General features: G+C 39.1%; 12 protein-coding genes, 1 long non-coding RNA gene and 2 other non-coding genes across 33 annotated transcripts; 10 read left to right on the top strand and 5 right to left on the bottom strand.

Annotated features, from left to right (window-relative positions):
* Positions 1–112,812: 112,812 nt before the first annotated feature.
* On the bottom strand, positions 112,813–194,276 carry LOC115598994. Its single transcript, XR_003988063.1, has 3 exons — positions 194,054–194,276; positions 116,624–116,770; positions 112,813–112,888 (listed from the first exon to the last, which is right to left on the bottom strand). It is a non-coding gene; the product is annotated as an uncharacterized LOC115598994 (long non-coding RNA).
* An 80-nt stretch (positions 194,277–194,356) lies between these two features.
* On the top strand, positions 194,357–269,950 carry RPS6KA3 (ribosomal protein S6 kinase A3). 2 transcript variants are annotated; one of them, XM_030444748.1, is made up of 22 exons: positions 194,357–194,631; positions 207,544–207,600; positions 228,305–228,421; positions 230,170–230,251; positions 233,777–233,857; positions 234,871–234,950; positions 237,483–237,589; positions 239,777–239,814; positions 240,143–240,285; positions 243,160–243,230; positions 246,753–246,841; positions 247,106–247,170; positions 247,273–247,375; positions 248,179–248,303; positions 250,278–250,403; positions 252,184–252,273; positions 256,909–257,067; positions 260,529–260,690; positions 260,887–260,963; positions 262,081–262,198; positions 264,628–264,768; positions 265,912–269,950. In XM_030444748.1, exons 1-22 carry the CDS (start codon positions 194,557–194,559, stop codon positions 266,032–266,034), a joined length of 2,229 nt encoding a protein of 742 aa, XP_030300608.1. In that variant the 5' UTR covers positions 194,357–194,556; the 3' UTR covers positions 266,035–269,950. The 2 variants fall into 2 exon arrangements, with proteins under 2 accessions (XP_030300608.1, XP_030300617.1); XM_030444757.1 differs by having other exon boundaries at positions 194,365–194,631; positions 250,281–250,403.
* Positions 269,951–272,177: 2,227 nt separating this feature from the next.
* Positions 272,178–281,607, top strand: EIF1AX (eukaryotic translation initiation factor 1A X-linked). Its single transcript, XM_030455583.1, has 7 exons — positions 272,178–272,362; positions 273,361–273,444; positions 275,284–275,387; positions 276,975–277,025; positions 277,895–277,976; positions 278,084–278,175; positions 280,270–281,607. Exons 1-7 carry the CDS (start codon positions 272,347–272,349, stop codon positions 280,273–280,275), a joined length of 435 nt encoding a protein of 144 aa, XP_030311443.1. The 5' UTR covers positions 272,178–272,346; the 3' UTR covers positions 280,276–281,607.
* A 17,367-nt stretch (positions 281,608–298,974) lies between these two features.
* On the top strand, positions 298,975–381,665 carry MAP7D2 (MAP7 domain containing 2). 4 transcript variants are annotated; one of them, XM_030469150.1, is made up of 18 exons: positions 298,975–299,162; positions 347,279–347,356; positions 350,433–350,596; positions 356,412–356,526; positions 357,460–357,558; positions 359,501–359,611; positions 360,942–361,064; positions 363,933–364,081; positions 365,135–365,256; positions 372,202–372,434; positions 372,779–372,905; positions 374,128–374,332; positions 374,478–374,582; positions 375,803–375,856; positions 376,724–376,802; positions 377,433–377,619; positions 379,185–379,464; positions 380,052–381,665. In XM_030469150.1, the coding sequence occupies exons 1-17, from the start codon at positions 299,120–299,122 to the stop codon at positions 379,432–379,434; spliced, it is 2,244 nt and encodes a 747-aa protein (XP_030325010.1). In that variant the 5' UTR covers positions 298,975–299,119; the 3' UTR covers positions 379,435–379,464; positions 380,052–381,665. The 4 variants fall into 4 exon arrangements, with proteins under 4 accessions (XP_030325010.1, XP_030325011.1, XP_030325012.1 ...); XM_030469151.1 differs by having other exon boundaries at positions 363,957–364,081; XM_030469152.1 differs by lacking the exon at positions 375,803–375,856.
* An 8,351-nt stretch (positions 381,666–390,016) lies between these two features.
* Positions 390,017–420,255, top strand: BCLAF3 (BCLAF1 and THRAP3 family member 3). Of its 2 annotated transcripts, none has more exons than XM_030469253.1 (13): positions 390,017–390,155; positions 399,617–399,690; positions 401,673–402,251; positions 402,595–403,260; positions 405,330–405,508; positions 406,179–406,293; positions 406,488–406,551; positions 407,404–407,522; positions 409,239–409,350; positions 413,405–413,500; positions 415,620–415,775; positions 417,594–418,472; positions 419,662–420,255. In XM_030469253.1, exons 2-12 carry the CDS (start codon positions 399,650–399,652, stop codon positions 417,621–417,623), a joined length of 2,157 nt encoding a protein of 718 aa, XP_030325113.1. In that variant the 5' UTR covers positions 390,017–390,155; positions 399,617–399,649; the 3' UTR covers positions 417,624–418,472; positions 419,662–420,255. The 2 variants fall into 2 exon arrangements, with proteins under 2 accessions (XP_030325113.1, XP_030325114.1); XM_030469254.1 differs by lacking the exon at positions 390,017–390,155 and adding an exon at positions 390,382–390,571.
* A 6,080-nt stretch (positions 420,256–426,335) lies between these two features.
* SH3KBP1 (SH3 domain containing kinase binding protein 1) lies at positions 426,336–647,868 on the top strand. 5 transcript variants are annotated; one of them, XM_030460823.1, is made up of 18 exons: positions 426,336–426,592; positions 453,810–453,967; positions 503,357–503,480; positions 534,414–534,520; positions 544,485–544,608; positions 560,010–560,206; positions 582,127–582,202; positions 591,663–591,757; positions 611,986–612,087; positions 615,894–615,945; positions 619,666–619,746; positions 622,128–622,290; positions 627,260–627,345; positions 638,815–638,924; positions 640,228–640,353; positions 642,596–642,867; positions 644,296–644,359; positions 646,802–647,868. In XM_030460823.1, the coding sequence occupies exons 3-18, from the start codon at positions 503,372–503,374 to the stop codon at positions 646,841–646,843; spliced, it is 1,806 nt and encodes a 601-aa protein (XP_030316683.1). In that variant the 5' UTR covers positions 426,336–426,592; positions 453,810–453,967; positions 503,357–503,371; the 3' UTR covers positions 646,844–647,868. The 5 variants fall into 5 exon arrangements, with proteins under 5 accessions (XP_030316683.1, XP_030316667.1, XP_030316690.1 ...); XM_030460807.1 differs by having other exon boundaries at positions 426,500–426,907; XM_030460830.1 differs by lacking the exon at positions 426,336–426,592 and adding an exon at positions 427,153–427,189.
* Positions 647,869–660,463: 12,595 nt separating this feature from the next.
* Positions 660,464–746,869, top strand: MAP3K15 (mitogen-activated protein kinase kinase kinase 15). Of its 2 annotated transcripts, none has more exons than XM_030469437.1 (30): positions 660,464–660,906; positions 685,539–685,678; positions 688,238–688,261; positions 693,804–693,875; positions 697,115–697,308; positions 698,551–698,719; positions 699,300–699,406; positions 713,734–713,904; positions 714,989–715,101; positions 716,137–716,296; positions 716,905–717,055; positions 717,470–717,577; positions 718,758–718,807; positions 721,582–721,677; positions 722,865–722,952; positions 726,560–726,693; positions 727,137–727,264; positions 728,942–729,072; positions 729,343–729,448; positions 732,288–732,445; positions 736,147–736,330; positions 738,848–739,025; positions 739,704–739,878; positions 741,849–742,034; positions 742,305–742,410; positions 743,332–743,542; positions 745,098–745,210; positions 745,361–745,458; positions 745,564–745,640; positions 746,136–746,869. In XM_030469437.1, the coding sequence occupies exons 1-30, from the start codon at positions 660,573–660,575 to the stop codon at positions 746,242–746,244; spliced, it is 4,071 nt and encodes a 1,356-aa protein (XP_030325297.1). In that variant the 5' UTR covers positions 660,464–660,572; the 3' UTR covers positions 746,245–746,869. The 2 variants fall into 2 exon arrangements, with proteins under 2 accessions (XP_030325297.1, XP_030325299.1); XM_030469439.1 differs by having other exon boundaries at positions 745,564–745,648; positions 746,136–746,224.
* PDHA1 (pyruvate dehydrogenase E1 alpha 1 subunit) lies at positions 746,787–760,075 on the bottom strand. The gene is made up of 11 exons (XM_030469440.1): positions 759,750–760,075; positions 756,524–756,592; positions 755,466–755,639; positions 754,594–754,720; positions 752,112–752,203; positions 751,628–751,720; positions 750,093–750,248; positions 749,791–749,862; positions 748,885–748,952; positions 747,881–747,989; positions 746,787–747,264 (listed from the first exon to the last, which is right to left on the bottom strand). Exons 1-11 carry the CDS (start codon positions 759,831–759,833, stop codon positions 747,097–747,099), a joined length of 1,212 nt encoding a protein of 403 aa, XP_030325300.1. The 5' UTR covers positions 759,834–760,075; the 3' UTR covers positions 746,787–747,096.
* A 10,730-nt stretch (positions 760,076–770,805) lies between these two features.
* Positions 770,806–771,010, bottom strand: LOC115600472. The gene has a single exon (XR_003988999.1). It is a non-coding gene; the product is annotated as a U2 spliceosomal RNA (small nuclear RNA).
* Positions 771,011–828,970: 57,960 nt separating this feature from the next.
* On the top strand, positions 828,971–886,729 carry ADGRG2 (adhesion G protein-coupled receptor G2). 4 transcript variants are annotated; one of them, XM_030469421.1, is made up of 28 exons: positions 828,971–829,109; positions 838,250–838,368; positions 844,429–845,043; positions 858,209–858,250; positions 859,633–859,671; positions 861,575–861,607; positions 862,490–862,531; positions 865,278–865,325; positions 865,664–865,731; positions 867,738–867,811; positions 868,894–868,933; positions 869,066–869,100; positions 870,522–870,601; positions 871,896–871,956; positions 872,457–873,199; positions 873,991–874,189; positions 874,527–874,683; positions 877,123–877,272; positions 877,489–877,611; positions 878,758–878,803; positions 878,910–879,013; positions 879,588–879,712; positions 880,559–880,827; positions 881,713–881,812; positions 882,131–882,405; positions 883,236–883,337; positions 884,067–884,219; positions 886,380–886,729. In XM_030469421.1, the coding sequence occupies exons 2-28, from the start codon at positions 838,251–838,253 to the stop codon at positions 886,559–886,561; spliced, it is 4,023 nt and encodes a 1,340-aa protein (XP_030325281.1). In that variant the 5' UTR covers positions 828,971–829,109; position 838,250; the 3' UTR covers positions 886,562–886,729. The 4 variants fall into 4 exon arrangements, with proteins under 4 accessions (XP_030325281.1, XP_030325284.1, XP_030325285.1 ...); XM_030469424.1 differs by having other exon boundaries at positions 865,281–865,325; XM_030469422.1 differs by lacking the exon at positions 828,971–829,109 and adding an exon at positions 829,164–829,222.
* Positions 886,730–890,423: 3,694 nt separating this feature from the next.
* Positions 890,424–937,430, top strand: PHKA2 (phosphorylase kinase regulatory subunit alpha 2). 3 transcript variants are annotated; one of them, XM_030468957.1, is made up of 31 exons: positions 890,532–890,609; positions 896,014–896,172; positions 897,715–897,762; positions 898,246–898,414; positions 899,250–899,332; positions 899,959–900,039; positions 902,191–902,289; positions 902,613–902,759; positions 902,984–903,037; positions 903,604–903,726; positions 905,492–905,587; positions 906,900–907,007; positions 907,700–907,778; positions 909,106–909,240; positions 910,315–910,424; positions 913,887–914,031; positions 914,774–914,852; positions 915,669–915,832; positions 916,472–916,645; positions 917,729–917,817; positions 918,834–918,967; positions 920,378–920,534; positions 921,966–922,045; positions 922,299–922,377; positions 922,506–922,635; positions 924,747–924,848; positions 925,494–925,612; positions 930,093–930,260; positions 931,857–931,910; positions 933,762–933,962; positions 934,883–937,430. In XM_030468957.1, exons 1-31 carry the CDS (start codon positions 890,532–890,534, stop codon positions 935,054–935,056), a joined length of 3,618 nt encoding a protein of 1,205 aa, XP_030324817.1. In that variant the 3' UTR covers positions 935,057–937,430. The 3 variants fall into 3 exon arrangements, with proteins under 3 accessions (XP_030324819.1, XP_030324818.1, XP_030324817.1); XM_030468958.1 differs by lacking the exon at positions 896,014–896,172 and having other exon boundaries at positions 890,427–890,609; XM_030468959.1 differs by lacking the exons at positions 925,494–925,612; positions 930,093–930,260; positions 931,857–931,910; positions 933,762–933,962; positions 934,883–937,430 and adding an exon at positions 925,230–925,354 and having other exon boundaries at positions 890,424–890,609.
* A 2,902-nt stretch (positions 937,431–940,332) lies between these two features.
* On the bottom strand, positions 940,333–971,035 carry PPEF1 (protein phosphatase with EF-hand domain 1). Its single transcript, XM_008505961.2, has 16 exons — positions 970,972–971,035; positions 967,161–967,288; positions 966,382–966,433; positions 960,625–960,797; positions 959,038–959,152; positions 956,883–956,929; positions 951,865–952,031; positions 950,224–950,260; positions 949,634–949,783; positions 947,209–947,379; positions 945,646–945,831; positions 944,918–945,060; positions 944,201–944,307; positions 943,068–943,231; positions 942,121–942,205; positions 940,333–941,283 (listed from the first exon to the last, which is right to left on the bottom strand). Exons 1-16 carry the CDS (start codon positions 971,033–971,035, stop codon positions 941,090–941,092), a joined length of 1,983 nt encoding a protein of 660 aa, XP_008504183.2. The 3' UTR covers positions 940,333–941,089.
* A 10,872-nt stretch (positions 971,036–981,907) lies between these two features.
* TRNAV-UAC lies at positions 981,908–981,980 on the top strand. Its single transcript has one exon. It is a non-coding gene; the product is annotated as a tRNA-Val (tRNA).
* Positions 981,981–987,763: 5,783 nt separating this feature from the next.
* Positions 987,764–1,001,869, top strand: RS1 (retinoschisin 1). The gene is made up of 6 exons (XM_008505944.2): positions 987,764–987,815; positions 995,486–995,511; positions 995,823–995,928; positions 1,000,131–1,000,272; positions 1,000,419–1,000,614; positions 1,001,717–1,001,869. The coding sequence occupies exons 1-6, from the start codon at positions 987,764–987,766 to the stop codon at positions 1,001,867–1,001,869; spliced, it is 675 nt and encodes a 224-aa protein (XP_008504166.1).
* A 4,312-nt stretch (positions 1,001,870–1,006,181) lies between these two features.
* On the bottom strand, positions 1,006,182–1,135,981 carry CDKL5 (cyclin dependent kinase like 5). 4 transcript variants are annotated; one of them, XM_030460652.1, is made up of 18 exons: positions 1,135,877–1,135,973; positions 1,134,664–1,134,828; positions 1,089,253–1,089,483; positions 1,088,700–1,088,734; positions 1,059,094–1,059,139; positions 1,056,052–1,056,188; positions 1,053,075–1,053,195; positions 1,051,884–1,051,943; positions 1,045,909–1,045,999; positions 1,041,195–1,041,384; positions 1,036,869–1,036,949; positions 1,035,717–1,035,877; positions 1,032,377–1,033,403; positions 1,030,006–1,030,111; positions 1,027,959–1,028,082; positions 1,020,109–1,020,211; positions 1,014,630–1,014,749; positions 1,006,182–1,013,357 (listed from the first exon to the last, which is right to left on the bottom strand). In XM_030460652.1, exons 3-18 carry the CDS (start codon positions 1,089,314–1,089,316, stop codon positions 1,012,959–1,012,961), a joined length of 2,865 nt encoding a protein of 954 aa, XP_030316512.1. In that variant the 5' UTR covers positions 1,089,317–1,089,483; positions 1,134,664–1,134,828; positions 1,135,877–1,135,973; the 3' UTR covers positions 1,006,182–1,012,958. The 4 variants fall into 4 exon arrangements, with proteins under 4 accessions (XP_030316512.1, XP_030316528.1, XP_030316520.1 ...); XM_030460668.1 differs by lacking the exon at positions 1,134,664–1,134,828 and having other exon boundaries at positions 1,135,877–1,135,981; XM_030460660.1 differs by having other exon boundaries at positions 1,134,664–1,135,880.
* Between the last annotated feature and the right edge of the window lie 17,452 nt (positions 1,135,982–1,153,433).

Consider the following 1,153,433-nt stretch of genomic DNA (forward strand, 5'->3'; position numbering starts at 1 on the left):
AAAGGAGATTCCTAGGATCATACTTTCCTGCCTGTGTAGCAGAATTTAAAACAGATCCTCTGCATTGTACAGGCTCAGTCCTTCTAAGAACTTCTAGACCCTACACTGCTTCATCACCAAAAATATGGATTGGAACTAGATATCATAACCTTATTAATCAGTTGGAAGTACCAAACCTGTGTGTTAGGCATGAGATGTATTTAAAAGAACAACTAATGCAGCAATTTTTAGCATACAATGATGAGTACATGAAGGACCCATGTAGTGGAACAAAACAATCAGACGCCTCTGATTTACCGAGAAGTGGGTGTGAGCCGGTATCAAATCCACCTGTGCCCAATTAGGGCAGGCCCCCTATTGAGCATGTGCAAGACCAGGGGGCCAATAAAAGGTGAAACTCACAGCCACAGACTAGCTCACTCCCGAACACTGTATTACCTTTATTGCGCCACCAGCGCTCATCGCCTCCAAGTTGAGGCTCTCTGTGGAGTCTCGAACCCAGGGCCTTTGGCATTGCAGTACTGGGTCTTAACCAGCTGCGCCACGAGAGCCCCCTGGTCTTGCACATGCTCAATAGGGGGCCTGCCCTAATTGGGCACAGGTGGATTTGATACCGGCTCACACCCACTTCTCGGTAAATCAGAGGCATCTGATTGCTTTGTTCCACTACAGACCCACAAGTTAGCTAGAGGTCTGAGAAGCATCTACATAGATCATCTCCTCAAAATGAGCTCCTCAAAACAGAATAAAAGACTTTTCAGCTAGAAATAATAAATAAATAAATAAAAAGCAGCTGCATTTCGTTATAACAGAAATATGAGGGTTTTTCACAGAAAAAGCTCTCAAAACCACTATATCAAAACTCAAATGAAAATTTAAAATCCAGTCTCTCCCTGTCCATGATATCATACCCTATAGGACTAGTTTCAGTGAATTCAGCCACTGTCTGAGGTGCCCTAACCACTGCACAGCCCCTCAGTTCCCAGAAATTTTCCTTTCCATTAATGTTCTGAGGTCTATCTGCTTGTTACACCTCTCTGTGAGTCCCTCTCCACTGTGAGGGACTCCTTACAGAAACCCAGCCATAGGCTCTGACCCTGGCTGCCACCCTGCTGCTTGCATCCCTGAGCAGGCTGCCATCGCCTCTCTCACACTTGCCAGGAGTTTCTGTAGAAAGCCAGTCATCTTATTTAATCATTGAAATTAAAATTAATAAATATGAAAAAAAAAAAAACAACAACAAAAAAAACCCCAAACCATCAAATGCACTGGCAATCACAAATCCCTATTTCCCTTCAAAGGAACCCAGGAGAGATAAGGAAAACACATGTGTCAGACTTTCACTGTCAGCTTGTAGTCCACTTCTCCCCTGGAAAACAGCTGGGGGTAGGAGATCAGAAAGTGAAAACTGCTTCCTGAAGATTACTAATGCATGATGACAAGATGATATCATGGTTTCTGCTTTATCCTTCAGCCCAGTACACCCTATAACCTGATTCTGTTCTGCTGTGAGCAACATTCAAGCTTAGTGTCCTTATCTCTTCACACTCAGGCAGTCAGAAAAAAAATATATTCCTGCATTAAAGAGGTCACTTGGGCTTAGTATAAGATACAGTAAGTAACAGAAATCAATTATTTTTCCCAAAAATAATGAAAATCAGTTAAATATTTCTATCAAATTTCTATCAGGAAATATTGTGTTAATCATGTAGCTACTATAACTGTTCAGGGCCAATGAACAGACTCACCTTTTTTTCCTTTTTACTTTTTTTGCCTCCTTTTGTAAAAGTACCCTCAGATTCATTTAATGCACCTGGAAAATAAAATCACAAGTTTTATTTAGAACTGTAAAAACCTTACAATGAGCTTTTCAACACAGAAAAATAGAATGTTTTAATTGATTTGTATGACATTTATATATACCATGTGTACTCTGGAAACCACGAAGCTGTCAATCTATTATTTATGGAAACATCAGACCAGAAATAGGTGCACATGGTTTCAGACAAATCTAGTGGACTGTGCAAACATCCTTTTCCTCCCTCAGCTTGTTTAAAACCTGTTATTGAAAAATTGACACTTATTGCATTGAATACTACATAATGATGCAAAAATATGATATTCCAAAGATTAAGAAATTAATACTTCAGCTCCAACACAGATAAAGTGCTAATATTGATGTTAAACCACTGTATTTTATGCCAAGTAGCAGTATTTCTCCTATCCTACCACAACTTAATTTCTTTAGGAGCCTTCAGCAAAGACCATGTCAAAAAGCTATTTGTCAGAGTATCATCTGGGTCACTTGTCCTGTATATTCAGTGATGATCAAACAACTCAAATATATTTGCAAGGTACTAATTCCTTTTCAAAAGCTGTGGTGGTTTTTCCTCATTATACTGTACTTATCCTTGCATCTATTAGTTCTAGAATGGCTTCTAACAGTCAAATTTATCAAATTTATAGATTGTCTTAAGCTTTCTAAATTCCCCGTTCCACTTAAATCCTTTTTAAAAGTTGGATTTCTATTTGCCATTTCATTCTCATCTTGTACGACAACTGATTTAATCAATAGACACCATAGCATAGCTGAAAGTTTTCATTTTTGTATTTATGTTCCCTTAAGGCATCCAAGCAAATAGCACCTGGTTCTGGTAATTTTTCTGCATGCATTCCATCTATTTCTTCTAAATCTTATTCTTTTGACACCATTGTATGAGAAAGTACTGTTTTAAACTCTGATCCATGGAACACAATGCCCTCTGGTATCAATGCCTTGGTGGTGGCACAGGCTGAAAAGTATTGGTTCAATTTTTCTGCATTTTTGCCCTGTGAAAACTTCTATTAAACCATGATCATAAATTGGCCCCACAGTATTTCCAGCAGACTTCCTAATATATTTGACAAATAAATACATTTTTAATTTTTATGCCTTTACAAAATAGTTCCCCAAAGTCTCACTTCTTTTTTGTCCTGCCTTATTAATTTTACATTTAACCTGGTTATGTTCTTTTTCCATACAAATGTGCTCATTTTAGGTCTTTTAACTCCCTTCACTTTGGTGTTTAACTTTAAAGACTTACTGGGATTTGTTTTTCTAATTCTCTTTTTCCACAAGTGAAACACATTGATTCTGAGGTTCCAATATGTTATATTTAAGCAATCCCCATGTTATTCCAAAAATTTATTTTCTTTCTTTTGGCTGTTCCTTTTCACTTCTTGGAAGTAGTTCCTTGATTTTTATGTAGTTCTCCATCATTACAGGGAAAGGGCTAAATCTGAGTGTACTGTGATTATTGTATTGGGGCTACTTAGAAGTAATTCGAGACTTGTTTCATCTGGCATTCCAAAGAAGCATGAAAGTCTAAAAACTATTCTCTGCAGCACAAACCACACTGTGACATCCACCCTCTCCTCCTGGAGGATGATGCTAGTCATTTCTGTCAGTGTGATATCTGCCATTTCTATCTTTGTCATTGTCAAAAATTCCGAGGACCATTTCAGTCCATAGAGGCTTTGTGCTACTTCTCAATGGACTTGCTTGTCTCATTTGATTATAAGTAGCCTAGAGCCAGAACTAAAAATCGCATCTTCTAATTCCAAGCTTTTTTCTTTAGTCAGCACTCTTCTGTTCATGTTCATTTCTGTCCCTCACCAACCCTTGCAAAACAATGAAGTAGACAAAATTTTGATGGTGTGAACTTCAGCCATCATTTCAGTGCCAGTTTGAGGTCTTGGTCCTCCAGGCCAAAGAATCATGGGGATCAGAAGGGAAGGGGAGGAAAGGGAAGGGAAGTTTCATTCCTTACTTTTCCAGACATATCAGGAAGCACAAAGTGGGAAGTCTGTCTTCACTGAAAGAGTTAGCTTGTTTATTTAAGCTTATTGCAGCTTATTTAAGCTGCAGGATAGGACTTAGCCCATAAAAGGGACTACCACTGGGTGCATCTGGGACAAAGATTTCTGAAGGGATAACACACAGCTTTCTCTGCTGCAATAAACTAAGCCACAATTTTTCCTTTTCAAGACTGAATTGTAGGAGAAATTGCCTGTCTTTCTTATTTTACAGAGAAGGGGGCAGGAATTACATGAAATCTAAATATGACTTGCAGCATCAAAACAAATACAGTCCACATCCACACACTCTAATAAGCTGCACTAATTTGAGACACGATAAGTTTGGGTGTTTGAAATTAACAGTTCAGCGTAAAAATACTAAAACGTGTTGAAATACCTTACCCTTAAACTTGAAGTTAAGGCATTGTCCTCCTATATGGGATTTGAGTTAAAAATGGAGCTAACAACACAGAGAAAAGAAGCCCTTAGCCATTTTCCTGTGAAACAATGAAAAATGTGAAAAACAACTTCAAATAACAGTTAATTTACTCGAGCACCTGCATAGCTATACTATGCACTGAATGTTGCTGATTAATTAATGAAGTCTATCAGATGACATCTCCCTGTGAAGGACATACAATCTATATTTCAAATTACTTTTGAAAATTTAATCATCAGAAAGTATAATTTGCTCATTAGTTAGTAATAATATATTAAGTTCCTCTGTCTGTCCCCAAATAGGATGGATAAAGACTAATTAAAGGCACGATGCAGAACATGTGGAGTCCCAATGATGGCATAAAAATTAGCAAAGGAAGCTATAAATCCTGGGTATGTTATATATGCAGCAATATGTTAGGGATGGACAACCTGTCACTTAGCACAGATATTTATACAAAATAAGAAGAAATCACTTCAAAATATACAGTAAGAAATCAATTCAAAAATACAGTCTAAATACAGATGTTTCTCATCCTAGCTTCAACATGGAATTTCTGTTTGATGTGTTTTTTCTCGAACAATATATCAACTGTGTCTGTAAAACTTTTTAAAGAGGTATTTCTGTTCTTACCCTGCAACAAGTTAAGGGAATTTTTACTGGGTGATAGAGAAATCTCGTGAAAAGTACAACATATTTTGCATTGCCCACAAACATCTGTGGATATATCCTAACTGGAATCATCACTCTAACAGTAGCAATTACCATCTGCCTGGCAAATGTGCAGAGCAATCTCAGGAACAGACTGTGGTATTTTGCCACAAACTTCAATAAGCAGAGTAGTCGGTGTCCTGCAGGATGGAACAGAAGAGCTCTTCTCTCTCCCTTGACTTTCTAGTTGTCCTAGAGCTGATGCCCGCATCTGTGACTCTTGAAGGAGGAGGGAATCAAGCTTGCCCTATACAAACTCCCAGCTTCTTGAAAACAGGGCTCTGCCATCTCAGTGCCTTGCTGCTAAGGAAGTGCACAGCCCTCTCAACCCTGAGCATAAGACCTGTCCCACCACAGAATATATGAGTCTGTTCCACTCTGCAGAAGGGTAAAAGCCAGCCAATCCAAGTTAACCTTAATTAACCTATGCTGAACACCAATACTTTGTGTTATTCATCTAATCAGTGATAAAAGATATTTACATATATTTGCTTAAAATTCCTCACCATAAATCTAGTTAGCAGCACAGAAAAATATAGTTTCAAGCATTTCAATTTTTTGAGATATCTGAAAGCAATCAAATTCAATTTGACTTCACAGCAATTTTTATTTGGAAAATATACAGAGCTGCATAATAACCTTAGATCACCATAGGAAATATATCTAACTTCTAATAGGAACCAATAGCATTTATGTGAATAGTTACAGTATGTAGACCAGAAAATTAAAAGGTAATTTTTTTCCTCTGTGACTTACTCTGTCACTTGAATTCCGATATCTATAGAATGTAATGAGGCTACGGATACTTTAAACTAAAGCTTACTTTATTCACAGGTCTGTATCATATATATAAGTACAAAGGCAACTGTTCTTATATTTTTGGTTTTTATATTCATACCACGACTCATTCCCTTTCAAAAAAACAGTATACACATTTCATTTTTCCTCTTTTCATATTTTCTGTTGGCCAAACCTCTCACGGACAGTAGAATAATTTTCCTTCCCAGCCATAGTAAGAGTTTTTTAAACATCATTAATTCTCATTGTCATTCTTCTCTCCTGACACTAAGCATACATACCTTAATTTGCATATTAAAATCAATGTCACAGTCAATCATTAGATGTTTAATAAACTTGTAATAGTTGACAAGGGTATTTTTCTTCCTCCTGACTGCTGTGTAACATATATGATCTTATAAACATCCTATTTGCTCCTCATAACATATCCCCTCCTGCAGAGCAATTTAACTGTATTTTAAGGAAGCAAGTCCCCGAAAAAGACTGCCAAAGTTACAGAACGTGCAACTAAAATTCATCTACAGGAGCACGTGGATGTCAGTCAAGTCATGGTAGAATTCACCCTGACTCCCACGTAGCCCTGTGTCTTCTTTGACCTTCTTTTTCTTTGACCATGGTCAAAGACAGCTGTACAATGAATAATTTTCTACTGAAGTTCAGTATTTACTAGCAGTTTCTGATTTTCCGACATACTAATTTTTAACAAACAAATTTCTCATCTGCCTCTTGGTTTTGAATGCCAAAGTAAATTTACCTAACACAGAAAGAATACATCAAAGCACCTTTAAATTCACAGCTGTCAAAAAATTTCAGCCACTGTCCTGCTCACTTCACTATTGTGCTCCTTCATTAAAAATCCTTGTTTTGGAAATGCACTGTAATTTTGAAAAATTTCTCCTTGATCCAGTTCTGTTAATTTTCTATTTTTCTGTGAAAACGAATGTCTGGGGTTTTTTTATTTTTCATCAACAAATATTTGTCAGTCTTTTATTTGTGTGAACTTAAATCAATATTTCGTTCTAGAATCTTTCTTTCATAAACATAGAATCATTGTATGGCTGGGTCAAAAGGAACTAACCTCCTGTCCAACACCCCTGCATGGGCAGGGACACCTCCCACCAGACCAGGTTGCTCAAGGCCCCATCCAGCCTGGCCTTGAACACTGCCAGGGAGGGGGCAGCCACAACTTCCCTGGGCAACCTCTGCCAGTGTCTCACTATGCTCAAATTAAAGAATTTCTTCCCAAAATCTCCCTTCTTCAAGTTTGAAACCATTTCCCCTTATTGTCTCACTACACACCCATATAAAAATCCCTACCCCAGCTTTCCTGTAGGCCCCTCCAGATATCAGAAAGTCACTATAAGGTCACCTTGGAGCTTCCTCTTCTCCAGGCTGAACAACCCCAACTTCCTCAGTCTGTCTTCACAGAGGAGGTGCTCCAGCCCTCTGGTCATTTCAGTGTCTCTCCTCTGGACACGTTCCAGGAGCTCTGTATCCTTCTTATGCTGGAGGCTCCAGACAGGGACACAGTGCTCCAGGTGGGGTCTCACAAGAGCAGAGGGGGAGAATTATCTCCCTTGACTGTCTGTCTGTGCTCATTTTGATACAGCCCAGGACCAGGTTGGTTCTCGGAGCTGCAAGTGCACACTGATGGCTCATGTTGAGATCTGGTCCACTACCACCCCTATGTCCTTTTCCTCAGGGCTTTCCACAGGGCTTTCCACAACCCTTTCTCCTCCCAACCTGTATTTGTGCATGGGATTGTCTCAACACAGGTGCAGAACCTTTCGCTTGGCCTTGTTGAATTTCATGCAGTTTGCACAAACCCACTTCTCAAGCCTGTCAAGGTCCCTCTAAGTGGCATCCCTTCCCTCCAGCGTCTTGACTTCACCACCCAGTTTGGTGTCATCAGCAAACTTGCTGCAGGTGCATTTGATTCTACTGTCCACATCACCAGCAAAGATGTTAAAAGCACTGATTTGTGTACCAACCCTTGAGGAACACCATACATAACATGTCTCCTTTTGGACAATGAGTGGTTGATCACAATTCTTTGGGTTGTGACCACCCAGCCAGTTCCTTATCCAATGGATAAGCCCATCCACTCTGTATTGTTCCAGTTCAGAGATCAGAATGTCATGCAGGACAGTGTCAAATGCTTTGCACAGATCCAGGTATATGACCTCTGTTGCTCTGCCTTTGTCCACCAAGGATGTGACCCCACTGTCAAAGGCCACCAAATTAGTCAGGCAGGACTTGCCCTTAGTGAAGCCGTGCTGGCTGTCACCAATCACCCCTTTGCCATCAGCATGATTTAGCAGAGCCTTCAGGAGGATCTGCTCCATGTTCTTGCCAGGCACAGAGGTGAAGACTGATTGGCCTGGAGTTCCCTGGGCCTTCTTTTTTCCAGTGTTGAAAATGGGGGTTATGTTTTCCCTTTTTCCAGTCACTGGGAACTTCACCAGACTGTCATGACTTTGCAACTGTGATGCACAGTGGCTTTGCAATATGGTAGGCGGTGGCTTTGCAACAAGAATAAAAATTGTATGTGTATTATACATATTTATAAAACAAAATAAGAACATAATTAAAAACTAAAAAGAAAAATTTTTGTATCCAAAATTATGAGAAAGACATGAATTTTGACCTCCAAGTGATTAGTCTTATCTAGTGTCAGATAAGGGGCACAGAGCATCAATCTCACTCTCAGAACTGCCTACACAAAAATATTTTCAAGATCCACACACAGTTTCTATGAAGGCGAATTGATTTTAAATATAGGATTGAGATGGTATCCGCAGGTATTCATTAGCTGACACCATCTGAGTAATCTCTTGGAACTGCTTCTTACAGTTCCTGCATTTTCTAACAGACTGGTGCTTACTAACCAAGTCTCAAATAATGAGTCTTTTTCACTTCCTAGTTGGTTAGCAGAGATGGCTCTAAGTAACACTACATACATTCTATTAAATGTTTTGTTGTCACTTCTTTTACTGATTCTCTGGGCTGGAAAACCTGACATTTTAAGCTGCCCTTATAACAAGACTGCTGCATACACTTCTCCTGACTCCTTTCTGAACTCATCAGTATACTGTTAAGAGGGCCAAATATAGAAAGTCTCAACTCAGCTTCTAACAACATGCATGCAATACACCACATGCAAAGACTTTTTCCTCACAAAACTGGGTTGCATGAGAATGAGTTCCACTTGCCAGGATGAGTTCTGTAGCCTGACTTGATCCCCTGGCAGCTACCACTTCCAGTAAATGAGCTTTCCTCTGCTCACCTCTGCTGCAGCATGATCTACTCCCACTCATTAAAAAAAGAAAGGTAAAGGATAATTAATGATAATTGCTCTAAAAAAAAAAAAAAAAAAAAAAAAAAAGTGTATGCTGTATGCCATATGCCACATAACAGAAAGTTAATCATGAGATCCATTTCTGTCAATAAAATTGCTCTCAAATGCACTTACCACAATGACCCCATCTTGTCTATCATGGTCTACTGTCGGTACTCATTCTGCTAATGGTTTCATTTAAATAGTACATTTTTTAGAGCAGAATTTTTTCTTCTTATGTATCAATGTGAATAAATATCACATTTTTCTACTACACTGTGGGTTAGCTTGTGCTTGACTGCTACAAACACCTGAAGGAAGGCTGATAAAAGGCCAGTCTGCTCTGGTGCATCTCAGAATTCTGTGTGAAAGGCTTTGCTTTGGGTTTTTTCCTGACATAGTACAGGCTCCTAATTAAAAAGAGAGACCTGGCCAGTTACCATATGGCTGAGGGAAATTCCTGATGCTGTGTAAGGAGATATCACAGTTTTCAATGTTTCTTCATGTAATAAGATGATTTTGTGAGGCATCAGTCAAGGTGATGTTACCATTAGAGCTGACAGGGGAAGTAACTGTCACTTAAGTGTCACTAGGATCAAACTACATTTCAGCATTTTCAAAATGTCAGTAAAAACCAAGCTATTATTTTTACACTATCTTTTCCTAAAAATAACATCTAAAGAAAAAATACAGCCATAGTTACCCCCCCCCCCCAAAAAAAAAAAACCAACCAAATGACAATAACAAAAAACCAGAACAAACAATCAAAAAATACAACCAAACATAAAAAGCCAAATAACACAGCAGAGAAACTGGTTTCTCTCAGATGCAGCACAGGCTTTATGCTTATTGGTGTGGGCTACCTTGCTGCTTTCACTGTAACTCACATGGGCTCATAAGGAGTTTATCAAGCAGCTGCAGAGTTCTGCTTGGCTGCACATAGGAGACAGATACTGAAGATTCCAAAATGCACTTAAATCCCTATTTCCCAAAACTGACTGGAAGAACTGCCTCACCTGTCTTAGCGGTCGAAGTTCCACCTAAAGGTGACAGATTGTAAAGCTTGGCTGCTCAAGCAGGCATTACAGCTTTCCTGCTGCCCTCAGTGTTTTGATGGGTACCTGAGTCTTCAAAAGCAGGAAGCAGAAGAAAACAGCTTCCTACAGCTTCTTGTTCAATCCTTCTTATGTGGTGTCAAGAGTTTGCCTTAAAATGAATAATGTCAATCTTATGGACATAGCATGGGGGAGGGGTGTGAGTTTTCTTTTTTTTTTTTTTTTTTTTTTTTTTTTTAAATCTCCCTGATTTCCAAGATAAACAATTAATCAATATTTCTCTTGGAACTGAAAATCCTTTCTCAGTCAGTTCTATTTTTAAATTCTTCTATGGCTTTCAAAAATGCAGTTTACCTTCCTAGGGCAGTAATTTGCTTTTGGAAACTACCTGAAATCAAAAGAATCTACCCAGATAGCCACTTCTCTGATACTGGCAAATTATCATATTAGAACACATGAAAGAAGAAAATGTGGTGGAGCTATACTCTTTTCCTCCCATTTCTGTGCTTGCTAAAGCACTTGGAGTAAAACATCTATTAATCTTTTAAAAACATTGAATTTAATTACCCTGACTAATGTTAGCTTGTACCAAATGTTACAGATATGTTTTCTTTCATACAGTACAGAATGTTCTTCTAAATTTAAGTTGGAATAACTAAACTCCAGTTCTTTGAGCAATTTCCACTGTCAGCTGGCATGAATCCAGCTTCTCTGCAGTCATCCAATCACTGAGTTCACTTTTCTTCACCCAAACAAGTTATGAAATGCAATAGTTTGATGTTTCTCTTTTAAAGCCCAACAAAAGTACAGGCTAATTTTCAGCAAGATCATTTCAGTTCTTAGTAGAAACTTCAAAAATGTGCTTTTTCTCAGTGACAATCCTGCATCTGACTTATTTTATATTTTCAGGGGATCCAAATTGGATTAAGGTGGCCTGCAGACTACAGCACTTGTATTCTGATAAGGTGTTGCAGGGTTGAGCACTAGGCACCTTGAGCTCTCACATAGGGTAACAGGTTGAAGATGAAACTGGATCATCACTGGTTCTATGTTGCCTCCAGCAGAGCTCCAGAAAACCAGACTAATTGCTGCCTCTGACACCAAGGGCTGACTGGTAAATACTGGGTGGTAACTAGTCCTGAAGAGGTGCTTTGTGCATCATCATTCAGAAACAGCAGTCTCTGTCCTCACCTTTCCTACTCCTATGTCAACAGTGGCAAAATAAGCCTTATTTTCCCAGGGCTCTCCTGAGACCTTCCTATTCCCTCAAGTCCCATTGCACACCACTGCAAATCAGGCTGGACTGCAAAGTGAAAAACAACAGATGTTTCCTGACAGAAGAAGTAGATCAACATGTTGTGTTGTCTACTGTTTAAACTCTTAATCAAATAGAAAAAAACACACACATGTACATATATACACACGGACACCTATAATATTTTAATATTACCTGCCCTAGGTTTGGTCCTGTGGTGACAGGGGAGTTGGATTCGATTCGATCTTCAGAGGTCCCTTCCAAGCCCTGACATTCTGTGCTTCTGTGTTTATTATTGCAAGGAGGTAAGAGATAGAAAATTCAAAACACATTCAAACCTGGCAGTTACAGAGTACAGGAAAAAAAAAGATAAAATCATAAATCTGTTTGCACAGCTAAGTACAGACATGCGAATCATTAAACTCTTTGAAGTGGAGAGGCAAGCAAAGTGGAAGGCATAAAGATTGTTGCTTTGCATAATCCTGGCTCTGTGGTACCAGGTCCAACTGGGATTCTGAGGCTGTCCTATGGAGGGCCAACACATTTTCTTCTTAAAGAACATGAAAGTCCTTTTAATCCAATGGTGAGATATGGAATGCAAAATGGTAATGAAGTCCCTGGTTCATTAAACTTATCTTTGATCCAGTCTGAATTATGATTTTTCTGTAACAACCATTGCAAACCACAAAACAGAAATGAAGCCAAATATTGCTGCTAGCTCCTTCTGTGTACTAAGAAGTGATCACTACTTCTCATTACAAAGAAAATTCACACTGCTAAGAAAAGTGTAAAATTCTTTATTCACTATCTCCTGGTCATTTACCTGTTGGCTACAGAGCACCCAGTAGTTCAGTCAGTACTGAACACCCTTATTTTTTTTTCAGCAATAAACTTCTTTGCTTTCTCAGAGAAGCAATGTAATTTCATAGCATTTCCATTTTGTATTTATTTCTTTTCTTTTCACTGGACTGAAGCTGTAATTACTGTTCTTTATTGCTTAAAATTGTTGAATATGGGTCACACACACTCTGAATGTAATACTAAACTTTGTCTCAGCGTTGGTGGATTCAGACACACAAGCAGCTTGAAAGAGTCACAGAAATGGGAGAAGATTCCCTCTCTCAAAAAATGTTGTGGTAATCTGCCAAGAACTATCATAGGCAAAAGTAAAACCAACCAAAAAAAAAAGTTATAAACGGTATAGGAAATATTAAGATTCAAACTTATGCAAAAGGCATGATAACCACAAAGAGAGGGGGAAAAGCACATCTCATGAGAAAGAAGAGGAATCACTTCACGTATGAATGAGAAATCTTTGTTCAAGCATCAATCACTCATCACAACTATATGCTGTTTCCAGAAGGATACAGCAGAACCAGAAGGATGCATAGAAGAGCAACATCACTCAAGGCAGAAACAGTATCTGGACAAGAAAACAGTAATAGACCTGAAGCTTGCAAAATCAAAGGAGGATGTCAGAGAGGTCTACAAAATATTCTTTTAAAATGGGGGCATCAAATAAAATGTCCAGAGGACAGGTGTAAGAAAAAGGAGGTGTTTTTGAATGACATAGAGATCAGCTTCAGATCTCATTTGTCTGGGAACTGTGTCCAGGAGAGTTTACGTGAATTCAACAAACTGCTATACACATTTTTGCACGGGGAAAAAAAAATCTACAAAAAGTTACTAGGCATGAAAAGACACTCTAGCTCAAGAAATGCCTAAGCCATGCAAACTCAGCAGGACTACCCAGGGGAATATGCTTGGTTTTTTCTCTTTTTCCATTTTGTGCTGGTCCCTATTAAAGACAGAGGACTTGGCTAGGTGGACCTTTGATCCGTATGGTGACTCTTGCATACAAATTACTTCATGCACTTCATGCTTCAAAGAACAAAATGCTTACCTTCCTGCCTGTTGTCCAGACCTCAATACTCAGATCTTATTTTCTACAAGTTTTATTACTGTATAACTGTCAAAATATTGGATTAACACTATTTCCACATTATATCAATAAGAATGAATATTCAGTATTGTGTCTTTGAAGAGGAACACCTACTTGCACAATTCAATATGGACATGAGCTAGCTTTCAAATATTTAAATCCACTGGTGGAACAAGTAAGATCCTGTGATCTCTAAAAATACACTCAGCTTCTTTGGTGGATTAGTAACTGAAGGATTTTCACATGTTGAGTAGACAGATTTCAGAGACTAATTGGCATGGAGGAAAGAGAGAAGACAATAAGAACCAGCCATAGCTAGGACAAGAGACACACAGACAAGATTCAATGAGGCCAGGGGGGATGCACTCAAGAGTGCTGAAAGAGCTGGCAGTGGTGCTCACCAAGTCACTTGCCATCAGTCCTGGCTGACTGGAGAGGTACCAGCAGACTGGAAATCTGTCAACATAACCTCCATATATAAGAAGGGATGGAAGGACAATCCAGGAAATTACAGGCCTGTTAGTTTGACTGCAGTACCACGGAAGCTGATGGAGCAGCACGTCCTGAATGAAATGTACCTTATGGGGTACATACAGAGCAACCAGGTGATCAGCCCAGTCAGCATGGGTTCATGAAGGAGGGGTCCTGTTGGACTAACCTGATCTCCTTCTATGACAGGGTGAGCTGCTTATTGGATGAGAGAAGGGCTGTGAATGCTGCCTACCTTGACTTCAGCAAGGCCTTTCACAGTTTCTTTGACACAGGTCTTTTTCAAGCATGATGATTCTGTGATTCTATGAAAGTCCAGCTCCCTCCTGAAAGTATTAGAGGAAGAGGAAAACAAAGAGAAAAAGAGAAAAATATGACATAAATAGAAGAATCTGAAATACTGGGGCAGAAATGGAGGAAATCTGAAATCTGTGACTTAAAAAGGTAGCAGAGTGAATAATAACATATATATGGAAAAAAAAAATCAAAAATTCAAAGCAAAGTTGGCATTAAATATACTCAACAGAAAATGAGAATGAAGGCAATGCATCCTTTCCTGACCCAAAAGGCAGCACAAAATTATTATACCAGACATCTTGAAATATTTAGCTTCTCACTTTTTTTTTTTCCTTTTCATATTTGCATGGAAGTATAAGTATATTTCAGCACAAAGTATTGGTTTAAATGGCCACGCTAACCTGCTTGCATTAACATGTTGCACTTTGCATACCAGTCAGTTACAGGTGAAACGTAACATGCCAGGCACACACAGTGCAATAGGATAGCAATTGATTAGGCCTTAAAATGTACACCAGAAAGGTCCAGCATAATTTCAGAAGTTTCCTGCATATCAGAGGACCCAGTTATCAACTTCAGAGATAAATTTTGATGTAAACATTTTTTGCCTTGACAGGCAAGTCAAGTATTCATTGGGATAATTTTGGTAAGACCCTTCTGCAAGCTGCCTAGACCTTGGGAAGTTTTTATTTCCCATAAGTGACCATAAGATAGCCAAAGCTTTTTCCCTCTGATGAAAATGAGGTTGGAGAGGGTCACAATCCTGATTTCCGGATTTCCTGCTTCCCTTCACCCAGCATCCTGGAAGGATTCCGTCCATTCACCTGCCTGTGGTCCTGATCCGTGCCAGCCCATATCTGTGTGTTCCTGCCTCCAGTTCCCAACTGCTGCCGACTCCAGGAGTCCAGCCTGGACTTTCCCAGGGCTGCCCTGCAGCCTCAGTGGTGACGTGAGAGTTATTGGGGAAAAGGGGGGAGGAACGTGGTATTCATTTTCCTGTATATTTGTATATATTTAGCAATTTTTCCTATTTATCATTACTGTTCCATTAAAGTTGTGTAGTTTAGTTTCCAACCCAGAAGTCTCTCTCCCTTATTCTCTCTCCTTTCTTTATCAAGGAGGAGAGATTAATAGAGAGTGTCTGTTATTCGGTTTAATTGCCGGGCCAGTGTTAAACTGTGACAGATTTATTGGTACCAAAGGTCACAGGGTTCCATCTCCCAGTTTTCTCTCAAACCTCAGCCATTCTTGGGTTGCTGTCACATTGTGGACCCAGTGTCCCAGCAGCCTCCAAGCCCTGTGAGCTCTGGGGAGACCCTGCCTGTGCCTTGTAGCAAGTGTTGTCTGAACTCACTCATGTGCCACATGGATGCTCCTACCTGTGTACTCATGGACCCGAACCGGCGCGTGTGTGCACGGCCACGCACATCCCCACATGCACACACAGGCAGCATCACTGTCACAAGAGCTGACAGCAACACTCAAGCAACCTGTGATAAATATGTGGACACCACACAGAGTGGCCTTTCCACACAGGGGAATAAGCTGCAGACAGCTGGTAACAAGTTTATTCATTATTACATTAACCAAACAAAAACAAGCCCTACATTGTGATAAAGATAATCAAAAAAACACAGAAAAAACCCAGAGACAGTGAGGTAAAAGCTATTAATGGCAGCTTATGGTTAACCAGCCTGCCTGACCTCTCTCACACTTTCTGTAAAAAATTTCTTTTGTCCTCCAATTTAGGCTTCATTCTGTGGGCTTCATCACAAGAATGTGTTTCTTATTTTTTAAAGAAGACATTGGAAGCTGACAGAAAAAGCCAAGAAAGCTTTTAAATAACTCAGAAACATTCGGTAGTGCTGTCTTTATTCTTGAAGTGCCTACACAGAACAAAAATAATGTGCTTTAAATTATCACATGAATGAAAGAAGTGCTTCCACTTACAAACATAAATTGCTGTTGCAGTACCTTTGGCTTTTAAGTCTGGGGATATATTTTTGCTTTGGGTTTCTAAAGAAATCAACCTTACTCTTATTGCTGGGCACAATATTACAAAATTCTGTCCCCAGAATAGGGCCCACTTAAAATAAGACCTCACTCTTATTAATGCTGTCTGTCAAGCTGTTGAGGTCAAACAAACTGTCCCAAACAAACTTTTTCAGTAACTGTCTACAAAAAGGCATGACCATGCTCCTTTTCTCATAGGAACATACCACGACATCTAGAATGGCAGCAGGATGGTGTAAATGTGCTCCATTCATTTTGCCACCAAGAGGCTACTCTTTGGAAAGGGGATTACTGGTGGGCAGTTGAAGTGGTCATTTAGATGCTTTGCATCATTGGGCTGGTCACTGTAAAAGAGAGTGTTAAGGAAACCCAGTCATCAAAGGTTAACAAGGTTTTAAAACAGGATTTTAAAGGACACCAATCTGCGCTGGGCTAATTGTGACTCTGCTCTGTCCAGATACAATTTTATTAGAGGAGCTGAAGGGACTCTGGCCTATTCCCTATGAGCACTGTTTAGAAAACATGATACAAAAAAATTCATTGTGCACAGCTGTCTCCCTTCATCCCAATTGCATCTGGCCACATCCACCCTTGTTCCACCCACCCAGCTGCTGTCATTAATGCAATTTCAATTATTGCTACCAGTTGCCATTTAAGTCTGAGTCAAGGGTGACATTAACATAGGCAAGAATTAGCAGCCTTACAACTTACCATAAACAAATTATTTTCTGCTCTATTTTTTCTACCTTGGGAGACAAAGGGGATGTTTTTTAACATACCAAGGCATCAATGTTCCCATTTCTTCTGTAGGAAAAAATTTGACTAACATGCCACGGAATAGACAGAGAACTTGAGGTATGTCATGCAAATTTATGCAGAGTCAACTTAAAAGAATAGAAACAGAATTTCTATATATATGCCTGCTAATTACACTTTATGATTCCATTTTTATTTCCCCTTCTGTGTCACTCACCCTTCAGTTGCCTGCTTATCATTTCACACAACCACATATGGGGGACCACATCTTCCACTTGCACAAACAAACCAAACCAAAACAAAATGTAGCTATTTTTAAGGATCTGTCAGCAACTATTCATTCAAAAACTGTTCAGAGCACTCATCTCAGGTTGCTAGGTGACAAACTATATATTCACCTAACTCCTTATTATTAAAAGTAGAAAAATTAGAAAGAAGTTGGAGAATTTGGAATTTGAAGTTGGACATTACTGATTTAAATACTGTCCACATAAATCTTGTCAGGGCTCCAGAAGTTTGGGCTGTTAACTTGCTCATACCTCTGTGAAACTTTATCTTCCTCAGCCACAGGGAAATCAAGTGTCAATTAGAAAGAAACTCAACCACAGTTCTCAAAATATTTTTGTATTATCCTGATTTGGAGTCCAAATATTTGGTTGTAAGTGACACTGCTTAAATGAGGAGTGTCAGCTAATTTTCAGTTGCAAATGCTTTTTCTTTTCTTTCTTTCCTTTTTTTTTTTTTTTTTTTTTTGTTTGTTTGTTTGATGAAAAATTGAATGAATGTGAATGACTGTAAGACTGACAACCTGCAGGAACTCATAAAGCAGTCAGATTACTGCCAGGGAAATCCATTAAGAGTGTACTGTTATACAGCAGCTCTCTCTGGACATTCAGCCATCTGGTATATCTTGATTGCTAGAAAACCACCACAGGTGTTTTGCTACACTTTTATGAGGTTTACTTCCAAGGCTGTTCATGATCTGAAGATAGCTCACTTAATAAGTAGAAAAGGCAGGCAAGATAATGAACAAAGGATGATGGAATTGTACAGCAGAAGAGTCATCAGTCATCTAAAACTCTCATTGCATCCAGTGCAGAGTGAAATCACACAGTTGATTCCTCCAGGCTTCTGGAGCTGCCTGCCTTTTTCACAGTGAAATGTGCACCAAGGAGTGGTGCAATGTTACTGCATTCCTGTACCTTCCTTTCTTCTGGACCTGTGTGATGCTCACTCTCTACTGTAATACCAAAGAACACAGAATTTGCAGTACATGATACTGTATGCAGACAAGCTGGGTACACTGGCACCACAGATATTTGTTGCTGGAATAAAAAGAGCTTGAAAAAGAGATACCCATACACTGCCCAGGCTGTTGCTTTCTGTGTAAGGGCCCTGCAAAGCTCACACCAATTCAAGGACAGATTTGGTGTGTTTGTTTCCAGACAACTGCAGGTCAGATGCTGGGGGTGAGCAGGCAGGAGAGGAGAAAGGATAACAAGCTGTTCTTGCTCTCTCTGGCCTGCAGATAAGGTTTGTTTGTACTTTTGGGGGTAACTGGCAATTTAAGGATAGTGGGTGATACAGGGATGTTGGCCTCCACCCCATTTGCCTAGGAGAGAACTGCTGCATCAGTGCCAGGTTGCAATTATTATTTGTGTGTTTCCATGCACCCCAGGGATACATGCAGAGCATTCTTCAAGTGTGAGTATTGGAAAGTGACCCATCAGAAACAACATTAAAAATGAATATCTAAATATTGGTAGACCTTTCCTCTCACCTCACCCCCTTCTTAAAGGTAGAATTTTAAAATCCTGTGTATAGTTAATTTATGGATTGTGCTTCCACTCCTTCCACCCACTCTATGCAGATTTACTTGAGCTCTTTTACAAGCTCTGGTTTAATAAATATATTCATAAAATAATTTATCTTCTCTCCTGCTCTTCTCCTCGTTTATGTGCAGATTCCTATGATGGCACTCCTTCATTTCTCTATTAAAGTATTGTCATTAAGAGTTCCAAATATCTGATTGGTTCAGTCTTCTAAAATTAAACGGTGTTAACTTAGGTTCCATCCAGTTTGATGTGGTTTGGTTTTGTTTTCAGGAACCTCCCAGGTTCCATCTCTCCTAATAGAGAATAATATTGGTCTCAGTGTCTAGCCTGGTTAAATCAGAAAAATCAGCACAGAAAAACCTAGCAAGCAAGATGTCAAAATACTCACCTTGAAAGAAAAACAGCACCATTGATTTTTCTGTGTGACATCTTCCTGCTCACTGACATATTCTGATTAAAGGCTTACAAGTATAAACCCAGAATGACTTCATTGACTCTGGCAGAATAACTTCAAATTTACACAGCTGAAATAAAGATCTCAGTCCAGTCCTCATTTTTTAAAAAAATAGATCAATGTATAACATTTCCCAGATAGAAGTAGAATGTGTGAGCATGAAACCACAAGAAAAAAACAAAAATCAGCCCCAGGAGGTAATACCCTTTGGGGCAAGTATTCACCCTTTTACAGTTCTTTTTCATAGCATCAGGCACATATTTGTCCCTTCTTGTTGGCTGCAGTAACTCATGGTGTTATTTTACATTGCTGCGTTTTTTTTTATTTTATTTTTTTTGTTCATGCCACCAAGACCATGAGTAGGCATCATATAAGATAAATCTCACTAATTTTAAAAAGAAAAGCTAGTGAACAGGAGGTGATGAATGCTGTGCTGCCTACTCAGATTCTGTCACATAAGATGTCACTTTATTTTAATTACATTTTCTGCCAACTCACAAAAGCAAGCGATTTGTACTGCATGTGATCCTACCTTTTGCTATGGAATGTTTCTACATAGCCAGTTGCAAAATGTATCTCCTTGCTTCTGTCCTAGTTTTTTTTCTCATATTCACTTTTGTGGCTGCTTCCTGATGTTCTATAGAAACTGCCTCTTCAGGAAATCACTGCAAAATGACTCAGATTATTTGCACATGGAATTATTTTTTTTCATCCAACAATAAAATTCACAGGGAGTCTAAAAAATCATCTACATTTTTGATAGTTTTGCTAATGTACTCTCCCAGCTAGCTAGTTTTTATAAAAATTCTACTGAATTAAGAAACTGAAAGCTAAAAAACTCTTGGATCTAGAAGGCACTCACAAAAAATCTTTGTTTGCATGGCAGTAAAGAATTCTTGTCATCCTAGAGGGTGAAGTAAAATGATCTTTTAGTAAAACCAGGTGTTTGCTTGACTGCTAAGGTTGGCAAATGCCTTCAGAGGAAGGGCAACCTGTAGCAGAACTGGGCTGGGCAATGCATGTCTCCAAAAAAGTGTCCTGTCCAGACAGGCCACTGACACAGTGATAAAATCCAAGATTTCAAAAAAATAAAATTCACTTTGTGCATGACAACATTTTAAAAATATACTTGCTAAAATAAGTTAAACCAAAGCCTGAGGAGCATGAAGCAGAACTCAAGCATAACGACTGAATCCTGGAAGAGTTTCTAACACAAAGTTCATACTGAGTTTAGTGCTTCTGTGAGTGAATGGGATGGAACAGTGGTTCAATCAATTTTATTTGAAAAAATCTACCTCACAAATTACTTTCAGTCACAGAATGAGAAGCAAAAAATTATTTTTTATCATTAGCCTATTAAACTGGAAAACATACATACAAATAGGAGAGTGAATTGTAGGATGGAACCTATTATAATTAAGAGTAAAAAAAAGAAAGAAGCAGCACAAGAAGATGCAGAAGAACAGCACAAGAAATCAGATAGCTTAACCAGACATTTGGGGGGCTGATCAGATAGCTGAATTACCCTGCAGACAACTTCAGATTCAAGCTGGGGTAGTTCAGCTAAATCAAAATCAGTCAGATCACAGTCTGAATGCAAAATTACCTTTCTGAAGGAGTCAGTGTTGCAATTTTTGTACTATAACTGTTTAGTCAGATTTTTATTATTTCTCATCATTTTCAACCTTGAACAAAGGAAGAGCATCATGTCTTTTTATTTGACCATTTACTTTTCATTAATCACAATATCCTTATTATGAAAAAAAAGAGAGTTTCAATTACGTCTTATGTAAAAATATAACTTCCCTAATAGGTTAAATTTGTTAAATGAAACAATCATCAATTCAATAATCTGTTCTCTCTGGTAGGCCTTCTAGGGACTCTTTTCAAGCATAAGTGAACTTCAGTGTCTGGAGTACTCTTCTGTAGAAATACTGCTCAACCCAAACTCCAGATGTGTATAGCAGGGAAGCTTAGGGTGTTCAAAACCACAACTTGGCTTGTTCTCCTGGACCCATCTCTACTACCATATTCATCAGAGTACTATTTGTACAATTGCTGGGATATGTCTAACTCAGGAAAGGATTACTGCAGAACCTCAGTATTTGCTTTCTTGACACCTCAAGCCTCTCCATGGGGACAGAGCATGTAATTTTCTTGACTATAAAGCCAGATCTTTCTATTTCCTCTAGATTAAAATTCTACTTGAATGTCATTTACCTCACAGGACTCTTTAAATGAAGTTTATTTATAATAAGAATAGGCATTCTTATATCCTTGTATACACTGACACATTTAAAAATAAGAAATAAATCACCCATATAATCTATGTAAAATCTACATTTTCTGTTTAGAGTATAGCATCTAAGCACTAAGTTGACAATATATTCACAACTCTTTTGCATTTCCCAGAAGAAATTTCCTCTGAATATTCTGATAATTGTGAGAAAGTCACTAAAGGTGGTCCAAGCCCTATTTTCAGTCAGTTTCATGGAGAAATCTGATTCTTCTTCAAATGATCCATGTAGGATTTCTCAGCTCCTTTTCTTTCTGTCATTTCTAAAGATCCTTTAGCAAGAGAAATTTAAAAATCCCATTTTATTTTTATAATAAGTGTCTTCCTTTAAAAAAAAAAACCATCTGTCAGCAGTTTTGCAGGGGAATTGGGACTTGGAGTCTGTGGTCCTATTCCTGCTTCTTCCTACTGCTGACTGGATGGCTTTACAGAAGTCACAGCATGGCTCTGTTACCTCAGCTACCCCTTTTTGTCTTCCCATACTAAACTGTGCTATGATTGTGGTAGGGATTGTGACATACCATCCATCCCTATGGTGCCTTACACAATGAGACCTTGATCACAGCTGGGGTCTATAGACACAGTAGGACAACACAAATAGCAAGAGACCTGGGGTGTGGAGGAGGAGCAGCAGAGAGAATTGCCCCCAAGTTCTTGGATGACTTCTCATAGTTTTCTGATAGAAATTCAATAGAAACAGAGTGAGAAAAGTGTTAGAGTGTCTTTATCTCAGCTCCAAGAAGTACTTTCTAAGCACTCTGCCAGATGTACTGAGAAATTTCTGGCTGCATCTGCAATGAGTTCACTGAGGAAGAAAAGGCAAGCAAGTTCTGAATTGGCACGAAAGAACCAGGTTCCCCCACGTGACTGTAACCCTTATGCCAAGAACACAAAGAGGACTATCTGAAAAACAACTCTTTGAGATGGGTACTATTTCAATTGACTTGCCAAAGTCACCTGATATCAGTGCAAGAAGGAACAAAGATATTTACAAATGTTAGTGGGGCTCAATGCATGGGACTTCAGATTCTAGGTGATCTCTAGGAGAAAGATGTGCAAAAATATCCACCCAACAAGTTCGAAGCAAGGCAAAAGGAACCACAGAACCATGGTGATATTATTGATAGTGGCAAGGAAAAAACTTCCTTTGATTACTGCGAGTATTAGATAATACTATACCTGTAGATCATTAGAAACATTAAAAGATTCAGAACATCTCTTTGTACATCTTGTCTTATTTATGGAACAAAGTTCCTTCAATCTACCAGAATGTCTGAAATAACATGATTGCAAAGTCTTTTCCTTCTGACTGGTATTTAACTGTTAATTCAAACTCATCCAAAGCTGTTCAGTCTTTACAGGTAATAAAGTGAGTGGCAGCTGAAGCAAGATAACTAACATAACAAACAGAGTCCACAGCTATAACAACACCAATAATATGCCCCTTTGTATGACTTGAATTGTCTTTTGACACATTTACCTAATTTATGTACCAGATGTCACATATCCAATGTGACCCTTCTGTTGCAATTATCTTGTTCCAGCACGTAACAGAAAAAGGTTTAGGAGCTGTGCAATGAAACAGATTTGGAAATTATCATTTTCCCTTGCCACTACTTATTAGAAATGCTTAAAGACCCATATGTTTTGGTGCTTTTTTTCTGCAAATGAATCACCTCAGCTATTTCAAAGTGCCGTGCTGAGAGGAATAACTATACCACAACACTGACACGTGTTACAAAAAGAGTTCACCAGCTTTTCTGACGTGAACTCAAGATTCACATGCAGAAATGTACATGTGCTTCCGCATTTCTATTTCTGCACAAAACTATCACAGTTGTTCACCCACGAGTATTTTAGCTTCCTGAACCACAGGAGGCTTAGTTTTATAATTATAGACTCACATGTCCTGTTCTGAATGCTTTTTCCACCAAAACCAGATCTATTACTTTATAATTTGACTGCATAAGCCACAATAACATTTTTCTGAGCTAAATGTAAAGGTGTCTCAGAAATCCACATTTTTCAAAATTTCCTGCATTATACACAGGTATACTGTATAAAGTAATTGCTAAAAAGCATAGAACAATGAATCAGTGTTTCATATATCAGTGTTTCACAGCAACTATAAAAAGATAAGCATTTGCTTAAGCTACACATACTGCATCTTTCCTAGCTGAAAGAAAATATAAACATCTTTGCCTAGAGATAAGGCTTCTAATTTTATTGGCCATATATTTGGAAAAGCAGCCCAGCAACCTTGATAGTCAATGACTTCAAGGCCTTGCTTATAAAGCAGTGAGCAAAGGCAACTTCATTTTGCACCTTCAGTTATTTTCAGCATACTTGAAATTTTTTAAAAACACTTCCATATGTATATCTGTTGGTAAATATGTTTTTATTGAGAGGTCTCCCTTAAATTACAAAGTAACAGCAATTTGTTTTCCTCTAACTGAAAGCAAGATATCAGTGGCTTTAGATACACAATGGAAGATCTCCAATAACAAGTCCTTTGAAAATAAGCTTTAGCAATCTGGAAAGAACAAGCTGGATCTATCAGTATACAAGCCCATACTGTTCCCACCACATGCAGTTCTAGCTTTCCATTCAGCTAAAATTAGGATTCCAAAGAGAGGATTTTAAAATGCCCAGAGACCTTGCCTTTCTTCTTTTCCCCATGGTGGAAGGGAAAAGACTCCTCAGTCTTTCTTAGAATCATAGAATCATAGAATTGGCTGGGTTGGAAGGGACCTCAGAGATCATCGAGTCCAAACCTTTTACCACCGTTGCGGTTGCTAGACTATCATAGAATCATAGAATCATAGAACTGGCTGGGTTGGAAGGGACCTCAGAGATCATCAAGTCCAACCCTTGATCCACTACTGCTGCAGTTCCCAGACCATGGCACTGAGTGCCACATCCAGTCTCTTTTTAAATATCTCCAGGGACGGAGAATCCACTACTTCCCTGGGCAGACCATTCCAATGCCGGATCACCCTCTCCGTAAAGAAATTCTTTCTAATATCTAACCTAAATTTCCCCTGGCACAACTTAAGACCATGCCCTCTTGTCTTGTTGAAAGTCATCTGGCAAAAGAGACCAACGTCCACCCGGTTACAACCTCCTTTCAGGTAGTTGTAGAGAGTGATGAGGTCTCCCCTGAGCCTCCTCTTCTCCAGGCTGAACAGCCCCAGCTCTCTCAGCCTCTCCTCATAGGGTCTGTGCTCGAGTCCCTTCACCAGCCTGGTTGCCCTCCTTTGGACCTGCTCCAGGACCACGATATCCTTCCTGAACTGGGGGGCCCAGAACTGGACACAGTACTCGAGGTGTGGCCTCACCAGTGCTGAGTACAGGGGCAGAATCACTTCCTTGGACCTGCTGGCGACGCTGTTCTGGATACAGGCCAGGATGCCATTGGCTCTATTGGCCACACTTTCTTGAGTCTTGCAAGCAGCTCACCATAGGCCTGCATTTCCTCATGAGAAGATACAGGGGTTGAAAGATTATTTCTTCCTGAAGCCATGCAGAATGTGTCCTCTCCACAATGATTGCTCTCTGTATACGTGTATGTGTACGTGTGTATGCTCTTTCCCCTATAATTCTCTCTATCTCTCTCTGAATAAGTGAATCTAAGCTTGAGAATTCCTTTTGTGGAAAACAAATACATGCTTTTTGGATGAAGCAGATAGTGCCATGCAGATAGTAACTGCCAAGCAGTAGTGGATCAAGGATTGGACTTGATGATCTCTGAGGTCCCTTCCAACCCAGTCGATTCTATGATTCTATGATTATAATGGTTCTCCAGACAGGAGAATGGAGTTCAGTTTTCCAACACCAAAAAACAGAGCTCACACCTCTTGCACACCTCTTCCTCTCACCACCTAGATACACCTATTTACCATAAAGAATGGAGACGCAGCTAAGAGAAAGGGGCCAAACAGGCATCTGCCTCTCCCTGGAGATGGTTCTGGCTAGCAGTCAATCGAGGAGTCTTTTGCTTTCACAAGGCTTGGAGATGTTTCCTAGCCACAGCCCCACTACAGCTTGGGACAAAACCACCAAAAACATTAGTTTTTCCTTCTCTTACCACCTCCTCCTCAAATAATTCAATAATTCCCCTTTTCCTCTTCAACATAACTTGGTTTTAAGATTATCTTTTCTATGCTGGCCATTGAAGCATGATGGAATAAGCTGCAAACCATTTAGCTGGTTTGGCTTGCAGGAATTATTTAAAGTAACACAACAGGTAAAGGCACTAGAATTATAACCTAAAAAGAGGTATTGGAGGAGACAGGTAGCAATCCTGTCCATAGGTAGCAATTGCAGTTACAATATTCTAAGTTTGCATTTTTGACAGCTTAAATAAATTGGGCAGTTCCCTGCTGAAATCAGAAGAAACTAATTGACATGTAATGGGAGCAATGACAGGAAGTTAACACATTGGACTCTCTGGTTTGGAAAAGCACTCCTTGAGTGCATCACCTAAAATATCTCTCATGAAATTGAGTAACCACGTAAAAACAGATGAAAAACAAAGCCTAACTTAGTCATCAAACAACAGCTTTATAGCATCCAGGAAAAAGGCTTCTCTAAATTGGTATTCTGTGTACATTTCAATGCAAGTTAGACACCCACCTGCCAGTATATGAGTGCAAGAGAATATGATAGTATTAAGGGTAACGTCAAAAAGCAATACTGTGAATCTTCCTACACCTTACTTGTAGTTCTGTTACAGTCATAGCAGGTGGAATAGGACTAATCCAGCCTCTGGTTCAATAATCCTTGGGGTCCTGCACGTAACAGAATGAAGAAGTACTACCAGACATGCAGAGGCACAGGTGAATGTGGAGGTGGGAGCACTGTGGTGGATGCTAACTCAGAGACATTCAACCAGGCAGCCCTCAAAGAGTTCTGTTTCTTTCTTTGACACTGGGAAGACAGGTGGCTCCATTCAGTTTTAGGATGAGATGGTCAATGTTAAGGTGGCACTGACTTTACTCAGTACAATACCCTAACATGATTCCTTCCTAAAATACCAACAGCAGAAAGAGGGGTTAAAAAGCAGAGGTAGCAACAGGATTGCAGGTGAGTACACAGATATGCAGCTTTAAAAAAACTTAGGAAAGAAAACCAAAACAGCTTTATCTCCCTAGATTAACGTTACACACACACAAGCACTGTTTTAATCTCCTATCTCTACTTACACACTGCTAGTGCTATCCAGTACCTCGCATCTGAAATAAGGTCTGGTAGTTTTCCACTTCAAGAAAGAAGCCAAGAAAGGAAACTCCATTTGTACATCAGGCTGTTACAGAAGCAGTTTCCTCGCAGTGTCCCTTCCACACTTGAAATACAAATGTGGTTTCAAAAAACTGAATAAAAGTAATCATAAAAACCCCAGAAATTTACTGATTGACAACCACCTCGTTATCACATCTTGTTTTTATCATTTCTGTCAGATTGTGAGGAGAAAGCACTAAGCACTGGAGTTGTAAAATATCCCTAAGTTTTTTCTGTATAAGTAACAACGTTTTTGCTACTGATCCAATTTTGTTGTGGAATGCTAATTTACAGGCTGGCTTAGTAGAAACATCAGAATGTAACACAGAGTGGTGACAGGACCTTGTTTGTCCATGATAGTTTGTACTGCTGCAATTTTGTGTGGCATACTATGGTGTTATTTATGTTCTCTTAAGAGGCAATTTATCTGCCTAGAAATGTGGAACATGCCTACTAGCATGTTAACTATCCTTTTTCTCAGAAAGGTGATAAAAGTAAACTACAAGCTAATGAGTATGCTATACAAAAACATGTGATTGTCAGATCTGGAAAGCTGTTAAGTAAGTTCAAATGCCACCAGAGAAAGATAAGAGACAGCAGCAAAGTCAGATGGGCAAACGAGCTATATCATTTGGACAGTAACAAAGGGAGAACAGGGACCACAGTGCTATGAACTGAGCTTTTGCACCAGTATTAAGGAAGCAATCTGTGTGTCACAGGTAGTAAAAAAAAAATAGGCAGATGAAATTGAAGACAGCAGAAAGAGTGTGGCATGGGACATCACATAATTGCAAGATCTTCTAGGCAAAATCCCATTTTCCTTCAAAGAAAAGGTAATTTTTTTTCTGCTCTCCTGTATTTGGAACTTTTGTACTGTGTAAAGCAGTTTTGTCATGGTGACCAATTAAATGTATCAAAAATGCATCTCACTCACTCCCTTGGTCTCCTGATGCAGGATGAATACCAGATACAAAGAAAATGTCTGCCCCTAAAAACCAGCTCAGTGAGGAAGCTCTAAACCAGGCAACATTCACAACTGGGATGCCACACAACCCATTTTCCACAGATTCATATCCTCTGTACCCACTATCACTAATGCAAAGAACAAGTGAAGAAGATCTACTGCTAGGCAAAAGCACGGGGTTGCAGGGAAATACACCAAAAATATCAAAGACTCTTAAAGCAAACAAACAAAAATAACCTGATGATGTCACCAGATTAGGTTACATCAGTGCTGCATTTCTTTTTGCTATCTCACCTCTGTTCCTTTACTTGTCTGGTTTAAGAATAGATGTCTAGAACCCCACACCTACACAAACATCTAAGACCTGATTCTCCCTGCAGGGCTGCCCCTCTCTCATCTCACAGTAATTAGAGGGAGAGTGAGGCACATCAGCTCTGCATGGAGGTGCCTCATTTGAGTTTCACGGTCTGGGAGGAATGAGCTTCATTTTCTCGGGCCTATAAATTTCTTTTCCCCCTGCATATGCACACCCAACCAAGAGCTGAATCCTTTCAGGGCCTACCACAGTATGAACGAAAAATGACATTTGAAGAGCCACCTTTCCGTAAGCTGGGCACAGCTGACAATGTGGGCTACATGATACCTTGGCAAATATGGTGGAGATTGGCTTTCTTCTGTTACACTCTTTCTGGACTCAAGCCAACTTCAAATAAATCAGGCCATGCACATAAACCATGGAGCTTAACCCCATTGTCATTCTTTTCATTAAATTAATCCACATGATAAGACAATCTTCCAAGTCCAAATAGTAACAAAATCTCATTTCAAAATTTTAGAAGAAATATAAATTTTTGTAACTGTTCTAAATGTAAAACATTTCTGTTATTTCTTTCAAAATTCACTCTCAGTAATGGTTCTTTTTTTTTTTTTTTTTTTTTTTCTTCTGAGGTTCTAGTGTTTTGGCACTATGTCATATCAGACAAGAAAAGTTTTCCCTGGGAATATGTCCTGCTGTTCTCTGGTCATTGTGGTTTTCTTTATACACTGCAGTGGTATGTAAATATTTCCAAATAGCAGTGATTTTTCTGAAGTCATATTTTATCTGAAGAGCATATTCTTGCCATCATCTATGTAAGTGCTTATTGCCCTGGGAATTAAAATACAGGTATAAAAGCAGTTCTACATGGATTCCCACTAATGCATGATTTCACATCACAGTATTAATTCTGCTTTTAGGAAAGAGAAAATTTCTGGATCCCCACCCTGAAAGGGGGAAATCTCACATGAGGAAAATGCAGTTATTTGCAGGAAACTCATATCTACTTATCAATGTCAAATAAATATACTTTCTTACACTACCCTACATTGTTCTTTCCCATTAGAATCATGAAAGCACATATGTAGAGTACCCATAATATTCAAGGATCAGTTAGTATCTTCATTCAAGCTTAAAAAAAAAACATTATAGCATCTGTGGAAAAATTGAAATTCTTCTAAGCAGCCCAGATCTGCTGCTGTTGTACTACTGAATACATTCATGCACCTGAAAACATATCTGACACCCAGTTTTGGTTGGTGTCCATATCCCCCAGTCATTAGATAGTGCTGTAAGAAGTTGGCTTTATTTGTAGGCATAGGCAGAGTTTTAGTGGATACTAAATGAGCTGTAGCACTACAGAGAATGTCAGGATATGGTCATAAGCCACAGAAGAAGTCACTAAGTCTCATTCTGTCCTTTTTCTACCAGGAATTTGGCACACAATGGAAGACACTTGTAGCGGGAGGAGGCTTTCTTGCTCCTGAGGCTCAACAAGCTGCTGGCTTCTCCATTGCCTCGTACCAGAGTGAGCTTTTCTCTGTGGGTGTGTGTCCCACCTTTATTGGCCCCCTGGCAATAGGGGGCCTGTCCTAACCAGGCACAGGTGGACTCACACCCACTCTTTGGCAACTCGAGGCACCTGGTTTATCTTGTTTCTCTACAGACACTCACAAGAAGAGGTTGTTGGACTTTGTCCTGTAGCAGTGTCCTGTAGTGAGCAGAGACAATTGCTAACATCATTCATATGACATGCAAATCCCTCACTGGACATTAATTTTTCCTTTATTCTGACTGTCTCCCAGCATATGGTTAAGATACTTTAGGCAGGAAGATTCCATTCCAGATCTCAAGACTACCAAGATCCAGGCATGCTCAAAGTCACATGCATAGAGGAGCTTGAAAATAATTATCAAGGACTGGCACATTTTAATAAGTGAGCACTTGTGTGTTTTAAGAAAAAAATGGTGTAATTAGCAGTAGAAATTAGACATATTTGTTATTCTGAAAAAATTTTTAAAATTCACTTCTTTTTGAGGTCTTCCACAAATCCTGATCCTCCTTTATCTTACTATCTTTCTTCCCAAACTGAAGCTGAATTCAGAAAGGATATTTCATCTTACCATGTCAGTAAGAGGAGGGACTTGGCCATAATCCAATTTACATTAGCTTTGAACTTTAAAACTTTACCTACCTGAATTTTATCAAAGGCAAGTAACAATCAAGTGACATCATTTATTTTCATGTTAACCTTGCTGGTAATGTAATACATTTAGAAGATCCTAGAAAGATTTGCCCTTAGAATAAAACTGACAAATTTACTCTGCCATGGTTTCTGGAGATTATCATATGTACAAACCACTGTACTGATGGGAGTTTAAATTTTGTAGGGATAAATGCAGTTTAGCATTAGACACAGAATAAATGTCTAATATTTTACACAGGAAAGCAAGAGAGGTAATGGAAAAGAAACAGATATGCTCAGCTCTGAGGTAGAAGCTTTGCCAAAGTTGAGGCATACTAGCACAAAACATTTGGCATAGCCAATAAAACTAAGCGCAGGCATCCCAGAAAAATTCAAATTAAAAAAAAAAAAATTAAGGAGAGTTTATGGATGTAGAGAAACCAGGTGCCTCGAGTTGCCAGGGAGTGGGTGTGAGTCCACCTGTGCCTGATTAGACAGGCCACTATTGGGCATGAGCAAGACCCGGGGGCCAATAAAGGTGGGACACACACCCAAAAAAAAAAAAAAAAAAAAAACCCTCAGCTCACTTTGGTGTGAGGCATGGAGAGGCCAGCAGCTCGTCGAGCCTCTGGAGCAAGAAAGGCTCCTCCTGCTACACTTCTACCCTGGAAGTGCTGTGTGGTGGCTGGAGTCCTGGAAGAGACCAGCAGCTCGTCGAGCTTCAGGAGCAAGAATGGCTCCTCCCTCTACATATGGAGGTAGGGTAAAGCTTTATAGTCACAGTGCATAGAATGTCCTCTGATAAACATCTGCACAAACAGAAAAACCCTGAGCTATGCAACAGAGCACACAGGAATGATCTGTCCTCTTCATGTTCTAATACAGCTGAGGGATGATTAATCTCACCAGATACAAAATGGCTGTGATGTTGCACTCATATTGAATACATTCCCCTAGATACTGCCTTCATCTGTTTCTCATGGTCCAAAAGCATTTCCCCAGCCCATCAAACTAGAGGAGCAAACAAAGCACTTCTCATTTTTGGTCTTAACATACAAAATCAACAAGTCTTGATTATACACAGGTGGTTTGTTTGCTGCTTGTACAGACCCTGAACCTTTTCCTTTTAACTCAGTATCACTTTCACTATCATCTTGAGAGGAAGCAAGTATAGAATAAACAAGAAAATTGTCAGTATGATCATTTGCTGATATCATCACTTGCTAGAGAAAGAACAAACTTATTTAAAGAAGAAAAAAAGAGTTTGTGCACAAGAAAGCATAAGAAATACAACATGATCTATTCATCGATGCTGCATGATGTCTTCAGAGTTAGCTGCCATGGCTAGTTGACTACTTGTTACCAACACTTCTGCAGAACTTAGCAAAATGCTAAGAAAAAATTATAAAAAGAATCAGACATGATGTTTTGTCTAGTCATAGGAAGCCATGGAAAAGAGCTATGACAAGCAGCATTGAAATTCATTACAAAGAAAAAAACCCTCTGTTGAGTGCTTTTGCTCCTTAGCCACATGGACTCTCAGGAGTCAAACGGGCTCAGGAGCAGCAACTGAATGGCACAGAACCTTTGCATTCTAATTCTCATAGACACTCAGATGATATTCCAAAATCTCTTAAAATACAGTTTTCAGTTCTCAGAAAGTTTCTTGGCAGAAATTTGGGCTGATGATAAACAAGTCTCCACTAACTAAATTTAAAGACAGAAGAAAACTTTGTATCCTAAATTCAAGATGCTTTCATGGGATGAAGGAACACAGCAATAAAAACACAACCATCAAACTACTTCTTCCTACAAATGGGTTCCTAACACAGTTTCTTTGAATGTGGAAGGTTGTTGACCTTCTATATGGAAACTAGTAGGTGAGTGAGTTTTTAATGATTTATAAAAGCCTCCTCAACAGTTCTGTTTCATTCCAGAAGAAACTATGCTAGAACTGAATACATTCAGCTTGAGAAGTAACACTGCTAACCTAATTTTTCCTTGACACATCATTACACTCACATTCAGAATGGCAATAATCAGCACTCTGATTCTCATTCCACCTGGAAAGAATTAATTTATCTTCTGCTGCGTGGAGTTATTACTGGCAGAGGAAACACTAATGACAAAACAGTCTTTAAGACACCTCAAGCACACAAGAACCTCCTGTAGCAGAGGAAAAAAAAGTTATGGATCACATGAATAAATTCAGTTTACCTATGGATTTGTTTGAAATTTCATGGAGTACTCATATTTATAAAAAATAGATTTTACTGAGATGTTCAACTTTCTATGATCTTGGTGAGTATCTAAAAAGAAGGGAATTCAACATTACACATGGCAAATGAAACTGTTAATACAGTGTAACCTTGTTTCCAAAGTGAACAAAAAATAAAAGCTAATTTTTCTTGACCTGAGCAAACCACCATGAGAACAAGACAGATAAGTTCTATGAAGAGGCAAAACAACATGGGGTAGCCCAAATTAGAATCCAAGTAGAGTATCCTATTTGCTCGTGGTGCACAGGAATAGGAGGGGAAGGCACAGTCAGCTGACACAGTGAACACGGTGAACTATTGCCCCCTCCAGACCAACAGCATAGAATATTTTATTTTAGTCTGACTTGTCAGGATCCATAAACTAACATTGTAGTCAACTTTGGCCTCTAGGCTTTAAAGCTCATCACAAATAAAATCTAGCTGAGCTCTTGTGGTGGAGTTTCAAGCACTGAATTCCATGAGGCAACACATTACCAAGCCTCTGGAAACAAAGCCATAATGACCATATATTGACATAAACTGATCAGTCTCAGCCTATATATTACAAACTTCAATATCACTCCAGGAACCATGATGATACAGCTTAGCTTACAGCCCTTTCACAGATGTTGGCAAAATTCTAATGGAAAATATGAAATTGGTTGGCACTGGCTTCCAGCTCATGGTTAAGCAAAGTCCATTTGTTGTATCTTGCAACTTGATTGCTTAAAACATTGTAGAAGTCTCATTTCCAGTGCAATGCAGGACTAGCAAGCAAGGCCTTCAAATGTCCAAGCTAATATTAAAATATATAACTAGAAAGAGGAAAAATTTTCTGCAGGATTCAGGGGAAGATATTCAGAGGACAGATAGGTAGCTATTTCTTCTTATTACCACAGCTGTCAGTTTTAAAACAGACTGAACATAGAAAATCACCAGGAGCCCCAGAGAAGCTACAAGGGGTAAAAGCAGACATACTTTGTCTCTTTGTCACCATACTGCTTTTTCATATTTGCTGCTGACTTATTCTTCAGCAACTACCTTGCAGTCGCACCAGTGCTCTGGCATCTAAGTTGACACAGCAAAGTGAAAAATTCACAGGTTTCTGACACTTCTTTTGAATACAGTAGCTGATATTCTGTATGCCTAAAACCAAGATTCAGGTAGCTTGTGTGATTTATAGGTATGCCAAATCCGAGTGAAAATCTGGCCCTTAAGCATTATGAAGTAGCCTCTGAAGCAGACCTTTTTTACATAAGACATTTAAAATTGAATGAGACATATCACTGGAGAGCATACTGTAGAATAAACTTGTGTCCTGACTGGGATGAGGAGTAAAGGAAGAAAAATTAATGTTTGAGTTAGCAAGAATGAGCAGTGTTTTGCAGTTACAAATAAATTTGGCATTTCATGAACACAAATAAGAAATACTCAGGGGAATGGAGGGAAGGCACAGATTCAAACAGTGCCCCAGCAGAGAGAAGGCAGTGGCTGACACACATCTTGCATGAAGGGCACACAATACTCGAGTGAATTACAAGGTAATGTGTTTTCTTTCTGCTCAGCACATTTCACATGCCCTTCATGAAAACAAAAAAACCCAGTACTGCTGCAGTCCACCACTGGAAGCCAATGAAAACAGGCAAAAGTTGAATCCTGTCATCTGTATGTAGATGCATTACAACATGACAAGAATCCACAAGCAATAAATTTGTAATGCAAAAAGGAATCATAATTCAAGGCCTGCCCCAGTATATTTCAGGTTAGAGCTTGAAACTGTCAGAAAGCCAATGGTTCAAAAATTTTTAACACAGAAAGAAAGCAATTTTGAAGTGGGGTCATAGGGAAAGACAAGGGCTAAAATGATGTACTGCTCAGCTGTAAGCAGTACCTTTCACCTTCGTTTCAGAGATTTACGGGGTGTGGAAGATGAGGAGCAAATGCCAGAAGAGGGCTCTGTGAATGAAAATCTAAAGAAAGAATAAAGGTTGGTTGTTACAGTCTTCTCAGGCTAAGGTGTTATTCAAAGACAAAGACAAAGACAAAGTTTGGCCACAACAACCCCATGCAGCGCTACAGGCTGGGGACAGAGTGGCTGGAGAGCAGCCAGACAGAAAGGGACCTTGGAGTCTGGATTGACAGGAAGCTGAACATGAGCCAGCAGTGTGCCCAGGTGGCCAAGAAGGCCAATGGCATCCTGGCCTGGATCAGGAACAGTGTCGCCAGCAGGTCCAGGGAAGGGATTCTGCCCCTGTACTCAGCACTGGTGAGGCCACACCTCGAGTACTGTGTCCAGTTCTGGGCCCCTCAGTTCAGGATGGATATCGAGGTCCTGGAGCAGGTCCAAAGGAGGGCAACCAGGCTGGTGAAGGGACTCGAGCACAGACCCTATAAGGAGAGGCTGAGGGAGCTGGGGCTGTTCAGCCTGAAGAAGAGGAGGCTTATGGGAGACCTCATCACTCTCTACAACTCCCTGAAAGGAGGTTGTAACCGGGTGGACGTTGGTCTCTTTTGCCAGACGACTTTCAACAAGACAAGAGGGCATGGTCTTAAGTTGTGCCAGGGGAAGTTTAGGTTAGATATTAGAAAGAATTTCTTTACAGAGAGGGTGATCCAGCATTGGAATGGGCTGCCCAGGGAAGTAGTGGATTCTCCTTCCCTGGAGATATTTAAAAAGAGACTGGATGTGGCACTCAGTGCCATGGTCTAGCAACCACAACGGTGGTTCAAGGGTTGGACTCGATGATCTCTGAGGTCCCTTCCAACCCAGTCAATTCTATGATTCTATGATTCTATGATAGTAGCATGGTGTTGAACAACATGTTCTGAAGGGCATAATATTGGCTGTAGTTTGCTGTGCAAGCATCATGCACAAACCTGCAGCTTCTTTTGATCAACAAAGAGCTCATCTCAGGTGAAATAGCTTTCAAAAGAAAATCACAAAATATACAGAACACAGGTATAATTGCCCTTTTTATCCATATGAAAACGCTAGCTATCATCAGGCAAGGCATGAAGCACAAAATGAAAGTTCTTCAACATTTTGCAAAACCATTAACACTTTTTCTAGTCAGAAATTGGAGGTAGAACTCAAACAAGGCTTGCATAGGCTGTCATATTTATGGAAAAAAGCAGTGGGATTGTAGTCAAATTGCACGCAATAGAAAAGGTATGCATGAGACTCCTGGTACCCACAACTTTCTTTTCTCTTTAATAAACAAGTCTTGGAAAAGCTGCCTGCTGTTTATGTGTTAATCACACGACTGGTGTTCCAAGCTCATGTGCATCCATCCTCACTGTGTCACTCTCTTCCTTTCTGGGTTTTCAGGGAGCAGATTGCAACTGGAGAAATTCTTGGCCCGGTTATGGCACAGGCCTTTAACTCCTTTAACCAGACTACTGCTGGTTTGGTTAAGGGTTCAAGTGTATCCACTACAGCTTCGGGGCTTATTCATCCAAAACATCCCAGACCATGTACGAACCTCTCCCTGCAGAAGTCATTCAGAGCTTCATTGTTAAGTTCAGTCATGCAGGAATTTTAATGAAATTATATAGAAAAGGACATTTCCTAATTTTTCTTTATTTTCAATTATTCAACCTGCCACCTGAAGTAAGGTATTCCTAACTTTTAATGAAAGGAAAGGTTCTAAAAGACATATTTCATCACTGTTCTGTTGCAGTGGCACAAGAAAAAAAGACTCCAGTTAACTCTCACAGGGACTGGAGCACTACAGAGTGTAAGGTACTAAAAATTTCAGAGAACATGTATGTGTGGGCAGGCAAGAGTAGATTACACCAGTTTTGAGTATTCATGAAAGTAATATTGGGGGTAAGAAAAGCAGCTGGTTTTTCACAAATACTTTTTCTAGTAGATTATAAAAACACATTTGTTTTATTCCAGAACTCATCTAAAGGATAGCTGCATTTGAGTAGTTCTCATAGCTACATTCAGAAAGAGTAATGCTCCTGTCCACCTAACCTGATGTTTGCTATTGGTGAAAATGCAGTTATTGAGGCTGTGTATATTTTAATATGTTAATAATTCCCTACTATGAATCTGTTTTGCCCACAGCTAGCAAAGTGTTTTTCCACAATAGGTAATACTCGGGTGTCCCAGTAACTCTCAACAGCTAGAAGAGACCTCTGGGCAATGAGCAGCTGGATCCAACTTACAATATATTGAGCCTTCACTTCTCTCTTGTACTCAGAATAACCTGCCTAAACCACTATCATCCTTTCATTCATTACTGTCCCCATAAAGGCACATCCTCTTTTTCCTTTGAAATTACTCTGCTTATGCCAGCCTTTGCCCATGCTTTTTTCTGATAATTTTTTTCAACCGTGAGCCAGAGGAGTAAAATATTTTAAATCAGTGTTATCTCAGAAAAACGTTGGCAAAATTACCCTGGAAAAGACCTATTTAAACTCTTAAAGACAAGCTTATGCTATGCCTATGGAACTGAAAAGTGTGCAAGGCTATTAAAAGACAATGAGGCTGCTGTTAATTTTACACAAATAAATTTAAACTTTTCTGCTCTAGTATAGTGTAAAGTATGAACCATTATATTACTTGAGACAGGAAATAAATTGTAAACAGACGAAGAATGCAGTGGGAAGAGAAAAAAAAGCCATTCCTCAACAATTAAAGCACAAAGAAGAATAAATTTCCTTGCAATATTGATCCAGCTGGATAAGATCTTTAATTTTTCAGACCTTGACCCAGGACTTGTGTCCTGGTCTAGGACAAAGAGGAGGATCTAGGCAGATCCAGAACTAGAGCCTGTGTTGCACATTCACATTGCTGCATATCAGGGCAAAATATCAACATGGGAAAGGAGGCTGAAGTACAAGACTAGAAGAGAAAAACATTGACACTTCCTGGCTCTGATGCAAACTTAGTAATGTGGCAGAGAATAAAATCTCCATGCTTCCACTTTCCACTTCTATAAAAATGAAGTAACAAACTTCCTCTCCCCTCAGAGTTATATACACATAGAGCTTTATTTACCTGAGGACTCCATTTAGTCTGTAATGTGCTAGTGTTCACATCTAAGTTACTCAGAAAAGCAGGGCATCTTTTGAATGAATGAACATCATTTACAACAGGTTGGTCCTTGTAAACCATTTAACATTTTGCTGCAAAAACAGATGTAATTTTTTCCCACTGGCATATCCTGGGCTGAATGGATAGAGTGGGATTTTAACAGAGCAAGAGAGTGCAGACCCTCTCTCTGACTCACTGAATGCTGACTCACATATTTCATACAAAATGCAATGAACCAAACTCTAGGGAGTGAGGGGTCCATGTCAATATGTCTCAATGCTTATGGAGAGGAAAAGCAACCTGCCTTCTACACCAATTTTGACCAAAATAGCACTTTAAAAACAGCTTAAGAAAAGAGGGGAAGAGGAGGGGAAAAGAAAAAGAAGAGAAGCACTGGAGTAGAGAGTTTATGAGTAGCTGAATTCTGGAGGGAGGGAGAAGAAACAGTAAAACAAATACTTCAATGCAATCTGAATTTGCTGTTATGATGCTGCAATTGAAATCTGAAATGCTGCAGAGTCAAGAAGCTACTGAACCAATATTAAAAAACCTGTCTGCACTCCAAAAGTGCTTAGACCCAACTGGTTTTTCCATACCCATTTTTTTCCCCTTCTCCAGTTAACAAATGCAAAGTCATGCTATGGAAGACAACAAAGCTCTTGCTATAATACCGTTCAAACCATTTTTTAAAGAGAATAAAAATAATGCAGCTACCTAAAGGACTCAGAAGCACTGTAATGACCCTAAGCTGGGATCATTTCAACCTTCTACTGACAGGTTTTTTTTAGGCTAAAAAAGGAAGAGGAAAAAGAAATACATTCAGATGCACAGTTTTCGTTCTAGCATTTATTTTCACTACCTGCTTACAATAGCCACTTGTTGTCTCCATCCTGTACTTTGGAAGTCATCCATAGCAGAAACCATTTTCATTCCCTGCCCAGGACAATGCTCTCCATGACATGTGTAGTAGAAGTCAAGATCTATGTCAAGATATATGTAAAAAGCTAACAGGTATTTAGGATTGATCATTATAATCACGTTCATGCTCAGAACTGTCATTATGTTTTAGTAGATGCTACTTTCTCTATGCTACTTGGTGTAAAGCCTTCACTGCAGTGTGTCATGCAAGCCCTGGCATTGCATTGCAAGGCATCACTTCTGAGAAAGACAAATGAGGAAGATGAAGGAGCAAAAAGGTAATTAACTTTCCAGCAGACAGACACTAATCCACAGAGACACTACTGCCATAAATACGGCAGCACATGGCAGCCTGGAATTGTTAAAGACCTTCACGTCTCAGCCCAGTCTTAGGCTGCAACTTGGCAGCTCCAGGGGGAAATCGGGACACAGCCATATGGGAAGAGAGGTGAGACAGAGCCAGGAGTCCAGAGAGAGGAGAGCTGGCAGCCAGGAAACAAAACCTTGGTTTAACTACATAAAAAGCATCCTGTAATGTTTCCACCTGTCTTCCTCACTACTTTGTAATTTTTCCACATTAATAATTTCACCAAGAACAGAGCAACACTGTACCCCAGAGCTGAAGCCTTGTGTTCAGTGCTCCTCTGGAAATAAAAGAAAAGAGTCAGGAAGATTGCAGATTTGGTCATGGCTTAGCATCAGAAGAAAAATCACAGCTTAATTCAGTTGCTACTTTCCTGAAAAAAAAAAATCATCTACTTCAGGTGCAGTAGAGCACTCTAGTGCTCTGTTCCTAATGTAATGTACTTCAGTTTACTCCCATGCTTGCTGTGGATCAAGTGCATCAGTCCCCTCCAAGTTGTAGTAACTGGTTCATTCTAGCCAGGGGCCACTCTGTCTGGACAGTATGCAGAATATTTGGAAACACTTTGGTTCACCACCATTCATCAAATACTACATGCCTATAAAAGCACCAGTATGGGAGTCATTCACAGCCAGCCAGAGGCAATTTGAACTGAGGGAAAAAATTCTTGCATCTTAAGACCACGCAGCCTTGTATGCTAGCCAAAAGACAACCCAGTCATAACCAAAGCAGTGAGAAGTAGCCTGGGTGGTCCTATAAGGAATATGCCACAAACAACGTGGGTCTGATCTACTTTACCTCACTCTTTTTATCAGCACAGATACAGCTAGTGAAACTCCTGTTATCTTATTCTAACTGAAACAAACGTGAGAAATCCAGACAGGATTTTGAACTGGGATGCTACTAGATTACCTGCAAGAACAGCTGAAAACAATATGAAGTAGAACTACAGTATCTTAATGTTTGACACCATTAACCATAAACTTCATACAGGACTTTCCACTGCAGAATCTACAAGCACTTAGGAAACAAACCCTTGAACATTTGATATGTGAAGATCCTATTATTGTTGTACCTACCACATGGAGAGACAGAGAGCGCTAAACATGTTTCAGGCTACATGGACAACGAGCCCTAATTCTCCTGGTTTCCAAACAAGCTGCTTGAGTAGGAAGCCTGGTTTTTCTCTATTTCTCTTCTTGAGCAGACCCAGTGTGAAGCAGATAATACACACTCTTCTGTCTATCAAAAGACTCATGAGTAAATTAAGAGCCTTTAACATACAGCTTTTAGCAAGAAAAACAATCTTCCTGACAAATTAAAAAATTTTAAGCATCATACCTTGGCTTAATCAAGGTTATATTAGGATAACATATGTGGCAAATTTCAGCAGTCACTTAGACACTTCTGATAATGTTTCTGAAGAACGGATTTTTTCAATTTCAATTTTTATTTGTTTTAAGGCACCTCATCCATTGGAATGTCACTAATTATTTAGAAGTGATTAAACAAAGATGGATGTAGTTTAAGATTGAAGACCTGGAAAAAAAGATACAAAACAACACTGTAGTTCACTGAATATAGCAGCATATATAGTTTCTACTTCTCCCTGGCCACTGTTAGAGCAAAACATTATGATCAGTTTTCTCAAGAACAGTGTTGAAGAGAGTTTCTAGGAGCAGAGAGAGTAAAAGTAGAGGCAAAGCACTGAGAGAGAATTAAGGCATGACAGAACCATGAAAATGTGACATTTTTGAGGATCCAAATCTGGTAGACAGTCATCAGAACTGGCATAACATATAGTTTTACAGAACTTGATGGTAAGACAGGAATAAAACTCCAAAACAAAAGCTAAAAGGGCCATTTCAAAGAAGTGCAAGTATTCTGAAGCAGATGGTCCTTGGAAAAAGAGACAAGACTAGGAAAAGAGGATGAACAGATGTTATTGATGCTTCATCTGAATGACTGGTAGTACTAAATTCTACACCAAGGGACTGATGGGAAAAATTACATCACCCCCAAGGGAAGGTATGTGTCACTACCAGAGCTCACTCACTTGTCTAGATATCCAATTGGGTAGCCAGAGCTAAAGACAAATTTGGAAGTCAGATGGAATGCAGAGGAGTCGAAATAAATGAAGCAGAACCAGCCATATGAAAGCAGATGGCTCAAGATGCTGCTGGACAGACCTGACTCCTGCCTCAATGTCATTGCAAGAGTAGTGCCATGGGGATGCAGCAAGTGACTAATTAGAACACTTCTCTGTAAGCAGATTTTGTGACCTTCCCTGGTGCTTCATTTCCGATGAGAACGGTAAGTCTTAAGCACACAGTTGGGATTCAGTCTAAGGACTTTTCAAGAAAAGGAGCCATTTTAGTCCACTTAATTTCTAACTGCCACCCACAATGACAATGATATCTTAATTCTGCTAGGGACTAGACACTGACAATTTTCTCCTGCTTTATTGTAATTTTCAGAATCCTCTCCTTTCCAAAGGCTCAACTGCTATGAAAGCTTTAGTGACTGATTCAGGACTGCATCAGCTACTCTTGAAAAATCAACTGTGAACACTTAAAGTGCTCTTGAAGTGACAAACAAGCAAAACTGTCAGAACTGTCATGCCTGGAACTCCCCTACTCTTTTTAAGCTTAATGAGCTGCACTATCCCAAAGGAATTACTGAGTGAACTCCACGACCTCCATCCATTACCCTCCTTCTGGCCATAAAGAACAGCATGTGAAGCATAGACAAGCTTTCAGTCCAATAAGATTCCATAAGAACAAAACCTGTTACTAGCAGAATCAGCCTTCTTTGTCTGATTGGAGTTCAGGTCACAACCATAGCATGCCAACATGCATGCTTTGTAATTTCAGTTCTCTTTGACAAGCCTGTTACCTCTGCACTGGGGTTTCAATTGATTAAAGCAGAAAGTGTCTTTTATTCTTGCAGAAAAGTCTTTTGATGAGTTAGTCCCTGAAATCAATATACTTATCATAATCTTCTGTTAATTAAGGAAAAACATCAGTATGACTCCAAAAGCTACACAGCAATAGTTTCCACCCACACTAGAATTTCTTCACAATCTGTGTTCATTCTTTTTTAATTTGAATCCTACTTACAGAGGGCTAGAATTGCTAGGAACCTTCAGAAATCACAACTAAAGTCACTAGATGGATTTTTTAAGCTATAGGAGTATTCACACTAAGATAGAGAGCATCAAAATCCCTAATTTAAAGATAATTTCTGCCAATCAATTTTTTTTTCTCAGAACCTGATCTATTCCCCCTAGAAGCTATCTTTACTTGCCAAGAATCTTTGCTGCAGGACCAGGACATCACCCTGTGGCTATGCACTGTTCAGACCTTCCCTCCAAGTTCCCTCTCCTCTTTATTTAGGAAAGGGATCTGCAAAAACCAAGGCAGCAGCCCTGTTACAAAAGATCACTATACCTTACAACGCATCACAGGACTGGTCCTAAGATCATCACCTCAGGGCAGAGGAAAGTAGGATGGTGATAAATGATAAATGATAAATGCCTGGTGGCTAGAGTAGGTGAGTATAGCAGAGGAATGCACACATCACTTGAGTGCCATTAGCAGTCACATCACTGTTTCAGTTGAACTAATATTTTTTAAAAGACAAATGACCATTTGACGAGCTATTACTCACAGCAGGCTGCAAGGTAGAGCGCTGCTCAGCAGTCACCGTGTATAAATGTGGTTAAAAGGCCTCTCAGACTTTGCTTGTAGTAGCACTGGACCACCAACACTTGCCTCTCTGAGGTTTAGTTGATCCCAGAATGTTTTCTAGTCTTATGTGACATTTTAATGACTTTGATGTTCTCCAACTTGCAAATATCAAAAAAAAAGAGTAAAAGATTAACAATATTTACAAAGATATCTTAGGCCAGATAAAGGAGCTTCTAAGTGGCCTTCAAATAAGGCAGGATTTAATCTTGAAAATATTTCATGCTATATTTAGACTTGGGGAAGAGGAAAATAAGAGACAGTCACCTAAGAAACTTGAATTATCATAGAATCATCATAGAATGGTTTAGGCTGGAAAGGCCCTCAAAGATCTGCTAGTTCCAACCCCCCACTACGGGCAGGGACACCTGCCACTAGCCCAGGTTGCTCAAAGCCCCATCCAACCTGGCCTTGAACACTGCCAGGGAGGGGGCAGCCACAACTTCTCTGGGCAACCTGTGCCAGTGTCTCACCACCCTCATTGTGAAATAATTCTTCCTAGTGTCTAACCTAAATCTCCCCTCTTCCTGTTTAGAACCATTACTCCTTGTCCTGTTGCTGCATGCCCTTGTAGAAAGTCTTTCCCCAGCTTTCCTGTAAGCCCTCTTTTGATACTGGAAGGCAGCTATAAGGTCTCCTTGGAGCCTTCGCTCCAGGCTGAAAAATCCCAGTTCTTTCAGCCTATCTTCATAGGACAGGAACTTCAGCCTTCTGATCATCTTTGTAGCTCTCCTCTAGACTTACTCCATCAGGTCCACGTCCTTCTTGTGCTGGGTGCTCCAGAACTGGACACATTACTCCAGGTGGAGTCTCTCAAGAGTGGAGTAGAGGGGGAAGAATTTCTTCCCTTGACCTGCTGATCACACTTCTCTTGATGCAGCCCAGGATTTGGTTGGTCTTCTGGGCTGCATGCACACATTGTTGGCTCATGTTAAACTTGTCAGCTGACACTGCAAGTCTTCATCAGGGCTGTTCTCAAACCATTCTCCACCCAACCTTTATTTGTGCTTGGGATTGCCCCATCTCAGATGCAGGAGCTTGCACTTGTCCTTGAACTTCATGAGGCTGGCACAGCCTCAATCCTGCCAAAGTCCCTCTGGATGGCCTCCCTTCCATCCTATGTGTTGACCAAACCACATAGCTGGCCATCATCAATAAACTTGCTGAGGATGCACTCAATTCCATTCCATGTTTCTGACAAAGATGTTAAACCACACCAGTCCCAGTACAGACCCTTGAGGAACATCACTTGTCACCTGTTTCCATTTGGACATCAAGTTGTCTACAGCTCTTTGAGTGGTACCATGTAGCCAATTCCACATCCACCAAGTGGATGACAAATTGATACCTTATATCATTGAATATTTGATATAATATTTGATATCATTGAATTGATACCTATCCAATTTAGAGCCCAGGATGTCATGCAGGAAAGTATCAAACACTTTGCACAAGTCCAGACACATGATGTCAGTTGTTCTTCCCTAGTCCACTGATACTATGACCCCAATATAAAAAGGCACCAAATTTGTCTGGCACGATTTGCCTTTGGTGAAACATTGATGGTTTCCACCAACCACCTCCACCTTTTCCATGTGCCTTAGCAGAAACTCCAGGAGGATCTACTCCATGATCTTGTTGGGTACAGAGGTGGGCCTGACTACTAGCATGTAGTTCCCCAAGTCTTCCTTTTTACAGTTCTTGAAAATGGGGGCTATGTTTCCCCTTTTCACAGACAGTGAGAACTTGAGCAGATTGCCATAACTTTTCAAATATGATGGAAAGCAGGCTCCTCAGGAACCACAAATGGATCTTGTTAAGTCCCATGGACCTGGGCATTTCTTTAGATGGTCTCAGACCTGCTCTTCTCCTACAGTGGGCAATTTTCCTATTTCCAGTCCCTGCCTTTGTCTTCTGCAACTCGGGTTGTGTGGCCAGAGCCCTTGTTGGTGAAGACTGAGCCAAAAAAGTCACTGAGTGCCTCAATATTCTCCATATCCTGTATGACCAGGTCTCCTGGAGTATCTTCCCTATTCTTCATTTAATCACTGACACACCTGTAGAAGTTTTTCTTGTTATTCTTGATGTCCCTGGCTGAATTCAATTCTATCTCAAAGGGCAGGGGAAGTCAGGGCAGGGTGGGGCAAGGCAAGGAAGGGAAGGGAAGACTTAAAGCTGGGATTTTCAGAAGAGGTTAAAAAAATGTATGTTGTCAGTTCAGACTCAATTGCAGTGAGAACTGGCTCCTAACTTTCTTACACTCTACTGAAAGTCCAATGTGAAAAAAAAAGAAACACTCAAGCACCTAATTGTTTCTATTTTTATCTAAGGAGTCTTAAAATTCTCTTAGGGCAAGGGTAGGACTCTTCTCTCCTCCTTATCTCTTCCCTGCTGTATCACTCTCACAGTTACCATATTCATATTTATGAGGCTTTTTAGAGGGCAGCATGAAAAATAGCAATGTGTCTATTTAAAAACTTTCCCTTAATAGTGAAATGTTAAGATTCTGATTTTTTTTTTTTTTTGGGGGGGGGGAATATCTTATCTGTTATGACAGATTGAGACAGCCTTCTTCTGTGGTCTCCTGTAGACCAGCAGCACAATTTTAGAGCAAACAGCTCTTCCAAAATTGTTAGGTTTTAAGTATCTTTGCGTGACTGCAAATGAAATTCTTTATGTCTAAGCTTTTCTGACTTCAGAGCAGCAACAAACATTTATAGTCCTGAGAGCAGAGTAGTCTGGCACAAGGACTTTTGAAAACAAATGGGCATACTCGACAACAAATAAAATGGAATTTTTCTCTGATGTGTAAAATTCTCCCATCTCTGTTCCTATATGGAAAGAATTAAGATTATATTAGCTTGAGGCACAAGACCTAAAGAGCTGTCATAGCTACAGCTCTGGAAACTCAATCTGAGAAGTCCCAAAAGAATGAAAGTCACAAATTTTTAAACTGGATGAGAAAGAAGAAGTCTGTGGACAGGCACAGACCCAGAGTTTCAAAAAAGAGAAAGGTATTTTATGGCACACCACATGAATCACAAACATATTAGATGTATTTACCCTAACTCTGCCAGAAGTACACGCAATAAACCAGCTGAACTGTATAAAGTAACTGTTATTAAGGTGAACCTGGCTTATAGTCTGGAGTGGAATAAATTCAGAAGAAAATTTTTACCCTTTTAATACAGATCATTTATACTTTGTGTGTAAAAAAAGGTTGGGAGAGACAAATCTAATTGACATATTATTGGTTGAAAAGTCTGATGACTCATTAAGGATCTAGCTAAACAGACCTCCATCAGGAAAGAGGAATAAGGGTATTCATTAGGGTATATTATCATTTGGGTATTTAGTTTGGGTTTTTTTAATGAGAGAAGAAAGTCATGCAAGGACAAGGCTTTGCTTATGAGTTTCAGCTTGCTTAGTAAGTACTGGGAAAGCTTTCAAGGATGAAGCAGAAATAATCCCAAGTGTGAGAATACTGAGTAGGAGGCAAGTGGCAATTTAGAGCTAAAATAACACATTTTTTAGACACAGTAGGCATATTTCATTGTTCAAAAAAGGAGCTATTGTTGAATACTGACTTTTACTGAGTTGATGGAAACCTTGCTCTGTATCTGAAAGCACAACTTTCAATTGCCACACTAGGAGCTACTGGGTCTCCCTGGCTTAAGCAAAATTGATTTAAAATTTGTAGGACTTCTGATTTTTTGAGGACAAAAGGAATAAAGACAACTTCTTTCCTTACAACTGAAAAACAAGTATTTCAGAAATACAAGAACATATGAAATCACAGTACAAACTGAAGTGTTTTTCCACTTGTTTTATTTTTACTGAAGCTGTTAATAATTCCATCTACATATGGACATATTTACATGTACTTTGAGTATCCAGGGTGGCCAGACACAAATCACTTTTGTATTTCTATAAGATCTGAATCACAAATTTCAGAATGTCACATTTTATCATGATGAATGTCAGATACAAGCCATGTTTTTGTCCAGTTAGACCTGTTCTCCTTTTCTGGTAGGAAAGCTGGATAAGTGGATAGAAAGGAAAAGGTGATGTCCCAATATTTATTAAACAACAGAATGAACAATCATGATTTAAGGTCAGACAGCAACCAGGGTCTTTTTAAGATGTTTCGGCATTACATGGTTGCAGCATTGGATGCCTAAGACTAAGACATAGAGGTTGATTCACAATTCAGGTATCTTGCCCTATTAAAATTTAGAAAAGGTTGATCATTACTGTTATCCTGACTGGGAAAGGGTCAGAACCAGATAAACAGACAAGAACACAGGAGATAGGCTGGGAATCCAACCCCTGCCTCAGAGGCCCAGTTGTTAACACCCTATAGCATCCATCAAATGACAGGAACACTTCACTCAGAACCACTGACAGCCCCTTCCCCCCTCCTCAATGCCTCAGCTTGAGAGTTTCTCCAGAACCTGTTAACACTAATGATAAAGGTTAGAACCATAATTATTCAGGGACAGTTTTGCATGCATCTGTTATTGTGCCAAACCATCATCAAGAATGAATCTTTTATTATATTTGACAATACGACATTGCCAGCTGCATCCATAAGTAGGACCATCTTGCAGGAAATCTCAGATGCCAGCCTCTAACTCACCCACCTCAGCAAGAGAGCAGTAGATAAAATTCCAGCATTTGCTGTGGATTTCCTTTTTCCTACAATATTAGGTGCTGCCTGTATTGATCATAATCAGTCTGCAATATCACCATTACCATGATGTACAATTTTGGGGTTTTTTCCTTTTAAATACTAGGGGCTTTTGGGTTGGTCTGCTTGCTTCCTTTTTCAGTAAATACAGAAATAGAAGGCTGTCATACCCTTGGATCCATCACCTCTTTAAACTCATACAACTTGTGCTTTATCTTTATTGTAAACTGACATTTTTTTCCTGAGCAACAGAGGACATGGGAATTCAGGGCAGAATAGGGTAAAAGGAACTTTTGGGTCAAGGCACAGAATGTTATGGGATTCAACCATCTGAGCATTAGGCTCCTCATTTTAAGGCAGGAAAGTTAACAATGTTAATTGATTATGAAATAATTGGACAGTTTTGCATGAACTAAAAAGTGATGCAAATAGTAATAAATTGTGTTATTTTGCAGTAGCAACACAGTACTCTTCTAGGGTTAGGAACCCATCAGGGAGCTGATGGGGATAGGAGGGCTGTCTTCAAGAATATACTAGCAGTAAAGAACTAAAAAGATGGCAAGTGAAGCTTATATGAAGAGATATCTGCTCAGAAAAGGTCCTGAGCCCTGCAGAACCTCTTCCTTTCACTCATGTTCCCATCATTTAGTCGTATCTACCTCTCCTGCTCTACTGAGAACACACTACTGGCCACCCATGGCGTTGCCATTGCCACAATCTTGAAAAAAAGCTTTCTCAAGGCCTCTTACTCTGGACTTTTAAAGCTAACAAGAATGGATAGAAAAGAACCAACTGAAAGTCCTCTTGAGGAATATGCAGAAAAAAAGAAGAAAAAATAAAAAGAGAAACATCATACCCATGAATTTCATGAATGGCTCAGTGGCATCTAGGCCAACCTTATTGCAATCAAGTTGTGCAGGACCTTTCCAATGGCTCCTTCCTCCTGCTCATACACCAGGGAGAGAACTGAAAGCCTGAACACAGCAAGGACAGAGACTGTTCACAAGAACTATAAAATATGAGCTGTGTTAACAGTATTTTAGCATCATTAAGGATACATGCTGGTTATCATGTGCCATGCAACATCTCAAATACCCAGATTTAGACTAAGTTTTCCTGTCAGCTATGGTAGTTGTAATGTGAGTGGCCGTGTTGTTTGCTGAAGGTAGAAGTCATCAAGACCAGCATCACTTCTGTGCTCTCACTTTCTCATAACCTCTACCTAAACACGTAGACAATAACATTACACCAGTAAGTCAGGACTGAGAGTCAGAGTAATGGCCTGGATGAGGATGAAGAATAAAGTTTTAAGCATTTGATTTTCACAAAATTAAAAGAAAATTCATATTAAATTTAAAATCTGTTATTATTATAATATCTGGAAGCTCCAGAAATGAGTTTAGATTGCTTTGTGCAGGTCACCATAAAGTTGCTTTTAAAAGCTACCATAAAATATGAACTGTTCTGCTTTACCTTTCTGCAACTAGTCACTGACAGAGTTGAGATACTACAGACAATGGAAAAATAATCTGATCCACCATGGAAAATCTTATATTTCAGTCTCCTGGAGTTAATTTCTTAAGGTTTACATCTACATTTACAGAAAAAGCTCTCTGCCTTTAACACTTGACAACAGATAAACAGTGAATAGAAATACCGTTTACTGGCTCAAAATTAAAAACACCAACTTGTTTAGGCCTCTTACCCTTTTGCAGGATCTGCACAAATGTGTCTAAATGTCACCATGTGTTGGATCTAATGTGCAACATATTCTGCAATGGGCTGCACTAACCCACATGATACAGCACTGGAAGACATATTCAGGTTAAAACTAAGTGAGAAGGTGCAAAGAGAGAGTAACACAACAAAAAGCTTTTAAAGTAACCTCCTCAATGGGTTGATTTCCTTAGTGCTGTCAATGAATTAAGAACTAGTTCTTTCTTTTCCATATGAGAAACCTTTGCAATGCTGTAAACCTGCTTCAGTTTTCTCTTGACACAGATGACCAGGGAAAAATTTAAAATCAAAAAGACCTGAGGGAGGCAAAGAATGTTAGGTTAGGTTACTAGATGAGCAAAGGGAAACAGACAAGCAGAAAAACCTAAAGAATTAATGGCAGAAGAAATGCAAACCATTCAGACAAGCACGTTGTTTACCCAAGAGCAGTGCAAGAGCAGTGTAGGTGAAAGAGACCTTGGGGTCCTGGTAGACAAGAGGATGACCTTGAGCCAGCAATGTGCCCTTGTGGCCAAGAAGGCCAATGGCATCCTGGGGTGCATTAGAAAGGGTGTGGTTAGTAGGTCAAGAGAGGTTCTCCTCCCCCTCTATTCTGCATTGGTGAGGCCGCACCTGGAGTATTGTGTCCAGTTCTGGGCCCCTCAGTTCAAGAAGGACAGGGAAGTGCTTGAAAGAGTCCAGCACAGAGCTACTAAGATGATTAAGGGAGTGGAACATCTCCCTTATGAGGAAAGGCTGAGGGAGCTGGGTCTCTTTAGTTTGGAGAAAAGGAGACTGAGGGGTGACCTCATCAATGTATTCAAATATGTAAGGGGTGAGTGTCAGGGAGATGGAGTTAGGCTTTTCTCAGTGGTGACTAGTGATAGGACAAGGGGTAATGGGTGTAAATTGGAGCATAGGAGGTTCAAGTTGAATATTCGGAAAAATTTTTTTACTGTAAGGGTGACAGAGCCCTGGAACAGGCTGCCCAGGGGGGTCGTGGAGTCTCCTTCACTGGAGACATTCAAAACCCGCCTGGACACGTTCCTATGCAAAGTGCTCTAGGTGGCCCTGCTCTGGCAGGGGGGGTTGGACTAGATGATCTTTCGAGGTCCCTTCCAACCCCAAGGATTCTATGATTCTATGATTCAAGAGCTTTGGGGATTCCTGGTATTCAACAGTGATGATGCAGTCTGTAAATGTAAGTAACTTTGTTGCCTGCTGATCAAGCACCCCATTAAAAAATAGCTAGAGCAAAAAGCCCTGGCAGCAAATTAGACTGAGGTAGGAAGCAATTTTTTGTAGTTCTTTCTGAAATATTAGCATAAATCCTACTCTCCTTCCAAGGAACAGCTACCCTTCCACCAAATCAGAGGTCCTGGAAATGATAATTCAATAACACAGTAACAGACAGATCAGTGGAGAACGATTAGAGGACTAAGTACAGTAGAAATGGCTACCAAAGTGTCAATGTTTGAGCTCTAACCTGCCACTTCCGTTTAGATTTGTATGCTCATGAACACAAAAATTAAAAATTTAAAAAGTTTTCCAATTTTCTTTCTTGTTATAAATTTTAAAGAGAGGCCTTTTCTTCTATCCAGTCATTCTTCCTCTCCCACAGTCTAGCTTTAAAATACATTTTTCTTCTGGGACAATATATGATGCAACCCATTCACAACAGCATGTAACTGAACAGTGCTTCTCAGCCTCCTTTAGCCCGGGAAATCACCATCCACCTTGTGTCACAGTGACTCACTGTATTATTGCAACTGCTCCTTTATAACCAAGTAAAAATTAGAGCAGGCAATGGATATTAATTTATTCCTTTTATTTCACTGTTTCTTGGAAAAATGCACACTTATGTGAAGTAAAGAAAGCGGTTCCATCTAGTTCATGGAGAATAATCTATGTTTCAAGTAACATCTTTGGATCACCAGGCGGGAATCACTTGGAGTAAAGCGTAAGTTGTTTCTAAAACAGTGGGATGGCCTGACAGAAGCATTATTCCCACAAAAGCACAGCTTCTCAGGACTACAACTAGACTGCTTCTGCTATTCTGTCTTAGTTACAACTCGTTTGGCTGTCTCTCTAGTGCGAACACACTGACAGAGACCATTAGCAGTGACGCCAGTGGGAGACACAGCCATGAAGCCAGATCAGGTAAAGGTCAGAGAGCACAAACCCTGTAGCATGGTAGCTGAAAGGAAAATGTTACACTTCAGTGAGAACAGCTACTTGTAAAAATCAACAATTTATTAGTTTAGGGACTGCCTCCCCTCATCTTCTTCAGCTACACACACACTCATATTTATTACATATTACATATTTAATGAGAAGGAACTTTCCTCATCAATACACTTGCTCAGCTTGGCTTCAATGACTCTGACCGAAGGCATAAGTAGCAGTTTGTCATCTCTGCTCACACATATCCTTGGTTCAGATGAAATACCTTCTTTAATCAAGTCCTAAACAGAGCTCTACTCCATCAGTTTATCTGAAAGCTAAAAATATTTGGCACTGTCTTTGCTCATTCCTGCATAAATTCAAGGCAAGGAATGAAAGCCCGTTGTAAGCAAGGATACAACAACTCTTGCTGAAGTTCGTTCTACAATACTTAATACTTAGGAACTTTGGATCGTTTTTAGTTGGACACAACCTGGCTAGCTTTGGTTGGGGTTTTTTTCCACTCCACTGAGGAATTTTCTGAATTTACTGCCTGTTCTCAGATAACATTGTATTTCATGTTCATTTCTTTTCTCTTGAACATCCCTGAAGAGGTTTTCTCTCAAGAATTGCTTGAAAACCTTTTACACAAATGATAGGTCCTGAAGTCAGTTCAGTGACTGTTTAGATTGTGTTAGCTCAAGTAAACTGAGGCAGATGAGCACAAAATCAGCTGTGCATTTCTTAATGCCATTAGTGTGCAATGGCTTTCTGAACATTAGTGTGCAATGGCTTTCTGAATTGTACTTAGCATGAAAGCCTGATTCACTATATGAGAAGTTTTCTTTGTCTTGGTAGTTTTCCTGACTATTTATATTTTAAACTTTATTAAAGCTTAAAGCAATGCAGTTACTATTTAATAATTATGGCTAGTACTAACAGCACATCTGCTTGGTTTGGAAAGGTTGTCTCTGCTTCAGAAAGGCCGGGCATCATTTTGGAAACATTTTGACACCACATAAAACATCACATGATTAAAAAAGAAACCATAAAGTTTCATGATCACAGTTCAGCAGTCTCCCAGCTCACTCTTTATGGTTTACCAGGAAGACTCTATGAAACATGAAAAAGCATGTAGCATGTAAAACACTTCGAAAAATAATACTAATTCTTCAGACAGATTAAGTTTCCCACTTAAGTGTTTTTCCTCCTGAATGCAATAAGGACTTTCTGGTTTTAAGCCATTGGCAAAGCAGTTTGGGATTCCACAGGGTTCTTGATGCCAGATCCTCCCCTGACATAAAGAGGAGCTAATGGCTGCAATCACCTTGCCTACAGCAGCTTCAATGTTTTTAAACTAGAAGCCTCTGGATTTTTTAAGGATCAGTGAGATGGTATTAGCAAGAAAGCAACTTATTAACAAGGATGAGGGCCTCAGGAGTGGATTGATCTTTCCCATAACTGAAACATTCTTTGCAGTACATTTCATTTCAAATTCATATTAGAAAAAACAATTACTGACACTCACATGCTAGAATTGATTAATTTCCTGTCCCCTCTGGCTAAAACCTTTCATCACAAAAGATTGAATAGTAGCACACCACCAGCAAGTTAGAAAAGTATTGTATTTATTTAGTCATCGGCAAATAAAATTTATATACTATTTCAGTGAGGGCCACATCTGTTTACCTTTTCCCTTTCTGTTAAAAAACTAATGCGTGAACCATTCTCCATTATTCTCATGTATGATGGGATGTTTCCTGGGATCTAGTGTTCCTGCATCACTTTAAGTCTTCAGGCCCCTGAAACAGTCAAAGGACAGAGCACTTGCACAGGCCCTATGGAGGGGGTTTCTGCCCTCAGATCATCCTACCTAACTTTGCTGCCTATGATGAGAATTCAGTTGCCCAAACTCTTTTTGTATTTAATGAAAAAGACTGGCACCTTCAAAAGAGTAGTTCAAATGAGCTCATCCAGTTTGCCTATTTCTCATCATTAATTATAAAGGAAACCAAAGGAGTCTATAGCTGTGTTCTGCACCACTAACCAAGTCTATATTACTAAACAAAGGTCTGCTTCCCAGTTAACAGGGACTACTTACATGATTTGGTTGCCTCATTATAGGACATGGGTTGACCACACCTTGGCCCAATTCTACTCTTTATTTTATATTTTATTTTCCATGCAAAGGAAGCCCAGGCAAAAGGTGGAAAGGAGTGGGGCATTATGGTACATTTCAAGAGGCCCTCAGTATAATCCTTGTGGATCATTTGCCTTGTTAAAAGCAAAGCCATGTAACAGACTCACTTTCATCTCACTCCTTTCTTTCTTTTCATTTTCTTTCTATCGTGGCATGATGTATTCCTGGTACAAACTGTTTGTTCCTATACTGGGAAAGAGAGATTGGACTGGCTGTGTTCTCCTGCTTGAATCATAGAATCATAGAATCGGCTGGGTTGGAAGGGACCTCAGAGATCATCAAGTCCAACCCTTGATCCACTACTGCTGCAGTTACCAGACCATGGCACTGAGTGCCACATCCAGTCTCTTTTTAAATATCTCCAGGGATGGAGAATCCACTACTTCCCTGGGCAGCCCATTCCAATGCCTGATCACCCTCTCGGTAAAGAAATTCTTTCTAATATCCAATTTAAACCTCCCCCAGCACAACTTGAGACCGTGCCCTCTTGTCTTGCTGAGAGTTGCCTGGGAAAAGAGACCAACCCCCCCTGGCTACACCCTCCTTTCAGGGAGTTGTAGAGAGTGATAAGGTCTCCCCTGAGCCTCCTCTTCTCCAGGCTAAACACCCCCAGCTTCCTCAGCCCCACCTCACAGGATCTGTGCTGGAGTCCCTTCAACAGCCTACTTGCCCTCCTTTGGATCTGCTCCAGGACCTCAGTCTCCTTCCTGAACTGTGGGGCCCAGAACTGGACACAGTACTTGAGGTGTGGCCTCACCAAGGGCTGAGTACAGGGGCAGAATCCCTTCCCTGGACCTGCTGGCCACACTGTTCCTGATCCAGGCCAGGATGCCATTGGCCTTCTTGGCCACCTGGGCACACTGCTGGCTCATGTTCAGCTTCCTGTCAATCCAGACTCCCAGGTCCCTCTCTGGCTGCTCTCAGCCACTCTGTCCCCAACTGGTTTGAGCAAGGGTGGAGACAGCTTCGGATCTACATCCTGAAGGTTCATTTAAACCCACAGCACAAGGTATGAATGGCATCTCCTGTGGTCACAGCTGTCATGGCAACTCCTTGGGACAATCTCAAGTTCTACCACAGAGAGCTAAGTAAAGCGTGGTCACTGTAACACAGAGGTCAGCAAAATACTCACTCGTATCTTCCCTTCCTTATGAGTTGCAGACAACATTCAGTGGTATTCTGGCAGAATTGAGGATGCTCAGGTTAACAGCTCGGGCATCTCTTCACAAACTGTGAACACAGTGAGGACTACAGTGTGCATGGTTTCTAAGCAGAACAACATTTATTCTTCTCTCTATGTTCCAAGAGGAAGCAAAACCAGGTAGATCCTTGAAACAAACTGCATTTTCATTCCTCTCCAATTTGAAGCAAACAAACCAAAATATTACTCAACTTGTTCTTTATGAGTGCTGATATGCTCTTAAGAAATTGAGCTTCTTAACACAGTTTAAAAGAAGGGGCAAAAATGCTCTGGAAAGTGGTTAAAGATCACGTTAGCTTCCCATAGGCAGAGCTTTAGAACACTGAACTGACTTTTTTTTGAGAATGGAATCCTTTTTAAGATACTCTGAGGGCAGTTCCAGAAAACAATTTTCAAGACAACATAAATTTAGGTTTAAATGCAGCTCAGTTAAACTAAATTGGACTCATATAGATAATGATCTGCACACACTGTTCCAAAGGCTCCAAAGCAAATTTCTTGACTGTTCCCATAAGGAAAAAAAGAATGCATACTCACAGATATTGAGAAGCATGCTTGCAAATGACATGAGGAGAGGGAAAGGGGGGGATTGGCTTGTGGCAGGAAATTTTTTATCCAAAATTCAGAATTGTTTCTCAGTTAACAGGACTGGGCCAAGGGAAGAAGCAAGAGGTATACAGACCAGTCAAGGTCAGGGACAGTCATGTAATGACCGTACACCCTATCTGGCATTTTCAGTAAACATCAGTTTTTTGGGGTCTTTGCAACATTTTACTCTCCATCGTAGCTTTAAATCTTTGTTCTCATGCAAAACTGCCTTTTTAATGGGTTTGGAAGGCTGTATAATTTATAAATTCCATGGTGGGCAAAAGCACAAACATAAGCCTTTGTTTTTAAATAGTGTCACATAAAACACTTCTCAAAGGATTAAGCCAAATCAAGTCAGTCAATCAATATTCTGAAGCAGAGCCTGCATGATTACTTTTTTCTGTGTTGTAATAGGGCCATATTGTGTTTTATGACCATCGTTAATCATTAGAATATTTTTCTGCAAGAGCATGTATCCATTCATAGCACCTGCTATCAGTCTTCTCAGGTCAGAGTCTTTCCCACTGACTTGTATCTGTCTCCTGGCTATCCATCCAGGCCCTTCATCATTCCCCTGGGATTGCTGTCAAATGCTGTGCAATGTTTCTCTGGCTCACAGTTCAATCTGTATTCAAAGTCCTTGAATCTTACAATCAAACCCAACCTGTCTACACTTTCTTCTAAAGAGATACCAGGGATGTCAGCCAAGTTTATCAATGAATACAGCTTTGCCTTCCTCCAAATATAAAAGGATAGCTGCTGACACAGGTGTTTTATGACTAAATGAGAAGATGCACACCACTTGTCACCAGTGGGATTCCACTCAGACCAGTCTGTAGCAGTGGGTGCTCCACAAACAGGTATTTGAAACCATGTTTTATCTGGTTACCAGGAATATGGTAGAGTGGCCCACAGTCTCTCGTTTCCTGAGTTCTGAACACCCAAGACATAAAAAAATCAAGGTGAAAAACTCTCCCAAAAATAGCAGTCCTTCCTTTTCATCACTTACAAAATATACATTCACTTTCTAAACAATACTAAAAGGATTTTGACTTGGTTTTTTGCCTAATTTTGTAATACACACTTGTGTCTTTTATTCTCATTTGTTGTAATTCTTAAATAAATTATATTTCTGTTTTATTTTCTTCTTTTAAGTGTTTTCTTTTTTCTTCTGCAGCCTGGCCTCTTCTCATCTACAGTGATAAGAACAGCTTTCATTTTTAGCATCTGTTTTTTTCTCATATCGAGCTGGCTGCTTCTTATTCATATTAAGTTGTTCATGATTCTTCATAGCAGTAAATGCAAGAGGCAATTTCCAGTATTTTTTGTATGATTAATAAACAGCACCTAGATCCTGATTTGTATACAGAATTTGTGGACATACATTTGAAACATTTCAGTTTGTAATCAGGATTTTCTCACTGCTCAATGCTACCTACCTTTAAGTGTCAAATCATGTGAGAATTTCTTAAAAAAAAAATAAATAAAATAAATAAAAATTAAAAAGGGACATTTTGAGCAGGTATTTTCATTATTTCACATGATTATTTTCAGGGGCATCTATCCATATTAGACCCTGACTCTCCTTCTCTGTCCCTGTGCATCTCATTTGTGGTGGAGGAAAACAAAAAAAGACAGGCAAGATATCCTGCTGAGCCATGGATGAAGGAGGGAATGACTTCTTTGTAAGTGATATCCCTTGAGCATATCCATTTGGATTCCAAACCTGCTTCCTTGTCCATGTCGCTTTCTGACTCAACAGTTTTTATCCCAAAGGAAGACTTTTTTTGAAAAAGTAATAAGCCAGTGAAAGCAGGGCTCATTTTAGAATTATAGTTTTATTAAGCTACTATTGCACTTCTCAAGTTATCACTTGCACAATTTCCTACTGTGGTGAAATTTAACAACCACTTCATAGTACCTAGCAACAGTACACAACAGGTTAGGACAGGGAGTATAAAACAAGAACTGCAAAAAGATTTAAAGTGGGTGGTAAATAATTATCTCATGGTAAAGGGTTTAGTTAGCACTTCCACTCTAGTGCAAAGCTCCACAAAGTCTTCCAGCACCCTCATAAGTCTGTCATTAGTTTTTGCATCCTCTCAGCTCTGATTGCCACATTGCTGAGGATGAAACCACTAATCCACTCGTGGCTGCCAGGTTTACTTGAGGTTTCCCCCCACAAAGCAGTTAAGCATGATTCTGCTCCACAAAATCCTGGTTAGATGTCCCTCAGAAGAACGTGAAGGAGCCTGATCACTTGCCAAGGTAATACTGGTCAAAAAATTGCATTAATTTTTTCACTTGGTCCATATAAAAGAAAAAACAAATCTCCTTTTTCAGACTATATCCCATGGATTTAAAACATGGGTTTAAATTTCAGTTGCCCTGTGACCCAGCAGAACACAGCAGAGTTCTTCACTGCACCACCCCTCACGGGCAGTGGCTCAGAGCTGTACAAATAGGAGTGCAGAACATGAGTGCCTGCTGGTCAGTGTCCTTTGGGCATTTTTTTACTCTGTTATGGGCATCCTGAACACTGTGAGAGCTGAAACCACTGCAAATGAGGAGCAAGATAACATTACAACATTTTCTCACTTTTTGCTTTTTGTCCCTCTCTTTTTTTTTTTTCAGGGTGTGTGTATGTATGGTGTATGTTTAGTTCAATTAGTTAGTTAGTTAAATAAATAAATTCGTTTAGTTCAATAGTTTTAGTTCAATTAGAATTTGTGATTGCTACGTTCCACTTTGTTTACAACAGCTTCAGCAGTTCTAAACTCTCCAAAGCCCCAGTAAATATTCTGGCTGCCTGAAATAGTTACAGAAAAGACCTAAATATTACCTGTCTCCTCTGGGTATGTTAAAGGCTTGGTGATAGCTGCATGGAGGAAATTCCTATATATAGCCAGGTAAATTAAAGAGAGAATACTGAATAAGATGAACCACTTGTATGGCAGTTTCAGTAAGAGAGTAGCATTAGCTACAATCTACATTTAAATACAGTGTATCAACAGCTTTCGCGTGCTCTGGCATAACACAACTTACCTTGCCTTCTTACTGCTTTATGGGCTCTAAAAAAAATAAAATCTTGTTTAGCATAAGCACCAGACAATTTTTTTAACTTACTTATTATTCTAATTACCCACTTGATACTAATCAGTTTAGGCTTTCTAGCAATATTATCAAGCTTCTATTAAAATTACATAAAGATACATTAAAAACTTCTATGGGATATACTCACCGAATCACAGAATTGTCACAGTTGGAATAAACCTCTAATGTCACCACATCCAACTGCCAACATCCCTCTTCCCCTCCAATAAAATAAATAAGATATATTTAGCAATATCTGCACCAGCATGCCTACTAGAGCACATACTGAAGTGCCTGATTGACAGATTTCAAATACTTGAAAAGTAGATGGTGATTCCACCATGCCCCTGTTCAGTGCCTAACTACTCTCTCAGTAAAGAAATTATTCCTGATATCCAGTCTCAACCTCCCCTGGTGCAACTTCAGGCCATTTCCTCTCATTACTCTCATTACTTGAGAGAAGAGGCCAACACCCACATCCCCACAACCTCCTTTCAGGTAGTTGTAGAGAGAAGTAAGGCCTCCTCTCAGTCTCTTCTTCTCCAAACTAAACATTTCCAATTATCTCACTCTCTCCTCACAGGACTTGTTCTCCAGACCCTTCACCAGCTTGGTTGCCCTTCTCTGAACTCATTCCAGCAGCTCAATGTCTTTCTTGTAGTGAAGGGCACAGAATTTAACACAATACCCAAGGTGCAGCCTCACTAGAGCTGAGTAAAAGGGACACCATCACTTCCCTTCCCCTGCAGACTTGATATTATATTATCAGAGAGCAAGTGGGGTAGTGACAGCAAGAAGTTAGAGGTTTTGACTTCTCTGCCTACACAAACTCTGTAGTACTGTAGGTGCCCAAAGATGGTCTATTCACAGACTGTGTAATTTGGTGACTACTGTGCACTGGGAAGCATTAAACTGAAGAAAAAAATAAAAAAGAAAAAAATATTGCTGCTGTTGTTGTTGTTGTTTTTACTATTATTTCTTCTTTTGCAAAAGGAAGGTTTCTGGTAAAATCTGCAAATTTCTTCCAATTATTCCCAGAGAATTAGAGACTATGAGACTGATATAGAATTGTAGCGGGAGGAGCCATTCTTGCTCCTGAAGCTCGACGAGCTGCTGGCCTCTTCCAGGACTCCAGCCACCACACAGCGCTTCCAGGGTAGAAGTGTAGCGGGAGGAGCCTTTCTTGCTCCAGAGGCTCGACGAGCTGCTGGCCTCTCCATGCCTCGCACCAGAGTGAGCTGAGCTTCCTCTGTGGGTGTGTGTCCCACCTTTATTGGCCCCCTGATCTTGCTCATGCACAATAGGTGCCTGTCCTAATCAGGCACAGGTGGACTCGCTCCCACTCACTGGCAATTCAAGGCACCTGGTTCTCTCTGCATAGAATCATCATAAAGCTCAAAACATCAACTTTCGGTATACCAATCCTAACTAATAGGCCACATTCTCATTAAACTGAATATCAATTCCTTGAGCTTTTTGTTTACCCACTTGAGAAATAAAAAAAAATATTCCAGTTTTGAGATAGTGGTAAACACCATCCCCTTGAAAGCTGGTGTAGCACAAGCCAGCTCATGACATCAGAAAAAAAAAAAACTGTCATAAGTGAAATTATCCAAAATAACTCAGGTCTGGTGGGAAAGCAGATGCCCTACAGCTTAGGCAAGACATCTACCTACCAAATTCTCATTGCCCACCACCTTGCTCTTTGATTTCCTTAGAGTTTCTGTGCTTCCTGGAACTGAAGAATACACCTCAATTTATAGCTATGTGAAAGGATTGATTCTGGAGATGTTTACAGGGTATGAAGCAGTAAGTCATATTTGGTCATAGTTTCCACATTCCTCTTTCTCTGTATTCTTTTCAGTCATTTTTACTACCATTTTACTAGCATGAGTTAAATTAAGTTCACTGATATTACAGCTGGCTGCCTAACATTTTCTCTATGTATAATCCTTATATAGTCCAAACATACCAACACACAATAGGTTAACAGGAATTTATTAAAAAATAAAACTACCCAGAGAAAGGGCATTGCCTCTTTTCTTTGCTATAAAATGCCATCAGCTGTACATGCTAAGTCCCCTGTATGAGATAATTTGTTTAGATAGTTAAAGGCCATGTACTACTTTACACAGTTACTCGCTGACTTTGCATATTTGGAAAGTATTTTTTAGTAAGATTTAAAGGAAATAAACAATCTTTCCTCAGTCAGCATAATTATTATTTTTTTAAGATGCTGGTCAGCTATTTTTTCTGCTCTTATCAAATGAATAATTATGAGCAACAGCAGAGGTGAAAAAAGCCATGTGGCTTAAATATAAAGTACAGCTCTCTGGAGGTGGACTATCAGCTAGACTGTGGCTCAGTGAACTTGGTTTATAGTTGAGGATAGCTGTGTTGATATTTTCCAAGTATCCTCAACTAGAAGATGATGTTTAGACAAAGTTCAGTATTCCCTCTTAACAACTGTGTCATCCACAAATTCACTTGAATGTACTCTACAGTCTGATGATGTTAAATATCATTCTGACCTAAGAGCATAAATACAGAGAAATGTGTATTTTTTATCATTTGAGTTAAAGGGAAAGAAATACAAATACAATTTTCCTGATTTCTCATCCCACTGATGAATACTGACACCTTAAATGAATTTTCTTCATGTTTTTCAGGGTCTTTTTTGCGTGAAATATCAGTATGACAGTATTCACTGAAGATCTCATCATTGCTATTTAAATTTTGCTTGCATGGATGAAAGTGTGTTTTGCAAGAGTTTGGTCAAAAATAGTTATTTTATAAACATGGATATTTTGCTTTGGCTTGACTAACAACAACCTCACTATATATTTCCCTATATGGGTGTTACTAGAGCAGAATCCCAGCAATCTGTGCTAAAGATCTCCACTTTCTCAAACTGACTTCAAATAGATGTCTCAAAGATCAGAAATTACTATTGTGAGCTTCTTATCTTGGGTCTAACGGGCTGCCAGTAACAAGTGTTAAATCTGAATTGTAAATTAATCAAAGTTCATTAGCATCAGTGGCACCTCATCCTCTGCTCCATAAAAGAACCTTTCGAAGCACAGAAGGATTCAAATGGGTGTTGTGACATAGTCCACTCTACTGGCATAAGATACCTGTTGCATTACTTGGGAAGATGGCATCTGGATTGTGAAGGAACAAGATGAAAAGATTTAGGGATGGTTTGGGGTACAATGCTCATGGCAAAATGTCAAGATTCCTGTTGAGGTGTTGGGGTTTTGTTTGTCTGGGTTTTTTCTGCTGTTGTTGAGGTTTTTCTAGTGACACAGTAGGAGGAATCTACCTGATTCTACTTCTTTCTCACCACTTGGGACATTAGGCCTTACCCAAATTTGGTAGGAGAGCTCCAAGGCAAGAGACTATTTGCATCAGCCCTGATCCTCAAAGAAGGCACCTTGGGAGAAAGATTATTGAACAGGTATCAGATGTGTCAGTTATCAGAGACAGAGACTTAGACCTGGAGTGAAAGTACAACATTCTTCCTCCTTCTCCTGCAATTTTCCCCATCTCCAGCTAGACAACCTCATTCTCATTAACAGTTTCATCAAATCAATGTAGTTCATTGTCCATGAGCAGCTTTCCCAGGAGATGAAGGTGGTATCTGGGAAAAAAAAAAAAGCTTATAAAATAAATTCTTGTGTTTTGCTATAAAAAATATGTTTGCAGGTGATAGACAAAGCCAGCTACTGCGCATGTAGATTGCAGTGGCTGCTGTTCATTAGGAAAAAAAGATTTTTTAATGTAAGTGACCTTATCACAGGCAAAATAGGCGTTTAAAAATAAGATAAAGCACATTGTTTTCAATAGTGTCAGTGTAGCATGTAGCACCCCTGATTCCATGTCTTACTTTGAAATGTGGGACCAAGTAAGGTTTGTTGAAGTCTTATATAAACAGGCTGTGACTTGATTAGATAAAAAGTCTTCTTCTTATGACTACAAGATATTTGAAAGACAGTCCTCGATAGTCTTCTCATGTTTGTAACACAAATAACTTTACTTACTTCCATATCCAGTATTGTTTAACTGCACTTGACTAAAGCACTTAAAATGTCATAAGAAGGTAAAACTTCATCCAAGTGCCTCTATAAAACTCAAACCAATTTTATTTAAATACATCTGCACTTACATTAAAACTTTAGTTCTCAAAATCATTACATTGGAAGCTTGATACCAAAAACTAATTGGATAAAACCTTTGCTTTTCAAAGATGGGTTTTGAAGCTGAGATATTCTTTGAAATACATGAAATATAAATATAAAACTGGGGTAAAAATTACTTATCAGAGATTCCTAACATTTTAATCTGAAAATACACAGTTATATCACTTCTGTAAATTTATTTTTACAAGTATATATCTAAAAGTTAAAACTGGAATTGAATGAAATTTAACTATTTTTTTTAAGGGAACATCAAATTGATAAAGTTGATCATACTTTCTGCCTGTAACATGGAGAAGACTACTGATCTACTGGAACACTAGCAGAGGGCAGCTCAGAATTCAGGTTATTAAACAAAGAGTCATTCCAGCAAAGGCTTTTTTTGTGGGGGGGAGGGAAATTAGTACTAACTCAGTCACTCTCCCTTCCCTAGCCTTCTATTGTGTATTCAAGAGGGATTTTAGAACTTTACCTACCTGTGGCAAATAAAATTTTACTACTTGAAATAACTGCAGAACACTGTGCCTGTGAAGGACTGTATTCCATGGATCAGACCCAGTGCTGGAACAGGGGAAATGCATAAGAAGGAAGGAGCAAGAGAGACAAAATTCATTACCTGACCACAACCCTCATTCTCTGCCCCTCTGAGCTGCACAGCGGGGAGGAGGTAGAGAAGTCAGGAGTGAATCTGAGCCTGAGAAGAACTGGGGCATGGGGGAAGGGTGTTTTAGATTTGTTCTTATTCTCATTAGCCTACTCTTATTAACTGGTAATAAATTAATTTCCTGAAACTGAGTATGTTTTGCCCTCAATGGTATGTGTTGAATGATCATCCTGTCCTTATGTAGACTCATAAGCTTTTTCTTGTATTTTCTGCTCCTGTCCCTTTGAGGAAAGGGCAGCAATAGAGTGATATGGTGGACACCTGGTAACCAGTCAAGCTTAACCACATAAAGGTAACCACAAAAATTTTAAAATGCCATTTTCTAGAGTGTTAATGTGTCCTGGGCTATTCAGGTAGATGCCTGGCACAGGAACACAACTGAATGCCATATGTACAGGATAACAGCCAGAACTGGTCAATGGCTCTTTGAAGATGAACTTCTCAATCAATAGCTCTGTTCTTCAGATCAGATGAAGAAAACATAGTTATGACATGTATTCTGTTGTTAGGTAGAATGAAGGAAAGAGAAATCTTTGTGTTCAGTTCTGCTTGCAGCAGTTCAAGAAAAATTCAACCAGTTGACAAAAAAAAAAATTAAATGCAACATGGAGCTTTTTTTTTTCACAAAAAAGAAAATGCAGGGCATGAAACCTCCAATAATCTCCCACTCCCATTCACACACACTCCAAGTAAAGAGGTTTGTTTTTTTTTTCTCTGGATGACATTTCAAGGACAGGCTGCCAAGCCCATCTGTCCCCTCATTTGCAGATAATTCTTATTTGCATGAGCTTTCCACAGGCTGTTCAATTTTCTGGTAGAGAACAGCTCGTTTTCTTTCTGCAATGGGTTTTCTTTCTGAGAATATGTTGCCCTCCCACCACCTGGGGAGCTGCAACCTTCATGGAAATCAGTATTTCAGAAAAATACCCAAAATTAATACTCAATACACTCAAACAAATTGAAAAGTCACATTTAGCATGGTCATTTAACTGAGCATCTTGACCCAGAGGTCCATTTGACCTACAATCTTCTATTTCCATGACATTCTTACTTGAGTTTTGTCAGCTGTCTAATGAATTTCATCATCACAATTGCAAAGAGCACCTCCACTACATGTCATGTGAAAACAATGCCTCTATCCCTAAAAAGCTATGTAACATGTATGGCCATTCATAGTTCTGATGACACAACCAACCACAAGAAATAGAGACCTCCAAATGCTGTCTTCAGTCATGATGCTGCACAGTTGCAGCTTTAATAACATTCATTTACAAATCTTCTGCTATAGGAAAATCAAGATTTTTTTTAATTGCACAAATATAATTTAAAAATGCAGACTAATTTTGCCTTTCCACTGTCAGAAGAGCTGAGCCACAGCTTTTTAAGGAAATCAAAGGCAAAAAAAAAATCAGAAATTTATCATATTAGAAGACACTAACTCCCAGAGAGGAAAATTAATCATACGCTCTTAGAAATAGCAACAGTTCAAAAACATTCTTTAGAATAACAACTAAAATTAATCTTTGTCATCAGATTTTGTAACATTCCTCATTGTCTTCAGTGCTGTGGAATATGCTGCTGTCTTCTTAGGACATGAAATATCATCTAGCTATTATAGATTACTAGATTCTCACAATGCATTTCATTTGATTAGATCTATTAATCTATTCTGTACGTGGGACAACTCACTGACGGAATTTCAAGAAATTATTCAGATTTATTGGGTTTTGTCCCACTACTTTTCTTCTTTTATGATTTTTTTTCATTTATCTATTGATATTATACAGTAAAAGAGAAAGCAGAGTTTTATTATACAAAGATAGTGTGTGTCAAGTTTCAACCCAAAAGGAATTACTACAGACAAACTAGCTGCATACTCAAGCTTTTAATTTCCAGCATGAGAAATTCCAGGAGGGTTTTTGGAGGGAAAGAAGGGTGTCTGAATAACAAGAATATTTATTGAAACAAAAGGGAATTAGATTTGAAAAATGACACATGATAGTTCACATTCATGAATGAATACTGACTAATGCACTTGTGGACTAGATTTTAATTTTCTCCATTATCAGATACATTTCTTCTTTACTAATTATCAAAGAATGCAGAGTACTCTACTCACTTAATGTCTTTTTTTTTTATAGCACACTAGAGATATGTCTCAGCCTATACATTTGTGTCTGTTCTGCAGAGTACCCAATGCACTTGGTCCACCTTCAACTTGATTACTTCTTGGCAGAACCTTCCACACTTCTCTTTCTCTGCAGCCCTTCCATCCTGCATTTCACAGTGAATTATGCTCTTTCTTTTGTTGGTGCATACAGAAAGAGAAATTTCACTGGCTGTTGCTTAAGGTTTGCTTGATACTACGGATGTTAGGTTACTATCTGTCTGACTAAGCCAAGAAGTTTGCCTTTTGAGAAATGCTTACTTTCAAGTTGGCAGCCTTCAACCTTTTATGCTAAACAACAAAAAGCAGAAATAATTTAATTATCTTAACTAGGAACTATTTTCTTGCTTAAAAGTTGCAAATGACAGCTACTTTCCCATATCCTAACCACTGAATACATAGAGAGAACTAAGAGGCTTAAATTACATCAAATGAGATTTAGATTAGACCTCTAGAAGAAAGCTCTTCTGATTCTACAAATAATGAAACACTGGAAATACCACAGAGAAAATGAAGCTGTTGCCATTAGGTTGTACAAAGCACCTTTAATGGGAGATTTTCAGGGAGAGGTTGTATTTCTTTATTAGGCTTAATTATATAATTGCAAAAAAATTGACATCTCTTGGGGCGTATTAGTCCTTCAGATATGATAAGAGTGCAACAAACATCAAACTAAGTGCAGGATGAGACTAAACTTATTGACTGAGAGAGCAGATGAACAAAAGAGTGAAGGTGTAGCAAAGATAGTATATGAGGAAAATATACATGGTCATGGAAACAGTATTTCAAATCAGCTTAGAATTTATTAATCCATATAAAAAAGTTTAGTCTTTTTTTAGGCTATTTTCTGCAAATATACATCAAGGATCAGGACAAAGAAGTCAGAGATGGAGGAGCTTTTTGTTGAAACCACATTTGTGTTTCTATTTGTGCTACTTATTTCTGTTCTTTATCGATTCCCTGTCTAAATATGTTCTACTCCAGAGAGGTTGACCATTTTCACTCACATTTTCCAAGAATGCAGTGAAGGAAATAGACCACAAAAAAACACTCTTGTGATTCATACAACCTCCCTGATAGCAGAAATTTCACTGCAGTGGAAGTGTTTGTCAGTCTTACAAGCTCTAGTTTCATTTAGTGTTTGTTGGTTGACAGGAAATTCACTTCTGCCTATGTGTTTGGCCAGGTTGGGAGGCTGAAAGGTGGGAGACAGAACGAAGGAAAATGGTTTTTAAGTCTCATTTTCTTCTACATATATTGCTGGTAGCTTTGGTAGAGATTTCAGCATCAGACATTGTGCTATACTTTCTTGTGTGTTGTGCAAGACTTTTCTTCTTTCACCCCAGTGACAAGAAAATGGGTTACTCAAAATTATGTTTTACTTGCCTAGAGGAGTGATTTTTATGTAAATTTTCTTTGAGTTTCTGAGGCAGGTGATAATTTTTTTCATGGACAGGTGGGATAAACATCCAGCCTGTCATACACAGTCAGGGTCTTTGGGGCATTTTGGAGAGTTTCTGATACTGTGGAGAAAGGTGTTTAGGTCAAGTGGTTTCCTGCATGTAGTAGATTCTAAGCTGCAAATCCTATGATGCTCATGTAACTGAAAAGGTTGATGTTGTAGACTGGTACTCACTGTAAGTTTTGTATTTGTTGTTATTAATGAGATATTACAAAAGCAATGAAAGATCCTTGTGCAGGTAAGCAAGTTAGTGGAGGTGATTTTTGTTAGGTCCAGTAGTAGTTTAGTAGTTTGGGTATCTAGAAAATCTGACAATCTTTCTAGCATTGTTCCCACAATTTGCTGATTCATTCAACAACTGCCTTGATGTCCCTAATTATGCCTAGAACCTAAAAAAAAAAAAAAAAAAAAAAAAAAGTTCTTGTTTAAAACAGGCTTGATAAACAAGAGCCTTGACCAGGTGATCTGCAAAGGCCACTTCCCTGAATCATGCATCATAATTCAGTGTTTCATACATACAGTAAGGATGTTAAGGATAACTCTCCACAGGGATGAGAAATATCTTTGGATTCACAAGGGGGATAGATAACCCAGCAATTCATGGGGTAAGCATACAAAAAGAGAAATGGTACTCTACTACCAAGGGAAGCCCAAGATGACTTCTTTCTGAAACTGGCAAAGTGTTTAACCAAACACATCTTCCAAAGTGCAATAAAGATGAGTAAAATGAGGACACAGTGATAAACAAGATAGTCAAAACCAGAACTTGATTGCATTGCCATTTAAATTTTGTTTTGGAAGAGTTATGAATCAGGGATAGTCAATAAATTCAGCTTGATATTCCTTCAAAATTAAAAGGGGTTGGTTATGCTTGACTTAATTAGAAGAGGAGCTGAGCATCTTCAGGTGCTTCAGAGTTCAATTAGAGATGAAAATATTCACTATTGTCTGTATACAATAGTGAACAGCAGCTGCACAACATTCTAGTAAATTTACAGAAAATAAAACATCTTTAATTAAATCATGCTTCCTTATAGAGCTACCTTTTTCAGTGGAAGCTGGATGAGATTAAAAATAAGACTGAAAATCACAGACCTTTAGAAACAAGTAATATAAAATTTATATAATTAGAACTTTTAACAAGATTTTAAATGTAAATACCATTAATTATGTTTTCCAAACCAACCATGCTAATATAGAAAAAGAAATAGGTGTTAAAATTGCACAGTATTTCACCTTAAATTCCAGGTGAAAATAAATCTTGCTATCTCTAAACTACCTTTGCTTGGTCATATTTCTGCCTTCATTTTCTGGAGTTTGAATTTAGAGATTATGCATACTATCTCCAAACAAAAACTATCATTCATTGCACAGAAGGCAACACAGTGCTGATGAGGATCAGTGTTTCCTTGACAGATTCATTTTAGAAATCAAACCTTTTTCGTTATCCTTAAAAAAAATAAATAATTGAATTTCATCATTACTTAATGACAAAGATGCACGACAGGGAAGTTATCTAGTTTTAACAGAAAAGTTCTGTGCTCATCTACTACAAGATCTGACTGCTTGGAAGTAAGCATGGCAGCTCTCACTAACAAAACCAGTGCTGTTCCACACAGAATGATTCAGTTGCATTGAGAAAGAACAATACACTGTACAGCTGTGGGAGGGGAAATAAATCAGATTTTAGATATGAAGCTTACAGCTGTTGCCACATGGTTTGCCCATGTGCTGTAAGTATGTTGGACACCATGAGGTTTAGGCTACATACCCTTTGTCACCCTTCTAGGTGATAAATAGCACCCATGGAAATGTCTCCTAATTTTGAATTACATAATCACATAATCCTCACTTAAATAAACATGAAAAACCTCAGTTTGATTTCTGTTCTAATGTGTGATGCACACTGATATTTCATGCAGTGTTAAGTGGGCCAAACCTACTGTTTACAAGTTAGTCAAATATATCTTCAGCCCACAACCTGGGCATAAATCCAGTATCAGACACAAAACCAAATACTGGCAAAAGTAGCCATTTGCAGGAAAGGTGTGGATCCTCAGAGGCTGGACTGATGTTACCAGGATTAGATGTCTGTAACTGAAGGAGTAGCCTACTTTTCTTTGGTGCTTTGGAGAGCGGAATTTCTGGAACACAATTCACTTCAGCCCAAGATGGTTCTCTAATGTACGTGTCCTGGTTTGGGCCAGGATAAAGGTGGCCAACATGAACCCAGCCCTTAAACTACCTGTTCATTTGCACTGATTATAAAGACAGCTCAGAGTGATCTAGATCAGGGCAGTTTTCTGTTACAGATGGCTAAGGTCAGACAAAATGAAACCCACATCATGTGATTTCTGGAAGATTAACTGAAACACTGACTTGTCTTTGTTTATTTATAAAGATACAAAGTCAAAGAAGAAACTCAGCCACAGAACTCATGCACAAATGAATTTTATCCACCTTAATGAACTCAGATTACTTTCCATTTATGATAGTACTTAGGATGCTAAATAATCACCATTTAGTATGAAATGTGTGCATGGGTCAAATTGGAATTTTCTGTGGTAGTACAATATAACTATAATTGTATAGAAGGCTGATGTAAGCACAGAAGACCTGTTCAAGCATTATTTGAAAAGATGCTATTCAACAGATTTTTAAAACGCTTTGTTTAAAACTTTCTGACAGAAATTTCAGGCTAGACCTGAGGACCTGCCTTTTCTCAGAAAAGTTGCAAACTGTTGTAGAGAGTGTGAAAGTCTTTATCAACTTTGATCTCTGTAAGTGCCACTGATGTCAACAGACACTTCTGTTCAGATTAAAGTTAATACACACAGCTCTGGTCAATAGCACCATTTCAACTTCACCTTTAGCAGTACTATGATGCTGTTTCTTTTTGTCTTCACAGTAAGGAGCAAAGCAGAGAAAAGACCTCCAGTTGGAGCCAGGATCTTCATCTAAGCTCATGTGTTAGCATGAATTGTAACGCATGAGCCATTCACAAAACAGCTGATACCTGCTGATTCATCCTGACAGATGCTACCAGTTCACAGCATATTTTCAAGGAAAGTGATGCAGGAGTAGTGGTAGGCAAGTAGGAGTCATAAAAAGTCCTATATTCAATGAAGGTCTCTCCTATGTAATCCATTCTTGAATACCTCTCTCTTACAGCTCCTGAACCCAGCCTATACATGTATGTGTACATCCACCTCACCAGATCATCTTGGCAGGTATTACTCTGCTCTTCATGTGACCCACTAATCCCATCTCTAATCTGCTGTAGAAAGTCAATCATGCTCTTTGGTGATAGGTCAAGTATTAAGTAAACATAACCATAACACTTCTGTTCTACAGGCTGAAGCATGGGCAATGTCTCTCCAGAGATAGAAAAGACTCTCTAAGGAAAGCCTGCAGGAACTTGAAGATTTAAGAACAAAATACAGCTATTAGATTTTTAGGAGAAAGCTGTAGCTTTTTTGAATATTAAGAACAGAAAGACTTTCTCTTATGACCAGCATAGGAAGAAAATGCAACTTCTTTGTTAATGACTGTGGAACAATACAGGTAGCAACTGTGTAACATTCCTTGTGTTATATGCTGCATTACACTCCTTGTGGATTAAGCATATAAAAAGAAACATAAATATATAGATCCAGTGTCTAATGAGTTTTAGCCACCACCTCTCATTTCCTTCTCATTTCTTCACAGCATTAAATTCTTCCTTCTTCTTCCTTGACTGTGGAAGAGAAATTTGCATAGTCAGGACTCATGATTCAGAGGTCCTGCTTGATGACCTGATTCACAACCAATGATATTGCAAAAAAAACCTCACCACAGTTTCTCATGTACCTGGTAAATAAACTGAAAATTCCCAAGAGCTGAGTACTGTATGCATAAAACTGATGTGCTAAAAGTATTACAACATATGGAAGAACAATGATCTAATGCTTCAGGATAGCTTCATCAAAGCTTAGTCCAAAACAACAGTTCCTGAAACCTTGGGAATAGCCTGTAGCCCTTATTGTGACAGCCAAGAAATGTAGACAGGCCTGGGTAGATACCTCTTATACTTTGCTCTACAATAGCTCTACAGCAGCTTTCCAGCTGTGGCAACACAAGGCACAGACCAGCTCACCTAGCAGCTCCCCAGCACATATTCTGTTCTAAGCTATAGTTAGGCAGCTACCAGTGCCTGAGGGACTGTGTTGTAATGTGCCCTTGCAACCCAGAAAGTGAACCATATCCTGGACTGCATCAAAAGAAGCATGGCCAGAAGGTTGAGGGAGGTGATTCTCCCCTTCTCCTCAGCTCTCATGAGACCTCGTCTGGAGTACTGTGTCTAGTTCTGGAGCTCCCAACACAGGAAGGACATGGAGATGTTGGAGGGAGTCCAGAGGAGGGACAGAAAGATGATCAGAGGGCTGGAGAACTTCCCCTATGAAGACAGGCTGAAGAGTTGGATTGTTCATCCTGGAAAAGAGAAGCCTCCAAGGAAACCTCATAGCTGCCTTCTGATGGGGGCCTATAGGAAAGCTGTGGAGGGACTTCTTTCAGGAGCATATAGTGATAGGATGAGGAGTAATGGCTTGAAGTTGGAAGAGGGCAAATTTAAGTCAGTCGTAAGGAAGAATTATTTCACAATGAGGTTGGTGAGACACTGGAACAGGCTGCCCAGAGTTGTGAATGTCCCATCCCTGGAAGTGGATGGCCGGGCTGGACAAGGGCTTTAAGCAATCTGGTCTAGGGGGAGGTGTTCCTGCCCACACAGCAGGGTGTGGGACTCGAATAGGTCCCTTCCAAACCATTCTATGATTCTACAGTTCTACGAAAACTGTCACAAGTGTATTTATATAATAGATTTCCACTCACAGCTCTGCCAGCAGTACTGCTGTAGAATTAAAGCTTTGTCACACCAAAGGAGTAGGTGAATCCTATGACATTTAAACACTGAACAAAAGCATTAGGTATATATATAATCATAGAATATGCCAAGTTGGAAGGGATGTATCAGGATCATCAAGTCCAGTTCCTGTGCTTGTGTAGGGCATCCACAAAATGACACCATGTGCCTGAGAGCATCATCCAAGCACTTCTTGAACTCAGGCAGGCTTGGTGCTGTGACCACCTACCTGGGGACCTTGTTCCATTGCTCAACTGCCCTCTGAGTGAAAAATCTTCTCCTGATATCTAACCTAAATCTCCATACCATTTCCCCAGGTCCTGTCTTCAGTCACAGGAGTGAAGAAATCAGTACCAGTCCCATCTCTTCCACTCACGAGGAAGCCACAAACTGCAATGAGGTCAGCACTCAGCCTCCTTTTCTCCAAACTGAACAATCCAAGTCACCTCAGCAGCTCATCGTAAGTCATCCCTGCCAGACTTTTCACCATCTTTGTGGCTCTCCTTTGGACGCTCTCCAACAGCTTGATGTCTTCTCTACACTGCAGTGCCCAACACTACTCAAGATGAGGCCATACCAGTGCAGAGTAGAGTGGGACAATCACCTCCCTTGACTGGCTGGTGACATTCTGCTTGATGCACTCCAAGATTTGGTTGGCCCTCCTGGATGCCAGGGCACAATGCTGGCTCATGTTCAGTTTGGCATGAACAAGGACCCCCAACTCCCTCTCCTCCACGTGGCTCTCCAGCCATTCAGTCCCTGGCCTGTATTTGCCACCAGGGTTGCCCCATCCTTCATGCAGAATCTGGCACTTGCCTTTGTTAAACTTTATGTGGTTGGTGACTGCCCATCTCTAACCTGTCAAGGTCTTTCCGCAGGACCTGCCTGCCAACGAGGAAGTCAACTGCTCCTTCCAGTTTTGTATCATCCACAAATTTGCTTAAAATGGATGTCGTGCATCCACATCATTGATGAAGATGTTTAAGAGAACTGAGCCAAGAACGAAGCCCTGCAGGACCCTACTAGTGACAGGTCACCAGCCTGATGTTACACCATTCACTGTCACTCCTTGTGCTCAACCTGTGAGCCAGCTGCTCACCCATCGTATTGCACAGTTGTCCAGCTGTATGCTGGACATTTTATCCAGGAGGATACTATGAGAGAGAGTAAAAAAAGCCTTTTTGAAGTCCAGAAATACTACATCCACTGGCTTCCCTTGATCAGCTAGGTGGATTACCTTGTCATAAAAGGAAATAAGTTTGATAAGCAGGATTTTCTCCTCATTGAAGCCATGACTACGTTGTCACCTCCAGGTGTTTTTCAGTACCTCTCAGAATATTTTCCATAATTTTACCAGGCCCTGAAGTTAGACTGACTGGCCTGTAGTTTCAAGGGTCCTTCTTGAATACTGGAACAATATTAGCCAGCTTCCAGTCAACTGGCATCTCTCCAGATTGCCAGGACCTCCCAAAATAATTGAAAGAGGCCTGGAGATGACATCAGCCAGCTTTTTGAGGATTCTTGGATGCATCCCATCAGGTCCCATGGACCTTTAGGGATCTAACTGTAGGAGCAGATCCTGTACAAGTTCAGGACCAGCTAAGGGGTGATCCTTGTTGCAGTAAGTAATAATCCTATGCCAGCTGAGGAGATGCTTTCAGGTACATATTATGATGTGACATTTTTTATGGTCAAATGGTAATTATGCCTGATTCAAGAACCAGGGGGAGCAGTTGACACTCCTGAAGGCAGAGAGGCCCTGCAGAGGTATCTAGACAGATCAGAGAGCTGGGCAATTGCCAGTCATATGAAGGTTAACAAGAAGTGATGGATCTGGCACATGGGACACGGTAACCCTGGATATTCATATACCCTGGGCAGCGAGGGGCTGGAGAGCAGCCCGGCAGAAAGGAATCTGGGGGTTCTGTTTGATGGCAAGGTGAACATGGGCCAGCAGTGTGCCCTAGCAGCCAGGAGGGACAACCAAGTCCTCAGGTGCATCAAGCCAGCCGGTTGAGGGAAGTGATTGTACCACTTCATTCTGCACTGGTGTGGCCCCATCTTGAGTCCTGTCTGCAGTTCTGGGTGCCACAGTAAAAAATGGACATAGAACCACTAGAGAGTGTCCAGAGGAGGGCTATGAGGTTGGTGAGGGTTTAGAGGGAAAGCCTTATGAGAAGCAGCAAAAGGCACTTGGTCTGTTCAGCCTGAAGGAGAGGAGACTGAGGGGAGACCTCATCCCAGGTTACTACTTCCTCACTAGGGAAGGAGGAGGAGCAGGTGCTGAACTCTTCTCTCTGTGGACTGACAATAGGACCTGAGGGAATGGTAGGGAGATGTGCTGAGGGAAGTTCAGATTAGATATAAGGAAAAAGTTATACCCACCTCAGAGAGTGGTTGAGCAGTGGCACAGGCTCCCCAGGGAAGCAGTTATGGTACCAAGACTGCCTGAGTTCAAGCATTTGGATGATGCTCTCAGGCACATGATGTGATCCTCGGGGTGCCCTACACAGAGACAGGAGTTGGACTTGATGATCTTGATGGGTCCCTTCCAACCTGGCAGATGCTATGATTCTATTCTAAAAAAATAAAAATTCTGTGATACCCTTTTCCACAACTGAATTACCACTTCATGAGTATTATGTGAAATACAGAAACATACTTTAAACTTCAAAGTCAGATTGCTAATCTGACAAGTAATATATTTTAACTAAATGATCTACCTAGACTTAATATAAATGATTAGCTGTCCATTAGATATACTGGTAATACAGATAATTACATGTTTCAAGTAACAGACCTGTACTTTGACATGCATCTACAGATTAATTAGCATCTCTGGCAAGCTCCTAGAAATAGAGCATTCAAAGTAGAAGTAACAAAGTCATTTTGATCCAGGTCTTTCTCTTACCCTCCTTTTACCCCATGACTCTTTTATTCTCCACACATTTCTGCTTTACATTAATGGAAGTATTTAGCCGCTCAGAAAGACACAGAGTTTTCCTTACAGAGATTTCTGCAAATAGTTTTTTCACTACTTAAGAATAAAGGAAAACAATCCAAAACTCTCTCATTTCTATTCATTTGTTTTTTTCAATATAACAATTCATCCTGTGCCAAAAGCCTGGACTATAAAGAGCAGAACAATTTGGTGGCCTTGTTGATTATGAAACATTTCATAGACATATGAAAGTATCATCTGCAAAGAGTTTTGAAGCCAATGCTGACCAAGGGAGAGCAACTAGTGGAATGTAAAAAACCTTCCTCCATTAAATGGTTCTGGCTGCAAATCAAAATACAAAATCATGATTCGCTTTCCAAACAGGACTTGGAAGGTCTAGGTCATGCACTAATAGCAACATGCATTGGAATGAAAACAAACTGTAAAACCTCAAAACCTGAATTTTTGTCCTCTGGACAACTTTATGGCAAAGATCAGCTTTTAATATGAGGTCAATGACAAAGAACAGAACGTTTACCCATGACTGAGCACATACAAGAATGATTTTTTTGTCTGTTTTCATAAATACTAGAGAAGGCTTTTAGATATGTCTATGGAGAGATGAGTAGAAGGAATGCTGTTCTCTGGAATCCTAAACTAAAGAGTTTTTTATGACTTTTGCTGGTGTAGAAAATCGTAAAACTCAATGGTCCCTAAAGGCCTAGAACAACCGAGAGAACAGAGGAACTGGGGGTCTACAATACATCTGAATTTATGTTTGTCTGTGATGTCTAATATTTTCTACTATGCAAGAGGACTGGAGTGACTGGAATTAGAAAAATGCGAAAACCATTACTAAGGAAACACTGCTTACCAATTGCAGCCTCCATCCCAGTATTGCAGTCTTCACCAACAGCTTCTGGTTTTGAGGTTTATGAATGAGCTAATCATATAAACTTAATATAACAATTTATGTTTTCCATATTTAATTTGACATGACCAACCTACTCGAAAGACTTAAATCAATGTTGGAATGAAACGTGAACCTTTCCAAAAGTACACACTTAATAGCAGAGACTCCTTCAACAATGAAAGGATGTTTAATATTGTAACTGTTTAATATTTGTAACTGTTTAATATTCTATGCCCTTTATTGAGACCATACAGGGCTTTATAGTGAGATACAAGTTACATAATGACTCATAACACACACACAAGTTTTGTGAGAGAGGGGTTTTTTCCCCTCAGAGAACTTTTCTAGGTGGGACGTATGGAATTTAAAGAAGGATAGATAGCTGTTTTGTTCTTTCTACAACGTATGCCCTTCTGCACTGAAAGGCCTTTCAGTAGATAGATAATAGTGGAAGCCAAACTGAATTATGCAATTTGGATTAAGTAAAAACTCTGTCACAGAGGCATGCCTAGTGTATAGTAGGGGCACTGTCAGCATGGGTTAGCCCAGAGAAACAATCTGATTTCTTATTGTTTACCCTTATCTTACTATGTTCTGGGCCAATATTCCATGAAGGCAAGCTAATAATTTTGCCAAATTGCAAAGTAAATCGTAACAGTATGCAAGTTAAACTTTAAGTAAAAATCTATGTTTGCTAACTGCTTTTTAGAAGGATGATGGAGAAAACTAGAAAAAGAGAGGCTGGAATCCACTGTACTTCATGCAAAACTCCTCTAGGAATTCATCTGACTGCTCAAGAACATGCTGTGACGGAAAAAAGGAACAGAAATTCCAGTTTAAATTGACTCTCAGGCTTCTGCTGTTTTTATCAGCAGCTTCACTCCATTACTGCAGCCATGCCAATGATCAAGACATTTGTTGTGCTGTGCAACATCTGAATACAGGGTAATAAAAAGGCCTCACAAAGCTTCCAATTACAACTTTAAAGTGTCCTTTTAGTATCAGTCCCCAGAAGACACCTTCTCTTCTGTTTTCAGAATGTCATTGTGGAACACCCCTCATTTACAGCATGCCCTGCAATACTTCACGTGAAGCTGAAGTTTCACAGGATTACAGACAAGAGCCATACAACAGTACTCAAAAATCAGGAGGTGTCAGATGACCCAGGTGAACATCCTCTTTCCCTTCCTCAGTGGAAGCCAGCACTCAGGACTCTGGTGAGAAGAAAGAATTACATGTCTTGAGCCCAAGTAAGAGTGAGCTTCAGTTCTAAAACACAGTCAACACAGCAGCCTCTCTATGTTAAAAGATACTATGCACTTGATACTGCATTAGATTCCCTTACATGATATTAAATGGGGATTTTGTGATCCCTTATCTAATATAACAAAAGTTCCATTTAAGACCATCCCAAAACAAACTATGATTCCCCATTATATTTATCACCCTCCCAAACACAATTCAGCTCTCAGTTATTCTTCCTTTAGTTTCTAATTGTATAAAATATTTTTTTTTTCAGTTTAGTGACTTTAGGTTTCCTGGAACATATATATCTACAGTCAGTTGCAAAAAAAAAATAAAAAATGTTAAGACTTGTGTCGTATGTACTTTGGTCACAAAAGGAAGATCTGAGTTCTCAAATCAGACTAGAGAGCTGGGCCGATTCCAACGGGATGAGGTTCAACAAGGCCAAGTGCCGGGTCCTGCACTTTGGCCACAACAACCCCATGCAGCGCTACAGGCTGGGGACAGAGTGGCTGGAGAGCAGCCAGGCAGAAAGGGACCTGGGAGTCTGCATCGACAAGAAACTGAACATGAGCCAGCAGTGTGCCCAGGTGGCCAAGAAGGCCAATGGCATCCTGGCCTGTATCAGAAACAGCGTCACCAGCAGGTCCAGGGAGGTGATTCTTCCCCTGTACTCAGCGCTGGTTAGGCCACACCTCGAGTACTGTGTCCAGTTCTGGGCCCCTCAGTTTAAGAAGGATGTAGAGGTCCTGGAACAGGTCCAAAGGAGGGCAACCAGGCTGGTGAAGGGACTCGAGCACAGGCCCTATGAGGAGAGGCTGAGAGAGCTGGGGCTGTTCAGCCTGAAGAAGAGGAGGCTCAGGGGAGACCTCATTGCTGTCTACAACTACCTGAAAGGAGGCTGTAGCGAGGTGGGAACTGGACTCTTTTCACAGACGACCTTCAACAAGACAAGAGGACACAGTCTTAAGTTGTGCCAGGGGAGGTTTAGGTTAGATATTAGAAAGAATTTCTTTATGGAGAGGGTGATCAGGCATTGGAATGGACTGCCCGGTGATGTGGTAGATTCTCCGTCCCTGGAGACATTTAAAAACAGACTGGATGTGGCACTCAGTGCCATGGTCTAGCAACTGCTCCGGTGGGTCAAAGGTTGGACTAGATGATCTCTCAGGTCCCTTCCAACCCGGCTAATTCTATGATTCTATGATTCTATGATTCTAATCCCCTAACTAGAAAACTCCCAGAGGGAAACTTGCACAATGGATACGGTAATTTTACAAAATTATTCACTTTTCTTGTACTTTAATTAACAAACTTCTTAGTCAAGCAAATGATGTTACTAATTAGCACAGGTGTGCCTACATCACTAACTAAAAACCAGAAAAATACACTCCTTTGCGAGTTCATCACTTTAGATTACTTTTGTAGCATTTCATTATCTCCTGTATTTTGATTTGAGAACTCAGATCTTCCTTTTGTGACCAAAGCGCATATGACACAAGTCTTAACATTTTTTTTTTTTTTTTTTTGCAAGTGACTGTAGATATATATGTTCCAGGAAACCTAAAGTCACTAAACTGAAAAAAAAATATTTTATACAATTAAATAACAAATGCTGTCCCATGAGCCTACCCTTTTTCAGTGCAGTATTAGATCCACCATAAATATGCCATTTTCTACCTACTGTTAGAGTCTGCAAACTTGACATTCCTTTAGCAGTGTGTGTGTATCTGTTGGTTTATCATCTTCATGGTGCTTGTAGCATACCATTTATACTGCAATATTCAGTTGTTTTCTCTAGTTAGAAATATTTTCTTAGAGAAGCAAGAAACTATGAGTTTTAAAGCAGAAAATCCCTCTGCTGATCATCAAAGGCAAGCTAGAAACAGCCATCTTTGAGACCTCTGAAATAAAAGACTGCCTTTCTAGAAGAAAGCACAAGCTGACCTACTTAAGAGGAAGACCATAAAAGTTCCCTCTAATTCATATGGGTAAAGCAGAGGCATTAAAACACATGCACGAGGGAGTTCTGAAAATCATGCGTAAGTGTTACCCAGAATAGAAGTCCATATGTTTACAGCCATAGTCCCTCCTTTTCCCTCTCTGCTACAGTAAACTACTGTGCACGCTAGCTGAGAACACTGGTCAGATTCTGGGTGACAAACATTAATAATTCCTGAAATAGTTCAAAGGAGTTAAACAATTACTCATATGTCCATTCCAAGCCCATCCTATTGATTTCAAGAAGGATTCAGTCAAGGCACAAAAGAGCAAAACTTTTACAAATCCAGGCCCTGACATATTCTATAATTTTCTATAATGGAATCGTGACATTGTGTAAATCTGTGTTGTAAAGTGCTGGCATCAAGACTTATTGAGGAATGTGAAAGCTAGGACCCCAGTATCTGAAGGGAAATTAAAAGGTTTATTACTTACGGAAAGGACAGGTCAGGGATTCACAGAACAGGAACTGACAGACACAATCTTAACTTCAGCAGAGGATCTTGACAAATCTACCTGACTACGTTTGTTCATTTACTTAAAATTTCCCCTAGCACCTGTCCCAATCTCTAACCATCTTACACCAGGAAATTCACATTTTAAATCTTCAATAATTCAGCTGTTCAATTAGTCATCCAATCAATTATTCAGCTATTGATCTGCCCTACAAGGAAATGAACCTTAATGGTGGACAGCTTACCTTTCACAAAGAAAAGAATCCAAGTTGCTCACTGCAGCTTAACATTTGGCCTCTATCCAGGTTTCTGGGGGAATAGAAAAAAAAAGTTTTTGTTGTTTTTTTTTTTCCATTTGATCTTCTTAAATTATCCTGTTATAGTTCCATAAAATGAGAAACATCTGAAAGTTTTGAGCTCTTTGCCACCAGGACCAACATTACAGGTGATGCTTATCTACTCCATTCACTTCTTGCTTAGAAAATTATTAGGACTGAAATGATACATTGTGCTGGAGATAACTAAATACTCTCCTCTAAAAGCTATAATGGAATTTTTAAAACTCAGTCGTATTATTTTTTTTCTTGCTCTTCCTGTGTTAGATGTAATTTCTTCATAAGGGACCCTTCAAAAAAGTTTTTATTTCCCATTACGAGTTTCTTACTCATGACCTACATCTTTGGTTTTGAACTTGCTACCCACCAGTTCCTCCTCCTGCCTTTCTCAGCAACCATTAGGCTGAAAGACCATCTCTTTCATCCTCCTCTCTCAAGACCCTCCAGATTTCTACAAAGACTGAGTTTGCTTTGGAGTAGTTCCTGCAGTTAGACATTGATGTACCAAAGAACTGAGCAGAATGAGATTCAAATGTGAACTTATGGTCAGACACACTATTGATTGTATTGCAGTAGCATGAAAAGGTGACACATGGAAAAAAGGAAGATGTGTTGCAGTTCTTTCCTCTTCCCCATTCACTAAAGTAGATCTTTCTCAGACCTTTCATCAGCCTATGAAAAAACCATTGGAGCACTGAATTCAGCTCTGGAGGAACAAGGGTGTCATAATTGCCCTGTAAGGGTTTTTATCTGTTTCTAATCAATAATTTGTAGCTTGTGATTTTAAACTGCAACAGTGCCAAGCCCTACAGCAAAAATCCAAACAATGGCACTTAAAAGAGAACTAAAAACCCACAACTTCTCTAATTTTCAGTTTAATATGTACTGAGTGTATGTAAGCTTGTGTAGATTTTATTTTTTTTAGTCAATCACAAGTATACAAATAGTACATAAACTTCATCAAATTATTGGAAAATAGTCACTGAAGAGGGAAAAATATCAGTAGCTTTACATTAATGTCGACAGAACTTGAATCACGAAACTGTCAAAGATAGCTTATTAGTTACTTTAAATAGGCATTTGATAATTAAAGTACTCTGAGGAATAATTACAGGCTATATTAACATGACAGGAGTTTAAATTTGTAAAGCTAATACATGGCATAAAGTGCCAAAGACACATTGAATTAATCCCAATTTCCTTTGCATCTACTCCTACCCTTGCATTTCTCGTCCTTCTTATGTATGCACAAAGAACAACCAAGCACTTTTAATCTAGATCAATATATTTTTTTTTAGATCTTTGGAAAAAAATCTGACCTGAGAAAGAAGCATCAGTGAAATCAATCATCAACTGGGAAGTGCTTTATCCAGAGTGAAACTGCACAGAAATGCAGCTGTGTGGCAAACAGAAACTAGATAAATAGAAGATGCTCCTTACACAGTCTCTCCCTATATATCAGTAATATTATGCTACTCAAAACGAATTTCTGGAATGCCAGTATTTCCCACAGCTCATAAAATCTTGAGCACCATCTCTGAAAAACATGTATCCCATCAGGAGACCATCTCAGTTGAAGACAGACAGCTTTTCTCTCCTTTTCTTTCCACAAGCTTAGACAAGGCAAAGGTATCAAGAGACATCAAAATCTCTGCAGAATAATGGAAAAGAACCAGACACAACACAGGATACTTCGTCTGATTTTGGATGTCTCTTCTCTCTCAAGTCTCTGGTTTTCTTCTCCCAAATGCTCCTCTTTTCCAGATTGTAAAGTCACCAGTTCCACTACCTTTGTATTTTTGTACTTCTCACCAAACCCACTGCATACAGAAATGTCCATGAGGAATTTGCCTGGCTGTTCTCATGCTTCTCTTCAGCTATGTCTTTACAGAGAGGTGCAGGTCAACACCCTATCAGCTGAAAAATGAACAACCTCACATGAGATTTACTGTCATGAAAAATGCTTCTCAGGAATTTATCACAGTCAGAAACAGAAAAAGAAAGTACAATTCATTACCACTGCAATTTAGTGTCATATCACTAACTCCACAGTTCATTGCTGAGAGACCAAAGTGTTTTTTCTCCTTGCATTGAAACAGCCCAAATTTTAGAGCAGTCACAATCGAAATATATGATGGGAAAAGCATATGCAAACATGTAAATTATTTTAATTTACATAAAAACTAGCTACCATTTTACATGGCCAAATATTAGCACTAACATCTATGAAAATAAAATTATGTAAGCAGGGGCTGCTATGCCTCTATTTAGTGTTCTAAACAAGTAGCTTGAATTCCACAAGCAAGGACTGTCTTCAAGTCCATGTTGACTTTATGATAATTTCAGATTACTCTGAATATCATGAATATCATACTCTGAATACTTGTTTCAGATCTCATATGCGTATTTTTTTGGCAGAAATGCAAGCCACTCACACTGAATGTTTTGGCCTATGGATGAATTTGACAGTAAAATACAGCTAGAAGAGGTGCCTGTGATAGGGCAACAACAGTATCTTCTGGATCAGTATGACTGTGGCTGCTTTGATTTATTTGGCTTGAAAGAAGGCTTTGCATCTTTTCAGAAGTTTGTATCTTTTTTCTCTGACATTCTCTATTTTATTCTCTCCAAGGATGTTCCAGGTTATGTGGGAAGCTGTGTTCTCAGTCTATTATCTGTCTTAACCAGTTTAACAATTAGTTGCCACTGAAGTGAAACTTATTTACACGCTATTTTCCCTTTAGAGATAGAAAAGACAAAGCATCAATACAGCATTATCCAAGTAACTACTGGAAAAATATGTTTTATCTGATGTAAAATTTGATTCTTTTATTAGTTTTTTTGCTTTTCTTAACTTTTTCTTCTCTCCTTGTCCTTTTGAGGAAGATCATTTAAAATGAAACACTCCAAGCAAAATGTCATGATCTCCAAGTACTGAAGTTCACTCCTGTACTCAGAGTATGCTACACAACTCACCAACTACCTGAAATACTAGACATTTTCACCTCTATGATTTCCAAATGGGAATGACACCTTTATTCAGCCTGATACTTTAGAGACATACTTAGCCTTGAAATACATTGATCTGCAGAGAAAGCAGGACTTTTTTTCAGAAGTTCAGCTAACTTGACTACAGTGCAGCTGCCCTTTAATTATACTGCTAATAATCATAATTTCTCATGCTAACAGATACAACTGTATCTAGCAAGCACTGCTAGTAGTTTCAGGGTAGGAAATATTTCAATCTAAAGTCTGTACGATTGGATTATTTTTCCCTCCACTCAAGGAAAAAGAACCTTTGTCAAAAGATTTCTGTAAACAGAGTTCTCTACAAATGGTAATTTCTGCCTTTTCATATAACTGTTAAACAGCAGGATCCTTGACCTGATTTGGTTGATATATGTCAGAAAAGAGGTTGTGTGGTGAGTACTCTGGGTCAGAAAAGCTCTCATTAAGTGAAGTGTGCTTCTCAGAAATCTGAAACAAGACATTTATTTCCTCAAGACTCCAAGTGAACCAGGCATCAGAGGCAGTATTCCCTCCTGGGAAGCTGCTACTAAACCGAGGCATTAAGAGTACATCTGTAAATACTGAATTCCAAAAGCAATGTTCTACACATTATCTTTGAAGTTTATACCAAGGCCCAATGGGTATAATCATAAGCAATCCTTATAACTTCTTCCCTTAAAATTCTGCCATACCTACCCCAGGCAACCAACACTTGTATACACAGGAACTCCCAAATATCTTATTCATGTCTGAGTATTCATGCAAACTGTAAGTATGCACCAACAAGCAAAGAAACAGATTAACTCTGCAGACCTTGATGGGATTAAAAAAGGTTGCTTTCTTTGGATGGAGACTTAAACCACTGCTTCCTCAGTGAGTTTAATATTTTCCTCCCACAGTAGCTTTATTTCTTTATTTTCCTTCTTTCCTGTGGCTCAGTCTGAAGTGCCTTCTTCTGTGCACTTGGCACTGGCTCTTTCACTGTCCAGCTGCTTTCTCTTGCCATTGACACTGGGATGCCTTTTTGATCAATGGAAAAAATTTACAAGTACATTACAAGCAAAATTACAGGCAGTCTTCCTGCTTGTCAGGAACAGAACTGAATTATGATTTCCAGGGGCATATCTTCCACAAACAATATATGCAGTTTGTAATTTCCTCTTGGCAAAAACAGTATATCCAATCTCTGCTAATTGCTTCCTCTAGACACCCTTCTATATAATGATTTGCACCCCCAAAGGAGAAAAAAAAATAAACGAAAATAAAAACAACCCATGAATATGCTGATCATTTTAGGCAAATCCCTCTCAGTTTAAACTACCCATGGGGAAACAACCTTGGACACAGCATAGCAGCAGAACCGTAATGGTATCCACTTCCATCGAATGCAGCAGAATTTCACAGATGTTTAATTCATTTCTATGTGATGTGAAGCATAAGTGCTCAGAAACATTTCCTGTTAGGTCGACTTTGAAAATTACACCTGAGCTATCTTTCAGAAACAATTCATTTCTTAACCTAGAAGCGAGTAAGTTGTATGTCCTGACAAGACTTATTGCTGCCCAGTATTAGCAATACTCACACAGGACTTTTCCCAATTACACATTTTGGCAATATCCAACTTGTCATGAAGCTGCAAAATCGAGACTCAGGTAGACATGAGTGAAAGTGCCAGTCACGAAAGCTGATCAATCATTCCATATTTAATGCGTCAATATTACCTAAATAAGTGGCACTTAGTGGATTAGGCACCTGATAAAACTCAGGATATTTAAGATCTATTACTGGCTCTGGCTATAACCTGTTATTTGACATCTGGAGAGTATAATGCTTCCTATTCCTCCACCTAAATCCCCCAGACATTTTAGAGTGCTTCCAGTGTGAGGTTCTGTTCAAAAATATCACATTTTAACATGCATATCCCACAAACTTCCTAGGAAAACTAAATATTTACCAGCACAGATTGTAAGCATGCATAATTGATATAAAGGTTTCCCAAGAGACCACCCTTTCTATCACCTTCCCACTTCTAAAATCCCCATGTCCTTCTTTCTTTTCCCAATATATCTTTTGTCTCTGTCTCTCATTTTCTAAGGGATGCATTTCCAAGCACTACTTCTTTGTAAGGGTGGAAAACTAAACACATGGAAATACATGCAATTAACCAAATGCTTGAGTGCTGCAGCTGTATTTCTCTTTTTCATGAAAACATGAAGAATGGAATATGTGGAGCCAACAGGGATCTATGGATATATGGTCCAAGTGATTAAAGCATCTCAAAACAGGGTGAAACTAAGAGGTTTTCCCAGTGGTACATTCCTGCACAGGGACTGTACACGTTCCGGGGCTGCTCCAGCTTATAACAGCAGTGGCATCACAGTGGCCTCTGCTTTTTTTATAACTAAGATATATGCCTTCCCTACTTGCTACCTGATTCCTGTAACACAAAGTAAACCAGAAGTAAATTCAGTCCATCCTCTTCTTTTTTAATGATTGATCTGAATACAAATGTCAAAATTTAGGCAATGTGTGAACTTGGGTAGTTTGGCCTATACAAATGTACACAGAGTATTAGGCCCAAGATTAATATTAAATTAAGATTATGTTGGTTGGATAACCAGAAGCTGATGGCATGAATCAGAATTTTTTTTTTTTTTATGGGCGGGGTTCTCTTACAAAAAAGATCACTGCATAAACCTATGTGGTGACAAGTGTCAGAAAGTAAGATTGAAACACTAGAAAAGGCAAAGACCAGAAGAAAGGACAGATACAAAAAGAGGGTTTTATTTAACACCTGAAAGGTACTCAAACTGAAATATTGTCAATTTATAAAAAATATCTTGAAGGTTAACTTCTTTAATTCATTTCTTTTTTAGGATTATTGAACCAGAGATAAATACATACCAGACTATGTTGACTGCATAGTGAATTTCACCTCCTGCTTGCTGAACATTTAGCTCTGGTTTTGACTCCTCAGGTTTCTGCATCTGTGATGGCAATAATGTTTTAGTTGTTATTTGTTTGCTTTAATTCATTACTCCTCTATCACCTCACAACATCTATACATTGCATTTTCATCTGTGGGAAACAACAGAGAAATTTAAGACCTCATTTTTGACAGGCATCTTTTTGAAAACTACTGTTCATGAGGAGGTAGTTTGTTACACATCAGTTCCTTACTTTTCTAAAAATAAAAGAGCAACTAACACATTTGGTACTTCCAGAAACAATGAATTTGTGTACATTTACTAATTTCTAGACTACTAATTTCTAATGTATTTTATTAACATTTTCACCTCCATACTCCTGCAGATGTTTGCTGCATGAGAACTTACACAATGCCATGGTTTAATGCTGGGCTGGCAAATAACCAAATGACAGATGCTCTCTATTAATCCACCTCCCTGATACAGAAAGGAGAAAGAATAAGAGAGACTTCCAGGTTGGAAACTATAAAACACAGCTGTAATGAAACAGTAATGATAAAAAAGGAAAAAAATATTAAATATATACAAATATACAGAAAAATGATGCCACGTTCCTCCTCCCTTTCTCCCAGTAATGCTCATGTCACCACCAAGGCTGCAGGGCAGCCCTGGGAAAGTCCAGGCTGGACTCCTGGAGTCAGCAGCAGTCAGGAGCTGGAGGCAGGAACACACAGATTCAGGCTGGCACAGATCAGGACCACAGGCAGATGAACACATGGAATCCTCCCAGGATGCTGAAGCAAACAAGGACAGGTGAAAAAGGGTAAAAGGAAGGATGAAGGGTGAAGAAGAAGGGGCTTGACCGTCATAATCCCTCAAACTTATACCAAGTATGACACGTATAGGATGGAATACTCTGGTCAATTTGGTCACCTGTCTTGTCCGACCCTCCCTAAAGGAGGGTTGCAGTTGTGACCCCTGTACTCTCTCTTTCTGAAGCATAAGATGTTTCACAGAACTGAGCAGTGGCCTTGGTTCTGCACACCAGTCTCTAGCTGTAACTATAAACATTGAGTGTTATCAGTCCCAGGAGCAGACACTGTCTGAGAAACTTGCTGTTAATTTCAGCAAGTGCAGATACCTATGAGAGACTTAGCTGACAGCAAAATTGCAGGACAGAAAATTAGCTTTTTCCTGGAACAAACCAGGACACATAGCAGCATGCATCAAGACTGAGGATAATAAAGGTCTGAACTCTTTCCCATCAGTCACTACAGGAAATAGTGGCACTTATTTTAGTGAAATTACAAGGAAGCTTTTAATTCTTTCTATATTTAGATTCGTGTTGTACACCAGTGAATATAATGAAATGCCATGTCCAGTGACTTCACTGCATTTGACATCCATATACTTGAAAAGCATCTGCATCTTTTTTTCCTTTATGGCCTCATTCAAATGCAGCAATCACTAAGAATCTGAAGGGACAGACAACACACTACACATTAATCAAGGAGCTATATACAGAAACAACCCCTATTCTAAAAAATACATGTTTAATACCATCTAAAGCACTCAAAAAATGCAGCTTTTATGAGTTCATTTAACAGAAGTTTCACAATAATACAGAGAGTGGGCTACCTCTGATTCATTCCAACCACATGAAAGTCACGCACTTTGCTCTCACATACGGTTAGCAGCCCACAGTAATTGTTCCAGCCCTCAGTGATTGGTTTATTTTATACTTTATTTTGCATACAAATACATTAATCCACTAGACCAATTCCAGACCACCAACTTCAGAGTCTTACACAACTGATGACCTGAAGAAGGATGTGATCAAGCCAATGCAGCAAAATTCAAAAACTAACAATAGGGAAACAGTCACCTGAAAGGGTAATATTTGTTTTTCTTGCCTGTTTCTATTTCACATTCCCAGTCTTTTCAGTGTCCAATTCTCTTCAAACAACAACATAAAAACATGAACTCTTATCCAGCACAGTCTTTCAGTTTTGGTACATACCAACAATTGTTGCAGGTATCATAATATGTTACAGAGATTTCTACCTCATTTTTTGGGGAAAGGCAGACCTAGATGATTATCTGCATAAGTCTCTAGCTAACTGGCCCTTATTAAAAATATTTAAAAAGAAGCAAAAAACAAAAAGAACACACCATAGCATTATTTAATTTAAAAAGAAGTGGGGTCTGGAGGGAGCAGCAGGGTGAAGTTTTCTAGTTTTACATTCATGCAAGCATCTCCTGACTGTCCCAAGTTTCTGAAGACACCAGACAGAAACTAAAATAATTAACATTTTTAAGGTCAGTGAGATTAGATACATTACAGTTAAAAATTTCAAGGGAAAACAGCTGGAGCACTATCTCAACAGAAGATTCTCTAGCCAGTAGTGATCACATCTTTGGATTCCAGAGTTCACTGAATCACAGGAGGGCTGAGGCTGGAGGTTACCTCTTTACCTCTAGACTGTCTGTCCAGTCCAAGCCTCTGCCCAAAGCAGGATCAGCTGCAGCAGATTGTTCAGGGCCATGTCCAGTTAGATTTTCAGTACATAGAAGAATAGAGACTTTGTCTGGACAACCTGTGTCAATGTTTGAATACCCTCACAGTAAAAGACTTTTCCAATGTTTACATGCAAGTCTCTGTATTCTCTGTATTTCAATTTGTGCCTACTGCCTCTCTCTCTGCTCGGGAAGAATCTGGGTCCACCTTCTTTTATTCACGTCCATCAGGTATTTAGAGACAATGATGATGTTTGCCCTGAGCTTCCTCTTCCCAGGTTGCACAGTCTCAATTCTCTCAGCCTTTCCTCATGACAGATGCTCCAGTTCCTTACTCATCTTTGTGGCCTTGTGTTGGACTCACTCTGACATGTGCATGCCTGTCTTGTACTGTGGAACTAACACAGCTCAGGACTGATACAGACAGCCCTGTACCAATGCATACTATTGTCCCTCTTTGCTGCAAGAGCACAGTTGTCCTCAATATGCCTTCATTGCCATATGGGGTTACACCTTCCAAGATACAAGACTCTTGCGTTTCTTTTTCTTGATCTTCATGAAGATCCTATCAGTCAATTTCTCTGGCCTGAGCTGATCCCTCTGTGCAGCAGTCCTGCCTCCAGTGTATTTGTGACTTCCCCCAAATTGTTCTGACTCACATAATGCTGAGAGTGCTACTGTTGTGTCATCCAAGTAGTCAGTGTAGCCATTCAATAAGATAGGTCCCATTAAAATATCCTTGAGGGGAACTACCTGTTAGTGTTAGTTACCTGCTAGATTTTGCATTACTAAGCAGGACTTTGAGCCCAGCTGTCCATTCAGTTTATACCTTTGCATTTATTCAACCCATACCTCACTAATCTGATGATAAAGAAAAGGTCTTGTTAAAGTCAAAGTATACCAAACCTCCATCCCCTACACAGTAGAGAGAGTCCCTTAATCACAGAAAGCAATCAGGTTGGTCAGACATGACATGCTCTTTTTAAGTCCACGCTGGCTGCTACCAATCACATTCATATCCTTGCTCCATAACCTTCCCAAGGACTAAGGCAAGGCTGACCTAGATCTTCTTCCTGAACCTTTTTTAAAATAAGTGTGATGTTTGCTTTAGCAGTCATCTGGATTCTTCTCCAACTGCTGTGACCTTTCCAAGAACAGGAGCCTTTCCTGCAGTGTCTCAAACAACAATGAGAATACACTAATACACTTTTTTTGACTTTTTTTTTTTTTTTGGCAAAGGGCCTTTGAGGACATTAGCAAAAATGTTTCCACACTTAAAATAGTGAAGCCAGTGCCAGATACTGTTCTCCTTGGAAGTGGGTCTTGCTGTCCTCAGATTGAAGCCAACTTTCTCCTTGCACCTGTGTACACCTGTGTACAACTCACTTTTGCACAGAAACCAAATCCTTAAGCACCTTTTTCTCCCTTCTCATCCCTATTCTGTCTTTTCCAGTTATCAAGTACCGGTTGTCTTATGTCTCTTTACAGATATACATTCATTAAACACAAATAATTTTCTCCATATTTCTCCTTCATTTTTAAGTTTGTTTTTGTTTCAGAGCTGGAAAAAACAGGTTTTCCACACATGGTAGTTGATCTGACAAATTATAATGTCTTTAGCTTCCCTAATGGAAATAACATGGTAATTTCCACTCCATTGTTCACTCTGTACAATACCCTTTTCTTCCACTTAGAAGATAAACTACGTAGGGCAAGGAACCTGTGTGATGTCATGATTCTTCTCTGTCTGGCACAACTGCTATCTTTAATTGTTCTTTATGTATAACAATAAAAATGAGTTGTAATAGTAATAAATCACTGTTTTATGGAGAATAGGTCTTTAATTTTGATGGGACTGTGTATTTGGTTAATTTGTGTTTCACTTAACTGTAAGTATATTAATAAAACTTCTTAGAAACATTGTGATAGTGTGTCCCATGATAAAACAATAATAGCACTATGCATAACTATACTAAGCAGAGTGAAGATTGATTGACAGGCAAGTCTCAACAAGAACTATATATATAGTGCTGTGAGAATTTTTTGCCAACACTGGTAGGGATTACTTCTGAACTGACCATAAGTCCTCATGCAATATGAATAATGCAGAATTTATTAATGAATAGTAAAGAATGCACTCAGTAGGGGATAGTGTGTTTTAGTTGATCATTCAAAAAGAAATCAAGACAGCATTGTCTGTCTTCATGTAGCAGTGTATTTCCAGACAGTTAAGATCCTAATACATGCTCTGTTCTGCACCAAAGGAGGACAAATCCTTTTTTCTGACACAAATGTAAGAAACTGCAAGTAGTTTGGGAACAAGGTAATTCCAGGCACAAGAATTAAATGGTTCTTAAACTGTCTGAATCTGAATAGTTCCAGGCAAAGTAACTCGAGAGCAGTGTCATGAATATGTCATCTTATGTTAAGTTTCTGTGTACTGCGAAAGTAAAAATAATCATTCCAGATTTACTTCTCACACCAAACCTATTTTAGGCAGCTCTGTGAAAAGTCAGCTACCCCCAGAATGCCTTCCCATGAGTCCAGTTTCAATACAACCAGGGCAAACTTTGAGCAATCAGAATTGCTTCCTTAGCAGAAATTTTATATATGAACAGCATGAGTAAGTGTAAACCTCTATCGAAATGCATTCCCATCACCCACAGTTATGTCCTTGAGTCAGAGAACTGCAAGTACAGTACATTCTGCTGTTTCTTTTACTGCATCCATGCTGTTGATTCTCCTACCAGAAAAGTTTTCAAGAGCACCAAGCTGTTGTTATGACTCATAGTAAACACCAACGCAAAGCAAGCAGCCCAATGTTCTTCTTCCCTCATTTCACTCACACACATTCAGTTAGAAGAGAGAAGAAAAAAAGAAAAAAACAAAAAAACAAAAAACAAAAAAAAACAAAACAGAGAAATGAGAAAGTAACAAGGATTCGGTTCATATCAGCTTGTAAGTCCATGGTGAGAAAAGAGAGGGCTGGAGAGGACTAGACAAGAGATGAACAAAAATACCATAGCAATTGAACACATGGTGAGGAGGTGGAGTGGGATAACACTACAGAAAGGAATGCTTATGACTCTCGCATCATCGCCCCCAAAATAATCAGCCAAGAGAGATAATTATCAGGTTTAGTTTAAGTATATATACATGTATATGTAGAAAGCAACAAAATGAAAGGAGCTGATCAAACCTCCACCTCAAATGAGAGATTAAGCTATTACTTAGTAGCCAAACATAAGTTCTAGGTGAGATCAAACTCTAAACTTTAATTGCAAGATTTCCAACAGCAGTATCTGTCTTAACATGAATTAAGTGGGTTATATAGCACAGTGGCAAGATCAAAGCCCACAGCTCTAAAACCAGTTATAAAAATCCTCAAATAGCACACTTCTCAATGTAAAGGTTTAAGAAGCTCAACAAAACCCAAGCTTCACCCAAATTATGAGCTAAGAAGTAGTGACTAAGAAGAGAGGTCAAGGAATCCGGGCTCTCCACAGAGCCAATCCACACATGCTACTGCAGCTACTCCTTCGTGGGTCTTCAACCGTATGGGTGAAAGAATCTGTGGCAACAGCAAATGCTCATCAAGTTTGACAGTCAGGCTACCTTTTTTCTGAATCCTTATTTAGGACTGTAGTTTGAGGTTCTTGCTTGAACTTTGAGCCATTTTGTGAAATTGAACACTTTTGCATTTTCAATATGAAAACAAGTGAAAAATAAAACGCAAAATAATTAAATAGGCTTCATACAACTAAAAACAAATCCATTTTTTTTCTGATTTATTATCATAAGATATTCTGAAAAAAGACAGAGATGTAGCTAAAATGTAGGCTAGCAATGTACTCTGTAAACAAAACCAAAAAAATACAAATTCCCTCAAAAAGGTTTATCTATTTCAGAGTGATCATTGCTAATCTTAAATAAAACAATAAGGAGATACAGCTATTCAACATTATATTTTGTAGTATTTGAAACAATTTCTAAACCATTATTCTATTGTTCAGTTAAAGAATAACAGTCGGGTAACAATGAAGTATTCATTATTAGAGCTGTCCTTAAGTAAATTCAACTAAGCAAATTTTAGAATCAAAGTTCCCTTAAAAAAATGTGAAAATAAATGTGGGTCACTTTTGTTTTTTGGATTAAATGCCGAAGCCCATGTAACAGTCTGATTCTATAATAAATTTTCATTTGGGCATTTTTTAAAAAATTTACTGTTATTCAAATTAAAGCTTGTCTTATATCTCCAAGTTTACATAGTGATTCACTCCATGAGTGGGCCACCACCATTTACAAAGCCAACAAGATCCTCAATTGCACATTAGTTCCAAGATGACTTTTAGACAGGCCAACCATCTCTTTTCTATAAGGAATGGGAAAATAATAGTGCTACAAAAATGCTGAGGTGCACAATAAATAGTTCACCTGCAAGTCCAGTCAGGCAATTACTGACTGCTTGTAAATTTCCATTTGGGTTTTCTATTGCTCAAATTCAACCTCAATATTCCCTTTCCAGAATAGAAATTTTAATCTGGGAGAATTCAGAAACCGTATCTGCAAATTATTCATCCAACAGACAAGGCACAAGATTGAATTCCCTGCCCCAGAAATGCATGTGAAAATTTGTGTGTTCAAAATATCAAGATTAAAGAATTAATTATATTTGTGTTTACAAGTACATATTAGAAATTCATATCTTTTCTGTATATAATTATATAATTTTGTTTTTACCATTTTCTTCTCTGGAAAAAGGTATTGTAAAAAGCCCTTTTGCAAATGTTCCCATCAGCAGTAAGTTCCTTCTCAGTACAGTTGCAAACAATATAAAGTCTTTTCTACACACTCAGAAACAGATTTAGGGACTCAAACCAGTGGTAGGTGGGCCACATGCAACTACTAAAAATGTCACTATGTCAGCTAATGTTTGATAGCAAGTACTGAACTATGCAGCAGGAATAACTATAACCACAGAGGATAATGGAAAAATGATTGAAAACTTCCTCTAGCTTAAGGAAAGCATCAAGAGAAGTTTCAAACAGAGCGGAAATGAGAATTGAAGAATCATAAAAACAACTCATAAAATAGTCCTACTCAGAAAGACTAAGGTTAAAAAAAATCCTGCCATGGGGCCTAGGGGACCCACCTAACACAGATTTTGGGATCACGGCTTGGAAGAATGCTGAGTTTCTGTGTAGAATGAAGATTTAATGTAGCCATGGGAGCTATCACCAGTCAAGAACTACCTCATTTCTTTTCAGAGTGGGCAATCTTGTAAAATTTAGACAATTTTGATTAGGATTAATGTGTTTTAATGTATCTCCACTTACTATTTTGTCTGTGCTACTACTTTTTCACCAAACTGCAAGAAAGTTCCACAGTCTACAAAGTGTTATGAGAAGGGGCTCAACAAAGAAATGAATGCCTAAAGCCCACTCCTGTTGGGAGAAGTATGGAGCTGACACTCTAGCCTCTCACATAACAGAAATTTTCCATGGATTGAAAAGGACTTTGTAGAATTTGCTGCAAGCCAGGAAACTAGTGAGTTGTCTGAAACCAGAAGGAAACAAGAATCCAACTGCAATGACACAGTGGCTAAAGGAAATTTATGTATGAAACTTTATTCCACCTCTAGTCACCTTCAGCTGTCATTACATAAGGAAAAACATACTTTTAAAATTTATATTCTCATAAAAGCTTAGTTCTTTTCAATTTAAAATCTTGTGGTCTTCTTTTAAGAGTTCACTGTACAGAAGAAGTTTTGAGCAACTCCACCTCAAAGTTCTGGAGAACTGGTCGGCTTCTCCAGTTATATCAGACATGGCATTACCAAAAGACTAGGAAAGTTTCAGTTCTTTTCCTAGCACTGGCTGTTGTGTATCACCTGCTCCACCAGCCATTTAGATCAGGATGGAGTTTACTTAAACACCTATTAGGGAATGCAAGTGAAAATAGGCAATATGTAGGATTTCTATTGGGCAAAATGTCCTAGGTGGATATTCTTTCCTGTCAATTTCTGTCACTTTCACAGTCAGCAACACTGTGAGTAGCTGTAGCAGCATTTTCTGGAATTAAGTATATTAGATAAAAGCAAGACAGCAAGAGAAGTTTAGAATCTTACAGTGGTTAACCTGATTTAATAGATTGCCTTACCAGGCTAAGAAAGAGATCTGGCATGTGGCCTGTGCTGCAGGGACTGCAGTGGCATGCATCAAATTATGTGTACCTGGCATCTAGGTTTTTCTCCTTTCTGCTCTTCATTCTGCAGCTAAATTTATAATAGACTATGATCCCTCTTTCTCATCTTATATACAAGTGCAAGGGAGAGATGGGGTCTACTGCACAGTTCAATGAGGGGCTGTTGCTTTGAAAGTGCAGGAGAGCAGGCTTTTTGAAAATACATGGCTGTTGGCCAAAGGTTAATATCTATTCACAGCTGCTGTCATTACAAGCCAGTAGTATTTCAGAGAAGAAAACATAAATAAACATATCTCAATACTCTTCTTTTTAGCAATAAATTAGGACCCAAGAGAAAGGAAAAAAAAAAAAAATCTGGAATCTGGAGGAATCTGGAAAGAAAACTTATGCCAACTATGAAAATTAACTCCTGTAATAGAGATAGAACCAAACAGGCTGGTGGTCTCTCATGACCCTCAGTTTTTCTCAGTGACTCCTGAGAGTAGTTTAGTCTTTCAATAGCTTTTGATACACACACATATTAGCTGCTTAACTAAAAGAAGGCACAGAAGGATGTTATATTCTCATTGCTGACTCCTCAGAAGCCTGTCATTTGCTCTTCACACAGGAAACAGTTTGGCAAAGCACTGCATGCAATCAAGTCCCACATACTTGTCTCTACTCAATGTCCCAAATGGGCAGGCTTAGCATCAGGTCTGGCTGGCTCCTGGCAGTGCCTACACAAAGCAGCACATAAATGCTATTAAAAGACAAATGTATTATTCAGTGGGACACTTCCCAAAGTTCACCCACTAAATTGAGAAAAAGAAGTGCAGAAAATGCTCAGGTCAGGCTTATGGGTATTCATATACAGAGAGAACCAAGCACTGTAGGTCATCATTTAAATAAACTTGTACTCAAAGTGAGAAAGGGACAGTGTAATATACCATGCATTTCGGTTACTTCTGTAATCTGGTGGCCCACTTCAAAAGGTTCCTCTGAAGTGTCTTGTTCTTACACCCTTTTTTTCCTCTCAAATATTTTTTTCCACTCTTTTTCACTGAACCATAGAATCACCATTAAGAGAAAGAGAACAAGTTCAAGCAAATCAGCCAGCTGGGATCTGATGGGAAGCTAAAGGCTCTGGGTATCAATTTTCAGAAAAAGACCCTGTACATATCAGCTTGGGGGCATTCAGTGTACTCTTATAGTGCAGTACATAACCATGTCACGAGAAAAGAAACACTCTTCTCTCCGTAGCGTTCCACCATAAAGTATTCCAAGGGGGCCCTCTGAGCTGGCTCTAATCACACTGCAAGGTAGTACTGAGTAGAGCTGAGCATCTTTGCACAGACTGTCCTCTATGCTGGCAGCTCTGCAGGCCACAACACAGAATTAAGTGACACACTGCAAGGAACATCCAGATGCACCCTTGTCCTCAGCTTCAGTTTCAATATTTCATCTTGCTGTGGGTTTGCGCTGTTTCACAAGTTTTGAAGATCATTCACAAGTTAGATGTTTGGAACTGCTACCTCATAGGGCCCAGTGAGAGAACTGGAAAGTAAAAGGGCATTGAAATTAGCCAGTCCTGTGTCTGAAGCAGGAATCACAAACCTCATCTTGGCACTCTGCCTCACTCAGACAATAATTAACCCATACTGCTTTCCAAGAAAATCGGTGCTTGTACACAGCTAGTTCCAAAAATTTCTTGCATATGTAGCATGTATTTTTAAAACTACAAAATATATGCAAAGTGATTCGCTTCATCTTTTCCACTGAAAGCCAGACTACTCAAAAATGCATTTGGTTAAAGGTGGCTTGCAAGATGGTTTTCAAAGCATAGGTCTGTGCAGTTCCCCATAGTCCTTGGATCCATCCCTTCTTTGCTCTCAATCTGTTGAATTCATCATCAGCATAAATATGGTTCTCAATCTATAGATGGTTCTTAATCTTTTTACTTTCATTGACACTGCTGTGTTGGCTATAAACCATCTAGCGTAATCTTTCTGTACCCACAACACAACTGGTGAACTTGTTTCATTATCGTATTCCCTGAAGCAGTTACTTTGCTTCTGGTCTTCAACACAGATATATTAACCTTATGTTATGAAAGACACCAGATGGACAGTGCTGGAAAAACCACATCCTTTTTTTTCAATATTACATACCTTAGGTTATCACCTCTCTTCTTCCCTGCATCAGGAAACATTAGTACATTTCTTAGAAAAAGTTTAAGGGGCATAGAAAGTGGAATTTCCCCATATTCTATAAGCAGACAAGTAAACTGAATTACAAAATGGTTTCCAAAATAAACATATTTCATACCAGTAGGATGGAGAAGCCTACTGTAAATATGTCAAAGTCTTAGGTTTCTTCAGACTTGTAAACTCAGCAACTCTAATTCCACAACAGTTTAGGCAGACACCTCATTCAAGTTGAATGCTTTTTTTTTTCCATATTAAAGGTGTAAGTTTCAAGATGAAACTGTGAAAGCCTCTTGCTAATTTCCTCTGGATTTTGAAATTAAGGGTAATAATAGGGACTGAAGCAAGAGATTAGTAACATTCACAAATACAGTGAGATAGCTGCCTCCATATTCGTGGAGAAAATTCCCTTTGCCCAGTAGTTTGTCCACTCTATGCCTTTAAGCACCACTGTCTTTTTTTCAGGCTTATGTTCGATGGTTTAAATGCATGAAACAGTGAAATAGTTCTGATATTTAGCTGCCATTATTCCAGTGGGCTTTCCCAGTAGAGAAGAGTAAGTGGCAGTACAGGTTAAAGAAAAAGAAAAAAAAATTAGTTGCTGAAAGCTGGGGGTTTCTCTCAGGATTTCCTGCAACTGAGAAGAGGGGTTGTCTCTTCTCTCACCTTCGAGCTAAAATGCAGTATTTTCTGTTTAATAGTGCCCTCTAGCGAATGAAAAATAATTTTCAGACAGAAGAGGTGACTTTTCAGCAGGTTAAAAATGAGGTGGAAGAATATGGTTAAGCTATTTGAGTCGATATGTTAATTATCTTATTGCCACCAAGGGACCTTGGTGTTAATGAGTGCCTCTGCTATGCTGCATGTGAAAAACAGCCTTCTTGTGGCAGCTGCTCCTGAAAACCTAGCTGAAAAATTGTACTTTGAGTCTAGGGAATAGTATTGTAAGGAAGGTTAACCTGGGTGGGATGAGAGGCACATCTTGCAACTGCATATGCTTGTTGAAAGCTAAGACTACTGTTTCGACCATGGCAGAAGAGAGAACTCCCATTTCTCCCTCCCTCAACTAACCCAATTACCCGACTTCAGGTCTGCTTAAAAACTATGTGTAACCAGTGTAAACATTACTAATGCTGTTACAAAAACTCAGTGTTCTTTGACACACATACCTCACCAGTCAGAAAACAGAGGGACAGAAGACAGACATCAGCAGGGTGCCTGCTGCAAAGCATCAAAGTGGTAACAAAAATCCTTGCCAGCTTCTCCAGCCAGGGACACCTGCATCCCAACTGCAGGACCATCTGTGGCAGAACTCACCTCCCTTTGACCAGCTTCTACCCGAGGTCTGAAAATGACAGTGCAAACGCATGCTGAGTCCCTTACAGCTAGGGCCAACTGGGAAAACATATCATCAGGCATTGGGATAAAAATCTACGGCAGACACTTGCAAGCCCAGTTGCAGCAAAACATAAAGAATCTCCAGCTGTACCAAATCCCTATTGAGGCAGACAGCTCTGTCACGAATTTCTCCACAGGCTCGCCCCCACATGGAATCCACTACATTTTTATACACGTACCCAGGCTAATGTGCAAGTTTCTGCTTCTTCGGCATTACCAGTGTGTACCCCCAAATGAAATCAGTGTTGACAAAAAAATACCCCCAAATTACACATCGGCTGGAGGGAGAGAGGGATTTCCTTAACGCTGTCACCATTTTCTCAAGCTTGCGCAGAGGCTTGTTGCTTTCCCCACCTGTTGACTCACCTTTGCCTGTTGTAAGGAAATAAAAAGGGTGTTTCAACTTTGGTTTGTAGAAAAGAAGTCCGTGCTTTATGAAAAACAAAAAAAAACCAAACAAACAAACAAACAAAAAAAAACCCAAAAAAACAGAAAAACTACCAGACTTTTAACTCGGCACTGATAATCGCCCCGCTAAATCGAGAGCAGCCCTAGTGAGGGTTTATTTCAAAGCCTCATGCTCCGAGGGCACAAGAGGAATGTAACCAGTTTGGTGTCATTTGATACCAGCAGATTCTCCGGTACAACCAAAACACCGCCCCGCTCACACTTCGCACCGGGACCCGGTGTCGACCCCCAGCAAATGGCGGCCCGGCCCGCAGCCGTTACCCCGCCCGCCATCAGAGCACCGGCAGCGCCAGCCGCAGCACTGCCACCTTCCGGTGGCCACCGGCACCGCCGCTCAACCGGGGCTGGGCGGGGCCGAGGAGCGGCGGGGCCGGACGGGAGCAGCCCCGCGGCCTGGGAAGCTGCGGGTGTGGCGGAGGAACTCGCGGCAGCCCCGCGCTTCTTTGTGAGGAAGATTCCCCCGCGGGTGGCACAGGGAAGCGCCCAGTCGGGGAGATTTGCGGTGGGATCTGCGGTACGCAGGGCGGCCCCGGCGGAGGGCCCGCGTTGTTGGGAACGACGGCGGCAGCCTGCGCCCAAGGCTGTGGTGGGGTGACCGAGTGAGAGCGCTGTGCTGCAGGGTGAGGTTCATCTCCTGATCCGCTTCGGCCGAAACAAGGCGAGGCAGATGCGTGTGTGCTGAAGCCGAACCCCCGTCACCGCTGGCGGCTCTGCCACCTCCTTGAGCGCCCTGCACGCCGCCAGAGGACTCGCGTAGGCGTAGGGAGGGCCCGTACCCCATGTCCTCCGCCATGCGGAGAACTCCGGGGCCGCGGCCGGGGCTTCGCAGCCGCCGCTTCTCCAGCACAGGCAGACGAGAGGACCTGCTACCAGCACCTCAGTCGGAGGCTGCCCTTATCTCCAGATCCAGTTTCTGACACTGTTGCTGTCCTGCACCTTTTTCCCTACTCTATTTTTTTGTTTGTTTTTTCCCCTCCCCTGTCGGTGGTCAGAACGTGCAGGATGATGTGAGCAGGGAGTGGTGTGGAGAGTGATGGGGGTAAAAGTGAGCAGCTGCAGGGACAGCTGGGTTGGGGAGGACACAAAAGACCGTGTGTGCAAGGGGCGTGTGACAGGAGGAGGCAGATTGTCAGCCCCACGGGGAAGATTTTGAGGGGAGACTCGGAGAAGGAAACTCTGCAGTCCAAACTTTCATCAGCATTAATCTTCTAAACCTCCATGCTCCGTCTCTACCATCCTAACCCCCAAATGCTGTTCTAGAATCTGCTCCTCCTAGAGATAGTTCCACCATAACACTGAGATGAACTCCTTGATTCATTCCCCCACAGTTCCCCCATATACTTTCCATCAGACCTCAGCCTACCCAGGGCAGCTTTTCGCTCCTTGGCTGATTTCTTCACTGGGAGCATTGCACGAAGGCTAGGAACACAGTCTTGGCAAAGTATTTTCTAAATCAAAGAAACTTTAATTTTCCCAGTGCTGAATTTAAAGGGTCACAGTTTAACAGTTCTGAGACAGGAGCTCATGGACCTTTTGGCCTGATCTGTCAATTTCTGTAAGTTAAAATTACGGTGTCTGCCTCTTAATTCATATGTATCGTCTTGCATGTCTACAGATGGCTTCCTCTGCACAAAGCAGTTAACTTCATAAAACTCAGCCTTTGATTCCATTTTGCTATGAGCTCATCATACCTGAAGTGATCTGGTCTCCTCAGTCTCTGTGCCTTCATCACTTCAACATGTTCCCAGGTAATACAGTGTCTAATATTAAACTGGCCCTGCCAAGGTCATGCTGGGATTTTGGTTTTTTTCCAGAAACCCTATTTGCAGCAACAGACAGGAGGCAATGAAATAATAGGTAAAAAGACTATGAAACTGAATTTATAAAAGAAAATTAACTTCACTGTTTGGTACTGGCGTACTATGTGTTATGAATGGGTTCCCTGGATCCCCAAGCAGCCAGTTCATTGAGTCAGAATGTGAGGGACTGGAAGGGAGCTCTAGACATCACCAAGTCCAAGCCCCCTGCCAAAGCAGGATCACCTAGGTCAGGCTGCACGGGAACATATCCAGGCAGGTTTTGAAAGTCTCCAGAGAAGGAGACTACACAACCACTCTATGCAGCCTGGTCCAGGTGCTCTGTCACCCTCACGGTAATTTCTCCTCATGTTGAGATGAAACGTCCTATGTTCTAGCTTAAACCCATTATTCCTTGTTCTATTACTGGGCACCACTGAAAAGATATTGGCCCCTTCCTCTTGACACCCACCCTTCATATTTATAGATATTATTAAGTTCCCCTCTTAGCCTTCTCAAAGCTAAACTGTCCCAGTTGTCTCAGTCTCTTGTTCATAGGAGAGATGTTCAAGTCCCCTAATCATCCTTTTAGCTCTCCATTACACTCTCCAGCAGATCCCTGTCTTGAACTGGAAAGCCCAAAACTGGATGCAGTATTCCAGGTGTGGTGTCACCAGGGCAGAGTAGAGGGGGAGGAGAACCTCACTAGATCTTTGATGCTTATGTGTATCATAGTGCCTGTTTATCTCGCATGCTTTCTTGCCACACACATTTCACACAGTCAGGCTGAATTTTACCATAACTCATCCAACTTCTATTTATACGATAGCCTCCCATGCAGATGAGGCTCATTTGAATAACAGAATAGATAAAGTCAGAGGATCTGGAAAAAGTCAAATAGAAGTCCCCTCCCTCTCCAAGCAGGGAATCCAGCAATTGCCACACACAGTAGATGTTAACAATGTTAGATCTCACTGCTCTTCCAGGCAGACATGTGCCCAGCAGCATGTACAGAAGCCTTCCCCTATTCCACCCACCTGTGTTCACTGAATGCAGATGAGCACTAAATATTCATTCTTGCTTGGTTTTTATTTTGCATCAATAACACTGGCTACATACAGTGTAAAGATGAGATTCTCAGCATCTAGGATTTGCTGTTATTTCCATTTGAAATGTAGTTACACAATGAAGCAAGTATTCAATATTAATCTGCTTGAAACGCTAGAGAAGTTAAGTGACAAGAAGCTGGGGACAATGATTAAGAAATGACAGATCAATTATGCATCTCGGAGAAAAACAGAGACTGAAACTGCAAGTGAAATGCTTGTAATACATCCTATTTTGAACCGAAATTTGGATAACATTAACTTACTGGTGAGCAGGCAGACTCATCTGCAAATAGTGCTGTCTGTTGAGCAGCCTGAAGGCAGCTAACAAAGGAGATGAGTTCAGACTCACTGTGAGGGAGAGACTTTGACACAGTTGCAGGAGGGAGACAGGAAAGGAAGAACACTCTCCCTGGGAGGTTTTCCACATAGATTTGGCCAAATAAGCAAGTCCAAAGGCTCCCATGAAGCAGGTGTTAGCTGAGACTATTTCTGTTTGTACAGGAAAGACGCCAACAAAACCACAAGAGACCATGAATCATCATGATGAATGACTATGTTAGATTAGATCCCTGCACACACTTGAGAGGTCTAAGGTGAGTTCATAGGGTGTTTTCTTGGTTAGCTCAGCCTTCAAGAATAAGCATGAATCAGCACTGATGTTTTCAGCTTTTCCCAGGCTTCCCCCAAGACCAGACTTGTAGCCCACACATGCATGCGAGTGCCGGCCACCTGCGTAGCCTGCCTACACTTTGTTAGGACAGTGTGTTCACTTTCCTGTAAGGAGCAATGCACCCAAGCACTGATGGGATTGTACCACCTCCCACCCCATGTCTTACCACCACCACAAGATGTGAGCAGAGGCTGCTGCAGCTTTTTAAACATTTTCTAAAATGTTCTTTGTACACAAGAAAAATATATTACCGATTTGTTTTCTTTATAGTTAAAATTATTGACAGCAAGCATTAGAAGCTGTTGTCTGCCTGTCTCATTTTAACCATAGTCTATATGTCTGGCTGGGGGGAGAACTGCTCACTGGGAAAAATGAGACTGAAATTTTTATTTCCACAGCAGAGATTTTTTCTTTAGTTATCAGCCACTAAAGCCTTTTAAAAAAAAAAATTCATTAACTAATTTCTTATACATTGATGTGGCCATAAGAGACACATTTTATTCATGTATTATTTTAGGATATGGCCATTGAGCCTGTGTGGTAGAGCATCTGAGAGCACCAAGCACCAATTTCTTACAACAATTAAGGTGGCACAGAGATGGTCCAGGGAGTTTCTCTGGCAAGGCAGAAATCTATGAAGCTCCAACAGTGGTCCTGTCTTTGAAGGCTCATGGTATCCTCCTCTGGGCTGCATAAGTAGGAGAGTTACTAGCAGGTCAAGGGAGGTGATATATGTCCTCAGCACTGGTGAGGCCACATCTGGGGTGTTGTGCCCAAGTCTGGACTTCTAAATATACTGGAAAAAGTCCAGCAAAGCACCACAATATGATAAGAGGCTGGAACATCCTTTTCTGTGAGAAGGCTGAGAGAGCTGTGGCTGCTCATCCAGAAGAGAAGGCTCAGGGGAATCCCATCAACCTATATAAATACCTTACAGGAGGGTGCACAGAGGATGGAGCCAGGCTCTTTCCAGTGGTGCTCAGTAAGAGGACCAGAGTTAATGGGCACAACCTGAAACACAGGAGGTTCCCTCTGAACATCAGGAAACACTTTTTCACTGTGAGGCTGACTGAGCCTGGCACAGGTTTCACAGGAAGTTTGTTGGGAATCTTCCTTCTTGGAGATACTCAAAAGGTTGGACTAGACAACCTCCCGAGGTGCCTTCCAACATCAACCAGTCTGTGATTCTGTGAAAGACTGACTTATCTGTACCTGAAGAGTGAATCCAGTGGCATATTTCTCTATTGCCTTTATAATTGGAATAAATTGCTGAAAGCAGTACCAAAAGCATGTACACAAACAGAAAAACCACAACAAACCACAACAACCACCAAATTTCAGCATTGCAACATTTGACATCTGCACTTTCTGCTGTAAGTCACTAACCTAAGATATTCTAAATTTTGCATATTTTGTCCCATTTACAAACAGGCCAACCACCTTCTCCACAGGAAAAGTCTACCCATCTAAATGTTAGAAATTTTTTCCCCTTCTTCCATTAGCCAGGAGGAGCTGCAATGTTTGAACATACCAAATTACAGTGCCACAGAGTATGGAGAAGTAGTACCTCAGTGGTTTGATTTAAGGAGCTGCCTACAAATGGGAACATAGCAATAACTAGCTGAGGTACCTCTGATACATCTGTTACCTAGACACAGCAGCAAATATAGATGTTCCTCATTTCACAGATGGAGAAACTGAAGCACAGAAAAAAACATCAGTGTTGTGTGATCATTGAGTCAGGGTAAAGAAAACGGAAGGAAGGATATCAGGAAAATCTATATGGCTGAAAAGAGTGAGAGAACAAAGAGTTGTGAAGAGTTTGGCTGACAGGCTCATAGCAATCCTAATGTGTATTTACCCATTTAAATGCACACAAATGGCACACTTAGAAATGAAAAGTTTTGTACCCACATTTTTAACTGACCAGTGGTTCTGTTTCCCTTGAGTCACTCCTAATACTCTGAGTGTAGAGAACAAAAAGAATTAAAAATAGCTCCAAAACACAAGTATCTTGATGTAACAGCATCTACAAAAGGAGCTGTGCATGGTTCTCATCTAAGTTCACTTGACAGTGGTCCTGATCTTGTCTCAGTCTTTTCTGCTCCTTCCTACTTAAGGTAACTTGTTGTAACTCTACTCAGATTTTAAGCCCTGGAGTTCTACATGTGCTTGAGCAGTAACATGGATCTAATACCTTTGTTTGTATCATTCTTGCTGCACATCTGATAATGTGCATAATCAATATCAGATCAGAATGATCATGTGTAGGTACTGGTGCCAGTATCTAGCCATGGCTTTACACAGAATGAGATGAGCTATAGAAAGTCATGGTGACATACACCATACTCAACATGAAACAAATCAAAAACATGAACCAGGAGGCCAAGATCAGGGTGGCAACCTGACTGATACATGTTGGAGTCTTTTTTGAAATCAGAAAGCTATAGGACTTAGGACACAGGAACACAGGAATATAATGAAAATATTTTTGCACATATAGGAAATTGTTTTGAAGCTAACAAAGAAGTGGTCAGGAAACAGATACAATCAGGAAAGCTGCATGAAAAATAGTGTTCCTGTGGAAAATTTCTATTTTTTTTTTTTTAAATTTCCCTTGCTAAATCACAGTATTCAAAGTCTCAAAAGTATTTACAAATGAACATGTATATGTTAGGTACAAAGTATATATTTTGTATATACAAGTATATACCAAAAAAACATGAGTAGACAGAGATTACACTGTATCTTTTTTGGTTCAATAATTTTGAATGTGTTTTTGTAAGTGGCTTAATTTTTAAGGGAAAAATTAATTGGTAAAAATGAACTGGATTTGTTTATTTTCAGAATGGTAATGCAAAATGCCAAAATTCACATTTAAAAATCTCTTTCCCATAAACAGGCTTCTGAAAAAAACAGTTTTTGAATGAGAAAGCAGCCACTGAATATTCTGAGGCAGCCCTTTCCACACTTCAGACCCTATAGTACAGAGTTGTTTTGAAACAGTAGTGGTATTTTTCCTCTAGTGTTCACACTTTTTCCTTTTAACTACAATACATTTATTGTATAGTAGGTAAAATAAAGACAGTCATGAACATTCACGCACATGAAAGAGTGGAAGGAAAAGGTGGAATTTTCCTTCCAAATTTTGCATCAATGAAACAATGTCTAAAAAAAAGCCATTGTTACTCTGATAACAACTACAACTCTGAATGCTATAGCTTAGTGATAATGGTCATAGGAAAAGATGAAACTAAAGTGTAATGTCAGAAGATCAACTGGCACCATCTAGTACTTGAGAAACCAGACCCTTTAGCTGCCAGTTGTCTCTATATTTGCTCTTTTCATGAATCATGAATCCTTGGCATTACCCTACATCCTGAACATATTCCATGTGTGGCTAATAGACTTATAAAATTGTTCCATCAGCATCATTTGTCTTTTTTCTGGCGTACCCAGAAAAAATAGTTTTTAGAAGAAAACCTTGAACTAATCATTAAACATCTCTCAACTGATCTCATGCCCTAATAATGCAATTCCTACAAGAGAAACATATTAATCTTCATTGAAAGTGTGCATCAGTGAAGAGCAGAAGAGCTGAAATGCAATTTACAATAAAAGAACCAAATTGGTTTATTGGGGTATACATCAATCCTATAGTGGAGTTAATGAAATGTACAGAGAACTCTAATAACAAATTCATAGATTGTTGCATATAACTCCTTATTAAATTTTAAAGCTATACAAGAAAAACAGCTATACAAGAAAGGGAACTGTAATCAAAATTGTATTATCAATTCAAACTCCAGTTACAAACTGTAAACCAGCTCTCCACAAGAGTCAGGAAGGATTTCAATTTGCATGGTCTCATTTTATGGAGACAACAACAGTATGAAGTGTGACCTTTGTTGGGATCATCAGAAATGGCCAACAACTTGATAGATAGGTTATTCTGATCCTTATGAGCCATAGGCAAACTGAGAATGCAGTAGCAAGGTAGGAAAGCCAGCAGGGTGGGGAATTACTCAGGATGACACAAATGGAATACAGCATGTCATCTGTATCTTGCCTGTTTAGGGTCCAAACCTAAATGGCTGATTCATTTAACCTTTAACTTGCTTAGTATTTCTAACCCAAGCTATTAGGGACAAGGACTAATAAAATACTACTCTATAGAATCATATGAAAAAAAAAAGTAACACTAATTAGATGTTTTACCCCGTAGCCCTTCAGTTGTAGAGCCTGATGTGACAAGCATTTACTGAAGGCAGCCCACACATCTACCTGTTCTGCACAACACATCATGAGCTGAAGGCAGTGGCAGAAGATCAAAAGTCATCTGCAACATGTCACAAGAAGAGGCAAGCATTTTAGATGAAATTCCCAGGTTGCCTTAGGATGTAAGTAGCACCCTCTTGTTAGCCAGGAAAACAAAAACCTTATTTAACAATCAGTGACCTTCTGACCTGAATAAAACTTCCTGCTGCCTTCAGATCTAGTGATTAATTTAATCCCTACTCCGTAAATGCAGTGACAAGACAAGCAGACGCTTCTCAGCATCCTGCTGTGTAACCACATCAGAAGGCTGAGTTAGGTTTTCAGAGAAAAGGAGGGGAACTGTCTCCGTGCTGTCAGCAGTGCCCTGACATACTGGATCAGTGTGGTACACGTGGAATGCAAACAAACAGCAATGCTGTGACCTTCCAGAATATCTGAAAAATGCACTTCACCTGCTGCATCCTGTAATTACATCAGCCTCTTTGCATCTACCTCATATTGGTGACTAAGTGCTATTGTATGCTCAGGCAGGACTTTCAAGTGTCTTTTTCTCACCTCTTGCAATTACAGTCTTTAGTTTACTGGAGATTTTCCAATTTTAAGTCCTTAATTGCATAGCTTTGAACATTGCATTATCCCATTTCTATCCCTCTATCATAACTGTCTCTATTTTTATTATTGTAGGGGAGAAGGAGATCACTTTCTCACTACTGATAGAGCCATCCTTTAGCTCATAACAGTGAGCAGCTTTAGTCTTTATGACATTCCTGAGTACAGACCTGCCCCTTACTGCAAAGACACCAATAAATACTGTGTCTCCTAGCACTTTTACTTGTTCAAACCAATGGCCCCTTGTGCAAAACAAAGCAGTAACTGGAGAGAAACCACAGGAAAGCAAATAGAACTGAGAAATAATAAGTTTATAGAAACAGTAGTAGTTTTTCTTTAAACAATTACTTGCTGTCTATTTCTCAGTAAATATCCTGAAGGTAAAGTGCATTTCAGCCACGCTTGGAGAGGTTAGAACCAGACAAAATATACTGATTTTCTTTCATAGCAGGGCATATTGCCATCTTGTGGCTGTTTTGTCTATACTATTCTGAAAATGTGAATAAAATATGTGAACATTTTGTTTTATTTTTATTAAGCTTAATCATTTAAGAAATTTGAGAGGTCACTCACAAGTGGGTGAGGTTTATCTGAGCTTTTCTGAAACTTCACTGGCTTAGTACCATTCTATCGAACTATTTCTCCTTCATGTGTGCAGGCTGTTTTTCTGAACTGTAACAAGTGTCTTGATTGCCTCACTGATGTCCTTATTTCCAATTTTTTTCTTTTATGTTTAATGAAATGAAATTCAATGACATCTTTTCTTACAGGATCTTATTTTTATATTGTAATGAATTTTGCATTTGATTCTGAAAAGATAAATTCCTCTAACCAGAATCTGTGAAATCATGAAACTAAATTTAGCAGGAAATTTGATGTAACCAAGAAATAAAATAATTAGCTAAAAAAGCACCAAGTATATGTGAAGATAAAAGCTGTGTTGTGGCAGTGTCTCAGTCATATGACTATATGTCCTCTCGACAGAGCAAATTTTTTCTGCAGAGTTAAATCTGCAGAATACACACAAACAGTAAATATCTGCACAAAATATTAATTACAGTGATGTGCTCTAGGGATTATCAACACCACTTAGTCTCCCATAGCATCATCTACACAGCACTGAATTTATCTGAGATCACCTTGTTTCAGGAAGGGGTCTCTACTTGATAATATCACAAGCCCAAGACATGTTTCCCTGAACAGAAGTAGACTTGGGCTGGCACTTTAATGCCTTCCTGGATTAATGCCTATAAAGAGATCTGTGTTGATTATGAAACTGTTCTACTTTTGTGACAGTGAGAAGAATAAACCACAAAGTGACTCTCAGTGATTTCATCACTGCTTTGATCTTGTCCTCTTTCATAAAGATGTAAATCAGATATTACTAAATCTAGGGAAAAAGGAGTGAAAGCAAGTGAAGTTATGTTGGTAGGAGAGAAACATCATGACAAGAAAATAGCTCTCAGTTGCCACTTCACAATCTCCCCTAGAAAATATTCTGGATATTGAAGTCTTTGACACGCACTCTTATATTGTCTGGATTTGGATCTTTAATATTTAAGAAACCTGAAGTTTCTTTGGTCTTAGTAAGTTGTTGCTGTTGCCCAGGGCAGACATCAGTAATGGGATATATTCTGTTATTTTGTGCTTGGATTATAAGGGAACAGCGTTTCTAAGTCCATAAAAATGAGTGATGGAATTTACCTGACCAAACATTGTTGCATTCACCCTTGATAATGAGGGGATAAGTAATAGGACTGAAAAAACCCAGGCTCTTTTGACCTTGCCTTCTGCAAAATGAAGGCAGTTTTCAGCTTGTTTGTGACACCCTTACCTGACCTGCTGGTCCTGAAGATGGCTGAAGCAGCTTCCTGGCAAGACAGCTGTGTACAGTTGCATACCCTCAGTGTTTGTGTAGGGATTCTGGAAAAAAAAAAACCAACTTTTGTCAGCTCTCCTTTTCTTGTAGTCAGCTCTATGGTTGTGGTCAACTGTGTTATTCTTCCTTCAGCAGATCCAAGAAAACCCAATGCTCACAGGCTTCCGAACAGGAAAGATGAACAGTCCATGTGGCAGAATATGACCCTGGCATAAACTATTGTTTCCTTTTGCAAACTGTTGGCACCAGTGTCTGCTTCTTAGAGCAGCTCTTCTGCAGTCTCACAGCTGCAGCACACAAAGCTCACATTAAGCTAAAACTCATCCAGAAAAAACACTGCTGATCTTTACAGGAAGCAGAGATGAATCACTTCCTTTTTACAGTCCTCTGACCCCCATTTTGCTTCTGTGTGAGATTGGAGTAGAGAAATAATCTTGCTGCAACGTAAGAGAAAAACCATGGAACAGATTTCCAGCTATGGTATCTCATTTAGCTGTGTTGCTTATAGCAGTTTAAGCAATCCCAGGCCTCCTTCCTCACCCCCTCTTCTGCATCTGTGTTGTGCAAATGCAAGTGGGTTTGCCCCACACTCTTAACAGACAACAGGTTCTTTTCAGATAGAAAAAGTAAAATTAATTGGCTATTTTCAGTCATACCAGGTCCCTGATGCAATTGACTGCTTGCCTGGATGAGAAGTAATGCTGGAGTGAGCAGCCAGAGAAAAAGAGACTGAGTAGCAGATAGAACCCATTTTCTGTCATGAAGGAGTACCTGAAATGTATGTTGACCTTCAGCTGTAGAGTTCTCCATTTTCAGAAAGCAATAAGCCTTCAGAGAGATGTATCTTGGAGAGCTCAGGCTTGCATAGGACCATGTTTGAAATGCAATTTGGGCAATACAGAGATAGATTTACACAAAAAGATTTCAAAAGGGCCTTGGTACTCATCTCCAGTAGATCTGAACATCTGTTCGGAAGTGCAATTTTACTTGTGCAACAATTCCCACAGTTGCCTGAAGAGAGCAAATGCAGGTCCTTGTGTACTGAAAGCATAAGGATTGCCACCTTTCCCTAGATAAGCAATTAATTCCAGAGGTAGCAGTAGCAGACACTGATGTGCCCACACAGGGGGCTGTGTTATACATAAAGCATAAACAAACCATTGAATTTCACTTCCTGCAGTTTAGGTGATGATAAGGGGAGGTGAAGCAGTTTGCCAGGCTGAATGAACTACCCTGTATTCCAGGTGCACCTGTGATTGCTGGTGTCAATAAAACACATGGCAGAAGGTGGCATTGAAATCCTAACTTCACTTCAGTTTTGATATTCTGCAAACATAAAGGCCCTGATCTAGGCATGAAGATGACATAGCAGCTTCAAAAATAAGGAGCTGAGCTAAGCCTCCTATTTTTTCAGCTACGCTGTGACATCTGAACCAATTTGCAAGTTGGATCAGCCATCAAAGTTGAACAGAGTGTGGCTGAGATTTAACAGATTATAATTTATAAATAAATTTCAAATAAAATATTTTTATTATAATTTAGTGTTATCATAATCGAACATTTATGTTCTGTTTAGCTAAAAGCTGTGTTGGGAGGCATTATGTATTGGAAGTCCAAGTATAAGATGATGGCTTTTGGCACTGAATAGAAGCTGATAACCACTGGTGGAAGCAGAGGACCTGGCTACAATGCAGCAGATTTGTCAGTGCTGCCATTCTTAATTCAGGCTGACTGCAAGTGCCCAGAGGTCTGTTTTTGTTCATTTACTTCATTTCTGCTTTATATTTAGAGCAAACACTCTTCCCTAGACAACTGCAGGTGGGATGGCCCCTGGCTTTCTATCCTGGCACCTAAATATATAAAGACCTTAAATCAAAATCATTGGCCTGCTTAGTCGATGAGGGAAAGGCTGTGGATGTTGTCTACCTAGACTTTAGTAAAGCCTTTGACACAAGTTGCTGTAGCATTATCCTAGGGAAAATGACTGCTCATGTCTTGGATGGGTGTATGCTTTGCTGGGTGAAAAACTGACTGGATGGCCAGGCCAAAAGAGCTGTGGGGAATGGAGTTAAATCCAGTTGGTGGTGTTCCCAAGGGCTCAGTGTTGGGACCAGTCCTCTTTAATATCTTCATCGGTGATCTGGATGAGGGGATCTAGTGCCTCCTCAGTAAATTTGCAGATTACACCAGGTTGGGTGGGAGTGTTGATTTGCTTGAGGGTAGGAAGGCTCTAACAGATGGATGTGGACAGGTTGCAACCATCAGCCAAGGCCAATTCTATGAGGTTCAACAAGGCCAAGTGCTGGGTCCTGCACTTGGATCACAACTGCAGGCAATGCTGCAGGCTTGGGGAAGAGTGACTGAAAAGCTGCACAGAAAAAGGGACCTGAGAGTGTTGGTTGACAGCTGGCTGAATATGAGCCAAGAAATCCAACAACATCCTGGCTCATATCAGAAACAGCATGGCCAGCAGGAGTAGGGAAGTGATTGTTCCCCTGCACCTCAAATCCTGTGCTCAGTTTTGGACCCCTCACTGCAAGAAAGACATTGAGGTGCTGGAGCAAGTTCAGAGAAGGGCAGGAAAGCTGGTGAAGGGTCTGGGGAACAAATCTTATCAATAGCAGCTGGAGGAACTGGGGTTGTTTAGCCTGGAGATCACGAGGCTGAGGGCAGATCTTGTAGCTCTCTACAACTGCCTGAAAGGAGGTTGTAGCAAGATGGGGGTTGATCTCTTCTCTGGCATAACTGGCGATAGACCAAGAAGAAATGGCTCCAAGTTATGCCATGGGAGGATTAGATTGGATATTAGGAAAAAATTCTTCACTGAAAGTGCTGTCAGGCACTGAAAGAGGCTGCGCAGGGAAGTGGTAGAGCCACCATCCCTGGTGGTATTTGAAAGACTTGTAGATGTGGTGCTTAGGTATATGGCTTAGTGGTGGACTCAGTGGTTAACAGTTGGACGTGATGATCTTAAAGTTTCTTTACAGCCTAAATGATCCTTTGTTTCCATTACTGAATGGTAAAGCCACTGGAAAATTAGGAGGATCATAGATTACAGTCATTAAAACCAAGTAAGATAATAGAAAACATTCTTTTGAAATTTTTATTATCAGATATTGTCTGTTAGCAGTACCATTAAATCCTTAAAGGAGAAATTTATTTAGAATTATGTGCATTTGCGATGTTTCACTTATGTAGCACTTTTTAGAAATACAGGAACTGATTTTAGGTGAATTAACCTCAGTATCTGAAGTACCCTTGTGATATCAGCACTGAATTCAGTGAAGGGGTTTTGAGCTTTCTGAAGTGTTAGTCCATCCATGACAGGAAGAAAATCCTAGAAGCAGCAGGAGATTTTATATATACAGTTTGTTGACTCATGAAGAGCAGAAGACAGGCATCAAAGTGTTTGGGTTTCGCTCTGGAGTTTGGGACTTAAATCAGAATGTAGGTCAGACAACAGAAATTTACTTTCTCAGGATAAAGTCTGTCAAGACAACTGCAAAACTCTGTTTCTTATAATGAAGTTGTCTGGTATCCCCAAGGAAAAGTTCTTGTTTTCATTGCATTTTCTTCTGTGCTAAGTTATACTGGTAAAATGGCCATGTAACAGATGCAGATTTGCTTATGGTACACTGGAAGGCAAGAACTGACAACTTGCTAATGCTCAGAAAGATTTTGCACCAGAATTCTGTCTCCATCCCACCAGTCTTTCCTGGATGATGGATGGGGCTTGATTCCTACTCTGCTGATGTGTGTAATGGCTGAAGTTGCAGTGTAGATGTAAGACTCAATAAGTACCTGTCACTTTTCTTAGGTTAGGGTTACAAAAGAAAAGGTTTAACCTTACCACTGAACAAGACTAAAGTAGTGTTACATGGCATTGACAGGCATTCACTGTGAGCAGAAATCTATTACTCTGCCAAAAATGAAATTGTGAAAGAAAAGGATAACTTTAAAGTATTTGTCTGCTTCCTGAAATGACACTCACTGCTGCTGGAATTCCATGTTTATCACATCCCACAGGCTGCCAAGGCAGATCTGCCCTACTTTGAAATAAATTATAAATTCAAATTGGTTTAATCCAGTCTTGAAAAACTCACCAAGAATCTAAAAGTCCAGGTGGGTGGCTTCACCATCAGGAAGAGAGGTTTTGAAAGCTTTGGAACAGGAATTGAGTGAACAGGGCTGTAGGCATTAGATGTTGCAGAAGCACACCCACCCCCCCCCTTCGTCTGGTGAGTGTCAATGGAAGGAGGCAATGATGGGAAGGACAGCAACTTGTGGAAGAATAGGCATCACTGGAGATTGCAGATGTGATTCTGAACAGATAAATGGATTTTGATTAAGTATCATGACACCTTTTTATCCTTTTCTTATTTTTCATCTTACTTTTCAACATAGAGTGACCCTTTGGGTCCAGTCTCAAACCCTACTGAATCCAGCCATCATTCAGTAGACTCAGTATGACAGTTTTTAATTCTGTTCAGAATTTTTCAATTTCTATTCCCTTCAAAATAACACAGCCAGTAAGAACATTTGTTGACACCTTGGTAATGTCATGACTATTACCAGTCACACTCAAGTGCAGCTGCCTGAAACCATATGTCCATTTTGTTTTACGAAAACAAATTGATTTCCTGAATGCAGTAAGAATTGCTTAAGGCTTAGTTCTTGCTCTGCATACTAATATCAGGCAAAGAAAAATCCATGGCTGGGTAGACAAAAATGTAAACAAAAGAAGAATTGAGATATTTTAATTAATCACATTGTTAAGATGTATCATTAAGATGTAAACAACATTTGTGGAATAAGCAGCTCAGTTGGATCTGCTGCCTTTCCACTGTCTCACCCTCCACAATTAGGGAGAAAACTTGCAGTTATGCTTGAACACCCCTGAAACTACCATGGATCCAGATCCTTGGTATCCTATTAAAAACCTGTGTTGCTCCTGTGAGATTTCTGGTGTTTCTTACATTAGTTTTTAACACACTACACCTCTAGGAAAGAAATAACTCTGAGTCCAATGTATTTACTTCAGCCTTTAAATGTCCAGAGCTATACATAGTGACTGTGGGAGGGCAGAGAGAGGAAGGCAGAGTCCATCTTGCAGACCTCAGGAAAGAATCCTTCAGTTGCTTTGCATTAAACCACCAAGAGCCCATGGGGCTCAAAGATCTTGGTGCTCAAAGTACACATCATTTCAACCAAGTCCAGTGTTTTTTGATATGCTACTTAATCAGGGCCACCTTACCCACAATATATCACAACTAAACCAAGTATCTCTTCCTTTACAGTAATGCTGAAGGGTAAAGAAAATAAATTACCAATAAATTACCACCTTTGACTCAAATCTAACAGGTTTTCCTGGGATGGAAATGTACATTATAGTATCTTGGTGGCCTCTCAGGGAAGGTCTCTGTCATTCAATATGTCAGGCACCTATCCAAGGGTGTCAGCCATGGTCCACTACTCAGCTCAGACTTCTTCCATTATGTAGGCTGCCTTTGTCATTGTCAGGCTCTTTTCAGACATATGAACACATGAACTGCCCCAGTCCATGAAGCTAAATGCCAGTTTAGATCAGAACATGGACTCAACAGCACTGTGGTATTTCAGGGAAGTGTGTAAGAAATGGAAGTATACAGATACAACAGAAGTGTGCAGTGATAAAATAAATTCTATTTTTCAGCAGCTAGCTGCTTAGAAGCTGATTATTCAGGAATTTGTATGGGATCAAAATGTTTCACACCAATAACTGGATATTTTTTTTTAATCTAATATCTATTTTTTTATCCATCTGGCCTTCTTTTTCAAGCAGTACTGGGATTGATTTCAAATAGTGCGCTAGTAATTTCAAAAAGCGCTTCCTTTCAGTTTTTTTAAACCTAGTGTTGAGGATTTCATTGGATTTCCCTTCAAAGTCAAGGACAAAATATTGCATGTTTCTCTACTCACCTTCTCTAAACCATTTATACTTTTACAGGCTATTATCATATTACTTTCTCATCCATCTCTTTTCCAGACTAGAGAGCTGAAGTCTGTCTTGCTATTGTATGTCTTTGATCACCTTGCATCCATTCTCTATCTCATCTCTAGTTCTCCTATACCTGCCTTGAGGCTACTGGGAAACAACTGTACACTCATCCAAGCTGTGGGAGCATCATGAATTTATGCAGTGACATGAGATTATTTTCTGGCTTCACCCCTCTGCTTTCTCAATAATTCCTGTTGTTTCATATATTCTTTTGACCTCCCATGGACCCTGAGCTGTTTCCAGAAATCTAGCTAGTCATTCTATAGCTACTTTACACCCTGTTGGTATGTATGAATTGCTTGAGTTATTTTTAGTCCATTTGCATTACTTTACACTTATGAGCATTAATTTTCATTTGTACATTTATTATCCAGTTACTCAGTATTATGAGATTCTGCTACAGCTCTTTGCAGTCAGCTTCAGATTAGATTGTTCTGAATAATTTGTTATCAGATGCCATCATCTAAGATGTATTTGTCCCCTTTTCCAGCTCTTTCCAGTTTCATGTTTTCCATTCTCTGTCCCTTACATAAATTTTTCTAGAACATGGCCATCTCCCCCTTCCCAGTCCTTTTCTAGGCTTCCTCCTCAGAACACTATCCAAAAAAGGCATGCTTGAATCCCCCATTCAGCTATCATCTCTACAACAGGCTGTCTGTGTGGGATTCATTTCATCTAACTTTAGATGGTGACATCTATTTCTGAGCCAAATTCCCTCTATAATCAAATAGAGAGGAAATAGGCAGTGCTACAGTGGAAGTGATCCAACTCTAATGTAAATGTCTAAAATGCATCAGATGACTCATGTCCTAAAAGTGTTTATTCCTCCTCATTGACTCAGGGAGTGGAGCAGATTATCTACGTCAGAAGTAGAAACATCATAAATTAGGTGCGAAGAATCCCACTTTTTCCCCTCAGATCTCACTGGGCTGCAACCACATAATTTTCCTGATGAACTAAAAATCCAGAAACCACATTCTTTACAGACCTCAAACCTGGAGTGATGAAGGACTGGGCTTTGCAGAGATTTACAGGGTAACATCTTTGGTATTCCCCATACAGGGACAATTCAGCTTCCTTTGTGCTCTATGCTGTGCAGCAAGTGGCCCAAGTATAGAGATATTTCATAAGCCCTGACACTCATTTTTGCATTGCTCTAGCTCCAGAATACAGTAATGCCACCACAGTTGTTATCAGAAAGTTTTAACAGGACTGATCTTCCCTTGGAATGATTTATTTCTGCTTCAAGCATCCCATTTCCTTGCATCATTTCTATAGCATCATGCTTTCCACAGAGAGACCAAGCTTATAATGGATATACGTAGTTCAGCTTCTTTTTCCTCTTACTCACCATCCTACCACCCAAAATCACCCTTCCCAGCACTCAAGTGTCATGCCTGGCAGGGATCATGCACTTAGAGCTTTTAGACTGTTCCCTCCACAAGTCAATGATAAAAGCTAAATTTCTAAAAAAGCAGTGTTCTCAAAACAGACCACTGAAGTATCTAATATAATCTTGAGACACTTGACAGTTAAGTTACCTGTGAGATCTGTTTTGTAGCCAGTATTATATAGGGAAAATTCTGCACTAAGATATACAAAATATCTTTTAAAAAATCTAATTCATTTTCGTCTATGCAATATTCACCAGAGCACAAATATCCAGGGAGCAGCTTGTTCTAAATCTTCAGAATGTTACTGCAAATTATGTGCACTGGTTAGTACCCTTAAGCAACTGAACTACTCTGAAAACCTAGCTTATAAACATACTTTTTTCTCTCCCAAGGAAATATTCAGAAAACACAGCCAGTAGAAATGTTTTGGTTTGTTGTTCGTTTTTTTTTTTAAAAAAAAGGATTATATACTTTCATCTCCAATTAGTCTTCAAAGCATTCTTCTGACTCCTGCTTGGATTAAATACTGAGTAAGAGTAACAAAGCGATAAAATAGGAAAGATATGTAAGATAGATAAGATACATGAGATATTAAGATATAGTATATTGAGAATATTACTACTTACCTCAGGAGAAATGACTGTGTATTGGAGACAGCAACAACATGAGCTTTTATTCTGGACCTTTCTAAGGTCTAGATTAATCCTCTTCATTACAGCTCCACTGGGAAGACCCATGTCCTCAGAAGTGGCAAAGGAGTACAGCTACTGCTCCTGTAGTTTGAACCAAGGAAGAAGACATTAAAGGATTTTTTTAAGAACAGTCGGTGATAAAAAGGACAGAACATCATTAATCTAATTATCTAATTGTTAATTGCTAATCTAGCACTTAATACAAACATCCAGTACGGTTTGCCAACTGAAGAACGGGAGACTTAGTCAAGTCCCTTATATACTTCCAGGAGCTATCAGTGCTCTGAGATATCATAGAGTCATGGAACGGTTTGGGTTGGAATGGACCTCAAAGATGATCTCATTCCAACCCTCCTGCCATGGGCAGGGACACCTCCCACCTGACCAGGCTGCTTGAAGACCCATCCAACCTGGCCTTGAACACTGGAATGGGGCATCCACAGCTTCCCTGGGCAACCTGTGCCAGTGTCTCACTACCCTCATAGTGAAGAATTTCTTTCCAATATTCAATCTAAATCTACCTATAAAGCACTAGAATTCAGTATAAAGCCCTGCCAAATGCCATAAGAAATCTGACAGGGAGATGGAGGCTAACCTAGTATAATGAAAAATATAAAGAGTAAGGTGATTGCAATGATAAACTGTTAAAGTATGAAGGTAATATTCAACTGTGCTCAGTGGTAGAATGTGGATTTCCCCAGCTGAATACTCACCTCTGGCCCCTTTTTCAGCTCGTCGACTAAAACCAGAGATTTCTTCAGTACAATTCATCTCTTCTTAAATTAGGTCACAGCTGTGGAAACCCCATCTCCAGAAACCTGTCTTCTGAACATCTTTCCACCCTTGGATTCTCACTGGTGATTTTCACTGAGGAATTTTCTAGCTATTATTGAATGCAAATGATGTACCTCAAAAATGCTATTATTTATCTACTCATTCAGAAAAATTCATTGAGCTGCATTCTTTTGTAATTTCTTAGGACCCACACCAGTGTTAATGCAATACTTTTATCTGAAATGTATTCCTCCATGTTATGTAGAGAAGTTGTTCATAGGTCTTCCTCTTCCCCTGTAAATATTTTTAATCTTAGGAAGTTAGCTGACTCAGAGTTAAAAATTTAAATTCTGGCATTGGATATAAATGATAAATAATTTCTGTCATTAGATGTCAGATTCAACAGTGTTTGTTTTAGCCCTTTTGGTAGATGCTGTGAGCCATAGGGGCCAGCCTGAGTGCAATTACAAGCTTCACACCAGCAGCAAGCCATAGCAATTGGTGGTGATGTTCAACTCCAGACAGTGCTGCAGCACAACGCCCTGCATCAGGGAAGCTGCTGTAGCAGCATTGCTGTCCTCTCCTGTCAGTCAGCATCTATACCCAGCTGAGAAACAGAAGTGTGAGACATCAACCAGACTGCAAGTGGCAGGGGACCCAGGGGGAAACCCTGGGCTGGATGGAGCTACAGACTCTGGGGAGCAGCCATCCTGGTTATGCTGCTGCCACACAGCTCCCCATCCCCAATGAGCTCTGATCAAAAGACAGAGAGTGACTGCAGGGAGAGGCAGAGCTCTGCCTCCTGAGTCCACCTTGTAAATCTTCCCCAGAGTGCTGAGCACTTCTCCTGAAAAACAACTCTTGTCTATGGATGCAGTATATAGGAGGGATGAGGTAACAGTTAATCCACATAAACTCATGAAAACAAAATCATATTAATTTTTTTCTGTGGTGTGAACATGATACAAGAAAATGCCTATTTACAGAGGACTCAAGGATAGAGCTACCAGATTGGCTTCCATTGGCTCCTAATTCAGTATCCTCCCCTTTTACTTATGTAAATAGCAAAAAAGAAAAAAAAAATCTTAACTCCTAACATTTCTTTCAAGGGAGGTAACTGAAATCTCAAGGAAAGGCATACAAAAGAAATTGAAATTTTAGGAAACCCTACTTAGAGCTTTTGGAGATTTCACTGATCCTACAAACGGAATTTTTTTTAATAATCACCCAGATGCTGCTTTTCACAGGCTGTAATACATTTTACAGAAGTGGCTAAATGTTTTCATCATTTTACTCACCAAGAAATGCATTCATCTCGTTTTTATCACTTCATTCCTGAGTGCATCAGATGAAATCTTGGAAAAGCTCTCTTTAACTACAGCAGATCAAGATTTTACCACAGGATAGATTTTTCAGAACTGCTGCTTGCTCCTAGCTCTGAGAGAGATCAGTGGAAATCTCAAGTGCTTGAGAATCAGAAAAACTGGGCCTAGACATAGGAATCTAGACATAGGACTGAGCAAAAGCAGAGGCACCTGCCAGAAGAGTTCAGACTCTTCTGAAAATTTGCCCACATGTATAGGAATTTATCCCTTTCAGTGTCTGAGTCCATGATCTACTTACTGGGCTACAGATCCTAACCCATGGGATTTTTATCGTAATTATAGCTAGGGTAAAAAGCCAAAAATGGCTTTTTTGTCAATATTACAATCTTCTTGTAATTTGAGTGCCTGGGGTCGCTCAATGCAACTTCACCCTATGCAGACTAGACATAGAGAAAGGGAGAGGATTTTGATAGCAATCAATACTATAGTTTAGAGGATGAATTACGGGGAGCGTCTGTCTGCTTTGGTATCTCCCTCTTGTGTACCAGCGCCGATAATGGGCTTTGACATCTTGCCAGCTCTGCCATCCTAGAGAAGAGGTCATGGCTAGTTCAGCTCAGAGTCTGTCTTGCTAATCTACCATTAACCACAGCACTCTTCTACAATTATTTCTGTCCGACATTTCCATCATGAAAAGGGTATTCGAGTTAGCTTACAGTGCAATAACCAGTTTTGTTACATGTGCAGCTTTTTGTCATCTCCGGGGAAATAACTCCATGCATTTTTTCTCCGGTGCATGGGACAAAGGAGTAGGAAGTGAATTTGTACCAAAAAGAGCAAACAAGTATCACAGGCTCTGAAAATCGAGCAGAGTGGGATATGTGTAACAAAGTAACTCTTTTCAAGGAGAGATGACTGATGTGAAGTTTGAAAAAGCAGCTAATATTGCTGTATGAAGAGAGATACTATTCCTTCTGAGCATGAAGAGTATTGTGATTTGGCTTACTGCAAATACATGTTGTTCTATGTCTCTTGACTATTACATATCAAGCATCAATCTTCTGAGACAGATGCTTCCTAGCAAATGGAAATCAGAATCTATTGAGTAAAGACTAGATGAAACAAAATGCTGTATTTTCTGTATTGCTTCTTGAAAATGTTTTTCAGTGAGCTTGATAGGAAAATATTATTGAAAAAATTACAAGAGATTATTTAAAAATTAAGTTGTGGGGTAAAGAACAGAGAGAATTTTTCAGGTGAGGTTTGCAGACAGAGAATTAGGCAGAAAAAAGGTAAGTCAGGAAGATGTCTTGCTCTCTTGCAGCAGTACTTCAAAAGCAAGAGGAAGGAAGAATATGAAGGCAAATCCCACAAGAGCAGAAAAAGTAGGAAAAACAGGGTCAGGTTTGGACAGCTAGGCCCATATGCCCAACTGGACTGGAAGATACCACATGATCAGTGACATGCTACTGTGGTACCCTTATTTTCTTTCCTCTCTGCAGTACCCTTCGCCCCCCATGTCTCATGACTTCCTCCAACCTCTCAGTGTAATAATCCCAAAGTCTTAATGACTTCTTTGGCCTTCCATGCCATTTAGTCTGTTCCTGATATCCCTGGAAATCCTAGAAGCTGGGAGTGCCCCAGGCAGTGCTGCTGCCACTACAGGAAGACACAGGCACCTACCTGCAGCTGCTGCTCCCCTATCAGTCTGATCCTCCTATGCTCTGCCCCATGCTCAGTACATCCTGTACCAGATGGTGTCCTGCTCTGCTCAGCCACATTTTTCCACATTGCCCATTGTTCCACTTTTCCTTCAAGCCCTAGAGAAAATTGCCAACTAAAAAAAAAAAAAAAAAAAAAAAAAAAAAGAACTCTGCTTCTACAGTTTTCCTAAAAAACAGTTCCTTCTCTCTGTCCCCTGCTATGCCAGGCCTTTTGCTAAGAAACTAGATGTTCTTCTGAAGATTACTTCCTCAGTACATGTGTGACTTTGTTAAAATTAGTGTGTGCTTCCTCTCAAAATCTCCTTGTTCTATTCTGGTTTGTTACCCACCCTCCTTCATGGCGTTGCAACTGAAGTGAGTTATTTGGGGCAGGGACGCTGTCTTCATTTCTATCATGGAAAATTTACAAAGCTCTCCATAACTATAAAACAATAATTATCCCAGCATTTATTGCTGGGGCAATTTTAGGGGGCTACAGAGAGGCTTGCTTGGTCACTTCAAGTCCCATAAGCCCTTTTTTTTAATGTTGTCATTCTACAAAGCTTTTCTTCAAAGGAGAGTTTTTGTGGCCAGATGCCAGAGAATTATGCAATGTCTGTAAAATGTGAGGCAGAGAATGGTTTAGTACTTTCTCTGTGAGTTGAAAATTCAGGCTACTTTCATGTACCAGGATAAAAGTGGTTCAAAGAAGTTGTGAAGCTGCCACAAACATTCTGTTACCATTTGCCTGTTATGAGCTAATGCCAAAATAGCTGTGGTGGTGCCACTGCCACCCCATCACTGTGTAGGCCAAGTATCATTGCAGAAGGCACGAAAGTGGGACACAAGATGCTGTAATATTCTGAACATACTGCAGCCCACTTAAACCGAGGAAGTTGTGCAATTAGTTGAATTCAAAGTGATAATCGAGCCAACTCATGACTACCCCTAGGATAAAAAGAGGAGAGGTGGTTTGGTGCTAACTTTGTCTCAGCCACTTTAGGCCTTCTGGTTATCTTCTTTATATAATTAATTAAGTACATTTGAAGGACAAATCTAGAGTGAGCTTTTACAACTCCCATTGAAATGAAAAGCAGCTGTACATGTTCCTGAGGTTTTGAAAAAATATATTAATCCCATAAAAAATACATTAGATGACCATTAAAGTTCTTCAGAACTGACAATAAAAGCAAGAACATTTCTAATTAGGGCTGCCCCTCACTCATCAGACACAGGCTGGCGTCTCCTTCCCTACTCAATCAATGCTTTTCTCTTATTCTGTATTTCCTTATTTTTAACTTCATGTTTGTGTTGAGAGTTCTGGATGAAACGTACTATAAATAAGCAAGCTGCTATTATTGCTGATCACAGCCAATTGCCTACTCCTGAAAGATTCTGGTTTCCTGGGTGTCAGACTGATTTGAAAGGAGGTGCTTACATGAGTGAGGAGCTCTCATCCTCATCCTTGCAAGTTTCTCCAGGCTAAATATAGGCATTTAGGGCAGAGATTTCATCCTGTCTGTTTAGGAACTCACAAATACAAATCTTATGTCAAAGGCACAGTCTGATTGCACCAGATGATAGGACAAAACCCAGTGGTACATGAGTGATCACTTTGGAAGACAAGGCCTTTATTTATATCAAATGGTATATAATAAAAATTGTGGCAGTTCACACCTGAATATACACTTCATTTCATGTCACTTGAATTCCAGTAAAATGTGTCTTATTAAGGTAATTAAAAGCTGATTATTAGATTGATAAGGGCAGACAAATTAGATAAACAGATTATCTCAGCAGGAGAAAAGATGCATCATTTTGCAGATCTAGAAAAAGTACATAAAATCAGTGTTGACAATATTAATATTTCCATATAAGTTGTGGTAAATAATGCTGCAACACAGCAGTAATGCAAACTATAGTTTTTCTGAAGGCCTTGAGTAGACAGAGAGGATAAACTTTTTTGAACAAGCATATGTCTTAACACAGTCATAAATACTGAGTGTGGCATCTGAGACACTCAGATGATGGAGATGAGATCTTAGAAAGCACGGACACTATAAATATTGTAGATGTCCTGACATATAATCAGCTAAATACATGTTTCCTTGTATCAGCAAATAACAACTTCTATTACTGTAGCTTAGACAGTGAATATAATCACTGTTTAAGATCAAGGGAAATTTCAAACTCTTGTATCTGAACATCAGAGAGATATTGAGAGATGAGATAGCCCTCAAACAAAAGATTCAGGATGCAGGAAAAGTATTTTTTTTGTCTCTCCCAATGGAATTTGTGTGTTCCAGTTTTGCTTTTTATGAATGGATCAAGATGTGTCAGCAAGGAACCAGAGACTGAAGGAAAGCATTGCTGTACAGGATTCTCTGTGATTTCCCATCACAGACATTTAAGTACTGTGCTTCCTGTTGAAAACAGGGATATGGGAGCATGGCCAAGAGGGCAGCTCATGCAGAAGTGGTTTTAGACTAAGGAATGAGAAGTCATCAAAAGTACCACAGCTGAGCAGCTCACAGTAAAAAGCATCATTGCACCCTGTGGAGAAGAAGGTGGAGATGAAGGTGCAATCACAACAGCATTCTTCCATGCTTCCCTGCCTGCACTGAGAGGCTTCCAACAGAGGCAAAGCAGAGGAGAAACTTTGAAATCATACACCATGGACAAAGATGTAACAGAGAGGAGTGAGGAACAAAAGAGAAGTGAAATCACGAAGGACGCAAAAGGGCACAAATAAGAGGAAAGAAAATAAGAAGAAGCAGCCTTAACCAAACAGTATCAGGAAAGATACCTCATTTTGTAGAAGAGTTGCACTGTTATAGTGTTATTAGCATAGGAAGAAGAGAAGAATTGCTTAAGCAGTTAGAAGTGTGTAATGAAGTCCATCAAACTTCCCCGTCTCTTGCCCCTGTCAGTTCTAATAAGGATCACGAAGTAATGAAGGGCTGAGGATGATAGCAAGGGAGCGGATGTTCTTGGCTACCCTCACACTTCCTCTCCTCTCTTGGTCTCAGTTTATTCTTGTATTTCCTCTGCAAGTCTGAGACCTCAGCTCAGTGTCACATACAACATTACACAAGCCACCCATCTGGAAGCAGCCTGTTGTGCAGGCAAGGGAAAGATGCTGCTGCCTTGCAATTTAGGTACATGTGGGGGAAAAAAAGAGCAACTCAAGAAGCTGTGGCTGTGAAACACTGGCTACTTTGATTACTTTTACACAGACTTCCCCCTCTATTTCCTGAAAGAGCTATGGAATATTTATGCTCTTATCTACTCTTACACCTTTAGAGTTACTTTGTAGGAGTGTTTTTAGCTCTGTCTCTCATAAGGTTTGATTGTTTTTTAAATTTTCTCCGCACTGTCTCTTTTCACAATAATAAGGTTCTATTTTTACTGTATTTATATGCATATGATTCTAGGATTCTGTGATAGCTGTATAAGACGATGTGGCTGAGAACACATTTTCTGCTTTTGTTTATTATGTATTTTCTGTTTGTTTCTTTTGGTCCTCAAAGGTATTGCTACAGAATCATTTTCTTTAAGTGAGAAAAAATAGTAAATTCTGCCTTTTTTCACCACAATCATGACCAGGACACCATTTTCCTTATCTCACATTCCTTTCTCTTCTGGCTTCCTAACTTTCCTTCTGTCCAAAACCAAGCCCTGAGTGAACGCAGTCATTTATCACTCCAGGTGACTCCCAGTTTGGGATTGTTAAGGGAATCATAGACTCACAGAATAGTAAACAATTACCCAGCAACAAATACAGCATCTCTTTTCTTGTCACCTCTTCTGCTTGTATCATATGCAAAGCACTTGAGGAAAGACAATGTGTCTGTATTGGATACAAAGGAGATTTTCTCCTGGAAAAAAGTACTACTGTTTTCCCATTTCCTGCAATCAGAAGTTCCAAAATAAAGTTTATAAGCAAAGGCAGAGGTGGTGGCTGAGACAGAGGAGCCAGTGCTGGAAGTGAACTGACCTGATTCTCTGTACCTATATCGAGTGGTTACCTACACTCCTCACCCAAGAACTTCAGGTTCACTGTCTCAAACTGTGTGTTATTTATTCTTGGAAACTGCATTAGTTTTTCAGATTGCTGAGGCCTGTGCCACTACTTTTATCTGAATGTCTACACACTGTGATTTGCATTTCTGGCTTTGATATTAAAATCACCATCTCACATTTGGCACAGAGCTTTGGAGAAGCTTTTCCAAATGATGGCTACACAATGCAGCTGCCTGTCAGTGAGAAGGCTCAATCCCAGGGGAATTTCAAATCCTGACAAGCTGAGGATTCAGCTGGCATTCTTCTGGCTTTTTAATGTGTTTCAAAAGCTGACTACTTTTTAAAAAGGACCTATCTCCCTAGGACACCACTTTTGTGGTCACAACATAGTAGTCAAGGTAAGATACAAACACTATCAAGATTATAAAATATAAAAACATTCACAGGAATGTTCAGTTTCAGTAATAACGCATTAATCAGTAACAGAAATAGCTCTTGATAGATCATTTATCAGATAAAAGAAAAGTGTTTGGAATTTAGAATATTTCTTTCTCACTTATCATTAGTGTAAGTCCCATCAAAACTGCTGAATTTATCCTGCACTGTGCTGGTAACAGATTAGGGTAACTCAGAATTCTTTCTAGTTATATTGGTAGGCTATTGAAACCTCAATTTTACAAATCTAACAGCTGATTTGAAGACAATTACCCTGGAAACTTCCCCTCACTTCAGGAATTAATTTCTCTGTTGGATGTAACTAAGACAAAGTGTGGTGATCTTCAGGATCTGTGCATCCTCTATCCATTTCTCAAAAGCCTGTTAGAGAAAATGTTCAATTGGACAAAATAACTACGAGAAACATTTTTTTCCTTTTTGCTTCTTTACCAGAGAAACCAAAGTATGCAATATTCTACGTCTACACAAGATCTGTGGGTAATGACAGGATCACTGAAAAATATTAATACACTGTATAAACATTAATACACTATTAATACACTATGTCAGATTTTGTGACCAACAGCTCTCTCCATCGGTCAGAGAAAAAATTTAATTTGAAACCTTCAAATGTATTACCAAGGTTAACGTGGTTTCAGAAGGAGTAAACTGAGTACACACATTTTTTTTGTCTGAAAATAAGTGCTCACGAAGAGCATTTTCAGAGTGGATGAAGGTTCTTTGCTTCACTATGTGGGCTTGCTTAATTGGATAGTGTGTGTTCCATCAGCACGTGATCTTTGACGTGTTTGAGGAAGGTGTCTGCTGCTACTCATACCTATTCATTGTAACCCATTTTCTTTTTCAGTTCAGTAGTCTGAAATTAACCTTCTTATGAATGATTATTTTCTTCTACTTTTGACTTTCTTATTATGGTAAATACTTCTCTTCCTCCTTTGTAAATTCCAATTTTATCATGAGAGTTCCTGTGTTGGCACCAAATATTAGCTGACAAATACTATTTCACTACTGAATTCTTCATTATTCTTTTGCATTGATTTCTTCCAGCATATGCAAAGCAAATTATATTTGTGCCAGACCTACATTATCATTAAGACTGAATCCTTAATTTTCTATTTTGGCTGGTGGTTGCTTTCCCTGAACTTTAACAGACTAATAGAGAAGACCACAATTGTAGCAGTCACTGTAGATAGTGACAGTAATTTTGATTCAGTTGCACTGAAAAGTGATATATGCTATTCTGTAGATTCAAAAATATCCATATACTGCCTATTAAAATTCTGACTTCAGTTTTTACTTCAAAAACAGATGCAGCACAATCCAAATAGATTCAGCTTCTGAGCTTCATTAATACTAAAGCTCCTTGCAATCTTCTCTCTGAAATAATGAAGCACCAGTCAGAAAGAAAATGTACAGTATGTAAAAAAAAATGCTGGATGCTCCATCATGCCAGCATCTAGTCTATTTATCATCTGGAATCTGGCTTGTTGACCATTCTTCTTTCAGCCATCTCTTTTTTCAAGCTGATCAAAATAGGAAAGCAATGAAAGCAAGTCTTCTGAGTCTGAATGTCTGCCAGAAAAGAGGAAATGTAGTAAGGAAACAGTAGAGGAATATACGCATATATAATGTGATGCTTGTTTTCGTGGGTGAAGTGGGCAGAGGTGAAGTGGAAGGGAAAGAAGAATTTAAAAGACAATGGAAGCAGTGTACCTGGGATGCAAAGGCTTCAGTGGAGTATGTGAGCTGTACAATAAGGAATCTAGAGCCCTGGTCAGATTTATAAGTATACAGTTTGTAAAACATACATCTCTCCCATGTTCTTTCAAATGAAAAAATTATAACTGTAATCAGAGATGTATTTTGACAGGTCTCTGATTTCTTGCCTCTGGATATTATCTTGAAAGTCTACTACACTGAGCAATTTAGGAGCTTACAAGTCTTACAAGCTTACAAGTCTTACCCATGAATTAATTCCTAGATTAATGAACTCTTCCTCCTCTTGATTAATGGTTTTGTTGAAAGTGTAATAGGAACAAAAAAATGTAAAATTACAAGAAGCAAGCCAATGTGTCTTTGAGACAGAAATGTCCAGTGATAAACATGCCCTGAGCCTCAGAGCCACATAGCATGATATTCAGAGAGCATCTTTCAAAATGTATTGCCAAATGTAGGCAATGATAGTGTGAGATGACTGTTTCCAGAAGATGAAACATACTTTTCAAGTGCTTCATTTGGGAAGGAAAGCTGTAATGTGCCTTGTGCAATGTTAGTAGTTTCTAAAGCAATGCATATTTAAATGCATGCCCTCAGGGAAAACTGCGAAAAGGGAGTTGGAAGCCACACCAACTTCTACTTTAATGGCATTTTCAATCAAAATGTCACCCTGCTCTTGAGCAACTGTGTTTTCTTTAATGATGAATAGTATCTATCTCTAAAGGCTTGAGCAATGTCCAGGAATCTTTTCTACTAATCCCCAGTTTACTAAGGAATCTCAGTACTACATTAATCATTTTTAAGGATATTTCAACACAAATGTTGTTTTCTGTATCAATGAATAATTTCTGCCAGCATCAACCTTTTTAAATTGTTATGTACTGACACGGATTTAAGTTAAGTTTTGTTTTCACTTAAAACAAAAGTTTTCTGGTCATTTTCTGAGCTGCTGTTCACTGACTGAGATCATGTCTTACATTGTTCTTCTCTAATAGCTATCCTCCCAAATACTGATGTCACAGTTCAGCAACACGTTTATAGCAAACATAATTTCATCCTTTTTAAAGCAGTGAATTTTTCAGTGACCTTGCCCATAAGAAGGCTTGTCTTGAAGACAGAAAGCATAAAGACATCAGAGATGCAGTAAGAGGACAACAGGGTTTAAATTTGCAGCCCATGCAGTCACTCAAACTTGATCATCATCACTGAGTAAAATGCAAGCGATTAAGTCCCTCTGGGAAATGGGTACAGACTCCTGTGCAAAGTCACTAGCACCATATTATAAAACATTTAAAAAATACTGAAAGATGAAGAAATGACCAATACTCTGCTAATGTCAGGAACCAGCCCACTTCCCACTGCCAGCACTTCACCAGAGGTTCAGCCTTCACTCCACACACAGCACGGACCAATAGTTTACATGTACTATATGGAGATCTCTCTACCCCAGAGTTCAAAAGAAGATTGCAGTGGTATAAACCCTGTACTAAATGTTATTTAAAAACCCTCAGGAAAGCTGTCAGCCCACTGCACCTGTGTCCTGAAAGGGATTTGTAAGCAAACAGCCCTTCTGAGATGGAAATCTTTGCTCCAGGAAGCAGGGACATGAGAGCCCTGTGGGGTGGCTGAGCACTGACCAGTCCCAGCAGCTGCATCAGGGACACAGGAGAGAGCATGAGGGATGAGGATGTGGGTTGGTGTCATGAAGGGTGGCTGAGGAACAGTGTCACTGAGGTCATGGGTGCAGGAGTGGACACAGACATCTGGGGAAGCCAGAGCTTGAGGTCCCTGGGTGTTCCTAGGGACAGGACATGAGGGGGATGCAAAGGTCCCTCCAGCATCTCCCTCCAATTTGCCCTGTGCACTCAAATATCAACCTTATTACACAGCAAAAAACTCAGTTAGGAGAATTGGTTTGACCTAGATCTCACAGTTGGGGTTTTTTGTTGGTTGGGGTTTTTTTTTGTTTTTTTTTTTCTTCAGCAAGATGATTTCACTACAAGAAAATTGAAACTCCAGAGTAAGAAATGTGAAAAATGTTACTGAAGCCAGATGAAGTATTTGAGTTCAGTTCAATTACCCAGATATCTATAAATTCTACTCTTTTTACTGTGTGGATTAGGAGATCCACAGAGAGTGTACAAGTTTCAGTGAGTCAGAAGATAATTGGAATAATCAAGAGCTTCATACTTCTTCTGTTACAAGGATTGTGTCTTGCATTGTTCTCCTGCAAAATGTAATTTCCTGCATTAAAAAAACCCAGCAAGTTTTAAACTTTGATCTTCAGGTTGTTCAGATAATCCAGACATTTACTTGGAAGTGTGGTAGAGTGCCTATTGTACTGAAGTACTAATTGCATCTCTCTTCACTGATGCCTGTTCTTTAAAATGTTTTCTGAAAAAGCAAGCTTCTGTCATTTACTAGTGCATGGCAAGCTTAAAGAACAGTAGTCTTAAAGCAAAAATTTCTGTCTATACAGATTGTGCAGCTGTTGTACAAGAAAATAGATTTGACAAATAGCAGGTTGGAAGGGTCGTTCCAGTAGGAAAAAATGGAAAGAGAAGAGTGATCATCTCCTGGTTAGTATTAGTTTTGAGCAAGACAAAGTACTCTACTGCATTAGATGCTAATTATTGTTAAAAAAAAAAATAAATCAAACAACCCAAACTTCTAAAAAATAAATGGTTTTCAATAAATGAAGGGAGTGTAACAAAGCCAAAATCATATCTTGCTATAATAGTTGCATTACGATGTCACTTTTCCAACATTACAGTGATGTAGTGAGCTTCTGTCCCAATCAAGTTCTTTCTGGGCTTCTTTCCCCCATCTCCATCACTATACCCAAGAGTGACACCGTGTGATCCACCCACTTGAAGCTGAAAAGTCAGAGCATCCCACCCATTTACCAGATGTGTCATCTCCAATGTCTCCAAATGGACTCAACCCTCCTACAAGCAAGGCTTCTGGAGTCTGTGTTCAATATGATGCTGCGGTGACTACAGGGAGGCCTCTTCAGAACATATGATGTATGTGTCCCTGGTGACATAGCACAGAGCAAAAAGATTGAAATAATAAAACCTCTGCACTTATTATGCTGTCCAACTCCAGATTTTCCTCTTATTCTGACTAACTTAGCATTTAAAATTGCATTTGAAGATTTATGTCCCTCTCCATCCGAAGTTGGGGAGACACAAGCTATGCCATTTTCAAGACAGGCTGAATATCAGATCTTTTATTCATGTTAATATTTCAGTGACACCACCTGGATATCATCTGTGCTAAAAAACTGAATTATTGCACATGATGAAGACACTTTTGTGTATCAACACTGTAGATTACACAGGATAACTTATTCTTCTCATTAAGCATCCAGGAATTGAGTTGTTGCCAGATTTCTGGATATCCAGTGAGAGTGCCAGGTAGAGTTAACTCTGCACAATAATCACCATGTCCATGACCTGCTAGAAAGTATCTAAAAGGTCACACTTGTCAATTAATATCTACCTTAAAAGTAGTATTAGTAGAGTATTATTATAGGTAGAAATCCCCATGTTTTTCATAATTATATATAATAATATTCTACTAAAACCAAAACCAAACAGGTAAGTTGTTACCCTAGTGCCCTGTTTAAAGTAATAGGTAATGTCAGTGTTACTTCATAGTTCTCTTTTGTTTCTTGACCCCCTCTGCTCACAGGTGTGAATATAGAAAAGGACATTCCTTCCTATAACGCTTTATGTTTGGTTTGTGGATTTTAGAGGTATCTCAGGAATCTCACACAGTTTTCTCAAACTTTGTCCTGCAATTTTACATCTTACACAGCAGATAAATTGATAGGTCAATGAGGATACTCTACCCAGTAGATTTGCCATACACAGAAGTCTTCACCCCAAAGCCCCAGTATTTCAAGCAGTTGCAACACTCACAGGTCAGCTACTGACCTCAATTTAACAGTAGCATCTATTATCACTGAAATGTGTACCTCAAGATGCATCAGATCTACAGCCTAAGCAAACCAACCAATTCCAGATAGATATGTAATTTTTGGTCTGATTTCTACCACACATGATTTCTAGAAACATTTTCCAACACCTGACATTCTGTGAAAGGCCAAAAATGCACATATGACTTCTAATTCCAAATTATCATAGAATCACAGAATAGTTTGGATTGGAAGGGACCTTAAATACCATCCAATTACTATCTCCCTGCCATGAGCAGGGACACCTCCGTCTAGACTCCAAGCCCTATCCAGTCTGGCTTTCAGCATTGCCAAGGAGGAGGCAGCCACAACTTCCCTGACCAGTCTGGATGCCTCATCATCCTCACAGGAAAGAATTTCTTCCTAATATCTGATCTAAATATACTCTTTTTCAGTTCCTGCTGAAATTCTCAGTAAGCTTTTGTTTAGTAAGAACAGGAGTTACTCCATCTTCAGCAGAATTAATTATATGGTTCCCTGTGATGATTAATTGTTTATCAGAACTCCTAAACTTTTTTTTCTCTTTGTCCAGATAATCCTTAAAAGTTGGCTGAAGATGTTAAGGGGGTTTCTGACATAAGAATGAAAGAGGAAATATCCCCACCACTGGGGAAGAAGGTTCACCAAGTGTTGGACTAAATGGAAAGAGGTAGGAAATAAAGGAGCTATCAAGTCAATACACATGTACCAAAGAATGAGGAGGCATTACTCACATAGGTATGAATAACACATTTTGATGTCTGTGCCACTTCACGTTAGTGCAGGGTGTTTCACAAGTGCTCATGATTATGGAAATAGAAGCAGACTGTGAGTCAGAGAAGAAGTTGAGTCAGAATGAATATGTGAAGTGAGTAGAAAGGAATGATCAAAGCCATTAAGTTTGCCTGTGAAAGGTAGTAAGGCAAGACCAGTCAAAGAACCGAAGCAGAAGGGGCACCCAAAGGGCTGGGTAAAATTGCCAAGATGTGTTGACAGCTAAAAAGACAGGTTTTTCTATTATCCATAGCAGTTGCATCTGCACGTTACAGAAGCTCAAATGACAGTTTATGTAAATCTTTTGGGCAGCTTTTGTTGACATTATTTACCTCTGCCCTTGTGTTCATTATCTAAGGCACTACCTTGAATGACCAAAATAAAATACAAAAATTTCCCCATGACAGTGTAGGAAGTCAACAGCAGTGCTTGCAGAGACTGTGTACACAAAGGAAACATAGATATATGACCTCTTGATATCTGATTTATTTCACAGAGCTTGAATGCTGCAATTGTAAATTCAACAAGGGAAATGTGCTAAAGAAACTTTATGTAGGTGAAAAGAACCAAAGAAAACCAGATTTCCTTATCTGATATTCATAGCTTTCTGGTTTTGCTATTTCATAGATAGCATGAAACTAGAGTATACAAGGTATTTAATGTTGCAGCTCTGATTTAGTGAAGGTTGCTTAGGGGACAGAGAAGGGTTAAGAATATATCAGTTATACCAAATCATACTTCATTTAGTGTCTTGTGTTTTTGTCAATTATTCTGTCAACAAAGTTCGCTTGTCAACATGAACTTAGCAACTTGAAACAGAAATCTAACTGACTGGAATAATTCACAGGTCTTAAAGCCAGAGAAGAGGTATTGTGCACACATCCTTCTGAGATTCAGTAATTCAGTATGGTAGAAAAAATCACCCTACAAAGATCCTTTAGAATTCACTCTAAAATATTTTGTGTTACATATATGTAAGTTTGGAGTACATTATAAAGTTTGGAGCAGTTCAGATGAACCAATCCCTTTGAAAAGACATGCAGTCTTCTTATTTTGTTGATTTACATCATTGAGAAAGCAAGCTTTCAGGCACACAAATACTTATTCAGGTCTGAAATAGCAGAAGCATTTTGCAAAGCTAAATACAAATAGAGAACAAGGCTGAGCTTAACGAGACTGTCGAATAGTAAGACTTGAGAAAAAATGTTGCAGTTACACACACAAAGGAATGATGGTAGGACATGATCATGGAGAGAGGTGCTGATGGTCTCCTGTAGGTCAGAAAGTTTAAAAAGGTAATTGTAACCTGCTCTGAGTAATTCTTTTATTTCCATGATTGCAAAGATGAAAATGCCCTCAATCTTGAACAGAAAGCCTAGGTTCAGCCAATTGTTGCTGACCCAGGAAAGATGATGAGCTGAGTTTTTATTATTTTTTGAACCTGGTTGTATATTTTTCAACTTACTAGTTGAAGTCAATCCCAGCACCATCTATGCATGATTCCATAGATATTATAAGGTCTTGAAGTTGCAGTTGTATGTATCTCTAAGCATAAGAATAATACTGTTGATATCACTGGGTGAATTAAATGTTTAGCATGTGTTGCAGCATTGAAAATTTTGAGGACTATGTACTAGAGCATTTTTTTTAATTTATTAAGCTCAGGAAAATTTAAGAATTACTTTTAAATAAAAGCATATTAGAAGCTAGAACCCATTATTGTCAGCAAAACTGTGATCAAAACCTATATTTTGACATCACAGGCCCCCTACCTCAGTTGAAACAAACTGAAAGCTTGTTGACAACACTGACCAAAAAGCCATGGAGCACATCAACAAGGACTTGCTGTCTGATCTTAAAACAGCTCCTTCAATTGATTTGTTGAAGGTGAAAGTGGCAGTATGTGGACAAATCCAAACACTCTCCAGCCAAGATACAGCAATTTCAGATTGGGAATCCTTCTGTGATTTCTACCCAAGGAAATCCATCAGCCCCTCCAAGCCAGAGAGCCTGGAAGATGCTTGCTCCACAAGTCTTTTGGGTCTGCACTGCTGAACATAAACAGCTCTGCACATGATCAGTCCCAGCTGGCTCCTGAAAGTCTCTCAAACAGCTCCCCAGACAAAAACAACAACAATAATAAAACTGTATTAGAATTTTTCCAAATGCCAGCCCATGCCTCAGTTTATGGTGTTTGCCATAGCATATGAAGCTCCATATGTTGTCTTTTATAGCATAAACTTCGAATACATCACTTTTTCCTGCACCATGTCTCTTTTCTTCTGTGTTTTGGATTTTGTAGTATCAACCACATCTGAGTTTTTCTCCATCTGCTGCCTCACTTCTGAACAGTGATGTGAAACCTTTGCATAACACGACCTAGGGCTTTAACCATCTGCTCTGAGATCCTTGTAAATTTACAATGGCTGTCACCAGTAAGTCTTGCTCTGGACCAAGTACATTCTTTTGCACAGTAGTTTATAACAGTCATACTTATGTGTGTAGTTACCTGTCTCATGCTTTGCTCTCAGACAAAATTACCCATTAGATAAGACTTTTGCTACCTGGTGTAAAGACAATTTGGAGCCCCCAACCTAAATGCAAGACTGACTTATCATCTGCAAATCAGTCATTCCTTGAATAGATAAAATCACCAAAATACCTTGGTAGGACCACCTGTCATCAGGAACACTGCTACTTTTTTATCTCCTGATACTCTTTATGGTCTGTTTCTCCATCTAGATTGTTCCCTTCCCTAACCTTCCTCTAAGAAAGGTGTCTCCACCTCAGTCATAGTTTCTTGGGTCTTTTCATCTTACAAAATGTGGTCATGAAATTATCTTTTCAAAATTACATGACTTTTTGTCATATTCTAAAATCCAAGAGGGAAGAAGCCATTAGGCAGGAAATGAAACTTTTAATTTTCAGCACAAAAACCCACAAAAATCTGAACATGTATTTCATGCATAAATGTATGAACATTTATTCAGTATTATCAGTAAAAATGTAAAATCTAAACCAATATTTCCCTAAAGAAGCTTCCAAAATTATTTAGAAGTGGGATGCTTCTTTGTCATCAGCATCCCTAAGAGTCTTCATGAGACTATCAGCTAATTCTGCATATGGTATCTTGTAAATGAAGTATCACATGAAAGCTTTTCTTCCTGTAGCTGAACCAAGTGATTAATGCAACTCTGCTGTGCTCTTTGCCCTTCATTTTAATGAGTCACACAGGCTGGATAATGGTGGCCTTACATGCTCACATTCAGTTTGGATTTCTTTGAATACTTGTTAATTTTTCAGGGCCACTTTAATCAGGATGTTACCTATTAAAGGGGGCGTGCAAGATTACAGCTTTTGACACTCTCCCATCTTAAAAATAAATTTTGCAATTATCAGAAGATGAAATCATCTCCTGTTTTTTCTGAGAAGTGTGGAAAAGCTTTGGTTGTTAAAAAAATAAAGAATAACTGGTCTCAGACTTAAGCTATTATGAGTTTTGGAACTAAGCAATCAACAGAAATCCTCATTCTGGTGCTAATATTCTCAGCCCATGAGCCAAATGCTCTGGATCTCTGCCTAGGACAAGAAGGAGCATGCACAAACAAGAAGGCAACCACTATTGTACCCTCAGTGCCATGGCAGCTCCCAGAGTCTTTCCACATCTCCATTGGAGAGCTGATAGATACAACAGCCCATGTCACCCTTCCCCTGTTCCCTGCCTGTAGCCATGCGTTTTCAAGGCTCCCCTCAGACCTGACTCACAGGGGAACCTGACTTGACACACTGCTAGGGGTGAGAGGGCTGATAAAGACATTCATAAAGTATTTTCATAATTGCAGACCAAAAAAACCCCAAAAAGAAACAGAAAGCAAAAGCTAATCAGCCAAACCAACCAGCCTTTGTGCACTTCTGCAAATCCTATCAACTGCTAAGCTGTTGTGGCAGCCTGGGGCGTAGCAGGGAGCTGACAGCATCTGTGGCCCTCATCCCAACTCTTTGTTGAAATTCAGATCCTGGAAGCATCATTCATTGTTTTCTTTTGTAATCTGTGTATTAATTAATATCTAACACTCCTCAAGCACAGGTCTAATGACTTATGACAAGCAGAATGTTCCTTCTTCTGTGTGGGCCCTTCTACTTTGTGTCAATAGTGAAAATAGGACCAAGTCAAATCTTTCCATGACTTTGTTTTCTATGGTTGCCAGTGTTGGTATTCATCTCACCAAATGCAGGTGACTACATCACTGCTTCTAGAGAACAACTTTTTTTACTCTGCAATGGAAATTACACAGAGTGTCTATTGCTTTAAAAGGGACTTGATAGCGTGTATTTGTCTGAGCTGCAAAGGGTGTACTTGTCTGAGCTGCAGATAACTACTATTTCAATCTCATTTAAAATGCCCTCTCCTAACCTTACCCAAGGTTTCCACATGACCCTATATCCAAAAATCAGAATGCTTGATTGGACAGGACATTGACAGTAATAGCATAGCCATTCACAGGGAAATGTAACAAGTTAGACAAATATACTTCAAGCAGAGCATTGATAGAAATTTGAAATAGGGTTTTTTAATGCAAATATTTGATATGATAAGATGCCAGAAGTCTTATTGTAAGGAAATTCTATTTATAGAATGAGATAGGATTTTATTTCTTCTGCATTTCTCCATAGAAAAAGAAACACGTTTGCCTTTTTGTGTCTGCTGAAACATTCATTTATACCATTGCTGAATATTCTTCTGAAATCTATTGCTCCTAATTGTTCATTGAAAGAAATGTAGAATCAATGTCTGTGCAGAGACTGCACACACTTATAAAAAAGACCATTAGCTTGTATTCTCTGTCTCATCTGTCCAATTTAGAAAGGCTCAAGTCATCGACAGACTGTTTTGTATTCTTAACTGCTTTGAACAGTTCTCAGCAGAAATATTGTTCAGTACACAGGTGAGAAGACTTTGGAAAACATTTTATCTATCTACAAAGGTGGTCAACACATTCACAGTTAGTAACTGGAACATCATTGGGCTGTCTCAATTTAGTGCAGGGATTTTGAGAAGCAAGCAACCAAACACTTCAAGACATTCCTAAAAAACTGGAAAGACTATAGCAGAAGACTACATGGGCTGCTCAATAGAAAGTCCTTACCCTGCCTATTTATGGCTTCGTATTATCCTGAGTTCTGACTTTTAGATAAAATATGAAGCTGCTAAAATTAACAAGGAGACAGGCATGGGCGGTTTTAATGACTGCTATCAGAGATAAACACACACAAAAAAAGAGATAATATATCTACACGTAATAAAGCATAACAAATAGATTTAGCTCAAATTAACATAAGCAGAGTTAGCTCTGGTGGTGTAGGCTGGCCCTGTATTAGCTTATGGCTGTGCCTGAGCTAATCAGCCTGTGGAGGGTAGAGGTCTTTTCACATGGACAGAGCACATTTTGGCACGAGCGAGTATCTCCATGTGACAATGTGCTGTATGATTCAGATGTAGCTGTTCACCTTCATTATTGCCCATCTTTCTCAACTCAGCCCTTAGCCATGCAGTGAGGACACCCCACCACATGCCTGGTGCTCCATTCCCAGAAGCGGAAACATGTGCCCTGATCAGAGTCCTCTCAGGCCACCATGGTGCCACTAAGATCCCAGTGTTCCAGCATGGTTTTACTTTAACTCTTGTACCAGCCACCAGGAACCTTCAGGTGATTAAATAACATGCTGTAGCTGGGACCAGAACCTCCAGAAAGGACTGCCCCATCTGAAAAATAGTGATTGCAAGTGCAAGGTGCACTTCACCTCTCCCCCTACACATCCATAAATTAGCCAAAGTGCCTCTAAAGCTGCTGTACATAGTTTTGTATTTTCTAATAACTTAATGTGACCAAAGCAAGAGAGGACACAGACTCTCAAGAGAAAGGAAACTGGAAACTTACTACTACGGTCACCAGGAGGAAGGTTTCATTCCTACATCTGCTCGCAACAGAAGAGGAACAAGTTCTGCCAAAGGAGGCCTGGGGCTGAACATCTCTTTCTTCAGATTAGGACCAGCACTGTCAGAATATTTTTTCAAATGTTAATGACCTGTGACCTCCTTCTGTGGGAAGGAGAAGCTCCCTTTTGCCATCTAGACCATCATCCCAGCAGAGCTGGTGCTGGAGCAGCTTTGCCTGGAGCCCAAATCCATGACAGTGTAGAGAGATCCCTGAGGCCCAGGCAGATTCCTGACAGCTCCTCTTAGTTGCTCATGCACATGGATACCAGTGATACAGCCAGAGAAAAACGTCGGTAGATTAAAGTGATCATAAAGCCTCAGAAGGATTGGTGAGGGGATCAGAGGGCCAACTGGTGTTCTTAGTAAGCATTAAAGTCATGGGAGAATTCCTTTCCCCTTACTTGTTTTCCTGTCTGGCAAGCTAAGCTGCTAGGTCAAGATCTAGCATTTAGGGTTGCTGAGAGAGGTTTTGCCAAAAAGTCACTAGGCCAGATCTGTCAGGGCACGATAGGTTATTGTCTGTGGTGTTGCCCAGGAAGCCAAGCATATCCTGGGCTGCATGGTCACCTAGTCAATGGAGGTGATTCTGCCCCTCCACTTTGCTTTCATGAGACCCCACCAGCAGTACTGTGTCCGGTTCTACAGCCCCCAGTACAGGGAGGACATGGAGGTCTCAGAGCAAGTCAGGAGGAGGGACATAAAAATGATCAGAGGGCTGGAGCACCTCTCCTGTGAAGAAAATCGGAAAGAGTTGGGGTTATTCAGCTTGGAGAAGAGAAGGCTTCAGAAAAAACTTATTGTGGATGATAGATATTTTATCAAGGCTGGTAGTAACAGTATGTAAGCTGAAAGAGGGTATATTTATGTTAGACATACAGAATTATTTTACAATGCAGGTGGTGAGACACTGGCACAGGTTGCCCAGGGAAGCTGTGGCTGCCCCCTCCCTGGCAGTGTTCAAGGCCAGGCTGGATGGGGCTGTGAGCAACCTGGTCTGGTGGGAGGTGTCCCTGCCCATGCAGGGGGGTTGGAACCAGATGATCTTTAAGGTCCCTTTCAACCCAAACCATTCTGTGATTCTATGACTCTATGATTTCACAGATGAGATCACAGCTTCCTTAGTAAGGAATGGTGTTTTTCATCTGTACATGTTTATGGCATAGGAATCAATGAAAAGTAAATAAAGAAAGAAATTACCTTTTTGCTTTGACCAAGAAAAACAAATAATCCATCTAGTACAACAGAAATAAGAATCTTGAACTGATAAAAGGGGAATTTCTGTCATGGAAAAGATTACATCTTTTTTTCTTTCAAACTGGATTGAGCTCTAAAACCAGCAGTTACCACAGAAGATCCCTCCTTAAAAAAATTACTTTATATGACTCCAAATTTTTCAGCTCAATAAACACCATTTGGAACATCTTTTATGTAGAAAACCCAAGTGTGTTTTGAAGTGATCATTTTTTCATTCCAAAACCTTTTTTCTCCAAAAATAACTGAACAACAATCCACTGAAATCTGTATCAGTTTAAGAAATACATTTCTCTAGCACACTCTTCTTTCTAGAAACAGCTGCTTGACAAATGTTTCTGAGCAGCTCTCTTGGAATCTAGATGGGGAGTTATGAGAAAATATTTCTTGTCTTTCTGTTAAGATCAGGACAGTTTAATTGTTAGAAAGCTTTAGCTACAGCATGTGTGTCATCTCCATCGGGAGACAGAAGTTGAGGTATTGTACCCTCCCTGTTTAACATAGTGACTAAAACAAAATAAAAGTCGCCAAGCTCAATTAGTGGAGACAGATCTTGTACAATATGACAAAGCTTGTGAGCAGAGCTCATATTTTGTTTCAAGATATGCAGAGAAGGTACACCCTAATCTTTTTAATATATACATCTGCAGCAATCCAATGCAGTGGTAACCACTTGCAACAGTAAATCTGCTTCTTTAATGCTTATCTTCATCTTTTGTGTCAATATGGGAGAGTAAGAGTACAGTGAACATCTCCTTAAGGAGTGGAATCTTGTTAAATAAACTTCACCAAGACTTTTACAGGGCTATAATTCAAAGATATTTTAAAAGAATATTTATTTTACACTTTCTATTCATGATCTGTTAGTCCTGTTCTGCATTCTGAGATGAAAATGCAACACCAGCAGAAACATTTACCACAGTCCTTTCCACTTCAGTGAAAGATGTCTGTCTCTCTCTTTTTTTTTTTTTTTTTTCCCAGCCATTACTATTTCAGCAAAGTGCCTTTGTGGAATAATCAAAAGAAAGCATCCCAAAAATTTCTGACATAACTTCTTTTTTTTCTCCCTCCATCTTAAACAAGGGCCAGATGCACACTCTGAGACTGAGTCACATTGAGGATTTTTTGGTTATTTAATTACAGTTTTTAATTAATGTAAGAAATCCTAACTCATTCTAAATAATGGTAGAAGTTGAGAAATTAAAAGATGACTCCATGCTCACAGAAAAGGTAATGATGGAGGGAAGTACAGGCAATCAATACTAGTTTGTAATCAGTTAGATTTCAAAGAGATAGTTTTTCCAAGTGTCTTTGTGCATGTGGGATTACTGTAGTCTTTGAAGTTTAAATAATTTTCAAGATCTGGCTAGGGGCAAATTAGACAATCAGGTTGCTGTGCAATTGCATTAATACTTTGGAAAGCTCATTTAGTTATCAGATACAAGCACTTATCCTGATAAAAATGCTGCCAACTCAGTGTACCGACTTATTTTTACCTGTGAATTTTGTTGTTGACAGATTGGGTGGATGCATGATTCAGTGCTTAGCACTGGTAACATAATTCATCCAGGTTGCTGAACAGTTGTGTAAGATGGAGACTTCAGCAAAGACTCCAGCACTGTGAAGTGTATTCCATAGGACTTGGCCAAGCCCTCAGTGCAGCTCGGAGAGCCTTGCTGAGCCAAGGTTTGGTGCTGTTTTCCAGCTCAGCCTACTGAAACAGAGACCAAAAACATCTGCCTGTGGTCATGCCAGACCCTTTCAGTTCCACAGATGGTCACAAAACTCTTCTGTACATATCTGTACTCCTCTTCACACCCACCAGTGAGAGCCTCTGAGCAGCTGTGCCTTCTCCCTGGCTTCCCTGGGCATGGGGATGGACCATAGCCAGGGGATGAGCACAGCTCAGAGACAGATGATTTAACAACAGCCTCCCCTGCAGCACAAGGTTTCCCTGTTGCCATCTTCATCACATTGCCTGGCAGGCTCATCTCATGCCTTCATCACCTGCTGTAAATGCCCATCCCCATCGCTGAGCCAGGTGCAGGATTCCTGCACAGGATTTCACTCACTGGAGGGGTCTGTTCTGATGTATCAGATCTCTGCATCTGTTAGATGATGTGGGTTTGGGCTGTCGATTGGTCTCACTGACAAGGGAATCAATTCTCATCACAGAGCCAAGTGGTTTTGCAGAACACGTTCTGAATCATATCAAGCCTTTGTAAAACTGCATTTGTGACCTAGGCTTGATAAAAGGTGGTTGCAAACTAAAGTATAACTTAACCTGTAAGCCTCTTGCAAAGTCATCTAACTGTACAGAACAATAGTGGTCAAATGAAAAGGGAGTGTTGTTTCAGCCTGTGTATATAAATGCTCATGTCAATGAAAAACTCCAACAAAAGTAGTCCCATTTTTTAAAGGAAATTTTTAAAAACTGTTAAGAATTTTCATCTGTTTCCAAGAGGAAAAGCTTTGTTCAGATGCCTTTCACACAGCCTTCAGGAGCTGAGCCCCATTTGGTCGAGGAACAAGCACTCAAAGTAATTCACTTTGATTCACTGCAAGACAAGTTCAATACCTGTGTTCTTTTGAAAAATACGGTGTAATAGTTTGCTCCTTTGGGTCCCTGAGTATTATTAGAAGTCTACTCTGGTTTACATTTAATGTACACACAGTTAAGAGGAGGAATTATCACCATTTTCTAGACGCAGAATGGAAGATGCACAGAAGTTGAATTGTTTACCCAGGAAAGCACAGAGAAACAGTCCTGCTGGGTTAGAGCAAAGATCCACTCAACCCTGGTGATGGTCCTGAACAGTGTCAGCAATGGAGCCTTAGGACAAGGCTGTAAGTAAGTGCTCTGAGTTGTATTTCCCCTGTTTTGCCTTCCCAGCTCCTAGCAGCTGTTAGCACAGACACTTTTTGAGACAGACTTGCATCCAGCTGACAATGTTCAACAGCCCTCAGCAGAGAAGTGGTATATTGACTTGAGAACAGATCAGATCCTAACTTTAAGCTTCCTGCCTTGTAGGCTGGATCCTTATTAATGGTGTTGAAAGCCTGGAGTCTAGTTCACCTTAAGATTGAAAACTCCTGAATAGGAAAACATGAATAATTGTCCCCTGAGAAGCCGGAGAAAGAACTCAGTCTGGCTTCAGGGGCACAAAATTTTCACATGGACTGTCTCATAGAATTTAAATTTTCCATCCACAGCCTGGATCTACTGAGCTGAACAGAAATACCAAAAAACCCCACAGACCCAACTGGGCAGTTAAGGTTGATATCCATGAGACAGAGTAAGGTGAATCACTTATCACCACCATTGCATTCAACATGCTCTATAAAAGGAATCACCAAGAGCTCTCAAGAGCACTTCAAGGTTTGTTTTGCTGCAGTATCAGTTGCAGAGGACTGCATTTTCCATTGTAGTGCACTGCTTTAGAATGAATCCCTACAAGGTAAAAATTTCCTAAGCTATTGTGGTATTATAATTTTAATAAATATTTTCCTGGTTAGTTATGAATTTCTCTAGTGCTCTATTCAAGTGAAGCAAGGAAGGAGTTGCTGCAAGCAATGTCAACTAACAACAACTGAGAGGATCAACGAATTCACCTGCCAGGCATCATTCACTCATCAGGATGGCTTTCATTTACTTAAAACTCACTTAAAACTAGTGATTAACAGTACTTTACTTGCCCACCAAAAAGAAAAAGCATGCTTCTGAGAAATTAGCTGCACTACATCTTGCAAGATGTTTGTGGCAAAGGGAGGGGAAGGTTTTGCAGCTCGTTCCAACAAAAGAAATGCCTTCTCTTAAAGAAAAAAAAAGTCAGAAAAGCACAAGGAGAGAAACAAAGGATAAGTGGGAATGACACTGCAGCATCACAGTTCCTTGGAAGCTGGGCAAAGTTATGGGAACATCTCTGCTTTAATGAGTCAATGCTGCAAAGTGCTAAGCATCTCCATTCCTACTGTAGTTAATGGATACCCACAATCTTCAAGGAGGAGAATTATTTCAAAACTAAAAATTCTTTTACTCAGCCCTTTCTCTTTGCTGAAGCAAAAAAAATCACTGAGTTCAAAATCAGTGAAAAGCTGATCCAACAGCTTATGCAAGTGAGTTTCTTGCCAAAAGAAGGAGTGCTGGAACAAATTAATAACTCAGGGAAAAATGGGAATTCAGTGGTAACATCTAAAATTATTTAACAATGTGTCTGAGTCCAATAAAAATATGATATTTTTTACAAGGCTACAGAACATGTATTTATATTTCCAAATAAAAACCAAAACATAAATGTCATCCTATTAAGCAGTTACATTTATTTTTAAAGAAACAAACAAACAAATTAAAGGGTATGTTCATGTAGCACAATGCAGCATCATCTAAAGATGCCCAGACTAGCCCATAGGACTGGATGTAGGAGAAGGGTATTGCCAAGCAAGCAAGGACACTATCAATGTAAATATAACCTCCTGCTGCTGCAGAAGGCTGGTGAACCAAAACAGGGGCATGCTGTGATGGCCAGGTGCCTTCTAGAATCAGAATTACCTTGTATAGAGCTGATGTGAAAATTTCTGAAGGGCACTGCCATTTGCTATATAATGCCAAATGCTATGTTCACCTGGAAATCTTGTCTAAACCTCTTTCTGGTTTATGGAGGTTTTCAAGCAGTCTTGTAGTCATTGTGGGGTTTTTGCCTCTTTGCCCTTATATTCCTCTGCATACTTTATTCTGTATTGAAGAGGCACAAGCTCATAAAATGCCACCGATGGCATTCCAAGCTAAAATACTTGGAGTGTTTCAAAAACAAACAAATAGAAAAAGTATCAAGTTAACATATTTAGGCTCTTGTGACAATCCACATCGCTCATAAACTTTGTGTCTGCATTCCCTGTGGGAGTGCTGGCTTGGAAAGCAACTCCATTTTGGCTAGACAGACCTTCACCTTGACAGATACCCTTTCATCTCCTTCTTCAACAAAAATTCCCAAGGGCTGCTAGCACAAACCTAAAAATAGACAATTACTAAGCAAAATGGTTCCTTCATAAAAACATAAACATCTTGGACAACAGGAGAGGACTGATTCATCTGATCACCCTGCAGATCTTCTTGGTGATGAAGCCATCCACCCAGGGTCTCCGTCCCTTGGGGAGCCAGAGCAGGTTGTGGTGTGCCAGTCACACTGCACTGAGATCTGCTGGAAGATATTTGGGTGCAAATTAAGTTTTTGACAGAGAAAAAACTGTTGAAAGAAAGCTGCTTTAGACAAGGGATGATACAAGAGGCAGAAACAGGTGAGCTAAGGGAGAACAGTGAAAAGCTAAATTTGACATGCATGTTTACACTTTTTTCTTAATAACATTTTTATATATATATTTCTATGGAAGACAGACATCCTTGACATAACACAACAGACATCATGAAAGACATGAAAGGCAGATGCTCTATGACAAGCCTTGGCACAGAGATTTACCCTTTCTTACTCTTTATCTTCCTTCTATGATCATAACAAGCAAATCCACTGTTTGCTATAATCTCATCTCTTTCCCCAGTATGACTCCACTTGCCTTAGCACCAAAAACTGAAGTTCCAAGATACCTTGGGTAGAGGAGCTGAAGGATCATAGTGAGACTCAAGGCTAATTCTCCTGATTAGACCAATGTATTTTTCCTCCTGCTCATCCTGTGGTCCCCTGAAATCCACCAGCAGATGCAGAAAAACTTAACAACAGTCTCCCTGTGCGATAGCCCTGCCTTCTTTTCCCAGGCATAACAGGTAGCAAATAGCTAACACCTAGCCAAAAATGTTTGATATCATTCAGCTTCAAGATACTTTTAAAAAATGTGGCAAGTGATTTAGATAGGTTGGATTTCTACAATAAGGAAAAAAAAATAGCTGGATGTATAGGACTTAATCACTCTGCTTGAAAGGCACCTCATTCACTCTTTCCAAACCATAAGGATGGATTTTCTTTTGGAAATGTTGTAGAAATACTGCTAAGTATATCTCCAGCTTCTTCCTTTTCTTGCTTTACACAGTTAACAGATCAGTTAACAGATGTGTTTCTCCTCCAAGTCATATTTCCTTTTGTGCACTTCTGTTTGTAGCAATGTTCAGACTGCCACAGGCTACCCAAATGTTTTCTTCTTGCATCTTCCTATTTCCACAAGATCATTTTAGCTGGGGCACTTCCCCTATCAGTAAAAGCAAACTGTTACTGTTGTACCAGGCAAACCAGATGGAGAAAACAAATCTATGGCATAGAAGATATAATTTTATGACAGAAATTTGTAACACCATACACTTCTTTTTTTTTTTAATTTATTTTTTATTACATTTATGACCAGATAGAAAAAAAAATTAGAATTAGGAGATACTCACAGTGATAGCGTGCTGTCCTCAGGCTGCAATTTCAGATTCTTTTCTGCCAGCAGCATCCACAGCTAAAGCTGTTCCCCATACTCAGCACCCTGAGGCTGATGGGTGTGAGGCATCAGGGCTGCCTGGTGGGGCAGGGATGGGCATTTGGGAACAGCTGAGCTGCTTAACTCAGCTGAGCTGCATGTCTGGCTACAGCCTTGGCCATCAGGGATTACTCTAGTCCAGAAGTCCCATCCCTACTTTGGTTCTGGAAGGTATGAGACAGCAGCTGACCTTTTTTGTGCTCCTCTACCAGGCGTGATGGAGGGGAGGCATTGGCTTTATTATCCTGACATAAACATGCCTGACTGTTTCCATCATCTGGCAGTGCTTGGGAAGGGAGTCAGGCTGTTCACCTCTGGTGCACGGGACCTGCCTATTTAGTGCTTTACATAGAGACTTCAAGGCTTGAAGGGACATTTTAAGATCATCTAGTTCCATCCCCCCCTGCCATGGGCAGGGACACCTCCCACTAGATCAGGTTGCTCAGAGCCCTGTCCAGCCTGATCCCAATCTCTCAGTCTGTCTTCACAGGAGAGGAACTCCAGCCCTCTGGTCATCCTCATGGCCCTTCTCTGGACACATTCCTGCACATCCATGTCTTTCTTGTCATAGGGGCTCCAGAACTGGATGCAGTGCTACAGGTGGGGTCTCATGAGAGCAGAGTAGAGGGGGAGAATCACCTCCCTTGACCTCCTGGCCACGCTTCTCTTGATGCAGCCAAGGATACAGTTAGCCGTACAGTTACATGGATACACCCTCAGTGCTGGGCACACAAGTGTTGCACCTCTTACTCTGGAGTAGAGGAGGCTCAGGGGAGACCTCATCACTCTCTACAACTCCCTGAAAGGAGGGGGTAGCCAGGGGGCGGTCGGTCTCTTCTCCCAAGTAGCTCCCAGTCAGACAAAAAGGGCATGGACTTAAGCTCTGCCAGGGGACGTTTAGGTTGGATATTAGGAAGAAATTCTTTACAGAGAGGGTGATCAGGCATTGGAATGGGCCGCCCATGGAGGTGGTGGATTCTCTGTCCCTGGAGGTTTTTTAACAGGAGTCTGCATGTGGCCCTCAGTGCCATGGTCTGGTAACCATGGGGGTAGTGGGTTAAGGGCTGGACTTGATGATCTCAGAGGTCCCTTCCAACCCAGATGATTCTGTGATTCTTGCAAGAAGGAGCCTGGGGTGAGCACCAGGGGTGGCTGCCAAGTACCCTGCTCTGCAGGAGGGGTGCTGTTAGCCTGCAACAGCTCTGCAGGCATAGCCTGGCTCCCCTGCACATAGCCCAGGATCTTACACTTATTCCCAGTGGCCAGGGGAGGAAGGGTCTGATCAGAAATATTGCTTGTTGTGCGTTAACAAGGCAGATGGCCTCTCCATCTCTGCTGCTGAATGATTCCCACAGCAAAAGAAAGCGTGTGCTGTCTCTCTCTGCTCCCACAACTCCTCTAATAGCTTTACAGAGCAAATGATTTGTGAATCTCTGAGTACTTTGGACAGCCCTTCTTGGGGTTTTTATGGACCTCTGTGCATCAGAGTTATTAATCACCCGATTCATTGATAATGCTGACACAGAGACAACAAGGTCATAAAAGTACACATACTTTGGAAACTGGATCTGATTATGGTTTTGTTTGTAAAGCTGCTCAGATTGTGGGAACAGGGACAAGCTCTAAGAGGGCAATGTAATGTTTTTTAAGTCAGATGAAGTGGCTGCTGCTTTTAGTTAATTACCAACTCTATTTTTCAGCAGTAAACAGAAAACAAATTCTATTCTGTTTCCCATAGTGAGCCAATTCCAATTAGGGTAATTACCACGGGATAATTGTAGACTACCTTCAGTTAATTAGGGCTCCACTGTGTGTTTACCACACTCCAGGGGCGTAAATATTTTATGATAACCACAGCTTCATACATTGTTACAACTTAATTTAGTATATTACATCACTGTTATTGGGAGGGTGGGAGAGAAAAAGAGACAAAACCTTGACACACGATGGCAAACTGCATCAGGCTCTTTCCTCAGCAGTCAAACAACCTGCCAGATAATGTCTTTAAGCTGAAAAATTCCCTTTTTTGGGTCATCTTATGTTCACTCAGGAGGAAAAACAAAAGCACCATCATCAAGATTGGGCTTTGAACTTTTCATCTTAATGATGAGAAGAAAAGCAAAGAGAGCTGGGAGATGGTGTTGGACCAAATCCTCTCCATGCAGTCCCAGCCCATGGGGCTGTGGGCACTCACATCCTCACTCCACTGAAAAACACTTTGTGAAATACAAGTAATCTCATCAGGCTGAAGCAGAGAAAGCATGATAAATATCAGCAAGTTTTATTTGGTATTTTGTTGACTGGCCTCCTTCAAAATGTGTTTTTCATTTGGTTATAATTTCATAAAAAATGTGACATCATGAGTGCGAAGTAGGAGGGAAATTTGGCTAGCATTTGACTTCTGCACAGGAAATTCCACCTGCAATCAGAACTGATATTGGGAATATAAGCCCCACAGAACCCTCTCAGTTTGCTAAATAGCCCCTCAAAAATCTGCCATATGTGCAGAAATTAGGATTTTATATAAAAAAAAGAAGGTTCTCTAAAGCATGTCCCTATGTGGGGTTTGAGCAAGTGACTTAGTTTGCCAGTTGTGTAACTATTAATCTGTAAAATATTTCCGTAAACACACAGCTGATCAGAATCCCCATCCCAGACAGCAGGTAACTTTTAAAAAATCTGTTCCTTCCTCTTTGCTCTACAAGAAAATACCCATGTCTAATATGGTTTTGGTGTGAGCACTCATTGCATTTTTCACCTCTATCAGTACTTTATAAAAAAATAATCTCATTCATCCATAAATAAAAAGTTGAGTCAAAAATCTTAGTATAAAACCTTTCTCAGAAAACAGACTTAACCACAGCAGCTGAGGTGAATAACTCTCGTTGCCAGTTTCCTTCAGGATAACCTGACATTCAAGAGTCTGCTGATTTTCCTCTCCACTTAATTTTTTCTTTCCTCTGAATAGTACTACAACTAATTTGGAAACATTCTGCTCAGAAATCTCTGGTGTTCTTCAGAAGGGAAAACAAGGTTTGCAGCAGAGCTGGTGAAAGCTTCTTTGTATGCCAGTACTAAAGGGCATTTTTGCTGCTAATCATCTTCCCCTGGCTTCTAGACAGGACGATATATCAGACCTGTATTATTATTAAACTTCTGAGTATAAGTCAGCAGTGAGATGAAATTATGAGAACTATAGACACCCCTGAGAACGATAATGTTTTATTCATGCTATGCATTTAACCACTGGCTTGTACAAACTGAGGAACTAAATGTTCTCCTTCTGCCCCATTTTCTGGGGAAGCAGGGGAAGGGTGGGAGCCCTGTCAGCAGTTCACATCTCCTCTGGAGAGAGACCTAGGGCACTTCTTAACCCTTAAGTATGGCAGTGATTGCAGGTCCCCTGTTCAGATGTAGCCTCTGGGTCTATCCCACACATGAATCACTGTTGGTGACAAAAGCACAAGTCTCTGGGCATTCCCTGGCTTGTTAGCACCCTCTTAGCCCTCGTTAAGGATTATTTCAGAATTATTGCACAATCTCTAAATATAGCACAATCATGCTTACAGTTTCAGTGGTTATGAAGAAATCTTCAAAAAGACAGAATTTGTTGAAGCGATACTGGACCATCTGCCTGCATCTGCAGGCAGCCTGAAACAGCACTACTGCCAGCTTTGCAGTGCCCACTTCATATTGGAAACACCAAATGATGGAAATTTATACTACATCTTTTTTGTTGTGTCTGAGTTATTGACGTTAGTAAAGTTTGAACTGATTTGGAGTTTTGTTAATTTTCTGAAAAACTCTCATTTCTATAGCCCCTTTTGACAACTTCAAGTTATGACTGTCTTCAAGAGAATTTAAGAGACACCAAAAATTAAAATTATGGGGTGGCATTAAAAAAATTTAAATCATGGACTGTATTGTATTTTAATATTACTGTATGCATTCAGTGACATAAAATCCACTGTGCAAAACATAATATTCCTTTGTTCTGTATTTAATTTGATTAATTTTTTTTTTTTAATTTCAAAAATTTTATTAGTGTTGCCACCAGCTTTCTATAATGCTTAATCCAGAGATCCCACAGTCATTTGCTTCCAGGACTTGACTGAAGGCCAACTGAGACTTTTAGTTTCTGGACTACTTGGGAAGAGGAAAGGGCAAAGAAATTGCAGTCATTTAAGAATTTTTGCCAAAGGTGGAGAGGGTTAAATGTGTGTCATTTGCAGAATGAACATATTGCATATTCCAATCACTCCCTGTCTTCTTCCCTGAGCATCACCAAGGCCTGACACATTATAGGGAACATGCTGATGTTTCATGAAGTCCAGTAGCTCAGGAAAGAGGCTGTCTGTTCCCTTCTGTTTTCTTGCAGGTTCACACCTTGCCCAAAATGTGCATTTCAGCTTCTGAAGGTATTTCATTAGCTTGGCTGCAAATTGGAGCAACTGAGTGAAATGTTTCTTTTTAGTACTAGAGAAAATTAACAGCTGTATTAAACACTTACAGCTCCATCTTGAATAAGATTAACTCAAGTTACCTGACAGTCATGTTTTTCATCTCCACTCCTCATTAAAAGCTCAGCATTAGTTGTTTGCCAAAAGTAAAGCCTTATTTAAATATGTGACTGAGAAGTGATTTATTTCAAAGCTAAAACTAACGATTCTTACAAGAAAACCAAGGCTCATGTTGATAAAATCCCCCCCGATCCCAATCACATTTCCCTTTCTTGAACTCATCCTACTTATAATAGCTTAAGTCACCTCTGAAGGAGAAAAATAATCAATCCACACATGTCTTTGGAGCAAAGCAGAATTATTTTTAGCTTGCACTTTGTGGCTAAAGCTGTAACATATTGTTCTGCTCAGAGAAAGCACTCCATAAATGTGGCCTCAGAGAGGCCTGCTTCAGCAAATTTATCAGCTGTTCATTTCTGAAAGAGCAAGAATAATTACAATTAATTAAACCTTTGAAGAGTATATTTCCTTTAAAAATATTTTATAGCTATACCTGAGATAAAGACCAGTAAATAGCTGAGAACTTATAATCTCAGAAGGATAATTGTTGTACACAGCCAATCTTCTTTAAAAATCAGGAGGAGACAGGTAATGAAATAACTGCCATATGGATACACTTTTAAAGGATTTTAAAAATACAGAAAAAAAAATCTCAGGAAGAAAATATTTAAGCATAGTAAAGGGATTTGGAAAACAGTCAGCTGTCATTACTGAGAAGCTCTCCAGTCTTAAGCCTAAGCAAATTCATCTATAACACTGGGTCACAGGTGAACAGATCACACTTGTTTGGGATCTATAAAGGATCAAGGAAGGCAAGAATAGCAAAAGTATGAGCCTGATCCTGGTTTGTTTCATCTCTGTGCTTTAGTAATTGCTCTAGCAATACTAGAATAAAAATGCAGGGGGCAATGTGGCTTTAAGGTAGTTTCTACTTCTATTTAAAGGTGACTTTGAAAATAATAGAAAGTGATACATGCAGAGAAAACAGAAGCTCAGCAAAATGCAAACCCCATACTCTCCTGATCTCTGTAAGCCAAGCAGGTGGCTGTACCAATCCATCAGCACCATGAATTGGTATTATTCACCTTTTCCCAAAAACCACCCTGGTCAGGCTGCAGTTCCTTTGGCTGTGCTCAGGAGCAGCCAGTTTTTCATAAGTTTCTCTTTTGTGTCTGACTTCCTTTAGCACCACTTTCAGCTGCTTTGACAGTCATGCTCTGGAAGCTTTAAACCTCCTCCAGTCTCTTAAGGGAAGCCATGTCCATAAAATACAAGCCTTTCACCCCAAGAAAAAGGCTGTGATAGAACAGTATTGAGCAAAGCAGGGCAAGGCAATTAGAGATAAAGCTGAAAATATGGCCTGCAGTGTACTTCATATACAAACTCTGCTGACCCAGTTTAATGAAAATGGGAGATAGCTGATGAATTACATAATCTCTATACCTCCTACTGCCTTGCATGGCTTAACTTGCCAAATACTCAGAGCTGCTGAGCTATTGTTTTCAGAAGAAAGGGTGTGGGTGAGTTTAATACTCCTTCATGCCGAGTGAAGCATTCCCTTCGCTCTCCCCTCCAAGTCAGAATGTGCTCTGACTATATCACCAGAGGAATACTTTTTGCCTTCCAAGGGTCTTCCCTTTTATGTGTCTTTCTAAACTTTGCAAATCCTCTATTGCATTTCAGAGCAGATGCCAGCATGGACCTCTACAAGCATCACTTCATTATTTCTCAATTACACAAACCATATTTCTGAAAATGCTTTGTTAACTTTATTGTATCCAGGCTTTAAAAAGGGGTTTTTAATTATATCCCCTGCAGTCTTAGGTATCCAGCCTTTCAATAGGAAGCAAATTTATAAAAATTAATTTCACAACAGGCTACAACAGCAGCTGTACTTCTCAAAAGACAAAAAAAACCCAGGATGTTTTTGTCTATACAATAACACATCTTTAACAGAGAAATGAGAGACCTAAATGTGTCAAACTGTGATCACAGTAGGCATTGCAATAATTCTTTTATTTTAAGGACAGAAGAACTTCGCTTTTTAAAAAAAATCAGTTTAGTTTCTTGATATTTTGATGACTGCTCTATTGAGCCTAAACGGAGCTCTAAACAGAGCAAAGTTTGGGTATGTGAACACTTGAGTAACTCAAATCAAGAAGTGTATTCATATAGTGTAGTGAAAAAGAAAGCATTTTCTAAGGCAAGGAATCAAGAAGCAGTTTCCATGAAATTAAGGAGCTACAGTATAGCCACAGTAAATCTTATAATGAACAATCTCACCTTACAAAAAGACAAAAAATAAAAGGCATGTCTATTCTATCACATAGATTATTAACAGTGCAACAGTAAATAATCCAGTGTGAAAGTTAAAGGTGAAGTGATTTCAAATCTGTTATGCCTGTAGCAAAATAGGAGCTTTGTTGACTATTTGCCACTGATGTACTCTTCGTGAGCTGAAGATCCCATTTTGCTAGTCATGATGGAACACGTCACAGAGAACTAAAACCTGCAGAAAAGAAAGACTGAAATAACAACCAGGCAGATGATAAAGAGCCTGCACCATCCATTTGTACACAGTATAATAGCAAGATGAGTGATTTGTACTTCATCCTTGCCAAAGACGTATACTATGAAAAAGAAATGCTATAGTTTAATATAAATACAAGTCATATGGATTTAGGAAGCCACTAAACTCTAACCCTGACAGTGGAGAATATTGTGTAGCTACAGATGCTGGACTGCATCGTAACAAATGTGTGAACTCTTTTCATCCTGTTATGCAAGAAGCAGTCAGGAACCAAAGCATTGTACCCTGAGCTGTGCTCCAAGATGATGGAGTCAAGTAAACTCCTCTAAGAAAAAACATGGTGCTTGGCACTCAGCCAAAAGCATTGCACCTTCAGAGGAGACTCTTTCCAGACACTTTAGAGTTTTAGACCTAGATTAGGACAAATGGATATTTTCACCACAGATATCATGGATATTTCCACTTGTATATCATGTCAGCTTCATAGTCATATGCCATTTTCCTTCAAGAAATTTTGGCCTGAAATTCCTTTCATACGTCATCAAGAGCATCTTTCCACTACATAACAACCCATAGCTCAATCAATCACTTGAATATTTTTATTACTTGCTAAAACAAATGCAGTGCTGGAAACTATAATCCGTATGGGTACTGATTTGGGAAATCCACCTATGTTCAGATGAAATTATACTACTTTAGCTTTAAAACTGAAGTACTGTGGAAAATTTCTGGGTGAATGCATCTTTATTTTGGGGGTTTGTAAATGTAATTGGGTTTTTTCGGAGTGCAAACATCCTATGACAAGGGTTTAAGTGAAGCCAGCCAATTTCCTCCTTCCAGACAAAAAATAAAGTAGTCTAGAACAGAGGATGAAAATCGATATCCCAAGAAAAAAGCCAAGCATCAATAAGGGAGGTTCACAAAGCTGCTTTATAATATTGTACACTGTATGTATCTATAGCATTAGACACTGCCTGCTCTTAAGAATTTGTGTATCAAGGACCCTCTTATTGACTTTATAGCTTCTAATTTAATCAGATAATATTGTCTTTATAACAATGTAGCTTTTTACTGCCTATGCACAGGTCATATATGTGTCTATTTTTATAAATCATTTAGTACTATATATCACCAACTCAATTAATATCACTTCCAATAGCTTGTCCATAAAAACAAATATTAAAAGTAAGAGGGAAATCCTTTTCCCATTAAAGATAATAAATACTTTGCTATTGTTTCCAGCACATGCAAGATTTCCCCAGAAAAGGGAATATTTATATAAACTCAGTTTGATTACTTGGCAGAGTAACAGATTATATCTTTCTATATCTTCCTCCATAGTTTTAAGGGAGAGAGAAAGCTTCTTCCAGTCATTTTTAAATTTCAGCTTGATATGATGCCATTACAAAAGTCTTAGTTATTTCTCAAGCAGCTGGGATATTTTAGAAAATAAAGAAATAGGTGAAGAAGACAACTAAGATATATTAGACAACCCTGTTGTATTGTATTTCATCTTTGATGATCCAGTGATTTATGTATCCCCTGTCCTTACCATAAAAAGATTTCAACACTACCAATTTGCTACAAATCCCCTGCTGGAGTGTTTTTCTTGCCAACACACCTAGCTAATGGATCATTTCACAACTAACAGCTGACAAATTCAGGTTTCATCAAATGAGGGGATAGAAGGCAAATCATGGGATAAGCTTTAACTGAGTCTTCTGGTGTTCCTATATATCTCAGTATTTGTCAGGTGTATATTTGTGCTGCTGAGGAGAAGTCGCTTGAATCAAATTCATCTCCCACTGTTATTTTTTCATATTCCTGGAAGGACAAGAGCAGACCTCTGCTCTGACATGAAATATGGAAGAAAAACTCTCTGATCTCAGTAGCAGGGGCCACAAGACTGACAGCAAGGAGTGCGCTCAGCTGCCTGAGCTCCAGCATAATGCCCAGAGGGGATGGGCAGTAATGAACTGGAAGGTCTAACTGAAGGTAATCTGGTATGGACTTTGATTATGATCTTTTCCACCTTTTCTGTAGCTTTTCTAACTCCTGACCTGTGAAGCAGCAAGCTAGACAGGAAAGCACAGCTAGATTAGATGCATCTTTATCTTACCTACAGCCATGCAGCCAAAATCGCTGTAGCAGCTGCACAGCTTAAGATGTGCCACTAAGCCCTGTCCTCAAAAAAAAAAACAGAATAAAATATGATTTTCACTCCCGGCACTAAAGGGCATCAATAATATGAGTGCCTGATACACATGTTAGCAAAAGAGATAAAATGGCTCTCAGTGCAAAACCTGGAAGTTGTAAAACAGACAAACATACTCTTCATGTTGCTCTCCAGGAAAGCAAGAGCAACTCTACAGATGTCATCAAACTATTCTAGAATATGGCATGGAATTTTAGATACCTTGTTGCACAGCAGAATTAATCTGAAGAAAGATAGACTTGTAGAACAGGCTGACAGCCAAGCAGGACAAATAAGCAATGAAAATAAAGTTGCGGAGAGCATGAAGAGGAAAATATCTACACTCCAGAGAGGGAACATAAATACACTAAATAGTACATAAAAATATGCTTTAAGTGCTAGTCCTATAATATGGAAAAGAATATTCAGATTTAAAATTAGTCTAGCTTCTAACAGTCTGTTCTGTTGCTCTTATATGTCTTGTCCAAAAAAAGGGCTAAACACATTTTTCAAAGCTTATTACACAAGACATATTTTGGTGACCCTTAAAAAATGTTTGGAGAAGAGTTTCATTAGCATGCAGGTAAAAACGATGACCAAGGATCAGTCATTGTTAATTCATCTGGTTTTGCTATAAATCCCTGAAGTAGAATATAATATCCCTCTCACTTTATACAAGTCTGACATCATGTGATAAATACTACTAGAAACATAATGAGTGGATCAATTAGCCATTCATGGCTTCTTATGATCTGTGTGCATTTTCAGCTTTTTATAACAACAAGAAAGCAGCTAAAATGACAAGGCCCGTTTTGTCAATATTTATGGCTATAGGATCCCTATAGAGAAAGAACTGCTCCCTGCCATCTGGGATAATATGGCCTACATTTAGCTAAACCTGCAGTTTACACTTTTCAGTATTCATAGACATACTGTGCACATAGCATACATCACCAACAGTAAGGAGTTTTTTTGATAGATCATAGAATCATAGAATGGTTTGGATTGCAAGGGACCTTAAGGGTCATCTAATTCCAAGTATATTATTACTGGCAGGGACACCTCCCACTAGATCTCATGTAGATGGAATAGTTTTATAAGTAAAGTATATATCTTAGATATATCTTATAAAAGTAAAGTATATATAGTTTTATAAGTAAAGTATATAACATATAATACATATATGAGTATGTGTATGTTCACTTGAATTAATTGCTATTACATATTTCATTTGATTTCTTCCTGAGACAAGGACCATTTACAGTGTCTGAGACAGAGCTGAGCCATGTCAGACTATTTCTGTGCCTCCTGTAAAATTTATGTCTTAATGGTTAAATAAATAAGCTATCTGCTAATCTCAGTTGTTATTCCAACAGCATTTCACTGTGGAGAGTTGATTTATTCTCTCTACTGTGAATTCGATTGACTGGAGATTGGAGGGGGGATGGGTCAGGGCAGGGGGAATTAGGGAATTGTCATTGTTTGTTGATCCCAACCTAACTGCACTAAAGCTGAGTTCCTTATACAACGTTGCTGATGTCTGAAAACCAGCAGGCAAAAGACAAATTGTTTCATCTGTATTCTACAATTTGAGTGGCTTCCATGAGAATTAATAGATGATCCAAGCAAGGAAAATGCAGAGGGAAAGGGTTTGAGTAGACAAGTCTCCTTCAGACAGACTGAAGGACAGTCCTGAGTGATTAGTGGCTCTATCTGCATGAAGAGTAGTTTCTTGGCCAGGAAGAAGAGTCCTTTTTTGCACTTACAGATCAAAACACAAACCAAGAGTTCAGGTGAGCAGCTTTAGTTTGGATCATTATGCCTCCCAGTTCATGTAAGAATCTATTTATGACTGATATAACTTTCTCAATTAGAATCTCCTATATGCATCCTTACTGTACACAAGGCACTGGAGAGAGCAGCTGAAGAGCCAAGAGCAAAATTGACAAAATTCCCCAAATTAATATTAATAGAAGTTAAAACTACAGCAGCATCTGCCTCCTTGAGCTGTCTCTCATTTTCTAGAGGTATACCTAGACAGTCCCAAGGGCATAAATAGGTGGAGCTGGCTCCTCTGGCTTTCCTGACAGCTGATTATTTTGCAGTCATTGTAACAGCTGGTGTTTTTAAAACTGTCAGGTTGAGTTTAAAAAAACAGATGGGTATTTTATGCCTCCAGTTTGCTTTCAGTACAGTGCAACTCACCGTATAATTTTCCATACTGGAAATGATCATTGATTATGGCTGGGGGAAGGGAGGAGTTGGGAGGACCTCAGAAGTGCCAAAAACCAGCGAGCAGCCAGAGAAGATAGTAGACAAAAAATGACCGTGAAATATCAGTTGCACAATTGCCATCTCTCAGAGGAACCCTGATAAGGAAAACTGCTTGGAAAGCACTTTGAAACCTTCCAGTGGTAGCACAGACTGTTATTACTATTATAATTTCCCTCCCTCCTGCAAGCTGGATGGCGTATTCACTGAAAGCCAAAAATGACTCACTGAACGGGCATGTGTTTGTGTCTGATTGCAGGCACAGAGAAACCTCAGAAGATCCCTGGCTTCAGTGTGGAAACTGAGGAAGGAATTGGTGTGCTGCTGTACTCCCAGCCCCCCTCCCAGACCTCTGGAGCAAAGCTCAAGGACTTAAAAACTGCTCCGGCAAAGCTTGCTGGTTTTGTTTCAACCACTGTGGGGCTTCAACCCCCGAGGGGTAGAGCAAAGCATCCAGAGGAGAGGAAACACAGAGCAGGGACACCCCCAGGATATCTCTGGCACTTGCGCCAGGCTGAGCCACTCAGACCCAAACACTATTTTGAATTTGGGCTTTGGACTCAGCCTAGAGAACCATCAGAGGATGGCTCAGCCACTTGTGTCAAATGGACATTAGAAACAGGCCCAAATAATCCTTCCCGTGGCTCTCCCACCCCTCACATGGTCATTTTGCCTGTGTAACAGGCACCCTGCAGGCACTGCCATCCCCATGCCAGCTTGGGTGCAATCACCATCCAAAAGCAATATTTCTACAGGGAAAAGAGGGTTAGGATGTGCTAGCTAAAGGCCAGGTACAGAGGATGGCCTGAAGGAATTAAATGGCTAGGAGGTATTTTGGGAGACATGGAGGGATCTTGTTCTGAGAGGTAATTCATGTCCCACATCTGTTCCTGGTCAGGCAAACAAATGAAACTCCTTTGGCATTCTCAAGTGTAATCCTTGGCAGCTGTTAGCCAGAGCTGGGCAATACCCTTTGTGAATGCATTAATAAAATACACCCTGGTATTACTAGCAACAATGTCAGCAAGTTATTGTTCTTTAAATGCTGCAATAACATTCATGCATGAGGAGCACAACTCTGAACAGAGGTTTTACCTTCGGCCAAGCTTCTCCTTGCTCTGAATTCCCAGGTAAAAGAGGACATACTGCAGGTGTTAATTGTGCCTGGTATGTCCAAGTGCTTCAGACAAGACTGCAATTGCTTTCTTTGATGGGAGGAGGAACGTGACTTATGTAAGAACAAGAAAACGACATATCCTCTTGCGAGCTACTAAGTACAATGTGTGCCATGACAAAGGCTGCAAGAAGGGGAGGCAGCGTTCACAGCAAGGATCTTCAAACAGTATCCTTGGCCATGCTTCTAACATGTCCTTGACCATGGTTTTACAGGCCTATGTGAGCTAAACACATCTGAAGAAATCTGCAGCTGCAAGGATGAGTGAAGCAGAGTGCAGCCCTTACAGGGAATGCTGGAGGAGCGTGGGTCCTGGCTCACTCTGTGGACCCATCCAGGTCCTCACATGGGAGTCTGAACTCACCTTCAGCAGTGCAGGGGGTATACTCACAGGTGACCTCTGCTCTCATCCCCACAAGCAGACAGAGATTGGGAAGGAAAGGAAACATTAAAACTCCTCTGCGGGGGAGGAAGAGAGGATGCACAGTCCCCTGGCTGCAAATAAGTGTTTTCTGCAGGAGTCTTCCATCTTCTTATTGACTCATAAAGGTGACCATTATCTGCAGTTTTTCACATGAGAGCATTAATCCCAACAATGCTTACTTTGCATCTTTGCATTTTTCAAAGTAAAAATGACATGCCAAAAATATACACATGAATAATTCTTCAAGAAAAAACACAGGAAGCTTTGCCAAGTGCTACACATCAGGAAGCACTTTAATCCACATGACCAAAAAGCATTGTATCCATCAGTACTTTCATGATAGCAGCCTTTCCTGTGCTTGAGCAGCTAAAATACATTGCTACATGTACAAAAGGATTGGTGACATTTGTTTTGCAATGCGTTTCTGACATTCTAACAGATCATTTCTTACAAAGGTGCTTCAGCTGATCCAGACATTCATGCATACGTATGAGATGATAGTAATTCAACACTGCAAAGTGAATTCTGCATCCCATGATTACCTGTATCGTTTGAAAATTAAATGAGTTTGAGGATAAGGAATGTAACTCACACTGCATTATGTTTCTTCAAATACAGAGCTGATGTAAATTTTCATCAACTTCCCTTTAAGCAACAAAAGAACACAAAACTGCCATCCAAAAGCAGTGACTGTCTTTTTCTTCACTTAACCGGTCAGCTGTTGAAAGAAAATAAAATTCACCAGAAATTAAGAGCTTTAAGCACCAGAAATTTAAGGCTTCAAAAAGTTGAAAGAAGAGAAAGATAAAGAAAGAAAAATATTTGCAAATATCTCAGAAAAGCAAATGCACATTTAGTGTCTTGCATGTGGTAATATCTTTTCAATGAATTTTGCAATATAATTTACTTCTAGGTCACATCTGTGCCAACCAGAAGTCTTTCTGATCTAAAAAGCCACATGTCTGGGACATTATTACTCTCATGAAGAAAAGAGGACATCCTGAGGTAGGACTCATGAAGAGGACTGACTAACAGAAACCTCTCCCCAGGTTTGGTCACTCTAAAGCTTTGCAAGAGGAGAAGCAGGGAGCAATGTGGCAGCTGTGACCGCAGCCCTGTTTGCTGTTTCATTCCTCAGGGATCAGTACTGGGACCAGAGCTGTTTAACATCTTTGTTGTTGACATGGACAGTGGAATTGAGTGAACCCTCAGCAAGTTTGCCAGTGACACCAAGATATGCAGTGTGGTTGACATGCTGGAGGGAAGAGAGGCCATCTAGAGGGACCTTGAGAGACTTGAGAGATGGGCCCATGACAGCCTCTTGAAGTTCAGTAAAGCCAAACAGAAGGTCCTACACGAGGGTTGGGGGAATACCAAGCACAAATACAGGTCAGGAGGAGTATGGATTGAGAACATTCCTAAGTAAAATAACTTGGGGTTGTTGGTTGATGAGAAAGTCAACATGAGCTGGCAATGTGTTCTTGCAGCCCAGAAAGCCAACCATGTCCTGGGCTGCATCAGAGGTGTGGCCAGCAGGTCAAGGGAAGTTATTCTCTACTTCACTTTCCTAAGACCCCACTTGAAGTTCTGTGTCCCGTTCTGGAGCCTCCAACACAAGAAGTATATGCTGGAGCGAGTCCAGAGGAGGACCACAAAGATGATCAGAAGGCTAAGCACCTCTCCTATGAGAATACAGGCTGAAAGAGTTGGGGTTGTTCAGCCTGCAGAAGCAAATTATCTGGGAAGGCCTTATAGAAGCCTTCCAGTACCTAAGGGAGCCTATAAGAAAGGTGGGGATGGGGCTTTTTATATGGAAATGTAGTGAAAGGATGAGGGATGATGGTTTTAAACTGGAAGAGAGTAGATTTAGGTAAGACATTAGGAAGAAATTCTTCACTGTGAGGGTGGTGAGACACTGGCACAGGTTGCCCGGGGAAGTTGTGGCTGCCCCCTCCCTGGAAGTGTTCAAAGCCAAGTTAGATGAGGCTTTTGACCAACCTGGTCTAATGGGAGGCGTCTCCCTGCCCATGCAGGGAGGTTGGAACTAGATAATCTTTAAGGTCCCTTCCAGTCTATTCTATGATTCTGCCAAGCACAGGAAATGGTCAGAGCCAGGTGGGTTCACATGTGGTGCCACTGGCTATGCAGTGCCTCTGACCTTCAGATGGATTGTGAGCTGCACCATTTCCTTTTCAATTACCAGAAGCAAGTAGTCCTCAAGAAGGGTCGATATGTCACTACATTCTAGACTCTGGTGACTTTAAAGTACATTTCTGGCACATGCCATCACCACCATTGTGAATGGAGTTACACTTGCAGAAGAGTCCTGGAAGACCTTTTCTGCTGAAGAGGAGTCTTGAAAGACACCTGTGATAGGTCTGATCAAACCTAATAAGAGCTGTTGTCCATTTGTTATGTTTCTGAAACTTTTTTACAGGTGGAACTTGGGGAAAACATCTTAAATTTTCACCACAGGCCATCAGATCGCACAGGTATTTCTACACTGGTATGGGAAGGGTAGACACAAGCAATAGTGACTTTCTTCTTCTTTCAGACTTTTCCATCATCATGAAACTACAAAAAAATCCCTATCCTACCAAACAGCTTCTTACGTGGGGTGATTTAGTGTTACTGCTTAAGGCCCCTGGGTATATTATTTGAAGTCCACATGCTGCTGTGCAGCTTAAATGCTCTATTCAAGGCCATAATTAACCAAATTAACCAAATCCTGATTTGGTGGAAGAGATGGAGGCATTTCATGACACTTCCATGATTTGCAGTGAACACAGTGGTCCCCAGCACTACCCCCAGCTGTGGTTTATTGGCTTCGCCATCAGGCACGATGGGGGAGCAAGGACAGACTCCCAGCAGCGTATGCTAGGAAGCTCAATTCCTGTCCCTTGCCAAATTTCCCAAGTCTGAATGCAGGCCTGCCCTCACAGGGATAGAAAGCCACACAGAAGGAGAGGCAGAGCGGGAGGGCAGCAGGAATGAGGACAATGCAAAGTGAAGAATCCTATTCCCCCCAGGGTGCTGTCGAGGGGATGATTCTGCCAAGGGCACAGGACTGGGGTGCACTTCCCCTGAGTTCAGGGAGTTCTACAGGCTACTCTTGCCCCAGAAGCTTTGCTTGCAACTAGCAAAAATGCCACTTTACTGCTGGGTTTGTTCTGCTGAGGAAGAAGAGAGTGTGTGTGGTCTCCTGGCTTATGAAATGCTCAGGGTTTTATTGCTCCTTAGCTTTAGCGTATCTGAATTGCAGCAGCTTGTCTGCCATCCGGACCAAGCATGCCTCAGCTTGCATAAAAGGAAATTAGCACTGAGGGTTTCAAGCTAAGACCATTTCTAAACTAGGTTAAAACTGAAGCATTTTGACACATGCAGCTAATTCAAGCAGTAATCTAAACAGTAAGAATAAACTCCCTCATGTTAATCCATGAGCAGCTAATATCCACTCCAACTATGATTTCTTCCTCCATAAAAGGGAATGGATCCTCTCTCCTTAAAATTTTGCCCTCAGGAATCCCTGAGGATTTCAGCCTATGTTCATTCACACTCATGAAACATCATCTTTCCCTAGTGGGGGACAGGCCCTCAGCTAGGCGGAAGGATTCATGAACAGTAAGTCTGGAGGGAACACAAGGACCTTTGCTTTGTTAAACCACTGCAGCTGGACTGCCTGGGATGTGCTGAGTATTAATCAGCTTTATTTAATTTATTTTTTTTATTTTAAGAAGGGCTAATGAAGGTCATCTATGGTAAAAACCATAGCAGTGGGCTATCTTTACTAAGAAAATCCATTAAGAATTCAGATGGGTTTAAATGTATGAAACTGTAACACCGCTGACAGAATATAATCTAAAGAGCAGGATGTGTTTTCATCTTTGAAGTATTGATTGTGGCTGTTACTGTTCTTAGAGAAGCAGTCAGGTGCCAGTAAAAAAGCAAATTGTTACAGTTTTATAACAAAATTATCAAAATGATCCTAAATAAAATATTACTACTTACCAATAAAACAGCAATAATTAAAAGTAATAAGCTAATTATTTTGCATCAAAGCCACATAAAAATCTAAACCTACCCAGTTCAGGAAAACCACATTTGAACAGGTAGAGAAAGGTCACACAATTATACAACATCTGTTCCTGTGGAAATTCATACAAACATACTTCACCACGTGGGATGGGGAAAGACTCTCTCTTCAGCTGCCCCACAAAGGGTGAATAAGCTTGTGCTTTCTGTAAATCTTTGAGGTCCATCTTCTGTACACTACTAGCATGAGATTAAGTTTCCTGTGAAGTATGTCTGCATCTGTCTTGTGGTTCCTGAGGGTTTCAGCTGCAAGTCAGAAGCTCACACTGTGAGCTCTCTTCTGGGAAAGAAATTTAAACTGCAGAGGGAGAGTGAAGAGACAGAGCCCAGATCCTGTGGCCATCCCCTGAATCTGGTCAGCTTTTGCACACAGAGGGGCCTGTCTCCTGATGAGAAGTTTAATGACACCACTACAGGTACAGAGATGGAGTTTCCTGAAGAGATCCAGAAGTTTTGCCCAACAATTACAATGTACTAACTGAGCATTGAGGTCTTTCACTTAGACAAGAGTCACAAACTCTTAGCAGTGGGATTTGTAGTAAGATCCCACTGTAGAAATAGAAAGAAATACTAGAATGCTTATAGAGGAATGTAATTATTTCTACCAGTCAACAGAGATGCCACCGTGGTGGGTTAGGGCCTGCCTGAAGCTGCAAAGTGTTTTTCACATACCCTTTCCTTGCTGCTTTGAAATTCCTCCCCAGCCAACCAGTGCTAGTGTTCTGACATCTGGCCCCACTCGAACTCACCTCTGGGTGCAAGTGTGTGCTGGCTGATTGGGTTTTACGGGCTCCAGAAAGAGAGAACAAAACAAACCTAATGGTTTTCCTCTAGGCTCACCTTTTTGCAGGTGATAAAAGAAGGGTTTATTCTAGAACAGGTTGCTCTCTTCATTGCAAAACTGTATAGGAGGTTCCCAGAGGGAGAGCTTAGCAATGAAGCCTGATTCTAGCTGGGCTCAGAGTCCTGGTTTGGGCCAGAATATAATTAATTTTCTTTCTTGTAATTTTACTTTCAGCTATGTCTCTTTTAAGTATCTGTACTTGCTGAAATTAACAGCAAGTTTCTCAGTCAGTGTCTGCTCCTAGGGCTGATAACACTCGATGTTTATAGTTACAGCCAGAGACTGGTGTGCAGAGCCAAGGGCACTGCTTGGTTCTGAGAAACATCTTATGCTCCAGAAAGAGAAAGGGAGCAAGGGAGCCACACCTGCAACACTCCTTTAGAGAGGAGTGGAGCACAAAGGTGACCAAAATTGATCAAATGGAGTATTTTATTCCATGTGCATCGTACTAGGTATAAATTTGAGGAATCATGAGTGTCAAGTTTTAATTTGTCCATGGCTGGTATCCTGGGAGGATTCTGTCCATTTGTCTGCCTTTGTTCCTGATCTGTGCCCTCCAGAATTTTTCCTCCAGCTCCTGTCTGCTGCTGACTCCAGCAGCACAGCCTGGAACTTTTCCAGGGCCTGTCCTGCAGCCTCAGTGGTAGCATGAGTGTCACTGGGGGGAAGGGGGGGGAAACATGATATCTCTTCTGTATGTATTTTTATATATTTAATAATTTTTCATCATTATTGTTTCATTAAAGATGTATAGTTTCCAAACCATAAATCTCTCTCACTTATTCTCTCTCTTTTCTCCATCAGGGAGGAGAGGTGGTGATTAATAGAGAGCATCTGTCATTTGGTTAATTGCCAACCCAGAGTTAAACTCTGACGCTCAATCTGCTTGTCAACAGTTTGCTTCAAGGCAAATTTTGTGTCCTTTGTCTACAATCCCTAAGTCAAACCTTGGTCAGTAAAACTGTAGCATCAAATACTTCAGTAGCACCCCAAGAGCTGAATGCCAACCTCTCCCAACTTTATCAATACAGTTCTTTCAGTTTTCCTTCCTCAATGCCTATGAAGCATTCAGGCTTTACCCAGAAATGGTTGCTTTTAATATACCAGGTTGCTTTGATACCGATCATCTTTAAGCTACTGGCTCCTCCTACCACTTCCCTAATTCAGATGGCAAATTACTCATGCGTATCATTATCAAGAGACCTGTCCAGATAGAGGTGAAGCATTCATGGCTTATCTTGGGTTGAGGGGTTATCTCAACTATTTGATGCATTTCCTGGTTGTTACAACATTCAGAAGTCTGATCCTGTATGCTGCTAATTACATTTTTGGTGCACATACTCTTAGTATGTGTCATTAAACAATCTCTACCATTACTTTGCTTCTTCACAGGAATTACATATGATGCATAGATACTGTAGGTGATGGGCACTGTAAAAAGGCTTTTAGTCCAACCAGCTTCCACTCCACCCCACCAACACACAGGACACTATGGTGCCATGCTGACTGCTTCAAAGAGGAGACCATACCCTCTGAGCCACAAGTCTGACATCTGCAAACATTGATCTCCTGCTTTGATAACTGCTCTGTGGTTGCTAGGACTGGTGTTGCCTCAACAAATTTAAAACAGAAAGGAATTACTTCTTCTGCTGTGTTTAAGAGTTACAAGAAAACTCAGCTTGTAACAGAGTATTCAGCAGAACCAAATGCTAATCATAAATATAGGTCTGAGGGCACAAGCTAATTTATTGCACGGGGATGTTTCTCCAAGATGATGAAGTGCAAAAGCAGTCAAACTGCTTGGCTCAAATTCTAAGCTAAACTACTCCAGCAAGCATTGCTTCATGATCCAAAATCTGCTGATATATTTATATTGTTTACTGTATGTTTTCCAATGTCCTTCTTAAACAAGTTGAGAAAACTGACACACACAGTCAGAACTAAAAAGACTCATATTTTACACTTAAAATGCAAAGATACTGAGATGACAAAGAAAAGTTTGTGAGACATTTTATTGTTGAATTACTTTTAAAAGTTTATCTGTAAAACCTTGACTTCCTGAAGCAAAACTGTTCAGTTTTGCTGGGAAGGCGTGAGGGATGAGGAAGGCATCCTGGAGATGAAGGAGCAGAAGGCTGTGCTGCTCAGCTGTGCTGCTGCATCCCAAGCAGCTCAGGCTCTCCACACCCCATGATAACCTGAATGTCAGCGGGGGTCCCTTCAGTCACACTTGACCAGAAGGTCTAGCTCATGTCAGGTCACTTCCTTTGGCATTTTCGGCCATCTCCGTGGTGGCTGGTGACCAAGACTAGGTTCAGGGCAGGTGAAGCCAGCAGGCACATGTCAATGCACCAAACATACCAGCACATGAGCACTGGCCCCACTCTGGGCTCTGCCCCTCCAGAGACCCTGGGCACAGCATATGCAGTTATACCTCTTATGCCTTTAGTGTGACGGCAACGTGCAATGTCTTTGGGGTAGGAAAGTTGCAAAGAGCCTTGGTCCTCGTAAGCCATAGGCTAGAATGCCACTTCCTTCTTGGGCCTCTAATATCTCTCTTAATATTATCTCTATCTTCAGCTGTGTATGGGGTGGTTCATAAAATCTACCCGTGACAAAATATTTTGTGAACTCCATCCAAAACTCTGGCTATTCTTGGCATTTTTTTTTTTTTTATCATTCTCTTTTCCTTTTTTTCTAGGTATGTGACCAAAGCAAATCCCTGGGGGTTAATACTTTCAAAAATCTGTGGTAAATAACCTAGGAAATCCGACAAGAGGAGTTGTATCAATTTGCTGCATGTTCAGGAAGTGAACACGAAAGAGGAAGAATGATTTGGCTCCTGAAACCCCAGATTTTCAGGTATTGCAAGATGTGGTCTTCCCAGCTGACAGGCAGAGCAGTCAGGGCCCTCACATGACAGAATCATAAGCCAGAGCTGATAGACAGAACTGCAGGACTTTCAGCAGTGTAGCTACAAAAGAAGATAAATTCAATCACACAAAGAAAAAGGAACAGAGTTGGGTTTTTTGTTTGTTTTTGTTTTGGGGTTTGTTGTTTGTTTTTTTCAACTTCATCTACTAGTAACTATCCAGCGCTAGCACATTAAGACTGTTTCCAGTTTTAAAACTTACTAAATGCACTAAGCAATCATTTACTTAGTGAGAGCTGCATGTTTACCCTCAGCATTAAATAGGCTTTGTGCTTTGCTGTGTAATTTGGTTTAGGTTGGATTTTTACTTTATTTTAATGAATTTGTCTAATCGCTTTATGAATCATTGTAAATTTTTAGTATCTAGAATATCTCCAGGTCTGGGTTCTACAGCTGCCTGCTGCCTGGTGATTTCCTTGGAGTCTCCCTCTTATTTTTGAAAAGCAAAATGATCCTTCCTTATTGATCTCCATCCTATACATGAAGTTGTAGCTCTCTTTTATATCTCTTCTGAGTCAATTTTTTTCATACCTAGAGTCCTTGTATGTTTGATTTTTTTTGTATTTACCCTACCTCATCAATTTGATTGTCCTTGTCACACAACTTTTTTTTTTTTTTTTGAGATGAAAGCTAAAAATGTCCACAGCATTTAAAATATTGTAGCCTAATGTTGTTTTATGGATTGTGCTCTCTTCCCTAGTAATTTGCTTCATACTGACTGTCACTCAGAACTGTGCTGATGTGCCTGCAGAACTTGCTATTATAACTTTGGAATCTTTGTGCTAGCTGACAATAGCTTTTTCAGAGCCTGTAATTGCATATATTAAATTAGGATTTCTCTTCTTTCTTTTTATATTTTCATACATTTTCTATCCCCACCCCATAATGTTACTCAGTATCACAAGACGTTCTAGCAACTCTCTACACTTCGCTAGCTTTGGCATTTTCCACCAGGAAGAGTTAAGAACAGTCATTGAACTCTGTCACTTAATTTTCCATCCCTTTTCCATTCATTTGTGAACGTGATGAAGAGCAGGGTTTCTCAGATAAGTCCCTGTGGGACCACAATGCTAAGAAAGTTACTTTTCTCGTCAGAAAAGTAACTACTAAGTTTTTTAATCTGCAACATTTCTATGCTGGTACTGTCCATCTTGTCCCAGTCTTAATTTTTTTAAGACCCTTTGGTGAATGACCTTGTCATGTATCTTTCAGGACCCTAAGGAGACCGTATCAGATATACATCCTGTATCAACATGTTGTTCATTCTTTCAGAGAACTCAGATAAATTTATGAGAAATTAATTCCCTTTACAAAACCATGAATAACATTGCCCAATGAATCATATTTGCCTACATACCAAAAAATCCTGCTATTTTATTAATGTCCAAGACCAGTCTATAATCTTCAAAAAACCCTGCAATGCCTTTTAACAACAGGCATCATCATTTGCTTCATTTCTCTTCCTCTAGTATCCAGGTTATTGGTTGCAGGTGAGGGATAAATGACTGCATACTTCATCTAGTGGTTCAGCTGTTTCACATTTGCATCTCTTTAGAGCTCTCAGGTGAAAAAAATGGTCCTGATGGTAATAGCTCTGTTAGCTCTTGATGCAGTGGCCACTTTGGGGGCAATATCTCTTTTCATGGGTTTGCCAGTGCCAAGGCTCAGTCCACCAAAACTGCTTCAGGTTCAGGACACTTTGAAGTAATCCTTTGTTTCAATGAAAGTAACTCAAATGAGAGTTGTGAAAAGGTCAGGAGAGGCAAAAACATAACAACCTGTCACTGGATGACCACAGAATGATTCTTTCAAAGGTTGGACATTTAAAACCTCCTTATTTAGCTTCCCATGTCATTCCTTGCAAAGCTTGGTTGATCAGCAGAAGAGAAAAGCAGGAGTTTGTGTTCAAAACAGCCTCTTTTCCCATTCAGATGTGTTTCCTTTTCTGTCTACAGTGTCCTGGTTCCAAAGGAATGATCAAACATAAGAGCATGGTGCATAGTCATGTTCTTCTGAAACAGGATGAACCCTCACGAAGTAGAAATTTCTGTAACAAAGGCTTTTAGACACCGGGGCTTTTTATACATTGCTCACATATAATTTAGTAATGAATAGTTAGCAATGTAGTTAGGCAGTTGTGGACCCAATTATCCAATTACTGCAACTGACTGCACAAACAGAGTAATTGTAGAGAGAACGTGCTCCCATACTTTGCCTTCCTGCTTTTGTAAGCCTGGCATTACCCTTTCAGTGCTATGTCAGAGTGGGAACAGTTCATCTTGCTTATTAACACCTCTGTCCCTGGGGAAGGCTTAGCACCTTTTGGGGAGGAAACATTCTGGCTTTTCACAGAAGGAAGTTAATGGTGGAACTATCACAAGATATCTGACAAGCAGGAATATTAATTCTCTCAAATTTAGATGACACTGAAGTTAAATTTGCTGGCTTCTTTCAGCTTTCTGTGCTCCAAGTTCTCTTTTGTGATGAGATAATTCTATTCCTTGTAGATGGTGAAAAGTTATCGCAGCCTCATCATCCAGAAATCTTCTTGCAACTGAAATAAATTCCCAGTGCAAACTGAATATTCTCCTATGTCTTAATGGAGTATTAGAGTTTAGTGCATGCCACCAAATAAAAACCCAGACCCAACTCACAATAAATTTTAGCATTCCTCATGTTATTCCTCTTGACACTTGGGTTTGGCATGAGAAGAGAGGTGCATCTGTCAAATCTGTGCCCGTGCAAAAGCAGCACAAACAATTAGGCCATTTTTTTTCAAGACTCAGGTTCATGTGCAAAGTTAAATAATAATCAGAGTAGATTGTATGGGCAGTTGCAAAATAAATCAGATCAAAATTTCATACCTAGCGGGAGTGGGGTACATATTCTGTCACAAACTGAAGTAATAAATCTTCCTTTGCATTTACATTTCTGGCTGTGAATTTCTGTGTAGGAAGCCTAATGGCTTGGGGCAATTACTGAATAAAATGGGACTGCAGGAAAGGAGATATTCTTTGTGGGGTGTAGCAAGGGTAAAATCACAGACTGTTCTGAATTGCATGTATAGAAGTTACCCTATAAGCATAAAATATATGTGTATTTTTGCCTTGATACAGCAACATTCTTACAGTGTTAATTGTTTTCCTGTTAATCTCCCGGATCCCCGCAGCGCATAGCTCTCCTCCAGTTGTCCCTTATCCTAAAAAGAAGCTGATCAAACTTCAGGACCATGTTTATCTTGCTGGAGGCAATTAGTTAGGACCAGCTGTCAAAGCCACAGCCGGTTCCTAGAACACATGTGTGTAGTTTGTCAGTGTGTGCAAGGAACAGCATATGCCTCCCAGAAGATAATGATACTGATCTTAAACTGGAACCAAGACTTGTTTGGTAGAATAACACATGGAGAACCAGATTACACCATAACCAAATACTACGATATTTCAATAAATGAGTCAACTTCAGGCCTATTTTTGGTTTCATAGACTGTTATCAGAGCAGCTGCTTTAAATATAAGCTCTGGTTTATCTGTGCCCTCTCAGTACTTAGAAGTCTGAATACTCCTTTTCAGTTTAGTCCCGTCTCTATTTTTAAAAGCTCATTTATCAGATAAGTGCAGCTGAAAGACCAAGAAACCTCTGAGCTTTGAATGGATGGATTAGATTAAAGTGTTGGGCATAAGAAATGAAGATTTTATCTGATTATACAACTTCCCCTGCACATTAGTATTTTCAACACTTTGTCATATTTATAATCTGTTTAGCTGCAATATTATTAGAAACAGTAGTTAAGTGTTACTTATGAAAGAAAACCAAAATAATGTTACCAATTTGTGAGCCAGAAATGTCTACCTCCTACTGAATGAGAACTGTCAAATAATAGAGAGCTCTTTGAAATCTATAAAAAGACTCCTGTAGCCACGTATGTTCTACATCAAATCCTTGTGATTCCCAACAAATTTGAAAAGCAAAATCAGCGAAGAACAGATTAGGATTAAGGTCACAGCAATTGCTAAGTACAGGTCAGAGATAGGAATAATTCATTCCAGGAACAATTATCAGGATTGAGAAACTTTGTATTTGGATTATCAAGGATGAGCTTCATTCCCTTGCTCTCAAACCTGCTGCCTCCCCCCCAGAGGCTGTGATGGCCCCAGGAGGGAACTGCAAAGGCCAAAGGCTTTTCTTCAGAAGTGCTCTGAGGAAGAGAAAGTGCTACCAGGCTGGAGAAGCTTACTGGGAAACTGAGACAACCATCTGCTGGAAGGAAGGGAAGTGCAAATCCAATGCAATCATCTGTTCTGAAACTGGGAAGTAGAAAAAGAGCAGCAACAAACCACCAGGGCTTGAGCTGCTGGTAACTGCATCGCCTTGCGAGGAACAGGGAGATTATTAACAGCAGGTGAGTTAATGTCTTGGAAAGAAGCAAGACAAGGAAGGCTTTCCCTTTTCTGAAGAGTAGGGGTCTCAAGCTGTATGTTTGGATATGTGAACGTGCTCTCTGTACAAAATTTTGACTGATACCTTTGACATGTAAGCCAATGCACAACTCCTGAGCAGCAGAAGAGTTTGGATTTTTTTACTTGCTTTTGAATTGCTGGGTTTTGAATTCTAAGCTATGGTAATAACCCATTTAATAAAGGGTATTCCTTTCTCTAGAGAAGGGAAATGGAGCTGGAAGCTCACAAGAAGGGTAATTTTGAAACTCACTATCTCCACACTTAATCTTCAAACTTATTGTAGGAAGAGAGGCCAGATCATAGCAACCTCTCTCCTTTTCAGATAGCACACTGTGGGGTGCAAGACAAAGGATAATATGGACAAAAGAAGAAATAAGAGACAGGAAAGGAAAATTTTGATCAGATTTTTATAATTATCCATGTGATGTCTTAAATTAAAGTGATCCTCGACTGTGAATGCAGAGGCTGCAAGTAGATGGCCCTTTTGTGTAAAGAATTCTTCTTACTCATCAGAAAGAGAAACTATGCAAGCAATCCAAAAGGAGAATAATGGTATTAGTCACTCCTCATGCTCTGAGATTAACTCCTTTCAAAACACTGATTACAGCTCTAAGTAAAGCCCAAAACTGGAATTTACAAATCAGATGGGAAAGTGGGATTTTTAACAGGTCAGTTTCAGATCTTAGCCATTCTCTTTCTACATAACCAACAGCAGCTTTTATAAGTTCACAAAGTCCCACTATGTATTCATCCTATATAATGAATTTTCCCTATAAACTGTATTATGCTTCATCCAATCTGGCAGCTTACTGCCTAGGACTGAAGTTGTGTACTGTATGGCAGCCACACAGCCCCAGCTACTGCAGACCTCTGAGAAATGACTATTTGCTTTTAAACCTCATCAGGCATCTGCACAGAAAGGTCAGGCTGAAAACATCATTTTGAGTGTGGGACTCTTTTGGCTTCTCTGCTCTGTTTGGCCTCCCAGTTGACACAGAACCCACAGGAGGAGGCAAGGACAGTTCTGGCAGTGAACACAGCATGCACAGGAACAACAAAGCCTGACCAGCCACTTTCACGTGTCTCTCTTTGACACCCATGGACTGCTGGCTAGGGCACACCAGTTTTCAGCTGCAAATACCTGAGGCTAGTGAAAACTAAGCAATAAATTATGTTGTGAGAAAATACTACTACCCTGGCAAAGACACCTAGAGAGAATACCACAGAAAACTTGTTTTGGGAAGAAGACAGGAGGAAGCAAGAAGCTGGAGCAAAAAAGGTTGTCAAGTATTAGACACCCTTCAATCAGAGGATGCCCAGTGTGAATTGTTTTATATTGTAGCCTATGAATTTAATCACAATAACCTTGAAGTAGAAAATTTCCATGGATTCTTATTTAAGTTTGCATGTTCTCTAGCACCTGAAGTAATAAAGTTGCAGACTTGATTCCTGCTCGGTTTTCACCTCCAAACATCTAGAGGATGCACATCACAAGTGCCATTTGAAGACACCTAGGAAGATGAGCTTGTCTCAAAAATGCTCTCTTCTTCCTTCTTTGCCTTTTCTCTAATGTGCCTGAATATGCATGGGGAATCATAGAATCATAGAAAGTTAGGGGTTGGAAAGGACCAAACCCCCCTAACCCATGGCATCCCTAGGCACAGTTCAGAGATAGGACACGCAGTATTCACATAACTTTAGATGTTTGCTTGATCTTTTGCCCAAATGAAAGTTTAACTTATACCCTGCCAAATGAAGACCATAAGGACAAATCACATCAGCACTCAATGGTTATGAAACAGCGTGGTCATACTAACAAAGCAAGGGCTCAACCTGTACTGAATGTGAGGGAAGCAGGTTGAAATTTTTTTAACGTGGATGATGTTGCTAGAAAAGATCCTAATACAGTTTTAGGCTTATAAAATTAGGAGACCAGAACTACATTTCATTATAGACATCCAGAATGTACAGCTGGTAATCCAGACAAAAGTGAATTCACCTCAGTGTACACATGGACACTGTATTACCTGTATGTTCATTAAAAGCACATGCATTTAAAGAACAAATAAATTTCTTATGCACAGCAAGACAGAAAATAGCAATGCTGAGGTTATGCATTCAGTTTCACGAGAGTCCCTTTCACTATTCCTTAACTGGTAGTATAGCATTTCTCTCTGTTTCTCTATTTCTTTCAGCATATCAAGACATGTATTTATATCCTCACTTAGCCCCAAAGCCAGTCATTTTTACTTTAATTGTTCCTTAAAGCAGTTATTAGTGTGTCAATAGATGTCTAAATATTAATATAAAACAGAAATTTTTAAAAAGGAACAAGCCTCATTGCTACTTTCATGTCTCCATTTCCCTCTTTTTAAATTACAACTTCCCTATTCACGTCCTAAAATAAAAGTAGTTCTTTGAAATATATATAGCTGAACGAGGGTCCACTTCACTTTCTGTTAAATCAAAATAGTAGAATTCCCAGTGATGCAAACAAAAGGGAAAATGCGACTCTCACTCTCAACCTTAGCTTCCTTTTTTCTCTTCCTTCTTAGATTCGCTATATGTTCAGCTTGGTTTCTGAATGAGAGGGGGCTTATCTGACCACAGTTTCTGCCTGCCTGCTCTTACTTTTGAACCCTCTGGCTAAATCTGCCTTATCCTGAGAGACCTACTGATCTCCAAGAGATGATGTTTCAAAAAAAGTTTTGGGAAACTGCAGAGAAGAGACAGGTGGATCAGTTGTCCCTCTGGGAGAAAGGGGACTGTGTGGGATGAGTAAGCTTCTCCCTCTGTTTTGTCAGTCTGCACTCCCTTGCTAAGTCAGTACTTGGGAAGCATTTGTAGCAAGGTTGGTATCTGGCTGTTTTTAAGAAAACATAGAAAGAGGAGCCAGGATGAGTGCAATAGGAGTGTTAGGCAGACTGGATGATAGACTGGAAATTAAGATTCACAGGTGACAACTCACAAATTAAATGGTCTGTAATTTATTTTTCAGGGGGGGCTGGAAAAAGGGGGTGGTGCTCAGTTTGATAATGACTTGCAGTCATTCCACAGATCTAAGTTTTGAAGAGAAATCCAGCGTAGTCAAATGAGTATTTGACTGAGCTAAAACTAAGCAGAGACTCCGGGACTTGGCCCACTGGCAGTTTGAGCTCACTTCCTCACAGCATTTCCTCCCCAGATATCAAACGAATATTTCACCAGAGTATGAGCTTATCTCACTCAGGGCAGCTGTGAAAGCTCATCTCAAGTCCAGCTTCTAAAAGTACCATTTTACCTGGTGCTCAATTTTTCCATTTTCCCTCAGTGATAAATTCAGCAAAACTTTCATTTTTGTTTCAGAAATAGGCTACACAAAATCCCAGGTCTTAAACAAGAAGGCTGTTGTATGTAATGTCTCTTAAACATGAAAGTAGGACAAGAAATATGAAAATCAAATCCCATGGTCCACTCAGTTGTGGGAATTTCTTTCATTATAAAAGCCAGTAAAACAAATGTAGCTCAGCTACAGCTAAAAGTTTTCACATTCATGGTCCATTTTTCTTTTCTTCACAGCTCCCTTGCTATTTAAAAAAGCTTAATTTAAAAATGTTTACCTCATATACTGATACCACAGTCACACTGACAAGGGGGATGATGCCCCATCCTCTGGCATCTTCAGATAAATCCTATCCAACCCCAGGTTTTTGAGTATATCCAGCTTCTTTCAAGTCTTTGACTTGTTTGCTCCCTTCCCACTGAGGTAGGGCTGACCCTCTCCATCCCAAATCATGCCAAATATCAGCCAGAGCAGGCTTTGGTTGAGAAGACTGAGGAAAAAAAAACACCTCATTGAACACTTAAGCCTTTTTGCTCAACTGTAACTGGGATTAATTCTCTACCCATTGATGGGCCTGTGCTTTTCCTGAACTTTCTCCGAAATTAGCATTCCCACAGAGTCCATCTGGTTCCACTCAGTGCACCTCAGCAGACTCAACTCCAGCTGGGCTTTGGCCTTCCTGATTTTGACACTAAGTACCTACCACTGCTTTACACTGCCTGTTCTTGTTTCTACCTCTTCTCCATTCCCTTCCTGTGCACTAGTTCAATGAAAATCTGCCTATCTAGCCATGCTGCTTCTGAATTTCTGAAATTCTTCTGAAATTCCCAATCTTCCCACATGACACGATGGTTCATTCCTGAGTTCTCAGTAAGTTAACTTTAGAAACCAGCCAGCTCTCCTGGGCACCCTTCCCCTTCACAGTAGCTCCTCAGGTGACCACAGAACCATAGAATGGTCTGGGTTGGAAGGGACCTTAAAGATTATCTAGTTCCAAAACCCTTGCATGGGCAGGTTGCTCAAAAGCCTCATCTAACTTGACCTTGAACACTTCCAGGGAGGGGGCAGCCACAGCTTCCCTGGGCAACCTGTGCCAGTGTCTCACCACCCTCACAGTAAAGAATTTCTTCCTAATGTCTAATCTAAATCTACCCTCTTCCAGTTTAAAACCACTATCCCTCATCCTTTCACTACATGTTCTTGTAAAGAGTCCATGCCCAACTTTCTGGTAGGCCTCCTTCAGGTACCGGAAGGCCACTACAAATTCCACCCAGAGCCTTCTCTTGCCCAGGCTGAACAACTCCCATTTTCTCAGCCTGTATTCTCATAGGAGAGGTGCTACAGCCCTCTGATCATCTTTGTGGTCCTCCTCTGGACTCCCTCCAGAGTCCTTGTGTTGAGGACTCCAAAACTGGACACAGAACTGGTAAGGTCTCACAAGAATGGAGCAGAGTGAGATCATTCCAGGCAGTCCCTGAAGAAGCCTCTGTGCTCACCTGAAGCCCAGCATCCTCTGCTAACCTTCCAGCCTTCCTCTGGACCTCAACCTCCAGCCCTGTGTGACCAGAGCTGCCACCAGCTCTTCACTGCTTCTGATCAGCAGGTTGAGTCAAAGCTTGACCCTGTTCATTTCATCTGGTGTTTCCATGATGGTTCCAGCCATCCGTGCAGACCAGGAGCCTCCTGGGTTTCCTGCCAGATGCCACGTTGCCCTTCCAGCAGGCATCCGGGCAGCTGAATCTCCACCCCAAGGATGAAAGCCTGCAAGAAGCCCTACTACTAGGCAGGAGCTTGTGCTCCCAGACAGTAAGCACCTTTCTGCCATGGGTAAGCATCACCTGTCTGTACCACCAGGCATTGCCAGCCATATCAGCTATTAAACTTCATAAGACTCTCCATGATAGTTGCCATGGAAGAGGCCAGCTGGTCTGGTATTTTTAGATTGGTCAGAGCCTTTCTATCAATTACAGTGAGGCTTAGTAAAATGAAAATTATAATTTTTAAAAAAACTGGAGCTTTGAACTCCTTTCTGAGAATAACAGCAACATCAACCCAAATTGCTGCCTATCAGTTGCTAATGTAATTGGAAGATTGGTTTACATGCAATGCAGCTTTCTAGTTTATTCTTATTTTTTAAATATTTTCTGGCATGACACTAACATGTCTTGCCCCCCTCTTCCAGTCAAAGAATTCTTTCTTTTTTTTAATTTTGATACAGCATCTGGGTCTTGGGAGGAAATACTGGTGGTTAAAAAAAATGAATAGTACTGCTCAGAGATTTTTTTTTTAGATTTAAATAAGAAAATGACCATGTCTGTACAATGACACTTCTACTAAGCTCACTTCATTCAATCTGTGATTACGAAACCACTCTTTAGTAAAGGTTAAGATCCATTTGAATGCACTGTGGGGGCAGGGAAGAGTTTCCAGTATACTGGTAATGGAATCTTGTGTCCTTGACAGCAATAGCATGTCTGAGAAATCTCACTTTAGGATAAAAATGGTATAATTATGGGGGGGGAAAAAAAGACATACTGGCTTGGCACTGGAGCAGTTTGTCAGACTGGGTGGCTAAACCAGTACAGTCTGCATCAGTGACACATGGCCCTATTACTGTGTTGCTCTATAATACTCTTTTTATAGCATCTGGAATATTTTGTGCCAAAATTCAGATCCAGAGAATCTGGAACTTGATGAAAAAGTGGTTACCTTTTGAGACTTTTCTCATCTGAAAGATGTCAAGACTCCTTTTTTCCACAGGGAAAGAAATAGATATCTTTGTACTAAGTCTGCACAGCTGCTGATTGTCATACACATATGTTTTAGTAGTTTTAGTCTGTAGAGTCTACAAATAAAGATGAAGAGTGTTGGTTTGAATGTTAACATCTATATTCTTCCCTTTCTATATGATTCTTTTTGATCCTTGAGGATCTCACTATGCAACTATGCAGATTTTCACTACCAGAAACACTACTTAAGACCGGAGATCCTAAAATGAGATCCCTGTTGCAAGGGATAAATAACAAAGTGGAGATAGTCTAGATATGCCATTAATTCTCAGGAATAATTATTAGAAATGGACAACTTCAACCTATCTAGTCTAATATATTCTGTTCCAGACATGGGTATCAGCTACCAGTAAGGTTTTCTTCCAGAACTCAGAAGTTGTGTGGTGCTTTGCTGTCTTTGTTGCTGTAGAGTGAAAGCTGCAGTCCTTGAGTATCTGAAGTTTTAGGGAACATGTGGAAATGAAGAGTTTTTCCCATAATGTCTTACTCCAAGGTTTTAGCTGGCTGGTGTTTGCCATGTAACTTTGGAACACAATCTTTGTTTACAAGGCATTAAAAGGGAATAAAAATGTCCTACCTTACCCTAGCTGTCCGTAGCTAATCAGGTTTGTACATTGCCTAAATACCTGAATGCTGCCACAAGAAACTTGATTCTGCTATCTACAGGGGCCTATTATGTTCTAAATATCAACATTTCCCAGCAAGCCACTAGTATTTCTATTTTGGTTTAGCTTTAGTTTCATCAGTTATTGACAGTGGCTATGTCTGTCCAAGTAGAGAGGTTAGAGACTGACCCAGGATCAATGGACTGGATGGAATTTCCCAGTGTATCAAGTTCTACCTATCTGCTATTACAGGCAAACAACCTGCATCTTCCTTTTTATAAATGGGCCAATCTTTGTTTTAAAATTATGTAGATTTTGTCATCCCTTATTCCCATAGCTTTAAAACAACCAAATCTTTATTGCTCTGATGGTTATAAACCACCCTAGCCTTCAATCTACATTTATTCATGCCTAATTTATACTTATTCCTGTGACAGTATTGTTCTTTAGCATAAGTGGCTCCCTCCCTTCCAGGTGTTCTGCCTGTTTTGCATTCAGACAGTAACCATGACCTCTTTCAGCCTTTGCTGTTCTAAGCTGAGCAAGCTCTCTTCTGTAAAACACTTTCTATTACTGTCATCACTTCTCTGCACCTGTTCCAGTCTGAATTCCCTCTCCCTCAGTCATTGATACCCAGAAGCACAGACAATACTCCAGATAAGGTTTGGGCAGAATCACACACACCTGCAGGACTATGTCTCATTTTTTTGTATGGAATTGCTTCAATTGATACATCTGAGCACTGCACTTCATGGGGGCTTCTCATTAGTGGCTCATAGTCAGATTCTGATCAGTTAATATATGCCAAAGCACTTGATGCCCTCCATCGTTCCCACCTGGCACTCACACAACACTTTCTCCAGGATTTTTCTGCAGGGAATGGTTTCATTCATACAGTTTTATCCATATAAATGTTTTGCACAGCGCAGATCTCAAGCAGGAGAGACTTCTGCCAGCTAAATCAGCTCTTCCTCACACCTGTGTGCCCTCCCTGTCAGGGAATTTAGGGTGGTGACAAAGATCTGTGGGTGTGAGAAGCAGCCTGAAACACAGTCCCTGCCTCTGATTTCCCAGGGGGAATGAGAAGCTTGGCTGAGGCCCATAGAAATCCAACCATTAAGGAATTGTCTGCAAGGCCACACTCAAGGAGTAGTGGTGAATGGCCCAATGTCAAAATGGGAACTAGTGGTGAGTGGCACACCTGAAGGATCAGTACAGGGTCCAGTGCTATTTAACAGCTTTGTTGGCACACGGACAGCAGAACCGAGTGCACCCTCAGTGAGTTTGCCAGTGACACCAACGTGTGTGGTGTGGGTGACACGCTGGAGGGAAGGGAGGCCATCTGGAGGGACCTTGACAGGCTTGAAAGTTGGGCAACCTCATGAAGTTCAATGAGGCCAAGTGCAAGGTCCTACATCTGGGTCCTGGCAATCCCAAGCACAGTCACAGGCTAGGTGAAGAATGGATTGAGAACAGCCCTGAGGAAAAGGACCGGAGGGCGCCGGTTGATCAGAAGTTTAACATGAGGCAGCAGTGTTCTTGCAGCCCAAAAAGAACCATATCCTGGGCTGCATCAGAAGCAGCATGGCCAGCAGGCCAAGGGAGGTGGTTCTCCCCCTCTACCCTGATTTTGTGAGACCCCACCTGGAGTACTTTGTCCACTCCTAAAGCCCCCTAGACAGGAAGGACATGGATATGCTGGAGAATGTCCAAAGGAAGGCTGTGAAAATGATCAGAGGGCTGGAGCACCTATCCTGTAGGCTGAGTTGAATTGTTCAGCCTTGGGAAGAAAAGGCTTTGGGGAGATCTTATAGCAGCATTTGAGTACCTGAAGGTGACCTTCAGGAAAGCTGCAGTGGGGGGGACACAAACAACACACTTTATATAAGGGCCTGTAGAGGCAGGACAAGGGGTAACTGTTTTAAACTGGAAGAGAGTAGATTCAAGTTAGACATTAGGAACAAATTCTTTACTATGAGAGTGGTGAGACGCTGGAAGAGGTTGCCCAGGGAAGGTGTGGATGCACTACTGGAAGCAGTCAAGGACAGATTGGACAGGACTTGAAGCAACTTGGTCTAGTGGGAACTATATGATCTTTCAGGTCCCTTTAAACTCAGACCATTCTATGATTCTGTGCTTCTATGATTTGTTGTCCTCCTGGAGAAAGTACTGAATAGATAAAACCTCTTCCAGATATGCTAAGCTTGATATCAAATGATTAATATTATTTATTCACATTTTCAAGTTCATCTTCAGGCAGTGACCCAATATTCAAACATGCATAAGCTACATGTATATTGGTCTTTCTAGAGTTTGCAGGTTTCAAAGACTGTTAAAAGTTAACAGCACATATCTCAGTATAACAAAATTGTCAATGACAATTACCACTTTCTATTTTGCAATTTTAGGACAGAGATGTTTAGCTGCATTGCCATAAAAATGTATTGAGGTTGCACTAGAAAAAAATGACACTTCTAACCTTAATTAGCCCTCCCTTACCATTGTAGAGTTTTTTGAAAGTATGTTGTCTGAATGCCTCTGAAAAAAAGGGCGTTAGATATGTTTTACAAAACAATACAAACTCAAAAAGCTGCGTTAGTCTTATATTTTTCATTCTGTCATAGTCAATGCATCCATCTGTGACTTATTACATCATATGTGTTATAATAAGTTATGTGGATGTGGGCATCTATTTAATTTTGCCAAGTCCTTGCAGCCCTTTGTATGGAAGCAGTTCCTAGTCCTTAAGAATTGCAGCTAGGAATTGTGAAAGACAGTAAATCTAATGTATTTTTAATTGGGAACAATAGCTTTAATGAAGATTTGCCTTTTTAAAGGCATGTAATTAGCACCAGTATTAGCTTTTTCACCCAGATAAAAAGTCAACCTTTTGCTGAACTTGAGTTTTGGTTTTATTATAGAATCCCAGAATGGTTCAAGTTGGAAGGGACCTTTAAAGGTCATCTAGTCCAGTTCCTGCAGGAAGCAGGAATATCTTCAACTAGATCAGGTTCTTTAGAGCCCTGTCCAACCTGATCTTGAATGTTTTCTGGGATGGGACATCTACCACCTCTCTGGGCAAACTTTTTCATTGTCCCACTACCCTCACACTGAAGAATTTCTTCCTTACGTCTATTCTAAATCTAAACTCTTCCAGTTTAAAACCATTATCTCTTGTTCTATCCCTACAGGCTCTTATAAAAAGCCTGCCCCCATCTTTCTTATAGGGCCCCTGTAAGTACTGAAAGGCCACAATAAGGTCTTCCCAGATTCTTCACTTCTCCAGGCTGAACACCACCAGCTCTTCAACCTTTCCTCATAGGTTGAGACCTTGACTCTCTGACCATGCTTTTTTTGATGCAGTCCAGGATAGAGTTGGCTTTCTGGGCTGCAAGAACATGTTGCTGGCTTATGTCCAGATTTTCATCCACCCATAACACAAAGTCCTTCTCCACAGAGTTCTCAATCCCTTAATCCCCTATCTTGAACTGATATTGAGGATTGCCCCAACCCAGGCACAGGACCTTGCACTTGGGCTAGTTGAACCTCATAAGGTTCACATGTGCTTCTTAAGCTTGTCCAGGTCCCTCTGGATGGCATCTTGTCCCTCAACTGTGTGAGCTCCACCACTTAGCACATCTGCAGACTTGCTGAAAGTGCACTCAATCCCACTATCTATTACACTGATGCAGGCTCAAAACAGTCCTGATGCGAGAAAGGATTACTGAGGGACATCTCATGTCACAAATCTCTATTCTGACAGGGAGCTGTTGACCACTACTCTCTGGATGCAACCATCCAGCCAACTCCTTATCCATCAAAGTCTATCTATCAAACCCATATCTCTCCAATGTAGAGAAGGATGTTGTATGGAACCATGTCAAAGTGCTCAGAGATGTTCAGATAGATGACACTTGTGGCTCTTCCTTTGTCCACTGATGTAGTCGCTCCAGTGTAGAAGGCCACCAGGTTGGTCAGGAAAGATTTGCCCCTGATGAAGCCATGCTGGCTGCCTCAAATCACCTCCTTGTCCTACATGTGCCTTAGCACAGCTTCTAGGATGATCTGTTCTGTGATCTTCCCAGGCACAGAGATGAGGCTGACAGGTCTGTAGTTCCCAGGGTCCTCCTTTCCATCCTTTTAAACAACAAGTGCAATGCTCCCTCTTTTCCAGTCACCAGGGACTTCACTTGACTGCCATGATTTTTCAAATACCATGGAAAGTGGCTTGGCAACTTCAACAGCCAATTCCCTCAGGACGTAGGACGTGACTCGTCAGGCCCCATAGACATACCTATATTCGTGTCCCTCAGGTAATCACAAACTTTATCTTCTCTTAAAATGGGAGGGACTTTAATCCCCCAGTCCCTGCCTTGTGGTCCATCCACAGCGCGAGGTGTGGGGAGACAAGTTGCCAATGAAGACTGGGGCAAAAAAGTTTGTTGAGTACCTCAGCCTTTTCCTTGTCTGCTGTTACCAGTGTGCCATGTTCATCAGAGGGGTGTACACTTTCTTTGACCTTCCTTTTCTGGCTGACATACCTATAGAAACCCCTGTTATTATTCTTTGTGTACCCTGCCCTCTGCCTTGGCCTTCCTGACCCCATCCCTACACAACAAGGCAGTTGAGGCATGAATGGCAGGAACCAATGGATGAATCAAATATATAGCACAGGCTCTGATCTGATACATTCCCATTAGAAAACCTGGGCCTTACTCTATTTTGCAAGGCAAAATTACAAAGTGCCTAAGGTAAGAATATTTTTTTTCCTGTAGTTTCTTCACTTTTGCTTTATTTTTTGTGCCTGTTTAACTAATGCACACAGTATGAAATGGAAATGGCTTAGGTACCCTCTATGCTCCTCCAGCCTTTAGATGAAGTTCAGTGAGTTTGAATACATCCCTATGAAGGTGTGAGACTCAGTCTAGTTATTACAATATTTTTAACACCACCAAATACAAAATAGTACAATATTATGGTTGACAAAGTACTAACACATTATTTCGAACAACTTAAGAAACATCTATCCATCTAGAAGGATGAGTTCCTACTTCTTATAGTGCTGTTTCCTTATAATGTCTATAATTTTTTATTTTTCAGATAATCTTTCTTTATCTGAAATTTCCTTCAGCTTGTACCAAGCTAAGTTACTTCCAGTATTAACTGGAGGAATTATTTACTTCAGCTTTCTCTGGCTCAAATCCTGAGATTTCTAACTTACAGTTTATTTGGTTCTTCGTCAGACAATACTTCCATAAGCTTTCAATGGTCTTTGCCTCTCAAAAGCCACAAGCATAATCCTTTTTATAGGATGCAGACCAGTTTATGTAAAGAGTTCACCAAAATGAATGCAGAGTTTAAAAAGCAAGGCTAAGCACAAACTGTTTAGATGATGCTGTGGGGTGGAACATGAAATCTCTCCCAGTTTATGACACACATCCCTTGAAGCATGGAAATTTTTTTGGTCCAAGCTGAAGTCCTTTACAAGTCCATGAACAAAAGGAAATATTCATTAATTTTCATTAATCATTACAGTCTGCAAAAGAAATGCTTGGATGTTTTCACAAAAAATGTGTGTGTGTTGGTGTAGTCAATTTAATCCAGATAGAAACATCTAAGATAGTAATTGCAAATCTTCCTCATCCTGCATAAATCTAGGGGGCTTCCTAAAGCAGGATTAAATTAGACTACCATGGTCTGCAATATTAGGATGCCAGTCATCTCCACAACATTCTAAAAATGCCCACAAAGCCAGCATCTGATGTTGAGTACAAAGACAATGACTTTTAAATGCGTTGTGTTATATAGCCAGCTCCTAAGTTGACAGATGCTATGCAGCAGTTCTCTATGGATGCACATTGCCATTATAAAATGAAAGTTTAAAAGTTAAATTGAGTTTTGCTCCTGTAGGTATTTCTTTGAATTATGCCTATGGTTTCAGTGGGAAAAGAATTGTATTCATTGTTTTAATATAGTAGTACATTACCTTTCCACTCATATTTAAATTAAATGTTGCCATTAGTTTTCACAGTTTTTTTATAAGAAGATACATTCTGCAACTGAAATTAATCCCAGAGAAAAGAGTTATAATAGGGTATGGTTAATGTTGTTGTCACACCAGTTCCTAGAATTCCTTGCTTTCCCCGACACAGTTCTGTCATCAAAGTGCATACATATGATTAAAAGTGTGACAAATTAAAAAATTATTTACTGAGGCCATAAAATTCTTAAAATATGGCAGCATGTTTTCCCCCTGCATCTTAAAAAAGGGTAAAAAATTAGCTAGAAGTATCTCCTAACCAAAACTCTAGAAGGAGGAACTAAGAACAAACAAGCTGAAGGAAGAAAATAATATTATATCTGATATTAAATAGCACTAAGGATTACAGAAAAATAAACTGAAACTAAGGCAACACTATTCAAACATCCTGAGGAAAACCACATGACTGAAACAATCGGTATCTTTTTTATTATTATTATTTCCTGTGTGTGTTCTTCCTTTCTCTAAATACTCAGAGCCATTCATTGCATTTAAATATGCCTTATCTTTCAACTATGGACACAACTCCACTTTGCTTGCTTGAGTCAGTGGCAGTCAAAGCTAAAATCCCCAGAAGATGCAAAGAGGCTGAAGGAGCTAGAACTCCTCTCATCTGCTGCCAGCAGAGGATCTGACCCTCATGTACTTATATAAAAGAAAGAAAAAAAAAAAAAGAATTCTGTCAGGATAAGTTGCCATTTGCTGCTACTTTGCTAGTCCAAACTAAGCTGCAGCTATTTTTCCTTTTTCTTCAAAATGTGTGTAAATGGAGACATCAAAAATATTTCTGGGCAAGAGAAATTCTGCCCAAACTCACAGGTACATGGAAAACAAAGGATAATGAAACGGGCAAAAAAGGGTCCTTTTGCATGCGGATTTTCCACAAGACTTCTTCATTTCAACTTAGAGAGACATCAGGAAGCAGGCCAAGAAAGAAAAATAAAAGCATCCGAATGAGGGATCTGCAGCAAAACCAGTGCTTAGTGATATCACTGGTGCTTCATCTGATGCTGAGGCTGAGGTTAAGGGAAAACAACCAGACCACCACCCTGGCCTAGTATGAAAGAAGAAAACTGTTGACAGTAGGGCAGCTCTTGAAAAATCTTATATATTCCTGCTTTAGACAACATCTTCTCTATGATAACAAAGTACAGAGTTATTTCAGACTCCTTAACTTTTCCCTTCATGAATAAGAGTACCTGTACCTCCAAAAAAGGAGGTGGATATTTTAAGTCCCAAACTCGTGGCCAAATAGGTGGCATAAACATAACTACTTTATTTCAGACCCAACAAGTGAGTCAGCAGTCAGATTCTACTTCCTCTGGTGAAGTCAGAAAACAAATTAGGCTGACACCATGCCTCTAATGGTGATGACATGACTGAGAGTGGTTATTTTCAGTCTCCACAGCACTGGCAAAGGAGAAGCATAAAAGAGTGAAAGAGAAGCTTAACTTTTTCTTGTGCCTACTCCCAGCATTTTCACTTTGCTCCCACTCTCTCAAATTAGGTATTTTTTTGCAATTGTTATTCCATGCTTAAATGTATTTATGCATTTTTCAAAGGCTTGTAACTAAATAAAAGTTTTTACTTTCTTTCTTTAGGGAGCGCCAACACTTAAGGTTTACAGAAATTTTAGCCTTATATTAAGTGGGAACCATTCATCCAAATACTTTAGAATTGCACCTAAATATAACAGAAAAGAGTTTAAACCATTTGCCAAAATGTCCAAAAATTACTTTATATGGAGTGTGTTGGTCTTCAGATGCCCATCCTGTCAGCCTCAGAAGACAATATAAAATGTGACTCTACATCTGCAAAAATATCTCTCCCTCAAGCACTCTCCTTACTTTTTAAGTGGAGGCGGAAAAGCTTCTGTTTTTTGACAGTACAAAAGCAGTGCTTAGAAGAGTTTTCTAACTTGGAATAAAACACACTTTCTGTGACAGTGGCTGCGAGACAGTGTTAAGGTGGATACAGGAAGACTCAAGAGGATTTGTGGAAGAGAAGGGTTTTCTAAGAGAAAAGCCTGAAGCACAAAGTGACATAAAAAATGGATGAGGCTGAGAAGCAGTAGGAAAGACGATGCAGAAGGATACTGAACCATGGACAAGTTAAAGGATAAAATGAGAAAAGTGACATACGCCAGGACAGAGTTCTGCTGAGCCACAAAGCTGAGAAAGAGACTAAGAAGCAGAAAGAAGTGAAGGTGCAGAAATGCCATGAGAGAAGTGAGCAGTCTGGCTTTGCTGGTGAGTGACGTGAGGTGGTGAGAACATTGCAGCAGCGGGACTGCAACTCCTGGCAGTGGCAACAGGCAGGAAATGCTGAATTGCAAATACTCAGCTCCAGAAGGTACACAATTTAATGAGAAACTGATGACTTGACACGGAGGATTAGAGAGGTTTATGGAATGCCAAGTGGGAAGTTATTAGGAGAAAGGGTTTAGGTGTGAAAAGGGGAAGCAAAGTTTTGACTGCATCACAGGCAATGAGGAGATAGGTAAAAATAAAGATGACAGGGCGGAGAAGAGGAGATGTGCTAAGTGAGGATACAGGTGTAGGTGAGGTTTGTAAGCACCTCAGATCCACTCAATGTACTGCCGGGAGAGCAGGTGACCTGCTTCTTCTGGCACCAAGGGCCAGGTGAAGTAGTGTGAGAAGGATGAGTAACTTGAAAGAAACAGAAGAATGAAGTTAAGAGAACCAGGTCTGTCTTCAGAAGACAAAATGGTGAAGAAGAAATGTACAGAGGATTAAGAAGACTGAGAAAAGGCAGTCAGAGCTGGCTAGAAGGAAATTAGTGACATTTCTTGCTTGTCCCCAAGGAAAAATAAACCCAATGTGGAATGTAACTCCTTAAACAAAAGCGTTGATATGTCACCAATGTAAAATGGGTTTCTGTGGAAAAAAAAAATGGACAAATTTTGTCATATAGATGAGTGGTGCTTTAAAGAGCTCATAAAGGATCTCTTTGTCTTGAGAAACTATTAAATAAATAAAAAATATCTGTACCAATGCAATTAATAATTAAAGAATCATTGCAACACAGTGATTCAGCTCTCTCTGGACATAGCCATCTTACTGCAATTTACACTCTCTCTTAACCAATGAAATTAGCAGTAGCTCTAGAAAGCACAAAAGAATGAGACAGTGAAATACTGCGGGAACACTGTTAACACTGAGCAAAGCCCTCATTGTAGCTTTTGTTCAACCAGGGCAAGCAGCTCAAATGTGTGCAGTAGAAGAGCATTCATTCTGGTGAAGCAGGCAAAAGAACATCATTCCTTCCTGAAAACTGTGATTTTTAAAATAGCCTCTTTGAAGTTAGACAAAGCTTCAGTTTTGCTGAAAGCAAATCACTAGAGGAGGAATATAATCCTGACAATTCGTTTAATCCTTTCTACTGTCTGCAGTGATGTAATACCAAAGACTCTATTAACTTGTAGACCCACTTATAAGATGAAAATTTGCTTTTTACTGCAAACATTAGCTGAAGACATTGGAAAATTTATCTGGTTGTAATGGATTTAAAAAGACACTGAATGGTTGTTTTGTTTCATTAATCTTGTATTGAGTGACTCTAAAAAAGAAAATATTGGCAGATTTCTACAGTTGCTTAGAACATCTCTATGGTTTATCACTGTTAACACATCAGCCTTTCTGTTTGCATGTGATTCACCAAATATTGACACAAAATTTCTTATATCGGATTAATTGGCTATTCATTTTCACAACATAACTGCTCCTTAAATCCTCTTTTGAACTGTTCTGTTCTTTTTCCTTTGCTGTTTAAACATCCATCTCTTAGTCTCCCCTTTCCATTTCCTCCCATATCTTTCATTACTTTCCTTTTCACTTAATGACCGACAAGCCAAAAATTTTCCACAACCTCCACTACCTATGGTATCTTGCCCAATCTAACAGTCCAGTCTGCACCACATCTTAGCTTAAGAGCCCACAACTTGTTACAGCTCAGACAGCACAGACTTACAGTTTCTGGCTCACCTTTCATATACATACCTTTTTGCAACCCCAAACTCCATGCCCTATTAACAGAGCCTTCAGCTGTTCTGCAACACAGTCGCTGTCTCATCTTAGCACCCCTTTTGGCAAAGCTGGTTACTCTTGAGCAAGGCCCTGACAGTGTCTTTGCTCCATCAAATAGGACAAAGTGGGGCCACACAGCAGGGACAGAGTGTGGTACCCACAATGAGGACAGGGTTGTTCTAGCAAACATGTTTCTTTTCCCTCCTTTCACCTGCCTTCCAGCATGGCCACACCTCCCTTAAGTAAGCTCTTTGGGTGATGGAAATGGAGTGAATTCGACTCACTGTAGAACTGTGTCATTGTATGATGGCATGATTGCTGGGGGTCTGAAATATCCATATTCAGAGTAGAGACCTTTTCACCAGTAAATCATCCATGGGGCACAAGGAAAGGTGTCTGCAGGGACTCTGCCAACCCTCATCTCACACTGAGTGGTAGAGAAACACTTCAGGGTAAGTCAGCCATTAATGAAGTTCTTTTTTCACAGAAGTCACATGTATAAACAATACATGAGATGTGTGAATCCATCACATATCTGAACTATGGGCTGCCCAGGGAAGTAGTGGATTCTCTGTCCCTGGAGAGATTTAAAAAGAGACTGGATGTGGCACTCAGTGCCATGGTCTGGGAACTGCGGTGGTAGTGGAGCAAGGGTTGGACTTGATGATCTCAGAGGTCCCTTCCAACCCAGCCAATTCTATGATTCTATGAGGGAACAAGGACTCAAGGCAGGACTTCTGCAGCTGCATTGCAATGGCAGACATACAGGGATATGAGGAATATACTACATATATACAGCCAGGTGTAGAATATAAACACTTACAGTCCTTTATGATTTTCATTTGATGATCTGACAAATTTTACTGATCACTGGAGAACATGGACATGTTCACAAACCTGGGACCTCCTCTGAATGGCACCGATTAGTTCCCTACAGGGGAAGAGGCTAGGCACAAGTGTGAGAGGCTGGGAAAGAGCAAGTGAACTGTTTTGATAGAACAGTTGGGTCTTTCAAACGAGCAGAGATAGCAAACTGTATTTTTAGGTCTGATAACTTCAACAGAAGGTACTTCGAAAAAGATCAGCAGACTGCTGGGAATGAAGATCAGGTGTTGCCAAGCAGGATAAAGGACAGCTGTTATCTCTGTCAGGAGATTCCTGTTGAGTGTAATTATGGGTCAGGGATGAGAAAGTAAAGCTTTCTAGATTCAAAAGGGATTCTTGGCTCAGAAAAGGAAGTGAAGAGTAAGATTTTTAGATTACTTGGTGGGAAGCTTTTGCAGAGACCAAGGGATGGGGGGAGGACATTTTAACGATTTAATTAGGAGAGCATAAATTCAGGAAATTGAGGTATTAAGGTCAGATGCTGAACATGCTCAATAAACCAGGCTTTGCTTGTCAGTAGACTTTAAATCAGACTTAATTTGATAAGAATAACAGAAAGGCAGGGGACATTGAACTCCTAAATCTGCAGGAGGAGACAGGTAAGGTGCACATAATGCTGTGCCCTCTGCTAGGCCTAGTGTGTTTTATAGCAGTGACTTGTGAAGCTGAAAAGTTTGTTATTGCTATTCTGTCTTGTATAATATAATATATTATACATCTATCACCTTTGTATCTTTTTCTTTTTGTGTGAACAGCTATGCTGTGTTAATATATAAAACCCAGGAAAAACCTACCCCTCAGAGACTGATCCTTCTTCATATTCTGTTTCCTTTTTGTCTCAAAATACCACAGTCTGGAATTCTGATCATTGCTCTTCAATGTTCCCCTGTAACAGGGTGACAACTTGTATTCAGTATTTGATGGCTGGTTTCTGTGTAATATTTCAAAGCTCAGTAAAAGGTTTTTCATACTCTGTGGGGAACAGGATAAGCTTTGTCATTCAGAAAATAAATCTGAGCTATCTGTACGTACAGAACCACTAAAATGAGAACATATGTTGGAGACAGGTATGCTGTAATGAGACCATATTTTATTGAATTCCAGATTTCCACTCAGGATGTAGAAACCACAGGCACAGTATTTCCTGCTAGTATAGTGACCACAGATAAAACTCAGAACAGTAATACCATCGAGGCTGATCCATTATGCTTTACTCTTTCAGTGCAATTTTATGTACACATACATACATCCAGAAAAGCTCATTTTAAGTGGTGAGTCAGACATAGTATCTCTACTATATGTAGGATTTATATGTAGTCTTATTGTCATTATCACATCTACTACACTTGCGGGATCAGTACTTCAAAGAAGCTCCTGCCAAAGGAAATTGTAGGAAATGTTTGCATTCTTGTACAATTTCATCATCCAGGGGCCTGTAGTGGTAAAAGCACCCTTCAGCAGATGTTGTTCGAAAGGTCAGATTAAGTCTTAATACACGACATACGTTCATTTCAGTTTGTCCCTTTTAAATTACTGATTATAGCTAATTAACCCTTGTTCATATGTCAAATCCTTCTGGTACCTCTGCTATGTCAACTCACACCAACTGGAAACTTCTTGCAGCGCTCTCTCCTTCGGGTCTTTGTCTGCTTTCCAAACATCAACAAAATTCAGTAGCAGGTTAAGGGAGACATTCATTATATTTGTAACTATAAAGCACAGAGCAACCAGTTCTAATTAGCACTAAGGCTTCCTTAGTCTATTTTGGCAGGATGTATTAACAGTTCTTCAATCAAGGCCTCTTCACTCTTCTGAAAACATCCTTAGTTGAATCTCATCTATATTGACTTACTAAATTACAGTTGTCCTCTGTGATCTACTAGGAATTGAATGCAGGTGCCTTGAGAGTAAAAGACTCTTTGCAACTACTGTATACATACAAACAAACAGTATTGATTTTGTTTAACTCCTAGAAGGTTTTTCCCATGTAAATTTGGACAGTAACTGTATATTTGTATTTTCTTGTGTGTTAAATTCAAATTATACACCCCAGTACACCCCCAGTTGTATTTTTTGAAACTGATTTTCACATTTTTTGAATGCATTTTTCACACCAAAAACACTATTACACTTTCTAGATGACTTGGACTGTGGGTTTTGTTGCCATAGTTTGCTTTGTTTTCCCCCCCTTTTATCTGTATTTTAAAAATGCAAGTTCAAGCTCCTACATATTATTACAGCTACCTGAAAGAAGGTTGTGGTGAGGTGGGTGTTGGTCTCTTCTCCCAAATAAATGACAGGATTAGAGGAAATGGCCTGAAGCTGCACCTGGGGTGGTTTAGACTAGATATTAGGAAGAATTTATTTACTGGAAGAGTAGTTGGGTGCTAGAACTGGCTGCCCAGGGAAGACTCATCATCCCTGGAAGTACTAAAAAAAAAAAAAAAAAAAAAAGTGTAATGTGGCACTTTAGGACATGCTCTAGTGGGCATTGGTGGGTTTTGTTGTTGATGGTTGGACACAGTGACCTTTGAAGTCTTTCTCAACTGAGACAATTCTGTGATTATTTGGATAGTAATATTAGCAAATTAATCCTTTATACTTATTAGCTAATTTTTGGGTATGACTATGGTGATTTACTAACTGCTATGAATTCTACCTTTATTGCAAAGAGTAAGCAGGTACTAGACAAAGCATTAGATACCAGCAACTACAAGGAAGCTTCCCCAATTTCTGCTCTTCACACATGAAGATGCCTTCCGTGGGGAAAGACAGATAAGTCCTATGAAGCTGATGTCTCCCTTTCAATAAGGTGACATTTCAGAGAGACTTGTTAGAAGTGAGATCAAAGAATGGTGCAGCTTGTGAAACCCAGCTAATTCATATGATGACAGGTTAACACGATTTTATATTGCTCTGTCATTTCAGTGCCATATGCTACCCTTCTCCTAAAGAACATGATCAAATTTTCCAGTGCAATACATGTAAAACATTTCTGTGGATGCAACACGACTGCAACCACTTATGCAAAGGTGAAATTAACCCCCACAACTAAGACAATTATTAGTGGACACTAGTCAAGTAGTGGTGGCTGTGCTCAACAGGAAGAGGGTAAAAGGAAAGGTCTCCTGCCACAGGTAAAAGCACAATCTGGTTTTGACCTGAGACAAAAGGAATGAAAAACAGAAGCTGCTGTCTTGAGGCAAAATATCTTCAGCAACCAACACTGAGCTTTACAGGATCTGAAAGGCAGAATCCCCCGCATCTCCCAGAGTCATCTGATATGTTTCTCTTCCCCGCGGAGACAATTTCCAGATAATTTTCTTGCCCTAAAGTATGTTCTTGAATAGGAGCATCTATTAAAATCCTGATGAAGCTTTCCCCTTTATAAAATTTAAATGTGTGGTGTGATAATACTCAAAGCCCTGAACAATAAAATAGCATACTTCTGCCTACCCTCTGTACTTCAGTGCCTGAGAAAAGGTCAGATTTCTGTTGTTTGCAGCCCTCTTACTGCTGCAGAAGATGTTTGCCCTTGTTTTTCTGGATTCATAGAACGCATTCACTGAAAAACAAAAGATGACCAACATACAAGATTTAAAGATGCTAAACTGAAATGTGACAGCCACTCTCCTAAGAGTTTGTAATTCAAATAAGTCATTTGGAATAGCTACCTATGGCAGGAAAGGACTAGACAACTATGAAATGAAACGAGGACATACAGACCGTTTTTATTTAGAGGAAGGATGTCTAACCATTTAAAGATAAATTGAGAAGACTATGTTAAATGCAAGCTTAGGTTTAGGGTTTTTTTCTGTTGTCATTGCCACCTTCCAGCTACGCAGGTTCTTCTCCCTAGTGACACATCTCAGGTATCCATACCTGACTGTATCATTGATGCAGGTATAAATGCTCAGGCTTTGGTAATGTAAAGCTAATTATCCCTTTGAGGGAACAGGGACTCATGTTTCCAGAGAGATGGAAGGAAATATTTTTTCATAATGAATTTTTAAATGAACTCAAGCATTTTTTTAAAAAGTCTTGATTTGGGTGTCAAACACATAATGTATGACTGCAGTGAATATAACATTTTTATTCAACATTCTAGCAACCAGTTTGAGAATGAAGTAACCTGCTGTAGATGGCACCACAAAAAAATTATTCTTCGCTATTAATATTATCCTATTAAGCATAAAGGCTGCAAAGCACTATTGAATGATCCGTTTTCTATTACCTTGTTCTAAATTTCACACAAATAACTGGCCAGAGTTTTGCAAATTGCCTGTTTTCAACCTAACCTCTCTTCATCTTTAACTCAAAACTTTGACAGCGCTGGTTAGTGGGTTTTAAGAAAACAAAAGGTTAAAAGGGTAGGGATAGTTTTGACATAAATCTGTTCCCCAGTTTAACTCACCACGTGGCAGCACAAGCAATTGCATCACTTCAGAAGAGGCTGATGCAAGGGCCAGACTGAACAGCAGTGAGCAAGGGGAGGAAGGCACAACTGCTTCTCCTGGCAGTGGTGATGGCTTCAAGTGATCATTCAACTCTGACCTTTTACTCCAGATATGGAAGTCTCTGTAGAACCACCTGAAGTCTGATTCATTATGAGCAGCTCTCTATCCGTTCCTTCATGCCTCTTTGTAGATAGGAATTTATGCTTGCATGAATACAAAGTGGGATCAAAAGTGCTACCAAGCAGAAACACAAGTAGTTTGTGTTCATTACAATGCACTTTTAATTGCTAGCACTCTTGCCATTACTCCCACCCTTGAAAAAATTCCAGATATTTAAAGAATGTTCACTTTTATCGTGGATGGAACAAAGCATGTGGCCCGCCAAAATCTAGAAATGCTTTGGGACAGTGGGGGATGTTGAGAACAAAGTTGCCTTCTCAAACATAGCTCCAGAAAACTTGGCTCTGAGGACAAGGTTTCTAACACCAGTACGCATCTTCAGATGCGGTCTAATGTTTCAAGGATTCTTCTGCATCAACAAAACCACATACAACATTGCAGAAGGATGGTTTTAGAGTGCTCCACATTTTAAAAGAATTTTGCAGAGGAGCATATACTGATGGATCTCAGAATTTATTTAAGTCAGATGCTGGTAGACTAGCTAAAAGCTGAGGATAAAAAGTAAAACATGGGCTGCTTTCAGAAACTGTAAGAGGTTTTTTGACAGCTTTATCTTCATGTCTCTTAGCCAGCAGAAGTATAACTTTCCTGCTTCGAGGCCACTCTTACTCATTCAGTCCAACCGCAACTTAAATGGTATTGCTAAAAAACCAAATTCCCGCATCTCAACTCCTTTCCCGCTTTGCCTGATGATACTCTGCACAACACTACATCTTCCTCCCTGTCTTCACTCGCCTCCCCATCCGCCCTTGAGTTTATTCAAACAAATTTTGCGTTTCTACCATTCCTTCCCCTCCGCCTACCCTCCTGGGCAGCGGCAACCCCGGGCCCCCATCCGAGCACCCCAAGGGGTCTCTAATGAGCTCTTCCCGCTGGGGCCGGCCCGGCTCAGCCTCGCAGCGGCAGGGCCCAGGATGAAACCCCACAGGGCCGCTCCCTAGGAAGAACGGAGCCCCGGCTGCTGCTGCTGCTGCTGCCGCTGCTGCTGCTGCTGCTGCTGCCCTGCACAACCCCAGGCAAAACCAACCGAGGCCGGAGAGCGGCCAAGTTCGGACGTGCCTCGCCTCCGAGAGCTCCGGCCCCGCATCGCGCCGCCCGCCCGCCCGCAGTCACCCAACACTTCCCCCACCCATGGCATGGCCGCGCCCGCCACTGACCCGGTCCTGCCCGGGCCTCCCGCAGCGCCGCGCTCTCGCCCGCGGAGAGGCTCGCCTCGGACAGGCTCGTTGTCCCCAGTTCCTGCAGATCGGACCGGACCGGACCGAACCAGCCCGGCACCTGCAGGCGGGGGGAACCGGGACGGCGGGTCACCCACCCGGCATTAGCGTGCGCAGGCGCCCTTGCCCGCGCAGGTAGAGCCCCGGCGCCATGTTGTGAGCGGAAGCCGGGCGGGAGCGGCGAGCCGGGGGGAGGGCGGAAGCGCGGCTCCGCCTGGCAGCGGGGAGGGGGCGGGAGGACGGACGGAAGGACGGGCGGCCGGACGGACGGGCGGCCGGCAGCAGCAGCAGCAGCGGGCAGCGGTCGCCGCAGGAGCCGCCGGTAGATCCAGTTAGGGTGTCCCGCGCCCTCCGGAGGGCTCGTTGTCTGCCTCGCCGCCCCCGCCTCGCCGCCGGGGTGCGGGAAAGCGGAGTGTGAAGGCTGCGGGAGCCGGACAGGGAAGATGCCCCTGGCGCAACTGGCGGACCCTTGGCAGAAGATGGCTGTGGAGAGCGCGGCCGAGAGCAGCAGCACCGAGGTACGGGGCGGGGGGGAGCGGGCGGGCGGGGGTTGTTTTGGGGAAAGTTGTGAGGAGGGGACAGGATCTGGGCTGCCGCTCAAGGAACGGGCTGAGTTTCCCTTTCGCAGGCGCTCGGGGCGGGAGTGGTACGGGGAGGGGAGCGGGGGGTAGCGGCCCGCTGCGGGGACGGGGCGCTGCGGGTCTCTGAGCCCTAGAGCCGCTTGGACGGGCAGAGGGGGGTGAGCTTCGGCGCCTGCCGCCCGGGCGGCCCCTGTGCGCCGCTTCCTCTGCGGGGCATTGACTCACGGCCAGGACCGGCCGGGACTCCTCCGCGCCGGGGCTCGGGGCGTGTTTCACGGGACCGGGCTGCTCCCAGCTCGCTCCCTCCCCTTCCGCCCCCTTCCCCGGGAGGGAGTAACCTGCTTCTGCGGTGGCGGCCGACCCGGGCGCTTTTGTTCCAGCGCGGTGTCTGGTTACTGTCACGGCGAGTTTCCCTTCTCGGGGCGGCTCCGCCGCCTCGGCAGGCGCGGCCCGGGGTGTGGGGGGGGCTAGAGTCTCGGGGGCCTTGCCCGGTGCCCTCGCTTTGCCCGGTGCCGCTGCTCCCTCTGCGGCGGCCAAGGGCCGTCCCCGCCCGGGTGCCGCTGCCCCCTTATCTAAGCGGGATGAGGTTGTCTGCAGTTTCGCAAGCGTTTGGGAAACCGCAGGGACGTTTCTCCTGGGTGAAGCTTTTGTGCTTGGCGGAGTTTATGGGAACATCCCTGAGATCCCCAGCGCAGGGTGGTTTCCTTCTGTTGGTAGCGGGGAGTTGGTGTTGCGCTCCTGTCCTTGTTAGGCAGGACGCGTGTCGGCTTTCCTGGGCTGGGGTAATGAGGGCGGCTGGAAACTGGATTCGCTTGTATCCGAGGCCATAAATGCCTTCAGTTATTTTCATTTTTTCCTACAGTCTACTACTGTGTTGATTTGAATCTATGTAAACACTACACCTACGCAGTCAGTTGTGCTTTGCTCCGTGATTCCCTAGTAGCCCACAGTGCATGTGGTAGTTCGCGACCAGACTGAAAAGAAAAAGCTTCCTCTGACAGCGCAGCTTCTACCTGAATCTGCTCCAGCTGATACGCAGCCAGGCGGCTCCGAGTGATGCTGATCTTGAACAGCACGGACTCAGGCTATCTCGGAACCATTAGTCACGAGGTTAGGGGCTTACTTCTTAGTGAGTGGAGCAAAGAGAAAGAGACAAACTCAAAGTTTCTGCAGTATCAGAAATATTTATCCTCCTGATCTTGTCTTCCTTCTGCTTAAAGCGACTGCATCTCTGGGGTTCAGAAGGATCTACAGTTCTGATCTGACAGGCAGAGCTGTCTTTTAAATTCTTAAGTTATTCACTGACTTCTGAAGTGATGATCTTAAATGTTGTAATTTTTTTTTAGTGGGGAGTAACTACAACAGTAGTGTGATGCTTGGGGATGAGGGAGAAAGGTGGCAGGGGAGATATTTCTGCAAAATCACTTGGATGAATGGTTTAGAGAAAAGATCTTAACTGACAGTCGAGTCTTCATGCTTACTGCTTGTAGTCTGTGTAACTTCATAGTGGTGTATATGCTGGAAAGCTAGCATTGTTATATACATGCTATGATATATACTATATATAATATATGCTATGTATATGTTATATATATGTGCTATTATTATATATATGCTGGAGAGGTAGATTGTTATTTGAAATATGTATTTGATCATGAGTAACTATATTTTGTTACTTGTTGTAGTGTATTTCAGGCATGTTTTCATTTTAAAAAGTGGTCACAAACTTTTGAAACAAGTGTGTTTTAACTCTTCCTAAAAATATATAGTTAAACACTAACATTGACATGGGTCTACACCGGTTTTATCACCAAAAAAATTGTAGGACCACCAAGAAAACATGAAAGGGCAACTGAAGTTACGGGTTTGCACGTGAAGGCCCTACTCTGGAGTAAGCACTCAGTTCTTGAAAAGAGCAGACTGCACCTGCAAAAGCTTCTCAGATGGACTTCAAATGGAAAAAGGTAGACTTAGAAAGGTTGCTTGCCTGAAATGAGTTTTTAAGGAAAAATATTTTAGTGAAAATAGTAAGTAACAAATTACCTAAATACATAGCTTATATTTTCAGTTTGCAGTAGTTGTATTTATCTGTAGCACTGCAATATCTTAATTACAGGCTCTATCCTGCAAGAGAATTCTTGTACAAAAGTATTTTTTACATCCACCTGGAAAGTCATTGCAATATCTGTTATAGTTTGCTAATAATTATGTCTTCAGCTGTAACACTGAGTGAGGAAAAGCATTCTGCTAACCTCTCAGATTTTCTGACAGATCACTGTGTTATCCACTTGGAATTAAAAGTTATTGAGCTTTAAAACTCAGCTCACACGCTTTTCTTGTCTTAAAAAACTCTGAGTTTTTACATAGGATTATTATTTTATTTGTTTCCTGGTGTAGTCCTGTGTTTGTTTTTATAGTGATACCTCTGAGGAGGTGATTTGCTGTGATGTGAGAGCAAATTTAGTAGAAGGAATAGCATACCTTTAACAAGCATTACTTTGGAAGACAGTATAATTAACCATTAACAACTGCTGCAATTTAAGTATAAGATCTGTTAAACATGGTCCTTAAGAAATAATACAAAAAAAGTTTTTAGATAAAATGAGGCTTTATAGTTTTCAGACATCAGTTGCAGGACTTCTGTTACTACAGCTATAAACTGACCACATTGCATCTCTGTCAGCTTTTACAATATGTAAAGTCATTTCAGTATTTTAAAATAATTTGTCTATATAGAATACTATGTTGGTTTTTAAAAAAAAAGTTTTGTCTTTTAAATTGCCACATCTGTAAAGCCTGTGCAATGATTCTGTCTTTTATTGGCTAAGTGTACTCAAGATTTATAACTAGCATAGGTTTGTTTTTCATGGTGGGAATGTGCCTGTTATTTTAACTCAACTGCTTTCAAGCAAATTAAGTATTGATGACTTGAGTTTGTAGCTGAATGCCTGAGTAACCACCCTGATCCTTTGATCTCTTCTCCCAGCTATGCATATTAATGTCAACTGAAGGAGAATTAATACAGTCATGGCAGCCAAATTTTGGCATTGAAAGAGCTGGCCATCATCAGGATATGGCATTTGCTAGACTTTCTGGCCAGCATTTGTGGCATCTATCTAGGAGTTTTTATTTAGATGCTCTAAATTTGCAATTCAGAAAGAATTTCTTTTGCAGAATTCCTTGCTTTATCTTCTGCATATAGAATTACTTGAGTCTTGCATGAGACAAGGAGTGCTAGCATTTAACTTGTACTGATGCTTTAAGAATCTAGTATAATGTAATTTTTGCTTTGTAACTTTATTCTCACATTACCTTGACATTTTTTGTCCCTTCTGGCGTGGGATCTGAAATTTATCAGATGATTTGCAACCTGCAGCCATGAGGTTATACTTCTGGTTGTCTCTTTACATGCTGTACAAGTCTGTGTAATCAGTGTTGCACTTCTGTCACTCAGGAACAAAGGCTGTATTTACATTAATTTCTTGTATATCAAACACAAGTAAACAATTCAAATCCAAAGTAGAATCACACAAATGAAACAAGCTATGTGGATTTTGTATTTGTTGCCTCTCTGTTACAGGCAGAATTCTCAGCAGTGCTCCACCATCACTTCTCAGACACACCTGATGTCAGTGCAGTGCCTCTGAAGTCTGAATTGTTCACAGATTTGTGGAGTGACTTTTTCTTACACTGGGTTAAAAGTGGCTATTGGCAATGTAATTCCCATGTAAATAGGTAGTGTACCCTGTATTCCACAAACCACTGTGATAGAGGAACAGATGTTACAGATCTGCAAATACCATCCTGAGAAACATATCATCTGCATGAAAGATGTTTAGGTCTGTGGGTTTTTTAAATTCAGCTTTTTCAGATCCTTAATGGTAGAACTTTACTGTTTTTCAGTTAACACATTCTTACTATGTAACATAGTGCTGGTGTTCTGCTGTCAGCTGGGTGGGGTAGGAGCAGGTAGGTGGTTAACTCTGTTGAACTGTGTGTGCTCCTTAGCTCTTGATTTTCTCATGGAAGGTGTTGAGCTTGACTTCTTGAATCATTCCATTAGGGTTTTTTGTGAGATTGACAGCTCTAGCTTGTAATTGTTTTGTACATTATAGCCTGTGTAATATTTCTCACCACTGCTGGGACATGGTAACAGCAAGTAGATGTTATGCAGACTGACATGTTTAAAGGCATGTCTGCTGTCTCTGAACTGATTGTGATCTGTCACAGTAACTGTAGTTGTCTGTAATTTGAAATGCCAGACTTATATTCACAATGATGCATAGACTAAGGTGGGAATTTAATTATATCTGCACATCAAAAATATTGGCTAAATGAGTTGATTCGTCTTGACAGTTGGCAGATCTAGCCACTTTATGAACTCATTCAAGATAATGGTTTGGGAGTTGCTGGGTTTTTTTGTTTGTTTGTTGTTATTTGGTTGTTTTTTAATATAACTCATAGCAGTATTCAAATAGTAAAAATTTTAAGAGTTATTCAGACAAGAGCAAAGCATTGCAATTGATTTTTTTGATCTTGGTGACTTGAAAGAGGAGAATAATTTAATCAGTAAACCCAAAGAAGTTAAATTCTCCTCAAGGAATTCGTAAGTTTATATGAATTTAAATTATTGATTACTTAAAATATTGTGCTCTATGCTTACTTACATAACACTGCTACTTATTCTCTCCATGGTCACTGAAATAAGGTCAAATGCCTCATCCATTGGAAAGAGAAGGGGGGGAAAAAATCCTGTTACAGATGAGAAAGTGAGGCTCAACAGCTTAGTGACTCCATCTAACATCTTTCTTTTCTAGAAGAGACGAACTCTGATTCCCAGAGACCTACTACAATGACTCAACCACGAAGTTACTGCTAGCTCATTCTTATCAGTAACAGTTACCATATGTTCCCTTTGATGCAGTGAACCCCCGGTGGTATGCTTAATGCTCCGCCTAAGTCTTTCTGGTGGAAATGTGTTGCTTTTTTAATTATTTATTGAGTGAAGCCATTCCGTTGTGCAAAAAGTAGCACGTGCGCTCGAAATACATTATTATTATTGTGTAGGTCTGGTTTGTGACGCAGTTTTTGAGGTTCTATTTAATTAAACTTCCATTTAAACTTTCATTGCAAGCATTATTTTTTTTTGAACATGCGTAAGTATTTACAGAAGATGGGAGGAAGCAGTATTTTGTTGTGACTTTGGACATCCAGCAAAACATAGCTTTGAAAAATAAAGTTTTCTTGTTGTGCAGGCTCAAGAGGTGGTGGTTTCAGAATATAATCAGATTATGGTGAATATTATGTTATTCCTTACATAACATGATTGCCAAAATTAGTTACTGTAAGAACTTAAACTTGTGTGCTAAACAATTTTTTCATTTCATGGGAAGTCTTTCTACTCCTGTCTTCCAGCAGTTGCCATTTGTTGTACAGTCATCTTGGAAGTGCTGAACTTTAGGAAATAGCAAACTTGCTCTGTAGCTTAGTCTCTTCTTAGTGGAATTTATTAAAATAGCTAAATGACAAAATGAGTTTAAAAGGATGGGGTTTTAGTTGGCTGCAGTATTAAATTTCAGCCTTTTTCATTTAGCATGCAAAGAGATTATAAGAAACCAATTCTTGCTGGAAAATCTGTGTCTGCATTGGAAGGAGTTGCAGCACAAAGCCTTTGCTTTGCCCCTTGGCTGCCCCCAGCTCACGGGGGAAGGACCTGGGATGTACTCCCATGTATGGGCACCCCAGTTGACTTTGGAAGAAGCCCAGGGCCAGGCACTGGGCATTTTGGTGGGCCAGGGACTGCAGGAGGTGGTGATGGTAAAACATACCTACCTGCTTGTGCAAATACACTCTCAAGAAAAGATTTGTGTACTGTCAGGTGCTAGAGTTACTTTAAGGGTAATGTCTGTGAGCAGTGGCTGGATATATTAAAGTGATTTCTACCTATTAATTTTTTCTTCCCTTTTGGAGCAGTGGATGAATAGAGAATAGGTGGTGTGCTTGTTGTTGTAGGGCTTTTTTTGTTTTGTTTAGTTTCTACTAAGGCTGCTAAATTGATGTGTTCAGTATAAGAATTTAGCACATCTATAGGCAGGGAACTAAATAAAAAAATTGTTTCCCTGTGTTTGTTGTTTGGTTTTTTGTTTTTGTTTTAGTGTTTTGTTTTTTTTTTTAAACAAATGAACATATGTGGTTGGAGCTTGTTTTAGCTACAGAAAAGTTGTTGGCCTAGACAAAGATTTTATGATACTATATGTCTTGCATCTTGGATAATGCTGTGGCACTTGCCTGATTCAAGCTGAGTTAATTCAGATAATTCAACTCTGAGAGCTGCAAACTTCTTTTTAGTTCCTTTTCTGAGCTAATTTGGCACAGAACTGGACAAATGCCAGTGCCGAGGAAAGGGGACTACTTTTCTGTATTAATCTGTACTCTTGAGTCATACTAGATAAGAAGGTAGCAGTGTCAGGCAGGTAGGGTTTCCAAAAGCAGCAAGTTGCCCAAGTATCCTAACTTAAGGAAGTTTGGTTTTGTATCTAAAAGATCTATCAGCAAGTTAATTGTTTATAGCTGAGGTCAGTTGTATACAGAAAGGCAAGTTTCTATGTCCTGCTACTTTTTTAATATTCAGCAAATTTACCTTAGTAAAGTTTAGAATAAATGGTGTGGAATTAGTGGAACTTGGAGTAACAAAGTTTTACATGAAAGAAATACTTGTAGTAATTCTGTTTCATAAAAAAAAAGTATCTTAGGATTTTTTTTGATTTTAAAAAAAAAAACATTTTTTAATGCTTGCATGTACTATTTTTAACATAGCATATGCAAAATGTGTTTAATATATTCTGTGAGCTAAAGAAGTGTAAGATGATAGCTCACTTCTGCTACGTAATGTAAGTTTACATCAGGTCAGGATTTAGGTAAGTGCTTTGGATCTGTGTGGCTTCACGGCTCAGGAGTTAGGACACAAGTGATTAATTCACATCTTATTAAAGTCTTACATTTTAGTTCAGCACTGGAATAGATTGTTAAAACTCCATTACTGAAGATTTAAGAAGGGCTTAGACATAAACATCTTGTGAGTGACATCGTAGGAACGGCTGATTGTGCTTTGCTGATAGGTTGGATGACCTCTTAAGGTCTTCTCCAGGTCTATTTTAAACTGGTTTTCTGTGGACCTACAGATTTTTTTCTCAGTGTAGCTCATTGCTGCTTAGAATAGCAGGTTTGATTGTGCACAGTTCAAAAGGCTTTTACTGAATGTAGTTCCATGCAGTGCCTTGTATTGCAAACAGCAAATTTGTTATGAATGTTTCAGTGGGAATACTATATCCTGTGCTGCTTTGAAACAAGCCAGAAGCATTGTTACAGCTTTATTCAATTCAAGGATCACATGGTTCTTGAGCTCTGTCAGATCAGAGTCCCTTGAAAACACCAGAGTGTAAGTGCATATATCTATATATATATACAGATATAGTGGTTTAATGACTAAATAACAGGGGAAGTTCTTGTGTGTTTTGAAATATTTTTTGTATCCTAAACTTTACTTCAAAAGGTTTAAAGCAGGGGAAGAGTGTTTTGTATTAATCCAGTAACTGTGTTTAAAAGTTGTGGAATAAGTCTGGAAGTTTCACTAGTTGAAAACTAGGAATTACCTGGGAGAAAATTCAGGCCTATCCAGGTAATTTATTTAAATTATAATTCCAGTGCATGGTTAAATTATTGCCTAAGTTACTTACTCATTGGCATGTTACAACTTCTAGATAATGATTTTTAAATGGTGTGGTTCAGATGTCTTGTCTGCTTATTTGTGTTCTCAAAACATCATCCTGCACTGATACACCATTCATAGTTCTTGATTTATCCAGTTGTAAAGTTTGCTTCTTAAATTGTATCTTGACTGGGGGGTATGGTTCTGCTGAAAGATGACAATTTCATGGAAAAAATAATTATATAACATACTGACTCTGTTAATAGTATAAAGACTGTTTACTAACTTATATGTTCAGGCCCAGTAGTAATAATTAGGAAATGTTGAAGTTAATGGCAGATGAATTATACCAAAAGCAATAATTAGTATTGATTTCATAAGGCTTTTTAAAATAAATGACAAATGTAGTTGGGTAAGAAGGTTAAAATATATGGCAGAGGGGCTATGTAAACATCCAAAAATAGTCCAGCAGTAGTCTAAATGCACAGCTGAGATGTTTAGGGAGTGGAAGGAGATGTTAGATGGTGTCTAATATGAGAGAAGCTTTGGGAACAAACGTCCTTCAGAAATGTATTAAATTGAACGTGAAGTTCAGCAAAGTAAGTCCAAATTAGCAGAACAGCTTACAAACAGAATGTAAGGCTGGTGATACTAAACTTAGTTCTAAAACTTCAAGTGTACACTGTCTTCAATATTACTGATTAAACTAACAGGAAAAATAGGGAAAAATAAGTAGTTCAGGAAACAATGTATTGTCCACTTACTATTTCCATTAGCGTGGTTTAGATACCTGTAAAAACATGTATGATGATAAATTATGGCTACCTGATACTATTATTCTAGTAAGATATCCTGTACCAAATTGGTAAGTTCAAATTACTGTTTGGGATGCTAAATGGTATATTTTATATATAACTAGCCGCGTGGGTCAAGTCCTGTCTATCCTAGTTAGGCATTAGGTTTATTATGCAGGTGCCCATGATAGTACAGTTTTGCCAGACTTCTGGGATTAATTGGATCTCTTACAGCAAATGTGGAAACCATAATTATGAATGACATTAACACTGTAGATTATTATATGGTTATAGTGTGTGGATGGCAGGATATTCCCTACTTTACAGAAAGTGGTTAACTGATTGTGAGTGGAATGTGGGCTACATTTCTTGATGTACTCCTTTCTTACAAAGGATGTAGTATGGTGATATTTTTTTAATTCTGCCTGACATGTGTCACAGCTTGCTACCTCTTGGTTCCTTTCAGTGCAGTTGTTTGTAGGCAAGTGAAATAATATAAAAAATAAAAAGACAAGCCTTGAAATAATATAAAAAATAAAAAGACAAGCCTTCTTCAAATCATATTTTTGGCAAGGCAATCAAATGTTTTCCTATATCCTAGGAGTTCTGTGGGTTTAAACTTGTAATTTTTGATTGCTAGAAATATTGGTGGTTGATTTCCTGTTTTGTAGTTGCCTGTCTTGTGTCAGAGGCTCTCTTGGTTCATATCAGGGGCATTCATGTACTAAATGCCTGATGCAGATTCCCTGATGTTTGTCTGCTTTATACTTGGTCACAGAACCTGTAGGATCTCTTCTCTGTTCCTTTTCCACATGCCTTCAGGAAAACTGCTGGCATCCAACTACATTTAAGTATTAATTTCTAGCAATTGAGTGAAATGTGACAACAGATTTAAAAGCTTTTGGGAGTAAAATCTACATAGCTAACTTAAAGTGAGTGTTTCCACTAGAAGTGGAATTTTAGTGGTTTGGATGAGCAGTTTGTAGTTTACCTTTGTAAGGTATGTGCTCCCCTCTTTCATGGCAAAACTTGATTGCTGTTGTGTTTAGGTGTAAAAAGAAACTTTATGTGCAGCTTTTTGAAAGCTGCTATTCTTATAGTTCTTTTGTGCTGTCACCTGAAATATGATCTGGTTTTGAAGCCAGAGTGCTGGAAATAGATCTTTGCTTGCTTAGTGTCCTACTATGGGAGGAGTGTATAGAAGAATAATCCAGGTGTATAGTCACCGTCTTTTGAATTATACCCATCTGTACTTCTGAAAATGTATTCAATATATTCTCTTGCTCTGTGTTCATAGGACCAGTCTATCTAGTCCAAATGTATTAGATCACTGAGACATGCCCTTGGTTCTAGTTAGATTCTAGAGTGAATTTACATCCAGCAAAATGGAATCTTTTTAATTTTTTCACCCCTTAAACACACAGCTGACCTCCTCACTTCACAGTGGTTTAACTGTGGCCACTTCTGATAGGAACCATTTGGCTTTACCTTTTAACTCATAAGATAGGCAGTACATTTTGTAGACTTTCTGAATACATAGCTGCTTTACATTTAATAGTATCATATACCAGCAAACCATAAATCATATATACATAATCTTCTTTACCTTACACGGCTCAGACTGAGAAAAACTGGTTCTACCATGCAGTGATTTCTTTAGCATAATCATTGCTTGGGCAGACCTATTTTAAAATGTCTTGCTAATCCACTGATCTTCCTCAGATGTTACTGCATAGCACACATGCTGATTTTTTGATTTGGTTCTTAATTCCAGTAAGTGTTTTTTGAGTGTGTTGTTTGTATTCAACTGAAAAATAACTGAAAGCCATTAAGGATTAAATGGGAAGACTAGATTGTACAGAACAGTTGATTTGTGTTGCAGAAGTTTTCCTGTGGGTTTTTTTTTTTCCTGGCAGACTGATAAAATGTTGAAAATTCAACAAGGTTAAAGAGTAGAGTCTTTTTAAAAACAATGGTTGATATCTCCTCTTCATCTTCAAAGAGAGGCTTGTCTCAAGTTTCTCATAGTCTGTTCCACTTTCAGCTATGTTTCAGTTGTCTTAAAATAGTAAGCATGAAATTTTAATAAGCCTACTGTGTAGTAAAATATTACTTAAGATGCAGTTAATGCACATTATTATTTGGTGAAATGGTTGTTGTAGCAGGAATCACTATTCCTGAAAGTTGCATGTGGAATCAGTTTAGAACACATGGCTTTGGTACACAATTTGCCCTATTTTAGGTCCCAGAGTTTAGCCATCATTAGCTATTAGGACACTACAGAATCCTCTTTTCCAGCTGGAGTCAATTGTATTATTTGTTCTACTATTTTTGTCTCATTTTTTCCTATTGATGAGACACTTTGGAAGCTGTCTTGTAGCAAGGACAGAATATAGAGATGTGTAGCTAAAACACAAATGTTAATTTATATGTAGGCATAGATTTGAGAAAAGGGAAAGGAAGTGACTTGTGCTCTTAATGATAATTACATGTATACACAATATGCTTTCTTATAAACAGGCTTTATTTAAAATAATAATTTGTTACTTAGCTAAGCTGGAATTATTATAGACTTTGTTGCTTAGCTAAGCTGGTATTATAGACTTCTAGTTGATAATTTCAACTTTTTATTTATTTTAGGACAGTACAATATTCACTGCTTGTATATTATAAGTAAAAGATGCTACAGTGAGGGGAAATTAGGCTTTCTGGAGTATCATCTTATCAAATTACCTTTAGCTGTATAACTGGAACATGTAAAGCTGACAGCCCATGATGGACACAGTTTATAAAGAGTATGTTCACCTGTGCTGGAATCTATCATATATGAAGCTGATTTTTCACTAGTCCTCCTTTATGGAAAGATGAGTTCTAGACTAGAGTCATACAAGAAGTCTCTGGTGTCTTCCTGAAGCCAGGTAAGGTGAGCAAATGTCAGCGTTACCACAGCCAGAACTCTCCACCAGATAGAGAGAAGCTGAACCTTCTTCCTCTCCCCACCCCCTTTGAAAAAAAGCAACAAAAGCATGTGTCATATTTTAGGAACCCATAATTCTCATAATTTAGTTTTATCCAGCTGTGTCTTTTAGCAAAAAAATGCTCAGGAGAAATCTTGGTAGAGCGCTGCTAATCATCTGAGGTACCACTTTCAGTGTGTTTGCAATATTTCAAAATGGTAATTCACAAGTTGTTGGGCTTTCATCTGTTGCTTCATAGAAAAGATTCTCCTCCAGGCATGCACAAGCTGGAAGACTATATTAATCAGAAGTTGTTACAGAAAAATGCTAGGAGGGTTCCACACAACAAGTCTGTTAAAAAACTTTGCTGTGTAGAATGGAGTTAAAATCTCTGAGCAGTTTTTATCACCTTTCCCACAGCTAGAAAATATGTATTCATACATGCATATAACTTTATTTACTTAGGATAAAGTTGTGGAAAAAAAATAGATTAATAAGGCCTTCTGTTTTCTAGGGAAATAATGCACAAGTGAACTTATGATTCCATTAGTAATGGAAAATGTAACCATTTTTAATAGTTTTTCATTTGTTTCTAAAATTATATTTAATTGCTGTTAAACTTCAGAAACAAACTAAGATTTAATGCCCCAGGTAATATTCCATACCATAACTTAGGAAATATGTATTTTTCCTTGCAATTTGCTAAAATCCATGCTTGTTGTGTAAGCAAAGTAATTCTAAGTCTTTGTGGGGAAAAAAGTCTCTTTGTATCGCTGGCAGGGAAAACAAAGCATTTGTTGATCAAGTAGGTATTTCAGTTTTGTTTTTTTTTTCCCCCTAAATCTTTTTGGCTACATTTCAAATTCAAAAGCTTATTTCTGTGTGACATTTTAGAATCATTCTTAGAAAAGATCAGAAAGTGGTAAATGCTGATAGAATTAGCATTGGGCTCAGTTTTTATGTGGCTTCTTGAAGTAGTTCTTTATGGTAGAGAGTAAGGACTGCCTTGCTACACAAGATCTTGCTCTTAGAAGGAACCTGTTTGTCTGTTGTGGCTTTTTGCTGTTCAGTCTTCATCAGGTTTAACTTTTGCAGAGGTTGTAGTGGAAAAGAATGTGTCGTTGTGTAGTAGTAAGGCTTTGAATGCCAGATAGTGTTTTCTATTTCTTACTGCCACTTCATGCAGTTTGATAATACATGAGGATCAATTTGAGAGTGGCATTGCATGCTAGAAATCTTCCCTATTTCCATTCAATTATTGGTTTTTTTATAAAATACAGAGAACACTTGATCCTGTACAGTAGCATGCCATAAAAGCACATCTGCAATATATTTATTTCTGTACTTGGATTCAGCATTTCTGGTAAATGGATGTGTCTGCTTTTTACAGAATGGGCAGCAAGTTGTGGATGAACCTATGGGAGAAGATGATATCAACCCACAAACTGTGAGTAAAAGATGGTTGTAATAAAGATAATACAGTATCATTGTGCACTGATACTACTTCATTTACAGGGAGTTTGCGACTAAAGTGTATTTGTTCATGTGTACTTGATATGTGATACGACCTAGGATCCTGGCAGTTTTGAGAGACGTTTTGTCCTACTTTCTTGTTTGGGTTAGTATCCTACTGTTTGTTCTGATGAACTTGTATGCTTTCTAGCTAGTGTAAAAAAAAGATGTGGCTAGCTAGAGCATTCCTGAATAGGAGGGAGATCCTGTTTTCTTATTTTGGCAAACCTTAAAAACACATATTTCTTTTTTACTGTCCACTTTTCTTACTGCCAGCAAGCAAAGCATTTCCACGGGCTTCTGTTAGTCTCCTCAGTGCATAGGTGAAAATATTTTACAACTATGAGTTCAGAGCATTTTTTATTAATAGGTAAGCTTTCAATTGTGGTCGTGTCACAACAAAGGATCTTCTCATGGTTAAATTCCACACAGATTCAGTTGCAGACACATCTGTGTTTACTGTGTGAAATATGATACAGCATGGCAGTGCACACTGTAGCTTTTCCCCCTCTAGTTTGATATACAAGGTATAACAGCAGTGATCACCTTTGTTTTTCCATGCTGTCATAATATTTGTTGGCAGTATCTGTTTGTGACCTTTTGTTGTTAGCATTTGTCATTTCATATTTTCCTTACTGACCTGTGTAAAACTAGATTATTTGCATAATAAATCTTCATTATCCCAGAAGAGTCTTTCTATTCCCTTTCTCCATAGAACCAAGAAACCAAGATACAAAGTTTTAGGTAATATCCCTGGGCTTTAGGTTGAAAATTTAGATGTGTCACATTGAAGTGTATTTGTGAATAGCAACAGTACATTAAGGCCAACAGGTTTCTAAAGCCTTCTTTTGATGTGGATTCCAACTTCCCTCTTGCAGTGCTAATTTTGCAAGGTTAGAGACAAAGCCAAGGGCTTCAGAAATTTTTTCATGGCTATACTGCAATATCACAGTTCTAATATCAGTTTATAGATGGAGACTTAAGAACCTATCCCTGCCTTGGGTAACGTGCTGAATACTGAAACATACTTTGTGAAATTTTCATAGTGATGAAATAGTCAAAGGCAGAGGCTGAAATATGCTAGCTTAGATCTTGAGTACTTGCTGCACTCAAGCATGTGTAAGAGTAGAGTGATCACTCTGAGGCTGAACTAGCAAGTGAACACAAAAAACAAGTATCCCTTTCTTCATTCTCTATAACTTTTTTTTTTATTTCCACAGACTGTAAATTCTAAAAGCCCATACCTCATATTCCTTTCTTCTTTCACCTCTCACTAATCTTTCAGAGGAAGATCAAAGGTGAAGAAGGACTGTGAAACTAGTTTCCATTGCTCTTGTCACTAAGAGGAATTAATCTAAGGAATTCTTAAACCTAGCCTTCTTGAAAATAGTTTGCTGCTAAGGAGAACATTACAGGAAGGTTTAATGGTAATTTCAGTTCCTTATCTTCATGTCAGACTTGCAATTTATTTTTTTTCACATGTGAAGATACCAGTGAGTTCAGGTTTCTTATTGCAATGCCTGTGCCTTTTTCTCAGACATGAAGGCAACTTCAGTGTTCACCTGTAGTTTTGTGTTAGTACTGGCTGAGTGTTCAGGTGATAAATGGCCTTACCAGTACAATTTTTGGAACTCCACATTTGGTTGGAGCTCAGGGTGCCTGTGCTGGTATCATGCTGTGCAGATTTCAGCATGTGATTAGCTGGTCAAAGCTGTTTCCATCTATGCAGCATGGATATAATTTTAACACCACAGCATTTTATCTGCTGAAGTTGTGGACACAGCCAGGTTAGTATTGAGCAGTGATCCTTTTTCCGTCGCTGTTTCCAAACATACCAGTAATAGATGTAGTTTTATAAGCTGATGTGAAAATTAGGAGAGTAAAAGCCTCCACTGTATAACTTACTTTGATTACTTATACCGTGCAAGGCTTTGCTAACTTTAATACAGGGTAAAGAAACAAGGCAAGTGGTGACAGATTACTCTAATGCAGTGCAGTGTAAAAGAGTAAGAAAGGAATAAAATTTGTATGGTTAGCAGGCAACACCAGAAGGAGATAATTTGTTCTAATATCCTGCATAACATAGACTACAGTGCTTGCTCGAATTCTTGTTTGAACAAGAAAATTTGGTTTGGGGAAAGTGTTTGGTTGTGGTTTGGTTTGTTAATTTATTGACTAGTGCAATTGCCGAATGATGATTTTCATGTATTTGATTTTCCCTATGAAGTCTGTGACTTCACCTTCAGCTTTTTTTGGTTTGTGTTTATCTGTTAAAATTACAATATTTGTTATATGGGTTTTGGTAGTGACAAGGTTTTGGTAGTAGGGGTGTGGCCTCTGGGAGAAGTGGGCAGGGGCTGTCCCACCATGCAGGATAGAGCCAGTCAGTTCTTGCTTGTGCTGAAATGACCCAGCACCAGCCAAAGCAGAAAATGTCAACAAGGAGGGGCAGTAAGAGAGTGGGTGGGTGGGTGTCTGGCAGCCAGCCAGGGTTTAACCTGCCACAAGGATCTTATTTATTTCAAGATGTGTTAACTGCAGGTTTACTTACAAGTGCTTTCCTGTACTTTCTTCAGATATATCCATCCCACTGCTTTTTAAAGGAGCCATCTGTTTTAACACAGTATCATAGAATCATTTGTTGGAAAAGACCCTTGAGATGAGTCCAACTGTGAATGTAATACTGCTAAGTCCACAGTTAAACCATGTACCTAAGCACCACGTCTACACATTTTTTAAATACCTCCAAGGGTGGTGACTCCACTGATTCCCTAGGAAGCATGTTGTAATGCTTGACAACTCTTCTGATGAAGATTTTTTTCCTAATGTCCAGTCTGCACAAAGATTGTCCAAAGATTAAATGTTCTGGTTGGTGTGAGGTATGCAGGTTCAGGATGGAGAATTGTCATAGAGGTAGAGGTAAAACGTGAAAACTTTAAATATGGGATCCTTTTCCTGTGTTAAATGGTTGGATAGTATGCTGATAATACAAATCAGACAAGAAATTAAAAATAAATATTAAAGCCTAATAGTTTTATCTACACAGAAAGTCTGCTTATCAAAAGCTAAATTTCATTTTTTTATATATCTGTTCCTTTGGTCAGAAGTTAATTGACAGGAGAGTCTGAGTTGCATAGCTTTGATTCAAATTCAGTAGTTTAAGAAAGGGAGGAGCTATAATGGTACAGGTCTGTTTCTGAGGAGCCCAAGATGGTTCAAAGTCTTACTTCTCTTACAAGAGGAATCATTCAGCACTCTAGTTTTATCACAGTTTATATACTGGTTATATTTGGCTTTTAAGCTTTCTGTGAGCATTTTTTATCTGATGATCTGAGTCCAGCAGGAAATGTAAGAACAATTGAACAACTGGCTGAAGCTTGACCTAACATGAGAACTTAAGTGAACATTACTGAAAGAAGGGGAAGCTATTTAAAGTCTTTTATTTGCTACTTTTCTCACTCTTGTGCTGTCTACCATTGTTTACTGTATCTATGTGTACACAGAGATTGAGTAAATTGACTGAGCAAATTAATTGTTTTGAGCTCTTAGGATCATGATGCATGCTCTACTGCTAGATAAAGATAACCAGAAAGTAAGCTGGTCCAGTAAGTGCCTTCCCATTTTGTATATATGTGAAGAGCATATAATCTGGGCTGCGTTGGTGGTTGTGTTCTGTTACCTGGATTCATTTAGCTGGTAAAGCCCTGAGCACAACAGTGGTATTACCATTGTACTATCCTAGCTTAAACATAATTTTTAAACATACAAAAATGTTAGGTTCCAAGAATTTGTGATAAGCCGTTTTCAGTAATATTGTAAATTGTAGAAAACACCTTATCTATATCTTTGGTAACCTGCAAACACTGAAGGTTACTTTTTTTTTTTCAGTACAGGCAGGAATAGAACCTATTCATTTAACTGGGCTCTTATAAATGGGTTGAAAAACCCTCTCTCCATGAAAATTGGGTAAGGTTGTTACACTTGACTTCTTGTATGCTTTGATAAAACTTTAAATAAAACCCTACTTTTAAATAAGCAGAATTATAGCATACATAGAATTAAATAGAACTAAAGCATAGAATCATAGGATGGTTTGGGTAAAAAGGGACCTTAAAGATCATCTAGTTCTAACCTCCCTGCCATGGGCAGGGACACCTCCCACTGGACCAGATTGCTCAAAGCCCCTTCCAGCCTGGCCTTGAACACTGCAGGGAGGGGGCAGCCACCACTTCATCGTGCAACTTTAATATACTGCATGGAGCAGTATATTAACATATGCTGATCTAGCTGATGAAAAGCTAAATTTCAGTGGCTGCCGCTGTCTCACTAAAAACATGTAGCTAAGAAAATTAAGACTAGTCAGTGGGTGGTCAAAAGATAGCGTAAAAAATGCTTGCAAAATCAAGTCAGTAGTTAAAAAAATCTTTTATTTTTCTCTAGTAAAATTTAAATAGAACAACTTCTGTGGGGAGAGACTAAAATTATGACCTCTTTCGTTGCAATCAGTGTTTTAATAGAAGAGTTTATAAGAAAAATGTGATCCTAGGAAAGGCTTTAAGATATATTAGAAAAATAATTTGAAGCATGTAGATAATATAATCTCTTCATCGTAATACCAGTCAGACAATTATATGTAGTAATAACAATGAGATTCTAATGCATGTATATTGTACAATTTACCATGAATTCATAAACCACTAGTCAGCCTGATGGAGGGCGTGCAAGGAGGTGTCAGAACAAGGGCAGAGAGATTGCTCACCAATTACAGTCATGGGCAAAACATCCTCCAGTCACTAAGGCAACAATGCTAAAACCAGAATTATCTGGGGTAATCTCATTTGTTGTGTCATCATCCATGAAAATAATAGAAGATAAGTGTTGAAATGAAGTAAATCAAGGGGAAAAAAAGCGTAATTAAACAAATGGTTAGATTTTAAAACATTAGAGCGAGGCTTTAAAATATTTTTAGTTTCAGCTCAGTTCATACTATAGCATTGTACTAGTGACAGCTGTTTGTTTCTAAAACTTAGTCTGTATGTTAGTAGGTTGAAGCTCTGTTTCAGTGCTGCTCCAAATACTTCTCTTCAGGAACTCAGTAACTGTTTCCAATTATAAGAATACTCATGTGTGATAGCATGGCAATTAATGTATTTCTGATTATAGTTTTTATATGTATGTTTTCCTTTTGCTGGCATAACTTTTTCAGTTTTCTGTGTTTTATTTCTATCAGTATCTTGGTGTAAATTCTTAGCTTTGTTGTAGAGGTTGTAAGATATAGCTGCGCTTTTTTTTTTTACAGAAAAGTTTGGGTTCACAGAAATTCATAGAGCACCAAGTTTGGAATTTATCATTTTTAGAGACTGATACTTAATTTTATTTGAAACAGCTACTGTATAGTTTATCAGTAATAAAGAAATGACAATATTTTGTTAGTTTTACTAACTTAACTGTACACGTCTCATAGTATTTCACATTGCTTACACACCATTGTATTTATCATTATTGCCTGCTCATATGGAAGTCAGACTGGGGAAGCTTTCCTTACAGCCACAGGAATGCAGTTGTTTGAAACCGTAACATTAAATAATTCACTATAACACCATGTTCCTGGTTATGAAGCAAGTTGTTGTTTCTGTTAAAGCCAGCCAGTAACCTGGCCATATGATGAAAGTGTCCACTGTGTAATGGAGTGAAAGAAACAATCCGGGGACTAAACTCAGACTTTAAGGTTATCCATAATTCCTACACTCCTCCTAATGTATTTTACTCAATATACTCATATATATACATATATTCAATTTTACAATGAAATAACTTGATTATTGAACAAATAAGTTTCCCAAACAAACAATTTACATCTGTTGTTCCCTTCTCCATGCCCAGATTTTCTGATATAAAAGGTATAAAATACCTTTTTTTCTGAAATTGCAAGTTAATTAGCTTCCAAAATACTGTGCTGTGCTGCAACCTGAATTAATTTTGCTATAATCTTAGTAAAGTGCATGCATGTTGGATAAGAATGGGCTTAGTGTTCCATGTATGAGAAATTACAGCATGCTTGCAGACAGTGCAAATGCTTTTATTCAGAATTGTTAACTGTAAGGTATCAGTCAAGCCCTGGAATATTTTTTCTCCCCAAATGTTGTCAGGTGTTGAGCAGTGGTCACAGCAAAATTTTTTCATTGATGTCTTTTAATTGATTTTCAAACTGGCTTATTGCACCTAGTGTCTTAGCTGCAGCATACTTTCTGGTCCTTGGAAAATGGAGTAATTTGACAGTGCAAGCTATGTTTGAAGTCAAGCTGCTTGTTACAGGAAGACAGATGGTCTCCCTGAAAAGCTTGTAAACTAGCAGATGGAACCTGCCACACCCTCTGATGGATAGAATATTGCTGCTTTGACGATAAAAATGTGTTTATGGTGAAGAGAAGTGTATTATTAAGCTTCTGAATACTCCAAAACGTGGCTCTCTGTTCCTCAACTGCTGACCTTCCCCAAATGAGGGGTTTCATTCCTGTGTACTCCATCTCCAGAGCCTCTCTTGTCTAGCAGCGTAAAGACTTAATTTGCTGTATTACACTTCTTGGACTGAAGGTATGGGCAGATTGTCAGTCTACCTAATGGACTCCACTTAGGTGAAATGCTTCAGCTTTTTCTGGTTATGTGTAAAAGTGAGCATCCCACTGTGGTATACACACTTTGTTCAGTAAAACCTATGGATTCCCACACGTTCTGCACTGCCTTGAGAGTTGCTCCAGCATCTTTCAGTTGTCCTGCTCTCTGGAGGCTGAGATCCCCATTCACTTGGGTGTCTGGACAGCAAGTCTGATGACATTCTCATTTTTGTGAATTCAGAGCATCTAATTTAAAAGAGGCAGGGAAGACTGTTAATGAGCTTGCTGTGTATTTCTATACTGGAGGAGGCAATGCATTGTCCAAGTGGAGCTCTGCAACTGACAGAACTGTCACTGACAGGCATAGAAAATTCCTTTTGTTTTGGAGACAGTTGTGTTTGTGATAAACATGTATAATACAAATCCTTATCAAAGACTTCAAGGTAAGGAGAGCAATTTGCTGGAGCTATTTGTCCTTATTATCACAGACTTCCCTGTTGGGGACTGCTGCCCTCTAACCTGTCTCTTTCTCATACGAAGGAATATTTAAAAAGGGCAAGCTCTCTTCTCAGAAATTCTCAAAATGAATTATGTAGCATATATCTTAATGTTTCTGGTTGGCTGGTAGTGCTCTTTGGGAACCATGCAGGCTTTATTCTCCCAGAACAGAAGAAATTTCTTCCACCTGCTGCAGACCCCTGGCAGTTATAGGAGAACTATTGTTGTGAAGTAACCCCGCTGACCCCTGAGCGCTCTGCTTTGTACTTCACTGAGAGGTCACATAAAAGGTTTGGGAGAGCAGTAGTCAGTAGTTGTAGGAGTGATGCAGTTGAAATGCCTTATTCCTGCCACCCTTGCCAGATAAAGCTTATCTGCAGCAGAATATGCATGCATACCCTTACAAGAAGAAGAAGAAAATGGTTATATACTCACAATGTCTTTGCAGCTTTGAAGTACCTTGTAGTTAGTGTAGGTCTTAGCAATTGCTCACCATTTCTTCTTTTAGCTATCCTTGCTACCACAGTTCAATTTGGTGATTTGGGGATTCCTGACCACTCTGCTTTCAGTGCATTCATACCTGTTCTTGACAGGAAACTAAGGCAGAGATCTTGAATATTCTCCCATTTATTTGCTTTTAACAATAACTTTGTTTAAAAATTATTTATTAACAAAATAAATTTCTTTCAAAGTGTGAGCCACTCTATTCCTGTTAAACTGCAGTTCTTGAGATTTTTCTGTTTTGAGGGACAAGTAGCTGTAGCCTTAAAGCAATTGAACAGACGAGAGCTTCAAATAATTTTTGTGCTATTTATGAAATACTTGAAATCCCTGTGTTGCAACAACCTCCTTGTGTTGAAGAAGCTTTGTTTACCCTAAAGCAAATACTGAATCATTTTTCATGCTGTCAATAGTAAAGACTGTTTCTTCCAACAATGCTGTAGCACTCTGAACTGTAAAAAGTACATTGAAATTGAAGACTCCAGGTGTAGCAGCAGTTTCTGAATTTCTGTGTAATCTATAACAACTCTGTATATTCAGTACATAGAATTTGAAAGATCCATCCCTGTGGATGTGACATAGATGACGCAGATGAGTACAAGAGACTACAAAGGAAAAATTACGGTTCTGCTTGTGGGGTTCTCATAAAGCCAGTCATGATTTCATCTCTGTATTTGGGCAAGAGGGTCTTTGCTGGGGAGAAACATAATCCTGATTTTAAAGTCCAAGTTAGAAATTCATAGTCTGGACAGCCAGGATGGTCTAGAGATAGAAGCAACATGTTTCGTCACTGAAAAGAAATTACTGGCTTTGCCTTCTGAAGGGAAATTAAAATTTAAAAATTTGTAGTGATCAAGATCTTTTAGAACCAAATCAAGTGAGGTCATTTGGAGGGTTTGTTTTTTTTAATGTCTTCTGCAAGAAGACCTACAGTGTTTTGCTGAATGTATCTTGGGTACAGTCACTAAATGGAATCACCTGGATCTGTTAATTGCTGAGTACGTGTATATGCCTTTGCCTAAATGGTATTTGCCTTTATTATATGAAGAAAAGCTAAAAGCAGTCTTGCTCCATATTCTAGTGGAGCAGGTACTGTGTAATTGTGTTTTTAATACATATCAGAAAAGCTAAAGATACTGTCAATATTCAGAACAATAACTTCTGTACTAAGTATATAGAGATGAAATTTAAAACTTCATTGCTATCTGTTAGAAGTAGAGTGAATTCTTAGAAACATTTGAAGGTTTTATAACACTGAAAGAAAACTTAGGTATTTTAATGAGTATAAGAAATTTTGCACTCTCTGCAAAGTAATATAATATTGGTGCGTAAGTCAGATGTTTGAGCTGGGTGATCCAATTCAAATAATTTCTGCAGTCTGTGTTGGCCTAACCTCTATAACATCTGTATAGCATTTTCTGTGTGCAGGATTTCAAAGGGATATGTGCAAGGTCCGTTTGGTCCTCTTATAAATCTAGTAAATAATAGCCATTAAGCATTAAAGAGTGATAGATATCTTAAAATATTTTATAAAATTAACTTAAAATTTATAAAAATACAGTTGACACACGTAGAACTAGAAATAGTTGCTATTCTGCTTAACCAGTGAGATGTGGCATAGTAGCATGATTTCTCAAATCGATGTTGATCTTTCTTGTTCTTTTGTGGGAAGCAGGAATAAGTAACATCTGCAACAGCATATTGCTATCAGGCAATCTGTGGAAGTTTCCTGTGCTGATCTCCACAGCATCAGCAATACGAGTTCCACTGCTGCCCAGTTTTTCTTTACCTTGGCGGGGGAGGAGGAATGTTGAAAAAGCCACGTCTTCCTGGGGGCTTGGGGGGTGGTTTTTGTTTGTTTTTTTTTTGGGGGGGGGGGGTTTATTGTTCACTTGTTTAGCACCACCCCAACCCCCCCCCCCTCCCCTCCATCCCTCTCCCACCCCCGCCCTATGTCTCTCCCCACCCCCCGACTGTGTCTGACTTGCCTGACAGGAAATTTTCTAATTGCCGGAACAGCTGGTCACAGCAAAAACGCCAGGGCTCTGGTGTTCTCTGCTAGACTTATGATCGCTCAGTCAGAAAATCTAAACATCATGGTTTCTTAGTCATGTTCAAGTTTCTGGCTCTACGTGTTCGATCTATCCGGGTGAGCTAAGTTTCGTATTTAAAAGAATTAAGGGGGAAAAGCACGAGTTTAATTACGCTTCTAAGTTCAAAGCAGTTTTAGGCTTTCGCTGCTTTGGGGTTAGTGAGGTTTGTATACAAAGCCTTTTGTATTTTCTTTGAGGAAAAAAAATAATTCTTGTGTGGTTATATTGTGTAGAAGTTTCTAAGATGGCTGTTGATAATTCAGCCTTATTGGGAAATTTTTGTCTGTATGGAAATACTGTAAAACTTACCTTTTTTCCCCTCTAGAAATGTATGACTTTAGATGTCTGTTAAGCTTTCTCACTTAAGGGTCTAGTTTTATTCAGAAAGTTTGTATTTTTTAAATTAATACTTAGTGTTTATTTTAATAGTTAGATTTTCATGTAACTGTAAAATACGGTTTAGTATGGAGTAACTTAGAATAACTCAGGCTTATTAATATCTTAAATTTACTTTTGAAAACAATGTTTAGCTGCAATATGTGTCACTGTTCTTATGTTCTGGTTATTTCAGCTTTTAAATTATAATTTAGTCATAGCAGACATATAATTTGTATAATTTGTCTTGTTGAGTGTATTTTTGAACATTAAAGGTGGGTTTTTTTGAGAAAAATCTCTAGTGGAGAACAGTGTTAGGACCAAATGGTGTTTCTGAACGGTATAACAATACATGTAAACATGCAATGGGTTAGAGCATTTATCATTGAAACTAAAGTCACTTTTCATGTTTGTCTTCCTGTAAGTCTGCAAATACTTTTCAGTGAAAAAGCCAACCTTTTTCTATACTTTCTAAAGACGAGTAGGTCTATTATTTTGTAAATAGGGGTAGTAGTTGAACATCTGTTAGCCTGTGCACTGGTTAAAACTCTGAAATATGCGTTAGAAAATTAAATTTGTTTGTCATAACTGAAACACTAGAACAAGATATGCAAGTAAACCAATTGAGTGTAGACTGCAGTGTGTACAGATTTTTAATGTAAACCTTGTAAAATCAACATTTATCAAGTCATAGTCTTTGTATTACTGTTCTTTTCCACATCAAAGGTATTTCTTAGAAGTCTTTGATTTTTAAAAAAACATTTTATCTACTTAAGGCAGCACGATTATATTATTTTTAGCATTCAGTTTATTTTAAAATACTAAATGTTGCAGCCTGTAAACATTTTAGGATATTATCTCAATAAAACAGGAACCATTTCTTTCATTGATTAGTACTGAATATGCTCATGGATGTTTATTTAAATCGTTGAATTTTTTTTTTTTAATTTTTTTATTTTTTGCTTTGAATTATTTCTTTGATTGCGTTGTTCTGAAATGTTAGTGCTTACAAAGTAGGAACAAAACTTATATCAAAGTTACCAGGAAATGAAAGTTCCACCCAATGAGTATTTTTTTCCAATGCTGACATGCACATTCTAGTTCATGAGATAATTTCATGGTATTTTAACTGAAGAGAAATGAATTACAAAACCGCTTTTGGTGGCCAATATTGAGCTTTTAAAATCCTTTCAGGAATTCCTCAGCTTTACCTGCTGAACAACACACTGCTCACATTTCTTTTGAGAAGAAAGGAGTAGGGTCCTCCTACTCTCCTGGCCTTCGTGTTTACATTTGGAGAAGGGAAAACATCTCCAGAATTATCCTCCTAGCCTGGCCAGTCCCGTTTATCCACAGGACCTCATTCTACCTTTGACTTGTTGCTCTCAGACAGAACTCATTCTGCAAACTGCTATCTTGCTTCATCTGTAACAGCAACAGAATGGGGAGAGTTCAGTCTCAGTAACCACACCTGCAGTCTTCATTATGTGAGCTGGCTCCTTGGAACAGATGTGGACATAGACATCTTTCTAGACCTCAAAACTGTTGTAGTAAAAAGCCAGGGTTGGCAAAGTGTGGACAGTATACAGTAAGGAATAAATACAGTAATTTTTTTTTCTCTGTATTACCTCTATGCATTGTTTTTGCTCTTATAAAGTTAGCAATTTAAAAATAAAATCAAATTTTAAAAAATGAAAATGAACATTTGCAAATAGCATTTTGGAATTTTTTTTTCTGTCAGGTAAAACAATAGCTATCATCTGCAAAAAGTAATTGTATGTCAGCTATAAGTTAAGTTTTTCCATCTTTTAAAAATAAACAAAGACACAAATTGTGAAAAGCTGTATTTCTGACTACAGATGTCCATATTAATTAGAACTTACTTCTGCTGTATTCTTTGTATTTTATTTTTTTTTTGCTACTAGTGTAGAGCAGACAACAGACACAGAATATCCTGAAGTCAGATTGACTTAATTTTATGCATGGCGATGCTTTGCTTTTTGCTATATTAGAATAATTGCTACTTCAAAAGCATGCTACTTTTTAGAACAGTTTGTGTACAAACATTTAACCATAAGTTCTATTGACACATGTTCTATTAAGCAACTCAAATTTAATATTAGTCGAAGAATGTTTTTTATTCCATGGTTTAGCTCACTAACATTGTGTAATGGATTAGTGGGAGACTGAAATGCTTGTTGGACATTGAATTTTTTTATAAGGCAGTTTTGAATTTAAAGGTAAAAGTATGTATGAAAGTATATGGAATGTGTTTTAAAAAATACCTAGACTGGTGCACTCCTTGTATTTTTAACTCTCTAAACTTAATAAAGTTAATATAGTTAATAACTCCCTTTAACATAATAAAGATTTCCATGAGTCCTAGTACAGAAAGTAAAAGTAATTGGTTTTCAGTTTGTTGACTTTTTACTTCAAAAAGCATAGCTCATGCAAGTTTTATTTCATCAGGTAATACTGAAAATTCATCCTACATTCATAACAAGTTGAGAAAGTAAAAATGCATCTAGGAGACTTCCTGTCTCAAGGGAGGGGAGGAAAAGGAAATTATGTATACGAGCTGAGGAGCTGTGCCAACACTGAGTCATCCTTTTAAAACCACTTGATATCCAATAAGCATGGTGTCCTTACAGGGCATAATCGCTTTATATAACTTAGGCACCAAGGTTTAATATCATAGTCGATATTTCAGGAATTGTTTCTCTTTGGTTACAAGAATCAACATTATTGTGTTTGTGACAGAAAGATATTTTGCCAAACACGACAATGTCCAACTGACCTCTGACAAGCACAGTGAAGGCTAACGAGTAGTAAAAGGGAACTTGCAGTCATGGTTGGAGCAGTAACTTCCTGGGACATCCACTTTGCTGTTTTCAGTCTTACCTTTGGTTCGACTGGATATGCATATTCCTCAAGAACACGTTTCTTTCCTTAGAGGAAGCAAAAAATTCCTGAGAAGTGAAATCAAAGCTGCTCCTTCCATAATGAAGATGGGAAAATCTAGTTACATATCTAATACTGACATATGAAAACTGATAACAAAGCAGTATTTTTTGCTGCTGCTCAACTTTCAAATAGAAGTTTGCAGTTTTCTCTTTATAAATTGGATTTGCTTTTTTGAAAGTTGTGTGGTCAATAGTATAGTCTGATACTGAAGCCGAGTGTCAGAAAAGTTAAAATTAAGTGTACTGGGAAAGTAATACAGGGAATTTTACTGTGAAGTAACCTTTACACTAATAGAAATTACTATTGCCTTTCTTATAATAAAAGTGTTGCACTTTAATAGTTGAAATGTGTATATCTTTATTTCAGAAACTTAATTCTAAAATTTATATTAGGAATGTTGTCTTATCTTGAAAGATGACTAATGTTTAAAGAGGGTGTTCACCATACTGGCAATAAAGATCTGACTTTGTTATTAAAACTGGCAGAAAGATTTTTTTATTTATTTTTTTTTCCTCCTCATTCTGATTCCTGACTGTATAGAATTTGAAATTCCAGAATTAAGAACTTTCCTAATGGTGATTCTAGCTGTACATTATCCCTATACAAAATGAATTTATAGAACAGATTTTAATCTGTATAAAAATGTTATTTTAAATGGCAAATATTCATGGAACAGTTCCTAGAAGAGTTTCTGGTGGGAATCCCCCCCAGCATTTCTTAATGGATTAATATTGTCCATTTAGAAGGAGTGTTAAGAATAGCAGTATTGGCACAGTCAAATGCTAACATAGGTATTAGGAACAAAGACTCTTGCACAATTTGGGGGAGGGACTTTGGCAGGCAGTGAATCTGAAAGGAGCAGCAGCAGCACTGAACACTCACCCGAATGCAGGCTCCCAACCTGTCTCTGCAGGTCTGGGCAGGAACATTGTGCCTAGGAGTAACATGAGGATATTTCTTTACATGCAGAATAAACCCAATTCGTTGTTGTTGCATACAGCAGGGATGCAAGGGCTTCCAAAATAACTTCAATAATTGAGTGTTATACTAGGAGATGGACAGTCACTTCACAGTGAAAAATCTAAACAAAGTCTCACTTATCTGAAAGGGAAAATGAAGTCATAACTGAGTTTGTAAATCCCTATGTAGAAAGTGCTTCTAACTATGCCTTTTTAACTCTGATCTGCAGTACGGAATTAACAGATATAGGTGAAACCTGCATAATGTTGGAACCAGGAATTTCAGTGTTTAAATTAATTTCTCAAAGTAGCTACCTAACCTGTCTTAGATACTAGATAATAAATTAATTATGAATGAATGAATTTATAAACTAATTATTCATTGAGACTAAAATTAGTTTATAAATTCATTCATTGTTTACCTTAAGTCAAAGTTTTAACACCATTTTTACAGTTTTTGGTCAGCAACAATATTTGCTGTCCAGGAAGAACTATTTTTGAATAACAAGACCTGTCTGAGGATTTTTTTTGTGTATGCCAGATTTACCTCCCACTGTGTTTTATGAACTCCAGTATGTATAGTCATGCCTGTCCTAGAGTCCTGTGCCTCTTATTAGACAAATACAGTTTATTTTAAAGCCCTACAGAGAGGCAACTTGCGTCTCAATTCCAAAAGCAAACACACGGATTTTTTTTTCCCAGAAATAGCATTGTAAAATTCATCTGCTTTGTTTTATTTAAAATTGTTGTAAGGGTTAGTGCTTTATCTTTGTTCCTTTTTTTGTATCCGTTATTTCATAACTTCCATCTGTGTTAGATGGAGAAGGGGTTGGTGACCTTTTACTTTTTCTTATTATGAAACCTTTCATTCAGATGTTACAGTGTTGATGTTGTATTTCTTGATATATTTCATATAGCTAGCAAGTGTGCAGAGGAAAAGTTCATCATTGCTGAGTTGTCTGCTCCTGAAATGGACTGTGCTTCTGAGGAATTTTTCACCAGCATCAGGGTGGTATTCATTTTGTGGGAAAGAGAGCATGCAGCTTTGTTTTGCACTCATTTTTGTCCCTTTATTAACAGAATACGGATGTTGTGTGTTATCTTTAATATCCTCTTCCCCTCATGCAAAGGACTTGAGATAATACACAGTTATTCATAATATATCATGCAGTAAGAACTTCTGGGGTTTTCTAAATCCATATATGAACTTTTTCATAAAGAAAATTTTTTCAGAAATCTGTTTCTGAATTTGTCAGATGCTTCCTGGTGAAATTTGAGTCTGGTGAAGGAACCATTTATTTTGTTTAGCCTTTAACTGCTTTTGCTTCCTTTTTTGTCATCAAATGAGAACACACATTTTCCGCAACTGTAGTCATCAGAATTATCAGAAATGCAATGCCACTCCTTTTGAATTGTTTTAGTGTGGTAAAAATAAATGGAAAAAAATAAATAGAACATTATTTCAAAAAGTATTAATCTACAGGTACTTTTAGCATGTACTGCACATACTTTGTGGTTGTTGTTACAAAAAATAAGCTGGCAGTTCTTGTTACACTGTACACAGTTGACCACAAATACATTTGTAAAAAAACCAAATAAAAATTGAAAATACCTTTCCTAGCTCCCTTCAGTCCCCAGTTTTGTTGTAGATTCATATCTTTGTTAGAGATCTTACCTATCTTGGGTTTGGTTAACTTGCTGTATTTTATCTGATTTCAGTTTAATTTCACAGAAACTGACAGCAGGGATGATGCAGTCACTATTTCTGTTCAGGATGTGTCTAGTTAGCTTTCAGAGTCACATTCTATTTGACATGAATGCTTTTGGTATCTTAAGCTGTAAATGTTTCCCTAATTTTTTTACTCATTTTTCAAATTTTGTGTTGCTTCGTGACTTTACACTTGTTAGGTGTTACTTATGTGTACAAGCCATTTAAATAGACCATTCCACTATTTTTATTGCTGTGAAACTTTACATTTTTAGACATCAGTTGCTTTTTCTCTGTAGTGTAATACATCATAATTTTAACTTACACTCCTCAGGATCATAAAAGTATCTACTCAGATCTTTGTCACTCATTGTGAAGCTGATGAAATAACTGCTCTTTCAATAACTGTTCTCTAAAATATGCTCAGAAAAGGATCTGCAGGTAAACTCATCTGTGTAAAGCAAGTAGTGTTTTATGCTGTCCAGCTTTGCATGGGCTCATTCATTGCACACAGAACCATTTCCAGATCTACTGGAAATTCATAAACATGAAGGATAAATCATGTATAGATCTATGTATAGATAAGCTCATGTTTTTCTCTAGCTTTTCTGAGTTAACTGAGAAATGGTTACCTACTAAGGCTCTTCTGCTTCTCCTTCCTTTAGGGTTTGAACTCCAGTTTCCTTTTAATACATTATCAAGTAGCTGTTCCTGTAATGACATCTTGGAAACAAATACAAGTTGTTTATGTTATGGCAGACTTAATTTAGTCTTAAATTAAAAAGTGAACATAAATCCACATAAATTTAATTAGTAGAACAAAAGAGAGTATTTAATGTTTGCAAAGTACCCAAAATATGGATTTTTTTTTCCAGCAACATGATTAGCCTGGTATTTTTTTAACATAATGTTGATTAAATAGGTTTTCACTACTTGCCCAGGAGGTGTATATCCTTTCTTTATTTTCATGACACGCATGTTTCCTGTTGTAATTTACAGCTGATTCCAAAATCAGAAAAATGAGTCATGAGTTTTGCTTTTCTCATTTAGATTTGATTTGTCTGTGGAATACAGTCCATTCAGTGTTCGTTCCTATGTATGTATATATTATTGTGTGTAGACATATATTATAACATACATTACTATGAGCTCAATTATACTGAGATACTTACTGACCATAATAGTTCTGACTTGCAAACAGTGTCAGTACAGGAAGTTATTCTGAAATAGTCTTGTTTTAAATTCATACCCAAACTTGTCACTCACTTCCCTTCTAGGCCAGTGTTGATTGAACACTCTCATCCTGTTAAAGAAATCAGAGTAATGTTACCTTCTGTTTGTTTCCTTGTGTTCTATATTTAGTTTTACAATAATGGGAGCCTGTAGCAACCACTTTGAGTTGATTATTTTTGCTTTTTGGTAGATGTGTCTTTCTGTGACATTTTACATTCTAGTGTGAAGAAAGCTTTGGCTAGAAAAAGAAATTTATTTCTCAAAACTTTTATTAAGATATTGATGAGCACTGGTGTCTGAGTGTATGTAGTGGTGTGAAAGTTGTCAGGAAATGGAAGAAAGGAGAGAAGGACTAGAGCTATTAGCACACTGTATGTCATCTCATTTAATTTATCACATTGGACAAATGTTTTGTTTTCCAAATATCACACTATGATCAGAGGCAGAGCTGAAGACAAATTGAGTACCAAGCTGAACCCCTGGCTTCTCTTCCAGCTTACTCTAATACAGCTTCTATCAGCCAATGTAATTACTGAAGTTGGCTGAGAAAGAGGTATCCTTTTACTGTGTGAAAGGCTTGTATTTTAATTCCGATAGATAGTGGGTGCAGTAAGAGTTGGGTACTTCCATATATAATTTGCTTTTCTATAACAGGCTTAGCTTTTGTATTTTTAACTGCATTTGCAAAATACTGTGTAGGTTGAAATAACAAGCATTTGGCAATTATGTCAGAAAAGGAAGCTGCAAATTTGTGAGTAACTGTGCATCATAAATCTTGCACCCAAACGTATGTTATGGATGAGCTAAAGTTGGATATGGCCTGACTACCATTTCATTTAAAACAGAGCTGTATTGGGTCTTACAAGGACTGGAAAACAGCTGAACCCTGAGACACTGTGAAGACTGGGAATATTCTCATTGTATCAGGATTGTGAAGTGATGGTGTGGGATTTCTGGGTTTTGGTTTATTGAAAGTGCCCAAAACAACAACTCAGAAATTGATTGCATAATAATTGTGTTGCACTAAAAATATTTTTTTATTTGTATATAGAGAACTATCTTCTTCATTGCTTCATTGCTTGCTTTTGTCAGATTTCCAGATGCCATTAAATCAATGTGTCCACCTGATTGCATTGTCTCTCTGAATCTGGGAAGATAAAAGAAATATTTGAGGAAGTTCTGCTTCACACAGTTTTTACTTTCTCAAGATTGCCAGGGAGCTAATAGATAAAATGGTTGAGCTGAAATGGATCAAAGTACCCAAAGTAATATGGACTTGGCAATCTGAGATTGCAGTAGTACGTAATGCAACTGATTATTTACTAATTTACAAGATAAAAATACAAGTGGCCACCAGAAAATAATTCACTTGACAAGTAAATGGAATCAGTATTTCTTAAAAAGTTTGAAAAATTCTGAAAAAGATTCAGCCTTGAGTCAATTATGGTAGTGTTTATTCTTGAAAGGAAAAATTAATTTAGATTTATTAGTACATGAGCACATGTTCAGAGTTTTGACTGAGAAAATTTTTTTCTTTACTTTCTCATTTTAAAAGTTGACAGGATGTTCTATGCATAATTCCAAAGTGTATGTTGGAATTTTTATACTCATACACAGTCTCACACATACATGCTCAGGATTTGTTACTTACAATTTGCTTCCAACTTCAGATGGAATCTCTTGAAAAACTCATATTTTGAAAGAGCAATGCTGATGCAAGAGAGGCATGTGTTAAGAGGACAGAGATGTGTATGGGCAGTTGCTGTGCACTTATACATGGTACTGAAATGACCAGATACAAAAGGATAATTTGGGTAGCTGTTCATGTACATAGATTTTGCTGAATACTTGAAAAATATACAAATTAGTGCTGCAGTAGCACAGCTTTAGAATGCTGCTTATCCATCACTGGAACTGATTGGTGCACATTTTGGTGGAAGTAGGAAATGCTGTTGGTGACAAAGGGCCAGCTTAGAGTATACTTAAGCAAAATGGATGTCAGTGGGTCCTGATAGGATGCATGAAGCATTGCTGAGGGACCTGGCAGATGCCATTGCCAGACTGCCCTTTATTATCTTCCAATGGTGAGACGTGCTTGGGCATTGAAGGAAAGCAAATGTCACATCCATCTTCCAAAAGGAGGAACCAGGGAACTACAGAGTGGTCAGTCATACCTCAGTCGCTAGGAATGTGATGGAACAACTGGTACTGGAAAGTATTTCCACATCTATGAACGACACAATTGCAATTGAGTTTAGTCAACATGGATTCACAAAGGTGAAATCATGTTTGATCTACCTGGAGGGAAGATGCAAAGAGGACTGAGACAGGCTCTTTAGATGTGTGTAAGTGCCCAGTGGCAGGACCAGAGGCAGTGGGCACAAACTGAAACACAGGAAGTTTGCTCTGAACATCAGGAAACACTTTTTCCACTGTATGGATGACCTAGCCCTGGCACAGGCTGTCCAGGGAAACTGTGGAGTATCCATCCTTGGAGATACTTAAAGCTGCCTAGACATGGTTCTGAGCTGTAGGTGGCTCTGCCTGACCAGAGGACCAGATGACCCCCAGAGGTGCCCTTGCAACCTGAACCTGCCTGTGATTCTATGAAATATATCTGAGAATTCCTCATTATGTAGAGGAAAAGTATTCTTGGATTAATTTATTCCCAATAGCAAATAGAAGGGATAGGAAGAGAATGCACAAAAAATAGAAATGGTGGTTTATATATTTGTTTTATGTACATGAACTTACAGTCAGTGCTGCTTATGTTGTATTGCATGTAATGTCTGGGTGTTTTTTCAGATGACTAAGAATGCGGGTTTTTGCTTAATTTTGGGCAGTTGCTGAAAAGTTCTGAAAGTCTTTCCTTAGAGTAAGGAGTGTTGCTTTTGAGGGGATTTTCAAATCCTGTGCGGTAAATACAGAATTAAGTGCAAGAACACAAAGCCTAGAAGACTCACCTGAGAGCTTTCTGTTTCTCTTTTCTCTCAGAAGTGAGGTTGCTGAAGACTGGCAGTTTTTATAAATCAGGCTCTCCTTGAGAAGAGAGAGTCAAATTCTTTTCCTCACAAGAATTTTCTCAGTGGACAGTGGAGAGTTAACTGCTGCTCGAGTGGGGGTGGGAGGGTGTGCTGCTGCTTTGCAGAAGTGTCTGGAGCCTTACACGGTCCTGTAAGGGTGACCATCAACATTGCTGCAGCATGTTGGTCCTCATTCAAATATTAAAAAGAAGGGCTTACCAAAGAGATCTGGTCTGTGGGCACTCCAGGTGTGCTTTAAGAGGACTAAATTCTCAAGAATATTGTTTTTTATTAATGGGTTGTGAATCTGAAATGGAGATTATAAAGCAAACAATTATAGGCCCAAGCACAAAAGCTTGAGAGTCACCAACTTGTTATTGTCAAGTGTTACTGTGTGGTTATTGATGCATCTCTAAAAGTTTAAGCCACATAGTTATTAGACTAATATTATCTTTTGTAACAGTTCTAATTTGTGTGTCTAACATTCCTAGCGACTGTGTGTAACTCTATGCAAATAAAGTTGTTTAGTGTTTTTACTTTACATTAGGAAGCGTGTGGTTTGTTGGATTCAGTAGCACCAGTATTTTTCAGCATACTGTGAATTTATAAGCATTTCAGGAAGATGCATCATTAACAAACTTATTCCAATCTTTTTTGGTTTTCTCTGTCAGGATGAAGGAAGTATCAAAGAAATTGCAATAACTCACCATGTAAAGGAAGGACATGAGAAAGCAGACCCTTCACAATTTGAACTTCTGAAAGTGCTAGGACAAGGATCCTTTGGAAAGGTTGGTAACTGTACTCTTGTGGAGCCAGTTGTTCAGGAGTATAGCACTGAATAATATTAAGAGTGAAATATTTATAACAGCCACAATATACCATTAATGCAAAGCTGCAAGTGAAAACTGCTTTCTAATCAGTGCTAATTGGCCGCTGTAATTGTGGCAAATTGTTTTAAAGTAGTGAACAAGCTCTGTAGAAAAACTGGCTTGATATGAAGTAATTTGGTATTCACTGTTAAAATGGAATGACATTTTTATGTAACCACTCTTCTATTTTTGAGGGGGTGAGGCTTGAAAGGTTTTTGTTTGTTTGTTTTTTTGTTTGCTTCTTTTTTTGGTTTTTTTTGTAAGTATTCCTAGTTGCTGTCTTGCTAATGGGAGGTTATCACCAGTAGAAAAGCTATAGGCAGAATTTATTTTTGTAGCAGATTATAATTTTAAAGATGAAATTTTATGCAATAATGGCTGATGAAGTAAATCTGATTCATCCTAGTTGCATTCATGCTCATTATTACCTGTGATAATTTGGTTTAGTCACAACATACGTAGAAATCTTCAAATCAGGAGAGGTAAATCATTCAGGGGCAAGGAAATGTAAGATGATAATTTCAACATTCCCTTTTCTCGATACTGTTAAATTCAGTGCTGTAATTGCTGGAGGGAGGGGAAGGGGAATGCACAAGTTGAAAAAGCAAAAATAATTAACTGTCTGGCTGACTCAAAGTCTTGCAAAATTCCAGTCTTGTGCTCAGTTGTTTTCATGTTTATGCAAAAAGGATTAATACTGCAAAGCCCATAATCCCTTTTTCCCAATAATTTGGGAAATCCCTACTACTTCCCATTCAGTTTAAAAAGACTTAATTGCTTCTCAAGGAGGTCTCTTGATGATAATCTGGTTATGCCTGGATAGTGCAAAGAGATATAAATGTAAATGGGAACCAGAACAAAAAGAGACACAAATCTAATTTCATGTGACATATTAAAAATTCTCATATAACACAACATGTCTCTGTTTTTTCATAAATAAATAGAAAACCTGTGGTAGATACATGTTTTCCTTCTTTATTTCTAAATTTAAAATTTGTCTCTACTGGAGTTCATTTGTATTGTGGATATTTAAAACCATCCCACTCAAGAAGTCCCATTACACTAAAGAAGGAAATTAAACACACTTTGAGGCTGGTTTTACTTCACTGTACAAAACTCAACAGAATTACATCACAAAAAAAATGATACAAGTTTTCTGAAACAAGAGGTTGGTTGTTTCAATTTTATAGTTGGTTTGTTTAAAATTTTGTTGTGCTTTGATCCATGTAGTTTTCTTGGTCAACTTTTGTACACAGTTTTATTTTCCTATCTCATAATTATATTGTTAGCACTCTAAGTGCTAATTCTATGCAATCTTATGAATTCTAAAAAGGCAAAACTAGAGGTTTATATTTAAAAGCTGAATTTTGTATTTTAATTTTTTTTCAGCTTCTGAGAGAAGCCAAAGTTGTCCCTTCTGTGATTTCTCACAGAAATCAATTCAATTAAATTTAATTTGTATCAACATTTTAGATTACAAGATGAATAGTAGGCAAAAATGAAAGCTTCTTTGACAGTTTTAATTTCCTAACAATAGTAATACTGGGAGGAATAATAAGGTTGTGTTTAATTTTAAATAATACTGACTATTTGAATTTTTTAGTGAAGTGTAGTGGTCTGACTTGCCCTTATTTTCTTTTAAGAATTCATTTTAATTTTCAATGTAGGTGTTTCTTGTCAAAAAAATCTCAGGATCAGATGCTAGACAGCTTTATGCAATGAAGGTATTGAAAAAGGCCACCTTGAAAGGTAAGTACTGTTTACAGAGACAAAAAAAACAAAGCTAAATCAGGGACATTATTCCAAAACTTAATCTTCACACACATGCTGTTCAACAGATTGTATCTTAGACCGTTTTTTTTCTATCAAACAGCAAACAGCAGAATACACTTCCTTGTACTTTAAACCCAAAAGGACTAAGCAAACAACATTACTATATTGATAGCTATAGGGGAAAGTAGGTTTCCTTCCATGCTAAGTTTGTTAGGTGATCATGGTTTAACTGAGTAGTTGTGTTACATCTGCCACCTGACTTGCTCCAAAGCTGTTATTTGAAACTTAATAGCCTTGGTTTTTTCATTTGCTGTGTATCACCAAGGAGACAGTTAATACCTTTTGCTCAGTTTATATTTAGGTCATGATATTTAAAAGTGCATTATATCAGCTGTTTTATTCTAAAGGTTCTAAACAAAGGATTTTTAAGTCTTTCTGTAAAATAGAAGTATACATTACAGTTTCCCTGAACTTTTGGCATTTATTCTAGATGTACAATATATTTGATAAGATCTTGAGTTAATCATCTAAGTTAATGGAGCACAAATGAGTTGTTAATGGTTTTGTTTTGTTTCTTGTGTGGTTTTGGTCTTGAAATGGTATCAGTAACCAAATAAGTTCAAAACTGAGCAATCTTAAATCTGTCCTTTAGAATTTCATAAGAAAAAATGAATAATTTATTTTTAACATTCCTTAAAATGAAGGTGATCTTTTACACTAATCCCTTAACCAGAATATATATTTACTACTTTATGCTATTTTCAGTGCTTCTGGTTTTTTGTAGTTCTTCTAACTCATGACTCTTCTGAAACTGCAGTAATTTGGGGATGGTTCCAATAACCTGTAGTACTTCACCTATGTTACTGATTATTGTATTGTTTTGCAATTTTAACCTACAGTTTCATCTAAAAATACTCATAAAACAAAGAAAAATCATACTGAATTGTGAACTTCTGTTAAAATATTGAACTTGAAATTTTTCTGCTGAAGATCTAGTGCTGAGTACCTCTCTTGCAAATCTCATCATGTATCACTTTCAGGGTGTGTTTTTGAACAGTTTCCTATATTTCGATTCCTCTGTGTTTTGTGGCGTGTGTTATTCTCATTCTTTACTTCCTATTTCTCTGAAAGTGATTTCCAGTCACTGAAGGTGCTTTGATATCCTAAATGACCTTTCATTCTTGAGCCTGTTAATAGCTCAGAACTGGAGTAAAAGGTCATTCAGCAGTTGCTTTTTTGAGGTGTTTAATGGCTTCTTTCCATCATCTTTTGATTGTGGTTTAAAGTTATGTCTAACATACAGGCTGTGAATCTAGCTTTGCCTACAGATGGCAGAGACTGATAAAAGTACTGAAAATGGAAGCTTGGCTTTTGGTTGGAAAAGTACAGCACAAAGAGCTGTACTCTTTGAGCACAAAGAATTCAAGGATGCAAAAAGCTTGAGCAGAAAGTTGACACTGGCAGGAGCAGAAAGGTGACACATTAGATCTAAATTTCCACATGACCTTGAGTGTCTTGTGGTTGCTGTTCCTGCTTTAGGAGGAGTGGAGTTGTGAGCAAATGAAGGTTACTGTTGAAATCTTAATAAGAAATAAGCTGAAATGTATCTTCTTAATCAATGTAAGCTTAATCAAAAGTGTTGGGCATGATTCACAAATCAAATTTAAAGATAGTATTTTCATAGGTATACAATTAGCCAAAACTTGTTGACATAACTGCACAGTCCAACCTTTTACTGTTCAGTGCTAATCAAATAATATCCACACACATCTTTGTTTAGTGCAGACAAGTTTAGTAATACACCCTGATAGAAGATGTCATCTTTCAATGCCCCTTTATGATGGGAACAGAGAAATAGGGTAAAATCATTGCTAGAGAATCTGTTATCCATCAGATGTGGTAAGAAAATTCAGTACATCCAGCTGTACACATGCAGAAACTAGTCAACAAAAGTCAGATTTTTAATGGCTAGTGCTAATGTATGAAATGAACTCAGTGTCTTATACTTTCAGATTTTGTTAACCTGGACTTTAGCTTTTCAGAAATAAAGCTTATTATCTGTATCACTATTCCAAAGTTATAGGCACTTAAGTGTTTTGGTGGTTTTTTTTTTTTCTTTTTCAACCGAAACTATCAAAAAAAAGTAGTTTGAATTTCAATTTTGTAATTCATATAAACCCTTGGAACAGTGAAGTCTCACAGCGATCTTGTGACATTTTCATTACGTTAGGTATAAAGCTCAAAATTCAAATGCGATGTTTGCTCTGTGTTTGGTTTGCATTTACTTCTTGTACTTCCATTTTCAGTAAACTGTTCTTCAAGGAGATGGAAATATGTTAACTTTATTCATGAAAATATATTTATATAAATTTAGTTCACGAGTGCCTGTATTATTGAGCACCTATTAAGCTAGATTTCTGAAAGACTCTTTTGCTTCTTCACCTTTTTTCATGCCTTGTCATGTTTTGTGTCAGACTATACCAGGGGTACTGGCAACTTAAACTTTAGACTGGACTTCATTGCTGCAGGGCACTTCCTTCAATAAGTTGGAATATTTGGGAAAGGGACGGGAACAAAATGTAGGATAAGGCAAAGAAAACAAACGCCACATCCTAAACCACTGTGGCAAACTTTGCTAGCTCTCATCTGTAGGAGTCCTGAATCCTGTCTTTGTCCTGTGGGACCGGGAGGTTGGGATGGGAGCCAGGCACTGACTGGAGTGGCAGGGTGGTTGCCTAGGACAGCTGAAGCAGGTGCTGTGCTCAGCTGACCCTCCTGCTGTCACTTTGCAGGGTGTCTGCGTGTGACCCCTCAGTTTAATCTGCAGTGACATGGGAGCAGACACGTGTCCCCTCTGAGCCATCGTGATGGGACAGCACAGGCAGCTTGAGCAGTAGCCACCTCTGATGTCTTGTATACTGCTCCATGCCCGTGATTACTCTCAGTAAACCTTTTCGGAATAAAAAAGATTGTTTGAACTATCCACTACATTGAGGATTATTTTAATAATAAGTTCATAATAAGGGAAAGAAATGAAAAAAATACCTTCCAAGTTGTGGTGGTACCTAATATTTATAGTGCAAGTTATTTGAATGACTTAAACCAATATAAGTGTCTTTATGATAGTGTAATTATTTGTGTGTTACAAGTTTGCTTTGCCATCATTTTGTCTCCCTACTTCTCAACAGTACAGAAAATGGCTGCTTTTTCTCTATATAGCTGTGTCAGTTTTGTTCTGCTGTTTAAAAGATTAACCAAGTATAGGGCAAACTGAAGAGTGGTTATGTTTTCTGTCGTGCTTTTCTTATATCTACTTACTTAGTGTCAGATTTTGCCAATAGCAGAAGCTGAAATAAATTAAAATGCCAACAGATTTATCAGAAAACTGACCCGTGAAAGAAATTCTCCCTCAAGTCTTTTCTGTGTGAAGTATAGTGACCTGCAGATAGTTATATTACTATGGAATACATTGTTTAAAATTTTGCTTGTATTCTGTTGCAGTTCGAGACCGGGTTCGGACAAAGATGGAACGTGATATCCTAGTAGAAGTTAACCATCCTTTCATTGTCAAATTACATTATGGTGAGTTGCAGAAAAATTGAATTTTGTATCATAAAAATGGACTCTTGTCAAAATAGTAACTATTATATGCCCTAAGGTTTGGGAGAATCATAGAAAATTAGTGTGCTATCTAAAATCCTGGGTGTTCCAAGACTTGCTGTGTAGTAATTCTAATGCAATGTAAGCACATGGCTGACATCGTACCCAGTGTTAGATCTGGAGAACTCAGAGTCTGTAGCTCTTTGTTTTATTTAAAAAGTTATCTTTTATGTCTAGCCATTCTCTTCCAAAACCTCTTATCTTCTGTATATGTTTCTCACTTTTTCAATTATTTCTTGTCCTTGCTGTATTTACTGTATAGAAAACATGTGCAATGGCATTACTTGCAGTTGCACCAGAATTGGTGAGGATATGCTTTTAATCTTAATAGTTATGAACAGGCATAAAAAATTTTCATGAGGAGGGTTGAGGAAATAATTACTCTTAAATGTGCCATACAGCAAGTAAGCTGAAAAAAGAAAGAACAGTTTCTGTTGTTAATCTGTTTTTTCAGTTTGCTTTTCTTTTAGAATAAAATGTTTCCTGTACTTTAAACTTCAGATCTCAGTCACTCTCTGTTGTGCCATAAATAATGTAACTTTCACTAGCTTACTTCTCATTGTTTTGAAAACTAGACTATATGTCCCTGTTAAGGGAAACCTCTGAATTTCCAGAGGCTTTAGAATATGTTCATTAGTTACAAACTTGCCCTTTTAAATACAGGCATTTTAATTTCAAAATATGGAATGAAATACTGGCTAGCTTTAAGTATAGGTTTGTGGGAAAGAAATTCCATTGGTGATTTGCTTTACTATCACATGACATGAGGATTACTTTGTCTGTGATAGAGGGACAGTTAACTAATTAATTTAAATATTTTTTTCCACACAGAAAAAAAAGGATTAATTTTTATTAAGAAAATAAGGATGAATTATTGAGAATGTAATTTTTTTGATCACGGGATTATATTTAATTTTTTTAATTGATCTTTTCAGCTTTTCAAACAGAAGGGAAGCTCTATCTTATTTTGGATTTTCTCAGGGGAGGAGACTTGTTTACACGTTTATCCAAAGAGGTAAACTTTTTAAATTTAAAAATTGCCAATTAATAAAAATTTATTATAAATTGCCTATATTAGGAGAAATTGCTTTAAAATTCGGTTTTTCTTTAATAAATTTAAAAAACAAAATAATTTTTAAACAGCTAAGTTTTTGGTTGGTGGGGTTTTCTGTGGAAAGTAGTCACTTCGTGTAATTGCTGCTGGTAATTTACAGTTAATGAAAAAAGGCTTAAACAAGTGGTGTTTGTTTGCTGCTTTTTACACCTTTCAAAATTTTCTTATTGCTATCATATTTAAAGATGAGTCTCAGAAAGATCATAGATTTACATAAAGTAGTTGTGTTCACTTAAACTTGTTTGTGTCTGGTTTTAATATGCAGAATTTAGTTCCAGATATTTTTTATGAATTATATATATACACAAAATTATATTATTTATAAATACTAGAAAAGAAGAATTATATTCTACTTATTTTAATGTTTTTTTAAACATGAACACTTTGCTTCTCTCATGATGGTGTTACCTTTGTGTAGATATGTGAAATAATGACTTTTCAAAGTTTGATTAGCTCAAATTAATTTGGTTACACCTCCTAAAATAAATGCTAATATTACAACATCAGAATCGTTTGGGGGTTTTTGTTTGGGGTTGGTTTTTTTTGTTTTTTGGTTTGGTTTGGTTTTGGTTTGGCTTTTCTGTATGTTTTTGTTTTGTTTGTTTTTTGTTTGCTTGGTTGGTTGGTTTTGGGTTTTTTTTTTTTCATCTCTTGTGCAAAAACTTTCAAGAAATACATAATGTGATAGGGAGATAAGTATATCCAATGTGTATCTGGTATGGAGAACTGTAGCTGTTGCTGCCTTCCATTTCCCCTTGCTACAGAGTTATCTCAGAGGGTTAGGACACCACTGAAAATCTGTCTGGTTATTTGGATGGGAGTAAATGCAATGCATTTTGTGTATAGATACATCATAGTTCTGTGCAGGCCACATAGATTATAACAATTCAGTGAAGCCATCTTTTTCAAGTTGCTTCTTTTAGTTTGTTTTGCCACAGATAAGTAGAAAGGTATTAGTGCTCTAAAACTGAGATACTTTTTTCTTAAAATTCACAGTTCCTTGTTGATTCCCAAGAAAGAATGCATATCACTTTCCTGCTGCTAACTTCATCTTAAGCCACTCAAATTTTGTAAGATTTAATATGATTAGATAAGAAATACTCATTATAGATTCCGAATCTGTGCTAATTGTTTCTAACTGGTGGAGCAAAATGGGCATGCTGTGTACCATCCTCATATCAGTTCATATGATTTTAAAATAGATCAGATTAACTACAGCCTGAAAGTTTGTGCTTTCCCCCAGTTGACTCCGAAGTGAAAAGTGATTAATTTGGAGCTAAGTGTCTTCACTGCAGATGTCTGAGGGCTAGGAGAGATGAACTCCATGCAATGTTTTTAAAGAATATCATGTGGGTGTATTGTGATACTCATGGGATCTTTTATTATTTGAGCTTTTAAATGCTTTCTTAGAGATTTTCCTACTTGACTGTGTCTGTACTAAGTATCGGCTCTTTTGTAGAAGTACACGAGCAGCACCCTTTTGTACAAGCTTTGGTATCACTTTCTGTCTTTAAACCACTAAGGGGAACATATATGATGTTCAGCATTCTTAATTCTTGCTTAAAATAATGTTCATCTGGGCTCTCTATTGCCATTCTTTTTTCCAGGTCCATATGCTGTATCTAAAGATGTTAGTGTTGGATTCTAAATAAATGTTTTTTTAAAAGGTTCAGAGTAGTTAATGCGGTAGAATCAAATCAAGCTGGATTTTTAAATTATTATCTTTTTCCAAATTCTCAGAAAAGTTTAAAAATAACATTCTCTGTCCGATCACAACAGTTCTTGATGTAATTGGGACAACACGTTCATTTCATTAAGAATGTAAACAAGGATTAATTTATCTTCCTAACAGAAAATGTGGGATTGCAACCTGAGATATTACCTGTGCTTTTATATAGGCCATTTCCTGAGTTTGCTTTTTGATATAGCTTTGTGCAGTTGTGTTTTGGGCTGCATCTTGTAGTTTTTACCATCACCATGACTTCTTTTTCATAGTACTTTGTGACAGTCTCTTGAAAAATAGGATTCATGTACTCTATACATGGATTCATATCTCTCTGTAGATAGAATTCAGGCATTTGGATTTCTTTATTCCATTTGTTGTCTGGAATCCAACAAAATAGTAGTCACGTTGTTTTAAGTCTGCTTCCTAAAATTTTTCAGTCCCTCTACAATGTGTCTGTTCTCTTGAACAATCAGAAGCAAATAACCTCAGTTTTGATATTGGCTTCAGAAGTTCAAGTATGTGCTGTGATGTAGCATTGATTTTAGGATCGTAGGTTTTGTCTAACCAAGAAATTTTAATTTCTAGGCTTTTGTATAGAAACTAATTTAAGTATTATGACGAACTGTTTGCTGAGCCACAATGTTACCATTGTTTAGTTGGTCCTAGTGTAAGCTTTACATGTAAAATACATTGATTTCCTTTTTCAGGTGATGTTCACTGAAGATGACGTTAAGTTTTACCTAGCAGAATTAGCACTTGCTTTAGACCATCTACATAGTCTTGGAATAATATACCGGGACCTAAAACCAGAAAAGTAAGACTCCTCTTCAGCAAATGCAGTGTATTGATTTGATTTGTGTAGCACTTGTACCAACACACTTCTCTTTCTAGCTCTTCCAGCTGTTTAAGGGTTCACAATGGAAACAATGTTTTGGCCTTTTGTATTGGTCATTGTAGTGGAATTTCTGGACTAGAGATAAACTTCAAACAAATGTATAATACAGAGTTACAATTAAATGTTGTATATACGCATTTGAAAGACTAGCAGTAAAGATCTTTTCCAACACTCCCCTGCAGTAAGAGCAGAATGGAGTTAAAATTTTTAAGTAAAATGTGAAAATAGTAAGTCACAAGTTTTATTTAGCATATTGATGATCACATAACTACACTGAAAACTTAAAATAAGCTTGAAATTACCATTCTGGTATGGTGTTGTGTCTCAATACGTTAGTCATCCATGCTCCATTCAAATGATTCAGTTCTGTCTCCTGTCTTTCCTCTAGAAACTTTTTTTAGTTTTAGAAGATATAAAGAAGAAAATGTCAGTGCTATTATTTGGAACATTTGAACTTTTCAGTTATAAATGTATGCTGAAGTGTTACTTTTAGATTGGATTATATTGTAACTTAGATTCCAGGGAGGAATAATAATGTGTACATCTTCTCCCTTTTGCTTAGTCAGTTAATTAACATACCCAACTTTACTGCAAGGAAATCTGTAATAACTGAAGTCCTGATATTCTTGGTGATCCCACTTGTCTGTTATGGCTACATGGAGAACCTGGAAAGTCAGTGTGAGATAATAGTCTCATGTAAAAGTGGCAAAAAGCAAAAGTACCACAGAATCTGGCTGTTACATGGAACTTCCATTAGGATAGCGTGGGTTTTTAGGCATCCTCTGGGAACAAACCCACAAATTTTAAAATGTTTAGCTTTTACTGATGGGGAGAGATTCATATTCAAATTAGAAATTTGGAGAGTTTTGGCATGGGGGCTGCAAATAACAGGGAATGAATTATTTTTAAACTCAGAGAGTGTTAAATAATTCTCAAGTGAGTGAAAATAAGCTTGCCAAGAAGAATAAGATCTTTAAAAGCAAAACAAGAGAACATCATTACTTTTGGTAACGTTTACTTCCAGGAGGAAAATAACAACGTTGTAATTGTCAGAAGACCAAATAGCTACTTCTTCTAACATGATATTAAAAAAAAAAAAGTAGTGATTGTAAGTGTCCACACCAAGTGAAAAGCCTTGGTTTTAAGCCCTGGGTGCATCTGGTTAAAAAAAAAGAAAAAACAAAAAACCAAAACCCCAAAACCACCCTATCAAAAGTTGAAACTACTTGCCAAGTAAAGTTGTGCATGAGACAGCAGTAACTCTCACAGGCTGTATCTTTACTGTGAGGCTGTTTCCTGCCATGGAAACTGCAATAAGGAAAAGAGAAGGGCAGGGGAATGAACAAACAGTGAGCACCAGGGTCTTGTCTCATCCCAGGTGTGATGTTCAGCTCTCCTCAGAAGAAGGGAGGAACTAAGTCTGCTGTGTAGGTGGTTTTACAGAGTCCAGTCCTCAAACACTTTACATGCTTTGAATTGTGATGTTATTCAGTAGTGGTTATGGGTAGTTGGCACTTCTGAGAAGTATGATCTTTTCTGTGATTGAAATAAATAGGCAAAAGCACAATGCCTGCTCTAAGTATAGGGCCTGTGGGTCCTGTGCTTTGGTACAACATGAGGATATTTGTTACTTGATGATACTTGAAATGTTCAACACCTTTTGAAATGGAAATTACAGATGAATGCGCATTCTGTATACAAAATGTATGCAGGCATAAATTGTATTATTATGTCTTGCTCAACTTACGAGAAATAGAACTACATCTGTATTTTTATCAATTGTGATAATGACATATGCTGCAGATGGCCAAACCCATAAGATCAAGCTGAATATTACTGCATGCTGTGCTGAACGGTGAAATAAAACATGATATGCTGATTGTGTTTCATAATCTTTAAAAATAAAATTAAAAAAAAAAAAAAAAAAGGAAAAGGAAGTGTGTCACTCCAAGTATCTCTTCCTAATCATTCTTTCCATATATACTCAATTTGTCTGTCTTTGTGTATGCTGTTCTGTTTATTCCTAAATGTTGGTAGTACATTGTCTGAAACAACAGTTAAAAGATATTGTAATAATTTCTATTATTCTTTTTTACTGTTTTTTAGCATCCTGCTTGATGAGGAAGGACATATCAAATTAACAGGTAATAAAGGGAAATTGTAACACCTAGATCTTTTCTGTTCATAGTATATGCATTTTCCTTTTATTCAGTAAATAATTTGTGTGAAATCAGTGAAACATGTTAGTATTTAAACAAGATAGCTGCTTTATAAGTGTATTAGATCTTACCAACACGTGATAATGTGGGGAGAGGAGGACAATACTGTAATTCCCATACATGTATTTGGGTGTGTGTATGTATGAATGATATAAGCATCACATCTCTCATTATAGTGAAAGTTTTAACCCTGAATGATTTAAAAACAAAATAAATAAACCTCAAAAATTTATAAATATTCTTTTTCTTCCAGATTTTGGCTTAAGTAAGGAGTCAATTGATCATGAAAAAAAAGCCTACTCTTTCTGTGGAACAGTGGAATATATGGCACCAGAAGTCGTTAATAGACGAGGCCATACACAGAGTGCAGACTGGTGGTCTTTTGGTGTTTTAATGGTAGGTTTCTGGTAAATGTAAATAATAGCAAATATGTGCTTTGCAAGGTTTGGTGAAACAAATCAAACATTAAACTACAAGGTGAGCTTTAAATTAATTATAACTACCAAAAAAATCTTAAATTACATCAAGAACTCAAGCTAGGTCTCATATTAACACCAATAATATGCCATATTTTTGTTATCATTGAATTTAAATATACATCTATTCCAGTTTGAATATTACAGACACTAATAGTAACATTAAAGTGTACAGGAAAAATACTGTCTTCCAAGGTGGGGAAGAAATTTAGAATTTGAATTTATTCTCAAACTTTGTCATTAGTTTCCAGTGTAATTACAACTTAGTGGAATAATGACAGCCTTTGCTCTCACACTTGAAAATAGTCTAAATGACAGTGAGCTGATACAGGATACAGTTTCTGAATTGCTAACAATTTTCCTGCAAGGAACTAACTTACATGAAGTTTCACTGTTGGGGGAAATAATATGTGTGTCAAATATGCCTTTGGAAAAGAAAAGTAGGTCATGTTTGGTATTTTAGGAATGCTGAATGTTTTTTTTGTATTCTTTCTGTGCACTTTTGACATCAAGTTTAAGTAGTTGTACATTTTAAGGAAATGTTTTTCTTTCTTAATGCTTCTGCTACATACGACTGTAACAGTACAATTAATGTGTGTGCTTTGTAGTACGAGGAGGACTCTCGTGTCTGAAAATAAGTCGTCTTATCACCTTTTAATCATCTAGAATGCTGTTGTGATCTGAAAACTGACTATGTAAAAGTAGCACCTGATAACTAAACTTCCTCCAGACTGACCAGCACACACATACCCTCACAGCTGCACATTTTATTCAAGAATACAGCCAATTAAAAATAAATCACAGTGTAGTTGCAGAACATTTTTATTGATAAAACAAAAGTAGTTAGACCTCTGCTTTGTTTTATAAAGCTGGAAAACATAATTTTCTGCTTATAAAATATGCATGTGAAAACTGAAAATTGCTGTATAATTTTAAATGTGACTGGTGAAGCTTTCATGGTCTTAGTGTATACTTGGCTTTTACTTTGAATACAAAAATATGGCCTTAAAAAGCAGTTCTTTAAATTAATATATGGAATACAGGGCAGTTTTTTCCTAAGACATATTTTTGTTGCTTGCATTTCTGGTTTGCATTATAACTTCCATAGACAGCCTATGTTTAGGCACTCTTAACTAATTCCTAATTAGAATGTGTTGATTAAGAATTCAAGTAGTTGTTGGTGTGATAAGAGTACACAGTACCTTGCTGGAACAGAAATGACAGCATAGAAATGATGACTAGAAAAATATCTCAACAAATCATTCAGCCTCTTCTTCTGCTGCTAGATATTACGTACGTTTAAATCATTCTTTAGAGGTAAATTTCAATTTGTTATTTAAAACAGTGACTTTTAAAGGATGCCAGACATCTAAAAGCATTCACTTAAAGTTTTCAGAAGCATTATTTGTTGAGTTACTCTCCAACTGAAATAAAAGATGATGAGCAGGAAAGGCCGGTGTTTGCTTATTTTCGAAGTACGATTGGCTTACTGATGTTAGAGGGGTGGGGGGCAAAGAACATGTACTGAGTAGGCTTGTCACAAATAGGAGCTTGATAAAGAAACCTTTTATTTCAAGCAAGAACAAGTAAAACAAGCAGCTCTCCAAATTTACCTTTAAATTTATTTGCACTTTTTGAAAGTGTAATAAGTGAAGAGCATTCTAAACTATGACAAGCAAAAGGTTAATTTGTGTGTATAGTTTTGGCTTATGCCTCTTGAGTTTTTCTGACAACTATCTTAAGTGTTGGAAGTAGGGTTTTTTTATGTTGGTATTAAATGAAAAATTTTAAATGTAAGTTTATATGTAAAAATATTTAGAGTAAAATATAGTAGTAGTGACGGTTGGCATCTAGTAGTCTCTGAATACTTTTTAGAGTAATAAGAAATTTAAAATTTAATTTTAATAAAAAGGGTTTTTAAAGAATGCTGTTAGTCTAACTTCATGCTCCTATTGTAGATCTAAGAATACTACAGTCACACATTATTCAGTCTAGTTATTCATGTACATTTTTAGTGCTTAGAAGGATGAATCATCCCAGAAAACAGACAAATATTGGAAACCTTGTGTCCAGGAGGAACAGACTGCTGTCACTACCTCACTTAGATCTGACATTCTTGCAATGTATTGCAGCCCAGCAGAAGTCCTTTTATATTTATCTATTTTTACTCAGTCACTTTCAGAACAAATCAGTATTTTAACAGTGTCAGTTGCCTGCTACCAGGCACTGTAGAATGTGCATGCACGTACTGTGTAGCTCTTACGTGTTCCTTCAGGCTTTATTTCCACTGTATGCATAAAGTAACCACTTTTCATCATGCATGTCTTTGTCAATCAACTAACCTTTTCCCCCTTTCCAATGAAGTCTATGTACATACCAATTTTAAAAATTTTTACCTTTTTAAATGTCTCTGCATGAGGAAAAACAGTCACTAACTTTTGAAAGGGGAATCTTTTTCCTTACCCCCATCCTCTTGAAAACTAAAATAACATTGTAGAGATAAATCTTTCAATAAGTTTATGAGGCAGACATGAAACACAGAATATCATAGTCTAAATTGCTCAGATTAAAGCATGCAAAGCAAGGTATTGATATAGGATAATATTTTGCAGCTTTAAAAATGGCAAAGGCTGCTCGATGTTTGTAGCAATTTAAATTGTACAATGAGAAGTTGTTTTGCACAGACTTGGTTGTTAACATGCATGAATTTTGGAAGGTTAAGATGCTAAGTAGTTTTGTCAAAAATTAGATTTTGTCCAGGTAATGTAATTGATGAAAGTTTTACTCTATACAGTTTGAAATGCTCACTGGTACTCTACCTTTCCAAGGGAAAGACAGAAAAGAAACCATGACTATGATTCTCAAGTGAGTACACTCTTATTTATATATCTCATCAGGTATTCTACAGGGATGCCCTCCGGGCTGCAATATCTAATTTCTACTCTTCCCTCATTTCCAAAGGTACTGGTAAATCCTCACTCCCTATTCCATACTATTAATTCCCTTTGCTTCCTATCTAATTTGCCTTTCTCTTCCTCCCCCATACCAGGTACAAAGAATTTCATAGCCACTCTTTAATGTAATAACAACTTCTCCAACCATATGATCTTTCCCATCTTATTTCCATAAGATTTTTTTTAACATTCTTACCCTTTTTGGTAACCTATGCATTTTTCCCTTGGTTTTTTCTTTTAGTTTTTTTTTCTGAGAAAGTATTTTGTCTCCTTATCTTTCTCTATCTTACCAGCTCCTCACCCCTCTTCTTTATATTACTGGTGCTGCCAACAACTTGCTTCCCTGATACTTCCCTATTTGCTAAAGTGAATCTACCCATATGTACTCTACTATGACTTGCCCAAGCTACAATTTTCCCCCTTGCTATTTCCACTTTAGGTTTTGAATTAGCAATATTGTGGAAATTGCTTTTGTGGAAATTGCTTTCCTTCATGCAGTTAACATTCTTGGTTTTGCTAATAAAGCCCTGCTTTTTTCCTTGCTAGTCCTCTACATATTCTCTGAATTAATGCAACCTGTGATGTATTGGCCCACTTTGGGGACACTTTGCAAACAGTTCTGTTCCCTCATGTCATAGTTTCACTTCTCTGTTTCCAGCCATTTTTTACTAATACCAGTTTTTTTCCCATGGGATCTGGTTTTAATTTTCTCATTTGTTTTCCGCTTCACTGTTTATCATTGTTCTTAGTCCCATTACCATTTGTCTACCTGTATATTGAAGCCAGGATTTCTTTTGCACCAAGAGCCTGTTTTGAAAAGTAAATATATGAAATTCTTTCATATTTTTAAGTGATTTGAAAAAACATTAGAAAACAGGAATTCATTCTTTCCCTTGCGTTTGCTTTCATAATGCATATTTGTTATGTTACTCTTTGCCTGTGTTTTTCCTTCTCATCTTACATTTGCAAATGTACTTTGTGGTGCTAATTTCTTCTGAAGCCTCTACACCATGCCAGTTTGAATCTTCACATTGTGATTATTGAATGTCTTTAACTAAAAGGTTCTATCTATTCACAGCAAGTGTAAACTCCCTCTGACCACCTCCTGTTTACAAGAAACTAGTCTGAGATAGTTCTGCTGCACTCTCATTTATTTCAAGAGCTTTGCATTTTTTTCTGTCCATATCTCAAGAGTTGCAGCTGTCTCTTCTTTTACCTGCCTGCATGTGACTCCACTGTTACTCAACAATCTTTCCACTGTTGCTACAGAAATCATCTCTATCCATCTGCCATGTAGAATATCCCCTCTTGCTTCACCGCAGTTAATTGACATTTATACTTCCAGATTTCATCTGAGCATGTATCTCTTAATTCTCTATCCAACTTTCTTTCCTTACCTTACCAACAGTCTTTGTAGCTGTTACTAGAGAACTGCACAAAAAATGTGAAATGAAGAAATTTTACCTGTTTTAATGTTCTGTAAGCTTATTATTATTGCCTACATATAAATTATGTATTGCTGTTGGTAATATGAACAGCTAAAACCAGAAGATACTTAAGTCTTTTCTCATAAGTTCACATTTTTTGTCTAGCCCATAAGAATGACAGCATGTTTTCATTTTATTTTCTGCATACTAGTAAATGTACTATATTTCTCCTTGAACTTCTCATAAAACACTTTAAAATGGACAGCTATACATACAAACTCATATTTTCATAGTGTATCATTGCTTTTCTTACCTTCTGTTACTGAAAATCCACAGAAAACGTATCATTCTTACAAAACAATTATTTTTTCTCCTTCTCACAATGTTACCAAGACAAGTTTTTGTTTATTCTTGTGTGTTTTACCTTAAAGTGAAAAATTCTGCAGTTTGAAGAAACGATAGTTTGCATCAATGAAGTTAACTTTTGATGGCATTTCTTTTCTCCTTTACTGAAGAGGTATATACCTTCAGATAAAATTTTGTCTTCATTCATCAGGAATGTAAAAAAAAAAAAAAAAGTGCTGTCACTCATGTAGCAGTATGACCTAGGAACTCTTGAGGATCAGGTGGTAGCTTTTTCTTCTGCTGTGACCAGTAGAGGGTTTGTTAAGTTACGGTTTTGGCCGGGTTTTAGGTTTTTCTAAGCAGTTGGCCTCTCATGCTGAACCTCCAGGGCTGTATCTTACTGTTGGAGCTGTTTTGTATTATAATAGAACATAGATTCCTACCCATTCCAGCACAGTCAGTCCTATCATATTTAGTTGTCTGTCCTCTGTCCTTCAGTAACTTTGTAAATGATACCATTGTACTTCTGCTTCCTTTTTGCAGTGTAGCTCTCTGATATTTTGCTGTCAGCAGAAACCACGTCAAGTGAGTGTGCAATGAAAGCACCGAGTACAAAGGGCATGAGTAAGAATTCAGCTGCCAGAGGTGCCTGGCAACTGGGGAAGCATTAGAAGGTTCATTGCCCATTCCTTCACTCAGCACTGGTGGTCCTGATCTGTCTGTAGTATGTTACTGAATAGCCCAAAGGCAGCAAAGTGATGAAGGCTTTTACCCCACTCAGCTGGCTTCTGTAGTGCAGAAAAGAATGGAAAATTTAGTTAAGTGTAGTTTTAAAGTAATGAGCAGTGAATCAATGGCAATGTGTATCACTTGCTAAAATAACAGGGAGGTGGACATCTTGGAATAGCTGCAATTTGAGGTCAATCAAGTCATCTTGAAAGGCAGAGAAAGCCTGTCGTGGATTGTTAAGGAAAAAGTCATGCTACCAGTGGAATGAGAGGTGGAAAGGAAGGAGGAGAAAAAAATTGGTTAGGATTACAAAAAAACCCTAAATGACAGAACTACAAAAACTTAAATCTAAAAGTTCAAGACTGGCGAGTTGAAAGGTGTTATTTGAAATAGATTGAGGGTGCAATAAGAAAAGAGTGATCTTTTTCTCTTTTTTTATCTGTTGATCTTGCATGGTCTGTCCTACCTTAATTTATATGCTCTAGCTCAGGTTTTCTGGTGTTTTGCTTATGTCTTCTTGGTGTATGTTATACTGTAATGGTTTTCTGCCCCTCTAAATTGTCTTTTATCTTACAGTCAGAATGGATTTGCATGTTTCATCTCATTTGATAATAACTGGACATAAAAGTGGATCAAAACATATTGCAACTTTGTAAAATGTTATTCTATAACTATTATTTTCTATGTTACTACCACCTACTTAAGTTCTCGAGTCATTAGCAAAAATACTACACTACTCAAAACAGAAAAAAAGAACTAGAAATACTAGGTTTACATGACTGACAGCACTTTTGGTCTGTTTCTGATGTCTGAAGGCAATTTCTCAGTGATGGTGTTTATATGGATTTCTTGAATGACAGAGGAAAGTGGGAATGTAGATTAAAGTCTTATCTAAATGTGTTTGTACGCTATTAATAATTTTTATTCTATAGGGCCAAACTTGGAATGCCCCAGTTCTTGAGTCCTGAAGCACAGAGTCTTCTGCGAATGCTCTTCAAAAGAAATCCAGCAAACAGATTAGGTAAAGTGTTTAGCAAAATATTTTAAATTTGATCATAAAATTGATAACATCTGTGATTATGAAAATGACTAAAAATTTCCAGTGTCTTGTGTAAAACAGGCTTCGAACATAGTTTGCATGTTTGCTCTCTAATGATAAGCAAAATATCATTTCTGCCATTCATACCTCTAGAATTAATGCAGAAGAAAAGACAAATACAACCTTTTTACTTATTCTTTTGTCCAAGGAAAAAAATAATTCACACATTTTTCTTCCTTATAAAAGGAGCAGGTCCAGATGGAGTTGAAGAAATTAAGAGGCATGCATTTTTCTCCAAAATAGATTGGAATGTAAGTATCCAGTTGAAAATCTAATTCAGAAAATTTCTTAATTAAGTGTTTGATGGTGTCTTATAACTGTTTAATTCACCCTGGCCTGTACCTTCTCTTTAGAAATTGTACAGGAGGGAAATTCATCCCCCTTTTAAACCTGCAACTGGAAGACCTGAAGATACATTTTATTTTGACCCTGAGTTTACAGCAAAAACTCCAAAAGGTAAAAAGAATACAATTGATGTATGTATTAAAAAAATAGAAACATTGTTCCTGGTCAGCTTGTGTGAAATGTCTTGTTCTTCCTGATGTTATTGAGCTAAGTGAATGTCCACAGACAAATGTTCCATAATTCATAGAAGTTTTTGTGATCTTCAGTGTAAATATTTCATGAGGGACGGATGAGTTGTCCTGTGTTAAAAATAAATCTTCAGCAACAAAACTTATACGTAAGATCAACTTTACTTATCTGAATAATCTCATTTTTTACATTCAAAAATAGTATTTATATGTCTTTTCAAAGGCTGTGTAGACTTCATTTATTTCATGATGGTGACTCTGTGTACTATGTATATGTAGAAACTTTGCTATTCCAGAATTTGGGTGGCAAAGTTGCTATTTCGGTGCAATCTGTCTGCATAGTTTCACACTGATCCGTTGAAAATAAAATGGAGAATTTTGTCTTTGGACATGCAGGGTGTCACCAAAATTTAAGAACTTCTCCATAAATATAACATAGTTATGCTACTATATGTAAATATTTTCTGAAAAGTACTTTTTTTTTTTTTTTATAATGTCACCTGACTGAAATATAATCTTAGCAGTCCATGATTATCAGTTTTGTTTCTGGATGGTGTATACAAAACAGTTCAGTAATTATTTTTATTACGGTTCTCAAACACTTCATGCAAATTCCAGTTTCTGTGGACTTTATAAAATAAAGCTGTAGTTTGTTCCTCAGAGTAGGCATAATCTCATATCTAAATGTTTAAAACTCAGCTTGTAAGTAGATGATGTGTTTTTCAGACTCGCCTGGTATCCCACCTAGTGCTAATGCACATCAACTCTTTCGGGGATTTAGTTTTGTAGCTATTGCATCAGATGATGAAAGCCAAGCAATGCAGACAGTTGGAGTGCATTCAATTGTCCAGGTGAGTATATCTGCTTTAAAAAAAAAAAAAAAGGTCAATAAATCAATATTGCTGTCTCTTGGTGTAGAGCGATTGCTTCCTTCATCATAGAATGCAGTCCCACAGCAAAGTCATTATCAGCTTTATACAGGAAGAGTAATTTTATCCAAACACAAGCTCTAAAAGTGCACGACCTGTTTCATTACTGATCAACAAGGGGTGTGATTAGGTTTTAACCCTTTAAAGAAAACATTGTCATCTGTACTCTAATAACTCTTTAATACGGAGCCATAATTACAGACATAACAGAACAGACAAGGGAATAACAGACACACTGATCTTTTTCCCCTATGCAGGAAAATATCATTTGGTTCCTGCAGTGCAGCAGAAGGCACTTGAGTGTAATGGTGAATTGTGTCTGGATCTTTTGGCCTGCTCTGCACTTTGGAATCACTGACATAGTCCATCCCTCCAGAGCCACTTTAAATTAACGTGCTAATCCGTGATACTTTGTAACTAATTTCAGTGTAACATAAAAGTCAATGTCACAGTATGCACACAAGCTTTGGCTTCCTAGCAGTATTGGAATTATTCCAATACAGTCTCCCGTCTGAATAATTGTGAGGTTGTTGCTTTTAATAGCCTGCTGGGGTTGCTATTCTTACGTGTTCTATTACTGCCAATACTGCTTGGTTTTGAACAGCAAAGCTTTGTTTGCTTTTGTGTGAGTTTTGGGTGAGACAAGAAAGGTGGACCTCATGCTAAATGGGGGAGACACTCCTGGCCTCCTTATGAGGCTGAGGTCATTCCAAAAGTGTGCTTCAGCACTGGAGAGTTTACAGCCAGTGGGGAAAAAAACAGAGCATGTACAGGAAAGAAAACTAAAAGACCTCTGCAAAAACTCTTGTTCTACCTTCTCTTACTGCTTTTAGTAATTCTGATTACCAAGGAAGACTGAGTTGTGCAAGCAAACTCCTGAGCTCAGTTGTGTTAAAAACCTGTTGGCTTACAGGTCAGAATAAGAGAATATGCTGTATATTTCCCTTTATATTTTCACTGCAATAATATTGGGCAAATGGCTGAGAAAAATTTTTAAAAGCAGTTTATTCAGAAATTAATATTTCTTGTATTTCTTTAATCCTCTTTTTATGTCTCAAATAGTCCTAACATCCTTGTTTGTTACATAGCATGTTTTATGTGTAATAAACCATTAAATTTCAAGGGGGGTTAGCTCTTCTTTTAATCTACAGAACCTATCTGGATTGGTATATGGATCAGAATAACTTCTGCTCCTGAAGACTTGCTAAATGTTTCTACATGTTTTTCTGTGCTTCTTCTTTGCCACAAAGTTTTGCAAATGAGGTTCTTTTCTTTTATATTGTTTACTTCTCTTGTAAAAATCTTCTCTGCTGCCTTTTCTCCATGCCTCTCCACTGCTTCCTCACTCCTGTTTCCTCTTTTCAGTGCTGCAGGATACCCAGATGGTTTCCTGCAAATGCTTTGCATCCTTTGCAGAGACTGCCTATGCTAGAACACCATTTCCTTCCCTTATGAGTGAACACTTCTCAGTCTTTCAGCTTTTCATTTGTGGGAAAGGATTTTTGACTGCTATTCCATCCAATTTTTAGTTAATCTTATTCTATTCAGTATATCTGGGTTTTCCAGCTGGTATTCATCTATTCAGATAAGAGTGATGCTCCTTTATTAATATTTTATCACAGTCTTTTGATCTTCATTGTTTTGAAGAGTGTCATTAAATTTATTAATCAGTAACCAGAAACATCATGTTGTCAGTTTCTAAAATACAGTGTGCATTATTTATGATTTATTCTGTACTAATACCAAGCAGAAGGTAGTGCCTATTTAGGCCACTTTGTCCTAGTACAGACCATCAGTTCAAAATCTGAAGCAAATCAGTAGAAAATAAAAAACTTATTCTTAATATAAAAGTAATTTATTTAGAATATTTGTTAATTGATAATGTTATTTTGGTAGCAGTTGCACAGGAACAGCATTCAGTTTACTGATGGATATGAAGTAAAGGAAGATATTGGAGTTGGGTCTTACTCCATCTGCAAGAGATGTATTCATAAAGCTTCAAACATGGAATATGCTGTAAAGGTAATTACTTTTATATAAACCACACCAACCCTTTCCAGGTTTAAGCATTTTGGACATGATAAAATTTATCTCAGTTTCCTGCATTCTTTATGCAACTAAATTATAGTATAAGAAGATTTTTAGATGCAGATGTGAATTATGCTAATCAACCATATGCCATCTACTGGCAGATATTTTTATAGAGTTGCTAATGGTTTTGTTTTCTATATGCTGATTTGGGGGGTGAAAAGCAATCTTCAGTCTTTGAAACACCTATGTAATTAAAGAAAAACTGATGGGAGTTACATGACTGCTTCTTGAAGAAAGGGAAGCAGGAAAAGCTTTGATGACTTTCCATCATTCTTTCAAAATGTGATTATTTTTATCTAACATAGTTACATATGGGGGGTTTGCTTCTCAAGTAGACCCTTAAATTGGCAGACAGCTTGGAGTTCATAACAGTGCTTAGGTCTGTGTACCTTCTGGAATAAACCTCAACTCTTTTCATTGCTTGCTAGTTTTTAACAAGGTTTTAATGTTTGGGGGTTTTTTTATGTTCTTCCAGTGGGCTTTCTAGCACTTCTTTGAAGGTATTTAATGCTTAGCTGAAATAGTAGAATTCCCAAAAGTGGAATGATATACTTATCTTTTTTTTTATATATATAATATAAGACTGTGGAGCTGAATGGGAACTGTAAAAGCAGGAGCATGGATTAGCAGACTTGAAAAGCGGAGGGGGAAGTAATATTTAGATCCTGTACTGTGAGGTGGTTCTCTGTTTCAATTGATGAACACTTTACTACCCAAATATGTAAAATGTGAAGATAAATTATATTTTGCTGTATCCTTGAACACAGATTGTCTACTGGAAACCTTCCAGTTTCAGTTTGGTACTTACATATTTGTCATTATTCTGGTTCTGGCCAGAAACAGATTTGATTCTGTACTCGCAATATGAAGTAATTTCTTGAAACTGGAAGAAAGTACTGGCATAGCTGTTAGTTCTCTAAGCCATAACACTTAATGTCAGGATTCTCTTGCTTTTCTGATGCCTCTCTTATTGATTTTTTTCCTCAAGGAGTCCTGTATCAGTGTTGATGTGTTAGGACAGTGGTGGTGCTGGCTTTAGTGTGTAAAAAGGAAGAGGGGTAAGAAAGAGATGGAGAAGACATTGGAGGAAATTTTGCAGTTCAGAAAGAGAGGGGGGAAAAAAAGAACAAAACCACAACAAAACATTTTAAATAGGGCAAAATAATATTTTGCTTGTTTGCACAGGGAGAACTTCAGAGCCTGACTGCAGTCCCCTAGCTATTCAAATGAACTTTCGTAATGGAATTCTTGTCTGAATTAGCTTGGGCAATTTTTACCTTTTTTTTTCCCCCCTCCCTTTTTCTCCTGCTTTTTCTTTTGCTGAGCTAAATACTTGAGATTAGCTTTGTTAAAATCAGTTCATTAGCATTGTTACACCTGTATCTCTTGTCAAATTAGGAACTTCCTATTTTATTAAAGAAGGGGTGACTGAAGTCTTATCTACTCAACAGTCTTACACTATTTATCACAGCCTGAGGTATAAGATCACATCATCCAAAACGGTTTTCAACTGAGACATTTTTTTAGATTTTTTTCAAATTTTTTTCTCTGCCTTGCTATTCCAATTAAGCTTTATTTTGGTTATAATCCATGCTCTTTACCAACAATAATGAGTATTACTTACCTGTTTATGCTAGTAAGTACACCAAAGTATTAAACTACGTAGTATTCCCAAAAATAATTATGCCTATTTATCTATTTGCTTTTATAGATCATTGACAAAAGTAAAAGAGATCCAACAGAGGAGATTGAAATCCTGCTGCGCTATGGACAGCATCCAAATATTATTACTTTAAAAGATGTAAGTAGTGTGTTAAACATTCCTTAGTGTATTATAATTGCACATCACCTTCTAATCCAAGATATTACAAACTGCATGTTTGAAATTTATGTTACTATTTTTCAGTGTTTAAAAATAAAACAGTGTCCTAATGTGTTGTATTCAACAATATCTTTTTTTTTTTTTTTTTACTGATATGTCTTTGTTGCCTTTTGGAGATACTTATAGTGTGGTATAACATAATCCTAAATACTTAAAGAATTCATCCCTTGCAAATCTTAGCACAGGAACAATCATTTCGCCTTGGCTGTATTTTTAAAGTAATAAGCAAGGTTTTCGTTGCTGAGTTAACTTTGAATATCCTTTTGTTTACGTTGGTCAGAAGCAATTTTAAAGTGCATTATTATGTAACTGAGGACTTGCTGTTTAAGATGGCACAATACCTAAATTAATTTTCAGGAACATTAATGACAGTTACTTGGTAATAGAGGCTTTTCATATCCATGGTCATCACTTTTTCTTTACCTTGTATCTTCACCTGGTCTTTGTTTGCAAGATTAGCTATTTTTTTTTCCTATACTGCTCTGACTGGGGAAACAATTTGACCTTAAAAAGCCAAGAGTAATTTAAGTTAGGAGGTAGAGGTTTTTCATAGTGAACAGCATATTCTGATGATCTGAAAGAAAAATAATATTGCATTTATCTCATTGATTATGCATTACAGAGAATTAAAAATTAAAATGCTTAATGACTTTCATAGACTGCAAGAAAGTGGTCTGGTCCTCAGAATGAAACCTCAAGCAAACAGCTAATCATTTCCAGGAGACAGAGCTCAGCTGAAGGGAGATTCTCCAACATGTTGCAGTCATTATCATAAAATAGAATCATAGAATTGGCTGGGTTGGAAGGGACCTCAGAGATCATCAAGTCCAACCCTTGAACCACTGTTGTGGTTGCTAGACCATGGCACTGAGTGCCACATCCAGTCTCTTTTTAAATATCTCCAGGGACGGAGAATCCACTACTTCTCTGGGCAGCCCATTCCAATGCTTGATCACTTTCTCCGTAAAGAAATTCTTTCTAATATCTAACCTAAACTTCCCCTGACACAACTTAAGACCATGCCCTCTTGTCTTGTTGAAAGTCATCTGGGAAAAGAGACCAACCCCCCCCTGGCTACACCCTCCTTTCAGGGAGTTGTAGAGAGCGATGAGGTCTCCCCTGAGCCTCCTCTTCTCCAGGGTGAACAGCCCCACCTCCCTCAGCCTCTCCTCATAGGGAGAAGAGTTCATAAATACTGTGGACATGGGTACCAGGCAACTCTATGTAAAGATCTTCTACTATAATCTGCCTTCCTTTCATCAATATCATGCAGTTAGGGCCCTTTCTTGGGAGAACAAAACAGGTCAGATATACAGGAGCAGCCCACCACAGAGCTCACCTTCTGCAAACTGGTCAGTCCCACTTTGTTCTGCCACATGTGCTTGGACAGTAAAGGTCCCTGAGAGTATCTGTGCTAACACAGAACCTGTATCAGCATCCACTTTACTTTTGAGTACTCCATGCTAGTTTTATGTGTTATTTTAACTCATAATAGAGATTATGCTGTTAAAAGAGGAAGACAAACATAGGGAATATGAATACTTACCTGAACTTAAGCATTATGAGTATTTTTTGCTGAGGCCTGAGAAACCCAAGCAGCCTTGAAAAGCTGCAATGTATACAATGAGTCGTTCTACTTTGCAGCTAATTCTTCATCACCATCACCTATCATCTTCCAGTAGATGGCATCTTTCATTCACAGCATGCAATAGACAGATAAGAAAAGGAGACAACAACAAAAAAAAAGTCTGAAGTCCACAGAGCAGGAGAAGACAGTAGGCTTTTAATTCTCACTTATTTCTACTTCAGATCAGTTCAAGAACAGTCTATGAAAATATTTCCAGTGTAAGGAAAGAACAACAGGATTCATATGTGCTGGAAATTTGTATAATACCCAGTATTGTGAAAACTTTAAATAGTGTTAAATTTTTATTGTCCCAATATAGATCCATGGGGCAGATTGCTTGCATATTCCATAGTATAGTGGTATGCTATTATAACTTTCAGAAGCGTAAGGAGTATTGGCCTTTAGGCCTGAAATACATCAAGAGCACCATGTATTTATTATTATGCAAATAAAACTCAGTGTTGATTTGACTCCATTTTTAATTTTGTTTCACACTAGCACTTAAATGTTTCTATTTTGAAATGCCAAAATAAAGTGTTTCAGTACTAAGTGCATGTAATTTATTGTTCTTCAGTAAGTAATTTTTCTTTCTTATAGTTCATGAATCAGTGCAGTAGTATTTGGATTTAACTTGATGTTAATTTTCATTCTTGCTTAGCACTTCTTGTATAATTTAATTCTGAAGTTATTTGGATAGAAACAATGGATATTCAAAAGACCAAATTCTTTCTGCAATGCACAGTCCTCTAGGGTCTTTCTTTCTGATTGTTATCAGTGGTCTTTTTAAGTTACACAGTACATAAACAAAAGAAGGAGCTATATTGTGCTAAATCAGATGTCCTCTTATCCAATATCCTGCCTCTGACAGAGACCATTAGTGGATGCAGTGTAAGAACAGAGGAAGCACACGGCTTCCAACAAACCAGTACCTAGAAACTTCCTGTGCCAGACCATTACATGTATTTTACCATTTTTTACCTATTAGAGCCCTTCATAAATCTTGGTTCCCAAAGCCAAGCTGTGGTGATGATGACCTATTAGCTACTGTTCTGCAGCAGAAGTTCTGTGCTGTTTTGAGTTATGTAAAGCATTAGCTGAAGAATCTTTTCCAGAATCATTTTAGAAAGCTTATATCCAGTATAAGAAAGTATATCCAGACTCCCTATCCAACTGCTTACTTGCAAATTCAACACAACACCTAATATGTATGTGAAATCTTTTTTCTCTTTGCAAAAATCATATTCTCTTTCTCCATTACGTGATACTTTGTTCATGTCCCTACACCTGTTTTTCACCATAATTTTTCTTCCTGTTTGCCTGCCGGAGATGACATACTGACTGATCTTAGGCATGTGTCAGGAGTTCATTAAAAATCATCACATTTACAATCTCAGCATAATACCATGCACCGCTGTAAAGAAAACATCAACATTATTTGTTCTATACAAACAAATAAGTTGATAATACCATTAGAACAAGGGTAATGGTTGGTTTGGTGTGGCTGGATTTTTTTTTTCTTTTATTTTGACAGATAGACAGGACCTGCAAGGGGTAATGGATAAAATAGTAACATAGTGAAAGTTTTGCTTGTATGTCCCCGTGCAATACTCTGATGTGTGTGCTTTATCTTATCAAATAAAATAAGTTTATCCCTTCATGTTCTACCAGGATTACACCGAGCACACCTACTAAAATGCAAGTTTAGTAGCTAGAACTTTATAATTCTGTTTCTTAATTCTGTGTAATATTTAAAGTCTTAATAAAAGAACATTCAGATGATTAATCATTTGTATTTCACAGGGGGAAACACTGCTGTTAAATGAGAAAATAAAACCTGTAATGTCTTCCTCTCTTTATGTTCACAACTTGTGAAGCCTTCTGGAACTGTTTCTTTACACCAACTCTTTTATTATTTGTTGATAAAATAATCCTTTTAATATAGTGAAGGGCACAAATATTTCTAAGTTCAGAACTTTAGTATTTCCTAGGTATCTTAAGACAAGGAGATTGGGATGAAAGCTCTTTTTATAATTCAGCTGATATGCATCTCTAAGTTTATTTTTCTACAACTTCCATAATTGTTGCTACTTAAAGTAGGTTTTATTTCACAAGCAGTGCATAAGAGAACAATTTCAACATCACCATAAAAATTAATTGACATAATAATAAAGAATAGAATCTGTACAAGGTGTCACTAAAGCAAGAACCACTTTCTGGGTTGGAAGCCCAGGAAAGTGGAACTGAAATAAAATGCTTAAGTATACCTTAACATGTTTTAGTATAGCTCAGTCTGTAGTGCCCCCTGCTGATAATAAAATTCTCAACTATTGTTTCCCTAGAAGATAAAAATCATGCAAAAATGAAGCCATTTTCCATAACTAGAAGGTCTAAAATATAAGTTTTATTAATTTCAGATTTGTATATTGGGTTTTATCATAGCCCTTTTGTTTACAGTAACTTGTTTACAGAGATGCTTTAAGGTGAACTTGCATTTGTTTTGTGTGGTTATTCAGTTGGAATATCTCTGTCCATACCTTTAATTTGGTGCAATAGTTACTTTTAGAATTATCTCTGGGTTTGCCTTAGTTAAGGTAGTTTTCATGTATCACTACTTCTTAATTTCCACCATGTCTAGTTTATTATGTTTCATTAAGAGTATGTGGAGGAATCTACATATTACTCATCCTTTTTTGTCTTTAAACATACCAGTATTTTTGTGTAATTTCATTACAGTATTACCTTTTTGCAGAAGATCTTTTCCTCATTTCTGAAGATGAACAGTGTTTGGATAGTGCCGAATGAGAAATAGGGGGATTAATAATTGAAGAAAGCAGCATGTTGGATGCACCTGCACTATGTCCGTGCACTTCACAGGAATATAGAGAATAAGTATTCTGAACTTCACACCTTTCTCTACTTTTTTGCAGGTGTATGATGATGGAAAATATGTATATGTAGTAACAGAACTTATGAAAGGAGGAGAACTGCTGGATAAAATTCTTAGACAAAAGTTTTTCTCAGAACGAGAAGCCAGTGCTGTTCTGTTCACAATAACAAAAACGGTTGAATATCTCCATGCACAAGGGGTAAGTTTTCATCTCAGACAAAAAGGCTTATAGAAGTGTTAGTATTCTATTTCAGAAGTATAAAGTCACATATTTCTATGTTCTTCTGTGCAGCAATTAAGTAATTTTTGGTAAAGAATTACCTTGCAGCACGATTTTGTGTTGAAATCAAAGCATTCCTGATCAGCCTGTGCAGATGTCCAGATAACACGGATGATGCAGCTGTATCTCTTGTCCTACATGCAGTCTGTCAACACTTCTGTGGAATGTGCAGAAAATGACTAATATGACATGAGAGGAAGCCAAGAACAAGTGCTAGAAGCAGTGCTGTTGCTTACATGTAATTCCAGCCCTATCCTCTCATAGACCTTGGAAACTGAGTATTTTCCACCTATCACTCTTGTAAATTTTTCCACTTCTTGGTTTGGAAGAACTTGTTTTATGAGTTGTAATTCTGGCACCATAGCCTCAGGAAGTTGTAGTGGGCTGCTAGGGGAAAGAAAGTTAATGCTTCAGGAAATTAATTTGTATTTCAAAGATAATGAAGGCAAATGTGACAATGCCTGGCAAGAATGACAAGTTGTGTTGCATTTTTAAGTAAACAAGGGAGATGGAGAGAAAGCAGAAATTAAGGGTGCAAAGTGAAGCTGCTAGCACCTAATTATCCAAGAAAAGATATTTCAGAATGGTTAGTACTCATTATTTTAAGTAACAACAATTCAGCAGTGACTTTCTGGAAGCTATTATTTCAGAAAACCTATGATCATAAGTTATCATCATACACCATACATATGGTGTATCTTATTCTGTGATTCAAGGCTTTCTTCAGTCTCTTGTTATGTGTGGGTTTTTATCTGAGCCTTTGTGCACAGGAGTAGAACCTTTGGCCAGCAGCATCCATGAGAACTAGGAATAAACCATACCTCCTGTATGGAAATATTAATAATAGAATGCCACAAATCATAACCTGCTTCCGTCATACCACATGTGGCCAAAAAAAGGCCCAGTGTCCATGCATTAAGTAAGGGATTTTTATGAGCTCTTGTTTTTCTTTACTCTAGTTCTTTGTAAATGCTGGCATTTTAACTTGCATTAGATCACATCCTCTTTGGAACCTTAGGAATTTTTCAATTTGTCTTACATTAAGTACATTTCTACATGAAAGATGGCCATATATATAAACGGTGAGTACTTCAATAGTCAAATTTTTCTCTAGAAGAGTCCCTGGTGTCTTCGGTGGATTTTCCTTTTGGATCCCTTTTGGACACAGAGGGAGCTCATTTTAATATGGTAGTAGGTAACAGCTGGTTTGACAGATTCTGATGAGTGTGCAGCCTCCACAACTGTTCCCAGAAGGAGTTTCTTTATGGACATTCATAGGATACTTTTGAACTGAAAAGTTAGCTAAGGAAGGAATGAAATCTTCCTCTTCAAAAATCTTCCAGCTTTCAGGCAAACCATTCCAAAACTATTAGTGCCAGCATACAACAATTAAGGGTTGGCACAATAGACATCGTAAAAAGAATAAACAGGAAATATAATGTCATCTTGGAGCAGAATACTGCATGCTTGTAGATGACTGTGAATGCTAATCAAAAACAAGATGCTAAGAAATAAGAGAACTAAAAAGTCCTGCATATTGTTTTGCTCTCCTCTATTGCTCTAAAATAAAATGTATTTTTAATGCAAGATATAAAATATAATTTTAAGCTATATTGATTTTATATATATATTTAAATATATATTATATATATTTTATATCCAACTTTATTTTTAAATTCACCTTTAGGAAAACATCTTAATACAAAAAGGTATTTTATATATTCTTTGATAATAACATTCTGATTGCTTAAGAATTTTACATTTCAATTTGAACTAGACTGTTACACTTTTCCTCCCACTTGAGAATTGCTTCCCCTTCTTCCAAAAAAAGTAAAACTTAAACAGACTGGTTCTAGAAGCAGTATGCCAAATCCACAGCTTTGTGATGCTGCCATTGCCCACCTATTCCTTTCTAAGCCATTTAGGATCTAATTTTAAAAAAAACCAAACACCACCAATTGGAATAAAACTGTGGGACTTTTTTCTTCTGCTTCTTGGAGCAGTAAAGGATGTTTCATCCATTTCTTAGAGAAAAAGGATTCTCATTTACCTCAGTATCAAAAAATGAGGGCTGTCAGGAGCCCATTCTCTCATACACTGACATCTCAAGCTTGGATGTTCCTCTTAAGAGCTGCTGTACCAACTCAGGTTATTTAATATCATAAATATTTGCATGCTGAAAAAGCCCCTACTAAGTAGACTTACTCTGTTAAATGGCTTTACAGTCTATAGACACTGCAGCCTATTATTCTTCATCTTGTGTTGCTTATTTTTCCAATACACTACTAGAATTTTGGAAGAGTGTGTAGAGCTTCTCATTCTGCACATCACTCACATGAGTTTTGGGGTATCTCCTCATTGTAATGTGATTACTTTCTTGAAATGTTTCACCGCATTCTTTTCCAGGATGTGATATGAATTCTCCATTCAGATTTAACCATGAAAAGCTGTGTTTAATATTAATCAAATACATAGGACAATCAGAAAAAGAAAGGCCTTCATAGCAGGTCTGTTTAAATATTTAAAAGAGGATATTTAGATCCACTCTGCTGCCTTACAGCAGTATATACCCTCTTCTTTACAGAGAGCAAAGCTTCTAGGGACTTTAGGCTAATTTGTCTTGTGAAAAAAAGTATAACAAGTCATCTGATGTGAAAGACTGCCCTGGCACATTCCAAGTTTTAAAAAGGCTTATTTATAACATAGCTTCAAATATGATCAGATTCATTCTGCCAGAACTTTGATGGCTTCTACAGTTTAAGTCAAGCATTTTAGATCTACAAAACAGCCATTTGGGAACCAGTAAAGGCTTTTTTGACATGTCTGTCCATTAGGAGAATACCTCTTTGATATTTAGTTATTTTTCTGGCAGGACTGTATTAAAATTCCTCCTTAATCAGGCCTTAAATGTTTGCACTGAGATAAATTCCAATTATCTGAATTAATAGAGTGGAATGTAATGGGTTACTGCAGCACCTAGTGTGTGATTATATAGCACTGTGGCACATCAACAGCTATGGACATCCATTACATCAAAAGATATTACCAGCCAAAGGTTCTGATTTAAATAATCTTGTAGGTATGCATGTTAAAATAGAAAATACATCTATTCACCCAACAGACCATGACATCTGGGACTCTCTGTACAAATAAATCTGGGGGAAATGGAATGTCTGGAGGGGGCTTCATATTTGGTTTCCAAGTTAGAATTGTAGTACTCTGAACACCACTGAGCATCAGAATGCTGCAGCTAATGTTAGAAGCTAGAAATCTGGAAGCTGATAGGATATTTGAAATTAAGTAGCAGATTTGATAATTATAATATAAAGCCTTTCCTGTGTTTAGCTCATTGTACTTAGTGGTTTGTTTTATTTTTTTAGGTTGTTCATAGAGACCTGAAACCTAGCAATATTCTATATGTTGACGAATCTGGTAATCCAGAGTCGATTCGGATTTGTGATTTTGGCTTTGCAAAACAACTACGAGCAGAAAATGGTCTTCTGATGACTCCATGTTACACAGCAAATTTTGTTGCACCAGAGGTAAATACCAGGATATCTTATATGCTTTAGTTTATTTTGATGGGGTTCTTTTGCTGGTTAGATACTTTTTTCACTTGTGTGTAACACGCTAACTCACTGTAAAAACTAAAAATTTGAAATCTCACAATTTTAATGGCATAATTAAAGTATTTCTAGACATACTTTAAAAATAAATAAATAAATTTCTCTCCCTCAGGTTTTAAAGAGACAAGGTTATGATGCTGCATGTGACATCTGGAGCCTTGGGGTTCTGCTTTATACCATGCTTACTGGGTAAGGGTAAATTTAGTTTGCTTTCCTGTACAACAGCAAGCCAATATAAACAAAAAGGATTATAAATGTATGCCCACTGTTGAAGGTGTTTCTATTGAGGTGCTGATTAATCTCAGCTTTGGCTTCAGTGGGAATAAAATATGCATTCCTTTTTGTAGAATCCAAGTTTGCAGGGACCAATGTGAAACATTCTTGGCTTTTCATGTCTAATCTATTTTAAGTGTTTCATTTCTGCTTTTTGGTGATTTAGGGGTAGGATTGTTAAATGAGAAAATTAGCTGATTAAGCAGCATATATGTTGAAGGAAATATATGTTCCAAATATAATTGCAATGCATTAAGCATGAGTATGTGCAAAAATCAGCCAGTGGACAGTCTGAAGTGATGCAGTTAGGATATAGTAGATACAGTAGAAATGCATTTATGTGTGCAGCAGAAATTAATGGTATAGAAGATGTATATTAAATTCTCCTATTGTTCCCTAATCTCAAAAGATGGTAAAATGGTTGCTATTACACCTGCCAAATAGATTAGCTTTCTGCTGGATTATTCAGATTGCCACTTTGGTTAAGAGTGAACATAATCGGAGATATTTTTGGCATTTAAAAATAAATTGGTGATGAACATACTTGGTTTTAGATGTATCCCCTTTGGTTGTGGATATTCTGATAGCAACAAGAATGTATTGAAGCAAAGAAATATTCTACATCTTCCACCTTCTAGTATCAAAACAGCATTTACTCTTTTTGTCAGATTCATCATTAACTCTTCAAAATTAATTTTATAACAGCTTGTTTTATTACTTCAGTAAAATATGAAGGCTTAAGGCATACTTTCTGTAATTCAGGAACCACCACTACTTAGACCACTATAGGAAAAATCTGGTTTTCAGAGCCTATATAGAGGGAATGCCTACAGTAAGAACAGACCTGTACTCATGCATGTAGTCTGCAGTGTCATACATTTTCATGTTAAGGATCGTTTGAGTTTTAGAGCTGTTTGAATGTGTGTTGCCTCTAGTTAAGTTGAACGCGCTGAATGTTATTATCAGATTTATAATAACTACTGTCTTCCAGTTTATGGAAGTTAATAACATTTTCAATTTTCTGTTTAAATAGCTACACTCCTTTTGCAAATGGTCCTGATGATACCCCAGAGGAGATTTTGGCCCGAATAGGTAGTGGGAAGTTCTCTCTCAGCGGTGGTTATTGGAATACTGTTTCAGAAACAGCAAAGGCAAGTAGATTTGTTTTGTCTTTTGGGGGATGAGACACTGATGGCAATGTAACATGTTGCATATAACCTATATGTTATATATGGTTGGGTAGGTTCCAACCATTGTTGTTATTTCAAAATACTGATCTGATCCTTTACGTGCTTAGAAGTTTGTTTTCTATTTCTGATTCTTTCACATTTGAATAGTCACTTGCATGTTGGAAGAGTTACTTCTCCCAAGTAACTGGTGATAGGACGAGAAGAAATGACCTTAAGTTGCACTTAGGGGATGCTTAGATTGGATATTAGGAAAAATTTCTTCACTGAAAGAGTGGTCAGGCGTTGGGACAGGCTGCCCAGGGAAGTGGTAGAGTTGCTACCCCTGAAGGCATTCAAAAAATGTGTACATGCAGCAATTCAAGGACATGGTTTAGTTGGCATGGTGGAGTTGTGTTGACAGCTGGACTTGATGATCTTACAGGTGTTTTTCCAGCCTTAATAATTCTCTGATCCTATGATAGTCGTTAACAAATGTCTTTAGAAATACAGTATATTCAGTCAGTATTCACAAGCATGCAGAGTCATCCATGATGACAAATGATGGAATAAAACTTCATGTGGAAGCATAATATTCAAAAATAATAATCTAAATTGGGATAATGATAATGTGATGATGATTACCATATGTTCCACTGATTCAGGCTAGAAAAAGAAATAATTTTTTACATTTTTCTGTTTAGGTCAGTTCTTCAGAGTTACCCTAGACAGTTTATCCTGTACTGTCTCATTAGGATTTGATCAATTTATTCTTTTAAGTACTTTAAGAACTTTTGGTGTGTAAATGTCATATCTAATTAAAAAAAAAACAAAAAAACCAACAAACAAAAACCAAAAAAAACCAACCCCAAAACAAACAAAAAACCCAAAACCAAGTATTATTTGTTCTTGTTTTTGCATTTGTACAAAGTAAAATTTTAAGACAAGGTGTGTTTTTTTTAAGAAATACATTTTTTACAGCAAATGGACTTGAAACTTCAGTGTGCAATATCCTATATACTCCCTCTGTATAGCTACTCTAAGGTGCTAGTTTTCCAAGAAGAAAAAAAAATTACGGATGCTGTGCTCATTCATGCAAAGTGATCTGTGATCTGTGAGAACATGGAATGTTCTCATAACTCAGCCATTTTCCCACAAAATATGTCATTCAATTGTTTGAAAAATCAACCTGTGGAATAACATGTTTACACTCATGTGGTCGTATCAGTTTTGTCTCCCTTTAGCACCACTCTGTTCAGTGATACTCAGGAGTCTAGAATGAAACAAAACCTATCAGCTATGGAAAAAAAAAATCATAGATTCCTTTTTATTAATAATTTTAAACATGTTTTCATTTTAATTATAAAACAAATAATGACTTAAATGGAAGTGTTCAGTATTGCTAATCTAACTTACGTTAACATAAATTCAGTTGTAGTGAGTTAAATGTGTTTCCCCACAGGTAGTGGAGAACCGTAGTGTAGAAATTTTTTTTATGCTTGATCCTTACTAACTGACATCTAAAGTAATTTATAAAATATTATGCTGCTGTATACCTTTGTTTTCAACATCTCAAGTGTTGTATGGAATTCTGATTACTGTAATTTGAAAGAAAGGATAAGTTTAAGAGATGGTAGTAAAGGATGTACCAAAACAATAGTAAAAGTCTTACTAAATGTCAACTACTTCCATATAAAGAGAGTAAATAGAATACGACATAACAGACAAAAGAGATCATTTAATTGATGATACAGGAAGACTGATTACTTTTTTTCTCATATGATGATTTTACTAGGGAAATCGGGAACCATTAATACTTTCTGCAGAAGTTAAAACTCAAACAAAATTAAATATCTGATAATACAGTTCACAACTTAAATTTAAAACAACTGTGACAGATGTTTGAGAAGATGGGAAAACCAAAAGTATAAGCCATAAAATGAGTTCAGAGGTGATGAGGTAAAAATCACTGAAGAGATGTTTATGGCCAGCAGTAGTACTAATAATTAACCTTCCACTTTCGTTGTGGTTGACAGACACTAGGGAAACATGCAAATTAAAATATTATCTCTATTTTCTCAGTTTTTCCTTTTTCACTGTACTCTTTTCCTACATATCTGCTGTTTGTCATGGCTAAAAAAAAATACTGGTATAGTGGAGCCTCTGCGTGCATATTTCTATGTTAATGTATTTTTCCTCACTTAACTGAGTACTTTTCTGTTGTGTTACCAAACATCCATTAAGTCATGTAATTAAAACATAAAGTATTAGCATAATTGGGGCAGGTTTTCAGCTGTTTCAAACTGACTCTATGAGCAAATTTTTATGCCACTAGAATCTTCAGTTTCAAACAGTAATTTTTTTAAAAGCTGGTTATTTTACTGTAATTGGCATTGACTCTGTTTTATTGACAGGACCTCGTTTCAAAAATGCTTCATGTTGACCCACATCAAAGATTGACTGCAGCCCAAGTTCTCAGTCACCCCTGGATAGTTCACTGTGACCAGCTGCCTCAATACCAGCTGAACAGGCAGGATGCTCCCCATCTAGTGAAGGTAAGTGGATATTTGTTACATTTGCTCTTTAGCCAAAATCAGTGTAAACAAAAGGATTTTTTTTTTTAAGTTGCTGTGTTATGTGTTCCTCTAAATACTATTCAAAAGTTGTTATGACTAAGAGAACTTTTAATATGTAATAGGTTTCTGCAAAAAAACAGTCATGGAGGGTAGATCTAACGCATCTGAAAAAGACATTTTCTTGTGTGTGAAATTTGTTGAACTTACAGTGGCTTAACTTCCTTTAAAACGTGGCATGAAGAAATCATTCTTCTGATAGCTGAAGATATTGTCAGGTGACTGTATAGGGGAGCTGAAAAATATTTAAGCTAGTTCTACAGTTTCAGAGGAGGTTAATCAAAAGTGACTAAAAGAAAACAGTGCACTTCCTGATCACCATGTAAGCTAAAAAGAAGTCAGAAAGGCAGTGATAATTATTACAGCATCATACTGTTCTGCATTGAAGCACAGTCTGCATCTGAAGCACAATCTGGTTTTGATCCTGATAAACTTCATCACTTTGAGCAAGCAGAAAGAAATCAGAAATAATTTAATTCTACTTTTCTGTATTCTTCCTGCATTCAGTCCTACATCCAAGAACCTCTGTAATGCAACATAGAAGGGATCTGAATAATATAATTAATACTCTCTCTGAGTTAGCTGTTAGAAACTTCGGGCATCCAAAAGCACAAGTGGAAAGAGGGGAAGTTCTGATCCCACAGCTCTGATAACTTTCTAACTTGTTTAAAAAATAAAATATTAATGTGCTGAATAATGTGGGTGACTTTAAAATATTTTGTTGAAAACTGAAAAGATTGTATAAGTGATAAGCTGAGACAGCCCACTGATGGGATTTCATTTTTCTATTATTTCACAAAGCATGGAGAGAAGACTTAATGTAGCAATCTGGGTTCTGTTTTTTAAGCAATGTAAAATGGCTTTAGATTGATCTGAAAACTATTTATTACCCTAAAAAATACTCCTAACAATGCTGCCATGTAAATAATGTAGTGGTATGTTTCATTTTGTAGATGAAAGTAGATTGGAAGTTAAACTTGTTCACAAGCAGGACTGTGTGATCTCTAGTATGTGTGTCAATTACAACATATCCCTCTTTTTTTTTTCCCCCTCCCTGCTTCACAGGGAGCAATGGCAGCAACTTACTCTGCTTTGAATCGTAATCAGTCACCAGTTTTGGAGCCAGTCGGCCGTTCCACTCTTGCTCAGAGGAGAGGTATAAAAAAAATTACCTCAACAGCCCTGTGAAGTGACCTCAACCAGATATTTGGTACCACGGCATAAGATGATAGCACAAATCATGGCGACAGGTAGCACATATCTGACAGATACCTGCAAGCACACTCTGTCCCAGCTGGTACCTAAAATGCTGCTGCTCCTGCTGCTGCTATTGCTTTCATCTATTCTCGCTTTAAACTGTTGATGGCAAGTTACTGATCTGACTGGAGCTTCAAGTGGAGTGACAAGTGGAAACACAGTGGAAACGATCATGTTCACGAGTGAATAAACCAGAAGATTTATGAATGCCGCCTCTGTCAAAAATACACTGAATAAAGCACTCTGCACCACATAGCATTATTTTTATAAGGAATATTTTTTGTCCCCTAAAATATTCTTTGTTACAGGTAGAGATGGACAGTTTATGTTAAGCACTTAGCTTAAACAATCTGTTTATATTAGCACTATATATACTTTGTGCCATCCAACATTTTGTATGTTTTTGTAAACAGTTCACAAGCAGTACATTTCTGTGCTGTTTCCTTTAATGTACACATGCCTTGTTTTACTTAGATATTATTAGTCATTTTGACAATTAAGCCTGATTAAACAGTTCACCTGGATTAATCAGTACTGTTGGACAGCTCTAAAAGAAGCCTGACTGTTAAACAGCTATTGAATGTAATACTATGAATATGTATTTCTCCTTGCCTACGTCTTTTCTACATTTCCATGTTTTTCACACTGCATGTCATGTTATGTAAGTCAGGATACTGTTTATAGTATTCAAAATTTAAACAGTGGATGTCTCACCATACTATATATACAACAGGTAATATAACCCAGAGAAAAGATAACTTGCTCCATATCTCTGTCTGTCTTTTGTTCCTCTGCCCCTCCCTTTTATTCTTTTCCACCTAATCTCTGGACTCAGGAATTACTGCTAAATACTTTCTGATAGAGGACATTTCTATGTTGTTTATTCTTATAACCCATTGTTAATATTTTATCTCCATTCTGTGACTTTTGTTTAAGCTGCAAAGGATTTGCTCAGTAAATGTTGGCATTATAGAAGAAAGGCAGCATTGAAGGTAAAGCAAAACATAATGTCAGCTTATAAGCAGAAGCCTGAAAAAAAAAAAAAAAAGAAAGAAAAGTTTAAAAAACTGTGTTTGTTTCGTCATCATTGCAAAACTGATGGATTTAATGTTCTGTCAGTTATTTTCTCATTATTTTAATTGACATCCAAAACAAAATGAGAGGAGAGTCTTCCAGATCTGTCTGGGATTAGAAAGGGTTGTTATAATATACCATAAAAATAGTATTGTCCCAGTCAGGTAAAACAAAGCTGTTTGGAGTAAAGTGTTCTCACTTTTCCCCAGATGGAAGCAGGTTTGCAGTAATGGTGAAATACTCATTTTAAATACTAATACAAAATTTTAATACTCTCAATGTCTTAAGTAATTAAAGGCGTATCTTGATGGTTAGTCTTGAAAAATTAACTGCCCACATGAGAAAGTGCACTGGAATGTGTTTGAATCCAGTGAGTGCCCCACTCCACCAAAATGTTATGCCTCATCAACTCATTCCAGGCATGAAAATGTCTATTGGGAATTCCAGCTTTAATAAATACAGATCTGGGTGAATAGCTCTATGTGAACAATACAATTAAAAAACCTAAAGGTGCAATGTTTTGTTTTGCATAAGAAGTTATTTCTAGGATTTAGTTGTATTAAATTTATTTTACAGTGATGAATTTGCTAGTTTACCTGAAATCATCAGAGATTTGTCGAAAGGGAGAATTTCATTTGCTCTAAATGAATGTGAAAGTGTTCCTTCTGCCACAAGCTTTTCTGAGTTCCTTGGAGAAGCTCCCTTTGTTAGACTTGCAAACGATTCCACGTATGTGTTAAATAGTTAACACATCACAAAATTGATAAGGAATCGGTTTTATGAATGAGAATTCTTAAATTACCATTGATCTTATAAATTTGACCTTGCAGCTCTTCCGGGCAATCAGCATTTCTTCCCTCACTTGGTGCTGTAGCAGTGAAGTTCCATTTAGCTGTACAGATGCACCTACCCTTCTTTCAAGAAAGATCTTTAACTAAAGACAGAAAAAGGCCGTTTTAATTTTTCTTTGTCAGTGTCTGCAGTTCCAGAGGAACAGTGTTTAAATATGTTAATCTGAAGACTGTCATATCTGGTCAACAAAGAAGACTGAAATAAAGGGAATGGCAGTACTTGCTACTGTGTCAATAATAGCATTTCAGTTCAGGAAGGAATTTCTCCTGTGTTCTCAGTGCGTGAATACATCCAGAAAGCTGGCCAAGAACAGACATAAAGGAGGAAGCATTAAGCTGCTTCATTATTGGCAATATCTATGTTAAAATAACGCAAAAGTACTTACAGTAATTTTATTTCATCCATATTTGTGGCTCTCAGGCTCACTGGTCATTAGCCAAATAGTGAAGCAAGGTTAACCTGTACATTTTATATATTTACATTCTTAAGTAAGCTGTTAATTTAGTCTAGACTCTACAGATGTTGCTACCATGTTGTGTATATAGCAGGACAGGAGGAGCATTTTAAATGCTAATAAAACAGGGCAGTAAAGCACATGCTAACTCAAATGTGTTGAAGTCCAGTTCCACTGTATTTTCAAACTGCTTTCTAAACCAAGGTATAAAGGACCCATCCATGCAGGCAGTCTGTTATATAAGCTAGACTTACATGGTTTTATAAGTACCTTTCCTCCTGTTTTGTGTCCATGTTCATCACATTCATGTTCATTTTTATGTTTTTGTAGATGCAGTTGTTAGGAGCTATAAGGAAATCCAGTTCATGCTTCTACAAATCCCAGCACCTTTCTATTAGAATGTCAGTTTCTGTGACACACCATGTACATTCATTGCTGGACTGCTTCTTGGTCTGCAAAGCATAGCAAGAGCCTCTAGGATAAATAGTCAAGGGAAGAAAAAGGAGAACTGCAGATACAGGTGATTTGTCTGTATGTAGGTTTCTATATGTTGGTTTACTTTTTATAGTGTGAAGTTATCACTTACTGTGCTTGAGAGCCTGAGAGAACACAGGGAAGAGTATAGCTGTAATACTCATTAAATGCCATCTGTATCCAGTTAGGGCAAAGGTCTTTATTCATGATCACTGTAACACTGAATAAAAGTTAAAAGGAGTTCTTCAAGACAATATTTAAAACTTTTTTCTAAAGAGTCAAGGGCGTAAGAAAATAGATTTATGTGTCTGTGTTTTGCTTTTGTAAATGTGGTGTACCAACTAAAGCTGTGCTTTTCTATTATTGGATGGAAAGGATTCAAAGTATGCTGGTCCTTAGTAAGCAGCAACGGTTAATAGATGAATTTTCACTTATGAAAATGATGTAAATGATTAGCTTTATCTTGTTGATACTCTTGACCTAATCAAAGGGAAGGTGTACTTATGAGGGATGTAATTATTTTGAAACCTAGTTGGGGGGGCGGGAGGGGAAGGTCTACTTAAAATGTTTTTAAAAAATGACAAAATCACAGATAAAATATTTTTCTACAATTCTATACAATCATACTTTATACTAGTTTTCTCAGCATGGCATGTAAATGAGTCTAAGGTACTGTTCCAGAAAATCAGTGGTATTGTACCTTGTTCTAGACCATTACAAGAGCATCTGTTAGATGCTTGGCACTGCTGTCATAGAAGCGAAATGCTAGTTAAAAAGACAATTGTACTGAATACTTTAAATGATTGTTTTTTTCAGAGTTTGATCTAGGAAATGTTCCAATCGTGCTATTAATGTGTAATTAGAACTGCTCCGGATGTAACTATGAGCAGTTCTGGGAAGGTAACATTGCTTGTACTCCTGTTTAATGGCAGGTTTTGTAGTCTTCAAAAGAAATTGACATTTCTACTATGAATAAACTTTCAAACATTTAAAGTGCTTTTTTGGTTAAGAATTTGTTCTGCCTGATTATAAAATTTGTTGTGTTTGAACGCCACTAACTGAACTACACTTGCAGCATAGCAAGTGTGCATTTCTAACCAGATATATATTTTTAATAAGTGTCTGTCAGAATGTCTCTACATGACAGAATATTTAGTCAGATCACTATTAGTAAGGTACACCGGGACCTGAAGGAAAAACAGTTGTATTCAGTAGCTGCTATGGACCAAATAAGTTTGACACAACAAGATCAGAGAAGTGCAAGAATATTGTTATTTTAATAGCCTGTATGGGCTCCAGTTCACTGTAAAAGTGCAACTTAAGGGTAGGTTGCTAAATAGTACTTGCAATGTCCACATTGCTCTGGACATTGAGAGGCAAATCTGATAAATAACTATCAAGTTTTATTGACTAATTAATGAAGGTTTAAACATTTGGAAAAGGAGAATATATATATAAAGTACTCCATAAGCTTCACGCCCTTTTGCTTCAGCAGCTCACAGAACTTGGAAGCTTAGAAGGTTTATGGTTTTTAGCCTTGCAACCCGGAGAAGATGGAAAACGTTTAGAAGTTTTCTGTAAAATAAAATTAATAATTCTGACAGACAGTGTATCAGGACTACCCAGTGGTCTTGTGACGCGCACTAGAGGCAGGGTGAGAGGAGGAGGAGGTGGGGAACATGCAGAGCAAAGGCTGACAGGGCCAGGAGAGAGGGCGGCGTTACCTCCCCTTGGATCGAAGATAGAATCATAGAATCATAAAATTGGCTGGGTTGGAAGGGACCTCAGAGATCATCAAGTCCAACCCTTGATCCACTACTGCTGCAGTTACCAGACCATGGCACTGAGTGCCACATCCAGTCTCTTTTTAAATATCTCCAGGGATGGAGAATCCACTACTTCCCTGGGCAGCCCATTCCAGTGTCTGATCACCCTCTCGGTAAAGAAATTCTTTCTAATGTCCAACCTAAACCTCCCCTGGCACAACTTGAGACCATGCCCTCTTGTCTTGCTGAGAGTTGCCTAGGAAAAGAGCCCAACCCCCCCGTGGCTACACCCTCCTTTCAGGGAGTTGTAGAGAGTGATGAGGTCTCCCCTGAGCCTCCTCTTCTCCAGGCTGAACAGCCCCAGCTCCCTCAGCCTCTCCTCATTGGGTCTGTGCTCGAGTCCCTTCACCAGCCTGGTTGCCTCCTTTGGACCCGCTCCAGGACCTCGATCTCCTTCCTGAACCGAGGGACCCAGATACCTTGGATCTAAGGCAGAACTAGCGCAGACCTCGTCTTGTCTGCCTAAAAGCATCTTAAAATCGATTTTTGAGGTAACTGGACAATGAGTAAGCCTTAAGAAGCCCTGGAAAGGGAGAAAGTGTGTCTGGGTAGCAGGTGCCATCCTGACGGTACCACCTTGCCTTCACATTTTCCCACCTCCGCACGCTCCCGTTCGTAACCCTCACCGACGCCTGGAACAGCGCTTTACGCCCCGCCCCAAGAGGATCGCGGCTTTCTCTGGACAGAGGTGAGAGATGTTTTGTTGTTTTTTTTTTTTTAAGGTTTTGACCCATCTCCCGCGTTTCCTTACAGCACACCCCAAAAAATCCTCGCAATTCCCAAGAGCTGCCCTTCCCCACGCTAACACGGGACCCCGCGCCCACCGAAGGCGAGAGGGGAAGCCGCGGGGGCACCTCAGGGAGCCCGCCAGCAGCGTTCTTTGGGGGCGGTCAAAAAACCCGAACACCCCGAACCCTCTTGCGACGCCGCCGACGCCGCCTCCCCTTGCGCTCCTTGCCGGCGCGCGGCTGAGGCGGGACGGCTCGCGGGTGCGGCGCCGCCGCAAGCGCGGAGACCCGCCTCCTGATTGGCCGCCGCAGCCCGCGCGGAGCGGAAGCCTGGCCAATCGCGCAGCGCCCAGCGTTCAGGGCGCCCATTGAGAAGGGGGGGGGGGGGCGGGCGAGGGGTGCGCGCCTGTGTGCTCGCGCGCGTGGGTGTGCGTGTGCGCGCGTTTCTGTGTGCACGCGATTGTGTGTGTGTGCGCGCGCCCATTGATACGCGTTCGAGTGCGTGCGCGCGCCCATTGATACGCGTTCGAGTGCGTGCGCGCGCGCGGGCAGCGGTCAGGCCGGCTGTAGCGGGCGAGGCGCATGCGCGGCCGCTCCGCGTGGGACGCGTGCGCGGAGGCGGCGCTGCCGGTTAGGCGTCGGGTCCGCCCGAGCGCCAGGGGGCGCTGTGGGTCGGATCGGTGCCCGCGGCAGGAACGCACGAGTCAGCCCGAGCCGCAGCCGCAGCCCCGGTCGCGTTCCCGGTCCCGCCGCGCCAGGAGCCGCGCGAAGCCTCAGCCGCCGCCCCAACCGCCGCCCCTGCCCGCAGCCCCTCCGCGGCGGAGCGCCCGGCGCCATGCCCAAGAATAAAGGTGAGGCGCCCTCCCCTACCCCCAGCCTGCCGCGCCGGCCCGGCCCGACCCTTCCTTGTAACGACGAGGCCGGGCCCGGGCGCGGCCGTGCTCGGAAGGCCCGGTAGCTCCGCCGTCGCTCACGTGGGGAGCCGCCGCGGCTCGATGCCCGCGGGCGGGGCGAGGAGGGGGCGGAGGAGCCCTCCCGCCCACCCCACTCCACCCCACCCCGCCCCGCCGTACCGGTGGGTACCCTGGGCCGGTTCCCCTTTCCCGGCTCTTCTCGGCCGCGGGGCCCGGATCGGCCCCGGTTGTACGAGGTCTGGCGCCGTGTCGGAGGCCTCTGGGGCCTGGGCGGGAAGGAGGGGGAGGCCCCGGTGGGGTGTAGCTGTCAGGGGGGCCCCTGCCTGCTGGCCCTCGGGGGCGGCCGTCGAGGAAAGGGCCGGGTGTGCGTGGCTCGCCGGGAGCTGCCCGGGACGGCTGTTTCTCCCCTTTTCCCCCACCCCGCCGCTTAAAGGAGAACAAGAAAGAGTGAGAGGAAGGGAAGGAGAGGGGGAGAAGTCTGATCTGCTTATCTGTGGTCTTATGGGGAGCAATGAAGCCTCTTCGGAGGTGTGTGTGTGTGTGTGCCTTTTTAAAAAGAGCATCTTCACTCCGACCCAAGGCTTTCCGCTGAGTATTTCAGGGGGTTCTGCACTAAAATAACTACTCAAGTTATTCTTCTGTCCTTTAGTGGTTACATGCATCAAATTATCCGACCAATATATATGAGGTATTTGGTAGCAGCAATCTGAAAAACATGAAAATGGCCATCTTGTGGAAGTCCCTGTTCGAGGCTGCTGTCATTCCAGAGCAACCAGGACATCATAAACAGTGGAGGCTCTAATTTTCTAATTACTGTGTTACTGCTGGGTTAAAAATGTAGAGCTAAAAACGTTAAAAGCACAGAAATCCCCACATTTCATTCACTGTATTCCCGGACAGTAACATATGATCTTTTTTCATCCCTTTTAATTTAGGCAAAGGAGGTAAAAATAGGCGACGAGGTAAGAATGAGAATGAATCAGAAAAAAGAGAGCTGGTGTTCAAGGAAGACGGGCAAGGTGAGTTTTTTGCTTTAGTATGGCAATGGCATGTTAGTCAGGTATTGTAAGTGATGTACATTGGAAGTTGATACACAAAGAAAACATCTAAATGCCTGAGAAATACAAAGTTACTGTGGAATAAAAAGAAGTTTTGTTACTGAGGCTGCATTTCAGTTTTAAGTGGTACGTTGACCGTAGGAGGAAGACTTCAGAAAAAGGGAAATTTTAAAAAGCTTCAGCACTTAAAGAATAAAGCTTGCATCTCCTTGACCTTATTGTGATGCCGTGTGTAATACAGTAACGTAGTAAACATTCAGTAGAAATCCTTTGAGTTTGTTCTGTGTGAGGCTCTGCAGGCTTACTTGATGCAGTGAAGTGTTGGCAGTAGTTGCTGAATGACTCCTGGATGCACAGTCCTGCTTTCTGCTACAAACCAGCTCTAACATTGCCTGGATCCTTCTATGAGCTCTCTGCAGCCACGGGCCTGGCAGAATAGTGCATCTCAGTACTGCTGTCCCTGATGATTTGGCTGAATTGGCACCTGGGTTGGGATGTGTAACAATTATTAGAACAGGAGCAATGGGTAAGGTCCTTATTTGGGTGTTGTCAGGTAACATAAGCCTTGGGAGTGTCCAGCTGGAGGGTGATGAGTAGGATTCCCCTTTCCCCTGCCATTAGGTGACAGTGAGCTCCTCTTCCTTTTGACTTACCTTGCTTTCTGTGTGTCACACTCTTGCAGTTGCTCACATAGATACGAGTAGCTGAGTAGTGACCAGTTAACCAGTTGCTTTGTTAGAAACACAGGAAAAGTACTTACTTTAAAAATTGTAAACAAAGTGATCACTGAACTAATTTTTAAGCTCCTCCTGATATTCTGTGACAGTTATAAACAAAAAAGCAGTTGATTTTGATGCACCTGTAGGACTATAAATCCTTTCCAACTCCTAAGCAAAATCTACTGAAACATTTTTCTCAGTTATTAATATTCTCACGTGATTTGTACTATCTGGCTTAGGCTAAGGAAAGATTTTAGAATTTTGAAATGCAGTTCTAGCTGATTGAGAAAATATTTTTTCTTAGTGAGTGTGGGCAGTCAGATGATAAAGGGTTGGACTCAATGATCTCTGAGGTCCATTCCAACCCAGCCAATTCTATGATTCTATGATTCTATGATGTTATAATTTCTACAAGTTTTACAATTATTATATAATTCTTACAGGCTTTATTGTTTTTATTTAAATGGAAAAACATTATGTTGCAAACTTTTAATAGTGTGTGTAAAGTACTTCAGTGATTTCTGGAACTTGCTGAGGGAAAGATATTAAATACAAGGTGAGAGATTGAGGGTGGGTGTTGAAGACAAGCTTCCTAGTATTCAGCTGAAGCCTGGTAGTGGCCTTTTGGACTGTTTCTGAGAACACCAGAATGTGTCCTTGCAAGAACAGCATTTTTTTCCACAGAGCATCTGCAGAAGGCATTCCAAATATCAGTGAGGTGTACAGGACATGCCCCTTTCTCCTCAATAATACCACAAGATTTTGGCTGTTAAGACAGATACTATCATAAACTTTCAAGCTCTGACTGTGACTTCATAGCTATAAAGATTATCTGTAGTAAGCATTTCAAAGGGAGCAGAAGCATGGATACAGCCAAGAATGAGAAGTGTTAGAAAACAGGCAAATTGTGATATATTCAGCAGTCTCTGTGGCTGACCAAAGCTCCTCTCACCTGTGTGTGTTTGATAAAATGTTACAGCATTCCTGTTATTTTAATTACAGTGGCAAAAGTTACTAGTTGTTTCATGAAACTGTATTTGTTTAGAAGTTTTACTCTGTGCAACTGTCCTGTCTCTTTCAGAATATGCCCAGGTGATCAAGATGCTAGGCAATGGAAGACTGGAGGCATTATGTTTTGATGGTGTGAAGAGGTTATGTCATATCAGAGGGAAACTAAGAAAAAAGGTAATTCTGAAGCATTGCAGTAGAAAACAGTGGCATACTGCATGATATGTGACTGTAAAAATGAGTTATATCGCTTGATACAAAAGTTATTAGTTCTACAGTACCAGATATCTTAAACTTCTGTTTTAATAGTATACTAGTTCTTCTGTTTGGTTTGCTGGCACAAAAATAAGCAGGCTTTTGGTTTTTAGGGGAAAGGGTGAGGCTTTTGGATGTGTATATTTCAAGGGAGATTTTTCTGGCTGCTAATAATATATACAATTTTTTTTGTATTCTAGAAATATTTATGTGTGTGAAATATTAAGGAGTTCCCTAGCTATAGATGGGGAATTTGTTGACTATTTGGAAAATCACCATGTTGTATCTCAGATTAGATCAGTACTTAGCAGAAGAACTGTTAACATGAAGATTGACACCCAGCATAGGAAAATAAAACCTGCAAAAGGTTTCATGTGCTATTTCCCACAACCAGTAAGAATCAAGGTTTGATATACCACTTACTCTGATCTGTGAAGGAACTGTGTAATTACAGTCATCTCCTCAGTGGCTCACTTATCTGAGAATAGTTCAATAAAGGTGGCTTGGGAAGTTTGTAGCTTCCCAGAGGCACCTCGGATGCCACCATTTCACTGTCTGTATCATCAGTTCCCAAAATACTTTCGTGCAGAGCTGACCTGCAGAAGTTGAACCTTCAGGGAAGTCAGGGCTGGTACATGTTTGCAGTCTTCACTGCAGCATTTTTAGATGGTGTCCCCTCTTACCCTTTTTCAGATGTTAAAACTTTCTGACCTTAGCTGGTGGATGGTACAGAGGAGGTCCTCTCGGATAGATAGATAGATAGATAGATAGATAGATAGATAGATAGATAGATAGAGTCTTTTCCCAATAAAAACAGCCAGTTGCTGTGTTCATTCTGGACTGTTCTACCTGTCTGGTTTTGGACACCCATGAATGCACAAATCTGGGCATCAGTGCTAGCCCTGCTAGCTGCCTGCAATGTATAATATCAGCTACCTATTCCTCATGTTAAAAGAAGGGAAGTCTCAACTGGAAGATATTTTATCTCTGAAAAAATAAAGGCTGATATGGGATAGAACTATCTTGTGCATTTAAATTAACACTTCCTGTTTTGCAGGCTTCTGGCTTTGGTTTGACTAATTAGCAGTCAATTACTAGTCACAACTCCATTAATATTCATGTGCACTTCACTGGTCTTGTCCACCACTCGCTTTATCAGGTTTCTCTTTCATTTTTGCCCATGTGGACCTCAGTTCACAGTGGTGGTGTGTTGCATGATTTCTACTTTCTCAGAAATTATGACTTAACAACCACCTTGTTGGCTAGAAGGTCTTCTAAGAAGTCTGATTTCCCTTAGTAATAGCTCTTTAACATGTGAAAAAATGTATTTATGGCCTTGGTTTTGCTGTTAGAATATGAAATTGGGTATTTCCAGTTCACTGGTTAGAAAGTAAAAATGGTGGCTGTAGTGAAATCTTTCATGTCTCAGTAAACCTAAATGTGCTGTTTGGCTCTTGTTAGAAAACAAAAGCTGAATTTCTGCAATACAACAAATGTTTTCTCTTTCAGGTTTGGATAAATACATCTGATATTATATTGGTTGGCTTAAGAGACTACCAGGTAATAATTCAGTGTAATTTGCCAATGAAGAATATCTTATAACAGCTTTATTTAACACTAAATAAAGCTGATACCATTAGGTAATTCTGATCTAGCTTCTGAATCTGTGTTTAGTTATGCTAAGTCATGACTTTTAGCTTCCTTGTATTATAGAAAGATTGTCATGAGTAGATGACAAATCCTAGTTCAACTTGTTTTTCTAAATTGCACCCCAAGACTTTGTGAGTGAAGGTGCTTATTGGCATCACATGTGAGCTTTTTTTTTTCAGGTTCAGCTGTTTGCTGCTTGGGATCCTGTAATAAAAGGGAGATTGAGCCAAGCACCAAACATGTTATTGTGCTAATCAGAACTTTTGGTTATCAGAATTTTGGAGCCTGAATAAACATCAAGGATTTTACTTAAAGAGGCCAATTTATCAGTGATTAGTTTCCACTTAAATTTCCAGAAATTGAGTAGTGTAATTTTACCTAATGTGAAGGTTAATGGAAAACAGTTGTCCAAAGTGCTTTCTTATGAATGTTAGCGTTGTGTCATTGGTTATTTGAAGACAGATTTTGCTGCTGAAATGTGCATTAGAGTTGTAAAATATCTAAGATGGTGCAATTTACAGTATATATTAAACTACTTAAGGCTAGGAAGTTTTGACACTTTCTTACTGGCCACCAAACATCTCACACCACACTGTGTGTTCCCTGGAGAAAGGTAAATTTCAAGGGAATGAATAATACGAATATAAAAAATAAAAATCTATAAATAATAATATGAATAATATAGTTGTGTAATGTAATTTTTATTAATCTGCTGAGGTTATGAGGGAAGTATTTTTCCTTCATAGGTGATTAATAAATTCTAATGAATTTGTATTTAGGATAACAAGGCTGATGTTATTCTAAAGTACAATGCAGATGAAGCCAGAAGTCTGAAAGCCTACGGGGAGCTTCCAGAACATGGTAAGAATCTTTTCACTTCAAACTGGAAATTCATATTGGCCAAGAATAATCTGTCTATCTTGACTTGGTGTGAGTATACTTCTTAATTTCTCTAAATTCCTTTTTAGCTAAAATCAATGAAACAGACACATTTGGTCCTGGAGATGATGATGAAATCCAGTTTGATGATATTGGAGATGATGAAGAAGATATTGATGACGTAAGTGGTAAACTTAGATTTTGTCTCAAATGCTTGAAATTGTCATCTTTGGCCATAAGCTGCTTTTCATTTTTTTGGAGCAAGTAAAATAATAGATGATAATCAGAACAGCTCACCTTCTCAGTGACTGCTGCAGAAGGTGGTGTTTACATGTGCATTCCAGCTTTCTGTTCTCTATTTGGTCCTACTCTCCTCCTCCAGTTGCTTAAAGCAAATAGTATGCTTTAAAACATACGTGTTCATTCTCATTACCCTTAAAATGTCCAAAAGAATATGAAAGTTTCTTGACCTCAGAGAGCTGGAGTTATGTAGCAGCCTCCATTAAGATGATACTGTATTCATAGTGATACCTTTGTGTGTGCTTGAGGAGCTGCAGTTTTGCAAGTCAGCAGCTGTGGCTGTATCTGGATACGTTCATATTGAAGGAACTGAATGTAGCCCTCAGCACTGTTCTGTGAAATCTGAGACCCTTACAACAAGCTCAAGGTGGAAAGCAAAGTAGAGGATACAGGAAGGTTGAGCAATTTTAGTAGGATTTCTGTGCATCCCCTGCACAGTAGTCTAGAAAGACCTCTTGGAGAGCAGGCACAAAGACTGGTGGGTCAGCTCCTGTGGCCGTCTCCATCAAGGGAGGGAGAGCCATAAGCTGCTGGTGCAAGCTGTGCCAGGTACCAGCTGCCCCAATTGGTCACAGGCTATGTAGCTGGGGGAATTGCAATGCAATTTTGCAATTTTGGGGGAATTGCATGAACAGATGTGGGTTTCACCTGAGCCCTCTGTTGTTTTAACAACCTCGCTATCTAATAATAACTATAGCAATAACTGAGGAATTTGAGCTTTTTTTAAAAAGCAAAGACTTGAAGTCTTCATTTCTGTTTACTTAAAAAGTAGCATCTTAGTAGTTACTGAAGTTAATCGTAATTCTGAATTTACAGATTGTCACAGTCAGTGACAGCAGTGTTACTACTTATCACTAAGCTGTGATCACCAAACATATATGCTCTTACACTGCAGCTGTAAAACTGTTATGATTCAAATTGCATAGTGAACTGCAGAAGTAGAATCTGCTGTGCAATATTTTCTAAGGTGACACACTTTATTTTGCAGTTTAAGGATGAATGTATGCAGGGTCAACTGGCTGAGAGGATAAAGAGTAACTTAGTGAGCCAGTGAGTTAACTTAATTGGATAGACTGTTCTAAGGATATCATTATGTTTTAATTCTTCATCTTTTTAGTCCTCTCTCTCTCTGAATGGGTAATATGACTAATTCCTTTTAAATAGTTCTCAGTATATAAGGAATTAGATCTCATATATTTTGAAAATACCCAAGTTTTGATTAGTTTTTCTTCCAGCTTTTGCAAAGCGCACTTTGGACTTGTCAGTGGTTGAGCTTACTGAAGATTTAGCTTATTAAAGCTGGAAACCCTTACTTCATGTTTCTAATATAATAACGAAGCCACTGTAAGACATCAAAGTGTTAAGGAGCTGTAGGAATGTTGAAAGAATCAAATTTGCAAACTGATGGATCCTTGTGGGAGATAATTTATTTAAGTGAGCAGCTATGATTGTTTTTAAGCTTCTGTCAGCTCTGCAATTTCATGTTAATACCATGGTTTAAGAGGTAAAATGTGAATAAACACTCTGAGGATCGTCCTAGTCAACCTAGAATGAACTGCAGCTTCCAAGGTCATAGTTCACCTTGGCAGAACCTTTCCTGTGTTGTTAATGTCAGGAGAATTGTTAGAAAACCAAACACTTTGCCACCAGTTTAATTTGGGTAGTCAATACTTACAGAAGTTACCCTTAAACTGTATTGGGTTTGAGTATTGTGGGCTAATTTATGTCTTACCTTTTATGTGTAATTATATTGGCAAAATTGCTCACTTGCTTAACTATCGTATCATAAAAATGAGGGGAAGGGACATGAGAGGATTTGTTCAGATATTAAGAAAATGGGGTATGAACTGAGGCAAAAACAGTACTATGTTGACTTGAGGTCTCCTTTTGAACTGTAGTAATAGCTTAAAGAGAGACGTGATTGGAGAAAAATGCATCTGACTTAAATATATGGTGTGGTTTTTTTGCTTTTCAGATCTAATTTGGAACAGAGGTTTACATTCCGACTTTTTTCCTCCAAGGATTATCTGCATTGATATTTTGATTATTTTTGGGTGAAGTCCCTTTCTTTTAAGAAGACTGAAAATTCTCGGTAAAGAGTGTAGTTTGTTACATCAAAAGGATTTATTTTCAATGTTTGTTTTAAAGTATTTATATTTCTTTAGAAATGGATAATGCTGGATTATCACAAAGGTTCAGTGAAACACCACAAATATCTCTTCAACAATTAGAGCTTTTACCTCTGGATGTAAGTGAGATACAGTGACGTGGGCTGTAAAAGACTGCATTTTTCCCTCTTCTGCTTCCATCACTACAATTCCACTTAAACTTGTATTTTGAAATAAAAATTGTTATCCTGTAATTATCATGGATTTTGATTAAATACAGTACCCAGTTCAGATTAGTATCAAATCAGACTATGCAGTGTCTGTCCTTATACCCCTTGCCTTGATGTTAACTTTAAACAGATTTTGGTAATATAAAAGGAAGGCAGAAATCTGCATTTAAATTCATATTGCGCGATGAATCTGCTTTTCGTGTCTAGTAGCATGCTGCTATTTTTATACTGATTTTGATAATTAAAAACACTCATTATTTCAGAGATGTAAACTTGCCACAGTTATGGGTAGGGGAGAAGTAAAGGATAAAAAGTAAGCAGCATCTCAAAACTGCAGTTGTATGCATAGCTCTTCTGTGGTTTAATACAGTCTGTAGTTGCAGAAGATGAACACTGGGTGGCACCCAACTTACCAGTGGTACAGAAGTACCGAACATTAACAGATGGGTTCGTACTGAAAAAAAAACGAAAAATAGATTTTCCCCAAAGTGAATGCTTAACATTCTTGATATGTTAAACATGCAGGATATTTTTACATTATAGAAAAGGTTATGTTAAGAGTAGAGTTTTATTTTAATCTTAAATTCCATACATTATAAGGTACAACAGTAAAACTTATGTGAACTTGGAATTACAGTATAAATGAGAAATTAAATTTGTGTCAAATGTAGGAAAAGAATCTTTTCATCCCAAGTAGGTCACTGAAATAAACTAATGGAAAGATTCTTCTCCGTCTTCAGCCTGGAGGACTCAGTTAAGCTGAATAAAGACTAACACCATCATGCAAATATTATTTTGTGGTAGCCTTAGTTTCTTTATCTTCAATTATGTATTTAACAACTATGAAAGCAGGTTAATGGAAAAATTCTTTTTGTGCCATAAAAATATGATTCTTGACACTTGTATTGGTTATACAGTCTTTTTGGTATGATGTAAAGTGACTACCCCAATAGATAAAAACAAAATTACTTTAAATATGGAGTGGTCTCATTGGTTTATATTATTTTTTAAGGAAGAGTTTTGTGCTATATTTGAACTTGCAGAACAAAAATGTCTTGTCTTTGCTTTTTTTTCCTTTGATTATAGTGTCTATTTTCCTTATGTGGGTCTGTTATCTTACTCTGGGGATAGCATTTTTTTAGCAGTATTAAGTAATTTTGCCAAAATATTTCTTGGGTTTTGAATCTTTGTTGTAAAAATTTGGTAAATACTGGGAAAAGATACTACCAACATAGCATTCTTACTCCACTGATCTTGAAGTATATGAATTTACTGTCTTTGTATGCCTGCAAGATTCAGTTGTGAAGCAACACAAATGCTGTAATGTTTCAGAATAAGTTTTACTAACCATTCCCTATCTCACTGGTTTCCTCACCTTATTAAGCAGACTATGAGCAGCTCTGAAAATGGTTAAAAGCTCTCAAAACTGGTCTTGACATCCAAGTGCCAGAAGTGTCTGTCCTTTCAGTTGTGCTAGCAGAAAGGTGAATGATTAAATGACAGTGATTGTTTACTGAAGATACAGATGTTATGGAAATTATACTTGCAAAAATCAATACTGTATTTGTGGGAAAAATGTAAAGTGCATGGTCAGTGGTAAGGAGGAACACAAAGGAATACATTGCTGTTGCAAAGAACTTGTGTCACTGTACTGACGTTCTCCAATACAACAGAGACTTCAACTGTGAGAGAAAACAGAAAATCTGTTTCTGGCAGAATTGGTTATGGTTTATGTGTTGCCATCCTTGCAACACATCTCGTTCCTCATCTCGTTTCTCTGCCCACTGCTGAAGCTCCTCCCATAGCCCAATCTAGGCAGCTTTACACTGTCCCTTCTTGTTTCTCTTTTCAGGGGGGAGAAGCAGTTTGTACAAGTAGCTCCCTTTTCCATCGTCTTCATGCAAAGACCAGTGGTAAAGCAGTAGCTGCCAGGTAGAGGATTGCAAGATTGCTGATTAAGCCTTGAAAAGTGCTCCATCTGTAACAGTATTTTTTAGATAAATTTTTAATAATTCTTGTTTAACTTTGGGAACTCCGCTGGGACTTTATAGAGTAAAATTGAAAGTAGGGAGTAAAAATTAATTTCCTGCAGGTAAAGTGTCAACTATGTGTTCTCTGAGATGTTTCCCACTTGGAGGTCTTCTCCGCGATTAAAACTTTGAAACATGATTTTTGGTCATTGTTCCAAATCTTCTTTGATTCTCTACCTTATAATAAGGGCAGTTGTGGATCCGGTTGGGCAGCCCTAATGCTTTTCCACCTTAATCCTGAGCAAATATAACCCAGACACATTCACTGGAAAAAAGCATTTTTTTTTTATCAAATGCATTCACCTCTGCTCTCCTTACGCAAGAGGAGGAGAAGCCCATGGTTGTTGGACTCTTTACTTGTTACTCTGGGTTATAAGATGTTTAAAACACTGTACGTGCTGCTATGCACGTATGTGATACTGTGTGCTGGTGCCATGTGTGTGTTTCGTGCATGGTGCCATATGTATACATAGACTTAAATTAGTGTACAGCATACAGCTTGGTCGAGGTTAAGCTGGCACAACAACCACTCTGAGTGGTTGCTTCAGATCTGAGTGACAGGCACAAATGAAAACGAGTGGATGGGTGAGGGTGATGTTTTGCTCAGTGTGTGACCCAGCTGTGCTCCTGAGCGGATTCTTCATGATGAGCCGTCAGGATTTGTCATGCTGGGACTGCTGCTCCCTGGAGCCCTCTGGTGATGAGGTGAGGAATGTTTTCAGGTGAGCTGGGGTGTCGACTGCTCCCGCTGTTGAGGAAGTGCTAATCTAAGATGTAATCATTTGCTGTTAATATCAAAGGACTTGAGTACCTCTATCATTGATTCATTAGAGGGCTCAAGATTTGGTTTCCGTCTGTGGAGACTGGTATGCTATAGGTAATTGGACCACTTCATAGAAGTGAGGACTTGAAAGTTAATGTAAGTGCAGCCTTTTGGAATAAGTGTGGAAAGGTAGAAGTAATATTTGAAATAATCCTGCAGTAGCCTGAATGCAGCTTTATTTGTCCCTAGAAACTTGAGGGCTGTTGCTGGCTTTTATGAAGGTAGCTGCTGGCAAAGCTTTCTCATTTTGATATAAAACCATGTGCCATGCCCTTTGGGGAGGGAGAGAAAAGAGGTGAGCAGGGAGGATGCCTGTAATTTCTTCTGGTTGTTTTGTTTTTTTTTTCATTGCAGTGAATATGAGTCAGAGCTCCTGTTGATGAGTTGAGATCACTTGTGTTACATCTCAGCCATCAGATTTAATGCCAAAGATCAACTTTGTGACTTTAAAATACAATCTCAACCAAATAGAGGTGCAACCCAAAACCAGTGAGTACCTTTATGTAGTAATTCCATCTAGGAAGTAGGTGCTAGCACAGAGTGCCACTAGAAGTATATGAAGACTTCTCCTTCCAAGTGCTTGTTTGCTCCTGGACTATGTTTTGGGATCCAGACTTTTTAATTAACCCAGGTACACTTTCAGACTTTCCTTTAGATGGTTAGTGGAACAAAAATACTTCAAAGAACACATGGATGAGACTGTATTGTTAGGTTTTTTCCTGGTTTTCTGATGTTTGTGTACAGAAAGGACACTTTCACGGCAGTTTGTTTGTATCCAGGCTGTCGGCTCCAGAAAGAGTTTAATCAGAAGCGGAAAGAGATTTGGTAGCAAGGGGCCTGTTACTTTGTTACTTGCCTAACTCTACGTTCTCTTTTGAAGTCCTCCGGCCGTGTTGTGCGGGCACTCATTCTTCCCTCTTGTAAAAGTGGAGAGGTTGTATTTGTGTCTCTAGGCTGTGATGGGGTAGGAGCCTCTTCTGCAGTCCCTACCCCCTATAATCAATCCTTAATCAGCCCTACTCCTCTGTATGGTTCTGTTAATGAGTTTTATTCCTGGTTGAGGAAGGTCATCTGCAAAATGGCTTTGCATGCTTGGCCTCTGGAGGGAGCAGGCAAGCAAAATACCTAAGTAAACTTAGCAGATGAGAATGAAAAGGTTGCCTCCTCAGTAGGAGTTTCTGTCACTGGATTTCAGAGACTGCCTAGTGTCTGCAGCTCTTATTTCTGGGAATGAAAACACTTCAGACATTTTTTTTTTAGGGTTTGTGAAGCATATCATCACCTCCCTAAAGAGCAAGCATGTCAGTACAGGGTGAAGTGCAAGCCTGTCACTGGCAGCAACAGTGATGGGTACTGGTGGCCACATCCGTGGTGGAGACAGCGAAGAGCAGCAGATACAATAGAGGATCCTTGTGGGACACCCAGACTGCATGGGTTATACAGTCTCTGGATAACCAGAGGATTCAGGTTTGTGACAGCCATCAAGACAGTGATGGGACTCTGCAGTCACTGTGTTTAGTCTTTGCTTAGAGAGGAAAGCTGAGACTGCAAAGTGCCTGAGGTACAAGATTTCTGAGAAGAATTTTGCAATCTTACTGCCTGACCCAGTGGAAACGTCTCCCCTGGCCATGGCTAAAACTGAAGATGTATACAGAAACTGTTAAAACTGTGGTCCTGGGGACTGGATGAGAAGCCCAAGACTCTGAGAAGTTGTGGAAGACACTGCCACCGTAGGAACCTATGAACAGGGACTGTCCCAGCTTGCCTTGGCAAATTACTCTGCAGTAAGTCTGGGATGTTAATTATCAACTGATGCAACAGGTGGCTGATAGGGGGAGTCCTGCAGCAGCTCAGTCATAGCAGCCTTTGTGTCTTGAATAAATAACAATATGCAGCTAGAGCCTAAGTTTTGCTGAAAATGGCAGAAGCAGCCAATGCTAAGTAAGTGTAGGGTATGATCTTCAGACTTGTGATACAACCTCACAGTTCACTGCTGATAATTGGCTGCGGTACAGGAACCTGAATAGGTATGAAAAGGAAGAAGCTACAGATGTTTTTAGTGTATGTAGGCACAGGCTTCCCATAGATTTAGCCAAGAGTTCCTGAAGCTCTGGACAGGTAGTTGTTTAGATTTTTGCAGCTGTTAGCCTAACCTGGAGAACCTACAGTATCTTACTCTTCATGAACCTGAGGGTTATGGATTTTTAATTGAACACTTGATTCTTCACATCTATATGGCATTTGGAAAAGAAAAAGAATGGAAAGAAAGAAAGAATGGAAAAAGAATGTGTCTATTTATTCCAGTATTCATAAAGATGTTGGATGGTTCTGCCAGCTCTGTTAGCTAAAGATGTCTTGAAAGATGCCCTAAGCCCCCAGACTTACTGTGTCCCACTTGAGTGAATGGGTCAGAAGTAACTATTCACAAAGGTGCTGGAAACATGCAACAGCATAGGGATTGTTTCACTAAAAATGTGAGTATGCCACCAATAAGTGGAACAAATGCTGTCACTGGTGTATTGTTACACTACCATCAACTAATGAAACAATTGTTGAAAAGTGGAAAAAGCTGAAATTAACTAGTTAATTAACTAGTGTTCCTCTATTTACTTATGTTGTGTAATCCTCCACAGCTCTTCCCATCCTCTCCCCAGTGTGAATTGATGCTATCATATTGCTAGGCATGTGTTTTGTCTACAAAAGTAGGAAGTGTTCTCAGGCTTCATGAAATCTTTTAAACTAAGCTGCTGTAAAGTTACTGTTTAGGACTACAAAAGTCAAGGTTAACGATGGGATTAAGTATAGGATGATACCAAAAAAATCATGCATGGTAACTAAAAAATAAAATAATATGACCAGTAGCTGAATATGTGTTATTATAGGCAAATTAGGTTTACCTAGCAATAGTTATATAGGCAGATATTAGAGAATCAAAAGTCATTGACTGTGTCTGATTTAAGGCATGGGGAAGCACAGAGAAGAAACAGCTTGAGTGCCAACTGAACAGCAACTTTCTATTTAGAAGACAGCATGACTGTGATTACTTGCACAATCAACATCTTAAACCAGTTAAAATAATAAAAGGGGTTAAGGGAGAAGAGTATGGCACCCAATAGTTTCCTAATTTAATACCCGAGCCCTCTTTGAAACAGATAATTTCCCCATTGCTAGGTTTTCAAACTAACAGTTGCACTTTATTGAATAGGTTTTTCACTTTTTTTCTGTACTCAACAAAACTTGTGCATGAGATGCATGCAGAAGATGGGACACATCCTTCCTTTTTGTAGGCTGCTTGTGCACTACTAGAGAGGAAAGTTGTGTGATCTAAGAATGTTTTCAGCTCAGATGACCACATCTATATTTAGCACAGTGAGAATATGCCTTTGGACAGCAAGTTTTTAATGACTTCCATTTTTGTGCTGTGAACTAGAGGCTAAGTGTACTTTAGCCCCTGTTCCAAGCCTCTTGCATAGATGATGCATTCATGCATGAAGAACAAGGTGTAATCTGCTGAACACTCCCCAAGATAGAACCTGAAAAACTTAAAATCTTTCACGGTATTGGGGAAGTTAACACTGATCCTTGGAACACACTGAAGAACAAGGTAGGTGAGGAGAAAATGATATCCAGTGGAAATTAGAAAGACTAATAGATCTTGCATATCACTCACACATTCAGATTATCCATCCAGGTATCTTCTGGTTTTAGCTTCTCCAAGTATGGCTGCTCTGCCCCTCTCCTTTACATACATGTTATATTAGTTCTCAATTGAAAGCTAGAATACTGAATTCAAGGTCAACTCCACAATACAAGGAAGAATTCAGATGTGTAGAATATATGGAGATATACTACCTCCTGAGGGGGTAAAAACCCAACAGTTAAACAAGCAAAAATCCCACACCTCTAAAAAGGAGGCAATTAGATTACCCCTCCCCTGAATATGGTGAAGCAAGTTCTATTAGTGGTTATACCTGAAAATCCTGTTGACTATAAATGGTATTATTGTCATTTGCCTATGATTATAGAAATCATGTGGACTCTTATTAGCACAGCACCTTGCCTCTTGCAAGTACCAAAAAAAGCTCACTTTTTAGATCCCAAGTATGCAGATCCCTGTGATTCATAGAACCATCATGGTTAGAAAGGACCTTCAAGATCATCGAGTCCAACTATCAATCCTTCACCACCTTAACCACTAAATCATCTCCCAAAGCATCACTTCTACCTGGGATGGCAACTCCACCACTTCCCTGGACAACCAGTTCCAATGGCTCACCATGCTTTCAGTGAAGAATTTTTTTTCCTAATATGTAATCTGAACCTCCCCTGGCACAACTTGAACCCATTACCTCTTGTCCTATCGCTGCTCCCTGGGGAGACCCTTTTGAAAGCATTCTCCCTTACACCATCATCCAGCACTTGTACAACAAAGGTCTGTGACCAGCACTAAAGAGGCAGAATTTGTTCATAGGATTTAGTTGTTTCAGTTTCATCCAACTCAGAAGATGCTCTATAACTCTATTGGACTGAGGACAGAATCATAATTCTGCAATTATCTTTCTATTGAAATTTCTGTGTCAAATGGACTATTACAATTTGATTTGCTCCATCGTGTCAAACTATATTGAAAAACCTGGTAAGTTTACATTTTGTTCTTTGTGCAGCTTATTCTGAACTGATAGAGGCAGTGGCATTCCACAGATTTAGAGGAAAGTTATGATCTTCAGTACTTCCTGATGGAGAAAAAATAATTTGATGCAACTGAGAAAGATACACTTTTTTCTGTATCATGCAGTGTGGGAAACTACTGGGCTGAGAATCAATATAATTCACAGCAGAATATTTCTATTCATATCAAAATATTTCCTCCGGTTTTAATAACCAAAGGCCAAAGAAAGGCTAACTAGTAATTTAGGTCCTCCTAGTTTCAGAAATGGCAGAAGGAACAAGTGAGACTTGATGTGGTGGAGAACAAAGTCAAATAAACTAGAAAGGTGAATGGGTGAGGGATGTGCAACAGAAGTGTGACTTCAATGCCCCTCCTTAGTTGCAGTCTCTTGCTGTAGTTTTAACTCCAGAAAGTGGGTTGGTGAGAGGTGTTGTTTCAGTTACGCAACTCACCGAGGTGTTTCTCACCTGTTGAATCTTCTCTCTTCAAACAGGCTTAGTGACAATCTTCCACTACCACTCATGAAACCAAACAAGTTAATAAATGGATTATTTTAATAATAGGGCTTTAATAATAAGCTGGTGTAAAGATCTGATAAAAACAAAAGATCATTAAAAGATCATAAAGATCATAAAAACACTGGTTGGAAGGCACTTCTGGAGGCTGTCTTTGAGTTCAAACAGCTCAGCCCTAGATTATGTCACTCTTGGCTTTACCTGAGTCTTGACAACCCCAGTGACAGAGATTCCTCCACCTCTCCAGACAACCTGTTCTAGTGCCCAGCTACCCCCTCTTGTTCATTTTTCTTTCTGGTGCCCCATCTGAACCTCTCAAGCTGCAAACTATGGCAATTGCCCTTTTGTTAGACCAGCTGGCACTTGCAAAAAGAGCTTAGTTCTGCCACTTCCTAATTACCTTTCTAACAGCTGTCAGCTGAGGTTGTATTGCTTCTTGGCTTCCTTTTTACCAGTCTAAAAAAGTCCAGATCCTTCAGCCTCTCTTCAGTAAATTTCCTACTAGCCCACCACTGCATGCTCTCCAGTTTCTCCATGGCCCTCTTGACCAGAGGTATCCAAAACCTAACACAGTATTTCGTGTATGGCCTCACCAGTACTAAGCAGAGATGATGAGCAAATTGCCCTTGATGTGCTGACCACACTCCCCAAGTAACCCAGTAGGTACCTTCTTTCAGAAGAGCATGCTGCGAGCTCACATTCAACCCTGTGTGCCCTGGAACCCAGAGGATGATTACCACTTCCCAGCCTGTACCCATACATGGGGTTATTCCAGCTCCCCAAATTCCTGCTTCCTTTAAAGATCACAAGGTGTCTAGTCCAATCCTTAAGTTTTTCAGTGTCATTCTGTCTTACACCATCAGCCACGTCCCCTAGCATGGTGTCACCTCCAGCTCTGCTGCGACTGAGGGCTGCATTCCAGCCAGGTTGTTCATGATGTTGTTGAATATTGACCCCGCGGTGCTATGCTGATTGCCTGCCAACTGCTGAGCTACTGACTTCTGCCCTTACAGACAGGTTTCCATCCAGCCAGCAGTATGTTTGTCCAGTCCATGCTGCTTCTGTTTCTGGGGGGGAAGGCTGGAGAAGGTGGTGTCAAAAGCCATTTTCAAATCAAGATATATTATACCCACTGCTCTGCCCTTGCCCACAGAGTCAGTCATTTCATCACAGCAGATGATCAGGCAGGTCAAACATGGTTTCATGGGCTGACTATTGCTGATTATGTGCTCTACAATCTTTATACTGACTGTAGGGAAGCTGACTGGCATATAGTTCCCCAAGTACTCTTTCTTGCCTTTTTTAAAGATAAAAATTGATAGTGGTCTTACACTCTGGCCCACCAGGTCTGCCAGTAGCTTGGAGTTATTCCCATCCAGACCAATGCATCTGGGTATATCCAGTTTCTCTAACATGTTGGTTCTCCATTGCTGGCTATAGGGATATTCAGGGTTACTTTTTCACTGGGACGCATTCTTGGAAGAGGATCATACACTGAATAGTTTGAATTCTGGACTGGGATCAAGGCTAATTTGGTTGATAAGAGCTTAAATTTTGAAGTTGGGAACAAAGCTGAGAAAGGTTAATTTAATCTGTGTGATGATAATGTAGCAGGAAAGAGATATCAGAGGGTCAGGAAAATGCCAATACTGATAAGAGCACTTGCTGGCTAATAGGGAGTGGGAAAGCATTGGCTAAAATGTAGCCTGCTGTGGCCAGCATGAAGCTATTACATTGGTACAATAATGAGAGGATCCAGAACAACCAAGTCAGAATGGGTAGTACAGACACCTGTACTGAGGATTAGAAGTTGTGGATGGAATATCAGGATGGAAGTATATATGTCATTTAGGAGAGCTAGAAGAGGAAATTGAAGGTGGTGGCATGGCATTATCTGTTAATGACTTCTTAAAGAAAAAAAAAAGGACAGTATGCATAACATGGAGCATGTTTGAGATAAAATTGTTTAGAGAAAGGCAGAAAAAATACTGTACTGAAATATCAGAAAGCCTGAAGAGAGTGAGCCCTGGGGGATTGGGTTTAGATGGATGTATATCTCTGTCATGTCATTTTTAGGAACTCTACAAATATGGAAAAGTTGAAGTCTTCAGATTGGAAGACCTTCCTATTCCTAGGTGTACAAACAGATCCCTACACTACAGTAACAAAATATCCAAGAGTGCTATGAAAACTTGCTGTCGTATGTCTAGGAAGAAATATGCAGAATCCATAAACATTTTTTAACTACGAGTAAGCAATTTCCATAATTTTCAACTAATTTGAAGTGAAAAGAAATTCTGAAACTGCAGAACTCTTATTGAATAGAAATGCTGCGTTTAGCCATTTTAATTTATTCCAGCTAGTTGGGTTTGTTGCATCAGGTTGTATCTTCAAGTTGAGCTTGAAGGCAGAGTAAATAGCTTTGCTCATGATTATCACAAATGAATTTAAAATATTTTTAACTGTCAACTGTCTGATATGCAGTAAAAATCTTAAAAAAAGGAAAATACAAGATACCTACTAGACAGAATCAGAAAAAGACTAAATTGACAGAGAGATAGAATTCAGAAAATATACTAAATGCTTGCAAAAACAACATTATGCAGTCAGTACCATCCTTTACATTCTTTCCACAGAATCTGTCATGCTTATTTTTATTAACTCAGTAGTGGTTATGAATTATTTTTATTTTATATTTTGGTCTCTATGTGAGCTACAGAGGTTTGTAAATATTTACAAACCACATTCACTATGCTTGTTCAGTTATAACTCCTATAATATTCAAATCTAGAGGAAGCAGCATATTCCATGAATTTCTGAATTGGCAGGGAGGCAGGAAATGGGTCCTTAATTGTATGTGGTAATGATCTTTAACCTGTGAAATTAAGGTAAGTTAATGTTTGATTAACAGCTGATGTTTACTCAGGTTTTGAAAGGTAGGACAACCATCATCAACCAACCAAGGACAACCAACCATCTCACATCTCTGTGAGACATCGGTGAAGTTTTTATTTTATCTTCTAGCATATATATTTCAAATTTCTTTATTGAAGGTTTACACATTATGAATGGAAAAAATGGATTTTTCTGTATAAATGCAGATTGGGTAATTTGTTGTAGCTGTGTTCAAGTCAGTGGAGCTCAGCCTGAGGATCCATTTCATTCTTGATGAAAAAGATTTGTCAATAGATCCTCCCCTTTTGTTTTAAAATGCTCAGTGTCTTTTATACCCATTGATTTGAGATTCAGCTCAGCATTTTTTCAAAGCTGCTTGTTTCAAAGTTTATTGATCGCATTTCAATAACCAGGAGACCTTTAGACTGTTAAGCATCTACAGGCATAGCCTGATTTATCTTGCATTGAAGGCAGCACAGAATCACTGTGACCAGCATCACATTCTCTGCATTTGAGCACTCCAGGTTACATGCATGAATAAATAAATGCCCCATTCTATGGAAGTTAAGAAACATTGATTATGAAAGTGAATAAAATTCTCAGATTTTACAATGGTCTTTCTCTCTCTTGCAATAAAAGCTATCAGAATTTAACTTCTATTTTCTTACTCTGGGCAGGTATTAAGTATAATAAAGTCACATTTCTAATAGATAAAAAATAATTAATGAATGTTTATGTTATGTTATGTTTATGTTTATGTTATGAAAGCAGACCTGAACCACTCTTACTCCTCTTCTCCAATTATTATGATGTCTGTCCCACAGTTATTTTATGGATAGTGCTCAGAAAGGCTGAGGCACTGGACTTACCAGGCATAGGTGATGGGGTGAGCACAGGGCATGGAAATGATGGCACTGCAAGAGTGAGGCAGAATCCTCTGTGAACATGCAGAACTACTCATAAATTCATGTAGTTCTCAAGACTGCCTGGCTTCTTGGATCTACCTGGTCTGTGTGTTCCAGAGGTTTTGTATTCCCATAGTAATCACAATGTGCCTTCAAGGCAACTTAATTTCTTATACACAGGATGATAGTTTATCTGAAAAAGTAAAAAAAAACAATTATCTACTGTCTGCCATTTGATGCAGAATGATTATTATTCAATGATAACTAAACTTAATTAGTTTTATGCTATTTTAGGCAGTTAGTCAGGGTAGAAATATCTTAGGGTTTAATAGTCTGTAACCTTGAGAACAGCTCATTATTGATCTGATGTAGGTATGTTTCTGACCATGCTTCTATCATATATGAATATACCCCTTTATGAATAGATGTAATGCTTGGGAAGGAACGTTCCCCTTCCTGGCAAAATTTGCTGATGGAGCTTAACAAAATTACTACAAATAATTGCAAATCCTTCAGGCAAGTATCAATCACTTCAGCAGGTGGTGAACAGAAACAGAGAAACGTTTCTATGGCTGCAGGGCAGACATTCTTTCCTTCCCAAGCAAGACTTATCTTCTCCTGCCTCTCCCAGCAAATGCTAAGACTGTGTCACATCCTGTTAAAGCATGAAAAGCTCACTGAGCTTTCGTCTTTTCTTTGGCTAATACTGCAGTGAAGAACCTTTAGTTTAATCCCAGAATCAAAAGCAATCCTAAACTCATCAAAATCTAACTTGTTCATGTTCCCCAGTTATACTTGGCCACAAATCTGCAAAGCAGTTTATGACATAGCTCTTAAGGTTCATGGCTCACAAGGTTTTGAGCAGGTATTTAGTGATAAATAAGGAAGGCCTTATTTATGAGAGAACTTGTAAAATAGTACATATCACACTTCAATGAAAAATTTATGAAAAAATACTCATTTAAATCAGGTGTGAAATAGGTTTGTGCTGCATTCCACTACTGCTTATCCCATTACTATGCTCAGTAAAGTAGGGTGTGTAGGCAGGGCTGTGTTTGTACATGACTTAAAATGCTCGTAAAGTAAATAACAAAGGATGAGGCGATGAGAGAGCTCATCTCTTTCTCTGTTTTCACTTATTTTTTGTAAAGATTGACCCCACCAGTGTCAACTTGTTGCAAGTCAAATAGCTCGGGATGAACTTCAGAAGATAACATACAAGTGAGAATATGCCCGTGGTTCAAGGCGTTCTAGGAGTATAAAAAAATATATATGTGGCATAGTATATTGGGTAAAAGATGTGTGATTTGATAGTGTGTGTGGGGGTAATATCTGTTTTCATGTGGAGGATAGCTAATACACTTTCTGCATTTCCAGTGACAAATACAAAAGAAATCCATTATGATTCATCTTAAAAAATATTTTAACATTAGGATGATATTATTCACTGAGTGACACTTTGCTGTCTAAGTACATAAAAAGAAAGCAGAAGGATGCAGCTCAAGCTTTGCCAGACTGAGCTGCACATTGGTTCTGCTCTTCAGTCAAATAAGTTTAAAAAGATAGTTTAATTCCTGCATATGTTCTGCCTTTGGCTTGTTAGACAGTGGGAGACAAATAGAAATCAAAACCATTTCACTGGGACTAATTAAGCTATATTTTAGAAAAACATTTATGACTTAAAGGTAGAAGTCCCTTAGAAATATCACTATGACTCTTCGTTCAAAACAGTGGTTTTTAAAAAGAGCACCATTTTGCTGTTGATATCTAGCTTCCAGACTGACACTACCAATGTGTTTCAAAGAACAGTTTCACACAACTGAAAAAAACTCAAACATTTTCTCAATTATCATACTGCATCTCGGAGCCTAAGAATTTTGCATGTAAGATTGATGCTTCATGAGGAAGATTTCTTATCAGCCAACAAGTCCATGAGCATTTCTGCCATTTGCAAACCTTTTTTTTCATAATTCTCTAAGTACAATTATGATTTATAATCGTTTCTAGAGGAACGCTAATGGTGGAAAATTAATGATTCAGCAGTTGGGAATAACTATGATTAGTTATTATGTTCTTCAGTTATAACTCTTTTTAACTTGCAAGCCATCCTCTGTTTCTCTTAGGGGACATGAATTTAGCCCATGAAGAGGAGTACTTGTCTGAAAAAATACTCTGGTATGATCACTAACTTTCATTCAGAAGTTATAAGAGATGGAAAATGTGTCACTGGACTTCAAGAAGTGTTAGAAAAGGAAGGATGATTTTGGAGATAAAGCAGGCAAATACTGTCTGTGGGAACTGGATTTCCCATCCTTGACATGCAGTGTTTGCATGACACTGGGTCACCTCTCTAACTGGAATGCCACGGGCACTGGTTCTGTTTGCCTCACTTCCTTGGGTTCTCAGCTTCTTGGCTCTTGATTCAAACTGGCCAACAAGAGGAGAAACTGCAGATCATCACATATTTGTTATGTCATAGATTTGGCCAGGTTTTGCTCACTGTTCTTTTCCTTCAGAAGCATCCCTAGGGATAGACACCTTTGGTTGCATAGCTACAACCACAAGACATAAAAAACACTGAAAAAGCAAGCCAAGCTTTTCAAAATTAGTTTATGCTTTAGACAAATTTTACTTTAATATCTGCTAAAGTGGCAAAATTAGCAGACCTACCAGCTTCTTTCTGCCTGTATCCTAAGTTAACTTTAAGACATTTACCTCGCAGCAGATTTACCTCTGCTATTTTTTCAAACTTAGGTTGACTAACAACTGTCATGGCTCACTTAGGAATATTTGCACAGACCCGTTTTCAATAGAGTACCTGCTGAAAACTTGTGGTAAAAAGGAAAAATGTTTTCCACAAAAGAAACCCAAAGTGCTATTGATTTGAACAGCACACAACACACTGTAAACGAAAGAAAAAACATTTTAAAGTACAACAATCTGGAACAAGTACTACCAGAGTTTCATTCACAAAGGGGCAAACTGTGTGCCAGATGAAGAAGGCAGAATAGCCAATGATACAAAACCACTTTCCTGGTCACAGGGCTCCCATGATGTGCCTTACAGAGACAAAGTTGTGCTTAGGAGAATTCTTTCATTGCCTTCTAACTCGTGCTGGAGAGCTGATGCTCAGAGGCTGCCTACAGCCCAGTGCACACACAGCATCCCCTGCCCAAACCTCTGCCCTCACAGGCGGCACTGCAGTAATTCACACCTCTGGTCCCAGGGAGTGAGGAGAAACTTCCCTGTCCTGTCCTTAAGCTACCCAGGGCTGTAGGGCTGTCAGGTTATGCATTCCTTCCCCTGTCAAGTGGAGCCTCACGTTACTCCTGTTGATGTGTTGCCTCCAGAACAGTTTCCTTTAGTGTGATCTGAAGGGACGGGAGAGCAAGGTAGTGGTGGAGTGTCAGAGAGGGACACGGTGACACCTCCAACTCAGGGCATGCAGACACTGGCTGCAGTCCCATAACAGCTGAAACAAAGCCCCTTTAGCTGCTATGGGCAAGGAAATCATCTTGTACTGTGAAGTATGGGCAAGTTGTAAAATATTTCATAACTTCCCTTTTTAAAAGTTGAAGATTTAAAATATTCCCCAGGGTTTCTCTATTTGTCATAAAGGAAACACACATACTTCTGAAACTAGCTCCTGCTGTAAGTGCATTCCAAAGCTTTGTGGAATTTAAGTAACCCACTGCATCTGGTGCTTCAAGATCCATAAAGTATTCAAAGTCAAACCCGAGCAAGAACAGTTACGGACTTATTTCTTGGGTACTGATAGGTGCACATTCTATTAAATCCACTGGTGCCCACTTTAAAATATCCTGCCAATCTCTACAACATAAAAAGATTAACAAACAGCTATGGACTTCAGATACGTTTCCTTCTGTTAGTTCTTCCCTGTGTGTAAAATATGATAATAGGACTACTTCAACTTCGAAGGCTGTTGTAAAAAATTTATTAATCCTTGAAGGAGTTATGAGAGTACCACAGGAAAGCCATCATGGAAATTAATTAACCTGCCTTCAAGGCAGTGTTTGAAGAAGAATGTACAGTGAATATGACATGAAAGATTCCACTTCACATGATGAAAATGAAGAGAAACATTGAAGAACTATACATTAATTAAACACATCCTTTGCATCAAATGAGGCAGGAGTCTTGTGGAAAAACGACTCCACAAAGTAATTTCAAAACTGACTCATATCACATACTAAATATACAATACCATAGGGGGAGGTTTTTTGAGTTTTAATGTTTTCCATACAGTTTCTTCAAGTTTTCTTTAAGACCTTTTTTTCCCAGTCTGTATATTGGCGAGGCTATGAGCAGCTATCAAAGAAGATTACAGCTGAAGGAGCCTGGTTATTTCTCCATGTGACAAGCTGTGCTTAAGGGCTTCACGCCACTTAAGAGTCAGCACTGGTGGGCTCAAGTTCCCTGGGGCAGATTCTCCTGTGGTCCTGTCCATCCCTCTCCACTCAACCACCAGCTCCTGCCCAAATACCCTCACTGCAGATACTCCCAATATCCTCTTCTCCATCTTCTGGCTTCTCCATCTTTTTCTGTTTCCATTCATACCCCCCACATCCATTCCCTGCTTTCCTAATGGCCTGTCTGGAAACTCATCCTCTCTATTTCCTTTTCCTCGGTGCTAAGCCCATGTAACTTGCACTGAAACCTGCTGTTCTTCCCATGTGTTCATCAGGCACCAACAAGCTAAATCTTACTTCAGATCACAGGACAGCCATCATTCTTTTGGTTTTGTTACCAAAGGACCCTCTGGAAATCAGAAGGCACAGCTACAGTTTGACAGGTAGGATTTTTCTTCTGTAACATGAGCAATACGGTACAGTTTCATCTTTAGACAAGTAGAATAGTTTTAAGTGGAGCCCCTTGACAGAAGTTTAGCCTGAGAAACAGCTGGAATGAAAACATCAATTGACACTTTTTAAATCAGGCAGAGTTATAAACGAGGAAAACTAAATCTCACTGATAAAGAAACATTAGTAATACTTTTTACTATATGCACCAACAAAACCAAAATCTGTCTTGTTAAACATTTACAGAGGTGTATGAATGCACAGACAAAAGACAGCACTTGAATGTACAGATGGAAGACAAATTGTTCACCAGTGCCCCAACAGGTTAATTTGCACCTATTAAGAAATCGCCATTTACTGAGAGACACATCAGGAAGCAAAACAAATTTTTACAATGTGGTATAACCTGTACATGCCCTTTTTTCAAGGACATGTAGTGATAGGATGAGGGATAAGTTTCAAACTGAAAGAGGATAGATTTGAATTAAATATGAGAAATTCTTTACTGTGAGGGTGGTGAGACACCAGTTGCCCAGAAAAGCTGTTCAAGGCCAAGTTGATGGGGCTTGGAGAAACCTGGTCTAGTGGAAGTTGTCCCTGCCCATGGCAGGAAGGGTGGAACTAGATAATCGATTCTTTCCAACCCAAAACATTCTGTGATTCTATGCTTAAAAAAAAAAACAACTTTCCTCCTCCACCCTCTTATATTGACTGTAATCTGTATTTTTGTGTTTTTGTCTAAAGAAGAATATGACAGGAATAGAATTGCTAGACAGAAAGAACAGAACAAAAAAGCTAAGAATGGAAAGAGTGAATATTAAATAAGTCTTAAAGTTCAGTTTTGGTAAGCTGGCATTGGAGGTGAAGCAGTAAGGGTTTTTTGGTGTCTAGCAGCATTTCTGGCAACATTTCAAGGCAGTGGAGTAGGAGCTGCCCCAAGGCCACAGGCCCAGAGGCCCTGGGTGTTTCTGCAGTGAAGTGCAGGGTCCCATCAAGGTCAAGAGGCAGCGAAAAACGGCAAGGGAGGAGCAAAACAAACAAACAGTGTCTTAAACTTGGTTTGGTTTGGTTGTGGTTTGGGGTTTTTTGACAGCTAGAATATAAATGCTTAGAAGGAAAAAAAAAAAAAAAAAAAAGATGACGTGAATTTATTTCACCTCCTCTAAAGCTGAGTACAACAAGGTGAGCAGAGCCCCTCCCGCAGGCCTGCATGTGGGTGACCACCGGCAGTAACTTGGGCTGGGAGAACACACTTGTGCCCCTCTCCTGCGCCATCGATGCCACCGAGGCAGCTGGATAGGAAAAAAAATAAAAAATCTAGAACAACCGGAAAAAACAGCAGGACCTCCTTTGGCTTTCCGAGACAAACCGATTAAAGGTGCCATCACTAAACCTGGTTCCGAGTGAACCTCGCGGCCCAAAGTGCCCAGGAGGGCGGTAGGGCGGTGGGCCGGGCAGGCCTTTCCCGTCCCGCCGGGGGGATGCAGCGGGAGCCAGGGTTGGGCGAGGCTCCACTGCCAGGTCCCCCCATCCACCCTCCCACCCCCCGCCCTCAGCGCCCTGGGGCGGGGCGGGGAGCGGCAGCACCTGGCGGCGCGGCAGCCACCCCCGCCCCGCGGAGGAGGCAACAGGAGCGGAGTCGCCATCGAGCGGCACCGGGGCTGCCGTCGGCCGCCGTGCCCGGCCCAGTCGCCGCTCCTCCTCCCCGCCCGCCGCACGGTGTCAGGTGCCGCGGGGGCGGGCAGTGCGCCTGTGCGGCGGCCGCTGGGCGCCGCGGAGCAGAGCGGAGCGCCGGCGGCAGAACTCGGAGGTCGCCACCGGCCGAGGAAGATGGCGGAGCCGGGGGCTGCGCGCAGTTACCCGCGGGCGACAGGTAGGGGATGAGTCTGCGGCACCGCAAGATGCTGGAGGACGGCGGCTCGCCCACCCACCCGCCTGCCTTCGCTGCCACCGGAGCCGTCCCGTCCTTTCCCGCCGCGGGCCGGGGCTGCCGGAGCCACAAGGGGCGGCAGGCGAGGGTCCCTCCTCCTCCTGCCTGGCAGGTGCCGGCCGGCGTTGAAGGTCCGGCCGCCATCTCGTCCGGGCTTGGGGCCGCGGAGGTGGGGAGCGGCGGCCCCGACCCGGTGAGGGATGAGGCGGGTTATCTTCGGCGGGAGCCGCGGGGGCGCTGACGCCGGGAGGCGACGCTGAGCGAATCTCGCCCCGGGTCCCCGGTGTCCCCTTCCCCCCCTGTGCCGCCTTTGTGGTACGGGAGGTGTTTGCCGGGAGGTGGCTTTTGTGCGGCGGGTCGGGCTGGCCCGGCCCGGCAGCCTCGTGTGCCGCCGCGATTTTCCCGACTGCCGGCGGTGCTGGCGGGGAGGGCGGCAGCTTGGTTTTGTCCCGAAGTGGAGAGCGGGGAGGGAGCGATTCATAAACCTCATTTTCAGCGGTGCCCGGGCCTGCCTGTGCTGGTTGGCCAACCCGGGCAGCAAACTGGTTGAGCGGGTATCGAGTGCGAACGCCTCGCTCCGAGCCCTTATTTAGGCAAGGCTCCTATATAGGTCCCTCCTCGTTGCTCGGCGAACGTAACTTCTGATTTCTGAGGGCAGAAAGGGAGTGAGGTGTGGTGGAGGCTGCTGCGGCACACGGAGTTGCTTGTGGTGTGGGATCAAGTTCCCCAGCACCAGGAGATGTTAGGGCCACGGCTGGTGGTCGTGACCTCGGCTCTTGGCCTCATGTGTAGGTGTTGGGGTGGGTCTTGGCTGTTCTTTCTTAACATGACCTCTCCCTGGGTCGAAGGATGAGATGATAAAGGAGTCAGGCAGCTGCTCATTATGCTTTTACCTTAATTATCTGATATGGGGCCTTCCCTTTGTGCATGGTAAACCATCTGAACCTGGGGTGTGAGAGGGAATTAATTTCCCTCTTGTCCTAAGCCACCGTAGTTTCTAAAAGTAGCTTTACAATTGCTTTGGGAGATAAGAGGTGTTATTATCCTAAATTTGTGGCGTGGGAAGATGAATCCGAGTCTTTGACTGTTCTGAGGTAACGCTGTGTGAGGAGCCAAGGAAGGAGCTGGGAACGCCTGTGTTTGCTGTTCCTCGCCCTCCTCCTGTCTCTGCTCCCACTGTTGTGGTTCAGCAGTCAACAACTTCTAGGTCCTGAGTCTCCATTATTTTCATCTTTCACATGGGAGAGAAAGAAGAAAACCAGTTTATGCTCAAATTTATATTAGTGCCTTTTTTTTCCACCTCTTCTCCAAAGCATAATGCAATTAGCCCAATATTCACTTGTACCCTTCCCAGACATTGTTTTTCTTGTGTTTTTCTACTTTATACATTCTAACTTCAGAAGGAGATCTTGTGAAAAACCTTTGCTCACTTTGTAGACCAGGACATCGTTTGTTTTTCACTCTGTATGAGAGGGTGAGTCCATTGAAAAGGCAGCAGGTAACATAATTAAAGATGGTATCAAATGAGTCATGTGTTGCAGAGTATGGACAGATGTAATCACCTGTAGTCAGTTGTTGACATTTTAACACTAATGCCCAAGCAGGGTGATACAGAATGGTCTCAGCTGAATCTGTTATTTTATTTGACTGCTAGAGGATAATACATGATGTGGTGTAAAGCATTATCTTTGTATGTGGTGTTTTACAGACAGCAGAGTGGGATCTGTTGCAGCAAAGAACTAGACTTTTTCTTCTGTGACCCTACTTACTGATTTTGTAGCAATCACAACAGCTACTAATGCAGGTTGTTAACATAGGTGAGGAAATTATGCGTTCTTCTTCTACATTTGTATCTACATCTTGGTCCTGCAGTCTTCATCTTGTTCATAAGGATAGGAAGAACCTTACCTCTGTGTTCCAAATTAAAATTCTGTGCTGTCCCCAGAAGGGATGCTACCCCAGTGACAGGCTACAGCCATTGTTCCCCTTTCCAAACTTTGCAGTTCATAGAATCATAGAATTGGCTGGGTTGGAAGGGACCTCAGAGATCATCCAGTCCAACCCTTGAACCACCATTGCGGTTGCTAGACCATGGCACTGAGTGCCACATCCAGTCTCTTTTTAAACATCTCCAGGGACGGAGAATCCACTACTTCCCTGTGCAGCCCATTCCAATGCCTGATCACCCTCTCCGTAAAGAAATTCTTTCTAATATCTAACCTAAACTTCCCCTGGCACAACTTAAGACCATGGCCTCTTGTCTTGTTGAAAGTCATCTGGGAAAAGAGACCAACCCCCACCTGGCTACAACCTCCCTTCAGTTCTCTGGCAGCATCTGAATTTTGCTCTCTAGAGTCCTGCAATCCTGAGAGTATTGCTAGGATGGCAGTGAATATGTGGCATCAGCTTTATCCTGTCCATCACTTCAGAGTGTCTGCCCAGATCAAACTGGAGCAAGCAAGCCTGCAGTAAGGAAAGGTATTTGCATCTCTTGGCTACTATTGTTCAGTGGTTTATTATTCTGCTAGAAGTAGTTGAATTCTGTGGCACAGACGAAGTGTATTTGAAGAGCTCAAGTGTGTCTCTTTGCCAAAAATCAAGGGGATGCAGAAAACAATAGAGATTGTACAGCCTGAGAAGACATAGCAGGAACATTTTTTCAGGGAGGGTGTTAGATGACCAAAATGTAGGCGTGAACTGCTGCTGTCATCTCTAGTAGCAGTAATGACCTAATAGCATTTGAAGGACAAACTTCTCAGTAATGAGTCTCTTGTCTTCTCATTTGCTGCCCAGTGAAAATTGCTTAATGGATGTTGCAGGAGTTGAAATACTGAACGCTTCAGGTTTCAGAACAAAATGTATTTTTTTGTCCTAAAGAAAGTTGATCAAACCTAAAAGAATTTAAGAATAGATTGTGTTATGCCATCTTAGACTGTGTATCATAGTTTGAGTGAAAGGAATCTTTGCCTGTATTTCTTTAGAACTTTATGTTGGTATTTTTTAGATTTTAGGAGTGGTGATGTTTTTTTTTTCCCTTTGATTTTTTTTTTTCTTTATACCAGTGCTTTTCCAACTGATGTGTTACTGGCCAAAATGATCTAAGGAAAATATACTTAAGCTTTTTCTTTTTGTACTGTATTATATTCTCTCAAACATGGACAATCAAGATTGTTAATTGTAAAGGTTAATTGACATGCTGCTTTTCATGTGATGTTTCCATTTGCAAATATTGGTTTTAGTTCAGAGCAGTTTGACACACTATACCCTCTCAAGGTTATTGTTTTATTAGTTAAAATACTGTAACTATTGACTAGGCCATTGACTTTGCCTCCATCCTTTCCAAAAAATATAAAAAAAGCAGCTCTCTTTCCAACTAAGTTTTATGAAATTGCAGTGGAGAAAAAAATACCTTGCCTTTGAAATCCAAGATTGCAGAAATAAGAGGAAGGTCTGTCTGCTGAAATGCACATCAGGAAAGGCAAACATCTGAAAAATTTAGTGTTTGTAAGACACTTGGGTTGTGTCACATATCTCTGTTTGCTTTGGTGGGTGGCAAATCCATAGCAGTGGAAAGGTGAGAGTATTGCTTTTTTAATATTGGGCAATGATTTCAAGACATCTAGTTGAAGGAGCATGTACGTATTTCATGTAATGAAACTATATATCATGCAGGTTAATTAAGTATGAAGATTTATGTAGTGAAGCTTTTTTGTCTCATGAATAAATAAAATACAATTATAACTTTCTTAGTTATCAGTCTTTTAATGTGTGTAGAGTAAAACTGACAGGGGAAATGCTTTTAAGATCTTACTCATACCTGTCATTCACTTACAAATGTACTTTAAGGCTACAGAAAAGTGAGAGCGGGGCCTCTAATTCTGTAAAATTCTGGACTGTTTAGGGGATTAAAAAAAAAAATTAATTTCATTTTTGTTTTACACCTCTTTCCCAGTGTCTATATTGCTGAGTAGCTTGTTTGGCTTTTTCTCTGCTATCCTTGTCTTGACCACTCCTCTTGAAATTGTTTTTTTTCATCAACTCTTTGACAGGGCAGTCCAGTTCTCAGCCTTTCAACTGGCTCACGCTTTTGAGCAGATCCTAGCAGAAGTTATTCTCAATTTAAGTGCTGTATCCACTCATACTGTTTGCATGTAATTTTTGTAGATAACTAGACCATACATGTTGGGGAAATGCAGCTGATCAGGAAGCGAATGCAAATTACAGGCATGCTGACTGCATTGAGTAACAACCAACTCAAGTTGTTTCCTCCTGTTCCCATTTTCCTCTTTTAATTGGCTCTCACTGCTCTTCTCAGCCTGGTAACTTAGGGTTTTGTGAGGTCTGTGTGCCTCTAAATTCCTGTTTGATATAGTTATCTTTCAGGTGATGTGTGTGTGACAGGTTTTACTCACTTCTGAGTGTACTGTGGTACAGTGACTTGGGCTAGTAAGAATGTTAAATACGCTTGTGTTACTCCCCAAGATGTAGCTTTCCTGTGAATCTCTCCTACTGGCTGAGAGGGAAATCTGGATAATATACTAAATAATAGAAGGAGTAGTAATGCTGTAACTGCCAAGGTTATTGCAGTAATCAAAAGCAAAGTTTTTTCACTACTGCAACATATTTTTTTTTGCTTGCAACATTTATGGCATTTAGTTGATTTCTGAGTTATTTTGCTGTAATTAACTTGTGCTTGGTATTTCTATCACAATTTATTGCATTATCTGTATATTTTCTATGGTTGGAATAGTGCATGTGGAAAGATGGTACTTAATAATTTTCCCAATATACTTGTGTTCAAGCAGCTCACCCAGTGACATAGTGATACTTAAGACATTTAGTGGTCAGCCTATCAAAATGACTTTAAAACTTTGCTAGTCACAGAGGTATTTTACAGCATTGTATTACCCTGGACTGACTTTTTAGATAGGGTATTTAGAATATATTATAATATATTAGAAATACCTTTCACTGTGTTTTATCTCCAGAATGATGAGTTCTGCTGATGTGTGTGGGTGGAAAGATAAAAGGCAAGTTAGTGAAAATCTGTCTCACAATTAAAATGGGGAAAAAATAAAGAAGCTGAAGATCATTGTTATGTTACTTAAAATAGAATAACACATTTGTGTCTGCCATTCAAATAATAGTTTTTCTTCATTTGCATCATGAAACTGTCAAGATCCTAAAACTCTAGCACCCAGCACTTTCTGCAGGTCTGAATATTTTAAGGATCTTAGCAAAGTGCTTCTTGCTGCAGTTACATAGTAATCAAAGTGTTTACTATAGAATTCTGCTATTGAATTGTGTTCTGTGTATGTATGTATGTAATGCATATAAATTTCAGGTTTGCTGCAGATGTAATGAATGAATGTATTAAATTGTTTATGTTTACATCTTAATTTTTTTCTTAGTTTTCTTGCTGTGGCTCCTAAATGGATTATCATACTTTTACTTAACTATTTAATATCTATCTCAATAGATATAAAAAGCTTGTTATTGATATGAAGTCATGTGAAGTGGCTGTTTTAATTTACTGTATTACTTGCGTATGTGTATTTTGCTGACTGAATGCCAGATCAAACTGTATTTTGTTCTAAATTCTGGGGCATCAGTTTCTCCCTTGCACTTGAATATCTGCGGGTTTTTGCTACTGCTTTCATGTGTTCGTATCTGTTTTCCTTTGTTCAAGAGGAAGTCGATTTTTCTTGTGGTACTAATGCACTGCAGACAAATGTCTACTCTGCTGAGATTGGTAGAGCATTTCTGTGATCTTTGCATAAACTTCAGCTATATAACAGCTAGGCATCTCTTGGCTTTTTATCAGGTTTTCTGTGAGAATGCCCAAAGCAGTGATGATTTTCTGAGGTTCCTGATGTTGTGCAGGGTTTGCACAGTTGTAGCTGTTGCTGTTTGCTTAGAAGTTATTTTGCTTTAAACTTTATCAGTGTGCCAAGGTTTGTTCTTTGTTTTCAGGTTATTTTTTTGGGCCATAAATAAAGCTGCCAGGAGCAAGCTTCACTTATTAATTATTCACTTTTATTAAATGAATTCTTTGACAATATGGAAAGTGAAACTTTTTGTGTTTCAGTGCTATGCATACCTTTTTTTATCAGTCGGGATAATTTGAAAAATATAGCATTGAGCTCGTTTTCTTGTAGCAATCTAACAGAAGAGGTTTGCCGAGCATCACATATTTAGCTTATTTTTGAACTTTCATTTTTCTATTACAAGATTAAATGTGTGTTTGGTGCAGTCCTGGGCATTCAGATCTTTCTTCTGATGTGCAAAGACTCCTTTTTCTGTACTTCAAGTGCACAAATAGATTAAATTGTTCAAGCTTTTGAAGTCAGCCCTTTCTTTAATAATTACATATATTGTTTTGTCAAATAATTCATGTGTGCTTGCATTTGCCTTCCAAGAGGTCCAGTCCCCTTAATATGTATGAACTTGGTTTGATATAGTGGCTGTTTTAGCCTGAGGTGCCTTTTGAAGTTGGTCCTTCATGCCAGAGCCATTGCCCCCACACGTACATTAATTCATCTACTTGCACAAAAAGAGAAATGGATTTTGTACCCTGTAACCTTAACGCCATCATGGATCCAACATTAAACAACCAATTTGGAAGAGAGTGGATGACACTTCATCAATCGATTTTCTCGTATTTATGGAATAGTTTCTTTTAGATACTCCTTTTTCCTAGAAGTGATACTCATAAATACAATGAGGCCCTAGAATTTATCACTTCTATTTGGGGTTTTGATAGAATGGAAGAGGATGTGTCGGATAAAAATATATGATACTATGTATCAGTTTGTGGATGCCACTGTAAAACCATCTCCAAAAATCTTCAAGAAAATAGTAGCAACACTGGTATATCTGGCTATTTTGTCTGTTTTAATGCCAGATGCTGGAGGTCGTATTGTGGTTGTGTTTCATTTAGGAAAGATCTGGAAGTATGCCTTGCTTGGTTCCATCCATATAAATTATCAAATTACTTGTCTCATGCCAAGCAGAAGCTAGCAGAGCTTTTCTTTGTTTCAGCAAAACATTCATGCAAATATTTCTAGTTTGCAATTAATTTTGGTTGTAGGTGTGGTGAATTACTGGAATTCTTAATGTCACTTTCATCAAAAAAGAAAGATACAAATGTTCCTAAGGCGGTGAGGCATGCCTGAGTTTGTTAACTATCAAGAGTGCTGAAGGGGTCTTCACCTGCCCTGTCTTGGAGAGCTCTGCTGCTTTTTTTGCCTAAGCAGTAAATCAGGGATTGACAGGAAGCTGAACATGAGCCAGCAGTGTGCCCAGGTGGCCAAGAAGGCCAATGGCATCCTGGCCTGGATCAGGAACAGTGTGGCCAGCAGGTCCAGGGAAGGGATTCTGCCCCTGTACTCAGCGCTGGTGAGGCCACAGCTTGAGTTCTGTGTCCCTTGAGTTCTGGGCCCCTCAGTTTAGGAAGGAGATTGAGTAGCTGAGAAGAGCAAGAAGGCTTTGAAGGGATCCAGCACAAGTCCTGTGAGGAAGGGCTGAGGGAGCTGGGGGTGTTCAGCCTGGAGAAGAGGAGGCTCAGGGGAGACCTCATCACTCTCTACAACTCCCTGAAAGGAGGGTGTAGCCAGAGGGGGTTGGTCTCTTCTCCCAGGCAGCCATCAGTCAGACAAGAGGGCATGGGCTTAAGCTCTGTCAGGGGAGGTTTAGGTTAGGTATTAGGAAAAAATTATTTACAGGGAGGGTAATCAGGCATTGGAATGGGGTGCCCAGGGAGGTGGTGGATTTTCCATCCCTGGAGGTTTTTAAGAAGAGACTGATATGGCACTCATTGCCATGGTCTGATAACCATGGGGGTAGTGGATCAAGGGTTGGACTTGATGATCTCAGAGGTCCTTTCCAACCCATATGATTCTGTGATTCTGTGATAGTTTGAAGAATACTCCAGTCTGAATAAACTAGCCTAAGCATATAATTATACTGTTAGTAAAATAAACTTCACTTTGAAATAACTCTAGTCCTATGAAACAAAAATATTTTGTCATGCTGCTAAGGGGGTGATGTGCCAAACTGTAGTAGTGTAGAAGATTTTACATCTTCTAAGTTTCTCTTCCCTCAGTAGCGTGATATCAACTAATGATCTGGTTCAGCTGGACAGACAGAGTTGCCACAGTGAGGTGGGAAGCGATTCTTGCGATGGGATAGCCTGATAGAGTTTGCTTGTCACAAGCTGAAGAGAAACTTTTGCCACTGGTATTGGATTTGCTTTTTGAAGCACTGTCCTCCCATTGGTGGTGACTCACCTGCACTTGTTTTCCTTCCCTCATTTGTTTTGAATGTGGCGTCTGTGTGTGTACAGACACGCTCTGTATAAGGAGAGAGAGAGAAGTCTGGAAACATGCTATCGGGGCTCTTAAAATGCTTGTAAAAGGTAAGTCAATTATGGCTTCCAAAATAATTTATGAGTGGGCTGCTTCTCTTTTCTGTATCCTAAGGGAAGAGGGACTAGGGCTTTACTTTAATCCTGAGTTTCTTGACTTCAGTACCGCACTTAAGCCACAGGGCATCTTTTCCCCATATGCTTAATGGTCTTTTAGTAAACGTAAGCATTTCCATTATGCATCCTGAGTTTACTAGTGCTAAGTGCTGTGGTTATAAGTAAACATGGCAATTTTCAGCACTTCTAGGAAGTGGTTTGTTGGTGTAATGAAATAAATGGGTGACCTTCCTTTGGCACTAGTGGGGTTTTGATGAGTTTCTGGATGAGGATGCTGGTTTGGAGGGTTGTGCCCCAGGATACTTCAGGGCTCTTTTAGCATGGGTTATGGCACTGAATGAAAGTGTTTTAGTGATGCATAGGGAAGAGATTCTTGAGAGGAAGTATTCTGCAGAGAGGTTCGATTTTCATGGCATTATCAGACCTGAAAGAAAATCTGAAACAGAAATAACTGCATGGATTATTTGGGCCATCTACAGATAATGGGAAGTTTGCTTTTCAGAAGACTTTCTATAATCTAAGGGTAGTTTCGTATATTCCTCCCTTGCAGTATGTTTTCCCTGTTTCAGGTGACTCTGTTGGATTTTTTTTTAGTCTCCCTGAAGTTGTAATGTCTTTTCTTATCTCTAATTTTCCTTGAAGTCTCATACTGCCAATGGGTGTCTTAAAAAAATGAGTTGTCTGTCCTTAAATATCCTGAATTTGAATCTGTGTTGAAATTGCCCAAGTGACGTGTAAATGGAATTGAAAGTCATGTTACACAGTACAAGCACATACACTTTCAAACCAAATTTTTGTCATGACTGGTTTGTTCTTAATGCTGAAGACAAACTGAAGACTGTGAAGGAAGTCTTCATGCAACCAAGGTTCCTTGTTATGAATGCTGCCTAAAGCATAGAGACAAGTTTACAGGCCATGCAGCAACTCAGAAAGTGTTTAAAATAGCACAGTAATGTGCCTGTAAGACTACTGAATTCTCTTGATATAAAACCTCTGCAGTACATAGATCTTCCATGGCCTACTTGATGATAGTGGTCCACTTGTGCTATTGATAAACTTCCTACTAGGTTAACTCTTTTTATAGAATTACTTTTAATTTTTCTTTAGTGGTGTTTTCTTCCCTCTCCATTCTTATCCACTCACCCCCCCCCCCCAGCAAGGTCATAAGGATGGCCACTTCAGTCAGAGCAACAGTATCATTTTCACTGCTCTCTCTTTCCTTCTGGCTAAAAGAAGTCATTGAGGGTAGGGTGTAAGATCCCAGCAAGTACACAGTGTCCCAGAAATTACAGTTCCAGGAGCTAGAGATGCATCCAAAGGACCTGGATGCATCTTCCATCATATACACATAGACCCTTGCTCTAGCCTGCTCCTTGCTTCAGCTTCACAGTTGCACTCAATTCAGTGATTCACTCTTGTGCTCCAGCAGACTTCACCCTGTTCCACCCAGCCTTGGGAGTGGAGGGTGAGAAAAGCTATAGGGCAAGGAGGAGTCTGGGCCCATCAGATGGGCTCTGGCAGGAATCAACCTCTCACCATCCCACCTGCCTCTGCAGTGCAAGCCCAGAGGGATAAAGTAGCTCTTAAACTTTTCTTGTTGCAGCTGCAGGGGAGGCAAGGAGACCAGGAAGAGGAAAAAGGTGGAAAGGAAATGAAAATGCATTCCATGCTATTTAACCTCTGCTTCAGGCGTTACTGTTCAGAAATGGAGAATCACCATATCAAAGAGATCTTTGAAAATCAAAGGTAACAAAAACCCAAATAAACTGAGGCATGTTTTCCCAGTCTTCATGGCAGCTATCTGTTAAGACGTGCTGCGGTATGGTGCAGTTTCTCAAGTTACAGACTCAGAGAAGTAGAAGTGCATAAGTCCTCAAGATGGTTTTCTTAAAGCTAGTTTGCACTCAAATGAATTGAGGTATTGCCTAGTGGTGCACACGTCTTGAGAAGCTCTGATCAAAACTCCTCTGATATAAGGTAGTGCTTGGAAGATGTAATTTTCATGTTCTGACCTTCAGACTAAATGTCTGTGAACCACTGAAGCTGATTCTGAAAAGAAGCATTTCAGGACTGCACTGTGCAGTCCTTTGTAAGACTGGACAGCTGAAAAGTCCCAAGAAAGAAAACTTTAAAAGTAATACAGAATAACTGTTCAGAAGCTAAAAGCTAGCTTTGACTCCATTTAGATTTGAATGCACCCATTAATGAAAAAAAATGTGTTTATTTGTAAATACAGCTTGAGCGGGCAACCATTGGTATACAGTTTGGGTTCTTTGGCAATTTAATTTGGTATGGTTTCCATGAACTTGTAACGGGGTGGTGGTGTCAGGTTTGTAGAGAGAAAAAACCTCTTTTAGTATGCATCAGCTAGCACTGCAGAAATTTGGCTTCTGGCTCTGGATTTATCCAGGCACACTATACTGAAGTAATCTGCCCCTGAGTCTTCAAATGTTTCATCAGGCACAGGAATCTTTTCATCTTCTGGTGGTAGCTGACTTTTGTCTTTTGATTCAGAAGTGTTAAGAACTTATTTTCAAATACCATTTGTGTTCTCATGTAAGAAGTGGATGCTGATGGTGGTGTTAACCATGGATGCCTGTTGGTGGCATTAACCTTTCTCAGTGAGGTACAGAAGGGGTATATAGTTAGCTGTTTGTCCCATTGCCAGCTACCCTGGGTGAATCCATTTCTCTTGCTGCTCTCAATTCAGGCATAGAGAAGGGCAGTTCTACTGGCATGTGCATTGGCCTGCTCTTTCTTTCTTTAAGTTTTCCTTTCACACGCTCAGGAGGGGATGTGACTTTTGCAGCAACTTTGGCTCCTCCTTTTTCCTTCCTAAATATTTACTGGCTATGTTACTTAAGCCAACTTGACCTACTAATCTCTTCTCCTTTCATTTGCTGTGGTTAGGCAGGGTTTTGAGCCCTGACGTGGGGCAAACCTTTTGTTTTATATTTCTGTGTGAAGTAAAATTCTGGAAGAGTGCAATATTCCTGTGCAAATGCTGACATTCAGCATGGGTGGTGCATGGTGACACAGGGCTCTGTGTTCAGCAGAACTACTTTTTGTTGCCACTATCAAACAAAAGCCTTTCCTTGTACAGGTGTGTCCTGGACTTTGATCTGACCACAGTTACTAGTTTGTGTCTAATCAGTCCTGTCAAGGAGTTCCATAGTCAGCTGCCTTCATTTAAGAATGCTGCATCTGATTAATGTGTCTTTCCAGTGAGGCAAGGTTTGTGGACAGATAACCTCTTTTTTTCAGGAGACCAACCGATTTTAGTCCAAACAAGCAAGCCTGCTTGCCCATCAGTCTGGAGAAGGAGCAGCTGCATCTTGGTTCATGACACATGGAAGTGGAGAGGAAAACAGAAAATGAGAAGTGGATGGAGAAGCCTTGAGGCTGCCTTGGCAGAAGTGTTCCTGTTCTTAACAGAGGCATGGGATGTCCTCACCCAGCCTTTTATACTGGGACGTGGCACCTGTGATCTTTTAATTGGCTATAGGTATGCTGCAGTATGGCAGCTGCTGCTCAGGGTGGTTCTGTTCAACTCAGTGCAGGTTCTAGTTAAGCCTCAGTTGAGAGGGAAGGAATGAAAATTAAGATGTCTAGTTGACTTTGAAAAGTATTCTCATGTGGTTCCTGGATTTGCAGAGTGAATATTGCTGTTTAAGGATGTATTGACTAGATGAAGTAAAGACAAATTTCTTGGGATATAGAACAAAGTGTGGAATAAGCAGCTGCTGCTGTTCTGGTGTTACCATTGGTGGTATTTGTGCTTATGTACAAAACTGCTGAGGTTCTTGTTCGCTTCCCACTACTGTGGCAACCCTGATTAGAAGGTTTATTAACTAAAGTGGTGTAAATCCAGATTATCAAAGGAAAGTAAAATTAGTGTAAAAAAAGAAAAAAAAAATTTTTTTTACACATCTGTTTTATCAGTATATTTTGGTCCAGAATGTATACTTTCCTGATTTTTAAAAGTAACTAAACCAGAAGAGAGAGAATCACAGATATTTAGCATCCTTGTTTTGAATTCTCAGACTTCTTGTCATAAATACTGCATGTAGCATATTTTTAATTCATGGTCTTACAGTAATTGCTAAATATTCATCAATTTATAAATTCAGTGTGTACATTTAAGTAGACAAGGGTATTGTTCTATGTACAGCAGTTGTTTTGTTACCCAGGTTTTCAGCTTTTTAAGTTGCATGGTGAATAAAGAGAAATTATACTGCTCATTAGCTTCCATGAAAATGCAGTCTCCACTTCCCGTGCTTTGAAATCTTTCTTAGTCAAGAAAAAAGGTCAGATGTGAGCTTTCTGGGTTCCTGGAAGAAGTGAAGATGTCATCCATAAAGCTATTACCAAGTGTTGTATTTTTCATTCTGAATGTGGTTGGATTTATGGCACCGGTCTGCGAGTACATCTGGAGCTAAACTGCAGCAGGCAAGTGTGTTGCTGTGGCTTTCTTTGCATGGACTCTGCACCTGGGGACTCTGCTAATGTAGGCTTCTTCCATTTCTTTAAGTAGAAAGAAATTTAACAGTGTCAAGTGTCAAGCTTTGCTGGTTTTCTGTAAGACTATTATGAACCTTTTTAGAGTTAGGAGAGAGTAGAAGAGATCCTGCTGCCACCTAGGGCATCACCAAATATCAGATCTATTCCTAGCACATAGGTGCTGTCCTTCAGTGTTGCAGTATTTGGATGGTTAGGAATATGCAGTAGTTATCTGAAAAAGCACCTTTTCTCTTACTTAGCTGAGCTGCAATTCTCATCAGGAACCTTAACTGGTACCCACTGTCAGAGCCCTACATGCCTGAGGGCAAATTTTTTCATCATGTTTGAAGAGATACAAGGCCATGTCCAACTGCTTAGTTTCAGATTTAAAAGCTTTCAAAATAATTATAAAACTACTCCTAATATTTAGCCTTAGTTTATTCCTCTTGGTAGAAAGTTCAGGGCAGTGTAAATTTAGTGTCCTGTTTTGAGTGTTGTGTAAAATACCTTAAAATTTTTTGCCTTTGAAAAAAGTGTATATTTTCATCTCCTACACAGATTGCCTGCTAAGTATAGAGAAGTAGCAGCTCTTTTAACATTCTGCTTGTAGCATGAGGGTATGTGCTTTTTAAAATGGTTGGCAGAACAGCAAGTTACAGACAGAAGGAGTGAGGGTTTTCTGTGTATGCACGTAGGAGATGGAAAGTTAATCCAAATGGATATGGTAAGCTATTGAGAAAGGTAGAGGTTTTCTTTACTATTTGCATGGCTCATCTTTCAAAATGTAGCTGAAAAGCATGCAGTAGTTTTGTTTGACTGACAGGGTGAGAGTAGTAGACGTGTGTGTGGAGGAGAGGTTTGAAAGCATTTTAAGGTGTATCCTTGTGTGTGTGTAGGCATGGGGTAGACTATGAAAAGCAGTGATAATTCAGACTCTTTTAGGAAGAGTTGGAAGTAATGGATATGAAATGGTACATTCTTTTGAGAGGTTCTAGAAGGAATGTAAAGCTGAAGGTGGGTGCCTCCCTTAGTGTCCTGATTGCTCAAGGAAGGTAATAAGGGAAGAGACTGCAACCACAGCAAAGACACATCATGGGCTTCATTTCAGAGAGATGAGGAGGTGGGTGTCCGCAGTCCAAAGGTGTGATGCTGAGCCATCTACGTGTGTTGCAGGTAGACCTGATGTTGGAGAGACAGTACAAACAGCTGTGAGGCAGTGTGTGGTTAACCTCAACTTGTTGCAAACATGAAAAGCTTTGTTTCAAAAAAGCCTGTATTTGAAATATGCAGAATATTAGTTATCTTTTTATGTCACTCTTACATGACACTTACAGTACTACTCCATTGGAGTAGTGTCAGACAAGCATTGACAGCTTTGGTGTCAATAGAAAGGAAGGAATCTACTTGCTCTTCATTTTTCTGTAAGAGTTTTTAGGAGCTTCCTTCTGAAAAAAGAAAACAGAGTTGCTGCTTCAGGTATACAATGGAAAGTTCTGTCAAATTACCCAGTGATTCTTCTGTGCAGCTACCTGTTCTCGGAAGAGCAGTGTCAGAGAGGAGAAGACAGTAGGAAGCTGACACTGATTTTTTGTTGTGGGAGAACTACGGAAATGGGAATGCATAATTATTTACATATAGGATGTACTTCTGCATGTCTGAGGTTGCCAAGAAATGACTGTACTTATGTGTATGTTACCAATAATGAGCAATAGGTATTGGTTTCCTTAATCCTTTTCATGATGTATTGATTTTTTTTTTCCTTTCCCAGCTTGAGTACTCTGCTATAAAAAAATCATTATTAGTTGAACCCACTAACTCATGACATTTGCTCTGATGTTCCCTTTCTATTTAGCTTACTTAATGAGGTTTGGGTTTTGCAAGGAAGAAACATTTGCTGATCACTGACCGTGACTTGATCCCCTGGAAAGATACAGAGCTTTTCAAATTGCTTGGGGGAAAAAAAAAAGGTGGTGGGGTAAGAAGGCACCAGAAAGCAGATGGGTGTGTTGTTGTGTGTTTTGGTTTGGTTTTTTCTGTTGTTTTTTTTTTTTCTTAAATGTTGACTTAAAAGGAAGAATAAACCACAACATTTTGGTGTCAAAGTTCTGGAAAATTATGGATAAAGAAACAAGCAGTGAATCTATTAATAGGTTGTAGAGTATTATCTAGCATGGTTCTTGCAACAGGATTAAGAGTATATAAGCGTGTGAATTACTTTTTTAAGGTAGCGTGGTACCATGGGTGAAACATGGACCTATAACCTGATTTTCTCAAATTCTGATTTCACTTCTATGCCATTTCTGTATCTATCCTTTCTCATTACCTCAGCTGTTGGAACAACGTTGGTATTAACATGTTTACAATGATTTTAATAGGTTGATGCAATGTATTGTGTAAAATGGGTTTAGGTTATTCATCTGGAGAGATTAGTACATTGATTTTTTCTTTGCTCAAAAGTTTGTCTTTGTGATCAGGAGGACTAAATTTCTTTTATGAATAGTTGTAGTTTGCAAGGGAAAAATCTTGAACATTATTTTTTAGCAATACTTCTTAATTTACTTGACAATACTAAAATGAAGGTCAAAGAGAAGGTGGGGAGAAGAGTGCATTCCTGTTCCCTGTTCTTAATATTAATGAGTTACAAAAGGCTTAGTGTAAAATCCACTCTGAACTACAGTTTTTGCAGGGGTTTATTTTGTTTTTAATAGATCTTGCCTCCTACAGTTTAGTTATTATGAAGATGGTGTGTGAGTGTCTCCATAGGGTGGAGAAAATAATCCTAGAAGCACCTGGGCATGGACATTCTTAACTCTGAATAGTGCAGAATGTGACAGTTCTCTCCCTCTGGTGAAATTGCTTTTTTCCCATCAGTTTCTGCCATTCCTAATGAGTTACTCATCAAAAGGTCTCACAGCTAGTATTTCTTTTACAGAAGGGGATTTTGTATTCCAGACACATGGCTAAAATTGGGCAAAACAAGCTTAAAAAAGACAGAATACATTAAAGAATAAACAGGGTCCACATTTATAAAGAATAAACCTGTCTACCACTGGTCCAGGTGTTGTCTTCACATTTCTTCTGTAAAGAAATAAGAGTTTTAGTGTAGAGCAAGTAATTGATTTGCCTCGTGGTCATGCTACCTATTAAGAAATAATACATAAGGTTTCTGCATATTCATTTTTATCTTTAATCAGGTCTCAGCTTTCATGAAATATTTTTTTAAAAGGGTCATCCTGCTCCTGTTAGATGATCCTGTGGGAAAAAAAATATCAATATATGAGGTTATATACTACAACATCTACTAGGTGTGGTGACTTAATCTTTCACCCTGCATGTAAGCAGAAAGAAAAATGCAATTCAGTAAACATATTTCTTTATTCTTTATTTTTCATCATGTGGTTGCAGACTTACCTTATCAAGTTTTTGTCCATATGTGTATATATATGTGTATGTGTGTGTATATATATATATATATATATATACACACACACACATGTGTGTGTGTGTAAGAATTTTTGGAAGTGTCTTGTATTTACTTGTACATTCCATAGAATTCTTTCTCATGTAGTCACAGGAAGAAAATTGTATATGTCTATTTGGTTCAGTGGGATGTATTGTTGTGATGAAGGAAAAAGGATAATGGGATTAAGATTAAGTAAAGGTCGAGCATTTTATGTTAGCATTACTGGCACTACTGTTGTTTCCTAGTGACCTTTTTCAAGCATTGCTCTTGCTGTGCTTTCATTAAACTATGGAAACTCTGAGCTCTCTTCGGGTTTATTTCTTATCTCTGAGGTTAACAGGGCGTGAGTGCTGTCTATTTCATGCTGCTCTGAGCATTCTGCTTGAGCAAGTACTGAACCTGAAAGTATATATTGGAAAGCTGGTACTGTAACTATGTTGATTTGTTGCAAATAGATAGACTCTTTCCTGGGAAATGGTACCTGCTAGTGAGAGTTTACACTGATTTGTCACAGGTGAAGGAGATGTTGTCAAGTGCAGATGTTGTCAGTGTTAAATAAACTAGGTTCTCTTCCTCTCTTTTAGGCATTCTGCTTCCTAAATGTTTCAGTTTTGATGAAACAGGTTTTGAGGCTACGTTTCATCTATTCAGCATTCCAAGGGGATAATTATGAACTTAAGTGCCTGATATTTTAGTTTCTTTGCTAAGGTGCCTTTAGCTGGTGTTACTTGTTCTTCTCAAGGCCTTGCTATTCTGTCTTTTTGTTCCCTCAAGGTCTGTTCCTCTGAGGGTGAAGGAGTGCTGCCTTTGTTCATGAACTGATGCTGATGCAGGGTATAGCCATATATAATGAAACTGAAAAACAGGAGGTTTAGGTAGTCTAATCTGTTAGAAAATCTGTTTTTAGTGTGCTCTTTTAGAAGCCTTTGATCTTTAGCTAGAAATTAATCTTCAGATGTCCCTTCCCTCAAGGTATCTATGTTCTGCTTACTCATGTTCTTCCTTTGCCATCGAAAAAATGTAGAACTTGGAGAGAATATTTTCCCAGAAAATGAAACTTGCCTGTACTGCTGTTTACATCTGCAGTGTCATTTTACAGCTGTTAGCAAACAGTAAAATGAGGGCAGGTGGTGTTTTGAATAAACCTATAGAAAATTCCTTCCTGTTCCCTGTATGCATCTTAATGCCTCCCAGTCAGGAGAGTGCATCAACTGCATTGCTGTGCACAATTAGGTGCTCTGCAGGAATTCGTCTGGTATCTGTCTGCACTGGTTGTCATGGGCTCTCTTTAGGAGGAATGGGGTAGGAGATGATAGGTCCTAGAAGTGTACCCCTCTCTTCCCACTTGCTTTCCAGAAAGTGGGTGTGAGGAAAACTGGGAGGTCCTATCTCAAAGCTGAGTGAGCATCTGTTTTCTTGGGCAGCTGGAGTTGACTCTCACCCTCCTTGGCACATCGGAGACTCTGTAGCTGTCCTAATGCTCTTTATCTGAGAAAACAATTTGTGAGCCACTATCTGCTCTTCAAGAGATGCTGAGAGCTGTAGCAGTCACTATACTCCTCACTGCTCAGGCTTCCAGGCATGCTCTGGAGATGCAGGAGGATTGGTTCTGGTGCTTCATGTACATGGGGCTGAGCCTGCTGCCAGTGTGCAGGAAGCTGGGGGCTGTTTACAAGTCAGGTTTATCATTCACGTTTCAAAGGCTAAGTGTGTCTGCTCTGACATTATCCCCTCTGTAGGAGCTGCTTCTAACTAGCAATTCATGGAGACTTTGCTCAGCCACGCCCTTTTTTGGGAACCTTTCACCAACTCAAAAAAGGAGACTTTTCAGTGGCAGCAGCTTTGTTTTGTTGAGCTGCTGTCTTGCTGAGTATGCTGATGGCTTTCCCTGGTGTGACTTGAAATGCCCCCATCTAGGCAAGGGAAAGCTGCAAGTGACCTGTGTGATGGGCAGCATACAGCCAGGAGGCTATTGGTTTGGCACCAGTGTATTGATTCCTGGCAATTGTCCCATTGACATCACTGGTTCATTTAGGAAGGCAGGCAGATTTCATAGGACACTTGTAATAGATGTATTGATATGTCCTGAAAAAAATTACATTAGTTGCTTTTCTGGTTCTGAAATAAAAGCTTGTTTTAATCATAAATAGCATTACTTCTCCATATATACTTTATGTCACTATAACCTTTAACTACTGTGGTTGCAACATGTGCTACTTAAGCAAATAGTGTTTGTGGTGCTTTAGCTTTTGTCAGTATAGTAATTAGAAATGTGGGATGGGTGTTATAGTGAGAGTTGCCAGCCCCTGTTTTAAGAAAGTCTATGTGAGGTAAACATGTACACGTGGAGTCCTGTAAAGCCTGTCATTCAGCAAAGCATTTGAGAGTAGGTTTGGGGAAAAAAAAAAAAAGAAATTTCTAAAAAACATCTAGCCCTCAGGCTTTTGATCTTAATTTTGTTTTGATTATACAACTTGTTGATCCATGCACTGTGTTTTTGTTGCTACAGATTGCAGCTAGTAAGGAAAGAGTTTGGAGAAGAGAAAAATATGATGGTGGATTAAAAGATGATGCAGATACATTTAATGAAGACTAAAGCTTGACCCACTATGTAAGTTCTACTTGGCTGGCTTGTATGAGGAACAGTGTGGCAGCAGGGACAGGGAGGTGATCATCCCTCTGTACTCAGCTCTGGTGAGGCCACATCTTGAGTCCTGTGTTCATTTCTGGGCACCACACTGTAGGAGCGACACAGAAGTGCTGGAGCGTGTCCAGAGAAGGGCAACAAAGCTCCTGAAGGGCCTGGAGCACAAGAGCTGAGGGAGCTGGAGATGTTCAGTCTGGGGAAGAGGAGGCTGAGAGGAGACCTTAGAGCTCTCTTCAGCTGCCTCAAGGGAGGTTGGAGAGAGGAGGGAAACAGCCTCTGCTCCTTAGGGAACTGTGATAGGAGCAGAGGGAATGGATGGGAGCTGCACCAGGGGAGGTTTAGTCTGGATGTTAGGAAACGTTTTTCACTGAGAGGGATGTCAGGCGTTGGAATGTCCTGCCCAGGAGAGTGGTGGAGTCACCATCCCTGGAGGCATTTGGACCTGGTCCTTAAGGACATGGGTTAGTAATTAGATTATGGTGTTGGTCAAAGGTTGGACTGGATGATCTTGGAGGTCCCTTCCAACCTAAGCATTCTGTGATTTATGAGATAATTGTACAAGTTGTGTTAGAATTATTGATGATGATTTCAAATAATTTTAGAAACCTGAGGTCTATCCAGAATTTGGCATATGTGAAAAGATTACCTGTTTATAAATGCCTTGAGCCATTATTTTCACTGTGGAGTCCCAAATCTATTTGAAATGTAGCTTTCAGCAGAATACATGTAGAAAACTGTTAAATCTACAGGGTGTTTAAATGCTTTTTTTCCCATTACTTTTAATCATCCTATTTCATAAATATATAAATATAATGCAGGCTTGCAGGGATACTTCAAATCTGTCTTAAAACAAGGAGTAATTTTTGAGAATGAAAAATTAATTATATAAAGACTATTATTTTCTTCCTTATTCTGTATTTTCTGTTTTAATGAGTAGCAAATGTAATCCTCCATAGCAAAATCATTTCTGTCTTACTGATTTATGTTCAAAGGGACTTTTAAAGTCGTTCTTTAAAATCCTGGAGTGTTTTAATCAAGAGAAGAATATGAATTATTTTATGTTTTTCCAGAAGTTAGGAAATTGCTTGCTTTTTAAAATAATGATGTTCTTTTTAATAGACTTTCTCAAACCATCTATAGTAATGCTGTTTCTAGAACATACGTTGTCTAACCCTTGAGCAGAGAAGCATGTAATTATCAATTAGCCTTGTTGTGTATGGTAGTGTAGTGGTATGAACACAACCAAACAGGTCCCAAAGACAAGTCAGAATTCTTGGTATCTGCTTTTTCCTTTAAAAGGCTATTTATTTATACTGTGTTCACTTTATAAATCAAATGAGGAAAATGGTGCTTCTGATGCAAAGGTCATGGTTTTTACTATAAACATGCCAATTCTTATCAAGTTCCAAGGTAAGCAGAGATACTGTATTAAAGACTTAATTCTACCAAATATTTTAATTTTCCATTCCTAATTTTTTTCTCCACATCTGTTTCTTGTATGTAAATATGTATACATGGCCTAAGATGCTTTTATTACATCTGTCTTTTAAGTTTTTAAGTTTTCACCTTCAGGAATGCAAATGTTGTATTTACTTGTTTTTCATCAGAATCAAAATATCCATATTTTTAATCTCCTCATGGTGTTGTAAGAAGTCCTAGTTGTCCAGAATTGGACCCTGCATGTCTCATCCATGTTTGACTCCATTGGTTTCAAGTTCAAATCAAGAGTGTGTGGTGCTACATATCTGTTTGCTCTCCTAAAATTCTGAGCTGTGTCTAATGAAGCAATTTAATAGTGAAAATTTATTCTCGTGTGCTTCTTAGGTGGACATCTTGTTTTTCTTTCAAATATCCCTATGGTGTACAGCAGTTAGCATCTAATATTGCTGTCAACTGGACAGGATTGGAAAGTGCTGGCATCCCTGACTGCATTTTTTGCTTCTTTTGTGAATGCTTCTTCAGGCAAGACAAGGAGAAAAGAGGTTCCCTTGCTGACCTTAGTCTAGAGCTGTAGAGTTTGCTCTGTCTGTTAAAAGTCTGGCTTACTTCATAAGGCTGTAGACTATTTCTTGAGCTTTTTTTTTTTTTTTTTTTTTTTTTAATCTACCAGAGAATAACTCTCAACATCACACATAAAAGTACAGCAATACCAAAAAACTGAAGTTTTAACCCTTAAGAAGGAGCACAGTGCTCTGAACTCCTTAATGGGATGTGTACACGAAGGGAATTTTCACTGTATTACTCTAAAATATTGTCTGGCTTTGTAGGGTATTCTGAACTAGGGCTTGGGCAATTGCAGAGAATAAAAACTAGAATCTTAAGAGCATGTAGATAAACCTCCATAATGCCTTAACTTTGTCTTCCTGCATACACTATTTCCTTCTGTTTTTCTTTTTAAAAGCTTATTTTGCCTCTGGAGACTATCAAAGTGATGCTCTTTCTTCTCCAAGTTCCAAATATATATATGCCAAAATATTTAGCTTGGTCTGGGGTTTTTTTGTTTGCAAATCCCCAGAGAATGCTGCTGTATGATTTACTATTGTGGCCTCAGTGTTCTCAAAGTCACATCACTAAAATTAACTTTACAAATAAGATGAACAAGTACGCTAAAATGGATCTCTGTTGCCCCAAAGAAACAGTTTTCCTCCTTGCCTTGTAGAGCCCTCTGAACCTTTGATTTTTATTTAACCAGTGATGGTCTCAGGCAAGGGTATACATTCAGTATACTCTCACTAAAGTTGAAATACCACAAGAGATTTTAATAGTTTGAAGGGAGCTTGTTGTCATGCTCACGCATATTGTGTTTACAGTAAATTCAAACATGAAACAAAATCCTGAATCAGCCCCATCAGATTGTGTAGTTTAGGTGTGAAATGTCCTAATTTAGCAAGTCAACACCCTTCTTTTAGCTTTAATGAGCTATGCTGTCACCTCCCTCCCTCACCTGGGACATAGCTGCCTGCTTCAGCTGTCATCAGCCAAACCCCAGTGTTAGGTTTGCCAGCAGGGGAGAGGAGGCAATGGTGCAGAAGTGCTGTGGGGCTGGGTGTGCTGCTGAGGGTGTCCTGCCCTCAAAGCGTTCCTTTCCTTTTTTTCCTTTTTTTCCTTTTTTTCCTTTTTTTTTTCCTTTTTTTCCTTTTTTTCCTTTTTTCCTTTTTTTCCTTTTTTCCTTTTTTTCCTTTTTTCCTTTTTTTTCCTTTTTTCCTTTTTTTCCTTTTTTTTCCTTTTTTTCCTTTTTTTCCTTTTTTTCCTTTTTTTCCTTTTTTTCCTTTTTTTCCTTTTTTCCTTTTTTTCCTTTTTTTCCTTTTTTTTCCTTTTTTTCCTTTTTTTCCTTTTTTTCCTTTTTTTCCTTTTTTTCCTTTTTTCTTTTTTTCCTTTTTTCCTTTTTTTCCTTTTTTTTCCTTTTTTTTCCTTTTTTTTCCTTTTTTCCTTTTTTTCCTTTTTTTCCTTTTTTTTCCTTTTTTTCCTTTTTTCCTTTTTTTTCCTTTTTTTCCTTTTTTTCCTTTTTTTCCTTTTTTTCCTTTTTTCCTTTTTTTCCTTTTTTTCCTTTTTTCCTTTTTTTCCTTTTTTTCCTTTTTTTCCTTTTTTCCTTTTTTTCCTTTTTTTCCTTTTTTTCCTTTTTTTCCTTTTTTCCTTTTTTTCCTTTTTTTCCTTTTTTTCCTTTTTTTCCTTTTTTTCCTTTTTCCTTTTTTCCTTTTTTCCTTTTTTTCCTTTTTTTCCTTTTTCCTTTTTTCCTTTTTTTCCTTTTTTTCCTTTTTTCCTTTTTTTTTTCCTTTTTTCCTTTTTTTCCTTTTTTTTTCCTTTTTTTCCTTTTTTCCTTTTTTCCTTTTTTTCCTTTTTTTCCTTTTTTTCCTTTTTTTCCCTTTTTTCCTTTTTTTCCTTTTTTTCCTTTTTTTCCTTTTTTTCCTTTTTTCCTTTTTTTTCCTTTTTTTCCTTTTTTTCCTTTTTTTCCTTTTTTCCTTTTTTCCTTTTTTCCTTCTCTTTCCCTTCTCTTTCCCTTCTCTTTCCCTTCTCTTTCCCTCTCTTTCCCTTCTTCTTCCCTTCTCTTTCCCTTCTCTTTCCCTTCTCTTTCCCTTCTCTTTCCCTTCTCTTTCCCTTCTCTTTCCCTTCTCTTTCCCTTCTCTTCCCTTCTCTTTCCCTTCTCTTTCCCTTCTCTTTCCCTTCTCTTTCCCTTCTCTTTCCCTTCTCTTTCCCTTCTCTTTCCCTTCTCTTTCCCTTCCTCCAACTGCATGGGGTTGCCTTCCTGCTTCTCTCTGCCTCACCAAGCCAGGGTACAGTCGCCTTTCCAGGGTGGGCAGAGAAGGGGAGTGATCCACTGTGTCTGTGTAAAATAGAAATCTCCAAATAAGATCTGCTGCTTGTAGGTTTGAACTGTTTTGGTTAGGCATACTGTGGAGCTCCTGGATTAGTTGTACACACGCACATGATTTAGTTATTCTTTACACAATGCCAAATATTTCTACTTCAAGCTATTGTGCTATAGTGAGTAGGATGAAAATTTTCATGATAATCCTTAAAAAGTGAGTAGGAAAAAAACCTTAATATTTTCAAACAACACGTGTGTCAGACTTGCTGGGTGAATAATCTGCATCAGGTATCTATAGAACACTCATCAGCTTGATAATGAAATGCTAAATCATAAGGCTTTTAGATTCAGGGACTGTATGTATTCTGTAGGGACTACAGTGTCTCTTCTTCTGTTCTTTACTTCTGGGGTGCTAAGGAGTCTTGTGGTGTAGATAGTTACTGCTGATACACTATATTGAACAGATAAATTCTTCCAAATACATTTCACAGGGGCAATCTTCATGTGAGCATTGCTGCATATACCACAGATGCACTATATTGAACCAATAAATTCTTCTAAAGACATTTACACAGGGACAAACTTCATGGGAGCATTGCTGCAGCAAAGTAGAGGCATTTCTAGCTGTCTCAGGCAGCAAGCCAGTTCTATTTGTGACACAGCCTTGCAGGTGGCCATTAATGGATTTCAGCACTACAGAGAGCCTTCCTGGCTGTGGTGGGGCTGGCTGTATGCCTTGATCTGTTGCAGGATCAAGGCATGTAGCTATGTGATATATAGGATTTCTCCCACATCCCCCATTCCTCAAAGCAAATCTGATAGGGTCTACAATGTAACAATAAGTCCTTTCTGTTACAGAAGTCTAAAAGCACAGCTGACATGCTTCAAGTTGCAACTGCACATAAAATCCCATAATTGTGTGATGATGTGATAATGTCTTTTAGATTATAATTTCTTTTAAATAAACTTTTCAATAAACCCCAGAAAAGCTTTTATACTGAAATGGAGCTTCATTTGTCATTTACAAATCACTTAATTTCATAACAGCTTGAATGCCTTATGTCAAGCTGCCTATTTCTGATTTAATGAATAATGGAAGAATTGGAGGACACTTCATGGTGGTTTTGTTGTTGTTTTGTTTTGTTTTAAAATTATTTTCAAATTGCATAATTTGACCAACCTTGTAATAGATTTCAACAATTGCAAAGTGTGAGGCAAACTGCTGTTGCCCAAGTCAGTATTCCACACTTGGTGAAACAAATGGGTATGATCCATGTTTTGTTAAGCCTGTTGACTGAGGCTTATATAAGAAATTATGAAGATCCCTTCCTTGAAATATTAAATAAATGGGTATTTTTGTACGGAAATTAGATTCCGAGCACCAGAAGGCAGTTATCAAAAATACCATCTTGCTCAGCTTCTGTAAGCTGGCCTGGTTCCTCTCACCCCCCCACTTGAAACAAAAGCAATACAGTTCTCACCCTGCTATGGTTCTAACCAGATAGGTAGCTATACTAGCTAGACTATCACTGCTTAAATATGCATGAGTTTGATTGCCTTGTTGCCATAGGAAAATAATGCCCTGAGTGTGTTAGTTATTTTTGGTACTGAATTTGGAGGTTCTGTAGTGTAGAAGTAGCACCCAAATGATCTTCTCTGCTACAATAATGTGTAATAAATGAGAGCCCAGTGCTACTTACTGCAAAAGGGACTTTGTTCAGAAATTGGCTACTTAGTGCTATGAAGACATTCCTTAGCAAAGGGGTGGTTTTCTTTCTAAAGGGCTCTGTACAGGCTTACCCCAAATTAACTACGTTAAGATAATCACAATATTAACCAAGCAAAACCAGTGTATATTTTCTGTATAGATGCTTGGGGTATCCTTTTGTGTCAAAGTTATGGCTATAGGACTAATGACCTTGTGGACTGTTCCGTTCAGTGGGTTTTGGTTTGGTTTTATTTCTGAAGAGGAAGCAGGTAGGCAAAGTTGACTGTGTTCCTCATTGCTTTCAGTGAGCTGGTGCTTTTAATTGGCTTGTAGCTTGGGACTCGGCTACATGTGCATTGACTCCTCTTGCTCACTGAACCAGTAATAAGCTTTCTAAATTGTTCTGCTCACTCAATTCTCACAGCTGACAAGAAGAGCCTGCAGTGCCTGCAGCCTGCCCAGGAGGACCACGAGCCATTCGTGTCTCCCGCTCCCATTTCTCAGTGGGATTTTTTTTTTTTTTTTTTTTTACAATCTTAACAAAGGTTTTGTACTCAAGCCTGTCGCCCTCAGTTTCTGAGCATTGCATTGAAGGGGCTTTGGTGCCCAGAGAGTTACTTGTAAAAATGGTGTATCGAACAGAAATTGTGGTCATCTGTGTAGTATGACAAGAAGTTGTTGGTAAAAAGGTGGCAAATAAGGCTTTAAAGCAGAGGTGCTTGCCTGAGAACTTAGAAATGGTAGTTTTACAGAATTAAATGCTTTTGCAGACAAGGATGTGTGGGTTGAATAAGAAATGTTCCTTAGAGCGGGTTCAGAGACCCCTGAGTCAGAGAGACTCAGTGTCAACACAAGAAGGTTAGCCAAGGATAAGAAAGCGAGTTGATTTTTCAGTATTTCTTAGTTTTGAATTTAGTGGTTTGTCATTTTTCAGGTATTTCTGAGTGATGTAATATTTTCCATTTATAGTAGAAATTGTCATCAGTTATTTTTCTATTAAATATACTTTCTATTAAATACACACTGAAAAAAAAAATACTGGAATTGCTGATTGAGAAGCAACAAGCTGAGAATTCTTCTGGCACTGGAGGCAGTGAGCAAACTTGGAGGATTCCAACTTAAGATGAGGTTATAGTTCTTACACTTAAAAAAAAAAAACAGTAATCTGCACCTTTCTACCTCTCCTGGAAAACAAAAACAGATAGAGTTGGAATTCTGAGCAGTGCCACAAGTCAAACAAAAGGATGCTCAGTACATCATCCATGTCTATCAGACTGCAAAAAGACTTAATCAGGTACTTGGGTCCTTGAATCTTTTTAGATAAAAATAGGCAGACATTGTTATAGTTCGGGTCAAGTCATTGAAAGGATATTCATACATGCCAAATACTTATTCAGACAGTTTCTGTGTCGTGTTAGGGATATGTATGTGCTAAGTTTAAGAACTAATCAGAAGTACTTTGTAAAAGTTACTGTTCAGACTGCTGTAAGGTGGGTTTTATGTACTGACATTGGTTTTGATTTTTTTTTTAACTTCATTTTTACACATTTCTTGAAACTTACATAGTCAAATATCAATGCTTATATAGAATGACGTCATTATTAAGGCTGGAAAAGACCTTCAAGATGTACATCTGAAGTGTAAGACAAGGCTTGTAGGATGTACTTCAACTTAAATTTCATTTGTTCTCTGGTTACCACATTATCTTTTGCCAAACTATTTAAACTGATCTTGCAGAGATCAGTTAATATCAATCATATTAATATTATAGCTGCATTATTATTAATATTGCATTAATATTAATATTATAGCTAAAAGAGAACTATTTAAGATTAATCAACTTGCCATACCAACTTAATGTTCTTTCAAGCATCCTGCTATATGCATTTTGATTAAGATAGAAGTGAAAAATGTAAAAATTGAAGCATACCTGTATTTTAGAATCAAGTAGAACTTGATTTTTATGCCTGTGTGATATTGAAATACTGCTGTATATATGTGTAAAATTTCAGGGCATAAAATTCACCAGCTGGTTTCTAAAAGCTCTGTAGAGTTTTGAGATAATTGTGGGGTTTAATTTTGTATTCAAATAATAACAACTCAGTGAAATTTGAATGATGGGGAGTAACATGGTAATATAGGCAAGATGAATGATGATGCATCAGAGAGATGCATAGTTTAAAAAGTATCAGAGGAAAACAAATGGAAAGCTTGCTTTACACTTAAGGTGAGAAGAACAGGTCACTAGAGTATTTATATCCCATCTCTACATTTAGCTGGTTTTATTGAATGATTTTGCTATTGAAATACTCCTGAAAGCTGTATATTGACATCTTGATACTGATTAAGAATAGACATATAATTTTTACATCAACTGTTTCTGGACTAACAGTTCAAAAAGAAAAAAATGCCTGCTTTTCAACTGAATTGAGTACAAAACATATTTCTGATTCTTGTCATAGAGCACCTAGATGAAGTTCTTTAAAATCTAAGTTTTGAAATACCTATATTTTAATAATATACAATTTGTTTGCATTGGTTCTTTTTTTCCTTCTATTGGAATTTGAAGGAATTCTTAGTGTAAGGTATATTGGAGGAAATGACACTTTATAACCTTGCAACTCTTTTAAATAAAATTGACAGAAGTATTAGTCTAGTCAGCTACTGTAAGGAAACATGTTCTCTTTTCTACTGCAGTTCAGAGTCTATCCTACTGTAATAATGATGATTTTTTAAAAAAAGGCATGTTTTTCAGTTGCTTTACAACTGTGTCAAAATATAAGAGATTTGGATTTATAACCTGCAGAATTGCCTCAGATTATTTTGATGTGCTTGGCTAGGCTGCTTTCTCATGCTTACAGTACTCCAGGATGTAGCTGCAGGTCTGTGTCTCTAGCTTCAGAAGCAGAACAGCTTCCATCTCTCCTTTGTGCCTTTTCCATCTGCACTGCAGCCTGGCTCTTTCCTCTGGCCCACTGGGAAGAATCAGTCTTTGGGGTCATACAGCAGCAGCACAAGACACTGGTGTTTCTTTTCCTGTTCTTTCTTATGTAGGCCAGGCATTTAATCTGGGAAAGAGAAAGTGATGAGGTCCTCCACAAGCTGTATTCCAGCACTTAAAGCATGGCTGCAAAGGGGATGGAAGCTCTGTTTTCTCAAGGGGCTACATGGAGAAAGGAAAGGGTTAGTGGCTACAGCTTATACCTCCAGAGGTTTTATCTTGATGCAAGACATTTTTCACAGTGAGAACTGTAATCAGTGGAATAACCACCCGAAGGATGTGGTGGTCTCTATCACTGGTGATTTTCAAGATGTGACTGGACCCAGGGGGACAGGGTGCTAGATAATTTCATCTGGGCTCCCTTTCCTGTGAAAGGTTGGACCAGTTAATCCTTTCTAGCCTGGGCTGTGCTGTGGTTCTGTGAACCTGAATCCTCACCTGCATCTTAAAAGGACAAAGTTGAGAAAGTGACAAGCAAATCAGATACTTGCTGTAACAAAACTGAAGTTCTGGAGTAAGACCTAATGTGTGGATTTTGTCAGGAAAGCGCAAACAGTTTCTCTGTGTGGCTTGGAGCCCCTCAGGGCCAGGAGTGCTGGAGAAGGCTGGGGTGAGGATCTGCTGCAGCTGGCAAAGCCCATGGAAATGTCCAAACTGCATTCCCCTGTGGATAGGGTGGCTGGGGGCCAGGCTTCACTTCATGGTCCTCAGGAACAATATATGTTTTCTGGCTCAGGGTTTCTCAAAGCTCCCTAGAACAGCAAGCATGGGGTGTGTGGGTTTGCTTGCAGCTAGCACACTGCAGCCTAGCCTTTTGAGGAAATGGGGCAGCCCCTGTGGTTCTGAGGCTCCTTGGGGCAGTTTGCAATTAGGAAGAGAAGAGGTGATGGTGGAGTGCAGAGCAGTTGGGTTGGAAGCTGCTGGAGTTAGATGGGTCAGGTGTGGCAGAAGGTTTTTTTGTTTGAGGTGTGAGGGTTTGAGGGGAGAGCTAATTTGGATTTATGCTGGGGAGTGGGAAGGTAGGGGCAATGCCAGGGAAAAGCCATATGTGCATAGGCAGGGCCTGGAGGCCAGGGTGATATTTATTTTAAAAAGGAGGGCAGGGAGAAGTCTCCTTTACTTGTTTCTTTTTGTCTTTTTAATAAGGAGTGAGGAAAAGTGCAGAGCTCAGGATATTGCTGCTCTCTCCAGCAGCTAAGCTAGGAACAGGCAATGATCATAATCAGTGGTGTCATCTCAGTGGCACTGCACATATAACCTGTATTTCTCAGGTGTATATAAATGCAACTTGGGGGTTCTTTTGTTTGTTTTGGGTTTTTTGGGGTTTTTGTTTGGTTGGTTTTTTGGTTGTTTTTGGTTTTGGTTTTTTTGCATAACAGCACTGGGTAGCATTCACCACCACTGAAGTTTAATGTTCTTTACACCACAAAATACTTAACGTGAGTTTAACATGCTCATTGCTTTTGTTTGGGCAAATCCCAGTCCTGTGGGGAGAGCTGCCAGGGCACTGCTGGGCTGGGGAAGGAGGTTTAGAGGTGGTCATTCCTGGTCTGCCTTGCATATGGAAGTTGTGGCAGTGGGTTTTCTGTTGATCTTTCAGATAACCATGTAAATTGCTGAACATCCTCACTTAGAAATAGTGTTAAGGGCAGGAGAGTTAAATAAGCCTGCCATACAATCTTTGAATAAAAAAACCCCAAGAGGTCTTTTAAAACATAAATGTTTATACACTGCTATTATTTTTCACTGCATGTGAAAAATGAAACTCATTTCTATGTTTTGTTTTTCAGGTTCTGTTGTCCCTCCTACCATATATATGTATGTGGGGATAATAGATCTATCTACACATGCATAATAAAATCATTTTCTAAATGTTACTACTTAATCCTGTAAATCAATCTAAAATGGTTGAGACAAAAAAAAAAAAAGTAGGAGCTAATCCAGTCTTTGGCTGTTCATGTAGTAGAGAGCACTTCCAATTGAATTTTTGCCAGCAAGAAAAAGAATCGTGAAATAATGATATACTTACTGTGTCAAATATATATAGATATATATTTGCCTAGAAAGACAATATTTTTGGAGTGCTGCTTACTGACTCTAATGTAGAAATCAGGTTTGTATAAATCATGGTACTTAATTTTTTCCTAGGGTTGAAAGATGGAAAGCAATAAGAACAAGCCTGCATTTGCTTCCAGTGAGAGGAAGGAAGCTCAGTTGCCAATGTCACTAGCTGGAGGTGACTTTGTCAGAAGTAATTTTGAGAGCGGAACTGAATGCCCTATATACATTTTCTGTATTTCTGAGGGATGGTAAACAGGTGTGATATCTTCAAATAGTGTTCAGGAATGTTTTCTTTCAGAATATCAAGATGTGTATATTTGAGAGCTCTCCTTCACCATTGTTCTCTGTATTGGCTTTTCTGCTACAGTAGCTGTTATAAGCAAGGCTTCTTAGGAATCTGTACTTTGTTTTTAATTTAAGAAAACCCAACCCTGCAGGATGTTTTCTGAAAATAACTTTTAGAACTAGCAATGGTATTAAAGTTGAAACGAATGATTTTTATTTCCCTGCTGTTGTTTTTCTCACCTGCACTGTGCAGGATATTGTCTCCCATCTGGCTAGATGTACATAGTATTAATAATTAGGGTTGGTTGCAAAGCAGGCTCTTCTCATTTTCATCTTAAATAGTTCCTATTTTCAAAATTAGGCTTCTGAGGTTTCCTCCTTAGTCTACCTTTACTTATCCCTTAACCTTTAACTGAACTGCACTGGTGGATGACATAAGGTAGGAATCTCTTCTTCAGCAAGTGTCTATTTGAGACCTTCCTCCTAAGATTTGTTTTTTAGGGTGATAAAATAAAAATACTTGTGTTTCAGCACTCCACATCTGTTGACTCTTGATGACACTCCAGCCTTTAGTCTGGGGAAGTGTTAGTGAGCAGTACATCCTAAAACTTAGGAAAAAGAAGCAAGGTGGAGGGGACAATCCCCCAACACATAGCTGTGTAGGTATCTGTCATTTTCTTTCCCCTGAAGTAATCTTTGTCTGATCAGTTCTCACTTGTTAGGCAGGAATGGTTTCTTGGTGTGAGCATTATAAAGCATCACAGCTTTTCCTTCCCCAGCTGTTAGTGGCCCCTGTGCAGTGAGCAAATGGCTTCTGATTACTTGTGCACCAGCAGCCATTCCTGCATGTTAAACAAAGTTTTTATTTATGATCATCTCTTATGCATGAAGAATATTTGGCCCAGCATGATCATAGCCTTGGGTTGTGGGCCTCTATCAAGATAGAAGTAGAAGAATGTAATAATACCAGTTTTTAACACTTCCATTTTTGACAAATGTTCTTCACACTTTATAAACCTATTAAAAAAAAAAAAAAAAGACAAATACTGCCATAAGGTGTGTTTTGTTGTTACTTGAGTCACATAAAACTTGGGCTTGAGGATACATCTGTATTTCAAAATTTCTGAAACCTGGTATGCTATTTGCTATTGAGATAGTTATTACTTGACTCAACTGTCCTCTAGTGGATGGACTAGTAGGTTAACACCCTCTTACTGGGGTGGGGTTTTTTTTGTGGGTTTTATATGGTGGAAGATAATTTTATTTGGCAGTGATTCCTGGAAGCAAGAGTGGAAAAGAGGGTGCAGGTTTTTGTTGCAGTAAAAGGTATAGGAAACGAAAAGGAGCCTGGAAGAAGGGTTCTTGTGAGTCCTCTGCCTTTACAGAGCAGGCAGCCCATGCCCCTCATGCACAGTGCTGCCTTTTGGGAGCACTGCTAGAGATGTCAGGTTGAGCACACAGATTGTTCTCCCACCTGAAACAAAGGGGTAATTCATAATCTGGATGTTGGAAATTGTGCTGTGCCTTCACCCACTGTCCTGTCCTACAGGAGCTGGGCAGGGTGGTCACAGCAAGGTGCTGGTAGTCGGGGCCATTGATGGTCCCATGCTGGGGGATCCCCTGATGAGCAGGGGTCCCAGCTGGGAAGAGCAGGAGATGGGCTTGAGTTGAGGCTTCCCCAGATACAGCCCAGCCCAGAGGTGGCCTGTGGCTCTTACAACCTCAGATTTTATGTCACTGATACCTCCTCTTTGCCAGAGGTGGTCTTCAAGGGTGTTCTGCATAAAACTTCTCTTAATAAGCGTGTGCAAGGGGGGCAATTTCAGTGTTTACCTGGAATTCTTGTGCTGTACAATAGACCTGTTACTGTGTGGATTATCAGGATGCTTGGACCTTGGCATCTGCGGGGACTGCTGGGGGCTTCAAGTGGTGTGATTTGGTTTTGGGTTTGCTTGCAAATTCCTTTGCATTAACCTTTTCTGTTGTCCCATGTCTGTGCAGTTTGTATACAGGATGAATTCTTAATTAGGGTTTTCCAAGTAATGTTCAATACCTTATTGCTTGTTAATTTAGTTTTATACTGCATGACTCATGAGAGATTATTTCCATCAGTCATACAAAACTAATCTTCTGCTGCATCCCAGTGATTTTTGAGATAGAACGTATTTTCTTTTTTCCTATCATAGCAGTAGGATGTGTTGTATATATGGTAGATCCTGAGTAACTATATTGCAAACCAAAAGAATTGTCAAATCACAGAATGGTTTGAGTTAGAAGAGACTTTAAGGATCATGTAGTTCCAATCCCCCTGCATGGGCAGGGACACCTCCCACCAGACCAGGTTGCTCAAAGCCCCATCCAGCCTGGGCTTGAACACTGCCAGGAAGGAGGCAGCCACAACTTCCCTGGGCAACCTGTGCCAGTGTCTCACCACCCTCATAGTAAAGAATTTCCTCCTAATATCTTATCTAAATCTTCCCTCTTCAAGTTCTGAACCATTGCCTCTTGTCCTTTCACCGCAGTCCCATGCAATAAGTTCTACCCCAACTTTCTTGTAGACTCCCTTCAGGTAGTGGAAAGCCTCTGTAAGGTCACCTTGGAGCCTCCTCTTCTTCAGACTGAACAACCCCAACTTCCTCAGCCTGTCCTCATAGGAGAGGTGCTCCAGCCCTCTGATGATTTTAGTGTCTCTCCTCTGGATACACTCAAGGAGCTCTGTGTCCTTCTTGTCTTGGGAACTCCAGAACTGGACATGCTACTCCAGGCAGGGTCTCACAAGAGCATAGTAGAGGGGGAGAAAGATAATAAAGACAGCCTTGCTTGAATTTATGGATTTTTTTTTTTAATTAAATTGGTAGATTGCTGGAAGGAAAAAATAATTTATAGCTTTATGGTATTTCTGTAATTGTGTTACATAATTGTGTCCATTTACACCTGCGTTGTAGAAGATAATTTTTTTTACATCAAAACTTCTTAAATTCTGTAGGATCTAGAATAGGAATTATTTGAAATAATTGAAGATGTTTTTTGAATGAGCAAAGGTTTTTTTATCTGACTCTACTCTCTAGCTGTAATGTTAAGTTCTGGCAGCCTGTGCAAAGTCAACAGTCTGGTTGTCTCAGACTTGTGTGATATTAAGGACAAAGATAAGGAATGAAATGTAAATAGATATAACTGGTTATGGAATGACTGTACAGCAAGTTTTATCGGTGCAAATGTCATAATAACTGAAGCACTGTCTGAAACAAACTTTTCTGCTTTATTGACTTGTGGCATGAAAAAAAAAATAAACTAGGAAAGAACATAGTGCAGGATTTAGTGTTGACACAGAGGCAGGGAAGGACAACACACAAGTTGTAAGAAATAAAATAGGATTTTTTTTTTCCTATCCATTTTTTATGCCAAGTGGATGCTCTGGTATGTGCCTTTGTCTGTAAACACCCTGTGCAGTGGTGTCAAGTAAAGCTATATTTGTTTTATTTGCAGGATCAGCCAGGTTAAATATCCTGCCAATAAATTGGTTTTGTTTTGTTTTTTTTTTTAAACCACAACTGCAACAGGAAAGGGGGGAGAGAGAGTAACAAAGAATGAGGGAAAAATAAAAAGTAACATTTAAATAGAAAATACCACCTAATCTATATACAGGCTAATTGTAGACTTAAGAAGTGAAGTCTAAACACACATTAGTAGAAATCAAGCTGACTGGCCTTCATCTTCCAAAGCGTATAATTACATCATATTATATGTAGCTAATTTATTTGTGAAACAGTCATTAAAGTGTTTTCAAAATCAATTAGAACAAAGTATCACTTGCCAAGGATGTGTGACCTTCAGCTTCTGGCACTCACCATGCATTTATCTCCACTGAAGAGCTTTTTTTATCTCAGTATGCACATCCTCACCATGTATTACAAAACTGTCATAGCATCACATAAATCTCTATGCCAAAAAAAAGCGTGGCTGCATGATTAACATTGGTGTATTCGACGTGGTGTCTCCCATAGGAGAAGCTTTTTTGAGTGAATTCAGCAGTAATTGTGAGCCTTGGTACCTTTATGCCACTGTTCACTGATACAATAATTACTTTGTTTCCTTTCAGAGCTTGTTATGTTCTGTGCAAATAATTTCTTCAAGTACATCTGTTAGCAGCAGCTTTTTAGCTGAACCGTGCTCTTTGATAAACTGCAGGCACTCAGTTCTTCATTCTGCTTTTTATAAGTGACCCAAAACAAAATGCCCCTGAAAATTATTCTTCCATTATCGTTGGTCAGTTTATCTTGGCACTTTAATGCCATGACACTGATTTAATCTTCTTTTAAAGTGCTCATTTTATGAGTTGTCTCTGTCTGTCTTTAAGCCTGTCAGTTTAAATGTCAGGCAATTAAATAGATGCTCTGAGAATCAGTACAGCATAATATTATATGCTAGTTTTATGAAACATATAAACATGTGTTTTAATGTGTGCTTTTTGACTAATCTGTGTCCTCTCATTTTTGGTTGTCTTTATTCTATATGAGTTATTCAGAAAATAGTATGCAGGGTAGGTATAGTTTTTTAATATACCTATATATAGGTACATACAGATTTCTATATTTGTTGTTTTAGCAACTTCCATAATTTTTTGTAGATTTTTCTTAAGTTGTGAACAGTTTCCCTTTTCCCCAAGACCATCCGTTGTGCTTAGCTGCGGCCCTTGAGGTAGAAGGCCTTTAAGGATGCAGGATTATCATATACTGAATATTCTGATATTTCTTAAGACATGGAAATACATAAGACCTTTGGCACAGGTTTGAAGTGTCTGAATGCAATTTCAAGAATTCAGTAGTCTGCTTTTCTTCAAAAAGAGATAAATCATAAAGGATCTGTCATATTTGTCTATCATAGAGGATCATATTTGTCTCCCTATCCTGCTTTCTTCTCGCCAGTAATGAGCCTGTGAAACACTCGGTTAACTTCAAACTTGACAGAAGCTTCAGCTGAAAGGTGCTATGTTCCAGCAAAGATGGTAAACACAGGTGGTGCCACAGAGTGCAATAAGAGCTCACTTTTACTCCATATTACATGCCATAAAATTCAGCCCTCTCAGATCAATTGTTAATGTCTCGACCTCTGAGAACACCTCAATAGAAACTTGTGTGTCTTGACAGGCACAAGAGAATTTGGTGTCTAAGCACAGACTCGTAGGAAATGAGGTTTGTTGATGTCTCAACAAGGTTTTTGCCAAGCCACTTGTTTGAAGAATTCAAGTTACCAGAAAAATAAGATTCTCTGGGCCAGACTTCCATATGTCTAAGAAGAGAAAATTGCTGTGCAAAGTGTTACAAGTTCAGGTGCAATAAATAGCAGCATTCATGTTGCATTCCCAGAGTTGTATACAGAGGCATAGAATAATAACCAAGTTTGCCTGTAAACCAAACAGGTAGCTTTTCTAATATTGTGATGGAAGACCCATACAAGCCTTTTAATAGGAGCTTGTAATTTTGGTCAAATACAAAATGTATTTTTTTTTGTTAATACATTTTAAATTACTTTCTGCTCGTTTTCTATAGTGTTTCCTAAGCGTCCGGACACGGATGTTGAATCACTAACTCTAGCACACACTTATGTGCCTCTTCTCCTTAGTGAACTGTGATAGGTCCAGGGGGAATGGATGGAAGCTGCACCAGGGGAGGTTTAGGCTGAATGTTAGGAAACATTTTTTCACTAATAGGATTGTCAGGCATTGGAATGTCCTGCCCAGGAGAGTGGTGGAGTCACCATCCCTGGAGGCATTTAAAAGGCATTTGGTCCTGGTCCCTAAGGACATGGTTTAGTCAAAGTGTGGTGGCTGTGGTGTTAGTCAAAGGTTGGACTGGATGATCTTGGAAGTCTCTTCCAACCTAAACATTCTGTGATTCTGTGTGCCAGTGTTGGACTTTGTTCTGAATCAAGTCGATTCTTACCCAGATGGCTGAGGGCTTAACAAGTGCTCCAAGACACATCATTATTTAAGCATTTGTATTTTCTTAAAAAATAATGGTTTGGGCCAGTGTCCCTGGTCTCTGAAATGAATTCAGGCAGCAGTTAAAAGTATGAGTGTGAGTATCTGTGCAAGTGCCTGCGCGTGTAAAATGGTTGTGCCGGGGCAGTGCCAGCTGAGTTCCCATAGTCCTCCCCTAGTGCCTGCAGTGCCACAAATACTTCTTCGAAGGACTTGCCCAGAGCTGGGGCAGAGGCAGTCTTGCCATGGCAGTAAGAATAGCCTCTTATTGGCTTAAATACATCTCTCAACTTCTTTCTCTTTTGGGCCATAAGAGTCACAAAAGAGGGCAAGAGGTACCTGTGCAAACTGGAGTTGCCCTTCATCCTCTGTAGCTTTTTTGCTACACATCAGTGCTGAAATTTAGATGAACTTTGACAGAAGATATTGAATCTAGGACCTGATATCCACACTAAGCACTATTTACTCCATAGCTTAGTGACACACTGTTTTAATTGGACTCTTTCTGTTAAGTGTGCTGTGAATCCTGGATTTCGAGTGTGCTCATCTTTGCATATCATTTAAGCACTTTGCAGACAGCTTAGTCACTTTGTACAAGTAGCTCTAACTTCTGTCTTATTCTTTAGTTTATAGATTTTTGTAAATGACTGTAAAAGCTCCAAATTCTTACCCTGAGAAAAAAAAAACCACTTCCTCTTTTTGAGACTTGAAAAATCAGTGGATGCACAATCTCCAACCATCTCTCTTGTGTTGAAAAGTTTTGGTTTGGGTAAAAAAAAAAATCATCTCATTCTGCAGGTTAAAAGCTTCACACAAAGTGGTTTGTGTTCTGAATTTGTATAAGCAAATAAGACAATTTATAATGGGTACTTGGTGAATAACTCTGAGAAATTACAGATTAAACACATTAGCTTTTTACCACTTCAAAAGATAAGAATCTTTTAACATTTTTAAAGTACTGAAAATCCAATTAAATGCTACTTAACATTGGCTCACATAACCCTTTCAAGGGATGCAGAAATGATCAGCCTTATTTGTGTACAAATCCATCTGCACACTCTCCCTTTACCTTGAAAAATACTCTTCCAAGTGCTAACTCAATGTATGCAATGCCATCTGCTGTTTTCACAAAATGGAGAGATTATCTTTCCCTTGGAACAGAGCAGGACTTGAGCAAGGTGAGCAAGAACCAATGTGTCATCTTGTTATCAGGTCTCATTGTCCCCTCACACTCCTGGACTCCTTCAAGAGGCTGCACCAGCCCCATGCATAACTTAGGTTGTCGGTGTCAATGTTAAGCAAATCCCCACTTCAGGATATTTGCTAAGCATCTAGAAGCTCTGAGCAATTGAGATCCTGTGACATAGCTTAAGAGCTAAATGAGATTCTTGCTTTAGGAGCCCTGTCCTTTGGGGAGCATGTGTTTGGTTTTTAACACAGACAGTGAACATTTTCTGTGCACAGTGGCTCATATTAAGTAATTGTATCGTACAGAGATGCATTCATTACATACCAAGGGGTGTATGTGAATATAATATTTTTGCTCTCTTTGTCCAGGGCAGTGAGGTTGCCAGCACTTGGTCAGATCTCAGCAGCATCTTGTGTGTGAAACTGCGTGCGCCGAGAGCTTCTTACCTGGTGTTACTTGAGAGTCAGAAGCTCATAGCTAAAGGACAGATAGAAAAGTAGGCAGAAGCTGCAACAAGGACATGTTAGGGTCTTGATGGAAGACATAGAAGAATTAGATTCTCTGAAAAGGTCAAATAACTGCTTAAGTGAAGTGGGAAAAGTTCATGTTCTGGATTTAAAACGGAAGGCATTCATGTCTCACCACTAAATGATATGATTTATTAAGAGTTATATCTAGGGTCCAAAATAGGAGCAACCAGAAGCAGCAGCCGTATGGGATACATTTTGATAAACTGACCAGAAAAACAGATAAAACTGTATGTCTGCACATGTTTTTCATATGCAGTAGATTGACATGTTACATCTACTAAAATGCAAGAAGAAAGGTTAAAATACAGGCCTCTAATTGTAAAAGCTGTTCCTCTGCATGAGGATTTACTGTGCATGTTCCTAGAATAGATTGTTTTGGTTTTCATAATCAATGGGTGCTTTTCTTCTCCCTGAAGTAAATCTATGGGAAATATTAGTGTGAAGCATAGTAAAAGCAGTATTTTAACTCCCACTCGTAATCATAGTTAAATCTACAAAGGATGAAGTTCACTTGATTACATCCACTCATGGATTAATCAGCTTTGCTTTACTTCTGAAGCTTCTGGCAGGTCATAGGGAAAACATGCTTCCTGCATGTGTGCCAGAGAGGGGTGTATTTTTCTTTTGTTAAGTACTCTGTACTCACTTTACCCACCACACAAAAAAACCCCCAAAACAACAAACAACAACAACAAAAAAAAACAAACCAACAAAAAGACCCAAAACACAACACCCTAAAACCTTCTCCAAGTCTCCAGTCATCACTAACTTGATGGTGGAGGTCTACTTTTTCTACAACTCAGAGCAAATTCCAAAGCACAGATCTCTTTCTTGGAGTTTCTATCAGACTCCAAATCAGACTTGAAATGAAAAAAGTTTGTAGCAGGACTCTGCAGAGCCATTGCTCTACATGCATGCCTGGTGAATTGTTTAAGGTAAATGCTACACTGTAAAAATTGCTATGTCTGAAATGCTTATTTACCAAGCCTCTGTCTCCCCATTATGAGCCTTTTATTTCTGGGTAATAACCTTGTTTTATAATTTCTTCAGTGATTATTCCTTTTTTTTTTTTAGTTTTTTTTTTCCCCAATATGACAGTTAATGAGAACATACTGACAAATCTGTATTGTCATTTTTACTCAAGGCTCCACCAGAAGGCTTTCTGGTTCAAGTTGATTTAGAAGCAAGCTGTAGTTTTGTCGTATCATGCTTTTGTATGGGCAGTTTGACATGCAGATTAATTAAGAGTTTGATTATAGGGCTTATTTTTTGTCTCTACCAATTGGCTCATCTGCACGTAGTTACTTTCCTATGGAGGCCCCAGGGCCCGGCAGGCAAAGACCATAGAAGTGGAAGACGGAGAGCACGGAGACTTCTGGAACTTAACCTTAAGCATTCCCATGATCTCCAAGTTACCTGAAATTAGAGATTTGAAGTTGCTCTGTACTGGTGCTGTGAAAGTTTCTTTTTGGATAGAAAGAGCTCTGGCACTAGAATTAAGGGACTTCAGCATCGCTCTCCAGTGCCTTGAGCCAGGCAGTGTGAGGCACTCCACGCTGCTGCCCTGGTGGGAATGTCACCTCAATTTTCCTTTTCACCTCAAAGGATAACTTGGAGACGGGGTCCTATCTGCTGGTATGGTGGGGCCCCAAGGGAGGTATGGCTTGGGTCACAAGGCCAGTGGCACTGAAGAGCCTGAAAACAGGGAACCCCAACTTTCCCGAGTGCTTGCATCAGGCAAACTGCCCATCTTCTTCTGATCTTCATCTTTGATTATCTGGCTTCTGCACCCCATGATTTTAAATTACAACATAAGATGATGATGCAAAGTTTTGAGCAAGTGATCACTGCTGTTGGCAGAGAAAAAAAAAGGCAATAAAAGGAGTGATGCACCTAGGCTGCAGGTCAGCTCCTTGCCCACGGGGGGGCTGTGCAAGACTGCAAAGGCTTCCAGCAAGGATCTTACCGCTTGAATCTGAAAAAGCAATTTCTGTTCTCTTCTGTTTTCAAGCACTGCAGCTGCCATATGAGAGAGAGCACAGCAGTGAAAACTGTAAAGCCACTAAAGCGTTAAGATTGCTACTCTGTGCCATACACCAGCAAAGCCAATTAGCTGGGATAGGAAATGGGATTTAATGTGGGCTTGGGGATTACAAGCTAGCTGGAGGTGAGAGAAATGGATACTTAAGAGTTTTCAGCTCTTTTGCTGATGCTAAAAATACCTGAATCTCTCAATAAAATGCTGGTTTTCACTGAGCTCTGCTTATCTAATACTCAACAATAAATATATAACATCAGCAGCTGTTGATACATAAATATGTATTTTAAGTCCAGATACATTTTTAATGAGATACTGAAATGTGCTAGACCACACTATAGACACAAAGCTTTTACTTGTAATTAATTTTGGTGGCAGATGATGTTGGAAATAAATACATTTTTTTCCCATTTGTTTTCATTTTGATATGTATGTTCCTAAAGGGAGGTTGTTCAGGTTGAATTCACTGAGATGGAAAACACAGTATATGAGCCCAAAACCACTTTCCTTAGGTAATTTGGGCAAAATAACAATTATTTGAGGCATAATGTCTTAAAGAGAGGTTTTTTTCTTGCTAAGATAATAAGACGAGGTGACCTAGTAATCACAGTATTTATAGATACCTGTTTCCAACAAATGTATTTTGTATTTGTTATTATAGTACCCAAGCAATAGGATCTCTTTCTAGAATTGGGTGGGGCATGCAAGGGCTTCCCAACCCTAACAGAGTATTTCCATCTTTTCTCCTTTAACAAATTAGTTCTGCTGAAGTCAGTGAAACTAGTCTGTGCAGGTTAATAAATGCATAAATCCTAAATGCATGTTGGGACAGTTGCTGATTTGAAGATACTCAGTGAGTTTATGCAAGAGTAAGAAATTTCTGTAGTGGAAAAAAAATTGGTTTGTTATGTTGATAGGCTTTGGGGTTTCCTTGTTATTTTAGTGTATATTTTTGGTGTATACAGTGACAACAGTTATTCCTGGTCAAGTCCTACTTCCATTTACCTTGAAAGTGTTGTGAGTTAGAAGCAGTATTTGGTTTTGTTTATTTCTCTTTTTATTCTTGTTTGTTTGGTTTGGTGTTGTTTTTGCTTGTTTGTTTTCTTCTTTATTAAATTCATTCTAGAATGTGTGGTTGTCCGTTCAAAAAAGTTGCTTACTTGATTCCTGCTTCCCCCCCCCCAAGCCCCTCCACCCTCCCTTTGAAAGTCCCGTGTGCTAGTGCAGAGAATTGTTAAGGTTATTTACTTGCCCGGGGAGCAGGTTTGGCTTTGCTTGGTCACACAGTACACACAGGATGTGTGCAGAATTATCAAGATAGTGTTGTGAATGCATTAATTCCTTTTGGATTACACTCTACTCTTGTTCTACACTGTGAATCTTGTTTAGTTAGGAATCTGAAGAAGAAAAGGACTGTGTTGTTGTATAATTAAAGTTGCCATCAGACCAATTTTAAAAATGGTAATTTGCCCATATCTTAAAAAGTGCATCTTCAAATTTTTTCTTACACTGAGAATTTATATATATACTAGAATTTTTTTAGAGAAAGTTGTAGGGGAAAATACTTCAAATAACAGCAGAAACTCCAAACACAACAGAATTCCCAAACCTCAGCCCTCCCAAGACCCTCACAACCCATGCAAAAACAAACAAACCAACCAAAATGTTTATATCTACTTGAATAAAAGTTCATACGTAATATGCATTTGCATATCTGCAGACATTTTTTTTTTGAAGACAGAATTTTTCAGTTGTAGTAAGATTGAAACAATTGGGATCTGTGTTGACAAGGGTAGGAATACAGAGGTTTTTAAAGAAGCTTGTGGACTTAGAAATTAAATATTTAACTGTATTCATAAAAATGAGTGATGCAGGGTTTGTTCTGAAGAAACTGAAGTAAAAAGAAATTCACACTGTTAAGTTACTGCTCCATCTCCACCATTCCCCTTTCTTTTTGTGCAATTTTTGTCATCACCTGAGTGATGAAGTGAGTGAGAAGCTGCAGGGTTGAAGGGACTGTCTAGAAGGGAGAGGAAGATACAGCTTCCAAGTAGGTCTGGTGTAATTTGAAAAATAAAATTATAATTGTTCATGTGTGTTAAATCTGGGAGAAGGACATTGGCAGGCTCTGGGTAAGCCTCCAGACTGCTCTCTGAGAACAGAAGCCCACCAACAAAACAGCACTGCTGAACACACACTGACACAGGGGGGTGTTGGGATGTCCAACAGGGATCTGTTCAGTAAAATAAATGGTTAGTGAAGTGTTGTTGTTTCTCTACTTTTTTCAAAAGTCAGTAAACCCCAAACATTCTGCTGATGTATTTTAGCCAGTTCTCCAGGTGATCTTGAGATGCATCTGCTGTGTCTGCCTGATCCTGGAATCTCTGTGAGGCTGCACACACTGCACATAAAGTGTGCAGTCCCAGGGAGATGATCAGGTACCTGTGGGCTCATGCAGAACTGAAAAGATCTGAGTTATTTATTTTGACACGTATTTCCTTCACATACAGTAAGATATTTATTATTATACATAATCACCAAATCATATATACTTATGCTATGTTATATATTATTATTTATTTCTATTTTATTATATGTAGATATATACTTTTATGTGTTGTTTTAAAGTTATGTGGCCCATGTATTGGAATGATTGCACTTTATACAAACATACCAGTGGTATTTTGCTACTCTAATCTTTGTGTAAGTACAGTGTAAAGCTGAAGTCCTTGATTTAAGCAATTAAATTGGATGAGGAACATCAAGCAGGTGCCCAGTGACACTTTGTGTCCAAGTCATTTAATGAGACCATGCAGGTCTCTGACAGCTTCTCTGTCCTCTCTTCCAGGCCATCTCTCAGACAATTAGCCTGAGGTGTCTGAAATGTCACTTTGTTTGGCAAATGAGTCTGCCTTTAATGACTTCATCTACTTAACAGCTTTATAACAACAGATACCCATGCTGGTATTTTAATGAGACATAATGGGAAATATCCCTGTCTTCCTTTCCAGCATGGAAAACATAAAAGTAAAATTAAGTAGCCTAAAGTGGAAGAATTCTGATTATACATGTTTAGATTTTTGAATGCACTACAGTAAATGGCTTTTTTTAATGAAGGAAAACTTTTAAAAACACAATTATGAAAAAAGAGAGCAGTCCACTAAATCTTGCAAAGCCCTTGTGTTGTGTGTTGACTCAATCTGAAAATCTCTTGGTGACGTATTGCAACTAAAACTTTTAAAAGTGTCTTATGCAAATGCCAAGTGTAATCTACGTACATGCACATGAGATTTTATACTTTTCCTCCCTGAAGTCTAGTCAGTAACTGAAAACTTGAATATAACATTCCTGCAATCAGTAGTACCTACAGGGAAGCAGTGGCCAGTGGAAAAGTCTGTTCTTTACTATCTTAAAGAGCAATCTCAAGGGAGAGAAAGTAGAGGTGTACTTTTTTTAGGGGAAAATAGTGGAGTTTGCCAACAGAACAGTTGGATGTAAGTGCAAGTGATATCTTGGGCTGGCCTGGTCTGCTATAGAAACCACCATGCCACATCCCTGATGAGGCCACCATTGGCAGAGCTGGATCCAAACTGGTAATTTCACCAGCTTGGCAATGCCAGTGTAGATGGCATATACTGTGGAAAAGGTTTAAAAATGTTGGATGGTGTCATCTAGAATGGGCGAAGGTCTAAGTAAGTTAAACGTGGTCATGTAGGGAGGTCAAAGCTCTAGGGATGTTGGATATTGTTATATAGAGCTGGCCTTGGATCCCTCCCTGGCTTTCCTTCTGTGTTGGGATGCCTGCTATCAAGGACTTTGATATCTGCTATATATAAATATAATGTGAAAACACATGCCATGGGATATTATAGAAGACAAAATGTGGATTAAACAACAATTAAACAAGCAGTTACTCACTGGGGTGCACATTTCAGGAGAAGAGGTGTTCAAGCAGCTGGTTGGTCCTTCTGAAATTTACTCTCAGCTCCCAGTAACCTGATTGCCCAGCTCAAGTACTTGTTTTCTCAGCCGGGAACAGGATATGGATTTCAAGGACAGAGCTTGCCTTGTATCTCATCCAGACACTATCACCTTCCTCTCTCTTTAGCAATCAACCAAGCAGCTTATGCAAGCGGTATGTGGAGCAGAGCAGAGTGTGTGTGGGCATGTTCTGGCACTATTTCATCAGTTTGAATAGGTTTGCTTTTTCCCATCAAAAAGGGTTGAAGCAGTGCTTAACATGTCAAGTTTCACTTCTGTGGATTTATTTTGAAGTAACGTTGAAGTGTTGAAATAGTCCTGTCGCATTAGCTGCTGTAATACTGCTACAGAGCTGCTGCTGACATTTTAACTGGTTTTAAGTTATGGTGTTTGTCTTTAGAAATCCTTGTTTTAACCAAGTCCTAGAGGAGCAGCATACCCTCTTTGGTCAAAAAATAAGACATGATCACAAGGAGTGACCCCAGCAGTTAGACATGTGCCTTTTAGAATAAGAACTTGGTGGAAAAGGGGCTTTTGGGAAGTCTGGGAGTAGAAGTAGCAGTAATCTGTGTGTGTGTGCTTCCTTACAGCAAAATCTTTGGTGTTGTTACTCGGGCGATTTCCTTATTCTTTTGCAAGGCTGGGAGTAAAGAATTATTACACAATTTTCTGCCAGTGTCTCCTTGGATTCATTACTGTGGTTGACAGAAAGCACAACCAGCCTGAATTTATGTCCTGACTCTAAAACTTGTGTGTTGCTTTACGCCTAGTTCTAACTGAGGGATCAGAGGCTCGGCTGTAAATATAAGGAAGGCTCAGGGTAAAGCTGAGTATACAAACTATTAACCTGAGGTCACTTAGCCCCAGCGAAGGCTTTTTTGCTGTGGGGCTTTCTTTTCCATCCAAACCTTGTCCTGCCCTCTGCTGGCAGCTCGTGTTGAGAAGCAGAGATGATGTGACTGTGCTCATGGTGGAATTGTCTGTGCTGGCTTGCTGTTTGCAGTCAGCTTGACACAACAGAATTTGCATTCCTGTCATTATTCATACTTCTCGCCACAGGGAACTGCTGTGCCCATTGCATTTATAATGTATTGTGTGAAGATTTGTAGTAAATACACTAATTTTGTCCAGAGAAAAATCTACCTAAGGTATAAGCTATTACTTAGGGAATATCCTGTCCTTCAAAGATATATTTACTTTCAGAAGGCAAGAAAATTTTGGGGTTTTGGTAGGCATGACATGAAGTCAAGTACCTGAGTTAAAAAATGCTAGTACTGAGTATGCCTGTACTATTTTAATGCTACCCTTGGTGCATGTATATGTATGTATTTGATGCCTGTACTTACTAGATTGCATACTAGTTTCCTCTATAGAATGTTTTTGCACACTGGTGTGTTGCACATGTAATAAGCAGCTATTCCACATATTTGTTGTTTAACCTGTGACATAGACAGTCTGGAGTGCTGTTCTAAGATTATAGTTCTGTTTACTTTCTAGTTTCAGAAAGAAATTAAGCAAGAAGCACTAATGACTTTGAACTTGGTTTGCCTCTCGAGGCTGTTCATCCAATGCAATGAATAAGTGAAGGGACATTAAAGGAAAGAAGTGCATAATACACGTGTAAAAGGATGGAAAATAAGGATCGTGCAGACAATTCTGATACATCCGAATTTCTTGGTACCTGGCATTACAGCCTTGATCTTCTTTTACCTGGGTGGAGTTGAGACATCGAGACTCTTGAAACTTGACAAATTTTGCATGGAACTGGGATAGCTATGGCAGTTGTGCACAAGGCCAGAGCTTTTAGATCCACTTGTATTATTTGTTCTCATGAAGCAGTCAAAGCAGAGATAAGCATGTTGTAGTTTCATTGAAAAGCATAATGGGACATGTTTTTCCCAGTGGGTTTTGTAGATAACATACTTAAAGCAGGAGAGTGATGAGAGTCAGTGCAGCATTTTGTGAACTTAATCCTTAGGCATGCACTGTCTTGCTGTTCCTCTCCTCATTCCTCCAGTTTATCCCCATGCTGGTTTCCAAATTTTAGGTTCCACTTCTCCATTTGAGTTATATCCCTTGCCACAGGAGACCTTAGCTCATACCTCTGCTTGCCTCTTCCCTTACTCCTGCCTCCACATGCTCCCAAGTTCAGCATCAAGTCCTGATTTCACCTACTCTACTGCTTCTTGCCTAGATTGTAGGTTTCAAGCTGTTTTGAATTTCAGATCATAGAAAAACTTCATACTGGAGCTGTAATTTCAACTATGCTGACCATAGGATTCCCCTTCTTGGCTACTTATTGCAGGGCTCTTCAATGTAGTTGTGAACCTTCCCCATGGTTTATTTTCTGAGCCACCTCCTCTTCTCCCTGTTTGTCTTACCTGACAGTAAATGGCAGCAGAGAAAACAAACAAGGGGACTAGTATGAAAGTAGGTTGAGTCTTTAGCAATAAATAGGTATTTATTTGACCCACAATTTTGAGTTGTAATTAACCAGCTTGGGAGCTGTAATCTCGATTTTCCAGAGGCCTGGCTGCCATCAGGTAGCTGTCATCTCTCTGTGCAGAGGAGGATTAGAGATGGTGTTTCAAGGTGCTGCTTGGAGAAAAAAGCAAGCTGTTGTCCTCATGGGGGACAGCTGAGACCTAAGTTTTTCCACCAGTCACAAGAGATCACCAAGGCTTGTTTTCAGCCTTCCTGCAGAACAGTGCATTTTACAGGAAGGAACTTGCCATGAGGAGCCCGCAAGTGTGAAATTTCAGGAAGAGAGTTGGACTTACAGTCTAGAGTAACTTGTATTTGTCTTATAAAATCAATGAAGGGGTCTTAATTATAATTCAATAACTCAGTAGGGAGTCCAAATAATAATTGCAAAAGATGAAAACGGTGCTGTGAGACACTGTGCCTGTTTGCACTGCAGCCCCACTAAGACTCCAGGAGAGCCTGAAAACAGAGAAAGGAGGAGGTCCTGACAGGTGTTTTAAAAGGATACCATCTGGATACCAGCTGGTCTGTCAAGTCACTAGCTCCTGAGCATACCCATGGTATTGTAGAAGGTCCATCTAAGGTCCATCTGTCTGCTCATTCCAGAGCATGCAGGCAGGCGACCCAGAGGCACCTTGTGTGTCATGCTCTGCCTTTCTGCCTTCTAAAATTGGGCTTTTTGATGTCCCTTGCTGCACAAAGAGCTGGGGTGTCTGCATCCAGGTCCAAAACGTTCTCAGGCAGTCTCCTCCCAAACCACTAACATGCTCATAGAAGCCAACTCTAGAAGGAAACAAAGTGTTTCCTACCTGGAAAAGAGGGCAGGAGGGCTGCTGCCTCCTTAGTCCCGTCCAGGGCTAATTTATGGCTGTTGAAATGGGCTGGTGCTGGTGGATTCCTGTGGGCAAGGAAGCTGTGGGGCTGTGCTAAGCCATATATATGAGACTCCACGTAGCATTACACTGTAGGAGAGCTGCACACTGCTTTTCATGGTTTCTTGAACTACCTTTCTCTTTTTTCTAGCAAAAAACTTTAAAAAAAGTTATTATTTGTTATTAACAAAGGTGGATGCATGTTAATTGTATCCTTGAGGCTTTTCCCAAGAAAGTTTTAAGTTTTGGAACAACCACTAGCAGCATGCTACTTTGCTCTGAGAAGAGGAACCAGGCATTTGCACAGAGGAGCTATGTGTGGAGTTTGGCAGCAGGTGGGAGACTGTGCTCAAGATATACTCAAATCCCAGCATTTTAACCTGCTCACATTCAAGTGTAACAGTGCTTTAGTTGGTGGAGTTGTTAAATGCAGTTGATATGATTTATTATTGGTGGATTGTTTTTTTTAGTTCTTTTGGATGCTTCTTTGATTTTACCAACACTTTTTATTCCCCTTTGTCTCTGACTGCAGCCATTGATGGATTTCTGAAAACTGACGAGAGGCAAAGACTGGCAAAGGAGAGAAGAGAAGAAAGGGAGAAATACCTTGGTAAGATGGCAGGTGTATGTATTATTTGTGTATATGTGTTCATAGGATTTTTTTCCTGTTCTGAATTTTAAACATTGTGAATTAGTCTGTTCCTTGTCTTTACCACTTATGTGACTGTTTTAAATTAAATTATAAAAAATAAATCTATGTGTTCTTTGATTTCCAGTCAAGCATATAATATTCTGCAGCTGCAAGCTGACTTCTTTTTTAATACAGATTAAATGCAAGATTTTGACTGTTAATGTTCTGATTTGTAAAAATACTAAATAAGCCTTAATAATCCTCAGGATAATATGGAAGATGATTTTGTGAAACAGCCTCAATTTTAGTTTTATAAGATTTACTCATCTTATTAAACTCCGTATAAGTTTAATGGAGTTTTTAGGTATAGCATATATCAGATACTTTTCCATAAGTTTTAAAATGGTCAGTCTTTCAAGAGAATGAGAAAAATTATGAATTAATTTCCTGAATAACATAAGCATTTGTTTCAGAGATACTTTAGAGTAGTCATATGTTTTTTATCTACTAATACCTCCAGGATAATATTCAGGAAATCTTTTTAACACACACACACACACACACACACACACACACACACACACACACATATATGGGATGTGTGTATACACAGTTAATATATATGATCAAAACTAACTGTTCAACATTGGTTTGGGGGCTTACATATATATATGAATATATATATATTAAAAGTCTGACAGTACCTATCAGAAGGAATTGTTAGTATACAATGATTTTGTATATTTTGAGGAAACTTCAGCTAAGCCAGTATGGACACCTCTGAAAAGAATCACAGGTTAGCAATACACAAACAAACTGTTGCCCATTCTTTGACAAAACCTGTGGCCTGAGACCAGTAAATTTACATTTTTTATTACTGTGGGCTTGGTGAGAATGATTCCTTTTGGTAGTTCATGTGAAAATCTACTAGTGTTTAGTACTAAATTTCCCCAGAGTGTGTCTGTATGGGGCATTCACCAGCTTGAGTTGTAGCTTGCATCTCTTCCAGTAATACTTAGTCCAGACTAACTCTTCTGTCTTCTTGATTATCAATTCTTTGCTGGTTCCTGAGAAAATGACATGACAAGTAGATTGGAAAGGACTTGGATTAAAAGCAGAAGAGGAGATGGGAGAGAAAGTAAAAGCTGGAAAATCTGAGAGTGATTGGCCCAAGGGATCTGGAAAGTGTTGGCTGCAGTTTTTGTCTCCAGACACCATACATGCCTTCCAGAAACACACTTTTTTATTGTTAAAACCATTTCTAGAGTGGGGAGCTCTGGGTTTTGCTCAGTTTCTCTGTGGCAAAGTTCTATTTTAGAAGTTCAGAAAAAAAGCCATGAGTTCCCCTGGAAGACAGATCCTTGTGCAGCCAGCAGGCACTTGGCAGCAATCTGGGATAACCTTTTCACCAAAGCCAAAGTTCATTAATCAGTGGTGTAGTATCCCTAAATTACAGAACAAGAATTGTATGTATGCCCATGATGACAGAATGGTTTCCTTCTCTGTTCAGAATCAGCCGAAGGTTTCACCTGCTTACTCTGAAGGTAATCTTAACCCAGGCTCTAGACACCTCACTTTATTTTTTTTTTATCAACTCCAACATGCTGTTTTCACCTGTTCCACCTGACATTGCTAGTACTTATGAACAATTAGCTACTTGTCACTTGTTTTCAGTCTCTCTGAGGTAACTCTTTATCTGCTGAAAATTCTGATTCTTTACATGTACAAGTCCAGGCTTACCTGCAGCACTGACACCCCTCTCATAGTGCCCTGTGGGGTAAGGAACACTGAGTTCTCAGAAGACAAAAGAGGAAAAAACACCATTACCTGTATTTCTAATAAGAGTAAGGTAGAAGGTATTCCGTAAAGCAGGTTGGATGTGGGGAAGAAGTGTTTTAGGAGGATTCAGTATTGAGGGAGAGAAATGCAACTGCTGGAAAGGGATCTGTTGTGGGGACTCTGGCTTTGAACAAAGGGTGTGGGAGTGGAGTGAGGCTGAGGGGCTGAAGGTAGCAGCTGTGGTTAAAGAGCCTGGGAACAGGAGCTGAGGGAGAAGAGGCTGATCTGAAAAGAAGGAATTGAAATGGCTGGGGCAAGAACCTAGGACAGATGGGAAGATACTGAGAAAGAGTTAAAAGTGCAAAACTTTGCTGCACAAGGAAACAGGAACTGAAAAAGCAGACTGATGCTGAATAAAGTGAGCAAGATGAAGGATTAGCTCTTGTATAAACAGTGTTAATTCTGATTTTCCCTAACTTTCAAGTTCTTAGCCTGGCAACTGAGAATATTCCTTCTTTGATATCGACTGTGTATGTGTTGGTATGTGAAATTACAGGCTTGTAGGCATGCTTACTGAATTCCTCTTCCCTGCCTCTTTATGGAATACACTTGCATGAAAAGTCATGATTTGTCACATTAACTGCTACTACTTCTTCTCCTATATAAATCTGAAGCAACAGTCCTGTATGTAATGTTGCAGTCTGAAGTTCTGTAACAACAGCTTCATGTCTCAAGAAGGTTATGACTCCAGTTGGAATAAACAACTGGGCAAACCATTAATAAAAGAAGTATTTTTTTTTTACAGGCAGACAGAAGTGGATAATAATGTAGGACCACATTATCAACAGATTGGTGTATTTTCAAAGCTCTATAGAAAACGTAGCATATGTTTTCATGTATTTAATTCGAAGGCAGCCCACTCATGAAAAGCACAGCCTTAAAGACATTTCAAGGGCTTTTGCTTCAACATGTATAACTGATTCACATTTGTTATATCTGAAAAATGAATTTGGCTTTAAGCTGCAGAGGTTTTTGAAATATAAACAAAAAAAGAGTTGAGATTCTGTGTGCAAAGGGCCTCCCTATTTCTTTACTGAGAAAATCACTTGTATTTACTAATCATTCTGGCATTTCTGTGCACTGTATTTTTTATCTTAGTGGACTAAAACCCTGTGTACTTTTATTTTTTATTTTAATATTTTTCAAGTAATTTTATCAACTAATGTTAAAGCAGAAGATTAGCATAAAGCAAGATGCACCTTTTTATCTGCTTCAGCTGCTAGGGAGCAGCAGATACTCGAGAAGGAGAGAAGAGCAAAACTTCAATATGAAAAGCAAATAGAGGAGCGATGGAGAAGACTGGAGGAACAGAGGCAGAGAGAGGAGCAGAAGAGAGCAGCTGTGGAAGAAAAGAGGAGACAAAAGCTTAAAGAGGAGGAGGTAAGGTCCATTGGGAGATACACAGCAGAGTGACTCTGTATGGTAGCAGTAAGCATAGCTGAATATTGACATGCATTAAATAGGAATCTTTGTGTTGGTTTGGGTTTTTTTTCCCCACCCTGAGATGTGTAGGGCATTGCTTTGGAACTGCAAACAGACATCACCACTCTACTACTGTTTATACATCAAAAACACTTTCCAGAGCTTTTTTTTGTCTTTTGATTTTTGTCTGACCTCATGGAATAGTCATTTATTTATGCTAACATATCTGGGACTCTGACTGTCAGACAATAAAACACCAGCTTTCTAGAAGGTGGTTCCATAAAAGGGAAAATTTTTTGTTTACTCTTTGTGAAATTCAAATAAATTTATGAAAATGTGTTGTTTTGTTTTCCTCAGTGACATAAAATCAGAAATTTTTCCTTAGTGAAGAATACAAGCTAAATTACAGCCCTAGTACAGAACAGGGTTAATCATATCACTTTTGAAGCATTTTCATGCCCTTCCTCTCTTCTTCTCTCATGCTGAGATCATTCAAAATTCTTTTTTGCTCTAGTGAGTCCAATTTCTGATGCAGATCTCAGAAGGCAGTGTGTGTGTGTCTGTGTGTGTCTGTGTGTGTGTCTCTCTCTCCATGTGACATCCTGTAGAAAACATAGCACTGCAACTGATGAACAATTAATGAGTTTTGGAAAAGACAGCAGTGGTTTTAAAAAAAAATAAAAAGGCCAAAAGAAGATATTTCTCTAGTTCCTAGATAAAAATGCTCTAGAAATCCACAGTTATTAACCTTCCTTTTTTTTTTTTTCTGCCCCCCATCTTTTGATCAAAATATCTTTGCTAGAGAGAGGAGATTATATCCTGCCACTCCTTTTTCAACTGTGATATACTAGTTGTGGCTTTTGCATAATATCTGAGAATTAATTTTAAAATATTTTGTCATGTGTTTTGTTTCAGATTTTGGTAAGAAAAATGGCAATAAACAATTAGAGGGTAGCAGGTCTCTTCTGTTTCTGTGGTAACAACATTGACCTGACATGCTCCTTCCCTAGGATTTCCTGCTGTGATAACCTTTTGCAGTTAAGCAAAATTGATCTCCTTTATGGGTGTTGTAAGGGAAAGTGACAAGTACAAAAACATCCAAAACCTTGTCCTCAGAATTTGGATTGGAAATTTGGAAATTGTCCTGTCTACATTGACTGCAACTGTCTTACCTGTAGAGGTCTTCAGTATTATTGCCTTTCCCTCCATGTTGCTTTTAAAACTGCCCACTTCTTTTAACAAAAGCAGTTCTTGAGCCTTGAGCAAAGAAGCATGTTTTTGTTCAACAGAAGCTATTAAAAGAGTTGCTTTTAATACTAAGTAGCAAGTGGCTTCTGGAACTGGATAAAATGAAAGCTAGTTCTTGTTTAGGTTCCCTTTCCCCATCTTGAACTTGAAAACACCTTGCAAATTAATATCTTTGTTCCTAGGCTATGAGGAAGTCTCCATAGAAGCTGTGTTTTTCTTCTCTTGGATTCCCTTAGACAATATGAACATCACTTGCATGGGCCTTATCAAGGGTGCTAGTGTGAATAAGAGCAATAACATCCATCTTAGTCAATGCTCTGTTTGTAATAAACCCACTGGATTTTGTTAAAAAGGAAATTGATAAAATTAGTACTGATCCTACTGATATACTAATGTTTAAATGAACCACTACTGATTGACAGCATCAAATTTAATCCAGCACCCAGACTTGAAAGATGGTGTAACAACTGCTAAATAGAAAAGAATATCCTGTCCCATTGGAGAGATGGTTTCAGTGCACATGCACTAATTGTTACATTTGTAAAAAGTGTGTACTTAAATACAAGATAGTGAAAAACTCTCAAGATGTTACATCATTAATTACTTACTATATTATAATTCAAAGTTAACTACTTTTGAATTACAATATATGGAAATAATAACCACTTTCTAAACATCTCTTGGCCATTCACAAAGCTAACTGATAATAACGGGAAACAGTGAGCTACTTGCATGCAGTGCTGTGAAGTGAAGAGAAAGGGGGTTTGGGCTCTCTTAGATGTTTGTATTTTAGGTAAAAGGCAGATTGGCTTTGAATGGTTTGAACAAATTATTTTAAGTCATAATATTTGTAAAATGAATTTTTTTCCTTGTTTTCACATCTGTCTCATTTTACATAGAGAAAATGAAACTGCTTTAGTCAAATTGCTTGTATTCTCACTCTTAGTTTTTGTGTTGGTAATTTTTTTTTTTTTTTTTTAATTTCAGACAGTGCAAATATTTGTTGTATTGCTCTAGTCTGAGGAAACCCTGGATGAATAGCTATTTTGGAAAGTAACATGAATATTTCAGATACTAGCAGTAGATGGCTCTCTTCTTATGGTTTTGCTCATTCCTAAGTTAACCTACATACAAGGCTTGTATTTTATAGTTTTTTATGGAGCTCACTGTATCTTCAGTGTACAGATTATTTCCTCTGTCTATAGCTGTTAGAGTTCCCAAATGAAAATCATGTGGATAGTTTGATACATTTTTAAGAAGGTGCTTCATCTATACAATAGAAGGGAAGGGTTTTTCACATTTTTTGCTGATGAAAGAATGCTTTGTCTTGTTGAGGTTTCATCACAGGCCAAATTATTAACCTGCAAACTGTTTATGCCATGCTTCCATGTGTCTTATTCTTTTCTTTGGCTTTTTAGTTTTGTGCTAACCTAAATTGTTTTAAAAATAACTATCCTTTCTTTGTGAAAAATAGCCTTCATCCTGTTCTTTATCTAATTTATATCTGTAGAGTTTCATGAGGTTTACTAATTATGGTCTGTAATGTGCTTTAATGAAAGGCTCTTTGCAAATGAAAATGAATGATCCTCTCCACATCACATAATTGAAGATTTCACTCTCAGATTGTAGGTAGTACTGGCTTTCAAATATGTATGAAAAATAATTTAATTGCTTTAATGTATTCCATATATTTCATAATACATTTTATTCATAAAGCAGTGCTTTCATAGTAGGTGATATCAGTGTATTCTGTGGCTAACTAGAGATCATTGCTGATCCTTGCTCCAAGCAACATCTAAAAAAAAAATAAACACAAAAAACCCAAACATAAATAACCTGGATAATTGAAACTTGACTTCCATCTTTTTGTATTAACATATAACAAATTTCATAGATATGGGAAGAAAGAAAGAAAGATTCTGTATCCTTTAATGAGAAATAAATGGGAGGGTAATTTTCCTTTGTAAAGAGCAGGGGTAGAAAGAGATATTGGGGCAAGACATGGAATGAAAAGAAGCAGATTACAGAGAAGAGCTGGTGATGAAATAGGAGGTGAGATTTGGAAGAGAATAAGTACAGAAAAAGGACTCAGCATTAAATTCATGTTGAGAAGTTGGAAGTTAAGGACAGGTAAGGTAAGTTAAGGGCAAGAAATGTGAACTTTAAATGCAAAGCTGGCACCCACAGGTTTTAGACCTGTGGTTTTAGAAAACTGCATGAAAGAAGAAAGGACTATAGCAAACTAAGTAGAAGGGACTAACTTTGTATTCAGAAACTGGAAGGTTGCTTTCTTTTCATGCCTGAAGTATGGATAAGAAGTGATAGGATATTCAAGACTATAAGGGTTTTCTGTGCTGAGCTTCAGCTGTGCAGTACTTCATGCATTTGCTCTGCAAGGGAGAAAAAGGAAGAGGAAAAAGGCAAAGAGAGCACTTTTATGCCTGCCTGGGCACTGATGACACTGACAAGCCAGAAGCAGGGGTAAAAAAGGGGGAGAGAGGGCAGGGAAGCAGTTGCCTGCTTTCAGTGGTCTTTGAATGATGTTACCTGATAGACCGTGAGTGAAAGACACGGAAGGGAGACAGAAATTAAATGAGAGCTCAAAACACATGACCAAAAGATGATCTTCGAAGAGATGACAGAAATTGTAACAGCAGGGTATGTCTCCTGGCCAAAAGGTAACAGGGACAGGAGAGCTGATAATGATGGAAAGCTTATGTGAGAATTGCCTTTTTTCATGCTCAGCATAGAGCGGAATAATGGAATTTTGTATGGTACAAGTGATTTGTAATAAAATTAAGAGAGCTTAAAGGCAGTGGCTTGCTAATTGGTAGCAGAGTTGGATGAGGTGGAAAAATGAGGTCAGAAATAAATTACTGGAAGTCACGGTAGAGAAGAGAATCTTTTAAGATGTGGAAGAGACAAAAGTGTATTGCAGATAACCAGAAGGTGAGGAGAGAGCATCTGGTGTTGTAGAAAGCCAATGACCATACATAGAGCCCCAGGAAGGTAATACACAGTTTGCAGGTATGTGCATAGAAGTTCCAGGCATAGTAGTTACTTGAGGTGCCTGACGTTAGGTTCTGATCTGCTGAAGAAGCTTCATGAGAGACAGCAGGCTCAACATCAGTGCAGAGACTAAAGGAGACATAGTAGAACTGAGACTGAAATTTTTTGGAAGGGGAATAGGAAGCCTTGACCAAAGTCATGAATCAGTGAGAGAAAGCAATCTGGCAAAGATGCAGGGGAGGCTTTCTGCACGGTTGATCTGAGCTATTAAAAGGTATTGCAGACAGAGCAGGGGATTTACATAAATTAAAGGGGATATGATGAAATCATAGAAACCTGCAGGATCAAGAGTTTGAAGTGGATGGAGTAGGAGTTTTGTACTAGACCAGAAAGACATGGTGAGAAGTAGCAAGTAGGACCAAAAATAGTAATAGGATCAAAGGGCTAAAATCCCTTAAAGGCAGGAGCTGGAGGCAGCAGGAGTTGACTCATCTTTCACAGTAGGTGTTGGGCTGCTGAAATGTCAGGGTAAAGAAGTTGCCAGTTGTGTATGGGACACTTGGAGGAGGAAAGGAAGAGGGTGCTAGGTGATGAAATGATGGGTGGGGAAGAACTGCTTGAAAGGAAAAAAAGAAAAGGTGCAGAAATCATTTCCACAACAATGAACCACTGAGAAACTACCAGAGGGAGTAGTTAGGAACAAAACTGAGTGGAGATCTTTGAGTAAGAGGGAGGAGGTATTGGAGAGGAAATAAGGTGTAGTTAAAGATAGAACAGGATTTGGGGGGGTAATGAAATCTCCTTCTTGTTCTTCCACATCTGAAAATACTAACTCATCAAGCCACAGAGAAAATGTGGGGGTGGATGGAAAAAAAAAATCTCAAAACAGCATGATCTGGGCATGCACTAAAAAAATCGCACAGGAGGAGGAAAAAAAAATCAGAAGCTCTTTAAAGTCTAGACTGTAAAGGACGTAGTGAAAGAAAGGAGGGAGTGTTTGTAAAATTAAATAAATAAATTAGACATCCTGCAAAGTAACCTACTTTGGGTTTGAAGTGATCATTTATCTGCGTGGCTAGGAGGAGCCACTAGCATTGCAGCATTTTAGCAGTGCTCAGAAAGGGATGGAGAAAAATCCTGAGGTCTGCATAGACAAGAAGGAGTTAATGCTTATCGAGCATTATTCTGATACAAATTAAGTCCAGAGCACAGCAGCAGCCTCACCAGCAGGAGCAGATGCTAGGCAGTGATGCAACCTGTGTTATTTACTTAGGCCTCTGTAGTGACCTCAGTGGCTTGCAGACAAAGGATACACATATCTGGAGGTAGGTAGCATGCTGATACCTTCTTTATTCACTCCTTTTTCTTCTATTGCAAGCAAGCTCTGTGATCATCTTGCATGGAGCAACAGGGGAACTGTGTATTTTTAGCCTGGTTTCAGAAGGAGGGGGGGAAAAAAAAGCTCTCCAAAGAAGTGATTCAGATTTTGCTCCTGGTTTTGTACCACTACAACCAGGAACGTTTAGAAGCCATGATGCGCCGGTCCCTTGAACGCAGCCAGCAGCTGGAACAGAAGCAGAAGCGATGGTCTTGGGGAGGAGCACTGGCTGCAGGCTCAGGAGGGAGAGATGGTAAGTGAAACAGGCTGCCTGCATTGCAGATCTTGAAGTGCAAAATGCATGAGGTTGTGGAGATAGTAAGGATGATGCATTTTATAGTTAGGGTGGTACTGTAGGGGCCACTGCCTCGGGGCGTGAATAAATGCTTTGTAATTGCTTGCCAGCCTTGCTTTCTCTAATACTTTCTGGGGAGAAAGGTCACTCCTAACTTGAGGGATGTAAATCATTTTAATAGAGTAACCAGAATCTTTTTGAAGGATGCTAAATACTAAAATTAAAATTTATACTCGCTGTATAAGATTTTTCATTACCTTATTCTCTTCCCTCACATTGTCTTCGCACTCATGTAGCTAGCAAATAAAATATTCACCGAAGGACTTGAGTGCTGTCTAAGCCTTGCAAAAGATGATTTATTTTTGTTTGGTTCTTCTAAAAACCTGATGAGAATTTCTAGATAACTATGCAGCATGTGCAGTTTCAATTAGGTTTTGGTTTTTTTCTCCCACATACTTTTAGTTGCTGCTCTTTTTGGTTTGGCTTCAAAATAAATTCTTTTATTGCATGATCAGTCATGTACTGCTTTTATATTTCAGAAAGATGCATGTTTTCTGTTGTAAATCAGATAATTTGTTTAAATTTGTCATGTTTGAAACTGATGGGGAAAAATACCCATGTTCGGGTGATGATGAAATATGACAGTTACTCTTTTTTAAAAAGTGTCTAAATATACCTAAACTCCTAAAAGGCAAACTGTTTCACATCATAGTTTTCATGGTTTGCCATCAAAAAAGCCAGGAAATTATGTATTATAGTAAAAGTAGTGTTTTCTATTTTGAGAAAGAAACTAGTTAGTATTTATAATGGAGTTTGTGCTTGATTCCACCTCCCCCAATTTACTCGGTAATTCCTTTCACCTCTTTTTGCTCTGATTTCTCTGCTGTGTAGGTGAATCAGAAAATACCCCACCCCCTGTTCTAGGTTTAGCTGCCAACACCCTTCCTCCAGACCCTGTGACCTCTACTGCTCCTGCTGATTCCTTCAATGGTATTTCAGAGAATCACAGTTCCACTGTGTCTTGTTTGTAACTGTTCTAATCACTGTAACCCATCCACTGATCTTGTCCTTCCTAACCACTGTTTTATTATTATTTCAGTCTGGTACTCAACAGCATTACCCTTTGTGGTGTGGACAGAATGTCTTTTTAATTTCCTTTTAATTTTGCCATGGTGGAGCAGTGCATGCCTCACATTCCAGCACAGTAGAGGCATTTCGTGGTTTTCTCACTAGGTTCTACTGCTCAGATTCTCATCTCTGTTAATTCTCTGGGGTGCTCTGTGTGTGTGTGTAAATACAAGTAAGCATATACTTGACAGTTCTAGTGGACATGCACAGGTGCAGGTGCTGTTTAAAACCTCACAAAATTAAGCTGTACAGTAAGACAAAATGTGTTATGGAGATGGTATTTCATCAAAACAATCCTCTTCTTCCATCTCTAGAGCCTTCTACATTATTTTAAGAACAGGCAAAATTGGTATAAAGAGTGCCATATAAAGCTATACTTTCAGCCTCCTGAATTTGATTTTGGCCAAGCTGGTGTTTTTAACAAACTCAAGTAGCTGGCTTTGTTTAGTCAATCATTTTTGTTCACTTTATTATCTTTTTATTATTATTATTACTTTCTATTTTTTCCCATAAGAGGACTGTGAAGTAGAGAAGTCCTTCAAAATATAGAATGATTTGCATAAAGGTTTTCTAATTTTGATTGCAAATCTACTTGGCATTTTGAAAATATAACACAGGCTGTGCTTTTAAGAATTAGCTTCCTTCTCACTCCCTAAAGGATGAGCAAGGCTTGGATATAACTCCTGCAGATTGCACAGTAAATGTTCTGCCTACAGTCTCAGTACTATTATTTATGAGAAAAAAAAAATTCAGATTCTTATACTAGTTTTCTCTCAGAGAGGTTTGGATGCACAGCAAATATTTTGCAGCATACCAACATTGTAACAGCTTTATTAAAAAAGTAAATATGGTTAATTTCTTCCTGTAGTACATGAAGGCAAATCTTGCGGACCTCACTGAGGCAACATTTTGCTGGTTACAGTAGGGAATGCAGTAATTTAGGGGCAGCAGAATTAGCATCGCATATATGTCTCTACCTGAAAATATTTTTGGTTTTGAAAGAAATAAAATACAAACTTAAGGGACAAAGCATCTGTGCTTTTAGCTTCTGAGCATCATGCAGTGATCAACATACACTAATGCACAGTAGTAATACTTAATAACATTTTTCTGTCATTTAGTTGAATAAATGGCGAGGTAGGAAATAGGTAATGTGCTCAAACAAAATTTATTGAACAGTATTTGAGAAGAAGAATGAAAGCACTTGGGGTACGATCCAAAGCTTTTTTGTATGTACATATGTATATGGGTTCTTTTAAAAATTCTCAAGAACAAAAAGATAAAGTCACATGACTGGTGCCAGATAAGTAACTAAACCAGTGAGTTCTAATAGTGTGAGTGCACAGGTATTGGTTATTCCATTTTTCTGATGGAATAATATCTGAGGTCTACCCCAGCTTTTCCAGACTGAAATTACAGGGAAGGAGGAATGGAGATGAGGAGTTCAGAGGTGTCATGTGTGCAGTTAATTTTCTTTAGGTAACTTTCTGCTTGTGCTGATACTGAATACCTTGTGTCAGAATGGCTTCACTCATTCAGACCTGATAAATAATTATTTTCCTGTGGCAGTATAATGGATTGAGTGTTGTAAAACTGGGACATTTAAGTCACAAGCAGAGAAGTTGCATCCCAAAGCATGTGTTATAAAATGCTGGTCCGGCAGCACTCAGAAAGATCTTGTCTCATGCTTTATTCAAGTGATATGATCAGTGGCAAGGGTCAGGAGTACAAACGCGAGGTTAATTTTGGGAGTTGATCCACTCTGTGATGTGAATACAAATATCTTCAATGCGTCTCTCTGCAGCATGTGACAAACTTTCAGCTTCTACAATGAATCTGCCAAAGCAAATGGAATCACCCATCCATAAGCGCCTCTCCGCCTCCACAGCAGCAATAACACATTCCCCTGACAGAGGCAAGTGAATATGCTGGTCTCCTACCAGCAGAAACTCTCCTTCTGCTTTAAGCACTTCTTGGCCATGTAGCTATGTAGCTTGCTTATGTCTATTATTCAGAAGAAACCAGATATCTGGGGGAGGGGGCTTAAAGTAATGTAATGAAGTTGTTCTGCAGGCTGTCCCAAGGCTCCGCTGCCATGTTGGAGAACCTAGGCCAGTGACAGACACTGTGGGGTTTTTTTACTGATTCTTTTTCAATTTTTGATACGCCAAAAAATGGGGTAATAAGTACCTGTGCCAACTGCAGCAATTTTTTATAACTGTACAGCTTGTGATCTTCTAGCTAAATAATGAAAAACAAGCAAACCAAACTCGTGACTTGACCGTGGATGTGGGGTGTACCATGGGCACAAATGTGTCCAGTGAGCGACCTGGGAGACTTCAATCTGGTCGCCAGAGTTTTAGAGCCTGTTAATTTGATCTGAAACCCTGATTCATCAGAGGCTCAGCCCAAGATGATCATCTTGTGGGATTAGTGGTTACTAAACACACAGAGAGGACTGAAGGGTTTACCCCACTGTGAACTCTTTGGATTTTTTTGTTTGTTTTGCGTGTCTTTTCTCCTTTCCACCCACCTCCCAACCTTTTTTTCCACCAACCTCCTGCCCTTTTTAAAACTTAATTGAGAAAAAATTAACTAAAATAAGCAACAGTGAAGGCTATTTCTAGTATTAATAGATAAAGTAAATTTTCCTTCATTTCTGAATTGCTTAATGGAGACTCATCATTACCTTTAAGCTTATTATGATATTGCTATATATATATGCATGTAATAGGAACATCTATAAATGCATTTCTTAGTTGATGCTTATATTTATGGATTGCAAGGAATGCAGGCATATTGTATAAATAAGACTTACATAATGCAGTGAGACTGCAAAATTTAAATGCAATCCCAGTATGGTTGTGCTACTAGCGTGTAGCTGTGCTGTTATACCAAATGTTTCACCTTTTCTACTAGAAAAAACACAAACCTTTTTCAAGCTGAGTCACGAAAGCAACCATTTTGCAGCATGGAACATGATTCTCTTTAAGTACAATATGCAACATGGTCTTAACTTTATTTATCCTGCAGGTGGGGAAAAAAACATTAAAATTATGGAGAAACTAGAAATGTTTTTTTCACAGGGAATGAAAATTATCTTTAAATGCTTGAATCTTAAACATGCCAAGATTTTTTTGTTTGTTTCATTTCATTTAATCATTTCATAATTTTGTTTCAGTTATTTTCATGTCACTTTGTTTTAATTCTTTGCATTTTAAATTTTATTTGCTCCCATCCTTCAGCTCACCGCATGCATCTTAGTCCAATGGAAAACTTTATTGTTTCTCGACTGCTGACTCCCACACAGTCATCCTTAGCCAGAAGCAGGAGTACATTAATGCTTTCTGAGCAGTACAATAATCCAGGTAAAAATGTGAATTACTCACTTTGAAACCGTTAAGGTATGCTTTTGGTTGCATTTGAATAGGTGCTGAAAGAAATTGAGTGCTATAAACCAAATGATGGTTTACGGGATAGTACAATGAACTAATTACCTGAAAGTAGTGTCTTTTAAAGCCTGAAAGTCACATCATCTGCTCTGTCTTGTTCTAAATGTCTTTTTTAAAAAGTCACATATTTTAAAACAAAACAAAAAAACAGCTCAAAAAACCCAAACAAACTATTAAAAAATTGAGTTAACAAAATCATTAAAACCTAAGCCAATGGAAAACTAAATGTGTTAATGTAAGAGAGACTTTTTAGGCCAGTGTGTGACACCTCTCAGGGGCTTAATTTGATAAATTAATGTAAGCTCTTTCATGCTGAAACAATACATAGAACAAAAATCCCAGCACACCATCTGAGCCTTAATTATTTTTACTAGGGTTGCAATTCTTTGCAGTTAAATTACTTTTTGCCCTTAACTGTGTGACTCTATGTGGAGTTTTATATATGTCTGTGTAAATACACAAATTAAATATTTGCTTAGAAGAAAAACCATAAACGTGGATAGGGAGGTGTTAGTTCCAGAAATTATTGACCTTTAAGAAACTAAAAATTAGGGATTATATTATTCCTATCTGTAAATGACAGTAAATAAACCCTTATTTTGTAAACATCTACAAACAATGTTTCCAGTCATGCTGGTACTTAGGCAAGTGTGACTTCCAGAGTAGTTCCTCCTTATAAACCTTTATCTAGTCAGTGTTTGCTGAAAGAAGGGCAAAGGTTTAACAGCTTTTTTTAACTTCTTTGAAAAAAAAAAAACCCAACCCCCAAATGTCTATCTGCAAAAGGAAGCACTTTTTCAGAATAAAACTGGTCTGACAGTGTAAGACTGATCATCTTTATGATCAGTATTTTCATATGGCTTGGTTAAAATAGGCTCAAGTGCTGCATCTGTGTTTTTAATACAAAGCCATATAAAAATCAACTGCAAAGTAATCCTACTTTGTGTGTTACTACTTTGTTGCAGTGCATAGGGACATTGGTAATGAATGGCTCTGGAATTGCTTCCTTGTTTCTACATTAGAAGCAGCATCTGTTGGAAGCAGAAATGGTGCCATACAGCACTTGGCCCATGAGAAAATTTCCAGTTTACTGACTGCTCAGGGATCAGCTACTTCTAGGACTGAATAAAAGACAACTTGAAATTATATTAGTATATTCTGCTTAAAATTTTGAGGCTAATTTCTGTGCTGTATTTGATATTGAAGAAATCAACAGGGACTTCCTTTGTCCTTCCCCACTTGTTTTGTTTGTAAACTTGCAGCTTCATCTCTCGCTTCAGGATCTTAAAAGTAGCATGCTGGCATGTCTGACAAGTGTACAATGTGGTCTGTAGATTTCTTTTTTCCTCTCAGCTGAACCAGGAGTGCTGATTCTGGGAACAACTCTCTGAACCAGCATCCTCTTGTCATTTCCTTGCAAGGTGATCAGGCTGTACCACAGGTTGCAAACAGCATCAATACTCAGTACTGCCAGTAACTGGCAGCAAAAGGGCTGAGGGTCATCTCCCATTTGTGGTCTGCTCCTCTCTGTAGAAGTCATTTCCTGAACAGGGGAAAGAGGGTTCTTCCTTTTTAAGAGCTCATGTGCTGTTGTGTGCACATGATGTCATCGTGTTTGGGTCAAAATTGCTCTGCTCCTGCATTTTCTGTAGGGTTAGAAATGAGGACTCTCTTTTTTTCTGGGGTAATGCATTATTAATGTCACTCTCAGTCAAGATACTCAGGCAAACAGCTGTTATTGGATGCATATAATGGATTTATTTTTTTTTACAGTTTAAAAATACTTAAGTAGTATTACAGTTTCTGAACATTTTTCTTAATATTCACTGAACTTCTGAAACCTGATGAAAGTTAGTCAAAGAATAGAAAGCTCCACTTAAACTTAAAAGCATACAAAAATGCTTCATAAGTCATTTTATAGGTCTGCCTGCAATTAAAAAAAATATTAATTTCTTTATGGTTGAGCATAATTACTGCTTTTCTAAAATCAATATCCTTCTTGACTTCATCTGAGTAAGACTTGAAAGATGTTATCACGTGGTTACTATTAGTATCTGTCCTATTAATAGAGCATATACTCTGTTGATTGTTCTGTATGTACGTGAAAGTTTCATCTTAGAAGGCAATATGAACAAAAACAGGATTAAAATATCCCATTTAAAAAACCCCGAAACCTGTTCATATTGCAAGTAAAGAATACCCAGAAAGAGCTGCTCTGCAAGCTCTAATGCATGTGTCACACTCAATCTGATGTCTACCCCAAATTACATTGACTGAAATACCTACAGCAGCATTTAGTTTAAATTTAGACTTGTGGGGTTTTTTAATTTTATTTAAGTATTATTTTAAAAAGCAATTGAGGTATTTAGGAGCCTTTGTTTAGGCTTAAAAAAACCCTTTAACGTTTCCTGGTTTGTAGTATTTGTTCAAAGGTCATACAACTAGAATTGGTTGATTACTCTTTAAATCAGTAGCAAAGGAAGCTGGGCTTTTCAGAAGTGAAGAGAATCACAGTCATAGTCAGATGATTCAAAATGTATACAAGTAAGAGAGTGATATTGTAGAGATATTTGTAAAAAGTATTAAAAATCCTATAAAATGTTTTTCAGTTGACATTTTTAGTAAACATGGGATCACACTGATGTGTTATATAATGTCATCTTTTGAAAAACTTTAAGAAACCCCAAACGTTTGAACATTATAACATGAAAGTATGTTTTCTCCTCTCCTTTACTTCCTGTCTGTGCTCCCTTTTGCTCTTGCTATTGTACTATAACTCTTTAGTATTCCATATCTGTCCTCGTGTAGCACCATCTAGTCCTCTTAAATCTCCCTACAAGCCTTCCCCCACCCGAAGCACTGAGAGAAAGAAGGCGACTTCACCCTCCACTTCTGATGCCATGAAAGGAGCAGCTGTAGCTGAAGTTACTCAGGTGGGTTTGCAGTGGTTTTGATATCACATCTGAGTAAACTTATGTGGCTTCTGTTTGTTATCTTTCCCTTTACATTCATAAAAATAAAGTGCTACCCCTGTTGTAAAAAACAGCAGTGAGGAAGTAAGCTTTGCATGCATTTCTTGATTTTGTGTTCCTCTTTAGCAACATTTTTGGATTGTCCTCATCCTGGGAATCAGTGTTGAGCACTGGAACAGCAACACTTTTTTCTGGCACTGAAATGTTTCTGGACTTGCCTGTAAACTTCTGGGAATGAAGATGACAGATAAAATCTCTCTATTGAGTATGACTATAAGTCAGTCCAATCTTGCTGGTAAATTAGCAGGCTTTGCATATTTTGAAAGCTGTCCAAATGTATTGACAGTGCCTCTTGTCTTACACCAATTGCTTATCTCTTTCTGTGGACATCTTTTATGCTGATTGCTTAAAAGTTGTGTTGCTGATTGACTTTAGTTTCCAGAAGAACAAAGGCAAGCCCTTCACTGAGCCTACTCAATATAGAGCACATTTCAGAAAATTTGTGCTGGAGCTGTAAAATTCACGTGCCCTGTACTAGTTAATAGCAGGGGGAATTATACCCTCAAAACTAGATGCAGGTGAGAGGACTCAAGATGGGAGGTTAAGATTTCTGTAGTATCTGTCTTAGGTGTGATTCACAGTGTTAATTCCTAGCAGCATTTCTGCCAGATACCTGGGTGCGCTGCTGTCTAAGAGCTGTTGCAGGGGTGTGTAGAAGACTTTGAAAATGCCACCCAGTGCTACCACCCCTCCTAAGAACTCTTAGGCTCTGAAGTGATGTTACTTACCTGCAACTTCTATACTGTGCCCATGCAAGACAAGAAGAGGGGGAATTATATCTGTGTAGATTAAAAAAATGCACCTCAGTTGTGAGCTGGTCTTTAAAGAACTTCTGTCTTAAATGTATTTTACACAAATCTGTTTATATGATCTTTGATAGATCTTTTTAATCATCAGATACATTTTTCGTGTGTTGGTCCTAATTGTGGAAACTAAACTGAACTCTGTTTCTAGACTGAGAAGGTAAAGAAAGAGAAGCGACCCACAACTCCATCATCTGGTATGGGATCTCCTCTAAGAAGGGCCGATTCTCCTGCCGCCATGTCCAGAAGATCTGCATCTCCTGCAACTCCTAAGTATGCTTTTCTTATTAGTGGTCTAGTATGCTGTGAGCTTCTTATTACCTATGAAGAGATTACCTATGAAGGTTCTTGAGGAACTTCTTTTGAAGTGTTGTGTAAAATCAAGTTAATTTTAGTTATATGTATGCAGGTATACAGATAGAGATGTAGATGAACACATGTAAAATTGTGTTAGTGGTCACTAGAAACAGTTCTCTGCCTTTTCTCAGTATTTTGAAGTTACCACACTGCATTTCATGATAATAATTCATGATTCATGTGAAGTTTTATTTAACATTTATTTTTAAACACAGTTTTGTTTGTTTTGTTTTGGAGAAACTCTTCCTAGTGTGAAGAAATGCACAGAACATGAATACTGATCAGAAATTCAGTGTTTAAAATTTGCAGCACCTATTGCTGGCATTAGTATCTGGTTCCATAAATACACTTAACTTTGGGTCATCTAAACAACTGGTCTTTCAATTGAAAAATTGCAGTTCTTGGTTCATGTTACAGGGCCACAAATGCTCAAACTTTCAATATGGCTTATACAATGTTTTCAGATTCTGAACTACATAAATTTTGTGACTAATGGAATTATATGAAATGTTAGTGGCAATCAGCTTATTTCATGACAGTTGAGTAGATCATTGTTTAGTGGCACTTCAAAGTGTACAGAGAAAAGTTTGAGCTATAAAAATCTATGTTATTCTGTGAAGAATGATATTCCCTGTTCAGAATCCATCTTTCGGTTCAGTCAGACAGTACAAAAGACATAGCAAGAGACAATTAGGAAAAATGTTTGGTGAGAAATGGATTGCTGAGGGTAAAGCACTTCTTGATGGGCAGACATTTACAAGTCTGGTATAGCCCATCATAGACGTATCAGGGGTAAAAAGGTTTTGTGAAACACACAGGCGTTTAGTGCTTCTTGAGATAATATGCCTGGTCTGAACTAGTAGTACTGATTTCCATAAAAGCTTCAGCAAAGATGGTCACCTTTTTTTCCTAGAGGTGCAAATTATGAGAAACTTTTTATAGTAAAATGTTTTCACGCCTATAAGGAATATAAACTACTGTTTTTAGAAGAAGAAGCAAGGTTGTATGGAGGAATTAAGAAGCCTGCTGATGGCTTTCTTTGTAATTGTTAGCCTCAGTAGTTACCCTTTTTTTCTTTTTTCCTCCCTCCCGCTCTTCTTCAAGAGAATCTGATGCTGACTACAGCTAGAAATATATTACTGAACATCTAACCTTAACGTGGATCATTTAGAACACATGCCTTGACCTTTTGAGAGATACAGCAAATAGAATTTAAATCCGTGTTTATTATTGTTTGCAGAAAAACAGTTCTGCTACAGTACTATTGAAATTTCCCCCCAGAAGTTTAAAATTTAAAAGGGCATTCTGATCACCATTTTATTATTATTATATAAGGATACACATTTCTTCATTCAACTCAAATGCCAGATAATAATCTGGCTGGCCAATGGGTTTAAATATAGGCAGTTAGTTTTTCTGAACATTCCTGTAAACTGTATAATCTTGTCTTTTCATTTAAGTTACCTGTGGAATTTAAGTGTACCTGTAATATGAGTAAATATACAGATAAATATTAATTCTTTTTGCAACGTGACGAACCTTCTACATATTTAATCTTTCTCCTTCCAGCTCACCATATGGCCAGAAAAATACCCTGGAAGAAATAATGCCTATTGTACATCATTAGTAGTTAGTGATCCTACACAGCTCTTTGACTTGGAAAGCTGTTGAGGAAACAATCAGTATGGCCTAGTGATTTAGATCTTAACTAGCTGTATACATTTTTCTTAACGTGACATTCCAGTTTTCTTGGCATTGTTTTATTTACCAGTTCTTCAGTTATCTTGGTTTGTGAGTGATAGTTTCTTGTCTTCCTTATATGTTATTTCTTTATTTATGAGAAGAAATTTCTTTTTGTCATGGTAAAGTAACTGAAACGGGCACAAAAAAGGCAATAAAACTTCAGCCTAAAGAGAGACAGTGACTAATTGCAGAATAGATTTGTAGTAATTACATAAATAAAATACAAATGCTTGAACATGCAGTTTTTCCTGAGAGAGAGAAAAAAAAACCTCAGTCCGAAGCATAACATCCATGAATAAGTGTGGACCTAAATAGGAGAAAAGGGGAAAAAAATAAAATATGTTGAGCAATAATTAAAAAAAAGGAAGGAATTCAAAGCTTGAAGATTATTTGAAAAAGTAGCTATTGAGAAACATCACACAACCAGGAAACCTAAACTATTGAATACAGCGTGGGTCAGTTGGCAAAGATGAAAGTTAATTGATTTAGTGAAATGGGATAATTGAGAAATTACCTTTTATTTTTACAATTGCTTTCAGATACTGATCATGTAAAGTGCTCCTGTTCTTCAGATCTTTCACAAGATCAATAGCACCAGGTTTTAGATTTTTTTTTTAAAGCTTTATCTTTGAAGATCTCTATATTAATCATTTTATTCTTGCAGTATCCCTCAGAGAGTAGTGAAGTGTGCTACCTTATAGATGGGCAAAGCACTAAAGCTTGTGTCCTTCACATGTCTTTGGGTAAATAGTTCCTCTGAAACTAAAGGGGCCTGGTGGAACCAAGGAAGTAGAATTTAGTTTTAAGTGTCTTCAGAAAATCCATAGTATAAGCCAGTGAATAAAAATGGAAGGTTCTGACAAGCCTCTGTGTTACTTTATTTTGCCAAAGCATTGCTTCATCTGAGTGGGAGAAAGGTGCAAGGGGAAAGGGAAAAGGAACTACAGCATTGGATGTGGGTGGCTCTGGGTTCATTTCTAGTTGCCAGTCTGTGTCAGTGTCCTTTGCTCACAATTTCACTACCTGAACCTGCAGTCTGGGAGTTCTTTTTGGTGACATCCCACTGCAGCTGTTGGGACACACTTTGACATCAGAAATCCCCATTCTCAATCAAATTACAGAATACCGATGAAGTATAAGCCTACAGTAGTACAAAAAAGTCTGAACTTTTTTTGAGTTTTAAAAATGACCTGTTAGAAAGGAGTCTGCATGTGGTGAATTCCTCACAGAAGTAGCTTCTATGTTCAGCAGTGACCTAGTTTTAGATTTTACTTGATATGTGCTACATTTACTACTCTTGATCTTTGTTTTGCCTTGGAGAGATAAAAACAATGGATAGAATGTTGGATCACAACTATTTTGAGGTTTTTTTCAGCAACTAGATAGAGAATGTGCCAATTCAAGATTTTGGAAACATCTGTAATAATACAGCTATCACAATAATTATTCTATAGACCTATGCTGAGTTAGTGCTCTTTTAAGCAATTTAAAAGAGAAATAAATCTTTCTCGGGCTAGAAAAGATCAAAACTAAGAGTGAAAGAAAACTGGTTTTGAGAAAATATCACAGGTAACAGGGAAAAAATGTCAGAACCCAGGAACAGCTTGTAATCAGAGCAGTCTCAGAAAGCATTTGAGAACATGCAAGTCTTTGGTGTGGTTTCAGCAGAGCTTTTGCTGAATTAATAGGGAGACAGGACAAAAGGCATGCAGCTCTGGCATTGCTGCAGATTTGTCATTTAAAGTCAGCCTTCTGAACTGCTGTAACCAGTGACCTGTCACGTACCTGGCTTTTCAAGAAACGTGTTCAAGCTGTTCTCTCCCCTGCTGTTTATGGACAAAATTGGATGTGACCTCTGACTCATGTGCTACATGTACTTTATTTTCTATGCTTAGCAAAAATAAGCTCAGAACTCCTCTTGTGCTCCTTCTGAGATATTTTTCTACAGTATGGGCTATTCCTCTTTTAATTAAATAAGAGCATTGTAATATAAGAATCAGTGGATCCTCAGACCTGATAGAGGTTCTTGCAGTGCATTGTAGGGATCATGATGAGAATTTCTTCTTACAAGCTGTTGCCTCCATGTCAACACAAGGTTTCCACATTTTTATCAGGGTTTCATTAGATCCTTTTCCTTTTCTCCTAAGACAAAACCAAAACATTTTGTCAATCTAAGCACCCCCTTATGCAAGTGTTCATAGATTTCCCCTTAGTAATCCTATTTTTCTGTCTTCACAATCAGGTTTCACCCTCTCTGTTAAAAAGTAGCATCATTTAAAATAGTATTATAAGTATTGTTTTTTCCACCAACAATTCTGCAAGTGTTTATGAATGTTGAGGATGCTGAATTGGCAATGTTTTAAATACAAGGTGAAAACTAGTGTTCATTTCATACTTTCTACTGGCATCCAATACGTCATTTTAATTTTCTGAAAAAAAAATCTTATTCAGGATGAGCTTTCTCAGCTTTTCATGCCTCACGATACACCGTTGTCCTTGCAGTAATCTGGTTTTTTATAGGCTTCCCCCTTATATAGCTTTAAAACAAGCAGAACCATGCTTTGTTACATGTTCTTCTGGCCAAAGAGCTGTTGGGGAAAAAAAAATATGTAGGTCTAAAAGTTCAAAGATGAGTTGCTCAAATGATAGATTAAGAATATGGTTCTAGTCCAACAGGTAAGCTGTGTAGCCATTGTCCTCTAATTCCTATGCAGTGCAAGATGCATAGCTCTCATGACTAGACTCCTTCTTACCTCTTTAATTTGTCATGTCTTTATTAGAGAACAATAACTTCTGTGCTAATACTGAAAATGACTCGGCCTTAGTTATATGCCTGGTTTGCTCCTCCTGTCACAACAAGTTAAATAAAAAGCATTGCAAGGAGTGTGGGGTAAAGTTGGAAATGTAAACCAAAGAGAAAAAGGGACTGTGCTTTGAAGAACTGTCTGATTAACAAAAGTATACTGTGTGCTGCAGAGAAGCATAAGAAATGTTGTTTGGTTTTTATTTAGACTTTGGTTTTATGCAATGCAGTTGGAAGTTACTGTAATGATGTACATCCAAGATGTACATATGTAGGCGGGGTCTTGACATACCTGCCTTTGTCTTTAGAAGGACCTATATCCTCAAGAGAACACTAATGACAGTGCTAAATCCAGATCTGGTCAACAACAGCTGATCTAATTTCCTTATCCCATTGCTGTTTTTATAAGAGCTGGAAACAGAATTACCTGTCCACATCTTCCCAAGCTTGTTTTTTGTCAGGGAGTAGCTGGAGCAGACTGCCCTGCAAGGCAAGGTGAGTCAGGAGTCATGGATGGTAGCCTGGCAGACAAGAACAGGGACTTCACCCACAGGACCCTATCCTAGAGCAGACAAAAAAGCAACCAGAGCAGGTGACAAGGGCCAGCCAAGAGTCCAGGGATGGCCAGCAGAGGCCTTAAGGAGACTGCTCCAAAGACAAGTGAGGACATGGGGTCAGTATCAGCAGGTTAGGAGGCCAGGTACTGGCATACCTATCACTTAGCTTAGGCAAGGACCAAGTGCAAGGATCTGAGTTGGCAGGGAGCTCTGGGGCCTCCAGGCAAAGGGTAATTTAGCTGGGTGCTACTGTTCCACCAGCCGAAGGGGTATTTGAGTCTGTGATGGCTCTTTAATTATAGGTGGTGCAGAGCTGTGCAGTTTTTTCCTCCCCACAAACTGGGCAGCTCTGAATGAGTTCCCTGTGTTCTGATGTCTCAGCCTCTTTCATATGCAGCATATTATTGTGGAAAAGAACCCTTGCTTTTCCTGAATTCTTGAACTGGGGGGATGGGGGCAAGGAGTTGAAAGATTTAATTTTATTGTCTGCTCTGTAATGCATATGCTGTTTCAGTTACAATAATCTCTGGCCACACAATACTATAGCTAGATCTGTAAAAACCTCTTCACTCCAGTCCATTCATTTGCATCCATCATCCATGTTTTTCATGCTTGTGGTCTTCCAAAATGAGTGTCAGAAAACATGTTATAGTAAATGAAACTCTATATATTGTGTAGATAAAAAAAAAGTGATAAGGGATAATACATTTATTTCATAATTGCAGGACCATGAGGAAGGTTAAAGCTGTATGTATAATGTTCACTTTAATGTAGGTTTATTACTTCTAATGGGACTCACATAAATCATTATTTTGAGATTCTAATCTCGTTACTTCCATACCACTTAGTCACACAGCCCAGCCTCTCTTGATGTTCTAAGTATTTAGTGCTGGTTACTCATGCTGTGTAAGTAATGAATGGTGTTTGGGTGTAGTTTTCTGTTTCCTGATAATCTGCGCTCCCTAATGAGCACGTATTTTAAGTGAATATCAAGTATACTTTTCCTCTCCACTTTGCCAGAACTGACTTTGAGGTTATTGTTCCACCTAAAGTATGCAAGAGCCAACTGACCTGTCAGCTCCGTCACTGTCACTTGCTGCCACCACCACAAGTACAGCCCTGTGAAAGATTGCAGGGGATGAGTTTTGAGCCTTGTGTCTGTTGTGCTGGTGGCAATTAAAGTGCTAACAGAGACAGTGGAGCTGACTGCACAATGGCTTGGTCAGTTCTGTCTCTTTTTGTGGTGCCCAGCTTTACCTTGGTATGCAGTAACATTTGGTGCTATTTTAGGAAATCTGGTACTAGTAGAGAAAGACCATGCTTAAGAAGGAGGTATTTAGGTGAAAGCAGCACACCACAACTCATTAAAATCACTGCAGAGAGAAAACAGCCATAGCTTTGCTTTAAATGTTGAGGACTACTGAATAAAGCAATATTGACGAAATTGTTATAAAATGGCCATTACTAAAGTAATTGGGTTTAGGTAGTCCGTATCTGTTCACATTTTCTTTCCTACAACTTGAGCAGTATTACTGTTTTTTTAAATGAGAATTTTCTGTAATCATTTGTACTTGCATGCCAGTTCCCTGCATTTTGGGTTCTGATTGTTTACATCCAGTATATGCAAGTGCAGTATTGTGCAAGCAATTTATAATCCTCTGGAGCCAGAGAAAGGAAAGAGCCATATATGTGAGGATGGAGTTTGATTTGAAACTGCAGAATGTATGACCTGTTTGATTTTTTGTTTTACCTCATCAGGGCAGTCTCAAAGACTTATCCTCAGTCCCCTAAAAATGCCAAACAATATCCTGCTTCTCCTGTGAAGCATCGTGCCACTTCTAATCTCAACCAGGAAACTCCTAAAAAGAAAGCAGACAAGGAGAAAGAAAACATCAGTAATCAGAAATCCCCAGGAGCACGCACTGATGATGCAGGTCAGGTGGCTTCTGAGAAGCTTGTGCCTTCTGCAGGGAAGACTGAAAATAGTGAAGGTGAGTCTTACTGAAACAATAAATTGCAAAGTATTGTGGCTTCCTGAGGCTTTTAAACTGTGATGAACTGGGATTTTTTGTGAAACTGCTTAATCATGGACTTAAGAGAATGTGGAAAGGTACATAATGGAACAAGTAAATGAATAGTTTTCACCAGGTGTACCCACATCTGAAAAGCCCTTATCTATTCCATAGTCTTATCTGCTGAAAGTGGTAAGGTGTGTTCTTTAAAGCAAAGGTGTCATATCAGTGTGTACCAGGCCTGATTTAGGCTCTGTGTGAGTGTGGAAGTGCTGAGCATTCTCAGTTCCCTGCCTAACTTTCCACCCTTGGTAATCTCCTAGGGAAGATCACAGCAGGAACAACTGATGCAGAAGAAGCCTCCAAAATTCTGGCTGAAAAAAGACGACAGGCCCGCCTGCAAAAAGAACAAGAGGAGAGGCAGAGACAGGAAAGAGAAGAACGGGAGAGGTATCTCTGTTCCTTTGAGAGAATTATTAGCTACTGTTTTAAACTGTATCACTGAAAATGCTTGATGGATTTAGAATTAAGGTGGGAGCTTACATATAAGTGTGAATTTCTTTCCACTTGGACTCATAATTCATTAGTTTCTTCTGCAGTCTTTATAACCAGTGCAGGTAGAAAATAATGATTTCGCCTCTTTAAGAAGTCTGAAGAAACTGTTACTCATTCAAACACTTCAGGTTTGTGTGGACATACCTGAATTACTTAATTTTGTTAAAAAAACATTTGAGACAGTTTTAAATGAGCTGGTTCATTTAGAAGAAAGTCTTGCAGTAATAGTATATGCCATAAATAGCAAGGCATATTCAACAAATTAACCTGAATCTTATCTCCCTGTCCAACTCTGTTGAAGGCAGTTGAGGGCTTGAAGAGTGTGGGTGCAAGGAAGGTTGCAGTGTCTGTGCATTGAAATTCTGGCTCTGTTCTGGGAGCAAGCCTTCAGGTTTTTCTCTGCATGGGATGCTGGTTGCAAATGTCAACAGATTACACCCTTCTTTCAAGCTCTTAATAGTAAATGACTAAACCTAGTCTAAACTGAATTTTGTCTGTCTTTTTGAAAATATGGTGAGAAGGGAAAATCTGGAAATATTTTCTGAATCTCTGATAATCTAGGATAAGAATGATCAGTTGTCAAAGCAGCTTTTGAATGTGGTGACAAAGGAGTGTGATGTCCCTGAGTGGTCCAAGAGATCTCACAGGTGGAGTTTAGACACAGTTTTTCTGTTATACCACTGTGTTTGGTGGATTTTGCTGCTACTCATCCCATTTGTGTATGTTTGGCTGAAACAAAGGAAAAAAAGTACTTGCTTGTTTGTAGATAGCAGCATTCTTGGTATGAAGTAGAGGGGAAGAGGGATGTGTTTATTATTGAAGCTTTAATTGAAATTAGAATAGAAATGTTTTCTTTGACACCTTTTTTTTTTTCAAAGGGAAATTTTAATTTCTAGGAAATATTTTAGGCAGCAAAAAATCAAATGAAAAGAAAAGTTTGATAGCGCCCCAAATTATGGGCATGTGCTGAACCTCTCTGCTCTTTCTTGCCATTTTTCATTACTACATGCACCAATGCATACATTACCAGTTACAGCTGATTGCCTGGCATACACACTATAGAGTTCATGCTAAACAAGATGAAACCTTTTAAAGATACTGTTATATCATTTTGCAGGCTTGAAAGAGAAGAACAGAAAAGAAAGGCAGAAGAAGAAAGACTTCGTGTAGAGGAAGAGGCACGTAAGAAGGAGGAGGAAAGAAAACGTGAAGAAGCAGAAGCTAGAAAAAAGGTGGAAGAGGAAGCCAGGAGAAGAGCCGAGGAAGAACAAATCCTAAAAGAAAAAAAAGAAAAGGAGCTCCAAGCTAAACTTGAGAAACAGGTACCATCTCAAACACAAATGTGAAATTTTACATACTTATATATGTATGCCAATATTTGTATACATTAAAAAAAATACTTCCTAGTATCTGGTAATCTACCTGAAATAACTAATGACTGTATTGTATTTTACACATTTTGATTAGAAGGAAGAAGCAGATATGAAAGCCCGTGAAGCAGCTGAGCAGCTTCGTCTTGAAAGGGAACAAATCATGCAGCAAATTGAGCAAGAAAGGCTGGAGCGGAAGAAGGTAGATACTGTTGTCTCATTTAAGATAATTATTTCATTTCTTGTTAAAAATGCATGACCCAAGAAGTGCCCAGTAGTATCTGAAAATAATAATCTGAAGGGATTACAGGTTGGTATTTATGCCTAATTTGGTGTTTGCCTCTTGCATGTGGATGTAAAAATTTCTAACAAAGTGGAATTGCTTAAGCCAAAGAACTTTCTACTAGGTACTAAACAAACAAAATTAGTCTTTACCCACAAAGTTAAATGCCTGAGACAAACAGGGAATGCCATGCCAAGGCAAACATCAATTCCCGCCCAACCCAGGACATCACAGACTATTGAGGAAAATGAATGACTTTGTTTTTAAACTTACTCAGCAAAAGGTCCATGTCATTAATTGAGAAAGCTAAAGTGATAGACAAACAGGTTTTCTCCCACCTGGCTTCTCTCTGGTTGCATTATGCTGAGGCATCAGGGCTCTTAGGGCACTGCCACACAAGGAAATGGATGGAGGTGCATAATTTAGCTTTATCTACTGGTATGTGGCAGGAAAGAAAGAATAACTGCAGCGCTGCAGACCTCTGGCTGGTTATAAAAGGTTGTCTTTCCATATATGTTATTCCTATATGATATTTTTAACTGTTTACCACTGAGCTGGAGGCATATTGCAGTTGCAGATCAGAATACCAAACCAAATATCTTTGTCTTTATCAAATATCTTTGAATATGAAAGTTTTTTTTTCACAGTATTGTGAAGAGACAAAGTTTGAGAAGTTTGGGATATTTTTAGTGAACAAAGAAGTAAAAAAAAAACATTTTAGCGTAATGCCTTGCACATTTCCAGCAAGAAAAACTTCAGATATTTCATTTTAGTCTTCCATTCCAACAAGCATAGTTATTTTTAAATAACTACTTGGAAATAGTGAGAAAAGCAATATCTTCCAGAGCTGGAGCACAACTCATAACTATAAACACCTGGCATTAAAATATTTGTCTCTAAATTGCATCTATAGAAAAAGTCATGTTCTGTGAGATGTGATATATGAAAGCCAGCTCCCAGATGTCTTCTGTCTTTTGTTTTTCTTATTATTCTTATTTATCTTCCTTTTTTGAGACAGACAAGGAAGAGTTCATAGAAGTAAAGTTTTTCATTTTTTTCTGTTTTTTCCCCCCTTTATCATTCTCTTTTGTTAAATATTCCATCCATCTTCTTATCCTTGGATTTATTTGGATTTCTAGAGAATAGAGGAAATAATGAAAAGAACAAGGAGGAGTGAAACACCAGAAATAAAGGTATGAAACAGTGCATGGTTGCAAGGTTTTTTTATTTTGTTTTCTAACCCCTATGTGAAAATTAAACCCTAGAGTATTCCCATGCCAGTAGGTTTTCTTGGGTACACTACACTTAGATTTTAGTTTGATTTTGAACCGAAAATGATTGCTACTGCGTCACAGTTATTGTTGTGCCACTGCTGCAGAGACACAGCTTTAGGCAGCTGCTGTAGACTTCCCTCCCTCACGATCTATCAAGGTGGCAAGAGCACATTCCTGGAAGCTGGAGCTGTAATGTTTGCTGCAGTGATGTATCTTCTCCTCCTTTGTACCAGACAGTGAATTACTTACTGAGCTCTCTGTGGTAAGCCCGCCAGGAATGAAAGATTGAGAGACAGGCAATTGTGTTCAGCTAGAAAGTGACAGAGTCAAGTTTTCACTTCTATTCTAAGTTTTCTACTAAGAAAGCTGTTTCTTCAGTTACTTGCAGAGATTTCTTTTTCTTTTTCTTTTTCTTTTTCTTTTTCTTTTTCTTTTTCTTTTTCTTTTTCTTTTTCTTTTTCTTTTTCTTTTTCTTTTTCTTTTTCTTTTTCTTTTTCTTTTTCTTTTTCTTTTTCTTTTTCTTTTTCTTTTTCTTTTTCTTTTTCTTTTTCTTTTTCTTTTTCTTTTTCTTTTTCTTTTTCTTTTTCTTTTTTCTTTCTTTTTTGTTACTCCAAAAAGAAAAGAAATGCTATGCCTCATTAAAAAAGCTGGGGGGGAATTCCTCTTGCTGTCAGTGGCCTTTGACTGCCCCATGGCTCTGGGCATTCTCACAAGTTTGAAGTCCATTCAGTTCCATGAAGGCTGCTGTCCTTTGTCTAATACAGTTGACTCATTACTTGATTACAGAAGGAAGAGCCAAAACTGGAGGTACCATCAATTCTGAATGTGGAAAAGCAACCAAAGACCCTTGTTCTCAGCCAGCCAGGTAAAATTTGCCATATTTTTTGACCTGCTTTCCCAGTTAGTTCTTCCAGAGTTCTGTTATCTCAGGCAGAGCACTGTGTGTTATCTGTTATCACAGGTTCTTTGTTTTCATATCAAAAAGAACAGCTACCTTTGCATAAGCAACAAATGTAATCTTAAAAACTGGAGATTTAGCTTTATTTTGCTATGTAAGCAGAAGCAGAAGAAAGTTTCTCTTTCATTTTAGTACCTGACATAGCATTTCTTTAAATGAGAAGTTCCAGTCTACCAATAGGCTCGATGCTTGGTAGAAAATTTTTGCATGCATTTAAAGCATTATTAAATAAAATATACCAGTAGGGCACTTTTCTGTATTTTTTTTTTACTTTCCCAGGCTAAGACTTTTAGTACATAATGTAAAAGATATAAAAATCTCTTCTTATTTCTTCAGGTTTAAAAGGTGAAGCATAAAGAGCAGTTTTAGAAAAGGCAATTTACAGTATAGTATGAGTCATAGGTGAAACCAAGCCCTCCTGCAATGTCAGTCTTCATTTCTACTCAATCTGTAACTTAAAAGCATTTGCTATTTTTATTTTTTAACTATTTAAATAAAGAAGTTGCTCCTGTCATGATTTCTGACCTTGTTTTATAGAGATCAATGGATTGGCAACCTGCCTGAAAAATAAAAGCTTAGAAAGTGCTGCGTCTGTAATCCCCTCCCAAGATGTAGTTGCTAATGGACTGAAGTCAGTTGCAGGACTTATTCAGCTGGAGGCTGTTGATGGGAAATCTAACAGCATGGAAGATTCAACAGATGAGGTTCAGTCCATGGATGTGAGGTACAGACCATATCTAGCAATAGAAATTGTGGAATTCGTATCAGACACAAAGTTTTCTGTTTCTTTTGTTAATACTTCACTGTTTTGCTTCTTATCTACCATACAATGTGGCAGTCAGGTGTTTACTGTGGTGTACTCTGCTCCTGTCAGCCACAAATTGGTTGCTTCAGAATGGAGTCAACAGAACCTCCTCTCGCTCTCACATATTTGGTGATTGAATCATCTCTTAGGGATTCCATACAAGGTTGCCCAGACCTTTCAGATCTGTGAAAGTAGCTACTGTGTATGCTGTCAAAGGTCACCTTTTTTTTTTTATTTGTGTCAAGACTGCATAGTTATGATTCATGAGCTTTTTTCCCTCCATACAAACAGAATAAAGAAAATCATTCATTTAGAATTTGTATTTAACTGGAATAATGGTGTAGAAATCTGTAAATAACTTTGTGTGTGTTAAATACTGTTGGATTCTGATGGAAGGACTTCTGGGAAAGAAGAAAGTTTATAATTTAAGGCTGCTATGAGAAAGCTAGCTCAGAATTTTAAACACAGTTTTCATACAGTGCTTCCTTAATCAGGAAGCCAACTTAACCTCTCATACTTTTCCAGTATTTCCAGTAAATCTGCATAAACAAATAAGAAATGCCCTACTGGGATAGTCTCAGACACAATCAATAAGAAAAACTAGTTAGAGAGAGCACATGAGCCCACCACTTTCTGCAACCCAAGAACACACAGAAGTGTTGCATTAGGGATGTTAGAGAGCAAAACTCATCCTGCCCTCTGAAATATCCACTAATAGAACTGTTTATCCAGCTTCTTTTTCAACCTGATGATAATGTTTGCATCCAGGACCTCACCTGGCAGCAAGTTCCACAGTACAGTAAATTAGGTTCTTTCTAATGTGCTAAACATATTCTCTTTCTGGTGTTATTGGGACCCTATAGGTTTTGTGTTGCAGGACTTGATGTGCAATAGTTATGCCCTCAACTTATTCACCAATATTTAATGGTTTAAAAATCTTCATGAAACTCTTTCTCTGCTTTCTCTTCTCCAAACTGAAATGGTCTAGCCTTACTAGTTTCAGCAAAGCATCAGCTGGTAGCAGCACTTCTTAAATTAAATTCTAGGATTTTTAATGTCTGAAGTATATCACAAAGTCCTGAAAAAGAACTTTTTCTTTAAGCTGTGAAGTGTTAGTACTTTAGGTAAACATTTACAGGGTCAGTAAATATCAGCAAGATGCAATAAACATTTAACCAAGGGAATGGTGCAGCAACTAAAATACTGGGTTGGCAGTAAACTACCAGAAATGTGTTTTTAGGAGAAGAGTGTTCACATCACACAGCTGTGGCAAACCTTAATCTTTAAGGAATATGGGTGAGCTACAACCTTCCATTCAGTACAGGGAACCGCTTTTTGTTTGGATTGGGATGTATTCTAGGAAAAGGCTTGCTTCAGCTGGTCTTAATTAGTAGTTTTTGGACAGTCAGAAGATTATTTTCTTTGTAACCTAATGAAAAGGTACACACCTCTTACACTGCATCTTTTGTTTATCTTCTCTATAGCCCAGTTTCAAAAGAAGAACTTATCTCTATCCCTGAATATTCACCCATGAATGAACTTATGCCTGGGGTTTCTTTGGACCAAAATGGGACAAGTAACGCCAAGGCTCTTGAAGATCTCTTGGATTTCACAGGCCAAGCTGCATACTCCAAGATGTCCAGTGACACCATTAGCCTAGATGACTGTAACAAAAACCTGATCGAGGGATTTAACAGTCCAGGACAGGAAAATACACTTAATTCTATCTGTTGACAACCTCACTTTTCAGTAGAACCGATAAAGGTACAGTATTGGGATATACATCTTACTTACAATAAGTTTCTGTCATTACTTATGAGCTTGTTAGAAAAATACAATAGTTGTAAACAGCATATGCAGAGAGGGGAAGGGACCTGATCTCTTGAATATGTAAATTCAGCATAATCTTTTCATATTTGGAGCAAGTGGCATCATGCAAACTGAGCATATAGTAGCAACTGAAAGCATCAGGTAAATGGAACTTTTCCTTTATGCACTCAGAATATAGTGAGAAGAGCCACGCTTTTTTCTTAATTAATATAATACTTCTCCTCTAAGTCTCTGGAGCCTATTTGCACGAAGGAAACAGTTAAAAGTGGGGCCAGACTAGAAAATAGTTGTTATTGTTGCTGCTTGCTCTTTGCTGCTTCTGTAAATACTCGCAGCAGGGTGTAGAATCACTTGTCTTGGAAAGCCAGCAAACAAGATGAAAAAAAGCACAAAGTAGTGACAATCTGAAGGTACAATGTCACAGACAATTTTCTTGTAAAAAGTGTATTCTAAATTGCAAAACTGAGGTCACATAACTTGCACAGCTGACTTGATATTCTTCTCTTTCTTTTAATTGACAGAGGTAGCAATTTGTGGAGGATATGTATCCCTGTGATGCTACTGGCAGTAAAATATAAGCTTGTCGCTTGAAAAAGTTTCTGCAGTCCTTGAACACTGGATTTCAAATAATCAGAGCTGAGTATAACTTTGTCTTCCCAGGGAATATGTTAAATAACTGGCTGCTTCTGTCAGTAACCAGTGATCTAGAGCCTCAGTAGTTTCCGGGAAGACTGAGTGTGCATTAGAATTTGAGCTTTAGCTGCTAACAAAGCACTTATTTTTTCCTTTAATGTAAAATTCATCTCAACACTTCACTGTGATTTTTACCTGTGCGTTTTATTTTAAAATGATTCCTCCTTAAGCTTTATCATATATCTGTTTAGACATCTTTTTCTTGTAAATAATTATGAGATTTGCCACAGTGCATTGAAATGAAAAACTACTCTGTTCTTCAGTTTTGTGCCTACCTTTTTTTTCTTTAATAAGGATTTACTGGCAACTTTTATGCAGGTGTATAATTCAAACCTGTAGCTGAAGAGGCTTGAAAATAGACAGCTGCTGGAATCAAAAAGAGCCTTCTTACTGACTGTGGAGTGTGGGAGTTACCCTGTTATGGTTATGTTGACACTTTTAGTCACTAGTGGCACTTACTGGTTAATATTAATTAGTCTGGGAGCAACAATCAACTATGTGTTTTAAAACATACTTATGTAACACCTGTAAAAAAAAAGTAGGCAAAATGCCTAGTGTAATCCCTTAATACATATAGTATAGCTGTAGTAGATACAAGTTGAGTGGTCGGGGGTTGAGGTAACATGTTAATGTTTGACAGTGCAGACACTTGGTTAGTATGAGCAGGGTTTCTATCATGTTGAAAATTATTTAGGTTTCCTGTAGGCTCAACAAACCACGATTCAATCAGCAGCAAAACAATATGCAAATGTTGCAGCAGAAATACAAAGGGTGAGACACAGGGAATGTTGCTCGCACCCTTGACAATTCTCTAGGAATCTGTATGGAAAAATTCACATTGAGATGTATAATATCTATGTGCCATACAATGTTAACTTTATTTCTGTTGGTGAACTATGATAACTTGATGCTAAATCATGTGCTGCTTTGGGAACACTTTTGTCCAAGTTCCTTATAAAGAATAAATTATAAATACAACTCGCTTCAGACACTAACACAAACAAAGTGAAAACTTGGACGGGGGGGTGTATCTTGATTTTTTTTTTTTATTTCACATATTAAGGAGTTCACAGTGTAGCTTGAGCTCAGTTGTAGCCCCATGCTAGTGCTTTTTAAAGCCAGCAATGGGAAAGTAACCAATGACATTATGTGTGATGTATAAAGAAAACGTAACTCCAACAACCCAGCTCTATTTATGTTAGCGTACTCCAGAGAAATACTTTAGCTGTGCAGTAAGCTGTAGCATGGTACTGTGTCTTCCAAATTAGTCCTTCATCTATTTCCTAAATAGTAAACAAACAAAACCAGTTTGTTTTGACGTGATACCTTGTGTTTGACAAATGTCACATTATATTTTATTATGGTGTCATTGTAGATTTCTGTATTTGCATGACATGTATAGCATGTATAAAGGTGAAATACATTTTCATTTATGAATCTAACCTGTTTCTTAGCTTTTTTTCACTCCCAGAAAAAATATGACTAAAAATACATGCATGTTAATTTGTTCCAAGGTGTTTTCTGAAGGATATTGTAATACTGAATGGAGTGATTGTCAGTGCCTCAAATTATTTCACCATTATTTCCTTTGCCATATACTAATTTGCTTTCTGAGGTCTTCCCAATACATGGAAAAAAATGCAGACTGGTGGCAGAAAAGCTTTAAGGTAAGGGCTTCCAAACTGTGGCATATAGGATGCTAGTGACTGTATACAAGCTGGTTTGCAGCCACAGCTTCTGCTTTCTGGGATATTACTTGGCAAAGAAAACAAGGAAAAGAAAACCTGGAAGGTGTGGCTGATAGATGCTGTTCTGTTGAGTGTGCAAGAGATGTCCTGTAAGGGTACCCCTAACATAGATGCTGAACTTCTCTTCCAGCTTATGTGCATATACTGCTGCTTAGAAAGATGCCAGCCTGGGGATGCTATTAGTTTGCTAGTAAAATATTGGGAGGGAAACAGTCTAAAATTATTTGGTTTATTTTTTAAAACATAATTTCAGTCAAAATTAAAAATTAATCTGCTTTTATTATGAATATATTAATATTTTCCATGGTGCGATAGTCCATCTCATTCTTATTAATTCCTGAATGATTCCTGTGATTTGTCCACTATATTATTGACCAAGATTACAGGAAGCATGATAAGTGAGTGTTCATGAAGAAGTTTCTTGCATATTTTTGTTATGTTTTCAGATGTAACCCTAAAAATTTGGCTGAATATTTGGAGGTGGTTATATTAACTGAAGGGTTAAATGACATCTACATTTTGCTTTTGATGATGCAATTTCTTCATACCAACATTAGTGTTTGTGGCTGTGATTCAAGCCTGGGCAATAAACCTTCTTTTTAATTTTGTCAGTGGTCTTGAAGCTGTGGTGAAGAACCACTAGTGATTCACAGAGATCCTTGGTAGAGCTTTTCTTCTGTAAAGCACTTGGAGAATCAAGCAGTGAGAAGCAGCAAGGAAAAGAAGAATAGAGCAGTGACCCTTGAATGGATTTTAATTAAAGCATTTATAAATGAGTGAATGGATTCTTTTGTCTACTTAAAACATGAGCTGCAAAACAGGATTGTACACATGAATAAGAATCAGACTTCGCTTCCCTCTCAATGCGAGAACCATGTAAAAATTGAAAAATAATGAAGTTTTTCAGGCTGTCAGTTGCCCCCCAAAACAATGAAGAATGGTTATTTACTTGCGCTGCCTCTGTGTGCATGAATACGTATGAATATCAGTTACCTGACATCTGGGGATGTTGTTTTTCAGTATGAATATTAAATTCTGAAAAAAATTGTTAGGGCTGGGCCACTCTGCAAAAACCTGGAAAACAGAATGTCTATTATGACTGAATGTGATTTTCTCTGGATTTTATTTTTATCTTAAGAAAATAAGGTTTTAAATTAATTCAGTCTCTTCAGAATACATACACTTAAAAATAACAGAAAAAAATAATAGATATATTAAGAGACATAGATGCATTTTTCTTATTGATTATTAGTGGCAATAATACCAGTGCAGAACACTGTGAGCCACAATGTTTATCCTCCTCCCACTCTTTTTTGTCCTGTCATTTATTTTACTCTTATGATCTCCTACAGCTGAAGAGTAGGTGATGCTAGTCACTCAGCTGGACAGTTTAGCTTGCCTGTTGAAGCAACATATTAATTGTAGAAGCCTTTAAAATTGCAAGCAGAAACACTAGGAGAAAGGATGTTCAAGCTTTTAAAGTAATTACAATTAGTATAAGAAAATGGTTTCTTGACCACCAGAATAATTTTTGACACTTGTTTTCTTCTCAGTTGCCTTGTTTTTCCTCCAGCCTGTAGTAGAGAAGTATAATGATGTGTTTTATACTATTTCTAATGATTCAAGAGTGAGTTAGTAATGTTCTTAAACTGTTGGGTTCAATGGTAACCAAAGGCCTGAAATTTTCAGGATAGAAATCAACGTTCTGAAAACTAGTGTATGATGGTCACTTGGAAGCTTTGCAAAATTAGATGCGTGTCCCTGCTGAAATCAAACCTTAAATCATTTCCAGAGGAAAAAAAAAAACCAACTGTGATGCAGAAGATACTCAGTGAATAGGAAGAGATGGTAAGCAGTGTGCCGTGTGATTTATCATGTCCTTGCTCAAAGAATAACTTTTGAAAATAGTTGTGTGAATAGCTTAAACCAGATGCTGTGCACTATTACCTGTATCCTGCTATATCTAAAAGTAAATGGTAGTTCTAGGTGATTGATGTTGTACAGAAAAAGACTCAAGAACCTAAAATTACATCCCTGGAGAAAAAAAAATAATGGCTGTGAGAGATGTTCACAATCAGAGAAATTATTCTGACTGTATATCCTCATTTTTTTTTGGTAGCAATAACAGCCGCTCTCACCAAATTCAATACATGAGCAGTGTATAGTAAACAGGATCGGGTCAAAATCTGTAAAACCACATTAACATTATGTTCATGCATCCTTTTTCAGAGTAACCTCTCTCTTTTAAAATACGTGACAATATTGTCTGAAATATTAATAGCTCCTTCAATATTCAGAGCTATGGGGAGGTTATACCAGTTTTCACTGTTTTCTTTTTGTTTTCATAAAGCTCTTGCCAGTTCAAACACACAAATCCAATAGAATACAAATTCTGGTGGTTGCCTGCTGGAATGACTTTGTTGTTTTAGTTCCTGGACAAAGACTGTCCACATCCCAGCTGGCAGAGAAACAAAAAGCCCATGGAATCTTTTGGAGACTGAATACCTGCAGTAGTGTGTCTGGGACAGCAATGAGACACCACTGGGAAGAGCCATTAATATAATCCTGGTCAGAAATGGCTAAAGGTTCCCCTGGTGAAGACCAGGTCAGAATTTCTAACCTTACAAGGTTACTTTATGCTGATGTTCTTGGGTTTGTGCCATTTGTTAGGGCAAAAAAAATGTCCTGCAGGAAATGAAACTGTGTGAAGTTCCAAAGGCTGGGAATGTGGCGGTTCTTGTTGGATCCCACAAGGATGAAGTAGAGATAACACAGTATCAGGTACAACTACGTGCATGCAGAATTGGTATGGAAAAAAAAAAAAACAGAGAAAGGGAGAGGGAGAGGGAGAAGAAGAGAAAGGGGAAATAAAGCACCAGCCAAGATCGAGGGTAAGAGAGAAAAAGAAGAAGAAAGTCACCATCCAAGGATCCAGCAGCACCCTGATGTTTTGTGGCAGAGAAGAGGGGGATGGTGGTCCCATCCTAGGAGAGTCTCTCATCCTTTTATATGGTCAATTTTTTGCTGTGCCACAGCTGCCAACCAGTCATTTGTTCTGACTTGGTTTGGAAGGTTCTGTGGAGTGGTCACCCCCCTTGTGGTTTGCACAAAGTCTCTAATTGTCTCCAAGTTTTACGGCCTCCTCTCTTATCAAGGCACTGTCTTTTCTCAAGCATTATTGTCTTCCTTCTTATCAAGGTCTCAAGTTGTTTCTTCTCAAGACCTTTAGACTGTTTGAGACAAAGGCATAACTCATCCCACTACAATCTGCTAGTGGATTTAGCAAATAAATTATTTTATGGAATGAGGGAAGGGAATCAGGATGGGTGAAGAAAGTAGTAGTTGCTAAGGAATGCTAAGATACTATGCATGTATTTACTACCAAGTAATTACTGTTAAAATTCCTAAGTCAAATTAGTATCATCATGCCTACAACATCCCATTTAGCTGGACATCTTCAAACTTGGTATCTCCTTCTGACTTCTTGTCCTGCTGTTTTACTGCAATTTTTCTTTCTGTCACCTTTGTGAGATCTGGCTCCTACACAGGTGAAGAAATGCAACCTCTCTGCGCCTCTGCTTCCTTCTCAAATTAATCTGCTGTGGCCTCTTCGGTGATAAGTGTGGTTCAAAGACTTTGCTTTTTAAATCCTGTTACTGTATTTATGCCACACATTGGTGTTAATTCATACACGGAGATTGTTTTCACTGGTATATTGCCAAAATCCTGGTGAGTTCATACAGGCTGTATGCCCACTGGCAACAATGCAGCTTTCACATGTTATTACAGGAAAGTCATGATAACCTCATAAATAAAACATATGGGCATAATGACATCGTGAGATCCCAGCCTTGCTGAAGGCTCTCTTTAAAGTGTAATTTGGTGATAGTATCAGAGCCAAGTCATGCAGTCAGTCATCCTCTCACGTTCCTTTGGGTTTTAATTAAATGATTACTTTCCTTAAATTTCAAAGCTAAATAATGTAGGACCTATTTCCTCAATTAAGGAAGGAATCATTCATTATCTGTTGTTCTGAGCCTAGACTGAAAAAAAATATCACCATTCATGGAAAGTCATTGAGAAGGAAGTCCTTACAACCGAAATTGTTTGGGTTTTTTGCTTTATTCTGGATCAAATTATTTCCTTGTCTGGATGAGGTTTGAAGTTATTTTGATGAGTAACTAATTGACCTAAGCACCAGTGTCTCGGTCTATCAAGTAAGAGAAAGAGCTGACTCTGGTTTGCTCTTAGTGTCTTAGAGGTTTTGCTAATTTTGTTCCACTCACTGATAGAGATAACATCATCATTGTTATTATTAGAAGAAGCAGAAGCAGCAAACAAGTAGTGTGCCAACAAGCAATTTGGGAGCTTGTTCTCATTTCAAGACAGGAGACATGCTTTGTGGTTTGGTGAAAATAATTTGATAAAACTCAAAAACCCAACAAACAACAAAAAAACATACAAGCCTGGTAGTGCTAAAGGGCAGGGGTAGGTCAGAAGTGGAAGAAGAAAGCACAGATACAGAACTCCTCCAAAAGCAGAGATCAAAGTTAATTAAGCTGTGCAAGTCATACCAGGAGGTGTAACAAGATAGTGATGTACAAATTTACATCATCCTTAAGGGAAACGTTTCCCTGTAGATACTATGTGATGCTGACTGATAAAACCATGCTTACCCTTGGGACAGCAGTTCTTGCTGGTGGGTCTTGCTTTGTCTTGATGTTGACTCCACCAGACCCTCACTGCTCTGACATGCTTTTTCCTCTTTAAATATTACAATCTATGGTCTCTGTTTGCAGATATCCAAATGCTTTGTGCTTGACCCCCATGCTCACCTGCTTCATTGTTGACTTTCAACAAGATGAGAGGGCATGGTCTTAAGTTGTGCCAGGGGAAGTTTAGGTTAGATATTAGAAAGAATTTCTTTACGGAGAGAGTGATCAGGCATTGGAATGGGCTGCCCAGGGAAGTAGTGGATTCTCCATCCCTGGAGATATTTAAAAAGAGACTGGATGTGGCACTCAGTGCCATGGTCTGGTAACTGCAGCAGTAGTGGATCAAGGGTTGGACTCAATGATCTCTGAGGTCACTTCCAACCCAGCCGATTCTATGATTCTACAGAGTGCTTTAGTGCTGTTTGTCTGGTGCACCTCAGTGGGGTACAGGCATTCAGCAGCAGCTGCTGAGTTGGTGAGCCTGTCAGTTCAGGAAAGCCTGGGCAGCACCTCCCAGCATGGCTCAGGCTCCCTTGCTCTTGTGCCTGACCTTGCCAGGGAAGTTTTATTTCGACTTAAAAAAAAAAATTGAAAATTAACATAATACAGTTCAGCAAAGTACTGTGCCAAGTGTAATGTTTTATGCAGGAAAAAAATGCCTCCATGTAAAAAACTGATACACAAGATCTTGTCTGCTACTGAGGGATTGTTTCTGCCTTTGAATTCTAGGTGACTTCATCATTTCCAAGTACTGAGCATGCAAACCACAGCCATTGCAAAGGGAATGTTTACTAAATTAAACATTAAAGGAATAGGAAAGCTATTCTCCATTCTAATGATACTTAATTAGAGATAAAAATGGAAATAGATTCAAATAATTAGTCTTAATAAGCAGTAATTGCGAAGTCTTGTGCAATAGAATAGCTGTCACAATTTAAAGGAGGAGAATAATGATGCTGTGTAACTACAAATAGACACTGCTTTGAATATTAATCTAATTTGTAAAGTATATTTATGTTCTTGTGTTCTTAGACTACATGGTCCCAACCACTGAGACCCTTCTGTATCCATTGGGATACTATGTGTCCTGCAATCCATCATGATAAACATATAATGAATCAAGATCATCTGAGATGAATTCAAGTAAATAGGTTGACAATGACATTAAATAATTTTAGTTTATGTAACGTAGAAATTTATCTTATGTACACAGAGGTGGATTAAGTGAATGTAGTGCTTTGGCTGGTTTTTTTTTCAAGTGAGGTGTCTGCTTAGTTTTAAATTTCAGGGTAGCACTAGCCCCCCTACATGCAGAGAACAGGCAAACCATGACACCAAATGAAATAGGGAATAAAATAAAATCTTTTTTTTTTTAATTAGTTGCACTTCCATCATCTTGAGAATGAAACCATAACTACCCATATAGTGATTATTCTGTATATTTTAAGAGGTATGCCAAACTGGTACTGCACGTTATCAGGTTGAGCTCCCCAGGCTGGCCCAGGTTTCTTTGGAAAAATGCAGATTAACAGCATCTGTCCACTTTAATTTTGCTTGCTTCAACTAAAGCTCACTCTGCTCAATTGCATGGCAATTATCTGGGATTCCTTGTGTTTGAGCTACTCTAAGAAAGAACTGGGCAAGACCCTGCAGACACTTAAAGACAGCAACCAGATTTACAGCTGTGAAGAGAGATTCCTCAGTCCCGCTGACAGCAACTCTGCCCAGTCTGGAAGGTGGTGATCGGAAGATAAGGCTCTGCTAAAAGATCAGTCCTATAAAAGGAGGGCAAGAAGATGTCAGCAGACCACCTCTTTGATGTACACTTTATGAAGGGAATGACAGTAAGCAACCCTTCCTTTCCACTTCTTATCCAATGTCTAACTTCACCCTTTTAGGCCATGCTTTGAGTCAATTTAGCACTGTGGCCCTGAGATGGATCAGAAATGTCAAGACTACATAACACGGGGTGCTGACTGGCTATTTTTGGGGGGCTTAATTTAACTTGCTTAAAAAGAAAAAATGTTGACAGGCTAACTTGGTTTTGGCAAGCTTTACACCAGATCAGATATCCTCTGCCTGGGCTGCTGTAATGATACCGTATCACTATCACCCATCTTCCTGCAGCTATTGTAAAAATACAAACCCAGCATCAGCTCTGTTCTTGGCCGAAAACAAAAGCGAGTGCCCGCATCTGATCTGAAGTAAATTTATATTAATGAGTTGACCTGCCAATACACCAAACTAGTATTCAGGATCCTTGACCAACAGCTTCCAATGCCTGACGTGGATAAGTGTGTCCTTTTACATGACCTCTAAACCTATTTTTCTCGGTGGTTTTCTACCACAGAGATTACTCCATTTGCAAAGAGCTCCATATGTGCTTGTGCTGCTTTACTGCTCTTGAAGAAAAACTCGGAGTCCAAGCCTGTTGGGCCCACAGGGTGTAACAACCAACAACCCACGGACCGACTCCATTCCTGTAGCCTAGAAGGAAGAGTGCTCACACGGCAGGGATCGATCCTGGCTCCCAGGAAAGGTGAGAGCTGCAGTATAAGCTCAAGACGGGCACAACGAGAACCTGAAATGAGCTTTGGATGAATCCACTAGAGCCTGTTCCGGAGGTGCCTCCAGCCACGCAGCAGCACCGTATCCACGGCCGCGGTACCGGCGAGCAGACCCGGCCCGGGCTTGCCCGGGAGCTGTATGGCCTCACTATGGCATTTAAACCTCTCGCTGTGGCTTTTACCTCGACCCTCGAGGCCACAGAGGGGCTTTTGGCCAAAGCTCCTCTGCCCGGCACACCGCTTTGCAGCCCAAAGCGGAGAAAAGTGCTGGGATCGCGGCCGCCTCCAGCGCAAACCCCCGCGCTTCGGGCCTGCCCACCTCCGGATGTCCGTGGCCCTGCTGCCCGGGACCGAGTGGAAAGTTTCGTGGGAGGGTGTGTGTGTGTGTGTGTGTGTGTGTCTATCTGTCTGTGTGTGTAGGTCTGTGGGTCTGTGTCTGTGTCTGCTTTTTCGCGGCGCTTTGCTGCTGACGAGATCCCCCAAGTTCCGTCTAAAAAGGGCTGGGGCACTCCTGCCTCTCTGTGCTGCTGCAGCTGGGAAGCAGCGGCCAACAGGAGGCTGCCCGGCGCCTACCCGCGACAGCGTGGAGCCCCCGGGCGCAGCGGCACCAGGGCGAGAGGTGGCGGAACAGGCGCGAGAGATTGGGCAGAAGCAGAAGGAGGTACTGCGGCTACCGCCACCTCAGCCCAGCCCCGCCCGCCCCTCCTCTTCCGGGGCTCCCGCCCTCCACCCGCCCTTTCTCTCCGTCGCACCCGTAGGGAGCAGCTGCGGCCGGCGCGGCCCGCCGGGACCCGCCCCGCCTCCTCGCCGGGCACCTGCTCGGGGCGGAGCGGCGGCGGACTGAGGAGAGGCGGGAGGCGGCGGCGGCTCCGGAAACGGATCCGCAAACGGCCCCGCTGGCGGTGAGTAAGGGGGCCGGCTGTAGCTCCAGCTCCACGGCCTCGGAAGGGCCTGGTCAGGCCCGGCGTGTGGGGACGGTGGGGCGGGGCGGTGGTCTGGCTGGTGCCGCGGGCAGAGTGAGGAGAAACGGGAGCGCTGTGCTCGGGGCCTGAGGGGTACCGGCGTTGGTCATTGTCCCCGTCAGCCCCGCCTGCGCGCCCAGAGTCGGACGGGCCCATCCCTCGCCCGGTCGCCCGGGAAGGAGCGGGCCGAGCCCCCGGGGCTCTGCCGGGGTAGGGTGCGTCAAGCCCCGCTGTCCTTCGCTGAGCCTATTGCGGAGTCCGCTGGCCTCACCGGCTCGGGGTGGGCGGTGGTCGTCGTCGCTTTGGTTCTCCGCGCTGCCCCAGGAGGGGTTGGGCGGCGGCTGTGGGGACAGAAGGTCAGTGGGGTGTCCGCTGAATGTTTCTTGGATCCGTGGGTGCCTGAGGGGCCTGGAGCAGCGACATCCGTAACCCTCCTCTCCCCGGGTGTGTGTATGTACAGGGGCGTCTGTGTGCTGGTACCGTGCGTGTAGCTCAAGCGTTCGGCGAGGTTTGGGAGGGCCAGGGACAAAGCATGGAGCTGGGGCTGTCGGTACCGTGCCGCCAAGGGTTCTAGAAAAACCCGTGTTGCTGTGATCCAGCTGGGAGAGAAGAAGAGCTGAAGTTACTCGGCTCTGCTCGCAGTTACTGTAAGGACAGGGTTTTCCTCAGAGGCGAACGAGGTATAAATACCAGCAGTCCCTGTTCCTTGTAATTTATATGTTGTCACCTACAGGCTTACACTGGTTAGCATGTTTATAGTAACTTAAAGCAGCACAGGTTTTGTATAGAAGTCATATAGCTCTAGTGCGTCTTTGGGTTACCTTAATTTATTTTTGGGATTGAGTGAAACCAGAGCAAGATGAGTTGGTGCTAATTTGACTAAATCTGTGTTTTTTTGGTATTATCTTGGTTGTTTTAGTCGATTATGCACGATCACTTACACACATCTGAGGAGGCACTAATGTCTCAGGAGGAATCAGTGATAGCAGTCTCCTCATTTGGCTCAACTTTATCCACAATATCCACACCTAATTTTTAGTGCAATTTTTAAATGCCTCAAGTGACTTATAAATATAAGTTAGGTTCCCGAGTTACAGGGGTTTAAAGCAAAGGCTATCCCTGTTGCTGGGAGATTTTAATTACCTGCTTACCTTGTGTGTTTGTGAGCCTCAAGGAAAAGGGAATCCTTAGTGAAAGTTTTGCTGGGTGTGGACAGCTGGAGGAAGAGCATGGAAGAGGATGCCAGAAGGGAGGGAGAGAAATACGCAAAAGGCATGGAAGGATTTCTGGTGACGAAAGCCATATTATGGCAGTCTGTGAGAAACAAGGCTGGGCAGAGAAGGGGCAGAGAACATGGATGAGTAAGTCTTTCCTCTTGTTTTCATCTTTGCACTCTGAAGGGCTAATCAGAAGCTCTGAGGTTGTTTTTTTTTTAATATTGGTGCTGATGAGGTGAGCTGAAATTAATTAACTTCCTCTAGAGGCACACCCTGCTATCCTGATAAACAGCTGCCTTAATGAGTGTCCACGCACTCCTCCACATCTGCCTTCAGCAAAATAACTGGTATTTCTGCCACCACTTTTGTAAGAGCGATCAAACCAACTCTCCTTCTGCCTGTGCTGTGCTGAGATGGGCTTGATTTTTGGTGCAGCCTTGCCTTGTGGGTGTTCACCTGTTAGGAGGTAACGTAGGCTGGGTTGGTGTTGCAGCAAGCTGGTGATCAGTGTGGTTGCACACAGTTAACATTTGCTTTTCCTCTCAGGTGGCAGCAGGCACTCTCTGTCTGTGGGAAAGGGAGGAAATGTGCTGGGAGTTTTCCAGCAAGGGCTTATTTCTCTGGTGTGGCTGGGGAAGGCAGCCTGGACTTCCCAGCCTCCTGACAGCTCTGTTGTATGGCGTTACCCGTTCTGAATAAATAAGGAGTTTCTTTTGGTTTTCTGGTGGTTTTGTGACTTAAGATGAAAAAAGCAAAGGCCTCTGTTAGTGGTTGTGTGTGTTGGAGAGCTTTCAGTAGGCAGGAAGTTATCATGGTTTGTTTCTAGGTTTATGGCAGGAGCGGGTTTAACACAAAGGCAGAAGTAGCTGGGGATGTTGCTTATGACATTTAAATCTCTGTAATAGATTTCTTAAAGGCTTCTAATTCAATGTATTACAGAAATGGCTCACCATTATGTTTATAGGTTGTTCTTTCTTTGTGTAAAAGAAGTGTTTGAGAGAAATACCTTAATTATGTGATGCAGATTTATTGTGCTCAGTCTTTCCAATTTGGGACTGTAATCTGTTTTTCTGCAAAGGTGATGTATCTCCTGCTAATTAGCGACATTAATTGGGTTAGTTTTAAATTAGAGCACACAGAGCTTAAGTTACATGCTCAGTAGATCTACCCAGTTATTTTTATCCTTTTGCTCAAATACCCAGGGGCAGGGAAATACTGTCTATGTATCCCAGTGAAATGCTTGAAAATTGTGTAGTTGTCCATTAAGAAGTGCTGTATGCTTCAGCTAGGCCTGTACTTTCTGTAATAGGTCTTCATCCCACTGGAAGTGTAAGGGGGAACAATATTTTTTAGAAAAGTATATATATAAACTTACATTCTGTATAGAAAGCAGAGGGGAGTGATGCCCACCCACTGCCCCTATTTGGGACCGTTTGACCTGTTTGTCTCTTGGTGATCCGTGATATTGGGATACAACCTGTGTAGAGCATGCCTTCCCCAGCTTGTGCTGTAGAAGAGGTTAAAGCTGAGAAGGAGGACAGCAAGGTCTCCAAGGCTGAAGTTTAGGGAGGCCAAAAGAGGTGCTGCTTATGCCAGGGGGACCCTGTTTCTCTGCATGCACACTGAAGTGTCAAGAGGCCACCTCACTCTGATTGTGGCATATTTGTCACAAGTGTGGGCTCTTGGTGCTGCTTTCCTGCCCTCGTGTCCCACTGTTCCCAGTTTTTCTGCCACAGCTGCTTGGGGAGGTGCTGTTGACCAGATCAGGAAGTTTGGTAAACAGTACATGTGATCAAAGAGAGGAAAGGGCAAGGAGAAAAAAAGAAGAAGAAAAAGAAAAAGCAAAATAAATAAAAGGAATAGGTCTGTCATTTCCCTGGTGGTGTCATTTCCAGGCTGTGTTTCTGGTGCAGCTGGAGCCGCAGTGGTGTGGGGCTGCCACCAAACTTACTAAAAAGTGCTCTGGATATTCAAAGCATAACCTTGGAAGGTGCTCTGAGAGACACAAAACCCCAGGAGATGTGGTCTGTAATCAAAGCACTCGTGGAATGTTGGAGAGCGGTGAGGAAACAGGATGGACATTTGACTTTTGGTCACTTGTGTCAATTTTCTAACTGCTGTGGTGTCTAACAGGAAGAACGGTTTGGAAACCCTTCAGCTGAGTTTCACTTGCCTCAGCTGAAAGGTGTATGTCCTTGAGTAAAGCAGCTGTTCCAGCTCATAGTTTTCAAACCTGTCACATGTGTCCTGCCCTGAGGCAGTGAGCCTTGAGTTGAGAGTCACCTCCGTGCCTTGGCAGAGCTGTAACTCTGCTCCAAGCACTCCAAGGTGTTGGGGCAGCGGTGCTGGAGCGTGGAACAGACTTGCCCTGCACATGTCATGATAACCTGCAAGGGTTGGGGGTGGTGGAGTGCCCTGGTTTTGCTGGGTAGAATTATGGAATTGATTTTCTGTTCAGGGAAGCTGCATTTTTTGAGAAGACTGCAGTGTTTGATTCTTGTGAGAATGAAGATGATAAGTCCCTTTGTTTTAGTTTGTGGCCAGCCATGGTATGTGGGTTTCCATAGCAATCAAGGTCTTTAGCAATTTTGAGCTTAGCCAAGTGCTAGGACTGGGAGGAGTGAAACCCAGGGCAGCTGACCCAGTCTGGCCAACAGTATTCCACGCTATAATCATCATTCTTGCTACAAGTTGAGAAATTTGCTGGGGATGGAGCCCCTTCTCAGTGTCCACTGTCTCTGAAGCATCTTATCTATCATTCTGCCTCCTCTCACATTTGCTGTGACTGTCTTCTTCTTGCTGGAGTGTCTGCTTGCATTGTTCAGCATCTGCCATTCATTGCTGGGGGTGCATAGCTTGTAACCACTGTATGGGCTGCGTATAACTTGATATTTTATATTAACATTTGGATTCTTTATTTGGTTCTTTATTTGTTCTATTAGATATGTTTTCATTTCAACCCAAGGGTGTTTTTTCTTTCCCTGGTTGCCTTTCTTGGGTGAAGAAGAATCATTGAGTGGTAGAACAACTACCTAAACATAGATATGGATGAAAGTACCAATTGGAAGTTGAAGATGTTCAGTAGAAAATTCAGGGGAAAGTGAGTGTATGTGTGATCTAGTGCAGCACAGGGAGCCTCTACCTGTGGTGATGCTACACAAGCCAGTCTGGGAAGCATTGGCTGAAGGAGATGTGAACTCCTGTTCCACTACAGGCTCGTTTGCTGGGAGTTTCTCTGTTTTTTATCCTTTACAAAAAGGATGTGGACAAGCTGGAGAGGGTGCAGAGAAGAGCCACGAGAATGGTCAGAGGACTGGAGCACCTGCCATATGAGGAGAGGCTGAGAGAACTGCGCCTGTTCAGCTTTGAGAAGAGAAGGCTTGGGGGAGACCTGTGGGAAAACAGTCTGCAGAGGTTTAAGGATTCCATGTGCACATCAATATGATTGTATGAAATCGTTTATTAACAACTTGCACTCACTTATATAGAGAAGTCTTGTTTACACCATCTCATCATGCAGGTGGCTTTGTATTCCAATTACACATACCATTCTCATGGAAAGATTCTTCTCACATAATTATTTTCCTCTTCTGTTGCCAATTAAGTTATCTCTTTCCCATTAGCTCATTCTCAGAAAGCCAATGTGGCCTAAATTGAAGTAAGTCAGGATTGCTCACAACCTGTACATTTCTGAACTGTTTCCCCAACAGAGACCTTATTACAATGTTCTAGTACCTGAAGGGCAGCTACAAAGAAGATGGAGACTCCCTATTTACAAGGAGTGTAAATAGAACAAGATAAGGGCAACGGGTACAACTTGTTCCTGGGGAGATTCCATCTGAATACAAGAGGAAAATTTTTCGCTGTGAGGACAATTGGACGTTAGAATGGTTTCCCAGGGGAAGTGGTGGATTCCTCCACTTTGGAAAGTTTTAAGTCTCAGCTTCACAAGGTACTGGGACATATCATATAAACAATAATATTAAACGGGGTAGACCAGATGATGCTTGAGGTCCCTTCCAACCCAACTTTCTATGGTTCTTACATACTTTCCTGGGCATTTTCTGTTGGAGGTATAAGTTTTGCTTGGAAGCTGAATGGGCAAGAACATGCTAGGCTTATGTTCTGCTTGGACAGTGGCTGGGGTGGGAGCTGCAGGGGACAGCCTTTGAATCAGCTATTTTAACTTACCTGTTAGAAAACTTGTCACATCTGTACTTTACATTTAAGGTTAGAATAAATAGCCTTTTTTTTTGTTTTGTGGTTGAGGGGTTTTTGTTTGTTTGTTTTTTTGAGTTGGGATTGCAGCAGAGCTTTAATTTCTTTGTATTTCCATCAAATACTCGACTGTCTTGGTGTTGAGACTCAATTCCTGATTTCTCTGTCTTGGCAGTCACTGCAGCCATACATGCTCTGGCACGCCTCTTTGCAGCTTCTGGTTGATCCCCCTCGAACAGACAGTCAAATGAAAAGCTTGCACTTGCTCCTTATCTTTTTGGAGAGAGTGAGAGAACAGTAATCTGGGTAGTTTTTGCAGTGAGGATCAGTGTTGATCTTCCTGTCTGCTGTGTGACCCAACCTATGAAAGATTTGCTTAGCTCTTCCTCCAAAAGATTTGGAAGGTAGTGGCGATAGTGGTTGGGGCAATCCCTTACTAAAGGTTGAGGAATGACATCTCCCTTCATCTACTTGATAAGGAGCACTACCTTTGCCTTTTCTGCAGTGTTCCATCATCTTTGTTGTAGATTCTAGGAGGCACCCAAAAGGCATGTAAAGCAGTTAATGTATTTATGATCTGTTTACAGGAGAGTTATCTACTTCTAGTCTGTCTGAAAGGTCATACCTTGGGGTTTATGATGCGGGGCTATTTGCATTAAGGGCTCCAATTCCCCTCCATCTAGCTAGATGACAGCAGTCATTTGTGATTTCTTGTGAAGAAAATAAAGGAGATTTGAAGATTGCTCTGTTCAGAAGAGCAAGTTGTTAAAAATTTCTCCTTTCTGAAAGCCTGTGTGTTGAGGCTGGCACATTCCTTACAATTTCTAGCAATTTTTTATTTCCTTGTCTCAGGATACTACTTTCAGGTTTGTAGTAGATAGATACAGGAATGTTGTACTTGTCAAAACACTGATCTCTCAAGGGTGGAGGCTTGAGATCATTTCTTCTGAGAGGGCTGTTGGTTGATTTCAGTTCTAAAAGTCAAAAGAAAAAGAAAATAAAAGGTGGAGTTCCCATTAATCTTTAAGAACTGTCTAAGCACAGTTACTGATAACTTCTCTAATGAGTCACTTATTGTTGTAAAACAACAAACACAAGCAGCACTATTAACCTAATAGTATTCCTTCCTAGTTGAAGCAATAGTTCTTCATATTTTCGTAGTGCCAGCATCCTATAGAGTACAGCAGGAACACTTGGTAAAATTCAGAACCCAGAGCACAGCAGGTCCTGGTGTCTCTGCTCCAGCATGACCTGGATGGCTCACTCAGGAACCATAGGGCCTTCCCTTGGTTTGACTAAATTCTGCTTTGAGCAGATTTGCTACTCAGCACCTTCTTACAAAAAGCTTTTGGTGTAGAACTGCATTGCTGGTCTAGGTGAGGTAATTTAAACTTGAAGCCTGTAATTTAAATTTACAAATTCTGTGTGGATTAATTAGTGATTCTGTGGTGTTACAGTGTGGGTCTTGATGGGGCTTGAGCGTCTGCTGCCTTTTCACGCTGCATATTGCATCTTGAATCTTGCTGTGAGGAAATCACAGTGCGTGGGTCGCTTTTCAGGAGACACATTGAAACAAGTGAACACTTTCTTTCCATGAAACAAAAGGAGTGTCTTCATTGAAAATTACAGTAGTCCTCTTTTATCCTAAGGCAAGATCTAGGACATGCTGCCACAGTCTTTCTCACGCTTTTAATATTGTATAGCCAGTCTTGACAACCTAAGGAATCTGTGGTTCTGTATGTTCAGTTTCTGGCTTCATTGGTCTGCAATGAGAGATCTGACAGATTGGGTTCTGGACGATGGTTGGGTGGGTTTTAGCACTTCTGTTTTTTTGGTGTTTAAATGCTTACTTAAAAATGAGGAACAAAGTTCGGAACTGAAGAGAAGATAAAAGGAAAGGATTTGAATGGCATAATAAAACACTGTCACTTTTAAAAATTTACAAGAAGACAGGGTTGTAGTGAAGGAAGCCTGGGAACCATGCACCTCTTTTTGAAATGTGTTAGCTGGGGATGCATTTTGTTGTTTTTGAAATATTACTGATTGGTTTGGCAAAGAGTGGTTTTGTGGGTCAGAAATAAATACTTTGATCACAGTACTGGCATTGGAGTATCATATTTAACTTTGGCTAGGGTGATCTTCAAGTAAGCAAAACACCTGAAGTTAATTCATGCTGTGCTGTCCTCAGGTACATACTTTTAGGATCTAAGGGGCAATGCCAGTTTCATATTTGAAAGTTCAGGGAACAAATAGTATATGTTGTCTTTGGGGTACTTTGAGATTCTGCCTTGCAGCACTTAGAACTTCATGCCTTATCACCTGGGAAGATGTGTTGCAAGGCAGGGCAAATACTCTTTGGGTAAACATGAGACCCTTCTTTCAGAGAGTCTCTGAAAATTCAGAGGGTTTTATTCAGAACTAAGCTATTGCTCTGTCTTACAAACAATTCTCTGGTTATCTTATTGTGCAACTTAATGAGGAGGATGTGAACATTTCCCGAATTGCTCTGAAATGTAAGAAATGGTTTGTCTAATGTGGTGATAGGCATCAGACATATGCTATACATTCTTCTCTAAGGAACTGCAGTTCTAGCCCTGAGCTAGTCATTCAAAAATTCATATATATCAAGGGGTAGTATTTGATTTGACCAATTAATGTAACTGGGGCTTGGGGATGGGGGAGGGCACTGAGTTAGGTATGTGGATGCACGCCTACTTTTCCAGGTGCCTTAAAGCTTACTCTTTTTTCTTCCTTTTCAATTTTAGTTGGTCAAGTAAAAGCGTAGTTACTGAAATAGTTTAAGCACTGGGAGCGTCAAAAAGGCAATACTTAGCCAGTCCAGACTAGTTTTCTGTCTCCATGAGTGTCTGTGAGCGAATACTTACAGAAAATACCTGAGCATGTATAGAGTGACATTGACCTGGGCATATTTTCCAGTTTCAAGTGACTGTTCATTAATTTCAGAGCTGTTGATGGATCTGGTTTTGTATCTGTTTCTGGTCATTCCAGCATCTTGTGGTAATGAGGAGCTGTAGGCATGGATATGTGGTCCAAATTCCAACTTTTAACCAGTTGCCTCATAATTTCACTATGTTTTAATCCTTGTGTTTGCTATATAATTGATAATCCTTCTGTTCCTATTCACCAGTCACATTACTGGTGAATCTGTATACCTTTCATCACTGCTTTTCCAGCTTACTAGTGTCTTTTTGCAAAGAAAAGCAAGAAGGGTAGACTCCACTGATACTTTTCTCATTCTTCCACAGCTTTTTTTTGGGAGGGGATGCCCACAACTGCTTCCTGCCACTGTGCATTCATTGTATATATAAATGTTTGTCTTGCTAGTAGGTTACTAACAAGTATAAAAATGAAATGTGAAAGGTCTTTTTTAGGTGTTTTCTTTTGGATGAAGTGTGTGATGGTACAGCAGTTAAGGCCTGACAGCATTTTAAGCTCACAGGAGGTCTGAAACTATGTAAAAATATTGGTGGATGTTACAAATTTGAAATTCATTATATGTGAACTTCAGAACGTAACTTGATGCAAAACCATTTTTCTTTTTAAAGTTGATTTAAAAGCTGTCTCTTCCCTCCTTATCATCTATGGCATTCAGTACCTACTAAGAATTCACATATTTTCTTTGGTTGTTGGATGTTTGTGAGATTAACATTTAAAATAGAATGAATAGCCAGCACTACAAAATGGAGAGAAAAAGGAATCAGTGACTGAATATTTCGGTATTTTTAAAGAAATTAGCTGTGTTCCAAGATCAGCAATTAGGAAGATTAGGAAAAAAAAAAGTTACTGGCTTTAAAATGGGAATTAGTGATAAAAGGAAAATATCTAAAAATATGCCTCACCCCAACCTTGAAGCATCTAATGCGATGTTTGTTTAAAACAGCCGTCCCAGTTTCAATTTGTCATGCAGTTCTGTTATCAGACTAGTAAATTGTATCATTTTTACAGCTTCAAGAAACTCATATAAGCACGTGAGAGAAGATGACAAGATCTAGGTCAAGATCACCACGATGGAAACCAAGGTAAATATTTGTGTTCTGAATACTTGTGTTCTGAACTGTAGCTCTGTGTAAGGATTTATGATTAGGACTTAAAACTTGCATAAAAGTTGCAAATTGCATCCAGAATCACAATTTGTAAAGCGTATTTTATAAACTATAATTTGTTTTTCAAAACTGAACACCTGCAATTTATTTTTTTTTCCTAACTTGTAATTTTATTATTTGTTTTGGTGGTTTTTTTTTTTCTTTTCAAACTGGAGATGGTAAAGTTTTGCTGTATACTAAGAACCTTTTCACCTTGCATGTTTCAGGACTTGGGTCTCTATCTGAAACACAAAATCCAAGTAGCAAACTAGTTAAAGCTATTTTTACCCAAGAACCACCTGGTACACCTAAAGTCTGTAACTGTTTTGCCTCTTGGTCTACAGGGAGACCAGCTGTTAAAAAAAAAACCAACCCAAAACACTACTTAGTTCACACACCTCAAGATTTCTGAGCCTTTAGGCTGGTCTGCAAATTGATCTTTAACAGAGTTACATGTACCTTGCAGCATAAAGTGAAGTGAAAACATGGGAGTCAGTGCCCTTCTTTTTGGACACTAGCCTAGTAGCATGTGCTGTTGATCTGTGTCACCAGAATAACATGAAGGTTGCTTCATGCCATTAGTTAGCTGCCTAACGTTTAGGACTTGCAGTGCCAATTTGAGGTGTTAAAACTAGGAGGCTGGAACACAATTTTAAGCTTTCAAGAGCTGTTAGTGTAATATGAAAGTATTTTTTTTGGTGGTTTGGGGTCGCTTTCAGATGTTGTGGTGACCAAGAGAGTTTGTTAGATAAAAACAAATATGTGTGGGTTTTTGTTTGTTTTTAAAAAGAGAAATTCTATCTGCTTCCATACGATTGATAGTATTGAATGTTCTTTGAGTGAGGGTCGGGGAGGATTTCCCCAGCTCTCATTAGAATGCAAACCTCAACCAGAACTACGCGGGGCGGCAGCAGCAGCATGGGTGCTACTGGAAGTTAGCTATTACATTTTCATGAAGATCTGTGGGAGAAAGGGAGTAAATAGTTGTGCCAAACTATACACTTGCAATATGTATACAAAGAACATGACTACTTTGATTTTTCAACAGTATTTTGAGCTCTTTTCATTAAGAAGCGTGTTGAGAATGTACAGCGAATACTTGCATACAAGCAGAAGTGTTATTACACTTCTGGTTTTTGCTAGTGGCCCGAGTGTTTTTTGGTTTTTTTTGTTTAAGGAGATTTTGGCCAAAAGCTCTTGAATGGGTTGCTTTAATTTTTGTAACTGTAGGTGGAAATGCAAAGCTGAGGGATGCAGTTGAGTGGATCTTAGCAATTGAATCTTCAATAGCAAAAGCTGTAGGAAGTGTAGATGTGCATATGTAATACATTTATGTATGTGTACACATAGTTATACAAAAAGACCAAACTATCTTTCTCAAACTCTATTTTTTCTGCAGGAAAAAGCATACCAGTATGACATTTCAAATAGGATATTCTGTAATGTTTTGAATCGGTTTTTTGGGTTGTTTTGGCATGCAAAAGCCTGAAAAGGCATTTTTATTTTGGACTGTTTTGTGTTTTTTTTTTGCTTTATATGCTTTTTTTCCCTTCCCCCTTTTTCTCTTGGCACTGAAAAAGATGGGGAATGCTTGAGAAGTGTGAAAATGTGTGGTTCTTTTCAATGTCGTGGAAGCCTCATATATATGAAATTATTTTAAGTTTTAAATGAAAAAATAGAAAAAGAAAAATGATTAATTTTTTTTTTTAATGAATATTTTTACTATGAAAACTTTCAACCAAGTAAAAGTGTTATACTCTAACCAGGCAATTAACATCTTGAATATTTTGTTTCTAATTTTTTTACCAGTTGATTAGAATTGTGATCTCAAGTTGTTTTCCTTAGGGAATAGATACCCTCATTAAGAGGTTCATTCAGTTTTATGGGACTACTCAAAGTGGATTTTATTTTTGCCTTAGGTCCTTATCTCCAGCATTTAGGAGTCCAGAGCACCATAGACAAAGGCATGCTTATATTAATTATGACTGTGAATATAAAAATTTTCGTAAGGACCCAAAGAAACCTATCCCTTGGAGAATAGAAGATGAAAAATATGGACAAAGCAATTCCAGGTTTGCACCTCATGGAAATAACCATCAGAGAATATATGAACATAGGTCACCTTCACCACACCTCAAGAGAATTCCCATGGAAGATAATTACAGCCGTAAGCCCTACAGAACACATTCATCTGAAAGAACTGAAAGCAATAGGAGATGCCAGTTACCACCAAAATACTCAGAAATATCATATAGAGAGCACGATCGTCCATTTCATAAACACAGAATGGAAAACAGATACATGTTTGAGCACTACAAAGTTACTGGAAATGAAAAAGGAATGAAACCTTTTCATAGACCTTTAGGGGCTTCATGTAAACTCGAAAGAAAATGGCATGAAGATGACTTGAGGCACCAGAGGTTACATGAAGAGAAGTATGGTCAGTCACCCAGAAGAATTTCTGATGAATTTACGGCAAGGAGCTCTTTACAGAAGAGGTATAGGAATAAAATAATTAAAACCTGGGTATTGTGGTGTAAAGCCTCAAGTGAAAGTCTGTTTTCATTATAGTTGAAGATACCCACCTTGAAACACGTTGGCCACTTTGTAGTTTAATTATGGGCGACTGGTAGTAGTGAAGTATTTGTCTTTTAAATAAATCGTATTGATGGCTAGAGTATGAAAGGATAATATTTCCCTCTTAAGAGCCCCTGCACATCTGTACCTTGGCGTGAGGGATTATGGGTTAACTTGCCACGCATTCTGCTGTCCAACATTCTGCACATATAAGTTCTCACTTTCTTCTCTAGTGCAAGTGTAAATTGCTTTATGTCAACACAGGTATCCTGAAGATCACGATTACAGAGAGTATGGGCACACGTCTAAAAGGGCTAAAGAAATGGAGAGGTATGACGGTGGAGAAGTAGCAAGAAATTCCAAGTGGAAGCGAGAACCTTCTTTTCCACCCTACCAAGAAAAGGAGGAGCAAAGAAATCTGGGTACCCAGTCCCACCGGTCGGCCGAAAGGGAATACTTGGAGGGTCCTGCTGCAAAGCTGGCTTATGAATATAGTCACAAACGGCGCAGGCATCCTGAGGGGGAAAAGCCTTTTTCAGAGGATAGAGCTCAGAAGTACGTAAAGCAGGAAGACCAGAAATATGGTTCTTCTAAGGGGGCCCGGAATAGCAAAGAGTTAGATTACTTTAGCAGTGGAAGAGCGAGACGGACTGATGAAGGGCACGTCGAAGTACCTGTTAAATATAGTTCAAAGAAGGGCTGCAATGCTTGTGCTAACTCTTCTGAAATGGATGTTGATCTGAGATCTTTTAAAAGCAAACCGAAGGAAAGAGTAAGGAAAGAAGGGGAAATGAGGAAAAAAGTAGATTCCTCCGATAGCCAGCATGATGCAAGTCATACTGTTGCAGATGTGAAAATGTCAGATGTGAACTGTAGGAGGGAATGTCTCACAATCAAAGTGAATATGAAGAAAATGGTGACCAAGTACAGGTATTGATTTCACCTTACCTTTTCTTTTTTCCTGTCTCTTTACAGTTTATTAATATTGGAGGAAAGCACGGTTTCTTTAAGAGGTAACCATGATAAACTAAGCTTGTACCCTTTTAGTTTTATTTAATTTTAAATGTTAACTGGCCCAGAGGGGAAACTTACAGCCTACCTCTAATGAAAAAAAAACCCAAACCCCATGGACATGGGGTAGGGAGTGAAAATAGCAGATAGGCCTGATAAAAACCTGATAAAAAGTTGCTCTTAACTAAATGTGTTACTTGTATTTCAAAGCAAAGAAACAAAAGCAGAAAAGCCTGCTCCTGTGCTTTCTTCTTTTTTTGGTTTGTTTTTAACTGGGCCATTCCTCATTTCTTCTAAAAAGAACATAAACTTTAAAATATGAATCTTAGGCACACATTCACCTTTTCAAGGTTTCATGTTAAATAAAGAAGTAAAAAATTAGATTCTTGGTTAACTTATTTGTTGTAACAAATAAAATGACAATCTGTTGAGGCATCAGAACTGAGAAGAACAGAGTCTGTCTATCTTCTGTGTAGTCTTTGTGGTTACCTTTAGCATTGCAAATGCTGGATGAAATGGAAAAAAAGTGGTAATGTGAAAATCTAAATCATGGCTACCTCTGGGCTGTTGCCTGGCTGTTGCAGGCAAGAATGTCATTGTTTTAGAAGTATTTTGCCCCTTGTCCCAAATGAAGCTTCTCTATAAAGATTTTTTCCCCTTTCTAGTATTTAAAACACATAAAATAGTAGAGTTAAAAAACAAATGCTGTCTATACGTAAAGGGCTGAGGGAAGTCTGAGGGAAGAAAAGGGGAATAAAGTCCCACCCCCCCTCCTGAATGATAATGTAAGGAAATAACTTACTTTGCTGGGGTTTGTTGCAAGCCCATGGGACGATTCTTGTATATAGTAGCCTCTTGCTGCTGTTCTTGAAAGCCGTGCACAGTCAACATGGTAATTCTTGGCAGACTGAAGGAGCTACTACCTTGATTACAGCTAATTTTGTGTGTGGGAGTTTTGCTTTTGCAGCCAGAGGTGGTAAATATTTTAATTTCTAAAGATGAGAACACTAATTTTGCAGAAGCTGATGACTGGGAATATTTTTGCTGCCTCCTTTAGGCGTTTAACAAACATAGGACTTGTATTCTTAGCTGACTCATTTCTTTCTTTATAAACCTAGGTAGCAGGTAAATAGTTCATATCCTCTACAATTGAGGTGGTTTGGATTCTCTCTTGCATGCACTTCTTTTTAGTTTACTGGGGGCAAATGCATAACTTCTGGCACCTGCAAGATTTCTGACAAATTTTTTTTGTATGAATTTCTAGTCTTGCACGCTTCAAATCCAGGATTGGCAGGCATGTAATCACTTTGCAGAGTGCACAATAAAAGTCTTTTTTCCTAAAAACTTTTACATGGGCTGTTGGAGTCCCCAGTTTATCTTTACAATTGGCAAGCATTATCCTTGCAACAAGACCAGCAGGATTTTTGAAGTGTTAGGTTCCTTGTCAAAATTATTCTTAAATAGCAGTGCAGTCATTTGGGGTGTAAACTTACTTAGAATGAGTAAAATCTGACAAAGATGCTAAACACGTTCTTAAGTTCACACACTGCCACTGGAAAGCTGTTTCACTAGGCTCATATGGTGATGCAGTTCCCAAAGATGCCATGAGATTTTACATCCCCAAACTATTCTTGAAAATTGTCTAGTAAAAGATGCATGCATAGTTGCCTTTCAGAGCTGGACTAAAGAAGTGTATTAGGATCTTATTTTGCTTTTAGTTTCCTAATCTAGATGAATTAAATTTTAAATTCTCAGATTTTGAACTATGTATTCCACTGAAACAAGGATTCTGAGAGCATAATCACATCTCTTATTTTACCTTTTATTCCTTGTGGCCCTAGGAAATTTTTTTTTAAATGAAAATAAGATTGTTTCATAACATGTACTCCTAAAAATGAAGTTTTAAATTTATTATGTTATATTTGTCTATTTGAAGGCAAAGATAATTGAATTCTTTTATAATTAATACTTGCAACTTTTTGTTGTAGGACTGCTGCTAGTCATACTACAGAAAGACAGATGTCCCATGATCTGGTTGCTGTTGGGAAGAAAACCGAAAATTTTCATCCGGTGTTTGAGCACATGGAATCTGTAACACCAAATGTTGAAAAAGACCCATCAAGAGAATTTACTCAGGAAATAATCACAATTATCCATCAAGTTAAAGGTGGCTGTAGTATTTAGAGTATATCTAAGTGTTTATGTATTTATAATTATTAAAACCAAATCTGATGAATTAGATATGCTGTCCTTGTAAGTCTTAGGTGTTTGCCTTCATTTGTATTTTGGCTTCATTTTGTATTTTTTAAGGAAAATGCAGGTTGAGGATTTAAACTAGTGGTGTGGAGAATGATGGTAAGAAGGTCTTAGTCTATAACAGATTCATTATAGTGGAAGTATCAAGTTGAAAGAATTCTGTGCTAGTAGTTTGGCTAGAACCTGCTTCAGGAGCCAAGACTGGAAACAAGGCTTTGCTGTAGTCACAACTTCTTAGTTGTATATAGTTCCTTCACATTTTTCAGATTAGTGTTTGGACTGCTGCATCATGTTCAGTGTTGAACTTTATAGGTTCTAGTTATTTGAGTAGTAGCATGACAGAGATGATGAATAGTTGACTTCTTATTCAGCTTAGTATTGTTAAATAAACAGGATATCAAAGTTGGGCAGACGTAATCTTTCATTTGTGAATGTTAAACTGCAAGCAATAATAGCTTAAAAATTAATCTTAGAAGTTGTTTTGGTGTTCTGAAAGTGTTAAGCTTTTAAAAGAAACAATTTTGCACTGTACATTTCAAATGCTACGTATAAACATTCTTGTATTTAATATCTGTTCACAGCAAACTATTTTACAACTTCTGACATAACTTTACATGAACGGTTCTCAAAAATTCAAGATAAACCAATTGCAAATACAAATGAAGTTAAAACATGTTTGGATCCAGAAATTCACAGGTAGTTGACATGCTTTTTGCCTTAAATTATTTTCATTGAGGTTGTTAATCTTCCATGGACTTGACACAATGTACAGTCTGTTTTTCCTTGATTCTATGCTACCTGCCCATAGTCTGTAAAGGATTCTGTAGTTGGTCAATGCTTTTGCTCTTTTTAGTGATGACACCTTTTTTTGTTATACTTTTGTGTTCCAGGAGGATTGACATGTCTCTAGCAGAACTTCAGAACAAACGAACTGTGCCACCTGAATCTCCCCAGGTATCCTGTTTGCTTAATTTTTTTGACAAACAGTAAGATAAAATTATATAGGTGTAAACAACATTTCCCCCTTGCTCTAAGTAATTTTCACATGATTTGAAGACCATCAGTTTTTCTGACTCTTTTGAAAGAAATGCACACTATTTATAGATGGCACAGTGGTACAAGTATGCTGTGTTCACTCATGGATAAAATGAAGATGTGTTCTCCAGAGTAGCTGGAGTGTGGTTATTTCTGATGCTTGAATCCCTATATCCCTGCCTGTTTTAAAACTATGTGAATACTATTTAGATAGTAAATAGTAACTATTAGATTCTTAACATTAGATAGTAAATAGTTACTTAGACTCTTAGTTTTCCTCTGAGATTAGAAAAAGCCTTAATATTTTTTCTACCCTAATGTTAAAATGGCACAACATTCACATAATTCCTCAATGTGCTATTTCATCATATGCTTTTACACAGGGGCATAAGATTTTATGTCTGCCCTTTTCAAGCTATGCTTACTGTGACTTAGTTGCCATTTTATTCTTCTAGTACAGGTACATAGAAATTCACCTTAATTAGGGTTAGTAGAACTTAAAATTTATTGGAATATATGAGGATGAATTTGCCTTGGTAATTCTCACCGTTGTTTGGAAACTTGTAAAAAAGCAGATAGTGCAGGAAAGGGTTATTGTTCAGGACTTTTTTTTTCTTATTGTTTTGGGCTTTGGATCCTTTGTGCATCTGTCCCATGTGGAGATAGTTGAGCTGTATTAACAAGGTTCTATACCAGATGCAACCCCTGAGGGACAATCATTTCATTGTTTAGTTATTACTAATGTGACTTTAACCATTCCTTTTAACCTAGAACATTGTGAGAGCCTTAGAAGATCCAAATGATCTACGGCATGATATAGAAAGGAGAAGAAAAGAGAGATTGAAGAATGAAGATGAGAGAGGGTTTCATGTAGATGGTGTAATTCCAAGGTAATTGGCAGATCACAGCCTTCTTGGCTCAAGCCAAGTGTTACCTTGAAAAAGGTAAAGCTGCAGTGGGGAAAAAAATTAAAAGCAAGCACACTTTAGCAGTGAATGAGAAGAGGGGGAAAAAATAATTTCAAAATGCATTACTATTTTAAACTCCTTGATGTGCAATGTAACAACGTTCTCTTGGTATTTTGTAGTTTCATAAAAACATTCCAGGATGAATGTGTTATTGTCTTGCCTGTGTTGTTTTGTAATGTCATGTGGAATACCAACAAAGAATGGGAATTTTTTTGATTCTTGGAGAATCTGATGAAGAAAAGCTAGATTTTTGGAATAGCTTTCTATTTCTATGAATAGTGCCAACAGGTTTTTTAAAGGTGCTTGGCCCAGAGGTGTTAACCTCAGTCATTCTGTTTCCCTTTTGATGTTGAGATTGTTTGATTAGAGAGATGACTTCACTTATTTGTGTTAGAAGTAAAGTTGATTAAAGAATTGCCAGAGCGTAATGAAATTTATCTACACTATAGTAATGAGTTGCAGATTGAACTTAACATGCTGCTGTTTGTTCGTCTGTAATGGCAAACAGTGGCTGTGCACACAAACTTGGGAAAAGTGACTTCTGAAACTGCAGAAGAAATATTTCTTGTATTTGAGGTTCTGTTAACAGAAAAAGTAGAAGTTTTTAAGGGGGGAAAAACCCTGAAAAAATATTGGACTATTGCATATAGCCTTTTATGTACCTCTGGCTATGTATTTAGTGTGTGTTTGCCCTAATTACCCGGGAAGGCTTTTTTTGCCAGTTCCGGGGTTACTGTATCACTTACCTTCTGTGTATGCCACTCAGAGAAGGAAGGTCAGGTTTCTCGAAGTGTGGCTGTGCTGGAGCTCAGTGTGAGGAGGGGTTACACAGTCAGCGTTTGAGGACCGTGTAATGTGAGGTGAGGGCAGTGATGGTACAGAAGATTGGTAGAGTTTTCCCCAGGATTGGCTTTTTTTTCATAGTTCGTATATGTGATCCTGGCAATGCTTATGAGCTAGTCAAGTGTACATCTGTTCTTACCTTAGTAATTTATTTTTCAGCTATGAAAGCTGTTTATTTCATGAACTATGACTTTTGACTTCTCATGGTTGCTTTTCATGGTACATGTTTTAGCTATAGGTTTTTGGACACACCTGTATTAGCAATGTGTTAAGTAAAAAAAACCGAAACAAAACAAACCCAAGAAAAATTACACAGCCAGAGCACCCTGCTTGCTCAGGATGAAAGTGGAGCATTTAGTTACTTATCTGAGCTGTCAGATGTAGGATTTGATGAAGTGGAAAGTTCTGCCCAACTTTAAAGAGAGTACGGTACAGAACAGCTACTGAAATGCAGAAGGCGTTTCAGCCAGAGGAGGGCAGCAATGACCAGCCAGCCAGACATAGTTGAGTGAGGCAGAGAAACATGATCTGCATATCAGGGATTTGAAGGAGGCAGAGTATCTCTCTGAATTTGTCACTGCATAAGAGAATACAGCTTGCAGTATAATTCTCTGCTTGAGTTTAGTCAGAGAACTGGTAATCTGTTCAAAATCCCAGAAGATTGCTGAAGTCCCTTTGTGCTTTTAAGTGATATAGATGCTAGGAAAAGGTCATTAAAAATACAAGGTTTTGATATATTATGCCTTTAGATTTTAATTGTTCTTTCTCTCTTTCTCTCTCATACATACACATCAGGTACCAGCAAAGCTGCAGTACAAAATTACAAAACTCTACACTTGATAGCTTCCAAAAGCCTATGAGGTTCATTAAGCCACCTTTCAGGAAATTTATTGGGAAACCTCACTTGGTAAGCCTAAATGTAGAATCAGTAGCCTCTTCAATTGTTATTAATTATATAATTATTTTTTACTGCATTATGTAAGCTGATGTGAGCTTATCTTACCTATGTGATATCTTACCCTTTTAGATTTCAGGTGAGGCATTATTATTTTCAGACTGTGTTCAACAAAACTACTCATAAAATCACAGTTCTAGTACAAGAGTACTTCCTCAGATATTTGCTGGTACAAAAGAAAATATTTTCCTTTTGCATGTCTGTGCAGTACTATGTAACTTTGCTACTTATTAGTAGCTTGTTGGCCAGGAATTTTTTGTTTCATAAAGCTACTTTAGAGTGTATGTTGGGTAAAATGAAAATGTTTTTTCATTTAGTCCAGAAATAAGGTGGTCAACTTTAGGTCTCTTACTGAATAGCAGGAACAAGTTAAGCTAAATTTCTGACCTAAATTTCAGGTTCAAAATTACTTTCTGTAGTTAATTGATTAAAGGGCTTTATAACATAAAAACTTACATTGCTTATAGCTTTGTGGAAGACATTTTAATATAATACTGCATTTCTTCCACTTAATTATGCACTATCTGAACTATAAGTTAGAAGGCCTTGTTACTAAACAGATAACCTGAGCTAATGTGGAACAGCTTGAGAAAAAGAATGACAGTGCTTTTCTCCTCATTATGGTAAGTTCTGGGAAACTTTTATTTTAAAAACAAATAAAAATGAGGAGCGAGTCAGAAATAGAGATATTTTAAACAATGCTCCTGTAAATGCAATGTTACACAATGGAGTAGCTGATCTATGCTGATACTGCGTGTATCAAAGCTAGCTTGGGCACTTTTTTAGGCTGTCTGCGACATACTTTAGTAGTGAAATGGGGAAGACAGTTACCTTAGGATTAATAGAAATAAATTTGTCTTGTGGAAAATTACTTCTAAGTAAATGTAGTCTTATTTCTAAGTGATTGTGCTTGTTTAACTGAGAGAACTTGTGAGATCAGAAAGGATTTATTAGTGTGTATAGTCTAGCTCTAAAATCTTTCTCTTTTTTTACTTTTCCTGATGAATGCAAAACAAGGAGGAGACTAATTTAAACTGTCATTCTTTATATTTTGTAATTGATATCCTATAGACGGTTACAAAAGAACATGAAGCTTTTGAGGTCCATCAGAAGTAGCTTTTATGTAGCTAGGTTTCTGACGATCACTGAAACATAGCTGCCTTCCAGATATAACTGCATTTTTCAGTGTCAAGATTAAGATGTCAGTCCCTAAAAACAAGTAGTAGTTGCTCATTAAGTAATACAGTAATTGCAAATAGAAAAAATGTTAATTTGAAATAAACTGAGATATTGTTAGGTTTGCTAAATATTCAGGAAGATTGCATTGTGATATCTAATAGCCAACTACAAAGGTACAGTTTTGAGACAGTCCCACACTGCAGCATGGAGTTACCCATTCAGAACAACAGTACCTATGGAAGCATGGGTATCATAAATGGAAGGAATCCTAAAGAAGGAATGACTCTTCATGAAGTCAGCCATACAGAAGCTGGTTTGCAGACAAGTGGGCAGATAAAATACTTCAGTTTGCTATTCACATTTGTCAGTAAAAATAGAATTAGTCAGTGCTTGCCAACTGGCTCAGAGGGCCTACAGGCATTTTGCAAATGTGTCTGCAGTACATTAGTTGGCACTTGTTACTTGCCTCTCCTCTTCTGTTTTTGTGTTTCTGCTCTTGCCGCCTTTTGATTCTTATTCTACTCCCCTTGTCTGTTTTTCTGTGTATCTAGTATGTCTGAGGGTCTTGTTTCTCTCTTAATACATCTAATGCTTAATATGTAAAGTCAGTCAGAAAGAGCCTAATCATTTCCTGGGCAAAGCAGGTCACTGATACATCTAACTCGTATCTGAAACAGTACAAATAATTCAGCTGAATAAGCTAGCTCCAGTAGTGTGGCACTTGCTATGACATGTCGATGTGTTCTGTGAGAATGTACAGTGTTCAAAATGGCTTTACTTGAATGAGTTCTTCAGGACTGGATGTGGTTGGAGAGCTTATCTTGTGGGCACTAGCTCAAGCTTGATCACCATACATGTAAACTGCTGTTAGTATTTGGTGCAGGAGTTAAGTGGAGTGGCATCCAAGCAGCCAATTGTAATTTCAGCCACATGCATAATTTCTGTGTTGATTCAGTTTTCTGTAATAAATTCAGAGCTGTGTGACTGTATTCACTGACACTTTGTTTGAAAATGCAGTATTAGTAGAGTTGAAAGGAGCCATGGGCAAAAAAAGTGAATTCAGGTAGAGGCCATTTGTAGCTGCTTTCTTGTGTTAGTATTCAATAACAGGGATTAGAGCTTAAATTTGGGAAGAACTTGTGTCTTGAAAGTTCAAATGTCTATGTAGCTTTAGTTGCAAGAAATGTCCATCTTGCCTTATATTCTGACAGAAAGGGGGTATCTAAAGAGTAGAATGATCAGAGCAAGGATCTATTTGTACTTTGTCTATCTTTAATGTAAAAACAATGATTTATGAAATTCTGTGACAATAGATTTTTCTATCTTTTTACTAAGTAGTTCTTATGTTTTTCTTTCTATGATTGTACTTGAATCTTGAGGGAGGTAGGATGGGGAGGGCAAATTGAAGCAAGCTTTCTTTTAATTCCTAAAGTTTAAAATAAAACTGTAACAGGAGAGGTTTGTTTGGTTATTGTTTTTTTTTTTTTCGATAATGCTGAATTCTCAGCTTTAAGAAAGTGTGTACTTCAACAGGGAGGTTCCTGATTGATATGTTGTATGGAGAAAGTTAATTTGATCATGGATTATCTTGTTCTCACAATAAGAGGGAGCTGCAAAGTTTCTGATACACTTTTTCTTCTGTGTTTAATTTTCCATAGCTGTTTTGTTGGAAAAGCCTTTTTGATTACTTTGATCTTGCTTCATAAAGTCTTCCTCTCTTCTCTGCTGAATCCCCTCTTGTCAAGAAATTTTAAGAAGCTAAATGGCAAAGCATTTGCTTTATTAGATGGTAGTATATGTGAAAGATTTCATGAGAATTCTCTTCTTAGGCTTGTTAAAGAATTTATTTGAAGCTCATGAGATTTCCTTTTAAAAAGCAAAGTTCAACAGCAGAGTTCAAGGACTGACCATTAAAAAAATAAATTAATTGCTAACACTTTCTTAGCAATTCCATTCTATCTGCATTTGATGATTTTAATGTAGTATATGCCAGAATGTAATGCTTCTGTAAATATTTATAATCATATGCAATGATGGAAAGGAACTGTATTTTAGTTATATTCATCCTCTCAAGGCAGCAGTTATAGGAAATGTTGAAGTGCAAAAATGCACAGGTAGGGATATAACTGGAGGGACTGCTCGATTTCAAGCAACCATGGCTGTTTGACTGAAGCTGTTCATTGTGTTAACACAGAAATTGAAATACTGTTTGTCTTTGCCACTTGCTTTTGAAACCATGTGTGTTTCTTTGGCAGGCAAGTCATCTCAAAATACAATCTGTATTCCACAGTTAAAAGTAGAATCTTCTAAAGACATGTAACATGCTACACATTAGTTTTCTGGTTGTTGTGGTGGTCTGTATAATAACAGTGCATATATCTCCTCTCGAATATGCTAGTCTGTGATGACCATATGTTAACCAGGGATGTCCAGAGCCTAAGCTTGTTGCCCTTATTCCTGTCTGAAGGAATGATTACTATAGCAGCCTGTCTACTGCACTTTAATTCAAATTGAGGCATCTGTTCTGGGATGTGGGGGGCAGGGGTGGAGAACCTTACTTGGGTTGTTCCTTGCTTAAATCTGCTCCAAGAAGATATGCCAGTAGGATGATCTGCGTTTTCTTGGCATTCTGTGGGTTCAGCTTTCACTTAACCCATCCTAGACTTACAGCCCCTGTGCTCCTGTTAATGTTTTATTCACACAGTGCCATTGTGTCAAGTGCCACAATTTTTAAAGAGTTGCAGTACTTATTTGTATATCCTGGAAGCTTGTATGTTTTCTGGAACAATTTAGTAACCTTAAGCTAACAACACTCTTTTCCTACCAGAATTCTTACTATTCTCCAAACCCAAGTGATACTTATCCTCACAGACGTATTAAAGGACATCTTGAAAATGCAGGACCCATCAGAAGACACTTTAAGGTACAGATCAGCTTTTATCAGATGTATGTTACATAAAATGGTGATGTGATCCTAGTGGGTTTGGTAACAGGAGACACATTTTTGAAGGTACTAAGTGCCATGAAAAACAATGTCATCATAGCCTCATTGTTTCCACTGAAGTACTGGGAGGCTGAGCTTTTAGTAGGTAAAGGGCTGGGGGAGAGTTGGGCAGGGTTGTCCAGTGTTGCATCCATGCAGCTGCAGTGAATTAACTGCGAAGCTGAGAATGAGAATTGCAGAAATTGGACAATGACTAGAAAACTCATTAGCCAAATAACAAGCTGGACAACTTTTTTTTCCTTCAGCTGGTGTGTGGGGAAGCCTGAACGATTTCCCAAGACTGGGAGATGTGCATTGTATTTTTGTCTCTTTAATAAATTACATAATATTAGTATAATATGGCCTGTACACTGCATGTGTGTGACTGCAGCACCTGCATATCAAATGTATATATGATCATTAACTTTGTCCACAGCTGATTCTGTCACATTAATAATGCCACTGTCCCCCTCCCTCTCCACTCACAGAACATGTAGATACTTGAGTTGGACTTTTACGCTGTGTGTAATCTCATTTTCAGTATCTTGTACCTTTTCCTCTCTCCTATTTTGTCTGCTCCTTTATTTGTTGTCGTACAAGTGCACACCACTAAGGCCTCCTTTCTAGCCATCTGTGTCAAAGGAGAGAACCCCAGCAGCTTTTAATCTTAACCTGTGTTCAGGGGCTTAATACATGATGACAAACATCTTCAGTTTTCCTATGGTGGGCATGTAACTACTGAGAGAATTTACTTGCATTGAGTTGTTGTGCTGGGACTCTGATACTTTTCAGGAAAGCGATTAGTGTTTAATAGCCTTCTGCAAATGTACTGTGCCTACAAGCACTGTAAGAGTAACCCTGAGGGACTGGTGGGGCAACTCCTACAGGGTAAGTGGGTGAAATGATTTGGGAAATAACAAACTCTGCATTTGCATAAAGGAACCTCTGTTCTGCACGGTACTTTAATAGCTGTTCACCAGCCACAGAGTACTGCAACTGCAGAGCATGTGATTATGTGATTTTTTTTTTTTCCTTTTTTTTTTTTTTTTCTTCCTTGAAGTGATTCTTTTTCTATCAAAAGGAGATTGATTTGACCAAAGTAATCAGGTCACACTCAAAAAGGTGTCTTTCTGTGGTACATTTTGTTCTCTCCTAGACTTAAAAAGCATTTGTAAAAGATGACAAGAATTGTATATGATTAGAATGTCTTCTCTTTTTTTAGCTAGAAAGCTATTTTTTACATATAGAGGAAGAAAAACCTTTAAATACAAAGGATTAATATATACAGGAATGCTCTCTGTCAGGACCACTTTGGAAAACCTAAAATGGCAGTACTGGAAAAGTATGAGAAATTATGATAAATGAGGGTGTTCTTTCTCTGAAGATTTTTACTGTCTATTCTGTTGGAGGTCTGAATGCTTAGGAATGAAAACCTTTTTATAATTTAAACAGCTGTGGTCAGTGTTGATCTTGCTATATCTTTTCTATCTATTTGTAATGACATTCACCTTTTTATCTCTGTGCCCTGGGCTCCTGGCCCCACGCTAGGTCATTTTACAATATTCCAGTCTGAAGGTGACAGGCATAGAGCAATGAACATATGTTCAAACTGTAAGATCTTAACACTATAAGAAAAATATAGAAACTGGCTTATTTTTAATAACTTTTTTTCTACTCACCATGTGTGCCCACTGCAGGCTTGACATCACTGCATTTTTTTAGCAATAGTGAGGTGTCATCTTGTACATTGTTGATACAGTTTCACTTCTGTTAAAGTTTGAAAAAAGTGTTGTACCATACATTTACTTTTTTCTCTTAACAAAGTTGATTTCAGATGTTTTAAACAGTAAGTACAATACAGCAGTTTTTAGCCACAAGGTAGCTAGTGGTCTGAGGAATATTAAATGGGAAATGAAGAAGAGGGTCTGCACTTGGAAGTGCACATTTCCGTTGTTCAGTAATGTAAGTTTTATATGTGAATAACTAAATGTAAAATATTGCGTTTTGGTGCCTTCATTTTAAACTTTTTTTTTTTTCCTCCTTTCTCCCACCCTTACAGAGCAACTTTACAGATGGCCGTTTGCAGTCCCATTATATATCAGGCTTAGTGCAGAAGGGTTTATACATTCAGGCTAAGTACCAGCGGTTACGTTCTGTTGGTGTGAGGGGATTTACTGCTAATAAATTCAGAGGTGAATTTTTGAGGAAAGAAAAGGTAAGTTGGCTTAACTTATTTTTTACTAAGCCATTTAGAAAAGATGAATATTTGTACGATCCAAATTTTTAAATCCTCATGGAATAACTTGGATGTGTTTTTCTGGAATATTTGCTCTTTGTGCTTTACTGGCAAACTTGATTTTGTACTTCTGTTCCCTCACATTTATTTCGTGGGAACATACTGAAACTTCCTTTGGGTAGTTTCAAATCAGAGGTGGCCTCTGAGAATCTACAGTTGGCTGTTCTGGTTTTTTCTCCTTGAGTTCAGTTGTTTTCTTTTGTTATTGATAGTAAGAGAAAGCAACCCTCAGTGTAAAAATATTATGTCTTCTTAGGCTATGGTTTTAAATCAAAGTGAAAGGTAATTTAAATTTTTTTAGTACCTCTTGTGTTTATCCTGTTTGTTGTGTTACCTTAAGTTAACCATGTGCATGACAGTACATCCAGGAGTGCTGTTGTGAATAAAGCATCTTGCACTATATAATGTCTATGCAAAAGTGCTTGACAAGCTCAAGCTGAAATAATTCGGCCCATCTGTTCCATGGCAGCTTTTTATTTGAAGTGTGTATGGGACAACAATAATCTTGAACTGCAGAAAAACTTCTGAACCATATAAAATGTTACTGCTTTTGTGAGGATTGGTAGTTAAAACATTCTAAATCCTTTATTAGAATTGATCAAATATGATCAAAGTAGTATGAGGTTACACTTGACATCAGAGAATTGGATTAGACGACCTACACAGTCATTTGCAATTCTGCATTCCTCTGCATATTCTAGTTTGCTTTGTAATTCTGTGCCCAGCTATCTATAAATAAATGCACTTCCTGTTGGTTAGAGTTGTAGCCTTTGTAGCTGGTTAGAGTTTAGTTCTTAGAGCACAGAAGCATAGGTTCTTAGAGCTTTTCTCAAAAAAGTCCTTCAAGTTTACAGCCTAGTGGGGCAAAGAAGCAAAACACACAAAACCCCACAAAAAACCAAACCAAAAAAGAAACAAACAAACAAACCCACAAAGAAACCCAAAACACAAAAAACCCAAACAACCCATAACAAACAAACAAAAAAACCAAAACCAAACCAATCATTTTAGGCAAGGTAAATGCGTTACTTGGTACTGAAGTATACTGGTAAATGCCATTTACGTTTGTATGCACTCTGATAAGTTTGAAGGCTAAAGTGAAATAGAATAAGTGAAAAATAGATGGAGAAGGGCTTCTTTCAAAAAATTATGACCTTCTGAAATGGGCATACAAGTGCTGTAATTATGTTACTGTAAGCTTTTCCCCAATAGTCTCCAATGCTTTTCTATAATTAGAAATTAAAATTCTTATCCGGAACCTACAAAGCAAACTTAGCAGAATTTGGCTGCTGGAAATCATTATTTGAATTAGGGACACAGGGTAAGATTTGAATATTGATTTTTATTTCTGATAAAAGCTTGAGTATCTTTGAGTTAAAATACAATAAATGCTGAAGTCTTGTTAACTGCATACCAATTGCTGGTTGGCTGATTCTTAAAAACCAAATTCAGATTCTAGTGCTTCTATTGTAATGATTAAATCTGTCACTGAGATTTGATAAGGCGGTCTGAACATCTTTATTTCATTCTTTTAAAATAATTATACATATGTATCCTTTATGGTATTGTCTCTATAGTTATGCTGTTTCAGGCCATCATTGAAAGAATATTGTATGTTACTATACTGATATAGTTCTTAAGAAAGTTGGGAGGCTTTTTTCCACTATTATAACTTTACTGAATGTAACTGTAACTTTACTGTAATTGTAAATGTCTTCTTTTTTTCTCTCTCTTTAGGGAAATTTGAGTATTGCAGCAGAAACCTGAACTGAGCTGTGATCCTGAAGTTGAAACAGATAACACAGCAAAGGGAACATCTGTTAATTTTTTGACAACTTTGTCAAGACTTAAAATACAATAAAGGAACTAACCCTGTAACTTTCTTGATTAAAATAACTATTTTTCAGTAGTAGAATGCTGCACAACTTTTTTACAGTTTTAATAATTACTTCTAAAGTGCAGTATTCAATTTAAATATTGTAGTATGTACCTTTAGTTCCTTTTGCATACTGGTCTCAAGTAAAGAAGTCATTGGAGGGAGTCTTATTTATTGAATACTTTTTCTCTAAGCATGATGTTACAGATGGAACCTGAGTAGTTACACACAGAAATTTATATGTTGAAAGTTTATTGCTTATGTAATAAAAAAAAAAAGTAAAAAAAAAAAGTGCCTGAATTGTTTGGTAATAGCACATTAGCTCAGGATTTTCTAAGTAATGACCTTTTAGGTTGTGCAATAGATTTTACACCTCTGTTCAGTCATTTCTTTAAAACGGTATTTTGTATTATTTTGTTGAATAATATAGCTAGACTTCTGTATATACAATGTAAAATGTTAGAATGTTGGGACAACTTTCAGTATTTGATGAAAATGAATGGTAACAGGCAGGTATGTACTGTGCTAAGCAGTAGCTTATAACTGCACTGAAAGCATGCTTGGATTTGTTAGAGGATTAGTTGGTCTGTACTCAAAACTACTCTGTCTCATGTTTTTTGGTGTGTGACATTCTTGCCCAAGCCACATGTTCTTTAATCTTTTCCATCATAAATGACTTGGTGATTTCCTGGATTCTGAAATTGGGCCTGAAGTATTTAATTACAAGAAAAACAAAAAACGTAAGTTTTTATTAGTGTCTTGTAACAGAGCTGTTCATAATTGAAACTTGTTTCATTGCAAATAGCTTGTAGTTTTGTTAAAAATTGCAGTAATTCTCTGAAGTTTACTGTACTACAGTATTGCCATGCTGTGTGCAAAACTCAAATAGCTTGACTTTTTTTTTATAAGCAGCTATAAACAACATTGTGGGTATCTCCTGTTTATAGCCTTTGCCTTAATATACAATATATTGATAGGGTTTTGTGTATGTACTACAGATATGTCAGATGTTTTATTGCTGGTAAATTAAAGAGGCATGGCAAGTAGTTTTCAGAGATGTTCTTTTTGAAGAAAAATACTGTTCACAATATATGCTGGCTAGTGTATTGCCATAATTTCCAAGAAAGTGTTTGCCATATAGAATGCAGCCTGGTTCTCTATTGTGGATAGTAGATCAGAATGCTAATACTGGCTAAAGGCATATTCAGAGCAAAAGAAATCAGGTTTTTGGCTTGAGAGTCAGGAAGAGATTTCTGCATGCTTTTTTATAATGCTTTTCTCTCCCAATGCCTTCAGCAGAGATGCTACTTGAAAGTGTAGGTATGGCTCAGCACAGTAACAACAGTGCCACTTAAAATCTTCAATTTATGAGGCGTAAGGCTTAGTGCCCACAGGGAAGGAGCAGGCAGGAAGTGTGCCGTATTCACTGAAGTGATGGTCACTCAACAGCTCCAGATGATTTGTTTCTAAAACCCAAGTTTTCATTTTAAATAGCAACCATTAATGTTCCAACTATTTTTTTCTACAACTTTGGCATGCATACACAAAATGGGACATTAAAGGAAAGGATTTCCCTGGTAAAATAGAGACAAGCAACTTTATTCACTTAGGAAAATGGGGTTTTTTTAACTGTTGCTGCCAGTGACAAGTCTGACAAAATCATCCTGTGTAGATTTACTGGGAGATGAAAATAAAGGATTGAACAAGAGGTTAAGTGAGTCAAAGCAGGTGGAGAGTAGCTGCAGTTGAGCAGCCTGCTGGCAGGGGAGCACTCACTACATGTACCCTGCTGATGAGGGCAGGTTTATCCTCAAGCCAGGAAGCTATTCACACTGCTTCTGAATGTGCTAAAGACTGAAAGACTTGTGAGGAGAGAATCCATTTATGATGTAGGACAAACTACTGAAGCTATATTGTCTTATTCAACAGGATACTACTGTTTGCTTAAGCTTCCTGCTGTGTCCTTATTAAAGCCTGGAACAGAACTCATTGAGCAAATGGGAAAAGTGGAGATATATGAAGAAACGCCTGACATGGCAGTTTTGCTGACACTGTTTGGAAGTAATGCTGAAGTGGTCAGACTTTGAATCAGTTAATGCTGCTTTAGCCAGGTTTAAAAGTATGACTGGCTGCTCTGATTTTGTGCTTTCTTGTTTTACCTGTGCCTGACTAGGTATCTCCAATTTGGTTTTGTACTTTACACTTAAGCTTTTTTATTTCTTTAGCTGTGAGCAACATGTTACAAATAAGGGGCTTTGACATGTTAGCTGCCTTCTTTTTATTCCCCTTGCCCATCCTTTGTCCCAAGGTGAACGTCAGAGGATGAAATGTAGTCACTGTTCAAGTTCCTTTGATTTTATTTAAGGTGATACCATTTGCTCAAATCACATTCTTTACTGATAGCTTCACTACTTTGGGATTCTGTCCTGATAAAACTTACTGTATTTTGTAAAATTCTTACAGAAACTGAATTCTGTGGCTGGGTTAGGTGCTAGAGGCATCTGCTCAGTGCTGTAATGTTGTGTGAGATATTACTATGTATATTTATCTTTGTGAATCACAGAGATGTGGCTTCATATTTAAACACATATCAGCTTGTTTCTTTCAGCACAGAAAAGTTCCATTGTACTGGAATATAGTGTTTGGTTCAGAACAATGTGTTGAAGTTACTGATTGGGTTGGAAAGGCACAAGAAAAACTGTTAAGCTTCTACTTAAATGAAAGGTCAGTTTTCTTCAATAACTCAGTGCCTTTCTGTATTGTGACAGCATTGTAGAAAAACACCTGTACAAAGATTTAAGTAATACCTTGATTATTATGTTGTTTCTAATGGGAGCATAGACTGATAACAGTTGTTAAAATAACCATTTACGTACATGTGTTTAAGCCTCAGCCTTTAAAGGAAAACAGTGTATTAGTAAAGTCTGTCACTGCATTTGCATAGGAAGGACAACTTAAAAATGTGATTGTCTACAAGCTTTCTAGCTTTCTGTTTTATACTTTGAAAATATAAATGTGAATTGCCTTTCTTCTGGTTAACTTGAAATGACTGTTAAAAAGCTCATGTCATATTCTCAGTTGTTCACATGCAATTTTGTTTGCTATCTTAACATGAAGTGGGTTTAATCTGAGTACAGTCTTCCTTGTAAGTGTCTGAAATAATAAGTTGTTGTGATGTTAGCATTTATATTGCAGTTCCATTTAATCTCTACATAGATTGGTTAGCATCTTCATTTTAAACTTTGTGATGATTTAGGTCACAAGGTTAACAGAATTCTAGGGCTCTAGTAGGAAGCAAACCATTGCAAGGCTTCTACAAGCCTGCCTTAACTCTAGTAATTACTTACATGTTTAAAATCACCTTACCTGATGGATTTACATGGTCTCAAGACCTGGACATAACTTTCCTCAACTCAGGTAACTGATAGCAGAGGATGTGAGTAAATTCAGCTGATAGCTAGTTGTGGTAATGGTTTACCTGCTGCCTTCTTTCCCGGGGCCTCAGGGTGAAATGCTGAATTTTATTTATATGAACTTAGTTGCTTTAAAAACAACAAAAAAATAAGATTACACTTTTGTGGCATTAAAGAAGGCAAGGTTCTCAAACTTTTTGTGCATCAAGATGCCATTTTCTACCATGTCTTGGAAATGGGTAGTGATTAAAGATTACAGTAGAGAGAGGCTCGATTTCTCAGTGTTCACCTTTAAACACTGTATATAAAGGGAGATCTTTTAACTTCTTTGCCTTCTGAAAGGATCTTTTCCCATGCTGTGTAGAAACATGCCTCTTGCCTTTCTTTAAGTATCTGAACAGCCATCTACAAAGTTCTCTACGGGAGAGCTCTCATAAAAGAAAGACTTCAGACTTACATCCTAATGAATCTGAAAAAAAAATACGGAATTTTCTTCTGCATAATTGTGGCCCTTGACAGACCACTGCTGCTGGACTTGAAGACAGGAGCTTCTTCAGCCTCCTTCAGAAGGAAGGAAAAAAAAAAAAAAGCCATTTCACGATCTTTGAAAGCCTACTTCTAACACTTGACTCCTTAATAGACCTTAAGGACAGTACTGAACATTTAAGTGTGTTCTGTTTCAAACTTGGTAAGCATAAATTTTCAGTGTTATGATCAAAGAAAAATATTGTCATAACACCTTCCTCTTCCTTCTGTACCTGATTTTTTTGTTGTTGTTGTTGTTGGAGGGGTTTTCCAGTAGGTATTTAGCCATGTGGTTCAATAGCTCTATGCTGCCTGCTACTTTAATACAGTTTTCATCTGTTCATTGTTCATTGCTCTGAATCTTGTCTAAACACTCTAAATTTCATGTTGTCTTTTCAACATTTCATTTTCTGTAAATAATGTAGTAGACAGCTCTTATGTTGTGACTGGTTTCTCTTTTGTCTTTATTCTTGAGAGAAGAGATGGGGTGGAAGCAGTTGTTTGACTACTCTCTTCATGGAATAAAAAAATTCTCATTGTTTTGTTTTAAGAATAGCAGGACTTTTTTTTTGTTTGTTTTCCCCGCAATCAAATGAGGGTTTGGACTAATGTCCACTTCTAATGAATATATTAATGTTGACCTTATTTATCTGTAGTTTCCCAAGGACCATCTAATGTGTGTATGTACACATACACCATTAGAAATCTCTAATGTGAGTATTTCTAAGCATGGATAATAATTTACATTTTTTAACTACTGAAAATGGATGCAAATGCTTTTTAAGTCTGTAGTCTTTGGAGTTCACAATGGTGCTTTTTGACAATGTTATCCCATGTCTAAAAGCTGCCTCCTAAGTATATTAATATATGTAGTTATGTTTATATGTATGTTTAACATAGTTTATATAAAATCAGTGTAAATTTTCTTTCTACAGACAATAAATGTTTTAACAAAATTTTTACTTACAAATCATTTCAGTGATCTGATTCTGTAGTTATTAGTATTTGTCATTTTCAGAGAATTTTATTTGACCTGTGTAGCCATTGATTTTTTTATATATATTTATAGCTTGCTTCTGTAACTTCATTTATTGCTTCTTTTAGAAATTAAAATCTTGATCTACATTCTTCTTTTTCAAAGACATAAAATATGAATCCTCACTACACAAAATAGATACTGTCCAAAAAAACTTTGAAAGCAGATATGTCAGTCTCCTCAGTGGCATTCAAAATCCCTAGATTCAAATTCCCTTCTGCCCTAGCATCTCTGCCAAAGTGGGGCAGAAGAAGGGAAGAAGCACACTTTCATGGCTAATGTATCAGTCTTTATAGTCAATAAATAGTGCGATTTTTAAGAATTCCTTTAATACAGTATCACCAGTTTGAGGTGAGAAAAATCATATTAGTTTAATATCTCTAAATAAAGTGGAGTGAGAATGAGATGAAATTAGAATACACTTGCAGCATCTAATGGAGGAAAAGTTAAATTTACCCATTATTTACTTAAACTTAAAATCTGTATTGACTTTCACTGTATGTAAATAATTTGTCTTATTTTTCATAATTCCTAATTGGTTACTATCCTTGAACTGGATAGTAAAGCAGAACTCATTGATGTGTAGTAAATCTCAGATGTAGAGTAGCTAAAGGGAGGGGGGGAAGCATTGTTACTTTTCCCCGTTTCCCTCCTAAAAATTAAATAATAAAGTTTCTGAACTATTAGACTACAATCTTCAGAAGGGCATGTGGCTGATTATGTTCTGAATTGTGTGTCAGTTTAGATAAAGGTTGCTAATTATCATCGATACCACTTTAAAAGCATCCCTTTAGTTTCTCTTAGCAGTTCCTTAACCACTAAAGAGTTTATTTTCTAAATGCCATCATGATCTGCACAGTGTATCATTGAACAAAGGTGAGGTATCTGAGTAATCCATGTACAGTGCAATGTGACTTTGAAGCCCCAGCTGAGAGATGCCCATACTGAGGGAAGCTTTACAGGAGCACAAGATCAGTCCAGTGGACATAGAATCATAGAATTGGCTGTGTTGGAAGGGACCTCAGAGATCATCGAGTCCAACCCTTTTACCACCGTTGTGGTTGCTAGACCATGGCACTGAGTGCCACATCCAGTCTCTTTTTAAGTATCTCCAGGGATGGAGAATCCACTACTTCCCTGGGCAGCCCATTCCAATGCCTGATCACCCTCTCCATAAAGAAATTCTTTCTAATATCCAACCTAAACTTCCCCTGGCAGAACTTAAGACCATGCCCTCTTGTCTCGTTGAAAGTCATCTGGGAAAAGAGCCCACCCACCCCCCCGGCTACCCCCTCCTTTCAGGGAGTTGTAGAGAGTGATGAGGTCTCCCCTGAGCCGTCTCTTCTTTAGGCTGAACAGCCCCAGCTCCCTCAGCCTCTCCTCATAGGGTCTTTCTTTGCCTTAGGAAAAAAAGGAAGCTAAGTCTTGGAGGAACTTGTAACAGTGCTTCCCCCAGTTTACCATGAGTATTTTCCACTTCCTGCGAAGGAGAACCTGCTTAACTGTGTTACTGCTTTACTTGGAAAAGCCAAGAAATCCCCTTATGTTAATTTTTAGTGAGTTGAAACTGAGAGTCTGTTTGAGATAGCCATCAAATAGGCTGTCTCCTATGCATTTGAACACTGACATTGTGATTTGAATACTTAGTGTTATTCCTTAACACTTTCACTACCAGCTTAGTTCTTACAGAAGTGGTTCCATTGGTATGTACCAGGCTAAATTACTCATTTACAGCAATAACTCTGCTTTAAACTATGCAGCTAGAGCACTGCTAACAAGTATCTTCATTCTCAAACATGATTGCATATATTCTACTTAGTTTGATGTGTTTCTTTGTTCTGATTGATAGGAAAATTTCAGGTGTGTTGTCAAAATTCTTGAATAAAATCTACTTCACATTCTTATAATATCCTAGAATTATTCCTGTAAATGTTCAGGTAGTAAGAGGTCAAATGCCCTTCTGCAATAAGAAACTGTCAAAAAACAGGCTTTTTAATAAAAACCAGCATTTTTTTAAGGTGTGTATGATTGAGTGTCGGCTTTCTGGTTGCATGTGATTGGCTAAAAGATCCTCTATGGATGTAGATAAAATGCATTTTTTTTTACATTTCACCCCTGTCCAACCCCTTCCCCAGTCTTGCCACTATTAGTGGTTAGTGATTTGGTGTCTCAGCATTCCTGAAAACAATACCGAGGTGGTTCAAGTCTTTAATTTTTCAGTGAAAAAGTGAACTGGAACTAGAGGCTCTCTGCACCTACATCCAGCCTATTTCCATTGAATTTTTTTTCATAGTTGAACTTCCTTTTTTAAAGTTATGTTTAAAAGCCTTCTTAAAAAAATGAGTATTATCTCTGTGGTTTTACTGTATCACAATTTAAAAAATTTTTTTCAACATTACAATTAGAAAAGAAACTGCTGCTACAGCATGTAAATCAGTAACTTAAAAGCAAGTTTTCACAGCCATGGTTTGAAGTTGTCTTTAAAAAAATTACTAAATCAAGAATTAGGAATTCTGCTTTACTACTTAAGCAACTGTCTAAGTTTAAAACTGGGCTAGCAATTAAAGGAATGATGGATGCTCTCAATCCCTGTCAAAGGGACTTCAAGGGGAGGAGGAGTGCAAAAATCTTAATGCTTATATTTTGGGCAGTTTTCTATCTTTCTGTCCAATTTAACTGCCTGAGCTTCAAACAGCCTTTTTTGCTTAACCTTTCATATAATATTGAAGGTGCTAGTACTGTAGATGTTACCTGTACTTTATATTTAGTTTTTAACCTGCTCTTCCTCTTCGCTGCTAGTGTAGGTTTTTGGTTGGTTGGTTGGTTGGTTTGGTTTTTTTCCTCCAGTTGTCTTTGCCTGTGAGAAGACTTGCCTGTGAAGAAGGTTCCCCGGCCTCCTCAAGGTGTCTTTCCGACCAGGAGCGCTACCGATCTAAGCGAAGCATTCCCGATCAGTTTTACTGCAGTATGCGCTTCACACCTTCCTGCAATACCTGGAAAGAATAATCGCTGCTCGTGTGCGACTGTGCTCCTTTTTCCGAAACACCACCGCTAAAAAACCCACTCTTCATCTCATCTTTTTGTCTTTCTTTCACAGCTTTCAGAGCCAAACCTGTTGTGAAGGGTTTGGGGGAGCGTGGCAGCTCCCTCCAGTGCAGCCCGGGCTGCCAAACCTCGTTTCCCTCGGGACCGGGGAGTGGAGAGACGCGGGGCAGCCGGGGAGCCGGCGTTGTGCTTCTCGGTCTCCCGCGGGGGAAGGAGCGGGAGCAGCAGGTCACTGATACACGGGGGGGAGGTGGCTGCCAGGAGCCTGAGGGACCCGCCTGTCCCGCTGATCCAAACGGTACCCGGAGTCCAAAGCGCCCTCTCTTCCTTCCCCGGCACCCAAATAAAGCGAGCCCCTTCCCGCGGCCCCCGGTAACTCCCCGTGCCCGGCTGACGCTTCCTAGCTCTGGAGGGAAGGAATGGAAGGAGCCACCTCCTTCTCCCGAGGTGCTGCGGCACCCCGATTCACCCCCTGACCCTGCCCCCGCTGGGGACAGCCGCTCCGTTTCCTTCCTTCCCCGCCCTCCTTCCCTCACCGCCGCCGCTGCTCCCGGCGGCCCGAGGCGGCGCAGCGGCTCTGGCGCAGTCTCGCGACACTTCCCGCAGTGCCGAGCTGAGCCGCGCCGCTCGCTTCGGTCGCTTCGGCAGCGGCAGCAGCAGCAGCAGCAGCCGCCCGCGGCGGGGAGACCCGGTCTCCTCGCACCCCTCTCCCTGCCACACGCACCGGCCGGCACAGGGGGAAGGTGCCTACCCCCGCGGCTCGGTAGCAAGAGGCTCTGGACGCACGGGCTCGGCCGCGCTTTCTCCTGGGCTGTTCTGCCCGGCGGCAGCGGGGACCCAGGTGACTGGCAGAAGCTGAAGGCTGAGCCCCTTCTCTCACCTCACTGCTTTATTTTTTTTATTATTTTTTTTAAACACACACATATATATACATACGCTGAGGGAAGCCGAGGTGCTGGTAGCAGGACGCAGAATGCAGCCTGGCCGCAGCGGCTGCTAAGAGCGGCGGCCGCCGGAGGAGGGAGCGGCTCTGTCAGCAGCCTCTTCTTCTCGTGGCGGCGGTTCGGGCTGTCTCTCGCCCCTTACGCCGTGGCCAACAGGCTCAAACTTTCAGCCTGTTTCCGCCGCCAGGCAAAGCCCAACTCGACATAAATGGGTGAGTTCAAGCCGTCGGCTCTGAGTTGGCAGTGTTGGGGGGAGGGGGTGACACCAGCTGGGGCTCCCGCCCGCTGGCTGGGGTGCATACCGTCGCCGCGACGGAGGGCCGGGGGCGGCGAGGAGGGAGCTGGCCGCCACCAGCCTCTGCTTCTCCGCCTCATGGCTTTTAACTTCTCCTCCCCTCCCTCGGCCGAGTCAATAATTGTTTTCATGTGACAGGCGGAGAGGTCGGGATGTGCGTCGGCGGGGCGAGGGCCGGGAGCCCTTCGGGGCTGCCACGGTGGGTGATCTCGAGAGGGGTTGGCATGGTTAACAAGCCGTCCTGTACACCGGCTTGGCCGCCCGACTTTGCCTCCTTCCCACCGGGCACAGCCAGCCCCTGGCAGCTTGGGGTGTGGTAGCGCCGGGCCGGTCGGGGAGCTGGGGAATATGAGGGGGGGGAGAGGGAAGGAGGTACCTCCGCCCGGGCGCGGTGGTTTTTTGCTCTTTCGGCTAAGGGGCTGTGGCGAAGGGAGCTGAGGGGGGGGCGCGGAGCGGCCTGCGGGGACGTGCCGTGCCGTGTCGCCCCGCCGCGAGGGGGCGGCCACTGGGTCTGTGGCACGGGGGTCGTTGGAGCCGTTGCGCTGGGGGGGCGGTGGCGTTCGCGCTCCACAGCCGCTGCCCGTGAGGTGGCTCCCGCGGGCTTCGGGAAGAGGCTGCGTCTGCCCGCCCGGCCCCATACCTGTGCTGTGAGGGGCAGGTGGGCAGCGGGAGGCTGGGGGATGAATTGTTACGCAGGGAGCGAGGAGGCGAGGCAGCAGCGGCGGCGGTGCCAGGCGCGGGCTGGCTGAGCGATGAGTCCCGGGGAGTCACTAGAGCGGCGCTGGCCCGCGGATCCCTCTGCCCGGCGCTGTGCCCGGCAGAAAATGACGGATTGGAGGGAACAAAAGAAAGCGTCTGCTGTTGGTAGGCAGCCCTGGGTGTACCCGTCGACCGGCGTCTGAAGGCAGCGGCGAACGGTTCTCCGAGATCCCAGCGTTTAGATGTCCTCGGGTCCCCGGTTGCCCGCTTTGCTCCCGGTGGCGGACATGCTCTTGGGCTGTGGGGGAACCTGAGGGCATCGCTCAAAGGACCCTGTGTAACGCGTTACGTGGGCAGACATTTTACACAATTGTGTATATCGTTGTAATACAGTGACGTTGGGAATATCGTGGGGAAAAAAAAAAAAACAACAAACCAACTCGTCCCTTTGTTCTTCGAAAGATTAGTTTGCGGGGTGCTGTCAGAACCGATACACAGCTGCTGTACCTCTACGTTCCAAGATTAAGCACTGGGTTTCTTTCAGTATTGACTTTCAGTTAGTCCTCTAGTTGGGGCTGAAACGAGTCCATCCCTGTGCAGTTCATTCAGCTGTATTGATCTGGATGAACTCTGATGCTGCTGACAGTGGGCCAGCATCCCAGACCGCCACATTTAATTGGGTGCGTCGTGGAAGACTCTGTTAGGGTCAGGTTGCCTGCTAGGTAGCACAGCTCTCAACTTGTGTAGAAATAGATGAGAATTGAAACATATTGGAGTAATGAGGTGTAGGGTTTATAACTGCTGAATGGAGCAATGTCTGCTTTCAGTAGGCATGTCACATGAAATAATTTTTAAAATAAAGTTATTTCTCTTCTCATCTCAGAGCAGGGCTTTTTTTTTTTTCCTTTGTATTGTGATACAATAAGGCTTCTCTGATTTCTGCTTCATCCATAATCCAAATATTAGCCTTTATTTTTAGCTTTACAATACAAAAGATTATTGAAAGCAGTAGAGGAGCAGTGAAGTTACTTGCACTGATAGAGCTCTAGAAAGGTTTTTTAATTATATAACTTAGTTGGGAAGGCTCTTGTTTCCCCTGGGCTGCCTGTGATTCTATAAATCTGTCTCCTTTAAAGCCAGTCAGGCTTTTCTTTGCAAAATAGGACTGGAAAGATGGTAGATATGGTTTCATTGTTGTTCATATATTTAAATGGCAAGTGATCCACGTACTTTAAAAAGAAATAGAAAAACTGTTCAAGGAAGCGAAGATATGAGTAGTATGAAAGTAAAATCTCTGTGAGAAATACAGTGAAAACAGATTAAAATCATTTTTAGCATTGTTAGCATTTTTGAAATCTATTTCAGATGCAGAAAAGCATAGGTGAATTCTTTGCATGCTACAGTGTTAAGATTCTAAATGTTTTACCTTTAAATTACTTGTATGCCTTCCATTTTAACCATTTATATTTTCTGTATGGCACTGCATATTGTTCTTAGTCCGCTCCTATGTGCCTATATATATGTGTGTTACACATATGTGTATGTTAAAGTTCAGCATGTGTCCCCGAGATTTTTTACAGCACATATGCCAAACCATATAAGATACAGCTTTACTGAGGTTTTAAGAGCTCTTCCATGACATTATGATTAAAGTCTTTTAAAGTGAATTGATTTACACTTGGAATGGACTTGTCTGGAAAGTTAAGTGAAATAGTGATGGTAGTTAATATAAAAGGGGGAGTAAGACCTTAATGGTAATGGTGAATGCAATGGAACAAGCTTGGTCCCTTTCCTTAAGTGTCTGAGGAATGAAGAGATCTGGATTTGTGTGTGTAGTTGTTTGTTGTTGTTTTGGGTTTGCTTTGTTTTGTTTTAAGAATCCTTAGGAGTCCTCTGACCATATATAATTTTCAGTCTCATTTGCAAGAGCTTTGCATGACCACACATCAGACTGTCCTCCTGAAATTGGAGATCCAGAAAACAAAGTAAATTTTACAAAGGAAAAACTGATTTGATACTGCTTATCAAATTTAGAAAATGCAAGAGTACAAATCTGATTCTAGAAAGCAGTTTTTGACTACAACCTTTACAAGTCAGATGATGATGTGTAGCTCCTTGTGACAATCAAGACACTGCAACTTCTGGAGGTGAGGGGAGATCCTTTTTTCTGCAGTGCTGTCATTGCTCATCTTCAGAGCACAACCAGCTTACTGCATTACATGGGGTCCTATATAATAATACAACTGTGAAACTGAGGAGTTACAAACATGGTTGTTTGTAAATACCAGGTTAAAAGTAAACACTTTGTTAACTTTATTTTTTCATCTTATTATTTTTCAAGGTATTGTTACAGCTTTTCTGTTGGGAAAGGGAAAGAGAGGATATGTGTCTTTTGTTTATATGAAAGTACATTGATCACTTCTTCTGTAGCCATAGTTAGGAGTTTGGATCCAGAGATAGTCTTGTATCCTTAGAATCAGTGAGATTATTAACACTGGTGGACAGCTATTATCTGCATGGTTTTACATCAGTGGCTGAGGAAGATGCTTTGCTGTGAAATACAGCAGCTAGTTTGTACACACCACAGGAATGTTACATCAAGAAGTCAGGTAATTCAAAAAAATGAATCTATGTGAGAGTCTGAGTGTTCTGAACTACTTGCAATCTATCATTCTGGTTTTTCCCTTTCATCCTTTCTTTCCCTTTCCAAATTTTCCTCTATCCCCTGCCCTCAAGTTCAGATCTGCTTCCTTCATAAAGCCCTCCGATTTTATCTTTTTCCCCCTCTTTTCACTTCTCTTTACTTGTTTCAGCCATGCCACTTCCTCTTTCTCCTTCTCTCTTATCGGAGCATCAACAGAGGGAGCACTCTGAGCACATTTCCTGCCTGTGGGGCCACCCTGACCTCCAGCAAGAGAGCTGTGCTTGCATCAAACTTCTGCTTGGCCCTGTAGGGAGGATTGGAGAGCGCTTGCTGCAACAGGAGGCTTGAGAAGTTTACCTGGTAAACTCTCAGAACTCTACAGCCTTCTGCAGTAAAGCAAAGCATTTGTGAGCCCGGAGCTTAGCAGGATTTGTATAAATGGCACATGGAAGGTGGGAGGTGTGTTTGTGGTTCTTAACTGCTCTGACAAACTTTTCTTTCTTGAAAAGTTTTCTTTCCAAAGTACTGGAGATTTGGGTGCCTTCCAGCAAAAATGGATGTAAGGCATTTTTAAGTAGTCATTTGCAGCTGGTTAAAGAAAAACTATAAGAAAGGTGGTTAGCATGATTTTTTCACTTTGATGTGTTTTTTTTTTAAATAACATTTTAAGCAGCTGTAAAGTGGCTTTATATAGGTATTGTTGTGTAAAAATCCTCTCCAACCTGTAAAGCTTTTAGTCTCCTCCTCATATGGGCTGCTACTCGTACTAATTTTTTTATTGTTATTGGTAAATTTGTTACAACAAAGCAGTTGCACTGGAGCTGTTCAGGATCCAATTTCCAGTTGTTTGGTCATGATATTTATATTGTCTGTGAATGTCTTCACTGTCTGAGTTCACGTAAAGTTTTCATAAACTGTGATAAAATATTTTCAGTAACCTATATAAAATTTCACACAAAAATAGCTGGCACAAAGATTTTTTCCCCCAAAATCAAGAGATAATGACATTCCTGTCATAAAAGGTTGTCAGAGCTGCCTTCTAGATTGATCAAGGTGGGGATTTGAACTAAAGAAATTTAAATATACAAACATATCTGTATATTTTACATGACTATGGAAACAGTTTCCAACTGTATAATCTGTTTTGTGTGTTGGTACCTCTTCTGCTTGACCCTTTCAGTTAGCTCTTCTTTTCTCCATGTCTCCATTATAGTTGTTGGGTTTTTTTAATAGTAACTTGCTTTTGGATCAGAAAGTATGGTAAAGAAAATAATTAATTGGTTTCTTAAAATAGCAGAATTATTGCTCTTTTTTATGCTAATTAAAGATGCATATGTAGAAAATTCTGGTAGAGTTGCTAGAATTTTTCTTTTTCTGCTTGGGTTTAAGGAGCTATATGTAATAATTAAAAATCTCGAGAAGCAGTTTTATTTTGTTGTTAAGGCTGAGCACACATTTCTGTTTAAACTGCTACTAATGCAATATATACAGTTTATATGTAGTGGCATTCAGGTTGCTGCTTTTGTAATTACTTTTTACTAGATGTTAGAGAGGGTTTTTTTACTGCTGATAATCATTCTATCAGTGGTGTATCAGAATTCATGCAGCAGATCAGTATTGACCTTGCAGATAATATGTTGCCTCCTTGAAGCACTTGAAGGGGAAGGGGTGCAAGTGTTAGGAGGAGAAAAAGGAGAGCTTGGTAATGTGACATGAGCAGCTGAAATTTCAGGTCTGACATGTTCGAGATCACTGAAATGCTGAAAGTGGGTTAGCCCTGATGGGATCAAGGGAGAAAACAGCCACAGAGATGGTATCTATTGTTTTGCTCTGATGCTGCTGTCATAGAGCAAGCTCATAAAAAACAATGGTGGATTTTGGATGATTCCTGTCTGCACTTTTTGTTTGTTTGTTTTTAAATCACAGAATACAAAATCCTGGGCCAGGGTATGGAGGTTTTCCCTGGATGCAGAAGCAGGAAGTTATTGTAGGGCATATCTATGGTCTGTACCCTGAGAGATGGTGAAAGAATATATTAGGGGGAGGGGAACCAGAGAGGAGGTGAATGTCAAAATTCAGTAATTCAGCTAATGTAAAAGTAATTGCTGACAGTCTGCTTCACACAGAGAGGAAACACAATAAAAGCTTTAAGTCCCTATATGTGAGGGAATATGCAGTACTGCAGTTCTGTAGCTGTGGGTTGTATTAGCAAATGGAGTTGACTTTTTCTTTATATTATTGCTAATTGAGAAGCATCAGTAGAAACCTACTCTTGAGAAAGCAGTGGCAATGCCCACGTAAGAACTGTATGGTAAGATGACTGTTGGGTTCCTCAGCTATGCTTTGCTCCTAAGATAACTTCAGCTTAGCATCCTGGACAATGAGGGGTGGAAAGGATGTCTTTGTTCTCATTGTTATAGCAGTTTGTATTCCATTGGGAGTGTCGCTGAGAATTTTTGCTTCTGTTATAGGATGAAGAGTTGTCTAGAGTTGTGGATCAGAAGTTATGTCTGTGCTGAAACAATTCTCTTTAACAACAAGGGTAATGCAGTATAAAAAGCTGAGCAGTTACATAAAGAAAATTTCTGTAACTTGTAATTAATCTGTAGTGTCTTTGTAAAGAGATGCCTTTTTAACTTTGTCTTTGAATTTCAGTAGAAGTATTGTACAGAGGGGAAAAGTTCCTCTTTATCTCCTTCTCTCTCTTTCATACTGTGCAGTTAAATCACATCTGATGCTTGAAAAAAGCTCATACCAAAACCAGTGTAAGAATATCTATTTGAGGACCAAAGTCAACACTGGTCTACAACTCCCCAGGAAACTGAAACTTTTTCAAAATTGTCAATAGAGATTTGTTACATGTGTTGCACGTCCAGACCCAACTTGATCCCATAGCAGAGGTGTTTGACTAGGTGATCTTAAAAGTCCCTTCCAACCCAGATCACTCAATGATCTATATTTAGTGAGCTTTCAGTGGCCACACTGCTCATATTTAGAAAATGGTTTGTGTCCCACAAGTTATTTGTAATAAGTGAATTTATGGGACCTGTCTTCCAAAAAACCCAACCAAAATCAACTAAAAAAACTTAATCAAAATAGAAATCCCCATGATATGTTGTGTCCTCTGCCTGTAGCTTCCAGGATTTCTTCTGGCTTGCTAATTTAAAAAGCAACATGTTGATGTTTTTTATCGGTAATGATGTCGCCTAAAAACACACCCAAATCACTTCAGCTTTCCTTTTTCATTTGGTTTTGTGCGGAGAAGTTCTTAGAGGTCGGTGCAACGGCTGGTGCTGTTCCATGCTGCATTGACTACCAGTGTCATCCTGACTTTATATGTAGCACTAGACTAGACAAACAGCTAGATTTATAAAGGTTTTCGTTAAATGTAGAAGTATTGGAGTATAAATGTACGTGTACAGAACTTTTTATTTTTGAGCCAAATATAAAACCATTCTTTGAGAACTCTCATCTTAGGTTTAAATCAAATGTCCTCTATCTGCAGTTGCTGATTCATCCGCACTGTCAGCAGGAAGCATTTTTAATAGTCTGATAACTTGGCACTTGGATTTTTTTATTCTGTGATAGGCTTGTGCAGCACTGAAAATTTTGCTACCCTTGTGGCAGATACAAAACTGGCAAGCAGCAAGACCTCAGCTTAATTTTTCAGTGTTTTTTCTCATTCCTGCTGTTCTTTCTGTGAGGTCTCATTGAGCTCTTACAGAACTGTTAATGCTTTTCTGTCTATTTCCCACTGTAGAAATGCAAACCAGAAATTGCCAAGTACATATGGAAAAATACGCTTTTATTTCGTGGTTTCGTTATGACAAGGTTTAAAAACTTTTTGCTGTCAAATACAGAATGTTTTTAAAAATGTTTTAGCTTTGGCCTTATGTTTCCAAATGCAAGGACTAATGATTTGCTTTGGAAGAGTGGTGATGCTTATTTGCATCTACTTTACTTTGCACTTACATCTACTTTAATTGAAAGCTTTATGAAGGAAGATCAATTACCTTGATAGTTTTCTTTTTCATCAGCCATTTCCTATGAATATGTCCCTATTGTCATCAACAGCTTTACAGAGAAATATCATATCAAGACCTTTCATTAGACAAGACCATTTTAATTTCCTGTGGAATACTCTGAGTACTGCATTTCAGTGAGACTGTGGAATTGCAGTGTTTCTTGAGTACAAATATCTGATTATTCTGTTTAAAATACCATATTTAAAACAACCAAACAAACCAATATCAAACACCCAAACCAGCCGAAACCCTCAAACAACTTATATCTAAAAACCCAAACCCTGGAAGAACAGAACTTTCTTCCCATCAGCTTTTAAAAAACTGGGTAAAGGGAAGAAGAAATGGGTTTAGAGAGGAAAGCGTTCTAGCAAAGGTCAAACTTGAGAAGTGTTAAGTGTATGATCAAGCAGTTTGTGATAGTGGATATTTCTGAACATCTGAGAGTTAGCACCAGTACTTCCAGGCACTGTGTGATGCTATGAACTGGGAAAAGAAAAATGCACTATGTGAGGTCTGGCCTGGTAGCAAGCAGTATGTGGATCTTTACTTGCTGATATAATGAAAATTTAAATTTCAGTTCTGGGAGAGCACAAAATATGTCTACAAATTTGTAAACCCTCATTATATTAAAGATTTTTTTCATTAATAGCGTAAGCCACACTTTAATCTTCAATTTTAATTTTTGTTCAAGGAAATATCAAGCTGCCAACAGTTGCTGAAAACACTGACTCAGTATCTTAGAAGCTTTGCTTCTTTTATGCCCATGGTTTTAGATTGCTTGTGGGAAAGAAAGGATTAATCACTATGTAATCTTGAAATCTAGAGTTGCTTCAGACTTAAATATTTTTATATTGAAATCAAATGGTTTAAAGTGCTAGCTAGTGGATCTATAATTTTGGTATAGAATCATAGAATCATAGAATCGACTGGGTTGGAAGGGACCTCAGAGATCATCGAGTCCAACCCTTGATCCACTACTGCTGCAGTTACCAGACCATGGCACTGAGTGCCACATCCAGTCTCTTTTTAAATATCTCCAGGGACAGAGAATCCACTACTTCCCTGGGCAGCCCATTCCAATGCCTGATCACCCTCTGTGTAAAGAAATTCTTTCTAATATCCAACCTAAACCTCCCCCGGCACAACTTAAGACCGTGCCCTCTTGTCTTGCTGAGAGTTGCCTGGGAAAAGAGACCGAACCCCCCCTGGCTCCAACCTCCTTTCAGGGAGTTGTAGAGAGTGATGAGGTCTCCCCTGAGCCTCCTCTTCTCCAGGCTATAGTTTTGTTGTGATTTTGTTTTATGAAATGGGTAACATTAACTTTGATCTCATTTTAAGATTCTAAGGCATTTGCTGTGTTGAGCTGATCATTTGACTAGTTCAGTCAGTAATCTCAGACTGATACTGCAGTATTTGCTATTTTAATTTCATTGTTAATTGCTGTATTCTTAGTGTTGGAAATGTGTTCTTTGAAGCTATTTTTGTTAGTAACTTTAACAACATAGTTAATTTTTCAGGTGACACAATATTTGTTTTGATTTTGTTGAATTTTAGCTAGCTACTGCTTTTGGCCAGCTTCTCTGTTACTTCCTTCTTTTTGAAGCAGTCTGCAGGTCTCCGTAGTCACAGTGAACAAATTTAGCTATCTATATAGAACTGCTCCAGCTTCATAGAGGTAGCACATATTAAATAGAGGGATTCATTAGTATAGTTAGTCCAGTTTAGTTAACTGCTCTTATTGATGGAAAGTCTTAATAAAGCAGAAAAGTGCTTTTAAAGACTTGAACTGGTTATCCTGTGTGATTAAAGGTACCTTTGAACTGCCAACTAATTTGTACAAGTAATTTGGGCTCTTTCTGTTGCAAGAAACAGCTTTTCAACTGGAAGAGAAATCTTACTGGTACTGTTGTTGCTTAAGTATGTTATGGTTGTTTATAATGCTCATCTGCCTGGACAGCTGGCAGTTTCCTTCTCAGTCCAATAATCTCTTCTGGAATCAGAAAGAAGTTTGTTTTCCTTGAAACTTTGTATTAAAGTCCCTTGTATCTTCTGACCATTTAATTCATAAAATACCTTTATTTAGCTGCATTTAAAAAGTTTAAATACACTTGCACATTTACTTTGAGCACTCTTTACAAGTTGAATGAACTTTGTTCTGTCACCTCATACTGCCTGTCAGCATTACTCACTTTAATGTGCATTACGCATACTACTTATTTTAAAGACTAGAGTTTTTGTGTGCAAAGCACCTATAAATAGCTGTCATCTCAATTATCTGACTGTGGTTCAAGGAAGAGTGAGATATCATGTCATTTAGTTCATGATGAATTAAGGTCTGACAATTCAAAGTCATCTCTGCTGGATCCAGAGTCACGAGAGATCTATTAATGTGCATTCTTCCACAATCCATCTGATAGTTTGTTCACAGTTCTGCAGAAAATAGTGTTGTTTGTTCCCATGTGTTTCTTGCTCCTTCACCTCATTCTGTCAGAAGGCAGTTACTCCTTTTCCTATTACTTGCAGAAGTGAGTTTATGCTTTGGGGTTTTTGGGGGGTTTTGTTTGTTTGTGTCATTGTTTTTTTTTGTTTTTGTTGTTGTTTTTAATCATTGTTTCATCATGTTTTCATTCATGTTTTCACCATTGTTTCTCGGAGAGAGTGATCTGGCATTGGAATGGGCTGCCCAGGGAAGTAGTGGATTCTCCGTCCCTGGAGTTATTTAAAAAGACACTGGATGTGGCACTCAGTGCCATGGTCTAGCAACCGCAACGGTGGTTCAAGGGTTGGACTTGATGATCTCTGAGGTCCCTTCCAACCCAGCCAATTCTATGATTCTATGATTCTCATCTGTTTCTTAGGAAAGATGGAAGATACTCTTCACCCTTTTTTTTTTTTTTTTTTTTTTTCTTTTTTTTTTTTCTTGTTAGATATTTGATGCTCTGTCATCTCTTCTTTTCATACACAGTTCCGTCAAATTCATCTTTCATCTGTCTTTCAAGTACACTGCCTCTTTTTAGGAAACCTTCGTATATACGTGCACACAGTCACAAAACACCCTATATTAAAATGCAAAGATCTACAGAAATCTGAAGACAGTTTGTTTGATGCAGCAAAATTGTGGATCATCCTTTTTGAGTTTTGCTTCAGAAATAGGGAAACAAGAAACCTTCAGTTTGTTTCCCATAAGTACTAGGTGAGGAAAGAGAGGGACTGGTTATCTTTTAGAGACCACTGAGTGCTCTAAGACTCAGACTTGATACTTAGGAAGATAAATGCTGAGGTGTGTGTTGCACACTGTGTTTTGCTAGCCACCTTTTTGATACTTCCTGAGGAAGGAGTGGTGCCTTTGGTACGTAGAGAAAAATAGGTTGTGGAAGTTGGCAAAGCCAAATGTTCAAGTTCCAGTGGATTTTAATTTGGAGAACCTAAAAGCAGGATGTTGCTATTTAAGTAGTGTTTCAGTTCCTGTCTGTTAAAGCCTGTCAGTCTATGTCTCAAGAACCAAAACCAAGGAGCTGATGTAAGTGCAGCATTATGAGGCAGGCATCTTAAATATAAGAAATGCTCTTTGCCTCTCTAGACATTCTGGAGTGTAGGATTAGATTTGGCTTCTGATCTTCTTAGTTCCAAGTGCTTAGATTAATGAAAACAGAGAAAGTTATTAGAATATTTATTTCAAATGGATGGAGTTCAGGAATCATTTTCTTAGATGAGACAGAAGTAGAGTTTTTTGCATAGCCTTGGAAGAAATGCTCAAGGTGGATAACATTCAGTGACAGTGTTATCCCCATCCTCTCAAATTTTCTTTGTTATATGGTTTTAACCTGTACACTGCCTCCTGAATGCTGTTGAAAGATTCTGTGCCAGCATCGAAGGAGTTTCTACTTCCCTTGAATAGAATCTGCCTTACTGTCTCTTCCTTGTCCACACACTTTGTTCCAGACACTACCAGTGTTAGAAACTGTGGGTAGATGGGAGGAGGATGTGGGAAGAATAACTGCATATAAAACAATAGGCTTCATTGCTTCTATTTATGTTTACTTGGGTTCCAGAGAACCCCATCCTGCTGCTTCCTCCTCTATCTCCCCGCATCCTCAATGCAGCAGTGGGCTCTCCTGTCTAAATGCTGACTATTGTTTGTGCTTTTGCTCCACACACAGCTGTTCTGAACATTCTCATTCAAACAGCTCACAGTGGCTCGAATTCCCTGTTGGAACAACACTGTCATCAGGTCACAAGATGTTCTTGCTCTCAATGAAAGTCAGTGACAGGCTTTCAGACGTGCATGTTTGGCTTGCATCAGGGTTGTTCTTCTAAGGGAGAACTCTATGTACTGTCTCCTTTTTGGAAATATTGTTGTCATAAGCATCAATGAAGATCTCTTGCAAGTCAGAGCGAATGTTTCTTCAGGTAAAAGAGACTTCCTGAATTCTCTCTCTTAGTACCAGACATACCTGTCAGAAGAGCTGTGTCTTCTACTTGCAGCATAAGCTCTGTTTTCTGAAAGGCTTTACCTCTGTCAAAATCCAGAAAATATCTCCAATAGAAAATAAAAAATGTTAACAGAAGTGCCTCCTGGCCCAAGCCTAATTGACATGGGAATTTGAAAAGCAAAATAGAAAAGCTGTGATGTGGGAACATTTTTGTTCATAAGAGCATGAAAAAGTATGTTGGTTTATGAATTCCATTTATTGTGACATCCAGAAAAAATTACCTGCAGAAACTGATTTGAGCTGAGAAAGCAGAGGCATTAAAGATACCATCTAAAACTTATTTCTCCAGAATTGCATCCTGAATTCTAAAATTGAAATTTGAAAGCTTTTTAATGCACAAGGTCAACACATATTATCTGATATGATAGTTAAGTTTATTTGCCCAGGGGTTGTCTGGAACTTGTGAGTCTTTATATATATTAATTTCTGTTTCTAAAACAGTGCATTTTTTTACAGCATGATTGTTCTTACCAGTTTGAAGGAGAATAAAACAATTTTGTATAAAAAGATAAGTTGCTAGGGATTATGAGCAGCAGTCTTATGAGACTTTAGTGTTAATCAAGAAAAAATATTATATTGGTGGGTGGTAAAGGTGTTATTTAATCAAATGTGTCCTACCTCCAAGCACTCCTACCCTGCCTTCCATTGTTGCCCACATAATTAAGGAAGTTAGGGTGTTGGGTTTTTTAAACACCTTAGGTGGGTTTGGGCTGTCTTTCAGTATGATATAAAGATAAGTAGAGATGGTTTAATGCTGGTATGTAAATGTTATATTGGGCCATAGTGGTGAAATGCAAGCTTCCTGTGGTCTGAGCTCTTGTACTTGGAGCTATGAGCCCTGGCACACACATAGCTTTTACAGCAGCCCTGGTATGTGGAAGCACAATAATAAGTGTCCTTTGACTTACAAATTATGAAACTGCTGAGGAGTTCCTTATTGGGCCTGACCTTCCTCTGAATGTTAATGTTTTTAGATTGAAGTGTTTGGATTGATGCAAAAGAATGTTTGAAGAAAAAAAGAAAAAAGCTGTTTATTTTTCTTCTGCACCAGGCCCAGGTTCTTACTGTTGCACAGCTGATCTTCTCATGACAGTTTATAATGCATCAGTTAGAACATGGCAGCAGTTTGTAGTCTTAACATTTGACAGGTCAGATCACAAGAGATGCTGGAATGAGTATTTTGTAACTGCTGTCTTTAAAAGAATGTAGTCATATGAAACTGAAGGAGAACTGAAGTTTTGAAGTCACTGTAAGACACCATGCTTATATGCAGCTGGCATTGCACAGCAAAGGACTATAACTTCTGTGATTCTATGAACGTAGTCCAAGGATTTTGGCTGTATTAAGCAGTTGCTGCCAGCAGTCTCTTCTTGCAGAAACTGCCTCTTCCAACAGCAGTAATACCACAGCAGGATGTGTCTGTGCACCATTTTGCTATCTAGTTACTTAATATAAACCCATCTTTATCGGTACTTCAAGCAAATGTAGCTAAGATACAGAGAAATATGTCATATTCTCCACGTCCTCCTCCTGTGCAAAAAGGGTTGCTACTTTTGGCAAGGATATGGGTGGTGATAGTAACAGCTTAGGAATCTGTAGTGAAATCCTCCAAGCTCATCTGAGCTCATAATTACAGTCATGCTTGTAGTCTGATTTTAACGAGACGAGGTGAATGTTACTGTTCTAAGAGCTCTGAAGCTTTAACAATTAAACACGATACAGTACACAATATGAAGAGTGTGAACAAATTGTTGACCACAACCTCTGCTTGTGTTCCTGGGAGTTAAATGATGCCACGTCATATCCCTGAAATGGTGATTTTCCCTGGCTTTCCAATTTTTCTTTAGTTTGACCTTCTACCTCAGTGTGTGTCCATTGGCATCTACAAATATCAAGACAGCTTTGCAACTGGAGTCACATAGCATTCATACTGGACTGGTACTTCTGAATGCCCTTAAACAGCACCTATTTTCATGGCATCAGCTTTTCTATCCTGCTTCCTTTTTATGTTGATACAGTTGTTCAATAGCAATTCTCATTCATTTATCCAGATAATAATTTTTTACATAGTCCTAGCTATATTTAGCTGTACATAGTCTTTCTCCTTTTTCTTCTGAAAAAGTAACTAATATCCTTCCTAGTCTCTTAGTTGTTTGAGAATGTGATTTAGAAACCACTAAAGCAGCATAATTAACAAGTTTTTAGGAATACCTAGTTTGTCAAATAGGAATTGTCTTTGTTTGCTTAGTTTAGGTTATAGTCCTCTTCTTTCCTGTTTATCCCAGCAATGGGTATAATTCTTTATACTTTTCAGAACTTAAAATTCTTTTCATGGGTATTGGAGGTGACAGGCACTCATGTTAAGATGATGAATTTAAGTGTTTCCCTCCAAAAACAGTGTCTGCCATTTCTTCTGAATGGCTTCTTGTGTGCATCAGTAGCTGATGGAGGAGGAACAACGTTAAAAAAAGTCAACAAAGTCTCAAGACAGCGTTGCCTTTAAAAGGCACTGTAGAACTTCAGTTGAAGGTTAACTCAATGGGCATTGTCTGTAAACTTGATGACAATATGAATCAAAAGTAAATTTGTTTATGAGCCCTGTATACTGGGAGCATGTGCAGTAGTTGAGAGGTGCTCTGGTTGACAGAACCAATGAATTACAGTAAGATTGATCTGGTACAGTAGAAACGGTGTGATTCAAGCAGTTTGTTGTCCAGTGTAGAAAGATCACTTTGCCCAGCAGGAAAAGATAAATTAATTAATGGAATAAAAATGCTTCCCAGATTTCCAGACAAATGAATGACAAAGATTATTTATATAGACTTGCTCTTTCAAATGGGTTAAGGAGACTTGGACCAGTAACATTCAACATGTGTTTTTGGATCCAAAGTGGTAAGGCAGCCTTTGGAAATACACATGTAACAGCTGCCATTTAGAACTGACACGATCTTCTCTTTACTTGCTTACTCAGTAGTTGCATGTGCATGAATGTCTTTGATGATGAGATGTTCTTTGTGTGTGGTTTAAAAAGTTTGTATCGGAGATGAGAGGAGACCTTATTGCTCTCTACAGCTACCTGAGAGAAGGTTGTAGTGAGATGGGGGTTGGTCTTTTCTCCCAAGTAACAAGTGACAGGATGAGAGGAAATGGACTCAAGTTGCACCTGGGGTGGTTTAGAAAAATTACAGAAGTGGTCAGGCGTCGGAACAGGCTGCCCAGGGAAGTGGTGTAGTCACCATCCCTGGAGGTGATGGTGAGATTGGGGACATGGTTTAGTTGTCTTGTGGTGATGGGTTGCTGGTTGGACTTGATGATCTTTGAAGTCTTTTCCAGCCATAATGATTATGATTCTGAGTGAGTGTGACATAATCAATTCAGTGAGAGGCAACTATTACAGTAGGCCTAAGAAAAGCTGAATGAATTAATAACATTTTGGAGAAGTAGCTGCCTGAAGTTCTTTATCACAGAATTACTCTGGGATTTTATATGAAAACTCCCCACTTGTATATAGAAATACACACACACTGACTTACTGTTCTTTATTTACCTAACTGTAAATGTAGGATTTTTGAGATTAAATGTTATCATACCAAATGCCTTCACTGGAATATAAACTATTTCTTGTGGGTAAATTCTACTTCTGCTGGGTAAATTCCACTAGAATAAATTGGTGTTTGTGTTTTTTAAAGGTTGGAACCAAGCATACCCATCCTTCTTTGAAAAACGTAAAACTGGGTTTCCTGGAGGACAGCTTGGGCGTTATGTCAGCTGGAGTGGCTTCAGCTCTGCGGTTGTCCAGGGTCATATCAGGACAGCCCTAGATGAAGTGTTCAGTCTGTCCTTCAAACGAGGTTTTGGTTGAGGTCCTCTGCACAGCTCCTGTGTTTCTGTGTCTGCCCCTGTGTGGGTGTCCTGATTGCTCTGTGACTGGCGACTTATGTTTCCAACAAGGGTACAGAATGGGTGAAGAACATCTGTGGCCTGTGGGAGGGGACTGTGGCTGTGACACAAAAAGGTCCAAGTGCAGGTTAACTTAGGGGCCCCTTCTATGACTGCTCTGCTCTTTGGTGGAGTGATTCAGTGAAGATACCATTCTAGGACTATGACCTTTAGCTCCCCCTCGTTGTTTTCCTAGGGGAAATAGAAAAAATATAATTTAAACTGAAAGCTGTTGTCTTAGCAGAGGAGTTGCTGTTTATCATGTAGCATGGATTTAACTGCATAATGATTGAGTAGTACAGGTTTTCCTTCTGCTAGTTTTTTCTTTCCCTTTGAACTTTTCTTTTTCATGAAGCTGAATCCTTGCAAATACTTTTAGCAGAATAATATTCCTGATAGTACTGAGGAAGAAAAAATGTTAAAAAAATGAACAAAAATTGGAATTAGTTTTTCAAGAAAATTACCATTCTTTGATAATTGCTTGAGATCAAGCAGATACAAAATGTTTGCTATTTTTTCTGCCACGGATGTGGTACAAACCTAAGAGCTCAAGCTTTCTTAGAAATCCCAGTTGAAATCTACATGAAAACTTTTAAGTTTAGTGGATTATTATTACTTGTTTTTTATATGCATTTCAGAGGTAGAACATGGCAATGAGCATCTCCATTTTGGTAGAGATGCCTCAGAAGACTGTTCAGTAACTCCTTCATCAATTATAAAGTGTAATGACCTTGAGAGAATCAATTTTACAAATTTCAGATTATTTTATTCTCTGGTAGAAGAGCCCCATCTGAGCTTTTCATCATTCCCTGATGCTGACAAGCAATTAGGTATAATCATCACAGAGAAGTTACCACATGATGCCTGAAATAGCCGTGATGGCTTCGAGTAGGAAAGACTTCTGGAGCCCCAGATGGGCGTTCAGTAGTTACATCAGTGCATTCCCCTTTCCTCAGTGCTGTGCCATCTGCATTAAATCCTGCCAGACCTTGTATGAGTCTGTCTTCCTCCTCTTACCTTAAATATATTTGTACCACAGTATCCCACATGCGATTGGCCTGTCAATGTTTGTAGAGTCCAGAAAACAACAGCCTTGTAGATAATGCTTGGTCTTCAGCCTCTGGCCCTCCAGGTCTGTGTTTGGAAACAAACATTGTTAAATGTAGTGTAGTTTGATTTTTGGTTTTGTTTTTTTTTTTTCAATTTAGAATGTAAGTGATGCTTTGTCATTTGGTCTAATAAAAGGTACTGATTTTTTTTTCTTCCTAGTGGCTCCTATTGTTTTATTAAGAGTTTGATTGCAAATTCATAGTTATATGGTATATGGTTGTATGGTAAAAATAGTGATTAATTTTTTTTTTTAAGTATGCCCATAGGCACTACAAGTATAGTATGTTCACCAGCTTGTACCTACATCTCTCAAACAGAACAGCATATTTGAAATAAGACCATGTGCAGCTAGTGTTGAGGCAGATGGAATGCAGTGGCCAGATTGTTAACCTGTCATAAAATGTACTTATAATGAAAATATTGATAAACGAGTATTTGCTACCAAATGTATTTTTGTAACTGTTCTGCAAGAAAAATGTGGCATAACAGAAAGGCAACACATTCCAACTTCTCAATTAATACATTTTGATATTTGATCAATTTACTATAGGTGGCAGAGAACGCGAAGCCTACTGTGGTCACCTTGTAGTGGTGAATGCAGAGTGTGGCATAAGCTGGGATTGTTGTGTGATGCCTGTTGATTCTGTTAATCTTTCTTACTTCTGAATAGTTCTCTTTGTGCAGAAGAGAAAAGCTCTGCTGTATTCTTTTCTGAGGAAATGTAATTTGAATGTGAATTTAAGCTTTAGTGTAGAATTGAAGATAATTTGTCTAGTTTCAGTTCTCTTCTCTTTTCGGCACGCCAGTGCAATGTGTGTGTTTGTCATTCACGTGAAGATGAGCCACTAGCAAAAGTGGAAACATAAAGCTTAGAGTAGAGAAGCTCTTAACTCTGTGACTGCTATGTCTAATTGTATACAGTAGCTTTAAGGTCTGCATTTGTGTGTGAAACCATGCTGCTGCAGAAGGTGGTGTTGCCATATGGATGCTGTTACTTGGGTGGAATAGTGCCAGAGACTAACAACATTTCCATTGTGCCTACACACTTCAGATGTCAGTAGAAACTGATTTAATAATGTAGGTTTTGTTACAAGGTAGCAAATCTTGGTTTTGTTTCTTGTTTCATTTCTTCTTTGGAAAGATAATGTACAGTAATTGAAAACAGCGTATACTGAGACACTTCTGTCTTCAAATATCGATGGCACTATTAAATGCATATTCTGACCAGATCAGTTTTAAGAGATAAGATTTTTACTCCTAATTTAAAATGTGGCAAGGAAACAAACTAATCAATAAGAAAATTGTAATTATCAAAGAAATAATTTCACATGTGCATATAAGACTCACCTGGGGAAAGAAAGGTAGGAATAGTTGCACTTTTAATAATTTTTTTTTCCTAGATATGCTTATTTTAAATGTAGCTGAGAGTTTACATTTCAGTTACTAGTTTATAGCATTAACATTTCAAATTTTGCATTTTAACCCCAAACCACTGAGCACTAGATAAAAAAAAAAATCTTTGTCCCTGACATTTCAGTAATGAGTAGTACTGTGCCAGTCTCCAGCAGTGTTGGTAATAACCAGCTTTGATTCTGTTTCATGAGTTTTTATGTTGCTGTTTGGATTGACTGTAATATAAGGCTAGGAATAGCAGATTGTGTTGGCATGGAAATGAACATTGCCCTTTTAAATAAAAAAAAATACAATAGGTTTTGATACTAAATTTCATTCCTATAATGAAAAATGCTTTCTTCCAATGGAAAGGGTCTAATAGTTAGTTTGAAAGCTGGGGGAGGTTTGACTTCCAGGCATCATAGGGGGCACCAGAAAGAGAAGACAGATCTGTCAGCCTCAATTTTGCAATTTTTTTTTTTTTTCCTTTTGGCTTAAAAGGGATTTGGGTTTTGGCTGTTAATGTAGCAAGCTGTTTACCTTGGCAGAGCTGGGCCTAAGACCAGCCTTTGTTGGTTAACAAATAAAATTAGTTTGAGCTTACTGTCCATGGAGTGTTTTCTCACATCTTGAATCACTGTGCAAGCTGTGACACTGTTTCAGTCCAGTTCCTGAGGAGGACTCTAGCACAGCATTTTAGGAATAAGGTACATTGTACTTGCACACATGGAGCCAAAACTCAGATCTGCTTTTTTCTCAGCAAGTCAGTGTTGTTTTCAGTGTCAATCCAGCTTCCATGGAGATAAAATTGCACCCCAAAAGAAGCAAAAAAGATAGGTTTCACTGGCAGAATGAATTTTTCAAAACATGTTTTAAGGTGGTGGCATGGTTTAGCATGCTTCAGAAAATGATCTTGATTTAAAAACTGCCAACTGCATGGACCTATAAATTATAAAGCACTTTTAGCCTGACATATGCTCTGCAAGTTTCAGTAGTGTGATAAATTAGAATTTGTAGTTATCTCAGAAGTACCTTCCTGTCAGTTTGTCACAATCTGCACATTTGTTAGATGTGCTCTAATTCCTCTTTTCAAACTGCTCTTGGTTTCCTTTGAAGAGTTTATAAACATCCTGATTGTGTGGTCCATTTTTGGTGACTGGTATGTCTCCAACAGCTTACACACACTTATGTTACAGTAATAAAATTCTCTGAGAGGAGACAGCTTTTAAAAATATTTATGTGTTTTTTAAGAAGTGGATACTTTTATAGACAAAGAGCTTCCACAGTAGAGGGTGGGTTTTTTTGTTTGTTTAATCAAACTTCCCATTAAAAAAAAAGTGGTCTTTATATGAGTTGGTGCAAGGGAGACAAACTTCAGGAAGATAACTTCAGTGCCTCCAGCCTACCCAAGCAGTTATAGAGTCAGCTGAACAGCCCTATCATACCTTTTGGTCTCTCCTCCTGAGAGACCATAACTAAGAAGAAAATTAAATTGTCAATAATTATGTCAGTTTTAGAGCCTCCTTATGGGAAAACAGCAGCCACAGCAACAGGTACTAGTACTCTTTTAAAATATGGGACTTGGAGAGTGGGAGAGATGTTTGCCTTCCTTCAGTATGTTTTGCTGCAATCTGAATGTTGAGGAATGAAGAATCAGTAGCTTGAGCAAACCTGAATCCTGGTCCCATTGCCATCTCCCCCTTATAGCTCTCTAATCACCTCCTGGTTGCTTAGGGGTAACTCAGAGCAAAGCAGTTTGTAGCTGCATCCACAGCAAAATGAGGATAGGATTTAACAGCTTCCTCAGTGGGGAGGAAAAATAACTTGGCACATACAAAAAGCAGTGAATAAACAGTGAGTCCTGAGAGCAAGTGCCCTCTGGTAGGCTGCTTAGAAATGAAGGATGCAGGGCCTTGCTTTCAAAAGGTGTTTCCTGTGGCTCAACCAAATTGGAAATACCCTGCTAAATAATCTGCATTTTGCTTTTTTAAGACTGAGTGCTGCTGTGTTCTGTGCAGATAAATATTTTCATTGGTGTGAGACCTCAATTAGGGTGTGTAACTTGGTGTCACTACCTGGATCCAGTCTTTGGAGACCTATTGTGTAAATACAACTTCTGAACCAACTTCACTGGTTTCCCTGGGGCAAAGTATATGTATGTGGATAATATTAATAAGAATGTTATATTTTAGAAACATATTTTCTTATTGTTTTTATTTTCTTATTATTTTTATTTTCTCTAACTGGAATGGATAGTTAAGTGCAACAGATTCTGTAGTTTTTGTAGTAGTTGGCCCAGAAGGGTTCCAGAAACTTTTCCAAAGGTAATGTGGAATGGTTGAATACTTGTGATGGTATGCTGCAGACCAAGAAGTTGGGTTTAAAAATTGGTTGTATGGTTAACCTCAAAGGGCTGGGCCTTCCAGATCCTCTCCAAGTTCCTAAGGCTTAGAACTCAACCCTCAAGCTTTCCTGAGGGAAGAGCAGGCAGGGTCTGTGTCTCTTTGAGTGGGATTCGAGACTTCTAGAATGGCAAGTGTGGAAATCTAAAGTTTTTAACTTCTAACCCCAGGAGGAAGGCTCCTGCTCCACCTCAAGATCTGCAATTACAGAACAGATTTACTGCTTTTGTAGGTGGTGAGGATCTGGGTGCTCCATCCCGTGAAACACCCAAGCTGGCTAAATCTGAGCCCTGCAGAAGCACCCGGAGGAAGTGACAAGCGATTAAATAGTAGGGGAATTCCCAGTGCCTTATAGAGACTCCCAGCAGTTCACCTGACCTGTCATCTAGGGAGGCTTGTTGTTTGCCATGGGCTTAGATCTGGAACTTTGTGGGAAGACTGCCAAGGCTTTTCTGGCCCTCAGACTACTACCCTCTCTTCCTCTTCCATATAGGATTCAATGACACTGCCAGGAATGATCTGGAAATATCAGTTGTAGCTGTATGGCTCATGGGCAATAGTAAAAGGCACGGGAGCCTGGGTGTTTCTTTCTGCTTGATCCTTTCACTGGGAGGGAAACATATGAGGAAGAGTGGACAGATCCTTCAGATGACAACTGGTTGAACAGCTGGTGTCAGCAACAGAGTTTTAGTTTTGGGATCATGTGACCCTCTTTGAGGATTGCTTGGAAAAGATGGGATCCACCTGACAATGTGGGGCAAAGACATCTTTGCTAACAGGCTGACCCACCAGGTGAGGAGAGCTTTAAAATAGTAATGATGGGAGAAGGGGAGGATAATCAATTATCAAGTTGGCAAACAAAAGATGTAGGGTTATGCAAACAGTAAGAACCTTGTAATCCACAAAAAACCACAGAACCTGAAAGGGGTGATTTCCAAGCATATCCATGTAATCAAGGAAGTGCCTTCCAAAATTATGGGAAAAATTCTTGTACTCTTTCTGGGAAATCAGCATGGTAGCTTGATTCTCGGAAATATCTGTGTTCTGATGCGTATGGCGTGGGGTTCAGAGAAGAGTAATGCAGTTGCAGAGTTATGATATAATTGAGATCATGAAAATATGATGTGATAGCTCACAGGACAAGAGTTCTGCACTATGGAATGCAGGTTCTTTGTGAAGGACAGGCTAGGAAGGCAAGGAAGGGGCGTTAATCTTCATGCAGCAGGGCAGCTGAAATCTGTAGTGCTCAGCTGTGGGACAGATGGTGAACCAGTTGAGAGTTTGTCAAGTTAGAGTTAGGGGGCAGACCAATGTGGATGATGTTCAGATGGGTGTCTCTAATGAGGATGAAGTAGTTGATGAGATTGTCCTCAGACAAATGGAATAAGGCTCATGATCTGGCTCTTGTGGAGAATTTGAACTATGCTGATATCAATTGGAGGTATAGAGTAGTTTGCTTGTGCCCCGGGTTTGAGCAGTTCAGGAAGTATCTGGATGTGTTGATTGCTAGATCTTACAAATGAGGAAGAACTCTATGGGGATCTGGTGGCTGAGGGCAGCCTTGGCTGCACTGACCATGAAATGGTAAAGTACAGGATCGGGAGAGGAGGATGGGAAAAAGCAGAAAGCAGGATTGCAACCTTGGACCTTGAAGAGGCAATACCTTGAAGAGGCCTATTCAAGGATCTGCTTGGAAGAATCTCACTGCAGACAGTTGTGGAGAAAAGAGAGCTACAGCTGAGCTGGTTGGTTTTCAGGGATCACCTCCTCCAAGCTCAATAGTCATCCATCCTGACAAGCAGGAAAACAAGCAGAGGTGGTAGGACGCCTTCATGGATGAATAAGTCCATCCTGACGAAAATCAAAGGTAAAAAGAAGTACTGAATGTGAAAGCAGAAAGAAGTGACCCGAAATGTGAGGGTAGAGATAATGTCTGTGTGTGCAGGGATGAAGTTAGGAAAGCCAAAGTCCACCTGAAGTTGAATGTGGTGAAGGATGTTGTGGGTTAATTTCAGTGTGCAGTTTATCCCCACACAGCTGCTCTCTCTTACTCCCCCACAGAGGGATGGAGAAGCAAATTGAAAGGGTAAAAGCAAGGAAACCCTTGGGCTGAGATAAAGGCAGTAATAGATAAAGCAAATGCTGCTTCTGCAAGCAAAGCAAAATAAGGAATTCATTCTCTACTCTCTATCAGCAGAAAGATGTTTAGTCATCTCCAGGGTTTCATCAAACAAAGTGGTGATTTGGGGAGACAAATTCCATACATCCAAGTGTCCCCCTTTCCTCCTCCTTCACCCTGGATTTATTGCTGAACACTCTGTCATATGGTATAAAATATCCCTTTGATCAGCTGAGGTCAGTGGTCCCAGCTGTGTCCCATCCCAGCTTCCTGTCCAGCCCCAGCCTGCTCACTGTCAGGGCAGCATGAAAGACAGAGAAGACCTTGAGGCTGTCTAAGATCTGCTCAGCAATAGTTAAAACATCTGGGTGTTATCAGCACTGGTTTGGTCACAAATCCAAAGCACTATGCAAGCTCCTATGAAGAAAATTAACTCTGTCCCTGCCAGAACTGTTACAGATCTGAAAGACAACAAGAAAGGCTTTTATGGGTTCATGAGCAGTTAGAGGAAGACTAGGAAAGGTGTGGGACTGCTGCTGAATGGGAATGAGAACCTTGTTACAGAGCTACTTGGTGCCTTACTCACTTCTGTCTTTAAAAGCAATATTGGCCTTTAGCAATCCCAGCCCCCTGAAACCAGTGGGAAAATTAAGGGCAAGGTAGAGCTACCCTCAGTGGAAGAGAATCAGGTTAGGGAATATTTAAACAAACTGGACTTGTGCAAAGCCATGGCCCTGGTGGGGTATGTGCTGAGGGAACTGATAATAGGGAGGCTACTCTTAGTAGTCTTTGAAAGAGCAATGGGATTGACACTCAGGCTGGAAGAGTTCCTCAGACTGGAAGAAAGCATATGTAAAACCTGTCTTTGAGAAGAATAAGAAGCTTCCTTTTTGCTGAGAACTAGATTGGTCAGCCTCATGCTGACCCCTTGGAAGATGATGGAGCAAATAATCCTGAAAGCCATTTCCAGACATAGGAAGGACAAGAAGCTTGTTGGGAGTAGTCAGCATGTATTTTAGGAAGGGGAAGTTACCACAAAAGGCTAACAGATTGGTCAGACATAAGATAAACTCTTACAGTGGAGGAGGGGAGGGAGAGGTCATTGCTTATATTGAATTTAGCAAAGCTTTTGATACTGTCTCCAGTATCATCCTTGTTAACAAACTGATGAAGTTCAGTCCAGGTAAATGGACAGCCAAGTGGAATAAGGTCTGCCTGAAGTGCCAGGTTCAGAGCTTTGTGATCAGCAGCATGAGCTTCATCTGAAGGCTTGTCACTGGCAGTGTGCCACAGGTGTGGATAATAGGTCCAGTTGTGCTCAGGTTCTCTATTAATGGACCTGGGTGAAAGGGCAAAGTGCACTCTCAGCAAGCTTGAAGAAGATGCAAAATTGGAAGAGTCTGACACACCAGAGGGTTGTGTTGCCCATTCAGAGGTCTCAGCAGGCTGGAGAAGTGGGCTGACAGGGTCCTCATGAGGGAAGGGATGTGCCAAGCCCTGCACTTGGAGGGAAACAGCCTCAGGCACTGTACAATCTGGGACTGAGTGTCTGGAAGGCAGCTTTGATGAGAGGGACCCTGGGTATGTTGGCAGACATCAAGTAGACTACAAAGCAGCAATGTGTGCTTGTGGCAAAGGCAGCTCCCAGCTTCTTGGAATACGTTAGGCAGAGCATTGCCAGCAGGTAGAGAGAGGTGATCCTTCCCCTCTCTTCTGCTGAGGCATACCTGGAGTGTTGTGTTTTGTTCTGGGTTCCCCCATACAAGAGAGAGATGGAGATGCTGGAGCAAGACCAGTGAAGTGCTATGAAGGTGGCTGTGGGACTGGAGCATCAGACATTTGAGGAGAATCTAAGATGGGACTTGAACCTGGAGGAGAGATGGCCCAGCATGGTGTAATCAATGAATACATTATGTAGTGGAGAAAAGAAAGTGGAGCCAGATTCCTCTTGGCAGTAGACAGTAAAAAAAGGAGAAGCAATGGGCGTGAATTAAAATACAAGAAACTAAATGTAAGCATAAGAAAACCTTTTTAACCTTAAGGGTGACTGAACACTGGCATTTCCATCCATAGAGTTATTCAAAACTTGGTTGCATAAGGCCCTAAGCAACTTGCACTGTAGTTGTCTCTGCTTTGAATAAGGGAATTTGGTCTGCAGAGATGCCTTCCAACCTCAAATGGTTGTGTGATTTGGGTAGCAGTTAATGAGTTGTAATCTACTTGCAAAGTGATAATTAATGGAATACCACCAGGGCTGTCCTGGGACCTGTTCTGTTTAATGTTTTTAACAGGAACTGGAGAAAGCAGTGGAGTAGACTCTTCCCAAGTCTGTGGCTGATTCAAAATTCAGTGGAACAGTTGATATCCTAAAGAGGGGAGGGGACCTGAGGGTAGAAGGGACTCCAGTTGTCTGGCTTGGAGAAAACAGGAGGTCCTAATAGTCTTACAATACCTGTGGTCCTGCTTTGAACAGGAAGCTGAACCTGAGGTCCCTCCCAGCTTTAATTACTCTGATTTTTCAGTTCAGTGGTAAGATTTTCAAGTTCTGTTTGTGTGTCAGCTTGTAATGCATGGTACCACCCTTTCTTTTTTGCTGTGCATTTTGTAGTTTAGCGGGTCTCTTGTGAGCTGATTTTATAATGGTCTTGGGCTTCACAGAAGCAGCAGTGGATTCGTATTATCAGCTGTAGCCTTGGTCTGGGAAGTCTCTGAAGCTCAAAACACTTTTTTAGCTATGACTTGCAGGCTCTGGGGAAGGGAGAAAGATGTTCAGCATTGTGTCTGTGTAACATTTTGGGGGTGGAAAGGAATAATTCTGCTTTCCTCTCAGCTTAATTCAGTTTAGACCTCAGGGCTTTTGTTATTTAGGCAGAATCTTTTTACTGCCTGTGGTGCAATGGTTAGCTTTGCTTTGTGAGCTGTACTGCCTGTTTGTTGGCCACATTTTGCAGTTTACATAGCACAGTCATTAGTGCAGAAAGCACATGCCTGTTACTGGTTCTCATTTTGCTGTTTCATTGATTGAAGTGTTTGTTAGAACATCCTGGGGCTTGGATTTCCACCGAAGAGAACATGAATAAGGTTTTACAATTTTGGCTGTCCTTGACCTTGCCAATCTGGAACCTCCTAGTAGATATCTGACAAGCCACCAAATGTAACTATTGCTGACCTATTTGAACTCCCTAGGTCTATTATTTTTCATTCTCCAAAGGATTTTTTTCTTGACTTACTTAATTCTCTGCAGAGACTTTGTTGTGTGTATGGTTTTCAGAGGTGGAGAATCCTCCCAGGAAAAGACAAAGACACACCATATAATGGTAGCAAGCTCACAGCACATCTCCGTCTGATAGCAGACATTCAGAGCGGTAGGAGTATTTAATCTTCAGATCCTCTGATGCATAACCACAAGAAAAAGCATATTTTTCTTGCTTTGGTGAAACCCTGCAAGAGCATGTTCATGCAACAAAGGTCTGCATTTCTGTATATAGAACCGTGAAACTCGGCATGATGCAAAAAAATCTTGTTAAATACTTTTGAGGTTAATAGTGATGTATTTAGCAGAGAAAGTGCAGTGGCTTGGGGTGCTTATGGATTTGAGAGCCTTACCAGAAATGAAGTGCTTTAGAATTCCTGCAAACAAAAGCTAAATATTGTCCAATAAATAAAAATAAACTTTGTAATGCTGCCAGAGAAAGATACTGCTGAAGCATCACAAATTAATTTCCTGTAAACAGTAAAGAAAAATGCATGCCATTTGTTGCCTTAACCACAACGGGCATTCCTGTGAGCTTATTTTTTTCCTGTGACTTCTCTTGTAGCAGTTTAGCCACAAAATGTTATGATTACATGTTGCCTATTTGATGTGTTCTCCTCATCAAGCTGAATTTATAACTTCCACTGAGACTGTCTAATTGGATTGCTGTTTTCTTATTCCTCTAAGAGGCACGGAAACTTAAATGTAGTCAATAATTATGCATATGTGTGTTTCTCTTTTAGTGGAGGCTGTAGTGGAGTTTGACTACAAAGCTCAACACGATGATGAGCTGACGATCACTGTAGGTGACATAATCACCAATATCAAGAAAGATGATGGAGGCTGGTGGGAAGGACAGCTCAAAGGCAGAAGAGGTTTGTTCCCTGACAACTTTGTAAGAGTGAGTACAAAGTGGAACTGTTCTTGTGTTGTTCGTGTATGTTTTGTGTACTGTGCTGTTTAAGCTAAATATCAGTCTTTCCATCATCATATTTCTTATATCCACACCCATAATTATATTGCAATACAATGTTCTATTCAGACTGTGTTAAAAAAAAAAGGTTGCTTACTTTGCTAAGACAATGTAGCTTTGATGTCCTCAAAATAAAAGTAGCTACCCCTACATTTCTGTACCATTCAAGTAATTATGTTTGACTCTGGGAACCAAGTGCTTATTTTGGATTTTTCAAAACAGTTGCCTATAAAGACTGAAAAAAAAATTAAAAAATCATTACTTTATATTTCATGACATTTACGGAATAACTTGCAGAAATACTGGTTTTAGAAAAGCCATTCAAAGTTTCATAAGTATGTGTCATTTTTACTGGGCATCTATGTCTGCGTGCTTATGCCTGAACATATGAGACTAGCTGTTAGTACCTCTGGGCCTCCTTCGTTTGTCAGTGAAGACCTAAACTGTTGGTTTCTATAAACCTCCATAACCTTGGCTCTCCACAGTGGAAAAGAGAGCAAGAACTATAATAAATTACACAAATAAATTTTATGTTAATCTCTTACTACAGCATCAGAGGATCTTTTGGAACTTTTTCCTTTCCAAGTGCCTAAGTGTCTTTTTTTTTTTTCTCTTTTTTTCCTTCTTTTTTTCCTTCTTTTTTCTCTTTTTTTTCCTCTTTTTTTTTCCTCTTTTTTTTTTTTTTTTTTTTTTTTTTCCTAGCTGTGTGAGCCTTTTGGTGTTTAGACATATGCACATAATGAAGATATTTCAATTTATTTAATGTTGTGTTCATTGCAGTAATATGGGGAAGTGATTCAGTGACAAATGGGAACATGGGAGCCTCAGGTGTTTCTGTGGGGAAAGACATACTCTCGTCCTAATCCTTGTTGTCATTGCCAAGAAGAAAGAACAGCTCTGTGTCTGTCAGAAAGCAATGATTAGGATGAAGTAAGAGGATCAAGCAGATGAAAGGGAGTGCAAATGGAAAATGGATACCCTGCTTCTAGTTATCCTCTGAAAATTCACACCGTGGAGTAGGAGGAAGAAAATACTTTGGGAGTCACTGTGTATTGATGATATTTTTCTGCTTGAACTCTGAACTGTGAAGTTCTGTGGGACAAAAATAGAGTTCCTCAAAGCTTATTGATATTGAAATCTGCTGCTGATTTTGGGAGGCATTTAATTTAGTGTCCTAAATAAAAATAGCTCATGAATTACTGTTATGAAAATATCATAGTATGAAGTATTAAGTATGAAAGTTTGGAAGTTCTCCCCTTAGTACCTAATTTTCAAGGCCTCTTATTTCCAAAATGACTTTAAACTGTGACATCCTGTTACACGATTGAAAAATAAATAGCTTAATCTCAATAGAAAGTTATAAAAGAGCAATAAATGTTTGGGATTTTGTGCTCTCATAAAAATATGCTTTTTGCTCTACTCTCCCACCTTTTTTTTTTTTTTTTAATCAGCATCCAGGGCTGTTTTCTAAAGAACTACCATCATTCTCAGCTTGAACATGAAGTCAAGAATGTTTTTCTGAGTCAATCATTTCCTCTCTAAATTAAGTGACGTGGAGTGAAAGATACAACCTTCCTAGAAGTATAGTTAGTTCGTGAATATCTTGAGTGAAAACGTTTATTTTTCTTCATTTTTTCTTGTGTAAATCTCCTTGTATCTGGAGAGCTATAGCCAAACATAAAGTAATCCCATTAAGAACCTCATTGAGCATAATCATTCTATCCACTAAGATTATAAGTAAACTTTTCTCTTTCAGTAATGGAAATGTTTTTAACAAATGCATGCAGGGTTGAGTTCACCAGCAGTCAATCTGTGCTGCATTGCTATTCTCTTGTGTCAGCAAGGCAACTGAGAGGCAGGCAAAAAGGGGTGCTACAGATGAGTGGTGGAGGGAATGTAACTCCAAATTCCCATTGCCTATCAGAATTGCTAGTAAGAGTATTTATTTGAGAAAGTCATTGAGAGGTAAAAATCACTAGTGAAATTCTTGAGGTACTTTGCATTCTACTTTCAATCAGAGGGAATGATTTCTTATGGCAAATAGCTTTTCCATCCTATGATTTCATTTTCTTTTGAACAGATTCATTGCAACATTCCTAGTAAACTATTGGGTTTTGCAAAAATTGAATGTCTGACCTTTGAGTTGAATTGAGACCACTGAATTAACACAGTATAGAGGCCTGAGTGATCTTGGTTGGCATGTGTACATAGATTCTTGAAGTGCAGTTTGAAGTGAAAAGTTTGGAAGAAAAGATGTAAAAATCAGAAATGGAAAAAACAGGGAAATGCAATATGTTAGAATGATTATGAAATGACATTAATACAAAGTGTAACTTAAGAAAATAAAAAAATTTCAAAAAAAGGGAATGGGAGGTTGTGATCTGGAAAAGACAGTTAGAGTTGCCCATAGCAAAAGCAGTTTTAAATTTCATGAAATAGATGCAAATTAAGAGACCACTGCAGAGGAGTTGTCTTAAGACAGATGTGAGAAAGAAAGAGGAAAGGGGAGGTAGCAATGATATGTATGTAGTACGTGTGCAGTTATTTTTTTCAGAGGACTTTCCCTGTGAAGTTGAATCAGAGGTCCTTCCTGTTCTTGATACTGCACAACAACTGCTCTGAATTTTATATATTTTTATACCTACAGACACAGAACCCCACAGATTCCTATCCTTCTTATGCTCTGCATTGCATTATGCAAGGTGTAACAGAAGAGGTATTTGAGATTTCTTTTCTCTTTCCATCTTCACTGCCTATTAATCTGCAGCTATGGTCACTTAGATAGATGATTTTGTTGTAGAAGTTTGTCTAAATTAGAAAATACTTTGTTCCTTCTTTAAGGTCTAACTGACCTCAGTAAGCCTTTGTAGATACCTACTTTTGTTAAGAGATAGTGATGCCGAATTTATCATAAGAAAATGTATGGATTGTGTGCCTGGTTGTTCTTTTTTCTGTTTTGTTTTCTTTCAATTTTTCAGGTAGAGAAAGAGGAGTATGAGTGGAGAATTATGTATTGTCTTGACTGACTGTTTTACTCCTACGTTATGCAGTTCAATGAGAGGAGTTAGCAGGTGTGATTGAAGTGTAGTTCATTTGAATGGTTAGGCTTTGCTATCTTTCCAGTTCAACCTGAAATCCAAAATTTTTACTTTTAAAGTCGGAAAATAAAGTAAATGTGGATAACATGTAGTATGTTTGCTGTATTTGTTGGGGTTTTTTGCTGGTTGGTTGTTTTGTTTGTTTGTTTGTTGCAGCTAGGAGACCTACAGGAGATTTTGGGTTTTTCTTTAATCTTTTTTTTTCTGGTCTTATTTTAACAAATTTCTTGTCTGGCTATGCTGTGCAGTGTAAAACTGTGTTTATAAAGAGTGACAGCATCCGAGGCCGTTAGATTCTGATGATAGGACATGTAGATATAGGAAGCAGGAAACTGTGGTGCAGATCTATCTTTGCTGGGCTTAATTTACAAACCAAATGCTATGTGGCATTGGGTAGTGCTACACTGGTAAACTGAATGTGCTGCGTGTGACAAACTTCAGGCTTGTATGTACTCCAGAGGACTTAGCAATATTGCAAGCAGAATTGAGGAGGTAAATTTATTTTAAAAAGAGCAAGAAGTATAGTGGTAGTTATTTTTGAAATTGTAGTATATTCTAGTGACATCCTAAGTAGTTTAGGATGTCAGGGATATTCATGCTGATTCATAGGTGTGGTAATTTAATTTTCTTCTCTATATGTTTTGTTTATTTGGTTTCAATCTTCAAAAGCAGTCAGAGGCTGAAGGGAATCATGAGTAAAGCTGAAACCCTTGTGTTTGCTATACACCCTACACATCCCTACCCATTCCTATTTGTGCTTTCCTGTAAACTGTCATGAGACTGGGCCTGTGCACATTCAGGGGGCCTTTACAACCATAGTTTGGCTCCTGGGAGGACATAAAGAATATTCCCCATGTCTCTGAACACTTTGATTCCTGTAGTGCTTTCTGTTTTCCCAGTCTTTTGGCTGCTGCTTGGTCCCCATCAGGCTGGGGGACTGACCAACTCCTGTTGTGCTTCCCTTCTGGTTTGGAATTGTGCTCTCTGATACCACTGTGCTTGCTGTTGCTTCAGGGCTCCTTCACTGCTCTTCTAAGTACCCTGATTGCAATTAATTAAATGACATCTGGTCAGGCTTGTCTAAGTAGCCACTTCTTAAAGTTGTGGCACCTGTCAAGTCTCTGAGGTTCTATGCATACTGGGAAAGGGGATTTTATTTCTATCTATTCCTGAAAAGATAAATTGCTTTATCAGTCAGTGAGTTATTACAGGGGCTTTTTTACGTACTTTGCAGGAATTTGCAATTATTCAGTTACTGAGCTTTTTTGTTGGAAATCTTGCTAGAATGCTTTCTATGGATTTGTCTTTAAGAAATGTGTGGCATCCAAACTGTTTTGAGAATGAGACCTAATAAGTTTTCTTATTCTGAGTTCTTGATGTGACCATTAAAGTTGTTATTCTTATGCTGACATACAAGAGAATATAAATTGTAAAAGAAACTTTCAGGTAAGTTCCATTGTGTGGAAATGTCTCTGATCTTAACTTTCTGTCAACAGTAATTAGATTTTTGTGGGGGGAAGCATAGCATCACTGATGTGTTATTATTTATTATTGCTGCTCTAACTACTCTTAAAATGGTGAAAGTAAAACTCATAAATGAAGTCTTTCTCCCTCTCCCAGCCCATCTTTTGCCCATAGGTACAGATCCACCCAGGTGGTCTTGTACAAGTCAGTAGTCTCTGCTGTGGCAGTTTTCCCTTTTCAAAAGGGAGGTCAGCACAGAGCAGCAGCAGCACTCTGAGCCATCCTGGATGCCCAGAGCATCAATAAAAATAAAGTCACACCTCAACTTGTTTGTCTGGCTTCAGACAAGGTGGAGGAGCTCCCAGAGAGGCAGCTGCCCTGAGTGTTTGGCCTGGAAGTGATGCAAGACTCCCTGGCATTGACAGGGACTCTTTCCCATTTCCTGTCCCAGGGAAGTGGTGATTTTTGTGGCTGAATGGGAAGGATGCCATGGTCTTTGGAGTCAGTGGGATAGATTCTGTATGTTTGTCATGGTGTGGTGTTGGCTGTCCTGTGGTGACTTGTTTTGTCGAACATGGTTTGATGCCAGGCCTGTGGGTGGAGGGGAGGAAATGTTGAGGAAAGAGGGGTTGCTGCTGGGGGCTGTCAGCTCTTGGATGTTGTGCAGAAAGCAGCACATGGATCTTCTAAAACTATGCAAAAGTGAGAGGGTTATGCAGTTGTTCAAGGACATGGTGATGTGAAGCTTCAATGGTACTTTATATTGCAACAAGTTATTAGTAAAAAGTAACCTTCTGAAAAGGCAGTGGCTTGATTGTAATGTGTGTGTAAAGTGAAACTTTAAGTGTTGGAAAATAAAATGTATTGCTTTTCATTCTTTAATGTACAATGTAATTGGTGATGTCTTTTAAAAAAAGAAATATTCTTATCTGCATACAGATGATATTGCTTCACTGATCTATTTTGGTGTAGGCAGTATAAATTGATATACTAAGGAGTCTCACTACCTCTGTTTGCTCAGGTTTGTCTTTTGAATTCTTAAGAAAACCCCAGAATATTTATTTTTAAAATACATTGTTTAAATCATAAATAACAACAAATTATAACTCAAACAATGCTTCTTTTTCCGATCCTGAGGCTCCAAGCCACACGGAGACAAACCTAATCAGAGACTGAAACAAAGACCAAATGTGCTATTTTCCAAGATATAATTTCTTTGGAGCTGTCACACCAAAATTCTTTAAAGCAGCCTCAATTTCTTAAAAACTTCCTTGTATATTATTACTTGGACCTGTGTGTTACACAAGGAAGTCAATGTGGTCTTGGCAACAACCTTTTAAAGTAGTTTCTATAAGGATTTATAGAATTGCAGGAGTAGATGGCTGATGACATTTCTCCAACTTAGACTCAAAAGGTCGGGAGGCAAACAGAATGTCTCCTGACCTTATACTTTCTCTTCCCTGAAGTCAATTTCTTTTTTTTTCCAGGATGACTTTCCAAGCACTGGGTGATTTTATTTTCTCTGTAGTTTGTGTGTGTGTGTTAGTAATACATGGATTTTGATCTGCTTGGTTTCTACACTTTTTCTGGCAATTGTTTTATTGTTGGAGCAGACTGGTTTGTATCAGTAAACTCTGTAGAGCTGTTTAGCAGCATTTGCAAACAAATGTCTTGTAAAAGGTACCTTTACAGTTTTAGATTTACAGATAGTACAGCTGTGTATCTGACTTTTCTGGACAGAACCAAAATTTCATTAGAGTTCTTAAATAACAGTAACAAAAACACAAGCTCCTAGAAGCTGCAATGTAGTTCAGTCCCACTGCTCTTTGAAGCTAGCATGAGAATATTTGTTGATATTTTCACCTTTCTTGCAATTTAATTGCGTAGCCCTGAGATGGATTTCCTTAACTTAAGGAAACGTTATTTGATTTGGATGTTTTTAGTGTCTGTTTGAAAAAAAATGCTATAGGAGAAATAGTATTCTGGAAGCCTGCGGTTCAGCTGCAGCATTTAATAATCATAATCATGAATTACGTGCTTGCATTCAAGTTTAGTCTTACAAGTACTCCATCTACACCATTAGAATTATCCAGCCAGTATCCTGACTAAATCTACTGGGTGTCTTTCAGTTTGTGTTACTTCAGTAACATTAACAGTAAATAAGAACAAAGATGAGAACAAGAGGGACATGTGGGAAAAGAAAGATATTTGGGATTGTAATGAGTAGCTGGTCTAACTGCTGCTCTCATGACTGAACAATACTGTTTAGTTTTGAATATTTCTGTGCTGATCAAACACTGTAATTCATTAACACTAAATATATGTGCATGCATGTGTTGTTTAGTGGGGGTTGTTTGGTGGTGTTGATTTTTAAAAATTATTAGTATTATTATTTGTCTGGGTTTTTGTCGATTTTGAGCTTTAACTCTAGATTAAAGATACAGAACTAATGGGTTTCTTTCTGAAATACCGTGTGAACCATTTAATCGCTTTCATGTACCATCTTTCATACTTTCATAAAGTGCATATCAACTGGAATAGCAAACTATTTGCTATTCAAAGGCATATTTGACTAATTAAGTATTTGACTGATGAGGTATTTTTGTATTCGGCGCCTGTAAGTGCTGCAGTTCCCTTCTAGAATCTTTTGGGATGTATTTGGGAAGCTGATGGTAGAGACAGAATCCTTAAAGGGTTCCCCATTTCCTGCCATCACCTAATTATTTACTCTACTAGAATTTCACTAGTGCTGTTTGTAAATTATAACATGACAGAGTGTATTATAGCAGTTTAAGATCAGCACATGTTGTCCTCTTCAGAGTTGGAAAGAGATGAGTATATGTGAGGCTCTTGATCCTCATTTTTTGGCTCTGTTTCAGCCATATGAAATATATTATTGTTTATACGTAGACACTGTAGTCATTCAGCTACCCATGGAAAATACAAAAGTGCAAGCAAACTACCATCTTATAATAGGATGAGTTATTTACTTACTCTGACATCAGAATCCTCCTTCAGTGACAGATACTGAATGGCAATGGTTGTGATAGAAAATAGTGAGGGATGGAAGGGAAGAAACCAACAGAGCATACATTTTTAAAAATAACATTGGTACTTTCCACCCAGCAAGACAAACCTGTCATCTTTACAGAAAGTGGTAATGACTTCTGCTTTTATTGTTTTTTATTTTCATTTTTAATATCTTTTTTAACTTGGCTATATTGAGAGAAATAAATGCATCACAAGTCATCCAAGGCTGTGCAAGCTGTTGAGTATATGTACCTGCTGCTTCACAAAACCTTGATTTCTGCACTTCTTATTTTATGGGAACTTACTGCACCTTCTGGAGGACTTTTCAGTACTCATTTTTCCAGAGAACTTGCATTCACCTTCTCAGAGGCTGTAAGCCAATATTATAAAAAAATCCTGGTGGAAAAAACCTTTCCAACAAAAAACACCTCCAAAAACCATGTCCTTTCATAACTCTCATGATTTTTTTATGGTTGCAAGTTATTGCTCTTATTTTGTCTGGTTCATAATAAGCAGCTTAGCTAATCCCTAATATCCCTTTTAGATATGCTTTGGTGAGCCTAGGCAGTGTGAGTTATCTCTCAATATTTACTTGTTAGGCAAAGCACAAATCAAATTAAACTCTTTTTATCCTTTTCTCTGAAAATCATTCTCTTCCTACTTGGAGCCAGGAGCATCATGGTTTACCTTTACCACTTGTGTTCATCAGGCTTTTGCTTACTTGAAGTGTTTCTTTTGTTTGCTTTGTTGGGTTTTTTTGTCTTGTTTTTTGTTGTGTGGTGTTTTTTTGTTTTCTTTTTTTGTTGTTGTTTGGTTGTTTGTTTTTGTTTTTTTTTTTTTTTTTTTTGGTTGTTTTTTTTTTTCTGGGGGGTGGGGTTTGTTCCCTTGCCCCAAGCTTTCTTATCATGCTGGCACCCAGGATTCCACCAACATGAGCAGACTGTCCATCTTACTGAATCTTGCTGTCATGTTGTCTGCACTCTATGGCCATGGTACCTTAAAGAGATGGTTCGTACCATTCAGCAATTTCCAAATCACTGATCCAGTGAATACCTAATAACTGTAGATAGAAGAAAGTGAGATGCAAATCTTACTATTTTCTTTATCCTTCCCTAGTGTCCCATGTCTCAATTTCACTACAATCAAGCACAAAGAAAAAATGTAACCTATTCCTCATTTTAAAATCCCTTTTAAAACCCTTTTAAGACGACCTGAATTATTCTCCTTCTGAGAATTAGAGAATCATAAATGTAAAAATGCCTGCATTTCAGCACTACCATGCCAGCTATCTTGTATAAAAAGTATCTAAAGTTCACCCACAAGAAACTACATGTATGTCTCAATGAAGCTTTCACAATTTTAATGCTTTAATTTTAGTCTGCTTTTAAAATTCAGCTGAATATTTTTTATGTAGTTGATTTAATGGTAAAAAAGGTACTTATATATGGAATTACCTGAAATGTACTGTTATAAATGTACAAAAGGGCATATGCTTGGTTGGTTTCCTCTGGTCCCCCACAGCTTCTTCATTTTGCGACCTTCAGTCAATTCATAATGGTTTGTGGCAAAAGCACCTGAAGATTTATGGTTGTGAATTTGAGTTGGTCAGTTCTCATGAGCAGACTGTACAAATAACGGTGGGGTTAATTCAAAGCCAAAAGCTGGTTTGTTACTGATGATTTGTAAATGTACAGAATGCTAAAGCAAAGCTGAAGTCCTGGGAAAAGTTAGGATTTGTGTTAGCTTGCTGTGTTGTATCACCAACATTTTTCACTGCAGAAGAGAGGATTGTATGTACTTTGAAACCTTCTTAGTTGAACTGCTGAGGGCTAATCCTTTAAAAACTACTGTAGAGAAAGAATTTCAGTTCACTGAAGTTGATGGAATGACTAGGAGGTTACAAACAGTTACATACCCCAATTTTTGCAGTATTGAGCATTGCATTTCATTGACCTTAATGGCTCTGGAGTGCTGTGTAGGAAACTTAAACAATTTCTGTATTGTCAGACCTGATGTTTTAAGGTGGGTCATTTGAACTTCTGCAGCCTTTCAGACAGTGTGAAAATTTTCTAGAGAATCTATACAGACTCTGGTGGACATAAGAGGAAAATTTTAAGTGGGGGGTGAGGTCATTAAACTGTAAAATAAAAGCTCTTTTGAAAATATAATCACTTTCAAAATGTTTTCAGCAATACATGTGTCCATGTGGTAGACATGCGTAATGGATGTGTGGTATGCAGAAATAAACATTAGGTGTAAAACCAGAACATACAAGTTAAGGTATCAGAAATTATTTTTAAAGGGGCTTTTGTTTCACAAAATAGACAGAAAGAAAGGAAATAAATTGTCTCATTACATTAATTAATTCAGTCTTTTTTCCTTCACTAAGCAATTCTAGAAAGCTGATCTTTTATATCTGAAACAGTTTTTACAAGGAAGTAAAATGTGTGCTAGTCACCCTCATGAACCTTGGTGGCACTTGCACTGATGCTCTGTAGTATTTCTTTGTGCTGGGTCTTTAAACTGTTCATTGGTTCCTTAATGAGTACTCAGATATTTAGAAAAGGGTAATATTTGTTTTGTCTCTTAAGTGAGTAGTCTCCTCCTCAGTAGTTTTTTTTTTAAAGTTTATATGTTTTCATTAGAAACTGCCCTTCTCTTCCTGTTCCCCAAGCTGGCAGCTTCTGTGTGGGTTTTATTTTCTCATGAAGCTGAAACTGGGTGTACAGGTTACAGGGTTGAAAAAACTCCTTTAGGGCTTCCTTGCATATGCCTGGAATTAATGTGTTGGTAACCTGCCTCTCCAGTCTCTGTACCATGTCCTGCTCTCAGATTGAAGCTCCATGACACTGAACACTATAAAGAGCAAGAGAATATATCCATTATAGCTATTTTAGAGAGGTTTTTGTTTGAAAACTGGTTATATTATCAGTCTTTGTGGGTCACACCTTTGAACCTGTCCATATTAAAAAGAGCTACTTGCCTCCTACTATAGAAGAATGGATCTGGAAGGACAGCCCATGTGATTTGAGTTTTAACAGTCAACATCACCAGCATTTGCTAATGAGTGCTAATAGATGTATTTGTTTCCTACTGATGTTTTCAGGCATTCATAAAGGAAAAACAAGATTTACAGGGAGAGGCTAAATTACTCTCTCTTACGATATTACATTGCTGGAAAAATTGACCAGGCTTCCAGGCTCAGTATCCTCTCATCAGATGTGGCAATAAGCAACAAAATTAAATACTGGCTACAAGGAAATTATTTTCAGTTAAGAGCAATTAATATTAGCTGGTTAGACTGCTTGAGAGAAAAGGGAAGTTTGCATCATTAGGGAATGATACACAGTAGCAGGAGGAGACCTGAACTCGAAACAGCGTTTTACTTTTGTGTTGCCTTTGTACTGGTACCATCATTGTATTGAAGTTCACTTCAAAGTAGTAAGCTTCTGCATTCAGCCTCCTCTCAGGGAAATACACATAAGCTGGGCTGGAGAAAAGGTGTCACAAGTAATGATTCAGTGAAAATGTAGAGTGATTAATTACAAGTGCTTTTCTAGGTATACAAAAATACATCCGTGTAGCTATAATTGTCTGATAAAGAACATTTAGTGCTACTAACAGACCAGACCTCATTGATTTTTGTGATGTTAACAGTGGCCACTTATTTTTTTTTCTGTTGCTCTGTATGTGTGTGTCTTTCAATGAGGACACATGGTGTATGTATTATCTACTGCCCCAATCCATAGTGTAAAATAATACAGATGAAATTTGTCCTTTGTTACTATTCTGGATTAAGCAGCCTCATTTGCCATAGGTGCTTACATCTCTGTTGCTCTGTCTGTAGCATTGTTCTTTCATGTTATAGGAGTGTTAGTAAAATGTATTGTCAGAGTGCTTCTACTCTGAAGCAGAAATAAAGCTAAGCTTTGCTTCATGGCCATCTAGTACAACCCTGTACAGCAAGCAGAGAGGAGGTACTGGAAAACAGTCAGTTAAACTGGTTTAGCAAGTTTAGTTATGTCAGTGGTAGGGGCTTCTGCTGGTTCAGTAATGAATCACACCTGCTTGTCCTCCTGCTCCAGCTGTGCTAGCAGGAATCTGTAAGTAGGTTCCCTTTTAGGAAATTCCACTTTGGTTGTTTCAAACATATATAGTGCATTGTTGCAATGTAGTCTCTTAATTTTTACCTTCCTCTTGTATCTCTTTTTCCTTGTCTCCAAGAAATTTACAGCTATGCCTCTTAGCTGTATTTAGGCTAGGATATGTTTATTAGTCCACCTGCTTCCTTACCTGATACATTTTCTGTACTCTTGGAAGACAGAAGTTTAAGGTTTTAATTATGTGAATGGATTCACAGAGTAATTGTTGTACAGATGTGAGAAGTGAAAACCTTCTAAAGTGAAAAGGTTCAAACTGCTATGGCAGTAGTAGATACAAAAGTTATGTAAAATATTAGAATAGTATTTAAGAGCTAAGTAACTATTACTTTATCAAAAAACTCTAGAATGAACTGGTTTTGTGTTCAACTGTTAGCAGCTGAGATAATTAGAAAGAAGTGATTGAACAGTTTCTTAGTGTTTTTAACTGGAACAAATGCCTACAAAGTATATGGAAAAGCTTTTTAAGATGAATCTGTAGTAAGCTAACTCTGCTGTACAGTCCTGTCCTGGTTAAACTGTGACAAGACCATCACAGGAAAGGTTGCTAGAGCAACAAATGACATTGTTTAAAATGTTAATGAAGCATTTCTGTGCACTGCAGCAACCACAGCTATGTTAGCACAAAATTGAAGTTGTGTTCAGTGGTGTGTTGTTTTGCAGCTTCTCTCTGATGGGTGTACTTAGATGCAGAGAGAAAAGCTGCACACCTTCTACTGTGTTAGGCTGCTTTCACACAAGTAGTAAGGATGGAGAGGTGACCAAGCAAGATTTGAGGAAGCACAAGTTCCATCAGGAAAAAACCAAAAATTTACAGAGGAACAGACATGGCAGAAATGGGCATAGGACAGACCAACTAAATTCAGGCATCTCTTACAGTGTTGGGAAAAAACAGCATTCTAATATCCACTGACTATGTGATAAATGGTATGTGGTGTTCTCTAGAACTTTGTTCACATCCTGATCCTAGTCTGTACCATTTCCTTCCTTTTGATATTTCCAACTTAACCTGCTGGAAATTGTTCTTAGAAGTTGTTCAGCGTAATGTCTGTGTATGAGTTTAGGAAAGAGGACTTCTTGGTTATGGATTATGCTAAATTGCCTTGTGTTAAAAGTTAGTGTGGACAGATTATGGTTCTTGCCAAAAGGTCTGTAAAGGGAAGTTAGGAAGAGAAAAGGAAAAGTTAGAAAGAAACAGGAAAGTTAGGAGAGCCTGAGAGAGGGAGGACTGTTTAGCCTGGAGAAGAGAAGGCTCAGCCTCATGTTACTGATGTATCTGAAAATATGATGTGGTAAAGAAAATGGATCCAGACTTCTCTTGTAAAAGAACAAGAGGCCATGGGCAGGAAATGAAATAGAAGAGAATCAATTTAAGCATAAGAACGAATGTTTTGTTTTGAGGCAGGCAGAACAAGTCATCCAGAGATGTTGCTGAGCCTTCATCCTTGGATGTAATCAAAAGCCAATTGGACACAGGCTTGAGTATCCTGCTGTAATTGACCCTGCTCAGAACCAGGGTGTTGGACTAAAACTGATCTCCAGGCATGCCTTCCTGCCTCGGCCATTCTGTGAGTCTGTAAAAACAATTAGTTTGATCACAGTACTTTGGCTCCAGTAGAGATCACTCAACCCTGGAATACTTAAGAGGAGCTGAAGTAATAAACAGTGTTAGTTGAAGTATGGAGAATAAGACTCTGAGCCTGCCCAGAGGATGTATCGTGTGAACAAATGAAGCCTTTTTAACCAAGTTGGGCTTAGTTTCTACTTCTAATTATAGCTACGTATTTTTGTCTTTCAATAAGCAGCAGTTTTCACACTCCAATTAAAAATTTGATGCCTTTCCCACTGCTTACATGCACATGCACTTATGCCAAGAAGGAGGTTTTAGCAACATTAGAAAATTCTGATTCTCCAAGCATTTGAATAGGCTGAGTGAACTCCAGTGCCTTTAGCTGATTTTTTTTTTTTTGACCCTCACTTTCTGTGGGCCATGCTTTTATGAGTATCCCTTTCCCTCTCTCCTTCTTTCTTCCTGTATTCCTCAATTACCTGTAACTCTGAAGAGCTAAGATGTTGATTTATTGTGAGATATAAGTAGCCCTTCATGAAAATAGGCAGCTACAGGAAGAAGAATGTCCACATTCTGTGAAAGACAGCAATATGAATTCAAAGCCTGTCTGATGTAAAAGAATCAATGGAGGAGAATACTTGGAGGAAACTGTTGGAAAAACTTCTGTACAACAAAGTTAAAAAAATCAGAATATTAATCAAGCACAAGAGACAGAGATGTTTTCTAAGTAGCTTTAAATTACTCAGAAAACATGATATATGTGCATATATGTATGAGCTTATTTATGAATGAGAGAGCAAGAGCATGATACAAGTTTGTAAAATATCTCTTGGTAGATAGTTCCAGTTCTCCTACTCTTGTAGGCCCTGTGTTTGAGGATTTATTTTGTTATCACTGTGTCCAGCAAATGCTGCTTGAGAATCAATTTGCTTTCATGGTTATAAATATTGCTTTACACTTTATCGTAACTTAGTTAATGGCATTATTTATCACTTGCTCCTGTGGAAACACTCTTCTTGTGAGTGAAGATGGCTTTCTGGTTTTCCCTGTGGTGCTTCATCAGTCCTGTTTGTTCTTTGTTCTTACACTGCCATTAAATGTCTTCTCTTTGAATGAGGTACTGGTGTAAAATAGGATGTCATTCTCTTGAGTAATATGAGCAGCACTCCTCTGTATTTTGTTTACAGCACATGTTCATATGCTGGACCGACATGAAATAATAAGGAATGATATATAGTATTCCAGACTAAGCCTCACTACTGCGTTGTATGTTGACTTGGACTTCAGTAATTTCCTTGTATCTTCAGTAATCTGTAGATAAGTTCATGGCTCTGTATTTTACAGATTGATTCAAAATAATGCTAGTAGCAAAATCTGCACTTTATTTTGGTAGTAATTTTTAATATCTTTCTCTAGCTAGTCTGAATTGATGTTATCTTTTCTTAAATTTGTGTCATTGTCTTTTTAGAACTGTACATTAAGTAATATTTTGGATTTATTCATGCCATCAAGATTGCTCTTGTCTCATTAGCTACTAGACATACAGTTTGGTCTTTTCTTCAGATTGTTTTTTTACTGTCTTAATTGGGTCTTAATGCATTTGTGTTAATTTGTGGACTTTGATAGCTAGTAATCCACCTGTCTGGTAAGCAGAATGAAGCCTAGGATGAGTTTTGTTGATGTCAGACACCAGGTTTTTTGGCTATGCGAAATAGCCTCCATTTCACAGTTCCCCTAGAGCCACTTTTTATGTACAACCCTCTTTCTTTTACTGCTAATTATGACCTTCACTTATGTTTTGTTACAGTCAGAGAATTCCCAAACTGTAGCAAGAGGAGAGAAGGATGTAATCATTTAGAAAAATATGATTGAGTGAAAGGGAAGAGAAAAATGATTGTGAAAGACACAAGTTGTGATGTGTATGGGGCTTTATATGCCTTTGTGGAATTGTTAGAATTATTTGACTGCCAAATCAATCACACTCCTCTTTTGTCATTCATGGAGGGCTCTGCTAAGAGAGAGCTTTTGTATGAGCAAGATCTTTTCAGATTAGAGCACTTGAGCAGCCTGTCCTGCCCTGAAGTAGAATTTATTTTCAGCAGCCATATTCTAAATGTATTGCACCTGCGGGAGGGAAGTGCAGAAAGCAAAAAATCTTGCAGTGAAATTTTGTCCCTGAGTTCAATGACAATTGGCAGAGCCCATGCTAAGATAGAAAATTATCTAGATTACATTTGAAAATAGAATATTTGTCTGTTGGATTTGTAAACCCTAGGACAAACTTATGAGAATCCGGTATCAGATTTAAGTCAGGCAAATAGAGGAACAGTGAAACTGTGACAGGGAAGTTGAGAGAAAGTATTTTAATGGGTGTGGCATGCTTGCTGTTTAAAGAGTTAAAACTGGTAACAACTGTTAAAATAGGTAGAAATTTTTAAAAAAATTAAAAGGTGAAAAAGAACAGCAGTGCAGTGTTGAGTGAATGACTAACAAGGGCTTAATTTGAGAAGGAGGGTGATTGAAAGGGAGTGAAGCTATGGGTTGGGATTAAAAAGCTTGTATAGGACACCATAGCCAAGGCTAATATGCTGAAAAATGTTGAGTGCTGAAAAAAAAACCCAAGCAAAAATAAGATGAAAGTGGACTGAAGAAAATGCAGAATAATGTTCAAACTCAGCATATAACCTCTGCTGTGCTTCCTTTTGTTTTCTTTTGGGTTTTTTTTGGGGTAGTTTTTCTTGCATCTTCTTCTTCAGTTATCACCTCTGTTACTAAGTATGCCCCTGGGGCTTTCTCAGCAGACCATAAACAGTGTCTGTGAAACCCTCTCTACCTGTTTCACAGAGGTTTAGTGTAATTCAGAATGATAAAAACAGTGAGAGCTGAGTGGATGCACAAGAAGTTAAGCACAGGAGCACCTATGTTAAGCAGAATGGCTCTTAAGAGGTATTTGATAGGTACAGAGCTCTATACCAATAGGTATAGAAGATACCAAGGTTTAATATGAGATTTTAAGATGAGATTAAGAAATGATGCTTTGTGACAGTGGCTACTGGGAAAGACAGCTATGTTTGTAACAGTTTCTTTCCTGTAGTATTTTCAAATGTGTTGTACTGAATTTATATTGATTTGCCTCAATTAGCCTCCCTTAAAACTGCAGCCAGTGGTGTAATCAAAATCAGTTCCTCAGATTTAGGATTGGTTTTTGGAGTTTCTCTTTTGAGAGATACTTGTGGTTTTTTACAGCAGTTACTTTGCATAACTTTGTTTTATGGAACCTTTTATTATTGGTGGTTTGTAGAACGAGTTTCATGGATTTGATCCAAAGCTCTTGTAGTCTTATTATATGGCACCTTCTGGATTGCATGCTTATTGCCAATAGTAAGACGCATTTTCTTCAGGTTATGCTTTTGCTTGAAAACTTTAGTGTATGGCACTGTACATGTGTGTCTTTCATCTGTCTCCAGACCACACTTTTGTGTTTTCTTGCCGTCTCTGAGCAGAAGTACAAAACATTCCAAACTTCATGAACTTACGTTGTGATTTAAAACTGCAAATCTATGTAGTCTGCTTATTGTCTTTCTCATTTTTGAAACCTCACTCTTTTAAATGATATCAATAATAAATAATTCTAAGTGTTTAAGGATAAAACTTCTAAAGTTGAATCAATAAAATCTATTTTGTTGTATCAAGGTGGGGTAGCAGAAGGTAGCCCTCTCATCTATCACCTTTGCAGAGAATGAGTGTCATTCTGAATCATCTTTCCCTCACCATGGCAGGAATAGTATTTATATCATCTTCCTTGGTTGCCTTCAAAGATCAATTAGTTGTTACTGCTCTTATAGATAGGCATCTCTGCAAGTGATAGTATTGAAACCTACTGGAAACACTACTTGTTCAAGCTGTGCAAGAGCAAAACAGCATGGTTTTGTTTCGCAGCTAAATATAAATACTTCAGGCCTTAGGGCTGCAACCAGTCTGCATGTCAAGAACTAAACAGCTGCATTAATCTAACTTCCTTTCTCCTGAATACCTGGTTAATATCTAATTAGTGACTGCAGTATTTAAAATTGTTCATGAACTTACATAACTTTGCCTTTGAAATGTTTAGTGATAACTCTGATACTTGTTTGCAGTAAAATAGATCAGAACACTGAAGAAGGACATTCACTGTTTTTTGCTGGGTGGCTTCTCTGACACCAGCATTTAACCAGTTCAGTTAATACTGTTTGGTGACACTGAGCATAGCAGATTCTAAATACAGCTTAGTGTTCTGCAATACAATACTACCAGTGCAGATGGCAAACAGCAGTTTTATTCTCTGTGAACTTGGACTGCTTGCACAGTGCTTGCATAAATTCAAGCATGATCTGATGCAAGGAAAAATAACATCTAGTTGTCTGTTTTCAGAGTAGCATGCCAAAAGCAAAACCATTGCATGACAATATGTTTCTGATTAGAGTTTCAGATATTTTTTTTTTTTTTTTTTTTTTTTTTTGGGTAAGCATGAATGGTTCAAATGGTAACTTGTTTGTAAGAATATGTTGTCCCTAAACCAATCATGTAAGTAGTGTAATCACAGGATCTATTCTGTTGACTTTATGGAGCTTGAGGGTGAGCTAAAGCTTTTTGGTAAAAAAGAAAATACTACTTAGTATTTTTAAAAATATTTTACCATTTAAAGTGGAATTGCAACAATTGGAATGACCAACAGCTAGGAAGATATCATCCTTCCAAGTTCTGCTGCAATTAAGAAGAAGAGGTACTGAAGTCATTTTGCTGCCTTCTTTCTAACCTTGTAACAAGAGCTGTGGAAGGAAATGTGACTGCGCTCTTTTCTTGAGAAGGTGTTGACAAAAACAACAGGGGTGAGGTAAAGAGCTTCAGCAGTTTATTGCAGAAGGTATTTCTACATCAGTTTTATAGCCATTCTGCTGAAACTGGAAGAGTAACTATTGCTGTATTCTAATGTCAAAAATAATTTAACCCAGAGAACTTTTATAGCTCAAAGAATGTGGCATGGAGTGATGAAAGGCAGTGACTCTTGGGGCAGTAAGATTAATCATACAGTGAGATGATGATCGTGTTGGATGAGCATCTTATGTCCTGTAGGAATTCTTAGAAGGTAACTTTTGTCAAGAGCAAAGCCCTTTCTGTGTTGCTTCATTTCTTCTACTCAAGTGGGATGACCAGGTGACTCACAAGAGCATGAAACTTTACCATGTTTATTCAAATACAATAGCCTGTCATATCAAATACATTTGCTCAACAGTGTGTTTCTAGTATAAAAGATATTGAATTAAACAATCAAATTTATTTTTATTTTAAATGACAGAGTTCATGAAGAAAATTAACTGCTTGCATTTTAAAAACAGAATAAATTTGGAATACATGAATTAACATCACTAAAGCCTGAGGCATATGTTTAATTAGTTACTGACACAGCTTCCACTACAACTATTATGCAGTACCTACCTCAGGGGCTGTTTGTCTCAGTGGATTTATGTCTTATGCTTTGTGGATTTATCTTACCAATGTTAAAGAAATGAGAGGAAGTGTTAGGGAAAGTAATTCCTAAAGTGATGTTATAATTTTTAAAATTAAAAGTGTAGATCATAATCTCCAAATTTTTTTTTCTTTACACTTTTTAGAAATGGTTTTTGAATCTTTGCAGAGATGTTAGGGGTTTATTACACTCCTAACAAAATAATTCTCAATTATCAGAGCAGTTGTTTGATTTCAGAGGAAGTATCAGTGTTTGAATTAGCAGGAACATATCATAGATGCAAAGCAGGAATCTGGTTTTTGTGTTGTTTATAACAAAGTAAACCTGAAGGTTTTAGTTATTTTGAAAAATGTTAGTTTTTATGAAACTGCAGAATGGCAGCAGTTACCCTGGCACTTCTTAGGGTATGAACATGTTTCAGTCTTCAGAGAATGACTGGGAATTTGCTTCAAAAGCAGACATAGTAGAATCCTGGTAGATGCAGGCAGTGAGGAGTCTGGCTGCCTGGGAGGCTGCCTGAGCCCTTCACAGGATTCCTCCTGGTGTGGATTGCATTCGGCATCTGCACCATAAGGGTGATAACCACTAGCAAGATTAGAGGAATGGATTTTCTAATGGGTGCTGCTCTGTCAGGACAAGGAGGTTGCTGGCATTCAGTCTTCCCAAAGCATTACATTTCCAGCCCCCAAATTCAAACAATTATAAAAATAGTTTTGCGTGTTTATGCACATTGTTATAGTTGTAAAACCTGAAATCTGTAGTTTCAGGTCATGCCTGTGATGCCAGCTTGTACATATGAGAAACCAGATATAAATCTTCCTCTCCCTGAGACAAAGGGGCAGATGAAATAGTGTTTGAAAAGCCTGTGGATCTTGTTGCACTGGTTAGAAGGGGTCAGTGAAGGAAAGTATCCTCTCCCTTCTGATTTAGTAGAGCAATGAAAACTACTGATAGTTAGAATGTACTATTGTGGATTTATTTTTCCTTGTTTTGAAAATCCTTAGAGCCAGCTATGAAGAAAACATCTTGAAATGCATAGTTTTGGAACCTTTGTGTTACTTTTTGTGTTACTTCCATGATTCATTAATTTGCTCTTGACTAAGAAATGCCATAAACCGTGGAAGCCACGTGTTTGCCTCTTCCTTTATTTGAAGTGTTTGGGTTGTGCAGAGGTGACAAACATCTGCAAGTCCTCAGGTGCCCATAAACCTTCCTTTCACAGGGTGTGCCAGAGACTACGATGAAATCTAGGCAAAAGGTGTGTTACAAAGTAGGCCTGGTTAGATGTAGCCCTTTCAGGGTCTTGGGTACCTAAAAACAAATTTGGCATGATTTCTTCACCAGTCTGGCTCCTTTAATCTGTGTCCAGGAAGCTCAGGCAGTTTTTTATCTGCCCCCTTTTTTTTTTTTTTTTTTTTTTTTTTTTACTCCTGAGTAGCAGCTGAAGGAGCTGCATGTTTCTTGTTTTTAAAATGGCTTTCTCTTGCTTATGGTAAAGCTGGAGCTGCTCTTCAGAGACTGGGGAAGAGACACAGCAGAATCATTCTCCTCCCTCCCTCTGCAGCGCTGTGGAAAGTTACGCGTGGCTCATGGCTGAGCTCCTGAGACTAAGGGGAAGCAATAGGAGGCAGCTGGAGAGACTGTCTTTTAAACCTGATGGGGAAATACTTATATTTACCACCAAGGAAAATTATTTAGGAAAAAAATGTATTTTTTTGTACATCTGCTGTTAAAAGCCTCAATTTTAGAGCACTGAAGAGCTGGGAAATAATGTTTCAAGTCTGGCAATGAAGTACTAAGGAAGATAGGATCTATCCTTGTCCTGTGAAATTGTTAGAAAAGTGCTTCGAGGCCTGGAAAACTACTATTTGATATCATGGCTACAATCTTGAGGCTCTGGATAGGAACAAGCCTGTGTCAAGCTGTGCAAATGTGCACAATCATATCACTCAATGAAAGGTTAATTCAAATTATTTTAAGACAACGGCCCTGTTACCTCATCCTTTGGTGTGAAAGAAGCCAAGAGATTTATTATTATTATTGTTATTGTTATTATTATTATTATCACTGTTTTTCTTGAAATATTTGTCATTTTTAAAATTTGCATTTAAACATGTAGGTGAATAGAGAGATACTAAAGATTCAGGTGAATTAAGAACATATGAAAGATAAAAATAGAAATAAACATGGTCATGCCTGTTGACCAGCTTTGAATGTCAGTTCTGTCTAACGTGTGCTTTGGTGGAAGGAAGAATAGAAAAGAAAGAAGGGTAACCTGTAGATGTCTTGAGAAATCCTCAAAACTATCTTACATCTGTGACTGTTACACAACCATACTTGTGACAACTGGTCTTTGGGGTAGAATATACTGTAAGAAATGCCTTTGGCTAGTTTTATTACTGCTTTAGACTAACCACTTCACATATTAAGATAAATGTGACAATTTAAGCCATACAAGCATCTTTGTAAGATCATATGTGCTGTGTATGATTGGTATGAGTAACGTGCCTTGGCTATCCCTTTGTAACCACTGTAATTTACAGCTTATGAATGTGGCTTCTGCAAGAGGAATGCCTTTTATCCCTTACATTTAGGAAAATAAGAAACATTTTAGATTGACAGAATAGAGATTTAGTTGTTACAGGCTGATGTGAGGGTCTAAGGGGTTCCAGGAAGCTCAGACAGCATGTCTGAGTATTGCCACAGGAAATCTAACTTGAACTTCAGTATTTAAATGGAACTGGCAGCCTTAGACACTTCCTTCCAGCATCTGTGCATCCAAGGTAGTGTTCCTGAAGAGGCAGCACTGGGACTATGGTGGTAGGGAGAGAATTGATGTGCCTAGAGTGCTCCCATCCTCTTGTTGCCTTACCTGGAGAAGTTGTGACTGAGAGCTGATAGCTTCTGGGCTGATAGTGGTCATTGTGGGGTGCTGGTGGTCAGTGACCACTATGTTTCCTTGACCTGACAGCACAGTGCTTTTGGATATGCTAAAATTTCTAAAGGTTGGTTCTGAAGTTTGTAGAAACTCCCTGGGTGTTTTATGTCTACACTTGAGACCTGTGAGAGTGCCTTGCCTTTGCTTCTTCCCTTTCTCACTTCCTCTTCTGCTTTAGAGAAGAAGTTGCCTCCATTGGGCAACTGTTTGCACCCCAGTTACCTCAGTGGTTACCTCCAGCTGGCTGATGCTCAGCAGGGGCTGTCAGTCAGCTGTAAAGGCAGAGCAGAGTGAATCAAACTCATAGTGAGAAAACAAAAATACAGCCTCACATTTATTACTGAAAAGATGGAACATTTGAATGGTGCTTTGTATTGTATCAAGTATCTGTACAGGAGAGAACATTCTGGTTTCCACATAATGGGGGTGTAATATATTGTTTTTAAATTTCTGTATTAATTAACCTACTTGATACACATTTTCATATTTTTTTGGAAAAGCAGTGCAGCAGGTAGCAAGTAATTATTACACAGTCAGGGATAAATCTACAGTTAGATTCTTAGCTTTCAGCAAGCCAAGAACCCAGCCACTGAGCCTGATTTTAGTCAGTCTGGTCTTTTAATGCAGGAATGTTTTACAGCACCTGTGGACAGAGCAACTGACAGTAGATGCCAAAGCATCTGCTACAGGGAGTAGGATCTTGTGGTCCATTTTAATGGATTTGACCTCCTTTGGAATGAATGGGAGGACTCAATATTTACTGTTGTTGTTGTTGGCTATTGGTATTCATTCACTCCTGCTGTTCTTTCAATGCCAATCTGGTTTCAGTGTGCTTACACAAGAGGTGGAAGCTGCCCCATGAAGGAGGGAATCTTTATGGGTGCAGCTGATCTTGTGTGTTTTCCTACCCTCAGCCTTTGTGGAAATGATAAATTGAAAAGGTTTCAAATTCAGTGGAGGTTGATACTAACCTATGGCAGGCACATGGCTTTGCAGTAGCCTTTGTCATTGAGGCTGCAAACAGAGGTGGGCAGAACAACTATTTAAGATGGGGTCATGCTTTCAAAAATCTATTTGGAGGAGAATGGAATGATCACTTTTTAACAAAATCTGAGATGTGGGTGTGATAAGAGCCAAAGCCCTTTGTTTCATTGTTACAGAGCTTCTGTAAACAATGTGAGCTTAATGGAAAGTATTTTTATTTCATGTGTTAATAACATAAAATATCCCCGGCGTCTGGGAGTCGAGTTGGGGAAAACAGGATGATAGGGTGGGCTGGAGTCTGCCTGTGTTGGAGGATGGATCAGTTAGAATTTTTACTCCTGTTTAAGTATCTATTAGTGGTCCTCTAAAGACCTTTGGAAAATAGTTATGCAAACTAAAAACATTCATTATGATACCACCCACAAAATGACATACTTAACAGTGGAATGGCTTTGTGCCTTTTTTCACCAGAAATGTGCCCAGTTACTACTGAATGAAAGGTAACTACTGAATAATTACTGAATTAACCAGTTGTTTGGGCGAGTTTTCTTGTTCTCTGTTGTGGGGACTGGTGCCTCTTTTTTCTCAAAGCAAACAAATGATCAATTATTTGTCATTAATTTCTAGATCATTTTGCTTACAGGGAGGTCTTGGTTTTTTGGAACTACTAGGTTAAATAAAAATTATATGTTTTCCATTGTGGTGTTTTGTACCAGCTTTTCTCCTCAATGGAAAGAGTAACCACTGGTGACTGCTGTGTTCTGCAGTTCCAAGGTAAATCTTTTCTCTGGAGCAAAATCATGGTCTCTACTCAAAATAATGCTAATAATTCATATTTAATTTAATGGAAATAGGACTTCACTTAAATATTAGTAGATCTACTCTAAGTGTGAGTAGGATGGTGATTAAACAGCAGTTACTAACAGAACAAAGCCTCTTGTCAAAGTCGATAATGTGCATGTGTGGGTTTTTTTACTTATATTAGATCTGAAAATAGATCTAGAGCTCTTGTTATTTTGTTTTGTAGATCTTTCAATAAAGTAATTTTTATTTTACGAAGATCATTCTATTAATGCTGCTTTCCTTTGACTGTGGAACTTTTGTACACAGGGACATCAGAAGGGCACTACAGATGTTATGAAGTCCAACCAAAGACCTTGGAAAAAAACAAAAAACAAACCCAAAGAACCAAAATGCTGGTTTTGTGTGCTGGGATCATAGTAAACCGTGGTTTGCTGGATCCTTGCTTTTGGCTGTAGCCATTGGAAAATAAGAGGCTAAAAGCAAAGCTGGCAGGGAGAAGAGCCACGTGTGGTTTTTGTCTGGAGTTTGTTACTGGCTCCTGTGCTGTCAAGGAGAGGGAGAAGAAAGGCAGCCCCAGAATAAGGGGCAGCACCCAAAGGTGAGGGGCCTGCTGCTCCTGTGCACCTCTGAAACTCTTCTCACCAGCAAGTTCTGCTCTAAAAGATTTAATAGTGATGGTTGAGGGTGGTTTCTATAAATGAAGGATTTTAACTTCTTAGCTTGATTAGGACTTTGGGGTTTTGTGCATTTAAAAAAAAAAAAAAAAAAAAAAAGTCTTATTTGCATCTTTTTAGATGCTCTTCAAGGTATTGCTCTCAGGGTTTCAAAAGAAAAAAACAAAACCAAAGCAATGAAAAAACAAAACACTGCACACACACACACACACACACACACACACAAAGCCCACAACCACCAAACAAATGCAAGAACAAAAAATTTCCTCCCTTGTTTAACTAAATTATTCCTGGCATGTCTTGAGTGATTTGACTGATTTATTCTCACGATTTATATTTCTGATTAAATGGTTCCTTCCCTTCCTGTTATTTTACTATTCCTTCCCCTCTGATGTATTTTTAGAGAGCAGTCGAGTATTTTTTTCAACCTAGCAAACAAACCAAGCTCTTTTGATTTCCCATTTTGAGTGTCCTCTCTTTTCCACTGATCCTCCCAGCCCTTTGCTTTGCCCCCATAAGTGTCATTAGTCCTTCCTTTATTGCAGCATCGAATGTAGCACTTTAGGAAAGGCCAGCAGTTTACGAACGACCTAGTATTTATTTAGCTTTTGGTAACATGGTATCAGACTATTTTTCTAGGAGACTCCTATCTTACTCCAGCCTTTTCAGGTTTTAAGTCCAGCTCCTTAGTTTTAGTTGCTGTCTTTCCTTCCTTCCTGGCTCTTTCTACAAATAACTTTCGGCCCCTTCCTGATACTCCATTCCTTGCCAGATAGGACTGCCCCTTCCCTGTTCCCTCTTCTGGAGCTACTTAAGCTTGTACTTTTTTCAGCCAGGCCTCCTCTTTCTCCTGACTGTTTCCTTTCTCTCTTCCTTTCCTTGCATCCCAGGTAATCAGCCTCAATTTGCTCTGTTTCAGCTTTGTTTCTTTCCTCAACAGGTTTTTGAACCAGATCCTTATTTCAATATATACGCTTTTCATCCCTCTTTACTTTTGTTTCTCCAGTTTGATCTTTGATTTCCCTAGAAACAAAAGGTTTAGGCTTGGTGCAAGTTTCTGTGCTGGGCTTCAGCCCTGCCTGGTTCAGCCAAGAGCTGGTGTGGTTGTGAGAAGAAAGTTCTACTCCTCTTGCAGCCTTGGTACATGTGCAACATGCTTGAGGGTTGGATAGAAGCTCCAGCTTGGTCAGTGAGGATGAAACCTGTGGAGAATTTGGCAACTATTCTTAAATCTGTCAGTTGTGTGCTTTCTTATTTTCAGATTGTTGTTTCCTACTGTATTTGTCTTTTTCATCTGGATACCAAAAAGCATATTCCTTGTATAAATATTACCAATGCTAATATTTAAAGGCTTGACTTATTAAAGTATTTCTCTAAGTGTGTGTTTTTCAAAGGTTTTGGATTTTAGGATGGTTAAGACTACTTTGTCCTAAGCTTGTTTTCAAGAAATAGATTCCTTTTATATAAATAAAAATGAAGATTTTGATGTTTCTCTTTTTAAAGCTCAAATGTTTGTTATATAGATTTTTCAAATACTTCATTGAGTTAATAACTACATAATTATAGGTTTTACAATAGGAAATAATTTTCAATTATGCAGCATACTAGTGGGATCCTGTTTGTATAAGTTACATTTTCAAAGAGACAAAAGCAGGTCAGTTTTGTTGTTGAATTTGTCTTCTAACTTAAAACATAGCTTTAGACAAATAAGAACCAAATAAAATAAGTATGTGTACAAAACAAGTGTTTCCCTATTTTAATTCTAGCAAGCTTTAAAAAAAAAAATTACTGCTACATCAGCCACATTATATAGCTTTGTATAAACCATTATGGGTAAAATGAAATAAATGAAAATAAAGAAAAAAGAATGGGTTCCAAATTAAAAAAGATCAACAAACAAGTAAGAGCAAATTGGATTTTTAGCTGGAAATCTTATTTATCTGGTATAAAACTTATAACTAGTGACAGGCATAAGTACCACTGGGTATGATCTATGTTTCCACATGCCTAAGAATTCTGTGTATTTGGTTGCTAACTACTTGCTCTACATTTTATTCTTTTTGTCTTGGATTTGGATGCTCTGAATTAAATGAAATCTTATTTCTTAAAACATCACACTACTTGCCCTGTTCATGATGTAGTTTTTCCCATTGTCTACAGCATTATGTGGATATTAAACCATTATCTCTTGAAAACTAGGAGACCAACTTGAAATGCAAATGGTCTTAGTGCTGGATTAACATTTTTTCTGGAAGGAAAAAGAATCATGAAACATCAAAATATATTTCCTTATATACCACACAAAAAAATTTAAAAACTAAGGTAAAAAACCCAACAAACCACAAAACCACAACCTCCTGGGGCAACTAATAGATACATTATTGACTAAAATATCTAATATTTATTCATTAGCTCATTGCTAAGCACAGATAGTACTGAGCCACCCTTACAAAATTTGTACTCTTCCAGAGCCCACTAAATAGATTTAGAAGCACATAACTATTATGAGGGAAGTAATTGCATTACAAATATCTTGCTTCAGTTTACTCTGTAGCACAGTTATGAATCACAGAAAAAGTGATGAAAGTTAAAATTCAGATCTTTTCCATCATGCTTTTTAAGTTCTTCTGCTACAAGCCTGAATCTTTTAAATTTAAAATAAATAAATTTGTTACTCATAAAGATAAATGAACAAAAATTGGGTAAACATACTTGGTTGCACAGATGACATTTTCCTGCTTTTGGCAGTATTGTGAATCCTCTTATTTTTTCCTCAGCTTGGACACTAAGGTTGGAACTCACTGTTCTGATTGGGCATCACAAGGAGTGGTATGGAAAGGGGACTTTGGACTCACTCTTGGGAAATGAAGGTTGATTCTTTTTGTTGTTTTGTTTTGTTTGCTTTTGCTGACATGCTGTGTTGTTGCTGCTGGATCCTTCAGTTGGACTTGGAATAGGTCCCAATGAAAGCTTCTGTAAGTTTATTAGAACAAAATGGTGCAAACTATTTGGGGTGAGGAAGTGGGAATTGACGGGCTTTTTGGGGGTGGTGATAGAAGGCTTGTTTTTCCCTTGAGGTGATTAATGGGTCTGAATCACCATAATAAATGCTTCATGCTTGTTTCACAATCTGTGGTTGCTCTCTACAAAAATAGGTATTATTTCTGTTGCCATGTTCTTACAGTTTCTCAGGAGCCTGGGAATGCATTTGTTGTCTCTTGCTGTTTTCTTCCCTTCTTTTTCGATCTGAAGCATAAGAGGTACTCAAAACCCCAATGTTTCTTTAGGCCTTTTACAGTAGCTTCTGCCACGATCTTTGCCATGTAATAGAGTATGTAAAATCCTTCTCCATGTGCTCAAGATAGGGAATGGATGGATAGTCGGTGTCTGTGAGGGAGAGAAGTTATTCTCATTGTAGCCCATCTGAGAGCTTAGATGTTATCAACGGAGCATCTTAGTAAGTCAAATGAGAAATCTTTGCATCCATATGGAATCTTAATTTACAAGGTCAATTGAAAAGAAATACAAAGGTCACCGTGTCAGTGATACTTTCTTTGAGTAGAATAGGCTGACATTATGACCTAGTAGGTTAATTCTATTCTATGTTACCATTCACAGGAGCATTTATGGTGTGTTTAAAAATAAAATAACATATAACCTATCTACGTTGCAAAATGATATGAAGTGTTATTTTGTTACATGTGTTTTATGTAAAAGAATTACAGTGTACTCTGTGCCCAAAAGGAACAATTCTTTATCATGCTGTAGACTCGCTTTTCCAAGTATTTTTGAATTCATGTGGCAAAGCCAAAGCTAAAAGAAAGAAAGCAGTGACTAACATGATAGCTATGTATGCATTAGTCACCCTTCTTGAAACTTCATTTCTACACTCAGTTATTTGGAAAGGGTTTGTAAAAGGCAGAAGCAGTGTGTTTGGCCAGAAAGCACGTTACTAGCAGGACCACAGGGAGGCCGGGGCCTCTGTGGAATCAGTGTTTCACAAAATGCTTTCTGCCCTGCATTCCCTGCTGCTGGAGCTGACCCAGGTAGCAGCCACAGGGCTGGGATAATGTGGGAGACTTTCTCCAAAGATCCTGGGTGCACTGATGGCACATGACAAATGCATCATCGCTCATCCAGCTTTATGGTCTAGGCACGTTAAAATGGTTCAGGTGTGCTGGCATGCAGTTTATTTTTGTTCTGGGACCTCTGAATGAAGGTGGTATTTGTGGCTGCAGTGATATGGAATCTATGACAGGGCTATGTCTGTTGGTTGACCTTTTAAATTATTTGAGATTTTTTTCCAGTGTTATTTTTAAACGAGCCTTCCTTAATAATACGACAGTGTCTTTCTTCACTTTGTTTCATGCCATCTTCACCTGGTTTTAGTTTTAGCTCCCCTTTCCCCACTCTCTCCCTTTCTTTTAAAGCATTTGTCAGATGGCTAAGTAATGTCAGGATTAGGAAACAAAAACAGTGATATTATCTGTTGTGCCTTAGAGATTATATGGAGTTAATGGGGGGGAAAGGGGTGTAGGTGGGGAGAGGTGGAACTGGAAGTAATATCCTGAAATGTATTTCAATAACAGCCTGAAAGGATGGGCCAAAACCTTGGTATCTTCTGCACTTAGTTTGGAAGGGTTCTGGAAAGTCTATATAGTTAAGCTGGAGGCTGTTGCCCATCTAAGATTCTCTTCTTCCCACACTACACGTTTTTCCTTTCCCTGTAACTAATTATCTCTGGTTCTATACATGGTGTGTTTACAGGCTGCAGAGTTAAAACTCAGTTAGTAACCATGGCAGCTAACAGTGATCCCGGGTGTCTGGCAGCCTTTCACCTATTCAGCACATTTTTTCAGCTGTAGGATTGGGTTCCTGGGTCTGCGTTAGCAGTTTGATTATCCCTTGAGCTTCATTCCTAGTGCAGCAGGACAGCTTAGAGTGCATTTCCTAGTGGGTATGGATTTTTTTTTTCTGTGTGGAGTCTGGTCCTTCAGAACAAGTTAATAAAGGTTAAAAAAACACACCCAAAAACTGCTGAGCAGACAAAACCTAGCCCAAAACTTGTTGCATGGTTGGCTGTGGGTTATGGCTGCTTTGAAGACTTGCAGAGGAACCCTTGGAGTTTTGCTGCCTCTGAATTACAGCCTTGCTGGTAAAGCATGGAAACTCCTACATAATAGATATGGTTACGTTTGGGCCTAGAGAGACCCATTTAGTACCTGATGGAATAGAGAAGGGCAGAGCTCTCCTTTTGAGTGCCACATGAATTCCTGAAGAGCTTTGCCATGATGGTATAAGAAATTACTCTGCAAATTTTGCAGGAAACTTAAAATTGTATGTCCTGGTTTATGTCTTAGTTTTCATGTGTTGTGTTGCTTAAACATCTGGAGAAGGCAACAGGTATTAAATCTAAAACTAGAACCTCTGGTTAAAAATAGATATTTGTTTTTGTTTCTTACACCAATCAAAGTTCATTTCCAGAGGGGACAGAAGGGATTGTAGCTCTTCTATTAGTTCCCACTTCTTTCAAGCTCATTTCAAAAAGCAGAGGGCTGCCCTGGCTTTTAAAAGACTGTGTCAAAAGGGCTAAAAATACTCAGTTAGCAATTGTATTTTTTCATAAGCCTTCTATTAGCAAGGTGGTGTGCCAGTGCCACAGACTTCATCTTTTTGTAGGTAACCAAAGAATTTTCAGGTTGCATGGTGATTAAATCAAATCAGTGCATGTAGTGGTGATAAGGACCATCATTCTGTTGTGAAGACAGAGGTGACACTTTACAGTGAAGGAGCTGCTGTAGCAGTGATCTGTCTTGTCCAGTACCCTGTTACCAGCACTCAGCAGGGTACTGGATGGTTGAGTAGAACAGGCACTAAAGTCTTCTGAATTAATCTGTCAGTTGAATGTTTCTTGTTCTTTCTCAAAATGGGAGTCCAAAATGGCCTTCAAACCATTTTTTGTTGGTTTATATATGATATTGTATAAGCTGCCAGTTCTGGGCTTGATGCTTTGAATATTGAAGAAAAGCTTTGAATATCTACTTCAGTACCAGTCTTGATCTTTGTTAGAATCTATAATTGCACTGGCTGAGTTAGATACAGATAATCTCTTCCATCTATTTGTGTGAAAATTGGGTTTTGACCTCATCTTACTCATTTCTTAACGTCTTCTGCTCAGGAGAAATCTTTGTGAATTTTTAAGAAAAGAAAGTCCAGGCTTCTCTATCTTATTTAAATTGCCTGTTTTCTTTGTTAAATTAGGTTTTCCAGCTAAGATGACTGTCAGTTATAATTCAAATGTGATTGAAAAGATGGATTTGTTGACTGCTGAATTGCATTTAGCTTTATTACCTTGAGAAACTGTGGAACAAACCAGAATTACAGTGATGGTTGATTGCTACAATCCATAGGATGCAGAAGCACAGCCTAAAATTATGTCTACCTTTTAGATTACATCATTTGGGAATCACTGACTTGATGTTGCCTACAACCTACCTGTTAGTAACAACAACTTCTAAAAGCACTGTTATTTGGATGATAATTTGTTTTCCCGAGCCGTGCTGTGTGGGGGTGGGTTGGCTACATATTGCACTTTGTTAGGTGCTGCTTCACAAGTCTGCTCAGAAGAGCTGCACTTCTGTTACCAAAAGGGAAAAGTGCTAGAGGCATGCCCAAGTTACTTAGTGATACTGTTTTGAAATGTAATAATATGGTGATGTTAGTTTTTCCAAGGTTTAACTATTTGTGGCTAAGTTTGCAATACATGCTGGCAGAAGAAATGTACAAATAAAAGTAAAGAAAAAAAAAAAAAGAATTCCTGTTGGAAAAATAGTTTTCAGAGCGAGGTTACTGAACTGGTAATTCTGATGAGATCTTTAGCACTACTTGGCCTGTTAGAATGTAACCTCTGCTATTCACTGTACTTCTTAGCCCTTTGTACCTTTGCTTTCACAAATAATCACTCAGAGAAATTATCTATATGTAAAATTGAGAATCATCTATATGTAGTCTTTGGAGAGAAATGCTGTGAATATGCCTCTCCTGATAAGTGCAGTACTGTACTATAATGAAGTTGAGCTTTCATGTATGTACCACTCAGAATCTATATGTACGAAGTTGCAGATGGTAATTATTTTTCACAAGAAAATATAGGTGCTAATTTTAACTTAATAGTTGTCACACAGTGCTGTAACTGCTGCCCTTCAGGGTCTTAGGAAAGCAAATGGGCAGAGGTAGAGGTGGAATAGTTTAGAATATGACCGTAGTGAGCAATTTGCATCTTGTATGTATTTTTTACATTTGTCTGTAGACCTATAGAAGTAACTAATTTGTAAATTCACTCTCTCCTCCCTCAAAACTCATATTCATGAAACAATAGTAAACAAGACACTGGGTTTTAGTCTACCCATGACTGACTTTCATGCTCCTGCTGTTCTAGACTCAGTTTGTGGATACCTGATTTCTACTGCAATATGTTTTGTATTTAGCAGCCTTATCTCTGGAGTTGATTTACAAGGGAGAGAAGGAAAGAAGTTCCCTCTCCACAGCCAGGTCTTTGGCTGTAGCTGATGCCAGCCTGCTGGATTGTTAATCCCCATTTTGAAATGTCCAGTTAGTTTATCATTACTTGAGTTCTTTTCCCCAGTGTTCCTCCTCTAAGGTCTTGGTTTTTACAGTAGTGAGTTTCAGTGACTAACTCTGTTGGTTTTTTTCTTCACAAGGAACATAAATAATTATATGTAACTTATTAGAAGGACAATTTTCAACATGCCTGTTATTTCAGGATTTTATTTCATCCCCTTTCATCAGCACAGCCTCTTGTTTTTGTAATGCATACTTACCAGCTGGAAAGGGGCTGTTATAAGGGTGTTTACAGGACTCTGCTGTAATCTAAAGAATTTCAGAGAGGCTGATTTTCAGCCTATCCTGATCACCAATCTCTCTGGAAGCTTTCTTCCATAGTTACTCTGGCTACAGATTTAAAAAAAACAAACCCTCAACACATCAGGAAAAAAACTGAGCAGGCTCTGTTGGATATAAGGCAGATATATGTGCAAATGTTTTGGTATTCAGAAGCTTCCCTCCCAGTCTGATAGACTTGAATCTAAGATACTTCATTACCTTTTGCAAAGGATGTTTTTTATTTTCTTACCAGTAACTTCTGTAGTTTCAGGAGGTGGACAGCAGAGTGCTGTGTGGGAAGATGGACTAATATCTTTGAACTCTTAATTTCAGGCTGTTTGTAACAAAAATCTCTGCTTTAGAAATGATCATCAACTTGATGTGGATATATTGTGAATAAAACCTTCATCTTCAAACCTGTACCACATGGCTTATTTTTTTGTTGAAATTCTGTACAAAATGGTTAAAAAGTGTTGATCTCTTCTCCCAAGTAGCTGCCAGTAAGACAAGAAGGCATGGACTTAAGATCTGCCAGGGGAGGTTTAGGTCATTTTTGGATGATGATAATTTTTTAATGAATCCAACGTGCACCCATTCAAGCAGTGATTGAAGACTCGGACTGAAAGAACGAGTGCTCTTTGTTTAAATAATGTAATTAAAGCACCCACTTAATTGGGAAAGATCAAATTTATGAAATAAAGCTTACAAAATGAAATGGAGTGTAAATGAGGGTTAGTTGACTACTGTCTTGCCTTATACATTCTCAAAATGATTTTTTCATATGCTATGGCAATCTAGGTATTTTGTTATTTAACACACTGAACGGTTCAGCAGTTTTGGTATTCATTTGGTATTCATTTTAACAATTTCCCAAGACACGACTCAGTGTAGGACAGGAGGGTCTGGAAAATATTTTGGATCAAAATAGTCTTGATGGAATCTTTACTTTTGGACATCTCATGTTGTTAAAATAGGAAAAGAAGTTTTAAAAACGTGATTTGAGAAGAGATTGGAGGTAAAATGTAGATGCCTTCGCCAGAGAGTACTTCAAAAATTGCTGATGTTCAGAAATGCACTGTCAGGATTGATTCTAATTTTCTCTGGTTTTATTCAGTTACCCTTATTGCATATGAGATATATATGTGTGTGTGAATTAAGAATGCAAGACCAATACAGTTATGATAATTCTTGTGATTTAATAAAATTTTCTCCCTTGTTTTAAAAATATGCTATCAGTTTTGAAGAGTTGATAAAAAGACCAAAGATTCTTACCAAAACCAGGTTAAGCAATGCTTTTATAATACTTACTTGAAAAGTGTAATTTGTAGCCTACTGCTACAGATTCTGAAAGAATGAAAATAAATATCCAAAGACCAGGACAAAGCTATGATTTTTTAAAAAAGGTATAGTATGCTTTTCCAGTTTTTCTTGTGCACTTTAGAAATTTGGCTTATTATTTTGAGGTATCACTGATTTACCAGGACACCTGAGTAGCTAAATGAAAGACAGTTTTATTTTCTGGCCTTAGAAGCATCTTTGTATAGAAAGTTACTTTAGAAATTTGCATTCTGAACAGGAGAAACTCCAGACATAAACTTTAGACAAATCAGTAGCAGCTATGTAGGAGTTCCTTGAGAACTGCATATATGAATCTTGTAAATAGATTTGAATAAAAAGAAAACTGGGAGTATGAGAGAGAATCTGTCCCTGCCCATGGCAGGTGGGTTAGAAGTAGGTGGTCTTCAAGGTCCTTTCCAACCCAAACCTTTCTGTGATTCTGTGGATTTAATGGTATTGAAACCTGAATGTATTTATTTTTCATTCCTGATCACTGAAAACTGTCACACTAAAGAGAGTGTTATGAAGTACAGGAGAACCCGAGAGAAGGACAAAATACTGCGCCATGTGATTTAAGAGGTAGAAGGGAGAAGGTGAACTCTGGTTTTGCTTACATGTGTCTACACCTTTTTTTTGCCAAATGGTGAACGACTTCCCATTAAATTGCCAATAATGTTCAATGTGGAGGAGTGCTTGGTTCTGTTTCATGATTTGTGTAACTGTAAATAAATGGAGAACAAATAATTCCTTTTGACATATGTGCATATTTAATAAATATTTTGTAATTCAGGAAACATGGACTTGAGTACTTGGTCCATACAACGCTTATGATACTCAGATTTCCTTTTTATGGCTTCTTCAAGTTACTGCACATTTATTTGAGTGTATCTGTCCACAGCAATTTGAGATAGAGCTTGCACAGCTGAGGAAGAGAGTGAGTTGGTTTTTTTAAAAAACATATTAAGTAATAATGAAAAACGTTATTTTTTTAGGATTTATTGTGCTTTAACATTGTTCATTTGGGAGCTTCTTGTAGCTGGTAGAATTGCAGGCCTTGACTGACTAGTAATTTTCAAACATGTTTGATAGAACCGGTTAGTTCCCTTCCCCCTTCATAGATAAAGGCCCTTGTTTCAGCACTTCATCTGCTCAATGGGCACATGTGACTCTTGTCAGTGTTCACACCCTGTTCAGTATTCCAGAAAAAAATGAAGTCCTAAGCAAACGATCTCTTTCCTCGTGACCTGTAGCCTGTGCCAACCAAAATCGAGTGATAGCAGAGATGGCAGATAACAAAATAAGTGTTGAAAACACCTTGGTCTGAAATAGTCTGTAAATACTTCCAAGTCAATGAAGTAGTCACTGACTGTGCAAAACTTGCATGGTGGATGGACAGAAGACATATGAAAAGTGGCCAGCAGCAAGAAGGTAGGATCAGAAAATTCTCTTTAAAGCACTGAAGGCTAAATTGAGCTCATGTTACAGGCATGTATGAGTTTCAACTCCTTAAATGAGTACTTGCTATAGCATGCCTAGATTTGTTTTCATCACTGGCAGGTGTACACAGGCTACTGTCCCTAAAGATCTACTGAGACCTAGCCTGCTTTTCACATCTTTAGAGCCACTTACATTAGTGAATGCCATACCTTGTATCTGAGCACTTGTATGTTGTATGTTACAGTGCAGACATATCTGAGCTAGGTTGTGTAGTACCAGCTTATGATTGCCTGTCCACCTTCCCTCATCTCTGTGGTTTTTCCTTTCAGCTGTGGACTTCAAGCTGCTTGCTAGGTCCTTGGTGGCTTCTTGCTAGCTCTGTGTTCATGTTTTTTCTCTACTACAACATCCTCAACAGGCCTTGTGTCTTCCCTGTCTTAAATTAGGATTGAAAGGAATCCCTTCCCCTTTTATGTTTTTCCATATAGTATAATGTATATTTATGCCTCTTACATTTTCAGAGGTCTCTGACCAAATCCATCACTCCCATTAATTCAGGGATATGTCCATCACAGGCTTTGCCTGAAGTGGTTAATGAAGTAGCCTGTTGGTTGGCTTGTGATTATATATATACTGCTAACAAAGTAGAGCACACCTATGGTTTTTGATGGTTTTGTTTGTTTTTTGTTGGCTTTTAACTACTACTGTGTAGGTTCTCCTAGATAACTTATACTTTTTTGATATTATCCGATCTAGCCTGGATCCCAGAGGGACAGGAACAATGCATTCATAGTGTAAGAAGTGCTGACAGGTTTAGGGTCTTGTTTTTCATGAGGAATGGGCTTTTAGATACAGCTCATTCAGTACTGATTTAAACTACAACATGTTCGGTTTCTTTTAGTATTATGTTCTTTCAGGGCTCTCTTCCACCAATAAATTATTTTTTTCTATTTAGTTTCCCATGTAAGAATAATGGGAATCAAATAACTCAAGGTTATGAATATATACTAAAGATAAATTGTAATTTCAAGTGTTTATTGCAGCACTCGTAGCATAAATATTTCTCTCCTTCCTGATTTTTTTTAATAAGTTTTAATAGGCCATTCAGGGTAAGTTGGTTTCTCTGTGTGTGTTTCAAATGCTTGAATGTTCAATAAGTTTTCATGCAACCTATGGAGAGTATTTACATACAAATCTGTACCATCTGCCATTTATCTCCAGATACAGCTAGCAGAGGGGACAGTGAGGGAGGTGGTTTCATGACATGTAACAGCTACATGTTAAAATGCCAGTCCTTCTGTATTTTCATTAATCTTTATTTATATTGGGTGATTTTTGCTATTGCTTATCAACAGCCAGCCACTTTTTCCTTATTAACTATTATTTACAAGACTGAGTCTTAGTAGCTTTTCTATTGTTTCCAAGGGTCAGAGGAAGTTACTCTTATTTTAAAATGTCTAAAAATTTTACTGTGTGATGGTGCCTGTTAAAATCAGGACAACCTGTGTGTGAAGTATACCTCTTGACATGGAGTAAACATGTTAAGAGGGGCTGCCTCAATCAAAACAAAGGAACCTAGTGATTCCTGCTCTGCTGTGTCAAAGTTAATATTGTAGAAGTTGAAAAAACAACCTTACATCTGAACTTGGAGCTGTTTATGGTTGAAGAAGTTTATAACTAAATACATCTGGGATATCCTGTAATTTCTGGAAGCTGTCAGAGTAGCTGGGAGGACGAGTGTTGTTTTTTGCCTTTTCAGTAATAAACAGAATTCAAGGACAGGATGGATAGAGAATTCTCTTGTGAATTGCCTGGAAGAAAATTTTGCTTGCACCTTCCTGAGTTCAGTCTTTGTCACAAATGGAAAGATGCTTTACTCTGCTAGATGAGATTCCTCTCTATTTTTTTCAAGATATGCTTGTATTTATATTAATTTTCCAATGACTTTTCTGATGGCTTACTTTTCTCTGGTTTATGTTTTGAATATACATACATTTATCTTTTACAGCAAAAAGTTACTTTCAAGGTAGGCTGCTACAGGGGAAAAAAAGCGAAGTCATGTATCATAATTCTTCCTGTCTTTTATACTGGATATTAGAAGAAACTTCTTAACAGAAGTTAACAGAACAGTCTTAACAGAAAGACTTGTTTAACAGTGAAGTAGGCTGCCTAGGGAAGTGGTTGAGTCACCATTTATGGAAGTACTTAAAAGATGTGTAGATGTGCTGCTTAGGAATATGGTTTAGCACTGGACTAGGTTAATGGTTGAATCTGAGGATTTTAAAGGACTTTAACAACCACAATGATTCTGTGATTCCTAAGAGCTGTTTGTGCAAGTTGAATTTCAAGGCAGAGTTCTACATTTATGTAGTTGAAGACAGCAGTTTCATAGTTGGGGTTATACTGAAGTCTTGCTATGTAGGTAAACCATCTTCAACACACAGGTATAACATATTCCTTCAGTGTACATCACTTACACATCACAAGTGTGCTAATATGGGTTGTTCTTGTCTTGATAAGTTGTTCTACAAAAATAGCCTGATTAAAAGAATTGCTAAATCTTGTATGAACAAGTACATCTTCCTTCCACATACGGCATATGCAACTTCTCCTCTCAATTGTTGTGTTAATGTGAAGATGAAAACAATGTATTGAGTTTTGCCAATAAAAGGTCCTTACAAAGGCAATTTTCTTAGGAGTTTGTGGCTTCTGAAATTTTCTTGTTTCTTCTTGCTGAGACAGCTTTTCATCATTCATCATTGTGATGCCTAACAACGCAAGCAGATTCAGAGGAGTCTGTTCTGGAGATCCAGCAATGTACCTTTATTCATGGCCCTGACCACACCATTTCTTCACCCTTGGTGACTCCTATGTACCTGCTGTCTGTGTGCTTTCTTTTAATTCTCATCTTCAAACTTTCCCCCCAGCAGAAGTTTATTATTAGTAATTTTCTTTCACTTCTGCCATATTTATAAAGCTGGTGTTTTATTAGCAGTGAGTCTCATGCATACTGGTATCACATGGCACATTAGAAACCATCATAAAATGGTTGTCTCTGCTTGGAAGGAGACTTATCCAAACAAAGATCATACTTTCTCATGCAGCTCTTTTTATCTGTAAACAGGGATCCTGCTGAGTGAGCTAGGCAGATACACATCAGTTTTTCTCATGTGAACATGACCATAATACGTCCTCTACTTTATTTTTCTTCTAATACAAGGCAACGAGTCTGTGTGGCTCTGGTATCCATGAAAGTTTGTTTAAAGTTTCATGCTGGCTGAATAAACACTAGGTTGAGAAACTGCAGAGGTAGTTTCAGTATGATGCATTACTTCAAAGGTAACATGCCAATCTCTTTTGCAAACTTTGAGTAATGATGGGATTGAGTAATTTGAGGTGACGATTGTGGTCACCGAATCTTCTCCCATCTGTGCTGCTAGGCTACACCTCTCCTACAAATACCAACAGCATTATCAGACACACTCAGGCACTTATAGCACTAATCACACCTTTTTCAGTCTTGAGTAACACTGTTTTTTTGGATCAGTGCTGAGCCATGGTTATTTCTACTGTTTCCATTATTTATACCTCATTTCTCTCGGATAAGACCAAAATACAGAAGGTTGTTGTGCTTGAACAGATTGACCAATCCATCTTACTTTCTGCTTGTTCCCTTTTCACAGCTGTATAACTGTGAAAGTTATAGGCAGCTAGAACATATGAAGGGTCTAGGAGTTCTATTATGAAAACCTTTGTCTGAAGACCTCCACTCTACCAAGAGAAAGTAATCTGAAGTGTAGAGGGTAGCTGCTGTATTTCTCCAGGTCATACAGGGAATTTTTGAGGCCTGTTTTGGGGGGAGTTGGGTCAATTTTCCCAACTCTTAATTGTTTATGAACTGGGCTATGGTGTTTAAAGTCTTAAAGTCTAAAACCTCCAAAGAAACATGTGACCTTCTTTTAGTAAAAGGTTTTCCATGGTTCCAGGACATTTTTTATTGGGGATTACTAAACTTCTTGCTCTGAATCTTTTCAGTTTCATATCTTCTTTTTCTTTCTAAAAAATTACCTCTTCAGTCTTTGGAATAAACTTTTGCATACCAGGCATACTGAAAGAAAACCACCACTGGAGATGAGCGTATCAGCAATGTGCTGGAACTCAGAGGGCTATACTAGACAAAAAGGAATCCACGAGGTGTATGGTCCCATTTCAAACTCAGATGAATTAGTGCTGTAATGTTTGCAGAAAGCAGTGTCATATTAAGAAGGAAAATAACTGAGTAACAAAGTTTACTTGTCTGCTGCAAGGCTTATAGGACTGAGGAATGTGGCTTTCAGAAGTGCTGAGGAACTGCCTCTGCCATCAGTTCCCTCTTGGAATTGTTTGTCTTTGGCACCTGGAAAAACTGGAATCTTTATACATTTTCTTGTGAAGCTGTGGCAGGTGGATGCCACCAATATTTATGAAGAGACTTCTAGCCCTAAACTGTCAGACTGCAGAAGGAAGAGTGTTAAATTCTAATCTCTGATTTACAAGTCTGGCAGCACGTACTATTCACGTGGTATGTGATTTGAATAATGATGTGTCTACTCCTGATCTTATTAACCCTAATTTAATCCAGGATCTTATTTCATTAATGCTTGGTAGCATTCATACAACTGGTTACGCAAACAAACAAAACCCTAAAAATCCTGCAACACTGTAACTATCTTTCCAAATAATTTTTTCTCATGAGCCTGTTTTTCTTCTTGAAAAAAGCTGTGGCTTGCCTGAGGAGACTCTTAAAACACCAATGCATCTTCAGGAATCTCAATTTTAATTTTACATGCAGTGGAATTATACAATGATAGCCCTATTTATGTAGGTGCATTGGGCTTCTCTGCATGACCTTTATAGTTGTATGCTTTAGAGGGTTGAGTAATTGAGCTGATTTAATAGAGTAGCCTATAGTTGAAGATAGGTCTATCAAAGAACAAGAGCAGTCTACATAATTTGACAAAACCTTTTTATGGGACAGTTCCTCATTCTGTAATGTAAAATTGTGTGATTAAAGACTTCCGTAGGAATTTCTATAATTTTTTGTGAGTTGTTATTTATAAAGAACAATGGCTGTTCAGGTTACCACCAGGTTTAATTGTTTTTAAAATGTAAATTCTGAAGTTCTGTGCAGCTGTATTTTGTGTGTTTTGTATGTTTGAGTAGCACACTGGCGTTCATTCCGTTCATTCAGGTTTTTTAATTTTTTGGTTTTTTGTGTCTTTCTTGCTGTACAATATATAATTTAGAGAGGATTAATCCTCTTATTAAAAAATTCTTCTACATGATGTTAGAGGGAATGCCAGACAGTAAATGAGTCAGTTAATGTTCTCATTAGGAAATCCTGCTGTTAAGGATCATCTGGTGGGTGGTAGGATTCTGCATAAAGGATTTGTGTTCTACTCAGTTTCTCTTCAAACCTATCTGCATCAAAGTTTGTTTATCTGGTTATTTGTAACATTTTACAATTTGTTACAATGTCTCATAGCATTTTTCTAAGAATGTATGTTATCTGTTTTTCTATATTGGTCATCTACTTCAAATTGTATGGTTGTAAGAAGGAACAAAGATACAACCCTGGAAATTCATGGATTTGAGTAGTTTCTTGTGTATTTTATCAACTTTGCTTTATGTGTTAATACACACAAAACTTTTTATAGTAATAGCAGATAGCAGAAATATTTCTACACAAAATATCCATGTTATCACATGGAGAAGGAAGCAGGTAAAATATTCTATGAGCAGCTGGGAGAAGTCTTTTGATCATTTGTTCTTGTGGGAGAATTTAATTTACCAGGTGTCTGCTGGAAATACAACAGAGAGGAAGCAGCCTAGGAGGTTCCTGGAGTGTGTGGAAGATAACTTCCTGACACAATTACTGAGGAAGTCAACTTGTGAAGGTGTCCCACTGGATCTGCTGCTTGCAAACAGAGAAGGACTTGTGTGTGATGTGATGGTTGGAGGCCATCTCAGACACAGTAATCATGAAATGGTAGTTCCCACTTCTTGGAGAAATAAGGATGGGGGAGTCAGCAGAAGTGTTGCCTTACACTTCTGGAAGACAGACTTAGACCTGTTTAGTAGACTGGTTGACAGAATCCCTTGGGAGACTGTCCTAAGGTCAAAGGAGACCCAGGAAAGCTGAATTTAAGAGGGAAATCTGAAAGGCCCAGCAGGAGGCTGTGTGTGCCAAAAGACCAGCTGGTGGGGAAGACAACATGGCTGAACAGAGAGTTTAGTCCCAAATATTTGAGGTATTACCTCTACTGAGTACAGTTTATAAATAAAATTAGTAATAAATTAATACTTAAGTGCTGCAAGAACAATACACATAATAGATAGGCTGTTGAAGCCTTTACTTATGGCTGTTTAATGCATTTATGATTGTGCAGGCTACGTTTTAGGTGTATATGATAAATAGCTGAGCAGTGTATTGACAGGAAGCTCTGCAGCGTTCATGAGGCCATCCACTTGAGAAGCTCGGTCAGGCTTAAGGCTTACTGCAGCCATGCAAGCAGTGCTTCTGACTGTATGTGGATGACTTTCAAGAGTTTATTTCATAAAATCCTGCTAAGGTTGGAAGGGACCTTAAAGATCATCTAGTTCCCACACCCCTGAGTGAGCAGGGACAGCTTCCACTAGGCCAGGTTGCTCAAGGCCCCGTCCAGCCTGGGATGGGGGCATTCACAACTTCCTTGGGCAAACTGTTCTGGTGTCTTACCACCCTCACAGGAAAGAATTTTTTCCTAATATCTAACCTAAATCTCCCATCTTCAATTTTAAGATATTTCCTGTTGTCTTTTTGCTACACACTCAAGCAAAAAGCCCTACCCCATGTTTCTTGTAGGACCCCTTGTGGGTAAATCACTATAAGGTCATCTTGGAGCCTTCTCTTTTCTAGGCTGAACAACCCCAACTTCCTCCGCTGGTCTTCATTATTTGCAGTGGGAGAGAACACACAAAAAATTGCCTATTTTTTTATGTAGCTCTAAAAGAAATAAAAGGAGAGTAAGGCACATACATTCCTAACAGTCTTTATTCTTGCATACTGCTGTTACTGTGGGAGCAGATGCACTTTTCAGCATCTAAAAGTTGAACAAATAACGCTTTTCTCTCTCAAGCTGTAAATCAGATAAAAGTCATGTGAGCCACAGAAATAGATTTGATTTTGAAGGCTCTATACAGAAACCAAAGAACTCTTTTAAAGAGGCTTAGGAAGCTGTGGTTTAGAAATAACTCCAGAACTAGGCAGTACTAGCCCAAGCCAGGAGGCTTTTTTTCCCAAAGATTATGTCACATGCTTGAGCAGCAGTTGGGAACATGTTTTCTATAAACTTTGGATAAGGTGATAGAGAAAGAGAAGAGAGTTTGGAATCCTGCTGTTGTGAAACAAGAGCATAACTTTAGTCAGAAGATCAGGTGATGTGTACAATAGCGGTGTGAGATCTACACAGCGGCCCAGAAGTTGGGGGAGTGTGCTCTCCAAGCTGTCCTTCCTCCTCCGCTTGCTGACAGAGCCATTGATAAATATCTTCTGTCATGACCAGCTAGTGGGGATGTCTCAGTCTTGATCGTGGTGCTTGAAAGTCCCATATCAGGCCTCTCTGCTTTGGAGTTGGTAATTGCCCTAGGAAGGAGAAGACAAAGACTAGTGTGTCCCAAGTGATGCAGAAGCCCAGAAAATACAATCTAGGTGGTTTCTTCATTGTCTCTGAAATATTGTCATTTTACTTCTTACAGAGTTTAAGGCCAGTGCCGTGAAGTCATATGGAATTTTAGTGCTGCCACCCTGTTTCTCTTTGCAAACAGTTTTCACATTGATGCAAATTTAGTTGCTGAGGTTTGTTCCAGGCTTGTTTCTGCATGCATTGTTTGCTTCATAGTAGAACTACAATAGTCTTGGCAATATCAGAGTTGCATTTATATCTAATCACATTTGTAATTATTCAGTAACTCTTAAATAGTTCTAGTGAAAATGTCACAGGAGGCCTGAGCAGTGCATTAATATACTCGGCAGCAGAGTTATATTTTGAGGTTTTAATATAAATGATTATTTATTTAATATATTTAATTCACATACTGTTTGAAGTTGCAGACATTGTTTGCAGGAAATCATGGTGGCAATTGTGCCTTGAAATGTAGAGTATGGATTTTGAGAAAAGAGATTAAAGGCAAAGCATTCTGTATCTCAGAGGGGTCAAAGCACTCCTGACGTTTCCATTTTCATCTTTTGATAATTCATATGTGTTGTGTGGTTTCCCCCAGGCTGCACATGATTCTGGGTTTTTATTGTTGCTCCCATATTTGGCTTCAAGCCAGTGCTGTAGATTTTTAATTGTGAAAGCCTCGTTATTTCTCAGCTTTTAACTCTTTCAGTATGCATGTTTTGTTTTCAAAAAGCTTTGATTTTTATTAAACCTCTTGCTTCCAGCACATAAGAACTGTTATTGTGTTTTCATATAGAAGCCATAGATAAATTACTTTATAGTCAGCAAGTGACTTTTTTCAGTGATTTTTTCATGGCTCCCAACAACGATGAGGAATGAGATGCTGACTGCAGTATTTCATGGCTGCAGTAGCAGCAGCACAGAATAGATTTTCATTTCATTTACAGTCACGGAAAGAGTTGCAGCAATTTTCTCAAATGTTTTCAGTTGATTCCTGTGAAGGTTGGAACTGCTAGAGTTAAAAAAATCTTGAAACTTTGGTGTAGTGAAAGTTGCAGAAGTTCTTGTACTTTCCTTCACACTTGGTAACTGATGCTAACTGTGACTTTTGTGGCTGACCTAATTCAAGCATTTGCTGTAACTCAAAGGAAGCTTTTTTGATAGATCAGTAGAAATGTCAGCATGAAGTGACACAGATAGAATAGACTTCTTCCTTGAAAAGTATTGAACAGTTAAATTCTGAAAACAAAGCTAGGTGTTGCTAACAGCAGTAGGAAAAAGGCAGGTGAAGCAGACTTTCGTCTTTGAAAGGTAACCACTTTTTTTTCTCTCTCCAGCTTGACAAGGCATATGTCATGTCTAGGACTAACAATTTTTGACTTATAAAACATGAAAGATGCTTTGTTTCTAGATTTTATGGGTTGAAATATCCATTTAATAGACTACAGGTACACTTGAATATGTTGTATTTTTCTTTGTGATGGAGTTTTATCCAATTTTATAATTTCTTGTTAGTTAATATTTCGTCACATTATAAAGCTCACAAGCTTACAGAAAGTATGTTGCAGATTTCCTGTGACTCATACGGATGTAGGATTGGATTAGAGAAGATCCGAATAAACCAGCTCAACTATCATCTAGGATTTTGTGTTTCTTTGAAGAAACCGTATTTCAAAGTTTGTTAGAAGAAATCTTTTCATGGTGCTTTGGCTGTTGGCATCTATGCAGTATGGTTGAAACGTGGTTACAAAAATATATATTTTTTAAATATTAGAAGAGTATACAAAGCATAAGGGCCTTCAGAGTACTCTAAAATATGTTTATGTTCCCATAATATAATTAAAATTGTAATATTTCATAAAGTTAGTCTTAAAGTTAATTTTTATATATCACAGTGATTTTTTTTCAGAATTTCTCAGGTTAAGTGTGCCTCTTCCTAGTAAGAACTGTTTATCATATTGCAGTCACTCTGAAGCCCACATATACAGGCGGTGGAAACTATTTTAAAAATTAATGGTGTCAGGAGGGCCTGCTTTAGATTTGGTGGTTGAAATGTGAGGTCATTTACTTGAAGGCTGCGTTCCTGAGGCACACACAGCTCTCTGAAAATTATCTGCTAGCAACCTGCAGATCTTTGTGTGGTCTAAGAAAAAATGCAGCATTTTTACCCCTGAAATGTATACTGGGCACTGCCCCAGAATCAAGTGTTAAATAATGCCAATAGTGAGATTTAGAGGGATTTTTGAAGCTGCTAGCAGTGTCAAAGCCTATCTCTTTGCAGGTAGGAGATGAGAGTGAGCTGCTTGTTTTGCAGAAGCATCTTGGTATCAGAGGAGCGGGCAAGATGCTTGTGGTGGGCTGAAGAGCCAAGGGATCCCTTCAAGACCCTCCCAAGGCTCTTTTTGGGGCTCTCCATGGATATGTGTCTTTCAAACTTGGTTCTAGAAAGGGCTCTCTAGGCTGTTGAGTCTAGTTCCACTAGTGTTACCACAAGGATTCCTAGTGAAGGTGCTCACGCTGTGTCCTTTTGAGGAGACTCAGCACACCACAGGTGTCCTGCAGTACCTGTTCTTCCCCACTTACCCTCATCAGCAGCAGATTGTCCCACAGTGAGTGGCGGCTGGATGTTATCAGGGTGTGAGTATATTGGCTGTAACTGAAATGTCACCAGAAACTGGTCCAAGAATCCTTGTCAGGAGGTAGTCTGAAGCCCTTGCTGGGCAGACAGCTACTTCTAGGTCAGTTTTGCTCCACTACTTTACAGCAGTATAAATAGTAAAGTTTTTTACCTCTCTTGTTTCTCCCTCTTTTCATACACAAGCTCTTTCTTCAAGAAACAGCAATCAATGAGCTCACATCTGGATGATTTCAGTTTAACCTCAGAATTTAACAGTTCTTGAACTAGGCAAACTGAGGGCTTCCTAACTCTTATCTGTCTTAAATGAAAGTTTGCTTTTTACTTCTTTAAGTAGTAGGAATTTCTTCTTTCAAAGAAATAATAGACACAAACTTCAATTTGAAACCAGAACCAGACATGGAATTTGTTGTACACTGGGGGAAGTTCTAAAAAGCCACCCTTGATACACATGGGGTTAGAAGCTCATTTGCCTATTCCCTCATGTGGTAGGCCTCTGCTCTATGCAAATCTAGAATGAGTGGGTTATGTAGAAAGATTTCTATAACCACTACTTATACAGCACTAAGCTTTTGGGGCCATTATAGTTGTGTTGTTTGCAAATATGCAAGGTTCAGTGTATTTTTTGTAGTGAAATAAAGTGGGTTTTTCAAGCATAAAGGGTTTTTTCTAGTAGGGCATTATAGTGTTTCAGAGTAATAATCCATATTTTTTAGAACAGTTAGTAGTGGGGATAGATATAAAGGGCTATGCCAGTATTTCTCAATTTAACAGTACTAAGGCCACTTTCTTTGGCCTCTGGATAAGAGGCAAAGCTCAACTCACATGGCAACATGGCAAAGCTCAGCTCACTGCCCTACCTCTACAGGGTCACCTCTTCCCATTACTTCTTGGGAACAGCCTGTGTGCTGGGCTATTCACTGAGCCAGGCCCAGGCACTTCACAGAAGAGCTCTAGGTGATGTTTGAGCAATGAAACAGGGACAGTTGTGGATGGTACCAGCTGAAGAAAAGTCTTAAAAGTCCTGAGGTCCCCAAGGGTGAGCAGTATAGAGGAGAAGGCAGCACAGAGACAGAAACAAAATACTAGGCAGAGGGTTGAGGGCAGAGGATGTGATATTGGCTGCAGGCTACAGTGGTGACTCTGTTAAAGATTCAGGGCTTTTGTTTGGTTTTGTTTGTGTGGTTTTAAGTCTTGTGTGGTAGGCTAAGACTAGGAATTGGAAAGGTGCACAGGTGGCATAATTTTTCTGCTGCCCTTCTCTAGTGCAGGATGTGTGCCAAGCTGCTTAGAAAACATTCTTCTCATCAAATGGTCCAGAGTATGAGTATGTTTCTGATAAGATTTTTGCTTAATAGGCCTGGGTTGGCTTTTGCTTGATTTCTGTGTCACTATTTACAGAATTTTCCACTTTTTCTTCCAATTCCCTCCTGGATTTGTGATTTCATGCTGCTACACTTGATCACATGTCATGTTGCTGTGGGCAGTATGAAAAATTATGACCCTTCCCATGAGCACCAAAGGAAACTGTGATGAAAAGTAGCCCCAACCAGTACTAGAAAGGTAGAAAAAAAATCCTGGAAAGGTAGAAAAAACCCAATCCTTAGATTATATTGGTGGGTACAAAGTGCAGTACCTTCTATATGAATTTCAATTTAGTGGGCACTCAGCGTGTGTGTCTGTCATTTTTTCATCCTTGTTTTGCTGACATAGAATCGTGTGCCAGCCATGGTAGGCAAGCCATTAACAGTTTTTTGAGTCAGCTGGGAGCTTAATTCAGCTTAATTCAGGGCAGCTGACCCAAACTGACAGGCATTCTCCATACCAGAAACATCACAGTCATTATAAAGGAGAACCCTTGATGAGGATGTGGACCTCTTCTTTCTGGAACTCTTAGCCTCCTGCTTTTCCTGAGGGCTGAATATAACCATGTATACATTATGTTGGCCTTAGTTTTGATGATTTTTGGTTTTTTTGGTTTTTTTGTTTGTTTGTTTGTTTTTTGTTTTGTTTTTTTTAACCCTTAAGTCTCCTCTCCTTTTCTCCAGTCCCCTTTTTGATCAGAGGGGTCATTGGGCAAAAGAGCAATGGCTATAATTTGGCCCTGGATATGGGTAAATTTGGACACTGAATAGTGGATGAAAAAGGAAATGTAAGACTTCTCACCCTACAAATGCCAATGCTTGGAAAAGGTCTTGTTGTATTCCTATTGATTGTTGGTACCAGAGTCATGCCTCTGGAGACTTGAGGTCGCAGCACTGTTTTCCCTTATAGTAATTTTCTCTGTCAATTTTGCATTTGCAAATAGGATTTTAAAAATAAAAAGCATTGTGCTGCTGTTTCAGATTATGTGAGTTGAGGATTTATTTTTAAATATACTGTGAGCTTGTCACCAATCTTCAAAATAAAGTTAAAATTTCAGTACAGGAAGCTTTGGTTAGACTCATTCATTATACATTTTAATTCATAAGGCTGTGAAGAAAGGTTTGTGGAATAATGTATGTGTTAGCCTAGTCAATTTTTTAAATGAAATGTTATTTTCTTCTAAATGCATACCGTGTTCTTAAATTATCATGTGGTTCACTTTTAGAGAAGAACTGTGTACAGTATTTCTTCTTCAACAGCAGCAGCATCTATCACATAGACACGAATTCATCTCTCATACATATATTCATTTGCATTTGTTATTTCAATTAGGATGGTTACTGTGATGAATTGAGGTCAGGTACTATTTTACCTGTGTGATGGCACTAGATAAAAGTCATCGTATCCCTGGTGGGCAGAAGTTCATAAAACTTCTACCTCTGTTAATGGAATATTGATACAGAGTAAATGCTTTATGCAGATGCAGAAGACTATTAAAGTTGTATAGCTAGTAGGTGAGCTTTGAAATACCAGTTGCACAGGGGGCATAGAAAGTTAAAAAAACAAAACCAAACAGCACCAAAAAAACCCAATTCTGAAAAATCAGGTTTAATGTTCATCTTATTGAGAGTGACTTGGAAATTCTTACTGTAGAATCATGGAACAGCTCTAGTTGGAAGAGACTTTAAATATAATTCAGTTCCAAGCCTCCAACAGGGGCAGGGACACCTTGCTTTGGCTGATGCTGTTTTCAGATAAGACCTTCAGAAACTTAAAGCAGAAATCTTTTTTTCTGTGAAGGTTTAGTGCTCATTTCCGATATGCTGAAAACTTAAATTAAGATCTGTGGTATTTCCTGTGTGTTGTACAGTGCTGTGGGATGGGTGGGGGTTGCCTAATGCCCTGGGATGTAGAAGAGGGCAGAGAATGTTCGGGAGGTGCTTTAGCAAAACAGATGTTAGACAACTTAGCAGAAAGGCCTTTAAAATCTGCCTGAGAAGCCAATAAAGAGGCATCTTCACCAGCACTAACTGCAGTCTTGGGAAGCTGTTTTCTGTGGGTTTACTTTCATGAATCTTCACCATATTTTTTTCTCTCTGTGTGCTGGCAAAGAAGTTAATCACCTTAAAAAGCAGTCAGCTGCAAAATGGGTTAGTGTTCGTTCTGACAGCAGGCTCTCTATATGCTTCTGCCAATTACAGTAACATTTGTCATAGTTTCCTAGTTAATATTTTTCTTCCTGCTATGTTGGTTGTTTCTGTGGGATTCTAGGTAGAGGGGAAGGAGACTTAGCTGCCTTTACCTCAGGAACGATGAACCAGGTTTTGCCCTATGCATCAAATCAACTAAATGATGGATGAACAGAGAAGTGCTTTTTTTTTTTTTTTTTTTTTTTTTTTTTTTTTTTTCCCCTACACCTTTCAGCTTTTTTTAAGATATTTTCAAAGCTGTCCCACAGTTTTCACACATAAACAAGGAATTGACCTCTTTTAAAAAGAAAAAAATATGGTTGGAAAGGTTACTTAAAATTATTTTTGTGACATTTCAATTTACTGAGAGTCCTTGAAGTACCATTAGAATAGGCAGGCAGGAGTGTATACCTAGAACTTTTAAGAAATCTTGGGAACTTGAGATTTAGAATATTTTGTAGTACTTTTTAAAAGTGTTTCTTCTTTTTCTTCTCTCTCTGACCTGCCTTTTCTTCTGCAGGAAATAAAGAAGGACATGAAGAAAGAAAATGCTGCCAACAAACCACCAGAGAAGCCTATAAATGAAGTTTCCAATGGAAGCCCTTTACTGTTGTCTGAGACAATTATTAGAACCAACAAAAAAGGTATAGTATATGGAAGCTTAAATGCAGATTAAATTCAGACCCTTTAATTAACAAAATATAAACCCTTATTGTTTCTTGAAGTAAAGCTGGAGTATATTAAACTGTAAAGGCATACTAGGAATTGAATAAAATAATGAAAAATCTCATTGTTCTCTTAGCCTGGCACATGGATACATATATTAAGTTTAATATTTCCACATCAATTCACACAGACATCCCTCTCTTCTTAAAGAAATCCTTCCTAGATACATTTAATTAAGGACAGCTGTATGAGGAGATTACTAAAGCTTATTAAAGGAAGGAACTGTCAGCTTGCACACATGGAGGTTTTTGCACAGAGATGGCAGTCCACATTTATATATTCATGTTTGTCTTGGTTTAACATGGCCAGAAGAACAACATACTAGCTACTATGAAGAAAATTAACTCTATCCCAGCTAAAACCAGCACAGTGTTCTGTCTGGGACAGATAGAAAAGTGGAAAACATAAAGCTTAATGAATAGTTCTGTTGCCGACCGGCATGTGAGCTCTTCTTGTCAGACTCCCAGTGCAGATTCCTTTTGTAAAGCAGTATGCTTTTGAATTGCTAAAATACCTTCAGATCTTCTGTCTCTTCCCCTAGCTCCCAGCCCTGCTCTCAGAGACATCAGAACAAAACAAAAAATTGGCAGAATAAAAGCTGGATTTTTCTTTAGTTTATGTTTGTGCACCTTTGTTTGTGGAAGGACAGTTGGCCATGTGCAAGTGATGGGCTGTATTTTTTCCTGGAGAATTTGCTGAAAGGTTTCTTACTTGGTTACTTATAGAGTGGTGTCCTGTCATTAAGCATTGCTGTAATGTAGTTTCCATTTTGTCTTGTCTTCTGTTAGGAAGACACTACACTGTTAGGACTATGCACATGGAAGTTTCCTCTTTTATATTATCAGCAAATATTGTATTTGAGCTGGCAATTGGACTAGAGGTCCTAAACATAAGGTTTGCAACTGTGAGTGAGGAAGATTTAAAAATTTCTGCAAAATGTATAACTTCCTTTAAAATGGGAGGGGTTGTTACTTATTTTGCAAAGAGTGATGTCCTCTAAAAGAGGAAATTGGAAATAAATCTCATAAGGCTTTATCTTTTGAGTTTACAGTGTCATCTTGAATCTGGAGACATGTCCAACATTTCTGCTTTGGGTCATAGGTTTTTCAGGCAACAGCAGAATTAAATTACCGAGACACTTTTTTTTTCCATGGCTTCTATACACAACCATAGGAGTAGTTGGGAAATTATCTAGGGACCAAGTCTGTTCCATATTGCTTCAGCTGCTATTTGGAGAAGGATAATAGCTGTGGCAGATGCAGAGAGTTGGTTCGGTCACAAGGGGATAGCACTCCAAATATAATACTTAGAGCACAAGCTTTCTCTTCCTTTTTCTTCCCTCTGGCTCAGAAGCTTTAAATGATACAGAAGATAAAAGAAGACTTTTTTTCAGTCTTAAGCTGGGGAATACAAAATTTCATATTTACTGAAAGGAGAGAAGCAAAGACTGACAAAAAGATCTGTAGATGGAGGAAGGGGTTAGGTTTGGAAATAGCAGATTTCATATTAGAATATTATTGCATCATATATTGTTGGTGGTGATGGTGTTTCTCATGGATGCCTCTACATAGTGTCAGGTTTAGTAAATTTTTCATTTTGGCTGCTTCTCCATGGATTTTTCCATTGCTACAGAGCAAGAAGTTGCAGCATGCCTTACTTGCTTAGAGCGTAATAAGGTCAAGAGACCTTCCCCTCTTTTTTTTCTGAATTGGTTTAACTATGGCACAAAAAGTGGCCTTCTTCAAGTAAGGAGAGCTAAGCAAGTAGTTACCGTTCTGTTCAGTAATAAAGAGTCTTCTAAGATCTATGCAAATCTCTTTGTGGAGAGTGTTGCAATATGTTACTGAAGTGCAAACTGTAAACGCCGCAGGGATTCTTTTCTTCAAGTGTTCTTGTCTCTGTGATTTTTCTTAAACCCTGGCTCAGTCTGTTTACTGATCACAGCATGTGACCTGATCTGAAAGAGTGTATCTTTTTTTTTTCCTTCTCCCTGTTGTTAGGAAGTGAGGAGGAGAGGGGGTACATCTAAAGATCTTAAGATAATGTTCAGCAGCAGTAGGCACTAATAGTATAGTAGGCAGTAATATTTATTTGCTTGGGCAATATAATCTTGCTGCTTGGAACTTAAGAGCAGATCCAATGATGTGGGAATGAGGCATTCTTTGCTGTTCATTTTTTCTATTACCAAGATGATGAAAAGGGCTTATTTACTGTGCTGGTGTTATGTTGTATAGTTATACTACTTTTGTGTGAGATAGACTGATGAGAATCTGACAATGCTAATAGTGTTCCTTGCTGACCACAAATACTAGTGATTCAGTGGAAACATTCAGTAGAAAGAAATGCTGCAGTGGCTATTATTTAGCAAACTGTGTTACATTTCACCTTGATGTATTTGTGGGAGTTTATATTTGTAGATATTTCTTCTTTTTACAGGGCTGTAATCTAGAAGTTGTAGTACTACACCTAAGAAATAATGTTTTGGGTTGTTGTGTTTTTTGGGGTCTCTCACAGAGTTTCCCTGCAACTTCTGTTAAATAGTTTAAACTGTTGACAAAAGTACCACACTTGAATTTTGAATGTCAGGCAACTTCATGTGTATTTGTTTTTTCAGATAGGAAAGTTTTTTCCTAACATAGTGCAGTAGCATATCCAGAATTTGCAGTTTCCAGGTATTTCAGGTGTGTCTGCCTCAGGCCACCTATTGGCAAAACCTGGGTTATACCTGCTTTGCAAAGATGTTGAGGTCAGTTATAACTGTGCAGGGTAGTGATGGCAATTAGCATCTAGGAAACAGCATTTTAACTGCAATAGCATTGCAGTGAATTCGTTCTTCACCTCTGAAAAATGCATAAAAGGATCATTTTCTGGAGTGTAGAGATGGGGCTAGGGAAACATGAAGTCCTTGTGCTTTCCCTGACAGTTCCCAGGGCTGCAGCAGCTCTCGGATCGTTTTGATGGGTGCCTCAGGTGCTGCATTCTTAGCTTTTGTCTGGAGAGTAAGGCCATGGCACTGAAGGACATGTCCAGCACTGTTTGAATGTCAGTTGTGGTTGATGTGCACATATCCTTTGCCAGAATCCTGGAGGAATCGTTCTTTTGCTTCTTCCTATAGTTCATGTGCCAAGAAAATCCTTCTGGCCCGGTGTGGGTCTTTTTTTCACTGCTCTAGAATTTTTGATTGACATATAGAACTATTGTCCTAAAACTTCTGTAAAGGTGACTTTAAAAAATAATTTAAAAATCCATTTTGCTATATGGAACTGGCATTGCTGTAACCAGGTAATAACAGGTTGGGACAGCCTTTACTTGCCTGAAAGCCTTTTCTGAGTGTCTGGAAAAAAAAACAACAAACCGAACAAAAAACCCCAAACCAAAATTTTTTACTATTGTTACTATTAGTTAATAATGTAAGAAAATTAAGTTAATAATGTAAAAAAAAAGTCAGGTCTTGGAACAGGAAAACATGGCTATATTATGGTTATATTTATAACTACATGTATCTATAATAATGTATATATATTTAATGCTTTTCAAACATGGTCAAATCCCGTATTTTTAAACTTAACTTTCAAAATCTAAAACCAGACCCAGAGTTGTGCAACTGTTTTGGATCTACTATAAATTCAGTACAATCTTATCCAGGTATATAGAGACATGATTGAAACTTGCATGCAATGAGTTTAACTATTAAATGGCTACAGCTTATTTTAAGATAGTCCTGATTTTTGAATATTCCTATTTTTAAGTATCCTGTTTATTGCAGTATTTTGTGTATCTGGGAATAGAAACCCAATTGCACAGGCCAAATTGCAAAACTAGAGTTGATAGGCTGTATTTTGTAAGTAAAATAACAATTGTTTCACAAGTAAAAGTATTTAAGGAAAATATATATTGCCTTGCCAAATGCATTTGTTTTATATAAACTGTAAATGCAGTCTGCATTGAGGGTATTCAAGCCAGCAAATCTGGAACAGTTTATCGAGTGTTACATGTTCCTAATCAGATCCAAACACTGCAAACGAGGAAATATTTTTCCTAGTTCTCTTGGGAATTATCTATTTTACCTTCTGCCCTACATTTAAATCATAAAAAGAATTGGCATCCTATCCTGAAAGGGAGAGTGAAAGTAGGTTTGATAGAATAGGTTTATATTTTGAATAAATGACAATTCTGTTGCATGCAGAACTGAGATTCAAGTGTATTTTTGTAAATTAGAGAAGTGGGAAACGTGTTTTACAAGAGAAGTGCTTCATCGTTTGGCTCAATAGTTTTATGATTATTTGGGTACAAAAAGACATACTGTTTAATAAAAAGACAAGTGGATGGAGGCTCAGCATATGGGTGTGTTGCCTCTGAGTTTTGTATTAAGTAATGTATGCAAGCTATGATTACAGACCTTTTTCAACAGAAGGGCAACCCCAAAATTTCCCTCATGAAATCTTTTATTACTAAACCTAGTGCTAGCAACTGCCTTTGTCGTGTGCTAGTCATGTGTTTGATCAAGTGTCTGATCCTCAGTGTGCTCAGCTTTGGTTTTCCTTTCAAACACAGGAAGTTAGAAGGCATTAATCTGTTTTTTGGTTGGATTATCTTTTTGCTGTTTATACATCCAGGCCTTCTGCACAGACAGGCTTTGGTGTTCCCATGCAGATAGTGCCAGCTTCAGAGAAATTATAGCTGGCCTGAAAAAAAAAATCCTTTTTTTTTAAGATCAGCCAATTTATGTATAATCAGTATATAGTTAATACAAATGGGATAGTCCCACTATCAATACAGACTGGGGAATGATGTGATGAAGAGCAGCGCTGCCAAAAGGGTCTTGGGGGAATGGTGGATGAAAAACTGGACATGAGCCAACAGTGTGCCCCAGAGGGCCAGTTGTACCCTGGGCTGCATCAAAAGAAGCTCTGGGGAGACCCCATCTGGAGTACTGTGTCCAGGTCTGGAGCCCTGAACACAAGAAGGACATTGGACCTGTTAGAGCAGGTCTAGAGGAGGGCCACAAAAATGATCAGAGGGCTGCAGCACCTCTCCTACTAGGACAGGCTGAGAGACTTGGGATTGTTCAGCCTGGAGAAGGCTACTTGGAGACTTTATAGTGTCCTTCCAGTATCTGGAGGGGACCTACAGGAAAGATGAGGATGAACTTTTTACAAGAGTAATAGGGTAATTAATAGGGAATTAAGAGTAATAGGACAAGGGGCAATGATCTTAAACTAGAGCAAGTTAGATTTAGATTAGACAATAGCAAGAAGTTCTTACTGTGAGGGTGGTGAAACACTGTTACATGTTGCTCAGAGAGGTGGTGAAGGCCCCATCTCTGCAGACATTCAGTGTCAGGCTTGGTGGGGCTCTGAGCAACCTGATTTGCTTAAAGATGTTCTGGGGGGGGAGGGTTGGACTGACTGGCCTTCAAAAGTCCCTCCCAACTGAAACCATTCTATGATTCAGATATGCACAAGAATATACTTCTTGGAATAGTGAGGTTAAAATATGCATATAACATATGGCACAAGCCCAAAATGAGGCAAAAAAACAATGGCACAGGAAACTCAAATGTAGCAAAATATTTATTCCTTGAGTTTAAATACCGTATCTATATATTTATAAATAACATCTCAGAGAATACATGTTTTCTTTACAAGTACTGTTCCTTGAAAATAAATCCTTGGATAACTTTTACCCTCAGGTAAGATACAGTGCACTGAAAGACTGCTTTCATTTCAGAGAGGCAGAAAAAGACACTGGTTTGTGCTAGACATGTGGGTGGCAGCCAGAAAGGAACTCTGTGTTGTGTGTGATCTGTAGAGGTTTAACAAAATTTTCTTGAAGTAGAAGAGGACTCTATCCTATGTTAGAGGGAATATCTCTATTTGATAATGTTCCCTTTCGATTATTCAGAACAGTATACTATTCTATATATGTGCAAACTGTAGAGGATACAATGAAAATACGTATCTGTCTAGAATTTTTGTTCCATGATTCTTTTCTGCCAATGAAAAATAATTACCAATAGTGAATGTGAAGGGACACAATGTGCATGGAATATAGCCAATTTCAGAGCTGATGAATAAAATGTATTTAGATCAGGGATAGTTGTCTAATGTGTGATCATCCTTCCTTGTATCATGAGGCCATGATTTGAGATAAAGTATCCTTTTATATAAGTATTTTATGTGGTTAGGGAAATCATAAAGCCGTGCAATTTAAAATTATTGCATAGCTGTCTGATGGGACTAAAATGAGTTTAGTTCTTTTTGGATTTCTCTCTTAGTAGTAACTATACTGTAGAACAGCAACACAGAAATAAGCATTATCATTGTTCTAATTTTGAGATTTGTCTGTTGACCATCAATGTGTTATTTTGAGTGCTCACTCATTCTATTCAAGCAGATCTTTTTATGAGTCCTATTTAAATAAGTACTGAAATCTAAAATCTAAACCTTTTTCTGTTATTATGGTAATTTACTGCTCTGGTTTTCAGGTAAGGTTTTATTATCTATCCAGATACCAGTAGCTTATCCAAGCGCGATAATTTCTTTTCCTGTCAGTCACTGTGCAGTGCACCCCATCTCCTTTTTATTCTAAATGCCTACTCTTCCTTTTCAATCACTCCTTCCTGGTACCTTGCAAAATGCAAAAATGCTGAGCCCTGATGTTGCTTCTGCAATTTTGCATACTTTTTGCATCCAACCACTGGTGTGGGATCCTAGCATCATGAGGCTCTGTGCATTCCCAGCCTGTAGACATCAGCTGTAGAACTACCTCTTGGTTTGAATTGTAATTCCAAGTTAATTCTGTCCTTTGGGAATCTTGTTGTGTGTCATATGCTTAGCTCTAACAATCTCATTTAAAGACCATGATGTAAAAACACTTAACTAAAATACAGCCACTGCATCAAGGAGGTAACATCTATACACCTATGTGTGTGAATATATGTATGTATGTATGAAACAAGGTAAAAGATAACTAAAAAAAAAAATAATACAAGGGAAGATGCATTATTTGGGTGATGGCTAGCAGGCTAGCTGTTTTCAGGTTTCTCGCAGACAGAGGATGCTTGTTTTGATTAAAGCTTTAAATCTGGATCTGTGTTTGGAAATGGGGAAGGCAGTGTGAAGAAAACTGTGGCAACATTGGGTTTTAAATTTAACAGGTGCTGTTGGATGCTGATACTCAGGACACAGAAGAAGCAGGAGATGACCTTTTCATATAGAGTCTGAAGAGATGTAGGAGGCCATTCTGAGTACCTTACAGATGAAACAGACGGAGATAGTTATAGAGACACATGAGGACATGAGTTAGGTTTGTTGTCTGTTGTTTTTTTAAAGGTAGATCCAGAAGTATACATGTATCAGTGGGGAAGCAGAGATAAGTGAATTTTTAGGGAAGTGAGTGTGAGGGAACAAGTGAAGTGGTGAAATAGGGCTACAGGGACAGCTGAAAGAACAAGAAGAAAGTCTTTTTACAAGTAATTTATGCAAATACCTTAAAAATGGTTCACTGAAAGAAAAAGTTAACAGAATTGCATCTTCTCTTTTGTGAAGATTTTCTAATGTTTGTTCAATCAGTTAAAGGATTTTTTAATTTCAAAAAGTTTAGCAATGTTTTACATGCCTGAAGTAAGAAATTGTCAGACAGATCTTCTAACAATAGTACTAGAATTTGCTATTTTGCTTTTATCACTGTGTATGATAATTGTCCAAAAGGCACTAGGTACTTCTCAAGAGCAAATGTGTTGTCAGACTCTGATGCAAAAAATCTTCTTTAACATAGGCAAACCCAAGAAATTAATACTAAATGCTGGAGCCATTCTTGTTAAAGTAACAGCAGCAATGATTTTGAAACTTCTACTAGTCTTAAAACTAAGTTTCCCCATCACAGAAGAGACTGTTTATTTTTTCACAAGTTTCTGCAGAGAAGTGTCTCCCTGCTGCTAACAGTTTCTTCCTTCTTGCTGCTATAGGATAAGTCACTTGGCACCTAGCAAGGCCCATCTGCCTTGAGGTCTTTCCCTGACCTTCTGCCTCCTGGCTGTAGCTGTCTGGGTCTGTCTCAGCCTCTCATCTGGGTGGGGAGAGATTTTCAAGGAGAGCATGGCTCACTGATTTGAAAATTAGCAGACTGACCTTTCTTCCCTCTCCCCCCTCACAGGTTTCTGTGATTAAGGAACAGCAGAAGATGACTGGGGTGGGCCACCTGAAACTGAGCCTTGGAACAAGTCGCTGGGGTCACTGTACATTTCCCCTTGACTTGCCTGGGTTTCTATGCCTTGTATCTGGCAGCTGTGACAGGAGAGAGTCAGACTTCCTGTTCTGTGGCAGAGACAATGAAAGCAAAGTAGCAGTGCAGGGATAGTGTCGTGGACAGAATACAATACGTAATCCTATCTAGAATGAAAATTTGGGGTCAAGAGAGTTCACTTTGACTGTGCAAGCCCATATCTTTTCCACTGGCTCTGAAACTGCTGGTGTACTTTAAATGGGGTCAAGAATCCTTGTTTTGTATTTCCTGGAGTTAGTCTTGCCGAATTTGTAACTGCTAAGTTAAACATGCTCATCAAAGGGTTCTTTCTCCCAGACAGGCAGATCCTTAGTTCAGTGCTGCTTTACCTTGGCTTGCTTGGATGAGAGCTGGGATGGTGTGTTAGCTTTCCCATCTGGGCTGCCAGCAGGGCTGTGTGGCTGCTGACATCTTTCCCTCACTGCATGTAGGTAGTGATAAGAACCACCCATCTTATGATAAGATGGGACACTGGTCACTGTACTGAGGCAGTTGAAGGTTTCTGGCTCCTGTTACAATCATTAAAAAAACCCTTTGAATTATTTTGGAGGTTATAGGTAAGAAGAGGTGCCTGTTGGCAGCTCCCTTCGGTCTCTTTCAGATTGCATTCTCATGTGATGTGAGTTGAAGACCTGAATAATCTGTATAAATCATTGGTCTGAAATTTCTTAACCCAGCAAGCACCCCTCTGTAAAGATTTTTGGATGTATATGGGAGTTTAATATACACATATGCCTTTATACTTTTTTCTTTAATGGTATTTTTAAAACCAGCTCCATACTTGGACTCCCTCCATTGAGATAGAGTGACTCAATCTCATATGCTGCTGTTGAATACCTTCAGTGCACAAAACTTTTTGACTGGTGCCTACTTGGACCAGAAGGAAACTACAGCCATTCATTATTCTACAGCTTCCTCTTCTGATGGCATGATGTTTATAAGCCCCAGTTGGGATAAACTTCTGCAGACAGAGGCAAGAATGTACACAGCAAAAACGAACCATCACTGCTGGTAGGAAAGGTCATCACTGCTGATAGAATGGGTCATCACTGCTGTAGTGGTTTAAGAGAGCTGAGCTGAGCACTGAGTTCTGCTTAGAAATATGTGGGGGTGGACACACCTCAGCGAACCAGCTGCCAGTCTGGGATTTGGTTAGGAGTTTGTCTGGGTAGAGGTGGATTTAACCCCTAATATGCTTTGCAGAAGTATTTTTTACATCTTGTCTTGCCCCACTCCCTCTCCTGTGTGCGTGTATGCAACATCTAGAGGGCTTTAAGAAAAGTTATGCTGTTAGCTGCAAGTGACAAGAAATTATATTAAAGTATTGCCTATAAGACAGGTTGTTTGTGCTGTTTTGTAATCTGTGATAGATTCTATGAAACATTGTACTTCCAGGAATAGATACAGGCTTTTTTCTGATAAAGTGATGTGCCCAGAATGAACTTGTCACTGCATTAATTTTCATTATTTTGTCACATGCAATGTGAAATACTTTGATTCATCTAGTCAAAAACCTCTGAAGTTAAAGGAGTTTGCATTGTTATAACTAGATTTGAAAAACAGATAGAAGGATCAGAGACTGTTGATAATGCATGGCTTGGATTGTTCTGAGTAGGATGGCATTATTAGCTTTGTACCCTTTCAGTCTTTCAGATTTCCATATGATGTAGGAGCAGTGATTTGAATAACAAGATACTATGCCTGCAAAACCATATTTCTTGTTTCCATTGGCATGAAGTTTCCTAAATTTTATTCATTGAATATTTTATGCATATTTTCTCTTATTTCAGAATTTCCCCCCTTAGTGTCTATTCCATCATTATTAAGAAGCACACAGCATGGAAAGTTTTGCTGCTGTTCGTGGTGCATAGTGATGTATTGTACTGTTTGCTGAGGCTTTTTTATTGTTATCTCACTGCTTGCTAATGTTATTTCACTGTTAAAATGCACCAATAGTTTGCAGTAGTTCCTATTCTTTATCTTTTTGCAACTGCTTTTCAATTATAAATACATGGCTGTGTCTGTTTCTTGCTTGGTGTTAATTTGTAATATTGCCCTCTTTAAAAATTCAAAGTGTATTGGTGATAATGGTTAGTTTCCAAGCTCACTGGTAGGCTGGTTGTGCTTGGCAAGGGAGCAAAACATGGAAGTTCTGACAAATGTCTGATTGCTGATTCTTGGCCTCAAGCACAACGTTGTCATAGGGAAGATGATTGTTATCTGTCACACAGCAGAACCATTGTTTCCTAACTTCAACATTGACTTTATTTAGAAACTGAAATGGAGTCTGGGCAGATGTACTCATAGTGAGAAGTAGCTCCCTTCAAATGTCCACATTTGCTAGAAATGAGTTTCAAAGTGAGCAGAGGTTTAGTGCCACGAACATGGTCCTCAGCCTAAACTGCATGGCCCAGAGTGAAGACCCACGTGGCCTTAGCTGCTACTCTAGCTGCTGTGCATCTTTATAAATCAGCCACCCTACTCCACAGACATTCCAGAGAGCACTGGCTCCTGCAGGAACCTCTGCCACCTGTGGCAGTCCGAGATATATCTGCCTCTCCCCTCAGAAGTACTTATCTGCTCCAGATTTTGCTTCTGATATTGTTTCCTCTAGGGACCAGATTTTTTCAGCCTTGTACCCATACAGTGCTCAGGCTGGCACTGTATTCATCGCTGAGATTTCTTGAGTAGCACACTACAGCAGATGAGCAGAGTAGCACACTACATTACAGGAGTAATGCTGTATGTAGTGATCAAACAGGGTATATTAGCATCCCAGCTGCCCAGTAGCTTGAATTTAAGCTATCATACACATTTAAGCAGTTCTTTTTTACACTAGGTCATGTATTTTCCTGTTGGCTATCATCCCTTGTCGTGTACTCACTGGGGATATTTCAATGGGAAAAAAAAAACAAAGTACCCTCACACAAGCTTCAGCCATCGGCACTGGATATTCCATTAGTTTTAAATAACTTAAGTACTGTGGTTTGGTATTTCCCTACTTAATTTAATAGCATGTGTACCTTGTGTAGACTTCTGTTAGACCCCAGCTGGAATCCAGATGTCCCTCATCTCTACAGTCTTGTATCTAGCTCTGCAAAATCTGCAAGATGCAATGTCAGCCATTATGGCTTCATTTGTGCAACTGCAATCATAAGACTTGGGTTTTTTTCAGGCCTTGGAATTCTCTGTTAGACTACTTACTCAGCATAGTGTTATTCTAAACTACACGGGTCATGCTTACTTGTGGGAATTCATAAGAGGTCAGGAAGTGTCCAAGAAACTAAATAAAAAAAAGCTCTAGTGACCTAAGGAAAACCAAAAGATTCACTCACGTGCCTGGCAGCTATTGAGCAAATAGAGCAGTGGAAAATAAAAGTAATAAATGTTGAAAGATTAGCCTGAGGCTGTAGTTTCAGAGAGATGCTAAGCAAGCACTGTCACCAAAAAAAGAGCCATCTGTCCTGTTTTTCTCCTTCCTGTGTTCTGGTACACATGTGGCTGCATGGTGGGCTAGGCAAGGAAAATGACTGAGGCAACATTAAACTAGTAGGGAAAATGCAGAGGTTGTTTTTAATAGTGAGGCAGCTTACTGTCTGCCTGCTCATACTGGTGCATGAGGACTTGGTCTGACAGGACAGCAAGGAGTGTTGCAGGAGTAGAGGAGCAGCAGTGCTGCCTTTTATTTGGTTGCAGATGAAAATCATTCTGAAAGTGCTATGAGAAAGTGATGGTTTCTCAGACTTTTTCAAAGATAGTTTGTGCTCATTCAGTTAAATCAACTGCTAAAGAAAACAGGCATGCTGTCTTGTTAGTATAAATGGTCAGTATTGCTTTTAATTTTTCTTGTCTGTTGGGGAGGTGTATGGCTTGGTCAGCATTCCAAAACCACAGCATTGTAGTTGTACACAGAATCCTTATGCAGAACCCTTCTCCCTCCCCGCTCTTCATCTCATAACCACAGAACCATTTTGGAGGTGGATTTCAGATGCAGGAAGTAACTTCTCATTCATGCAGCAAGTTTAATGGAAAAGACAAGAGGAACTTGACACTACTTTTAGGAAAAGATAGTGTTTATCCTAGCAAAACAAAAAAAGATATTGAGACACTACAAACTTTAAACCTAGACAGACATTTTAAAAAAATTATTTTACAGTAAAGGAGTTTCTTTTAATGGGTGTCTCGGTTCCCCTGTCAGTTAAGTAGTCTTCCACTTACATATTTACTTTTATTTATATTCTTCTATACATTACATGAAAAACCCACTAAAAAAATGAAAACAGCGTCAGAAAAATAGTAAACCTGATAAAGTGCTTTCAAATGCACAAAACATATTTTAAGCACTTTTAAATTACATTTTCTTTAACAAATAAAAGTAATATTGCACAAATGCATCACCATAACAGCTGAGACAATAGTTTTGTTATAAACTGTATGATTCAGGAGAGGGTGAGAAGACAAGTAGTGATGCATACAGATACCATCAAAAAGGCTAGCAAGAGAACAAGATATGAAACCAGCAGCCTCACCTCCTCATATTGATCAACATGACATTAAGAAATCTTAGGCAAAATCCTGGTGAAGGTTTGTGGATGTGGCCCAGTGCTAAAACATGGGGATAGAAGTAGCTCGTGTGAATGCTGCAGTGGGGAAAAAAAGGTAAGTATTAAAGAAAAGTTTGGTGGCAGATTCAGTAGGGAGTCTTGGGTGCAGGTACATCCTTGGATAAAGGTGAGAGAGCTGTGCAACTGGATTCCAGGAGTTAGTAATTTGTCAGGAAGTTTCATCCTTGCAGAGATCTGGCCTGATGTGAAGCCATCACTATTCACAGCATGTCATCAGAAGTGGAGAAACAGTTGTGAAAATGGAACTCTGACATTAAAAGGCAGACAAACTTTTAGTGTAAAGACACAACCCCCCAAAACACATGTTCTGCGGTCAGGTTGTAGGAAGTTCTATGCCAAAAAAACCTGGAGATGCAAGTGTGAACTGGCCATGTCTGAAAGGGGGCAGGGTGATTAAAATCCAGTGCATGAATTTATCTGAACTAGCTGCCTTTGCTGTCTTCTCGGGCTTCCCCACCGTTTGCTTTGTGAAATTAATTGTGTACTGCAAAAGTGGCACACTGATGAATTGATTATTTGAAGTTCATTAAGGAACATAATGCAAGCTACAGCACCTTTGGGACTGAAGGGTGTTTAATGTGGGGGTGGACACTTTCTGGCCTTTGTAGTCCATAGTGCAAAGGAGGCAGCTCTTTAGTAGCTATTGTGTTATGTAAGGTCTTAAAGATTATATTAGATTTCTATCTAAGCTTTTCCGTACATGGACCTAACACAGAGAAATTACTACTCAACTGAATATTTTTTTAAATAAATTCGGGGAAAGCAGACAACCAATTTGCACACAATAGAGAAACTTGTTAGGGTTTTTCCTTCCTTCCTTATTCTTCCTGTTCTTAAAACCTAAAATGTAGTGTGGTAGATAGAGCTACTTTGAAATAAAAATTTAACTGAGTCCTCGAAGAGAAAAAGACAAAGTTGTCACAAAGAGGTTCTTCATAGATGACATATATCTTCAAGAAGACTTTTTCAGATATTACCTTTTTCAGATCCTATAGAAAACCTATGATAAAACTAATATCAGAATGTGAAGGCCCTGATGTAATTTTCTGAATAAAATTTATTTACAACGTAAAATCGCTTCTACTGATATCCTTATGTTCTGAGAAAACTGCGATTTGCCCTGCAGGCCCAAATAAAGGAAGAAAAAGCAGTGTGATGCTTACTTCCTCCTTCAAGCTATCCACCCTTGATGAAGGGAATAACTGCATCTCCCAGAAGGCCAACAGCATTCAGGGAGGTGGGGGAGCATAGCCCCCATTTTACTATTCCAGGTGCCACTTCAAGGAAGCCATCTGCAGCAGGTGACTGTCATATGGCCCTAAACCCCCTTCACAGTTCAGTGCAGAGGAGCTGGGATCAAAATACTGGCTCACAGTGAGGGAGGAGAGTCACTGTAATCGTACAGCAAAGAGAGTGTCAGCCTGTGACAATCTGGATGCCTTTACTAATAGCTTTATTCCACTTTTCCTAATGGAATAAATGTTGTTTGAGTGCCTCTGTTGGTTTGATCTCTTCTTGTTGAGTTTTTTTGAGCCCTCTGGATAGAACTACGTAGACTCAGCAGGAGAGCAGAGGTGTTCAGTGTTGCTCTGTTCTTGGAAAGCTTAAATAATTTAATAATATGAAGATATACATAAAAATTTTGCATACCTGTAAGAACAGAAAACAATTCTTTATTTCATGCATGCTAACTTTGTCAAATACAAGGATTCAAAATGCTGAAGTTTTATCTTTGTGATTTCTCTTTGAGGTTAGGAATAAAAGCAAACAAACAGTAGCTCTGGAACATTTTTGGTGTAGTGTTGAAGGCTCATTTCCCCTTGTATTTCAGTTACCTATATGGAAGTCTTACCCACTGAAAAGCAAGAAAGGAATGAAGAGTGCTCAAGAGAGACTGTCTGCAGCTCCCTACTGAAATGCCAGTTCTCATAGTCTGCAGGTCTATTATTTGCTGATACCAAGTGGCATGTACTGCAGATAAGATCCTCAGGGAGTTCATTTCAGCCTGCTGAGCTGGAGGATGGGGTTGTACTAACATGATCTTTGTTAACAAGAAAAAGCATCAAATATGTGAAATCAAGTTTCTGCAGGTTTGCCAACAGCTCACACCGAGTTGCAATAATATGCTTGGTTCTCAGCATCTTTGCCTGTCAGAGGCTGACTCACAGGAAGGACAGTGCCTCAGAGCAGCTTGGTTGGATTTTAGCAATTGAACTGTAGGCAAGGAAGATGAATAAAGAAGAAAAAATACAGAATCATGGTGCATAGGAGGTTTTAAGGGTAGCCTTAAAATAGAGTGGCAGCATAGCTGAAGCTGGAAGGCACCTCTGAAGGTGGTCTACTTATACCCCTTGTTCAGGCAGGGCAACATAGAGCCAGTTGCCCAGGACCAAATCAAGCTGGGTTTCTATGATCTCCAGGGATGGAATGGAGACTCAACAATGTGTCTGCTGCAGTGTTTGACCACTCTCTCAGTTAAAAAAAACACCAAACAGACAAAAAAATAAAAACAAAGGAAAGAAAACCGTTAACTATATCCCATTAAAAACAGAAGATCTCCCTCCAGTCAAATCCCTACTTTAGTGGTTGCTGGCCAAGGAGCAAGATGCTGTACAGACAGGAGGTTGTAGTCTTGACTGCTCAAGGCACAGGTGGTATGTTATTGCAGAATGAAGCTACATCATGTCTCATAGTAGTTTCTTAAAATGCAGTCTTACTGTTCTATATTTAGAAATACTTTCTGGAGGGAAATTGTCTAGGAAGTGTCATTATTGTATATGGAAGAAAAGGTAACTCTGGAAAGGAAAAGAGGATGTCAAGAAAGGCTTCAGGGAGTGCAGTGTTGCTAGGGTGAGAACTCAGCTGAAGAGACAAACAATGTTGGCCATAGAGTCCATTAGCTGATGCTGAAAGACTGGAAGGTTAAAGAAGTATTGTTATAATGCAGTGCCAAACACTGCTTCAGTGTGTCTGCCTCTCTTGCCAGTGCTCTCCTATTAAAGCAGCCTCTCTGGCATGGGTGGCTCTGGTAATTGTCATGTAGTCAGCTGGTCCCAGTCATCCATTGCATCCTTTAACTGGCAGCTGTAAACAGACAAGCTGTTGGGCACTTGTATGTATTTCTTTGAACACCACATAGGTCCCATGCTGGACAGCACCAGATAAATCTAATTTTCAGTGTCTTGTCCTGAAAAATTTGTTCGGGTGATTGTGCTATCAGTCCTTTGTTTGTCACTTCCATTGATAGTAGTAATTGAAAACAAACAAATAAAAAGTATAGACTAGAGATTAAATCAATGAGAAATCTTAATATGTGCAAGATAACTGAGACACTTACAGCCCTGGAAATTGGAGTAAGTGACCCACGTATAAGAAAACAGTTAAAGTGTGTTCAAAAATAGAAGATACCAATGGAGCCTTTTTATAAACTGTTCCTGTATCATTTGAAGTCATCAAGGAAGCAGCCAGAGGAAAGCAGATGATAAATGATTCATTTGCTTGCCTTCTCCCTGAGATTCTTTTCTTTGACAGCTTGAGATAGCAGATGTCTTAAAGATTAAGAATTTACAAGAAAATAATTCAAGACAATGGGCAGCCAAGTTGATATTCATATAGTAGAATCCTAGAATGGGTAGTGTTGAAAGAGATCTTAAAGAGTATCTAATTCCAACTGTCTTGCATGGGCAGGGAGACCTTCCAGGTGATCAGGTTACTCAAGGCCCCATCCAACCCGGCCTTGAACACTTCCAGGGAGGGGTCAGCCACAACATCCTTGTGCAGCCTGTTCCAACATCTCATCACCCACACAGAAATAATTTTTTTCCTAACATCTAACTGAAATCTCCCCTCTTCAAGTTCTAAACCATTTCCCCTTGTCCCCTTGCTCCACTCTCATGCAAAAAGCCCTAACCCAGGTTTCTTGTAGGCCCCTTCCAGATACTGGAAACCCACTATAAGGTCACTTTGGAGCCTCCTCTTCTCCAGGCTGAACAACCCCAACTTCCTCAGCCTGTCTTCACAGGGGAAGTGCTCCAACCCTCTGATCATCTTCATGGCTATCCTCTGGACACCTTCAAGTAGCTCTCTGTCCTTATGTTGGTGACTCCAGAACTGGACACAGAACTCCTGGTGGGTCATAAGAGCAGAGTAGAGGGCAAGAATCACCACTCTTGACTGGCTGTTTATGTTTCTTTTGGTGCTGTCCAGGACCTGGTTGGCTTTCTGGGCTACAAGTGCACACTGATGGCCCATGTTAAGCTGCTGGTCCACCACCACCCCCCGGGTCCTTCTCAGGGCTGTCTTTAACCCTTTCTTCTCCCAGCCTGTATTAATGCATGGGATTGCCTCAACCCAGGTGCAGAAACTTGCACCTGGCCTTGCTGAACTTCGTGCAGTTTGCACGAGCCCACTTCTGATAGTCTAAATATTTTGTTTCTTATATTTTATCATCTGTTGGGTCTCAAAATCTAGAAATACTCTTTTATCAATGAATGACTTTGCTCACAAGCATTTTGGCTCATGAATTTTTCAATGAGGAGAAGTGGTCCTTCCATATTTGGCCTATTATCCGTGTAGCTCAGCCTGTGGCTACAGGCAAGTCAGCTGGGCATGGAGAAACAGGAAGACTGATTTTCTGTTGAGCTATACAGCTAACAGTGTGCTTTTTGCAGAACGTTGTGATCATTGGTGAGAAAAAATTCTGGAGTTTTCTTGTTTTTAACTGTATGAGGTCTCACAAAGTTAGTTCAGGACTAACTTTTTTCAGCTGTTTTTTTCAGGTTCAGTAGGGGGCCATTTCTCTGTGGTCACTGTTCAGTAGGAGACGTTCTTGCTTTAATATGCTGATCTCTTCCGGGATTGCCAGCTCCCACCATCCAGGTCTATAATGAAGATGCCAAAGAATACTTTAACCTGGGACTTGTTACAGTAAAGCTTTTGCAACCCAAAACAAACATGACAGTGTATTCTCTATGGGTTTCTACAATGAGAACACAACTGTGTTTAACATATTGGAAGCAGAATAAGATGTGAAGTAATTATTCTGGCTCAGAAAGGAGATATTTCTATACTCTTGCTTTTGAAAAAGGCTACATACATTGGTGAATATTTTATCATTCATGTGGATCTCTGTGCTAACTGAAGTGAAAACTGAAGAACTGACAGCTCTGCAGCAGCTGCCAAAACTATGCACTGTGAAAAAAGGGACTGTGTTTGCATAGCCACTCTTGAAGAGTTTGTCTGCAAGCAAACACATTGCCATGAATTGCTATTTGAGCTGGAGAGTTGGCCTTCCTTTAGATGGACTCCATGGCTGTGTCTTGCTCTGTTTCCAAATACAAATTTGGCTTTGTTCACTAAGCTCTTTGGAGTTCAGAGGTCTTTCACATTCTTACATAACCGTTGCAAATGGATTTGCAAGAACATGTTCAGTCTCACAGTGAGGGCCAAATGATCATCAGATTTCTTGTCATCCCAGCTTCAGGCTAAACTTGATCTCCTGAAAAAGGAGATGGAGCAGTCCTCTGTTTCCTTTTGCCTGTTGCTACCAAGTCATCATCCCAACTTACCACAGTCTTTTTCTCTCCATGTTTATAACAGATTGTTTACATTGGCATTTCAGTGATCTGTGATCACTGCAGAATAATAAAACAAGATAAGTGATCCAAGAGCAGTCAAAGAAATGTATTTTAATCCAATAAAATAAAATAAAACTATAGACTTAAATAATGTTACTTACAGGGATTTAGGATCCATCTTCAAAGGCAAAAGACAATGAATTATGCAAAGCCTTACATATATTTATATTAAACTTTCCTTGCAGCACAAAGATATTGATTGTCATTTGCATAGTGCTTCATTTAAAATTTTGTCTGAGATATGGACTCCTATCTTTTTTGTTATTTTTCATTTTAGATTGTTGGGGAAACAGTTCAGAAATGTACAGGTTGTGAGCAATCCTGACTTACTTCAATTTAGGCCATATTGGGTTAATGGTTATTGAGGCCTAATTAGAGGTTTTCTAAAAATGAGCTAGTGGGAAAGAGATAACTTAATTGGCAACAGAAGAGGAAAATAATTATGTGAGAAGATGGTTCCGTGAGAATGGTATGTGTAACTGGAATACAAAGCCACCTGCATGATGAGATGGTGTAAACAAGGCTTCTCTATATAAGTGAGTGCAAGTTGTTAATAAACGATTTCATACAATCATATTGATGTGCACATGGAATCCTTAAGCCTCGGCAGACTGTTTTCCCACATTAGATCTTAATAGAGATTCCTTCTGCACTTTCTATATTACTCTGTTTTTCAATAATGCAAACAGCACACACTTTATAAGAACTTCCAGGATTCATCCTAATTCCTGGGTACTGCTTTTTATGCTGATACTTTGACTGATATTAGTAGATGATTTAATATTTACAGGTGACTGTGTTAGGGTGAGTTGTAGCTCATAGTATCTCTGTAAGCAAACCCACTGCTCTTGTTTGTTATATACAACATTTTTCTAGCCCTGAGGACAAACAGGAGCATTAGCCTGGCAGTAGGAGTTGTCTGTGGCTGCAGTGCTGCTGTGGGAATGTGTGTGAATGCAAGGGAGGACTGAGAGTTGGCCTGGGCAAGTGGGGAATAACTTGGTCATGCAAGGGCTGCCTATGGAAGCTGCATACTCCTCCTTTTCCCCTTCTCCAAGCAGCATCAGAGATAAACCAGAAAAAGCTTCTCTTAAAAAAAAGATGTTAGTGGATCTTTGTTCCTGAAGTAGTTAGAAGGGCTTTCAGAAATAATTGACTCTTAGTGCTGAGGGAGTCACTGACACCTTGTCTTCCCTTTAAATGTGACTTGTTCTTGTCACTTTTGTGGTTGTGTGCTTTCCTGTGTCCCTTTTGACTGTGTGTCAAGAAGCTCCCTTGGGTAACACCAACTTACAGAACTGTAGCTTCAACATTTAGAAGTATGTGGTGGCACTGGAGTATTTACTTGGGCTTTTTGAAACAAATGCAAACACTGTATTGAGACTTAGCTATGCTTCCAGTGACTGATTTAACAACTAAAATGCTTTACTATTAAATGTAGTGTAACATATAAAAGTAAAAGTGATGTCCTGTGAGATCAGTGGGCTGAGATGGCAGCAAGGTATTTCAGAGACTTATGTGTGCATAGTACTTTAACATGAATCATTTTTCTGCATGTTCTTCCAACCCGATGGAAGATAATTATGCATAAACTAATTATGCATATTTGTGACCACATACACAGCTGGGATATAAGGTTAAACTGATTACTGTGAATATGTTATCTAACTGTCTTAATCTGTCTATTGAATGTTACAAAATGAAGAGCAGGGAGTCTGTTGCTGGAAAATTTAGGAGTTTAAAATCTATGGGTAAGAAGTGTCAGAAGTATATTATGAAAGGTTGTGTGTATATATGTTTTCATGATTTAATATTGTTTGCCTTTAGTTATGCAGAAGAAGTAGCAGAAGATTATTTTATTTTATTGACATTTTAATTCAGCATGATTGATACATTAAATCATACAACTTGCTCCCATCATTTTTCTGCTCTCAGAAACATAGAGTGTACCTACAAAAAGAATCAAGTGGCCTTGGGGTTTTTTATTGCTTTATTTCATTACTGTAAGGACAAAAATCCATTCCTGCTGCATTTCGGGGTGGTTTCTTTTTTTTGGCCAGGAAGCAGAAGATTAAGGAAGCAGTGAGAGATAACTGGTGAAGCAGAGTATGTAGCTGCGAGCAACAGTGTTTAGGTTGAGCACATAAGAGCAAATTATGACACCATTTTGTACTGGTATCATTTTTTTGAGGTTGTAAGAGCCTCCATGTTTGCAGTTTTCCATTTGTGCTGAAACTACTCCTGTTCCCTGCCCTCCTCACTGAAGCTGTCTTAACTTTGAGTAACTTTCTGCTTTTCAGAAGGCAAGTATAGGGAGGCTCTTTTCATCTTTTCCTTAATGCTACACAATCGCTCTCTCTCTTTTTTTTTTTTTTTTTTCTTTTTTAATGAAGATCAGGGTTACAACATGCTCTATCCTGGAGTGTGTTGCTGTCTGACTTGGATAGTTATTTGCAGTATCAGCCAGTACTGTGTTAAAAATTTAACCCTGGAAGAGATTTTACAGAGTGCTTGAACAATGTAGAAGCAGCGGTCCGTGGTCCTTTAGAGTGAACTTAACATTTTAGGAGCTTAGGTATCTAAGTGTACTTTCAAATTTTTCTCATGTTACTGCTACTTAATTAGGCCAATATGACAAAATTAGACCTCTGGGATAGACAAATGGGAATCTCAGTACTGGACCCAGAGGTTAATAATTTGTGATAAATGCAGCAAGGCAGATTGAGCAGTGGCTAGCAGTCTGCTGGAAGGGATCATAACTATTATTTAAGGGCTTTGGGTGTTCCCTATGAAAAAAGACAATTTTGTCACAAGCCTTAACTATCCTGCTCTGTTCTAGGTGTTCTTCAGCAGTGAAATGACATGCAAATACATGTGAAAGTTGAAATGAAATGAATTTAAGGAATAATTATAAGGGAGAAAAAAGCTGCCTACATGCCAGCATCCAGGACATACATAAGTCAATAGACATGACATAATTTAAAAATTAAAACTGGAATGCATAGTAAGTTTTTTGTAATAAAACTCATGCTTTAAAAGAAGTGGTATTATGTCTGGCTTCTGTCTCTCTGGACTGTGTAATAGAAGTGCAGATGCCTGAGGTTGCCTGAGAGGTAGAAAAGTGCAATTGGATCTGCTGAAGGGCAAATTTTTTTGAGTTTGTACAGCACTTACTTGCAGCTTTACTGGCAATGCTCTGTTGTGGAGTGGCAAAGGAATTATTCAGTGACAGTTTGGGGTTTTTTTAAGCAAGTCTTATCTGAAGAGTTTTCCAGATGTTAAGGAAAGCATTTGTGTTTGGATGAATGCTCTTTATCAAGGCAAACCAGTGGCTGACAGATGTACTTACACTAGAGCAGACAATGCTTTGAGAGACAGAGATGTGGTAAGACATCTCTATTTTGCTTCTTAGTGTCTGCTTATGATCTGTGTACAGACCTGTGTTGGAATTCTTGTCAGAGCCACTGGCAGTGAAGTTGTAGAGATAGAACTAAGGAGCTAAACTGTCCTGAAGAACTATTTCTTGTAAGAGGTGATGTACCAAAGATAAACTCTGAAAATCAGGGTAGGAAAATTAAGCTGAGCATGTCTGGAAGCAAGAAAGAAAATCTTAAGGGAGTTAGATGTGAGATAACTGGGATGCAGCAGAATATCAGGAACATAAAGCTCAGTGCTTAAACTTAACTTTAGGAAGGATAATCTTACTCTGTGGTTTTCCAAGCCAAGTGCCAGGCTCCTCTTTCTCCAGCACTGAAGGAAACACATTGCCCACTGTGGGCAATTTGATTTCTTATTGTTGATATGTGTTCTAGCCTTAATAATTGCAGTCAAGCAAATACCCTACATTCAGGGCTATAAACCCTTGATGTGCTTAGTAGTGGGACTTAGAGATACAAGGCAGTAATGGGGAAACTGATCATAATACAGCTTGGCTCTTTTGATTAAACATACTCTTGATAAACTACAGCTTTCTGAAGGTGTTAGAATCTTGTGTAAAAGGTAGAAGAGGGAAGACCAAAACATGATCTGTGTGTGGCATATTTTGAAAATTGCACTATATTGAAGTATTAAATTGCTGGCATCCTGTTTACCATGAGCCATAATTCTTAATAACTCATTACTCAGTTTAATTTAATGAAGAGGGGTGCTTATAAATACCACAGAGGATTGTTTGAACCATGAGAGCAACCAAGAAAATATGAGGAAATTTCTGTTGCATTTAGAGTTTCTCACCACCACAAGCTAAAGATGCTGCTGATTAGATGCAGCTATTGTGAAACACTTACTTCTCCATCTGCAACATTTTCTGGGGTGTTTTGTTCTGTCCCTGCACTATGTATGTAAGCTGGTGACTTGCCCAAACAGATAATATTTTGGTATTTTTTTTTTTTCATTTGTTGCTCAGTTTTAGAGGATGATGGTACACATCTGATCTTCCTGATACAGAAATACTTGTCCTGCTCTTGTGGAGTCACCTATCCCATGTGGTTACTGGGGCACTGGTTATTTCTGAGGATGCTGGGGAACAGTGAGTTCAGCTGCCATAGAGCTAATTGTGCTTGGGGCTTCAGAGGGCCAGCAGCACCAAGAATATTTCTTTGAACTTACCATATTTCTTTATTGCTCTTCTGAACATGTGTTCCTGGGCACTTCTGCAACCCTCAAATAACACACTATAGCATTACATGCCCTTTAAAACAGCAGGGTTTTTTTTTTATTATAGTATTGTTGCGATTGCAGGTGAGAAATAATAACAAACCTTAACAGAAGGAGTGCAATTGAGGGCTCCTCCCTGTGTGTTTTTCTTTTAGTAGAGCTAAAGGACAGGTAGTTGTATAACCTCGCATGCTGAGCTGGTGTATGTCAGAAGCCCAGTGAGCTGCCCTGCAGCTGCCCTTGTTCTCTGCAAGGTTCTGGAAATGTCATGGCTTAATTGCCATGGGAGACACGTGTCTGAGTGTTTCTGCCCAAGTGGCTCCTCAGCTTGGTGTAAGTGTTGCAGAATCAGACCTGTTACACCAAACTGGGGGAATCATTTTCCCAGTTTATCAGATCATCTCCTAGCTTCACTTAATTAGCTTCCTAGATTTTAGGAACACTGCTGGACAGGAATGTGAAGCCTATGCTCTGTCTGTGGATGTGTTAGTATGTTTTGTTTAACTTCATTGCCATTGATGGCTTCAGAATGAATTTTTTAACTGTATTGATTTTCTTGGTCCAGCAAGATTCTAGGTTAAAAATCTGACTGATGGTCTAAGAGTTTTGGTTTTTGTTCAGCGTTCTGGATTCATTGTGTTCATTGTGAGATAGCTCTCATGAGTGCAGCAACTAGGAAATTGGTGGCTGTATTTTTCACATCTCTCCGTAATTTCTTGAAGTATTTCTTCAATGTATGTTGTTACTGTTTGAAGTGAAAATTAAATCTTGACAATGTTTTTGTCCTAATAAGAGAGACCTACTTCAAACTGGTATAGGGGATGTCAAAGTAAGACCTTTAATGTAGTCATTACAGAAATTGGGAAGCTGTCAAAAAGCACTGAAACTCTGGTAGCTAAAAATGAAGTAGCAGTGCTGTTGGCATTCCTTAAGAAAAATGCGTAATTTTTCAGGTCTTCTGGAAATTTTTTTTTTAGTTAAGTTGGACAGAAATCAGCTTCAAGACAGCAAGCTGGTAGAGTTAATATTTTTTGTGAATTACTGTGCAAGAATCCATGTGGTTTGATCTAAATGCATTTATTTATAGACAGGAGAGCAGTAAGATGAATATGTGCGGTGATCCCACAAATTAGAGTCATTTGCTTGCATTCACTGTGTGATGTAAAGTTGCTACTGTGCATGTGCAATTTAAGCTGTGTGACTTATGTGATGGAGCTTAAGTGGCAAAGATGCAAGAGCAATCCATGTTTAGTTTGGATTTATTCAAACACCTTCTGTGGAGATCAGTACAAAAAAAAGCAGCAATCAACAGCTATGTCAAAATCTGGCTGAGGAGATAGTATTTTGGGGTTATCCCATGACAAAATGAGACACATGCATTGAGAATACAAAGAGTAAAGGCATTTCATGTTCCATTTGAAAATCTTGTTGTGCTACTGTTCTTATATTTTGAAACTTCATTTACTATCAAAGAAAGAATATTCCAAGTTTGTTTATCTCTTCTTTAGACAAGTAAATTTGTTGCTGCAGATATCTATCACCAGCAGCTTTTCTCAGAGCTCCTTATAAAGTAATTTTGTATGAATGCTTTGCTAGCCAGTGTAGCAAATTCTTTCTGTAATATCTCCTTGCAAATTATCTTCAGAATATGAGAAAAGAAACCAAATGTACAGGCAGGTGCAAGATCTTCTGTTGAGTAATAGAGGCCCTGTTATGTCTTTAAGTGCTAATCGCATAAGGGCTGTTGGGGAACCCCAGTGCCAGGCAGTGGTACTTACTGCTTGTGGTTGTAAACTAAGTCACAAAATTACTGATGACCAACTAGGGAAAGCCATCCTGTTGAAATATGCTTGGGCTTGCCCAGCATTAGTGAGGACAGAAACGTTTGCTGCTCCTTGGAATGCACTACTTGTGAAAGGCACTGGATGAGAGCAACAGATCCTTATTGAGAACAAAAGAATGGGTCGTTTGGCAAAAGGTGATTTAAAGGCAGCATTTGCTGCTGGGGAATATTTTTGCATCTCTAGAAGCAGGTGAGAAGCCAAGTGAGCTTGTCCAGTCTTTAGCAGGACTGCATAGCTGCTTTTAAAGTATGGTCTAAAAAGCACTTAAAAGCCTTTGAAACTCTGTCACCAAGTTCAAACTTTTGTCTTGTGATGGAGTGTTTCATTTGCAATGATGATCCAAAATATAATTTACAGTGTAAATCTTAAAAGATACAAGTTCAGAAGTAGTTGCTTTAATGAATTTACTTATTTTCAGTTCTGTATGTGGTTGGGCTAAAATGTAATTTAGTACTATATTTTAAACTTTTCCCCTGAAAATGGAGTATAAAGCACGCAGCCTCTATGGCAAGACCAAGTGGTCCTGACTGAATTCTTAATGTTATTCTTGCAGAAGTTTCTGCTCCTTTTATCTGCATTTTAAAAGTTTCAGGTTCAGAAAAAAAGCTTTGGTGTATGGTGAAACTGTGCAAGAGTGTTGTGAGTTTGTTTGCAGGTCATTTCATAGCATTTCCTTCTGCTTTGGGTTAGGCCTAAATAATGATGTCAGCTTCCCTGGTATTTCAGTTGTCTGTCAGATACACAAGCCTGGTTCCTACTGTGGCATACGGAAATGCTGCACATCTCAGTTAATTAACAGTTTTCTCCTAAAAGCATATGAGCACTGGTACTACAGCGCTGCTCTAAGTTGCTTCTGGTAATTACTGTTGTTATGTGAAAGTTCCATACACAAGAAAAGGCCTGAATATTGCTGCATGTTTTTCAACAGAAGGATGGATTGATTGGACAGTCTGAGGTTAGCTGTTTTGACTCTGCACGTGTGTTAAAATGTGATAGTTTGACAGAAATATGTCTTTCAGGTTTTCAGGTTCCTTACGGACAAATCTTGGTCATAAAATTCACAGCAGCAACCAGATGGCTGAAACCTGGAAGTGTTGCTGTGGAGTCTAGCAACAGAAAAGCTTCTCCTCAGTAACAGAAGAACATATAGCAGTCTTGGAGTAACATATCACTAGCAGCGATGCTATATTGCATTGTAGCTCCATAATTCAGATGCACACATCAAAGCAGGGCATTTCCCAGTTTGTCTGCTTGCAGGAAAACTCAGCAGCTTTAAGCAAGCCATTTGGAAGAGTTCTGGAACCACCTCAGATATTCCTTCTCTCCTCCTTGTTTCTCTTTTCCTTCTCTGGTATATTAATGTCACAAATTTAAAAAGCAAACCAAAGAAACAAACAAAAAATCCAACCACAAACTAAAAAAAACAAAACAACCCACCAGTCTCCTTACTGCCCCTGAAAATATTCACAACCATCTTACTTCTGTTTTCTGCTAGACAGGGAACAAACAGACCTCAGCAGGGGTTTTTTGTCATCCATCCAAAAGCATTCACGCTTTTAACAGCATGTAGGTGATGAGAGAGTTAGAATTGACATGTCACATCCCAGGTCAGAAAAATACTGCTGAAGTTCTTCAGGAAAAAAGGGAAATTGGAACTTAACAATTCCAGTGCCTTTTATGCTTAGAATAGTGTTTCTGCTAATGAGTGGATATAAAATGGTGGAATCTTTTTGTTGGAGAAGATAGTGAAAAAATCTGCATTAGAACTCAGTATGACCAAGACTGTCAGAGGTCTCGTAACATTGTCTTCATTGGACTTTCAAAAAAGCAAGTAAATAGGTTGACATTTTTATTGCTAGCTATCGGTTCACTTTTAATTAGATAATTTCTGTTTCTTAAAGGCTACTGAAGGTCATGGTTTTAAGAGTGCTTCCCAGAAGTAAGCTTTTAGCTCATCCTTTTTCTTAATATTGGCATTTTAATATACACAGTTTAATTTTTTATAACAACAAAAAGCGGTAACCATCTAGATTAGCAGTCCAAAACGGCTGTACCTGGCTTGCATCAGTACCATTAAAATCAGTAACGTGCCAGCTAAAAGCCTGTAAGTCATCTCTTAGTTGTACAATAGTTGCCTTTTGTCTTTTTGCAAATTAAATTTAGAACTGGTTTCTAGCTGAGTCATATCACAGCTGAGCTTGTCTAACCAGGAGACTGTGAACCGAGTCAGTTCCCCCAAACTACCAATATAGCTTTGAAAGCTCGAAGGATGGGAAGTGCAACTGAGACTGATGGGCAGATGATGCCACATGCCAGGAAATCTGAAATAGAAGACAAAAAATTTTTCCTCCAACTTGCCATTTTCTTCCTCATAGACCTCCCTGAAAGGACCTTCTTGCCAAGTGGTTTTACTAAGTTCAGTCACTTTGCACCTACTTGAGACATGACCCAAGAGATCTCCATTTCCTTATGTAGTTTACCTGAGTCTTCCCAGCAAGCCCTGGGAGAGGGAAGTCATGGGTCTGCAGGAGATGCCAAGTACTTTTGTGTGTTTGAAATTATATAGGTGTGGGAGAGATGTCTTCAGGCTCAGCAAGCTGCAAACCTCGACTCAGTCCCCAGCCTAACCCACACGATTTTCATAGCAACACTGTTTCCTTAGGAAACAGTAATAACAGAATTCCTGGAACAGTTGGGTTGGATTGTTTGTCTGGGTCTCAGTGATGGCAATACAATTCTTTTTAAAACAGCTCCAATTTTAAAATGGGGGGTGGGGGGACTGGTTTTGAAGAATTGTCGGCCATTTAGTTATATACCTTTTGTCAGCGGGGAGACACAGACATTTGATCGGTGGGTCTGTTCTCTGAAGGTTTTTATTGAATATAGTTTTTTTACTCTATAGAAGAGTTGTACTGGATTACAAAACAGATTGCTGTACTTGTTCTCTTGTAGTGGGAAAAAAGAGGATTAGTAGATGAATGTTGGATCTTCTGTTGCTTGTATTAACACTGTGCTTTTCACTGGCAGGACAGGCTATGAAGACATTGGCATCAGTGAAAAGTTGGAAAGTATGGAAACCACCATTTAATCTATTTACACGTGTATATTTCTATAAACATCTGTTTCATGACAGAAATTTTAAGTTTCAAAAAAGTAGTTTATATTTGAAAATTCTGGTCCATTTTGGGATAGTTTACTTCCCAGCTACTCTCCTGCTGCACTTTTCATATAATCCTGCAATGTCAGTTTGTGTCTTTTCCTGGGTCGGATGGCAGCATCTAAGTACCAGTGTGACTTCTTGTGTAGCATTGCTTCAAATGTTGGTTCCTCTTACAAGGGTAAACATTGAATACTAATGAGTTGTCCTTGCCTCTTTTTTGCCTTCATTGCTAATACCAGAGGAGTGTTTAAATATCTAAAAATCATTCTCTCTCTTGTATGTATGGCTGGAGGAAGCCCCTCTATGGTCTCCTGCAGTCACAGGCAGTCACACCCCTTTCTTAGAAGATGATCAGGCACCACTTGGGAATTAATCAGATTTGTGTCCCCAGAGACTTTTTATTTTCCAGGTCTCTAAATGTATGTTAATTTGATGTTGAAGTCTTACCTAGTCACAGGAGTAGAAAAAGTCACCTCCAGAAAATCATTCATATGGTGTATTTTAGTTGTTTATTAGTTGTGACACTAAAGGTTTATTTATTTGTGACACTAAATACCTTCTGGAGGTATTAGGTTCTCTCTGTTCCCAAGAAATAGGAAGCTTACATTTAATATCCATCTTAGGGACAAGTACAGTGAGAGATAGGTGAATCCTAAGATAAAGCCCAAATGGAGCAAAAGCCTGGAGTTAGCAATGCTAAGCAGTTTTGTTCTGTGCAGTAAAAAAAAAACTGGGGGGAAGGATTCATACAGTTCTATAATTAACATCTAGGACTGTTTTTATTTCTTACTCATTTAGTGATCTCAAAAATATTCTCCAAGAATCACACAATATTGGTTATTAAACAGGGTGGCAACTGACATCTGTCATATCAAGCAACATCAGCACATCAGTTGCTACATGATGTTAGAAATCATAGTGGGAATGTTATCTTTAGGAAAAATAACCAACATGTTTTTGCACAATGAAAGAAGCAATGAAAGCAAGATATTTATTATATTTAAGTTATTTTGTATGCAACAGCATAAATTTGTCAGTTTAGGACTACTATATGGCAAAGAATGAACAGTCATCTGTAGGTGGAAAAAAAAGACAGCTACAGTGAGTTTTGTTACATTTCATGAAGGTGTTGATTTTAACATTCAGAAAGCTGACACTCATTTAGGACTGCAGTGGCTGTGAAAAATGTTGTCAGAAAATCAAATTCAATAGCTTCTATTTTCTCTTCTTTCTCTGGTTTCAATTAATAGATTAGTAAAAAATAGTTTTGTAACTTTTTTATTACTGCTTGCCTTAGGGTGGGTTTATCAAGAAATGTTAATGGGGAAGTAATAGGCTGACTGTAAGATCCATTTCTTTAATTTAATGGCAGATTAAAGCCAGTCTTGGACTGTGGTTACAGAACTTATTTTGGTGTGTATTGAACAAAGTGAAATTAAGTGAAATAGCATAAGAGAAAGTGCAAATACATGTTTGTATGTATTAACGTATATAAATAATATGAAATAGTATGATTTATATATTGCATAGCATCTAGAGAAGAGGAAGTAATTAGTAAATACTGTGTTTTGAATTATTTCTCTCTTCCTACTTTGTCTTCTTCCACATTCCAACATGGTCACAACTCATGTCAGTAAGTTATTCAGCTACTGATGCTGAGTAGCAAGCTTTGGCAATTTAATTTAGGGAAGTTCTCTCATCTACTTTGCTACACATCATATGACTATATTTATTTGTAAGCCAATGGATCTGGCAAACAAAGCTCTGGAAGTGAACCTTTTAATTTCTCTGCTTGTTTTCAATCTGTGATGGCAGAAGGGTCAGGTTAGGGATCTCGAATTCAAGCCTTTCTCCAGTCATACATTGCAAGATGCTCCATCATACCAGCTTTTTATGGGAATCTGGACATCCAAGACAAAGAGAAAGATGGTTGGTAACAGGATTTCCAGTAGCTGCTTGATTATCAAAATTAACCAATATTACCCCTATTAACCCAATGACACTTGCAGCTTTGGGAATCCTTTGGAATGTGTTTTTCTTCTCTTTTCTTTAATCTGATACTAGAGCATAAATATACACTTTACAATTTTTTACGTATATATACTTATACATACAAGTTTATCTGTATATACATATATATGTAAAATAATATATATTTAAAAAGATTAGTGAGATATTTGTACACCTGTTATTAAGAATTATGGAGAAAAAGATGCAGGACCGTTGATTTGCCTGCACCATGTGTATAGACCATTAGCCCAGAGGAGAAATTGTAGCCAGTACACCTTGAAAGATCCTCTGGGTTTGTCCATTCTGTGACTAGGAAGCACAATTTATTAGTTAACTTTTTTAATACTATTATTGAAAGGAAAAACTGTCCACAATTTGTTTTCGTTCATTAATTTTGAATTCTAAAAATAGTTGAAAGAAATATTATGCACCAGAAATTATTTCTCCACCCTCTTTTGGGGAATTAATTATAAGCAGATATACAAAGCACAGATATAAAAAGATACACAAATCCAGATTCTTTTGATAGTGCACAAAGAATAAGATTTCATCTTTGATCATTTTCTCTGGCTTGTATTTGACAAGGAATTCTGTTTTAATTTTACAATTCCCCTTTTTCCCTCATTTCCACCAGGAGAGAGAAACAGAAGAAGAAGATGTCAGGTGGCTTTCAGTTATATGCCCCAAAATGAAGATGAACTGGAATTAAAAGTTGGTGACATCATTGAAGTTGTGGGAGAGGTGAGCAAATCTTTAATGGGATATATACAAAAATGCAGTTCTGACATATCTGGTGTGTGTTAAGCTCTTAGATACCATGTGTTTTAAGAAATAATTTAAACCAGATATTTTCTATTCTCTGGCATACTGATGTGTCTGGTTTGGATTACTGTTGGAGGTGAGGGGACATGGTTGTTTGCTTACGGATTTCATGAAGTTTTTTTTCCCTGTAGCACTTCTGCTGGTTTTACTCAATCACTTGATGCTTCTTAGTTCTGTTAAAGAAAAAAGCTCAAAGTTTGTGCTAAGGGCTATAGAGTTCATATCTCTGAAGAACCAAGATTATGGCAGAGAAAGCTTTTCCCAGTTATGGTAAGCCAGCCACAGGGAAGAATTATCTTTATGGAGTTAAAAACATGTAAAAAGTTTATTTGAAGCCCTCTAGAGTTCAGCCAGGACATTCACCTTTTGTCATTTTTGCCTGCAGATTTTAACTATTTCAGTTTCAGTCATAAAAACACCAACAAATCACAAAAAAACCCCAACCACACAAAAAACCCTAAACCCGAAAACAAATTTAAAAAAAAACAAACCCACAATTTTTTTAGAGACTCAAGATGTAATTATTTTGGGTGGAAATGGATGTGGAAAATGAAGGCACATCTCCAAAGGACTGGGAACAAATTACAAATGCTTGGACAGAAATGCTGCTCACTCCCAGTACTCTCACTTTTGTTCCATTAAAGGTTTTAGAATCTTTAGAATATTCTTGAGCTTAATTGCATGAAGAACCAAAAGTCAAAATGCTCACATGAGTCCTTGAAATAGTATACATTTAAGCTCTTTTAGTATTAACAAAAATCTTAAGACATTAGTCTGCTTAAGCAGCCAATAAAAGGTATTTTACAGTTTATATAATTTTTTGTAGGATTTTTTCCCCTGTAACTCAGCAGCTAGTCAACATTTACTTTCTTGTCAATGATATATTAGTTTTCACTTTCCTTCATCTGTCACTTATGAAATCTGTTCTAGAATATAAATTCTACTGCAATCTACACAACATTCAGCATTTTCTTAGGAGACTGAATTCTCACATACAAATGTAGGAGGCTCGGTGATCACAGCTTGTCCCTTAACCTAGTTGTGCTCTCCAACTCTGCACATTGTTCTTCCTGAAATCAGATGAGATGTGTCACTTAACTGACCTTATCCTGGTTGTGAGCAGAATTGTAATGGGGGATGTTATTTAAGAGCATACTTTAAAGATAATGTAAAACAAATACTATAATGAGTTTCACATGAACTGTTTTCATCATGCAAATTGGAGTGTATTTGACCTCACATGGCCACATAAATATCTTCCATCAGTTGTCTTATTTAAAACTGAGTTTGCATCTTTCAAGAGTAAAGCAATGGAATAAAATCCCTTCCTAGAATCCAGCCAAGAAATTAACTCTACCAAATTCATTGTATGATTAAATAATTTTGGTGAGACACCAGACTTCTCTTATGAAACGAGTCTCTCGCCTCCTTATAAATTTGAACGACTTAATTTAAAATAACAGATTTATTTAAATCCAAGTGAGACTGAAAATGTTTGCATTAAAATGGAAAGATGTAGAACAATGAAAGAAAATATATCTCTACTTGCACGTGTGTGCTTATATTTAAGGCCATGTTTTTTGAAACCCACTTGAATTGCTTATTACAGACTTCATAGTCTTTAACTCATAATTGTACCTTGAATTGCTGCTGTTCAGGAAAGCATTGACAGCTTGCTGATTCCAAGATTTAAGAAATTATATTGTCTGGGGTGCTTTTTGATTTGGTAGTCCTAAAAATGCTGTACTCTAATTAGTTTTAGTGAAGGGTGGAAGAGGGTTGCTTATGACTAACTGGTGGCTGTAAGTAAATGCTGACACATGAGGCTGTGCCCACTTTGACTTTATGAAATATCCTATTCTGTCAGACATATCTGTGGGACATAAGATCTCCCACAGGCATCATCTGATGCATTAATGCAATCCAGACATTGCCTGACTCTTCTGGATGGAACTAGATCAGCTGGTAGAAGAGGGAAAACCAAAGAATTTAGAGACAAAATTTCAGCACCTTGGGAAGTGTTCTCATGTGACCTTTGTTTTCCATCATGGTTCATACCAACCCATTGATATTGAACATCTTCTGTTGTTACTTCCTCTTTTGCCCTTTCTGTAGCAATGTTAATTCCTTGGAAAATTAGGGCAGACTTTTTATTTTGAAACAGGAACATTATTTGATGTAGAAAGCTGCACCAGCCAATGTACTGATTTCATTCTTTACCCTTCTTCTTGTAGGCAATGGTGCATTAAGAGTCATTGCATCAAAATAGGATTCTCTGTGTTTTTAATTATATGATACTCATTATAAACTAAAAGTGTTTGATGTGAAGGACTTATTATTTTAAAAATGTTTTCCTCAGCTGTGAAAATTGAGATTTTTTTTCCAAGCATCAAATTCATGCTGTGTTATTGTACAAAAACAAACAAAAAATAAACCCCCAAAAACCCCCCAAGAACCCACACAGAGCAAGAAGCCCACCCGCATAGGCAAAAATTTGGGGCAGTTCTTGCAAAATATCAGAGTTTTTTGTCATTACTCGATACAAAACTGGGTGATAGCGTCTTCACCATTCAATGATCCAGTGGGTAATTGGAACATTAATGGTCATTCACTTTTCATTTTCAGTTGCCCCTTTCTCTTACCCCATCTTTTTATTAATGAGTAGAAAGTTTCAGATTCCCACAGGTAGGATTTAATGTATCCTCTTAAGAAAGTTGCATCAGTTGAACTAATTTGGTTTTAAACTGACTTGGATTTATACTTTGTGCATTTCTTGTTTATTGAGAATAAATTCATTCCTAACTGACTTATGGCAAACTGAAATGGATATTGAGTAGATCAAAATAGAGTATATATATTTTTAAGTGGGTATTTAGGAAAAAAAATTGTTTAAAAGATCCCTTATGGTTGGCAACAGCAATGTGAGTTTTGAGATGCTAGGCTTTTCGTCAGATAAATACCCTTGGAGGCTATTTATGGTCCTGTATGGTCCTATGGAGGCTGTATATGGTCCGAAATCACGGTTCCTTCTTATTTGTTCGAAATAGTTAGAAATTAATTATAATAATGTCAGACATTCATCACAATAGATAAAAATGCTTGTTGTTAAACCAGAGGTTTCCATAAGTACAGAGACACTGATACCCGTGAGACATTAATTAACAGGCTTAAATTAAAAGTACATTTGAAACTAACAAGAGAATCATTTTTATCGTTGTTTATGTTCATGTTTCATGATTGATAGCTTTTTGCTTGTCATTTTCCTAGCTCATTAGCTGTAACTCCTAATTACAGTTGTCCCAAAATACAATTGTTACTAATTGTCTTATTAAATGCAGATATCTGAATTCCAATTATGTTTTACACTTAGACTTTCTTGGGATGCCAGGCAATTAAACTGTAGCAACAGAATAAGGATGTTTTACCTGTCATTTAATGATACTGGTTCCACCTTCACTTGGGATTATTCTGTCAGTGTTCTGCAGTGTGTCCTCATCTTGCTGAGAAGTCAGCTTTTAGGCAGTGTGTAGAGCATGGAGTTCATCTCACAGCTAAGTTTTTGAGAGACAGGCTGTGATATCACCAAGCCTTGTTCTTTGGCTTTTAGTTAACATTGCCATATATTACAAGATCAAATCCTGTAAGGAACTCTTGAAATTATAAATATGCAGACTGAATTTTTAATATTATGGTGCCTCTTTAGGGTAGGGTTGGTGGGGTTTTTTGTTGTTGCTGCTATGAGATAGTGGTTCAACTCGTTTCCGAGGACACGATAAACACTGGGGATTGAGCTGCACTTTCCTTACAGTAACTTATCTTGACAGCTCTAGAGTTAGAAGGGGAATATTTAATAGTGGCAAGGGGATGGTTTGTGCCACAAGTAGAGAATTGCATACTACTGCAAGAAAACAGTTGAGAATTCATGCTCAGTTTCCGTGTCCCTAGGTTACTTTTCTTTGAAATTCTGGGATAAGAGGTTTTTCCTGATCCTCTGCCAACAGGTGGTTCACAGGGACTTACTTGACTACTGCTTGTTTGGTTAGTTCATGTGGTAGGGTTTTGGGTTTTTTTGGTGTAAATAAGGGTGCAAATACCTCTGAATCTATAGGGTCATTCTAATTCTACATGTCTATGTGTCCATCAGCTTCTTAGAAGATGATGTTTAAAAAAAAGCAACAAAGCCCCAGATCATAAATAACAAATGAAAAAAAATCCCAAAGCATATTTTGACATTGTAAAATAAAGAACTCTGAAGCTGAAAAGATCTCCTATTACAAGGCTCTTGTGCAGTTTTTTAATTCTCTTCTGCACCAGAGTTAGCAAACAGCTTCCAGATGTGCAGTAGCAGAAGCCCAGGGGTGGCTGGTTATTCACAAGGATGACTCTCTGAATGCACTCCCAGAAAAAGCCTTCAAGTGGCACTGGAACCATCTTCTGTTGAGGTCTTGGTTCCAAAATTTCTTTTCCCATGGGCAGTGAATATGAGTTGTTTATTTTGCCTCTTGGGAATATTTGTTTTTTAATTCCTTTCAACATACGATTGCTCTTGTCCTTCAAGCTTAAGATCCGCCATTAGAATTTATATAAGCAGGGAGGTTTTTCTGTTGCTCTTTGTGCTTTAGGTCTCTCCAAGTGAAAGAAAATTTGTTGACCTTGGGCTTCACTCCTTCCTCTTGCCAGCCTTTGGCATTGCTTTTATCCCTAGGGCTGTGTTTAAGTTTGAACAGCTTAGAAAGACTGTTGTGATCCAGGGGTATTTGCTTCCACCTGAAACCTTTTCTGACTCAAAACCTTGGTTAGCACCAGCTGAGCTGTAAGTACTCTTGTCAGCCTAATAGGCAAATCTACAGCTTGTGGAAGCACTTGTGGAACAGGGGGTTACAGAAGTTTATTGGAAACACACTTTAAGTCAGTGATTCTAAAAGAATGAACACTTTAATAATTTGACACCTCAAGCCTATTAATTATATGGTGAGGTATAAGCAAGGTGCTGTGGCAGTCCTAGGTATTCTGGCAAGCACCTACTGTATAGTTTGCTTCGGTATTTCCTGCCTGTTTTGGGTATCCCATCCTGGGGTCACAGGGGTGCTGGCCCCTTCCCTCAAAGGGAACTGCTGCTAGGCTTATAGCAACATGACTTACTGCACTGTAGGTCAGGCTGATGCTCCCTCTGATGCTTCTGTCCTTAAAAGGGGATGTTACAGATTGTATTAGCATGAAGAGAAAATATAAAGAAAATTTTTAAGTAGTTTTCCCTCTCTTTTGGGAAAATCTCCTAGTTACCTACTAAAACAGTTTTGTTTTCTTTGGTTGCTTTACAGTTACAGAATAAAACTATTACATTTGTCTGAAGGGTTGAACTACTGTAATATGTTTTTTTCTTTTCTTTTCTTTTCTTTTTTTTTTTTTTTTCCCCCTGCATTTTAATTATGGAAATAGGCTGATTTCAATAAATTTTTGTTGATCTCTAAGGAACTTAATGTTCTAGCATTTGCATATCCATTTGAGGACTTCTTGATTGTGTCTCTGAATTTCTTACCCATATTATTCTCTGTGTTAGTTTCCTGTCTGTCCACTTCCATAGTATCTATTCTAAGCAATTCATTATTCTTTCTTATTTATGTTAGTATTTGTAATTAAAAATATTATAACCTCTTACTGTCTTTCTAGTCTGGGTTGTTACTGTGTGTTGGGATCTCACAATTTGATTGAACACTCACTTGCCAACAAAGTAAACCACTCTATTTTGAATTATTTGCATCTGAGGTTGGTTTATAGCTTCCAAAAAATTCATTTATAGCAAAAGGGCGCTACTGATTGAGCAATGCAATTAAAAACAAAATAAATGTATTCTCTTAAATAAAAAGTATTCTCTTGACTGAAATTGTAAAAAACCAAAACCAGCAAAGCTCAATATTGGAAGAACATTTGAATATTGCATAATTATTAGCTAGATTGAATTTCCCTGTAAACCCCAAAGGCAAGGCTTCTTAATGGGATGCATTTCTCTAGAGGTGATGCACCATTCTCTGCTGATACTGTAGTTCATATCTCATTCAGTCACATCCAGGCATTGGACTGCATACAGCTGTCTGCTATTCCTGCCCCACTCCTGGCACTGACTGAGTTGCAGTTGGGTGCATTTGCTGTTACCTCCCTGAATATAAAAGTTGGAGTAATGAAGTATCTCCAGTCAGTTTGTCATATGTTGTTGCTCTTCAAATGGAGTGTTACAGCAGTACTGGCAGCCTAGGTGGCTGGGCTAGATGAGGACGTGCTAAGCCTCTCTGAAAGACAGGGAACATATGTAACACACTGAAAAACACATCTTGAAAATACCTCTAGCTTTAGACACATTTGGCATACTGGAAAGATTTTTCTTCTAACTTAAAACTAAAAACTTCACTTTCAGGCAGAATGTAAAAAAAACCTGATGTGTAAGTTATTATGAATAAAATAATAGAACTTGTTGTGTCATATGGGGACGCAAACTACTGAACAAAATCCTCCTCTTTTTGGTTTGTTTGGTTCAGCACATAAATTCTGCTCATAAATCAGGACCTAGATGTATAAATCGTAAAAGGACTCTGTTATAATGGTATAGTAACAAATTTTACTGAATGCCATCTCCAGATGGATTACCTCTATGAATAATGGATTTTTATTTCTAGGGTCTTATTAGCTAGGGATTACTGTGACATTTCAAACCATATGGCGATGGATTGCCCTAATTTGCAATAGCTAAATCCTGGGGGTATTTTTCTGTCTTTGTTATTGTATGGATTAATCTCTAGCTGGTGTGTTTAGAGGCTTAAAAGTATGTAGCATGTAGCTATAGTCTTGAAAAATACTTAAAGCCTTTAATGCCTTTGATGAAAATTTTCCTATTAAGTCTTCAAGTCCAGTTTGACCTGAACCTCTAGTGTGTTACCACAAAACCTCTGAATGTGTTATCTTTCTGTATTTTCCTGTGGAAAAAAATCTGGGTTTTGCTTTAGATTTTTCTGAATTTGTAAAATTATTGGATATGACATGGTATTTTCAGATAAATCATTCTTGTATCAGCTGGAAAACATGTAAGAAGCTAACAAATGCTGCCAGTGTTTTCATATCCAATTGAAATTTGCCTGTTAGAGATCTTTATAGGTGCATCTCTCCTGTACATGCTCGTAGAGATCCATAAATATAAACATGCCACATAAAGAGTGCTAATATTAACTTGTAAGAAAACTGTGAAGTTTTACACTCAAAGAGGTAAGCAGGAGAAAATTATTTAAGGTAAAGATGAAACTGAGTGATACTGGTCACCTATTTTCTGTCAAGTAATTCTCAGCATCTTGTAAAGCAGGGATCTTAGGAACTGTGTAATTACCCTGTCGTTAATCTTCTGGTCAATCAGCTAATGCAGTTATGGTTTAATTTTTAGCTCTAATCAATAGAACCCATCTGGGAATAGTGCATTAGAAAAATTAAAGTATTTTGTAGCTCAAAGTGTCTTAGCCATGTTGTGTATTTTATATATATAGGGACATAACGTACAGGTATTTGTAGGGTCTGCTCAGTTTTGTGAATCATGCAGCTTCAGTTTTCTATATAGTTTTTAATTTGTAAGAAGAGAACAAAAGCAAATGTTACCTTTAAGAGACTTTAAAACTATCACATGAAAAGCCTGCACCCCACTCCAGTCATCAAGTGATTTGTATGTATTGTATTCTTTGAAGCAGCAGAAAGATAACAGATGTATTCCCAAAGTTGTGCTTGACCTCACTGATACTACTGATGCATTTAAAGAGAAATTCTAAAATTATGTCATGAAGAGATACTGAGATTAAGTGAAAGGAGCTGTGCTGGTGTGAACTGCTTTCAAATTAAAAAAAAAATCAACTGAGGAGGACAAAAGATGTGCTAAAAAGGAAGAAGATGGAGAGAAAGCACAGGAAACGCTCATGGCAACAGTTTGCTTTGTAGTGGAATTGTACTAAATTTAAAGAAATTCAACCTTTCCTCTATAGTTGGAGGAAATACTTGCTTGTGTTATGTAATTGGATGTGTTAAATAACAGTTTTGTTTTCTAAGAACCTGAGGTCTTCACAGATAAGTGATAAAAAAGAGGCCTTTTTTCTGTAACAGTTAACTAGTGCCATTTAAGATGGTGGATTGTTTTTTAAACAATAAATTTGAACACCCTTAAATTGTGAAGTTACCTTCCTATTTTAATGATTTTGGCTGTGGGAGTAAGAAAGGTCAAACATTTTTGGAGACTAATGTGTCACAGACTGACACTGTCCTCCCCTATTATATTTTTTTGGTGAATGGACATTGTTTGACAGATGAAAAATATTTCTCTGTCAAGAGTGTGTTTAGCTGATGCATATAATAAGTTATTTCTGGCTGTCCCATTATAACCTAAAGGCATCTGGTTTCTAGAGGGCTGTCATTTCTCTGTCTGACACTGCCATTCAATCCTGAATGGGTTTTAGAGGAGGATCTTGACATTTTTAAGTGATATTTTCTCTTGAGATTGAGCTCAGAGGTGTCTCTCCTCCTTCTGACCAAATCAGTATTATGGATTACAGTAGCTATTTGTAAATCTAGTGTCAAGTATGCATTTGTTCTTTTCTTTGTTGTCCAAAGAGTTCTTATGTTACCACATTAATGAAGTAGCAACATTCTTAATTTTTAAAATAGAGAATGTCTGATTTTGATAAGGAAGGCAGGAAGACTTACATCATTTAGATTAAGATACCTAGTTTAGATTCTTTGCATAGCTCTTTTCATGCATTTCTCTTTCACCACTCAAGGAATATAAATTAATAATCTCTAAATTACATACATTAAGATGTTCATGAATAGGAGTACAGAGTACACTGAAAATTTACTGATTGAACTTATGTCCATAAAATTGAAATATGGAGACACTCTGTGCTCACTAGTTTTTCTTTTTTCCTTTTGTTTAATGCTTGTCCATTCTTATGACTGCTGTCAGCACTTCAGACATTTACAGATGGGTGCATGCATCTTTCTTGTTTTTATTTTGAAGAAGAAAGAGAGAAAAAAAAAAAAAAGAAGAGAGAGAGAGATAGGTTCTGGCTTACAGTTCTTTATTCCTTAGATTAATACAAACTGTTCAAAATTATTCATGAGCCATAAGTGTGCCTTTTGCCAGGAAAGAAAACAGAATCCTAGGTTGCATACAGAAGAGTGTGGCCAGTAGATTGCAGGAGGTCATTCCACTCCTCTACTCTGCCCTGGTGAGGTGACAACTGGAATACTGCATCCAGTTCTGGGCTTCCCAGTTCAAGAGAGACAGGAGGCTACTGGCAGAAGTCCAGCGGAGGGCTGGACAAAGATGACTGGCAGGTTGGAGCATCTCTCTTATGAAGAAAGTCTTGAGAGAGCTGGGACTCTTTAGCCTGGAGAAGAGAAGGCTGAGGGGAGACCTCAGCAGTGTTTAGAAGGATTTAAAGGGTGGGTACAAGGAAGATGGAACCAGACTCCTCAGTGGTTTCCACTGACAGGACCAGGGACCATGGGCACAATCGGAGCATAGGACGTTCCATTGAAACATAAGAAAAAACTTCTTCACTGTGAGGGTGACAAGGCACTGGAACAGGCTGGCCAGGGAGGTTGTGAATTCCCCTTCTATGGAAATATTCAAAACCTGCCTGGATGCAGTCCTGTGTAGTGTGCTCCAGCTGACCCTGCTTTAGTGGGAGAGTTGGACTAGATGATCTCTAGAGGTCCCTTCCAACTCTTGTAAATCTCTCATTCTGTGAAAATAATTGCTATCATTGTTACTGAAAATCACATATACAATGTAATTCTGTAAAGTGTTGCTTATGTTAAACCTTTTTTTTGTTTGATTGTTTTTGTCTTGATGCAGGTAGAAGAGGGCTGGTGGGAAGGTATTCTCAATGGAAAGACTGGCATGTTTCCTTCCAACTTCATTAAGGAATTGTCTGATTCTGATGATGTTGGAATAGCCCAGGAAGAGCAAGTAAAGTCAAGTAAGGAAGAAAATATTACTGATGTTTTGTATGTATGTCGCTATCTTTACCCGCTAACAGATTGATAGGGTAGTGCATTTGTATCTCTTGCTTGGAAGTGTTTTTGAATGCCGTGTGCTTAATTTATGCTGTGAAGGGGTAGGATGATGATGTGTTTACTTAAAAAGCTTCTTGAGTTTTCATACTGGCATTGCTCCCTGAGCTAAGACTTGCTGAGCTGCAGCAGACCAAGAACAGAGAAGGCAATGATGGCTCCTGGCTTTGTATTTCAAAATAAATTATAATTTTTTTTTCTGGTCTTTAGATGTGGAAACTGAGCAAAGTAGCCAAACATCTACCAAGTGGCTGTTCTTATTTAAACAAGGGATTAAAGTGCCATGACTTCTATAATGACTCCAGTAGATGTCAGGATTCATAATTATTGGTGTGGGACATGCGGCACTTTTTCCCTCCAGGTGCTGAGCATGTTACTATCACCTCCGCCACCCACTGCCCCAGCAGCCAAAGGGAAAAAGGCCAGAACTGGGACATGGACTTTGTTCTCTCATTTACAGTGGGCCAGTACTGCTGCAGGTGAAAAGCATGTTTGGTAACTAAGTTTGCAATAGTATAAGCATGGTAGTGAGTTGTCCTATTTATAACTTCCCATGGAGAATAACCTGAACCAAACATATGTTGTGATATGAAATAGACAATTGTTGGTCTTCATTTTTTTTTCTGTTCTTCAAACAGATACACTTGTTATTTCCTCATTTAGTGGTCAATGCTGAATCTTTAGTGAGAAGAAAAAAAGATAAATGTGTTTGCATATTTCAGACTAATTGCCCAGTGCCTGCCAAGGTGTTCTGTTCATTGCTATGTAGTGTTCTTCTGGTATCTCTGAACAAGAAAGAATGAAAGGACTCCCAAGTTCCAAGCATATTTCAGCTGAAATTAATCAAAGCCTTTATTGTTCACTCTGTCAGTAAGAGACAGGTTACAATACTTTATTTTTTTTCCTTTTTTATAAATCTCAGTTTTACGCTTAAGGCAAATTTATTTTTATTCCATCCCACAAAAATGAGATCCTCAAAAACTGACCTTAACAATGATAAATACTTTTTGTATTGCTTTTGTAACAAGTACCTATTAGTGTGTAGTGGAACTGATGACTTGCTCTCCCAATCAGTACTGCTAAAGATATTTATAGGTAATGTTCTTTCAGACTGGAATAAAACTATTTTTAAGGAGGATGAGAAATTTAGTGATGTAGAGGGAAGAGGAACATTAAATGAAGTTGCACATCTCAGCAAGAGTGCAAACAGGTTACTGTAAGCTGCATATGCTATGATGAATTCTATTAATTATAAACACAGTGAGTGTTGGAAGAACTGATTGAGTAAATGTAGTGTCACCTCTGGATTCCATAGTGTTAGGTACTCTATGAATGAACAAGGTAAGTGAGACTTCTCAGAATGGAATACCACAAATTTATCTGTATGAGTGAATTAATATTCCTTCCCCATGTAACTTGATAATACTTACTTTAGAATGAGCATCCTAAAAATATCTTTTAACAAAAATATACACAGGAGTGTGTGAAAACAACCACAAAGCATTAGCTACTTTCCTCACCATACATAATGGCTCATCCTTAGTTCATGCTCAGTTTTGTGTACTGGTTCTGTCAGCGGAACCTAAAACCTATGATACTTGTATTAAGAAAATATCAGTAAGACACATCGTTTTTGTCTCTAGGTAGCTATAGATGAAAGATGGGTTTTCTTCTTTCTTGTATGTAATTCATGTATGTGCTATTAGGACCTATTTTCTGAATAGCAAAACACCTGTAAAATGAAACAGCACTGTAAGCCTCCTGAGAGACAGAGACTCAAGGAATGTTGAGACTCTGATGGGGTTTTTAATAATTAAGAATTTATTTTTCTTAAAGTAAAACCATCCATTTAAGAGTTGCATTCCCCTTAGAGAATTATGGGAAATATGCATCAACTGAGTCCTTTCTATATGGTTAATGTAATTGTTATAGGTGTAACACACATGGTGCTTTATGAGGCTTTCTTTAGGAACACTATCTGGATTTGAAATTCTCCCTAATTTTGGTGAAGTTTTGGAAATTTTACAGCAGGTTTATACAACTGACTAGGAATGATAATCTCATTCTGAGTATCCTTGCTTAGTCTTGAAAGCAAAATAAAAACTGAGCAAGTAAACCCTAGAAAATTTGGGCATCAGGCTAGCAATACTGTTGAAAGGTTCTTGGTAACATCTCCAAAGGGTGTGCATTCATGCCTCTACATTAAGTCCTTCCTCTACAATTGACAAGACATGACAGCACTTCAAATCTACAAATAACTCATTTTTGTTTCTGTGGAAACATTGAATACATCTGTGTCACAGGACTTTGGATGGCAGAAACTTCGAATATGAATTCTAGATAAATTAGCATCACGTGTGAGGGGCTGTAGCTGCACACTTGAACAAGAACCATCAGCAGTCACTGAGGTTCTACACAGCTTCTAGTGGGGCCTAGAAAGGGTTGATGTATGGCTCTGTAATCTGCAGCAGCAACCTTAACTCTTCAACCCAGCTTATACAATGGATAAGGTAATAATTGACCTGTTTACTGCAAGACTTGGGAAGGTAGCATGGGATCCTTGGGGCACTGTGCAAACACATGAGTATATTTTAGTTAATAGTTAAATTTAATGCTTAGGCTAAACAATAGTTAAACATAATCTTTTAATCACATTTTACTCACCCCTAAAGAGATCCTTTTTTTGAAGAGCAAATAGTTTTGGGTGAACTCAAAGTAAAAGAAAATACAGGAAAAAAACCCAAACCAAACTTGTCTTTTTAGGAACAAGGTTAAAAAATTCTCATTTCTTTATCCTTCTCTTATGACCTACAAAGACCAAGTGGGGAGAAATGTGTTTCCTGATTTTATGGGTTTTATTGTGTCCGTGTAATTTTTATGACAGATCAGAATGAAGGGCCAGAAGGAAATATCTAGGTTTCTTTTCACACTCTGTCATACAGTAACCTCAGAAGTTTCTTCAGAACAAAGTCCCTTTTTTAAAATGTCTGGGGCTAATTTTGGAAGTGCCTAACCATTTCTGAATACTGGCAATGAGACCTCACTTGCCCCTTAACTGAAAAGGTTAGGAACCTGTGCTTCCCATCAGCATAATGGGTGCTCAGCAGATTGGAAAGTGAGACTGTTACGAAATGTTTGCATGTGTGTTTGTTTCTAAAGTATTTGTCCCAGCTATAAGGTGACAGTCAAATTTTTTGTCTTCAGAGTCACATTTCAGAATGTAAGTATGCCCAGGATCAAGTACCCTTAGAATAAGCAACAGTTCATTGTTCTTTAAAGCATCCTCTAAAACTAAAACATTGCTTTTCTTTGACCATTACAGCATGAAGAGGAAGTATGCATTATTAATTTTATTACTGTGTTAAATGGATACGTTTATTACAAGGTTATGTGTTCATGGTAGTGTCACGACAACATTAAATGGTGGCCCTTTCTATCTTGCTGTCTCATCTATGTCTGTTCAGGAACTTCTAGTTCTCGTGGTATGTATCAACTATTTTTGGAGCCCATTAGTGATGGCCACTGAGAAGTCATCACTGCTGGAGTTAGAATCGATGATAGACTCTTCAGCTGATGGTTCAGTCAGGCAACCTCTTGTATTTTGAGTTCTTAAAACTGTAGATATCCATTACTGCCTCTCTGGCTGTCCTCAGTGTCATGAAGCTTAGCATACCTTTCTCTTGGAAATTTCCTAATGTTGTTTGACTGTTTTAATAGAATTTTCTTAATGGCATTTTGTAAAAAAAAAATGTGGAAAGATGGATTTGGGGCTTTTTTGCTTCCTCATAATGTAAAAAGTAAGGCAAGGAAAGACTTGCTGTTAATTCAACTGTAAGCACAAAACAAAGAAACAGCTTTTTACAATGCATAAGTGAGTATAGCTTTTTATTTTCTGAAAATCCAACAGAATGATATGTGAAGGTAAAATATACATTTTAGTACTATTCACATGTACTGGCTATTTTGCTATAAAGACATTAATTTTTATGATGCTGTTACTAGGTGGGATTGGCCGAGTACCTCACATTTCAAAAAACCCCAACACACAAAACACCTCCACTGCTCATGCCTTTACCATCACTTGAATTTTGTATCATAAGTGTCAGAGCATGAGTTATGTGGCTATCAAAGAAAAAAAAAAACAGAAAAAAACAAGCAAGGCAAAGAATTAATGTTTTTATAATAAAAATGTTATTTTAAGTACCTAAGATGGAAAGTAAGATATGTTTGGGGGTTTTTGTTGTTTTATTATTTCCTTTCAAGTTTTAGGATTTCAGTTTTGTTCATGTCTGCCGAGTCAAAGCACCTGATTGAGCAATTGGCTGAAAAACTGATGTATTCAGATTTTAGTGTTCTGTCCCTTCAGCTAAGCATTCTTAAGAGCAGTTCCCATGTCCAAAACATTCCTAATAAGCCGTCTTGGAAAGATTCAGTATTTCTGATGCTCACAGGATCCTGGTACATTAAAGAAATGTGAATATTTCAGTGAGCTGTTTGGATGTCAGCTGTGCTTGTTCGAGTGCGCTACATCTGTACCAGGAGTCTTGAGTCACTGTGAGTACATTATTGCAGTAATAATTTTTTGCAGGCTTCCCCTGTGCTCCATGAGGAGGCTGAATAAGCCAGACAAATAATTTCATTTGCAAGTCTTCCAACTTGATGGGCAACAGATAAAACCTAAGAAAACAAGTATTCTGTTGGACATGGTAAAGAACAGCTTTAGCAAAATCATGAGATTCCTTTATCTGACATACATGCAGTAAGAATATTTTAACTTCATGTACAATCAGATACTTTCATTAATATTCTCGTTGTTTTGCTAATGAGACTGTAAAAATGTTAGTGACTGAAAATACAGATTAAAACCTCTTCCTCTCCCTTCTTTTTACCATCATTCGATCTCTTTACCCCCACCCTGCCCCTTCTCTTTTTTTTTTTTTTTTTTTTCTTTCTTTTCCTTTTCCTTTCTCTTGCCTGCTGTCAGGAATATCTGCCTTTGAAGGGACAGTTCTGTACAGAGTGGTACCGGCAAAGATTGACAGCTACAGACGCTATAACAGTGAGTGTGTTTCAAAATCAACAAGCAATAGCTTTAGTCTTCAGTACTTGTTTGATTTATCTACACTTGTAAAATGTGCCACTGCTACCCACTTATGGCTACTCTACATGCATATATTTGTAAGCTCAAGTCAGTTTGCTGCTGATAACTGCCTAGCCTTAATGTAATGAGAATGCACTCATTCCTTCTGTGCATGTGTGTGTTATATGTCTGTAGAACGTGTGTGTATAAGCTCACAATAAATTGTGAATTATACTGGATGTTTGGGTCTCAGCTGTGGATTGAAATTAAAACCATTTAGCCACATCGTGGCTACCACCTGGAACATGAAGATTGTTGGTAGTCATCACAGATCTCTGAATTAAAAGTTCTGCTCTAAAAATAAAGTTCCCATTGTGCCTGCTGAATTTATAAAATATGATTTGCTTTTCTTAACGAGTATTGTGGGTTTGGTTTCTTTTTTTTTTTCTTTTTAAATTTAATGCATGCACTCCATTTGGCATTTTGTCTTTGACAGCTATTACTCACAGCATTTGGGTTGATACATTGTTTTCTGCCAAGGAAGGTAAAAGATATAAAGCTACTTTTATTTCACGTTCAGATTTTTGCCTTCTGCATTTTGGAAACAGGGAACATGCTGCTCCTCATATGCTTTTACTACCTTGTTAATCCAGAAGAAGAGAGGTTAGTGACACCAGATGCAAGACAGAGGAAGCAAGGAAGACAGAAATCTGTCGTTCCACCTGCTTCCTTATTGAGAAGTCTAGCAGAAAGAGATCATAGTGAGTCACATTCAGTGTGACTAAGTACAAAGTGTTCAGTCCTGTCCTCTAGTGAACAGGGTGTTGTACTAACTTTGGCATCTGCTTTCATCCCAGACAGCTTTCGTTACAGAAGATCCAAGCTCTGCTGCCTTTCCTCCTTCTTTCTGAGTGGAGGCGTTTGCTCTCCTACCTCTGAGGACTTCTGTCTTATGCATGTTCACAGCAAAGGACGAAGCAGTTGACATAGTAGTCTTCTATTCTCATCTTACAGCTTTTTTTAAACAAAACATGAGTTATTTTTTTAACAGAAATCTTTGTGGATGTGTGCACCTCCAAGTTTTTCCTCGTGGAGAATTATCTCCCTGTTTATTGGAATTCATCTCTTTTCTGCAGCTATTCTCAGGTATCCAACCAAGCTCTTGCTCTGGCTGGAGCAGACCATATGGCTGGTGGTCTTCACATTATTCTGCTGATTCTCACTTTCCAGTCTTCATGACTGCTTATGCATCATTCAACTTGCATGCTTCTTGCAGAGTTCTTAGACCATCATGTCCTTGAATCCACCTAACTGACGAGCCATAGTAAGGATTTATAAAGTAAATCTCCAGTATGCTTGACTTCTGACTGTAAGATCTAGCTTCAATTCAGATGCAAGGTTTGCTTTTGAAACCTTTAATTTTACAATATTAATCTTTCTGGGCAGTGTTGCCATAACATCGCCTTTCAGAATTTTCCAGAAACCTACTCTCCATGCCCAGGCCATTTTTCATGAAGTGTCAAATGACCCTACCTCTTTTCTGGAGTCATTTAGGATGAGCCTAAGTGAAGTCAGGAAGAATTCAGTCACTTTTCCAGTTGTGCTATAGCTCTACATTTAGTTTTCCTTATTAATATAGTGGTCCATGGTTGTGCCAAGTCACAGAGAATAAATTTCAGCCATCTGATTTCACAGAGTACAGGGTTGCATTGGTATCTACAGGCATAACCAGCTGCAAGAAAACAGCTTGACCCACAGAAGATTGTCTCACACTGCGCTGGGCAAACACCCATCTAAACTTTGTTTTCAAAGCTGACCAAAGGTGAATTGTGTAATACTAACTCCCTTGGCATTTGGTTGAGACTTGCATGTTTTTTTCACGCTGCAGAGATATGTTGCTTTCTCTGTAAAACTGCATCTCAGAAGGCCAGATGTCCAGCTATTTTTGTGGCCTATTTGTTCCTTACTCAGTTGAAACTGGGACTGAAGTGGGCAAGTCAGGTCATCTGGGAAAGTGTAAACAAAATAAGGGTTGCAATTGTTGATACTATCAGAGATGTTATCTCCCAAACTAACATAAAAAAAGGCAGGTTCATTATTCTTCCTGCTACATCTATTGGCAGCTCACTTCCTGCATACTCATGTTCTTCCACAGGAGGCCTTCTGAAGGTGTGGCCAGCTCCTTCCATTTCATATCTGATCTCTGGTCCTTATTTTTAGGAAAACATCCATGTGCTTATGTCTGTAGTAAAAATCATTTGGAGGTGTTCCACAGAATTGTTTTCGTTTGGGGATAAATGTTTAAAGCAACCCACAGCTTCTCTAATTTCAGCTTTCTGATTTCTTCCAAAGTCAGGCTTGAGTCAGTTCATAACTTTAGAGTGGTTATACCCAAAGGGTGCTTGGATTCACCTGTATCCGATTGCATGAAGCACTGCTCATCTTTTGAAGCAAGCTTGGAACTTTTACTTCACAAATATTTGCCTAGTGCTAAAATACTTTTATTTTGAAAGTCATTTTTGCAGCTGCTGTGTTTAAAATAAATTTTATTTCTTAACCAAGGCCTACAATAGCTAAGTAGTGTTGAATTAGTGAGTAGCTGCTTCTAGAGATACCTTCCACTGAAATATGCAAGACTGTCTTCTGCATAAACACTAAGCCTTGCCTTCATATGCTGACATGGCTTTCTTGGTCATTAGATATGCCAGGCTCTGCTCAGCAATAGTTCCAACTCCTTTGGCATTCTGCTCATTAAACTGCTGTCAGAAAGTTTTTGCTAATTCATATGCTGCGTGAAGAGGGACGCAGAGCAACAAAAAATCAGTTGTTTTGTTGATCACAGCCTTCTTTTTTCTCATCCTGCAAATTTTCTGCACCTCCACAAAAAATGTGTCTTGCATTTGAAATTTTTTATATTTTTACTGGTTTATTTTCTCTTTCTTCCCTCACTTTCTTTTTCTTTGAAGATTCCATAACTGAGGAACAGGGCAGATACAGTGCTTGATTTGACAAATATTTGCCTCTCTTTCCTTATGTGTGGATCCACAATGCTGTCAGTAATAGATATTAGATATAATGGAAGAAGATGAGACAGGATCGTTGAAACAGAAGTATTCGTGAGTAACCTTAATTGTGTTTTCTATTGCTCCACCACTTATTTATTTATTTGTTTAAACCCTCTCTCTAATTCTTGATAAACAATAGCTGGTCAGAGTTTAAAGAAATCAATATGGCTGATGATTTTATGGTGTTATTAACTTCATTTAAGAGTGTCTGGATGTGAGCTAAGTTAAATGAGAAATGCAAATAAGGATTTTAACAGTTCTGAAGAGAGAACATTTACAATTTTTAATTTCATCTCAACTTCTTATAACTTGCTTATGGAGAAGATAGACAGCTGCTACACTGAAAAAATAACATCTGAGAAACAGTGCTAAAATTGGATGAAACATTTTTATGACTAAAAGTGGGCATTGTGTTTTCTGGATAACAAGTGTACAGATGGGAAGGCATTGGGGGTGGTGGGTGGAAGAATTACAGTGACTGGGGTGAAACATGTTCAGTTCTTCTGTTGACCCACTAGCAAATGGTTTTCCATGGGTCTTACAGAAGACAAGTCTTTGTAGGTAAAGAATCCTTCTGGTTCTGGTTGCTTATCCATCCTTTCATATGTAATCATGTTCCTGTACTTGGTGAGAACAAGGGTGGTGAAAAAAATCATTTCAAAATTAAGAGGATGATGGTACATTTGTAGAACTCATGAATGAATGATTGTTTCTATTCGCTCTTACAGTACTCGGGGAAATGGCTGGGGATGAGGTGATGCCACCAACTTCTGTATTGATGGCTCTGTGTTCATGCTGCAGAAGATGCTTATGCTGCATTGCCCTTAATGCATGCTGCTACGTGGTGCTGGTCACTGCTCTTCCTTGCATGATTTCTTGTGCAAGCATAAAAATATTTGGGCTGTTTCTTATGTGACAAAAACTGCTAAGGAAAATGAACATGATGAAAGGAGAAGACAAAATGTTTAGATTACATGGCTACATTTCTTCAAGGAATATAACTGAGGATAACAAATAATGACTAATATTGAGATAGTCTGCCTCAGCCTTTTGTACATGTTTAACCACTCTTGGTAGAGAAGCAGAAATTTGTTTTTTGAAACCATGAACTTACTAATCTTTAAACTATGACGAATCATCATGGCTTTGTTCTGCAGTAGCATTTAAAATCAAACTTCCTTTTCTGGTTTTCAAATTTTTATTACACTCTGGAATGTTGTTGGGAATGGCTTCAGCAAAATACAGGACTTTGATAGAAAGCAAGCTCCAGATAAGTACCTCATAGGCTGTGGATATTTGTTCAGTTTTCAACAGTATGCGAGCAAAAAGGAAGAAGGACAGTTCCTGTCTTATTTACTGCCTTGTATAAGTTCACCTTCTTTGTCCTCAGATAGGACACTCAGGCATTTTACTCTGTCATTCTCTAAATAGAAGGAAAGGACATGTTTCCCTTTGCCTTCCTTCCCTTCCATAAAAATCCCAATAAGCTCCATTTACACAGGTCTTTGTTCTATTAAACACAGTTGACAGTGTTTCTCTCTGGCTGCCAGACCAATTTGGGATATATCCCTTGCACCATCTCAGGTGTGTGCCACCGAGTGTCTGACCTTTACATCACTTAACAGAGCTGGCCTAAGAAGTGCCTGGAGGGCCAGAGCATCGTTGGCTTACACATCATCAGAGTGGTCTGTCTTTTGCCCCGTGCCATACCTTGTCTGTGGAGAGAACTACCCTGAATAAAGAATAAAAACTAAATTGCTAAATAGCAGCTCAAAATAGAAAGCTCTGTAAAGCTCACAATGTATTCTCCCTTTTTCCTACCATTTTAAACTACATAAAAACAATTCATTTCCTGCTTTGAATGGAGTTAATTTTATCACAGCTGTTTATTTTTTTTTTTTTTGAAACAGCTTTAGTTTACACAGCCCTTTTTCATCCCTAAATATCTTTCTGATTTAGAATCTTGATTTGATGCCAGCACAACTCTGGGGCCATTAGTGAATTAAGTCTGATGTTGCCATCTTTTTAAATCCTTTTTTGAGCTAATCTGTTTTGGTACATTTCAGAACGCTGCTCTCAAAAGACCTGAAGACCTGGCGTAGCATGAATATGGTGTGTTAGAAATGCCTTGAGAAAACTAATTTCTCTTATATACCCATAGAGAAAAAGATGTGTGTGGAGTGTGAAATTCTTCCAGACAGTGTTGTGAGAATTTCATCTTCATGAATACAAAATTATCTTGCGTTTGTGAAGAGCATGAAGCAACAGAGAATCTTATTGCTCTGAGTGTTTTTAAATAGCCATATGTCTTTAATCCCATACTTGTCCCAGCCAAAAGTTGGGAATATTTGGCTCCTGGGAATTCTAGCTTCTTGTGTGCTGATGCTGGTCATGTTCAGACTTTAAGGAGCTTACTATACAAGCATACCCAACACTCAGATTTGTGATGATGATTCAGCAACAGTAAATCTTGGTGAAAGAGTAAAGTGTCTTTGCTTATGGAGACAGAAATGGGAAGTGACCCTAAGAAAGACTTACCTCCTTACTGAGAGACTTTAAAGATCTAAAAAATTTTCTCACTAGTAGGACTTGAGCAATAGGAGGCACATTAGAGAGCACCTTGTTGATGTTATGTTCTTAGCTTGTCAGCTCTTAAAATGCTGGCAGATTCTAAAAAAGTTGCTGTTAAAAATGAAAAAAAAAACCGCAATCATAAGCCTGTCTACTATAACTTTTATCTGGGCCTGGCTATATTTGAAGTATTTAATAACTAGACTTAAAAGAAAAGTGAAAGATGTGCCCCATGTTTCTGAGGACAGCAGTTTGCTCCTGGCATTACCTTAGGGCTTGAGTTCAAAGCTCCACCACAGCTGTTTCAGACTGCATGGGTGTATTGGTCAGTAGCAGCTGATGTCTGTGCCAGCTGAAATGCTCTCCAGTTTTTAATGCCCATTTAGCGACCTGACTTCCCTGCTAACTGGAACTCTCTCAGATAATTTCATTTTTAAAATTCATAATTTGACAGTCTTGTTTACTCAGGTTCCTGCTTAGCTCCCAGATGTGTATCTGTGGGCTGCATTTGTCTTTTGGGAAAAGTGTTCCCCCAGCTCTCTTCTACTGAGGTTTTTCACTAGTAGTGAAAAAGGCCGTGGAGAACTGAAGGAAAAAAAAAAAAAGATGGATTGTTGGAAGAGAGACATTTCTCCATTTTTAAGGGGGGGAGGGATCATTTCAATCATCAGTCATCATTTCCATGTGTAGGCAGGGCAGTGGAGGCCAGTGCAGCCTCACATGGCAGGGTCTCTCAGAGAATTGCTTATGTATATATATTTTTATATATACATATTATGGTGTATATATGTATATTTATATATGTAAATTGAATATATATCAGGGAAAAATCCAATGAAAAGTAAATGAGAGGAGAGAATTTATTAGGCAAGGGTGGGCAGAGTGTTGCAAATTCTTGCTTGCAAGCTTTTTATATGTACAAAACAGGGCTGTATATCTACCTTGAGGGGAAGGTCAGGGAGAGTCTCCTTAGCACACTTTTAAGAGTAAGGCTGTGTTACAGGATTTTCTGCAGGACTATATTGTACTTAAACACTGCATTATTTTTTGTAATGTTACTTCAGATTGCAATGTTATCTAATTTGTTCTCAATTTCCACTGAATATAATCCTCCTGTCACCTTTGTCTCTTTCCCTCTGTCACACAGTGGCAAGAGCAGGAGACTAGTATGGCTCTTACTCTTTCTTGTCTATTTGAGTCGAGAGGGATCCTCAGCTTCTGTCCATCAAAAAAAAAAAAAAAAAAAGTGATTTAGTTTTCCCAATCTGTAAGGAAGGATTCTTTTAACTCTCAGGAGCTTTGTAAGGTTTGCCTCTGTATGTAGCCAGATGCATTTTAGTTTTGATGGGCATCACTTCAGTCTGTTTTGCCCCTATTTTTAAAATATTTTTTTAATTACTGTTATTTCCTATGTTGCTTTTAGTACAAGGATTTATACCAAGACAAAGCTCTGTGGCAGCACTAAGAATTAAGTGGGTTTTGAATTATCATCAGCTAGGGAAATCTGTTTTAAGCCTGAGGTGAGGTTTCTGATACAAGGTGTGATGTCTCATCGAAGAATGGCAACAAAAGAAAAAGATGCAGTAAGGATAAACAATTGACCCAGAAACAAAAGCCTAATTCTTATTTGAGCCCCTCGAGGTTTGTGATCTCTTTTTCATGCAGGCTTCAAAGATCTGGAAGTCTGTGTGAGACCTATTGTGTAATTCCCATAATTACTTCCATATTGTATTTCTGACAATGGGCCGAGGTCAGGTCCTCTTCTCCCACAATTAGTGATTAGCTTTGCTGTTAATCTCAGGGAGTGACTAAGAGCAGTCGTGGATCCTCTCAGTTAAAATCCAGTCACCGGTGGAGGGAGATCTCTGCATTCCTTCTTGACTCTGGCACAGAGCAGAGGAGATTTTGGCAATGATGAAATAGGGAAACTTGACCAGAGGGTAATTTTCCTATCTCATATTAAGGTCTGGTGTTCAGAAAAGAATTGATTATCACTGTGATTTTTTTCAGGTTTGGTTTTTTTTTAATTGTAGACATTTTATTCTCAGAAATACAATTTTTGACTCACTACAGTTGAACAGTGGCCTTTCTCTTTGCATTTAGAAATAGTAAAGAAAATTTGCTCTAGCTTCTGTCTCAGCCAGGGCCCTAGTGACTGATGTTTTGGAATGCTGGGAAAGGTCCAGCTACTAGAACTTACAGTTGATTCTACTACTGACCAAGTCACAACAAGGTGTGGGAATAAGAGGCAGAGGCTTTGATTTGTTTCCTGAAGAGATATGTATCTCTGAGGCTAAATTAACCTAACCTTGCCCATCCACGTCACAGAATGGCTCTGCTATGGATAGCAGGAAATCTACTGTTTTAACTACCATAGTAAACCAGTGAGACCAGACTTGGAGTTTTCACCCAGGCCCTTCTTAGGAAAATTAAGCAAATCAAGTAAAGAAATCAATATCCTAGCATCTTTAAGAAAATAATTGTAATATTATTATTTAGAAACTTTAAAGATTCCAGTCTTGCACATTTTATGGAACAAATAACTTGTTCAGTGCTACCTAAATTGAACTCTCAAAGTAACAGAAATATAATTTATATTCACCAGGTAGATGTAGTAGTTGCTCAGGAGGTGAAAGAGCCTAACGTTTTGCTTATTCTGTAGTCTTTTTTGCTTATTTCTAACTGGAAACATTGATTCTCCTTTCAAGTTTCAGATACAAAAAAACCTCAGACCAGGAATCAGTGGTTTTTCTGCTTAACAATTTTTCTAAAAACCCTGGCCTGACACATAATTCCTGATTTCCTGTGCTAGCAGCCCCCTGGTATTGAAACCAACTTAGCAAATGAGCTCCTTGCGTCCTGGATCATGAAGTTGTGCCTCTAGGCCTCAGGATTTGCCGTGGTTTCTGTGGTTCATTGGAGAGGGTGAAAGTAGCCCTTGAAGCTGTTGGGTGCCTGAACAGTGAATTTCCAGGAAGACCAAAAGTAAACCTCAAAGCAAGTCACTGCTCACCAACATGGCAGAAGGTTGTTGGATGAAGCCTGCCTGTTTGCTAAAACCAAAACCATCACTTGAGTTAGGAAAGCAAAAGAATAGTATTCAATTGGTAATATTAAAAAAAAAGTACTTATAAAGATTTTTACTAACTGTAAGTATAATTTTTCTTTAGGCAATTTGTCTGGTTTTGAAGTGGAGTTCTAGTGTAGGCTGGAATTTATATTCAGATGCTTCCAGCTCAGAGCACTGCTCTCTTCTGTTTCTGTTGCCTCTACACATCAGGAATTAGTAGAAACTGAGGCACTATGAAGATTTTATAAAACTTGGCACATTCTCCACAACTTGCAGCCCTTTTACAAGAATCCGGTAGACTTTCCTGATCTTAGTGCCATTTTTTTCCTTTTGGCAGAAATACAGATAATTTGGGGGTAACATTACTTCCTTACCAAAGGGAAAGAGGCTTGTATGCAATCTCTGATTTTAGGTGTCTAGATTTTAAATAAGAATCTTTCTTCTGTACTGGGAGCCTCTTATAATGAAGATCCATTGCAATAATTTTGTGGACCGTGATGCAAAAATAATTAGAAAGATATTTCTAATTCATGAAATGTTTCTTTTACTTCATGCTTGTGAGGGGAATGTGAGGAGTTGGGTTTGTTATTATTAGGTGGAATTAGTGCTGTAGTAGCAGCAATTGCTGTGGTTTTCCTGGAAACAGTTAAGTCAATCTGTCACCGAGGAAGGAAGATTTAAATGATAATGGGGGGCTGTTTCAGTGGAGGAGACTGCAGTGAGTCACTTCTGCTGTCAGTGACTGTTTGGCTTGATTCTGCACCATTCTGCAACGTGGCTGAAGCGTCATTGCATCTGTGGCCTCTGCTATTCAAACAGCAGATATTTTCAGAGAAGCACAGATAAGTTTTCCTGTTCACTGAGAGAAGTAATGCAAATCAAAATGTCAGTTTTGATTTATTGTATTCCTAGAGAATAGTGCGCATGGGTGCTTTTCTTATGAGGCTGTCTCTGCTGCAAAGAGATTTGATTTTCAGCAGGGAACGTATTACGCAGCTTATTTGATTGCAGATTTGTTTAAACAGCTTTCAGCTTTATATTACCAGCTAGGTAGAGTAGCTTTAGGTACTAATTGTATAATTGGCTTGATATGAATCCCACAGATTTAAGGTACATCGTGCCTGGTTTGACTGCTTGTTAGCTTTAAGTGGCTTTATACAGTAGTTGCCCTAGAACTGAATTTAACTCTTTCATTTTTTAAGTTGTCTTCTGAATAATTTTCGTCTGAGGAGAAAGGATTTTCTTCATACTCAAGGAATGCCCATCTTCATACAAGAAGTTCTGATGCTGGACTATGCATGTTTTGTGAATTGGTGTATGTTCTAAGCAGTACACCAATGTGATGAAATAAAGTGACTTTTAAAAACACAAAATGAGCGCATGGCATCTTCTCTACATGTTTCTTGTGGTTTCGTTTTCCTATAGAGAATGGTGGGGAGAAATCATTTTCCTATCACAATCTGTTTTGCAAATAGTGAGCTTCACAACTAAGATTCCTTCTTTCATCCCCCCATTTCACAGGCCTAAAAGATGCTACAGGCTCTGAGAGTGATGGTGGTGACTCTTGCAGCACAAAATCAGAAGGAGGCAATGGAGGCACAGCAATCCAACCCAAAAAGGTCAAGGGTGTTGGGTTTGGAGATATCTTCAAAGACAAACCTATAAAGCTACGACCAAGGTCAATAGAAGTTGAAAATGACTTTCTCCCAGTAGATAAGGTATGTTTTGTTTCTTAATTCTCTCTTAGTGTCGGTTTAAAGAAATTTTCATCCTAAAGTTCTATATTCTGTCACTGGTCAAAACTTTGAGATTTGTGGTCATTATTTCCTAATCTTTCTGTGGACAAGATTCTGTTGTTTGTTTTCCTTTTGCTGCACACCTAAAAGTGAATCCCAGTGGGGTCAGCTTCCTGCAAGAACTGCTACTTTGCTTAGAGGTTTACTCCTCTGTCCATTGGCCTTTTTTCTAAGAAAATATTAGTTTAAAGAACAAGACTGGATAGGCTTTTCAGGTTTGCAGTTACTTACAGGTGAAGAAATAAAAAGCAACCTATTCTCATATAAACTAAGAGGGAGATACTGTCACTGTGGCATCAGTTTGTGTAAAAAGAATAAAGGAAGCTTTGGCGTATGCCCAAATATCTCAACTTAGTATTGGGTTTGTTGATTTTTAAAATGCTTTCAAAAATAGTTTTGTTTAAAGGGATTAATAAAAGGGAAAGCATTATTTTTGTGGTTTTGTTCTATATAACATAAAAAGAAAGTCCCGAAATAACCACCTGGGGAAAAAATTTACTTCCTGTCACATTGAAACAGACCATTTTAGAGAGCAATCTCTGTCCCAAAGCCTTTAAAACTGTTCCTAAATAAATTACAAAGGGTCTAGAAAGCAAAATGAGATGTTTGTAATAAAATTGAGGAGACAAGCTTTAAAGAAAAACCCAAACAACAAACTGATCATTCTAAAGTATGTTCACTAGGGAATGTTTTTTCCTAACTGAAGTAAAAAACTAACAAAAATCTGTGAAAACCTTCCTTTAAGTGAGTAGTTAGATTTGCTTAGGTTTAAAATGCTTCCACGCCCTTGAGTTCTGCTATGGGCATAATTATTTTATATATTTTTTTGTCTCCATGGTGATTTCAAGAAGCTCCTGGACAGTTGCTCTTGTTCCCTGGCATTGCAGTTTCTCACCTTTTAAGCTATACTTGTCCAGTTGTCTGTAGAACCAGGTGCTTCATGAATTACATCTTTTTGGCCCACAAAGCTTTTGGTTTTTAAGCTAGATCTGAATTTCGGTGACCAGATTGATAGCACAGCACCTACCCCCACATCCAGCCCGAGTTACAGCAGTACAGCAGAAGAGGAGATCCAGCAGAGGCATGGTGGAAACTTCATAAGTTAGTTATGTTGAGGGAGATTTGGTAAATATTTTAGAGTGGACTGCAATTTGTATTCTGTAAAAGGAGGGCAGTGAAGAGCTGAGATAATTCAAGGCAAAGGAAAATCCTGTATTGTATTACTCCTTGACCATTGCTGATTTCTTCAAAAGCCTGTGTGGTGTTCTGCTTACCTTCTGTTTCTGGGTGGGCTTATTAATTCCTGTGCAAGGATTTGTTCATGTGCAGGACTAGGAGCAACTGATATGTATTCCAATGGTACCTCATCAAAGTTCACCTCAGGTACAAGATGGAGACATCTGAGGCCTGGTGGTGGTCACTGATGGCCAGTGAATGAACCTCCTTCCTGGCACATTCAGGACTGGGGTAAAGAGCAGACATCATGGTGACTTTTTGCAGCATGGATTTTTGTGACCCTGACAACTTGGAAGTGTTTAAAGTGTAATTGGGCTTTATGAAATCTTTCTAAATATGCAGAGAAAGAATTTTACCAGCACCTTAGGTTGGTAAATAAATAAAGGGGGTTTTGTTTTTTGTTTTTGTTTTTGTTTTTTAACCTTGTTCTGGAAGATGTTGGTGTTTATAATGCGATGGTTGCTGGGAGTTTACAAGTCTTTCTTTACAAGTCCTGTTTAAGGAAAATTGCCTTGTATATAGGAAACACCTGGTAGCAGGCAGACAAACTCATACATGGCTGTATTAAACATTTTTTGGACTCAGGACATAAAATGTGCTGTAACATAAGGAAACATGTATTTTAATAAAGCAGCTCTGCCAGAGGTGAGTTTTAAATTATTAATCCCCTGAATCTGGGTATGTAAAAGAAATAGGGTTTGGAGGAAGAAAATAACCTAATGTAAACACACTACTATAATTTATGCAGTAATAGTATTTATAATTGATGTATAACAAATACTTGCTTGTGAGGTGATGCATACAAACTCTGATGAGAACTCACATGTTGCACAAAATCTGGTTCTCCTGAGTCCAATATAGGCAATTAGAATTTAAAAATTATAAAGCCCAATTAATCCCACATGAAGGATTTAATGTGTCTGCAGTTTACTATAATTGTAGCTATCCCTGCAGTAGGGATTTTAAAGGGGAACTGATTAAAATAATTTACATATTCCTTGAACTCTGAAGTCCATTGCTTTAATTTGAAGTGTTTGCAAAGTGTATCTGAAGTGGCCTTCATTCACTGAATAGAAGTCTTATGCTGCTTTATAATAATGAGAAGTCTTACCTCTGTTTTTTTTCAAAGAACAAATAAATGTGCTTCATAAGTGAATAGGTTTGTTACCCAGCCAAAAATTGAATACAGAATTTTCAGAAAATTGTTAAAATTTTCCTTCCCACCCACAGACCTTCTTTCCTATGCCATCATATTTCTTATGAACTTGGCATGGTTAGTGGAAATCAATGGCTTTATTTTTATAAACAGAATCCATTGTTTGTGTTTCAAGCATGACCACAACTAAGACTTTGCTGTCATTGCTTTTTCCTGTTCAGGGTGCTCAAATGGCACCTTTGAGCAGTGCCATTCAGAGGCTTCAGCACTGTGGTCTTTGTGGTCTACACATAGCACCAAAACATGATTCGCTGACATTTGGTTATGCTTGCAATTATTATCATTATATTATTATTATAATTATTGCAATTATTATAATTTGATTAGGAGATGTGCCTTGCTCATTTAAAAGTGGCCTCAGTTTCTCAGTAACTTGTAATCTTTTGAAGAGGCAGAAACAATGCTTTCCTCAATTCCTAAATTTTGCTTAGTTCTTTCTGAAGTTTAGAATCTCTAATACTCTTTCTACCTCTTGTTCTTGATACATTTATTGATGAACCATTTTTTTATGTTACTGCAGTGATACTGTTCCCTTTTTGATTAAAATATTTCGTAACAACTACTGATATTTTTTAAAAGCACCAATAAATCACTGTGAGGAATTTATAGTGTGGGATTATTTAGAAGAATGGAATTCCCATGGAAAATATCAGTCTCATTTACTGAAGAAACAACAGAACCTCATTTTGTTGGTTTTATCGCTTTGTGTTTTAACGTGTTTTCAATTTTATGAATCGTAAATTTAGATCATAGTTCACTCCGAGGTGATATGAATTACTGGGGTGTTAGGTTAAGGATGCTTTTGCTCAAATTTCGGCAGTAGGAGGGCAGAAAGGATTGCTGCCAGTTGAGCAGAGGTGGATGATCATAGAATCATAGAATTGGCTGGGTTGGAAGGGACCTCAGAGATCATCGAGTCCAACCCTTGATCCACTACCGCTGCAGTTACCAGACCATGGCACTGAGTGCCACATCCAGTCTCTTTTTAAAGATCTCCAGGGAAGGAGAATCCACTACTTCCCTGGGCAGCCCATTCCAATGCCTGATCACCCTCTCCATAAAGAAATTCTTTCTAATGTCCAACCTAAACATCCCCTGGCAGAACTTAAGACCATGCCCTCTTGGCTTGTTGAAAGTCATCTGGGAAAAGAGACCAACCCCCCCCTGGCTACACCCTCCTTTCAGGGAGTTGTAGATAGCGATGAGGTCTCCCCTGAGCCTCCTCTTCTCCAGGCTGAACACCCCCAGCTCCCTCAGCCTCTCCTCACAGGGTCTGTGCTCAAGTCCCTTCACCAGCCTGGTTGCCCTCCTTTGGACCTGCTCCAGGACCTCTATCTCCTTCCTGAACTGAGGGGCCCAGAATTGGACACAGTACTCGAGGTGTGGCCTCACCAGGGCTAATGATGCCATTAGGCTCTCCTGTAAATCACCAGGCAGCTTAATTGTGCTCCAATTATTAGCCCAGTGGCAACAATGTTAGGTTGTAGTGGCCTTTGTCTTTTAAGGTAATCAGTAAACTCTCTAAATAAAGGCCAAGCTGAGGAACCACGTGAAACCTCATTAGTTTCACTGGTCTACACAATTTACTGCTTTGCTGTTGTTTGTTCTAAAAATCACAGAAGCAGATTATCCCAGGGAAATTAATGATGCTTCTCTGTGTTGATGTATTGACCACTAGTCATGTATAAATAGCATCAGATTCCTGATGACTCAAATTCCCACTAGTGATAGGTGAACTAATTTACAATGTTGCATGTGACTGCAGGCATAGCTTGCTGATAGATTACTTTTTAAAGAAATGCAGTATGTCTATAGTCATGTTGTGTCATCTGAGAAAATTCAGCATATCACTGCAGAAGCAGCACTAGTTTTCTGGTGAGATAAAAAATTCCCCTCCTGCTCATGCAGCTTCAAAACATTTAAACAGATGCTTATTGTTGCTTATTTCATTTTTTCCCCATTTCATTTTGTAGTAGCTTATCTAACTTCTGTTTTAAGGCCGGACTTTCTTTCAGTGTGATCTGCATGTGCTTCCATTGTTCTAACAAGCTATCACTTTTTCCTCTCCTGTATCTAAAAATAAATCTCTGAAAGTAAAGGAAAATTCATTCAACCAGTGCATTCCATAGTCTGAGTTAACTGTATCGGGTTGGTCAGTGAGTGGAGGCTTCAGCTGGGAATGCTAAGGGTCCTTATAGATGAATATAGCATAGAAAGTCTTTTTATCTTTCAAAAAACTGCCCTTACTTCAGAAAAGACTATTGAGAATACTTCTTACATTTTCCGTTTGAAATATATTTGTAGTTTTCTCCAGGCAAGTCTTTCATATCTGGCTAGCAGTGGTGAATTTGGGCAGAGCTACATTTCATTAACAGCTTTTTATGACATCATATTATATTTGGCAGAATGTAATGTAAATTATACTCAACTGTCAGACTGGGGAATATAGCAGCCAGTGTAGTGATTTAGTACAAAGGGGGAGGCTGTCATGGCTCTCAATCCAGCAACTCATAAGAGTTAATAAACTGCTGTTTAGGGATCCTTCTCACTGCAACACACTGAATTTATACAGAATCTTTTATTTCTGTGGACATTTAGTATGTTTGGGAGAGGAGAAATGGAGAAGTAATGGAAGTAGACACAGGAGCTATACGGGCTAGAAACTCATGTCAATTATTAAGTCTACCTGTCTTCTGCAATCAGACAGAAATTTGTAAGCTCTGAGACCAAGTGCCTGCAAGGTCTGAGTTACTATTTTGAGCCAGTGCACTTGGGACTCAATGACTGCAGAGTATGCATTGTGCTGGCAGTCACAGCTGTGCCACACCTGAACTCTCAGTCGCTGCCTGGTTCCTTGCAGAAAATATTTTCCCCCTTAATTTTCAGTTGTCATTTAAGGAGAAGTCTTGGAGAAATGAATGCAAGTTAGAGGCTCCTTCTGGCACTTATAGGCTGGTTAATGCAGTGTCTGAGCTCTGCCAGCGCTGCCCGATAGCACCCAAAGTGCATGGCAGCCCCAGCTGTGTGTGCTGAATGCCTTGGTGGGTGCTTGCCCCCAAATGGCACTGCTCACTGCTACTCACCTCCCCCCTCCAGTGCCCTTGGAAGTGCTCTCTCCTCTAACAGAAATGTTAAAGCCAGCGTTCAAAACACTGAGGTAATACAAATATAGATGTGAGCAAAACTACCTTGTACTGAATATGAACGCTATTACAATACCTGCTGAGGCAGAGGGCGTGTGATGTGAGTGCCAAGCGTGCAGCGCTTTACACTTGCAAGCACAGATTTTTGGCATGCATTTATTCAGAGACAGCCATTGGTGATGGCAGCAGCCATCCTGGCAAGCATCAGCAGTGTGTCAAATCTGTGTAGGAACAGGGGGAAGCACTCAACTGTTCAAGCAGCATTTGTGTTTTGCTTTCAAGTTGCTGTCTGCTGTCATCTGGCATCCCTGCCTTAACCATTTATTCTAGTGCCATTTTGTGAGGGAAGGTGAAAAGAAGGACCCATACTCCTGCAGCTGTCACGAGAGCCAGGTTGCTTGCAGCAGGGGCTCACTCCCTCACTGGTGTAACTTTCCATTCCTCAGGTTCCGTGTGGAAAACAAATATCTGGGTTTCTTTCATTCTGCAAAATAAATAGCACACATTTGCGAATGGTGGCTGATGTTCATGAGGCACTGTGAATATTAAAAATAAATTATTTAGTAAACTTTTATGCTTTATGGAGTAACAAATTTACAGCTATAAGAAGGGTAGGGAAAACACAGTAGGCTTGTGAAATGAAAGACAGTCAAAATGCAGCGCCTTTGGAAGAGACTGACTGAAGACAGGTCTTGGTACCAAGAGAATAGAAGAGGAAATGGAAAATTAAGTTCAAAGAGAGGAACAAATATGATAACCTTGGTGGGCAATGTGTCTCTGGTGAGTCAGAGAGAAGCATGAATGCACAGTGACTCCTGGTCTCCTATATACTTCCTGCCCTTCCCTGTTATCCCATTAGATATCTGCATTTTCATGTTTTCTTGCTTTGGTTTGCAAAATGTTTAAGCTACCTGAATGAAGTTGCCCAGGTATTGGTGGCAGGTGGGGTTCAGCCCCCAGAGATCTGTCTGCACTTGCAGGTTTTTGAAACCTTTTTTTTTTTGGCTTTTCCCTTTAATGAAGCATCTATTGGACTCTATATGATACAAGATAGTTGTTCACATGTGTATCGTTGGTCTCTATTCAGAAAAGAGTGGTCACTATGAAAGAAACACACTGAGCATTTGCATGAAAACATTTTCAACTTATGCTCCTCCCTGGAGCTACTTGAAGAACATAGAAAAATAGAATCAGTGGTGGAAGTACTGGTAGTACCAGAAGTTACTCCTAAAAGCAATGTGGAAAATCTGATCTGTTCTCCTGGGGCATAGCACTTGGCTTCTGCCAGAAGGGATTCTTCTGGAGGAGTGCTCTCTGGGAGGGAATTATCCTGATCTTTCAGTCATGGTTTTGATTAGGAAATCTTAAGATGCTTCAGTCTGAAAAACAGGATATGTAGGTTTAACCTTCTGCAGTTGTATTTCATAATAGGGAAACAGTAAAAGTATAGGGATCAGCTGGTGAATTGGTAGCTTGCTAATCACAGGCAATCTGAATTTCAGTTGATTCTGTGCCATTACCAAACCTTATATTCCGACAAGCAGTTCTAAAGAATTATTAAAAGCCTCAAATTGTTGATGTAATGTAATAGTTTAAATTAAGGTTGTTTTCTTGAATTCCAATGATACTTGATTGGGACATAAGCTGAATTTCTAGGAAAGATTTGTCTCATGTTTCAAGTCCAGTATGGAGAAAAAGTTTCAGAAAGTAAGAGAACTGACTTACAAGCTGACTTTTTTGATGTCTGGTGAGTTTGATATAGTCTGTCTTAATAACAGTAAAATCTGCCTAAGTAAAATCTAATTGATAAAAAAGTATTTAAATTCAAGTAATCAAAGCTTTAGAACTAAATAGTTTTATAAAAGCATAGTATTTCTAAGTGAAAAACATTTTTTCTTATCCCACTTTGATTTTGCTGGATGGTATAAGTTAATATTAATTGCTGCATCTGATTTAACTTTTTTAACTTTTAAAATGCCATAGAGATTCTAATGAAATGACATTTTATATTCTTAGCTCATACAAAATGCAAAAATTAAAAGAAAAATCCAGTTATGCCGAGAAATAAACTAACCCACTTGACTTTGAAAATTAAAGAAATAACTTTCATGCTTGCTGGGGTATTAAAAAGGCTGAATGAATTTAAGCCAAACTGAATATGACCTGTAAAATAAAATGTATACAGTCATCTTTTTCAGTCTACTTAGCTTCAATCATTTATGGAATTTTTCTGAATGGGTTTCCTTTTTTAAGTGTTCCCTAGTTGAGGATTATTTTTAAAAAGTCATGCCTGATTCTAGTACTTACACTCTTATATGCTCATAAATTGTATACATTATAAATGTGTTACAGATTATTTTTCTGCCTTAAAATAAATAGCAATAATAGTGTGTTCTCTGGAACTCACAGCGATGTATTGTAATATAACTTTAAAATAATTTGTGATCATCTTAGTCACTTCTGAACCTGTTCTGCATAGTGGTGCTGACACAGGGATTGCTGCTGTAAGATGTATTCTATGTGAGCCATCATTTCTTGGTTATTTCCATTCTTTAAAATATCTTTTTTTTTGTTTTTTCCTGGAAATTTGTACCTGTGGTGACAGTCCTATTGAGATCAGTTGTGTTTTCCTTTCAGTATAAGGCCAAGAAATCCCTCAAAGATCATCTAATCCAAGTCTCTCAACTAGTTTAGGACCAAATATATCTATGTTTAAACAAAAACCAGGGGATAGCTGTTTTTAAAAAAAAGCTTCCAGAGAATAAATTTGTGTACACTCCTTATGTTCTTGTATTTCACTCTTGTGGCAGAAAATGCATTGTAATATCCTGGCTCTGAAAATTAAGCTTTTTCTTTTTTGTTGGAATCACATAAATTTGTTGAACAATTTATTGCCCTCCCTCTTAAAATATACATACTCCCTAAGTTTATCATGTTCTTTTTAGAGGCTATTTTCTTTTCCTCTAATTGAGTTGGCTCTCTTGTGAGAATGCCTCTGCAGGGAATGGGCTGTGTATATAGAAGGAATGTGTTGAGTGTGCTTAAGTATGTCCATGGTAGTCATGTTTGTGTGGAAGTGCTTGCTGAATAGTACATAAGGTCAAATGGGAGTGAGAGTGTATAGGATCTTGTGGCTTGCTTAAATATAAATCTGTAATTTTTTCTAAATTGTCTGAGAAGCCCATGGTGTGTTTCCCTCCACTGCCCTTTTTCAGTTACTTAGAACTCGCATGTTGGTGAGGAGGGAGTATGAAGAATTTATAAGATATTCATGGAAGAGAGCATCATCTTAGCGATGATTCAGTTTCTTGATCATATTTATTAAAAAAGAAAAAAAAGCTGAATCAAAGGCATAAATGGTATAAAATTCAGCTGCTCTTTTTTTATTATTTTTTTTTAAATCAGAGAGATTGAAACATTAAGAATTAGTCAGAAGTTCGTTTTCCTGCAGAGATATTCACAAAACTTTCTGCCTGGGCTGTTCACAAATAGTCCATATATCCTTACCCACATTGCCTTTCCTTGCTGTTGGTATCAAGAAGCCAGGGGAGACCAGGCTGGCCTGGGAACGGAAAGGAAACTTCTTGCTGCGCGTGAGCAGAGGTAGGAAAAGCTCCAGATTTCCTGTGAAACAAACAAGTGGAACCTTTGTTTCCCTGGGATGGCCCAGAGTCTGAGTCAGTGTCAGGGCTGGGCTCCCGCTTGAGCTGAGCTGAGCTCATGCGTGGAAGGGGCAGAACTCCAGGGCTCTTCTTGGACACTTGGAGCTGCTGAAAGGCAGCTTGGCTTCACAATGGGAGAGGAGGTATTTCTTTTACAATTAGTTGGTGTTTTTTTTTTTTTCTGTGGCTATTTAAAACTATATTGGAACATGCATATTCTGCAGAGCGCAGAATTTGACTGCAGGTTACTTTGGTTCTCCTGCACACTTTGTAAATGCTGGGTAGGTGAAAAGGAAAGCAGGAAAAGTGTGCTTGGGATCCTGATGTCCAATTCTGCTATAGAAGACCATATTAGAATAGGAGGTTACTTCTGTGTGAAAACATATTCTATCCTGGCTCTCTTTAGCTTAATTTTTTTTTTTCCTTTCAGACTGTTTGGCCATTAAACTTGCACAGATGTTTTTTATTTCTATATGATTTGGTTTCAATTTTCTTACTGTAAAGAATAATGTGACTTTAGAGTTGAACAAAACTAGTTGCACAGTCTTTAGGATGTGTTGCTTTTTCAAATTTTTGCTTAATAAACAAAAATGCACTCCTCATTTTTTTCCTTCCCAGATGCACTGATAAAACTGCACTTCTTTTTGGCAAAAAAAAGAGGAGGAGCTTTACTAATTCCTCTTCTGAATGAGGTGACTTTTGGAGTTTTGTACAAATGAGGAAAACTGATACAAATTATTTTTGGAGAAAATTATATTGGGATAATAAAATGGAAATTATCCTTTCATTCAAGAAACAGCAAGGAAAATTGGAGTCAACTGATGCTTGTAAAATTTTATAGAAAGCTGAATGGAGAGGCACCAAGTAAACTGTTTAATGTTTTGTGGTTACTTTGGGGACTTCTAGAAGAAAGATTATCTCAACTTTGGCTTTTCACTATCAGCAATCTGTTAGCAAAAATGAAGCTACAAGTTTTCTGAGTTGCTTTTTTTTCTTAAAATATGCCATCTTCCTTTTTTTGTTGTTTTTTTTTTCTTGGCCTTAAAAAAAGAAAAGAGAAGGTAGGAAAGGAGTAGTGTAAAAGGATCACAGACCAGTCAGGCACTTTGTTGGATAAAAAATCTGTAGGTAAATTTCTAAAATGCCTTTCTGCCTGTGTTTATATAGGTCAGTGATACTTTGTGTTTCTAAAATACTTCTTAAATACTACAGGCATGAGCTTATATTATTACTGTTAGTTGACTAAGTGCTTTGTAAAAATTTCTAAGTAAAAACCACAGAGTGGGAGCGACGACTCAGCTCCTGAGGAGGAAGTCCTGATGCAACAGCAACTGGGATCCAAGTACAGGCTGCTGGTGCCTGCTTTCTGCTGGGTGCTGGGCTGTTTGCCATGCACTGGCCACCCAAAGAGCTGTAGACCTCCATATGTACAGCTGACAGCTTCTTCTGCAGCAGTCTCTGTACCTAAAGCACTTGCTAAAAAATTAAACATAGTATACTAGTCATTTTCTAATTGTGTTTGGAGTTTTAGGGCTTCATTCAAAGGAAATTAGATGAAATTTCAGTTAGTTGAAAGAGAACTAGGTGGAGATGACATGCATTTTGCTTTATCACTTGCTGCTCTGCAGTTTTCTCTGTATAAGCAATTTCTGTCCTGATTTCAGTGATTCAGGGTGGGGAAAAAAACACCAACCAAGCAACAAAACACTAAAAAAGAAAAATTAAAGATAAACCGAGGAAAGAATTATAATTCCAAAATGGAAGAAGTGCTGTCAGCACTAAGTCTAAGACCATCTACATGACCGTGGTGGTTCACTCTTTTTTTTTCATCACTGGATTTGAAAAATATTGAACAGCTACTTGGCAGTTTGTTTTCAGCTTCATAAATTTCACAAAAGAGCAAAGTATTGTTTCCAGAGTAGAGAAGTATTGTTTCCACTTTAAAAATTAAGATTTTAAAGAAGAGCCATTGTCTGCTTATGATTTTCCTAGATTTTTTTTTTTCCAAGAGATGAAAGTAACTGCACTGCTTTCCTTAATGTTGGAAAAGGAAGTGGAGATTCATGTAGCAGTTGTAATATTCATTAATTTTTGTAAAAGAGAGAGGTTTCATAACAGCAGTTTCTAAGCTGGATGGTACAGACTGGATCATTCTGGTTACCAACTGCAGTCTAGATAAGCACAGTTCTCCTGGGAGAACAGGAAGGAATTTCATTCAATCAGTGCAGACTGACTCAGGAATTCTTCCTAGACAAGATAGAAATAAAGTCCAAATCTGCATCCTCCAAATGGTAAAATTCTTGGTGAGGGGTGCAAGGGAACATGATCGTTTTCATCTGTGTGAGCCACTGTCAGTAAAAGACAAAAATTAAAAAAAAAAAACAAAAACAAACAGCAGGAAAGAAATAAGATTAATCTGCTAAAAAAAAAGACTTTACAAAAGCATCTTCTATTATTGCAAATCTGCAGCGTGAGGAAGAAAGAAGAAGCTTGTTCGTACAGCTCATTTTGTTGTGCGCACATTGAGTGCTTTGAAATGAGGTAGCTGGGAGCATGGGTGCTGTGGGTTTCATTTTGTATTTTATTTTCTTTTTTTTTACATTTAATCTGCTAAAGTGTTTTTACTCATCGGTGATTCTGGTATGTCTTGCTCCATTTGTTTCAGCAGCATCTACCTGGTTTTAACTTACATTCAGTTTCTCACTGTTAATCTTTTAGATAGGCAGATTTTTAGTTCATTAATTATTTTAAACTGGCAGCCTAACAGCATTCCAAATTTTGGAATCACAGGATTCCAAATTTTATGGATATACAGGTGTTATAAAATGTGAGAGTTAAGACATAGATTTCTCTTCTGCCCAATATATCAAACATATCAGAAGAAAAAAGCTTCTCCCCTCCTCTCCCTATCCACAATTTGAAATTTTAAGAATTTGTTAAAATACAGAGATACAAATCTTCTAGAATCTGAACTCACCTGCTGGTAAAACAGGTTTAACTATGGAGAATAGTGTTGTAAAAAAGCAAAATATTCACTGTTCTGCTCATCAAGCTACTTAAAGGTCTAAAGAAAATGATGTTTCACATGTTAATTCATGGGGTTTTTTCTACCTTTTTTTCTGACAAGGAAATAAACCCAAAAATTTTGCATTGCATTTTTTACCTACTCATTTCTTTGACTGTTATTTGAGAAAGCACATATTTCTCTGGTGACTTGCATAACACTAATGAAGATACTCTTCATCTGTGGGCTGTAGACTGCTGGTGGTCTGGTAAACACCTGGTAGTTTCAGTGCATGGATAGCTGGATGGGACATTTGCTGCTGGCTCAGGTCATTTCTTAACAGAGCTCAACAGCTGGAAACAAGAACTAAAGTAATTTTCCATTTAAGCAGTTCTGAAATCACTGAAGAGATGTTTTATGGTTGTAAATGGGTAGTTAGGAATCCGTGGAAGTGTCTCACTAATTAGATGTCTTCCTCACTATGAAGGTTTGAGACTCTTTAATGCAAAAAATATAAATTACATGAATGTGGATGATATAAACAGTTACATGAATATCATCACTGAGGGAGTGTATATTCATACATTCAAATATTGAAATAATTGTGTGTCTGAAGATAGATCTGTAGCATTATCTCAGAGAAAATTTGAGAGTTAAGGCCTTTTCAGGCTGTATTCAGGAAGCTGGTAAGTTGTTGCAAGTGCTTCACTGATAGTATTCTAGGAACTGGAATCTCAGATCAGGAAAAGTTTGAGGTGGCTAAACAGGAAATGCCAATATATATTTCTGTTCTGTGGATTTGTCTTTTTTCATTACAATAGCTGACTGTCAATCCAGTGCATAGATCCTGCAAGAAAAATTTAAATTAGCCTGTAAGAGTTACTGCTTTATAACCGAAGAATTTCCCATTTTTTCTTTCTCCAGATATCTTGGTTCTCCCTATGGTTTTGTTTTCTTTTTAATTGAAAAACTTAGTTGTTTGATGTTTCAGAGAAGAGAGGGCTTGGAGTAATCCTTTGAAGTTTCCCTTTTGTTATCACTCTGTTTTTATGTCACCTCGCTTTATTTAGATTTCCTTTCAGAAGTGTACCATCTTCAATAGTCTGTTTCCATATCTTAAAAAATTAGGTTTCCAGGAAATTCTGGAAGATCCCGAGACATCTGTAGTTCAGATCAGAATTGTGCCTTGACTGGTGTCATGCCTCCAAACCAGAGTCAATACTGGAAGCCTAGGGAAGAGTGTGAGAATAGGACTAACATACAGAGAAATTCCTGCAGTGAGTCCTCACAGCCTGTAGTTGTTTTGAACTTTGTGTTTAATAACCCTAAAGAATTTTTTTCTTCATTAAATCCAGTAGTCATGTTTTCATTGCACCTTACGTTTGTAACTCCTGTCAGAGTTGCACTCAGTTGAATCACATGCTGTGAGGAGTTACCTCCCTTTGTATGTTTTGAAGGTGTTACCTGCTAACTTAACCTGATAGCCCTTAATTCTTATTACTGGAAGAGATAATGAGTGACTCCTCCCTAACTACCTTCCCAGTGCTCCTCCTGATTTTTTATAGATGTGTGTTATATCACCCATGTGTATCTTTTTTCCCAATGAGGAATCTGTTCCAAAGGTTTAATTATTCTTGGAGACTTTCTGCCTTTTCAGGTTTCTTTAGAGGCTAAGGTAGGTTATGTATGACTGGGAAAGAAGAAGAAAACTGTGCACGTGTTGGGAGTCTTTGTAAGACAGTGTTTTGATAGCACTTTCCATTGCTCTTCATTGCTTTCCAAGGCATTAACAGCTATGTTACAAAGCCCATCACTTCTGTCTAAAGATAGCATTTTTCTTACAGTTGTGTAATTTACTTCTGTCTGAATTCTGTCTCTCTTTCCCCCTTCCTGGATCATCTGTGAATGTGGGGAAAACAAGAGCCTTGATCTAGATCCCTGACCCACCATTCACTTGGGTCACAGTTTCAATCTTCTTCAGGAGCCAGGCCTAGCAACTTCTTAAATTTGCATATCTTAATGAAAATTTCTGTGAATTGACCATGAAAAGTAGAAAAGATCATACTGAGTTTGCAAAGAGACAGCATTGTATTGCTGAAAAAAACAGTATTTATTGATTAAATAGCTGGACTTATAGATTTACTGATAAATGCAGATAGGTAAACATAGATCTATAGATAGATCAGCTAATGTCTGTCCTGGCAGGTAGTATGTACAGACTATGCAACCAACATTTTAAAATAGCAACTACCATGAGACTGTTGACTGAAATTGTCACTCAAGTGTTCTTCCCAGCCTGTAGACAAATAAGGCACTATTAAGACATGACCTTTCTTATCCCAAAAGAGAAGTCCAGATGAATTACATGCTAAAAGGGCTTTTTACTACCAGTGGCAGAAGGGAAGGCTGTAGTGACTGGCCCATATGTGCATGTCTGGCTTATGGATAATGTTTAGGTGAAATGCCTCCATCTTGAATAATTACTTCAGAACTACAACATACTGTCTTTTTGCAGCTTAGTGACAAGGCTGGCTGAATGCCATTGTACCCAGGAGTATAACCAGATGACATATAAAATGAGGTAGACAGCAGTATCTATAACACAGCAGAAGCAAGAGTCTGTATGAAGCCCTGAGTATTAAGATTTCCTAGCTTTTGCATAGCTAAGTAAGAAATCATGCTAAATTATCACTAAAATAATAAGTAATTGTGAATAACATATTAAATAGACCAAATTTTATTAATATTAAATGAAAACAATGGAACAAGATAAGTTGAATTGCAGTGCCAAGTGCTTTCACCTAAAAGAATACATACCTGGAAAATCTACCAAGGAACTAAATATTCTTAATATTTGTTTCTTACACATTCGTTCTCACTTTTTCTTGTAAAGAACATTTTTCAGGGAAAAATAAAAAAAGACATTTGCTTGTTGCTATCAAATAAAATGTGAAGGAGTAACAAACTCTGAGCCATCAAGGGATGGCCAATACATTGATTAAATCATCCTGGTCTTCCTTTCTCATTCTACTTTCTGCTTTGTGTAATCCTTCACAGTGGTATGTCAAAGGTAGGACAGGCTTGCCATTTTGTCTTTACTTTGCCTTGAACATTCAGAACCATAAAAATCATTCTCTTTCTATTCCAGTAAGTGATTTTGTAAGTCTTCTCTCTACATGATTTCCAAATATGTTTGACCTAATTAAGTAAAGCACCAGTAACTTCTTTCATTAACTATTTCAAAATAATTTGTTCATAGACTTGATGTGGTTTAAGCACTTTGACTGATGAGAAGAGGGAGTTTTCCTTCTTTTTTTTTTTTTTTTTTGCACTGTAAAAAAGTACGTGAGAAGAATAAGCATCTGTCATGAATCAGAAAACAAAGCCCCAGCAAAATCATGTTTTGTTCTAAAATTTGCCTTGTTTGGGGACTTCTGTGCTGTTTGCTTTGCTTTGTTTACTTGCTTGCTTGTCTGCTTGGATTCCATTGTCATGACAGTGGATGACATACAGCAATTGTAAGATGCTCTGACACTCAGTACTCTATTTCTAGGGCACCAAGTGAACTGAATGTGGTGTAATCTAATCACAACCTGTTTACCATTCTCTGGAATGAGAATGAGAGTATTGTACTAGGATTTAGACTGACATGCTATTTTTTTTTCTACCATTTTTTTTTCTCTTGCATTCAAGAAGTAACTTCTGTATTTTGTAGAAGCATACCCATTTCTATATGAACATTAGAAAAATATTTCTCCCAGATACCTTTAGTTTTTCTGCTTATGCATCCTAATTCCAAAAGCCTTTAACATTCAGGCAGCAGTATTGCTGATAACTTGAATGTTGCTTTCCTCTAAAGTACTGCTGGCATAGTAGCCAGTTCTGGGGTGTCTGATGTTCATGAACAGTTAAAGAGCCTCCTTTTCACTGTTGTTTTCAGACAACTTGTCTGCTTTGTCAGGGCTTGTTGATTGTGATAAGAGTCATGCTGATGAGTAAACTGATGTTAATTTTCAGGGGGCTCTGATGGAATGAAGGCTTTGCTCTTTTGCTTTGCAAGACCAGAATTTTATTTGGAAGGACATCTTTTATTCAGAGATTTGTTGATTGGTTTATATGCCTTTTGCAGAATCTAAATACATGGTGTTGTAACCTTGGTGTAGGAAGGTAAAACCTTTCACAATTAAATAAAAAAAGGGATTTATTTCTTTACAAAAATACACTATAATTTAGAAAGCCTGTGTTCATCCAAGTCTCAGTGTCATTTAGTATAGCTGTCAGTTGGGAAAGCACTTAAGTCTGGTGGAATATGGACTAAGTGTGAAAATGCATTATTTTCAGATTGTCCATTAAAAGGTAACAGGTCTTAAATATGTGCAAAGGAAGTATAATATGAAATTTAAAAATACTTTAATTGCTTTGCTGTCTGCATTCTGTGAAATACTCACTAAACATCCCTGTAAAAAAGGCCAGTGGGTGTGTCCCATATCCTGTGTCCCTTGATCCCCTGGTCAAGGTGCCCATTATTTGTGGAAATACTATCTGGTATGTAGAACTGAGTACTTGAAAGTTGTTTGTATTTCATCTTTTGAATGATGCAAAGGCCAGCACTACTGCAACCTTTCCACAGGTTGTCTTGAGCATGGCCAAAATGTCACATGCTGGCCCCAGGAATTACTAAAGCAGACAGTCAGATGCTCAACAGGCTTTATTAATGAGCCTGTGTAAGTGAATGCTGCAACTGAGAGTTGCACCTTACACGTTACACCTATGACCATGAATTTTCCTGCCTTGGTTCTACTCAGATGTATGTACAGCTGTTCAGTGAAGAAGATATTTTTAAAACTCTATTCTTTTCTTCCTTCCCTCTGCAGTCCTTTCTAACATGGATCAGTTCTCTCCTCTCCCCTTGCAGACACGTGGATGTCACAGCAGAGGGGAGGAGTGGTGGCAGAAGTCCACTGCAAATGGTGGCATACTGGGGATGTGGCCACCTTTGGTTGTTGGGCTTGGGCAGAGAGCAGGCTGTTCCCTCTCTCTTGCTCACAGCAGGTGAATTATGAGACACCTGTGAGACACACATTATGAGGCATCCTGTCTCTCTGCTTATACTCAGAGTAAACTAGAGCAGGAGAATGTCACTTGCCTGTGTTTGCCACAGTCTGGTTGTAACTGAGGACTTGATCAGCACTTTTTTCCCTGTCCTGTTCATTAACCTAACATAGTTTTAAGGAAATTACCCTTTGTTGTGGCTGGAGTGTCATCAGAGATGATGTCAGTAGGAACATGCACTGCTTGGATAACTGCATCTCTCTGTAATAGCTGGGCATGCATTGAGCAGTATGTCTCTAGTTCAGATTAAAAAGTATTCTTAATTGTATTTCAGGAGCATATTTGGTATTTCTACCAAAGCATAGCTGGGTAGAAAGTAGGCACCGGGGAAGAAGCTGTTTTAGATGACAGAGGCAATCAAATATGCAAGTATGAGTTTAATCAGACGTTCCCTGAAGAATTTTTGTTTTCTTTATAAATGTTTCTTAAAATTTCTGTTACCTTCTTTGAAGTGCCATGCAGTGACCCTTTAGGAAAACTGTTAACTCTTTCCTTTTGAGAAAACCCCAGGACAGCAAGACTTGGGAAGCACTTGTATGTGGAGTTGAGTGTTGGTATCATGGGAAAAATTGAAATCCTGGACATTATTCTTATTTTGATCTCTGACAGTGTCAGGGCATTTGACACCTGAAAGCCTTTTTATATATGAGGTCTTGCAAATTTTTATATATGTATTTTTTAAATTTAAGGTAGTCTGCATAGGATAGATAAACAACTTGATGATGTTCCTTAAGCATTTGAAGCATATTAGAAAAAAGTAAATTAATTTAGTTTCCCCCTTACAACACCAGCATTATAGATAATCAATGAGAAGCTTATTTATGCTTCCACTCAACCATAGCTGGAAGAATCTATTCTTACTCTTTGTTCTAGGAAAAAAAATAAATGGAGAAGGCTGTATTTGTTAAAGGAGACACATTAGGTAGGTATGTTCCTTTAGTGCACAGCATTATAACCAAATCTCCTATATGGACATAGGTAGTGGACAAGGGGCAATTCAGTTTAAATTTTAAGATACAGTGTTTTAGAGATATGAGACTGAAAACCACAAGTAAATAGACAAATTGGTTTTCAACCACAGAACCCCTCCAAAAATAATTTTAAAGTAACATGAAGGAAGAAACCTATTCACATATCTGATTTTCTTTCTCTGCTCAGGGTTCAGTGGTTGCAGAAAAGGGCTGTAGTGCCCTTTTAGTGAGAAAAACTCAAGTGACTACTGCTCATTACATGCTCAGCTTCTCTTGTGTTGTTCCCTGCTGTTCTAGGGATTGCAGTTGAGCCAAAATATGTAAATGAAAGGAAATGAGACTGTTCAGATTGTGTGGTGACCTCATTCACGTGACTTAGGGTGCCACCTCAACCACTTTTGTAATCACTGTTAATTGAGGACCAGAGGAAGCTGGGCTGCAGTGATAGGGATTTGCAGCATACCAAACTACCATCAAGGCTTCTTCTGCCAACTAAACCTGTTACCTAATGCTAGGCTGTCCTTCCCTTAGCTTCATAAAACCAAGCATTAAGACTGGCACGTTGCTGCTAAATCTGTCTCATCCCTCTGAAAATCTGTACACCAAATCATGGTCAGTGTTCAGGTTTTATCAGCTGTTTCTGCAGCAGGAGCACACTTCATCCCCTTTCCTCTTTATAATTAATTTGTCGTGTGATTAGGAGGATTTGTGTCTGACAGCCAAATAATCTAATTACACTCGCCTTGCTGAAATAGTGCAATTAAGATTCTGCCTGGTTTGTTCATATGTTCTGTTGCGTGTGGGGAGTCCAAGGCTTGCAGTCAGGAAATAGGAACTTTGTTTCCATCACGTGTTTCTTGTGTGACAGGATTAAACAAGTCAGAGCAATTATCTGTAGAGTAGTATCAGTGGAACAAGGCTGACTGCTACCATCTAGGTATGAGATTTATGGTAGGTAATCAGCGTACTGGAGGAGACCAGAGGGAAACTGAAATGGTACTTTTCAGAAGGGTCTCTGAACCCCCAGGGTAGAAGTACAGAGGCAGAGGGGAATGTGCTATCCTTTTTGCTCATTCTGTAGCTAGGAATTAAAGGTATACAGGGCCAGAGAGAAAATGCAGACCTTCACTTACTTGTCTTTGCAGCCTGACTATTAGGACTCCGCTGAGTGGAGGTGATTATGGGCCTTCTGGTTCATGCTGCATGTGACTTTTTATAGCAAACTTTATTGACAAAATGATAAAAGTTAGGTAAATGGACAGAGAATGTTCATGCTGGGAGATGTCAGATGATGCTGGCAGCATTGAGGATCCTGCTTCCCCAACAGAAGAACAGCCTTGTTTGGATGGTATTCTCTTTTCTGTGCCCAAGGAGTCATTTGGTTCTTCATACTGATTTATCACCCACACCAGGATTTCTTCTGAACAAGCAGACAAAAGAATGGTTTCAAGCACTTGCATCTGCTTCTATAAATTAAGAAATTACATTGCAGGACAGCCTTCCCACTGAGATACACTCAGTTCTTCCTCTTTGTGCACAATTCTTTCACTGTGATTTTTAGATTGTTAAATTCAAACTTGTTGTGGGTTTATCTGGGGTTTGGTTTCATGGCAGAAGATCAATGATTAATATATGATAAAGCAATTACTAAATGCTTTCCTCTAATTAATTGTTCTTTAATAACAATCTAATACTTAAAAAATGCACTAAATTAAAGCATTTGGATATTTCTTTAGTAAGCATTCATTTCTGACTTGTTTAGAGTATGTGGTTTCATAATTTTCCAAACCCTTTTATGAAGCAGAACTGTGTTTGATCATGTATGAGCATGTACTGAGATGTGCAGCTATCTTTAACTACTCTGTTTACCTCTGAACCAAAAGCTGTCTTCCCAATCTTGCTTTTATCTTTAAGGCATTTATTTTGTGCTTTTATCTGTATGAATGCCTGATACCTTCAGATTCATCATTATATCTCTTCCAGTACAATTTTCCCTGCTTTCCACCTAGATCTCAGAGTCAGCTCTTTATCATCCTCATCTCTCTTGACTTTAAACTTCTCCAGCTGTCACGGTTAACACAGCCAGGTCATGCACTTTGCCTAATTTTGTCCTCTCCTGATTTGCAGGAGTCTGTCATCTCCTATTTTTTTTTCTGTAACCTTGCTAACCACTGCTTCACACAATGCTTCTCATCTCTCATTCCCATTTCGGCAAAGAAGTTGGGAGGTTCTGTAGAATTTTGGTTTTGATCTCTCACCCCCAGCAGTTCACAAACACTAGATTGTAAGTAGAGTTGCAAGCTCATGGGATGTGTTTTTTCTGTTGCCATCTGCAAATTAAGTTGCAACAAGACAAGGGTATTGCAATTTATAGCTTGTGTTGTCAAGACAAATAAGATGATTTATTGTGTGCACAATTCTCAAAACTACCTGTATTCCAGAGGTGCTTTATTTTCACCCTTTATACCCCACGTGTGTATGTTACTTTTTTTCATAGAATAATTTTGACAGTCAGTGTACAAAATTACTAATATGGAGCTCTTCATAGTCTTTATACACCTTGAAATTTTTCAACTACTTGTAGGTGCTGTACTCCTATTGCTTCTCATAGTGACCAGTGCTTTTCTCATGGTCCCCAAGAGGTTCTCATTGCCTTCCATACTAAATCTTAGCTCATCTTGAAGGTCACTGGAGAATGGAGATTTTGTGGGGGGTATGGATACCTTACCAGAAAAGGATGTTGAAAAAACTAGGCCTTTTAAGTATTTATAGCTGCATAATCAAGCAATAATTACAGCTATGTCCCTAACTACATAACTAGGATTTTAAAGCTAGACAGCTTTCTTGATCAGAAGAAAAGCTCAATGAGAAAAGGGGTAGCATGCATACTAGTAATTGGTGAAGGTACATAGAGATGAATACCACCAATTTTATATTATTGGTGGCAGATGTTTGTTTACAGTTTACTTCTAACCTCTCTGAGGTAGATTATTGCATATTGTGCTCCTCTGTAAATTAGTTTTGCTCAAAATAACTAAAAATAAGAACCATTTAAAGAGAGGTTGTCAAAAGTCACATTCCGTTTTGAATGACTGTAGTAAATACTCCTTGTATTGGCAGACATCAAAGATTTTTGGCCCTCACTCTTTCATTTTTACTTTTGGGAGTGAGTAGCACCTTTCTTTATGTAATTTCATGACAGACTTAGTCCATCAATGAAACTTCTACGAGCCTTCTCTCCAACTGTGTTAAAAAGTTGTGTTAGTAAACATTTTTTTTAACAAAAAAATGAATTACATTTTTATGAATTCTTTATAGTTTTTTAAAAAAAGCTAACGAAAGCCCCAGAGACAGACCTAAGTATAGTTTAATTTGCCTCTGTTTCTTGACTGACTGTCCTTTTCATACACCTATATTTTGTATTTCCATTTTAATTTTTTGTTTTCTAATTTTAAACTGAATCTGCAAATTTTGAAGGAGAATTTATTTTTTTTCCAGAGTGTTGGGAAGAAATTACCTCCAGCCACAGCAACTCAGGAGTCAACAAAAATAGAAGTGGACAGCAGAACAAAAAGTAGGTTTCTTTTTTTTTTCCTTTGCACTCTGTGCTATTAAGCCTCTTCAAAGCAAGCTGAACACTTTCCTCTGGTTTTGGCTAAAAGAATGTCCTCTCCATATATGAAAAACAAATATGCAGATAGATGTATACAGACTAAACTTTGAGTTGGTAGTACATAGACAAGATGCTTTGTTTCACAGAACCCTCTGAAATGTTTTTGCTCTGATAATCCTACCTCAAGTTTTCTGCCACCAAAAATAAAATAAAGTTACACGATCAGCTTTAAGCCTTGAATGTACTTCAGAATTAATCAGAGTTGAGTAAGATCCAACTTCAGACTGTAACTTGTAGGTAGGTTATAGAATAATATCTCTGGTTGTCAATGTCCTTGCATTTTTTCCCTTTTTTTTCCTTTATGTAGCAGAAATAGTCTCTGTGGGTGGTGTTTGAATGGGAAATGAACAGTGTCCAAGAACTTCAGTTGTGTTTTTGTCATTACAGTGCTTAGTAAATAAAAAACCAATAATTAAGTATTTTAGTGCTGTTCTAGGGATGTAGATGTAACTATCTTACCAAATAATTTACATATATATTCCCCAGATTTGGATTTTATTTATATGAAGTTACAACTTCATGTTGTGGACTCTGGTAGAAAAGCACAAGAAGAAAGAGAACATAGACATACCTCAGAAGAGCAATTGAGTCAAATATGAAGTGTTGAGGTTTTAAGTCTTAAGCAGTCCTCCTTCCCTGTTGTGTTTATTCTTTTAGATAGCAGACAGCATTGGTCTCAGGACTGAAACTCATATAGACATAGGAAGGCAAGCATCTGGGGCAACAGAAGAGGGGTTGATCTGAGAGAATAGTATGGTTAGAATCTGGTTTATCATGTGTTTTCAGCTCAGAGTTGCAAAAGTAGCTTGAAGCAGCTTTTGATGAGTTACTGTCCATTAGCTGTACCACACTAATTGACTTGCTGCATTCTCTTACCTTGTTCCCCTTGGGACTGCAGGCTGTTAATGGGAAGTACTGCAAGAACTCATTTGCCCTAAGGAGGTGAGATCTTGAAATCTTGAAAAATATGCAAACTAGTAACGTAGAACAGGGCTTCTGAACCAATGTGCTTTGGAATTATCATTCCTTCAGCCTGCACCTTGAGCAGGTTAAGCTGATCTGAGTGCAGGTGCCAGCAGGAGTGGTCCCCTGGGCTTTCCCATCTGCAGCAGTAACCTTAGTGGGGTAACCCAGCCTGGGGGACAGCTGCCTCTTTCCATCTCAGCTTGTAGTTCTCACATCTGAAGCTGCTCACTAAGTTGCATCCCAGGGTACTGCAGTTTCCTACCTTCACCACTCATCAACAAATGTGGAAACCTTCTGAACAATGGTTAGAGAACTGTACCTTCTGCAGTGATACACTGAGATCTGGCTGAAAAAGAGACACTTCTCCATCAACACTTTTGCACACCTATGGGTTCTTCTGTCATCTTTTTGGTTTTAAGAGACTGGATGTGGCACTCAGTGCCATGGTCTGGTAACTGCAGCGGTAGTGGATCAAGGGTTGGACTTGATGATCTCTGAGGTCCCTTCCAACCCAGCCAGTTCTATGATTCTATGCCTATGATTCTATCCCTCATTTCTTGCCATCTATTTTCACTGTGATTGTGTGCAAAAACAGGTGAATGTTCTAATTGCATTATGCAGCATGAAGGTATCATTCCACCTCGGACCTCATCTACTTTCTGTTTTGCCTGGAATGGTAGTGTTCCAGTCTTCCTGGGAGTCTTTAATTGCTAAACAAAGTAGATACTGTGCTATTTTCCCCAGAAGCAGAAGGAAACAGAAGATTCATAGATTAAGCTCAGTATAGAGATAGAGCTTTTGGACATATGATTTAGATTCCTTTGGGATTACTGCTGGATGTTTATGCTGCAAGCAAGAGAGAGGTCATCTTGGTAGAGGTCTAATACAATTTTTCATCTTCCACCTGTTTCTTTCCATGACTGATGCTGTCATTCTTTAGTCTCAAGTGGATAAAAAAAATGCACTGTGTAAGAGCCTGCTGAGAGAGGAAACAAGGAACAGTATCATCTTCCCTCTCTCCCTGCTGGGGCTTCAGCATGGAGTGATGGCTGCTGACTCTCCCCACACTTTAATTTAAGTCTGCTTTTTTTTCCCCCTGTAACTTTCCTGATGTATTAGGGCAGTAATTTATGGAAAGGCACTTGATGTGCTTATTATTTGTGGTTAGTACATGTAAGGCGGCCTAAGTTGTGCAATGAAACTACTTGGTCAGAGCAAGAGACAGGAGTATCTTCTACAGGTGAATCTCCCAGTAATGTGCTATGTAAATCTCCCTATGAAATGGACTTAATATTTTGGTAATACGCAGATCACTCTTCAGGACCATAGATGACTTTTTGAGCACAGCATAGTGGAAGCACAAAGCCTCATAGAGCTTGAGTGCTCCCTTGGAAAACATCACAAAGCTTTCAGGAATGAAAGAATGCATCTTTGAAGAGATGAAACCTAGGGGAATTATTCTGCTGTTGAATTTCCATCTTTCTTACATATCTGGGATGGCAAATGCATGCATGCATGTATCTCCAGGGTGAGACATCCTGCTTTTCCATGAAGTAGCTTGCTTTTAGTTTAAGTAGCTTGCATTGAAAATACAATCTTGTAGAAAATTTATTTATAAGTTTTTAAGTACTTCTCTTGGATTCTAAAATTCAGCAAAGCAAAAACATCCACAATGACAGAGTTGTTGAAGATTACTGATGTTGCAAAAATGGAGCACTTACTTTGATTACTCCACTGACAATTTACAATTTGTGTTAACCAATTGCATAGTAGGAATACCAGAATCCTAGCAAGCAAGTAATCTTCTTGCAGGATAGTAGAATGTATAAGGAGTAGCTGAATCTATATTAATGGGGCCCTAATTAGTTTCTATTTTTTGTTTGTTGAGGTGGTGTTTTGACAATTTGAATCTCATTAAGTTCTGTGAAAATATGTATTAGTGCAATCCATTTATAATTCTTGAGGATAGCAGTTAATAGTAAAACCGAATTCTGTTAAATGTAATGCTTGTTTTTTTCATCTGGTTTGTGGTTTGTTGGGGGTTTTTTTGTAACAATTATGTAATTTTTCACTAGATTTTTAACATTTTCTTCCATTTCAGAAACATTCAAAAACATTCAGAAACATTTAGAGTGAAAGTTAAAAACAGGAAGGTTAAGCTCAAGGAATACTTCTTTAATGCTGCTTCTTTTCTTCCTTAGTATTACTATTTGTGCGCATATTGATTGGTGTATGAGTTAGACTTCATCAAGGGGAAAACATTTAAGCCTCAAAAGTCATCTATATAGGTTCCTTGTTGTTTTATTTAAATATAATAAATGGTTTCTGAAAAGTTGGAAGGCTTAATCCAGTATAGTGGTTAGGTTATCTGAGATGCAGGAAATCTTGCCATGGGGTGGTCCAGTTCTTGCCTAACAAAAAGGAAGCAGCAGCAGCAGAGGTAAGAGGAGGAAATTGTGTCATCCTGGCCTAAGAGGAAAAGCAAATTCCAGACTCACTGTCCCTTGTGAAATTTAAGCTAGAAGGTATGTTTGTCTGTGGACTGCTGTCTTGAACCTCACAACTCATCCTCAAAGTCTAGCAGGAGAACAAATAGAAGATGAAAGCTTTTAAAAGGAACAGTGTTCACTGATACAGTAAGTGGAGTTTGCTTAATTCTGATTTGAACAGCATAATATTTGACCAGTCTCTCAAAATACAAACTAATTAATTTACTTGCTGCAGTACTGCAGACCCCAAATCACATGGGTGCTTTACATTGTAATTGTAAATACCTACTGAGACACTGAATTCTATGGGTGAAATACAATACTTGCAACAGCCTGGGTGATGAAGCAGCTGGAGGAAGGCTGTCTCTTGCTATTGTTCTCTTTCTTTGAGGCAGTAATTTTTGGAGGGCTTGAGACTGTATCAGGTAGGCTGCATTTTGGATCTGGGAAAAACTGTGGGACATAAGATACTGAGCAGAGATGCGTGTTAACTACCCTCAATAAAACATCTAGGGTTTTTTCGAGGTAACACTATAAACTCCTTTATAGTATTTAGGGTGGTTCCGAGGCTTTTCCTCAGTGAAGTGTGGGCAGTGACAGACCACTTGTAATAAATATGTATTTTTTTGCTGCTGCTTTTTCTTCCAACTTCTGAGTTGCGGGGATGATACTAGGAAGAGGAATTGTGTGTCACCTGGACCACTGCCCTCTGACAGAAAAGACAGCAATTGCTTTATTCTTCCAAAGGACAGGACTAGGAGGGATAAGGGCAGAGAACATGCTTATTGTTGGTGCACCTATTCTAATTGGAATAGTACAGTTCAAAAACCAAAGGATGTAGGGGAAGGTAATATTTTCAAATGGGATTGTGCCTAGCAAAATCTGTCTCAGTTCAGAACGTGTTGGGTCAGAACTTGAACATCCTGCAGGTCCAGCCTGTCTGAGTTGTAAAATATGCTGTAAGGTTTAGCTGCTCCCTCAGTTCTCTCAATGCCCACTGCCTACAGACAGTTGTTCTCTGTTGCTTGGGAGGAGCTGTAAGTTTGCAAGGGAGAGACTCTGGTCTGACAGGGTGATTTTTTGAGTTAATGCTGTTGGGGATTTATTAGCAGGTATATTTTTAAAATGTCTTCAGGTCACAGAAAAAAGAGAGGCTTCTGAAAGAAGCATCTGCCTTGTATAAACCCATCCTTGAATGTAAAATGTAAAAATGGTGTTTATAATCTACATTTGAGGGATTCTTAATATACTAGGTATCTCAGTTTGAGGCTTTTAATTTGGCTTAAGCCTATTTACCAGGCTTGGAATAGGATGTATTATTTTGACCTTTAGTTTTTTAATGGATTGGGGGTGGGGGGAGGTTGTTTGGTTTGGTTTTTTTTCTATATGGAAATCCCCCAAGTGTGGTCTTCAAGTTCAAGTGTGATCTTTCAGTGAGATATCTGAAATTAAAATTTCCTTTTGCCTTTTCTTCCTTCCCATCTAAATGTAACTGTTGAAATTAAGTGTTTCTGCATCTTCTTGTGGTATTGTGCTTTCCTGAAGTAGCATTTAGTACTGCAGTAACATAACCTACTAGATTCTTATCTGCTTTTACTAATTTGATTTTAAAGACTCATATTTTGAGTTCTGTTGGCTTTACTCTTACTTAAATCATGCTGGTCTACCTTGGGAGAAGTTTGAAAGCTGACTTTGTCCAGTTTCTTACAGGGTTTCAAACCCACCCATGTTGCTGAGGCCTGGCTCTGTTGCACCATGATCAGCAGGGTCCTTGTGAGGCAGAGGAATGTATTGATTTAGTGTATGCCAATGTAAAGTGCACTCAAAGAGTCTAGGCTTTTACTGTGCATAAACCATGATTTTTTTCCATGGCTGTGCTTTTGCCCTGTGTTTTTGTGCCAGCCTTCAGAGTACAGGGATGGCTGTGAGCATCACCCAGCTCCTTCTTGAACCTCTCACAAGATTGCCTCCTGCTACCTTCTTATGAACTGCATCAGCATTTGGCAGAGCTAAAGATCTGGTTTGGGGGCATTTTTCTCTAGTTTAATTCCTTGTTTCTCAGCTATCTGGATATTTTAAAATCATCAAAACTGGAAGGGAAATATGAGTAGTCATTTGCTATGTGTGAAAGATCATGAAATCTTTGGTTAAAGTCCTTCTGCTTTTGACACCCACTTACTGAGAGATCCACATTGACATGTACTTTTAGAGGAAGATCTTGGAAAAGAAAGAAGAAAGAGAGCATTTACTTTCCTGGTTATCAATGAACTTTTTCAGATGCTGAAACCGCAACCTTCTCTCCACTTTTGTCTTTCAGGGCCTTAATTGTGAATAATGATTCAGTTTTACAGTTTTCAAACAGCAAGGGGGAGCCGAGGGCGGACTGCCTGTTTTATAGGGTTCAGGAGACACAAGGCCACTGGAGATACTTGCTGTTCAAAGCATTCTTGAACATGAAACACGTGGGGTTCATCCATGGCTTGGGCAAGGGCTATATCACTGGCATCCTTTCAGGATAGTACCATTGCTGTGGTGTAATGGCTGTTCTCCCTTGACTAGCTGCAAGTTGAGCTTGGTTTCCTATCTGTGTTGAATTGGTGTGGTGGGGTTTTGGTGGCTGAGGAGGGGAACTGGCGTTGTCTCCCGTGAGAAGTTCCTGGAAGCTCTCCCTTCCTGGCTAGAAAAATCCTGCCCTACTTCTGGCCAAGGCTGAGCCCATCAGCGCCAGTGGATAACCCTCTGCAAGTAACATATTCAAGAAGGGGAAAAGGAAACTGCAGAAAGACCTGCAGGGCAGAGAAGAGGGGGAGGTGAGAGCAATACCTGAGCAGAGCTAGCAAGGTTGGTGAGGAAGGAGGGGGGAGAAGAGGTATCTGAGCAGAGGTTTCCCCTGAAGCCCACAGTAAAATGGGAGACTGTCCCATGAAGGACATTTGCAGTGGAGCAAATGTGGACCTGCAGCCATGTAGGACCCTGTGCCAGGGAGGTGTCTGTGCCTGAAGCAGTTTGTAACACTGTGAGAAGTCTTTTCCTGAGGGGACTGTATCTCACTGGAGGAGCTCATGCAGGACTCTCCTGTGATAGAGAGCCCATGTTTAAGTGGGGGAAGACTGTGAGGAATCCTTCTCCCTGAGGCAGAAGGAGTGACAGAAAACAACACACGACAAACTGACTGGAAACTCCATTCCCAACCCCCTGTGCCACTGGGGGGGAGGAGGTAGAGAAATCAGAAACAAAGTAATTGGGGCTTGGAAAGAAGGGAAGGGTTGAGTAAGGTATATAAGGGCTCTGATTATTGTTTTCTGTTTGTCCTGTTTTCATCTGTTCAGAGGTAAATTAAATTGATTTTTTTCCCCAAGGTGATTCTGTTTTGTCTGTCACCACCATAAGTGGTGAGAGAACCCTCCCTGTCCTTGTCTCAATTAATGAGATTTTAGTTGGATGTGCTACTCCCAATCCTACAGTGGGGAGGACTGAGTGAAAGCAAGCTTGGTTCTTTGTTGCTGGCTGAGCCAAAACCATAACACCACCTAATCTCAAGATATAGTCTTGTTTAGTCTATAGACTAAATAGTGAATATAGTTTGTGTTCTTGAGAATGGATGCTCAGAAATTATCTTCTTGGGCCTAGATGGTTGTCTCTGAGAAACCAGCATGGCTTGTCTTCTGCATCCCCAAAAAAGAGGTACTAAGCCTGTTCCCAGTAACCAGATGCTTCCCTGAGTATGTAACACTCAGTTTCTTTAGAACAGTATTCTGTCTACATTATCTTTATACTAACTCACTGAATTTATTATTTAGCAAAGCTGGTTTTCAGGATGCGAATACTCTTATAATAGAAAAAAAAAAAAAAAAAAAGGCAAGCACTCATGATTTTTTAAGGGAGCATACACACTGAAGCATAAAAATATGTTGAATCTTTCTCTTTATGCTGCTCTGCATCTACCCGACCTAAGTCAGTATGTGTCAACTTTCTACCACCCTTCAAATAAAATGTTATTATACTGTCTTGAAGACCAGATACTGAGCAGTGAGACACCCTGGCTGGGTCCATGAAGATAAATCCAAACCCCTCCTGCAGAATGCAGTAAACTAGCAGTTAGACATCCCTTTCGTTGACTGAAATCTGAGTTGTGACATAGTGGTTCTCACATGCCCAGTCATTTGGCAATGTTATGAAATATTTATTTGGCAGTGTTCCCTGCTCTCATAAACAGTGAGAGAGGCTTATTTTTCCCTTATATTTTTCCCTTATATTTTTATTTCAAATATTGTGTTTATTGTCTTCAACTGCCTTTTGTTTCTTCTGACACCAGACGGTATGGTGGGTTGACCCCAGTTAGCAGCTGAGCTCCAACCAGCCACTAGCTTCCCCACAGGGAAGAAAACAGGGGGGGCAAATGGAAGAAATCTCATGGATAAAGACAATATGTGAATGAAAGAGGGAAAAAGAGGTGATGTAAGGGCAATTATTCACCTACTACAAGGAGACCCATGTCTAGGAAGTCTCCGAGCACTGTCTGCTTCCCAGACCAACATTCCCCAAATCCACCCTTTGTCTTCCTGTGCTGTAGGTTGTATGGTATGGAATATCCCTTTGCTCCCTTGGGTCACAGACACGTCCCTGTCTGTGAGCCCTCCCAGATTTTTGCCCACCATGGGCCTACTCGATGAGTGGCAGAGTAGGGGAAAAAGAGGTAAGAGAAAGCCTTGGTGCTGTTCAGCAATAGCAGAAACACTGAATACCCCAGGGTATTTTGTCTTGCCTCCAGCTGCCAGGTCAGAGGGACCTGGCTCTTCTGTAGCTTGTGCATCATACCTGCCAACCAGGTGGATGTCTTACATTCTTATCAGTGTCTGAAATGGTACTTAGTGTCTGGGCAGCTGAAATGGTCCCCCAGAGCCTCAAACACCTGCCAGTGGGATAATGCAGGTTCTCTTTATAGTAAGTTTAAAGAGACAGGCCCCATTTTTTCAAATTAATTTAATTTATGTGGTCTGCAAGTACCTGTTTCTCTGCAATGAACATGACAATTGACTAGAGGTAGAGGTCAAAAAAATTCAGGCATTTAAATGAACGCTCCTACAAAGTCACATATCCTTCTACAAAGGGTCCACTAACTTCTAAGTGTCTTTCTATGGTCTTGTCAAACCTGCTGTCTTAGAGTATCACATATTTCTATACATTATTTAACAGCTGGAATACATATTCTCTTTTTATTTGTAAGGCACACTGACATACTTGTCTGTTGCACAGCAACATGTTGTAAGGAACTGCTTTTCATGACAACTGCCTTTTATGATTGCAGAGTAGGAGAGCTGGCTCTTATATTTTCCAGACAAAAATTGAGATGGTGCCCTTACTTACAGACATTAAAGGGAAAAGGAATCTTCAGACTAATATTCAAAACTCTTCTTTTATGCTGTGTATGTAAAGCTTAGTTCTGAATACCTTTAAATTTATTAATTTATTCTTTTTTTTTTTTTCTTCATAAACACAGAAATATCTGTTTTCCTGCAACATCAGAGGATAGAGAAGCTATGTCAGCTGTGTTCTTTATACTTTCAGTTTATGTGACCTGAAGGCTGTACCTGTGGAACTATTGAAGCAAGTGTCAGATACAGGCATACTGTAAGGGAAATGGTTCGTGGCAGGTTGCCTTCTGGAGCAATTGCATTTAAAATAATGGTTCTGGGAGCTGCAGAGCCAAATCCCTGGATGATGTGTGCAGGAATACTCACCAGCATGCTGGTTTTTAAATATTTTATCCTGTTTATGAAGGCCTAAAATAGAAAGATGGAAAGAAAATGAGAGAGTTGTGGTACATTTTAGGAAGATTTTCATGCTTGGATAAGCAGTTTTTATATAAAGTGATAATTTATCACATTGAATGTTCTTCCTTTCAGCCAAGGAGTATTGCAAAGTGATATTTCCTTATGAAGCACAGAATGATGATGAACTCACAATCCGAGAAGGTGATGTCGTCACACTTATCAGTAAGGTAAAAAAATTGGTTTTATTCTATTAGTAGGGAGCCAGTTTTTAAAATACACATTATTCAATTACCATAGAAGTCCTAGTTTTGCTTTTGAGAGTGTCCTTCCTAAAAAAAATACTAGTTGGACAATGAAACATTACAACAGACTTTAGAAAGCTCTACATCTTTCCTCTCATGCTCTTGAGCCTTGCTTGCTAATGTTAAGTGAAAAGAGCAGACCTGTTCTCTTGAGTTTACAGTTCTATACAGTTACTTTTAATTTGAGTCTGCTGACAGATCCACATAAATTATAAACTGATCCCTGTAACAACATAAAAGCCTAGAGAATAAATTGGAAGACTCAAGAAGGTAGCAGTTTGAATATCCCTGTGCTGTCTTTCTTGTAGGAATTGTGAATTAGATTTTTGGGGGGTTAGATGGAGATAATGTGTATAAATTAGCTTCATGAAATAAACACTTATTTAAAATTTGGCCACCTGGAACACTATGCTAAAGCAGAAAAAGATGATAAAACAAAAATTATACTAAGTAATTTTTGATCCATACTGGTTTCTTTAGAAGTATTTGAAATTATTCAACTTTAGAAATTTAAGAAGTGTCAGAATTTATACTGAATCTCATAAAATATGCAGTGAAATGGTGAGTAAATAGTCGGTTTTCTTCTAGGGGAGCTGTGCACCATGTTACAAAGAATGGATTATAGTTAAAAAAGAATTTCTTGACCTTCTTTAAAAACTTCACAGTTTGTTCAAGTGTTTTTGACTGCTGGATTTAACTACTTTGAGATAAAAAGCTAGAAAGTGGAAAAGTCTGGATTTTGCATTAGTATGGATTATAATGATGTGTGCTATAGTGTTGTTGGGTTTGTGCTTATATGAAAGCAAAGGAATGAATTCTGTAATTGGTAAGCTTCATGTCATATTTTTACTTGACTGAGCATTTGGCACCTTGGCAGAAAAACAGAAAAACCATGAGGAATACATCTGGGTCAGTGTTTGCTGTATACTAAGCCATTTACTATCCTATATGACATCTTCTTTGTCCTGAATAATATGCACCTAACCAAGGAAAAATAATCAGACATTTGGTAGGAAGAGAAACTGTATATTTAAAAAATAAATTGTGTACATCAAATATCCTTTAATGACTTGCCCTCAAATGACTTCTTTGTTTAGCTTGTCTTGAAAACTGTTTGTCTTTGCCTGATGTAGGATCTTTTTTGTGTGTGTGTGAGTATTTAACGGTGTCTTTGGTCATGGAAATGGCTTTTAAGATGTTGTTTCTGTCCACTTTGCACACATTGATTTAACTCTCTGCGATGGCTGGTCTCCAGGTAGAGCTGTGTTGTCTGGCATAAAAGACTTGTCTCTGGAAAGAGACAAGTTACCTAGCTGAGGTTTCAATATGAGATTTCATTTTTTCATTTTTTCACATTTTCTTCTTCCTGCTGCTTCAGCCCCACAATGGAAGAATATTTATCTTTTATAACTGAGCTGAAGATGGGACTGAATTTATGAGTTTTCCCAACCATACAGTGAGAAGTTTTTCGATATAATCTCTGGTATATCCTTCTGTCCTTCTACTCTCCAGCCTGATGGTATCGAGTCACTGCAGACATTTTATTCCATTATCTTTTTATTTTCTTTTTCTCCTATGTCACGTGTCTGTGACATTCCTTCAAAGCCTGCCTCTAGAGAGTGGGGATCTCAATGCAAGAAGGCTTGACATTTCTCTGTGTATTCTTTGTTATGCTGTGTCTGAAATAATTTGAGCTAATGAAGAAACAGTGCTTAACAAGCAGTCACTGTGCATTCTCTTCTGTGGCTTGCAGAGCACCTTGCAGACAGACTGCAGTCAAGTGGTGTGGAGTCAGAATGGGGTCTCTTCTACTGTCTACCATTCAGTAAAATAACTTACATGACCTTCTGAAGAAGCTGTCTGTTTTTTGTTTGTTTGGGGATTTTAAAATTAGCAATAACAAAATCAGTCTCACCTTTCTTCCCACTATTGGCTTCTGCTAGAGTTACCTTTTACCTGGAATCCAAATCATTGTGTTTAGAGAGTCCTATTCATAAGCAGTGATCCATACTGACTAAGAGGAATTAAGTAGAAATGTGTGGAGTATTTCAGAAATTATTACCATGGTTTTGCTGTGCTGTCAGATTACAGTTTCTTTTAATTTGTTTGCAAGAAACAGGGTTTGCTTTCTATTCTGGAGAGCATTAAATAGCATTTATTCTTCCCTATTATCTAAATCAAGGAGAGAAGATTGTCACTTTTAAAGAAAGAAATGGGTGTTACAGTAGTATCTACAACCACAGATGCATTAGTGTAAAATAAAGCATTTTTTTGATATCACAAAACCAGAAAGAAATATGACTTTTCAGTATGAAAAGTCCCTCACTAGTCTAATCTGTTTTCACAATCACATCTATAGGAACGTCGAAGACACTATTTTAAATCATACTGAATTTGCATTTAATTGAAAACAACAGCATTGATGAGAATGTGTGGGAGTGGCTGAAGTAGTAAGGAGTGAGTGACACAAGTATGGAACAGAAATAACATAAAATGTATTACAAGAATCCTAAAAGCAGGAAGATGAGATAGCACTTGACAGGTGCTAAGAGGAAGAGGAATGACTTAAATGAGCTATGTGGTAAGTTACTAGGAAAGCCTGTGTACTTGTGCATGCATATGTGAGGCTATGTGTGTGAGGAGGCTGTTAGTCTGGTATTCATCTCAAAATGGTAAAGCTTTATTTTATGGAAAGAATAACAAAGGAGTAGTATCAGTAAATGCAGAATTCAAAATCATCATTGTAACAATGCCCTACAGACAAAAGGCATACAAAAGGTGTCAGATTTCTCTCTTTTCATCTCACGTAGTAATAAAAATCCCTTTGTCAAGATCATCAAATATAAAGAACATACAATTTTTTTTTGTAATTGCCTCTGCAGAACTGTTTCAGGTTCCCACTCTGTTTTGATGGATGTTGAGATCTTAAATAAAAAGCTGATCAGACCTTTCCTAAAGGCCTCTGATATGGGAATTTGAATATCTGAGGGTTTTTATGAAATAGCTGAAAATGCTTGGAGAATGTGGTACTAAGTTTGATTTAAACACTCAGTCTGAATTTAAACATACAGTCAGTAGAGGCTGATCATTTACTAATCAAAATGATATGTATTTTGGGAGTTTTAAGAGGGAGGATGGCATTTGCAACACTGGTAGCCAAAAATATTTGCCTATTAAACAGCATATTGAGTAATTTTTTGATGAACTGCTTAGCCTAAATCATGTAAAAGATAGACAATGACACAGAGTCAAAACATATGGTAGTAACAGTTGTTTTCTCATAGGTTAAAATTTACTTAAAAGACTAGAAGAAAAGCAGAAGCTAGCTTTATAGAACCATAGAATAGCTAGGGTTGGAAGGGACCTTAAAGATCACCTTGTTCCAACCCCCCTGCATGGGCAGGGACACCTCCCACCAGACCAGGTTGCTCAAGGCCCCATCCAACCTGGCCTTGAACACTGCCAGGGAGAGGGCAGCCACAACTTCCCTGGGCAACCTGTGCCAGTGTCTCACCACCCTCACAGGAAGTGATCTTTTTGCTAATATCTAACCAAAATCTCCCCTCCTCAAGTCTTAAACCATTCCCCCTTGTCCTATTGCTTACACACATATGTAAAAAATCCCTACCCCATTTTTCTTGTAGACCCCCTCCAGATACTGGAAAGCCTCTATAAAGTCACCTCAGAGCCACCTCTTCTCCAGGCTGAACAACCCCAACTTCCTCAGTCTGTCTTCACAGGGGAGGTGCTCCAGCCCTCTGATCATTTCAGTGTCTCTCCTCTGGACACGTTCCAGGAGCTCTGTGTCCTTCTTATGTTGGGGACTCCAGAACTGGACACAGTGCTCCAGGTGGGGTCTCACAAGAGCAGAGTAGAGGGGGAGAATCCCCTCCTGTGACTGTCTGTCTGTGCTTCTTTTGATGCAGCCCAGGACACAGTCGGCTTTCTGGGATGCAAGTGCACATTGGTGGCTCATGTTGAGTTTCTGGTCCACCATCATCCCCAAGTCCTTTTTCTCAGGCCTGTCCTCAATCCTTTCTCCTCCCAACCTGTATGTGTGCATGGGATTGCCCTGACCCAGGTGCAGAACCTTGAACTTGGCTTTGAACTTCATGCAGTTTGCATGAGCCCACTTCTCAAGCCTGTCAAGGTCCCTCTGAATGGCATTCCTTCCCCCTAGTATGTCAACTACACCACATATCTTGGTGTTGTCAGCAAACTTGCTGAGGGTTCATTCGATTCCACTGTCCATGTCACCCACAAACAGCACTGGTCCCAGTGCCAACCCTTGAGGAACACCACTCTTCACATCTCCATTTGGATACTGAGCCACTGGTCACAGCTCTCTGGGTTGTGATCATGGATGTATTGTAGACATTTATGGAAAATATTTTTTTCTCCTCCTTTTCCCCAGTGAAGCAAATATCCTTGTAGACAGATAGACAAAGTTTTATTTATTCATAATTGGAAACTAAAATGGACAGATCGTAGTCCTTTAATTCCATTATACTAAATATTTAAAGATGGAAGACTAGAAAGTATGCTGAGAATTGTAGATGAAGGTTAAAACTTCCATCTTCAAGGCAATAAAACACTAGATCTGGTATGCCTGTTTTACAAAAAGGGGCCTAACAAAAAAAAAATTGAAAGAAAGAGGAAAAAAACCCCAAAATAGAGTCATGTTAACTTTTTCACCTAAGGTGACTGTAGTGCAATTAGATGATAAGATACATTGATAAGCTGAAAAATTATGAATGGCAAGAGGCCATGCAATGGACCCTGTAGGTTATTCTTTGTAATGTCAAACATTTTTATTCCCTTAGTATTTTTTTTAATGTCTTCAAAGTGTTCCTGTAGCATTTGGGTAAGAACAAGAACAGTAGCAATGACTGTACTGTGTGGCTGAAGGAGAGTGGCAAACAGGTGTTTTATCTTCCTCAAATATTGATTTTGTAGATTGTGTTTGTAATGAATAGCCACTTTTGCACAATAAAAGATTCATGTGACATTTTCAACTATCATCTTGAAAATCTCTCAGGATTTTTCATTCCAGCACTTTTAAACATAGCTACTGGAGGCTGCTTTCCAGTGTTAATTACGACTCTTTATGCAAACACTACAAATTTCTAGTAGCTCTAAAAATTCTGAAAAAATACATGAGATTCTGGAGATTTCATTGGCATAGATTCCTCTATGAGGAATTGATAGTAATAGCTAAATAATTTCAAGACAAATACATGAAGTACACACTGGCAGCTGTGCACTCATTCAAAAGCAGTTCTGCTTGCTAGAGTTTGAAATATTTCATTGTATTGCATCAGTCTACCTCAGCTCTATGGAGTAAAGACCACTTTGTGATCATGATAAATAAAATTAAGTACTTCAAAAATCATTCTGAATTTGAAAAGCTGACAGTAACAGAAGAGTATCCCCACCTGAACCCTTATTGTCATATTATTATATTGGCAGTACCAGTGGCAATTCTGATAATTCTGACTTTACAAGATGTTTAAATTAATAGATGTCAATGTATTAGCTGAAATAATAGTAATCTTGTGCCTTGCTCTAAATATCCAGCCTGTCCCTCAGCCTCCTGGACTGCAAAGCCTTTCTCGTGCTGCAGGATAACAGCTGAATACATGACATTAGTGGAAGGAACACTTTGTACAGAAGGGATGGATTAACGTAATGGGGGGCCTGTTTTGATTTTCCAAAGGAGCTTTAATGAGGAGATGTGTTCCACAAAGGGTGTCCAGTCACCTTGTGGATTCATCAAACCTGTCAGAAGGATTAATAAGGTGAAAAAGAAACCAACAGTGACGTAAAGCCTCCCCAAATCTTACTGGTGCTTTTCGAAAAGCTGATGCATTGGTATAATGGAAGAGATAAAACGTTAATGGCTGTCACATTGAAAGATTTAAATGACAAATTTCTTGGTCTCTATATTTAATGATAATCCCAATATTAAATGGAAATCAGTTTACAGTGCTTAATTCTGTGTTGGGCAAAAAAAAAAAAGAACCATAAACTTAAATTACTTATAATAAGCATAATGGCTATCAGGTTTTTTCAAAGATAGTAACTGCTTTTGGTGTTATTGTTAATGATTTGCTTTCTGGTGAGAGTTTCAGATTTTGTAGTTCAAAATGCTGTACTTATAGTTGGTCCCCATCCTGAAGGGACAAGACAGACAAGGACATTCGCAATGAGTAGAAGGGTATAAAGAAACAATGAAACACAATTCACAAGTCTTTATAGTCTTCTCCATGTCACATTTTCACTGTTGCCGCGACTTCCCTGTGTTTTCAGAGTATGGAATCCGTCCTTATGTGGAGTGCTTAATACTTTCCAGTTCTTAGGGTACTTGTTAAGTACTTAATTTCATCTTCATTCTATTTATAGACAGTTGTCCAAGTGCGGCCTTTTTGCCAAAACAATTCTCCTGGTTTTGTGCCTTAAAACATCTTTAAATGCTCATCCTGGTGCAGGAGGTAACTGTCCAGAGCATTTTCATTAGCTGACCGATTGCCAAGGCGAACTTGGCTGAGTAGGGTTGTGAAGGAAAGCAGCTGCTCTTGCGGAGGCAGGAGGCTCCTGAAGGGATAGAATTAGTAAGTGCTATGTACAGGAGCCTTGCCAGTGGGTTGAGGCCATGGGCAGGGGAAGGAGCAGGAATGGGACGATGTGATAGAGGAAGATGCTAGCTGATACTTAACGTTTTGCCAGGTTTTGGTGTCTCTAGGATAAAAAACCTCTCTGGTTTTGCATTTGTGTCTGTGAGTGGTTTTTTTTCGTCGCTGAATTTTCTGTGAGATTGTAATTTTCGCTTTAAAAAGAAAAGGCACAATGATATTTGAGGTCAATAAAAATAAAGCAAGTTGGCCAAGAAAACAGGAATTTTCAGAGCTGAAGTATGGTAGCTTAAGTTTGCCCATTTTGAAAAAAGGGAAGAAGTCAGTCATATTTCATGATATTTCAGGTAAATTTGGTTTTCTTTGATCGACAGCTAAAAGCTTTTATCTCATTTTTAGACATCAGCTTTTATCTCATTCTTAGACATTAGTTTACTATAAAAAATTCAGGTTTTGCAGGGGAAATATGTAATCTGGTTTAATAAAACATAAACATGGCTTTCTGCCATAGCAAACCAGTGGATTTTTGTTAACATGAAATATTTGGTCACATAGGTGCTCCTATTAGAGGTTTTAATACAAGATATTTTGAGCATTTGTAACTTTCGTAACAATCTTGCATACACAAACTGAAAAGAATACAATAAGTAGACATCAAATAATGTCCAGCTTCAAGAAAGCTTTTACAATAGCTTTAAGAAAGCTGATACGATGTTTTGACTTCACAGAATAGCATGTGAGCAATAAAGGCACTTGCAGCTTGCCTTTGGAAATAAACAGGTAATTCCCTCAGAGGAAACAATACCATAAAAGGGTCTTGGTGCACACCTTTTTCTCTCCTGAGATAACTATGAATTATTCAGCATGACTTTGGCCAGACCTATTAGCCATGCCTAATCTGGTTTTTGTGTTCCTTGCCCCCTCTGCTGTGCTCAGCACCAGATTTACCCCAAAGACCTCCCGCATCCTTAGCTGGCTCAGAAACCTGTTCCGTGCTGAAGCTGCAAGAAATTATTTTGCAAGTTCTGCAAGCTGAAGGTGCACTTTTACATGATTGATGTTAGGTGGCTGCTGAAAGGGGTGGTTCTGCTCCTTGCCTTTTGTTTTGCATCTGGCAAACTTGGCCACAGAACACACAGGTATGCGTGATTAGGGAATGGTGGTACAAGTAGAGGGATTGTCCCTACAGTCAGCGGCCTGCTGAGAGACTGGCTTAGTGGTAGGGTCATTTTTCCTTGACCTGAAACTTTCCTCTGAAGGTTTTGACCTAGTGGGAATGAGGTTTGGGTTTTTTGCTGGATTTCAAGCCACGGTGCCAATGCAGGATGGCAACCAGAGTAAGCTCTGCATGCTGCCAATGTGTGTGGCAAGTGTGTGGGGTAAAACTTGATTATTCTATAGAAGCAGGAGTGTATCTTCATACAAGTGATATAAATCACTTGTAAAAAACTGATGATGAAATGTTCATTTTTTATAAATGGTTTAATATACTCAGCTATAGGGAAAACAAATGGTAATTGTCTCCTCATTTTAATTCTTGGCTGAACCTTGTCTTTGGTCAAGACCCTCCAGTGTTTATAAATAAATTTTTAACACTTATTCATACCTTGCAGTATTTCTTTGCTGTTGTGATTAGAAATAGGACATTAAGATCTGTGTAAAGATAAAGTCTGACAATCTGTTTAATAAGGTACCAGGTGTATCTTAAATGTTACTGGTATCTTTAGAAACATTACTGAGACCTTAATGTTTGAGACAAGCACTTAAATAAACTGTGATGCCTGACATTAGTACAGGGTAGAGAGAGCAGCCTGTACTTGAGTGTTCCTCTTCATAGTATATTTATAATATTTTAATTTTTTTAAGTGTGCACTGAAATTCTCTTTTCCTGTTCTGTTATCACTGATTACAGTGCTACAGCAGTCCCTTCAGAGAGGAAGGGATTCTCTTGTTCCTGTTGAATTTTGACCAGTGGAAGTTCATGCCAAGATATGTAGGTGAAGTGGCAGAATCCCCCCATGCATGCAGTGCTTCAAGATTACAATCATTTGAAAAATGTTAGGTGTGTTTGTAAGTATGTTTAATACAGCCAGGCTGTATAAAAAGGTGACATATTTTAAGATACAAAAGGAAGGAATTTTTTCTGCCATGTGCTTATAGAAGATATCACTGAAATGCTGAGGCATCTGGAAAACTGTGATTATTGCTTACAATGCAGGCTTTAGATTTGTTGCTTTAGATTTTTTGTTCACCTGCTGGTTAGATTGTGTTATCTTAAGTCCAACCTTTTCAAAGTAGGGAGAGCTATTTAAAGCTGAAGTAAAAATGCACATACAGTGCCAAGTTATTAGTAATTGCAATTAAGGGCCTGGTGCTAAGATGTCTGTGATGCAAGTAGTAATAGCTTTAAATAATCCTTAAAATGTTTTCATTTCTGGTTTTGTAATATTTTTAAACACAAAAAGATGTAAGTAAATTAATATTTTAGCTTGGCTTATCAGAAGCATAAATTATGTCTGTTGCTAGCACAGCCTTTTGTGTTTGTGTTGGCTAATTGAGGTTTAATTGGAGCATTGGAGTGCGAGGGTTTCATGATGTGGAACTTCTTTATTTCTCCACAATATTATGTTTACTGAGCATTGCAAGTGAAGTGAATCCCCCAGAAGAGATTGCTTTGTTCAATGAGCAATGTAATTTTTCCTGTTTGTACAAATATTTCATGACAGCATTTCAGTTTCATTATTGATTAATCTACTCGCTCACACAGTTCAAAGATAATAGGTTATATCTACCCTGAAACAGATTTAACAGGCAAAATTTGTCTGGTCTGCTAGATTCTCTAACATCCTGAGTATTGCATATAGTCATTTACTATTCCCAGCCACCTTTTTTTTTTGCAAGGCCCAATAACTTGGACCAATTCTTGAGCAGACTGTATTCTTGAGAGGTATTTTGTTGTGCCTTCCAGTGAACACTGGTAAAATGAATGTGAACACAGCTGAAATAATGTCTGATTTCTGATAGTCTCTTCCATTTTTCCATCCTTGCATTTCATGGCTACAGAAGAATTTACCTGTTTGACTTCTTAAGCTTTAAAAGCTGCAACTGGTGTCATCAGATGTAAGGTTTCCTATGGCTTAGGCATGAGAGCTGACAGGAGCTGAGAAGGATCTGTGCAGGATTTGGGGCTTTTGGAATATAGGTTGAGGACCTGAGCAGGATAAATCCTTGGGTTAGGGGCCAAACAAAGCCAGAGTCAAAGGTTTCCTCTCATACTTCCATTACAGTACTTCCAGTACTTCATAATCTATGAATATTTGCAACAAAACGGGTATTCTCCAGGGCTGCCTCATAATATTAATTCATTACCTATTGGACTGTCTCTTTTATCTAAATGATCTTGGATTAGGTAACTGTCAGGAGGTTTACTCTGCCTTATGGCCGGATTTTAAAATTATGTTTCTGCTGAGTAGTACTTGATTACGAACCAGATGCTATCCATTTTCTTCAAAAGTATTTAATGAATTTTGTACTATACTGCAAGTTCTTAATCCCAGTAACTGAATTTGTTAAGTAACAAAGCTTGATTGTTTTAAATGCAGTGTTAAGTATCCCAGTATTGGTGTAATGTAATCCTCTGGAGAGATGTTTCCCCTCATTCACAGGTATTTTACCAAGTTATATGAAAGTTTATGAAGGCTCTAAAATCAATTATTTTCTGACCTTTAAAATAAGATTGGATTTTGAGAATGATTTATCTTGCTTTCCGCATCCTGATACTGAATGTAGTAAAAAAATTTAAAGAAACTTTCTTCGATATTATTAAACTGCTTTTTTTACCCAGCTTTAACATAGTTTTGTTGTTTTCCCCAGTGACAAGGTTGTATTAATGAAGGTCTGATGCAGTGTTAAGTCAGATTTTGTTTAGTTCATTTCAGAGTTACCAAAAAATAATGGTGATCTTTAACACATATTTTCTCTGAAAATATTTTGTGTGTGTATATATATATGTATATATATATAAGTATAAAAAATGTATTTATTAACAGGGCTTTTAAAAAAAGTAGAACTTTCCTTGCACATTACTGGTTTTGCCCAATGATGTCATGCACAAACTTTAAAAATCACAAAGCCCATCCCATGACCTTCTCCCACTTTCGGGAGACCTGGGACCTCTTGGCCCATCAGTGCAGTTGAGCCTTGATATGTTACATAGATCATATGTTACATCTCTGTGTGTATGGATGGTGTCTTGAGAAGTGCTATAGAGGTATCTTTTCACATTAAAAGTCATTTGTTTGACCAGATGATCCTTGATGTCCCTTCCAACCTGGCATTCTATGATTCTTTAAATTCTGCTGTGGGATAGCAGTGGTGGCAAGACTGCTACGAGCTACAGAGATGCCCACAGTGAGTGTAATAATAACGTAATGTGTGGCTGCCAGCAGAGCAGAGGTGACACTTGAAAGCTGTCAGTCCAAGTGGAAGAGGTATTTGTGGCTTTCTGAATAATGTGATTTTACCAGCTCAACATTCTTCTTCATGAGAAACAATTCTACTAGGGCTGAAGGAAAACGGGTACTTGATGAACACAACTGGCAACTGCTGGCATTTTTTTTTTTTTTAATTATGCGAGGAACTATGTATTCCAGTGGAGATTTCTGTGAAACTATGGTATTTTCAGTGCCATAGTCTAGCAACCACAATGGTGGTTCAAGGGTTGGACTCGATGATCTCTGAGGTCCCTTCCAACCCAGCCAATTCTATGATTCTATGATTCTATGATTCTATGATTCTATCATAGAAATTTCACTTTTTCAAACCCTGCACTTTTACAGTGTCTCTCAATAGTCTTGAATAGTCTGAATTTTTACTTTTTAAATTTAGCTGGCCTATTGTATATTTTAAGGTTAGTAATCTGTAAGTCTTAAAAAAATAATTTTCATAGGCAGTATTTTAGATCTCTGTAAACTATGACTGTACATGCAAGTACATCTGCTGCCATTAGCAGAAAAGTTATTAGAGCACTCCAAGGGCACAAATATCATGGTATATGCTTTGTGTCTACCTTTTCTGAGGAACTGCTTGTTCTTTTTCTTGCCATTGCTTTCTATCCAAAGCTGTAGTGATAAAATCTATATGAAAAAATGTTCACATATCAAAATCTTTAATCAGAAAAACTGAAAATTGAGCAGTTCTGTACTGATGCCTATTCCATGGCTTCATGTTTTAGTAGTGTTACAGAGTGGCATCATGTTCAGAGGCCCAGCCTGCATGGTGATCTGCTTCCTCAGAAAAACAGAAGTCCTATTTACAGATGAAAAGATCATCTATTTTCAGATTTATTTCTTCAAGGTTTACACAGCTGCATTTATAGTAGTGCGTTGGAGGGAAAAATTAATACATAGCTTGTTATATTGTTTTGGGAACTTGTGGAATAGCAAGGATTTCCTCATTTGCTTTTACTTACAAAAGTTTTCCCTTTTGCTAGGTGCGGCTCGGGAGATAAGCTGGGGAGGGGAGAGATGAACTTGAGGCTGTGGCACTCTCTGAAGTGCTCAGTCCTTCCAGAGGTAGCAAGGGACAAGGTAGTGAGTGCTGCCTTGAAGAGCTGGTTGCTTTGGAAGAGCAGGCAGGAAATGTCCTTGCCCCTAAAATAAATGGAAAGCACAGCTGAAGCAGCAGTGATGCTGTACTTTGTGGAGTGGATGAATATTTTATTTAGGCAGCCCCTAACAGATTTGATCAGATGCTCTCAGGTTTCCTTCTATTTTGGTAAAGCTGCAGAAGTTTCTCAGTGTCTGGTAGGTTTCCAGTGAGTATCAGACAGCTGCTGATGCTGGAGAGAACAACCTCCAACATATGCAGGTTGATTCAGCAATGATCTGGACACAAGTGCAGTGGGCTCCTAAAGAAAGGCAAAAGAAAATTATAATTACTACTAAACAGAGAGCTCAGTAGCTCCTGTTCCTTATTTAAGGGATTAATCCTGGATTTTAAGAGAGAGGGCTTTATGTGAAATGAAAACCTTTGGTCTCTGGGGTATGTGAAACTCTTGGCCAGTTGGAGCAGAGGGAGAGGCTGTGGAGCTGTGAGCATTTCCAGAAGGGAGAGTTCAGTCACATTTGCAAGACAATGCAATCTGTCATTGTCAGGCTCATGGCTGGGACATGGCTCAATGTGAGAAAGTCGTGTCACTTGCTGGGTATGAACTCGAGTCTTTTAGTTTCATGCTCTTGAGTGTGGCATCAGTAAAGTGAAGATCAAGTTAGTGAGGTTCTTACAGCTCTGTCTTATCAACCTCCATTGTCATCTCTTTTATCACCAAAGAAAACCCATCATGGTGTTTGAAGTCAAGTTTCTATTCTTGTCTTGCCACCAGCTGTGCTCCTGGGTTGAGGAGATGACTAGGACTAACATCTCGTCTGTAGTATCTGTCTACATACAGCTGCTCTGTGCAGTGAGCAGAGTATTTTTAACACTATGTCATAAAGATGTCTTATGCTGGGGCTTTTTTTGTCCACTCCCCACCGGCTTTTGCTTTCTTACAGTTGGATTGAGAGGAACAGAGAAAAGGAACAGCACAGTGTTTGTCCTAATACAAGACCAGTAGTTTTTCTGCTAAGGAAAATTACTAACACAGGATACTGTGTGCATAGGAGACCAAGCAGTATTGTGATTTTTGCTCTAAAAAGGGGAGAAAGCTCAACTCCAGTGTTTTATGGCTTTCCTTAGCAGTGTCAGAGTGGCTACGGGATCACTGCAGTTGCTGAAAGGAGATTAAGCCATGATCTAATGCTGTCGACCCTACCTACATGTTTCACCATATTTCACTTACATTCAGTAACAGTGTGAAAAATCTGGTGCTCCAAGTGGGAGCTTTCTTCACCTGTATTTCAAGGTATCTTTTCATGGCCTTTGTCTTGTCTCCCAAGTCATGTAGCACTCTCTCTTCCCCTTCTGCCCCACCCTTACATTTTAAGTCACCAGAGATGTTTCAGAATGGAGCTGTGTTCCTATCACTGGTTTAGGGTTTGTATTTTGTCTTCTTACTTTCTGTTGTTTTACTATTCCCCTCTGCAAAATAAAAATCTGCTTTCTCCAGATGATTCTTTCTTACCATTTTCCTCACAGCTCACAATCCTTTAATTTTGCCTCTCCTGCCTCCCTTTTCTTCATTCTCTAAAAAGTAATTTGCATTAAATTAATGAGAGCCAAGATCTTGGAACAAAACTAAGTCACTGGAAATGAGGAAAGAGCCAAGATTTGTGTTTCAATGAGAAAATGCTGAAATTTTCCTCTTGATTTTTGTTTTCTCTATTTCATTAATCTGTCTCGACCTGGACACTGAAACAGGCTTGGCAATCAGGGGATTTCTGCAAGGTATTTGATTGCACTGTCACTGCAGTGAGTACGTGAGTGTAGTTTCTGAGTCAAGCATTGGTAGAAGCTGATTTTACAGTAGGTAAATGTTGGCCCAGCTACCACTGAACTTGCATGAATTCTAGTCTGTATCAAACACAATTTCTACTTTTTGCTGTCTCTTACTTCTCATTTTAGTATAAATCTTTTTATTTCCTTTATCCCTCCCTAAATTTAACTAAGGTGCATTTTTAATAATTAAAGTATTTTTTTCCTAGAACTTTTGGAATATTTCAGCATTTGATTTTTTTTTTTTTGATTGATGTCTGTTAACATTGGTATGGGTCTGACAGGTTAATATGAAGAAAAAGCTGTGATTTGCTTACTTTGTTGATAGATTTTGGAATACTGATACTGGATTGTAATGGCTTGACAGCTTCTGTATGAGATCTGCATTTTTTAATTACAGTGACAATATATTTAAAAAGGCAATATAATTAGGATTGCATGGTGACCTGGCAATATTGGAGTAGCTTTTGCTCAGTGTTTCCAGGAAACCACATTGTTTTAATCGTGTTGCCTTGACTCTGTCATTTGTTAGTACTTGAGGCTGTTTGTGGAACTGTAACTCAGGGATTCTTGTATGGTGATCTGTCTTGTGATGAAAACATACCTGATGCCACCATCATACGTGGGCTTCCAGAGCTTGCTGAAACACAGCAAGCCTGCAGTTATGGGTAGCAGGCGGGCACCACCACTGAGATTCTTCTTCAGCTCTCATCTGTAGCTTGTAATTTCTGAGATCTCTTTCTATCCTTTTGCTCAGTGACACAGAAGCGTCCTCTGGCAAATAAACTAAATGAGAAAATTAAACAGGAACTGCCTAAAGATCTGCTTACTGTGGGAGAATCCAGCGTGATGATTGGCTGTAGAAGCCTGAGGGACAAGCTGGGAAAAAAAGCAAACCTGCAGCTGTTTAGGATTAACAAACATGCAACACAAACAGCGTCTTCATGAAAACAAATGAGCTTTTAAAAGGGCATTAAATATTAAATTCATGTAAGTTAATAAAATGGAGAAAGAGGATTAAGATTTGTGTTTCCTAAAAGCATAAAAAAAAATCCAGCCTAAAAAGAAAATATGTAATGTGTGCAGTTTAGTCAGGATTATTAGCTAGCACTAAGCTGTGCTATCAGTTGAAACACAAGCTTTTCATCTCTGGAAGCTTTAATTATTCTTAATATTTTTCAAGATCCAAATTGGGTCATAAATGTTTTGGCAATTTCAGATTAGCAGCATAGGGGGTGGAGAGCATTATAAAACCCACCATGTGACAGAACACTTGAGCGCTCTGATTCCTGGGCTGCGCAAGTAGATAGAGCCAAGTGGGAGGGCACCTTCACATCAGGAGTGAGGGGTGCTGGCTCTGTGGTAAAGAGTAGAGTCCTGCACAGTGCCTGCCACTGCCATGCATGACTGGCTGATTGTCTCAGTCCTCGGAGCCTTGTATTCCCACAGTGGATATTTTGAAATCATCAGCTAGCAAAGAATTATCCCTGATAACTAGCAAAGGCTTGATAGGCAGAGAGAATTGGAAAATGTCTTCTGAGTGACTCCTGGGAAGGTCTAGGAAAGGTAAGCAGCTTTGGTGAAGGCCACCCTTATAAAGAGAAGGGAGAGTGTGGGAGAAAAACACAGACTGAGCATGAGAGGAAGCAGCCAGAAAAAGAACAAAAGGATTGTTCAATGTCTGCATTTGTAGATCGGGAACACATTATGTCAGAGCACTGAGATATGAAGAAAAAAAAATACACACCCAGAACAGACATGATGCAAGAAACCAGGCTATTTAGTTTGCATATTTAGGTAGCACTTTATCTCAGGAGATGAGGTGAAATAAATAGGCTAAATAAAAATCCTAGCACAGAAAAATAACTAAAACCCCTCCCTCCAAAAAACGCATAAAATAGATTATCTTCTCTAATGCTAGTGTGTTTTCTTTCAAATATCATCTGTGTTTATGCAGTATTGCTTACAGAGAAACGCCAACAAGCTCAGCCAGTGTGAAGAATATTTTTAAGACTTCTCTTGGTATTAAGTACACCTTATTCAGCTTATTTGCATTCTTCTGTCATCCCTGTAGCAACTGAAACAAATTATTTCATGGAAAAATAACAAGGCCTTTTTGCATATGCATATTATCATGCAATCTTTTATTGCCCATTCACATTCAGGTCTTTTTCAGCAGATCTTCTCCCATATTTAAACCAATGTTTACTTCTCATTTCCTCTTACTTTTCCCCTTTGTACTTGTGTAGCATGTGCGTGCTTTGTAAGCATCTTCAGAACTTTTCTAAATTGTGAGGGCATGTGAAGCAGAAATGGGCAGGTGCCTACTGATAACTCTCCACTGCAACAAACTCTCTGCCACCAACTCTTCCCCCCAGTAACTCTCCACCAGATGCTTCTGCTCTGCTGACTCTCCTCCAGGACAATTGTAAGCAGATCAGCAGATGACAAATGGTGCTGCTCTGCTTCTCCCCACTGCCCAGCACTGCCCGTACATTCTCCCCACCATATGGCACTGTGCTGCCTGTCCTTACCATGCCTGGTGAGATTTGCAAAGGCTTTGAACATCAGCTGTGGCTCTGTGCAGTGGTGCGGGGAGCCCTGCATGCATGGCAGCCATGGGTCTCTCACAGGAGGCAGAGGGGGGACAAGCACTGAGCATGTCCCTGCCCTGCATTCAATACACATTACAGTAGGGTGTGAAAGAGAGGGCAAAAGGTTAAGGGAGGAAGCTGGACACGGGAACATTGCCTGGCAGGAGAACCTGCCATTTTGTCAGACAAGCTTTGCCATTTTGAACTACCAAAATTAAAATTTTGGCCAGCACAAGCATGGCCAGCTAACATGCAGGTGAGGTGGAAGGTGAGTGGGGAGAACTACAGGAGTGTTTAGCTCAGAAAGTCAGGGAGTAGTCAGCTGCCCTGCTGCAGGGAGAACTGGGGTGTGGTGCTGCAGGGCAGAGAGAGTGCTGGCACAGAGCTCCATCAGGGAGGGGCAGCATCACCCTGGGCAGCAGGTAGGATGGTGCAGTGTTTGTGGAGCATTGCTGGGTGGCAGGGAGGACTGGCAGAGTGTCACGGTTTAACACTGGCCCAGCAATAAAACCGAGTAACAGACGCTCTCTATTAATCTCTCTCTCCTTGATAAAGAAAGGAGAGAGAATAAGGGAGAGAGACTTACGGGTTGGAAACTAAACTACACAACTTTAATGAAACAGTAATGATAAATAGGAAAAATTACTACATATATACAAATATACAGGAAAATGGAAACCACATTCCTCCCCCCTTTTCCCTCAGTAACTCTCACATCACCACCGAGGCTGCAGGGCAGCCCTGGGAAAGTCCAGGCTGGACTCCTGGAGTCGGCAGCAGTCAGGAACCAGAGGCAGGAACACACAGATATGGGCTGGCACGGATCAGGAGCACAGGCAGAGGAATGGACGGGATCCTTCCAGGATGCCGGGTAAAGGAAGGGAAGCAGGAAGGGCAGGAAGGGCAGGCAGCTGGAAGCTGGAAGAAGGAAATCTGGCTTGGCCCTCGTGATGCCTCAAATTTATACTGAGTATGACGTACATGGGACGGAATACTCTGTTTGGTCAATTCTGGCATCTGTCTTGTCCGTTCCTTCCCAAACAGGAGGGCTACAGGTGGGACCTCTTTCTTCCTTCTGGAGGGTAAGAGTTTTCCTCAGAGCTGAGCAGTGTCCTTGGCTCTGCACACCAGTCTCTAGCAGTAACTATAAACATTGAGTGTTATCAGTCCTAGAAGCACACACTGTCTGAGAAACTTGCTGTTAATTTCAGCAAGTGCAACTACCTACAAGAGACCCAGCCAACAGCAAAAGTACAAAACAGAAAATCACCTTTATCCTGACCCAAACCAGGACACACAGGCAGGACCCATGCAGCACTGGGCACCATCTGCTGATCCACCTAATGTTATCCCAAGGGAGAGTCAACAATGTAGAAGTGTCTGGCAGTGAGTTGGTGGTGGCAGAGTTGTCTTAGAACCCATGCTTTGATTGATCCCAGGCAGATGATGAAATGAGGATCAGAGTGGATATTTTAGTCTTTGCTAATTTTGAATTCTCATTTGAAAAAATTCAGATCTATCTTTTAATTAATATCTAACATTCTGCTCCCCTATACATGTGGCTATAAGAGTAACTGAATTCAGTGTGTTGTATTTTTACCATAAGCATTTACATGTACTGCACAACAGGTATGGCTTCACAGCCAAATTGTGTAGATGAACAGTACTGAGACATGGAGTTCCACTGGTGTTTTTACAGCTATTTTCTCATACCAACAGAATTTTAAGATTCAGGAACCCTTCATCCAGTGCTGCTTCTGGATTGATGCTGCCTCATAGCATAAATAAGGTGTATAGTATTTTATCTGTTTCATGTGCTTCTTGCCAATTTTTCTAGCTTTGCTGTCTGCGAAAACCTATTGTGCAAATTTGTTGTCTCTCCCCTCTCCATAAAGCACCTGTCTGCTCTTGCCTGCTTTTATTATATCCGTACCCCGTTCTTCCTTCTGTCCCTATATTCTGGTGTTCTAGTTGCACAGCTTTTTCAGTCTCACTTCACTGAAAAGCAAGAAGGGACAGGTGATTGTAATGAGCCAGCTTTGTTTATTGTCATGGGTTTTTTCCACAACCCAGATAAAGTCTTTGCAGAGTAAGAGCCACTCATTTTCTGCAATAGTGAGTGATGGAGAATTTTGACTGCAGGATGATCTAGAACAGTGACCATGCTACCAAGTGTTCAGAGAATGCAGCTGCTAAACTGCTAACTGATAAGAGATCAACTGATCTCTTCTCAGCAGTTATGAAATGTGATTTTTTGAAAAGCAGAAATACTTTACTAAATCTGGGACACTTTCCACAGGGTTGGATTAGAAATGTTGGAATAGGAACACCCAACATGTTGAACTCTTAAGCTGTTCTGGTGTACCTCTGCTACCAGGACAGCTGGATATACCTGGCAGGTGCAGATTTTTTGGTCAGTCCAGACCTGTAGCTGCAGAAATACTGCAGTGATTGCTTAAGGCTGATGTTGCAAGATGATGTAGCACCCAAGGTGTAATCCCCACCCTGTTTACCCCTGTCTGTCACAGAACGGGAAAATTCCTTGTGAATTTTTGTCATGTCTGGCCATCATTATGGCATTTCCCTCATGTCTCAGGTGTGTAATACTTATTGCATGGCTCAAAGACACATGAAGATCTAGCACTACTGCTCAAGAAGATGGAAAGGTTGGTCACCTTGTTGCTGAGCAAAGTGCTAAAACTGGCTGAAATTATTTTAAGATAGAGCATATGCTGGGTGCCTTTCCCATAATTTTACTTTGCAAAACAGCTGAATTGGTTCAGCTACAGCTTTCACAGAAGGATGTAGAAAATCTCAACTGGAAGCTTAACATCCAGGACTTAAGGAACAATTTTAACCTTCTCTAAAGTGTTTGTTGCTTCTGTTACTGTTGCTCACTGTTGCAGTAGTTCACTTACTGTGAGTATTTAGCTGTATGTTATTTTGCTACACACACTGCATTGTGCTGCTCAAAAATGCTGCAGAAAGAGGTGATGCTTGATATTGCTCAGGTGTATAATAGCTTCTTAATTGGTCCATGATGAAATTTAATCATCTTAGAAGTAATTCTAATGTATCAAGCTTTTCTTGAAAGTTTGGGAAATAAGTGAGCTTTTTTTTTAACCTCTTGCTATGTATATTGTTTGATTAAGTTTTTGTCTTTCTGGAAAATGAAGTCAGAAACAAGTAATACCAGACATGCTCAAAATGCCTCCTGGTTTAATAGATCAAATGGTGAAACAGTGTTTTGCATTAGGCACAGACAAGCTCATGAGCTCTTAAAGCATGTTTATTGTTTTTTCCTAGATGCTTCATGTGATAGTGTGATGGCAGGATGATTACTGAAATTTTTATCTGGCAGATTACCCTGTTAACCTGGCTCTCCAGTAAATTGTCATGTTCTAGCAAAATGAGAGGACATTATGCAAAGAGCATACAAATCTATTCAGCACACACAATCATGTTGTGGTTTTCATTTTACTTTACTGTTTTGTAGGATTGCATAGATGTGGGTTGGTGGGAAGGAGAACTCAATGGCAGACGAGGTGTGTTTCCCGATAACTTTGTCAAGCTTCTTCCTTCTGATTTTGAAAAAGAGGTAAGGAATGTATTCTTTCATTTTTGCTTTAGAATGTAGAATGAAATGGGAGGTGAAAGGAGTTCTGTTGGATGTGATTTTCAAAAAGATTTACTTCTAACTTAATGACAAAAAAATTAAAGAAAACAAATCATATTATGGAGTTTCTTTGAAGTGCCCACGCAGTCAGTCCGCCTCCACTGTGTTAATCTGAAAGCCACCTGTTCTGCATCCTAAATTTGAGAGAGAGGAGCTGGAAATCTCAGGGTAATTGGCTAAGTCAAGTGATACAGGGATGACCAGAATTCTCCATTGTTTTTGTGGTGGAATATGAAAGTTAGCATACCACCTACATGCTTATTAACAGAGTCAGGCACTCTTCCAGAATGAAAAGGGTGAAATTTTAGCTGTGAGATTTGAAAGACAACAAGTGAGCTTTTGGTATCTCAGGTGCATGGTTTTTTACCTCTCACAGAATTACTAAAAAAGAAGGTATAAAATCTATGCAAAAGCTTTTTCAGCTTCTGTTTATTTGAAAGAGGTGGTGTCATTATTTGCCAGACAGTATTTAGAAATCCTGCAGCTGCCTGGAATAAGGTAATGTATTGCTTTTCCCACAAGCCCATTCCATTTTTAGGAACCTTCAGCGATTGGTGGCATATTATGAGCTTGCAGTCAGGCTTTTGAAGAGTATTTCTCAGTGGCAGCATGAGCCTTCTGTGATAAAACCAAGACTTACTGACACTCACCTTCAATCTTTGGCAATAAAAATGGATGCCAGAGGCAAAAATTAAGGAACTTGGAAAGCTCAATAAAGCAACTATTAAACAACTCACAGAAGCTAACAAGTTAATTATTGAAAATGAAGGTAGAAGAGCAGCAAAAACTGTGGGAGATGAAAATGCAATTCCATAGCAGAGTGGATATCCTGGCTTTAGGCCTAGTAATAAAATAAGGTGATTTCCAGAAGAGACAGAAATAATAAACCTTAAGACATAGTGAGCTTATTAGAAAGGGAAAAAAATCTCTACTCTTACCCAATTTTTTTTGTGATGAAATTTATTCAGGCTTTTTCAACTTATGTATTTCTAAGTAGGTTTTTTTTCTTTAGAATACAATGACTATAACCTGTAAAATAAATTAAATATTCAGACACTTGCAACTAAGTTTCATTTAAATATGGAGAACAAAATTTTATTAATTTTTAAAATGGCACAGATCTGGCCACGTGAGTATGTAAATGGTAGGGCCATAAACTGCATGTCTTTACTTGAATCAGTGCTGAAAGGGAGAGAAATAGATGCTTTTCCAGTGCTTTTGTCAGATATTTTCTGATGTGATCCAGAAACCTTGGATTCCATCCCACTATCTAAAAGTATTTGTTGCAGTAGTTCTTGTGTTTGTTGAACAAAAGCTTGGGATCTTTTCCCATTTCCTTGTTCAGCCCCCAGTTTTCCCATCCTGATTCTTTTCCATATGTGGCTATCTGTCCCAGGGCTTTTCTATTCTCTGCTTAGTCCCAGTTTCCACCTCTCAGGTGGTCTCAATTACAAGATTTTCCCCTGAGCTCACTACCTGAGTCTGAAACACCATCTGGATTTACTCTCTATTCCTACACCAAATTTCTTTATCCTGCCTGTTCCCCTCTCCCCTCTCACTTTGTCTCTGCTCTGTAGTTTGTCCAACCAATCCTGGTTTCCTTTCTGTTGGCTCCACTTCTAGTCTGTCTCCATCACCTTCTCAGTTATCTCAACCAGCCACAGACCCTTGCAGTTCTCCCTTGCTTCTGCTCATTTCCTTCATTGGTCTTAAGGCTCCTTCACTCACTGTGACCCTTTCTGATAAAATATATTTGAAAGTATATGTGAAACAATATATTTCCCTCATCAGCTTCCAGTTAAAGTCAGTTTGTCTAATGAACCATAGGATCCTTTCTCCTTTGTGTTTATCTACATTAGTGTTTTGGTTTTAATCAGGAGTGGGACTTGTAATGCATCTCTCACTTGTCCATCTTCTCTTCCTATGCTTTGTTTTGCCTCAAAATCAGGTCTCAGGGAACATGGACTAGGCCCTTTTCAGATGAGAACTGAGCCAAAAGGTGTGCTAAAGGAGTGCACCTTATATATTGCATCTGCTGACATATGGAAAGTCAATGGGATGAGGCTCACATCACTCCAAAATAAAATCCCAAGTCTGTATATTGTGCTATTGGATCCTCAGCATCAGCTATTCACTCTGCAGCTGTTACCAACCAGACCCCAAATTGCTACCACAAGACATTTGTTATCCTTCTCTTCTTTTCGTTTTTTTGCACTTTTCTGCATTTAAACCTTAAACCATGTTACCTGATTTCTTGGAGAAGTGTCTCTAAGAGTATAAGTTATGGAAGACGGCCCATGGCAACCAGTATAAAGAAAACCATTGTGATCTCCTGAATTCTTGGCCAGTGTTTTCTCAGGTTGATGGCAACAGGTGATGGAGTTAGGATAAGGTGGCAGGAGAAACTCAAGGTTTTCAGGATGGCAACTTCACAGATTTAAGGTGTGAACTTAGTCTGTGCAGAACTGGTATTATTTTTTTTTTCTAGAAATTAACACATTGATAGATTTGAGAGATTCCACAGCAAGGCTGAGTGAGCAAGGGCGCAGCCTTTGCAGAAAACCTGCTCCCTGTCAACATTCAGACTAAGACTTGAGAGTTCTAGGGCAGAGAACCAGTTACTCCAATGAGCAGAACAATTGATCTTTCTTGAAAGTAAGTGAGCCATTTGGCAGATATATGGAAGATAGTGGGGTTTGGCAAAGCTGTGCATATCTGGAAACATCAACTTACAGATAGTTCCACAAGACAGTATTCAGTTATGCATAGCCACTGCATTAGTGACAGTGATTGTGGTCAATCTGTAACAAAGGAAATTAGGTCCTTCTCAGAAAAAAAAAAGAATGGACATATGAAAAACAATTATTAATTTTTACTTAGCCTTTACTATAAATACTTCTTTTGCATAGTATTTTTTTAAGAATGGGAGTTAAGGTATGTCATTTGATATGGCATGGTGCTCTATTTACATTTTTTACATTAATTCCAAATTCTGTATCATGAATGCCAGTTTGGTGTGTGTGCATACACACAAACACTCCCCCAGTCTGCAGGTGAAGAGAAATGGTTCTGGCACTGATTTGGTGGTCATGTTTGTCAGCCATACTATTACAGATCTGTTAGGAAAATGATCATAACAGAGAAGGTAACAGTTAAAAGTACAGATTGGTTGGAATAATTTATACATTCCCTAAATACCTAAAACTTTGTAGCTGTTTTTCATAACTGAAGCTGTAAATATGTCACGGGGAGTGAATAAAATATAACCTTTGTAGCATTTCCTGTATCCATTTTTGCATCATTTATGAATCTGAAAAAACAGATTTCAGGTTTTGCAACATGAGCTGGCTTTTTATATTTGGGGTTTTTTTCCAAAATTGGTCGGAATATTTACAAGACTAAATTTTAAATAAATAGGTTTCTTCAGTAAACCAAAGGTAATGTATTTCTCTAACCCTGAGGCACTTAAACTGAACTTCCTCCCCTCCCCCCCCACCCCTGCAGGGCATTTAGTTTGCAAAAGAGAAAAACTGGCATTTTATTTGTCACTGATATTTTCTGTCTCCACATAATTTCTATGAAATTATTTCAGTGAAATAATGTGACAGGTCAGTAGTATCAAGTCTTGTAATAATTAATGTAACACAGTGTATGATTGACTTCAGCCTCTGCATGAATGAGATGTACAGGCATCTTGAAACAATCTGTTTTCTTCTATTAAATTTTAGAGACCGAAGAAACCACCACCTCCATCAGCTCCTGTCATCAAACAGGGATCAGGTAAGGTGCAGCTGATTTTGTGCAGCACATGTGAGTGAGCAGATCTCAATCTACATTAAGTATATTTAAATTTATATGGAATTCATCAGTATCAAAAATGATAAGCAAGAGGTGTCTAGACAACAGCTATTTGGTCAGAATCAAATTTCAGAATGATGAAAGACTGCAGCGTGCTTCTCAAAGATATTGCAGGCACCTACCTGCACCATTTCAAAATGTATTTTTTCCCTTGAACATGTTCATTTGGAGCAGGCATGATACTTCTGTTTTTCAAATTTCACCAGTTCCATTTCTTGACTGAAGTCAATTGTGTGCAGATCTTTGCATTATAGACCCAATATATCGGAGTCTAAAAATACCTGCAGGAAGAAACTGCATTCACTTTATACCTAAAATCTGATTTATTCTAGAGATAGTGTTATTTTGCATACATGTAAGACAGTTCCAGAAAACACTTGGCTGTAATACAGTGACCCCCCGTGACTTGCAGTCCAAATCTTACAGATCTGCATGAGAGATGGAGCTGGCTGGCTGTCTCTAGGTCCTATGCTATAGTTAGACTCTTGCTTTTCAATAGTTTATAGCCATAAGTATAGAACTTAAAAGGGTTATCCTGAATCTGGTTATGTAGACAATGGTGTTGCATTTTTTTAAGGGGATGATTGTTTTCCAAAACAGATGAGTGCTAGCAAAGCAGAGTGAGGAATGTGTTAGACTTAACTGTGTATAAGTACTGAGACCTGAAACCGCTATCATTTGTAGTTTTAAAATGAGCTCTCAATGCAAAATATTCAAGTTATCTGCATGATTTGTTTTTTCCATAAAACTTAGAAGCTGTTAAGATATCTATGCACTTGACAGTTCTGACCTCAGAAACCAAATTTCTGTTCCATTCATGTAAAATCACAAATCACAAGGCAGTTTGTTAAAATTCTGCAGCAGCACTTCTGCTTCCCCCACTGTGGACACATACTAAAAAAACAAAATGAACATGTCCAATCTAGTGAAAATTCTTCTCTTTCCACTTTTGTCTGTTCCAGCTTTTACAGTTCTTTAAAAGTAAACTTCTACAGTCTTGATCTATTAGTAGAAAAACACAAGTTACACCGGTGTACAATTTATTGTGAATCAGTAGCTTATAATTTAATTTTGAATTTGTCAAGCAATTTTTTGACTGCAGAATAGTGACTATAAATATTTGGTTCTCTTATTGAAACCCATGGTTTGTTCTTTACTCTGTCTTGAGACTCCTAAAAACATAGATTTGATGTTAGGATAAGTGGGTATCAGTGTCCAGAGAGAGAAGTATAACTTTGCCACCTAGTGGTGGTTGCTGAAGACTTAAGATGTCTTAGTTACAACTGACACGTTTTGGAAAAGCTCTGTAGAACATTATGTTTCTTTCAATTTATGCTCCTATAATTAGAGAATAATACTTTTAATATGTTCTTACTTGTTTGCATCCAATGAATCAGCTGTGTCACCACAGGAAAATAATGTGCCCATTTTCAGAAGGAAAAGTGGTTGCATGAAGGATGCAGACAGTTCGTTAATGGCTGAGTCTGGGCTGTTTCTCTTTTTTGTCATCATATTCAGTCTTTGACAAGTCCTGTCTGATTATGCACAAGACTTATTCTGATATATATACAGATATATATATATATATATATAAAGGTGAAGGTCAGCCTATGTTTATTACCATTCTGTTACCTTCTACTTAGTAAAATTATCACTTTACTGAGATAACACTGTATTTCACCACATCCCCATGTCAAGTCTTATTGTTGATAGTAGTTAACAGTTTCCAGTAATGTTTCTGCATATTTAACTGGTCATAGTAAATCAAGAACTGTCAGGTGCAGCCTAAATCATTAAATAGTACCTTTTGATACAGAGTATAAAATCGTAGCAGATAATTAGAACTGGTCTTTCTAGTACATGTGATACCTATGTAAAGGAGGTGTCTAGTTCGTATTGTAGTGCAGCTGGGAGGTCAGATGTATTTCCACATTCTGCACAGCAGTAGAATGTCAGGGCTGTCCATGCTGGGCTACTTCACAAAGTAAGGTGAAAACCAAAGTTAAGATCATGAGTCCCATACGTAGTTTCTGAAAAGCAGTAGGGTTTTCACTGGGGAGGTGGTATAAGTGATGCACCTGCGTGTAGACTGGAGGGTAAGAATACTTGGTTAAGTCCCTCTGGGAGCTTGTGTGGAGCTCACCAGAGCTTCCGTGCCTTTTCCTGGCAGCTAGAAGCAGGATCATGGTGCCTGCCAGGGTATTGATTATTTGGGCGTCATCACCCAAGTGAGGAGTACACCTGAGCCTGGGAGCTTCTCAGTATTTCTAGGCTCATCATTTTAGACATGGCTTGAGCATGTGTGTAAATGATGACTGTTAATGTAATTAGGTAAATAGATTTGTGTCCTTTTTTTTCCTTGAATACATTAGTATGTGTAAGATTACCAATATATTGACTTGTGCTTTGCATAACCTGTGTTTAGGAAGGCTTTTATTGGCTTCTAGAAAGTTTCTGCTCTCAGGAGTGCAGTATTTTTCATAGAATCAAAGACCCATTTATGTCAGAAAAGACCCTTAAGGTCATTGAATCTAACCTTAAAATGGCAATTCAGTATTACTTATTGCCATGGTGAGTGTTAGAAATTATGCCTATCCAATAGCACAGTTATCTAAAGAAACAGCAGTTGGTGATGACCACTGATGAGCAGTTTGCACTGATGAGCACTGATTTCTAGGAACCAGCTGCAGAAGAGAGTTGTGACAACACATTCAGAAAATGTAAATGTACTTAGGAACTGGATATAATGGAACTGATTGAAGGAAAAAATTGCCCTGTCCTCCCTTCCCTGCCTCCTCTGCTTTTCTTGGATGTCATCTACTGTCATTTTTATCGAAATACTAATAGTGTTACCTAAAGCAGGTTTCAACACTACTAAGTTGAAATGGCATTAGCACCAGTTAGCCAGTGCAACGAAGCCAATATCCAGCAGAGCATTTCTTACAGGACAGGAGCTAGAAGACTGCATCTTGTATGTGCAAGGAAATTTTTGCAAAGTCTTCCCATTGGTGCAACAAGTTCCCATATTCCTTGTAGCAAGAGAAGTCAGTATTTCAGGGTCTTTAGTGCAGAGGCAGAAGAAGACAGAAGCTTACACCTCTGGGCCAAAAGTTGTCTAGGTAGTTGTGCCAAATACTGTCAGTACCACTGTTCTCATCCTTCTAAAATGTGGAATTGAACAGCTAGTACTAGAGGTGAAAAAGAGAGGGGGAGTTCAAATTCAGTGTAAAGTAAGTCCTGTATATTTTTCTGAATTAAATATTCTCTTGGCAGAAATACCCAATTAATTGATTCGTTCCTAATGATTCTCTGCACTCTTGAATTGCTCTTCAGTTAAGTATGTCTGTGATGGTAAGGGATGTGTCCACATATAGAAGTCCGTAGTTACTGGTGGGTTTTTTTTTCACAGAATGGTCTGATAGTGCCTTTTCTTTTGAGGTGCACACTTTGGGAACTGTGGAAACAAACATAAAATTGTTTTATTTAATTAATTATGGTATAAGCAAATACTTGAAAGTAGATGCATGTTCATTTTTAGCAAGACATAAAAAGCCTAAGGAATTTTGTACTTAATGCAGCCATAATTAATGTGAACATAAATGCTGATTTATTCAGAATTCCATAATTTTCATTCTTTTACAGGTACCACAGATCGAAAGCATGAAATCAAAAAGGTACCTCCCGAAAGGCCAGAATGTCTTCCCAATAGAACAGAAGAAAAAGGTATGAAATGTGTTTTCCTGCCCACTCTCTGTGGAGAGACAGGGGAAATGGAACCAATGCCCATTCTTATTTCCCAATCCCTGCCTTCGTTAAGTGTATTGTTGGGATGATTATTTCCCACTCTGATAGATCTGTGATGTTACGCATTTTTGGAAGGATCTCATTGTTGCCTTTGGGCTAAATTCAGGCCACTCAGATGTAACAATCCAGACTTGTTAAGTACTTGCAGCATCAAGTGAAATCAAGGGGAGATATGCTCTCAATACATAAAATGCTTGTCAAAGCTCTGTGCTCAGTAAAACCCAGGTCCTTGATCCAGTAAGATACCTCAGATTAGTGCTCACTACTTTAACATCTGTATGCTTTGGTGCTCTAGTTAAAAGCAAGGTTGGTGGTTTTTTGGCATTACGGAGAGGTTTTGTGAAGATGCAGTCATGAATGCTTATGAATCACCCCTTTATCATAGTCACAAAAGTTATAGGCAAGCCTGTGAAGAATAAAAAAATTCTGCCTTCAAAGCCAGGGTTGAACATTTCAAGAAATGGGGCACAGTATCACACAGAGCAGTGACAAGCAAATTAAGTCTTTAATGACTTTATTGTGTTCATTGTGCATTCTGAATAGTTTTGGGGGAAATAGTAACATTGATTCTCTAATTGAAGATGGTGTCAAGTTTCATGTGGTTCCCTGGATTTGGAGATTGTACAGAAAAGTTTATTGATGGGATTTCTTATCTTTTAAGTATTGGAACTTGTGGTCTTTTAAAAGACACGTGTCTGCACATGACAAAACATACACATAATATGCAGTCATAATTTAGTGCCAAGAACATTCAGGCTTTGCACCAAGATCTATTTCTGGATATATGTCTTAGCAATCTGATAGGTGTTTTAGCACTTCTGTCTATGTATGTTTACTTTGGATTATGTGTGCTACATTTTCTGGTTATCCTAGCAATAAAACTCTTTGCTTTCTGGTTTTGGATTTACCAAGCCAACCATCACAATGGTGGAGGAACTTTTAAATGTGTTACTGTCTTAGGGTATAAGAATTTGTAATGTTCCTAAATGTTGAAAAGAGGCCACAGAAGTCACTCCTACATTTCTGGAGTACCAGGGAGTGGCAGGAATTGTTTTGCATGGTGTGGCAGCAGGGCACAGGAACATTCTTTATGTGTGTTGGTTCTGTGCTTAGCCCGTGCCTCATACATAGTTTAGATTCTTGGACACTGATGCAATATAAATCGTCATAGAAATTACACAATATGCTGGAAAAGCTCCAGTGTTATGGAGGACCCAATGATTGCATCAACTGAATGTGTATTGAAAAAGGGTATATGTCTGTGAACAGCAGTCACATACTGGAATATTCCATATCTAAGGTAGATTGTGTTGGTTCTTTATTCCATCATCCTCTCAGACTGAAACATAGAACCTGTAGCATTCCCAGTACCTCTCACTTATATACAGAGGTGTAAAGTTCACCACATATCATAGAGAAAGCTGTCAAGTGTAGTGGAATCTTCACACAGTAGAATCCAGAGAGCAGAACTTTGGTCCTTTTTAGAGCTTTATCCTTTTTTGAAGAAGGATCAGTTTTCCTATGGTGTGGCAAACATGTTTACATACTTGTTTTGATTTATTAATTTAGAGGGCATTATTTACAAGCATTATTCATGTGTATTGTACTTTACATACTCACATGTTTGGCATTGGATATTAGTTTTGTGGTACTTGTAACTCTGCACAATCAGTTCTGCAAATGATACAATTTTTCACTGGCAAGCTGAAAAATTCTGCATATAAGTTTGTGCTTAAAAATCCAAATAAAAGGTATTCTTACTGAGGGGGTTTACATCCTGCCAAACATTACTAAATGTTTTTAATGGTTGTATTTCTAGTTACTGTAGTTCACTTGAAACATATTCTTTCTTTTTCCCCCAATATGATATTTCTGTTTGTTTAAGAGATGTTAAGAATATTAAGCATAATTATTTTTGTGACCTTCTAACTTAATTATGTTTCATTCTAGAATTTGTTATAAGTTGTGCTCATGGGAAATAGTGTGTCATTTTTTGCCATTCTCATTTTTACATGTAGAAATCAGTAAGTTAATGATATAAAAAAGAGCATTTCCATTCAGACACTGCACACACATTTCAGCCGTGAGGAATTAAAGGCAGAACAGTCAGTCAAGGCAAATTTATATTAAAAATTTATAAAAAATTATTTAGGATAGAAGTGAAAAGGAGATAAGCTTTTTCTTTGTATATATTGTATATGTGGTTGAAGTTTTCTTGCTTAATTGTAGACTTCTGAACACAAATGAATTTCACTTAATAATATCCATTTTCTTTTTCTCTGGAAATAATTGATTTAAAGAAAGATCAGAGAGAGAGCAAAAACAGTTAGACTTGCAGAAGCCTTCAGTTCCTGCTATACCTCCGAAGAAACCTCGGCCACCCAAAGCAAACTCTGTGAATAGACCTGGTACCTTGCCCCCAAGACGACCAGAAAGACCAGTTGTGCCTGTGACTCATACAAGGTACTGATTTTCCTCTGTCCAGTGCTTTTGGGATTAGTGGAAAAAACACACATGTAAAGAATTTGGATTTTACAGTTAATGTCACGATTTATTTATTGGTAAATTGTATTTAAAGGACAAAACCAAAAAGTCTTCTAGTCATCTGGCTGGATGATAGCTGTATTCTCAAGAACAGTTCTTTTAATTCTTACTAGTTTTACCTTACTATTTCTTTTCTACTGATGAACACATTGTTACTGAAACATCATAGTTTCCACTACAGAATATATGGAAAATACTGGCAGCAATAGGTTGCACTCATCTTCACTTTTCTTAGTTTACCTCAAATTATTCCACCCTAGCTGGGGCACAAAGGCACTGCAAAAACTTGGGTTTTACTGAGGAACAGCATTAGACAATGCACAATTCAAATACTGTCATCTTAGTTTCAGTCTGTTTTCTTTTATCATTTTGCATCAATTTTTAGCAAAATATGACTCTTCCTAGAATGTTGTTTAAGATGGTGCCACTGCTGAACACTGCTGGCAAGTATTTGTGCTCTAATGCTGTTTATTATTCTGCAGTCACATGGTTCTCTTTATCAGAGGTGTTTACAGCCTTTGATGAGTACTGAGAAATTGCACTTGCCAACACAACTCCATTTAAGCTCTGTTAGAGTTTGGAAAAGCAGAGGTTGCAGAAATTAAGGCCTGGCCTCTAGTCCTAATAAAGTCTAGGTGGGTGCATTAGTCATCAGCATCTGAGTTGTGCACTTAAGACTTCCTCTGTGCATAGTGGAATAGAAATAGGTGCAAACCAGAAAAAAAGCAGTTGCCTAAAATGGACAAGCTGCACATCTTACAGTAACATTGAAATATAGTCATAAGAAATAATTTTACAATTGTATTGTTAGAAAAATTAGCTGCCACTGAACTATTGGAATTGTATTATACTAATGGTGAATTAAATAACAGAATAGGGTATAGGATAAGATGGGATGAAATAGAAATCCTAGACAATGATACTCCTCATTCCTTCACATATGGTTCATTAAAAATATGCTCTCAGTGTGAAATCTGTGATAAAAATTAAAAAAAGAAACACAACAGGACCTGCCTTGGGCTGCCAGTTTCCTCTTACTAAAATGCTTTGGCCATGCGTCTCTGAGAACTTACCTTTCTATCCAGGTGCTACTGCCACAGCTTCTTTTGGACTTGGCTTTGCACATGTTTGCTGCATTGTTCCAAAATACAGCCCACACCTCCTGGTCACTTCAGCATGCTTGGAAAAACAAGTATTTGCTCTGACCTTTAGATTTAGCTAAGTGATGGCTTCTTGGCAAGGTCTGTACATACCCCAGTCTTCAGTTCACTGGCTAGGAATGCAGTAGGGTAGCTATCCTTTTCTTCTATCCTTTGCCTGAAATATTTAAATATAAATATTTTAAACAGAGTTGTGGAATGGTGTTTTATTGCTCTTTTGTTTTCCTTCTTCCTAAGTAAAAAATTGTATAAAGAACCCATGCATTTTCAAGGATACTTGAGTTTTCGTATCAACAAATTGAAAAAGCAGATGTAAACAGTAACTTTGTTGTGTTCTTCATTGTCCAAACTGCTGTCTAATAGAGAAAGAATGCTTCTTTCTTTTTATCTAATACTATTATATTTGAAAGAACATTACTTGAAACAGTAGGTAGATTAAAAGCCACTTTTTCTTCTAAATTTTAATGTGATGATGCATGTTGATGATCACAGTGCTAGCAGTTTGCCTATGCAGTTTTTTTATCAGCTAATTCAAATTAGTGGATTTATCTCATAGAGCTGTTCTGCCTGATTAGGTATAATTTGTAAGGGTGTCTTATAGGAAAGTTCACATAATTGAATAATCCATGAATAATTAAGAAATGTGAAACTTCAAATGGAAGCCATCGATTCAGTAAAGGTGTTTTGGTTTTATATCAGTTCAGTTTAATAAGATGGTAAATATTTTTAAGACCTGCTGATATACATTTCCAGAATCTAAAAAACCTAAGACAATTAGAATATAAATAAAGCAGCAGAATATTCACTGACCTGTCATGGTTTAGCCCCAGCTGGCAGCTCAGCACCATGCAGATGCTCACTCACTCCCTCACAGTGGGATGGGGCTGAAAATCAGAAGGGCAAAAGTGAGAAAACCCATGTGTTGAGATAAATACAGTTTAACAGGTAGAGCAAAAGCTGAGCAAAAGTGAAATCAGGAATTCATTCACTGCTTCACATCTCCAGACAGGTGGTTGGTAACCTTCAGGAAAGCCAAAGACTCCATCTCACATAATGGTGACTTTGGAAGACAAATGCTTGAACCCTGAACATCATCTCCTTACTTTTCTCTCAGCTTATGTTGCTGAGCATGACATCATATCTTATGGGATATCCCTTTGTTATGGGACATCTCCTTCAGTTTCTTGTCCACCCTCAGCCTGCTCCCTGTCAGAGCACGAGAGGCAGATACACTGTGTAAGCACTGCACAGCAATAACTAAAATTACTGGATTTTATCAACACTGTTTTGGTCACAGATCCAAAGCATAGCACCATGTGGGCTTGCAATAAAGAAAATTAACTCTATGCTAGCCAAATGCAGTACATGATTCTAAGAGGAAAACTGAGTTATAAAAGGTGAGCTGCCATGGCAGCTGCTGAGCAGAAAAGGGGCTTTTTTCTGTTTTGGTTTTTTTTTTTTTTTCCTCTGGTTTGTTGTTGGTTTTTTTCTGTTCTGAGTAAGTGGCTTGCATCTTAAGTGTATCACTGGCTTTTTGTGATGATTGTTTTAACTCTTTAAACATAATTCTCCTTCCTTGAAGGCAGGTTAGGGCTTCAAGGGCAGGAGGAGAGACAAGAAACATCCGGGACAGAGAATAGCTGTCAATTTAATCCAAAGACTTCACATCATTAGATATTTAGACACACCTGTGATTATACAATTTACAGATGAATCAAGTCTCTGGAGTGGGCTTGCTAAAGTGCATTTTCACCATCAGTCTAAAGCAATCTGTGTCTGTGCTGCTGCTAATAGGGCAGGTTCCCTCTCCTGGCAGCCCATTCCTGCCACCTCCCTTATGTTAGCATTAGGATTTGTGCAGCCATTCAGCCATACAGGTCAGGGAGTTGCTCCAGATGGCAATTAATCAGTTTGCAGTGGGATTTCTGTTAGTATGGGGTTTCTTTCAGGCTGATAATCTTTCTGATCAAGCTGACAGCCTATCTGCACAGGCATGAGTGGATGGAGGGAGACAGGACCAAGAAGGGATGGCTCCGCGTTTGTAACAGAGTATGAAGGCAGATTAGCATAATAATTTTGTTGATTGTTTTTACAACAGACTTTGGGTTTTTTTATGTGGGGTTGTTGTCATATGCCTTGGTATCTTCTGTATTCAAATGGTAAGTGTTGTGACTTTCAGGCCTAAGTCACACAAATCTAAGAATATCTTCCAAAACCATACTCAAACATTTCCTAGAGTGCTTCCAGCTCACATGATCCTCTCAGTTAGTTGGGAAATATGTGTGTGCAAAACAGAGTATGCAGTCAGATGCTCATTGCCCTGACAGCCAAGAAACTAATTTGCTTCTTGTAGATTTACAAATAGATTAAAAAAAAAAAAAAAAGTTAAAGACCAAAAGATAAGAAACTTAAATGGTCAGGTGGATCACTTGGAGAATATGCTGACTTATTATCTTGAAAGCTAACACCCTTTACTAGAACTGTGTTTAATTTCTTTTGTTTCCTTCCTGATGCAGACTGCCTGCCGTATTGATAGCCAAGTTTAACTGGATAGAAGTTCACTTATTTTGAGGCTGCCTCTGTTTTTAAGATGAAATTTCAGGCTCTTTATCACATCCTAAAGTCTCATAAACTGCTGCCATGAGTTGGGGTTCAGGCCATCTGTCATCTTATGGCATCAAAAACAGAGACAAGTGAAAAAATTAATGTTAGGAGCTCACTATTTATTTTACTGTCAGCAACTTATTATTGCTGTTCATAGAAATACACATCTGCCTGGGTTGTTTCAGGGACAGGTCTATATTTTTACCCATAGTTTGCATCCTACATACATCATAATTGTTACAGAGCTACGCTGGGAAAAAATCATTGTGAAAAACTATATTTGTTAGGTGACCCGATAATGATGGTTAGTACAATTTGTGTTAATTGGGTAGAATTGAACTGATAACAGTTGTTATCACAGTAAATGTTACATGGATTTGTCTGCATGACCTGTGCAGTGCTGAGCTACTTGCTTGCCACTGGCTCTTTTAAAATTGATTCTTTCAATAGTCAGATTATTTTAGTAAAGCTTAGTAGTTGGGGGATATAGAGTTCTACAAAGAAAGAATAATCATGTTTCTTATGTTCGATCTCCTGTTTCATTTAAAAATAGTTCCTGTGTATAAAGTATCACAGCTCTTGACATTTCCCTATTCTGAAGACATTTCAGACAGACTAGGGAAGCTCTGTTTTTTGGACCTGGGGAAACAACATTTATAGTCTAATCTCATAATGCACTTATGAGAAAATAGTAGGATCTGCTGGAATGCATGATGCTAGCTTGAGGTTCTTGCCCTTTCTTGCAGTATTCTACATACATAGCCCATTGCAGTGTTTTTTGCAAGCCAATTAATTAGGAAAATTTACAAATACCATGCTGAAGAATGTCCCTTTGCCCTTAGGTTTCCTGCATGTCGAGATGCTGTGGACATCTGAAGAATTATTCAGGACACTACGGTGTCTAAAATAGGCTATTTTGACAGGTGTTAAGGAGAAATGAGATAAGGTTAATCCATACAGCATGTCTACTTACTGGAGATTGCTCTCTCTGCCACATTGCTATTACTCTGGTGCTACAAAGGAAGAATATTTCACTCTCTCATTATTAATTGCAAGCCAGCTATCAACTTACTGTAATCCACACAAAAACTAATAAAATATCTCGTCTCTTGATCCAAATGCAGGAGTGATAGTCCAAAAGTGGAATTAGTGGGCAGTACAGTATCTGGCACTCTAGAGAAAGACTCCTCTGAAAGAAGCAATGACATCGGTAAGTTATAGAGCTTTTAAGTTTGCCTAAGATATTTATGGTGTAAATTTCTGATTTTTAGTGACTTTGTTATGATCCAAAAGACAAATTGAAGATTTGGCAATGAATGTGAGTGCATTCATATGAAATTTTAACTGTGGGAATCAAGTATCCTTTCTGTTGATTGTTGGGGTTTTCTGTTTTTAAAAAAATAAAAAGGAATTGTAGCATGCTGACCTATTTTGGATACGGAGGATTTTGTTATTTCTGTTTAAAAGTCTGGTGTGAGTGAAGGCCAATGATAATAAGTCATACTTATTTAACTCATTTAATTGTTAACTTATTAAAATTTAATATTAATGCTGCCATATTTTCATGTTGCAAAAGATTGTGATTTTTGGTGCAGTTAGTAATCTTTGCACTTTCCACCGCAAAGGAATAGAGACCCATTTCAGGCCAATTTAAATAAATTTTACTGCAAATGTCAATTAAAAGCAGTCTCTCTTGAAAATAATAATTTGTATTCCTGTAAGCCACACAGTTTTATTGGGAAATCACCTGGAAATGAGTATCAATAGGTTATTTTTCTGTCTTCCTTCCTTCCTTCTGAAGTTGGCAGTGCCGGGGAGATGTTTGCTGGGGTGGGTGCTGTAGGACGTGGCCCTCAGAAAGCGGGGTGCTCCGACTCTTGTCTCGGGGCTGGAAGGCAGAGCGGTGACAGCCATCTTCTGGCTCTGCTTAGGAAGACACCGGGGACAGCTGCTGCTGTCACTCCCTGCTGCAGTCGCAGCTGTGCCCCCTGAGACCTGTTTTTGTAACAGGCAGAGCCAGGGTACCCCGAATGTGTAAGCATTACTACCTTTTGCTGGCAGCATTAAATATTTATTTCAGTGTGGTCGTTTCTACGCAGACTCCTTAATGAGTAAAAGGTTTCTGTAAAATAGAATACTTTCAATAGGCAAACCTGCCTTTCCTTTGGACCTGAAAGCAGAGCTTTGACCTTATAAGTGGGCGTTAATTGCAGTATAATAATAAAAGGCAAATTTGATTTCATAGGTGTTTATGAGCTTTTCAGCATCCTTATGCCTGCTTTTCTTTTAACCTTCTGCTGTTGCTGTGGCTTATGATAATAGTATGTTTTTTCCAGATTTTCATTTAGGATAAACATGGGAAGTTAGAAGCTTGTGATAAATGCATGAACATTCTTGTTGTAGAGATTAATCTAAAAGAGCGGTATGGAAATGAAGTCAAATTTTACCATTTAGTGTTTGCTACCTATGTTTACACATTTTCTTCAAAGCACAGAAGCCTTTGCTCACTTGAAAGAGAAAGCTGTAAGTGCAAATAGGATATAGCAGTGTGATGGAAGTAAACATTTCTAATCATTGTGCTATTTTCCTTGAAATCACTATCAGGGTAAAAGCTGAGTGTTTTCTGTTTTTATTATGGTGGGGGTTTTTTGTTGGGTCTGGTTTTGTTTTGTTTTTAAACAACTGTGAAAGATTAGGTTGGAAATATGATTTATGCTAATTGCTGATCATGTCTAGAATTTACATAGTATGGTTTTTGTTTAGATTTGGTTTTTGTCTTTTTTTTTTTTTAATAGAGAGTAGGAGCTGACAAGAGTCCATTAACCAAATGACACCCAAAACATGTTGCAAAGGCTTTAGCTGATGACCTCCTGTTACCAGTAACAAGGGGAACCAATTGAGTCCAAGGATAAAATAGTGTGAATACATAAATAAGTATAACTTGATAGGGTCAAACCAGAATGGCATTTACAAGGGCAAATCATGTCATTCTAGCCTGTCAAACAACTTGTTAAAAGAAAAGAAAGAAAAAAAATATTTTGGAATGGAAGTGGACCCAAGGATCATAACCTAAACATTTTCAGGAGGCATTTGACAGCTCATATAAAATGTTGTTAAAGGAATAAACAGCCTTCTAAGAGAGGGTAGAGCAATAATTTAAAACTTAATAAACCAAACCAATTATCAGTGGATTAATGTATTCTACTAGGAGGAGAGGTTTAGAGTTCAGGACAGTTTGAGCCAGTGTAATTGGGAATATTTATGATAAATGTGTTAGATTTATTTATTTATTTATGAAGAGAGCAATTATTTGGAGACATCTCAGCTAAATGAGTTATTAGCTAAAATTATGAATGAGTGGAGTTGTCTGGTGTATTCCGAACACTGATGGATAGGGCAGTGTGAGTCCAGATAATATTTAAATCTGATATGTGTTACTGGTGTTGCTTAGTGTCATCTCCTCTGTGAGGAATAAAGCCTCAGCTTCTCCAAAGTTTATCCTTCCAGTCAAAATGGATCTGATTCAATCTGCCATTTGATGTCTTTTCAGTAATCTAAATTTACACAGTAAATTAGAGTGGACCTATATGACAGAAAAATGGGGCTTAGCAGTAGCTTATGAAGAAAATAGGAGTTCCGCGGCCTTTGCAGCAGCTTGGGTGTGTGACTATTCTGGTTACTGGGCTCCTTGTCCCCCATTAGCCCTAATGCCGTTCCCAGGCACTTAGAGCTCTCAGGGAGGACAGATGAAAAAGAAGCAGTCAGTTGCAAGTTGCTTCCCCCTCTTTCATGCTTATACTAAGTACTGATGGTGAATTGTGAAAATTAATATTACAGCACTTCCCTGGCTGTTTTTGCTCTAGCAATGTTAAGCTGGCTAATGGCTGTCACTTTCTCAGTCCTATTGCCAGTCTAAAGCTTGTTCTTTCATTCATTGCAGAGGGAGAGAAGCACTGGAGAGACAGTTTAGGTTATAAAAGCAAATCATACTAAAGATGGATGAGGAGCAGTTCTTCATTGTGTGAAACCTTTTTTTAAGGATTTCTGTCTTGTTTCCTCTTCTTTATCATGATGAGACCAAAACTCCTATGATGAAGGAAGAGAAGGTACAGGGTCCTTCCATATGCCATCTTCTCAAAAACAAACAAGTGATCAGCAACAACAAAATGAATAATTGCATCAACAATTGAGAAGCAACATGCAGAGGGGAACTGGAGAATCCAGGTTCAAAACTTGGTTTCTGTCTAGGCTCCCTATTCTAAATCAGTGTGATAAAATATTGTGTATTTCATAAATGTCTTTTTTCTAATTATTCCCTAAGTAACACTCCACCAGTGGATCAGTGCTGTCTAACTAGAACACCCCATACCTTTAAAAAAACTTTAAAAATATTCTCACCGAACTTTACTGATTAGGAAAGTCAGAAGAGCTTGAGCAAGGCTGAGCTGATGTGTAATACTGTGCATAACATTCTGTCAGTTGCATATATAAAAATTTGGTTTTTTGTAGATGATAGTGCATGGCTTGATTTCACTGGCATGTTCTGCAGAGCTGTAATGACATCTAAGTTTCTTGATGATAATACAGCACTGATTGCAGTTCTGCAATCTACTGACAAGATGAAGTCCTGTTCAGCAACATCACTGCTTATTGTAGACATAATGGCAGTATTGCTACCATTGTTCATGCTTGGAAAGACCATTGCAAAACTAGCCTTCAAAATAGAATATTTAAGAGGAACCATTCCCCATTCCTCCTCACTTCTTTTGTTTTCTTTTTCCCTGTTTTCAGTGATGCCTTTACTTTCCTTTCCACACATCTTTCATCCAACTTTTCCTATTTACATCTCTTTGCCATGAGTAACTCTTCTTCATTTCATGAGGGTAAGGCACTTATTTTTTTTCTGTTTGTTTTCTGTTCTGTCTTTGCTTTAGATGACAATGTGTAACAAACAAATACAAAAAGAAGTATTTTGTAGAACACCTAATGTATACATGGCTGTTACTGATTTGTTTTTAATTCCAAGTTGAAATTCAGTAGACTGTGACATAAAATCTTTCACTGTAGCATTGAAACAAGAAATCATTATAGTTTATTTCATCGTACCATAAGAAATGTTAGTAGTGTGTCATGTATAGTTTGTGCTGTTTGTTTTTGCTGTGGTTTCATTAACCTGTTCATGCAGACAGATGGTGTCACTGCAAAGTTTAATGCATTTATTTTGGTGTGATGTCCTTACAAAACAAAAATATTTAGGAACATGATAGTAAGGTTCTCTTTGATGGTTTCTCATGATAGTTTGACAAAGGACAAAAAAAAAACAAACAAAAAAACCCCACCACACAAAACAAAACAGAAATTTGAAGAGCACTCCCTGGCTTTCAGTGGTAAATACACAGTAGTGTCACCCCAGCCTTTTTCCGCAGTGTTGCTGCAGTTAAATTACAGCAGTTACATCTGGGTTTAAGTTTCATGTACCAACAACTGTTCTGGATTTGCAGTAGCTTTTTGAACTTAGTTTAAAATGCTTCTTAAGCAGTATAAGATACGCTGAGAGTAAGCCCTGTTCTACCAACTGAAGAGTGGTTAAATAGATTTAAGTTTATTTCAACAGTTTAAATTTATGCCCTGGTGCATAACATTTTTTTAAGGTTATGCATTTCTTTTTAATTTCACAAAGAACTGTTATGTGTGATGACAGAAAAATCTAGCTTACTGGATCAAAACTCATGCTTCCAGAAAAATACTGAATTATTCCAATAAATCATTGATATTGACTTATTCCTTCAAGTAAGGATTAATCCTAAATCTTTTAACTGTATATTTACACAAACTTTGAAATCCTGCAATCCCGCAACAAGTCTTGTCTATCCAAAGCAGGCTTCCTTGTAAATCATCTCACATTTAAAATCATATGGATTTAAACTGAGTAATTTAAAAACCAAGCCACAATGAAATAAAACCAATATATCTACTGTGGAAATGCTCAGTTAATCCACAGGAGAAGCAGTTTCTATGCTTTGCAAAAAAAACTTAGCTGCACAGGCGTTTTCGACACAGAGCCAAGCAGACATATCTTTCCAATATTTTTCCTGGCTCTTCACATATTTTTCATAGTATTTATGAAAGAAGTTAATAATCTTCATCAGTGATAACATAAGGCACATATGCCTTCATTGATTCCTGCTGAAACATACATAGTGTTGGTGTGAATTTCCCTAAGAGATTCCCTGAAAGCTGGTTACCATGAGTTCATTTTTTTAGCATTTCTTCAGACTTTTATTTTCAGAGCACTTGTTGGGGGATCATGGAGTAGTAGCCAAACTCACATTATTAGCTGTACTCTTTTTTTCTGCCCCTTCTTCCTAAGGCTGGTGCTAATTTGCCTGGCAGTGTAGCTCAAAATACCCTACTTGAAAATATCTAATAAACAAACAAATTAAAAAGTCTTCAATATATCATGTTTCCTTGAGCTGTGTTTGCAGTTCAGTTTTAATGTGCTCATATTTTTTATGAGAGGTGATCGCTGTGCCTCTAACTGGAACAAAAGTGATCTAATATAGTTTGGCCCATACTAGGGAAAAACATGGAGAGTATTTCCATTAAGAGGTTGTAGAATGGAGCACGTTTCTCTTTAAATCACAGGTTGTTATACTGTGGGACATTATAATTATTTTGCCTGAAGACACAGAGTAAAAGTTGGAAACAAGAAAATACTGCTAAATATAAGGGTTGGAGGACAAAACGTGACTCACACAATGAAGACTGAAGTCTGCCTAAACCAGTTAATTCTTTCTGTGCTGCTGTTCATGCTTATTTTAATAGAATGAGGCAAAGGAGCAGAAGTAGCCAACTGGGTTAAGTTGTAATATTTACGTCAGTGAATCAAAATCACCCATAAACATAGTTGTGAATCGTAAATATCATTAATGGGATATGTTAATGGTTCATTACATAAATTAATAAGGTCTTTTGCCCTGGAGAATCCAGAAAAAAGGCAGTAAACCAGAAATGTAAATCTTTCTCCAAGTGTGTCAAGTTGAGGTGTCTGAAAACAGCATATGCATTTCTTCTAGCTCAGTTTTCTTGACCTTTCAGCTCTTTCTTGGCATCTTCTGAATTGTTAAAAATAAAATCCTTATGAGGGCACTGGCAAGTTGTTAGCAAAGCTCATTATGGCAGCTTTCTATATTCAGCTATTAAAGCTATGGAAGTCAGGGATTAAATTGGGAAAAGGTGATCATAGACTTTTGGAAGCAACTGTCCTGGGAAGCCAGGTGAGCTAAGCTGTTTCCTTCCAAAGCAGAGCACCACGGGACCAGGCTTCCCCAGCACATCACTCTTACACTCCTGAGCACAGCAACCCTGCACCTAGGGAGCCCTCCTGTTAAGTTACCCAATTTTTAAAAGCAAAGTCTGCAGTTTATTTTGGGTGGGATTCTGCTGCCCCTGGCCCCAGTTAGGAGCATGGCTGCTGTTGTGGTTTAGGCTCAACCAGCGTTAAAGAACCTGATGTCTGCTTGCTTGCTCACTCCTGCCCCCTCTGTGGGATGGGGAGGAGAAAATAGAGTGCAAAGCTTATGGGTTGAGACAAGAACAGGGAGGGTTTACCCACCAGTTTCAATCACTTGACTTGGGAAAAAGAAACAATTCAATTTGTCACCAGTTAAATCAGAACAGGACAATGAGGAACAAAACCATGTCTTAAAATAAATATCCACCCCTCCCTTCCTTCTGAGGCTAAAATACTTTGCTCACAATTTCTTTACCTCCTTCCCCCCCACCCCCAGCAGCACAGGGGGATAGGAAATGGGGAATGTGGTTAGTTCATTACATATTGTTTTATTCCTCTCCTTCCTTCTCAGGGGGAGGACTCCTGACAGTCTTCCCATGCTCCTTCCATGGGAAAGAGTCCACGACCTCCTCTGACATGAGTCCCTCTATTGAGGTGCAGTCCCTCAGGAATAGGCTGCTCCAGTGTGGGATTCATGACCTTCTTTGGGCACAGCCTCCCTCCCTGGCACGAGGTCCTTCAAGGGCTCAGGTCCACATCTGCTCCACTGTGGTCCTTCATGGGCTGCTCCACTCTGCTCATCCATGGGCTGCAGGGAAACAGCCTGCAATCTCACTGTAGGCTGCAGGGAAACCCCTGCTGGGAAACTTTCTTCCCTTCTTGCTCACTGACCCTGCTATCTCTGCTTAAGTATTGCTCTGACCTCCTCCTGTCCTCTGCCCTGCAAGTTTTTTACTAATTTCCTTTCCCCCTTCTTAAACGCATTATCTGCAGAGGCAGAGAGCATCCTCAGCCTTGGCCAGAGGAGGAAACAGATTTTAAAGCTGGGGGAGCTTCAAGCAGCTTCTCACAGAGCCACCCTTGTGCCCTCCCCCAGTACCCAACACAACTGTATTCCTTGAAGGGTTTGATGCTCTCAGCATCAGAGAGAGTCTAAGGTGCTTCAAGTAGTTAAGATAATTGTGGTCTTCTGAAAATTCCCAGTAATACTCAGATTATTGTTTGAGGTATTTCTGAAGTAGTGCTATATATTGAATGGACATTAATGTAGAAAATTGCATCTGCAGTATCTCTGTCTCATTTGATAGCTTTCAGGATTATTGTATTTAAAGACAGTATATATACCATTTCACAAGCCTAAAAGACCTGTCAGTCTTTTAAATGTATTGAAGATGATTATGAAATTAAATCTACCCCTGTGGCTTTTGTGACATTATCTTCTTCAAATGAATTAAGCAACACCTTTGCCTCATTTCCACTACCCCTCCCATATTTTTGTTCTGTGAAACCTCACCATTAGCATTCTGAATGTGTTGATTTCACTATTACCCATCACTTTCCATTTCAGTTTTCTCAAGGTTTTCAGTTTTCTCAAATCTCTTTGCTAGTTCAAAAAGCTTTCTGTCTTTGAGTATAAATGACTTTACCCAAAGACTGAAAAACCTGAATGTAAAATAAAGTTGAGGCCTAGCCACATTTTATGTTAGAACAGTAAATGCAGGAGGGAAAAGTGGTAAAGAAGGAAACATAACCATTTAACTATTTATTTCTGTTGTGAAGGCTACTTTTTTCTGAAGCAATTATTTTCACAGATCTGGGCATTTTTTTGTAAACATTATCATGCTTTAAACAGCCATGTTTACAAATGAACAAAACACTGGGGAAAAATATCCTCTACTTAACTGGCTTGGAAGGATACCAGGGAGTTAATCTGGCACAGCTGATATTTTTCATTTTCATTAAATATGTTTGCTCCATAAGCCAGGCATTTTATTACGTGTACTGTACTAGTATATTACAATTAGTCTGATGCCTTTCTTCTCATCTCATGAATTACATCATGAATTACAAGCTTGATCAGTGAGACGGCAAAAATAATGAATGTATCTGTTTATTTGTAGAACAAGTATAGAAACTATACTTTTAAGTGGGGAGTGGCACTGTTAATGGATGGGTGCCCTCTCTGTACTGTGTGTTATTGTTATTACTAGACATAAAGCTGGACCAGTGCACAGAGTTCAGGTCTGTTGGATGCTGATGCTGCCTTTTTGGCAACTAGCATGGCTGTGAATACAGCTGACTAGACTTTATCTTTAACAGTGTCTCATTTAATCCAGCTCAGAAAGGCTTTACGTTTTGCTTAGTATGTAAATGTGACCTCACAATTCCTGATAGCTACAGAAGTGCAAACTAAAAATCAAATCTCTGCATTTAAAAACTTCAGTGAGGATAACAGATGATATTCATATAACCTTGCTTTCCATCAGCAAAAAATAATCAAGTAACCAGGGAATTAATTACTGAATCTACAGTATAGATGACAGTAAAGCAGAGGTCTATTGAGTGGTTCTGTTCCATCGTTTTACTAGTTACCAGTTTACTAGATGTGAATTTTACTGAATGAATACCTCAAAGGTTATGTCTGTGAAAGGTGTTGATAACCTGAGATGCAGAATGTATTTGGGAGTGAGAACTGCATCTAAATAAGGAAAACAAACAGAGAGGGTGATAAAGAGTATATGTAAGTACTAGGAATGGATTGGCTATTTTAACATTATACCAAGTGTCATCCCTTACACTTAAATATAAATTAACTTATACTATCAGCTGAATGGCTGTGATTTCACTAGTTTGGCACCAGATTTTACCTGTAAAGCCTTTCCAAACTCTGCTCTTTTTAAAAAAATTCGGTTCAGGTATAGGCAGCTCTAGTTTATTTTTCCAGCTATCAGAAATGCATTTGGAAGTGAAAAAAAAAAAAGGATGATTAACTTTTTTTTTTTTTTTTTTTTTTTTTTAGTAGAAGCTTTGCACAGGAATGTTCATCTTTGATGGTATTCATAAGATGACTGGAACAGATTTTATCTGCAAGTGAAAAGGATACAAATTCATATACTCTGTTTATCAATACGTTTAATTAAACATGACTATTTGATTATTCCAATCAAAACATAGATCTCTAGGTAACTATGTGTTTATTTTTCCAAAGAAAGACATTTGAATTAATGCCCTTAATTCTTCTCTATACTGGTGTAGATACTTAACCTTTTGTAAGAACAGAGGAAGGGACACTGTTGCTTACCACAGAGGTGGCAAGAGAGTCAGGCACTGGAGCCTTACTAGGCTGCAAGGTAACTTCAGCCAGTTTGCTGCCCCCCAGTCTGCTCCTCTCCATTTTAGCAGCTTGTATCTTTCCTCTGGTACTGATCTTTCTGTCAGCATGGATGTTTGTGTGCCTGAGCACATGCTGCTGGAAAATGAGCTGAAAACCAGCTCATGAAAAAATAGTTTACAAAGTAAATTGAGAAAGAGTGGCTGGGACAAATGGCCTCAACTTGTACTCATGTATGAGAGTTTCACGTGTTTGTAGCAAGTGTGTGGTTTTGATGGCAATGTGTTCTTGCTGTGCAATTTGAGATAATCCATTAAAATCCATCACTGATTTGCTGTGTGATCTTGAGCAAGTCATTTCTCTGTCTCATGTGTCAGCTTCAGACTGGATATTTCTGGAAATAAAGTCTTATATTTTCAATTTTTTCCCCAGAAAATATTTTTTACTTCCATTTCTCCTCTCCAGAACCACTGAAATTTTGTAGGACTGCAGATAGGTTTTGTGCAGCCTGCTAATATTAGCTTATTTTTACTTTAAAAGCACAGTAGTATCACCTGATATGTTTGGTGCAGTTTAGGTTTCAGACTGCCAAATTCTCATTGACAGAGTTTGTGACCTACCATCAGATGGAGGTTGCAACAGTCAATAAAAAAGCAGTGAAATACCTGGTAGAGGACAGTGGGGTCACTGATTATATATAGGAAGAGTTGCTCCAAAAACAGAGTAATATTTGCAAGTGAATGACCTTAGACTGTTTCTGGGCTATTGAAAGAAGTATCTTTTTTCCTTTTTTTTTTTTTTTTTTTTTTTTTTTTCTTCTTCTCTTTTTTTATTTTTCTTCTTCTTTTTTTTTTTTTTCTTTTTTTTTTAATCTCACCACGGTGGAAGAATATTGCTGAATAAGGAATGTCTGATGCTATTTACTTCCTTTATGAGCACTTGGAATCAGTTTAAGTGTCCTTCAGTAAATATAGCTTCTTGCCCAGGCCCATTAATTAATTCATTTTTCCATTGTGTAATTTTGTTGGGTGGTTGTAATACAGCAACAAAACTGGATTTTCAGAGATTCATTGTTATTAGCAGTTCTGAAAATTAAGTGTCCAGTCTGGTAACTTCAAAGCTGTTTCTTCCGACCTGTTTGTAATGTGCCTCTGAATAATCAACAACATTCCCATATTTTGATTCATACCTGAATGTGATTTTAGAGAATTTTGATTTATCTTGTCTAAAGCACCTCTTGTATTAAAATCTCATTTCTGCTTAATATATGCAGTAGGGCATTTTGAAGTGGAGCTGACTGAAACTAATATAACCCATAAAAATAGATGAATGGTGTTAAGCCATTTGATTCAGGCGTGTAATCACGAGCTGCAGTACTCCTTCAGCCTTCGTGTCCTTCTTCCACATAAACATGCTGCCACGTGGCTGGTTTTGATAAACACTTTCCCAGGGCATTTCACTAACCAATGCTGCATTCGAGCAGCCCTGTTTGTCCTGGGCTCCATACAGATTCAGGAGGCTCTTTAGAGTTTTTATCTACTATAACCTCTGGACTACTGGAGGGAGATGTCCCCGTCACCTACAGCTGCTGGAAACTCTGCTGTCTCCAGCTGCAGGCATCTAGGAGCCTGCAGATCACTTGATCATTCTCACTCTGTTTTTCCCTAAGTAATTGCAGCAGATGCAGTGCTGACAGTACAGTTCTTGAGGCAATGTTTGCACTTTCTTAGGTCTCTTAATTATTCAGTAAAAAAAAAATACCCCTTTAATAGGTAAATGAAAAATTTGAAACTGCTTATTCCATGCCATAAGACCTACATTCCCCCTCTGCTTTATTGTGTTTGAGATGGAAGGGTAATTATACTTGGCAAAAATGACTGGATTACAGCTGCCTTTGACTTCCAAGTTTTTTCAGAGCCATCATGTGTGCAAAACACTGTGACACAGTGAAGAAAATGGGACTTTATTCTTTTGAAATTAGAAAAAAAAAAAGTGATTCTTTCTCATTGTGGGTAATTGCCAAAAAGCCAAATCAGTTATATTTTATTTTTAAGACTTGGAAGGTTTTGACTCTGTAATACCAATTGCTGAGAAGCTGAATCATCCAACTACTACTAGACCAAAAGCGACTGGCAGACGACCACCCTCCCAGTCTCTCACATCTGTAAGTTAATTTTCCTTTTCTGTTTATTGTTTTTTTTTAAATATATATTTCCCTCCCCATTTGTGTTCCATGGTGGGTTTACTACATTTGCACAGCCATTCTTTCACATGAACAGTGAGGCAGAGATGCAGATCAAAAAAATCAGTTTCAAATGTGTTTTAAATACTGATGTTTAAAACATTCTCTCCCTTATAAGACTTGGCTGAGGCCAAGGAAAATCCTTTACAAAAATCCTTGGAATAAACTAGTTTGTGCTAAATATTAAGGATTTTGAAAATATTTCCCAAAAGAAGCATTTACCTTTGTTTCTCTAGGACATTTAGCAGATTTCAAGGACAAACAGGCCATTTCAGCCTTCAGCAGCTTTCCTTGAGCTATCATGTAGTTTCTTCTCATTAAACTCAAAATTGTAAATCTAAGGGTGATCTAAGTTCCACTCTCCAATATGTAACTTTAGGTGAGCTAAAGATGAGCTTTAGATGAGCTTTCCATACTTTGGAAACCAGTGCTTAGTTTTTTAGTGTCTTTTTCTTTGGGGCATGGGGTTTGTTCATTTCAACACATCTTTCTATTCTGGAATATCAGAGTGAGAGCAACTACTGATGTTACCTGAAATAAAATGAAGTGGAGGGGAAAAAAAGGATTACTGTGAACCTAATAGAATACAAAGAAGAAAGCTTTCAAAATTGACTATGTACATAAATATAGAAACATAATTTACAAGAGAAAAAAAAATTGGCTTTCTTCCCTGTCAAATCCATGGGGAAGGGAACAAAGAGTGGAAAGAAGTTTCCCCGTTTGCACCTTTACAAAGAGGCAGTACACAGGGCAGCCCTTCAGTGCCAGCAGTGTGCACAGACAGCCAGCACAGGTCCTTGAAAGAGCAGCAAAGTGAGACCTGCACTGAGCAAAGCTGTGGCAGAGCTGGCAACCCCACAGCATGGTGCTCAGTGTCCCCCCCAAGTAAGGTACAGCTCTTCTTTCTGATAGGAGGGTGATACATGGTATAATGTGATGCAAAGGTGTAGAGTAATGTTTAATTCAAATCTTAGGTATATCTTATTTCATTAATGCTTTGAAAGCATTCTAGCCTTGAAAATAAGGTTTAAAAAAAAAAAAAAAAGGGAGCGGAGAGAGTTCTGATTTTAGCTTACTTTGAAAATTGCAACTGAAAGAAAAAAAAAGGTCATCACATAAATGCTTTTCTTTTTCTTCCTTTGTTAAATTCTGGTACAATGAAAATACCTGCTGTTGGTTTTTTGGGTTTTTTTAACTCTTGTGGTATGTCCATTTGTCTACATAGTCATCCCTTTCAAGCCCTGATTTCTTTGACTCACCAAGTCCTGAAGATGAGAAGGAGGAACACGTTTCTATTCCTCACAAAGCTATTGAAGTGTCAAGGAAATCAAGAACTGTTACAATATCACAAGTAAGTTATTTGGAATGTCTCTGCTTAACCTCATCATATGCATCTTTGTTTTTTAGACAGTATTCAAATATTTATTTTTAAAATTTAATTCAGCAATCAGATAGCTACTAGCCCTTTAAAGAAGTTTAAAATTATTAAGTTAGTGAGGATTGTTCTGTGTTTGAAAATAAATGTTTCCATAAACATACTGTGAAATAAATCCTTCTAGGGTAAATACATTTCACAGAAAGAGACACTCAGGAAATAAATTTTAGAAACAAAGGCCCTTATTTTTTTTTTTCAGCTGTAAATTGAGTTTACATTAGAAGAGTCTCCAAGTGGAGAAAATACAACTCTTTGACCCACTCTAGTATCATCTGAATTAAAATCTGCAAGTACAATCAGTTCCATACTGTGTAATTGTATTGCTTTTACAGAATTGTGCCATTCTTACTGTATTTTGGTGGAAAACTATAGGATAGTCAAATATACAGGAGTGTGTAGATACGAGTGTAGAGTTTGGATCTATTTTAGCACAGAAGGATACCTTTAATAATGCAAATATTACATTCTAATAGTATAACAAAAGTATTTGAAAGGTGAAGTCGTGCACTTCTGTGAGCGAGTTATAAGGATAATATTTTGTAATACAGCTCCCTCTTCTGGGAGCAGTTGTGTGAAGGGATACTCTAGGGCCAATATTTGTAAATTATAGGCTGGTATGCCAAGGTTGTAGATGTTGTTCCTGTAAAACAAGATGACTGCTATCAGTAAGCTGCTTGGGGCTTTAATGTTGATAGCTGGATAAGCTCTGGAACAGGGTGTTCCGTGTGGGTGACTCCAGTTGTGCCTCGCTCATTTGATCCAGGTTTGAACTCAGCCAGACATCTCTTTTCAGTCCAGAGGAAACTTGCATCTAATGATATAAGGATTATTATCCATGAAAGATTCATTTATAGGTACATAATACACATGCCCACACATATGTATAAAGTGTTAAAAGAGTATTATTAAGGTAATGAAGTAAAGCATTCAAGCTACCAGAGTGATTCAGCTTTCTTGTGATTAAAATGCCATTTTATTTCTACAGCCACACTTCTTTTTCTGCAGAACTCTTGTTTAATGCAGTACTTGCCCAGGACAGGTTCTGCGTTCAGTCCCACTTATGCAGTGGGAAAGACCACTAAATTTTCTCTCAGTAACTTTGTCCTACTAATTCCACTGCCCCAGACCTACGTCCTCAATTACAATGTCTCCTTCTGGTATCTTACCTTATTTCCATTCAGCTTCAATATCTCTCTTCCCTAGATAGCATCGGAGGGTTGCCTGGTGCTTTTTCTCTTACTCTTGGCCAAATCAGATTTTCAGATACTCTGGGTAGCTATCGTATAATGCACACATTAGCATTGCCAAATAACAATATGATAAATAATTAAAACTCCCCTTAGTTGCCATTGTGATAACAGCACTTGTACACTGTATTTTGTACACAGTAATGCAGCTGGTCATGTAAAGCAGGTAGACTTCAGATTTTCTGTACCTTGTCTCATAGGTAGAGCACTAGATTTCAATTCAAGAAGCATGGGATCACTCTCAATTAGCCATGTGGTTCCAGAGTAAGTAGGTTAATGCTGCAGTTTGTTAAGCTCCTGGAGGAATGAAGAGACATTGCTAGTTAAGGGGACTCACAGAAGCTTCAGGTAGCAGAGGACAGTACAGTACATTTATTTCTTATTAATGTATTATATTTTTAAGCTTAGGACTTAAAGCTTATTTTGATATTTTTGTAATGGGAAGTGCAACATGTAACGCATTTTTTACTTTTTAAAAAACATGGAGTGTTGGAGATTGCTGTAATGATTATTTCACAACTGGGAATTTATCTATAAAAAACTATAAGTTGGATTCTTAGCCATGCAGTCTTGTGTTCTGTCCATGGATTTAGGTATGTTCCCACAAGCTTCTGAGAGAAACATTTATCATCTTTCTGTGGTTCATTTCACTGGCTCTGAGAGCTTGGTTGTTGCATCAGGAGAAAGTCTTAATGAAGTGGTCTGAATTTCCATGTCCAAGCTTAGACCCCCTTTCACATACATGTACAAAGAAAATTACTGTTATACCTACCGTGTTTTGGCCAAAATTGTCCATGTTTGAGCACAGACTTTCAGTATTACTAAAGAGCAGCAAAATACTTTGTATTTGTTAGAGGTCACATTTTCATAAAACCTTCTTCAGATTTTAAATGTTACTCTTTTTGTTGCAGGTGTCTGATAATAAAACTTCCTTACCTCCAAAGCCAGGAGGTTTGGCTAGTGGTAGTAATGTGCAACCATCACTGTCACCTTCACCATCACCTGGATTTCACTCAATTGCTATGGGAACAACAAGCCACAGATCAAATTCCCCATCCCTGTTTGGTACTGAAGGAAAGCCAAAGACTGAGCACTCGAGCCAAGGCCAGAGTGCCCTGGAGGAGCTGAGAACACAAATTAGGGAGCTAAAAACCATCATTGAAACCATGAAAGACCAACAAAAGTAAGTACTGCAAATGACAGCTCTATGTGGGATGTATTCATTCATGCATGTTGGTAGAAATTTCTTCCTGAGCTTGCCTTTATGTATGTTACTGTGTACAGTTTGCTTTGGAGTTTGTGAGTGGTTTTCATCTACTTTCCTTACAACACATCCAGAGATGGATGAGAAGCTCAAGAAAAAACACTGGCACTATCTATCTGTAACAGCTTTTTTTCCCCGTGTTATGACTTTAGCAGATGTTTATGGAGTGTTAAAAAAGCTACAAGCTATAAGCAACCAAATAGGTTCTTACATTTTTTAATTTGTCAGCAACAACCTGCAAATTTATGTGCGTTGATCTTAATAAGTGTTGAATTTGTTCTAGTTGTAGTGCAAATTACTACAAATTCCTAACATTATTAAATCAATTCTTTGTTTGACAGGATATTTTCTCAGGAAGCTTGTATTGCAAAAAGAGTCATTGTGACTGAGACATTTGAAGACCTTTGTATTTATGCCCCTGAATCTTACTGTTTTAGAGTTTTCTTTTTTTTTTCTTTTTTTTCTTTTTTTTTTCCTAATCTTCTATTTCTTAGGAGAAACAGGCTGGTTTGTAGCTTTGCTGTTCCTGAGAATATTTTATGTTTTGTAAGCTAATCTTTTACTCACCTTGTCAGCTGTGTGTAGCTCAAGCAAGAAAAGGAAAAGGTAAAAAAAAAAAAAGTGTGGCAGAGAAGAAGTGTCTGGGGAGTCTGGGAGAAAATGTGGGAGGGCACGATTCAAGCTGGATTCAGCCAGCAAGCCCCACAGCTTCACCTCTTGGGCTGCCCCCTGCTTCTCAGGTCTCCCTGGCCTTTCTTCCAAGGGGTGCTTCCACCTGTTCTGTTTTAAGGTGAGATCACACAGTGGGAACATGAGAAAGTGTCTGCTCCTTGTAGCAGTGTTCCCCTTCCAGACAGAGAGGGATGACAGAGAATCCGTATTTGGAATCATGAAGTCTTACAAATTAAGTTGAAGGTTACATTGTATTGCTGGCATAAACAGCTTTTAAGTGACCTAAGTACCTGGTAGCATGGTCAGATTTTGTGTTATCCTTTCCTACAACCCCCCAACAGCTCATCCACTTTGTATGGAAGAAAAGGCAACTGGGTGCTGATGCAGTGTTGGCTCAGCTGGTCCAGAGCAAAGCCAGTAGATGCAGGGCTGTTAGGGGATTATATAATTATTCATTAGCATACAGGGCACGGGGGATTCTGACCTTTACATAAAAGGATTTTATCTCTCTCTATTATAGCATACAGTGTAGAAGTGTATCCTGACTTTATTTAGTTGCTCAGAAGAATAAAGGTAATCAGTGAAGCAGGGAGTATATGTCACCAAAGGTGATCTTTTGTGTTTTACGAGTTTAATTATTTTAATTTCAATCTTATTTTGCATTTTTGTTAACAGAAAAGAGATTAAACAGTTGCTGTCTGAGTTGGATGAAGAAAAGAAAATCCGTCTACGATTGCAGGTACTAAAATTATTTATCGTGTAATGGAAGTATTGACAGATTTGATTTAGCCTCAGGTCTAGGACATGAAGCTCTGCTGATATACTTAGATTCCAGTGAATAAAAAATACTAACATTTCTGAATATACCTGTTCCCTTTATATTGTTGCCAGTCTGTGTTATATACATATTGCAATAATGGGTTCATACTGAAAGCTTGATAATTATCTAAAAATTTTCAGCATAAGTAGACAAAATAAAATTAAACATAGTATAGGATTGAAACTATGATATTTTTTAGTCTCAGTGTTAACAGTTTGATTTTGTCATAAGTGAAATCAAATCTTTTGAAATAACATCTCTCAAAGCTTATTTTGTAGTGTTGGTATGATTTATTATTTCATATAGCAAGGTTTTTATGTTGGCTGTACAGAATGTAACCAGGTTGTCTTTACTAAAGCACCTCAAATAATGTAAGAGAAGGTGCTCTGATTAAGGGTCCAGTTGTTGCTGGTACCATAGTTTGTGTAGAACCTTAGCTCTAGATGTTGTGCTGACTGAGTCTTTTGGCAGGTAGCACACTGCCCTACCTGGGTGAGTCTGTGCTAGGGTCATTGGCTGGGCTGCCTCAACATGGAATGTTGCTGAAACAGCTTTCCTGGACTTTGGAGAGTGGTGTACTGGAGAAGTGCTTTAGTATTGATCATATTTTGTATTTTTGTGCTGTAGGTCAACTGTACTTTTCCTAGGGATAGAAAACAGACTTGTAATTTCACTGAGCTGTTGCTGTTCAGTGAAGTCCTTAGGAACACGGCAAAGGGTGGCAGAACTGGGGGTTGTCAGTGCCTGTGCTCCAGGGCTGTCTGTAGGACTTACTTGGTGCAGCCACACTGGAATATGGCTTCTAATAACACAGAATTCATGTTCAATGAAGCTAAAACTTATTCAGATAAAATCAGTGAACATTTTTGATAGTGGTTATTGATTCAGTCTAGCAGGCCAAGCTATACAGAGGTCTGTATTCTACTTCCAAGAATGGCTTTACAGAAAAGACCTACATTGATGGGTTTAAAATGATGATCTTATAGCTGAATGTTTTTACTCCAGTTCAAAAGTTGCTTATGCTGGTAAGCGGTCAGATGCTAGCCAAGGTGGCATAATGAGCTTCACATAGAATCATAGAATGGGCTGGGTTGGAAGGGACCTCAGAGATCATCAAGTCCAACCCTTGATCCACTCCCCCCGTGGTTCCCAGCCCATGGCACTGAGTGCTACATCCAGGCTCTTTTGAAATACCTCCAGGGATGGAGAATCCACTACTTCCCTGGGCAGCCCATTCCAATGGCTGATCACCCTCTCCATAAAGAAATTATTTCTAATATCCAACCTAAACCTCCCCTGCCACAACTTAAGACCATGCCCTCTTGTCTTGCTGAGAGTTGCCTGGGAAAAGAGCCCAACCCCCCCCGGCTCCAACCTCCTTTCAGGGAGTTGTAGAGAGTGATGAGGTCTCCTCTGAGCCTCCTCTTCTCCAGCCTGAACACCCCCAGCTCCCTCAGCCTCACCTCACATGCAAGAAGAAGCTGCAGTTTATCTTTCTGCTCTATGGAACACCACAGTCAGTGTTCAAAAAGCAAACTTCAGCACAGACACCATCAGAGGTCAGCATTTTGATCCTATCCCTGGGTTATGGGAAGCAGTGCTGAGTCTCTTGGGAGGTGTGAATGATTCCTACATGAAGATAAGAGTTCAATAAACAAAAGTTGCATTTAAGAGTGTTCTGATAGTACTGAAGTTGCACAGCTCGCAGTCCACGTAGTAAAGAAGACTGCCTTGATGATACGGTGCAGTTGAGCACCAAGGGTGAGTTTCAGTACATTAAATATCCCTGCCCCAGGGTTTCCTGTGTCTGTCAGAGGGGGCAGGTGTAAAGTTAGGAGTGGCAATTATTTTAGCTACCTCCTTTTACCACACAGCTCTATATCAGTCAAAGCTCTGAAGGCATCTGGATGCTGGTTTGATGGTTGTAGGCAAACACGTTCCCCAAAGGAAGAGCCATCCCTGTAAGAGAGAAAGTAGGGTTTGATCCTCAGCTACCAGTGCTCATTATCAGCAGGTCAATTTACTTGTGCCAGGTCTAAGTGCAGCATCTGCTGCATGGAAACAGTGCTCACTCTGCAAGTAATTCCTGGCTGCAAGCTGTAGGGCTTGTAAAAGTTGTAATTTAAAGAGTTTGAAAGGTCTTGTGGTACATTCAATGACTATCCTTGTCAAGCTCATGAGTGATCATTTTATGCAGCTGTGAAGGTCACCATCATTTGTGAAATCTGTGGAAAAAGAGTAGGATAAAACCCCTTCTCAGCACCTGTGGACAAGATGGAACATGTGCTTTTTAAGAGAAATCAGCTGTGCCTTAGTTTCTCAAAGCATCTAATTTCATCACGTTTTTTTCTTCCTTTTCAGATGGAAGTTAATGACATAAAGAAAGCTCTTCAATCAAAGTGAATACTTGATAGGTGGAATGTTGCATTATTTTTCATGACTGAGACTCAAGTTTATGCCCCAGCCAAAATAACTTTGTGCCAAATGATTAAAGAATTGCCTCAACATCCCTTTATTTGAAGGATTAGCACAATTTTGATAGCACAACAGAAATACCAACAGCAAGGACAAAATTTCCACCTGAAGCAGTGCTGCGTGTCACTAGTTGTGACTGAAATTGATCTCCTTGTGCTAAAGGCTCTTTACTTCAAGATCCTAGGTGAAATGAAAACTCAGGCAGTTTAGTTCATAGTGGTACTATTTTGATGATATTTTTCCATAAATAAAGTGTATTTCAGATTATCTGTTTACAAGCTTTATGATTTTGACTTTTGGTTTTTAATTGTCTTTTGTCACAGATTATAAAAATGTTTGTACTGCATATAGCCAGGAATGAATGTTAATGTTGGGACTGGAGGGATTATTTTTTGCTTTGAGATAGAACAGCCTACTTTTTGTTATGGGTTTGAGTTCTGATAAATATGCAATTTTATGTCCCCCAATCCCCCTGCAATTTAAACCTACATTGTGTACAGTAATGTATTTACAAGAAGGAAACAAACCAACAGAAGTCTGGTCTTTGCAAATGATTTGTGCCTTTCTTTGCCACACACTGACTGGAGCTGGTTGCAGGCCAGATCTCCCTAATGTAGCTACCACCACCACAACTCCCGTCCCCGGTGTCGGGCAGAGGTCACCTCTCAGTGTACAGCTGCTCAGTCAGTAGAGCCAGGTTTGTGCAAAGTGGCAGGACAAAAGGGCACAGCTGAAAGCAGCTTTGTCTTGAGCAGCTGTGGCTTTTTAGCTTTCCTGGGTTTGATAGGCCTCTCCCTCAACTTGAATGTTCATCTCCGCTTGATTTTCATTAGATGATTTAAACGCCCACCTCTGTCCCCAATTTTGCACAGAGTGAACAGAATATGCATTATTAAAGGAAAAATAAAAAATAATCTATAAAACATGAATAAAAAGTTGTATTATTTCATGCACAAGGGTCTTGTGTGACATTGTTTCGTTTGCTGTTTTTATGTATTGTTTGCTGCTTTATGTTGTATGCTTATGGATGGATGGACTTTGTAATCCTGTTTTTGCAGCAGTACTTTCCTCTCATCACTTTACTGAACCTGATGCTTACTTAGTTTATTCCAGTTTCTCTCTTTGCTCTCATCCATTCAAAATCAGGTCTCTCATTTTTCTCTATGTAATTTTGTCTTTACAAGCAATGGAGTATCTTATACCTTGTCAGCAATCTCTGTTAAAATGTTTAAATAATGGATATTTTTGCACAGGGTGAAGTGAGTGGGTGAGCGATATTAGTGATGCTTCAGAGTGACCAAAAAAAAAAAAAACCAACAAAAAACCACACAAAGGATCTGTTTGTCATCTCATCAAATGTTAAGAGTTTGACCCGCACAAGTCATGTCTCAAGCTAAACACCTTGCCTGCCAGTTGTTCAGTTGGCTGGTCACATTCACACAGAGCTGGCAGACTTCTCATAATCTTTTTTATATGTATAGACGTAAAAAATGCACACTCCACATACTTGCTTTATGGGTCTCAGCTGGCAATACAGAACCTCACTGTTGGGATGATTTCCTCTGTTGTGCTTTTTTTTGTGACACTGGTGTATGAGATTGAAAGCTCAGATAGTGAAACTTAAGATTTTTTTCTTTGAAGCCCCAGTACAATGCTCAGTGTACTCAAACGGAAGCACTAATAAAATATTTTATCACTGAAATGCTCTTATTTAACATTTCTAAATAACTGCATTAAAATATTTTTATACAAAAGATGATAGTGCCATCATAGGTTTCCAGCAATAAAGATTTCTAGATTACTTCCATTTTTTTTGTGAAGTAGCAGAGTTAGGAGAACAGGAGGAAATGAGTGATAAGGAATTAGAATTCTCTTTGCATTTGCAGTCATGCTTTTGCAACATGCATCCAGAAATGTTCAGGCTTCTTTATTGTATCCCAGGAATCAAAGAATTACAGAATGGTTTGGGTTGGAAGGGACCTTAAAGATCATCTGGTTCCAACCCCCCTGCATGGCCAGGGACACCTCCCACCAGACCAGGTTGCTCAACGCCCCATCCAGCCTGGCCTTGAACACTGCCAGGAAGGGGGCAACTACAGCTTCCCTGGGCAACCTGTGCCAGTGTCTCACCACCCTCACAGTGACTGTTGCCTCTGTAGTAAATAAATTCTTGATTTCTGAGTTGTATCTCAGAAATATAAGAAACATCTCAGAAATGTTCTACTTTTTGCAAATGAAAGACAGAATTTGGCACAGACTTTCCTTAGATTACTTTTTAAATTTTTTTTCTCCTGTTGAGAAACCTGTCATTTTATAAATGCAAGTTAAAAAATAAAAAAAAAAAAAAATCCAATATATCATGCTTTGTAAAAGAAGGCTAAGATTTTGTGAAAATACTTTATTTTAAAAGTTAGTCTGGGATAAGAGAATTTATAGAAATACTAGCTCTTATTGCGTATTTCATTATAATAATAGAAAGTATTTCACATAACACGTGGGCTTTCCCTTTTTGAAGAGGATCAGTTATGCATTAAACCTGTGGATATAAACTGCTGCTTTTAAGAATGTTTGGATTTATATTTAAAGAAAACCAGAAAATTCTGGTGAACTACAAAGTGATTTGAAAGTGAATATTATTAAATACTGTTGTTTGAAGAGCTGTGTAAAATGACCTTTCATTAATATGCACACACTTGGTCTTCTGGTAGACTTCCTTTTATAAGTCAAATGTAAATAATGAGGCTCATGCATTTGGATGATAATATGCAAATTCTTTATTTGAAGATTTTTAGGTTGTTAAGAAAATAGGTTTTTATGTTTTTATGTTATTTGTTCTTTTTTCAACTCTAAAAGGAGCAAGAATTTCTTAATGTGGAATCATATCACTTTTAAAAGTTTTACATGGAAATACTTGGATGGCATTTAAAGTGTTTAAGTTCTGATACTTAAATTTCCTCTTTTGTGTTCTCCTTATTAAAAATCCATTCGTGAATGAGCAGAAGTGTTAGATTAATACATTGTTATGCTATCAGGTCAAAGGCTTGAACACAAGTGTATGCAGTAAATTTTTGTTTCCAGGCATACAATAGCTAGCTGCCAGTAAATCTTGTGAGCTACTTTGTGCATGAAATGTCCATAGGAGGGCCATGCCCTGTGCCAGCCAGGATGAAAATTTTCACAGAAATTCATGATCTGCTGAAGTCAGAGATTGATTCCAATCATCTTCTTGTGGAGCTGACTCACGTGTGAGCCCTGCTCACCCTCCACATAGCAGCCCTGATGCTGGGGCAGCTGCCTGGGGGTTGCAACTTCGCCAGCCCACCCGGTGTGGGGCCTCTGTAGGTGCAAACACTCACTTGCTGCTGTAGGGCTGCCATGGCATGAGAATGTCAGGGGTTCTCTGAGTTCTTTGCCTGGGCAGTGTTGTGGTCGTAGCCATGCTGGCAGCTTTTTCACCCCTCAGCTTGGGGCTTTTGTGCTCCTGCGGGTCTTTCTAGGGAGGGGAGGGAGGCTCTGGTCAGAGGTGCTGTAGTTTGTGGGTCCCACAAATAAATACCCAAGCATCAGAAGGCAAAGAGTGAGTACAGCTGGGGTAAGGGTACGGCTCCTGCCCGTGGGAATGTCAGGTCAGGAGCCTCTGCTGCAGTGCAGGGCTGGGAAGGAGGGTGAGGTTTCTGGCATCTGCTGGAAAAAGGCCCCTGGGGCTGGAAATGGGACAGCAGTGTGTTGAGGAGAGTGTGAAAGCTGGTTAGAGAGAAGATACCTTTCACACATGCAGGGCATGTGGCAGGAACACTGCTTAAAAGTCAAAATAGCCAACCACTTGGCAACTTCTGCACTGAGGAAGCCTTTTGACTGTGTTGGGGTGGCAGTGCTGCCGGGCAGCTGCAGTTCCCATCAGCTTTGGTGAGGAGAGAGTCCTCCAAGCACTTACTTCTGTTTAAGGTAATCTTTACTTAAAAAGAGACAAAAGAGGCGGAGCTGAATCCCTACACTAAGCATTGTGTACTTGTAACCATGGTTATTAACACCCTTCAGCCAGAAATTAGATTTTGCTTGGCACCTTTGGCCTCAGCTGACTCTTGAGCTGCCCTCAGAACCGGCAGCTGCTTCTGTCCCCCTGGACCCATTCACCACCCACTTCCTGCAGCTGCTTCCCTCCTCCTGCCTTCCTGCCACGGTCCCACAACTTCTGGCACTTCCCAGCCTGGAACAGAGCAACTGAGGAAGCGAGGCACATCTTAAATGTCCACTGGAAGCTGTGGCACCCACCAGCCTGGTGTTGGGCAGGCCGGAGGTACAGGACACTCTCCCCTCTGCTTTCCTTTCAGGTAAGAAAGGTTGTCCAACCCACTCAACACACATTTGGTGTTGGCTCTTTTAATTATTATGATATTTCATCCTGGTACAAGCTTTTAGCTCAAGTAAACCCATAGCAGCCTCATGAGTTGGTGCTTGAGAAACCTTGTGCTGCCACAGTCAGGCTTTTTTTGAACCAGTGATGCAGCTGAGTTTCCTCTTTCAGTGCTCAAAGTTCCATTACCAGACATGGTGGGTTTTGGAGACCAAATAACAGAATGGCTTAATGCTCCTCTGCATTAACAACAACAAAAAAAATATTAGAAATCTAAGCATATTTTAAAATGTGTTAGTACTATACAATGAAAAACTTAAGATGTTAATTAATTTTGTTTAAATTTTTACCCTACAAACAGGAGAGCTATTGTAGTGTATTTTAGCAAGTTAATTGTAATTCTAGACACATCACTAGAACTATGAGAAAAATTGCTCTGACACACTGCTAAGGTTAAGATAGGTAGGCAGGGCTTAACAGTGTCTCTTGGCCCCTCAGATAAGTAGGTGTTGGCTTATCTTCCTATATAGCTGATAGTCACAGGAAAACATAAATGGCTTTTATCAGTATGATCTTAAAAATCACATTAGGTTGTTTCTATTGGAGGAGAAAACTTGAAAATTGCAATGACAAAGCAAATTAGGCAAGAACAACCACGCTTCACAAACAGTTTTGGCTGTCAAGACACTAAAGAAGCATTTGTTCTCAAAACTTTCTCTTGTAAAGTCCTTTCACTTCACTGCACCCAGGCCCAGCATTTTCATGTGCTGTTGAGAAGTAGTTTTCTGCAGTACAGCAAGTCCTGTGTGCTTGCCCTCAGCTGGTGAGCAGGCTTGTGCAAAGGAACCCATCAGGCTGTTTTTCTCCTCCTTACAATGAAGAGTTTGGGATTTTGTGAGAGCACCTTTTAAGCTCTTAGTGAAAATTTAGCTGGGCAGCTGTCCTTGCTATAACGTGACCCAACAGGTGGGTTTACCCCCATCTGGGGTGGTTTTCTTTATCAAGTTTGCAACAAGTGTGGGAGGTAGCACAGTTCACACAATCTGTGTGCCCTGCTCTTTCTCCTAACACAAAGCACTGAAAAAACAGAAAAATACCTAAGAAAGGCTAAGTGGAAAAGTAGATGCACCTGCATGGAAATTGCTGCTGCTGTGTAATTTGGCTACTCTTAATGCAAAGAGCCTGATGTACTGAGCCCTGCTGGAAGCAGAGACACAGCCATTTGGCCAGTAAAAGCAAAAGGCAGGAAAAGACGTGACATAAATGTTGAGACCCCAGTAAATGCAGTGTTGGCTGGAGAAAACTAGATCATTAATGGATGGCAAATCTCTCACCAGAGGTTCAGGATGTTTGTGCTGTGATTACACCAGTGTGCCTGGCAGGCAGCACTGGTTGCAGGGGAATGGAATATTTCTGATGCTCTGCCCTAAAGCACCTACTCACCTCAGAAATGGAGTAACTTGTGCTTGGGGAGCTCTGACAGATGAAGAATTCCATGTAACTGAAATGGCTACAAGCTTCAATATTGGTCTTGGACTCACTAAGGTATCTTAAAGTCAACAAGGCTGATTGACTCTAAGTGTCAATACAGAGCTCCCAAATGTCGCCAGTGCACCAGCTGGAGCAGGACCTCTCTCTCCAGCCAGATGCAAGTCTGGGGTAAGCTCAAGTTCTCCCACTCATATTGTCACTCACCTTCCAGGTCCCCAGACTCAGGCCTCATGCTTCTCCTCTGTAACTATAGCCAGCAGCAATCTCAGACTCCAGACCTTCTCATCTTGAGTCTGACACCTTCCTGCTCTATAAATGTACATCCACTGTGACCCACAGGAGGGGAGCTGCCCACCTAAGGATGCAGCCCACCACCTCTGCCCATGTCAAGGTGCTGGTACTGCAGCTCAACTCAACCTGTTGCCTTCTGCAGGCTGGACTGAAATGTTGCTCTGCCTCTGTTAAACAGTAAACAAATGGGATGCTCCATAAGTTGGTTTCATGCTGCAGTGGTGTGTACATATGGAAATGTGGTGCTATGCCATGTGGAAACCTGCAACTCATTGATCTTGTCAATGAGAAAAAGTAAGAAAAGAGAAGGGAAGGGAAAGGAAGGGAAGGAAAGGAAAGGAAAGGAAAGGAAAGGAAAGGAAAGGAAAGGAAAGGAAAGGAAAGGAAAGGAAAGGAAAGGAAAGGAAAGGAAAGGAAAGGAAAGGAAAGGAAAGGAAAGGAAAGGAAAGGGTATCTGACTTTTTTTCCTATGTGTATGTCAAATAACTTCATAATTTACTGCTTTGTTACTGTGTGAATAGTTGAGAACACTCCAGAGCAATACTGACATCCTTCAGTTTTCTGACTGGATTTAAACTTCCAGAGGAAAAAAATGTCTGTTGGGTAACAAAAAGGATTACCTTTTACCTCTGCTTCTGCAAATTTTACTGCTGTCATCAGCTAAACATGTTTCTCTTCAAATATCAGCTGGTACTTGACATTTCCCAAATTAAAAAACTGGGGTAGACGCTCCTGCTACAAAATTATTAGCACACCAAGTGTTGGTACCTGTGAAAAGATCAGGAATGCTCTGTGCCTTCTAGGTGTCTTAAATCAGAACAGGAAATGAGTTACTATTTAACTTGCTTTTCACAGCAAAGTGCAGGAAGAGACTCTGGTACTTTGACAGAAATGTGATTTGACACAATGATGTGCTGAAAATCTCACTCTTACAGCGTTATAAAAATTTTGTGGAATTATTCCCATCATCCTGGCAGATGGGTGTCTGAAAGGAGGCTGTGTTTGAATGACAACGTATCTGGCCATAATAATCTTATATTGTTCAAGAGTGACGTGTTAGGTAGCAGTGGCTTTAAAAGCCTCCAGCATGTGACACTGCTCTAGCTAAGGATAAATGTAATACAAGTTGACAAAGCAACTCTGGCTGGGTAACCAGGAGAGCTGCAGGACCACTTGTAGACTGTTGTGCTGTAAATGTTACAGATCCCATCATTAAAAGTACCAAGAACTGCACCTAGCCAAACCCAAATATTAGAGACCCAATGCTAACAAAGTTACACTCCCGAAGCAAGGGCATCAGGCAAGCAGGGAAAAACAGTTGCTGAAGGTTTTGAGAAAAGCTAATGTTGCTTTCTGTCTCAGTAGGTGCCTTTAGCTGCACTATTACCAAATCTTGACTGCTTGTGATTTCTCACACTGCTGGTTCATGACTGTGAATCACTTATTGATTTAATAAATAAAGAAGGCCCTGTTTTGTTAATTGGTAGGCTTCTACACATATCAAGCTTGTTTTTATTAAATGTTGCAATTTCTTGGCTTCCTTAAGAAGAAGAATATGTAGGTGCAGTTTAAGGATTCCTAGTGAAGTAGTAAATTTCCATATTTGCTTAAATGAGGAAGTTTTCCATAGTATCTATTATGAGAGTATCAACATAACAGATGAGGGTGATTTTTTAATTATTATTTTCACCTAAAAGCAATTCTTGCTTCTTCAGGGATCCTTTACTTTTCACAGTTGTTTATACCAGAAGTATTGTGATAACAGATATTTAAAATACTTTTAAGCAGCGTTACCAGTTTTTGTCTTGGTAAGTTTCTAAGCCCCATGTATCTAGAATCTACAGCAATATAAAACCTGCTTAGTAATAATGAAAAAAAGAACCATGTATTCTAGTCCTCTCTGTTGTTTTTACAACATGTGTGTTCAACATGTTGTGTTCCCTGTCACAGTCATAATTTTGCTTGGCTTTCATTAATTAGTAAACAGGAGAAGCCTGTTTAACTGCAATAAAAGTGAATACCCAGGTGGCCTTTATCCCAAATATTGCTTCAGTAAGAAATAACTTCAGACAGGTTAAAAGTAAGCACCTTGTCCTAAAATAGTATGCAATAGCAACTGCAATTACAGTACTGCGCCATGACATGTAAAGAAGTCAAAGATACTTTTACCAAGCTGAAAAAAAGGAAAATTAATCATCCCTGGTAAGAATATTTAATCTGCCTACACAAAAATTTTAAACCAGACTTCTTGAAGCTGCTTCATATTATTCAAAGAAATGGGTATTTCTCATCCCTAGGACCTGTTGAATTGGATAGAGACCTAATACAAGGTTTGAAACTGTGAAAGAAAACATATATATAATGACAAGACGCTGTATGAATGAAAATATCTAGAGCTGATATTGTTAAAGTATTAATATATAGTACTTGAATACTAAAAATTAGAATGATAGAGACAGGTGAGGACTCCATCCTGCTATGCTGAAATTTTTTTTTCCCCAAGGCTTTATCTTGATGTTTTATCTCTCATTACTCATCTTAGTGTGGGCTTTCAGAAATTGAAAGGTCTAAGGGAGGTCTTTCTGGATGGGGACGTAGTTTGCCTTTGTTCCATCTGAAGTATAAGTTATTGGAATGTGTTGAAAACTAGAGATAACTGATTTTCTGTTTGACTGATTCAAGCTTCTATTTTGGAGAACCTATGTTAAATTCTGTGTCTAAGCTAGCAGTTAGCTCCTCAGTACCCGAACTGATTGAGGAAGGCCAGAGAGTCACAGGTACTTCAATCAGAAATAAGTTTTACATAGACTTTATAAATGCACGTGCCCGAGTCTTGTGTCATTGATCTGACCTAGCTGTCTGATTGACAGAGAGAAATAATGTAAATAATGCCAGCTATCAATCCTATAGAAAGTGTGAGTGCTCTGCATTGACAGAGATTCAGGAAAGACTAGAGTGGGGTTTTTTTATCATTCCCTTTGCTACTGTATTTACTGGTGGGTTGTTGGTTGGTGGGGTTTTTGTATTATTAGTTATTTTACATGCACACAGTTATCTATAAGCGAAATTCTGGTTTTGTGGAAGTTATTGAAAAGAACTGCATCATTTCCTCACTGCTAGCCTTCACTCCTTAATCTGTCACGCTCCCAAAGATTCCCTATAACTACTCAAAATCCAAGGGCAAGGACTTTAGATTAGAGTGCTGGCTGTGCTGAAAGGAATTTGGAATCAAAACCAGTTTTGAAATTGATTACATTTTGCTCTGTGTACTTGTGAGCATGCAGAGTGTAAGTAAAAAATTATCATTCCTCAAGGAAGGCAGAGAGGGAAGAGAAAGGTTACCCTTGGACTAACTCTGCGTTTCATTCAATGTGTCACTGTCCTTCGTGTCCTTCATTTGCAAGGGGCAGATGCTGTGTGCAGCATTCTGTGTGCAAAACAATAGATCTGAATGAAGAGCTGCACTAGGGATTCCACTCTTTAACCCAGAAGTCATTTTCATTGACTTCATTCTTTGTCAGAAGGTCAAATGAGCTTGTGAGGCTTCACGTTCCCCAGTGTAAGGAAAGTGAGAGTAATCCCTGAGATCTGTACTCAGTCCCAATGCTGATTTGGTGGCCCATGTGGTTCAGTTTCACATCACTTGGAGGCATCCAATCTTTTCCTTTGCAAAGCATTTCTGCAACTCGGCTTTTAAAGCTTGTAGCACTTGCAGTCCTTCTCTTCATGCAGCTTTTCCTCAAGAATCATCTGCATTATTTGGTTTCCATTGTACAGGCTTTATCTTTTGAACCCGACCTTTAAACAAAACCAAGAAATTTATTAGAATTCTAAGGGGAGAATTCACATAATTTATTTAAACTCTAGCAAAGACTCTCCATAGTGACCCTAAAAAAGAAAACATCCTTTCTCTGAATAATTTTTATTTGAAAAAAACAACAACTTTCTTTTCTCTTCAGTAAAGAAATAAACTGTTTTCCTCCTCAGCCCAATGACAGCACTATCTCTTTGCTACTGGTTACCTGGAGACCTGCTCACTGTAAATGAAAATAAGTGGGGCAGCACACCAACAAAAGTAATACCAAAAAGTCCATTAGCAAAGTGTTTGCTCAGAATAGTTTAAACATCACAAATCACATTATCTTGTGGAAGGTCGGTGAAGTGGCTTAATAGGAAAGAATTCAGACATCAAAATATTTTCCCCAGTGTCTGATCCTTACAGTACAGAAAAAATTTCCATACCTAGGGTACAGAGTTCACCCTCTCCAGACGTGCTGTGTCCAGGAAAGGTGGCTGTTGCCTTGGCAGAGCTTCCTGGGGCCCTGTCCAGGAGGCTGCTGCCTGGCTCCAGCTGCAGGCTCCCTGCCTGGGACACAAGGGCAGGAGGGAGATGTGGCCTTGGCTCAGGATACACACACGTGTGAGGCTGGGCAGTGCCTGCAGCCCCTGGACAGGCCCCTGGGCACCTCCACACCAGGTGTGAGGATGCCCAGGACACTGGGCAGGAATCAGGGAATGCTGCCAGGGCATGTGTGTGTGGATTTGTTCTTCTTTTGGAAGAACAGGTTCCTTGTGGACCTGGGTGTCATCTGGTTTATTTGGTACTTACCTGAACCAAGAGATCTGGGGTTTCCCTGACCCTGGGTGAAATGGGAGGACCCTTCTCTAAAGCTGAAAATGTTCCAGTGCGATGAAATCGCAGCCTGACATTTATGCCAGCAGTTCTAGTCTGTGCTTTCTTTAAAAAAGGCAAGCTAAGGTCTGCTGTAGCTGTGTATGCATCAGGAGAAAAGGTGTCATGCCTGCTATGGATTCAGACTTTGTGCAAATGTCCAGCTCAGCTTTACGGTTTGAACTCTAAGTTTATAGACCTGGGAAAAAAACAAAACAAAACAGAAGAAAGGCTTCCTTCCTGTAAGCCCTGTTAATGTTAAGAGAAACGACTGCTCCTTAGGGATTTGCAAAATAAAAATAATAATAATAATAAAAAGGTAGTTTCAAGGGCATCTATTTTCTTTGCAGCACTCGCTGTCCTTGCAAATTGCAGTGAACATACTACTTCTCATGTCTTAAGTGGTAATTAATATTCTGCACTATAATGGATTTCATAGGTTCAAGGTGCTGCCCAAAAAATTGTGGCATCGTCTTTCATTACTGTGTAAGAGCAAATGTGGGCTCCTTGGGTTTACATGCAGTTTGTTAGGCTGGGTTCTGTGCAAAGGCAATAGGTCTTGGAAAGGCACATGAAAGCTGAATGAAGAGGCAACACTGGGGGCAGAGTAAGTTTTTTATATAACTTTATTACTGGACCATGTTTCCAAAAGAGGATAAAGCACTTCATGACTTACTTTTTTTCTTCCAGATTTAACTTTTTTTTTTATTTGCATAGAAACAGCTCAAATATCCCAGAAACTAAATCTCCCATTTACTCAGGTAGCTTGCAAGGTCTGAAGATACTGTTGCTCACTGAAAATGTCATGCCATCACTGAACTAACAGTTTCTGAAGACTCAACTGTAATATATAAAAAATGAAGCTTCTTCTCTTAAAAATATTCCTTGTATAATCACAGAGTCACTAAGGCTGGAAAATACCTCTAAGATCATCAAGTCCTGCCATCAACCCTACACTATGCCAACTAAACCACACTCTGAAGTGCCGTACCTACATGTTTTTTTAACATCTCCAGGTATGGCGACTCCACCACTTCCCTGGGCAGCCTGCTCCAATGCCTGACCACTGTTTCAGTAAAGAAATTTTTCCTAATATCCAGACTAAACCTACCCTGAGGCAACTTGAAGCCATTTCCCCTTGTCCTATCACCTGTTACTTGGGAGAAGAGGTCAACACCCACCTCCCTACAACCTCCTTTCAGATAGTTGAAGAAAGCAACAAGATCTGCCCTCAGCCTCCTCTTCTTCAGACTAAATAACCCCAGTTCCCTCAGCTGCTCCTTCTAAGCTTTGTTGCCCTTTTCTGGACTTGCTCCAGAACCTCAGTGTCCCTCTTGTTGTGAGGAGCCCAAAACTGAACACAGGATTGGAGGTGCAGCCTCACCAGTGCAGTGTACCTGAGTAGAGGGAGACAAGCCTTTCCCTAGACCTGCTGGCCCCCCTATATCTGATACAGGCCAGGATGCTGTTGGCCCTCTTGGCCACCTGGGCACACTGCTGGCTCATGGTCAGCCAGCTGTGGATCTGGTTCTATTCTGAGAGGCAGCTTCCCAGCCACTCTTACCCAAGCCTGCAGCATCGTGACTCTTCTGCCACAGCGAGTGAAAAATGAGATGAAAATCTTTCCAGATGGGTTTACTATTTCAAATAACATTTGCCTGAGGACTGCAGTTTTCCAGTGTTCCCTCCCTCACTGGTAGGCTGTGCTCTTTGCAGGGTGCATCAGTGTTGGTGTCTTTTTCACAGCTGATGTACAAGGCCGATATAGGTGATTCACACGCAGCCTGCCCTTCAGTTTCTCTTGCTGCATAAATCGGCAGCTCGCTTAGCAGCAGTGCCAAAGCTGAGGCCGTCCCTGCCAGTTTAGCTAGTAAGAAAAATGTCTTGGGGCAGGATGCTCAAAATGTTCTTATGAAGATGCCAGGATTTGCCAGAGAGTTTCTAGGAGCTAATTTTACCATGATTGTGGGAAATTTTATATAAGAGAGAAGGAATGAAAGGATGAACTGTTATCCAGACTTCTGATACAGTTTGGCGTCTAAGCAGCAACAGAGGCAGTGGGCTGAAAGCTACTGGCAGAGAGAGCCGGGGGAAGAGAAAGCAGCGGCTTTCCTTAAGCGGGGGTGGCTCTAAGGAACAGACCCCCGGGTTAGGAGGGGCCTGCGGGGCGGCGGCGGAATGCCCAGCGGGGACCGGGCCGGCTCCTGACGGCTGCCGGCGGTTAAAGGGCTCCTCAGCGGCCGCGCGTGGAGCGTGGAGACGGGAAGGGCCCCTGCGGGCAGCCCGGGCCTCGGGGTCCCCGCTGCAGCCTGCTCGCCTTCCCTTAGCCCCCATAACCCTCAGAGGAGCCCGAGCGGCGCGCACGGTGCCGCTGCGTAAAATAACTATATCATCCCCGGTAATAACAGTAGAGGGGCGGGGAAGGGGAATAATAAACAAGGCGCGGACGCCCCGACGGTGTTACGTCCCCCTCAGTACCGCTTTGGTCGTCGAGATAAATGGGGAGTTTGTCCCCACAAGGGACGGCACGGCGGATTCTCCGGCTGTGCTGCCGCGGGGGAGCCGGGCTCGGCAGCACAGCCGCTCCCCCGGGCTGTCCCGTCCGCGGAGGGGGGCGCTGAGCTCCTGCCGCGCCGGCCACCTTCACCTCCCTCCATCTCGCCCCCGTGCCCGCCCGCCGGGGAGCGGTGCCGCCCAGCCGCCGAAGCGAGGGGGGGAGAAGGGCGGTCGGAAGGAGGGAACCTCCTCACCCTGCCCCGCTGCAGTCTGCCCAACTGTTTGCGATGGGGCGCGGCCCCGCCTGAGCACCTGCCGGCAGCCACCGGCTCCTCTCAACTTTCGACGCCGCCATGGAGAGCCCCGTGGGCGGCAGCGCGACGGCGGAGCCAGCGCACCCCTGCGCAGAGCGGGAGCTGCCGGCCGCCGTCCCGGCTGAGGCGGTGGCGTGCGGTGGGGAGGTGGCAGCGGAGGTCGGCGCGGCAGCCCCGCGGCCGCGTTGCCTGCGGGCCGTGTACGTGCTGAATGACCCGCCCAAGGGGGGAGCCGGGGCGCGGAGCCCCGAGGCTGGGGCACGACAGTGTCTGCTGAGGGCCTGCGAGGCCGAGGGGGCCCAGCTCGGCACGGTCAACTTCGGGGAGCTGGACTTTGGAGAGACGGCTGTGCTGGACGCCTTCTACGACGCGGGTGAGCGGGCTGGGCTTTGGCGAGACCGCAGGGCAGGGGCGCGGGCTCGTCCCTGCCCGGTGCCGCCTTCCTGGGTTGTGTGTAGTCACGGCCGGCCGAGCTTCGGTAAAGGTGGTGTCAGAGAGACCAAAGAAGAGGGGGATTGGGGTAAATGTGAGACTGTGAGGGGAGTCTGGAGAAGGGGTGTGGAGAGAGAGAGTAGCTGTGGGGGAAACCTCGTGTGAAGGGAGCAAGAGCTCAGTCGTTAGGAGCATTCTGCCCATGGAGGGGTGAGAAAAAATTCAGTCCCGTACACCAGATCGTTCGGTCACTAGGATGTGTTGCAGGACTGTGGATCCTGTGGTGCCAGTCGAGGAGCAGCAAAACGCTTGCCGGTGTGTTTTTGCTAAGAACCCTCTTCCAGCTCACAGCCTGATTGGGAGCTTCTGGTGAGATGTAGCATGAAGACAGGCCAGCCAAGCTCTGGCTTGGCCAGGTGCTTCATGTTTACTACCCTAACTCCACACCTGGACAGTGAAATTGGCTTCTATGCAGCCAGTAACAGTGCAATCCAGGATTGCTCTGAATGAATGAATGAATGTAGAAGCAGATGACTTGTGAGTGTTGCCCACCCTGTCCATGCTTCAGCTTGTAACTCCTGTCTGATGGTTCAAAAGAAAGCTGCTCTCCCTTCTGCTTTCAAAAAAACCCCCCACATGGCTGGCGGGGCAGTATGGCATAGAATTGTGAGTGTTTTAAGCAAGTAGAGGAAGCCCCTGATGCATATAGGCATCAGTAAAACGAATAATCAAAGTATGTGGATATGTTGCAGACATGCAGATGTCATTTTTGCCATTTCATTATAAGCAGGCATTAGGAAACTGTGGGATTCATAGACTACAAGGAGGGAAAGTGGTATTAAGTCCATGTTGATGTCCATCTTTCACAAAAACAACTTTGTTTTGCTCCTGTGTTCTTAAAGTACTTAAAACTTTAGTTTTATTTAAAATTCTCATATGATGATGAGTCCATTTCATCCTGTCTTAAGTCACCCAAATATTGAGAAACATCACATCCTTTGCTGTTGTTTTTTAACTTCCCATTTAGGGGATTTTGTTGTGTGTCTGCTAGCAAGGTTGACAAATGTGTAGTAAACATATTATTTTTTGTCTTATTACACAAGCATGAACTAACAATTCCTTTGTGTATCTCCTGTATTTTTGCAGTCCTTTTGAAGATAAGCATAATAATATGCTGATGGTCTTGTCAGTGTAAAATTTCTTCTGTTTCTACTAATAATTTCTATTAAAGAATTATGAATAAAAGTTCTCTACATGGGCCTGAGAGCTTGAGACAGTTGCTTAGAGTGTTTTCTATAGCTGCTGCATTCTGAAGTAGGTGTCTCTCGCCTGGGAGTGTCACCTAGCTTCACGGACTTTTGCATTCAAGTCATCTTGTAGCACCAAGGTCATTTTACCAGTGATTGCTATCACTTTGTAATAATGAAGTGCATTGTTACTGGATGCTCCTGCAACACTCTTACATCCAAGTTTTAGTCAGCAAACGCTTTCCTTCATTTTAATGTCCGTTAAAAAGTAATTGCTTTGTCCCAAACCAGAAATTGTTCCAAAGCAGGCTGTTCAAAATTGTCTTTGTGTGGATTTCTTTTCAGTAGCAACATTTTGAGATCAGCCAGAGAAGGCAATTTTTAAATCTGTGTAATGTATGCATTTATTTGGCAAACATTTTGGTCAAAGTGTCCTTAATGATAAATCACCTGTGTTAAGAGAAACTCAAGTGTATTATCTTGAGTCAGTTTTATAAACCTGACCTGCAAGTTATCAAGAAGCAGAGATTTTTTTTAAAAGTAAATACAAATTTTTTTTCTGTATACTTTTTTTGAAAGTCATGCTTAATAATGGTGATAGTATTTTAGCATTTATGCATTGTCAGGGATCCCAAATTAGCTGCCATTAACTGCAACGTTACCCTGAAAATGCAAGAATTTTTAATAAAAAAAACACCAAACCAAAGCAAACAAACTGTTAAGTCATACTAATAGTATATTTCTTTTTCTCTTCTAATATTTTAACAAGTATCATAATTTTTAGTAGCTTTTTTGTTCTCGCATTGCTTCAGTAGGTCTTTTTTTTTTTTTTTTTTTAAACTAAGCATCTCTATAGTTCCCTTTTATCTTTTTAAAAATATCTGGGCTATACTGGCATTTGACTCATCCTTTGGAGCTTTCCCAGTTCCTTCTAGTATGTCTAAAATTAATGTTCGGAGAAGTCCCTAGTCAGAACCTTTAAACTTATAAAATTTCAACTTCTAAAATTATGCTGTCACATTGAGAATAAATGCATTTTTCTTAGTACTTGCTGCTTTATTTCATAGAAATGCTAGAGATGGTGAAATTTTTGGCTCCTTTAACAGTGTCATGTGGAGTAATTGCATTTCTTACTTCATTCTGCAAAGGAATAGAAGTATCCTTGAAAAATATATTTAATATTTTACTCTTTTTAATTTTATTTTATTTTTTATCTTTCTGGTGTCAGCTAGAAGTGGTCCTAAATTTCGTATTGGATTTGTATTACCATGGATTTTAACATGCCGCCTCATTATTTTTTTTCCAGTTTTCATTTTATACACAACGATTTGTCATTCTTTCCTGAAAACTTTTGTTATGCCCTTCTTGTTTCCTTGCTGTGTTCTTTATTGGTGGGTTCTCCCCGCTCAAGTTTTGGATACACATCAAGCTGAATCTGATAATTGTTTATATACATGCAACATTCTGCTACCCTGCCATTTCTTCCATCTTTGAAAAATTAGTCATTTCTATATTTTATAGATACAATTAAGTGTTGCCATATTCATTCCTTGAGACTGTTGACATCGAATCAACTGTTATTGAATAGCAACACTAATTCTTAATAACTTTGAGTATCCTATAGCAATCCTAAGCAATCCTATAGGTCATGATGAAATTTCTGTGATAGGAAATTACTATGTATTTACTTTTAAAAAAAATCTAAAAATAAAAAAAAAAATTAAAAAATAATGTATTACTGCCTGTGTAAGATACCAAGAAGATGTTTCTCATTCTGAAGATACATATTGTAATGCATATTTATTCTCTGTACACAATGGGAAGAACTTTGAGAACCAGTTCTTCTTGCTCTGTTATGAGAGCAGGAGTTCATTAAAAAGATGTTTGCCTGTAGCCATCCCTTGGTTTACTAGTGGGAACCCTAACCTGTAAGTATCTACAACTGCTTAAAGACTGAGCAGTGAGGTCCATCTCGTTGTGAATAGTAATTTGGAGTTCTTTGTTAAAAGTGCTAGCTATTATCCCTTTTTCCCCACTTTCCTTGAAATTGTAGCCATTTACTCAAAGTTGTTATACACCCCCCCCACCCCAAGCAAGCTTATCTGGCTCAGGCACTGTGAACCTGTAATATAATGATTCTTGGAATTGGTACCTTTGGTAACAAAGCCAGTAAACTTTAAGGAGATTGTGCAAAGAGAAAAGATCAATGGGAAACTCTTTTTCCTGTCTGTCTGAGGCAGATTTTCTAGTAGGCAATTTTTTCAGTAAGCCACTGAGTGCTGCAAACCCCCCTGTCTTCCATAAGAAGAGTATTATGTCTCTTTTCTCCTTGATTGTACTCATTACTGACTTCATCATTTGAAATCGTCTCGTGAATGGAAGTGTGACGTATTCCTGAAGTTAGTTATTGCAGAGAGCAGGTAATGCAGAGTGACCATGATCTTAAGAAATCACTAAACTCTCTAAGAGACTTCACTAAAGGGGAACTGTAGCACTTGCGAGAGCAAAATTAAAGCAAATTTCGGAGTAAGGGCTTGATAACAGAAAGATGCTACCTCTTTGCTCAGCTGTGCTAGAAACAAGCTGTCAACAAAGTAATTTATGTTATGCAATGGTGGATGAAGCTATCTGCCTAATAGGGAAGCAGCAAGTATACTTGCGTACATTGTATGCATGAAAGAGGCAATATTTTTAGGCTGAAAATCATAGATACCAAGAATTACGAAGCTCTTTTTCACAAATTAAAAGCAGTTTTACACAGTAACAGTGAGCCTGGGGGCTGAGGATTTTTTAAAATTCTTAAAAATGATGCCATTTAGAAAACCAAACTACTGTAATGCATTCATAAATAGTTTAAGGGACATGGTGACAAGGTAAGCATGGTGTGGTTAGTGATGTTATAGACAGTGATTCAGCCTCTTTGTGCTCTCATTTTAGATTCTGAGGATCTTTCTATTCTGGAGGTACTAAGAAAGCACACATTAATCACTAGTTCAAGCTAATGTACAGCATGGTAGCCAGTGTAGCTGAGCTGGAAGCACATGCTTGTCTTGCTGACTGCTATGGGGATTGTGATCTCTGACAGGAAGATGAGAATGACAGCTGACTGCAATAACTTCTTAATGAACTTCAGATCTTCCTGTTGCAATTTATCTTTGCCCCTGGGTGTGAGAGTGAACAGTGGGGAAGGGTATAAGGGTTTGTGCTCCCATGCTTACCTCACAAGGCAGGGGTTGCTCTTTTTCTGAGGAATAATTATTTTTTTCTCTTTCTTTCCTCCTGCAACTGACTTAATGGTTAGGGGTGTATTTACTTGCACAGAATGCTGAAATGTGAGGACAAGCAAATTGGACATCTTCAGAACTGGCAGGTGGTGACTGAGAGGCTAAGGCTATCCAGATTGGATATTGGGCTGTCTTAATATAATAGCAGAAGGATTAGGTCCTATGTGTTATCTCTGCATGATGCTGCATGTCTAGACTGACTACAGGTGTCTCCAGCAAAGCTCTGCATTGTGCCATCAAACTAAATATTCTGCTAACAAGATCCTGTAATAGGATCACAATCCTTTTATCTCTAAGTGAATGAGGTGGGTTTTAAATGGCAGTAACAAGCCTGATGCAATCCACCAAGAGATGTATTTTGCTCTGATGGCAGTAGCTGCGATCAGTTTCCAACGTGCAGTCTTTCTGCAGAATTGCTTATTTGTGTTCAGAAATTTGCATGCTTTCACTCAGCAGTAAAGAACATTGTTTTCTGTTACCCATGAAAAAATTGTATCAAATCTGTTGTTTTTCTGTGTGCAACTTGAAAAGCTTCTCTTGGATTCAACTTGCATGTATTCTATGAAGTATCTCTGATGTCAGTTGAGGAAACTTATGAACATTCAAATAAGTAACCAGATGTTAGTTACACAATTAAATAAGTGAGTTGAGTGGAATTCATTAACTTTCCTCTAAAATATTGTCATGGGCCAAATGCAAGATCAAGACTTCATTCACAGAATGATGATGATGTTAAAAAACAGAAACACATCATGATTATCTAATGCAGAGAGATTCCATTTTATTTTCCTTTTTGAAACATTTCTTTTTGGTTGTGTTAGATCATATAGAGAGAAATAACTATAATAATCCCAAGCTAGGATGAATTCTACCTTTTAATGAATATTTGACTGGATTTACTTGCATATCTAAAAATCTGGTGCTAGCCATGCAAATTTTGACTTCATTTAATTGTTCCAAGGTGAGAGTCTGTACATGTGCCTGCACTGTCAATCTGTAGTGACTTAGAAACTCATAATTGTTTCTGTAAGAAGTTAGGGTCACTTTTTTTTTTACTTTTTTTTTTAAATATTTACTAATATGGGTTAATCACATTGCTTTAATTTCCATCCTCCTATAAAACAGATTATGATAAATGTGGGGTAGCTCATTTCATTTTCTGCAGTCATGCTCTGCTTTTATCAGTGCAATCATACATTGCTTTCTTAATAGTCAAACTTGCAGGTCAACAAATATATTGTGCTCTGTAGTTAAAAAGTATCTAATGTTCCTGGTTTTCAGATTTAGAAGCTTGAGGTTAAGCTTGAGGTTCCTTACTCTGGTGTGTAAGGTGTTGGTGTGGAACTCGGGTGAGAACTCCAGACTTTTGGCTTCCTCTATATTCTACAATTATACATGGCTGATATGAAGCATTCAGGGTAGGTTTAGGTCCTTTTTTAGGAGCATGGTTTGCCACTTGCAGGTAAAACTGGTGAGCAGAGAGGCTCTGCTCTTCAGCCCTGCACTTCAGCATGGTTGGGAATCTCTATATCCTCAGGCTACCTCTGAACAGCAATGCGGCTGCATGAGGCTGAGCCAAGGCAGGGAGTGCAGCTGTTGCTTTATCCTGCTCCCTGGCACAGACTTGCTATAAACAGCATAGCTCCAGTCTCTGCTGAGGTCAGTGTGATTCAGCTGGCAGGTGAGGGGCCTCATGGCCCACAGTATTTCACCTAGACTGTCTTTGTTCTCTCAGGAGTGCTGCAAGAATCTTCATCTTTTCCTGGAGTGTTGGGTGACTGTAGAGGCATGCCAGGAGCAGAAGCTGCCTCACTGTAGTCTGCAAGGAGGGACCCAAAGCTGGGACATTAATTCTGACAATTAAAAGTATTGGATGGTTGTGTCATGATAAACTGTGCTTGCTTTTTTTTGTTTCCTTCCTAATATTCAACCTGACAGCATGCTAGCACTGAAACTTTCCTTTGGTAAAATTTCTGAGCATTTTAACTTTGGTTTAACTCTAAGCTGTTTTGCCTTGGAGCTCAAAGCCTAATGGGATTCACAACTGTAGAAAAATATACCCCAGCTTTTATTCTGTTGAATGTACATGATCCCAGCCTTAGTAAGCATGATCTTCCATTGACTGGAGCAGGCTGAAGGCACCAATCCAAAACACTGATGACACCATTAAGACCATGTCCCTAGATTTCTGCTGATCTGGGATGGCATAACTAAATTCAGTATTAAGGGAAGTACTCTGTTTACCATCGCTGAACTTCTGCACGTAGAGTTGTGTCTACTGTATTATATACTGCCTTTATACTTAAATTATGTTTAAAAATTCTTCAACATAATTTTTAAGTAAGAGACAAAGGATAGTTGTAAATAGAGTCATCTTGAGGTTCTTTTCAGCCCTGTTGCACTCAGCATGATCTTTTTTGTTTCATTTTGTATCAAAGTATGGAAGGAAATGTCAGGACTGGTGTTTATGCTTTTGGGTTTGGGTTTTTTTGTCTAGGAAAACATGCCTTAGTGCACTGAGCTGTAGATAGCTCACTGACAGTCACTGGTCTCAACAATTTGTGAAAATGTGTCACTCAGTATCTAAAGCTTTTGAAGTCTAAGCCCAAAATACATTAGTTCTGGCAAAGAACAAGCAAACTCCCTTGTAAATCAGCAATGATACCGAGCTAAGATTTTTCAGTCGCCTACTGGTGTCAGCAGTGCTTTCCATGAATTGTGATACTCTGTTGCCTCCAAGCCTGCAGAAAACAGAGCTGTAGATTCATGAAACCGATTGTGGGGAAAATAATGGGAGTCACTTTGTTTACACTTGTTATAGTGACTTGTGACTTAATTGCTGTCCCCTCTCCTTCCTTTCTTTAAATATGTTATAAATATTTAGTAGCTAGCTCAGACAGAAAAAAATTGTTTGCCTTAACACTCACAGAAAGGCTGCAGGCTATGTGTAATGAAGGAAAATATCTGCCTGTAATGATTTCACTTGGGTGCAACAAGCTGTATTATCCCTCCTGTTGCTGCCTTTCACTCACAGCAGCTGGAGAAAAAAAATATTTAATCAGGTTTTTGTTTTTTTAAATACCACTAATTTTTCTGTGTATTTAGGGGAGAGACTTCTTTTTAGATTCACCTTTTCTCTGAGGGTGGCATGATTAAACTGGAGATGGGAACTGGAAAATTATAACAGTACAAGGCTGCATTCTGTCCGTATGCTGCTTCTACGAGTGCCAGATCATTCATCTCTGCTGCTCTAATCTTAGTTGATAATAACAGTTTTCAGGAGAAAAGCTCATGTTTGCAATGGTGTTAGTGCTTGGCAATAGGCTTCCTTACTTAGCAGAGTTTCTATGTGCACAAGCTTGTTTAACTCAGAAGCTGTCTGCTTTTATCAGCATCACCCCTGCCTTTGTGGAACTGAGTTATTTGTTTGGGGTATTTTCTTTGTAAATGAATGCTTCAGTCTTTTTAAACTGAGTGTGAGAAAAGGACATGATTCCCAAGCTCAAAGCTAGACATTGTGCCTGTTTATACTATTGTTTGTTGTTCATACTTGCTAAGATAACTGGCTAATTATGGGTTACTATCAGGTGTCAAAAGTATCTGAATCATACTGAAATGCAGACTGAAAAGAAATTGATTTTTTTTGTTTTGTTTTTATGGCAATTAAGTCTCAGAACTTGCAATAAGCAAAAAGGTAAGTTTATAATAATGACAGAACAAAACTAGGTAAGTCTGCATATTGGTTTTGGAAAACCAGGAACTGTCTTGACTTCCTGGCTTGCAGTCAAGGCACAAAAGAATGCTTGATTGCTTTTGGGGTTTTATTCTTAATTTTTTTACCCTTTAATGTCTCTTCATATTCCTTGTTTTGCAGAATAGCAAGTAATTTATTTAACTTTTTTTGTATTTTGAGCAATTTTAAAGATGGATATTCAGAATTTAGGATCCTAAACCTAAACTTTCTTGCATACTCCCACTATGACACATTCACAAGGTAGAGATCAGCAATGCCCTGGTAATCCTTTTCTTTAAATATGACTTCAAATTTGAGTTTTCACCTTATCGTCCTCGAAAGAGGTGGCAGTTGCTAACCTGTCCAGTCTGCTTTATTTATCTGTGGGGCCTCAGATCTAATTAAGGTAGTTGCTCAACCCTCACTTTGTCTTATGCTTTATCAAAGCTGATAAAGCTTTAAGGAAGTATGTAAAATGAATACTGTAATGTATTGAAAAGATGCTGTCCTGGAGCACAGACTGCTATTATACTCCCTGTTATCATATTCTTTCAACAAATTCTTTGCAAAATACATGATTCAGTCTATTCTTGCAAGCCTCATACATAACTTCCAGCCAGTGACCAGCAGCCAAACTTTTGTTCCAAAGGAAAAAGCAGTTAAATACCCACTTCCAAAGGCATTTGACATAATTTGATACTCTGGCAGTCTCATCATCCTGGTGCAGTCCAGGACACAGTGAAAAAGGTGGTTCTGATGGTGCAGAGGCAGCTTTATGCCTGGCCTGGCCACAGGTAAGAGCTGTGCTGTAAAGCCCAAACTCAGTCTTCTTGCTTGGGCCATAGCTTCATGACAGTCTGCCAGGGCACTGACTTCAGGTGTTCTCCAGCAGAATTCAAAGAATGTGACTGGTGGTTTTCTTTGTCAGCAAGGTAATGCAGAGAAGCATGTTCTGTCTTTTTTCATATCTTTGAGGTTGGTAATAAGATCATCATAGGAGGTATTCAGTTACCAAACGGCCCAATTATGCTGGGGCTTTGTTTGTTTGTTTGGTTTGGTTTGGTTTTCCTGTCACAGTTAATACCATTGATGTGATGATGAGAACTTTTAACTTTTTTTTAGTTTATTCAAGCGAAATTAGGCAACATCAGAACTGATGGAAAGATGCTGCTGATACATGATGAAGGTGAACAGCTCATGTGCATCAAAACACCTCAGGGCTCTGTACAGTGTTTGGATAACTTGATAACACAGATTCCCAAAACATTTTATTAGCAACTGCTTGCCATCCAGTACTTCACTGCAGTAGTTAATATATTTCTTTATTCCTCATTGTATCTGGAACTGTGCTTGCAAGACCAGCACACAGACTATAGTGGTATAAAACTGTGTTCTCCTTGCTCCACGGCTCAGGCCTTACTTACCAGGCTCAAGCCTTCCTTGTAGGCACAGGCCTATAAGTCCTTTCAATCACTTGCAATTAGTTTTTTCTGCCAGTTTAATGTTGTTAACTATTTTTCAGAGGGACTAATACAACAAACTTCAGGGGTTTTTTCAGTGGTGATTTCTGATTTGTGAACTATACTGTACTACAGTACACTGTACACTACAGATCACTTGGGCAATGCAGAGAAGTGGTCCTAGGGTGAATATACATGAACCTGGGATAGGGTAATCTATCTTAGTACTATGACTTGGTACCTCTTTACAGAAGATGCAGTACACTGAATTCAGAAATCTTCAAGAGGGAAAATTTTAGTAAATTTTGGTAGAAAAAATAATAAAAACGCTCACTGCTTCTGCAACTCTTTTTAAAATTTTAATTTAATATTTTTTTTTAATTCCTCTTTGCTCTTCATCCCATAATCTAAGATCTCTCCCCAGATAAGAAGGCAGGATGCTCCAGCCAGAGATTTTGAAGACTGATTGGGTCTGTGGATAAGGACAGTGCTCTTACACTGATGATTTAAACAGCAGTATAGAAACTTCAGTTGTAGATTTAGTTGTGTGATAAATAGAATGTTTCAAGAAATCAGCTTCAAAACAGTATCTGTAGAGTTAAATTTACAAGGAAAGAGCCAATCTATCTTGGGATTTATTAAAAAAAGAAAAAAATACACCTTTGAATATTAAACTGGGATACTGTTAGCATCCATGCTGGGATTTGTCTTGTGACAACTTTGTATCTATGCATGCTTTAAGGTGAACCATGCTGAACTACATTTAATAAGTGCTGAGGATCATACTTAGAGGCTATGTGATTCATAGTGTCTGATGAATTCCAGTTTGAAATTACTAATATTCCTCTGGTTCTGGAGAGATTTTATGATGATTAGCTTTGGGTATCTTACTTATTATAATCCTAGTTAAAGTAGGGAAATCTAGAAGGATTTAATGTGACAACAGACAAGCAGTGTTCATGTTTAATATTCCCTGTCTACATGCTGGAAGTAATAATGTGTATCGTATAGTTAAAGATGAAGCAGATAATGTCTGTTACTTGCTCTGAAAAGGACGGCTTCTACTGAAATTCTAGATTTTATCAATCACTACTTAGTTGCTTGAAATAGATTTTCCTCATTTTTTTAATGGATGTTGCCCATTTTTGAAGGTACAGTGTTCAGTGGTATATAACTATGTAGCGGGAGGAGCCCTTCTTGCTCCTAGGGCTGATCCTGAGGCCTCGGGGTTTAGCCCATTCCTGGACGATGTCCTAGGGCTGTTCCTGAGGCCTCGGGATCTACCCCTTCTTGCCTGCTCCTGGGGCTCCTCGAGCTGTGGGCTTCTCCATCCTCACTGAAGAGTGAGAGGCCTCTCCGTGGGTGTCAGCTGCTCTCTTATTAGCCCCCTGCTCCTGCACATGCTCAGGAGGGAGGCCAGACACAGGTGAACCCACACCCACTCATCAATAACTCAGGGCACCTGGTCCTGTCTCACTACATAACTATTTTTTCAATAGCAGATAGTCTTTTAGGCCAGCACATCAAGCTTAGGCAGCAAAATTCAAAGCAGATTGAATCCACATCTGCCCAGCATCCAGAATATTAAATCAAGAACTCTGTATGCGAGAGTGTAAGTGTCTTGTCTCACAGAGGATGCTGTGGCTTTATGTAAACTTTGTTTTCATTTGAACTTAATAATATTGCCTTTCTTCAGTTAAGAATTTGTGCATAATTTATTGTGGCTTTATATAGGTTCTAAATAACAGTCTGGGAGTCTATCAACCTAAAGAGGAAATCTGTAATCTAGTTATGAAGTGTTTGGTACCTTGGTTTGATACATACAAAATCCCAGAGCTAATGACGGAGATGTCTCTTGATGTTTGTCTTTAAAAAAGTATTTGGGAAAAAATAAGGGATTTGGAGTTGTAAAGTCTCATTTATCTTCATATATTATATTTTTAATTCTTAAAGAAAAGAATAAAAGCTTTATCTTAAAACAGACTTAGGAACTTTAGTGCACTGAAATATTTTTTTCTTTCCATTGTAGGGCTGTTTATTTTTATTATTTATCTCATATATATTTGGGCAGAAGATAAAGCCCAGCATAATTTTATTTTTTCAAATGTTTTTGATATATGTTGTTGGCCACTGAGTGACCTGTTGGAGATCTGCAGATTTGATAGATTTTTTTCTGCTTTTCAGCCAAGGTATTCAACATTAAGTGATGAGTGACTCTCAAGTGGTTTAGTTTGGATAAAGGTCTAAAAGTTTGGAGCTTATCTAAACCTTCCAGGTCTAGAAATTGATTTGCCTGGAGTCAGGGAGGAAGTGACAGCTTTTTTTGTTTTATTTCCTATTCTTAATTTCACTTTGGCCAGATTATCCCATTCATAATTCATTTTCATTGCTACTCTGACAAAGCCTATGAAGTGAAAAGGGAAAGTTAAATAAAGTTCACCTTTCTCATTTTTGCCCCAAAACTACAGGCAAGGTTCAAATTAGGTTCAGGGTTGGGGTGTTTTTCTGTACACACTTTCAACTGGGCAGCTCAGCTCTAGTAAACAATTCAGTGGAAATATTCTCATGTGACACTCGGCGAACTGCTAGGGTGGCAGGCAAGTGTGAAGCACCTGTTTTAAATTTGTCCCACTATTTCTTTTCATCTCTGTTGTTAAAAATGGCAGACAGATGACAGATTTTGTAGAATTAGCAAGCTCTTTGGCTTGCAGAGAAATTTTAGGAAAGAATGTTTTTTTCTTTAATGACCTGGCATAGTGAAAAGTATGTATCATGTGAGACATCTGCTTATTATGGCTGTCTAGCATCTATGTTAAAATTTTTAATATACTAAGAATATGTAAACATGGTAAATTGTAGCGGGAGGAGCCTTTCTTGCTCCTAAGGCTCGACGAGCTGCTGGCCTCTCCATTGCCTCGCACAGAGTGAGCTTCCTCTGTGGGTGTGTGTCCCACCTTTATTGGCCCCCTGGTAATAGGGGCCTGCCCTAACCAGGCACAGGTGGACTCACACCCACTCTTTGGCAACTCGAGGCACCTGGTTTATCTTGTTTCTCTACAGTAAATTATTGAAGAAGTATCTTTTTCAGATTATCTGTGGTGGGTATTTTGGTATTGTCCTGGATATATAGATTTGGAAGCCTTTTTCAGCCAGTGATAATGAATGTGGGAAAAAATGAGCAGTGAGTGACTTCTGGCATCTTCATTTGTCTGTGGTCTGTGAAGAAGAAAAAGGGGAACAAATGTAGATTATTTAAATACTGTCTGAGAAGTTTTGAATGCTACTTCATTAGTATTCATTTGGCTATAGAGATTGAATGAGCACACACACAGGAAGTGCAAAGATCTGTCTTCTTTGGGGTAGGATTCAGGCATATTTATTGGTCTGGAGAAGCTTAGCTTCCATTTTGCAGATGGAAGACTACAGATGCTGAATCAGAGACTGTTTGAGTTGTAAGCCATGCTGAGGTACAATTGGATGGTAGAAGGGAATAGCTTAGGTAAAATAATAGGAATTTTCTTCTCTCTAAAGGCATTGAGTTTGTTACAAACTGCCTTTAAAAAGCGAGCTGTTTCTCAAAGCCACTTTTTGTGTTCTAGTGGGATATGTTGATTGTTTCCTCCTAATGTTGAAAATCAGTATCTTAACTGTATGGTCACCAAGTCCATCTGTGAAATCTCAGTTTATGTGGCTAGGTTAGCATCACGCAGCAGCTGTAGGATGGAGAGAGAGAAGCAGTGATGGAGTTCAGTTTTATAGGCAAGCATTCAGGCTGCTCAAGCCATGGGACTGCCCTTTCTCTTCCTGTATTCTTGTCAGCCTCTGTCATGGTGTGACTGCTCATCTGCAGCCACTGAGGCAAGTGGGATTTGATTTGTTCACCACATACCCCATAGCTGTTTCTTCTGCAATGAGCTGTAGTATTTAAAAAAACTTTTTAGAATGTTTGCATGGGTCATGGAAAAGAGGTAGGAGTTGCAGGCAAACATAGCATTCATCTCCCTGAGCCATGAAACTATTCAAATGGCTGATACAAGTGATGAGATCTCTGACTCAGTTTCTAACCGAGGAGCTTGAAGACTGTAATTTTACAAGGAAATGACAGAAATATTAATCTCTTCTGAAAGTTTTGAAATGTACTGTTCATTTATTAGCAGTGTGCAGACTTTGGCAAAAGCCATCTGATATGATTGGTAACTAAGGATATGTGACTTTGATTGCAGTCCCAGAGTGAGTACATTTTTACATTCCTTTCTCAAGGAAGAGTGGCTGTGCAGAGAGGTGGGTACTGAGTTTTCAGTGAAAGTGGCTGTGAATATTCTTTTTTCTTTTCTACTGTGATCACTGACAACTGTAAGTTAACTCCCTCAGAATGAGGCTATGTTGTTCCTAGAACCTCACAAGCTATAGTATGAAAGGGAAAAAAAAAAAAAAAGAGGATGGCTGTTACTAGGCTCATTATGAATGTCATTGCTTTACACAGAAATTGTGATTTTCTTTGGCTTAAAAGCCATTTTACTGAAATTTAGCTTTACTATACCCTTGGCCAGGAGTCACTGTTATAGTCACTGTTTCAATATAACTAAACATCAGATTTTATAAGTAGCAGAAAATACTCTGGGCTGAGATATTAATTACAGAAACATCTCTTAAAGGACAATCATCCACACAGTTGTGTAATCATTTCTTGAGTACCACAACAAAAAACTTTGTAAGCTGGGATTCATAAATGAGCTACCAATTTTTGGAAAACTCAAGCAAGAGCTTGCTGTTTCAGAGACTCCTTTGGAAATTTTAGCTGAGGGTTTGAATTGTGGCATTTCTTCCTTTTCTTTCTCACAGGCTGTGGGTACAGAATCAGTGAGAAAGAGCTGTCATCCTTCTCTATTGGCCATAAATATGTTTGTCAGCTGGTGGGAACATTTGCAGGGAAATGTCTGCTGAAATCATATAATTCTTGATTGAAATGCCTTAATGGTTAATGAAATTCTTCAAAGCAAAGCTCTGAGGCTCCCTGGAGGGGATCCATAGCATTGAACACCTTTGATGTGATTGTCTGCGGTTGGCTTTGACTCCCTTCATAGTTACTGGAGAGAAATAGTTGTTTCTGGGCTTCTATTCATCTCATCCTAAAGCAGACTTTCCATAGATTATACAAATGGTCTACTAAAAGTGCTTCTCCACATTGACCATGAAGGGAGTGAGGACTGGCTCATCAGAGACCAAATATCCCCCAGGTGACTCTGACCACTCATTCATTGCTGAAATCTTAGCTTTGGAACAAGCAGTGTTCCATGAGGCCAATGAGTACTTCCAGAAGCCTGACTTGTCTGTCAAATTTCTGTTTTGGTTCTTAGAAGCTTCCTAGGGTTCTTAGAAGCCTTCTTCTAAGGCTTCTTAATTTGGCTTGAGAGGATGTTTAACATTGGCCAGAAAAAAAAAAAGTTCTCCAACAAAGACTCAGAAATGGCTGTGTTGTTTTTAATTAATCTTTATAAGGAGAAAAAATGCAACTACCTGAAGCAAATACTGGCAAAGTTCAAAGAACTGAAAGCAAGGTTTTGTTGTAGAGAATGTTAAGCAAATTCTAAGCTTCAGCATATACTATTTGCAGTGAACTATATATTTCCTAAATTCTGCAATTTGGTATTGCGAGAAAAATTCCTTGAAGATTAATCCTTTGTTTCTTTCTTTTCCTAAACTGTTAACTGTACAAAAAAAAAGAATCTTTTCTACTCTCCTCTGAATGACAGGTCATTTTTAGGTGTTTCACTATTGCAGTCGCACAAATTTTTTTCCTTCATACTTTTAAAAAACATTAAAAATACATTCTGAGTTTGGATGCTCTTTATACTACATTAATTGCATTACTTTTCTTCTCACAGCAATCCTAGCAGGTGGTGGTTGTATTCTGTTTTGGCAGAGTGTGAGAGAAGACTCTCTATTTTAAAAATCAGTTAAAGAAATAATAAGCACAGGAATGCTCTTGACTCAATTTTTGCTTTTCTGGATCAGTAGAATTGCATTCTTAATTCAATGTAGTTAGTGCTTTGCCTTTTTTGAGACTGTTTTACTGTGAAGTTATTATATTCAAAAACATGTAAAATGTTTCTTAAAGCTTTTAGTTTTTGTATCCAAGTTTTTTTTAAGAATCTTTGCTTCTATTTAATGGGATGTTCCTAATTTGCCACTGCAGGGAAAATAATTCAAAGTTTCAGGTGATGTATTTAGTGACTATGGAAACCTCCAGACCTAACAATATATGAGAACCTGGGTTACAGATTAAGTCCTAGAATTAGCAGCATTGCTCACCTCCTGTGATCTGTTCTTTTCCTTTTAACTAAAGTGCATTTTCTTGGATGATTTGATTTTTGGGGCAGATGGTTATTTTGATATCAAGGACTATGCATCAGTTATAAATATGGCATGAGTACTTTGTCATAGTTTAGAAAAATTAATAGTATGAGATAGAAGTTTGTCCTTCTATCTAATGCTGCTGGAGCAAGAAAGATACGTACTAGTTCAATTTCTACTGTGTGTAAATGAAAGATCTGTGGACAGATGAAAGAAAAGTTGTAGTATCTGATTATAACTGTAAACTAACACCACAATGCTAAATGTAGCTATAATTTTTGGATCCAAATGCAACCCTGTTGTGGAGTTCATTGTATGAAATTCTGTACTCATACAGAATTATGAAAGCCAGAGATGAGAAATGGCCCCTCAGTCTTGTCTGTGGTATTGTTTTGGATGGTTTTCTGGCTTTCACCTCAGCATCCTGAGGTTGATTTTGATGGATGGTCGTTGTCAGTGGATGTTATAACATTGTATGTTACAAAGATAACCTAAGACTATTTTCAATATTTTCAAATGTTGTTGAAAAAAGTTAGTACTTGAAATTGAAAGAACAGAAGAGTACATGTAAGAACTGATCTCATGAACAAAAGGTTTCTTTCTGGTTACGACCAAGTATTTATGATAAATATGGGGTTTATATTCCTTTCTGGTTACGACCAAGTATTTATGATAAATATGGGGTTTATATTCCTTACTTAGGTTCAAATGCTTTCAGGCTCTGTACTTATTGCTGTGCTGGTTGCATTAATTACTGAGCTGCCTGTGCCTCAGTATCTTCTGCAGTGGATTATTCTGCTGGCTTCTTCCTTGCACTTCACATTGTACACACGTGGCATGGCTGTCCAGAAAGTACTTTTTCCTGTGCCACTTCAAGCTGCTGGGGAGGTTCTCCCAAGGGTCTGAATGAAACTGTGTAAGGCACTTCAGTGATCTATATATGAAAAGCAAGTGTGCCAGCTTCCTTACCACCACTTGTAGAGTGTAATCCAGGCTTCAGCTTTGCTTCTTAAATTCCACACATTCTGGTAGCTTAAAACCTGTATTTCAGCTTTTTGTCTTGGAAGCTAACAGGCTTAAGTGCTTCAAACTTTTTTTGTTTGTGTCGGGAGGAGGAGATGCATTGCAGGGCTACACGAAAGGGCTCTAGTATGCACCCAAATGCAGTGTTTAGAGACAAACTTGGATGTCTGTAGCAGGACAAACCTCTTTTAGGGCACGGTGCTTCAAGGTCCAACCAGGTGTTCCAGCAGAGACTCACGAATAGTGCTCTGAGCCTATAGCCCTCAGGGTTGACTAGCCTGGATCGGTGCTGTTGCTCCGAGAGTGACTGACCTCTCTGCAGACGTGCTCAGGACTGAGCTGAGCCTGTGTCTTAGGCCTCACCTTTTATTGGCCCCCTGGTCCTGCTCATGCGCAGTGGGGGCCCACCCTAATTAGGTGCAGGTGGGCTTAACACAAGCTCATGCCCACTACCTGGCAATTAGTGGCACCTGGTTGCCTCATTTCACTACAGATGTCAACTCTTCCTTCTCCTCCTCTATGTGGATGTGCCTGCTTCCCAAACAGAGGCAGCAGGTCAGCTGGATCCAGCCAGTGAAATGCCAGTTAGGTCACTTTGCATAACACAGCTGTTCCCAGATTTGTCTCTGGAGGTGGGACAATGCCAGTTTTGGTGTGTTTGTATGGTAAGTGAAGCAAAGCAATCGTGCTAATTGTTGGCAGTTGGTAATGCTGTCCTACAATGGAAAAGCTCATGTGAGAAGTAAAGTTTTGTAGTTTCCGAGCACCAGGAGGCTCTGGACTTGCCTGATCCATTCAGTATAATTATTTAACAGCTGGACTTTCTTAGTTAAGAATGCTTTTTCTGAGCAATTATTACATAGTTAGAATTACTTCAGCATTTGCAGTATTCATGTACACAGAGTTGAATGACTTCACAGGGAATTATGCTGAACTGCAAAATGCAAAAGAAAGGTTTGATTTTCCTCAAAGTGCTTGAAGTTCTGATAAATGTTGGCTTTTCTAGGGGCCCCAAGGAGGTTTCTTTCTTTGCCTTCCATTTTGCTAAGTAAGAGGTGCAGCACTGATACATATTGCTTCATGGTGAACCTTTCTTAACAATACATCATTTTGTAATAGAAAACCTGGAGTAGATGAAGGTAAGATTAAAACCACAACTGAATTAAAATCAAGTTACAAGCTGAGAATACAAATTAGAGGTCTTGTTGTGTTTTTGATAGAAAACACATGCATGAAATCACTACTTTACAGCAGTCTTTTCATTTTCCTGAGTGAGCAGACAAATGGTGAACAAGCACATTTTAGAATTCTTCCATTTGTTTCCCAGGTGTTCAGAGCTGCTAATGCACTTAACAGATCCATTAGAGTTGTCAAAAGTGAGATATTTTTAAGTTCAGATTTTTGCTTCATATTATAATCAGAGTGGGTGTGAATGGATAATTTCTCTGTTGTCTTTCTAGGGTCATCATCCTTTTAAAAAGTGAATTAAAAAAATATTTGGTGAATATTATGGTTGTTTTCTTTCTCCAATTTGTGACTGGCATAATGAATAAAATCCACAAACCTCACCATTTTTCTCAGTGATTACTGTATGTGAACAAAGAGAAGTCTTTTTTCCCCAAAGTAATGTGAGGATTTGTACATAATTTAATTCTTAATATTTCTGTCCTTTGAGTTCTCAGTTCCCGTGGTCTTTGAACTAAACACTCTTTCCAAAGGAAATACCCTCACTGTATGAAAACGTTGCAGGTCCAGGCTCATGCTTCCATTTCTGAAGTAGGCTGAAACTTTTTGTGCAACTCCAGCCACAAGTGAGTTCTTGTGCAAAAGTTGATTGCAGCATATATTAACAAGCTTCCTTTGTAGCTTCTACTACTATAGTTTCTACTGTAAATAGTTTCTATTACAGTTAATTTTAATTTTAGTATTTATACAAGAGGGCAGCACTTGGTTTTAGTCTAAAAGAAGTTTAGTCTGAAATATATGAAATTGTTAAAAAAATGCTATTTAATGTGATGATAATATATGCGAATCTATATTCGCATTAGTGCCTAGTTGGTTTTTAATTTTGTGACCAATTCTAGCCCTCTTGCAAACCACTCAAGTTAGCAAAGTTCTTGCTGTAATACTACAAACTTGGAAGAGGATGAATTGAAATACTCTTGGTTTCAACAAGAAGTTCCTAAATTAAGAAAAAGTTGCATATTTATGTTTCATGGTACTTTTATCTTTTAATGCAACTTCTGGTTACATTTTTGTATTTTACTATGTGATTTTGAATGAAACAAATTCTTTTGTGGAGTTTTTTTGGTTTTCATTTGTTTGTTTAAAGAAAAGTAAGCAAATTCTTGCAGAATAGCATTATTTTAGAGAAACGGTATTTTAAAGAAATTATGCATTGCAAGAGCAGTAATAGCATTACAGGTATTGAGAGTGGTTTTACACTATAATTGGTTTGTGTTTAGGTTCTAATGGAAGGCATTGTGATTTTACTGGTATAACAGTGTGGAAAAACTACCTTAACAGCTCTGCTGGTAGCTACTACAATGCTTTATTCCCTTGAGCTTTCCCATCTCCCAGTTTCTGGGAGTACAAGATATATTGAAGTTGAGAGTGTTGTACCTTTTGTTTTAGCTTAAGTGAGAGCTTCAAATGGTTCCTAGTTTTTGAATACGCTTTGACTATGAACATAATAGTTTCCCAATAAAAAGAATTTGGAATCCTTTCCTTTAAAGGACCTTGCATTCAAGCAGAAATAAATTGAATGAGACTCCTTAAGTTATGGATTCTTGAAGATAGTTATGAGGATTTTTTTTCTTAGAAGCATTGTTTGTCAGAAAAATAACTTAGAGGGATTCCTCCAGTGTATTTAATGCATAAGAAATCTATTTACTATTAAGAAAACTGATGCAAATAGTCCATCTATAGCAATAGTAACCTGGAGGTTCATAATTTACCAGGATACTAGTAAATAAAAGGAGGCAGAGTTCTGCATTTTCCTGCAATAACTTTTCTGTTGCCCTTTTAAGGTTTTTTTATTGTCTGGTTTTTGGTTTGGGTTGGGGTTTTTTGTTTGTTTTTGTGTGTGTTTGGGTTTTTGTTGTTGTTGTGTTTAATCTATTATGTATAGATAGGTCCCAAATGTTGAAAAATAATTAATCCATAATAATGAACTAAAGGGTCTTGCTCTCCACACAGGTAAGGCTGGGTGAAGGTGAGTCTTAGGTTAGGAGATGAAAGAAATACAGACTTTTTCTGATTCTTTCTTCTGTCAGTCCTTCTAGATTCCAGTTTACTTCCAGCATATTTCAAGGTATTATTAATTTTTTCTTGTTTACTACTCTTAACTTAAAAATCCCAAAACCTGATGCCAAAATATTCTTTTTCTCATGGGCAATGCTATAAATCATTTAAACAGTCACATGAAAACTTCTGATTTGCTTAAATCATTAAGTTATGTGATGCTTTCAGGTGCATTCCAGACAGAGAAATAAATCCTCTGGTTTGAACTGTGTAATGATGTTTTTTACTTTAGAATTATTTATTAGTTTCATTGTCTCCTGTTTTATCACAGGTAATGATATCTAATCTTAATTTCAGCTGTCATTGCTATTTATCTTTGCTCTGCCTGGTCTCTCAAGACAAGCTAGTGTTAAAATATGTAAACTATAATATAAGAAATTATTCATATGCCATCTGCTGCAACAATGCAGAGACCTAATCAAGGTTGTGCTAGTAACACTGATGAATTACCTTAATGCACTAAAAAAATATACACATATTATAATTGTTTTACAATAGAAAGAAAATCTCAGACAAATTAACTGCAGTTGGATAGTAAAGTGAGATCAATTTTTCAGTTCATAAGAAAAGTGATCATCATTTTCAAGATGAAAATAAATTCATGTGCAACAATAAGGGAGCAAGAACATGAAAGTCTCTTATGCTTAAGAAGAAATGAGGAAGGATGCATTTTTATGGTTATGTTTTTTGAATGTGAGTTGCTGCTGGTGAAACAAAGCAATGAAGTTAAATGTTGTTTCAGAATTATCCAGAATTGGTCATGTGTAACATTAAGCACATCTCCACCCCTGTACAGCTTCTGGTGGATGCATTATAAAGGTCTTTGTACTTCACTAGAAAGCCTTCTGTCTTTACAGAAGAAATGTACCTTTCCCTGCTCTCTTTTCATCTGAACACAGGAAACCATATCCATTGGTATTTTACATCTACGTTAAATGTTTAATTATTGCAGTCATTACATCATTATTCTTTAAGTTTATAATTTGTTAAAAGATTTGATCAATGTTGGCATTAGCTCTTGCTCCAAGCTTGTCTGTAATGGAGGAGGTTAAACCTAAGTTTGGAAAGGAAGCCCAGATATATGTTTGGCTTAAGAAGCTGTCCGGATGTGGAGGATGGGAAATGAGAATGAAGTGTGATTGACTTATATTTCTATTCATAAATCAATCTTTGAGAAGCAGATACTAGTGTAGTATTTCTTGTTCTGTATCTCAGGAAGTTTAAGGGAATTCTTATCTCTTGTCAGCCATCCTAAATATGTGGTACAGGGCCCCATGACTGTGTTTAAAGAACTGTAGATAAAAGATTGTAGCATAAATCATAAGAAAAATGCAGGTCATATGAAGCAGAAGTATTTGTGGTGGCCCGTATTAGCACTGTTCATTGAGCAATTCCCAAAATTACCTACAGCAAGGAGAGGTGTAACCCTGAAAATGGTAGTATTGGTTGGTGTGCTTAAACCCAGTGATCAGTACCACTGAACACCCTGCTCTCAGCGTGCAGAACTCTGACTATGTCTTAGGAATCTGCCTCTTTGGGAAGCATTTATTGTTGGTCATTTGTTCTCCACCCACCTTTGCATTTATTTCCTGTGCTCACTGAATTCAAGCTGGTTTATTAGCACATTAGTAAAGCTGGGTTGCAAGTAGATGTCTTTCCTCCCTGCTCCAAACCTGCTGCTATTCCTGCTGGAGAGGAGGACTTAGGGAACTCAGAGGGAATGCAGCCTGTCATCACTGCTGGAGGTCACTTGTGAGGCTCTGCTTCTGTCTGCTGTCATGTGCTTCTGTGTCACCCCTGAATTCATATGAGCAGATTGAATCCACTCAATCACCTTCTTGGTTATGGTTTGGTTTTTTTTTTCCGCTTTCATGCGTATTCTTGTGTTCCCATCTTCATCTTCTCTTCTAGTCTTCAACTCAGTTTATTTGTATTTTACTTTCCCCCATTCACACACACGTTTGAGGTGTGAATAAACAAGAAAAACTAATGCTCATAAATCTTTTTGTCAGTGTGAATGAATATCTAAGTTATGACTAATTGTTCTTTCTCATTCAGATGCTTACTTCTGGAAGGTCCTTTTAATGTGTTTCTGATGATGTTCACATTGTTACCTTGTAGCAGGCAGACAAATTTCAGTTGTAGTCAACCACATATGGCAGTGAACTGCCTATGGCCTTGTTTCAATAAATTGTTACAGATCACTCCTCATCCCCAGTATTGTAAAATGTGCTATGAGAACACATTGTTGAAATTCTCTTACCAGGAGGCTGATTTTGATTTCACGGCACTCTAGTTCCATAAAAAAAAAAAAAACAAACCCAACAACTTTATGCAAGCTCTAAAACCAGGCCAAACTGTTTGACTTCTTATTTTTTTTCCCAAAATGGTATTTGATTCTAGGTTTGCTTATTAGTTTGTCTTAACCTTTGTTTTATAGAGAATTAGTTTTGGAAAAAATAAATTTGCAATATTACAGTGTGCTTTTTACTGAGAATCTTGTCCACACTGCAGAGAGCTGTCTGAACAGGAGCTCAAAAGATCTTCAGTAGATGGTGCAGAATTTGAGGTTCTACAGGAATAAGGGGATTTTCTCATGTTGCCATGACGTTATGTTTTGGTTTTGGGTTGGATTTTTGTTTGGTCGGTTTTTTTTGGTTTGTTGGTTTTTTGTTTTTGTGGGTTGATGTTTTGTTCTTTGTGTGTGTTCTGGGTTTTTTTTTGGGGGGGGGATGTATGTTTGTTTGGGTTCTTTTTGGGGGGTAGGTGAACATGTGTTTGGATTTTTATGTAGTTTTGTTGAGTTTAGATGTTGGTGGGGGTTTTTTGTTTGTTTTTTTTTTTCTTTTTTCTTTTTTTCTCTTGAACAGTGATGTTTTGGTCTTAATGCAGGCATTGTCTTTGGACTCAAAAGGTTCCTTGTGCTTTAGTCTGTTAGTAACCAGAAGGACCAGCTGAACCCAGTGTGCTGTGTTAGCATAGCCTGCTGTAGTTGTACTGCAGCATGTATTCACTGCAGGCTTTTCCAAGAACTTGCATACTAAGAAATGGGATATTGATGCATGTAAAAGCCTAGGTAAGCTTTCTTATTTGTCTGGATATTATATCCCAGATCTGCTTTTAGATTTCTCATTTACTGGTAGCTCACCCATGTCTGTCATTCCTCATAGATACAGGCACTTTCTGTTACCCCTTCAGAGATGTAGGATTTACTGCCCAGCTGTGCTGAGTCTCTGGAGTCTCTGTTTTGAATCTCAGGCTCCCCTGTGGTTTCAATGCCAAGGCTCTAGTCTCATGAATATTTTTGATTTATGTTCATCCATCTATCCCACACCAGACAGACATAGTGATACAGACCTTTAAAAAGCTTTAACACAAAATTTTCTTGGATAGCACAGATCTAATGATCAGGGTAAAAACCCTCAGCATTAAGCATCCTCTTCCCCCGTTAGCTCTGTACTCACCTTCAGGCTTATGTGAAAACTAAATGGTTAACTCAGAATCTTTTGCCTGTGTCTCAGCTTTTCTGCATAATATGGGATATTTGTCCTTACCTGTCTGTATAGGTCATCTTCCACTGGCATAAATTATTTTGCTTCAGTTTCCTACTGGAATACTACCCAAGAGCAGAGGAAGTCTTGCTCTGACTGTTTGTGGTTAAATTCCCTCATTTGTGCAACCTCCCATCTTGAACATCTTCCCTGCAGCATTTAACAGTCAACTTTCACATTTATTTCTTTTTCTGTTGTTTAGCAATTTCCTGTTCTCAAAAGCTCAACCTCTTAAAGTAAACTTAGTCTCACAATTTTCCCGAATGTTTTGCTAAATTATTGTTCTCAGACATATCCCACCTGAATGTTTGGAGCCTTCCATCCTATTGGATGTTCAGGCTACCAGGCCTAGGTCAGAGAGCAAATACAGAACTGCTTCTTCTTCTGAAATATTCCTGATGCATAAGCTCTGCCTCCTGGTTACTGTAACACTGACAATTTCATATGAATGGTAAAATATATCTGAATCATGAGCAAATGATCCTTATTTGAATATGTTGATTTTGTCTGTCAATATGTATGGATAGTTTCAGGATTTATTTTAAATGCCATGCAAGAATAAAATTAGTTTTAAGATTATTTTTTTTTAGCACTTTCCTTCTTTCTCTCTCATTTCAGATGTTGCAGTTGTGGACATGAGTGATATTTCCAAGCAGCCATCACTGTTCTACCACCTGGGTGTGCGTGAAAGCTTTAACATGGCTAATAATGTTATACTCTACCATGACACTGATGCTGACACTGCTCAGTCACTCAAAGTAAGGTTCTCATGTCAAAATCTGCTTCATTTCAGAAATATCTTTGTATACCTGGTTGTGCAAATGCTTTGGGTTTTTCTGAAACTTCCTCTAAATGTGATTTCCTGATAGCTACATAACAAAATCATGCTAAGAAAAACAGCTGCTAGCAAAAATGGTAATTATCAGAATAGTATGAAAGGTTATTTGTGAGAGAGGGTCCATAATAATGATACTGATTTTGCTTCAGGTGGTTAAGAGAGTGCAGGTGTCAATATCTCCTTCCTTTCCCTCTTCAATACAGTACATGTAAGAAAAGTGTTATGGCCTTTATAATAATAAAATTTAGGTAAGGACTGAAGCCTACTTCTACTATGGAAACACTGCTCACAGATGAAGCGTGTATCTTCTAGGTACTGAGTAGCTAATACTACAATAATCTTTTTATTACTGTTTGAAGATTCTCACCGAATCTTTTAATAGTCTGGCTGTTCACTTTTATAGTAGGATAATACGTGCCGTACACTTAAGTCCCAGAAATGCTGCTATCAGTGCAAGTAATGTATTGTGGCCATTTCTTTCTCAGTGTAGGTTCTCTTTGTTTCAGAACGCATTTAGACTCTTATCTTCTGTGTCATTATCTTTTGCTGCTTTTAATGTCATCCATTTTCTTGCTACCTTCACCGAGAGCAAGCTTGTTTGCACTTTGTGGTTTATCCTTGTTTTGAGTTACTGCCCCCAACTACTTTATATTTTTCACACCACTACTGTCTACCAGTCCTTTTTTGAATTCTCCAAACTCTCTTAATCCTAGAAGAATATTAAAATAAATATTAATTTTGCATGAGTCTCCTTCTCTTTTCACATAGAAGTTCTATTCTGTCACAGCTTCTCTTTCCTCTTCTCTGCTCTCAATGTCATTGATTTTACTCTGATGTGTCTGCTATCCTATACTTTATTCAGGTGGTGGTCCACTACACATTCATGCTCCATGTGAACAGGAGCCACAAGGACTCAGAGTTGAATCCTTTTGTGCTTTGCTTAAAGACATTATCCATGCATATGGATATGTGCCAAGGCATACTTGCATACCCTCTCTTCCTCTAGATAATTTGGGTAGGCAGGCATACAACTTTTCATCCTGCATGGTTAATACAGTGGACTGCAAAGAAACCTTTCATTTTTATTTTTCATTTTTACCCTTTTTATGCTTTTGCTCAAATGTTCTGATCATCTTGGTTCTTTGACTTTGTGTCAAAGTTTGGGAGGCACAGTCTAGTCATCTTCCATTTGTCTCTAGCCAGTGAGGACCTCTTTGGAGGTTTCTACACTTTGTGCCAAGCACATATGCAAGCACTTGCTCCATATCTAGAGTACTGAATGACCTCCAGAGTTCCATCCATCCATGGGATAGGTCTTCAGATTGTTTGTTACCAGAACTTTTGAGTCTTTTAGGTGTCAGTTCTGGGACTTTTTTTCCAAGGATATAAAGGTCAAGGAGAAGTCTGGGGACCTGGGAACACTGGAACATGACTGTGTCACTTAAGGCTAAAAAAACTGTTAAATGCCATAATTTCTTTTGTGCTAGAAACTCAGTGTCACTGATCTCTTCCTCATCTCCCAGTTGTTTGCATAACCTCCTCAGCTCATGTAGGCCCCTTGCATGTTACTATGGGGTCAGAAATCTTGATTTAAGTTGCTGGAACCAAGTAGAAGAAATCTTCTGGATCAAGAGTTGGAGCAGTTTAAGCAGGACCCTGGGGCATAGTTCAGTCCCACCCTGATGTCCTTGATACCTCTTTTCCAATTGAGCTCCAGTTCAGTGTTGGATACAATTCAAAAATGCTAATACTCCTTTCTTAGGATAGGGATTGTTGTGAAGAGCTGTTGATGACATGTTTAATTTAAAGGTTGGACCACATGATCCTTCAGATCCTTTCCAACCTGGCATTCTGTGATTCTAAGACTGATTCATGGCTTAGGTGCCAGATAGTTCTCAGAAGAGTTTGCTTCTCCCTGCTGAGGTGGATCTTTTTCTGCAGTAGATAAAGTTCTGCTGGACATATTTGCTCAGTCATGTAGACATTAATTTTCAGATACATGATATTTTAGATTTCTAGTCTTTTCATCACACTTGTTCTGTGGTATTTATTTCGCTTAACAAGTTGATCAGTAGTTCTGTTTAGGTTTTGGTACTTTATTATGGAGTTTTGACCATTTTAATTTTTTTGCTGGTGTACCTTTGTTCTCAAGTTTATGAATAATTTGGTCAGGACTTTTTTCCCCTTGCCTTCAAGAAATTTTTATTTTACTTGGGTCTAAGTTGATGTGCATACTAGCCTAAGTTATATAGGCAGTATTAATGACTGCTATTACTTTTACTGGGAAGATCTGTGAAGTACAAGCAGCTTGAGTTTGTATAGCTTACTTCTTAGGGCCCATCCTGAATTGCTTACAAGATTTGTTTCTTCAGTATAGGTGTCTGCATGTATATATACCAATTATTTTTATTGGTAATAATGATTCCCAGTAAAAAATGAATACAAATTTTTATTCTTTCTCTTTTTTTTTTCCCTCCAGGATATGGTATCTCAGAAAAACACAGTAAGTATTGAATCCACATTAATTTTAAAATACAAAATGAAGACACTACATTTGAAGCAAATCTAATAGCAAAGCTATATATGTTCTATGTTATTGAAGGAAGTCTGTATTGTCTATATATAGTTCAAACTAGTGGTAATCTTGTTGATTTCCAAAAATTTCCAAAAATTAAAAATAACTTTTCTTTCTAAGTTCGTTCTTAAGGTCTAGCTAAATGCCACTATTTATGTTATATTTGTAGGTTGATAGATCAAAATGTAAACTCAGAAATTCGAAGTCTCTCCTTGCCTCTACCTCTTCCACCCAGTTGTGCTAATATATGTGTGCGTGTGTGTGTGTGTGTGTGTGATGCCTGGATAGGCCTTACTCTTTTAACTCAATCACCTTTGGCTACTGTATCCCCATCCTTTTTCTCACAAATTCACAGATTTTATTTAGGAATGCAAAAGCTTATTTCCCAAAGTAAAAACATTCTTACCCTTAGTGCACATAACATTAAATAAGTAAGTAACTAGGGTAAAATTTAGTGGCTTCTTTAGACTTATTGCAATATGCCATGGTGTCTTGGACAGATCTATTATGTCATGCATCACATCCTGTCAGTGGTTATTGTCATTAAATATTCTAAACTGTTATTCTGAGGACCACTGAATTTGCAAAAATCTTAAACTTGCTTTTAGTCCTTTCTGTTTCCTTATATTCACCATATACTTTTATTTTCTTCTGAAGAATATAGACTAGCAGTAAATTAGTGAAATGTTTTTAAAGTTCGCTAATAATTGGAAATAGAACTAGAAGAGATAATGCATTACACAGCAGTTTATTTTGAACTGCATTTATACTTGGCCAGAGTGATGCATGGAGGCTAAAGATAGATCAGGCTGAGCACATGAGTAAATCCAGGTCATTTTCCTGTCTGTCTTGGTGATCTCTGAACTACTTTCACCCGTGGAGGGTGAGCTGCGTGTGCTGATCTATAGCTCTGTAAAGGGTGGCTTCAGAACGAGGCAGATTTGCTTCTGAATGCAATTGTTCACCAGTTCGTTGATGAGCACACTGTCACAAACAATGTTTTCCCCTCCAGAGGTACAGGGAGAATTTATGACCCAGTCAGGTGGTGGTTCTTCTGGAAATATAGTAAAGGCAAAGAGAATGGTGGCAAGTTTAGCCTAGGCCATCAGGTTTGCAGCCTGCAATCTTTTCTTTTGTCACATTCTTTCTCCCACACATGGAAGTATCCTGTGTCCAGTTCTGGGCCCCTCAGTTTAGGAAGGATATTGAGGTCCTGGAGCGGGTCCAAAGGAGGGCAACCAGGCTGGTGAAGGGAGTCGAGCACAGACCCTATGAGGAGAGGCTGAGGGAGCTGGGGCTGTTCAGCCTGAAGAAGAGGCGGCTCAGAGGAGACCTCATCGCTCTCTACAACTCCCTGAAAGGAGGCTGGAGCCAGGGGGGGGTTGGTCTCTTTTCCCAGGCAACTCTCAGCAAGACAAGAGGGCACGGTCTCAAGTTGTGCTGGGGGAAGTTTAGGTTAGATATTAGAAAGAATTTCTTTACGGAGAGGGTGATCAGGCATTGGAATGGGCTGCCCAGGGAAGTAGTGGATTCTCCATCCCTGGAGGTATTTAAAAAGAGACTGGATGTGGCACTCAGTGCCATGGTCTAGCAACCGCAACGGTGGTTCAAGGGTTGGACTCGATGATCTCTGAGGTCCCTTCCAACTCAGCCAATTCTATGATTCTATGGTTCTATTCACCTTTATGTGGAAAAGAACAAAAGATGAGTCTGGTGACATGGTTTCTTTTGTGTTATTTGAAGTAGTTCATGTTCTATTTTATTAGATAATTGTAGTCCAGTGTTACATTCTTTTATCAGTTTTTTTAGTTAGCAATTGCAACAAATTAATTAACATGCTAAATAGTGAATGGATTGAAACTGTTTTTTCTACATTAGAGTAGACTTTAAATAGACAATGGCTTAAATGCACTCTTCAGTAGAGTTTGGAGATGCGTTGAGAAGAAGATAGATACTCGATCCTCTAAGCCTTCCTCCACCGCAGAAGTAGCCACAGAAATACTATTGCTGATTTTATGAAGTCTGCTACAAGTTTTGTGTCCACACATCTGCACTGTGCATGAGGGAAAGGAGACAACTGAGATTTCTACCAGGCACAAAGCACCATTTTTCCAGCAGCAGGAGTGAAACTTCCTGTGCAGGCCACTGTAGCTAGGGGCTTTCTTCAGGATTTCCCTACCCTCACCTTTGCTATTTATCCTGCAAATCTCAAGTCAGCTACAAAAGTGCAAAAAATATCATAGCATAGAATAGATGTGGAGCCATGTTAAAGATACAGAGAAGATGAATATCTAGCATGTGCTTTGTGTTAATTTTCTTTTATGTATTACAAGTAAGCCTTGAAAAAAATAGATGTTTTTCCTTGTAATGAAACTGTTGTGGTAATTCAGCATCAGGGAGGAGGCAAGAGTAAGGAAACTGCTGAAAACAATGCATAGAAAAAAAGGTCAGCAATTCATTTGGGATTTGGCCTAAGTGTAGCTGATCTAACAGTGAAAATTATACATCAGTGTGCTGTGGTGGTGCAAGTCTGAGAGATTTAATAGTTTACTGTCTAAAAAAAGAGTGTAAGAGGAGTTCCTACTCCAGTGTAAGAGTATTTCCTTCCTTCTGTCATTCAATAGTGAAGTTTTCAGGAAATAAGATAAGATGTGGAATGTGATTCAGTTCTACTTGACTCCCCCAAGCAAGTAATTAAAATTCTCTATTGATAATTTATTGCACACCAGGATACAAAAGGAAGAATTACTGACCATGGGAGTTCAGTTCCCAAGAAAGAATTGCCCTGGCATGAAATTCAAGGTCAAGGTTCTATGTCCAGTCAGTTATATTTTCTTCTGTAGATCTCCTTTGAGCTTTGTGGACTACCTTCTGCTAATTTTATTTAGTGTATATGCACATCTTCCTAGTGTCTGTCAAAATTATCATCAGTAAAATAAATTGCAAACATGCAGTCTTTGTTTCCTGTGTCACTATGAAAAAATCAGGGTAGAAGAGAATAAATTTTTCTGTGGAAATTGGTCTTGTGATTTGGAGTGTCTTTAGATGTCAGATAAACACTGATTTATTGAGGAAATGAAACCCTAAGGGTTTTCAAAAGCAAAAACCTCTTAAAAATACTATTCTCCCAATCACTGTAGTAGACAAAATCCACAGGAAAATTTTTGTATTCAATGCAATTCTTTGTTGCTTTGGCAGGGAAGTTGGACTAGAGGTCCCTCCTAACCCCTAGTATTCTGTGATTCTATGATTAGGCTTGATTTTTTAATTTTATTTTTTTTTTTTTTTTTTCAATTGGGAAATTTACTCTCCTTCTACAGAATGTTAAGGAATGGTGCATAAAAAAATCACCAATGGAGTGAAGGAGAGAGTGCACAAGGGACTTCTTTAAAACTGCTGGAGTCAGGAAGCAAAATGTACCTCTGGCAATAGTTCTAGCATTGGTTCCACCTGGTTTGAGACACACGCTTTGATACATTCTGTTGGCTTGAATGTGACACTGAGAATAGGAACTTCCCACTCTGGGGAAAAAAAAAAAAAAAGGCAATTATAGGACATGAGAAGAAAGATTAAATAGTTAATTTTTCTTTAGTTGATGGTATGCCTGAAGAAATTTGAATAACCCTGTTAATTGCTTGTGGGAAGGTATTTAAAGGAAAGTAATCTGGCTATTAAACCGAAAGGTTTATTATAGTATTCTTAGGCCTTTGGGTCTGAAGTACTTTCAGAGCTTTTTTTTTTTTTTTTCCCATTAAATCCTGTAGCAGCTCTAATAGTAACCAGATAATAATGTCTGGGCCATGGAGGAGTCATTATCAAAAATTCTTATGGATCTACAGGGAGTAGGTAGGCAATTTATCCTTGCCACAAGGAATCTTTACGTTGAAAAATAACCTTCTATTGTAATTGGCAGTAAGTCTTTTCGAAGTTTCGGTAGCTGTATAAATTAGACTGTACCTGCTATTTCAATGCAATGAACATTGAAGAAAACAAAACAGAAAGATTTTAGTGCTTGCACTCAAATTATCCAAGTTACTATCCCCAGTGGATTGAAATGAGAGCCAAGACTCTAAAGTATGATTACATTATACGACTTTAATAATTCAAAGAAGTAATGTTGCAGAGTAGCTTTCCATTTTTTATTTTCTGATTTATTTTTTTTACAATATATAAAATTCTGTATAGCATGATAATTTATGTTCATTTAATTAAATATTTCTAATAAAGCCTGGAGCAGCAGAAGTATTAAAGGAGTTTCCTAAGGCACAGAAAAAAAAGAGAAGAAAGAATGTCTTACAGACTATCATTTCCTGGTTGACAAGAAGATGACCATGAGCCAGCAATGTGCCCTTGTGGCCAAGAAGGCCAATGGCATCCTGGGGTGCATTAGAAAGGGTGTGGTTAGTAGGTCAAGAGAGGTTCTCCTCCCCCTCTATTCTGCATTGGTGAGGCCGCACCTGGAGTATTGTGTCCAGTTCTGGGCCCCTCAGTTCAAGAAGGACAGGGAAGTGCTTGAAAGAGTCCAGCGCAGAGCTACTAAGATGATTAAGGGAGTGGAACATCTCCCTTATGAGGAAAGGCTGAGGGAGCTGGGTCTCTTTAGTTTGGAGAAAAGGAGACTGAGGGGTGACCTCATCAATGTTTTCAAGTATGTAAGGGGTGAGTGTCAGGGAGATGGAGTTAGGCTTTTCTCAGTGATGACCAGTGATAGGACAAGGGGTAATGGGTGTAAATTGGAGCACAGGAGGTTCAAGTTGAATATTCGGAAAAATTTTTTTACTGTAAGGGTGACAGAGCCCTGGAACAGGCTGCCCAGGGGGGTCGTGGAGTCTCCTTCACTGGAGACATTCAAAACCCGTCTGGACACGTTCCTATGTGATGTACTCTAGGTGGCCCTGCTCTGGCAGGGGGGGTTGGACTAGATGATCTTTCGAGGTCCCTTCTAACCCCAAGGATTCTATGATTCTATGATTTTTCTGTGTGGGGAAGAGTAGTACAAAGGCAGTTGGTAACCTGATAAATATTACCTTGAATTTCTCTACTCATGAAATATGCTACTCTTACTAATGATATACTGAAAACTAAGGCTTTTAGAATTCATCTATGAAAGATTTTATGGAAAAGTTACTGTCTCAAGGGATGCATTTCTGTAGTGGTTGGATTAAGTTATCTAATTAGATAGTGAATCTGATAGGTTCATAAAAGAAAGATGTGAAAGCACCTTAGTGGTGCAACAAGGAGATGTATAGACAAATAAATCATATAGACAGAGAAATCTCACAGTCTGGGTGGCAAAGTATTGAACTGACTTTTGGCCTTGTAAATACAAATTTGCTGTATGTATCTATTTTCATTTTCTGTTGTTTCTTTAATAATTTCTCTGTTCATGTTTCATGTCTGTCTTTTTTTATTCTCGTGCTGTTTTGTGATGGTGTTTTACTCTCTGTTATTTTATTTCACTTTGGAGTAGGTTGCCAACAGCAAAGCTTTTCTTCCGGTTCAAGTACCTCCCGAATACCACAGTGGTAATCTGATAGGCAAAGTATGTATCACTTTAAATCTGCTTTCTGTTGAATAGATATAGTATCTAGCTACTGGGTTTCAAGGCATTTAAAAATGTATAAGGCTGCTTTAAGAATAGTGCTTGCCAGGGCCTTTCTTTCCTTCAAAGGGATTGTAATCTTAGGGTGCTCATTCTTTGCAAGATAGAGCCCAGGCATTTAGTATGTTTGGCTTGAGATAACCTCTCTTCACAGTCTTTACATTAAAATACTGCATATATTCAGCTTCAGAAGAGGAAGTGGCTTTTAAAGGTTTGTAATTTCTTATACCTGTATAGCAAGATGAATAGGAATGTGGTGTCACAGAAAACTACTGTGAAAACCTTAATTCTTAAGGCAAGGGTGGATTAAACTCTTTGAAAACTCAAGAGTTAGTGGCTTCTTTGAGTGAATGCAATTCATTCTCTGTTATCCTATGTATTTTCCTTTGTAAGGTAAGCACCCCTAATACTCTTAAGGCTGGAGTAGGTGGCAAAATTAACTGCATGGCTCAAGTAAAATAATTGCACAATTAGCTGTGCAGGCATAATTCCTCTTTAAAAATGCAGATATTTTACTCAATATTATTATTATTTGAAAAAAAAAACCTTATAATTCTAGTGTAGTTGCACTGGAGTAACTGTAGCAGTGCAATTTAGTAAAATGTTTATGTTATTAAGGTGAAAAGTTTACTTTTAATAGTATTAAGAAAATATTTAGGGGTATTTTAACAACCCAAATTTCTATTTGGCTGTCTTGCATGGAGCCTAAAAGCGTCTTATGTGATCCTAACTCTTTTTAACCTTTCAGCAAAGGCATGGGGCTGTGCTTAATACTTTTAATAATTTTCCACTGAAGACCAGGTCCTTCTCTCAACTTGCTTAGAGTAACTTCCTATTTTTAAAAATATCTTCCTAAAGTTTTGGATCTTTTTGTGACAGATTTTAAAGTGTTAATGAATACAAAAATGTCATTGCTGGCATACTGGGCATACATCATTTACTGGAAGATAAGCTATTGAGAGATTACTTGTTTCCTCATACTGCTTGGGTATTTGTATTTTTAACTTAAGAATTTATCAAAATAAGACAAAAATAGTTTAACTACCAATCCTGAAATAAACCAACTCATCATACGGTCTTTATAAGGTAGGAAATTGTAGTTCTACTGAGTTATAATACAAGCCATAACTTATAGATTATATATATTTTAATCTAAAGTTATTATATGTTCATTCATACCTGTGTTATCTTAAAACCAATAGTTGATTTATGATGGGACAGTAATTTTCAGAATTAAAAGCTTTTGGGGTCAGAGACTAGCATCTTCAGTAGACTATCTGACAAAGTACAGGTGATTTTCAACCATCTCTAGCCTTTGATAGTGTAAGAAAAACAGATGGGCAGAACTGGCATACTCATTTATGTAATGAGGTAAGACAGACTCCCTTAGGCCACGCACACTGTATGAAGGGGCTTTGTAATTTATTCTATATAAATATTGGACAGAATATACATATATATATATAAATATTGGACAGAAGAAGCTAGAAAACTGGAGCTGGTTGCTTTTCAAGCAAGGCATTGCTCAAATATGTGCAGAGTTCCTGACTTTTGCACACAAAAATGTGTCATGGATAAAAATGTGCTTTTAATTGCATGGATTTCATTATCCAAAAAACAGCGAGTCAAATAGATGAGGTGTTGGCTGAATAAGATTAATACAGTGTTTCATGCGTGTGATTTTTTTTTTTTCTGAAAATTGCTTTTCTTTTTCAGTAGATAACTGCAGCTCTCTTTGTGTCATAAGATACTTTCAAATTGGATTTTTTTTTTCAATTGCATGAAGAGCTAATTCACTGTTACAGGTTTCATAATAGAGTTTATACACAAGATGTTTTTGTGTTGCATTGAACTCTTTTTATTTGAACAAAGCTGAGAATAAATTGCTTTAGCACACTGCTAGTTTAGGTTGCAAGTTTTCTGACTTCTTTAGGAGGAAGTAAAGATAATATTACAACAGATAATTGATACTGTTACAACAGAGATACTGTACTCCAGTGTGTTTATCTATTAGATGTAATGGTTATGTAAAATGATAATGTAAAATTTTAAATCCTTGCTGATACAGCTTTCATACAGGATCATGCTGATCCTTGCTTTCATCTTTTGTAGCAATTACATGCCTTTTCTCTGAACAGGTTATTTCTCTTGTCTAGGTTTTTTAATGTATATAAAAATATCTAATCTTCATATCAATTTTTCCATCATGTCAGCATTCATCCATTGTTCAAGATTACTTTTATGGCTTTACTGCAGGTTTAATTGATATATAAAAAAATCAAAGTTATGATTTTGGTGTATTTGATATCTTGATATCTCCAAGATAGTGGTTGAGGGGTGTTTAGTGGTAGTTGATTGTGCTGGAAGTACCATACTCACCCATACTTCAGTGTTCCCATCTAGTTACTCTGAAATGCAAAGTTTACTTTTCTTATAAACAGCAAAGAATTGTCATAGCTCAAAATGGAATACAGGTGCTTCTGGTAACTACGGAAGGTTTTGCAGTTGTCTTTTTTCTAGGGCTCTTGCTCAGAAGCTGAACTGACCTTGCTGGCTTAGTGCTCTAAATAACATTTCCTATTTCTTCTTTCAGCCCCCTGATCATGTTTATACTTTTTATGTTGCACATTAAGGATTTTTGGATTTACTTCTGGAATTTTGTGTTAAAGGTTTAATATATATTACAAAACATTTCAAAGTTTCATTGGGTTTTTTTGGTTGGTTTGTGGATGCTTAGTAGGCTCCTCTGAATTAAACATTTCCATAAAGTCCTTCCAATGTCTGCATTTTGTATTTCTCTTTGTGGAGAGCTCTGTCTCATGTCTTTCCTAGCACAGTCAGCCTAAAGGATTCAGGTACATCTCTGACTCAAAAAAATTGGGAGAAGAGGTTAGTTTGTAACTGTTAGACCCTAACATGGTAAAAAAATGAACGCTTTTGTTGTATTGTCTCTTAACAGATCTAATCCCTTATTCATCACCCTTGTTAATTTTTCTAACTCTTTTGCTCAGAAAATTCTTTGGTTTTAATGCTTGCAAATCATGTGTTAAACTGTGCTAAAGCTTCATAGTGCACCAGCCCTAATCTAGCTGTTCATTCTGACAGTAGAAGACTAAGTGTATGCACAAGCATATTCCCACTTTCATTTGTTTTCTAAACTGTGTCTGTTTTTCTTTTAGGCTTCCAGTGGCAATTATTATTTTATTCCATACATTGTCACTCCTTGTGCTGATTACTTTTGCTGTGAAAGTGATGCCCAACGAAGAGCTTCAGAGTATATGCAACCCAGTTGGGATAATATCCTGGGGCCACTTTGTGTCCCACTGGTGGACAAGTTTATCAGCCTTCTTAAGGATGTTCATGTTACATCATGGTAATATTACAACACAAGCACCTCTGGAATGTTTGATACTCTCTTTTTTACTGTTATGAAAAATACAGGGTCACTGATAGCTTTGTGGTTTTGTTTTTGTTTCTTCTCTCCTTTTTTCTGCACTTAACATAGTGTTGAAAGAAACTACTAACTTTACTGCTTCCTGCAGTGATGTTCTAGAGCTGCTGAGGTTAACTAACCAGTATTGTACTGGAAAGTGATTTATGGTTACTTTCTGAAATACTAGTAGGCAAAGTTATTCCATGGATATAAGGTAAAAACTGCTTAAGTATAAATTACAGTGCATAAGGCTGCAGTAGGAGATAAGATCACAGCCTATTCATAGTGCTCTAAGCCAAAAGCTGTTCTATTCTCTACCCAGAGAAGTGTATATATATTTGGCAGAGATGGGCAATTGAATGTAACTTCCATGGTCTGGGGTTTTTGTTTTGTTTTGGTTTTGTTTTTTGTAATTTTAATATTAACCTTCTGATCTTGCCTTACTAACATGGTACTTACTGTTCAGGCACTTCTACAATGGACTGTTGGAGTTTTGAGGTTTGGGGCTGGAGATGGAAATATCTCATTCTTGATTAGTCCCCTTATACTCTACAGCTAGTCTGGTTTTGTTTGTATTTCTGGAAAACACCAGGAGAGACTGGGCTTCCGAGCTGTTTTTTCACAGTGTCTGAGGCATGAAGTAGCACTGAGGGCCCTCAGATTGCTTTTTCTTTCTCCAGTGAAAGGCTCACCTTTAAAAAAAAAGCCTTTTTTTCACCTGGTCCTACTCTTAAGATCCCATAGATGACCCTTGTTCCTTACACCTCCATCCATGGCAGGTCTGCTGTTTTCTGGCACCTTGCTGAATGGTCACTGGGATGCTTGAAGAAGCACAAGATCCCTCCTGCTTCTCCAAAGCAGTGCTAGAGGAAAGCCTACATGCACGCAACACAAGGCCCACTTTGAGGAAAGGAACAAGAGGAGTGGCAGAAACTCAGTAAAGTTTCTGAGAGGAGCTATGAGAGGAGAGCTGAGGAGAGCTATGTTTGGCAGTGCACACTCATGAAACTGGTAGCACAGTTCATCCTGGTAGTATTATGTTTTGAGAGCACTAAGTGTTTGTGTCACTTTGAAATGATACTCTCAGCACCACTTTTCCTGAGTGTATAATTAAGTATGTATTGTTTCATAAGAAATATCTAACAGTCTTCTTCCCATATGTCCATCTTTTATATTTTTTAGTGCCTACTACAAAGAAACACTGCTAAATGATATTAGAAAAGCTAGAGAGAAGTATCAAGGAGATGAACTTGCTAAAGAGCTGGCCAGGATTAAGCTTCGAATAGATAATACTGAAGTGCTGACTTCTGATATTGTCATAAACCTGCTTCTTTCTTACAGAGATATTCAGGTATGTTCCTAAAGACTAAGGAGACTATTTTACCATGAGATTTTGGCTCCTGTTCTTCTATATTTTGTTGGTTGTTAAACAGTGATCCAAAGGTGACAGTAAACTGTTGCATTACTTAACAATCTGTTTGGAAACTTTAGGAGCTGAGCAATACATCCACTTTTCCCTCTCCTGACAATATATATATATTATTTATATTATTATAGTCAAATATATTTAGAAACTAAGAAAATGGAGTTGTTGTGACCATAGTACTAAACAGAGGTGCTCAAGTTGAGAACTATCACTCAAAATACCTATCACCTCTCCCTTCTGAGCTGGGGTGTGATCACTCAAACTGTCCAGAGTAATTCAGTCACTTGGGCAGTAGCGTTGAGGTGAGGAAGAGCCAGGTACAGACATGGATAGACAAGATCCCTGTTTAATTCCTTACACAGTGTGTGTGGCTGTTACACTGATTCCTCTAGGAAAAGTCAGCTGAGATACTGTCTAGTAGTCATGATCCATTTTAGTCTAGTGATGCTTTCATCTGCCTTACTTCTTTTATCTTCTTTCTTTTTTTCTTCTTAATTCATACCAGGACTATGATGCTATGGTGAAACTGGTAGAAACACTTGAAATGCTTCCTACCTGTGATCTGGCTGATCAGCACAACATTAAATTTCATTATGCTTTTGCGTTGAATCGGTAAGGATGATTGATGGAGGTTTTTTCATTTTATTGCTGTTCCATATGGTCTTATATATAAATTTATAGTGCAGATAATATCACATTCTTTTCCCTTTCTGCACAGACTTGTATTTACTGGTCATTTTTCCTTAATCCCATACTTCCTGTATACCACCAAGACAGCTTGTAACATTTAAAATGCTTGTTTCCAAACCCCATCTTTTGTCACCAGCCTGACAAATGTGGATCTGTTCCAAAGGCCACCTGAGTAATTGTGAAAAATTCTGTTGATACTAATGGGTTCTTGGTCAGGCTGAGATTGTTTATTCTGAGTCACTGATTATTCTGAACATTTTGAAAACAGAGTGATGGGCGATTTATTGAACTAATAGGTAACAAGCATTGCTTGATCCATGAATACACATTCATGACACAGCTTCCTTGAAAGTCTGACAGATGATCTGGACGTACAGGCATGAAGATGGAATAGGAAGCACAGAAATATTCTTGACCTCTTCTAGTTAGCTATAGATTTTTGTAGTATCTTTGTATAATAGTTATTTCTTAAAAAATCATATTACAGTTGTATTGTAGAAATAAATTTTATACGGATGAAATAACATGTAATAATCAAAGTTACTGGCTAGATGCAATGCACACACTATTTAAAATTGTGTCACCTCTATCCCTGGATAAATGATGGAGTGGCTCATTTTGGAGATCATCTCTAAGCACACGAGGAGAACAATGTTATCAAGAGTAGTCAGCATGCATTTACAAAGGTAAAATCATGCTTGACTAATCTGATAGCCTTCTATGATATTGTGACTGAATGGGTAGATGCAGGGAGACCAGTGGATGTAGTCTACCTTGACCTTAGCAAGGCTTTTGACAGTCTCCCAGAACATCCTTGTGAGCAAGCTCACAAAATGTGGAATAGAAAAACCTGCAGTGAGATGGATTAAGAACTGGCTACGCAATAGAGCCCAAAGAGTGGTGATCAATGGTGCAGAGTCCAGGGGGAGACCTGTGACTGATGGAGTCCCCCACTGATCAGTGCTGGGTCCAGTCCTGTTCAGCATCTTTATCAACAACCTTGATGGTGGGACAGAGTGTCTTCTCAGCAAGTTTGCTGATGACACAAAGCTGGGAGGAGTGGCTGACACACCAGGAGGCTGTGCTGCCATTCAGAGGGACCTAGGCAGGCTAGGGAGTTGGACAGGGAAAAATTTAATGAATTACAACAAGGGCAAGTGTAGAGTCTTACATCTGGGTAGGAACAATCCCAAGAACCAGTACAGGATGGAGAGTAAGTTCTTGGAGAGCAGTGAAGGAGAAAGGGACCTGGGGGTGCTAGTAGATGGAAGGATGACCATGAGCCAACAATGTGCCCTTGTGCCATCCTGGGGTGCATTAGGAGAGGGGTAGCTGGTAGGTGGAGTGAGGTTCTCCTCCCTCTACTCTGCCCTGGTGAGGCCACATCTGGAATATTGTGTGCAGTTCTGGGCCCCTCAGTTCAAGAAGGAGAGGGAACTGCTTGAAAGAGTCCAGAGCAGAGCCTCTAAGATGATAAGGGAGTGGAACATCTCCCTTATGAGGAAGGGCTGAGGGAGCTGGGTCTCTTCAGCTTGAAGAATGAGGGGTGACTTCATAAATACTTATATATTCATAAATGACAAGTGCCAGGAAGATGGTACCAGTCTCTTCTCAGTTATGCCCAGTGATAGGACAAGAGGCAACAGATACAAAGTTGAACATAGGAGGTTCCATATAAACACAAGGAAAAAATTTTTTACTGTAAGGGTGACAGAGCACTGGACCAGGCTGCCCAGGGAGGTTTTGAACTCTCCTTCTCTGGAGACATTCAGAACCCATCTGGACGTGTTCCTGTGTGACCTGCTCTGTAGGTGACCCTGCTCTGGCAGGGGGGTTGGACTCAGTGATCTTTTGAGGTCCCTTCTGACCCCTAACTTTTTGTGGTTCTGTGACCTGCAGTCTTAACTAAAAATTATCAGTGGGCAGTATCAGGATGGCATACATTGTAAGCATTAAGAACATAATAATGCAGCTTGAAAGGCTGTTCCTGTGGCATTTTGTAGAAAGCAGTAATAAGCCTACTGCCATTTGACGGTTTTGTCAGACCTAGAAGTAAATGCAAAATGATTTCTTAGAAAAATATTAGTTATCACTGCATCAGTTCTGTGTCAAAGAGAAATCTTGTCACAGCATTTTATAGACTGTATGCTCTAAAAAAATTAATCATTCTCATTCAACCAAGTGCAACATCATACACCTATGGGCAAGGATGGCGGTACATGCCAACAGGAAAATTCAAAGAAAACGGTGATGTTTTGAAAAGGATCATCACAGAATCACAGTTTGGGTAGGAAGGGACTTTAAAAATCTTCTATTTTCAACCCTCCTGCATAGGCAGGGACACCTACCACTGAAGGGGAGTTAGTCAAAGCCCCTTCCAAGCTGGTCTTGAACTCTTCCAGAGATGAGGTATCCACAGTTTCCCTGGGAAACCCATCCCAGTGTCTCACCACCCTAAATAATTTCTTCCTAATATCTAAGCTAAATCTGCCACCTTTGGTGGATTGAAACCATTACCCCTTGTCCTATCCCCAAGCACCCTTGTAAAAGTCCCTCCCCAGCTTTCCTGTAGTCCCTTCAGGTATTGGAAGGCTGCTATAAGGTCTCCCCAGATCCTTCTAATCTTCAGGCTGAACAACCCCAACTTTCTCAGTCCATCCTTATAGGAAAGGTGCACCAGCCTTTTTACCATCTCCATGGCCTACTCTGGACTTGCTTCAACAGCTCTATGTCCTTCTTTTGTGTTCCCCTGTGAAGGGACTTCAGACCCTGACATAGTACTACCAGTGGGGTCTCATGAAAATGGAGTAGAGGAGGAGAATCACCTACCTCAACCTTCTGGCCTTGAACTTCTTTTGATGTTTCCCAGGACACAGTTGGCTTCCCAGGCTGCAGGTGCGCATTGCTGGCTCATGTTGAGCTTCTTATAAAAAAGCACCCGTCAGGGCTGTTCTCAATCCGTTATCTTTCCAGCATGTATGTGTGCATGGGATTACCCCAACACAGGTGAAGGACCTTGCACTTGGCCTTGTTTACTTCATGATATTGGCACAGGACCACCTCTCAATCCTCTCAAGGTCCCTCTGGATGGTCTCCCTTCTCTCCAGTATGGTGACCACACCACACAGCCTGGTGACAGTCATCACAAACTTGCTGAGGATTCATGCTAATGCACTGCCCATGTCTCCAACAAAAATGTTAAACAGCACTGTTTCCATTACTGATCCTTGAGAAACACCACTCATCACTGGTCTCCATCTGGTCATCAACTTGTTGACCACTACTTTTTGTGATCATCTTTATCCACTGAGCGGTCTTTTCATCAAATCCATATCTTTCCAATTTAGAGACCAGGATATCATGCAGGACAGTGCCAAATGCCTTGCACAATTCAGATAGATGACATCAGTTGCTCTCCCCTTGTCCTTGTAACCTCATAGTAAAAGGCCACCAGATTTGTCAGGCACAATTTGCCTTTTGTGAAGCCATGGTGGTTTGTTAATAGGCTGTGATCTGAGTGATGCAGTGGCAAGTAGCTTAAAGTGATCTTTGAAATAGTGTACTAAGAGTGATGCAGAGTATGTAAAGTATTCATCAGAGGTGTGACTGATACTGTGCATAATTCTAATGCCCATGCTTTTATGCCAGCTACCTATAGAGATCTTTTTAAAGGGTGGAATTAAACCTCTTGAAAGTGCCTTTTTTAATTAAAAAAGAAAAAAAATATGTTCTGAGAAGTGAATTGATTATAATGAGAACTACCTCTGGGAGAAGGAATGCATCAGCTGTCAGACAATGCCCAAATCTCTCACAGAGATAACTAGACCCATGTTTGGATCTTTAACCTAAATTTAGATGATGACAAAGCCTTTTTAATAAGAAAGTTATTGATTAATAGTTATCTCTTGATGCCAAATATGTCACTATAGTTCCTACATATAATTCAGCTTATATAGATGTGGGGTTTCTTAAGACTGGGCATGAACACTGGGTATCTTGATTATCCACTCCTGATACCATGGACCATTAAATGTTAGATGATTAACCATCTACAGAGTCTGTTGACCTATTTTGCTTCAGTATATCTTTCAGAACATTTTGATCTGAATACATTAAGACAGAGAGAATCCCTTTACATAACTTACAATTTGCTTTGGTATTTATCATATCTGATGAAAGAAAATTTTCTCATTAGGCTGCATATAAAAAAAAAAAAGGAAAAAATGAAGTTTTGGTAAGAAATTTTTAATGTACAACAAAAAACAGTATTTTAAAGTGTCTTAAAGTAATCTGACATTTCTTGTGATTATGTAAATTCTAAAGCATGCTCTTGGCTGTATATCTATTACTGTTATTATTCAGTGGTATAGTTTTCCACCTTTTCTCCCTCAAATCCTTAAAATGGCAGACTTGATCTTATAAGGCTTCTGAAATTCAAGTCTTCTTAAGATATTGTACTGATGTCTTGAGAAGTGGCTTTAACAAAAAGGATTTGGCTCTATTTTTTCAGAAGTTTATCCAACTTTTAATTATTTCTGGAATTTGACTCAATTTGCCAGCATGAAAAATGCTTTCCCATCCTTAGGAAAGAACCTGGATTTGATCAGTTTTTTAAAATTTTTAATTTACGTGTGTCTAATTGGCAAACTGTGCTTTAATCTCTTGAACTTCAAATTCTTTGTATTTTGAGCATCATGTGAGCTTTATGCCATTAAATCTTTTGTTCTGGCAGTGTCAACAGTGCCCTTGTAACACAAGACAAAATTAATTGCTCATGGACTTGCTCTCCCCATCAGTAAGCTTTGTTAAATCAGTCACTAGCCTTAACCAGTATAACTCTTGTTGTGTTCTTCTGGGGAAAAAATTAATAATTCTATGGAAATTTTTTTCAGAAATAAATGACCAGTTTTACAACAGGAAGAATGCAGAAATTTAACTTCTAGAGAAGTTTTTGACATCTTGAAACAAAAGTATGAGCAAAAGTCCAAAGTTAATATCTGGACATTTTCATAATTTTCACATAGTTCAAAATGACCCCTGAAGCGTTGCTTTTAGCATCTGCAGTTTTGGAATTACTCATCTAATCTGTTTGAAAATTAAAGTCCTTTTTGCAAGTTCTATCAAATCTATTTATAAAAATACAGAACAATGTTTTCATTTAATAATCTGTGATTTTCAACTTAAAGAACAGCATTAATGTTGATCAGTACAACTGATTGAGTCTACCAGGAACAAAATGCATCCTAAGAAAAACAGAATTAGCAGCTGTAAGAATGTCTGACCCTACAGAAGTTAATGTTTGCTTAACATCATTATGGAAGTGTAGCAGAACTGTCGTTGTAATGAACAGAGAAAGTAATTTATTTGCTCTTGGATGCTGTAACTGGATTCTGTGGGCAATTAATTTCAGTTAGCATTTTCAGCCAATGTTAGCTCTGGTGCTGCATAGAGCTGGTGATGTGGCAGGCAAGTGGTGAATAATTGCTTCTTTGGGTCTTTGCTGGTACATCAGGTGGGTGCAAGCCCAATCTGAACTCCAGTTCAGTTGTGTGCAGTTTGGGGTCCAAGTTAACAAGTGGTGCTAAGGGAAAGGACAGGGATGTTTTGCTTTCAACTCAGCACTGTGCCAGTTTAGCTGCATGTATTCTGGTGCAGAGCCAGCCCAGCCCTGATCTGGCTTGGATTGTAAGCAAAACAATCCTAGGCCTGCCTGCAAAGAACTTAGCAGGAGTGTGAACTGTGCACAAATGTACTGAAGGACTTGCTATGATCATATTTCCTCTCAAATAGCTCTAGGAGAAACTTCTCTTGCAGGGGGGGTGGACTAGATGATCCCTAGAGGTCCCTTCCAACCCCTCACCATTCTGTGATATGTGGGGGAGGCAGACATTTTCATGCTAATTTCTGGTACCGTGATTGACAGAGCGGGTTTGTAAGCACAGGTCCTCTCCTAGATCTTTGTCTTCTTGCCAGGTTAGCATTTCAAAGCAGACCATTGAGAGAATCTAGGATTTGTCATGTCTTACTTTTGATAAGAGAGGCTAATCGTGAATGCTTGCAATGACAGGCTTGTGCTTGTTTCCAAGCCTGGGCTGCCTAAATAGGTCACCCTCCTGGCTGCTTGTTTACAAGCCCTAGGGAGCAAAAGGCCATTCCTCTGCCAGTACCTTGAGCTAATTAATTTTGACTCCACAACCAAGTGGAGCAGGTTGTGCTCTCTTTCATACAGATGTGGACTGGTTTAAGATTCTCCTTGTTGCCTCCCAGCTGAGATTTAGGCATGCTCTTATCTTGAATTTAGGCATGGGATGGAACAAATCTTTAGGTATAAGTCCAGCCCAAAAGTACAACATTGAATGTTTTCAATATCTGTATTCACAAATTGGTATGAAGACGCTGTGTAATTAAGGGCTGTGTGTTTCAGAGGTAGATTGCTGTTTGCTTTGGCACTCCATGGATATACCTAGCCTGGGAGGCAAACACTGCGTAAGCAGATGAGATATGTGAGCTGTCATGATAGATTTTTCTCATAGCTCCAGATTCTTGGAAGCAAAGAAATTTCTGAATTAAGATTAATTTTTATTTCCAGCATTTAAAATGTGTGTCAAATTGAAGGCTGTTTTTTTGTTTGTTTGGTTGGTTGGGTTTTGGGGTTGTTTTTTTGAGAGAGCTTTGCCCCTGGTATGGTGCACTGTGGAATAGCTGGAGGTCAGCTGGTCACTATATTACATTTTGTGTTGATCTGCTTGTTAAAGAGCACTTGTTAAAGTGCTATATGATAAATAAATATGCATCTATTATATGGCACAGTCCTCTGCCCCACGCATTAAGTATCATTAGTTCCTTATAGGTCCTGTCATGTTTATTGCTGTGATACTTGAGTAATTTATCACTATATCATGGAGAAATAGAACAATGTTGTTTACTTACATTTACAGATGTGGAAGTAACACACTGATACACGGAGGCCAGTAATGAAAAGTTCTTGGCTTGAGCTGTCTACAATTTTTCTTTGGCAGTATAAAGTATCATTAAATGTATTTTTAAATCCTATTGTCCTCAATAAATGTAAATCCACCTTTATTAATTAGCCTTCAGGTTCTCAGGCTAGTGTTCCATTAAAATTAGGGGAGCACATTTGTGTAGCAAGTCTTTGGGTGAAGGGGCCCACATGAAACATAGTCATGCAGAATGACCTCCAGCTGCTTCAGGTGTATGCTTGTTCTTTCTCCTGCAGCTGCTCTACCTGCATCCCAACTCCCAAGGTGGGGGCCTTAAAACCAATACTGAATGCAAGTCCATGGCAGAACCTCACAGTAAAATTGTCTCTTAGCAAGATTCTCAGTGGTCATGTTTCATTTAAACAAAAAGAAAAAAAAAATAAAGAAACCAAAACCCTGCCTTGATCACACAGTTTAATTTTATATTGGCTGGTACACACATGGTGCCTGAATTTACATTGTAATGATGACTTGAATCTCTGTTTCTTCTGAAATTTTGAGAGTTTAGCACTTTTTAAAAAGAGTGTTTCTATGCGTTGTGCTACTGTTTGTTTATCACTGTTACTTTTTTCCTATGTGACTTACAGCTGCAGTTTGTGGGAGTGAATTAGGTTAATAGTGATGGCTTTAGAACCTAGTGCTTGCTAGATGATCTCATAAAGTGATTTAATGTGCTTTATTAATGCATTATATATGCATATGTTCATGCCTTTTGTTTCTGGGAAAACAGTATATCAGTATTTTAAAGCATCATTAATTGCAAGCAACAGTTAAATTTTTGATCCATATGGAAAAAACACAAAACACTGAAAGCAGATGTTAAAGGTTTAATTTTTTTTAAAGTTATTATTGTTTTCCACCAAGTAGCAATATCCAATATTACATTTTCTAAAGGTTCATAGAACCTTATTTAATAATTTTAGAATAAAATTAAACATTTACTATTGTGCTTTATATTGCCTCAAATTGTGGAAAAGCATTGAGTAACCCACGTGAGCAGTACAAATTATGATCAAAGCAAGTGGGACAGGAATGTTTTGCAATGCATTTCTGTGAATTTTACTTGCTTGTAATCAGGTTAAGAGTAATACAAAAGGGTGATAGTTTGTTCTGCATTATTCCCTGTTGCTGTTCTATGCATATAGAATCACAGAATGGTCTGGTTTGAAAGGTACCTTAAAGACCATCTATTTCCAACCCCTCCATCATGGTCAGAGACTCCTTCCCCTAGATCAGATTGCTCAAGGCCCCATCCAACCTTTCCCTGAACACTTCCAGAGATGAGGTGTCAACAGCTTCTCTGGGAAACCTGTTCCATTGCCACTCTCATAGTAAGAATTTCCTTCTAATATCTAATCTAAACCTCCCCTCTTCAAGTTCTAAACCATTGCCCCTGTCCTTTCACTACACAGATAAGCTTAGTTCTACCCCAGCTTTCTTGTAGACCCCGTTCCGGTACTGGAAAGCCACTATAAGATCCCCTCAAAGCCTCTTCTTCTCCAGGCTGAACAAACCCAACTTCCTCAGCCAGTCTTCATAGGGGAGGTGCTCCGTCATTTTAGTGTCTCTCCTCTGGACACGCTTAAGGATCTCTGTGTCCTTCTTGTGTTGGGGACTCCAGAACTGGACACGGAACTCCAGATTCTTACAAGAGCAGAGTGGTAGGGGAGAATCACCTCTCTTGACTGTCTGGCTACACTTCTTTTGATGCAGCCCAGGACCCAGTTGGCTTTCTAGGCTGCAAACACACATTGAGGGCCCATGTTAAGCTTCTGGTCCCCCATCATCCCCAAGTCCTTCTTCTCAGGGCTGTCCACAATTCTTTCTCCTCCCAACCTGTATGTGTGCATGGATTGCCTCAGCCCAGGTGCAGAACCTTGCACTTGGCCTTGTTGAACTTCATGTTAAGTGTTCTTGTCAGCTGTCTGCTTGCTTTAGGATCTACTTCACTAACTTAGCACTTCATAGGAAAATTGTTCATGATTTGCAACACACTTATTCTTGGGTATTTTCCATCTGGCCTTGTTTACCAGGACTGGAGTTACAAAGTTCTGGAAGCTTCCAAAGGGGCCAAAAGGTATGCCAAATTTTGTTTAAAACAGAGTACACTTTAAAACCAAACCCAGCTCTAGTATGAGGCCAAAGCTATGAAGAATTTAGTCCCTTTCTAAGGCAATTCTATCTTCATTTATATTAAAGACAAGGGCAGCTGCAGTTGCTGTTATTTAACTCAGCATGCTGTGTTTTAACAAGCACCATATTCCAGTACAGTAATAAAAAGGACAATTAGCAAGTGAAGAGCATGACAGGGTGCAAGTAGAAAATCACTAGTAATTGTGAATAATAGTAGCCATAGGAAATTATTCCCTTTGTAAAACACTGGGTTATTTAAAATGTTCTGCTCTGTGATTACCCAGATTTAGTAAAAAGCACATAAAAAACCCACCTCATTTTTGATGAGTGGCTGGAATGAAGCACCTGAAGTGTATGTAAGGGGGGGCGAGAGGGGAGGGGAAAGGGGAAAGCTTTTTTTTCTTATTGTCATGTACAATTTCAGACTTGCAAATTTAGTTCCAATCTCAAAGACTAATTTATGGTCTTGTTTTCCTCATTCATTGTTTTTGATACTGAGGGCTCTACAATCAAATTGCATCCTTCATGAATTGTGTCTTAAGTCACAAATTCATTTAATGTTTTAAGCAAATGTAATAATTCCACTTCAAATTAGTTGTGTTCCTTAGTAATTAAAAAAACTATTTTTTGCTGTAGATTTCTGCACAGTTAGTAGCAGTTCAGATCATCTACTGTAGAGTCATTAAGGCATCCTTTAACAGTGTCCAATTTTTATGCATGAAAATTAAACATATACATTTCATTATTGACATGTCATTGCTGTAAAAAAAGGTATCGTACATATTAATAAATGACCACAATATTGCATATGATGACCAGTTATTTTATTGCACGAACTAAGTTGTCTCACTGACATTTCCTCTGCAATGTGACAGTGAGATCAGGGCTTTTTTTAGTCATAAAGTGCAGTAAACTATTCACAGGGGGTTAGGGGTTGGAAGGGACCTCAAGAGATCATTGAGTCCAACCCCCAGTGGCTGATAGCTGCTTCAAGGCTAGAATTCAAAGATCAACAAGATTCATATAGGAATAGAGAAAACAGTTTACTCTTTGAATGTACTTTTATATAGGAAACATTTTCAGGATTGATTTTTTGTATGGTTTGATTTATTCCCATGTAGATTGCTCTTCAAGAAATCTGCTTATAGAAGCATTAATAAGAGATTATAAGCAATAATAAGAGAAGAGCAAGTCAATAAGTCAACATGACATATTGAAGAAACCAAGAAGAAACCCTTTAGCAAATTACTTTTCCCTGGCACATGATTTTCTGTATTACATAGTCTTCTGCAGCAAGACAGATGAAAATAAGCCATACAGGAAAAGATGTGGAAAAAACCCAGCAGCTGTTATCTACAGAGTGAGATAATTCTTGTCCCATTGAAAACTATGCTCTTCCTCTTAACTTTGTTGGACATAGTCTTGTTTCTCTAAGCATAGTTCTGGTTTCTTAACCATGCCAAAGTTCTAAATCTGGTAAAATCAGCCTATGAAGGAGGAAGAATTTTAGGGAGAGTTAAAACTAGGACTCAGTATAGTAACTGCAGTGGAGAGATTTTAGAGAAGACACTTCAAGGGGGAAGAAGGAAGCCATGAAATCAAAAAAGGAAGAAAAAAATTTTAATTTTTTTTTTTTTCTGTAAGGCTGTGTTTTTCCAGGCTGTCAGTGTTTGAGAATGAGGAAAGACAAGCAGCCTAAGGATGGCCATATTGGCTCAAGGCATAGTTTCTTCTACCCTGGATTCCTCTCTTTGACAGTGGTGAATAGCAGATACCTGGGGAGGAGTATAGTGGTAAATCGTCCTAAATATTCTGACTGTTTCTACCAACTTGTGGCTCAGGGAATTCCTGAGAAAGCAATGGTAAATTTTGTGTTTGTCAAGTAAATTTGGGAAGGGAAGGGGAGGATAGATATGTAAAGAGAGAGTGCTTTCAGCAAATGATGATTGATTACTGCTTTTGTAACTTCTCTCCATTAGCACAAACTCAGAGAAAACTTGGACAAACTGAAGCAAGCCTCTACAAATTGTTCTTGCACTTTGGAGCAGGAGAATCCTAGGAAACTGCAGGTGGTGGATGGGGACTGATCTGTGGAGAAAGTGTTTCTGGTACCCTAGCAGTTTATAAATTTTTCATCTAAGAATGACACAGATCCCTTAACTATATGTACCTAAGGATGTTATGTGTATGATACAAGATCATGAATGTATTCTCAAGGACTTATTGCTTGGTTTCCCCATGGAAACAAGCAAGCATGTCACAGCAGCAAAGAGTACCTTTGGACTTGTTAATCCAAGCTACAGTTCTGGTGACTGAAGTTGCCAAGTTGTGGAACAGCAGCGTCTTTTGGAGAGGGAGAAGAGAGCGTGGAGAAATGGGGAGGGGGTGGGGAGAAAGGGAAAAATTCCTGTCATAATTTAGTAATAAAGTTTTAAATTTTACTGTGCTTTTTGGAAGAAGTGATATTGCTTTGTTTGACAAGTTGTCCCTTAGCTTTAGAGTAAAGTGGTTTTAGTTGAATACCTCTCTTAATGAATAAGAATGTCTGACTCCAATCCTGGGTTAAGCCAAAATATGACATTGAGATGGCATCAAGACCAGCAAATTAGAACACATGATACAAAACTGAAGTTGCATCCTAGCTTGGCCATGCCTCAGTTCTGCTTGTTCAGTATATGTATTTATATGTACATGTTTAAAGATTTATTTTTATTATGTGCTAAACTGTTTTCAGCAGGTGTGTAGCCCTGTAGAGTGCTTCAGAGAGGTAAAGGAATTAGTTGGTATCTGGAAAGGACAGGAAAATAGATAAAAAAGGCTTGCATAGACAGGGAAGTGAGAAAACTGCTTCTGTGATTAAAGGAACATGGTAGATTAAGTACACAGATAAATCATGTGGCAATGCTGCAATGAGCAAATTGGCAAGTGAATCAGCAGCTTATGGAGGATGCAAACTATCAGGCAAAACTAAATGAGCAACAGAACATATATACTAATTTAGAGGAAGCAGTTAGAAGCTATAAAGGTGTTGTGCCTGACAACATATTTTTCTTTTCAGAAAAAAACCTTAAATAGCCAGTTCTGTCTGAAAAGCCTTATAAGGTTTATTGAAGCGTTCCTCATACAGAAACTATTCCATGCCATTGATCGTTCTTCTCTCCCTTTGATTATTTTTTTTTCTTAATTCTAAATGTTTAGTTTCTTCTTCAAATATAGCCTGAAACTGTACACAGTACTGAAGCTTGGCATGTCTGTATTTGTAAAAAGACATCATGATGATTTTAATATTTACTCTCTGTCCAAGACATGAGCTTTGTTTTAACATAGTTTCTGAATAAATTGTAATAGTATGCTTTTTTTCCTAGCACATTTACCACTGAAATACATCATATAAAGGTGCAACTGAATTTTGAAAGAATCTTCAAATTGTGGTTATTGATTTTTAAAACTGCTTCCCCCAAACCCAGACAAACCACGAAGAGAAACACATAACTGGGAACTACAGGCCAGTCTCACCTTTGTGCCTGGCAAAATCATGGAGCAAATCCTCATTAAGGCTCTCCTAAGGCACATAGAAAATGAGGAGAAGAATGGTGGCAACCAACTTGGCTTCACCAAGGACAAGTAGTGTCTGACAAATTTGATTGCCTTTTATGATGGGGTCACAGCATAGAGCAGACAAGGGAAGAGCAACTGATGTAATCTACCTGGATTTATGCAAATCATTTAGAGCAGTCCTGCATGACATCCTGATCTCTAAATTGGAAAGATATGGATCTGATAGATGGACTGCTTGGTGGATAAGGAATTAGCTGGATAGTCACACTCAGAGTTGTGGTCCATGGCTTGATGTTCAAATGGGCACCAGTGACAACGGGGTGGTACCAGGGCATTGCTGTTTAACATCCTTGTTGGAGACGTGGGCAGTGGATTTGCATGCACCCTCAGTTTGCTGACAAGACCAAGCTGTGTGGTGTAGTTGGCCTAAGACCATCCAGAGAGACCTTGAGAGTTGGTCCTGTGCCAACCTTGTGAAGTTCAGCAAGGCCAAGTGCAAGGTCCTTCAACTGTGTTAGGGCAATCCCAGGCACAAATATAGGCTGGATGGAGATTGGATTGAGAACAGCTCTGAGGAAGGGTTCAACGTGAGCCCACAATGTCCACTTGCAGCCCAGAAAGCCATCCTGTGCTGCATCAAAAGAAGCATGGCCAGCAGCTTGAGGGAGGTGTTTCTCTCCCTCTGTTCTGCTCTTGTGAGACTCATACCTGGCGTACAGTACCAAGTTCTGGAGCCCCCAGCACAAAGTTATAGCAGCTTTACAGTATCTAAAGCAGCTTACAAGAAATCTGGGGATTAACTTTCTACAAGAGTGTGTAGCGACAGGATGAGGGGGAATGGTTTTAAACTGGAAGAGAGTAGATTTAAGTTAGACATTAGGAAGAGATTCTTCACTGTGAGGGTTGTGAGACTCTGGCTCAGGTTACCCAGGGAAGGTGTGGCTGCCCCCTCCCTGGTGGTGTTCAAGGGCAGGTTGGATGGGACCTTGAGCAACCTGGTCAAGTGGAAGGTGTCCCCGCCCTGCCTTAGTGAAACTGGATGATCTTTAAAGTCCCTTCCAACCCAAACTGTTCCATGATTCTGTCATTTTCATTGCATGTGTATGCAGATGTGATTAAGATGGGATGAATCTTATCCTGAAGATGGAGAGATTAACAGATTGTATGCTGAAGAACACTGATGAAAAATGCCTATTTCAAATTTATGTTTCATTCTTAGAGTGACTAGTTTGTGTGATACCACGAGGAACATACATATTTCAGTGGAAGCTGACCTATAACCAAGGAGCAGTAAAATGAACTGGTAGTGGCCTTTCTGTAGTACTGCCTATTGGGATTCTGGGCTTAAATCAGTTCTTGTGTGAGCTAGAAGTAGAGTCACATGATAACTGAATACATTTTTTAATCAATGAACAGTTATATATTGGTGTAAATAAAGTCAAGTCTGTATGTAGTAATGATAGATGTGCTGTAAATAGATGGCAGATAATGTTATTCCACCATCTTGCAGTTACTGTTTCAGATGTGAACTAATTTATTTTATGTATTTAATTCCAGAAGAAACAATGCAGGTGACAGAGAGAAGGCACTGCAAGTTATGCTTCAAGTTCTGCAGACTTGTGATCACCCTGCTCCAGATATGTTTTGCTTATGTGGGAGGATCTACAAGGATATGTTTCTCGATTCTGATTGTAAAGACACCGATAGTCGAGATCATGCCATCGAATGGTAACAAAAAAACCCCACACAAAAATCTCATCTTAAAACTTTTTTCAGACTTTTGTTTAGGAAAATCAGGACTGTGAGAACTAGATCAAATATTCTATTTGTCCTGTCTTTTTTTCAGTGTCCTGTTTGTGTAATTGGCTTGCTGAGTGCTAGTTGTTTAGATATATGTTTCCTTGCTTCTCTTTATAGACCATCACAAATATGGAATGATGCACTCAGTTTACTGGGAAGGACACTCATCTACCTTTTTGTAGAGAAAATATACAGTTTATCTGCTTCAAGGTCAAAATGAAGTACAGGTGTGGTCATACAAATTACACTGGTCCTCTGTGCAAGGATATTTCCCACCTTAGAAATGCAATTATCTACTGTATATAGAGAAAGATATTGATAAACTGCATTATTAATCTTCTTAAGACAGTAAGGCATGCATGTGCATGCAAGATTTCCCTGACATACTGTTCATATATGTATTGTTGTATAATCATACAAACTACTGCCGACTGCAGTAACATTAGCAATGTATGGGTTGTATTGTAAGTGTGAAAATATTTGTCTCTCTGTCTTCTTTTTTCCTCCAGATCATCTCAACATGGTTAGTGCAACATAGGCAGTAGTGAACTTTCAGGCTTCATATGGATCTTTTTAGTCTGCACCAGCTATTGGCATGCATTCATCTGCTGTCAGCTGTGTCTCAGTTAACTTTAATGAATGTGAAGCTTTAAAACAAAAGGCTTGGATTGGAGCCTTTTTGTAAAACTTGCACTGAAGACTAATACTTTCATTGTTTCTCTCATATAAGCTACAATTATGTTCTGTGGCATTTAAGAGTTTTGCAGTAACTGGTTTTAATTCTAACTGAGCGACACAAGGTGATGGGACATAAAACTAAGCAGCAGGTTTTCTTTCTCTCCGTGAGACAAAAAGCTATTTTCTTCCAAGTGCTCTTTGGAAAGAGTGTCAGTGGTAGCAATTAGACATATAGTCTTTATAGTAAATTAATAGCTTAAAACACTTACCAAAATTTTACAGTATTTCAGTTCTTTTATACAGGGAGATGTGAGCTCTTGACTCCTCTCTGCAGGTATCGTAGAGGATTTGAACTCCAGTCAACTCTGTATTCTGGAATTAACCTTGCAGTTTTGCTGCTTGTTGCAGGACAACAGTTTGAAAGCTCAATGGAGCTGAGAAAAATAGGTAAATATCCACACATGGTGCCACAGATGAGTCTTCTGGCCCTTTCCCTATGAAGGAAACAAAATATATTTTAGCAATGGGTTGTATAGATGAAAAGGCAATTCAGGTTTTTTTAGTTGACAGGTCCTGGATGTCAGTCTAAACACAGGGATCTTGTAGGACTATTTTTCTCCTTATTGCCTTGGAGCAGATTTCTACTAATTTGGTCCATCTAAAGGGTCCCAGAAATGGGAGAGTAACATAGAAAGACCAACTTCAGCACCATCTGTAAACTGCCTTTACTGCACCAAAGAGATTGCCGCATTGCAAAGCCTACAGGGAACAAAGATGGGAAGTGACATTCTGGCCCAGCTCTCCCCAGGGATTCCAGGAGGCACCCAAAAGGTTTCTGTTGACCCTAAACTGAAGGATTCTCAGAAAGTAGCCTCTGAAAGGATCTACCTGGACAGTAACTAATTTTCTACCCAGATTTGCATCTTCCATGTAGGTGCTAAGTAAAACCCACCACTCCACATCTATAAAGATATCATAGGCCAGAAACATATACAGCTCTTCTTAGGAAGATAACAGCTGAAAATTATATTTGGAATCAGGTCCTGTCTGATACTCATACTTGAACCTTAAAGGAAAAGAGTGCAAAGATGGCTTTAAATCATTCCCCTGACCTTACTCTGGGCTGGGCTTGTGTAAGCCTCTATCCATTGAACTCTTACTGCAGATGTAGATCTTGAGGACACAGAAATGTGGAGCTGACACTGAGCATCAGGAGGCAGATAGCTCATACAGCACAAGCTATCACGCATATACCACTGTGTGTGGTAGGAGTTCTCTCTGTCTGAACTCTATTTGGGATGTTATTTACAGACCCAGACTCTGTGCTGTGCATATTTGTTTTCCTTAGGAAAACTTGCTCTCTTTATTATCTGTAATACCCAGTCAAGTCATATTAGTCTTTCACTGATAGACTTATCAGCAGAAAAGCACTTTCTAGTGTTTTACTGATAGAAAAATATGGTTTTAATTGAAATTTTACAGGTGTACGGTTGAACAGTTTGTTGGGAAGAAAAGGAAGCCTAGAAAAAATGAACAGCTACTGGGATGTGGGACAGTTCTTCAGTGTGAGCATGCTGGCTAATGATGTTGGTAAAGCAGTACAAGCAGCAGAGAAGCTTTTTAAGCTGAAACCTCCAGTATGGTATGTGGTAGAAGGCTGTAGCTCAAGTACCCAACAACAGGGTTTTAAAACCCAACACAAGTTTTAAAAATCTTGTAGACAATTAGATAACTCAACTGGATTTTCCCATCTGAGTTTGTTTGTAACTCTACCTTTATACTCTGTTTCTTTTGGGAAGGAAGGGAAAAAGTAAGAAACTAAGTTATGTGTCATTGTTGGATGTAGATCCTATTGAACCATGTGTTTTATAGGAAAGAATTTGGAAATTAGTGAGGACTCCTTGTAACACAATTGGGAAAAGATTGTGAAAACATTCTTTTCACTTTTATATAGATGCTCCCCTTTCTCACCATGTTCTAGCTCATAATATCCTATCTAATCACCATATAACTACCAGTTCACACAATGACATTGTTCATTAAATCCTTGTGAACTTAAGGTTTTGATTAAACTTGCTATTCTCTCCAGAAATCTGTAAAAATCAACACAATCTTTTCTATTATGGAGGTTTTCAAAGTACATTTAAGTTCTGCAGATAATTTTTTTTATGTATAAGTCAGTTAAGTGCTGTCAGCATCTGATCAAATTTTGTTTCCTCTCTGTTAACTCCCTAATTCAATACATTCTAGGTACCTGAAATCATTAGTTCAGAATCTGATGTTAATTCAACGTTTCAAGAAACTCACCATAGAGCATTCTCCTAGACAAGAAAGATTGACTTTCTGGCTAGATATAATTTTTGAGGCAACGAAAGAAAAAAACAATGGACTGAGATTTCCAGTAAGGTTTTATGTCCAAACAAGTTTTGTATGTCTTATGTTTCTGGATAGGATATAACAAGAATTGAAGGATCCTAAATACAATACTTATATACTTAACTGCTTGCCATTTCATTGCATGAACCAGAACACTGTATTCTACTGATCGTTGCTTTTTAAAAAACATTTAACCCACCACCCTAAAAGCATTCTAAGAAATATTTTTAAGTGTCCTACAAAAAATCATGGTGGTACTGTTTTGTTGTACATAGAAATATACCTTCTTCCTGCCTTCTCTTGCCCTTCTCCCTCCCCCTGGAAATTTGTTGGGCCTGACACTGAGATTATTCATTATCTGTATCAGAGCATTAGTTTTTCTGAAGCTATTGTAATGTATGAGCTGCTGGTTTGTTAAGGAAAGGTGTTCTCTCTCCAGGTTTTGGTGATAGAACCAACTAAAGTCTACCAGCCTGCATATGTTTCAATCAACAATGAAGCAGATGAGAGATCTCTCTCTTTGTGGCATGTGTCTCCCACTGAGATGGTAAAACTACCAGCTGATGTGTTTCATTTAGTTGGGTTCACTGTGCTTAAAATCACTTTTTCACATGTAGAGTTTTGAGCAATTTGCCATCATTTAAGGTTTCCTACATTACTCAATATCTTTTTTGTGTAGTTATGAAAGGTGACTTTTTTGCAGACAAAATAAAAGGAGAGGCTATGATTAGAACTATGATTTGAACAAAGGGTTATTTGTTCTGCTTATACTACTTCTCATGTTGGTTTTATCAAGATGCACTTCAATTCCAGATTGAAGTTAAAACAGTACTGTGTTTAATGTTTAGAAATTTAAAAATTTCTACAGTTAAAAGATTTGAAACTGAAGAAAATAGCAGCCTGTAACAAATATCAAGAGATTAAGTATTTGGTTTACTGGAATATTGAATAGGGCACATGAGGTGAGGAAAGGAGTAGGTACAGTTATGGACAATATCTTAAAACTGAGAAATAGTTCCAATTTCACTTTGGAAGACTTGAAACCTGGCAATGTAGATCCTCACCCCTTCTTAGCATCAGAACAAAATAGGTGGAGAAAAGGCTAAAAATATAGAGAGGAAAAGTTTGGAAAAGAAGCACTCTAGAGCAAGACCTCAATCTATGAACTATTTCAGTACACTGTTCTACTTCACTACTTGGAGTGAAAGTATCTGACACAACTTTACTTTATGGAACAAATTCTTGGTACATGTGTGGCAATGCTAAATAAGATCCATCTATTAACAGGAGATTTATAGAGGTCTATCTTTCTAGGCACAGGCTCCCCTTCCTCTCTTTTACCTCCAGTGTTCTCCCTGTGCCAAAGCTGTTGGCTCAGCACCTCTTTCTAGATGTATGGAATTTACCTTCAAGATTAGAGAAGATTAGAGTGTAGTCTGCTCCATGTTTAATATGAAATATTGAAGTATTGAGTAAAAATAAGATGCTTGGTAAATTGTACTTTAATATTTATTCCTCAAATTTAATTTTAAATGAGGAAATGTGGCTTCTTTTACAAAAATACAACACAAATTTCTGGCTCTTCTTTACCTATGCATCAAACTTATTAGGAATCTGAGAGGAAAGGGAGAGAGATGTGTTAGAAAAAAAATTATTTTGCTTGCTGTACTTTGTTTTCAGTAGTCAAGGTTAAACTGTGGTTGTTTACAGCTCTTTGTTCTTTGCAGAAGCAGATTCATGAATGGAATTTTACAGCTTCTTCTATTAGGGGAATAAGGTTTGTATGTCAGAAAACAGTTAAGTGGTTTTTTTCTTATGTTTTTTATTTCTTTTAAATAAGAAATCTGGATTCTGTCCTGAATTTTTGCTTTGCATTGGCTGTTATTGAAGCTTGCTCTGTCCAACCTGCCCTGAAATATCAACACAGAAGAGTTTGCCTATCCATGCATGGGCATTTCTCAAAAGGGGTGTATGTGAGTGTGTGTATTCTCTGGTAAACTTCTCTGTTTCCAAATGTGTACCTGCTTTTTAATGCACTTTTACACTTTTTATATACTTTATATACTTTTTTTTTAACATATAATGCCATCTCTGTCTTTAAAATCATGGAGGGCAGAAGGTAACAAGCCTTTAGCTCTTCTTGCTTCCTTCCTTAAGTGAAAGAACCTTTTACCTGTTTTCCATAAAGAAAAGGAAGCCATGGTATCAATTATATGTTTGGAATTCAGAAACGCTTCTGATAGGACTCCATTAAAAAAGCATATTAGCTGACAGTGAAGTTTTTAAAGGCTTAGCCTTTAAATGGTTGGAGTAGTTCCATTTTCATACCTGGACTAATGAAAACATTGGTGAGAACTAATTCTGTCCATCCAAATAATACTGTGAAAGAAGATGAGAATATTATATAGAAAGAACTGGATTGATTTAAAACCTAAAACGATAGGGGAAAAAAAAAATCACATTTATTATTTGAAATTAACAACTGCAAAATGCACTACTACATTTAGAATCTAGTTTATATATCTGAAGTTGAACTACTTGGCTACCAGAAAGGCTGGAGGCAGAGTGCCAGAAGATCAAAAGAAGGCAAAAGCCCAGCTCCTGCTCCCTGTGCTCACTCTGGTTCTTAGCTACAGCCTGCATATAATGGGCAAAGAGCAAGAATGGAACAGACACACAGTGGCAGCCCCTACAGATAGATTTAATTTTTTTGAGTTAGTGAGTCACTGCATTGGTGGATTCTGCCCTTCTAGGGACATCAATGACTGAGGCCAATTGTGTATAAGCTTAAGGGCTTGAAAAGCTTTCTGATTCAAGTACAAGGATAAATTCAGGTTCACAATGAGTTCTGTAGTTCTCAAAGCAGACAGTTACTCAGCTATGATTTTGACCATAAGCATCTAATATTTAGGTTTCAAGTTTGTATTCTCTGAATTTATGTAATTTGCTTGACCAGATAAACTCAGTGAAAAAATTTTTCTCTGAATAAGTTGTGGTGATAGGCATGAAATCTACAGTTGTGGATTTGGACAGAAATTCTACCACAACTTCAGCATTTTGTTCTAAAAGAAGCATATTTCGGTTAAAATTATTTTAGTGTAATATTTTATCTTACTACTTCAATGCAATGCAAGTGGATGTGAATTTGTCATTGCTGAAGTCTGGAGCTGACTGAGTATAACTCAGCATAAGGTTTTTGAAACATTAATTACCTTCAGTCAACACATTGCACAGAAATTAATCTTTGAGAAAGATGACTTTTAATTACATAGAAGCAAGCAATTCATTTGATTTGTTTCTTAATCTCTGCTGAGGATTACAAAGCTTGAAGAGGCAACCTTTTTAAACTTGGTGGAATTAGATGTTTGCTTTGGATGGGGCAACCTACAACTGCTATCCTTTTGAAATTTCATTATGTTTAGTAAAAAACATATTGGTGGTTTCAGTTAACTTAAACTCTGTCAACTCCCCTACACTGTATTTATGCTAACCAGTTCATCTTTATATAGCACCTGCATTACACTGTTTATAACACAGTATTGTTCTGCCTTCTCTATCTGTATTTGCCCTTGGAAGACACACAGATTTGCCCTTTGTCTCTCAGTTCTCATGTCTGTTTAATCCATCTTGCTACACTAGAAATTGCTATACTAGAACCAAGCTGCAAGTGTATTCTCACGTATTTCTGATTTATTTTTTTTCCCAGAAAAAAAATGTCCATGTAGCTCATAACAGTGCTACAGGAAGTTGGTCTTGCAGCATTCAGCAGCTTTGCTATAGTCTACTTTTCAAGCATTTTAGCTAAATGGCTCAACAAGACTAAGAAAAATCTGAGACTTTGACTAAAAAAAACGAGGCAATTATTTTTTAAAAAAATTAGTAATTTAAGGCAGAACAGTAATAACACTACTAGTTATTAAGGTTAAACAAAGGGCTTTCCTGTTAGCTAGACTAGTGTCAAAGCATTTCCCATATAGGTGTCATTAAACCAAGAAATCTGACAGAACTGCATAAAGATGGAAAGTGAAGCAAACAGTAAATAGCCCTCAGAACAGTTAAAGTATCATAGAAATTAATAAAGTATCATGGAATGCCAGGTTGGAAGGGACCTCAAGCATCATCTGGCCCAACCTTTCTATGTAGGAAGATGGCTTAGATGAGATGGCCCAACATCTTGTCAAGATGAGTCTTTGAAGTGTCCAGTGTTGGGAAATCCACCACTTCCTTGGGGGAAGACAAGTCCAGTGTCTGTTATTGGAGAGAAAAATTTTTTTCTGATGTCCAATTGGGATTGTCACAGAAAAATCAGTGTTTCACCAATGTAAGCAGTAGTTTAATCATTTATCAATCACATATTCTATAAATGTGATTTAATCCAATCTTCTAGTTGTAAGGAAAATAAATATAATTATATACTGGCTCTCTGAGGTCATTAATTGTGAAAAAGATGTTAGCTGCATGCTAATAATTGAAAAAAATACAACTCCTGGTTGCTCTATTTCTTCTAGTAGTTACATCCAAAATAATATTTTCTTAATGTGAATTTTACAGCATTTCCAAGTTTGATGAACGATGCTGTTTTCTTTATGTTACTGACAACTCTGATGACTTTCAAATCTACTTTTCTACAGAAAGCCAATGCAGTAGGTAAGTTCATCTGGTGTCACAGATATGTTACTGTCTGCACCTGTATTCAAATATTTCCTGATTATATGTTATCTCTAAACAATAAGTATGCTAACTCAAATTCAGGCATAAATCTTTACAGAACAAATCCTTTCTGGGGACTGATACTTGACTTATACATCTTCTGAATGAAGTAGAAGTGATTTTTAGTACACTTGGGCTTGAGTGGTATATTTATTATCCATGTACTACATGGAATAAACTCAGGTTAAATAAAAATATTAGGTCTGCACAGTGCAGTATGGAAAAGGTAGGAAACACCGAAAAACATGTTACCTGCTCAGCTTTAATTTGACATTGCAGTTTGTGTTATGAAGCATGGTGTCATTTTTTATGCCTTATTCAGTGCACAACAGGAGACTGTTCCAGAGGTGTTCCTCTGTTAGTCAGCAAAGGACATGCAAATATTTTATATTATTTCTTTAATAATGGTTAACCTTCTGTCATAGAAATTGGAAAAAAATGAGTGGCTCAGGCAGGACTACAGGAGATGGTCAAAACTACAGGAGGTTACTACAGGAGATGAGTCAAAACTCTTCTTCAAAATATTACTACTTTTATACTCCTGGCTTTCTGGATGCCCGACTAGAAATCACAAAATCTGATTTTCAGAAATAATGAGTAATCACACTTGCAGCCATAGTCCACAGGATCCTTTAAATTAAAATGAGGGTAATAAAATTTTCATCACTACACAGAAGGAGAACCACCCAATATGATGCTGCAAATTTAACACTAGCGAATTGAATAATTGAAAATCAATACTTAATTTTTAATAGCTCAACTTTTTATCTAATTCTTTTTTTGTAAAGACAAGACCATACTTAGCACTTTCCATCAAAGTGTGGACAAAAAATACTTATAGTTGACATACCAGGATTTTACTGTGCAATTACAATAAAAAGAAAGAATTAGGCTCTGCTACATGAAATAAAAAAAAATTATAAATAATTAGGCTTTTCATTGTGTGTTTGATGTTCTTCCTCATTTAAAAAGGATAAACACAGACAAAGGAAATAATGAAAGAAATCTATGAACATGCTATGCAGTTTGTCAGCTTGAAAGCAAAGCCTACCTTGCAAAGAATTTGTTTAATCTCTTTAAAAAATTTTTTTTTCTTTGATCCTATGCTATTTATTGCTTTTTAGATTCTGTGGGCTGGTGAAAGAAATTCTGTCTGATGCAGCTGGGAGTACTTTGGAACTAGAAGGAGAAATAGATGGAGACACATTGGAGGTATGTCAAGGATAAAAGATCCATGAACTCTGCAACTTGTTCTTCTTCCCTGAATTTTCATATCAGTATAATAGGCAGATAATCAATAGCATGTAAACTCTTTAATTGTATAATTAAATTTCAACTCTTGCAAAACTATTTGTATGAGTTGCATTCATTTGAAAAAACACATTTTTAGTGAAATGAGCCTGTTACTACTCTAAACTGCATAAATCCCTAGTCTGGTAACTGATTACTAATACTACTCCAGGTAATTTCATTTGACAGGCTTTTTCTGTCACAGAGATTTGCAAATATTTAGAATCAAATTAATCCATTGTGCTTTTGACTTCCACTGAAACATCCTTGTTAGGAACCTAGTAGCTATGTGCTTTCTTTTTAATCACTACAGAGGTAAAAAATACAACTTGGAGAGTGTTAATTTACATTTTGTGTGGGCTCAGGTAGGTGAATCCATCCACTGTTTCTTCAGAAGACACAGTGCCTCAAAATTCCAAGTGCATATTCTGTGCTTCTCTTTATTTTTTTGGAAATCTGAAAATCCATCATAAAATATAACCTGTAACCTTTATTTCTAGCCAAGCAAATTCAGTCAATCTGATTAATGAGTGTAAAAACCCTGCTGTGGTTTGTTTGAGCTGGGTATCTTTCTGACTGTCTCATTCCAGCAACTCTCTTAGGCTTGCAATTCAGAGCAGCTCTTTATGATAGTGAACCCTTTTTTACTACCTGAGGCTTCAGAAGAGGATCAGGAAAGAAGATGACCCTTTCCTGTTCTGTTGAGTATAATTGCATACAGTGGGGAGATGAGTTTTTGCACTGAAGGTTGTGTATAGTGGCCACACACTCCTCAAGTGGAAAGGATGAGATAGGCACATCTATTAAGGCCAGCTTAATCCATACATCTGTGGTCTCTGCCTAGGACCAAGGCTCTGCCCGATCTGCTCAGTCTATCTATAGCTGTAGATTTTATGTTGCATACTTACATATTTAATTAATCACAGGACAATCTCAAGACATCTATTCAACTGTATAGTAGTCTCTGAGGAAGTGAGTACCCTGTGGCTTGAGCCTTTCTTTTAAAAACTGAACTGGAAGAATCACTTGAGAATGCACAGAAGGGAACATCCTGCATGAATCAATGATGCATGAATAGATCAGTACATAAATTAATTTTAGATCTTTAAGCTATATTATTCTACATATCTTGAGGTCTTCACAGTTATCACCTTGTACTCACAGTTTTAGGTCAGAACAGGAAAACAGATACTGAGATACAGAAGGGGGAAATTGATTAGTTTATAAATGAGCTAAGACAGTTAATATCTTTCTGCAGTCTGAGATATTTAAGAAAAGACAACATGGAAAACAGAGCCTTGTATGATCTTGATAGGCTTGAAAAATGCAGAGAAAGAAGTTCTTACTATTAGTAAACAACTGTTCATCTTTGGGGAAGAGGAATAAATAACCTCGAGCACAGTCTGACAGAACAGAATATTATTTCAGTCAGAATTCTTATGAGAATGTTGTCTCAAGGGGCTATGCATTTTCGATTGCAGTATTATTTGAAAGCAACTACAGCTTAATTCTACAGTTAATTAGGATTTGGAAGGAGAGTGAGTTTTGCAGTCCTTTCTACCTTAGGGTATATGATTCTGGATATTGATGTTGGAAAAGTTCTAATCACTTTAAGAGTACCCACTGCACCCCAAATAGGATCTACTAGGGATCCCAGTCCACCTTACTGCTTTCATGCAGAAGGTCAGCAGTAAACCCTTGTTTATGCATACCTACTGGTTGAAATGCTTATCCAGTGGATCATATATTCAGTCTTTTGGCAGCTAGATTTATTCAAGCTTTGTAGCTGCTGGGAAGAGAGGAGGCATATGTAAAGTAGGGTCAAGTGTATAGGATAAACAAGTCTATTAAACTGTCTACTAACTAGCACTGAACTATAAATTGCAATGATATCCATGTATCATGGGACCCAGGCTAGAGAAATAGGTTTCTCCACAATAATTAGAGTTGGCTTAAGACCAGTCTATTGAAGTCTATCAGGTTGCTGTCAATCTTAAATTCTGCAATGTGACTGCTGTCTTTTCTCTGCACAGTTTTGTTATATGATAGCTCTGAAAGCAGGATCTGCTCCTACCAAAGAATGTGACAAGTTTTACATAGGGTGTTTTGGGTCAGTTATGCCTGTCATATAATGAGTTTATCTTATGAACTGTGAAGTGCTGAAACATGGAAAATGAAACTTTAGCTGTGCTAACTCAAGTTCCACTGAGCAGAATATGCTGTTAGGCTAAACAACAGACAGTTTTCCTTTAGCACCTTCTATACAGCAGCACAAATCTCGTCATCTTCACTGAGGTGAAAATAGGGACCGTCAGTGACACACAGACATTGCAATACCAGAGCTACAGTATGAAATGGGAAGACACTTCAAAGAAATACATCACAAGAGTTTCTTATTGGATGAATCAGAAAAAGTGGTCATTGTCAGAAATTTCAATAGTTATGGCCATTGTAAAATGGCTTGTTGGTTTGGTTGTGTTTTTTTAAAATAGAGAATGAATATGAAGATATAGAGAATCCCTGCAGTTTTACTCTATGGGACATCCTCTAGGATTTGGGAAGTTATTAAGTAGGGTCTGTGTACTCCTGATGATATCCAAGGCTATGAAACTGTCCAATTCCTCTCTTAACTCTTTGCTAAAAAAAGTGCTTTTTAAATATCAGTTATCAGATCTCTGATTTGAGACAGAGGTGTGCTGCCTAACCCACCTTCCAAAATTTGGGGTTATTTTGTGTCTGAGATGTACTTTTGTTAAGCATCATTCATCAATAAACTTTTCATTGGCCTTTATTATTGGAGAGCTCTGTGTTAAGATCATGATACGGGACATGACCTTGATGTGGTATAAATTAGTGTAGCTGTACTGAAGTCAGCAAACAAGCAGTGACTTACTCAGGTGGCAACATGACCCAGCATGGTTTCAGCAGCAGTGGGAACCACCACTTCATATATTTATCCTGAGAGAAGATGTGCATTTTTTTTCACCTTTTGGAAAAGTACATAAAGAGGGGAATATGCCAGAAATTAGCTTTGCTGTGGCTAAGATAAAATGAGAGCTTACGGTCTTAAAAGAGTTTGTGTTCACTGTAATGAAAATATAGCTTATATCTATTTATTTAAACTACTGTTCTGAAAATTATAGGTTGTGTTCTATACATTTGTGTATTCTAAAGGCTCAGTCAGCAATTCTTAGAAATGGCACCTGAATGTGTTCTTTTGTCAGCAGCATTTCATTGAATTGTCTTTATTCATGGAATTCATTGAATTTGGCCTGTTCAGGGTATTCACCTTCTTTGGATGAATGCATTTGGAAGCTGATTAGGGAGATTGTTTTGTAAATCAAGTAATGTGGAAATTTTACAAGCTGTATAATGTACCAGGCTGGTGGGTAACCTACTGTACTACAGCTATACTACAGTAACTATGCTGTACTCAGTATAGTACATAACTATTGCTAAAGCTCTCTGTAATATCAAATATTAGTGATAACAATTTCTGTGCTGTTTTGTTTATCTTTTCTGTTTGCAGTATGAATATGATTATGATGAGAATGGTGACAGAGTAGTTCTAGGGAAAGGTACTTATGGAATAGTTTATGCTGGAAGAGACCTTAGCAATCAGGTCCGAATAGCCATCAAAGAAATACCTGAAAAAGACAGCAGGTAAATCCTAATCTGTTATATTTGTATATAATGTTAATGAAGCTGCAGTTGTTTGCTGTAAACCTTGCTTTTCTTAGTGTGCATTCCTATATGGTTACTTTATAAAATCCTAGCATGCTAAAATATTATTTCCACCTAGTACTCAACAGTACCCTTTTGTGAATATGAACTGTTATTTAATAAATAATGCAGTTTGATAATCTGTATGCATATAAAAATGCTAGAATATTTATAAGTAATGCTAGAATATTTGGATTTTAAATTGCAGTTTTATCTCATCTATATTCTTTTTGGGGAGGGGGAAAAGCAAAGAAAAGACTGTATAAATTCTTTGAGAGCCAGTTTCTTCTTCAAGGGGTCCTCTGAGAATCTACTCTGAGAACCTTTTCTGACATGATCACATACTCCTAGCTTTTTGTTTTGGTTTGGTTTTATTTTAATAGGTATTCACAACCTCTTCATGAAGAGATAGCACTACATAAATATTTAAAGCATCGGAACATTGTCCAGTATCTTGGATCTGTTTCAGAAGATGGATACATTAAGATTTTTATGGAGCAGGTGCCAGGAGGTTTGTATCATTCTAAGCTTAATCTCTCAAAGGAATCAAAAGCAGCTGGGACTCTAAACTCAGTGAAAGCCAACAGGTGTGCATTTAATGTATGTGCAATGTATATGGCTTCCCTGTTGAGGTGTTACCTACAGGTGGCATTCTTCCCATATAAAGAAGAGATTTGAAGTGTACAGTTCCCCTTTCTGTAATAATTATAAACCTAGAGAAAAGACATTGAAAGTATTGGTGTTAAGGTAGTATAGTCCACTTAGCCTGAACATCAGAATGATGACTGGAACTTTTAGGGTGGAATCATAGAATCATAGATTGGTTTGTGTTGGAGAAGACCTTAAATGTCATCCAATTCCAACCCCCCTGCCATGGGCACTAGACCAGGTTGCTCAAAAGCCCGTCCAACCTGGCCATGAAGACAGCCACAGTTTCCCTGGGCAGCCTGTGTCTGTTGAGCAGTAACACTCATTGAGCAATAAAGTATTATTTTGTAACTACTATGTTCAAAACATTGCTGTTTCCTAGGTAGTTTAGAGATTAAGTTATATGCTTCCTTTGTTCATAATTTCAAGTTTTGGTTCTCTAGGCTTTTCTACATTTTAAGGTGTGAAGTTATTCTATATCCTCTCTAGGTTACTTTTTCATCTCCCTTTTGCTGTTTGCTTTTCAGTGTCAAATATGTGTCAAAATGAGTTCTCAGTTCTTATATAAAAATAATTTGCAAAATAAAAACAGAATCAAGAAAACCAGGAAAAAATTAAGTTTTTCTAGGGAAGGAACAGACACAAATGTGCAAGGTGTAATTACATACATCTGGGGCATAGGAAAGATTTTATTTTTTTTTTTACTTCCCATGACCTTCTCACCTGAGGGTATGATGCATACAGACTTGATGAGTTTATACCAACACTTTGGCTTGTTTTCCTGCACTTGCTGAAAGTAACAGCTGATGTTTAGCTGCCTTTTTTTTTTCCTGTTCATATATGTATAGTTGAGTGTGCTCTGATTACTTGCTAGTATCAAGATATTACTGAACAAATTCAGGTATTTAAAAACTCTGCAATCAGTCTTAGAAAGGAACCAGCCAGACTATGCAAGGTTCTTTGAGGAAACTTCACTTTGGGAAGATGTTGGTGTGAACTGCTATTTTCTTTAGTTGAATTTGACCCATTGCACTTAGTTTGTTATGAACAAAAAAAGCAAAACTGTCTTAAATATGTAAATCACAAAGCAAAATAATGTTATTTTTAAGAAGATTAGATTTATTAAAAGTAGGGGAAGCTTGTATGTCCTATCTCCTACTCTGAGCTTCCATTGCTTAGTTTCTTTTGGGAGCTTTCTTTCCTCTGTCTCTGAATATTTCCAGAAATTGATTCAAAATTTGCAAAAAAAAAGACTCTTTCCTTTTTTCTTCTCCCATCCCTGCCTCAAGTAAGTCAGCTCTGCCCATCCATGTGGTTCTCGAAGTATAGTGTATAAACCACATGGTGTTACCTTTGGTCTCTTTTTCATTAGGGGCTGAATGGTTGCTAGTCCCAGTCTCACCAGTTGTTAGACTGAAGTGAGGGAAATGTATCCAGCCTTGTTCTAACACTCCTATCACACAGGTGGAAGCTGAACTGGCAATAAATAAATACTGCTAATTTTGCTATCTTGAGAATGCTTTCTTCTTATCTCCCATAGGCAGCCTCTCAGCTCTGCTGAGATCCAAGTGGGGCCCAATGAAAGAACCTACAATTAAATTTTACACCAAGCAGATTCTGGAAGGCCTCAAGTATCTCCATGAAAACCAAATAGTACACAGAGATATAAAGGTAAATCTTCTAGTGTGTCTTTTGCATTTGCTTTTTACCTTTCTTCAGTTGGTTTTACTCTAAACTGAAGTAGAATTTTTCTTTGGATTGCAAGCTTAAAACAAAAGGGAAAATAAAACAACCCCTTCTCTGTGGTGCTCCTGGGAAATCCCTTTGTGGAAAGGTATATTACCAAGAGAATCACAAAGTTGAAGGAGATCAGGATTTGGAATCTGTACTCATCTGATTGCCTTTCCCCCTCCCTCCTTCTCTCTCTCATCCCAAACACAGGGGGACAATGTTTTGGTGAACACCTATAGCGGCGTGGTAAAGATATCTGATTTTGGTACTTCCAAACGGCTGGCAGGGATCAATCCATGCACAGAAACATTTACAGGTAAGATTAATCCTGCAGAGTTTATAAGGGTTTTCATGATAGATTTAGAGTTGGAGCCAACAGGGTCTTTAGATTTGAGATGGAAACACAATTAGGTCTCTGTTTTCAGGGAAGAGTGAATGGGAGTGTGATCACCATAAACACAGGCTTGCTATCTTTTTCCTTTTTTTTTTAATGTAATTGTCTTCCATTTTTCTTCTAAGTATTTTTCATTAAGTACCAATCGATTTGTTGCAATTACATCTGGAAACACTTGAATACAGCAACTTTTTCATTAAATAATCTTGATATTAGTAACTCATATATGTGCATTGTCTTGAGGTATGTCTAAAAATGCAGCAAAACAAACACACACTTTCAGTTTTGAGGCATTAATTATAAAACCCAGCCAACTGGCTAACCTGATGTAAACAGCAGTAAAAAAAACAGGTTACATGAAAATACAAGGCTAACACATTACAGAAAAGCTTTCATAAAAACTAGAAATATTCAGGGAAAACAAAATTTGCTGAGTAACAGCTGAGACTCCACATTGAAAAATGAACATATAGTCATATAATTACTCAATTCTTTTATCTTTCTCCACTTACAATTCTTTATTTTGTGTCTACAGGTAACATGACATTTTCAGTTGTTTTATGGTCATATGCATAGGCTGATATCACAAATCATAAGCCTCATATTGGCTGCAGTAAGTGAATGGTAAATAGACAAAACCACCAGTCTTGTGTGGAAGAGAAAAGACAACAAGTCTATTTAAGTGATAACAAAGGCTTCCTATTAACTTCCCAATAACTGCCTGGTGGTGAGACTGCAGTTCCTCCAGCTTTCTTACACATGAAGGCAATAAAAATTATTAAAGTTCTGAAATAACTTAGCTTTCTACCACATGCTGTAGCCTAACATATTCCTTTAAGCAGGTACACTAATTTTCCCTAATAAATTATTATTTTTTAAATTTCACATTAATCATCTTGCTTATGCACTAGGTGAATAATTCTCAAGTGTGTACAAGTCTCTTGTGGTGTCAAGGAAAGTATAATTTGTTAAACCGGTTCAATGCAGTTGCACTCCATGGGGAACACATGCACTACAGAGTGGCCTGGTGGTACATATATTGTGTAGAAGCCCCACTGTGATTCTAATTTCTAAAGGATATTGTGGAAACTTGGAGTATGGAAAGCAGTTATGTAAGGTAAAAATGAAGTGATAGTCCAAAATTTAATTTTGGCCCAGAAAGTCACCATTACAGGCAATTGTTATTATGGCTGAAACAGGTACTAGAGGAAAATCTCTCTGTCTTTGACTGTGTTCTACATACTCATTAGGGGATTTTTAGCAACAGATTGTTATTGGAGATAATATACAGAGAAATAGTTGTCTGAAAAAAAAATCACTGTATTATAATAAAAGGAGGTAAGTCTTTCCATGTGCCTTTCTTCGTTGTTCTCTTGCACATTTGCTGCCCTGTTTGTGACTCAGAGATGTGATTTATCATGAGAATAAAAATTTTACTTAAGATGTCATTTTGGATTTAAAATCATTAAGTCAGTAGCTGTATCCCAAAGGGTCTTAGAAGCTTTCTTGTAATCTGTTTTGTTCCTTAACTCAGTACATAAACTCTGCAGATTCTCGATGTTATTTAATACATTCACATGACTGAAGAATCAGCCTTCTGGTGGTTTACACATTTTATCTTTCCATTCAAGAGACAAAGCCTGAGGGTAAAGCTGTAGCTGCAACTTTTGTTCTATGGCAGTAATATTTAATGAACTTAGTAATACCCTTTTATCTTTACCAGATGCCCTTTACTTAACAGTTCATTGCTTGACTGCAACGTAATTTTATTGCATTCCTAAGAAGAAAAATAATCTAATTTAAAGATAGAGATGCTATGAATCCATGTGGAGAAAGTACCTTAGTGTTTGAAACTCTCTCAGAACTATATGCTTCCACTATTGGTGTGGGCTGTCTTCTGGTGAAGACTTTTTGTTAGCTGTGTTAGTATGTGATTGAATATCAGCAATTCCAAACTGACTGTTATTTCATTCTTACTTTTGGATATGTTTTTCAGTACTGTAAGTTGTATTACAGCCACGTTATCTACAGGCAAACTTTAGAGATGTTCCAGTTCACCTGTTAAGAGCCACCACTAGGCTTTGACAGGGTCTTATTTTGCCAACATGCGTAGCTTTAGAAATTGCAATAGATTTATTTATTTGCTAACTTCGGATGGCAGAAATGCCAAGCACATGCAAAAGACTTTCTGTAATACCAATTTATGATGGGTTTCCTTATTTTTCTATTAATCATGTGATTGATTTGCCTTGATTACAATCTTGATTGATTTTGTCTAAAACTTCTGGTTTCCTAGATTTTTTTTCTTTACACTTTTATATTTCCAAAAATAGCTTTTCAAACTATTTGAAATTCATTGTCTCTAGTGTTCTCATTACAGGGGTAAACCAATGGAAACTTATTCTCATGAAGGCTATCTGCCACTATCTGCAGGTTCTCATCACTTCTTACATGCACAGTCTTTAAAACTTTGCATCTGCAAAAATTGTTTGATCAAATTTTACATTCTGAAGAAGCAGTTGGATTATGTGGTGAATGTGCTTTTGGCAGTTTGAAGTCCTATCTTAGAAAGGGGGAAAAAGTTTATAGAAAAAATGTTAAAACATAAGTTTCTGTCAAGTGTTTGGTGCTGATATTGTAAATCATGTATCTTGGCTATACATGTTGCCTTTGGTATTTTTTAGGCTGCTTAGTGGTGTGTTAATTCTCTTCAACAAGAATGAATCCTATAACCCTTGACTACTCTTCTTGTCCTGACTAGGAACCTTGCAGTATATGGCTCCAGAAATCATTGATAAAGGACCACGAGGCTATGGTGCACCAGCTGATATCTGGTCACTGGGTTGTACCATTATTGAAATGGCAACAGGCAAACCTCCATTTCATGAACTAGGGGAGCCTCAAGCAGCAATGTTTAAAGTAAGTACAGCTTTTTTGCTATAAATTTTATGAATTTGCAAATACTAACCTTTTTTTTTAAGTGTTAATTTAGTTGCTATTAACCTTTTGTTGCCAGGTTCATTTGGCATGAAGCCACGGTCTGACCTGTGTTCTAAATTCACTGCGTGATCATTCCCTGCTCTCTAAACTGTCTTGCTCTTGGAAGTAATCATTTATTGTAGTGCTGGAAATAGGTCATGACTCAGAGCAGCAACCTGAAAAATGACTAAAGACTTATGAAAAATAATCTCTACTGTCTCACTTCTGTCATCTCCTGCTCTTTGTTTGTGATTTCAGTCTGGCAATCAGTCTCTCCAATGATGACAACAAAGTTATTTCTGGTTTATTAAGGCTTTTTTTTTTTTTAAATGCACCTCCCTCCTAGAGGATCTGTTTTCCTGATCTCTGCAACATGGTAGGAAGTGATGGTGGAAGGGGGGAAGGTTAAAAACTTTCCAGAATTTCTGGTATGTACTGAAGGACTAAAATACACTGTATTTTCCATCCTAAGTCCTTTGCATCAAAACTACATCCTCAATAAACTATTGCCTCTAATACTTGTATTCCTTTTAGGGTATCCATTTTCAAATGTACAAATTAACACTTCAGAAGAGAATGCTTCAGATAGTATTGGTAATAAATGTATTTGAAAAGAATTTTCTTGGCCTAGCTCTAAAACTAATAGTAGTGTAAAAGCCATGATATGATATGTCAAATATGCAGACTGAAAATTTTGGTCCTTTCACTGGCTTGCAAAAGACCTTCAGTAAAGTGCTTATGTTTCACTTATCCTTATAATGGGGGAAATATTGCATCTGTAACCTGGCAATCTGCTTGAATTATCAATATTGTAAATTTTTTTGTGTGTGTTGTTGAAAGTCACTGTGTGAACATTTGTATAATTACTATTGGAACCACTGTAGCAAAATCAGATCTTTATCAATAAGCATAGCAAGCTGGGCTGCAATTGAGTATGGCACATAATACCCTGTGTCATGCTAGGCCTGTGAGTTGTCCCATGTACCACAGCTAAAAGGCAAAGAAAGGACTGGCTATTTCTGTGATATAATATGTCACCTTAGTGCTGTTGATTTGTGACACAGTCCTCAAAAGAAGCTGCCTGGGTGGACGTGGTTTGGTTCACTAAAGCTTTCCTGAGGGAGCCATGGAAAGAGACTTTTTTCCACATCGCTGTAAATGTCAGGTGTTCTGTCAGGAGATGCCTTTTCATCTTGTATATCTGGCACGTAGTTGAACTGTTCAGTGAGTTATGTGTCTTATTTTTCAGCACAGTTTATTGAACTGTCAGGAAGCACTGGTTCAGTCCTGGGTGCTTGATGAGCTCTGCACAGGCTCACAAGGTGAGCTCTGGCAGGGTTGTGCATATCTCTGTATCCTGCCCATGAGCATCTCCAGGTCACAGAGCTGTGTTCTGAAGTCTCAGAACTGACATTTTAAAAAATAAGTTTATTGCCCTTCTTTCTTCAAGGATGTGGAACAGCTTTTAGTAGTTAGTGCAGACTATGATCATAGACTACAGTCAAGCATTTATTTTTGTTTCCTGTTTCTTGACTCTGCTGAGACCTGCTTTGTATTGCTTCTTGCTGGGCACGATAAATTGCAAACTGTTTTCTTTTTGCTGTGTAATAAAAGTAAGAAACTGGGAGTTGGGTTTGAAGCCAGGAATTAAGCAACCTGGGCACACATGTGAAAATAGACATGGAAAACTTGGGATATCAAAATTCTGAAGTCCCCACTTCCACACATGCATACTCTGTCATGCATAGGGGCAGGTGAGGAGAGGGAACATCTGAGTGTATCTGTGTAGTCAGAATAGTTGTAAATAACCAGAGGTGGACAAAGTAGAGAAAAAGGGGGCTAGAGGAAACAGAACTGACTAATTCCTGGCTGAGTGTGCATTTTCTGGTATTTCAGCAGAATGGTATTTCAGTAGTTTCTGGTATTTCAGCAAACAAATGACATGGAATAGAGACAAAGTAAACTAATGTTGCCAGAGCTGAATGCTTGTGACGAAACTTGCTCTCCTTGAACCACAGAGATAAAGATAAGATTAGAGACATGGGATCAGATTTCCTGGTCCTGGTTTGGACTGTGCTGGGTTTTGTTTGGTGTGTAAGGGTATAACCTAGGTCCACAATGCTATCTGCTCATGACAGTGCCCCAGCTGAAGCTGGCTTGTGTGAGCTGATCCCCCGAGGGGCACAAGGAGGATTGAGCTGCCCACGGGGACAGGCATGTCAAGAGCAGTTCTCAGAGCACAGCAAGCAGGTGGCTGGCCTCTCTCTGCTCCAAAGCAAAAATCTTGCTGGGCTGATGTTTTGAAGTAGTGAAACTGTATGTGCTCTTTATAAAGCTCTGTCCAAAATATGCATGAGAATTAACAAATCAGATAAAGATACTCTATCAGACTGAGTAAATATTTAGATGTGGTACCCTGCCAGCAGGACATAACATCAATTGACTATTCAATTTCTTTATTAAATACATCAATTTAATTGCAGATGTTAGCAAGTTCCACATATTATAAGCGTTACATGCAGGAAAGAATGAGTTTTGAATGTGATTAGAGTCATGGTTTGGAAGGGCTTCATGCATTATTAGCATTTTATATTCTTCCCTGTCATTTGAAGAGAAGCATGACTGCTCAGCATTTTTTGCTTCAGCTTGCATTGAAGCTGAACCACTATTGTGAGTGCCTAATGGTGCCACAGTGCGTTAATGCAACTGTATAATGAGATTATTTAAGCAACTCTTCATTTTATCAAGCAGCTGCCACTTGTTTAACTGCTGGGCTACTATCTCCCTTGTGGCTACTATCTTTCTGCTTGTTCTCCAGAGTGTGTTTTCTGTAAGGATGCTGAGACTGCAATCCATAATCTTGCCAGATACGTGCCATACGGTGCACACATGTTACACAACTCTCACTTCACAACATTTATGCCAGATTGGTATTAGTGAATGAGGCAGCAGTGAAGAAGCTGGAAATGTCACTAGGGAGCAACCTGTAGAACCATGTTTTTCATTACTAAAAAAAAAAGAGTAGGGTGGGGGTGGTGGTAATGCCTTGTTAAACTTTTGGGCATCATGTGATTTTCAGTTAAATAACACTGGAAGGCTAGGAAAGACATCTGGCCCCAGTGCCAGGGGTGGTGACAAGGTCTGGCAAGGTCATTGTGAGTGTTCTTACATGGAAATTTGGCAGCAGCAGGACAGAACAGGTGCAGGCCCCAGGCAGTCAGTGCTAGAGCAGGAAGTTATTCCTGTTTCTGGGAACAAGTGTGTTGGAGGAGTCAGCAACAGAGGGAGGCAGTACTGGGCAGGAGTGATGGGAACTGTATGCCGTAGCTGGAGGGATTGAGGCTGATGGGAGAAGCAGCATTTGGAGCACTTGGTGTAGATAAATGTGCAGATCCCAAGATTGCCTGAAGGCAGATGGTTTGATACATGCATAACTTAGTATTTGTGTAATACCACATGGACATTCTGTGTTTACAATAACAGGATCAAAGCCTTGTTGTCACTCCACTGCTTTGTGTGAGTACCTGGGTAGCTCCTTTTCCATGAGAGTCATCAAGAGAGATTATACTGAGAAAGCTTTGGCACCTTGTCTCCTTGTAGTTGCTTACTAAAAATAAGTTGTATTTCTGCTTTACTTGCAGGTTGGGATGTTTAAGATTCATCCTGAAATTCCAGAATCACTTTCTGCTGAAACAAGGGCCTTTATTTTGCTCTGTTTTGAACTTGATCCTAATAAACGTGTTACAGCATCTGATTTGCTCAGAGATTCCTTCCTGAAACAAGTAAACAAGGGCAAGAAAAGCAGAATTGCATTCAAGCCTTCAGGTAAGGAATGATCAGCCAAGTGCAAGTCAACATCATCATTAAGCATTATATAAAAGATTGGAATCATTAAGAACTCTCTTTTGCTAAGGACATTTCTTGTGCCAGGAAAGCAGCAGGAGCTCAACTGTTGAAAGTGCCTGTGATTTGTAATTAGACATATTTAAATTTAACAATTTCCACAAAATACAATGACTTGTTTATTTTGTGTTTTGCTTATAGAAACCTCCCAAACCCATTTTACCTCTCTGCAAAACCAAATGCCTCATTTATAGTAAATTAAAGTTAGAAAAATGACATTTGGTGAACACTTTGCAAAGTAATTCTGTATTTTACATTGCCAGTTACATACACTTGAGAGACATGAGTTTTATGGAGTGGATGCTTGGCACCTAAAAACGTGGGTCTATTGGGTGTTCTGATCAGCATTTTCAAACTTGATATGTAACTTAGAAATTTGGCACATAAGTGCTGAAGTAGCTGTTCAGTGGGTTGTTTTGCTTTATCTGCCTAGTGTCTTCTAGCCTCCTCAATACATCAGCCACTTTCTCAGTGATAACAAATCTTTACATACTCCTGCCAAATGCACAGTGTTTGAAGAAATTGCCCATTTAAAACCAAGCAAAGCTGTTGGTCTTGCTGCTTCACATGTACACACTCCCAATGCAAATTGAATTTTTTCCTGTTGTGAGCTTTTTCCTTCTCAGCAGGGAACATTGAAAGGGAAAAAAACCCAAAAAACCTAGCAGAGAATGTATAAGCTGAATTGGTTTCAGAAAGGAAATGGGCACATCATCTGACCTGTGGGGCACAGAGAGCTGATGTTCCTGCAGTTACACAGGGCTAACAGGAGAGTTCACACTGCTCAGCCAGGGCAGTGCCAGTCAGGAGCTATTGGCAGGCTATAGCCTTCTGTGCCATGGCAACTATGCTCTCCTGGGGCCTTTTCAGCCCTTGCCTGTGGATATTTTCCTGGAAATTTGTGTGGCATTAGAGAAGGTGGAGCTTGCCTTGTTAGCTGCCTCGGGAGGAACTGGCTCTTTGTCAAATACCAAAGGAAGTGCAGCTGTCTTCTGCACCCTCTCCTACCTTTCTTCTTTTTTCTCTTCTCCCTCTCACTGGTGAGCTTATGGATCTCCTTCAGAGTACCCAAGGATCTTGTGCTGCAGATGTTTAAGTGCTGGCCTGCAGCAAGAAGCAAGCTTAGTGATGGTCATGGTGATGAGCTATGAAAACTGTCTAATGGGTGAGGGGAAGGAAAAGGCAACATGGCTGCAGGCAAACGAGTGGTTCGCTGCACTGAATCATAGAATACCAGGGACCCCAAGGGTCCCCAAGGATCATGTGGTTCAACCTTTCTTGCAGCTGGGGAAAGCTGTGCTTGCTGCTGCAGCCATCTCCAAAGAGAGTTTAGAGGCATAAGGCAGATTGCCACAGTTGCCAACAGTCTCAGCTGCAGCAGTTCACTATCTCCTCTCTCTAGATTCTCTCACTGCCAATTTCCTCAGATTTGTCCCCATCTTTCCATCCTGTCTCCATCCCTGTTTTCTTTCCAATAATAAAGGCAGCCCAGAGCCTTAGGACTTTCAGAAAAACTTTAGGTTTTTCTGTACTGCTGAGATGCCTTGAACAGGTTCTCACAGGTTCACAATGAAACAACATACATTGTTTCATTTCTGTGACTGTTTAACCTCAGCCTTTTGAACATCAGTCTGTACCGTGGAGTATGTCAGAGCTTTCTGAATAGCTTTTAACTTCTATCTCTCTCCCTCTCCCAACTCCCCCTAATTTGTAGGGACAAGCCTCAAGCTCCATGGACGTGTGCATTCTGAGCTGACAGAGCTTCTTCCTTGCCTCTCCTATCACACAGCTACAAGCTGGCAATCAGGATTATAGCAAGCTCTTGATACCTGTTATTTTTATATTTTTCCTTACTTTCAAAATTAATTGTAAGGGGACAAGATATTTCCTTCAGGTTAGTGCCAAGAGCGAGACTCATTGCTGAGGCCAAGGAGACATGCAAGCAAAGCAGATACCTTGGGTGCTGGAGAGGGAACCAATCTATGTCCATTGACAGTCAGGCAGAGGTAAGGAGGATGAGTAGCAGAGTGGTGTCTTTTTTAGAGATACGGCTGTGATAGAGCAGCTGGTGGTAATCTATAGGTTTGATTCAAACTCTTTCAAGACCTGTATCTCCAGTTGTACCACCTGTGAGACCAGCACCAAGGAGAAGCATGTGTCTATGTACTGTGTGTGTATGCAAGAGAGGGTAAGACAATGGGATTTCATTTGAGTATTTAGCTGCTTTGGATTCAGCAGTAAGCTCATTCACACCTTTTATTGCTTATGCATATAATGATTCTGAGTTGTATTACAGCTTTCTAGCAGCAAGGTTACCTTTCTCTCAGCCATTTTGCAAAATGAGATTTTTATTGCTGAAAATGACCACAGTTGTTTCAGGCATATTGCCTTTTTTCTGCATAGTTCTGTTACATGTTGTTTTACAATGTCTGTTCATAGATTATAATCGCAATACATCCCTACCACTGCCAGTCCATGGAGAACAGGCTGGCAGTAGCAGCAGTGAGCATGGCTCTGTTTCACCAGACTCTGATGTTCAGCATGACATGTTTTTTGAAAGGCCAAAGAGATCAATTTCAGAGATTCAGACAAAGCATCCCATTTCCCGTTTATTAAGGTAATGCATTTGCTTGTTTCTTGACACCCATGAGGGACTAAGTGGATTTAGGTCACATGATATTTTATCTGAGGGCAATTTTTTTACTCATTGACTAAGTAAGCAGCAAGGGACCTACATAGGGAAGTTACCAGTTAATTTAAATATTGTCTGTATTTTAATGAACAATGCTTGTTTCTCCTTAAGGTTTCAAATAAAAGGTTAGTCTTCTTACTGACTGAGTGGATATGGATCCAGAAGTTAGCAGGAAAGTTAATCCTTCCATGTACTCATGAAAAAAATGTGTGAAATGGCAGCAGAAAGACATTTCCACTGTTCAGAAAGCACAAAGCAATATTTTCAAAGGAGTATGTTACAGTATGGGGCCAGAAGAAATGAATACTTATCTCAGTCCAGGGTTTTTAGTTTTCCTTCCCAAAACTGAACCAGTGCTGGGTGACATTAATGCCAGCTGCCTAGAAGGATGAAATCAGCCTTGTGTTTTTGGTTTCCATGGGGTTTGCATGAGCTGAGCATCTGAGGCATCTTGTCTCAGAATTAATGTTTATCAGTCTGATCAGTCTGCTGCTGTTTTTTAACTCACTTTTTACCCTCTGAAGTCTCCCTGCTCACTCTGACAGTACTGCTGTGTCTAACCCTGAGGTCTCTCTTGTGCTTGTGGCCCGGTTGCTGATGCAGTGTGCCTGATGAGGGCTCAGCCTCAGAGGACAGGACCACTTTTCCTTCCATTGAAGATAAGGATTCTGGTCTGTTTCTGCTGCGGAAGGACAGTGAACGCCGAGCAATCCTGTATAAAATACTTAAGGAAGAACAGGATGAAGTTGCTTCTAATCTGCAGGACTGTATTGCACAGGTAGTTTCACCTCAGCTCTCCTTTTCCTGTGTCAAAACGAAAATGACAAGCCAGGTAGTATTCCTTTTCTGAAAGCTAATAAGTGATGGTGCTTGGATAGTTCCTTTTAAGTAACTTCAGTCTCTGAGATTTGTAACTATGTGAGATGTGCTGCTGTTGAATGAAGAGCAAACACCATCTTCTGCCTGCTGCTGGGCTCTTGGTTTTTTGGGTTTTTGGTTTTTTTCTGAGGGGGAAGTTGCTGGGGGGTTGAGGTTGGTAGGCTGGGAGATTCTGTTTTGTTTTGGCTTTTAAGGCCATGGAAATGGACCACCAGGTAGTAATATGAATGGTTCACTTTAAGGACAGAATAGTTTTTAATTCGAAGCATATGCAAACTAGGTGCTGAGAACACAGTACATGAATATCAAAAAAGCTGCTCTTACAAGAAAGGTTGAAAGAGCTGGAATTGTTTAGCCTGGAGTGGAGAAGACCAAGGAGACTTCATAATTGCCAACAAGTGTAAGGAGGTTGGAGCCAGACTCTTCTCAGTCGTGCCCAGAGACAGGACAAGGGGCACTGGGCACAAGTTGGAACACAGGAAATTCCATCTCAACATGAGGAAAATCTTTACTGTGAGGGTTATGGAGGTGTTATGGAACAGGCTGCCCACAGAGGTTGTGGAGTCTCCTTCGCAGGAGATGTTCAAAACCTGCCCAGATGCAATCCTGTGTACTGTGCCCTAGGCAATCCTGCTTTAGCAGGGGGTTGGGCTGGATTATCTCTAGAGGCCCCTTCCAGCTCCCTATGATTCTGAGATACGGTGATTCTGTAAAAGAAAGGGTTTAATGGGGAAGCTTCATGATTGTAAAGAGGAGCAAGAAAAACTGTTTGGTTAACCCATAGCCAAGGCATGCCACACACCAGTAACAGAGTTAATTCCTCAGCCTTTTCATCCTCTCTGCTTGTAGTGTGTCACTGATGTTGTCTATTTTTGTCAAAGCTGGGTTTTTTCCCAGATTGCATTCACACAAAGGGGGCCTGCTGACACCTGGTGTCCCCAGCCAGTGCTAGCTCTTGGCTAGCACAGACACTTGGAGCACCCCTGCCAAGGGCCCTGCTGCTCCTGGGGCAGCTCCAGCCTGGTTTGGTGTGGGCACCGAGCTCCACACAGTGTTCAGGATGGTTCCAGTCCTTGGCTCATTTTTCCTACAAACTGAATCATGGTGCAGGTCAACTTACCGCAGACCCCAAGGGCTCCTGTAGAGCTTTAAGGCAGAAAAAGAAAGGCTGACAAACTCAGGCTGAGGAAGAAACTGAGCTAAAATTCTGCTTTAAACTTAAACTGCAAAATAGCCAAGGCTCTAAATATTTTTCAGGATGAAGAAGGATTATTTATTACCAGCAAATTTAATCTCAGTCTGCAGCACTTGGACAGCTTTAAGTGTAGGGCTTAGGGATTGCAAAGCATGGAATGAACACTTGAGTCCTACCCCTGTGTAATCTTAGACTTTTTCTGACTTACGATAAATGCGCATATAAATAATTTTTTTTCCTTAGGAAATCAAATACCTGAATAATTAGATATTAGTTCAGATCCAGCATATTGAAAGGATAACATCTAAAAAATTTGGGTCTCAATGACTCACTCTGCTCTTTTCATGGAGGAGAGCTGCCCTCTGCAGTACATTGCAGAAATCTGTAGATAGTATCTGGACTCTTCCCTTTGTGACAGCCACAGCAGCAGTAGACTTTACCTATTGGACAACAGGAATTACCATTAAAAAAAAAATAGATAGAAAGATAGAAAGGTTAGAAAAAGCTAGAAAATAAATGCTTTGCAGAACCAGAAGCTCAGTAATTTCAGTGGGAAATATACATGTGCAAAGCTATAAATTGTATATATATATATATAAAAACTGATATATATATAAAAACTGATGCTACAAATCAGATGTTCAGTGACTCTACTTTCATTATCATTTCTCCAGAGCTCTGAAGAACTGCAACTTTCAGTGGCTCACATCAAACAAATTATTGGGATTCTAAGGGACTTCATACACTCTCCAGAGCAGAGAGTGATGGCTTCTACCATTTCAAAGTTGAAAATGGATTTGGACTTTGACAGCACTTCCATCAATCAGATTCATCTGGTGCTGTTTGGATTTCAGGATGCTGTGAGTTACTTACCTAGCACAGGGGGGAGAGGAATTGTTCCTCTCCCCAAGGGGTTGAAGCTTCTCTGCCCTTTCTTAGACCTCTTCTTCCTTGTGCTGTAGAAGGGTTTGAATGCCACAGTCTGGGGATGGTTTGAAAGCTCTAGCCTAGAACTGTCAAATCTCTTATGTAGACTTGCAAAGGTGGGAGGGTTTTAGTGACTCGTGCAGTTGTTACATGATAAAATTTCATCTAGTTTGCAGCTATTCTAATTGCTTATTTGTTTATAGGTAAACAAAGTATTAAGAAATCACTTAATAAGGCCCCATTGGATGTTTGCAATGGATAACATAATTCGCCGTGCAGTCCAAGCAGCAGTCACTATTCTTATTCCAGGTAAATAAAAGCAGCTGGCAGTATTTTTTTTTTAAAGGCTGTTTGCATATCAAAGAGTTATAGCAAACAGAGCAGTTTAGAGTTTTAAGCTGTCAGAATGCCATTAGCTGCATCCCATGTGCCACTACATCAAAGGCACGGGGTCTCAATGTTATACAGAAAGGAGTGTTGATCTGGAGGATTAATGCAGCACCAAGGCACATAATGAGATAACCAGTAATAATGCACCAGCAGTGTGGTCCAACCATGGAAAAAAGGGTAAATTAAATTCAGTACAAGCTGGAGCTTTTCTAGTAAGAAAGAAACTCTAACAGATTTTACTGACACCAAGGTGGGTAACACTGCACAGGTCTGTCTGCGTGTTCTGAAATGTGATTACTGAGATGTGGAACAAGTGCATAGAAGGGGGTAGATTAATATGGGGGAGGAATATGATTTTAGCCTACAGAAAGCAGGAAAAATCACCACCACTGAGGAGTATAAATGAGTTGAGAACTGTCCAGGAGTTCCTACCTGGAAAAGAGGAAAGCTTTGTAAACTCTTTAGTCCAGGACATACATTTTTTTTTCCCCTAAAAAAAAATCTAAGGGTTTCTCATTAATGCATTTGACTAACTATCTTATTATTCGTTTCATCACAAATCTACTTGTCACCTCGACAGCTGTAATCTACAGCTACCTACCTCTACTGATGCATTACAGGTGAGCTATTACAATGCTGCTTAGTTCAGAATTGATGCCAGGGAATCTGTGGTTTAGATCACATAGGGCTTTACTACTGCAATAAAGCACGTCGTGCCAGCAGCCCACTTCCTCAGCTGAAGCTCCACCCACCTGCAGCAACACAGATGAAATTTTAGTATTTCTAAAGACAGACTTGTCAAAAAACAATTCATAATTTAACACTGTTTCCTTTCACCAGAGCTTCGAGCTCACTTTGAGCCAGCATCAGAAACGGAAGGTGGGGACAAGGATGGTGATGAAGTGGAGGAGAGTTACCAGCCTGCTGAACGCAGTGGAGCTGAGGAGCCTGCCAGCACACCAGGAGTTGTCACCACTAGTTTTGTGGTGTCACACGAGGCTCAGCAGCAGCTTAGCCTGGAGCTGGGCAGACTTAAACAAGAGACCTTAAGGTAACCCTTCTATAAAGACTGGATTTGGTTTTAGCCAGTCTTTGAAAAGACTGGGAAAGTCTTTGGACTTGGAGAGGTGTGGTCAGAGAGCTGTAAGTTGGAAAGGGACCTGGGGTTATTGGTTGACAGTCGACTGAATACTGACTCAGCAGTGTGTGCAGGTGGCCAAGCAAGCCAGTGGCATCCTGGCTTGTATTAGGAACAGTGTTGCAGCAGGGACAGGGAGGTGATCATCCCTCTGTATTCAGATCTGGTGAGGCCACATCTTGAGTCCTGTGTTCAGGTCTGGGCCCCTCACTATAGGAGCGACACAGAAGTGCTGGAGAGTGTCCAGAGAAGGGCAACAAAGCTCCTGAAGGGCCTGGAGCACAAGTCCTGTGAAGAGAGGCTGAGGGAGCTGGAGGTGTTCAGTCTGGAGAAGAGGAGGCTGAGAGGAGACCTTAGAGCTCTCTTCAGCTGCCTCAAGGGAGGTTGGAGAGAGGAGGGAAACAGCCTCTGCTCCTTAGGGAACTGTGATAGGAGCAGAGGGAATGGATGGGAGCTGCACCAGGGGAGGTTTAGGCTGGATGATAGGAAACGTTTTTTCACTGAGAGGGTTGTCAGGCGTTGGAATGTCCTGCCCAGGTGGAGTCACCATCCCTGGAGGTATTTAAAAGGTGTTTGGACCTGGTCCTTAAGGACATGGTTTAGTAGTTGACTGTGGTGTTAATCAAAGGTTGGGCTGGATGATCTTGGAGGTCTCTTCCAACCTAAATATTCTGTGATTCTGTGAAATGCCCAGATGTAGACATTGCACTCTACAGTGACATAAATGACATGAATGCTCCTCACCTGGTATTGCCTTATAAAGCAGCTCTTCAAGGAACACAAGCAGATTCAGAATATGCTGGCAAAACCAGTCTGACAACCTTCAAAAGCCTTCAGTACAACTTCTGTTTCTGTGTAATTAATGTTTGGTTTTTTTTTTTTTTTAGAACACATTGGATTTTTACTGTTAAGTAATTAGGTTTGTGCAACTGTGTCAGTTTCCTTCCTGTTTCCTTGGATGGCCCCTGAGCCAGCAGCAGTGCCCTCAAAGTTGTTCCTGCAAGGGAAAGGCCAAAGCACCTCTGTCCTAGCCCATCAGAGGCTGCCTGCTAATTAGCACATGCAGAGCCCCTGTCCTATCTCTCATGGGTTACATTTGGAGGCTGCTGCCAGTGTGTTAGCTGCTGAAGTTTGTGTTCTTTATGGATGTGATGTAAATCTGTGATCAGAAAGTCCCTGCTAAAGCAGTGTTGCACTGTTCAGCAGTGCATTACATTATAAAGGCCAAGAGAAGCTGCAAAACAGAATTTACAAGCTTTTTACTAAATTCTGCAAAGGTGAAAGTTTTAAAGTGCCACCATCAAGCTGAATCTCAGACAACCAAAATGAAGTCTGTAAGCCATAAAATGTTACTTAAGACAGTATCTCTCAAGTGCCTTTGTCTTTGGTGGTTACTAAAAATGGTTGGGGTTTTTTTCAGCTATACTTCTCAGTATGATTCTGTTTTATCTCTCTCATATGGTAACAGACTTATGGAAAACCTTGTGCAGAAGGAGAAAGAGTATCAGACCCTCTTACGACAATCTTTGGAGCAAAAATCTCAGGAATTACGCTTGCTTCGATTAAAACTTAAACCCAAAGGTATGAGGAAGTAATGCATACTTTTGAAAGTTGCACACAAATACGTTGGATCATGTTTCAGCGATAAAACACCATCTGTTGTGGCCTGAAAACCACCACTAATGCCCTCGTTTAGAGGTGTATCAACCTATATTTTGTTTTCTGTTAAAGACTCCCAATGGTCTGCAGGAACTTGTAAAGAGAACGCTGACCCTGAGCTCATGAACTGGCTGAAACAACAAGGAGCAGACTTAGATGCCATTAAAAAGGTAAAAAAAGCAATCACCTTTAAAAACAAATCAACAAAAGGTCGCTGTAGTCATAATTAGCTTTCGAAGGAGAATTATTAATTTAGGAATAAATTTACCTTTTAGTTTGCTGAAGAAGATTATACACTAAGTACTGTCCTTAATGATATCACTGAAGATGATCTGCGTTATCTTCAACTACAGTAAGAAAGTACTTCTTTGTTCATTATTAGAGCTTCATTGAAGTAGTTTGTAAAAAAAACTTTTAAAAGTTAAATTATTCAAATAGGCTGCTGATACTTCCATGGCAACTACTGTGAATTTCATCTCTGATTTTCTGGTAGTTTCTCACATCTTAACAGACCCAGTGTAACAGCTCCACCTCAGGTGCATCACGCCATCCAAGTTTTGGTCTTCATCAAGGCTGGGAGCTATTTTTGTGCCATTCAGGATGATGCAATCATAGAAAACAGGCAGAAAAAACCTTGTTTTTCCTACCTCTTGATTCCTTTAATTCAGTAAACCCCTGGCTCAACTGAAAGAAGCTGTTTAAGGTTATGGCTAAAACTACAGCATGTTCTATCTACTGTTACAGTTGGTATATCCTTGCTATATTTCCAGACCTTACTTCTTGCTCACTTCAGAATAATGGAGATGCTGGAATTTTCCCTCACTGTTCTCTGTTCTTCTTCATACAGGGGTGGTCTTCTTGGCAGAATTTGGAATGCAATATTAAACCACCGGAAGACCACAGTGCAGGAGGTGAATGCTTTGGGAGGAGAAAAAGTAATGGGAATAAACAAATAAAAGATACATTCCTAACACTTTAGGTATTAGATGTGTATATATATGTATGTATGTATGTATGCCTTGCAGATTTTGCACAATTATAGAGCTTGTTTGACCATCAGTGTAATACACAGTGAATAGAAACAGCTTTAATCTGTGTCAATGCACTTAAATTATTTATGACAGAGCAATGCAGAAGACAAATGCCTATCAATGTAGTGTCAAACATTAACTGAGGAAAAAAACCCAAACCTTTTCTGCCAAAGAGGTATCACACACCTGAACTGGCTTTTAGCATCATGAAAACTGTGAACTTAATGTGCTGCACTTCTGCTGGCCGTGAGCAGGGAGGGGACACGCTCAAGCACCTATCACCCCTTCATAGCTGAATGTACATAGCTTTTTGTATTAAAGCTACTTTCACTGACCTACCAAGAAAAGTCTGGTGTGATGTTTTTGTTTAATAGCTTTTCCACAGCTGAAACATAGCATCTAAGTGGCTTTTTGGTGTATTTTGGGAAAAATGGTTCACCAGGAAATAAAGCAAACAGACCATCAGATAAATGTTGGTAAAGTTTAATATTTTTGTTTTCTTTTTACACTGTACATACCACATACAGCAATCCAAAGGAAAGTGAGTAAAGCCAATATATATCAATTTAAATAAAAGGCTGCTTTGTCTTAATTTAGCTCCTTCTGAAACAACATTCAGTGTGTTTAGGAAAATCCATACTCAGATGGATTTCACTACACTTTTCCTCTTTTTGAAAGAGCTTTTAAATAAGCTTAAGGTTTGTTTCCAAGTCATTATATTTCCTGTAAATACATTCACTTTTCCTTATGAATAAGTTACGCCAACAAAAAGGCCCTTTAGCTGCTGACAGATTTGTACCTTATCCACTGGTTTGGGCCACGCACTTCAAAGGGTGGCTCGTTGAAGAAGATGTGGTTACCCAGATCTTCCACTGGTGGCTCTGGGTCAGTGGTAGCAAACTGAGCTGCTTCCTCAATCTCCTTTCTTACTGCCACATCAATTTCCTACATAAAAAATAGATGCTTATCATAAAACAGTTCAAAACAAGCAGCATAATTTTTAATAAAAACACAAGGATGAAGTCTGCAAAAACAGTGTCCATGTCATTTTTTTAAAGCAGAGTTGATAAAAGTATTTACAATATTAGCTTTGAAGCCTGGCTTCACTAGGATTTCTTTTACCTCTGATAATTTCAGTTTCAGAGACCTACCCCATCCTAGGTAGCTGAGAAAGCCTGGGTAATTTTGATTTCTCCATGCTACTGTATGACAAGAGCTGCATTTGACAAGAGCTGCATTTGACAAGAGCTGCATTTGACAAGAGCTGCATTTGACAAGAGCTGCATTTGACAAGAGCTGCATTTGACAAGAGCTGCATTTGACAAGAGCTGCATTTGACAAGAGCTGCATTACACTCAGCATGCAAAAGCAAAGTTCCTTTCCATAGGAGTGCAGTGTCGTTAGTCTGCAATGAAACTTCCCCAGGAGAAGTGATGGTGTAACTAACTTTAAAGAATTAAAAAACAAACAGGTGATGTATGCTGCCCTATGATGTGCTTTTCAGAGAGCATTAGTGTGTGAAAGCTCAAGATCTTGCTTAAATAGCAATTAACAGCCATACCTTTAACTCTTCAATGCTAGCAAGGTTACTGTTGACCATTCTGTCCTTCAGCAAGGTAATGGGATCACTTTTGCTTCTCACTTCTTGAATTTCTTCTCTAGTCCGATAGCTAGAAGCAAGACAAGGAAAGACATGAACAGCAGTATTCTTAAATAGAGGCAAAGCTCTAGACACAGCTCATGTTTTAGAAAAAAAAAAAGGTGTGACCAAAGACTTTTCAGGAATGTAAAGAAATACAACAATATTAATCACTCAAAGGGTGGCACAGGTACAACTAGAACGCTTTTCAGACCTGTAAGCAGCAACCAAGCTGAAGTAGCTCCAGCCTTGAGTATAACATAGGAGCAATCCCAGCCCGAGACAGTTAATGCAAGGAGCAATATTTCCTCCTTTTCATCTCCCCTAAGGGGTAAGGTGGGGGATGTGTCGAGGGGAGAGGTGGCTTGCTGTGTGCTTCCCATTCACTACAAGTTTCAAATTAAGTGTTAGGATACACCTCTGCTTCATGTAGATTGAGTCAGATTTGTTACCTGGAACAACACTAGAGTCTTTTTGCCACCTATATGTTTATATTTTTAAGAAATGTTCTACTTGACCAGACAGTCCAAACTGTTCTGTAATTTTAGCTTACAAGATTTTAAATACTCTAAAAAAGAAAACAACAAAACAACCCTGCAAAAATACAGTGCTTTTCAGTCAAAGCTTAATTAGAACACACCATAAAGTCACACAGAAAATAGAACCTATTAATAGAAAGTATGAAAGTTTAACTGACTTTTTGTGCTTGTTCTAAAACTAAAATCTCAATCCTGCAAGTAAAGCAGGTATGTTACGTGACTGTGGATTATCAACCCAGTAATGAGCTGAGTGATGAGACTACTCATAGCAATTTCATCATAACCTTTATAAGCAGCTCACAGGGGATTTAAACATCGAATGCAAGGGTTTCAGGATTCTGGCCATCAATACTTTCTGTTTTCAGAAATTAAAGAATATCACAGTACCTTATTCCGGGGTCACTCATACTGTGGCCATGGTAACGGTATGTCTGTAACTCCATCACAATAGGACCCTCAAAAAGCAAAAACAGTGTTACCACCTTGAGCAACTAATTTGTTGTTAGAGCAGCAAGTACTTACTATGGGTGAATTGCAGCAGTGATGGTTTTTGTTCAATTTTTTCAGTTTAATTTACATAACATCTCAGTTAGTCACATGGAACTTAACTCTGTTCAAAGGGACACCTACACTGATATATTTCAAGCCTTTACTCTCATGTTCTTACTGAGCAGCATTAAACAATTTTTTCCCTACCAATGCCATTCCCCCTTTACTCAAACTATTTCACACTGCCTCTTGTTTCACTGTGAGTTTGTTAACAAAATCTTATTCTCCTTTTTCACTTGTAAGTTCCCAGCACAAACAGTTTCACCAAATACAGTAATCTTGAAAACCAGTGTATCATACTTGGGTGACAGACACTACTGCTGACTCACAAAGATTTACTTCACTTTCCATTTGTTATAAATACAGAATGATTACTCCTTTCGTTGATGCTTCCCCTAATTAATCTCCTCACAAAGAACATGACTGCCTCACAGTCAAAACACCTTTCACAACAGAATTTAATTGGGGTAGGAATGGGGAAAAGGATGACAGAGTATAAGAGCATGGGTTTCTGATGTTGGTTGTTGGGTTTTTTTAGATGCTTGATTAATATCAACTGCATATTAATAAATACTAACAAAATGAAAGAACCATGCAATTCTTTACAGATTCAACTCTGTAGAGAAAAAACTAAATAAAGGTTAGGTAAGATTTCAGCAATGGATGGAGTAAATGGTCTATAAGAGGAACTGTTTATGAAGCAATAATCTGGCTATGGAAAAGGAATGATGATGGCAGACTTACTTTTCCAGATCTACAGTACTCAGTTGCAAACTTTGTTGCTTCTCGAACGCAGAGAACGTCCATACCATCCACCTGATAAACGGAAACCACAAGTTGAGGCAAAAAAACATGGCAAACTTTGAACTTCCAATTTCAGTACTTTTATAATTTAAATAGGAATTCAGTTAAAAAAATTCCTATACTTAAATATTTATAAATATATGTATACATAAAATACAGATATATGTATGCATTGTGCAGGTATGTGTGCATGTATGCCCCTCACACTTCCACCCTGCAAAAAAAGCTGGGTTTGTCCTCACCCTGAGCCCTGGAATGAAATCTCCTCTTTTGTAGTAGTCAGTACTGGCTGCAGCTCTTTCAACTGAAGTTCCCATTCCATACCGGTTGTTCTCACAGATGAAAACACAAGGCAACTTCCATAAGGCTGCCATATTGAAGGTTTCAAATATCTGGCCCTGAAAGAAAAAGAGCAAGTTGCATACTGACACGGAGCTCACCATAAGCAGAAGGCACCAGCAAAAGCATTTAGTTGCAGAAGTCAAGCCAGGAGAAATTTTAATACTGAAGGGGAAAACCAACCACTTGCTGCAGCTCAGCAGGAATAAAAGAGAAGCTGCACCTTGTAAGTTTAATCTCAACAAACTGTTCATAGAACTTAATTTTTAAACCTAGTTCGTATTTCTCTTAGGGTAGCACAAAACCTTCAAACTTCATGCAAGTATTTCAGCTACAGTCACAACTGACTAACCTGTCAGGATGCTGCTACAGCAAACTGAAGTTGCACCAGTGACTGTGTAAGCCTTTGTACTTAGATCAGACAGGGAAAACCAAGAACAGTTTTGAAAGTGGTAAATTCTATCAACAGTACACTCTAAACCACCAGTTTTTTACCTGGCTTAATGTCTCTGCTGGTAACACAACAGACCAGCTGGAATGTCAGTAGTAAGTGGCTCTGCAAGATGCTCTGGCCTCTCCTCTGTATTCAGAAATAGTCAGAAATGTTTCTCCCTCTTCAGCATCACCATCACCTACACTGCTACCACTCAGAATTCTCTCTCCTTACAGCACAGAGACTTCAGGTGTTACATTTAGGTGAGCCACTTGCAATAGGAAACAAGAGTAACTAGAACTCATTCTCCCATGGCTGGAAACACCGTTCACACAACCACTATCCCAACCCACTTTCTAAGTATCTAGAGCACTTAGTCCAGAATGGAAGGAGCTGAGACATTCCCTCCACTCAAATGACACGGGCAGAGTACAAAATGGGGGTGGGGAAGGACAGACATTCACACAGGTCCAAAACAGGATAAAAATAATCCAACCACATGCTACATTCCTGATACATGAAGACAAAACTAGCAATTAACTTTGTAACTGTTCATCTAAATCACCCTTCCAAGCACTATACAGTACTTGAAATGCAGCCCTTCTCAAACACCTAAGGCAACACAACTAAGAGGTGCTAGTGCCCAATATTTGCACATTGCTCAGCCATCTACACAAGGCTTGTCTCAGTGAACAGCACTTCACAAAAAAAGCCCTAAGAAAAACTGCAGGATAGAGGCTGTACATTGTCTCTCTCTCTCCAGGACTGATCTTCAGTATCAGTGGACTCTAATAAAGCCTCCTTGAAGCAGAAAGCCCAACACAACAATCTTTGCATAAGTTCTAAATCAGATGCTGCCTGGTTTGGGGGTAGTACACAGGCAGGGTGAAAGGTGCTCTCCCACCACCCTGTGGAAAGGCAGAGCTCACAGTTCAGAGAAGGAAAATTGATACTCACAGTCACACACTCCTCCTCACAGAGCCACACAAGACAAAGCTCATTTACCTGGTTGGCTGCACCATCCCCATATAACGTCAAGCAGACTTCGTTTTTATTGAAGTATTTACAGGCCAGCGCAATCCCAGCTCCAAGAGGAACCTATCAGAGAGGACAGGACACACCAGAGTTTTACACCAATGTTTAGAGGAGCTGGAAACAGCAGCTTGTGGACAGTAAAGACGGTTACACTGTCAAAGATCTGCTCAACAACCAACCTCTCCCCAGCCAACTTCCATTTGTTCCAGCCTCTATTACAATCAAAATACAAATATTAACTACATTCTCAAATACACACATTAACTATATTCTCAATTTGATTTGGTTTTGCCACAGTTTACAAAATGGTGAGCAAACCAGAATAAAGACCTAACAGATTTAATAGCCCTGGAGCAATGGTATTTGCATACAAGCTCACAAAGCACAAATGGAAACACAGGCACAGGACATGAGTCCAATTCAACTTTGCTTTAAGGTGAAGTCACGTATATACCTGAGCACCAACAATACCATTGCCACCATAGAAGTTTTTGGTATACATATGCATTGATCCTCCTTTTCCCTTCGCACATCCTCCTTTTCGACCTGAAACATGAGTAACAAGCAATTGATTTTTTTGGAGGGAAAATACAAATGGGAACATCAGATTCAATTCCTAACAGTAGTAACACAAGACCATTTTGTTGCCTCTAGATCTATGTGGAGTTAAGGCACAATGGCCTCTCCCCAAAGAGTTCATGGGAAAATATACCACAGAACAAGTAAGACAAAGGGGAAAAAAGAGAATGACCATGAAAACATATTTCAGGACATGTGGAATGAAATAAAGAAGAAATTTTAAGGCCAACCAATAAGTTTCAGTGTCCTACTATGCAAAAGAATTTTCTGAAAAATATATGATGTTGCTTTTTTTAATAGCCAACATGGTCTATATTTCTCATACATGTAATCAGTAAGAAGTACTATTTAGAGTCTTTATAACTTTCTGGCAGAAGCCAAAAGTAATCAACACTGTTCCAAATCAGTTGCAATAATCTACACTTGTCTTTCCTGTGACAACTGGAACTAGATGTTTTTTAAGGTCCCTTCCAGCCCACACCATTCTATGATTCTATTATTAGATAGGGCAGTTAAAAAAACCAAACTAACAAAAACAAAAACAAAAAACCCCAACCAAAAGACCCCAACCAGCAACTCCTGCCCCATGATAAACATTGAAGTCTCCTTTTTTCAAGCTGTAGTTTGAAGATAACTGGTGGTCCATGAAGCACTACAACAAACCCTATAAAATGAGCTGACCTAAGAACACAGAATTTCTCATCAGCCCACTCCATTTCATATTTTAATCTGTATTGTTAATAGCCACGCAAACTTCTATTTTATTTCTAATAAACACAGCTTGTTTGGTTGTCTTTTTGCCATGGCCTTGGTGTTTACTTTAGAATTTGAAACTCCCAAAGCTGTAAAGGCTTTCTGGAACTTGTACTCTCCTTTCTCCTAACACTAGATCATTTTTATTATTTGTCTATCTCATCCCTTTCATATGCTTATGAATTGATTTCATGTGAGCTACAGCTTCTGCCAGCTACAGCCAACGCAAGTAAAAGGGGGAAAAAAAGATTGCCTAATTTTAATTAGAACCTATTTTTCTTAAGTGCAATTAAACTCCAGAAATCTCTCTCCACTATTTGTACAATCCTTTCTTGAATTTTAGCTAAGAGCATCTGACTGATCAATGTCAGCTTTTGCTTTACTTTCCAGTTTTCTTAGAACACAAATCCATTTCTCAGGGAGTTGTCAATTTCCCTGGAACATCCTTTTCTGTAGTTTGTTTTCTATAGGATCTTATCTATTAATTTAAAGACTTTATTTTTGTCCTTTCCTGGTCACTGTAACTCCGACTATCTTTCAGTTTGGCATTTCCAGTCTAGATCTTTGTTTTCAAGAATCAGTTTCAGCAGCACTCCCCCTCTAGAAACTTGTCACAAGGGTATTTTTTTGGAATAAAAGCCCCTCTGCTGCAACTGCTCTTTCCCAATTAAAAGAACCCCATTAACCCCAAGGACAACTGCTATAGAAGATGATGTGAGATGTGGAAATAAATCATTAATACAAATCCACATCATCACTGATACTTGCAGTTTCAGGGCCCATAGTAGACTTCAGCTGTGACAATCTCCTCCTTACTTTCTCTCTTATATCAGTCTCCAGTGGTACTCGAGCATCAACTACCTTCTGGGGTTTTGTGCATGTAATTAATATGCATTCTTAACACACATATATATTCTCAGTATAGGAAACCTCACCTCTGCCTCCAAAATGTGCTTTCCTATATTAATGTCTCAAGAATGCAAATGCTCATATCAAGACTTTACTATACCAATGATTCCTAAAGGCCCTGGAACTCCTCGTTTCTCACTTCTGGCACTTAATGCCTAACAGTTCAGCAGGCTGATCCACTCCTCTCTTCAACCTACACTCCACTCCACCTACAGCCCTATTGCGAATAACCATCTCTCCTTTCTGCAAAATCTTAAACCTGTCTAAATTATTCTCTAATATTGTTGCTACAGTCAAATTTTCCCAAATGATTCAGTTTATCATTACAGGCAGGGTTTAACAGGCTTCCTAAGACTTCAGCAGCATAATTCTGAAAAATCCAAGTTTATCTCCTAGGGAGGGTAATGCCCTGTGCTATTGAGAACATTTAAACAAGATGCTGCAGCACATTACATACAGGATACAGTGGCAAGAAAAATTTTCTGAATTTGTGCTTTCAAAATATGAACTACTTATTACAACTTATATTCTATAAATGTGCATCATAAAATTAAACAATTTATTTAACCAGCTATGTAATTAAATTGCTTCCATAGCTCAAACATACTTTGTGCACCAGCATCATTTTGAATTTGAATAAAAAATTCTGACCTAACATCATCAGCATATGAATCCTCATTTGACTTAGCACAAACCTGTAAGTTCAGCAAGAATTTCTCGAATGGGCACTCCTCGTATGTAGGTGAAGCCATGAACTCTGTAAGCTGTTATCACATGGTCTGTTGGCTTTATAGCAACTTCCAGCCCCACACAGCAAGCCTCCTGTTACAAAGAAATGAAGAAAAGCACACAGTTTTCATGGTCAGCAAAGTGGCAAAGGCTAGGTGGTTCCAAATACTTCATGTACCATCAGAAAACAGGAAGAACACAAGATACAGGAGACTGCCTTAAATTTCAAGGTGAACAGGCCTGTGTTTGCAGAATTTGGAGCTACAGTAACCTTGGGCTCTGAATTCCAAGCTGTCCTGATTTCAACTAATATAAGCAGTCAAGGAGGGGAACCAGAAACTGCACAGATCTTTGGGCTTCTTCTACACCTATCTCCCAAACGAAGCATCTAAATAACCCTTGTTCAAAAACAGCACCACAGACTGGACAGATGGCAAAGTTTCACTAAGTTCATGAAGTTTGTTCTCCTGGCTATTGCTTTTTAGAAGGCACGTGACCTATGAGACATGGGAACAAAAAACATCAATCAAGCCTGAGGAGGAGAACGTGAGCTTCCAAATGTGTTGAACTGAGTAGGATGCAGTTGCTCATTCCTCCCATTTAGCTGTCTTCAGCTGCACCTTGCCTTCTCTCTTTGCTGCTGTCCCAAGATCTCAGGGATTCCCCTGTGTACTAGGACATCATTTTAAAAGAAACAATGAACAAAATAAATGGATCCATTGGCAACTTCCAACACTGTACAGGGATACTCAGTTCTTGATTTAGTTTGCACTCTATTCAAGTCCCTAATTAAGTATGGTAAGGCAATATAAAACCTCTTGAGAAAAACAATTCTTACCTGACCATCATATAAGTGGCAGAAGCCACGAATAATCTTCTGCTTGTACAGCTGGTCAGACTTCAGCTCCATACGCCGTATGGTCTGCATCTTCTTGTAGTAATGGAGTCCCTCCTCTCGGGTCATCACTGTTGTGGTACCAGGGCCTTCTTCCAGGCGATGGAGGTCACATTTCTGCAAAGTTGAATGAGTAATCATTTCTTTAAAGTAGTTTATTCTATTGATGAATATCACTTTTTTTATATAGATGATGTGCCATTTTCAAGTTCGGATTTACTGTCTTTTTTTCCAAAAAGCCAACAAAACCTAAATTCCTAAGTCAAAATAACTGTACAGTTTGCACGCTATTTCCAAGTTTGAGGAAATAAAAGTTTTACCTTAGTAAAGTCCAATTTCAACTCATAAAATGAAGCTGTGTAGTTCCTACTAGCAGTAGACAAACTAAAGACCTCATAAAATGGAAGAGAGTTTCTTTTATCAACTCCTGGATGAAAAGCCAGCACAAAAGCTCCTGTCAATAGAAGCACTGCCACTGTGGAAAGCTGACAAGACTAAAACATGTTTTTTGAGCAGCACCAAATCAACCATTAAAAAGGATGTAATATTTTTCCTCCAAAATCCGTATGGACCTGCATATTTTTCCTCCAAAATCAGCTGCACATCTGGGATACTGCTCTCATAAATCCATAAACAAAAGGGACATGGAAAGAAAGGTAAGCAGCTGACACCAGCTATTTGGTTTAAAAGCATTATGGAAAAATTGATGGTCTTCTCCTCAGAACAGAAAAGGTTCTTAAGCTCCTCTGTGACTCTTTCCTCACAGCTGCTTTGCAGTATCACAGCTGCAAAGAATCACAACATTCTTAAGAAACAGGAAATCTTGATACAGATACCCAAGCACAGGACTGCACTTACAAAATCAAGCCTGCAAGTGAGGGGTTTAATTGTGGAAACTCAAAAAGTACTTTCCTGATAGAAACTGTAAGGCAGCAAGTCCATCGTATCAAGACCTTCAACAAACACACAGAATGTCAGTATTAAGGGTTCAGTTTCTTTACCTTAATTTCAAACGTAGCTTCACTTGCAAAGTCTGCATAGTTTCGTGATGCTACCATCACTCGAGATGCCTTAAAAGAAACAAAAGACAAACAAAAAAGACTAAATGGTTACCTGATAATTACCAAGCAAAAGCAGGTGAATTCTCAAATAATTTTTAACAGTAATCTCAAATTGAAATAATTTTTAAATTAAACTTGTCAGTGACATATCCTTATAATGCCACCAAGGAGCTTTTATTTTCTTCACATATGCTAGAAGTCCTATAAAACCCAATATTTAAAATCAAAAAAGAGAATGGAATTTTAAATTTGTAATGCTTTTGATTAGCTAAAACATAACCAGTAAGTTTCAAAAGACTGTGAGGAGAATCAAAACTACAAAAATAAATATTTTTCCCTTCACATGGCAGATTGCCTATATGAGTAGAGACAGCCAATGCATTATTGAAAAAATACAAAACAAAACAAACCAACCCATCAGATTTCTGAAATATGAACTCCTGTCACTAATTCTTTTCAATAGGAATAGAAGCTGGGGACATGCAAGGCCATACAATGAAAACAAGACTACCATTTGAGTGGACAGCATCATAGCAACTACTTAAAAAGTTATAAAAAAAATAGTGACATACCTGAGGATATACGAAACACGGAACAACAGAAAAGGTGGTGTGGTAGAGAAGAGGCAAGAGTGATGTTTAAAAACACATTACTGTTCTGTCTTAAGGAATAAGCATAGGTTGCTGACTAATGAACATCTGCTATTTTTAAGACAGTTTCAGTAAGCTTCACTACAACACCACATTTGATGCTTACCTGTCCCTGTATGCACTGTGGCCACAGCATAAGGAATGTGAAAGTATTTTGTGCCAAAATTGTATTGATAATTAAGTTACACATAAATTTCACTAGCTCATTCAACCATGGAAATTGTGTTCATTTAGCTGAAGGTTCACTATTTCAAAATCTTGAGAGTGTCCAGGTCATTGTGTCCAAAAAACAGGTCTAACTGATAGGTATAAAACTATGAAAAAAGTCAGGAGAAATTTTTCAATTCTCCTTTAATTTGAATCTCTCTTAATTTGAATTAACCAATTCAATTGGTTACCCACTCTGTTGCATAGTTGATTCAGCAGTCACTATACCCTTCTCCATCCTGCCCCATTACCAGATTTAATTTTAATAGTATTTAATATAAACCAAGTTTCTGCACTGTTTATCACAATGTGTCCGTATTAGTGAGAAAAAGGCATTTTACTTACAGGGCTGGAAATAAAGCAAGACTTTGGGATTTGCAGAATCCCAGAATGGCTGAGGTTGGAAGTGACCTCTGTAGGCCATCTGCTCCACCCCCCTGCCCTGAACACCACAGAAAAGCAGCAACACTGAGAACTCTGGTACAAAAGTTCTGGTACATGGCCAGTAAATATATCAAAAACAAACCTTGCCAAGATTGATCGAGGCCTTACCTCACTAACAGCTCCCTACGTTAGCAGCATTTGGAAGGAAAAGAAAAATAGGAGTAAGTAACTAAAACAATTAGGGAAGAAGTCAGCAAATTATTAGCCAACATGGTAAGAGGTAGCTTCCTTGTAAGGTGAGCTCTGGGCCATGGAAATCCACTTTGCAATATGCTAAAAGCATACATAAACTACTGCTTTATGGATTAAGACTGCTTCTATTTATCTGATAATTTTTACCTTCCCTATAAATGCAAAGGCAGAATTCAAGACAAATATTTACATATTTGGCAATCGCTAGGGTACAAAAATCTGTGAAGATATCCAAACCAGATCTACCTTGATATTCCAGGAAAACACAGGGATGTCAGGAGCAGGCCAAGTACTTGCAGTAAGGGACTAATTTTGGGCACTCATGTCTGAAATTTTTGATATAGATATTTTACTTGTAAATGTATATATATAATGCAAACACATATTTGGGAAGATCTTCTGGTAAGCCTGCTCTGTCATGTCATTCTCGTGAATACATTCACCCACCTACTTTTTCCATGAGAAGTTAATGCTGAGGTCAGTGAGCTACCTCAGAGTAGAGGCACAGTAAGAGATTTGCTCTCAATGGCAAAAAGGCAGCTCACTTCCAACCATCAAAAAATGCCCCATAACACCTACTTGATCTTGCCAACAGCGTTTTTCAGCAGGGTTAATTCTTCCCCATGGCCACAGTCATTGTTGTGGAATAAGGAGGATGAAGAGGTGAAAATAAGTTTTGAAGATTTTTTCAGAAAAAAGAGATAAAACACACCAAGTGACACACTAATGCCAAAAAAAATAACAAAGTTTGAAACAAAATTCCGGAAGAGATGAAGAGAGACTGTCGTTTAAACAAAGAAAGGTGTAGCAGCTCAAAAAGTCAGGTGTCTGAATTCTGAATGTAGCTATGTTTAACGCCCCGGTTTAAGATCTGATCCGTGCTGACAACCAGAATATATATAAATAAAGAGGCCCAGAAAAGGCTGTCAGAAACTAATCAAAACACTTTTTTAAAAAATACAAACAGGAGAGAGACGACTGTGCACAGAACGGACAGAGGGGCTCTGGGTTGGGCAGCTCCAGCCGCCAGTTCCCTGCAGCCCGTACCAGCGCAGGGGCTGCCGCTGAGCGCCGCGTCCCTCCCGTCCATTTTAATGTCACCCAGAAGAAGGGGTCCCGCAGGGCCCTCCTCCCTCAGCCCGGCACCAGTGTCCGCCATGCCTCCCCCGCCATGCCTCCCGCTTCGGCGGCGCTGGGGAAAGGCCACGACACACCCGGCACCGCGAAAGGCACCGGTATCGCGAGCTCCTGCGCGCAGCCACCGTTTCGTTCCCGGGCGCCGTTTCCCTTATCCAAAGGACAAACCGGGCCGGGCCGGGGCGGTACCACCGGGCCAAGCCCCGCGCGGCCTCCAACGTCCCCGATCACGCCGCGCCCCGCCAAGGCTCCGGCTCGCGCCAACACACGCGCCGGGCGAGTGACGGGGCCCCGGGGAAGGGGGGGGCAGGAAGGGCGGCGTTAACGGCTGAGGCGGCACCGGCACCGACGCGACCCTCCCCTCCCCCCAGCCTCCGCTCCCGCACACCCTCCCTTCCCCCCTCTCGCATCCCCCCGAGACACACACACAAGGAAATGGAGAAGGGGGGGCAGCCCCGCCGCGCCCGTGGCGGTTGCTGCTGCTGCTTCCCCCCCCCCGGCAGCGTTCCGGCCGGGCAGGTAACGTCCGCACTCACCGTCCTACCGGCTGCGGCGGCAGCATTGGCCGCGGCCGGACCTTGCAGCACCCGGGAGAGCGCGGCCAGCAGCATCTTGCGCATAGAGCGGGGAGGGGCGGCAGTACTGGCGCGGGCCCCCGTCCTCGAGTCTCCTTCAGCCTCCGCCGCCCCAGCTGCCACCGCTCACCGCCCTCCCCCTCCGGCCAACCGACGCCCTCCCCGGAGTGACGGCGCTCCAGACTCGCTGACAGGCGCCGGGCCGACCGACGCCTTTCCCAGGGAGTGAGGGAGAGCCCTGCTCCTCGGTGCGCATGCGCCGGGCCCGGCTGCGACGGCGCTGGCGGGGGCAGCGGGGAAGAGCGGGGGGCGGGGGCGTGCGGGAGGGCAGGGCGGGCAGGGACGGGAGGGACACCGGGCGAGGTCACTTCACCCCACACCGGGCCCAGCGCCGGCCTCGCTCCGTTGCCTCCGGACAGCGAATGAGCTGTGTGCGGGAGAAGGGGTGGAGAGGGGAGGTGTCATAGGGACTGTCCCCGTCCCCCGCTTCGCCTTCCTCCCGCTCAGCCCGTCACCGGGAGGGCTGACGAGCTGATCGTTAAATGGGTGAAAGATTAATTTGTTCAGAAAACAAACCTTGGAGGTCAGCAAGCGTACCTGGCTTGATGCTGACCTTGGACAGCCTGATGTCTAAAAGAGGGTTTTGGCCGTGCCGCCTGTCCCTCAGCCGCTTCACTTCCCCAGCTCTGGTTGTTGCCTTCGCATAGCTCGTCCGGCACAGGCCAGGGCACTGGCACAGGGCAGGGTATTTCATGCTCTGCTGCACCTGAGCTGGTCTTTGTAAGAGTGTTCCCTGACTGGTTTTTTTATGTAAAAGGCAATTCAAGTGTTAAAACATCAGTCTCTTAATTTCACAGGCATCCCACCACTGGGAAATGTGCAGCAAAGTTAATATTTAACTAAGTGATGAAAAGTTCTCTCCTCATATCACATCTGCTGACCTCCAGCTTGCCTCCTGTTTGCTTCCCACCCACCTAAAGGCTCACACGGAGGTTGCAGCGGAGTGCCCGGACCAGGTTAACCACTCCCCGCGCCATCCTGGCTCCACACCTGGGCATCGGATCCCCCCCTGCTCTGCTTCCCTGAGCAGCGCTGACATGAGCACACGCTTAACCCTGTAGCTGAACACTGAACTGATGCAGCTGAAAGCTGAAAACTTCCCCCCAAAAAAGCCCAGTGAGAAAATAAATTATGCTCATCTGTTGGTATCACAAATGTTTGTGTGTGATGATTCCCCTGGGCTAAACAGAACTCGGCACATTTCCAGCACAAGCACGATCCTCAGCCTGCTGTAGAGAGGGTAGAAAGAGGGCATCCATTTCTGAAACACAGCTCCATCTGGATCCCCAATGCACTGCTCATCTCTTTCTCAGGCTGTTCACCTGTTCTATTACAACCCTTGTGGTTAATCTGATTTCCTCCTCATCTCTCTAACACAAAAATAGGTGGCCATCTCTGCGAAGAGATGTTATGAGGAAGCTTAACTGTTCATGTATTTGGCTAGTTGTAGATTGTAAAAGCAGACACAGGTTTGGCATCAGCTTGCTGGAGGACTGAAAATGAACAAGCTTTCTTCAGCTTTAATTACAGGTGCCAGCACAGTGCACTAGCAGTGCTGAGCACCCTACCTTTGTGCAGCAATCCTGCAGGCACTCTGAAAATATGCTGTGCCTTTGCACCGACTAAGATGTATAGAAGAAGCAATATAAAGCCACCAGTTTTCACATCTAAGGAATGAAAACCCTAAGTCTGAAAGTAGTGTCACTTTTGCTATTACGAAATCCACCCATGGTTAGACAGATAGTGCTGTTTTCAGCTGTCACTAGGGACAAAGCAGTTCTTGCTAATACACCAGGACAGGCAAGTGTACACAGAGGCTTCTTGTGGAGTCATTTTTGGCATACAGCTTTTAGAAAGTTTGAATTTTTCAAGTCAGCTCTGCACCCCTAAGTGGCTTTAGCCATTGTTCATGAAGCAGCAAGAGCAACAACAGCAGCTGGCCTCCAAGAGAACAAAAACTGATGTGAAAAGGTTTGTAAGTTGCTTCAGAATGAATTTTTCCTAGGATATCTTCAATCCCTATCACTTCTCAGCTTGGAAAGCAAGCACAGACTTGATACAGATCTCGTTCCACAGGCAAGGTGTGGCTCTGTAGCTGGAGAAATCATTATCCCTAAGGTCTGTGTGGGGATTTCCTCAGGTCTGCTGAGGTACCCACCAGCCTGAGAGGGCCCAGGCCACTTCTGAAAGGTGTAGCAATCCCTGCCAGTTTGAAAACTGAACTTTTATCAATTGATATAGCAAAGTCCGGAGGGGTTACTAATGGAGCCATGCACACCAGTGGTGTTCATGCACACCAGTTACAGGTGCGACTCCAAAAACACGGACACTGGTAGTGTCCTGGCCTATTCGGGTCTCTAGCAAGGACAACTCAGTGCCATGGTCTAGCAACTGCTCCGGTGGGTCAAGGGTTGGACTAGATGATCTCTGAGGTCCCTTCCAACCCGGCTAATTCTATGATTCTATGAAATGGGGTTGCGGTGATTCCAGCTGTCAGCAGGTGGCAGGATTGCCTTTGCATCCCGTGTCACCAACCTGCTGGGGACAGACTCTGGAGATTGGTAGGGAAAGATGAGGCTTCGAGGCATTACTCACGGTAACCTTTCTCAGGTTGGATGGTGACAGTAATCTTCCTGACACCCGTCACGGGAGATGCTACATTTTGGGAGAGATGTGCAGAAAAAGCCATCTATATGAAGACCACAAAGGGGCCAAAATTGCAGCAACAGTAGCATCTCTCTTCTTTCCCCAGTGCTTTTCTGTGAGGAGGGAATAATGACTGACTAGGCAAAGGAGCACCTCTGAACATGGTACTTTGTGCCTATGGTTGAATCTTCCTGCTGCTCATTCTCTCTCCTGTCCCTAGGCCTTGTTCAGCTTCCCCAGCTGGTATCCCAATTGTGAGCAAAATTCTCTGATCTCCATGTGGCTCCCAGTGCTGTTTTTAACTTCTCTGTTACTTCGAACAAGCTACTTCTTGTCCTGTCTTCTCCGTTGCACTAACTCTATAATCTTTTCATCTCCTTCACACCCAGCTTTTATTCTTACTAATCCATGTCTTCTTAGCACCTCTCATTTGGAAAACTGGCCTCTGGTCAGAGAATGGGGGGGATGTATAGCATAGGTAGTTTTCACTGGGGAAGATGGTGAGGCTGTCAGAATTTCCTGCTATACATGGCAACAAGGATTCGCCACTTTATTCTGTAGTTTTAGTGTTCTCTAGATGAGTGTTCTCATCTGCTTTAGCTCAGGAGAGTGAAGCATACTGGTATTTTTAGGTGAGACAGAAAGCTTGTGGTAAATGCGCGTGTCACTTCACACTGAGCAGCACTATGAAATAAAGGTTTCAAGAGAACTAATAACAATTAGTTCAATAACAATTTGGACATGGTCCTGCTCAAAGAAAAATATATTTATTGTTATAAAAAAAAGAATGCAGAAAAACTTATTTTACATTCAGGGTCATCTACCCATTCTTCTTCCACACAAAAAAATAGAGAGGAGCAAATTTTATAATTATCCATGTATAGATGGATACATTATTAACACTTCTTATAGTCATAGGGAATTTAAATTTTGTCCTCACTGGATATACAGTAAAGCATTGATCTACATTACCGCTGCAGGGGAGAACAGTCCAGATGGCCTGTCCCAAAGAGTTGTGGTGAATCCAGTTAGCAGCCAGTCACAAGTGGTGTTCCCCAGAGGGACAGTTCTCTTCAACGTCTTTATAAGTGACCTGAACAAGGGGCTCAAGGGCACCCTCAGTAAGTTTGCAAATGACACTAAGTTGGGAGAGAGTGTTGATCTACCAGAGGGTTGGAAGGGTCTCCAAAGGGACCTGGACAGGTTGGATCAATGGGCTGAGGCCACTTGGAATGAGATTTAACAAGATCAAGTACTGGGTTCTTCCCTTGGGTCACAACAACCCCATGCGATGCTACAGCCTTGGGAAAGAGCAGCTGGAAAGCTGCCCAGTGAAGAAGAACATGGGGGTGGTGGTCGTCAATATCTGGCTGAATATGAGCCAGCAGTGTGCCCGGGTGGCCAAGAAAGCCAACAGCATCCTGGCTTGTATCAGAATTAGTGTGGCCAGCAGGACTAGGGAAGTGATTGTCCTCCAGTAGTCAGCACTGGTGAGGCTGCAGCTCAAATACTGTGTTCAGTTTGGGGCCTTTCACTAGAGGAAGAGCATTGAGGTGCTGGAGTGGGTCCAAAGAATGGCAGTGAGGCTGAAGGGTCTAGAGCACAAGTCTTAATAAGAGTGGCTGAGGGAATTGGGTTGTTTAGCCTGGAAAAAAGGTGGCTGAGAGGACACCTTATTGCTTTCTACAGCTGACTGAAAGAAGGTTGTGGTGGGGGGGAGGTCAGTCTCTTCTGCCAAAATGAGACAAGAGAAAATGACCACAAATTGTTGAGATTGCATATTAGGAGAAATTTCTGTACTGAAACAGTGGTCAGACACTGGAACAGGCTGCTCAGGGAAGTGGTGGTATCACCATCTCTGGAGGTATTTAAAAGATATGTAGATGTGGTGCTTGGGGACATAGTTTAGTGGTGGACATGGCAGTGTGAGGCTAAAGGTTGGACATATTGACCTTAAAGGTCTTTTTAAACCTAAATGATTCTATGACATTTTTATTTTGCCTAGTATTTCATTAACATACAATTTCTACACTAAAAACTGTTAAAACATTCTGAAATTACTGAATTGTCCCACAGAAAACTAATACAAAAAGCTAATTCATGAATGAGGTAAACAATAAGAAGGAAAACATTATAAAATCATAAGCAGAGAATGACACTAGAAAACAATTTAATGAAAGATGTAATATTTCATAATGGAGCACCTTGCCATGTGTGACTCTAGTATTACCACATCAAGGGTGTGTTGCATGGCAGTCAGCCAAAACTCATTGTTTTCTATTGTTTTGGGTGTGATCCTGAAATATTATCATTTTTCGGGTTTCAGCTGCTGTTTCAAATGAAACAGATGAAGAGGAGCACCCAGTGTCTGGGACTTACTCCAGCTCACCATCTATCTGCATCCACGTGAAAGCAGTCATTGACTCATTTCTAGGAGCCAGAGGCTTTGCTGCCTAATTTTTTCTTCTCACTGTGCTGCTGTAGATCTAACTCACAGAAAAGTGGGGGAGTGATCTACAGCTGCATTTTGACCACTCCTGCATTTTGAGATTGTATTTCTTTCAGCCATATACATAAAGGTACAGTTTTATCCAAAATCAAGATCTAAGACTTTTTGTCTGGAAGGCTCAACGAAATGCTCTAACCAAACATTTTCTGAAACTTCTGTGTACATAGAAAGCTATTTAAAGAAACCAACTGTATGTATTTCATGCTTTTTATAGAGGCCTCTTCCTTCTGCTGTGTTCTAATTTTTATCGTATTAGGGATAGCATTCTCAATGATATAGCTCTGTGTAACAACTGCCTTTTTCCCACTGGCATAATATTTTTGAAAGACACTCACTTGTGACTCACTACAATTTGAAATTCTTGCTTGCCAAATTGTTGCCAGCCCCATTTCAGAGGCCCATACATGCTGCATAGCAGTTGTGCTGAGCATGACCTGAATCAATGGGTTTGCTGGGCTCTGCTCTCTGCTTCCAAGTGGAAACCACTGACTTGTATCCTATCTTTCAGACCACGCTTCAATTTTCACAAACAATGCTAAATTCTAATCCCCTGCTCAGGAATTCTCAAATCCCCTCTCGATTTCTTGTGTCGCCCCCCCCCCCCAGGGCTAAATGGGAGATTTTGTTTGTTTGTTTGTTTCCTAAAGAAACAAAGAATAATGCAGGCACAAAGAAGGACTTCGTCAGCGTCACGTTACCGGCAGAATCATGGGCAACTTTTATTAGGAGATGGGCTTTGTGGAGCCTCAGATCGCGGGTGGGGGCAGAGCGCGGTGCAGCATCCGTGGCTGCCGTGGGGCGGCGGTGCAGCCCCGGGACGGGAGCTCCGCGGCCGGACCGAAGCCACCCGAGGTCCTCCAGGCAGTGACTCAAACCTCGCCGGCAGCAGCGCGCTGGAGGTTGCTTAGTTACTCGGGGAAGTAACGTTCGGGTTCGTAATATTAAGGGAACAAACTGAAAATAAGCTGCTTACATGAGAAAAGGGTGTGACCACTTCTTGGTGGCGCTTCCCCAGTTGCATCTCTGGTGTTTTCTTTGCTTTCCCTCGTCACAAGAAGGGGATGTTTCAGTACCTGATCTGCTGGTGTTGTCCCCAGGCCACTGGCTCGCTCAGGGGAAGGAGTCCCTGGCTTGGATTTGCCCTTCAGTACTTCTTTTTGTTTATCTGCTTTTAAAGAAGCTCATAAACTTGAGCACAGTTAAATCTTTACACCACCCCATGCTCACCCCCACCCCCAAGAAACACAGCTGTACTGCATGCAAATCTTTTTGAATCTCTGTAAAATCTGACATAGTATAGTAAGGGTCATACATGGCACAAAACCAAACAAACAAACAAACCACACACAAAAAAAAACCAAAAAACAACCAAACAGAAAAACCCCAAACATCCTGATCTATCTGTCATGACCATTTGGTAACGGACTTGTATTATCTGAACCCATTTTACACCAAGCCTCAGCATCTCTGACAACCTTCAGTGGATTGTGATGCATCCCTTGCTTACTCTAATTTTGTGGTGACACAATGCCACTCGCTTTAGCAGGCATGCATCTGGATCCATGTGCAGAAAACCTGCAAATAGTTAAAGAAATAAACACTATTCTTATGAAAGCTGATCAAACAAATAACAGAATTAAGGATGTTCTTTAATTAGGATTCTTGAGCTTTGATACTAAAATGCACTCTTGTCCCTTTGTGAAGGACTCGAGAATTAAACTCATCTCTCTGATCTTTCACTTCAGAAATTCTTTTCTTCTGCCATGATTAAAGGCATCCAAAATTATCTTTGATTCTGCCCTAAATGCACAGAAATAGAATGGAAACTGGGGAGTGATTTAAGTAAGAAAACAGTCTCCTGTTTTTCAGAGAGGTGAAGATTCTGGTCGATCCATTCTACCCATGTCACAAGTCATGTGCAGGTTACATGGGATTCAGCAGTTTGGTAAAAATTGTTCAAGACTGCATAACAAAGTCTTGCATTTAAATGTTTTTTACCATCCTCAAGAAAAGAAAAAAAAATGAACAGAAAATTGTCAGACTGGAGGGACTAGCTTTTAAAATTAAGTACATCTTTGTTAGAGCTGAATTCAGTGTCACCTAGTCCTGAATCTACATTACCTCTTCAATGGCTATACAGTTTTTTTTCAAAATGTTATTTTCTAGGTAACATTTAATGGGATCTTTCATAAAATTCTGGCCTGAAAGCTCTAGATAGGTTCACTGTATTATTGATTTACATTTGGGCATTAGATTTTTGCTTTCATTACTACCAGTCAAGCAAGTCCTGAAAAAGTGGCCAAAGGAAACACTAACCCAAGCCTTCTCAGCATTCTGGGGGAGGCTGAGTTGGCCAAACAAAATTTAGAACTGGGCAAGGCACAGAAAGGAGTGGAGAGACCCATAAAACCATAAGAAGAGCTGCATGCATCTGGGTTTGTAGTCCCTGAAGACTGAGTGGAGATGAGGAGCATGGATACCATGACCTGCTTGAGCAGCACTGCTGCCCTGTGGACTTCTCTACCAGCAGCAGCAACCAGCGTGGCTTTCCAGACCCCTGGAACAGGCAAACAGGCAGCAGAGCCATGACCATTTTATTGCCTCTGGCAGGCAGCTGTCTTAGACAAATCCTGTCTCTGCTCATGCTTCCAGTTGACCCTGCACAAAGGTGGATGTTTATTCCAGCTCTGTATCTCACTGATAGGTTGCCCTTGCCTACAAGGCCTAGGAGTCTTTACTTGAAAGGCCGCAGTGTGCTGCAATCATAGACTTGCTTGCAAAAATATTTGCTAAAGAGTAATACACTGTAAAGCCAGAGGAGAGAGAGGAAGAAGGTAATGCCTCTTCAGAAAACAGCTGGTATATCTGCTGCGTGTCTACTGTGATGATATGAGAACAATATTTACCATTCTATTTTTTTAGATTATAGGTCTTCTCCAGGCAAAATCAGTGGGGAGCTTCCTATTGATTTCTGTATGTTTTCAGTCAAACCCATTGTGTAGTAGCTTTCAAAGGCATCAGTATGTGTATACTTGCAGCCAAACATGCAAGCCTGTAACACTGACATAATACCAGCAAATCATTAAAGCATTTTAAGACTGTGTGGAGGTCCTGTGTTCAGAGTTCGGAAGGCACAATTAACTTCAGCTGTACTTAAACAATGAGTAAACATGAAGAAGAGTTGATGTTTGAATACAAACCAGTTTTAAGTGCTTGTTAATTTTACAGTGAATGCCAGATAAAGCAGAATTTATTTATTTTTGTGTGACTAACTTCAGCTGCTGGAGAGTCTCATAAACTTGAAACAATTATGCCTTGGATCTTTTTACTACATTGTCACGGCTTAACACTGGCCTGGCAATTAAACCAAATGACAGATGCTCTCTATTAACCCCCCCTCCTCCCTGATAGAGGAGAGAGAATAAGGAGGAGAGACTTATGGGTTGGAAACTAAACTACAGAGCTTTAATGAAACAGTAATGATAAAAAGGAAAAGTTACTGAATATACACAAATATACAGTAAAATTGATACCACGTTCCTCCTCCCTTTCCCCCAATAACTCTCATGTCACCACTAAGGCTGCAGGGCAGCCCTGGGAAAGTCCAGGCTGCACTCCTGGGGAGGGAGGGAGGGAGGGAGGGAGGGAGGAAAGAAGGGAAGAAGGGAAGGAGGGAGGGAGGGAGGGAGGGAGGGAGGAAAGAAGGGAAGAAGGGAAGAAGGAAAGAAGGGAAGAAGGGAAGGAGGGAGGGAGGGAGGGAGGGAGGGAGGGAGGGAGGGAGGGAGGGAGGGAGGGAGGGAGGGAGGGAGGGAGGGAGGGAGGGAAGAAGGAAGGAAGGAAGGAAGGGAGGGAGGGAGGGAGGGAGGGAGGGAGGGAAGAAGGAAGGAAGGAAGGAAGGAAGGAAGGAAGGAAGGAAGGAAGGAAGGAAGGAAGGAAGGAAGGAAGGAAGGAAGGAAGGAAGGAAGGAAGGAAGGAAGGAAGGAAGGAAGGAAGGAAGGAAGGAAGGAAGGAAGGAAGGAAGGAAGGAAGGAAGGAAGGAAGGAAGGAAGGAAGGAAGGAAGGAAGGAAGGAAGGAAGGAAGGAAGGAATTACAAGACAGAAAATAACCTTTACCCTGGCCCAAACCAGGACACACATCCCTTTGCTCTACTTTTTCTCCAAGTGCCTGTCTCCTATTTTATACCACAAGCAGTGTTCTCCCAGATCTGTTGCCAGCTAGACTCAAGTATTCTTTTCCTGGAGCTATATAATACAGCTGAAAGCAAATTTTCTTTCCTGTTAGAAACCTCAATAGTCACTCATTTGTTTTAAATTATGTTTGTTGGCACATTTCCCCCCCCCTTTTTTTTTTTTTTGGAGGTGGCTGTGTTTTTTCCTCAAATAAACCAGGTGAGTCAACTATTTTGATTTAATTACTAGCCAAATAAAACAAACTTGTAAAATTCTCCTAGCCCATTTACCTGAAGCAAATACATTTTGGTAGTGAAAAAAAGCAGGTGAGTTGGATGGAGTGAGTATAGGCAAGGAAAATTCATGGGTTATGTTTTCCTACAGTGGCATGGCACTAATTTTCAGCAAGATTCATAGAAATTATTTGGATTCCTGTGAAATGAGTTACTTTATTTCCTCATTAATTTTTCAGTATTGAGTATCTGGTTTCTCCAAAGACATGTTTTTAATATTTCAGGGTGGCTGAATAGATCTTGATGGATTTTTAGATGCATTTATATGTTGGTTTTTTTCTCCATAGTCTAACTCCTACCAACATTTAAAGCCAACATACTGCCTGCTATTCAGCTCAATCAGTGCTTTACAGGATCTGAAGATTTATGTTGGAAAAAAGAGTTAGGTAAGCCCATCTCAGAGCACATTATGACCACACATAAATTTCCAATACTAACACTTGTCCTGAGGGAATTTTAATAGGGAAAACTTGGTGATGGCAATCACAGCTATCCATGAGGAATAAGCAGCAATGAACCCAGGAAATACACAATATTACAATATTATTTTTACACTTCTTTTACTTGGGCAGGCTTTTGAAATGCGGCAAGTCAAGACTACTCTACAAATTCATTATATGGGGTCATATATTGTGGCCACCAACCACTTGAAGAGAAGCTTGTAAGGAAAGACTGACTGATAGAATTTGTGACACAACATTTTTCAAGTGCTGGAAAAGTGCTGGAGACAAGTGGTCCAGCTGGCTGACCCAAAGCATGGTAGATGCTGTAGATTCCCAGTGTGGATTTTTTTATAGCTCTTCTAGGAGAAGTTTAGCTGAAAGAGTAGATCAGAAAACAGAAGCACAGGAAATCTGAGCCAGTGTGAGCATTCCTGTTATATTTCCAAACTTTTTGAACACGTACATTCAGGAAGCTGAAGAGCTTCCACATTTGTTCTGCGCTCTTCTTTCCACTTGTATACTAGAAATAAGGCCAGAGATGAAAATATTAAATGGTGGTGATTCAGAGTGTTGTATTCTGCTGATTTTCTTTCTGATTTTTCTTAATGTGGTGCTGATTTTAGTAATTAGATTCTGCACTTGGCCTGCTTATAATTGAAAGAGTCAAAAAGACTCATGTAGTCTGAAGTTTGCTTGTTAGCTATATGTTAAAGGAAGTTCAAGATCATAAATTATTCCAGGAAGAGAATGGAATAAAATACTCAACAATGAGTCTCCAGATTAATGTTTCCTGGACAGTAGATAGGAATAACTTCTTCATTTCTCCCAGCACAATGTAGTTTTGATTCAGCATGCCTTAGCTGCAGCTTCCCTGTGCCAGCCAAAAATGCATCACGAGGAGGACCAAAACATGTTGCCGAGATCAGTATGCCTTGAATCATCCTGAATATTTGATACTAAAGGGACCTTCCTACCCTCATATATATAGTTAACTTTCCTCTTAATATGTTAGAATTAATGTAAGCCCCCAAAATGACACCGAAATCATGAATCATAGAACAGATACTACACTTGATCTTAGCCAAAAGGCCGAGAAGCGATGAACCCTTGAAACTATTACTGTAGCATTTTATATTAAAGACCACTTTTTCTGTTTTTTTAAATAATTGTATCAGGCTCATGAAAGGCAGGATGAGCCACTGTCACCCTCTGAGACTCATTACCGCTTAGATCAGGGCTACTTAACAGTTTAGTGGGACAGAGGCCAGTTCTGGGCACATCTGTTGTCTATTTGTGCAGCTCTCTTAACTCACTTAGATGGGATTATTGCTCATCAAAGAAAGGGCCCAAGCATGTGCAGTCACAGTAGGATAACTCTAAACTGTTAGGGGATGAGTAAAACCACCCACAAGCTCCCAGTTGCCCTCTCTGCTCTAGACTGTTACTCTCTAATATTATTTCTTAGCACACTTCTGGTTTGCAAAGCTCTTATTCCTTCAACATCTGGAAAATTGCTGTCACCAAGCAGATAAGCACTTCAAGAGGAGATATTTTTGTAAGCAAGACTATCATTTAGCATCAGAGAAGCCACAGTTAATTGTAACTTTTTGTAGTACCAGATGACCAATCTAGAAATATAACGAGTCGATGAGAAATCCAAACACAAGGAATTCTGTCATCAAAATCAGAGTTTCTGACAATAATTTTTAAGCCATTGTTACAGTAACACTAATTCTGAAAACAAAGAACCTAGGCACCTTCCTCTAGACCAGGTTGCTCCAAGACCCATCCAACCTGGCCTTGAACACTTCCAGCATGATGGCAGCCACAACTTCTCTGGGCAACCTGCTCCAATATATAACCATACTTACAGTAAAGAATTCCTTCCTGATATCTAATCTAATTTTTTCAACTTGGAACAGTCTCTCCTTGTCCTGTCATTATATGTCCTTGCAGAAAGTCCCTCCCCAGTTTGCTGTGGGCCCCCACATTGGTGTGTGCATGCATGTTTACATAAAATGGTACAGAAAGAGTGTCAATCTCCCTTTGGGAAAAGAAGTTTGAAAGTGCCATTATTTATGTTTTTAATTAAGTAATGAGATCTATTCATTTTTCATGGCAAACTTTCTCAGACAAGAATCCAATGCACAAAACCAAAAACAAACAAACAAAAAAAATGCCAGGAGAAGGAGTCAAGAACAGCATTCCATCCACACAGAGCATCAATTCAGAGCAAAGGCAGAAAGAGAAAATATTTCCAATAAATGTCTGTCATGCAAAAAAGAAAGAACGCCAGTATTATGAACACATACGAAATGTGCCTCAAAACAAACTCATACAGAAAGATTCTGCATTGGCAGACAGAAGAGTACAGGGAGTACAGTGCATGAAACTGGAGAACGCCTCTAAGGACAAGAAGTTAACAGTGATGATAAATCTTTTTCTTGGGGGTCATTCTGTGAAAATAGCCCTCCACCATGTACAAATAAGTTTTGGGTTCCATGCAAAAGTTCATAGAAGATAGGAACTAAGTCAGAATGAAATATAAAATAAGTTTTAAATTACTTATGGACAACAATTTAAGATTAGAAACAAAAATCATGCAAACAAGAAATCAGACCCATAAGGCCAAATGAAAGGATTCTCAGGGTTACCTCAAAAATGGTGGAGCCCTCTTTCAGAGTTTCATAAATAGTGTTATATATGGGCATGCTGTCTGAGTTCATTATTGAGACTTTATGGTCATTGAAGAGAGGTAAACAATCCTACAGAATGGTTCATTTTACCCAAAAATATCACCAGTAAAATAGAAGGGCCTCTAGAATAAACTGTCTCAAAATATGTACCTAATTCCAAATGGCCATGTGTAGGTCAGAAGAATTGCATGTAACATGATCATGATAGAAAAGTAGGAGTTAGACATTAGTTTATACTAAGCTGAATAAACCAGAAAATGTTAAGGGACTTTCTCTACCATGAAAACAAGGAACAAAGAAAGGTTATTAGCTGTGTTTCATTGGTGCATTTGTACTCATTAAAACAACAGAAGATACTAGAGCTTTTGCTGTAATTTTTTCTTATTTAAGGAAAAACAGAAGCACACAAAGAATCCAAGAATGTGGTGATAGCCATCTTTTGCTTCCTCCAACACTTTCTGCAGTAGTTTTTTCATTTCCTTCTTCATAGCTCCTGTTAAGCAAGCAAAACCCACAATAACTTTTTAACTGTGCTCCCAATGGATTTCAGAGATTTTTTTATTTCGATGTGGCCAGTGCTGGAATAACATAGACATCTCCAGTGGATTTTATAAAAGCACATTCAAAAAAGAAGGGGATTTTTACTCTCTCTTCACACTCAGACCCTGCCAAATGCTCCATAGGCCTATATGTGCATAGGAATTTGGCTTAGTTGCTAGGCATACGGAAATCTTGTTCATTCTTTATTATAATTAAAAATATTATTGCAGTTGTCTTTCATCTCAAGCCAACAATGGAAAACAGATTTATGGGATGGCTGTGCTAAGGTAATTTTTCTTCCTTGACTTCCATACATTGCTTTCTTCTACATATAGCTGAAAAAGGGCAAGGGTCTACACTTACGTCCTACCTGTTACTTCTATTTCTCATATTACAGTAGAGGGATTCGTGAAGTACATTTTATAACATACAGGTTTCTTGCTCTGAGATAAACACATTGGGTCATTGTTATTATAGTAATTCTCTTTTTTTGCAATCTGGACTCAACTTCTTCGGCTGTTACTTTGTGAAATAAAGTTATTCCAGTCACGGAGAGCAAGTAAACAAGAGGCAGGGATATGTCTGATTTATAGCTTTCCAGTCTGAAAAAGCTATACCACCAGAACTTTTAAACTGAGTATTACACCATTTTTGAAAATTATTACATTTCCAGCCCTTGGTAAGTAATAAGTATAGTGGAAATAAGAGTGATGTTTTCTAGCTTGCCAACCAAATTAGCCAAAGTCCTCTTAATACTTTTGCAGAGTCTTAACTTTAAATTTAGGAAAGCAGACCTCATTATGGGTCTGTTCATTTTAGTGAAATCAAGCAGATGTCTGCTGTTCGAACAGTTGTGGGGAAGGACAGAGGCAGGATGAAAGGAAATCCTAAATTGGTTCAATCCCCTTTGTTGTGTCATTTACAAATTGGACTGGAGGGAGCTTTCATGTGCCATATGGTCTAATTTGCAACAGGATAAATTTCATCAATACCTAAAGTCCTGTTTCTTCTGCATAGGTGAATTGGCACAAGATGATGCTGTCTAAGGAACACCTGACATTTGACCTTCTTGCTGAGGGGAAAAAAAAGAAAAAAAAGAAAGAAACAAAAAGTCCATGATTTAGAGTTCCCTTTCAGGGCACAGCTGATACACACAAGAGTCAACCGACCTTTGATACAGGGAACATCCTGCCTTTTTCTAAGAGAAAATTAAGAAACTGGTACAGAATGGACATAAACATTCCCTCAGGTTGCTTTGAGCAGAACTGTGTGAATATCTAAGTGTTGGTAGTTTGTCAAAAGCCTTGATTCCAGACTCTTTAACCACTTTCTAGAAGCAAAGAAATTTGGAAAATTAAAGTTAAGATTCAGAAGTACTGTTAATGTTGTGGTGCTGGTACTACCCTCAAACTTTACAACTGAATGACTAAGACTGAGGTTTGCAGACCTTAGCTCAAGTGCTTCTATTGCATGACTTGCAGCAAGAATTTTTTTCACCGTGAGGGTGACAGAGCACTGGACCAGGCTGCCCAGGCAGGTTGTGGAGTTTCCTTTGCTGAAGACATTCAAAACCCACCTGGACACGTTTCTGTGTAACCTTCTGTAGGTAACTCTGCTCTGGCAGGGAGGTTGGACTTGATGATCTTTTGGGGTCCCTTCCGACCCCTAACTTTCTGTGATTCTGTGAAGAACTAAACATCTCCTTCAGCACTCCCCTCTGGAAGCTGAGGAAACTGTGCTCATTGGTGGATGGGAGAGAACACAGAGATTAAGGATCTGAAAGCTGCATTTTCAGACTCAAAGCATCAGGCAAAGGTTCAGCATTAGGCTGGTGGGCATACAATGCTAGCAAGCAGGGTGTGTAGGAGGTCAGTACAGGGGCCCATATTGTTCAATGTTTCCATCTATGACCATTCTCAGGAAATTTACAGCTGAGACTAAGATGGGGGGAGTCTCTTGCATAAGTTTCCAAAGAGTCCAGAGGCACCTCAAGAAACTTATGGACTGGGCCAGGAGAAACCCTAGTGAAAATACCTGCACTTTGGGCAGAATTATCCCATGTGCCAGAAGAGGCTGAGAAGCATCTGACTGGGTAGCAGTCCTACTGTCTGTACCCAAGTTTCCCGAAAATGTAGGGTGCTTTTTTTCCCCCCTGACATTGTAAAAGCAAAACTATTAGTTCTGCAAAATTTGTAGTTTGGGAAAGTAACCTCAAAGGCTTAGGAAACATTTCATTAGAATAGAATAGAATAGAATAGAATAGAATAGAATAGAATAGAATAGAATAGAATAGAATAGAATAGAATAGGCTGGGTTGGAAGGGACCTCAGAGATCATCGAGTCCAACCCTTGATCAGCTACCGCCACAGTCACTAGACCATGGCACTGAGTGCCATATCGAGTCGCTTTTTAAATGTCTCCAGGGACGAAGAGTCCACCACCTCCCCAGGCAGCCCGTTCCAATGTCTGATCACCCTTTCCGTGAAAAAATTCTTTCTAATAGCCAATCTGAACTTCCCCCGGCACAATTTAAGACCATGCCCTCTTGTCTTATTGAGAGTTGCCTGGGAAAAGAGACCAACCCCTGCCTGGCTCCATCCTCCTTTCAGGTAGTTGTAGAGAGCAATGAGGTCTCCCCTGAGCCTCCTCTTCCTCAGGCTGAACAGCCCCAGCTCCCTCAGCCTCTCCTCATTAATCACTGTGGAAATATAGATAAGTATAAAGATGTAAGCATTGAGGAATATTTAACATAAAATGGGAAGTAGTGTGAAATATCAGGAAAATGCTTTTATCCCTATTTATAGAGCTGATACTGGAATACCATGTACTGTCCTGTAACCTCTCTGCAGAATGAGAGGAGGGAAAAACCCAAATAATGTTTATAATGCACACATGATAAATTTAAAGAGCACAGTCTGTTTATATACACAAACTAAACTTTTCATGTATAAAATATCCCCCTTGGTATTTCTACCATTATAATCTAGTACAAAAAGGCATAAGAAGAACCAATGGCTAGAAAATTTGAGCTGATAGTAAAAACCACGTACAGTAGTGATAGAGACACCCAAATAATCACCAAAAGAGGCATAGAGTTCTCCGTCCTCACACTGAAAGTGTCTGAAATGCTTTTCAGAGCTGAACACAAGTTATAAGACTCAATATATAAGCTGCAAGATGCTGGATGGTCCATAGATAATATTATGCAGGATGTCAGACCGGTGGTGTAATGACTTCTCTAATACATGGATCTACAACATTTTATTGTCCAAGCTCTGCTATTCCTGTGAACATTCTTGCAGATTTCAGTACCATTATTAATATTTATCCAAGTGATAGAAAAAAATTAATTTTTTTTCCTTCTCTTTAGCCATATGTATTGTCTCCGTATGTTGCAACAGAGAAGATAAAGTAATCCTTTCATTTTCTTTTCTGAGGAAGTCTTCTACTCAGGAGTGCCGATGAATCATAGTTTATTAGGGTGGCCCCTGCAAGTCCATTAGAAAGTATTCCTGAGATTACTGTGTCTGCAACTTGCCCATTAGTAGTAGGATGAAAGTAAGCTTCACAGCTGTGAAGATTTATAAAGTCCTATGTGAAAATACCACTCAGTGGGGGGGGGTGTGTCAGAAAATGAGATCAATTAGTTACTTTAAACTGAGAATAAAAATTTATATTTGCTGACCAATTTATTTCTAATTCTGATATCTCACATAAACCTTTCAGTAAACCTTCCTTTAGTTTGACTGCTAAGGGATCAAATGTGTTTTGTCATCTGGTTTTATTTTGAGGAAATTATGGCTCAATTTGCAGACATTTATAATAGATGTCTGAATGGAAAGTTTGAGGGGAAGTAACATTAAATCATATCCAAACAGCAATTCCAAGACTAAGTCATTATTAAAATTGTGGTTATTAATGCGTTGGATTTATTAAGACACATTTGACATGTTACATTTGAGGTTACTGGTCCATGGTATGTTGTATATTTATTTTTCAGAAGAGGTGACATAATATCTGTGATGCAAAGTGAACTCTCATTCCATTGTCAGAAAAAAGTCTGAACTAGCTCTGAATGAATAGAGAATCATGCTGGTGCAAAACTAACCTGCCTCAAGATTTCATCTCATTGCCAGTTTGCAAACTTGGCAATGCAATATTGCTTAAAAGTAGAAATCTAATATTCATGCAGCTCATTCCACAGACTGCTAACCTCAGGTGTACTGGTAACCTTATTAAATGTATTGTGTTAATAATTTACTTAATAATTTACTTAATTTTAGTCATCACCGTAAGTAGCCATTTGGGATACACTTTGATTTCATTTTCCTCAAATTTGCCTTTAGAATGACTAAAAACTGAGCCATAACTGTCCCCCAAACTTGCATGAAAAAATAAATTTGATTCTTTAGTAATCAAAGTCTAAAGTTTTTCATACAACATGAGCCAAAACAGTTTGGCCAGGGAAAAATTTTGGCCCTCTACATCTGCACCAGTGTGATTCTCAGTGTAATTGGAATATCTCCAGACTGATGCTGGTTTTATGAAGGCAGAATGAGACTCACTTCATAAAGCAGGTATTGACCCCTTATGCACATCAGTCAATTTAAATTTTTTGGGGTTGCTAACCTTTCATAGTTTTCCAAAGGAAATACAGATTCCTGGATAGTGAATTTAAATTATACCAGTAAGCTTGGGGTTTATAGTTCCCATTTTGAAGACCTCTCAGAAGCAGCAAACAAATCTCCACGGTTTTGTGGGACATCACATGAAAAACACTGCACCAAAGGCTGCTCTTAGAGGAAATACTTGCCAGCCTACATTGAGACCAATGGACATCTCTGTTCTGCAGGGCACAAATCAACCTCAGCTTCAGCTCCCTCCTTTCCATCACTGCAGTCACCTTGGAAAAGCAGCACTGCTGATCTATTGCAAACAAAGCCTAACTGAAGTATTGTCATTTAAAATACAGGGAAGAGGGGAAAAAATCTGATTCCAGACAAGTTCTTCTTTCCAGTCTCTGAGCAGAACACACTGATTTAGAATCAATTTCCAAAACAGTGTGCTTCCTCTTCAGTGCAGGCGTTGACTCATGTTAAGGAATGTATTCCATTACAGCCTTGCTGGCTTGCACTGTAACTTCATGTAGAACCAGTTAGTTGCTGTGGTGACAGAAACCAACAAACAGAAAAAAATCACAAACTCTTTCAGAACTGGTCAGAATCGTTTAGTGACAACATCCATGCTTAGAACTTCAAAACTTTCCTCTTCTGTTGTCTTTTGAAAGGAGTCTGAACCATTCCTGTAAGCATGTGCTGTCACCTTAAGACCATCTATGTCTCCTTCCAAGAAACTGTTTCACACATCTTGCAAATTTTTGTGTCTGTTGAGGCCGTAATCTTTAGCTGCTATTTCAAGAAAATCTGGAGTTTATCTCCTTAATAACAAATTGAACTGTATTTAGTCTTGTTGAAACTCCACTGTCTTTAGGAAAGGGATACTAAGACAGAAACCAAGCTTGGTGATGTGGGCAGTGTTCACCTAATGCTGAGATCAGCACATTACCTTTGCAATCCAAAATCAACTATAGAGTTCAATAGGGGTGTTTGGAAAAAAAGATATTATAAATATAACATTGCACTGTTTTGAAAGACAGATATAATCTCCCTAAAAATCTCAAAAAACAAAGGTCACAACTATCTTAATTATTGATTTTGTTTTCCAACTAATTAACAATGTCAAGAAAGGTAGAGTGTGGGATGCAGTCTATGAAAAGGTGGATATTTCTCAATTTAGAGAGATTTTTTAAAGAAGCCCCTTTATCTGCAGGTATAATCCAGTGCCAATGAAATAAGAGTAAACTGTGATTCAGGTTACTGCAAGAATGGTGTGTTTTCATCTGCTCTGTGCAGAAGGAGGTAGAGCGTGGGGGGAAATAAGATGAGAAAAGGTTGATAAAAAAAGAGGAGATTCCTACAGCAGAAGGACATTATTATGTTCTCTTCCCTCAAATTATTTTGTTCTGTTTGATCAATGAAAAACCAAGGGAAATATCTCACTACAGGCAAGTTTTTCCTTTTCTGTTCAGTCCCCTCACCATTAATATCGACTGCCAAAAAAACAGAATAACAGTTTTGTCCATTGCAAAGCTGGGAAAGAACTGAGTTTCTCTTCTTGTCTCAATATATTTTGTTTTAGGAGATTGTCACAGTTAAAGCTGGTAGTGAAAAACTGTTTCTACCTGTGGAAGTCACAGACCTCCTGGAAGTGTCAGAAGAACCCAGGCAGATTTTTAACCAAATCACATAATCACTGCACAGCCCAGGCTGGAGGGGACCTTGAAAGATCATCTGGGATGATCTTTAATGGGAAAGAGAACTCAGATGAGATTAACTCTGTCCAATTGCATCTTGAAAAATCTCTTTCACTGGATCTTCCACCATGTACCTAGGGAGACTGTTCCAGTGACCAATTATTCTCACTGTAAAAATTTATCAGTTCAAGATGAAACCTCTGCCCAATCAACTTCTACTCCTCCTGTTTCTCCCTGTGTGTTTCCTTGTGAAGAGACAGATGCTGTCCTCTTTCTAACTGGAAAAAAATAATGTCTAAAATGGTGCATTTCCCTCATTCCATCCACTCAGCACTGGAGGATTCAGAGAGAGACTCTTTGGTTGAGTCCTGCTTGCAGGAGCACCTGTGGAGGGGGGTCTGGGTAACCCCACCAAAGCTTCCAGCATGTTGTGCTCCCAAAATGCTCAGAGGCTCACCTGAGTGTCCTGTCGTGTCATTGACAAATCCACTAAGATGGCAGAGAGCTCTTCCTGGGTGGGCTCAGATCTACCTGTGAGGGGGGCATTTGGGATTAGGAGGGCACCAGAGCTCAGCCAGAGGCCAGACTGAGGTACCACCATGCTGGTGGCTACTGAGAGTTGGAGGTTTTAGCTCAGAAGTTAACATGTGCATATATACACCTATAAATATATGTATGTATTTGTATGCATGTGTGTACATCAAGGTAAGTTGTATTATTACAGAGGGGCCCTGGTAGGCTTGAGAGGTCATTCCATGCCAAACTCCTGAAGTTCAATAGGGTCAAGTGCAAGGTCCTGAAGCTGGATCAGGGCAATTCCAAGCTCAGGTTGGGTGGAGACTGATTTGAGAACAGCCCTGGGAAGAAGGTCTTCAGGATGCTGGTTGATGAGAAGCTCGACATTAGCTAGCAGAGTGTGCTTGCAGCCCAGAAAGCCAAATACGTCCTGGACTGCATGAAAAGAAGCATGGCCAGCAAATTAAGGGAGGTTATTGTCCCTTTCTACTCTGCTCTTGTGAGACCCTATCTGTGGGGATGTGTCCCGCTCTGGGGCCCACAACATAAGGAAATGGAGCTTTTGAAGTGCATCCAGAGGACAGCCACAAAGATGATCAGTGGGCTGGGTCACCTCTCCTGTGAAGATAGACTGAGAGAATTGGGAGTGTTCAACCTGGGAAGAGAAAACCAGGAGGAAACCTTATAGCAGTACATTTATAGCAATAGATTTTATATCCCCGTTCCAGTACCTGAAGGGGACCTACAAGAAAGTTCATGAGGGACTTTATACAAGGCTGTGTAGTGAAAGGACAAGGGGTAATGGCGTTAAACTTGGAGGAGAGTAGATTTGGTGTAGACATTAAGGAAGAAATTCTTTAGCATGAGGGTCATGAGATACTGGAACAGGTTTCCCAGGGAAGTTATCTATGTCCCGTCCGTGGAAGTGTCCAAGGTCAGATTGGATGGGATTTGGAGCAACTTGGTCTGGTGGGAGGAGTCCCTGCCCATGCAGGCGAGTTGGAACTAGATGATCTTTAAAGTCCTTTCCAACTGAAACCACTCTATGATTCTATGATTCTATGATTATGATTAGTATAGCAAGGTAACTCTCATTCCATTACTTTTATTGCTCTGGTTCTTAATTTAACATGTGTCCTCAAGAGACTTTATTAACATTGGCAGGATAAATCTAATGGCTGTTGTGATGTCTAGACAAAAGGAATTAAAGACACTGCAGAAATACTTACTTAATGTTTCCCTTCTGTGGGAAGTTTATGCCTCACTATCACAGGACTTTTACTGTAAATTTATTAAGAATTTAATATAGCAACCAATGTGTGCTGTAATGGAATAAGTGTAACTGCTTTACATGTCTTTGAAGCTGTCTGGGCAGACTCTCCCTGCCTAGTATCAAAGCTGATTTAATGTAGATTTGAAATAATAGCAGGAATATTAAGTCTCTAGGATGGCCACTACAAATGAAAAAAATCACATCACCATGACTTGACTGGTACTATGGAAAACCTGCACTATTTTGAAAAGAAGTCAAGATCACTTTTTGAACAGCACTAGGCAGAAAAAGAAAAAAGCATAAATTTGTGTTATTTCTGTATGGAAAATGTAATCCAGGGAAGATCCAGGAATGTACAGATTCTAGGTCAGAGTGGACAATTATGATAAATATCTTATTTGAGTTTCTACCAAACCACCAGACAAAACATCCTGCTGCATCCTCCTGTCATAATTACTGGAGCAAGAAAATTAATAATATCCATGGGAATACTCTCCTCAAGAGGATAAAAACTCCAGCATGACCTGGATTATGGAAACACTTTTCCCTGGCTTTCATACAGGGCAGTTGATAGCGGTTTGGAGACTCTTTGACAGCCTGGATCTTGGGGCTTAAAATGATCTATTTTTTCTGGACCTGATTTTGAATTTAGAGACTACATTGTTATGTCAGAAAACCACAGAATGCATGTAATCCAAAACAAACTCGCTGACTAATTTACAAATGCAACTAAATACATGAATGTTCACAGTGCCTGCGTGTACTGGGGTAAACTGAACCCGAACTGTATCAAAGACCCTAAATTCTTCAAGATTTCCATATAATCAAACCACGTGTGAATATATATTTATTAAACACGTGGTTTTAAATGCATGGCATGGAAAAATAATACAAAAGTAAATACAGATACCTGAATGTTTGCATAGTCAGCAATTTATATTTAATTATCACATTTCTTGCCTGATTCTTGCACCACTGTTGAAAATAGGTGTAATGGAAATGCTGTGGGAAATTTTGATAGCCTGAAATAGTAACAGGGCCACGAAGATGATCAGAGGGCTGGAGCACCTCTCCTATGAAGACAGGCTGAGAGAGTTGGGGTTGTTCAGCCTGGAGACCTTATAGCAACCTTACAGTACCTGAAGGCACTACTGAAAAGCTGGGAAGAGACTTCATGAAGGGGCACGTAGTGATAGGATGAGGCAGAAGAGCTTCAAACTGGAAGAGGGTAGATTAGATACTAGGAAAAAAATTCTTTACTGTGAGAGTGGTGAGATATTGGCAATGGTTGCCCAGAGGAGCTGTGAATAGCTCATCCCTGGAAGTGTTCAAGGCCATCTCTGTGCACAGGGATGGGGCTTTGAGCAACCAGGTCTGGTGGGAGGTGTCCCTGCCCATGCAGGGGGGTTGGAATGAAATGTTCTTAGAGGTCCCTTCCTACACAAACAATTACATGATTTTGTGCATAAAGCTTCCACTAAGTATTTCTTATGTGGTCATCTTATTTGTACTGATGCATTTCTAAGATAAATTGTTTAAAGATGTCTGCAGAACATAATCTAATTGTTTGGAGTTGATTAATCTAGATGGAAAAATATAATCTGGTTTGTTGGAAGTATTATATTCACTATGGCAAACAAATATGCTTACCCTAGTAAAGATGTCTACTTGGTTCATTACACAAGCAATTACCTTCATGCAGCAGTTTCCATGTAAAATCAACCATGAAAGTGAAGACTCTTGGTGAGACTTGAAAGAAAAGTTCTAATTCTTAAGAACAATTTTGACTGAATAACTTTATTCTTGAGTGATGGGGTAGTAGGTCTCTCCCCCTGCCCTACAAAAGTTAAAAATTCAACCAAAAATATAGATACGTAGCACTTTGCATCATTCATAATGAGAACCAGTTCACTACGTTCTCATTTAGTATTTTTCTTTGCCTTTAAGTGCTCCAGAAATGTATTACAGTCTGCAAATAAAAAAGCAGGTACCCCTAAAAACTGAGAGAAGCTGGTATAATTTTCAGTCAAAGGTCAGAGGCCCCTGCATATTGCTGTTCTTTGCCAGGTTCTCTGAGATCAGTGCAACCTTTCCTAGCGTCTGAACACTGAACACTTCAGGTTTTGCCTACTCACATACTTCTACTTTACAGATTGTTTTTCTTCTTGGTTTTCTTAGCCAAAGAGAAATCTGGAACTCTCCCGGACTGTTGCAATCCTTAAAAATTGCTATTAAAAGATTTAATATAGTTAAGGGACAAATAAGTTAGTATTAAATATGTAGTGAAGTCAGCTAAAACTCTGCTAACATTTTCTACAGGTCTTAGGCAACATTTAAGAATCTTTTCTCCCTGCTTTTGAATTAAAGGCCCCAAGGCTACTCCCTGCTGTAATACTGATAGTTTCCAAACGATGATTCTCCTGACAGTCTAGCTTACTCTGCAAGAAACAGGCTCTCTGTCAAGTTTCAGGAATATTTTAGGAATTCAAACAGAAATAAATATTTCTGTTTAGATTCTACAAAAGGCACTTGAAACTTAAAAGATTATTAAAAATAGTGTGTATTAATGGCTGGTCCACTTTCTTGATATATAGATGGGTAGGTGGCATATTAAATCTTTTTTCCTGGAAAGCAGAGTGGAAGGACACTCTTCAATGTGTAGGTTACACGTAACTCAGATTCAGATTGCCTGTCAGAGGTCTGCTTCACTCAGTATCTGAGGCTGGTGATGACCATTCAGTTATCAGCACATTTGAACACAGCAGCTGCCTCCTAAGCAGGCTTCAGTAATCTACCTTTTTCTGTCCCAAGCCAACAATAAAATTCCTGGAGCACTGTGTCCAATTCTGGAGTGCCCAACATAAGAAGGACAAAGAGCTTCTTGAACATGTCCAAAGGAGAGTCACTGAAATGATCAGAGGGCTGTAGCACCTCCACTATGAAGACAGGCTGAGGAAATTGGGGTTGTTCAGCACAGAGAAGAGGAGGCTCTGAGTTGACCTTATAGTGACTTTCCAATATCTGAAGGGGGACTACAACAAAGCTGGGGTAGGGATTTTTGCATAGCTTTTCACATGTGAGGAAAAGGGGAAATGGTTTCAGACTTGAAGAAGGGAGATTTAGATTAGGCTAGGAAAAAATTATTTCCTGTGAGGGTGGTGAGACACTGGCACAGGTTGCCCAGGGAAGCTGTGGCTGCCCCCTCCCTGGCAGTGTTCAAGACCAGGCTGGATGGAGCCTTGAGCAACCTGGTCTGGTGGGAGGTGTCCCTGCCCATGCAGGGGGGTTGGAACCAGATGATCTTTAAGGTCCCTTCCAACCCCAGACATTCTATTGTGATGAAAGTAATTATTACTGTTGGTAAGACAACAGTTTGAATTCTACTTCTGCTTTGTCACTGTTCAGCTGGTGCAATTCAGAGCTGTTGTCAGACCAGTGCATCTCCCCAAAGATACCTGTGTTCCTGTTTGGTAGGTCTGTTCCTCTGACTGTATTACATGCAAGATCAGCCTGCAATAGTGGTTAACCCATCTTACACTTCAGGAGAAGCAGTAAGCCTGTCCTTGCCATCTCTCACACTTTTGGGACATAAAATTTCCTGCAACTCCATAACTTTTATGTAGCATAGCTACATGTAACAGTACAGCTGCTGTTGCAACCATTTTTCCATCAGAGGGGTTTGTTGTGTTTTATTTGTCTTCCACACACCAGGCAGTCCCACAAAGTAAGGCATCAGTCTTTGATTGTGCTCCGTTATAAAGACTCCAGAAAGTAACTCAAACTTTGCTCCCATTTGCCTCAAACAATACACAGGACGGCCTCTGTAATGTGTTAATAGAGAGGCTGTTTTATCCATTACAAGTTGAACATAAAACATAGAAAATTGGTGTTGTATGGCACAGTAGACAAGTTATGTGAAGTATGCTCTGTCAGGGCCAGACACTGTTTTGATTTTCATCTCTCAATTGAACAAATTTTCCAAAGGTGACAGTATATGCTTTCTTGGTTTCATTGTCATTTGGAAGTGCTAAATATGCATTGGTGTTCTGAGATGCTTTATGTGATTCCTCCCTTTTTTCACCACACCAGAAGCTGTCCACAATGTCACTGCTTGTATGAAACCTAATGTACATATGTATGGGTATAAATGTATTGTACACATCGAACTGACAGCTCTTAGGTTGTTTGTTTTGTTCTAAAACACAGCTGGGAATACTTTAATGTTGCAGCAATGAGTCACCACCAGCGTGGTGCTTTTAAATGGGATTCCAACTAGCACTGGCTGTGCCTTTTCTGTCTGGCAGGGGCCTGTGAAGATACTGTGCTAGCTTTCTGTTCTGTTCATGTGCTCTTTTACTTGCTGCTGTGCCTCATCCTCAGCAGTAGCTCTGGCACTCACAGTCCACATTCCCTCAGGCATGGTTTTTCTTTCGTTGCTGGCTTTTTAAAATTGTCATATAGTCACATGTCAAACTGTGCTTCATGTACATTCATGTTTAGCAGTGCCCTGAAAGGTGTTTCTATAAACTCCATTTTTCCAACGCTGTGCTCAGTACTGTGCCCAGTTTCAGTGTAACTGAAAAAATACACAAATCTGTAACTAAGGATACAGAGACAGTGTGTTTATTTGTTGGGGGGAAAAGGTGTATGAGATTGAGGTATTTGACTCTGTGGCATGCATTTTATGTGCATGACACGCACTAACTTTCCAAAAGTAGTGTGCAAAACTTTTTCTATGCATGAATCATGCTTCAACATGTCTGTTCTTGTATAAACCATTGGAATTCATTATTACAGTTCCCGTTGTGTCATCTATCAACTTCTGTGTGCCACTCAATTTCTCAAACACATTTATGTTATATGAATCCTTTATTTAGTAGTCATGGTTGTCTACCAGTACTTCCAAACTGCTTGTTCAGGTAGTTTAACAAGGCAAATACTTCCCTATAAACAGCAAATACAATTACAAAAGATCCTCTATTTGTCTTCTCTGGAAGATGTTTTCTGATTTTGTTTTAAAATTAAACAAATTTTCAAATAAAAGTTTGGCAAGTGTTGGGGCTTTCAGATATTAAATAGCTGTGAAAGTTGACGACACTCTGGAATAAGATGTTTGCAGTATTTCATCCTTCTATATTCCCTAACCTGTGATTTCAGATGTTTCTGGTTTAGTCCTTACCAGCTCCTTAATTCTGTAGGGAAGTGAAATATTCCCTGACAAATTCTGTTTTTCTGAAAGCAAACTGTTGCTATAGCAATAACTGATGTCTCAAATGTAACTACAATGGAGGCTAAAGGAGATCAAGATATTTTAGAACATAAATCATCCCTCTAAAAGCACTGAACATGCTTTTTAATAAACAAAAGAAGCTGGAATTTTATTTCACTGGAAACTTTCCTGTTACAGAAAATCTTCTTTTGAAGAATCTACCAGCTCATGTTTTCTATTTTAAAATATTTGCATCTGTCTTCCAGTGACAGAGTATGTATATTTTCTTTACCTGTATTCTTACATACGTGTAATTTAGCAGATGAGGTTGGCCATGGAATACTCAAGCAAGCTACTGGCCTGGGTGTGTTTTGCCTGGTGCACCTCTGGATTCTGTGGAATGGAATGGAAAAGAAAGAAATGTGTTGGTCTGAAGGTGGCACTCAGTTCCCACCTAGTGGCCAGGCCCTCCTGCTAAGAAAGGAGTTCATAATCCCGATAGGAAGTCTCTGGTACCAGTGCATGCCAGGGCAGAGAGAGGGACTGTTCAGTATGTGTGAGTTGTTTTACTCTCTTCAAAAACCATTTGACCATGTGAAAAGAAATCCATTTGCAGAAAAAGAAAACTACATGATTTCATTTGTGACTGGATATAGCACTGCAAACATTTGCCTTCATTTGGTATCTCAGTGTATAGCTGACCTGGTTGGAGCCTTCTGCCTCCATCTCCCAACTCACCAGCTAAGTCACTCTGGCACTGGATCAAAATATTCATTCAATATAATGTTTGAAAACATCCACATACAGGTCCACATAAATTGGATAATGACGTATGGCCATTGGGCATCCTCAGGATAGCAGCAACCCAGCCATCTTCAGGACCAAATCCAGTATTGTGCCAGCTTGGACTCTGCTCAGGTTAATTAGTCCTGATAAGAAGTAGGGATAATTTAGCTCAGGGGCAGTGTTGCAAGCTACAGAGCTTTATGGAGTGTAATGCCTTGTGACTATAGTAGACCTGCTACTAAGTCTAATTTAAGTACTGACCACTATCAAAATTAAGTGACTACTCATGTACAGAAGAGGAAGCAGCTGAAGCTCCTATAGAGCTGCCATATCAGGGTGACCCTGTGAGGTAAGCTTTACTTTAGTGACAACAATTGTAAATATTTATCTTGAGACAAAAGACAAATTAATGAAAATCTTGACTGGAAAATGAAAGGTATCTTTTCAAAAATGTACCTCAAACATGATCTTTTTTTCAATTGGTAGCTGAAAATGTCTTTTATGGGATCTAATGTGTGACTACTTTACATATTTAAAACACAAATCAAGGTATGGATAGCCTATCAGCAATATAGTCACTAACCAATCCAGGAATCTATTTCACATAATTCTCATGTGGAAATGGCTATAGAGAAAAACACATTTGAGAAGAGAAGTTTAATGATCAACTAGAAAGGAACAGCTTTCACAAAGTATTTTATTCCTGTTGCTAAGACCCATCAGCCTCTGAACTCTCCGCTTTATGGAAACTCCCTCACTCACTTGAACATTTTTCTGCTATCAGCTGGTGTGTTTACAAAGTTTAGACCAAGTCTAAAAGGAACTGCTATAGTCCATCATCCCCTCCCAGGAGAGGGTCAGCTATACTTAAACTATTTCGAAGGGACTACTTTTAAAATCTTTGTAAATGATGGAAATTTCTATATGCAATCTCTGGGATTCCTATGCAGTTCTTAATTCCAGTCTCATTCTTATTTTACTAAATATTTTTTTCCACGAGTTCATACAGTTTCATGGTGTTTTGCACATGTAGAGTTAAAGTCTAACTGTTGCCAAGGAAGCAAGGAATAAGTGTAATTAAAACAGCCTGAAGTGCTTATTAGTGTTCAGTTCAGGTGCTGGAGTGGGCAAACCCTTCTTCAGGAGAAATTCACTTGCTTGAATCCCTAAGTGGACTGCTTAATGCAGCTGTTCCTGTGGCATGCCAGAAAAAGTGTTCTCATGGAATCTCATACTGAATTGTGCTGATTTGGATATATAATGCTAATTAGAGCTCATATGGTTAAAAGAAGAAGATACTGTTTGAATTAAAACCTACCATTTTGATTAATATGATCATGCACATTCATAAAAATTGAAAAAATTAATGAGCTTGTTGGAAACATCTGTGGTTTCTACAAAGTGGAAACTTGTAACACATACCAAATTTTTTGAAGATATCTGGTGAAATACTTTGAAATAATATGAATCATTATTTTTAACTTGCTGTGCTTTTTTTGTCTAAAGCTATTCTAAGGAGTACAATCAGACATGAGCACAATACGATTCAAATGACCCTGAAAGTTATTAATAATAAACTGAAAGTTTATTAATAATAAAGGAAAATGTCTTGCAGAAAGCCTTCATTCTCAAGATGGATGTGCCAGACTCTGAGGTAGCCATATTGTTATGCAAAGGAAACCAGAACAAGTTTGCAAGAAATCCTCCTTGAAAATAAAATCCAAATCTGACACTCATAGGCTGATGCTCAGGCACTGGTCCCTGCCCTCAGTTTGTCCCTTACCAATCTCTTGAAGGTGACATCGTGCATCTCAGTCGTGTCTCCCAGCCAGAGTGAGGCCACCTCAAGGACATGGCACTGGAGCTGGAGCACGGCAGTATGGAGAGGGAGCCCCAGACAGGCTGGTGTGGAAGAAGCACTCTCAGCCCTGCTCCCCAAGAGGCACAATGTGGAGACTGAGCTATGGGGACCCCCACAGACACACCTTGTCCCCAGCAGGGGCTGCTGAGCCAGGCAGGCCTGGTGCTGGTAGCAGGGCAGGACGGGCTGGCAGCCATGTTAGGCGCTGTCTAGCTGTGCCTGCACCTTGAGACTGCCTGGGAAATGGCCTCCATCCTCTACAGTGCTCTCACTAAATACTTAGGAGTGAGATTTTTTTTTTTTTTTTGACTTTTAGTTCACCAAGAAGAGGGTCATCACTTCTTCTCTGTCAGAGGACTGGAAAAGCACCCCTAAACAAAGGAGCTGCTGCTGTTGGTTGTCACCTAGCCCTGGAGTTTTATCTATGATTGCTCAAAGGGGACCTTAATTTCCTTGTGAAAACGGGAAAGCAGCAGCCTGCTCTCACATTGTGTTCACTTTACTCCAAGACCCCGGCTGCTTCGCACTTCAATGTTTCTTGGTGTTCACAGGATTTTCAGCTACCCCCATACTATGTGTGCCTTCCTCTCCATTCCCTTCTCCAAACAAAGTGGTTTCCCAGGGCATTGCTTCACAGTTGCTGTTCTTCCCAAGACTGAACGTTTGTAATCGCTTAGAGGAAGGGCAGATTTTTTTATTATTTTTTTTCCCATGTCCTTTTGCATTGCCTTAATCTAGCTGATGAGAGGTAGGCGCCTGCCAGAGGGAGGGCTGCAGCCTGGGCGCCGTGCTGGCTGGCAGCCATTTTACACCGTGCGGCTGGGCCCTGGCTCTGCCCCCGCCACCTCCCCAGTGGCGATTGCCACCAGGGGGACAGCAGGGCTGAGGCCTTCACTGTCCCCACCACTGCCACTGCCACCACCCCCCTGCTCACCTTCAGGGTGTTTTTTGTATCCAAGTGTAAAATTAACTACCGCCTCCCTGTGCTCCAGGCCCACTTCAAAGCCCTTTGAAACTGGTGGAGATTTTTCTGCCCACTTCAAAGGGCCCTGGCTGGTGAGTGTACAGCACAGGGTGCACCAGTTAATTTTTAAACACCCATTACTTGAAAACTTCTTGTAAAGTGTACCGGAGCGTAGGGCTGGGGACGAGCTTGCTGAAACACTTGAGAAGGCACAGCTCAACGACTGGGATTAAGCATTTCTTTCTTCACTGTTTATCCTTTTACGCCACGCACATGCCTTTTAACCATTCCTTGTAATCATTTACCTGTGTTTTCTGCTGTCCTGTACATTTGGTGCTTGGTGGTTCTCCCTGTGACAGCCTGCCCAGAGACGAGAGACCTGGAAAGTTTCTGCAGTAGACAGGACTGGCCTGAGCTGACCTTACATTTTGGAGGGTTAAAAACCTCTGCCATGTCTGGGAGCTGTATTGCCATCTCTTCCTGCCTCCTCTGGGGCATGGATGGCCCCCATGCTGTCTCCTCCACCAGCACCTGGGTAGTTACCACCACCTGGGGGTAGTTAGCACCACAAGATGGTTGCCCCTAGTAGTAGGAGGAGTTGTTCAACAGTGTGTAAAGGCTACGGTCATGTTTAGCTCTGGTTTGTGAGTTGTATAAAGATGCAGGGTGAGATTAGAAGCAAACAGACAAGAAAACCCAAAAGAAAACATGTTCCCTTCATTTGATTTTACAGGAGAACTTCCTGTCTTTGTTTCATCCAGAGCCCCATCTATAACTCATTTTACATCCCAGCTCCAAGAGTAATAAGGAAAAACAACAACAAAAAAAAAATTTAAAAAGAATATGGAAAGTTATTTTTTAAATAGTAAAGGTAAGCAAAGAAAATCTTGCTTAAAGAGCAAGGAATAAATAAACATACCTCTGAACTGAGCTGTAGAGTAGTGTCCCAAAGGAAATAGCGGAAATCAAATAGCTTGAATAATTTAAAACTACACTGAAGAAAGCAGTTAATAATATATGGCAGAAAAGAAGCCTGCCTTGGCAGGAGATGGAGTGGATGACTTAATAGGTCTTTTCCCTCTCTAACTTGTATTATTTTATGTTTCATTACTGTGGATGACTCAATGTTAAAAATGCTTAGTTTATTTTCTCACAACTGCCTGCTGCAGGACAGTGCATGTCTATGCCATTAAACCTTATTAATTACCTCCAGTTATCAGAATGGCTCTGGAGGCACTAAGCATGGCATATGCATGAAATATTGTGTGAGTGTGTGTTTTGGGGTTGTATATGTGAAAAGAATGGCAAAGCCATCTGTCAGCCCCACAGATCACCCTAAAACGTCACAATATATGTCACGCACCACTATCATGCTTTTTGCATCATCATAAGTCACAACAAAACTCCTTGGAATATTTTCAAAGGCTCTGAATTGTATCCCTAAACAATAAAGTCCACTTTGCTTTAAATACCACAGTGTAATGTTGCAGACCCTTTTGAGAGAGGCAAAAATGCAGCCTGCATTGCTTCTGAAATGGACACAAGACAAAATACCATATTCACTTTAGAAGTGTTTATAAATTACATGAAATGCAGCCAGCACCTGCTGTTCTATCTTATTTGGCCATATGAGAACTTCGCAGTTCTTTGCCTGAAAGAAACTGAGAGACACATGAGCAGAGATACTCCACTACAGATTTAAGAAGTGTTTATTGGACACTGGTAAGTCAGAAGGTAAATTACTGGGGAAAGATCAGACATGAACCATTAATTACACATCTGTGACTACACTGATCATGAAATCTCTGTTATTAAGAGGACAAACACTGATCAAATACAAAAGGTTTAAATATAGGAGAGCTTTCCTTGGTTCAGGGGGTGTATTAGATGAATTCTCAAGAGCCCTACAGGAGAGAAAAGAAAAAAGACTCAGTTTAGAAAGAAGACATGAGACACATTATAAAAGTGTCTGAATATATAAAAGAAAAATTATATAACATCTTCTATATATTTCTTTTATGTAAGGGCAACAGACTTGCAGGAAGGGAAGGGTAACTTTGACACATAAAGAATACTTAAGAATAGGAATATTTTGCTTGGCTAGTATGAAATACTTTGACAGATCTCAGACAAACATCCATTTAGAAAGATTTAGGTGCATTTGATATTACTTCAGGCTGAAGAACCTAAGATGATTTCTTTATGTTCTTTTCAGCCTTGCTTTTTATGAATTTGTGAATCAGAGGAGAAGGAATGTGTGGAGAGAAAAATCATGATATGATACTGAGAAAATGGCTTATGAGACATACATGAAGTTATTTTTAATATTGTCTAAGTTGTAAATTTGTCATGCTACCTGAAAGACAGAAACTGGAGTTTTGGAACCATTACAAAACTTTTCAGTTGTCATGTTGGCATTGTAATCCGGAGCAGCTACAAGATGGGAGTCTCAGAAAAGAGCATTTACAGAGGTACTATCTATGACAGTCCTAGCTTGAAGATTCTAATGCTGCTGGAGAGTGTAATTTCCAAAACTGACTATATTTAGCAGAGGAATGAAGATGCCAGGAAAGAAAAGGTGCTGTTAACTTGCCAGTTGTTTTCTGTTAAAAATAATTTCTGTTAAAAATAACACTTTCCCAATATTTCACAAGCTCTCTTCTTTGCAACACCAGGAAAATTTTTTTTCAATGTTTTTTGACCACATAAATGCATATTGGCAGGGGGCACATTCTACATAAAAATGGTCTAAACCATTCAATTTTAATATCTGGGTTACCACAGAGAGAAGTCCTCTTAGCTGCTCATTTATTTCTGCTCCATAAACCTTGAATACAGCTTTAGTCTATCTGAGTTCTACATCTAGAAATGCCTGAAGTTGTCTTAGAGAATAAGCACCAGATATGTCATGGATTTCTATCTCATTCATCCATATTTCCAGGAGATCCAAATGGAAATGTAATACTGCCTATGACACAGAAGCAAAATACGAGCCATATCTTCAGGTGGTAAATCTGCTTTTGAGGTTACTAAAAGCTATTAGGAGTTTCTTCTTAGAGCCTATACCCCATTTTCATAATAATCAACATGAAGTGTTATTTTTTGTGGTGAGAACATGGGATCTGGGGATTTGTTTTTTAATCTTTCCTTATATACTGAAAAAATTGCTCTTTCCCCCCCACAGCTTTCATGGGTTTTATGTCTTCTCTTGCTTTATTGCTCTCCTTTTAGTTCCCTGTGTTCTCTCACTGGAAAGCATACCACAAATAGCTGAATACAAACTATTCCCCCACCAGATATGTCACCCTTTACCAAGACCAACAAGCACAATTTCCATAGTGATGAACTCCATAAAATGAAGCAGAAAACACTCCTTGAAATGCTTCCCATTCTCTGCTGTGCCAAAAGCCTCTATGTCAGTCTGCTAGTATTTTTTTTTAACAGTTGTTTTTACTAGCTGAGGGTGAGATATTTTGAGAGTTCCTTGGGCAAAATAAAAGAGTTGGAGGCACAAACACTTTGATACTGTGTCACTCTTACTCTCCAGATCTCTGCTATTTACCCAACACACATTAAACTCGTTGTAATATTAACCTTCCCTTAAAGTTGCACTCCACAAAAATACTTTGGATGCTCATGTTCCAGTCCCAGTTGAAAGTCTATTCATAGCAGCAAAGTTAACGGGGATTTTCTGGAATTACATGCTCACACCAGCCCTTCTGTTTTGTTTCATTGCAGATTTTGTTTGCTTGGTTTTTCTACTGTAAGAAATTAAACTGTGATGAAGTTGTGAAGACATACAAAATAGACCCCCAGAGATGATCCAACTGCTCCTCTGATGTTGCAGAGGATCATAGAATCATAGAATCATAGAATTGGCTGGGTTGGAAGGGACCTCAGAGATCATCCAGTCCAACCCTTTTACCACCATTGCGGTTGCTAGACCATGGCACTGAGTGCCACACCCAGTCTCTTTTTAAATATCTCCAGGGATGGAGAATCCACTACTTCCCTGGGCAGCCCATTCCAATGTCTGATCACTCTCTCCGTAAAGAAATTCTTTCTAATATCTAACCTAAATTTCCCCTGGCACAACTTAAGACCATGCCCTCTTGTCTTGTTGAAAGTCGTCTGGCAAAAGAGACCAACGTCCACCCGGTTACACCCTCCTTTCAGGGAGTTGTAGAGAGCGATGAGGTCTCCCCTGAGCCTCCTCTTCTCCAGGCTGAACAGCCCCAGCTCTCTCAGCCTCTCCTCATAGAGTCTGTGCTCGAGGATAGTAGGTGATGGAAGAGATGAAACTCAGAAGAAGCAGCTGACCCTTCTTAGGAAGACATCAGAAATCCTCAGATGACCAAGAACCATATGCACCACAGAAACTTAAAGGGAAAGGAAATTTTTGAAAGTGAGACATGAGCAGAGGTTGCCCCTGGCTCCTGGGAATGTCAATAGCCATGGGAGGTCAGAGGCAATGCCTGGAGGGCAGTGTGCCTCTGGGTCATGGATGGGATGCTGAAGAAACCTTTCTACAGAATATGAGTGTTTTCCCCTGGCAGTGAGTGGGGATTTGAATGTGTGCTAACACATCAAGGTGATGTAGGGCATTGGTCTGCATTTGAGCTGCTTGCAATAGAATGTTGACATTTGATTGACATGTAACAAGACTTATCTCTTTTAGATCTAAAGTAACAAGAGGGGCTTAATGCTGTGCTCTTTACTTTTTCATTTAAAATATTTTTCATTTCCTTTAAAACAAGTCGCTTTGGGTGCTCTGGTTTTGGTAATAATAAGGAACACCCAAACATTCATTCTTCAGAACAAAATAGATCAAAACTAAGAGGGGTAAGGCGGAAGCTGCGTAAGTCTTAAAGCTGACAGGCACACGCTACTGACTGAAAAGGCTGTGCATCGCCTGATTATATGGTGAAAAAAAAACCCCAAACCCTCAACAACATTTAAATAACACCTAAAGTACAATTTATAAGAGACTGAAAAATCATCTCCAGTCTTGCTGCAGAACATCTGCTAAGATTTCTAGCAGAGGCAAATGGAACTGGTATGAGGGAGACAGTAATTGTCTGATTGGAAGCAACAATCAAATTCTTAATAAAGCAAACAAAACAAAACAGAACAGTCCCCAGCCCTCCCTGTAATCTGAAGGGAGAAGAAGTGAAAACTGGAGAGATGAAACAAGGCAGGATGACTGACACAGAAAGTGAGACTTAGATTGCAGTCCTGGGAATGTAAATTCAAACCTGCCCAACAATATATGTTTTGAACTCAAGACACATGTTTATTTTATAATTATAATTCTGCACAGTTCTACCATACTTAACTCTCCCATAATTGAGAGACAAGAAGTGGAGAAATTTTCGTATGAGATGGCTTAGTTTTCAGGTGAAACCAGAGAAGTGAAGTTGAAATAGTACCTTATTGTGCCAACAACCAACTTCCAAACTAACAGAAAGCTTTATATATTCTTGTTCATTATTTCAAGGATTTGAGAAGAGTAAAAATGAGATTATTGTTTCAAGAATATCTCTTGCATTTCCCCCAGAGTGAGTAACACAACTCTGACACCCTGGCAATAATTTATGGATCCTAAATGCAAAGGTAGGTGCGTGACAGGTATACTCTTCAAGAATATAATCTCCACTGAACATGTGCCATCTACACGTGTTAGGTGTGTAATGGAGACTCAAATATGCATTTTGAGCACATCTTAGGACTGAAGAGTCCTGCTGCATTAGCAAGAGTTATTATGGCACCATATTTGCAGACTGAAAGGGAAATACTGTCTCTATGATCTCTTGGCTGTAGAACTGACATTATGGAAGTAAAGGCAATGAAATGCTTGCACAGGGGCAAGTGGAATAAACAGGATGGAGCCAAAGACATGAGTCAAGTCTAACTCTACAGTCCCCTGCTGTGCAACCTGTTGGCAGTATGTACTGGTCTCTCATCTCTTTTCAGTGATGGCCCCAAGGGGAGGATAATTACATTTTACTGTTGACTACTGGTTTTTTTGTCTTGGCTGTAGATCTGAAGACATGAACCTTATCAGTCCTGCAGTTTGGTGGTCTGCATGGCCCCATATGATGGTAGAACCATTCTCAATATTTCTTCTATTTTTCTTCTTTTCACATTTATACAGCCACTTTTTAAACACTATGTTAGATGAACTTGCACATTTATAACCTCAAAGCAGCTCAGGCTGAGTAAGTGAAGCAAGGGCTGTGTTGTATGGACCTTCCCTTCAGGGTCTTCCAGATTTTGGAGCTGGCTTGCAGTCATTCTGGTTTCTAATGCACGCCAGGACAGTTTAAGCTAGATAGTGATGTTCATTGCATTTCATCTGTGAATGGAGTTGCTTTTCAACTGTCTGAAATTCTAAGAACCCTCTCTGAACACTTTGATTTCTTTCTTTACCTGGAATATGCAAGATCTGGTCCAGGAAACACCCTCCAATAGTGGATTTGGCATTCAAGTCTTACCTAGGTTGTTAGTTAAATAATCATGTAGCCTATAAAAAGCATTCCATAATTCAGTTTTTCTGTTTTTATCAAGTATTTCAGGTATGGTATACCTATTCTGAAATCCCTGTCCAGAATTTTTCAGTGAATACTAATTGAAAAACTTTAACAAAGTTCTCCCTCTTTAACAAGCATTTGCTAAATAACAATTCATGTTTTCAGGATAAAATCACATACGAACTGAACATGCCATATTCTGTGTGGGAACACCAACAGTTTTCATTGAGGATGAGTTGGACCAACATTTTTTTTTTGCTGTAGTTATTAAATCGTATAACATGATCTAATGTTGACAAGTCTGGACTTCTTCCATAATGCTATTGATACAGAAGGCTGAATAATTTCTGACATTGGCTCATTTTTTAACAAAGCTGTTTATCTCTTTTGTGACACAGCTGTGTGACTGATGGCTTTATTTTATGAACAGGATGTACTCATTTTACTAGCTTGCACGTATAATGTGGCAGGGTATCAAAATTACTATCTGGATAACCAAGACAAATGGGAAAACTGACTTGTTTGACTATTCTAAACTCTGGGGACAATTTAAAAAGATTCCTTCTGGCTTGTCCCTCCCTAATTCCATTCAGTGACTTCTTTCCTTTTGTCTGGGCAGCAGCAGTTTTCCAGGTGGGAATCATTACATGGCCCAGGAGTCTTTTTAGCCAATTAACCTCTCTCCATAGCCTGCACGCAGCCAAATGTAGTCTCAGACATGAGTGAGGAACTGAGTCTTTCTAGGCCTCTGAATATACTTCCAGTTTAAAATAATTTTACACCACTTCTTTTTTTCACTTCTGCTGTGCAAAATGATTTCTAGCTTAGTCCATTCCTTAAACCTTTATTTTAGGAGAAAGCTCTCATTAATCCCATGCTCAAAGCAAGACTCATCACAGTGTTTTTCATTATTAAGTTTTGATTAATGTTCCCACTCAGTCGCTGACTCACTCTCTTTCCAGCATGTGTAAATATTTAGTTTCTTTTTTTTTTTCTAGATCATCTTCAGTGGAACCCATTGCTGTAGTATCCAAGCAAATGTTTGATATCAACAGTAATATCACCAATACAATAGAGCCTTTCTGACATACTTCTTTTAAGGGTTTCACACTGCTCAACTTAATAATCTCAGCATTCATACTAAGAAACTAAGTGCTATTCTGTTGGGTTTTTAGAGTGACAACAGTGGCACATAGCACTGGGAAATCTCTTACTGCAGGTCTGTGACTGCAGCATAAATCTGAAGAGGTATAAAGCATCCAATCATACTGAAGGCAGAGCTGACCAGCTACACAAGACCTGTGTACGGTCTCATATTTGATGCTAACAAAAGTGACCCAGCTGGGGTAAATTTTTTAAAGTCAGTGATTTAATCTAATGCAGCTTTTCCAGAACTTCAAATACATTCATTAATAAATCGAAGCCTTTCTTTCCTTTAAAGTCTAGATTCACAACTTTTATAAGAAAATATAAGGACGATCCAGGCCTGTTAGTTTAACTTTGGTACCAAGGAAGCTGGTGGAGCAGCTCATCCTGAGTACCATTATGGGGTACATGCAGGACAACCAGGCAATCAAGTCGAGTCAGCATGGTTTCATGAAGGGCAGGTTCTGTTTGGCTATCCTGATCTCCTTCTATGACAGGGTGATCCTATTACTAGAAAAAGGAAGGACTGTGGGTGTTGTCTACCTTGACTTTAGCAAGGCCTTTGATGCAGTCTCCCACTGCATTCTCCTGAAGGAGGTGGCTGTTTTTTGGCTTGGATATGCACAAGTTTTGCTAGATAAAAGCTGGTTGGATGGCCAGGTCCAAAGAGTTTTATGTTAAATGGAGTTAAATGCAGCTGGCAGTGGGTCACGAATGGTGTTCTCCAGGGTTCAGTCCTGGGGCCGCTCTTGTTTAACATCTTGATTGATGATTGGGATGAGGGGATAGGAGTGCACCCTTACTAAGTTTGCAAATGACACTAAGGGTGAAAGTGTTGATCTGCCTGAGGGGTAGGGGGGCTCTGCAGAGAAGTCTAGACAGTCATATATTGATTGATGGGCCAAGGCATATTGTATGAGTTTCAACAAGGCTGATTGCCAAGTCCTGCTCTTTGGCCACAACAAACCCTACCAGACTGGGGAGCAGTGGCTAGAGAGCACCTCAGCAGAGAGGGATCTGGGGGTGTTGTTTGACACCTGGCTTTACATGAGCAGTGAGCAGTGTGTCCAGGTGGCCAAGAAGACAAACAGCACCTGGCCTGTATTAGGAATACTGTGACCAGCAGGACAAGGGATGTGATCTTACCCCTGTAGTTGGCCTTGGTGAGGCTGCACCTTGAGTACTGTGTGCAGCTTTTGGTGCTGCAATATAAGAAGGACGTTGAGGTGCTAGAGATGGTGCAGAGAAGGGAAACCAAGCTGATTAGAGGTCTGGAGAACAGGACTGATGAGAAGAGGCTGAGGGAGCTGGGGCTGTTCAGCCTGGTGAAGTGGAGGCTGAGAGGAGACCTTATTGCCTTCTACATCCACCAGAAAGGAAGCTGTAGTGGGGCAGGTGTCGGCCTCTTCTCCCTAGTGACTAGTGATAGGGCAAGAGGAAATGGGTCCAAGTTGCACCCAACTTGAGGTGGGAAGGTTCAGGTTGGATGTTAGGAAAAATTTCTTCACTGAAAGAGTGGAGAAGCATTGGAATAGGCTGCCCAAGGAGGTGGTGGAGTCGCTGACCCTGGGGGTGTATAAGAAATAAGTAGACATGGAACTTCAGGAGATGGTTTAGTGGTTACAGTGGAGCAGGACTGACAGATGGACTAAAACATCTTAAAAGGTCTTTCCCAACCTTGGTGATTCTTTGATTCTATGATTCTAAAGTTGATTTAGGCTATTGTAATTGAAGCCCATTCTTGATGTTGCTCTCCAGCTTGATTATGGAAATAGGCATCTAGTGATCTGCCGCTTTGTGCTCTCCAATAAATTTTCAAACACTGCAAGATGTGCCTTAACACAAACCTTCCTAATAGAAGCCTAGAGGCAGTCTTTCAAAGTCAGATGACCCTTTGGCTCTCACGTCATGGCCATGAAGTCCCACTTCCTTCAGTTCTCTTCGGGATTTCAGACTGGCTTTAACTTTCTTCTGGGTCCCTTCTTCTTCAGCATCTTTTCCAGTTGTCTCAGCAAAGAGTGGTTTGGTTGTACTTAAGCTTCAAGAATATCCCCGATTTTCCCAGAACGGGGTTGATATTCTGGAAATAGCTTTGCTCTACCAGTCTGACCCTAGGAGTGCTTCATTAGCATAGTTTTGCATTTCTAAAAGCTTTCTCTGGAAGATCTAAACACCCACACATACAAAAGTGAACAGAAACAGATCAAAAGCCCCTCACCAGGGAAAGGATTTTTTTTCCATGCAGTCAGTGGTTTCTACACCATTTTTTTCCCAGTGAGTGTGAAGTTGCAACCCAGACTCCAAAAACATTCTTTCTTTAAAAGTCCTGTCCCTTGTTCCCTAATTTGTGATACCCACATTAAAAAAAAAATCAAACAACCAAATAAAAACACCCCTTATCCTCTGCCCTCCATGAAACAAGGTGTTCTTATAACACTGTAACTTTTATTGCTAATGCCAAGGATAAATCCTGGATTCTGATAATTAGAAACAGGCACAAATCCTGTCTCAGTGATGCCACTGAAAGAAATCGCTTGACTGCTCTCTGGAATCATCCATAGCTTCCAGTGTCTACTGCCTGGCAGAGACCCTTCCCTGTTACCTAATGATCATTAGGCATTTCTTCCTGTCCTGGCCTTTGTAAAGAACACTCTGTTGTTCTTTGGTGCACAGGAGGTGCCCATTACAGCACTGTTAAGGTGCTGTGGCTTGTATTTTCACTGTTTATTTGGGTGAGGAATGCTTTCTTGTTATTCAGTCATCTTGAAAACACCCTTGAAACATGCCAAGTTAACCAAAGATGCAATTAAAAGCATTCATTCACCGAATTCAAGCAGGCCATGCAGCTTTAAAGACTTACAAAAGACAAAGGTGAGGAAATGAGAGAAAGAGTGCACTTCATTTCTTTGAAGCAAGGGGATGGCTGAACTGCTTAGGAGCTCTTGCCTGCCTCAGCATGAATGCTGAGGGAAAGCATCAGGCTGGCAATCTGACCACATGCAGTGGGAACATTTCTGGGTTGCCACCAATCTGATTACTAAAGTACAGAGCAGGTATTGTACATCTTTATTACAGCTCTCAAAGGTCCAGAATGCTTCTCTATCATCTTTTTCTTCAGGAACTCCTCAGCCTGACATGCAGGAGATCACAGGCAGGTAAACAGTTGCTTACTTGTGATGCTACTGCCCTTAGAGGCAACTGGGTCCCCATAACAGTGCCCAGGCAGCTTTCCTGCTCTTGTAACCCTTGTAACCCTTCTAAACCTTATATCCCTTTAATCTCCTGGGTCATAATAGCTGCAGCTGGTCATACACTACCCGGACCTATAAATCCCTCCACCCATATCCCGATGGAAGTGAAGCTAATGAGCCTTGACATGAACAAAACCATACTTTAAGGCAAGGAATTGCTCAAGAGAAAATAGGTTTCATGCTGAAGGTGGCTGCCATATGGCAGTTCCCATAAAAGTGGAATTTCTATTTCAGTCCATTGGCCATGTGGCTCTGCTGTCTATCTCCCTCAAGAGACAGAAGTAGCCCTTTTGAAGAATACCTCAAAGCAAATCTTATTTCTTCTCATGCCCAGGACTCTCACTAGCCTTCATTTGCAACTCAAGTGATTTTCTGAGCCTTGAAATCACTTATAATCAAATTATTTCCTTTGTGACATATTTAGTAACTCCCAGGGCGGGTGTCTCTTCCAGGTACTTGGCCTGTATCTCCTGAATCCATGTAAACCTCATGCACATACATGGAATTTCTATACGGTGCTGAAAAAGCCAGTGATTCATGCCCTTCCAATGCTACAATAGGCAGAATATAGCTGTTGGCCCATGGTGTCATTCTGGCACCTAAAGAAGTATATATTATCTCTTTCATGCTGGAGCTGCAGGATTAATATGTTGCATACCAATACCTGTCAGTTATACCAGAAAATATCAGGACTTCAAAACACCGATGTTATGAAGTACCAGGGCAGCTCAACTTCAGTCACTCTTGAGTATATAGATCAATTGATTTTTTTTTTTGAGCACTCATCCATCTAAACATAAATTGACTATAATAGTACCTACTTACCACAAAGGAACCCTTAAAAAACAGATTACTCCTTAGGAAGCCTTCACAGTGACAAATGCTATACAATTTTACATGGGACACCTATTTTTAGAAAGCTGAGAGCAAGTAGTTAAATACATTATACAATGATGTATACAAGAAAGATTATATAGATTATATAGATAAGCATAGCCTGCTGCACTCAGGATGACCTTAATATTTGCTATTTCAGTATCCTGCTGAGGATTTAATTAATAGCAGAGATGAAACCAAGTTACATGATTCTGATCTGGATCCAAATGTAGCTGAAATCTGAGGTAGCTCAGGCATGATTTCTAAATAAGAATTATCAGAAATACCATGTTCCTCTTCCCCAGCATATCTGAAGTGAAAGATAACTTCAAGAGTCAAAACATTACTCCACTGGCACTATCAGACAGGTGGTAGTGTTGAAAGTCAACTGAGAAGCAAAAGGTATAGATTCAATTCCACTGCCATCTTTTAACCAAAATTATTGACAGTTCTGTCTTTGGCCTCTCTATTAGGACTGGCCTGTACTGAGAAAGAATGTCCCTGGAGGACAAGGCAATTCTGTAATAGAAATAGCATGTCCTTTCCACTCCTTTCGGGGCTGTTTCTAAGAAATTGAGTTTCATTCTGAGAAGATGAGCCTCTTGACCTATGCTCTTCATCGACACACTGAGAGCTGAATTGCCATTTAGATTTGTCAGCCTGGTTTTTACTGTGATTCACCACTGGAGTTGCAGGAGCCCCCAGAATTGCTTTTTGTCCTGTCCCCTAGCTACACTATTGACTTTCACTGCTATCTGAGAGCTCTGCCCTGTGCCAGTCCCTTGTTCAGGCCACAGCATGGGATACACCTGGCTGTTCCTGTGCACTCCGAAAAATGCCTCTGATGTGGGTATCTGAGGCATTTTCTGAAGACACTAAGGCATAAGAAGAACATAAATATTTTAGAAGCACATTTGCTATGGTATTAACATTCCTTCAATGTGAATCCAGTGTCACTCTCTGTAAAGGTTTGTGTATATAAAAATAATAAATGGTTGAAAAATATCAGAGATTTATGACACATATTGTTAAATGTTCAACAGATAATCCTGTTGTTAATTTTCATGGTATATAACCCTCTTGTTTCTGTATTCTCCAGTGTGGTGATTGTAACAATCTACAACATATGACTACTGAATTTATTACTTATTCTGCATTTGTTGTAAAATGAATGTTAATATAAAATATAACAGAAATTTCTCATTATCTGAATGCAAAGTTCTAGATAAATTAATACTTAAGAAGTGAATACCTCATTCCAGAAAAGAATAATGTATATCCATTCCACAGCTCTATTTTTTTAGGCCTGGCCCAGAGTCACCATTGTCTCTGTTATCTGGACTTTAAAAAAAATTTCTAAGCAGTTGCAGTATCAGCAAAAAGCCCTGCAAATACATTTGTTCCTTTATATGTCATTTATATGGCAATAGTCAGCAGAAACTGAGCCTGCAGCACACCTTTTGCAGATTTTAACAGTAAGGGAACTTAACCTTAAAGCTCTTTGATCCTAACTGAGCCATCCAGTGCATCTACAAGGATCAAATAATATTTTCAATGCTGAGTTATAATTTGCAAGACTTTTATTTTTGTGTGAGACACCTACACAAACTCTGAAGGCCAAGAAATGCTGAGCAAACTATAGTCAGGTTCTTCTGACTCTTCCTGCACTGGCCATTTGAATCTTAGAACTTTTGATATTATGATAGTGATTTAATTACTAGACTGTGATGTTGAAGAGTACAATCCATGCCTCTAAAATACTGATATTTTTACTAATTTAGGTTAACTCACAGGATTCATTAGACAGCATTTGTACGGTGCTACTGGTTTTAGAATGTACCTTTAGAATGGGCAGGTTTTCCAGAAGTTAATCTATAGTATGTATAGGCTTCATAATGGAAGAAGCTTCCTTTTGCAGAAGGAGATAAAAATGTAGACTTTTGGGAGCACAGAAACAATCTTATTGTTAAATGGCATTATCATACAGGTCTCTTGCTAGTATTTTCTTCCATAAGTAACTTCAGTGGAGCTACATTTGCTAGTGTTGTTCTGTGTGGAAAGGGGAGTACACATATTTTGGCAAACCAAGGAATAACAGAAGAAATAACAGAAATAAATGGCATTCATTTTACAGTAAGCAATCCTTAAAAGGTAATTCAACGTATTTTTGTTTAGGTCTGCCACTCATCCTCACCATCACTTGTGGGGAGCCATGATTTTGCAGTTAGTTTTCACACCTTCCCATAGAGAAAGAAGATACTTATCTATGTGTGGAAAGTGTCTTGAGATCTCTATGTGAAAAGGATTGCTCAGATGCATATAATATCATTTTCATTCCAGTATATATGATGGAATTTGTTCCACAATTCCTTCCTTGTAAAAATTTTCATTAACTTTGGTGGGCAACTTTGTCTTTGGCCGTGGTCTGTAAGAAATGTTGTCAGCACTCCTTTATGTCATGGAGCAATGGATATGCCTCTCACGGGAGCCAGGAAAGTAAGGCTGCCTCACATAAAGAGTGGTGTGCAGGACAAAGTCTTGGCATTCCCATGCTTCCCAGATGCCTTCCCAAGGAACACATGCAATTCTGCTCTAAGAAAACAGCACCTTCGTTCCCCTCTGATCTGTTCAGAGCCTTGCTAAAACACTGTGTAACACTTGGAAACCTCCCAAATTTGCCTCCAGCCAAGCCTGCTTTAAAAGACCCCTCTGGACCTTGCACAGATACAGCCCTGAGCACAGAGTAACACCACACTGACCTGAGCTCTCAGCCTAGCTCTGTGGAGGGATCTGATTAAGTTCAGTGAGAGATACATGCTAAAAAACCGCACGAGTTATTGTAGATGGGAGAAATTACAGATGGAGCAACCAACACTGTTTTTTAAATATTATGCACTTATATAAGATGCCAATTGCAGTCAGTTGAAAGATATGAATTAGTTTGATGAGTTTTGGATCAGGTACCACTTTTTTTTTTGTAATTTTTAGTACAAAGCTTTTGCTCGTATGAAGTAAACTGCTTTAAGTATTTCCTGTGACTCATTGAAAAATAAACAAGCTATTTAATTCAACTACTGTTTTCATTTCAGTTGATATAATCTAACACTAGTCTAACTACACTGGCACAATTATGTAAATCCCTCTTCAGTGAGTGGCAACTGATAAGATAATTGCTAAAAAACCATTTACAGGAAAGTAGCCTGTGTGAAAGAACAGTGCTGGATCAATGTTTATTTAATTGCTCTGTGATTTTCTTTGACATAGAGACTGAGATGCAGTTAACTAAGCTGTAACTTAATAAAAATAAGAATTTTTAAGCTAGACGTATGTTCCACACTTAAAACACAGAACAACTCATCATTGCATTAGAATACATTCCACCACAGCTCCTCGATAAATAATAAGAAAATGTCTCAAATACCCTTTCAAACAAACTACAAACCCAAACTGGGAACCCAAACTGACAAAATGGCTTGTCTGGATAATTACAATCGAAGATTGAAATATTTTTTATATGTGCTGCAGTCATAACAGATAATTAGATAGATACACGAAGTCACTTTGACTGTAGCTACTGTCTACAATAAAAACAGAAAATTAAAGCCTTACATTTCCTATCAAGATGACAGAATTGTTTGTTTCTGAAACAACAAAGTGCCACCCAAGTTCTTAAAATGTAACTGAATTTCAAATAAACAAAAAGTTCTTCCTCTTCTTGCTAATTTTGGTGAAACCTGAGCCACTAAAAACCTTAAAAAATGTCAAGGTCATTGCCAATAGCTTTGATTAGAAACAAAAAAGGCACACAAGTGCAGGCTAATTGTATGAGGACATTAAATATTAAAAAGGAGTTATTGATTTAAAGGTGTTATTGCTAAAACTAAGTAGCAGTAGCTACTGACCAAATGATAGACTGTATGTTTCTGATAATGTATCTGCCAATGTGTTTGTGTTGAAACAGAATAAGAGAATGACTATTCCAGCCTTTTCACAAATCATTGCACACACTAACTTCTGTTTAGGAATATGTAGAAAGGGGAGCAAATAGTTTATGTTATTTTGGGGACAATTTTATATTCCAGTTCCTAAGAAGAGGCACCTATATGCAAATGTATCTTAGAGGCAAGGATGCACATCTGTGTGCTACAATTACACATATCTTTGAGAACACTGGAGATTTCTCCATGAATACAAGACACAGCATATGGGAAGTCCTCCCAGGAAGATGGGATATCCCTCTCACTGTTCTCAGAGGCTTGGACTGCAAAAGGGGAACAACCAAAGAGAAGACCCTGGGCTTACCTCCTCACTGGTCTTCCTCTGCTCCACTCCCAGGTAACTTACATGTTTTCAGCAGAAATGCACACCTGCAAGGCTCTACTTGTACAACAGATGCACATTGCAGGAACACTTGCAGATCATAAGAAGGTGGCATAATCTTTCCAGGTGTAAGTTTTACCTAGAGACCAAGTCATTCAAAGGTGCACGTATTCCCTGGATAAGCACACTGCATGCTTGTCCTCCAGTCTCATGGCTCTTCTCCAGGTAGTTACAGAAAGAATGGTGATGTGAAAGTCACCTTTTTGATAGACCGAGCCTCTTGTTCATTGTGGGAAGATATGAATTACTTCAGTGATTTCCATGGGGCTTAATTATTTTCACAGATACAGAAGAACTAAGGAAAATCTTAATTTATGTTTCTTAATTTATGCTTGAGGAAGCTAAAGCAGCAGTGGAAATTATAGATTAAGCAAACTCCAGCAAAGTGCCTATCCTGGTTTTTACTGGCTAAATCTGGTGTACTGTTCATCAGCTTCAGATAAGTTGTATGATTATACTAAGTCAGATGTTTCAGGAATCAGCTCTGATATTCAACTAGTCACTGTGAGCTTACAAACCTGATGCTTCATTTATACTCTAATGATGATAGGAGCCTTTGTGGTGTGCTGAAATGAAAAATCAATGTAATGCACCTAAGAAAAAAAAATATCGATAGAAAATATTAATATAACAGTGTATTAGTGCACTGGGCAAAGTGGTATAGGAAATAATTCCACACTAGTGGTGATTTGAAAGTGATGAGCTATCTTTTAAGTCCATTAACTCGGTGGTTTGGTGGAGCTCTTAGATAAATATCCAGAATTCTGCATAAGAGCTTGTGACTTCCTGCCTTCTTCCTGTAGCCTCTGAAATTATTTGAGTTTATATTTGTTACTTAGTTTTATCACAAAATATTTTTAGCATCCTTTCTCTCCAGGGAGTGATGTGACAAAGCATGTCATGTAGAAATCACGGAAGAAGCACTGTACTCACTTCAGCCTCACCTTTGCCATCACTGGTTTATTTGCAGCTGTGGCACAAAGACTTCTATGATGAAACCATACAGGAAGTAACCTCTTTAGGAATGAGATTAGAGGTGGTTTAACATGGTATATTAAAATGTGTGGGCATGTACAGAAATTTATGAAAGGTGATCTACTACCATAAAATAAGTCTTTAACAGTCTGTAAATTTGTTCCTGCTACTGTACCTTGACTTTTAAATGAGGACAAATTACTAGAATAAGAATAATAGTTATAGAATAGAATAACAGTTAGGTTTCAGAAGAAATGTTCTGTGAAGTACATGGTATGGCATAGCAGTATAAAGAATTATACACATATTAGTGAGTGAAACGTGCAACCAAATCAGGAGATGAAGCAAATGTAAGTTTCAGCTTTCCCACAGATCATTCCATCACAGAGATGACAACAAATTGCTCCTATATTCACCAAGGGAAAGTGGTCAACAGATCATGACAACACAGTCTGTCATCAAGTCCCTGGGAAGATGTGCTCATGGAAGGCTGTGTCAAACTCCTTGAGCACTTCATGGATGATGTTTTTTTGTTAGACTAATTCTGTATATTTCCTTCCAGCTCAGGGGAGGCCTCCTTTCCCCTGCCTCATGACATGGAACATGTTAAGTTTTTCCACCCAGCTGAGTGGCACAGTAAATTCAGCTGGCATACGATTTAGAGGAGCTAATCCCTGCTCGGTTTTGCTCAACACTGTCATCTGTCTGCACTGGACTCCCATTTCCCTCCAGGTCATCCCAAGGTACGTTTCTGTTGTTTCCCCTTTGCCCTCACCACCACCTGCCTCCCAGTGGCACACTTCAGAGCAGAACAGTCCTTGTGTACAGAAACTCAGGCCAGGTCACCACTGCCTGGCACTCAGGAATCCCTGGATGGTGAATCATGCTCCAGAGGCACACCTTTCCCTTTTTCAGCTCTTCTTACCCCTTAGGGCATGACATTTTTCATTAAAACTTGTTTGCTTGTTTGTTTTTCATAGAAAATAGTATGGATGAGCAAGGCATCTCATGGAAAATACTTACCAATTAATTATTTTGACTGAAAATATCTGGGTTTATGATAAAATATTTCTACTTTTAAAAAGATTTTGTGAACGTTTTTTGATGTTCTGACACATGGACTACCAATATTCTCTTCCAGCATCCACCAAATACTGTAGAACAGAAAAAATATGGAACAAACAAATATGTTGTGCGCAGAAGGAATTCACCGAAAAAAGAGGATATAATTAATCTTCATGTGTGTACCTGCCTCTAATAAACATTAGCCTTTTTGCAGAAATATCTATGGGATTGTCCAGGGGATTTGAGGTGACCCGTGGTTAATCATTGATCATCTTCCCATGTAAAACTACAAGTTGCATGACTTGGTGAGTAGCATATAGGGGAAGAATGTAGTAAGCAAATATTTAGCCACTTGCTTATTATTTCCATTTGTATCAAGCAGAGCAAACAGTACTGTGTACAGACCGCCACTTCCTTAAGAGGAAAAGAAAACGTAGTAGTGCCAATAAAAGGTGACTTTTATTGCAGAACAGTAAAATGATTACAATTTTTTCATGCTTTGACTTCACTTATAGAATGAAGATTCTTCTACTAGTGCATAGATTTAAGTATTGCCTTTTTTTTTTTTTTTTTCCTATACAGTGTGCATACTTTTTTTGAAATGCATGAGAAAAAATCTGTGAAGGACATGCTCTAAAAAAAGGAAAGAGTGGACTTTAGAACAACCTCCAAGTATATAAAAACTAGTACTTCCAAAGTGTTTAGGGAACTTCACCTTGGGATGTTTCCTGTTAAATGCTTTTTCCAGTATACAATCTATGTGCTTTAAAATGTTACGTGCTGCTATTAGGAAAACAAAGAGACTTACGATGACCTCAGTGCATGATTTATAATTATAAATGTAATCACAGATGCTTCATTTTCTGAAGATCCTCCTGGGAATCAAAACACCAAGAACTTTATCTTACCACCTGCACCCAACCACAGCCTTGGAAATATGTGTCATTATGTAATCAACATGAGCAAGCCACTGCGTCGCAGCTGGGAACACCCAAACTGGCTGTGCACACTCAGAGGGAAGGACACAGAGCATGGGTATTGATATGTTATAAAACATACAAAGTCCCTTTTTTACCTAGAGTAAAACGATGAAAATACTGATTTTAAGTCACTTCAGTTGCAAATTTAGCTTCTCTATAATGGCATGTAACTCTAGATATATTCTGGTGTACAAGTAGTGTCTTGCTTTATAGAATACATGTTCTAATATACTCTAACTTATAGCAATGGAAATGTTTCAAGAATGTTGCTTTTTTCATTTTTTCACTATTAGATAATCATCCTTCCTTTTTCTCCTTCTTTTAAAGCTCTCAAGTATCTGGGCAGTCAACTGGAAAATGGTGTTAGACTTAATGTGACTAATCAGATACAATTAATAGCAAAGAACCAATAGTCAAATAAAACACTTTCTGGAAAAAAAATAATTAAAGGAAAATTATTTCCAATGATCTTTGGCACAAACTTAGAAGATTTTTTTTAGCAACAAACCCAGACTCACAAGCCTCATAAGAACAGCAACCTCATAGCTGGAACTGACAGTAACAGCAATATTCTGGGTGTCCAGCTGTTATCCCCATTCACTTGAATGAGCTTAGTGGGAATATGGGCACTCCCAGCTGGGCAAAGAACTGCATTCTGCTCTGATTGCAAGTTCAGGTGACCTGCCTAAAATCTGCTGGACTAAGCAACATCTCTGGTTCAAGCATCACTTCAAATATCTGTTGATGGACACCTTCAGTTTAAGCAGTGCTTAAGAAAAGTTAGCAATACTGACTGGTGTATGATAACTGCCCCAGGGAAACACTTGAGCTATAACTCAAGATAAGAAAGCATGAAAGATAAGCAAAACTGACAAAGAAATACCTGGACAGCTATAGATTAAGGTCATATGATAAGACCAATGATGGCACAAAGCTATATATATGTTACTGGTGGCCTGCCCAAGGTGGAAGTATTTCCTACCCCCTTTCCAGAGAGATTTTGAATATAAATCTGGCAGTTTTAAAGAGTATATAAGCCTAAACAGTTTTGGGGTTGTCCTGGAACCAGAGTGGTATTTAATTTGAAAAATCCCCAGCTCCATTACACCATGTTAGCTTTTCATTTCCTTGCGTTGGCCTAAAAATGCAAGGAAGAGGTGATGATTTTCTTTCAAATTTTTAGTTGGACCAATATCTTAATGAAATAAAAATGTTATACGTCTGGGGTATTTTTAGGTTGCAATACTGGGTTCCATACAGTATTTCTTCCCGAACTGCCACATTCATGTATATTCTTGAAGAAATACTGGAAGCACTTACTTATACAATCTTTTCATGTGCCATCATGTTCCATGTTTTGCTACTCAGGGAAAGACAAAAAATGAATCCGTAGAAAGGACTTTGACACATAATGTTTACTTTTATTCAGTTTTCATAGTTTCTGATCCATAATAAATCTGAAGCTCCATTGTGGTGAGGTACAGTCTTATTGTTGATTTTTTTATTATGGTAATGAATTGTTAATGTCTATTTAGCTACAGGTTATCTCATTATTTATATTTTTATGGCAAACTGCTAGCCATGCTGTGTCATACATTAACTTTGGTATAAAAATTAAAAATGTTTAAAAGCAAAGAATCTCGTCTTTGGATTTCTTTGATTGGGCCAAGACTGTTGATGCTCTTTTTATGTGCTCATTTCAGTGGACTTTCAAAAATTGATTTCTGCAGTTAATGCAGACAGAAGTACACTGAGTTTCTTCCTGAGTGTAGGAAAGCTCAGATGAGAGCTGAAGCCAGGCTGAGTTTCCTCATGCAGGCAGCTGACCTGTGGCAGTGCCGTGGCTGATGGGGAGAGTTCCTTCCTTCTCCTTCACCCTGGCTATAGTTCCCTACAGCAAGGCAGGTGTTGGCAGCAGCAGCCGTGCTGGGCATGGCCCGCTTCTCTTCCAGCTGTGTACATTCATGGTCTTAAGTTGTGCCAGGGGAAGTTTAGGTTGGATATTAGAAAGAATTTCTTTATGGAGAGAGTGATCAGACATTGGAATGGGCTGCCCAGGGAAGTAGTGGATTCTCCGTCCCTGGAGATATTTAAAAAGAGACTGGATGTGGCACTCAGTGCCATGGTCTGGTAACTGCAGTGGGAGTTGAGCAAGGGGTGGACTTGATGATCTCTGAGGTCCCTTCCAACCCAGCTGATTCTATGATTCTATGATTCTATGATTGTTATGGGCCCATTTTCAGTTCTGTTCATGAGCCGTGGGGTTGTATTCGTTACCGAGCCATCCCTGACCAGAAGCCAAGCCCAGAGCCAGATCCTGGCTGTGAGGTCACCCAGGGAGGGCTCCGTCTGACGCTAAGTAGGTGTTGAGAAGGCCCCGTTTGGTTGGGGGAACACGTGGGCTGGACACAGTTTGCAAGGTCTGGGACACCACACCCTGGGTTTTGCTTCTGAGAAGGCAGCAGCTGCTGGGTCCAAGGAAAAGGGAACAAGATGCAGCTGCTGGGCCCAGCCGTGAGCTCTGCTCTGCCACTCCCTAATGCATCCCAGGGGCCTCCGCAGCTCTCAGGGGTTGCCAAAACATGTTCCTAACCCAGATATGATACACTGACTCTGGGTCTTTATCAGAATGTTGATTCACTTCAATACATGTTGAATAAATTAATTCGTTTATTCATTACAAATACATTAAATCACTCCGTATTACAAAAGCAACTCGCTATCAGTCCAGTCATTTCTCCTTCTCAGCTGTCTCCAGCTCTTAAATATCTTAGCCCACATGAGATGCCAGAGAGATTTATAATATATTAAAGGCAGGGCTCATTTTAAGACAATCAGCTTAAAGGAGGTAGGAACCACAGACTTTTTTTTTTTTTTTTTTTTTTTTATGTTTTTTATGTTTTTTATGTTTTTTTTTTTATGTAGAACAGTCGTATTAGTTTGGGTTTTTAAATTATTTTAATTTTTTTAAAAAAAAAAACCTCCCCCAGCTCTAAAAGCTTCTCTGCCACACATTACAGTATACTAAAAAGCACCTCAAAGAAAAGATTTAGAATGGAAAGACTGACATACCAGCACTAATAATGCTAGAGACACTACTTTTATGCTCTATGTGCATATCTTTCCAAATGAAATGGATTTGTCAGGATTATTAAAGTTGCACATTGCCAGTATGCTCAATTTCCTAAATTTTGAAGTAACGTAGCCAGTTTAACAGAGCAGCTGAAATCTCACTCTCCTAAAATCAGTAAAGGGCTGGAGTTTTGCAGCTGTGTCTGTGACATAGAAATTTTAATAGCTTTAGAGAAACAAGAAATGAAGTTGGCACATTCCAATTGTAAATATGATTTGATAATTATAGTGTCTGTGATCTCATGTACTAGTTTTTTCCTTTATATATTGCAACATTTTTGTTTCAATATTTTTATGTTGGCTCAAGACTTCTATTTACATGTTCTGATGTAACCAGAAAACACTATGAAGTCTCTTGAAAATATTTTCCTTCAGTAATTATGAGATACCTTACTTCTTTAATCTAATTATATTGCAAAATTAATTTGTTTATTTTAGAAATTGAAAGTTCTTTTAAAAACCTTTTACTGTACATAATGGATGCTACTGCTAACTTGCCAGGAAATGAAACAGCTAGGAAGAGAGTGTTCAAAACGCAGAGCATATTAGCAACCACTATTCTCTATAGTCAAAAGCTGCAGCCTTCAGGATTCTGGAGTTGTGCTGTGCCGAGCCCTAGGTTAAATCACACAGATTTTTGCATTTCCAAATCAGATGATCTCTTTCCCTAATACTTCACCAATGTGATCATAGTAAGTCATTACATGCTTTTCCACCTTGGATGTTCTTGGGAACTTTGGCAGAGATCAACAAAACAGCTGTATATATAATGTTTCTAAAAGAAATTATATAATCATTGATGATACGATTAGAATAGATTAGATTAGGATTAGAGGAAGCAAAGATGTCATTTAAAGTTCTGTAAAAGAAACCTTTGTTGAGAACCACTTTCAGCCTTAGTAGCCCTGTCTGCAGTTGGAGCTGCTTGTGGCATACAAAAGAGAAATTACTGCAAATCTTCAAAGTCCCGTTTCTTATACACTAGTTGGTATTTTTAATGAGTTATGTCAAGATGTATTTAAATAAAAACTGAAATACAGTTATTGTGCCTAAAAAGAATTTTAAACATTTTGCTCACTGAAGGATTTTTTAAATAGAAAACAAAATTAAAAGCAAAATTATGAAAATACACTTTGAATTTTAAGACAACTGATCTATCAAACAATGTGTATGTGTAGTTAGGTTACTGAGACAATTATTTTGGAAGACCATATCAGTAGGTTGGATCTTACAGCTCTTTACTTTTTTATTGATTAAAACAGAAAAAATGTTTCTTATTTTCTTCCTAAGGCTTCCTTTATGTGGTCAACATCACATACAAGCCTTTAAAAGTATCTAGTGGTTTCACCATTATTTATTGCCAGCTTTAAATGACGTTCAGATAGCTCATGTTATTTATCTTGCTGAGCCTGTTGAGCTGATGGATCTGAAATGTCTATTTATGGGTTTGAAATTTTAAACCTTTTCAGTCCTAAAATTCTGAAAATTCTAAAATTAAAAAAAAAAAAAAATAAAATCCTAAAGTGCATTGCAGGCTGTGGCTAGAATTTTCCAAGTCATCTTCATATAACAAGATGGATTTAGGCATTCACATCTGGAATTAGATGTGTAACTCACGCAGCCTCTTTTGTTGCATGGAAGAAGGCCACTGGCAAGAGCCTCTGACATTTCAGAGATCCACCTTTGTTCAGATGCCCAACACCAGGCATGCAGAGCTGAAGACAGATCAGAGGGCAGCAGAGTGTGACAGGTGCCTCTGAAAAAATTGGCACAGTGGTTACTTCCCGTGTTTTATTTTAGAAGACACAGTGAATGGTTTACCAGGTGGAAATGCCAAATTCCCTTGACTGGTTTGACATTCCTGCAGCTCTTACACTGAAAAATAATTCCTGCTTCATGTTTGCATCAGGCTGGTGGTTCTTCTCCTTGACTAACAGGCAGAAGTGATCACAGAAATACCTGGGGACCTGTCATTGTTGGAGAAATTAAATCTACTAAGGGGGGAATTTATTCTCTATGTCACACGATTTCCCAGTCTCCTAAAATCTCCACAACTAATTGTGGGTTTTAGCAAGGTTTTGAGTACAATTTCTAAGCAGGCAACATACATTACATCTGCAGTTAGGTCATTATTCTGTCACTTGAAAAATCTTGGGAAGTTGTCCAAGGAAAATCAGATTACTTTACATATTATTGTGAAATAATCCAATTATTCAAAAAATGTTAGAAGTTATCTTGGCACTGTTAGATATCACTGAGCCAAGAAGATGTCATAACTGGAATACATTGGGAATAAACTAACTTGTATTTTGCGCAGATCCCAAGTAAATTTCACAATACCCTTTGGGACTGTCAACGGTTATTGAGAAGAAAGCTTGCAAAATTAATTCGATAAAAACTCCAATTGAGGAGACAAGGAAGTCATCAAACCACAAAGATCTTATTATTTAAGAAAAATAATTGGCCAGTTTACTGGCCAATTTCTGTGTAGGAAACCTAGTTATTTACATAGCCTTATGTTGAACTTTGATACGGGTCCTATAAAACTTTGGTAACCGTTCCAGTCCTACGGAATGGTGAATCTTCCCTTAGCAGGTACCCATTGGACTTCTGTGTTCAGGTCTGTCATACCAGACCATGATCTAAAACTTCATGACCACAAGTATGCCTCAGCATAGACCTTCTCATCTGTCTGCAGAAGTAGGTCCTTGCTGACCTGTGATGTTTGGGATCAATCTGTATGCTGACAACCTCACACAAGAAGTGCACCCACTTCTCAGAGGGGACTGATTGGCTTCCCAGCGCTGCATTTCTGCTTGAAGAGGCAATAGATGTCTGTGGAAAAAACCAGCAGATCACAGTAGCTTCTCTCTCTACACAGCATTCAGCATTTTATGGACTACACACATGGGAGTAAAAGGGAATTTTCTTCCAGAACCTTATCTCAGGTAGCCTCCTTGCCTCTGACTAGCCCTAACTTGTTTTTCTTATCCCAGTGGCTCCTTGTCTTTAATCCTTTCTGCTTCTGGTTTCTTATGTACACACTGAGTGGGCAGGGCTGTGCATAAGAAAACACATTACTAACGTCTCTCTTTACCTTCCCAGAAGCATGTGCTGATTCAAATGTATAAAAATAGGTTTTACAGAAGTTTTCAAACAACTGACTTCTTACTTTATCAAGATCCAGATCTACACAGAGTTGCAACCTACCCCAATACAGTGGGCTTTAGTTCTTTAAGTACAGACCAGAATCACCAGAACCAGGGTCATCACCATACACAATGAGCTCCTGGAAACAGCCTATCTGGTAAAGGATTAGAAAGGTGTTGGTCATTGCTTGGGCATTCTGAGAAACCCCTGAAATGTACAGTCTCTATACAGTGAGGTGATTTTACTGTGAATAAACTATTTTCAATAGGTCCCTAAGAAACTCTTGTCTCCTATGAGCATTTTTCTTAAGTCTGTGTACACATACTGAATGACAGGATCAGATTATTAACCTTTACATGCTTTGAACATGGAAATATTTTGATTCAAAATTTTTAAAATTCTACCTATTAAGAAAGCAATATATAATTTCCAGCCTCTTCTTCTAGCTTGGTAAGCCTTCACAGATTTGTAACCTCACTTTGGCAACCACTGACTTACACAATCAAATAAAGGCCAGGATGTCTTCAGACACAAAGCCTGAAATAACCTGCATTTTCTTCTTCCACTTTTCTCTTATTGACATCAAATGAATGAAAGAACTCTCAAACTCCACCCTTTTACAGAAAAAAAAATCTGTTAACTGGAAAGACATGTAGTAAAACCTGTCATATTTTAAGCACTTTTTCTACCACTTTTTTTCTTCTAGAAAAAAATACACTTTTGTTCTGTTTTTTGGATGTCCAGAAATTAGCAGCTTTGCTGTATTCAGGCATCACGTCCTGCCTGACATCTACTTCCATGTAGATCACAAAGTTTCAAAGCACCCAGAAATGTTTTACATGGTTTGGAATTTAGGCACTGTTTCTTTGGGATGTATATACGTGGCATATAGATGAGACTGGGGACTTAGTCACCTTCCAATCACCTATGCAAACATTAACTAAGTGCAGGGTTCTATTTGTATGCATTTTTAAGAGATATCTTGTGCCTTCTAAAGTGCCCACAAAAATCTTGCATACTAAACACTGGGACACAACCAATATGTCCTCAGAAAGATATAGCACTGTTTCAACATGAAAAACAAAAAGCATGTTAAGAGCATGGATACTTCTGTGACAGAGCCCTCAACATAATTCAATATATAACAACAAATGTTGAGCTGACTGCACATTTGGTGCTCATTATTTCAAAAGGGAGGAATCTGCTAGCAGTTACCACACAGAGATATCTGGCATTACCTCTTCCCCTAAATTTAGAACAGGAAATGATTGCATTAACTGACACAGGAGTCCCATGAGCGCCTCAGGCTGAGATTGCCACTGAAAGGAGTTGCCCTGCCTCTCCCCCATCCCTCCTGCTCCCTGTTCATGCCCCAGAGCCACCCTCTGCTCCTTCTGAGAAAGCAACCCAAGTGGCCCCTCATTCCCTGGGGCTGAAGCACAAACTCAGATGAAAGCTGCCCTTGCAGAAGCCCCGGGTCACTGGATGGGCATGAAAATAGATGTGCTGGCCCAAAGCAGCAAGCATGACATGACAAGTGGAGGAGGCTGACCACAGAGATCAACTGGAGAAAACTGGGCAACTAGAGAAAAGCAGATGGCGTGACACGTGAAGCTCCAAACACAGACTTCTGCTTCACACATACGCAGGGCTGGGGTTTCTTTATGACTCCCTTCTTTATAATCAGATATATCTCTTTATTGCTGAGGAAGCTCAGACATCTGGTAATTTCAGAGTTCGGGAACAATAACATAAGTACAATTCAAAATGCAACTTCATATCTGAGAATCCTGTAGTTTGTGGTTAACATTCTTCTGCAAAAAGTAATGACTCAAAGAGTATCAGCAGATCTGTTGATCCTGTACTCTGCAGTGAATATGACCAGCCTGAAAATCCATGAATAGGTAGTGGGTAGCTTGGGGAATTTATACTTCCATTTCTTAATTATTTCACCCACAGAGACTTTTAATGCAGTCTTTACTTACAGTGGCCTTCCATTGCTTACTTTTGGTTGTAGAAAGCTTTGTGAGGACTTCCTCACTCTTTATATTTACTGACTGCTGCTGTGGGATGTAACCGGAATGGAGTCTCTAGTCCGAGATCGAGGTGTCAATATGGTAGTATAGACTCGGAGGATGTGGTTTGAGTCTATTGCCCACAGCGAGGAACTAGCAAGATGGTCTGCTGCTATGGAAGCAACCAGCCACTCTCTCAACTAGCTCCAGAATGAGCTGCCTCAGTGGGTGTGGGCCTCACTATTTATTGGCCCCATGGTCTTGCACATGCTCCATAGGGGCCCTGCCCTGACTGGGCACAGGTGGAGTTGATAGCGGCTCACACCCACTTCCTGATGATCAGAGGCACCTGGTCGCTCTGTTCCACTACAGTGGGAGACAGCAGTATTTACAATGTTTATATAGAATAAATCACATTAATTTCTCTTGTTTCTGATGCTAAACATCAGACTTATTACTAAGATAAACCTGGATGAATATCCAGGCTTTATAGTTAAAAATATGCTTTATCTCTGACTTCAAAATGCTTCACTCACTTCTCTCACTTCACTCACTTCTCTCACTTCTTCATTCACTTCTCTCACTTCAAAATGCTTATTACATTTTCCCAGCACATTTCATGAGAGTTTTCGCCATCCAGATGAGATTCTAGATTACTTAGCCCTCACAGCTATGTCTCTATAAATCTTCATTCATTCATCTGTAAAACATGTTGGTATCTGTCATTCAAACTAGTTGAAAGTAGCAGTATTAGCTCCCACCTCTCTATTTTACTGTTGGTCAAATAGTTCAATGGGAGAATGTTAAGGGGAACAGCTCTATAAAGGCTGCCAAGTTTATGGTTCAATATGTGTCAAATTTTGGCACATGTGGTAGCTTTTTAATCAACAAAGAGCAAATAAGTACTTTTTGGGAGAGGAAACAGTTTGTTCACTCAGAAGTGCTCATTATAAATGGAGAAGAATGCTCTTGCACTCAAACACTGGGCTGTGAGTCAGGAGGAACAAAAGATCCCTTTGTTTTCTCTACACATTTCCAGTAAACCATGCTTCCTTGTACCTCATCATCTGAAAAGTGACAATTGCCCTTCCCCTACTTGCTCTGATGATTCGAGACTGGGACACATTTTACTTCTTGTTCTTCTCCCAAACTGAAGAGAGCTCACACTTTCTTGTTATCAAGTCCAAACAAGACCCGTAGTTACAGGGTTGCCCACATCTCTTCTTCACTGAACATTCACAGAGAAACTGGGGCACCTTTTCTTTCAGCTTTTCATTCTCTTGTCTCTCTCTTACAGGTCATTTTCTGAACCTGCCTGAACTTGAAAGACATTTTCTCTCCAGCTCTCTGAATGATGCTAAGATACATTCATTTGCTGTTAAGAGGTCAATAGAAAGAAAGCAGGTAATTTGCATTTTGTCCCAACTACACCCACTTGCTTGCAATTACACTGTTCTTCAATCTCTGACCAAGCCTTTGAAAACCAAGTGAATCAAAGAGATACCTCCAGGAAATGCTTCCTTCCTCCTCTTCTCTGAAGAGAAGTCAGTCAAAAATCATGGCTTCTGACAAAAGTGCATTGCAGATAAAGATCAAATAGTAGCTGGTTATCCATGTGCCTGACAACAGCGAAGGAATATTTTTCTTGTTTCAGTAATACAGTAAAATACCCTGGATATGTAAGTTATGAAGGAGCATGAGCATTTTTCAGATTAAACTTGTTTGATGAATTCCTGATAATTATAAAATCACTTACTGTATCTATGCTATCGCCTATGTTACAAAAAGCCTGCAGTAGCCATTGTCTTTTCTCTCTCAGGAAAAATGCTATTTAGGAAATAGATGGAGCCTGAGAGAAACTGAAGGCTATGAAAAAGCAAAAAGCTTTCACTGGAACAATCAAGTCTAACAGCAAATTCCAAACCTTTAGCTTGTTTTTCAGTGGAAGAGGATGAAGAGGGGTGAGCATAACATCTAGCCAAGTGTCATGCCAGATTTGCTTAGTATCTGGAAAGAATCAGGCCCTGGTTTGATCATCAAAGGCCTGAACAATGTATATACCTGCTTTATTTGCAAGAAAAAATGAGAAAATACTTCCCTGAGGCCACTAAGCCAAGCTTCAATTTTGATTTTCTTGCTCTGGGCATTACGTTGCTTGTAAATAGTATACCTGAAGCTATAAATATATGTAAATATTTGGAATGAAAATCTGGCTCACACTGACAATGAAGTCAGGGGGAGATAGGCCAGTTCAGTGGATTTAAGCCAGCAAAGGCTTGGGTGTTAAGCCTACACAATTGTAACACACAGATGAACTTTCTTCTTTCTTTCACCAGCAGTACTTCAGATTGCTCCAGGGAAAAGGGTTTGTCCAGACAAACTGAATACCATTACTCCACACACAGACACTTTCTTCTGATAACAGTGACCTAATAATTGAATGCACTTCAAACACAAATTAAAAGTAAATTTCAGACAAAAGTAAATGTTTTAAGATAAAGTATTTGCTGAGAACATTCACTCAAGGGTAATTTTGAGTTCAAGTTTGGTGAATATGCATTGTCACATATGCATGTAATCAAACTCGCTTTGTTTTTACACTTCAGAAAAAGTTGATTAATTTCTGGCTTTATGATGCCAAATAATTAAAGCCAAATCAGATATTCTAATCACATTGATTATTATCCTAAAACGTAAGCATATATTGATACAGATATTAAGTACTGTATATACCTCCCACAAGGAATGATATGTGTTTCTTGTGTGAAACTCAGGCAAAATTTACATTTTTACAGAAGTAAATTGAGAGGAGAATCAGGCATTAAGAGTGTTTACTGCAGGCTGATAGAGATCTGTTATTGTATCATGATATTACCACATATTAATTACAATTATATGCCATATATTATACAAATTCTATATTACATGTGGAAAGATATTTACCAGTCAAGAGATACAATATTGTAAAAAACAGTAAGAATAATCTAGGCAGCAAGTTCCTGTCCTCCAAGTATATTACTTTCCTGTTGCTAGGTTTATAATACCTTTAGATAAACTCTTCCAAGATTTTTGGTTTCCAGACATCAACTATGACAATGAATTCCAATTACATAGGAAAACTTGAAGTCTCTTTTTATTCCCCTGCTCACATCACAATAGCTTGAAGACAGAGCTGAAACATCTGCTGCCAAGATTAGATGAGTTGCTAGGGCCTAAAGAATCTACTTTACTCTGATGTCATCTTCATATTTCAATAGTACAATTATATTTTTAATTGGACTCTGCAGTGCTAGTACACATAAAAGAAATCTGAAGTGCTAGCAAATTTAAATTCAATGGATTTTGAGATAGTTGACTAAATTGAGAGAAATATATATACTTTGAAACGTTTTCTTGGTAAATGATCTAGTTAGGATGTGCAAATCATGCTTTTCAACACGGGTAATTTGTGAAAATACTTCATTAGTTTATGGTAGGATTTTATTGCCATAGCAGTGTGCAACTGCCATCTGAACCACAATAAATCTGCCCTTTCAGCAACATCTTGTGGTGTCAGGGTGACAGCCTGTGCCCCGAAGTGTCAGTCTGATTTACTGTTGTCTGAAAATCAATCCTGAACTCTTAATGCAATTCCTTCAGTGGTGGTTGTGAGGTTTTGGTAGTGGCCTCTGTGAGGAGAATCCAGGGCTTCCTTTTGCAGGACACAGTCCCAGGCAGCTCCACCAGATCCACTGCAGTCCATGGCTATTTATCCTGTGATAGTATTTTGTAACTGATCTCCCTGTCTTTATTTTGACCATGAACCTCTTAATCATATTTTCTCTCCTGTCCTGCTGGGGAGGGGAAATGAGAGAGAGGGTTGGTCAGTGCCTGGCAGCTGGATTCTACTGTCTGAAGTCAAACCACTACATGCTCTAGGGTAGTCTCTGCTACCTTTAATAAGTAATATTTTTTTGAGCATCCACATCTCACTTCACAATGCTGCAAAATACAGAACTTGAGGACTGCCCCGTAATGAGCGATGTTCAGGATGATTTCTAGCTTATCTGTGATATTAATCATTCTTAGGTTTTTTTATACTCACCGTGGTCTCTGGAAGATTACCTAATGAATGTCATACATTTCAAATAAAATTATTCAACTTCAAATATTTTAATATCATGAAATAAAAACATTAAAGACAATTTTTGGAAGCTATCATAAAGCAAAATTAATATTTTCAAAGATCCAATCATTAATGTAAGAGGACTAACTAGTTTGAAATGGGAGTATTTCTGTGGGGTAACATTTTTAATGAACTAAACCTCTGAATAAAATGAAAAATGTACTTAACAGTAAACAAAGAAATCACAGCTGATATGCAGCTAAATAAGAATGTAGCAGATAAAAAATGACATGCAAGATAGCCAAGCCAGAAGACTTTGCAAATATGGCTTTCCTGACAGTAGTGGAAAGTATAAGGTTAGCCCCATACTATATGGCTGATGGAAAACTTCTGCCAACATCAGATCTTGTTAAATGTAGTATATAGTCCCTAAAGATCATATATGAACTTCAGTGTGCAATGAATTTAAGAAGAATTAGGAACGCAAGTCCAAACACAATTACAAAATAAATAAATAAAATAAAATCTTAGTTCTACTGTTTGAGGACAACCAACTGTATTCTTACGAGTTTTCATTTCATTGTACTGAATCCATGGTACTTTCATTACACTCAGTCATTACAGATTGTTCTTGGAAAGCATGAAGACCATTTGCATACCTGCTCTCACGTACAGCAAGCAATTAACCTTATGCCAAGCTCAGCCAAACGGTGTCTTACTGAAACATGCTCCAGGTGTCAGCTGCCCTGACCCTTTTCAGCTGGTGATCAACTTTACTTGTCAATTTTATTTTCAGACATGAATCATCATGATCCCATTTTGTCCTTCTTAATTATTTATTTGCCTTTATGGCCACAACCATGGGAATTTTGCTAAACCAGGAACCTAGCACAGTCAAATACATTTCCAGGACCATTTCCATAAGGAGAACTAAACAAAACTCCTGTTAAAGCCTTAGTGATTCTTTGGGAAACCAAAGAGATGAATACAAAGTGGCATAAAAATGTTTCTGCTCAATACTTTGCTGGAGGTACAAGGAACCACCATTGGGCCTCTCCTAAAAGGCAGAACAAAGTTTTGTCACGTAAGAGACAGATATTTTGTATTTTTTCAAAAATTAATCTATAATCAGTACAGTGACCAAAGAATGAGATGATTCCGAGAAAAAAATTTATCATACAGAAAAAATCCTAAAAATAAAGCCATGTGTAAAGTGGTTTTCTGCAGAAATATCTTGTTTGCTCATGAAGAGGCATACAGTTCTTCCATTTTGCCATGTATCTCCAGTTAAACATCACGCTTAGATGCCACTGAATATCAAAAATACACAAGGTAGTAATCTAATACTGTCCTAAGCAATGTGTACCTCCTGTCCAAAAGACAGGACCAGGTCCACCTCTACATCCAAAATACTTATATGCAGAAGTTTTTCACAAGACCTACTAATTACTTAAATAATATGTAAGTTCTTCAAACAGACTTTTAATTACACAGACTAGGTGTAGACTTCCTCCTGGCCTTCGGAATGTGAATGAACTATATTTGACATACCTATACTATTATTTGTGTTTGTTTACTCAGAATAGTATCAAGCTTCAGGACCTGGATAAATTTGAATTTAATCTTGGATGAAATTTGTTTCAGAAAATCATATGACATCCAAATTTGTGTCAGAAGCCAGGCTAATTTTGATGATGATAATTCACAGGGGGAAAAAAGAAAACAAAACACAAAAAAACCCGAAGAAAATAAAACAAAACATACACCACATTTCCCTCACCATTATCACTCTGCCCCCCAATGTCCCAAAACAAGCTTAGACCACAGAAAGGTGGCAAAATAAAATACACAAAAGATAGTTAACATCCTGTTGCCATCTCAGTTACAGTGGTTTCAATTTTATGATTCTGCACTGCAAGTCCAGTGCCACTTACTCCCTGTTTTAGCTGCCTGGTCCCAAAGCCACCATACTGAGCAAGGAGTTGATACAAAGCAAAGAAATGTAGGCAGAGCTTTGAAACAAAACATAATGTGAAAGCTTCAGAGCCAAATTTCAGGTTGCATAAAGCTATGAAAAATTCTGACTGTGTTCTCTAAATCCATAGGTTCCAATAACTTTGCATGAAGAGGCAACATTAGTTTGTCCTTGAGTTAGTTTGCCACTGTGGCAAGGTGGGCTGTAAGGCACAAACATTGCTTTCTCCTGAGTACCTTATCAGTATCTCTGCTCATAAAATAAAGTTAACCTAAAATGAAAGCTTAAAGTTTGTCTTTACTATAAAGACAACATTATCATATTTTTATAATAAGGTATGTAGGTATATGCCTGCTTGCCTCAAGGAGAATTTTGTTAAGGGTTCAAAGATGCTGTGTGAAAGACAAGGAAAGCATTCTTCCAAGTGTAAAATTTACAAAAGTAATTTCAGTACAATGATTGCCACTTGGATAAAACTCAGTGTTAAACTGAGTTCTATTTATGTAAAGCTCTATTCTATTTATTTATAAATAGAATTGAGTTCTATTTATTAAGGGGGACACTGTCCTATGTTCTCCATAGCAGGAGGAATTACTGCAGTTACCTGAACAGTAAAATAGGGTGGGTAGGAACAGGGAGTATAACATGGAACTGGAGATACAAGAAGGGGTTAAGGATACAGTATAACAGGTAATTTAAGCAAGCAATAGAAGTAAGTAAGTTTTCAGGAGTAGAAAAACATTTGTAGAAAAACCAGGCTGGCAGTTCTAAGGTGTACTTATCTTCAACTCATCAGAGCTTCACTGCACTTATCCCAGTGGAGGCTTTCATCTAAATAAGTGCATGCAATATATGAAAAGCAGGACAAATAGCACAGAAGCCTGGAAAAAGAGGATTTGAGAAAAAAAAAAAAATATATTGAGTGATTCAACACAGAGAAGCTCCTCAGCTGTGATTCTTTCGTTTAAAGTAGTTCCCCTCCCTCCCCTACAATGAGACAAAATGTAACAGCTTCTTTATAAAAAACCAGGTTTTATTCAACTGAATCATTCCAGTTCAACAAACTTTTTTTTCTCTTTTTTTCTTTTTTTTTCTTTTTTTTTTTCTTTTCTTTTTATAAAATCAAGTTTTGTGGAAGATACAGAAATTTTAAGAAGACACTACAAGCTATTTGAGGAGATAGGTACATAAGAATAAAAGAAAACATTTTTCTGGCTCTTGAAGCTTTATGTGCTTCTTTTTTTTATCTCAGTCATCCAGTATTATAGGCTGTTTAATAATTAATATTGCAAATTATTTGACCGAGGTAGAAACTATAGGTGCATTTTCTGCACAGAGCATTCAGAATGTCAGTCAAACTGCAGCTAATGGCAGTGCTGAGGTTTAATAAAAGTCCTGTGGTTCACTTAGCCAAAGGGCTTTCTGGATCACCAAAAATGACATATCAGCATCGCTGTTAAAATTTTAAATGATTAAATAAAAATATATTTAATATAAAACCACTGATGTATATGTAAAAAAGTTACATCTGGTCTATAGATGAACAACCAGATTGCTGTCATTTTACTGTCCTTTCCCAAGAGACACCAGGACATCACATGCCACTAGTGATTTCAGTGAATCTCAGATGAAGATAACTAACCATATGGTTACATAATGGCTCTTACAATGTGTAGTATCTGCTTCCAAATGTAGCTGACCTGTAGTAGATATTCTAGCTGCACACAGCTTGTTCTAGAGGCTGCCACTTGAATAGCACTTGAAACTCCAATCTGCCTCAAAAATTCTTTATTGTGAAGTCTACATACAGTGAAATCTAGATATAATCTCCTTTGCCATTATTACCATCTGGTTTTGTGCCTTCCATATGTATCAAGAAGAAAAAAAGAGTGCTGTTAGGAAGGAGTGGACTTGGCATGATGACTAAAATCCTTTCCCTACTATGGGAAAGGCATACATTGCAGATCATACATTGGTAAAGTGCTTAAAAAGAGGAAAAAAAAAAAAAAAAAAAAAAAGAAAAAAAGAAAAGAAAAAAAAGAAAAAAAGGAAAAAAAAATTATCCTTCTCTGTTGTTTTTCAAGTTACAGAAACTCAAGAAGCAACAGGGGGTTGTTTTATACTGAATGAAAGACAAGTGTTAGCAGAAGTTCTTACAGAGTCAAAGACCAATTGAGGCTGGAGGGCACATCCAGAGATCATGTAGTCCACCTTTCTGCTTAGATCAGGGGCTGCTGCAGGAGGCTGCCCAGGACTGTGTCTGGATGGCTTTTGAATATCTCATCTCTAAGGATGGAAACTCTGCAAGCCCTCTGGGCAACCTGGTCCAGTGTTTGATCACCTTCACCATAAAGAACTTTTTTCTTCTGTTTAAATGGAATTTCTTGCATTTTAGTTTGTGCTCCACTCTCTTTTAACTCCATCAGGCAATGAAGGTGGCTCTTAAGTCCATAAAACAGAGAGTTACATCAAAACATTGCCAGAGAGGGAAGTATCGAAGTATTGTGACCCAACAGAGCATGATAATCATCCTGCTGCTACATAAAAGCACTCGCTTTTGGCAGAAGTAGGATGATACTTTGCTAAAAAACAGCATCAGAGGTTTATCTATTCTTTTGGCTTGGGTAGCTAATGAATTGTCTCCCACCTTTATCTCAGAATGTAAATGCAATAAGGACACTGGCTGGAATACAGTCCCATACAACAAGGCTGTGGTCTGTGAGCAGGACTTGCAGCAGGGAATTCAGTAGGGTCAAATAACGTGGTGAACATAAATAATACTTGTCATCAGTAATGATACAAGACACAACTCTCTAAACATGTTTTCTTTTATAAACCAGTGAAATGCATATTTCTTTGGTGAGTTGAGTTTTAGAAGTTAACCACAGAGATATAGTTACTGTAATTATTAATTTAATGTCCTTTCTGGACCTTGCTTTTTTAGGAAGAAACTGCAACAGTCAAAAGAAAATTTTACCCTGGGTGTTGTATTTGGTATTTGACAACATGTGTAAAATCACAGCTGGATAAACTAAACCTCCTTATTTGATGATTACATATCTAAGAGATTTCTTTTACATATTGGTTCAGTTAACATCCAGCAAATACTGTGCTCATGGTATCCACACCAAATGCTACTTTCTGACAAAAGAATATTAATAAGTAGTTATTCTATTAGATAGGTATATGTACTCCAAAGACACTTTTGTAAGATATAGACTTGTTGCTCAGGCACAAATTTGGAACAGAAGTAGACTCCTTTTCAGAAATCAAGCTCTCAACTTTGTGCTAAATATGTGCAGTTTAAATATTAGATTTAAGATCCTCCTCCCTTGATATACTTCACTTATTTCAGCAACACAGCTGCTCTGCATCATTCCCTTTACCTAAAACTGCTTGCTTGTTGCTTGTATCTTCACAACGCTAAGAGCTGAAAGCAGACTGAAAGACTCATATATTATTTTATTTACTCTTCAGTTTTACCATCAGTTAAAAAAAAAAATCTAACCTATTTTTTAACCTAGTAATCTGCAATTTACATGACTCATAGCTTATGAGGTCATAAAACAAATTTGGGGGAAGGGGCTATATCTGGTGTTCTCAGAACACCAGGAGGCAAAGAAGACAAAATTCCCCAAAATCAGGAGCTATGTCAATTATTAGAAGGCGTTTATGCTTTGTTTCTAAATTGAATAGATTTGATATAAATGGTGTAATGTTAATGTCCCTGTGACTGACTGTATCCATATCACAGGCCAAGGCAACCTCCAATCCTGCACAATATGAATAGAGAAGAAGTAGGGAAACACAAAACCAGGGCAAGTCTATCTTTTCAAGCACCTTTGTGAAACATCAGCATCCTACTTTCAGACCATAAATAAAAAGGCAAACAGACCTTTTCTCTCCCACCACCTCTCCTCTCCCCTTTCTCCTGTCAATTACTTGTGCTTTTTCCTGCTGAGGCATGAATTACATCACTAGAACAAGTTCCATTTGGATATATAAATTATAAACATGAAATGAATGCTGCAATATGTCACAGTAATGTCTGGTCTCCCTAGGAAACACTTAACTCACGTAAATAGAGGAAGAGATTAAAGAAAAAAATAAATTCCAAATCAATTAGAATGCATAATATGAAATTCTGACTAAGGTGAAGTCAATGGGAATTTATGCACTGGCTTTGCTGGAGTCACTGTTGGAGTTTCTGCATTCCATCTTGTTGATCACAGGTGAAAATAAAATGCTTGAATTGTCAAAACCTTGAAATCCAGTATTTCTCTACTAGGAGGATGCTTGGCCAGACTTGAGTCAATGCCAGTTTACGGTATCCCATTCTAAAGTTAGTCACCTTTTGATCACATTTCTGGAGGCTTCTAGCTCCAGGATCTTGTACCTTTATTCAAGATGTTATTAATACGATCATTTTGCCCGGGGGAAAGAAAATTTGCCTCCTCCTCTCCAAGGGAATATCACTGTCTTAAACCTGCATGTCACCTGCCATTCTACTAAGTCAGTGTTCAGTATTGCACAAGCACACAACAAAGGAGGCATTGAGCAATCTGAACCAAGACAAACTTTTTCTTTTTTTTTGGCATTTTCTCATAAACATGACAAACCTAATGGGACCGAGTCATCCTTTGTCGTTCAGTTAACCACACTTATTCCTCAGACACGCTGTAGTCTGGGTTCTCTTGGTCACTGAAAATGCTGCATTTTCAGAATATAGTCCATCCCAAACAACTGAAAAAAGGAGGAGGGTCAGAGCTGCAGCTTACTGCTGTCCTGACAGCTAAGTCAAGTTCACTTACACCACCAGTAATATGAACTGCCCAAATAAAACTGAATGAAGGTTAACTCTGAAAAGCTGCTCCTACAAATAAGGCTTAAGGTAGTTGCCTGTTTTTAAAATTAAGTGAGTTTAACAAGAACAACAAGTTTTCACACTGAGCACATTGTCCACCAGGGACCTTAAAACAGCTTAATCAGAGCGCGGATTCCTCCCCCCTCGGATCTGTTGTATCCAGCTGCAAAGTGTCCCCGCGTTTTCTCCCAAACCAGACGGTACTGCTTGCAGCCTTGCAACCCTTCACCCGGCCCCCGGCAGCTGCCCCACCAGGACACCGCTCCACACAGCGGCCCGGGACGACGCCCGCACCCGCGGGGCTGCCGGCTTGGGAGGCGCCCGCAGCCTCCGCCGCCGGGGCCGGACCCGCCTTGCCGAGGGGGCGCGGGGGCCGCTCCCAGGCGGCCTCGACGGCGGCTGCTGCGCAGGATTCCCTTTCGGCTTCTCGCAGCACCACCCTTCGCCTGCCTCCCCCCGCCCCCCGACAGCGTCCAGCGGCTGCCAGAGCTGCCGGGACCGGCAGCCGCGTCTCCTGCGCACAGTGCTGAGCGGGCGGGGCGGCGGCGAGTCGGGACAGGACTGGACGGGAAAGGACGGGCGGTCCCCCCGGGATCAGGTGAGCCGCTGCTGGGCAGAGGTGGTCGGAGGTGGTGGGCTGTCGAGGGCGAGGAGGGAGCGGCGTGGCGGCGGGCTGCGGAGGTGGGAATCACCCTGCGCTGCCGGGCTGAGGTGAGAGACTCCCCGGGGCCGGGAGGCAGCGGTGCGCTGCTCTCTGGGGATGGGATTTCCCGCCCACCCTCCCCGGAGAAACGAGGGGGGTGAGGACAGAAGGGTCCAGCGGGAAGCCGCCTGTGAGGGAGGGGAGTTTGGGGAGCTTCGGTCTCCGCAGCCAAACCCCGCGGCTCCCTCTTAGTCAGGTCCCCCTCACGGATCCCTTCCCTGGGATGGGGTTCTCCTGGTCGCGGGAAGCACAGCCCGAGGGCGGCTGAGAGGAGATCCCTGGCGCCTCCCAGCACAAACCATGTGGTGGGACCGGGGCGGGGGCCCCGCACCAACCCGGGGCCGTTGGTGGCCGCTGGTGGCCCCCGGTGACTGTTGGTGCCGGGGTGTGAGGCCACGGTGAGGGGCTTCGGGGGGACGCGTCTCTGGAGTTCGCCTTGAGGGAGGGTGCTCTGCTTACCAGGTACATTTCTCGATGCTGCCGATGGAAAGGCTTCCTGGTGGTTTCCAGCCGTATTTTGAAGGATTTAATCATCAGTGATTAAAAATAAATTAAAAATAATAACAATAATAAAAAATTAATGCATTTCAGTCAGCTTAAAAAGTTGATTATTTTGACTTATGCCTCAGCAGGGGTTGAATGTGTTTTATGAGGAAGGGTATCGTCCCGTTGGGACTGTGTTTCTAGGCTGGGTCCGGTTTTGCTCTCACAGACGTTTTCTGTGGGAATGGGTGCTGGGAACAGCGTCAGCTCCAGAGTTTTTGCTGCTTGTTTCTTGTACATTCTGCAAGGCAGCCCGTGCCACTGAGGGTGAGGTGTCTCCGGTGGCACCTGTTGTGCGCAATACTTGTTTTGAGGTTTGCTTTTTATTTTGGGGTTTTTTTTATGTGTGTGTGTGTGTGTGTTGCTTTTTGCCTTCTGCCTTTACATTTGCCAAGTGGGGTAAGATCAGTGTACTGGAAGCATCCTTTCCTGGCTGCATTTTTGCTTTGCTTTGCTAACATACAGGTTTTGTCATTCATGGGTAGTATTTGTGACATTACTGAACTCTGTTGCTTTTTCTGTGTGATCACCTAGCATTGCCTTATGCAGAAATGTTGAAGGAATGCTTTTAAACTAATTCAGAACCCTTCTAAAGGCATGCCTATCCAGCAAATTAAAACGTGTGATTGTACAAGTCCATGCTGGTTTTGACTTATGTGAAACCAGTTATAATGCTGAAGATGTGGTAGAATGAGCTTCAACATGAGCCAAAATAGAGTTAACAATCTCAGGCATGCAGATCTAAGTGATATTCAGTCTCAAAACAAATTATTTGGGTCTTCAGTTCAGAAAAGGCAAAGCTAGCATTAAGTGTGTCTGCTCAAAATATGCTTCTTGCTTTTGCTTGCATAGGCTAAGAGCGTCCATCATCATCATCAGAGACTCTTGTTCTTGGAAGCTAGTGGCCTTAGTCCTTTCTTCCTTCACTGGGAAGTCTACTGCTGTAGCTGTTTGCAGGGGGGAAATGAGCAGAATTTGTTGCTCTGCCAGGTTACTGGAAATGTGTTTGTTAAATTAAACTGAAGAACAGAAAACATGTTTTTGTTTAGGAGGGTCTCCAAGTACTTGCCTTCACTGAGAAGGCACACTTACAACTTTTTTGATAAAGATCATCTCTAAAGTGAAATGCCTTGAAGGAAGATTTCAGGAAAGAAATTGCATGTAAACAAAGTTTGCTCAGATGTGAATTGGGGCAACAAAATTTTCTGCATACAGTGCAACCTGGTGTTATTTTATTTCTGCTGTGGCAATCAGACATCAAGTGACTAATGTTATTAGTATCTTCATAAGTATCTTCATTACTTTAATATCTTGAGGTAATTCTGTAGATCGGATAGAATACGCGAGCATGTGTTTCTTCTACAAGAGCCTTCCAAATTTAATGTTAATTTTGTGTTTCTAATACATCAACAGAAATTGGCTCAAATTACAGTGAGCTGGGGACAAACGGACTAAATTCCCATTCTCAAGTTATTTGTTTAATTTATACTTTTTGTGCTGTGAATTATTTTAATCACATCTTTCATTAATGACTGCAGAGTGGTGGTGGACTGAGAAACCTTTGGACTTTATGGGATAATAACTGCTATTAAATTCGAACACTTGAGCTGGGAATTTTATGTTTTCAGTGGAATAGAGTAGATTATTGGAAGGCCAAAATTAGGGTAGTTTATACAATTAATCCTGTTGACTTCAGTGGAAGAACTGGCATAAGTAAGGCATGCTGCTATTTGGCCTAAATTGCACGCTTTCTGATAAATGCTATGTATGGTACTGTTATTATATATAGATTCCATGAAAAGCTTTGCTTTTTTTTTCAGATATGTGATTTAGAGACTATTAATTTGTTGCAATACACTGGCAGGTGCTTCTCAGCTTGTGAACAGGAAAGGAGCCGAGTGAATCATTTCGTGTTTCTTAGAAGGTGCTCATGATTTTGAGGGTCTTCCTCCTTCCAGTCATAAATTCTTAGTGGAATTACAATTTGGAGAAGAGCTTTACTGGCTTTGTGAAAAGATAGGTTTGTGTAACTACACAATAATTACTAGGACTAAGTCCTAATAAAAAACCTAGAATTATTGGGGAGCCTTGTGTTCCTTTTGCACCAAAATATCTTTGAAATTTATTGTTGTGCAGGGTAGACAAAGGATCCTTTGTTGCTGACATTACATCAAAGGGAAAAAAGTGGATCTCAAACTCCTCCCTCTATGAGTCACATGGATTTCTCTCCAGCTGTGAGATGAACATATTGTATGCCACAGGTGCTCAACCTGTAAGTGTTAACTTACATCAGCTTCAGGACATCTTCAATACTGGTAGGATGCAGTGGAACTGATAAAAGATTTTAGAAGTGTATTTGGCAGCTGAAGTCCTGGCCTCGGTATTTTCTGTTTTGTTGTTTTTTTAATCAATGAGCACCATAGTCCAGAAATCTAATCTCTGTTGGACACAACAGCTGCTTTTCAGTTTGTGCCTTATTAATACAGGGATTTTGTTCTCCCATCATCTCCTCCTGGCTACTGCAATATAGTGTTCTTAACATCTTGGAGAAAAAACTATAGTTTGTAACATGATTTACTTATTTTTATTTGCTTAAAAAGAAAATTGTAGAATGTTGGTAGTACTATATGACAGTGTGTGGAAAAGAAATAGTATATGAAGTTCCCCAGTCCACTTAAAATACCCTTTCACTCTGCTGAGTTTAGAGGATATTACTAGAATTTATCATATTTCTGTTTTTCTGAAATTTGCATGAGATGAGTATCTCAGGTAATGCCTTAGTTGCTTAGAAGAGAACAACTCACAAATTAAGCACTATGTTCTCATTTATGGTGTTCCTTAGAGGAATCATTGAAGAGTTAAGGCTGAAGAGATCTATCAATAGGTTAGCTACAAATTGTAATGTTTGACAAGATGTGACATACTTAGAAATGGTAGAACTCTCAGAAAACCAGTAATGTGAGTTTGCTAATTAGGGAAACATTACTGTGCACACCTAACAAATCCCAGCATCTCTTTACTAATGCTTTTAGTGTTTGAAATAGTCTCTTAAAAATCCCTTTTATAATTTTTAGAGAAAAATTACTGTGGCTCTCTGTCTGAATTTATTAGGCATCTGGGCATGCCTGATTGTGAAAGTTGCCAAATTCCAGATTTAGTTTCTGAGTTCCCAACCTGACCTTGAATGTCTGTTTCTTTTGCACCAAATTAATTATGGACATAAGCTGACTGAATGGGTTTCTGATAATGCTCGTCACTTCAATTTTTGAGGTCTGTGGGACTTTGCCCCCCAAGCCCTCCCCTGCCCCCTTTATCTGTGTTTCAGCAAAGCAGCATTGTGGTTAGGGTTATTTATTTGTAAGAAGGCCAATCACTTTTATTTTATAGAGGTGGTGATGGTGAAAGAAGCCCTGTAGAGTGTAGTAACACAAAGACAGTTTCCCAAGATGATGCATTCATGGGGGCTGCACACAGAGATGTGTTTAAATAAATTACTCTGACATTGTTTAGAAGTAATCTAGTCTCTTCTGTGACCACTTTTAAGTATTTAAGAATGATTGCTATGGACTTAGTTTACATGAACTAATAGAAGTTGGAACTTCGCCTCCCTTGCATTCCCTAATAACTGATTATGGGACTTGTCCGTGCATGGTGCATTTTCCTTTTCCCTGTGCTCCACAGACTTAAATTGTAGGTCTGTGGAGCATTGAGGAGGAGCAGTACAAAAGAGGCCTATCATCTATTCTGGCATAACCCCAGTTCATAGAATCATAGAATTGGCTGGGTTGGAAGGGACCTCAGAGATCATCGAGTCCAACCTTTGAACCACCCAGTTCCTCAATAGAAGACCCCTTAGAACTTACATCATGTGAAATATTGATATGCCAAAGTGACTCTATTTCCATGGCCTGTTTGCCTAATCAAAGTTGTAGTGGAGCTCTGGAAGATACTTGCTTCAGTGCCACCATCTTTCAGAACTGATGAGCTTAATTTTTTTGGTACGTGCTATTTTGGTTATTGGCTTGTTAATTAAAACATCCTGAGAGATTGTTTAACAGAAATTATAGTAGCAATAATTTTAAAAAACACACAAAAACCCTTAAAAACCCCGAAACCAGCAAATAAAAACAAACAAGAAAACCAAACCAAACCAACCAAAAAACAAAAACCACCAAAAAGAATAAAATAAAAAGAAAATAACAGAAATTCCCAAACAAAAAGTATTGTGCTTCCTAGCTTCCATAAAATTTTTAACAACTCCAAGTGCAAGATAGAAAAGGCCTGTTAAATCCATAAAGTGAATCTTTTTTTAAGACTTTCATGGGTGGGGGATGTTGCTGCTGTTCAAGCCGAGAGAGCATAGAAAGGAGAGTGGGGATGGAAAGCATGAACTGAGCAGAAACAACTGTTTCAATTTTTTTTTTTCTTTCCCAATTACAGAAAGATGGAATAAACTTGAAGGTCTCATTTTTGAAAACTAAGAAAACTGAAAGCATGAGATTAACAATTTTATTTTCTTCTGTGCTTGTCCCTCACTTGATCCCTTATAACCTGCTTACATCGTTCACTGGTTTGAATATTCCAGCTTTAGAAAAGTGTTTGTCCTTCCCTCTTTTTCTCTGCATCAAATTTATGTCCTGTTACTTTGCAAATCTTTGTCTAATTTTCTATGCTTATATCCTTACATGCTCTTCCTCAGATCTTTTTAAGTGTCTCAAGGTACAAGTGTAGCATTACTTTATTTATTTTTTTTCTATGTGCTTACCTACATGTTCTCTTTGTTGTACTTTCAGTCTTCTCAGGAGAATTCTGTTGTTATTTCCTCCTCCATGAAATCTGTATACCTCTACACCCCAAAGTATTATTAATGAAAATGTAAACAACCTGCATGTAACTGAAGTAACCAGATAACATCTCTGCTTCTTATGCTGCATCAGTACTTTGTAAACTCTCTGAAGTGTAAATATACCCAGGTATTGTCACTGAAGTGCTTTTTAGTTTGCTCTAGAGGATTTATTAGAGTGCGTGGATAATACTTCTCTCTAGGGAATACACAACACAGAAGAGGTTTTCCTGGACAGTGTAGAACTTTCATACCAGCTAGAAAAAGGCCTCTTGCTCATCTCCCAGGTGACTGCTGGATATGAGGAGGTGAAACTTTGCCAAACTGGATAAGAGAGAACAAAATTCTTGCTCGAAATCATCCCCTGCTCCATTTTTGCATTATATATAGTGACACAAGTTTCTGTCAGAGAGAGTTAAGAACCGAAATGCTTTTACTCAGGTCTGTAATGGTTAGCCATCCAATAGCATATCACACTCATGAATCCACTTGTATGAACAGTAATGACTAAGCTTACACTGGCACTCCAGTCTAAGGGAGATCTGTGAGTTAAACTGGAAGCAGATCTTGTCTTACACAGCTTGGATTTGTAAAATAAAAACAACAAAAAGATAAAAGCAATCTTTCTAATACCAGTATCCTGCAACAGTTGAAAGATGATAGAAAATAATGATTTTCTGGAGAAAGTTTTTCCTTCTGTTTATTTGTTTTAAGAACAGAACCAATGAACTATATTTTTTTCAGAAGATGGGTGTCTGTAACTCTCTTGTTGTTCTCTGTAAGCCAACTTATTAAAAAATAATTATTTAATATCTTTGAAAACAGTAAAGATTTGTGTCAAAAGGACATATTTGGAAGGTCCTACAACTGACTTCACACATTACCATTTCAGTCTTATAAAAAGCTGATGTTCCACAGAAAGTGACTAAATTTTGCAGAACACGGTATGCCTGGTTTTATAGCCTTTGATAAATACTGGAGAAAATTAATGAAAACCAAGCTATTATCAGACAGTAATAGCCCTATTACTGTCTTGTGGAAAAACACATGAAAAAAACCCCCATGGAACAATTTTAAAATCAATGGTGCTGTTAAGTCAGTGAGCACTGTATGTGCCAGAATTCACAGTGACTTAAGACTTTCCATAAGCGTCCTCCCTATTACATCTAACTTGCTTCAGCCAAAATTTAAAAATAACATTGAAACTTTACTACATTTTGGTTCCAGTCTGGAAAATATAAGGGGTTGGTGGAAGAAGTCTGATCTTACATTTCTGCAAGTAATTAAAGGGATCAAGAAGTTCTCATACCTGGGCAGTGTAATGTTTCTCTTGGTCTTTTCTGCCATTTATCATTTGGTGTAGATTTGAATGATGCAGAGTGTCACAGAGCAACAGCCAGAAGCTTACCATTCGTTATTATCCCCCTCCTCATCAGTGCATTCTATAAATTTTGGAAATACCATTATTGAAATCCCAGATTTCAATGGGAGATAAATGCAAATGTAGATAGATTGAGGCCAAAAAAAATAAGGATAAAGTAAGTGTGGCTTGAACAAAACAGCTTTAAGTGCAGCAGTAGACAGCATGGTTAGAAGTAAATGATTAATTGCTTTTGGTCATGATTTCCAACATATGTTTCTATTACATGCAGTTTATGCATTGGCAGGAGAAAATGCTCTGGCTAAAATTTGGCATCAAAGAACGAATGTTTTTTTAAGTTTTAAAGACAGACAATGAAAAAATACATTCAACAGGAATTGTAAAATTTGCATGTATTTTTCAAAAAGTGATTTAACAAAGCACAGAGAAGCTGTATTTATATTCTGCACTTTTTTTGGCTTTCAGTCTAATGAAAATGTATCTCCTGTAAGGCAGTCACTGGCTTAAGGTAATCCCCATGTCTCTTAATAGGTCACCTATGGGTGCAGACTTGGAAAGGGGTCCAGATTTCTCATGCTGCTCTTGGGGCGAAGCTGCATTGTGCACTCCCCTTGGGGCTGTAGCAAAAGCATGGACTCTGTCTCCTCTGCCTTCCGGTTGTCTTTCTAAACCAAACCCCAGTTTCCTGGAGCATCTCAAAGTCCTTTTGTTGTGGATACCTGTGAGTGACTAGCTAGCTGAGAAGGCCTTTAAAAACCATCAACTTCAAATAATGTTACTCATCTGCCAGAGGCACAGAGCTGGGTACATCAGACTAAACACAAGAAAAGACTTATAGGCCCTGGTTTTAACAGCTTTCCTTGCCTGCTCTTGTTATTTGCTGTTGGCTTACTGACCTTCATCCCTTAATTCTGCTCGTCCTTCTGCAGCAGGCTCCCCATCACAGTGTCTTGATCAATCTGTAGCTTCTGCTGCAACTCTGTGCCCTTTAGGCAGGTAAAACCTCCATTGTGTTGAAGAACGTTTCCATCAAAATATAGTAAAATAGCATTACATAAGCCAATTAATACTAATTATAAGAATGCAGACTCCTCTTTATGCCATCTTCCTGGTTTTGATTCCAATAACAACTTCTATTTTCAGACAATGTAAAACTAATGCAGAAATTGCAACGTGTGTAACAAACCAGCCATCTAATTTTTCAAAATATGTTTGTTCATTTGTTGTAAGAAAAATTCCAGCTGCACTTTCAAACTAAAGACTTGGTATGAAATGCTGTGGAGCCTTGGTACCAATGCTACAAGATTATCACTGGTCAAAATAGATCACCTCTCATGGAGGGCAGACACAAGTGAACAGATTTATCCCTGAGCCCTTTCTGGTTTTTTAGCTGTAACTTAATTTTCATTTGTGGATAGTGAGAAGATAAAGAGAGCCAGTTATATCTTGTCTGTGCATAGAATTCTTTCTCACCCTTTGATAGCTCAGTAGTTGTGCCCATAAGCTGTTGTATTTGATTACATCTGCTTGATTTACAAGTGAAAGCTTTTCACCCTACCGCAAAAGCTGCAGATTCATGCCGGGGGCTCTGAGTTACACTGCATTCTTGTATTATGATGAACAATACAAATGTTCATTTGAAAAAATGAAAAAGTAAATAAAAAAGGCAAGAAAATCACTTATACCTGATATGGCAACATCCACATCTATATATTTACAGTTAGGTTACTTTTCAGGGTTATTATTTAAAATAGATCTTTAGAATTCTAATACAAAGAAGGGCTTAAATATATGTAAGAGTCATACTGTTCAAATGCTTTTTAATCTATCATTTGATCTTTATTTCAATTGATATAGTGAAATCACATTTTACATCTTAAGAAAGTCTAAAAAAATAAACTATCAAAGCTATGAGAATCTTTTTGTTTGGTGATGTCTAAACAACATTGTTGAAAAAAAAAAAAGGAACACTGATGTTATTTGCCTGGCTCTTTAAGTTGTAACTTTTATCCAGACATTTGGAGAACTGGAACTTTAGGGTTTTTATTTTCCTTTTTCCCTTCAGCAAACAGCTCTTTCTTTCTCAGTGACTTGGCAATACACAGAGTATTTTTGCATTTGTGAACCATTTATACCCAGTACTATAACAGCGCTGAAAAAATTTACACTCTTGGGTTTGAAACCTAGTTTGTCATGTAATTTGTCGTAATACCTGCTCATCTGCACTTCTGGTCACTGTGATTTATTTATTATTTATTTTTCTTTCAGAATGGTTGCCCGGGAAAAACAGCAATGCTGTGTTGGCAGAATACAGGACATTTTCTTGAGATTCAGGATTGTTCTGGTAGTCCTTTTACTTCATTTATTCCTGGCTGCAGCAGGCAAAGGTAAGACAATTTTGTCCTGTTTTGTGTAGTGTTGGGAGTCCAAATAAATAGCATTAGGCTTAATGAATAGGACTTTTGAATATATTTAGAACAGGCAACTTTATGCCCTCTTGAAATCAAGAAGAAAGAAACGCCATTTACAACAAATTAAACAGTTATTGCTTAATACTTTACAAACCATATGTTTACAGAAGTTGTTTTCACAATAAATCATCAGTAGTAACCTCAGTTAAGGATGAAGAGAGAAACACAGTATTTAATAACAAACCAAATTACTTTCTTGCTATTTTTTTAACTAGTTGTGGGGTTTTTTAACTATTTGTGAGTTTTTAAAATGATTTGTAATTTTTAAACTATTTTCAGAACATTTAAAATCTTTTATAATGCTCTTACACAAACAGTGAAAGACCTTTGGGCTTTACTCCACTTAGTGCATATGTGAATACAGAACATATCCTGTGTTGTCCTGAGTTCTGGATCTGGATATGGTTAGGAAAAAGCTAATAAGGTCCAAAACATAACAGAAATGATGTATTTGAATTTGGCAGTCTATGCTCTTTGTATAACAGTAAATGCAAAATAGATTCATAAGGTTCCTGAGCAAATCGTGAAATTGATGTGATGCTTTGTATGAGGTACAGTAAAACCAGCAATCAGAAATAGCAGTGGCTATTCTGTAAGCTGGCAGGTAGAATCAGAATGTTTCGGCTTGGAAGGCGCCCTAAACATCATCCAGTATTAACCCCCCCTCCATGGGAAGGGAAGGGACACCTCCTACTAGACCAGGTTGCTCAAAACTCCATGGAGCCTGACCTTCAGGCAGGGGGCATCCTCAGCCTCCCTGGGCAACTTGTGCCAGTGTCTCTCTCTACTCTTACAGTGAAGAATTTCTTCCTGATATTTAAACTACCCTCTTTCACTTTGAAACTGTTCTCTCCCATCTTATTGCTATGTGCCTTCCAAAAAGTCCCTACCCAGCTTTCCTGTAGCCCCTTCAGGTGCTGGAAGGCCACTCTAAGATGTCTTCAGGGCTTTCTCTTCTCCAGGCTGAGCCCCAGTTCTCTCAGCCTGTCTTCACAAGGGAGGTGCTCCAGCCCTCTGATCATCCTTGTGGCTGTGATTTTGGAGATCACATTTTGGAAGTCAATGCTTAATGAGAGAGGCCAGTGACATGCCTGCTTAATAATGTTGTACTAGCAATGAAATTTTATTGGTTTACAAACTGGACTAGTTCTAATTAAAACTCTACAAATGTTGTAATTTTCATAAAGTGAAGCTTTTACTGAAGCAAAATTTGAGATTGAGATGGCAAGACTGTTAATAACATGATGAGGTTAGAGCTTCCTCTGGAGTTCTGAGGAAGCAAGCAAGCAAGGAGGGGATTTAATCTTTCATCTGTGTATCACTTGCAAGTGTTAGTAATCCTTCAAGATAAGCTAAATTGACACAAGGATTTATTTGGGATTCCACACTATTTTTAGTTTGGTTTTGTTTGGGTTTAGGCATCTTTACTCAGTTCTTTCCTCAACTGAGGTGCCAAAGTATGTTTGTGTTCTCCAAGAAATACAAAGAGAGAACTGCCTGTGCTCTTTTGTCTAGGACACTCTGGATAAGGTGGCATAGTTTATCCCCAGATATCCAAATACAGCTGTGAATGAAACGGAAGGATGCAATTCATTTGGAGAAAACAGTTCTTAGCTTCAGATTTCCAGAACATTCAGCAAAATAAAGTGACTCACATATAGCAAGTTGAGATTTTTAGACTTTTTATAAAGAACTGTTATGAACTCTGGGCAAAATACATTAGGATATAAGTGTCTTGTATTGTCGTTTTAAGGGACTGTAGCCAGCCAGGTATGTTACAGGTGGCAAACACTTGTGTAAAAATGAATGACTGTTATTGTTACTGGTTAAAAGCCAGATTGTGCATACACATAACTTGTGAATAATCTATGGAATATTCTCTTATTCCAGAGAATATTCAACTGTATGAATTATATGAGCATATTCCAGAGAATATGCTCAACTGTACTGGTACAGTAGCTATTTGTAACATAAGCAAACTAATGCTGGTTCCTATGTAGTGAGAGGATCTGCTCCTGTATGTCTGTTTCTTACTACCTATTTCTGCCCATCGTTTGTAAAGATATCAGTTATTACTATCTGAAAATACTTGAAAAAAGAGGTGATATATTTGTTGTTTACTTTTGCATTGCCTTGTAATCTAAGAAATTTTTTGTAAATGTTTGGAAGGATGTGCATACATTTCAGGATTTCTTTTAGAGCTTAAGAGAACATGCTTATTAAATGTGCACTTTTTGTTTTAGCAAGGGTAGAAATCCCAGTTCTTGCATCTGTTAGACATAAATATATTAAGAAGTAACAATTTTACATTTCTGAAAGAGGTTAAGTGCCTGAATACAGCAAATGACATTGAAAAGTCAGCCCTCAGTTACGTTTGCTTGGAGTTTCCTCATCTCCAAATTTTGATTTTTGCTCGTTTTTCTTGCTCAAAAGATGCACTGAACATTCTTTCTACTAAGGCCCTTTTTTCTGTGCTGTGGTGATAAAGGTGTGTTCATGGCTATGTTTCTGAATGGGATTTGTATTGTCTGCATCCAAGGGAAGTGACTCTAAGGCAGGAATGCTGCTGTCAGAGAACAGCCAGTTCCAGCTCCTCGGTTCTGTGGTCAAGGGTGGGCCGCAGCCCACAGTTACCATAACTAGAGAAAGTAACTGATGATTAACAGAACTTCCAAACCCTTTAAAGTAATGCCATCGCCTACTTATACTGAATCCACCCACATATCAAACAGACCTAGCTGAGATGATGCTGATAATCATTTTCTAACTAATTTAACCCTGTATTGCTCCACATGGAACAGCAAAGGGCATTTTTCTGACTGGTGATGATATTCTTTGTGCCTTTTCAAATTTCTTTGGGTAGACTAAACACAGAAAATTTTCCAAGCCTTTCTTGTAACAATTCAGACAGTACTGGTATATATTTGCTTAACTTTGGCAGTAGACTAAACACAGAAAATTTTCCAAACCTTTCTTGTAACAATTCAGACACTATTGGTATATATTTGCTTAACTTTGGCACCTCTTTTTGGCACCTTTTTTTTTACTGTCCAGGGCAAAGTGGGCCAGGCTTTCTAGTTTCGAGAAGGGTAGACCTCTCTAAGTAAACTCTCCTATTAGTTTAAATTAATTCATCACGTCTTGCATACGGATCCACAGCAGTCTTTTTGAGTTGTACAGAGCAGACTAAGAGAATCATCAGCAGGGCTGGTCTAATTTTGCAGCATTTCTGTTCATTAACTGCCCTCAGACTGTTTCCAGCCGCAAGTTTATCTTCACTCTGGCTCCCTTGACAACTGTGTAGTATCAATTCCAATAAAGTATGTAGTACAATTTTGAGTCATTTAATTAATTCACTGTTGGCACACAAACACTGATTTAATGCTTAACATGATGTCATTTGTTCACTTCAAAAATCAAGTCTGCGGATTGTACTTCAAATTTTGATTAACAATTTTGCTCAGTAATGGACTTCCAATCTTCCAATCTAGATAGTCAACAGTGACTTCAAGTTTTATGTCAGTTTTCTTCCTAACCTTTCACTTTGGCCATTTCTGCATGCTTAAGATTGGTTACAGGAATTATGGAAGGTGTATGAGCCATACAAGTATACCTCTGACATATGCTCCATGAGGAGCACCAGCTGCATCAAATCTTTCAAAACCTTCAAAGTCTTCGGTATAATTCTTACTTAATAATGAAAGGCTTTAGCAATTATTTTTCTTAGGAGAGACTTTGTTAACAAGTGTTGGCAAGTGTTTTCAAACTAAAAGGTAGCACATTTATTTTCATTTTAGTCACCCTTTTACTAAAAAGGGTAGGTACACCTGAGTCTGTATCTACAAATCTCCACTTCTGTGGCATTTCCACCTTTTGCCCCATCTTCCTCTCACCCCAGTTTTTAAGTCAGATTTTAAAAACCTAGTTTTCCCTGCTAAACTGTTCTTAGCTGTGTATCCCAAATTTTGCCTGTTAGACTCTGACAAGAGGTCAAACTAAATTAGTGAGTTCATTCTTCAGGGTTGGAGGGATTTGGAGGGGGAGTAGCTTTACAGCTTGCTGTTGGGTCAGGTATGTTTTTCTTCTCCATTCCCATAGAACCATGGTAAGTTTTACCTCACCATTTAAAATCCACTGTCTGCTAGTTAGAATTTTCACTTAATTCAGGCTGTACACTGAGTGGTTTTTGTTTGGTTCTATAGCCATGTATGGCCCTTTCATGGTGTATGTTGAACTTAAGGAATGATTCATGGTTGTGAAAGGTGCCTACAGGTTTCTCCTAATTCGTGTCAAAAAGAGAGTCTCAAAGCTATAGTGTGGAATGAGAACAGTTATCAATAGCTTTCCATGAAACTGGATTTTTTTGAACTTTTTCTGGTAGCTTGGTAGTTAGGACCTTCATCCTGTTATTCATTTGTTGCTACTGAAAAAATACTCTAAGAGCCCTTTGGTCAAGAGGCAGAAAATTGCAACACATTCCTGATGCAGAATTGGGGTGATGAAAGCTGGTGCTCTGGTGCTCTGGTTGGATGAGAAGATCACTGAAGAGCTGGCTGTGACCTTGACAGCTAATTAGGGCTATGAATGTAACCTACCATGGGGAAAAAAAAGAAACCTGATCCAAGTTCCCTGGAAATTTGTCATTCCATGGGGGAGCTAATGGAAAAAAGGTTTCTTCTTACGCTGACTGAACTTTTCCTGCTGCTCAACCCTGACCAATCATGATTAATCACATATCACTTCTAGAGGGTATATAAAAGCTCTGCATATATTGATATATAAATACCTCTTTAAAGGATTCAGTAATGTGTTTTCTTGCACTGGATGAACCTTTTCCAGGCTGTTTCATTTTTTCTGTAGTTCCATTTCATGTCCCACTAGAGATTTTTCTTAGTTTGGATTTATTTTGTTGCTAATGGGTGCTCCACCAAGCAAGCAGTCATGATAATGATTGTGTGACTGAATAAGCAGTTTTTCACAAAATAAGAATTGGCATGAAAAGGTTACCTCTGCAACCATAAAAACCCGTACTTTCCTGTAGTGGGACGGTCAAAAAAAAAAAATGAGGTAGCTACAAGAATTTAAAAGTTAGGATCAAGTTGCAGTGTTTGGACATTCCTTAGCACTTGGTGCTTTACCAGAATTGTCAGAGTCTGACACTTTGTTTTCATTAGTAATTTTACTGCTAGCAATACAATTCTATTTGGTGTTAGAGTTGAACACCAGGGTGCCATCATCTCAATGCCTTAATAGATTCACCGACCAGATGTTTTTGCACATAAATACCATGCTAGAGCACAGGGAGTGGGTACTGAATGGAATTAAAAATAAAATACACCAGTGGCTCCACAACACATTTCCTGAAAGTTAATTAAACTCATTCTCTTCTAGAATATGGCTATTTTCTACCTTTTGTCCTGAAACTGCTAGTATCTCTCCATCAGAGGATTTAAGAAACTTGGGGCTAGAAATTGACATGGAGAAGCATGATCATATTCAGAGGAGCAGCATGCAAGGCTGAGACATGAGTAAAGGATATAGTCCCTTCCTCTAGCTCTGTTCCTGTATTTTACCCAGTATCTCTTAAATGCAAAATAACTCTTTGGTCCTGGGGGTAGGACCTGGGATCCATGATAAGCTTTCTGCCTCCGACTTGTCATTTTATTTGAGTGCTGCCTTAGCTACATGGTCGTTCTTTGTATCACGCACGCATTTTACTTCAAAGCTTTCATGAGCAGCTATGATTTGTTCACTGCTACCAAATTTGCTGCTTTCCCTATGCTAAAAAAACCAACAAGAACAACAACAAAAATACCAAACAGAAAAACCCCAACCGAACAGAAGAGAAGGATACCAAGGTTGTTTTGTTAATGTGCTGGTTTGAAAACTCTTAGGTGAATGTCTAGAAACATGCTCTATGGGAGAATAACATATGTAATAGATGGTCCTGAAAATGAAATAATTTTTTTTATTTAGATCAGAATTTCCTAGGACAATACAAAGCCATCTTTAAGACTGCATGTGAAGATCCTTGGACTATGTCAACAAGAGTTTCTCTCCGTCCCTTGAAAGAATTCATTGTCTGTGTGCACCTCAAGCTATATTCCTCTAATAGTTCCTGGACAGCTTATGTGTACAGTCAAGAAGCAGCTCACAGCAATCTCTCTACAACTATCTATGACCTTGGACTTACAGGAGATGATGGTAAATTGAGGATATGGTTGTTTGGAAATCAAATAAGTACAACAATAAGACTTCATGAAAACACTTGGAATCAAGTATGTATCCAGTGGAAAAGTGAAGATGAGGAGATGAAGGTATTCATAAATGGATCAAAGAAAGCAAACAAAAAACTACCTGGGAAAGTTACATTGCCTGGAAAAGGGCAGTTCTTACTTGGCTGCTCCAAGCTGCCAGGTACAGCTGTGTCACCTGAGCTGGGTATGACTGGGGAGCTGTACATGTTTAGAATGTGGGATAAAGCAAATATAAAGCAATCCATGGACTGTGAAGATAGTGGTGTTATAGGCTGGAGAAAAGTGGATTGGGTCTATAATAAGACAGCAGAAGAGGATAAGTCTTTGTCATGTGGTAAGTACTACTGCACCCCTGTTTTTAAAATAGTATTGTTGTCAAAAGTTGTTCTGACTGTGTCTAACATTTCTTTGTCTATTGTTCAGATATAGTCTTTGTCAAGTAGTCTCTGTCTATTGTTCATTTCTAGCTAAATGTTTAATGAGATGGTGTGAGGATCTGCAGCTTTCACCAAATTTTATGCAAAAAATAAAAACCATAGCAGCAGTCCTTAAAAAACTTTAAACTTACTCAACATCCATGTCTATGTACTGTCTATGTAATATTAGTAAGAATGGGATGCATCCACCAAAACTCCTTGGAGCATAGGGTTTTCTATCAATATCGTCTTAAATAATACTAAATTGATACACCTTTGGTTCCAGGGCTAAATATAGAGGATATCATTACTGGTCTTCATTTTGCACATCCACTGGGCCAGAACTTTGACAAGTACAACTTCTCACTACTTCACTGGCACATTACACTATCTTTAGTTGTTACCATCTACATCTGTGAAGATTGCTGGAGGCTCTGATATCTTCTTGTTTCTGTATAAATAATGTCTTCCTTTAGTAAAATGGCTAAATGATCTCTCAGAAATTTCTCAAAATTCCTCTGCCCTGAAAAACCCCCCCAAAAGCCAAAACCAAACGTAAAAAGCTTTACACCAAATCAAACCAAGATTTCATTTTCAGATAAATTGAGTTTTAATATAGTTGACTAGCTCAATTAGTTCCTAAAAGTTCTCATATAACATAGGTGCATCAATTTAACTTAGTTTTCCACACCTTTTTCCTTAAAAAATGTACCTATCTATTTTGTGCAGACTCAAAAATAACATTTAGTTGTGTAATGTTACAATCACTGCCTGACCGGGTAGATTAAAAGTGTCTGAGGGCATTAAATAAAGGTGACCAGATTTCTTTTTCTGGATGAGAAAGAAATCTGACAAAAAAAGCAAAACTATCAAAGAACGCTTCTAACACTAGTTCATAATAAGTGAAATGCCTCTGGTGGTGTGGTGCTGTACTTGGGAGCACATCTTCCTCATTGGGTTGTCTGATTTGGGAGAGGAGCTGAAGAAAGGCTGTCTCTCTTTTGGTCATGTGTGACTGTGTTTGAATGAACACAGTCCTAGGGTTGAAAGGGGGGACATTGTGGCGAGCAGACAAAAGTTTGGTACGGAGTCTGCAAGAGATCTGTCTGGATAGTGGGATAAACCCTGGTCAGAGTGGAACATCCGGTTACATTTTCCAGAGACACAGTGAAAGGACAACCTTCTGGTTTTCAGCTCCAGCACTTTCTACCCTGACTGTAGAGCATCCTTGAGTATCACAGGCATCTTGGTTAGTCACTGCCCAACTTCAGCCCCAGCTGATTAATGATTTTAGAATTAGTGATTAAGGGACTTCCAGAATCCTTTGTCTAACTTCAGGAGCTCTCCAGTGAGTGTGAGATACATGGTTTCCAAGGGGCTGCTAGTTAGCCAAATCAAACTTCAATTATGCTGACTGAGGTTTGTTTCAGTATGGAGGCCATCTCTGCTGCCAAATATATTATCTCCTCCAGATATTTTAGAGGAGTAGCAGGTTTTTTAAGAAAATATCACAGGATTTTTTTTTAAACAGTTATAATAATGTATTATGACACTAATACATTTTCTGGAATATATTTTATAAGTATTGGAATAATATATTTTCTGGAATAGATGCATTTTTTGCTGCTTGCCCTCCCCCTCCAAGTTTGCCTGTGAAAGGCATACATTTAGCAAATTTGACCACATCAGTCAACCAAGATCAAAGCATTGATAGCAGGTGCATGTAATAGAGTCAGGCAATTTTAATTAATGATGCTACTAATCTTACAGTCTAATTTTTTTAATAAGTTATTCTCTACTCCTTTGTAGAAATTATCCAATTCTGAGGGCTTCTCCATTTTTATTAAAACAGGACTTTGAGTAGTAAGCCTTCAGAAAGATCTGATTTTGCATCTGCAGTGGGCATAACTGGCAAAACCCTAAAGCTTGGGAAAGGGCTGTGCCTTCTGTATAGGCACAACAGGTGAAAAGGAAGTGGTTCTTTACAGTAGCAATTGTGTGGGAGGACAAGTTTCAGAATTTCCTAATGATGTAGTTGGCATTTTGTGCTTACATAAACAACAATTTGTAAGATGTTTAGCAAAGGTTACAAGGATTTCTGAGATTTCTTCTTTGCTTAACCATTCAGAATCTTTGTGCAATATTAACCATGTTAACCACTGTGTACTGTGGGCAGTGATGCACTCCATTACTAAATCTAGATTACTTAATGTCACAACATTATCTTATGTTTACTTTGCTTTTTTTTCCACTGATCTTTTTGTTGACTCTTCAGGTTATTTTTATTTCAGTATTATTTTTATAACAATTATTCAGATTGCAAAAAATATTTTTAGTTTTTTCTTAACTATGTGAGATCTAGTAAGGACCAGAATCCCAGTTCTGGTAAGAATATATATTCTTAGTACTTAAAGGTATGCTCAACTGTAACCAAGTACATTGCTCCTCAGAAGTGGGTGGGATTACCTTTGCAGTAGTTACCTATCTGATACATCTGAAAACTTGCAAGGAAGGACAAACCTGACTGCTTTCCAGTTTCTGGTGAGGACTGATCACATTTTTTGGACTAACAGAAATTATCAAGAGAAGAATTTAGATCTGAGTCGAAGATCACAGAATCGTAGAATGTCAGGTTGGAAGGGTCCTCAAGGATCATTTGGTCCAACCCTTCTAATATTACTGTTTATATGGCATGTCCCAACACCCTTTCAAGCTGAGACTTAAAACTTTCCAAAATGTGGGAATCCACCACTTCCCCATTCCAATGTCTGACTGTCCTCATAGTGAAAAATTTTCTCCTTGTGTTCACTAGGAATCTCACCAGGAGCAACTTGTGCCCTTTACCCTTTGTCTTGTCCATGTGACTCCTTGTAAATAGGGAGTCTCCATCATCTTTGTAACCCCCCTTTAAGTACTGGAACATCATAATAAGGTGTTCCCTAAGCTTTCTCTTCTCAAGGCTGAACAGACCCAGTCTTCACAGCCTCTCCTCATATGGCAGCTGCTCCAGTCCACTGATCATTCTCATGGCTCTTCTCTGGACCCTGTCCAGCCTATCCACATCCCTTTTGTACAGCAGGGACCAAAACTGGACCCAATACTCCAGGTGAGATCTGACAGGAGCCGAGTAGAGCGGGATGATGGCTCCTTTGTCTCTGCTGGTGATGCCCTTGTTGATGCAGCCCAGCATCCTGTTGGCTTTCATTGCTGCTGCAGCACACTGTAAGCTGTAAGGTGAAACTCTTGCTTCTTCCAGACACACAGTCTGCTGGTTCTGCTCTCCTTGGTGTAGCCGTTGCATGCTGGGCAGGTGTAAATACTGCAGGCAGGGCCAAAGAGGGGAGGAGGTGCCACACATTGTGAGTCAGTGACCTTCTGCTTACATTCCTGAGGTTCTTTTGATCATTCCCCTTTTTCTGAGAATGAGAAGGAGCCTAAGAGCTGTGATATGGAGAAAGAATGCTACAGATTGAATGTATCTCTCTTTAAAAATCATCTGCTGTTTAAAACAATATAAGAGAAGAGAGATGTGCTCACTGGTCCACATGCCAATTTTGGAAAATTTCTTTATCTTGCTCCTTGATAAATGATTGCTATTTAGCTACTTTCTTTACCATGGCCAATATGAGTGATATCACTACTGTCTGTATAATTCAAGGAAAAAAGTGCTCTCAGTACTATAAAGCTCTGGATAATTTAAGAATACAAAGACGCAAGAGAATAGGTTGAATTTAAAATGCTAAATGCTTGAGAAGAAACTTTTGTAATATGAGCACTAGCTCTTCAGTTGTCATTTTTACATGGGATATTTGCAAGTTACCTTTAATAATAACTTGACAGCTGGAAGAAATGTACTGTTTAAACATTAATCATTACAGTTACACATTAAACAGTAACATTCTTAATCCAAATATAAATACCCAAACTGTTACACTGCATTTATGCCAGGAGTACAGAGGAGATGTGTTAGCTTTTAGAAATTTCAGTGAATAAATATAATAGATGATTTATGGCATAACTATAAATATCACTGACAGTAAAGCATTGATATGTCATTTGTGATATTGGTGCCCTAAACCTTTTGGAAGAGTCCAGTGCCTGTTTTTGGATAAGTACAATTCCATATTCATTTGGTGGCATTTTAGATGTTTGCAAACTGTTTAGCCTTCAAGATTAAATTGTTGCCCTCTCTTTTCCACGTTCCCTTTTCACTTGTAATATTGCAGAGTCTGCTACTGGTGTTGCTGGAGAAGGAATGTTTCCAGGCTTGTGAGAACAAAGCAGCTCATTGCTGATGGGAGAAATAGGAAGTGATTGGTGCCCTGTATGACCATTTTGCCTTTACATGCTCAAGAAAAGAGGAAAACTTCAGGTTGGGCTGTTGTTCTAGTTTGCATGTGTGGGCAATAGGAGGTTTGATTTAGGCTCATGTAATCCATTTTAAAGATTTCCCAGTCTGTGTGCACTTCTGTTGACAGAATCAGCTTTCCTGGAAGGGAGAATGGAGTCCCAAGACTTCACTCCTCATGGAAAAGGTAGAAAGGTAGCTGCCATACATCCACTCATGCAGTCTGCATCCCAGTCTGTTGGGTACCAAACTTAAGGCCGTATTGTTATACTTATTGAGTGGACCATGAAAGCAGGAGGTTAAAAAATAAATTATTTGCCCCAATACCATTTTCCTTCTAAAACTGGAAGGACAGAATACTACAGAAACTCCTAGAAGCTCTTAAAGGAAGTAAATGTGAAGGGGAAAAAAATACCCAACTCTGGAGTGCCTGCTTGATGAGTCATGTACCACTCTACTTTGTACCTATTAACAGAATGCATGTTTGACCTTCCCTTTCTTTGCTCTCATTTCCTCCCTCCTCTGTGATACCAAAGCAATTAGCTTTTTGGAAATCAGCCTGCCAGAGAAAAAGCGTGATTTGGTTCACCTCAGTCTCTAATGTACAGCTTTATACAAACAAAACTTCATACAAACAGATAAAAACTGTACTTATAGCCTAATTTGATAAAAACCTGTGTAACATCAAAGCTTAGTTTAAAATATTGCACCTAAATTTTTTCTTAAGGTTACTAAAATGAACTGGCCAAAGTGTCAGAACCTGACGTGAACGAGGACTTTCACTGTTCTCTTACAGTTGTTTCTGTCCAAAACCCAGTAATGATTCATCCTTTCTTCCATGGTGCCACCACTAAGAGACAGAGCAGACATGAGGTGTCAGGAGAGACATGAAAACATAAAACTAAGATTGCACTTAGTTTTGTTCTGTAAACCTGTACAATATGCCTCAAAATCTAACTTACATAAAAGGCCAGTATGAGCCCTATGAGTCTACAGTGGAAAATTAGGGAGGACTTTTATGTGTAAATGCTATTAATGCTTTGTGTGACAGGATGGTTCATTTTGGCAGAATGTTTATCCAGCTGAAAGGTTCATCAAAAAAACATTAAAGGTATTCAATCTCTTAGCAGAACATATGGGTTTAATTTGAATATGAGAATATTTAATTTGAATATGAGAATTGAATGTTGTATTTTTGTTGCAAATAGATGGATTTTAGAACAGCACCATTTTGAAATTTCATTGTTTGAGCTTCTCAGTTTTGTTCATGAGCAAGTGGTGTAAAATGTATTAATGCCAGGCATTTTCATATGACTGTGTCCTGGTAGCAGTGACTACAAAGGAATGGTAGCTGCTGCACCTTACTGATAACTGAGGCAATGCATGCTGGTAACTGCTGGCTGTGAGAATGTTTATAAGGGAATCTATATAGATATAAAAATGCACTGTGGAATCGACTTTTCCGGTAAAATGATTTTAAGTTATAAGCCAGGCAGTGATAGTGCTGCCATTCAGAGGGACCTAGACATGCTTGAGGGTTCAGCAGGGAAAAATTTAATGAATTAAAACAAGGGCAAGTGTAGAGTCTTATATTCGGGTAGGATCAACCCCAAGTACCGGTACAGGTTGGGGAGTGAGTTCTTGGAGAGCAGTGAAGGGTAAAGGGACCTGGGGGTTCCAGTGGACAGCAGGATGACCATGAGCCAGCAATGTCCCCTGGTGGCCAAGAAGGCCAATGGCATCCTGTGGTGCTTTAGAAGAGGGGTGGATAGTAGGTCGAGTGAGGTTCTCCTCCCTCTGCCCTGGTGAGGCCACATCTGTAATACTGTGTCCAGTTCTGAGCCCCTCAGTTCAAGAAGGACAGGGAACTTCCTGAAAGAGTCCAGAGGAGAGCCTCTAAGATGATAAGGGAGTGGAACATCTCCCTTATGAGGAAAGGCTGAGGGAGTTGGGTCTCTTCAGCTTGGAGAAGAGAATGAGGAGTGACCTCATTAATGTTTATAAATACGTAAAGGGAGAGAGCCAGGAGGATGGTGCCAGTCTCTTCTCAATTATGCCCAATGATAGGACAAGAGAAATGGATATAAACTTGAGCATCAGAGGTTCCATATAAATGCGAGGAAATTTTTTCCTACTGTGAGAGTGACAGAGCACTGGACCAGGCTGCCCAGAGAGGTTGAGGACTCTCCTTCTCTGGAGATGTTCATCCCACCTGGACTTGTTCCTGTGTGACCTCCTGTAGGTGACTCTGCTCTGGCAGGGGGGTTGGACTCAGTGATCTTTTGAGGTCCCTTCCAACCCCTATTTTTCTGTGCTTCTGTGATTATGTATCTACTTTGAATGAAAACAACTACTTTGTCATTTCTGATGGGAATTTTTAATGCAAATCAATTACCTTGACTCAAGCAGTTGGATTTTTCTTGAAAAATCTTTCTGCACTAAGTTTGCTATCATATCTTATTTAGAAATTATTATTATTTTTTTTTAATTTCCTGGTATTTTTGAGTGTATTTATCAGTCAAAACTGATCGTATCAGCAATACAGAATTGTGGTTATCTAATGCCATTCTGTGGTGTCAGCCAAGTATGGTGGCATGGGTAGACTATATTACATGGCCACCCAGGTGTCCCTTTGGACTCTTCCATTTGTATTCTGTGGTGGACCTGTTTGTCAGAGCTCACATGGTCGACTGTACCTTTATTTTGAAAGAAAAATCCTGGCTGATAATAAAAAATGCTCTCATTTTTGACACTTTTTTTCTGTCAATCCAAGTAATATTTTAGGTACTTAATTTCATAAAACTGTCTAAGCCCCAGAACGTGTAAGTCCATAAATGTATAGGGTTTTGCCAGTAATGTCTGTGCTTCCACAGGTTACCTGAAGCTTTCAGTGCCTGTCAGGCACTGAAATGGACCTGACTAGAAAGCAACTGCCCTTGTATTCTCTCACTGCGTTTCCCAAGAGGCAGAGGCCAGCAGGCACGACCCTTCTTGCTGTACCATCCCCTGCCCCTGCACACCCCACGCACTGGGCAGGGTGGGTGTCCATATGGAGGCTCTAGTTCCCTACAACCCAAACTCTTTCTCTCTTTCTTGACCTGCTTGACCTTCTGTCCTGCTTGACCTTCTTTTCACAAACAGAGAGGAGCTGGTGGGAGATGTGGTGGTCGGTGGACGCCTGGGACTTAGCGACCATGAAATAATAAAGTTTTCAATATTCAGGGATACAAGGAGGGTCGTCAATAAGACCTCTACACTGGACTTCCGGAGGGCAGATTTTGGCCTATTCAGAAGACTTGCCACCTCTGTGAAGGATAACAAAAAGTCCTTCTACAGATACATCAGCAGCAAAAGAAGGGGCAAGGAAAACATCCATCCTTTACTGGACACGGGTGGGAATATAGTTGTCAAAGATGAAGAAAAGGCTGAGGTATTTAACACCTTCTTTACCTCAGTTTTCAGCAGAAAGACAGGTTACCCTGAAGATGGATGTCTTCTGGAGCTCATGGAAAGTGACATGAATCTAAACAGCCCCCCTGTAATCCTGAAGGACACAGTCAGTGACCTACTGAGATGCTTGGATCCCCACAAGTCTATGGGACCAGATGGGATCCACCCAAGGGTGGTGAGGGAGCTGGCAGAAGAGCTTGCCAAGCCTCTCTCTATCATCTACCAACAGTCCTGGCTCACTGGGGACATCCCAGATGATTGGAAGTTGGCGAATGTCACGCCAATCCACAAAAAGGGCCGGAAAGAAGACCCAGGAAACTACAGGCCCGTCAGCCTGACCTCAGTGCCTGGCAGGGTCATGGAACAGATCATCCTCAGTGCAATCACACAGCACCTGCAGGATGGGCAAGGGATCAGACCCAGCCAGCGCGGGGTTAGGAAGGGCAGGTCCTGCCTGACCAACCTGATCTCCTTTTATGATCAGGTGACCCGACTGGTGGATGAGGGGAAGGCTGTGGATGTGGTCTACCTGGATTTCAGCAAAGCCTTTGACACCGTCTCCCACAGCATCCTCCTGAAAAAACTGTCAGCCCGCAGCTTGGACAGGAGCACCCTGTGCTGGGTTAAGAACTGGCTGGAGGGCCGGGCCCAGAGAGTGGTGCTGAACGGGGCTGATCCAGTTGGCAGCCGGTCACTAGTGGTGTCCCCCAGGGATCAGTGTTGGGCCCTGTTCTGTTCAATATCTTTATTGATGATCTAGATGAGGGGATTGAGTCCATCATCAGCAAATTCACAGACGACACTAAGCTGGGGGGGAGTGTCGATCAACTGGAAGGCAGGAGGGCTCTGCAGAGGGACCTGGACAGACTGGAGAGTTGGGCTGATTCCAATGGGATGAGGTTTAACACGGCCAAGTGCCGGGTCCTGCACTTTGGCCACAACAACCCCATGCAGTGCTACAGGCTGCGGACAGAGTGGCTGGAGAGCAGCCATACAGAGAGGGACCTGGGAGTCTGGATTGACAGGAAGCTGAACATGAGCCAGCAGTGTGCCCAGGTAGCCAAGAAGGCCAATGGCATCCTGGCCTGGATCAGGAACAGCGTCGCCAGCAGGTCCAAGGAAGTGATTCTGCCCCTGTACTCAGCCCTGGTGAGGCCGCACCTCGAGTATTGTGTCCAGTTCTGGGACCCCCAGTTCAGGAAGCATATTGAGGTCCTGGAGTAGGTCCAAAGGAGGGCAACCAGGCTGGTGAAGGGACTCGAGCACAGATCCTATGAGGAGAGGCTGAGAGAGCTGGGGCTGTTCAGCCTGGAGAAGAGGAGACTCAGGGGAGACCTCATCGCTGTCTACAACTACCTGAAAGGAGGGTGTAACCGGGTGGACGTTGGTCTCTTTTGCCAGACGACAAAGGTTAGATATTAGAAAGAATTTCTTTACGGAAAGAGTGATCCGTCATTGGAATGGGCTGCCCACTGAAGTGGTGGATTCTCCGTCCCTGGAGATATTTAAAAAGAGACTGGATGTGGCACTCAGTGCCATGGTCTAGCAACCGCAACGGTGGTTCAAGGGTTGGACTCGATGATCTCTGAGGTCCCTTCCAACCCAGCCAATTCTATGATTCTATGATTCTATGATTCTATGACTTTCAACAAGACAAGAGGGCATGGTCTTAAGTTGTGCCAGGGGAAATTTAGGTTAGATATTAGAAAGAATTTCTTTACGGAGAGAGTGATCCAGCATTGTAATGGGCTGCCCAGGGAAGTAGTGGATTCTCCTTCCCTGGAGATATTTAAAAAGAGACTGGATGTGGCACTCAGTGCCATGGTCTAGCAACCGCAACGGTGGTAAAAGGGTTGGACTTGATGATCTCTGAGGTCCCTTCCAACCCAGCCAATTCTATGATTCTATGATTCTTCTAAGAGAGCACTCTAGTTGCTGGTTGAAACTTGCTCAAAGGATGCATTCTGCAAAAGTCTGAAGGCAATTGTAAATGTTAGGTAAAACAGTATTAATCAGTAGCAACACTGCTCCCCTGAGACAGGAGAGGAAGGGGAAACTGTCAGTAACTTGTATGATGTTACCTGCAGCAAGGTTCTAGCTGCTTCTCACTCTTCCACCCTGAAAAAACTGAACTGCGGCAGAGAGGTTTTCCTGGAGACAGGTAAATCAAAAGGGTTTTCCAAAAATCTTAAGAAAGAGTATACTGATCAGAGGTAGGGGGAAGAAATGGGTATTTTCCATTCTTCCAGTTGGAGGTAGAACATTGTACACTATTTTAAGGGATTTTTCTATATCCTGTGTCTAAGTTACTGAACAACAGGCATGCTATGAGTGACAAAGCCTTTAGTGAAGGGAACAAAACTGTTCATTGCATCTTGACCACTGTGTTACAAAGCCTTCTTCCTTTCTTTCCTTTTGGCCAAATTGATTTTTTAATTCTGTTTCACTTGGTGTAACAGTTTATATATATATATATATATTTACATATATAGAGCACCTATCACCATATTGATCAATATTCTTTGGAACCACTCTGACAGCTTAGGTAAGGACAGGAGTCAGCCTGTTAGTACCTCAGCACTTCTGTTTCCAACCAACTTAAAAAAAAAAAAAAGACACAAGACTTGGCTGTTACACGGTGTCCCATCCTAAACGAGCCAGCAGACTGATAGTTAAGATGGCTCATTCTAAGGAATGATGTAAGCACAAGGCTATTTTGTAGGCAGGGCCAGGTACTGGTGTCTCTTAGAGCTCTGTTAGTTTGTGGAGCTATCCTTAAGTACTGTTAGTGATGGATTTAGTCTCCTATCAGACTGGAGGTGCTGAAGTTGCACTGATTCACATTGTCATACATAGTCTTTAGGTGAAGTGAAGGTTGTCACAGTGCAAATAGTGGTTGCCACATAAACTTTTTGCATCTGTGGTATAGGGTGATGGCCAGAGTTGCTGAACAGGTTTCATAGCCATGGAACATTTTCCTCTTCCTAAACAGATGGGTATTCAACAAAAACGAACTTAAATTTCTTTACATTTTCATCAAGCTCACATGATCTCTCTTACTCCTGATACTTGGCCCCCAGTATCCCATCACTGGAGCAACCAGGCAACAATCTGCTCACCTGACTGTCAGCTGTGGTATTTGTGCATATAGTGCAGCTTGCTCAGGAATAGGTGCTGGGTGGTTTCTGTGTCTTTTATGATTTGTGTCAACTCCCCTTCCTGTTCTTTTGGCTGTTGTGCTACAAAACAGGCTGCCTGTTCTGAGTCTTCTTCCTTCATCCCCTAAAGAGGAGTTTCTTCCTCCTTCCCTAACTGAGTCAGCCTCCACTTGAGGCTCTTGACTGCAAGAGGGGCTGTTGTGGTTAGGGTTGTGGCTGTGGTTTAGCTACATCACTCATTTGTATGTCCTTAGATCAAGAAATCTTCTTGCTTCTGTTGGGATCTCGGACACAGACCTGGTAGGCATAGGCCAGGCAAAAAAGCACAGCACCAAAAGTCTCTGTCTTTGGTGTAAGCAAGACATCCTTCCTTCAACTGCTCTGTCATTTCAACAGGATTCTTTGCATGTTCAGATGTAAATTCCCCAGCCAGCAGAGGTGAGAACTGCACTAGGCACCTGCCTGAATTCTTCCACATGCCTTGCTACCCAGGAATTTGCTGCTTGAGAGCACTTTCCACTGGACCATCCCCAGCTGATTGCATACTGGAGGTCCCAGAGTGATTTCAACTCGGATTACTGGATCCAGAGTTTAAGAATGGTCTTGTAGACTACTGATGCAAGTGGATCACCACTGATGGAAGAAGAAAGGTGTCCAGTATCTGAGGGAATTAGCAGTGATGGAGGAGGTCTACAGCAACCTAAACAGCAACCAAGTTTGCAAAGATCTGGATGATGTCCACTATACACAGACTGTGTGGTAGAGGTTAGTACAGTGTGCACTAGGGTAGCATGCCAGCACCTCGATGATGATAGACTGCCTAAATATTGAAGAAGTGTGGAGAAACTTTCCCACCAGTACTGACAGTTCAAAAAGAATCTCTCTACCTCCACAACCCTGCAGACCTTCATTTTGTCTGTGACCAGCACGTAACAGCAGGTTCAGTGACTTGAAGTGACTGTCTCTTCCTCCTTGCCTCAACTCAGCTGTCAAGAGTGCTAAAATAGGTGACAGAGCCTTAAGTATGTCATACTTTGTTCTTGTTTTTTAAGGCCCAGCATAATGTTTAGGATGGAGACATAGTCTGCAGAGTACATTTATAGCCACCTGCTCATTTCCTTCACCACGGGATACACACATAGCAGTTGTCTTGGTGGCAGGTTTGCAACATTGGTCTCATGCAGTCAGTCTGCTAGGCCTCCTCTTCTTGACAGGGCAGCCACCATCCTCTGTTCCAGTGTGAATTAAGTCACTTGGTTCACTTGATTACAGCTCATATTTCACATTCATGGGTAGTCTGTGCAGTGACTTCAATTTTTAGATCCACCCCTTGATAAAGAGCCCATCTTTATGTTGTATCTCAACCTAAGTGTCCCTAGGGACATGTTTTGAGCTTTTCTTTTGGGGTTTTTTTGGAGGGGGTTGTTTGTGTGTTTGTTTACCTCACCATTCCATTCCTAGTCCAGGTCCACCTGAGCCACTTAATTTCTGGTAGTTTAATGTATGTGCTCATTGTTTTGATGTTCTCTGGTGGTTCAGCTCTTGGGCATGTGAGCATCTGCATGATGTATATGCACATCATGATGTAGATGTATTCTCATGAAATTTGCAGATATGTATGGAACAAAGCATCCATGATTTACCCTACTGTCTGGCACCTTACTTACCTTGTCTTTAATTTCTCTGCTTCTCTTTATATTAATAAAATCTCACTTCTTGAATAACTAATCAGCTTTTCCACATTTTTGCAAAAACAGCTGTGTGAAAACACAGTTGTGTGTACCTGTTACATTGCTGTTTGCCACAATTTAGTCTATTTTATCTTTACTCAAGCAAATATGTTGAAAGGGGTTTTTTTTTAGATATTAGGGATTGAAGGTTAGGGGAAAGCTCATAGTGTAATCTGTGTCTTGCATTAAGTATAAAAGTGATAAAACTGAGTGAAGAAGAGTTAAACTCCACACATTTCTCAGTGGATGCACAGTAGTTTTGCAAATCAGCTTGAATTGAGGTGAGGAGTACATGTAAATTGGTTGTATTCATAAATGTCTGTGTATATGCATGTGTACATATATATATATATATATATATAAATTTCTCCTCCTAAAAAATCTTTTTTGTTTGTAGTTGAAACTACTGCTACGTTGCCTGTCAGAAAACAGATAACAGGTACGTGGGGATTCTGTGTATTATTTTTCCCATTGTTCTTGTGTTTTAGAAAGTGTGAAGGAAATTTGTCGCTGCTCTTTACTTTTTAATTCATGGAGGTAATTAAGAATATGTAAATATTGGCAAATTATTTATCTGGATCATCCTTGTGGGTTATTAGCATATTTCATGGTACAAACAGCATGAGTAATTCTCCAAAGAAATCCAGTTATCAGCGAGATTACTCCAATTTGTCTTTCATTGCAGAAATTATACTTATGATTGTCCTTTGGGAAGAAACTATTAATAGTTTTCAGTAAAGCAAGAAAAATGGTCTGAGCAAGGAATCATGTGAGAGTTTATAATTTCAGAAACTCCTTGTTTATTATGTTTAACCAAAAAGATCTGGTTTCCCATGAAGGTTTTTGGTACCTCTGACTTAACTCATCTACAGCAGTAGGAAAGGTTTTACAGTATAGTTAGCTGTATAAGATACAGTATATACATTTATAATTAATTAGTAGTGTAAGTAACATAGTAGGATGACTTCTGAGTTTTGAGAGAAGTTGCTGAAATCCTTTGTAGTTTAAAATATTGTTTCATATTTGCATCCAGCTGTTCTCTAGATTGTATTTCTGTGATAACTGACTTGACTTGTCTGTGGCACTGTAATGAACCACTCAAGTGAGTCAAAGGGCTAACTTTGAAGTTGCTGTATGTGAGCTGGGTGTCAAATTTCCTAATTTGTTTTTGATCAAAGTACTGACTGTAACAAAATTAAAGATTTGGTGGCTAGTGTTTGATATATAAATAGCTGACTGGCTCGTATCAATATCAGAGATTCAAACTTGAAATATATTAGCTTTGTGTAATGCAGCTTTTTGCAGGATAGAAAAGAAAGAAGATATGTGTGGGATAAATTTAAAATGGCAAGTCTCATTGTTATTATGCACAGTTTGAGAATAGTTCTTCATACCCAGCTACAGCCATCTTGTTGCATACACAAGATTCCCATTCCCAGAATTAGTAAGGTACTCAGGGTTGGCATGGGGCATTCAGACTAGGCTGGCACATGTCTTGAGTCAGTGACTTGTGGTTTTTTTAATGCAAACTGTTCCATATTTGATTAAAAGAAATCATCTCAGTTGAATGTGATCTGAATTAATGAAAGTTGTTATTTTTTAAATAAGAGATTGTTACATCTGCCTTTTACAACCTGGAAGTGTTTTTCTGATAAGCAGGTGTTGCCCTCTTCTGGTAAATGCAGTAAACTTTTGATTATGTATAAACTTTTGATAAAGGCTGCTAAGGATGCTTATGTATGTGTCTGAAACTTCATTATGGTCCTTTTTTTAATTCTCTTTTTTTTTTCTTTTCTTTTTTTTTGCTGTCTGAAACAAAAGGTGAAAACTCAGGAGAATCAGCTGGAACAACCATTTCTGGTAAGAAAACCAGGACTTGAGTGGTCACTGTAATGTTTGTTATTTCCTATTAGACAGACAAATCTGCTCTTATCTGAAGTAATGTAGAAAATTTATTTATATAATAATAATCTAAATGAGCTCCAACATTTATTGTTTGGATTGTTTGTTTTTTAAAGAGACAATTTCTTCATTCTACTTTGTAATGAAACAGCTGACATTATAGAATCCCTCATGGTTTGTAGCAGTGGTGCTTGGGGATGCAGTAGGTGCAAGTTGCTTGATCAAGAGCCTTTCCTCCAGTAGCCTAAAAAGTTTGCATAGGTGGTAGAAGGGGAATGCTGAAGTGAGAGAGTTCCCTTACATCTTCTCCCCCCCTAGCAGATGTCATTTGATGCAGTGTGGCATATTACACACATGCACACTCACACAGGTGCACAAGCAAAAGATTCTAAAAACTTCTGGAACCAGAGGTGATGAAACATGATCCAGGAAAGCATTATTTTATTTTTTTTTTTTTATCTGAAGAATGTAGTCAAACAGAAATAGCTGTGTGAAAGCCATTTTTTGATTGTATATATTGACATCTCATGCTTTGGAGAAAAGAAATAATACATACAGAAACATGCATGCTTTTGTTCTTAGAGATACAGATACAGTATTTCCCTGAGAATGGCTCATCTTTAGCAACTGCATCCAATTCAATATTTTTTGTGGACTACACCAAGCCAAATAATGCATATGAAGTTTTCACTGATTCCACATAGTTTGGCTGCTTGTTAGTTGTCTTAAGAAAATAATTGTCTTCAGGATTGTTACTAAAGACCAGATATACTTAGTTTTTATTCTGTATATAGGCTTTTGAAAAGGTTCAAAATAGCTAGTCTAGTTGAAATAAATACATAAAAAAAAAAAAAAGCTGCCTTTCCCTGTAATTAAGTAGATTGCTTTTTTTTTCTTAATATGCAAATGTCTGTGGAGCCACCAACTTTTCTTTATTAAGATACTGTTTCTTCTTATGACAGTGATGCTTTTAGTAAAGACATTTGCAAAGCAAAACGTTCTTCTGTTAGGTAGATGCTCAGATCCATTTTAAAAAAGGCACAATGTTGTCATATTGGAGTGATACAAAGTGGTACTCTAACCATTTTATATTCCCATGCTGGCACCTAAAATAGGCTTACTAAGCATATTCTACCTGAGCAATTTAAAATTTTTGATATAATTTTCTTTTTTTTTTCCTTTTTCCTTTTGGTGTATCTGAAAAAACAAACAAACAAAAAAACTTGCATCCTTACAGCATTTTATTTTTATACTGGCAAAAATAGCTTTTTTGGAGAGACAGTTTGCCAAAAACTATGTGTCATCTCTGCTCATGAGCATTGTGAGTTGATGCAGGAAAAGTCCTTGAGACTAAGTTGTTGCTGTTAGATATGCCAAATTCTTCTCCATCTTCTAAAAGAATGAAACCAATAAGAGGAATCTATCAAATTTTTGAAATAATGTTGACATTATTTGAAACACTTACATTGAAATAAAATTATATAAATAATAAATAAAATAAATAAAATTGAAATAATTATTTCAAATATTTATATTGAAATGATGTGGATGTTCCTAACAAGCACTGCATTTGTTCTTAAAATCGAAATTATATAATTGAAATTCAGTTCCTGTTTGAAGTTTTGCATGCTTGATCTTTTTTCTACGAAATTCCTAGCAATAAAGTATTAATACAGTTTCTACTTCTTTTTTTTCCCCAGAATCCTCTATTGTTACTTTTATCACCTACCTTATTTAATAATCCTGCAAGAAAATTTTTTTCCTTCTTCTCTAATCTAGGTTCAGTTAAACTAAATTTTTTTTTTAGATATTTTCCATTTTTATTTTCACTGATTTACTGTTAATAACTTTTCTTATTCAGGTGTGACTTCAGAGGAGACTACACAAATTCCAGGTGAGAATAAGCATGAAAAGAGTAAGCTTTGAAGGGAGATGTTTGTTGCATTCATTAAAGAGTTCTTTTTTCTTCTTATAACTGAGATTTGTTTAGTTCAAATTCTTTTCTTATATGATCTTAAAATCTTCAGTCTTAAGTCTGAATGGGTAGGATTTTGAAGCAATTAATTTTTCTTTTTAATTCAAAATAATGCATTGTTTATGAAGGCCCAAACGGGTCATACTTATGTTTAGCAAGTATCTCATTTTGGAGGAATATCTATAGACCTAATGTTTTCTGTACTTTCTGATACTCTTTAAAGTATTTTACAGAACTAAAATGTACACACCATTCCATAAAGACACATGATAGATGTTCTTGCAGTGAGTTGCCAAATAATATCAGAAAAGGCTAAGTCAGAAGAACTTGATACCCCTTCTCCTGTATTGAAAACAAGGAATAGATTATTAGTACAGATTCCTGCATGTCTGCATATGAACTGGACATTGTGCAGTTCTTCACAGTTGATGGATGGAAAGCCACATGCTAAGAATATGTTTTATCTTATGCTCAAGTACCTGTGCAGAATAGGTTAAATGCCTTAAATTTGAATTTAAATGAATCATACCTTAAAAGCATTGCTTTCTCCACTGAACAACAGGAAGCCTAGTGTCACTGGCTCACATGAGGAAATAAAATGGATGTCACTCCTAATACTTCTTTTTCATTTCCATTTTCATTTCATTTCCAACTTAATTATCTTATAAATGCTGATGTTTACGTTTCTTCTGGGAAGGCAGAGTCTAAAGTAGAAATTAGGAAATTTATTTTGGTGACATACATTTCGTAGGCTTTTTAAGTAAAAATGTGAAAATTTCATTTTATTTTTTTTTTTAACAGATGCTCTTAACGTCACTGATTATTACTCCACCATAACACCAGGTAGGATTCATATTTCACCACTGATCTTTTATGCTTCTCAAAAATTAAGGATGTGTGAGTTCAGGAAATCTGCTTCCAAATATTTTTAAAATAATCTTTTATGTTGCTTTTATGGCAAGTCATATTAGTGATTTGTCTTACTTTGCACTGATCTCCAGTCTGGAGGAAGGTCTAACTCTCCATTGATTGCCTAGATGGCCATATATAGAAGATTTTGGCTATTTTGTAAGTCAGAGCAGCAGATTACCACAAGGATGTATGAAACACAGTCTCAGGGACCATGTTTCCTTTAAAAAAACAAAACAAAACCCACCTCATTCTTTTTTGTAGACTGAAGGAGACTGAAACCAGTCATAATGGCAGGTCCAGTCTATAGGAGTAGTCAGGATTTTTTTAATTAATCTTTTCATTATCCATGTAGGAGACTGGTAGAGCAGTTAGAATGTATTTGCACTGGATAACTGCAAGCAGTAGAAGAAGTGGCTTGGAGCTTGGGACTTGGCTAGGATAACTTCCTCAGCCTGTCTTCACAGGGGAGGTGCTCCAGCCCTCTGATCATTTCAGTGTCTCTCCTCTGGACACGTTCCAGGAGCTCTGTGTCCTTCTTACGCTGGGGACTCCAGAACTGGACACAGTGCTCCAGGTGGGGTCTTATAAGAGCATAGTAGAGGGGGAGAATTATCTCCCTCAACTGGCTGTCTGTTCTTCTTCTGATGCAGACCAGGACCCAGTTGGCTTTCTGGGCTGCAAGTGCACATTGATGGCTCATGGTCCACCACCACTCCCATGTCCTTCTCCTCAGGGCTGTCCTCAATCCTTTCTCTTCCCAGCCTGTATTCATGCATGGGATTGCCTCAACCCAGGTGCAGAACCTTGCACTTGCCCTTATTGTCATCCAGGTAACTTCACCAGACCACCAAAAGAGCCTGAAGGTGAACAAGTCCACAGGACCTGATGGGATTCACCCAGAGCCCCTGAAAAAATGCCAGCGAGTTGAGGGAGATAATTCTCCCCCTCTACTATGCTCTTATAAGACCCCACCTGGAGCACTGTGTCCAGTTCTGGAGTCCCCAGCATAAGAAGGACACAGAGCTCCTGTATGGCTTTGGAAGGAGTGGGTGCCATAGCTCAGTTACCTTCTGGGAGGGAAAAGACAGCAGCTGACCTCACCTCCTGGCCTGGGCTGCCAGCTTGCCCTGCACTGGCAAACTGCTGCACCACACCCTTCCAACATGCCTAAGCAAGATTAGATCCTGAGAAAGATTAGATGGCACACAATGGGCACTCTGTAAAGAAAAAAAGAGGCTGATGTTAATCTTTAATTTTGTGTCACTCCTGGGTTTTGTTGTTCTTTAAGCAGTTAATAATGTTGGCAAATGCGGGTTATTCATGACCATTTTGATTCCTCTAAGGATTGCATAAAAATCAGAAAGTGCTGATACAGTTTTCATATCTATTTCACTGCCAACAAAAAGGGGAAGGCACATTTATTTGAATCTAAAATTGCTGTCTGAAAAAAAGACTTTTTTCTAGTAATTTGAATATTTCCACCAGCTCACAATCTGTACCCTCTGCTGGATGTTTGTTGCCAGTGATAAAATTAATGAAGCGTCAAGGTTCATTAATCAATCAATCAATCATCAATATCAGCCAAATGTTTTTACCACAGGAAAAAAAAATGTTGAAATTCCCATTTTACTGGGTACTAGCTAATTATAAGAGCAGTGAAAACAGCATTTGGTTTTCTGTTCAGCACCTGATTTTCTGTTAATGGGGTCCAATCTACATTCTTACGACAAACTACGGTGTTTATTTTGAACCATTTTCTTGAGACAGTCTGCTTAAGTAATACAAGGAAAGTTGTGCTGCCATGTTAGTTTTATGAACAAGTGTGGGAGTTTTGTCTTGAATGCAAGTATTTTCCAAGTCTTTTATTACAGTTATTTACAATAGAGCTCTCTGTTTACGGTACTCTTAATTTGGGATCAGCATTATTTCTTTGCAGTATAGAATCATAGAATCATAGAATTGGCTGGGTTGGAAGGGACCTCAGAGATCATCAAGTCCAACCCTTGAACCACCGTTGCAGTTGCTAGACCATGGCACTGAGTGCCACATCCAGTCTCTTTTTAAACATCTCCAGGGACGGAGAATCCACTACTTCCCTGGGCAGCCCATTCCAATGCCTGATCACTAGTATAGGTAGTATAGGTATAGGTGTAGGTAGTATAAAATATATGATAGCAGCCAAGTTTGCTGTGACTAACTAAACACGTTCTAAATGAGTGTAGACATGTTTGCTATCAACATAGTCTGAATTCTATGAGGTAGAAGAGTTTATTTGCATGCTATCATAAATAGCCTTTATAGATATGCTACTTAGTGATTGAATACTGATATCTGAAAAACTTATATGATACTTTTATTTCTGGTTTATTTGGATTTTTTTTTTAATAAAGAGACCATTTGTATGTAGGTATTCTGTGGAAACATTTAAAGAAAATTATTCAAAATTAACTAATGAAAACCAGTATGTCTCACTCTGAACACTAAATCTTGGAATGTCTTGGGAAAACTCTTATTAAGTGCCCTAGAGAAGCAAATCCTCGACAGTATGTGAATTTTTTTGCTAAATACCTTCACATTTGTAACGCTGATATGACTGTAAAGAGATATGTTTGACATACTGGGTTTAAATTCAACTTTTTGACTAACTGGTTGTTTTCCTTCCAAAAAAAATCTCTAGCAGAAGAAACCATTTTATGCAACGTAACACCTGTCTGTAATTTTTCAGGTCAGTGTTGTTTTTTTTTCCATTTTTCATGTAAAAACTATGTCCAACTATTTTCTATTCTGAGAGGCACATTGTAGCTGCTATGTAAAAGCCAGCTCTGTAATACATTTTCTTATGAATTTAGGGAGATTTTGTGTAACTCCTAAAAAAATTAGTATAAAATAAGGGGGGTATTTAAAAGTGATGTTTAGCCTATTACATTTTGATCTCTGATTTCTTATCAAAGGCTACACAGTTGCAGATAAGAATTATAAACCTGGGAAAGCAGTGAATTTTAAAATTAAATAATTTTATCCTGTGATTTAGCATTGATTTTCTTCTCTACCTTTTGATTTCAGTATTCTATGTGGGCAGTGTAAAACTTAAGGCAAATGAGGAGACTAACACGTCACTAAATGTAGAAATAGTAAGTATTTTGTCTTTTAAAACCTTATTGTAAAGAAGGCTAAAATAAGTTCCTTTGTCTACACTTAAAACACTGATACCTTGACATGATTCTTACTGTGGTTTTGTATATTTTTTGTTTCAAATACAGTTTACAGTGCAAGTTAGTATTTGCGATGGATGGATCTTCTTTCTCATTCACTTAAGCTTCTTTGCAGCTGAATTTTAGAATTCCAGCTAACTAAACTTCCTACAGCAAGGGGCTGTGTTCTGTTTATAGCCACTGAAAGGCAGGGGGAAGCCTTGGGAAGAATGGGGAGAGGAACTGCCTAATTAAGAATGTACTTTTTGGTATACATGATCGTAAAGTTAGGCACTTTACTTTAGAAAGCGAGGATCATTAGATGGCAACAGCGTGGGCATAAATCAGGTTGGATATCATGATGGGAATAATTAATTAAGCCTCTCATAGGTAGGGCCTCTTCTCTCCTTTTTGGCATGTGGTGAATCAGTTCTTAATTTTGAAATAGATCTGCGTTACATGATTGTGTCCACTTACACAATACAACACAGATTTAAGAGAATGATCTTGTTCAAAGCAGGGACCATATGGATTATTCAGTATTGAGATAATACTGTGAGGGCGAGAATGTTCAGTTGTTTTAAGTGGAAAACTGAAAGGAGAAAAAAAAACAAACATATGTTAGCTTGTAAAGGATATTGTGTCTTTCTTCTGCACATCCATGTCTGCACTCAGACTGAGATTTCACTTGCCAGTCTCTGCAAGCACGAGAATAGTCAGCAGAATCATTGCAGAGAGCTACTGCACAGGTGCACATTGTGGTGCAAAAAGCCATCTCCCACTGTGTTGCATATCAATGGTGATAATTCCTACTGAAACCATCCTAGTGTATTAATGTTATACCTACTGCTAGAAAAACAGCATTTTTATCTCTCAAAACTCTTTTACTTTTTAGCAGAATATTTCTTAGGTAATATCAATACCTTATATGTTAGGTGATGGTTTCATCATGGTGTTTGCTACTTCTATGAAATGTGATAATCATTAATGGTAGCAATCAGAATAACATAAGAATTCGAATCTATAAAGGGCCTTTACCTAAACTGTAGTGTACCTCTCAGCCCTAAGGTTACATCATATATATTTAGATCATTCACAGAATCACAGAATCAGTGAGGCTGGAAAGGACCTTTGAGATCATTATGTCCAGCCTATGACCAAACTCGACCACATCAGCTAGACCATGGCACCAAGTACTGCATCCAGTCTCATAGAATCGTAAAATCATATAGAGTATACTGAAGTTGGAAGGGACCCATTGGGATCATCAAGTCCAGCTCCTGTCTCTGTGTAGGGCAACCCCAAAATCACACCATGCACCTGAAAACATCATCCAAATGCTTCTTGAACTCAGGCAGTTTTGGTGCCATAACTGCTTCCCCAGGGAGCCTGTTCCACAGCTCAGCTGCTCTCTGGGTGAAAAACCTTTTTCAGGACCCCACTAGTAACTGGGCACCAGCTGGATGCATCACCACTCACCACTGCCCTCTGGGCCTGGTCATCCAGACAGTTTTTAACCCAGGAAAGGGTGCACTTGTCCAAGCCATATCCTATCATGTCTGGTTTTGACTTCTTGCTCTCAGGATTTTATATTGTCTGAGACTTACATCTGTTACAGAGCTCGTCTCATTGCACTTACAGTTAGAAAGGTTGTTCAGTAGCTGGTCTAAGCTCTTGCAAACTAAGCCAAATTCCTTTTTCCAGCATGAAATATGGTGATGTCACTATCCTCTTTCACAAGTCAGGTGCTGTTATTTGGTCTATACTAGAAGAACCAATTGCTTCCATTAAGTTGTGATAACAATACCATGGTAAAATTTATTGAATAAAAAATGTGCCTCTTATCTTTTGAATTTTTATCCAGTTAAAATGTGTGAAAGTAACATGTTTTCTTTAAGCCCCAAAATTATAGTTTTATTTAGTCATGCAATCTTTGTTTCTAACAGATTAATAACACAACCATCAAGAAGCAAGTTACAAAATTAATTGCAATTCCAGCACCTACCCCCCAAGGAATGAGGTAAGTAATCATGAATAAGGATTTAAATCTTTGCTGTATCTAAAAAAGATCAAGTGAGACCTTCCATGTGGTTAGCATGCTCTTTGCGTTACATTATTACTGCACTTCATAAAGCAAAAACCTCAGGAGTCATAAGTTGATGGTTTTAACATAAAGTTCATATTGGTTAGCAGAGTCTTACTCTGTGTTACATACCACAGGAGTTTAAGAAACAGTTCACTTGCTGATTTCCTTTTAGGTCCTTCAGTTTTCCTGGGCCTCAGCAAGGCCTGAAGATCTTGTTTTTCATATGGTGATGATCCCAATAGTAGTAGTAGTAGCAGGTAGCAGTAATTAATTAATTAAAGACAAAATTATTAGTAATACTGCTAATAGTAGTAGCAACAACAACAACAATTAAGGATAACAACAATAATAGTAATTCCTGAGGACATGAGATGTGGATTGTTGAGAATGCCAGTCCTCTGCTATCCTTCAAGAATAAATGACTTTTATAATCTCTGAGATTTGGTCTGTCTCCTAGGAAATTACTAAGAGAACTTTCATAGCTGCATGTTTTTAAATATGTATTCTTGGACTAGTATTTATATTTTTATTTTGATGTAGTTTCTTTTTTCAGTCTTTTGAGAAGAGTTAATTCATTCAAACTTCTCCTTGGAAACTTACACTGAAAATCATAAAGATGTAATTGGCCAAAAGGTGTTGTTCATGAAAGAAATCCATATTTCCTACTCATTCTATTTCATGGCTTTGAGTATAAGTCTTCTGTTCCAAATGCTTCCTTGCCAAAAGACAACGTAAAGATTTATCTTTTGCTCTGTTAAATGGATTGATGGCAAAGTATGTGATGGCAGAGGTGTAAACTTAGTTTGTGGAGTGACCAATAAAAGGCAACTTTTAAAAGTTTAATTCTTTGAAAAGTAGTTTTACAATATTAGAACTGGCATTATTTTAAAAAATGATTGATCAACTGGAAGAATGGTATTTTTTCAGTAACTACTTGTTCTTTTCATTATATTGTTGTAGTTATCTTTAGAAACTTAACCAGAAATACTCCATAATGGTAACTTTTTATTTTAAAGTGTTTCAGAGTTCAGAAAAACCTTGCAAGCAGTAAGCAAGGTAAGATTACTAATTATTTTTACTGTTTGGATAACTTTTTTCCAACTTATTTCTGATAATGTAGTTTTCTAAGTATCAGTCCTGTTTTCTTCTGACAAAACATTTTTTTTCTATTTTTATTTGTCCTTACAGTCTTCTGTTATGGAATGCAGATCAGAAAACCAGAGGTTTGTTGTTAATTTAAAAAATACTGATATATTTAAAAGCTGATATATTTTTTTGATATATCAAATATGAATGGCTGTGTAAAAGAAGTAAAAACAAGCTTGCTGGGAAGTGTGAGAAATAGGCTGGAGAAATACATGTAGTCTTACAAAGAAATTGTGACTCATTATTCTCTTAGCATTAGTGGGGCTTTGAGTGTTTTCTTAGTTTTTTTTTTTTTTTTTTAACCAAACTGTATTGCTTTTAATCAATCTTTTGGTGAAGCTCAGGCTTTTCTGCCATATATCTTCTGCATCTTTGTATTAGCTGAGTTGCATAGCAGTCTAAGAACTCAGACTGTGGGATCTGGGACCACCAAAGTTCCAGAGCTTGTGAATTCAACACAGTCTTTATGAGGGAATTGCTTCAAACATCCCATTCTTTGGTTAGGGAAGCCAGACCTCCCCGGGGTAAGGGAAGCCTGAGAAAGGAACCAGTTCAGAGTTTGGAAGCCCTGAGGTATCAAAATAGCAAGGCTGCTCTCCAGAGTTGATCCTAGAAACCTTGAAATGTAGATCATGTCTGTCTTGCTATACTTGCTACTCGCTACTAAATTGCTAGTCATTTAATCATCTTGAAAACACTGTATTCTAAAAAACCAAAGTGAAACCTAATTTCCCCAAATATTTGAATTTGGAGTTATGTTCTTGGTTAGGATGAAAGAAATACTCATATTGTTAGTAATAGACAGTGATAGTAATAGACAGAAAGTCTGATCACACCTTGTCATATACTGGGAGTAGTTAGGGTACTCTTTTCATTCTTGTAAGCTGGGGAGATGCTTCACTTCATTTTATATGTGTTGCTTTCTCATTCATTTCTCATTATGGGTTTGAGTTTACAGATGGTAAAGCATTCTTAATGTAGGTTTGCTATTTCAGGCAGGGTTTCAAGTCATTGAACTGAATTGTAAATGTGTAGTTACATGCTTAGATGGGTCATTTAAGTGCACTCTACAGTCAAGACACAAAATACTGGCTTTCCCAGGTGATGGAGATTTGACATTCACTGACATACATACTTACTTGTTCCTCTCTGTAGTTTCTGTACAGTAACAGTGGATATGACATTTTTATCTTTAAAAAATTACCAACTTTTAAAAACAAACACCAACTGGGGAGAAACCCATATAAGAATCAACACCTTCTGCAGAGAAAAGAGAAAAAAAACTTCCACAAACTAGTATGTTATGCTTCTGTTTAGCCTGGCATCTTGTTTTATGTGTGTTTCATATAACCTCAAATCTGAAAGAGCCTACGAAAAATGTGCTCTCACAATTAGCATTAGTGCTAATTTGCTTTAACATAGATATTGATATTAGTTTCATGTGTTGAAAAGATGAGGCAGATCTGTTTCTTGAGTCTAAAGCTTTTTCTCGTCATAGTATGCACTGCAATTTCATAATGAAGCTGGCTGAGAGGGAGAACATAAGCAGTTTAACAGAGAAAGCAAACATACATCTTGGTAAGTCATGCTTTAAACATAGTCTTAACACAGTTACCTTTTCACATTAAGTTTCATATCTTTACACATGACATAGAAGTGACTAAAAGGTTGTTAACTTATTTTTTATAAAAATAATTTTAAAATTAGATAAAAATAATTCACTATATTAATTTATAAATTGAGATAATAATTTATAGATTTAGATAAAAATGAGCTGATGAAGTGAGTTCAGAGAAGGGCACCCAAGCTAGTGAAGGGTCAGGAGAACAAGCACTATCAGAGGAGGCTGAGGGAATTGGGAATGGTTTAATTTGGAGAAGAGGAGGCTCAGAGGAAACATTATTGCTCTCTAAAACTACCTGAAAGGACGTTGTAGGGAGGTGGATGGTGGCTTCTTCTCTCAAGTGAACAATGATAGGACTATAGAAAATTGCCTGAAGCTGTACCAGGAGAGGTTTAGAATTGATTTGAGGAGGAATTTATTTACCAAGAGAGTATTTAGGTGTTGGAATGGCTGCTCAGGGAGGTGGTGGAATCACCATCCCTGGAAATGTTTAAAAGAAACATGTAGACGAGGCACTTCAGGACATGCTCTGGTGGGTGATACAGATATTGATAAATATATTTTAATCAGGGAGGAGCAGATGTTGACAGTTGGACGTGGTGATCTCAGAGGTCTTTTCCAACTGTGACAGTTCTGTGATTCTGTTCTGCATTAGCACTAATGAATCCAGAAAATAAAACATACTGAGCTAGTGAGTCAATTTTTTGCTGAACAATACATTTTAAAAATATATTTTAAAAAATGCAGCCTTCCGATTTTGGGTAGGGAGGTGGAAAGTAGAAATAAGTTTTTTTAAAAATTAAAAATTGCTGAGTACATTATTTAAAAAGACTTCGAAAGGACTAAGTATAAACTTACTTGGTAAATAAATGTTACTGAAATGGCTATCTGAACTGAAATAGGTTTAAAGTAACCAAGCTTTCTTAGAGATTTTGTAATGGTATGGAGTGGTGATTCACACCATTTGCCTCTGTTTTAAAAGATGGAGCTTTTAATTTTGGTTTGTTTACAATGACAAATAATAAATCAGTACTTTTCAGGGCCTCAGCAAAAATCTGAGGGTATTGCAGTGCTCTGTCCAGTCGAGATATGTTTTGCAAGTATGTTAGAAAGCACCTTCAAAAGCAACTATGCAATATACACTATCTAAAAATATAAAACATATGGTTATTTGAATTGCCTACTTAACAGTATTAGAAATCTTTATACTTCTGGATAAACTAGGTTAATGCTTCTTTGTCATCTCAGAACAGTGCTGCTGTTCATCACCGAAGTATTGTTCCTTAACTGCTGAAGAACTGAAAATGTAGTAAGTAAAAATAAAATTTTGAGCTGCTTATTTCCTGAATTTCCTAATTCATTAGTATACTCAACTTCTGTTGTCCCAGTATAGTAGCAAGGAAGGACTCCTTAAGAACAACCTGACGGGTATTTCCCTGTAGTAACTCCATCCCCATTCCTCTTTATTCCCCTCTCCTCCCTTGTCTTCCCTTTCTTCTCACCATTTTTTTTCAAATTTGTTGGAGGTAACTTTTGAGTTCAGCACCAGTTCACCTCCAGAGTAGGCAGCAAAGGTGGTAGCAGTATTTGTAGACTTGCTAGTTAACAAATACAGCAAAACAGAATATAGACAACCCTCAAAGTATTACAGAATTCATTTATTACAAGAGCATGAAACATCCAATCTGATTTTAAAATATACATTAGTAATTCTATGTCCATATAATTAATCTATATACTCTATTATAACTTGTTTTCTTTAAAATATAAACAATAGTAAATTCTGTGCTTTTTTTTTTTTTTTTACAGTACTATACGAGTGCCACCTTATTCTGTATGGGTTCCTTTCACTCCTTTTCCTTCTCTCTCTAAAAAGACTGCTCCCAATTCTAATACTTTTATTTCCGCCCCTACGCTTTCTACCAAACAAAGCTCCACAGTTATACCGCTGATGCCACCATTCACAGAAAACTATTTTTCTGAAACACTGTCCACATCTCCCACCACAAGTCCTCTCTCTGAAACTTCTGCCACACCTACTACTGAAACTGCTGTGTTTCCCACCAGCATTACCACTACACTTTCCTCTTCTGAGTCTTTTGCTGAACATACCACACCAACTTTTCCTTCTACAGCTTCTGATAAATCTGTCACTGTTCCCACACCTGCAGCAAAACCTGCCACTACTGCTGCTTTCTCAGTGAAATCTCATACTTCATATTTTAGCAAGCCTATTACAATAATTTCTCCTTCTGTAGGTTTTAGTAAACATCCTGCAGTTCCCTCTTCCTCTTCTGAGATTTCCCCAAAACCTCCTGAAGCAATTACTCCCTTTGAGACTACTACCAAATCTGTTGCACATCTTGCCACAGAGTCAACCCAACCTAATTCTGGTAACAAAAAAGTTACTACAGCACCCATGCAGCACCTTCCCCTTCCTCCTTTCACAGTAACTTTGACCCCTACTGTTAGTCCTATCAGCCATTCTGTCTCAGCTTCTCATCCTCATCCCACTGCAGACAGCCATGGTAGCGTGCCTAATGGAAGCACAGGTAAATATGACAAGTTAAATGATGATTTTTTTTTTTCTTTTTCTTGTATGCCATGTACTGAATTTTCTTTTAGACTTTATTAACAAGATTATATATCTGAGCTGTGACCTTCCAATTACTTGAAAAACCTGAGCACAACTCTCACGAGGTGTATACTTCTTTTAAAATACATTCTGATGTGCTTGGCCATAATGAGTGATACCACACCCTACAAATTGGCTGGTAACTGATAGATATGTACTGTGCCAAGTTCTTAATAAGCATCAGAAAAAAGTGACAGAGCTAGGTAACTGTTGTTTTTTACTAAGCTAGTATTTTAAATACTGCAAATCAGTGTTGGATCTTCCTTAAAATACTGTTACTGGCTATGAATGCCCTTATGGCTGTGTGTTTTCCTGTGAAAATTATATGCTGCTTTATAAGCTTCTTCCCTGATCTTTCTTGATTTTATTCCACTTCCAGCCATCCAGTGTATAAAAATCCAGAATAATAGATCATTTAACATATTTAGTGGTGTGATGTGAGGAACTTTGTAATCAGTAAAAAATGAGATTATGCTTGCCATTTGAAACCTTTCTTTATGTTTTATATAAGTTTTAAAGTATTGCTATCTGCAGAGCAGTTGATAGGGAGAAAAAGGAGTTCTGTCTCACATAACATGTTGAAAGACCTTACATGTTATGGTAGGATTTGTTAGTCAAGAGAACTGCTTAAATTTTCTCCTTCTCAAAGCTTACTTCATTTGTTGAACACAAGGTTCAAATAAATGCACAACTTTTCTTTTGTCACAGGAAAGGTACCATCAACTACCACACACGCAACTTCTTCATATACCACCATCGATATCACCACAGCTGAGCAAATTGTGTCCAAAATAGAAGGTGATTTAGCAGCTGGAAAAGTAGAGCCAAAAGATGTAGAAAGGATGGTTAGTGAGGTTAGCCAAGTTCTGACTGCTTCTCAACAATTACCACCCCGAATTTCTAACAGGTAGGTCATTCTGTCAGTCTGTTAAAGGTGTGTTGTATTGTCTTGAAAAATTTGCTTCAGCAATTTTTCATTTTTTTCATAATCATAATCCCAAATAATGTTTATTGTTCTTGAATGTGTTTACACAAAACAGAATGAGTGTCATTAAAGGGTTACCAGCTCTACTACAATGTAATGCCATATAAAACATTGTATTTTTGGGGGTTGACACCACAATAAGGGAACAGAATCAGCTGTATATTATACTGTGCTTGTAGTGCTACTCCATAACTACAACTTGCCTGAGAGTTTTGGGGGTATGTGCTTGATAATACTAAGTACCTCTTTTTCCTAACAGAATTATAAAACTGGTGGATTATATTGGCTTAAAACTGAGATTTTCAGCAACGTCTGCTGATTTTGCCTCCCCTTCCTTGGCTCTGGCTGTTGTCAAAACCAACATCATCCGCTCGGAACAGATGTCTTTTGCTGTCCAGGACTCAGCTGATCTCCAGGTTAAGCATCTATAATTATAAATATTTACAAATTCCCAAACATTTGCTTCTAAATATTTATGGGTTTATATTTATATGTAGCATGAGTTTTTTTCTGTGTTTATGTCACAATTCAGAGGGCTGGAGCATGTCTTTTGTGAAGACAGGCTAAGAGAGTTTGGGCTGTTCAGCCTGGAGAAGAGGAAGCTCTAGGGAGACCTTATAGCAGCCTTTCAGAACCTGAAGGGACTACAGGAAAGCTGGAGAGGGACATTATACAAGTGCATGTAGTGATAGGAGAAGGGGTAATGATTTTAAACTGGAAAAAGGTAAATTTAGGTTAGACAGTAAGAAGAAGTTCTTTAGTGTGAGGGTGGTGAGACACTGGCACAAGTTTTCCAGGGAAGTTGTGGCTACCCCCTCCCTGGCAGTGTTCAAGGCCAGGCTGGATGGGGCTTTGGGCAACCTGGTCTGGTGGGAGGTGTCCCTGCCCATGGCAGGGGGTTGGAACTGGGTGATCTTTAACCATTCTGTGAATTTTAGGATCTTTCTAATTCTAGTTTCAGAGAAGTTTGTAGTTTCTTTTTGAAGCCCTCTGTAGCTTTTACTTTAGTTTTATGTTGTATTAGCAAGTGTAAATCAGCAACAAACTTAGCAGAAACTGGCGTTCAACTAATAAACTTTTAGAGAGAGCACAGCCAGAACACCAGAATGGACAGAGTGCTTGGCAGAATAACTCTGCCTCAAAATCCCTGAATCATAAGTCACTTAATCACCCACCCTGACAGTACTGAAATTTTTCAGAGTGTTGGCCAGATGGCTTCATCTGATAGAGGGAAACTGATTGCAGATGGTTCCAGGAAAGAACTATTATGTTGCTTGGATAAGAATGATATTAATACATTTCTCACTCATGACTAGCCATCTTGCCGAGAAAGAGGAGCTTAGGAAGTCTGAATCCATTTTGTCTTGCTCAAAAGCTCCCTCCTTGTTGAAGAAATAATAATTTGGAACTAACAGCCTTGGAGGCTTAAGCAGGGAAAGATGGAAAGTTCTAGACAAATTTTGGCACATTCTGCCCTCTCAGAGAATAGCTTTAATGCAGCACGAGCCATAAGTAGAACTCTTCCCTGATACTGAAAATGATAATAAAATTATAACATTTATGTTCTTTTCTATTTTCTTACCTAATGAATGTTGCATGAATATGAGGTGACTAGGAGGTGGTAGTGCTGAAAGACAGATGTTTGCCAATGATTTTCGTGAAATCTCACAGCACTGGCAATGCAATGCAAAGAATTTTCAACAACATTACCTAGTTCAAACCAGAACAACAGGGATGCTTCTGTGGAAATTATTTGGGGTTTCTTTGGTGGCTGTCTAGAGCAGTGATCTCCAAGGTGCTGTGTAAGTACCCCAGGACATATAAACAACAGTCCATTGGGGTGCAGGAAGAAAATAGTTTTATATAATTAATACATTAAAATATCTTTTTAAAACATTTATTCTTTATATCATCCTTCAAAATGTTTTGGGATTGAGTATATTTCATAATGTTCATAATATATTAGTACACCAGTGCTTGCATATAACTTACAGATAGATCTGTTTTGAGGTACGCGACCAGAAAAGTTTGAAGACCACTATCCTACACTGTATAGTTAAACCATATTGTTAGGGCACTGTGGGGACCTCACACTGTTGTTCTTATTACAGCCATTCTTTGAATACACAGATCATTTCTTTTTTTCAGTTCTATTGATGTTTCACATCTTTTTAGGAGCTCTAAGATGATGATATTTTATTTAAAGGGACTAATGTGCAACAAGAAAATGTTAGAGATTTTGTACTAAACAAAGCTCTGTGTTCTTTAAGTACAAGACAGAAAACTTTGGGTGAAAGTTCACATCTTTTTTTTTATTATGTTAGGTCAAAAAGCACTTGAGATATATAAATTGTAACTTGTCCAGTTTATTTTTTTCATTTTTGTGAGATGATCATGAAGTGAAGGTTTATGATCTTAGATGCTGCATAACCTGTTGACAACTAATGGCTGTTTAGAGTTTTTCTGAATTCTGACATATTTCATATGGGGTATATAAATTTTTTGCCTTTAAAGGTTTCCATGCTGTGAAATATTTATCTACCTACACAATTACTTAGACCTACCTAGGCTGTTGCTCTTCACCTTTTTCAAATCAATAGTATCCACCACAGTGCTGTGTTCTGTCCCTGTAACCAAATGGTAAAGCCAGAGTATTTTCAATGGAAGGTAGACATGAAATGTGCTGCATCCTTTTCAGGCTATTTATTTGTTGAAGCAGGAGAGGAATGAGAGAGCAGCAGTGAGTTCCTGACAGTGATTACAGAGTATTTTGAAGTTCTAAACTGAAAATAAATAACAATTTAGTTATCCTTCAGTGATTGAAATTATGCATAATCCTTGCATTTATTTTTCAGATCTCTCTAGGCATTAATGCAATTAATGATTTAAATAATCTTGGATCAATTACACTTCCTTCATCATTGCTGAGAAATTTATCGCCTGAAGAATCAGAACTGGCTTCTAGAATTATATTCAACTTCTTTAAAAAGACTACTGTGTTTCAGGTATCTTTTCAGTTATCTGTTCTTAAGGATTTTAAACTCAAGCCTAGAGCAAAATAAAATATGACTTTTTTTTCCTCAAAATGCATTTCAAAACTTCCTGATATAGAAATTAATTGTTTTTGTCTAGTGCTCACCCCACATAATGGAGCTTGTGGGTACTGTACTCTACCATTGTTTCCTTTAAGATTTAAAAATCTGATTCTTTTTTTTTTCCAGGATCTGTCTTTGAAAAATGCATCTTTAATCAGCAATGTTATATCATCAAGTGTTGCTAACCTCACAATTAGGAACTTAAAAGAAAATATTACTGTCATTTTACAGAATATCAAACCTAATCAGGTATGATTTATGATTTACACTGTGGCAGACAAAGTACAATTTATTGCCTCTGTTGGAGTTGTTGTAGAAGAAATACTGTACTAAGAATACAGACCATTGTGTTCTACTTTATTAGTGTGGACATTTCATCTCCATCTGGACTTTCGAATAACTCATCTTTGCTTATTTGTCACCAATATAAATTTTTTGTTCTCAAATGGTTTCAAGAAATCTTGCTCTATCACTTACTCATCCAGGTTTTATCTTTCCTTCTGTTTTTATCTACCCTTCTGTTTTATTCTAAGAATGAAAGCTCTTAAAAGTCTTACAGTGGGGTTGCTACAGAGATGTTGCAATCATTAGATTTGCAGGTGCTGCATGGCCAGATAGCAATGTAAGTCGTTTTAGAGGCAATGTTGTGTGTTAAACTGGAATGCAGAATAGTGTCATCTGAAACTCTAAGGGCTAATATATAGCATCTCTTTCCTAAATGAGCATCAAGGATAAAAATCTTTTATCCCATATCTTAAAAGAATTTTAAATACTAGAACATTATATACTGAAAATGTGGGGATCCCACTAATGTCCCTGAAACTTTTTTCAAGTGCTGGCTTAATGTAATTTTTACTTGTATTGGTATAACTCTGGGTTTTGAAATAAAACTGTAGAATTGTTAGTATTCATAGCAGTCTAGTGTATTACTAATACTGGTTTGAGGATTTTCATGTGTGTCTGTGAAATATAAATGAATATGTTTCACATCATGGTAATTTAGAGACATAAAATATTGTTAAATATAAAAGAGCGTTTCATTTCTTATATGGTCATGTTCTTGATGCTTAAAAAATCAGGAAGGATGAAAAATCCCAACACTTTGTATAGTGTGATAAAGCATTGAAAGCATTCATAATGTTCATCCATGAGCAGAACCCTAGCATAAGAATGAGAGCTGAGCTGGCTCCTTTGTGGTGATTTAAAATTTGTTCAGCATATTTTCACTTGTATATTGCAATATTATTCTGTTCTATGTACCCAACTTCATTCTGAGTGCATATACAACAGGTGTATTTGTTGTGTGTAGTATTTGTTCTTGCCTGTATTTTGTAGCTAATTCATAAATCACTTGATCATAAGACTTTTTTTTTTTTTTTTTAATCTCCTGAACAGGATAATTCAACAGTTAGATGTGTTTTTTGGGACTTCAAGAAAAATGGTAAGTACTTGATATTACTCAAGACATCATGCTTTTTTATCTGTGTTAACTCATGTTAATGCAAACAAAGGCTTTTACGAGTAACAGAGCTGGTTTTTTTCCACAGGTGGACATGGAGGCTGGTCACATGAAGGTTGCATAGTTAAAGAAAGTAGAGTAAATGAAACAGTCTGTTCATGCAACCACCTTACAAGCTTCGCAGTTTTGACGGTAATTATTTTTAAAATTCTGCAGTCTTACCCTGAATCAAGAACACATTTAAACGTGTGTTATCTGAAGCAAATGAGTATTCAGCAAGCACACACCACCTATGAAATACTACTCATGTTCTGTTCACTTTGCTGTTAGTACATATAGCCATGCTGTTACTCATGTGCTTAAGCTGCTTGTTGAATAGGGTCCATGAGTTCCACTGGAGTAGAGAAATTCCTTAAGTGCTTTTTAAATTGCAGTTTTAGCAGTTAGGCAGTTATTTATATTGTAAGAAATATAAAATAGAATAAATTTAATTTAAAACAAGTTTTTAATCAAATGGTATTTCACAATTAAAATCAAGAATATTGTAGAATATCTCAAGTTGAAAGGAATCCATAAGGATCATCGAGTTCAAATACCTGCTGCTTGCAGGACTAAATTGGCTTTTCTGTTTTTCAGTTAAACTTTTATAAGATCCATGATAAAATTAACTGTTTCTTTCTTTTTTTTTTTTAATTGCAGAGGATTTTTAAATTTTTTTCCATTTAATAAGAATGTTTTCTGAAATTAACTTCTTTAATTGTTTTAGAACTTCTATGGAGTGACTCAATTGGATCCCAAAGAAGAATTGGCGCTGACTTTTATATCTTATATAGGCTGTGGCATCTCTGCAATTTTTCTGTCTATTACTCTTGTGACCTACATAGCCTTTGAGTAAGTACATGCTCAACTAAGTCTCATTATTCTTCCATTGTGGTTGTTTGAAATCTTCACTATAATGTCCTTTCCAACACTTAGGGATTCTGTCTTCATTAATAATGGACAGATTTGTGCAGTTTACCAGGAAGATTTTAATTCAGTCTTCAAGAATTTTAATCTTGCGGACAAGTGAATCAATCATGAGGCTTTATGAAGAAAGTAGTAAAGAAGTAGCACTCTTAAATATTTTATAATGTATTACCATCATGGAAGTGTCTAGGAATGTGCTGAAGTTACAACAAATAGAGAGCAGTGCAGAATGACAGCATTTTAAAAAGCTTTTTTTTTTTTTTTCCTTGCCAGAACACTGTCGTATGTGTGAGCTTTAAGTATGGAATCCATTTTAGAAATCCGCCTTGAAATTATTTAGCTCACTTAATCCTCTCATTATCCTGTCATCACAGACTTAACTTGTCTCTATCAAGGCCTTAAAAGTGCAGTCAAGAGCCAAATCAAGTTTAGCAATAAATAAAAATCACGTTTTTTGGAAGTATTGTAACAATCTAAGTCCACCATGCAATGGAAAAAATTATCATTTTACTAAATCCTAAGAATCCAAGTTACTATTTGTATTTATGTAGCTGTATTACAACAAGTTTTCTTCATACAGGTTGTTAATTTGAAAATCTGTTGTGTATTACACTCACCATGTATAAATGCAATATATGAAGAAATTACATAGAAATTACAAAACAGAAATAATTTTTTGTCTTGGTATTGGTGCACTAAGGACTGCAAGAGAAGAAGTAAGCCAGGGATCCATGAACAATTGATGTCATCTCACCAATTTGCTTTTCTTAGGAAAATCCGGAAAGACTACCCCTCCAAAATCCTTATACAGCTGTGTGCTGCATTACTTCTGCTCAACTTAGCGTTCCTCCTTGACGCATGGATTGCACTGTATCATCAGGAAGGCCCATGCATTGCAATTGCAGTCCTTCTTCACTATTTCCTCTTGGTTTCCTTCACCTGGATGGGCCTGGAAGCTTTCCACATGTACCTGGCCCTTGTGAAAGTCTTTAATACCTATGTACGGAAATACATTCTTAAATTCTGCATTGTTGGTTGGGGTATGTATTTTTTATACTGATTTTTAATCTGTTTTTTGGATGCTAAATAGATAAATCCTCTTAGCAAGTATTTCAGTGAATGTGACAGAATGCAGGAATTAAAATGAATAGTGATTAAATGTTATGACCTTGCACTGACCATTATCAGTAATCACTAAATTGTGATTAAAATCAGTAAATCAGTAATCACTTATCATTATTAGTAAACCTGACCCTACATATTCTACCTTTCTGAGGTAGGAAACTCAGAAACTGCAGAACTGAGACTTCTGCAATGCACATTGATAATGAATTTTCTTGTGCAAGTGCAATAGAATCAATTTTCAATGTGCAGCTCCATTTCCATTTACCAGGTGGATGGCATCAGTTGTGTTTTGAAAAGAACTTCAGTAAGTATACATATATACTTTCCACTTCTGGAGTAGCACTATTGCTAACAAAAAGCAGCAGAACAGATCTATCTGGATGAAAGCTGAAGGGATTATGGACTTGATTATCCTCTCTGGCCACTTGAGTAAACTTGAATGAAGGCCCTGCAAACAATCAAACCTTTTCCTTAAAACAGATATATGAAAGAAAATCAGATATCTTGTACGTTATATTTTAAATAGGTTTTATGAGTGATGTTATTTGTTACCTTACTTAGGAAGGTTGGGACCTGACTGTAGAGAAGAATTCTTGTTTCTTTGCAAGTTGATCTCCTGAGCAGTTTCAATGCTCCAGTTTTTAGATTTATTTAAATAGCTTGTAGCCAACAGCTATTCAACAGAATTCAACAGACAAATTTCAGAAGCAAGTTGTACATTTCACAGAAAAATATAATTTCAAGTTCTCCTAATACTGTCTTTCTCATTTTTTCTAATGTGTTTTCTCATCATCTTTTAGGGTTACCAGCTGTAGTTGTGTGCATTGTTTTGGCAGTATCATCAGATAACTATGGGCTTATAACTGCTGGGATGTTTTCAATGAACAGACCTGATGAATTGTGAGTTAAAGGGAGATGCTTTTTGTGGGGTGGTTGGGTGGGAGAGAAGTCCTATGATTTTTTTTTTCTGTAAAGTAAAGGTGTAGAAGGGAAGGAAGCAATGAGAGAGCTTTGAAATGGTATAGCTCTACAATAAGTCATGTTTGGTGGTTATTGCATATATGAAAGCTCTTACCCTTTAGCCAAAAAAAAGCCCAACAGCATTTACTAAAGAGGCAAAAATGGTTTGCATGTGCAGCAAGATACATCTTTATCTCATGCTTATTTTACTTAATTTCTGTTTCTGATAATGGTTGACAGACTGTTCTTGTGTTCTAGCTGCTGGATTAAAAGTGAAATTACCTTCTATACTGCTGCTGTGGGATACTTTTGCGTGATATTCCTGATCAATATCAGCATGTTCATTGTTGTGCTGATCCAGCTCTGTCGTATCAAAAGGAGAAAACAACTCGGTGCTCAAAGGAGAACCAGTATTCAAGACCTTCGGAGTGTTGCAGGACTCACCTTCTTGTTGGGAATTACTTGGGGACTTGCTTTCTTCGAAGTAAATGAGGTTTTTACTTACCTCTTTACCATTTTCAACACTTTGCAAGGTAGGTGTATCCTTCATGTGCTAGCCTGTGTATTATATAATGAGAAAAACACTTGGAAATGGCATTTTCTTGATTCAGCAATAAGGATGTAGATTTGGTATGTGCTTTAATATGTTAACTCAGTTGGCAATGATAGTGCTTTACTGCAGTCTTTTGTTACAGTTCTGTTACAGTAAGGTACAGGAAATCTATCTACTGTTTTTAGGTACGGTATAGTTAAAGCCATTAATATTTTTAAAAATTATAGCAAACCATTGCAAGTGACTGTATTTCTCTAGTCAACAGTTCAGTTCTAAATATTCAGGTACTGAAAGTGTTTACATCGTAATGCAATCAATGTAGTGAAAACTGTATCATCTCTCCATTTACACCTCAGGCTTAGGGACGAAGTGTGACATTTAACAAAGGGCCACAGAGCCAAGCAAGGCTGCAACATCTGAAGGTTAGGGGTCTGACTCCTAAGTGTGGCCTTCAGTATTTAAGAACATAAAAGAAGTAGCTACAAGGGCATGCAGCTTTGCAAAGACCAGGACGCTGTTACACATATCCAAAAGCAGAGTTACAGAGGCTACAAAAGCTTTCTTGTAGGAAACTTTATGCACTTTGTGGATTTGGTTGTATTTGTTACATTTGTGTGTGTTATTCCTCTCATCTACATAAGGGAAAAGTGGCTACTCTTCAGTATTCAGAGTTGTAAACTTTTTCATCAAACAAAAGTGTCATTAGTTTTGATTAGAAATTTGAAAAGCATGAAGGAAAACCAAAACATTGTTTATTAAGCAGTAAGAAAAGTCAGTTTTACAACACTCTTTAATATTACTGCTTTGCAGGGTTCTTCATTTTTATCTTCTATTGTGCAACAAAGGAGAATGTCCGTAAGCAGTGGAGAAGATATCTCTGTTGTGGGAGATTCAGGCTGGCAGAAAACTCTGGTAAATAGGCATTTTTTTTTTTTTAACTTTGAATGCTTAGTTCCTAGTATTTTGCAATGCTTTTTTTTTTTTTTTTTTTTTAAATCACGTTGCTGCAGTTACAGTTCTAATTTATTATCCAAGTTATAATAAACCTCCAAACTTATACTCAGTATAAGCTGGTGGTAGCTTCTGCAGTTCTTACATACTGACATGCTGTTGCATTAAGATATTAAATGCAGTCGGTCAGTTCCACTGCAGTATAAAGGCATGTCTTTGCAGAATAGTTTAGATCAGTTAGAAACTGTAAGGTTTTTTCCTGCTTCTGAGTTAGCTGGTAGTTCTACCAGTGACTTCCACCTAAAAAAATGTAAATCATAGTCTGAACAATAAAAACTATAAATTATTATTTTATCTTGATCTTGTAAAGTTGTATACTTTCTATACATTTTAACTTAATGGGATTGTAGTTATTAGGGGATTAATGGGACTGTAGTAATTTTTTCTGATCTGACCTGGTCTGCAGTTGTAAAACTACGATGGCTGGCTGCTTGTATTAAAACAGGGAGAAGAAACAAAAGGGAACTAGATTTAAAAATTTTAAAAATCAAGAATCATGAAATTCTTAGGAGAGTATCATTCTGTCTAGAATACTGTCAGGAGAGTTGGTAAAGCCTTGTTTTTATTTGCATATATTTTTATATATTCCTTATATAACTTGTACTATTTTCTGTAATCTGTCTGTTGTAGACTGGAGTAGAACAACTACTAATGGTTTAAAGAAGCAGACTGTAAGTCAAGGAGTATCTAGTTCTTCAAATTCCTTACAATCAAACAGTAACTCCACTAACTCTACTACACTACTAATGAGTAGTGATTATTCAGTGCACACAAATGGAAATGGTATGTATACTGCAAAATAGAATTTCTCAATCTATTTTTTTGCTTAAAACAAAAGTGCTGTGCTTTTAATGATAATGTGAAGTGCTTACAAAATATTATTCCTAAGTATAAGCCAGAACATTTCAGAATGTCCTAACAAATAATACTACACACCTGTTTTAAGGAACTATAGATACAGTTGTAAAAATACAGAGTTGTGTGCCTGTATTTTTCCCCAACTATTCAAGGGCTGAGGCTGGGAAGTCATGACATCAGCTAAATTGTTTAGTCATAAATTTACTGACTTGTAAGCAGTTAATGGTTGTGGCCTCACTATTTCCACTAAAATGCTATTCCAGATGCAGGGTTGAATGACTTGTCATGGTGAGTTTGGAGCATCTATACAGCCTGTGGCTTTGCTTGCCCACTGGACTGTGTAACTTAATCTTTTCATGGGCATGGCTACTAGTATTTTCTTTTTTTGTTGTTTTTTCTCTTACAAGTTTGTCTGTTTAAGAAACTACCATTAAGTATCACATGGCTGAACCTGCAGACTTCCTCACTTCAGGAAGGGAAACTACCTTTCCGAATTTGTTTAAAGAACAGCTTTATTTTCTTCTCAGCTTTTGCCCTAACATTAGGGGACAGCAGGGGAATAAACAACTATATATGCGCAAATACAATAGCAAGTACAATTGTTTTCTGTAATTTCAGTCTTTATCTGATTTGAATTGATTCACAAAGCTCTTCTGGTCATCTCCTCTGTTTACATTTGCTTCTGGTTTAGGGATTGATGGCATTTAAAATTAACAATTAAATATACGTCTCTATATTTATATATTTTATAAATAATTTATTTAAAATAAACAATTTATAAAAATAAACAATTTATAAATGTAAAAATATAAATTTATATAGATATGAAATTTATAAATATATAATTTTATATTTATATAAAGCCTAATATTTAAAATATTTGCATAGTTTGTTGGGTCATTGCTTCTGTTTTGTGGGTCCAGTTTGGCATTGGATTTGTAATTTGATAGCCATCACCACAAACCACTCCCTTAAACTTCCATCCTGAGATGTTTAAGTTAAATACATTACATTTTCCAACTGTTAGTAAGCATTATTAGCTAGAAACACATGTTCACATTGGGTTTAAAAAATGCTGGCTCACATTCTAAAGAAGTTTGCCAGTGAGACTTTGATGCAGCTGATATGCTGACACCTGCTTGAATCAGTAGGATAACTTCTGAAAAGTATACAGTCTGTCTGAAGTGAGGAATTTGTTTCTAGAGGAAGTGTTTGGGTAGATCAGTACCAAAACTGTGTGCTTGGTGGCCATGGCCCAAGCAGTATAAGGAGCCATACAGCCCACTCACTCCAGCAACAGAATTCTTTCCTTATAAATTACTCCTACTGATAATGACACATGATAATGACACCAGGATCCTGGCAGGTCTTTTAAACTTTACTGCTTAGCAAAGAAAAAAAATACAAAAGGACACATTTGCACAAATATGTACAGTAAAAAAATCCTAATTCTTATAAAAGCTATCTAGGATGCAGAGAGGTAGAAGATTCTATCCAGTGAACTGAGCATTTATGAAGCTTTTAACTAACAGACTGCAATCAGCAATTAAACGTGTGCATTGTAGATTCACTTCAATGTGTAAGATTCTCAGTCTAAATATGACTTAGAACCACGACAGGATGTAAGGCATACTCTGATTGTCCTCCAGAAATAAATACTGCGAGTTGAGTGCCTTTCAAAGGAAAAAAAAAGTTCCTTGGTTTCTCAAACACTTTCTTGTTTTGGATGCTTGACAAACCTCAGAAACCTTTTAACTTGTTAAAGCAAAACTAGGATGGAAAGTATTTTACATCATATCTGGTGATATTTATTCCAAGTCAAAGTCTACATCCTGAAAATAGTGAGCTTCAGTGTTTAAGAGATGAACACCTGTTGTGCATAAATCTATTTATATCTCTCAGATCTCTTAACTGATTTCACACAGGAAAATAAATATATTCAGAATTTGTACAGAAAATTCCACATTTTGAAATGTTTGCTGGGATAAAATGAGAGTGCATGAACTCCCTACAGTGAGTGAAAAAGCATGGGAGACTTGACTCTCAACCTTTTTAACAGAGGATGCACTTTTTTTGTTTCAACAGGCCATCTTTCCAGTGAAAAGAATGGTGTTTTTTTCACTGTACAGACTGGTGATGTATGTCTCCATGACATTTCAGGAAAATTTGTATTTGAAGAAAAGGATGACACAGGCAGCCAAATAAACCATATCTCACTCAGAAGGACTTCCAAGAGAGAAAGCCTAAATTCTAATGAGAAAATGTGATTCGCTTTTAAACAGCACGTTGTTATAAAGTGTGAAGTAGAGATTTACTTTACAGTTTTACATAATGTGAGCAGACCAAGAACTGATTTTATTTAATATATGGTACTGGAACTTGAAGGCAGCCATGCAATGGATGGACAAGGACAGTTATGGAGTTAAAAAAAAAAATCCTGCATCTCAAATTACAGCTGACACATTTCCATTTTGATTATTCATTAGTGTTGGTTTTGAGATTGTTTTTTAAATTGAAAGGAAAGTTTCACTCAGCCTTTTTTCATTACAACTAGGTTTAACTGGATAGAATGCATAGTAGTATAAATGTAGGAAGTTACTACTTGTGGGTACAAACGATGCTATCTTTATAAATGTTAGCTACACTGTCTTCAACTTTTTGTATGTTGTAGTAGCAAATTCTGTAGTGATGTACATAAGCAGAGAAATATCAACATATAAGCATCTTATTGGTACTTTTATATTTATTTATTGTAATATAAATTTAAATATTCCTATATATAGGGATAATTAGTATTATGTTTCAACTTTTATTCTAAGTTTGCATTTTTCTTTGAGATAATTAACATAGAATGAAACAGAAAGTAATTTGTTTGGTGAAATCACTTACAGGGTTTCAAATACATTCACTAGATACAAGACTGTAAATAGACACTATTGGTCTCGATGGTTTAGCAACCTCCTAGTACACCACAGAGGGATAGAAACTGGGTATCATCAGAGTGCCATGGATGTGGGAGTGATAAAAAAAGTTGTCAGTAGGTTACTAAATACAGCTAAGTTATGTCAGTGTCTTGAATAAATCAATGGGAATATTTTATCTTGAGTGGTGGCTCCAGAGATTAAGAAACTGTCATTTGTGATGACAAAGAAAGTAGAGAAATGTTTTGGTGAAAAAAATACAGAGAATAAATGCTAGCTACTATATTTAGTAGCCAAGAAATGGACTATTTTAAGGGGCAGCTCTTGAGCTATTAGAATAAGTATTTCTGCTTGTACTTTGGCCCTTGGTTGGCAAGGCAAATACCGCAGCCCTAGCTCAGTAATTCCTGAAACACAATTTTATTCCCTTTGTGGTATTTGTCTGAAAAAGCTGGATTTTGGCTCTTCATGCCCAACAGCTGAAAGCCTGTCCAACATTGTGAAGATTCTTCCCACACAGAGATTAGCCTGTGCCCTTGTTGTGCCTCTTCTTCCTCACACAGATGTGGAGCTGAGGCCATTCCCTTTTCCCCCTTGTGTTCTTGGGCAAAAATTGGATGCTTCTGGAGCGAGAGTTACAACAAACTGGTGCCAAACTGTGGAGTGCCAGACCCCGTAAAGGGGATTTTTAGAGGCAGATGCCTCCTGGTGGGGAGGTAGGACTTTGCTTTCCCAGAGGACTCTGTTTGCTGGGAACACTCTTCTCACCAGAAAGCATTAGTTAAATGTCTCCTCTCTGGGGCTTTGTGGTAGTTCAGAAACTGAACCTCTCAGTACTCAAACCTTATTTGGGGTTCTGTATGCAATGCATGGGTTCTTTTGATCACCTATGTCCAAGACTGAATAAGCTTTTAACATGAGAATTTAATGTATTTGTTGTGTTTATCCACAAGGTTTTAACTGCATGTTAATAAAAGACCATCCTGGAATGCTTGTAGCTGGAATGCATTTCCGTAAATGCTTTAAATATTTGGCTAATTCCCTTTGCACTGTTTCTTGTAAATTTATTTAATGTTCTTATATTTATATTTTCAGCAAGTACAACATGTAAAATATAAAAACTTTGTTTGATAAATGTGTCATTGTATTGTGTTGTGTTACAGTTCTTCAGATTATATGAGCTGCAGTGCATAACCTCTTGGAGAAAATGCTGACCTAGCCCTTAGATTTATTGTCTTCCATATATTTTATCTTCCATTGTTTTAACAGACCTGGTTTCTCAGCTGAGAAAACTGTGACCTAAGTCTGTTCAGCCAATGCTTGCCCTCAAGTCTGCTGAAGCTCTTCCCATTAGTCTGCTGAACGTACTAATTACTGAAGCACATAGCTTCAGTAATTAAATTCCCTATGAAAATGTTTATTACACCGTCACTTACCTGCTTGGAGTCTCCCTTTGTTTTATTTTTAATCCTAACATATGTTAGGATTCTTTAGTTATTTTTATTGCATATATTCTTGAGGGTGAGGGGTCTTTCCTGACTTTGCCACTTAAAAGCATGCACATATTGTATTAAAATTTTGCACCCATAGTAGCATATTATTTTAGCTCAGTAAATAAGTATCAAACTAGCTGAAAAATGTTTGCACATTGAGTGTTATAGTATCCCTTTTGGTACTTGATCTTTTGTGCACTGCTAGAACCTGATTCGCCGCAGATCAGAGCTCTATGAAAGTTGCATCCCCTTCCCAGAGTGCAAAGTAAAATACTGTGCATCGGTCTGTGCCTGCTGAGCCAACAAGGGGACATCTGTAAGAAGGTTTTAAGCTTAGTCATAGATAAATAAACTATGTACAGCTGACAGGAGGTTGCTCAGCAAACCAGTTTCCTAAGCCGTATGTGGTCTTCTGTGAAAAGTAGTGCCCCGAAGCAGGCAGCTCATGCAGAGTTGAGGAGAGGGGGAGCTGCTTCATGTGTTGGGTCTGTGCAGCTTTTTCACTGACTTGCAGCTGCCGGGCTCTGGCTGATGAAGTTGATGAACCCCCGAGCAGTGCACAGTCCCCTTTCCTGCTGTGCTGTGCCTCACAAAATGCTGTCTGATGGCAACCAGCCACCTCTGACTGAACAGGTGTCCTTTAAGACTTTTCAACCATGGCTGTTGGTTACAAAGTCAATGAAGTAAGCACAGGAAAAAAGTCACAAAATTAACTCCTGTTAGTGCTGTAACTACACATGAAGGGAAAAAACAAAACCAAAAACACCAGTAAAAAAATCCTTTCTGGAGTCAGGTTGAAATCCCATACCTCCAGCTGCTCTGAAATGTCCCTTAGTCCTTCATCCACCATCCCCACGTTCCACTGTTTTTCTTCCTGTTGCCAGGAGCACAGAGGGACCTCACTAAAGATTTTGCAACCGTATGTGACATGTCTTGTATTTATTTATTTTCTCCATTGAAGAAGTCATTGACAAGTTTCTGGGATGTGGTTCTCTTTGCCTGACTACCCTTCTTCCTCCTTGCTCCTGTCCAGTTCCTGTCCTGTTCTTCCCTACGGGAACGGCAATAAGAGAGCAGGAGACATGCAAGGGCAAATGGGTCAAAAGGGCACATCGCATAATGTCCCCCATCAGTGCCCATGGTCACAGAAGTTTCGTTTCCATCCGAAACTTACACATTTCGTTTATGAAGTTGAAAAGCCAAGAGTGAGAAGTGTAGATAACTAATAAAGCCTTCGAACAGATGACTTAGGCTTTTGCATTTTATGGTAAAAAACTTCTGAAGAGAACGTATGAAATCTCCTTTATTTTCGACAGTTTAGCCCAGACTTCTGTCGCTACACACTCATGCTGCTCGGCCTCGCTTTAGCTCCCGGCAGGGCCCCGAGCACTGCCAGCCGCCTCTCGCCCGGGCCCTCTTCCTGATGCTCCCGGGGCGGCGCCCAGAGGCTTGGAAAAGCAGCTGCAGACACCGCAGGGAGAAGCCTGCGAGTTCTTCAGAGAAGCTGAACTCGGGACGGCAACCTCCACACCGCCACAGAAGCGCACCTGCTTCTCTGGGACTCTGCCAGCTCCCACCCGTTTCACCGCCGAGACGGACCGCCCGCCCCTCACCCATTCCCGCTGCCCATCCGCCCGCCCCGCTCCGTTCCGCCCCGCCCCGCTCCGCCTCGCCGGCGGGAGGGAGTGAGGGAGGAAGGGAGGGAGGAGGTCGGCGCCATCTCGGGCTGCCTGTGGGCCGCTCTCACCCAAGGGCAGTAGGAGGGCCGGGCATCCGTGCCGGCTGAGGCGGGAGGTACGGGGCAGCGGGGGCGGCGGGAGGCGATGAGGAGCCGCAGCAACTCGGGGGTACGCCTGGACGGCTACGCCCGCCTGGTCCAGCGAACCATCCTCTGCCACCAGGTGAGGGCAGCCGGCCCCGCGGAACGCCTGTGCGGGGCTTGGGGCGACCGCGGCGTCCGGGGAGAGGGGGAGCGGCGGCGAGGGGCGTGGAGGGCCTCCGGCAGAGCAGCTGGAGCGCCCGGGGCCGGTGACAGCAGCTGGGTTGCACAGGGGGCACGATGAAGCCGGTGGAAGTAAAGAATTCCTCTCTCCCTCCTCCTTTCCTCATCGCTTCCTGACCCTGCCCTCTTGAGAGGAGAGGGGAAAGGCTGAGGCAGCGCGGGGGTGCTCGTTGGCCGCTTACCGAAGCACACATTGGAAATTACGTGGTAAATGCAGCAAGTCTGAGCTTGCAAACAATAATACCGAATGTGGAACATGTTCCTGACCGTAAAGGTGCACACACACCCGTTGTAACACCGTCTACATCCATGCCTGTAACACAGCCAAGTCCCGGGAGCACATTGGTCCCCAGCAGGGCCTGTGAAATGCCGCTGTTTGTCAGCATCAGCTGCGGACGAGAGAACCCCGGGCAGAGCCGGGCTGGCACCGGACGCCGTGTCCCTTTTGTGCGGAGCCTGTGTGCGGCGGGACACGTCCCGGGGATTCCCCGGCCCCCTGTCCTCTCCCTGCCCCTCCTGGCAGTGGAGCGGCTTCTCCCGGGGTTGACGGGCCCTGCAGCCTGCGTGTGTGGCTGTGAAAGAATGAAGGTGTTAGGGATGGTAGGGAGAGGAAAAAAAAAAATTACTAGCTCTGTAGTGTTGTTTTGGCTTGGTTTGGTTTTGGTGTGTTTTTTTTTTTTCCCCACAAATAATTTCCCAAATAAACTTAGTTGCTGAGAATTACAAGGAACTGGAAGGCAATGAAAGAAGAGGTGCAGACACAATCTACTTAAAGCAATAAGATTTTTGTTTGTCTCCGACTGTTGTTGGCACAGGGTCCAGACACCTGTGCGTTAATGTTTATGTGCTAATTACATTAAACTCATTAGAAACAGATGCAACCACATGGTATAACTAGTGTGAGGAGATGATTTTGCTTTCCTGCTCTGCTGGGATGCAGGAGATGCTTTGAGTTGTGATCCTATCTCTGCCTTTTTATCTGCAGAATGACCTTGGGCAAGTCACTTTGGCTTCCAGTGTCTGCCATGATTTCCATGTTGATAGGATGAGGATGGAGCCTCTTAGATCCAGACAGAAAACATGCCATATGAAAGCTGTATATTAATGATATTCATGCTTAACACTAATAAAAAAGGTAACTTAATGGCAATGTAGGAGTGTATAACAGTGACCTAGGATTTTGTAGTTTCTCTTTAGAGTGCTTGGATGTATGTTCATGGGTCAGTGCTGCCTTTTCCACTATGTTTTTTATGCTGGGGAGATTTCAGAGGTGGGAAAGGAGATAAATTAATTTTCTTATGTGTTAGAAAGCGAGTGGCAGGCCTTCCACTGCAATAGACTGAATATAAGTGAAGAGATGCAGTGCTTGTTTTGGCAAGTTAGAGCAGTGGTCCTTGTATCACCTGCAGCCTTATCTTAGCTTGGGAGCTTGTGGAAGGCTGGGTTGGGCTGTTGCTTCACTGGTGATGCCTTCCTGGTGCCTTTTGGAATGGGGAATTTAAGCCATTGGTTTGCCTGGGAGCAGCCTGGTAGAAGAGCTGGGGGGCATTTAAGATCCCTCTGAGGTGCTGCTGTTCAGTGCTGGGGTGGTGTGTGAGTGTGACCTTGTACCTTGCATCCACAAGCATGCCAGATGTACAGACAGGTGTGCTTTGATGGGAAAGCAGTAATCAGCCTGTTCTCATATGGAGAGAAGAATAAATGGTGTGCTCAGAAACACTGTGCTTTGTGAAGACCGTTTAATACATCAGGGGTCAGGTTTCTTAGTAGCAGCAGTTGAACTTATATTTATTCAAACCACACTAAATCACATCATTCTAGAGGCAAATTTTAAGTCAGAGCACACGTGCTATTAGGCACATGTGCATTCAAAGCACACATCCCCTCCTCACCAGGATTGATGGGGGTTTTCTGTATGCAGCACATTGCAGTACTCAATCCACAGAAAACCTTTTTCTTTTGCAAATGTTGCACTTGGCTGATTGGTCCCTACAGTGTGAAGAGTGATAGGTATATTCTTGTTAAAAAGTTGTACAAGGATGCTAAGAACAAACTGCTGGCTCCCATCTCGTGCTCTTGCATCAGTTATACCAACCTCCTGCCAGATGTTGTGGTGTGCCTCTGGGGATGGGGGCCAGAGAGTTGTTTTGATAGGTAGCCAAGCAAGCACTGAGCAGTAACAGCAGAAGGCTGTGTTCAGACACTTACTGCACTTGTTAATTTGAATGAGAAAAAATAAGAAAAAAAAAAAATAAAAGATCATGGAGAGGTTTCAATTGGAAGAGGCCTTAAATACCCCCCCTGCATGGTCAGGAACACATCCTTCTACATCCTTCTAGACCAGGTTGCTCATGCCCCATCATGGCCTTGAACACTTCCAAAAAGGGGACACCCACAACTTCCCTTGACAACCTGTGCCAGTGTCTCACCAGCCTCATAGTGAAGAATTTCTTCCTAATGTCTAACCCAAATCTACCCTCTTCCAGTTTAAAGCCATCACCCATTGTCCTATCACTACATGCCCTTGCAAAAAGTTTCTCCCCAGCTTTCCTGTAGGCTCCTTAAGGTACTGGAAGGCTGCTATAGGGTCTTTCTGGAGCCTTTCTTCTCCAGGATGAACAACCCCCAACTGACTCAGCCTGTCCTCATAGAAGAGGTGCTCCAGCCCTCTCATCATCTTTGTAGTCTTCCTGTAGACTCACTCCAAAGCTCTATGTCCTTATTTTGAGGACTCCAGAACTGGACATATTAGTCCAGGTGGGTTCTCATGGTCTTAAGGTATGTCCATAAAATATCAAAGCATAACATCTATATTCATTTTAAGTGTTGCTAGGGTACTATAAGAGAAAAGCATATGGAGCTGGTAAGGAAAACACATTTGGCACACATTTATGGGTAACCCCAATTGTGTTTTGTCTGGTTCCACACAATCTGCATGTTTTGCTAGAACTTGTATCAGTTTTCCTTTTTTGGATCAGTTGTAAATTAAATAGATTTTAAAAAGATTAAAGATTTAAATAGATTGAAAAGATTGTAAATGTGAATGCCTTCTAAACTACTTAAGATATTAATTTATTGTGCTTTTCTGCTACCATTCTGAATGTGCATGAGGAAAGACATTAATGTTTTCTCAGTCCGTGAGAGGCAGCCCCAGTGCATCCCAAGACCTGGGACTTTCTTGTAGAGGAACCAAAGTCACTGAAATGGTGATAGCAGCCCTTGGATTTGTTTAATGCGGTCTCTTGAAGGTAGGCAGGTCCTTCCCTCGAGACTCAAGTGTGCCATTTTTCTGGGATTTCCGTCTTGGTACCTAGAGGCATTTTAATTTTGCAGTTGGCAGCCAGCTTGGAGGGTGGGGAAAACCAAACCAAAGTTATAATCTCTCAGGCAGCAGGGTGATTTTCATCAAGCCAGGGCTGCAGATACATAGATGTTTGTTGTGCTGCATGGGAGGAGGGAAACAAAGTGCCCTAGAAAAAGCCTAGGAATATGTAGTCTGCCTTTCAAGATTCTGGGGGTTTTTTTGCTATACAGGCACAGTGCTGAACTGGAAGCGGGTTCTCCTTTCTTTGCTTTCTCACTTGTTCTTCTGAAATGGCTTTTCAGGTTAAAAAAAAAAGTTTTTTCAATTTTTTTGGGATCGTTTGAGCAACTTTCCCTGGTAAATAGCTGTGCTTATTATCCTGCTGTTGTTCCCTGGTTTGTGAAGACCATGCTGATAGACTGTTTCAGCAGAGTTGCATGTTTCTACTCTCAGGAAGCCACTGGGCATTGCTGTATTTGAACTGTAACAATAGCACTGGCTGTGCCCAGTCATGCGTGTCAGGCTGTCACCTCTCTGGGGCTCAGTTGTCCCATGCAAAGACCAGGAAATTATAACTGAATCCCCTCCCTCCATCAAAAATTCATTCTCAAAGATGATCATGGAAGGAGTTGAGAGAGCTGGTGTAGGACAGAAATGCAAAATTTATCTATGAATTGTTTTTATTTTTACTTTTCTTTATTATTGTAATCTTTGCCCCTTGTCACACCAGGCCTGGCAGGTGGTCTTTGTTCACAGAAATGTGCTGTAAAGGCTTGATATGGTTGAAAACTCTATTGACCTTCTGTGTCTTTTTTTTTTTTTTCCTGGTAGTGAGGAACATACAGCTGAAAAAGACAGTCTTAAAAATTAAAGATAATGAAGTGATTGGAGTTAATGATGCAGTGAAGAACAGAATGGGTTGCAGGAGACTACTCAATGTACCAGTTTTCAGAGACTGCTGCTTTTCAACTCTATTAGAATGTGTTTCTGTACGTTTTCCAAATGAAGATTGTTGTGGTTTAACAGCTGGCAAGTAAGCCCTATGCAGATGCTTGCTCACTCGCCCTGGTTGGGATGAAGGAGAGAAAGGGGAAGAGTAGAAGTGAGAAAACTTGTGGGTTGAGGTAAAGACATTTTAATAGATAAAGCAAAAGCCATAGGCACAAGCAAAGCAGAACAATGACTTCATTTACTAATTCCCATCAAGTGTTCAGCCATCTCCAGGAAAGCCAGGCTCCATCATATGTCACAGTGACTTTGAAAGACAAATAACATCACCCCAAACTTCTCCTCTTCCTTCTTCCCCAATCTCTCTATGCGGAGCATGACATCACATGGTGTGGGATATCCCTTGCATCAATTGTCCCAGCTGTGTCCTCTCCTAACTTCTTGTGCACTCCCAGGCTGCTCACTGGTGGGGTGGGATGAGAAATAGAAAAGTCATTGACTCTGTCATCCCCGTATTATCAACTCTTCCCAGCACAAATCCAAAACATAGCCCCATACTAGCTACAGTGAAGAAGATTAATGCTATCTCAGCCAAAACCAGCACAAGGGTAAGAAAAGAATTTGCATGTGTTCATGCTTTAGCTGTCATAAACCAAGCCAGTAAATTAATAGAAATACTTTTTAAATTCCCCCTGAAAGAGAGTTTTTTTGAACTTCCTCAAAACTATGCCTCAGACCAGTTGCATAGAAAAAAATAGATCCCATACTCAATTCCTAATGTTTACTCAGTACCCTCTTTTTCTCATAAATACATAACATTTAAATTCCTCTTTCCTCATTATATTTAAGTATGTGTATACGAGTTTCACTCAGTGGCTTAGCTGTGTGGATGAGGATGCCCAGCTGGATGCCATAAACTTTGTATCCTGAATTGTTCAAAGAAATTTTGCATTTGGCTCTCTCTTTTATTTTGGTACCATTTGATATGGAAAGATAGGGTTTCAGGTAGTAATGTTTTGGTTTTTTTCTTTATTCTTTGTGCCATGGTTAGAATCCAGTTACAGGGCTGCTTTCAGCTGGTACAGACCATAAGGATGCTTGGGTACGGGACAACATCTACAGTATCTTGGCCGTGTGGGGGCTGGGAATGGCGTATCGGAAGAATGCAGACCGGGATGAGGATAAGGCTAAAGCCTATGAACTGGAGCAGGTATGTCTTAAGTTTGATGTAAACCTGTTTTTGATGTGTTCATACTGGTGCTTTTTGTAGGATCTGGAAGCATTTTTTCATCTTGGAATATGCCTCTTGTTCCTTTCATATCAGCATCCATGCAGCACCTGGTATACAGTGTTTCCGGCAGCCTTCTGAGAAGTAAGGTTTGGAGAGCTGTGGCAGAGAGGATAGGATCTGAACTGAAATTTGGGAGGTTTGGGTTAGATATGGGGAGGTTTAGGTTGGATATTAGAAAGAATTTCTTTACGGAGAGGGTGATCAGGCACTGGAACGGGCTGCCCAGGGAAGTGGTGGATTCTCCGTCCCTGGAGATATTTAAAAAGCGACTGGATGTGGCACTCAGTGCCATGGTCTGGTAACTGCAGCGGTAGTGGATCAAGGGTTGGACTTGATGATCTCTGAGGTCCCTTCCAACCCAGCCAATTCTATGATTCTATGAAATATAAGCAAAACAAATACATATGGGAATCAAACTTCCATCAGTTGGCCCATTGTTGAAAGTCAGGCTTCTGAGAGATTTTATGCCCAGATTTGCAAGCCTCTTATTAAACCTTGAGGTTCCTGCTTAGTTGTATTATGGAGCAGAAAATCAAGCCTGGGTCAGTTGGATGCTTAGGGTGGCAACTTAGCTGCTGCATCATTCTTCCCCGTAAGGAGAAGCATGCCATTTAAAGTAGAAATCTTTGAAATGTGCACTTTGTGTGATCTCGTGGAAGTTGTACAAGGTCTGTAGATGTGTTTGATCAAACAGACAAGGTGACCATCCCCATACTGGTAAGAATCATGCTAGAGAACTGGAAGGGGAGGTAGCTCATGCAGTTAATTTGTCATCTGCAGCTGTGAAAGAGGATATCAAAAGCAAGAGCGTAGAGGTGGATTATATGGAAATTGAGGGAGTGTTGGTGTTAGTGTCCTGTGTTGTTTTGAAGGCACTGGGTAAATTTGATACTGTTTAGGTACTGTTCAAACCAAGGAAATCTCTGGTGACAGTACAACTTTCACTCAGTTTGCATGATTGTATTTTGAAGCTCTAATAATTTCGGGGTAAAAAGATGTGGTTGATTTCTTCATTTTAGGCAAAATTTTACTCCTCTCTTCATATGCACCAAAAGCCCTTTCTTTATGTTAGTCATCTGTGTTCTGTTGTATACAGATCAGGAGAAGCTCCACACATTTTCCAGTCATGTCAAGATGTTGCAGTCACCTGCCAGTGTTCCCTTAATCTGTCACTCAAAAAATCATAATCATTGTCATCTTTCTTTCTTAGCTGCATAAAGGGGACACAGAGAGTTAGAGAAAACCTTTGGGAAAAATCTGTTCTCCTAAATAGATATGTGGGAATAAATGTCAACATGTATATTGAAAAAAAAGGCATGTAAAGCATTTCAGAATACACATTATTTTATCTTTGTCAGGATGTTGGTAGGGGGTGTGAACTTTGTCACTTTTGAATGTTGTTTTTAACAGCTGATGAAGCTGGCCATGTGAGAGTGTCACTGGTCTGTTTTGTTCCTGCAGAACGTTGTGAAGCTGATGAGGGGACTTTTACAGTGCATGATGAGACAGGTAATGCATAGGTATGACTTGAATTAGCATGTGATGTATTTACAAAACATTTAGTCTGAAACATATATTTTTGTCTTTTCTGGACAATGATTTTTTTGCATGCCTGCAGATGGTGGTGTGGGGAATCTTTTTAAAATTCTTGAGCAAAACTCTGATTTTACTTGCACCTTTTGGAGACTGTGCTTTTAGCAGATTATGGTTTTGACTTTGCAAACTGATTTTTTACCAAGATGCATACCTTTAAATAAGACTTGAACTCATCAAGGTAATTTCATCTTGTCCTTTCCTGAAGAGATGTGGGTTTAGCTGGATCCTAAAGTTAGGGTTCTGTTTAAGCACTTCAGTCAATCAAAACACACTGAAGTGAGGTAACAGGGGTTAGGACCTCAAGTTTCTCTTTACCTAAGAAAAGTTGTTCGTTTTGAAATTATCTGGAGATTTCCTTCAGTATGTTTCAAACTTGAAATTTGTGGTGGTTTTCAGGTTGATAAGGTAGAGAAGTTCAAAAGCACACAGAGTACAAAAGACTGCCTACACGCCAAATATAACTCTGCAACTTGTGCCACTGTTGTTGGGGATGATCAATGGGGCCATCTACAAGTGGATGCAACTTCCCTTTACCTGCTCTTCTTGGCACAGATGACTGCATCAGGTAAGCAGAAGATATTTTAGTCTTGACTAGTATTTCTTGCAATATTTTTCTATTCTAGCTTTGATTTAAACTAGAAAAAAGCTGTAACTTGCTTCAAAGACCTTTACATGATCATTGCTCAGAAGAAAGTACTATTTCTCTGGATAAGTTATAAGGCTTAGGATTTCATGTTTATAGCAGTATCCATTCCCTTTATGTTTGTTGGCATACAAATACATGAGATATTCAGAATCATGTCAGGGAAGAGGTCTCTTTGAAGAGTACATAGGATGTCCTGTCCTCATGGACATCAAGGTTTCTTCAGCCTGGCAACGTTGAGTCAGGTGCTGCTGCTGTCATCTGTGTTCATGTTCTGGCTGGCACTGTTTTATCAGGTGCTCCTCTCAGCTGTATTCCATCTGTAAGGACAAATACTTGTTTCCTCACATGTTCATCTGTCGTCAGAGCCCCTTGCAATTGACCCCTGCAGAGTAGGTGCCTGGTCATCCTGGTGGTACCTTGATAGAGCACTAAGCAGGCAGAGGGGTTGTGAGCAGCAGGAGTTCAGATGCAATGCTCTCAGGCAGCAGAGCTTGCTCAGGTATCTCTGCTTTGTACTCACTGTCTGAATGCCCCCCTCTCAGCAGTGGTTTTTCGTTGGTCTTTCAAGCAGTATATATTGGTGACTTTCAAAGTATATTTTGAAATTTTTATTATTTTGAAATCTGCATGACTTTTTCAATTGATTTCAGTGGGCAGTAGTTAGTAGCAAATAAACAAAAGCATGAAACTCACTGAAGACTAGGTATTTCAGTTCTGGCACAGTATAATTACTCTCTTCCCTTCTTTTAATCAGGGTTACGTATTATCTTCACCCTTGATGAAGTTGCCTTCATTCAGAATCTTGTGTTTTACATAGAAGCTGCCTACAAAGTTGCTGTAAGTAGTTATTTATAGGTAAATCACCTGAACACTGCTCAGATGTGAGTGGAAAATTATTTGTTGATGGAGTTGGAAAATGTGAACTTACTTTTCCATGCAAAGTTATCAGTACCTGTCAGTACTTTACATTTTGAGCATCATCATTGAAATTGGTGGGAGGGCTGCAGTGGATTTACTGCTGTCTAGGTGTGGTGTACTTTTTCTGTCATAATAGTAGTTTTTCTTTATGGATAATTAATAGTATTTCTTAATACTGCATTAAAATCTTATAGGCCTTTCTAAAAAGATCTGAGTGTTAACAAACCTTTTGGAAGTTGAGTTGAAGTGGCACAGGGAGTAACATGCTCAGGGATAAGACTACAAAGGGCTTTGTGTGTTCTGTGAAGACAATGGTTCATTATTGTAGACCTGGTCCTGCTGAGTTTATTTTTATGTGCTGCTCTTCAAACATGAGGAGAAGCTCTTTGGAGACTTCGGGCCTCTTGTTTTTTCTTTTTTTTTTTTTTTTTTTTGAGGACAATAAAATAGCTTCATGCAATGGTCTGGTTTTGTTGTGGGGAGAGCGGGGAAAACATTTCTTTTGTGTAGTCATGACAGCTTTTTTCTTATTAATGTTGTTGCAGGATTATGGGATTTGGGAACGTGGCGATAAGACAAACCAGGGCATCCCTGAACTGAACGCGAGCTCCGTAGGGATGGCCAAAGTGAGAATGTCTTCCTGACACCTCCTTCGTGGCTGTTCTGTCATGCTGAAGGGGTCTGAGAAACCTGATGGCTTCCTATGCATAGTCTTCTTGGCCACTGTGATAGCTAACTGATTGTATAAGCATTTTGGTTTGTGTGTGAGTGAGTATTTTTTTAGTGTAAAATTCTTGTGATAATGGCTTTCATTGAAGGACTTCAGCTCAGTTTTTCTGGGGATCTGCAAGAAGGGTCCCAGATTTACTGAGCCATGACTCTGATAGATTCAGTGAAGTGCTGTCTCATAAAGTGGCCTCTGGTTTTCTGTCCCTTTTTCTTATGTCTCCAGCCCCAGTATGATATGTGATGTTTTCATTGTAAGATTAAAGCATCAGACTGTCAGTTTAGGAAGTTATTCACAAGTACTTCAGAGAGAAAAACGAATACAGATGTACTTAAAAGAACATTGATACTTTTGATTCCCCCGCACAAGGTCATGGAGATAATAAATGAAGCTTAGAAGGCCATAAATGTAAATGTGTAATTGACAACTACCTTTTAAAATGGTGTCTAGGGGACTGACAGAAGCCAAATATCATTAAGGTCAAAGACAGTGTTGCATTTCAGCTGGATTTATTAGTTTCCAAGGTCTTGCATGGCTCTTAGAGGGAGAAACTGCTGTTTTTGGCCACAGTTCCATCTAAAAGAGATATGGCAGTGTCTGTGGGGGAAGTTTTTCCTTACCTGCCCAGTATGAGTTCTTTTGCACTGAACAGTCAGACATAGTCTGTGGTGTCTACATAATGTTGGGTCATGTTGATGTCAGGACTCTCTGCAGGGCTTGCTTCACAGCTTTGCTTTCCAGTGTCTCTTGAGTTCCATGAAAGTGCTGTTCAGGATGATGGGGGACTGTGGAAGGCATGCTAGCAGCCCCACTGCAGAGGATGAGGTAGATGATACGTTTTTTAATTTGCCTCAGGATTCTCCCACTTCTCTCCCATATCTGTTTTATGTGGCTGCCTATGGTAGCAGTACAGCATGGAGTGGATGCCTTTGAGTGGATCTCTGTGCCTTTTCTGCACCATTAAAACTGCCCGTGGTCCCAGCTATCATTTTCTCAGTGGGGCTTTCTGCTAATACTGGGAACATCTGCTGCTCTAGCACTCAGCTGGAGAAAACAGATCTGCAGACACAGTAAACCCGTGTTTGAGTTGGAAGAAGAAAAATACCCTTGTCCCTCTGCAGAGAGGTCACAGAATCAGCCAGGTTGGAAAGGAACTCTGAGATCAACAGGTCCAACCTTTGATCCAGATAAGGCAAGGTGCACTGTGCCATCCTTCCTTTGCCAGAGATTGACATTACCGTGAAGTTGGAGGACAAAAGTGGGTACAGAGCAACACTCAGTGCTGCTGCAGCCCTGTGAATGTGTATTTCAGAAGAAGGCTTTGCTGTCCCAGCTCTGGTTGTCTGATCCTTGCTCTTTTCTTGTCACATTTCCCTGTGCAGTGTTGCACACCCTACTTCTTCAAAGGCAGGTTTTGTAGCCTGCTAGGTTAAAGTAGGAGTGCCCCAATGGAGCTGGTGGTTGGGCTGCTCATGTCCTCACTAGGCAAATGCTTTATGGCCAAAAGGTATGAGATATGGTGATTCACCTGTTGACATAGAGTGCCTCAACTGGCTGTATTGAGAGCAGATGTCTCATTTCTTTTACCTTTGGGAAGTCATAGTATCAGAGGGATGGTGATGCTCTCTTTTCTGGGCACCGGTCTTGCTCATCCAGGGGCACCTTGAACAAGGGTTTGTCTTTGAGCAGCCCTTCAGGCAGGAGTAGTGAAAGGCCACTGAACTTGGGAGTTATTTTGGAATATAGGACAGGAGAAGCATTTATTACCAAGTACTTTAGATACTCCAGTTAGCCCTGCTCTCCATTGCTTTGCATTGCCTTTAATTTGTAAGAAGGGCCACCAGTACATCAGTCCTGTATTCTGCTAGCAAAAGACAGAAATACGTACTTCTGAAATACTGCCAAGCATGTCTTTAAGTGTTTGTCTAAAAATGTCTGTGAAGCAAACTTGCCTTCTATGATTTCCTTCAACATATAAGCACAGGTTTGAGGGCATATACTTGGCTTAAAAGGGGTTTAATGGTTTTGGTTTGTTTGGGTTTCTTTGAAGGCTGCTTTGGAAGCAATTGATGAACTAGATCTTTTTGGAGCTCATGGAGGACACAAATCAGTGATTCATGTTCTTCCTGATGAAGTAGAACACTGCCAGGTAAAACTTAGTCTTGTGTTTCCTTTGGTAGGGGCAAACGCAAGACTCTCTCCCTTTTGTTCTTAAGTGAGATGTTGGTTAACTGAACCAGGAACTTAATGTATGAAGAGTGGCTTCAGACTGTGCTGTTCACCTTGTTTCTAGTAGGTCATGCGAAAGTGAGTGATGTGAATCATTCTCATACTAACTCAGTTAAAAATAATTATGCAGTGAGTTCTCTGTCAGTTTGCAAATAGTATAGTCTATTCCATTTGCACTTGACACAGTCTTCTGAAGTAAGTCAACTGCTTTAAATCCCTCTCTTCTATTCCTTTTTTCCTCAGTCTATTCTATACTCCATGCTGCCAAGGGCATCCACGTCAAAAGAGATAGATGCTGGCCTTCTCTCTATCATTTCTTACCCGGCTTTTGCAGTGGAGGATCTAAACCTTGTTAATGTGACTAAGAGTGAAATCATATCCAAACTACAGGTAATTATTTTCATTTTCCATAGGGAAGGAGAAGCAGAATATCCCTTTCTTAACTGAAAGTCTTAATTAAACAAGGGTTGTCATACTTGATGCGTATATGCATAGAAGAGAGGCAGGAAAATTCCTAAGTGACACTTAAAACTCAGCATATACTTTTGTGCTGGTGTTAGTCTGTGGGGAAGAATAGTATGTGAAGTTTTATTTAACTTTGTGTCTTTTCACAGGGCCGCTATGGCTGTTGTCGCTTTCTCCGAGATGGTTACAAGACACCCAGAGAGGTACTTCTGATACCTGCTTTTCAGTACACATTAGGAAGAATTTTCTCTTCTGTTAATAGACATTTTTTTTGTCTCATTTACATGAATGGGTGATTTTTTGTGTCTCTGTTACAAAGACACCTTAAAGGCTTTGGAGGTAATCCACATGTCCACCCAGAAAACAGCACATGCCTAAAAAAGAATCAGGGTTTGAAAATTAATTCTTAAGGGCAAAACTTAAATAATAATTCTGTAAGGAATGAACCCTTAGGTATACTTGCAGTGCCTAAGGGGAAGAGATGTCTCTGAGGCATCTCAAAATATCTTTGAACTGAGGCAGAGCTGAGACTGTTTTGGTGACACCTAGATTCTGAAACTGGGAAGGGTTGATTTGTTTGGGGAATGATGAAATAAGTTTGAGACTTGAGTGTGAAAAAAGAAGTCAAGAAGCTACATGAGAACTATCTATGGTGTTTTGCTTTGTTTCCTGGTTTTAATTACTTGTATAAATAGGCTACCATTATGGCTGGAATATGAGTGACTGATTTGGTACTGTGACTAAAGGAAGAGTATGATTTGATTTCTAGGATCCAACCAGGCTGCACTATGATCCTGCTGAGCTCAAGCTCTTTGAGAATATTGAATGTGAGTGGCCAGTATTCTGGACATATTTCCTTATTGATGGAGTATTTAATGAGGACAAAATTCAGGTGAGGAAAGAAGAAATTACTGTGAATGGAAATGTAAAGCCATTTACCTACAGTATTTCATAGCTTTGATCCTTGTTTATTTTGCCTATCAGCTGGATACCCCATCTCACCAATCTCACCTTCCTGGGGTCCCTTCATAACATCATAGTGCCATAGTAACTTCAGGTTTGGTTTTTTTTTGTTCAGTGAGATTTGCTGTTTGATTATGGAGAGCCATTTAATTTTCACTTATTTCCTAAATTAACTGATGACTCACTGAGTTACTTTATACCTTTACTATGTCATGCATTCAGTGGCCGGGGGAGCTAAATTGAATGTAGCTCTACAAAGGTTATTGTGACACCTGGAGAGGATTGGTGAACTGAAATCAACAAGTAGCCAGGATTAAATGTATTCATTGAGTCATTCAGAACTTCTATAGATTGTTGGCTCAAAGGGAGTGAAAAATGCGTGTAATTTAAAATTAACTAAGTTGCAGAGGGACAGGAGGTTGCCAAACAGGGCACCTTAAAAAATAAAATGGCATCAGAAACAAAGAGGGGCATTTCAGACCAAAAAGCCCTTTTTCTTTTTACCAGATACTGTAAAACAAGTGCAATACTTACTGGCACTAGAAATGTAAATTGCTTTTCTGGACACAGTAAAAATAGTCTGAAGGAGGGAGAATAACATTATATCACCAGAGGGATAAAATAGTTTACTGAAACTTCAGTTGTGTACAAAATACCACAAAGCAGTCACTACAATTTAGTTGAATGGTCTGGGATTTGCCTTGATTGTGTGCATACTCAGACCAAGCAATTGCTCCAGTTCCCCCAGTTTAAGCACAGCTGGTGGGTCACTGAGACACTGAGTGTCTTCCCCCATTGCTGCTGTAGACAAGTGGTTACAATGGTAGCATTTGTTAGGAAAATAAGCACCCTTGAGGACTCAAAAAGAGTGGAGACAGACAGGACACTGAAAATATCAGTGTACTGTAATATGAACCTGTGGTATCTTATCTTGGTGTTCCACTGTACTTAGAAAGGTGCAGCAGAAACAGGCTTTCAGAGGCAGGTCTTGGCAGTGCCTGAAAACAGCTACGTGTAAGTAAAAATCTGAAATGGGGTAGTTAAGTAATGCAACAAAATTAGGGATCTGGTAAAAAGGAATATTAAATGTTCTTTATTTTGTATCAGTCTCGTATTCCTATTTTTAATATCTTATCTAACAAGACAAGAACAAGATGATTTTGTGTTTAATTAACTGAAGTATTTTTTAACAGTTTAAATCTGTTTTAGGTTGTATAGAGAGACATTTTTAAGTAAATCAATTAAAAGAAACTGATTTCCCAACCTTGGAAAGCAGAATTCTGAAAATTGTAGACAAATGTTCATGGGAGAAAGCTAGCAATTTATATACCTTACACTTTTATGGATATTGGCAGTCCTGACACACATGTCACTGCATTGTCACCTGTGAAAAATTTCGTATAGGATTTATTCCAATTACTTCTTTACAGGAGTATATTAGAAGTTTTGTACTTTTATCTTGTAGATTAAAGATGATGTATCTCTGAGGCTGCTAATATTGGAACAGTCTCAGAATTTGAACCCTGATCTTCCATTAGCTAGTTATCATTCCCCACACCTCCTTCTGTTTTGTTTTGTTTTGTTTTAAAATATATTTCAATATAAAAGTATTGTTATATAATACTAAAACTTATGCTGTTTCTGTTCTGATGACTATAATATGAATTCTCACTCTCTTTTAAAAATATTTCCAGGTACAAGAGTATAGAGAGGCTCTAGAAGGAATACTTATTAGAGAGAAGAATGGAATAGTTTTAATGCCTGAACTGTATGCAGTCCCTGCAGAAAAGGTATTCTGAAAATGCAGCATCCACTTTACTATGCAAAATGTAAATATCACAGTGTCAGTTTTACAGTTTTCCTATAGCTAGTAAATCTAAACCAGCAATAAAAAAAACCAAAAAAAACCCAACTACAGCTGTTTCTGCTAAGAAATGCTAATCTTTAGGCTTCCAAATAGTCACATTTTTTCAGTTTGGAATCTGGGTCTCTATGGAAATCTTAGAGCATGTCTGGTGTTTTAACTGCTCATAGCAATAATTAAGAAGTGTTGATGCTGATTTTGAAACTCAAACTCAAAGAAGATTGTTTTTCTTTCCCAGAGCTTGTGTGTAAGAGAGAAACAGATTTTGGATAGATTAGGGTTTGGGATGGATTTTTTGTTTGATTTTTTTTTCCTTTTCTTTTTCTCCCATCTTTACTGTTGCTGTGTGCTTGATTCTCCCACTGTGACAGTGACATGCAGATGAGTTTATGTGCTCTTCCATGTTATTTGCCTGTGTATCCCTCCCTGCCAACTTCCTCTAGACTTCTCAGTCCTCACTGAGAGTGTGGAGCTTCCTGGGTTGGTCTGAGTTTGAGCAGGGAGTGTTGACAGCTGAAAGCGTATTCACAGGTTGGAGATGGACACTCTGATTTACCATCCTAGTGGGAACAAACATGTAAGAGTTCATAGCTTTTTTGTGAATTTTTATATGATGATGATTGTACGAACATGCCAAGTGAACAGGGTAGATTTTGCCTATCATTTCCAAATTTTAAACTGGCTATGGTAAAGTTGTTATCTAGGATGTTTTTTTTCCCTGCCCTCGGTAGTTCTGTATACTGCAAAACCCAGGCAGTTTTTCTAAATTAGTTAAGAGTCTACTTCTAATTTTTCCACTGACCATTCTTGCTAACAGAGGAGATGTGAGTACACTTCATTTTATGGAAGGCAACTTTACTTCAGGAAGCTGTGTAGGCATCAGTGTAATTCAAGTGTCATCTTGCAAGGGCTTGAAAAACAGATACCCAGTTACCTACAAGCTGGGAAGGCAGCAAAGGCATGCTGAGAAGGAAGGGGAAGTGCTAACACCAAAGCTACAATTGCATGCAGTGTCCCCATTCACCCTCCAGGCTGGGTGTTGTATGAAAAGGAAGCACAGTGCTCGTGTCCCAGAAAATTTGCAGCCTCAAAAGCAAACCAAAGACATCTGTGTGTGTGTACAAATGGCAGGTTAGAAAGGATAGATGACAGACTACATCTTTTTCAAATACTTCCATGTTATTCATTGTTCTTCAGAACCTTAGGGTAATTTTTCTTGCTTATGTGTTTGTTTCCAGGTGGATGAGGAGTATGAAAATCCTCACTCTGTAGATCGTATCCCGGTGGGAAAGTTGCCTCATCTTTGGGGACAATCATTGTATGTCCTTAGCTGCCTGCTAGCAGAGGTAATTGGGTTTGTATGGCAGGTTGTACCTGATTTTGTTTTCAGGTAGCTTGCAATTTTTTAAGTACAATTTGATTGACAGTGTGTTCTACAGTAGAAGCATTTTCTTGAACCATGGGGGGGTGGCTGAGCTTTCAGGAGACTTTTTTATTCTTCTTTTTATCCTTTTTCTAAACAGATAATGCAACTGTGTGTTTCTAATCCATCTGAGTAAGTCGTTGGGCTGGATATATCATTAGGCTGGAAGAATATGCCCAGACTGACCTGGCTGTCCCAGAGCTTAGGGTATTGCATTGTTTCAGCTCCACTGAACTATGCTTTACTCTGTGCCAGAAGGTGCTAATGAAGTTGTCTTGTATTAGCCATGGACTTATTAAAGGAACCACTGAATATCTCTGGGGCTGCAAAAAAATCACTGGCCTGGCAAAATTGCATCAGTTGCTGCAGCTCTAAAATAGGAAATCTAAACATGCAGATTGTTCCAGTCATAACCATTTTCTTGCTGTTCTAAAAAACATTTCAGTCTTTGTTTTTATTACTTAGTAGACAAGGTAGAGAAACCAGGCTTTAAGCCTTGGTCTTCTGGTAAAATATGAAAATTGCTTAAGATTTCATCCAGATGTCATCAGAGGCCTTTTACTTAGTTTTTATTTGTTTCCTTTTTTTTTTTTCTTTCTTTTGCCTTTATTTTAGGGATTCCTTGCTCCAGGTGAAATTGATCCCTTAAACAGGAGATTTTCCACTGGATTTAAACCTGATGTTGTGGTACAAGGTGGGGGAGTTTTCTGAATACGGGGTGAATTGGATCATGTGGTGGCAGAGTCCTTATATACAGGAGACAGACATGTTTAAAAAGAATGTGGATTTTTGCATGGGATGTGCATGCTTTGGTGTTAGAAGGAGCAGAAGGGGAATAGCTGACATTTTCCCAGAAGGAAGAGCAGGTTTATGAAGTTTAAAAATATACATGTTAAAATTTTAAGAATGGTTAGGGTGTGGAGAGTGGTAAAAAATCTTGTGAGGAAAAGGAAAGTCTTGATGGATTCTAGCTAGAAAGGGGCATGAGATCAGTTGGTTTATTTAGGTTTCTTTGCAGCCCCTTTTTGGAGGAAGCAGACTGCTCTCTGTACACAGAGGTGATGCAGCCAGACTTACAGCTCTCCTTTGGCTGGTGCAGGAGCTTCTTCTGTGAATGCAGGGACAGCCAAAATCAGAAAATTAAGCACAAAGCAAATACTGATCAGAATTTAAAGGCTTTTCATGGACTGGTACCACTCCAGAAAAGCAACCAGCTTGTTTATCAGGAACAGCCTTTCTCAGTGATACTGGGATGTGGGCAGGTGCTTTTTTAGCCCCTGTTGGTGTCTCACAGTGGTTGCATTTCTCTATTCTGAAATAATTTCTAGTGGAAATGTTATCTTTAGCATTCTTTAACAAATATTTATAGAACAATCCTGAATTATTAGTTCCAAACCAATAGACCAGCTAACATGGGCAAAAACTCAAACAGGAGAAGAGGTTGAGGATCAAGGCAAATTTCTTGGATTTTGGAATTTTTTCCCTACTTCTGCCATTTTATGGCCTCTGTAACATTTATGGTGATATGGGTAACAGCATCTGTTTCCCATTGACTTGGCTACATTGTTACAGTGTGCTGCATCGGGACAAGGAAGATTTTCCAGTTGGGTTTCTGTGTTTTACTGGGGAAAAGCCCGATCTGCTGGAGTAAACTGCATGATCCAAACTAGTGGTAATGAAATAAACCAGAATAAATTGAAAAAGTTCCAGTGAACATGATGTAACATCAAAGCTGACCCTACTTGGAGGAGGAGGTTGGAGTAGAGACCTTGTGAAGATTCTTCCAACTTTAATTACCCTGTGGTCCAGAATGGACAAGAGTGGCAAGACTTGTTGAGAAGCAGAGAGCCAAAAGCTGTCTGACATCCTCTTACAATCTCTTTAGATCTCACAGGCTCATAAATTATGAAAGAAGTGGGCTTTTGTGCATTTTCAATCAACTGTGACAAAAAAGTGTTGAGAGGTGACAGTTAAAAAGAGAGTTTTGGTTCTTACTAGTATTTTTGTCTTGTGTCATGCAGTAGCTGTTTTGGCAGAATCTAATCAAATTAAGAATCTGTTGCAAGAACATGGAATCAGTGTTCAGAGTATTGCTGATATCTATCCTCTCAGAGTGCAGCCAGCTCGCATCCTGAGTAACCTGTACACCATGCTGGGTAGGTATTTGAACAGTCTCATTCTACTGTTCTGCAAGTTAATTTTTAAGTGTGGTGTTTTGTTTTTTGTTTTTCTTGCTTCAGTGTTGCTTCAGTTCAGTGTATTGGGTTTTTTAAGCTACATTTCTTCTATTTAAATAAATTTATTTGGTTTTTAGAAACGCATTTTTGCTAAGTTAACAAATTTAGATCTTTGCTTTTAAGTCATGGAACTCCAACAGGAAAAATAAAATAGCCTTATTTTAAAATCTGGCCAAAATACAAGTTTCCCTGTACCCTTTGGTTTAGGCAAGGACCAACTCTTCTTATCTTGCAGGAACTATTTCCACAGAGAAACTGACTTAAGTAAAGGGTTTTTGGTTGTTGTGGGGGTTTTTTTGTTTGTTTGTTTGTTTTTGTTGTTGTTTTTATTTTATAATTTTTTTAATGGGTTCTTCAAATAAGTCTTAGAAAGTGTGGCCTTTACATGGTGAAAGGAAACTGCATATGCTACTTTTGGGAGGGAATTTGTCTTTTTATCACAAAGAGCTTTTAGCAACTTAAAAATTTGCACAGCTTTGCTAAAGCTTACACTTGCAGTGTTTCATAATAGCTTTCTTTCACTAGTGGGAGTGAGTAGGATGATTTGACACGTTGGTGTATTGTTTTTAAGAGTGACTACTTTGGGAATGTTCACAGTGGTATTTTTTCAGGCACATGGTCAGTTGGCTCATATTCTATATTAGACAGATTCAAGTCAACTTCTGGCTGCTGGAGCAAAGAAAGGATGGAGTGTGGATCATTCACTGATAAGCTCTGATGAGAAAGGAGGAGCTTGCTAGCCTCATGAAAAGAATGAAAATCTGTCTTTGTACTTGGATTGAGCCTTCTGTGGGCAAGCATTTTTAACGTTCTACTGTGAAAGCACTTTAATTTCTGTTGTGTATTGATGGCCTTGTTTTTGAAAGGGCATACCTCCTGTCCTTCTTGCATCATGGTATGGATGAAGGAGATCTCCTTGTCTAAAATATTTGTTGTGAAAAACCACCTAGGAAATGTTAGGTGAGACTTTTATTTTCTCTATTTTCTTTACAGGCCAGAACAAGAACATGAAATTAAGTGGACGGCCACACCGGCACATTGGAGTGTTAGGCACCTCCAAGCTGTACATGATAAGAAATCAAATATTTACTTTTACCCCTCAGGTGAGCATGTAAAGGTGGCAGGGAAATCACTGCTTACTTAATGGCTAATCATTAGTGAAGCACTTTGCTTTTACTTGCTGTCACGCCACTCTAGGTGGAGCAGGGCTGATCTCTGCCCAGGCCAACATAATATCTAATTAAATATTTTCACCAGAAATAGGTCACTTAGTATATCTTTTGACTGATTGCTTTGATGGAATATTTAGTTTCATGTAAGCATGCCAAATACTGTAGCCCCAAAGAGACTAAGATGTAGTCTTTTCATTATATTGTTGCAAGGGTTGATAGTAGTGAGAAAGGAATGTTTTGTCTTTGCTTTGTGTTCCACTTTTTCAGTGTGTTGGGAAGTGTGGATCCTCACAGAATTTGTGGCTTCTATTAATTCTATTCTATACTTTTAATGAAATATGACACACTTATTCCTGTAGACTTAGTATAACAGTTGGTACTATAAGGCTAAGGGGTCGCTTACTGGAGCAAGATAAAGGATGCTGACACCCTCCCAAACAGATGTTTGACTATTGTAGTCTTTAAATTCCAGTGGAAGGCATTAAGTGGACTCCATAGGTGGCTTCTGCAGTGCTTCTAATGTCCAAAAAACATCTGATTTACTGCAAATAATATGTCTCTTCACATTTTTCCCCATGTCAGTTAATCACAAACAGCTTTATAACATTTTTTTGTTGTTGTCTTTTTCCCTCACACCATTTTTCTCTTCTGTGAATTATGGAAAATTCCATAGTCATGATTTTTTTCAAAATATCTGTTTGTGCTATGCAAATAGGACCCAGGATTTCAACTGAAATCTTGCCATATATCAAGCATGGACGTGCTTATTAATATTTTCCAATATGGCACTTATGTTTGCATCAGCAATACACTGACAGTTCCTACTTATCCCAAACTTGACTAAAACCTCCATAACATTTTCCATTGAACTTTGTAGACAGACATTTCCCCCTGCCTCTTTTCTGGGAAGGGTGGATTTAATGTTTAATTTCACCCTCCTAAGGTTAGCAGTTAACTCATCTGTGTTGATCTTGAGTAATGTTGGTGAATTTTGTGGTTTTGTAGTTTGCATTTCATCGCGTTCTCTAACAAAAACATTGATTAGGTGTAGGGCAAAGGCTGTCTCCATCTAGATACTTCCTCATTAATAACTACCTCTTGAGAACAATTTTTCAAGCAGTTCCACCTCCATTCTCAGATTTTTTTTCTTCAGCTCAGTGGTGTGAATATTTGCTGAAGCTGAGATGTCAGACACTTTCTTGCACCTACCACCTAGTTGCCGCCAAGGAAGGAAATTGGACTGGTTTGCTAAAATTGTTTTTTTATATGACTGGCCATCTTGCTTTATCATTTTCTAATTATCTTAGTAGTCTCAACTTGGCTTTGTTTTCCTGTGCTTTCAGACACAGGAAATTGGCTTGACTGGTGTAGTTATCCTGACTCTTCCTTTTTATAGACCATCAGTGTGTTTGCTTGTCTTTGTTCTTCCTGAGTTGTGGAAACTAATTGAGAGTGGCTCAGGGACTGTTTGGCTGCTTTCTTAAGTTCTGTGATGTAATTTCTCTGGAGTTTGCCAGCTTGAATTTAAGTGCTCTTGAATCTTTTCTTCTCATACTCAGGCTGGACTCCTTCAACTTTGTTAAAAACAGTCTTACAGGTCATAATTCACTAGTTCTGTCAGTAAAAGCATCACTGGATGCTTCAGCTTGTCTGTATACTTTATTCCTACCCACTTTCTTTCTTTCTTAACAGATCTGCAGTTTCTGTATTTTCCTATTACGCCTGGTGCATTTACAGAATGTTTTCTCCTTGACCATTATGTGTTTTACTAATTGATGTTTATTTTATATCCCAGCCTCCTTCTTCCACCCCTCCCCAAGGCTTATGTGTTTCCTTAACTTTTGTTGTGTCTGCTTTGACTTTCTTTCCCTTGTTTGCTCAGCATTTTTGGTTTCCAGCTCCTGAAGTAGCCATAATAGTCTCTTACTGTGGTTCTTGGCTTTCCTCTGTAGTGGAAACAGCACTTTTCCATTGTACATTTAATGTACCTTTTTTCTGCCAACTTTTCTGTATTCTGTGTGACTATTTTCCCCAAGAGACATACAGTTACTAATTCACACTTAAGCCTATTTCTTGGTTTTGTTGATATTGTTAGGTTTTTTTTTTCTCCCATGTGTAGAGTACTTCTGTCTTCCAGATTATAGACTGTAACTTATTAGAAAATTCTACTTCATGGGTTTGATTATCTACTTTTTGTAGTAGTATGGCTTGCTTTTTTCATGGTCAGCCTGCAAGGGTAAAAAAAAAACTGAACTCTGCACAAGTATGGATTTCTTTTTCTCTGTTGCAGACCTTGTTAGGTGTCCCAAATGGGACAAGCTAGCAGATGAGATGTATATGTATATACAGAATTTATTGTAAACAACAAGGGATCATAAAAGCTAGACTAAAAAGGTATAAATTGGATTATACTAGTGTTAGGATGTTAGGGCAGTAGAACAGGGTGTTGGAATAACAAATAAGATGATCTTAACAATAAAATATGCAAGTAATGAAATATCTGGATAACTGTTACACAAGGCTAGTTGTTTGAATGCTCACAGACTTCTTATCAGTAGGTCTTATGCTCGTTCTAGAACAATAATTAGAGTAATACCTATGGGCAATATGATAAAACAATGACTGCAGTTTTGTAAGGATTCTAAAGCCTTAATGTTAAGAATTCATATACAGGGATCTGATACTTCTCACTCTTCAATGACTACGGCTGGGTATCCCTTTTCCTCCTTGTCAGGAGCAACCACTCAAGTAGGCATCCCCACTGGAGGGAGAAGGTCCAGCACACCTTCTAGGGAAAGTGTACAGGATTCTCACCAATGAAAAGATGTGACTTGCCTTTTACAGAATAAAGTGATTGGCAGCTGTCATTTAACTACTTTGCCATACCTCCAACATCTTTTGTTGGAGAACAAAAGGGAAACAAAGGAAAAGCTCAGGAAGCCTTTTCTGTCATTATACAAATTCTTTTATTTATCTGTTCATTCTTGTTTGGTCTTAGTTGGGCTTGGCTGGAGCCACTCTGAGCTCTGTGTTTTCCAACACAGGAGAGCAGATGGCACCACAAATACCAATTTGCCCTGCTGTTAGCATTTCCAAGATTGTTACCAGTTCAGAGTCTTTTGCTTCCTGTGGAAACTCTCCCAACTCCAGGGTAAGGGCAGTGAAGCTGAGACAGAGTGTGAATCTGAGAGACAAAGAGCAATTGAATCATAAAGGGGAACTGAGGTAGGCCCTCTGAGGCAGAGCATCCTGCTACATTAGGCTAATTCATACAGCCTCTCTAGTGGCCAAGAAGAGCTCATATGGTTTTTGTGAACAATTTAAGGAAGAAAATGGAAAAAAATAAGGAGAACACTGACAGCTACTCATATGCCATGTTTCTCTGTTCTCTAGTTTACTGACCAGCATCACTTCTACCTGGCTCTAGACAATCAGATGATTGTGGAGATGCTCAAGACAGAGCTGGCTTACCTCACTTCTTGTTGGAGGATGACAGGGAGACCAACCCTGACATTTCCCATTACCCACACAATGCTTGGTAAGCTTAATTTTCTCTGTTTCAAGCAGAGTAGGTTAGTGCAGAGGAGCAGGATGGAAGTCAGTTTGTGAGGAGACAGGTGGCAAGACTGTTGCAGCATCTGAGTTTTAACAGCGAAAGTACAGTTTATCTTGCAAATTGTCATGGTTTAGCCCTCTCCTCCCCTTCTTTCTTCTTCCACAAGCTTTATATGCTGAACTTGACATCATATGGTATCAGTTGGGGTCACCTGTTGCAGCTGTGTCCTCTCCTGACTCTTGTACACTCCCAGCCTGATCACTGGTGGGGTGGGGTGAGAAGCAGTAAAGAGATCTTGACTCTCTGTGAGCACTGCTCAGCAGTAACCAAAACATCCCCATATTATCAACACTGTTCCCAGCACAAATCCAAAACATAGCCCAAAACTCTGTCCCAGCTAAAAGCAGTACAAAAGCTGAGTTTGAATCACGTTGTAAAATTTCATTTTGATTTTACTCTCCCTTTATGTCCTTTCATCTCCCTATCAACTCCATACTATTTCTGTCCACAGAAATTTGATAGAAATACCTTTGGATTTGGCTTGTGTTTTGTTTTCTTGTTTGTGTAGAGTTTTTTGAATGAGCTTTTCTCCATAGTAGTTGTGGGTTCTGTTTTTAATTTGTCTGATTTAATTTGTAGAGAACACCCAGTAATACCCTTTGTTTGAACATGGTAATTTAAGAATGTGTTGGTAAGCTTCAACTTTTCCATTACTCTTTTTTAGTTGATGATGGTACTGACATTCATCCAGCAGTTCTTGCCACTATAAGAAAATTAGAGGATGGCTATTTTGGAGGTGCAAGGTAATTGCAGAATCCTCAAAATGTTCTCTCCGAGTTTTGTTTTTAAATTAAATCCTGTACAAGCCTCAGTTTTGAACCAATGATAGTACACAGATCTTGCAGCAAAGAGAGAAGGAAGATCTGCAAAGAGAGAAGTCTCAGCTTTAGTTTTTAAGTGTCAATTGGATAGTAGTTGGACATCAGATGCAGTGCATTAGCAAAAACAAATGTTGGACCTTTTGGAATACACAAAGTCATGTCTCTGCTTATCTTTTTAAGAAGTAATTATCTTTCACATTTATTGCACATGTTTTAAACATGAATTATGTGTTGTACTTGTAATCTTAGTGTTTTATTTATCTACATATAGAAGCAGTTTAAAATGATGCCACAGTACCTCTTTCTGCTTGCTCTCTGTCATTATCTTCCTCTGACTGTCAAATGTGTTTTGTTTTTTAGCAGCATTGCAGTTCAGTGAAAAGATACTGCTTTTGGTATGGGGAATTTCTTAGCCCCAGTTTTTCATGGGAGTTTAGGTCTTTGTTCAGAGTCTCTCTCCATATTAACAGCACCCTGCATAATTAGGCTTTGAGTTAGGTCTCTTAAGTGCTACTATAACCATTGAACAGTTAACTTCAATTGAGAGCTAGAGCAGCTGAATCTGCAACTATTGTTTTGCATTTATTTTATTAGTTAACTGCTGCTTTTTTAGTTACCCAAGGTGGATTTGACAGTAGGTCCCATAAATGTCGGAGGAGCTGTTGAAACTTCAGTAAGCATTTATCAGTATCAAAATGGTGGATGTTAATGCTCTTCTGCATGCTTTCCTGTTTGCAGGGTGAAGATAGGCAAGCTGTCAGAGTTTCTTACCACCTCTTTTCATACCCATTTGAGCTTCCTGGATCCAGACTGTGATGTAAAACTGTTTGATGACCCAGATGAAGGCCGTGATAGTCCTGACAGTGAATGTGGAGGCTATTCAGCAGACTTCTGTGAAAAAGGTAGTGCTTTTACACTTCAATGTTTTTTTTCCTCTCAAGGTCTACCAACACAGCCTGGGTTTACCTACAATGCAGAATCTATTTTGTGCACAGTTGAAAAGCATTGCAGTTGCTAGTGCATCAGTCTGAGAACAATACATATGCAACTTCATTTGGAGAAGGAATTTGTGCATATTCTTCCCATGGTAGTAGTATGGTGCTTACATGTAACTACTGCAGTAAAGCTGAGTCTGAAGAGTCAGCAGATAGGGGCATGGGGTTGTGTGGAAGAGGCTAGAGGCAGGAAGAGACTATGAGAAGTCATAGACAAGATTTTTTGTGGAAGAGCTGATCCATGGACTACCAACAAGATAAAACACCTTTTGTTTCCTGTCAAAGGGAAAAACAACTTCTTAATCTGTTTCCAAAGTGTCAAAAACTGATTTAAAATTTATTTTTCTTTCTAATTTTGTCATCTTAAAATGACAAACATTTTTTGTGCTCTTTCTTTTTTTTCTTTCTTTTTGTGCATTTTTCGTACATTTTTTATGCTCTTCCATAAGAGCAAGAATAAAGTGGTGTTCTTAATTAAAAAAAGACAACCTCATAAATTACAGTTTTAACTTTAATAAAGCTTTTCTGTTCTGTATGCCACACTAGAAAGCCAGGATGAGCTGGATCAGTATATAAATGAAATCCTGCAGAGTACAGCACTGAAATCATACCTGCCTCCAACTTCAAAGACTGCAAATCAATCACCTGTGTTCAGTGCAAGCCATTCTACAAAAGAGATATTGTCAATAATGGCCAAGACAAAGGGCTTGGAGGTTCCAGGTATTTCTACTTATTAAGAGATAATAATAGAAAACCTATTTTGAGTTCTAAAAGGGGTAAGTTCAAGTATTTCAGAAGTCTACAGTTTACAAAGAACTGCTGACATAAGTATGTAGTTCTTATCAAGAAATAAGAATGAGTCCAGAGTTGTTTCTGTAGTGTTCCCACTCCATCCCATGTCAAGATATAGATAGCTTGTTATGAAATGTAATATTTAATCCAAGTTAATGTTTTGGAAACAGGTGGAACTTCTCAGTTGGGTAGAATTTTAGAACTTGAATCAGTGAATTTATTTTTTGGGCCTTTTCATAAACAAAGGCAGGTAAAATGGGCTTTCATACTTTAATAATGTGGTGAAATGAAATGTTTCAACGCCAAAAACCATAAATATGCACATGTACATATGTCATGTTAGAACAAGTGGAGTAGAGAAGGAGCGATCCTAATTATGGTATATCTCTAATAGACCGGTTGGAGGATTTACACCAAAATAATGCTGTAGCTGAATTTGTAAATAGATTCCAACATATGCACTGTTTTATGTGTAAGTGTGTAGTATTCAGTGCCCTGGTTAAGGGAAGGCTTCCCTTAATTTAAATGTATATTAATAACTTTCAAGCTTTGTTTTTAGTCTTTCCCCCATCTTGCATATTCCACATCATCTGATCCTCTGTTAAGTTCAACATACGTAGTTAACAAGAACATAGCCTGCATTTAATGCCATCACTTTAATTATGGTATCTTGCCAGTTAGACCATGTTCTCCACATACTTCCTGTTAAAATGTTTAAAACACTTAGCAGGGTTTGTTCTTTAAGCTATGAGATTGCTGAAGCATGGGAGGTATTAGTTGAGCCTGTAGCACCTGAGCCTTTTGACATGCTGATCTCAAGTTCTTGGAGGGAGCTTTCAAGGTTCAGATCATGTCTCCAAGCTTCACAGAAGTGTTACCCTTGTATTTTGACTCTGAGGTATTTGTGGGTTTTTTTACCTTACATACTTGCTTCATGTAGGTGTTTTCAGTTTTCATGTTATTGAAATGGGCTGCTTTTTTTGTTTGTTTCCTGGTGACTTTGCTTTCCAGCTGCATCTATGACTCTTCCCACTAAAGTTCTCAACACTCACCGGAAGTCTCTGAATCTTGTTGATAATCCTCATTTCTTTGAAACAAAGGTAAGCTATGGGAATTTTTATGCTGTTTGTTTTTAGGACCCAATACTGTGGCCTCTGCTGTGTTTCCCAGCAAAACCCTGTGCTAGTTCTCCTTTTCCTTCACAGACAAGCCATGCTGCCTGAGGCACTGCATAGCTACTCCCTTGTTTTGAAATTTAATTTTGTCTGGGTGAAGGTTTTTTGACATTAGTAATCCAACGTCTGTCTATAATTTCCACAGACATTGTCAAGTGGAAAAGTTTTAATTTTGTCTGCTGAACAGAAAAAAAAAAGGTGCTTATTTTTAAAGTTAAGTCATTATATTTAGTTCTGGCTGGTCACAAAGGGAAGGATGGGATGTTCATGGCCTTTAGAGATTTTCTCCAATAAATGCTGCCCATAGTAATGTGTGGGCAGGAGAGGATCCTGTATGTGGGTGGACAGGTGCTCTTAAGGCATCAGCCAAATCCCCACTACGAGGCACAAAGATGCTGTTGGGCTGGGCATTTATTTTATCCTACTATATGTGATCAGCTTCTGAGAATGGTTCTAGGAGGTAGTATCCAGCCTCCTGAGGAGTTTCACAGACAGTGAGACTGTGTTTGTGGAAATGGTATTTTAGGACTGTATAAATTACTGAATAGCTTATTAGGCAAAACTCTTCATCCAAGAACTCACCACAGGATTGCACCATCTGGTTAGGTAACGTGTTAGTTTCAGAAGCTTAGAATATTTATGATGGCAATATCTGCATTCATAAATCACCACATATATGCAGATTAGAGTTAACAAAATTGTTTTTCTTATTGATTGAATTAAAACTTGAGACAAAAGTTCCATGATGGGTATTGAGTTTCTTCTCACAAGTCTGCTTTTTATGTCTATAGTAGTTTGACAAGAACTGCATGATGTGTCTGTATTTTAAGTGCAGTTATGTTGTCTGTTGGATCCTTTAATGGAAGGATACAGTTTGAATTTGGTCTGCTACTTTTTCAGGGAAATTAATTTGATTTTTTTTCATCTGTCTTTTTTGTCAGGACTGTGAAAATTTTCTGCACTTGCCTAAAGATGCTCATGGTGATTTGGATTGCAGGAAACTTGTTGAACAGCTGAAGGAATGCCCAACACTCCATGATCAAGCAGATATTTTATATATCTTGCACATACTAAAGTGAGTTACCTGAGTATAAACCTAAGCACGTTTATGATTATTCAAGACTATCTGATTATTATTATGCAAAAACTTTTCACTTTTCAGGGTTGTGTTTTAGGGGAGGAGTTAAAATGCTTTAACAGGAATATTTCCTGTTTGCTTGATTACATAAATAATTTGGATATTAAAAAAACACTTGTGCAAATTTCAGAGTTTATTGGCACACGAATGTGAATACATGCTGGCTTCGAAGTAAACAGTTGCAATACACAGTCCCTTTTATATGGATGAACATACTTTGCCATGTTTGTGGCACTGTTAAGTTCACAAAGATTTGGTATGAAAACTTACTCTTTTTCTAACTAAAAGCAAAATGCTGTTTTAATAAATAGTCAGGGTTTTTTTCCTCTTATCCCTCTGCATGCTGTATTTCATCCCTGGCTAAAACTCAGTGCTCTTCAAGACATTCTTGGAAACAGTCTAACCTTAGCTGCTGGACTTAGTAAACAACTATGTATTTAATAGGTTTGATGAGAAAAAAGTGCAAATACAAACCAATTGAATCATCTGATAAATGCATTTATTGAGCTTTTTCTTACCTGTGCATAAAAATACTCCTGAAATCTGGAAGGACATTAGTTCTGGGTGCAAAGTCAAGGATGTCTTAATCACAGATGCTCTTTCTTACTGCTGCAGACATTGCATTTTTTCTATTTTAGCTTTTTTTCTGTGAGGACTTCTTTGTTGATCATTTTTTTCCCAAGCAGAATGTTCAGCACCTTCTCTTAGAAGAGCAGAGGAAATCCTGAAAGAAGAAGTCATTTTGCTGTTTTAACTGCATGTAACACACTTGGTTTCTTTCACTTGGGAGTCTGTTGGGTAGGCAGGTGGACTTCTGGAAGATTCTGTTCCTCTACAGGAGTTCAAAAGTCATTCTGTGACACCTGGAAACCTTGTCAACAGGAAGCCATAATGCAGTGAGTTTTAAAACTAGGAGAGGAACAGAATTCTCCTTTGCTTTTTCAGTAATGACATAAGGATCATGGAAGCTTAGTAGTAAGAAAGAGCCAGGGGATAAATATTTTAGAGCCCCCCAGTCCCCTGCAACATCTAAAATACAGGTGCAGTTCTCAGCAGTACTGAAGACTGCTGAATTGTGCTCTGAAAAAGCACCACATGGAGCATTCCTCCAGAAAACTTTTTGTACACTCAGTTTAAACTTTGGTGGGAAATCCCTTGTGTGACTGCTCTGAAATCCCAGGCTTATGGCGAAGTGAGTGCTCAAGTTAACATGGAAGTTCCTGGTTTTGTCAAGTGGTTTTGTCTACATACAACTGATAATCCAAATCCAGCTTCTCATGTGTGGTAAGGTTAAGCAGCCTAGTGTTTTAGCTGATGAAAATTCCCTTCTCTCTCTTTTTCTGGCAGAGGTGCTGACTGGGACACAGAGCTGGATGGGCAGTGTGGGGTCACTGTTCATTGCCTTCTCAATGAGCTCTACAGAGAGGCAGGCCTCAACCAGGAGTGGGGCTTGATCCGATACATTTCTGGTATACTCAAAAAGAGAGTGGAGGTCCTGGCTGAGGTATGAAATATAAATAATGCCCATTCAGTTTCCTGCCTAGAAACAAGAGATAAAACTAGTGAGGCTTGTGCTTACCTTCTTCTCTTACTTCACATAAACATCGGTTGATTTCTGATCTAAAATCTTACTACTTCTTTACCTTTCATCTGTCCTGCTAACTGTGCTGATATTGGCATGAACTGAGAATGTCACACTGTAAATTATTGTGAAGCCTTAATTTCATCTGTTTATCAGAGAAGCTTAATTATGTGCTTTGAAAGCTGCGGTTGTCATTGTCTATTGCTATTGTGAACACTTTAGGAGGACCAGTGTTTCATGGTGCTAAAATGTGACCTGCCAATACCTGTCCCATTGGGCAGAGAGTCTGCCATGTGAATGGTTGTTAATGTACGAGAGGCATTAAAATAGCTTTGGCTATTTAATACTAGCAAGAAAGATCCACTGTAAGAGTACAGATTGGATTTTGAACATTAAAAAAAGGTTCCTCTCAAATATTTCTTTAATTTCCTACTTACACCTGCATATTTCTCCAGTTCCTGGCCATTTTCAAAGATTTGATTGTCACACCTAAGGTATTTTAATGACACAGCTTTTTTAATGACAGTCATATCTGCAGAGAGCAATTTGTGATAGTTGCCCTGCGTGGTGCTTCACTAAGCCCAGCCTTTTCTGACCTCAAGACATGATGGACAAGCAGTATAGGCATGCTCACAAAAAGCTGTGTATGTTAAATTGAGAAGATACTGACTTCACAGTGAAGATACTGACTCCCCAGTACTTGAGCTGGGGAGGAAGAGGGTAGAGAAGATAGGTTTTGTCCCACATTAGGAAAGAGAAAAATAGACTGCTCAAAATCAGAACAACATTGCTCTGTGAGGTCTGTGATTCAGGATGCTAGAACATCCACTTCTGAAGGAGGTTGATATAAAAGGGTAAAACACTGGAGGAAGCACCAATTTCAGAATATGGCTAATTCAGGAATTTAAGGCAGCATGTTAGGTATTTGTTGGGGTTTTAATAGATAAATATTTTTAAGATAAATTTTTACAAGATATGTTAATACACCAAGGTGGATTTCATTGATTGAGAATGTTTGGGGTTTTTTCTTAACTGATGAACAAACCTTTATCTTATGATGAAAAATAAAGTCCTTTACTGATCTGCCAGCCTCACTGGAGTCCGTAGTCATGATGTTGCTGATTTTGCAGAGCAGGGAAGCAGGGTTTCAGCCTGGGCAGGCTCTCATAACCCTGTTGACCTCAAGGGATCTTTGGCAATGAGTTAACAGCATTCTGCTGAATCTACATCTGGCAATTAATAGAAATGCACTTAAAAATTACTAAAGAAATGCTTAATTTTGGGTAATTAAAAGGTTTATCACTTTCACATGACTCGGAGAAAGGTCTCTTTCTTTCTGTCACATTGTAATAGGCATGCACAGACCTTCTGTCACACCACAAGCAACTTACAGTGGGCCTGCCACCAGAACCCCGGGAAAAAATCATTACCACGTAAGTTGAAGTTCTGCCCCAGTTACAGAAGCATTCTGTCCCTGCACCTTCCTGCTGCCACTGTTCTGCATCTATCATCTTGTTTTAAAACTTACTCCTGATGCTCAGATGGAATTGTAGCCACCCTGGCAGAATCGTGGGCACCTTTGGTGGTGATGCAGAGTTGTTGCTGGGTGACTTAGTTGTGGTGCTTGTTCAAGAGGTTAATAGCAGGCACTGAGTCCACTACTGACTGTGGTTTGCCTTCTTACAGCCCCCTGCCTCCAGAGGAGCTCACAGATCTTATTTATGAAGCAAGTGGCCAAGACATAAGCATTGCAGTCCTGACACAGGTATGGAGCAGGTGTAAAAAGGGTTCTAACAGCTGTGCCTCGTGTGACTCCAGTTTGTTTTCCTCTGTGACTGGTGGAACCAAGATGACCCACTCTGAATGGGTGCCCTTATGGATTTATCCCTACAGGAAATAATAATGTACTTGGCGATGTATGTGCGGTCCCAGCCCAGTCTCTTTGTGGAGATGCTCAGGCTCCGCATTGGTCTGATCATTCAGGTGATGGCCACTGAGCTGGCTCGGAGTCTAAAATGCTCAGGTAAGGGCAGTTTTATCATAAGGGTACTTATGATGTTATTTCTGCTAAACTCCACTGGTTGATTTTTCACTTATATGCATTAAATCCTATTATTAACTTCATGAGTCATGCACAGTTGCAAACTTTAAAAATAACTTCTCTTTTTGACTTAATGAAAGATTCCACCCCCATCCTTTAGTCACTCAAACCTAAGTGAGTATTAAATACTGAAGTCCCCCAAATTTCAGTGAGAGCTTCAAACCCAGGCCATCAAATGTGTGTATATTTAGGGACCCAGTGCCACTTATGTTCATGAGAGCTAGGACTTTAGGTGTCTTCTGAATATTTGAGCCTAAATTTATAGTTCTGGTAGTTTTTATTCAAATTAACTTCTGTTCTTCTTCCTTTTATGTGCAAACCTTCTCCTCTGGAATATGCTCAGTTGGAAAATATTTACTGTTTAAATTTCAGCTATAGTGGTATGTTATTTTGCCATGGGGTCAATAAAGAGTTCTTACAGGACTCCCAATATGTTGCATATAAGTAAAATACATACAATAAAATGAGAATTAAGTAACAAACAAGCAGTATGAGGCAAAAATATTTTAAAACTTACTTTGGAAGAAAAAAGTAAAACCAGAGAGGAATCATGACTGAAGAGCAGTCTGAAAAATCACTGAAGAATTTAAAGGGGTTGGAATTCTGAAAAAGAGCAGTCATGAAAAGTAATCAAGTAAATGTGTTGAGTATATCATCCAATGGTGGTGCTTAGGAGCATGATCTGGGCCATATTTTTGTGGTTTAACTCGTTACTCTTTCTAGTGCCATAGCACCCCCTAAAGGGGGTAACATTGTCAAAGCGCATTTCTCTGTCCCAGAGTAAAGTGGGAGACCCTGGTAGATGGAGTCCACCTTGGACACTGCTGCTCTGTGATTAACTTGAGTGACTGCCCCTAGGGAGTGGCAGTTTCGTGCCTCAGGAAAAGTGGACAAAGGGAGCCAAGTAATTTTCTGGGATAATTCTGTTTCTTACAAGATTTTGCATCTGTTTCTCCCAAAAGTTTAGCTGTGTAGCAGAAGCTGCTTTACTGACAGTGAATCATAGAATCTGCCAACTCCTGTCTCTGTGTAGGGCACCCCAAGAATCACACCATGTGCCTGAGAGCATCATCCAAATGCTTCTTGAACTCAGGCAGTCTTGGTGCCATAACTGCTTCCCTGGGGAGCTTGTTCCACTGTTTGACCACCCTCTGAGTGTAAAACTTTTTCCTTATATCTAATCTGAACTTCCCCCATCACATCTCCCTACCATTCCTTCAGGTCCTGTTGACAGTCCACTGAGAGAAGAGTTCAGCACTTGCTCCTCTTCCTTCCCTAGTGAGGAAGCAGTAACCTGGGATGGGGTCTCCCCTGAGTCTCCTCTTCTCCAGGCTGAGCAGACCAAGTACCTTTTGCTGCTCCTCATAAGGCTTTCCCTCTAAACCTTTCACCAACTTCATGAGGCCCTCCTCTGGACACTCTCTAGTAGCTCTGTGTCCTCTCTTTCCTGGCATCCCTTTTGTTATTCCTTAGCCTCAAATGCCACCTGCTGTCTACTCTGCCCTCAGCTTCCTGGCTGCCTTTTCCATGTTTTTCTATGGGGGATTTGTCTGCTACATATATGTGCTCATGTGTATGTATGTGCTATGTATCATATATATATACAAATATATATATATCTTATCTCTCATTTAACAAGTATGATCCTTTAATGCAATAAAACTAAAGCCCTCTACATGCATCTGTTTCTTTATGGGATAACTCTGGCTCTGTAATTCAGATCTGCATGTCATCAGCTGTCAGGAAAATGTCTGTAATGCCTTTCCAGGCAATCTTGCTCTACAAAGCAACAACTGCTTTTTCATTGTCAGCTTTAGTGAGATTTCCATGCAGTGTTTGTTGTTTAGTCTTAAAATTAATTTTCTTTGAAATGTGATTTTGCATATTAATATTTTTTTAAAAATCACTAGCCACAATGGAAATATGACTGAGCTTCTTTCAGTCAGCAGTTTTCTTAAGAAAACAACCTATAAAGCAAGCTATAGTGATGATTGTCTTTTTTTTGTTTGTTTGTTTTGTTTTGTCTTAACTAGGTGAAGAAGCTTCAGAGAGTTTGATGAATCTGAGTCCCTTTGATATGAAAAATCTCCTACACCATATTCTCAGTGGAAAAGAGTTTGGTGTGGAAAGAAGCTGTAAGTTGTCCATTTGAGTACTTGTTGAAAAGTATAAATACAAAGTTAGATTGTCTTGTAAGTTGGAATCTGCTCTCTTGCCATGTAAAATAGAGATATAGATGATGTATGGTTCATGGGTGGCCAATACCTGTGTATAGCTGCTGTGGAGTAAACAAAACAGCTATGATGGAAGCTGTCCTGCGCTGAAATAAGGTCATATCATGTTTTCAGTGATATGAAGGCAGACTTCTGTAATGACAGAATTTTATGTGACCAGAATGAAGACATGGCATGAGGCATGTCTAAAGACAAAAAGGCATTTCTAACCTGCCCTCAAGGAGCATGTCTGTGATGCCCAGGTATTACTGAGTTCAGCTGTCTGCCAGCTTTGTTCTTTAGCCCTCACAGACACATTGCAACTCTGATGCCTTTTGAAGCTACGATTGCTCAGAATTATGGAAAATCACTTCCTAATATTGAAGTATGGATCTAGGCCCCTGACTTGATGCTGTCAGCTTTGAACTGTTGATGTGATTTGAAAAGATGCTGCCACCAAGAGCATGGTACACTTTTGAATGGATTTAACTACTTTAACTTCTAGATAAAATCCCATCTGTTTTTCTACTGCTTAGAATTTTAAAAACGTCCATTTGTTTCTTTTAGTGCGGCCTGTAGATTCCTCTTCATCGAGCCCTGCAATTTCTATTCATGAAATGGGTCATTCTGGAGCAACCAAAACAGAAAGAAGTGGTATTACTAAATTGAAGAGTGAGATAAAGCAGGTGAGGGTTTTCCATCAATGCTCATCAGGAAATATAGCTCTTCTGGTACTGTATTATGTAAGATTTCTGTGTGCTATTTGTAAGGGACCATCTTTAATATCAAAGAAATTCTTGGTAAATGGCAGAAGTTTCCAAAGGATAATTCATTTAAAGCTGATCACTGAATAGAAAGCAGCAAAATGATGTTTCCACCAAAAACTTACTTCCCTTTTTGTTCTTGTTTCTCATGCCGAATGTAGAACTTGAACAAACTCTACTGCATTCGTGGCATTGGCTCTTTAATCATCATCAGCTAAGGAAAGTCAGATGTACAAGCAGAATCTTCTGTGTAAGCAGTGTTCATTTTTGTACCTTGTACAAGTTGCTGATGTGGTCCAAATGCCTTGTACAAAAGATACACTTGGAAAAGAAATATTGGTTTATTTTCTTCCTGATTTGTTTCTTCAGGAATGGAGGATAACTACTGATATAATATATATATATGTATATATTTAAGTTCAGGATGTTAAAGTACATAGCAGCCAAGCATATGGAGAAGATACCTCCAAAATACTGTGAATGAATGTGGCTGATGGCTTTGTTATGTGTGGTTTTGATTCCTCTTTTTTACTATTTCTATTAGCAAGTTTATTTTGCTCTATTCAAGTAGGAAGGTAGTGATGAAGAAAAATACATTTATAAAAATTAATAGCTTCATGTTGTGCAGTCTGGGTTGTTCAGCCTGAAGAAGGCTCTAGGGAGACGTTGTTGTGGTCTTTCAGGATACAAAGGGGAAAGAAAGGTGGAAAGAGACTTTTTCCAAGGTCTGTTATGACAGGACAAGGGGCAGTGGATTTAAAGTGAAAGAAGGTAGGTTTGGATTGCACATGAAGAGGAAATTTTTTTAGATGAGAATGGTTAGCCATGGTAGCAGGTAGCAGCATGAGAATGGTAGCAGGTACCTATCATTGGAAGTGTTCAAAGTCAGGTTGGATGGGGCTTTGAGCAACCTGATCTAGTGGAAGGTATCTCTGCCCATGTCAAGGAGGTTGAACTAGATGGTCAACGTAAACCCCCATCAGCCCAAACCATGCTGTGATTCTATATTAGAAACATATTTTGAAAAAACTGTCTTCCAAGAGCTTGACAAGCCTAATTCATTTCATCTGAGGCCATTTTTGTAAGTTTTTCAGGAAGTGTGTGATGTTTGCCATTGTATGAAACAGATTTTGCTCGATGAGCCTGTGTTTGAAAGCCCTCAGAAGGGAGTGGCATTTCTGCATGGTCTTGACATGGACCATTTGATGGTGACAGGAAAGATCAGTTGATGACCCTTGGTGGGACAACAGGAGACAGGGCAGCACAGGGACCTGTGTCACATGCCATGTCTATCTCACAAGACATGGTTGCCACATTGGAGCCTACCCACAACCCCAGCATGGTTGTGGCTGAGCCTCGTGTTAAGGCTGTGGCTGTAAAGGTGCTGCTGGCTGCTTTCCACCATCCCCAAAGTAACTTTGGGAGTTCAGTCTGAAGGAGAGATCACAGCCTTAGCATGGGGTCTGAGTTCCTTTCCAGGAAGGAGGAGAGACAAGGCACTAGGTGGCAGCAGGATATAGTTCTAAATGCAGAGGTGTCCCTGAGCTGAAACACTCGAAGGTTCGCTGAGGTTGGAAAGGTGTTTCCTGCGTTGCTTTTGCAAACCTGCATTTAGTTGAAGAGGCTTTTGGCTGGTTTTATTTTTGTTACCCCCACCTTTCCACTTATGCTTCCTGATACATGTACTGCATTTTCCACATAATTTGCTAAATACTAATTTAATGTCATTTAGGCGGGGTTGGGGAAGAAGAACCAACTTTGTGTTACAAGGAACATTTCAAGTACTTGTACTAACATCTCTTTACACCAGACTGCAAGTGTTGAGCAACAGCAGCTCTCTCTTTTGCTGCCATTGTTCCTGCACATCAGGCCCTTGCCAGGGTCTGAACCATTAATACATAATTAGGAGGCACACCTTGAGGTGGACAGTTACAGGAGAGTGCTGCAAGTCTGCAGAGCTGAACCTACATTTCAGCAAAAATTTGACCTTGCAGCTTTTTGTTTCATGCTTCCCACCCTGCTGGCAGCTCATAGACTTTTTGTAGCAAGATAACCTTCCTTGTGCAAAGAGAAAAGCTGCTGCCATTGCATTGAATGTGGAATGGAGTGGGGAGCTTGGGTTTTTTTCCTGGCCTTGAGTCACAGGGAGACTTTTGCATGTGTCTTAAGCTGTGGCAATTTGTGCTGGCCATGCATCCATCCCAGTGGATGTCATGGGCAGCTTGTGGCTCCACCACAACAAAGCAGGAGGAGTCTGCCTTATGGTGATCCTCAGAATTGACAGCAGCTACACTGAAGTCAACTGGAATACAGTACTGGAAGAGTCCAGGGACTGCCACACTTTTCCCCTAAGTACCTGAGCTAACTCTTCCTCTTAAATCTCGTCTCTGCATAGATGCATTGCTTAACCTTGTTTGCATCCTGTTCTGCCATGGCTGTCTGACCTGTTGCTGTCTGCTTTTGTTTTGTAGTTCTTTCATGACAGCCACTCCATCTCCAGCAGCATGTTTGCTTCCATGATTAAACTCTGTCTGCAACTCTTACCCCATGTGTGTGTGTGCAAGGGCTCTAGACACCTAATGTGGCTTCTTTAGTGGAAAAACTTGTTTTCAAACCCTACTTTTTTGTTTTGCTTATCTGCATTGGGAACCAATTCTCACTAGTAAATTTTTAGTAGAAGTTGATTCTTGCATTTAGATCTGCTTAGTTCTTCTGAAGCTTAAGCAGCTGTAGCAGATGAAACACTATAGCAGATTTAGTTACTAGATGGTGAATTATGTTACAAGTGTCATCAGTATTTAAAAAGAACAGCACTGATAAATGCTGGCAGTCTGTGGACAATAATGAACACAGAAAAGTTTCATGTTGCTGAGAGGGGGGGTTTAAGGGCATGGGTAGCTCCTCAGGAAGTGATCATCTTGCAAGGCAGAGAACTGTAGCTCTTCTTAAGCTTCCACTGTAAAGAAGGAAGATAATTGTTTAAATACTTTACTAAGAGAAACCTCAGCAAGTTAAACTGGGGCTCCAAATCTGTCATGAAGAAATGGAAGGTTTGCACTTTAAACTGTCTTTTATGATTTGTGGTTCTCTGCACCTGTAGACTTGATGTTGGTGGCACAGGTGTCCTAGAGAGACAACTGCAGAGCAGCACCAGCCCCATGGCCTGGGCTGACAGCTCCCAGGTTACTGCTGCCTCTCTCTGCCCCCACACTGGTGCAGAAAGGCAGGATTCAACTGTGTGCTTGTTCAAACAGAACTGTTCAGTGAGGCCTTTCCTTCTCTGAGCCACTCAGCAGATGGATTAATTATTGGATATAGATGGATTTCTCTACTTTGGCACCCCCGCTGCTGCTGACCTCGTGCATTTCCTGGCTCTGCTCAGCAGGGTGGAGGAATTTGTGTCTGTCTCAGTGTGCAGTGGAAAGGAATACCATGCATCATGCCATCAAGGGAGCACCACCTCTGCCTCACTGACACCAGTAGCAGTGGAAGTGGATTGTTGTCATTTGCTGGTCTTTTTGCAGAGACTGGCTGTGTAGAATCAGTGAACCTAACTTTTGTAATCATGCAGTTTTGGTCTTATTTTTCCCCTTCCCCAGTACTTCATTCAGGAGATTTCTGACCCAGAGATGATGAGGTTTGAGATGGGGCTGTAAGTGAAGGCCTTCCTGGGCTGAAAGCAATAAGTGCGCACAAAAAAGACTGAGGAATCAGAAGAGCACAGACTGTCTCCTGTCAGTCTCTGGGAGTGAAAAGAGAAGGCAGGATGCATGTGTGGATATGGGAATAAGAATTTTTTGGTAGTGCCACCACATTGGTGATGATTTGCTGACTGATTTAGACTCCAGGTCTGGTGGAGTAATGTAACAGAGCAATAGTGACAATAAAGGAAACAAGAGTGATACTTAGAGGCAGGTATGTTGATTGTATGACCCCATTAATTTAATTTTTATTCTACTTATTTTAATGGAGCTTATCTGCAGAGAGCACTTTTCTTGCTGAACACATGGACTCTTAGGACACTCAGCCCAAACTATGATTGAGTCAAACCTACCTGTAAATCCCAAAATCTTGCACACCAGTGACACTTCCCTGGTTGCCAGCTCATGCTTGTTAAAATATTCATGCCTTGTATTGAACCTAACAGCAAAGCTGGCTGGGTTATGCCTCATTGAACTGCTTGCCTGTTTTGTCAAGAAATGATGGAAGTACTGGAGAAGCCTCAGGCTTACTGTGAAGGGGAGAAAAAGGGTCCAATGCTCCTTCATCATCCTGTATGAAATCATGGCCTGTATTTTTTATTCTAGCTCTGAGGCAGCATTGCAACAGAATGATGTATTCACCAGGAGTAGCATTTGGGGCTGTAGAAAGCAGCTAAGCAAGGCTTTATTGTATCTTACAGAGGAGCAGCACTCCATCATCTCCCACCAGTACTTCTCCCAGTGGCTCCAGGGGAGAGACAAGCTGGGGGGACCGCAAAGGGCAGTGGCTGCGCAGGAGGAGGCTGGATGGTGCTATCAACAGAGTCCCTGTTGGCTTTTATGAGAAAGTGTGGAAAATTCTCCAGAAGGTAAGGTGACAGCTATGGAAGGCAGGAAGCTGTACAGTAACTTGGGGAGATGGTCCAGGGGCAGTGTTGCCAGGAGTTAATGTTGGTCTTCAGCTGGAAGATTGGTGGAAACGAGAATGCTTAGCAAGAGGGTGTCTCTTGAATATAAAAAGGCTCCATTAATGTAAGTTCTCATGTTCGTTTGAAAGGGTGTTTTGCTCTGAAACTGCTTCTGGCACTGAATTTCGGCTGAGGTGCTTTGCGTTGCCCATGGCCCGGTGCAATTTGCGGTCAGTGCCACTGAGGCGCGCTGCGGTGCAGCCCCTGCTGTCCTGTTCAGGAAGGCGGAGGGCAGTGAAGTAGGAAACAGTTCTGCCTCGCCCCAAAAAATGTCTTGGTATCTCTTACTGTCTCTTCTGAGCTGTGTGGCCTTCTGAACGGGGTTTTTTTGTTTGTTTTCTTTGGGTTTTTTTGTTTGTTTGTTTGTTTTTAACTGGAAAGCAAGTCCTTGCCAGCACCTTGGAGATTTGGAGCATGAAAATGTATTGAAGCAGCTCTCCAAGGAGAAGAGGGGAATTATTAATTTTTACTCATTTCAAAATGATTATGCACCTGTTCTGCCTTGCTGGATGAAACCCAGAATTCAGCACCTTGCAGCACTGAGCTGTTTGTGCCTACACACTTGGGAAAATGTTATCACCAGCTTGAGTAGATTTTGTTTCTCCTAAAATCACTTATGCTGAAGCTGTCAGCCAAGACAAGCTGTATATGACCTCGTGGCTACTTGCTAATGGGATCTTTCAGAATGACCATCACTTGTGTCCTGGCCTAATGTAATAGCTGGGAGTATTTGAATGTTTTTCTGGTTATAAATTGCGTTTATTTAAGTGGTCATCATTATTTAATTCTTAAACTCTCTTCAGACTGCTGATAAAAAATCTCTCTTCTTCTTGGTCTGTTTTTGTATCTCAGATACCCAGATGTGTCACTCCTTAGCCTGCCTTCTCACCATTTACGTCTTGTCAGACTTTTCTTGTATACCATTTGGTATTTCTAATCCCACTTCTCCCCCACTGTTGGTGGCCCTTGTCCAAGGACCATATTGACATCCTTGAGCTGTGGTGCTCTGGATTTGTTCATTTAACTATATGTTGTTTTAGCAAAAATGAAAAATAAATGTTCTCCGTTCCATGGTCTGTTAGTATGCTTTTGCAATATCTTTGATCTCTACATCCTTTCCCACAGAATGTTCTCACTGATTTCTTTTCCTGCTTTGTGTGTTCTTAAGTATTTTACTCCCCTTCAGCAGCTGGACTGGGAAAGAGCACACTACATGTTTGGTTAGGCTATTTCTCATGTTTGCCAGGTTATGTAATAACTTCTTCAGCAAAGGTGAAACAGTATTTTAACAGCTGTTGTTCTTTTTGGTTGGGGCCATTTGGTTGTCGGTTTGGGGCTTTTTGTTTCATTTTGGTTTGGGTTTCTTTGTCTGTGTGTTTTGTTTTGTTTCTTTTTTTTCTTATCTGAAAGTTGTTACATACTGGCTTCGAACAGGGAACCCTCAGATTTATTTGCAGGAAGTGTTAATTTCTGTTAATTGTCAAATTATTTTTTCAGTGCCACGGTCTGTCCATTGATGGATATGTCCTTCCTTCTTCAACCACCAAAGAGGTACAGTAAAAAGCTAGCAATTTTCTAGCCCTGTTACTGAATGTTTTGTTTGACAGTGTAAAATGCAGCAGGTCTGCTGTTGCAGATACTTGGTTTTAAGAAGGTTAGAAGATCTAGACCTTGCCCCAGAATCTCCACCAGTTTTCCTGGGGCTGTGAAGTCCATTCCTGCCAGGCAGGTCTGGTAGCAGGTTTGTGACAGATTTTCCTCTCTGCTGAGCCTGCCTTCCACACACCTTCACTGACCCTTTGTGCCCAGGGAGCAGTCACCAGAGGGTGACTGATGGCAATCCTTGAGGCAGGGTGAGGGGGAAGTGTAGTTTTGTTGGAATGGAGCAGATCTGTTGCTTGCCACTTTTTCTTTTAATCTGCTGCAACAGCAGCCAGTGTATTTTGGCATCACAGTCTCAAGTAAACACCGAATAAGGAAGATTTTTTCTAACCAAAGCTTTGACTCTTTAAATCCATAAACATGCCTTACATTTTTTCTGCTTATTTGGATTGCAACTCTGTCTTTAGGCACTCCGGCAAGTTTTAAATTTACATATAGAAAACAAACTCTAGTGAACAGTAATCCATCAGCCAAGAGAGGTGCTTGTGTGCCTGAGACTGTTAGCCTGTCTGGTTCACTCAGATTTGTCTCTGGTTTCCCTTTATTTTGAAGAATGGTGGTAGCAGCTGAAGGAAAGAGCTAGAATTTTGTGCCAGATTTAAACTTTTTTTTTTGAAGAATAGAGAGCTTTATTTATTCCTATTGTGTGGATAAATAGGCTTATATTTTTAGCCTATCAGACAGTATCTAATTTTGCCCTTTAGAGGAATCAAACAAAATAAGCACAAACCTCCTAAGGCAGCAGCCTTTCACTGAACATCCATACAGCTCTGACGGTGCAAATTAGGCTGCTCTACAAACAGTAGAGCTGTATCTCTGTGTGCAAAAGTGTTCACTCCAACCAGGTGGTTATTTTTAAAACCCAACAGTAATTTTGGCTTTGCAGCTCTTGCCAGAAAGAGGTTGGACTTGATGATCTAAGGGTTGGACTTGATGATCTCTGAGGTCCCTTCCCACCCAGCCAATTCTATCATAGAATCATAGAATTGGCTGGGTTGGAAGGGACCTCAGAGATCATCGAGTCCAACCCTTGAACCACCGTTGCGGTTGCTAGACCATGGCACTGAGTGCCACATCCAGTCTCTTTTTAAATATCTCCAGGGACAGAGAATCCACTACTTCCCTGGGCAGCCCATTCCAATGCCTGATCACTCTCTCTGTAAAGAAATTCTTTCTAATATCCAACCTAAGCCTCCCCCGGCACAACTTGAGACCGTGCCCTCTTGTCTTGCTGAGAGTTGCCTGGGAAAAGAGGCCAACCCCCCCCTGGCTCCAGCCTCCTTTCAGGGAGTTGTAGAGAGTGATGAGGTTTCCCCTGCGCCTCCTCTTCTTCAGGCTGAACACCCCCAGCTCCCTCAGCCTCTCCTCGTAGGGTCTGTGCTCATAGGATTCTATGATCCTTACAAGGCAGAGCACGTGAGACCACAGCATGAGGAGCAAAGAGTTAATTTGCCAGCTAAGCATCAGCAGCCCTGTGTGTAACTCAGAGGTGTGTGTGATGGGTTGCAGGGCTGGAGCAGCCTTCTGGAAGTTGCATAACTGTTTGCAGGATCAGGGCCTGGTGACACAAAAAGTTTATGTAAGTGCTAAAGCCACACAAACTTTTTTTTTTTTTTTTTTTTTAATGCTTTAGTCAGGCTGCCCCCATGAGCATATGTTTCAGTGTGTGTAGGTTTGGGGAACTAGTCCTTTGGATTTGGCATATTTCCCTTTCTGTTTCCCCTCCTTCCAACTCACCAGATGACCCCGTGCGAAATCAAGTTCGCTGTGCACGTGGAGTCGGTGCTGAACCACGTCCCCCAGCCTGAGTACAGGCAGCTCCTGGTGGAAGCTATTCTTGTCCTCACTTTCCTCTCTGACATCGAGGTGAACAGCATTGGGGGCATCATCCACGTGGATCGAATCTTGCACGTGGCCAACGACCTGTTCCTGCAGGAGCTGGTGAGTTCAGAGGGCAGCGGTGGGAAGCCTCTGCGTTTGAAAATCATCCCCTGCTCCCTTTTTAATGTGTGTGATGAGTCTGATCTTATCCTGGTTCTTTCCCCTACAAAGAAAGACCAGATCACTTAGAAATATATTTGGAAAACTAATTTAAGACTTGTGTGAGAATAAAATTAAAGGGAATAAAACTGAAGTGGCTAAACAAGCCCTGAAGTGCATACAATGAAGTTCTGCTTTACCGAGGCATTAGAATTACCAGTATTTGAGTAAAACACTCAAATTGTGAAATAAAATAAGTAATAATAAATAATAATTAAAAAATAAAATAAAATAAAAAAATTAATGACATTAAATGAAATAAATTAAAATAAAATTAAAAGAAATAAATAATAAAAATAAAATAAAATAAAAAAATTAATGAAATTAAATGAAATAAATTAAAATAAAATTAAAAGAAATAAATAATAAAAAATAAAATAAAAAATGAAATGAAATTAAATGAAATAAATTAAAATTAAAAGAAATAAAATAAAATGAAATAAAGTAAAATAAAATAAAATAAAATGAAATAAAGTAAAATAAAATAAAATAAAGTAAAGTAAAATAAAATAAAATGAAGTAAAAGAAAATTAAATAAAATGAATTAAAGTAAAATGGAATAAAATAAAATGAAATAAAATATAGCTTGCTCCCCCCCAAAAGGATAGAAGTCTGTGCTGCTATATGTCCCTTATTTGCTTAGACTGATCCAGCTAAGTCACGTGGGTCCGATAATAATCCTGATTAAGGTTTTCATGAGGGAAAGGATAATTGCTTTGAGTATTTGGCACAACTGCACATCCATAATGTGGCAGGTTCTTCTCCCAGTAAAAAAGCACGTACGCCTCACTGTCTGTACTTCTTTGCTTGTGTCGTTTCAGAAATCCTTTGGGGCTACAGGTAGCATCTTGGAGAAAGACGCGGCCACGGGAATTTGCCACTTTTTCTATGACAGTGCTCCCAGTGGGGCCTATGGCACCATGACGTACCTGACAAAAGCTGTGATTATTTATCTGCACGATTTCCTGCCTAGCACAGGCTGTGCGATGCAGTAGGCGATGCCTGGTGTGGGAGGGAAGGCTCAGAAGCTCTCTCTCCCCATTTCCCTGTCACCAACCCTCTTGTTTGGCTGCTGCATGTGTGTGTACTGTGTGCTACCTCAGCCTGCTGCACCAGTTGTCATGTTAGGTGCACACCTACCTGAGGGGGACAGGTAGGTGGGGTTTGACCTGGTTTTAGGGGAGTGTGTGAGAAATAACAAATCATGAGGCTTACGCTGCCCGTAGTGCATAAATGTAATTCATAATAAATTAGCAAGAATTACACAGTTCTGCCAAGGGGAAGACGGATCACTCTGCAGAGATCAAAAGGCATAATAAAACGAGGGAGCTCTGTCTCAGGGATAAAGTCTCCCAAATAAGGGAAGTAATGGAATTCATTAATTTTTCTCATGCTGTGTGTAAATGTACATTGTTGTGAATCACTAATGCATAGCGTGAAATGTCCCGGGAAATGTAAATTAGAGGAAAAAGGAATTACTTCAAATAACCAGGTGATATTTCTAATACACATTTATCCTGGTTCCCAACTCGTTTGCACCTAGTCAGTTCAGGGCTAACACCAGTAGAGACAAATGTCTTGAAATACCTGCTAATTTCAGATGATGGGCTCTCTCAGGAAGCTGCATCTCTCTTTAATCTGAACAAAACAGCTTCCTTCCCTGCAGCCCCGCCCCCCCCCCCCCCCCCCCCCCGGCTTTGGAGGCAAAATCTCAAGACCAGCTTCTCCAAGGTGACAGTTTTATGCCTGTAATCCTTTCTTCTGAATGGAGCAAGATAAACCCCTTCCACTCCAGCACCCTTTCCAAACCTCCCAATCCTTTCCCTTGCTATCAGTCTTATAGCATTGAATGGCATTAATTGCCACCCTTCTAACACAACACAAGATATGGAACATCCATGTTCCCTCCTTCCTTCCCCCCCCTCTTTCCTTTTTTTTTTTTAATTTTTCCTTTTTAAAGTTGCACTTGTGGCATGTTGTTAGGGATGGGCTGCCTGGAAGCCTCCCTTCAGTCAGCTCCCAGATTAGTGCCTGCACCTTGAATCTGCCCACTAGAAACCAATTTCTGTGGCTGTTCTGAGTTGCTGCAACGAGAATAGGTGTGTCCTGCAGGGAAATGTCTCTGTGGCCACATAAACTGAAAGCCAGAGGTAGGTACTTCAGGAAGGAAAAACCCTGCTTTACCCAAGGTGCCAGCTGCAGTTTTCCTTCTGTTGGCAGTGGTGGTTTTGCCACCATCCACAGTGCATCTAGGTGACAGCTTAGGAAGCCACTGCAGCTTTAGCCTCTCCCGTGGCTGTGGGCACTCTCAGCAGCACTGGCTGTGCTGGCACTGCTGCCCTCTGAGCAGAGAGGATCAGAGAAGTTTTGCCTTGCCAGGTAGAAGGGAAAAACAGCATTTATGAGCTGCAAAAAGTATTTTCTGTGCTGATAGGCCTGATCAGTGTGTTTCTTTGAGACCCCCCCCTTCTGCTCTTTCAAACTAAGACTGCCCTTTTTACAGAATATACATTTTTTTTTCCTTACAAAAAAAGCACCAGGTAGCACCTGGTGCTTTTGAGAATGAGGTCTTTGGTTCTAGTTTTTTAAAGATATCTGAAATACCTTGCTGAAAGGTAAGAAGTAAACCCCTGTCTCATCTGCCAGGTCCCAGCACCCATGGTCCTGCTGATGGTAAACTCCTTGTGGGAGTGCCCTTCCACGTGCTGTCCCTCTTGGATTTGCTGCTGCAGTCACAATTTCCTGTTGCTGGCTTAAGACAGTGAAGCTGTGGGAGGCCTTCAGAGGCAACTTAATGTTTTTGCATAGACCATGGGAGTTTGGCAGCCCAAGGGCCTAGGAGGAATCCCTGGATGATCCAGGACAGGTATATACTCTGTTAGCCACCATGGAAACTGTGGGCCTGTGGAGAGGCTAGTGGAGAGATGTGGTGCAGATACATTAGCACTTGGATGTAGAAGTAATTTTATTGGTATGGTGCCATATGGTTGTATAGGGGTTTGTCTTTCCCCTTTTCACATGTACTGTGAGAGAACACTTAGCTTGTTTCCCAGCAAATGCAAGTAAAGTCCTTTGTCTAGTTTAAGCAGACAAATGTGGCAGTGCAGAGCGTAAGCAGAGAGAGCTTGTGTGATGTTATTTTGTTCTATTCAGTATTTTACAGAAAGGCAGTAGTAGCAGCTATTTTGCTTCTCTTGCTGAATCCTAGATTCTGAGAAATGCAAGATGACTTTCCCTCAGTCATATTTTTTTAAAAAAAACCTGTGGTGTGATCTTGTTTTCAGAAGCAGGAAGGGTGATGTAGTTGCTTTACAAACAAGCACCTGCAGTGAAATCTAAAACAATGGAGCCTATGGCAAGACATACCTGGAAACCTCTTAACTCTTTAATGGGTGCATCATTGGAGTATCATTAGTGTGAAACACATGGTATTCATATTTATATTCATACCAGACATGGTATGAATATAAATGGTATGGTATATTTATGGTATATTTATGATTATTGTGATCAGTTATCACTTGGAATGCAGGCACTAGGAAAGTATTTTTGTGGTAATCTGAAGAGTTTAAGGTAAAACACAGCACCAATGGAGGGGAATCTTGTGTTAGCTCCAGGTCAGGCACAGCTGCAACCTGCTGCAGCCTGTTCAGACCAAAGAAGGGTTCCAATTGGAGAGTTACATTTTAGTGCAAACCCAATTAAGCTAATAATGTTTTATATAGGCCCTCTGCTTAGCTAAGGATCCACCTTCTGTACGTGTAAAGCTGTTGCAAAGCAGAGCTGGTGGTGGTGAGAATGTGCTCCCAGCTATAATACCTGTCAGCTTTGGGGTTGTTGCAGGGCTGAGCTAATTGGCAGAGGCTCACCCTGGCTGCCTGGCTTCCCAGGGGAGCCAGCAGAGTACAGGCACAGCCTGCTCCCTGGGAACTCATTTATGGAAGGCAGGCAAAGGTACAGAAAGATCCCGTGCCTCAGGAAGAAGGGCATTAAGGAGTTAAAATAGACACACCTGAGATACACAGCTCTGGGGGTAGAGAGGCAGCCTGCAAACAGAAACAGGGCTGGTAGAGGCACAGGCCAGAATAATTGGCTGAGTCCAGCTCAGAGTAGGTGCTGCATGCTGGCCCCAGCCCAGCTCCTCCAGGCCAGCATCCTCCCTGCTCGCTGCCTCATGGCTGTTTCCTTCTCCCTGATGCTGTCTGAAGGACACGGGTTTGCAAACTATCGAAAGTGGCATTACTGCCCCTCGGCTGCTGCTCCTACCAGGTAAATGTGAAGACAGTAAATATGTAAATGGTTGGGATACAGAGTTTGTCTCTGGCTTCTGTCCATCCTAAGGGAAAGAGCTCTGCTTGTTCCCGTTCCTGCAGTCCCCTGGCAGTCCTAAAAATGTTCCTAAAGACCCCAAGAAGGGTCGCTTTCCATAGCGTGGCACAGACACCTGGGGTGCACCCTTGCAGGCACTGAGCACTGTGAGAGATGGTACCATCCCCAGGGGCATGAGTGAAGTGGGAGCCTGGGTCAGTTTGTGTCCAACACTGGGCATGTTTTGGTGTGGCCCAGAGGTAGGAACAGTTACCCAGAAAGTGGGAGAAAGAGAGGTGCCGCTGCTGTACCTGCAGGACAAGAGTTTGGGCACTCAGCTGCTGACTGCTTCAGCCTCCTCTCAAAGGACCCCTCACAGCTGTAATATGAAATAGCCACTGTGCAGAACTGTGGGATTAAAATAGAAAAAAGATTGGGGGTGGGGATTAGGGAAGACCTTCACTTGAACAGGTGGGATTTAAGTAAGTAAGAGCCAGGAGCTCTCCCAGTTTTAGTCTGGAGTACTTTTTATTGCTGGCGAGTAGATGCTTCACAGTTACTCCCCCCCGCCACCCCCCCTTCTTCTGTTAGGGGTAAGGGGCTCCTGTGTGCTGCCAGCAGCTGCCAGGGCAGCCTCTTTTCTTTTTTGGCTCTGTGACTCAGCTCCTCTCACACTTCAGTACCACACCCAGAAAGTCTCCTCTTGCTGCCTGCTGAGTGAAGCACTGTGCCCCATCCTTACCATCCATCTCTCAGAAAGTGATCCCTCAAGGGTAGCATCCTTCAGCTCTGTGCTGGGGTAGCTTCAGGAACACGTTGCTGGGGGGGGGGACATGGAAGCTGGAGGCTGTCAGTCACATTTCTGAGCTCCCACGTGTTGCTGTGCTCCATAGCTGTGTCCTCTCCTCTGGGGCAAGGGGTGGGTGCCAAAGGAGGACTCCAGAGCAGCTGTCCCTGCTTTGCCTTCTTGCTTCTCACCCACAGCAAGGAAGCTGATGGTGGGAAACAAGATCTCACCACACATCGTGGTGTTTGTCCTTCTTAGGTTTTTGTTACTCCACTGGAATCAGGTGGGACCGATCCATAAATCAGAATAAATGCATGCTAAAATCAGATACACTATTACCAATGCCATCAAAATTTTACTGTAAATTTTGTTTGCTCTATTAAAGAGTCCTCATCCCCAGGCAACAGAAGTAACTCTGTGCATGTTTATTCATAAATCTGTCAAGTTATGAAAATACTTCAGGGAAAGGATTTTTTATTTAATTGTAGAAATTAAGAATTATGCAGGACCACAGTACCTTGAGCTCGCACTGCTGTTTGTTATGCCCTGTCCTGATAACACTGGAAAGGATACTCCTTTTTTTTTTTTTTAATTAATACTTTCAGCAGTTATTAAATAAAAAGTAACTACTTTAATTAGCTTATCTTTCACTATTAAATATAAAGATGGGCTTGGCTGGATCCTTTTCCTAACCAAAAAGCACTATTTGTACCTTGTACTTACTAGGGCTGAATTAGGTAATGCTGTACTCAGAAAGCTCCAGACCTGGCTGCACTTCAGTTTTTATCAGTGTTTTGCTTTCAAAGTGTAATATGCAGGGGAATTAGGTCCAGGTCTCCCTGCTCTCCCTCACAGGAGTAGATGAGGTGGTGATCGCAGGAATGGGAATATTCTTCGAGGGGAGGCCAGGGGCACTGGGCTCGCTCCTTCTTCTCTGTTCCAAAAGTGCAGTTTCAAAGTTTCTCTGTTTACTTGGTAAAAAATTTATGCTTAACCATATGCAAGAATATTCAGGTTTGGTAGCACCATTTTTTTTTTTTTTAACTTTTGTGTCCTTACCCATCTCTTTGTTTTAAAGAAGTCCAGTTAATCTTCAGGAAAAGTATGTTGTCCCCTGGCATGCGTAGGATACCAAAATACAGACAAAACGACAGTACACATGCCCCTTGCTGTGAAAGCTTAAGATTTATTTTGTGATCTGTGTGTTACATTAACATGCTATGGATTTAGCTTTCATTACGGTGACAGTGCCTCTTTCTTAGCTCCAAAACCCAACAAATGGAGGCAAAAGTAACCAGTGGCAAGTGGAAATCTTGTGCAAGCATTAATGCCTTTTAACAAAGACCCTTTTCTGTAAACTTCAAGGAGGACAGGTAGTGACCTGGAATGGTTGGGTTTTACATCATTGTGCAAAGAGCAAGGCTAAATGCAGAACTACCTATTTTTAACTAGATGGTTCTTCTCTGTTCTCCTCTCCTGGACTGGATAGCCCACAGCAGGCCCCTGCCATCCCTGTTACCTCTGATATGTTCCTTGTGGTCATCAGTGTCACTCCCCAGCTGTCACTCAGGGCTGCTGAAAGAAATGTACCAAAGTTTCTCTTCCCACAGGCTTGGAGGTGTGACCTTGGCAGTGTTCACAGAATAAATAGATGGGGTAATGCCACCAAGGGGGAGGATAAATTGCAAAGTACTGATGGCAGTGACACAGTAATACTGTAAGAAGCAGGTTTTCCTCTCTTCTGTCTCATTACTAGCAGGTATGTATCATCCAGAAGGGACTACATAAAGGCTTACATGGTGACTGTAGTGCTTACTATATCAAGCAGCCCATTTATTGTTTGTCAGTGTGGAAACTGATTTCCCAGCCTGTTCATGAGTAATGCCAGAAGGAGAGTGAGCTGCCGGGACAGCCTTCCAGAACTTCTGCCTTTTCAGGAGTTTGCCTTTTTCTCTAATCGATGAACCACGTGAAAGGCCTCTAAAAATTCACTGAAGTCAATGTGGCCATCTTTGTTGCAGTCTATGCTGAAGATCAACTTGTCCAGGGATTCATCATCTACATCAATGCCCAGGTGAGAAGCAAAGAGATTCCATGTCTGTCTGAACTCCTCAAGAGAAATCAGACCTAAAGGAGACAGACAGCAGACTGCTTTTCCCGGTGCTGTTTCCCCTCCCTTCCTGCACACCCGCACACACATCTGTGCACTCCTTCATTGCAAGAATCATAGAATTACAGAGTAGTTTGGGTTGGAAGGGACCTTAAAAATCACCTCGTTCCAACCCCCCTGTAGGGGCAGGGACACCTCCCACTAGATCAGGTTGCTCAAAGCCCCATCCAGAGTGACCCTGAACACCACCCTCATAATAATCAATTTCCTCTTAATATCTAAATCTCCCCTCTTCAAGTTTCAAACCATTGCCCCTTGTCCCCTTACTACATGTCCATGCAAAATGTCCTACCCCAGCTTTCTTGTAGGCCTCCTTCAGGTACTGGAAGTCAGTGTAAGGGTCACCATAGAGTCTCCTCCAGGCTGAAAAACCCCAACTTTCTCAGCCTATTTTCATTGGGGAGGTGAAAGAAAGCTCCCTGCCTGCCATGGCTTGTGTGTGTTTTGTGATTTCACAGCTAAAGTACATTTTCACTTAAGGTAATGATCTAATGCTTTCACAGCACATTTGAGACAGCAGTAACTACTGAGAGTGAGAGTAGAAGGGAGAAAAGACCTCCAGAAGAGTGAAGCCAGTACTAGAGATGGGATATGTGAGAATCTTCTCTCAAGTTAGGCTCTGTACTATCCCTTATATGGTTACAGCCTGACTGCTTAAATTAATCTTCACTTAACTAGAAAAATGACATTGCCTCTGGTTCCTCTATATTTAGAAGCCCTAAGGAGGAAACAGTGGGGCAAGATAACTTGTAAAAGTTTCCTAGAGCTGGTACAGTGATGATATCTGCACTTACCTGAGTGATCTTTGTCAATGACGTTAAAGATGATCTCCAGATCCTTTCTGTATCTGCACAGTGTTTCCATCAAAGCTGGCTGAATCTGGTCATGAAATCCCAGACAGAAAACCAATCAGAATATGGTTTGGGTAGTCTCACCAACAGAATATGCACTATCCAAATATGTGTTCCCAGTTTAACTTCTCAAATGTTTTTTTGGTGGTGTTTTTTTTTTTGTTTTGATTTGGTTTGGTTTGGTTTTTGGGTGTTTTTTTAAATCTTTATGTTCACGTTCCCTGGAATGTCTTCTTGCCCTGAGGAATAATCAGCTAAAACCCGTCACTGTCAGATGGTGGGGCATTGGGGGAAGGAGCCCTTCACACCTCCTACCTTCAGTAATTTGTGGGGATAGGGATAATCTAGGAAAGATATTGTATGCCATGCACTCATACAAAGCTTTCACTGTATGTATAAGTGCATAGATCCTGCTGTTTGGGAAAAATGATGGAGACAGCTAAGTACCAAAGCACTGTGGAGCCACACAACCCTCTCTGTAAAAGGGACCTCAGCTACCATGAAACATCTAGAAGTCCATCTACAAATGTGATACCCTCCTACAGGTGCCTGAATTGGCTCTGAAGCACATTTGAAAAGCTCATCTTGAAGAGTGAGGTCTGGGTTCTCTGAGTAGGATTTATCACATCTCCTCAGCTATGTTATCAAAACACCCTTGAGAGTCAAGGGAAAGCAAGAAGCAGTTCTAGCATGTGATTCATCCAACTATTTTAAGCATCTACCTTAGCAGGGAACAATTTGTACCCTAGAAGTGCTCATTTCCCTCCAGTGCCTATAAAAGGAAGTTCAGCTGCAGATGGCTACCTGATTGGCCAAACCACTGTTTCATGCCTCAGGTTGTACCTAAAGTTGTCCCTCCAAGATTTGCAAGGAGGTGTTTTCCTCCTTACCTCTTTTGTAGGCTGACCTATTTTCAAATCATAAAAACATGACATGAAGTCAACTTCTCCATCTGGGTTCATCTGTGCTAACTGAGGCTGCAGTATCCTCCAGGGCAGTTCCAGCTGTAGGACAGACTCCATTGCTGCAGCCCAGTCATTGACAGGAATCCTGCCTGCCAGAAGAAGTCAGGTCATGGTTACAAGAGGCACATGACACAGCACACATCAGTCACCATCACACCTTCTGCCATTTTTAAGAACAGTTGCAAAACATAAACATCTTCTCCTAACCCTGGGATAAAAAAAAAAAACCCTCCTGACAGTGAGCAGTAGGGTTAGAATAGACATTTCCACAGGTCCCTTCAGACCTCAACAACTCTGATGCTATCATGGTGTTCAGTATATTTTGATACTCTGTGAGAAAACCAGATTATGCCATGAATAGAACTGAAGATTTGAGCTGAGCTGCCACTATAGAGACCTGTGTTGCTGAAAGCCTAAGATGGAATTACATTAAACAGTTGTTCAGTAGCCAAAGAAACAGTAACATGGCTGACTGCCCTTTCGGGGGCACCAATGACAATCCAGTCAAGTGAGAAGCCATCATGAGGAAAAGCTGTATTTGTGCTAGAAATTACTGCTTGCTCCTCGAGGAAAGGTTCCTGTATCAATTTGCCCCTGACTTTTCTTTAACTGATGGGTAAGTGTGTGTGTGTCCTAGGGGCACAGACAGTCACCAGTGCTCAAGTATCTGCCAAGCTTAGATGGAGACCAGTTTCCTGTCTGACATCTGGAGACTTCACTCCTAAGTGAAGCTGGGGGTCTTTGAGCCTCTGGAACAGGATCTGCCCACCCAAACTCTCTGCCCAGGAACGAAATCCCTTTCCTTATTTGCTCAAGTATTCCAGTTGTTTTCTTCCATCTACTTAAAACTTCATCCCCTCAAGTTGTTTTCTGGGGCTAAGCACTTGCTAACACCTTTCTTCTACGTTTAGAAAGAACATAAAATTGGTCAGCCTCTGCTGCCCTCCAGCCTTACCCTGGTAGTAGGTAGGACCTCTCTCCATGGGGTGTACCCCCTTTACCCCTCCACACCCAAAACTCTTATCCCTGTGGTGGCAACTGGACAGAGATAGTGTTACCTGTGTTGTGGGGGTCATACTGTGCAAAAGCACTAGTGAGTTCAGCCTTGTGAGCATAAATCTTCTCTCTTAAGGACTTCAAGGCAGATGATTCAATTGTACCCACCCTAGGAGAAAAAGATGCAGAGCAGATCAGAGGATATTAATCCTCTAGCTCTTCATGCTTTTCAAGATTCATTATCAAATTCTTGTATCCTTTAACATATGGTATGTCTGGGGTCATCACTGGGGGGAAAAAATACACCAAAACTAACAAAACAAACAAAGCCCGATAAGAATAATCTGAATTTATGAGCTAATCAAGTTTATGCAGGCAATTCTAAGCTGCTTTGCTTTAGGAAATCTGACCACAGTGCTAGGCATGGCAAAGAGTGATAAACTTTTTGAATTCAATTTATAACAGGGTTTGTTCAGATTAATGCTGCAGCCTTAAAGCAGACCCGAAGGACAGGCACAGACCCTTTACAAGTCCCTGATAATTGTCTGTTTTAACTGCTTACGACATCTAATTACTTTTGGGAGTTTCTCAGGAAATGGAGGTAGAACACTTAGAACACATTTTGTCTACTGTGTAAATTTTTAAATCATAAAATAGAAAAGCAAGGAAACACAAGTCAAATAGGTGCCTGTTCAGCTGCTCAGTCCAACTCTATAGCTGTGGCAGGTACCCACATGGCAAGCAAGTTCAGGCTCAGTGCCTGCAGCTCTCAGCTTTACCTCTCCCGAAGATTCTTCCTGCGCGTGTACTTGCTGACTCGGTACTGCACAAACCGAGGAATGAGCTCAGGATTCAGTTTGATGTAAGCTCCCCGGTTGCTCCCTTCTTCGTAATAGTTAGAAGCAGAAAAGATAGTGATAACCTGACCACAGGAAACAAAGAAACTGGATTGGCTAGTGCAAAGCTTCCTGAGACTGACTTCTAAGATGGAATAAAACCAGAGATCAGCAGCTCGGTTCATCAAATTGCTCGTGCTTTTCAAGTCAGAGCCCCAGGTCTGTATTTTTGGCCTGCCACAGGAGAGTTCAGTTCAGAGGGTAGTGTGACATAACATTCTTGCTAAACTGCTTTCTAAGGTAGACCTGCTTTTCAGGATTCTTGCTGGCCTTCTGGCACAGCGTGTCAGAATGCAGGGTCGGAAGGTAAACTATTAGTAAGTTAAAACAAGCCTTAGAGGATCTCTTGCACTGTATTTACACAAAATTCTCCTTATGGATTTTGTTGATGTTCATTACTTTTCACATGGGAAATAAGCCAGTCCCTGCTCCTGAAGCTGTGAAGAGTTTTGTTTATCAGAACTCCGTAAGTCATTCTAACATTTATAGCACACAATTCCTCCAAACCCGTTTTAAAAAGTCACTTTTTTTTTTTTTTAATTAACTTTGCAGACAAATCTACTGTGGATGAAATTCACAGGAGAATTCTACTTTACACGGAAGCATCTTACCTTCCCACCATGACAGATCTCATAACCTTCTGGCTTAAATTCATGAGATCTGATGAGCATCTTCAGATTATACCTTTCAAACAGCTTGCCAGTGACATCAGGGCCAAAGTAACAACCTCCTCCTCGACACTTGTTTGGTATGCAGCCATTTTGGCTTCTTGGATCACTCCAGAGAATGTCAAGGGTCTGTAAATAGCAAACTGAAGTAAGTGAGGACTGATTGTAGGTGAGGACTGACAGGCTATGGATGTCTGAAGTGCTGGCCATGGCAAAGTCCTGCAGTGCAGAGAGAAAACAGCTGAGCTAACAAGTAGGTGTCTTGTTTTCTTTCTCCCTTTCAGCAGGGAGTTCTGAGCTGAAACTTTTGCTCTACTTTTCTGAAGTTATTTATAATTTGGATTTTTCCAGATGAAATATTATTTCAGAAATGTACCTCTGAAGTTTCCAGACTCGGGTAGATGCATCAGGCATGGTAGCTGGGGTATTTCAAAGAGACAGAGCTGCCTTCCTCACACGTAGGTATGAGAGGCATTTTCTGTTTCCCAGCACAGACCTGATAACCACAGGGGACAGGGGCTTTCCCTACACCGAGCTTTGGGAATGCCAGCTAACCATGACAAGGGCTGCCTTGGGCTTTCCTTTCCTGGGTTAGGCCATGTTTCAAACCAAGATTTTACAGACATGAGGATGAATTATTATGGCTTAAAATACCTAGTAATTCTAGTCAGTAACAAGCATTAGGCAAAATGTCATTGTTTAAACCTTAAACACAGTGGTTAGGTTTACACTAACATTGCACTTCACATTTGTGAGGAGGCTCAGCTGAGGCTTTGTTAGCTGGGGGAGTGTCAGATTTCAGGGGCTGTTTGTGCCCATTAAATTAATTTGTAGGCCAGATCTGTGTCTCGGGAAATCACAATTTCAGAGACAGATTTGCTTCTCAAGAAGCAAAATAAAAGTGTGTGGCCCTTAAAGCAGCTCTCTGAAGAAAAGCAACATACACAGTGCTAATTTTTGAGCTAAATTGCTTTGCAAACTAAGCTTTTCAAATTGTCACAATTTATTAAATTACAGCATGAAAAGAGCTGCATTTTGCCTCTATTATTAGCAGGAAAAGAACAGCTAGTGGACAAAAAAAAAAAATCCCACTCTTTAGTAATCACCCTTTAGGTCTCGGGAGCTGTGAGGTTTTTTTATCAGTATTAGCATTCATCTTCTAAAAGCCCCAACCTAAAAAAGGTGCTCTAAAGCAGGAAATTTCAAAGTCTGACCCATTTAAACTGTACTGTATGTACCAACACATCTCACCACATGAGGGCACGCAAACACATCGCATACCGAACAGCTTCCTCCTCTTAACATCCAAGAAAACCCTGGGTAAATTGTACTTACAAGGTATAAAATCACAAGCCTGTATTAACATGACTAAAAATAGTATCCAAAGAACTGGCTAGGATGCACTCCAAAATTACGGGGTCCCCTCAGACTCAAACATACTGCCTGAGCAGAGCACCTGCCAGGGGTGGGGGGGCTCAGTATGAGCCTGTCTTGAGTTTCACCTACTTGTTTCCATTCCTTTAGGGTGGGTTCTGGAGCTTCAGTGGAACCCGATGAAGAGATGTGTTGCTTTGTCCCTTCAACATTCCGTTTGGCAATGTCTTTAGTGGATCTGCTTCTAGCAATTTTCTTCTGGATGTCTTTCGGTGACTTTGGCGGCCGCATCAAAGATTTCAGCTTTGTTTAAAAAAAAAAAAACAACAAAACATTGAAAGAGTTACCAGAATGAAAAGATTATATGGAGATATCAGCTGAAAGGCCTATCAGTTCCCATTTCCTATACTCAACATGGAACTCTCATCATGTCCTGAACTCCACAGGTTGGGTAGCAGCTGCAGGTGCATTTCTGCACTTGCAGAAATTTTGCCATCAGCAGTCAGCCTCTTCAAAACTGTTCTCATGTTCTTACCAAGACACACACACAGAGACTCATTCCAAGCCACAGTCAATTACAAGCTCTCACTATACAGCAAATACAGTTCGGGCTGAAGGCAGACACTGAAGTGCCTCTCTTCACTGGAAACTGAAGGTGTTTATGCTCACAGCCAGGTTGGACAGGGGCTGGAGCAACCTGGTCTACTAGAAGGTGTCCCTACTCATGGTAGGGTGGTTGAAACCAGAGAAGCTTTTGAGGCCCCCTCCAACCTAAACCATTCTGTGATTATGTATATTCTGTACTAAAGATGAAACAGCATTCACTGCTGCTCTTATACAGTAGCATGCTGCTAGGTTAACTAGACTAAAATAAATGGAAAACCAGGAGGATAACAGTGAAATTGATGAAGTATTACATCAGGTCCTTTTATTGGTAAATCACTCTCCTCCTATATTCATGGGCTTTCTCTTTTTTGGAGCTGTGTGCTATGGCTCCATCAATACAGACTCTTCTCCAGGGAGTCTCTCTTCTCATTTGAATTTTCCTCATATTAGCTCATTTTTTAATAAAAAATTCCACCCCAATAACATCACCTCTGTCTCACACCACCCGCCCCCAAAATTCCACTCTTTAACAAAGACAAGAACAAATGCAAACCAGAATGCAAAACACTGGGTTATTCCCCAGTGCACTGACCAGGACTTGAGACCTGTCACTTGCCAGCTGTACCAATTAAAATACATCATCAGTCGGCCTTGAGTGATACCACCCTGAGTCATGGCCCACACATGCCTAATTAGCAACACTCTTCTCCTGTGGCAGCAACTTTGACCTCTTAATTCTGCACTTCACAGATACTTCAGCAGTACCATGCTGCGCCCAGCCTTGGGGGAAGTGTGGGCAGAACTTAGCTCACAGTTAAGACACATCTGTAGATAAGCACCCAAGCCCTTAAATCTTCATTCATGAAGCAAAGCCATCATGATGATGGTAGAGCCAACAGAGCATGGACTCGAATGGTGAGAAGTATTCATTGCCCTTTTCCACATCTTTTAAGAAATGGAGATAAACCTGACTGACCTTTAAAGCATTTATTTCTGTATTAGAAAATATGAGGATGAGAAACACTAATGGCTAGGTAGGTAAGGTTGCTTAAACACAGGTATCTTGTGCTTTATCATGTCTGTGAAGTAGTGTGAGGTGGGCAGATATGAACCAGACCTAAGGGAGCACAGAGGAGGAAACTTGCAAAGAAGACTTTTTCCAGAGGCAGAGAGAGGACAAGAGGGGCATCTCTCAGCTGTGGGATGCTTCCATGAACAGCACAGGAAGCCTGTGTATGAGCAATTATAAGATCTGGCTCTCCACTGGATCTCCTGGATCCCCACTGATTATAAAGAACTAGCAGCCATCTCAGTTAGGTTTCCAAATCTCACACCATTATCCACTGATTTTAAAGAGCTATGTTTGCTCACTATTTCAGAAAAAAAAAATAAAATCAATGTTTCTGTCTTCTAAATCCCTGAAAAGCAGCAGTTTCTGGTTTTTTTGAAAGCTAGGTACTGAAGGTTGCTCCTTCTGGAAAGACTATCACACATATGCAAAGAGCAGCAGCTGCCAAGGGAGTGTCTCACAGGTGGAGAGCTTCCCCCATGCAACAGATGGCAGAAGCACAGCACCAGGACAAAAGGCAGTGCTAAAAAGATGGGGCTAGAGGGATGTCTAAAGTGTTTAGAAATGCCCAAGAATTATTTACTTTTCATATTTTCTGGCTAACACATCATCACTTCAGGAAGGCGGTATCTGAAGTGCTCTTGCCTATTTGAAAGTCAAAATGCCCATGTTGTTTTACATCAGCCAAACAATTGGCTCCCAACACCTACTGAAACCTTTATTCCTGAACAATGATTGTGAAGAAAAACAAGTCTCCTTTTTTTCCTTGCATGCCTTATAAAACAGCCATTTCCTTTCTTAATGCAAACAACTTGACTTTAGCATTTCTACTGCCAATTTTTTTAAAGAAAAAATTACACCCACATGAATATGATCTCCTACCTTATTTCTCTCAAGCGCATTCAGGAAATCCAAATCTGTGGTGTCTGAAATCCCTCCATGTAGGACAAGAACTTTGCTATCAATTATAGTGGCAAGGGGAAGCCAGCTAAAAATGTCTTGCAGAAGATTCACAATCTGTTTCCAATGGTCCTGTAAAACAAACTCTTGTATTAGATCCTATTTCTGGCAGATTCTGTTCCTTCTAGGTTCAAGATTTTGCTGAAGTGCCTGCCAAACTCTGTAGGAACAGTTCTATTCAGGTGCCACCCAAACTGCAACACTGACAAGCATATTCTGACATTTACTTTAGGGTGATTTGCATATAGCACTTGGTTTTTCTTTCACACTTACCCCCTTAAGAGGCCTTATGAAATGTTTCTTATTTTATCCCATAGAGCTCTGAGCACAAAAGGCTAACATGCAAAATTGTTTTGCCAGTTCTTTCACTGAAAAACCAAAACGATTTCAACCACATTACTGAAGTCATTCTGTTCTACACCTAAATAATCTGGTTGGAAGTTTCCTTGTTTACACAAAAATTTCACTTTACATGTGCAAAGGAATTCTAGAGGAAGGAGGAGGAATCATACCTTGTACTTCTTTGAAACTTCTTTTGTGAAGCCGTATCTGAAAACAGGACAACATCATGAAATGATCATCATGAAATGATTTTTGATACTATCTGCCAGGAGATTTTTGTTCTTTTTTTCCCCTGCCATTCTCTCACCTCTGTTTAAGTGTGCTTTCTTCTGCTCTGTCTCAAGCATTGAGTTAAAAGGATTTCTTGTACATGCAAGAGATCATGAACAGAATCCATACCAATAATTATTAAATGGCCATTTTCCCTTCTAAATGTAGCAGCTTAGCAGTTTTGCCTTTATAATACTGAAATTTTAAAGGAACCCAATTGATTATGGGCAAAAATTTCCACAAAACTGCCACAGTTTTTATTCTAAATAATTCAGCTTCATTAGACTTGTGCCTACCATGCCTTTTCCCTCACAAAGGACAAGGATTTTGACATCTCATATTTGAACACCAAGATATCCTTGGTGCAAGGAGCACTTTCACAACACCCTGTCAGCTTTCAAATTTATTGATGTGCAGCACTGCTAATTAAAATGGCCAGCAAAGAACCATACACAGGGATGCATCATTACAGACTGTACCATTGCAGACTTAGTTAATATTTTCCACTACTCTGGGTGGGAATTTTCCTGACTTGTAGATAAAGTAAGTGATCTTGGTTTATGTTTGTTGTTTTGGGGGGTTTATTGGCGTGAGTTTTTTGCTTGGTTTGGATTTGGTTTTTTGTTGGGTTTTTTGTTTGTTTGTTTTTGTTTTTTTTAAAGTAAGCACTGAAGAATGAAGTAACATGTGAAACTAATTCTCTTACATAGATCAGTAATAAGATTTGAACTGGGGCCCCAAACCCAGGTTTATGCCTGGGATAGAGGTATAAAAGATGCACACACATAATATGTGTGCATACATCAAATGATAGAAGGGGTGCAACAGGGGACCCAGTAGTCAGTCAGCAAAAGATGTACTGGGGTGGCTGATAACTGTACAAAAAAAGACTGAGTTCATCATCTCACATCTGTGAGATGCTTTTGTCTACAGGTCCCACTTTCACCACAGCCAGAGCCTCTGGCTGTGCTCACTCCCTTGGCAGAGCTGTACAGCTAAGTACAAATAATCTGTATTAGAAAACAGGGTCTCAGGTGTTCCTGCAACAGGGCAGTCTCCTCTCAACTAAAGGATCCCCACAGGTTAAAAGTTAGGATATTTACCCAGCCCTTGTGTTTGGGAAGTGATATCTTAATCTTCAGTGAAGTGAAATACCAGCTCCTGGCTTACTGGTTCCATTATACTGCAGACTACTATGCTTTTTGCAATGCTGTAGAAAAAGCCAATGCTTTAACTAAAATGCAATCATTCCATCTGTCCCTTTTCCACAAATTTGGTGCTTTGGAAGCTGCACTAAGACCACTGACTTCAGTGGATTGAGATTAGGTCAGACACAAAACGAGACCTGTTCAAGTGCCTGTGTGTCATGAGGATGCTCTTTGCTCCTACCACACATATTGAAGGTGCAGAGCTACACCTGAATACAGAGCAAAACATTATTTCTGTTTTAGAGTGTCACAGTGGCTAAAGCAGCATCCAAAAGCTCCAACACTTCTAGTGAACTGCCAGATATTCCCTCGCCCACGCCTGCTAAAATGTACCTCAGGTTCATGATGTAGTCTTCATGGTTTCCTCTATTCAAGCGTAAATCATTGGGGTAGATGAGAAGAAATGTGAACAAGATTATAAGTATTTCCATGGAATTTTCCCCTCTGTCAACAAAATCACCATTAAAGACATAACGGTTTTGTTCTGAAGGCAGACCATTCTGCAGAAGGAAACAAAACCAAGGACATTCTTAGAGATACTTCTATGCTACTGTTAACAATGAAAATAGCATTTCAAATGAGATCATATTGCTAGAAAATCCACAAAAAACCTGGACAATACACAGATCTAAAATGCAGCATTTCTTTATCTCCTCTACTTAGAACAAAAATCTCCATATCAGACAACCTGTATAAGCCATCAGAAGTGTCCTCTCTGTTCTTATGATGCCATCTCTAATCCTTTTCTCTACCTACTGAATTAAATTGAAAGGCACTGATGAGAACATTATTCTTCCAATAAAATAAACCTTCCTGCTCATGCAGCTGGTGCCAGGAAATTGGGCACTTGCAAATTGGCTGATGGGATGAGCTGAAAGGGTCATGGTAAATGGGTTCACAACAGGCTGGCAACCAGTCACTAGAGGGGTTCTACAGGGATCCATTTTAAGACCAGTTCTCTTTAAGATATTCATAAATGACTTAGATGCAGGACTTGAAGGCTTACTAATTAAGTTTGCAGATGACACCAAATTAGGGGGAGCAGTTGACACTCCTGAAGGCAGAGAGGCCCTGCAGAGGTATCTAGACAGATCAGAGTGCTGGGCAATTGCCAGTCATATGAAGGTTAACAAGAAGTGATGGATCTGTCACATGGGACACGGTAACCCTGGATATTCATACACCCTGGGCAGCGAGGGGCTGGAGAGCAGCCCGGCAGAAAGGGATCTGGGGGTTCTGTTTGATGGCAAGGTGAACATGGGCCAGCAGTGTGCCCTAGCAGCCAGGAGGGTCCTGGGGTGCATCAAGCCAGCCGGTCAAGGGAAGTGATTGTACCACTTCATTCTGCACTGGTGTGGCCCCATCTGGAATCCTGTCTGCAGTTTTGGGTGCCACAGTACATAAAGGACATAGAGCTACGAGAGAGTGTCCTGAGGAAGACTATGAGGTTGTTGAAGGGTTTAGGGGGAAAGTCATATTAAGAGCAAAAGACACTTGGTCTGTTCAGCCTGAAGGAGAGGAGACTGAGGGGGGACCTCATCCCAGGTTACTGCTTCCTCACTAGGGAAGGAGGAGGAGCAGGTGCTGACCTCCTCTCTCTGTGGACTGACAATAGGACCTGAGGGAATGGTAGGGAGATGTTCTGAGGGAAGTTCAGATTAGATATAAGGAAAAAGTTTTACAGAATGTGGTTGAGCAGTGGAACAGGCTCCACAGGGAAGCAGTTATGGTAACAAGACTTCCTGAGTTCAAGAAGCATTTGGATGATACTCTCAGGCACATGGTGTGATTCTTGGGGTGCCCTACACAGAGACAGGAGTTGGACTTGATGATCCTGATGGGTCCCTTCCAATTTAGCAGATTCCATGATTCTATTATTCAGAAAGGAGTCATTTGTACTGAATTGAAGACAAGAAATCCATGAAAAATTCTCTTCTGACACTACTCTGAAGGTTCTCATGTTTCTTTAGATAGCAAGAAAATGGATTACACTCTTAGCAGTGTTTGCATCTAAAACATCTGGTGAAGACCTGAGGACATCCTATCTTAATATACAGCTCTGAAGAACCTTGATTCCAGTTGCTTTAATCCTGAAAGCACTACTTGAATTTTATTCATGTTGTACTTTGTCTCCACCCAGGGCAAAGATGTACTTGAATGCTCACAAGCCTGCGAGGCTGTACATGAAGATATAGAGCAATGCTTTACTATGAACGGTGACTTATCAAAAGCTAGTACTGTGAATTCATGGTATATTTCATCACATTAGTTATTACCTTATCAATGGGTGACATTAGTTTACAGAAAGTACAGCATAAACTCTGGGTAGCTTCATCATTTCCTATCACAAGTATCAGAAGTATTTTAATTCTGACTTGCCAGAAAAAGGAAACCTCTGTTTTCACAATTGGCATGCATAAGAACTATCAATAGGACATCCATAAAATCACATTACAGCTACAGAAGCCACTCTTAACAGTTTTGGCAGCACTACAAGACACCATGCTTCCTGAATATAGCTACTGCTCTGTGTCCCACATTCCCTGTGTTCCTATGGTATGCCCTGGTGTACTACCTTAGCAGGTTTAACATGGTTTGTCCAGAGACTCGTTTACATGTTTAATCTGAAGCCATTAGGAAATATCTTTTTTGTCCCAATCAGTGTCTCACATGGTTATGTTGGGAGGCAGCAGTGAATCCTGGTCTCTTGATTCCCAGCTTGCTTACATACAGCTTGCTTGGGTTTTGCCACAGCCTCTTCCCAGCTCTTTCCAAGTTAACTAAAAGATGTGTTTGGTTGCTCTGTGCCCACAAGACTGGAAATTTACAAGACTTTGCTAACGCAGTGGGTTGTAGAGCTTTTAAAAAAGAAAGGACAGATTTCAGGAGAGACTTGGCAGCACATCCTGCAACAATGAATTAATAAAAGCTTTACCTGAAAGGCAATAGTCATGTGAATCACCAGCAGACTCTGCAACTGCAGTCATCATGGAGAGATGCATCTACTAAAGCATTCTCCAGACTCTTACCATTCTTCTTTTGTAAAAGCTTACCCACAGCTCTTAGCTTCGAATGACATTTTATTTTGAACTTCGAGTTCACTCTGACATTTTACTTTTGTTCCATGCTCATGCACAGTTTTTATTTCCTTTTCTGTGGTTTCAACAACAACAACAAAAGCAGAACTAAATTAAAGGCTGCTGCAGCCTCTGTCATGTCACCTTCAGCAGAGGTGAACAAGACTCTCTAATGATTAGCAACATGCTGCCAGGCATCATTACTGTACCTTATGGGTTTGTGATTAATTAGCTTCCGTTCATCATTTGCATTTTCTACAGCTCCAGCCTCTTTCTATCCATAGCATCCATTTAACAATCTAACATAATTAAAAATTCAGGGGTTTCAAGTAATTTCAGGAAATACTGTAATTTAATGTAGATTAATGCAGGGACTGAATGAACCTTACAAACTGGCTATTGAGAAAGAAGTCATTATCTCAGCCTCACCCAAGCCAGCTTTAAGACTTACACACCAGCACTGTATCCATAAACTGCAGACTGCTAGATTCCATGTGTTTGTTGTTGGCAGTTTCTAGAAGTGCTGAGGTAAAAGTTTCCTGGACAGAGCCCCACACTCCAGGCACCCCATCTGCGTGCAGGCCTCCAAATTGCTTCAGCAGCAATTTCAGCCCTGTACAGCCCTGTGCAAACCTGAGATCACTACACTTCACACAGAACTGTTTAGGCTTGCACCTTCTAGTTTAGGGTTACATGTAGTTTACATCCAACTCAGAGGAAGAAATCCCTCCCAAATGAAGAGAGAGTTAGGGAAGAAGAAAAGTGTTTCCCAGAGGCTGACTGGGTTCACTGCTTAGATGGGTAAACTATACGGAGGGGACAGAAAATACTGTGTCATTTCATTTGCTTCTAAACAATCAAGCATCTCTATCATCTGCTCACTCTTTTATCAGCCACCTTGAAATGACAAAATATTTGTCCATTTTATTCAGTTTGTTAGAAGCATTCCCCTAGAAGCTTAAAAGAGACCAACCAGGCATAAGCTCTAGTGCCTGAAGCCAGTGAGAGTTTTGGCTCTGAATTTACTGAAGACAGGATTTAGTCCTTGCTTAGATTAATTTTTTTTCTCTTCCCAACAACCATTAGAGAGGGGAAAAACATAATCATATTCTGTTTACTCCAAAAGCATAAAATTTAGACTGACTGCAGCTGTAAATATAACTATACCCAAGCATTTTTTCCTCAGAGTAGTTCTTTTTCCCATTCCAGTTTGTGTATGAAACCAATCTGCATACGACTCTTATTTCAGTTTCAGAAAGGAAGGTTTCCTAATTAAAACAACATCTAAAAGACTGCAAGTCAAGGACCAACTCAGTGTAGGTGACTGACTAATAAGAAAAGCAGAACTCCACAAAAAGGTCTGATTATACTTCAACAGGTTTCAGATCTGCACTTGGGCAAAACCACTAAGTTTCCATTCAACAAGTGTCAGATAAAGTTCAACAAAGTTTGAAGCAGAAGGGAATTACATCATTTAGACACCTGGTTTAGCTGGCATCCATACCTGCTCAGTGCAGATAAACAAAAGGTTCAGATGCAAACTGTTTTCTCTAGAAAGCTCAAATCAGAGAGAGTGTCTGCTAAATGAAAGGTGGTGATTACTCAATATAGGAATTCTACATTTTCATTTAAATATATAACTGTAGAAAGGATAGATTGGAGATTAGCTTTTTTTTTTTCACAACAGCAAAACAGTTATGCTTTTTTACCCTTAAAAAGCAAGCAGCTATTCAAGGATATGTAAAGGGTGACCAAGGTACTTCCATTTTGTGCAGACTACATGACTGTTTCTAAGACTTAAAAAGCTATTAAGCAGATACCACTCTTCTTCCTGTCAGCAAATAATAATAATAAAAAAACTCAAACATTGCAGGTAGTAATGAGAGGCCTAAATGAAAGCATTTCCATTTTTTCTGGTGGAACAAAATTATATATTGTGCAGTGTTACATCAGAAATAAATTAGCTCCTCAATCAATATGGAACATCAAAGAGCAACAGGACTTTGGAGACACTGCAAGGAACTTTCTTAAGTTTTGGTTCATGGTCCCATTCAACATTTAGGAAGATCTCCTGGTCACCTTCACAAGGAGCAGAAGGACATGGAGAGGAAAAGCTGCAACAAAGACACTATTGAAATTGTCCCAGTATTTGTCTGTGTGGTATATACACACTGCATACACAGTTCTAACAGTGATAAATCCATCAGACATAAACACGTGTTCTTAACAACAAGTCATGAAGTAAAAACAGAACATCACATACTGCCTACCTACCTTATAGAATATCAGTAAAAGATCATCCAGGTTTCCATGCAAATCTCCTACAGGGAACAAAAACATTATTTTAATTTTTTTTTTTTTTTCTCACAGAAATGGAAAAAAATGTAATTTACAAACTAGAATTAGCTAACCCTAACAAGTTTTCTGCCATGTTTTCCTTGATAATTTGACTTGTATTAGGATTAGCTTCATCTTAAGGTACATGCTCAAGCTACTTGTGAAATCTGGCAATTAAAGAATTAAAGAGTATGCAGTTTTCTTGTATAAAGTTTTTTCTTTCCAGCTGGATCTGAAGATCAGACCAGGTGCATAGCCAAATGTTCACTCAGGGAAATGAGAGTAAGATGAACAAATATATTATAAATTTGAAAAACCCAAAAATGTCACTAAAAGACATACAGAAATATGATAGTCTTCTAAATACTAACAGGCTTAAATTTATGAAGTAGGCCACTAAATCCAGCACAACTGAACATCTGCCTGATTCAAGGCCAGATTTTGATTACTGCAGTCATACTGTCCATGCTTGTGTGCCTCACTGCTAGGAATGACAGGTTTGAGATGTTTACTTTGGAACAGGCAGTGTGATTTCACCCCAACACAAAGGATCACTGTGGCACAGCTCCCCTCTGCATGGGACTGAATTTCATGCTCAAAGAACCAACCTTCTCACTCCTGTGACTCACCACCACAAAGCCACACAATGGTTTCAAAACCTGTCTTGTGACAATATGCATTCACCACCAATGAGTAGGAAAGAACTGACAGTTTTACCTTCTCTCCTAGTTTTCTATTCCACTGTTTATTAATTATGAACCTGATGCAGTAATTTGAAGGAGTTCTTTGAGCTATGATAGATTTTCATCATGTACATGGATGCAAACAGTTCAGGTGCATATTTAATCTGCAGTATTAATTTGAAATTAAAATAAAATGGGGAAAGGGCTACCTTGTTATTTTAAGGAAATCAGAATTTTAGACCATTTTGGACCACTTATGTCTAAAAAATGGTCGTTCATCTTCTGCAGAGGATCATTCTGGTTCCAAAAGCTATTAGTTTCAATGGCAGGAAGGGGATGCCTTTAGGTGCACCTTACATGGTGCAAATGCAATACAAACATGAGGAGGTACATTTTGCTTAGTAAGACCATGCTGCGTAGTGAAGAAATATGAACTCTTGTTTCCTCGGTTTGGTGACAGGATTTTTTGGCTTGGTTATCAAAGTATTGGTTATTTAAAACCTCATTTAAACAAACCCTTTCCTGGCAATCGAAGTAGGTGTGTAATGACATCTTAAAAAACATTATTTGTTTTGCATCTGTCATAGCACCCTTCCTTTTACCACTTTATTCTTAACACATAATGCTACCTGTCAAGATTTAATGTCACCATTACTGTTCTGTTTTGCAGCTACTGCATTCTGTGGCAAATCAGCATACTATATCCCTTTCTCCATTATTTACAAAAGTGTAACAAAACAGATGGGCAATGAGCTCTCAGTTCTTTACCTTGTGACACATCACATCATTCCATGAGACTAATTTGTTGGTTGTAAAAAGGCTGATCTATCCTCTTGGGTCCCTTTAGAAATGAGGGTTTATTATAATTTCAATTTATTCCAGATAGCCAGCCTGTCAATGAAAGGTCTTGTTTGCCACCCCTATTAAGCCCTCATTAAAATCATTACTGAGTAAATTGTGATAGTAAAGTCTTTTTCTCAGTAAGTGGAGAAAGTGGTGAGACTTGCAGCCAGTAATTAAAACACTTGGTGGCATTTTAGAGATGGAAGTGCAGGAATATTTAAGCTAGACTGATAGCTGAATTAATTCTTACTCAATCAGAAGTGTATAATGAGAAAAGGAAAGATGAGGTGAGGGACTTTGTTAAAATATAGTGTGCCTCAGAAACCTTATTTTGTTTGTTTGTTTCAATCTATGCATTTGTGGATCAAAACAAAACAAAACAAAACCCAAAACCAAAACAAAACCACAAACAAACAAACAAACAAAACCAAAACACAAAAAAAACACCATCCCCCCAAACTTTGAGAACTTTCTTGCAATGGCAACTATGTCTGTATTATTACCCTACCACGTAAAATATCAAACCCTAGCCCAAAGTATCAAAGTTATCTTCTTTGGCACCTTACCACAGACAGTTATGTCCTTGTAGTAAGAAGTTGAAAGATGAGTGATATTTGGCATCTTCCTGAGAACTTTCCTAGTTTCATATAGTAGCTGCAGTACATAGCGGGCATGAAGCAGCTGTAACAAAAAAATCAGTGAAAAAAAAGAGACAGATTAGAAGTAACAACATGTCTGTCTGCTTTATTAATATCAGACACAAATTACCAAGAGTATTTATGCTCCAGGCCTCCAGACATGATTACAGCCTATATGGTTTAGTATAGGGAATTAGGAGTGCTCATAGCTTTGCACTTGCTTCCTGGTGAAAGGATACAGAGGTGTTAACTTGCTTTATGTATCTTCCCCTTTTATTTTATTCCCCTTCCCATCTACCAAACCAACTGAAAAAAACCTGAGGGCCATAAATTATATTTCAGCAAATTGCAAAAATAATGAGAGAGAAAATCCAGCAAGGGTTGCCTTGTTAAGAATTATCTTCCCATTCACTGTGAAGTAGTTATGACAACGCAACATTGAAGGTTCTAGTCTTCTCTGCTAATGCTTTTTCTGATAATTTTGTCAGTGATTTAATTCAAATGCTTTTAATTCAAACACAACTCTGTGGAAAATTGGTAGAGGAGACAGATGAGCAAGATTCATGTTTTTAAATAAAACAAAAAAGACCAGTTCCATATAAGCATTTAACAAAATGCCAACCATAGGAAGAGAAGAGAGAGATGACAGTAATGTGAAGTCTGAGTGGGCTCATTTATCATGTGCTTTATATTTTGCTATTTTAAGATCAGTCTTCACAGAAAATGATGGAAAAAAACCTCCCACTATTATTTAGTAAGTTAAAAAGCAAGATAGACCTTTATCCTTTATATACATTATGCTATTAAGTGCAAATAACCACAAGTTTAAACAAACCTGTGACATGTAATGACTCCCTGCTCCACCTTTATCTTCTAAGAGGTCAGCAGAGGGGCTTGTTCAGGAACACAGAGAACCAGCAACAGCCTTCTAAGGGCTCTGGCAAGCTTCAGTGATCTGTTATATCACTGTTTCATCATGCTAGAGATGCTTTATATTCACTTGAGTCTTTCACAGTGGAACAAGGTGATTAAAACTTGCCCCTCAGTTCTTCTACAAAGAATGGGGTGGAGGAAAGAAAGGGGGCCACACAAGGAGCACATTTAACCCATAAAATATGATCTTTAGTTTCTAGGTTAGCTTAGGACACCTTCCCTAGTCCTGCACCCTGACTGGCAACCTCTGTCGCACAGCTGCTAAGGGTTGATAGTCCTCGAAGAGGAGGTCCCTGCCCACTTCCCAGTGCTATCTCTGGTGGTCATGCAGCCAAACAATGAGTCAAATCTGGGAACTACTCTGCTTTTAATTCTGCTGCTAGCTTCCAGCCAGACTGGTTTCCCAAGACATGTATTTGTATGATCACGAGACCAGCAGGAAAGGATAACAGGATGGAAACAAAGGGAGAAATATCTCCTTGGGCACCCATTTAGCTTTACATTGAATTCACCTGACTGTGAAGCTACAACTTGACAGAGATGGAAAATAACTAAAAAGAAATCAAAACAGTTGCAACTTACCTGTTCATTCCTGAAAGCATGAAGAAGGGCACTGGCATCTTCAACCTTAAGAGGGAATGAGAGGCGTGGTCCTTTATAGGAGTCTGGAACATCAACATTCTCTTCAAATTCTTTTAAATACAAGCCTTCATCCACCACCTGAGAAACACCAGGGCTGGTAAAAATGTGAGAAACTGGAACAAGAGGGAAGAAAAAAAAAATGTAGAAGCTCCACCAGTCCCCCATAGGGTCATAACAGCATGAACAGAACTGGTTGAATGCAAGTGATGCTTTACTTGCCGGAGTATTACAGTGGCTAACTCCTGCTTCTATAGTGAAACAATTCCAACTCTCCCCTAATTGTTTCACAATATAATAACAAACAAACAAACAAAAAAAATTAAAAAAAAAAAAAAAAAAAAAAAATCAAAGCCAAACCAAATGAAAAAAAGGCAAAAACTCTGTCCCAGGTCAGGATGATAATATTTCGTGATGAACTTGTGGAACAAGCTACTCTCTCATAGATAATGAGAAACATGTTACAGACTTTCTTCTCCTTCCCTCACAAAGAAAGGAGATTGGAAAGTCAGAGGTGATCATTCAATAACCATAATCTGTTCAATATTACTCTTTTAATACAAGTTTTAAAAGATTCACTTTTATTTCCTACATAAATTTTTTAGACTAAATGCCAGCACTTCAGTGATTATTTAAAAAGTCATCAACAAAATTCTATTTATTCACAGTGGATTACAAAGCACTTATTTCTGACACAGCTATGAGACAATGCCAGCTTTTGGTTGGCTGCCATAAAACCACTGGATGAAACAAAAAAACCATAGTGGTAAAAGTAGAGCACAGCTTCTAATTTTCCTGAAACATGGAGAAAGCAGGAACATTGCTAATTGTTTCAATCTTTTTGACATACCCAGTGCAGCTGAGTGAACAGTACATTTCATTGTTTTCATCTTGTAGAGTGTCTTTATCATACAGTATACTAAAGAGAGAACCAGACCCTGAAGGACAGTGTTGTGGAAGCTGCTGTTTCAGAATTGCTCTTGGGAGATGATTGTTGTAAACACTTTTTTGCTGGGCTACAAGTAAGTTTTCTGTAACCTCGACTAGAAGCAACTGGACGTAAAAATGTATTATTTATTGCTGGAGGAATACTCACAGCTGTGACTCAAAACTCACAGCAGTCAAAACCACCATGTGGCATCATAAATTGTGAGATTCTTAAAGGTCAGCTTGGCTTTTTTTTTTTTTTTATTGGATAAAATCCATGTTAAATAAATAAATAGATAAAAATACACTTTTTTATCAGCTCTGGGTTACAAAAAAAATTTTTTAATCAGCTCTTCTGCTGTGAGCTCATTAGCTCATTCAGTATACAGCTATGTAAATGGATTAAGGTATCAAGTAGCAGCAAGGTGCTTAGGGTTCACTGTTTCCACCAAGTACAGTCTGATTTGCAGTCTTTGACCACGGTTACAGCTTTGTCTGTCCAGATGCCAGAACATCACCTGAAACTGTGGGTTCCCACACACTGATCAGCCAAGCACATCTGCACCAAGTCTTGTTCCAACTCTAGCAGCTGGTGTCTGGGTGGCATCTCCCTCTGCACCCTACTTCTGAAGAACTGGGTGTCTGCAGACCACAGAGCCAGGTCCTCAGACCACTCAAATTCCTCATCACTTGCTTGCTCTGGCCAGAAGCTCTCCCTGTCTTACATTACTACTTCAGAGTCAGTGGTCTTCTCAGCATTTCAAGCCAGGCAGACACCTGCCCATGCCTGATCCTACTCCTGCCCTCCCTTCCTGTATGCAGGAGGCTTCCCTTCCCTTTACCTCTGAACATGACTCTACCCTCCTGACAGCCTTGCTTCACTTTTGGAATATGCCCAGTCTGAGAAATCCAATCTCCCTCCCTGTAGGGCATATGTCTGCAAACACACTCCATTTTCCACTTCTGGATGAGTTGTCAAAAGCTAGTCATGGTCATGAGACTTAGAGTGCACTCACATCTCCTCAGGAGGTCTTTGCAGCTGTCAGAGGAGTCAGTAATGGAAACCTTAATGCAGCCTGGGGATTAGCAGGCTGGCTGGTGAGTATCCCAGCTAATCACAAGCCCCAGGCAGGACTATTCCTGTAGGATTCAGTATTCTTCTCATTTTACTCATCTTCTAGTCAAAACTGTCCAGGCTCTTTCAGTTCATATTTAAAGACAGGGACAAAAAAGAAAACTTTCAATGTTCCCAGTTGAAAGTACATCCCATGTTGTAAGGAAATACCCTCTGTCAAGTATCTGCATCTCTCTGCCAACTACAGAGAGCACAGAGAGCTGACACCAGAGGTCTAGACCAAGCTCATGAGTTAGGCTTTTGCCATTAGCAGATACCATACAATTACACTACAGGACAACAGCCACATTCCATGTTAGACATGAAACCTCAGAGCTACGTGGAGTCAGTTTGGCCACAGAAAACCCTGGGGACCTGTTTCTCCTGACCAAGACCACCTTGCCATGAGAGTTGTTCCAGGCAAGTCAAAGACACCAGTGCCAAGGATGTGTTCACTATCAGGATAACAGGGAATCAGCTACTGCTGGGGCTCCAAAACAAAGCTCTCCATTCTGCCACCAACCATGTGCCTTCAGACCAACCACTGGGTATATCTGCATCTTGGCTCCTGAGGAGTGCTCTTATTTGTGACAGATACTGATCACCAGCCATCAGGTCAAACATAGATGGACTCCAAGTCCGCTAAGAGGATGAAGATTTCTCTAACTCTTCAAATATTTATTACCTCATTTTGGTCCTGGTGCTGTAAGCCAAAACAGCTGTGACTTATTGCCCACAGCAAGAAGCACTCTATGCAAAAAGCCTTGGAAGGGTGTGAATGCTGTATGGGAGGCATCACGTGGAATGAAACTGCAAAAAGCAAGCACTATTTTTTGTTCCTTTTTGTAGAAAGCTCCAGGAGGTGTGCCTGGTGACTATGAGAGGCACAATCAGGGTTGCCTTGGATTCTCAGTCCTACCACTTTGCCCAGGACATGTTTACAGCCTTCTCACCCTTAATGTGCCCACAAAAGAGTAAGTGAATGGGTCATCATCTGCTGGGAAAGCAGTGTCCAGCCTTTTCTGACAAGAGATCTTTCAACTGAAAGGCTGAGTAGGTATGCAGATTTGGGGGCCTTAGGGAGGGAGAAAAATGCAATGTGGAAAATTTTTTATTTCCCACAAACCCTTGGATAATAGCCTTTATTAAGAAGCAGAACAAGATCAACAGACACACAGCTATGTAACATCCCAATCACAATTTAAATTGCACTGACATCTTAAGCAGAACGAGAGGATGAGAAAAGCTTCAGGGCACAACAGATAAACAATCACATTAAAAGCACTACTGAGTTAATGAGATGGTGGCTGATTTCTATCTTAGAAAAATATATTCTGAAAAAGTGCATTAAAAAGAGGAAAGTGACAAGATGAATAGTCAAGAGTGAGTGGTTTATAATGTGAGGAAAAACACAGATCACAAAATCTTCAGGTAGCTTTCTCACCACATACTGAGAACAGGCAACCTATTCTCTAGTAATAATACTAGATAATATCTTCTTGGAGAGGGCTTTCGAGACATATGCTATCACTCTAATTGAAGTGAGCACACACTGATGAAAAAAAAAGCCAGAGAATTGTGGGTTTTAGAAAATGCCTGGGAATAGCAAAGCCTATTTGAAGCCTCTCTGGTTTACACTCACCATGGCTTACATCTTAGGACCATGATTCAGCACAATTGGAAGCAGTTCAGTAAGATTCACACTGTTCAGCACTGATTTTGCTTCAATCAGTGGAGATAACACAGGTGCTGCAAAGGTCACTTAAAGAGATAAGGGATTGAGTGCTTTAAGTTAAGAACGCACACAGCCAGTAGTTGGACAAAGATAACCACAAACCACAAACTTGATATTCATATTATCAAAAAAAAACCACCTCAGCCCAAAGTCAGCTCATTTGCATAATTGGGCTGGGCCATCTGTCTATTAAACATGCAATTTACAGAATCTTTTGGGTTCTTTTTAGTTTCTGGGATTCATAACACAGGGTGTTAGGGGGAAATAACAAAACCAAGACAAAAATAAAGCCTTTGAGGCAGTTACAAAGCCTTTACTACTTCATTCCTAAGACATAAAAATATTAAATAAGCAGGACAAAGGGGACCATTAACTTTATCGTGCATTGCAGTCTTCCCTGTATCTGCAACACCAAGACACAGGTCACCTGCCCAGTGGTTCTGAGGGGCAGCCCACAACACCCTCTGCCCCTTCCTGGGCACAGGTGGGGCCTGGATCTCCCCATGCCCTCAAAGAGCCCATGGGTGTAGCAGTATGCTCAGTATCCAGCCACTTATGGAACCCTGGCAAGTCACCTGAGGCACCTCACTCACCTTTGTTCCTTCTGTCATTAAACATTCTTAATAAAGTTGCATGAATCATATCCATAATGAGCAGCTGTGAAATTCCCTTTAATATTGTAATGAAAGCACTTTTTTTTCAAATCTCAGACCTAGCGCTACTATCTTCCTTCCCACTTGGGGAAAAGCTGAACTGAGGTGCACTATCAGCACATAAAAGTAGTTTAAGTGAACGGTTTCTGATTTTCTTTGAGTTTGCCAATTCCATCCCATTAAGTTAAATGACTAAAGCAGGGTTTTTTGCAGAATACAGTGGTAATAAAAAAAATTAAAGGAAACGCTACTGTATCATCTGCCTTGGCATTGGAGCAAGGCTCAAACACAATTTCTCTTTCTGCAGGGCACAGAGAGCATTAGGCACTCTAAAGTATTTAAGAGAGAAACACTTGCCATTTCTAATGGTTGTCATTAAAACACTCAAGCACTTACTGTTCTAATAGTGGGTTTATCCTGCTATCAAAGTGTCTTGTGCAGATTTTAATTGGAATAACCGGTGGCTGGACCAGATGAAAGAGAAAGGATATTCTCTTGTAATACAGTAAGAAGGGGGCAGCCTCCTTTTTAACTCTGCTGGGATTAGATGTATTCTCAATTTGTTCAGGGAAGTCATAGAGGTTTTTTTCTGGACTTAGAAGGTCACTTTCAATCTGTCCTTCTGTTGAGCTTGACCTCAAGAGTAAGTTTTGTCTAAGGATCTCAAAATACTTCAAAGATGCAAATTTATTCTTTGAATAACTGAGATTTAATTGAGATGGTTTCTAAAGACTTTTTTCCAGCAGTTTAAATATATTTCATTTTTAATAATTCACATGCTGATACACGTTTTGCAGAGAAACCTAGAACAAATTATATTACAAAGCAGTCCAGAACTACTTCAGAAAAAAAAAAGAAAAGCAAAACAAAGAGCAACCTCTTTGGAGGCAACCTCTTTGAATACACCTACCCTAAACCAACTAGACACATTCTTTTTGGAAAATTACATCTTACAGTTTAAGACAACATGCACAGAAAGCTAGTAAGACTGGACTACCATGAGAACAGCTTAAGGGCAGTAACATATAAGAAAGTACTCTGAGCACCTCTGACTATTCTCATAAGGACAAGAGGTATCTCTCCTGTCTTACATCTTGACTCCCTGAGTAGAACACTTACAGGATGAAATTCTCATTCAGATATATGAGAAACTAGACCTCAGCCCCAGCAAGTACCACAGGCTAGGTTGTAAACATCACATTGAAAATTCACCTTCTTCACATCAGAGTTCTCAAGCAGATTCTCCATATTGATTTGATTTTTATCCTTACCTGAATCAGGATGAGCACATTGATCCAGCATGAATGTAAAAAACTTGGATAGCTGAGTACAGAAAAAAAGACACACTGATCAGTTTAAGAGACACAAAAGCATTAATATTCTCTTTCCTTACTAAATTACTAGCAATTTCCCTTTCCCATTTAGGAGGATCTTAGACAATAAGTATGTTCCCATGGCAGCAGCCTGTAATAACCACACAACTGGTATCATGCTACAAAAAACGTCTTCCTCCTTTCCTTCTATGCTATGAATTTGTATGTGTTCATAAGGTGTCAGCTTGCTAAGTTTCAGGGCTGTATCAATGCTGCTGATGGTTTTTGATGTAATCCATCTTGCCCATCATCCAGACTGTTTACTTAGACTTCCTCTGAAGTACATAGAAAGACACTGCTACAATGCACGGAACTGACTTTAGACACTGACATTTCTGTTGCACGTATCTTGCCTCACAGGCATGGTTAAAATCAACCATAGTGGGATGGCATGCAGTCCTCAGCTAATAAGGCTGTTCTACAGGAACCTCTAACCTAGATGAGTTTGTACAGGCAGAATGGTGTCCTGCTTCTTTGTAGTTGTTACATATACATATATGTGTGTGTGTGTGTGTGTATGTAACACACAGCTATACAGAAATCAATTCGTTCATGTGCTTATTACACAAGACAGAGCCTTGCAGGTAGAAATAACCACATGCTCATTTTGTTTGTGCAACTTCAGCCCTCTGAGGATAACACAACTGCTTGTCCAGGAAGAACTGAAGATTACAAACCTGTAGCTGATCTTGCTCATCAGCATATTCAATTGACTTAAAGATACTCAGAGAATAGCGGCGCCTCATCTCTAGCCGGGCCACCGTAAGCCGATACCAGTTCTGGATCAGAATAGCAGCTCTGATAACTGTCAAAACAGAAAGCAAGGGAGCACACGTGGATGCAGTGTAATATACAATGAAAACATATATGCTTTCTTTGCAGAATCTTGCTCAGATGAAGTTTACCAAGAAGAAAAATGTCTGGTGACACAAAGAGGTACTGGGGTGGGCACTGCCCTGTGGAGAGAGCTCCTCAAACCTGTGTCAAGCAGCTAGGGATAAGTGAACAGTGGCCATCAGTAAGAACTCTGCATGAGGAGAGGAGCTCCTGAAGCTGATGCCCAACTTGGATGTCCTCCCCCCATGCAGCCAACCTCTCCTCTGATACCCAAAGGGCAGCAGCTCTCAGGAGCCAGGGTGTGAGATGTGGGTGTCTGCAGCTCTGCCAGGAGGAAGATGAGGATAGGCAGGCCATGTTCTCAGCATCACAGGTGATCACTGCATCTTGGACAGACTTGAAGGAAGAGAGAAAGCAGAAAGCTGAAATAACCGGGAGATATACCAGAACCACAGGAGATATACCAGGATATACTAGAAATAACCAGGGGAGAAGCAGGTGAGCTCAGCAATAACTTCTGCTGTTTCAAAGAGCTATGAACCTCTAGTGCTTTAAGGATGCTTATCCAGAAAGATCAATTGACTTTGGGAAAAGCATTCCACAGTCACTTGTTAACTGTTTTTTTTTAAGATCAGCTAGAGAGGAATAAATGCATGTTTTATGTACTTAGGGCATATGTAAGTATGGATTTATCATCCAGAGGAGGATACCACTTACTATATGAAATTGGAAAAAAAAACAGAGTCACAGAATGGTTTGGGTTGGAAAGGACCTTAAAGATCATCTCGTTCCCATGTCCTATCACTACATGCCCTTGTAAAATATCCCTCTTCAAATGCAGCTATTCCCTGAAGATCTAGGAGCTGAAATAATGGCAAATTCAAATCTATTCAATTGTGGTCAGAAAAAGACTCTGTATGAACATGCTTAACCCTACAGAACACTAACATGGGCAGTCAAGGGGCAATATATGCATCACTGCAGAACCCAGTGGTACTGGATCCTACGCCTGTCCCAATGCAACCACATTGCCACCACCATATTCTTGCCTGGCAACAAAAGACTGAGTCAGGTAGGAGGCTGCTCTCAAGACATGTCACATTCACTCACTCAAAGCTGAACGTAAGTCATTTCTTTACTGTTTCCTTACCTCTTTTTCCCTGTACTCTCAACAAGACACCAGTAAATAATTAGACAGAGACAGAAATGTCAAGCCTTTGCCTCCAGCCCTGCAGCTAACACCTCACTTCAACGAGTATCCTAAGTAAAACAACCCTGAATAGGTAAGCAGAGAACACAAAAGAATGTCTTTATGCTTCTGATCTTGGGGCAACAAGTCAAAGCAGCAGCAGGGGAACTCTGTTGAAGGTACAGGGACCAAATGAATACACTGATTTTAGCTCCAAGAACTAGAGCTCATTTCTGAGCAGATGAACAGATGATCAGGAGAAGAACTGAGATATTCTCCCGAATTTCAGAATTTACCACAACCACTACTGCACAGCACTGCAAATTCATGACAAAGAAAAAAAAAGAGGAAACTAAAACCAACATTCATGTCTTAACATGAATATGCTTCTATTTCATTACAGTTGCCATAATAAATTTTTGATACTAGAAAACAAAATAAACTAAGAAATAAAACACAATAATTCATGCTAATGCTTCCCAATCATGCAAAACAGCAAATAAAGTTCTATAATAAAGTGCCAACATTTTACATTAGTCAATTATTTTAGCTGCTCACAAACAAATACCAGGAATTTTCAGACTAGGATGAGTAGCACCCCTGAGTGAGAATGATTTTTTTTTTTCTTAAACTGACAGGCAGGCAGTTAAAGAAAAAACTCCATGGAGAAATAATTCTATTGATGTAGAACATTAAGAAAGCTTTTTCTATAAAAACACTTACAGGTGCCACAATAGCACATTGTTGGCTTATTTTACCATTAGTAAGTATAGTTAAAGTGGCAAAGTTTTCTAATCCAGAAAAGGCTGCAATCCTACAGATCACTGAAGACTGCAATCCTACAGATACGGCATCCATCCTAGAAAAATCCCCCTGCTTGAGGAAAATGTAATTCTTACATAACTAGGAGCAGCCTTTGTACCCTAAATAAACTCTGAAATCTCTCTTATTTTCAGTCCTTTCTGGAATTCCTCACCACCACAGCTCTAAAAGCCTGACATCCCAGAGCAAGGCTGTCATCAACTTTTCTGTTTAGAGAAGTACCTAAGGGGAAAGCCCAGCCACAAGCACAGAAACTGATTTCCACCATCAGAACCATTAAACTTTCCATTAAAGTCCCCCTGGGTTTCTTAGTGATCCTGAGAGCATGTCACATGGTACAATTTCATTCATATCACATAAGACATGTATATCATCCACTATGGTTAATGTTGCAAATCTAACAGATTATTTCCTTTCTTCTTCTTCAATTGTATCTATTACAGCACTATTATTCTCAGGACTGAATCACATGATTTTCACACTAGGCTCAACTGCATCTGTAAAAGATTGTTATTAGTTGCAGAAGGTCTCTACAATCAGCAAGTGCCTGTTAAATTTATGTCACTAATGCATTAGAGAGGGATATACAGCCTCCAGCTGCAGACAGAACGATGGTTCAGCATCATCTGGCTACTGCTGAAGTGCAGAAAGAATACCATCCAGCAACTGGAGAGGACAAAATGTCCAGCAAGGACAGAAAATCATAAGCCAGCTTTGGCGCAGCAAAGCCTGGCTCCACACCCATGTGTATTGATGGCTGAAGACCAAGAAAGAGTACAGCTCCTCATGCCTGCTCCAAGCTTTTGCACCCTCAGAAATGTTCCCAAGTAACTAACTCGAGCACAGATCCTACGAGGAGAGGCTGAGGGAGCTGGGGGTGTTCAGCCTGGAGGAGGCTCAGGGGAGACCTCATCACTCTCTACAACTCCCTGAAAGGAGGCTGTAGCCCGGGGGGGGTTGATCTCTTTTCCCAGGCAACTCTCAGCAAGACAAGAGGGCATGGTCTTAAGTTGTGCTGGGGGAGGTTTAGGTTGGACATTAGAAAGAATTTCTTTACCGAGAGGGTGATCAGACATTGGAATTGGCTGCCCAGGGAAGTAGTGGATTCTCCATGTCTGGAGATATTTAAAAAGAGACTGGATGTGGCACTCAGTGCCATGGTCTGGTAACTGCAGCAGTAGTGGATCAAGGGTTGGACTTGATGATCTCTGAGGTCCGTTCCCACCCAGCCAATTCTATGATTCTATGAATTTCTGAGGCTCTGTAAGGCACATATACATACAGCATGCAAAACCAAAGAGGAAAGACCACTTCCCAGTTCCAAGTTCGTCTAGGGGTCCAGATGTCTTTATTGTTCTTCCACTGTAGTGATACAGCACTGATGCTTCTGTGACTGCTGAATACTGTACACAAAACGGAGAGCTACCCTTAAACCAGTCTCCTAGGATCCTTGTAGCTATCCATGGCTATATCCAGCCAACATCTGAAAGTTGAACACACTCCTTTAAAAAGAAGGTGATTAGAAAATAACTTTCTCTGAACCAGTGTTTTGACAACAGGACTGGGAGATGTAACCTTGCAATCCTGTTCTGGTGTTACAGAGAGAACAACCACTGACTGAAGACAAAGGCAGCACTCACCTCTCTCTGATCTCTTGTCAGGTACAGAACTCCTGCACCCCATGGCTCCAGTGATGCTGGCCATCAGTTTTAATTGCTGCTGATATGAAGCATGTTTCTGTCAGCTGTTAGCATTACACACATTTCTTGTGTTGTTGCTTCAGCAATGACGATAACATCCTTCTGGGCACCTCCTCTGCTCTTCCTGGCACTCCTATCAGGAAGAGGATTGGGAGGGAGGGAAAGAGGGGGGAAAAAAAAGTGTTTGACAACACAGAATCTACAGCTCATAAAACAAGTACTGTTCAGCACATCCTACACAAACTGGACCTGATGAACCATACTAGGTTTCTTTTTCATATCTGGTCACTATCAGCATGCATGAAAGAACTCCACAATGAATACAATTTACTTCTTAAGTGTTAGGTGAAAGTTAATGTGCACCAGTGATTTCTTAATCTGAAGAACAGCTATTTAAAGCTTTACTACTAGGGACAAGGGACTAGAAAAGCACATTACTCATCATTCATGTTATCTGAAAATTGGAACTGCAGAATTCCTAGTGCTTTAAATTATGTCTGATACTAATGCTAAAAAATCCCCAAATCTCATACCTCCTAACACTATTGGTTTGAAAAGATATCACTTTATCCCTCAGTGTCACCATCACCAGATTTACGAGAGAGTGTGCCACAGAAAACAGCTTAATTATCAGACTTCATTTAAATAAAACATCCAACCTTGTGTTTCATTTCTACTGAAACATTCTAAAAAAAAGATTTGGTTTCATTAAATAAATTAACAATGTACATTTTGCAGTGTGGCCTTTTGGCTTTTTCTCTTGGTACTTGCTCAGCTCCTCACTAACTGGTATCACTCACTACAGCAACATACTTCCTAATCAAGAAGTTCAAATGAATACAGCTCCCCTCAGACACAAAATGGGTTCATTTCTAAGCAACAAGAAAGTCACTGATGCTCTTGGAGAGACTGAACTTTGTTTTACATAACAATTTATTACATGATCACACTGACCCCTCTCTCTCCCTATCTCCAGGGTTACCTGTTTCTCTTTAGAATGTCTGTCATATCATTGTTTCGATTCACTGACACTACTTTAGAGTTTTAAAGCAAAGAAGAAATTCATCAACATAGAATGAATTCTTAGCTACTATTATTTTCCTTTGGCTCTACTAGCAGAAGTGACAGAAGAATAAGAGAGGAAAGCATAAATGTGTTAACTAGCCTATTCTCCATTTCAATAGTAATACATTAATCACTGTGGGACTATTTACAGATCTTCTATTATAATGTATGGTATTAATATTGCACAACTGTTTATAGTTGTGGGACTATATGCAGGGTCACACAACACAACACTTGAGCTGGGTCTGCCACCTTCCGAGTCAGTGTTTCACAAAAGAAGGATTTCACAGTTTTTTTCTCATAATCTTTTCTTCCCTCTGAAGAAACTAGCATGAAACTTTAAAAAGTGCTGTTAAAGTAATTTTGAGCATATCAGTGGCTTTGGCAGTACAGTATCTCATAATGCACTGATATTGCTAACAGCTTAATTCTGTAAACTCTCCACACAGCTGTTGCTCTCCTGAATCTTTCCTGTTTCTGACTTCCCCCTTAGGAGAATCTCAAGTCTTCATTAGCCCAACACAAACCAGCCAGCCACAACTTAAATTGGGATCTGAAGACTTACAGATAGAGCAAAATAGAGCTTACAGTCCAAGTTATTTTGCAGGGAAACTGTCTTCATTAAAGGGCAGGTCAGCATGTGCCCAGCAACAGGGCAATGGAAGCCCTAAACAGAACCATCACACCTCACAAGGCTCCACCCAAGCCCAGCAAACAATAGGCTGAAACAAGAACCAGGGAACTTTCACACTATCACACCCTACTGCCAGTGACTTTCCTCCTAGGCATTCTCCCTCTTCCCTACACCTACAACTCAACTCCGGGACTTCTGGCACCTCCGTGAGCAAAGAAACAAAGAAGGTAGAGATGGAGGGACAGAAATTTTATGGTGATAGTAGTAAATGAAGCCTGAAATGTACACTCAAAGTTCGGATGAAAACTTGCACAAGTATATTCCTATCATTAAAAAAGGCTAAATTTGGTCATCAAAGAGCTAGTCCAGGGGAATAATAATTTCCTCCAGTCATAAATATCTGCATTGAAAAGTGTACATAGTGAACATTCAAATTACTACCCAGTTTCCTGATGGCTTCCCACGTGGCTGCAGATTCATCCTGGCCACCAACCCCCACGGTCCAGACTCCAGACCAGCCACATCTCCTGAAGACTGCAGGAAGCAAGGTCTCCACCCAAGCCCAGCAAATACCCTTTCTGCCGTTCTGGTCTGACTAAAGATTCATGAACCAGGTGAAAAGGCCCCAGTGGAAAGAACCAGTGCCTCCCCCAAGCAAAGGTTCTTCATTGCTCCTAACTGAGTGGCTCGAGGGGAAGAAATCCTCCCCTCCCACTCCTCAGGCATGTTGGTTCAAGCCAATTCATGCTTCATCCCAAACTCTGCCTTCCTGAGCAAAAGCATAGAAAAATACCAGGCAAAGGCCATGGTAAAGCATTCCATGTCAAAGAAGGTTGAAAACCAAGCATTTAACACATCAGAGTGGTATTTAGCGCAGCAATGTCTGGTGAGGAATTACTGGCCATTACAAAATTTCCCCAAATGTTGGCTGATGAAATGGAAGGTACTGAAAAAGGCTTCAGAGATACAAGGTAGCTTGATGAGAATTTGGGACACAGTGTTGTGTTAGCATTCTGGATATTATCCACTTATTTACCCATAAGAGAGAATCTACCGTGCTCATGAAAAAAAGCAGGCCGTAATTCAACTTCTACAAGCTGATGATCTGTCCCATTTTTAGATATAACTCCAAGAAATTGCTACACTTCTCTTAATTCAGTAAAAAGGCATATTTGTGATGGACAGGCCCTAAATACTCAGCACATCCACGGAAACATAATAAAATGTCATTCCAACCATGCCAACAGACATGCACCAAGCTAAGCCAGAGTGGCACATGGTGTTCTTCCTTACATTGGAGTCACTGAAGGTTAAACTGCAGCAAGTGGTCAAAAATTCAGGTTTCAGAACCTGTGCTGTCAAGAGCCTGATTTACAGAGATAATTAATCAGTACCATTTGATACAGCTGTAATAGGTGCTGCCCAAAAATCAATCATACCTTCAGTCGGTCAGTCACGTAAAGACCAGGCTGCCTCAAGAATAATGGAAATCTTGTAAAGATTTATAGCTGACTTATAATGAAATCAGGCTGCAGACCCTTTGGGCAGAGAGCCATCCTTTCAAGCATACCTTTTCTTTTAAAATTAGATGAGCTGTGCTACTGGCAGACAAGTGTAAGCTAGGTCAAGCTGAAGATTTGGAAGCCATAAAAATAAGAGCCATTAGAATCTAAGTTCTTATTCTTGCTTCATTTAATTTCTTACCTTTGATAAACAAAGAATGAAAGATTCCTCCCTTAGTTTTTTGTTGGCATGGGATTTCAACAATTATGCTACTTCCACTACAAGCTGTTTCAATGGCTATCTCCAGCAATGTGCCTCTTTTCCCTACTCACCCCTTTCTCAACCATATTTGCAAACTGGTAGCAGCCTCCTCCCATAACATATCTTAGAAGGCACATGTGATTGAAGAGATGATGAAAAAGAATGTTTTTCTTCATAGGGACCAGATGGATGGATAGGCAGATGCTTCCAATAACAGGGGCTTTCCTTTGATGTCTTCTTGATACACATTTTCTAATCTTCTGAGACTCATAGATTTCCTTTAGAGTTGTTTTCTTTTGGAAATAAGAACTGTAGAGAACTGAGAGATGCTATAATGTGTTTATGTTGAGTTTGCTTCAGTGCATTGCTAATGGAATGAAGCAGAAAAGAGCAAAATAATACTCTAGAGAAGAGAACCCAGAAACTAAATCACAACACCCAGGTTATCACCTGCAGAGGGACAAATCTGCAATTGAGATTGTCAAGGAAGGTAATCTAGAGATGAGTTAAGGGCTTCATTACCTAAAAGACTCACCCTGCAGGAAGTGGGATGAAGCATCCACAGTCAATTAATAGAATGAAAGAGAACATGACTATTATAAGAGATGCTGTAATTTTTACAACAAAGCTGAATTTGGTCTGCCAACTGGCTGACATGAGAACACCAAATGCAGGCAAAGCAGTATGTGTTTAGTTCTCTCTTATTTTACATCCATGGAGCAAAATGACATTTCTATTAAGTGACTTCCAGTGATTATATACATGTGAATGAAAGAAATGACAAGGCCTCTTTGTTCACAGGTAATTTCTTCAGCTTGCTCACAGAAGTAAGTCTGAGCTCAATATAGAACATTTTGAGCAATGGCCATGTTAACAGAGCTTAGTGCTTGGACCAGACATCCATAACAAATGGATGTAGTAAGATACCAGGAAGCCAGCAAAGCCTGAAAGACAACAGGATGAAGACAGACCAGTTCATTAAGGTAAACTTGTATTCCTGGGCCCCAAAAATTAAAGAGCTGCTCAGGCAATTATTGAGTGCAGGAACTGCATGCAAATCCAAAGGGAATCTATAGAAAAAAGTTAGGAAAATGCCAGTTCATGCTATTAACAATCAATAAAGGATACATTTCCACAAAACACTTCAATTTTTTTCATCAGCAAGAGGATAATGTTTTTACAGAAGAGGTGCAGTAGCAAACACAAGTGGACAAATGGGGTGCAGATCACCTTTAAGTATAAGCAAAGCCATTGTGTCACTTTCCAGAAACATCAAATGCCTCCAGGGAAGAGTCCTCCAGAAAGCAAGAAGAAAACTAAGAATCCTGAATGAAAGTTAGCTCTAGTAAACTGGATCCAATCAGAGCATAAAAGTCAACAACAGTTGTAGCTTACTATCCTGAAGGAAAAGGAAAATCTGAGTCACACAATACCCTGCAGCTAACAAGCAGAGTCTTAATGACATCCTATTTAATTCTCCTTATTTGAGGGGGAAAAGTGGTGAAAAAGCAAAGCTTCAGAATAAATACAAGTTGAAATCTGAGGCAGTTTAGAAATTAAATTAATGCTTCAGCTGAAATTCATATTGTTTTTCATAAAGTTTCAGTTAAGCGTCAGAACAAGGTTCAAACATGTAAGAACACTTTTTCCTAAAATAAGTAGTACATGAAATACAGTAATCTCACAGCTATTTGATCTCATCTGCACTCAGGTGTTCTGGATAACTGATCCAGTTCAGTTCAAACTTTATAGCTTGAAGCACACTGTCTTTTTCTCAGAGTAAAATAATTAATAGTCCCACATGTACCTGTCACTCACTACACAGACTGATGATGAAGTAAATTTACTCTTTAAAAGCCAACTACATATATAGACACAAGCCCCACCCAAATATATTACCTGTTTTTCCTTTCTGCTTCAGCAATATCAAGATTTTTTTCCAAAAGAGTGCCTTTTTTAAAGAGAAAACAGTCCCTTTTTGGAAGCAGAACTACACGAGGTGTGCAGTTCTGCAGAACAAGTGCTCCAGTTCTCTCTGGGGCTCTGCAGCTCAGGACCTGCAACGTACTTGCTCTCCACCTATTTATACAGCTTCCCGAGAGGAAATTTCTTGGGCACTGCTCTTCAGAAACAGTCAGCAGGAAACGCTGTTTTCATCCTCCTGCCCGATGCGCAGGCTCATGGCTGCAGCCCTCCAGCTGCACTGCACGGGTGCTGTTGAAGAGCTGTTTTGTTTTCACCATGCCTCCCCCCCGAAACTCAGGCAGAGAAAGGGATGGGCTGAAGTTATCCGCCGCACATCTGAAGTCACATGATCTCCTCCAAGAGGAATGGCCTTCCTGCTGTGTGGAAGCAAGGATTTGCATTCTTGCTGACCTAGCACATCGGGAAAAAAAACATAGGGGTTCTCCAGGTATTTCGTTATCTAACTGGCATGATTATAAAAGCCCTTGAGGAACGGTATACAGAATGCACCATGAGGCATTGTATCTGTTTGTTAGTGATACAGGTGTTCTCCAAAGCACTTGTCATACCCAGATAATGGAACAAGTACGAAGCGCTCAAATCCTGAGCTCAGAAGCACTGCAGGAACGCTGGCACACTTCATTTCTTCATGTGCATGCACATGTCCTCCCCATAAACGTGTGACTGGAATTCAGTGGCCTCAGTTTGCATCACAGCTCTTCTGCTCCCTGCGTAGCTACTACTGGAAAGGGATCCAACAAGCTGAGAACACTGCAGTGTTCCTCCCCTGTCCTGTCAGGAAGGCATGGCACTACTGCATGCTCTGCAACCAAACCCTGACCCCTGGCAGCAAGGCCTGGAGCAGACGCTGACTGAGCCCCTCACCACGCTGACCATGGACTCCCTGTCACTGCCCAGGTGCCTGGGGCAGGGCAGAGCCCTCACACTCTTTGTTACTGCCCACAGCAACAGGAATTCCCTGAGGGATCTGCTGCTTCTGGCAGTGTATCCATAGCACAGGGACATTGCAATTTTGAAAACATACAACACCAAAATGATGCAAATATATAAGCTGTCAGTAGAAGCACAGTATTGTAATATCACCAGTACAGTCTCGGGCCTGGTCCTCAGCATCACACGTCCTCATCCTCACCACACCAGCTTCTCCCCAAGAGTGTCCTGTCTTTCCACCCCTCTCCAAAAGCTGGGGAGGTGCTTCTTGCAGCTCTGCAAAGTGCTGGAACAGAACACAGCAGCCACTTCTGTGGGGTCAGATCCAAAGAGGTCCATGTGTGAGCAAAAGATCAGAATCACTGTGCCCCTTTCTCTGCAGCCTCTCCATGGGATGGAGTCCTACCAGGACTGGAGAGGGAGCAATAGATTTCTCAGAGACAAAGCAAGATCTTCACCCTCCTGCCCCTGCCTTAAGGTCAAATAATACTGTAATGTGCCTATTTTCAGGAAATTTTTGCCATCAGCCTGGTGACAGTTCTAATAAAATACAACTGTGAACAAGAAACAGAGTAATCAAATTGTCTTTTGTGACAGACAGACAGCTTCCCTTACTGTGACACAATGGACACATTTATTAATGTGCAATAGCTACTTGGAGTGCCAGACCAGTAAAGCAGAAGGCACTGTGGGAATGCACTGGTGTGACTGACTGAGCTAGTTAGGGTTCTGAAGTTCCAGACACAGGCTTCCACTTTCAAAGCTGTGCTGTGAGACGAGACAGTAAACGGCATGCATACCAGGCATGATAATTCTGCATGACACAGCAGAGTTCTGTTTTTCTGGCAGGATGCACTTTCCCTGCTCAGACTTACAGTAGCTAATCATTTATGCATGATCACACTGTTCTGCCAAAATGCATGCAAGCAAAAATATATCATAACCTCTTTCCACTGCACTCTGGGGATACACATTATTTATAAAACATTTACTGTGCCTCATAAATTCATCTATATTGGCATTTACCAAGATGTCTGCATCATGAGGGGGTATAAGATCTGTCATGACAGCCAACAAATCAATCAGAAACATTTCATCCAATGCAAATGGCAGAGGGACAAATTATCTGTTAGGTTCTGTAGGACATAAAGTCTCCACTGCATGTTTTATTTTGTTACTCATGGAAGTTTTTCATCCTCTGTCCTAGTGGTCTGATGTGACCAAGCAACCTGATAAAGTCTTGCTGGACTGAGCCACCTCTCCAGTTACCTATGAGGATCACAATAACATGCAACTTGAGGAACCACAAATGTGCTTTCCAAATTAACCTTTCCAGTTCAAGTCCAAAGACACAGGCTGTACCAAACAAGACCATTCTCCTTTCTACATAGGGCAAAGAGAACATATCAGTCCCACCAAGGACACACATACTACTGCTTTTTTTGTTCACCAGTCATGTATCACATATACAGTGAAGATGCTGAAAAAGGCTTTAGCATCCACAGCCACGACAGAAAGTAGGCCAAAAATTTCTAGCTGTATGTTATTGAGCAGCCTAGTCTGACAAGAAAAAACGCAGTTATGTTGTTAGTGTAAGAAATCAGAACATCACTTTACAAGCAGCCCTTCTTGATGTAATAGCACATACTCTGTTTTCCATTTACTTTAGAATCATTAACCTCCTGAGTCAGGCTTCATGCAGGCATTCTACATACATAATTCAAATTCTGCTTCAGGCCTATTTCTCAGAATCACCCATTACAAAGTGATGTAACTGATATTTTTCAGAAAGATCAGAGTTGAAGTGAACGTGCTCCTCCTGAGCTCTGGCCATGGCTCTCCTTCTCTTAGCCTACAAAGCTCAAAGAAGTATTTTTATGTAACCCAACAAAGCATTTCAAAGTACTAGCCAGCAGACAAGTCCCTGCCTGAGAGACCTGGATGTCCAGCCACAAATAGATAGAATAAAAAAGAAGAACCAAAGAGAGAAATAAATGTCCAGAAGAATTTTAAACTGTCTAAGCTAGTGAAAACACAGATATCTGTTCTCACAAACAGGAGGAGGTTAATTTGGGTAAACACAAAAAGAGATCTCCTACCTACTGACAATTCAGGGTGCACTAATGAATAAAAGACAAATACTAGAATCCTTAGCAAACAGAAGACAAAATCAGAAATAAGAAATGCAGCTGTAGGGCCTCCAGACTCCTGAAGGCCAAGAAACAAGACCAGAACACTATGAAGGGTACCTTCATGGTGTTCAGAACACAGATCACCATACCTTCTTTAAAAATGAGAACAATTTTTTTTAAAAAAGGAAAATTTCCCAAATTATCAGCTGAATGCAGATTACTCTGGGAAGCAATGACTAATGACCTAATTTGCACAGCTCTACCTCCCTCACAAGTTAGCTTCAGCCTCCACTTAGTGCCTATAGAGATGATAGCTATATACAGCACTCAGGTTCTGCCAAATCTTAGTAAAGCAACACGAAGAAAAAGAAGTGGGCACAAGAATTGCCAAACAGCAGCTTGATCTGCATTGTGTTGGTTTAGTGAACTGTAAGCTGCACACGCAGTGCAAAACCCACATCCTGAAGCTGCAAGCCTACCAGATTCCTCTTCCCAAAAAGCTGGGTTAAATCAGGCTCTCCAGGTCAGGAGAGTACACAGATTTGACTCACACTGTAACAATCAGTACGTAAAGACTTTAAAAAAAAAAAAATTTTTTTTTTTTTTAAGATTGGGAACTAGCAACAACTAAGTGTGACCATCACATACATTGTAAGAGGTCAGAAAAGTCTATGGAAATAATTTTGTTCATTTCTATTTTCACCTTATACTTATGAAATTGCTTCTAATGACAGAGAAATCAGAAAACTGTTTTTTACCTTAAAACAGTGTATCATCTGCAGTACACCATCAATAACAAAATATTGTTAAATGCAAGAGCTGAGGCAACAAAACACTTGTTTACAGGCACCACATGCTTCTGAAAATAAACAGAGGGCTGTAGCACCTCTCTTGTGAAGACAGGCTTAGAGAGTTAGGGTTGTTCACCTGGAGAATGGAAGCCTCCTGGGAGACCTTATAGCTGTCCCCCAGTACCTGAAGTGGGCCTATAGGAAAGCTGGGGAGGAACTTCTTACAAGTGCATGAGTGGTAGGATGAAGGGTAATGGCTTTTAACTGGAAGAGGGGAGATTCAGGTTGGACATCAGGAAAAAATTATTCAGTGTGAGGGTGGCAAGACACTGGAACAGGTTGCTTGGAGAAACCAGATGCCCTGTCCATTAGTGTTGCAAGGCCAGATTGGTCTAGTGGGAGTTGTCCCTTCTGAGTGCAGGGGATTGGAACTAGTTGATCTTTATTAATAAAGTTCCCTTCCAACCCAAACCCTTCTGTGATTCTAAGATTCTGTAAGAAAGTTGAGAAAAGACATTTAGCAGGGCTTGATGCAACAGCACAAGGGCTACTGGTTTTAATAAAAGAGGGTAGATTTAGACTAGATATAAGAAAGAAATTTTTTATTATGAATATGGTGAAACACTGGAACAAGTTGCCCAGAGAAGTGGTAGAAGCCCCATCCCTGGAAACATCCAAAGTCAGGCTGGATGGGTTCTGAGCCACCTGGTCTAGTTGAAGACATCCCTGCTCACTTGCAGGGTGGTTTGGACTAGAATGCCTTTGAAGGTCCCTTCCAACCTAAACCATTCCATGACTCCATGACTCCACCAGCCATTCCCTTGGGGTTGGCAGGATTTAGTACAGTGAGGACTGAGGTAAAGCAACATAACAAAACCCCAGGTAAGCCATAACAGATAAAACACAGCAACTAGTGTGTGGCCTAGCAGATGACAAAAAAATCCCTAAATGAAGGGGTACCTGAAGCGGACGGGCACACAACTGCTGAGAAACAGCTGCAAGAAAACACCACAAATCCACAACCGAAGTAATCTCAGATGCTGCTGGTTAGAAGCAGGTGGCGAGCAGGCGGCAGGAGCAGCTGTCCCAGCTCCCCTTTAACGCAGGGACACCCACCGACACTCAGGCCTTATGACGCATCCACTTTTTTTTTTCTTTTTTAATTTTTTTTTTGTTAGTTTGGGTGGGCTTTTGTTGTTGTTGTTTTGCCTTAAAAATAAAAAGCTCCATTTGCGAGGTACCACGGGGTAGCACCCCCGCAGCCCAGAGCTGCGCAGGACGATACGCGGCGGCTTTTGGGGCCTGAGGGGAAGCGAGGGGCGGGGAGGGGGGGGCAGGGGACGGGCACGGCGGAACTGAAGCGATAAGCGCGAGCGCAGGGCGCCCCCTGCCGGCGGCGCGGCACCGCAGCGGGAGTGGGACACAAGATCCGCCCGCCTGGTTCGGTTCTGTCCCGCCCCTTCTCAAACAGCGCTCCGCACCCGCAAGGGCGGGGCGGGGGAGGGGTGGGGGGAACAGAAAGGGCGGAGGGTTATAGAAATAAGGGCAGTGCTTCCGCTGCGCTTCTACGTGGCGGTTCCATAGTGTAGTGGTTATCACGTCTGCTTTACACGCAGAAGGTCCTGGGTTCGAGCCCCAGTGGAACCAATGCCGGGCAACTGTTTTTCCTGTATCGGTAGTAGCTTTTACGCATTTTCTTTATAGACGTCGGGCTCGGTTTATTTCCCCACCTTCCACTTAGCGGCAGCCTGGAGAAAACACAGAGCTGCCCACCCGATCCGGCAGGATCTTTTCCACAGGTTCACTGTACCAACAGAGTCACAGAAGAGTTTGGGGACACTCAAAATCCTCTATTTCCAACCCCCTTAAGTGGGACACCTCCCACTAAACCAGATTGCTCAAAGTTCCAGGCAACCTGGACTTAAACACTGCCAGGGAGGTGGCATCCACGACTTGCCTGGGCAAACTGTGCCAGTGTCTCACCTTCCTTTACACTGAAGAATTTCTTCTTAATCTCCAACCTAAATCTACCCTCTTTCATTTTAAATTCATTACCCTGTGTTCTAAGACTACATTCCCTTGTAAAAAGTCCTTTCCCAGTTTATATCTAGGCCTCCTTCAAGCATTGGTATGCGACTACAAGGTCTCCCTGGAGCCTTCTCCAGGCTGTACTTATTTCCTTAGAGCACTAACATAATTTAGACAATATTGCTGCAGTGCTTGCCCTTTTCTGCTAAAAACTTCCATTGTCTGGCACAGGTCTGCAGGGTAGGACATAGAGGGTTGTCTGGTTACTCTGCAGACCATACACCCTGGGAGCCATTTTGTGAGGGTTCGTAGCTTCCATGCCCGTGCTGTAGAGCGGAGGCACGGAGTGGCGCAGGGGCTGTGGGCATCTGTGTGTAGAAGCCTGGCTCAGCTGCACATCATCCAGGCAGGCAAATGGGTGACCCTCTAATAAAAGAGTGTTACCCCTCCTTTGAAGCCTGCCTGATCCATGGGCTGTTGGGGGCCATTTTACATCTTCCCCTGGGCCCCTTCTCACTGGTGCAGCTTAGGCTGGCTGTTGCAGGAAGGCTTCGCCATCAGCGGGAATGAATGCTTACCTGCAAGGGAAGCCTTTTCTTACCAATGTGGGAGAGGGATCCCCTTCCTTACTGCCATCCCTCAGCTGGGTAACCAAGGAGATTGCAGACACCCAGCCGTGGTAGCAGCTGGGAGAAGCCATGGCTTGCCTACTCCATGGAGATCCTGAGGGCCCATAAACATCCATATGGTGGTGGTGAAGGCTGCCATCCCCCAGGAGGTGTTCTTGCTGGGGCAGACTGGAGCACTGCTGCTTTCACCTGTGCGCTTGGGGAAGTGTTTGAATGCTGGGGAAAGGCCAGCACTTTTCACAGTGCACAGCTAGCAAACACAGTTTGAACTGTCCTTGTTTTCCTCTGTGTGTTTCGTTGTTTTTATTTACTGGGGGAAAAAAAAATAAAGCCATATCAGCATGCGTGGGAGTGGTTTAACTTCTGAATTATAACATGTTGTCTCATTCTGCACGTGCAAGGCTTTAGAAAAGGATAGCCTCTGGGCATGAATGCTGCCATGGCATCTGTGTGTGCGTGGGAGCCCTAAAGAGTGCCGAGACCAAGACGTATCTGCAGGAGGAAGGAGGGTCCCTTAGCTCCACTGAGCTAGGGCTTGCTCTTGAATCTCTTTGCAGGATCAGAGCAGGAGGGTGTGATTTACCTATCTTAAAGATGAAAGAGAAAAATTGGCTTAACTTACTTTAATCAGGATCTTATTAAGAAACTTACCTTAATCATCACCATCTTAAGAAAACTATTAACCTTTGTCAGTGCTTGCTGTTAATAAATAAACACTCTGGGGTATGGGCAAGCTGCAGTTAGAGATTGCAGTGCAGTGCAGGAATACCTGTGCTAGGTTGTAAAAACTCTTTTGGATAGAAAAAACCTATGTATCACAGAGTCAGACATGGCAGGATGAGGTCATAACATTAAGCACTGCAATGATACTAAGGGCCTATGTATCCTGCAGCCTGAAAGTGCAGATGGACCCAGATCTGGCTTTCCTCTGCTTACCTTGATTAGCAGCATGTGTGCAGACCACAGAAGTGATGCATCCTACTCCTCAAGCAAACTGCCTCCCACAGCCAAGCTCCTTCAAGGATACAGGCTCAAAGCTGAATATTATATAATCAGACTTCTCCTAATGTAGTATATGCAAGCCTTTGGTGTAGGTACTTCCCATGTAGTAGGGATGGTGATCCCATGGTGCCTACCCTGCCAATGACAGCCACAGCTCCCCCAGGTGCACGCATCAGGGAGCAGGCCTGATCCTGTCAGCCAGCACTGGATAACTATCTGCATCATGTTTTCATACATGTAAGAGAAAAGCTCCTTTCCAAAGGAGGACTTAGGCTCACGCTTCAGACTCATGAAAAGAATATTTTTTTTCAAGAGCCAGCATACGTAGACCATAGCTCCATCAGGGCATCCAGCACCTGGTGGTTTGACTCAGGCTCTGAAAGCATTGCTAGACTTGCTCTCAACACACCAGTATCCTGCTTCTGAGAGATGCCTGTGGTTCACACATACAGGTATCAGTGTGTACATTCCCTAACTGTAGGGGAGAGAGCCTTGCCACACATTTGTGCTGAGGCATTGCACATTGAGTGTGTTCAGCTCCCAGACACATGAATCCATGCATGCTGCTCTGATTTAGCTGTCTGGCATTCTGACTTTGGGAAAAATACGAAATTACTACGTCAAAATGCACTTCTCTTGAATGTGAGTGCTTTTTGCCTCCTGCTTCCCCTCTGAGGGGATGTGCTCAGACATGCTGCTGGTCGGCCAAGTGCCAGGTAGTGCTCTGTGCCCCCATGTATGTTTTAAGAGCTCGTGGATTCACAGTTCTGCTGTGTTCAGAAGCAAATTCATAATTCTGTCTTAAGAAGTGAGCTATAAGCAGAAATTCAGTCTGCATAAGATGCTGGCATGGGGCTCCTCAAAAGGTGCTGAGCTATATCTGTATCTGTTAACAAAGCAAAGCCAAGTTTCATAGCAAACCCCCGGTAAAATTGTGGTTCAGGCCAACTAACCTAGCTGGGGAAGGAAAAGTGCCAGGGAGCATCCCCAGGCAGGGTGTCAAACAGCCTCCAATAAGCTTCATTCTCCCTGCTGCCACCCTAAGGGCTTTGCTCTCATGTACTCTCATGACTTCAGATTGTGCCCCTGGAAAAGCAAAGCTGTAATCTCTTCTTCATGGATTAAAAGCACCCCAGTGGTGCAAGGTGGTCTTTGTGTTGTTTCCTGTGACCTGGGGAAAGAAAACACAGCAAGCTACCTGGGACCCATGTAAACATACCAAAATGTCTTAAGGCCAGTGGACACAAGCTGCATGGGGAGATGTTGTATAGCCAAAAGAGTGAGCCTGCCCAGGCAGTTGCTGTCCCATTTCTGCATGGAAGTGTGGATGTCACCAAGCAGTCCTACTTTGGAGCATTTGTACCAGCCACAGTTTTGTTCAGTGCCAGCCTCATTTTTATTATTTTTAAACATTCTTTTAATTTATAAAGGCAAAATATAGGCTGTATTGTGTACTAGCTTTAAAATGTTTTCTCTCTTATGTACCTGAACACATTTGTATGCTTGTTAGGAATTAACTACGTGATTCATTTAACAATGCTGTCTGCAGTGGAAGTGCAGTTTTGCTGTTTACAGTTGTTAAAATAAAGAACCATCAACACCATTAGGCACAGAGGGTCTGAACTGCATAGTATTTATACACAGACCTTAAAACTCGCCTACTCCTCACATAAACCAGTTTGGTATTTTGAATGCTACAGACACATTTTTGAACAAAGGCTGCCCCTTTTTCTTTGTGGAGGAAATTTTATAACTGTGGAGGCATCAGTCTTGATGTTGTGCCTAAAATGTTCTCTGATACAGCTGTGCTATTTCTCAACATGATCCCCTGAGCTCTTGCATTTGTTGCACAAAATCAAGACCAACGTGAAGGGTGGAGTTGCCCATAAACCAAGCAGTTTTAAAACTATGTGAGGTGACGGGCAAGAATTTGGTTACACTTTTTAAAAATGCAATGGGTGATTTCTCTCTGAGGAGATCACTCTGCCTCCTAGTGACCTGACCTGTACTTAGGTGACCATAAGGCGAGAGACTGAAGCCCTGGTCTAATTTTCCAAGAGATATGTGGATGAAGGTACTTAGGGATTTCAAGCTGGGATTTTCAAGCCCATGGGATTTAGATACCAAATCTTCATCAGCGCACTGAGGGAAGAGATATCTGAGTTTCTTCATCAGCTCTGGAAATCTCTGCCTCTACAACATCCTATTTTAGACTGCACAGCAAAGAGAAGGGGAGAGAGCCTTGCCCAGATACCATGTAAGGCCTGGAGTGAGATGCCACACACTAGCAGATGCCCAGAGGCTGTCTTGGTAGCCTCAGTGACCATCACGTTTGTTCCACCCCCTGGCTGGACCTTCTTGCTGCCCTGAGGTGGTTGCACGAGCATAAGGCCTCTGAGAGAAAACCAAGAGCAGCCTCTTGCCCTTAGGAAAATGAACCCTTCCTGATGCCTGTGATGAGCTGCCCTGACTGATTTGGTGTTCCCTGGTGTTTGGGATGAGCTAGCCCAGGTCCATGAAGCAGGATGGCTCAGTCAGAGATCTGCCTTCAGTAACCCTTCCTCTCCCTGAGGGTCGATTAAATGGGGGAGTGTTGAGTTGAGGAGGTTAAACAGCTCAAGGCTGAACAAAGCACCGAGCCCCCTCGGCAGGAGACTTGTCCCAACCATGTCAGATGCCCTGGCAAGGCCAAGATGCATCAGCGCTGCAGGGCATGACTGCAGAGGCACGATGTACCTGACATCCCACTTATGGGGCATTTCAAATTTGTGGGTTTCCAAAGACAGGTGGGATGAGTCCTTCCTGGGGAACTGTTTTTAAAAAGTCAGCATCCTCATTTGTGCAGCATTTTTTGAATGGATGTAAACCAGAAGACTAAAGACAAATCTAGCTTAGTTCAACAGCAGCTCATGTGATCTGTGCTGCTTTAATCTATTCCCTGTGCATACAATCTGAGATCTTCTGAAACAAAGCAAGCTGCTTCTGAAGCAATTGCTTTCAAAAACCTTCATTAAAAATTCACTGCTAATTACACATAACTAACAGAGATTGGAGGAAGGGGTGCAAGATCCATTGGAATCGCTAGCGGTCTGTTGTCGTGAGTCTTTCACTCATTTAAAAAAAAACAACATAAAACTCTCTTTGATGTGAACTGGTTGTGAGTATACCATAGGTAAAACTGTTAGCAAAGGGAGGTTGGCTTTTTTGGTTCGAGATTTTTACAGCTTAGTGATTAAACAACTGAAGTGCTCTATTTCTGTTTGATCTACTAATTGCAGTTTTCAGCCCATAGTAATTAGGTGACTGAAAGAGCAGTAAGGCCAGGGCAGATTTCTACACACAGCTATTATTAAGAAAGGCATTGATAATGTAGAAGTAAATAACTGGAAGATAATGAATAAATGCTGCAAACAATAGGCAATATATGCTACATATATTTTATGAGCATTAGACATCTGCATTTCTGCAGGGGGTATGTGTGTTTTCTAGGTAGATGTATCCTTGTTTATTTGGACACACATCTGCATACACAGATTCACACTCTGTGTGTCAGTACCTCTGTACTTTTTACCTTTTAAAAACTGTTATACGTGACACATTCTCTAGGATGGAGCTTGATGGTAATAATTGTGTGGTTAGCTTGATGGTGCTTGATAAAATAATGAGAATGAAGGAGAATAAGGTGCTTAGGCAATGCTTAGGATAATCTCATGTCTTCCCAGAAAGCTGAGCAGCATGCTAAGGAGCTATTCCTGAAAGAGGAAGGAAAAGATGAGGTTCAAGATGGGAAGCGTCCTGTTCTCTCTTCTTTTCTGGTACAAAGGTATGCACTTTGCCTCCTGAGAGGCACTTTCTGATGTCCCTGTTTGTATTTCTTGTTTTATCCATACTTTTTACTGCCAGGGACTGTGGGGTACAGATTAAGCTCTTCTCTACATTCTGATGGAAGCATAATAATTTGGGGAAAGCAAAATTATGGAGGGGACGTGTAATTTATGTACATGAGTGAACAGTGTTCTTTCAGATCTATGAATATTCAGTAGTAAAACTCTGTTTCACAAAATAATTGCAGTGTAAAGAATTGCCATATAATTTGTCAAAATATGAATTTGCAAAGAAAATTGTAGTGCAGCTGAGCCAGTGAGTAAATAATAATGCTGATCTGAAGAATGAGGTACAGTATAACATGAAAGACTGGTCCTTCACTAATCAAAACTGTTGATTTATCAAAACCTCATTGATTTCTCTAGTGCTGTCAATGGAGATCTGCCTTTTCTTAAGGGCTCTTTCAGGTATTTTGTCTATTTGGAAAAAACTTCCAAAGGCACCCTAAGAAGAAAAAGCATCATAGGTTGAGAATTAGGAAAAGTATTTACCATTTTTGAGACTTTCTCAATTTTGAGGCTCAAATTTACTTTTCAGAAAACTAAAAAGCAATGATAGCAGCTAAGCAAGAGCGAGAAGAAGCCAGAAAATTCAGGGTCACAGTTTCCTTCCATTTTAATTAACCCAGCTGTGGAATGAGGAGATAATTTTCTGGGTTGTATTTGAACTTCTAGCTTCACAGAAGCCAGTGGCAAAGCTGCCATTACCTTAAAAAAGGCTGAAATGGCTCTTGTTAAGTGCTGGGCTGGACCTACTAATACTTATATGTGACTAGAATATGATCTGCCAGAGTGTGGGACAGATTTATCAAACACTCCAGCTTTTACCCCATGGATGTTGAATTCTCAGTGTGTTGCTTTGCCCAGTTCTTTCTGTCCTCTGTTCCTGTTGAATATTTTGGTCTACCAAATCACTTGGACAGGGAAGTGTTTCACAACCAGCCATGCCTTCAGTTCATCCTGTTATGCTTGGCTGTGCCCTGCCCTGCTTTGCCTAATTAAGAGCTCTTCCTATTAATCTTCCAGCAAATATTTGTGTTCTCCTCATACCTTTTCTCTTCACACTCCTTTGTTCAACTTGGGAAGGTTACTGAGTCCTGAGCTTCTTAGGAGGCCTTTTTTACCCATTCTGTCATAGTTTTCCTGATGGGTGGCATAACTGCGATTAGTCCTTGGGGTGGGTTCATATGTTGCTCTGAATCCCATATACAGCTTGCTTTTAATAGACACCCACCCATCAGGATATTTTCGGAGAGCTCGCCGTGAAAAGTTACTTGCAGGATCACTTTCTCAGTATCACCCCTTCGGAATTTCATTTATTTTCTTAATTTACTGTTTTTCTCAATTGATTTTTTTTTTTCTCTCTCCTCTCTGCTTCCTTGTCCAAGTGCCTTGTTCTGGATAAAGAGCCAGCAGTGACTCTTTGCCCAGGTCACACTGCTGCCTCTCCCACCACGGAGGAGGAGGAGGTGCTCTTAGGTCAGTCCTCCGAGCCACCCGCGCTGATGCCGTGATAAGCTGCTTAGCTTATTTTCTCTGGCAAAGCAAGTGGCTTAGAGGAGGACCCCCACCCCCCATTCCTTGGCTGGGATCGTGTTTGCCGGGGACACCACGGCAGCAGCAGCAGCAGCAGCATCACCATCACCATATGGTGCAGCAGGCAGGCTCCTGCCAGGAGAGCCGCGGCAGCTGCTGGGGCCCCTCCATATGGTGAGGAGGAGCACCCCGAGCCCTGGATTGACACGGGGGATGCTTTCAGCACATGGCATGTGCCATGCCTGCGCCGCAGCACCACACCCGTGCTCACTGCTCCTTAGGGAAAAAGCATATCAGCAGTTTAAAAAGGTAGACTTTTGTTTTTTCCTTTTTCCCTTTTTTTTTTTTTTTTTTTTTTTTTGATCACAGCTTTGGAAGACAAAACAGAACAAGCCCCAAACCCACCCTCGGATCACGGTAAATGACATCTTTAGTGCTACCCTCTGGCATAATCAATACCTCTAAAGAAATTACTATGCAAACAATGTTCTTCGTAGCTCTAAGCAGGAAGGAACGTGCCAGTAAGGTCAGAAATTGCTTAGAAATTTTCAAAGGAACACTTTGGAAAAAAAGTTAATTATGCATCTTTTAAGAAGCAAAGGGACAAATTTTGACCTTTTTCAAATTTTTTTTTCCCCAATATTTTCACCACATTTAATTTTTTAGAAATGTTATGGAGACAGCAGGCATAAGAAATAAATTAATATGAATTAAATAGGTATAGCTGTCATTAAAGAAGTTTTTCAAATAAATAACAGTAAATATTAAATGAGACACCATACAAATGAATAAAAATGGAAAGCAAATAAAAATCATTCAAATAAAGAAAATGAAATGGAAATTAAAACAATAAACCAGTGGAAAATCCCCTCGAGAGGAGAGCTTAACATGAAGTATGAGCCCTTTTCCCTCCCACAAGCTGCTGCTGGTCCTCTTGCCTTTCATCTGGGGCTCTTACGGTGCCCATCAGTGATCAGCAGAGATGAGGCCTCAGAGGCTGATGTGTGCCGGGGGTGGGGGTGCCCTCCTGGAGGGCCAGAGTGTCACCTAAAGGGGAAACAGGCTCAGAATTTGGCCCAGTGGGGCTTTAGGAGCCCCCAGATGAACAGTCTGCTTTCACCAAGGCAGCCTGGCTGCCGCAATCTTTTGTTGGACACAGATCATCATATGCCCTGGAGGGGTCTCTCTCTGCCAGCATAGCTCCCAAGGACCATTTAAAGCCCAAACCTTTAGAAATAAAGGCACTGTTTGCACAAGAGGGTCCACACTGAGCCTGAGGAAAAAGCCCTGAGGGAGAAACAACAAAAGCAGCTAAAAAGGGATGGTGGGAACCTGGGGACCAGCTACTGCTGCAGCAGGGGTCCCTGGGGCCATCACCACCAAAGGAGGGGCTAGGAGAGATGGGGAAAATGTCATGATTAACAGTGGCCTGGGACTCGACAGTTTCCCCAAATCCAACTTGCTGTTGGGGCTGGCACAGCCTGATGTGAGTCACCTCTCTTGCCTGTCATGATTTCTAGGGCTGGGATGTAAAAATAGCCTAGGTTAATAATATAGCAACCAACAATCTAGCACCCGATGAGCACAGAGGGATCACAATGGCCTTTTTTTAGTGTCTCAGCCTCGGTGTTGCTTACATACCTCCTCACCTATCTCTGGCTCATGATGCTCTCCAATGTGGTTCCCAAGGAAAACAGGGACTTGCAGTTGTTGTGCCTCTCAGAAATGTCAATAAAATCAGTGCCTTTCATTCCAGTCACCTCTTTAATTTCTGTGACACCTTTTCTGGGGCTCCAATCACTTTTTTGTTTGGTTGGCTGGTTTTGCTTTTAGGGTGTTTTCCTTTCCCCTGTCCCACATTCACAGAAGGGAAGCAGGTGACTTAGCTATGCAGCAGGAGCCACCAAACAGAGAGTGCTGCATCACAGAGGGAGTACTCTCCACTGGGAGAAGTGGAGAGAAAATAATTCTGCTCATCTCTCAGGGCTCTGTTAAACTGAGATGTTGTGTGTAGAGATGAGAGGCAAAATTCATTGTTTTCTAGCTAAAGCTTCTAAGTTACCTAAACAGTAAAGTCAATAAATAAAGTTATTATAATTTTCTGCATATTTTTTCTGCAATGACCGTTTATGTGAACTTATTCTGGTAAATCAAGTGACTGACATTTATTCTGTGTTATATTTTATTTTTCTGTTTTATTTTATAGTGTGCTGTCTCATGTTTGTACAAATGTTGCTAATTCTAGCCACCAAAAAAAAAAAAAGGTCTTGTTTTCATGCATCTATGATCAGGATATCCAATATTATTTCTCAGAGCTGACCTTATCAAAATGTGCTCAGCATTTGGTGGTGTTAATTCTGCCACCTGTAGTTTTTTCTTCTTTGTTTCTCTGTTTTCTTTAACTGTGGTCTTAATGACTACAAACTTTCTGAGACTCAGTTGCCTGTTCATGTCATTAAAATGCCAGCAGCTGAGCCTCTTTGCACTGCTTGCCCCTTCCTTTCCCCAGGTAGCACAAATTGTGTCTCTTTCTTTATTCCACCTCTACTTGGGAAATCCCATGTCCTCTTCACCCTGGAATCCCAAGACAGCCTCTGCCAGCTCTTCTTCTTCTCTGGGACAGTCCCTGGGATTTGTCTTTCCTCCATCCTGCCTGGTGGTGGGTGCCAAGCAGGGCTGCTCTGGGGCACATGCTCCAGCCCAGTCCCACTGGGATGGCTGCTCTGGCACAAAATCATCCCCGGGTGCATCCCCCAACCCTAATCCCCAGATCCTGCATGGCAGGGTGGCACTGGTGCACAGCAGGGCATTGGATGCACCAGGCTGCAGGGTGGGACGGAGGGACAGGAAAGGCATACGATGTATCTCTGCCTCTCACAAACATGAACAGATGATAGTTTATTTCATTGAACTGATGGCTTGCTCAATGTCCTGGGGCGCTGCCAGGACTGTAAATAGGACCCTTTCCTTTTAAATGTTTTGGTTTGGGGGTTTTTTTGGTTTGTTTTTAATTTTTTTTAGTCCCGTTCTGCTAAAACAACAGCCCCTGGCCATGCAGGACTTATGACTCTCCCATGAATTGCAGCAATTCGTTCTGTCTGACCTACAGTTACCAATTATCTTTGTAACCTTCCTTGAAGGCAAACACGCTCGCAATAAAAGCATGCTGTCCATCACATTTTTAGACTATTGGCAGCCAGCTTTCCTCTTCATTTCCTTTGTAGGACAGAGCCTGTCAGGGCTGTAAATGCACCAATATATCAATTACTACTTTTTCCAGCTGACGGCAGGCAAGGGCATCTTTTCTTCTCCTTTCCACTCCTGATGCCAGGGGTTATCCTTAGGCCACACTGCCCAGGTGGGACATTTGACCCATTTGCAGCTGTGGCTGTTGGCAAACACGTGGCCGAGATGCTCATAGCAGCAAACCCTGAGCAGTTAACCTCTTTTAGCTCAAAAAGGCAAGGTTCACCTCATGTTTGTGATGTTTAAGTCAGCGAGCCATGTATGTGGTGAGGGATGGAGGTCCCCAGGCCAACAGGGACAGCCAGAGGGGAGGCATGCTGGTGCCCCTGCCCTGGCACTGTCTTTGCACCACTGTCTTGTAAGGCTAACCCAATATTGTATTGCATTGAAAAAGAAAGAGCTTTTGTGCTTGAAATTAGAATCGTAGAAACGTTTTGGTTGGAAAAGACCTTTAAGGTCATGAAGTGCAATTTGCACCTTGGAGGCAAGTATTTATGCAGAGACATGCTGGCACCTTTGTTTTCACCTCTGCATGGCTCCACTTGTTGGGTCCTTGCCAGGCGAAGGTGCATTTATTCACCAGGAAGAAAACTCAGAAAGACCCATAGAAGGTTTTCCACAAGAATTTGCTTCTAAATGTGAGAATGAAAAGGTTAAGAAACATGTAGCAAGCACACATCTCTACAAGAAACTTATATGCCTGAAGACTGGAGGAGCTGAGACTGCAGCCCTGTTTGCTCAGAGCTGGGCAGTGGGGAGGCATGGCAGGCTGTGCTGGCTGGGAAGCCAGGCTCCCAAATCTCAGGGTAACAAAGCAGATGATGCTCCTGGAGCAGGGCACCTGTCCTGCTAGGAAAGGCCACCATGGCATGGGCTGGAGAGACAAGAGAGGCACCCACTGGCCTGGCTCCCATGCCTCTGGTGCTGCTACTGCTCCAGCATCAGCTTTGAACAGAGCATGAAGCATACAGGAGAGGCACTGCTTTGCTTTTGCTGGCAGTGAAAGTACAGATTTGATAGGTGATAAAGTCCTGGTTTTTATTGTACTGATCTGAGAACAAGCAGCATTAATTTAAACCCCCCCCCCATGCCTGTTTAAGTTGATCTGCTTTGCCCCATATGGCACAGCACAGAGGTGGCAACATGGTGCCTGGCCTTGAGCTTGAACCTCTGACTTGGTTTTTTCTTGCACAGTGGAGTCGCGGGGCTTGTCTGGGAAACATCCATGCTGGGAAAGGGGGAGCACAGTGTTGTACAGGGCCCCCAGCCTATGCTTTCCAAGGTGCCAGGTTTTCCTGCTGAGATCTATGAGGCCTGGGTGCTCCCCTCCGCCTTGGGCCTGACTAAAAGCTGTACCTCTTTATTGTAGACTGATGTTTACTTCTTCTGCCAAGGACTGACACCTTGGGTTAATGAAGAAAGTTTCCAGTGCCAGAAATGCTGCCCTGGGACACTGAAGCAAAGGAGAACATGCCTGCATTAAAGAAAGGATTTTTTTAATATATTTTTTTAAACTTTCATTATAATTCTGTGTTTCACTTCTGTCTCTCTTTCAGACTCTTGATACATTCAGGCTCAGTATCACACCCAAGGAGAAGTTGCATTTCAGTAATAAATAAAGCTTTGTATGTCATTTATATTTCAGCTGATTATAATTGTACAGTGGTTGTGAGCCTTTTGAGAGGGAACTTGCTGTAGATATGCAAGATGTAAATTTCCAGCATTAGTTGGAGCTTCGTAGGCTCAGCAAAGTGACAGTGTATGAATGAATAAATCATAACTAGATTTCAGGGAATAATTCAAAGCCTAATTCACTTGGTGAAAAGATCCTCTTTTCCTATTCACAAAAACTCTCTTTGGAGATGGTGGGTTTCTCATGGCTCCTGTATGCAAGCTTTTACCTGCTTGATAACTTGGTCTTTAGTGGCTTACAGATTCCCTTCTTGTATTGGAAATTTGATGTTTGACATTTGACACGTGTCAATGAGTTATCTGCAGCCACAGTCACTTTTTTTTTTTAGTAATTATTTAATTTTCATAGTTGTCTGGGTACTGTTCTTCCAGTCCAAATGCTATTTACATAGTCTGCTTTGGATTCCACTGGGAAGCAGGAGAGTCCTTTCAGCTAGGAAAAAGCTCATAAGAAAACCATTGCTCAGTGACAGGCAGGAGATAAAACAGGTCATATGTTTCAAAAATAGCAGCTCTTCCTCTATGGACACAATGAATGGTTTTTTTGAAGAAAGAAAAAAAATAAAGAGGACCCTCATACGTAAGATGGACTGGGAAGACCTACTTACATTTTTATTTTCCTCCATCTCATCCAGAGTGATCTCAGGCACCTCACAAGGTGTCCCACCTCCCCTAAAAGCACTAGGGATTTGCAGTGGTGCTAGACTGGGATTTCATCCTTGGAGTTCATCAGCTCACATGTTTTAACGGCAAAACGGGAAACAGAAATTGTGGGGCAGGAAGATGGTAAAAAGGGATAGGGGTGAAATTAGCTGTAAACAGAGGCCAAGGGGGTAGAATGGTTTTCTCCTCAGGATGTTTCAGGAATATCTGATCAGAAGGAGGAGACACCAAAGGCATGGAAAAGAAAATAATGGGGGAGTACCACTGTTCCTGAACAGTGCCCTGTTCCTGACTGTGTCCTCTTGCTTTTCCCTGGCAATCAGTTTTGGGAAGAGCAGTAGATTTATCAGTCCTTCGTCGACTCATTTGTCCTCAGCCCAAGAGGAAATGTTCATAGCCTTTCCTGGTGTTTGCTTGCAGCATCTTCATTTCTGATCTCTCTCTCTTCTTCCCTCCATGCCCACTGCCCCAGCTGGACTGGCCCTCTCCACAGGAGAAGTAAGTATCCCCAGCTCCTGGTTTGGCTGCTGGGTGGAATGCTGGGGGCTGACACACTGCCTGGCTCTGGTGTCTCAGGGCAGAAGGAGGGATGGCACCTGGGTCTACAAACTCAGGCATGTGCTCTGAGCTCTGAATTCAAAGGGAAGTCATCTCATATTTTGTGCCGGCCTGGCAGGAAAGAAGGGGCTCAGGGAAGGTGCAGCAGTCCAGGCAGGCGTGTCTGTCTAAGCCTGAGAACTCATGTTTAGCCTTTTATTGCTATTGCTGATGACTGTGCTGATTTATTACTCTTTTGACTTTTCCTTTAGGATGAGAGACTGGAGCTGTGGCACAGCAAGGCTTGCAAATGTGATTGCCAAGGAGGTCCTACCTTGGGGTGGTCCAGCAGGACTAACAGCTTAGAATGCATGCCAGGTAAAGTGTCAGTGTGCCTGTAGCCATGTTTGCCTGGTGACCTTTAGCTCTGCGGGTTGCTTACTGCACTGCACTGCACAAGTGACACGTTAGTGGGACTTGTTCCAGACCCGACTGCTGGTGGGGCTGCAGAGCTGCACTGGTGGGAGGTGTGGGGTGACTGTGCCATCAGGCAGAGGGGCAACAGCAGTAAGGGCCATGCCTTGGCCTTTAGAGGTCACCCAGGGTGGCCCAGGCTGGCCAGTGATGGCAGCTGCTTGCCTGCCCTGTCCCTACATCCCCTGGCACAGATGCTCCCAGAAACTGCACCTGGGACAGATACCTCTGTGGTCTAGGAAACCTTTTGTAGCACCCAGGCTGGTTCTCCCTTGATGCAGTTTATCTTGTGACATCTTCTCCTCACCCCAGGGTTCAATGAAAACTGTTTATTCCTTCTTTGCAGCATATTTTTAAACAGTAAAAGATCACAATCGTGTTTCATTCAAGTAGTCTCAGGACTGCCCCCACTCAGCCCCTCCAGTGGCTCTTAACAGATCATAGTTTACAGGTTTCTGATCTTTTCCCTCATTATTCTCTGCAACTGCCACATTTACCCTGATGTGTTACCCCAGCAGGCCTAGTGGTGCCCAGGTGGTCCTCAGGTTTAGCTCATGTGTCCTACAGAAGCTGAAGGCCTCTCTTCTGCTTGTGTTCAGAGGTGTCAGCCCTCTGGGGCCGGGTGCCAAAAGTGGTACCTGCCTCATACCCATCAGCAGCCACCTCTTCCCAGCTCCTGCAAGAGGCTGTGCAACAACTTGAAGTGTGTTTTGTTGCCCCTGGCTTCTCCAGGGGAGATACATGGGAGAAATTGTCACCCCAGTGCTCAGCAATAGCCATGGCTGCTCTAAAGGTGTTGGAGGTTAAATGCGTTACTGTTGAAGAGGTCTGAGTTGAAGCCAGGCCAAGCTAAAAAGCAAATGAAAATATGTATTGACAAGAAGATATGGCAGAGCTTGCAGACAGATGCGGACAGAAATGGGAGAGAAAAAAAAGCCCAGGTGTTTCTATATCAGGCCTGCGTTGGACCTGAAGGTTTCCCTCCCGTGGCATGAAGCAGCTGACAAGTGCAGAGGTTTTCCACTCATCTTTGCTGGGCCATCTGTTTCCCCCGAGCTCTTCCAAGATGCCCTCTTCCTGTGAAGGGCACATCCACCCAGGGCTTGCTTAGCTTGAGCATTGCCCACAGGCTTCTTCCCTCCCCAAAGAAACTACAAGGAAAAGATTCATCTGCCATGCATAGGTGGTGTCTCACCCTTAGGGCAGAGCAGTCCCAGACATCTCCAGTAAAGGGTCATGCTTTTCAGGATCTGTCCTTCCAGCTTCTGCAGCTGATATCTCCACGGGGCTGCCTGCTGGGACAGGGATAGTGAGGAAGAAGGCATTTGCTGGAGACAGCCTCTGTGATGCAGAAGAATCACTTAGAAGACCTCTAGAAATAACATTTTATCTCTTGTTGTGAGGGTTTCCTCCAGTCTCTTATGGAAGAAACGCTCGTGCACCAGCCCAAACATGAGTCTGAGCTGGCATGGTCCTGCTCAAGCTCAGTACTCTCTTTCGAAGGGCTGAACTGCTTCTGACTCAGGAGATACCTTCAACCAACCCCTTGGGAAGTCCTTTTTCTCAAGGTGGATCTATACCAGCACCTCTGCCTGGCATGTTAGCCTGGTTCTGCTGTGTGTTTTCTTGCTGTTTAACCTTAAGAATGTACAATTCTCTATACGAAGACTTGTTACAGCCTGGTACCACCCTGCTATTGCTTGCACCAAGGAATCAGAGAGTCGCAGCATGGTTGGGTTGGAAGGTACCTTTGAAGATCATTTAGTCCAAATCTGCTGTGGGCAAGGACCTCTTTCTCTAGACCAAGATGCTCAAAGCCCCATCCAACCTGATTTTGAATCCTTCCAATTATGGGCCATCCACGACTTCTCTGAGTAACCTGCTCCAGTGCCTCACCCCCCTCACTAAATAAAATGTCTTATGTCCAATCTAAACCATTTTTCTGTTTAAAACTGTTTCCCCTTGAAAAGGAAGGGAAGGAGACTCAGCAGGCTGGGTTGATCTGTCTGTGGCTGAGGGACACGTGTGTGGCAGGAGCAGATCTAAGTTCCTTGGCCAGGCTGGGTGTGAGGGATGCTCTCATACATTAGCATTATATAGCTGAGTGCTGGCTGAGTAAAGAATCATCCTTGAGTGATGAAAGCTATTCTCCTGAACAAGGAAGCTGTCACCATGTCTCACAGATGTCTCTCTCCCTGGGCAGGAGGACTTTGCATTCTCCTTGCCTAGTCCAGTCTGGACAAAGCAGTGTGGCCTGGTGCTTCTACAGCCTTGGGATGGTTTACAGAGCAGCCATGGTGATGTGTTGCAGACTGTCTCTGGCACAGCCAGAAGGGAAGCAGCCAGCCTAAAAAAACACTGCATGAGTTTTCTTCAGGTTGGTTGAGGTGGTGTGGCCATGTGGGAACCAGGCAACCACTTCACGGGTCCCAGTGCATGGCGCAACCAAGCAAACCAGAAGGTGACCTGCTAATTGCATTACAATTGTGTGGTCTGCAGATTAGTGTTGCTAAAAGTAAAGCTATAGGGTGTTTGAGATAAGCCTGCCAAGTAGTAAACATGCAGGGCCACCCCAGCCCAGCCATGCTCTTGCAGAAGGGAAGCAAGTGTTTTTACTGGGCTGGAAAAGCATGGTTTCCATGCCTGGAGGAAGGTGGAATAGTGGCTTTATGTTTTCATGGGGAAAAACATGTTAATGAGGTACCAGCTGAGCAAGATATGTTAATGAGCTATTGATGCATACAATATTGACCTGGTGGGGCTTGCTAATTAGACATTGACTGTGATGCTATGGTGCTGGGGCATTGCATCAGGGAGGCCATACTTGTGCTGGGCCCTGGGTGCTTGCTGATGCTCCCTACTTGTCAGTCATTTTTAACCCAAGGCACCATGCAGGTCAGTCAGGTGTGGCTAAGGCAAGGAAATGTCTTACCCTGTGCAGTGCTTTGCTTGCTCTTTCATTGCTGAAATCCATGAAATAAACCACACTCAGCTGGAAAATGTGGCAGTCGCCTTGGGGGACCACACACATGCTCCACAGGCTCCAAATTTGAAAAAAAATATCCAAATTTATCTCTATCCAATGACAGAGAACTTTGCCCAGGCAATCTCCATGTGAAGTTTGTGACCATCTTTTTATATGTATGGCTAGATACATAGTGATAACCTGATCACTTAAGAAATTATCATAACAGAAGAAACCTGTCTGGGTCCAGGTAGCATCCAGGCGTTCTGCCAACAGCATCACCAAAGGCTTGCCTTCCAGAGCACTGTGTGGTGACCTACAACAGAAATAATGAATTAGTATATCTGCTTCTAGGGGTTTTGCAGGCAGCAGGAGTCTTGCTGAACTTCTAGCTATTGCAGAAGATAGCTTTGGGATCAGGTTTGGTAGCCTGAAGATCTGAAGGCAAAATCTCAGATGGAGATCTCTGAGCCTTCAGCAGGACCAAGCATTACACCCCACTAGCAGCAGAGTATCTGCATCTTTTTCACAAGGCAAAAATTTCTCTGGATACAAAGATAGTCCCCATATTAGAAAGTGTGAATGATCTGAGGGTTCTTGTGGACAGATGATCAGAGCAGTCTCAACAATTTTGCCATGCAGGCATAGGCAGAAATCAAGGAGCTGGAGAAGATAAAGCCCAGCAAGAAAAGCCATGCCAGGTATTTCTTAAGGACCAGGCAGAGGCTGACAGCCTGAAGGCTGGATTCAGGTTGACTCAGCCTTCGATCCTTCAGGCTGGATCCAGTTGATCCAATTGTGGATCTGCTTCCACTGGCTTGCAAGAAGGAGATTTGAACCGCAACATCAGAATAAAACTTTTCCCCAAAAATGCTGCAGGCAGCACAGGTTTAGGAAGTTTGAGAGAGAGATTAGGGTCAGAAATTCATACAAGAGGAGTTAGAAATTAAGCCCCCCCATGCCCTATGAGCAGCAAATACCTCAAGGGTTGTGGTTCAGGTTTAAGACCATGCCCAGCATACTGGCCAGGGAGGACAGGAACCAACAAAACCACAGAGGGGTGTCAACAACATACATACAAACACAACCAGGACAAAAAGCCACTCGTGTCCCTTAAGTTACTTTTTCCCTTCTTCTGCAGAGTGCCCCTACCACAAGCCCCTGGGCTTTGAGTCTGGTGCTGTCACACCTGACCAGATAAGCTGCTCCAACCCCGAGCAGTACACGGGCTGGTACTCCTCCTGGACACCCAGCAAGGCCCGACTCAATGGCCAAGGCTTTGGGTGAGTCTGAAAATGCCTCCCTGATGGATCCCAAAGGTGGGTGGATGTGGGGGCTTATGATCTCCTGGCAGCACGGGGGCAGCAAGAGGTCCCTGGGAGGGCAGCAGCAGAGGACATAGTGGAGACTATAATGTCCCTCCCCCCAGGTGTGCGTGGCTCTCCAAGTACCAGGACAACGGGCAGTGGCTGCAGATTGACCTGAAGGAGGTGAAGGTGATCTCAGGGATCCTCACACAAGGGCGCTGTGATGCTGATGAGTGGATGACCAAGTACAGTGTGCAGTACCGCACTGATGAAAACCTCAACTGGGTGTACTACAAGGACCAGACTGGAAACAACCGGGTTGGTGAACTTCACTCTTTGGCCACTGGTGGAAGGGTGGTGTGTTCTTCGCCATGAATGCATCAGGTCTCAGTGGGGAGGTGCCCAAGAGAGGGGTCCTGTGGAGGTAGTGGGGTGAATGGACCCCAGTGTTCAGCCCATGCCCTGAGGCAGCACAGAGTGGGGTAAGAGCGAGTGCCACACCGACCAGTTACAGAGGGGCAAAATACATTTTTTTATGTTTTCTAATGATGATAGTGGAGTCCAAATTAAGCTCAGAGGCATTAGCTGGCATTGCAGGGGAGGCAGCACCTCCATGATAAAGCCCCTTTCTCAGCTGTGGCTATGCAACCCCAGCCATGCCTGGGCACTGCAAAATGCAGGCTCCTTTTATCATAATTTTGGGGCTAATGCATGATGATGATGATGCACAAAAACCCCTGAAACAAAATCTTCAACTAGTTAAGTCAAAACCTACTGAATCGTTCTCATGCTTTACTACTTAATGTTTGTTTGAAGCAAAAAGTTGCACTGGGGGAGACCTTACAGTGGTACCTGTGCAGCCCATCTGGGCTGTGGGAGGCCACAGCTGCTGCATCCCAGATGTCCTCTGTGTCTATCTGTGTGGATGACTCAAGCCCATCATGGGAGGCTCTGGTGGCTTTGCTGAAGTACAGCTTCCTGCAGCTCTTTAGGAGATGCTGAGCTTTCCCTGAAACACAGCTCATGGTGGCAGGAGCTGTGGCAGTATGGCCAAGCAATGGGAAATTGGGCCCCAAATACATTTTTTATCTATATTGTCCAGAGGCCTGGCTCATGAACTCCACATAGCCAAGGTCATCCATGCTCACAACACACAGTGCCCTGGAGATGGAAGGCAAAAGAGAAAGAATGGGGTGAGAGAATCGCAGGAACCATGGATGGGAGGCAACTTGTTCAGAAAACCCAGTCAGTGTGACACCATCTGTCCACACCTCTATTTTTTAATGCCTTTTATTTTGGGGGTGGAGGAGAGGGAGCCTCCTCCTCCTCCCTGTCTGCTCTCCACAGGCACCCCAAGCTCAGGGGGACAGGTTTCCCAGCCCTCTAACCTCCTGCCCAAACACCTATCTCCCTCTCCCAGGTTTTCTATGGCAACTCGGACCGCTCCTCCTCGGTGCAGAACCTGCTGCGTCCGCCCATCGTGGCCCGGTTCATCCGCCTCATCCCGCTGGGCTGGCACGTGCGCATCGCCATCCGCATGGAGCTCCTCGAGTGCCTGGGCAAGTGCGGCTGAGCACCGCCTCCCAGGGCCCAGGCCTTGGATACCCACCCTCCTGAGGGGACACTCACCCCAGGCCTGCCCTGTAAAGGCACCGAGCCCGCCAAGGGAAGGGATGTCTGGAATAAAAATGCGGCTTCGCGCCGCACCTGGTGGTCAAGCTGTGGAGCTGTTGGGTGTTTCTGGGGTACGCGGAGGGGAAGGAGGGAGGGTTGGTGGCTGTAGCTCTGATCCCTGGGTATTAGGTTGGGGAAATGATCATCACGGTGTGCTGTGGAGTGGAGTGGGGTCCAAAGGCAGAGCTTGGTCTCTCTCAGGGAAGGAAGGTCTGTATTTTCTTATTTGGCAACTACCCCGTGGGGGGTCAGAGGGGGCTCTTGCACCAGGGCAGACATTTATGAGCAGCTAAGGTTCATTAATCCAGACAAAGTCAGCGAGGTTTTTTAACCTGCTTTCCCTCATGCTCCTGCTTGTCTGTGCCATCCCAGATTCAGGGTGGGGACCAGATCTGGCCAGTCCCTAGAGAGACAGGACTTGCCTGTATCTCACAGTCCCAAATCACCACATCACTTTGTATCAGGACCCTTTGGCCTCAGCTGCTGTGGCTATTTCTGGAACAGGCACTGGTCCCTTGTGCACCGGGCGGCTGACTCCCTGCCACACGTTTTTTATTTTTGCACTGACACATCCCTGGCAGCCCAGGGCACACCACTCCCCATGGGGGTTTGGGCACAGGGGCTCACTCACTCACTGCCTCGATATCCACAACCTGTCCCCTGGTGGGTGCTGAGTGCCTGAGGAATTTGGGGTGTGCAGCTCTGATCTCCCAGGAAGACTGCCTATGAAGACCACCCAGGTGTTAGAGCTTGTGGCCCTGCCCCTGTCCAGGAGCTGGAACCCATCAGACCCCAGGCAGGAACCACAGACCCCGAAGCTCTCATCTGGGAGGGTTGTGGAAGGCTCTGGGGTGGCAGCCACTGTTGGCTTTCCATGCACCTGCAGCAGAAACTTGGCAGGCACCAGAGGCCTTTTCCCTATTTTTTAAAAACCAGTGTATCCATCCCAAAGAGCCAGGGCATTTACACCTCAGCGGTATCAGTGGAGGGAGGAGAGGCACAAAGACAATGGTACCAAGGCAGGACATCTGCCTCTCATGCCACCTTCTTAAACCTACAAGCTGAGAGACACATCCTTGGTGTGCAAGGCAGGAGACAAGATGTGGCTAAAACTAAGTGAGACATGACCAAAAATATGAGAAAAACTTTTAGATGCCTGTGGAATTCATAACATCTTATTCATTTGTGAAGGCATATATTCCTGCCTTGTACTTTCCTGTATATAAAGATAAATAATAACTGTCAGGAAAATATTCTGTTCTGTCAAGCCTGAAAGCTTCTGCTCCACTATACCAACAGTATGAAGTCTACAGAGATGTAGAATAGACCAATCCCTACCTGCTGAGATGATTATTATGTCACCATCACTCCCTTGCCTCCAGTCACAATCCAAATGAGCTTTTCCTATCCACAAATCAGTCTAGGGACATATTTTCTGAGTAAGAAATCAGTGAATCTATGAGGTTCTCTAGTGCTAAGGTATCATTTCAGGCAAGCTCTGATAAGAAGGTCTGCAGAGCTGGAGCTCTATGTAGCTCACCTGTGGTACCAGCATGGGGTAACAGCCTCCAGGAACCATTGCACATACAGCAATATGGGAGACAAAGACTCTCCACCAGCAGCCAGAACTCTTGTGTTGGTACCACTAACACTAAAAGGTGAATTTTTTTTCAGCCACTGGACAGAGTTGCACTCACATTATTACACTGCTCTCCCTTCCTTAAAAGCATCATGGGCAGTTCTGCTCTGAGTCCTGGTGAGTGGTGACTGGAGAGGGAGGAGGCTTGGTGCTGCTGTTTCACAGCATGATTGAGGGGTGAGAGGATGGGGTTGGAGGGGGCCTGGGCACCAGCCCATGAGTATCTATAGCACCCCAAAGCAGCCAACCTTGACTGTGATTGGCCTCTGAAGAGCTCCCATGCACAGGCCAGGGTTTTGTGAGATTCATGGGTTTGGAAATGCACCCTGTGGCAGAGGCCAAGAGTTCCTGTGCAGTTTGAAAGTTTAATCCACAGTCCAAATGGATGGACCACTTGCCATTATACACCAAAGCACCACACTAAATTATGTATCTTCACATGACTGATCCTATGTATGGGATATAATAATGCCTTGGAGGAAAAAAAGACTGTCTTAGTAGAAAGGACTTATGCTATCACTTCCAGCCTCAAAGAAATCACTAGATCCTTTTTCAAGATTGAAAAGTATAGTGATAAATAATGTGGAACTAACAGGCATACACAGAATTTCACAGTCCATTTGCTTCTTGCCTCGCCCTGTCCTTCGCCTGCAGTTCACCTCTCCAGCTTGCATGGGAAGATGATCTATCTACTTCTGCCTTTCATCTGAAATGTCTAAATAGTTTCTGCTAAAGGAGGAGTTTCTGTGCTGATCCTGGCTCTGCAACTTGCTTCCTAATCCACCTTTGGAAATTCACTTAACCTCTGCCTCTTGTCTAAAAAGAGGGGTGCTGAGAGGCTTAATTAATTAAACGGTCCTAAAATGCTTTTAGAATTGCACTTGACTTCCACCTCTGCACAGACTCAGCATGTTGGAGTGTGACTGAATGCATCATGGAAGTGGGAGAGAACCAGACAAAACACAATTACAAAAAACCACAAAGATTTTCCTCATAAAAGAAGGAAAACTTTTCCTAGAGTATCACTGTAGTTTTAATTTACTTGCACACATGCTTCCATTCACAATTAACCAAAACAGATCTAGCAACTGTGCTGTGGGAGTGAGGGACTACTGTGCAGACAAGACTCTTGCCTGTTGTAAGGTCTGTGATAAGACTGCCTCAGGCCTCCTGACCAGCCACACCATTTTTAACTCAATAGCCCCCTTCTCTTAATGGGTACATGCAGAAATTCTCCCTTCACTGCAGTCTGAGAAAAAAGTACCCACAACCACTCTGCTTCTCATCCCATGGGGGACCAGTGCTGACTACACTGTGGTTACCCCTGTGAGCTGTTTGACCTCTCCAAGGAGGTGCCTGCTGCATTTTCCAGAGCCCTGCAAGGAGTACAGAAAAGGGCACTACAACATCCTGAAAGAGTAAGAGCAAAGTGATGTTGTAAGAGTAAAGCCAACTCCCCGGAGAGCCAGGCAGCTCAAGGAAACAAGCATTTCAAACACTTTTCTGGTTGGGATTGTTGAAACACTGGACTGCTTGTCCTAGTGGGAGAAAAAACCTGAAGCTCAGGCCAGCAGGCCTGTCTGCAAGGTGATGGGTGCAGCTCAGTAAAGGCACCAGCAGCAGCCTGGTCTCACAGCAGCTGTGGCTGTTGTACAACCCACCAGGTGGCTGTTCCAGTGGGATCTGAAGTGCAAGTCCTGCCTTCCAGCAAGTCTGTTGTAGGAGCATAAAGGGAAAGAAGGGAGGCCAAGGAGAAGTGGTTCCCACTCCTCATTTTTTTTCCTATTACCCTGAAGAATGAGGGACCAACAAAGACATGTTTAGTTATTTTAAAGCTGCACACAGAAAAAGTCATGCTCAGGATATATTAAAGAGGAACCCATCTAAAACTGTATCGCTGACACCTGAATGTGAAGAAGAGTCTGAATGAATGAATTCATGATGATGAAATCCCAATGTGCTACTGTAGTGTAACAAGGCAACCAGGTGCCACTAATTAATAATAAAAGGCCTTTTATTGGCCCCCGGTCCTGCTCATGCGCAGTGGGGGCCCACCCTAATTGGGCACAAGTGGGCTTGACACAAGCTCATGCTCACTCCCTGGCTATTAGTGGCACCTGGTTGCCTCGTTACACTACATGCTACTGCAATGGTGGATCTCCTTCTACAGCAAAGACAGTTTAAAGGTTGGAAACTTTCAGGGCCTTTTTTTTTCTGGATAATGCCTGCTGAGGGGTTTGTTGGGTTGATACAGTTGGCAAGGGAGCACTGCAGAGATTTTTGCCCTGAAAGGAAGAAAACTCCCAAAGTCTGCAATGAGACTCCAGGAATGGTGGGCAATGAGGTGCTTGAGAGCTGTTTTGTCTGAGCTCCTGAAGAAACTTCAGGCTTGAAAACAGAGGTAAGCTGGCTCCTAAGATTGGGAGACAGCCATGACCTGGCCACCATTGCTGTTGAGGAGGAGAGTCCTGGTGTGGTTCTGGCCAGTTCTGCTCATCTGAGCTATGACCAGTGTGTGGGGAGGTGCTCTGGAGGAGATGTACCATTAATAAGTCAATGAGCAATGCCAGTGTTCTAGTGCAAAATCTGCATTTTTATTAAAGACGTATTTTGGAAGGCCCATTCAAAAATACATTGTGCTCAGTAAAAATTAACCATTTCCATGCTGATAAATAAGGTTACCACAGGTTGTTTTTTTTTCTCTCTTTTTAGAATATTTACAGCAACAATAGAAATTGTACAGAAGTTAAGAATGGAATACATGCCCAAAAAAAATTTGGTAAGGTGTACCAACAACATGATACAAAGGGTTGTATACAAACACTTTACAAATGGTTTATTAAGTTGCATGAAGTCATCCTTAAATATTCAACACGTTTTAAAATAAATTTGTATTCCAGGATTAAAAAGGTTAACATCACATCACATCCCTTCCACAACAGAAAGCATGGTAGATTTAAAGGTTTGTGCGCTTTAGATTTCTAGTAGCTGTCAAAAAATGGGGAATCTTATCCATAAATTTAGAGTTTTGAAAGCTACCTCCCCAGCCTGTTATTTCTGGAATAGTCCGTACTGGCAGATTGTGAAAAATGATCACATTTTTCTAAACCTCATTCTTCCTTACCTCCTTCCTTCTCCTAAATGATGTAAATTCAGAATTGAGCATTTCACAGTGGAGATCTAAGCAGTCCTGGAAGTTCTTAGCAGATTAAATAGATTTTAAAATGCCTGCATAGAATTTTCCAACAAAATTATAGTTTCCTGGAAGATTTTAGTTTACTATTCCATATAAACCAACTATGTATATAGGTTTCTCCTTTTGAATAGACATACCCTTCAGTAGTACAAATCTTAAGATGTGCACTAGCATAAAAAAAAAAAAAGTAAGAAGGAAAGTTGAAAGCTGAGACTGTTCCCTACACTTAAAGTTTTGCCTTGTTACTAAACAGGTAAAACCTCTGCCATTGGATTTACATGTCAAGAGTTTTCACCAAGAAGTCCATATCCTATAGGAAACTTGAATAGTGGCTTCTACCTTGTGCTATGAACATGCTTTAATGTTGCTAGTGGAAAGACCTATGAGAGCAGTGACTTCACTACGTGTTTCTGTGCCTGCACAGCTGAGATGCCACTCTGCATTTCTCAGAACACATCCAGAGAAACAATGCCCTGTGAAAACAGAGACCTGGTGGGACGAAGCACCTGGCAGGCAGTGTGTTTTGCCGGGGGCACAACGAGGGATGGTACCTCACCCAGATGGAATGGAAAATTAAAATGAAGAAAATCCTGAGCAAGTCTAAGGAGAGCTGTTTGAATAAAACAGCAAGTAGGGCGGAGTAGTAGATAAGGCCTCTAACTCCCTGATAATCAGCACTAGAGAAAAAAATAAAGAACAAGGCAACTGCAATATTTGAGAACTACATAGGGAAGGGCAAGGGAAGACTGCCAAGCAGTGCAAAGGATGGCATTGGGATTCTAGAAGGAGAGCTCAGATGGCTTGGAGGTTTCAGAAGTATATCAGACAAAGGCCCATCAAGATATTATTACTTGGTTGCTAACAGTACCTAGAGGAAAAATCTTTTTATAGTTCTCTTCAAAATTTGGAGTCAATAATAAGCTTAGAACAAACCAAAGTTTGATCACATTCTGCAAGAGAGGAGGTAGTTTGACTTGCAGAGGAGATAAGAGATGTGTAGAGTCACTCTTAGCCTAAGTCACAAATTCTATGTTCAGACTCTTGGGCCATGTCTCAAGAGTCACTCCTGCCCAGCTGCATATTTTGAGATACATTCTAGAAGAGCAGGGAATAAAAAGCATCCAAACAGCAGGGCCAGTCCTCTCACACTTCTCGTGTATCTTCCACTTAGTTTGTCAAAGAAAGTGCCAACTTTTGCACCAAAGAATTGGCTGTAGACAAGGTAACAAATAAGCATCTAAGCAGAACTTGGAGCAAATAAAACTCAGACCTAATCCATCAGATTTACCTATGTTGTCTCATCCAGTAGCTGCTAAGACAGTCCACTGAGAGAACAGGTGACCTACCACAGCTTTTCTCTTCCAATTGAAAGAGGATCTTCTATAATATTTGCTTTGCTTAGTTTTCACAAAATTTGCTTCTTGGTTGCAAAATGAGAAGTCTTCAGTTTCAGTACATCTGAAACAAATGATGTGCATGAGGCTTCACTTGCTTGAGAAGCCTGAACATTGATGCACTTGTTGCTGCTTGACCCTTCAAAAAAGGAGTCAACACCTAGAACTGCCAAGCTGTGTTCAATTAAAAAGGGTTTACTCAAACTGCTCCCTTTTTAACAAAGGTCAGAAGTTAAATGGCTTTTCTCCTCAGTCACCACAAACCCAGTTAATGAGTGGTTAACGTCATGACACCATTAGAGAGAGCTGTGTAGGGAAAGGCACCTGTTCTTAAATAATGTCCTGATTTGAAAGTCATCTAAAAAGCATTACATAGGGCACATCACCTTTCCAGTCATCTTTTGGGACACTCTTATTTTGAATGGTGGTCCCACTTACATGAACATGCCCAGATGCATGGTTTATGATATCATGTCATTAATAGATGTACTATGTATGCTAGCTGGAATGGAAAAAATAAACATTCATTGCCACCCCATTGCTGTATATTATACATGGCTATCCTTTCCATACTCTGTGTAACTGGGATTCTAAGATTCACCCAGCTCTAACCTGACAGTGACAAACACATACAGAATTAATTACGTGCAGATATTTTTGAAGCATGTCTCACTACCAAATCATTATAAGACAACAACAAGTTGAAACATGAATAAAAATTTCAAACACCTCTAGAGCACGGCTCCCCTCAAAAGTGTCTGTGTTTTGCCTTAGCTAAACAGATCACAGCAGTGCTATGAGAACTATATAATCTGTTTCCATTCTTTCAAGGGAGGTTTACAGCACTGAATTTTTAAGAAGTTGTAGCTTTTTCTAGGTGAAAACAAGACTCTACTCAGCCAGTAGCAACAGCAGCTTTTGAAGAAAAAAGACAAAGAAATTGGTATGTAGCATTTTATACGAGTAAGATTCATCTGTTAAAGAGACCTAAGTGCAATGACAAGGAGTGGCCGAAGGCCTGTCACAGGACACTGCTTCTCAAAGAATCACTCCAGCTTTGCTCCCAGAAACAAGTCAGTGTAGGAAAGGAAGGTGATGAGCCCAAGGATGTCCTGAGGGTACCTGGTAGGTTTGAGGTTTGAAGCCTACTTTAATATCAATCTACAAGAGCCAGTATCTGTAAATAAAGAGGTGCCAGGACCCACACATTTAGGTAGGGTCTCACTTGGTACCAGAAATCAAAGCTTGGTGTCAGTTCCAAGCCCTGAAGGATGGGGAACGTTTCAGGAAGAAGGGACAGAATCTGAGATCGCTGACTTCCTGCCAACACTCTGCCTGATGCTCTGTGCTGACAACCTCTCAGTGGAGCAACAAATCTTGGACTGCAATAAACAGAGCAAAAAGCATTAAATAGCCCTAAGGGACTGTTTTCTCTGGTCAGGTCTGTTGAAAAAAAATTGTTTAAGGTTAATACATTTACATGGCAGTTTAAAACGACAGCTTAAACACAAATACAATTTAATTCAAGATGAGCTTAAGGTGCTTCTTTTTTTGGTTTACAAGAGCTCAAGAGCTATAGCAAAACCATACAGACACGTTTAGGCAGCTGAAGTTCTGCAAAATGACCATAATTAATTTCTGAAGCTTAGTTTTTTTCTATTCACATCATTAGTGATCCCAGAAGGCAAAACAGATTGCCAAATAATAAAATGTGGTTTAACTACAACACTTCATAGTAAGTGAATCCATAGAACATGTAGCACAAGACTCAGAGACCAGTGAAGAGGAAAGCTCACACTTACAAAATTATTTGCTTTGTAATTCTCTTCCTCTTATTTAAGCCAGCAAATCTCACACACTATAATAAGACTCCTTTGGAAGCCTCAACAAAGTTACATTAGCAATATTCTAAATATTGGGAAGTTAGACCAGGTTAAAAATACAGGATTTATCACCGCACCAGCTGGTTGAGCTGCTGGAAGTTCTTTCCAACAGAAGGAAGAAAATACTACATACATTCAACGCAATTCAGAAAATGCAGTATGAAGGAGAAACAACGTTATTTAAATATGGGCCATCAAATTCTTGAACATTTCTTGGGTCACCCTTGAAGATTTGCTAACTACTTTAAACAGCTATATGTACAGCCAGATTACCCTGACTTAACTTAATGGGTACCAAGAAAAAAATCCTTTGGAAACATTTTTCCTTGTAGGAATCAGAACAGCCCATCATCATCCTCATCCCCAGGATGAAGCTCCTACCAGCAAGCTAGAAATATTGCAGAGACTAAAGGATATATTATCCACAAAGTACAGAAGAGTCTTGTCTGAACAATCCCTCGGAGACACTGAAATCACACATCATGGACAGTCTTGGACACTGCTTCTGTGAGGGATTTCAGTGGCACCAGCCCATTTCAAAGTGGACAACAGGACTAACCCCATTGTCCTTAAGTGTCCACAATTGCTTAAACATGCTTCTAAGCTCTGACAGTGATGACCAGTAAATATCACAGTGTCCATCCTGGATGCCCACTGAACTTTTAAAAAATGGAATACTCCTTCATGTCTGATGTATTTATATATGCTATATATATGATATATCAATATCATATATCATATATATATCATAACTCTGCAGAAAACCACATGCACATTTCTTGCAGGCAATTGAAGAATTCTTATTTTGTAATTTTTCAAGTTTACTAGACTTACTTTTAGCCCTGGACAAACCTCATGTAACAGCCTTCCATATTGTACTTTCTGACAAACATTTTTAGAGTAGTGGTGCCAAATTTGTTGTTGTTAAAACTTTGGTATGACTTGAAAGGTACTAAACAGCACGTCTAGTTTGCACTGTTACGCCAGTAACAGTTCAGCTCTTACTGCCTGGCTGCTTCTCCTAGCTATGTATATTACTAAATCATCACATTTACATTTGGGCTAATATTTTTTTTTTAATTTTTTTTTTTTTTTTTAGAGATAACATATTTGCAATTACAAATGTCTTATGAGGACAGCATCTAGAAAAAAAAATTATGCTGCAGAGTAATGAGGGAGCTGAATGGATGTGTTTGAAAAGGAAAGATTGTATTGTTCTGACACTACAGGCCTGACTCACCTTTGATTTAATTTAATGGCAGCAACAGAGGAATCAGGTTGTGTATTTGCTACACTTGACATTCACCAATGTAAAGGCAGTTTTAACAATGCTGTACAGAAGACTGGAACCCATGATCTAGGATTTCGCTGAGACTGGTGACTGAACTGTGTACGGGAATATTTGGATAGTAAGACCTAAGGAGAAAATGAGTTGCATGGCAACCTTCTCCCTCAATATCCAAATATCAGATTTGTAGCTTTAAATACATCCTGAAATATAATAAAAAGTGCAAGAGTAGTTTAAATTTAAATACAGTGTTTATCTTATTAGCTAATAGATTGCTCAACAAGATGTAAACTACACATATGCATAAAAGCTTATACCATGATCTGCAGTGCCATGCTATGCTTAAGTGTCAAAGTCTGGCATTTAACTTGCAATTCATGCTATATTTCTTTGGTTTTCACCCCTGCTATTAAGTGGAAGAGCACCTGCTTCAGCTTGTAGTCACGGGGCGCTTCATCTCTTTACAGGAAACAAGAATTTGGTACTGGGGCTCTGTGCTTTTGATGCAGATGCAGAAATCCATTAATATTACCAGGAAAGCTAAGGACACAGGGGAGAACACACCACATTTAAATTACTGTACAGTTCTGCAGTCTCTTACATTATTGGCAGGCACCAATATTTCCAACAAAATAGCCCATAAGAAAGCCTGGGATTGAGTGTTGTCTTCTGTTTGTTACCAACAGTGCCTGTAACACCGGGCTACTGTAGCTAAGCAAGATTCATACTGTTACAATCACGTTTATTTCCACATTCAAGTTCCTTTTATTAGAAGTATAATACTGCACTTTATATCACAAATGTATAAAAATATGGCAGATAGTGTCATAACAATACTTTTCTTTTAAATGAGTATATTTAAAAAACAGACAGTTATTTTCTGTTTGTATATATATTTATATATAGAATAAAATACTCCTGATGCAATATATAAATGTTACTGTTAGTCTTTTATAGAAACTACTGTAGCTGTTGCACTGCTTCACAATGTTTCAAACAGCTCAAAATAACTTTACATTATAACATAAAAGATATTATAACAGTACGATATTAGGTCATCATAAATAAATATTACAAATCCTATCAAATATGGAAGTTTAAAAAACAAATTTAAGACATACAATTTAACTTTAAACCCTTAACGGGGATACACTTTTATCACATAAACCCCACTGTTTTAACTAGGCAGCAAAAGAAGTAGTAAGGGTATAGGTCTAGACACGAATGTTTTCACCCTTACAAGTGCCAACACATACCAGAAGTCTCCCAGCTTTCAGAGATGTGCACTAAGCTGGAATGTAAAGAAGAGGAAACACCAATTCATTCTCCTCCCTGACCCACACCCTCTGCCTGAGGGGCACCCACTGACATTTCTGATGTGGGGTCACCCAGGAGTCACCTCTGTCCTCTGCATCATCCCTGACCCTCGCTGTGGTGCCAATCAGCACAGCTCCACACCTACGTATTGCACACCTCCATAAAGCTCAATATGCAGTCTTACCAACACCACCACCACCATCATCACCACCACCACCACCACTCCCCTGCGCTGATCTCCGCCGGATCCCGCCTGGGCTCCCCAGCGCCATTACAAGGCCGTCTCCTTCAGGTCATTCAGATTGGGCATTCGGGCCCGGTTGGCCCGGTTGTAGGTGTGCCCGTTCTGTCCGCTCTTGGCAGGCAGCTGCTCCGAGTAGGGGGGCCCATCGCTGGCGCTACGGTTCACCGGGGAGACGTGCCAGGTGGGTTCCAGCGGGCTGGGGATCTGCAGGGACGCGCGGCCCTTCGGCTGAGGCTCTGCCCGCACGTTGCCGCTGCCGCCCCCGCCGCTGCCACCAGAGCTTTGGCTCATGGGGTGAATCCGCACTTCAGAGAAAGCAGCTTTGGCTGGCTGGCTTGGCAAGGGCTGGAAGCGAGGCTCCGCAGGGACAGGGTGGTTTGAAGAGGAGAGGTGTAAGAACTTTCGGAGAGATTTTAATGGCTGGTTCTGAAAGACATGGGGAAAAGCACCTGACCTCCTGCTCTCCAGCGTATCGGACTCCCCTCTACCAAACCTGCCACATCCTAAGCTCCACATCTTGGCCTTCACAGCTTTTCTTCCCTTTTAATTTGTATTCATCTGGAATGTATCATTCCACACACCTGAGAAAATGTCTTCTCATTGTGATTCCATCTATTAGCTACCCCAAAAGATGGACCCTTTTCTACATCTGAAGAAAAAAAATTAGTTTTATTTTAACCTTCTTTCCCACAAAAACAGAGGCATAAGACAACTGCATTAGCGATTTATCTGTCACTACTCCTGTTACTAATTTTAGAAACAGCCACATTTTATGAAGCACAGATATCCAAAACGCATTTGGTGAAAATCAATTAGGGGCTTGAGAGAGTCTGGAGATATCTGCACTGAAATAAAGGCTGGTAGAACTCAGCAGCTGGGTATTTTGTTTGCCATCAGATGAGTGACAAACTGTTCTAATCCCTCACAGCTTCCCTAACTGGTGAGCATAATGAAAGAAAATGGGAGACATGGGGCTACTGAAATGGCAGCAAGAGCCTGGGGAAGCCTGAGTACACAGGGGAGGCAGTATGAAAGCAGCCTCATTAAATTCTACAGCTCATAGAGTAACTCCCTTCTTCAAACACTGCAGCTGGAACAAACCCTCTTCTTCAGCTTTCAAAGTTGTAATAGCAACAGAGCATGGCACTGGAACTTCTTCCCAAACCCTGCTCTCCAGCTGGCTTTAGAACCGAAGAAAATAAAGTTGCATTAGCGTAGTGTTATGCTCCAATGATACAGCCTGCTTAAACCACAGTCTGTGCCAGCTGGGGCAAAGCTGCATGGTAAGGTGGTCAGGATGCTTTGACGACCCAATCAAGCATCCAACTGTGCCAAGTAGCAGCTTGCCTTCAGGATGCACCATTCTTTGCAGAGCTAACTTGAAGGCTTTTCTACAGCCCTGTATAGCTACCACAGACATGCACTGAAACACTGCTTGCCTCTGATGCAAAAACATAACCAAAATTTTGAAAGGCTCAGAGACTGATGCAGGGACATTTAGTCTCTCTTCTTTGTCATTCGTGTCTAGATTTTCAAAGATTTATGCAGGACTGCAGGCACCTGATTTTTCACATTCAATGAGAGGGGAATGAGGTGGTTGGGAAACAGTGTCAAATGCAATTTTTCTATTCACTCGAGAAAAAGCTGACAAGGTACCTCACTGATGTTATAATACAGGGAACTGATAATGCCACTTACATGAGGCTGTATTTCTGTCATCTTCTCAGGATGCCAATCTTTCTGCCTACTGCTCTGGTGATTAGTAGAATGAATGGCTTTCTGTAATGCCAAGAGATCCTGACCATCACTGCTAGGCACCTGCAACAAAATATTAAAAACTGGTTTCCTAATATATTCTGAGGAACAGCTGTAAATTATTTCCCCCGGTTAATCACAGAATGCAAGTGAAGCCCATTACTGCAACAGAATTGCAATGACCTTTCAATGCTTTTCCCCATAGTAAGAGCAAGTGGCTGTGAATATCATGCAGATTTGATATATATACCCTTAACCCTTAAATCATTCGCATGCTGTTAGTGTTATTTGCTGTAAGAGAGAGCAGTTAAACAAGGCCTCAAAAATCAATAAAATAAATTACTGAGCCTCATCTTCACTTAAAAAGCATTCCGTATTACAGTTAAGACCGTGGATCAGTTCTATAAATTTGTTCCTGAGTGAAGCAGACCAAAATCTCACTAAACAGATGGCTGGTTCATTTTGCCATCACAAAATCAAGAGCATCCTCCTCCTTCTCCTCCACAAATATCCCAAACTAAAGCAAAAATTAAGAAAGTCCCCACTCTTCCAAAACAAACTGAAAATCCAACAAAATATATGGCAGAAGGATAAATTAAAACTTATATGAGTTTGACCTCATTTCAAGATTTAGAAGCAAAAAAGGACAGTTAAAACTCAACCTATTTCTAATGCAAACAATTTTTTATCAGGAACAACCAGGACAAACAAAAATACAGAAGAGACATGTGCTAATATTTATTTTTCAGACAATGTGCTGTTAATATTTAATTTATAAAGGCACACTTGGATTAAAAAAAAAATCTATTTTCAATATTACTTTAAAAGAAATCAGGTTAATGTTTTTCCTGATTAAAACAGACTGAGATGGTTTACTGTTAAACATACACAGTTTCACAACTGTTTTTCTCCTTTAGTCTTTGTCACAAGGTTCATTCTCTCTGGAATTATATAAGTAACATTTTCAGTACATCAAATAATAATAAAAAAAATTTAGCCACAACATATTTCAACTGCTAATTTTCCTTAAATTTATCGAACTGGCCCAAGGTGCTTAACTGGCATGAAGAGAATGAGATCCCATGAAAATACAACACATGCTGCTGTAGTCAGTAAAACAAGTTTACTGGAGCTTTTTACAGTGGTACTATACTTAAAAATTAATACCATGGGTAGAGTGACTACAGGAAGCTTTTTCAAAGAAGAGCTATGCTTTAAATTATTCTTTGAATTAAAAAGAGGGAAGAGGGATTTCTTGATGCTTGGATTCTCCCCGTTGGTTGAGTCTGTCTGCAATATAAGATACAAAAACTAAATGCATAGTATTTTGATCAATGAGATCTGTCCTTAATATAGTCCTTTTTTTTTTTTTTTTTTTTTAATTCTGACTATAAATGGTATCAATGGTATCAATCCTATAATTTGCTTTGGGAAAATACAATAGTTATTGAATGAAAAAAGCATATGGAACAAAAGCAAGGAACTCAATGAATAAAAAGCATGTAAAAAGAGATCAGTAAGCCTATTCTTACATCCATGTTCATTAGGAATGCAGAGTGTGTTTCAAAACCTTTCAGAAACAACTGATAGGTCCTGTTGACTTTATTGAGCTTTGGATCAAATCCTATAATTCTGGCAACCATTTGTTACTTACAATAATGACCAGAAGCAGTATGACATTTCTTATTTTTATATAAGTAAAGTATCAAAAATACACTAATAGCAACTGGTTTCAGAATGAGCAGCTGATAGCTACCTCTTGAAGAAATAAAGTATTCTATTTTTAATTTGTAAAAAGAGCTAGGGCTTCAAGATGAATTCTTTCAGTTCTGACAAAAATACACCCTTAACAACTTCATGTGTAACTGCAAGGGCAGTGGCTGTTTTATTTTAATTTCTGTAATACAATCAAAGAGAATACCAAAGGTTCACAAACCAAAAACAGAACTATCAAGAATTAAAATTATTAATGGGACTATTAATCACCTGTTCAGGTAAGCATTATAATACAATATGACTGAAGAGAACAATGGGTGAAGTGCAAAAAGTGAGGGTTTTCAAACAACTATCTAAGCTTTTAGGTTCCATAAGGAAAGACAGAGCCACTACTTAGCATAGCTTGTTTAGGAACTTTGTGGTCAGAAAAATTTCCTGTTTCAAGTTCAGTAAATTAAAAAGCAATCAAAGCATTGCTAGGAGAAATGCTCACCTGCAACTGTTTTTTCCAAAGCAGATAGTTTCTTCAGACCCATAACTTGCAATATGGACCAAAATTTGCAAAACTCGGGCTTCTCTGAAGGTAGTGCCTATTGAGTCTGTGCACAACCCTCGTGGATATCAAATTGTTTGGTGGCAGATGACAGAAAAACCTTTCGCTACATTACTAAAACACTCCAAACAGGATGAAAACAAGAATGGATAAGAATAGCTCTGCAAAAAAAATATTGCTAGGAATTCCCATAGCAGGCAATGACAATTGCTTTCCCAGGAGGAACTGTACCTAGAGAAGTCTGGAGAGAATGATCAGTGTGAACAGCTCTGTCTGCAGGAGGTAGTGTAAGGAATTGGGATCTGATTCTGAGAATGACATTATTAAGCAGAGGTCTCCAATCCATTTTCAGGTATCTTGTATGACTCTTATGATGACCATCAGCAAAATGAGACTTGCTAAAGGTCTGAAAAAATAGTAGCTAACTATGATGTGCTTCTCTGCGATGATCCTGAGTCTAGTTTGTTATTCACTCCAGAAAGCCTGTGTCAAAGTAAATAAGGGGAATTTCACACTTCCAGCACTCTCTGAGAATTAAAAGCCTCAGAAAAAAACTTGGCTAGTTATAAACTATTTGTCAGACTTTTAGCAGAAAACATTATTCATGTACTTGAAGAACTAATATTACAGTGCTGATAACAGTTTTTACCACTGAAGTCAAACTTGGTGCTGAACTGAAGGTAATAACTGAATATAATAATAACTAAAGGTAATTTTTATTTGTGCTGGAAAATCCTCATGAACATCCCATTGTTTATTAGGTAGATATCCCCAGCTAAGAGACAATGAAGAACAATGAAGTTCTGAATGAGACACTTGTACACATCAATGGGTACAGAGTGTCTCCTGATACTGTCCTGTTAAACAGCTCTAAGTAGAAATGAGAAGAGGTTTTTCAGTCTCTGGCTGGGTCCAAAGATCAAGCTGATGTCAGCAAATTTCTAGCTGAGGATGCAAGAGTTTATCACTGTCTCATTTCATAAACTTATTAATCTTCCTGTGAGATACAAGCTCTAGCTAGCTAACACATTTTTCCCTTACGTAAACCTCTCTCTACACTCTCCTCCTCTATCCTTCTCCTTAAAACTGAGAAGAAACAAGCATGGATTATGTATAACTCTGTCCTGTCTTGTAATCAGTGATGGGTTTGGTAGCTAAAGATCCAAGGTACTTGTCATGTAGATGTTTGGGCAGGTGCCAGATTTTGAGATGTGACACAATCCAGTCTGTATGTTCTTCAGAGTTTTAACTAGAAGTAGTTGACATACCATCTGCTAGCTGGGATTTCAGTGTCCCCTGTCACCATGTCTGAATGGGAAAATGCAGCAATGGCCTTAGGTGTGCTATCCTTCCACAAACATTTTGGTATCAAATAATCCCAGAGCTGTAAAGTAGGTATTCTGTTCAGTTGTTTAATGTAAATGATTGCATTTGAATGGGCTATAGGCATATGAATGAACAAGCTCAGAAGGAGAAGTAGGTGTCACAGCTCTAAAACCCACCCAGGATTTTTGAGTGCTAGTTAGTAGACACATGCACATGTCCCATATTGTTCTAGGAGACTTAAAAAAAAAAAATTCCCCAATCCCCTCCCAGATCACTTCTCCCTCCCAATTTTCAACACATCAGCCCTCCAGCAACACCCAGAGTCATGCCACCCAAACTCTTATGACAGCAGATATTTTATTTACTCTTCTTTGCTTTGTGGCACCATTAAGTCCTTCTGAAGCAAACTGACCTACAAGGAATAAGTGGGATTTATTCTATCCTGAAAATCTTCAGACCTGTAACTGCAGTTAGACTTACAGAAACACTGCAACTTGATTTTGAGTGGCACCAAGTTCTTAACAAAACCAAACCTACAATGTGGGAATTAAAACAAGCTCCTCTGAAAAGCAGGGCATGGACTACTGCTGGAGATGATGATCCCTCTGCTAGATAAAACACAGTTGGATTTTCAAATTCCAGACCAGGTGTGGAATTTATCCTCTTATTTGTATACTAAGAGCATCTGACACAGTATCAATTCAAATAAAAAATTATTGTTACCAACAGGTTAACAGTAAAGTTTCACTTTAGTGAATAGCCCATCTTCAAAAAAAAAAGAAATGTTGGGTAGAACTTTTACTATCCAGATCTCATTACTCAATAAAATGAAATGTAACCACGAAGTACACAGAAAAGAACAGGTAACAAAAAAGGACAAATATTTATTAATAAAACTAGCTTTCATGTAAAATTTAGTAACATACGGCTACACTAATTAAAAATACACTGAAATATTCAGAAGTTCTGCTCCTGTTGGCACATTTGAAAACTGCAAGATGACACTTTTACCAATCATATTTTAACATAAAGTGTCTGCAGTTTTCAATTTTGTAAAACAAGTTTTTTTTAAATGAAATTTAAATACTGTTTCAAGAACTGTCATCTGAGTAAAAGGTGAGATTATGTTTAGGTTACTTCAGCTATTAGGGAGATTTTCATTATAAAGCTTTGGGAAATATTATTATACTTCTCTTTGATAAAAGAAAGCTATTTCTCCCTCCCCAAAACTGAATGAAAATCTAATAATGTACAAAAGGCACTGAAGGCTGAAACCAAACAACAAGAGCCACAATCCTTTCCACCAACTAAACATCTAATGTTAAGAATGGTTAAGACACATCACCCTCATTCCTGCTACAGGGTGCAGCAAGAGGATGGAGTCTGTTATCAAGACACTGCCATAAAAAAGAGTGGAAAGACTTCTCATTTTTAACAGTCTGATCTCCTCCTAATAGGTACCTGAAATTACCCAAGCTCTGAGGACACACAGTAATGCATTTGTTATTCTTGGAATGGTATCACCATGACCTGCAAAACAAGTTGCTGCAACAGTCAGCTTAAAATTTTTAGCAAAACTGGCTCTCAAAGGCTCTGAATGAAAACAAAGATGCACAGGACTAGTAGAAGGAATGTATGGAAAGGTAGATAAATAAACCCTAAACAGGGGAAGAATTTGACTTTCATATAGTGAAGAGAGAAAAGAACAAAGAGATATATGCAGATGTGATCACAAATAATAAAATACAACATAAGAATTTAGCATATTAAAATGGTATACTTAAAAACTGATAAATGTATTTTCTTTTAGAAATACTGTATACTTACGGTTTGAGGTTTCTTCTTTTTCTTTTTTATTGCCCTGAAAAAACCTTGCTTTTCTTTCTCCTTGAGCTGTTCTGAGTGACTGTTAAGGTTTTCAGGACTTTTCCTAAACATGAAATAGGTTATTGTAAGAGAGATTTTATTGTGATATTATATAAATTCTGTGTAATCAGGAAAACTTATTTCAAAGAATGCAAATTATTGATTAAAGAAAAAAAAAAAAAAATCTTAATGTTCTAGCATTCAATGGCTCAAGGGTTACTATGTAAATACCTGGTAAGTAGTCTTATTAAATGGCATAGGAGGATACAGAGTTAAGGTAAATGTTTAGCTCAGACCAGTGAATAATTATAGTTATTTAGGGAAACAAAAAGCACGCATGTCTTCTTTGTTGTTTTTTTTGGTTTTGTTTTTGTTTTGTTATTTTGTTTTTAAGCCAGAATTTAATATTCAAGCCAAAATATCACAAACAGGGTCTTTTAGAAAAATGAAAAAACCTATCTGAGAGACCATACAAATGGCAATACAGTATCAAAGCACAGGTCCAGTTTATCCGTTGCTTGCTGGAGAGCCAGGAGTTGCCAGAGAGGACCAATTTCAATCAAACTTCCTGACCTTTGCTGACATGGATCCAAATTTAGCACTGGGGATCTACTGTTGTCCATTTCAGCTTAAAAACTTCAGTTAGTTTGTTATATGTGGATGAGATAGTGCTGGCAAAAATGTCCCCAAAGTGAAAGAGGTGACTTGCCTGAAGTCCAAATTTCCACCTTTTACCCAGCCTAAAGAGCTGGATCAACTACAGCTGATAAATAACACATTACTTTAGGGTTAGGCAGGAAACTATGTATGTAAAGTATTGATAAGGGGTAAAAAAGATGGCTTACATAGGACTTTTGTGAGTCATAACTGAATGCAGTTCTCATGCCCTTTAAAATAGTTTGAAAATTGGAAATGGTTCAAGGAAGTGTTACAGAAAGCATTTCAGAGATAGAAAGAATGCTCTACATTAAAAGAACTGGAGATTTCAGTCTCTTCAGTGTGTTAAAAAACAGCCAAACTCGTGCAAACATTTAGTGTCTGTGATTGTGGAAATCAAGTACTTATCCAGGAATAAAGTACAGGGCACTAGAAGGGTCTTTAAAGTAAAGGGCAAAGACAAAACAAGAACAAGAAGGTGGGCAGTGAAGCCAGAGAAGTCATATTAGAAATAAGGCTCTGATTTTAACAATGGAAATCATTAAGAGCCAGAAAGAACTCCCTTGTCAAATAAGTGGATTTCCAATTTTTTTGTATTTCAATTTAGGACCACATGCTCTTCTTGAAGACACACATAAATCAGGTATGTTACTGAGCCTGGATCCCTCAGAATGGATGACAGTTAATGGCACCTAACATACAGAAAATCATACTGGATGATTTAATAGTCCTTTTTCAGTCTTAAGTTGTACATAACCAAATACGAAATTATTCCATTGTCTTGATGAAAAAAGTAAAGGAAAGCCACGGGTTTAAGAGCTCTGGATGACAAATAGAGAAGCTTTTCTTGGAGTAACTGTAATGTAGCAACACTTAGCTGTCTGCTATAGTTATCTTTGGCTTCTAATTCTGGCTTTAAATGCTATGCTATCAGCTGGTGATTCAGCTGCTACTACATGCCAAGCTAAAATTTTTTTCACAGCAAATGTGAAACACATAATTGGGGTAGGAATCACTATTTATTGATGAGTATCTTCAAGTAGTTTCATCAGTTCCTCAATTTCTACAAAAAACCCACCTCAATATTGAAACACTAGAGGGTTGTAAGTAGAACTGCGTGCAGTGTTCAAATGCTGTAATAAAGTACAATTGCTGAGTAAGAGAATGGGTTTAGAAGATAGATTTATAAGCAGAGAGAATGATGGAAATTTTCTTAATTTAGATTTTTGGAACTTTCATCTAGATCCTGGAAACACATTCATGTGCACAACAACATAGATTTAATGTGAAAATTACTATGCTATAGAATAAAATCTCTAGTTGGTTACAAGTATTGATTTATAACACCTATTTATTATATACTAGATTGCTAAGCATTCCTGTATTCTGACACATCCCTGTCTTCTCCAAAGGAACCACTGTGCATTCCATACCTCTGCAAACAAACCCCAAACCACAGCCCCAGTACAAATTACCATCCCAAATACAGTTTTGCCTGCTGAGGAACCACTGTCAGATCATAAGAAGTCCCTGTGTAGCTATTCTTCATTGTGCTTAAATTTTTTTTCAGTGTCTAGCTACAGCTTTTCTGTTCCAAAATCTATTCCAGAATGGAGGTGCTGTGTTTTTAATTATGAACTTGACCTTTGGAATAATGCTTAGGATATGCTTTGCCAGACTTTTAGGCAGAGATTCACTCAAGTGTAAATTCTTTTTTTCAGTCCACTGAACCTGGATGGGAAAACTGCTTCCTACAGCAGATGAGCTGGTGCAGAACTCAACTTCTCTCCTCTCTGCTCATCCTCTCTGTCTGGTCAATCTAGTCATAAAGAGGAGGAACATAAGGGGCTGAGAACTCTGCTCATTTTCAATTGCTGCTTAACAAAAAAACAGTGGTTTTAACCCTACTGGCTCTATGTCATTACTTCTTGTGACTCATATTGCAGTTACAGTTGTCTGAAAAAGCACTGACCTTGAAAAGCAACTGCTTCAAAACACATGCTCATTATGTGAAGAGGGTGAACATATATAGCATTATGGCAGGAAGCATCAACACCAGGATTTTGTACTCAGTAAAAATAGAGCAGAACATTTTAATCGATGCTATGGAACACTGGGATATTTTAGGAATCCCAAAAGATTATTTTCAGACAATGGACAGTACAGGGAAAAAATAGGATTACCAGAAAAAAAAAATCAGAATGGTATAGTCACTCAACACTGAACTCTTACAATGTAACTGCAAGTGTCATGGTATTTTGTATAAAGCTTCAGCCCTTGGAAGCAGATACACCAGAGTCTGTTACACAGTGTGTCTTTTTTACAAGCAAGTAAGGCTGGCCCCAGAGAAGAGCCCCCAGTCAGAGAGCTCATCCTCAAGCAGAATCCAAAGCCAAAACCTGCTGCTGTTTGTTATTTTATCTTTGTGTGCTTAAAACAATGTTAATCCCATTGGTTATTCTGGCTTTAGACATCTGGAAAAGGCAGAGGTATAAAGAGAAGTCCTGTGATTATCATTAGCACTTATTGCCCCTGGAGAGGAAAGGTTTCCAGCTTCCTATAAGTACAATGAAGCGTAGCAGCAAACATGCACAGGGCAAGCAAGCTGATGTGCTTTAAGATTAACTGAAAGGAATAAATATGAAGCATGCTGCATTCATGCTGCCACAGGTAAGATTCCTAGTGCAGACAGCTCTTTCTGGAAGGCAGTATGCCATGCTCGTTTCAGTTATTTTTTAGCAGCTCTAATCTCAGCAGGCAGCCTGGCTTTGAATGCCTCTTTAACTGCCAATATACCACCCCTGCTTGCTGAGCTGCCCACAGCTACATCAGTAAGGATTTTGGTCTAATGGAAGAGTCACTGAAATGTCTTGGGTTTTCTTTGGAGCATAAATGAACAAACACTAATTGTCCCAGTCAGCTTTTAACTTTGCTTAAAGTAAAACCATTGGCAGTTATAGAGTTACCATAATTGTAGGCCAGAAAACACCAGAAACTAGCAAAGCACCTGAAACAAATGGTTTACTGAAGGTTAGACTCTCAATCCCACTATCTGAAGTTCATAGTAAAACTTCTTGATCTAAAAGCTGGCATTGACAGCTTTAAAAGTCTGAGATCAAATCTGAACTTTGTTTACAGCAGCAAATATTTATTTTTTCATGTGGAAAAGGAAGATTTATTAACTGGGATAAACCCCAGATCTAGCATCTTATGTGCAAAAAGATCAACCAGAAGCCATTAAATACACTAGATCACTTGAGGTTATGGCATCCCTAAAACAAATAAGTATACATATGTATATAAATACACACACACGTTTTACACCACCCACTCTGTATAATTCACCATTACCAATCATAAAAATTTGGAAGTGGTCATTTTTGTAAATTTATAAAGCATAGACCTTGGTAGGCTTATTTTTTTGGAGAGAATGTTGATGACTACAAATTCTGGAAAGCTTCCCTGCAAATAATGTTAGATTGCATTATCTTATCTTTGAGTACAAACCAAAAAAAAACCAGTGATGACCAGGGAAGGGTAGAGGAAGAGGCACTCACTGGTCACTAGAGTAGAGACTGGTAGGGAGGCTCAGATGTTGCCAAAAATATGAATAAAGCAAACCTGTTGGTAACAGTGCATATGCAAGAGTCTTGTGCAAGAAATGTCAAAGGGAAAGCTATACCATTCGAAGATGAACACCCTCAAGATATGCTGAGTAGATTCCTAAAGCTGCAACAAGTGTAACACAGAAGGGTAATTTTCAAGCTTGAAATGTACATATTTGTAATTTCCTGATGTTTTTTATAAATTGAAGAATTCTGTTAATGAACTGGAAAGTATTTACAATGGAGCAACAGTTGTACTGCAGACACAGCTGAAAGCGCTTTGAAGTAGCTTGCTGGGATATTGGCAATCTTCTAGCTTCAGCAACATTAACTTATAGCCAGATGTGTCATGTTTACAAAATACTGCATTATTTTGGAGTCTTGAAAATTAATAATAGATAGATCATACGCTTAAGAGTGTCACTAATCTTTTTTTGTTGTTCTTTTCTTGAATGACAGTTTGTATGTGTTTATATATATTACAAACATATAAAGTAAAAATGGATATTATAAATCCTTTTTCGTTATTTTTTTTCAGGAAGGTATGATAAATGTTAGAAAAGCTATGGCTAGCTATTTGGCATAGAAAGAAAGCATTTTAATGGAGATAAAAGGTCTAAAAACCAAAGCTTTTCAGAAGCTGACAGATATCGTGTAAGCAACCAATGCAAACACTTCCAATATGATGTGAGAGAAAATATTGCATGTTGGAGTTTATTCCAAATATATATTTAAAACTACGGTAATGGTAAAAGATAACTCGGTCCAACGTAAAGCATCTTGCCTTTACCTACTGATTTTGCCCAGCACAAGAGAAAGCTTGTACAAATAAAAGAAAACACCTATTCTTGTATCAAAAAGAAAAAATTGAGCAAGTTCAAGGCCATTTACAGGAAATATTCTGGCAAAGGAAAGATTCTCTAGAAGGATGAAAAATTTGCCTTTTTGCAAATCAAGTTGTCTAAAGTTCAGAAGTGATCTAGTAATTTAAGAGTAAAACCTGATGACAAAAGTCAAGTTTATAACATCTTTATTTTTAAAGAGGCAGGACAGTAGGGACAGAGTGAAGAAATGCACACAAAGACAAGGGAACATCCGTGACAATTCAGCCCAGCAAACATTCACAAAATCTTTGACAGAAGAAAGGCAACATAGAGCAATAGTATGAGAGAAGCAGTATTTTACAGTAGTGGCAAGTCCAGGTGGAATACATGTTGCTCATAATTGGAGGTGAATTGTCACGTACCAGTTACGTATGTCAGTCAAATATCAAATGTTTACTTCATCATAAAATTGATGTAAGCAGAATCACAATCCATTAGAGCTTTCAACATTTTCATAAGCATTTACATGAATTCTATACAGAAAATCAAGTAGAGGAACACACACTCTACATCACTCAGGAATCTGATTAAGCCGCATTTATGGCACAGAACAATTTTGCAACAACATCAGACCATTGCCAGGACAACTTGCACAAAGTTAACATGTAGAGCTGGGCAGGAAACATTTCAGGAAAATAGGGAGTAGGAAAAGCAATGAGAAAGAGAAATGCATGCCAAAATAGCAGTAACTTGGTGTTGTGAGCACTGCCATTCCTCCCATTTCATAAGAAGAAATGCTTTTTCTTCTCTGGGTTCTTCTCTCAAAGGAGCTGTTCCACTTTGTGAAAATATCTGAGTACATTAACTGGTGCAAGGACTTACATCTATCTGCCTCAGATTTAATGAAGGGTTTTATTCACCAGGCCATATTCAGCATCTCTTTGGTCCTTTCACTATTTCAACAATATGAAATAGTTTCAAGAGAAGATATTGAGGGAAACAGAGAATAAGCTCCAAATAACCTCTAACTTATGGTACAGGACATTCACTTGTTAGATGTAAGATCTTGGCTCAAGCCTCTGGTTTAAATAATGAAGAACAAGGACCCTGCACTCAAGTTCCTCAAATTCCAAAAAATGATGCTGACCCCAGAATATTTGTTGTGTAGAGTGTTTGTGTTTGTAGACTGTAACTCTACTTGAACTGGCAATTCCATCTTGGTGCTGAATAACCTTCCCAATAAAAGGTTTGTGGATATCAGTCTGTTCCTTTGAAGTTTTAGTTTTGATTAGTTGGCATTTTAAGCAAAAAACCACTTAGTTAAAAAATTCCTAACCAGCTCTAATAACATGCTGTTTTTTCAGTTCAGTTAAAATAACATTACATGTCTCTTTGCAACGACCACATAATAAAAGGCTATATATTGCCAAATTATATATAAAGCAAAACAACATTCCAGTTGGTTTATATTATATGCAAAATAGGAAGATTCAGATATGAAGAACAACAAAATATGCTAAAGGGTTCAACAGTAGGAATAAATACCTTCTTTAGCCACATAATCACAAGTACCACCTTTTTACATAAATGACTGGATTCCTCAGCTAAATTCCACCAAATTGGATGTAGGAGGAGCTACTGAAGGGCAGGAAGCAGACTTCTAGTGAATCAGAGCAGGTGACAAAGGTTCTGGAGTAAACATCTTCTATTACTGACATGGGTATACAATCTGAACAGATGCTGAAATACCAGTTGTTTCCCTTCCCCACCCCCTCCGCCCTCTTCTTTTTTAAAACAGATAATTCACAGTTTGTTCATATTAAAACACATTAGGTCAGTCAACAAACCAGTGAAACAGTTCTTTAGAAAGCATTATTTTATCACACTTCAGAGAGCAGTGTTTCAAATAGTAGTATGAAGCACAGCTGAATGCACACAGTCCATTCCTCCCACCAATCCTTCGAAGCTCCATTTGCTTATTTTTATTCAGTGTGCTATATTGTGACTGAATAAAGTAGAGGATTAAGAGTATTTCAGAGCTGAACAGCTCTCAGAACAACAAAATTAAGATATTCCCTTCTAAGTCCTGCAAAGCTATGTATATGCTGTAATTCTATTAGCATAATTATACTTAATTGTTCTATGTTATATAATGGAGCCATGTGATGCTTTTAATCTTTTAAAATCAATATATACCATGAAGCTGTTGCTTAGTCCATTTTTCCATAGAATGTACTCATTTCCTTCTGTGGTGTGTAAGCAAAAAGAGCAGCACCCCCATTGTAGGGTGAGTATTATATTCTTCACTAACACAGTTCTACCTTATATATGGAAACATGCATTTTGATATTTTTTTCATTTGTTTGACAATCCATGCTTCTGGAATCCACAGAGGAAGCTACAGTCTTGCTATCTGTACTACATGCACACAAGCACTTTGTATTGTATTCAATGGAAGATGAATAGTGGAAAAAAAAATCTGGAAAGACTGGGCAAAAGTATGTAAAAATTAATGCATTCTGTGTGATGATGTAATGATGTATTTCTTACTGCTTAAAAGGGGACAGCAAACATGCAACACAAGGCCAGTATAGTCAGAGGAAGTAACTAAGCAAGCACAGACAATAGCAAAATTTTAAAAAAAAAAGGGGTTTTCCCTCCCCCTCCTGTTAAAAATCCCTTTTTTCCTGCCAGTCTCTACACATCTGTGTAAATAACAACTCACCAGGTGTCAAAGGTGGTTTGCCTCTTTGAGTGGTTTGCCACCGTGCTGCTGTCTGCTGGTAACACAGAGGCTCTGTTTGACACACTGTTCTCTATGTATGTGCTCTCTGGACGCGGAGATGGAACTGGACAGGGAAACAGCCAACAATGTATACTGAGCACAGCCAAAAACCACAGCTTCCAGCTCTCTGCTTCCTCTCTATCTCTTTCACAGAAAAGTCTAAGTGAAGACACAGTTGAGCTTCCTGTACGACTGAAAAACGTATACTTTTTTATAGTTTGGAAACCTGCTATTTTGTGATACTTGCAAGGTAATGTTAGTTGTGAAATGACTTGGGAAAAGAACTTGGGTAAGTTGTTATTAGATTTGAGAACATTTCTATCTGTAGGAAGCCACAAGTGCAATTGATGTTTAAAACCAGGAAACAGAATAAAAGATTAGATTACTATTATTAAAGACACAAAATACTACATTTTGTCTTCACTTAGACCTTAAACAAAGGTATGACTCCTGAAAAAAATTACTTGGTATTTTACGTAACTAAGAGGTTATTCATTAAAAATGCAAGGATCAAAAACAGATATTACAGATTTTTCAAAAAGCCATACTATGGTTTTGAAGAGAGGTTATATATACCTAAAGCATAAATTTATTAAAATTATGCATCTCATCAGAAATGCTTGCAATGGATTAAAAACTGATCAGACACTAGTTGCAGCATTGTATTACACTATTTATAAAAACTGACTATATAATTTTTTGTTCAATCTGTAGTATAAAAGTACACAATAACCTTTGTATTAAATCTGTACTTAAGAACTGCATAAGTATGATTTTTCTCATTGTAACTTTTTCTTTCCATAGCATTTTGCATATGCTGTTATCTATGTATTATTTAAATATAGTATCATTTTCCAATGCAATAATTAAGTATGTGAAATAAAATATAGCTTTTTCACAGACATACCTTGTTTCACACTTCCTCCTTAAGCCAGAAACCTCCAGTTCAGAGTAAGTTTATAATAATGCAACCCCAGACCTATAGTTTCCTTAGCACATGACTTATGGAAAGTCATTCTTGGAACTTGTGTTTCACTATGTTTGAAAAAGAAGGATAAGCCGCAACTAATTTTAGGAGTGTTTTAAGGATTAATAAAAGCAATTCAGGATGGAGGATTCTTAAGGATTCTCTTTTGCATGTGTTACTAAACCTTACACTCAAAAGTATTGCTCAGAACAATACAAGATTTAATATTGCTCAAGGGTTTTAATTCTGCAATAGGACACTTGGCAGATTTCAACATGTCCAAATCAGGTCATCAGCCAACTGATCAACCTGAAAAGGATAAGAGGGAGATTTGTGACTCTAAGTAAGGTTATTAGGTGACTCATAATCGAATTTTAGCTGATTGGGACTTCTTAAGGTTCAGGGGAGCCCCACAAGCCTCCTAATGCTTGCAGGACAGTAATGATCTTATCATTCTTGTCTTTTTTGAAAGGATTACCTAGGTTTAGCCATGAGGCAGCTGCTCAGAAATCACCATCTTTTGCATACCATAATAGAACAATATCTACCTCTGTGTAGATGCACATATATACATACATACATATATATGCACATACCCAGCCCTGTATTATTATTATTTTTTTAACTGGGATTATGTGTGCACTTTTTCTTGTAGGAAACTCTGATCTTTAGTAAGTCTGAATAACATAAATTAATATACTTTTCATGCAATGAAAAACTAGCATTACAATTCCATGCACCCCAATATTGGAAACAGATCAGTAAGCATGTCAATCTGTTAACGGTAAAATGGTGTTTAGATATAACATTAAGAATTTAAAATAAAAATTAATAACATTAATGAATTGTTTACTCTGGTAATATTTTATTTTGTCCAACTCCCCTGTCTCTGAAAGTGGGATAACAATTCTTTTTCCAATAAACTTAAGTTTTTCATGTTATTCTCTCTATTTCCACTACTTAATTTGTATTCTGTTTTAAAATTCTAGTTTAATTTTGAAAGATCCACCATAAAATTACCTCTGTAAAAGCTGCCAACTCTTCTTGGAACAGGATCATTATACAGAATTCTATTTTCCTTAGTAGATGTTCCATCTTCTGTGTGTGGATCATGATATGCTCCACCCTAAACAAATGAAAAATTGACTATTTAAAATGAAAGACTATAAACTGATTTGCAGTTTTTTAACAAGAAGTAACCCCAAAATTAACCACACACAATTTTCCTGTTATGTTGTTAATAACTGCCAATATCAAATCACAGACTATGTAATAAATAATTATTTGGTTTTGCTGCTTGCTTCATTTTTGCAAAATAGCATGAATACAGTTTTGTCTCCAAGTTGTAATTCTAAAGACTTGAGCATGATTCAGACCCTCATATTTTTGAAGTAAATGCAATGCAGCTGTAATACTTCTGGATGTTAAATTAATTTCTGATGAAATCTGCTCACTCTGCTATTAGCAAATTTTAAAAAGCAAATAGGAAATAGACATCATTTGCCATAAATGCAACAGTAAAGTGCTCTTATACAGTAGCACCTAGAGGTACCAGTAGCCACAAAATCTATTGTATGCAAAATAAAAGGTAGTCCTTGAACTATGAAATCTATAACCTTGATGTTTAAGTCATGCAGGATAGCAAAACCAGCATCATTACCTCAATTAGTTGTATTTTCCTGAATATCATTTCTGGGAGGTACTTCAAGCAAAAGCTTAAGTACACCCTTAAAAACATCCATATGCATACAAATTGCCACCAAATATCTCCACTGTTAAATGAAGCAGATTATGCAATTTTTCCCACAGTACAGACTGAGGGTGTCCCTGACTACGCAGTGGGGTTGGATTTAAAAGCATTAATCAAAAGCTTAAATTCAAAAACACTGACCATGAGCTGAAGGCAAATTCTTTACAAATGATTAAGCATTCCAAAGCAAACCAAAATGAACAAAACCATAAGCATTAAGATATGCATTAATTTTCTAACGACAATAAAAATTTGTCAACAAATAGTAAAAAGATAATTATCTAATGAAACCTATATGAAATAAAATTTGAATTACTTATTGTATTCACATCTACTACACAATGCAGAAAGACCCTGAAGAATACAAGGTAGCATGAGATTTTATTATTAAAAACTCAAATGTTGGTGTTATTGCCCTTCTACAGTAGCATCCAGAAAAAAAAGTAACATTTGAATAAAATGAGAACAGAGAAGAATGACTACAAAAAGAAAGAAAAAGGTTTTGAAATGAAGCTGCTATAACCCCTTCTAAATCACACTTGTCTTTTGCTTGTCTTTGCTGCATTTTTTTTTAGTTACACTGTTTTTTTTCTGTTTAGATGCAATCTTTTCTCCTGTGTGAATACACATTAAAGTGAATGGAGATGTACCAAATATGAAAAATGAATTATGCCTTTTTCCCCCCTGCTGGACTTCAAGAGACAACCACTACCTGAAAACACTCTTCTATAGTGTTCTCAGACCACTCTCAGGTCTGCTACACATTTCTTACATAAACCAAGTAGGCAGAGTTTTCTTGGTCTCTCACACTAAGGCATAATTTTAGATCTTAAACAGTATTTGCAGCTCTTTAACTTCCTTCACTTTGTCAGCAATTCTGAACTAGATGTTCTCTCCTGAGAAGTCTTTTTATTACAGATGTACTCACAGAGAAACAAACTCTCATTTTATGTACTTCTCTCTGCACCATTTTGCTCTAATTTAGATCAATTGCATAGCAATTTACAGACGTGGGGACAAATGCAGTCATCGCTACACACTTGATATCTAAAACATCAGACAACTCAGAAGTGTTGTGTAAGGAATATAAATCAACACCATCCCTAGTCTTTCCTCTACTCATTAAATAAGATTCCCAGTAAAACAAAACAAGGTATCTAGTGACAGTAACCACTGTTCAGAGTCAATGCACCAATCTAAAATCTCTGAAGTATCCCTAATGTTTATCCCACTAATCAAGGGAAATATTGCAAGTTTCGATATTCCTCTAGTAAATTATGGCATTTCATAAATAATGCCCCACCATACGTGAATGAAATGCTCACTTCAAAAATTAACATTAGCATTCAAATAAGAGAGACATACAAGAAAAGCTAAATCAAAACACAAATGAGAAGGTGAAACAAAACAATATGATAAAATGTCAGTAAAGAATGTAACCAGAGACTAGGAAATACTAAAGAAACTCAAAAAAATTATCTCTTCTGAAAAAACAACAATGCAACAATCCTTGCCTTACGGCAAGACAAATAAATAGACAACTGCAGCAAACAAACAGGAGAGAGACAGCAGGACACTGCCCCTACATTAAATAAAAAGAGGAAGGTAAGCCTTCCGCAATAGGCAATATGTTGCACTGACCCTATTAGTATCTTCTGTACAGTCTTCTCGTGATGAGCCAACAGATCTTGTGAGTGACTTATGCTGCACCTGTGGAGATAACAGTTGCAGGCTGTTTGCTCTGGCTGCCATCCCTTGCCCTATGCTTAAGCCACCCTCTGAGCCCTTTGACCTCACTCTGTCCCGGCTCACATACATAGAGTGTCTATGAGGGCGTTGCTGTGAAGAAAAAGGACTGGTATAACCTAGACCATAGGAAAAAGATTCGTGTGGAGCAGATAGAGAGTGGGAATGGCTTCCATCCATGTGATCTGGCAGTTTTAACTCCTCCATTGTTTTGGAGTGTCTTGTCGATGCTCTTCGGGTATCCAGGGTACCCTCGCTGCGGTTATTCCTCCCAGATGGGCTGAGCAAAGTTCTGTTATCACCGTGCCGTGGAGCGGTGGGACTGGTAGGAGAGTTCAAGTCCATACAGCTGGATGGGAAATACCTACTGCTGTTTGGTTCTGCAGCTTGGGCCCTGACCTCAGCGAGGTTGCCTACAGATTTCGAGTCTGTCAGAACCCCATGGCTCTTTGACTTTGTCCGATATGAAGGACTCCGAGAAGACTGTGGGATGGTATCGATGTAGCTGTGGCGACTGTGCTTATCGCCGGGCTGCAGCGTCCCAGTTTTGCTTTGAGGAGTTTCCAAAAATGAGTGCCGGTTCTGCTGAGATCTGGTGTTAGACTTCAGGTACTTCGTACCCGGGCCATCGGAACTTTTTGGGTCCACATTAAAATCAAATTCTGTTTTTGCCTTTGTTTCCTTTGGGCTGAGAAGGTGAGGCATGTTATTGTTGGCTAGATCCTTGTTGCCAGATCCAGGTGTGTTGCTTGGTTTTTTTGCATGCATTGGGCTAGGTGCAGGTCCGGGAAGATTTCCATTTAAAAAGCTTTCATTTGCAGGAAGACCCTCTTCTCTTGGCCCACCAACCCCTAGGGTCTGTATATCCTTGCTGTTTGATCTGTGGTGTGACTGCAAAGCAGAACTTTTGCTGGCTTGATTTCTACATTAAAATGCATAAAGAAGCATTAATATACCACATTACATACATACAATACATATATAAATAACTTCAACAAACATTTCAGAAGGGAATTGCCATTTAAAACCACAAAACCTATAATGGCAGTAAGATCAAATACTGCCAAGTAGGCATCAGAAGCTCTACTAAAATTACAGATTTGCAAGTGTTAGTACATTGTTGTTTCTCTCTGGTTATAACCTAATGGATAAACTTAGGTCTGGTTAATGGATATTGCTGACAAAAAAAAAAAAAAAAAAAAAAAAAAAAAAGGAAAATAAAAAGATAAAAAATCCAATCACAGAAATTCCAACAGATATTTACACATTTAGTCATGTGAGTAATACATGTGCATATCAATAACGTAAGCACTACATTACAAAAATTAGCTGTGTATCCATAAAGAAAAATTTGAAATACACCTGACATATCAAAGCAAAGGCAGAACAGCAAAGTATGTCAGCGCTGTCAAAAAACCTGATGTAATCAAAGCTCCAGTCTAACTAATGTATGCTTGATTTGGAGGGGGAGGGCTGGAAGATGATACTGTCTTGGTAAAGACATCCAGATGGAGTGAGCCTGAGCTCCGTCACAGTAAGCCCTGTAACCCCAAACCAGGTCTACCACAGGAACCACAACTTTTGTTGAACTTGATACTGTCCCAGCTCCCAGTACATCATTCCCAAAGCTGCACCCAAGACAGATTTGGTTCAGGGCTACTTGCTCATGTCCTCAACCTCTACTCTACTCCCATGTCCTCAACCTCTGCTCTACTCTACTCTAGTCCCATTATGCGACTGAGATATGAGTTGGTTCTTTAAACACTCAGCCTGAATTTATCTGTGCAGTATTTACTAGCTCAGGTTTCTGCCATAAACCCGGTTTTGTTTCTGGACTTATGCTGGCTTTGCAAACTAGTCATGACTAAGCAGTGCTGCAGCTGTACTTGTTAGCTTTTATGGAGCTAGGCTGGCTAGGAACAGTTAACTTATTTCTGTATCAAACGTATAATGTAACTCAGATATAAAACTGAGGTTTAAATTGAGAGCTCACTGTACAGATAAGTTTGTACCTTGGTTGATCTTGCTGCTAATAATAACTGGACAATGTTACCCATTTTTATATTTAGGATTTTTTATACTACCCACCTCTAGTCATTTAATTATGTACTCTACTACAGTTCCTATAAGTTTTGCAATTTTAATGTCTAATATATTTTTTTAGATAAAAGGAAGTGTATTTTTTTAATACTTAAGAGATATAAAGACCCTAGTAATTTAAAATCAATCAGCTTGGCAAGCCTTTGTATTGGACAATAAGTTCACCAGGGAACTTGGTTTTCCCTTCTGGCGTCCCATCTCTGATGGTAAAACCTTTATCCTAAATTTCTCTAAGGCCAGCTAAAATTTTTTGATGTATTTCAAAAAAAGTGCAGATTATAAATGTCATCATGCCAATTCTTAAAATGAGGAGTAATTTTTTTAATCTCACAGGAAAAGCTAAAGGAAAACATGGCTAGAATTAAAGGGCGCTATAATTCTGCATACTTCAGAGGGTGACCTTTAGGAAAATTTTCCTCAGAGGAATACTATGAGGCTTTTTGTACTGAAGTATTTTAACCACCAGTAAAGCAGCTTTGCCATTGTATTAAAATGAAGCATTAATGTATTAAATATATAACAATTACTACTTTCAAGCAATGTGGGTCCAACAAGGGAGTCACTGAGCAAATACACCCTGCTTTAAGTTTAAGTAAACCAGACTTTATTCATAACCACAACTGCAGACAAGATTCTGTTCATCCCCAGTGCATGATCAATGCACACACACAATTTTCTGGACACTTAGCCAACAAAAAATTGAGCTAATTTTGAACTTTAAAGTATCAAAACCTTGACAGAATAATGGTAGCATTCCATAGAAAAGAGCGTTCCCTTTGGTATCTCAGACATCCTCCAAACCAAAAATTCCTACTGTTGTTCAAGAAAAAAGCTAATACTTTTTAAGATAGGTAAAAGCCAACTTATTTTTCCTTCATCACATGGAGAAACATTTTGGGTTTTTTTGAGAAGCAGAAAGTTAGCAAAAAAATTTCAACTTGAATTGCTATATTACAGTAAAACTGTCTACTTCCTTTAATCAAAAGTAACACAGAAGAGTATGTATGTCTCAGCCTGCCTATGCTGTCAAATGAGGGCTTTTCTTTTCTTGTAGATGGTGTTGTATGTAAGCATAATGGCAACTCACTCATTGGCAGAGCAAATGTCAGTGATGAGGGTGAATGTCTACATTTACCTGTTGGATAATGTGTTGCTGTCTACGTGGTAAGGTTTTCTCTTAGCTGACCGTGAAGGTGAACTTCCACAGCGATCCAAGAGCCTTTGGGTTTGAAACGAAGGATGGTTCAGACATTGTTCTGTCAAATATCTATCCGCTGGATCTAACTTCAGTAAATTCTTTGGAAAAGAAATCCCAGAGTTTATAGGTTAGTATCTGCATTTGTATCAGCAAAAAATAAACACTCAAAGAACATTATTTGGATAGTTTCTTAAAGGTCAAAGTGATTAGATATAAATGCCAGAACAACTCCATATTGCATTAAGCTACATGACAGAAAACAAACTTTCAAAATAATGTGTTGTACTTAAGAGATGGAAGGCCTTAAATTTGCCTATTATAAAACATATCTACATGCTATGTGTATACAATGAACACATATACATACATAGCTCTCTATGTGTGCTTAAGGTTTAAAATACAAAAATATCTAAAGATGTATACACCATCCTTTATGTATTGGTACACACCAATACAATTCAAAAATACATTACTTTAAGCATATTTTTCAGAATATACATTCTAACAATGTTGTTCAGAATGAAAAATATTAAACCTACTGGTAATAAAATGCTACAGTGAAACAGGCTTTACAAACAGAACAAGGATATGGAAACAGTCTTAACCAAACAAATATACTCTTCTAAAGTTAATATTTTTAAATATATACAAACAACAGTTTGGGATTTGACTCTTAGGGCTCGAGTCCACCCATACTTTAAAAAAATTGTCTAAGCTGTTTACAATGTAATCGGAATAACATTTGACTTATAATTCTGTTATACCTGCTGCAAATTCTGAAAAAAGGCACTTTTCTGCATCTGAATCTATGTCAGTGCAAATGCATATTGCTGGAAATGATATTGATTCTTTTGTCCGAACTATGTATTGTTTATCAAGTCAGTTAAATCTGAACACTCTCCAGGCATTTGAAAGGTATATTTTCCTGATTCCTATGAGATATCAAACCTTGCTAAAAACAATGGAGATGATAAAAGTATCTCTAAAGTTCACAAGTCCTTTGAAGATGTATTAGATTAGGAAACAAAGATTTAAAAGTCACATCTTTACCTACATATTACAGACAAATTATAAAATAAATTTTCCTACCTTCATAAGATCAAGCAATACACCACTTAAAATTCCCAGGTATCTTCTCTCTAAAGACTGTGGATGATTGACTGCTGGAAACTGTAAAAATAATCTAGCATAAGTATACTGAAATGTAAACAAGGCATACATGAACACAATGGTTCAAAAAATAGAAACTACACAGTGAATAAAGGCATGTAATTAATAGGAATCATATGCACTGGAAAATTTAGTGCTTTATGAAACATTACAAAACAATGAAACAAATAACTCGTGTGATAATCATCTAGTTAAGCAAAGAAAGTATTCTTGATTAGAGGGGCAGTCAAGGAAGCTCTCTCAAATGCATAGTAATCCACTTTAATTTATAAATGTGGTTGTGGCATTATGATTGACAAGAGGTGGGATGTTCAAAATAGATTCAGAAATAATGTAAGTAAATACATGTTGAAAAAAAAGGGATTTAAAGTGCTTTGAGAGAATTTGAGAGTGCAAATACTGTACTTACAAAATACCAAAGACTTCCAGACAATTCCAAAATATTTTTAGTGAAAAACATCAAACCCCTAAAGGTTTAAGGTTCAGAATTATTCCTGTTGCCATGCTGTAGTAAGAACTAGCAACATCATGAGAAATAGTGCACACTGCTGTATGGCATTTTTTGTCAACTAGAGCCTGGATAAAACCTGATGAAGGATGTATTTGAAACTAGCCCTTTCTATAAAGAAGAGCAGGACAGGCAGGGATGATTTGAAGAAAGAAAAAATAAAGCACAGAATTGCTTGCTTTTAAAAAAGGAAAGACCCAAATCAAATAAAGAATCTTTTATTTTTATCAAATTAAAGTTTCTCAATATTTCATTGCTATAATGTATGCTCAAGTACAATGAGTCTAAAAGAGACAACCAGAGATCCATTTCCAGACTGCAGCATGTATTGAACTGACAGCAAACAAATGGATTAACTGATTTCCTTGCATTAAGTTCAAATTTAAAAGCCACACATTCAAAAGCCAGTGTATTCAGAATCCAAAATTAGGGTTGGATTTCCAACAGAGATATAAAATAACCTCATGGATCCAATTTATACTGATCTGAGAGAAAGTTATCCATTTGAATACCACAGAAGCCTCTGGAAAAAAAAAACAAACAAACCAACAACTAGCCAACCTACTGGCATTAATCACTTTATCCAAAACTACATAACTGAGATCCAGGCACTTGGTTATCAGTTTCAGAAGCTGTGAAATTTGCTATGCAAATCTTCAATTGCCTGTCTTGATCCAATCACATCTTATGTATTTTCTAAAAAGTTCTCTTAACTAAGACTTCAAAACAAGAATACTGACAATAGGAAGCATGCAGTTTTCTCATCTACTAGCACATAAAAGCCATCACTTTATGTCCAAAGTAATATAAAATATACCCACATAAAAACTGAGTTATAGTTTAAAATCACTGAAAAGACAGAAAAACAACAAAATTCAACTCAGTGATTAAGACAGAAAACAGCAACTAAAAAACATGAAGATACACAAACATTTTACGTGGAAGTTTGCTGTAGCATAAAAACATGAGAATGGTATGTTTGCCACAAAATGTCAATGAGCAGGAAGTCTTAAACACTTTTATTCCTTTACTTGAGCATTTTCCAGCTCTAGGCATGAGTAGTTAGGAATATATATTTACATGTTCACCTTCCTCAGATTAAATACTAGCTTCAAATCTACACTGTAAAGAGCAATCAAGTACAAACACCTATTTCCAAAAATACATTTTATTCAGAAGGAAAATGCATTGCATGTGTAGTGTATGTGCATAAGTGTTAGACAACTATGAAATGCTGCCCATTGTTTATACTGGCACTACGTTTCATGTATTACTTTATGAGCTCTGAAGGAAAAAGAAGGAACACCAGTTTGTATGTGCTCCTAAAGAGTCTTGTGTTTTTCTTTTTACTTTTCTTTCTTTTGAAGTGGTTTACTAACATTTGAAAATTTTTTAAAAGTTCAAGACTGTTATGTTGATCCTAGTAATTTAGGTGATGCAAGGTTTCCATGCTTCCTCAACATTCTACATGAACCAAATGGCTAAATATTCTTGTCTTCATATATAATGACTATCAGAAAGCAGATTTTACATCTGGAATGATCACAGAAACATGGAGATATACTGGAGCCATGCAAAGCAGTAATAGAAGATGGCTACTCTCTCGGATTGTTCAGATTCTCCAGCTTATTTCTAATTTATTTGTAGAACAGTATTTACAGCTTTAAATTACCATTCAGATTTCCCATAAAAGCAGGAGCCTACTGATATTTTCTGATCCCATATTATTTCCTTGGGCCTTCAAAATACTATGGACTGTTTTTACTCAAAAGGACTGAAAACAGATCACTATATACACCCTACAACTCAGTCATGAGGAATCTATATATATATATAAGCTATCTACATGAGTGGGGAAAAAAGGGTAGGAAGAAAAGACAAAATATGCATATGTGGATTTGTATACATGTACAGAGATGATGGAGTTCATATTCGAATTTTTTAAATCCTCTGCTACAATACTGTAACTCATTTATAGCAATATAGAAATTCACAAAGTCTAAACATATGGATAAGCAATTCAACATCATGCGCGATCTATCTTGTGAACACCCAGTACCAGATCAAGCTGCAAATAATAATTTGCACGATGGTAGCATACCTTCTGTCTGCTGTGCAACAGAACATTTTCCACTATAAAAGCGCTATGCTATGTTCAGAAAAAATATACTTTTTAAGGTTGGCTTATAGCACGGAACAATTTTTTTCCCCATGAATTAAAAATGAGTATCACAATTCAACCAACATGTTTGGTAGAGCTGTTCATGTTTAAACTATTACTCAGACTTCAGTTTTCAAAAACTGCTCTCTATTACCAGGCATGTCACTGTTATCATTATTAATATCCTGACTTTACAGATGGGGCTCAGAAGGCAGCAACATGTCTGAGGCCAAGTAATAAACCATTGATCCAGGACAAGAACAGAGACTTAACTGCTAACCCTGTGCTAATCACATTTGGTCTGTGCTGTCTTCTTGATTACTGTATTTTAAAGTTACAAAACAAAGATACTTCATTCTCATCCTACAGAGTATTTATCCAAATAAGATTACACTGCACAACTAGAAGTGCTGTAAAATACTGTTGAAGAGGCAGTAATTTATTTTGCTTACAACTTCTAAAGCATTGCTTTCCTGATAAGGGGTATATTTTTTAAAAATAGAAAATCCCATCCAGGCCACTATTCTAAACAACATCAAATACACACAGTACCCTGCAAGAAATGCTTATCTAATTAAACTCTCTAGTGATGGAGGGCCTACCAAATTTAACAATACCTCTTGGGAACTGTCTTTCCTTGTAAGTAAAACAATTATATTAACACCTTAAGCCAACTATTTATTTTCTTACTATCATCAGCTAAACCCAAGTTATGTCGACCTTTAACATGTTTTAAGACAACAGGTCCTACCCAGATCCTGACTCTTTAGCACAGCTGAGGTCTCCTAAAACCTTCATATGTCTCTCCATAGGATTCCACACCAATGATTTCAGACTATTTCTCTAGACCATAAATTCACCTTTCTAAGTAACATTTACTAACAAGAAATGACAACCAGAACCGAATTAAACGGAAATATGAGTGCAATCACAGACAGGAAAACTAAATATTTGTTAAAAATAACAGAGCTATTACATAAGTATTCCTTCTGGGATGCTACTAAATTGCATATCCCAACTTGAGCAGCTTCTCCACATCAGGAGTCTCTATCATTGCATGGTATTAGCAACCCCCTGAAACAATCCTGCAGTAGGAAGAACTTTTTCCTTGTGTGGCTTACATTAACCCCCAAGGAAAAAAAGTAAAAAGCTCTTCTGCAATGACAGCAGCATCTTTGGCTTAGATTTTTCAAACATGGTAGCCTGAAGACAGCAGACATGAACTTACCCCACCCTGAACTGAGAGAGCTGTGCCACTAAAACTACACAGTGGAAAGCTCTCTGGTTAATGCTAGGCTGGGCATAAACATGAACTTACATGCCAAAAAAGTCAAAGAAATTAAAGAGAATCTTTAATCAACTTTTAACAGTAAACAAAAAATATTTATAAAACTCAATACTAGTGTAATCAGAATTTTGCTTTGAATTCTGAATGTCTTATATCCTGTACTCACACTGAAACACATACAGTAGATAATGCACAATGTCAATGAAAAGAACCTTTGCAGCAGGAATGACAATAGTGTAAATACTGTGTGAGTAAATAAAAAAAAAATAGAACAAAGGTTTCTCTTACCCGCAAGCCATGGAATCGTGGGTTGCTGTAGAAGAGCTTCATCTGCTCGGCTGGCAGTGGGCCTAGCACCTTCTGAATAGTAAAGAGCTGGTCAATCTCACTCTCCCCAGGAAACAAGGGCTGCCCATCACTCAGCTCTCCCAGGATGCAGCCCACAGACCACATATCCACAGCCTTTCCATAGGGGGCTCTGTAAAGTAAACACACAGTGTTTTTTCAAGCACTGACACTGTCTTCTTACTGAGCCGTCTCTACTCACTGGCCATATTTCCCGTGGCCTGCTTCCTTACAACACTGAAAAATAAACTTTGGTATTAAAGAAACTACCTCAAATACCCAGCCCTCTGTTGCTGCCCTGGATTGCCTGAGGTGTCGCTGCTCGAAAAGGCAGGAGAGGAATTGTCAAGTACATTCAGGCATCTGTTTACCTTCGTGAAAAATCTTACATACAAGAACAAATTTTTAAATTGCAAAGCAGTTACAAGTAGAAGTCAAGCTGGCATCAATTTCCCTTGTCTCCAGGGGTTAAGGACTGAGCTCTATTTCTACTTTAGATTTCTTTTTTCATTGTGCTTCACAGGGGAGAGGCATTCTGGGTTTGGCCACTGGGAGAACAGACAATATAAGAAATCTGTGTCATCACTTATACAACAAAATTTTAATTAGAGAGAAAACAGATTGCCACTGAAAACTATTCCTTAAAAGACACAGGTGAGGAAGCAATTAAAGCATCATAAAATAAGTAATTACTGTTTTGGAGCAAAGCCACAGGTGAATTTTTGGGAAGAAGTTTTGATGGGTGGTCTCTGTGTTCAAGCAATGTTGGTTGTGTGGTGGGGAGGATGGCATTTGGTATTTTAAACTGCTACTGACAAAAGAAAATAGGTCAGCAGTGAAGAAGTGTAGGGAATTAATCAGAAACAAAACCAACCAGTGTTACACTGGCAAGGGCTATAACAGCTTTTCTTAAGAAAACATACAGGGGTAGTTAATAGAAGAAACAGCAAAATGGATACTTCAGTAAGGAGAGACTATGGGCTTGAGGATGGCTTATAAGACATGTAAGAAAAAAAAATCAGAATGTCAAAAATGGAAGTTTGTATGAAAAGAAGACTACTGCAACACCACAGAATCCTTTTGTACAGTTTCTAATTTTCACTCTAAGAGTTTGTTCCTTGGCAAGCTTGCATAGCTGCCTACCTGAAGTGTGAAATACATACTTCTGGCTTTTCGTTGTTCTAACTATAGATCAAAGCAACTCTTTTTCTGTATGCCCAAGTTCTTGCTTGTTGAATTCATAAAAAATTTTTGTAAACATCCAGTTTATTCCAATAAACCCTTTTGGATGTTTAGGTTTTGAGCCAATAACCAGAGAATTCTCATGTCACAGAAAAAGTATATAAAAAAACCAAAGACTTGAACAAAGACTGGCCTGAAAACATACTTCACTGAGTCTCTTCTTTTTCAAACTTATAATCCAAAAACTCAACCTCAGTTTTAAGGTAATTTAAGTGACAGCTGGTTTGCCTATTTCTGGAACAGGACATTACCAGGAGTTTCAAGTAACAAATAATTTCCTACATCTGTTCCCTTCACTCCTTTTTTATGCCGATGATAAAAGATGCTTAGAGACAGAACACCTTCAGACTAAAAAAAAATTAATCTGACTTTTCCCCATTGATTATTCATGATGAGTTACTTCACTTTACGGTGAGGGCTCTTGGCCAGAGGACCCTGTAACCTTTCTGATAATTTAGCCGGGTGAAGGTAAGAAAGCATTTCTAGCTTGAAAGCATTCTAGCCTGAATGAAATTACAGGCCAACGGAGATGCCTAGTGCAGGAGTCTGTGGTGGCTAGGAAAGCTAGGACACAAAAAACAGGACACCAAAATTGCATAAATTTTTTGCCTCTTAGAATCTGCCATGAGATACTAAAGTCCTTTCACAAACATTACAAAATCAAACTTGGAACAGACCTGGAACAGACTGCTGACAGGGAACCACCCAGAGGAAAAACAGAGCATCCAAAAACTCTTTAAGTACTGCTGCTACAATGGCTCTGCGAGTTCCATAATTCCCCTGATAATTTTGCACATCAGATACTTGTAAATTTGCTGAGAGTCAATGTTTGCCTTTTCTGTGACACTTCTAGTCCAACCCACCCACTAAGTAAGGTCTGAGTGACATGGAAGGCCTATTTTCTCCTCCATACCACAGAAGACAACACAGCTGAGGACAAATTCCAAAGCCAGGGATCTGCTCTTAAGGTATTCTGTGTCTGTACTGGAAAACGGAGGCTTGGTAGGCAAAACAGTTTGTGAGAGTGCAATTTAAAAAGCTACCTTTTTATTATGACACAAAACCAAGCACATCTTTATTTATAGCCCCTTTAATGGCCTGTTTTCTCCAATGAAATGTGAAATGGGGAAAAGGTTGCTCAAGGATGGGGATTTGAAGAAGGTTAAAATTGAGGAATGAGCTAAACCTCATTTGAACCAGGGACCATTAGCCTGCCTTGTGCACAAGAATAAAGGAAGCTGAATCACAGTTTAAGAAATTTCCACTGTTTACTCTGCAGTCAAACAGAAACAAACCAGAAAACACCCATTTCTTACAGCGGTGGTAAATTACAATTTTTTTTTGAAATTACATGCTCAGGACACCTATTCTACTGTCAGGATCAGCCTTGCTAGATCATAACAGGCAAACAATGCAAGCATGATATGGCTGGATAAATGAAATATCTCCTTTAGGAGAGACCACAAATCAGAAGTACTGTAGTCTATTCCTGCATAAATTAGATTCTTCAAAACATGGTTTCATCTACTAAATTGGAATGTCTTGAAGTCTACTGGCTTTCAGCAATATTTTCAAGGATACAGAGTACCCCATGAACAGATACCAGAGGCTCTCCAAAGTGAGTAAATTTTGGATGTTCTGTAAACAATCATGTAGTACTATCTTCCATCTCCTGAAATTTAAGCTTTGAACTTCATTGTAGAACAGAAACCTCTCTAGGACATGTTTGAAAATTTGAGTAAGTAAAACTATATTTGTCAAAATGTATGTATCTAATAATCCAGGGAAGACTTTTGAATATTAGATGCTAATGAAGATTTAGTAAATGCAGGAGAAGGGGAAATGGGTAAGATGATTGTTTGGGAAATCAAACAGGATTGCCAAGAAACAGACATCACTTTTTGCCAGAAAAGCCTGGCATTAAAAACATATACCAGCAAAAATGAAGTCATGTACATCAAATACCCACTTTCCCTTCTCCACAAGCTAACACATTTAGTCAATTATAGATATGACTCCTTCTGAATTTGCTTTGGTAACTAAACATTTTTGAAAACTGCAGGTCAGATTAATACTATGTCTGTCAAGCTTTTCATGTCTTTCCTCTTTAGTTGCCATTAAACCTATAGACAAATGTTTAACTAAGAAGGCCACAATTGATGCTTTCTTTCCATGTTTTTTTTTTTATACTTATATACATACACACAGACACTGCTGGAAACTTAATATATTAATTAATTTTGACAGAAAACTTCTGTTTTTGTCAAAATTCAAAGAACTGAGCTTTGAGGTTTTATAGTGGCTAATTTAAAATACTATTTTGCATGTAGCAATGCAACTGCCTACAAATTTGATTAAGAGTAGCACTGCTATGGGAATACTGGGATGAATATTGACAGAATAATTACTACCTAATGCAATACCTATTCAAGAAATCTATAGTTCAGTGCTAATCAAAGTTTCCAACAAAAACTCATTTCTGAGCAATACAAAAGAATTTGCCTGAAGAATTTTAGAAGTGACCAGTATCTTTTTGATTCATCTTGTGGCTACCATTTCCTTATTTCTATATTGTGCGCATAGAAACAAATATATGTTATACATACAGGAATTGTATGCTCTGAGAGTGCTCACGTAGTTGGAATAATGCACTGTGAAAATTGATAGTAATGGGAAGATCACATGTAGTAGGACTCCAGTTACTTTTGGCTCTTCTTTAGCTCCTTAGGGTCCTATGAATTTCTTCATGTAATATCTGGAAATCTGTTTAACCTTGTGAGGTAGTAAAGCACTCATTTTACAGATTAATAAAGGAGTAAAACTAAACTGTCCAGCTGAGGCTACTTATATAACTAATGCTTTCACTGGCAATGCAACACTATCTTCTCAGTGCTTCATTTAAATGATTCATTAAGCTTCCTTCAATAAATTCTTCCTGACTAGGAAAAAGCTAGCACCATCCTTCTGAGCCACTTCAGCAGGGCTGGTAAAGAGTAACTAGGATCAAAAACCAGATCATAGTTTTAACCCAAAGGATGAAGAGAACTAGGAGTATAGGATGATGAAGGCTGTGCTGCCATTGCTAAGGGAAGTCCACCACAAAGCCAATGGAGCATTTTAAGCTACATTGAAACCTCTTCTGAAGCGAATGGGGAGGACAGGAATATGAAATAAGTCTGTTATAATTCAGCTTCATATTTTAATCAGCTGCTCAGCTCAAGACAGGTTAACATGTCAATGATTTGTGCTGACTTACTGGAAATGAACAAAAATTAATGACATTCTGAAAGTCTCTTGAAATCTTCCCTTTAAATGAATGACATCTCTCCATGGGCAAATCTTACAAAAAGTGTTTGAAAAAAAATGTACAGTATCAATCAAGATTTGTCATGGCAGTTTTACAAATAGTACTTACCCAAGCAAGAGTTCAGGTGAGCGGTACCATCTGGTAGCCACATATTCTGTATAGTTAGCATTGCTTCCTTCAGAGAGATTACGAGCAAAGCCTGTCAAACAAATTGTGTGAAAGATTATATCCTACTGAAAACACAATATGCATATCACTGCTGATTTTGGCAGTAAGAGGTCACACCTACGTATTTCAAAACAAGTAATTTACAATTCCTAGTGCAGAATGATGTCTCCAGTTCCTTCTCCAATGAGATGCAAGCTTTTATTGATACAACAGTGAGAATCAGCATGGCTGTTTTAATGACTACTTTACTTGTGTACTCTTCTCAGAAGTCTTAGGCTTTGCTATTCTTTTGATGTTTTGCCATACATAATCAAACCGGATCAATAAGTTACCTGTCAGCAAACTATTGAACAATGGTGGTTACTACGTTTCATCAAGATGCTCTTTGCAGAAGAGTCATAACATTGGAGATGTAACAGACACATGGGGAGTAAACTCTTCCTGTCATTGATACTAACTACTACAATCTCACTGCATTCAAATATTTCAACTGGTAAGGAAACTACATATTATTCTCCTCTAAGGAAACTTCCTCCCTGACCTGGTAAGGAACAGGATCAGCTCCCCAAAACTAAAAAGGCAAGTGTCTACCAAAAATAAATAAAATCGCTTTGTATCTGCATTTGCTTCAATCTACATGTGTCAGCTTCCTATGTGCTTTAGCATCCCATTCAAAATGAGGCTCTTGGTGAATTGGGATCAGAAACCAAGTCTAAATAAACTTTCTCCCCCACATAATTTTCTTAAAACTAATATATAAAAAAGTGTATTTCTTTGTAACTGTACCAAAACTTAAATTCTGTCCTAAGGCATAACAATTAAGACCACCAACTGTGAGAAGAGTGTATATACTGGAAAAGCCAGGTGTAGAAATAATTTAGTTTTGTTTTCACTCTCCTCCATTCAGAAAACATCAGCTGAGCACTACAGTAATGATGCTATTTGTTGGTACTGTTTTCAGAAAAGTACCAAGTGTCTTACTGTTTTCAAACAAATGATGACTAATAATAAGAGGAGACAGGACAGACAGCAGCAAGACTCTAGATGTGCAAGCTACTTACTAGAGCTCAAACTGAGAAAAATTTTTGGAACTGAAATGCAGAAGCAATATTTTTAAAATGCTTTCTTACTAGGATATGGCATTCACTCTAGTGAAATCACTGCAGAGTTCTTCCATTATTGCATGAACGATGAAGAAAGAATAAAAATTCCACAGCATTGCAGAGATGCAAGGCATAAATTTTCAGAATCAGTAAGTGCTACTTAAGAGCAACAGTCATCCTTCTTTACATCTGAATTCTTATATGGAAGCTACCAAAATAGCTTTTTCCCACAACCACTATATGCTTGTAAGGTTGCAATTTAAAATTTTTTCTTGGGTTTTTTTTTTCAGTATTCTGAAAGTATATTTCATTTGATGGCTTAGTGTGAAGCAGCCCAGTGCTGCTCACCCCTGTGAAACATTAATTTACTCCAAGTTGAAGTAAAGGTTTGGATGCAGATTATTATTAGACTAGTGATCTCATAAAACAGTGAAAAATTTGTTACTAACAGAGGTTACAGCTGTTACTTTTTGCAAGATACTTCTATCTTCAACAGTTAGTAAATTAAAAGGCATATATGATGAGGACAAGATATTTCAAAGCTATCCCAAAATAGAAATTGTTGTATGCTCTTATAAAGTTTAATGAATATTACTGATGCTGCTGGAGAATAGATGGAGATTAATTTATTACATGTAACATTGGATTTGCATAAATTTCTAAACATAGCTATATTTAGAGCTGGTTAGGCAGCCCTGTTGCCGTTTCAAATTACTTGATCCAGCTGATTAATCTTGTTAGTGAAAAATTCATTCATGTGTTCAAAGACGAGAGAGGAGATAACTGAAGAAAAGGAACAGCCAGTTCTAGGGCCCCAGCATAGGAACTGGGAGCTTTTGTGGAGAGTCCAGAGGAGAGCCACAAACATGAACAGAGGGCTGTGGCACCTTCTCCTGAGAAGACAGGCTGAGAGAGCTGGGATGGAGGAAAAGAAGGCTCCAGGAAGACCTCATGGCAGCCTTCCAGTGCCTGATGGGGCCTATAGGAAAGCTGAGGAGGGAATTTTTACAAAGGTGTGTAGTGATAGGACAAGGCACAATGGCTTTTAACAGGAAAAGGGTAGATTTAGGTTAAATATCAGGAAGAAATTCTTTACTATGAGGGTGGTGAGACACTGGCACAGGTTGCACAGGAAGGTTGTGGCTGCCTCCTCCCTGTCAGTGTTCAAGGCCAGGTTGGATGGAGCTCTGAGCAACCTGGTCTAGTCAGAGATGTCTCTGCTTGTGATGGGGGGTGATGGGGTGAAACTTTAGGCTCCATTCTAACCTGAACCATTCCATGGATAGTGGGAAGTCCCAAACTGGAGAGGGATGGTGAGGAAGAAGTGTCACATGATACAAATAACCACAGTTGCTAATGGAATGCACTAGGCTGGCAGCTCACCCAGCCCATGCGTAACAAAAGGAAAAGCAAGTCAAGGATGCATCTGTCTCCCTTCAGACCGGTCTAGAGGACTTGGTTACAGTCAGCATCTAATGCAGTCTGAAAACAGAATCAGCCTCCAACTTCACAGACCAGGTGCAGAGAAGATTTGATGTGGCAAGAGAGAAAGCAAATTTATCAACATAGGCTTCAATGTTACCTATAAACTGTTGGGTGATGTAAGAAACCATTTTATTGATTCCCTACTGCTCTGACTCTGCCACCATGCTGAAAGATGATGGATACAATTAATAACTGAAGATAGCATAATGCCTCTTTAAGGGTATAATTATATTAATTTTTCCATGGTAGAATTAGCTTATTGTTCCTTCCATCAAATAGTGTTGAGGTATTGTGAAGAATTTTTAAAAGTAAAAATATGAGAAGGTAACTAGGTGGAAGATTAGACCAAACTCTTAAGAGTGAGAAGGAATAGATTAGAACATGAATACTCAATGCAATTTGCGTAAATAAGAGTTAAATAAGAGGTAAGTAAGAGATTTCAAGAAAGGACTTTAAACAACTTGGAGCAGGGTTGGAGACATGTCAAGGAAAAAGGTGTGAAAAAATAAAGAAGATTGACAGTTTCTTATAAAGAAGGCAAATTCAAGTTAGACAAAGCATTCTAACATTCATGGCATGTAAGTATGTACACAGGTGCCTAGGAATTCCAGGGAACCTCCATTACTGAGAATTTTAAGAATAAGCTAAGAAAACACCTGTCAAGAATGACACAGAAATGCTTAATCCTTTCTTTGAGTAGGTGGAAGAACTTGAGTATTTCTTGAGGTATTTTCCAGTCCCATGTTTCACGATTTCTATGCTTATGCATCATGCAGAGACTAAGAGAATGTTAAAACAACTAATTTTGAAGCCCTGGTGTTGAAACAGCAAACTCCCTAGTCAGAAGGCCTAACTATTTTCAACAGTCAGATGCATCTGCTGTAATTGGCATTTTGTACTGTTCCCTTTTCCACTTCTATTGGCAGGAATGACACCCACACAACATGTGTCCACGCAAGCACCACATTCAATCTCATTTTTATCCAGCACGATATGTACAGAACACATGGCACCAAGATTATGAAGAACTATCTTGTTAAAAATTTACAAACTTTTCTAATCAAACAGCTTTGTCTACTGGGCTATTCAGAAACACTCATTTATTTCAATATCTGCATTGGGATGGATGCACAGACTTTTTTTTTGCATTTGTTATGGCATGTGGCACTGTATGTAACAAGTACCTGTGCTCCAAAATTAATTTAGGTAGACAGAGAGCGTATGCTAAAAGGCAAATGCTTATATTCTGATCTGCACATGTTCAGGAAACTCTTGTGCCCAGTACTGTTCTGACAGACACTTTACAGTAATAGCTTAAGCTAACAGCAATTATGTCAATTAGCATAAGGATAAAAAAAATTAAAATTGATCCCAAATTATAGGGGCTGCTTGGAATTTTAAATTCCATGGAATCTGAAACATCTATCAAAACTGAAGCAAACCTACATGAACAATAAGAACATAAACTCCTGTAACTTAGTCTGCCATCCTTGAAGTTGTGCCGAGCACTGCAAGTACATTGTGACTGCATGTCTTCTCCAGCAGCAGAGAGAGAACGTGGCTGGAGTGTATCACATGGGAAAGCCAACAGAGCAGAACATCACTGCTGACAGAATTCACATTATCTCTACCAAGTGAGAAAACTGTGATCCAGAACATGATCGTACCACTTGTTTGGCTTTTTATTTTCCTGTAATACTGCTGCACAGAGGATGTTGACATGAGTACACACAGACAGGGCTTTGTTAGTTGATGGCATACACTGACTAACAGGAAATGGCACTTCCAGGGAGAACATTCCTCAAAAAATCACAAGGGAGCGAGGGTGTGTGGGTGAGGGCCAGGACAGGCTCTTTGCCATGGCAGGGAAGAATGTGGGGGGGAACAAGTGCTGTGCAAGACCTCAGCTGTGTCACCTAACTGCCCAAACCTAGTGAGAAGAGGTTGTGGGGTGGTGAAGTGTAGTGATGGAGCCAGGCCTCTGCCACAGCAGTCTTCACACACCTGGAAGAGAGAGCCTGCACCCTGCCAGATCCAAGTGGTGCTTGCTTTGTGGGGGCAAGGCCCTGAAAATAAACATGGGGTAAAGGAAAAATCCTGCCCCACCAGCTCCAGGTATAGGGGAGTTGCCAGGGAATGGGACACAGCAGTGGGGACAGGAGACCTGTGGATACCCAAAAGGCAAAGACACAGAGAGCAGGGCGCAAAGGTACCATGGTGGTTCTGTCAGAGCTCCCCACACTGAATAATAAATTGCCTTTAATTCAGAGAACTCATATGGATCAAATCTTCCTTGGCTTGTCCTAGGATAACTATTGTTTCTGAAAGCTTAAGCAAAACCACCTATAGGATGAAAAGAAATAAGCAGCTCTGCAAATGGCAACTGTTTATTTTTTTTTTCTTGCTGTTGTTCCTCATGAACTCTTTCAGTCTATTTTTTAGCAGTCCTTTTTATTGAAAATTTCAGAGGTTTGAAATGACAGCTTTCAAACCACTCTCAATGAAGAGTGCCTTTGGGTAGCACAATTGAATTAGTTTTTTTTTTACCAAAGTAAACTGTAAGCTTTTTAGAGGGAAGAATATTTTATGCTGTGTTTACATAGCATTTAAGAAAAAAAGAAGATTGTTTGAACTCCATCCCATTGTCTTCTGGGGGTTACTTACATGGGCAAAGTTGTTCTCGTGTGCTGATTCTTCAAAGCATTAAAGCTGACATTAAACAGGTATTGATGTAGGTCGGGAAATACCAGAATTAACATTACATGTATGACTCTTAACTAGCCTCCAGACATTCAGTCATTCAACAAATGTGGGCACATGGTTCCTTGACTAACATAAAAGATGGCCTATAACTACACAAATAACAGTACATGAAAGACAAATTTTTCTCTTTTCTTTTTTTTTTTTCCAAAAAAACCCCATAAAAAGTGCAAGTTTATTGTGTATTTATTAAAGAAGAATTATCTTTTAATACATGGGTCAGATCAACCTACAGTTATGCTAGCCTCCTAATCAGCTTATCACCTGCATTATTCTCAGCTGGGTGTCAGTAACACTGTTAGTTAAAAACTTCTCAGGTAATGGAAGAGATAAATGCAGCATTTATATTGGCATCTTAATAAAGGTATGTCACAGGGTATGCAAATTAAGCCCAGAAATCTTTCAAATTAAAATACTATCCACAGACCTGAATTAATTACTTCTTACCACTGAAAGGGCTTCAAACAGTGCACCCTGTAGAACCTCTTATTAGCATAATGCAAAACACCACAGCAAGAGATTTATTTTTTAAATGGTGCAAAGCAGGTATCTATCTATTAAACTTACCAAAATCACACAGCTTCAGAACGTCATTGTGGCTTATCAAGAGATTCTCTGGCTTGATATCTGAAGAGAGGAAAAAAAAGTGCTGCTAACTTATCTTTTTAATTTTGAACTTTATCAACAAATATTATTTCATTATACTGCAGTTAGAGATGTTCATGCAATCACAAATGAAGCATTACAAGAGCAACTGCTGAAATAGCTTCCAGCAATTCAGTTTGTGAACATGCAGAATTAATTTTCTGCCTTTTGAAGTCTTTAAAGTGTTTCCCAACAAAATAAAAGGTGCTTACAGAAATTCCTGGGCAGCAAACCAATATGCAGAATAGTGCATGCTGCAAAATAAAACTAAAACCTGACATTTCTATTACCCAGTTAACCAACAAAGTGTTAAGCATGGTGTGCTAAACATTTTCAGTTATGATGACCTTCTTGATCACATCTTATAATTTTTTAGAAAAAAATATGTTGCCTAGTTAAACCCACTTATTTATTCCTATACAGATATTGTGTCATCCACATATGGTACATATTCCAAACTATATTTTACAAAATATTTTCAGATTTTTGCTTATATTTAATCAGTCTTACCTATAAATAGCATATTCACTGTAAAGATTAATTAGAAATGCTACCATTGCAAGGCCACAAAGCAAAATACAATTTTATTAGGTCAAGATAAAATTAATAAACTAGATAAAGTCACACATTAGGATTTGTACTTTAAGTGCTTGAAGCTTAGGAGAGGAAGCAAATATAGAGAGCTGACGTCATGGAAGCTGGGAGTAACTGCCATTAGTAGTAAAACACAGGGGACCAACCCTGTAAGTTCTGGGTTATTTTTCTTCTAATATTTCACGACTAGATTCAAAAGTTAAAGTACTGTCATGAAATGTTCTTAAAAAAATGCCTTTTCCTTCAGTAACATCTGTATTGCAGTTTCATTTCTGGGCATATAATTTTCATATCATACCACATAGACAATGGACTGCAAGCTTTACATATAGATTAATTTTTTAATTATTTGAAATCTTGCAGCTGACTTAAGACACAGCCAAATTTCTTATTTTCTGCTGATATGAAGCAATTGGTTAAATTTGTTAAATGCAAAGTACTTCAAGTTGTAACACATTTCCCTTTAGAAAGCACATTCCTGTAAGAGGCTTATTTCAACGTGGAGAACGACACACTTACCTCTATGAACAATATCATTCTTATGGCACCAATGAATTGCTTTAATTAGCTGGTAGATGTAGCTTTTCACTTTTTCTGGTGGAACTCCATTTGGCATCTCTTCTAGCAATTCAAGCATATTCTAAATGTTTAAAAAACACATTATGTAAAAGATTTATACTGTAGTAGCCAGAAGATAACATGTTTTCAGCATTCTGAACCAACATACTTGAACTGGCTAAGAAAAATCAGCTGTTTAGCATTTAAGGAGTTTTTTTAATCACAAGCACACTTTTATCTGTTTTCATTATAGAGGAAGCACTTGTGAAAACAATAATCCTTAAGGGTGAACCACAAACATACCACAAGTCCTTAAAAGACTGTCATCAAACCACTTATCCTAAAGTTTCTAAAAAGGCACTTAGATACAAAAAGTTTACTTAAACAAAAAGCTCCTGGTCACTGTGGCTACATGAGAGCTTTAGTAGAGCACAGCATTTTGTAAATATCCAGCTGTGCTTTAATATACAGCTTTCTTCATGATTAAAGTAGTTCTGCTGCCTTGATGTAGCAGAGCCATGATTAATCACAAACCATGTCTCTGTGTGTTAGTTAAAGCAACAGAAGCCTGTTGGTGCAAATCAAGTAACAGATATAAAAATGCCTCACAGGGATAACAGCAATAACCTAGGGAATATCCTATAGCTGTAAATCAGCTATGCTGATCTTAGATACGTTTGCACTATAGTAACTATGGCCATATTCACTGTTCCATGGACATACCCAAGGAAAAAAAAAACTGTTTCTACTAGTAAATTTCCTCTTTGAAAAGGACACTTAGATCCCTAATACCTTAGCAAATGTCTACAAATTTGCATAATTAGATGCACGATGGAGTTTGTACTCTGAATCCTGAATGAACAATGGACATCAGCAGTCCATGCAAAGAGAGAAAAGTTTTATTTACTGAATACTGAAATAGAAAGAAGCATTTTGGCTATATTGCCTTACACAAGTCACTCAATGACAGATTTGAGCATTTGCAGATTTTTCTTTCAAAGTAAATATACCTTGTCTTTGACAAATATTTTCTTTAACTATATAATAAAATGTTTGAGGTTTCTCTTAATGCACACAAATACAAGATAAAACAAAAAAGACTTTGATAATATTTGAAAACATTTCTAAGTTTTCCAACATGAATAAATACTGGAACTCAGATGCTTGTGTGTAGGTTTCCTTTGCAACATACTTCAAAGCTGAGAAAAGGAATTTTCTGTTACAGAATCATATTGATTTTATTTAGAATCTTGTCCATACAGAAGCCTATGGACCTGGATAAGTCAGTCAAGAAGTTAGTGTTACAAATATCAACAAAACTAGTAGCATCAACACAGCAAGACATTCTTATATATATAAAGACATTAACTAAGGGAACGATGCACAGAGGGCTTAGACTAAATGTGAGGTTAAGTAATCTCGATTTGAGTATTGCAGAGCTAAGATTCCTTAAAGGACACACGGTGCTCATCACCAGTTAAAAATAAATGACCCCACTATACCACATGTTATTTAATTCCTTTTACCCTTCCCTCATCCAGAAATACAGAAATCATCCTGGTCTTCAAAGAAATTGCTGTGGAAAACACACAACATATCTGAAACTAAGAAATGTTTGTGGACTGCACAATGTAACTGAAAATAAAGTTGGCAAATAATACAGAAATGGTGTTAGGAACAGACTATACATAATGCCTACCATCATCACTATGTTATCTTATTCTGATGCAAATCATATTAGATATTGCAGCCTTGTGTTTTTATCAGTGTTTACAACTTCTGAAGTATACTCCTTATCAGATCAATTGTCTTTTCCTTCTGCTGCTCATCTAGCCCACTAATACAGAAAGCTTTAGCCGTGTCAACTATAATAGAAAATTAATGTATGTTCTAAGTTGGTGTGTAATCAAAGATATTCCACGTTTCTGGAGCAATTACAAGAAGTATGTGTGGAACAATGCAAGCTTTGGATGTTACATCTACGTAAGATCCACTACATTAGAAGTATTGCCCAGCTGATGAAAAACAGAACTGACTTCTGCCAACTGTGGACTAATAGAGGTCACCTCATATTATGCAATAAAGTTATATGACACAGTGAACTGTAAACTGAGGTAAAGGAGACACAGTATTTAGGGTGAGCAATCTTTATATGAGAGAATTGACAAAAGAGCACTAGCATTCAGCTTGAGAGAAACACCAAGGGAACAATATCTCATGAAAGCCACAAATATACATTTATTTAAGGTTGTCTTTTTTTTTTTTTTTTTTTTTTTAATGTGTGTATCTGAGTAACATGTAACTATTTCCATGAAGAAATGCTAAATGGTTAGGGTTCTAGGCTGTTTCTCCTTGGAAACAGACCAGTATGCTTGGCAGTAGGTAGGCCAATCTAAGGACATTTGGAGTTGTTTCAAATTAGGTCAGGACTGTAAATAATGACAGTGATCTTTGCCAAATCTCTCTAAGCAACTAGTGATAGTGGCTTCGTTACAGAAACATTAAAAAAAAAAACCTTTTTTAACAGGATGGAGAAAGTTGAAGCAGATTCCAAGGTCAAAAATCTATGATCTTGTTTTGAAAGACGCCAAGATTCATTACACAACGTAACTCAGGACAGTTAATCAGCTTTCAATTAAACTGGACTACAGGGTGCGGATGGAAGTTGTTCTTCAAAATGATAGGTTTTCCAATCTATGTAATTTGAACATGTTTGTGGTTGTATATGAAGACTTTTTTTGTAATACCAACAAATTAAAAACAATAGTAAAGTTATCAGTATTGCTTTCTCACAGTAGAGGTTTAATTCAGATTGTAATAAAGTTTCTGCTGTTCATCCTTATGGATTAAAATGGTTTTAGTTTTAAAAGTAATTTTAAAGACTTTTCCAGTAAGCTGATGATTTAACTGTGGCAAGCAAAATGTAAACGCAACTCACTTTTTCCACATATTCAAAAACTAAGTATAATTTTCCTCGTCTTCTGAAGGCTTCCTTCAGCTCCACTATGTTCTCCTGCTTCAAAGTGCGAAGCATTTTAAGCTCTCGTAAAGTGGTTTCTTTGACTTCCTCATTTTCTAGAGTGAAAAACAGTAAAACTTGTTAAAAAGAAAACAAAGCTTTCAAGTAACATGTATATAAATCTTTTTTTTTGAACTCCTGATTAAGTTAAATGCTTCCAGATATTAGAGAGAAAAATTATTATTTTCCAGCTTGGACTCTCCACCGTCTGGATGCTTCTGCACTGTGAGAGGTAACTGGTGACTATGCTATCATTATGCAACCCTCACAAACTTCCCATCACTACCATCTAGATTTTCAGTGGCACAAATAGTCATAAAAGTGCAAAAGTTTTCTATCTTTTTCATTATGAAGAGCCCTAATATGCATGGATATGTACAGATAGATCCTCCACCCCACTAATATGTCACACTCACGAAGCACTCACAAAGTTAGTACCATCTTCAAAGACACTAGAATGCTGTTTATGTTTGAGCAATATGAAAAAACTATTTTTTTTCTAAAATAATTTTATTGTCCACAATCTAAGAAAAATTTTAAGTGAAAATTCATCATAGATCTGTAAGTCTTGTGAGTTTCCCCAGGGAGTTTTCAATGGAAATTCAACAAAGCAGATGAGTGAAGCAGCAACAGGGGGCAGCAGAGCAGGCACTGATTCAACAAAGACTTGGATCTGATTCCAAGGAGTCAAGAAATTTAACTGCTATTTTGACAATTTAGTTATCTGAAAGTTGTTCAAGAAAGGAGGAGTGTTTGACTAAAGCTTCTTACACTGCTTATCATCAAGAGGCCCTGAACTGACTGTGTTCAAAAGGATACTACCAATGAAATTTCAAGTAAACCAAGTTACGTTAGGTTTTATTTTTCATTTAGTAAAATTAAATCCATTAACTCAGTAAATTTTCGTAGGCACATGTAGAATCAGGGTTCTTAATCTCCTAGAACTGATATCCACAAATGGGACATGACTGCATAAATTCAAAGCCAAATCGCATTTGTGGGTCATGTACCACAAAGACAGTAAGAGACAGAGGAAGAAGAAAGAAAGAAGATAAATTGTTTTTCCAAGCAAACAAAAGGCAAAACCAGGTTTGCATGGGAGATAGAGTAACACAGGTCATGCAAAGACATATAATCATCATCAGAAGAGAGAAAAAAAATTGAAGTGTAGAAAGAGGGAACAGGAAAACAAAATACTATAATCACAAGTGTTTTGATTACAAAAATATATAATTTAGAGCAATCTAAATCATTTCATTTTAAAACTGAGTGCTCAGTGTTGGCTTCCATCAGCCTGATTACATAATTTCATCTATAACTAGACACTCTCTTTCCAGCACATTTAGCATGCATGTCAAACAGCAGCAAAAATTCAGCAAAACAAAAATGGCAATAGAAACAATTACAGTATATTCAGATTTCTAAAGAACTGCCATATTAACGAGACAGATGTGAAATGGGCCAAATCAAATCCATCAAAAGAACTTCTGTCATATTTCCAGAACCTTGTAAACAATGTGCTACAACTCTGAAAAGCAGACATCAGGCATGTAAACTGATATTACATAATCCTCTTGGAAAGTCAGACCTAATATCAATGTTGCATGTTTTGTTCTCATTTTTATTAGACAGGCTAAAACAATAATCCTGTTTAAGGCTAACACTGAAATTCATTGCCTAGGATCTGTACTGAGTAGGTATACTGAGTTCCAAATAAAAATTCTTAAGTACTCTCAAGACATGGTCAAGAGAGACACCACAATTAAATTATCTCCTACATTCTTTAACAGGGATTTGAAACCAATTTCTGAATAGGAAAGCTAAAAGATTCATTAAATATTGCCTTCAAGTGTCTGGCAAAATCATGTTCAAATCAAAGAGTTTGCATTGCATAAAACAACAGACACAAATGTGGCTTTGCTGTGTCTAACTGACTCTGAAAATTACAGTCCTTGTAAACAACCACACCTCCATGGCCACCAGCAATCCTCTGACAATAACAAAAGAGAAAACTTTGCTAGAATTGTCTGCTGCTTCTTCAAACCACCTTGTTAGATCTCAGCTAAAGCCTTGGTATACAGTAAATCATCTCAGACTGGGATGACTTGTCTGATTACTTCATACTCAGCTTCTCCTCCTGTTTGCGCTAGCCCATCAAGAATCAAGCCTAGCTTCTGATCTATGCAAGGTACAGTTGCTCTCATGACTGATTTTTGCCTGTGATAGGTTACTTGGATTCACTATCCCAAACAAGATTACTGCTGGGGGAGGAACAGGTGTGTGCAACACTAGCAGTAATTTCCATGTGTCTTGCCTTTTGCCACCCACTTTGTCAGCAACAAGCCTTGCAGGAGTCTGCTCATCCTCTTTTCCAGCAAGTTCAGCAACACTGGGGAGTACACAGAGGATACCATGAAGGGGAAATGAGTAAGCTTCCTGTGGAGAGTGGAGCCTGATGAAGGGAGGGCAGAGCTGTCTTGTCACCCAGCTCCCTCAAATCCTTCCATGGATGCCTAAGAGCTCCCCAGTTCCTCTTCACATCACTGAACTTCACTCAGTCTCCTCCTTCTACCCCTTGAAGTCCCCTTAACATTTAGATCCCATCCAGATGAAGGGTGATAAAAGTCCAAACACTCTGCAAGCCACTACTACAAGATGAGTTTTTGCCATTTTCTGATCATGTCCAGTCTCCAAGAGGTAGATCTTACACCATGCCATGTATGGCACCACAATCCCAGTCATATTAAGACAGGAGTTCTAAGAAAGAAAGGTAGTTATCTAGTTTGAGTTTATGCTGAAGTCCCTGGGCAGGTATGAAGGATCAAGTACCTTGAATATTCACAGAGCTAATAAATCATTACCATCTTAAACTAATGTCTTGATACATGAGACTTCTTATTTTAACTGGAAAGGTACTAGCGTAGTCATTAACATGAAAGATGATGCAGCTGAAAAGGTTACCTTCACTGTCTTTGAATTTCTTGATAGCCACAATTTCATGTGTCTCCTGTAAAAAAGCAAACAAAGTGAAATGAGCAAGATCTGTTCTGTGTTTTCTCTTGTTTTGTGGTGGTGGTAGTTTCTTTTTCCCCCTGAGCATCAGACAATGGAAAAAAAAGCATTCAGAGAAATTTCACAATACAAACCAAAATTAATTTAAGTTCTGGTAAATACCTCAGTGATCAGACCAAAGACAATGAAAACCCACTTGTAGCAGATATGTCACATTTAGGAACCACACACTGAAGAAACAAAGTTAAATACCAAAAATAGGACCTGGGTTACTTGAGAGCTAGATCTATCTTACACACCTTTTCCAATCATCACAGTTTTTTAAAAAAAACAAACACAATATCCCACAATTAGTAGCACACAAAGGCTGGATTGCAGAATAACTGTAAAAAAGTTAAGCCCTTCTGAAATATCTGAAGATATTTGCATAACCAAGTATTGAGCAACACAAACATTTAGTCTATTTTTCACTTCAAATCATCATAAAACAGGAACCTGTAAACCACTTGATCCTACTTTAGATAAAAGCACCTGTAAAAACAACTGTAGGTAGTGAATAATGTCTTTTTATAGCCTTTAAATGAAAACCAATACTACTATGACTAGAAAACAATAAAAATGAGTTTACAAACAAAGAGATAAATATATTTGAGTCCATGTGTATAATTTGCATGTCTAAAAATAGAAAGCCTTCAGTCATCTATCAGAAAAACTGGGAAGTATGATGTTGTACATTGATTTAAGTGACCAAACTATATCTACCTTGCATTGAAGACTGAAGTTGAGCAGAAGCAGCATATGCTATTAACTCTGAGTACTCGCATTGCTTTTTGGCTGCTGAAGCCTATCCCTCATATACAACGGTATAATCAGAAGACTAACGTACTACATAAATTCAGCAGAGATATTACAAGGGTCCAAGCACCACCCCTTGCTGAAACAATCTACAGAACAGCAAAGAATAGGATGTCAGAACTGCAGGCATTGCACACATTTTAGGTTAAGTGTGATTTTAAAAGCTTTGTCTACAGCTTTTATGTCAAATACAGTTCCTAAATATTTTTCTTTCAGGAAGCTTACAAACCAAATTGTCAAAACTAAACTGGATAGACTTTTTTTCCTTATTATATTGTCACTACTAAGTTATAGTATTGTTATATTTATTAACTTTAACATAGTAATAATAGTAATAGTTACTAGCACTATGAAGGAACAACACTAAGAGGGTGAGTACATTTAGCTTATTTGACTTCTGGTATCTACTACTAGGTGCTTTGGGTAATTAAGACTCTGGAAGGATTTTATGAAAAAGGAATACTGTAATTGCCCTAAAATCCTCTGCAAACTGTAGCATGCCTATGTTCAGACACTGCACATGCACTACTTTTCATATGAGCCAAATTTATCTGTTAGCATTACATTCCTATTTCACATAAAGGAAAAGAATGATTTGTAGATGTTTTGGCAACCATCAAAAGGCTGTATTTTTAGTCTCAAAATAATGGCTAAGTACACTGAAAGAAATGTAGGAGTTAAAAGCTGTTGCAGCACACAGACAGCAGTTCTGCACCATTCAAAAAAATCTAGTCCATGTGCCTTCTCTGCCATATGCTGCTGTCCCTGATGTGTACAGTGAATGTGATTATTTTGGAAATTAAGTTTTAAAAGCTTTTGGGTCACAGTCTTGCAAAGACTTCTGCAAGATATGCCATCGAATGTCCTATAGGATTTTGACTCTTCATAGTATTTAAAGCACATGTGGCTCTATGAAGAACAGGACTTAAACAACACACTTACAGAAGGAAAAGCATGCTCTAAAACTGCTCTAGCAGTTCAAAATACTATAACATTTAAGGCATTTTCAGTTGAAAATTATCATTATTTAGTTTAGAGAAATAATATATCATAAGCAGGCAATCAAAAATTTCTACATGATATATTCCCTGCCTTAGGGCACCCCCCTCCCCCCATAACATATAATACATTTAAACAACCTGAAGTGAAACACCAACATGAGACTAGAAAATAGGGGTTTTGAGAAACTGTACAATTAACTTCATTCCTCCTAAGGGAGGAACATTCTTGTCTAGGTTTCTTGGAGGACTTTATTGTATCTAAATGGCACCTTCCAGGAATCAGATTCTGGTGAAGCAGTCAAGCCAAAGCTAAAATGGACACAAGGACACTGAGGATTGCTGTGGGTAGATGTTTAAATACCATGCACCTGCTTGTCAAAAGCCCCTAGCTCCCCTATGAGGTGGAACACTTCGAGAACAGTAGGGTATGGTAGCACTACAGCAGGCACAAAATAAAATTGAATGTTTCCCATTCTTTGGCCAAGTGATGTAAACCAACTAAATATGAAAAAAAACCATGCAGCCCCTCAATCACATTTTAAACTAGCATTTTAAAATCACAGAACAGTTTGGGTTCAAAGATCACATACTTCTAATCCCCTAGCATAAGCAGGGACATCTCTCACTAGACCAGGTTGTTCAAAGCCACATTGACCCTGGCCTTGAACACTTGCAGGGATGAGGCATACACAACCTCCCTAGGCAACCTGTGCCAGTGTCTCACCACCCTGACAATAAAGAATTTCTTCCTACTAACTTAAATCCACCCTATTCAAGTTTAAAGCCATTGCCCCTTGTCCTATCACTACAAGCTCCATGTCTTTCTTGTGTTGGGAGCACTAGAACTGAACACAGTTCTCCAGGTGGGGTCTCATGACAGCAGAGCAGGGGGAAAGTTACCTTCCTGGACCTGCTAGTCACTTCTTTTGATGCAGCCCAGGATACAGTTGTTCTTATGGCCTGTGCACATTGCAAGCTCATGTTGAACTTCTCATCAGCAAGCATCCCACCCTAATCCCAGTCCATTCTCCACCCAGACTTGCCAAAAGGAAGAATTAATCTCAAATGGCCTTATTTTTCTCTCCATTTGCCATTACCACTTGTAATTTTAAACCTACATGTCCAGTTTCAATACATTTTTACAGAAAAATACAAGTCTTCAAAGGATACAATTTCCAAAAGTTTTCTCAAATTTGCTGGCCACATATAGAATATTCTTCCTTAGGGAAGAACTCAATTTCCTATACATGTTACAGATAAACAGCATATCTAGCCCGTACAATGAAGTAACATGCATGGCTTTTGAGCAGCCACTGTACAGAACAAGACTGAAAAACATGGAAAACGCTTTTCAAATGGACCAATTCATCAGGGACATAGTAGGTGTGGTAAAAGTATGCTTCCTGGATTAGAAGATGCTGTCAGATGATACAGGCCCAATCTGAAGTTTCAAATAAGGATCAACATGCACTCAGTGCAAACCAACAGACACCGCAAGGCTAAGCAATGAGAGGATGGACAGGATACAGGATATGAAAAAAAGCAGAGTTTTAAGCAATAAGGGAATTCAACTGTGAAAATTAAGACTCCTGTGGAAGTCTGAAAGGTTCCCTACAGATCAAATTTAGACTTTGTTACTTAACCTTTACTTTAAAGTCCTTTTGGAGATCTGAGCTCTGATGCAGATCTGGTTCTCTGCCCCTGAAAAAATAGGCCAAACTGCAATTTTCCAAAGAGAACTATTATTGTCTAAAATATTTGTTTTACATTTCAAAGGGTTTTTTCCAGGCTATGCTCTGAAACAGAACAGTACTAAAAACAATGTTCAGTCTGTCTGATGGTGGAAACCCTCCTCAGACAATAGCTCAGTATCCAACTACTAGCACACAAACTTTTCATACCCAATTAATGTATCATTTTGGTAGACACACTGTGACTAGTTGATATTTGAGACTTCTATGAATGCCAAGAAAAGGAAAAACTCAAGTAATCTTAAATATTCTGTGCTCTTCCTGGAACACAGAATATCCTTTTCGATGTCTACTTTTACTTACTACTAGCTATATAATGACGTATGAAAATTTCAGTGCACTTAGCTGTACTTTTGCTTCACTTGGCTGGATTTATTACTAATCCTCCTTTCCTGCAAAATTCTGGCTTGGATATTTCACTTTACATCAGGAGGCAATGGCAAATCTGCAAATGCACATGGCAAGTCCCCGCATCAGTTTTGCTTCTGTTTATTGAACCAATATTATCTCAAATATTTTGTATTATGGAACTCTAGGAAAGACACAGTTTTACAGTAACATGCACATGCAACAACAGATGAACGTTAGGGAAAGTACGTCATGTAAACGTTAAGGATATACACAAATTGATTATTCAGACTCTGACTACATGTGTCTAAAATAGGACAAAATGTCTCTTCTCCACATACAAATCTGCTAATACCATCTTACAAGGGCAAGATAAAATTTTCTTAATCTACATATGTTCCATTTGCAAAATCACAGAACAGTCATGGTTGGAAAGGACCCCTGAGATCACCAAGTAAAACCATACACACATACAAAACCAAATCAAACAAACAAAAACAACAACAACAAAGAAAAAACAAAAAAACAAACAAAACCCCCCAAAAAAACCACAACACAAACCCCCACACCAAAACAAAGCAACCCCCCTGCAGTCTCAGGCACTAGAGCATGCCCTGAAGTGCCCCATCTACATGTTTCTTAATTACATCCAGAGATGGTGACTTAACCTCCTCCCTGGGCAGGCTGTTCCAATGCCTGACCACTCTTTCAGTAAAGAAATTCTTCCTAATATCGAATCTAAATCTCCCCTGCCGCAACTTTAGACCATTTCCTCTGGTCCTGTCATTATTCACTTGGGAGAAGAGGCCAACACCCACCTCCCTACAACCTCCTTTCTGGTAGTTGTAGAGGGCAATAAGATCTCTCCTCAGCCTCCTCTTCTCCAAACTAAACATGCCCAGTTCCCTCAGCAGCTCCTCACAGCACTTGTTCTCTGGGCCCCACACCAGTTTGGTAGCTCTCCTCTAGACACATCCCAGCACCTCAATGTCTCGTAGTGAGGGGCCCAGAACTGAACACAGCATTCGAGGTGTGGCCTCACCAGTGCTGAATACAGATGGACAACCACTTCCCTTCTCCTTCTGGCCACGCTATTCCTGATACAAGCCAGGATGCCTTCTTTGCCACCTGGGCACACTGCTGCCTCATGTTGAGTCGGATCTCCACCAGCACACCCAGCTCCTTTTCTGCTGGGCAGCTTTCCAGCCACTCTTCCCCAAGCCTGTAGTGTTGCCTGGGGTTACTGTGACCAAAATGCAGGACACAGCGTTTGGCCTTATTGAACCTCATACTTGGCCCATCAACCCAGTCCTTCCAGGTCCCTCTGTAAAGCCCTCCTACCCTCAAGCAGATCAACTCTCCCATCCAATTTGGCATCTTCTGCAAACTTACTGAAGGTGCACTCAATCCCCCTCCATCCAGATCATTGATAAAATTATTAAAGAAGACAAACCCCAAAACTGAGCTTTGAGTTGACCTGCCATCAACTAAATTTGACCCCATTAATCACAACTCTCTGGGCATGGCCGTCCAGACTGGTTTTTATCCAGTGATGAATACACCCAGTGACTCATTAGTGATAACTAACCACCCAGAGATTTCTCTCTCAAGTTTCCTCCCAAGACTGTAGCACCTGGTATCTCCTGTAATCAGAATCAAGTGGTCCCTGATTCAAAAACATTTTATTTCATTTCAAGAACACATTTGCCTATTTTTCCATCATTTCTAGAGAATATACATGATATGACAGTACTTTTTCACAAAACAGTGCAGGAGTGTATCTGTTTCTAGAAAAATCCTTGATGTTAATGGTGAGAGTACTCAAGGAGAAAAGTGTTCCTCAGCATAACTCAGAATCTAAGAATTATAACAATTCTTCTCTGGGAACAGGAATATATCATATCAAACTATATGCTACTCTTGAAAATATCAAATGACAAAAAATTACTTCAGATGTCTGCCCCTATTTTTTAAAAAGGTTTCCATTAAGTTTCTTTTCTTTAGCATATCAAGGAAGACTTGACACAAAGCATAGGTACACAAAAGGATCCATGAAAAATATGTAAGATTATATGCTTCAGAAAGTTAACAATGGGCCCACTTTCCTCATTCAGCCTTTCCCTACTAAAGTAGCAGTAGAAGCCCTTCTCCCCGCTTTTGCAAGTCAACTCCATCTGAGCTCTGCTTTTCCTGACACCACTCAGATCCAGCCAAGCAATTCAAGCAATTCAATGTTTCTGAATTCCTTCTTTGCAGCCTATGCTTCCACCTCCTGTATACTGCTTTATTTTTTTTACACTGCAGCACTGTCATGAACTCCCTGCTCCCAAGGCAGTGCTTTCCTAAGCACTGAGATGGATCATTCTTGTACTTGGAGAATTTTCTTCTTAAAAGACTGCTAGCTTTACCTTGCCTTTTAGAGCTGCCTACCATGAGGTCCCCACTTACCAGTTTCTTGAATATTCTGTTCCAGGTTTTAACTAATCTGCTCCTTTTTTGCCTCTCAATTTACTTATCTTGAACTACACTATTTCATAATCATTCTAGCAAATTAGTATAATAATGTGTCTTGCCCTTCCAGCATCTGTATCAAAAAATTTCCTTGACATCTTCCATAAATCTCTGGGATCACTCTGATCCTACCACATCGCCGTTTCAGCAGCTGTCAGGGAATTTAAAGTCCTCCATTAAAACCAGGGTCTGTGATTCAGATACTTTTCAGAATCAGCTGTTTAAAGAAGTCCACTTCTTCACCCTCATAAGGTAGTCTACAATGATCTCCCAATAAAGTATCACAACTTCTGGTCTCACCCCTAATTCTGAGACACACATTCTCAACAACAGTGTCATCCATTCCAGAAAAGACCTCCATATATCCAAGACACTCCTTCAGATAAAAGGCAACCTCACTCCTTTCTCTTTTGGTCCCATCTTTCTTGTAGTGCTTGAATCCATCCATCATAAAGCTCCAGCATTAATTCTATTTTAACTGTTTTTAACTACTAAAAAAATTTCATTTTAGAGTTCTAGCTAAAATAGGATTTCCCAAGGTTATTTTGCAGCAGCCACTATAAATTTCCATGGTGCAGATTTATGAGGTTTGCCCCAACCTTCATACTCAAGACTAGGCCTTAAGCCACCAGAGGTGATAATCATCTGTTCAGATACCAGCCATTCCAGAGCTTCTCTGGAGAAGAAGCAAGAGCTGTGGCTAAGGTTACTTTTTTGTTTAATACATTAATTTGAAAGAGAGTATATATTTGTAATTATAAGCTTTCTGCATCTAAGCCCAAAATACAATGCTGTTCTTGTCTAGAATCCCAAAGATGAGAAAATTTACGTTTAGTGTTTCCAATTAAAAAAAAAATGTTTAAAACTGAAAACTGTTTTTTTCTCCCATTTTGGGTAGGCAAAATAGTGTAACACTGTCTTGTCCATGCAATTTAGCACTTAAAAGCTGTTACTGAATGAAAACAACACCTCTTCTAATCTAGTGTCGTCTGGTTGATAGGTTTGGCTGTGGAATATTTCACATCAACTCCAAGATTCTGCTATTCCATGTCCACTCTATCATAAAGCACCCCTCCTCAAATAGCACTAAGGTTTACTTCTTTAACATCTTTAATGATAATATTTTTGTATTGTTCTCTAGGGGAGGGATAATAAATTTGAACAGGAAATGACACTTGCTTATCCAGTCTCAGTTCTCTGGCTACTTCTTCCATTTGATGACTGCATTATGGAGAGAAAATTTTTTTTTCTCCCTAAGTATTTGTGGCATTTACAAAAAGACATCTTTTATGCTCTCTAGTTTTCTTCCCTCAGTCAAGAGATATTTTTTGCTAACATTGTTCTCTTATAAAAGCAAAATTCTAGGGCAGTCTTGCAACAGGGAAAGCTCTATAGACAAAAGTTAGTACTATTTTCTTGTCCTTAATTTTTAAATTATTTTGGTATTATAAACAGAGCAGGATCATTTTTCCTGATCTTTTATTGATTCTTCCTTTCTGACACTTTCCCTACCTGCCTAATAGATGCTCTACAGAATCACAAATCAATACTCTATTACTTTCCTTTTGCTATTCAGTCTGCATATTGATATGGGGTTTTAGTAGACACCTTCACATCTTCTCAAAATTTCCATATTCAGCTTTGAATACAAACAAAGACTTTTCTTTAAGATTGCATAGACAGAATTTTTTGGACAATAAGATAAAAATTCTTGTCTCTTAAGAAAACTGCAATTTTGCTCTGCCCATCATTTTAAATTGCAATCCATTTAGAGATTTTATCTTCTTTACAGAACAGCATTAAGGATTAAAATTCAGTCTAAACTGCTTAAAAAAAGAGACAGTAGGCAATATTCATAACTCAAACATACCCAGGTCTCTTTGATCACTGTTGTAGAGATCAGAGAAACACCAGGGTTGCTCTACACAAGCTGCATGATAATTTACATAATCACAGAATTACTGAAGCTGGAAAAGACCTCTGAGACCATCAAGTCCAGCCTATGACCTAACACCACCATACCAGCTAACCCATGGCACTGAGTGACACATCCAGACTTAAACAACTCCAGGGATGGTGACTACACCACTTCCCTGGGCTGTCCATTCCAGTGCCTGATCACCCTCTCTGTGAGGAAGTGCTGCCTGATATCCAACCTAAACCTCTCCTGGGGTAGGTTCAGTCCATGCCCTCTCATCCTGTCACCAGATGCCTGGGAGAAGAGCCCAACACCCACCTGGCTACAGCCTCCCTTCATGGAGTTGTAGTTATCAGGTCCCTGAGTCTCTTCTCCTGGCTGCAAAACCCCAGCTCCCTCAGCCTCTCCTCCTAAGACTTTCCCCTACTCCCTTCACAGCCTCTTTGCTCTCTTCTGGATCAGTTCCAGCACCTCAATGCCCTTCTTGAAGTGAGGGCCCAGAACTGGACACAGTACTCAATGTGAGGCCTCATCAGAGCCGAGTACAGGGGGAGAATTCCATCCCTGGTCCTGCTGGCCACACTGTTCCTGATACAAGCCAGGATGCCATGGGCCTTCAGGGCCACCTGGGCACCCTGCTGGCTTATGTTCAGCTGGCTGCCAACCAGTGCTCCAGGTCTCTCTCTGCTGGGCTGCTCTCCAGCCACTAATCAGCTCACTTGAGAATAGTTAACTTGAGAATGTACATAAGTAAAGGAATCTGCATGTAAGGAAGACTTTGGGTACTACTAGTAAAAGAGGAAACAGCAACTAAGTCTCCCTGAAAGATAGCATTTCTACAGATGAAATTTCAGTTTGGGAGCATAACTGAGAAAGTGAGTTTGCAGGCCTATTTAAGGCAGCTTCTGCAGCATCCAAAGACTCATGACAAGATCAGTCTATTTTCTCTTATGTGTCAGAAAGGATAAAAAAACCTAAACATCACACAACTTTCAAGGAGATTAAAAAAGCTACAGAAATTGCCCCTACAGATAAGACTAACACATCCCACTTTAGATCTTGCATGCATACATGACTTTTGAGCCAGGAAAAAATAAAGCATCATGCAGAATTTAGGTTCTGAAAAGTTTGCCCAAATGTGACAGATGAATACTCCCTGGAAAAGGAAGGAAAATGTTGTCTTGATGTCACCAAGTTCATTGTACCAAACACTGGAAACAGTTTGTGTATAGAGGGGATAAAAAAAGTGCAGAATGAAGAATTGTTGGCCAGGAAATACATAGGCTTAAGAGATCAGAAAAAGGCAGCAGACAAATGCAGGCTGAAAACAGCTTGGAAGGGAGAATCGGGATAAGGCACCTGGACTCAAAATTTGATATTAAAACCAGCATAACAAACAAGAAAATGAATGTGTGAACATCTAAAATTTTACTGGAATCCAATTTTACTGAAGCAGAGGAATGGTGATAATTCAGAAATAGCTGCAAATCGAGTAAAAACAGAGATGAGTCTCATTCCACAGCATTCTGGTATGCATGGGGGATGAAGGCAACAGGTTACTTGCTACACCATCTCAAACACTAGAAGCTGACAGCTGTATGACAACTGCGTGGGTATCCATATGGTATTCTATGATGAATTTTGTATTTAAAAAGTCTATAAAACTGTGCTAAAAAGCAAGTTTATTACATAATATATAAGCAAGGCAGCATTTGAGGGGAAAAGGTAGCATTCTTTTATTAGAATGGCTGGTACACGCAAAAGAAACTGAAGTCCTTCTCCAGGTCTATAATAGAAACAGCAATCTCCAAAGCTAAATTTAAATTGAGAACAAGTATATTCTGTGTTTAAAAAGACTCAGTATATCTACAGAAAACTTCCAATATTTCCTAAGGTTGAGTTCTTCTCATTTATGTTCAGCCAGCTAAGAGTTAGATATTTAACATGTTGCCAAGGCTTCCTCCAAAGCTAGTAAAGCAGGGAAGGGAGAGAAGATTCAGATGGAAGGTTAGGGACTTAAACCATTCCCAGAGGAAATGCATTGCTTTTTGGATGTTGGACTCCCTCAATTAATATGAAGTAGGGAGATTGGTTATGTAAGACCTATGTACCAAAACATCAGGTGAGATTAATTCCACCCAAGATACTTTACTTTGCAACTCTTCGGTCTGTACGTTTTATTTTTTTTCACACATACACAAACTTACATGCATGCACATGTTTTTCAGGTACATTTCAGAGAGTTATTAACACTACTAACTTCAGAGCAATTACCTTCACTGTACAAGTATTCTTAGAGTTCCATTGCTACATTGCCATCACAGTCCATTGGATTGTGTTTGCAATACACATGGCCAGAAATACAAATAAAGCATTCCCAACTGTGCTACTGAAGGAAGAACAACTCCATTGCCAACGTAACTGTGCAGCATCAATTCTCACATCCCACAAAGCAATCTGGCATAGCTAGCAGTAAGACCAGAATTTCTGAAGCTCATCCTTCTTCAACCTGCACATTAGAGAATAAAGTACATGTTCCCTGGTAAGTATATTCATGAAGCTATAAATATCTCTGCTATGAGCTTTGCATTTCCTTTTCCTGGTATAGTTCAGGGAGCTACTTGAGTTCTAAAAAATTCCAAAAAAGGCCCCACTAGAAGTATCTCCTTTCCCTATGTTAAACTTCCAGGAGAATGTTTTAATAAGATTCTTGCATAGGAGCCCAAAGATTCAGAGAGGTTTTCATAAGAAAAACATGGATTTAGAATGGGTGTTATATATTGAGCTCCTACAGCTACATTTCTCTCTGTTCCAAGGCACTATAAAGATCCATTTAGATGGAAGTGAAAGGAAGAGTAACAACTAAAACAGCTTTAGGATTTTTTGTGGAGTAAAGGATTAAAATCTTTTACTTAATAAAATTTGTCATTAATATTTAATAACAGTACTGCTACTTCATATTTGATTGAGGGGATACAAAGCATTTAATATTACTGCAAAAGCCCAAAAACTAAAACGGTAAAAGTAAGCTTGGAGCTTCATTGCAGTATTCGGTCTAAACTAGATGCAGATACGAAAAACAAAGCTTCTTCAGAGGAAAGCTGCCTTCTGTCCTTTGTAATCTGACATAGTAGCAAGCCTTCGGCTGGTACAGAGCATAAACAATAGTTCTAACAGCAGCTTGTTGATCAGCATTTGTGTTTGACTGTACTAAATCTGGCTTGGTTTCATTATAACATGATTCTGGATGCAAAAATTTATTTTTTTTTACAAAAATGACATTACAGCAGAAAATTATATAGTCAAAGCTCTGGGTGTGACAAGTAATATAAGATAATGCTAACAAGTGAATCAGTAATTACTCTAAATTCAGCTAAAAACCTCATTGAAAAGTATGAATCAGTCTCCTCACGCAGGTTTCACTTGGGTAGAACAATGTGAATAGTCAAATAACCCCACCTCTTCAAAACGTAAAAGGTGGCCTTGGAGAACATTAATTATTAACCTACCCAAGCCAAAAAATTGAGAGGGGGGAAAAACCCCCAAAAAAACCAACCCCATGGACAAGAGATGCCTGGACCCACTTATTCCTTCACTTGTCTTTCCACAGATTTATTCTTCTTTGAAAGTACAAACTATGCCCACATAATTTGAATCCTAGCCAGTCATTTTCAGAAAAGGCATATTCTCCCATTGAGAAATTCTGGGACTTATTGTTTATTGTAGAAACAGAGCTATAATCTTTAAACAGACTCTTCATTTGCACTTTGTTTTGAAGTAGCTCAGTAGTGGTGAAAAAATACCTTCCTTGATGCAAACATGTTTAGGGAAAAAGAAGATGCTTTAGCAGCAAGGATTACTTTACAGGAAGTTCCTGAAACATCTTTTTCAGATGAAGAGATAAGTGAAATCTGAGAAAATACAATCTGAAGAATTCAGTTGTGAAACTTTTCATTCAGATTTTGGTTATGGACTTCTACACTCATGCTGAATACTTTCATAAAACAATCATTGTCATTGGTATTTATCATCATAAGTGTTCAGTTCTCACATTTGTAAAAATAATAAAGGACTAACAATATACTGTGCTGTAGTAATAGGACATATAAAAATCTGTTAGGAGGAAACAGAAAGAATCAGACTAGTATCAGTTTCTAGAACTGATCAGAAAAACCCACTTGCTGTAACTCATTAACTAAACAAGTGTGTGTATATACACTTGTGCATAGCTCTGCTACAAGCAGGCGTGTGAAACCAGAAGTCTGTTGGTCAAGCAGCAGAAGCTGATCTTCAGTAATATAAATTTAAAACCATGAATTTGAGAACCACAGTGAATGGAAAGTGAGAACTAGTGTAGACAAGCTGATATCCTTTTTTTGTTTTTCTGACACTGACAGCATCAGAGAGATTTGGTTTGGAGTCCCTTTTTTATGTGAACTGGGGAACTTGGATGAAGGGGTCAGAGTGACAGAATTTCTAAATAAAAACACCATCCTTTTTTTTTTCCCCCAAACCTGGTGGAGTCCATGGGTTAGATATTATTTGCCTCTCTTAAGCCTTGTTAAGGGTCACTAGTGAAGTTCCTACTGAATCTCTTTTGCTCCTCAGATAGTTCTGATTCTTTCACACTACAGCAACATTTACAGCAGTGGAAGCTGCTGTAGCTGCACGTTCTACAAAATTAGAGCAGGTTCAGAACCCAGGATGAAGTTTTCCCAGACACTATCTTGTAAACATTTCTTAACATCTTTCACTAGCTGATGCTCTTAGTGGGGGAAATAAAAAAGGTACACACCACCCAGATGAATTTTTCACAGCCAGTCCCAGGAAATTTGATCCTGTAGAAGAAGCAGCCAGTCAGCTTGACTCTGCAGATGGCATTGCCTGTAACATATTTCTGTGCATAAACATGTCATTACTCCATATCTGTTGGAAATGTTAATTGATTTCAAGAAGATAGCTTGCCTCCTGGTCAAGATCTATAGTGTCAAAATAAATGGTAGGTGTAACCTACCAAAAAAACAAGGTTTTTTTGCCCTATAGATTTTAATCTTTCCACACCTCAGTGCATGATTACAGCTACAAATATCACCTCCCTCTGCTGTACCCAAAAGCCTCACAGTTAAAAAAAAGTGCTGAAAGGAAAATTGATAATGATGGTCAACTTGTTCAGCCAAGGTTAAGCCTAAGAAAACTACTTCACAAATAATTTTCAGCACCCTGGAATCTGTGAATCTTCTCAACTGTAATCCAAAAATATGCTTCACAACACACATTTGGCAAGGAGTTAATTTCAATATGATAGACTGGACTGAAAGATGAAGAGAAATTGCAGGACCCAAACTATGCTTTCTCTCTGAGAAGATTTTATGGTCAACAGATAATTAGTTGTTCGATAAGGCAGTAGAATTCTATCCTAAAAACAGGGAAAACAACCCAAAGAGTTTTGCAGACAACATAGGCATTTGTGCATCTTGTTTCTGCTGCAGGAGTAACAGATCAGGGGAAGTATGAATAGGATATTGGGGGAGGAATCGAGAGGCATGAGCAAGCACAGAAGGAAACTGCACAGGGTTTCAAGAGTTATTTGCACTGGTAATAGAGAAGGCTGTTCCCAGGATGGTGCTCTGATAGTAAAACCAAGAAAAATATTATGCCAAGCTCAGAAGGCTACAGCACAGCTGACTTGAAAGCAGATCCTGCATCCTAACAACAGGAGGGCAGCAAGGAAGCTGCAGCTTGTAACATTACCCAGCCTATAAGGGAATCAGATTATAGACACACATTTCAAACACAAATCCCAAAGAAGGAAAAACAGGTAAGAGCCTCGTGGAACTTCAAGTAAGCAAAACTTGAGACCAAGGATCACCCCATAACATTAGACAACATTTAAAAATAGAATTTACATAAGAGATGTAAAAAGTTTTTCCTCCCCACCAAGATGAACTTCATAGATGTAGTGGGAACTTGACAGCTACCTACCCTTGTTCTCTATGCTGCACATCAGAGAGACCACCCGAATCAGATACTGCTTACGTGGGCAAACACACACACTTTTATACTTCTAAGAGTGTGGGTATGAGGGTACCAGTAGATGAAATAATGGGTGCCAGTGAGTACAACCATTCCACTTCAAGATCCTGCAAATATTCCCCTTCTTTCAGAATTTTCTCACTGAATTTTGTTATACTAATCTTTTTGTGCTGCAGTACTCCATAGAAATTAGTCTTCATACATCAGAAGAAAGAGAAGATGCTTCATCCAAGTTTTTAAGGCACAAGAAACTATAAACTGGATAGCAATGTTGCTATACACATATTCAACCAAGAGTTACCTGTGCTCTTCAGAAACAAACCCTCACTTTGCTACACATCTGGAAAAATGAAAACAGAATTCCATAAAATGTGTGATTTTTTAAATAAAGTGCAAAGTTAAGCCATTGTGTTGTACAGTACTAGGATTTAAAATGGAATTTCATGATTTAGCAATCTAAGCTAAAATAATTCTGGGATAACATTTTTTAAAAAAATCTTTATAAATCCTGAAGGTGTTTTGTTTTCCTGTTAAACTAGAATAAGCTTGGATACCCTTTAGAACAGGTTGAAGTAGGAGAAGCTAGCATGCAATTGGACTGTTCTTTATCAAAAGCAAGCAGGGGACTCACCAAACTTTATTGTCCAGCAGCTAAATATAGCCAAAGTACATGTACATCAGAATTGTAATATATGTATAAGGGATAAAGAAAGACTTCCAGTTCTGTGCAAACCTGTAACAATTGCTATCGCTTGAAGAAACAATGAGCACTATGCAGTCTTAACAAAAGAGCCTCTATTCTAGAGCTCAGTCTAGCCTCCCACTATATCCAAAATTACTTGGATCACCATACTCTAATGCCAGGTTTGCCTAGTCCTCTAGGCATTTAGCCAAGATCAAACACCTCATAAAGTTAAGTGCAATGATTAAGTTCTTTGCATGAAATTTTACACATTTGTACACATTTCAGACAGCTGTAATGTTATAAATGGAACTACTTTCCTTTTTCCCCCATTAATTGTTATTCAGACTTTGGGAAGTAAATACAGATACATGTGAATACAAATTCTGGAATATGTAAATTCTTTTCAAAGAGAATAGAAAGGTTTCTGTATTTTAGGCAAGGCACTCCACCAATTAGAAGTAACTGAGCAATCATAGAAAATTAAATTACTTTAACCAGGACATTCAGAAGGACAATGTACTATTTAAGAAAACAGTCTTCACTGATGTAAAAACAGGCATGCCAAGAAGAGCCTACAGGTTTCAGACAAAGTTTTTAGCATTACTGTAAATATTTTACCTACACTGAAAAATGTTCCTTTTCCAGGACTCCTGGCATAAGAAAAGGCTTTACATTCAAAAACAAGAATTAAAGACAGAAGTTAATGTAACTGATATATTCAAGATGCTTTAGGGTAGTAACATTTTAGATCAATTTGACTTCTACAAATAATTTTTGAAAGGCAGCTAGATGATTCAGATGAATTTTTCACTATGGAACATTTAGTAATGTACATTAATGATCTCAAAAAAACCAAAGTGTGCTGCATTTTACTGTGCTTTATTTAACTACATGGAGCATCCAGATATCAGTTATTAACCTAGTGTTTTTAGAGCAGCTCAAATGTCCTACAAAAGTTTAAGAAGTCCACAAAAATCCCTCACAAGAAACCAATTAGGCTAAAATTTAGAAATACAAGTTTCTTTGCATCAGTTATTCTACACAGTCATTTGCAATTTGATTAAAAGACTAGACTTTAATCCAATATTCAAGCAAGGTCATGTTACTACAGATGTAGCCCTGTAATTAGCCATATGTTGTTCCCTCTCCCATATATTGCTTTGCAATGCATATAAACTCCCTAGCCTGCATCAATGCTTTCCTAATGATCCAAGAGCCTACATCAGGTTCAAAATCCTCAGTAATTTCAATTTCTTCTGCTGCAGCTTCTAAGAAATTCTGTAGTCAGTTTCTTAATTTTCAGCATAACATCCCCAGCTTTTTGCAAGAAAGAATAATTCATATGGATAGTCTTGGTTTATGTGCTCATCACATCTCGACCTAAAGGTTTCATGCACAAGTGCATTAGGATGAGATACATCACTACAGGCTGTAAGCAATTAAGAGCCATTAGGGGCAGCCACAGAACACACTGCTGCAGGTCTGAATGATTATTGTATTAATAAGTGTAATGATATATAATCTGTTAGCAGATGGGAGTATGCAGCAAATGCTAAGGCGTTTGTTTATTTTTTGGCAATGTTCCAAGGATTAGTGTTATTTGTGGAATAAGTGGTAACCTTTCACTTAGCCAAACCAGTATCCAGAGCAGGAATTCATGCAACGCATTATGTAGAAAACTACCAGAAAGACATGCAATTTCTTAAAGAAACAAACAGTGCACTAGATATCTGGTTAATCTCGAGCCATTAGTGTGACAAACTGGAAGAAGCTATGTTACTAAAAGAAATACTTGTCTGAGATAGTGTGACTTTAACAAATTACTTATTTTTGATTTAAAATTAAAATCATCAGTAATATATTTTACATAACCTTCCAAAGGAAAGATGAACCACTTGTTATTTTTAACTGAAACTTTAATGTCTCCTTCAGTCACCTGAATCAGTGACGTATAAAGCAAAGCACCTCTTTCTCTCCTTCCCCCTTGCAGCATCAGATTTCTGCATCTCAGCTTTGTGCTGCATGTTCTGTTACCCACTGTTATCATAGCTAAGCCAACTTAGGCACTCCAATTTGTGGTGCTGAGACTAACACTCTCATACTGTGCAGCTTTCAACTCAAGATACCTGGAAAAAAAATTGTAGTGTTTCCTTCCAGACAAAGTAAGTTTCTCCCCTCTGAAAGCTCTCTCTCATCTTTCTGCTGCACCTTCTATTTCTAACTTAGTCCTTGGGTAGATGGAGGGAATAACAATTCTGAACACAGTCCACATATGTGCATGGTTCATAACATGACAAGTGCAGAGAGGAGGTAAGGTGATGGAATACCATACAAGGGACCTTTCATGGAGCAGCCTGGATTATAACAAAAGACTCAAAGGGAAAGAACACAACTTCAGGCATCAGAGCAGCACTGTTCCATTGACACAGCTACAAAATGACAGATGTGAATAAAGAAAACCAATAAATTGAATACATTTTCATGCCTGCTTTGAACAGTCAGGCCAGGTTCCCTTAAAGAAATCATTGCATGCACCTGAAAAAGACAGCAAGAGTCCATATGAAAAAAAAAATTAAAAGATCCTTGAAATACAGTATACCTTAGCAGCCTATATCAGAAGTATCAGAAACACAAAGTATCAGAAACAAAGTATCAGAACAAAATGTAATGTGAAAAAAGCAATCAAAAGGAGACATGGGTCCACCATACTTTAATCTTTCATCCTATATAGTCTTAAAAGTATGAAAAACAAATGTTCACTCCCTTAATAATTTTTGTGGCTCTGTGCTGGACTCTTTCAAGCAGTTCTCTGTCCTTGAACTGTAGAGCCCAGAACTGGACACAATGCTCCAGATGTGGCCTCACCATGGCAGAGTAGAGGGGGAGGAGAACCTCTCTCAACCTATTAAAAACACCCCTTCTAATGCACCCCAGGATGCCACTGGCCTTCTTGGCCACAAGGGCACATTGCTGGCTCATGTCCTGTCCACAGGAACCCTGAGGTCTCTTTCATCTACACTGCTCTCTAACAGCTCACTCCCCAACCAATGCTGGTACATGGGGTTTCCCAGATGCAAGACTCTACACTTGCCCTTGTTGTATGTCATTAAATTTCTCCCTGCCCAACCCTCCAGCCTGTCTAGGTCTTGCTGAATAGCAGCACAGCCTCCTGCTGTGTCATCAGCAAACTCGCTGACAGAACACTCTGTTCCCTCATCCAGGTCATTGATGAATCTGTTGAATAGTACTGGTCCCAGTACCAAACCCTGGGGGACTCCACTAGATACAGTTGTCCAATGAGACTCTGCCCCACTGACCACAACTCTCTTTCCTTTAACCAGTCCACAATCCATCTTAACACCTGATCATCCAGATGACATTTCCTCAGTTAAGCTGCAAGGATGCTGTGGGAGATGATGTAAAATGGAAATGATGTCAAATGCTTTACTGAAATCAAGATAAACCACATCCACTGCACTACCATCATCTATCCACATGTACGTTCTCTTAAAAGGCTGTCAGGTTGGTTAATCAGGACTTCCCCTTGGCCCCTTTTGCAAGACTTAATTCCAAAGAGGCCTGAGCTTTCCTGGTTGCCTCCCTACATCTCCTGACAACAGTCTTATATTCCTCCAAAGTGGCCAGCCCCTCCTTCCATGATCTGTAGACTTTCCTCTTGCACTTGAGTTTGCCCAGCAGTCCCTTCTTTAACCATGGGGGTCTCCTGTCTCTCTTTCTTGATTCCTGCCTGTAGGGGTGCTCTGATCTTGTGCTTGGAAGCAGTGGTCCTTGAATGTTAACCAACTATCTTGGGCCCTTGTATTTTCTAGTGCCTTGTCCCATGGGATTTCCCCTGGCAATTGTTTGAAAAGGCCAAAGTCAGCCCTGCTGAAGTTCAGGGCCATGATCCTACTTGGTGTTCTGCTCCGACCACACAAGATCCTGAACTCCACCATCTCATGGTCTCTGCAGTCAAGGCTGCCCCCAACTTTCACTGCTTCAACCAGACCCTTCTTGTTAATAAGTATAAGATCCAGCAGTGCTCCAGTTTGTTCCTCCACCATTTGCATCAAGCAGTTATTATCAATGCACTGGAGGAACCTCCTAGATTTTGAATGGCTGCCTGAATAGGCCTTCCAGCAAATACTTGGGTAGTTAAAATCCCCCATGAGAACCAGGGCATTCATACATATATGAATCTTCCAGCCGGAGTATGGAAGCCCATTAAAGAAATCCTATATACCTAATATTTCATACCAGAATTCTGTAAGGAATTCAAAAGGTTATTCATTGCTTAATGGTGAAGTTGAAGCAAATGTTTATTAAAGAATTAATATGATTTTCAGACTAGAGCCTGCCTAGTATCTCTGCTTTCCTCACATAATATTCAAGACAGATCTTAAGTCTGACTACTGCAAACATTTACTACTGGCACACTATTTACTTCAGAAGTTCAGTACAGGACTCATGCTTACTGTATTTATTTCACATAAATTTTGGCACAAAATCACATCAGTGAGTTGGTGCTTTAGCCTAAGGAACCACAATAATCCTCTGTGGGTAAGCTGCCATGACTGGAGGAAAATGGTATGCTGCACAGATTTGCCCTTGGCCATGATTAAAAACAAAAATCTTGCCACAGAGCCAAAATATATTTGCTTAGTAGTGAAAATCAGCAATACTGCTTTTAATTACATACAAAAGCAAAGAAAAAGATCAGCAAAAAAATTGAGGATGTAACCAGAGGCATCAACAAGATAGCAATAGTAACAATGAAAGAATGTGACATCTTATACTTACGTCAGTAAGATCTGGCACTGTACTTTTTTCCTTGGTTTTAGGGGAAGACTATTTCTATGTCAATTAGTGGTATATGAAAATACACAAGGACACAGTATACAGAAATATCAGTTAATACTTTAAACAGTATGCACAGTCAAGTAGAGGAGCAAAAGGACAGATAGCTTTAATAACAGGGTAAGATAAAAAATACACTGCTGACATTATCTGTACTAGAGCACTCTGGTGAAAATCACCTTCTAGTAGCACTGTATAATTAGGAGACTGTAAATACTGTGGGAGATATCACAACATGCCTCTCCTATTCTTAATTCCTTTTTTACCTTTAACAAAGTCAGGTCTAAAATACTGAACAAAATGAACTCATCTGACTCAAAATGACCCCTTTGCATTAATTGAATCACTTGCTCTGCATTCATTATCTTCTTTTCCTTAACACTGCAGTCCATTTTCCATAACATTTAACTGCAGTACTTTCATATCTGCCTTCTGATCAAACCTTAAAATTGCAATATTGCACCTAATATCTATCCAAATCCAAACCAGACAGAAATATACCTCCCTTAACTCCCTATTCAGTGCTGCTTTGAGGTTGGTTAATCAGCCAATTCTCAAATCTACACAGCTCTAAAAATTATTCAGAAGCTTTGATCAGAATCTCATGAAGTTCTCAGTCATCTAAGTAGACTATCACACATGTAACTTCCTTTACTAGTGACACTTGATTCAAAGAAATTGGTTTTGCCTGACAAGACCTACTTCCCACACTTACAGATCCACCCTTTTTCTCTTGTTGTATGATCAACTCCTCCATTACTAAGAGCTGAAGTGTCATGAACTTAGATATCTTCTGCTGTCTGATTACTCAGTCTTTTAGAATTAATCACACTATTACAAAGACTAAGAACCAGAAACTTCCAAATCAGCACAAGTTAGCCTTCTGAGTTTCAAACACCAGACAGTGCTAGTTGCTTCTCTAGGGAAATAGTAAAATCTGCAATCAACTCATACTACCTCCATTATATGAAAGATTTTAACGCTGAGGGGAAAAAAATGCAGACAGCAATCTGTGCTCATTTTGGGAACTCGGATTTTTGGTTTACTCATCATTTCATTTCTCAGTCATTCAAACAGGATCTACTGTCAAATCAGTAAAATACAAAGTAAAGAAGGAGTTGCATCTATCTCAGCAAAGAACATAATATCAGAAAAAAGCCAAAGATAAACTGGAAAGAATAATGAATTCTTCAGTCCAAAATTCAGATTTTTTCATAATTCCAAAATTCAGTCCAATTTTTCAGACCCCAAATTTTCTCTGAGTATAAAACCCTTTCATTCCCTCTGTGAAAGAAGTGTTACCAGGTCCCAGGTGTCTGTACCCAAACCCAGGTATTGTGGGAAACAAAACCAAGGAATGAGGAGTCAGTGCAAGGATATAGCAATACATGTTTTTCTGAACTACCCATCATCTTAGATGATGAAATCACTCATAAGGATTACACAAAATGCGGTGGGATAGCTTATGTGATCAAAGCATTGCCACAGACATAAGATATTTTGTGGGATATGCACTGCCACAGACTAAGACAGCAAGCAGATTCTTGTCAAGGAAAGGGAGGTCTGAATGCATGGGCATTTGCCTTGAAATGATTAAGACACCTGTCAAAAGATTTTTGCAGGAGTGTTAGAACAACACAGGTGACATGAGGGTGGATGTTTGCTTCAAAGCACCTGATCGTGACTGCAAAACAGGTAAAGCCTTTTGTGTTGGGTCAGTGGGGTGGGGTTTTGGTAGCTGGGGTGGGGCACAGACCTGGCTCCTATGAGAAGCTGCTGCGAGTTTCCCTGGCTCAAAAATCCTGCCCTGCCGCTGGCCAGGGCTGAGCCGAGAAGGGAAGCTGGATGCGCCTTTGTGAGTAACACATTCAAGAAAGGGAAAAGGAAACAGTAAAAAGAGCTGCAAGGCAGGGCAAATGGGGAGGTGAGAGCAATGCAGGAACAGAGATACCTAGGTTGGTGAGCATTGCAAGGGAGGTGCTGCTCAAGCAGAGGTTTCCCAGCAGCCCGTGGGGAGGTGGCAGCTGAGCCCTGCAGCCCATGGAGAAGCGCGGTGGAGCAGCTCATGAAGGATCCCAGAGAGGATCAGCTGTGTCTGTGCAGCCGTGTAGGAGCCCGTGTGAGAGAGAGGAGGTGACTGCTCCCGCAGCAGCCGTGACTCTGTGTGCAGCCCAGGCGGGAGCAGTCTGTGCCTGAGGGACTGCACCTGTGGGAGGGACTCATGTCCCAGGGGTTCCTGAAGGACTCTCCCGGGAGAGGGACCCCGCCTTGGAGCTGGGGAAGAAAGAACGTGGGGAGTCCTCCCCCTGAGGAGGAAGGAGCGGCAGAAAACAACATTTAACAAACTGACCGTAACCCCCACTCCTTGTTCCCATCCTGCTGGGGGGAAGGCAGATAAAACGGCAGCAAAGTAATTTAGCCTCAGGAGGAAGGGAGGGGTGAGTGGGAAGGTATTTAAGATCCATTTTTTGTTTTCTCTTTATCCTGCTTTGATTTGATTGATAATAAATTAAAATTTGTTTTTTCCCCAGCAAGTCTGTTTTGCCTGTGACCATAATTAATGAGTGAATCCTCCCCTATTCTTGTCTTGATCCACGAGCTTTTGGTTGGATTTTCTCCTTCCCATCTCACAGTGGGGAAGGAGACTGAGCAAGTAGAAACATGGTGCTTTGTTGCTGACTGGTCCTAAATCATGCCACCTTCTTAAGGGAAATGTTACAATAAAGTCAATTTTTTCACAGACAAATTAAAGCACTCCAGCATCTGCTAAGAGGGTAATACAGCACGATGGAGACAATCAGGAGATTCTGGGAAGACGCAGAAAGCAATTTCCTGACACAAATGACCAATGAACTGATACAAATGTGGAGGCTGATGATAACCTCAGAGGCAGTGACAATGTGTAGCCAACCCTGACCAGGAGACCATTGTATACCAAGAAGTTAGTGATCCACACAAGAGTTCACCTGAGGAAGCCCAGGACTGTGTTGTGCTGCTGAACAAACTCAGCCATCTGGCTGTTAACAGAGGAGCCTGCGGGCAGCTCCCACTCAGCACCTGCAGCCACATCACCTGTGTGGCTTTGCCTTTAATCTAAAAGCACAGCAAGACATTCTCACATAAATATCCATTCTGTTTGACAGCATAGTAATAGAGCCTCCTTGTAAGAAAATCCTGTGGTAGCCTGAATAAGGAAAATGGGGCAAACCCTTGTTACAGATGTGGTCTGCACAGTATCTTGCACCCCAATCAGAGACCTAGATTCCCAGCATCTAATGGGATGTAACATTACCTGTATCATTTTTACTTTATTAAAGCTAACACTATAGCACTTTGAAATAGCAAAGAAATAGCACTTTGAAAATTTACAGTCTGAGTGACTTTTTACAAGAGCTTCTCCTGCAAAATACCATGACATAGAGGAACTTATGATCCTGAAAGAAGTAAGCAAAATGCCCAATAAAATGACAATCCTGGACCTTTTCTAGAAAAGATTTTGTACGAGGATCAGCTTAAAGAAAGCCCTAAGAATTAGGAGGCCAAGGAGGGCTGGTTGCTCTTCAAGGATGACTTACTCAAAGTGCAGGAATGGCCCACTCCACCATGCAAGCTGGAAGTTAGCATTGGTAAATGGGGAATTTCTGACTGAGCTCAAACATAAATAGCACAAAGAATACAGAAGTGGAGATTGGGGTACCTGGAGGAACAGAAAAACATTTCAAAGAAAACCAAGGTAACTATGACCCTGTAGTCATTGTACAGGGTCAGTAGAGGATCTAATTATAAAAGACAAGGAAAAGGCTGAGGTGCTAAAATCTAATTATTCTGCCACATACACATATCCATTATATTTTCCACTGAGTGAACTACACCTTTCTTTAAGAGGTCAGTAAATATTTCTTTCAGGTATTCTGAGACACACACAAAACTTATCTGAAGAAAATGAAAGTTTTACTGAAGGCTCACATAGGACAAAAGTAAATAGTAGGCTAAGAGGAAATTGCCTGAAACTGTTAGACCTATTAAATATTTTTCATTATTCTTCAACGCACAAAAGTGATTCTGTAAATTAAGGCTTCTTTTGCTTTGTTGCTAATAAGGAAATTCAGTGGTGCTTATCTTCAACAAAAAGGTCTGAAAATGTCTCATACCATAAAGAACATCCAAGAGAAAACACAGTTCTAAAAAAAAAAAAAAAGACTGGAAAAAAATTCTTATTAGGCAGATGTTGTACATAGAAGAACAACTTGCATCAAATTTCTAAATCATTAAACTGCATCCCCTCAGGCTCCAAAGACTCTGATAACACACTGCACATAGCAGGAGAAAGGATGAGTCTAGGAGATTTCATATTTTTCTAATGCCTTTTTAGATAATTTGCATCATTACACACCTTCCTGCACACTTAGCTAACCTAAAACAACCCATGAATTTATACATACAGGTTTATCTATATAGGTATCTTCCCTTTTTTTCCTGCAAGTTTCTGCCAGCTTCCCACACCACCAGATCTCTAAATGGAAAACAATTGACCACTACACTTTGTTACTCATATAATGATCAGCTTTAGGTGTCTAGGAGTTTCATGCTCATCTCTTTCCCAGATAATGAAATCCTGCTATTAAAAAAAAAGAAACCAAAATAAACCCAAAACAATTTTGAAGATTTGTATCTGGGTCCTTCTTAAATGTTCAACTGAACATGGATAAAAACCTGTCTAGATAAAGCAAGCCACTACACAAGTCTGTGGATGGTAACCAATGTGGAAAATAGAATCCTTGCTTTCAAACTAGACACACAGAATTAGCAGAACTGCTGCTGTGGTTCAATCTCCTGTTATAAACTCTTCTTCCTCTCCAGCCTGGCCCTGTGGTGAGCACTCTGCCTCATTTTAATGACCTCCTCTTCCAGTGTTATAATTTTCCTACCTAACACAGTCTCCACTTACCTCAGTCATCCAAGAATGCATTCACCTTATTTCTACAAACTCCTCCTACTTGCAGCTACAATTTTTAACATTCCCCCCACATACATAGTTTATTATCTCACATATCAATAGATTCCTTTCTCACACCGACTTTCAGCTCAATTTTTTTCCTCTAGGCTTCTTTCTTCAGTGTGCCTATCTTTGGACATCTATGGATTTCCCACAGCATGTTCCTATAATTTCATTGATTTTATGTCACAATACTCTTTGTATTAGCATTGTGCCTGATGTCAGTCTTCCAAATATTTATTCCTCAGTCCCTATTAGCAAAGGATAACTCTGCATGAAGCTGCAAGCCCACATTGCAAGGTAAAGGGGATAGTGATTTTATTTACAGGGAAAATATTTGACAGGTCTCCAACATAAGGAAAGATTCTTTCCCTGAACCATAATCTCTAATACTGCTGAACTGTTTAATTGCCTTTTCTTTTTAAAATGCATACATGAGACCCTGTAAATAAGCCAAGACAGTCTATTTTAATAGTTTGCAAAAATACTAAGTGTACTTCCTAGTATTTTCAAACACAATGTACTTCAGTATATTTCCTTATAAAAGTCCTCTCATTAAAAAAGGAAAAAGCTTTTCAGAACATCAAATCTGCTTTATCTTTCTTTGTAGTAGCTTCACATTAGAAAAAAAAACAGATGAACAAGTAATGTGTACACAAACCACATGTCCTGGTTTGGGCCAGGATAAAGGGGATTTTCTGTCTTGTACTTTTGCTTTTAGCTAAGTCTCTTTAAGTAGTTGCACTTGCTGAAATTAACAGCAAGTTTCTCAGTGTGTGCTTCTAGGATTGATAACACTTGATGTTTATAGTTACTGCTAGAGACTGGTGTGCAGAGCCAAGGACACTGCTCAGCTCTGAGGAAAACATTTTACCGTCCAGGAGGATACAGAGGTCCCACCTGAGCCCTCCTTTGGGGAGGAACAGACAAGATAGATGCCAGAATTGACCAAACAGAGTATTCCATCCCATATACGTCATACTCAGTATAAATTTGAGGGATCACGAGGGCCAAGCCATGATTTCTGGATTTCCTGCTTCCCTTCCTTCACCCGGCATCCTGGAAGGATTCCGTCCGTTCATCTGCCTGTGGTCCTGATCCGTGCCAGCCCATATCTCTGTGTTCCTGCCTCCAGCTCCCGACTGCTGCCGACTCCAGGAGTCCAGCCTGGACTTTCCCAGGGCTGCCCTACAGCCTCGGTGGTGATGTGAGAATTATTGGGGGAAGGGGGGAGGAATGTGGCTTCCATTTTCCTGTATATTTGTATATATTTAGTAATTTTTCCTATTTATCATTACTGTTTCATTAAAGTTGTGTAGTTTAGTTTCCAACCCATAAGTCTCTCTCCCTTATTCTCTCTCCTTTCTTTATCAAGGAGGAGAGAGAGATTAATAGAGAGTGTCTGTTATCCGGTTTAATTGCCGGGCCAGTGTTAAACCGTGACACCACAATTATTAAAGGATTTGTGATAAAAACTTGATGTATAATAATGTAAACACATTCTAGAGGAGCTACTTAAGCTTTCCTGATCATGTTCCCCTAGTGAAGAAAAAAATGCATAATAATGATAAAGTATTTTGTTCCTTCTGTCATTTTCTCCCAATTAAATCCATATACACAGGCCACTGAAATGCACTGGGGCAAAAAGCTACAAATTTATTGAAACATCAGTGGATTATATCTATTTTGCAACTATATCTATATTGGAATTAGTGAACAGCTACTCATTTTACACAGAATTTACCCTCTTGTCAATCCAAATGGAGATAAACTGACAGTAGCTGAATATTTGATCCTGGCATCTTGCCACTCTTTATAAAGATGAAAATAAATACCTGTACATTCAAATTCTTAGACATAATTGCTAGCTTTGCACAAAAAGAAAAGCAGGACCTGCTGAGGGAACATGCCCAAGGACAGCCTTGTATATATCATAAATACACTAAAAATATTGCAAAGTTCTCTAGTTTTTATTCTGTTTCTGGTCTTCTAATGTGGTGCTGACTAGACTTATAATGTAATGAATGCATTCAGAGTTCAGCTGTGCACCCTCGAGACAGAGCACTTGGAAGCACCTCTTACTTTCTTCGCCCATACTAAAAAATATGCCCATAAGCAGCCAAACAGTAAAAAAACCATATATCTTTGCATTTCCAGGTTATTCTGCTAAGACTTGATGAAAATTAATTGTTTTCCAGTACAAGTAGGAAAGTTGTTTTACAAAACAGTTCCTGATCAAGGAAAATAGCTACATACACCATCCTGCAAGATGTTGGGTTTGTTTTTCTTCCCTTGTTTGCAAGTAAATTTCCTTAATGCACAATACTTGTTACCATAGTTTCTTAGAAGTTACCATTTGGACCCAATTAATGATTGTTGATGTCACAGGAATCAGAATCTTCTCCCCTTTTCTTCTTCCTTTCCCCTTTCCATTAGAAGGCTCTTTCTCTACAATCTCAGTTCTGTCATATTCATTCTAGTCAGTGAGTCAATACAATCAATATCAGAGCCTTAAAATTTCTGTCTGTAATCTGGATCTTTTCTATCTGGATCTGCAGTGAAAAGGCAGCATCTTTCCACACCTTCTAGCTCCAATTCATACTGTCTGTCTAACTCACTTTCTTTAGATCCACTTTTCCTCCATACTTGTAAGACATAAGGCAACTAAAACTAAATCCATCAAAAATGTTAAAACCAGTAAACAATTCTTATTTTTTAAGCCTATAATTAAACATGTACTAAACTACTGCAGCAATTATAAAACGTTTTCTTGAAACCCTGCATATCTAGGCAACACATTGGATGTGTCTGCTCTGATCTTCCGTCCCTTGCTAAAAATATGGGGAGAGGTCTCTCTCAATGTTTTATCAAAGAATAAAAGGAAAAAGGTTTAATGACAAACACCAAAGGAATGATGAGAAAAAAAGATGCATGTCAAAATTTAACTTCTAAATTCTTATTCTTTTTCAGTAAAACAGATAGCCTCTAAGGTCATCTACTCCTGGCTGGGTGCAGCTGGGTTTAGGTAAGTCAGAATCATAAATCAGTAAGCCTAAAATATCAACAATATCTATTTTTTTTCACATCTCCAAAACTGGAAACCCTAGGTATTAGTAAAAACACTTGATAGAAGTTTTAATAAATAACACTTCATTTTAGAACTTCAATACAGCTGCTTTGATAAAGTTTGAAGATGTAGGAAAAAAAATTATGCTACTACCTAAAAATTTAGACTCCCCAAAGCAATTCAGCATCCTTACACAGGCTGTGGGAAAAAGCAATTTGCTTTGCTAAAGCAAAGCTTTCCTTTCTAGTCATCTATTTTATTGCAAGATGTTCTTATAGAAACTCAGATGACAGATTACCCTCCCATTACATTAGAGTACTGAACTGTTCCAGATACGGACATGACTGAAGAAATAAATTTCACTCTGCAATGTAGGAAATCCTGAAAACTTCTGGAGTCTTTGTGAGGTTATCTTCCATAGAAGAGACAGCTGCCTAGAATAGACTGCATTATCCAAGTGCTCTCAGACTATTCACCCTGCATTGTTATCCTCCAACTATCAAAAAACCATCCAATTCACCAAAGCTATTCTACTAAGTGATTCTGTCTCCCACAAACTAGAAAAGGCAGCAGTTTGAGACAGGATCTTCCCAAGTTCTGATTTTTTTTTTTCCTTTTTTATGTCAGTGTAATAGTGTAAGCCACTCTAAAATGTAACCATGTCCCATGCGAAAGTCCTCCTGTGTACATGGTAAAAGGCACCAAATAAATAGGTCCTCTGCACAGCTAATATTTTCTAGAAAAACGTATGAACTACATACAAAAGCTTTCACATATCCTTGGATCACTACAAATGGAAACATTCTGTGATTCTTAAAGGTTTTGTTTCAGAGCAGTAAAAGTTATTCTTTTATATGACTACACTGCAGCTCCAAAGACAGTGAAATAGTTCATGTCAGTTCCCTGTTGATGAGCATCAAGTTCAGATATATCCAACTTACACAATTAAATTAGTGGAGACAGGTTACCAGAGCTCATTTTTGTCTGAAACACATTTTTTTTCTCTTTTTCCTTCTTCCTCTTGCAAGTAAAAATCAACTAGTATAAGTCAGTGCTTTCTTAATTGTAGTTTGATTGTCCAACAGCTGTAGAAATTCCACATGGGTGTCACTGTCTTCCCTTCCCCCCCCACCTCCTCAAAGACAGGTAAGTGCTTATATAGCAGTATTTGGGAATTAATTTGACATTCTAATTGAGACTGCTCAAGTGCCAACTATATTCCAAGACAAGGGGTTTTTTTCTTTTTTTCTCTTTTTTTTTTTTAAAGCCTTCTTAGTTGACATTAAGGAAACATTAGTAATAGTGCATATACTTCTGACAAGTAGTAAACAAAAAAAATTGAAGCTTGATACTTGACATAGCTATTTCCTCTGATAACATTGCAAGTTAAAAAATTAATAACTGACTGTAAAGAAAACGCTCCCCTGCTCCCACATGTCATACATAGAGACATCTCAATTCTTAAAAGTAATTTTTTCACTCCAACCCAAACATTTAGCTCTTTTACTCTTTTGCATTTAGCAATTTACTTACCTTGTGTCTGCATTTAAGTACAACACCATAGGCTCCTGAAATAAAGAAGAAGAGAGATTAATCATCTCAAAACAGAAGAAAACCCCAACAAGATAAGTCAGCCTTCATCTGCCTTCTGGATGTAGTAATAATATTGTTCTCAGCATTATCAACCTGAACTTGCACATACTGGTACTGTAATAACTTCTGTGTACTGAAGCAATTTTATAAAAACTGCTTCAATATAAATGGATTTTAAAATGCTGAAAATTATTTTCTTAAATATTCTTGCAAGGACGTTTTAAAGTTGCATTTCCCCATTACAACTACAGCAAAAGTAAACTTGAAAAAATTAAACACTCTCTCCCCAAAACTGTCCAATTTCTCCATCTTATTTCATCTTCAAACATTCTCCTTCCATCTGAAAACAGAATTAGGAGTTTTAAAGAAAAAACTAATTTTCTTAAGATTTGATTATAGCCAATATTTTTTAAATAAAAACTTACTACTGTCAATAGAGCTAAGTGCAATCTATACCAAATTCTAATTTATTTTTTCTTAAGATACTACTTACCTTCACCTACAACCCCAAGGATCTCAAATTTATTCATCACATTACCAATGTTAGGAATCTTCATCAAGACAAATTCCTTTTACGGTGAGAGCCACAAAACATGGCACAATAGGGTGCGTTCAAAGGTTTTGCAAATGGCAGTTGTGGAAAGGTTCTTGGACATAAAAAAATCCACCTTGATCAATGAGGCTTGTCACAGCCTTTCTTTATTTCTAGGCAGTCAGTAGCTTCCTGGGGAAAGAAGATAAATAATGTAATTAGGCTTTTTTTTATTATTTATTTAATTTCAGTAAGAGAGAGCAGTGGTGTATATATATCACACCAATATTATCTACCAATTGTATGATCCAGAGAGCTTGACAACGTGTGTGTAACAGACTGAAACAACTGAGAACATGTACCTGGCAGAACAGCTGGCCTTGTAATCCCATACTTGGTATGTCTATCACAATAGTAACTGACAGTTGTTTTATACAGGACAGAAACGAACAAAAATATTACTAGGAATTACCTCAGTGAGAAAAAATACACCTACAAATACTTATCTTCTCAGTTTGGTGTATGTTTACAGATAGATATAAAAACTGTGTTCAGTCAATTTATTATTTGTCCACTGAAATGAAATAAAGGATAGAGTGGTGAGAATATTAAGCAATTGAAAACAGTCTACTATTCTCTGAGTTGTTTGGTTTTTGTTTTTTTTTTTAAAAAAGGAAATAATTTGATCAACTGACTAGCAATCAGATATATAAAATGATTTCCATTACTTTTAATGGAAATGCAATAAACATTTAAAAAATGTTTCCAAATTTTTTTTCCATGTTCTCCAAATTTTTACTGAAGTAGTTTATCAAATCAAACAACTACACACAGGGAAAATAAAGTTGTTTTTGGTCTGTCTGTTTTAGGCTCACTACATCTCTCCTAAAGTCTTTTAAATCTGGTAAACTAAACACATCACAGTTTGGTTTTTCTAACTCAGACTGCATTTCCCCGAAACATTAAAGGTGTCATCCCACATTCAAAAACAGAAAAAAACCTAAGACAGCATCACCTCCCAATATGTCATCTCCAAAATTGACTGCTCCAAGAACAAGACAACTCATGAGGAACAAGATGGCAGGATAGAACTGAATTAATTTATTAACCTGTGTGTAATGGGTGAACCATTGGGTTCAGCCCACACAAACTGTGAGCCTTGCTGTATTCCACAGGCAGCTGGGAGTGCTGGCCAAAAGCCTTGTGTTTACTAAGCCAGACACTGGAAAAAAGGAGGACTAAAAGGTGAGAAAAAATCCCAATGACACCAGCCTCAGCAAGACTCGGGGAGATAATTTTAGATGCAGCTTCCAAGTTAACCAACCACAGTATTTTGGAAGCAAGCTGTGAAAACAAAGAAGTGACTTAAAAATTAAAGGCATTTAAAAGTTAGTGGATCATTTCATTGTTTTAATCTATTGTTTTAATTAATTCATTTTTTCTTCACTTGTGAGCTAGTTGAAATGCGTAAGTTACCCTTTTCTCCCTAATTTTACCTTCAATATTCTCCCCTCTGGCATCTCCTCATAACAGATTTTGTGCTGCTTGTCCAGGCTTTCTGGTTACAGTGACAAACTAAGAAATGGGTTCCTGGAAAAGCAGAAGCATCTGCTCAGTGGTACTCATCAACATGGGAATAGAGCATGCACTGAGCTGCTTCAGCTTTCAACTGAAACAGGATGGTGCCAGACACAGAGGCACAACTGGCTGTCCCTATGCTGCAGCTGAGTGACAGAAATTCCACTGCAGAGACCTTGAAAGAAGCATTAATGCCATAACATAAGCAAGAGAGCAGTGAACATCCAGTTTTCTATTATTTGCTATTCAATCTCATCACCAAATCCACTGCTTCAGTTACAAACATTATCCATTGACAGCCTTTCTAGAAACTGGTTTGTGATAATATTCACTACTTCTCTGTTAATACTATTATAATACATTGTCCTTCTGCAGTTCAGAATACATAATAGCTTTTGAACCTACCACAAAACAGTGAAGAAGCTTAGGAGACAATGTATCAAAAATTCAACATTAAATTTAATGCAGTTTCCTCTATTCCTCATTCATAATTTCTAAATTTCCCAAACTTTTTAAAGCAACACAAGCTTGCAACTTGTGATCTGCTACTGCTATTTTCATATTTTTACGACTTCCACAAGCATACTCAGTTTGTATCCTATTTTTTGATTTGGAAATTTGTTAGATTTCCAAGCAGCTGACCTTCCTTTCTCAAACTCAGCAACACACATCCGCCTCTCGTTTTCCCTTTTTACTTCATTAAAAGTAAAAGCCACATAAAGCTGATCTTCTTGTTACATTGGTGCTCCTGGATGCATGGCAGCTCAAGCAGTGTTCACATGTAATTCCCTGAAGCCTCTCAATTCACTTACTGACATTCATTCACCATCAGGAATGGTCACCATCATTCACCATCATTTACCATCATTCACCACATCCACTGGGCCAAAGAAACACAAACTAGCTACTCAAATTGTCCCCAAAGTTCATCATGGTTGACAGCAAAGGGAATACAGATGCATGTAGAGGGACTCCCAAAAAAACCCTGCACTTGAGTGACCTCTCTCTTCTGCACTAGCTCCAGAGTCACCTTCTTGCACAACTCTGCTCAGAGCACTCCATGAGAGCCTAATCCTGAAATGGAGAGTTAATAAAAAGGCTACAACTGGCATGTAGCAGTACCATGCAGTTTTGCCCCACCTCTTTTCCTATATCTCCTCAACAAGGGAAGTAACAAACTAGTTCTCTCCTGCAACATTAGGGAACTCAAACTAGGTGGACCCATCTAACTCCTAGACAAGATGTATATACTTGCTTGAGATCTTGCCTTGAAAAGCTGCCGAAAGCTTGAAAAGAAACTGCTAAAAGTACTCAATCAGTGGCAGAACTCACTGAAATTTCTGGATTTATCTGCTTTACACAAGGCACTGGTCTTGTTATGACTATTTTAAAAATCACTGATTCTTGCAGGGAATTCGCTAACACGAACTCAAACTCCATGAATGACACAGGATCCTGTGAATGACAGAGTAACTGCAATAATGAAAAAATAAAATCTACAAGTTTTAACTCAGAATTATTTTCAAGAAAGTTATTCATAGCAAGAATTACCACTAATCTGTCACTTAGTGAAGACAAGCTGGATTCTTTTAAGATAAACAATGGAAACAGCAACAAAAACCTTAACAGCAACAACAGCCTTATCAATAGCAACAACAATTTTGTTCTTTGCGCTGAGTACCATATGGATCTGTTTTAATAAGTTTCCTGCTTGCTTCTCTTGCAGAAAAGGAAAAAAAACAAACAAAAACCAACCAAACAAAAAACCCAGCACCACTCTTTACCTTTCAAAGGTTCTCAGTAGGGAAATTGCACTCATTCTCATAATACCCCTTTCTGAGGCAGCCAGATCAACACATCAACACATATAAATTAAACCAACAGATCTCTGTGATGGTCCCAATGTTACCATGGCACTCTAAAATATGCAGAGCCAGTTCAGCAAAATCAAACATCATGCAATGAGCAAGGACATTAGTTTTACTTAATCCAGAACTCTTAACAGTGTGAGATTTTAATACAAAATAATTGTTTTGCAATAGGGCTTATATGTAAAAAACAACAACTGCAGAGGCATTCCAGAAATGAACTTACTAATACAGCATTATGGTACCCAGTTATTTGCATTTATGTTAAAACAATGGAGACAAATCCTAGCTCTTCCCCAGTTCCTTCTTTAGTGAACATTAAGAATTCTGGAACAACACCCAAAAGCATCCAGCATAACCACTCACTCCAAGGCCTCAATACTGAATAAAAATGCTATTATTTCTATCAATAGCTGGGTGGGGAGAAGCATATTTTACATAGTTAGATTTTAATAGAGATGTTTAGTGAGAATTGTAAAAGAACCCACAACTTGGTGGTCATTTATCTTCACAAAATATGGAGAAATAAAGCTCTTCTAGAAATACACAGATTTGTACATTAGTATTTTGTATATCAAGTATAGAGATAATTTGATATATCAAGACAGAAAGAGTGCAATTTGTACCCTGCTGAAGTCCATTACAAACTTTTAATTGACTTTAAAGTCATCCTTTAGCTTTTAAACAAGATTCTTGCCAGTAGGTAACATCCCTCTTGCTCTCCAAAAACAAGTACACTGGATCTTTTAATTTATTATTTTTCCTCACTGAGGAGATACAACTAAGAATTTCTAGAGGCTGGGAACATTTTCATCTGTTCACTAACAAAGAAGCAGGTCAGTAAACAGATGTAAAGAACTTATACCATGTACATACTTGCCTTTGATGGTTAAGCATTAACCCAAACCTTGGCACATCTTCTGTTGTACAAGACCCATGCAAGAATGTATTAGCCACCTCTATTACTCATGGTGTATCACTACTACACCACATCTTCCTTCTCCTCCCTTCTATATGTGCAGTTCTATTTCTTGATATTTAAAAAAAGAAAAAACAAAAACCAAACAACCTCTAATTAAAGTTACAAGGACCTGACTCAGTATTAGAACAGAATATAGAAGTGACAGGGTTAAGAAAATATCTGGAGAAATTTTTCAGGATTTACCGATCCAGAAGAACGTGCCAGGAGCAATGTAAGGAATTATAAATTACAAAGAACCAATTCAGTACTTGAACAGCTGTGAAGAGGAAGTTAGTAGTAAGAGTCCAACTTTAAGAATAAAAAGGAAACAAAAAAGTACAATCCTATTTCTACTGAAGTTTTATCAGTCTCACTCCTGCATTTGGAAAAAGCTCCCTCTTGTTTTCCCATTTTATGGAAGGAGAGCAGACCTGCTAATTGGACAAGGTTCTGGAGGAAAAGCCATCAAGATTTCATAATATGAAGAAACCCAAGATGTGTAAAGTGAAAAGAAAAAGCTGAAGAAGTGATAAAAAGCAACAAGAACTTGCAATTATGCAAAACTATTTTTCATACTCTAAGCTTCAATCTATCCTCCTCTGGTCATTAAAAAAAAATTACTAATGAAAAGAACAGCTGATGAAAATAAATACAAAATTTAGAAAAATGTCATAATGTCATACTTGAATAAATTACGTAAAAGCAAATCACCAAGGTTGCTTGCACAAGCTCATGTGTTTTAATATTCAGTTCTGGCAAGCTTTTATTGCTAATATCATCATGAAAATTGACTTTCACTGTTGCTGATTTTGGAGCAGTAACTTTGCATGCCCCTGTTCTCTTCTCTTCTCTCTTCTCTCTTCTCTCTTCTCTCTTCTCTCTTCTCTCTTCTCTCTTCTCTTCTCTTTCTTTAAATAGCTCATTTGGATGAGTTATATATTAAGGTAAGCCATTGTCACAAAAGTGACCCAATAAAGACAATGCATGCTTCCATGGAAGTAGGGCCAGGGGTGCAGAGAAGAGCCTGAACAAAGTTCCCTTCTTCCAGCAAGCAGATGACTAGCACAAGGGTTCAGTGTTTGATTAAATTCCTAAAGGAAAACTGAGCTTGAAGACCAGGGCATCAATAACAATTTGGTCTGTTTTGTCTTATGGAGTGAGTGCTCTTCCTTTTGTATACAAGTATGGATTCAAAAAGAAATTCAGCTCATCCTGAGTATATGAACTAAATTCACTTCTCAGCATTAAAACACAGGATCTATGAGCTTCTCTAACAGCTGTGGCCAACTCAAAAGAGTGGGTGCTTAGCAGGATGCTTCTAAGACCATAGTGACAAGCAGACTGATTATCAAAGCCTTGAGCACAAAAGCAGCTCCCATGAGTCATAACAGAAGGACAGGAAAGACAATTTTGCTTCCATTTTAGTCTTCCTCTCCGATAAGAACCTTAACAAATAAATCTATGGTGGGTGTGACAGCTGCTTGCGCAGTTTTTTGCTGGTCCTTACGCAGTCTTTGCCATTCCAGTAGCAGCTCTGAAGAAAAACAACCGGAGTTCAGAGGATAACACTCTCAACAGCAACATGATAAATCCAAAGCCTTCCCAGTTTCATCTGCCACAAGGAGCCTGACACATTTGCACTCATTTGTATCAAATTAAAATGCCCAGAATTTGTACGGGAAGTAAAAGCACACTACTTACTGAGATACTGAAACTGAAGTTTGTTCTTTTGTTTTAACCTTTCCTTCTCTCTCCTCAGAATAGCAGTCTCCCTAACTATCCTAATGTTAATTTGTCATTTTGCTTACTATTTAGTTCCATATTATGTTTGACAAACTTTAAATCCCAAGGCTATAAAAATATAATGGCTATTTTTAAATCCCCAGGCTATGAAAAATAATGCTACATGTATAGATTTTAATCTTTAATATTTATTAAAGAAAGCTACTATTTTTCAAGAGTTAGATATTAGGACTCACTTTGTGACTCAGTTTCCATATTTGTGTTTGAAGATTCATGCTTAGAAGAAGAAGAGAAGTGTTGAGCATAAACATCTTTTTGCCTTGCCATAAAAAGAAAATAAAAGAGAAAGGGAAGAGAAAGGGAAGAGAAAGGGAAGAGAAAGGGAAGAGAAAGGGAAGAGAAAGGGAAGAGAAAGGGAAGAGAAAGGGAAGAGAAAGGGAAGAGAAAGGGAAGAGAAAGGGAAGAGAAAGGGAAGAGAAAGGGAAGAGAAAGGGAAGAGACAGGGAAGAGACAGGGAAGAGACAGGGAAGAGACAGGGAAGAGACAGGGAAGAGACAGGGAAGAGACAGGGAAGAGACAGGGAAGAGACAGGGAAGAGACAGGGAAGAGACAGGGAAGAGACAGGGAAAGGGAAAGGGAAAGGGAAAGGGAAAGGGAAAGGGAAAGGGAAAGGGAAAGGGAAAGGGAAAGGGAAAGGGAAAGGGAAAGGGAAAGGGAAAGGGAAAGGGAAAGGGAAAGGGAAAGGGAAAGGAAAGGAGAAAAGAAAAGAAAAGAAAAAGAAAGAAAGAAAAGAAAAGAAAAGAAAAGAAAAGAAAAGAAAGAAAAGAAAAGAAAAGAAAGAAAAGAAAAGAAAAGAAAAGAAAAGAAAGAAAAGAAAAGAAAAAGAAAAGAAAAGAAAAAGAAAGAAAAGAAAAGAAAAGAAAAGAAAAGAAAAGAAAAGAAAAGAAAAGAAAAGAAAAGAAAAGAAAAGAAAAGAAAAGAAAAGAAAAGAAGAATAGTGTTAACCAGAGGGTGCTCCTGATCCTATACAAGAAAAGTTCTATTTATTATCTTTAAGGTAACATGGCAGAAGCACTGAGCAGCCAGTCAATTCAAGGACTGCTCTAAAGTTTGAGCTCAGCAGGGTATGTGTGGAAAGAAAAGGTCCCTCGAGTGCTTCCATCATGCTCTCTGGTCCCTCTGTTCTCTGGCAGCCCACTGGCAAAAAGCACACTGCCAGCTTCCTCTCCATAATGGCAGCGACCACTAACTGGGCACCAGCAATCCTGTGCCACCATGCTGTTCAGCAGACAAAACAAAAGATGCAGAAGACCTGGACACTTAACACTTAGGAAAAAATCCTCTGATGCTTTCCTAACTGGATCAGCCACTGAATCTTTCATACGTGCACACACAAAGCATACTGGTGATTTTGAAAGACCGTCTCCTAACAAAGACAGACCAACATTCTTTTAATCTGACAAACTTCCTCCCTCCTACCAACCCAGTTTTGCCTTCCTTGTTCTAAAAATAACTCCAGTTCACATTCTAAAAGTCAGATGTGCCTCTCTGCACTGGTTTTGGCAGGGATGGAGCTTCCTCCTAAGTGAACAGAAAAGTAAAGGTGAACATAAAGTATTTATAAATAGCAAATGAATGCTGAAACTAAATTCTGTGGGCATCCTAATGCAGATGAAAATCACCGCAATGACTACTCTTCCTTGTAATCTTCAAGCATATCATTAAATACAGATTACTGGCTCACTATCTAAGTAAAAAAGGAAAAAAAAAACAAAACAGGAAATCACTTTTCTGTAAGGGCATATGGAACAAAAATGAGGGAGAGCCTCTCAAAATTTAATACTAAGTTATTAAGAAAATAAAAAGCATACAAAAAACCAGAATTATATTCTAACTACACTGTAAAAATGTGTATAATTTCTTCTTTATGAGTTTTCCAGGAAAATATTAAAAAATATTTCATTTAAATAATACTGATACACTTTTTACAAAGTTAATGTTGCAGAGAATGCCATGAAAAGTCTTAAATAATAGACAATAAAGAAGCCAGTCAATTGCCAACTGTCCTAATGCCCAGAGACATGTAACCACATGCTCAGGAAACACTGAACACATTTTGTCACACTGCCTAGTTGCAAAAAAAACCTGTTAAACTTACACAAGCCATTAAATCCATTAAGTGAAACCCAAGTGAAAAAGACCAATCTCCAAAGCACCTTATAAAGGTCATAAGGTCGCAATGAGGTCTAATCCGAAGTTCAGTGAAAATTATTAATATTTCAGGTAAAGAGGAAAAATAAAAATTAAAAATCCCAACAATTCCTCTCTCATTTAGTGTGAGCTTCTTTGAAACAGAGGATGGAAGTTCTGAGAATACAGAAAGTTCTTCTGGAATGCAGCACCAGAGAAGGAGCAACAGCAATATATCAGGTACCACGGGCACTTCTAGCAGTTCACTTCTCGGCTGTGAACTTTAAACAGGAAACCCTGAAATAAACTTTGTGTTCACTGTGTGTTTCTCTTGTGTTCACTGCAGAGAAAGCCACACAGCACTCAGCTTGTGCTGTTGGAATAGATGCCCTAATGGTGAGCCACCTAGAACACCTTCAGGTTGGGGACCTTCAGCCTGCTACATAAATTAGTGCCAATATATTTGAAAGATCTATTGAGGTGACCAAGTCAATTTACAAAATGTGTAAACAGCTTTCCAGTGGAGAAAAAAATAATCTGTAAGTACAAAAACAAAACCACAACTTTAATGATCTCATGTAAAAGCAGCGAAAATCAACTTTCACCTCATACAAGATGAAATGAACTACTATAACCAGGAGAATTCAGAGCTTGGCCTCTTAAAAATTATAAAATGTATTGGTTGTAGATTTAAAAAAAAAAATAAAGCATTAGCAAAGCAGAATTTCTTTTTCAGGGAAAACATTTAAGTCACCATTGTGCTTCAAGGTGTGAGGTTTCAAGTGAATTCCAGGTGGGAGGGAGGACTGGGAAGACACCTGCTTGCATCAGTGTGTTACAAGGCAGGAGGCAGCTCCGCTAGCAGGAACCCGGCAGAGGAGCTGCCTTCAGTGGAGATGAAAGGAAGCAGAGAAACTAGTAACATAATGATAAAGGCTGACAGTCTGCCACCCTGTACATACTATCCAAGGACTGAGGTGGATCACAACAAAGCTGAATGAGAACCCTGCAACCAGGCTTGGATCAGCAGAGAGAATTATTCCCCTAAAGTGACTGAGAAAACTACTGAAATTACGGATTATTTCCCCTTATATAACCTTCACCTTAAACTATGAGTTTAAGCTACAGCAGAAAAATATATTTGCCATTTCTAAACATTGTATCTCTAATTCTACATTAGAACATATGAGATTCTGATTATTATTTCCCAAATTTAAAGGACACCAAAACCCCTATTATGAAACCTACTTGCAAAGAGTTGTAATCACTCACGATGCTCATTTTTCCTCTCATTTCCACTGTTAGATGCATGCTTGGGTCTTGTCTTTAATTAGATGTTAAGCTCTTCGATAAGAAAGCTTTTTTGCTATATTGAAGGCCTCTGGGTGTTGTTATAAAATAAGTTATAAAGATGCAATGCTTGAAATCATACTGTGGTATTGTTTCTGGGAATCACTGTTATAAAATACGAGTCTTGAGGAAAATTAAAGTCTCATCAGATGGCTCAGGAAAAACTTCAAAAACACCAGGAGGAACTTTGATTTGTCAATGAAAACTGGATGTGGTAATAATTTTGTATTTTTAATAATAAGCAATACTGTTTCAATACCACTCCCCAAAATGACTTTAAAACAAACAAACAAACAACAACCAACCAAACAAAAAAACTCCAACCCATTCAAGTAATAGCTTCTCTTGCATTTTTAGCCTACAGATTTCCATTTAAAAAAGAAAAAAAGAAATCGTTTTAAATCTCACATAATATGAAAACTACTCTCATAATTAAAGTATGAATGTTTCGGTGATCTTTCTTAACATAAACACAGCCTGGACTTGTTCTACCCCCTCATCCACTACCTTCAATATACTGGTAAAACATACCTATCCAACCAAGAGTGCTTAACTAGTATTTTTGTCAAAAAGTTTAGTATTTAAAATAAAAGCCCAATGAAAGAATGCCACACCCCTAGACAACTGCATTATCCTGGCCAAGAAAAAAGTCTCTACATTAAATAGATGCTTCTACTAAAAGGCATGAGCTGTCTCAAAAAAAAAAAAAGGTGGAAAAGTGGAAGAGTAGAATACTAGCATTTTTAGTCTTTAGTCCAGATTAAAAGTTCCTGTATCAATGGAGAAATATTTAAGCATAAATAGGAAATGGCAGGTGCATGGCCTTTCATCCATGCAGACTGATTCACAAGTGCCAGTACAGCTTTTCTCCATTATGCTGACAGCTTCTTGCATGGGAGATTCCCATGGCAGCAAAAGCATGTCTGGATATGTAAGTGACCCAAAAGAAGACCTGAAAAACAGGTCTTGAGAAAAGGGAGCTGCATCTAAACAGTAAACAATGTTGGCAGGCCTGCCAAAGGAAAGGTAATAAAAAAACCCTCATAATCCTGATTTTCATCCCTCATGTGTTTCTCTATCCTTTGAGTCTTCTAAGTTTAATTATAGAGTGGGGAGAGTGGGGGAGGAGAAGGGAAAAGGAGGGAAGGCAATGCCCTTGGCGAAAGGCATGAAGGGTGGGTGAAGGAGGTAGTCCAGGGGGCAGAAGAAGGCAATGAAAGGCTGACAATATGGGGAAGTTCTGGAATGAAAGGACAGGAAAACAAAAATCTAAGGAGAAGATGCTTCAGGCATGAGCAATGAGTCAATCATGAGATTTGAGATTTTTATTAGCTTACAAAAAAAAAAAAAGAAACAGACTTGCAGCATCCAAAAGTCAGTATTTGCATAACTGACTTTCCTGTTCCTAATATATCTAGTTACTTCCTGTACAAATAGTCTTGTAACATTGGGGGAAACAGAAATAATTTGTTAGATCTGAGCACAAGAGTCAACTCCAAGCAAAACATTCTTTATTTCCTGCAAAAGTAAAAAAGACAAAACCAAACCAAACCAAAAAACAAGAAACCCCACAAATGAACACACAAACCCTAAGAAAATAAGGGCTGGCAAGAGTATAGGGCACACACATATCAGATGGTTAAAGAGAACTTGCCAAAGTTCAGTTCTACCTAGTGACAGAGGCTGCTAAGGCAGCTTCTGAGGTGAAAGACTCCTCAACCAAAAAAGATGAAAGAGCTGCCTCTTGTTTGCAGTAAGCAAGTTGTACAAAATGCTGTCCATATACTGACAGGCCTAAATACTGGTTATCAAGAAATGAGAGCTGAATGGGCACACAGGGAGACATTTCATCACCCACCACAGGCAGTAATCATAAAGCAGCAGCACACTGACCCCGTGCCTGACCCGGCACACGCGACCAAAGAAGCCACAGCTCAACAGGTAGGGAGAGAACACATCAGATTACAGTTTTAGCTGGAACATATCATTTCTTTCCACTATCATTCTCTTTGTGCCTTTATAACACTGGAGGAACAATCTCCGCTTTCCTTTCTATCAGGGGAGAATGGGGATTTGCTATTTACTCAGACAAAAAGTCAGAAATAATTCTTTTAATCTTCTTCGGATTAGACCACTTTCTTTGCTGATAAAAGTGCATACTAAACAAATTTAAGAGAAATTTTAACACTTAAGCCTCTTGTGGTGCTAACACATTTCCCCAACCCAACCAAACCTGACCCAACCCACCAAAAAACCAATTTACAGAGCTGAATATTAATACTTTTAATGCTAGAAGGATATTCCTGTAATGTATAGGAGATGTTGCCTCGCTCCCCAAATGAATAGAAATAAAAGACAATGAAGTAATGCAAGAACCTCCAACCTGAGCTTGAACTTTAAACATGGATGTTAAATACATTTCGATCTGCTCATCGATCAAAATACTTGGTGGCTCTTATTTCTCTGCTTGCATGCTCAGTTTTTTTAAAAAAGCAAAATACTTTCAATTTTCAGAAAAGCATTTTGCACTAAAACATAGCTAAAGTACATTTTTCCCACTGCAAGGTATTTACTAGACTGCAGTAATTCTCTTAGCACTTTTAAAGCTTGAAACACACCTTCTGTTGAATGCTATGAGTCAGTTTTAATGACAGTGTTATGTTCTACTGCTCTATAGCTTATGCAACAGAATGAATTTGCATTCAACTCCCAACTTTAGAAGCCACCTTCACATCTCCATTGTTAATACTGAATAATGGTAAAAATAGGCTAAATTCACCGCTTGTTTTCTTCTTGTTTTAAAAGAATAAACCTAATTAGCTGCCTGTAATGTAAAAATGGACATACAATTTGTTATTGTCACCTTATGGATATGTTTGGGGTGGGGTTTTTTTTTTTTTTGCATAAGGTCAGTATACAGAAAAAATAAAGAGTAATGACAGCTTTCATACTCATTAACATTTCAGGATTTCAGTCAAGTGTTACCTGATTAATGCTATCCTTCTGTACCCTGCTTGCAGGAGAGCTTACACCACCTTTAAATTACTTCCCCTGGAAGAAAACAGTTAACTTCACAAGGAGAAGGATGAAACAGTCTGATTCAGTGTCAGTTACTGTCAGTTAGACTGTGTCAGTCAGTGTCAGTTAGACTGTTGGTTCAGTCCAACAGGATAATTCAAGGGAGGAAAAAAAAAAGGAAAAAAAAAAAGAGTGTAAAAATTATAAACTAGTTTATAGAGTAACTTTTGAAGAGTATTACTGCTGTCATTGGGAAGAATAAGAAACAGCTTTGTCTTCTTCAAGAAATTCAACAAGAAAAAGCTATACTATCTTCATAGAACTATATCTTGCTATCTTAAGTCTCTTATTCCAAACACTGGTCCAATCTAAAAAGGCTTTTCTTTCATTTTGCTTTGTCCTGTCATTTAAAATCCCCCAAATGTCCCACCTACCTAGAACAGTAGATTATTCCATTGTTGCCTTTTTTTTTTTAATTATTATTTTATTGAAAACCTGATTATACTTTGCTCTGCTTGACAAAATGAGGATTTAGCCAATTTGTTCATAAAAGCGACCAGTAAGTTTTGAAACTGCTTCTCATGCAAAACAATGGCCAAAATTACTCACAAATACACCCACACACAGATAAACAGGCATTCGAATGATGGTTTTGGTGGGGTTTTTTGGTGGGATTTGTTTGTTTGCTTTTTCTTGGTTTTTGTTTGGTTTCTCTCCCTCTCTCTCTCTCTCTATATATATACACAGAAAGAAATGTACATGTGTATACGCCTACTTCTGATGACAGGGGACAAATTCCCTCTTCCAGGAAATTAATTTTCCTGTAACTTCAGCTAAATAATCACCTTACTTTTTTTCATTGAAAACGAATGTGAAGATATTGGATTAACTCCTCAACTCTCTCTACACTTCCTGGAAATGTAACATACAGAAGCCCAAAGTTTCTTCCAAATCTAAACTTACACTTCAGTTATTTTAAACAGATTTCAATTTGCCAATGCAAATAAAAGATAATTTTTTCCATATTTTTAGTATTAGTTCACAAGCTGAACTCTAAAAGAATGAAGAAAGGGTCTGATGGATATCTTCCTCTGAGGTTGGAAGATATGCTATAAAAGGCTAAGCCATCACAGTAATAAATGACACATTTTCAGTGGAGAAAAAGCACAAAGGAAGCCAAAAGAAAAACAAATCACCCATGCCCTGTGGACTGAAAGACTGATACAGACAACTAGTTTCTAAAAGCTGTATGTAGAAAACACTTGCAAAATAAAAGCCATACGTCAGACAGAAGAAATTATACCTTTAATGGTGTATGTAAAGATAGCAGCTGAAGAATTCATAAAGGAACTCAATCTGCATGAGGGTGTAAAATACAAAGTCTACATCATGATCTGATGGATGTGGAGTGGCAGGTAAGAGCTTTGTCCAGCATGTTTGAGAACAACATTCCCTTTCCTTAAATCATCAAGGAAAACTTCAACTGTCTCCAGCACTAAAAGGGGCAACTTCTCAAAATACAAAGTCTGTCATTATTGCTCCAAGATGTGAAAGCAGATTATCCTGCCATTTTTATTAATTTGCAATTAAAATTAAAGAGTCAAAATTTAAAATCATTCTCATCTTGTTTGGGGGTGTAGGGAGGAGGAGGTATCAGCCCTTTCTTACTTATATAAAAGCAAGTATTTTTTTTCCTTCTCCTAGAAGAACTTCTCCTTATAGTACTTGAATCTGCTCCAATAATACGCTTTCAGCTCACTTCAGAAATACACCCTAGCACTTGAAGTGCAATTAATTGAGGGTAGGGGAGGTGGAATCCATCAGTACATTTTCCAGCTATTAGAGACTTGTTTCTTGCCAAGCTGAAAACTTGGCCAACTGAGAACTTAAGTAATTTTGTGCCCTTAGCTCCAGTGGTGGTAGAATGCTATATTCTTACTTTGCATTCAGCCTGTAAACAGCAGTAACAGATAAGTAACACTAGGAACAGAAAATGGAACGTGGTTAACTTCATGCATTCTGAAAGAATCCTCAGTACACATTTACACATCCATCCATCACACAAGAAAAAGCTAAGCAATATTTAATCCAAGATAGAGGTATTTATACTGCAAACAAAAGCAAATACTGTAAGTCTGCTAAAAAAGTTCTAATGTACTTTTTCTATCTTAGGTCAATTTTTTTTCACAATATAGTATTTATTCATAATTGAACAACAGAATGTCAAAGGTCATTACTAGAAAGACATTTGCATCCAAAACCCTGAAGCAATGGGATCTTGCCATACTTGATACCAGAAGTTAAAATTTTCTTATTTTCAGCCACTTTGAAGATGAAGAGTGCTGTACTCCTTTGTACAAGAAAAGGGAAATCCCCTCCCCAGATACACTGTACACAGGCAAGCTCTCAAAACTGTAAATGTCTGCTTCCCCAGCAAACATGCTGAAATGAATGCTCAAAAAAAAAAATAAAAAGGTGAAATACTATTAACCCTGTCTCAAGCATCTGATAAAACGCAAACTATTAATCTTTAAGTTCAAGAATTTAAGAAACCAAAAGTTTAGTCATAGCACAGCACTTATTTTAATTGTAACAGAGGCACTAATGCCTGCTAAGCAAATGTAATTCATACTAAACACCAGAGCTGAGCTGTTTTATGTCCTTTTAGCAGTTCTTTGTCCAGTTTAAATTTATCCAACTTAATTTACTTTAACTGTCTGATGACTGAATGTACCAGTTTGAACTGAGCGAGGAAACGTTTTTAATACGTAAAGACAACATAGTAAACCTACTACTAGGTTAATCAGTTAAAAAGTTTTGTGATGGTAGATTTACACAAAATCAAGGTTTTCTCCAGTAACATTTGTACAATATTTACAGGTATCAAGAATATTTTCAAGAGAAACTATTGCCATGAGAAGCAAAATCTGTCTAATACTAAATATTCTTTATAGTAAGATTATAAGAACTACTTAGGAAGTCTACAAGCCAAAGCCACCACAAAATAAAGCATCAGCTACTGTTGTGTTGTGTTGTGTTCTACCTCATTCACAGCTGTAAAACTACAGCATTCACTATCTTCACTAGCAAGCTACCTACTGACAGGACCCATGTCCCAGCACAGTACATGACAGTGTTCATCCCAAAACACCATTTCTCCTCACTCACAGAGCTTCAAGTACAAATGAGAAAATAACAAGATTACTTCAGTTTTTCTTTTAGATCTAATACGTGTCACTTTCTGAGGTGGTGTTTTTCATTCTCAAAAAAATCTTCTCATAATCAGCAAGACCATTGAGACGTGAAGAGCAGAGCACAGTCGTATCACTAGAAGCTCTAACATCTATCAAACTCCACACAAAAATTAAGCCAAAACCTTGACACACCTTGTATTAGCTTCCACATAGCAACTCAAGACAAGAGAAAATAAGAGCACAAGGCTCTAATTCTCCATTTACCTTCTTCAGTAGACACCCATGATATCAATCCCAGCATCCTACTATTCCAACATCCTCATTGGACAGATTTACTGCAGGAAGGAAAACCAACTTCAAAAACCTAGCTCAGAGGAGCCAGACAATCTTAGCATTTCCCCAATTAAGTTACTTTAAAAGTGAAATATAAACAGAGGTTTTGGGTGGTGGGAGGATAAGAGTGGTAGAGTTTTACAGAGCCTTTAGAGATACTGTCCAGTCTGATCTCATGTTATTAAGCTAACAAAGCACCATTTTGGTAAGATGGCCATGCACATTTTCCCTTTAGCAAACCAAGAAAGTCTTTTTAGTTCTGTGCACATGTAGATACAAGAAAAGGAAAAACAGCACTGCGTAATTTCAATCTGCCAAGAACATCTTTACCAGGCATAAAACAAGTACCTGCGCTCATGCCTGTAACCACAGCACTCAGATACAACAGCTCACCTGATCTCAAAGGACTAGGAAAAGATTCTTTACAGCTGGAAGGAAGGAATCAACACTTGCTGAAGGCTTAGTTTCCAGAAAAGCTACATCAGCACTGAGCTTCTCTTTCAACAAGTCACCTAAATCAGCATGCTTTTCAACACTTACAGGTTATCTGGAATTACTATGTAAACCAGCTCCACTCAAAGGTGCTACCTTAATTAGAAATGTTCACCTTTGTAACATGTAATTTAATTCACTGGAATGCACCAATTTACTAACCAATTTCAAAACACACAGAATTCAATCTGCAAGTATCAGCTTTCATATCATAAACTCTTTACACCACATAACTTGTCAGACAGCAGAAGCAAAGATCCAAGAAGCTCTAGACACCTCAAACAAGTGATAGCAGCCAGAAACACACTACTTGTCCTATATATACAGTATATATACATACACATATTTATAAGAATATATACATTTTATATAGTATACATAGTTGTAAGGAAAAATAATAGAGAAAATGTAAAGTAGGATATGTCCAAGAATATCAGGGTGGTGTAAGAACCACACTCAGACTGAAAAAACATCTGGTTTCCAGAAGTGAGCAGTAGAGCTCTGACAAAGGAGGTGCACCAGATTACAATCACAGAGTAATTCTGGCTGGAAGGGACCACAGGAGATGGCTGGTCTGCTCTTGCTCAAAGGTATTCATTCAATCAGGTTGCTCAGGACTTGGTCTATAATCCTTATTCCAGAACACCTCTAACACCTCTAACAGAACAAGCCTGAACAGCATGATGACAGAAGTGCTCTGACTGTAGTATCTGAAGCAAAAAAAAATAATCTTGTGTCACATTCAGAGCCACATCAGTAACAATAAGACAAAAATCCACAACAAAATCTAAACCACATAAATTTAAGAGTGCACAGATGAGTGGATAATTATCCAACAGTCTCAAGGGAGCTTCTGTACTGAACACGCTTGTATTCACATATTTACATTTAACAAAAAGCTCATTCAACTGCACACAGTTTCATGCTTTTTTTATTGTTTGGGGTTTATTTTAATCGCTGGCACTATCTCCCACTATCACACCAACCTATTACAATATGCCTATGCTAAGAAAACTGAAATCTAAGAAACCCGTTCAAAATTTCATTCCATCTCTTCCTCTTAAATGTTTCTCTAATGGCACCAAATTAGTCTTAAAATCTCTGAAAGAAAATCAAGTTTTTCTTCTGTTCACTGAACTGAAATGGAACCTCATCTGTTTTCTTTACTGTCATTCTGGCTGATTAGCTGCTTTTTTGCATTCAGGTAAAACCTCATTAGTCAGCTGGGAACCCCTGCAAATCGAGATGTAGAACGCAAAGGTGCTTTGTCAGCCCACAGAATTACCATTTTAAAAAGCCTGTGCTTGGTTTCTCCTGTTTAAATGATTTTGCTACACAGCAAACATGTTCCAGAAGCAGCTAGGGTTCAGATGAGTTGAATAATTAAAACAAGATCATATGAAACCATGGGGTGCTTTCTCAGGTATTCCCCCATTGCTAGCTAGTTCTCCACAGAACTCACAGCTCAATCCATCTGAGTAAGCAATGGAAGTAATGAATGACTGGTAATTCCATAGGCAAGATTTTATAAAGCCTGTACTTTCTCCAGGCCCAAGAAAAACAGTCTGCTACTTGTATTTTCATGTTGTTAAATCCAAAAAAAGTAGATTTTAAAATGTAATATTTTTGTCTGCTTGAGAGAACTTTTAAGATTTGAGCTCTAAAATAACTACATCAGTAACCAGACTGTAATAAGGGACTATAGTCAACTAAATGAAATAGGTACAGTAAGCAAAAGGCATTGACAAAGTTTATTTTCAAGAGAACAGATGATATTTTGCAAGGCATATGGTATTTATTTTTATACATTAGTCATACAATAATACCACAGATTTTATTTTTCTTGAAAATAGCGAAGTATTTTATGGTGAGGTTTTTGCTGATATTAATTTTGTGCATCTTAGCACTTACTTTTGCTGTTACAAAAGGCCTGATTTTTCAAATCATTACAATACTCTACACAGAAAGAAGTATTCAGAATACATATGTATATGTATGTGATTCACCTCTTGAAAAAGCATTCATAAAAAAACAATCATGCATTCAAAAACAGAACAGAAAAAAATGCCCCATACCCTGTTTTTTTTAGTACCTATTATCGTTTCAATCAAATTTCCCAAAAATCTCATTACATAAACAGTGACATATAGCTGGCACTGAATTGCTGTAATGACTGTTAGGCCAGAACAGTGCAGGAAAAAAAGGCATAAAATAATATCAGCAACAGATTCCATCTGGTCTTCACTATATCTTGTTGACTTCATCTAAGCAAAAAGTGCTCCAAGACCTTACAATTTTTACTATTCTATTTTTTTTATATGAGTAACCATTTGAAGGAACATAATCACTGATTACCCCCAGCTTTGTTTGAGGGTTTTGAGGCAAAACTACACATTACTCTTCCAGTCATTTCAAGGGTATTTCAAGGTTTATTTAACCCTCAGTAAATGTAACAGATTTTTTTCAGGTGAGGTTGTTCAAGTATTGTCTACATAAATTTGGTATAATTTATTTGCATGTCTTAACGTTTATTATTTCCCCTCTTCTCATTTCCCTAACACAATTTCCAATTGGAGTATTTCAGGGCTCCATTATATGAAAACTTCACGTAGCTTCAAAAATAATGCATAGGACTACATTATCTATTCCTTAATAGGGGAAAAAAAAAAACCCAAGAAAAATTAGACACACAAAAACCCCAACTAAAATGCCCCCCAAAAAACCCCAACCAACCAACCAACAAACCCTAAAAAGCCCTCATCCCAATTCAAAGAAGAAAAGCTAACAAAAATGTATGAACCTTTCAAACACAGAAAACTGAGTTTGTTGGTTTGTACAAGAAGTACTTACAGAGGTCAGCCTGCTCAGAGAAAAGATAACAGAAGCTGGCTGAGACCTCATCATTTAAAAAACAATCTCTACCATGGAAAGCCCAGCACATGTTTGAGAGAGTAAAACACCCTAATATTGTTTTTTGGTATTTAAGCAGGGATTTATTTTTCCTTAGGTTTTATAGAAGCTTGTACACTACACTATTTTTTTTTGTTTGCTTGTGTTTATATAAGGTCATAGAATTGGAAAGCAAAATAAATAAAAATAAAAGCATCAAAAAATAACTGCAAGACAATAGTAAAATGTTTTAGGATACAATCAGATGTTCAATTCTTGCTGCTACAGATCCCTATAAAATTGTCAGCAAATACAAGTATTCAAATCTAATCACAGATCCCTATTTTAACCACTATCATTCAGGGCTTGAAGTTCAGTTCTTCTAGTTTAAGTTTTTACATTTTTTTGGTTTTATATATATTTATATATATATATATATTAATTTAACAGGATTTCACACAATGAAGATTGCCAATTTCCACCCCCACCCAAGTTTTGGTCCCCTTTAGGCCACCATCACATCAGGCTTAAGGGAACACTAAGGAATAACTTTGCCATCTGGATCCCATGTTGCCAGATTAAAGACATTTTTTCATATGAGTCCAAGCAAACAGACTAAAGCTTTTATAGAATAATGCCACTGTTTCCTCTAGCAAGATGATGGACAGTGTCATGTCAAAGACAATTCACAGATCACTCTACTAAAATACATGGATCCTCACACACAGTCTCATAATCCACCCTAGGTTAACATTCAACACTACAAATTAATTCAAGATTATCTTCTTTGTGCCCAACAGAAATGACTTGAGTCTCCACTGTATCATTAACAGATTCATAGCATGATATTTTTTTTCCAGTAGCCTGACAATTTGCAATAGTAAAAATCATACCTGTTGTTCAAAAAAATTGAATGTTTGTGTTCCAGTGCAACACTGATTAGCTTAAAAAGAGATTCAGAAGGAAGTACTTTTAAAAAAACAGCAAATGCACTTTGTTTTAACAGCTACAAATCTGTTTTCTATGTTACATATTTATGTCTGGCTTTCCCATTATCCTGGTGCTGTTTAATTCAATGCCTACAGATACTAAATATAGATCTTTAAGGTACAGTGATGAGGCAAGTGGAGAAAGCAAAAAGAAAGCAAAAAATCTGGTGAGCAACCCCCATGTGACCATGTGTCTTGAAGGTAACTCTCAAAGATGCAGTATCCATCCCTCCTTTCCTACTGTAAGAGATAAACATTCTTGTACTTGAGGCAGAACATTCTCATGTTAAGTCCAGTATTTAAAAACGTCTAGAAGGATATAAATACACTGAAGCCTGAGAAAACAGATATATTGTGTTTTCTTCAAAAACCCCACAGCATTCAAAAAGTAGAAATCTATATTTTCTTCATTTATGGAGAGTTATTTAAGCATTTGAACAACATGTATTGGGACCACTACCTATTATTAAAAACAAACAAACAAAATACTACCTGAATATGGCCATGCTATTATGGAAGAGCAAAATTTCCTAAAAAGCATCTAAAAAACTAAGTTCTTTTCACCCTCCCAATAATTAACCACAGCCTCTAATAAACAAAGGAAGTGAGCACAAGTAAGCAGGTTACATGCAGGCACATGACAAACAAGTAAATAAATTTTTCCAAATTTATTTCCAAATGGACTGCACTGAAAATTCATAAAATAAATGCAACAAAAAATGTCTATACAACATAGAAAAACTTGTCTTTCTTCCCTGGGTCCCCATCTTGATAGCTTAAGCAGGTTTTCCCAAGCAGGTACAAAACTCAGCAAACAATTTCAGGAATAGAAAGTACTGAAGTACACAATGAAATGCTAAAAGCTAAGATATCTAAAATAAGTTACTAAATACTAAAAATATTTTAAACTTTGTGCCCACTCAAGTCTAGTCATCTGGGAGCACCCACCCTTCCAAGTAAACACAAAATCAGAGAGTTGTACCAAGTGCTCATACCATACAGTGATCAAGACACTCAGAGCCTATGAGAAACCAAACAACTTGGCTCCCTTATCAGTATTCAAACACTGTAAATACCATTTTCTTTACCATTTTGTCCACTCTGTGCAACGTGCAATGCTTATTTAATAATCAGTTATTCAGTATTTCGTTTTTTAACTTCAGTGTGAACATGCAATCATGTGATTGTTAAAAAGCAAATGCAGTAGGCCACAAATTAAGAAGCAAAAGGCACCTTAATCTTCTCAGTTCTTAACTGACTACTTTATTTTGCTACTCTAAGATTTTTAACTATTTGCCTAGGTATACACATGGTTCTCCAGACCATATAAACTTGAAAAGCAGATTAAGTAATTTTGCATGATGCTTCTTTAGTTCAAAAGCTACTCAGAACCTCTGACTGTCCCAGTCATATCAATGTCATTCAAGCAATTGTTGCTCCCACTGAAAAATGATCTTTCAGAAGCAGTTTTTCAGTGGTGCCCAGCAGCAGGGCAAGAGGCAAAGGGCACAAACAAAACCTGGAAGCACCATGTGAATGAACATCAGGATCACCTTTCTACTCTGTCACGACTAAAACCCTTGTACAGGCTGCCCGGTGAGGTTGTGGAGTGTCCATCCTTGAAGATGCTTGAATGCCACCAGGACATGGTCCTGAGCCACTGACTCCAGGTGGCCCTGCTTCAGCCTAGGAGGTTGGACCAGTTCACATCCAGAATTCCCTGACAACCTCAACCATTCTGTGATTATGTAAAGAAAGAGCACTAGAAAGGGAAGCAGCAATATGTCTTGCCACTGGGCATCACAGAAGAGGAAAACTGAAGAGTCTTCCTCCCAGTTTTTCCAAAATTTATCTTCTATCCCATTCTCAATGCACTAGCTCTACCTTGTCCTACAATACCTTCTTCTCCTTCTCCCCACACAGTTAGTTATCCTACACTTTAAGCCCTGTGTCCATATCAAGTTAGACAATTTTTCCACTCTTCTCAGGCTTTTCATCTTTGGATCCAGGTAACTGCTAAATTCCAAGTGGCAATCAGTATGAAAACAGCAAGATTTTTAACATTATTTGTGAAAAGTTGAGCAAATGCATGACCATAAGAAAGTGACCCTTTAATTCCTTATTAAGTATTTTAACAGCACTGAAGGTGTTTAAAAGGAACATTTAATCTTTTCCTTCTGAAGTAGCTTCTTTTTCAGCAATTAAACTATTTTGGTTTGAATTAGAACCAATCCACATGCAAATCTGTAAAATAAACAGGCTGAGAGAGTCATCCAGTATAGGAAGGGTGGAGAGAATAAAAAAAAAAAAACATAACAAAAACAAACTAGTCAGCTGAGGCACATTTGGCAAACGTTATAAGCAATTTAAAAGCTGGGTCTTTTAAGAGGAAGTTTTGGCAACCTTAATCATAGATAGTAGTTCCAGACCTGTCTACTAAAAAACCAAATCCAAAAAACGTACTAAGACTTGATGTTTCAACTTCGGGTTTTTTGTGCATTTTTCAAATAAATTTCAGTAGATTTTTAATAAGCCTAGAAATTCATATATATATACACACACACATATATACACAGACACACATATATACACAGACACATGTATTCTACACTATTAGACCTCAGATTTGATCTCCAAATTGTTTGTGTATATCACACAAGATGAGTACTGTTACAGTATTCAACTATCAAATTGATCAATTTCAAGCTGACAAACATGATATGGATTAAGGCTTTGTACCATTCACAGTAGAGATCTGAGAACAAGGAATGGATTCAGTATTTTTATATATACATATATGCTTTGATCTTTAAAATAAAAAGATTCTTAAAATGAGCCTAAGGATTTCAAATCATAAGCAGTGGTCCCAAAAAAACTAAGTAAAAACCTAGGACCTTTGTACATATGTTGAACTAAGATCTAGGGATTTTGGGTTTGGGGTTTTTTTTCTGTTTTTAAGTCCTTAACTGTCTTCTGTTCTGCTGTAAATTTAAAGGCTATACCAAGAAGCCTGTATCAGTTACCAAGCATTTCTTTCCCACGTAATACTGTTTCCACAAGTTTAACTTAGTTGACATGAAACAAAACTGGTTAAATCAAAAGAACATTTAATGCAAAATCATGGATACGCTAGACTACTGCTAGATCTAACAAAGTGAAAAGACCTGCAATCAAGAACAGATGAGTTATACTGGTGAAACAGGAAAGGCTGAAATAAAGAACTGTGACAAAATAAAAGCTCAATACAACAGAAAAAAGGAAAGACAATGGGCTACAAAATGAAAGACAATTACCCAAGGAAAGCATTTTAAATCATATATACAGGGTGGGAGAACCACTTCCTTTTGAAGAACTGCAATTCATTAGATATTGCATGGGTATAATTTCTTTACCACAAAGCTTAGATCAACAGACTGATAGAGACTTAAAATAGATGTGAATGTAATTTAAATTGAAGACTGCCATTTGCTTACTCAGTAGGAAATCTTCAGGATTACCTGAAGCAAACAGAAGTTTAATTAGTAAACCCAGCATTTTCTACTGAGATTGTATAGGAAATGTAGGGGATGAAATATAACTGTGATGGAATTCCTCAAGATCTGGGATTTTATCTCCATTTTTATTACAGCTTATTATTTGGGCTTTCTAAAATGGTTCACATGAACTACTTTTCTGTCACAATGAGAAAAATAAAACTCTGCATCTTGAGAATAAACAGTGATACTGTTTTGTACTAAACAGATACTTGGCATACTCTCATCAGAGCCTTCAAAACTCATGTCTGGGTAATGCTATTTTGTCATTTCACTATCATGAATTAACACTGCATATTAGTATTGATTTTTGCATTTATGTATCTGCTAAAAAATGTGACTATGTTTATTCACAGTATTTATGTAAGGTTTAGACTCTTTCACTGTATCTACATGGTCAGGAGGGACTATCTAATAGTACCACTACAGTAAAAGATCAAGTTATAAAGAAATGCTTAATTGTGACATATTTTCCTAACATAATTTAGAAATTCTATGTGTAGAATTCGTTACCAGATTCCATTTTGGAACTGTGTTCTTGTGAAGAGAAAAATGTTACGCAACTAATTAAAGGATGGTACTTGGGATCAGCGTCCTCAGCTGTTAAATATTGTTTAAAGAGAGATCATGGAACCTGTTTTACAGCTTAGTTAAACTGAAACTAGAAAATTGAAGCCTTAGAGAAAAACAAAAGGTATTTGGCCATATACACCAGGTAATTACTGATGATACCCAAGTTTCAACAAAGTCCTAAATATCATATGTATCTCAATTTGTACTGCAGTGCTCTCTTTTTGTCTCCTTCAGCCCCTACAATTCGGTAGGTAGATCAGTTTGCCTCAAAGCACACAAGGGCACTAAGCCTGCATTACATCAACTTACCAGTTCTTATAGAAGATTCTTCAGCATTCATATATTTATCTACACTGATTTACTTGGGAAAAAATAATTGAGGGATCCCAATAATCACCAATCTTCTTCAAAATAACTACAAATTACCCTGTTCTGGCATGATGTTCACCTTTAAAACTTAGTATATTAGAATAGTTAATTACCTCATTGATTTCAGTATACTCATTTTACAAGCCAAACTATAAACTTCTGAAATACACCAAGATATCATTAAACAGGATATTGCTCCTTATAAAACAGCATACCACTGTTACAAGGATTTTGTGTCTAGCACAAGTGCTCAACTTGTCTATTCAGAACACTAAAAAGGGACTTCTAAATACAGTTTAATAAAAACTCTGTAGTGTACCATGCATCTCACACAGGTTGTGTCCCTGCACCAACTCTAGCACAGCCTCACTTGTGTTTAGTTCATCGTTTTTATGTATATTCAGCACTTCTACTGTATTAAATCCCCTTTCATACATCTTTAACTCCTACACTTTAGGGACTGAACAGCAGAACACTTCAAGAATAAATAGACACCTATACAGACTCATAACACAAAGTTACAATCAAAATACTAGGAGTGGAGTTACTTTCTTCTTTACAAACAGCAGCAATGCACAAACAGTGTTGTTTTAATCTATACTGTCCCACAATATCAGTGATCACTGAAAATACACTGTGGTTTGTAGAGATAATGCCTTGCAAGTCAGTCCTAATAATAACAAGCCAACTGCAGCAACAGCATTAAGACTTCTTCCACCAATTGCTGTAGCTATAGGGGGACATCATTAAAAAACTCATTTAACTCAGTGTGAAGAATTTTTCTCATACTGTGCTCATACTACTTGGTTTGCAAGCATATAAGAGGTTCACTAGAAACAGCTGAGGTCAACTGGTAAGAACCCCCAAACCCGGGAAGTTGTGTGATAAAAGCTGAAAACAGACACTCCAAAAGCTCAAACACTAGCAAGCAGTAGTTAAGCCAATTTCACACTGGCAAAATAGGACGCGGGACAGTGTTCTAACAACTAGCAAGACATAAAAAAAATCCTAACAGATCCAGTTTAACAAGGCTTCCCAAACTCCCCTTTTCTCCTAAACTCATGAAGTGAGAAAAGGTATTTCTTCACTGTGCTCCACAACCTACCTGATCACCATGGCAATCTCACCAAAAATAACACTGCTTGCTCATGACTAGAATCTTTAGCAACTCATGCCTCCAAGATAAAAAAATCAGCATAAAGAGCATGATGCCGCAGAATAACCCATTCGCTCTCACCATCATGATCATATCAATAAGATTGTGATGTTCCTCTTGTCATTTTGTTAATTCAGAAGCTTAATCTACGGAAGCAGAAAATCAGCAGAGTTTACCGGTGAATTGGAGAACTCCTTAGGAGATAATTAACCAGCTGCAGGTTGAACATGTTTTCCTGAGATTGAAAACAAGAGAGTAGCGTCCTGTGATCAGATTACAAGCTGCAGAGCAACATTGTTTAACTGCATAAGCAACATCTGTGAACCTCACTGATGGCTGCGAGAAAAAACTCCAGACAGCATTCAAAGCACATAAACCGGAGAACAGAATTTTTCCTTCAGATTTGAAAACCAAATGAAGTATAGCAACCAGCTCAGTGACATATAGATGCAGATAGCTTTGCAAGGTCATCTGGAGAGAATGATGGGATTTTGTGAGACATTCATATGCTATTCCCATAAATATGTTTAAATGGATCTTGAACTTTAACTTTTGAAAATACATCATCTTAACAAAGACCCATACACGCAATAATTAGATTTTATTATTAAACAATATTGCTTTAAGATCAAAATGTCAGGTTTGAATCAAAAGCCTAAAAGGAAGTATGAATTGCAAAGTCCTCAGTTTGAGAGGGTGCAACAGGAACTCCAGGAATACTTGAATCTTTGGGGTGGTTTTATGAGTTGAGGCATTGCTGTTGTCCCTACCCTACATGAGTATGCCAAGGTCTTTGGACCCACGTGTCCAGAGGGGACAACGTGAAGAAGCATCAGCCAGATTCTTCTCCGAGGTGTCCCCGATAGGATAAGGTGACCTGGCCTAAGAGGGCAGAGTTCAATTTCCAGGGGCACCTTCCAGCCTCAACTACTCTGAGTCTTTAACACTTTTAAAGTTCTCTCAAACTATAATGCACGGTGTGCCAGAGGTTATTACATGACAACAGGAAGGAATTTTCTAAAATCAACAGGACTGCAAAACTTTATGTTACTCCTTTCTTTTTCTATAGTGTCCTGGTCTGTGGTTAACTCCTAGATTTTAAATTGCCATAATCTTCCTTAGCCCCAAGACATTCTTTTTGCTCCTGCCCACACTTGAAGGCAGATAGTTTTCTAAACATGATGCTATTCATAGTCTCTTCCCCTGTGCCTAAATTAAGATAGTTTTTAAACTTGGTATTGCCAACTTTGGCCCTCCCAAAGGTCAACAGCCGGTTCTGCTTTTCAATGCATAGAGTAATGTCTCCTGAATTTTCAGATTATGCCTTCATAGATTCCTTTAATAAATAAAGATTTTTAATTTATTTTTTTTAAAAGGAAGATAGCATAACTTCTTTGTTCCCCTTAACTTCTACATTAAATAGACCAATTTATTATATTGTGAAGCACAGGGCAGTTGACACTGCTGTGCATACCACAAAAGAAAGAATTGCCTTGGCAAGCAGAAATTCAAATGCTTGCAAATTTTAGGGGTGGATCAGCAATTGCAACTTTTGTTTTGAAATAGTTTTGATGATCCATGGCCAAAATGCTAATAAAACTGAGGCAGTGGATAATTCAAACACAATCCCTATCACAGGGCCCCAGGAATGGAATGATTTCACTGGACTGACTTCCTATACTGAAAGAAGTAATAAGAGCTGTAACATCTTCCTTCAGGACCATAAAGTAAAACCAAGATACAAGATGAACTTCAACATCCCTTGAAGATGTTGCACACAGCATGAAATGCTGAAATGGCTGTTCAAGACATCCAAGGTTGCCAGTGTTTGCCTCACCAGTGGATTATCCCCTCTTTGGGATTTTATTTGTATAGAAAATAACTGACTAGCTGCTTAAATTCTCTACTTTATATTAAAAAGAGAAGACTGTAAAGCCGTGACAGAACATTGTGCAGTATAACTCAGAGAATACTATTATACAGTGGTATAAAACCTCAACTCTACAAGAAGGATATTGATCAAACCATGAACCAAGCACAAAAATGCATAATTGTCTCAGGTTCTTAGGATTTCAGTCTTCAGTCTGTGGCCATGCAAAATGATGGGGAAAAGTTACAACACAGAAGAGAAAAGGCTTTAGTGAGAAGTTACTGAAAGGGAACAGGCCACCTATTTTCATCCCCACAAGAACAACAGGTTTCTACCTTTCCATTATCTGCATAACTCTAAGCATATTTATGACTTCTCTGTAGTTTAACCAGAGCTGAATAGGCAATAGTTGTTCAAGTTTGAAAGGACAGCCTCCTGCCATCCAGGAATGATAACTGTCTTCTATTCTTTCTCCTATCTGCCAAACTGAGTAAGGTGGGAAATGAGAACCAACTCTCAGCTTACAATGTCCCTTCTCTAAAATTCCACTCCCATTTCAACATTTGGGGGCAGACAGCCCAGCATTCAGTATAAGTCACAGCTCTAAGAAATTTTTTATTTTAACTCTGGTTTGAAACTGATGCCTGCACTACCTTTTACTATTAGGCTGAAAACACACAATTCCAGGGCTACCAAATCACATCCATGTGACATCTCTTTCCCATAGTGTGGCAGTTGTGGAAGAGAAAGGAAAAGCAAGCAAATTCATTGACATCATGTACCTATTACAACATTTAATGATACATCAAACAAAACAACAAAACCAGGAGACAGAGATACTACTTGAGGTCCTTTTCCATGGTACACAGTTTGAGTGTAACTGGCAATAGAACCATCACTTCTGATCTGCTTAAAGCTGTTTCACCATGATGATTTAATCCATCACAATGGATTAGAAAATATCTTTCTCCAAGTTCCTGAGGTTTCCAGTAGCCTTAAATTCCTCCATCTTGTTCATAATAAAATGTGTTGTACTGATAACATCCTCTAAATGCTGACAGGCAGGATGGCATTTGAGAAATTTAGTGCACCTTCAACTTGAAGCAACACAAAATCATGCAAGAGCAGAGAGAGGAATCAAGAAAAACCTCCTCACAAGTTCATCAGCTCAGAATTTACTTATCTGTCCAAAACAGATTGCTTTGTTCCCCATTATAAATATAGTTTATGCAGTTATACACCATGCTAAAAACTCCTTTAAGAGCTAAATAAATTCAGTTAGTGAATTCCCTATCTAGAATTGATTGCAGAATTTTTTTGATGGCAGATACACTACTTCTCACCTTTAAAAAATGCTATCTCACTAAATCATTCAAATAATTTTCTGGGCACATAAACCTGGACCTTTCCATATAAAACATAATAGTCCTAAAATCAGTAATTCACATTGAAAAAATATGATCCAGGGGCTGGAGCACCTCTACTTAGAGGAGAGACTGAAGTATCTGGGACTGTTCAGCCTGAAGAAGACTCCTTATAGATGCCTTCCAATACCTAAAGCAAACCTATAGAGAGACTGGAGAGGGATTTTTCATAGGAGTGTTCAGCAGGAGGACAAGGGGAAATGGTTTCAAACTGAAGGAGAATAGATTTAGACTGGATATTAGAAAGTTCTTCAGTATGAGGGTAGTGTGGTTGGAACAGATTGCCCAGAGAAGCTGTGGGTGCCCCCTCTCTAGAGGTGTTCAGGGCCAAGCTGGATGAGGCTTTGAGCAACCTTGTCTGGATGAGAAGCATTCCTGCCCATGGCAGGGAGGTCGGAGTAGATAATCTCAAAGGTCCCTTCCAACCTAAGCCGTTCTATGACTCTATGATCGTGAACAGCCAGGAATAAGAATCACAAGTTATGCAGAGGTTAAGACTGGTACTTCCAAACTTCTCCATGAAAACAAATAAAATGCCCACTTATTGCCTGCTTTCCACTTAATGAGCAAGGAGAGATATTGTTTCCTTCTCTGTTTTCTTCCAGCACTGATTCTTACGCCTTCCTTTAGAGTCACCCTCGAGTCAAACAGTTTCCTCACAGCTACCAATTCAGATTTCAGATGAAGAAAGTAAAAGCCCTATTTGTAGCACTAAAAAAAATCCTGCTAAATACAGAAGCAGACCTTGGACCCAAGATCCAATCAATACACTTCAGTCTGTATATTTTCAGGATCTTTTAAAAATTCCTCCTCAGCTCTGCCAATCAAGAAATAATACAGATAGCACCTTCAAAAAGTGCTATGCATTTTCCAGAAGCATAGGATCTGTGCCTTTAAAAAGAACAGGTGGAGGCTACAGAAAGTTCTCCAGGTATCTCTGGATGTTTCTAGAGTTTTGGTGGTTTTTTTTAAAACCAAAAGTAGGTAATTTACACTAGTAAAACCCTGCAGACCACAGGTAATTCAAATATATGTGGAACTGATGACATAGTAGGAGTTCATATGGAATATAGTTATCTGCCTAAAAATATGGGTCTTTACCAACAGCCAATAACCTTCCAAGAATATTAAAATACTTAAACTTGTTCAACCACAGCATCTGGTTTCTGTCAACAGCCAAAAGGGAATAGAGAGTAGAAGCACACAGACAACCCAGAGTATTCTCCCAAAGACTCTGCCCCATACAGACACCCCCTTCAAACATCTTACTGTTTGTGTTGAAGTCCAATAATCTCTTCCTCAGATCTAGACTTCAGTACAGGCCTGTTTTGTGCACTTTCACAACACAGCCCAAGAGCTAAAGCCAGAAACATTTTGTACTATATTGATGATAAGACAGTTGTAACAATAAGAGTATTTAATACAAGAAAAACTTACCAAATATGGATGAGCAAGTAAAGACTAGTTTAGCCCAAACTTGATCTCATCATCCTTACATACAAATTACTGAACAGAGTTTCACAAACTTGTTTGTAGCTCATTAAGGCAGTTGATTAGAGTAGTTACTCCAGGACTTAAAAGCTATTTCCCTTACTGTGTGGTAAATTAATATAGCTCTAAGAAACAGAACGAGCTGAAAAATGAAGTGCCCTATCTAAACAAGAGTAACAGCAATTAATCCAAAAAGACTGAATAAGTGCCATATGTTAAATATATTTTCTTCTAAGAATGTCACATTCATTAGTAAAAGGACACAGAGAATGTAGCTTGTTGGAACCTAAACTGAGTTCCACCCAAATGCCAACAAAAAAAGTTCAGGATAACCCTAGAAATTAACAGAGGGCTATAGGATTCTTCACCTGCAATATCTTGCACACAGCACAGAAGAATTCAAGCACTACAGTTTACTGTGTTTGACTGATTTCACCAAGTATTGAATGCAAATAGTGCTGGATGGTTAGTCTCTGAAAGCACACAGGAACCTAGACATTTCAGAAGATAAGTTATGGTTGTACTTACAGCTTATCTGTGTTATGACTGCTTCTAGTGACTATTATCAACTTATCAGTCAGTGCTGTTAAGTGTAGCAATTCACTTGTCCTGATGAATTAGAACCTCTACTCCAAAAAGGGCAACCAACAGGGCAAGGAGAGAAGTGAAAATGGCACTTCTTTGCACACTTTAGTAGAACTGTGTTTCAAGAAAAAAACACCTCCCTTCCTCTCTTTCAACTGTTCCAAAATTCAACAGATTTCAAAAGTGAAATTCTCACTTAGGCTTACTAGCAGAAACATAACATCCCTTCCCTGTCTATGCCTTCAAAGAATTATTTTGTCCCTTGGTTTTAGCAGATCTGTAATATTCAAACAACAAATTTATCCTTAGAAATACATTACTGTTATACTGATCTGATAGCTATTAAGTGTAATATTCCATTAAAAAAGTAAGGCACCCTTACAACTAACATCAAGTTCCTACACAGCAGCAGACCTATTTGTTCCATCACCTCGCCATCTCTCCATTTGTTTTATCACTTTATATGGAATTAGAATGAAAAACTAATAGGGTGTGCTTTCAGTAGTTCAAGAAGTTCAGATCAGTTGATTAATTCATCTCAACAGTCATCAAGAGTTGCAATAAATTGCTTTAATTTTAAGAAATACAGTATTTATATTTAGAAATGTTAAGCAAAACAGAAGAGAAATAGTTATTCTTTCTGGTTTAGAAGCATCTTTTTTTTTGTTTTTAACTGACACAAAACACAGAACAATATGGAGTTACAACCCAATATTTTCTGATCTCCTTCAATATACTTCCAGCAGTTAGCACGTGAACATGACATGAGCAATGGAATCCTATACTCACCACCAACTAAACTATCTATGCCTTGAAGAAAAATCTGATCCTAAACAATACACGTTTTCTTCACTATGTCTTGCATCTGCCATAAATATACAGAGTGAACAAGTATTACATAGACCAAGCCATAGGAAAACCTTGATGAAGCACCAATACTGAAGACACTGTCACATGAGCTTGTGCTCTAAAGCAAACCCTACAGGCAGTAACTGTGAATTTTTATTCTCAAGTGAAGTAGTCAGTAACCATTTGTATGTTTATGAGTTTCAGTTATGTAACACAACTTGAACTCAAATTATGAATTCTCATAATTACCAGCATGCATCAAGATGCAAGCCACAGGGAAGGGCAACAGTGAAAGAATAGAGCTTCCATATGCAAAAGATCACTAACAAAGTAGAACTTCCTATATCTAATAACCACTAACAGAGCCCATTAAGTAGTGTCAGTTTTCCACATCCATATCAGTACTTTAGAGGTAAATGAATTCTTGCATGTTCCTTTCTTTTAAAGTACCTGATCAAGGCATTGTTGCATTTGAAACAACAAAATGAGCATCAGCTTTTCCAGTCAATTTGAGATTGACTTCCTATACACAAAATTGTTTACTATTGCACCACCTGGCATTTTCTGTGTTTTCTGGAATATCTGACAGCAAATAACACTTTGGGGATGAGTTCTAGTTCAGCATTTTGTTTGTCACTGTCACCATTACGGATAAGCTATCCTAGTCATATTTTTCACCTAAAATAGTAAGGCTAAAAGTTTTTTATTCTTAAAAATTTGACTGTATATCAATATTATAACTATCTAAAGGTAACTGTCAAAACAATTAGAAATAAAGGACAACACAAAACTGGCACCTAACATGAAGTTCTTAAATTTTATTGCCAAAATAAACACAGAACTCTTCTTTTTCTTCCACTTCAGCAAATTATATAAAGGACAATTCAGATTTTGAGATGCTCACAATAGCCTAAAAGTAACACCTTCCTTCTCACACGAACTGTGTTAAGCAACTATGTTACTATAGAACAAGAGCCACAAAAGAAATGCTTTATCTTTTCAGAAATTAGTATTGTAATCTAACCTCCAGAAAAACCAAAACTTTTGAACATTATGTGGATTTAGGACTCTGACTTTTATTTCATTATGGTGTTGGTTGCAATTCTCTTTTGCAAGCCAGGAGAAGTTAGGTAACAAATCTTTTCATCTCTCTCTGGCACAGAGAATTCGGATACATAAGAGCCATGAAATCCAGCACCTAATATTTCCTACATTGACTTATTAAACACACACTGCAAATACCGTTGTTAGAAAAGAACTCCAAGTTCTGTGGTTGATATGCAATAAACGCAGCATAAACAGCAGTCTTACAAAACAGAACATAACCAGATCCTGAAAGAGCTGCTTATTGACTAGGAAAAGTACTACCATCCACAAGTTCCCTTCAACAGTAATTCATCACATAGTCCTAATTTCTACAAGTCAATGGTACTGAAAAGCACATAAAAATCCATAATGACCCAAACCAGAAAAATATGCCAAATAATACCTCAATTCTCACACTGAAATAATTGTTCCTAGATAAAATCATCCTCATTTACTCTCTAAATTTAACCCAATTTAACATCTGCTTTTCACAGCAACAATCCTAAAACAGAACCATGACACACAAAAAAGGGCAATTTCTACCACTGATCACCATCATGGCTTTTAGAAGTTCACTGGAAGACACACCAAGGTTCTAGAAATAATCAGTATTTTTCAAAGCAAACCAGAGCATAAAACAAAAATGCATCACTAAGCAGTTAGCCATTCACAATTTGAACAATATTTCCAAACAAGAAATGAAAGCCTGCATAATTCCATGAAATTGCAGAGAACAACAACAAATCCAAAACAAAACAAAAAAAAAAAAATGCAAAACAACTTAAAACATATGCTAATCATGAGCAAAACCCCTAAAACACCATCCTAATCTTTTACCTTTTTACACAAATGGACAAAACAGTGAAGTACATATTACTGGAACTTAGTGGGAGAAATTACAATTATCATCGATTAAAGGAGCTCAGCATACTTCAGTATTCTGTCTTAAAAGCAGTCTACCAGGTAAGTATGCTTTTTTGGTTTGTTTCTATTGAGTAAACTCAACTGTTGAGTCAATAACTCTACAATCCTTGTAATTCAAAAGAAGAAAATTATGAAGTTACAAAAAACTTCCTGGGTATGGAGATAGGAACAGTGACTCTGAGTTTGGCTCAAAACACACACACACACACACACACACACGCCTCCCTCATCTCATTGACAAAGCTGCAAAATCTACCAAAACTATCTTCTCAGTATATCAACCAGGAGAAATCATTTCCACTTAAGCTCTAGCTTCAGGTTTCTTAAGTAGAATACCTGGAAACTTTTGCTGTTGGTATTTTCCAGCTCTGATTCAGTTAAGTTGTGCCTTGACTGCAGGGAATACAATAAAGGGAACTGTTTATAGTATTTCCATTTTTTTTTTTGGGGGGGGGGAGGGCAGGGAGAGAGAGAGGTTTGTTATTATGCAACAGTCCTACTTGATGATTATACTCTACTAAAAAACATAATGAAAAATAAGTGTCAAAGATAACACTAATCACTTTTCCACCTTAAAATAGTATAAGCAGCAGCATATGAATAGCAGCGCAGGAAAGAACAAAAGCACTACCTTGAACAGAGCCAAGCAACAAATCTGAAAGCCATGTAGCAAGTTCAAATACAATGCAGAAGGTTCATGGTTTCTATCAAAATTCTATAATTTGTCTTCTCAGATTTTGCTCCAATTTGTATTTCTCCAATTCACTTCAAAAGCTCTCAAAATAAGACATGCAAAACAAGGCAATTAGGTTTTCAGCAGAGAACCACAGAGTCTGCCATATATAATGAATATAAAAGCCTACAATTTCTTTTAATCTGTCCCTGCATTTCCTCAATAAAATGATAAAGTCTTTCAGACAAAGAAAAGGAAGATAGGGAAAATTCACCATCCATCTCACAAATGTAATTGATTCTAGAGGTTCATTTTAATCTTCATCTATCATTGCACCTGAAATAAAATCCAATTATTTCAGCTTCACAAGTGGACTGGAATGAGCCATGAAATGATAAAAAAAAGAAAGCCCAGAAGTTCACATCACACAAATATATATGCTACACACAGAGCTGCCAAATCCCACACTTTGAACACTGAACAGAACCTGCATCTCCCTAGATTAAACCTTTAGCATGGTGTATCCTCTCTAACATCAGCAGCACAGCACAAGGACTGCTCTCCATTTAACAATACCACACCTGGGGGTAACACCTTGTCCGGGCAGTGTTGCACCTTGAGCAGGAAGGCTCCTACTGGGAGACCTATACACAAGGACAACCCCTCACCACAGCTTGGTACCAGACTCTTCTAGACCTCCTCATTCAGCCAAAGGTACATTGCAGTCTTCCATGAATCCCAGTGCACAGGTCTCCCAATTTTAGGGCTCCACAGCAAATGATAAAATCTGTACATAGGCTCAACAAAATACCCTGATTTTCATCTCTGCTTCCATTCCACTACAGCAGCCTAGATTCCACTATTTAATTCTCAGTATCTTATGCAAAACGACCCTGGAGGGTATGAAAGAAAGTGGGTTTTATTTTAAGTATTAAAGTCGCAACAGGTGGAAGAAGAAGGGGTCATTATGTGTACAGCAACTTCCATAAGCACAAATTTGGATGAAAATCCAGTTACACAGCCCCACCCTCAAGATGAGACAGTGTAAAAACACACTAATTTTCATGCATTACATGCCCTATACCATCACCCTTGTACATTTTGTATTACAAGTCATTCTCAAATTCGGGGGTGTATTTATTTGTTGGACAAAAAAGGTACATGGCAGCTTGTGCATTCTGGTGGGAACTGTTCTGTTTTAACTGTGGCTGTAATTTCCAAAGTAAAAATAAACCAAACAATACAAAGCTAATAACCAAAACCAAGGAGTAAGAAGTTATATTAAAATGTAACCAATCTAAAAAAAAATAACCAGGAAACAGATAGATAGCCACAAAGTTATAAACATTACTAATAAATTCCTTTAAAACTGGAGATGTTTGTGTAAGAACTGTTTAAAAAATGTACATATAGAGCCATTGGTCTTAGAGTGGGAAAGTAAAGTTAAAATTGTAATTCTTATTTTCTATAATTGAACAATGTCTTTTTCAACAGAATTGAAGCTTTATGTAGTCCAGTTATTTAAAAGTACAGCACTGCTCCTCTTTTTAATTTCTCTGAAGAAGAGCAAGCTAACAAGCTTGATCTGTCATTCCATTTTTCAGTGAAATAGCCAACAATAGCTCAAATGTTATTTTAAGGGAATATAACTGGAACAGTCAAACAAAAGGTCACCCATTTTACTGGTGTGGAAAAATACAGGATAGGCCTCCTGGCCTCCCAGGGATGTTCAGTACTTTCTATGATCAAAGGCAAACAGACTTTGGCCTTAATACAAATACCTGCCTATCTCCCCTCATCCATCCATCCATATTATTTGCTACACAATTTTAGTCACTTTATTTAATGGCAATGTGTATAAACAAATTTTATTTGTCCCACACAAGGAAAAAAACCCTAAAACAACAACAAAAAACCCAATAAGCCTCTCAGTATCCAAACTTACAGTACATTAATTACAAATAAACATGGAATTTTTTTTCTGTGAGTTACATCACAATTTGAGCAAGCAGAAGCAACTGAAAGACAACTAGGTTACAGAAGCAAGGACACTTTTTTCAAATATGCTGCTCACTAACAGAGCTGTAGGCAACTAAAATGTCAATATGTGTAGAATTTACTGAAACAGATTTAATGATCTCCAAATGACAGGAATAGCTATTTGGTTAGGAAAAGCAAAGCCAAGGTTCACCTTCCAAAAATACTCTTTTGTTAATATTACCATGGGCATCCCACACCATCACCTTTATACCAAAATCTGTTTTTCTTTATAGCAGTAGTACTGCTTTTAATGAAAGTCAAGCAACCCATTTGTTGTGTTGAAGGTGCAGAAATCCTAAAGTGAATACAACATTTCAGCCTTCCAAGTTTTTCAAGAAATAGTGATTTCAACTTGTTTTGCTGTTCTGAAGCACTTCTTTTCTCTTAATCCTACTCTGTTCCATATATGAGGTTCTGTTTGAAGTTCCTCCTGGTTGGCTGCCACTCTTCTTCCTACACCAAGTTCATATTTCTGTCACTGACTTTGTAGGATATGTACAACCTCTTACCCACGTACATCAGATGACATGTTTTCTATTCCACCTACATTGCTCTTTTTTATTTTTTTTCCCCTTGCTCTTTAAATCAAGTTCTTCTCCCACAGGAAGAGCCTAAAAACCTAGGTTACACTTCTGCCTAACCTACCTCAGTCAGCTTCAAACAGATCTCCCATAAAACCTGGGCCCTATGCCACAGAATCAGAGACTGTCCACCCATGAGAGTACCCTTAATTCCCTCCTAGAACAATATCCCCAAATTATTGCCCCCATTATTTTCCCCCCATATGCACAATGCATCACATCACATCAGCTTCACATCTCTCCCACTTTACCTTCACTTAGCATAACATCTTGGCACAAGGCAGCAAATGCCACAACAGACATTACTACAGACTGACCACAAAGAGATAGAATGGATTTTCCCCCATTTCTTGCCCAAGGCTCTTCTTTACCCATCTGCCCGTTTCCATAATCCCAGTATATCTGCATCAGAGCTGGATAACACTGCCCCCCCCTGCCAAAGCTGACTGGGAATTGAGCAAGTGGTTGAGAAGCTACTGGCAGGGTGGGAGGACAGGTTAACAGACGGATGGACAGGTGGAACAATTGCATAAGCAACATTCCCTTAAGCCAAAATAAAACTCTAAAGTTCCAATGTTAAACCGTGACACCCACCTGTTCCACAAAACATTTTATCAGCACTAGCCACTCCTCACCTCAAGGTTTTCTGTTTTATAATAGCCTGTGCTGCATAAAGTAGTAGCAGTCTACAGACTTACTGGATCAACACATTACTGACTGTGCATCACGAAGTACAGCTACAGTGCTCCATAAATAACTGGCTTTAAACACAAGCTGTACCCAAACAAGATTTCACTCTTAAGTAGAAAAATAATGGCTGCATAAAAATAATATAATGGCATGTAATTTAAAACATCCTTGGTAATAATAATGTCAACAAAAGGAAAAGAAGAAAGAAAACACAATATTTTGGGGTGGGGTTTTTATAAGTTTGGTTTTTGGTGGTGGTGGTTTTTTAGAAGGAAAACAAAAAGAGGTAGAGAAGTAAAAATAAAGCCTACTACCAATTAAACGATCTGCAAAGGCGTCTTGCATTTCAGCAGCCTAAGATTGTGTGAAGGAATAAAGAAGCTGTGCTGGGTGAACAGATGGATCAGGAAAGCGTGAAGAGGTCCATAAGGTAGATTCAAGTTTTTAAAGCATGAAACTTCTGAAGCAAGCACAGACTCATTGTAGGTGTTTTCATACACAGATTTGTTAAGGTGAGGGATTTGGGGGGGTTTCTTCTGGCTTTTTTAAAGCTTATATACGTATGTATATGACAGCATACTACATGTGCATGTGGTGATATTGGGGATAGTGCAAATCCATCCTTGTCTGAGAAGCCAGACAGGGAAGACTGGAAGCCTTTTTGCAGAGGTTATGCAAACAACCAGATGGCAACACTGTGGATGAGGCAGATGAAGAGCAGAAACATTAAAAGGAGCAGGGGATCAGAGTCAAAAACAGAAAAAAACCCAGCTGCTTGCACTGAAGACCTTTGTTCCTTTGAGCCGTAATTGTCTTTTCAAGTGCTCAAAAGAAGATAATGCAGCTGTGTCATTAAAATAAGTTGAGCACAGAGAGGGGGAAAAATAAAGAAAAAGAAAAGGACAAATATATTTTTAGGAAAATATTTTTTTGAGCAGAAGCTCAAAACAAGACAATCTCCTGAAGCGCTTCTTCCATCCCTCATATGTCAATTATCACTTCAAAGTACCCTAAGCAATTCCATTAAAACAGGAGGATTTATTAATGTATACACCATCACACCAGTGAATATCCATCTTAAAATTTTAAAAGGACATAGTAAAAATAGTGTGCATTCTGGGGTTCACAATTGAAATTAGTAACATGTATTGTCACTTCTATGATAATTTCCTAGTCTTTGTCTAACAAATAGCTTCAACTTTTGGATTAATAGTTCCACATGTAAGGAACACGTAATCAAATAAAAATATTTTTGATCTCAAATGGTACATAACAAAAAGTAAACTTGTTACAAGTCACTTTAAATCTATACCTATCTCCTATTTTGCATCTCAAAAGAGTCCTAGCAACACAAAACACACAAACTACCGGTATGTCTACCACCTATATTGAACTACATCAATTTGAAATAACAGTTAAAACATAGGATTGAAATAGTTTTATATACTATATGCGGTGCTGCATGTTTTGACAGTTTTAAGATTCCTTCACCTCTGAAGGGGTTTACATAAAAACTAGATAGTCCCTGTCCTGCACACATTTCTCCATAAGCAATTCCACTGAAGTTAAACTCACATTAACTTATTAAATGCGTGCCAATATCTGTAGAGAGGGCTGAAGTGACTCCAGGGAACAAACAAAATGCTACAAAGTGTTAAAAAAAAAAAACAGAAGAAGAAAATTTTCTTGGGATTTGTTTTCAGCTGCTGTAAAGTTTTTACTGAACACAGCAGGTAAACAGGAATTCAGACCAAGTATAATACCTCTAAAAAAAAGAGTTTATGAAGAGGTATGACATACCTCGACCTTCCATTCACCTCAGTTTTGCTATTAATATTTCATGTAACAGCCAAGAATTCTACCTATTAAAACCCCCACCATTTTGGAAGATGTGGAATAATCCAACTACATTACATTTATACATGGAAAACTGCTCTGATGAACCAGCAATTAACACGATATGCTGCATCATGCAAGACACTCTTACCAGACATAGTGACATTTTTTGAAGAGGCTGCATAGAGTAATATCCAAATCATTCCAGCAAGCTTTTGAAGGATATCCACTCCAGAACTCCCATCAGAACACACTGTCCTCTTTGCCATCATCTGGACATGTTATCCAGATGAAAAGGGAGGGGAGAGAAAATGAGCACTGCATTCTACCTCCCATCATGAGTCTGCAGCACTGAGGATCCACTGGTCCTTCTTCTCTACCAGAATCTACCACAGTGCTAATGTACACATAGGCAAACATTACACAGCTTGCACGATATGAATTACACTAAAAATAAATATGACCTTCTGAAGATTAGGAAATCTAGCAACAAGTAGGAAGCTTATAAACACAAATTTACTGTGCTTTCAAGTTTAATTCAAAACTTTCTATGCTTTAAAGATAAACATAAAAGTACAAAGTCCCACTTGCTGGTAAACAGCTTAAAAAGGTTACTATCTGGCAGTTATTTTTTGTCCATGACATCAGATTTTTGTAACAAGTTAAAATGTCACCCAGTTTATCACACTGGTCAAATAGAAAAAAAAATCAAGATCAGAAAGGGATGCAACTGTAAAGCACTGAACTGATGGGACATTCAAGTAGCTATTCATCTGCTTTATATGGTAATAAGTTGGACTTCACAGAAGAATAAGTAGCTGCTCACTTCATAAGCACTATGCTCACTTAAAGTAAACTAAATGTACTGAAGATTTCCCACCATGGTTACCCCAAATAATTATTAATTATAATTATCAATTCAGTAGGAACTTAAAAAAAGATTATAACTTCTGCGAGCTTGAAAATTAAGGGTTTCCCCCATCAACAAACATAAAGGCTTCAAAATTAGTTGTCAGATGATGAGATGTACCAAAATATAGTACTAAGTACCTAAGTACTAAGTACTAGTACTAAGTACTAAATACCAAAATATAGTTCTAAGAACCTCAGCTAAATCCAATTTCTCCCTTACAAATAAATCATTGCATTAACCATTTCCCTGAAGTCACTAAGAAACAAAGGATTCCTACAAGACATGAAGACTTTCAAACACTGACACCTAATTATGAAGTGACGGAGAGGGTAAAAAAGGTTTTGTTTTCATATTCAAGCTCCAATAATTATTGTTTATAATAAACAGTTGAATAAATATTTGATTCTACTGAACCTTACAGACACTCTCTGCCCTTCCTTCAGCTGAATGAAGCAGTGTGTTACCATTAACAGCTGTACTTCTACACTCGTCTGTAAGCAAAGGCTCACAGTGACAGTGATGCAATTCACCACAATCACAGAGCTCTGTGTGGATGGAATAATGAGGATTCAGTTAAGAATTTATTTCACACTATGTTTATTTATTGGTGTTTGTTTTGGTTTGGTTTTTGGTTTTGGTTTTTTTTTTTGGTTGGTTTTGGTTTGTTTTTTTTCCAGAGGAAAAATGTTGGGGTTTTTTTGTTTGGGGGCTTTCCCCTCTTCCCTATTTTAAAACACTGTCAGGCAAAGCTTTCTTGTGAATGCCAACCAGAGCAAGATTACCTTCTTTTTCCAAAATAAGCATAAGTGGTATATTAAGTTACCTCATTGTCAAAAATACACCAACTAAAGGACTGATTTTCAAAACAATTAGCAACTGAGACACTAAAAGGTTCAAGAAGCATAGATTAGGAATACAAACTTGAAGCCTAACTGGAACACATACACTTCTTAAGTAATGATAATAAAATAAGTCTAATTGCACTAAAGATAGAATTAAAAGCTTCTGGAGATGTAAACCCTTCAGTATCACAAATGAGTATTAAAGAAAGTCATCACACATTAACTATAGCTACCTATGTATTCCATAAAATTTTCCTCATTTTAAGACACAACTGCAGATTATTTTGACTTCACAGCAACTAAACATAATTTTTGTGTCACTCTTCATATGACTAGAGTGGCAGAACTCAACCCAAGATCCCATACATTAATTTCTGAAAGTTATTTTTCAGAAAGAAAAAAGGCGTGAGAGGTTCTCTGAAGGCTAGCCTATTCCTATGAAATCTTGGTTGCTTCAGAGAAGTGAGAAAAAAATGCAATATTTCTATAGCAACAGCTTAAGATATGCAGAACCTTTTAAATACCTCAATAAAATCACAAGAAAAAAAAATTTAACACATTTTTGCACTGCTAAAACGTCTTATTTAACAGTGACAGAGATGTTACCACATTCTAAATAAAAAAGCTTATTTTTAAAAGCTGAATACATTAGTATTGTGAGCATCCCAAAGTTTAACACTTTTCCTTCATCCATGTCTAATATTATGAAACTGCACAGACTTGGCAAGAGGGCTGACGTAACACCGATTTCCTCAGTTTACTTATGTATTGTTACAATGTTATTTTAATTTATAGAATTAATTTAATTCTTACTGCTTCTGATGCAGAAAGCCGATATTACCAGAGACAAATCTCCATCTAGATACCAAAGTATTACAGTTAGACCAGAGAATTTGGAACCAGGAAATAAGCTCTATTACTCATTATATTACATACATTCTTTAGAGACAGCAAGTCACTGATCATTCTCATGCCCTGATGTTCTGATGTCAAAATAAAAATAAAAATCTAGAGTTGCTGGTTTAGCTCACAAATACTGCTAAAATTATTTAAAATTCTCAAACAGAAGTTATGACAAATATAAGCTGTTGTTGTTCCTTTCACATGATGAACATACAGTTCACAATTACTTTATTCATCCTCCATGTCAACACATTTTTCAGGGTATCTCTCACATTATGGTTTCATACCCCATGTTCACGCTCTCGTCAGAGTAAGCATATAAGCTCAAGAATATTCTTATTTATAAGAATTCATCTTATCCAGAGTTTAATACCTAGTATAACTGCAGGTTGTTTTTTTTTTTCTTCTTTCCAGATTTCTACGGACAAGTGTTTTGTGTTTAAGAGAAAGAAAGTTAATGCTTACATGTGAACAGTTTTCAAGAGCATCCATACGTAGACAATATTACAAATAGCTATTTTTACAACAACACTGAACTGGCTTTTCATTATACATAGAGACAGGGTGTTTTCTGCATACAGAAATTATTCTCTTATTTCACCTAGTACTTGCAGTCTTAGCTCTCCTCCCACTCACACAGTCCTGCTCCATACAAAACCAGAAATAGCCACCGCTAGTGTCAAGCCACATGGGCACTATAGTTAACTATACCAATGCTCCAATAATAGTTTCCAATAGACTATAAAAAGAAGTTCTCTATATATCAAGCATTTTTTTATATACATTTTCCTGTAACTATTTCAACAGTTAAAAAGGTTTATGGAATCTACAGGGCTAAAGTAAATATTTCAGTATTTTAATATCAAAGGGTAAGGGTATTTTGTCCTCATTATTAAATTAAACTGAAAGGATCTACGAGAACATTAAAATCAACCTGCAATTTCCATGTTTAACACTTTAAGTTTTGAAATGTAAGCCAGAACAGATCAGCTACAAAACTAACAGGTTTTTTATAACTCGCATTTTAAATCAGACAAATCAAAATTTATTTCTAGTTTCAACTTCTATAAAGTTCAAAACATAAAAAAAAAATCTTTAACCTAAACCAACAATAGATTATATATTAGATTCATTGTCAACAAAGTCACCCTTCAATTGAAGCTAAAAAGCAGGTGTAATGCAAGTATTTTTTTTACATGTGTACTTTTGCATAATAAGAACTACTTTCAACTGCAGCTCTAAGCACTGGCTGAAATTAATTCAAAACATCTAGTTCCAAAATATGGTATAGCACTTGCTTGCTATAGGCTTAGATTTCTCCCCTTTCTTATAAACTGTGGTCTTTCATTCATAGTATCATCCAGTCTTTGTGTACGCCAGAAATATCTAAAGATTGAAACATGACAACAAAGATTTTGATACAAGTTTAATTGTATATTATACAATACTTAAATTTTAAATTAAATACTTCAATTTTAAATAAACACTGGCAATCAAGGCCATACTACTGAGAGTTATTCAATGCAGAGGCTTCCTTGAGCAGAGTGCTCTCTCCTTGTGGAACACCTTGCCCGAAGTACAAAGGGGGAAATTTTCGTACTTACTGCCAAATGAGCAAAATGAGAGCACTCAAACACTCAAACCACTAGAGGTAGAATTTAAGTCTGTATAACAGAAAAAGCCAACACTTCCATTCTTCAATCCCCCCAACAAAAATGGTGCTTCGTGTTGCTACTACAGGCAGATATGTTTCATAAAAAGCTTGCTTCATCTTCTTTTTTCAATTACAGATCTTTTTGCTGTTAAGTCATCACACAAAGACAAGAAAAATCTTAAATATCCCGTTGTTCTAGGCAAACCAGACTATGCAAAATGTTAGATTTCACACCCTCACACTGAGATCTGGAAAAAAACCCACCAAATAGTAATTTCAAGCTCTCATAAATAGTAAAATGAAGTGGGAAATGTAGATTGCACTAGCCAAAAAACAGTTATCAGCTGGCAATATATAACTTGATCACTCATTATACTGGAAGCCAGACTTACTCAACACCTCCCTGAAAAACGGCAGAGGCATGAGGACAACAGAAGAAACTAACAGGATAATTTAAAACTTCCCTCCTGCAATACTGCACACCCTGAAGGCCATCCATACTCTGCATCTATCAGCATGCTAATGGATTTTCCTAGCGCTCCTCTGCTTTGTATTCTCTCACAGCCTGAGACGTTTCAAAGCTTCGCTAAGTCACCCTGCATTTGCAATAAATAAGAACTCCTCCAGATACGACTGCAGACTAACATATTACCATCTTCAAGTGTCTACCGAGTAGAGGTCAGGCACCAGTTTCCCTCCCCAAGGCACCGTACAGAGGAATTTGCATGACAATTTCACTATGGCATTTCAGGCTGTTGCTGTTTCAGACAGCTACCTGCCGCAGCGATGGTTGGCGATACACGATGCAGGTAGGAGGAGGATCTCCGAGAGCGAGGCTGGAGTAATTCAGCAACAGCACGCAGAGCCCTCACATACACCAAAAAGAATGGATCCTTATCCAACACAGCTTCTTGCTCCTCCAACCCAGGAAGCGGCTTTGCTGCAAACACACAAAACCCCGCTTGAAAATAATCCTTTTCCCTTCCATAAGCTCAAGCCCGAGGATAGCAACCGGGTTTTCCCTCCTCACCGACCAATATGAAAGATGAAACCTGAGAGCAGAAGCAAGGAATAGCCCAGCAGTGGGAATCCCGGCATCCCTCTCCTTCCTAGCGGCTCCAAATGAGGAACTGCCTTCTCTCCTGGGTGTTGTCCCCTCTCACGCTCTTCATCACCACCTACCTACCTGATAGCTAGAATGCTTTCTCATAACTGGCACAGAAAATGCACAAGCCCAGCAACAGTGTGAAGGATTTTAAAATAAAAATTGTTTTTAAAATAAAAAAAAAAAAAGCCAACAAAAACACAAAAGAAAGACAGAGAGACACTCCTTCCACCAAATCCTCACAACCTAAGGAGTATCTTTATAGGAAAAGGAACAAGCCCTTCCATGTAGACAGAGAAGGGGATCAGGGAGGAAGAGGGGAGAGCTGGACAGGGAACACGGGCGGAATCCCACAGGCGGAATCCCACAGGCGGCGGCGGCCGTCCCCCCCCCTCCACCTCCCGGGAAACCTCAGCGAAACCACGACCACCGGGGCTGAGGAGAGGCCGCGCCCTCGGGCTCTGTCCCCTCCCGAGAACGGCTGCAAGAGGACACCGCGCCTTCGTCAGACCCCGCCAGCCACCGGAGCCTCGGCCCCCGCCACACCTGGGCTGCAGAGCGCGGGGCTGCCCGGCGGCGGGGACACCCAGCGACCCCACGCCCGCGGCGGTCGCGCCAGGAAACGGCTGCCGGTGGGATGGGACGGGATGGGATGGGGGGAGGAGGAGGGCAAGAGAGGGGGTGGGCGGCGGCCGCCCAACGGCAGCGGGGTTGCGAGCGGCGCAGCCGGCCAGGGGTAGCGGAGAAGGAACGGAGTCGAGGGAAGGGGCTGCCCCGCCGCAGCAGCAGCAAGAGCCCGGCAGCCGGGAGGTGACAGGTGAGGGCGGCGGAGGGCAAGGGACGACCTCGCGGCGTTCGCTCCCCCCGGGCGCAGCTCCCCTACCTCCGCTCCGGCGCTGCCGCTGCTCTCGTTACACCCGGCAGCGCTCGCCACCTCCCTGCCTCCCGCCCTCACTCGCCGCCGCCGCCGCCCCCTCACTCCGCTCCCCCGCCCGCCACCGCCGCCCCTCCCTAGCTGGGCGCTCAACCGACACCACTGGCCGCCTGGTCCCGCCCCCAAGGCCCGTACTGACACCGCCTTCCACCAGTAGTGAAGAAGCGATGCGGTCCCAGGCCCCGCCCACACACCCACCGACCAATAGGAGCTACGCGTGGTCCGTCCCCCTTTCCCCCTCTAGCACCGCCCCCCGCCTCGGGAACGCCCGTCCTCGCGGCGCGTCCGGTTGACTCGCAGCTGCCCAGCAACGGGTGGGGGGCTGCGGGCGGCGGCCCTGGGGGTCGCGGCGGTGGCGGTGGCTGCGGGCGGTAGCCGAGGCGAAGTCGGTCTGTAGGAGAGGTGGCAGCAGTCACGAGTGACACCTCCGCCGCGGGCAGCGCAGGCAGGTGGAGGTGAAGGCGGCAGCAGGGCAGGGTCGTGAGGGACGGCCCCGGACAGGGCAAGGGGGGTCAGACAGTGACTTCTCGTTGAGGGGTACGGTGTGGAATTCGCCTAACAGTTGGCCTTTTTCCCCCTTCTTTTATTTATTTTTAAAATTTATTTAATTTTTTTTTTAGTTTTATTTTAATTTTTTTAATTTTATTTTTATTTTTTGGCATGGAAGCTGGTCCACGCCCCCGGCAGGCAGAGCCGTCAGTCACCCGTGTGCGGAACGGGGAGCGGGGGCGGGGGGGAGGAAGGCCTTAGGCACTGCTGCTGCTGCTGCTGCTGCTGCTGCTGGAGGGATGGTGAGCAGGGCAGCGGGGATGTTAAAAACCGCTATCTCCTTTTATAACTTTGTCCTCGGATCAGCTCCTGAAACGGTGCAAATGTCACTCGGAACATCGCTCCATGTACAGAACCGTAATCCCGACTTGTGGATTGTGTTGCTGGCACATGTAAGGCACGCGGTTTCCAGCTTTGCTCACACAGATTTAAAAATACTGTTAAAAGCTAAAAGCACTTTTAGCTGCTGCTCTCAGGCAGACATTGAATATCAGATGTATTATGGCAAAATGCAGTTCTGCAAGTTATAGATGCTTGAAAGCAGCTCCCATTTTCTTGGTACACTTCAATGATTATATAAATTAGAAAGTTGTTATTATGAAGCCCACTGGACATAACATGCCATAGGACTCTGCTATGGTTGAGTATTATTAATCTAACACTAACCAAAAGTATATTTCTTTGGTAAGGATATGAACCTTAAAAAAACCTTTGCAGACAGATAACAGAACTTAAAGTAAAGAAGTGCATAAATAACAGGCTCCTGATTTGATTTTTTTTTTCCCACACAGGCTGCTTCATCAGCCTTGGGGCACTTAGGTGTTATAGTTTGGACGAAGGATGCACTTACAAAGTAAATGCTGTCACCATCTCTGCTTATAGGGCTTTGATTCAGTGTGGAGTGGTTTTGGAGTGCATGAAGTAGATTCCTTTTGGCTGAAGCTAAACTGGCAGAGATGCTCCAGAAGTACATCTAATGCATTCCAGTCACGAATGAGCACTCAGGGGGACTCAAGCTGAACTAGTCCAGCACTAGGAATCCCTGAAACACGTATAGTTTTGAGATAGCTATTGCACCCTACAGGTCTTGTGTTAGGCCTTGGTGCTTGCCAGGGTAGTCAAAGACTTGGAGCTTTGTAGTTCAGAAGGCAGGGTCCACAGGATTTCTAGTGTAACATCTGAAAGACCTGACTTATGTTTCACAGCAGGCTGTCAAAACTGATCTTCTGAAACTTTGATGCTTGAACACTTGCCAAAACTCCCAGTTTATATGCGGATCTTCCCATATATGTTGTGTCAAGGGTACATCTCATCATCCATAGCTGTGATGATAGCTTGGACTTCAAGATGCAATGCTGTTGTGTAAAGGGTAAAAAATGGGCTATCAGTGTTGCTATGCCAGATAATGTCAATGGCATTTGTGGTCTTTAATTATACCCCATGTCTGTGACTGATTCCAGGATAGAAAGCAGTGATGCTACAAGTTAAAAATTAAGATAAATTTCTGGGTAATGCCCTAATGCTTAAAAATAGCTAAATGAATTTCCAGTAACATATGCTAGCAATTAAACATTTTTTTTCCTAGCAGTGTATCTTGTCATTTTAAGATGAGGCCAGATTGTAAGTGATGCAGTACATGCTAAATTTTTGTGAGAAGGCACAGACAGAGCCTCTGCTGTGGCAAAACCAGAGCAGAGAATTGTAGATTTTTTGTTAGAACCTACACAAAATCAATTTCCTTCTCTTACAGTCCATCTCACAAGTAACCAGTTTTACACACTAACATGGCCTGTTTAATATTTTTTCTAAGATCTCATTTCTTTTGGGTTTTTTTTTTTGCTAATACGATATGGGATAGAGATGATAGAACACTTTAAAATAAAACTTAATCTTGAGTTTTGCTTTGATAAGGATAGCAGTCCATAATTTTCATGTCTGAAATCAAACATCATAGCTCACTCATCTTCTGGGTTTTGTCAGTGTTTGTTATAATATTTTTCTTCCTCGTTTTTTAGTTGTGACAGAAATGTTAAACTGTTTTTTGTGTACTGTGTCTAAAAAGTTTAAGGCTAATTTCACTCAACTAAAAAAAGATGAAATTTTCTAATGTGAAGTCAGGCCATGTGGAGGTCAAGCCCTTTTTTTCTGGCAAACACATTATAGTGTGTAATAGAGATTTTATTCTGAGCAGCTAGACTAGACTACCCCAAGTCACTAAAAATAAAATATAGAGGAAAATATAATTTACCAGGTAACAAGCATATATGACTGACTACAAATAAGCAGCAGGTCTCATTCATAATCCGATACCATTTTTAGATACCTTTCCCATGGAAAGGAGGGGAAATGCCCAAGTTTGTCCAACCTAAGTATTTTTTTCCAGGGATTCATAAGGAGGTTTTGGAGTGATACATGCCAGAGGCAAACAGTTAGAGGAAGCAGCCGGGTTGTCTTGGCTTCTTTTTTTGGTCCCACGAACTATCTGCCTTTGTGTCAGGCTGGTCCTCCAGTGCAGATCAGAGCAATCTGATCTGTTCTGCTGGAAACTGTGTGAAATTCCAAGTCCTACACGTGTCTTTTCTAGGAGTGCCTGTGAGTCATTGTACCAGCGAGGTGTACAGGCAGCTACTTGGTTTGATGGGTTACCAATGTAATACAGTCTTGGGAGGAAAGAACTACTTACCCACTGCATCCTTAGCAAGCCACTGAAACTAAGAGCCAAGTAGGAATCAATTCGATGTAAGCATCATTGGAAGAGGATATTGAGTAAATAGCATTATCCATACAGCTTAGACAGGTGTAAGTGTAACTACATGGGGCAAGATACTATCACAGCATTTTAGAAGAGCCTTTAAAAAGGGAAACATCAATGGGAGATTTGCCTAGCTGAAAAGTGCAGAAATTGGCATACGGATAGGAGCAGATTATTCATTTATTCTGTCTTGGAGTGACATTTCATTACATACAGAAGAAACAAAAACCATGAAGAAGTGAATAGATTCTGTTTCTCTCCTAGGGTCTTGAGAGAAAACAATGCAACAAAAAGGGAGTGGTGCTGGTTTTATTATTATTCTCAACAAACTGGCTGTTGGTTTCCCAAGAACCAAGCTCTCAGCTAAGCAAGCAGTAATTTAAAAAGAATTTTATAATTATTTTCCTATAAAGCATTGCATATTTAATATGTGCCATAAAGGCTGACAATTCTCAGGTGGTAGAGCTTGCTATAACTGCACCAACATCCTTTTAAAAAGCTTCTCCTAAAATGTATATTTGAAATGTGTAACTTCCGCCTATTGCTCTTGAATGGGGTAATTTAATTTTTAATATTAGGCTCATGATCAAAGAGCTATGGCTTTATTTCTTTATTTCTCCCTGTGCAATCATTTCTATGCAAGTTCCGTGCAAACCAGTTTTTTCCTCTTCCGTTTGGTGGGTGCTGCAACCGTCCTTCACCCAAATAGCAAGTGGTTCACTCCACTTGCCTGGTATGAGTGTTTGTGGGCATTCAATAGGGAGGAGAGTTTCCTGAGCATCCCCACCACAGAACTGCTGGCTGGTCTGCCCAGCACTTCTAAACCAGAGCCTTGGTGGAGGGGGGAGAGTAACAGAAGAAACAGTACTTGGTCTGTAAGAAGTAGTTTTACTGTCTCGTTTAAATACATCTTTTTAGGCTAGGAAAAGTACCAGAGATCTAGAGCTTACCTACTCTCTCCCTCTCAGTTTAAAAATAGGTTTTCTGTGCTGCCTAGCCACCTGCTGTATTCTCCTCTTTTGCATTACCACTGCCCTTTCTTCTGGCTTCCTAAACAAGTGTGGGTAGATTGCAAGATACACATTCTGCTTTTATAGAGCCAGGACTCAGCCTAATTATAACCTGCAAGATCAGGATGTGACTGCTTTGACTTGCAGAGTCAAAAATGAATAATTGAGTTAACATTTAATTTGTTTAGATATTCTGAAGTCAGTCCACTTTTTAACTGTAATTTATTGTGCCTATGACAGTGCTGATACTTGGTGAAAATGTCATGTGAGTTGAAGTGGTAGTTTGCGTTGTATTTTCCAATTAAATACTTAGCAAAGTAAAAACAGTTCTGTTGTTCTTTTATTATTATAAATTCAGTTTGGTTTTTTTAGCTTCTCCATAGCAAAAAAAAAATAGTACACATAACAAAAATATTTTTTTTCATATTACTGTGTGACAATCTGATTTCTGGTATCTGATGTTTCAAAGAACAGTACATCTTTATTTCCATAATAATGGATTTCATTCATCCTAGTATGCCTTACTTTGTGTAATAGGCACCTTCAGTGTGCATGTAGGTAGCTTTGCCCAAGAGGTATTTCATCCTTGAGCATAATTCATAGTTTTATGTCAGCATTTGGATGAAACAAGGCAGCAGGTGAGGTGACACAACTGCAGGGTGGCTTTCTGCTTCCATAGTCTGTGTCTTAAACTCTGAGGGCAATTCCTTGATGTCTAGACCCAGCAACACTGCAGTCCTCAGCTCATCTCGGAATATTGGTACTAACATGTATATCATTGTAGCCTCACAAATCACGTTGTCTTTCTCCACTTTTTTCCCCCGTGGAGCTCTGGTGCCCCTAGCTATGATGTCAGAATAAAAACAGATTAGATAGGATAGCTCACAGGTTTTTCCTCAGTAGATTTTCTTAAAATCAGTGTTGTTTTCAGAGCATTTTTAACTTTCTGTCAAGTTTCTCCAAGTATGCCTCTCATTATATTTAAATGCTCTATTTTCCTTCTCTGTCTGACTTCTCCCTCATGCTCTTTTCTGTGTTTGTTGCATTTAAACTTTACTTAGTTACTATTGTTTTCATATATACCATAAGCAGCCCACACTTGGGAGTTTTTTGACCTATTTTCTAAGATAATAGGTTTCTATTGGGAAGAAGAATCACCCTTCCTCTCTAGAAGAATTAAGTTTATGAACTGTCCTACTAAGCCAAGCCTAATGGAGACCCCATGCTGTTATATTTAGCATCTGTATACAGAATCCCAAAACTTTATGTATGAAACAATAATAAAAGAAACATTGAATCTAGGCCGCCAGTGTCCCACTAAATGTTATCTTCAATAATAAAATTCATAACTTGGTTTCAATGTATTTTAACAAGGGAAAATATGTGTATATTTTTTGTAACCTGACATGCAGCAAACTATGTTCTAAATTATTTTAAATATACCAGTGTGAAAGGGGCTTCACAACAATATAAACACACTTGAGATATTACAATTTCTACGTATTATAACTTTTTTTTATCATTGCTACTGAACCTAAAGAGTCCTACTTTTGGTCAAAATTCTTGCGTAGGTGGATCAGGTGTCATACAAACATGAGATGATCCCTGCCCTAAAAACTTTATAATTCAAGGGGTAACAGTTAAGAGAGTCTTGGGAAAGGATGAGGTAGTTCACACAGCATGATAGACAGTTTTCTAGACTTAGACAAATCTGTAGCATTGTAGTAGAGGTGAATTTCAAATAGAGATTTGTAAGGAAAACACTGAAGTGGCTTTATTGATGTTTATGAGAAATTCAGCAAAAGCATGTGGGAGCAGTATGGGAGGTAACGTGAATGTCCATATGTAGAATTTAAACAAGCAGATGAAATGTAGGGATAAATTGTAAATGGACTTGAAAATTAAGACAGTGTACAGTGGTGTTGTAAAGATGGGGAGAACTAAGAAAGGAATGTAAGAGAGGAAGATGTAGAACTTACCATCTCACTGAATGCTGGTGAATTATAAAGGGCAAGGGTAAGTAAACAGATGTTGCAGCAATCGATCTGTAGCATAATGAAAATTTGGATTAGTTTTTAGTATGCAGATGAATGCAAAAAGCCTTCTACTAGAAATGTTAGAAGAAAGTCGTGTTAGAATCATGGCATAATTTGGCTACGAGATAAAAGATGGAGGTGGAAGGTGCAGATCAGTGGCAGGCTAGATGAGATTTGTCATGGTGACTGCAAAGAAGATACAACTCAAAATGTTGTTTTAAACATACTGTTCTTGGGTCATGTCCCTGAAGAACAAGTCTGAGCCATATTTTTTGAGACTTGCCTTTGAATAAAACCAGGCTGATGTAGAGTGAAGAGATGAATATTCAAAATAATAACTAAATCATCATAGGGTTAGATCATCATAAATGCTGGAGGTGGGTCTTGAAAGAACTCCAGATGGCATGAAGTGGTAATGGACAGATGCACAGAGGAAAAACAAAACAAAAAAAATAGAAAGTAATGGAAACTAAAGGAGGACAAGGTTTCAATGCTGGATTATTATTTTTTAGCTTTGGTCCAGTTTAAAACCACTGGGAGATATAAGTAAGGTCCGATTATGTTGTGTCTAAAGGGAGAAGGCAAATTTACAGAGGTTCTGGAATGACACTGGGGAAGAGGTATGTTTAATGAGCTTGGTGATGGGAAAGAGGAGCAGAGTAGTCTGTAGCTGGTGAGAAAAGGAAATCAGAGTAAGAATGTTTTTGGTGGCACCATGAGAACTGAAGGGAGATTGAATAACAGTCTGCTTGGGATGGAAGAACTGAGGTAAATGGAGGAACTGAGAAAGAGAAACTCTTAAAACTGCAAGAATGAACCTAGTTACAGAAATGAAAGCAATGGAAAACAGGTGTCTTAATGTAGAAGACACTGGTAAAATCCCAATGTGGAGACTGAAAGAGATGCTGGGGCAGGGTATGAGGGAGGATGAATCAGGGTAAGAAAAGCCTACTTGATATGACAGATGTTCTTCAACTGGAGAATGGAGAATTACTTAACTAGGAAACTGGAAGAAGTAAAGATGGATTAAAGAACTTGTAGTTGGGAAAGACAGCTTGACTCAGAGCAAACTGTTCTGGTGTAGGAAACAGACAGAAGAAAAGAGTGAAGAGTGAAGCAGGTAGAAAATGAACAACAGTAATTGGGACAGAAGGCAAAAGGAAAGCAAAAAGAGAGGACAGGCAAATACTGATAAATACTGATGACCTGGAAGTTGTGGAAAGACTGAGTAACAAAGCATGAGGGAGATGAAGACTTTATGCAGCTGAAAGATACATGGTCATTGTTCAGAAGGAAGGAAAACAGCACCTGAGATCTGAGATTATGGCTGATAAAAATCAGTGAAAGACAGTAACCCTTGATATAGTATGGGCTCAAAGAGGAGTGCTGCCTGAACACAGAAAGGAGTCATAGAACTCTTCAGCAAAGGGATTGGATGGATCACCAAAGATTTACGTGGGATATGGTAAAAATAAAAGAATGCCTTGGGTTAAATCAAAGGTCAATGCCGAGGAGAATTGCATGGTGATGAGCAGACAGCAGAAAATGGTGGAGGGAAGTGGAAAAGGATTTTATTCAACACTGCTAGAAATGGAGAAAGAATGTTAGAGACAGCCAGGGAGAAGCATAAGCAGAGAGAGCTGAACACAAACAAAGCTGGTGGGAGAAATGCATGGAAGACAAAGCTTTGGAAGAGAAGGCAGAGAAACAAAAAGATCCAGGAACTGGTGAGGCTGAAGGGAGTGACATATGAAGAAGTCATGGATGACAAGGTTTTTTTACAGAGACAAAGAGAGTGGGAGGAAAGAAATGTGTAGGTGTGAAGTTTGAAGGTGTGAAGCAAGACAGGTAGAAGCAGCAAGAAAGGAAGGTGTAGTGTAAGGTAAGAGAAAATTTTCAAATTTGGAGTGCAAAATAAGAGTCCTAAATTCCATTTAACCATCTCAGGAGGAAGTGGCTTTGAAGCATAGTCCCTCAAAACACTCTTGTCAGACATCATCTGCAAATAGTTACTCAGATGTGTGGGCTTTCCTCTGGGAGAGCAGAGGGAAATGAACACTGATTCCTACTCTCTCCTGTTCAATGTGCTCATTAGGCTGGTGAAAGGACTGATAGAAACCATATTTTGTAAAACAGCAGGTGATTGATTTAGCTGAGAAAAGGCATAGATGTTAACAGTGTCAGTCCTAAACAATTTTAGATCTTTCTGCTTCATCACATTAGGCAACTCTTGCTGGATGATGTCCATACTAGTGCTTAATGTAGACTTGAGCTTGAACGCAACTTGGCTTATGATGAGACCAGGTTTATTTCAGCAGCCTGCACTGGAGGGCTCTGATGCTTGCTAATGGTCTTGGTTTCTGTCTTAGGTAGTGCCCTGTTTCTCCAGCTGCTTCTGCAAATCAGCAGCAGCCAGGAAAACTTCTTTCAGTGCGAGCTTCTCTTATAAGCAGACACTTTTTTTTTCCCCCTGGATGTGAGCCTTACTGTTTCTCTATGCTTCTATCAGCTGGAGTTTGGGTTTCTAATTGAGAGCACTCCATAAAACCATGCCCAGAGATCAAAAGGGAGCTTCCCTGCGTGAGCACAGAACGCCCATGGGCTGAGCAAGCTCTTCCTAATGTTCCCAGCAGGCAGCCTTGGCTCCTGTGAAATTCAAAGTGTGTGTTTTTACATGCACTGCAAAGCTGGGGGACAGGATCCATCTCGCTCATAGGCACTGCTCGCTCTCTGTAATAACTCAGCAACTCGGGTTCCTCAGGTGAAGGAGGTTCTGCTCTCTTCTGTACTGGGGAACGGTCTGTTGAGCTCAAATCTTGCGAGCTCAACAAGGTGCTCTTGACTACTATTAGTATTTTAGTCATTATTTCTATGAAAGAGCCTGAAGCTGCAAAGCCTGTTTCCAAGATAAGCTTTCTCCTTCCTGTTTTTGAGAAGGGATTTGGTTGTTAGGATTGCAGGCTGCGGTTCTGCTTTGTTTTCTAGGAATGACTAAGAGAGGAGGAGTTTGTACGGTCTAACTAAATTCTGATGACTTTGTTAGCAACTGCATTTCTTTAACTGTGCATGAGCTTGCAGAAAGAGTGGTTTTAATCTTGTAGAACCCTCCTCAATTTCTGATGTTCTTCTCACACACATCCTGTTATTTTCCCTTTTTGGCTTCAGTCCTTTCATGTTTGACATACAGGCATTTCCAGGAATATTTTTAATTTTTTCTTTCAATGTAATAAACATATTACTTTCAAGTATTTTCGGCTGCCTAAAGTCTGAACATTTATTGTTTTATGTAAAATCCTTTGACACTGGTTAAAAACAACATTTTGTTTTACTATGTACACAGACAAGCCATCATGTACACTTGGCCAAAAAAATGAAAAACTGATCTGGTAGACATTTTGCTTTCAAGTTATAGCAGGAAGTGCAGAGGGAAAAGTTCAAATCTTGATCTGAGTAATGTATATGTGGGATTAAGGGTCTGACTGGAGTCTGCCTCAGAGAGAAGGTTGTGATTTGAGTCCTCAAAGCAATATGAAGAGCATGAAAGCTGGTTTTGGTTCAAAACAATGATTATCCCAGATTGGCTTCCTTGATATGTTTTCAACTGCATCCAGCCATGAGAGCAAATGGTTTCTTGTGTTTGATCCCCACCAAGAAAAAAAAGCATAAGAAAAAATTTGGATGTGAAGTCTGATACTCCGTGCAGCTGAAAATCTGAAGGCATGAGGCTTTGATTTTCCATTTGGACCACTCCCTGGATAAATTTACTATCCTTTTTCCCCAAACTGCGTTGGAACTAGTTATCTTGGGCTGCAGTGACATCTGCTGTAGGAAACCGAAAAATGCCCTAAGAAATGAGCAATGGCCTCTCCTAAATATAATGCAATCATCAAAACTTGAATGCATTTTTAAATACCAAGGGGGTTCATCTCTTTCCCTTTGAACACTTCAGAGCAATTATCTGTTTGCTACTTGGCACCCATCATCATGACATTTCCAGACTTTAAAGAAACATACTAAATAATGTGTTCTGCTGCTTTTTTTGTGTGCAAATACCAAAGTCCTGCTGGATTGTGCTCCCATCTTAGCTTGTTCTTCAGTTGAAAATGGAAGAGATGGGATTATTCCTCACTTTGTGCTGCAATCTATGTGCCTTATTAGGTGGGAAGAGGTGACAAGTACAAGAATTATGAGTGAACTGCTCACATTTGTATTAGATTTATGTAGAACATATTTGGTGATGTGGATTCTTTATAATCTGTTCTTGCCCACAAGCACCGTTTTGTATGGAAAATGAAAATTAACTCCATTTTTATTGACTAATAACTAAACTGTGTTACAATGAGGTATTTTTATGGGAAGGTCTGCCTTGGTTTTTGGTGAAGGTTTGTGATCTGTACTGCTCCCCCCCCTCCTGCACGCTCCCCCCTCTGAATACTCACATCTCTTTCTTTCAAATGACTGTATTGTGGAATCTAATCTTCCTGTCACTGGCAGCTGTGATTGCAGATCTCAGGATCTCAGGAGGAAAGTGGGAATCATGCTTGCACCTGCAACCTTATGAAGCAGATAGCATCTTGCCCTTTTAGTTGCAAGACCCTCCTTGAAGAGATACCTCCAAGCAGAAGAAATCCCATCCATGTATGCACGTGCCAAACTATCAATGAGCTTGAAAAAAAGCATAATGGAGCTGCAAATGTTGCTCAATTGATATTACTGTTGTTTGAAAAAGACATGGAAATACTGGTGGGAAGGCTTCATGGTTCTGCTTTCTTCTGCATCTTTTTCTAGTCTCCCAGCATGCCATACTTATAGCCTATAATTAAAACAGCTTGCTGCTATTTGCATTTTTGTGAAAGGATTCTTTTCTAACACACCACTCTTAAATCTCCTGTTTGATATCTACTGAAATTTAATTTTGAGGCTTTCCTTTTTGCAGATCATTTAACTCTTAATGGCTTTTTAGCCTAAATCTATCTCTGCTTCTACCCGCGTGTGTCTCTCCCCCTCTCTCTGTCTCTCTTGCTCATTATTTGTTCACCTTTAAGCTATTCCAAAGCTATTGCAAAGACAGATTGCAAAGACAGAAGCCTGAATTTTGCATTCAACAATCCTGGCATGAACCCCTACACATTCCTTTTAAAAAATATGCCTGCAGCTGAAAATTCAGTGAGGGAAAAAATGGGCTTTAGGCTGCTTATTAGTTAAATAGTTCTGCATGGCACTATCTGCACATGGGAGCCATATCTATGGATTTAGATGAACAATGGAAGAATAGTGCTTGCACAATATTCTTGGAAGTTCTGAATTTAAGGACATTTATAAAAATAAAACATTGTGTGTGTTCTAAGTTCTAGGCACTTTGTGCACTGCACTGAGCAAGGCATCCCCTAGAAAAGTAATACCTAGCAGCAAAGGATGTCTAGCAAGTGGAATTTTCTGTTGATTCTCCTATTCTCTTTCTTATCGTTCCTTTTCCTGACAGGAAGAGATGGAATTATATTTTCTCACAATTACTATGAACTGAGACTAACAGCTCCTAAATAGGCAGTGAAGAGGTGGAAAGCTGTAGGAAAAAAAAAAAACCCCACCAAAAAAACCCCCCAAACATACCAACCCTCTGTAAATGCCTGAACAGTGAAATGTGGAAATAAATCTTGTCATATGAATTAACCATAAGTGGCCTGTGGCTCGTGTATTAGACCCAATATAATCAGCCATGAGGTCTTTAGGTAATGTGTGGATGTTAAACAGTAACACAATTCTGTCACCCTTCTACTGATGATTAGATCTCCCAAAATATTATGAAAAGAGGAGTACTGCCCTATTACTTAGCTAGTGTTGAGGCTTGAAAAGGTATTTTTCATCTTTAAAATTGGTGTTTAAGCATGGTCTATATGGAAGCCATTTGCTTTCTTGGAACATTTTCCTTAGTTTTCTCTTTGCCCAGTTTCCTGTTTTCTGAAACCCATATATTTGCTTTCTCAGATCATGATCTTATTTTTAGAATTGCATTATTTGACTGCTGGGGGGGAAGAGCACAATGGTAGTAAACTCAAAAAAATATAATAAAGAGAGGAGAGCCTTATAAAAAATCCTGATACAACAACACTTCTGTTTTCCTGCAGTGAAGGACAAGAGGGCTCAGAAATATTCATCTATCAGCACCACACTGGCATTGCTCCCAGAATTTTCAGGATCCACTTGGCAGAAAACATCTAGCTGAATAAATTCGGAGTACTCAAAATCTCTTTTCCTGTGCTTCACAGTAATCTTTCTGGAAACTCTACATAGGTTTAAGGTGTGTAATAATCAGCAACCTCTGGCAGAGACCTCTAGCTCCTGAAATAACAGGTCACGGTCAGCAATATCAGTATCAATTGCAAAGTCCATCATACCCAAGTGAATTTACTGATCTTAGAGTAACATGCAGCCAGGACTCAGGACCAGCATCATCTTGGTTCTGGAGCAATGCAAAAACTGAGCTTGAAATATACCCCAATTGCAGCTGAGCTCAGCTTCCCCTCAGGAGCAAAGGAAAGTCTTTCTGAAACTCAGCATGTGGAGAAGAAAGGACACTTGGTGGTCAAAAATCTTGAGTTACTTTTGATGATCCCCTTCTCTTGGAAAGCCATGTGTCATATTAAGCCTTTAGTTCTGCAGTCTCCATAGTGTGCACCTTCATTTGTTTCATGGTTACCTGATGTCAGTGTCATACGGACTTTCCTGGGACTTCTTGGTTTTGATCATTTTGCTGATTCACAACACACAGCATACTGAAAATGCTTAGTACCCCTGCAAACACAATCAGCCTGATTCACATTTGGTATATTGCTCATTTCATGGAAGATCCAGCTTCAGTTTGCCTTAATAGTACAGCTGTGAAAGGTTTGGCCCAGATTATTTTTGAAATAGCAGTTGCTCAATAGAATTCTGCACTTTCTATTGTCTTATATTTTGGACTCTGCACCTCTGCCTAAAGGTAGTGGCTACTGAAATTTGTGCCTCCTTTGTGCAGAACTGGTCTCCTAAATACAGCTTATTTGATTCTCCCAGCTATTTTTCTTTATCTAAAAAATTAAAAATAACTCTACAGTTGCATTATGATTGTTTGAATTATAATCTTTGCTTGTAATTTTGATGCAGTTAAAAAGTTTCTAGATAATTATGTATCTTTGATAAGCCCTTTTCAGCTCCCAAAGTCCCTTCTGTTATTGTCATTACTGACATTATTCTTGTTGTTGCTATTATTATTACAGTTCTGAAGCTTTCTTTTCTGTTCAACACTGCCAACACTGTGAAATTTTCATTTTAAATCTGCCATTTTTTTCCAGCATTGTAACAGGACTAATTATTTCTACTTGACTTAAATATCTTACACTGATGTATGTTTTTGGTGCTGTCTTTCAGGCTTTACTGCTAAAGCCAGTAACTTTACCTCCAATGAAACACTCATTTCACATTAGCTTCTTGTACTCCGGTGGGATTTTGCAGCGATGTAGATGAATAGTCTAAAAGTTGTTAGAGAAAGATCATCCAAAATACTTCTATTTCGTTCACTTTTGAAGCACGTTCTAATTTTTGATCCCTGTAAGAACTGAAGTGCCCAAATCAGTTATATGCTAAAACATGAAGCATTTTTATTCTGTAATATACTCATATATTAACAGAGGGAAGAAAGGGTGCAGGAGGCACTGAACATGTAAGAGTCAGCCTGTAATGATAGATGTTCCACTTCATCTGTTCAATGATGGCTTTCAAGTCATTGTTAAGAACTCTGAATTATATGATATTAGTATTTCTAAAAAGCTGTATCAAGCTGTATCTTTGTCTGAGGTTTGGAGATTTACTTGAATATGTTGAGTATGATGCTCTGAGTTGAAAGAAGCCCATTTGCTTAATAGTAGCTTCAGAAATTGAGCCACCACTGAAAAACAGAGACAAAGGTAAGCTACTGTCTTCTGCTGAGACTCTGGTGATGAAAACTGAAAAGCCCAAGTAAAACAAGGAGACACCAAAAGAAACACTGGTATGTTATAGAGCCAAGGGGCTTTATTGAATTGCTTTTGGGAAAGAAAAGCTTGAAACTATGGAGAAGACCTGTTTCCTCCTGTTTCGATCCTCCTGTGTTCAGGGCAACAGGGATATGTGAAGGATCTCTGTAAATGGCACCAGAGATAGCATAAAACAAATATGTAATCAATGCCTGGTGTAGTTAGCAATTTTGTAGTGAAAATAACCCATAAAGCCCCACATACTAGCCATGTGATTTAAGGGACAATGAAATAGTTCTTCAGCCCTAAGACTGAGTGCAGCACACTGTTGTAGACAGCATATCCAAGACAACCATCAAGTGTCAATAAAAACAGAAGGGGTTATATATATATAAATCTACAATGGTACATACACTTCAGATGCAGCAAAAGGGAACAAAAACCCCAAAGCCCAAACAAACAAACAATCAAAAACCAAACCACAAATGTATAAATGTTTCTTTTTTATGGATTTGCTTATACTCATACTGAACGTGGGGTTATCAGGACCTGTAACATCATTCATGTCATGGCTAATATTATGTGGGAGTTGTTCAGAGCCATGTGATGCAGATTCAGTGTTATCTGAGGCTGTGTTAATGCAGTCCTGACTCACAAGGGAGAGAAAATTAATTTGGGCTGGATCTTATTGTTCTCCCTGTGAATGCATCTTTGTTGAAATATCTGCCTCTTTTTGACCACATGCAGTATCTTATTTTCACTACAGTCCTAGTTTACCTCTTATTTTTTAAGATGTGCTAGACTTTCCAAAGTTGCAAAACTGAAACACCATTTCCTCTCAATTCTGTCCAGTTTGCTGATTTTTACTTCTGTTAGAATATACACCATCTCACAAGAGCTTGTAGCCCAAACTTCAGGTTCAGCATTCACCTTTCTGCTTCCTTAAGATACTGAAGCACTGAAAACGTGCACAAAAAGGTCTTTGGTGTCATTAAAGGGCTGTGCATGAATTTCATTATAAAAGAAGAGAAATACCTTCACTTCTCTCTGTCATCTCTGTGCAGTAGTAATTTCTCTAAATGCCTGAGGCATCTTGTAACATCAATTTCTTAAGCTTGGCTCAACAAAGAATTCTAGATTACCATTTTACAAAGGATGTTTTATTACTGAGTTGACATCATCAAACACCAACAAGAAATGTTCCTGATTTTTATATTAATATAAATAAAGTTTTCAGTCTCTTCAGTAGTAAAAACTTTCTGTCTTCAAAGGTGTTTCCTGTGACCAAGACTGGATGGAATACTGGACAGTCAGTGGCATTACTCTTTTCCCATCATGTGATCTCAGAAGCACTGCTTGGGCATTACAGCTCCCTCTTTGTCCTTCTTTGTCCTTTTGTCCTCCCTCCTTTAGGCATTTACATTGGATCAGGTGAGAATAATCAACCAGATAAATCACAGCTATATGCTATTCTGTGGTGGGTTCTTTTCAGCTGGAAGCATAAAACACCCCAAATGTGGGCTCAGATCCATGAGAAAAATTGACCACACTCCCCATGATTTCTGTGTGCTAATATCCCTGTATGCTTCCATTAGGTGTGAGATTTTACACATGTATTTAAGGGACAGTTTTCAGTCAGACATTATGAATTAAGAGGTTACAGTAACTCTGCTGCTTCTGTGGTGTGCCTGACCAGACCATCACCACAGCTAGCTGGCAGTGGCCAAAACAGTGGCAGATGACATGAATACAGCAATAGTGCCATGAACAGCAATGGTTTGCTGTGAACTCAAGTCAGAGGCACAGAAGGAGGTATTCTGCCTGTGAAAGCACACCAGTTTCTAAGTGAAAAAAACAAAGAACAAAGTGTTGTTTGTTTTCTTTTTATCTTCAGCTTCAGTGACCATACATGTTCACTAGCTACCAGAGGGCTGGTGGCAGGTGCTTGCAGACCAGTGGAGAGCTTTGAGAAACATTAGAAATCCAAAATAACTAAATTTTTCCTTGTGACAAAGTAGTTGCAAGTAGGACATTAGTAATTTGCTATTTGTTTACGAGAGCAGTCTGGTAGAAAGCTAATTTTTAACCCAAACAAGAGAGTAAAAAAAGTTCTCAAACAAAGTCTGTTCATGCAATGCTCCGACATAAGCTAAGTAACCTGTGTCTTGTCAGTGTATTACCCCAACTTGCTCTTCACTTGTCACAGTTAGTACAAATGGTCTTTGTCTTGTGCAAATAAAAAGACATCTGAATACTTCTAAGTAACACTCCGAGAGAAAAAATATTTGCTTGAGACAAACAACTGTTTTGTGATAGAACTATTTCAGGTGGAAAGAATGTAAAAGTCTAAGCAATGTGTCTCTGGTGTATAAGTAAATGCCCTGTAATTGTCTTTGCTAAAAGTGGAGTTAATGGTGTTGAAACAATGGACCCCATTGAAAGATGAAATCCTGTAAAGTGATAAATGTGTAAGGTCAGCTGAACTATTTGAAGGTAAATAATTTTTCTTTCCTTAGCTACTGGCATCTTCAATCTGAGAAAGAAGGCTTTCAGAAATTAACTCTCTGTGTTCCACAGAGTTAGGAAAGACCATATCAGGTATAGGATCACACTGCCTCTTCACTTAGCCAGGACCCCTTCAGTATGCTGCCTCTCAACTTGATTAGACAATTTGTAGCACAAAAATGTCCAAACTATGTTCAGACATGCTCAGGTCTCACTAAGACAGCTTCAGGCAGATGGCTGGCAAGACTGATGAGACCAACACATTTCTGACCAGCTTGTAGCCAAAGGGCTAATTCTTCACATTCCTTTTAATAGGCTGGGGTCCTTTAAACAGGTAGTGGGCAAAACTCCTCTTATGTACACAAAGTAATGATGGCTCAGTGGGCCCAAATCCCAGCTGAAGCTTCCATGTGAAGGAAATCATGCTGACCAGTGAGTAGTTACAGTTTAGGGGTGCTTTGGTTACTCATACAGATTGCCATAGCAGAAAAAACTGGCTAAAAGCCTTCAGTGGGCTGCACACATCACAGAGCGCCCCCAGAAGTGGAGCACAGATTTAGCATTGCAAAGCCATATTGCATCCTATCTCGTGTCACTTTACATGGTCGTACAATGTACAAACTCCACACTGATTCCATATCTCCATTTCCATTTCACCTGTAA

Source organism: Calypte anna, chromosome 1, assembly GCF_003957555.1.
Source record: "Calypte anna isolate BGI_N300 chromosome 1, bCalAnn1_v1.p, whole genome shotgun sequence".
In the NCBI taxonomy this organism is placed as follows: domain Eukaryota; kingdom Metazoa; phylum Chordata; class Aves; order Apodiformes; family Trochilidae; genus Calypte; species Calypte anna.

Bases quoted from the DNA above. Each gene is read 5' to 3' on its own strand.
- RS1 (XM_008505944.2), top strand. From the start codon at position 987,764: ATGAGGTTCAAGATGGGAAGCGTCCTGTTCTCTCTTCTTTTCTGGTAC. The intron at 995,512-995,822 runs GTAAGTATCCCC...CTTTTCCTTTAG, and splicing joins TGGCCCTCTCCACAGGAGAA to GATGAGAGACTGGAGCTGTG. The intron at 995,929-1,000,130 runs GTAAAGTGTCAG...CTTCTTCTGCAG, and splicing joins CAGCTTAGAATGCATGCCAG to AGTGCCCCTACCACAAGCCC.
- PDHA1 (XM_030469440.1), bottom strand. From the start codon at position 759,833: ATGCGCAAGATGCTGCTGGCCGCGCTCTCCCGGGTGCTGCAAGGTCCG. The intron at 752,204-754,593 runs GTTTGTGCTAAG...CTCATGTTTCAG, and splicing joins AATTCTTGCTGAACTTACAG to GTCGAAAAGGAGGATGTGCG. The intron at 747,990-748,884 runs GTACTGTGATAT...TCTTGCTTCTAG, and splicing joins ATGAGTGACCCCGGAATAAG to CTATCGGACTAGAGAAGAAA.
- PHKA2 (XM_030468957.1), top strand. From the start codon at position 890,532: ATGAGGAGCCGCAGCAACTCGGGGGTACGCCTGGACGGCTACGCCCGC. The intron at 896,173-897,714 runs GTATGTCTTAAG...TTGTTCCTGCAG, and splicing joins AAGCCTATGAACTGGAGCAG to AACGTTGTGAAGCTGATGAG. The intron at 918,968-920,377 runs GTGAGTTACCTG...TTTTTCTGGCAG, and splicing joins TATATCTTGCACATACTAAA to AGGTGCTGACTGGGACACAG.
- MAP7D2 (XM_030469150.1), top strand. From the start codon at position 299,120: ATGGCGGAGCCGGGGGCTGCGCGCAGTTACCCGCGGGCGACAG. The intron at 372,435-372,778 runs GTGAGTCTTACT...GTAATCTCCTAG, and splicing joins GAAGACTGAAAATAGTGAAG to GGAAGATCACAGCAGGAACA. The intron at 372,906-374,127 runs GTATCTCTGTTC...ATCATTTTGCAG, and splicing joins GAAAGAGAAGAACGGGAGAG to GCTTGAAAGAGAAGAACAGA.
- EIF1AX (XM_030455583.1), top strand. The intron at 273,445-275,283 runs GTGAGTTTTTTG...TGTCTCTTTCAG, and splicing joins GTTCAAGGAAGACGGGCAAG to AATATGCCCAGGTGATCAAG. The intron at 277,977-278,083 runs GTAAGAATCTTT...ATTCCTTTTTAG, and splicing joins CGGGGAGCTTCCAGAACATG to CTAAAATCAATGAAACAGAC.
- BCLAF3 (XM_030469253.1), top strand. From the start codon at position 399,650: ATGACAAGATCTAGGTCAAGATCACCACGATGGAAACCAAG. The intron at 403,261-405,329 runs GTATTGATTTCA...TTTTTGTTGTAG, and splicing joins AAAATGGTGACCAAGTACAG to GACTGCTGCTAGTCATACTA. The intron at 405,509-406,178 runs GTGGCTGTAGTA...ATCTGTTCACAG, and splicing joins AATTATCCATCAAGTTAAAG to CAAACTATTTTACAACTTCT.
- ADGRG2 (XM_030469421.1), top strand. From the start codon at position 838,251: ATGGTTGCCCGGGAAAAACAGCAATGCTGTGTTGGCAGAATACAGGAC. The intron at 871,957-872,456 runs GTAAGTAAAAAT...TTTTTTTTACAG, and splicing joins GCTGAAGAACTGAAAATGTA to TACTATACGAGTGCCACCTT. The intron at 881,813-882,130 runs GTGAGTTAAAGG...CTTGTGTTCTAG, and splicing joins ATGAACAGACCTGATGAATT to CTGCTGGATTAAAAGTGAAA.
- SH3KBP1 (XM_030460807.1), top strand. The intron at 640,354-642,595 runs GTAAGTTATTTG...TTTTTGTTGCAG, and splicing joins GAACTGTTACAATATCACAA to GTGTCTGATAATAAAACTTC. The intron at 644,360-646,801 runs GTACTAAAATTA...CTTCCTTTTCAG, and splicing joins AAATCCGTCTACGATTGCAG to ATGGAAGTTAATGACATAAA.
- CDKL5 (XM_030460668.1), bottom strand. From the start codon at position 1,089,316: ATGAAGATTCCTAACATTGGTAATGTGATGAATAAATTTGAGATCCTT. The intron at 1,041,385-1,045,908 runs GTAAGTACTATT...TTTACTTTACAG, and splicing joins TCACCTGAACTCTTGCTTGG to AGCCCCCTATGGAAAGGCTG. The intron at 1,028,083-1,030,005 runs GTAATTTTATGG...TTCCCTGTCCAG, and splicing joins AGTTGGCAGCTTTTACAGAG to TTCCATCTCCGCGTCCAGAG.
- MAP3K15 (XM_030469437.1), top strand. From the start codon at position 660,573: ATGGAGAGCCCCGTGGGCGGCAGCGCGACGGCGGAGCCAGCGCACCCC. The intron at 698,720-699,299 runs GTATGTTCCTAA...AATTCATACCAG, and splicing joins TTTCTTACAGAGATATTCAG to GACTATGATGCTATGGTGAA. The intron at 713,905-714,988 runs GTAACAAAAAAA...TCCTCTCTGCAG, and splicing joins CGAGATCATGCCATCGAATG to GTATCGTAGAGGATTTGAAC.
- PPEF1 (XM_008505961.2), bottom strand. From the start codon at position 971,035: ATGGCCAGCATCACTGGAGCCATGGGGTGCAGGAGTTCTGTACCTGAC. The intron at 960,798-966,381 runs GTAAGGATAAAA...CTCTTGTTCCAG, and splicing joins ATGTGCTCATCCTGATTCAG to TTTCTCACATTTTTACCAGC. The intron at 945,061-945,645 runs GTAAGATGCTTC...TCCTGTGGTCAG, and splicing joins AGATCTGTCATGGTGGGAAG to GTTATCACTATCTTTTCTGC.
- RPS6KA3 (XM_030444748.1), top strand. From the start codon at position 194,557: ATGCCCCTGGCGCAACTGGCGGACCCTTGGCAGAAGATGGCTGTGGAG. The intron at 233,858-234,870 runs GTGAGTTGCAGA...TGATCTTTTCAG, and splicing joins CATTGTCAAATTACATTATG to CTTTTCAAACAGAAGGGAAG. The intron at 260,964-262,080 runs GTAAGGGTAAAT...CTGTTTAAATAG, and splicing joins CTTTATACCATGCTTACTGG to CTACACTCCTTTTGCAAATG.